This window comes from Trichomonas vaginalis, chromosome III (assembly GCF_026262505.1).
Source record: "Trichomonas vaginalis G3 chromosome III, whole genome shotgun sequence".
Classification (NCBI taxonomy): Eukaryota; Parabasalia; order Trichomonadida; family Trichomonadidae; genus Trichomonas; species Trichomonas vaginalis.
In genome coordinates, this window is record NC_067205.1 from 11,249,158 (window position 1) to 12,355,729 (window position 1,106,572).

A 1,106,572-nucleotide genomic window follows, 5' to 3' on the forward strand; every position below is an offset into this window, starting at 1 on the left:
TAAGAACCCTTTGACCTTAGTCAATGAGACCATAGAGGTTGAAGATAATGACATGAAAGAACTAGGAAAGATGAGAGAAGTTGTGAAGGATGTTTGAGTCAAAACACATGGTTCTTCAGAGCTGTTAAGAAACTTAGTAAAGAACGACAGAAATATTTTTATAGAGAAGTATTGCAAAGGATGTGTAAATGAATTGTTTGAAATAGAACTTAGAGACACTTTCACACTAAAGGACTTGAGAAGAAATAAGTACATGAGTGAAGAAGGTATTGACATAGCTAGTGTTATAAATGACTTAAGAAGATGTGTTGTTGTTATTGACGGAGCACGTATGACATATCTATGAAAGATTATGATGGAATACGAGACACAACAACACTTGTGTCAGTAGATAGCAAGGAATTCAATAAGCTCATGAAGAGTATTTATGTAGGACGTATTGAGGAAAGGATGTGAACGCACTGATGATTTATGAAGCGGGTCAGAACAAGAACTATCTTATGAAGTCAGGCATGAGATTCTTTGACGAAAGAGATGACATTTACAGCTATTTCAGAGGATATGAGTATGAGGTACTGAATGAAGTAGATGAGAACGTTATTAAAGGATATTTGAAACATGTTCACGATGTCATATGTAATGAGGATGAAGAGCTTTATGAGTATGTTTTGAACTGGTTCGCCTACATCGTTCAAAATCCTTGTGGAAAGACTGGAACAGTACTTTTGTTAATAGGAAAGCAAGGAACTGGTAAGAATGTACTTAGTAATGTTGTTCTATGCGAGCTCATTAGCAAGTACGCAACAATAATAAACGGCAATAGAGAATGTGGTTGGTAGATTCAATGCTGCTATTGAAACATGAAGCTCATCGTATGCAATGAACTAAGCTCATGCGATACGTCTAAGGTCATGAACCACGACGCACTAAAGTCAATAGTAACAGAGACTCAGTTGGACTTAAAATCAGAAGTGTCAGCCAGTAAGAAAGATAGAGAATGTTTGTAATATCATCATGATATCTAACAACTTCAACTCAGTAAAGATTGACAAAGACGACAGAAGATTTGTTGTCATTGACGTAAGCAGCAGATACAAAGGAAATTACGAAATTTCTAAATCTCATTGAAAGTTTTAATGAAGAGTTTTATTCAAACTTACTGACGTACTTCATGAGAAAGATTAAGTGAATTTGATGTAAGGAAGATACCATTCACTAGGGCTAAACAAGAACTCATCGAAATGAACAAAACACCTTACCAAATGTTTTACGAGGAGTTCTATGAAAAGTTTGTATCCGGATGGAATTGTACAGAGTGCTATAGAAGATATAAAGAATTTGCGAAGGAGAATGAATTCTTTGCATGTAGTTCAAATGTATTTGGTGGCAAGATGAGAGAATTTGTGAAGAGAAGTAGAAAGCGAGACGGTTCTGCAAGAAGTTATATTTACGAAGCAAGTATGATATTAGAAGGTCGTGGAAAGAAAGAAACAGTGAATTTATGAGGAAGTGCTTGAAAAATTCATGGAGTACATGGGAAGCAATATAACATACAACAAAGACATATACAGTGAGTTTAAGTACTACTGTGAACAGCATGAGATTGAAGTAATGAGTAAAGGAGACTTTGAAACGCTTATGAAAGACAGTAAGGAGGTCGTTCATGAGAACAGTGTTGAAATAGTTCATGAGAACAGTGAGGAGGTCATACATGAGAACAGTGTTGAAATAGTTCATGAAGAACAGTGAGAGGTCATACATGAGAACAGTGAGAAATAGTTCATGAGAAAGTGAGGAGGTCATACATGAGAACAGTGATGAAATAGTTCACGATGTCGTTCGTGAAGAAGCCATTGCAACAAAGAATGAGATAAAGGATTTCATAGAACTTAACAAGGAGGAGTTTAAAGAAGCTATGAAGTGAAAAGATGTGAAGAAGATTTCTTGGCGTATTTGAAGAAAAGAGAGACTAAAGCCAATGGCTCAAAATAAGTTTCCAACGATGTTTGAAAAGAAACGTTTGAGCTATGGTGGTGTAAGAAGCACATATTACTTGTTGTTAAGAAGTGAGGACATTTATTTTTGTCGTTAGTGTTGGAGTTTTTGTGTTTGTGTTAGTGAGAGAATAAATTAAATAAGAACTTTGCCATGGTCTCTGTCCCTAGTAGTTTTCATTAAGTTCTGGAAATAATGAAAGTCATAAACTTTGCCATGGTCTCTGTCCCTAGTAGTTTTCATTATCTCACAGAGTTAATGAAAGTCATACTTTCTATCAGATGAAGCATGCAGATGAACATAATGAAAGTTAGTGAGTTTGCCACGAGTTATGAATAAAATATTGGCATATTAGATGAATAGCTGATGAAACAGATGAAGATAAATTAAATCTTGACTTTGCCACACTCTGTCCTAGTTCCTCAAAATCCTTGACAACGTTGCTTAGAAATTTTGGTTCAAAATCATCTGATTTTAATCGTTATGCTACCTGTTAAGTTTCGCGAGATTATATAAATGTCATGGAGTATATAAAAGGAGGGACAGCTAGGGACACTGGAAGTACTTGTAAGGCTATCTGTTAAGATTGCATAAAATACTAAAAAGTCATGAAATCCATTATCGCTGTGCTAGCTTCACCTTAGAGTAAAATGACAACTAAAGTCACTGAAGCAATGAAACAAAGTTTTTGGTAGAATACATTAAATCAGGACTATTCCAGAAGGTTTTAACATTCATACTATGAAGGATGGTAGAGTTCAGTTTAGAAAGATAAAGCAACCATTAGATAGAGAAGGTATATTAAGGAAGATTAAACTTCATGAGGAAACATTGCTGAACTTAAGAAGAAGTTAGAAGAGTTGGAGAAAGGAAAGAGTTATAAAGCAATGAATTCAACAAGGTTAGAAATGAGGGTAGAAATGAAGGTTAGATCTACCCTTCTACCCTAAATTATTTTTTGCGCTATGTTTTCATACGTGTGAGGGTGGTGATATCATTAATTTTTAAGTTTATTTTTATATAAATGACGAAAACTATTGAGATAACAAACTACAACGGTCATGAGTTCAAGAATTTGTTCTTCGTTCCTCGTGAAAATACATTCTATCAGATACGAGGGAGAAAGGGTAAAGTTAGTTTGAGCGTTTATGAAGGAATGAAGAATGGAAAGTTTATACAAGCATACGATACAAACGGTTAACGTGTTTCATTAGCTTTGTCAAAACTTACTAACATTTATTTTGACAGTGATTTTGACCTATATGAAGAAGAAAGTGAGTCAGAAGATTATGAGCTGTTATGTGAAGCACAGCAATGGGAGGAGTTGCAATACTTTTGTAAGTGAGAACGTTTATTTTTACATTAATGAAGTCATTAGTGAAGTCGTTAGTGAAGTTGTTAGTGAAGTCGTTTATGTGTCAGATGGTTTTGTAAATATTTAAGGTTAAGTTGGTGTTATGGTTGTGTTGTAAAATATACGTTACTGGTTTCGTAAAGTGTCAAAACCGCTAAGTGGTGTACGGAGGCGCGCAGTGCCACAGTACACGACTTAGGGATACTAACTACGACTTAGCCATACTAACTCTCTAAGTCCTAGGTTCGAGACACATTGGCTTCATTTTTCTCTTTTTTATTGACGTAAACTATTCAATTTTTGTGTTCTCCATTCAAATTTCAGAATTTTTTTTGCAGATTTCACGCTACATTCGAAGTTACCTTTTGTAACAACCACCACTGCCTACGAAAGACGAAAGTGTGTCACGATTTCACCCGGAAATCCGATGGTTGTTTAAGAGTATGCACTTTTGTCACCTACTCATTTTTCAATATTAAATAGCCATTTTCTTCACAAATATTTCAATGTGTTTTTACAACAATTTAACATTCAATAATTTATAATGAATCGTTCTCTTTCATTAAACATTAATTAAAACCTCCGGTCATGAATATTTTTTTTGTTATTATTATTTTGTAATTTAAAATCTAATAATATATAAGAGTAAGATTTATTATTTTATATTTTAATTCGTTATGATAATCTTTATATTTACAATTTATAAAGCACCGATCCACAGATAATATAGTTCAGTGGTAAGAGTCATAGTATAAGCCTTAAGTTCCCCAGTTCGACCCCAGGGCCTTTTCGTTTTTTTCTTTTTAGATTTTTTTTCTGAAGTTTATTTTTAAGGTTCTCGCTGGCGACCACCCGTTCACCAAAAAAAATTTTCGATTTTTGCTGGCGACCCCCCTTCGCTCGATATTTTTTTTGTGAACGGGTGGGGGGGCAAACCCAAATTTTAGCTAAAAGTGACAGGAAAAAAAACGTTTAGTATTAAAAAAAAAGACCGATAAGAGCTTCGTTCGAAATATAGAGGGAACTGAGAATGCGCAACCATTCTCAGGGAATATTGGATGCTATTCCCGTTCCCTCTGTATGGAAAATTGAGGTTTTCAAAGGGAGTTAAAATAATATCAAATTTATACTAATTTACTTCAAAATACAAAAGTATTTGACAGCTAAAATTAGTTACTTTAGCAAGCCTATCAATACCCTTTTACGATTATTGCTACTTTTTCGAAATAAAATAAATTTATTATCAAAAACCTTTTTTTTTCTTAGTAAAAATAAACGAAATTTTTTACCTTATGAACTTTTGATGGAAATATGCAAATTTAAAATAATAAAGAAAGCCGCGAGCGAAGCGATCGGCTTAGTTCGAAGATTTTGATTCAAATCTTTGCTGATCTGTAATTCGCGGAAGCCGCGAGCGAATCGAGCGGCTTAGGTCTAAGATTTTGATTCAAATCTTTGCTTATATTCCTTAAATTCTTTATGAAACTCGCAACAGTTCCATAAAAAATTTTAAATTCTAAACTGTCGAAATTACCGATCAGTAATCACACCCTTCACGGGTGTGTCGCTTTTTACAGGCGTGTCACTTTTAGCTAAAATTACCCCTACTCGGTGGGGGGTCGCCAGCAAAAAAAAGATGTCAAAATTTATCCCAAAAATTTTAAAAAAATCGAAGAAAGTGCATCCCAGGGATTATAAAATTTAAGTTTTCACATCTCTACTTTATACTTTTTACTTTTATTTTTTAATTTCAAAAAAAAATTGGTGATTGTTCTATTCTGTTACAATGTGCATTATCATATTCTAATGAATTATTCATTACATACATTTAAAAAAACTTGTTAAAAATGAAATTAAAAAATTATGTTTATTATTACGCTGTGAATGTGTCAACAGCGGTCATGCCTGTATCTGTATCCCATATTTGCCACAACCTTTCTGTATCTGCATTTGTGTATTTCGGTTTCAGCTGATACATTTGATTTGGCGTGTAATTTGTTCCAGTTAATGGATTAATTGGGAGATCTTCATGCGGTGTGTTATTATTGTACTCCCAAATAAAGGCAGGAATAGCCTGAATGCTTTGGCAGCGCTCCAATGTCGGCCAGAATCTCTCAATCTTCCCATTTTGGTAGGGAGAATGAGAGTCTGTATGCCGCCATTGGACGCCCCAAAGATCAAGTAGATCTTGAAAGGCGCCCCTATTTTCTGAACCGTTGTCGGTCCAGAAACAATAAGGGGCGCCAAATTCAATGAAGGCGGAAGCCGCAACGTTCGCTGTCGTCGCTGCCAGCATATCTGGTATTTGTATACACGCTAGGACTTTGCGGCTAAAATCGTCGATTATGCCATAAATATACTGGCCACGAACACCCCTAAAATAATGAACATCTGCGTGCCAGATAAGATTGGGTGAAAGCGCCAATATCTTACTGCTGTTTCTGGCCCGGCATGCTCTAATTGCGTCTTGGTGAAATGATTTTCTTTGAAGTATCTGCGTACTTCTCTATAAGATACATCAATTTGTTGTAATTTCAAACGTTTCCATTGTTTTGTTTGACCACAGGGAAAGGCCCAGTGGTCATGTATCACAGCAAGAGCTTTGATTTGGTCGTAGGGATTGACCCTACGACCTTTCTTGCCTTTAGGCAATGGGATATTCTGTAAGCTAAATTGATTTTGTAAAAAAGATTTTGAAACATCTAAATATTTGAAATCATTTGATTGAAGGGTTGGGGCGATGGAACATGGGTGCAAGCTTCTTCCCATGTCATTTTACCTTCTTCAATCTGATTGGAAATACCAATTAGGTAAATTCGATCGACATACCCTTTGTAAGGATTCATTCTAATGAAGTACGTTAACAATCAAAATATTCTATAAGTGTCTAGTATGGAATTCAAAAGAATAAAGAAAATGGTAACGTAAATAAACGTATTATGAAATAATTTATAATTAAAATGAAAAAAAAGAAAAAATAATAAGTAAAGTGACTGGAAATGAAAATTAAAATCAGTGTACAGTTTTATTTTTTTCTTGCTGTGAAACGTATTCGGTCATTTTTTTTAAAATTAATTTTTTGTTAGAGATAAGAGCTAAAACTCGGTAAACAACTTCTTTATGTCTAGAAAATTCTATCTTGCCTTTTATTTTTTTCTCGCTGTGAAACGTATTCGGTCATTTTTTTTAAAATTAATTTTTTGTTAGAGATAAGAGCTAAAACTTTGCAGACAACTCCCCCATGTCTAGGAAATTTAACATTCGTCTCCCATTTTTATATATTTGGTTTAGAATGTTCGAAAATGCGTAATATGGCCATTAATATTAATTGAAAAGAACCTTGAATTAATTCAATCTGATCTCACAAAATATTTTAAATTACAAACTTTTAAGTTTGAATAGATAATTAGTATTAAACTCAAATAACTAGTTTATTTTTGAATAAAAATTATTTGAATTTATTCAATTTTGTGAATTTTCCTTCAAAAATCAAGTTTAAATATCATATTTGCCATATAATTATAAATACAATGAAACATATTCGAAATTGAAAAGAACGACTTTTTCTGTTCTTTCAATCATTCAATTTGAATTTTGCAATATTGGATTTCTCATTAAATAGCTATTAAAAACAACAAGCAATTTAACTTACATTCAAATTTATTTGTGTTATATTCAATCTTCTCAAAACTTATAATTTTCGGCTATAGCATGATTATATGCTATATAATATAATAAACCAATAATAGTATCATTCTTTCAATTATTTGAAGAGAAAACCGAAAAAATCTATTTTCGGTCGATAACATAATGGGCTCATTCTACCGTCAAATTTCGCTTTTATTCTTGGTGTTCATTTCCATACTGCGATCTACTTGTAAATGACATCCTTATTCAATTTTTTTTGATTTAAATAGAATTGTCAAATCTTTTTACAATTTGCTCAATTGTAAATTCTTCAATTTTTGTTCGAATAGTCATTTTAATTTATTCTTTGTTTCTCAAAGTTCATTTTTCATCTGCACGTCACCTAACCAATCTCGTTCTTTCGGTTTAAAGCGAAATATTTCATGTTTTTAAAAATTATTTTTTACTGGAAAATTTATATGGTTTTGTTGCATGCTAAGTTCGGTCAATGATAGAAATTGAGTGGAAATTAATCGTCGAGGAAGTACGATTATGTAAAGTAAAAAAATGTTGTGGGATTTTTAATATTATATATTATTTTATAATAAAATTTTTTTGAGTCATTTTAAGAAGCACATATAATTTTTTGAATTTAAAAATTAAAGTAGTGTCAAACGAATTTATCACTTAATTTAATACTCAGATTTCTTAAAATTAATGAAAAAAAGGTTTTCTGAGAACTTTTGAGAATGGTTTTCAAATTCCATTATTGAAAATATATAGGTATTGTATGAAATTCCAACTCTATATTTATTAAAATTCTAAATTTTTAATAAAATAACTTTTCAGAGGAATATGATTTTGAATGGTTGATTAATAAGTATAAAAATGTCTACGATTTTAAGGAGGGACTTGTTCCTTATGAGGTATACATCATAACTATATACCTCATAAGGAACAATTCCCTCTTGATAGCTGGGAAACTTTCTCTGAATAACTTATCATTTGGAGAAAGTTCCCCAGCTATCTATTAGGAACTAAAGGCTATGAGGCACTAATATATAATCAGTGCCTCATAGCCTTTAGTTTCCTATTAAAAACGAGAAAACTTGTTCGAAATGATAAACAATTTCGAACAAGTTTTCTCATTTTAAGGAGGGAATTGTTACTTATGAGGTATACATCATAACTATATACCTCATAAGGAACAATTCCCTCTTGATATCCTGGATATTTTTGAATATATTTTTTTAATTAAAGTTCTCAAAAGTATTATCAAAAGTGATTTTTAAAAATATCTCCAATTAATTAACTAATTAAAAGTATTATATTTTTAAAATTAAATAGTTTTTCAATTTTTTTGAAGGAATTGAGATACTTCCCACGACAATAAAATTGAGAGGTTTACATTATGACTGATCTTAGCATGCAACAGTTTTGCTAGTGTTATCTAATATTTATTCATTTTCTTTCCATCCCAATATTACCCAGATTTTCCTTACTTTTACCACTCCCCATGTAATTTCTGGGGAAAACGATAATTCATTTTTTTTATGGATGAATAGATCGTTTTCCTAGAAAGGACCTCTTATCTCTGGCTAAAAAGAGTGTCAGATCCTAAATAGGTTATTGATCTAGTGTACAAATCCAATAAAAAGCCTATTTTTTTGGCTTTTTTGGTGCTCATTTTTTCGAAGATCTACATGAATATTGGGAAACCATCGGATTTTTTTGGTTAACCCACATCTTCATGTAGTCTGGACTATCTTTCCTCGAAGGACCTCTTTACGGGTGTAAAAACTCATAAAGTTCTCAAAAGATTCATTCTCGATCTCCATGCTGAAAGAATTTACAATAAAAAAGAGATCTACGCATCAAACTACAGCCATAAATGAACTGAACCCCTAAAGCTCAGCTCTTAGTTTATCAAAAACGTCGAAATCCTTCTCATTGCAATCAAATTTTCTCAATAACTCATAAGAAAAATCGAATTTTGATTAAGCCGATGTTATAGGTATCACAAATACTACAAACTTAAGCAATATCGAAATTGCCAGCAAAAGTTTGAAATTGCATTGCTCATATTTGTTTTGTAAACTAAAAATCTGCTTATATTATTCATTAATTTTTTATATATTATTCATATACTTTAATAAAAACAATACTATTTCACCTTAAAAATGAATTTCATAAGTCAATATTATTTTTTTGAAAATGTATCAATTTTCGATTAAAACAACATGAGAATAAAATTTACGCAAAATTATTTTAAAAAATGGTTTTAAAATTTACAATTGATGAAGAATAAGATTGCAAGAAGTTTTGAAGTTTAATTTTAAGAAAAAAAAATTCGGATATTATTCATGGATCTAAGTAATTTGATATTTGAGTATCGGCACTATGCATAAAACATATATTTATAGTTTTTTTGGATTTTTATGATTTTAAATATATTCAAATTTGGCAATCCAATAGATTTTTAAAAAATAGGTAAATAAAAATAGATTACATATGCAGCAGATTTAGAACATGAAACAAATCTTATAGTGACCCAAAAAAAAATTCATGATCCAAAAAAGAAAAAAATTAGCTAAATAGCAATCAAACCTTGGCATAATGAATCATTATGTCGGATGTTTCCACTACGCTACACCGGCAGTTCGAAAAATGCCCTTGGTGGTTCTATTTAATAGCTACTCCCAACGATAGGCGGTGTCCCCAGCTTTAGAGGGGTGGTAAAAGTTAGGAAAATCTGGGTAAAAGTCATTTTCAAAATAAATCTTCCATCTAATATAAGGAAACCTGCAGATAATTAATAAGAATTATGGTAAACTGTTTTCTATCTCTAATTCCTGCGTTCGATTAAAATTTTTAAATATATCAATTTATTTCATATTTCAAGATTGCACTTATATTATCCATCATAGAACTTTATCAATTTAGTATTGTGATATGACTATTAAATTATTATGTACGAAATGTATTCTTATTTTTTAATTTTCTTATGAATTCATGCAAGCACCGATATTTTATCATTTCAATATCTTCACAATCATAAATTTTGAAAATAAGCCAATGATATCAAAGAATGAATCTAATGAATTCATATTTCTTTGAAATTCTAAGAGTTTCTTGCTTCTCAAATTCAAATTATCATTTAGTATGATTAAAAATGATAAGAAATATTATCGGAATATACAAACAAATTTATAAAATAGATCTGATAAATGAACATCAATAAAATAATATCAGTATTCAAAGCCAACTTAATCTATAGATTAATTGCAGGCTCTTCAATATCATCCTTATATTGGTTAGGAGCCCTTTCATCATCACGATGAATTTTTATAACTATAACAGTCACTCCGACTGCTGTAAAAACTGTTACAACAGAAAAGATTGAGGAAACTGTTATTACTATTGATTTAATATTTGCTGAGTTAGAATCGGATGAATCCTTATTCTTTGTTATTGAATTTGTAGGTGATGGAGCTAAAGTTTGGGTTATTGTTGGCAATGGCTTTGTGATTGCTGCGTCATTCTGTTTGTAGTTTAATCCTGGAATTATCGGGCAAATGGATTCATTAAAGGTAAAATTAGAAAAATCATCATGGGAACTTATTTTAGAAATATAGAATGATTGTATTAGCAAAGAGCATGGATTCTGAGGAAATGCACTAAGCACTTGAACTGATAAGATCCCCTTGGAGATATTTTGGGTTTCATCAATTTTAATGTCGATGTAACCAGAGTTGTGATCTGAGAAACGGAAAATCATCTCTTTGGTTTCATAGTTAACTAGTGTGAAGAGAGCTAACGAGCTTTCATATGAATCAGTAAAATAAGGTATTGAATAATTCATGTTTTTATCTAATTTGATATACTGATGTGAACTATAGTTCAATGACGTGATGCTGAATGGGCCACAGCTACATGAATCAATACCTTTGGTAACATTAATGATGTTTACGTGAAAAGTTATATTTGCTTTACCTGCAAGGTTATGCGGTGGAAGCATTTTAAAATTATTTATTTGTCCTGCACTTTCAAATTGCTTGAAACCAAGCAATGTCTTTAAAGGATTATCTGATTCGATTGAATAATATAGAACTGCTGGCTGGTTTTTTAGCCCATTTATGGATGATAATTGGAAACTAATATAATCACTTGAGTTAAGAACTGAGTTCGCGTGGAAGTTTTTAAGTGATAATGAGCAGGATTGACTTTCTTTATATAGATTACTATGAGAAGGTCGAATTGGTTGAGAATCAATCTCAGTGTTCTTAGACGATGTCCTTATTAATCTTTTCTGTACATTCAATATGTCATTAATTGAATCACAGCCAAAAACTTGAAGCTTTGTGCGATGAACCCTTCCCATTGGAATGCATCCTGTTGAATATATTATTATATTCCATGTTCCAATTCCATTTTCTCCTAAAAAAGCTCGGACATTAAATCCATATACTCCCATTTCATCATTTATTGGCTGTGTATCTGCGATATTATTAACTACAACTCTTGTTCCACTGGGAGATATAAGTTCGATTATGATATCACCAATTTTTGCATGTGTCGTTTCGATAATCAGAAAAACATTCTCGACAACCTTAATTTTTTTGGTTATAGTGTGTGAAAAATTCAAGGGGCTGCCTCTGCATGAAGGTATTACTGGATCTTCGTAAATGTTTTCCGATTCTAAAAAAAGCTCTGATGGAAGACCAGGAAAAGTCTTAGCAAAATTAACTGCATTTGCAACATTAAGCCTTCCGAATCCGTAATGGTTTGAATACTTTACACCAGCTGCATTTGTTATCCAACTTGAATGATTAGCATCATTAACAGTAGAGCTGAGAGAGATAATGAACTGAAGTTCTCTCCATGATAAAAATTGATCTATCTCTAAGATATTGGAAAGTGCACCTGCTGCAATTGAATATGCCGCATCCATTTTCCTCACATCTGATTCATTTCCGTTTTGCATCATATTTGACATAAACTCATTAACAGTAATTTTTGATCCATAATCAATGGAAGTGTCAGTTGACGGAACATTAAATAATATATTGGCAGAAATCGGAGAATAGAACGCTCGATCACCTCTATTTGTAGTGGCAGCTACATTAAGCGAAAACCTCATCTGAGTAAGAGAACGATAATTAAAATCAGAAAAACCGTATTTACTCGAAGATGGGGTTATCAGATTAATCCAGCCTAGACCATTTCGTCCATGTACAAAATTTGAGCCAAAAGAGCTCTGTAATGCATCATTGGATCAACTTGGATTTGATTTTGAGGATGCGACTTTGATATATGGAATAGATTGATATTTTTCAATTTCGATTGCTCGTTTTGTAGATATGATGTAATATTATAAATTGCGTCTGAAAAATTCGAAGGTATATTATTGCATGTTATAGTATCGTCTGTAGGATAATTAAGTGTGCTTTGGTTTGACATTGTACTCAATATTATATTCTTCATTCCTTGAATGTGGGGTTCCATTTGAGTAAAATTTTCAAATTTTGATTTTATATGATTTTGAGCCTTATCATGAGTTAAGCATTCACTTGAAAACAATCCTATTTCAATTTTCTGACCATTGATTCCGCAATTCCAAACTGGAACAAGATTTAGATCTTCATCTTGATATCCATCACTTTGTCCAATATTCTTGATGTAGAATGGATATGGGTTACTTTCACGTGGATTTTCAATCGGCAATACGAGCATAATGGGGAAAGATAAGACCAGCAAGAGCATTAAAATCAATTGTTGTAAACTTATGAAAAAATCTAGATTTTTTTGATAGAAACGCTTCCCCACACGTTTCAAAATTTTTATCGAAGATAAGATTTATCGCAAATCCTATTGTCTCAACAGTAATTAACATGTTTTTCTAAACTAAGATTTATAGAGGTTTTAAGATCCATCACAATTTTGTACTGTATCGTATTTATGAAGGGTTTGCGAAGGAATTGCACTGGGAATATCTCGCTCTAAAAGTTATCTGAAATAAAATCCCAAGTAACCTTTCATCGATAAATCGAAGAAAATCAATTAACAGTCATTGTATTTATATTTGGCAGCATTAATTACTTTAATATGAGCAAGATTGAAAGAAAACTCTCTTTTTATTAAATTTTCAATTATCAAAAAATCAAGAATTTGTACTATATGCCTAAATATGGTATAGGTTAAAAAGATGCAATATATTTTCAATATATATATATCCGAGTACATAAGTTTATCAATCGACATGACCTAAAATTTCAGGTTAATTTGTGGACATAGATTGCATAAATTGATAGTGCTATTATCACGATAAGTTTGATGCGTTGTTGTTAGTCAAGTAAACTTTGTTATCAAAATGATAAACTTTCAATGGGTATTGAACAATAAAATATTATCTAGTAGGTTTAAAATTGTTAAAATATATATGGGTTGTTTATTGGACCTTAAAAAGAACATGAAACTTTATTAGTTAATTGATATCAGATTCAGATCGTTACGGATATTACGAAATATATCTAGCTTGTGGTATATTGGATATTAGATTTAAGGGTGCACACGAGATGATCATGTAAACTTCAGAATTTAGAACCTTATTTTTGGGCATTATCTTGGCTACCTATTTAGGCTCGAAAAGCAAAAAATATCAAAAAATACAACTTGAGTCCATTATGACCCTTTCATGGAGGTAGTTTTTATCCGCTAGTATTTTCCCTTTGAATCTCTTTACAATTCGAAATCAAATTCAAAACTCAGTAGAAGAAAGGAAGAATCGACTTACTACGGTTGTAATACGAATAAATACATATATTTAATTATTTTTATTTACATAATAATTGTTTGAAGCTCATATTCCAACAAATTTTTAAATAAAAACATTAAAATGTTGAAAATGTTCATATATTTTAATAGGGTTTTGGCACTTTATTGAGGAATTACTACATACATAGTCGAACTGAACTTGATATTTTGAAATTTAAATTATTTATCAAAATTAAAATTTAACTTGAAATTTATAATTATTTAGTCATATTTTGCATAATTCTAAGTAGATTTTGTAAAAAATCAAGAAAGAAAAATTTTAACGTGCTTTATTTTTTCTTTTTTATAATAATACATATTATTATATAATTAACATATTCATAATGTTTCACCCTTTCAAAAATATAATCCTCCTCCTCTCAAATAAACGTACATACGGGTGGCCTCTTTTTTCAAAAAATTAAAATTTGAAATTTTGGGCTCAAATATTAGAGATTTTTTCAACCTTCAACGATATATGTTGTATATATCAGACCTCCTTTCTTTTTGATACTTAACATTGTTCCTAAATCTTAGCCGTTAAGGCTGTTCTGAAAATATTTTTTTCGAAAAAATTCGAAAAAAATTCTTAAAATTCAAAAATCCCTTAATTCCTGAGGATTTTGGAAAAAAGTTTTTACATGAACATGTGTATATTATATGAAGTATATTGATAAGGTAAAAATCAAATTTTATTGCATATTCATCGAGAAAATAAACTAACAAATCCCTCAAAATTGAGAGGGTAATCCTCCTCCTCTCAAATAAACGTACATACGGGTGCACCCTTAAACAGATTTCGTAAAGAGAATTAAATAAACAATGGTAAAATTTTAATATAAACCGATGATAACAATATCTATATAATTCTAACAATGAGGCAATATGATAAATTATTACTCCATATCATTTCGTATAAAAATAAATATTATTAAAAGAAGCAGGGCTTATTATCTATCTTCGTTAATTGATAAGATTGTTGATATCAAAGAAAGACATTGGATCCTTTGGAGGTTCTTTGTCGCGATTTAATCTCTCTTTCTTTCTTTGAAGGTATAAAAACCTGTTCTTAATGCATGTATTTGTCCTTCCTGGGAAGAAATGTGAAATTTTCATCCACTGTGAACCAAATATTGAATAGCAATGCTGCAATAATTGATCTTCTGATTCGCTCCAAGCGCCATTATTGACATTTGGAGATAAATAATAATTCCATCTCTCGTAGCATTGTCTTTCATTTCTGTTTGGAAAGCATCTGGCAACAGCTTTCCAATTAACTTTTTCCATTGTAGCCACGATTTCTTTAAGGCGCATATCTTCGTGTATAGACCATTTATTGTGCCTTGTCTTTTTTGGAAGATCAAAAGACTGAGGAGTAGGTTCTTGTTCAACAACAGACATTTTTGTAACTTTTCAATGTTCACTGAATTTGAAAGTTTCTTATTTTTAATCAATTAACACTACATGACTTTTAAATCAAATTTACTTCGATTTTATAAATGCGGTATGATCATTCAATATTTTTATTATCATTCAATGGGTATCCATTATCAAATTGTCGATAATTGTGTTGGTATATCATTATTGGCATTGCCCCCTTTACAACATACGTGATCTGAAGTACAATTGAAATTAAATCGATGCTCAGAAATTTGATTAATTATCAATTGAATTTGGATTCGTTAATCGTTTTTCATCCCATTAATGATATTGATAAACATTTTGCAATTAATTTTTTTATCATGAAACCATCGGGTTAAATGACTTTTGAAGTGTAAATTAGCCAATATTCAAACAAATCGTTTAAAATCACTTCATTGAATTTCTACAAAACACGAAAAATCATTACGAGAAATGAGAATTCATTGAGATTCGATCAACATAGTTTTCTGTTTTGGTTGGAATTTATTAATGAAGGCGATTTGCTAGAATTTGTCGTGAAAAACAGACGGTTATCTAAGAATTTAATATCAAAACAAAATAATTTTATTAAAATAATTATATATAACAGAAAATAATTATATAAATTATGAGAGGTGAGAAGTTCACATTAAAGGAAGTCTACCTCCATATGATGAATTCAATAACTTGAAATATGGCTTCAAAATATTTTTCTTAAAATCAGAAAATTCTGGATTATTATTCAGAACGGTAAGTTGAAAACTCTTTCCTCCTTCGACGATATCATTAATTAAACAAAGACAATTCATTTTTGCAGCGGAATGAGTTTCATAAGAAGCAATTTCTAACAAAACAGGGCATATCTGAGGAAATAAATATTTGGCAAATGTTTCCCATTTCAATGCCGATCTTATTAATCTAAATAATGAACATTGTAGATTTGTAGAATCAGGAAAGTCAACCATGAGCCTGGTAAATGTGCCTTGTATCTGTCTGTTGTGGTATTCTGCTTCGTTTTTATTTTCTATGTTTAATAATTTTGTCAAAAAGTCAAGAGCGCAAACAATGTAAGAATGGATCTCTTGGAAGGGTTCTGTAATTATATTTAATGCTAATGGTACAACAGATCGTAAATATGGAGCTGTATCGTCTTGTGTCATTGTTGAAAGCGCTTGCCAAACATTCTGACGTAAAAATAAGTTATCTGATAAACTTAATACTGCTAGTCGATCAACGAAAACATCACGCCTAAATGAAGGGCCAATAATTGGATTTTTCGAAGCATGACGAACAATTCTGCAAAGACTTGCGTATTTTTCAGGACTACAGTTTCCATCGACCTCGAGGAGAAACAAATCTGCGAATAATGAATTTAAAAGCATTTTGTGAAATTTTATCATTGGAGAAGAAGATTGAGTCACACTGATATATAAATCTAGCACTCCAGAGTTATCTAAGAATGGTAGTAATTGTAGAAATAAATTAACGCATATAGAATTTGGTTCATAAGTTGTGTTCAGAATACACAGTAAAATATTTGCAACTCGGCTGATTAAATGTGGAGGTGGATCATGTGCTAGAGCATCCGTAGCTTTGGTATATATAAGATCGCCATCTAAAAGCATTTGAATTATATCATCAGGCGAATTCACAATTATTATAAATGCATTATTAGAATAAATGTCATTTTCATGAGATAAAGCGAAGTCTAATAGCGTATTGAGGTTCGTTTTCGTACTGTTTGTTAGAAATAAAAATGAACAAGTTAATTAAGCCTTGAAGAGGTTTTTTTATTGAGGCGTAAAGGATTTTGCTCTCTAGGACTTCTTTAACTGACTGTTCTTGCTCCTCAATTTCTAAAACCGGTGGTGGAGAATTAGAATTTTCTTGATTCAAAATCGAAAAATGGAGAAAAAAATCGTTTTAAAAGAACAAGAATAATGAAATAGCGTAATGGCATATATCTGATTATAAATTTGAATTTGATTTCATTTTTGGCCAAAATTCTTTGGTAATAAGGGGCGTACCATAGAATATTGTGTAGTTTACAAATGAAAATGGTCACTTGGTTTGAAAAAATAATTATGGTTTAGCTTGTTTTTAGATCCAGAACAAGGTGCACACTTCTAATTTATATAGCTCAATACAACCATTTTGCAGAATCTATGAGTAACTGACAAATGGAATTAACCTCGAATTTATGATCATACATTATGATTACTCAACTATTTATTTCATTGTTGTTTATTCTGTCTAATGTATGATATATAATTCTAAAATAAAACTTGTTTCAATATCATTAACATAAACATAATACTGAATCCTGATGATAGTAATAGTTACTGATTTATTAATAGGAGTGCATTCAATATATGCTAAGTTCTCATATATGCTCTTCAATAAATTGAAACCTGGAGTGAAATTTAAGATCAAGCCTGGTCTTAGAAATCTCTTGAGGTACATACACATATGATTTTATTTATAGTATTGAATAGGTTCATTTGATAGTAATTAAAAAAGATCGATCATTTTTTATATCATAAAAAAGTTATTGATAAATTCTGGACCTATATCTGGTTGCCTTTATCATATTCGATGTAATGAATTTGAATAAATTGAAAGTTTCTGAATTAATTCTGCAATAAGAGTAGAATTATGTTTATCTGGGTTGATGAAATACCATTCGTGAAAATAATTCATCATTTAAATTTTATCGTTCAAATAAATAATTTTATGGTTGTTTGACCAAATAATGTTTTGAAATTAATTATATTAAAATAATGAATCAATATAATAATAATACATGGTGTGTCAAATACAAGATTTGAATTGTTATTTGAATTTTTTGAGGGAAAAATAATCTATAGCTCATTTTGTTCCTTGTTCCAAAAACAATCTAACTGAAAAATAAAATGTATTCTCTTCTTCTCAATTTTTGGTTCTCAATTTTTTGATAACTATCTTTATATTTGTGATAAAATAGCTATTTATCATTGAACTAATCTAATTGTAGCAAAATAAAATGTAAGCATAAAATTCAGTACAAACGTTGATACCAAAAATTTTCATTAATTCAACAAGCAAGAATAATTTGCATCATTAAGTGTAAAAATTTCCGACGATCTCAATTTTAAAATATTTCAATTTTTCTATTCTCCACTCAAATCAAAAGTTTTAAATTATGTAATATTTCTTATAAAATAGCTAGTTGACTTTAATAAAATTTGTCATAACCGCCACTTCTTAAATATTATTGAATGATCTTTCAAATCGAAATAAAAATAATTATCATGAATGCTCGTGACGAGAGTTACCTTCTTAAGAAAGGATTCGAGTTTAGGGATATCATTGGTGCAGGTGGTAGTGGAGTAGTATATAGGATATATGATCCAGCTTATCATTGTGAGTTTGCATTGAAATCCATTTTTCGAAGCAAATTCAATCAATCTGAGATTGATATAATGAATAAATTGGAAGATAGCAATCTCGTACGTTTATATAACTACGAGTTCTATGAAGATTCAGTTTATTTACTAATGGAATATTGTCCAACATCACTTCATGACATCCTTCGCCAAAAGAAGAGACTCTCTTTTGAACAGCTGCGGAAATATTCTATTGGAATCCTTAAAGCAGTTAAAGCCTGCCATTCCAATAAAATTGCTCACAAAGACATTAAGCCGGCCAATTTCTTAATTGACCAGTATGACAGAATCCGCCTTTGTGACTTCGGATTATCATCAGTTCAGCTGGACTCGGCTCTTGACAAGAACTTTGTCGGTTCAGTCCCGTTCATGGCCCCTGAAATTCTGATGAGGAAGCCACACGACGCCTTCAAGACAGACATATGGGCTGTCGGGGTCACATTCTTCATCATGGCCACTGGAATGCTCCAATGGCAGGAAAGGATCGCATTACTTTATGTAATAATTTGTTATCATCTTCTCCTTGTATCGAATATATAAAAGATCAAAACTATGCAAGTATTGTTAATGCTTGTTTATCGGCAGATCCAGCTGCAAGACCAACAGTCGAACAGTTGTTAGATTTACCGATATTTAGGGAATCGTCAATGCTAATTATACAAAAAAGAAACAGAAACAGATATTTGGCAATAGCAAAAAATCATATCAGAGCCCAAAGTTCTATGATAATTAAGCCAAACTTGCAAGATAAGGGCAAAAATACTCTTCAGTAGATAATTTTTGCGGAATTCTTTTGTATTTGTGTTTGTTTTATACTAAACATGTATGTTTAAGTAATTGCTTCTTTTATAGACTTATACGCATCCGATTTTTTGACCAAGGAACAAATATGAAAAAAAAAATGTGCACTTAGTTCAATCACAATGGGGAAATTTTATAAAATCAAAGTAAAAATGCATTGAATATAATAAGATTCATGGTTTACATGATAAAAAAAGAAATTCATGAATAAAATAACGATAATAAACACAAAAACAATTAATTACGTACTCATTCATGGGAAATTGTGTAAAACTCTTTCCTTCTGAAAGAAATAATATCAGAAGAAGAAATGTTTGAATCATCTGTCCAATTCAGCAAAGACTGAATGTTGCTTGGATCAACAGTAGAGTTTTTAAGTACCTTGGGAACTGTGATATAAAACTCAGGCAATAGTTCATATTCGGATTGGTTTTCGGTTTTGCGGATGATATTTGCTAATTCAAGGATAGCAACAGCCTGAGAAATCTTGCACCTGGTAGTTTTTTCCTTTCCATTTCCATGAGAAATGTATTTTGAAGCTTCAATGATATTTAATCTACGTCGCTCAATAGCAATGAACAAAAAAATAATATCTTCGGTCATGGATTGGATAGAAATTGGTTCTTGAGATAAACAAAAAATATCGTTCAGGGTAAGATCGCTGGAGTAAACGCCTCTGTTTGTACCTATCCTTTGGATAGTTTGGGAAACGTGATTAAAGCCAATCCACAGGAAGTTTTCTTCGTCAAGGAGAACAGTAACGCCAATGACGGTAAATACATCAATAACTTCGTAGATTCGGCGCTTTTTGAAGGCAAATTTGTTTGATAGTGACATAATGTTAAAGTTATAGGGCGTCCAAAGGTGTGTTTAGCACAAACCTGAATACTGCGAATAGAAATAAACAAGTTACATATATATAAAGTTTATTTAAATATAATCACCATTGGATTCAATCACGCGTTCGCAGCGATCGATCCAGGCTTGAAAGACACGCTTTAAATCATCATGAGAAAATTGCTCAAATTGCTCTCTTACAAAATTTTCAAGATCATCTGGACTCGCGAATTCGCGTCCTTCAGCTCTCTTTTTTAGCGTGCCGAATAAATAAAAGTCAGAGGGTGCAATATCAGGTGAATAAATTGGGTTTGGAACAACTTTGACATTGTTTTCCACCAAGTAATTCATTACCTTATGACTTTTGTGAACTCTTGAATTATCAAAATGAATTGCAAACTTTTATTTTTGTTGTTTGGATTTCTTAAACTCATCAGAATTGATAATTTGAGTAAGAACATTGTCAATTAGATACTGAGCATTCATCGTATTAGGTTTTTGAAGAATATCAATTGCGATGATGCCATTCACGCCCCAAAAAACCGACAACATCATCATTGGTGTGTCAATTTTTTTCTTCGGGAATGTTTGCGGATTTTCATCCTTCGGGATCCACATGATTTTGGCTTCTGTTGCATATTGAAACCAAGACTCATCCCCTGTTACTAAAAAGCGAAACTTCTTGGATTGATACGCACCCAATATAGAGAGGAGCTCTTTCGAAGATTGAACTCTAGATTTTTTTTGAACTGAATTAAGGTTGTGCGGAACCCAACGTGTATACGCTAGTTTGTAGTTCAAATAATTGTGCAGATAATAACTGACTGTTGTACGTGGTATCTTTGTCATCTCCTCTATCCTTCTGAGTGATGCTCTTGGGTCTTCATCTAGCGCTTGAAGAATTGCTTTGATTTTTCTTTGATCCGGCGATTTTTTGTCAATTTTTATGATGGGCGCCTTTTTGTTCATGAAGTGATACATCCTAACATGATACGTTACAGTGGAATAGCTAGGAGCATCCATACCGAAGCATTTTACCAATGTCTCGTAGATTTTTTTACAGTCTTTGCATTTTTTTGCAAGAGCGAGGATGTTTTCTTTATGATTCATTAAAAAAATGAAAAAAATCCCGCCAAAATTTCCCGCGAAACCGCCTCTTGTCTCAAAATTCATTTTATATCCCGGCATGGCGCCAAAATACAACATACTCATCATATACATATATTCATATTTTTTATTATATATTTATAATCAGCATATATCTCCTTTAATAGTCTCATATAGAGCGCTGTGCTAAACGCACCTTTGGACACCCTATATTTTGGTTATTTTTATTGCAAAAATTGATCAACTTGATTGTAGAGGTTTTAAAAGGGGATGCCTGCGCCTTGATGTCATTTAGCAAGGCGACATCGCAAATGTTATTGGAATAATCATTGGATATATATACATTCGTATCATTCATTTCAAATAAAATTGAATTGTTCATCTAAAAAATACTGAAATTGAAATTGCAGTTAATATTTATGTTTAGCATGAGCTGTAATTTAAAAACAGCTATGGGATTTTAGAATTTTGAATCATTTACAATTAATTAATAATGTATTTTAATAGGTCTCTCTTGATAGAATTTATATCCTAAAGGTACTCATAAATTTTTGAAAATGGCTCCCAAAACGGCTTGATTGACTCACAAATTGGATTTGAAAGGAATATTTGAGCTATTAATAAATTATATTCATGACAAGATTGGAAATGACAATGTTAAATTTATTCTTTGAGAAATTTTGAAAATTTGAAAGCTTGTTTTATATTTTGAAAGAAAATAGTAATTGAGGAAAAGCTAAAATTTGATAATAGTTATCAAACGCATCAATTGATAATAGGAATTGTTGAGAAAATAAGCAAAAAAAGTCAAAACGATAAAATTCGGCTGAATTCAAAATATTTTCATACAATTTTCCTCCACTTATTATATTAGATGAAGAGTAGATTATTGTTTTTTAAGATTTGAAAGTGTAAAAAAATTCAAAACTTGCAGTGAATATTTTGTTATTTTCTTTGTACAATAAATTAAAAGTGAAATGTGATTTAGTGTAAAGATTTTTTCAATAGAAAAAAAAATTGAATATAAATGTTATCATTCATGATATTATAATACCCTTTTAATTCCATTAAAATTTTAACAAAATTTTCGATAACAAATTCTTTCAAAAAATAAATTCATTGCAACATTAATTTTCCTTTATTTTTATTTCCCTATGTCATCATGCCTTTGTAACAGTTACTCTGAGTGTTTCGATGGGGAATAATTCAAATTTAAAAAATACAGATATAATTTTAATAAAATAAGAGAAAGGGACAAACTATCCAGTGTCACTTTTCAAAGGAATAAAAAAAATAATAAAGATGAAATAATAACATGAAATCTTATATAAATATAATTTTATCTAAATAGATAAATGAATTAAGCAGTTTACAGTTATATATATTTAATGAGAGACAATATCTAGTTCTATGGTAGAAATGACTCTTAGACTCAAATAAGTAACACAGATAGAAAGTACTCAGTATAACAATTATATATGTACACTCAAAGTTAGTCGCTGCTAAAATCTTAACCTTGCATTTCGGGAAAATCTGACTAATGGCTCTTAGACTCAAATAAGTAACACAGATAGAAAGTACTCAGTATAACAATTATATATGTACACTCAAAGTTAGTTGCTGCTAAAATCTTAACCTTGCATTTCGGGAAAATCTGACTAATGGCTCTTAGACTCAAATAAGTAACACAGATAGAAAGTACTCAGTATAACAATTATATATGTACACTCAAAGTTAGTCGCTGCTAAAATCTTAACCTTGCATTTCGGGAAAATCTGACTAATGGCTCTTAGACTCAAATAAGTAACACAGATAGAAAGTACTCAGTATAACAATTATATATGTACACTCAAAGTTAGTCGCTGCTAAAATCTTAACCTTGCATTTCGGGAAAATCTGACAAATGGCTCTTAGACTTGTTTTGATAATTAATTCTTCAATTATATTATAATTTATAACAAATTTCCTCAAACTATCTGTATGTCATTCAATTCCCGGCCACTACATTCAATGATGGACCATTTCCTTCAAATTTTGAAATACCTTATTCAATTTGTTGTATGGAGCCCGTGATATTCAACACTATGGAGCTCCTCCAGTTTGGTATCCAAGAAGAGATAAAAGCTAGCATGGGCTACTCTCAAAAATGCAGGAAAGAATACTCCACGATCGAATACAAATGTAAGTATCCACAATGTCAAGCTAAATTCAAAGTCCGGATAATAGATCAAGATAAATATGAACTACTAATCCACTCTGACTCTCATGATCATTCTGCACCTCCGAAATCAACAAAAACAATATCCTCATTATTTGTCAGAAATTATCTTAAACATTACTTTGAAAACAATATGAATCATGCTACAGCTCAACTTAAGTGTTTCCAAGACTTAAATATTTCATATACAGACGAAGAGTTACTTTCAATATTTGCACAAGGTCCAGATGCATTACGTAAATTTGCTCAAAGAGCTGAAATTGTTTCCAAACGCTTTAGTTCGGATGAAAAAGTTTCTTTAGCTATCTTTGTTGAATCTGTTCAAGAAAGTTGTCCAGAAGATTTAATTGAATTTATCTCTGAGCCGGGAAAACTAGTTTTTTTATATGCACCTTTCGAAGCGAAGGCCCTTGGTCACCAAATTTCTACGTTTCACATCGATTCAACGTATAAACTTCTAAGGGCTAACATTCCATTATATGCACTCACAGGAAAAACAGAACATACTATTGTTTTTCCTTTTTTGTATTTCTTTATTTCTCCTGACACAAGCGAAAATATTCAATATTGTGTTTGTCGTTATTTTCAATATATTAATAGAGAACCCGAGATGATAAGTATGGACTGCGCCCCACAAATAGCCGAGGCAATTGAGCGAGGTATTCCAAACTGTCATATTCTTTGGTGTGGCGTGAGTTAGTATACAAGTGTTGGGTATGGTGGCACTGCGTTCCACCTTACCCAATACTTGTGAATTTGACACTTTACAAAACCGTTAACGTATATTTTACAACATGAACGCAAAAACTAACTTAACCTTAAATATTTACAAAGCCGCCAACAATTTCACCTCACTATCGTTCTCACTAACAACTTCACTAACGTTCTCATAAATTTTCCTCAATATCTTCATCATCAGTGTTAACCCTATTGTAGTCATAATTGAAGCCATAAACTTTCTCTAACTTCTTAACGTACAATTTACATAACTTACCTTCGTCATCGTATGGTTTAATGATATATATCTATCTATACACAGTCAATGAAAAGTCAACTGGTCTCGGATGTATTTGAAAGAACATGTTATGCTCAGGAAGGAAGAATAAATAATGTTATGTTTTTGATGTGTATGAGTTGCTTTTGTTCTGTCATTACATCCAAATAAAATAAAAATAAAAAAATAAAATAAAAAATAAATGATATCACCACCCTCACACGTATGAAAACATAGCACAAAAATAAATTTAGGTGAAGTGGTGAGATCTCACCTCTTTTTTCACCTGTTTTTTCACCCTGTTGAATTCATTGCTTTATTCTCTTCCTTTCTCCAACTCTTCTAACTTCTTCTTAAGTTCAGCAATGTTGTCCTCATGAAGTTTAATCTTTCTCAAAATTCCTTCTTTATCTAATGGTTGCTTTATCTTTCTAAACTGAACTCTACCATCCTTCATAGTATGAATGTAAAACCTTCTGGAATAGTTCCTGATTTAATGTATTCTACCAAAAACTTTTGTTTCATTGCTTCAGTGACTTTAGTCGTCATTTCAATCAAATAAAAATTTTAATATTAAATAAAAATAACGTTATTTTTTCAGTAAGGAAACGCAGGAGTTTTACGATTTATTTGTGGAGTAGGTTCTGGTTTAAATGTTGGAGTCGGTTTAGGAGTTGACTTTTGAACAGGAGTTTGTACTTCCATAGGTTCAGGAGTCATTGAAGGTTGTTTGTGAAGGCGTTGGTTTTGGCGATGGTGTCGGAGTTTGTTTAACTTCAGCTACTTCAGTATTATTTACAACATTTGCTTTATTTCTTTTCAACATCATAACTGCTCCTGCTGTAGCTAGCAAACCTAGTGGGAGACCATATTTATATAAGGACTTGACCAAATGCTATTTTTGACAGGAGCTGGTGGAACACCTAACCTTGGTGAGACTGCTCTTTGCCATTGTGCAGCTCGTAAGAAATATTCAATAGGTGCTCCATAATCGTTTGGTAAAGTTTGTTTCATAGATGGTGAAGGTTCACGAGAGCTTGATGAAGAACTCATTTATAAGCTTTAAAAATAAACGTTCATCCTTTATTCCTCACTGTCGTCCGTAGCTAAGTTATAGTCATCTAATCTTATTATTGGGATTCCATTAGCACGCACCTGAATGGCAAAGCAACAATCCCTCATAAATCCAATAAGTGGCTTTGGTACGTTTTCAGTTGCTAGTTCAATAGGTCCTTTAACAGACAATTTGTATGTTATTGGAGCAGTAGATGTTTGACCTTGCTGGAAGCAAAAGTCCACTTCTGTTGGAAAACCACATAAGAAATGTGTGTTGTCATAGCTATCCCATTTATGTTCCACACTACCATCATCCACCAATGACCTCATAACATCTTCATTAAATCCTATCATATCATTGTTTGTATTGCAAGCGTTCGCAACCATTTCATAAAATACAGGTCCATATGATTTTTCAGGTTCTGCAGGCATATTTCCATAAGCTCCCATGGAAAGCTGAAGATATTTAAACTTAGGGTTCTCAAAATTAACATAATAGTTGTCTTTCTTTCTAAATAGTGCCCAAATACTTTTAACATTAATAGGCGTATAAGCTGCTGTAAATGTTGCACTTGAACTATCTGTATTCTTTGAGAATGAACCGTCCATAGGAATCCAATCCATAACTTTAACAGGAAAACATAAAGCCTCGTTTGTATAATGTTCTACAAGTTCTGTATAAATGTTAGGGTCTAAAGAGAATGACTTTGGATGAATGAAACATTCATTAAAATCCATCTTTGTTCGAAATAGTTGCTGGGTTACAGTTGTAATAGTAACTGTTCCACTAGCTTCTACTGCCTTCGTTATCATAGTGAATGGTTCATTCCATGGAACAAATTTATTTGTCGGTGGATTTGAATCTGAAGCAAATGCAACTTTAAGAGTTGGATTGAAAGCAATGATATCATTTACAGATATAGATGTGCATTGTAATGCGTCGCTACTGAACTTTACTTTAAGCTGAATGTTACCAGCAAATGCAGGAATAAATCTTATAGCTTCTAATGGAAAATCTTTCTAACAGGAATTCTTAAACGAAGCTTAAAATCAAATGATTTTCCTGCTGTAATTGGACCACTAACAATTTGTCCTGTTCTGCATGTTCCCGAATGACTCCATACATCTTCATGTCGAGTCTTTGAGAAAACATCTACTTTCTTTATTTGTTCGGTAGTTTGTGAGTTTGAAGTTATATATGCTTCTTCTCTTGCGTTGTCTTGAGAATATACGATACGACCATTTGCAAGGATTTGATATCCAGCAACTGCATAGAAAGCGTCATCGAAACCAATCCAAAATCCTGGTGGGTTTGTTTTATTGGAACCTGAACCAATTTCTTTATCTACAATAAATTGACCTTCCATTTTATACGTAATGAATGTATTGTAAAGGTCCAACATATTTTCACCAGGAGGTGAGAGATTGAATGTTACCCATGTTGTGTTATCTTTAGCAGTTCCAGGTTGTGATGGAATCTTTGCGTCAGAATATTTTCTATTAGTGTCACCAATTTGAACTGCATTGTCTATGATATCGAAATATGAGCGAATCTGATGAATATGCTCTGCTGGAGTAAATTCGTTTAACTGTTCGTTCTGCATGTATTTACTTCGGATAAAAATATCTATTTACTTCATTATTCTCACTCTTCTTCTTGGCATTCGTGGTGGAAGTTGTTTCTTGACATTTTCAATGAACTGTACATTCTCTTTTGTCTCAACTTCTTTCACTGGTGGGTCAGGGTTCTTTGACTCGGTTTGCTTTTCAATGAAATTCACGAACTTTGCAATAAGCTCTTGGTTCGTTATTGAAAGAACATCTGGCTTCTTTTCTTCTTGTTCTATTGACTTTTCAGTTTGAATAGAAGGTTTTATATGGGCTTCACCCTCGGTGCCATGCACCTTAATGTTGTCGCTCTCTGCATTCGCTAATGGAACCTTTCTTTTTCTTACGTATATTTTACCATCTTTACTCTGACTTACATAATAGAAAGGATGTTGTATTCCTCTTGCGTCATTTAATATAATAGACTCTCGCTCTGATTTTGACAAGCTCATTTTACATCGGTTAAAGTTTTAATTTTGTTTTTTTATCTGCAGTCAAATGACTCAGACAAGTCATATGGACAAGACCCAAGGGGTCATAGATGTTGAAGCATTGAAGAAAGAAATTCGCGAGCAAATTTTATCCGAACTGAAGGAACAAAAACAAGAACAAAAGCCAGAGAGACCAAAGAGAAAACTTAGTGAAAAACAACTAGCTGCATTAGCTGCTGGAAGACAGAAGAACCCACGTTTGCTGGCGAAGAAAGCTAGAGAAGAAGCAAAAGCAAAGGAAGAACAAAAAGCTAAAGAAGCTGAAGCAAAGAAAGAGTAAATGGTTTATTTTTATCCGAATTAAATGTATAGACAAATACCTTTATCTGTTGCGTTCAGTAGTGAAAACCCTGACGTCAAAATAAAGGGGAACAGAGTAACGTTTAAGTTTCCAACAGACTGGATTGTGAACATAAATGAAGAGAAGTACATTGGCATAACAAATATGTATATAACACGTGCTTTCAGAAAGGTTGACTTTATACTTCAAGTCGAGATAGAAAATGACGAACAGTCTTTAAGTGTCCAAAACATTCACATATACAAATACTTTAAAGACGATACAACATTGTTGCAATGTATGATTTCATTTAATGAAATGTTCGAGAAAAAGTTTAACATTGAAGTACAAACTTTACAGCCTTTACGTGAGTTTCTTGCACAACTGAAAGAAGAAGGTAGTCAGCCACAACTTATAGACTTTCATTATGAATTTAATGAAAATGAAGATGGAACACATGACTGTCAGTTTGTTATATATTCACCATTCAATGAAGTAGCTAAAGAGAAAGAAAATCCATTACGTATAAGATTTCAAATCTCTGAACCAAGTGATGATTTCAAGAATGTTTTCAATTATGATGCAATGCTTCCGAGGAAAAATGAATTTTCAAAGATTGTAACACCTGGCATTTGGGATAGAAAGCAAGCTATTCTTTTCTCTAATATAGCCAAAGGCGTTGAAAATGAGTTCATTGGTCATACAAGAACTTCACCACTTCCTAACCCTAAATACTATAAATTAACTGGCTTCAATCGTGAGTTTTGGATAGACATGTTCTCCACTCATGACCATAACTGCCCAGTGTTCTTACCTCCAGACCATAAGGACTGTCTCTACATTGAAGCACAACTCTTAAACTCTACCATCGCAGTATTGTAAATGACCACATGGGCTTCGCCCTTGCCGCTAGCGGCTTATTTTTATCATGAATGGTCTCACTGCTGACAAAAATAAATGACCTCAGAACTTCAACTTACGAATAAAGCTTGTTTTAGTCGTTATTGAGAAGTTAAACTTTTCAGCAAAGCAAGGACTAGAAGACTTACATAAGTCAAATCCAATCTCTTGACCGTCATAAAGTGCTTTATATAACTGCATAACACTGAACTCAGAGTCTTTGTCAAATTTTCCTTGCGGAACCATTAAACCTTTATCTTCATCATAGAAACACTGAACAGAGTCAGGAAACATTTCATTAGCGGTTAAAGCAATAACATCTTGCTTCACGCCTTTCATTCTGCAGTGAAATGCAACTTCATTTAAATCGTTAGTGAGTAAGTCTATGTAGGTCTTCTTTCCACAAAATATTGACTTGTATGCTAAACTTTGTTTTCCAGGTGTTATTTCTGCGAAGTCGCTATGAAATTGACCTAATGTTTTACCAATAAGTTCTCTACCGTATCTCTTCTTAAATTCATGAGCTAAACGTGGTATGTCTTCATTGTAAATGTGCATCGAATCTGTATCCTGATAAAATGCTTTTAATCCTAAGTCTTCAATCGTGCAAAACACTTCATTCATAATACGTTTTGACATTGATAGAATATTTACACCAAGTGGCAAAAGTTAAAGTGTCTGCAAATGCTTTTCGTTAGCTTGAAAATAGTTTTATTTGAACCATCCAAACCTTCGAACTTCACTATATGGTTGTAGTTTCTGATGGCATATCTTATAGCATCTTTGTCATCTACTATGGTTATTTTTGACTCAATAGGAGATAAATGGTTTTGCCATAAATGCTGTTCAGAATGAGTTTTATAATTTCTTGTAATGGGTTTTCTTCTTTCTTATACTTTAACCTTAACTCAAACAACTTCTTTACTTCATCTCTTATTCTAATATCTCTGTTTCCATCGTAATAGTATCCTTGCAACACTTCACATTTGACACCTTGATATTTTATGAGGTCTTGTAATGTTATATGGTCAACATACATTAAACAGCAAGTGTTTGAACTTCTGGGAACGTTAAGTTCTGGATTTAGTTCAGGGTCACAAACTATTAAAGGAAAGTGTCTATGTATTCCAATCTCTGTTATCTTAATGAGAACAGAGAAGCCAGACATAAACTTTTCACCAATGGGTTCCTTTTGGTCGTCATCGAATAAATGTCTCATGAGATACTCTGTGCTTAACATCTCATCCTTCAATACTTTTGGAATTCCTTCTAAAGTATAAAGTCTTGCTATAGCGGATGGATATAATGAAACAGCGTCGAAGTCAGCAATGAGTTTCTTTTCTCTCTTTTGTTTCATGTTATCTGACAACATACATCTTCCACCTTGAATGCATCTCGAAATAAATTCTCTTGGTTTATTTGAGAGGTCATAAAGATTTCCATTCGGGAAGTATACTCTGTTCTCAAACAATTTGTTAGCAATAGAACAAATACTAACGTAGTCATAAACGTTTAAATCAAACTCTTTCAATAAGTCATTGCGGAACTTTACAAAACCTTCTCTTAAAATTCTTACATCTTGTTTGCAGTAAAACGTGCTATATTTTTCTAAGTCGAAGTGGTTCTCATCTATTCTGCAACCTTTGATGGAATCTATGTTCTTCATGAATGTATCTGCATCCCGGATAAACTTACATGCTTCAGAAATGACACCAGTTCTGTTGTCATTTGCTAACAAAACACTGCTGTAGTAGTTGTATGAAAATACTTCTTTCGGTCCTGTTTGTAAGTTAAACATAGCAGGAAATAGTTTAAGCTTCTTATTTATAACACTGTAAGAGTCTTTTATAATAATTGCCCGTCCTTTATATAAACCAGTTATTTGCATTGTTCGTGAACCTTTAATGATGGGAGTTCCTTTCACTTCTGTCATGTGTCTTAAGATGAAGTTTATATCATAGCTGAGGTTATGGAAATATATTAAACTCTTGTCAGGAAGTCGTTCCAAAAATTCTGTTGCACAGTTCTGACCCCAAATGCTTTCACTCACTGAACCATCTTCACTGTCGTAACATATGTTAAAAGCTTTATGAAAGCCATCGGTACTACACTCAAAGTCAGCAAAGAAAACGTGCTCAGGAATGAACTTGCACTTATTTTTATTTACTTCTTTTGACTCTGCTTTCTTCTTCAGTTGTACACAATACTTTGGAGCATATGTCAAATCTTTAAATGGTGCAAGGTTCTGTTTATATAAGTCAGTCGTATATGTGAAAAGTTCTCCATAAGAAATAGGTTCGAAATATTTGCACTCCCACAATGTTTTCATAACATCCCATAGCGGTGTAGTTCTATCATAACGAACTACATATTTGTTCTCTCTCTTTGTATATATTTTCATCTGTTTCTCAATGTTCATTCCACCACACTCCTTCAAGATTTCTTTGTAATTTCTGACGAAGTATGTTGTCATTGGAAGTCTTTCGTTTAGCATGTAGTGGTCTTCAACAAGAAGTAGGTCAATAGTTCGAACAGTTTCACATTCTTTTGGTATGTATCTCTTTATTTCATTATATCTTGAGTCATTGAAGTAACCAATGGTAACATTAAATGCTATACCTGTTGCGTCAGAAATTTCTTGTACTTTACTTTGAGGAAAGTCTCTAACACGAATGACTTCTCTCATGTGGTCAATAGTTTCTTCATTTACTCCAGCCTGAATGCAAGCATAAACGAAACAATTGTCTTCTGTCATAAGTGTTGCAGTTCTTTTGTTCAGTTCATTGAAGATTTGGTAGCGTTCAAGATTTATAGGTAATGTGCAAAGATACTTCCAGAACTGACCGCTTCTCTTCTTATAAAACTTCTTTTCACCATTATCTTTCCAAAAGCTTTCTATAAGTGCTGGGTTTCCTGTTTGCTTAAGAGCTTCCAAAATGGCTTTCTGGTCATTTGTCAGTGTGCTTTCATCTCTATATGGTCTCTTTTTTGGTTTGCCTTTCTTTACATCTGACATCGTTAAGCCTTCATATTCTGTTAAATCATACATCTTTATTTCAGTAAGATTCTTTATGTTTGTCAAGAAGAAGTCATAGTGCATTTCAACAATACCTGCGGCATTTGCTTCTATCTCTGATATAAAGTTCTCCTTCAAGAGCTGATGTAGTAATGTTCCAATATTATTGAGGTTTAACGTAGAACATTCATACTTTCCACCAAGTTTATAACATACCATCCATCTCTGTTGTGAGTTTATTTTAATCTTCTCTAAGAGTCTCATGAAAACCTTACCGAAATGTTTGTGTAAGTAGTCTCTGTTTGGTTCATCTAAAGCTTCGATGTTAAAGTCAATGAGTCTATTGCCTGACTTCACATTTCTCTTCCTATTCTCTTCATCTTTCTTTAACCATCTCTCACCTTCTTTTGGTTTGTCGTCAATGGAACGAATGACATCGTTAGCTTTGCGAACTTGTTCTATAGCACTTTTAAACATCTCTCTTCTCTGTTGTTTCAGTGTGTCGTCTCTTCTTCTTGTTTCACCAACGTTTGCATTTGTTATGTCAAACATCTCACGCCTTACTTCATGAGGTATTGAACGTCTATGATATAAGTCAATAGCAACGTCATTTAAAGGAAATGCTCTTGCATTTATGAACTCATGAATTCTATCATAAGTTATTTCACCATTGTAGTCATTGAGAATGTCAGCGAGTGCTTTTTTGTTTGTCGCGTAATGTTTTGCAACATCTATGTTAGCTTCTGTAAGAAGTTGTTTTATTTCCGAGTGTTCTAACTTAGACAACTTCCGATACATCTTTAGTAGGAAATAAAAAATATTTTTTGAAAAAATTAGATTAGATTTTTTTAAGTTATTTTTCAAAATAATTTAATATTTTTATTTTAATGAAACACATGCAAGATTGCAAGTTCTTTTCATACAATGCTCTCGCTACTGTCATCAAGAATGAGTTCAATGGTGCTTCAAACGTTAATGTTATCTTTAACAAGAAGTTTGTGAAAGAATCTAAGTTTGGTCAGTATGTCAGACCATTAGCTATTGTCATTGACCGCAAACGTTATACTTCACAAGAGTTAGCAGTAGTTTTGAAACAAAAGAGTTTCTTCGTGAATGTCAAAGATACTCATTATACTGTCATAAAGAACTCTAACATTGACTTCTTCAGTATTGCTTTAAATCTTTCCGAACAGAAAGAATATAAGAAGGGTGAAACAAATGTGAAATATTATTCTTCATCTTTGAAGACAATAACGAACAAAGATGTTATACAGAAATTCTTACCAAAGGTTGAAGAAGCTTCTATTGACATTGACGAAGGAAGTGAAATGATTGAAGAAATAGACCCTGAAGCTATTTAAGCAAAAATATATTTTTGAATAACTGATGGTGTCACCACGTCACCATGTCACCAGGTTAATTAAACATATTTCAAACAAAGCTTATGTCAGTAGATAGTTTTGTATACTCGTTCGAATATTTATACTTAAACTCAACTCCTGTAGTTCTGGTGTTTCAATGATGCGGATGTTACCTATTTTCATGAATATTGGCGTTTGACCACAGCATTCGATTTCAGGGTCGAGATAGTCAATGACACATTGTTTCCCTGTTATTCGTGATATAACATTTTCAAGGTCCTCCTTTGTTAGAATTATTTGGTTCTTACTTATAAGATTTATCAAAAGCTTCTTATCGTCTTTGAGTAAAATTGTTTGGTATAACTGAAGAAGGTAATGGTCTACCTTATCTGAAGGATTTGTTTGAACATTTATGTAAGGGTTGTCGTTGGCTTCTCTTGAAAGAATTTGGTCCAGTGGTGGATACTCTAACTTAACATATGATGTAGCGTTAGCGTTTGAAGCTGTGTTTAAATTCACGGATTTCAGCTCTGGTTCTTTTTCTTTCAAACACTCCGAACTATAGTTCTTTATGACAATATTGTTTGTCGTTCGTGAGTCAACATTTGATGTTGGTTCAATTGGAACATTAACGGCACCAGCTAAGATGGATTTGCTTCTCATTTCATATAGAATAAAAACCTTTTATATGTATGAAATGAACAATATACTCGACAAGGGTTTGAATGTAAAGCTAACGAATGAAAATATTGTTGAATTCACTGAGACAGGAGCTGTGTATAAAGATGTAGACACTACTGAACAAAAGAGCAAAGGGAAGAAGCAGGAATATGAACAAAGGGTGGAAGCCTATAAAATTTATGTCAATGATGGCTCAGGAGGTTCAAACATAAAGTATGCAGAAAGTTATAGAGTTTATGCGCTAAAAGGTGAAAAGCCTTCATTTAAGAACAGCTATTCTAACACATATCCTCAAAAGCTAACGGATGGGGAAGTGGATGATATGAATGACAGCAAAAATATTAACAGAAATGGCGACAGAGATGCATGGAATTTGTTTACCATCAGTCAATTAAAGCATAAGATTTAAAACAATGTTGGTCGTTCCCATGGAATATTTTTGACTTTAATGGTATTAGTCATGATATGAATCTCAAGGTATGAACGAGGAGAGATGAGAGACTTATATGCTTCCCAAATTTCTTCAAAAGGTAATGTTATACCTGACTGTTTCCAAATGAGTTCAATATCATAGCGTGAGAAACCTTGAAAGATAACGAAGTCAGTTATGAGACGTTTTATGTTTAAAGCAAGGAAACGCCATGTTTGCATAAGTATTGCTACAGTTAAATGGTAATGTCTGACTTTAGTTATGATGTTAGCTAATGGTGAGTCAGGCTTTGACACTAAACCTTTTCCGGCGAAGTCGTCACAAATGAGCAGAGTATTTGAAGGATACTTTTTGAAGGGGTATTTTGAAAGTTTTGACAGAATGTAGTTTGTCAGTCGTTTCATATCGTAAACTCCTGAGTACTGACGTAAGTGGTGTTTGTCAATAATTCTTTCCATCTCTTCTGAAGTCTTTTGCATTCCTGACTGTATAAATTCAACGATGGCATAATATTTTCTCTTACGTCGAATGTAACGTTGAAGAAATTCAATGAGTTCACTGTCTGGAACTTTAACGACAGAGGCTTGAACTTTTGACATAAATGTTTTCGCTGTTGAGTCCATAGAGTCTGAAGTTGCTGATATAATGATTTGGTCATAATATGAGTCATTTCCTAAACGTTCTGTTATGAGTATATGACGAATGAGGTTAAATGTCTTACCTGAACCCATCTTTCCACAATAGAAATAAACACCATTTGAACAGAACTCATAGTCCTTACTGAAAGGAAGAATGAGAGAAGAGTTAAGTTTGTCTGTAGTTTCATTCATGTCTTCATCTACGTCATGTATTAAATGCTTCATTTTATCTCCATTAAAAATGCAAGTCAGAAATATTCAGAACATAGCACCGAGTCTAACTGACAAGAGTATAAAGATATACTATGAACACGTTATGATGAAACCTACCAAAATTCAAGAAAGTCAGTATACTTATGAATATCCAAGACACTGGGTAGAGTATGTAGGAGGTGAGAAAGCTATTGAAATCAGACAGGTTCGAAGTATTCCAGCAGGAAGGACAATATTATTGAAGAACTTTAATGTTTTGAGATATAATGATGAAACAAAGAAGCAAGATAGTTTCCCTGTTGCTGTGTATGTGAACTTAGATATAGGAGATGACATGAAAGTTTTTAATACAAAGCTTCAAACGGTAGTGAGAGAACAACTGACTGCGGAAGGACACCCATTACCTTCAGAAGTTACCATAGCATATAATTTTGAAACAAACTCAATAGATTTTAAAGTCATCTCTGCAAAGAAGTCAGGATTTACATTTAATGAAGCAGATGTATATTCGAATGAAAACTTCAAAGCTATTGCATGGTTAGATAATGACTATTGCTTTAAGAAAATCTTTAAATTCAGTGACTCAAAGATGTCAATAGATGACCTTCGTGGAATGTTACCATCGACGTTTACAGTAGAAGGTTCAGCAGGATTGCTTACAAGATTGTCAATTGGTGGTATTTGGTCTCGTGAGAACATTGTTATAAAATCCAGTATAAGTGAATTTGCTGAAGAATCTATATTATGTCTTTCAAACTACATGTATTCGCCGCCGAAGCATTATAGTATAACAAACTTTGTCAGTAAGTTTAACATAAGACTTGTCGAACCTTCTTCAATGAAAGATGTTGTGCTACCCAAAGACGGAAAGGATGGACTCATTATTGAGATGATTTTAATTGCATATTAAATGAGCTTGTTCTTGAAGGTCATTCATGATGAAATAACTGTTGTAGAAGATGTTAGCAATTGTTCAGACATTTTGAAGCGTATAGATGAGATAAGAAAGAAGTTAGATAGACCGCAAAGCTGTGAGGGCGAAGCCCGTGAGAACGCTTATGTTTCATTGACTTTCTCCAGTAACGAGAACTTTTATGAGATAATATTGAAGAGAGATGATTTTAATATGGTGTAAATGGTAGCTTGGGCAGCTTTAGGCGCAATGGGAACAAAAGCATTAGCATTTGGAGCAAAAGCACTTGGAGCTTATGACGCAGTAAATAAAATGAGTGGAGGAAGGTTTCGAAGACATTAGATGCAAATAAAGGGAAGATTGGAGGCTGGGTTGCAAAGAAGTTAAGATTAAATAAAATAGGGCTCATAAATAAAGCATCCAATTTGGTTGCGACTGAGTCAGAAAATGCTTTAGGAAAGGACGATGAGTTTGCAAAACACGCAAAAGACTTTAATGACCAGATGAAAGGTGAAACAATGCATTTAAATAGAGTCGATGGAACTAAAGAAAATGTTTCTTCTCCACCAGTAGTTCTTCCGTATGGACCTTATGGAATGTAGGAAACCCCTTTATGAACGACCATTTGACCCATTGACTGGTGGAAGTAACTGGTATCATTACGGCCGAAGAAGAAAGACAGTCAAGTTGGAGACAGACGTGAAGAAAGCAACTAAAAAGAAACAAAGGAAGAGAGTTATAAAGCAATGAATTCAACAGGGTGAAAAAACAGGTGAAAAAAGAGGTGAGATCTCACCACTTCACCTAAATTTATTTTTGTGCTATGTTTTCATACGTGTGAGGGTGGTGATATCATTTATTTTTTATTTTATTTTTTATTTTATTTTTATTTTATTTGGATGTAATGACAGAACAAAAGCAACTCATTCGAATTCCACAGTATAACAAACATACATTTAAACATTTATTCTTCCTTCCTGAGCATAACATGTTCTTTCAAATACATCCGAGACCAGTTGACTTTTCATTGACTGTGTATAAAGATAGAAATAGTTATATCATTAAACCATACGATGACGAAGGTAAGTTATGTAAATTGTACGTTAAGAAGTTAGAGAAAGTTTATGGCTTCAATTATGACTACAATAGGGTTAACACTGATGATGAAGATATTGAGGAAAATTTATGAGAACGTTAGTGAAGTTGTTAGTGAGAACGATAGTGAGGTGAAATTGTTGGCGGCTTTGTAAATATTTAAGGTTAAGTTAGTTTTTGCGTTCATGTTGTAAAATATACGTTAACGGTTTTGTAAAGTGTCAAATTCACAAGTATTGGGTAAGGTGGAACGCAGTGCCACCATACCCAACACTTGTATACTAACTGGCGTGCATGTCCTTCGCGCCATATTAAGAAAAGCGGATAAGTTTAAATCACGAGACAATTTTGAAGAATTTTATAATCTAATGAAATTATTAGTATTCGATACTAAAGAAGAATCTCCCGAGGAAGAACAGAACCAAGAAGAAGAAAATCCTAGAGAGGAACCAGCCCAATCTCACTTACTTCAAGCAGAAGAAATTGAAGAAGAGGAACAATATGAAGAAGAATTCATCGAAAATGAATTTCAACCTTCTCAAATCTTTTTACCACGAGAATCTTCTGATGATTCAAACGATTCTGAATTTATTCCAGAAGAAGAAACGTTTGAAACAAGTGAAGAAGTTCCAGAGCACCTCACTCAAGAAGAAGCTGCAGACCTAGATGCAGTTTATGATCGAATTCTTGAAATTCTTTCCACTGAACCGAAAGCCCAAAAGTACTTCGATAGGCAATGGAGGCATCATTTAGATCGTTGGAATAAGCGCTATCGCAACGGAGGTGACGCGACTAATAACGTCAGTGAGTCACATTTCAAAGTTCTCAAGCATTCTTATTTCCCAGAGAGAACAAATATTGGAAAACAAAAAAGTCGAATGTTTGAAAATGCTTGAAGCAATATATTCAAGTTTGCAACAAGGATCAATAGATTCAAATCTTGTTTATTGTACTTTAAAGGTACTTTTAAAAAAGAAACAATTAATGTAAAAGATTCAAATAATTTTTTATTATTATTTTATTAATTTTTTAAAATAAGGTTAATAAAAAAGTGACACTGGATAGTTTGTCCCACACTCAATAAAATAACCTCTAAAAAAGAAGGAATTTGCTATGTTACTAATATGTATTCATTCCATTTATAATTTTATGATGATCATAAACTGTTTATTAAATTTATTTTTGCATAAGTGGATTATTCATTATAATATAAAGCTTTTAGATATTTTCATGTCAGAGAAAAAAAAATATTTTTTTGTTGGGCAAAAAAAATCCTCGTTAATTTAATAATGCATAATTTGGTTCTTCATTGAATATGTGAATAACAAGCAAAAATAATTGGAGAATCCAAATCTTCCTTTCGATTTTAAGGTTAATTTTGATTCCGAATCATTTTCGTGTACGTTTCTTATTGAAGTCAATCATTTCCAAACAGAATAATAAAAAACCTCTACACCTCCTCAATTTATTACGTTCCTTAAAAGATCGTTTCTAGAGAAAATAACCTGTGGCATTATATTCTTCTAGTTCTTTAGAGTATATCATCAAACTTTTATTTATACCTAAAATTGAATCTAAAATCTTTTGATATTGAAAGATCATTCAATTTAGAAAAAGTTGAAAACATTACAAATAATTAATATTCCTGCATTGTATTTCTGATAAGCTAGGAAAATATTTTTGTTTGTTTTAATTTCAAAGCAATATTTAAAAATAAACAATCAGTTTTTACTCGAGATTTGTGATGTAATAAGCGTATTTATGGGGTTGATATTTTTTTTATACAATGATATTGAATATAAAATTTAATGATATTGAATACACGTAAATTTGTGAATAGTGAATCTCACAATTTGTCAATCCAATCCTTTTTAATCTTTATTTCTCATATAACTCGATTCGAGAATTGGTGTTACCCAAATGAAATATTTTTCTATGTACAAACATTTTCAAAATTTTGAAACTAATTGAAATTGAATTCTTTTTTAATTGAAAAACATAACATAAAAAATATCCCATGCAATTGGAGTATATTGAAGATCTTCTTAAGACCAGAAAGATTAGAAAGAACGTATGCAGAACAAAGCAGACCATACGTGACCGCAAATCCATCGATGACCGCTTAACTTTGAACGGTATCAAAGTTGATTATGTAGATGCGTACCTTTGCAAGCTTGCAGGTTGCCACGTAACAATCGATCCGCTTCTTGAGTTTGCATACGATATGAGCTATCAGTTCCGCTTAAAGCTTGATAGGCTGGCCAAAAGAAATCGAACAGCACTCTTATGCTGGTACGCAGAAAATTGGGGAAATATTTTCCCGTATCTTAGCAAAATCAAATTCCACGAAACAAAAATCATAAAGGAGGAAAAGAAGATAATGAGCGAAAGTAGTGATGAATCTGGACCAGAAGTTAACTCTATTCCTGCGTACTGCTGTGATGCCATCAATATTGATCCATCAGATCTTGCACAGCTCGTGAATTATCATTGAATTCATCGAATATTTTGTTTAATTCATAAATGTCAGCATAAATTTTTTGTTTGATATAGTTCCTGATATAGAATAAATAAAGGCACTAGTTAAATTCTTAAAAAAAAATGTTAATAATTTGCCTGCTTTGAAATCGGTGGGATCAAGTAATATATTTCGAATTAATGCCAGATTAAATAATCATCGTTCTGAATTACAAAGCTATAAATAAATGTAAAATTTAAAATTATCTTGAAATTTTTTTCTTGGCTTAAAATGTTAATGTACATTATTGAATCGCTGAAATTATTCAAAAATATCGATTTGGTGAATAATAAAATAATATTGATTAAATTGGAAATTTAATGTTTCTGTATATTCTAAATATATCTGAAATGATTTGATGTATTGCATATTATATTAAAATAGATTTTAAATAAAAGAATTTCAATAAAATTTGATTTTTTGAATTTAACAATAGCAATATGCAACTGTTAAATGACTACCTTTGATGATTAGATATATGTTAATTAAAATATTGCTGTAAACCTCTTTGTTTTTGTGTTTCAGATTTGTTGTTTTGAAATTCAATGTTTTTGTGGCAATATAACGGTTACTTCTGCGGTTATTCTAAAAAATGATCTTTAATATGCATTATATAAAATTTGTATTATCCCACTAATTGAGAGTTGATTCAAATTTTAATATTCAAATCTCTCAAATATTCAATTTTTGAAATATATTATTGAAATAATAAAAATTCAAATACTTAACGGCGCAATGGATTATTTTTCTGAAAAACATTGTAAATATATTATATTCATTGCATAATTTAAGGGAAACTTGTTAGAATTGAAAAATTCCTTGTTTTGAAAATTTGGATAAATATTTTATTTTTATTGTTGTTTTATAATCATGATTTGTATCTTATGATTTAATCCTGATATACTATTTGCGTAATTTACGATCAATCACAGAATTAATTTTTTTCATTTTTAAAATGCCATTATTGTCTTGAAATGAAAATATGATTCAATTTAAAAAGATTAAATTAAGAAGAGTACTTATTTTTAAGTCCAAAGACTAAATATCTTAGATAAATTTCATAAAATGGTTTTCTCACTATCGATTAAAGAGTTCAATAATATATTAATCATTTCCATGAAGTTTCATATTACAGTTTACGGTCATTCTTGTTAATTAATGGATATATTTGTAATATTATCATACCTTTTGCGCTTTATTTCATATTTTTGTTTTTGGACTCTAATTTTTTGTTCTATTTTGCATCCCTTGCATGTCAATATCGCTCAAAACATATTCAAATTTAAGAATATTCTAAAAAAGATATATGGAAATAATGTACCAGGTTTCATTAATCTTTAATTCAGCTTGAAATCATATTATTCACGTGTAAATCTTTCAATTACCTCAAATTTCCATAACAAGATAATGTTTTCTTTCTCAATGAAATCTATCAATTTCTATATCATCCGATAAAGTTCTAAACTCGTTTTCATGTCCTTCTCTTTGGTTCCCCTCAATCGTCTCAATTTTTGCTGTATCAGACGCGAAAGATATGATTTCAAGTTTATTCTGAAGACAAAATCTCAATGGGAAATGGAGACCTTTAGTATTCATCGATTTTTCAGGACTGTAACTCATGTTTCATCATTATTTTTCAGTGTTAAATCTATTTTTTTAAATATATCTATACCTTAACATATTAATTCATGATTTTCTTTTTGTTGATTATTTGTTTCAGAAACTTAAAGGCACTAATCATCAACAAACTTGCCAAAGAAAAAGTTCATTGATGGAAGACGCACACAGAAGATAATGTTTAGAATAAAACGAGCAATAATTTGATGATTCGTATATTTTTTTGTTTTCGAAGTTTTTACATTTAATAAATGTGGTAATCTTGCTTTAACATGTTACATTGGATGAAATTAATCTGAATATATAATGTAATTTTATAAATTGTAAAGAAAAATAATATTAATTTTTATAACAAACAAAAAAGAAAAGAAAATATATAGTATATGTCATATTTCGAAGAATAAAATGTTATTCGTTCAATCTTGCCTTCAATTTAGCGAAATCTGCCGAAAGATTCTTATAATTCATTTCAAGGAACAAAATTGCATTCTGGTCAGTGGAGAACAGATCTAAAACGTATAAAAGCAGTGTAAACTGTTGATTTTCAAAAAGTTTCCGAATTTTTTCGATTAATTCGTTAAATTGTGCATTGTCATATCTAATCCTATCTATTTTAAGTACTCTTATGGCTTTGTAAGGATCCATTTTCGATAAAATGTCAAATGGATTGAGATTATAAATAATTGCGAATCTGTAACCGATTAGAACAGCGCCGTAGTCAATAATAGTTTGTACAAGCGATGTTGGGTCCTGTAGTTTCGCTTCCTGGGCAAATTTAGAAAAATAATTTGGTTGAACGTTCAACAAAATTCGAACGGCATCGCGGTTCGGAATCCTGTTCATGATTTGGCTCCAGTTCAATTTGGGATTTTCCAATAAAACTTGACGATGTTTGTTTTTTATTACTCGGATCGACTCCGAAATTACGGTTGCAAATTCATCAGGTTGAAGTACTTTCATGTATAATTCCAAAAATGGCTCCAAATTTTCTTTGGTGTGTTTGAAAATTAATTCTAAGCTATTTGCAAAAATTGAAGCGAAATTCGGGTCATCTTTAAGGATTAAATAAATGTTCCGAAATGCCGCTTCATTTTTGTTGAACTCCGGTAAAAATTCTGAAATATAATTTTCATTAAAGAAAGTAATTGATCCTAAGGCCTGATTCGATGATAATGAGTATATCTTTGAACTGTCACAATAGAATACACTATTGGATTTCAGAATAGTTGCCGATTTGTAATAAATTATTGAAGAATTCGATTTTTGGAGGACTGTAACTTGTGGATAGTCATTATTCCATATTGATCTAACTTTTCTTGCAATTATATCGTTGCTTGGCTGCTGTACGACATTCAAATCTTTGTATAATAATAAAACTTCTTCATTTTCTGTAATTGCAGAGCCAATAATCGGTATCTTGGACTTTTCTTCAGTAGTTCGTATCGAAATGAACCTGTTTCCAAACGGAATCGGTGTTTTTTCCTTAGTAATTTTGATAATTGTGTATTTTGTGTCACAAGAAGCCAGAATTGTATGTTTATATGATGACAAATGCGAAGGATGGTGATTGATCTCGAACGTGGCGAGTCTTTGGAAGTTTTTGCTAAAAACTTGAACTCTGTACCATGTTTGCTTCAATTCTTCAACTCTCAATCCGAAAACGAATAAAAATTCCTTCATGAAACACATATTATCTATTTTTGAAGGAATAAAATCTGAAAATTTGTTGTTATTGATCATTACGAAGCCCTTCGCGTTTGCTACAGCGTAGTTATTCTTATATGATGTGGCATACTGTATAGGAAATATCTTAGAAGGAAGGGATTTCTCAGAATCGTCGATTTTTGCAACAAATTTGTTCGTTCTATGCTCAACAAGTGAATTTGGAGTGAACATAATGTTATGGTTGTTACGTCCGATATAGAATACCTTGGTTTCTTTAAGATTAGAAACGAAAAGCTGTTGAGATTGAGAATTAAATTCCAAATTTACAGAATCAGAAAGGTCTGGGATAAGAAAGGTGACTCTTTCAAAAAGGTCTATAATACAAATAACAACTCTACCGTTGGAAAATATGGAATAAAGGTATTTTCCGTCAATTGACCAATATAATTTTAAAATTTCATCGTCTCCTGGCGGTGTTATCGTATAAAATGTTTCGCTTGAAATTCCGACTATTAGAATCTGTACAGAGTTGTCCGTTTTCGCAAAAGCAAGAACTGCAGTTCTAGGGCAATAACTAATCAACTTTGCATTGTCAACTTGCTCGAAATTAAACAAGAACTGTGTATGATGCTCGATTGTATTTTCGTCAATAAATGCGACTAAAGGTACTCCACCGTAAATTCCAAAGAAATAACGAGGACTAATAAAGTTTACTGACTTGAATTGTGCTGTATCTTTCTTAAAACTAATTGTCGACTTATGTTTGCCATCTTTGGAAAAGAAAAATATATTGGAATTTGAATCACAAACAGCAATGTAATTGAAAGCTGTAAAAACGGCGTTCATTGGCATATTTACATTGAATGTTGATGTAATTGTAATCGATTGGTTCTCATGATTTATAGATCCAACGCGAATTCTTCCAGAACAAGTTCCCCATGCAATAGAACTTCGATCAAACCACTGCATCCAGTATATTGGTCCGTGTTTTTGTGTTTCTTCATCAGTTTGTTGATATTTTGCTATGATTGGACAACCATAAATCGAAGATTGTCCGAGATAAATTGTGGATTGTGAAACAAATGCCATTAATCCACTATTTGGGCATGCTTTGATTAGAAAAATGTCTGATAGTTTCGGGCATTTTTCTTGACAGAAAGGAATACTAAAAGACATATGAAATTTTGCTTTCATTCCTGCTTAATTACATTATACTATGAACGTTAAAAATATAAACATGATTTAGTTGATGAGCAATCAAACGATCCGTTATTTATAATTATGTAATAATACGAATATTCTCATTTCGTTGATAGTATAACAATTGTAGTGACAGAACCGACAATATTGATCAAGATTGCAAAACAGCAAGATCAATTTCATAATATATTTCTAACCTAGCTAAATAAACCATAAGAATGCATAAATATAAAGAAGCATAGTAAGACTTATTGATGTATGTAATAATGATCATTTAATTCATACCCAAATTGATTCAAAGAGTAAATATTGGGATTTTGTATGAAATTTTAGATTTCTTTGTCTATAAGATTTCCTTAGTAACTTTGAAATAGATGTGATACCAAATTCTCTTTAAGCACATATTAGCAATGATTGTTGCAATCTTCTTTTTGATGTAATTATAACCCAAGTTATTGAGAATAAACAAAGCATGAATATCATATGGAAATATCATATGGAAATATCATAAGCGATCATTAAGAAATGTAGTCTATTGTCTGATAGCTTGTGATTAACAATTATGTTAAGAGTTCATGTTTGATAGAAGAACATAATCTCTATTGATATGGCTTCAAGAATATTTGTGAACATTTGCAATGGAATATAATTTCCTCTCTTTGATAGAACTGGAAAACAATATGTATCTTTGTGAAATCATTCTGTATATTTAAAAACTTCAAATATTGGAATGGTTCAAACTGATTGAGCTCATTTTGAAAAAAAATCTCTCACTAAACATATCCAATTTTGTGTTGTTATCTCTTAAAAAACATTGCACAATTCCATCTTTTGTAAGGCATTCATATAATATTTGAGCCTTTTCATGAACAAACAATTGTTGTATAGACACAATAAAGCTAACTGAAATTAATGATGATAGTTACTTGAATGTGATTGATCAATATCCTATTATAGTATCTTCCGCAAGAGAACTCAACAAAACATGAATATTTCTTCAAAATCAAGGAGAAAAATATTTTATTATGATGAGCCAAAATACTATAGATATATATAGAACAGAAATGTTGTATGTGGGTTTTAAACTAGATACTTTTATTACCAAAAATGTTGTCTACTTCAATTACAATAAAGAACTCTTCGTATTCAAATAATTGGACGAAGAAAATTTAAAACAATCCTATTTATTATTGATAGTTTTCAGCATTAAGCACTATGTATATCTAATCAGTACAGCTGTAATTAGTGTTTCAATCTTTCTTGAAGCATTTTTCCTATTTTGTTTTATGAAATTTCCAAATTCCAATTTTTGGGAGTCGATAAGTATTAAAATGAAATTAAATCATCCAGTAAAATTCATAAATATGCATTTAATATCTAATAATTACCGAATTTCGGAAAATTTAAGTCAAAATATCTTATTTTAAAAATATGATATATTTAAACTTGTTTGAAATACAAATTTCATATCAACATCTGTTCAATAATAGAAGTAGATATTCACTGTTTGATTTTTTTGTGCTGATATTTTTTTGTTGAAATTTAGCCATTTAAAAAGTGAAGATAAACATATAGAATATATATGAGATGAAAACATAATCTTATAATTTGAACGCTAAAGCTCCAAAATCCATTCTTGAAAAATATTGATCATTAATTTTATTAATTTTATCAATCAAAGCATTATTTCTATCTATCTATGAATTGGATTATTAGAATATGAGCTAATAATGATTAAATATTTTAAACGACGAAAAATAATCTTGAAATGAGCAATTTCTTTAAATGAATACTCTTCTAAAACATCATATACTTATTTTGAAAATTGAAATTTTACTTTCATGTCTAATCTAACGTAAAAATATGCCATCTACAGTTATTCAGAGGGGAAAAAACGCTGTCACTTTTTCTAAATGGTATAACAGAATTGAAAAAGTCGGCTGTCATGAAATTGAGAATATCTCTCAATTTTTCAGAGTTAATTATCAATCCAACTATTTTGTATTATTCTACTTGATTTTTGTTCCTTACATTTCCAGATGCTAGTTAATAAAATATTTTATGTTTGACTATTGAATTCAAAATCATTTTCGATTTTTGTAAGCCCAAACTGTATCAGCATTTGAATATATATTTTGTCTGTAGATTTATTCGCTAATCATGTATCTCTCTTCATATTTAATCAAATTTCCCTTGGAAAAATCCCTCACAATAAGTATGGGCTTTTTATATCAATGACCAATTTTAATATTCCTCATGGATTAACATCCCTTATAATTTGGATGATAATCATCATGACAGAATTTTGGCATGAATTTCGGAGCGAATTTTGAGAAGAATTTGATCATTAAAATATATGGGTTCATATCATAACAGAATTGTAATATCAAAGTAAAAAATAGTATTCAAATTTCTGAATACAAATACATTTTTATATTTATGTTATTGAAACGCTCTCAAATATCAATCGGATAAAAAAAATGATAAAATAAGTAATAACAATCAGTACCAAGACTGAAAGATCTATTGTTGTTGGCCTTATACTCTTTCAATTTTCTATCAATTGCTCATTTCAGAGCTACTTTTTAAAGGAAGTAAACTTTTCAATAATTTCAACTCAGAAATTGCGATGGTTCTAGAAAGGCGGATCAAAGTCATAATTAAGCAATGATATTCTAGCGTTAATATTTTTATGCACAAGACACCTTAATAATGCACGAATAACTAAAATTTATTAAAAATGAAAAATTTTATTAAATTAGATTTTCGAATATAATTACATATATCAATATTAGTCAGTTTAGTTATATATTACATATCTATATTTGATTTTGATTAAATATTAAAAATTGGCCCGTTAAATTATAAATTTCAAGCATAGTATTAATATTAATATCATTTGAGCTAATAATTATAATATCCGCATTATATGTTATATTATATCATTGTTAAATGTGGGTTATGAATCATATTTCAAAAGATTTTGACAAACTTTATTGAGAATCAATATACCTACAAAAATTGTCCAGTTCTTGAGTATTTGTTGGACCATTATTGCTATACAAAAAATATTGATGTTGAAGAATTTGTTAAAAATTCTTCTATTAAAAGAGGTATTTTAACAAATAAAAAGGACCTGTTGCATTAGATGATGCTTATTCTTATGTAAAATATGCACAATCATTTGAAAACCCAGAGAAAATTTCTAAAAATCGAGTTTTTTGCCTGTGCTATTAAAAGCATATTTAAAGGCGTGTTAATTTAAATTATTCAATGAGCACAATAGTATACCCTCACATTCAAATATTTCTGAATCACTTTAAAATCTCTGAATTTGAGAATAGTGATTTTGTAAAATCAAAATAAATTTTCTATAACTGATGGTAGAGTGCTGGAAAACAATACCAGTTAATAAATTCAATTTTTCAAAGTACAGAAAATGTAATTTTCTGTTTGCTCTCAAAATTGACAGATTAATAAATTTCTCGAAATAAAATATAAATCCTGGATTATTAGATGAAATGAGAGTATTAAAAATTACCAGTCCAAAAAATCCTCTCAAATACAAAATTCAATATACCTTCAGTGCTGATTGAAATTCATTATTTGTAATTTTGCTGTACATACATTGTTGAACAAGATTAAATTAATTTGAGTAAAAAACCGGAGAATTTTAAATCAAAAAAATATAATTGATGGAAGGACTAGATACTTTACTTAATGTCTATGACTACCTTCTAAGTGGTGCAAACCCTGCTGTTGTAGGTGAGATGAAGCTGCTGTTCTACAACCTCATCACAAACAAAGTTTCATATCAAGAAGCAAAGTTAAAGTCGATTTCATTAGTAGGAGTGAGTGATCCAATCGACAGATTGTATTCCTTATTACTTGTACCTGATGAGCCACTTCCTACACGCCACTCATCTAGAAAATATTCCTCTTCAAGGGGCTCTAATTCGTGGAATAAAATTGAAGATCAAAGACTCCTTGCAGGCATTAGACGCTACGGTTTGTCGGAGTTCAAGAAAATTTCCGTTTTTGTCGGAAATGGAAGGAATCGTGGTCAATGTTCACAGAGATGGCACAGATCGTTAAACCCTCTTATCAACAAGACTACATGGACACAAGAAGAAGACTTACTTTTAATTGAAGCCGTAAACAGAGTTGGAAACCACTGTTGGTCAAAAGTTGCCCAAGAATTCAACGGAAGCACAGATGTTCAATGTAGGTACAGATACCAACTTATCTCAAAGAAATACCCTGAAGACCTTGGAATCAAACCTAGTGAGTACTTCAACAAGTATTATTTGAAACGCCCACCAGATGCAAAGCGTAATGCATCACCTGCAAAAGCAGCCCCACCTGCTCAGAAAGAAACAGCATCAAACCAAAATGACAGTGCAATCGAATTTGATAGCATTGTTGATGCATTCCAGCTGCTTGACCTCATAAAGGTTTCAAACTCAGATCCATCAAGCCTCTTCAACACCTTTGAAGAACTAATCAAATAATGCTTTTTTTGTTTGAATCTTTTTTTTCCTTTTGGATTTTTTGATATTGAAATTAAAAAATTTTTATTTAATTATGACTTCAAATCTTTTTCTAGTATATTTGTTGATGATTGGATTCGATTTAAGCATAAAAAATTATGAAGAATTTCATTATGTGTTCGATTTTGAATTGTGAATTGTACCAATGCTTCTGATTTGAAGAATAATCAGAAATAACGAAGAGTAGAATCGATTAAAATGCATCAAAAAAAATTTAAAAATTTACAAATTTTATCATAAAGAAGCGGTATTACTAGAAATGTAAAAGATATACGAAAATTAAAGATGAAAATAAACATTCATATTATAGCATTTTGTTACATAAATATATTTTAGTAAAACATAAAAAATAGATAGATGTAAGTCAATCGTAAAGAGTCAAAGTGAAGTAGATGAATCGAACGGACCCTTTTTTCATAAAAATTGAAGTTGTTTTTGATTAATCTTTTTGATTTTGTGGATAAGAAACAGCAACATTAGTAGATGGGTAGTAAACAATAAAAGGTGGTTCATTCTTTTCCCATTTAATATTCTTTGATCTCCTTTCGAGCTTTGATTCATTGTGTTTAATTCCATGATACTTCGTTAGAGCTTTATGCCATCTATTTTTAATATTCATTCCACTTCTACCTGGAAGGAATTGAGATATAAGTACCCATCTAGGTCCAAACTCTTTATATTTCTCGACAATAAGAAGATCTTCTTGATGGGTCCACGGATCTTTCTTGGTTTTCGTATATAAATAATTGTTATATCTATCACGACATTGATTAGCATTCCTTCCAGGAAGATGTTTTGCTACTTCAGACCAAGGAGAAATTTTTTTGTTTTCAACAAGGTCTTTGATTAAGTCATCTTCTTCTTTTGTAAATCTCCTGTGCGCAGTCGGCATTGGTTGGTCATCCGGTGGTTTGATCTCCAAGTTAATTGCATCTTTAATTTCTACCATCAAAAAAATAGATCAAAAAAACGATAAGGTTATGAACAGAAAAGAAAAACATCTTGATATTAAATGGTTTTACTTGTGGTTAATGGGAATTTCTCGCATATGTTCGTACATGAGCAAATACTATACCTTTTGCGAATAAAGAATTTTTTCATAAAAAAATTTTTTTAGGAATTAGCATATCGGCGTTTTGCGACATTGCCAAACGCCAGATTTTAACCCGACATATGAGCATAAGCTCGTATATTGGAATAAATTCGACTTATTCCATATTAAAGTTATTATAATAATAAGGCACTTAATGTGCAAATCTAATTGAATTAGAAAATGCACATTAAGTGCCTTTTATTGGAATATGTAATACCACATATGGAATATGAAATATGATTTGTTATTATTTGTTTGTAATCAAAATACAAAGATATTTTATATAACAATTAATTTTTTTTATTTTTTCAGCAAGTGTGGATAAAAAAGGATTACAAACAAATTGAATAGTTCCTATGTCCTTTTTTTGTTTCAAAAAAAACAATAAATTAATGATTTGTCTCAAACAAATAAATTAATGAATTGCAATTGATTTGAGTTGCTATAGACATTATAAAAGGTTCAAAAGTTTATATAACCTAGTAAATTAAAATAAAATTTTCATGAATTGAACATATTAGTTGGGTTCCGCTTTGGCAAACTTTCCTGTGAAATTTTTTGGGAAAAATGTTGATGGATATTTGGGAAAATTTTCGATGGTAAATTTTGGAATAGTTTTAGTCGGTTTTTGCATTTTTAAAATGTTAGTCACCTTTTCTCCTTCCAAAGTGAAAAAAAAATTGTTTAAAATATAAAAAGAATTTTTATTCGCATAGGCGACAAACAAGGATTTATAAATAAATAATGGGGCTTTGAGTATTGATCTGAATTGAATCAGATAATTAGCCGTAAAAAATCTTCTAATAACGATTTCTCATGCATGAAAGATGGCTATGAGTGGCGTTAATGAGGGCGTTTGATAATTGGAGTTGGACATAAAATTTGGAGATCTTAAATTTTGAGAATTTTGGTGCGATCTTACTGGTAAAAGCAAGAGTATGGAAGGAGATTGAACTGAGAAAAAAACTAGAGCATGCAAAAGAATCATGCTACAGCTTAGTTGAATGTCATTTATGCAAATAAAAATATCTTTTTCAAATTTCAAACAAATTTTTGCCACTTTTGAAAGAAGATAAGGTAACAAACATTTTAAAATGCAAAACCTAGACTTAAACTATGCCGAAATGTGAGCTCACCGTTACGGTTTTTTCTTTTTTGGGGCTCGCAAGCTCGCCCCCAAAGAAAAAACCGTAACGGTGACTAACATTTAGGAAAAATTTTATAATTTTTCCCAAAATGTTTATTTTATATATGCTAACAATATTATAAGTATAATTTCAAAATTTCTTTTTTTCACAAAAAAAAATTGATAATTGAATGGAACAAATAGTTCATTTTTTTAGATGTTTTCTTCTAAATACTGGCGCTTATACTAGATAGAAACTTTTATCGGTATTCTCGGCGTAATACTTTCGCCTGAGTGATGCTATCTCGGACATAGTCAGAGATTAATCTTTCGACGAAATGGTAGAAATATTTCTTTTGAAATATTTTAGGGGCTCTGAGCACAGCCAGAAGGTCTCCGCCATTTCAACGTACCTAGAAAATTAATCTCAATATATTAGTTGGTCGTCGCAGTGATTCACTGTTAATCATCACTTTAGCGTTGCTTCGCCAGCTTTAGAATGTATCTAAAAAAGTAGTAATTAATAAAATCTGTAATTATGGAATATTTTTACAGGCGTGAAGAATGTAAAAAAGTTCTAAAATTACGATTCTCGAACTTATTATTATTTTTGATTGGAATACTATTTTAATATTTCAATCAAAAATAATAATAAGTTCGAGAATCTAATTTTACTTATGCACCAGTTAAACTTTTATTTTTTAAATAAACTATTTCTATTAAAAGATTTTAAACTTTTTTTTAATTCTTCACAGTTTCTTAATTTCGAGTTTAAAATGATATATACTAGAATATATAGATATGATTAAATTGTATGAAAGATTTTAAACGTTTTTTTAATTCTTCACAGTTTCTTAATTTCAAGTTTAAAATGATATATATTAGGATATCTAGATATGATTAAATTGATTGGGTTTCATTATTTATTAATTTTTAACTCTATTTCAAATTTGATAAGATTTTTATATCTTTTAATCACTTCATTTATCAACATGGATGAACCAGGGGCGGCGACAAATTTGCCCAGCCAGTAAAGTATTCAATTTTTTTTGCATTTTTTTAAGGGTGCACACGAGAGGATCATGTAAACTTCAGAATTTAGCTTCTTAACTTAAATCATGGAATGTCTCAAAGACAAAAGTAGCATACAGCATGTAAAGCTAAAGAAAGATAATCATAATTAATACCTTAATTTTTAATATTACGCATTTTTAGGTGCAAAATTTAAAAACATTCTAATACAATAGAGCAGTTTCCAAAAGTAGCATACAGCATGCAAAGCTAAAGAAAGATAATCATAATTAATGCCTTTAAAGTTTAAAATCTTGATTTTTTTTAAAATCAAATATTTATAACTTTAATACATACAGCTTAAACCTTATACTTGTTTTCTCTTGTGAGAAAGCAATCTTACAAAGCTAACAATCCTAAAAAATAAAGAATTAAAATTTAATAATTTAATCTAAAATTAAAATCAAAATTAAATAAAATGAGTTCTTTGTAATAATACTTTCAAGGTAGGATATATTTTAGTGGGATCTATTGAGTCATCACTAACAGCATTGAGCAATCTATTGAACATTGAAATACTCTCGATTTTTCTTTGTCTTTTTACATCAATTTCTGCGTTAGTTGCTTTTCCATGATCCTAATAACACGGTCATCTGCTGGATTTTGATCAATTTTGAGTTTGATAACGAAAGATGGTATCACTTTTGTATAAATTTCTATAATAACATCATCAATTCTGAGATTTTTTCGATCAGGAAAATAGTCATGTTTGAGTGTTCTAAAATGAGCTTCGGCAATATTGTTAGTTGCGTCGCCTTCACGCCTGTCACGAGCAATCCATCTTGATATGTTGTAACGCCATTGTCTGTTAAAGTATTGAGATGCTGTTGGATCTATGTCGAGCAACTCCAGAACTTGATCATAGGCAGCATTTGCTTCTTCCTCATGTTCTGCATCTAATTTGAAGACTAAATCCTTCATCAAATTATATAATTGTTCAAATTTTTCTTGAGAAGAAAACTTATTTGATTTGCGAAGAATTGCACGAAGAACATGTACTCCGCACCAAAGTATTTGAGCTTGTGGAATGCTTTCTTCTATTGCTTGAGCTATCTGTGGAGCACAGTCCATGCTAATGTATTCTGGCTCAATTGTTACCCATCTGAGATAGGCGCACACGCAAACTTGAATGTTTTGATAAGTGTCTGGTTGACAAAAGAAATATAAAAAACGGAAAATGTGAAAATCTTTGATTTTGCCAGTAAATGCATACAATGGAATGTTTGATCGCAACAATTTATAGGTGCTGTCTATATGAAATGTCTTGATACTATGCGCATAAGCTTTGCCTTCAAAAGGCGCGTAATAGAAACACATATTATTGTCTGAGACTTCAAATGCAATGAGATCATCTGGAGATTCTTCTTGTACTGTCTGAACAAAGATTTGCAATAAGGGTTTCGTTTTGCGAAAAAAACGTACAATACGCAATTTCGCTAAAAAAACATTTAGCTAGCAATTTCGACCTTTGACTCCACTCAAGACGTCACTTTTTTAATTTTGCGGTATCATATTTTTGGAAAATCTTTATGAATATTATATAAAAAGTCTCTTTAATATCTATATTTCATATTTTTATCGATTTTTAAAGTTTTTGCGAAAAGTATTCAATTATTTTTGCTATTTGGTCGGGTAAATGTCAGATTTGCGACATTTTCTGATATGATATTCAGATTCTACGTTGATAATAATTCTTATAGAACCCTCTTGCTATTGTGTCAAAATTGCGAAACCGATAGCAAAAATATCTCGCAATATCAAAATTGAGATATTGAGTAAATTATGCATTATAGAGATTAAAAATCTGATTTGTGAAAACATCTCATCAGTTTCTAGCTAATTCAAAAATCTTTACTATCTTATTCGATTAAAATGAAAAGGGAATAGTTTCATTATGCTTTAAATGACAGCCTTATAATATAATCATAGTTTTCGCTCAATATGCAGCATTTTTTTTCGAAATCTATGGTCAATATCCTAAATACTGATTGCTTTGCATTCATATCTCTTACATTTTCTATACCTACATCACTATTCATTGCTATTCCTATCTTTTTCATTTTTGTTTGTTTCTCATAATTTCTCAAAAAACATGATAACTTGATATTTGTAAATATCATACTTTATAACGTAAATAAGAACTTGACCTATTAAGAAAAGCAGTAATGAAAAGAAAATCTGAAATTCATAAAAATTACAAGTTTCTGATGACAATTAGCTTAATTAAACCAGGTACAAGATTATATAATTGTATTTTCTATCCAATTATCCATATAATATCTTATCCAGAAAAAATAACTTGATCAATACCAAATGATTTTTTAACTAGTAAATAAAGTATTTTCTTTACACACACATTGTATATCATAGTTTTTTTTTGGTTTCGCAAAACATCCAAAAACAAATATGCTATAAAAGTGACAATTTTAGCAAAACGAAACCCTTATTTGCAATGACACAACATCGTCAGGAGAATATCTAGTTTGAAGAGCATGTATTCTCTCTGCAAATCGTTTGATTGCACGTGGTTTTTGAGCGTACATCTCTGGAATGAGATGGATAAAATGCACACATTTGCACACATTTTGACACTTTTTCTGACAAGCATCATTCAAATTTGAAGAAAAACCTCTAAATTTCATTCAAATTTCTGTCAAAATGTGTGCAAAATTGAAATAGGCACACATTTTGACATACGATTATTTATATACGTTATTTTAATGGTTTCAGAGAAATCTTCGTTACACATTATTGAAGATTACTCAATATTTAAGTGAATGACTCACTACCACCTGTTTAGAAAAATGGTAGCATAAAATCCAAATGTCACATATATTATTTCTTATTTCATACAAATAAACTTACAATTATAACCTCAACTTGTTTGCAAAGCAGAAACTCAATATAAGCAATCGATCAGTAGTGTATTTAAAAGTCGAATTTAAATTTAAAAATTTATAATCTTATTTCGGAACCAAATAGTATAAATTTAGGACAAAAAGCTACGTGGTGTTGATAACAACTATTAAAATTCAAATATTACTACCATGAACAATACAATGGCTCATATTGATAATTGATAAACGTGCATATAAATTGCATATATCATCAATGTCATTAAGTAAAATACATGTATATAAATAGATTAGAAATATTTTTCGGTTAGAATTAAAATCTATGTAATAAAAAATAAGTTATAAAAATAAATACCGAATTTTTATTTGTAATATAAACTGCTACAATATGCTAGTGTATACAAATGTATTTGTCGTATTGATTTGAAAGATCTTCAACATGGTTCAGATCTAAATTTGAAACTCGTAAAATAAAGCGAATCTTTATTTATAATATAAACTGCTACAATATGCTAGTGTGTACAAATGTATTTGTCGTATTGATTTGAAAGATCTTCAACATGGTTCAGATCTAAATTTGAAACTCGTAAAATAAAGCGAATCTTTATTTATAATATAAACTGCTACAATATGCTAGTGTGTACAAATGTATTTGTCGTATTGATTTGAAAGATCTTCAACATGGTTCAGATCTAAATTTGAAACTCGTAAAATAAAGCGAATCTTTATTTATAATATAAACTGCTACAATATGCTAGTGTGTACAAATGTGTTTGTACAAATGTATAACTCTTTGTCAATTGTTATGGCACCTTATAACTTAAAAATCATTTTCATTAACAAATATAAAAAGTGACAATTAATATTTTCATTAAATGCATATTTAATTATCAAAACAATGTCGATTTAGCTTGAATGTTCATTATAAATGTGTAAGTTTAGGAAAACAAAAAATAATTAATTCTCGCAAAGAAACTTATTTTAAAAGAACCTAAACAAAAGTTCATATAATAATAAATCTAAAAATAGATATTAATTTAAACGAAGATAATGAGAGAATGGGGATGTTGTAAAACAATGAGACTTAATGATCAAATAATTAAAATAATAAAATTAATTAAAGGAAAGCTAAAATAGTTTAATGAATTTTTATAGATTGGTTACACAATCAATGTTTCTGTGTCAATGTACATCAATCAACATTTTTCATTGAATTTTGTCTTTCACCAAGAAGATTCAAGAACAAAGTTTTGTAGTTTCAATAGATTGATTACACAATCAATGTTTCTGTGTCAATGTACATCAATCAACATTGTTTCATTGAATTTTGTCTTTCACCAAGAAGATTCAAGAACAAAGTTTTGTAGTTTCAATAGATTGATTACACAATCAATGTTTCTGTGTCAATGTACATCAATCAACATTGTTTCATTGAATTTTGTCTTTCACCAAGAAGATTCAAGAACAAAGTTTTGTAGTTTCAATAGATTGATTACACAATCAATGTTTCTGTGTCAATGTACATCAATCAACATTGTTTCATTGAATTTTGTCTTTCACCAAGAAGATTCAAGAACAAAGTTTTGTAGTTTCAATAGATTGATTACACAATCAATGTTTCTGTGTCAATGTACATCAATCAACATTGTTTCATTGAATTTTGTCTTTCACCAAGAAGATTCAAGAACAAAGTTTTGTAGTTTCAATAGATTGATTACACAATCAATGTTTCTGTGTCAATGTACATCAATCAACATTGTTTCATTGAATTTTGTCTTTCACCAAGAAGATTCAAGAACAAAGTTTTGTAGTTTCAATAGATTGATTACACAATCAATGTTTCTGTGTCAATGTACATCAATCAACATTGTTTCATTGAATTTTGTCTTTCACCAAGAAGATTCAAGAACAAAGTTTTGTAGTTTCAATAGATTGATTACACAATCAATGTTTCTGTGTCAATGTACATCAATCAACATTGTTTCATTGAATTTTGTCTTTCACCAAGAAGATTCAAGAACAAAGTTTTGTAGTTTCAATAGATTGATTACACAATCAATGTTTCTGTGTCAATGTACATCAATCAACATTGTTTCATTGAATTTTGTCTTTCACCAAGAAGATTCAAGAACAAGTTTTCCTCTTTTTCTTTTTTAAATGATTAAAATATTACCTTGCTTCAACTTTACACGTTTTCGTTTACTAAAATTATCTTTTACCTTCACTTATCTTATCATACCCAATTATTCATTTAATTCTATATTTTTCTGACCAAAAATCCTCTCAAATCTCCCTTCTTCTTTCAAAAATTCTATGAGTTTATTCAAATTTCCTTTAAATCTTTGCTAGTCCTTTTTTCTATAAAATTTTTGAAAAAAATTTAAAATTTGCTAAATATATTCTTTATTACTTTGCACTATTTTCCAATTGAAAAATCGTCGATTTTAATCAAATGTAAGATCATCATAATAAAAATTATGAAACTTACCGTGTTTATTAGTAAATTTCAATATGAAGTTGTTATACAAACAGCTGGGACTTTAAATTGAGAAATTGCATAATTCCATCTACAAATTTTGGTCTAGACAATAATCATTGATAAATTATAATATATGTATTATGTGTATTTACATTGCATATATAACAATTTCAATTTCTATATTAAATTGTTATTTGATATCAGCTATATTTGTTCAGGTAAAATGAAGTGTAAAAATATAATTCATGAATTACATATATATATATATTATTTTTATTATTAAAATCAAATTCAGATTTATAAATTAAGGTTATTCATTTTTGATATGGTTATCACGCTCAAATATGAAAATAAAATTAAAAAAGTCAATACTCCTCAAGAAATACATTGTCTATCATTATATCTATATGCTTCCAAAGTATTTCATCTTAAACTAAAGACTTTTATATTACAAAAAGATTCAAAGAAGATACAATTGTTTAATTATGTTAAACATTATTCAGATATGACAATTGAAATAAAAGAGTCAAAAAAAGCCTCTAAACTATTTGACAATCCAATAATTTCTTCAACTAAACTATCAAATTTGGAGGATTTAATAAAATGTGGATATGATATGGATATTTCACAAATTGCATTGTTTTCAGCCAGAAATGACATTGATACTGCTATGAAAATACTGAACATGGATTCAATCGAAGAATATGGATATGAACTTAATTGCTTATTAAAACAAGTAAGAGAATTTAGAAGAAGTGATATAAAAGGTCAAATGATTGCAATAAGGACAGATAGCAATGGTAAAAAATACACAGAAGTATTAGCAGAAGGGATTTTTAAAGCAGATAGCGATGTTGAATCAAGTGATGATTCATATGATATCATTGAAGATGTAAAATCAGATAAAATTAAATCAGGAAACGCGCTTAATATTAATGATATAATTGGCAATAGGAATCCAAATATTAATGGAGAAACGATTAATAGCCATTCAAATATTAATCAAAACATTAATGAAAGAAATTCAAATATTGATGGAGAAACGATTAATAGCCATTCAAATATTAATCAAAACGTTAATGAAAGAAATTCAAATATTGATGGAGAAACGATTAATAGCCATTCAAATATTAATCAAAACATTAATGAAAGAAATTCAAATATTGATGGAGAAACGATTAATAGCCATTCAAATATTAATCAAAACATTAATGAAAGAAATTTAAATATTAATGATGAAATTACTGATGGTCATCAAAATATTAATGGACGCATATTGAAACCAAAATCAAATAATAATAAATCTCGGCAAGCAATCCTCAAATTACCTCCTAATTTTATACAAGTAAATAGAGTAAACATCCAAGTTCCTCCAGCGCCAGCTCTTCCACAACAGAGACAACAACAATCTCTTCCAACTCAGACTCTTCCTCAACAGAGACAACAACAATCTCTTCCAGCTCAGACTCTTCCTCAACAGAGACAACAACAATCTCTTCCAACTCAGACTCTTCCTCAACAGAGACAACAACAATCTCTTCCAGCTCAGGCTCTTCCTCAACAGAGACAACAACAATCTCTTCCAACTCAGGCTCTTCCTCAACAGAGACAACAACAATCTCTTCCAGCTCAGACTCTTCCTCAACAGAGACAACAACAATCTCTTCCAACTCAGGCTCTTCCTCAACAGAGACAACAACAATCTCTTCCAGCTCAGGCTCTTCCTCAACAGAGACAACAACAATCTCTTCCAACTCAGGCTCTTCCTCAACAGAGACAACAACAATCTCTTCCAGCTCAGGCTCTTCCTCAACAGAGACAACACAATCTCTTCCAACTCAGACTCTTCCTCAACAGAGACAACAACAATCTCTTCCAGCTCAGGCTCTTCCTCAACAGAGACAACAACAATCTCTTCCAGCTCAGACTCTTCCTCAACAGAGACAACAACAATCTCTTCCAACTCAGACTCTTCCTCAACAGAGACAACAACAATCTCTTCCAGCTCAGGCTCTTCCTCAACAGAGACAACAACAATCTCTTCCAACTCAGACTCTTCCTCAAAGAGACAACAACAATCTCTTCCACTCAGGCTAACAGAGACAACAACAATCTTTCCAGCTCAGACTAGAGACAACAACAATTCTTAACTCAGTTCCTAACAACCACATATAACTGATAATTTATCTTTTGATAACTTTATTAACCCTCAAATTATTATTGATAATGCGAAAGTATATCAAAGTATTTCCGACAAAAGGAGTCAATATAATCTTTCCAAAACCATTTGCGAACAATGTGTTGCAAACTACAATATATTGAACAAAGATGATAAAGAAGCCCAGAGAATAAAAATTAGTGATATTTTACGTACTTATCATACATTTAGTATATCTGACTCTGACAAACTTGCCTATAGGAAAACGATATATCCTCAAGGTATTCCATTACGATTTGAACGTTATTATTGCAAGAATGATCATTTAGAGTTACACTATTATTGTGCCAAACGAAAAAAATGTGGTTATTCACAAATTATATCATTATTTCCAGCTGGTTCGAATATAAAAGCGTCAATCCACGAAATAAATCCTCCACACAACTGCTCCAAATCGAAATATTCGATTGAAATCAATGGAACACATCAAATCAGGTATGAATTCGAATCAATGATATCAACTTATATTCAAAATAATCCATTGTTATCACTAGCTGAAGCTCGACAATATTCAAATCAACTCATATTTGAATACAATTCTTCACATGATGATACTATTGATATTTCACCTCAAACAATAGCAAAGCTATACTACGAGATCAGGCCTAAAATCAAACTAAGCGAAAATGAATTAATTAAGAAGTTATTAGAAAAGTATAACAGCACAGATTATTATATAACCCAATATTACTCAAGTTCAGATGATACTAACTATTATTTCTTCGGGTTGCCAGCTTTTATAAAAAGAGCTAAAACTTGCAACCATCTTTTCATAGATGGAACATTTCGTATCGTTCCAATTAAGTTAGCAAATGGGCAGCTCTTAAATCTTTTAGTATACGATGAAGCTACAAATTTATATTTACCTTTCCTTCATGTACTAATGACAGGAAGATCATCACTTAACTATGATACAGTTTTTAATTTAATGATCACATGTCCTCTTATTAGTATATCATTGGGAAAATATAAAATCATTACATCAGATTTTGAGAATGCATTAATGAAATCAATCAAATCTAAAGTCAATGATGAAACTACAGTCACTGGTTGTATATTTCATTATATAGCAGCTCTTGTTAAAAATTTCAAAAAGTTATGTGATGAAAACGATGTTTGCGCAAAATCACTTTTAAAACTATTATGTGCATGTCCTTTTGTTCCAATAGAAGTTTTTGAAATAATTTGCAAAAAATTAGATGCGATTAAAGAAATAAATGATTTTGCAAAATATTTCTTAAATACATGGGGTAAAAAGTATGATGTAATTAACAAGCTGAAAGTATCTGATATGATCTTTTCCAATAATGGAGTTGAGTCATTTAACAAAGTGTTAAACTCTCATATTGCATTCCCACATCCAACTATTTATCATATGATTTACATCCTATTGAAAGTTGATAAGGTATATTTTCATCGATATGCAAGGCAGCAAAATGACAATTTTGATCATAAAAAATCGTATTTTATACCATTGACAAGAATTCAACAAGAGTTAGATGTATTCACATCTAATTTTGGATTAGAACGTGCAGAAATACCAAGTGAAATAATCAAAAAACATAAAAAATCATTTCGATTTGGAGAGGCCGATTATCGAGATATAGAAATTGAAAAATATCTGAATAAAAATGATGAGCAGTTTTCAAATTCTGTTACAATTAAATTAGAAGAATCCGATGATATAAATATCAATGAATTCGAAATTACAGAAGATGATATTTTTGGAAATGAGATTAATTAATTTATGACAAATCATTTAGAATAAAAAATTATTATATAAGAATTTGAAAATTAATAATAAGGGAGGAACAGTAATATATAAGTATATATGAAGACAAAATTCAATGAAACAATGTTGATTGATGTACATTGACACAGAAACATTGATTGTGTAACCAATCTATAAAAATTCATTAAACTATTTTAGCTTTCCTTTAATTAATTTTATTATTTTAATTATTTGATCATTAAGTCTCATTGTTTTACAACATCCCCATTCTCTCATTATCTTCGTTTAAATTAATATCTATTTTTAGATTTATTATTATATGAACTTTTGTTTAGGTTCTTTTAAAATAAGTTTCTTTGCGAGAATTAATTATTTTTTGTTTTCCTAAACTTACACATTTATAATGAACATTCAAGCTAAATCGACATTGTTTTGATAATTAAATATGCATTTAATGAAAATATTAATTGTCACTTTTTATATTTGTTAATGAAAATGATTTTTAAGTTATAAGGTGCCATAACAATTGACAAAGAGTTATACATTTGTACAAACACATTTGTACACACTAGCATATTGTAGCAGTTTATATTACAAATAAAGATTCGCTTTATTTTACGAGTTTCAAATTTAGATCTGAACCATGTTGAAGATCTTTCAAATCAATACGACAAATACATTTGTATACACTAGCATATTGTAGCAGTTTATATTACAAATAAAGATTCGCTTTATTTTACGAGTTTCAAATTTAGATCTGAACCATGTTGAAGATCTTTCAAATCAATACGACAAATACATTTGTATACACTAGCATATTGTAGCAGTTTATATTACAAATAAAGATTCGCTTTATTTTACGAGTTTCAAATTTAGATCTGAACCATGTTGAAGATCTTTCAAATCAATACGACAAATACATTTGTATACACTAGCATATTGTAGCAGTTTATATTACAAATAAAAATTCGGTATTTATTTTTATAACTTATTTTTTATTACATAGATTTTAATTCTAACCGAAAAATATTTCTAATCTATTTATATACATGTATTTTACTTAATGACATTGATGATATATGCAATTTATATGCACGTTTATCAATTATCAATATGAGCCATTGTATTGTTCATGGTAGTAATATTTGAATTTTAATAGTTGTTATCAACACCACGTAGCTTTTTGTCCTAAATTTATACTATTTGGTTCCGAAATAAGATTATAAATTTTTAAATTTAAATTCGACTTTTAAATACACTACTGATCGATTGCTTATATTGAGTTTCTGCTTTGCAAACAAGTTGAGGTTATAATTGTAAGTTTATTTGTATGAAATAAGAAATAATATATGTGACATTTGGATTTTATGCTACCATTTTTCTAAACAGGTGGTAGTGAGTCATTCACTTAAATATTGAGTAATCTTCAATAATGTGTAACGAAGATTTCTCTGAAACCATTAAAATAACGTATATAAATAATCGTATGTCAAAATGTGTGCCTATTTCAATTTTGCACACATTTTGACAGAAATTTGAATGAAATTTAGAGGTTTTTCTTCAAATTTGAATGATGCTTGTCAGAAAAAGTGTCAAAATGTGTGCAAATGTGTGCTATGTTTTTTTCTCCTCTGGAATGGACGGACCTGTAAGAGGAATTTCAAGATCTTTGAATGCATTTAGCTGTGCTATCGCTCTTTGATTGTCATCTGTTTGGAAGTAATGTTCTAAATATTTGCGATAAAAGACAGACGAATATTGACTTTTGTCATTTGGGGCGGAATGATCATGTTCTTCAACTATTTTGATTAGTTTGTATTTATTTTGATCCAAGATTGCAACATTAAAATGTGCAGGACATTTTGGATATTTGCAGTGGAATGAAATCTGAGATCTTTCTTTCCTGACACGTTCACCATATCCATACTGTGCTTGTATTTCTTGTTTAACTCCAAATTTACAAAGATCCATAACAGTAAAGATAGTTTCTTCTTCTAATTCCATTTGAAATTGAAATGAAAATTAAAAATTCAGAAATTTGAATAGATTTGGTCTGTAATTAAATGAGAATAGCAGTTTGTTCGTCATTGTTTGAGGCAAGAGGATTAAAGGAATATTATATGATGGATTTGAGTTGCATATAAAGAGTGCAAAAGGATAAAGAGAGAAATTTTGTTAGATTAAATTATTAAATTTTAATTCTTTATTTTTTAGGATTGTTAGCTTTGTAAGATTGCTTTCTCACAAGAGAAAACAAGTATAAGGTTTAAGCTGTATGTATTAAAGTTATAAATATTTGATTTTAAAAAAAATCAAGATTTTAAACTTTAAAGGCATTAATTATGATTATCTTTCTTTAGCTTTGCATGCTGTATGCTACTTTTGGAAACTGCTCTATTGTATTAGAATGTTTTTAAATTTTGCACCTAAAAATGCGTAATATTAAAAATTAAGGTATTAATTATGATTATCTTTCTTTAGCTTTACATGCTGTATGCTACTTTTGTCTTTGAGACATTCCATGATTTAAGTTAAGAAGCTTTAAAAAAATGCAAAAAAAAGTAATAAAATAAAAAAATTTTTAGTATCGATAATCTGAAATATGTTGTTTACTTAAGCCGCGAGCGAAGCGAGGGGCTTAGTTTCGTAATTTCATACAATCTTTTTTCGAATTTGTTCTTTTCTAAAGCTGCGAGCGAAGCGAGGGGCTTAGTTTCGTAATTTCATACAATTATTTTTCGAATTTGTTCTTTTTGTCAACCGCAACCGAAGCGAGTGGCTTTTTATTTTTAAAATTTTTTTTCTTTCTTACTTTTTTCCCTTACTTACAAATTTGATAGTAACTTACCAAATCTCTCTATCATATAATAATAAATTAATCCATTTTTTGTTTCAAATCTAACACTTTACATTTCTGACATGTAAACCTGTCACTTTTCACTTCACCTCACTGGGCAAGTTTGTGCCCCCCTCGATGAACCATGCGATGAAGATATCATCACCAAGATAAAAGAATCCAGAAGGGTGAATATTGTTGTTACTGTTACACCTGAGAATTCCGACACAGATGAAGAGCCATTAAATGAAGAAGAGGCAAAAGAGATGACATTGACCAATCCGATGCCCAGGTTCTCGATTTCAATATTCATCAGGATGCATCCAAAGCTCCAGCTCCAATCATTGTGCAACTTCACATATGAACAGTTGGAATACCTCGCTGACATTATTGAATCCAACTGTGGAAGGGCCAGAAGAGGAAGGAAGGTCAAATTTTCAACAATCGAGTCTCTCTTCCTCACGCTCACATATTACTGCACATACTTGCCCTATTCAGCATTATGTCCGTTGCTACATATTTCCCAGTCATGCTATTCCAAATTAGTTACAAGAACTACCAATGTTGCATTTCCAATCTTTGCGAGCTATTTTCTTCCCAATCACTGTCCACCGTTAACTTCAATGAAGAACAAATTTACAAACTTCCCTGATGCTGTTGCAGCTGTAGACAGCACTACAATTCCTTTCAACATTCCTTCGGTAAAGGAAGAGAGGCTTTATAGTTGGGATGAAAAAAAACCACTTCAACGGTATTAAGCTCCAAGTCCTCGTGTCACCAGATGGAAAAGCCATACATCAAAACGTTGAGTTTATGGCTGCAGTCCATGACAAGAAGATTTTCGATTTGTCAAAAGTCTCGGATTTTTTGACAGTAAAGCGAGGATTTGATGATTACCAATATCCTGTACTTGCCGACCGGGGCTATATTGGAATCCAGAAATATCACCTTACTGCCGTGGTGATGAAGAGAAGCCACGAAGAAACAGACGTTGAACGCAACAACGCCATTGCCCAAGACAGGCAGATTGTCGAGTGTTTCTTTGCACGTTTCAAAGTTAGTATACAAGTCATGGGTACGGTGGCACTGCGTTCCACCTTACACAATACTTGTGAATTTGACACTTTACAAAGCCGCCAACCACTTCACTAACGAACTCACTAATGTAAAAAATAAACGTTCTCACTATCGTTCTCACTAACGACTTCACTAATGTTCTCATAAATTTTCCTCAATATCTTCATCATCAGTGTTAACCCTATTGTAGTCATACTTGAAGCCATAAACTTTCTCTAACTTCTTAACGTACAATTTACATAAACTTACCTTCGTCATCGTATGGTTTAATGATATAACTATTTCTATCTTTATAAACAGTCAATGAAAAGTCAACTGGTCTCGGATGTATTTGAAAGAACATGTTATGCTCAGGAAGGAAGAATAAATGTTTAAATGTATGTTTGTTATACTGTGGAATTCGAATGAGTTGCTTTTGTTCTGTCATTTACATCCAAATAAAAATTTTCAGTAAAATAAAAATAAACTTAAAAATTAATGATATCACCACTCCCACACGTATGAAAACATAGCACAAAAATAAATTTAGGGTAGAAGGTTAGATCTAACCCGATTTCTAACCTCTTTTCTACCCTGTTGTTGAATTCATTGCTTTATAACTCTCTTCCTTGGTTTCTTTTTAGTTGCTTTCTTCACGTCTGTCTCCAACTTGACTGTCTTTCTTCTTCGTCCGTAATGATACCAGTTACTTCCACCAGTCAATGGGTCAAATGGTCTTTCGTAAGGGTTTCCATACATTCCATAGGGACCATACGGAAGAACTACTGGTGGAGAAGAAACATTTTCTTTAGTTCCATCGAATCTATTTAAATGCATTGTTTCACCTTTCATCTGGTCATTAAAGTCTTTTGCGTGTTTTGCAAACTCATCGTCCTTTCCTAAAGCATTTTCTGACTCAGTCGCAACCAAATTGGATGCTTTATTTATGAGCCCTATTTTATTTAATCTTAACTTCTTTGCAACCCAGCCTCCAATCTTCCCTTTATTTGCATCTAATGTCTTCGAAACCCTTCCTCCACTCATTTTATTTACTGCGTCATAAGCTCCAAGTGCTTTTGCTCCAAATGCTAATGCTTTTGTTCCCATTGCGCCTAAAGCTGCCCAAGCTACCATTTACACCATATTAAAATCATCTCTCTTCAATATTATCTCATAAAAGTTCTCGTTACTGGAGAAAGTCAATGAACCATAAAATTCTCACGGGCTTCGCCCTCACCGCTTTGCGGTCTATCTAACTTATTTCTTATATCATCTATACGCTTCAAAATGTCTGAACAATTGCTAACATCTTCTACAACAGTTATTTCATCATGAATGAAAAAAAACAAACTCATTTAATATGCTATTAAAATCATTTCAATAATGAGTCCATCCTTTCCGTCTTTGGGTAGCACAATATCTTTCATTGAAGAAGGTTCGACAAGTCTTATGTTAAACTTACTGACAAAGTTTGTTATACTATAATGCTTCGGCGGCGAATACATGTAGTTTGAAAGACATAATATAGATTCTTCAGCAAATTCACTTACTAGGATTTTATAACAATGTTCTCACGAGACCAAATACCACCAATTGACAATCTTGTAAGCAATCCTGCTGAACCTTCTACTGTAAATGTCGATGGTAACATTCCACGAAGGTCATCTATTGACATCGTTGAGTTGTATTTAAATATTTTCTTAAAGCAATCGTCATTATCTAACCATGCAATAGCTTTGAAGTTTTCATTCGAATATACATCTGCTTCATTAAATGTAAAACCTGACTTCTTTGCAGAGACGACTTTAAAATCTATTGAGTTTGTTTCAAAATTATATGCTATGGTAACTTCTGAAGGTAATGGATGTCCTTCCGCAGTCAGTTGTTCTCTCACTACCGTTTGAAGCTTTGTATTAAAAAACTTTCATGTCATCTCCTGTATCTAAGTTCACATACACAGCAACAGGAAAACTATCTTGCTTCTTTGTTTCATCATTATACCTCAAAACATTAAAGTTCTTCAATAATATTGTTCTTCCTGCTGGAATACTTCGAACCTGTCTGATTTCAATAGCTTTCTCACCTCCTACATACTCTACCCAGTGTCTTGGATATTCATAAGTATAACTGACTTTCTTGAATTTTGGTAGGTTTCATCATAACGTGTTCATAGTATATCTTTATACTCTTGTCAGTTAGACTCGGTGCTATGTTCTGAATATTTCTGACTTGCATTTTTAATGGAGATAAAATGAAGCATTTAATACATGACGTAGATGAAGACATGAATGAAACTACAGACAAACTTAACTCTTCTCTCATTCTTCCTTTCAGCAAAGATTATGAGTTCTGTTCAAATGGTGTGTATTTCTATTGTGGAAAGATGGGTTCAGGTAAGACATTTAACCTCATTCGTCATATACTCATAACAGAACGTTTAGGAAATGACTCATATTATGACCAAATCATTATATCAGCAACTTCAGACTCTATGGACTCAACAGCTAAAACATTTATGTCAAAAGTTCAAGCCTCTGTCGTTAAAGTTCCAGACAGTGAACTCATTGAATTTCTTCAACGTTACATTCGACATAAGAGGAAATATTATGCCATCGTTGAATTTATACAGTCAGGAATGCAAAAGACTTCTGAGGAGATGGAAAGAATTATTGACAAACACCACTTACGTCAATACTCAGGAGTTTACGATATGAAACGACTTACAAACTACATTCTGTCAAAACTTTCAAAATACCCCTTCAAAAAATATCCATCAAACACTTTATTAGTTTGTGACGACTTCGCTGGTAAAGGTTTAGTTTCAAAGCCTGACTCACCATTAGCTAACATCATTACTAAAGTCAGACATTACCATTTAACTGTAGCAATACTTATGCAAACATGGAGGTTTTTAGCTTTAAACATAAAACGTCTCATAACTGACTTCGTTATATTTCAAGGTTTCTCACGCTATGATATTGAACTCATTTGGAAACAGTCAGGTATAACATTACCTTTTGAAGAAATATGGGAAGCATATAAGTCTCTCATCTCTCCTCGTTCAGACCTTGAGATTCATATCATGACTAATACCATTAAAGTCAAAAATATTCCATGGGAACGACCAACATTGTTTTAAAGTTTAACCTTCAATTGACTGATGGTAAACAAATTCCATGCATCTCTGTCGCCATTTCTGTTAATATTTTTGCTGTCATTCATATCATCCACTTCCCCATCCGTTAGCTTTTGAGGATATGCGTTAGAATAGCTGTTCTTAAATGAAGGCTTTTCACCTTTGAGAGCATAAACTCTATAACTTTCTGCATACTTTATGTTTGAACCTCCTGAGCCATCATTGACATAAATTTTTATAGGCTTCCACCCTTTGTTCATGTTCCTGCTTCTTCCCTTAGCTCTTTTGTTCAGTAGTTCTACATCTTTATACACAGCACCTGTCTCAGTGAATTCAACAATATTTTCATTCGTTAGCTTTACATTCAAACTCTTGTCGAGTATATTGTTCATTTCATACATATAAAAGGTTTTTATTCTATATGAAATGAGAAGCAAATCCATCTTAGCTGGTGCCGTTAATGTTCCAATTGAACCAACATCAAATGTTGACTCACGAACGACAAACAATATTGTCATAAAGAACTATAGTTCAGAGTGTTTGAAAGAAAAAGAACCAGAACTTAAGTCGGTGAATTTAAACTCAGCTTCAAACGCTAACGCTACATCATGTTAAGTTAGAGTATCCACCACTGGACCAAATTCTTTCAAGAGAAGCCAACGACAACCCTTACACAAATGTTCAAACAAATCCTTCAGATAACGTAGACCATTACCTTCTTCAGTTATACCAAACAATTTTACTCAAAGACGATAAGAAGCTTTGGACAAATCTTATAAGCAAGAACCAAATAATTCTAACAAAGGAGGACCTTGAAAATGTTATCTCACGAATAACAGGGAGACAATGTGTCATTGACTATCTCGACCCTGAAATCGAATGCTGTGGTCAAACGCCACTATTCATGAAAATAGGTAACATCCGCATCATTGAAACACCAGGAACTACAGGAGTTGAGTTTAAGTATAAATATTCGAATGAATATACAAAACTTTCAACAGAATATAAACTTTGTTTGAAATATGTTTTAGTAAATTAAAGCAGTCAGGACCTTCGGTCTTGGCTCTTTGCGCCGTCAGTCAAAAAAATTTCAAGTTAGCAATTTGTAATATCTATCCAAAACTTCTTCAACACTATTGAACTCATCTTCATAATGCAAACCTAATCTTATTGACTTGGTGCAGTTTTCACTAACACAATATTTTTCTGTTCTCTTGACTGACATAACTAACTCATTTGTTTCATCAAACAGCAACAACCAAAGTTCATGACCTAATACATAACATTCATACTTTATATTTTTAGCTCTGAGTTCTCTTGTAAGCTGTTGCATTTAATATTTTCTAAAAAGTCAACTTCAACAGTCATTCGCACTGGTGCCTTCAGTTCTACAGGCTCTCCTTGAAAGTCAACAAGTCTGAATTGCATGTCTTTCAAATTATGAGGACTAATGCGAACCCATTTACCTAAATGAGTTGCTATGACAGGAACGTTTGGAATGAACATTGAATTGACTGCATAACAGAAGGATTTATATTCTACTGAACCTTTACTATTAACTCCTGAAATGCCTGTGACATTAGCTATTTTAGACTCAATGTATAAACAATTACCATAACATACGTATGGAACAGATTTCATCTCAATCGTTTTGTCAACACTTTTCAAAGGAAATGTCATATGGTATGCACCCAAAAGAAGTTGTACTCTATGACTCATTCGTGTTATCTTAAACTCCTTCGCATAACTGAACTTCAAAACTCCTGCAATAAGTTTAACATTCATTAAGTTTTCTTCGTTATCCTTGTTTATTGTAGTATTTATGAGAGCATTTAACACTCCAGCTAATGTTTCCATCTTATATTCTACATTATTGTGAAATCTTATTTCGTGCTTCTTTCCATCTATTTCAATCTCCATGAAATCTGTTTCATCTGTTATGACAAAAGTTGCGATAGTATTGAAGTCAACAACTCTGAAAGCAAGCGCTTCATTCTGAAGACCTAAGTTTGTTTGTAGCTTTACTGTCCCGTATTCGTTTGGGTCTGTACTTTGCAAATAGAACAACATTTTATTCTCATTAAAATATGACTATTGCTGCATATGCGTATGAAACAAATGAAGCAAGAAGAGCACATGAACTAGTAAACGAAAACTCAACTTTAACCATTGAAGGCAATGATTTAGTCATTGACGATGGAAAAACTAAAAAAGTCATTGATTTCGATACTTTTAACACGTATGACCCATTCATTACAATAAGTAAAGTTCCCATCATAAATGATGGAACGGTGCAATATATAAATTCTACAGTAGATGCCTCATTAGTGAAAGTATTAAATGTTCTCATTGAATTGTTAAAGAGCTTTCGATTTGACGACAACATTAAATGCCTAAAGAATTTAGTCATGAATGAGAAACAAATTCTCGGCGTTGCTGGTAGCAGTAATGATGTACACCTTATGACATTAGAATATTATAACGAATATAAAGATGAACTGAAAGGAGAGAAGGGTGACACCGGACCTCAAGGACCACAAGGAATACAAGGAATACAAGGACCTCAAGGCGAAAACGGTTTGGATGGTGAAGATGGAAAGGATGGAAAAACTGCTAAATCATGGATATGGAACCTTATAAATACTGGTTTAACAGCTGCTTCATATGGAGTTCTTCAATACCAAATCGGAAAGATATGGGCGGTACTTGGTGAAGAAGTTTTAAATGACGTTAAAAATGCTTTGAACTTCACTTCAAATGGTTCGGATACTATTAAAACTTTATCTGGTTGAATGCAAGAAACAAGGAGTCAAATAGATACTGTAAGACGTATAGCAAACAATGCACGTATGGGATTGGATACTTTACGAGAAGCACAAAATACACTAAAGCAAGCAAATGATATTCTTGGCTCAGTATCAGACATGCATGAAGATTGGCTTAAAGGTATTGACAAATCTTTAAAAAATCACAGTCAGTCTATTGCTGACTACAAGAAAAGTATAGATTTTTTACATAGTGCTATGGACGTACATGATGGAAGCATAAGGAACTTACTTAATGCTAACAATAACTTACCAGGAACTATTAAAGCATTTATAAAGTCCTTTGTAAAACCCGGTGCTCTAACATTTAGGTCTTTGAGAGCAAGAGCATTGAAGTCAAGAGATGCAGAAACTCCAACAGAACCTACAGAAGGAACTGAAACAACAGAAACTCCAGAAGAACCACCAAAACCAACAGCTAATGAAATATTGTTCGAATATTTTCCAAGGTACTCTGTTCTCATTGCATACATTCAAGAAATACTTAAGAAAGCAGACTTGACTTTAGGAGATGATGAAAGTTCTGTATATCTTTCGTTCCAGTTTCAAATAGCAGAACTTTTGAGACAGATATGCTTAATGTATGACAACATCTCTGATTTCACAAGATATGATGACGACCATGACCCCGAACACGGTGAAGAAGAAGTTTTACAAACATCCATTAAGACAGGAAAGGTTTTAACTCAAAGTCTCATTATTGACACCAAAGATGGCGAAGTGGACGTTCTTCAAGAGCTGAAGAAAAATACTTCTTCGGGAGGTGGTGGTAGGCATGAACTTGAAATAAATGAGATAGAAGAGAAATTAGCCGAAAAAGCAGATAAAAACCATGTTCATTATATAACTTCAGACGAACAGATTATAACGGACTACCATGGATATTTAACACAGGATGAACAAATAAGCACTGAAGATGTTAATGAAAGAAGATATAAATTCATTCGTGCTAAAGGTTATGACATACACTGTACTGTACAGTATGACACAGGTAAAGCACCAGAAGCATTTGGTTATAACAATGAAATTTATGCTTCATACTTCTTTGTTAACGGTGTATTAGTTGAACCAAGATTTACTTTGAGAGTTAAGGCAAAAATAACTTTTGAAGATGCTATTAAAAGTAAAGCCAGCAAAGATGAACTTGAAGCAATGAACAAAGTTTTGAAATCTCATAAACACAATATCTCCGATATAAATGAACTTCAAGCTACATTAAATAGTAAAGCTGACAAGAACCATACACATGAATCCTTCACTACTGTTAGAGCAGACGACATAATATTGAACTATACCCTTGGTTCAAGTGCACCTTTAGAGAATCCAAGTACAAGCGTAAAAGATACACTAAACTCCTTAAATAGTAAATGTATGAACATTGAAGGTCATGCCAGAAACTTTGAAACACATAACTACCAGCAATGTTAGATAAGAAAGCTGACAAAGAACATACACATAAATCCTTCACTACTGTTAGAGCAGACGACATAATATTGAACTATGATTTGGGTTCAAGTGCACCTTTAGAGAATCCGAGTACAAGCGTAAAAGATACTCTTAACAATTTAGATAACAGTTGCAGGAATATCGAAGGTCATGCCAGAAACTTTGAAGCATATGAACTACCAGCAATGTTAGATAAGAAAGCAGACAAAACAGAGCTTCAAACATTAAAGACTGAAATACTTCAAACATTATATCCTGTTGGTTCTATTTATATGTCAATGAACTCAACAAATCCAGAAACAGTTTTAGGTTTTGGTACGTGGAAGCAGATTGTAGATAAGTTCTTATACTGTGCTAGATATTCAAAGCAAACAGGAGGTTCGAAGAAAATTAAAGAAGCAAACCTTCCACCGCACACTCATACAGGAACTACAAACACAACAGGTAGTCATTCACATTCAATAACAAAAAGAGGTTATACAAATCTTGCAGCAGGTTCGGATAGACAGGGAATGAATAGATATGATATTTCAAGTGACCCAGTAGATTCAAGCGCAGGTATTTTCTGTGGAACCACAGGAAATCATTCACACACTTTCACAACAAATCCAACAGGCTCGGGTGCAGATTATATGCCACCATTTGTGACTATATTCGCATGGTACCGCGTTCAATGAACGCGCTTGAGCCTTGAATAAAGTCTTTAACTTTACATAAATGAGCTTGAAAGAAGTATTCGAACAACATCCATGGAGGTCATTTAAGAAGTTCAATGAAGCTGCAAAGAGTTGGGGATTTACTAACAGAGCTGAAGTGAAAAGGTTCTTTGACAAAATGTTGTACATCAAACAAAAATAAACCCTTACGACTACTTTTTACCAATTTACTCCAACACTCCTGACGCATACCAATTTGACACTCTCATTCAAAGCAGAAAAGGAGGACATAAACCATTCCTCATCTTCATTAATGTTAACACTCGCAAAGCATATGCATATCCAATGAGGAATAAAGGAACTCGTGAAGTGTTAAGAGTTTTACAAAAGTTTGTAGCAGAACATAGCCCAAGTACTTTAACATCAGACCAAGACAGTGCATACCTCAGCAATGAAATCACAGATTTTCTCATTAAGCATAACATAACTCACTACACTACTGAAGACCATAACCATAACATACTCGGCATCATAAACCGCTTCATAAGAACGCTCAGAGATTTAAACCAAGAGCGAGACTTTACCGAAGAAACAATGAAACATTTTCTCGAAGTATATAATTCCTCAACACATTCTACAACAGGGCATACACCAAATTCAATGACACAACAACAAGAAGAAAAGTATATACAAAAGAAACGAAGCCAAACACAAAATATCAGAAATTCAACACAATTTACCCTCATTCCTGGTACAAAAGTTCGTGTAGTTCTTGACGACAAACCGTTGACAAAGAAACGTTTAAGGTTAAGTAGAAACTATTATATCGTAGACTCTACGCAAGGTAATGGATATCTTATAAAAGCTGCTGACGACTCTATTGCGTTTTACCCTCGACATAAATTAGTCGAAAGTAGTAATGGCAAACTTGCTGAAACCATTGACGAAGCAAAGCGAGGAGTGGTTATTGAAATACTTGGCTACAACATAAACGATGACACTTATAAAGTAAGATATGAAGGAGGCGTTGAAGATGTTATACCATCTAAGAACTTGAGAGAGTCAAAGTCAACACATCTGGGACCATTAGAGCGGGAGGACTGGAAAGACAAAAATAAGCCAGAAAGAATAAGAAAATTCTTCTAAACTTTTTCATTAGATGTAAATCAGACAAAATAATTTTTAGGTGAAGAGGTGAGATCTCACCTGTTTTTTCACCTCTTTTTTCACCCTCATGAAAATTCATGAATTTCCTTAAGATAGAAAAATAAAGTTAGTTTTATTTTTTATTTATTTTTTATTTGGTATGTAAGAACAGAAATGTCAGTCGAAGCAAAAACATTCACGAACAAATCTAATGGCGAAACATTCACAAAAGGCACTTATAATGGTATTGAAGTCTTACGTAGAGACAAGGATGGTTACATTAATGCAACAAAGATGGCAAGAGAAGCAGGAAAGTTAAACCATTTAAACAGATTTCTCAATAGTGCTAAAATGCAGGAAATTCTTGAGTTTTGGTTGAAAGAATACGGTCGAGCCAAAAGTGGCTCAACCTCAAAACAAGCATTTTATGAGCTTACTAAGGGTGTTATAAATGAATTCAAAGGTATTTACATACATCCTGACCTCGTTCATTTTGTTGCTGAATGGTGCTCTGTAAAGTATGCATTTTATGTCAAAGATATTATGGACTCCATAGACAAAAAAGTTCATGAGAAGTTAGATGAAGAAGAAATAAAGTAAATTTTTTATTTATTCCCGTGGAAGATAGAGCACTTTTATGATACTTTTTATTCACGACAAACAAGACAAACAAAGAAAATAAGAAAATACGGCGCTGTCGCGGTTCGAACCACAGACCCCGACCCCTCCATAACACCACCTTAGACCACCGTGCTACGTAGCCTGTCGACATAAGATTTTATAAATTGCATATTTGACGTAAATTTATTTCCATCTGGCTTCCCACCGCATAAGATATTCATACGTGTTTGTAAGACATTCATTAAACTTCTTTTCTATTGCATCTAATCTTGGGTTATTTTTTTCAATAACTTGTCTGTATTCTTCATCATTGTTAACCAATTTTTTATCTACAAATTTTATTAGTGTTTGATTCACTTCGTTATAATAACGGTCATATTCTTTCAATACGTAAGTGAAGACAAAATGCGTCGTACCTTCAATCTTAAAGCTTAAAGAACTTTCAACACAGTTTTGAGGTCTGTCAGTGCGTCAATGAGATAGTATTCGAAGTCAGTCAATAATCTTTTTAAAGTCATTTCATACAGGATAAAATTTAATGTTGTGAAGAAATAGTGTTTATCTCAGAAAAAATAACGCTAATTCATTTTTTTATTTTTTTTATTTTGTATGTAAAGACAGTAATGTCAACATTAGAGAACACAACAACAGTTATAGTCCATGAAGCTATAAATGAAGAATACGAGTACATACAATATAACAAACAGTTACGTCTCATTCGTTCAGTCAAAGATGACATGTACCAAATGCAAAGTATAATGAATGCTCTTCGTTCTACAAAGCAAGCATATCATTGGTTTGAAACCAACAGACAAAAGAACTTTTAGAAGAATTTCCTCATATGATTGCTTCCCTCGGAAAACCGAGAGAAGAGATTCCGTACGAAAATCGCAAGAATTTGGCTCCTGGTTTGAAAGGTTATTATGTTCATAGACTTTTAGTAAATGCTGTAGCAATGTGGGCTTCACCTCGTTATGCTTGTTATATTTTCATGATGTTAGATGAACTATAAAAGCGGGGAGAGATGGAAAAGAAACTTCATGCAAAGATGAAGTCATTGAATCAAAGACAAAAGCATACAGAAAAGAATACCGCGTTCAGTACCAAAAAAGGAAAGAGTTATAGGTATATGATTTATACTGAAGAGTTGGAGAAAGAAGAAGATAAAGATATGGTTATGTTGCATTTAGTCAGAAGAAACAACAAGAGCTTTTATGACTTAGCTAAAATATATAAATCTGACAGAAACTGGTTCTATCGTGAAAACTTACCGATTTCAATGACACCGAATGAGCAAATAAAGGAAATTGTCAAAAATACTCTTCCTCAAACACACTATGACATCAAAGGTTGCACAATACTTACATTCAAAGAAGACTTAACATTACTGAAGGAAAAAATTATTCGATAACTTCAAAGAGGAAGAATAAAAAAAATCTAAGCTAATTTTATTTTTTTTTATAAAATTTTATCTCATATGAAAGAACATGAATTTAGATATTCGAACTCATGACAGAAGAAGAGAACGAACAACATGTAAAAGATTATGCAAAATTTCTGAAGGTATATAAAGCTTATGAAAAAGCGTATGAAAGTTTATACATTGGGGAATTGTTGTAAAATATCGATATGAAGACTAACCAAAAATATATTTTTGCTTAAATAGCTTCAGGGTCTATTTCTTCAACCATTTCACTTCCTTCGTCAATGTCAATAGAAGCTTCTTCAACCTTTGGTAAGAATTTCTGTATAACATCTTTGTTCGTTATTGTTTTCAGAGATGAAGGATAATATTTCACATTTGTTTCACCCTTCTTATATTCTTTCTGTTCGGAAAGATTTAAAGCAATACTGAAGAAGTCAATGTTAGAGTTCTTTATGACAGTATAATGAGTATCTTTGAATTCACGAAGAAACTCTTTTGTTTCAAAACTACTGCTAACTCTTGTGAAGTATAACGTTTGCGGTCATGACGATAGCTAATGGTCTGACATACTGACCAAACTTAGATTCTTTCACAAACTTCTTGTTAAAGATAACATTAACATTTGAAGCATTATTGAACTCATTCTTGATGGCAGTAGCGAGAGCATTGTATGAAAAGAACTTGCAATCTTGCATGTGTTTTCATTAAAATAAAAATATTAAATTATTTTGAAAAATAACTTTAAAAATCTAATCTAATTTTTTCAAAAAATATTTTTTTATTTCCTACTAAAAATGTATCGGAAGTTGTCTAAGTTAGAACTCGAAATAAAACAACTTCTTACAGAAGCTAATATAGATGTTGCAAAGCATTACGCAACAAACAAAAAAGCACTCGCTGACTTCATTAAAGACTATAATGGTGCAATAAGTTATGATAGAATTCATGAGTTCATAAAGCCGCAACGCGGCGAGGACGAAGTCCATGCAAGAGCATTTCCTTTAAATGACGTTGCTATTGACTTATATCATAGACGTTCAGTACCTCATGAAGTAAGAAGAGAAATGTTTGACATAACAAATGCAAACGTTGGTGAAACAAGAAGAAGAGACGACACACTGAAACAACAGAGAAGAGAGATGTTTAAGAGCGCTATAGAACAAGTTCGCAAAGCTAACGATGTCATTCGTTCCATTGACGACAAACCAAAAGAAGGTGAGAGATGGTTAAAGAAAGATGAAGAGAATAGGAAGAGAAATGTGAAGTCAGGCAATAGACTCATTGACTTTAACATCGAAGCTTTAGATGAACCAAACAGAGACTACTTACACAAACATTTCGGTAAGGTTTTCATGAGACTCTTAGAGAAATTAAAATAAACTCACAACAGAGATGGATGGTATGTTATAAACTTGGTGGAAAGTATGAATGTTCTACGTTAAACCTCAATAATATTGGAACATTACTACATCAGCTCTTGAAGGAGAACTTTATATCAGAGATAGAAGCAAATGCTGCAGGTATTGTTGAAATGCACTATGACTTCTTCTTGACAAACATAAAGAATCTTACCGAAATAAAGATGTATGATTTAACAGAATATGAAGGCTTAACGATGTCAGATGTAAAGAAAGGCAAACCAAAAAAGAGACCATATAGAGATGAAAGCACACTGACAAATGACCAGAAAGCCATTTTGGAAGCTCTTAAGCAAACAGGAAACCCAGCACTTATAGAAAGCTTTTGGAAAGATAATGGTGAAAAGAAGTTTTATAAGAAGAGAAGCGGTCAGTTCTGGAAGTATCTTTGCACATTACCTATAAATCTTGAGCGCTACCAAATCTTCAATGAACTGAACAAAAGAACTGCAACACTTATGACAGAAGATAACTGCTTTCGTTTATGCTTGCATTCAGGCTGGAGTAGATGGAGAGACTATTGACCACATGAGAGAAGTCATTCGTGTTAGAGACTTTCCTCAAAGTAAAGTACAAGAAATTTCTGACGCAACAGGTATAGCATTTAATGTTACCATTGGTTATTTCAATGACTCAAGACATAATGAAATAAAGAGATACATACCAAAAGAATGTGAAACTGTTAGAACTATTGACTTACTTCTTGTTGAAGACCACTACATGCTAAATGAAAGATTACCAATGACAACATATTTCATTCGCAACTATATAGAAATTCTCAAAGCTTGTGGTGGAATGAACATTGAGAAACAGATGAAGATTTATACAAAGAGAGAAGATAAATATGTAGTTCGTTATGATAGAACAACACCGTTATGGGATGTTATGAAAACATTGTGGGAGTGCAAATATTTCGAACCTATTTCTTATGGAGAACTTTTCACATATACGACTGACTTATATAAACAGAACGCTCCATTTAAAGATTTGACATATGCTCCAAAGTATTGTGTACAACTGAAGAAGAAAGCCGAGTCAAAAGAAGTAAATAAAAATAAGTGCAAGTTCATTCCTGAGCACGTTTTCTTTGCTGACTTTGAGTGTAGCACAGACGGCTTTCATAAAGCTTTTAACATCTGTTATGACAGTGAAGATGGTTCAGTGAGTGAAAGCATTTGGGGCAGAACTGTGCAACAGAATTTTTGGAACGACTTCCTGACAAGAGTTAATATATTTCCATAACCTCAGTTATGATATAAACTTCATCTTAAGACACATGACAGAAGTGAAAGGAACTCCCATCATTAAAGGTTCACGAACAATGCAAATAACTGGCTTATATAAAGGAAGGGCAATTATTATAAAAGACTCTTACAGTGTTATAAATAAGAAGCTTAAACTATTTCCTGCTATGTTTAACTTACAAACAGGACCGAAAGAAATATTTCCATACAACTACTACAGCAGTGTTTTGTTAGCAAATGACAACAGAACTGGTGTCATTTCTGAAGCATGTAAGTTTATCCGGGATGCAGATACATTCATGAAAAACATAGATTCCATCAAAGGTTGCAGAATAGATGAAAACCACTTCGACTTAGAAAAGTATAGCACATTTTATTGCAAACAAGATGTAAGAATTTTAAGAGAAGGTTTTGTTAAGTTCCGCAATGACATATTGAAAGAATTTGATTTAAACGTTTATGACTACGTTAGTATTTGTTCTATTGCTAACAAATTGTTTGAGAACAGAGTGTACTTCCCGAATGGAAATTTATATGACCTCTCAAATAAACCAAGAGAATTTATTTCACGCTGTATTCAAGGTGGAAGATGTATGCTGGCAGATAACATTAAACAAAAGAGCGAAAAGAAACTCATTGCTGACTTCGACGCTGTTTCATTATATCCATCAGCTATAGCAAGACTTTATACTTTAGAAGGTATTCCAAAGGTTATGAAGAAAGAAATGTTAAGCACAGAGTATCTCATGAGACATTTATTCGATGACGACCAAAAGGAACCCATTGGTGAAAAGTTTATGTCCGGCTTCTTTGTTCTCATTAAGATAACAGAGATTGGAATACATAGACACTTTCCTTTAATAGTTTGTGACCCTGAACTAAATCCAGAACTTAACGTTCCCAGAAGTTCAAACACTTGCTGTTTAATGTATGTTGACTATATAACATTACAAGACCTCATAAAATATCAAGGTGTCAAATGTGAAGTGTTGCAAGGATACTATTACGATGGAAACAGAGATATTAGAATAAGAGATGAAGTAAAGAAGTTGTTTGAGTTAAGGTTAAAGTATAAGAAAGAAGGAAATCCTTTGCAAGAAAATATAAAGCTCATTCTGAACAGTATTTATGGCAAACTATTCTATCTCCTATTGAGTCAAAAATAACCATAGTAAATGACAAAGATGCTATAAGATATGCCATCAGAAACTACAACCATATAGTGAAGTTCGAAGGTTTGGATGGTTCAGATAAAACTATTTTCAAGCTAACGAAAAGCATTTGCAGACACTTTAACTTCTGTCCACTTGGTGTTAACATTCTGTCTATGTCGAAGAGAATAATGTGTGAAGTATTCTGTACTGCTGAGGACTTAGGAATGGACATCTTTTATAGCGATACGGACAGTATGCATCTCTACAATGAAGATATCCCTCGTTTAGCTGAAGAGTTTGAGAAACGTTATGGAAGAGTTCTCATTGGTAAAAACCTTGGTCAATTTCATAGCGACTTTGCAGAAATCACACCTGGAAAACAAAGTTTAGCATACAAGTCAATATTTTGTGGAAAGAAGACTTACATAGACTTACTCACGAATGATTTAAATGAAGTTGCATTTCACTGCAGAATGAAAGGCGTGAAGCAAGATGTTATTGCTTTAACCGCTAATGAAATGTTTCCTGACTCTGTTCAGTGTTTCTATGATGAAGATAAAGGTTTAATGGTTCCGCAAGGAACATATGACAAAGACTCTGAGTTCAGTTTAATGAAACTTTACAAAGCACTTTATGACGGTCAAGAGATTGGATTTGACTTATGTAAGTCATGTCAACCTTGCTTTGAAGAGAAGTTTAACTTTTCTATTCAGACTAAGACTTCATTCATAAGAAAGCTTAAGTTCTGAGGTCATGAATGAGAAAAATAATGAGGTCATTTATTTTTGTCAGCAATGAGGTCATTCGTGATAAAAATAAGCCGCTAGCGGCAAGGGCGAAGCCCATGTGGTCATTTACAATACTGCGATGGTAGAGTTTAAGAGTTGTGCTTCAATGTAGAGACAGTCCTTATGGTCTGGAGGTAAGAACACTGGGCAGTTATGGTCATGAGTGGAGAACATGTCTATCCAAAACGCACGATTGAAGCCAGTTAATTTATAGTATTTAGGATTTGGCAGTGGTGTAGTTCTTGTATGACCAATGAACTCATTTTCAACTCCCTTACTTAAGTTTGAATATAATATAGCTTGCTTTCTATCCCAAATGCCAGGTGTTACAATCTTTGAAAATTCATTTTTCCTCGGAAGCATTGCATCATAATTGAAAACATTTTTGAAATCATCACTTGGTTCAGAGATTTGAAATCTTATACGTAATGGATTTTCTTTCTCTTTAGCGACTTCATTGAATGGTGAGAATACAACAAACTGACAGTCATGAGTTCCATCTTCATTTTCATTAAATTCATAATGAAAGTCTATAAGTTGTGGCTGACTACCTTCTTCTTTCAGTTGTGCAAGAAACTCACGTAAAGGCTGTAAAGTTTGTACTTCAATGTTAAACTTTTTCTCGAACATCTCATTAAATGAAATCATACATTGTTGCAATGTTGTATCGTCTTTAAAGTATTTGTATATGTGAATGTTTTGGGCGCTTAAAGACTGTTCGTCATTTTCTATCTCGACTTGAAGTATAAAGTCAACCTTTCTGAAAGCACGTGTTATATACATATTTGTTATGCCAATGTACTTCTCTTCATTTATGTTCACAATCCAGTCTGTTGGAAACTTAAACGTTACTCTGTTCCCCTTTATTTTGACGTCAGGGTTTTCACTACTGAACGCAACAGATAAAGGTATTTGTCTATACATTTAATTCGGATAAAAATAAACCGTTTACTCTTTCTTTGCTTTTGCTTCTTCTCTAGCTTTCTTCGCCAGCAAACGTGGGTTCTTTTGTCTTCCAGCAGCTAATGCAGCAAGTTGTTTTTCACTAAGTTTTCTCTTTGGTCTCTCTGGCTTTTGTTCTTGTTTTTGTTCCTTCAGTTCGGATAAAATTTGCTCACGAATTTCTTTCTTCAATGCTTCAACATCTATGACCCCTTGGGTCTTGTCCGTAGGGCTTGTCTGAGTCATTTGACTGCAGATAAAAAACAAAATTAAAACTTTAACCGATGTAAAATGAGCTTGTCAAAATCAGAGCGAGAGTCTATTATATTAAATGACGCAAGAGGAATACAACATCCTTTCTATTACGTAAGTCAGAGTAAAGATGGTAAAATATACGTAAGAAAAAGAAAGGTTCCATTAGCGAATGCAGAAAGCGACAACATTAAGGTGTATGGCAAGGGTGAAGTCCACGAAGCCCATGTTAAGCCTTCTATTCAAACTGAAAAGTCAATAGAACCAGAAGAAAAAAGCCAGATGTACTTTCAATAACGAACCAAGAGCTTATTGCAAAGTTCGTGAATTTCATTGAAAAACAAACCGAGTCAAAGAACCCTGACCCACCAGTGAAAGAAGTTGAGACAAAAGAGAATGTACAGTTCATTGAAAATGTCAAGAAACAACTTCCACCACGAATGCCAAGAAGAAGAGTGAGAATAATGAAGTAAATAGATATTTTTATCTGAAGTAAATACATGCAGAACGAACAGCTAAACGAATTTACTCCAGCAGAGCATATTCATCAGATTCGCTCATATTTCGATATCATAGACAATGCAGTTCAAATTGGTGACACTAATAGAAAATATTCTGACGCAAAGATTCCATCACAACCTGGAACTGCTAAAGATAACACATGGGTAACATCCAATCTCTCACCTCCTGGTGAAAATATGTTGGACCTTTACAATACATTCATTACGTATAAAATGGAAGGTCAATTTATTGTAGATAAAGAAATTGGTTCAGGTTCCAATAAAACAAACCCACCAGGATTTTGGATTGGTTTCGATGACGCTTTCTATGCAGTTGCTGGATATCAAATCCTTGCAAATGGTCGTATCGTATATTCTCAAGACAACGCAAGAGAAGAAGCATATATAACTTCAAACTCACAAACTACCGAACAAATAAAGAAAGTAGATGTTTTTTCAAAGACTCGACATGAAGATGTATGGAGTCATTCGGGAACATGCAGAACAGGACAAATTGTTAGTGGTCCAATTACAGCAGGAAAATCATTTGATTTTAAGCTTCGTTTAAGAATTCCTGTTAGAAGATTCCTTCCATTAGAAGCTATTCGATTTATTCCAGCTTTTGCAGGAAACATTCATCTTAAAGTAAAGTTCAGTAGCGACGCCTTACAATGCACATCTATATCTGTAAATGATATCATTGCTTTCAATCCAACTCTTAAAGTTGTATTTGCTTCAGATTCAAATCCACCGACAAATAAATTTGTTCCATGGAATGAACCATTCACTATGATAACGAAGGCAGTAGAAGCTAGTGGAACAGTTACTATTACAACTGTAAACCAGCAACTATTTCGAACAAAGATGGATTTTAATGAATGTTTCATTCATCCAAAGTCATTCTCTTTAGACCCTAACATTTATACAGAACTTGTAGAACATTATACAAACGAGGCTTTATGTTTTCCTGTTAAAGTTATGGATTGGATTCCTATGGACGGTTCATTCTCAAAGAATACAGATAGTTCAAGTGCAACATTTACAGCAGCTTATACGCCTATTAATGTTAAAAGTATTTGGGCACTATTTAGAAAGAAAGACAACTATTATGTTAATTTTGAGAACCCTAAGTTTAAATATCTTCAGCTTTCCATGGGAGCTTATGGAAATATGCCTGCAGAACCCGAAAAATCATATGGACCTGTATTTTATGAAATGGTTGCGAACGCCTGCAATACAAACAATGATATGATAGGATTTAATGAAGATGTTATGAGGTCATTGGTGGATGATGGTAGTGTGGAACATAAATGGGATAGCTATGACAACACACATTTCTTATGTGGTTTTCCAACAGAAGTGGACTTTTGCTTCCAGCAAGGTCAAACATCTACTGCTCCAATAACATACAAATTGTCTGTTAAAGGACCTATTGAACTAGCAACTGAAAATGTACCAAAGCCACTTATTGGATTTATGAGGGATTGTTGCTTTGCCATTCAGGTGCGTGCTAATGGAATCCCCATAATAAGATTAGATGACTATAACTTAGCCGCGGACGACAGTGAGGAATAAAGGATGAACGTTTATTTTTAAAGCTTATAAATGAGTTCTTCATCAAGCTCTCGTGAACCTTCACCATCTATGAAACAAACTTTACCAAACGATTATGGAGCACCTATTGAATATTTCTTACGAGCTGCACAATGGCAAAGAGCAGTCTCACCAAGGTTAGGTGTTCCACCAGCTCCTGTCAAAAATAGCATTTGGTCAAGTCCTTATATAAGATATGGTCTCCCACTAGGTTTGCTAGCTACAGCAGGAGCAGTTATGATGTTGAAAAGAAATAAAGCAAATGTTGTAAATAATACTGAAGTAGCTGAAGTTAAACAAACTCCAACACCTTCGCCAAAACCAACGCCTTCACAAGCAAAACCTTCAATGACTCCTGAACCTATGGAAGTACAAACTCCTGTTCAAAAGTCAACTCCTAAACCGACTCCAACATTTAAACCAGAACCTACTCCTCAAATAAATCGTAAAACTCCTGCGTTTCCTTACTGAAAAAATAACGTTATTTTTATTTAATATTAAAATTTTTATTTGATTGAAATGACAAATAAAGTCACTGAAGCAATGAAACAAAAGTTTTTGGTAGAATACATTAAATCAGGAACTATTCCAGAAGGTTTTTACATTCATACTATGAAGGATGGTAGAGTTCAGTTTAGAAAGATAAAGCAACCATTAGATAGAGAAGGTATATTAAGGAAGATTAAACTTCATGAGGACAACATTGCTGAACTTAAGAAGAAGTTAGAAGAGTTGGAGAAAGGAAGAGAGTTATAAAGCAATGAATTCAACAGGGTAGAAAAGAGGTTAGAAATCGGGTTAGATCTAACCATCTACCCTAAATTTATTTTTGGGCTATGTTTTCATACGTGTGAGGGTGGTGATATCATTAATTTTTAAGTTTATTTTTTATTTTACTGAAAATTTTTATTTGGATGTAAATGACAGAACAAAAGCAACTCATTCGAATTCCACAGTATAACAAACATACATTTAAACATTTATTCTTCCTTCCTGAGCATAACATGTTCTTTCAAATACATCCGAGACCAGTTGACTTTTCATTGACTGTGTATAAAGATAGAAATAGTTATATCATTAAACCATACGATGACGAAGGTAAGTTATGTAAATTGTACGTTAAGAAGTTAGAGAAAGTTTATGTCTTCAAGTATGACTACAATAGGGTTAACACTGATGATGAAGATATTGAGGAAAATTTATGAGAACATTAGTGAAGTCGTTAGTGAGAACGATAGTGAGAACGTTTATTTTTTACATTAGTGAGTTCGTTAGTGAAGTGGTTGGCGGCTTTGTAAAGTGTCAAATTCACAAGTATTGTGTAAGGTGGAACGCAGTGCCACCGTACCCATGACTTGTATACTAACTTTCAAGTCATGCTGGTCCTGCATGAAAAATGGTTTTCGAGGTGAGCGCACATCACTTCCTCTGATCATATCAGGTTTAGTCGGTTTGACAAATTATAACATTGATGGATCACCCCTGAATGATAATGAAGAGTTACTCTTTTTCGAAGATTTTACACCAACAAAGGTTCTTCCTTCAAGCGATACCGTCGCTGCTGTTGTTGCACCCTCCATGAAACCATCAAAGCGGAACATCATTGCTGTCGCTCATCAAGCTGTCGATATCATACAGTCATCACAAGAGGCGAACTACCTTTACCCAATTAAAGGTGGTATTGTTGGTCTTCATAATATGGGAAATACGTGTCATTTGAACGTATGTTTCTCGTAAACGAAAAAGAGGATTTGACTGCGTCAAATCCTCTCTCTCAAAAAGTGGACTTTACATGGCAAATTTCAAATGCATGTAAGGTCCACTTTGATCAGTTTCAGGATGGAATTGGAGGCCATGAGGTACTGACATTGCATCAGTATCTCATAGCCTCCAATCCCTTCAAAAAATGGGAGAAACTTTGGTCGAATAATTTAACATTCGGCCAAAGTTTCTCCCATAATTAATGAGAATGAAAGGGTAAGAGGCATATAGGGTCACTATATACCTCTTACCCTTTCATTTTCATTTGGAGGTCAACAAACCCGGAGTTAATTGCAAACAATTAACTCCAAATTTGTTTATGTTAAGGAAGGAATTGGAGGGTAAGAGGTACATAGTATGAATATGTACCTCTTACCCTGCAATTCCTTCTAGAAAGTTCCAAAACTTTGGGTTAATTGCAAACTATTAACCCAAAGTTTTGGAACTTTCAAGTGGAGATGGAAGGCTTTGGGGTATACATTAATATAATATACCTCAAAGCCTTCCATCTCCACTACAAATGGGAGAAACTTTGTCCGAATAGTTTAACATTCGGACAAAGTTTCTCCCATCTTTCAATGTAATTGCTACCTGTGAGGTACTGACTTGAAGTCAGTGCTTCACAGGTAGCAATATCCAAAAATTTAAAAACATTTTATCAGTTCGTTAGAGAACTTGAGCCTCCTAGGTATTGAACCAGAATCAGTGCCTAGGGGACTCTAGTGATCTATATAAATCTGAGAAACTTTGAGGAAATTGTTCGACATTTCCTCAAAGTTTCTCAGCAATTTAGCGAGGAATGTTCGTTCTCGTGTAGATATTTATAATATATACATGATAACAAACATTCCCCGCTAAAAGATGTAAAATCTTATAAGAAATAATTGCAAAAGAATAACAAATTGCAACAAATTTTATATGAAACTGAACCTTATGAGGTAGTGATTCAAGATCACTGCCTCATAAGATTCAGTTTCAATCTCAAGTATCTCAAAAGTAAGGCTCTATTTTTTGCCATGTAAAGTGTCACTTTTTCTGTCAAACCGTTTTATCGTTTTCGTTTACAACATGTTTACAGGTTCTGTTCTACATATCCGAAGTGAGAACAGAAGTTTTGAAGGTTGCTAATCAGTCCTCTCCCATCGTAACAGAGATGTCAAGTATCTTTACAAATTTGAATTCATTGAAGTCCAAAGGATTAGTCTTCGTTCCCAATGAACTTGCCACATTACTTGGTAACTCAACATATGAGGCACAAGATTTTGATGACACGATGACAAGATTGATCACAGATCTCGCAGAGCAAATACCAGGAATCGGTCAACTCTTCCGAATCACTTACCGTGATAGTGCCAACGAACAAACAAATTGCTACTCGATTCACACCAGAATTGGAGAACCAGATCTCGATCATGCCATTCAATATTATTTGTCAACTACAAGGAACACATCATGGCCACAATTCTTGACTTTCGACATTCAGAGAGAGTGGCAGAATGATTCGATTCATCAAGTCATCTTTGACTTCCCGAAAAAGTTGACACTCCCAACAGTCGAAAGGCAAAGATATCAATTGATTGCAATTGTTGCCTATTGTAATTTTCATTACGTGGTCTTTTTGCAAAAAAGTGCATATTGGATCATGATCAATGATGAAGTCGCATACTCTATTCCATCAACAGATATCAATGCATTGAAGGGATGCTCAACTGCTGAGATGCCACCTTTATGGTACAAGACTCTCGAACACAAATGTCTCGCAAAGATGCTCATTTATCGAATGGTTCAATGAAGAAAATCCATAACATTCTCCTAAGATTTTTTTTAATTTATCTCAATTATAAATTTTATTATTACCTAAATTAATTTTGTAAACTATTTTTGAATAGTTTACAATTTATCCTAATGGGACCCATATGCGGGTTCAATTTCTGGTTTATCATCTAGATATATTATGAAAGCCACTCAAAGGGTGATTGATTTTAGGATGTTCTTAGAAGATTTTTCGTTCATTTATATTAATTTTGTATTCCCGATTTACATTCACTAGCAAATCAATGCATTTCACACTTTAAATGACAATTAAATTCTAAGACATTGCTAGAACTGCAATTTCCATAAAAAGTTTTAGTGTAAATTGCTTAAATAAATAATTATTTTCATTATTTTTCTCCAACAAGCTTGAAAATCAAACGAAAACTTTACAAAATACTTATTTACTCATTTGTAAATATAAATTTCTAACAATTTTTATCCTGAATTTAACATAATACTGTATTTCTAAAATTTGCACTAGTTCATTCCTAATTGATGCTCGGATTTCGGTATTCCATATGTGGTATTACATATTCCAATAAAAGGCACTTAATGTGCATTTTCTAATTCAATTAGATTTGCACATTAAGTGCCTTATTATTATAATAACTTTAATATGGAATAAGTCGAATTTATTCCAATATACGAGCTTATGCTCATATGTCGGGTTAAAATCTGGCGTTTGGCAATGTCGCAAAACGCCGATATGCTAATTCCTAAAAAAATTTTTTTATGAAAAAATTCTTTATTCGCAAAAGGTATAGTATTTGCTCATGTACGAACATATGCGAGAAATTCCCATTTTAGATTATAATGTAGATATGATAATTAAATAAATACTGTTATTATAAAAGAATCATTCAAATTGAATACAAAATTTATATACCAGTAAAAAGGAATAAGCATTATTTTATATATATGACAATAATGAATTAGCATTGAAAATAAAAAAATAATTTGTTAATGATTTTTCAGAACTTTGAATATTAAGATGTAAAAATCAATAATTTTAATAAAAAAATAACATATATTCACTAATTAATATAACGATTATCGATTTGGATTGATTTATTTTGAATATAGCTGTAAAATTTGATTAAAATAGCACGTTGTAAATCATGCTAAAAAATTTAATCCAATTCATATGTTTCCAGAATTGATATTATCACTTCGATTCTCATTTGTTATATCAATTTTACATGAATGACCAAATATCTTAATAATTGATATACAATGCATTGCATAAGAATTTGGAAATAATCGATGATTCATTATTTATTTCCATTCAATTCGAAAATAGCTTTAGCAATAAAAACAAATTTCAGCCAGTGATTCTTATATGTAATTGCATTGGAATTTAATGTTATATTATACTTTTTGTTCCTTCAAATTTTTGAGCTTCATTCAATTTCTTCAAATTAACTTTTCAAAATGATAAGTTTATACTTTTAAAAATATATTGCATATATATCATGCAATTTAATTACAAAATTTTTACTATCATAAATTTGAAATAACTTCTAAAGCCATTTATAAAAAAAATGAAAATATCATTTAATTACATATCTTACAAATTAATGATATTTATTAACTATTTCAATTTGTTAATCAAATATATCAATTTTGAATCAATAAACCGTTATTGAATAATATAATGAAGTCTAACCAGAAGAATATCCAAATTCGAGTTCCACCTGTAATAGGAAAATACAACGTTGTTGAGAATATAGGAAAGGGTGATTTTGCTCAAGTTGTTCTTGCAATTGACCCAAAAACAAATGAAAAAGTTGCAATCAAGATAGTTAACCGAGAAGCAATAGTTCAAAGAAATATTTTACTATACCTAGAAAACGAACTTCGTCTTACTTGTAGATTTAATCATCCTAGTATTGTCAAAGTTTTGGATGTAATTTATGAACCTGACATTATCATGATTATTATGGAATATTATCCTCAAGGTGATTTGCAAACAGTTATATCGCGTGGAGTCCACTTTTCTGTGGAAGACCAGCTCAGAATTTCCCAACAAATACTTGAAGGATTAAAATATCTTCATAAAAGAGGCGTATGCCATCGTGATATAAAGCCAGAAAACATATTGTTTGACGATGAAATGAATCCAAAAATCATTGACTTTGGTTTTTCAAAAGAAAATTCTGCAATGATGCATACTTTTTGTGGAACTCCATTTTTCATTGCACCAGAGATTGTTACACAGAATCAATACGATGGAACTAAAGCAGATGTATGGGCATTTGGTGTTACTGCTCACATTTTAGCGTGTGGAAAATTACCATGGGTGACTGATAATGGCATGCAGCTAATTAAAGATATGCAAGAAGGCAAGTTAGAAATAAACATTGAACCAATGGGTATTATGGGCTCAATGATACGAAATGCACTTATTGTTGATCCGCAAGAACGCCTTTCGAGTGATCAGCTTTTGTCACTTATAAATGAATCGAAGAGAACCCATATAAGTATATCTAACATGACGCTAAATTCTAAAAAGAATTCTGCACCTGTATTGCCTCATATTATTACAAAACATCATACATCTAGTGGTTCGATGGCCAAGATTTTGACTTCTGATAGGTTCTTAACACGCATGCAATTCAATGTTAAGAGAAAAATATAAGGTGAAACTTTATTGATTTTTGTTTTTTGTTGTTTTATAAAAATTTTGTTGTTTATGATAATTTTATTGCATAGGATTTTCCTAGTTTCATCAAATTTCAAATCTCTTAAAAGATTAAGGGCTCGGAAAAAATAATATATTGCAAACACAAGTTATATCAATGGCAATGAACTGTCTATGACATATATTGACGATTCAGCTTAGAAAACCAACAAAGTTTCGATAAAAATTTTTACCGAATTATAATTTTATCAAAAAAGTTAGAAGTATCAACAAAAAAGCATGGTAACTATTTATTAAACAAAATAATGTTAATAACTCAAGCGATGCGGTGCCCTAACTCTCGTTATTAAGCTGGATAAAACAGATGATTTTTCATTAACATTTTGTGCCCTGATGAAGAGCGGTGTTGTGTTTCTAGGAGCAAGTTTTGGAAGTGGTGTGTCAACAATATCCTTCTGGTTGAAGGTGTATGTACTAATTGCTTTGTTTGTGCATCGTTTTTCTTCAATAAAAGCAAGAAGGTCAGCGCTTGTTGGTCTTTCTTCCATAGGAATCGTAAGAGCTTTCTCGATGATGGCCCCGATCAATCCTTTTGGTTCAATTTGGAGTTCCAACTTATTTTCTCTGATTTGCTCAAGAATTTGCATATCATTTTGCGATGTATATGGGAACCTGCCTCCAGTAGCCATAATGTGTACTGTAACGCCGTAGGCCCAGAGATCAGCTTTCATTCCGTTGTAATTCTGAGAAAGAATGATTTCTGGCGCCATGAAATGTGGAGTTCCGCAGTATGTCTTTAGAACGGAGCCGTTCTCTTTGGATAATCCGAAGTCGATTAATTTTGGATTATAATGTGCATCAAACATAATATTCTCGGGTTTGACATCGCGATGCGATATACCACGGGAATGTAAATATGCAAGGCCGCTAAGTACTTGGGTAGCGATATTTAACTGTTCTTTGATTGTGAAGTAGACACCACGTGACAGTAACGACTGTAAGTCTCCATTTTGTAAGTATTCCATGATAATCATAATTATATCTTCCTCGTAAATGACATCATATACTTTTGCAATATTTGGATGATTAAAGCGGGTAGATAAGCGGAGTTCGTTCTCAAGGTACATCAAAAGATTGTTCTTTACGATGATATCGCGGTTGATGATTTTAATTGCTACCGTTTCCTTTGTTATTGTATGTTGGGCCAGAACTACAACAGCAAAACCACCACGACCTATAATTTTGATTACTTTGTACTTAGAGACATGAGATGGAATTCGGGTATAAACTGTAGAAGGACAAGGTTCTTCTGACTCGCTCATTTTAGAATAAATACTATCTCAATTCAATTTATGTTTAAGGCCAGAGTTGAACGAATTATAATAAATAATGTATGAGGAGATATTTACTAAGCGATGTGTTTTGAAAGGCAGGGGTGTTAATTCAAAATAAAAATTAAAAATAGTGCTGTGCAATCAATACTGATGTGAAAGGAACTATGTTAAATTTTGAGTCATCAGAAATATTTGAATAAAGAGTTTAGAAAATGAATTATTTCGAGTTAATGTTGATTCACTTTCTAATAAGATTGGTAAGATTTTATATCAAACAATTTTCTTTAACTTTTCAATCTCTCTAACAAAATTTCTTTGAGAACTATTTATTAAATATTATTATAATGGATAGTGGCAACCGAAATACATAATTTTGTTATCAGTGTTAAAAATTTGAGAACGGAGTTTCGTAGGACTTTTCGAATAACTTTTTTTATATAAAATAATAAAAAGGCATCAAGCAAAATATAAAATGTCGATCCCTCATTTTTTATTACTTGCAAGAAATTGGCAAACCCAAATTTTAGCTAAAAGTGACAGGGGAAAAAACGTTTAGTATTAAAAAAAAGACCGATGAGAGCTTCGTTCGAAATATAGAGGGAACTGAGAATGCGCAACCATTCTCAGGGAATATTGGATGCTATTCCCGTTCCCTCTGTATGGAAAATTGAGGTTTTCAAAGGGAGTTAAAATAATATCAAATTTATACTAATTTACTTCAAAATACAAAAGTATTTGACAGCTAAAATTAGTTACTTTAGCAAGCCTATCAATACCATTTTACGATTATTGTTACTTTTTCGAAATAAAAGTAAAAACAAATTTATACTAATTTACTTCAAAATACAAAAGTATTTGACAGCTAAAATTAGTTACTTTAGCAAGCCTATCAATACCCTTTTACGATTATTGCTACTTTTTCGAAATAAAAGTAAAAACAAATTTATACTAATTTACTTCAAAATACAAAAGTATTTGACAGCTAAAATTAGTTACTTTAGCAAGCCTATCAATACCCTTTTACGATTATTGCTACTTTTTCGAAATAAAATAAATTTATTATCAAAAACCTTTTTTTTCTTAGTAAAAATAAACGAAATTTTTTACCTTATGAACTTTTGATGGAAATATGCAAATTTAAAATAATAAAGAAAGCCGCGAGCGAAGCGATCGGCTTAGTTCGAAGATTTTGATTCAAATCTTTGCTGATCTGTAATTCGCGGAAGCCGCGAGCGAATCGAGCGGCTTAGGTCTAAGATTTTGATTCAAATCTTTGCTTATATTCCTTAAATTCTTTATGAAACTCGCAACAGTTCCATAAAAAATTTTAAATTCTAAACTGTCGAAATTACCGATCGGTAATCACACCCTTCATGGGTGTGTCACTTTTTACAGGCGTGTCACTTTTAGCTAAAATTACCCCTACTCCAAGAAATTGAGTGAAACTTCTGCAAATTTCTCTTCTATCCAGAAGAAGTTGGATAGTAAGGAAGTCAATTTGGAAAATTGTTTTCACTTTAGGAGAATATAATTTTCCATTTGGAAAATTTAAAAAGTGAGACGCGCAGGATTCGAATTTTTTTAAAAGTTGATTTAAATAAATTTTTAAAAAAAAAAAAAAAAAGGTAGTGGGGCTTCCAGGCGCGTTGCGCCCTCTAGCCCTGAAGATGTTTAGTATAACTTTGTCCGGACAAGTAAGGGTCTATCGTCGCTACAGGAAAAGTTACAGGCGTTCCAAGGAAGTATACTTTGAGAAGCCTTTTCTGTCACTTTTCAGGAAAAAACATTTTTATTATTATATATAAATGAATTTTACAAAACCACCGTTACCCTTCTTTGGAAATAAGAGTAGATGTAAAGATATTCTATTGAGAGAACTTAAGAAACTACCGAATGGTCTAACATTTGTAGATTTGTTCGGTGGAAGTTTCTATATATCTCATTTGTGCCATACAATATTCCCAGACTCAAAGATTATATGCAATGACTTCGACAACTATATGGACCGTCTCAAACATATACCAGACACAAACAATATATTGAAAGCGTTAAAAGAAAAGATACCTATAGGTAAGATGGAACGTATACCATTAGATAAGAAAAATATTGTGAGAGAGGTTTTGAAAAAAGCAGAATATATAGACTGGGATAGTATATCTGCTAGACTATTATATAGTGGTTCTATAAGAGTTCATGACATTGAAACACTTATGTCAAACGTTTTATATCTTAACTATACAAATGTTTTCAAAGAGGACATAGAAAAAATATTGAGGGTATAGAGTTTGTGAGATGTCATTGGACAGAGTTGTATGAAAAATATAAAGACAAGGAAAATATATTTCTTTATAGTGGACCCGCCGTTCTATAACACATGGGATTTTCAATACCAAGTAGACTGGACTTTGAGAGACTCTTTAGAAACTTAGACGTTTACATAACTGTCCATGCTTTTACTTTACATCCGATAAAAGTGGTTTGGAAACCGTTATGAGATGGTTAGAGGACATACATGACTATGAGTTTAGATATGACAAGATAGAATATAGAGAGGTCCTATAAACCGGAGAAAGTGTCATAACAAAGAAATTTTACTAGTAAGTAAATGTGGTTTGAAATAGGACTACTTGTGGTTTTTTTTCCATTGTGTCATTTATTTCTTTGACGTGGCAGAAAGATATAGAGAATATGAAGATGAACCAATGCCTGCAAATGTTCAGCATATGTACTCGTAAAGATATTTTTATCTAATATTAAATGGACGCACAGAACTTAGCAAATGCACAGCAACCTGGACAACCAAACCCAGAGAATATTCCAAATGAAGTTAGAATACAAACTGCAATGGCAAACTATGGTCAAGTGCCAACAGATGTACAAATGCAAACTGCCATGTCAAATGACGCTGCGTTAGGTTTGCCACCATGGTATATGCAAATATGAGATGGAAAGAGTTTTATACAAACCCTGAAGTGGATATAAACAACTTTATGCAGATGACGCGAACACAGGAGTTACCCAGAATATTTTTCTACCAGAGGAAAACAGAATGTATGAGCTCCAGTTAAGAATGCTATGAACTCAACAGGAAACGTAAGAGACTAGGTGGACATTAGATTTTACATATAGTAAAATGGGTTTCTTGGAGAATAGGAAACTTCTTTCGAAATGTTGGAAGAGGTATATGGAATGGAATAAAAACCGTAGAAGAGGAATTTGAACGGAGTCAAAAATATTGTAAAAGGTAGGTTCGTTGGTTTATACCTAAAGACCCTGAACCAGAAGAACAAGCTCCTGTTATACAACAGCCTGAACCTGCACCACAGTCTAGTTGGCAACCAATCCAACACCTCAACCGTATTAAAAAAATTATATTTTTACCGTTCGATAGTAGGTTGTATATGAAACTAAGTTCTAAGTAAAACGCATGTATAATGAATTATTCTCTTTCTTCCATCTGTTGTAAACACATACTTGAAAGTCTGAAATACTTCCACTTGGGTTCATATAGCTTTGTAGTTTTTCGTAAAAGTCATTTGCCAAGCATAAAAAGAGTTTTTGTGCACCAGAAAATGAAGCATGAACGATAATAGCATCTGAGTCGAAAACATTTTCATATGTTCCATTAGGGTTTTCGACTTCATAAAAGTCCGGGTGTACTGGATATTCTGCAGGCTGATTTAACATCCTCAGAAATCTATACCATGCCAAGTTGTTATATTTTGTAGAAATATAAACGTTTCTCCAAGGTCTTCTATTCTATTGATTTTAACAGTTGCATTTTTCCTGTCATAAACAATATCGAGATGGTACTCTCCCTCGTCAATGTTATACTGGTTTGCATATTCGATATAGATGTCGTTTATTTTTTCTTGAAAAGCTTGAAGAGTTGTTTCTAAGTTTACAAGCAAATTCACTTGTAAAAGTTTTCCGTTAAATTTCTCATACATACGTTTTTCTTTGTTATAGTATCGAACTTCAAAACCGACTGTAAATGGGAAACCATGTATGGCTTCTGAAATGAACTTCATTCTACGAAAGCCAATAGCTTTTGTGACGGATGGGTCTCTTAACCATCTTAACGGTAGTCAAAACGATAGCCTTCATGCTTTACGGTCTCTGTCTCAAACTTTTGACCGACATTAGTAAAAAGTTCATCTAATGGTTTAGTTGTAGCAACTCTAGAATTTTCTTTTTCTATTGAAAGCATATTTTATCTAGAATAAAAATGTCAAATGAAACAGCGTCTATGAGAGAAATACAACACAACCGACAACTCATTATACAAGCTCTAAATAAGAACACAACAAACTTTTCAAACTATTCTAAGATATCTGAGTCATTGAAAGGGGGTGACTTAAAACTGACATTAAACCCAATGACAGATGAGTTTCTATTTCAAGACAATAAGAACCATACTGTCTGTATAAATCCAACAAAAGGAACTTTAAACGAGAAACCTATAAATGAACTTCTTTTGAAAGCAGATGTTGGCAACAAAGCTGACAAAGAATATGTAGACGATGCAATAGCAAAAGAAGAAGAAAGAGCTAACAAAGCTTATGCAACAAAAGAACATACTCATCCTGAACTAGCAGACAAAACATATGTTGACAATAAAATGTCAAGTGAAGTGACAAGAGCTGAAAACGAATATTCTAAAAAGACTCATATACATTCTATATCTGAAATAACAGACTTAAACGTTAGCCTTGAAAAGAAAGCGGATAAGGAATATGTGGCTAGTAAGTTAGAGAAGAAAGCGGATAAGGAATATGTGGATGAAAAAGATAACGAAATGAAAGAAAGGGTTGACTGGTACCATGAATGGACATCGAAGATTTTAAAAAGTAAAGCCGATACGGGATGGGTTTCAGGATGTTTAGACCTTAAAGCAGATAAAACTTATGTTAACGATGAGTTAGAGAAGAAAGCAGATAAGAACCATACACATACAAGTTTTACAACTGTTGCTATAGAAAATATTGAAGGAACGGTTGAAGAACCTGATGGGGATGTATTATATTGGAAACCTCCTAACTTTCCACAAGGTTTAACATCGGATGACGACATAACGACGATGAAAAACATTAGATGTAAAGATGTTTATGTCATGAAGGATGAAAATAACGTTAAATTCACTGCTCAAGATTTATATGACAAGAAAGCAGACAAAACAGAGCTTCAAACATTAAAGACAGAAATACTTCAAACATTATATCCTATAGGCTCTATTTATACGTCAATGAACTCTACCAGACCAGAAGTAGTACTGGGTTTTGGAACTTGGACTCAAATAGTCGACAGGTTTTTGTATTGTGCAAAACTCTTCAAAGGAAACAGGTGGAAGTAAAACGATTTCAGGTGAAAACTTACCTGCGCACAGTCACTACATAGATTTAAGTACATCTCAAGCAGGTTGGCATAGTCATAGATATTGGAATTGGTCAGCAATGACAAAAGGTAAAGGATATGATATTAAAACAACGTTAAGTTTGCTATAAATTGTTACTGGAGTAAACACTGAGGGAGGAGGAAACCATACACATCGCGTTTCAGGGTATACGCAAACAACGGGACAAATAAAGAATGCATGCCACCTTACATGACAGTTTACGCATGGTATAGAAATGCTTAGTCGTCATGTTCCACTTCTTTAGCATATTCGTCAGGAGTTGTCTTATATTTGTTAGGAACTGTCTTGAAAGTATACCACCTTGAACTTTGACAAGTTTGAAACGAGGTCTGACAATAGTAGTTTTTATCTTCTGCTTGCAGTGTGTACATTTTGCCATGTTTGCCTAAAACTTCATAATATTCTCTTGTATACTTTCTTCTATTTTTACGAACACGAATGTGAGTACCTGTCGAGTTCCCATTGTTGTCATAGTCAATAGTATTTTCATATGGGTCGCGTTTAGGTATTTCTATTTTTACTTTGTCACCTTTCTGAAGTTTGAAAGCCCGGCATTCTTTCTTGTTTGTCTCTTTTGACTAATTATTAAATATATAGTCTTTCTCTAAGGTCAGGGTTGTTTTTCATTTCTTCGGGGGAGTGGTTTCCCAAACCTTTTTGTTTACGGCTATTGTAAATATTTAAAACTTGTCTCATCTTTGCCATGGAGAAGTGTCTATATTTGTCGTCATTGACATTTCATTTGCTTCACCACCTTGTGGTTGGTTTTAAGTCTCTTAACATTTTATACAACCGTCAATGACACCAAGAGCAGAATGGTTTTGGTCGACAATGAAATATTGGTTTACATTTTTTGAACGCAGATAGTTTTTAATATCGTCTGATTTGAAAGAACTTTCACAGTCAGATGTCAGTTTTGTTGGATGGTATTTGTCAACGAATATTGTCAAAGCTGCTAAGATATCTAAAATATTTTTGGACTGTAATGGTATGGCTTCACAGTATCTTGTGTTTTGACCGACAAATTATTAGCCAGTATGGTGGTCCATCTGTTCTAACTTCGGAATGTTTTCCAAGATATCCATAAACCAAGCATTTGGTGTTGAACTAAAGATTTTTATCATGAGTGCTTTTTTTGTTGCCTTAGAAACATAGGGGTCCTTGTTTGGATTCGTCATTTTTTAACCCATAAGAAATGGGTTTATTTGGCGCATTAGCAGGAGTTGCATCCAGATTTTTGCCCGCAGTGGAACAATAGCCAGAGGTGTATTTGGAGTTGGAAGGAAGATTTTGAGTACATTAGGTATACTTAAAGAGAAAGCACAACCTATTATACAAACTGTACAGAAAGGTTGGGATGTAGCACGAGATGCAACAAATCTTATTCCAAATCCTGAAACAAGAGGAAAAGTTCAAGGATGGATGGACAATGTAGGAAGACAAGCAGGAAACTATTATAACAAAGCAAATGACTACTATAACCAAGCAGGACACTATATGGACCAAGGTGAAAGATTCTTTAACAGAGGATATAACCATGCACAACAGTGGGTAAACAATAACCAACCTCAACCGCCTCAAACGTGGGAAATGTAAAGTTTTTTATTGAGATGAAATGAACAATGCAGCATTGAGACAAATGGGTTCAAGATGGATTTGTCGGCTTCCAGCAGTTACACAACGTGTTTGTCAAGTTCTTCCTATACCTCAGGAAGTTTTAGACCGACTTAAAAAACCTAAACAACCAGTTGAAAACAAACCAAACTAAATTTTTTTTACTGAGATGAAATGACCGAAGAAGTTGAAACGGTAGATTTGACACACAAACAAAAAGTTCAGAACCATTGTCAAAACCTGTCAAAGAACTTACAGATGAAGAGAAAATTCAATAATAGAAAGTGCCAGGTCTGGAAATACAAACCCTAATACTACAAAGTCACTTTTCATAAAAATGGAACGGCAAGTATCTCAAAAAAGAAACAGACTCTCACAAATAATAATTGAAGTCTGAAGGAGCTTTCGAGACAACAGATGGAAAAGTTTACTTCACTGACCAACAGTTCATTATAGAACATCTCATTGACTTAGAGTCGAAATATTCTAACTTTACAACAAACACAAAAAGTTGAAAGGAAAAAAAAACAAATGGCATATGATATTTATGAAGATGTTGACGACACAACTGTTCCTGCAGGGATGGTAAAGTCAAAGGAACCGAAAAGTGACGAAAAACCGATAGAAGAAGAAAACCAAAAACTGAAGATAAACCAAAACCAAAGTTTTAGTTTGGAACTAAACCAAGTCAACCTTCATTAGCTGGTATGGGTTGGCGTCAAAGACTTATGGCAGCAGGCGGTTATGTAAAGTAAAGAAAAAAAATATTTTTTTATTTTTATAAAAATGCCCCCATATAGAATGGATAGAAAATCTGCTAGAATAAAAGCAGAGTTGCAAAGATATGGTTGGAGAGTTTCGAAGAATTTTAAATATAGGAAGGGAAGACCCATAAAAGTCTATGACAAATTGTCTGGTCTTCGCTACGAAATGGATTTGGAAACAGCACGTGCCAATTATCCAAACAGACTAGAGAGGTTAGAAGAAGAACGTCTTATGGACATGCCTTTCGATGTTAGTGAACCTCAAGTTGAAGGACACGACGGCTTTGCCAGATTCTACTGGAAACATGACGAACAATTGCATCCTTTGAGAAGGAAAAAAGGAAAAGGTGAAGACGCACATGCTCCCATGGAAAGAACAAGATATGCATATGAAAAGTATCGTGAAGTTAGAAGTCAAATTACATCTGGTCGAACCTTTACAGTAAACTTTGACGAAGGAAAGAACAAAGAAGGCTTCATGGGAGTACTTGCTGCCATACAAGACGGAAATAAGAAAGGACACAATCTCAGAAATAAAAAATATATTTAGGTGAAGTGGTGAGATCTCACCTCTTTTCTCACCTGTTTTCTCACCCGTTGAATTTTCATGAATTTTCCCGAAATAAAAAATATATTTAGGTGAAGTGGTGAGATCTCACCTCTTTTCTCACCTGTTTTCTCACCCGTTGAATTTTCATGAATTTTCCCGAAATAAAAAATACTTTTAGGTGAAGTGGTGAGATCTCACCTCTTTTCTCACCTGTTTTCTCACCCGTTGAATTTTCATGAATTTTGTGCTGAAAACATAGCACAAAAATACTTTTAGGTGAAGAGGTGAGATCTCACCTCTTTTCTCACCTCTTTTCTCACCCGTTGAATTTTGTTGCTGAATTCGGCAAAAATATATTTTAGGGTAGATGGTTTTTAGGTGTCACCAGGTCCCTCGGTTAAACGAACTTCTCTGAAAAAATGAGACAACATGACATTTTGACAACAACACAGGAAATAAACTTCTTCGTATATGTTTTGTCATGGTTTCATCGTAAATGTTTTGTCAAACATGAACGTATATGTTTTGTCATGATTTCATCGTAATGAGCGTAAATCAGACAAAAATATATTTTAGGTGAAGTGGTGAGATCTCACCTCTTTTCTCACCTGTTTTCTCACCCGTTGAATTTTGTATAAAAAAGCAACCGTCGAAATTCCGGCGGTTGCTATATTCTTCACAAAATGCTTGTTTTGAGGTCGAGCCACTTTTGGCTCCATCGTATTCTTTCAACCAAAATTCTTGAGTTTTGTTGTTCCCGGACCAAAAAATATATTTTAGGTGAAGAGGTGAGATCTCACCTGTTTTCTCACCTCTTTTCTCACCTCTTTTCTACCATCGTAGAAAACACACAAAACTCTTGAATTTTGTTGTTCCCGGACCAAAAAATATATTTTAGGTGAAGAGGTGAGATCTCACCTGTTTTCTCACCTCTTTTCTCACCTCTTTTCTACCATCGTAGAAAACACACAAAACTCTTGAATTTTCCCGAAATAAAAAATAAAGTTAGTTTTTTTAAAAAAATATTTTTTATTTTTATTGTAAGAACATGTTAGCAACAACAGCACCAAACTCGTTAGTCATGAACCCAACTTCAATGTTAGTAGAGATGAAAAGCTTCATTCCTTCTTCATATACTTTCGAAACAGAAATACAAAGAATAAAGCAGGAACTTTTAACAAGTAATTTAGACTGTAGTGCGAAAGATGAAACAAATGAAGAATATCTTTATGAAATGCAGGATATTATTGACCATCTACCTAAACTTCCTGAAATCCAACAACAAAAGCTTACTATTCCTGAATTCGATGAAATAGAAGTAAAAACAACCGACTCAGTTGAAATAAAGAAGTTCATACGTAAGGTTAACTATGAGTTTCTTGGATTTCATTGCAACCACAAAGTCATGGACAAAGATTGCGACATGTTATATAAGAATGTTTCTGACATATATAAATCGGAGGAGTTTAAGACCTACGACAACTTTGTTTCGTTAGTTGCTGAATGTGTATGGCAGATAAGAGATAAAGATAAAAGATGTAAAATATGGAATGAACAAATAAAACCCGCAACTTTTGAGTTAAGAAAACCATTGACGCTATAGTTGTACTTGCAGGACAAATTTCAATGTACAATGCTAAAATGAACCCACAATGTTCTAAATGTAAAGCAGCAATGAGGAAATATAACTACTCCGTCAAAGAGATAGAACGTATGCGAAACGACTATGCTGACTTAAAGAAAGAAGCAGAGAAACCAGCAGAAAATAAAATGGACATGTTAGAATTTCTAAACAAAAACTATCCAACTGCTGACGATTTCCTTCTTTCAGATGTCAAGAAGAAGTATAAAGAAACTTTCGGCATTGTGAAAACTTTTGACATACTGACAGAAGAAATAGAAGCCACAAAATTGTTTAGAATTTCAAATATACATCGTACAATTCATGTAAAACGCTTATAAAAAAAAGAGGTGAGAAAACAGGTGAGAAAAGAGGTGAGATCTCACCTCTTCACCTAAAATATATTTTTGCTGAGTAAAATGACCAAATTTCATTATATAACTGTTATTTTTTTACGAAGAGAACTTTGACACTTCGTCAAAAAAATCCCTGAAATCATATCTTTTATACAAAATTCAAGAGGTGAGAAAAGAGGTGAGATCTCACCTTTTCACCTAAAATATATTTTTGCCGAGTAAAATGGCATATGGAACACATACTTTTTCAGTAAGGACATATGAGGTGAAAAAAGAGGTGAAAAAACAGGTGAGATCTAACCATCTACCCTAAAATATATTTTTGCTGAAAAAAATGACCAAATTTCATTATATAACTGTTATTTTTTACGAAGAGAACTTTTGCACTTCGTTTAAAATACACTATTTTTGTGTTATTTTTGACGAAGAGAACTTTTGCACTTCGTTTAAAATACACTATTTTTGTGTTATTTTTTACGAAGAGAACTTTTGCACTTCGTTTAAAATACACTATTTTTGTGTTATTTTTTACGAAGAGAACTTTTGCACTTCGTAAAAAAAATCCCTGAAATCATATCTTTTATACAAAATTCAAGAGGTGAGAAAAGAGGTGAGATCTCACCTCTTCACCTAAAATATATTTTTGTCTGATTTACGCTCATTACGAAGAAGTCTTGACAAAACATATACGAAGAAGTCTTGACAAAACATGTACGAAGAAGTCTTGACAAAACATATACGAAGAAGTCTTGACAAAACATATACGATGAAATCATGAAAATTCATGAGGTGAGAAAAGAGGTTAGAAAACAGGTTAGATCTAACCTTCTACCCTAAAATATATTTTTGTCTGATTTACGCTCATTACGAAGAAGTTTTGACAAAACATGTACGAAGAAGTCTTGACAAAACATGTACGATGAAATCATGAAAATTCACGAGGGTCGCAAACAGGTTAGAAAACAGGTTAGATCTAACCATCTACCCTAAAATATATTTTTGCTGAGTAAAATGACCAAATTTCATTATATAACTGTTATTTTTTACGAAGAGAACTTTTGCACTTCGTAAAAAAATCCCTGAAATCATATCTTTTATACAAGATAGAAAATCTTACTCGCCTAAAACTCATGAAAATCGTGAAAAAATGACCAAATTTCATTATATAACTGTTATTTTTTACGAAGAGAACTTTTGCACTTCGTCAAAAAAATCCCTGAAATCATATCTTTTATACAAAATTCAAGAGGTGAGAAAAGAGGTGAGAAAACAGGTGAGATCTCACCTCTTCACCTAAAATATATTTTTGCTGAGTAAAATGACCAAATTTCATTATATAACTGTTATTTTTTGACGAAGAGAACTTTTGCACTTCGTAAAAAAAATCCCTGAAATCATATCTTTTATACAAAATTCATGAAGAATACGAGTGGGTTCAGTTTAACAAACAACTCCGTCTCATTCGTTCGGTCAAAGACGATATGTACCAAATGCAAAGTATTTTGACAGTATGTTTTGCTCCAGAAACCAAACACGCAGACGACTGGTTCAAAAACCAAAGCACACAAGAATTTTTGAGTGAAATTTCTCTAGACCGACTTTTTTCGGTCTTGCATAAAACACATGAAAACAGTGAAAAAATGACCAAATTTCATTATATAACTGTTATTTTTTGACGAAGAGAACTTTGACACTTCGTCAAAAAAATCCCTGAAATCATATCTTTTATACAAGATAGAAAACCTGGTCGCCTAAAACTCATGAAAATCGTGAAAAAATGACCAAATTTCATTATATAACTGTTATTTTTTTACGAAGTGAACTTTTGCACTTCGTAAAAAAAATCCCTGAAATCATATCTTTTATACAAGATAGAAAATCTTACTCGCCTAAAACTCATGAAAATCGTAAAAAATTGCGACCCAGACTTTTTTCGGGGTCGCCTAAAACTCATGAAAATCGTGAAAAAATGACCAAATTTCATTATATAACTGTTATTTTTTTACGAAGAGAACTTTTGCACTTCGTCAAAAAAATCCCTGAAATCATATCTTTTATACAAAATAAAAAAAATAAAGTTAGTTTTTTATAAAATATTTTTTTATCTTGTATGTAAGAAACAGAAAATGTCAAAGGTTGAGTTTGAAACAGTTAAAAAGATAGACAATGACACCAAAATGGTTAGAATTGGTGATTTAAACGTAAGATACTCAAAGAAATACAAAAAATATTCTTTGTCAGACATTCTAACACATCTGGAAAAGAAATGGCATTGGGTTGGAATTGCTTCAACTCAGAAAATTTTGACAAGAAATCCTGAGCTTATGATATCGGTAAGATTCTATGGAACTAAGCATATCTATAGACAAAATCTTATACCAATAGTTTTGTTATGGTTAGACCCAGTTGTTGGATATAACTTCATAACATATGGTTCATTCGATACGGAACGTTGCAGTGAAGGCTTACTTTACATCGTTCAGAAACCGAAGGACTTCAATACAAAGAGATATAAGATAGGAAGAATATAATATAACTCAAAGATATGACAGTACAGTCAATAGAGTCAAGGTTGTGTTCGTTAACGATATGAGAGCTGCTGAAACAGAACTACTTGAAAAGTTTGAGAAAATGTATGGTGCTCCCACGAAAGGTAAAGAAACGTTTGAAGTAGATGAGATAGATAAAGCTATAAAATTATTTGACGAAGTTGCTGAAAAATACATGTAAAGCGTTTATTTTTGGTCTTGACTTCAGATGGCTCAGGTCTCTATAAGGTAAATTGCCTTGTCAAATCCTTCTGGCATTCCGAGTCCTTCCTTCCGACAGGAAAAAAATTTCCTTCTGGCATTCCAAGTTCTTCCTTCCGACAGGAAAAATTTTCCTTCCGACAGGAAGAACTCTTCCTTCCGACAGGAAAAAATTTTCCTTCCAACAGGAAAAAATTTTCCTTCCGACAGGAAAAAATTTTCCTTCCAACAGGAAAAATTTTTCCAGTTGTCCGTCCGTAAACCATTCAAATTTTCGAAAATTGAGAACTTTTTGGTCGAACTTCAGAAAAAGTTTTTCCTTCCGACAGGAAAAAATTTTCCTTCCAACAGGAAAAAATTTTCCTTCCAACAGGAAAAAATTTTCCTTCCGACAGGAAGAACTCTTCCTTCCAACAGGAAAATATTTTCCTTCCGACAGGACACAAACGAATGTCCGACGTACCACCAACCGAGTCCATTCCAAAGCCAGAAGAACCGAAAGCTGCAGAACCACAACAGACTAAGACTAAACACTTACATTTTTTACGCTTGACTTTTTACAATTTGAACTTTGTTTGCGTAGATATGAATTCTGAAAGAAGTATGAGGGTCTTGTATGACTTTGTACTTCTCCCATAGTTCATGTCTGTCAAACTTACCTGCCATGGACTCTTTCATAAGTTCCATGAAATCGTCTTCGACAATCCGGGGAAAAGTACAATGTCAGTAAGTATTCTCTTTACATCCTTACTTAACTCTTTGCTGTCTGTACACAAATGACAACTGAGATGTTGAAGTGTCTGAGCTTCTTAAGAATTCGACACATATCTTGTTCTCTGTTCTTTAACAAAGGATGAGATGCAAAGTCGTCTAAAATAAGAAGACATCTATGAGGGTAAGTCTTCCAATCGTAAGATTGCAATTTCTTCGAAATGTATTCTATCTCTTTCTGTTTGTTTCTGAAGTGTTTCTTCTCTAATATTCTCTGCATTTCCTCATTTGGTCTTTAAACTTAGAATTTATATACTCATTTATAGCATTGTACTTCAAAACTCTTCTTTGGTACTTCTTTATCCAATCTAACAACTCAGAGTCTTTTATACATACTAACTTAGACTTTTTTTATAATATCTTTGAACGAATTGACGGTTTGGTCAAATTGACCAGAAGTACTACAAATAACAACTAACTCATAGAATGGGTTCTTCTCATCTAGTTCTTGTTGTTGTGCAGCCATTTTAAGATAAGTGAAAGTCTTACCCGACCCAGGTGGTGCAATTAGACCTGTTATACCATCTGAGCAAATAAGACTTGTCATGTATAGGCTTTATCTGAGCATTTTCTAATTTCACCTTGTTCTTGTTTAAAACATTCTCAAATTTCTTGTCAATGTCAGCAAACTTTTTTTCTAACATATTTTTTAGAAAAATTAAAATTTTTATCTTTTAGAAAATGTCTTGCGATTTCGCTATCTATATTCGAGACAAGCTTTTCGACAGCAAAACATCTGTCGACCATAAAATCTTACATAGTGTAAACAAGAAAGGGGAATTTGTTCTAAAGTTCTGTTTCTGGGAATATGACAAGAACCATAAAACATTAAGCAGAGCAGTCTTAAAATTTGTCAATGACAGACTTGTTGACAGAGATGACACCGATTGGAAAGATGAAGTCCAACAAAAGTTCTTAGAATGCAAAGAAGACACATGCGCTGTTCTTGAAGATGAAATAGAAAACAGAATAGAAGAGCTATTAAAGGACAAAGAACTTTTACATAAATATGGTTGCGCCAAATTTGACATAACTCCACAGAGAAGAAGAAGAAAGAAAAGAAAGAAAAGAAAGTAGAAGAAGAGAAGAAAGAACCTGAACCAGTTCCAGAGAAAAAGAAATTTGACATGTAAAAATAAAATTTTATTTTTAGAACATTTCTGGGTCAATGTCAAATGTTCTCTTCCTCTTTAGGAGTAAACACTGGCTTAGACTCTAAAATCTTTTTACCCAATTTACCCTTGAACTTCTACAACTTTAGACTCATAATATTCATAGTCGTCTGCTTTCTTTGGTTCATAAGGTATAACAAGTTTGTATGCTTTGCCTTCTTTAAGGTTTAAAACCTTCTGTCAAAACTTTCTTTGACTGCTAACAACCTTCTATGTCTAAGTCTTCAAATTTCGCACCATTTTTAGTCACAATAGCAAACTTAACTGTTCGATGTTCCAAACTTTGCTGAATGAAGACTTTTCAAAATGGTAGAAGTAAACATTCAAATATGTGAATGGGTCTAGTTTTCTTTAAGTCCTGACATGTACTTGTTTACTGAGATGAATTTTCGTCATCTTTTCTATCGGATAAAAAAATATTTTTTTTAAAATTTACTCAGAAAAATTATTTCTTTCTTATTTGCCATTCTGAACTTCGAAAAGATGTTTTATACCAGCATAGAATTTTTCTCTAGAGCTTGGTCCTTATATCGTTTTCATGACAATATTTTCTATATTCTTCATATAAAGCCTTTTTTCATACATTTCATAAGGACAATCTAACCAGAATAGCGCATATCCATTTTCGTTATCTAGGTCTCTATATGTTTCTTCTGTTTGTAGATTTCGCTTTCTCTATTTAGTTCTATGTCTATATATTGTGGCTTAAAAAGATGTGGGCAAGAAGGGTTTGGCGCTATGTAAAAAGTTAATTTTTCTGTCATCTTTTCTATCGGATAAAAAAAATATTTTTTTTTAAATTTACTCAGAAAAATTTTTCTTTGTATATACACCATTCTGTACGTCTAAAAGACTTTTGACATTTGCCAAGAATGTTCGTTTAGACGCTGTCATATAACCATACTCTTGACAATATTGTTTATACGAATCGTACAATGACCTTTATCTAAACACTCAAAGTCAGTTTCATCTATGAACAGTTCATATACACTCTTGTTTGCTTCTAACAATGTTTGTCTCTCTTCGGTATGTGGAATTTGTCTTGGATTGAACTTAGAAATATCTAATGTCATGAAATATGAGAACAAGTGGTTGTAAAAGTCAGATGTCAAAGTTTCTGCTAAGTCGTCAAATATTCTGTATCTTGCATATGAGAATCTGACGTTCTGACAACTACATATCTTCTGTCAGAACTTTCTAACTTCATCGGAACAGCATTGTTTGAAACCATAATGAAGTTTGCAACATTTTCACAAACTCTTTGGTCTTTATATTTTCTTTCACAACTCCAACTTTGTCTGTTATAAGACTCTTCAAAGCATCTGAGTTCAAAACTTTTGTTGTATCTATACTTTGAAGTTCGTTACATACTATAAGTTTCATATCTCTATTGAAGAGTTAAATTTACCAGCGATGTTTTCTAAGTTTGTCATATTCGGGTTCGAATAGCCTCTAAACAGTTTGCACAAAATATCTGTAAAGAATGTGTTCTTACCTGTTCTTGTTTTCCAATTATAATGAGAGCAGTTTCATTTTTAGCACTTGGATGTTGTAAGATGTTTGCAAAACCAACATAAGATATACTCATAAACCTTTTCGTTTCCATTGCATATAATTTCTTTGACATGGTCTAACCAAGCTTCTATAATATTTTCTTTCCATTCTACTTGTTCATATTTATATCCAGTGAAGATAGAATAGAAGTTTGGAGAAGGTGTATAGAACTTTATACCACGAACTGAAAAAATCTTCTAACTTTGACAATAAGATATCCGCCAAGCATCTAACATCTTCATGCCAACTTGTACAACTTTTATTTTCTTAAGTTTCTGTCTACATTCTTGTTCTGAAACTATTGTTGCTCTTGGTTTGTTAAAGACAACATCCCATTTTTCATGACATAACATTCTGGGGCAGAGTCGACATAAATGACTAAACGTTTCAAATTCTCGACTGCTTTGTTATAGTCTCTAAATGGACACATATTTCTGAACGCTTGGAAGTCATAAAAATCTGAAACATCTATTCTGTACATTTTTATAAAAATAAAAAAATATTTTTTTATTCTTGAGCTATTTGTTGTTCTTGAGCTATTTGTTGCATTTGTTGTTCTTGAGCTATTTGTTGTTGAAGTTGTTCTTGTAATACAATACTTTCACCAGTTGCATCTTCCAATTCGAAACTTTCTGCCGTCATTGACAAATACATAGGACATAAAAGTTTTACAGGAACAAAGTTTGCGTCAACTAAGGTTAAGTTTATGTTTGCTAAAGTGTTTGAGTTTACTAAAGCTGAAAACTCTGCATTCGAATGAACAATAGGCAAACCAGCAGAGAAAGTATTGTTTATACGCATAAGTATCTTTTGGTCATAGTAGTTTCTGTCGACATTCGAATAGCACTTTGAACCTAAGTTTGAAACAATATATAAGATTGGTGTGCTTAAAGTCAATGGAACAGACATTCCTTGTATGACACCTTTTCCTGTTATAGGAAACTGTTGGTAGTAAAAACCAGATATAAGTTTTGTATTATAGCTCATATTGTTTATAGTAAACTCAGTCGGACATCCAAACATAATGAAACCTGCTCTAGTTGCAGTACATGTTACACCCGTCCTTAAAGTATTAAATAAGTCAACAAAACCTGTTGGTGGTATATCTGAGTAAGTATCTTCAAAGGAGTATTTTTTACCATTCACAACAATAAAATCTTCTGGTGTCAAAAGAGCAAAACAGGCTTTAGTCGTCATTGTGTTTAAGGTTAGTTTACAATATCGTCCTTGAGGACTTTGTAAGTTTGTTGTTGTAGAATTATATGACTCAGGGTTTTTAGTCGTAATATAGGGTGTCCAAAGGTGCGTTTAGCACAGCGCTCTATATGAGACTATTAAAGGAGATATATGCTGATTATAAATATATAATAAAAAATATGAATATGTGTATATGATGAGTATGTTGTATTTTGGCGCCATGCCGGGATATAAAATGAATTTTGAGACAAGAGGCGGTTTCGCGGGAAATTTTGGCGGGATTTTTTTCATTTTTTTAATGAATCATAAAGAAAACATCCTCGCTCTTGCAAAAAAATGCAAAGACTGTAAAAAAATCTACTAGACATTGGTAAAATGCTTCGGTATGGATGCTCCTAGCTATTCCACTGTAACGTATCATGTTAGGATGTATCACTTCATGAACAAAAAGGCGCCCATCATAAAAATTGACAAAAAATCGCCGGATCAAAGAAAAATCAAAGCAATTCTTCAAGCGCTAGATGAAGACCCATGAGCATCACTCAGAAGGATAGAGGAGATGACAAAGATACCACGTACAACAGTCAGTTATTATCTGCACAATTATTTGAACTACAAACTAGCGTATACACGTTGGGTTCCGCACAACCTTAATTCAGTTCAAAAAAAATCTAGAGTCCAATCTTCGAAAGAGCTCCTCTCTATATTGGGTGCGTATCAATCCAAGAAGTTTCGCTTTTTAGTAACAGGGGACGAGTCTTGGTTTCAATATGCAACAGAAGCCAAAATCATGTGGATCCCGAAGGATGAAAATCCGCAAACATTCCCGAAGAAAAAAATTGACACACCAATGATGATGTTGTCGGTTTTTTGGGGCGTGAATGGCATCATCGCAATTGATATTCTTCAAAAACCTAATACGATGAATGCTCAGTATCTAATTGACAATGTTCTTACTCAAATTATCAATTCTGATGAGTTTGAGAAATCCAAACAACAAAAACAAAAGTTTGCAATTCATTTTGATAATTCAAGAGTTCACAAAAGTCATAAGGTAATGAATTACTTGGTGGAAAACAATGTCAAAGTTGTTCCAAACCCAATTTATTCACCTGATATTGCACCCTCTGACTTTTATTTATTCGGCACGCTAAAAAAGAGAGCTGAAGGACGCGAATTCGCGAGTCCAGATGATCTTGAAAATTTTGTAAGAGAGCAATTTGAGCAATTTTCTCATGATGATTTAAAGCGTGTCTTTCAAGCCTGGATCGATCGCTGCGAACGCGTGATTGAATCCAATGGTGATTATATTTAAATAAACTTTATATATATGTAACTTGTTTATTTCTATTCGCAGTATTCAGGTTTGTGCTAAACACACCTTTGGACACCCTATAGTATAAACCATTGTGTCTTCTGCCATTTATATATATTTAAAAGTTTTTCTGAAAGTGGAGAAGAACTTCATCTAAACTTTCACATGGCGTTTCTTGAAGTTCTCTGTCTAAGAAGTTCAAATATTTTGTAAAGACATAGAACTTTCCTTTGTCTACACGAACAAACAAAACAGGGTCTTTCATATCGTTCAAAAGTGTGTAAAGTCCTTTACATGAAATAAAGTCTATATTATTTTTCTTCAAACATCTTTCAAGAAGTTTTGACATTTTTACTTAGCAAATAAATTTTAATGAAATGTTGTGGTCGTCAAATATTTTTATGACGTCTGGGAAACTATACTTTAAGTTCAACGTTTCACCTCCTTTCATAACGTATATCTTGTCAATGACATTATATGAAACACCACAGCAACTAACGTCGGGTTCTATTTCTTTGATGTTTATATCGTCTGCCTCTGTCAAAAGTTTCAATAGTTCTTTCAAAACTTCATGAGGTGCAATGACATATGAGTTCACTTTTACAGGTTGTGTTCGACCAAGTTTAACATTATACCTAAAGCTTGACAAATCTTCTCCTGAGTTTGAAGTTTGTCTTTCAGTTGTTGGTAGTCGTTTCGAATATCTGCAACAGAACTTAAGTCTCTGCTAACTTCAGGGTATGTTGGTTGTTCTTTTACAGGAACTATTGTTATACCATCTTGGTCTTTGTATGGTTTCCCCACTTCAACATCTCTGTCTTTGACATTGACAACAACACTTTGACTGTTTGTTTGAGTTGGTGAATTTAACTTCACATCTGCCACCGCCATTAAACCTTTTGAAACACTTACGCTTCTATTTTTCGGAAATGACATTTTACTTAGAATAAAAGATGACGTATTTGAGTATCTCTTCGAATTGAAGCAGAACAAAGTTTACACACACAAACAATACAAATACATTGACAGAATAGTTCTTTATACAAACAATGGAAAATGTTATAGAATAGCAGTCTTTGCTGAACCAAAATATTTTCATAAAGCAAAGAAAGTTGGTATAACTGAAATGGTGAAAGTTCTTGAAGCAGACAAAAATATAACTTCAAAACTTACAGATATTTCTAAAGGAAAGTTTATAATACAATATTATGTCAAAACTGGCGTACTGTCAATATTTGACGGAGAGAAGTCAGTTCAAGAACAACTTACTGACCTGCTGCTGCCAAAACTGCTCGATGGAAGCTGTCGTTATGCCAATCTGAGGAGCCCCAGCAGGTTTCATCGAACGAATCTTCAAAAGAGCATCTTCCGTGAAAAGTGCTATTGGTTTTGTAAACTTCTTTGCTTTCAATTCATCTGGACCGTCTCTGTCACCAGTAATATTGTATTTGAACTGTACCAACAGTTGAAATACCACCCATAAAGTCTTCTGAGTCAGCAAATGGAATGCTAAGCCAAAAAGTTTGAACGGTCTCCATTTGTATATTGAGTTTTTGACCTCCTGTATGAGTCCATACTTTTCACATATGGCATAATAGACTTTGCATTTGAGGGTTATGGTTGTTGTGAAATTGTTGTTAAAGTTCATAGCATCTAATGTCAAGTTGTATGACCTCATATCCTCAACTGTAGAATATTCTTCTCTTGGATAATATTTGCCATCTATGTTTATATGATATTTAATACCGGGGTTGTAGAAACAAGAATAGTCATTTATAGTTCGTCTGAACAGTACAAACATAGTATCTGCATGTTTCATTGCAGTTGTTAAAGCAATATCTGTTCTTGCACCTGGGTCAGCACTTTGGTTTCCAACTTCACCTGCAAAGTCTTTGACAGATATTTGGTGTATAGGGAACATAAGTGGAACTGCAATATATTTGGCAGCTAAAGCATTTGAAATATCTGGGTCCAACATATAGACTGCAAGTCTGCTTTCTATTCTCTTGCATTCAAATTTTTCGCATGTAAACTTAACTGGGTCCCAAGCAGTTCCAGCAGCATTGAAATAATAGTTTACTTCAGTGTTGAAGTTTGAGAAACCAAAGTCTAAGTCAACTTTGTCTTTGCAAAAGTCGGCGAATGACGTTTTATTTGTTCCCTCTACGTCTGTAATGCTGAATGGGTCTTGCGTTGGTGCAATGACTAAGTTATTTTTGCTTGGAGTAAGTTCGATAGAAATTTTTCCTGCCCAGTTTGGCAAGTATCTTAAAAACCTGAAGATGAGGAAAGATGACAAAGGAACTCTAAGTTTCAGTTTTACTTTGGTTACTGCTGCTGCAGTTTTCCAGAAAGGTTAACATAAACTCCTGGAACGTTAGGGTCAAGTCTTCTTATTTTCTCAATAGTTGCATACTGGTCTGTTTGTTCTCTAGCTTGTGGTTGTACTGAGTTTCTCAAAGCGAACCATTCATAGTTTGCCCATGTTACTGTTTGAACTAAGTCAGAGTTAGAATATATCTTATATCCCATGAAAACTTCTGGAGCATATTGGTATCCGACATAGAAAAATTCCATTGCAACCTTTCTTGTCAGACAACTTGGCAGAAGGTTTTATTTCAATGTCTTGTTCCACGTATAAGAATGAGTTGTCAATAGAAATATATGAAACCTGTCGCAAGCAATATCTACTGTTGTTGAAGAACCTTCTCCAAACTCACCTACGTTTCCATAAGAAACAGCAGTTGTATATTCGTAAGTTCCAGGAACTATTTCTGACCTTCTAATGGCATTGTCGCATTCGTTATACCATTCGGAAACATTTCCATTCATGGCATCCAAAACTGTTGGCGTTATATTCTGAGCGGCGTACATTTCATATGGGTAAAAATATAGAATAGTTGGATTTATTTGTCATAATTGTTTTCGGACCAAGCTTTACTTTCTTCCTGACTGAGTTTTTAACTCTTCTTTTTCCTTCATTGCCACTACTTTCACTAGATGAAGTTACTTCTTCACTATTTTCACTTTGTTCTACTCTTCTTCTTTGGTGTCGCTTTTGGTAACTTGCCCTCTGCTTCAAGTTGTTTGCATCTTTGCCTCATGTTCACCTAGTATGTTGTAAATTTCCCATGTCCTTTTGCCTTGGGCTCTGGTCGCCCATCTCAGGTAACCTATATCCTAGAAAGATTTTGTCATAGTTTGTATTTGAGTCTTCGCGTATTGTTTGCATGACTCTTTCCTGAGTTTCCGGTTCAAGCTCTTCAAACAGAGCTTGTCCATATGGAATAAGCTCGTTTCCAAATATATGTTTTTGTAGCCATTCTGGTTTTCTTTCCATGTTACCAACAATATCTTTTGTGAATGGGAAAGCTTTTACCCAATGTTTCAGTCTTGCGTCATTTATTTCTGTAGTTGGTTTTATTTTGTCAAGGAACATGTTTTTCAATACTAACATTTCATTTGGTACTGTCCATTTGAGTTTTCTTAAATATTCATCCCTTCTCGTTCATTGTCTGCAAAGTAAGTTTTTATGACATTTTGTAAACTTTCGTTTGCAAGGTCATGTACAATAGGTTTCTTCCTTCTCTATCCCTAACTTTCTTTCTAAACTCTTCACCAAAATACCATCTTTATGGTTCTGTGTAGTTCTTTGAGATAAATGTTCTAGAACGTCAGGTGTTATATTTCCATCAGCCATGTTCATTTCATACTGGTCCAAAATATCTGCATCTTTCATATCTTTCAATGGCATTAAAGCCGCGCTGAAAATACCAGCTAAATCTGGTTCACCATTCACTTCCATTGCGTCTACAACTTCTTGGAATTGAGGTTGTAAGTTTATGAACCACCTATCCGGGTTAGCTTTATGACCCATCTCATTGTAGTTCCATAGTCTGCAGAAACAAAAGTAGGTTTGTTTCCATCTTGGTTAGGTTCTGAATGAACTTTAAACAATGTTTCATTTCTATATGTTTGTTGAAATTTAACCTTTTATTTTCACCGAGTTCAGCCAAAGATTGAACGTTATATGGTCGTAAGTAAAAAGGGTTGTTGTATTTGTGTACATTTTCTTTCAGTACTTCCATTCTATGCTGAATATTTTCATCTGGTGTTGGAGTCTTTTGTATGTCGGCAAACATTTTCGATATTCTTCTACTATGTCAGCCGAATTTTTCTTAGACTCTTGGAAAGATTCCATATTCTCCGCATACTCTTGTTGAGGGTCAAGATTTTTCGGCTGTTCCAAATCTTCATCTAGTTCTGTGAAGTTAGTTTCCAAAGGAGGGACTTGTTCGTTTCCTTCAGGCTCTTCTAGCTGTTGTTGCTGAACTATTTCTTCCATGTCTGGTTGTATCTGAACTTCTTCCTGTGGAGTTTCTTGTACCTCATCTGCTGGCATTTCATATATTCCGAGACCGTTTTCAACAAGTTCCCTATTTAAGTCATCCGCATTCATAAGCCTTTGTTCTTTCGTTCCGTCTCTATTTTTTACGCGTTTCATGAAGAGAGTTGAATTGTCATTTAGCTCTGACACCAAATATCTCGGAGTAAATTCGTTCATGTCATTTGGATGATATGCTATTAAATCATATCCCTTAGCGAGCTTGTATTTTCCAGGTTTGAAATTATATCCCATTTGGTGCTGAACCATAAAGCTAAATAGGTTCGGGTCAGTATTTCCTTCCTTGAACTTTCGAATAGCTTCTTTATATCTGTCACTAAAGTCAATAGTATCTGGGTAACCATAGTCTTCTTTAAGCATTTTTAAGAATTCTTGGTTTCCTTGTTCTCTACTTCTTTTATGTCCTTGCTCTGTTTGTGGTTGTTGTTGTGCAGGGTTTTGAACTGTTGGTTGTGGTGCAGTGTTTTGAACTGTTGGTTGTGGTGCAGTGTTTTGAACTGTTGGTTGTGGTGCAGTGTTTTGAACTGTTGGTTGTTGTGTTGGTTGTTGTGTTGGTTTTGGTGCATGCCTGTGTCTGTGTCCATGTGACGATGTAAATGTTTTAGGTAGTCCTGGTGCAGGTGCTTCTCTTGGAGGGTTTGGTGGTATATAAGTTCCACCAGCTGGCACATATGTTCCATCTGCAGCATAATGTCCTACCTGACTTTTCGTTCTTAAGAAAGCATTTACTAGGTCTGTTTTGGTCTGTTGTAACTCTTTTTCTTGACTTTCCACAACAGTTGCTCTAACGGCGTCATAGGCACTTTGAACTGCCTGTCTCGTTGCTGCATCTGTTATTTTCGTCATATTTTGTGCTACTTCTCTTAACTCTCTTGTCGAAACCTTCAGACTTCAGTTTCTTTCCAGATGAGAAGTCGTTCACTAGTTTCACCTTACTATGAAGAGCTTCGAAGGCGTTCTTAAAGTCAGCATTCATTAAAGCTTCATTTGAACTGTCTTCATCCGCTTGTATTTTTGTCCTTATTGACCCTATAAGTTGGGCTGCTTTAGCGTTGGCTTGGGCATCTAACCAGTCATTGTTAGCTTTTATATATTCTGCGCTTTTCATTGCCTTTTGCATGGCTGCGTCGTTATTTTTACTTTCTTGTGCTAAGTTTTCATACTGTACGGTTTGGTTTTGCAACTGTAAAAGTTTTTCTGCCTTTACATTTGCTTCAACTTCTTTTTTATACTCATCGCTATCCATATATGTCTTCAGGGCTTTTTGTTTTATCTCTTCATCTTTCAGTACTTTATATTGAGTAGTATGGTTTTTCAAATTTATAACATCTTGTTCCATTTTTGCTACTTCTGCTGCTTTTTCTGACACTTTTTTCGCATATTCCTCTGTACTTAGTTCTTTCAGTTGTTCTTCTTTCTTCTTTTTCTCTACGTTTAACTCATTGAGTTTCTTTGTGTGTCTGTCATATTCTAGTTTCTTTTCGTTTTCACTTATTTGTTTCTGTATGTCTATGTTTGACTTTTTGACATCTGTTATTTGATTTTTGAGTGAACTCAAATTCATTTGACTTTGAGGGTTATAAGCTGTTCCGTCTGCAGCTCCACCATAGCCTGCCATTTTCGCTAAAAGTGCCGCTCTTAAACCTCCACTCTGTGCACCAATAACTCGGTTTAAGAGCATAGGGTTGCTTGACATTTGTTGCAACATAGTGGGGTCATTCATTATTTGTTGTTGCAACTGTTGTTGTGGTGTCAGTTTTACTATTGGATGTTTCAATGCTCTCTTCCTCTTACGTATATTCTTACGTAGCTTACGTGGCATTTTAAGTGAAGTAAAAAAGCGGTTTTTGACAGATGTTTATATGACACTTTTTGTTCAGCACAAAAAACTACTCGGTCAAAGTGTTGTCAGTTTTGTAAAATAACCGTCCGATCTCATTCTATAAGGGGGAAAAGGCTTCTCAAAGTATACTTCCTTGGAACGCCGGTAACTTTTCCTGTAGCGACGATAGACCCTTACTTGTCCGGACAAAGTTATACTAAACATCTTCAGGGCTAGAGGGCACGAAGTGCCTGGAGGCCCCACTACCTTTTTTTTTTTTTTTTTTAGTGTGGAATATAAGGATAATATCATATTTAAAATAAGAATATACTAGTTTAGGTGGTATTAATTTTTTCGATAAATTTGAGAGTATGTACGTTTAGGGCATGAAAATTGTCAATTCGCTCAGCGAAAGCTGAGCTAGCTTCGTTCTCGAAAGAATAAGGAAGGAGTGAAGGAGAATGATACAGAAGTTGACACATTCATATCATTTCAACAAATTTTGATCAAATTGAAATGCAATGAAATTCAATTCACTTCATATCCTTTAGTCAGTACATTGATATCCTTCTGCATCACAATGATAACTCGGGCATCAATAGTTCTACAACTAACTCAGAAAAAACAAGATTATTACTTCCTGCTTACAGTTTTTAAAAAGTTTCGATGATAAAAATCACTCTACTCTCGTTTATCGACATATGGTGATAGTAGGTAAACATATTCTTATCGATATTAATAAAAATATTTGTACGAAAATCTTATCCAATTAGAGAGTTATTCATAAAGTATATGATAATTATAATTACTTTATCTTTGTTTTATCTTTGAATAAACAATTTAATTTAAATTGCATAATATTTTTTGGTTGAAAGACAGGAAACTTAGTTGAGTTTGTATTATTTTTATCGTTTAATTCATCGTATCAGTGAGTGATCCAGATATTTAAGATATTTAGAAAAAAAATTATTAATTTGATTAACAAATTTTAATCAAAATAGCAAAAATCTATTTGATAGCTGTAAACAAACAATAATTTTTATTTCAAGCAAAATCACTTATTTTCATCTAAACGTATAAAATTGTCAATTTTATGAAAATAAATTGAAAATCTCATGAAATGTAAAGGAGAGTAATATTTTTCAATTTTCTTTTTTTCTTTGTCTCAAATATTTTCTGTTGGGAATTTTCTTGTTATCAAAAAATAATTTTAATATTTGTTTATTTCATTACATACAATAAAATTTTAAAAACTCTATTTCTTCTCAAGAAAATTTTTTCCTTCATATGAAGAAACATTTTGTTCTCCATTTGATACTGAGTCTAAATCTCGATTTTTGAATTTTCTTCTTTCCAAATTTCTTTTTTCCAAATTAGAAGTTTAATTCAAATTTTCAATAGTTTATATATTTTCCCAAACCGTCTCAGATTTTCTCACTTTTTAGGGATTTTCTCTCAAAATATACAAAAATAGTAATATCAATACATGTGTCTAATATACTTTAAAACCATCGTGACAAAATTCAAAAACGAAGAGTTCTTCTCTCCAAATTTTTTTCAAAATCAAAAAAATGAGAGAGGTTATCGATTTTGTAATTTAATCGTCGTCGTTATCGATTTTGTAATTTAATTGTTATCGTCTTTTTCTAAACGTGCATTTTTACATTAAAAGCAATGCAACTCCAAAATTAATTGGTATTTAGACTTTAATTAGGTGCAGACAAACGAAATGCAGTCTAAATATTTTGGTGATATATGAATTACATAAATTTAGGGAAATTGAAATTATATCTTTTTAAATTTTTAGGAAAACAGATTTATAGAATTGTTTAAGTCATCAAAATAATGCAGACTTAGGTCAAATTTTCCAAATTTAATCATTTGCAAGACTTTCAAGCGACTTCAAAATGTCGAAATATAAGTCCAAAAATAAAATTACGATTACAGTCTATCCTCAATTATTATCACGCTAATTATTGAGTTACCCATGCGTTCGTATGTATGTAATACCTTTTAAAAAGGAGATGAGAGAGATAAACTACATTTACAATTTAAATCTGATGTATTTACTTGTTACATTTACAAATGTAAATGTTTCTCGTAATGTTTTACATTTTGTAAGTAAACGAATAAAAATGACGCACTTTTTTTACAAAGTCAAATTATGCGATACAACTTTACTTGTTACATTTACAAATGTAAATGTTTCTCGTAATGTTTACATTTTGTAAGTAGAACGAATAAAAATGACGCACTTTTTTTACAAAGTCAAATTATGCGATTTTACTTGTTACATTTACAATGTAATGTTTCTCGTAATGTTTACATTTTGTAAGTACGAATAAAAATGACGCACTTTTTTTACAAAGTCAAATTATTGTTCGATTTCAGCTTGTAAACGATTAATTGTATAAAGCAATTGATATTAGCACGACATAACTGAATAATTCTAATATTGAAATCAAAAGCCCTTAAAATATCATGATATTTTAATTTCATAACAAATCTAGGAGACTATTTGATGAAAACATATCCGATGTGGTTTTGTTGTATTATATAACTTGTTATTGACTTCTTAGCTTTCCAAATTTTTTTCGATAATGAGAAAACGAATGAAAAATCAACATTTGGTCCATTTAAAATTTGATTTGTTTACATTTTTTTTACTTTTTGAATTTCAATTTATATTTTCCTCAAGAAATACTTTAGATTTTAAGAAACTAAATCATATAATCTACTAAGAAAATATATTAAATCCTATAATACTCAAAGTTTTGTGATAAATCCGATCTTTTTTATTTTACTTTTATTATGTTTTTGCAAACTTAAGGTCCTCACTAGGTAAAACATAATACTCTTTGAAGTTAAGTATTTTCACAAAGAGAGGACCAACAATATCAAAAGATTGAATAAAGATTTGTATTATTTTATTTATTTTTAAGAACATGTTTAAGAACCCTCATTATCTCCACGAATATTGCATATTTTTCTATTCTAAGACCACCAAAATTACGTTTTAATATAGAAAATAACATATTTATGTGATGCTAAAGTCGAAGTCCTTAAAAAATTAGTGTTAAACATCCATTTATTACAAAATTGAAGAAATATGTGTAAAATATAACACATAATTTAGTTATTTGACTCAATTATTAGTTATGCAATATCAGTTGTGTTTATATCTGCGTTATATCACGAGATGCATTGAATTGTCATAATTAGATCACCGTAAATCTTATCAATTTTTGATACACTTCCGGTGAAAAATTTAGCCTTGACAATAGGATGAAATATATTGTAAAAAAATAAATTTTAGATTTTGAAGTTTATCATTTCGAATAATGAAATATAAACAATACAAATTTTCTGTCGTTTCGAGATTCATAAATGATCGGAATCTTCCAGCTCCGACTGAAATAGAACTTTCGGAAGCTAATTTTCAAGACGAATCTTCTTTATTAAGATTTATTTTGGATATCCCTAAGGATTTAAGCTTTTCCATTGACTCATATTCAATGAATCTTTTGATACATTTCATTATCGAGCAATCTACACAAAATGAAACAATATTAAAATTCACAATTCAAAATATCACTTCTTCGAATATCTTTCAAATAGATTTGATACTACTGGAAAATTTATTCGAATATTTATCGCATTATATTAACCAGATTTTTTTCATTTTTTCATTAAAATTAATTCATTTTAAAGCTTTAGATAACATACAATACCTTTATTTATCAACATTTTCCGATCAATATGATGAGATATTACGTTTCATAAGCAGCAGTGACAATTCTCTCTATATCATCGATACATTTATTGCTTTGATTAAAAACAATATTCTTGACGTTGAATTCTTCCAAAACGCAGTTTTACTCAAGAAAGAAATTTTTTCTAGTATTATTGAGTACGAAAATCAATATTCAACTTATGCAATTGCAAATTTCTTTACAAAATTATTAAAATATTACCCAGGATATGCAACTGCTCTTCCATGTTCGGATATACTAATATCAAATTATTTCAACTTTTTTAATGACGTGAATTCAATTATAAATAACGAAGATTTTGTTTATCTTCTCAAATTTATAGTTTTATTTTATAAAGCAGTCGATATAACATCTGAGATGGCTTTAGAATTCATAAAAACACTTGAAATTCTGCGAAGTCTTTCTCCTCACTATTCATTTACAGAGTATGTAGTTCAGGGGTATTATTGTGTACTTCCTCTTATACCCATGCAAATTTCATCTACCGATTTTTTAAATTCACATGAATTTTTAATTAATTATGCAATTGAGAATTCAAATCTTCACAAATATTTGAAATTATATTCCAGATGTTTCCGCAGATTTGATAGCGATGAAATATTCAAAAATGTTTTTCATATCTTAAACCTTGTAGAAGTTACAACAGAATATTTATCAGAAAATCAGGATCTTTCTGAGAAACAGATCTTTATTTGCAACGATATCCTAACGAGGGTTAATTTAATTTAATTTTTATTTTTTATTTCAAGTTTGAGTAAACTTTCAAGATAATCTATATAAGCCTTTTGATGTTCTTCATCTAGATTCTTGTTTAATATGTGATGAATTTGATTTTTTTTTGAAAATTCAAGATAAAATTCTTTTTTATCTTGATCAACAACATGAACAATTCGAGTACAGCGTAACATTTCATCAATATTTTCTGTTTTCTTCGTTTCTAGATATTTTTCAAATATTTCTTGCGGAATCTCATTTTGATATACCCATTTATTTTTTTCCGGATGCTGATCTTTGTACTTAACGAAATATTGCTTGACTATTCGCTCAGAAACAACATATTCGATCTCTTTTCTCTTTCTCATTGAATATTTGTGACACTTTTGAATTCAATCAAATCAAAAATATTTGAAATTGCTAGAATTTTTTTCTTTCTCATGAATATTTGAAATGACTCAAAAGGAAAACTCGTTCGATTCAATTCAATTTTGAATCAGAATTTTTTAAGGACCAATAAATCAAATTATGTTAAGAAAATCTTTTTTTAACTCAGAGTATCAAAAGTACGTTAAACCTTCAATTTTATCTCATGTCGGAAAGCGAACCGACAATAGTGGAAGAGAATCAAACTATATCAGTATCCATCCAAGCTATTGTTGATGAAGAAAAAGGAGATGGAGCTGATATGCTGGATTTAATTCAAAATGAATTGAATTCCCGTAAAAAATTGAAATATAGAATGGAAATACCTGAAAATCCCCAATTCCAATTCTCAAGGAAAGATATAGCAAATTAAAATTTACAGATCCTACAGAAGCTGCTATATTTATTGCAAAAGATTCATATAATTCTTTTTATCCATTAAATTTTGAGCAAGGAAAAAAGTTTCGTTGTCCTAACTGCCAATTTTGCATGGAGCTTGTAAAGACTCATGAAAATGGTCAACTTTTCTTCATTCCAGTAATTAAACACGAGCATAGAGCAAAGCAATGCAAGCCGAGTAACAATATACCAAAAATTCTTAAGTTGCAAGCAGGAAAAAAAGTCTATGAATTAGCAAATTCTGATAATGTTCCTCAATGCAAAGAAATTTTTGCAAAATTGAATATTCCCAATGCAACTTATACGATGTTCCATAATATAGTAAATAAACTTAAAGGAACCACAAAAGGGGATAGAATTCAATCTTACAATTATTTCTCAACAATTTTTTCAATCATAAACAAAATCGAACAAGGATTCTGCGAAATGATTTTAGTTAAAGAAGTTAACAATGAAATTGAATTGCATATATGAAATGAAAATTCAAAAGACTTTCAAATTTATTCATTTATTGTAATTCCTCCAATACCTCATTTTTACATGCAAACACAAGCTTTTTGCGGAATAATTCAAATTGATGGAACGTTTTTATTTTGTATTAAAAAAGGAAACTTACTCATTATTGGTACACCTGCACCAAATAATAGACTTATCCCTATTGCATTTGCATGGTCTGTTAGTGAAAATACGATAACAATTAAGGATATGCTCACTAAATTGAAATCTTTTATTCCACCAAGCAGATTCAAGAATATTTATTCCGATCAAGGTCCGGCAATTATAGCTGCTGTTAGAGAATCAGGCTTTTCTTGCGATCATAAATTTTGCTTACGTCATTTTGCAACAAAAAGGGAATACATTAATGTCTATTCCGAAATTGTTGAAGTCGCTTACGCAGACCATCATCAAAAACGAATTGACTTGATTAAAAAGTTAGAAACTCGTTTACAAGAGGAATATCCAAACCGCGAAAATAATCAGGATCTCTTTAAGTACTTAGATAGTATTAACCCATTTGAAGAGATATAAAAATTGCTCACATTTGCTCACATTTTGGCACTTTTTTGTACGTTTGTCAAAAAATTGTGAGGAAGATCTCACAAAAATAGTCAAAACGTGAGCAAATTTTGAGAAGTGCTCACATTTTGACATACGATTATTTTCATACGTTTTTTTGATGAATTCTAATAAAACTTCATTACCACTTTCAGAACGAAGCGTAACTTTTCAGCACGTAACGCTCTATCATGTGTAGTGACATATTATTCAAAAAAACTCAGATTGCTTATCTTATAATAACAATTTCATTAGAAAAAATGCACGATTTCACGCTAAAACTTTGAAGCAATTCTTAAATTCGGATAAAAAATCGATATGTATTACACTTTAAACTTCAAAAAATGGTTCAAAATTTAGACTTAGTTTATCTTAACAATATAGCAGATTTTAAGCCGAACAAGTAGGAGTAATAGAAATAGCTCTTGAAAATAATTACAATTAGTAATATGTAAGTCAAAGTTCGAGTATTCTAATAAATAAACGTTCCGGATTTTCTTTACTACAAGAATCAATACTTAATATATAGAAGCAACAGTAAAAACTTATTAGAGATTCAAAAAGAAAGTTGACTAAAGAGAATCTTTTTATATAAGTAATTTTATTTTTTTGAAATACGAGATCGAATAAACATGTATTTTATTTTATTACTATAATAATACGTTTTTACATAGTAAGAAAGTTTAGAGACTGAAATGAAATTAAAAATTGAGAAAAAAATAAAGCTTTTCTATAAAAATTCATATTAATATATAGTATAATGATATTACAATTTATTGATAGTTGTGTTAGAAAAAAGGTACATTCACTATTTTTGACAAAATTTTAAATTTTCATGGGGTTGTAAATCTTATAATAACTAGATGAATAAGGAATAAATCCCAGTATGATGTGCATCATTATATTAAACACTATATGTAAGGCTGGTGATTCTATTAACACTTATGAAGATCTATAGTATTTGAGCAGATAAATTTGATAATTTCCAAAACTCTTATATTTCAAAATTAAAGTGTGCGAATGCATTTAAATGAGAGCAAAAAGAGATTGATGCTGTTAAAACTAGGTGTTAATTTGCAATTATTTCGCATCACAAGAACTACCCAGTAAATTCGGCTATCTTTCTTTGCAATTATTCTCCATTATACATATAATATAATGGTTAGGGTTTGAAGAAAAGTTACTAGAGAATTATTGACTTTTGAAATAATGCAGAATTTTACTTGAAGAAATCATTAATTTATGAGTTCCAAATTGCTAAGCATGACGAAGGATCATTAAATTTGCTACAATTAAATACACTTATTGCAGAATTAAGATTTTTGAAATTAAAAGTTTGAAATATTGCCTTTTTGAATAAAAATTTAAATTTTATTATATAATCATGATAATATCTTATAGAAATTAAAAGAAAATATTTTAAACCATTCAAATATTTTGAATGTCTTATCAATTTAAAATATTAAAAGATAGCTTGATTTTATCATCATTAGTTGTTATCAAAGTTTTCTTCTTTTGATGAACAACAGTAAATGATTTGTTAATTACTTGTCTTCCTTTTTCGCAGCAAAATCGAAAGTTATGATGATAATCTTGCTCTCAATTTTGAAACTCTCTGATTTACAAGTAAGCATTCCTTTGGAAAAGCAGTCCTATTCTGTTTTCAAGATATTTTAAAGCCTCAATTTCATACAATGCGCAGATCTATTCGAAATTGCAAGAACTCTCAAGAAAAATGCAGCAGCAAAGAAGATTCCATAGTTTCTAGCATCAAAAATTTACAACCTTAATACAACAGTTAAAGAGAAGCTCGAAAAGAAAATATTTAACCATAAAGCTGGAAACCATTCGATATCTACTATTGGATCTAATAAAAAGTTAATTATAACATATTTAACATGCTATTTGTTGACTTTGTTCCATTATATTACCATATATACATTTTTGAAATCTAAAATATTTTTACAATTTTAACCATGTGTTGTTGAAACCATATATCAATCTTAGCTAAAGTATAGTTTATGAGTCTGTCACCATCTAACGTATGAATTTTCAAAAATGTCAAATATGTTCATTTTTTCTGTAGATTCAGCCATAATTTCACGTTGTTATACTATTCAACTATTATTTAATATTTTTATCGATTTAAATATATGATGAGATGCTTAGTTCTCCTGGAAATCGATTTTTAATCGCAATTTTAACTTTCCAAAAAAAATTCAAAAATAAAAATCCCTCTCAATTTTCTAAGTTTTATAACTCGCCAAATCTCTAGCCAAATTTTTTTGGCCCGTATAAATATTGTTTGGCACTATATAGGATGCTATTTATCATTTTCATCCCATTTTACTGTTATCGCCTAGTGAATGTACCTTTGTTAGAAAAAATATACAACTAAAATGTCAGTTTTAAAAAATTTAAAAATTATATTAAAACAATAGTCATTGAGGATGGTTAATTGCAAAAACTCAAGAAACTATCATTATCTCTCTTTGCTTAACACATCTACAACTGGAAACATCATTCCAAATGAAGTTCCTCAGTCTCGTCAAAATTTCTCTCTCATCTACAACAAGCTTAACTCAAAACTCAAGAAACTATCATTATCTCTCTTTGCTTAACACATCTACAACTGGAAACATCATTCCAAATGTTGCATTCAAGAATCCTATTATTATTCTTTCTTTCAATCTTTTATATTTACTCTTTAAATTCTAATATAGGGTGTCCAAAGGTGTGTTTAGCACAAACCTGAATACTGCGAATAGAAATAAACAAGATACATATATATAAAGTTTATTTAAATATAATCACCATTGGATTCAATCACGCGTTCGCAGCGATCGATCCAGGCTTGAAAGACACGCTTTAAATCATCATGAGAAAATTGCTCAAATTGCTCTCTTACAAAATTTTCAAGATCATCTGGACTCGCGAATTCGCGTCCTTCAGCTCTCTTTTTTAGCGTGCCGAATAAAATAAAAGTCAGAGGGTGCAATATCAGGTGAATAAATTGGGTTTGGAACAACTTTGACATTGTTTTCCACCAAGTAATTCAGTACCTTATGACTTTTGTGAACTCTTGAATTATCAAAATGAATTGCAAACTTTTGTTTTTGTTGTTTGGATTTCTCAAACTCATCAGAATTGATAATTTGAGTAAGAACATTGTCAATTAGATACTGAGCATTCATCATATTAGGTTTTTGAAGAATATCAATTGCGATGATGCCATTCACGCCCCAAAAAACCGACAACATCATCATTGGTGTGTCAATTTTTTTCTTCGGGAATGTTTGCGGATTTTCATCCTTCGGGATCCACATGATTTTGGCTTCTGTTGCATATTGAAACCAAGACTCGTCCCCTGTTACTAAAAAGCGAAACTTCTTGGATTGATACGCACGCAATATAGAGAGGAGCTCTTTCGAAGATTGGACTCTAGATTTTTTTTGAACTGAATTAAGGTTGTGCGGAACCCAACGTGTATACGCTAGTTTGTAGTTCAAATAATTGTGCAGATAATAACTGACTGTTGTACGTGGTATCTTTGTCATCTCCTCTATCCTTCTGAGTGATGCTCTTGGGTCTTCATCTAGCGCTTGACGAATTGCTTTGATTTTTCTTTGATCCGGCGATTTTTTGTCAATTTTTATGATGGGCGCCTTTTTTTTCATGAAGTGATACATCCTAACATGATACGTTACAGTGGAATAGCTAGGAGCATCCATACCGAAGCATTTTACCAATGTCTCGTAGATTTTTTTACAGTCTTTGCATTTTTTTGCAAGAACGAGGATGTTTTCTTTATGATTCATTAAAAAAATGAAAAAATCCCGCCAAAATTTCCCGCGAAACCGCCTCTTGTCTCAAAATTTATTTTATATCCCGGCATGGCGCCAAAATACAACATACTCATCATATACATATATTCATATTTTTTATTATATATTTATAATCAGCATATATCTCCTTTAATAGTCTCATATAGAGCGCTGTGCTAAACGCACCTTTGGACACCCTATAGCTCATCTATTCTGTTTTCTATTTCATCTTCAAGAACAGCGCATGTGTCTTCTTTGCATTCTAAGAACTTTTGTTGGACTTCATCTTTCCAATCGGCGTCATCTCTGTCAACAAGTCTGTCATTGACAAATTTTAAGACTGCTCTTTGTAATGTTTTATGGTTCTTGTCATATTCCCAGAAACAGAACTTTAGAACAAATTCACCCTTCTTGTTTACACTATGTAAGATTTTATGGTCGACAGATGTTTTGCTGTCGAAAAGCTTGTCTCGAATATAGATAGCGAAATCGCTAGACATTTTCTAAAAGATAAAAATTTTAATTTTTCTAAAAATATGTTAGAAAAAAAGTTTGCTGACATTGACAAGAAATTTGAGAATGTTTTAAACAAGAACAAGAGGAAGTTAGAAAATGCTCAGATAAAGCCTATACATGAAAAGTTCTTATTTGCTCAGAATGGTATAACAGGTCTAATTGCACAACCTGGGTCGGGTAAGACTTTCACTTATCTTAAAATGGCTGCACAACAACAAGAACTAGATGAGAAGAACCCATTCTATGAGTTAGTAGTCATTTGTTCGACTTCTGGTCAATTTGACCAAACCGTTAATTCGTTCAAAGATATTATAAAGAAGTCTAAGTTAGTATGTATAAAGGATACTGAGTTGTTAGATTGGATAAAGAAGTACCAAAGAAGAGTTTTGAAGTATAATGCTATAAATGAGTATATAAATTCTAAGTTTAAAGACCCAAATGAGGAAATGCAGAGAATATTAGAGAAGAAACACTTCAGAAACAAACAGAAAGAGATAGAATACATTTCGAAGAAATTGCAATCTTACGATTGGAAGACTTACCCTCACAGATGTCTTCTTATCTTAGATGACTTTGCTTCTCATCCTTTGCTTAAGAATAGAGAACAAGATATGTGTCGAATTCTCAAGAAGCTCAGACACTTTAACATTTCAGTCGTAATATGTGTACAGACAGCAAAGAGTTTAAGTAAGGATGTTAAAAGAATACTTACTGACATAATACTTTTCCCCGGATTGTCCGAAGACGATTTCATGGAACTTATGAAAGAGTCCATGGCAGGTAAGTTTGACAGACATGAACTATGGGAGAAGTATAAAGTCATACAAGACCCTCATACTTCTTTCAGAATTCATATCTACGCAAACAAAGTTCAAATTGTAAAAAGTCAATAAAAATAAATGGTTCATCTACCCTACTTATTTGAAGTTGTCAAAATACTCTGTTATTTTTTCTTTCAGTAGCGGTAAGTCTTCTTTGAATGTAAGTATTGTACAACCTTTCATATCATAGTGTGTTTGAGGTAACGTATCTTGAACTATTTGTTTCACATCTTCATTTGGGGTCATTGAAATCGGTAAGTTTTCGCGATAGAACCAATTTCTGTCAGATTTGTAAATCTTAGCAAGGTCGTAAAAGCTTTTGTTGTTTCTTCTGACTAAATGCAACATAACCATATCTCTGTCTTCCATATCTTCAGTATAAATCATATACTTATAGTTCTTTTCCTTACCTTTTGGTACCGAACGTGGTATTCTTTTCTGAATGCTTTTGTCTTTTGCTTCAATGACTTCATCTTTTGCTTGAAGTTTCTTTTCCATCTCTTCGCGTTCTGCTTTATATAGTTCATCTAACATCATGAAAATATAACAAGCATAACGAGGTGAAGCCCACATTGCTACAGCATTTACTAAAAGTCTATGAACATAATATCCTTTCAAACCAGGAGCCAAATTCTTGCGATTTTCGTACGGAATCTCTTCTCTCGGTTTTCCGAGGGAAGCAATCATATGAGGAAATTCTTCTAAAAGTTCTTTTGTCTGTTGGTTTTCAAACCAATGATATGCTTGCTTTGTAGAACGAAGAGCATTCAAAATACTTTGCATTTGGTACATATCGTTTTTGACCGAACGAATGAGACGGAGTTGTTTGTTAAACTGTATGTACTCGTATTCTTCATTTATAGCTTCATGGACTATAACTGTTGTTGTGTTCTCTGATGTTGACATATCTGTCTTTACATACAAAATAAAAAAATAAATAAAAATAAAACTAACTTTATTTTTTCTATCTTAAGGAAATTCATGATTTTTGTGCTGAATTCAATAAAAATATATTTTAGGGTAGAAGGTTAGATCTAACCCGATATCTACCCTCATTTCTACCCCAGTTATTTTATAAACGTTTCACATGGTAAACGTTATTTTTTAAATTTTGTGAAAACTCAACGGTTTGACACATGCCCTAAAAATTATTTTACTCAGAATTTTGTGCTGAATTCAATAAAAATATATTTTAGGGTAGAAGGTTAGATCTAACCCGATATCTACCCTCATTTCTACCCCAGTTATTTTATAAACGTTTCACATGGTAAACGTTATGAATTCGTGAGACTCTAAACAGTTTTGTAGCTTCTATTTCTTCTTTTAGTACATCGAATGTTTTAACAATACCGAAAGTTTCTTTATACTTCTTCTTGACATCAGATAGAAGGAAATCGTCAGCAGTTGGATAGTTTTTGTTCAGAAATTCTAACATGTTCATTTTATCTTCTACCGGCTTCTCTGCTTCTTTCTTTAAGTCTGCATAGTCGTTTCGCATTCTTTCTATCTCTTTTACTGAATAGTTATATTTCCTAATTGCTGCTTTACATTTAGAACATTGCGGGTTCATTTTTGCGTTATATTCTGAAACCTTACCTGCTAAAACAACCAAGGCGTCAATGGTTTTCTTTAAATCTGAAGCAGTTGGTTTTATCTGTTCATGCCATACCTTATCTCTTCTGTCTTTATCTCTTATCTGCCATACACATTTTGCAGCTAATGAAACAAAGTTGTCGTATGTCTTAAACTCCCCAGATTTATATATGTCAGAGATGTTCTTATATACCATGTCGCAATCTTTGTCCATAACTTTATGGTTGCAATGAAAACCAAGGAATTCATAATTTACCTTTCGTATGAACTTCTTTATTTCTACTGAGTCAGTTGCTTTGACTTCAATTTCGTCGAATTCAGGAATAGTTAGTTTTTGCTGTTGGATTTCAGGCAATTTGGGTAAATGGTCAATAATGTCCTGCATTTCATAAAGATATTCTTCATTTGTTTCATCTTTCGCACTACAGTCTAAATTACTTGTTAAAAGTTCCTGCTTTATTCTTTGTATTTCTGTTTCGAAAGTATATGAAGAAGGAATGAAGCTTTTCATTTCTACTAACATAGATGTTGGATTCATGACTAACGAGTTTGGTGCTGTTGTTTGAATTGTTGTTGTGCCGATTGTTGACATATCTGTCTTTACATACAAAATAAAAAAATAAATAAAAATAAAACTAACTTTATTTTTTATTTCGGGGAAATTCATGAAAATTCAAGAGGGTGAAAAAACAGGTGAAAAAAGAGGTGAAATCTCACCTCTTCACCTAAACATTATTTTTGCTGAATTCAGCAACAAAATGAACGAGGTCTGGATGTATGTAAATACCTTTGAATTCATTCATAACACCCTTTGTAAGCTCATAAAATGCTTGTTTTGAGGTAGAGCCACTTTTGGCTCCACCGTATTCTTTCAACCAAAACTCAAGAATTTCCTGCATGAATTTTGTATAAAAAGCAACCGCCGGAATTCAGACTGTTGCTATATTCTTCACAAAATGCCTTATAATACTCTTCCCAGGACTTATTTTCCAACAACTTTCTAAAGTCTTTCCTAAACTGACTGACTGACTGACGGCACAAAGTGGCTTAGCGAAAACATTAATATATAAAATTCATGAAAATTCAAGAGGGTAGAAATCGGGTTAGAAATGAGGTTAGATCTAACCTCTTCACCTAAACATTATTTTTTGGTCCGGGAACAACTTTCTCTCAATTGGAGCTGTAGCATACTCTTTGCGTAAGCGGTTCAGACCTTCTTCGAAGTCTTGGTCTCTCTTGGACTGAGATTGGAATTGGAATTGTGGGGCAGGGTTTTGCATAAACATCCAAGGGTTGGGGAAGTAAGGCATAGGCTGAGGAGGGTAGTTCGGGAAGCCTTGTGGTGGGTAGTAACCTTGAGGTGGAAATTGGTAGTAATTCGGAGGTACTTGCTGGAACTGAGGTTGCTGAGGAGACTGTTGTGGTTCTTTAGGTTCCTCTGGTTTGGGAATGGACTCGGTTGGTGGTACGTCGGACATTCGTTTGTGGCTTAACTGTCGGACCACAACGATAAAAATCTCTGCTACTAGCAGTACTTTTACTGACAGTAGCAGTACTTTTTCTGACAGTAGCAGTACTTTTTCTGACAGTAGCAGTACTTTATCGTCGAAAACCCTCTCAAATTTTCCTTTTTACTGACAGTAGCAGTAGTTTTTCTGCTCCTAGCAGTACTTTTACTGACAGTAGCAGTACTTTTACTGACAGTAGCAGTACTTTTTCTGACAGTAGCAGTACTTTTTCTGACAGTAGCAATGGTCGAGGTCGAACCTACCGACGAGGCAATTTACCTAATTGAAATTAACGAGCTTGTTAAAGACTTCCTCAGGCAGAATGTAAAAGGCAAGCTTGTTAACGGTTGGATAACGGGAAGGGCTGCCTTGAATCTCGAGACTTCGACTGGAATTCCAATTCAAATACCAGACGGGACAGCCTACGACGACATAAAGCAAGCAAAGAAGGAAGCCATTATAAAGTTCTTTGCCAAGCGTCCTTGGATACTACTTCCAAACAGAGAGAACCCTTTCCCAAGAATGAACCAAATTCTCAAGGGTCTCCTTCACTTCTCTGGTCAGCCGTTCTACATAACCTGTGAAGGCGACATTCAGCCAGTTCAGTAAACATATCATTTTAACTCACTTTTTATGTTTTTACTACACTCGTACTCACCAGGTATGAGTACAACTATTTCAACTGTGAACCTTGTAGTGACCGGTCTTCCTGCAAATGCAAGTTCGGTCAATACACAGTTTATGGTGGCAAGAATTGAAATTCCAGACCCAACTCCAACAAGAACTCTCAAGTTACCAGAGACTCGTGTGAAGAAAAGCCTTCTGGTAAGTTTCTTATAGCCATATACATGGCACGTTTAGAGTAAAAACATTTTTTTTCATTTTTGAATGAAGCAAGTTAAATTCGTCCCACACCAAACTCAATGGACCGATGAAGAGTTTCAAGCTATGGTTGAAGGCGTTGAGAACGACAAGACAGCGAACTTGAAGGAGCTCAAACCACAATTGCAACCAAAATTGCAGAAGTCAAGGAACAGATAGCTCCACTTAAAGCTACCAAAGCTACTCTTGACTCATGGATACTTACCGTTTAGATGTCAAGAGAGGAATAAGACAATTAAAATTAAAACTCTTAAATTACGAAGCTATACTCCAGAAGTTAGCAGAGATGAGAAGACTTTTACCAGAGCTACTTACATGTAAGGGACTTACCTTCAAGCAGTCCGACCAAAGATGAATTTCTGACATTGTCCAATTTTGTCCGAAAGTCAGCTCAGATGTTTTGAACTGCTCCCAACATATCCAGAATATGAACGTTTGCCTGAACTCTTCCGCAATCTCAAAAACGTTTTTTGGTTCCATGTTCGAAACTTTTATCGGAAGAGACAACAAACGTTCAGAAGAAGAACAAGATATTATTTTAAACTTGTTGTATGACATACTGTCATAACAAGCTTTTTGAAGTAAAACCGCCATTCTCAAACCACTTCATTTTTTGATGTCCGAACAAGCACCGAAGCCGAACACAATAGCAGATTCCTTTCAAGGTTGCCAGACAAGCGCCCAGTTCAAATTCAAATTGCCCAATTGAAAGCTCATCTGACAAACACCATTAAGACTCTCCAAAGTAGTCTTATGACAGAGATGACCAATCTCAAAGCCGATGTCCTCATGAACCAACTTCCAATGAGAAATGCCTGAACGATTTCACGGAAACCTTGCGCAATTACGAGAGAGAGAACCGAGACCTTGCCAGACTCATCTACCGTTTCTTCGAAGAGATAGACGCCATCTGGAAGGTACTCGGAAAGGACAGAACATGCAACACCGTACTTCGTGAGTACCAAATTGAAGAAGGAATTGTCGAGGAAGAAGAGGAAGAAGAGGAAGAAGAGAAACACGAGGAAGAGGAAGTTTGGGCAACCCTTGTTGCCGATGACGGTTACGAAATTTCCCAACCCTACCCATACCAAATCCGCAACAAGGAGACAGGCAAGGTTCTTACCCCAGTCCTCAACAACTTGGGACACTTGAACCTTAACCTTCGGAATCGCGGTTCAATCTCCATGGGCAAGCTTGTCGCAATTCAATGGGTTCCAAATCCAGGCAAGAAGACGAAGGTCAGACACATTGACGGTGACAAGCTCAACAACCGTAAGGAGAACCTCGAGTGGTTCTAAGAGTAAAAAATTTTATTTTAGGGGAAAACCCCAAGTAAATTTAAGTGTTTAGTTGGATAAGTAGGCACTATTAATGGTAATTTGGAAAATTAGCTCCCGACCTTTGAATTGGGCTCTTTCGTTATCCCAGTTGCGTAGGAGGTCGTCCCAGAGGAGTTGGTAGAATTGCCAATTCAAGGACGATTTGTCCTCCCAGGCATTGAGGATGTACTGCTCGTAGAGTCTCATGACCTCTGCCTTGCACCAGACACCCTCTCCCTTGGAACGTAAGGCTTCTTCGAAGTGCTCGAATGCGATTGGCTGCTTGACCATCCGAAATGACACTTTTTGTCCGTTTGGTCAATGTTCGTGTCTCGTGCCATAGTCGACGAAAATACAGACAAACAGGTTATATATGAGTTTGAGACCAAGAATGGTGTAACTCGACCTGTCCGATTCAAAGACTCCGAGGGCGACCATGAAATTAAACGGAAATTACCTAGGAAGGAATATAAAATGGACTGGTTGCCACCACCTCCACCACCTTTACCTGTTCCTCAAGTAAATAAGCCTTTCCCGTTCCCAAGAATTCCCACATTTTAATTCTAATTCGAATAAAATTTTTTTATTTCATGCAATGTTTAACTATTTCACCATCTTCTTTAACACCCCAGTACTTACGCTTGGAGAGGACATGAACTTCGGTGAAAATTTTGTCCAATTTGAATTGACCCATCTTCTCACCGACTAAACCCATTTCAATGAGTTTGTTGTATCCTTCTTCGTTCGTCATGAGTGCGTCAATGTTCTCATAGTAAACCTTGACTTTCGATTTGACTTCGAGAAGAACTCATTGTAGTTGTCAAGGACTGCCTTTGCGAACTGAGGGTAAGACCAATGTTCGACAATAGGTTTTAATGTGGTTACTAAGCCACTTTGACCTTGAGTGAATTCGTACTTCAAAACAAAAGGAGAAAACCTTTCAACAAAGTTGTCGACCTTCTCATAATGTTTACTCTTCATCTCTTGAGGTTTCTTAATGGAATATCCCCATGTCGAATTCATAAGCAATTTGAGTGTCATTGCAAGTTTGGGGTTGAAGCTTTCCTAATCATATACAGTTGTTGTATGACTTTTCCAACTGTATAGTTCCTTCCGGGAACTCACCATCTTCGTTTGGAATTCCAGTCGGAATATATTGGACAAACCTCATGTATGCAGCGTTAAGGTCGACATAGTATATCTTTTCATCTGAGTCGAACTTGTCGCAACCAATTGGTCCAGTTTGTGGAAATTCAAGTGAGTCTCTTATCTTCTGAGAAAACTTCTCTGTTATCTCATAAACATCGTCGAAGCAACCTGTTTCATATAAAACCTTCTGACCTAACTCAGATGCTCTCCAATACAATTTGACGTCAATTGGATGTCTCAATGGAAGTTTGTTTATAGCATCTTGAAGTTCTTGCAACCTCATTGGAAGTTCTTCTGGTTCAGGTTGGTATCCGAACATACCAACCCCTTGTGGAACTGTGTACTTCTTTTGTACTAGAACTTTGTCTGGAACAACTTTTGGTCTTTCTAACAATGAAAAGTTTGTTTCGTCTTTTGGTACAAAAGTTTCTGTCAGCTTGTCATCTGGAATTGGTTCCAACAAACCTTTCTCGAAAAGAATGTTTACAGCTCTGACAATGTTGCACTTACTTTTACCAAAGAATGGGTTTGTAAGACTTTCGTTCAACATGAAGTGGTTGTGGACAATTACAATCTTCAACCATGGTAAGTCTTTGTCAACAACATAGTCGTCATGTGAAGAACCTTTAGCTGTAGGTATGTTGACTCGGATATTGATATTTGCCAACGGTGCAATTTTTGCCAATTGACCTCTGAGAATGTACCTTGTCTTCACACATGACTCAAGATACTTCATCTTCTCATCTGTAACAAGACCAGAGTTCCTGAGACATGTAAGAATACAAGGTTCATTGACAATTGTTTCAATTGAATTGTAAATTCCATACCTTGTCAAGTCAATGTCAGACTTATTTATGAAGGGGAAGTATCCAGCATGTTGTCTGACTGCTTGAGGGTTAGGTTGGTACCATTCGAACTTGACACTTGCAATTCCTTCAATTGCATTCAAAATGTCTGAGTCGGAGTCAACCATTTGTTCTCTCTTTGTAGTCTTGAAAGCGTCAAGAAGTTTTGCGGCTGTTTGTTCATTGCCATGTGCATAGTAAATGTGACCATCCAAATCTGTTATGGTCAATCTGAGATTGTGTCCTTTCTTATTTCCGTCTTGAATTGCAGCAAGTACTCCCATGAAGCCTTCTTTGTTCTTTCCTTTGTCAAAGTTTACTGTAAAGGTTCGACCAGATGTAATTTGACTTCTAACTTCACGGTACTTTTCATATGCATATCTTGTTCTTTCCATGGGAGCATGTGCGTCTTCACCTTTTCCTTTTTTCCTTCTCAAAGGATGCAATTGTTCGTCATGTTTCCAGTAGAATCTGGCAAAGCCGTCGTGTCCTTCAACTTGAGGTTCACTAACATCGAAAGGCATGTCCATAAGACGTTCTTCTTCTAACCTCTCTAGTCTGTTTGGATAATTGGCACGTGCTGTTTCCAAATCCATTTCGTAGCGAAGACCAGACAATTTGTCATAGACTTTTATGGGTCTTCCCTTCCTATATTTAAAATTCTTCGAAACTCTCCAACCATATCTTTGTAACTCTGCTTTTATTCTAGCAGACTTTCTATCCATTCTATATGGGGGCATTTTTATAAAAATAAAAAATATGTTTTTTTCTTTACTTTACATAACCGCCTGCTGCCATAAGTCTTTGACGCCAACCCATACCAGCTAATGAAGGTTGACTTGGTTTAGTTTGGAAACTAAACTTTGGTTTTGGTTTATCTTCAGTTTTTGGTTTTTCTTCTTCTATCGGTTTTTCGTCACTTTTCGGTTCCTCTGACTTTACTTCACTTGCAGGAACAGTTGTGTCGTCAACATCTTCCTAAATATCATATGCCATTTATTTTTGTTTTCCTTTCAACTTTTTGTGTTTGTTGTAAAGTTTAGAATATTTCGACTCTAAGTCAATGAGATGTTCTATAATGAACTGTTGGTCAGTGAAGTAAACTTTTCCATCTGTTGTCTCGAAAGCTCCTTCAGACTTCAATATTTTATTTGTGAGAGTCTGTTTCTTTTTTGAGATACTAGCCGTTCCATTTCTATGAAAAGTGACTTTATAGTTAGGGTTTGTATTTCCAGACCTGGCACTTTCTATTATTGAATTTTTTCTTCATCTGTAAGTTCTTTGACAGGTTTTGACAATGGTTCTGAACTTTTTGTTTGTGGTGTCAAATCTACCGTTTCAACTTCTTCGGTCATTTCATCTCAGTAAAAAATTTTAGTTTGGTTTGTTTTCAACTGGTTGTTTAGGTTTTTTAAGTCGGTCTAAAACTTCCTGAGGTATAGGAAGAACTTTACAAACACGTGGTGTAAAAGGTGGTCTTCCATGACTTATTCTGTTTAAAGCTGCATTGTTCATTTCATCTCAGTAAAAAAATTTAGTTTGGTTTGTTTTCAACTGGTTGTTTTAGGTTTTTTAAGTCGGTCTAAAACTTCCTGAGGTATAGGAAGAACTTTACAAACACGTGGTGTAAAAGGTGGTCTTCCATGACTTATTCTGTTTAAAGCTGCATTGTTCATTTCATCTCAGTAAAAAAATTTAGTTTGGTTTGTTTTCAACTGGTTGTTTAGGTTTTTTAAGTCGGTCTAAACTTCCTGAGGTATAGGAAGAACTTTACAAACACGTGGTGTAAAAGGTGGTCTTCCATGACTTATTCTGTTTAAAGCTGCATTGTTCATTTCATCTCAGTAAAAAAATTTAGTTTGGTTTGTTTTCAACTGGTTGTTTAGGTTTTTAAGTCGGTCTAAAACTTCCTGAGGTATAGGAAGAACTTTACAAACACGTGGTGTAAATGCTGGAAGCCGACAAATCCATCTTGAACTCATTGTCTCAATGCTGCATTGTTCATTTCATCTCAATAAAAACTTTACATTCCCCACGTTTGAGGTGGTTTGCGGTTGGTTATTGTTTACCCACTGTTGTGCATGGTTATATCCTCTGTTAAAGAATCTTTCACCTTGGTCCATATAGTGTCCTGCTTGGTTATAGTAGTCATTTGCTTTGTTATAATAGTTTCCTGCTTGTCTTCCTACATTGTCCATCCATCCTTGAACTTTTCCTCTTGTTTCAGGATTTGGAATAAGATTTGTTGCATCTCGTGCTACATCCCAACCTTTCTGTACAGTTTGTATAATAGGTTGTGCTTTCTCTTTAAGTATACCTAATGTACTCAAAATCTTCCTTCCAATTCCAAATGCACCTCTGGCTATTGTTCCACTGCGGGTAAAAATCTAGATGCGACTCCTGCTAATGCGCCAAATAAACCCATTTCTTATAGGGTAAAAAATGACGAATCCGAACAAGGACCCCTATGTTTCTAAAGCGACAAAGAAAGCACTCATGATAAAAATCTTTAGTTCAACACCAAATGCTTGGTTTATGGATATCTTGGAAAACATTCCGAGAGTTAGAACAGATGGACCTCCATACTGGTTAATATTTGTTGGTCAAAACACAAGATACTGTGAAGCCATACCATTATGGTCCAAAAATATTTTAGATGTGAAAACTGCTTTGACAATATTCGTTGACAAATACCATCCAACAAAACTGACATCTGACTGTGAAAGTTCTTTCAAATCAGATGATGTAAAAAACTATCTGCGTTCAAAAAATGTAAACCAATATTTCATTGTCGACCAAAACCATTCTGCTCTTGGTGTCATTGACGGTTGTATAAAAATGTTAAGAGACTTAAACCAACCACAAGGTGGTGAAGCAAATGAAATGTCATATGACGACAAATATAGACACTTCTCCATGGCAAAGATGAGACAAGTTTTAAATATTTACAATAACCGTAAACAAAAAGGTTTGGGAAACCACTCCCCGAAGAAATGAAAAACAACCCTGACTTAGAGAAAGACTATATATTTAATAATTTAGTCAAAAGAGACAAACAAGAAAGAATGCCGGCTTCAAACTTCAGAAAGGTGACAAAGTAAAAATAGAAATACCTAAACGCGACCCATATGAAAATACTATTGACTATGACAACAATGGGAACCCGACAGGTACTCACATTCGTGTTCGTAAAAATAGAAGAAAGTATACAAGAGAATATTATGAAGTTTTAGGCAAACATGGCAAAATGTACACACTGCAAGCAGAAGATAAAACTACTATTGTCAGACCTCGTTTCAAACTTGTCAAAGTTCAAGGTGGTATACTTTCAAAGACAGTTCCTAACAAATATAAGACAACTCCTGACGAATATGCTAAAGAAGTTGAAAATGACGACTAAGCAATTCTATACCATGCGTAAACTGTCATGTAAGGTGGCATGCATTCTTACTTTGTCCCCGTTGTTTGCGTATATCCTGAAACGAAATGTGTATGGTTTCCTTCTCCCTGAGTGTCACTCCAGTAACAATTTATAGCAAACTTAACGTCGTCTTTAACATCATATCCTTTACCTTTTGTCATTCCTGACCAATCCCAATATCTATGCTTATGCCAACCTGCTTGAGATGTACTTAAATCTATGTAGTGACTGTGTGCAGGTAAATTTTCACCTGAAATCGTTTTACTTCCACCTGTTTCCTTTGAAGAGTTTGCACAATACAAAAACCTGTCGACTATTTGTTCCCATGCACCAACACCAAACATTACTTGAGGACCTCTTGCTTCCATAGATGTATAAATAGAACCTACTGGGTTCATTAAATCAAACATATGAGATATTATAGGATTGTCCTCTTTTGAACTTAAAATATAGTGCAACTATTTCAGGTTTCTTCTGGTTTGTGTCAGAATATTTTTATAATATAATCTTATGTTTTCAGAGGTAGGTAAAAATCTTGACTATAATATTTATTTCTGTCATCTTTATAATAATATACTATTCTCGTTTTTTCTATTGCATTATATCTTTTATATCTATAATAATCTAAATATAATGTTAACTTTTGTTCATCTACATGTGGTGTTCTGTCGTCATCTCCATAGTCATAATAATGTGGTGCTGGAGCTGGGTCAGGCAATGTCATATCTGCCATTTCATAAACTCTTAAATATTTCTTTTGTTCGTGTCCATATAAGTTTAAGTAGCAGTTGTTGTCTAATGGAACTTTAACTTGTGTACCATCATTCTTTTTATAGCTTACATAAATTTCATTGTTATTTTTCGGAATGAGTTTACACCGTGTACCATTTTTTAAGGACTGTACCAACTGCCATCTAAAATATTTATTTTCTTCATTGACAGAAAAGTCACCAACAATAGTTTCAATATTTTTTGTTGTTCCTATCAAACTTTGGTATATTTCATTGACATATGTTTTATCTGCTTTCTTTTCAAGGCTAACGTTTAAGTCTGTTATTTCAGATATAGAATGTGTATGTCCAACGGCACTTTTCCTGTTTAAGGTTTCTTGTAAGTTTGTAATATTTGCAATGGTATGTGTATGTCCAACGGCACTTTTCCTGTTTAAGGTTTCTTGTAAGTTTGTAATATTTGCAATGGTATGTGTATGTCCAACGGCACTTTTCCTGTTTAAGGTTTCTTGTAAGTTTGTAATATTTGCAATGGTATGTGTATGTCCAACGGCACTTTTCCTGTTTAAGGTTTCTTGTAAGTTTGTAATATCAGATATAGAATGTGTATGAGTCTTATCTGCTTTTGTCTCTAATGTTTTCCTTAAAGACTTGGTATTTGGTTAATATAATGTATATGAGTCTTTTTAGAATATTCGTTTTCAGCTCTTGTCACTTCACTTGACATTTTATTGTCAACATATGTTTTGTCTGCTAGTTCAGGATGAGTATGTTCTTTTGTTGCATAAGCATTGTTAGCTCTTTCTTCTTCTTTTGCTATTGCATCGTCTACATATTCTTTGTCAGCTTTGTTGTCAACATCTGCTTTCAAAAGAAGTTCATTTATAGGTTTCTCGTTTAAAGTTCCTTTTGTTGGATTTATACAGACAGTATGGTTCTTATTGTCTTGAAACAGAAACTCATCTGTCATTGGGTTTATTGTCAGTTTTAAGTTTCCTTCTTTCAATGACTCAGATATCTTAGAATAGTTTGAAAAGTTTGTTGTGTTCTTATTTAGAGCTTGCAAAATGAGTTGTCGGTTGTGTTGTATTTCTCTCATAGACGCTGTTTCATTTGACATTTTTATTATAGATAAAATATGCTTCCAATAGAAAAAGAAAATTCTAGAGTTGCTACAACTAAACCATTAGATGAACTTTTTACTAATGTCGGTCAAAAGTTTGAGACAGATACCGTAAAGCATGAAGGCTATCATTTTGACTACCCATTAAGATGGTTAAGAGACCCATCCGTCACAAAAGCTATTGGCTTTCGTAGAATGAAGTTCATTTCAGAAACCATACATGGTTTCCCATTTACGGTCGGTTTTGAAGTTCGATACTATAACAAAGAAAAACGTATGTATGAGAAATTTGAACAGGGAAAACTTTTACAAGTTAGTTTGCTTATAAATTTAGAAACAACTCTTCAAGCTTTTCAAGAAAAAATAAACAATATCTATATCGAATATGCAAACCAGTATAACATTGACGAAGGAGAATACCATCTCGATATTATTTATGACAGGAAAAATGCAACTGTTAAAATCAATAAAATAGAAGACCTTGGAGAAAACGTTTATATTTCTACAAAATATAACAACTTGGCATGGTATAGATTTATGAGGATGTTAAATCAGCCTGCAGCATATCCAGTACACCCGGACTATTATGAAGTCGAAAACCCTAATGGAACATATGAAAATATTTTCGACCAAGATGCTATTATTGTTCATGCTTCATTTTCTGGCGCCCAAAACTCTTTCTTATGCTTGGCAAATGACTTTTACGAAAAACCTACAAAGTTATACGAACCACCAAGTGGAAGTATTTCAGACTTTCAAGTATGGTTTACTACAGATGGAAGAAAAAGAATAATTCCATTATACCATGCGTTTTACTTAGAACTTAGTTTCATATACAACTACTATCGAACGGTAAAAATATAATTTTTTAATACGGTTGAGGTGTTGGATTTGGTTGCCAACTAGACTGTGGTGCAGGTTCAGGCTGTTGTATAACAGGAGCTTGTTCTTCTGGTTCAGGGTCTTTAGGTATAATACCAACAAACTGACCTACTCTTTTACCAAGATTTTTGACTCCGTTCCAAATTCCTTTTCCTACGGTTTTGACGCCATTCCATATACCTCTTCCAACATTTCGAAAGAAGTTTCCTATCTTACTGAAGAAACCCATTTTACTATATGTAAAAATCTAATGTCCGCCTAGTCTTTTGCGTTTCCTGTTGAGTTCCATAGCATTCTTTAACTGGAGCTCATACATTCTGTTTCTCCTCTGGTAGAAAACATATTCTGGGTCAACTCCTGTGTTCGCGTCATCTGCATAAAGTTGTTTATATCCCACTTCAGGGTTTGTATAAAACTCTTTCCATCTCATATTTGCATACCATGGTGGCAAACCTAACGCAGCGTCATTTGACATGGCAGTTTGCATTTGTACATCTGTTGGCACTTGACCATAGTTTGCCATTGCAGTTTGTATTCTAACTTCATTTGGAATATTCTCTGGGTTTGGTTGTCCAGGTTGCTGTGCATTCGCTAAGTTCTGTGCGTCCATTTAATATTAGATAAAAATATCTCTTACGAGTACATATACTGAACATTTGCAGGCATTGGTTCATCTTCATATTCTCTGTACTTTTCTGCCACGTCAAATAAATAAATGACACAATGGAAAAAACCTAAAACTAACAATCCGATTTCAAACCACATTTACTTACTAATAAAATTTCTTTATTGTGACACTTTCTCCGGTTTATAGGACCTCTCTCATATTCTATCTTGTCATATATAAACTCATAGTCATGTATGTCCTCTAACCATCTCATAACGGTTTCCAAACCACTTTTATCGGATGTAAAGTAAAAGCATGGATGGTTATGTATAACGTCTAAAGTTTCTAAAGAGTCTCTCAAAGTCCAGTCTACTTGGTATTGAAAATCCCATGTGTTATAGAACGGCGGGTCCACTATAAAGAAAACATTTTCCTTGTCTTTATATTTTTCATACAACTCTGTCCAATGACATCTCACAAACTCTATACCCTCAATATATTTTTCTATGTCCTCTTTGAAAACATTTGTATAGTTAAGATATAAAACGTTTGACATAAGTGTTTCAATGTCATGAACTCTTATAGAACCACTATATAATAGTCTAGCAGATATACTATCCCAGTCTATATATTCTGCTTTTTTCAAAACCTCTCTCACAATATTTTTCTTATCTAATGGTATACGTTCCATCTTACCTATAGGTATCTTTTCTTTTAACTCTTTCAATATATTGTTTGTGTCTGGTATATGTTTGAGACGGTCCATATAGTTGTCGAAATCATTGCATATAATCTTTGAGTCTGGAATATTGTATGACATAAATGGGATATATAGAAACTTCCACCGAACAAATCTACAAATGTTAGACCATTCGGTAGTTTCTTAAGTTCTCTCAATATAATATCTTTACATCTACTCTTATTTCCAAAGAACGGTAACGGTGGTTTTGTAAAATTCATTATATATATAATAAAAATGTTTTTACCCGAAAAGTGACAGAAAAGTGACAAAACATGAAAACATATATAATTTGTGAAAAGCGACACATTATATAATGTTTTCGACCCAGAAGAAGGCTTCTTCCCAGAAGCAATGGAGGAAGAAGAGGAGGAGGAAATACAAGACTCTATCCAAGAAGAGTCCTCCGAATTCACACCAGAAGACTAACAATTTTCCGAATAAAAACTTCATTTATACTAAACATCTTCGGGGCTAGAGGGCGCAACGCGCCTGGAAGCCCCACTTACCTGACCCTTATTATGATCATAGTCCGGTGATATACAATAAGATTCAAATTTTGAAAGAATTAAATTAATAAAATCCCGGTGAAAAAAATAAAAACAGCTTCTAAAAGTATAGTTATCTTAAAATACGAACTTTAACACAAGTTTTTTGATCCAATAGAAAATTGAATTCTTTGAATAAATAAAATATTTTATGTATTAACATATTAAATTTCCTAATTATTTTTTCTTCTTGGGAAAATTTTTGAATTCGAATAGAAAATTCAATAAATTGAAATTGGGTTGAAAGAATTCTCCATATTAACTTGTCATATATTTCAGATCATATAAATTAAGTTAATTAAATTTTTTAAAAACCTTAATAGGATAAAAAAAAGAATTTACACTCTCTCACTTTGAAAACGTAGAAAATGCCAATCTATTGGTATACATTTTAGTTTTGTTAAGTTTACAAAACGATTACTCTAGATTTTAAAGATTTATCAAGAATTTAGAGAATATCCTTCTCAAAACAACTTCAATAGCGAAGGATTAGTATTGAATCGGATTTGTAACATAATTATAGTACATTACAATACAATTTCTCCGACTTTTAAATATTTTTGAAATATTTACAAAATATGCTCTTTCTATCATCGATACTTTAATACAGAGCAAATTTAGTAAATGTCATCACGTTATTTTTTCATAAATCGTTTTCGAACTTTTGAAATATTTATTTTAAACCAGTTTTCTACATTTAATATGTGAATTATATCAAAAGTAGATGGGCGATACTTGTAAATCTATTTAAACTATTAGTTTGCTATTATTGAAGAACTTTATAATTTTTTTTTCTTATGTATGGAATTAAAGATAATTTTGCCGATTCCAACTGGTTTTTCTATATGAGTTAAATATGCCAAGTGAAATTGGACTTGCCAATATTGTAAATTGAAGTATGGACTATATATCGATTTTCATTGATTGATGAATAACTCGGAGTAATGTAATTGTTGATAATGAAAAATAGTTTTCAATTGCTGGTAAGGGCCAATGTATGTTCAATAGCTCCGAAAGCAAAAAATGCACGTTTAGAAAAAGACGATAACGATTAAATTACAAAATCGATAACGACGACGATTAAATTACAAAATCAATAATGACCCAATTATATCGATATATATTTATATGTACTCTGATAATAGTGCCATTTAACAAAGGCAGCAACTAAAAAATATATATCGAATGTATCGAATGGCTGAATACTCTTTTGCTTTACATTGTTTTTAATTTCAAATCAATCAATATTCATTAATGCTATTTGATACAGGTAACCCAATGTATTCACATAGGATCGAAAAAACATTTATGCATATCTCACAACCAATTAATTTTGATCATTTTACAAGGTCAAAAACAAGTAAAAAAAGTTCAATTTTTTTGATATTTTTTAGGAAAGTATTGAGACAAACAAAAGCAAAGTATGATAGATAAAAATGCCGATTTCATGACTTTTTCAATGAATCCATAATATGAATGATTATATGAACCTGATATCTATAAGTTTCTAAAGCATATCAACTTTTTATGAATTTTCAAATATATTTTGAACTTACTTTATTTGGATTTAACAATATTGTTTAAACTGAGCTTAATAAAAGAGAATATCATCAAAATATACCATTAACTTAATGAGAGAAAAAAAGTTTTTGATTTTTTTTTTATTAGAGACAAATCTTGAATTGTCATGCATACTTGATATACCTAATAAAATTTAAGCATATGTATGAATGAAAAGATTCTCCAAATTGTAATTTATTGACAATTTTTTAAATTATTGCGCTTAAATTGAGAAACAAATGTAAGCATTGGTATCACTTATTCAGTTTATTACTACTGTCAAATTGTATGCAATCTTTTTGAATTAATTTCAATGTATCATGATTTTTATTGTGGAAAATACAATTGACCATAATTAGGGCTATAGCTGGTAAGAAAATTAGATAAAATGAATGTTGATCTAAACCAAAAATATTTGGAATCAACATAATTCGTTTAGCATTTACAAACATTCTTTTGAGGAATTGGCCAAATAGATTTCAAGATTCTTGAGGGTCTGATTATATCATTTTTAATTTATAATTTTTTTTGTCTGTAATTTATAAGTGATAGGCATAATGATGGTATTTAAGTTCATTTATTTAAATATTAAATTTTATATAATATTTACTAATTTGAAGTTACAAACAATTAAAATCAGGATATTCCAAACCTGACAAGAACACAACGTTATCATAATTTTGAAGCATGAGTTATCTATAAAATGAGAATAAATATTATCAACAAAAAGATGTTGCTTTTTCCAATAATACAGCTTGTATGAATTCAATAGGGTCATGCGACTATCAATATAATTGAAAATTATTAGAAGCAATCATTGAGCAATTTTTCTGTTGCATTTTGAAAGAGATCTCAGAATTTGATCGTAGATAATTATATTTGTGTTAGATTCAAAAAAATTATCATATTTTTACCTGCATTTCGAAATACTGCAATGTCTAAAATGTCATTGAAACGTTTTTCATGAAATTGAATTGAATAAAAGATTGTTGCTAAGCAGTGATTTCGATTTAAAAATACGAATACCATATATGTCAGCAGAATAGTTAATTTCAGACAAATTCTCAAAAGTCCTCGAACTTCAACGGTTTCTTTCAAATAGCGGATATTTTCATTTATTCCATTACCTTATTCATGTCTGCACGACATCACACAAAAGATAAATTCACACAAGAAGATGATGAGCACTTGAAGGAAATAGTAGGAAAGTTAGAAGAGATTGATTGGAAAACAGTTGCTCACCAAATGGGAAATAAAAATGCGCGCCAGTGCAAAGATAGATGGGTTAATTATTTATCTCCTACAGTGAATCGCTCTAAATTCTCATTTCAAGAAGATATCTTACTCTTAGAAAAATATAACATTTATGGTCCCAAATGGGTGTTTATCTCTAAATTTTTTGAAAATAGAACAGATGTTAATATTAAAGCACGTTTTTTAATTCTTAAAAGACGTGGATATTCAGTAGAATATCTCAAAAGATTACTTGACAGAAGAATGAATCCTAAATCACAATCTAAAAGGAATAAGATTGCGCAGCAACCTTTGTCTAAGGAACCATCTTCTCCAACTCCAGATTGGGACTTTTTCAATCAGATTACAATAGAGACGTTTGAAAAAGAAAATAATGACATGTTATCTTTATTGGGCGGACAAGAAGCTCATTTCTTTAATTTTTGTTAGAGATTGAACGCTTTTATTTAGAATAAAAGTACTTTTAATAATTTACGACAAGGACTGTGAGATAATTTAGTGTTAGCATTCTATATATTGTTATTAACTAGATTTGTAATAAACAGAAATTCATCAAAAGTGACAGCTCTCAATTTTTTGACATTTGTAAATTCTAAATTGAATGAGAAAAATGAAATAATACTAAGCATAATACAATATTCTAGATTTAATTATAATTAGGAAAAGTTAGTTTTGAGAGTACTTTTCATAGGCATATAGAATGAAATCTTCTGAAAAATAATATCACATAAACTCATATTATTTTCTAATATATAACTATTTTATATAAAAATCAAATTCAATGATCTTAAAAGCGAAGGATAAACCTCAAAATTTACGAATATAATGAGTGGAATAGGCGTAAAGCAAAAATTGATATTTCATATGGTTTTATGATAGATAAGCATTATATTCCCACTCATTATATTCGTAAATTTTGAGGTTTATCCTTCGCTTTTAAGATCATTGAATTTGATTTTTATATAAAATAGTTATATATTAGAAAATAATATGAGTTTATGTGATATTATTTTTCAGAAGATTTTGTGTTCTTCTTCAAAATTTTTGTTATAGACCGAAAATAGATTTTTTCGGTTTTCTCTTCAAATAATTGAAAGAATGATACTATTATAGGTTTATTATATTATATAGCATATAATCATGCTATAGCCGAAAATTATAAGTTTTGAGAAGATTGAATATAACACAAATAAATTTGAATGTAAGTTAAATTGCTTGTTGTTTTTAATAGCTATTTAATGAGAAATCCAATATTGCAAAATTCAAATTGAATGATTGAAAGAACAGAAAAAGTCATTCTTTTCAATTTCGAATTTGTTTCATTGTATTTATAATTATATGGCAAATAAGATATTTAAACTTGATTTTTGAAGGAAAATTCACAAAATTGAATAAATTCAAATAATTTTTATTCCAAAATAAACTAGTTATTTGAGTTTAATACTAATTATCTATTCAAACTACAAAGTTTGTAATTTAAAATATTTTGTGAGATCAGATTGAATTAATTCAAGGTTCTTTTCAATTAATATTAATGACCATATTACGCATTTCGAACATTCTAAACCAAATATATAAAAATGGGAGACGAATGTTAAATTTGCTAGACATGGGGAGTTGTCTGCAAAGTTTTAGCTCTTATCTCTAACAAAAAATTAATTTTAAAAAAAAGACCGAATACGTTCACAGCGAGAAAAAAATAAAAGGCAAGATAGAATTTTCTAGACATAAAGAAGTTGTTTACCGAGTTTTAGCTCTTATCTCTAACAAAAAATTAATTTTTTAAAAAAATGACCGAATACGTTTCACAGCGAAAAAAAATAAAAGGCAAGATAGAATTTTCTAGACATAAAGAAGTTGTTTACCGAGTTTTAGCTCTTATCTCTAACAAAAAATTAATTTTTAAAAAAAAGACCGAATACGTTTCACAGCGAGAAAAAAATAAAACTGTACACTGATTTTCATTTTCATTTCCAGTCACTTTACTTATTATTTTTTCTTTTTTTTCATTTTAATTATAAATTATTTCATAATACGTTTATTTACGTTACCATTTTCTTTATTCTTTTGAATTCCATACTAGACACTTATAGAATATTTTGATTGTTAACGTACTTCATTAGAATGAATCCTTACAAAGGGTATGTCGATCGAATTTACCTAATTGGTATTTCCAATCAGATTGAAGAAGGTAAAATGACATGGGAAGAAGCTTGCACCCATGTTCCCATCGCCCCAACCCTTCAATCAAATGATTTCAAATATTTAGATGTTTCAAAATCTTTTTACAAAATCAATTTAGCTTACAGAATATCCCATTGCCTAAAGGCAAGAAAGATCGTAGGGTCAATCCCTACGACCAAATCAAAGCTCTTGCTGTGATACATGACCACTGGGCCTTTCCCTGTGGTCAAACAAAACAATGGAAACGTTTGAAATTACAACAAATTGATGTATCTTATAGAGAAGTACGCAGATACTTCAAAGAAAATCATTTCACCAAGACGCGATTAGAGCATGCCGGGCCAGAAGTTAGTATGGCTAAGTCGTGTACTGAGGCACTGCGCGCCTCCGTACACCACTTAACCTTAAATATTTACAAAACCAGTAACGTATATTTTACAACACAAACGACAACACTAACTTAACCTTAAATATATACAAACCGCCAACCACTAATGACTTCACTAATGTAAAAAATAAACGTTCTCACTTACAAAAGTATTGCAACTCCTCCCATTGCTGTGCTTCACATAACAGCTCATAATCTTCTGACTCACTTTCTTCTTCATATAGGTCAAAATCACTGTCAAAATAAATGTTAGTAAGTTTTGACAAAGCTAATGAAACACGTTTACCGTTTGTATCGTATGCTTGTATAAACTTTCCATTCTTCATTCCTTCATAAACGCTCAAACTAACTTTACCCTTTCTCCCTCGTATCTGATAGAATGTATTTTCACGAGGAACGAAGAACAAATTCTTGAACTCATGACCGTTGTAGTTTGTTATCTCAATAGTTTTCGTCATTTACATCCAAATAAAAATTTTCAGTAAAAATAAAATAAACTTAAAAATTAATGATATCACCACCCTCACACGTATGAAAACATAGCCCAAAAATAAATTTAGGTGAAGTGGTGAGATCTCACCTCTTTTTTCACCTGTTTTTTCACCCTGTTGAATTCATTGCTTTATAACTCTCTTCCTTGGTTTCTTTTTAGTTGCTTTCTTCACGTCTGTCTCCAACTTGACTGTCTTTCTTCTTCGGCCGTAATGATACCAGTTACTTCCACCAGTCAATGGGTCAAATGGTCTTTCGTAAGGGTTTCCATACATTCCATAGGGACCATACGGAAGAACTACTGGTGGAGAAGAAACATTTTCTTTAGTTCCATCGAATCTATTTAAATGCATTGTTTCACCTTTCATCTGGTCATTAAAGTCTTTTGCGTGTTTTGCAAACTCATCGTCCTTTCCTAAAGCATTTTCTGACTCAGTCGCAACCAAATTGGATGCTTTATTTATGAGCCCTATTTTATTTAATCTTAACTTCTTTGCAACCCAGCCTCCAATCTTCCTTTATTTGCATCTAATGTCTTCGAAACCCTTCCTCCACTCATTTTATTTACTGCGTCATAAGCTCCAAGTGCTTTTGCTCCAAATGCTAATGCTTTTGTTCCATTGCGCCTAAAGCTGCCCAAGCTACCATTTACCCCATATTAAAATCATCTCTCTTCAATATTATCTCATAAAAGTTCTCGTTACTGGAGAAAGTCAATGAAACATAAGCGTTCTCACGGGCTTCGCCCTCACCGCTTTGCGGTCTATCTAACTTATTTCTTATATCATCTATACGCTTCAAAATGTCTGAACAATTGCTAACATCTTCTACAACAGTTATTTCATCATGAATGACCTTCAAGAACAAGCTCATTTAATATGCTATTAAAATCATCTCAATAATGAGTCCATCCTTTCCATCTTTAGGTAGCACAACATCTTTCATTGAAGAAGGTTCGACAAGTCTTATGTTAAACTTACTGACAAAGTTTGTTATACTATAATGCTTCGGTGGCGAATACATGTAGTTTGAAAGACATAATATAGATTCTTCAGCAAATTCACTTATACTGGATTTTATAACAATGTTCTCACGAGACCAAACGCCACCAATTGACAATCTTGTAAGCAATCCTGCTGAGCCTTCAACTGTAAACGTCGATGGTAACATTCCACGAAGGTCATTTATTGACATCTTTGAGTCACTGAATTTAAATATTTTCTTAAAACAATCGTCATTATCTAACCATGCAATAGCTTTGAAGTTTTCATTCGAATATACATCTGCTTCATTAAATGTAAAACCTGACTTCTTTGCAGAGACGACTTTAAAATCTATTGAGTTTGTTTCAAAATTATATGCTATGGTAACTTCTGAAGGTAATGGATGCCCTTCCGCAGTCAGTTGTTCTCTCACTACCGTTTGAAGCTTTGTGTTAAAAACTTTCATGTCATCTCCTGTGTCTAGGTTCACATACACAGCAACAGGGAAACTATCTTGCTTCTTTGTTTCATCATTATACCTCAAAACATTAAAGTTCTTCAATAATATTGTTCTTCCTGCTGGAATACTTCGAACTTGTCTGATTTCAATAGCTTTCTCACCTCCTATATACTCTACCCAGTGTCTTGGATATTCATAAGTATACTGACTTTCTTGAATTTTGGTTGGTTTCATCATAACGTGTTCATAGTATATCTTTATACTCTTGTCAGTTAGACTCGGTGCTATATTCTGAATATTTCTGACTTGCATTTTTAATGGAGATAAAATGAAGCATTTAATACATGAAGTAGATGAAGACATGAATGAAAGCAGTGAAAAGCTCAACAGTTCTCTTATTCTTCCTTTCAGTAAGGACTATGAATTCTGTTCAAATGGCGTTTATTTCTATTGTGGAAAGATGGGGTCAGGAAAGACATTCAACCTCATTCGTCATATACTCATAACAGAACGTTTAGGAAATGACTCATATTATGACCAAATCATTATATCAGCAACTTCAGACTCTATGGACTCAACAGCGAAAACATTTATGTCAAAAGTTCAAGCCTCTGTCGTTAAAGTTCCAGACAGTGAACTCATTGAATTTCTTCAACGTTACATTCGACGTAAGAGGAAATATTATGCCATCGTTGAATTTATACAGTCAGGAATGCAAAGACTTCTGAGGAGATGGAAAGAATTATTGACAAACACCACTTACGTCAGTACTCAGGAGTTTACGATATGAAACGACTTACAAACTACATTCTGTCAAAACTTTCAAAATACCCCTTCAAAAAATATCCTTCAAACACTTATTAGTTTGTGACGACTTCGCTGGTAAAGGTTTAGTTTCAAAGCCTGACTCACCATTAGCTAACATCATTACTAAAGTCAGACATTACCATTTAACTGTAGCAATACTTATGCAAACATGGAGGTTTTTAGCTTTAAACATAAAACGTCTCATAACTGACTTCGTTATCTTTCAAGGTTTCTCACGCTATGATATTGAACTCATTTGGAAACAGTCAGGTATAACATTACCTTTTGAAGAAATTTGGGAAGCATATAAGTCTCTCATCTCTCCTCGTTCATACCTTGAGATTCATATCATGACTAATACCATTAAAGTCAAAAATATTCCATGGAACGACCAACATTGTTTTAAAGTTTAACCTTCAATTGACTGATGGTAAACAAATTCCATGCATCTCTGTCGCCATTTCTGTTAATATTTTTGCTGTCATTCATATCATCCACTTCTCCATCGTTAACTTTTGAGGATATGCGTTAGAATAGCTGTTCTTAAATGAAGGCTTTTCACCTTTGAGAGCATAAACTCTATAACTTTCTGCATACTTTATGTTTGAACCTCCTGAGCCATCATTGACATAAATTTTTATAGGCTTCCACCCTTTGTTCATGTTCCTGCTTCTTCCCTTAGCTCTTTTGTTCAGTAGTTCTACATCTTTATACACAGCACCTGTCTCAGTGAATTCAACAATATTTTCATTCGTTAGCTTTACATTCAAACCTTGTCGAGTATATTGTTCATTTCATACATATAAAAGGTTTTTATTCTATATGAAATGAGAAGCAAATCCATCTTAGCTGGTGCCGTTAATGTTCCAATTGAACCAACATCAAATGTTGACTCACGAACGACAAACAATATTGTCATAAAGAACTATAGTTCAGAGTGTTTGAAAGAACCAGAACCAGAGCTGAAATCCGTGAATTTAAACACAGCTTCAAACGCTAACGCTACATCAGATGTTAAGTTAGAGTATCCACCACTGGACCAAATTCTTTCAAGAGAAGCCAACGACAACCCTTACACAAATGTTCAAACAAATCCTTCAGATAACGTAGACCATTACCTTCTTCAGTTATACCAAACAATTTTACTCAAAGACGATAAGAAGCTTTTGACAAATCTTATAAGCAAGAACCAAATAATTCTAACAAAGGAGGATTTAGAAAATGTTATATCACGAATAACAGGAAAGCAATGTGTCATTGACTATCTCGACCCTGAAATCGAATGCTGTGGTCAAACGCAATATTCATGAAAATAGGTAACATCCGCATCATTGAAACACCAGGAACTCCAGGAGTTGAGTTTAAGTATAAATATTCGAACGAGTATACAAAACTATCTACTTACTATAAGCTTTGTTTGAAATATGTTTTAGTAAATTAAAGCAATTTGTAATATCTATCCAAAACTTCTTCAACAGTATCGAACTCATCTTCATAATGCAAACCTAATCTTATTGACTTGGTGCAGTTTTCACTAAACACAATATTTTTTCTGTTCTCTTGACTGACATAACTAACTCATTTGTTTCATCAAACAGCAACAACCAAAGTTCATGACCTAATACATAACATTCATACTTATATTTTTAGCTCTGAGTTCTCTTGTAAGCTGTTGCATTTAATATTTTCTAAAAAGTCAACTTCAACAGTCATTCGCACTGGTGCCTTCAGTTCTACAGGTCGCCCTGAAAGTCAACTAGTCTGAATTGCATGTCTTTCAAATTATGAGGACTAATGCGAACCCATTTACCTAAATGAGTTGCTATGACAGGAACGTTTGGAATGAACATTGAATTGACTGCATAACAGAAGGATTTATATTCTACTGAACCTTTACTATTAACTCCTGAAATACCTGTGACATTAGCTATTTTAGACTCAATGTACAAACAATTACCATAACATACGTATGGAACAGATTTCATCTCAATCGTTTTGTCAACACTTTTCAAAGGAAATGTCATATGGTATGCACCCCAAAAGAAGTTGTACTCTATGACTCATTCTTGGTATCTTAAACTCTTTCTCGCTGCTGAACTTCAATGTTCCCTCAGAAGAGATTCGACATCTATGTTGTCAATAGTTTCTTCATTTATGAGAGCATTTAACACTCCAGCATTTATCTATTCTATATACCCAACTCTGTTAGGAAATGTTATAACACTTCTTTTGTCATCTATTTCAAACTCCATGAAATCTGTTTCGTCAGTTATAAACGAATGAAGCAATAGTATTAAAGTCAACAACTCTGAAAGCAAGCGCTTCATTCTGAAGACCTAAGTTTGTTTGTAGCTTTACTGTCCCGTATTCGTTTGGGTCTGTACTTTGCAAATAGAACAACATTTTATTCTCATTAAAATATGACTATTGCTGCATTGCGTATGAAACAAATGAAGCAAGAAGAGCACATGAACTAGTAAACGAAAACTCAACTTTAACCATTGAAGGCAATGATTTAGTCATTGACGATGGAAAAAACTAAAAAAGTCATTGATTTCGATACTTTTAACACTTATGACCCATTCATTACAACAAGCAAGGTTCCTATCATAATGATGGAACGGTGCAATATATAAATTCTACAGTAGATGCCTCATTAGTGAAAGTATTAAATGTTCTCATTGAATTGTTAAAGAGCTTTCGATTTGACGACAACATTAAAGGCCTAAAGAATTTAGTCATGAATGAGAAACAAATTCTCGGCTCTGCTGGTAGCAGTAATGATGTACACCTTATGACATTAGAATATTATAACGAACATAAAGATGAACTGAAAGAGAGAAGGTGACACCGGACCACAAGGACCACAAGGAATACAAGGAATACAAGGAATTCAAGGAATTCAAGGACCTCAAGGCGAAAACGGTTTGGATGGAAAGGATGGAAAGGATGGAAAAACTGCTAAATCATGGATATGGACCTTATAAAATACTGGTTTAACAGCTGCTTCATATGGAGTTCTTCAATACCAAATCGGAAAGATATGGGCAGTACTTGGTGAAGAAGCTTTAGATGACGTTAAAAATGCTTTGAACTTCATTTCAAATGGTTCGGATACTATTTAAAACTTTATCTGGTTGGATGCAAGAAACAAGGAGTCAAATAGATACTGTAAGATGTATAGCAAACAATGCACGTACGGAATTGGATACTTTACGAGAAGCACAAAATACACTAAAGGAAGCAAATGATATTCTTGGCTCAGTATCAGACATGCATGAAGATTGGCTTAAAGGTATTGACAAATCTTTAAAAAATCACAGTCAGTCTATTGCTGACTACAAGAAAGTATAGATTTTTTACATAGTGCTATGGACGTACATGATGGAAGCATAAGGAACTTACTTAATGCTAACAATAACTTACCAGGAACTATTAAAGCATTTATAAAGTCCTTTGTAAAACCCGGTGCTCTAACATTTAGGTCTTTGAGAGCAAGAGCATTGAAGTCAAGAGATGCAGAAACTCCAACAGAACCTACAGAAGGAACTGAAACAACAGAAACTCCAGAAGAACACCAAAACCAACAGCTAATGAAATATTGTTCGAATATTTTCCAAGGTACTCTGTTTCATTGCATACATTCAAGAAATACTTAAGAAAGCAGACTTGACTTTAGAGATGATGAAAGTTCTGTATATCTTTCGTTCCAGTTTCAAATAGCAGAACTTTTGAGACAGATATGCTTAATGTATGACAACATCTCTGATTTCACAAGATATGATGACGACCATGACCCCGAACACGGTGAAGAAGAAGTTTTACAAACATCCATTAAGACAGGAAAGGTTTTAACTCAAAGTCTCATTATTGACACCAAAATGGCGAAGTGGACGTTCTTCAAGAGCTGAAGAAAAATACTTCTTCGGGAGGTGGTGGTAGGCATGAACTTGAAATAAATGAGATAGAAGAGAAATTAGCCGAAAAAGCAGATAAAAAACCACGTTCATTATATAACTTCAGACGAACAGATTATAACAGACTACCATGGATATTAACACGAAGTGATGAAGTGAAGACGGAAGATGTTAATGAAAGAAGAGATATAAATACATTCGCTGCTAAAGGTTATGACATAAGCTGTACTGTACAGTATGACACGGGTAAAGCACCAGAAGCATTTAGTATAACGATGAAATTTATGCCTCTACTTTCTCTGTTAACGGTGTATTAGTTGAACCAAGATTTACATTGAGAGTTAAGACAAAAATAACCGTTGAAGATGCTATTAAAAGTAAAGCTGACAAAGATGAACTCGAAGCAATGAACAAAGTTTTGAAATCTCATAAACACAACATCTCCGATATAAATGAACTTCAAGCTACATTAAATAGTAAAGCCGACAAAAATCATACACATAATCCTTCACTACTGTTAGAGCAGCAGACGACATAATTATTGAACTATGATTTGGGTTCAAAGTGCACCTTTAGAGAATCCGAGTACAAGCGTAAAGATACTCTTAACAATTTAGATAAGAGTTGCAGGAATATCGAAGATCATGCCAGAAACTTTGAAGCATATGAACTACCCGCAATGTTAGATAAGAAAGCTGACAAGAACCATACACATAAATCCTTCACTACTGTTAGAGCAGACGACATAATATTGAACTATGATTTGGGTTCAAGTGCACCTTTAGAGAATCCGAGTACAAGCGTAAAAGATACTCTTAACAATTAGATATAAGAGTTGCAGGAATATCGAAGATCATGCCAGAAACTTTGAAGCATATGAACTACCCGCAATGTTAGATAAAAAAGCAGACAAAACAGAGCTTCAAACATTAAAAGACTCAGATTCTTGAAAACATATATCCTATAGGCTCTATTTATACGTCAATGAACTCAACAAATCCAGCAAGTGTTTTAGGTTTTGGTTACGTGGAAGCAGATTGTAGATAAATTCTTATACTGTGCTAACTCTTCAAAGCAAACAGGAGGTTCGAGAGAAATTAAAGAAGCAAACCTTCCACCGCACACTCATACAGGAACTACAAACACAACAGGAATCATTCACATTCAATAACAAAAAAGAGGTTATACAAATCTTTGCAGCAGGTTCGGATAGACAGGGAATGCATAGATATGATATTTCAAGTGACCCAGTAGATTCAAGCACAGGTATTTTCTGTGGAACCACAGGAAATCATTCACACACTTTCACAACAAATCCAACAGGCTCGGGTGAAGATTATATGCCACCATTTGTGACTGTATTCGCATGGTACCGCGTTCAATGAACGCGCTTGAGCCTGCTTTGCGGACTTACCGTCTTGAATAAAATCTTTAACTTTACATAAATGAGCTTGAAAGAAGTATTCGAACAACATCCATGGAGGTCATTTAAGAATTCAATGAAGCTGCAAAGAGTTGGGGATTTACTAACAGAGCTGAAGTGAAAAGGTTCTTTGACAAAAATGTTGTACATCAAACAAAAATAAACCCTTACGACTACTTTTTACCAATTTACTCCAACACTCCTGACGCATACCAATTTGACACTCTCATTCAAAGCAGAAAAGGAGGACATAAACCATTCCTCATCTTCATAAATGTTAACACTCGCAAAGCATATGCATATCCAATGAGGAACAAAGGAACTCGTGAAGTGTTAAGAGTTTTACAAAAGTTTGTAGCAGAACATAGCCCAAGTACTTTAACATCAGACCAAGACAGTGCATACCTCAGCAATGAAATCACAGATTTTCTCATTAAGCATAACATAACTCACTACACTACTGAAGACCATAACCATAACATACTCGGCATCATAAACCGCTTCATAAACTCTCAGAGATTTAAATCAAGAGCGAGACTTTACCGAAGAAACAATGAAACATTTTCTCGAAGTATATAATTCCTCAACACATTCTACAACAGGACATACACCAAATTCAATGACACAACAACAAGAAGAAAAGTATATACAAAAGAAACGAAGTCAAACACAAAATATCAGAAATTCAACACAATTTACCCTCATTCCTGGTACAAAAGTTCGTGTAGTTCTTGACGACAAACCGTTGACAAAGAAACGTTTAAGGTTAAGTCGAAATTATTATATCGTAGACTCTACGCAAGGTAATGGATATCTTATAAAAGCTGCTGACGACTATGCGTTTTACCCTCGTCATAAATTAGTCGAAAGTAGTAATGGCAAACTTGCTGAAACCATTGACGAAGCAAAGCGAGGAGTGGTTATTGAAATACTTGACTACAACATAAACGATGACACTTATAAAGTAAGATATGAAGGAGGTGTTGAAGATGTTATACCATCTAAGAACTTGAGAGAGTCAAACCAACACATCTGGGACCATTAGAGCGGGAGTACTGGAAAGACAAAAATATGCCAGAAAGAATAAGAAAATTCTTCTAAACTTTTTCATTAGATGTAAATCAGACATGAATGAGAACAGTCATGATAATTAATGGTACCATTTATTTTAACATAAAGACGCAAAGCGGCGAGGACGAAGTCCATGACCAAAAATAATGTTTAGGGTAGATGGTTAGATCTACCCTCATTTCTACCCTCATTTCTACCCTCATTTTTTGTATTTGACGGGAATTAATTCTTGATTTCAGGGATTTTTTGACGAAGTGCAAATCTTCACTTCGTCAAAAATAACAGTTATCTACCCTCATTTCTACCCTCATTTTTTGTATTTGACGGGAATTAATTCTTGATTTCAGGGATTTTTTGACGAAGTGCAAATCTTCACTTCGTCAAAAATAACAGTTATCTACCCTCATTTCTACCCTCAGCCGCTAAGCGGCGAGACCCAAAGGGTCTTGAATTTTCATGAATTTCCTTAAGATGAAAAAAATAAAGTTAGTTTTATTTTTATTTATTTTTTTATTTTGTATAAAAGATATGATTTCAACAATCGGCACAACAACAATTCAAACAACAGCACCAAATTCGTTAGTCATGAATCCAACATCTATGTTAGTAGAGATGAAAAGCTTTATTCCTTCTTCATATACTTTTGAAACAAAAATCCAGAAGATAAAGCAAGAACTTTTAACAAGTAATTTAGACTGTACCGCACAGGATGAAGAAAATGAAGAATATCTTTATGACATGCAGGACATTATTGACCATTTACCCAAATTGCCTGAAATCCAACAACAAAAGCTCAGTATTCATGAATTCGATGAAATAGAAGTGAAACCAACTGACTCAGTAGAAATAAAGAAGTTCATACGTAAAGTAAATTATGAGTTTCTAGGATATCATTGCAACCATAAAGTTATGGACAAAGATTGCGACATGGTATATAAGAACATCTCTGACATATATAAATCCGAAGAATTTAAGACATACGACAACTTTGTTTCATTAGTTGCAGAATGTGTATGGCAGATAAGAGATAAAGATAGAAGAGGTAAGGTATGGAATGAACAGATAAAACCAACAACTTTTGAGTTAAAGAAAACCATTGACGCCTTAGTTGTTCTAGCAGGTCAAATTTCAATGTATAACGCAAAAATGAATCCACAATGTTCTAAATGTAAAGCAGCAATGAGGAAATATAACTACTCCGTCAAAGAGATAGAACGTATGAGAAACGACTATGCTGACTTAAAGAAAGAAGTAGAGAAACCAGCAGAAGATAAAATGGACATGTTAGCATTTCTGAACAAAAACTATCCAACTGCTGACGATTTCCTATTATCTGACGTCAAGAAGAAGTATAAAGAAACCTTCGGCATTGTTAAAACATTCGATGTACTAAAAGAAGAAATAGAAGCTACAAAACTGTTTAGAATCTCACGAATTCATAACGTATATCATGTAAAATGTTTATAAAATAACTGGGGTAGAAATGAGGGTAGAAATGAGGTTAGATCTAACCATCTACCCTAAAATATATTTTTGCTGAATTCAACACAAAAATAATGAATTTCCTTAAGATAGAAAAAAAATAAAGTTAGTTTTATTTTTTTCTAACTTTTTATCTTGTATGTAAGAACAGAAATGTCAGTCGAAGCAAAAACATTCACTAACAAATCTAATGGCGAAACATTCACAAAAGGCACTTATAACGGTATTGAAGTCTTACGTAGAGACAAGGATGGTTATATAAATGCAACAAAGATGGCAAGAGAAGCAGGAAAGTTAAACCATTTAAACAGATTTCTCAATAGTGCTAAAATGCAGGAAATTCTTGAGTTTTGGTTGAAAGAATATGGTCGAGCCAAAAGTGGCTCAACCTCAAAACAAGCATTTTATGAGCTTACTAAGGGTGTTATAAATGAATTCAAAGGTATTTACATACATCCTGACTTCGTTCATTTTGTTGCTGAATGGTGCTCTGTAAAGTATGCATTTTATGTCAAAGATATTATGGACTCCATAGACAAGAAAGTTCATGAGAAGTTAGATGAAGAAGAACTCGAAGATACAGTAGAGAATGCTAAACCTTTGTTCGAACAAGAAGTTGGAAAAATGTGCGAAAAACAATTAGAACATGAACGTGAGATATGTTATGGTTATAGAGATTCTCCATACGAACTAGACCAATGGGAACAAGAAGATTTAAAGAGAGAATTTAGAGAATATGAACTCGCTAAGATAGCATTAGAAACTGCAGAAAAGAAGTTAAAAGTTTGGGGTCGTTTTGTACAAAAATATTGTGAGTAAATGAACTCATTATTTTTGCTGAATTCAGCACAAAATTCTGAGTAAAATGACATATGGCACGTGTCAAACCGTTGAGTTTTCACAAATTTTAAAAATTGCTGCGGAAAGTTCGTCAAAAAAGTGAAGGTTCCCGACGGTTTCAAACCGCCATACTTTACATGAAGATAGTTTACAATGTCAACTAAATATCATGTACGATAGAAACGGTTATGTAAAGTTTACATTTTGTAAAGTTTTGTCCTGATTCAAGACAAGTCTTGTATTTTTTCAGAACAAGTCTTGTATTTTTTCAAGACAAATCTTGTCCTGATTCAGAACAAGACTTGCACTTTTTAGTCAGTTTTTCTTGTAAAGTTCTCAAATTTGAGAACAATTGTCCTGATTCAAGACAAGTCTTGTATTTTTTCAGAACAAGTCTTGTATTTTTTCAAGACAAATCTTGTCCTGATTCAAGACAAGTCTTGCACTTTTTCAGAACAAGTCTTGTATTTTTCAAGAAATCTTGTCCTGATTCAAGACAAGTCTTGCACTTTTTCAGGAAATCCTATTGTCCAACTTTACAAATGTCACTTTTCAACATGATTGCATTTTGGTCGGGGAACAACTTTCTCTCATTTTGTCACTTTTCTATCGTTGTGTTTTGTCACTTTTCCATCGGGGTGTGTGTCAGAAAATATCCAAAATCTTTATAGCCTCGTATCTCCTTCAATTCTTGACGGTTTGACATGTATGACACACCATTCAATTCAGAATTATGTGCTGAATCTTATGACCTTCATTTGTTCGTGACTTCTTTTCACATATGTAACCCTGAATTTTTAACATTTCTTTAACACAGAAAAATAAAGTTAGTTTTATTTTTATTTATTTTTTTATTTTGTATGTAAAGACAGTAATGTCAACATTAGAGAACACAACAACTGCTATCGTTCATGAAGCCATAAATGAAGAATACGAATACATACAATATAACAAACAACTTCGCCTCATTCGTTCGGTCAAAGATGACATGTACCAAATGCAAAGTATAATGAATGCTCTTCGTTCTACAAAGCAAGCATATCATTGGTTTGAAAACCAACAGACAAAAGAACTTTTAGAAGAATTTCCTCATATGATTGCTTCCCTCGGAAAACCGAGAGAAGAGATTCCGTACGAAAATCGCAAGAATTTGGCTCCTGGTTTGAAAGGTTATTATGTTCATAGACTTTTAGTAAACGCTGTAGCAATGTGGGCTTCACCTCGTTATGCTTGTTATATTTTCATGATGTTAGATGAACTATATAAAGCAGAACGTGGAGAGATGGAAAAGAAACTTCAAGCAAAAGATGAAGTCATTGAATCCAAAGACAAAAGCATACAGAAAAGAATACCGCGTTCAGTACCAAAAGGAAAGGAAAAGAGTTATAAGTATATGATATATACTGAAGAGTTGGAGAAAGAAGAAGATAAAGATATGGTTATGTTGCATTTAGTCAGAAGAAACAACAAAAGCTTTTACGACCTTGCTAAAATATATAAATCTGACAGAAACTGGTTCTATCGTGAAAACTTACCGATTTCAATGACACCGAATGAGCAAATAAAGGAAATTGTCAAAAATACTCTTCCTCAAACACACTATGACATCAAAGGTTGCACAATACTTACATTCAAAGAAGACTTACCATTACTGAAGGAAAAAATAACAGAATATTTCGATAACTTCAAAGAGGAAGAATGAAAACTTACCGATTTCAATGAAAAACATTAACTTTTTGACGAAGTGAAGATTTGCACTTTGACAAAATTTAATGAAAAACATTAACTTTTTGACGAAGTGAAGATTTGCACTTTGACAAAATTTAATGAAAAAGTTAATGAAAACTTACCGATTTCAATGAAAAACATTAACGTAAACATTAACGATAAAATTTATTTCCTGGACTGTTGTCAAAATGTCATGTTGTCATCATTTTTAAAAGAAGTTAAATAACCTGGTAGCACATGGTAACATGGTAACACCATCAGTTCTTCAAAAATATATTTTTGCTTAAATAGCTTCAGGGTCTATTTCTTCAACCATTTCACTTCCTTCGTCAATGTCAATAGAAGCTTCTTCAACCTTTGGTAAGAATTTCTGTATAACATCTTTGTTCGTTATTGTCTTCAGAGATGAAGGATAATATTTCACATTTGTTTCACCTTTCTTATATTCTTTCTGTTCGGAAAGATTTAAAGCAATACTGAAGAAGTCAATATTAGAGTTCTTTATAACAGTATAATGAGTATCTTTGACATTCACGAAGAAACTCTTTTGTTTCAAAACTACTGCTAACTCTTGTGAAGTATAACGTTTGCGGTCAATGACGATAGCTAATGGTCTGACATACTGACCAAACTTAGATTCTTTCACAAACTTCTTGTTAAAGATAACATTAACGTTTGAAGCACCATTGAACTCATTCTTGATGGCAGTAGCGAGAGCATTGTATGAAAAGAACTTGCAATCTTGCATGTGTTTCATTAAAATAAAAAGTTCGAAATATTTTAAAACTAGCCTTAAAAAATCTAAGCTAATTTTTTTCTAAGAAATTTTTTTATTTCCTACTAAAGATGTATCGGAAGTTGTCTAAGTTAGAACACTCGGAAATAAAACAACTTCTTACAGAAGCTAATATAGATGTTGCAAAGCATTACGCAACAAACAAAAAGGCACTCGCTGACATCCTCAATGACTACAATGGTGAAATAACTTATGATAGAATTCATGAGTTCATAAATGCAAGAGCATTTCCTTTAAATGACGTTGCTATTGACTTATATCATAGACGTTTAGTACCTCATGAAGTAAGGCGTGAGATGTTTGACATAACAAATGCGAACGTTGGTCATACTCGTAAAGCTCTTTCTCATGATGTTCGTCAAGAGATGTTTGAACTTACGAACTCAAACGTTGGTGAAACACGAAAGAGAGATGACACACTGAAACAACAGAGAAGAGAGATGTTTAAAAGAGCTATAGAACAAGTTCGTAAAGCTAACGATGTCATTCGTTCCATTGACGACAAACCAAAAGAAGGTGAGAGATGGTTAAAGAAAGATGAAGAGAATAGGAAGAGAAATGTGAAGTCAGGCAATAGACTCATTGACTTTAACATCGAAGCTTTAGATGAACCAAACAGAGACTACTTACACAAACATTTCGGTAAGGTTTTCATGAGACTCTTAGAGAAAATTAAAATAAACTCACAACAGAGATGGATGGTATGTTATAAACTTGGTGGAAAGTATGAATGTTCTACGTTAAACCTCAATAATATTGGAACATTACTACATCAGCTCTTGAAGGAGAACTTTATATCAGAGATAGAAGCAAATGCTGCAGGTATTGTTGAAATGCACTATGACTTCTTCTTGACAAACATAAAGAATCTTACTGAAATAAAGATGTATGATTTAACAGAATATGAAGGCTTAACGATGTCAGATGTAAAGAAAGGCAAACCAAAAAAGAGACCATATAGAGATGAAAGCACACTGACAAATGACCAGAAAGCCATTTTGGAAGCTCTTAAGCAAACAGGAAACCCAGCACTTATAGAAAGCTTTTGGAAAGATAATGGTGAAAAGAAGTTTTATAAGAAGAGAAGCGGTCAGTTCTGGAAGTATCTTTGCACATTACCTATAAATCTTGAACGCTACCAAATCTTCAATGAACTGAACAAAAGAACTGCAACACTTATGACAGAAGACAATTGTTTCGTTTATGCTTGCATTCAGGCTGGAGTAAATGAAGAAACTATTGACCACATGAGAGAAGTCATTCGTGTTAGAGACTTTCCTCAAAGTAAAGTACAAGAAATTTCTGACGCAACAGGTATAGCATTTAATGTTACCATTGGTTATTTCAATGACTCAAGACATAATGAAATAAAGAGATACATACCAAAAGAATGTGAAACTGTTCGAACTATTGACTTACTTCTTGTTGAAGACCACTACATGCTAAATGAAAGATTACCAATGACAACATATTTCATTCGCAACTATATAGAAATCTTGAAGGAGTGTGGTGGAATGAACATTGAGAAACAGATGAAGATTTATACAAAGAGAGAAGATAAATATGTAGTTCGTTATGATAGAACAACACCGTTATGGGATGTTATGAAAACATTGTGGGAGTGCAAATATTTCGAACCTATTTCTTATGGAGAACTTTTCACATATACGACTGACTTATATAAACAGAACCTTGCACCATTTAAAGATTTGACATATGCTCCAAAGTATTGTGTACAACTGAAGAAGAAAGCCGAGTCAAAAGAAGTAAATAAAAATAAGTGCAAGTTCATTCCTGAGCACGTTTTCTTTGCTGACTTTGAGTGTAGTACGACGGCTTTCATAAAGCTTTTAACATCTGTTATGACAGTGAAGATGGTTCAGTGAGTGAAAGCATTTGGGGTCAGAACTGTGCAACAGAATTTTTGGAACGACTTCCTGACAAGAGTTTAATATATTTCCATAACCTCAGTTATGATATAAACTTCATCTTAAGACACATGACAGAAGTGAAAGGAACTCCCATCATTAAAGGTTCACGAACAATGCAAATAACTGGCTTATATAAAGGAAGGGCAATTATTATAAAAGACTCTTACAGTGTTATAAATAAGAAGCTTAAACTATTTCCTGCTATGTTTAACTTACAAACAGGACCGAAAGAAGTATTTCCATATAACTACTACAGCAGTGTTTTGTTAGCAAATGACAACAGAACTGGTGTCATTTCTGAAGCATGTAAGTTTATCCGGGATGCAGATACATTCATGAAAAACATAGATTCCATCAAAGGTTGCAGAATAGATGAGAACCACTTCGACTTAGAAAAATATAGCACATTTTATTGCAAACAAGATGTAAGAATTTTAAGAGAAGGTTTTGTTAAGTTCCGCAATGACATATTGAAAGAATTTGATTTAAACGTTTATGACTACGTTAGTATTTGTTCAATTGCTAACAAATTATTTGAGAACAGAGTGTACTTCCCGAATGGAAATTTATATGACCTCTCAAATAAACCAAGAGAATTTATTTCGAGATGCATTCAAGGTGGAAGATGTATGCTGTCAGATAACATGAAACAAAAGAGCGAAAAGAAACTCATTGCTGACTTCGACGCTGTTTCATTATATCCATCAGCTATAGCAAGACTTTATACTTTAGAAGGAATTCCAAAGTATTGAAGGATGAGATGTTAAGCACAGAGTATCTCATGAGACATTTATTCGATGACGACCAAAAGGAACCCATTGGTGAAAAGTTTATGTCTGGCTTCTTTGTTCTCATTAAGATAACAGAGATTGGAATACATAGACACTTTCCTTTAATAGTTTGTGACCCTGAACTAAATCCAGAACTTAACGTTCCCAGAAGTTCAAACACTTGCTGTTTAATGTATGTTGACCATATAACATTACAAGACCTCATAAAATATCAAGGTGTCAAATGTGAAGTGTTGCAAGGATACTATTACGATGGAAACAGAGATATTAGAATAAGAGATGAAGTAAAGAAGTTGTTTGAGTTAAGGTTAAAGTATAAGAAAGAAGGAAATCCTTTGCAAGAAAATATAAAGCTCATTCTGAACAGTATTTATGGCAAAACTATTCTATCTCCTATTGAGTCAAAAATAACCATAGTAAATGACAAAGATGCTATAAGATATGCCATCAGAAACTACAACCATATAGTGAAGTTCGAAGGTTTGGATGGTTCAGATAAAACTATTTTCAAGCTAACGAAAAGCATTTGCAGACACTTTAACTTCTGTCCACTTGGTGTTAATATTCTATCTATGTCGAAGAGAATAATGTGTGAAGTATTCTGTACTGCTGAGGACTTAGGAATGGACATCTTTTATAGCGATACCGACAGTATGCATCTCTACAATGAAGATATCCCTCGTTTAGCTGAAGAGTTTGAGAAACGTTATGGAAGAGTTCTCATTGGTAAAAACCTTGGTCAATTTCATAGCGACTTTGCAGAAATAACACCTGGAAAACAAAGTTTAGCATACAAGTCAATATTTTGTGGAAAGAAGACTTACATAGACTTACTCACGAATGATTTAAATGAAGTTGCATTTCACTGCAGAATGAAAGGCGTGAAGCAAGATGTTATTGCTTTAACCGCTAATGAAATGTTTCCTGACTCTGTTCAGTGTTTCTATGATGAAGATAAAGGTTTAATGGTTCCGCAAGGAAAATATGACAAAGACTCTGAGTTCAGTTTAATGAAACTTTACAAAGCACTTTATGACGGTCAAGAGATTGGATTTGACTTATGTAAGTCATGTCAACCTTGCTTTGAAGAGAAGTTTAACTTTTCTATTCAGACTAAGACTTCATTCATAAGAAAGCTTAAGTTCTGAGGTCATGAATGAGAAAAATAATGAGGTCATTTATTTTTGTCAGCAATGAGGTCATTCGTGATAAAAATAAGCTAGCGGCAAGGGCGAAGCCCATGTGGTCATTTACAATACTGCGATGGTAGAGTTTAAGAGTTGTGCTTCAATGTAGAGACAGTCCTTATGGTCTGGAGGTAAGAACACTGGGCAGTTATGGTCATGAGTGGAGAACATGTCTATCCAAAACTCACGATTGAAGCCAGTTAATTTATAGTATTTAGGGTTAGGAAGTGGTGAAGTTCTTGTATGACCAATGAACTCATTTTCAACTCCCTTACTTAAGTTTGAATATAATATAGCTTGCTTTCTATCCCAAATGCCAGGTGTTACAATCTTTGAAAATTCATTTTTCCTCGGAAGCATTGCATCATAATTGAAAACATTCTTGAAATCTTCATTGGTTCAGAGATTTGAAACTTATACGTAATGGATTTTCTTTCTCTTTAGCTACTTCATTGAATGGTGAATATATAACAAACTGACAGTCATGAGTTCCATCTTCATTTTCATTAAATTCATAATGAAAGTCTATAAGTTGTGGCTGACTACCTTCTTCTTTCAGTTGTGCAAGAAACTCACGTAAAGGCTGTAAAGTTTGTACTTCAATGTTGAACTTTTTCTCGAACATCTCATTAAATGAAATCATACATTGCAACAATGTTGTATCGTCTTTAAAGTATTTGTATATGTGAATGTTTTGGGCGCTTAAAGACTGTTCGTCATTTTCTATCTCGACTTGAAGTATAAAGTCAACCTTTCTGAAAGCACGTGTTATATACATAGATGTTATGCCAATGTACTTCTCTTCATTTATGTTCACAATCCAGTCTGTTGGAAACTTAAACGTTACTCTGTTCCCCTTTATTTTGACGTCAGGGTTTTCACTACTGAACGCAACAGTTAAAGGTATTTGTCTATACATTTAATTCGGATAAAAATAAACCATTTACTCTTTCTTTGCTTCAGCTTCTTTAGCTTTTGCTTCAGCTTCTTCTCTAGCTTTCTTCGCCAGCAAACGTGGGTTCTTTTGTCTTCCAGCAGCTAATGCAGCAAGTTGTTTTTCACTAAGTTTTCTCTTTGGTCTCTCTGGCTTTTGTTCTTGTTTTTGTTCCTTCAGTTCGGATAAAATTTGCTCACGAATTTCTTTCTTCAATGCTTCAACATCTATGACCCCTTGGGTCTTGTCCGTAGGACTTGTCTGAGTCATTTGACTGCAGATAAAAAACAAAATTAAAACTTTAACCGATGTAAAATGAGCTTGTCAAAATCAGAGCGAGAGTCTATTATATTAAATGACGCAAGAGGAATACAACATCCTTTCTATTACGTAAGTCAGAGTAAAGATGGTAAAATATACGTAAGAAAAAGAAAGGTTCCATTAGCGAATGCAGAAAGCGACAACATTAAGGTGTATGGCAAGGGTGAAGTCCACGAAGCCCATATAAAACCTTCTGTTCAAACTGAAAAGTCAATAGAACCAGAAGAAAAGAAGCCAGATGTACTTTCAATAACGAACCAAGAGCTTATTGCAAAGTTCGTGAATTTCATTGAAAAACAAACCGAGTCAAAGAACCCTGACCCACCAGTGAAAGAAGTTGAGACAAAAGAGAATGTACAGTTCATTGAAAATGTCAAGAAACAACTTCCACCACGAATGCCAAGAAGAAGAGTGAGAATAATGAAGTAAATAGATATTTTTATCTGAAGTAAATACATGCAGAACGAACAGCTAAACGAATTTACTCCAGCAGAGCATATTCATCAGATTCGCTCATATTTCGATATCATAGACAATGCAGTTCAAATTGGTGACACTAATAGAAAATATTCTGACGCAAAGATTCCATCACAACCTGGAACTGCTAAAGATAACACATGGGTAACATTCAATCTCTCACCTCCTGGTGAAAATATGTTGACCTTTACAATACATTCATTACGTATAAAATGGAAGGTCAATTTATTGTAGATAAAGAAATTGGTTCAGGTTCCAATAAAACAAACCCACCAGGATTTTGGATTGGTTTCGATGACGCTTTCTATGCAGTTGCTGGATATCAAATCCTTGCAAATGGTCGTATCGTATATTCTCAAGACAACGCAAGAGAAGAAGCATATATAACTTCAAACTCACAAACTACCGAACAAATAAAGAAAGTAGATGTTTTCTCAAAGACTCGACATGAAGATGTATGGAGTCATTCGGGAACATGCAGAACAGGACAAATTGTTAGTGGTCCAATTACAGCAGGAAATCATTTGATTTTAAGCTTCGTTTAAGAATTCCTGTTAGAAGATTCCTTCCATTAGAAGCTATTCGATTTATTCCAGCTTTTGCAGGAAACATTCAGCTTAAAGTAAAGTTCAGTAGCGACGCCTTACAATGCACATCTATATCTGTAAATGATATCATTGCTTTCAATCCAACTCTTAAAAGTTGCATTTGCTTCAGATTCAAATCCACCGACAAATAAATTTGTTCCATGGAATGAACCATTCACTATGATAACGAAGGCAGTAGAAGCTAGTGGAACAGTTACTATTACAACTGTAACCCAGCAACTATTTCGAACAAAGATGGATTTTAATGAATGTTTCATTCATCCAAAGTCATTCTCTTTAGACCCTAACATTTATACAGAACTTGTAGAACATTATACAAACGAGGCTTTATGTTTTCCTGTTAAAGTTATGGATTGGATTCCTATGGACGGTTCATTCTCAAAGAATACAGATAGTTCAAGTGCAACATTTACAGCAGCTTATACGCCTATTAATGTTAAAAGTATTTGGGCACTATTTAGAAAGAAAGACAACTATTATGTTAATTTTGAGAACCCTAAGTTTAAATATCTTCAGCTTTCCATGGGAGCTTATGGAAATATGCCTGCAGAACCTGAAAAATCATATGGACCTGTATTTTATGAAATGGTTGCGAACGCCTGCAATACAAACAATGATATGATAGGATTTAATGAAGATGTTATGAGGTCATTGGTGGATGATGGTAGTGTGGAACATAAATGGGATAGCTATGACAACACACATTTCTTATGTGGTTTTCCAACAGAAGTGGACTTTTGCTTCCAGCAAGGTCAAACATCTACTGCTCCAATAACATACAAATTGTCTGTTAAAGGACCTATTGAACTAGCAACTGAAAAGTACCAAAGCCACTTATTGGATTTATGAGGGATTGTTGCTTTGCCATTCAGGTGCGTCTGCATCCCCATAATAAGATTAGATGACTATAACTTAGCTACGGACGACAGTGAGGAATAAAGGATGAACGTTTATTTTTAAAGCTTATAAATGAGTTCTTCATCAAGCTCTCGTGAACCTTCACCATCTATGAAACAAACTTTACCAAACGATTATGGAGCACCTATTGAATATTTCTTACGAGCTGCACAATGGCAAAGAGCAGTCTCACCAAGGTTAGGTGTTCCACCAGCTCCTGTCAAAAATAGCATTTGGTCAAGTCCTTATATAAAATATGGTCTCCCACTAGGTTTGCTAGCTACAGCAGGAGCAGTTATGATGTTGAAAAGAAATAAAGCAAATGTTGTAAATAATACTGAAGTAGCTGAAGTTAAACAAACTCCAACACCTTCACAAGCAAAACCTTCAATGACTCCTGAACCTATGGAAGTACAAACTCCTGTTCAAAAGTCAACTCCTAAACCGACTCCAACATTTAAACCAGAACCTACTCCTCAAATAAATCGTAAAACTCCTGCGTTTCCTTACTGAAAAAATAACGTTATTTTTATTTAATATTAAAATTTTTATTTGATTGAAATGACGACTAAAGTCACTGAAGCAATGAAACAAAAGTTTTTGGTAGAATACATTAAATCAGGAACTATTCCAGAAGGTTTTTACATTCATACTATGAAGGATGGTAAAGTTCAGTTTAGAAAGATAAAGTAACCATTAGATAAAGAAGGTAATTTAGGAAGATTAAACTTCATGAGGACAACATTGCTGAACTTAGGAAGAAGTTAGAAGAGTTGGAGAAAGGAAGAGAGTTATAAAGCAATGAATTCAACAGGTTAGAAATGAGGGTAGAAATGAGGTTAGATCTACCCTTCTACCCTAAATTTATTTTTGCGCTATGTTTTCATACGTGTGAGGGTGGTGATATCATTAATTTTTAAGTTTATTTTTATATAAATGACGAAAACTATTGAGATAACAAACTACAACGGTCATGAGTTCAAGAATTTGTTCTTCGTTCCTCGTGAAAATACATTCTATCAGATACGAGGGAGAAAGGGTAAAGTTAGTTTGAGCGTTTATGAAGGAATGAAGAATGGAAAGTTTATACAAGCATACGATACAAACGGTAAACGTGTTTCATTAGCTTTGTCAAAACTTACTAACATTTATTTTGACAGTGATTTTGACCTATATGAAGAAGAAAGTGAGTCAGAAGATTATGAGCTGTTATGTGAAGCACAGCAATGGGAGGAGTTGCAATACTTTTGTAAGTGAGAACGTTTATTTTTTACATTAGTGAAGTCATTAGTGGTTGGCGGTTTGTATATATTTAAGGTTAAGTTAGTGTTGTCGTTTGTGTTGTAAAATATACGTTACTGGTTTTGTAAATATTTAAGGTTAAGTGGTGTACGGAGGCGCGCAGTGCCTCAGTACACGACTTAGCCATACTAACTCCAGAAACAGCAGTAAGATATTGGGCGCTTTCACCCAATCTTATCTGGCACGCAGATGTTCATTATTTTAGGGGTGTTCGTGGCCAGTATATTTATGGCATAATCGACGATTTTAGCCGCAAAGTCCTAGCGTATATACAAATACCAGATATGCTGGCAGCGACGACAGCGAACGTTGCGGCTTCCGCCTTCATTGAATTTGGCGCCCCTTATTGTTTCTGGACCGACAACGGTTCAGAAAATAGGGGCGCCTTTCAAGATCTACTTGATCTTTGGGGCGTCCAATGGCGGCATACAGACTCTCATTCTCCCTACCAAAATGGGAAGATTGAGAGATTCTGGCCGACATTGGAGCGCTTTCAAAGCATTCAGGCTATTCCTGCCTTTATTTGGGAGTACAATAATAACACACCGCATGAAGATCTCCCAATTAATCCATTAACTGGAACAAATTACACGCCAAATCAAATGTATCAGCTGAAACCGAAATACACAAATGCAGATACAGAAAGGTTGTGGCAAATATGGGATACAGATACAGGCATGACCGCTGTTGACACATTCACAGCGTAATAATAAACATAATTTTTTAATTTCATTATTAACAAGTTTTTTTAAATGTATGTAATGAATAATTCATTAGAATATGATAATGCACATTGTAACAGAATAGAACAATCACCAATTTTTTTTTTTTGAAATTAAAAAATAAAAGTAAAAAGCATAAAGTAATCTAACCAAAAAAGATATTTAAAAGAATTTTGGAAAAAACAGAATAAGGATAATGATATTATTTTAGATACACAATCGATGTACTGAAGAATAATCCGGTAAAATGATGATATAAAATTAGAATATTTTACAAGTAGCTAAAAGAATAAAACTATAATATAAAATAAATGAAGTTTAATGAAACAATAAAGGTTAAATAAATAATAAAGATTTTTATTTTATATCAGTATTGAGAAGAAGTAACAGCTGACACTTGGTAGACAACTTCTTTATGTCTAGAAAATTCTATCTTGCCTTTTATTTTTTTCTCGCTGTGAAACGTATTCGGTCATTTTTTTAAAAATTAATTTTTTGTTAGAGATAAGAGCTAAAACTCGGTAAACAACTTCTTTATGTCTAGAAAATTCTATCTTGCCTTTTATTTTTTCTCGCTGTGAAACGTATTCGGTCATTTTTTTAAAAATTAATTTTTTGTTAGAGATAAGAGCTAAAACTCGGTAAACAACTTCTTTATGTCTAGAAAATTCTATCTTGCCTTTTATTTTTTTCTCGCTGTGAAACGTATTCGGTCTTTTTTTTAAAAATTAATTTTTTGTTAGAGATAAGAGCTAAAACTTTGCAGACAACTCCCCCATGTCTAGCAAATTTAACATTCGTCTCCCATTTTTATATATTTGGTTTAGAATGTTCGAAAATGCGTAATATGGTCATTAATATTAATTGAAAAGAACCTTGAATTAATTCAATCTGATCTCACAAAATATTTTAAATTACAAACTTTGTAGTTTGAATAGATAATTAGTATTAAACTCAAATAACTAGTTTATTTTGGAATAAAAATTATTTGAATTTATTCAATTTTGTGAATTTTCCTTCAAAAATCAAGTTTAAATATCTTATTTGCCATATAATTATAAATACAATGAAACAAATTCGAAATTGAAAAGAATGACTTTTTCTGTTCTTTCAATCATTCAATTTGAATTTTGCAATATTGGATTTCTCATTAAATAGCTATTAAAAACAACAAGCAATTTAACTTACATTCAAATTTATTTGTGTTATATTCAATCTTCTCAAAACTTATAATTTTCGGCTATAGCATGATTATATGCTATATAATATAATAAACCTATAATAGTATCATTCTTTCAATTATTTGAAGAGAAAACCGAAAAAATCTATTTTCGGTCTATAACACTTCTTCAAAATTTTATTTTTTTATTAAAAAGAATCTTTACAAAATATACATTTACTTTAATTAATATTTAAAAAGGTGCTCTATCAAAAGTTCCAAAAATTCAATATTTTAGCTTTTCTGAGGTGTCACTTTTGATGAATTTCTGTTTACAATAGATTCACACATTTTAGTTGATGTCGAGGCTTCTTTCAAAATTTGATTTCTGAAATCAAAATAATTCGGTTTATGGTGTAGAGATATATTATAATTGTATACAACAAATGCTATCTACGATATGTATATCTTTGAACTACAATTTTCCGAAGTATTGAGTTGTTTTCAATTCAACTTTTTATAAGGAATGCGTTATACTATAGCACAAGAATAATATTATTTAATCACGTGATATAAATTTTTCTGATTTAAATTTTTCAATACTCTGCAAAATATGTTGAAAACGACCCAAAGTGTGAGTAAAATTATCGACAACTTTTTGAAAGAAACTTCAGTCTCTTTAAGTAATACAGAGGACATCAAAATTTCAAAATATTTTCCATACTTTAAACTTTATAATCTTTTCAAAAAATTATGAAAGTTAAACTTCCCTACAGAGAATTTTATATATAAATATTCAAAAACCCTAAATTAATATGTAATTTTCATTTCTCAACATAGCAAAATCAAATTGAAGATAATGCTCTATCAATGCAATATATTTCATATTAATGAGAGAGTATTTTTTTTAATTACTCAATCCTCAGGTTGGTATAAAATTGAGAAGAGTTTCAAGAGTCTTTTCAATTAGCGGGAAATTTGAGAGCAGGAATATTTTATTGAAATGAATTGATGGCCGTTTCAATTACTAACCATTTTAAATAATGTAAGATATTAAACGAGTACATCCAAAGGATAAGTTTACACAGGAAGAAGATGAGAGACTTCGTAGAATCGTCCTCTCATCTGATAGCCTGGATTGGACCAAAATCGCAGACAGAATGGGAAACCGAAACGGCAGACAATGCAAAGATAGATGGACAAAGTATTTAAATCCGAACATTAATACACAGGAATTCAGCATTGATGAGGACATCAAGCTCCTGACCTTGTATGAACAGTTCGGTTCGAAATGGGTTTTGATATCTAAGTTCTTCAACAACAGAAGCGATGTCGCTATTAAGTCAAGGTTCCAAGTATTGAGAAGACGTGGAATCACGAAGCAAGTCCTTCATTTATCACAGTTTCAGAGCAAATCTCAATTGGCCATGATGTATCTCAGGAATGAGGCTAAACCAAGTCATAAAACTACACAGAGGAAGGCTAAACAAGAGCAATTCACATTAGAAAGCTCCTCATCGGATGCTTCTTATTCACCTTTGGATACTTCAATTACAACATCTCCAATCGAAGATCAATTTTTCACCAATTTCGATCAATTTGATATACCTGATATATTATTTTAAGATATTTGCTGTTTTGGATTGTATTAGACTGTTATTTTGAAATATTATTTTTTTGTGTTTATAATGATTATAAACATCTATTTATGAGTTAAATGCTTAATGATTTTTCTTAAACATTTTTAATTATCGATCAACATTATTGTTATATTTTTCAATGCTTTCTATTTTTATCCCTGAAATTTAATTCATCAAGTACCCAAATTGATATGTATAACATTATTATCTTGATAATACTGCCCATATCATATTCAAAATAAAATAAAAAAAAATCATAACAGAAGATCAAAAAGCAGATTAAACACAAGGAATGATAAACCCTGGTGATAATTTATAATCTGAATTCTTTTTTCGGCCACTGCATGAGATAATGTGATATTCTGATATTTCATCTTTTTTTTCTCTGAGTATCCTGAAAAGTTTACATTGTTAGGAGTGGGCATTTTAGAAAATAATCAATTTATCAAATTCTGACAAAATTCCATTACGAAAGAACAAATTGAAGTTTATTTAATAAATATTTAGAATTAAATCCAAGCATGAGATTTATATTGTAATAAACAGAAATTCATCAAAAGTGACAGCTCTCAATTTTTTGACATTTGTAAATTCGAAATTGAATGAGAAAAATGAAATAATACTAAGCATAATACAATATTCTAGATTTAATTATAATTAGGAAAAAGTTAGTTTTGAGAGTACTTTTCATAGGCATATAGAATGAAATCTTCTGAAAAATAATATCACATAAACTCATATTATTTTCTAATATATAACTATTTTATATAAAAATCAAATTCAATGATCTTAAAAGCGAATGATAAACCTCAAAATTTACGAATATAATGAGTGGGAATATAATGCTTATCTATCATAAAACCATATGAAATATCAATTTTTGCTTTACGCCTAATTTTTGACGACAATTAGCAAAAAATGTTAAATGTTAACACTCAGTCCATTTGAATATGAAAAATAAAATTGACTTTGATTAAATGTTTTTATTTATCATGCAATTCTTCTTGCGACCAAAGATTTGAATAAAAGTTCAAAAAATAAGATAGCTTAAGAAATAATATACGGTAGTGTTTACTAATAGATGAATAGTATATAAATTCTATTAAAATGGATTTGATCCAAAAAAATATATAAAATTTGATCATAAATAAAATCGTTTTAAATTACTTCTTCATTTAAATTATAACAATTATTTTTGGTTTTATATTTTTTTGGATCAAATCCATTTTAATAGAATTTATATACTATTCATCTATTAGTAAACACTACCGTATATTATTTTTTAAGCTATCTTATTTTTTGAACTTTTATTCAAATCTTTGGTCGCAAGAAGAATTGCATGATAAATAAAAACATTTAATCAAAGTCAATTTTATTTTTCATATTCAAATGGACTGAGTGTTAACATTTAACATTTTTTGCTAATTGTCGTCAAAAATTAGGCGTAAAGCAAAAATTGATATTTCATATGGTTTTATGATAGATAAGCATTATATTCCCACTCATTATATTCGTAAATTTTGAGGTTTATCATTCGCTTTTAAGATCATTGAATTTGATTTTTATATAAAATAGTTATATATTAGAAAATAATATGAGTTTATGTGATATTATTTTTCAGAAGATTTTGTGTTCTTCTTCAAAATTTTATTTTTTTATTAAAAAGAATCTTTACAAAATATACATTTACTTTAATTAATATTTAAAAAGGTGCTCTATCAAAAGTTCCAAAAATTCAATATTTTAGCTTTTCTGAGGTGTCACTTTTGATGAATTTCTGTTTACAACATATACATCAATAAAAAATTAAAATTTCGAGTAAAATAAAAAATGCATTTTGAATTTTAATGAAAAGAATTCTGATTTAATTTTCCGCTAATGTATTTACCGATTGAAACTATATCTTAAGGTAAAAACACATTTTCGAAAAGAACATTTCAGTTTAGAGTTTTATTAGAGATAGATGAATTTTAATTAAAAAATTAGAATGAGATATCAATAAAGATTTTATAGCATAGAATATCTTCATGAAAAATGAGTTTCGAGTGTCATAATTCACTATTCAAAAATTGTTATTTGGTCAAATGAAAAATCGGATAATATGAATCCGATGCTTAAAGCAAAGAATTATAAATAATTAAATGAATTTTTATTTAACATAAAATTTCAAAATTCAACTATAAATACATTATACAACAATTCTTCAAATATATTCAAGTTAATTTTTGAGATATTGTTTATAAATTGAATACCTCTTTCAAAATCAAAAGATTTTGTGGATGTAAATTCAAAAATAATGAATAATTTCAACTTAAAATCTTCGTTCATATCCAAGAATTAAAAATTCTTTAATAATCACGTTGGAATATTCAATAATAAAAATTATAAAAATATAAAAAATTCAAACAAGATCATAATCTTTATACTGTTTAATAATCTATGATAAAAATTGTCAAAATTTTGAGAGAACTTTCAAAAAATATTTTTATGAAAATTTTGAGAATCATAATCAAAACTTGAGAGATGCTTTTTTAAGATTTAGAATTTTTTGAATCTTTGGAGAAAAAATAGAAAGTAAGTGGATACATTAACATAACCCATTAGCTGTAACAGAAGAGAAAACTATTTCCAATATATCAATTTTTTAATTATTGGAAATTTTTAAATTTTTGGTAGTATTAGAGGAATATTAATTGTTTGCATCATATTTTTTACTCTCATTAAAATCATTTTATTACTGATTATAATCAGTTTCTTTTACTCAGTATTATTAATTGCCCAATCACAAAACCTTATAGACTCTACCATTCTACCATCAATTTTTTAATTTCCTTTTTTTTAGAAGTTTTAATATATTTTTTTCAATATTGCTCCATTTCGTATTCCTTCCAACTATTTCCTTGTTTTTTCGCATTTGTTATTTGTTTTTTTTTACAAATATAATCATAAATATTCGACATTTACTCTCTTTTTGTAAACTACATAAAGAATTCCTGGATTACATTTGAAATAGTGACTTTTAATTATCAAATCTGACATATTTGGAATAATATAAACAATCTTTATTCAAAATGATAGACTTAATGACAATTTAATAATACATCCAAGGAAAATGGGTCATGATATTCATTACTTTGAATTTTAATTTCATCGAAACTATTTGTGAACTTGGGAGGAATTTCACTTACCAGCTTAGAAGATCTGGAACCTAAAATATTCATTGATGTGAGCATTGGATGTATCTTATCCCAATTCTCTGAATACCAACATAAAAGGGCCGATCTATTTCTTTTAGCGAGTCTGTCAAGTGTGATCTGATAGTTTGACATGACTATTTTGGCCAATGAAATCAATATTTCTGCATTAACATGTGCGCCAAAGTATTGATCCAAAAATTTTGAAACGTATTCCAATTTTCCTTCATTAGCAGCTATTCTCTTTTGTATTCTTTCATTATCCCTGTACGATTGGCTATGGTGAAATTTGGAACGCCTTTCTGCATGCAAAGCCTTGAGCATAAAAAGAAATATAATTTATTTTTTTTTCAATTAGATTCGATAGAACTATCAAAAAAATTCTATAAGAATTTTTATTAAATATATGATACTATATAAATATTTGATATTTTGAAGCCTTTTGTTAATGGTTTTAAATAGCAGGTCTATTCAATAATAAATGATTTTCATACAAAATTTTGAATACGAATTTTTCATTTTGACTCTCATAGTATAAAGAAGAAAATATCGAAACAAAAAATTTTCAAAGGGAAATTTTCTGAATGTTTTGAATAATTGATTTTATCAATAAACATTTTAAATATTGAAAAAAAAAAAAAAAAAAAAAAAAAAAAAAAGGGTAGTGGGGCTTCCAGGCACTTCGTGCCTTCTAGCCCTGAGGATGATTGATATAATGAAGTTTTTTTTTTTTCTTGGGGTGGGCTTCCAGGCGCGTTGCGCCCTCTAGCCCACATAAATGAAGTTCTTATATACGGGTCTTCCAGGAGCTTTTCACAAATTATATATGTTTTCATGCTTTGTCACTTTTCTGTCACTTTTCAGGTAAAAACATTTTTATTATTATATATAAATGAATTTTACAAAACCACCGTTACCCTTCTTTGGAAATAAGAGTAGATGTAAAGATATTCTATTGAGAGAACTTAAGAAACTACCGAATGGTCTAACATTTGTAGATTTGTTCGGTGGAAGTTTCTATATATCTCATTTGTGCCATACTGTATTTCCTGACTCAAAGATTATATGCAATGACTTCGACAACTATATGAACCGTCTCAAACATATACCAGACACAAACAAAATATTGAGTGAGTTGAAAGAAAAGATACCTATAGGTAAGATGGAACGTATACCATTAGATAAGAAAAATACTGTCAGAGAGGTTTTGAAAAAAGCAGAGTATATTGACTGGGATAGTATATCTGCTAGACTATTATATAGTGGTTCTATAAGAGTTCATGACATTGAAACACTTATGTCAAACGTTTTATATCTTAACTATACAAATGTTTTCAAAGAGGACATAGAAAAATATATTGAGGGTATAGAGTTTGTGAGATGTCATTGGACAGAGTTGTATGAAAAATATAAAGACAAGGAAAATATTTTCTTTATAGTGGACCCGCCGTTCTATAACACATGGGATTTTCAATACCAAGTAGACTGGACTTTGAGAGACTCTTTAGAAACTTTAGACGTTATACATAACCATCCATGCTTTTACTTTACATCCGATAAAAGTGGTTTGGAAACCGTTATGAGATGGTTAGAGGACATACATGACTATGAGTTTAGATATGACAAGATAGAATATGAGAGAGGTCCTATAAACTGGAGAAAGTGTCACAATAAAGAAATTTTATTAGTAAGTAAATGTGGTTTGAAATCGGATTGTTAGTTTTAGGTTTTTTCCATTGTGTCATTTATTTATTTGACGTGGCAGAAAAGTACAGAGAATATGAAGATGAACCAATGCCTGCAAATGTTCAGCATATGTACTCGTAAGAGATATTTTTATCTAATATTAAATGGACGCACAGAACTTAGCGAATGCACAGCAACCTGGACAACCAAACCCAGAGAATATTCCAAATGAAGTTAGAATACAAACTGCAATGGCAAACTATGGTCAAGTGCCAACAGATGTACAAATGCAAACTGCCATGTCAAATGACGCTGCGTTAGGTTTGCCACCATGGTATGCAAATATGAGATGGAAAGAGTTTTATACAAACCCTGAAGTGGGATATAAACAACTTTATGCAGATGACGCGAACACAGGAGTTGACCCAGAATATGTTTTCTACCAGAGGAGAAACAGAATGTATGAGCTCCAGTTAAAGAATGCCATGGAACTCAACAGGAAACGTAAGAGACTAGGCGGACATTAGATTTTTACATATAGTAAAATGGGTTTCTTCAGTAGTATTGGAAACTTCTTTCGAAATGTTGGAAGAGGTATATGGAATGGAATAAAATCTGTCGGAAAAGGAATTTGGAACGGAGTCAAAAATATTGGTAAAAGAGTAGGTCAGTTCGTTGGTATTATACCTAAAGACCCTGAACCAGAAGAACAAGCTCCTGTTATACAACAGCCTGAACCTGCACCACAGTCAAGTTGGCAACCAAATCCAACACCTCAACCGTATTAAAAAATTATATTTTTACCGTTCGATAGTAGTTGTATATGAAACTAAGTTCTAAGTAAAACGCATGGTATAATGGAATTATTCTTTTTCTTCCATCTGTAGTAAACCATACTTGAAAGTCTGAAATACTTCCACTTGGTGGTTCGTATAACTTTGTAGGTTTTTCGTAAAAGTCATTTGCCAAGCATAAGAAAGAGTTTTGGGCGCCAGAAAATGAAGCATGAACTATAATAGCATCTGAGTCGAAAACATTTTCATATGTTCCATTAGGGTTTTCGACTTCATAAAAGTCCGGGTGTACTGGATATTCTGCAGGCTGATTTAACATCCTCAAAAATCTATACCATGCCAAGTTGTTATATTTTGTAGAAATATAAACGTTTTCTCCAAGGTCTTCTATTTTATTGATTTTAACAGTTGCATTTTTCCTGTCATATATAATATCGAGATGGTACTCTCCTTCGTCAATGTTGTACTGGTTTGCATATTCGAGATAGATATCGTTTATTTTTTCTTGAAAAGCTTGAAGAGTTGTTTCTAAGTTTACAAGCAAATTCACTTGTAAAAGTTTTCCCTGTTCAAATTTCTCATACATACGTTTTTCTTTGTTATAGTATCGAACTTCAAAACCGACCGTAAATGGGAAACCATGTATGGCTTCTGAAATGAACTTCATTCTACGAAAGCCAATAGCTTTTGTGACAGATGGGTCTCTTAGCCATCTTAATGGGTAGTCAAAACGATAGCCTTCATGCTTTACGGTATCTGTCTCAAACTTTTGACCGACATTAGTAAAAAGTTCATCTAATGGTTTAGTTGTAGCAACTCTTGAATTTTCTTTTTCTATTGGAAGCATATTTTATCTAGAATAAAAATGTCAAATGAAACAGCGTCTATGAGAGAAATACAACACAACCGACAACTCATTATGCAAGCTCTAAATAAGAACACAACAAACTTTTCAAACTATTCTAAGATATCTGAGTCATTGAAAGAAGGAAACTTAAAACTGACATTAAACCCAATGACAGATGAGTTTCTATTTCAAGACAATAAGAACCATACTGTCTGTATAAATCCAACAAAAGGAACTTTAAACGAGAAACCTATAAATGAACTTCTTTTGAAAACAGATGTTGACAACAAAGCTGACAAAGAATATGTAGACGATGCAATAGCAAAAAAGAAGAAAGAAAGCTAACAATGCTTATGCAACAAAAGAACATACTCATCCTGAACTAGCAGACAAAACATATGTTGACAATAAAATGTCAAGTGAAGTGACAAGAGCTGAAAACGAATATTCTAAAAAGACTCATATACATTCTATATCTGAAATAACAGACTTAAACGTTAGCCTTTGAAAAGAAAGCGGATAAGGAATATGTGGCTAGTAAGTTAGAGAAGAAAGCAGATAAGGAATATGTGGATGAAAAAGATAACGAAATGAAAGAAAGGGTTGACTGGTACCATGAATGGACATCGAAGACTTTTAAAGTTAAAGCGATACAGGATGGGTTTCAGGATGTTTAGACCTTAAAGCAGATAAAACTTATGTTAACGATGAGTTAGAGAAGAAAGCAAATAAGACTCATACACATACAAGTTTTACAACTGTTGCTATAGAAAGTATTGAAGGAACGGTTGAAGAAACTGGTGGGGATGCAATATATTGTAAACCTCCTAACTTTCCACAAGGTTTAACATCGGATGACGACATAACGACGATGAAAAACATTAGATGTAAAGATGTTTATGTCATGAAGGATGAACATAATATTAAATTCACTGCTCAAGATTTATATGACAAGAAAGCAGACAAAACAGAGCTTCAAACATTAAAGACAGAAATACTTCAAACATTATATCCTATAGGCTCTATTTATACGTCAATGAACTCTACCAGACCAGAAGTAGTACTTGGTTTTGGAACTTGGACTCAAATAGTCGACAGGTTTTTGTATTGTGCAAACTCTTCAAAGGAAACAGGTGGAAGTAAAACGATTTCAGGTGAAAATTTACCTGCACATAGTCACTACATAGATTTAAGTAATCTCAAGCAGGTTGGCATAAGCATAGATATTGGGATTGGTCAGCAATGACAAAAGGTAAAGGATATGATGTTAAAGACAACGTTAAGTTTGCTATAGATTGTTACTGGAGTAACACTGAGGGAGGAGGAAACCATAACATCGCGTTACAGGATATACGCAAACAACGGAAAAAGTAAAGACTACATGCCACCTTACATGACAGTTTACGCATGGTATAGAAATGCTTAGTCGTCATTTTCAACTTCTTTAGCATATTCGTCAGGAGTTGTCTTATATTTGTTAGGAACTGTCTTTGAAAGTATACCACCTTGAACTTTGACAAGTTTGAAACGAGGTCTGACAATAGTAGTTTTATCTTCTGCTTGCAGTCTGTACATTTTGCCATGTTTGCCTAAAACTTCATAATATTCTCTGTATACTTTCTTCTATTTTTACGAACACGAATGTGAGTACCTGTCGGGTTCCCATTGTTGTCATAGTCAATAGTATTTTCATATGGGTCGCGTTTAGGTATTTCTATTTTTACTTTGTCACCTTTCTGAAGTTTGAAGCCTGGCATTCTTTCTTGTTTGTCTCTTTTGACTAAATTATTAAATATATAGTCTTTCTCTAAGTCAGGGTTGTTTTTCATTTCTTCGGGGGAGTGGTTTCCCAAACCTTTTTGTTTACGGTTATTGTAAATATTTAAAACTTGTCTCATCTTTGCCATGGAGAAGTGTCTATATTTGTCGTCATATGACATTTCATTTGCTTCACCACCTTGTGGTTGGTTTAAGTCTCTTAACATTTTTTATACAACCGTCAATGACACCAAGAGCAGAATGGTTTTGGTCGACAATGAAATATTGGTTTACATTTTTTGAACGCAGATAGTTTTTAATATCGTCTGATTTGAAAGAACTTTCACAGTCAGATGTCAGTTTTGTTGGATGGTATTTGTCAACGAATATTGTCAAAGCTGCTAAGACATCTAAAATATTTTTGGACTGTAATGGTATGGCTTCACAGTATCTTGTGTTTTGACCGACAAATATTAGCCAGTATGGTGGTCCATCTGTTCTAACTCTCGGAATGTTTTCCAAGATATCCATAAACCAAGCATTTGGTGTTGAACTAAAGATTTTTATCATGAGTGCTTTCTTTGTCGCTTTAGAAACATAGGGGTCCTTGTTTGGATTCGTCATTTTTTAACCCATAAGAAATGGGTTTATTTGGCGCATTAGCAGGAGTTGCATCCAGATTTTTGCCCGCAGTGGGAACAATAGCCAGAGGTGTATTTGGAGTTGGAAGGAAGATTTTGAGTACATTAGGTATACTTAAAGAGAAAGCACAACCTATTATACAAACTGTACAGAAAGGTTGGGATGTAGCACGAGATGCAACAAATCTTATTCCAAATCCTGAAACAAGAGGAAAAGTTCAAGGATGGATGGATACTGTAGGAAAACAAGCAGGAAACTATTATAACAAAGCAAATGACTACTATAACCAAGCAGGACACTATATGGACCAAGGTGAAAGATTCTTTAACAGAGGATATAACCATGCACAACAGTGGGTAAACAATAACCAACCTCAACCGCCTCAAACTTGGGGAATGTAAAGTTTTTTACTGAGATGAAATGAACAATACAGCATTGAGACAAATGGGCTCAAGATGGATTTGTCGACTTCCAGCAGTTACACAACCACGTGTTTGTCAAGTTCTTCCTATACCTCAGGAAGTTTTAGACCGACTTAAAAAACAACAACAACCAGTTGAAAACAAACCAAACTAAATTTTTTTACTGAGATGAAATGACCGAAGAAGTTGAAACGGTAGATTTGACACCACAAACAAAAAGTTCAGAACCATTGTCAAAACCTGTCAAAGAACTTACAGATGAAGAGAAAAATTCAATAATAGAAGGTGCAAGGTCTGGAAATACAAACCTAACTATAAAGTCACTTTTCATAGAAATGGAACGGCTAGTATCTCAAAAAAGAAACAGACTCTCACAAATAAAATATTGAAGTCTGAAGGAGCTTTCGAGACAACAGATGGAAAAGTTTACTTCACTGACCAACAGTTCATTATAGAACATCTCATTGACTTAGAGTCGAAATATTCTAAACTTTACAACAAACACAAAAAGTTGAAAGGAAAACAAAAACAAATGGCATATGATATTTATGAAGATGTTGACGACACAACTGTTCCTGCAAGTGAAGTAAAGTCAGAGGAACCGAAAAGTGACGAAAAACCGATAGAAGAAGGTGAGCCAAAAACTGAAGATAAACCAAAACCAAAGTTTAGTATTGGAACTAAACCAAGTCAACCTTCATTAGCTGGTATGGGTTGGCGTCAAAGACTTATGGCAGCAAGTGCTTATGTAAAGTAAAGAAAACATTTTTAAAACCATATATTTTTTTATTTTTATAAAATGCCTCTATATAGAATGGATAGAAAATCTGCTAGAATAAAAGCAGAGTTGCAAAGATATGGTTGGAGAGTTTCGAAGAATTTTAAATATAGGAAGGGAAGACCCATAAAAGTCTATGACAAATTGTCTGGTCTTCGCTACGAAATGGATTTGGAAACAGCACGTGCCAATTATCCAAACAGACTAGAGAGGTTAGAAGAAGAACGTCTTATGGACATGCCTTTCGATGTTAGTGAACCTCAAGTTGAGGGACACGACGGCTTTGCCAGATTCTATTGGAAACATGACGAACAATTGCATCCTTTGAGAAGGAAAAAAGGAAAAGGTGAAGACACACATGCTCCCATGGAAAGAACAAGATATGCATATGAAAAGTATCGCGAGGTTAGAAGTAAAATTGGACAAGGTGGAGACTTTACAGTAAAATTTGACGAAGGAAAGAACAAAGAAGGCTTCATGGGTGTACTTGCTGCAATTCAAGACGGAAATAAGAAAGGATACAATCTCAGATTGACCATAACAGATTTGGATGGTCACATTTACTATGCACATGGCAATGTCACAACAGCTGCAATGCTTCTTGACGCTTTCAAGACTACAAAGAGAGAACAAATGGCTGACTCGGACTCAGACATTTTGAATGCAATTGAAGGAATTGCAAGTGTAAAGTTCGAATGGTACCAACCTAACCCTCAAGCAGTCAGACAACATGCTGGATACTTCCCCTTCATAAATAAGTCTGACATTGACTTGACAAGGTATGGAATTTACAATTCAATTGAAACAATTGTCAATGAACCTTGCATTCTTACATGTCTCAGGAACTCTGGTCTTGTTACAGATGAGAAAATGAAGTATCTTGAGTCATGTGTGAAGACAAGGTACATTCTCAGAGGTCAATTGGCAAAAATTGCACCGTTGGCAAATGTCAATATCCGAGTCAACATACCTACAGCTAAAGGTTCTTCACATGACGACTATGTTGTTGACAAAGACTTACCATGGTTGAAGATTGCAATTGTCCACAACCACTTCATGTTGAACGAAAGTCTTATGTTCGGAAAAGGCAAGTGCAACATTGTCAGAGCTGTAAACATTCTTTTCGAGAAAGGTTTGTTGGAACCAATTCCAGATGACAAGCTGACAGAAACTTTTGTACCAAAAGACGAAACAAACTTTTCACTGTTAGCAAGACCAAAAGTTGTTCCAGACAAAGTTCTAGTACAAAAGAAGTACACAATTCCAAAAGGAGTTGGATTGTTCGGATACCAACCTGAACCAGAAGAACTTCCAATGAGGTTGCAAGAACTTCAAGATGCTATAAACAAACTTCCATTGAGACATCCAATTGACGTCAAATTGTATTGGAGAGCATCTGAGTTAGGTCAGAAGGTTTTATATGAAACAGGTTGCTTCGACGATGTTTATGAGATAACAGGAGAAGTTTCTCAGAAGATAAGAGACTCACTTGAATTTCCACAAACTGGACCAATTGGTTGCGACAAGTTCGACTCAGATGAAAAGATATACTATGTCGACCTTAACGCTGCATACATGAGGTTTGTCCAATATATTCCGACTGGAATTCCAAACGAAGATGGTGAGTTCCCTGGAAGGAACTATACAGTTGGAAAAGTCATACAACAACTGTATGATATTAGGAAAGCTTCAAACCCCAAACTTGCAATGACACTCAAATTGCTTATGAATTCGACATGGGGATATTCCATTAAGAAACCTCAAGAGATGAAGAGTAAACATTATGAGAAGGTCGACAACTTTGTTGAAAGGTTTTCTCCTTTTGTTTTGAAGTACGAATTCACTCAAGGTCAAAGTGGCTTAGTAACCACATTAAAACCTATTGTCGAACATTGGTCTTACCCTCAGTTCGCAAAGGCAGTCCTTGACAACTACAACAAATTCTTCTCCGAAGTCAAATCCAAAGTTGTGGTTTACTATGAAAACATTGACGCACTCATGACGAACGAAGAAGGCTATAACAAACTCATTGAAATGGGTATGGTCGGTGAAAAGATGGGCTGTTTTAAGCTAGATAAGGTATTTTCCGAAGTTCATGTAATATCGAAAAGGAAATATTGGGGCATACTTGAAGACGGCACAGAAATAAAACATTGCATGAAGTAAAAACGTTTTTCAAAAAAATATTTTTTTTATTTTATTTGAAATGTACGCTGAGTTTGTTGGAGCAGACCGTTGGGAAACTTGTTTGTTAGATGAGAAATATGAAATTCACTGTTGTGAGTCATTTGAAGTCAGAAACAAAAAGACAAAAAGAGTTTTAAGCGAATGTGAGGGAAATAAAGGATATGCTATTATGAAGATGGGTGGGAAACGCTATCTTAAACATATTGTCATTGCAACTCATTTTATACCGAACCCTAACAATTTACCTTTTGTAGACCATATAAACCGTATAAGAAACGACAATAGACTTGAAAACTTACGTTGGGTCACTCGTTCTGAAAACAATAAGAACAAAGGTAAATTTAGAGATATTGTATTCGAATTTGTCGACGAACTAGAAGATGAAACAATTGAAATTACAGACTATGGCGAGCATACGTTTGAGTTTTACTACTATAGCGAAGAACAAGACTCTTTCTACTTTTATACCGGCGTAAACTATAGGAAATTACAAGTATGTTTTACTAAGGAAGGCTATGCTTATGTAAACACTAGAGATACAGATGGAAAAAGCGTTCATATATTTCTTAACAAATTCAAGAAGCTATATGGCATACCATTTTAAAACAATATATTTTTACATATATAAAATGCTTCAGGTTGAAAAACAAAGAACAAAAGTAGCAGATACAAAACCGTTAGACTATATCTTTACAAACGCTGGTAGGAATATTTCAGATGAAGAAATTTCATCCCGTTCATACAGGTTTGACTATCCAATTCGTTGGCTTCAAAGTCCTTCAGAAGCAAAGGCAATAGGATTTAGAAGAGTTTTGTTTTCAAATAGAACGAACGCCTTTATGTTCACAGTAGATTTTCATGGGCAGTATAAAGGTTCTGATGGTCTAATAGACAGATTTGACGAAATGAGAATCTTTACAGTTCGTTCAGACGAAAGTCTTGAGAAGACTCTAAATGACTTTCAAACTCAAATGAACAAATATTATTGGGAATTTCAAGAAAAATACGACTCTTTACTAAACGGAACGTACTATCTGAAACTAGAATATGACAAGATGAACTCCACCGTTTCATTTCAAAGGATTGAAAATAACCCTCCAAGAGATACACAGTTTTTATTTTGGGAAGTAGACAAACGTTCTTGGGCACAATTTCTTCGGTTACTAAACCAGAACGAACCCTTACCACCTGACGGTCCATTTAAATTTATACTTCCACCAGCAGATTTGACAGTTTATAGAAACGTGTTCGACCCTCAAAATGTTATGTGTCATGCAAGTTTCAGTTCAAGCAACAATAGTTTTCTATGTATTGGTAAGGACTTTTATGACTTTGCTTCTAAATTCTACGAACCACCTAGTAACAGTTTCTCTGACTTTCAAGTTTGGTTCACAACAAATGGTGTGCAACATATTATTCCATTGTACTATGACTTTTATCTCGAATTGTCTTTCATATATAACTACGGAAAAGTGCTGAAAAAGTATTGAAAAATACTTTTAGGGTAGAAGGTTAGATCTAACCTGTTTTCTAACCTGTTTTCTACCCTCTTGAATTTTCATGAATTTTGTGCTGAATTCGACAAAAATGAGTTTTTGGTTGAAAGAATACGGTGGAGCCAAAAGTGGCTCGACCTCAAAACAAGCATTTTGTGAAGAATATACCAACCCGCGGAATTCCGCGGGTTGCTTTTTATACAAAGTTCAACAGGTGAATTTTCATGAATTTCCTTAAGATAGAAAAAAAGTGAGTTAAAATGAGATGTTTACTGAAGGTGTCACCATGTCACTCGGTCATTTTAACTTCTCTGAAAAAGTGTGACAACATGACATTTTGACAACAACACAGGAAATAGATTTCATCGTATATTTTTTGTTAAGACTTCATCGTATATGTTTTGTCAAGACTTCTTCATCGTATATGTTTTGTCGAGATTTTTATCGTTGTGGTCCGACGGTTAAGCCACAAACGAATGTCCGACGTCCCACCAAAAAATATTTTTTTATTTTTATTGTAAGAACAGTATGACAGTCGAAGCAAAAACGTTCACGAACAAATCTAATGGCGAAACATTCACAAAAGGCACTTACAACGGTATTGAAGTCTTACGTAGAGACAAGGATGGTTATGTAAATGCAACAAATATGTGTCAGCAGTTTAGGAAAGACTTTAGAAGGTTGTTGGAAAATAAGTCCTGGGAAGAGTATTTTAAGGCATTTTGTGAAGAATATACCAACCGCCGGAATTCCGGCGGTTGCTTTTTATACAAAATTCATGCAGGAATTCCTGATGAAATCAAACAGGTTAGAGGAACGTATGTAGACCCAAGACTTGTAAACTATATAGCAATGTGGGCTTCTCCAAAATATTGTATAGCAGTTGGAAAAATTTTGGACTCCATAGACAAGAAAGTTCATGAGAAATTAGATGAAGAAGAACTTGAAGATACAGTAGAGAATGCAAAACCTTTGTTCGAAGAAGAAGTTAGAAAAATGCATGAAAAACAAATAGAACATGAACGTGAGATATGTTCTGGTTATAGAGATTCTCCATACGAACTAGACCAATGGGAACAAGAAGATTTAAAGAGAGAATTTAGAGAATATGAACTCGCTAAGATAGCATTTGAAGCTGCAGAAAAGAAGTTAAAAGTTTGGGGTCGTTTTGTACAAAAATATTGTGAGTAAATGAACCATTTTTCAGCAAAAATATATTTTAGGTGAAGAGGTGAGATCTAACATGTTTTCTAACATGTTTTCTAACATCGTAGAAAACTCATGAGTTTTATACAGAATTCGGCAAAAATATAATTTAGGGTAGAATGTTAGATCTAACATGTTTTCTAACCTCATTTCTACCCTCTTGAATTTGTCAAGACTTCTTCGTAAATGTTTTGTCGAAACTTCTTCGTAAATGTTTTGTCAAGACTTCTTCGTAAATGTTTTGTCAAGACTTCATCGTACATGTTTTGTCAAGACTTCTTCGTAATGAGCGTAAAAGACCCAAAAATAATGTTTATGTTAGAATGTTAGATCTAACATGTTTTCTAACACGTTTTCTAACATCGTAGAAAACTCTCGAAATTCATGAATTTTGACACTTTCACAAAAAACATAAAAAATAAAGTTAGTTTTTTAAAAAAAATATTTTTTATTTTTATTGTAAGAACATGTTAGCAACTACAGCACCAAACTCGTTAGTCATGAACCCAACTTCAATGTTAGTAGAGATGAAAAGCTTCATTCCTTCTTCATATACTTTCGAAACAAAAATCCAGAAGATAAAGCAAGAACTTTTAACATCTAATTTAAACTGTAGTGCGAAAGATGAAACAAATGAACAGTATCTTTATGAAATGCAGGACCTCATCGACCATTTACCCAAATTGCCTGAAATTCAGCAGCAAAAACTCACTATTCCCGAATTTGACGAAATAGAAGTCAAAGCAACTGACTCAGTAGAAATAAAGAAGTTCATACGAAAGGTAAATTATGAATTCCTTGGTTTTCATTGCAACCATAAGGTTATGGACAAAGATTGCGACATGGTATATAAGAACATCTCTGACATATATAAATCTGAAGAATTTAAGACCTACGACAACTTTGTTTCGTTAGTTGCTGAATGTGTATGGCAGATAAGAGATAAAGATAGAAGATGTAAAGTATGGAACGAACAGATAAAACCTGCTATGTTCGAGATGAAGAAAACCATTGACGCCTTAGTTGTTTTAGCAGGTAAGGTTTCAGAATATAACGCAAAAATGAACCCGCAATGTTCTAAATGTAAAGCAGCAATGAGGAAATATAACTACTCCGTCAAAGAGATAGAACGTATGAGAAACGACTATGCAGACTTAAAGAAAGAAGCAGAAAAACCAGCAGAAGATAAAATGAACATGTTAGAATTTCTGAACAAAAACTATCCAACAGCAGAAGATTTCCTTCTGTCTGACGTCAAGAAGAAATATAAAGAGACTTTCGGCATAGTTAAAACATTCGATATCCTCAGCGAAGAAATAGAAGCTACGAAACTGTTTAAAGTCTCACGAATTCATAACGTTTACCATGTAAAACGCTTATAAAATAACTGGGGTAGAAAAGAGGTTAGAAAAGAGGTTAGATCTAACATGCTAACATAAACATTATTTTTACTGAATTCCGTATGAAATTTCATGAGTTTTGTGTGTTTTAGACCATGTTAGAAAACGTGTTAGAAAACATGTTAGATCTAACATTCTAACATAAACATTATTTTTGCTGAATTCCGTATGAAATTTCATGAGTTTTGTGTGTTTTAGACCATGTTAGAAAACATGTTAGAAAACATGTTAGATCTAACATTCTAACATAAAATATATTTTTGCTGAATTCCGTATGAAATTTCATGAGTTTTGTGTGTTTTAGACCATGTTAGAAAACGTGTTAGAAAACATGTTAGATCTAACATTCTAACATAAACATTATTTTTGCTGAATTCCGTATGAAATTTCATGAGTTTTGTGTGTTTTAGACCATGTTAGAAAACGTGTTAGAAAACATGTTAGATCTAACATTCTAACATAAACATTATTTTTACTGAATTCCGTATGAAATTTCATGAATTTCCTTAAGATAGAAAAAATAAAGTTAGTTTTATTTTTATTTATTTTTTTATTTTGTATGTAAAGACAGATATGTCAACAACAGAGAACACAACAACAGTTATAGTCCATGAAGATATAAATGAAGAATACGAGTACATACAGTTTAACAAACAACTCCGTCTCATTCGTTCAGTCAAAGACGATATGTACCAAATGCAAAGTATTTTGAATGCTCTTCGTTCTACAAAGCAAGCATATCATTGGTTTGAAAACCAACAGACAAAAGAACTTTTAGAAGAATTTCCTCATATGTTTGCTACCCTCGGAAAACCGAGGGTAGAGATTCCGTACGAAAATCGTAAAAATTTGGCTCCTGGTTTGAGAGGCTGGTATGTACATAGACTTCTTGTAAATGCTGTTGCAATGTGGGCTTCACCTCGTTACGCTTGTTATATTTTCATGATGTTAGATGAAATTCATAGACAAGAACGTGAAGAGCTAGAGAACAAGCTTGAAGCAAAAGATGAAGTCATTGAAGCAAAAGACAAAAACATACAGAAAAGAATACCACGTTCGGTACCAAAAGGAAAGGAAAAGAACTATAAGTATATGATTTATACTGAAGATATGGAGAAAGAAGAAGATAAAGATATGGTTATGTTGCATTTAGTCAGAAGAAACAACAAAAGCTTTTACGACCTTGCTAAGATTTACAAATCTGACAGAAATTGGTTCTATCGCGAAAACTTACCGATTTCAATGACACCAAATGAAGATGTGAAACAAATAGTTCAAGATACTTTACCTCAAACACACTATGATATTAAAGGTTGTACAATACTTACCTTCAAAGAAGATTTGCCGCTACTGAAAGAAAAAATAACAGAGTATTTTGACAACTTCAAACAAGCAGGGTAGATGCACTCTTTATTTTTCAAGCTTGACTTCAGATGGCTCAGGTAGCTCTATAAGGTAAATTGTCTTGTCAAATCCTTCTGGCATTCCGAGTCCTTCCTTCCGACATTCCAAGTTCTTCCATCCGACATTCCAAGTCCTTCCATCCGACATTCCGAGTCCTTCCATCCGACATTCCAAGTCCTTCCTTCCGACATTCCAAGTCCTTCCTTCCAACTGGAAAAAAATTTCCTGTTGTTCGTCCGTAAACCATTCAAATTTTCGAAAATTGAGAACTTTTTGGTCGAACTTCAGAAAAAGTTTTTCCTTCCAACAGGAAAAAAATTTCCTTCCAACAGGAAAAAAATTTCCTTCCGACAGGAAAAGTCCTTCCTTCCGACAGGACACAAACGGATGACTGACGTTCCTCTTCCTGAATGCCTTCCAAAGCCAGAAGAACCGACAGCCCCAGCACCACAACAGACTAAGACTAAAACACTTACATTTTTACGCTTGACTTTTTACAATTTGAACTTTGTTTGCGTAGATATGAATTCTGAAAGAAGTATGAGGGTCTTGTATGACTTTGTACTTCTCCCATAGTTCATGTCTGTCAAACTTACCTGCCATGGACTCTTTCATAAGTTCCATGAAATCGTCTTCGGACAATCCGGGGAAAAGTATAATGTCAGTAAGTATTCTTTTAACATCCTTACTTAAACTCTTTGCTGTCTGTACACAAATGACAACTGAAATGTTAAAGTGTCTGAGCTTCTTAAGAATTCGACACATATCTTGTTCTCTATTCTTAAGCAAAGGATGAGAGGCGAAATCATCTAAGATAAGAAGACACCTATGAGGGTATGTCTTCCAATCGTAAGATTGCAATTTCTTCGAAATGTATTCTATCTCTTTCTGTTTGTTTCTGAAGTGTTTCTTCTCTAATATTCTCTGCATTTCCTCATTTGGGTCTTTAAACTTCGAATTTATATACTCATTTATAGCATTGTACTTCAAAACTCTTCTTTGGTACTTCTTTATCCAATCTAACAACTCAGTATCCTTTATACATACTAACTTAGACTTCTTTATAATATCTTTGAACGAATTGACGGTTTGGTCAAATTGACCAGAAGTACTACAAATAACAACTAACTCATAGAATGGGTTCTTCTCATCTAGTTCTTGTTGTTGTGCAGCCATTTTAAGATAAGTGAAAGTCTTACCCGACCCAGGTGGTGCAATTAGACCTGTTATACCATTCTGAGCAAATAAGAACTTGTCATGTATAGGCTTTATCTGAGCATTTTCTAATTTCACCTTGTTCTTGTTTAAAACATTCTCAAATTTCTTGTCAATGTCAGCAAACTTTTTTTCTAACATATTTTTAGAAAAATTAAAATTTTTATCTTTTAGAAAATGTCTAGCGATTTCGCTATCTATATTCGAGACAAACTTTTCGACTCTAAAACATCTGTCGACCATAAAATCTTACATAGTGTAAACAAGAAAGGGGAATTTGTTCTAAAGTTCTGTTTCTGGGAATATGACAAGAACCATAAAACATTAAGCAGAGCAGTCTTAAAATTTGTCAATGACAGACTTGTTGACAGAGATGACACCGATTGGAAAGATGAAGTCCAACATAAATTCTTAGAATGCAAAGAAGACACATGCGCTGTTCTTGAAGATGAAATAGAAAACAGAATAGAAGAGCTATTAAAGGACAAAGAACTTTTACAAAAATATGGTTCTGAGAAGTTTGACATAACTCCACCAGAAAAGAAGAAGAAAGGAAAGAAAGAAAAGAAAGTAGAAGAGAAGAAAGAACCTGAACCAGTTCCAGAGAAGGTGAGATATGACATGTAAAAATAAAATTTTATTTTTAGAACATTTCTGGGTCAATGTCAATGTTCTCTTCCTCTTTAGGAGCAAACACTGGCTTAGACTCTAAAATCTTTTTACCCAATTTACCTTGAACTTCAACTATCTTAGACTCATAATATTCATAGTCGTCTGTCTTCTTTGGTTCATAAGGTATAACAAGTTTGTATGCTTTGCCTTCTTTAAGGTTTGAGAACTTTCTGTCAAAATTTTCTTTGACTGCTAACAAACCTTCTATGTCTAAGTCTTCAAATTTCGCACCATTTTTAGTCACAATAGCAAACTTAACTGGTTCGATGTTCCAAACTTTGCTGAATGAAGACTTTTCAAAATGGTAGAAGTAAACATTCAAATATGTGAATGGAGCTAACTTATCTTTGACTTCTGTCATGTACTTGTTTACTGAAATATATTTTGCCATCTTTTCTATCGGATAAAAAAATATTTTTTTTTTAAATTTACTCAGAAAAATTATTTCTTTCTATATTTGCCATTCCGAACTTCGAAAAGATGTTTTATACCAGCATAGAATTTTTCTCTAGAGCTTGGTCTTATATCGTTTTCATGACAATATTTTCTATATTCTTCATATAAAGCCTTTTTTTCATACATTTCATAAGGACAATCTAACCAGAACAGCGCATATCTATTTTCGTTATCTAGGTCTCTATATGTTTCTTCTGTTTGTAGAATTTCGCTTTCTCTATTTAGTTCTATGTCTATATATTGTGGCTTAAAAAGATGTGGGCAAGAAGGGTTTGGCGCTATGTAAAAAGTTAATTTTTCTGTCATCTTTTCTATCGGATAAAAAAATATTTTTTTTAAATTTACTCAGAAAAATTTTTCTTTGTATATACACCATTCTGAACATCTAAAAGACTTTTGACATTTGCCAAGAATGTTCGTTTAGACGCTGTCATATAACCATATTCTTGACAATATTGTTTATACGAATCGTACAATGACCTTTCATCTAAACACTCAAAGTTAGTCTCATCTATAAACAGTTCATATACACTCTTGTTTGCTTCTAACAATGTTTGTCTCTCTTCGGTATATGGAATTTGTCTTGGATTGAACTTTGAAATATCTAATGTCATAAAATATGAGAACAAGTGGTTGTAAAAGTCAGATGTCAAAGTTTCTGACAAAGCGTCAAAATATTCAGTATCTTGCATATGAGAATCTGACGTTCTGACAACTACATATCTTCTGTCAGAACTTTCTAACTTCATCGGAACAACATTGTTTGAAACCATAATGAAGTTTGCAACATTCTCACAAACTCTTGAGTCTTTATACTTTCTTTCAACAACTCCAACTTTGTCTGTTATAAGACTCTTCAAAGCATCTGAGTTCAAAACTTTTGTTGTATCTATACTTTGAAGTTCATTGCAAACTATAAGTTTCATATTCTCTATTGAGGAGTTAAATTTACCGCAGATGTTTTCTAAGTTTGTCATATTAGGGTTCGAATAGCCCTCTAACAGTTTGCATAAGATATCTGTAAAGAATGTGTTCTTACCAGTTCCTTGTTTTCCAATTATAATGAGAGCAGTTTCATTTTTAGCACTTGGATGTTGTAAGATGTTTGCAAACCAACATAAGATATACTCATAGACTCTTTCGTTTCCATTGCATATAATTTCTTTGACATGGTCTAACCAAGCTTCTATAACATTTTCTTTCCATTCTACTTGTTCGTATTTATATCCAGTGAAGATAGAATAGAAGTTTGGAGAAGGTGTATAAAACTTTATACCACGAACTGAAAAATCATCTAACTTTGACAATAAGATATCCCAAGCATCTAACATCTTCATGCCAACTTGTACAACTTTTATTTTCTTAAGTTTCTGTCTACATTCTTGTTCAGACACTATCGTCGCTCTTGGTTTGTTAAAGACAACATCCCATTCTTTCATGACATAACATTCTGGGGCAGAGTCGACATAAATGACTAAACGTTTCAAATTCTCGACTGCTTTGTTATAGTCTCTAAATGGACACATATTTCTGAACGCTTGGAAGTCATAAAAATCTGAAACATCTATTCTGTACATTTTTATAAAAATAAAAAAAATATTTTTTTTATTCTTGAGCTATTTGTTGCATTTGTTGTTCTTGAGCTATTTGTTGTTGAAGTTGTTCTTGTAATACAATACTTTCACCAGTTGCATCTTCCAATTCGAAACTTTCTGCCGTCATTGACAAATACATAGGACATAAAAGTTTTACAGGAACAAAGTTTGCGTCAACTAATGTCAACGTTATACTTGCCAATGTGTTTGAGTTCACTAAGGTTGAAAATTCTGCATTCGAATGAACAATAGGCAAACCAGCAGAGAAAGTATTGTTTATACGCATAAGTATCTTTTGGTCATAGTAGTTTCTGTCGACATTCGAATAACACTTTGAACCTAAGTTTGAAACAATATATAAAATAGGTGTACTTAAAGTCAATGGAACAGACATTCCTTGTATGACACCTTTTCCTGTTATAGGAAACTGTTGGTAGTAAAAACCAGATATAAGTTTTGTATTATAGCTCATATTGTTTATAGTAAACTCAGTCGGACATCCAAACATAATGAAACCTGCTCTAGTTGCAGCACATGTTACATCCGTCCTTAAAGTATTAAATAAGTCAACAAAACCTGTTGGTGGTATATCTGAGTAAGTATCTTCAAAGGAGTATTTTTTACCATTCACAACAATAAAATCTTCTGGTGTCAAAAGAGCAAAACAAGCTTTAGTCGTCATTGTGTTTAAAGTTAGTTTACAATATCGTCCTTGAGGACTTTGTAAGTTTGTTGTTATAGAATTATATGACTCAGGGTTTTTAGTCGTAATAGTATAAACCACTATGTCTTCTGCCATTTACTTAGCAAATAAATTTTAATGAAATGTTGTGGTCGTCAAATATTTTTATAACGTCTGGGAAACTATACTTTAAGTTCAACGTTTCACCTCCTTTCATAACGTATATCTTGTCAATGACATTATATGAAACACCACAGCAACTAACGTCGGGTTCTATTTCTTTGATGTTTATATCGTCTGCCTCTGTCAAAAGTTTCAATAGTTCTTTCAAAACTTCATGAGGTGCAATGACATATGAGTTCACTTTTACAGGGTTGTGTTCGACCAAGTTTAACATTATACCTAAAGCTTGACAAATCTTCTCCTGAGTTTGAAGTTTGTCTTTCAGTTGTTGGTAGTCGTTTCGAATATCTGCAACAGAACTTAAGTCTCTGCTAACTTCAGGGTATGTTGGTTGTTCTTTTACAGGAACTATTGTTATACCATCTTCGTCTTCGTATGGTTTCCCCACTTCAACATCTCTGTCTTTGACATTGACAACAACACTTTGACTGTTTGTTTGAGTTGGTGAATTTAACTTCACATCTGCCATCGCCATTAAACCTTTTGAAACACTTACGCTTCTATTTTTCGGAAATGACATTTTACTTAGAATAAAAAGATGGACGTATTCGAGTATCTCTTCGAATTGAAGCAGAACAAAGTTTACACACACAAACAATACAAATACATTGACAGAATAGTTCTTTACACAAACAATGGAAAATGTTATAGAATAGCAGTCTTTGCTGAACCTAAATATTTTCATAAAGCAAAGAAAGTTGGTATAACTGAAATGGTGAAAGTTCTTGAAGCAGACAAAAATATAACTTCAAAACTTACAGATATTTCTAAAGGTAAGTTTATAATACAATTTTATGTCAAAACTGGCGTACTGTCAATATTTGACGGAGAGAAGTCAGTTCAAGAACAACTTACTGACCTGCTGCCAAAATCTGCTCGATGGAAGCTGTCGTTATGCCAATCTGAGGAGCCCCAGCAGGTTTCATCGAACGAATCTTCAAAAGAGCATCTTCCGTGAAAAGTGCTATTGGTTTTGTAAACTTCTTTGCTTTCAATTCATCTGGACCGTCTCTGTCACCAGTATATTGTATTTGAACTGTACCAACAGTTGAAATACCACCCATAAAGTCTTCTGAGTCAGCAAATGGAATGCCAAGCCAAAAGTTTGAACGGTCTCCATTTGTATATTGAGTTTTTTGACCTCCTGTATGGGTCCATACTTTCACATATGGCATAATAGAACTTTGCATTTCAGGGTTAATGGTTGTTGTGAAGTTGTTGTTAAAGTTCATAGCATCTAATGTCAAGTTGTATGACCTCATATCCTCAACTGTAGAATATTCTTCTCTTGGATAATATTTGCCATCTATGTTTATATGATATTTAATACCAGGGTTGTAGAAACAAGAATAGTCATTTATAGTTCGTCTGAACAGTACAAACATAGTATCTGCATGTTTCATTGCAGTTGTTAAGGCAATATCTGTTCTTGCACCTGGGTCAGCACTTTGGTTTCCAACTTCACCTGCAAAGTCTTTGACAGATATTTGGTGTATAGGGAACATAAGTGGAACTGCAATATATTTGGCAGCTAAAGCATTTGAAATATCTGGGTCCAACATATAGACTGCAAGTCTGCTTTCTATTCTCTTGCATTCAAATTTTTCGCATGTGAACTTAACTGGGTCCCAAGCAGTTCCAGCAGCATTGAAATAATAGTTTACTTCAGTGTTGAGGTTTGAGAAACCAAAGTCTAAGTCAACTTTGTCTTTGCAAAATTCGGCGAATGACGTTTGATTTGCTCCCTTTACGTCTGTAAGAGTGAATGGGTCTTGTGTTGGTGCAATGACTAAGTTATTTTTGCTTGGAGTAAGTTCAATAGAAATTTTTCCTGCCCAGTTTGGCAAGTATCTTAAAAACCTGAAGATGAGGAAAGATGACAAAGGAACTCTAAGTTTCAGTTTTACTTTAGTGGCAGCAGTTCCATCTGAACCAGAAAGGTTAACATAAACTCCTGGAACGTTAGGGTCAAGTCTTCTTATTTTCTCAATATTTGCATACTGGTCTGTTTGTTCTCTAGCTTGTGGTTGTACTGAGTTTCTCAAAGCGAACCATTCATAGTTTGCCCATGTTACTGTTTGAACTAAGTCAGAGTTAGAATATATCTTATATCCCATGAAAACTTCTGGAGCATATTGGTATCCGACATAGAAAATTCCATTGCAACCTTTCTTGTCAGACAACTTGGCAGAAGGTTTTATTTCAATGTCTTGTTCCACGTATAAGAATGAGTTGTCAATAGAAATAATATGAAACCTGTCGCAAGCAATATCTACTGTTGTTGAAGAACCTTCTCCAAACTCACCTACGTTTCCATAAGAAACAGCAGTTGTATATTCGTAAGTTCCAGGAACTATTTCTGACCTTCTAATGGCATTGTCGCATTCGTTATACCATTCGGAAACATTTCCGTTCATGGCATCCAAAACTGTTGGCGTTATATTCTGAGCGGCGTACATTTCATATGGGTAAAAATATAGAATAGTTGGATTTATATATCATAATAGAACCCACTCGTACCAAGCTTTACTTTCTTCCTGACTGAGTTTTTAACTCTTCTTTTTCCTTCATTGCCACTACTTTCACTTTGTTCTTCACTACTTTCACCACTTTCTTTTCTTCTTTGGTAACTTGCCCTCTGCTTCAAGTTGTTGCATCTTTGCCTCATGTTCACCTAGTATGTTGTAAATTTCCCATGTCCTTTTTGCCTTTGGGCTCTGGTCGCCCATCTCAGGTAACCTATATCCTAGAAAGAGTTTGTCATAGTTTGTATTTGAGTCTTCGCGTATTGTTTGCATGACTCTTTCCTGAGTTTCTGGTTCAAGCTCTTCAAACAGTGCCTGTCCATATGGAATATGCTCGTTTCCAAATATATGTTTTTGTAGCCATTCTGGTTTTCTTTCCATGTTACCAACAATATCTTTTGTGAATGGGAAAGCTTTTACCCAATCTTTCAGTCTTGCGTCGTTTATTTCTGTAGTTGGTTTTATTTTGTCAAGGAACATGTTTTTCAATACTAACATTTCATTTGGTACTGTCCATTTGAGTTTTCTTAAATATTCATCCCTTCTCGGTTCATTGTCTGCAAAGTAAGTTTTTATGACATTTTGCAAACTTTCGTTTGCAAGGTCATGTACAATAGGTTCTCTTCCTTCTCTCTCCCTAACTTTCTTTCTAAACTCTTCACCAAATATACCATCTCTATGGTTCTGTGTAGTTCTTTGAGATAAATGTTCTAGAACGTCAGGTGTTATATTTCCATCAGCCATGTTCATTTCATACTGGTTCAAAATATCTGCATGTTTCATATCTTTCAATGGCATTAAAGCCGCGCTGAAAATACCAGCTATATCTTGTTCACCATTGACTTCCATTGCGTCTACAACTTCTTGGAATTGTGGTTGTAAGTTTATGAACCACCTATCCGGGTTAGCTTTATGACCCCATCTCATTGTAGTTCCATCGTCTGCAGAAACAAAAGTAGGTTTGTTTCCATCTTGGCTAGGTTCTGAATGAACTTTAAACAATGTTTCATTTCTATATGTTTTCTTGAAATTTAACCTTTTATCTTCACCGAGTTCATCCGAAGATTGAACGTTAAATGCTCGTAAGTAAAAAGGGTTGTTGTATTTGTGTACATTTTTTTTCAGTTCTTCCATTCTATGCTGAATATTTTCATCTGGTGTTGGAGTCTTTTGTATGTCGGCAAACATTTTTCGATATTCTTCTACTATGTCAGCCGAATTTTTTTTAGACTCTTGGAAATATTCCATATTCTCCGCATACTCTTGTTGAGGGTCAAGATTTTTCGGCTGTTCCAAATCTTCATCTAGTTCTGTGAAGTTAGTTTCCAAAGGAGTGACTTGTTCGTTTCCTTCAGGCTCTTCTAGCTGTTGTTGCTGAACTATTTCTTCCATGTCTGGTTGTATCTGAACTATTTCTTCCTGTGGAGTTTCTTGTACCTCATCTGCTGGCATTTCATATATTCCGAGACCGTTTTTAACAATTTCCCTATCTACGTCATCCGCATTCATAAGCTTTTGTTCTTTCGTTCCGTCTCTATTTTTTACGCGTTTCATGACGAAAGTTGAATTGTCATTTAGCTCTGACATCAAATATCTCGGAGTAAATTCGTTCATGTCATTTGGATGATATGCTATTAAATCATATCCCTTAGCGAGCTTGTATTTTCCAGGTTTGAAATTATATCCCATTTGGTGCTGAGTCATAAAGCTAAATAGGTTCGGGTCAGTATTTCCATCCTTGAACTTTCTAATAGCTTCTTTATATCTGTCACTAAAGTCAACAGTATCTGGGAAACCACACTCTTCCTTCAGCATTTTTAAGAATTCTTGGTTTCCTTGTTCTGTTTGTGCAGGGTTTTGAACTGTTGGTTGTGGAGGTGGTTGTTGTGCTGGTTGTGGAGGTGGTTGTTGTGTTGGTTTTGGTGCATGCCTGTGTCTGTGTCCATGTGACGATGTAAATGTTTTAGGTAGTCCTGGTGCAGGTGCTTCTCTTGGAGGGTTTGGTGGTATATAAGTTCCACCAGCTGGCACATATGTTCCATCTGCAGCATAATGTCCTACCTGACTTTTCGTTCTTAAGAAAGCATTTACTAGGTCTGTTTTGGTCTGTTGTAACTCTTTTTCTTGACTTTCCACAACAGTTGCTCTAACGGCGTCATAGGCACTTTGAACTGCCTGTCTCGTTGCTGCATCTGTTATTTTCGTCATATTTTGTGCTACTTCTCTTAACTCGTTGTCGAAACCTTCAGACTTCAGTTTCTTTCCAGATGAGAAGTCGTTCACTAGTTTCACCTTACTATGAAGAGCTTCGAAGGCGTTCTTAAAGTCAGCATTTGTTAAAGCTTCATTTGAACTGTCTTCATCCGCTTGTATTTTTGTCCTTATTGACCCTATAAGTTGGGCTGCTTTAGCGTTGGCTTGGGCATCTAACCAGTCATTATTAGCTTTTATATATTCTGCGCTTTTCATTGCCTTTTGCATAGCCGCGTCGTTATTTTTACTTTCTTGTGCTAAGTTTTCATACTGTACGGTTTGGTTTTGCAACTGTAAAAGTTTTTCTGCCTTTACATTTGCTTCAACTTCTTTTTTATACTCATCGCTATCCATATATGTCTTCAGGGCTTTTTGTTTTATCTCTTCATCTTTCAGTACTTTATATCGAGTAGTATGGTTTTTCAAATTTATAACATCTTGTTCCATTTTTGCTACTTCTGCTGCTTTTTCTGACACTTTTTTCGCATATTCCTCTGTACTTAGTTCTTTCAGTTGTTCTTCTTTCTTCTTTTTCTCTACGTTTAACTCATTGAGTTTCTTTGTGTGTCTGTCATATTCTAGTTTCTTTTCGTTTTCACTTATTTGTTTCTGTATGTCTATGTTTGACTTTTTGACATCTGTTATTTGATTTTTGAGTGAACTCAAATTCATTTGACTTTGAGGGTTATAAGCTGTTCCGTCTGCAGCTCCACCATAGCCTGCCATTTTCGCTAAAAGTGCCGCTCTTAAACCTCCACTCTGTGCACCAATAACTCGGTTTAAAAGCATAGGGTTGCTTGACATTTGTTGCAACATAGTGGGGTCATTCAGCATTTGTTGTTGCAACTGTTGTTGTGGTGTTAGTCTTACTATTGGATGTTTCAATGCTCCCTTCCTCTTACGTATATTCTTACGTAGCTTACGTGGCATTTTAAGTGAAGTTAAAAACATTTACGATGAAGAAGTTTCGACAAAACATTTACGAAGAAATCATGAAAATTCATGAGGTTAGAAAAGAGGTTAGAAAACGGGTGACATCTCACCTCTTCACCTAAATTATATTTTTGGGTCATTTACGCTCATTACGAAGAAGTCTTGACAAAACATTTACGAAGAAGTCTTGACAAAACATTTACGTTCATGTTTGACAAAACATTTACGAAGAAGTCTTGACAAAACATTTACGAAGAAGTCTTGACAAAACATTTACGAAGAAGTCTTGACAAAACATTTACGAAGAAGTCTTGACAAAACATTTACGATGAAATCATGAGTTTTCTACGATGTTAGAAAACATGTTAGAAAACGTGTTAGATCTAACATGCTAACATAAACATTATTTTTGGTCATTTACGCTCATTACGAAGAAGTTTGACAAAACATTTACGAAGAAGTCTTGACAAAGCATGAAAACATATATAATTTGTGAAAAGCTCCTGGAAGACCCGTATATAAGAACTTCATTTATGTGGGCTAGAGGGCGCAACGCGCCTGGAAGCCCACCCCAAGAAAAAAAAAACTTCATTATATCAATCATCCTCAGGGCTAGAAGGCACGAAGTGCCTGGAAGCCCCACTTCCTTTTTTTTTTTTTTTTTTTTTTTTTTTTTTTTTATTGAGCTACAAATTCAATAGTGAACATGATTTTTAACAATTCCTAATTTTGTCCTCAATTATATATTCACTCACAAAACTTTCACTCAAATCTGTTAATGGGAGTGTCAATATAATATCAATATGCTAATGCTTTCTAGTAAGTTTAATCGTTATCAACGTATTATTTTTTCAAAAGACCTCCATTTTTTACGGCCAACAAAAGTTTCTTATTCTCGACCTTATAAATTTTGGGGGTATTTTGTTTATTATTCAAAACATTGAAAGTCTAGTGAATCGTGTATTGAGACCAACTCATTATCTCTATTTGAGATATGCGCTCAAATCGTTATATTTTTTCATGATCACCAAAATCCTGCAAAATTTTCATAGAACATCATTAAAATTTGGCTAACGTTTTTGTAATTGCTAAACCCCGTCTTCTAAATAATATCTTTTAAGCTTAAAGTGAAAATGATAGGTCGCGTACGAATAATTTAATCAAAAAATCAAATACTAAATACTTAAATGAATCAACCAGTATACGATATGATATCACTATCTGTACATATTGATCTAATCACTAAACAATTTCTGTATAGACAACCAATATTTAAAGCGTAATTTTACTGTATGATATTCTCACAGAAGTATTGATAATGAATATTGCAATATTAGGTCGTTCTCGATTAAATACAATATAATTGAATCATATTATTTTTTGAATAAAGAAATTTGAAAATTGAAATACGGAAATTTTCATGAACAAAATTTCAACAAAAAATTAAAGACAATTTCCTTGGGAAACAGGATTTCATAGCATATCGGAGACATATTTTGATATTAAAAAGAAGAATAAGACTTTGTGAACAGATGGAAATCGTTTTCAATTAATTTCAATTGTCAATATTTTTAGAGAACTACTTCAAATAGTAACTTTTATTTCGATAACAATTTTTGCTTTCAAAATTTATCATAATATTTTTCTAAATAAATTTCACCAATTTTACTATTACATTTTTATTTTAATATGATTAAAAATTGTGAATTGCTGTCCTTTCAATAATTTAACATTTAAACTTTTTGATTTCTTAATAATTATTATCTCTATTCTATATCAAACACTAGTGAAACGAAGAAAAATTTTCTATGCTAGTTTTCTTAACTAATGTAAAATTGATTATTCAGAATTCCTTCTTTCAATTTTTACATATTATTTCGATACGCACTTGAATGTTCCATTTTTTAATTGACCAAATTTCAGACAATTTATTCAATTTTACTTTTCAGTAAAAGCCTATTGCTATAAAGTAAAGCTGATTTATGCTATAAACATTATTTACGTAAATTCTTTATATTAAATATTTCAACTTTGAAAAAAAATATTTTACAATTCATTTCTGATTGAGAAAAATGATTAATAACAAAATAATCCACGACTTGCTATCCACTAGAAAAGTACGCAAATTCACACAACATTCCATCAAGAATGCGGCCGACCATCAAGCAATTCTTAGTAGAATTTCGACTAATGGTGTTAAAATAGATTATGTCACAGAAATTTTAGAAACAACATATGGCGGAAAGTTTAAGGTAGATGAGCTTCTAAAATTTGCACGACTTATTTCTTCCAAACTTCACATAGCGGTTGATCGATTAGCCGCTAGGAATCGGTCCGCTCTAATCTGTTGGTTTTCTGAGAATTGGACTTTAATATATCCACATATCCACTATTTTCATTCCTTCAAGGGTGATTTTTCAATGCATGAAAATTCTCAATTCCAACAAAGTCATTGTCTTCCATCAAATTTTGACCCATCCGATCTTTCACAGCTCCTAAATTATCATTAGTGGGAGTATCCGTCAAGGTTCAAATACATATTATGACCTCTTTTTTATTCTTTCTTTCTCCTTGTTATCTATATCAAGGTTTATATTTGTCTCATAAATGATTTGTGTATTATTAAATTTTTCTTTCCACCTTAACTTCTACTAAATATCTTTCATCTACAAACATCAATTATATAATTCCAAAATAATGTACATTCCTCCATATCATTTGCTTTTACTCATGTTTTACTAGGATGAAAATCTCATATGATTGATAATATATCTTTTTTTTTGCTTCAATTAAAGATTGTCTTCAACAATTTGATCGTTATTCAATTTTTAGCGATGATGCAATTGTATATCATTTGGGTTATTATTTGGTGGCTGTACTATATATGAAGGATTCATTCTTTAAAACATATTCAGCTGATATGTCTTTTTTTAATTTTTTGGTCTTTACCAGTACACCGTCTCAATGGTGAATCATAATATCAAATAAAAACCATATGAATAATAAAAACAATTTTGATGCTTATTCAAAGAGCCTAAGCGAAAACTGTCTATAGCAATATGCACACACATAGACAAGTACACATAACAAGAATATTTTCATTGAATGAAAGCAATAATTAATCCATAGAAAACGGATTTTTATATCAGAAAAAGAGTTGAGAATTAAAGGATAGATAGGGATAGAGTTTAATAATATAGGGTGTCCAAAGGTGCGTTTAGCACAGCGCTCTATATGAGACTATTAAAGGAGATATATGCTGATTATAAATATATAATAAAAAATATGAATATATGTATATGATGAGTATGTTGTATTTTGGCGCCATGCCGGGATATAAAATGAATTTTGAGACAAGAGGCGGTTTCGCGGGAAATTTTGGCGGGATTTTTTTTATTTTTTTAATGAATCATAAAGAAAACATCCTCGCTCTTGCAAAAAAATGCAAAGACTGTAAAAAAATCTACGAGACATTGGTAAAATGCTTCGGTATGGATGCTCCTAGCTATTCCACTGTAACGTATCATGTTAGGATGTATCACTTCATGAACAAAAAGGCGCCCATCATAAAAATTGACAAAAAATCGCCGGATCAAAGAAAAATCAAAGCAATTCTTCAAGCGCTAGATGAAGACCCAAGAGCATCACTCAGAAGGATAGAGGAGATGACAAAGATACCACGTACAACAGTCAGTTATTATCTGCACAATTATTTGAACTACAAACTAGCGTATACACGTTGGGTTCCGCACAACCTTAATTCAGTTCAAAAAAAATCTAGAGTCCAATCTTCGAAAGAGCTCCTCTCTATATTGGGTGCGTATCAATCCAAGAAGTTTCGCTTTTTAGTAACAGGGGACGAGTCTTGGTTTCAATATGCAACAGAAGCCAAAATCATGTGGATCCCAAAGGCTGAAAATCCGCAAACATTCCCGAAGAAAAAAATTGACACACCAATGATGATGTTGTCGGTTTTTTGGGGCGTGAATGGCATCATCGCAATTGATATTCTTCAAAAACCTAATACGATGAATGCTCAGTATCTAATTGACAATGTTCTTACTCAAATTATCAATTCTGATGAGTTTGAGAAATCCAAACAACAAAAACAAAAGTTTGCAATTCATTTTGATAATTCAAGAGTTCACAAAAGTCATAAGGTAATGAATTACTTGTTGGAAAACAATGTCAAAGTTGTTCCAAACCCAATTTATTCACCTGATATTGCACCCTCTGACTTTTATTTATTCGGCACGCTAAAAAAGAGAGCTGAAGGACGCGAATTCGCGAGTCCAGATGATCTTGAAAATTTTGTAAGAGAGCAATTTGAGCAATTTTCTCATGATGATTTAAAGCGTGTCTTTCAAGCCTGGATCGATCGCTGCGAACGCGTGATTGAATCCAATGGTGATTATATTTAAATAAACTTTATATATATGTAACTTGTTTATTTCTATTCGCAGTATTCAGGTTTGTGCTAAACACACCTTTGGACACCCTATATAATATAAACATATATAAAAAAATATAATAATTTTTCTAAATTTTGAACATGACTTCTTTGTTCAAGCTTTCACAGATCTCCTTGTTGGGAGCATCTTCCTGAGGCTCTTTTGTCTTACGGTAGACATTGATAACAACGACCAAAGCAACAATAACTAAAACTATTAAAACGCAAAGAGCGATAATAGTAATTATGTATGGTGTTGGCCATTTGAATCCTTCATGTGTAACAGCGATAGATCCATTACGTGTATTCAACTGTAATTCGAAGTCATCATCGTTTGGATTTGATTGGAAATGCATTTCATGGAGAGAAACAGTTCTGCAGAAACGCTCTGGTTCAACACATGAAACAGTGTGGCTTTCAATTCCCCACTTTTCGTTTGTTTTGTATGTGAAGTTTTGTCCAATGTTTTCTTTGGTGCAAGTAGCGAGGAGCTGCTTGTTGTAGCTATTAGATTTACGTAATTCTATCTGATAGCTGTCAAAACCGTCGCAAGAGTAAGCACCGCATGAAGTCATTCCAGGGAGAACAGCTTCACCATCTTTGCAGATGGTATCTGGGTACCTGAGAACAATGTAATCATAGACCCGGATGTCTCCGATCTTAGGAGACTTAAGTGCGTTGTAAAATTCGGATGCTTGACAGTATGGAGACACTTTCTCGTTTCCTGTGGAGCATTCGATCTCGCTGGTTTCAATGTCGCCGGTATGGCCAACGAACTTGAAGTTGAAACCAACTTTTGTGTCATAAGTTTTATTATAAATGTAATAAGATGGGAATGCGATCTGTGGAGGTCCTGTAGCGAAGTCTGGGATAAAGTGACCATCAATGGAATCCTTATTACCCCAAACAATTGGCTGAATGAGCGACCAATCAACCTCATAATTACCTGTATCGAGTAACATGGAAACTGTGACGTCTGTAATTCTGTTGAATGGTCCATTCTCAGTCTGAAGACTGACACCAACCATCATTTCTGATGTATAGATACGAGATTCTGGATGAGATAATTTTGTACCGGCGGAACCTCCATCTTCGAGCTCAATACCGGACCAACACTTAGTATCATTGTCACCGTAGAAGTATTCTTGGCCAAAGTGCTTTACGGCAAAGAGATGGGCCTGTGGAGTGATGAGGAATCTAAAAGTCTTTCCAGACTTTGTGAGAGAGCACGTTATATTTTCATGGGGCTGATTCGAATCAATCGGGTGGTAATGGCCATACAATGTAGGTGTGATACCAAGAACATGGCACATTTCATGAAGAAGAACATAGAAGTACTTGTTGTTCCAAGAATTTTCATCACTTGGTGTATCGGGTATTGACGCAGCGTTGATGAAAATAAAGCCATGGATTGGTCTAAATGTTTCTTCTTCGTAAGCGATAGCACCAGCAGCAGCGATTGTATTCGATGTTTTTCCAAATGGACGAAGAACAACGGTCATGTACAGATCAGTATTATTAACAACTTGTTCAGTTGATATGTTCGTTAATGTACTGAAATTGGACAATTTGAATGAATCTACGGTCTGTTTAACGCGAACAAGCCTGGTAATGAAATTTTGGACATTATCAAGTGTTTTGATGAGAGTTTGTCTCTTCTTTTCCGTGATAATGTCTTCTTCATAACATGTGAAATTTCCATCCCAGAAAATTTGTTGGCCAACCTTGTGGCAAGTCTTATAGTCATCAGAAGTTCCATTGATATATTGGTAGTCCATTACTAAACGCATAGTCTCAAATTTCCTTTCTGATAAAATTTCTTTTCTTTGGCTATTCTTAACTAGAATAAATGGATTATCTTCACGAGCGAACATTCCACCGCAGTGGCCATGTCCATGATATTCATGGCTCAAAGAGAAGACAGTAAAAAGAAACATCATGAGGATTAAATAACTGAAGGTTTTGAAAAAATTGTGAAAGATTAGCTTTTCAAAAGAAGGTTCAATCAGAAATTTTTATTTAGATGATTATATTTTGTTAATATCATTATAGAAGTAAAAATATATGATCGAATAAAAATTTTACGATGTATCTCAAAAAATTGAATATTATCGCTTGATGTTGTAAGCAGATAAATTGATTAAAAATATAAATGAGAACAAGGAGCAGATAAATTAAGCTGATCTAAAAAGTTGTGTATAATTTGGCCATGATCCCACTTTTTGAATGAGGGGATTTGATGCTAAATTTAATAAATATTACTCAAGAATAAATGTATATCAAAATGTCAAAAAGTATAAAACGATCACGGATTATATCAGTTAGAAAATAAGATATTTTTTCGTGAAAATTTTAATCTATATAATATAATAATATCGACCAAAATTCAACTGATTTTTATTTTCAAATTTTAGAAACGATAACAATTTTCCATGGGAACCTATTGTTTTTAGGTTTTCTAATTATAAATAAAACTTCCGAAGATATAAGATAAACCTTTATAATAATTTGATATCAAATATTCAATTTTTGAAGTTCGCAAAAATTTGAGATCATTGATAAACCGTTGATATTTAAGCATTTTCCATCTATTCATTACCAGGAGAATTAAAATGCTTGTAAATAAATTGCTATCCTCAACAGAAAATATTTTCTGTTGATTTCGCAGTTAAGAAGTAGGATAAATTTGATTTGATCAGTGATTGTTGCAATTTACACGGAACTGCATCTGACTACAATCAACGATTTTAAAATGTTGGATAAGTAAATTTTGGATCTAATAATTGATCAATAAACATATAGTTTCTCATGCAGAGAGATTGTAAAAAGTTACAAGAATTGCAATCATGAATGCTTATGAGTTAACTACAAACGATGAAAGTGAAATAAATGTTGTTCTTAACAAATTAATGCATTAATGGATTTTTAAAGTATGTTAATCTTGTACAAGTAGGTTATAGAGGAAAAACAATGGAATCGGAAGTTTTCAAAATCAAAATAAATTTTGACTTGTATGTCTATATTCAATGAAATGATTATAAATATTTCCATAATGATTATATTTGCACTATTAATAAAGCCTCAACGTAAAATTAAATAATTAATTAATTTAAGAATTAAGATGGATTTACAATACAACAATACAAATTTAAAGAGATGCTGTTGTACAAGAGACTTTGTCGTCTTCGTTGCTTTGTTGTTCAACTTCGGCTGATGAAGTTGAAACTTCTGTTGAAGTCTTTTGTGATGTGCCGCGGATGATGATTGATGCGTTGCATGTCATCACGCGGTGGCCGTTGTCAACTTCACCAACACTGTCGCATACAATCTTGCCGCTCTTAGGATTGCGAATGCTCATGATATCACCAACAACATCGGCGTCGATGTTCTCTGAGTACTCGAATGACCAGTTTGTACCAACCATCTTGCAGTTGACGAGCTTCAAATTCTTGCAGTAGCAGAATGGCTGGACACCTTCGATTGTGCAGTTGATGAGTGTGACGTTGTTTGAGAACCATGCGAGGTACTCGCCGCGGAGGATGCTGTCGCGGACAACAACGTTGTCAGCATGCCAGAAGCAGTCTTTAGAAACAATGTCGCAGTTAGAGAGTTTGATGTTCTTAGCATACTGGAAGATGTACTTGCCGTTGGAAACCATGTTGTCGGCAACAATGTCACTGCCGTGCATAAGGAAGTAGTCGCATGTGAGCTTACTGTTCTTGATGTTGATGCCTTTGCTCTCCCAGCCGCACTCGTGCGAAACAATGGTGCTGTCCACAATGTCGATGTTCTCGCACTCACGCATGATCTTAATGCTGTTGATGTTGCAGTTCTCGAGGCGACCGTTCTTTGAGTACCACATTGGGGCGCGTGTCAACTCGTCCATCTTGACGTTAACAAGCTCGTAACCATCACAGTGCCAGAGTGGGTATCTGAGAGAGAAAGAACTGTCCTTAAGTAAGAAGTTGCGAGCCTCTTTAAGTGCACTCTCGCCATCTGCTGGACCTGCAAAGCGACAGTTGATGACTTTCGCGTCTGTAAGGTTGTAGAGAGCACGTTCTTCGTCGTATGTCTTGCCGTCGATGATTGTTGTTCTCTTTGATTCGTCTCTTGCGTTGAAGGATGACATATTCAGGATGATAAACTGAAAAATGAAGTAAAAATTTTTGCTTCAAAAATTCTTTCTCAAAAAATTTATCCATTCAATATTCACATCAATGAATATATCTTTTTCATCCACTGTGATTTTGATTTTATGGAATACTTTTTACTTTTAAAAATTTTGTTTTCGTAGTTTTCGTAATCTGAATTGTCTCTTATCTGAAAAATAAGTACAATTTTCGTAATGCAATGGTATTTAATCGAATAATACACACTTAACAACTTATTAAAATTCAATTATCATACCATATGAATTCACAGCGTTTAAAAATTTGTTACAAAATTTTTCTAAACAAAATATGAGATTAGTTATCAAATATAATAAGAATATCAAAAATTTAATTGAAAGTAAACGATAGAATGAACCCATTCTTTTCAAATTTTCTGAGGCTGAGGATTGGCCGGAGAATAGTTTTAAATTTTTAAATCATCGATTTACCAGGTTTTATAAAGCTAGCATAAGTCATATTACTATACTATTAAAGCGATTTGGTTATAAAAATATAAATTTTTTGAGAAAGAATTTTTGAAGCAAAAATTTTTACTTCATTTTTCAGTTTATCATCCTGAATATGTCATCCTTCAACGCAAGAGACGAATCAAAGAGAACAACAATCATCGACGGCAAGACATACGACGAAGAACGTGCTCTCTACAACCTTACAGACGCGAAAGTCATCAACTGTCGCTTTGCAGGTCCAGCAGATGGCGAGAGTGCACTTAAAGAGGCTCGCAACTTCTTACTTAAGGACAGTTCTTTCTCTCTCAGATACCCACTCTGGCACTGTGATGGTTACGAGCTTGTTAACGTCAAGATGGACGAGTTGACACGCGCCCCAATGTGGTACTCAAAGAACGGTCGCCTCGAGAACTGCAACATCAACAGCATTAAGATCATGCGTGAGTGCGAGAACATCGACATTGTGGACAGCACCATTGTTTCGCACGAGTGCGGCTGGGAGAGCAAAGGCATCAACATCAAGAACAGTAAGCTCACATGCGACTACTTCCTTATGCACGGCAGTGACATTGTTGCCGACAACATGGTTTCCAACGGCAAGTACATCTTCCAGTATGCTAAGAACATCAAACTCTCTAACTGCGACATTGTTTCTAAAGACTGCTTCTGGCATGCTGACAACGTTGTTGTCCGCGACAGCATCCTCCGCGGCGAGTACCTCGCATGGTTCTCAAACAACGTCACACTCATCAACTGCACAATCGAAGGTGTCCAGCCATTCTGCTACTGCAAGAATTTGAAGCTCGTCAACTGCAAGATGGTTGGTACAAACTGGTCATTCGAGTACTCAGAGAACATCGACGCCGATGTTGTTGGTGATATCATGAGCATTCGCAATCCTAAGAGCGGCAAGATTGTATGCGACAGTGTTGGTGAAGTTGACAACGGCCACCGCGTGATGACATGCAACGCATCAATCATCATCCGCGGCACATCACAAAAGACTTCAACAGAAGTTTCAACTTCATCAGCCGAAGTTGAACAACAAAGCAACGAAGACGACAAAGTCTCTTGTACAACAGCATCTCTTTAAATTTGTATTGTTGTATTGTAAATCCATCTTATTTTGAATATCTTATCGTATTTATTTTTTCAGTTCCTCAAAATTTATTAGATCATTTTTCATAATCGCGGTCCTTAAGGTCAATTCAAAAATTTCATATGATATACCATACATCAATTACTAATCATTTAAAATAATCAAATTTAATGATCGACCATACACGCTTTCAAATATTGAATAGTTATTAAACTTTTGAGAATTAAAATTTCATCGTTCTCCTTAATAATCTAACTTGCCGCAATTCACCATTTTTGCCCTGATGCGTATTTTCTTGTTGAACCCAACTACTATCACTTGAATTAATGTATTTCCCACCGAAATCGAGGCTTTCCAATATAAAAATAATTAATTGCCAAAATTTCAGAAAACATTTTATCAATTTACATATTATGTACGAATGATCAATTATTTCTCCAATTCCCCGCTTTATCTTTATTTTTTTAATATTTTCTTCTTTTTTAAAAAATGAGTAATGAATTCAAATCAGCACATATCAATGGATCAATATTCTAATTCCCATTTATTTAATCAAGCTTTTCAATTTATTTTAAAAATATTCAAAATGAATCTAACCCGTTATCGGATTGGTATTAATTTTCCTCATATTATTAATTTCAAAAGCAAAATAAATTAAGAAATCCATTAACAACAACGTGATAATTTTTTCAAACGAAAATTTTTAAAATATAAATAAATTCTATCAACCTATAATGAATTTGATTCTTTATAAAGTTCACAATCATTATAAATCCTACTTTAGATTTTGATATATCTTAGATAGATTTATTGTCAGAAAAATATAAATCAATTTTCACAAAAATATATAAATTAGTTTGACTATCAGCAGTCTTACTGCCTAAAAAAAATTATCAGTCAGGTATATTATTGACATTTTGATAATTTTTGAAAGTTGATTATAGGATGTTTAATTTAAACTACTATACATTTGTGAAACAATTTAAAATAAATTTGTCTAGCTAAAATTTCTCTCAATATTTTATTGACTCAATTCAATAAAGAATTAATACTTGCTAGTTTTACTATAAGCTCAAATATTTCCATAAAACTAACTATTTTTTGTCACCATTACTTTTGAATTCATTTAAAAATTAATCTTGATAAATATAATTATCTACATTACTATTCCAAAATTTACCCGAACCCGTGATTTTGAATCACTTATTGAAAACTTTTCAATTACGAAAGCCAGTAAAGAATGGGTGATCTCTTATTAACCACAACAAAAAATAAATTCACAGAGAGCGACGATTCAGAGCTTAGAAATCTCGTGCAAGAGTATGGCAAAGACTGGAAACTTATAGCTGATAAAATCAAAACGAAAAATGCACGTCAATGCAGAGACCGTTATGAAAAATACTTAGCTCCTAATCTCAAATCCGAACCTTTCACAATTGATGAGGACATACAATTACTGACTCTATTTAAAAAATTGGGTTGCAGATGGATCAAAATCTCACAGATGATGGAAGGACGGTCAGATGTTGCCATTAAAGCTAGGTTCAGGCTCCTCAAACGCCATGGAAAAACTATTCAGAATTTAAAATCCGATAAACTCAAGCTAAACAAAGATACTACACCTCCAAACAATACCAAAGATATCATTACATTAGATTTTGAGAGCGAAGCTCGTACTTTTGATGAAGATTTGCTTACATTATTTATTTAATTTTGAATTGTTATTACATAAAAATTGTCCTTTTGAATGTAATTTTATATAAATTTATCCAAAGGCATTTTTCAATCATAATTTTTTTCTTGTTTTCCTTCTTCAACAATTATGGAGTCTTTGATTAAGAAAATAGACTTAACAAGATTAACCTCATAGAATGATCTAAGATAGTATTTGCATTATTTCAACAATTATGACTTTTTACAACAAACATTTGATTATTTGTTCAATTTCAAATGTCTAGTTAAGCATGACATATCTAATACATCAATATGTTTTAAATATAGTAATAATTTTAAGTAAAATTGAATTTTTATCATTTCATATGAATCTTGCGAAATTTGTTACAAGGGTTATTTCCTTCTATGCTTTAGTTATTAATGGGTGAAATTATATATTGAAATGGCTGAATTATATTGAAATAAATAGACTCTAAAATCCAAATTTATAATTTCTTGCAAGTCTTATCAATATTTTATGAGATTTCTATTATATATAGAAAGCTAGTTGCGTTTTTAAATAAAATCTTCGAATTATTGAATGCGAAAACTTTTTTCGGAAATTTAAGGGTGCACACGAGAGGATCATGTAAACTTCAGAATTTAGAACCTTATTTTTAAGCATTATCTTGGCTACCTATTTAGGCTCGAAAAGCAAAAAATATCAAAAAATACAACTTGACTCCATTATGACGCTTTCATGGAGGTAGTTTTTATCCGCTAGTATTTTCCCTTTGAATCTCTTTACAATTCGAAATCAAATTCAAACCTCAGTAGAAGAAAGGAAGAATCGACTTACTACGGTTGTAATACGAATAAATACATATATTTAATTATTTTTATTTACATAATAATTGTTTGAAGCTCATATTCCATCAAATTTTTAAATAAAAACATTAAAATGTTGAAAATGTTCATATATTTTAATAGGGTTTTGGCACTTTATTGAGGAATTACTACATACATAGTCGAACTGAACTTGATATTTTGAAATTTAAATTATTTATCAAAATTAAAATTTAACTTGAAATTTATAATTATTTAGTCATATTTTGCATAATTCTAAGTAGATTTTGTAAAAAATCAAGAAAGAAAATTTTAACGTGCTTTATTTTTTCTTTTTATAATAATACATATTATTATATAATTAACATATTCATAATGTTTCACCCTTTCAAAAATATAATCCTCCTCCTCTCAAATAAACGTACATACGGGTGGCCTCTTTTTTCAAAAAATTAAAATTTGAAATTTTGGGCTCAAATATTAGAGATTTTTTCAACCTTCAACGATATATGTTGTCTATATCAGACCTCCTTTCTTTTTGATACTTAACATTGTTCCTAAATCTTAGCCGTTAAGGCTGTTCTGAAAATATTTTTTTTTTCGAAAAAATTCGAAAAAAATTCTTAAAATTCAAAAATCCCTTAATTCCTGAGGATTTTGGAAAAAAGTTTTTATATGAACATGTGTATATTATATGAAGTATATTGATAAGGTAAAAATCAAATTTTATTGCATATTCATCGAGAAAATAAACTAACGAATCCCTCAAAATTGAGAGGGTAATCCTCCTCCTCTCAAATAAACGTACATACGGGTGCACCCTTAAATAGTTTACATTTAATTTAAGAAATCATGTTTTGTAAAATGTTTATCATATACATGGCACGATGGGCGCTACTTTTTTGGCGCCAGCAGCGCCGCCCGCGCCTCCGGTGTAGGGTTGTACAAACTGGCACGCCTGCTGGCACACCTTTTTTGGCCAGCTGGCACGATTTTTTAAAAAAACACATTAAAAAAGTCACTTTTTGCCCCATCTAATGAGATTTTTTTTTACAATTTTTTCCCCTTATTTTTCAATTTAGATATGATTTTAAGCTCTCCAAATTGAAGTTTACCTGATGTTTCTTAGTTTTTATGATAACAAAATGTTGCAAAGTTGAGTTTGGATTCAATAAATTTAAGAAAATTTTATTTTACAATGAAATTATAAGAAAGGATGTTTTTATCCTATGTCAAAGAGAATACATTTGTAGATCCCGACTTTTGACATGGTTGAAAATTCAAAAAAAAATTAAAAATTAAAAAAAAATTAAAAAATATAAATTTCATGTTAAAAAATGATTTTTGAAATTTTTTTGGAAAAATAGAATGTCATATTTTTATGTTTTATTGCTATTTTTGACGAAATCAATAAAATATTTGTTAATTTGGCTGAGATTATAAATAAAATCTTTCTAAATCTTGCAATTGATTGCTAAAATCTGTTTTATGTATTAATTGGCATTGAGATTCGTTATAAAAGAATGCGAATTATTTTGTATGAGTAAACGTATTTTGTAAAATTTCAAATTCTCTTCTCTCATTACTTACCTTAGATCTCTCGGCTTTTAGCTCTCAGATTTCGCTCATAGAACTCAGGTTTTAGTTATGTACTCATAGATGTATCATTACTGCCTGCAGATCTCTCATTACTACCTTACTAACCAGATCTTAACTCTCATTACTACCTTACTAACCAGATCTTAACTCTCATTACTACCTTACTCATCAGATCTTAACTCTCATTACTACCTTACTAACCAGATCTTAACTCTCATTACTACCTTACTAACCAGATCTTAACTCTCATTACTACCTTACTAACCAGATCTTAACTCTCATTACTACCTTACTAACCAGATCTTAACTCTCATTACTACCTTACTAACCAGATCTTAACTCTCATTACTACCTTACTAACCAGATCTTAACTCTCATTACTACCTTACTAACCAGATCTTAAGGATACCCTTACATTGCGTAGTTAGAAAGAGAATATGATATTGTCATGATTGCTAAAGTTTTAGGCTCCAGAAATGAATATACATCAAACTGAAACAATTGATAAATTGAATGAACTTTTGAGAGGTTCTCAAATAAAAAAAATTATCTAATTTTTTACAATATTACTATTATTTTATCCACATATGTATATATAGTAATTTGAGAAAACTTTTAGGAAAAAATAAGTTTAATAAAAATCTGAATTTTACTTGTTGTGGGATTGTTATTAATTGACACTCCAGACGTATTACTAATAGTTATGCGTATGCAATTAAAGTATTTCTGATGGACAAAATGTGAGATTTATATCAGATAATTCATTTCTACTATTAAGTTATTCATTTATGAGTTTGCATTTATTCGCACTAAATAAATAACTATTAAAAATTGTTTTAATTAATTGACACCATATAATAGAGTGAATTTTGTTTGATCAAACAACAATAGATGATAGATATAAAGCCAAGAAACTTGCTATTAATATGCTCTACTTGCTATTTCAATGTAAGTATGATATTTTCTAAATGTTTCGTTCAGATAACTTAGATATATTAGTCAAAATTTGAAATTTTAATAGCACATATATTAAAAATAATTATTATTCATAAAAGATTAATGAAATAGTAAAAAAAAATCAATCAAATTATAAAAATACAACATATGGTTTTTTATGGTTGTCTCATAATAGCATTTCATGAGAAAAAATATAATACTATTTATTTTTGCATAGTTCAATTTTTTTAAATAATGCAAGATATCCCGCCATTAGTTTTCATGAAATAATCCAAAAATCAGCATACACTTGAGAACATAGCAGCTCTACATGTTTTCGCTATTTATTTTCCAATAATATGAGGGGTTCACGGGATAAAGCTTCATTAAGCATAATTGATTACAATATCATCATATATATACCGAACATATAACAAATGGGATATTTGTATACTAAAATAAAAAAGGAGCAAATTATATAATTTTTGTCATGCTACTTATAGGTTCAAAAATCTTATAATATAAAAATATTTTCAAATACAAAGAAAATATGTGTTTATTTCAAATTTGAAAATTAGATATCTTGTGGGGTCCACTTTCCTCCTCTGTAATCACCTGTAGGGTTATCCTTAGGAAATCTTTTTGCATTTCTTGCCTTGTTGATCTCTTTTCTTGTTTCTGGTGTAGCTTTCTTTTGATTTCTGGATTTATTTTTCTCATATTCAAGTTTTTGGAGTTCGCGGATTGAAGGAGATATTTGGTAATTATTGACACGATTGTATATTTCTTGTTTGCATTTCTCTCCTTCGTTTTTTTGTAAAATTGTAACAGCCGTACGCATTTCAAACGATTTTGCGTTGTTTCCTTTGGGACACTGAGTAAGCATTGAGTGATGTATCGATTCATTTTGTTGTGTTTGAGCATTAGGATCAATTTCTGGAATCAACTTTGCGGCATCATCTGTAAAACGTTGAAATTGCTTCGCTAAATCAGGTTTTGTAAGTGGCTGAAACACAGGATATTCTTTGTCTTTTTCGTGAAGGCAATTTTCATGCCTTCCGATAAAATGATTTAATGTATTCTTCCATAGGAAAATTTTTTTCGTTGTTTCAATTGGAAGCATGATAATAAAAGTGAACCACTTAATAACTTTCGAATATATCTGATGAAATACTTTTTCTTGGTGTTTTAATGGTCTTCCACGTTTCTTCGGCTCTTCTGCTTTAGATTTGATTGGGAATGCTGGCTGTGATTCACTTTCTTTCTGTTGATTAACAGTTTCTTTTCCTGCTGCTTCTTTATATCCACCATTTTCAAGCTTTTCGAAAGCTCTGCCAACTGCACGTACACAATGACGAGGATCAAGTGTAATTTTAGCATTCGGAGCATATTGCTGGATGATGGCTTTCGTTTTATTGTCATTGTCATGAACCACTGTGGAAACATTTGTAAAGTCAAAATTTGACATCATCCTCTTTGTACATTCTGTTTCCATCATGTTGGATGGGCCTTCAAAGTCTCCTCCAGAGCTCTTTTTTATAACAGTTGTTTCACCAACAACTTTTCCACGGTTGTCCATCATTAAACTTTGGCACGCTGTAGCATTTCTGCCAACATTATAATGCGAATCAGTGCTTAAAAATGTATCTTTCTTCATTGTTTGTTGAGCATTTTTAATAGATTGCTCTTTATATTCTAGTATTACCTTACCTATTTCTTTTTGATGACGGTAAAACTCTTTTTCACTCGGCACTTTAATATTGTTATCTTGAAATAAATTCCTTGCTCGAGTATAAGAGTCACCATTAACAATTACAGAAGCAGTCCAGTGTTTTGGATCGACTTCCTTTGGCGCATTCTTTTCTTGGGAGTTTTTTCTTGCTTCAATTGATTTTTCGTTAGCTTCACGACTTTGTTGTTTGCGTCTGCTTGGTGGAGGCATATTACGTAAATGGTCGGCAAAAAATGTAATAAACGTAGTGAATAATTAAAAAGATTGCTTTATATAACAAATATAATCATTTTTTCCTTAGAAATCCCATTATTTGCATAACAATATTTAAAAATATTTTTTTGATATAGTTTACAGTCACATCAATATGAACTATATTAAACTATCAGAAACTTATGTATGTTATTAGTAAAGTTGAAATTTTTATCATATTTACACATTAAATTTAATTTTCATGCATATTTAAGTTTTTTTCAACACAATCTTGTATTGTTAGTACCGACAATATGAAAGAAAGTTATACTGTATTTAATTTTAGCAATAAACAAAAAAATCTAAATTATATCTTTAGATACTAGGATTGATTTAATGACTAAGAACGTTTTTATCAATAATACCATGATTCATAACATATAGACATAACCTAAATATACCAAAGCATTTCTACTTGGAACTAGCGCATCGCCAAAATAATGGGTCAATATTCATTTGACGTAATGCTGATCGAGAGAAGTCTTTATATATAAGCCTTATCACAATGCCACGAATGCACCCAGCTGCAGGCGTGTCTTGTTTAACATTCATTCCTATATATGATGGAACATTAATCAATAATCATGGAAGTATCACTTTTCAAATAACATCATTGTTAAATGAAAGAAAATTGTATGCAAAATTACATTTTGGTAATGGTGAGACGCAATATGTTGAAGTATATATCATTATTATTTAATATACAAACAAACTCTAGTACAAAATTGTATTAATTCAACTTTCATGTCTAATATAAAAACTTTTTTTAAAAAAAGAGATATAATCGTGTATAATATGAGAAAAATGAATATCAATACAAAATAAAATATCAATTAGCTATTGCTGATGACATATCATGAATATTGATCATTTGATTTGATTAATTTTGATAAATATTAGGCTTTTTGCTAGTTACATATTACAATAAGGCTTTTAAATGGATATTTATTGATATGAGCTTATTTCAAAATGACAGTCTTTGATTTATCCACTAATAAGATTTGATGTCACAAAAATCTAGATTTTGGGGCATAAAAACCTAACACCAAATCATAACTTCTGTGCATATACTAAATTGAGTACAGAAATATGTTAATTTTCAGTATTTTTAGAAGAATTCTTATTATCCTTCAAAAAGTCAGTATTTCTGCTGTAATTTTCTACAACATTGTAGTTATTGCACTTTGTCTATGGATTTGTATATATGTTATATATAAATTATATATCTAAACTGCCCATAAGTGCAATTTTTATATAAATTGTTTATTTCTTTAACAATTTCATATGAAATATGCTTTTTTAAGCGTATCAAAGCTGTGTTCTTAATGTGCATGGATATATCAAGAAAAATGTCGAAAAAAAATGTGAATTCACAAATTCACTGAATTTTCACCGTTTTTTGAATTTTGCTACAGCACTAATATTAAATAATACTAAAATCTTCTGTCTTTGTAAAAGAATAAATTCTGACAAAAAGTGCTCGTTTAAATTTAATGATCATCTGTATGACTAAGTGGTAAAAAGTGTTTATGACCAAAAAAGGGTTACATGCTTAGTCTATTTTTCTGACAGGATACTCTAGATTTACATGATCTCTATTTCATATCTCCGTTTTTAGATTCTTCGACAGATTTTATGATAGAAAACCAAGATTAACAAATTTCCGGCATGTTAATGAAGAAATCTGCAGCTACCCTCAATATTATTTCAATAATCAGTATCGTTTCTCTTACAATTTATTTTTTTCTCAATAATTTAACAAGAAATAACAATACACACTTGGTTTTACGTATAAAAGCTAAGTGTCGAACTTAATCAACTTTACTTACTTAGCAAATGAATATTTTTGTGGTTGCGAGTTCTGAATGCTGAAGTTTTAGATTTCTCTATAAATGATATCATTGCACTTACAATGTTGTTCCAGCCTATCGCATAAATCATAGAAAATCCAAAAAAAAAATAATATAAAGAAAATTCATGTCATGAAGTTCAAAAAATACCGTGTAACATTAAAATTTGTTATGCATAATACATTTTAGCTATTATTGATTTTTTTTTAATTTTCGAGAAATTGAATGGTGAGTCCGATAGAGAAATTTTTAAAAATCCCAGTGCCTCATAGAAGTAATTTCCCTCGTCTCCCATACTTCCAAATGTATGCATATGACATAAACTTTTATGCATTACACAAGTGGCCAATAATATCTATAGAGTAAAAAATTAGAAATTTAATTTTTTTATATGATAGTTATATTTCAGATTTGCGAGCGTAACTTTTTTCTCCATGGCATACTTGTTTTAAGAGCAAATGATCAAAATCGTCCTTCAATTATTGAAGGAGCTGATATCTTTTGAAAATTGAATTGAAAGGGTATTCAATTTTCAAATTTCCTCTCAATTTTGGAAACATATCAACTCTATGAATTAACAATTATGTGCCTTCACAGTTTATCAGTCATATAAGGTGCTTATAAAGAAAAAAGTTACGCTCGCAAAATATGTTTTTATATAGATTTCACATAAAATAATTATGTAATTTCTAAAAAGAATATTTTTGTTCTTGAATATTAAAGTGTATTGTAGTTTAAAAAGTTTTAAATATGTTGCTAAAATTTCAGGTTTATAGCTCATGTCTAGCATGACTTCTTCGTATGCGCAAAAAATCTGACACGTAAGGGTATCCTTAACTCTCATTACTACCTTACTAACCAGATCTTAACTCTCATTACTACCTTACTCATCAGATCTTAACTCTCATTACTACCTTACTAACCAGATCTTAACTCTCATTACTACCTTACTAACCAGATCTTAACTCTCATTACTACCTTACTAACCAGATCTTAACTCTCATTACTACCTTACTAACCAGATCTTAACTCTCATTACTACCTTACTAACCAGATCTTAACTCTCATTACTACCTTACTAACCAGATCTTAACTCTCATTACTACCTTACTAACCAGATCTTAACTCTCATTACTACCTTACTAACCAGATCTTAACTCTCATTACTACCTTACTCATCAGATCTTAACTCTCATTACTACCTTACTAACCAGATCTTAACTCTCATTACTACCTTACTAACCAGATCTTAACTCTCATTACTACCTTACTAACCAGATCTTAACTCTCATTACTACCTTACTAACCAGATCTTAACTCTCATTACTACCTTACTAACCAGATCTTAACTCTCATTACTACCTTACTAACCAGATCTTAACTCTCATTACTACCTTACTAACCAGATCTTAACTCTCATTACTACCTTACTCATCAGATCTTAACTCTCATTACTACCTTACTAACCAGATCTTAACTCTCATTACTACCTTACTAACCAGATCTTAACTCTCATTACTACCTTACTAACCAGATCTTAACTCTCATTACTACCTTACTAACCAGATCTTAACTCTCATTACTACCTTACTCATCAGATCTTAACTCTCATTACTACCTTACTCATCAGATATCTAATTATTTACATATGATTTCTCACATCTCACTCAAGTCTCATTACTTACCCTATCTTTTTAACCTTTTCTGATAATTACTGAAATAACTAAATCCTTTTTTTAGTTTAATTCTGATATTAAATTTTTAAAATCTCTTTAATTTTTTGAACTACGCCTTTAATTTGTAATTGCCGATTTCACAGATTTGAACCATTTAATAAAATAACATTATTCAACTTAATCATATCAAACATGGTAGTTTGATTTTCAGATCTACATTTTAAAAACCTCTTTATTATCTTGAGTTATACTTTTATTATATAATACCTGAGTTCATAACTGAAAACTCTTAATTAGAGTACAATATTCAACTTAATCATAACAAGATTTGTTGAATTTCAAATTTGATTTATATCTTCCATCACTTAAAACTCTCACAGCTTACAATATAAGCTAAAAAGTATATTTTCATAGTAATAAAATTAATTATTAAATTTTTTACTTTTTCCTTTCCAAAACTAGGAAAAAAAGGAAGTGAAAAGGGAAAAAGAAGAAAGAAAAGAGAAAAAGAAGAAAGAAAAGAGAAAAAGAAAAAAAAAGAAGAGAAAAGAAGAAAAAATAATAATGAGCATATTATATAATTGTGGTCATAGGCCGAGTGGCGTGGAAAGGGTGGAGCCCGAAGGGCGACATCCTTTCCACGCCACGAGGCCCGATTTTTGGCCACTTTTTTGATTTTGGCCGCGTGCCAGCTCCTGGCAGGCGGCCCGCAAAATTGTGCCAGTTTGTACAACCCTACTCCGGTGGCTCCCACTGGTGGGGAGGAGACGACAGAAAAAGATATAAATTTTACTAAAAAAATTGAATTTTGGAAATTCTTTTGATTTTTTTGAATGATTTACGAAGAGATTGAACACATTTTGTACTATGAAATATCGTTATTAATAAATTTGCTTCTTAAACATCTATTAAAATCGCAATTTTGAATATTTTTATGATTTTTTTTGACCCGATCACTTGCGCCCGCGCCCACTGGGAGGGGCGCTTGTAAAGTATTTAAAAATCAATGTAAACATTTCAATTTTTGCTCCCACCTCCCATTGGGGGGGGGCATATATCTCGTAGCGTTCAAGTTCAAGTGATGAAAGTGCATAAGAAAGCTCCTTAATCATACCGATAGAAACAGCATTAGGGGCGCCAAATGGCGCTCGGTGATGTTTCCCATAAAAGCTTAATTTCAGGTATCCATAATCATAACCTGTCAGACGCAATAATTCATTAGTACACAATCATCGTTTCTCAATCAAGAAACGAAACGCACGATTGATTATGCTGGCCATTAAATTTTCATATCAAATAATTTACTACTTCAAGAAAAATTAAAGACTATCATCAACCAAAGCTTAAAATTCTCAGTGTTTACAACTCTCATACTTCGAATATGCATATTTCCAAAATAGCATGAAAATTTTTTTCATTTGAGCTCATTTTCTTTTGTTCTATTAACTAATACAAGCAGTACAAGCTTGTTATACGTATACTTAATAAGTAAGGTCTTAAGGGAAATAATAAAAAAGAATTTTGCTATTAATTATATTAAACAATATTTATTTGTAATTTCGTGATAATTATATTTCTTATTACAAAGTAAAGGTATTTGATATAATGTTTGCCTTACAAAAATGTTTCCTTTGTCTTGCCACCATAGGTATTCTATTTTGTCACTTTTTGCGCCCGCCGTGCCATGTATAGTTTATCAAAAATGAAATATGGAAAAATCTTTGGTAGATGGGTTTACGATATTCAATTTTTCAAAAATTAACGTGCTCCAAGTTTTCCTGGATTTTTTTAAATTCATATATGAAGTATTGCAACATCGATATAATGCATGCATTTGCCGTTGCAAATTGCCTACGATAGTTCAATTCAAATATATAAATTTTCAAAATTGATCAAAATTCAATTTCTCTTCCTTACAAATTTACCACCATTACTAATAACTCTCTATTTATCTTAATCTTGGTATTATTCTAGGTATATTATTTTTGTATATTGTTTTTATTTTGATTTTTGAATTATAAAAAGCAATATTGTCAAAAATTAAAATGTTACATTTAAACATCAAGATTCATATTAATGAAGTTTTCCAGATTTTTTTTTCCGCCGAATAACTTTCCTAAATTCTTTCAAAAAACGAATTGATTCATCCATTCAATCATTTCATCATTTTTATATTTCTATTGCCTAAATATTTCTATTTTTAGCCACATTTCTCTCAAATTTAAGTATTTTCATTTTTCCAGCTCAAATATATTCAACAGTGTTTGAGACCATTGCCTGTATGTTTTTTTTTAAATTGACGATTCAAAAATTTTATCGTGGATTTTGGAAATAAATTATCTACACAATTAAAACACTGTTTACTAGACTTGTATCCATGATTATTTTATATCTATTAATTTTTGTTAAGTTTTGATTTGCAAAAAAAATTCAATATTAATATAAATATGATTAAAATTGCTATAACATTAATATTATAATGAAATATTTTCATTAAGATTTTTGAATGACAAAATAAAAAACATAAAGTCTAAAATATTTAATAAATTCAATTCCTATACAACTTTCATTTTTTTACTTCAAAGAAAATTCAATATTTACAATGGCCGGATAACATCGAATTTTCTTTCATTTCCTTCTCAATTTTTTTATCGAAGTTAAATTTCTCATGGAAGCTATCAAGAAAGGATTGAAAACAGATATTGTTAAAACTCCTCGTCAAAAATTCACATCTGAAGAGGATAAACGCTTATGCGAACTTGTAACTGTTTATGGGAATAAAGCGTGGAAGAAAATTGCGCAAATCATGCAAACGAAAAACACAAGGCAATGCAGAGAAAGGTACATCAATTATCTTGCTCCAAATTTAACTAATGGCCCATGGACTCAAGAAGAAGATTATTCTTTAATTCAATTTGCCAGCCAAATGGGACCACATTGGTCAAAAATAGCCAAAATGTTTCCTACCCGTTCGGATGTAAACGTTAAGAATAGATATGCTCTTCTTGTATCAAAAGGAAAAGCTCCACTACTTTCTTCCAAAGAAATCAAAGTTAACAAGGATTTTCAGAGCGAGACTAATAAGGCTAAAACCAATTTTATAGATGAATTCATGAGTTCTCCATTAGAAGATGATATAATATTTCCAACTGATGATTCCGCTAATCTTATGAATATTGATGGATGGGATTCAAGTATGGATGACATAGAATATTACAGTAAGTATCCCAATTCAATACTAAAGCCCATGCTAAATTGTTTTATATTTATAAATTTGAATACTTTACATAATTTTTTTGAATGACATATCTCAAATTTTTGATTCGGATTTTTGGTGTAAAAATCGCTCAAAATAAGAAAAAACAAAGTAATAATATGATTATTTTTTCATTGAAAAAGTGGCAGTTTTTATTCTTATCATATGTTCCGCACTCCAAGAATCTATAATGAAATTACTACTTATTCCGCGATATAAATTTAATTCACAGAAGCTAAGTAATATATTTACAGCATATTTGATCCAAAACAAAAGTTCTAAATCAATGATTTAATTATTTTATCACAGCCATTGATGCTACCATCTCACGAACTTTCAGAAATACAAATACATCCTAATTGTAAAGCTAATTTAAGTAATTTATCTCGTCTATTTAGTACGAACGTGATACAATTAAATTTTTATTTTCCATTTATTTTAAAATAGATATTTGAATAGTACAATCGAAGAGTACACAAAAAGTTACATTATATTATACAGGAATTATTGAAAATCAAATAAAAACAATCATGCAGTATATAATTTTCAGCACTTTAATATGCTATCTCTACAATTAACGATATTGCTTCACTATGAAATTGAAATTCCTTAAGTTTATCCATATCTATTCATGATTATTTCAATTTATCTTATGGCATGACTTTATTCTTTAAATCGAAAGGTCATTTCTATTTAAGAGATTAATCATCACGATATTCATATCATTTTTATTAACATTGGACAAACCATTTTTATATTCCATTCAAAATTTCATAATTTCTACCGATATATGTAAGCAATTAATTAAAAAGGAGATAATTATTCATAGCATATCTTTATTATACATAAACATAACAGATCTTGAAAAGATCACCAAAATGAAGGTAAAGGTTTCGAAGAAGGCTGTTGAGGTGGGAATAAGGGAACTCTAGTGTAGCATTCTGAATGGTTAATATCAAAATCGAAATATTTGAACATATTCATTTTCAGATTAATGAATTTTTTATGAGCTTTAATATCTCCATCAACACGCTTTAGCTTCTGATCTAATATTTTCAAGCGTTCTTTTTCTAATTCTACAATATTTTTATCTTGGAACAATTGATAAGTAGTTACTAAGTCCTGATAAGGAGGTATCGCACATATTACATCACCATCATTCATCGAGTAAAAGGAAAATGTCATCGATTCAACCAATAATGTGTTTTTATATATAAAAACACAATTGTTACCTTCTATAATGCGTAAGCATGATATACAGCTCTCTGGATCCACACACACATCTCTTAGACCATGCATTTTATTGATGGTTTTGATATTTAGTTGATTGCACATGCACATGTGTAAAAAATGTCGATTTTAATTTTATATACTTTTTTTTTCAAATAATGAGAATAAACTTTTCAAAACAAAGAATACTCAGAAAAACATTATTATGGTTGGGTAGTTTACAGAGAGATAAAACAAATTTCAAAAATTATGAAACCGTTAAATTTGCGCTGATCGGATTGAAATAAAATACTTTTGATTAAAAATTACAACTTTTACTCTTTGCTTGATGTCTATTTAATTTGGAAAAATTGAAAATATTATCGAAGTTTTTTATATCAAAAAACTGGTAATATTAGTAAAAAAATTAATTTCCTGAATGATATAATATAATATTAGAATTGAATATAAATAAATTTGAATTCAAATTCGATATCTAAATCATTTGAATTTCATAACGTTATCGAATCGTCAACGTTACTATTTTATATGGAATAGTTATAGAGCAATTATTTAATTTTTAATATTTGAATTATCAATCTTCCATTCAAAATGTAACTAAAGCACAAAAAGAAAGATACATTATTTTTAATTTGCATTCACTCCAAGCTAACGTTCGCCATTTAAATTTATTAACAACTCCATATTTTTATTATAATTCTAAATCAATTTCTCGTAAAACTAATAATTTATAGTATGTTAAAGGCGGAAATTAAACAAAGATAAAGAACACCTATTTTAATTTCATGTTGCAAACTTTATTAACATTTTACAAAGGTAAATAAACTCCTTTCGCCGATCCGATTTGCCCCATATTTAAAATATAGCTTGCATATGTAGAAGAAAAGCTAATTTTGAAGTACGCCCCAAATCCACCAACAGGATTTCGAGCTACTAAAAAGGTGCTTTTAAATGTGATTTTTTTTATAAAAAATTAAATTTATTTTATAGATCCGTATTTTTCCCAAGTGAGGGGGGTATCTCCAATCCCAGCCCTATCGTCCTCCCAGTGTCTGTTTTCAATATAAAATCCAAATTTTTTTTGAAAATAAAAATTTCGAGAAATTTTTCTGATTTTTTTTCTTTGATTTCAATAATTCAAAATAAATTTGGGAGTAAAAAGACACTATTTAATGAAATTCATATGAGTGAATGTGGATAAATACTCTCAAAACATACAATTTATTTATTTTTTCTTTATATTATCAACTAATTAGTGATAATTTTTTTTGAATCAGATTTTTTTTTCATTAAAAACATAATATATAACACAACAATGATGCACACATACGTATCTACACATCAAAATATAAAGCTTGTTTTGGTCTGGGCATCCCAACCCAAAATTCTTTAAAAATTGAATAAAATTGAATACTTGGGGCTGGGATACCCATCCCAAAACCGAATTGAATTTTTTGAATTAAAGAATATATTTATGTATTTATAATATACATGTGATGTCTATAAAAAATACTAAATTCTAAAAAAAATTCAATTTATTCAAAACGTATACTAAGTGATCACTTCATTAGTAGGATCAGCAATCCTACTAAACGGTGAGAACGCCACTAACTAAAAAGGGAGTCCTTGGAGCTCTTGATCTCTTGTCAGTAGAGTTCATAATGAGGCATGGCATCTACTGATTAGAGATCAGAGCAATCCTACCTTACCTTCAGGAGCTACAAAGCTCCTAATCGTTACGAGAGGGAGCCTTGGAGCTCCTGAAGCTCATCAGCAGAGGCTATTTACCATTTGGGCCTCTTCTGATGAAAGATGCGAAACACGTCTACGAACCAGGAGCTTCAAAGCTTCTAATCCTTACTAAAGGGAGCTTTGGAGCTCCTGAGTCTCCATCAACAGAGTCCCAGATGGTAAATGTCCTTTGCTGATGAAAGATGCGAAACACGTCTACGAACCAGGAGCTTCAAAGCTTCTAATCCTTACTAAAGGGAGCTTTGGAGCTCCTGAAACTCCTTTTACTATAAAATAGGACAGTTTTCTTCTGAGGTTCTCATCAAATCTAAGACTTCAGAAGAAAGCTGTTCTATCAATGTATACTTACACTCTCATGGACTACAAGTGTACAATTTTAAGGCAGAGATTATCCGAGGCCTCTCATCAAATGAGGGACCTCGGATAATCTCTACCTTAAGTAGTCAAATAACTTTTCTCACTATTTAGGAACAAAAGAACAAGAGTTGGAGTACTTTAAGGCAAGATTCTTCCGAAATCTCTCATCGAATGAGAGACTTCGGAAGGACCTTGCCAAATCCTTGAACGCCAATATCCTTGGAACTGAGCTAGAACCAGGGAGAAGTAGCATACTATAGAGCACGATGGTAATCTCGGAAATGCTTATATCGCCCCAAGCACAATATTTAAGAAGTCTAACTCATATATACAAGAAGTCAGGCTGAATAGATATTGTGCATATGGTTTGCAGAACTCTCATGATATTTAAAATTCATGTTATCCCAAAAAGGTGACACTTTGGGTGTATCGTCCATCCCAGGGATGCAAAAATCACATCACCTTGGATCTATATTTATTTTAAGATCAGACTAAAAACTAATTTTATGGAAAATCTATATCGACAAATTTATTACTTATTGGGTATATAGATTTTTTGATTATGGCGATTATGTCTGATATGCTTCCAATAAGCCAAAACACATTTCATACTGATTTCTATAAAAGATATCTTTATTATAGAAGTGTAAGCTATATCTGTTTGTTTTTTTATTATAACAAATTCAAAATTCTCTTATAAGGACTAGATGAAATCTGTATTATTAAATCATTAGCTAAATGAAGGTTCAAATAGAAAGTAAATATCAATTTATATGATACTGAAACCAAATAGTTCTTTTAATAAAAGATAACACGCTGAAAATTATTGAGTATTTGCAAATCTCAAAAATCTATTGGTGAATTTGGCTCAACTTTTAAAATTATAACATCCATATCAAATCATAAAAGCAGACAAAATTAAAGCCAAACCTATCGGCCAATTTTTTTTGATATTTGATTTTTGAGGTATACTTTTAAAAGTGGATTTAAAGCACTTATGAAAACACATTAACTTCTGTCGTTATGATTATTGATTTAGACAATAATGATTTTAATCTTTGATTATCAAAACACTAAAGTCATCTTTTTAACATTTGCTTGGTAGCATTAACTCAAGTCTAAAGTACTATTTTATGTGGCACTCTTAGAATTTTTGTATTCATTGTACACGCTGAAATAGTACCATTAAAGTTATGGCGGACTTTCAAAAAATAGTTTGGTCACCTTTCATTTTACATTTTTATTTTGCTACGGCTTAATAGTGTACGTGTTAATTGATGTCATATTACTATATATTGTCGTAAACAGAAATTCATCAAAAGTGACACCTCAGAAAAGCTAAAATATTGAATTTTTGGAACTTTTGATAGAGCACGTTTTTAAATATTAATTAAAGTAAATGTATATTTTGTAAAGATTCTTTTTAATAAAAAAAATAAAATTTTGAAGAAGAACACAAAATCTTCTGAAAAATAATATCACATAAACTCATATTATTTTCTAATATATAACTATTTTATATAAAAATCAAATTCAATGATCTTAAAAGCGAAGGATAAACCTCAAAAATTACGAATATAATGAGTGGGAATATAATGCTTATCTATCATAAAACCATATGAAATATCAATTTTTGCTTTACGCCTAATTTTTGACGACAATTAGCAAAAAATGTTAAATGTTAACACTCAGTCCATTTGAATATGAAAAATAAAATTGACTTTGATTAAATGTTTTTATTTATCATGCAATTCTTCTTGCGACCAAAGATTTGAATAAAAGTTCAAAAATAAGATAGCTTAAAAAATAATATACGGTAGTGTTACTAATAGATGAATAGTATATAAATTCTATTAAAATGGATTTGATCCAAAAAAATATAAAACCAAAAATAATTGTTATAATTTAAATGAAGAAGTAATTTAAAACGATTTTATTTATGATCAAATTTTATATATTTTTTTGGATCAAATCCATTTTAATAGAATTTATATACTATTCATTATGGCATTCCAAACGGGAACCGCGGTTGGTTACCATGGATTTCCGTCACCGGTCACATTTTAAAGATTTTTAAAGCCTTATAAAAATATGCTTTGTAAATCATTTTTTTGTAAATCGGCAAAAATTTGGTAATTTTCTTCAACTAATAAATCTGCGAATAGCATTTATAATACAAGAACAATCTTTTAAAATGCGTTTGATTCATTTTTGTATAATTTCATATAGGCACATATATTCTTCCGGGACTTTCCGTGATTTTACCGTAAAATCATTAGTTTACACCAATTTTTCCGTATTTTGAATAGTTTACTGCACTTTTTCCGTAAAATTGAGTTACGGGAATCCGCAAAATTTCCGGACCTCATTTTTCATAGAATATAATAATAATATTTGATAAAAAGATATATTATTTATATTTTTGATTTTTGAATTACGGAAAAAGTGAATTGTTAACTTGATTTTTTTATATGGTTAATTTTTCAAATGATATTATGAAGATCTAAAATATTAAAAGTAAAAAATTGAATTACGGAAAAAGTGAGGTCAAAAGTGAAATAAATTTGCAGAACAGTTTTCATTGAAATAAGACATTGAGTATCACACTTTAGTGAATCAACATCTATAAGAATGAAGTGTTTTGAAGCTGAAATAATATTGAATAGAAATTAATTTTTTCTGAAATTTTGAATGAAATTATGGGAAATAAAAAAATTACTAAATATTGTATTCATACAAATATATTATTTTAAAGGAAAAATAGATGCTGATAGAAACGATGAAAAATTTTGAAAACTTTACAATTAATTTATGTTCGTTAACCACAGAGCTTGCAATCCAAAGCTCACGTTAGACTACAAGAGTCATGAAGTCTCATACTAAGGGATATCCAACATATATTTTAATAATCTAATGTTTGTGACAAATATTCAACATAAAATTAAGTTTCGTTTCGTTACAAGGCATTCATACTTTGGAGATATCATATTTAATGTACAGAAAAGTTAATATTAAACAATACATGCTAAAGAATTAATAAATAAGATAATAAAATAAATTTATACGTAATTACTTTCATTTAATATGCTTTATGCTGTATAATATTGATTAAGAGGCATTAAAAGGTTCCATAGTCTGCTTTTATAGGCAAGATTTTTGATAAAAATTTAAAATTTTGAAAAATGATGAGAAAAGGAAAAAAAAGGTAAATGAGAGCAAGAGGAGGGAAAAAAAAGAAAAAGAAAAGAAAGGGAAGGGAAAAATAAAAGAAAGAAGGACATATAAAAATTTAGATGCGCATTCTTAATGCCGAGGCGGCTTGCCGCCGAGGCGCGATTTTTTTAGGCCTCTACGGTAACCCGGCAATGTTTTTTTAAATCTTGTACAGCCCTACTATTCATCTATTAGTAAACACTACCGTATATTATTTTTTAAGCTATCTTATTTTTTGAACTTTTATTCAAATCTTTGGTCGCAAGAAGAATTGCATGATAAATAAAAACATTTAATCAAAGTCAATTTTATTTTTCATATTCAAATGGACTGAGTGTTAACATTTAACATTTTTTGCTAATTGTCGTCAAAAATTAGGCGTAAAGCAAAAATTGATATTTCATATGGTTTTATGATAGATAAGCATTATATTCCCACTCATTATATTCGTAATTTTTGAGGTTTATCCTTCGCTTTTAAGATCATTGAATTTGATTTTTATATAAAATAGTTATATATTAGAAAATAATATGAGTTTATGTGATATTATTTTTCAGAAGATTTCATTCTATATGCCTATGAAAAGTACTCTCAAAACTAACTTTTTCCTAATTATAATTAAATCTAGAATATTGTATTATGCTTAGTATTATTTCATTTTTCTCATTCAATTTCGAATTTACAAATGTCAAAAAATTGAGAGCCGTCACTTTTGATGAATTTCTGTTTATTACATCGATATAAACACTTTTATTAATTCATATTAATCTGACATGTTAAACATATATATCTTCATGAAAATTGAAGGGTCTCTATTAAGCGGTTCATAGAATTCATTGGTCAATACCCAAAGTAAGAAAAGAATTGTCTACTAAATCTGGCATGGACTCGGCTGAAAAATCTAAAAGTGGATCCATAATGAAGGAAAACTCATTTGGTACAATGGATTCCGAAGGAATTTCAAATAACTGATATTTTGGCAAAATAACTTCTTTGAGGCTTTCCGAAAGCAAGGGACAAACCTTATTCCAATTTTCGCAATACCAACAAATGATTGCTTCTTTCCCTCGTTTGGAATCTCGATCAACATGTAGCTTTTCCTTCTGAGCTATATAGCAGGCCATTTTAACCAAATCACCAAACTTCTTAATGTAAGGGGACGAAAATAATATTTTCTCGATGATTGGATAATATTTGGATACATTTTTGCGCCTTTGATCAATTTTGTTCCTGAAAGCCGCATAGTTCGCTGAAACAAACTTTTTAGAAGGATTCCTGAGAATAACAACTTTTTGATTTTGCTGAGCTTCCATTAAATTTGACTAATATACTTCTGAAAATACGATTATTTTTGTTTCAAATATTTATGGATTTTTCGATGAGGCAACAATTTAGAACTCCATTCAAATTTATGAAATATTTTAAGCAATCATGGTGTCATAATTTGCCATCGAATCAGTTAATTTTGAATTCAATACTTCAAGCTAAAAATATTGCTGTAATATATTTTGTCTTTGCATCAAAAGCAAATTATAACATCCAAGTCTTCATTTAATTTATACTTTTTAAGAATCTCACTCAATTTTCAGTGTTTCACCAATTTTGAATCCGAATAAGGATGTCAATTCGGAAAATTATTTTCATTTTAGGAGAATATAATTTTCCTTTTGGAAAATTTAAAAAGTGAGACGCGCAGGATTCGAACTTTTTTAAAAGTTGATTTAAATATATTCTAGTGTGGATTCTAAGGATAATATCATATTTAAAATAAGAATATACTAGTTTAGGTGGTATAATTTTTTTCGATAAATTTGAGAGCATGTACGTTTAGGGCATCAAAAGTGTCAATTTGCTCAGCGAAAGCTAAGCTAGCTTCGTTCTCGAAAGAAGATGGAAGGAGTGAAAGAGAGTGATACAGATGTTGACACATTCATATCATTTCAACAAATTTTGATCAAATTGAAATTCAATGAAATTCAATTCACATCATATCCTTCAGTCAGTACATTGACATCCTTCTACATCACAATGATAACTCGTGCATCAATAGTTCTACAACTAACTCAGAAAAAACAAGATTTTTCCTTCCAGCTTACAGCTTTTAAAAAGTTTCGATGATAAAAATCACTCTACTCTTGTTTATCGATATGTTGTGATAGTAGGTAAACGTATTCTTATCGATATTAATAAAAATATTTTTACGAAAATCTGAACCAATTACAGAGTTATTCATAAAGTTTATGATAACTGTAATTACTTCATCTTTGTTTAATATTTGAATAAACAATTTAATTTAATTTGCATAATTTTTTTTAGTTGAAAGACAGGAAACTTAGTTGAGTTTGTATTATTTTTATCGTTCAATTCATTGTATATGTGAGTGATCCAGATATTTAAGATATTTAGAAAAAAATTATTAATTTGATTAACAAATTTTAATCAAAATAGCAAAAATCTATTTGATAGCTGTAAGCAAATAATAATTTCTATTTCAACCAAAATCACTTATTTTCATCTAAACGTATAAAATTGTCAATTTTATGAGAATAAATTTAAAATCTCATGAAATATAAAGGAGAGTAATATTTTTCAATTTTCTTTTTTTCTTTCTCTCAAATATTTTCTATTGGGAATTTTCTTGTTATCAAAAAAAAAGGTACATTCACTAGGCGATAACAGTAAAATGGGATGAAAATAGGATAAATAGCATCCCTATATAGTGCCTAACAATATTTATACGGGCCAAAAAAATTTGGCTAGAGATTTGGCGAGTTATAAAACCTAGAAAATTGAGAGGGATTTTTATTTTTGAATTTTTTTGGAAAGTTAAAATTGCGATTAAAAATCGATTTCCGGGAGAACTAAGCATCTCATCATATATTTAAATCGATAAAAATATTAAATAATAGTTGAATAGTATAACTATAGATCCGTATTTTTCCCAAGTGAGGGGGGTATCTCCAATCCCAGCCCTATCGTCCTCCCAGTGTCTGTTTTCAATATAAAATCCAAATTTTTTTTGAAAATAAAAATTTCGAGAAATTTTTCTGATTTTTTTTCTTTGATTTCAATAATTCAAAATAAATTTGGGAGTAAAAAGACACTATTTAATGAAATTCATATGAGTGAATGTGGATAAATACTCTCAAAACATACAATTTATTTATTTTTTCTTTATATTATCAACTAATTAGTGATAATTTTTTTTGAATCAGATTTTTTTTCATTAAAAACATAATATATAACACAACAATGATGCACACATACGTATCTACACATCAAAATATAAAGCTTGTTTTGGTCTGGGCATCCCAACCCAAAATTCTTTAAAAATTGAATAAAATTGAATACTTGGGGCTGGGATACCCATCCCAAAAACCGAATTGAATTTTTTGAATTAAAGAATATATTTATGTATTTATAATATACATGTGATGTCTATAAAAAATACTAAATTCTAAAAAAAATTCAATTTATTCAAAACGTATACTAAGTGATCACTTCATTAGTAGGATCAGCAATCCTACTAAACGGTGAGAACGCCACTAACTAAAAAGGGAGTCCTTGGAGCTCTTGATCTCTTGTCAGTAGAGTTCATAATGAGGCATGGCATCTACTGATTAGAGATCAGAGCAATCCTACCTTACCTTCAGGAGCTACAAAGCTCCTAATCGTTACGAGAGGGAGCCTTGGAGCTCCTGAAGCTCATCAGCAGAGGCTATTTACCATTTGGGCCTCTTCTGATGAAAGATGCGAAACACGTCTACGAACCAGGAGCTTCAAAGCTTCTAATCCTTACTAAAGGGAGCTTTGGAGCTCCTGAGTCTCCATCAACAGAGTCCCAGATGGTAAATGTCCTTTGCTGATGAAAGATGCGAAACACGTCTACGAACCAGGAGCTTCAAAGCTTCTAATCCTTACTAAAGGGAGCTTTGGAGCTCCTGAAACTCCTTTTACTATAAAATAGGACAGTTTTCTTCTGAGGTTCTCATCAAATCTAAGACTTCAGAAGAAAGCTGTTCTATCAATGTATACTTACACTCTCATGGACTACAAGTGTACAATTTTAAGGCAGAGATTATCCGAGGCCTCTCATCAAATGAGGGACCTCGGATAATCTCTACCTTAAGTAGTCAAATAACTTTTCTCACTATTTAGGAACAAAAGAACAAGAGTTGGAGTACTTTAAGGCAAGATTCTTCCGAAATCTCTCATCGAATGAGAGACTTCGGAAGGACCTTGCCAAATCCTTGAACGCCAATATCCTTGGAACTGAGCTAGAACCAGGGAGAAGTAGCATACTATAGAGCACGATGGTAATCTCGGAAATGCTTATATCGCCCCAAGCACAATATTTAAGAAGTCTAACTCATATATACAAGAAGTCAGGCTGAATAGATATTGTGCATATGGTTTGCAGAACTCTCATGATATTTAAAATTCATGTTATCCCAAAAAGGTGACACTTTGGGTGTATCGTCCATCCCAGGGATGCAAAAATCACATCACCTTGGATCTATAGTATAACAACGTGAAATTATGGCTGAATCTACAGAAAAAATGAACATATTTGACATTTTTGAAAATTCATACGTTAGATGGTGACAGACTCATAAACTATACTTTAGCTAAGATTGATATATGGTTTCAACAACACATGGTTAAAATTGTAAAAATATTTTAGATTTCAAAAAGGTATATATGGTAATATAATGGAACAAAGTCAACAAATAGCATGTTAAATATGTTATAATTAACTTTTTATTAGACCCAATAGTAGATATCGAATGGTCTCCAGCTTTATGGTTAAATATTTTCTTTTCGAGCTTCTCTTTAACTGTTGTATTAAGGTTGTAAATTTTTGATGCTAGAAACTATGGAATCTTCTTTGCTGCTGCATTTTTCTTGAGAGTTCTTGCAATTTCGAATAGATCTGCGCATTGTATGAAATTGAGGCTTTAAAATATCTTGAAAACAGAATAGGACTGCTTTTCCAAAGGAATGCTTACTTGTAAATCAGAGAGTTTCAAAATTGACAGCAAGATTATCATCATAACTTTCGATTTTGCTGCGAAAAAGGAAGACAAGTAATTAACAAATCATTTACTGTTGTTCATCAAAAGAAGAAAACTTTGATAACAACTAATGATGATAAAATCAAGCTATCTTTTAATATTTTAAATTGATAAGACATTCAAAATATTTGAATGGTTTAAAATATTTTCTTTTAATTTCTATAAGATATTATCATGATTATATAATAAAATTTAAATTTTTATTCAAAAAGGCAATATTTCAAACTTTTAATTTCAAAAATCTTAATTCTGCAATAAGTGTATTTAATTGTAGCAAATTTAATGATCCTTCGTCATGCTTAGCAATTTGGAGCTCATAAATTAATGATTTCTTCAAGTAAAATTCTGCATTATTTCAAAAGTCAATAATTCTCTAGTAACTTTTCTTCAAACCCTAACCATTATATTATATGTATAATGGAGAATAATTGCAAAGAAAGATAGCCGAATTTACTGGGTAGTTCTTGTGATGCGAAATAATTGCAAATTAACACCTAGTTTTAACAGCATCAATCTCTTTTTGCTCTCATTTAAATGCATTCGCACACTTTCATTTTGAAATATAAGAGTTTTGGAAATTATCAAATTTATCTGCTCAAATACTATAGATCTTCATAAGTGTTAATAGAATCACCAGCCTTACATATAGTGTTTAATATAATGATGCACATTATACTGGGATTCATTCCTTATTCATCTAGTTATTATAAGATTTACAACCCCATGAAAATTTAAAATTTTGTCAAAAATAGTGAATGTACCTTTTCAAAAAATAATTTTAATATTTGTTTATTTCATTACATACAATAAAATTTTAAAAACTCTATTTCTTCACAAGAAAATTTTTTTCCTTCATATGAAGAAACCTTTTGTTTTCCATTTGATGCTGAGTCTAAATCTCGATTTTTGAATTTTCTTCTTTCCAAATTTCTTTTTTCCAAATTAGAAGTTTAATTCAAATTTTCAATAGTTTATATATTTTCTCAAACCGTCTTAGATTTTCTCACTTTTTAGGGATTTTCTCTCAAAATATACAAAAATAGTAATACCAATACATGTGTCTAATATACTTTAAAACCATCGTGATAAAATTCAAAAACGAAGAGTTCTTCTCTCCAAATTTTTTTGAAAATCAAAAAAATGAGATAAAAAAATACATTTGGAAAATTCATTTTTAGCATTTTTCCTAAATGTTAGTCACTATAGATCCGTATTTTTCCCAAGTGAGGGGGGTATCTCCAATCCCAGCCCTATCGTCCTCCCAGTGTCTGTTTTCAATATAAAATCCAAATTTTTTTTGAAAAATAAAAATTTCGAGAAATTTTTGATTTTTCTTCTTTGATTTCAATAATTCAAAATAAATTTGGAGTAAAAAGACACTATTTAATGAAATTCATATGAGTGAATGTGGATAAATACTCTCAAAACATACAATTTATTTATTTTTTCTTTATATTATCAACTAATTAGTGATAATTTTTTTGAATCAGATTTTTTTTCATTAAAAACATAATATATAACACAACAATGATGCACACATACGTATCTACACATCAAAATATAAAGCTTTTTTGGTCTGGGCATCCCAACCCAAAATTCTTTAAAAATTGAATAAAATTGAATACTTGGGGCTGGGATACCCATCCCAAAACCGAATTGAATTTTTTGAATTAAAGAATATATTTATGTATTTATAATATACATGTGATGTCTATAAAAAATACTAAATTCTAAAAAAAATTCAATTTATTCAAAACGTATACTAAGTGATCACTTCATTAGTAGGATCAGCAATCCTACTAAACGGTGAGAACGCCACTAACTAAAAAGGGAGTCCTTGGAGCTCTTGATCTCTTGTCAGTAGAGTTCATAATGAGGCATGGCATCTACTGATTAGAGATCAGAGCAATCCTACCTTACCTTCAGGAGCTACAAAGCTCCTAATCGTTACGAGAGGGAGCCTTGGAGCTCCTGAAGCTCATCAGCAGAGGCTATTTACCATTTGGGCCTCTTCTGATGAAAGATGCGAAACACGTCTACGAACCAGGAGCTTCAAAGCTTCTAATCCTTACTAAAGGGAGCTTTGGAGCTCCTGAGTCTCCATCAACAGAGTCCCAGATGGTAAATGTCCTTTGCTGATGAAAGATGCGAAACACGTCTACGAACCAGGAGCTTCAAAGCTTCTAATCCTTACTAAAGGGAGCTTTGGAGCTCCTGAAACTCCTTTTACTATAAAATAGGACAGTTTTCTTCTGAGGTTCTCATCAAATCTAAGACTTCAGAAGAAAGCTGTTCTATCAATGTATACTTACACTCTCATGGACTACAAGTGTACAATTTTAAGGCAGAGATTATCCGAGGCCTCTCATCAAATGAGGGACCTCGGATAATCTCTACCTTAAGTAGTCAAATAACTTTTCTCACTATTTAGGAACAAAAGAACAAGAGTTGGAGTACTTTAAGGCAAGATTCTTCCGAAATCTCTCATCGAATGAGAGACTTCGGAAGGACCTTGCCAAATCCTTGAACGCCAATATCCTTGGAACTGAGCTAGAACCAGGGAGAAGTAGCATACTATAGAGCACGATGGTAATCTCGGAAATGCTTATATCGCCCCAAGCACAATATTTAAGAAGTCTAACTCATATATACAAGAAGTCAGGCTGAATAGATATTGTGCATATGGTTTGCAGAACTCTCATGATATTTAAAATTCATGTTATCCCAAAAAGGTGACACTTTGGGTGTATCGTCCATCCCAGGGATGCAAAAATCACATCACCTTGGATCTATATTAGTCACCGTTACGGTTTTTTCTTTGGTGGGCTCGCAAGCTCGCCCCCAAAAAAGAAAAAACCGTAACGGTGAGCTCACATTTCGGCATAGTTTAAGTCTAGGTTTTGCATTTTAAAATGTTTGTTACCTTATCTTCTTTCAAAAAGTGGCAAAAATTTGTTTGAAATTTGAAAAAGATATTTTTATTTGCATAAATGACATTCAACTAAGCTGTAGCATGATTCTTTTGCATGCTCTAGTTTTTTTCTCAGTTCAATCTCCTTCCATACTCTTGCTTGTACCAGTAAGATCGCACCAAAATTCTCAAAAATTAAGATCTTCAAATTTTATGTCCAACTCCAATTATCAAACGCCCTCATTAACGCCACTCATAGCCATCTTTCATGCATGAGAAATCGTTATTAGAAGATTTTTTACGGCTAATTATCTGATTCAATTCAGATCAATACTCAAAGCCCCATTATTTATTTATAAATCCTTGTTTGTCGCCTATGCGAATAAAAATTCTTTTTATATTTTAAACAATTTTTTTTCACTTTGGAAGGAGAAAGGTGACTAACATTTTAAAAATGCAAAAACCGACTAAACTATTAGGAATTTTCTCACTTTTCTTCCAAACTGACATCCTTAATCCGAATGTTCAGTAAATAAGTGCAAATAACTATCGAAATTTATTACTCGAAATTGAGAATCTCTCTCAATTATTTTTAATCTTCGAAAATTTGTTAACATCAATGCACAATTATTTATTATTCATCATACTTTTCATATATGATTAAGTCGAAAAGATCTCACAATTTTAAGGGATATTTTTGTTGTTAATTAGCTTTTCATATTTTTAACTTTCAACAGGTTTTCAGATTCTTCATTCAATATTGAGCAATTGTAATCTTATCAAAAAATTAAAGTTCAACGTATTTCAACCATATTTATTTTATTCCCTCTTTAAAAGCATTACATTTAATACCTACTTAATAATTTTTCTAGTTGTTAAAAATCCCTTCCGAAAAGCGAATGATCTTTATCTATCATAATCCACAACGCTTCATTTAAAATACATCAGTCATTGAACTCTTGTTGCAATATGAATTTGTCGGAAAGCTTGATTAGATCCGTTCTATATAAAATTAATTTTAATGTAATATAGAAAATATATATATAAATGTTATAATTAAAAATAGCAAGACTTTTCATAATAGTATTTTTATGCTATAAATCAAATGAAGTCGAAAACAAATTTGACACACCGATAAAATGACAAAAAAATTCTAATCGCCTAATTTTATATAAAGTTAAAAAATTCACCGCCATCCAGTATTTTCTCACAATCGCCGAAAACTTCCATTATCATGTCATCTACTTTTTCTGAATTTTCCTTTATTGCACTAATTTCTTTCTTTTGCTCTAAATCTGCTTCTGATTTTGCCTCTTCTTGCTTCTTCTTTTGGCGTAAAAGCTTTTTATAACGTGATTTAAGACTGTTATCTGTTCTGTGATCAAAATATTTTACAAGGACAGTCCATTTTGGTCCAAATCTTTCCCTTAATTTGAGCAATTTTGCATCTTCCTCCTCTGTGAATGGAGATAAATTGATATTAGGAGAAAGATGCTTCATCCATCTGTCTCTGCATTGTCTGGGATTTCGACCAGGTAAACTTTCTGCAATCTCATTCCAATTATTTTCACCTAATAAGCTAACAAGGTCTGCAAGTTTCTTATCTTCCTGCTTGGAAAATGGTACTCGAAGAATGTTCGCTGTAAAGGCCATCACTCTAGCAAAATACTTGAATATTTATGAAACTAGAGCATTCAAAAAATTCTATTGGCCAAAAATTGAATAAAAGAATTAACTTTTTTTACAATTGTTACGAGATTCACAGTACCAAAAGTGCTTTTGTTATTTGCTTAATAAATAATTTTCATGATTTTGATATCGAGGTTCAATTTAGTATTGAAAATTTATTTAGTCCTCAAAAATTTGAAAGAGAATCTCAGAAAAATAAAATAATATTGAATCAAAATTTAATCTAAACAACATAAGCTCGTTTCATGACGATCAAAAAACTCTCCAATAACAAAGCATGATCTACATATAAAATAATTGTAATTATTAAATTTTTTGAAAATTCCTAAGTTGTTTAATCAAAAATTAGGCTGTAGATATTCATAAATTGCATCAATTTCGTATTTGAACTAGAAACAGCTTTTATTTAACGCGAGTAATTAGTTTCCAATTATTTTTAAATTTTTGATTTTATTAAAATATTATGGAATGTCAATTATTATTTAGTAATGCCATTACATCATTAATATACCTTTAAATGAGATTTATTGCATTTTTTTCTTTTTTATATATCTTTTCCTCAATAAGTGAATATTCAATCAGGAAATCATGATCATGCATTGATAATTATCATGATATATCACATTCTCTTCTTTTTGCTTTTTGTTGCCATCAACTTCTTGCCATCTTTGATTCGAAAAAAAAAATAATTGTTTTCACCGATTTTCATAATTTTTTTTCTTTTATCAGTTATGATCCTATATATCTATATTTTGTTCCTCAAAACAAAGATAAAATCTTAAAATCAATCATCAACCGAAAAATCCATTTTTATCCAAAGTTCGATTCTCGCATTATTTGAGATTTGTAATTAGTTCTCGGTTCAAAAATAAAATATTCATCAATTCCCCGGTATATTCAAATTTTCTGAGTAATCAAAAAATTATCTCAAAACGATACTTAATCGTCCTAATTTTCTGAGAAATATACCTCTATTTTTGTTTGAACAAAAACGATGCCCTATCAACATCTGATTGACGAAAAGGGAAATGTTAAATATCATCAATAGTATATGAATTTGATTTCTGGAAATATTTTGCACAATTTCGCATCAACCTTTCCATTGCATCACACTCACTTATACTAGAATCTCTTCCATGGATGCTATTTTCAAATTCAATTTTCAATTTAAAATAATTATTCCTTAATCGATAGTCATCTAAAAATATTAGTCAGCACATTTTAAAACTAAATACAAATAACATGATATGTACTGAACGATTTTTTAATTCCTTCACAAATAAAAATACAATTCAAATGTCAATGTCAGAAATATCAGACATTATTAGTATACTATCAAAGCAACTGCCCAAAATAAAATACTACATAATTTGCTAGAATATTTTGTAAATTTCAATCCTAAAATTAATTTCTGTTATTATTTTTTTGTAGTTGATTTATTGGGTAAATGAATGGTTCGTCGGTGTGCATTCTAAAAGTCAGTTTTAAGTATGATTAATTCATTTTTTAAAACATTGTAGCAAAAGATAATATTAATATTATGCATTTAAATAATACATGTTTACTAAAACACATACATGGTTAATAATATACAAATCATAAACTTTCTGATAACATTGCTCTCTTCAATGTAGGACGAACAAGAATCGTTGAATGCAAGAATAATTTTCTTCCTGCCAGATTCAATGATGGATGCTGTGTTATCTTCCTTACTGCAGAAGAATTTAATTGAGTAAATATTGGGAGTTCAAGTAACTCTTCAACAGAAGGTCTTAATTCTGGATCACGTGATAAGCACATCCTGATAACCTTTGCGAATTCTTGATTCTCAATTAAAGAGTAATTCGGATCTTTCGTCAAAAGGTTATGACAAATAACATGTTGAGTTTAACCTTCCCATGGCAATACTCCAGTAGCGATGATAAAGAATGTTACCCCGATTGCCCAAATATCAGCTTTAAATGGATCAAAAGGTTGTAATTGAAGAATTTCAGGGGACATGAAGGGGACAGACCCTCCAAATTTAGTACACAATTCATTGGACTCGAACTTGTTTGAAATTCCAAAATCACAAACTCTTACTCTACTAAATGTGTCAATTAAGAAATTAGCAGGTTTGATGTCTAAGTGTGCAATTCGGAGTTGATGTAATGCTCGTATGCCTTTGAGGATTCCATCAGCATAGTGCAACAGCAAATCATTCTCGAAACTTCCACGCTTCTTTAAAGCTGAATCTAAGCTGTTTGGGCAATATTCTTCCAATAAATAAGCGGCAGATTCAAATGGCTCAAATTTATAGAGCCGAATAACATTAGGATCATCTATATTCATCATACACTCTGCTCCACTAGGATGAAACATAGTTAGTGGAACACTTTTAAGGGCGAAATCGCGTCTGTACTTGGGATCATTAACGAGATAAACTACACCACTTTGTCCATTGCCAATGACTTCCTTGAGCTGTAAATTTCTAAACTTCATGTAATTCCTATCTGAAGTATTCATGAAATTAAAATGTAAATATTGAAAACAAAATTGAAGTAAATAAATTCAAAAGAATTTTCACTATTGAAAAATATATTTGCAGGAATATGTTTGCGGGAAAATTCTAGATTTAATTTGTGAAAAAAAAAGCAATTGAATTTTTTGCAATGTTAAATTATGCAAAAATACATATATAGATGTGGTTTATTACAATAACGAATAATTCAAAAAGGCAAGATTTTCAGAAGATGTAAGAATTTTAAGTTTAATAATAATGCATTTTCAAAAAAAGCATTCGTATTAATAGATTGGAGTGAAAAAGAGTTTTCAAAATTTTGAAAAGATATTGAAAATCATTTTTCAGTAAAACCAATCATTCAGAATTTTTTTGAGTTTGGACATACAATAATCCTACAATTCATATAATACGAGTTTTAAAATTCAAGTAAGGCTAGTTATGAAAAGTATGCTTAGGTTGTGAGCTAAATCTCGATTGGACAGCTTTGAAAGTAATTTATTTGACTTTATAACTTTTTTTATTTTTATTTAAGCATTAAGAGAAGGAAAAACCTGAGGAACACAACAACCTAAGTTCACAATATTGAAATGAAAAGACTAAAATTAGACAAAGTTAATATTTAAATATTTGTAGAATATAACACTGAATATAAAGATGTGGTACTAATAGCATTATTATTATATTGTATTTGATATTGCAAGATCTCTCAAGAAGAAACAGGAGAGTCTGAAACTATTATGATCACTATCAATGCATTGAATATATGATTCCGATTTATTCAATATTATTGTAATGCTTCACAGGATTATTATGATCAAACTTTTTTATCATGCCGGAGAACTATGAATACCATTATAAAGAGAATAATGATGATAAATAATGCACATTTATAATGATTTAGAAACAAACAAGACGATTTTAGAAGGATGTTATTTCGTCAACTGGAAATCTAGGAATTTCATAATTATTTGTATCAAAATTATAACAAAGGCTACTACGAAGTTATATCAATAAGATATATATTTCACTTCATGGAAAGTAATAACAAATGCTATATTTCAAGTTCATGAAAAGTAGTAACAATAGATCATGAATTTTTATCAATAGAGTTGTTCTTTTTTAAAAGGTTGAATTTTCTTTCATTTAACAATTCCATGGCATATGTTTTGAATTTAAATCAGCATTATTCAAGGAATTGGTTGTTATTCTGATGAAGTTTTCTGAGACTCTTGAGCTGAATAATTTTTGAGAGTATGATGATGTGAAAACCAACTTTTTATTTTCCAGCCCCATAATTTCAACTATAACAAAATGAATACCAGATCTAATGTTATTGTTAAGGGAATATCAACAAATTATATTCTTTTTCACTTATCAGATAATCATTTTGAATTTTCGCATTCATATAGTTTCCCATATTCTTGTTTTATTAAATTTACAATTTGTGGTGCTGATAGAATTAATGATGGTAAAGTTGCTTTAGTTAATACAAGAATTTATTATTTTATGCATAAATTAAGAATTAATGGTCATTCAGAGTACCAACTACACATATTGTGGTAGCTTCCCTGTTTAAGAAATTTAATTACTTGAGTTAAATCAAAAAATGATCTTATTTTTAAAAGTGGCTTGGGATTATGTACTTTGCGAATTTGAATTCTTCAACAAGTATGTAATGTACGGTAAAATGTCGCTTTAACTACTGTAAATCTTTCTCATCTCACAAATTTGAAACTAATTATTTTATTGTTTCGCCATCAAAATTGCCATGAATTACATAAGATACAATAAAATCATTTGATATTATCACAGAACCAAATATATGAGAAGAATCTATCATAATTTTGGTCTTCAAATAATTTGATTGCTTTTTAACGAAATTATAGATGCATTTGGTTTTATAAGCTAGTGCTTTACAAGTGATGAAATTGAATTCATTACTTTCAATGTGTTTATGAAATCTCATAAAAGTTTTGTAAATTTTATTAAGAATACATTCATGATTCTTCTTACCAACAAATTTTAAGCAATACATATATTAAAATTCACTTTAAGCCAAATCGATTTAAGATGAATCATGTTAAGTGTGATCACTGATCGAAATAACTTAAAATTCAAAGGTCTTATCGTTAACTTAAAGAGTTTATGAACAATATTCATCATTCAATTGATAAATTAAGGTTGAAACAAGCTTATATATGATGTATATTCGTTCATTCTGGAAGCCTTAAGAAGGCAAATAAAAGTAGAAATCAGCATGAAAATTCCTAATTTGATGCCTCTTAACAAAGTAAGAAAATTAAAAATTAGTAAAATTCAAAAAATCAAAAAATACAATTATGATCGAAATATATGATGTACTAGCTAAAAATAGAATAGTTAAATGTAGTAACTTATTGATCTTAGCTCAAATGAGGTTCGTTGTTTTAAAATTTTGTAATGCATGAAAATTCGGTTCAATTCATTTTTGACACTTTACATATCGGATGTATTATCTAAGAATTATATTATAAAATAATAATTTTGTGTTTTATAAGTTTATTTGTATAAATTGATTCAAAAAAAATGGAAAGACAAGAAGTGGATCTGCCAAATGAAAATCAGTTTTTGAACTTTGTATAAGGAATTGTTGGCTATGATGTACTGATCATGAATCAGTACATCATACCCAACAATTCCTTCCCAAACAGCGGGAAACTTTGTCTGAATAGTTTAACATTCAGACAAAGTTTCCCGCTGTCAGAGAGGGAATGGAAGGGTAAGAGGTATATATTCATAATGTATACCTCTTACCCTTTCATTCCCTCGAGAAAGTTCAAAAACTTGGGTGCAATCAGAACTGATTGCACCCAAGTTTTTGAACTTTGTATAAGGAATTGTTGGCTATGATGTACTGATCATGAATCAGTACATCATAGCCAACAATTCCTTCCCAAACAACCCGAAATTTGTCTGATTCCACACTAATTTTATTAATTTATCTAAACTTTTATCCTCGTCTACAATTTAATCATCAATAATTATCTCTTGTTCTATTTCACTATTATATATATATATATATTTATATGATTTGATTTAAAAAAAATAAATAAATTAATAAATCATTTACTCAAATATATCAAAAGTTTTATTTTTATATATAAAGATAACTACTTTTAAAAAAAATACCCTATATATTTTGCCATGTAAACTTGTCACTTTTGTCAGAAGTGAAGTGAACCGAATTTTCATGCACAACAGTTGTTTTAAAATTTCATTAACGGAAAACCATCTCTGAAAAAATTAATCGTTCTAGCCTCAAACTGGATTTTCTGATTGCACATATGCTTATTAGCATAATTCTTAAAAATTAAAATAATCGCAACGGCATTACATTGAATTTGAGAGAAGATCTTTAAACCCAAATTATCATTTAATATCATTAATGGTGATTCCAAACGACAAAAACAATAGATTTTTATGTTGATTGGTGACACTTTTCTAAAAATATCAGAAATGTCAAATATTGCTTACGGAAAGGGACCAAAAGATTCAAACATCCCAGCAGCGTCACAATCACCAGAAAGCCTATTAATGAGCGATTCCATCATCAAAATGAACGTTGGATGTACAAATCTTCCAAAATTAGATTATTATAGCGATTCTGATCCAATGGTTGTCATGCTTATACCAGACAAAATCAAGGGCGGCTATGTTGAAGTAGATCGCACAGAAATAATACAGAATACTGAAAATCCAACCTTTGTTCATTTCTTCCAAGCCCTTTATCGCTTCGAAACTCAACAGCCTTTAAGGTTTGAAATATACGATTCTGATTCCAATTCAAATTCCTTATCTCACCAAGAATATATCGGTAAAGTTGACACAGATGTTTTTACAATTATCTCAAACTTACAGGCTAAGCAAGAATTCAAGATAGAATCAAAGTATAACGAAGACTCAAAGCTCATTATTGTTGCAGAGCAACATATTGAGTCAAAGGAAGTAGTCGAAATGTTAATATCAGTCAAGGACCTTAAGAGAATGCGCACATTCAGTAGAAACAGACCATTCTTTACAATTACAAAAGCAAACGAGTCAGGAGTTGAAATTCCTGTTTACAGATCAGAAGTAGTTCCGAAATGCGTAAGTTGCACATTCAATAGATTCATAGTACCATTGAATGCGTTCTGCGATGGTAATTTGGACACTCCGATGACTATTAAAGTCAGTGATTACCATAATTTCGATCCAGCAAAGGATATTGGCGCTTTCCAGGCTTCCGTTAAGGATCTTTTGGAAAAGAAAACATACGAGTTACAGCCAACGAAACCAGTTCCTAATTCTGCAAATAAAAATTCCGAAAACAAGTCTAAGAAGAAGAAAGACACCTTGGGATCTGTCACAATCATGGAGATGAGGGTCCGTAAGCAGCCAAACTTCCTTAATTATCTCGAAGGCGGCTTGAAGATCAAATTAATTACAGCTGTTGACTTTACAGGTTCAAATGGCAATCCAAAGGAATACGGATCAACCCATTACATCGGATCAACGCCTAACCAATACCAGCAGTCAATTCAAAGGGTCGGACAAATACTTTGCCCATACGATTCCGATCAGAAATTTACGGTTTTCGGTTTTGGTGGTGTTTACAAAGGATTTACAAGCGATTGCTTCCCTCTTAACGGTAACAAGGAGAAACCAGAGGTCTACAGTCTCGAAGAGATCTTAGATGTCTACAAACATAGTATTTTAAAGTATGATTTGAGCGGACCAACGAATTTCGCAAAAATTATCAAGAAATCAATCGAAATATCCGAAAGAAACTGGAAAGAAAGCAAGAGCTACACCATTCTACTCATTATGACCGATGGAATCATTTCTGACTTCAAAGCTACAGCTGATCTCATAGTTAAAGGTAGTGAACTACCTCTTTCCATCATTATTGTCGGTGTATGAGGTGCTGACTTCAGCGCAATGGAAGAATTGGACGGAGATGGAAATAATCGTTTGACAAATTCATCCGGAATCGCTTGCAAGAGAGATATTGTCCAGTTTGTTCCATTTAGAGACTTCACTGGTGATAATATCACAAGAGATTTAGCAGAAGCAGTTCTTGCAGAAATTCCTCCACAAGTGGTTGGATTTTGCACATCCGTACAATATTTCCCACCAAATCTTGAATTGTAATCGGTTTAGTGTAAAAAGTTTTTTTAATTTTTAATTTTATTTTTTTTTTAAATACATCTTCTAACATACTTTAATAAAATCCAAGTGATGAAAATCAATTCTTGGATTCTGGTTAACATGATTTTGAAATTGAGATAAAAATATTTATTGCCAAAAATTTGAATTTAGATTTTATGAATGTATCAAATAGATTAGGATGAATTGAGGCATGTGAATGATAATATCAAAGCTGCATGCCCCTTGAAGAAAGTTTTTTATTTTATTAAGTAAAACTGAGAATGGAACAATTTTATTGTGCAACATCTGATCAATGCTGTGGATAGTAAAACACATTATAAGAGAGAGTATTCTAACATTCTTGATTTGAATTCATAAATTTTACAACTACAGGGGCGGCGACAAATTTGCCCAGCCAGTAAAGTATTCAATTGTTTTTTTTTTGCATTTTTTTTAAAGCTTCTTAACTTAAATCATGGAATGTCTCAAAGACAAAAGTAGCATACAGCATGTAAAGCTAAAGAAAGATAATCATAATTAATACCTTAATTTTTAATATTACGCATTTTTAGGTGCAAAATTTAAAAACATTCTAATACAATAGAGCAGTTTCCAAAAGTAGCATACAGCATGTAAAGCTAAAGAAAGATAATCATAATTAATACCTTAATTTTTAATATTACGCATTTTTAGGTGCAAAATTTAAAAACATTCTAATACAATAGAGCAGTTTCCAAAAGTAGCATACAGCATGTAAAGCTAAAGAAAGATAATCATAATTAATACCTTAATTTTTAATATTACGCATTTTTAGGTGCAAAATTTAAAAACATTCTAATACAATAGAGCAGTTTCCAAAAGTAGCATACAGCATGTAAAGCTAAAGAAAGATAATCATAATTAATGCCTTTAAAGTTTAAAATCTTGATTTTTTTTAAAATCAAATATTTATAACTTTAATACATACAGCTTAAACCTTATACTTGTTTTCTCTTGTGAGAAAGCAATCTTACAAAGCTAACAATCCTAAAAAATAAAGAATTAAAATTTAATAATTTAATCTAAAATTAAAATCAAAATTAAATAAAATGAGTTCTTTGTAATAATACTTTCAAGGTAGGATATATTTTAGTGGGATCTATTGAGTCATCACTAACAGCATTGAGCAATCTATTGAGCATTGAAATACTCTCGATTTTTCTTTGTCTTTTTACATCAATTTATGCGTTAGTTGCTTTTTCCATGATCCTAATAACACGGTCATCTGCTGGATTTTGATCAATTTTGAGTTTGATAACGAAAGATGGTATCACTTTTGTATAAATTTCTATAATAACATCATCAATTCTGAGATTTTTTCGATCAGGAAAATAGTCATGTTTGAGTGTTCTAAAATGAGCTTCGGCAATATTGTTAGTTGCGTCGCCTTCACGCCTGTCGCGAGCAATCCATCTTGATATGTTGTAACGCCATTGTCTGTTAAAGTATTGAGATGCTGTTGGATCTGTGTCGAGCAACTCCAGAACTTGATCATAGGCAGCATTTGCTTCTTCCTCATGTTCTGCATCTAATTTGAAGACTAAATCCTTCATCAAATTATAGAATTGTTCAAATTTTTCTTGAGAAGAAAACTTATTTGATTTGCGAAGAATTGCACGAAGAACATGTACTCCGCACCAAAGTATTTGAGCTTGTGGAATGCTTTCTTCTATTGCTTGAGCTATCTGTGGAGCACAGTCCATGCTAATGTATTCTGGCTCAATTGTTACCCATCTGAGATAGGCGCACACGCAAACTTGAATGTTTTGATAAGTGTCTGGTTGACAAAAGAAATATAAAAAGGGAAAATGTGAAACTCTTTGATTTTGCCAGTAAATGCATACAATGGAATATTTGATCGCAACAATTTATAGGTGCTGTCTATATGAAATGTCTTGATACTATGCGCATAAGCTTTGCCTTCAAAAGGCGCGTAATAGAAACACATATTATTGTCTGAGACTTCAAATGCAATGAGATCATCTGGAGATTCTTCTTGTACTGTCTGAACAAAGATTTGCAATGACACAACATCGTCAGGAGAATATCTAGTTTGAAGAGCATGTATTCTCTCTGCAAATCGTTTGATTGCACGTGGTTTTTGAGCGTACATCTCTGGAATGGACGGACCTGTAAGAGGAATTTCAAGATCTTTGAATGCATTTAGCTGTGCTATCGCTCTTTGATTGTCATCTGTTTGGAAGTAATGTTCTAAATATTTGCGATAAAAGACAGACGAATATTGACTTTTGTCATTTGGGGCGGAATGATCATGTTCTTCAACTATTTTGATTAGTTTGTATTTATTTTGATCCAAGATTGCAACATTAAAATGTGCAGGACATTTTGGATATTTGCAGTGGAATGAAGTCTGAGATCTTTCTTTCCTGACACGTTCACCATATCCATACTGTGCTTGTATTTCTTGTTTAACTCCAAATTTACAAAGATCCATAACAGTAAAGATAGTTTCTTCTTCTAATTCCATTTGAAATTGAAATGAAAATTAAAAATTCAGAAATTTGAATAGATTTGGTCTGTAATTAAATGAGAATAGCAGTTTGTTCGTCATTGTTTGAGGCAAGAGTATTATAGGAATATTATATGATGGATTTGAGTTGCATATAAAGAGTGCAAAAGGATAAAGAGAGAAATTTTGTTAGATTAAATTATTAAATTTTAATTCTTTATTTTTTAGGATTGTTAGCTTTGTAAGATTGCTTTCTCACAAGAGAAAACAAGTATAGGGTTTAAGCTGTATGTATTAAAGTTATAAATATTTGATTTTAAAAAAAATCAAGATTTTAAACTTTAAAGGCATTAATTATGATTATCTTTCTTTAGCTTTACATGCTGTATGCTACTTTTGGAAACTGCTCTATTGTATTAGAATGTTTTTAAATTTTGCACCTAAAAATGCGTAATATTAAAAATTAAGGTATTAATTATGATTATCTTTCTTTAGCTTTACATGCTGTATGCTACTTTTGGAAACTGCTCTATTGTATTAGAATGTTTTTAAATTTTGCACCTAAAAATGCGTAATATTAAAAATTAAGGTATTAATTATGATTATCTTTCTTTAGCTTTACATGCTGTATGCTACTTTTGGAAACTGCTCTATTGTATTAGAATGTTTTTAAATTTTGCACCTAAAAATGCGTAATATTAAAAATTAAGGTATTAATTATGATTATCTTTCTTTAGCTTTACATGCTGTATGCTACTTTTGTCTTTGAGACATTCCATGATTTAAGTTAAGAAGCTTTAAAAAAAAAGCAAAAAAAATGTAATAAAATAAAAAAATTTTTAGTATCGATAATCTGAAATATGTTGTTTACTTAAACCGCGAGCGAAGCGAGGGGCTTAGTTTCGTACAATCTTTTTTCGAATCTGTTCTTTTCGTCAGCCGCGAGCGAAGCGAGTGGATTAGTTTCGTAATTTCATACAATTATTTTTCGAATTTGTTCTTTTTGTCAACCGCGAGCGAAGCGAGTGGCTTTTTATTTTTAAAAATTTTTTTTTCTTTCTTACTTTTTTTCCCCTTACTTACAAATTTGATAGTAACTTACCAAATCTCTCTATCATATAATAATAAATTAATCCATTTTTTGTTTCAAATCCGACACTTTACATTTCTGACATGTAAACCTGTCACTTTTCACTTCACCTCACTGGACAAGTTTGTGCCCCCTCTAAGGTTTTCGAATTTAATCAAATAAATTATGTTTTTTAATATATTTATGCATACACAAGCATATGTAATCGTAAAATAAAGACTAATTATAATATTACGCACAAAAAAATCATAGCCACATGTGAAATCAATAATGAATTTCATCTCATCAGCCTAAAAAAAGAGTTAAATAGCCTCACAAACATGTAACTGGTATCATTAAATATGATTTCGCCAAAATGTCGTAAAAAATTTACGTTTTCGCAGCAATATTCTGAAAATACGAAGAAAATTCAACTTTTCAATATTTTACATATTTTTGTTTTCAAATAAAGCATATCGAAAGATTATTTGGAATTTAACCATTGTGGATCATAAGATAAATTAGATGTTATTGTTTTTAAATTCTGAAAAGATTCTGAATAAACAGAAAAAAACAAAAAATCCGATCATCTAATTTTTGTTTTCCATACTGAAGATTATTTCCTGAATAATATTTTCCAATTACATGCATGTTGTGTCAGACATTCAATATTTGATAATTCTCAGAATTTGTCAGTTATCTAAATTTTCAAAAGATGCCTGGTCGATTGAAAACTTTGTTTCTGGATATCAAATTTTTAATTATCTGAGTAGTAAAATAACAATGAAATCGTTATTTACAAAGGTTCATTGTGTTGAAATTTAATTTTTAAAAAAGAAACATAAATTTTCTTAATTTTAATAGGAGATATTTAATCGTTTAAATATCTTATTAAAATGAATTATCGATGACTTTTGAGCCGCCGCTAATTTCATTAAAAAAAGAATCAAATAATTCATCTTCAACAGCAAATATTGATGAGATATAATCATCATAGTTGTTTGAATTGTCGTCATTGCTTTGATTAGGAAAATTTAATCCATTTTTTCCCGAATTTTGAATTTCTAATTCGGAATATGTACCTTGTTGAATCACATCATTTGTCTGGACTGCAGGATTTACTTTCATCTGATATGAATCTGTATATACATGAAAAACATTATCAGTGGAAATGTTTCTACGAACAAGTTTCCTATATTGTGCTTTAACAGCTACATCAGTTCTATGCTTCATTTGTGAAGCAATAACCTTCCATTTCTTTCCAACCTCTTCTACTTTTTTGAGGATAAAGTAGTTCTCCTCATTAGTAAACTCATCTCTGTTAATGCTTGAATCAAGATAGCCTTGCCATCTGTCTCTGCACTGCCTCGCATTTCTGTTCGGCATTCTTCCACTGACAATGTTCCAATCAACACTCATTCCGTTCTGGATATAATAGTTGACAATGCTTGAGAGAAGAGAATCTTCTTCTGCGCTGAAAGGATTCTTGAGCTTTTTTTCAAGGGCCATTTTTATGAATAATGAACTGAAAAGATAAACCCATAATGATATTGAAAAATTTGAGAATAATAAATTGAATTATCTGACTATTCAAAAGATACACTATGCATAAAACCAGGAAAATCATAAAGTATGATATGCAATAGATTTGTATATATCATTGCATAGAATTAAGAGTGTGTCATTTCGTTCATTCAAAAATATTTTATATTGAGAGAATCAATTCAATTTTTCAGTGATGATAGTGGCCTATCGGAAAATAAAAAGAAAGATTACATAGTTGTATATAAGTAAATAAGCTAGAAAAGGATATATTGAAAGATCAGCAATATATCTTCGATCCATTCTGAGGACCCCATAATTATCTGTTCCAAAATCTTTGTATATCAATTCAAAGATGTATAGAAGTCTTAAATATCATCAATGTATTATATTCATGTGATAAAAAAATAATATGAAGAAAATCAGATTTTATCATTTGAGTGAGAATGAAATAATTTATCGCGCAACATAAATTTAGAGAGATGAATAGAGATTTGGTCTCTTTCATATGAAAATCTATAATAATTTTTAAAAAATCTTTGAAATATGTTAAACTTTTGTCTAAAATAGTATGTATCAACTGAAAAATTAAATTTTCCATAGTTTTTAATGACTGTCACAGGCCGCAATCTGACGTTGAAAAAAAAATTGTGATCATTTTTTTATTTCTTTCAATCGAATAATTTAAATAATTCCAATGCATTATCAAATCATTGTCAATAGTATTCATATAATGTACGATCAATTAAAACAATTTTTTTTCCACGAAGAAATTATGTTGTTTATTTATATAGTTCTGTGTTTGTATTCACATAAACCAGTACATTAAATTGAAAATCTTGAGTTGAGGTTTTAAACTCTAGAGATACCTCGAGTGTAAATACTTTGATCAATGTTTCCTTTAAATTCAATATATTTAGATGTTATGAATGAAAAATCGGTAATATTTCTCTCAGGGCACAAAAAATATTGTTACATCTTAGGATTTCTAGTAAATTTATTGAACCTGAAGCTAAGCATCTCAGAATTATTTTCAAAAGGTTTATCAAATGATGGAATTTTTTTGAATAGTTCAATGAAAAACTGTTCATAAAAATATTGATTTCGATTCCGATGATTTAATTCCTTTAAAAACGTACTTATAAACTAACATATAATAAGATTAATGAATGATGTTTCCACAATCTGATTTTTTTTTTGAACTTTAAAAATGTTACCTAAATCCAAAAATACAATGTGAAATTGATTGTGGAATGCAATTATTGGAAATTTAAACAATCGAAAATTTTGAAAAAAATAAATTTTATGATTCAAAGATATCATGACCATTCAATCTTTTGTCAATTGTCTTGAAAAAAGATTATAATATGTGCCTTTTTTCTCAATAAGAGAATTGTGATCACCGCTTTCAACAATGGATCCATTATCAAACACAAAAATCGAATTTGCATTTTTAATTGTGGAAAGTCTGTGTGCAACAACTATCGATGTTCTCTCTCTCATGATATTTGTTAGGGCTGCTTGGACCTTATTCTCTGATTTTACATCAAGAGCTGATGTTGCTTCGTCGCAAAGCGAGATTGACGGAGATTTAAGAATTGCTCTGGCAATAAGAATTCTCTGACGTTGGCTACCTGATAAACTTTGTCCATTCTCCGAAATGACCGTGTAATATCTGAGCAGGCAATCGATTTGAATAGACTTGATTTGATATTCTTTGACATGTTTGCCCCAATTCTGATATAAGTAAAAGTCTGTAGATATTTCAAAATTCCAGATAGAACAGATACAATGCAAATGTATATGCAGTTCATTCCAATATCATGCATAACATCCTTTGGTGTTTGATTTTGTTGGATTTCCATGTAATATTTGGAAATTAGATTTAGAATTCTTCCAAATAAAAGAAAGGCGACCAATGGAGCCGCCCCAATAAGAACGCATGGAATCATTGCCAATAGAGATCCTTTTGATTGGAACATTAGCATTCCTAAAATTCCCTTGCTCATTTTCTTCTCCTCATCAGTTATCATGGCAGGAACTTGAGGCTGTGGTGGAGGAGATTCAATTTCATGCATTTCTACATTATTTTGATCCTGAGTTTGAGCTTCTTCCATGAGAAATGAACTCAAAAAATTTTGATTTTTTCTGATAGGTACTCAAAAAATATTTGTGAAGAAGACAGAATTTCGGAATCTTATAAAATTTTTTAGTTTCACATTATTGTTCAAAGCTACCATTGTTTCAAATTATTTTCAGAGTAAATTTTGAATCGTTCACAAAAAAACATCAATTTGAAACGGGCATTGGCAAAAGTTTTTTAAAAATTTAGTATTCTTAATTGCAACATGTTGTATTCCCTTAAGTCATTATTTAAAATTTTCACATAATTAAAATTATTTTAAATGAAAATAATATCAAAGGTTAAATCAAAGAATTACATATCAAAATGGTACTGATATCGAAAAGGAATAACTATTTTATCATATTATATCAAATTTAAAAATCGTAATATTCAAACATATAAAATTTGAACTGATTTTAGAGAATCTGTGCTTTCTTTGTTATGGATAAAGGGTTCGCGATAGTATTTTACTTGAATAAATAAACCAAAATTTTTATTAAAGTTGAATCCTTGTAGAATTTTTTTCTTGAAAAATATTATACAGTAAATGAATGCAATGATTTTATTTTCAATATTCAATTTTCAGTTCTGTTGTCTTCCGAAATTTGAATCTGTCCTATGACAAAATTTTCACAACGATGCTCTCAAAAATTGAATGATATCTCAAAATAATTCAATTGTATGTAAAGATTTTTTACACATCATTTCCACCATGGCCGATGCATTTCGTGTGTTCAAACCAACATCAAAGCAAGAAGATAATTCCATCACTACTTCTGGAACTGAAATCTTCAAAATGCTTAAGTATTTCCAGAAGAAATTTATTCTTTTTATTGCAATATTATTCCATTGTTTATCAGGAGCAGCTCCATTGTTAATGAATGTTATGTATGGAGACTTAACTACTGGTCTATCAACAGGAGATAGCGATATGGTCAAAGCGATAATCCCTGTTGTTATCAAAATGGCAATTATTAACGGGACAATGGTTGTTCTTTCATTGATTTCCCAATTTCTGCGCGCGTATTGTACCCCTTTGTTTTCTGCTGATTTAAGATCAAAAATATTTGATTCCATTATTGATCAAGATATGTCATATTTTGATACAATGAATTCAGGAATATTGGTTTCAAGATTATCCGAGGATGTAACAATAGTCAAGGAAATTTATGTAGATAAGTTACTTGAAATAATGCAACATTTTATTACAACAATAGGAGGACTTATTGTTGCACTCACAACAAGTTGGATAGTTGCTCTGGCTTCACTCGGAATAATTATCATCATTACAGTAAGCTACGTCATTGCAGAAAAAGTAATAGGAAATTATTGGCGTGAATACAGTGACAAGTCATCATTTGCATCTTCTAGAGTCAGCGAGGTAATCTCACAAATTAGAACAGTGAAAGCCAATGATTGTGAAATAGATGAGCATCAGGGATATGATAAAACATTAGAATCGATCCAAAATATTTATAAGAAGACATCCATTGCACATGGAATCAAGGATATGTTCTTCAACATGTTTGGGAATGGATTAGTTGCAATAGTTTGTTATGTTGCATGCTATTTAATAATTAGAAAACCAAAGCATCAACTGGTTCCTGGAGATGTAATGACAATCATGATGTCCCTGATGTTTGCATCAATTAGTTCGACTCAAATATTTTCATGCTCAGATAGCTTTAGAAAAGCAAATATTTCATCAGTTAAAATATTGGAGTTAATTAATAGAAAACCTGCAATATCCAGAAGGAGTGGGAGTGATATTGGAAAGATAAAAGGAGATATCGAATTCAAGGAAGTTTCCTTCAAATATCCATCATCTCAAACAAATGCTGTAGAGAAATTGTCTTTTTCAATAAAAGCAGGTGAAACTGTTGCATTCGTAGGAGAAAGTGGATGTGGAAAGTCAACAACATTGCAATTAATCCAAAAGTTTTATGATATCAATGACGGTCAGATTTTAATAGATGGTCATGATATTAAAGATGTTTCTCAAGTATCATTAAGAAATAACATATCTTGTGTTTCACAAACACCAATTTTGTTTTCAATGTCAATTGAAGATAATATTAAATATTCAGTTGATAATGCAACAGATGATGAAGTGATAAGGGCCGCAGAAATTGGAAATTGCCATCAATTTATCAACGAACTTCAACAAAAATATCAAACTGATGTTACACAAACTTCTTTAAGTGGTGGACAAAAGCAAAGAATATGCATATCAAGAGCAATTCTCACAAATGCACCAATACTACTTCTTGATGAAGCAACAGCCTCATTAGATGCACAATCGGAAAATTTAGTTCAGGAATCTATTGAGAACTTCAGAAAAGAAAAAACAACAATAATTGTTGCTCACAGGTTATCAACAGTTCAAAATGCTGATAAAATATTTGTTTTCAGTAAAGGTACAATAATTGAATCAGGTACTCATAAAGAACTCTTAGAAAAGTCTGGCGCCTATGCAGAACTTGTTAAATACCAATTAAAATAAATAATATATCTGATTTTTAAATAACCGCTTAAATATACCTGAATGCTTTATATTATGAATATCTGCTTCACATAAGATTAAAATATCTTTAAGGTTTCATTTAAAAAAAGCCAAAAAAGATTCAATTTTGAGAAAATAAAAAAATATGTTCTTTTATTTAAATAACAGTTCATTAATATTTATTTCTATTATATATACAAAAGATGAGTGAATAATCAATCAAAAAATGATAAAATCATTGAAAAAATCTTCAGTATCAAATAATTGACGGGATTTTTCATCAAAATTTAAAATAGGATCTGAAATTTCATTTGATACTTCAGGAATACATGCTTCTGTGGCTATTTTTGGAGAGATATTTTCTGATTTTTGCGCAAAACTAGAATTTTTCTGTGTATTAATACGTTTCATTAAACTATTGTATCTAGACTTTATACTGACATCTGATCTGTTGTTCATTAATCGAGAAATTGTCATCCATTTTGGTCCAAGTTCAGCGTGTAATCGCATTATTGTCATGTCTTCTTCTTCTGTGAAGGGTCCTTTATTCAGTGATGGACATAAGAATTTCTCCCACCTATCTCTGCATTGACGTTCGTTTCTGTAAGGAAAATATTTTGAAACTTCGCGCCAACTATCTGTTCCATACTTGCTAACAAGCTTCTTAAGACGATTGTCATCTTCCTGTGTGAACTTCGATGTAACATATCTAGAAGCTCCTCGTATCATTGGTGAAAAATGATAAAAAATTTTGTCATCAACAATTGTTTGTGTGAATTCATACCTGTCAATTTTTCATATGTGAATTCAAATTTCATAATTCTATAAATTATGATTTAATTATCTGTACTAAGATCTACTTACATTTTTCAAAATAAAACAAGGAAAAATGCATTTTGCAGTAAATTTTGAATCATATCTAATTCTTTCATTGACATTTTAGGAGCAATATCATTTGAATGGAAAATAACGTGATATTGTTTTATGGCGAAAAATTGTGTTTTCGTATGATTAGCTGTGCGAATTCACACTGTCACTTTTTTAAACACTATTGAAAAAAAGTGATTATTATATTTATTATGCTTGCTAAGAATTAAAGCAAATTATGTTCCAACAGATTGAAAATCAATAGAAATTAAATTCAATAGAAACTTTAATCACTTCATTTTTGATGAATTTATCTAAAGAACATTACACAGAGTAGGGGTAATTTTAGCTAAAAGTGACACGCCTGTAAAAAGTGACACACCCGTGAAGGGTGTGATTACCGATCGGTAATTTCGACAGTTTAGAATTTAAAATTTTTTATGGAACTGTTGCGAGTTTCATAAAGAATTTAAGGAATATAAGCAAAGATTTGAATCAAAATCTTAGACCTAAGCCGCTCGATTCGCTCGCGGCTTCCGCGAATTACAGATCAGCAAAGATTTGAATCAAAATCTTCGAACTAAGCCGATCGCTTCGCTCGCGGCTTTCTTTATTATTTTAAATTTGCATATTTCCATCAAAAGTTCATAAGGTAAAAAATTTCGTTTATTTTTACTAAGAAAAAAAAGGTTTTTGATAATAAATTTATTTTATTTCGAAAAAGTAGCAATAATCGTAAAAGGGTATTGATAGGCTTGCTAAAGTAACTAATTTTAGCTGTCAAATACTTTTGTATTTTGAAGTAAATTAGTATAAATTTGGTTTTACTTTTATTTCGAAAAAGTAGCAATAATCGTAAAAGGGTATTGATAGGCTTGCTAAAGTAACTAATTTTAGCTGTCAAATACTTTTGTATTTTGAAGTAAATTAGTATAAATTTGGTTTTACTTTTATTTCGAAAAAGTAGCAATAATCGTAAAAGGGTATTGATAGGCTTGCTAAAGTAACTAATTTTAGCTGTCAAATACTTTTGTATTTTGAAGTAAATTAGTATAAATTTGGTTTTACTTTTATTTCGAAAAAGTAGCAATAATCGTAAAAGGGTATTGATAGGCTTGCTAAAGTAACTAATTTTAGCTGTCAAATACTTTTGTATTTTGAAGTAAATTAGTATAAATTTGATATTATTTTAACTCCCTTTGAAAACCTCAATTTTCCATACAGAGGGAACGGGAATAGCATCCAATATTCCCTGAGAATGGTTGCGCATTCTCAGTTCCCTCTATATTTCGAACGAAGCTCTCATCGGTCTTTTTTTTAATACTAAACGTTTTTTTTCCCTGTCACTTTTAGCTAAAATTTGGGTTTGCCACATTACACATTCGAACTCCATAAAGATGTCGTTAGAGAGTCCGTTAAGTTCAATAACAGATTTGGCATAGTTCTTGCAGGAGACCTATATCATCCAGCTCAACTCAAAGGAAAGTATGCTGCAGTTGCAATTTCTGGTCCATATGGAGCAGTTAGACAGCAATCTTCCGGATTTTATGCTAACAAACTTGCTCATAGAGGATTTGTTGCACTTGCATTCGATCCATCATATACAGGTGATTCAAGTGGCCAACCAAGAAATGTATCATCACCAGACATTAATACAGAAGACTTCAGTGCTGCTGTTGATTAACTTGGTCTTCATGATTTTGTTGACCGCGAGAAAATCGGTGTAATTGGCATCTGTGGCTTCGGAGGCTTCGCATTAAATGCAATGGCCGCTGATAAGAGAATCAAGGCAAGTATTACAGCTAGTATGTATGATATGTGTCGTACAATGCAGAAGGGTATTAATGATTCAGTTACAAATGAGCAAAAGCAAAAAGCTCTTCATGATCTTTCCCTTCAACGTTGGAAAGATGCTGAGAACAAGACCCCTGCATATGCTCCTCCTGGACTTCCAGACAAAGTTACAGAAGATACTGATTCAGTAACTGCCATGTTCGCAGGATATTACAAGACAAATAGAGGTTTCCATGTTAACTCTCTTAACTCCAATGGTTCATGGACAGTTACTAATGCAATCTCTTTCATGAATTTCGATATTCTTACATTCATTAAAGATATTGCTCCAAGACCAATTTTATTGATTGCTGGTGACCATGCTCATAGCAAATACTTTAGTGATGATATTTATAAGAATGCAAGTGAACCAAAAGAACTTTTGATTATTGAGGATGCAAATCATGTTGATCTTTATGACAACTTGAAGAAGATTCCATTCGAAAAAATAACAAAGTTCTTGAATGAAAATCTCAAATAAAAAATTAGGTCTATTGTATTGAATTGAGCGTATTTAAAAACATGAATTTTCAAGAAAAAATTAATACCACTCATTAATCCAATGAATAAATTAATTTTTCAAATTGAAATCACAAAAAATGAAGTAAGGAAGGGCCATCCAGGTAAAGATTAAATGCATAATTGTAGCAACAAAAAATGTCTTCAATTTTCATATTTTCAATGGATAATTTCTGTTTGTAAATTTTGAATCTGTATCTACAATTTATGTTTTACTATTTGAAACATTTTGTAGTGCTTAATCTTGTTCTATAATTAATGATCATATAAGGTAAAATCGTCTAAAATTAGGGAACAGTAGGGTTCAAATGAAATTTCGAAAACCAATCCATACGAACTATCTACAAATTATTGTTTTTCATGCATTAAATGAGCAAAATTTCATTTATTTCAAGATCAAATTTTCAATTTTGACAAAAATTTAAACCAGAAAACTTGAAATGATTGGAATCAATATAGAAAACGATTTTTTCTGAAGAAATATATTCTCAAAATCTTGAATCACCGGGGGAAAAAAATAACCACAACCTTTGAAATTTTGAATTTATCGTTTAAATGAACCAAGAAAAAAAGCCTTATTTTATTTAAAAGGTCATTGATTTTTTAATGAATCACCGAATTGAAAATTGTTTACTTTTCGAAAATACTTTGAATCAAACGGATCCACCGAATTGAATTTTTTTTAATAGTATTTTTAACTAACATATTGATACGTATAAAAATATAAGTTTGGATCAACTTTTTCAGTTCATTGTCTTGTACTGAAATTTTGAAAAATCAATTGCGATCCAAAACCAATGAGTGCTATTGATAGCGATCCAGCACAAGTATTAATTACTGATTTACTTCCTGAAAATGAAGATTTCAATGCCTTTAAAGAAGAAAAAGACATAATTGGTTACAGACATATTTTAACAAAATATTCATGGTTTATTGTTGTTGCTATAGTTTCAGCTTTACTTATTTTCATAACTCCCTTCAACAAGGTGGAAAAATTTCCAAGCACTTCAATAAATTTTGATAAAAAATATGATCCAGCTTTCTTTGTACATATGACTGATATACATGTGAGTCATATAAAAGATGCTAATAATCAGAATTTCATTCAGGCTTTAGATTTTACAAATAATATATCTCCTAATATTTTATTGAGTTGTGGCGATAATGTTGATGATTTCCAATATGTAACACCAAAGATCAAGATTGCAGATCAAATAGATGAAGAGTTCAATCAATACGATGCAATTATTAAAAAAATTTTGAGAAATGGTACAAAAATCGTTGATGCAGCTGGAAACCATGACTTTTTCGATGTGTATTCCTTAGAATCAGAAGAAAACAACTAGCTTAGAACTTCTCCAATGTGGAAGAATAAGATTCATCAATTAGAAGACTTCGTTGCTTCGGAACACGTTAGCAATGATGTTTTATTCTTAATACTTAACCCATATGATTTCCCTCGGCCACGTGCTCTTCTTGATGTGTATTTACTTCCTTCCAAAGAAATGCTTGATATTGTTGAGCAGAAGATCATCCAAATCCAAGAAGATTATAAGAATAAATCCATTGTCATCATTACTCACTACCCTGTAAATCAATTTGGAAGTAGCAAATCAGGTAGTGGAAGAACCTTCGAGCAAATGACAAGTGAGTACAATATACCACTTGTTATAACTGGCCATAAGCATCCAAAGAACTTAATGCCTCAGCATCATGATATGTCACTAGAAATAATATGTAGTGATATCAGAGATAATCATCATATTGGTATTTTGACAAACGATAACAGAAACTTCTTTTATCACCAATATTCAATATATGAAAGACCTACATTCGTTGTTACTTATCCAATAGATGCCAAACAACTATCAATGAACACAATGTTTAACAAAAATGATATTGATGTCAGATGTTTAGTATTCTCAGATAGTGAGAACGAAACAATAACATGCAATGGAAAACCTCTTTCATTTCAGAGACATATAAAAGAAGGTGTTTCTCTTTATCATAGAGAAATGAGGTTTGAGAATGGATTCTCAACACTTAACTTTAGCAAATCGAATGAATCATATTCATATGAAATTTTCGTTGGAGATGAAATGCCTTCTTATTATGAGGTCATTGGAGATGAGCACGAAATTTACAAATACCCATTGTATGTTCTGATATTCATTTACATAATTCTTTTCATCATAACATTCCCAGTCAATGTTGAAAAGCATTTCGGATCCCTGCAGAATTATGCTAACAAATCCCTGTATTATCTCTATAACAGAAACAAAGATTATCGTATTCTAGATCATTTGTTTTATATTTCCCAGGGTTTCCTACTGACCAGATGGCAATTACTTAGGAGAAGTCAATAGATTATGCTTGTTCTTTTCAACTTTCTGTTCTCGCCTTACTTTATACCAACAGCAATCCAAGAAATTGGAGGACACTATGGAATCATTTCTATATACGGAAGTATTGTTGATGGTGAACGAAGACCAACCCAATACGCATATTTACTAAATATGTTGCATACTTTAGCAGTAACATCTCCTCTGATTTTTGTTTTATCCGTGATGATTCAGTTCAAGAAATTCTCTGCTTGGTATCTTGTAGATGTAATTTTCTATTTGATATCAGGCGTTGTTTGTCTTTATATTACTTTAACAAGTATTGTACATGCCACAAGATTTGTTTTTGCTATAACAAACTTCCCATTTATTATTGTTCCCACAATAACAACAATAATATGCATATTCCTTGCTCTTAAAGCAAGAGGCAAAATTACTTTCAATATATAAATAAACATATCAGTCTAATATTTTTAACTTTATTTAATGATGTTCTTACTGTTTTCTGACATCCAATACTTCATATTCATGTATTCTACGAGAAAAAGTAAAAACTTCTGAACCAACAAAAGTTATCATGTATCTCTATATACTAATTATTATGGCTGCTATAATTTTTGCTATTAAAATAAAGATTTTCTGGTTACCTTCCATCTTTTTAACGTTCTCAATTTTTTAAGGGCGGCTTCCGACCAAATTGTCACTTTTTAGCCCAAGTGAGAAAATTTCGTAAATTATAACCAAGTTTTTTAAAATCTATATTTAATAAAGATTCTATTTTTCTTATTAAATTTCAAAAATGAGGGGGTTCGGAATCGTCCACAAATTGCCGAAAGGGTTTTTGCCAGTTTTGAATCCGCTTATTTTTATCGACCAAAATTATAATAAATATAATTTTCGATAAGTATTCTACCCAAATGATTCTTCAAAAAATTATTTTTCGGATTTTATTCCGTAAAAAAACGTTACAGAAAACGCCTAGAAAATTTCGAATTTTCCCTAAAAAATTCAGTGCAGGTCGATTTAAGAGATTTTTCAAAAATAATCATATCAGTAGATAGGGTATAATATAGAGGAGCTTTATGAATAACTCAAAATACGGGAAACTCAATATTCAACGAGAAAAACGCTTAACGAATCTCACTTTTGGTGTAAACATCACAAAAAATTGAGAGAGCTTTCTGGTCGGAAGCCTCCCTTAACAAAAGAGCCACAAATTTCGGATATTTTTCAGAGCTAATATAATATTATGACTTTGCATAAGATGTCCATATGAAAATTTAAATCGAACAGACAAAAAAATGGTTTATTTTATTGTGAAATTTATTTTACAGGCTAAAAAGTGTCAAAAAATTGAGAAAATGTCAGAAAGTGCTATCAAATCATCAATACCAAAAGGATAAAGTATAAATCTAAGCCAAAAGGATAAAGTATAAAAGCAAAAATGAATTAGAGAAGAAACAACGAGACATGCAAGAAGCAATGATATGACAATCATTGTAACCTCCAATATGACATTGTGTATTAACAATAAAACTATAAGAACCTGTAAAAGGCAAATTAGGGGCAATAGCAGCAAATGTATTTTGATTAAAAGAACAATCAGTTACAGAGAGTTCTTGAATCAAAAATGTTTCAGCGGAGTTTCCCGAAAAGACACAATGGTCAACAGAAGAATGAACATCATTCAAATTCATAAAATAAAATATAGGATTTAAAACTTTATCATTATAAAAATTTGAATATCGAATAATGCAAGCTGAATCAGAAAATATTACAGCACTTTCTGTAGCAGTACCTGATACGACATTTAAAAAAGAAGTTTCAGCTGTTCCAACTGAATTTCCCATGTAACATCCAATCGAATAAAGAACTTGGTTATTAGTTGAGTTGTAATATGAAACTGAGGTCTGACCGCCTCCGAGCCAGATGATGTCTGCCCGAGTAGGACTTTTATAACAATCAATTAACGAAATCATCGAAATAAAATTATAGTTTTCGGATGTTTTTGAAATGTTTATATAGGCGTATATGCCTTTGATACTGGAGTAGACATTATTTGCGCATATATCTTTCTGATATATTGAGTGGCCGGGTTCAAAAAATATGCAGCCACCTTTTGAAGAGGAAGTAATCGAATTAAATGTTGCATGTTCGAGTATTAATATGGAATTTTCATCTTTGAGACTAATTGCACCCTTGCTGGCAATGTTAGTAAATTGAATTCCGTTGAGATGGTAAGTAAAAGAAAGTGGGTCGTGAAATATTGTTGGAAATGATAGGAATGTCCAGAAAGACTTTCCTTTAAGAAATCCATTGGATGAAAGATCAAGCAGATTTCTTTCTAAATAAAATGGGTTCAAAAATTTTTCTTCATCAAAAACTGCAAAAATTAGTCATGATATTAAAATATTTTGAAAAGATGTAATGCTTTCGTAGCTCAGTAGGTAGAGCGTAGGTCTCATAATCCTAAGGTCGCGAGTTCGAGCCTCACCGAAAGCATTTAATTTTTTTTGTTTTTTCTTCTTCTTTTCTAGACTCTTCTATTTTGATTCTTTGCCTTCACAATCTACCTTATACCCACTCCATAACTTTTTATATACCTTATTCTTGTTATTTATCACATAAATAATTTTTCCTCTAATCATAACTCTTAACTTCATTTACACTTAACTAATCAATTGTAGCATATTTTCTAAGATATTCATAATAATAATCATGCCATTGTTCACAACGTATTTTTTTAATTTCGTGAGGCTCGAAGGTCATTCAATTTTTAGGAGTTTTTGGAGTCTAAATCTTTATATCTGATGAGCTTAAGAAGAAACTCAATTAGGCAGATGCTTATAGGTAATATATTTTTATTAAATAAAGTCAAAGTACTAACTTTTGTCAAGAAATTTTATAGCCCACATAATTTGTGCATGTGGAGCCACAAAAAAAAGCGGTAAAAGTTTTCATTAAGCTTGAATATTTTATGAAATGCTAATGAATAAACATATTTTTCCCTTATATATATAAAATAATATGATTTATTTACAAAGATGTCGAAAGAAAATTTTTGCTGAGCTATTATATAATTTTCTAATGTTTTGTAGGATGTTAGATCCTTGAACGACCTTACATTTAATCATAAGTCTTATAGGAATTCCTGATTGATTAATCATTTTCAGATAATCAATGGATGTGTTTTCAATAATAAGAGGACAACTAATAGAATGGCATTTATTGAATAAAAATGGTTCAACAATTTCAACACAAAAAGGGAAGTTGATGTATTTGAGATTGTTGCAGTTGTTGAATGAATTAGTTTCAATCAATGAAACACTATTAGATATGATACTGACATTTTCGATGTGAATGCTTTGATTGAATGAATAACTACAGATAACATCACAGTTAAGAATTAAAACTCGGTCATGAGATTTACAAAGATGATGAATGAGATAATATTTTGAATTTCTTTTGTTGTAAAGAGTATTAGATTCGCATTTGTATTGATTTGATGAAAAACTACTGATGTTAGAAAGACTTTCACAATTAGAAATTGAATTGATTGATATTTTCTCTAACGAGTTAGTTTCTGTGAAGATGATTGATTTGAGTTTGTTACAGTGATTGAATGCATAATCGGAGATGATTTTAACCGTTGATGGGATATTAATACTTTCTAATGAAAAGCAATTATCAAATGATTGAACTCCAATCTTCTCTGATCCCTCTCGAAGATCAACATTTTTTAAATTAAAGCATCCACGAAAACAGTAATCAGGAATGTTATTTATGTTTCTAACACTCTCCAATTTAATGCAATCTTCGAATGCATTATTCATAATTGTGATTACAATGGTAGGATCAAAATGAATTGATTCTATATTTGAACAATTTTTAAATGCTGAATCTCCAATAACAGAAAGATGTGAATTTTCTTCAAATTCGACTTCCTGAATTGTTGAATTTTCAAATGCTTTTGAACTGATTTTTGTAACTGTATTAGGAACTGTTATTTGGGAATAGTTGTATCCCCAAAATTCGTATATTGTTGTTTGTTCATAATCCATAATTAATGAATTTGTTGTAATAACAAGATTCGGTTTATTTAGATATGAAACTGTAATATTTGATGTTCTTTTGATGGCATATTGAGAAAATAATGTTTTGTGTGTAAATGACATTTTAGCTTTTGTATATACATATCGTACAAAACCATTTGGGTATACGAAAATTGTGCAATTTGTAATGAAATATGATGCATCAACAATCATTGGTGAATTAGGGAAAATGATAAGTTCAAAATTTGAACAATCTGAAAAGATTCTATCACCGATGAAATCTAAAGCTCCTAAAATGTGACATTGATAAGACTATAACACCTATAGAAAGCTTTGTGTCCAATACTTTTCACACTTGATGGTATAATTAATGTTTTCAAATATGTGTTTTCAAAACCATAATCACCAATTGTTATGAGTGAATTTGGAAAAGAGAAAACACTTATTTTTGTTTGGTAAAAACAATTATCTCCAATAGTTGTGAGTGAATTTGGAACATTAATTTAAGTCACTTTAGAATTATAAAAGCTGCATTGTCCAAGAATTGTGACAGAGTTCGGAAGATTGAATGTTGTTGCTTCAGAGCCGTGAAAACAATAATCGCCAATGATTGTGACTGTGTTATGAATTGTATAATCACTGAGTGTTCTGTTAAAAACATAAAATAAGATACTAAAGTTTGATGAATAAATCATGTTATTTTCAATCCTTAAGTATTTATTTTTAGGATGAATTGTTAATGTTGTTAATATGTTAGTATTTGACATATAACCATGAACTTTTGAAACATTTTCTGGTATTTCAAAAGAAGAAATCTTAGTCCCACCAATTATTGAATTTTCTAGTGATCCCAATTTTGATCCTGGTTCAAAAATAACTTTTTCGAGATTATCGCAACTGAAAAATGCATATCTTCCTATTTTTTCTACAGATGATGGAATTGTAATATTTGTTATTTGACTATTAGATGAAATGCTTCGTTTTGTATTTCAACAAGTCCTTTCGGTAAAAGGATTTCAGTAACTCGCATGCAATTAGAAAAGGCATCTTCAGAAATTTTTGTCAATTTGTTACATGATGAGAGATTAATACTTGTAAGTTTGTTGCAATAGTAAAAACTATTTATTCCGATTGTTGTTAAGTTAGGGTTATCTTCAAATGTAAATGAAACTAAAGATTGTAGTTTATTAAAGCATCTGTCTTGTATAGGGTGTCCAAAGGTGTGTTTAGCACAAACCTGAATACTGCGAATAGAAATAAACAAGTTACATATATATAAAGTTTATTTAAATATAATCACCATTGGATTCAATCACGCGTTCGCAGCGATCGATCCAGGCTTGAAAGACACGCTTTAAATCATCATGAGAAAATTGCTCAAATTGCTCTCTTACAAAATTTTCAAGATCATCTGGACTCGCGAATTCGCGTCCTTCAGCTCTCTTTTTTAGCGTGCCGAATAAATAAAAGTCAGGGGGTGCAATATCAGGTGAATAAATTGGGTTTGGAACAACTTTGACATTGTTTTCCACCAAGTAATTCATTACCTTATGACTTTTGTGAACTCTTGAATTATCAAAATGAATTGCAAACTTTTGTTTTTGTTGTTTGGATTTCTCAAACTCATCAGAATTGATAATTTGAGTAAGAACATTGTCAATTAGATACTGAGCATTCATCGTATTAGGTTTTTGAAGAATATCAATTGCGATGATGCCATTCACGCCCCAAAAAACCGACAACATCATCATTGGTGTGTCAATTTTTTTCTTCGGGAATGTTTGCGGATTTTCATCCTTCGGGATCCACATGATTTTGGCTTCTGTTGTATATTGAAACCAAGACTCGTCCCCTGTTACTAAAAAGCGAAACTTCTTGGATTGATACGCACCCAATATAGAGAGGAGCTCTTTCGAAGATTGGACTCTAGATTTTTTTTGAACTGAATTAAGGTTGTGCGGAACCCAACGTGTATACGCTAGTTTGTAGTTCAAATAATTGTGCAGATAATAACTGACTGTTGTACGTGGTATCTTTGTCATCTCCTCTATCCTTCTGAGTGATGCTCTTGGGTCTTCATCTAGCGCTTGAAGAATTGCTTTGATTTTTCTTTGATCCGGCGATTTTTTGTCAATTTTTATGATGGGCGCCTTTTTGTTCATGAAGTGATACATCCTAACATGATACGTTACAGTGGAATAGCTAGGAGCATCCATACCGAAGCATTTTACCAATGTCTCGTAGATTTTTTTACAGTCTTTGCATTTTTTTGCAAGAGCGAGGATGTTTTCTTTATGATTCATTAAAAAAATGAAAAAAATCCCGCCAAAATTTCCCGCAAAACCGCCTCTTGTCTCAAAATTCATTTTACATCCCGGCATGGCGCCAAAATACAACATACTCATCATATACATATATTCATATTTTTTATTATATATTTATAATCAGCATATATCTCCTTTAATAGTCTCATATAGAGCGCTGTGCTAAACGCACCTTTGGACACCCTATATTATTTCGCATTTGGCTGATATTCGAAGATTCGGTGATGAATCATCTACATGAATTAATGTCTTGCCATCATCTGAATAACAACTTTGATCAATATCTTTGTAAATAATAGTAAGTATGAGAATCAATATAAAGCATTAATCTAATCCGAAATATCCGAAACACTTTTTACGAGTGAAATCATCAAAAGAATGACAAAAAAAATTTGAGAAATTTGAGAAATTTTTGGAATTTTGTTTTTTTATTGTGTACTTTGATTATTTGTATGATTAATCGTTTTCAGATAATCAATGGATGTGTTTTCAATAATAAGAGGACAACTAATAGAATGGCATTTATTGAATGAAAATGGTTCAACAATTTCAACACAAAAAGGGAAGTTGATGTATTTGAGATTGTTGCAGTTGTTGAATGAATTAGTTTCAATCAATGAAACACTATTAGATATGATACTGACATTTTCGATGTGAATGCTTTGATTGAATGAATAACTACAGATAACATCACAGTTAAGAATTAAAACTCGGTCATGAGATTTACAAAGATGATGAATGAGATAATATTTTGAATTTCTTTTGTTGTAAAGAGTATTAGATTCGCATTTGTATTGATTTGATGAAAAACTACTGATGTTAGAAAGACTTTCACAATTAGAAATTGAATTGATTGATATTTTCTCTAACGAGTTAGTTTCTGTGAAGATGATTGATTTGAGTTTGTTACAGTGATTGAATGCATAATCGGAGATGATTTTAACCGTTGATGGGATATTAATACTTTCTAATGAAAAACAACTATCAAATGATCCAACTCCAATCTTTTCTGATCCTTCTCGAATGTCAGCATTTTTTAATTTAATACATCCATGAAAACAATAATCAAAAATATTATTTAAATTACTTATATTCTCCAATTTAAGGCAATCTTCGAATACATTACCCATAATTGTGATTACAGTGTTAGAAGAAAAGTTAATTAATTTTAAGTTTGAACAATTTCTAAATGCAGAATTACCAATGACAGAAAGATGTGAATTTTCTTCAAATTGTATTATCTGAACTGTTGAATTTTCAAATACTTTTGAACATATTTTTGTAACTGTGTTAGGAATTGTAATTTGTAAGTAGTTGTATCCCCAAAATTCATAAATTGTTGTTTGGTCATAATCCATTACTAACGAATTTGTTGTAATAACGAGATTTGGTTCATTTAAATATGAAACTGTAATATTTGATGCCCTTGTGATAGCAATTTGAGAAAATAATGTTTTGTGAGTGAATGACATGTTGGCCTTTGGATTATTGTTTGTAATAAATGAAATTGTATTGATTATCATTGGTGAATTAGGGAAAATAATGAGTTCAAGATTGTTGCAAGAAATAAACATAAATGGACCAATGAAATCTATTGCCCCTAAAAATGTGACGTTTTTAAGATTATTGCATTGAAAGAATACAGAGTTCTTTAGCTACCTTTGGATTATCATCAGAGCTTACTCAAGTTCATTAGTTTTCAGACCATGCTCATTCCAATCAATAGAAGGAAGTCCACAGAACAAACTTTACATTACTACCATTTGCGTTACTTTCGTTTCTTCACTCACAACATACTTAACAAGATATCCAAGTTGCGCAATGATCATTTTAAGCATTTTCTTCTTTGTTTACAGCGCAACAACAGTTTTCAGATGTGGCACATTCATCAAGCATCAGCACCAGGTCATGGTACTTGGCGGTTCAATCCTCGGTATCTGTCTTTGCTTGGCAAATGTTTATCCTTGCATTGAAAGAAGACCGTGGGGACCGCCATTTTTTGTGGGCGTAATAATCGTCGGAATTATCGTTTTCGTATCGACCCACTTTTGGTTAAGAAGAAGAGATCACAAAGCACTTTGTTTACTGGACGAAATCAATGATACACAGGATATTACCATTATTAGAAAGAAGAACTACCTCAAGGAAATGATTTCCATTGGATTCATGTATAATCACCCAATGTGCTGCTCATTACTCATCTTCAAGCTTGCTGTTGAACAATGGAAGGACTGTGTTGACATTTGGGCTATGTATGCAAAGTTCACAGCTATTTATCCAGAGAGAATTACACAATTAGAGTTCATAGCCATGAATATCAACGCAATGAACCTCAGAACAGCTGAAGTTTCCATTGTTTTAAGCAGTATCGGACAGATTACAAAGACAAGAGAAACAAAATTCACTCCACAGTTGAAATATAAGATTTCTAAGCTTTCAAAGATGTTCAACAAGACAAAGAACAGACTTAGAAACATCTGGGACCTCACATTGCAAGGCAACATTGCAGAAATGAACATTGCCATCAAAAGAACTAAAGAATCAGTCTCAGAATGCCAAAGAGAGATGAATTTCCTCTTAATGCAATATCCTAATAATCGTTTCGTATCTCGCCAATACGTTTTATTCGTTACAGAAATTTTAGGAGATCCATTATTAGGAAAGCAAGCCACAGAATCAATGGTCAAGATCGCCAGAGGCTACAGATTACAAGAAGATACAGTTCATGAGCTTGGAATCAAAGCTTTCCCTAATCTTCCAGAATTTGCCATTGATATGGAGAATTCCACAAAATTAGTCATCGAAACAGAGACACCAATCGAAGACAATGTTACTGTGATGTCAGATGATAACATAAACTACGAATCTGTCGAACAAATTACAAATCAGATCAATAAGCACAAGATTCCAGCGATTTCGTTCATGATTACATCCACATTCTTAGCATACATATTACTTATCTTCATTCCTCTCGTTGCTTTGATCATTTACTTCAATTATTTCTCAGAAATAATTTCTCAACCGACAGAATTCATGAAAGGCATTGCTCTCACACGTAATAACATTGCTATGCTCAACTGCTTTGTCGGGCGCCTTGTTTTCCAAGAGTTGGAAGATCCAAGGAACCCAGGAGAGACATTTATGGGAAGATTACAGTTACAACAAAATTTCCCAATGGACTAATTCGGCGACACAAGGGATACAAGGGATATTATCACTTACATAGTATCCCACGTATCTTACTCTAACGAACTCATGTCAAGCGTACGTTCTTTCAAGCGAGGAAACCAATATTTGGACAAAGTAAGGAAATTACTGTTTTCTAACTCTGTAAAATTCTCGTACTACTTGAATAACACGTACTCTCTTGATACACTAACAACTGTATCAGAGGTTTCTTTCATGTTGGCAACACATGTCGGAAAATTACTTGAATTTGAAGAAATGACAATAGAAGTTGTCAACGGACCAGACTCTTTGACATCTAGAAATAACAATAATGCTGCTACAGAGGCAATGAACAGTGCTTTGGATGAAATGCTCGAATATTTGAAATCCGAAAACAGAAAATACCAAAAAATTTTCAAAATTTTACTTATCGTTTTGGTAATTTTGAATGTGATCGTTTATCCACTAATTTTCATATCACAAGTCAGAAAGATTCGCCAGAACAGATATGAAATCTTACATACATTGACTACATTACCAAAGACTGTCATCAGTGGAATCTCTGCTTCTCTTTCCAAGACGAAAGATGGAAAAGAAGGTTCTGATTCAGATTCAGAACTAAATCGTCAGGAAGAATCGATCATTAAGTTGTTCAGTTCCATCTCCGATGGTTCCTCTAAGTCCTCCATCGAAGTTTCCATATTGTTCTGCATAATTTTCATTGTAATTTTGAGTTGCTTAGGATATTACACTTCTATCAACTGTTTCATGCAATCCTCCAAGAATTTAGTATTCAACAGCCACCATATCAACTATCTTTATGGTGCTGTTGTATATTTATTCGCAATTATTGCAAGATTATTCAAAGTTGGTCTTGCAACAGCTTCCAGGAGATTGGCACCATCCATTGTGAGTATCGATCATGAAATAGAGCTCATCAATGAAACAACTCCTTTACTTGTTAGTTATTTCCAACTAATTAGAATTGGAGGACCCGGAAATGCAGAAAAACCATTCCCACAGATGGAACAAGCCATGAACACAGCTTCCAATCTTCTTAAATGCAAAGACGATATTGCTCCTCCTAAGACTGTCATGGAATCCGTCCATTGCATGACTGCTGGACAGCAATTATACATCAGCACATCATTGATCAAAAAATATTTCGCACAAATGACAAGTGATCCTCCGATTTATCCTGATCCCAGGGATATCTCCTTGCAGCAGTTGTTCCAAATAGGTCCTGTTGAACTCTACCAGTCTTTCTTCGCAAAGGCAGGTAACCAAATTCTTCCTATGATAAGAGATGAAATTGAAAAGGAAGAATCAAAACAAGTTAATTTTGCTGTCACATTTTTGATTTTAACTTTTCTTTTTTCATTGATTATTGTTGTTTTCGCCAAGAATGAAGAGAAAGTATTATTATTTACATTGAGATTATTCCTTAGATGTCCACCTTCTTCCATCATTGGTAATCAAAGAGTAATGGACTTGTTATCAGGAAAATACAATAATTCTAATGAAGAAAATCATTCAAAACATGTCACTTTTTCAAATGAAGTTTGCAACAAAATTGACACAGTTATTGTTGTATGTGAAGAAGAGACAGGAAAGATTGTTCAAGTCAATGCAGCTTTCGAGACAATGTTTTCCATGAAGAAGAACCAAATGGAAGGTAAAAACATCCATGAATTCTTCACAGAAGAAAGATTCAAAGGTGAAGATTTAGAAAAAGTTTTTTCACAAGATGCCAATTTAATTTACACAAAAAGTGACAATGAATTAGTTTATTTGTATTTCAATACGACAACAGCATGCGGAAAGAGAATTTATTTCGGAACGAACCAAACAATGAATGTTATGCATGAAAAATTGATTGAAGATGAAAAGAAGAAATCTGATGCAATGTTGAATTCGATTTTGCCACCAATTTTGGTACAAAGAGTACAAAGTGGCGAAAAGAATATATCATTCAGTGTTCAGAGTGTCACGGTGTTATTCTTAGATATTGTTGAATTTACTCCATGGTGTTCTTCTCATGATTGTCATTATGTCATGAGAATGTTGAATATTTTGTTCAAAGAATTCGATGCAATTACAAATAGTCATAAAACAATGACAAAAATTAAATGCATCGGTGACTGTTACATGGCTGCTGGTGGTATATTTGATGAAGTAAATCAACCAGCTGTTCACGCAAGAGAAGTTGTTGAATTCGGTACTCAAGTTATCAAGAAAATTTTGGAAATCGATGAAAATGAAAATGAATCATTGAGAATAAGAGTAGGAATCAATACAGGAGGTCCGATCGTTGCTGGTGTCATTGGAACAGAGAAACCAACATTCGAAATACTTGGACCTGCAATTAATATCGCTCACGAAATGGAACATCATGGTGTTCCTATGAAAGTGCACATCTCTAGACCTGTCTACGAACTAATTTACGGTCAACAGTTCGATATAAAGGAAAGAGGTGAAATTGACGTCAAAGGAGGAAAGATGTTCACTTATTTAGTTGAACCATAACTTTTTTTAAGAATTCTATAGTTTACATTTGATATTTTATATTCAATTTTTGAATATAATTGTTAAGTTTACACGGAAAAAATAACAAAATTTTAGTGTTAGTTTATTTTGTATGTTTTGTTAATTTAAACATGGTTTATTTTAAATTTAATTTCCTTTTTTAAAAAATTGAATTGAGTCACGGAATTATGAAATTTAGATAGGATGTGCTCTACATGTATATATAAGACTAAAAAATATTTTTTCGCACGCCGATAGAAGCTGAAAAAAAAAAGATAATTATCAATATTAAAAATTTGAAATCTGATAAAGATGTGTGTAGTATTAGCTTTTCCTTAGGCCTTAAAATTATATATGGAACCTTACGGTCAATCAATTGCTATGATATTTTGTAAATTCATTTGATAATTTAGGGAAAAACGGATATTATACTTATTGTAGTTTATTCATTTAGGAATATGTCAGATATTAACCAGTTTTGCATTGTCATTTGCTAATTAAATGTATTTTTATTCCACCATTTAAATTTCCCTGTTAATATTTCAATCCTAATGTCTTAAGACCTCCTAAATGAATAGTATTATATACATTAAATTGATATGATTATATTTTTATATGAAAATAATGATACTTAATTGGATAATAGTTTAATAAATAATTATTTAATGTCAATGTCAATAATTTTTGTAAAATTAGCGGAATATCTACATAAGACCGTAAATGAATGAGACTTGAATAATAAAATAAGAAAGATTCGAATAATTAATTCTTCATATTTATATGTAACTTGTATTAGCATCCAAAAGTCAGAGATTATCATAGTTTGCAAAAATATATTGATATTTTCTTACGATGGTCTAATTAAAGCCCATGAAAAAATGATATCCTTATCTCAAAATGTCTGAGGCTTTTAAATAAAACCAAATGTTCAAACCTTTAGGTTATATTACAATATAAAGGCTTTTGCCTCATATCCTATGGTGTGTCAATTATAAAAGAATAAATGATAATTTTTTGGAATAGATGTTCATGAAAAAGAAGTATTAATATGGGAAAAGCATAGAAAACATATTTACTAAATAAACAAATATAACATTGTTAGATTAAAGCATTACAAACAGAATATATTAAAAACAAAAAGATGAAAATTATAAAATAAATATGAGATATAGAATGAGATTGGTTACTTTGACTTGTTGGGAGGATTATCAAAGAATCTGTCGATAAATCGTTGATCTAGAGTAAAACCATTTTTAACTGGCTGTTCCTGAATCTGTTTAGGTGGATCATCGCCCATTTCTTGTGGTTCTGGTGGAGTTTCTTCCTCTTTTTGTTGACTTTCCAGTAAATATTTTGATGGATTGAGGGTACTATCTTCTTTTAAAACCGAATTCCACCTATTTTTAATGCAGTTGCTTGAGCGACCCCTAAGGTATGTCGAAATTTGAGACCATTTTGTTCCAATTTCCTTGATTTTATGCACAATAATAATATCTTCGGCGAGACTCCATGGAGCTAAAGAATTTCTGGGTGAGAGATAATTATGCCATCGATCGCGAAGCTGCTTGGCGGTAAAGCCTGGCATAGCCAATGCCACATTCTTCCATCCTTGGAAGTTGCCCTCGCGAATAATCTGTTCTAAACGTCTGTCATCTTGCGGGCTGAAAAGCCGGCGTCGTTTGATGCCAACCCAATTGCGATCATCAGCCATTAATTTTCTGGAGAATAAAAAAAAATTCGGAGTGTATTAATAGGTTCATTCAAATTTTGTATGAAAATTAACGGTTGTTGGAGTTTTGACACACAAAGATTGAATTCACAATAGTAAATCTCATGAGTTTTGGGAAGAAAAATGTATTTCAGATATTAAATTCGGACATTATGTTGATATTACAATTATAATTTTTAAAAAATTAAGAATCTGGGCTAAACGACAATTTAATTAAACTAGAAAGGTATGATAATACAACGATTATGTATCCCATAGCAGGAAATGTTCATATAGGATATGTATTATGATAGATCGATATATAGCATTGAACTTTTAAAGAATTAAAAGACGAGCCTGAAAACATGAAAAAAAATTCAATGCGAGCATGAATATGAATTGATATCATGATTATATGTTGTTTTAATATGAACTAAAATAGAAAAAATATTGATCAATTTTTGTTGGGATACTATTCGAACTTGAAGATATTGTAAATTTATTTATATTTAATAAGAAATATAGAATCAAGGCAGAAAAATATTTGTATGAAAAAATCAAAAAAAATCATCTCTGATTCAAATGGATTCGCTTTGATGTTTGTTTTATTATTGAAGGTAATTAAAATCTGATTCATGTTCGAAACATTTTGAATTGAAAGAAAAAAATTTAAATTTTTTGTGAATAAATTATTTTTGTTTCATTGATAACATAATTATATTAACTGATCTGAGAATTAAAGAATAATTGTGTCGATTTTGTTACTTGCTCGAAAAATAATATAAATATAATTCGATTTTAACTGTAAATGGATTTTTAATAATGAGTAAATATGTTTAATGAGAATGTAAGAATGAAAACTGATAATAATCATATTTTTGCATCATTTTGAAAAATTGTGGAAAATAAATGCAATTGTTGTCGAGTTCCATTATAAAAGTGTCTGTCTTGAATGAGATAGTCCTATTCTTGGAAATGAATCTTTTTTCCCCCATAAATTAGATTATGCAAGATAAATTTGTTTGAGCATTAAAATTTTTCAATACATTCTGGGTCAAGTTTTGTGTACTATTCAAAATTTTGAAAGGAAGTATATATTTTGTATACCCACGCGCATTTTTTATCAAGTTATATAAATTGTATATTTGTATTATTTACAGTATGGAAAATAGGAAAACTCAATCAATTAGGTCGAAATCAAATAAGAAATGTAAGGAGGTTTATTTTTGATTAGAAGCAATATTTGGAAGCAGTGTTTAGATGATTTTCAATTGATTTTATCTTTTCAATTATTTAAAAGTAATATTTTAAGGCGCATTGAAATTTTCTGTATACTAGCTTTTGTGATGTTACGGACCTTTTATAACAATTGATCAGAATGGCCTTGTATTATATTTGTCATTCGAATGATTTAAAAAATTGAATTTTAAACATAAAAAAATCAACTATGGAAAATATTATTAGATGATTCTACGTAAGACCATTTGGAGTTTAGCCATTTTAGTTTGAGAACAATCAGTAAATTCAAATAAAGCTCATTGAATTTTCACTTCAACGTATTCGTTTTGAATAATTATGAAGAAATGGTTCCTAATTTTAATACACTACATCTTTATTATCATATCTCAATGCAAATCAATGAATTAAATCAAAAAAACAATGATTTTGTAAAATAAATCATTAATTTCCGAATCATATTTTAAATTTTTCATGATGTGATGATTTTACACTACATGTTAAAAGGTATTTTTCCATCAAATATATAATAAAAAGAAAAAGAAAATAATTTTTCAATTTATGTTGAATAAATATAACAAACTTATTACAAATGTAAACAAAAAGCAATTGCATTATTACTTTAAATATATTTGATTTCATTATTAATTGACTTTGAAAATCATTGAATAGTGTACTTTAAACTCCATCTTTGCTGAAATAATAGCATTTGCTTTGTTTTGTTTGTTTTGATCTCGTTATTATGGGCAAAAATACATTCAAAAATAATTCAATGTTAATGCAAATTCAATCAATGATTAATGTTATCCTCGATTTAGTGTATTTCAAAATTTTATCATACTTATTGTCACTTTTTATAATAGGAAATTATTTTTACTTGTTTATGCATGTCTATCATTTTATATGAAATGAAATATCTGATCGTAAAAGTGACAATTCAATGCTATTGAAAGATTTGATTTTTGTGTCAAGTATCAGAACAACAGACACTGAAATTTTAATTAAACATTGTGTATTTAGCCGTTTGTCTTCGCTTTCATACAGATCTGTTCAAGAATTCATTTATGTCAACAATCATTTTGCAAATGTTTCAGTTTTCAATTGTATGTTTGCAGATTCTAGCATTACGCAGAAAAGCTTAACTCCTACAAATGCACTATGTATGCACTTAACTGTATCTTCTTGTAACATTTCCAAAAATAATTTTAAGTTTGTTGAAACAGCAGGTAGTCTGAATACAATAATTGCAACATCAGCAACAATAAATCAGGTGAGTACATATAATTCAAACGCTTATTCATTATTTTTCACAATACAATCTCATTTTTCTTCAAATTTCAATATCTCGTCATCAGATTTTACTAATTCAGCTTTATTAAGCGAAAGCACACTCCATAATGCATATATAGATCATTGCTCATACGATAAATTTTCTTCTCAAAATGGATTTTTTACAAAAATCGAATTTTTGAATTCAAAAATTTCGAAATTTCAAGTGACAAACATTTCTGATTCGATCATGATAAACTGCACAGTTACAGAATACACTCAGCCGAAGTATATTTCAAACTGTTTCGCCAATTTTGAGTTAGCCGGATTCGAATTTAACGAAAATCCGGAAATTTCGCTTGATCCAATCATAAATTACCATGATTATGAGTTTGTACCGCAAAACTATTCATATGTTAACGAACATAAAGAAGAGCCTCTTACTTTTCCAGGTTTTTACCATAATATTTTAATTAAAAACTGTGAATTCACCGAAACGACTGATATTTACCTTATTGCTGCTAGCTGCTCTAATATTAAATTACTCGAGATCGAAAACTGCAAGTTTTACAATATTGCGTCACTTGGATATTTTATGATTTTTGTTCCTGTTGGTTCTGAACAATATTCGGACTACATCAACATTTCTATTAGTGATATATGTATTTCCAACTGTTTGTACTACAAACTTTTCAACATTGAAAAATCTGATAATTTTGATATGGAAAGTGCGACGATTACGAGATGTGCATCTCAATTAACTGATTTGGTATCATCTATATTTTCTATAAATACCATGAAAAGTCAATTTATTACTGGTATAAATTTATCCAATTCATTTATTCTTGCATTTAGTTCCCATGTCATTGATACAAATAATTCAACTTATTCCTATTCTAATTATTTCAATTTGTCATCAGTTGAATTTTTCCAATCCGAATTTCATGTTGAATACTACTGTAACTTCGTGGGAATAATGCTACAAAATATGAACCATGCTAAAAACACAACTTTGGCTTATTGTGTCATTGTCGATTCAGATCATAACTTAACAAGATTACTTGCGCTTCAAGAGTGCCAAGAATACAATTCCTCTGACAAAAAGGTAAAATTGATCAAAAATGATGGCCAATTTGGAAATTATTGTAAAAATAAAATGTCGGCAGGAGCAATTACGGCCATTGTTCTTGGTTTCGTGATAGCTTTAATGCTTTTGGTTACTGTGTTGCTTCTTTTCATCATCAGAAGAATTAATAGAAGTAATAACGCTCTTAAGAATAGAATTGATCTTGGTGCATCAATAGTTAGTGATTTTGGATGATGTATTTACTGTATTTATGTTTATTTTCTTGTTTTAATGAACAAAAAATTATCCGAAATTAGTAATCTAATTTAAGGAATTAAATTTTTGTGTATATTAGTTGTTTTGTTTGTATGTAAATTATGGAGTTTTAATTCAATAATCTTTGAAATTATTTCTCATTCCAAGAATCTAATGACTTGAAAATGCCATCCCATAGATTTTAGCTGGGATTGAAGTTATGAAGTCAATATCATTCTGTTTAGAATTCTGAGAATTATTTGTTATTTTCAACAAATAAGCTTCTGTTAATACGCTCTTAAAAGTGTATTATATTTATTACATGTTTCACGGAATTGTTTTGCCAAAAACAGATTATTTCAAGTTTGGGAATAAGAAAAAGAGTAAATGACTTCTGAAATAATTACACATGAATATAACATTTTCATAATTGGATCACTAACCTTAAATCTCAAAATTTGAATTGAAAAATGCACGATACCTTGAACTTTGAATTCATTCTGAAATATTGAACTATTAACGATTAATCAGAAAATGTTGGATCAAAATGATGATAAGATGGTGAGTTTAAATCCACAAGGACCAGATAAAACCTCAACGAACGTGAATGGTGATGGATCAGATTCTGCTATTACGCTCGTTCTGGCAATTTTTAGTACAATAATCCCATTCTTAGGTTTTATTTTAACCTGCGTATACTGGTCATCAAATAGATTTAGAAGCTGGCTTTGTTTTGGTTTGGGCTGGATTCCTACTATCGCTGGATTGGTTTTACTTGGTTATTTCCTTTACATAATTTACGATTTAACTCATCATGACTATTGAGAATGAAAAATAAAACAATTTTGCTTTTACAGCTATTTAATAATAAGCACAGATAAATTTTATTTTTATTATCTGACAAAAAAAGTATAGTGAAAGCATTAGGTAATCACTTAAAAATAGTAGTTACAATAAGATACTGTTTAGTTTTTAAAAAATAAAAGAATTCCTAAAAATTAAATTGAAATTGGATGCAAAAAGTAGAGTACTATAACATTTAGTTATTCTTTACTGTAAAGCAAATGACTCATTGCTTGTATAGAGTATAAATTTGGATTATGTAAAAAAGGAAGTACTAAAACATAAAAGTCTTCAATGGGTTGACTAAATTAATGAGTAAGCATGGGTTTGGGAAGAGTTATCCAGCTGATAACGATAAAAGGTTGGTAAATCGAAAAATTAATACTAGACTATTTATATTGACTGAATGGTATCATCATTCAGTAAGTAAAGAGTAGGTCAAAAGCAAAGGATGTTTGGAGAGAGAAATCGAAAACTTTTTTTTGTAGTGAATTTCCTATGTCAGCGGCATGTCGTAGTGGAGTTTGGCATAGGGAAAACAACTTTTGAACTATTAAGTTTTGTAACTGAAATAATGATCTGTGAAAATGCAAAACTCGTTTGATATTGATTCAAGAAAAGGAGCTGAAACCAAACTTTAGTGTTTGAAAATAGGAATTGTTGACTGATCGGCGTTGTCCAGCCAAATTAGAGATAATGATTAATGTCACTTTTGATTTTTTGATCGTAAAATAATTTTTAATTCTTTTGATATAAATTACATCAATTATGAATGTCAATTATATGTGAGCAAAAATATTTTTTGAAAAATGTTTTTATAAAGATTGGAATGAATTTCTAAAGTTTTGTGAAGTAATAAAGGGATAACATCTAATATAGATTAGTTGTATAGATTTGATTTTTTCCAAATTTTTTTCAATTTTAAGATTTTATAGTAAATATTGTTATTTTTGAAGAATAATTTATAGATTTCAAAATAATTTTTGAAATTTGCATAGTGGCTAATTTAACAAATGTGGTTGTACACTTCAAAGTTAATACGGAATTAGCTATTGATAATATGTCTGACTTTATATATTATCAAATAAATATACTTAAGTTCAATCGTGATCAAGATACTTAATGCACCGGGATTGTATTATCCATGAAGCATTTTTTTAAATGAAAAATGCTGATATTAAAATTAAAAAATCACATTAGTAATAATAAATCGATAATTTGTTTGTATAGATTATATATATTCTACAAGGACATATTAAATTTCGTATTAATGGTTAAATATCGAATAACTTACATTTCAATTTCCATTATTTTTTACAAAATCAATATTTTTTAATTTTTTATTCATAAAACATAATAAACAAATAAAACAGCAGATAATTTTCGATTTAATATTTTTACAAAACAGAATGATGAGAATTATTTTTATACTATGCAATATCTTTTTTTTAAAATAGCATTTCTAGTCCGTAATGAATGTATTGAAAATATTTGAATGCTTAGAATTTTTGAATGATGATCATTCAAATCTAAAAATATCATTTGAATTTTTAAACATTCTAATCCACCATTATTCTGATAATACTATACTTTTATAGCATCTTCTATCCAATAATCATCTTTGTTCACAAATTTCTTTATCGTATAAACAGATTTCTCATCATATTTATAATTTTATCGTTTCTATCAACGTTAAAATATCTTTAATTTATTAAATATTATATTGAATAATTTTGAGAAGAAAAAGCGGAATCATTAATACACAAAAAAGAGAAGGTTTGTTTACAAACAACAAATCAAAAATAGTATATTTAGTGTTGGTTCAGCAATTGGTTAATATCAGAAGGATCTATTTCATCTAATTTCTGATTTTCGATGTGAGAAAACTTGGATTCCTGCGAATTAAACTTATATGGCGTATATGATTCGATATATGGATAAATTGGAGACCAATTCTCTGCAAACTAGCATAATAACGCTTGCTTGTTTCTATTTGCTAATCGATCGATTCTGATGTTGATCTTCTTTGATATATGTCTTGCAAGTGTTAGGAGGGAGTCAACCGTTGCTCGTCCTCCAAATTTGGCTTCTAGGATTTCTGTAACTAAATCAATTTTAACTCCATTAATATTAACTCTATGAATAATTTCGTCATGATCTCTGACATTTTGATACGAAACGACCGTGAATTTTCTTGTTTTACGTGTTGACATAATGGTAAGAACGAGATCTTCTTCATTCATTCAGAATATTCGAGTTTGAATTTTTTTTTGTTTTTGATGATCATTGAAATTAAAAATTGGTGAAAAAGCACACAAATAGATAAATGATTAGATATCAAAAAATAACGATGCGTGATTTTTGAAAGCAGGCTGAAATGAAAAATGAAATAATTTAAGTAAATTTAATGACAATTCATTAAAAATAATGTTATACATGAGTTACAATAAAATATTGAAATGAAAAATAATAAAAAAGATATAATAGTTTATAGGATAATAGTTATTATTCACTGCTGATCAATAATTGATTTTAAATATTGATTAGAAATATTGAAAGCAATGTAAATTCCAACAAAATTTTGAAAGAAATCATCTTTTTATAATATAAATTTATGGTATTTTTATGTAAAGTTAAGTATTTATCTATTTTTTTTGATAAGAATTCAATTTTGAAAATAAAATTTGAAAAAGTGACAAAACCACAAATGGCATGTGATCCCAAATTAAAAATTTAAGCTCATGTATTAAAATCTAAAGGTAATGAAGATCAATTCAATAAATATTTCTTTGCACCTGATTTAAATTCAATATTCGAGAAATAAACTTATGACGTATCTTATCGTTTTCCATTCAATCTGATTATTTTTGCTCACAAATATCAAAAAATTTTTCGAATATAAAGATGTAATGATTTGATGTGCGTCGGATGTGCTATTAAAATATGAATTTTGATTGATAAAAACTTCCGCTAAGGTGTATTGAAAGATTCAATAAATTCTATGTATTGTAATTCTTCTTCACAATTTAATTTTGAATTAATATAGTGAAAAACCAATTTATAATTCATAAGTACAAAAGATTTTAATTAGAATTCAAAAAATCAAATTCTATTTAAAATTGAATCACATTCAAACCATCTATATTAAATCATTTATGCATTTTCTATTTAGTATAAATTTTCAATACTCTTGTATCAAATAGCTCAAAATCATTTTTACTAAAAAGCTTTTATTTTATTATTCTTATGCATTTTCATTATTTTTGAATAGATATATTTTCAAACGTTATTTTCGGTTGATTTCATTTTTTCAATATCTTGATTTTTGAATATTTTACAATTATTTATTGAAATATCCTTTCACTTTTATTCTTCTTATGATTAAAGTTCAATAATTATGCATTTATATTCGCACTAACAAGCTTCCAACCTTTCATTTGTTTCAACCATTTTACAAACAGTTCAGTTTTGAAATATATCGAAATTTTATTATCTCAGAATCATATTCATCGGATCTCAATTATTAATCATCTACGATTCTCACATATAGATATTCAATCTTTTTATAAATATTGAATATTTATATAATTTTATCGAGTTCTTATTTTTTCTTTCTATTTCAACGCAACATATTTAATCATAATATATTAATAAATTATTGCATTTATATTTCATTTATTTCTTTCCAGGTTTCCAAAAATAATCGGTTTATTTTTTGATTCAGTTCCATTTTATTTATGTTCTCCAACACGTACATCTCATAATTACGATCATCTATCGTATATAGATCATTTAACAGGATTTCATCCCATTTTTCCTATTATTCTATGCTTTTTATTTTCACAATTTTTCCCAAAACAATACATGAAAATATTAATAATATTTTCGTTATTTATGATATTTCTAATGGTTTTGATTAATTCATCATATGGAGAAAAAAAATAGATTTTTTAAGTTTCCTCTTCATTTATTTTTTTGCCATTGTTATCGATAGCATGTCATGATACCGAATTGGAATCTATGCCAATATTAAATGAATAAAAATTACTGATTATAGAATAAATAATGGTAAGTTTGTACATATATAAACATTAGAAGAAGTATATTCAGTGATGATTCAATAACTGACGGATATCAGATGGATCAATGAAAGATTCTGCCTGATTTCTAATCGGCAAGTTCTCATTCAATAAGTTCCCTTTATCCATAAATCTATTAAAGCTACCCAAGTGGGGATATATCTGAGTCCAGTTTTCTGCATACCAGCATAACAATGCATTTCTATTTCTCAATGCAAGCCTATCCAATCTCTTATGAATCTTTATTGCAAGACTTTTTGCAAAGTTCAACAATGCTTCTACTGTTACACGTCCTCCATATACATTTTTGAGGATTTCCATAACAAGATCGATCTTCACCCCATTTGTATTAACTCTCTTCATGATTTCATTATGGTCTTTAGCATTCTGATGGGACGCTGACTTGAATTTTCTAACCTTTCTGGTGGCAATAAGGTCTTGGACAAGTTGATTATAGCTCATACTAGAAATGAGGGCAATATAAAAATTGAATGTCACATAAAATTTTGAATATTAAACTACAAAATCTCAAGAAGAAAAACATAAAGAGTGGATAAAAGTAAAAGATAAAAATGAATAAGATTTTCAGAGTGAGTTTTGAAAGGAAAAATCAAATTATTATCCTAATTGAAAACGTAAAATCAGTATTTTGTTGACAAAATATATTTAATATTATAGTAACTAAATCAATTTTTATAAGAAAGCGCGTAAATCATTTGAGAGATTATAGCATATTTCAAATGTTTCAAAAGTAACAACATCTGAATATTTTGAAGCATCATTTATAAAAAAGATATTAATAAATAATGTTTGGAAATAAAATCTCATTGCTTGGTCAAAATCTATTACGTTGAAACAATATTCAATTGCTAATACAATTTCTTTTGAAAATTGCAAATTGAAAGCATATTTTTAAAATTCAGTTTTTTCCTTTACCTATACACTTTTATTAAGAATAAAGATAAAATTTTCATGACATTCATTTTGAAAGTTGAATTTAAAAATTGAGACTGAAATGTGAAGCATTGATAAAACCCGATTAATCTAGATATCTTTTAATTTGCTAAATTGGTCACCAGAATTTTTTAATTGAATGCTTAATCAATTATTTTCTTTTGGTCTCAAAATGCTTATCTTATTGAAACACATAAGTAAATTCCAAATTTTTATTTATTTCTAGACCGAGAAAAAAACGATACGATTATAATCGTTTGAATTCATTAAATCAACCTCTGAAAATGATTATTTTTCATCACTTTTTCTTGTTGTCCTCTACTACTTTTATTTTTCTCAAATAAAATTTATTTTCAATTTGTCATTTTCATAAATATACAATCTAACACACTCATAATCATCATCCAAAAATTATAATTTCATAATTTCGACATTATTTTTTATTCGATCACATTCGCCCAGATGACCTAATTAATTTAAAACTTCCTTGCATATATTTATATAATTATAATATTGCAATTTTTTCATATCCGAAAAACAAATCGCATTCTTCCAGTTAGTGAATCTAGAAGTATGTTGTTCAGTGGATGTAAACAAAAAAAATTCAATAAAAGAAAAAAATTTTGGGACTTCGCGGACTTGAACCACGTACCTTGCGATCTTCAGTCGCACGCTCTCCCAGGTGAGCTAAAGTCCCTTCACATTTAAATGTTATTATTATATTTTGTAATGATACCTATAAAAGTTCTCTATATTTTCTGAATCATCAACACACATATAGGATGACCATACTCTAAATTAATTTGTTATCGTTTCAGATATTTAATTTCAACCTTTCAGATCTATTTTACTTTTTTATCTCTTAATCCTCTTTTTTGGACTACTTTTTCTAATTGTCACACTTCATTATATTCAACATAACTCATTGCTTTCACCTAGAACTTCAGTTCAAGCTTTTGTATTTGAATCTCACAGTTCTTTTCACCGGATCATTTTATTATCATTTTATATTCCTAATATTACATGATATCCAGCCGATCAAACTGTATATATTTTATTTGAGTCATCTGAATTCGGTATCAACATTTTCAAAATTTTTTGAAAAATCCGATGAAAGTAACAAAACACATTTCCCGTTCAATTTCAGAGCTTAAGAATACAATATCTACGGTCAATACTTCTATCCAAGTAAATTTATTTACGAATATTTTCCAGAAACTTTCAGATAAATCTAATTTTGATATTATCGTTCAAAAACAAGAGTTAATGAATGAAATTCTAGAGATACTTGCAAGTAAATTAAATCCAGACATATTATCCAAGCTAACTGACGCTACAAGAGCAGAAATTTTACAATTTTTGACGTTTTTTACAGATCTTGAAAGTTCGACAATTAGGAAATCATATCTTGCTAAGTATTGCAAAATTATACCTATCCTTGCCAATTCTCCTTTAAATCAAGAAATAATTTTATTATTCCAAAAATATCTCTTAATTAACAACGAATTGGACTTAGATATAACAATAGAATACATCAAAGAGATCTTTGCTGCACTCCCATCATTAGATACAGTTTCTGTGAGCTTTTATTGGACATTTACTTTTGAAAACGTTTTTTGCTATTATTTGGATTACAAAACAGACTACAGTGAAAAGATAACGGTTAAGCATTCAAAAAATCTGAAAAACAGTTACAAAAAATTAATTTCAGATATTATTTCAGATTTTTTATTACAATTGATCAAAATCAATCATCCATACAAACCATTTCTTACTGATAATAAAGCCACACTCACAGGACTTGCTGTTTCCGGTGAAATTATGGATCAAGGGAAATTACTTTACATTTTACGATATTACTTCACCACGGACATTATTTGTTGCAACCAGGAATACGTTGATCAGCCAGGACACAAACATTTCTGGCCATACGCTTATGTTTGTAATTATGACTGTTCTGTGAGTACTTTTATCATTAACGTGTTTGACAAATTATCAATTGATTACGTAACAATACTTTTATGTACTTTAATTCGTTTTACTCATTATTGTAATAATTTATATGATATATAAAGAAGTTTAAGAAGCGTAGTACTTGTTTATTGTTTGTGTAACCAGTTCTTTACTAATTACAAGGAAAAAGAAGAGTTATTTATACTTTGTTTTCAAAGATTGATGATAACTAAGTCTTGTCAAATCCAATTGTTGATGTTTTGTAGCGCTTTGGAAACTAATCTGATGTCTGAATCATTGATTTCGTTGTTTTGTAATTCTAAATTCGTAAATTTCGATACAAAAAAAATTCTTGCATGAATCTTGGCTTTATACATGTTTCCGGACTTGTTATCAATTAATTTGGATGATTTGATTGACTTTGCTAAGAGTTATCACTTAACAAACCAAAAAACAAGAGATAAAAGATTATCTCCCACTTTTCTTGAGAAATTGGAGGTCATGAAGACGGATCCAACAATGTTCTTGACAACAGCATTCCAATGGACAGGTTATCAAAGCCCTTTTTACATTCCTGCTCCAAGATTTTCTTCAAAATCTGAAATTAATCTCAAACATATTGAAATTTTCATCAAAAATACAGTGAATAATAATGACTTGGTCTTCTTGGAGGCATTCGTGCTGTCTATTGTTGAAATAATGGATAATATTCCAATAGAATTTGATTATCAACCAAAATTTATATACGAAAACATAATTCCGTTGTTACAAACACAACAAAACCCCAATTTCCTGTTTCCTTTGTTTAAAATCGGTTCAAGATTGAATGATTCCCATTGGGAGTTGTTTAATTCAGTTTTGAAGACAAATTTGGTGTCAAAACCGTCGGAAATTGATATAATTTTGTATTTCTCGACAAATTTGGTTTTGATTGACACAAAATTTACAATTTTGATACCGGAAATAATGAATAGCCTTGATCGTATTAAGGAATTAACAGTAAGTGAGCTATATTCTGTGAAAATTGCTTCTTTGATGATATCTTTGTATTCAATTTTATCATCATCAAAAAATCCTGACAAATATTTGCCGATTTCGTATCTAAATGATTTCTGTGCTGTTAACAAGCGAAACCATTTAGTCCAAGAACAGATTTTAGCTCATTTTTTGTGTATTTTTGACAATGATTTGAAAAATTTTGTCAAAAATGAGACATTATACGAACAATTCGATGGTTGTCCAACTGTTTATTGGACTTATCTACATATTTTGCTCTCAAATCGAACAGAAATCGAAAATGTTTTTCCGGATTTTCAGAAAAAGACTCTTTTATGGTTAATTGGTAATTTAAATAAGTTGCCAACTCATCCACAATCAATTTATATTGCTTCTCTTTGTTCTGACATAATTTACAAAAATCCAGATTTATTTGGACTTCTTGAGAAGGAAACAAAAGATTGTAGGAATAATCAGTTGATAAAGAACATGATTGACTATATATTGGCCAGTCTAACTACATTCAAATCAACAGGATTTCCAAATTTATCAAAATCTAACTATGAAATCTTCGATGACAGGCTTTCTGTGACTGAAGTTCACTCAGATGGATCGTTAACAGCATCAACAAAGAAAGCAAATACAGCTTCTTCGTATAAAATTAATTATTTGGATAAAACCCCAAAAGAAAATGGTAATAAACCAAAGATTCCGCACTCATCTAGCTTTGAATTAGTGACATTCTCCAAATTTAACAAGTTTATGATGAATTTCAAAGGATTTCAAAATTTATTGCCTCCGAAAACCAAAGATGAGGTTGATATTCCTTCAACAAGCTTCCAAAATATAAAGTTAAATGAGATGCAGCTAGTTTCCGACGAAATTCAGCCAATAGATGAAAAAATACCAAAAAATATGATTCCGCAACAAGACGAATGTTTCGTATTTAATGACTACGCCCATTCCAAATACGAAATCATGAAGTCTTCCAGTTCTCTGAGTAGTGAAACGAGAGCACTTTTTGAGACCATTCAAAAAGTGATAGCAAAAATCGGAATAATTTTTGTCAAAAAAGGGAAATTGAAACAAAGTGAAATTCTTGCATTAGGAGAAAACGAAACATCCCAAGAGTATCAAGATTTTCTCCTAAAAATCAGAGAAAAAGTACAATTAAAAGATTTCAAGAAATATTGTGGAAAACTTGATATTCTTACAGGCATTAATGGCCAGAATTCCATTTATTTCTCCGATAAAAGGATAGAAACCATGTTCCACGTATCAACGATGATGCCAACGAATCAATCTGATTCTCAACAGATTCAGAAGAAGAAACACATAGGAAATGATAATACAACAATCGTTTGGAACGAAAATATCAATAACCCATGGAATGCAGCAACGATTGTTTCCAAATTTAACGATTTTCATGTAGTTATTTATCCGAAATCAGATAATTTGTATTTTATTGATATCAGAAAGAAATCAGATACATATGAATGTGGTCCAATAAGGTCACCAATACTGTTAAACTCCATTTCTTTCCCTTATATTGTGAGATGGACTGCAATTACCTCAGATTTCCTTATAAGAGGATTTACAAATCCTTTGAACATGCCTCATTATAAATTTAATGAACAGCTAGCTAAGATGGCTAACCTTTCTAATAAAGATTAAATGTTTGTTTGTTTTTCTATGAAATTAATGATTTTTTATTGCTTATACTATATACATGTCAGATACAATATATAAGGTTTCATAAACTCAAGTATTTCAACTCAATAAAAATGAAGATTTAAAATTTATCATTATAACATTTACCTTATCTTTAAAATCATCTTTTTAATGAGTATATATACTTTATACACTACTGGAATCTAATTGTCTTAAATATTATTTTGAGATATTTTTTTTTTTATAGATGATTGTCAAGAAACCTTTATATTTTAATTATCTTTGATGAGTAAATAACATTTTATCTGTCCATATAGTATAAAATCTGAAATGTCATTTTATTGATACCCTATATTTCCAACACTTGGAAAATTTTCATGACCCCCTACCCAGGGTCCTAAAATGGGTATTTTCCTCACACAGACACCGTGGTTTTTTGAGCCGGGAAATAAATAGCGCAGACAGTTTCTACATATAGAGACATGCTTATACTTAGAGTTTGACGGGAATCTAAAGTGATTTTTTTCTGCATCGCGAAATCTAATGCAATCTCAAAATCATGAAGAAACTGCGAATCGGAGCGCAATTTTTTAATATGTTAATATATAAAGGTACCCCTACTACTGCAAATGCTTCAAATGAAAATCTAAGAAATCAGATTAATTTGATCACATTAGTATAGTATTGGTCAAACCAAAAACTCATATGTTGATATATAGCCTATAGATATTCATATTATCTACTTTTCATTGAATTACATAAGATTTAATAATCTCATAAATATTCTTTTTAATTTTCCGAATTCCGTGTGCATTTAGATTGCCTATACCTGTATATAATAATTCTAGAATGGTTTGGTTAGATATTAAGTTTTTTAGATTAATATTTTAACATTTTGATAAAACAAGCATTTGTTCCATTTTAGAATCGCCATTGAACTCTAGTTTGACTAACATGATGTTGTATGATCAAATAAATTCTAACTTCATGAGATAAATTTTGAAATTAGAAAATGCGATATCTGACTCAAATATTTATCTGAACACATTTAACATTCAATGATAAACTAAAGTACTATACAGCAGATTCGATTTGGCTTATATTTTATATAATCAACAAATAATCCTATAAAATTGTGCTATTCACGTTGCTCAAAGATGTATTGAACATTCCCTACTTGTGTATTGATAAAATTAGATATAGATTCTAATGTAAATCGATATTTTGAAAATTCATATATATTTTGTCTTGGTTTGGCATTTGATCGTGTTGAAACCGGAATTGCAATATATATCATCTAAATATATAACTATCAAAATATGAGCTATAGATTTTTAAATTATTCTCCTGAATATGAGTGACTAACATAATTATATTGAATTGAGTAGTAAGAATCATAAATATTAGAATCTGACGATAATTTATTATAACTTTATATAGGAACAAGATTATAAATGATGATGAAAATAAAGATTAAATTTAAATCTGAAAATTTGAAAACATTAAGTGTATATGATAGCATTACAAAATTAAATTTTATGTGGAAGAGGAAATAGAGGAATTAGAAGTATTATGAGAAAATAATAAGATATAAAAACAAGATTCTATTAAATGAGTTAATTTATAGAAAGGAATAACAGTGTGAATGTAGTAAATGAATGTTTTCATGATGTATTATTGAAATCTTAAGTTTTGTTAAGAAGATAATAAGGGAATCAAATTTTGTATTAGGAAGTTTGACCGACAAGAGTGTATTGTGCACTCTTGTCGGTCTGCATGTCTCATTCCGGGAGACATTGTCACTGCATGTCTCCCAGAATGAGACAATCTTTGCAATCAAATGTGATGCAAAACTTTGACCGACAAGAGTGTACACTCTTGTCGGTCTGCATGTCTCATTCCGGGAGACATTGTCACTGCATGTCTCCCAGAATGAGACAATCTTCCGCATTCATAACTTGAATGCGGAAGTTTGACCGACAAGAGTGCACAATACACTCTTGTCGATCTAAATGTATCTTACAATCAAAGACACTTTCATACAATCTTTTCGAAGTTAAAAAAAAAATTTAATTATTTCTTTCTTTTGTTTATTAAATCGCCTTACTCACGTACTAATCTCTTTTAGAGACTCTATCGAGCTATCCCCACATATAAACCTGTGACAATAATACATATTTACTCTCTTCATATTCTGATCTCATGACACATTATCGCAAAAACTATAATTATACAACACATCTCATAAAGTCTCATTTTAGCCCTATCTAAGCGTTCAAAACCTATTTTCCACACGTAATCTGATTCTTCTGGCTCCGCTGATTCGATTTCTGCTGTCAGATCGTGAAAATATGCATCACATAAAGAGATAAACACAACTCAAAATTATTGCTTTTTTTTTCAAATTGTCTATTCATCCATCTTTACATATTTATTATCTCCTCCGTTTCCCCTCACAAATTCTTTTAATTTTCTGAATAATACGTATAATAAAATGAATATCTCAAAAACTAAAACACAAAATTAATGTTGGAAAATGACTAGATATAACCTGAACTTTTGAATTCATACATTTTTGGAAAAAATTGAATTTTCAAAAAAAGAGCTTATTTAGGTATGAACCTGAAGAGAAATTTTAAGGAAAATATTAAGTTGTGCAATTTGCATTTATCTCTTTATGTGATGCATATTTTCACGATCTGACAGCAGAAATCGAATCAGCGGAGCCAGAAGAATCAGATTACGTGTGGAAAATAGGTTTTGAACGCTTAGATAGGGCTAAAATGAGACGTTATGAGATGTGTTGTATAATTATAGTTTTTGCGATAATGTGTCATGAGATCAGAATATGAAGAGAGTAAATATGTATTATTGTCACAGGTTTATATGTGGGGATAGCTCGATAGAGTCTCTAAAAGAGATTAGTACGTGAGTAAGGCGATTTAATAAACAAAAGAAAGAAATAATTAAATTTTTTTTTTAACTTCGAAAAGATTGTATGAAAGTGTCTTTGATTGTAAGATACATTTAGATCGACAAGAGTGTATTGTGCACTCTTGTCGGTCAAACTTCCGCATTCAAGTTATGAATGCGGAAGATTGTCTCATTCTGGGAGACATGCAGTGACAATGTCTCCCGAAATGAGACATGCAGACCGACAAGAGTGTATTGTGCACTCTTGTCGGTCGAAGTTTTGTAATCACATTGTGATTGCAAAAGATTGTCTCATTCTGGGAGACATGCAGTGACAATTTCTCCCGGAATGAGACATGCAGACCGACAAGAGTGCACAATACACTCTTGTCGGTCAAACTTCCTAATACAAAATTTGATTCCCTTATTATCTTCTTAACAAAACTTAAGATTTCAATAATACATCATGAAAACATTCATTTACTACATTCACACTGTTATTCCTTTCTATAAATTAACTCATTTAATAGAATCTTGTTTTTATATCTTATTATTTTCTCATAATACTTCTAATTCCTCTATTTCCTCTTCCACATAAAATTTAATTTTGTAATGCTATCATATACACTTAATGTTTTCAAATTTTCAGATTTAAATTTAATCTTTATTTTCGTCATCATTTATAATCTTGTTCCTATATAAAGTTATAATAAATTATCGTCAGATTCTAATATTTATGATTCTTACTACTCAATTCAATATAATTATGTTAGTCACTCATATTCAGGAGAATAATTTAAAAATCTATAGCTCATATTTTGATAGTTATATATTTAGATGATATATATTGCAATTCCGGTTTCAACACGATCAAATGCCAAACCAAGACAAAATATATATGAATTTTCAAAATATCGATTTACATTAGAATCTATATCTAATTTTATCAATACACAAGTAGGGAATGTTCAATACATCTTTGAGCAACGTGAATAGCACAATTTTATAGGATTATTTGTTGATTATATAAAATATAAGCCAAATCGAATCTGCTGTATAGTACTTTAGTTTATCATTGAATGTTAAATGTGTTCAGATAAATATTTGAGTCAGATATCGCATTTTCTAATTTCAAAATTTATCTCATGAAGTTAGAATTTATTTGATCATACAACATCATGTTAGTCAAACTAGAGTTCAATGGCGATTCTAAAATGGAACAAATGCTTGTTTTATCAAAATGTTAAAATATTAATCTAAAAAACTTAATATCTAACCAAACCATTCTAGAATTATTATATACAGGTATAGGCAATCTAAATGCACACGGAATTCGGAAAATTCAAAAGAATATTTATGAGATTATTAAATCTTATGTAATTCAATGAAAAGTAGATAATATGAATATCTATAGGCTATATATCAACATATGAGCCGTATCGAACTTCTGACTCACCTTGCATCAACTCGTACATTTAATTGCATTACGTATGAATATACATTTTGAACAATCCAAGTACTTAGAACTGAATTTATTAGGGAACAATAAATTAAGGATAGGAAATTTAGAATTAAAAGTAACACTAACATGCTCTTGATGACCAATAAGCAAATCTTTTAATTAAAAATATTTCATTTCATATTTCCTTTCAGAAGATTGAAAACTCAAAACGTATTTTTGGCTTGCTTCAAAATTAAACGCTCATTAGAGTAATTGTTGACTTTGTTTGCACTCACTAATGATATTACAAAAACGGACATTGGTTAAATCGAACAGAAAAAATTGATCGACAATTATTGAACGATAATTTAGCCGGCTAAAATTTTTCTTCAGCTAGACGATACGTATCTAAAAATCAAAACCATTTGATTTAAATTTCAAATAATCTCTATTCAATTTCTTTTTCAATTTTGATTACTATTCAAACTTTACGCGTTAACCAATTACTTTTACTCACTTTCATTTTCGTCATCTTTTTCTTGGATATAATTATCTTGTTTATATCTGTTCGCAAATTCCTGTCACAAAAATTTTCAATGCGTCAAAATTTATTTTAAAATAATCATTAAATATAATTAAAAATCTTAAAATCATCATACGAGAGTAAATAAGTTTCGCTCTGAAATCTGGTTCTCACAAAATTTTGAATAACGTTAAGAATAAACTATAAAATTTTTATAGTTTATTTATTTTTCAATTTATCAAAATTTTAAATGGCTGAGGCTTCTGTATCGCGATCTATGTCAAGTGTAAGCACAACATTAAGTGTTGCACAGAAGATAGATTCATTACTTCAAGGAGATTCGGGTTTAATTGATAAGATCTTTCCAATTTTAGACCAAGTTATGCAAAAAACGAAGTACCCAGGTTGGTTAATGGGAGTTATTGCCATATTCTTATTGAATCAGATATTATCCGTTACATTATGGGTCTATACCCCAATTTTTCGGAGAAGTACGGGAACTTGGTATAAGTTTTACAAGGTTTTAATTGAGATATTCTCATTCCAAGATCCATTAAATTATGATAGAACAGATGGTATCAGTTTAACCATTACAATAGTTGTTGCAGTCTTTTCCGTTATATGGTTTTTATTGATGATTCTCTATAATAACAAGTTTTATCAAATTCCAACTGCATTACTTTATATTACTTCGTTTATACTTGATATGGTGGATCCATTGTTCATCATGCCAAGTATTTACGTTATAAATCATGGAATCACCTCATTACGTTTTAAATATAGCGGTGTTTTTGTGACAGAAATAATTATTGGTGCAGTATCATATGCAATCTTTATTACAATCTTCTTAATCAACACTTTCTTGAAATCCAGATCCGTAGTTTTGACAAACTTCTTGTTCCCATTATTTGATCACTTCTCAATCACTACATGGGTTGTAGCAACATCAATGTTTTCAGTCCTATCAGCTATTTTTGAGTATTTCCAACATTGGATTTATTGCGTCGCTGCTATTCTTCATATCTTCCTTACGATATACATTTGCTATCGCTTAATGTTTATTCCTTTCTATGAAGTGTGGAGAAATGCTATATGTTTATCTTATGGTTTCACAACAATCGCATTAGATATTAATTTCATTGTTATCTACGCAAATCCAAGTTTCACATATAATTACACAATATTTGTATACATTGGCGTGATTTTCATCGGTTATGCAATTGCGAAATATTATTTTATGCGTATGGTCAAGAAGATAAAGAAGGATTTGACATTTGATGAAGATATATCCAACATTCAAGAATATTTCGATAGTATCCGTGTTGGAAGGAGCTCATTATATGCAATGATGTACATCGTTGTTGGCCTTTCTGAAGTCGCTGACTACTTTATCGATGGTTCATTAACAGATTATATATTAAACTTAGGAACATTAGACTCAGCAGTCTCTATTTTGTTACAAGTCGTCACATTTTTCCCTTCAGAGAGTAGAAAAATGGGTGTTTTGTACAAAAAAGTTGTTTCAAAGAGAAGATTAGATATAACAGATAGATTCCTTATATACCAAGTCTACAGAATCAAAATGCGTCGTTTAGTTTCAGATACAAAGGATACACTTGAAATCTTCAATAAACTTAGACAAAGAAATGAAGATTGCAAACAGATTATTAATGGTTTCTGGGATAAACAAGATTGCAATCAAGAATATCTTTCTTCTCTCAGTATCTTAGTTAATGATATTGATGCCCATTTCAAATCCGTTCTTGCAAACAATCCAAATAACTTGAGAATCACAAATGAATATGCAAACTTCTTAATTGAGTGCAGATGTGAATTCAATCAAGCAGTCAAAGAAAGTGTTATTGCAGATTCAATTGGTAATGGAAGAAACTTCAATGTTGATGTCAGTTTCAGATCAGTTGTTAACAAATTCCCAAGATATCTTAAAGACAAAATTTTGGATACAAAAGGTAAAAGAATCACGCAAAAAGGTCTTGATAGAAAGAAAAATAGTTCACAATTTAGCTCTCAGAATGGTTCACAGAACAGTTCAAATAACTCATCATTAACACGATCTCTTTCTGTTGATTTTGAGCGTCAAGAATTTGTTTGCAAGAAGATTTTAAGAGACAGTAAAGTCAGATTAGCCTTCCATAATGCTGTTTCAGAAACAAGACCATGGCAAGCAGATATCATTTCAGTTTTGATGGCATTCAATGTTGCTTTGACAATTGTTTTCTTCATTGGATTTTATGGATTCATGAAACAAAGAGTTAGCTGGAGAAGATCAAGTTACAGAGATTTAGAAAATGCTTGCTACACAATCTTCTACAATATTTTATCAGATGTCTACACATTGAATGATTTCGCTTATCAGTCTGGTAGATATGATAACAATGCCGCTGTTTTAGGAGATATTTCAATTGATAATGGTGTAACTAGTCCATTAGTTCCAGATACATTAGATATGCCTGATAAGATATATTATTGTTTAGATCATAGCAGAAGTTATTTGGAGAAGTTCTTGGATCAGTTAGCTGTTTTAGCTTTGGATAATAATCCATATACAATTGCTCCTGATGTTTTATATTCAAGAACTAATTTCACTTATTGTGATAATGGAACAGCAGCTGATAAAATTCCTACATCATTAAAGGACCAATTAATTACAATTGATTACCTTCAAAATGTTATTGCAGGAACTTTCAAATCAGGAGAAAAGATTGATAATCTTTATATAAATAATGAATATTGCGAAATAGCTGTTAATATTCATACAGTTGCTACTTATTCAGATCAGACATTCCAGAACATTTTGAATTATAATATCCAAGAATCAAAAGATTACAAGAAAGAGTTCTTATCATGGTTGATTGTTGGTGCTTGTGTTATATTCTTTGGCATCTCTTTACCAGCTGTAATTGTTATCAAGACATACAATAAAATGGTTGATGACATGATTAGAAGTTTAATTTCATTGCCATGTGAAGTGAAAGAAGATGCAAAGAAACCATTGATGTTAGAATATGAAGATTCATCAATGCATGTTTCATCACAAAAACTTGATAAATCCTATATTATGAAGATTTTACAAGTTTTGTTCTTCTTCTTTATATTCTGTGCAGTTGCCGTTTATGTACTGTTATGTTATGAAGCAATCATCTTAAATGATGACATAACAATGATTCTTAAATGGTTCCATTATTCATGCTCAAGAATTGTTTTGGGATCAGAAATTGGTGTCAATGTAATCCAAACAATTTTACTTAATGGGTCATTACCACAAACAATTGTAAATGTTTCATTTGTTGAAGAAACAGCAAGGAAAGATCTCGACAAATTGTTGACATATAACCATGCTTTGATTTATGGTAACGAAAACATTTCAAGATCCATTGGCTTCGATAAGAAATTTGATGAAATGCAATTACAAAATGTTTGTGAATTAGATCATGATCCAAAGACAATTCATGATATGTATGCTTGTTCATCAATTGATTCACAAGTACAAATCTTTAAGAACATGGTTGTTGACGTTCTTAATAATCCAGCAAAATACCAGGGAAATTTGAATTCAGAAGTTGCAGAAAATATGATGCATCTTTTAAGAAATCACTTCTATCCAAGTGTTGTTAAGGCAACAGAAAGAATTGCAGCATTAATGGAAGAGTTTTATGATAGAAAGATGAACTTAGAAGCTGTTTTTGTTGTTCTCGGATTCATTTGCTTGATTTTCATTTTAGTTTTACCAGCAATTTTCAAAGTTTTAGTTTTAAATAACTATGCAAATTTAATGATGTTGTTCCAACATTTGCCACCACAAACAATCTTGAATTCACCAGAAATTATGAAGTTCTTCACAGGAAAGAAGAAAAACTCCGGAGATGAAAAGATGCCAGTATCAAAAGCTATTGTTTATGATGCTAATGAATGCATTATTATTACAAACCAAGCATCAGTTATCGAAATTCTCAACAAATCTGTTGCAGAAAACATCGGATTAACTCCAGATCAAATGTTAGGCCAACAAATTGCAAACTTTGTTTCAACAGAAGACCAACCAAGATTGAACAAACAAATCGATTTGATGGTTAATGGCCAAGGTCCAGCAATTTGGGAAGATCATTTAACATTACTCGATGAAGATTCTCAAGCAATTCCTTTCGCTGCTACAATGATTGGAATGAAAGATAATGAGAATTCAACAACATTTAATTCAATCGTTTTCATTTTAACAAATGAACAAGAGGAAATACAGAAGAGGAAAGAAGCAGAAGAAGCTAAAGCTAAATCAGAGAAGTTATTGTATCAGATCTTGCCAAAGGATATTGTTATCAGACTCAATAGAGGTGAAACAGATATTTCTTTCACCATCAAAAGTGCTACAATTTTCTTTGTTGATATCGTTAAATTCTCTGCTTATACAGCTTTACTTACACCAACAGATATCATGGCAAACTTGAGTTTAGTCTTTGCTACATATGATCAGATTGTTTCTCAATATGATTTGATAACAAAGATCAAATTAATTGGTGATGATTACATGGCAGCAGCTGGTTTGTTCATGAAAGAAGATGATGATCCAAAGAAACATGCTGAACAAGCTGTAAGATGTTGTATTCAAATTAGTAAAGCATTAGATGAAATCAATGCAAAGTTAAATGCTTCTCTTGAAGTTAGAATTGGCTGCAACAGTGGTGGTCCACTGATTGGCGGTGTTTTAGGTACAGATAAACCAACATTCGATATCATTGGTGATCCAATCAATGTCGCTGCAAGACTACAGTCAACAGATGTACCAGGAAATGTTCAAATTTCAGGTGAAACAAAAGAACTCATTCAAGACTTAGATTTCAATATTGAAGAAAGAGGCGAAGTATTCCTTAAAGGTAAGGGAAATAGAATGACATATTTTGTCAGTCTAGCTCAGAAAGTTGATCCAGAAGGTTCATTTGTAGTGAACCTCAATTAATTGCTATTGTTTATTAAATATATGTTTATTATTTCAATATATTGATATTTTTATTATAATTTACTGCTTAACAACAATAGCATATTGGTTTACTATTCATAAATCTGAAAGGTTACTCGTGAATTTCAGAATTTCAAAGGTTTATTTACAGATCATAAAATTTCAAACAATGGAACAGCTTGTATAGTATAGTATACAAAATGAAAGCTTAAATGTTTCTATAGAGGTTATCTTATAAGGAATGAATTCAATTGTCTTGTGAATCATCATTAATATTATGTCTTATTCAGTTGAAAGCACATAATCATCAAACTGAATATGTTACTCGGGCCATTGTGTAAAAACGAGTTGATATTTGAGATGAATTTAGATTATATCAGCAAAATGATTTTCAAACATTCACTCTCATTAAGATAGTCTTTTAAACGATCATTATGTTTATATAATTAGGATTTGTTACAGTAAAAATTATCAACAATTAAAATTTAGAAAGTTATTTCAATAAAATTGGACAATAAATATGACAATAATGCCAACAAAATCGAAATAATACTAAATTGCTCAGTTTTTAATATGAATTCAAATGTTAATGAGAATTATTTCTATAATTTGAGATATTAGTACGTATACATTCGTACAATCGTTTTAAAGAGAAAGAATGAATCAGAATTTGAAAAAAAGAAAAGAATTATTACAATTAAATCCGTATTTTAGGCAAATGTGTCACCATTGAAGCCCCAGTCCTCAGCACTCTTTGGATTGAAGACGATGTAAATGCGATCGCCCTGGAAACCATGGTCTGTGAACCACTTTGTGAGAGCAGCAGATGCCCTCTTGTTAACAGCTCTGTTAAGTCCACCAATTGACATGAGGGACATGAAAGCAGCCTTCTCGTCACTGCCACCGAATCTAACAGCAACACCATCCTCTAATGTGACCATGACATAAGAGATTGGCTTTCCAAGAACCTTGGAAACAATGTTTCCGAGTTCCTCGGTGGCCTTGGACTTCTCTTCCTCTGTGAATTTAGCGTTGGTCTTGATAACAAGAGCAGGCATAAAACAAAGTGAGGTGACTATAAAAATTGAAACGAATTGGCCATTTATCGTAAAATAATAGATGAAATTTTCATAGCAACTATATATGAGAATTTTTCATAAACGATTACAAAATTTGATTGAAATTATTGTCATATGAAGTAAAAATTTGATTTACGATACGGCATCTTCAAAATTTTGTAAATTTGATTTTATCAGGATTTTATATATCAATGTTTAATGTTTCACACATGCTAAACAAGCACATTGTGTTCGCATCTGTTCTTTCAATATTTTTGAAATTCTTCGAATTATCCAGGATGACAGGCTGTACCCATAAAAATATACATTTCCATACTATAGAAAATTATATTTTTAATTCGATAATGCATTGTTCGAAATATAAATTATCCCTCATTATTCTGTCTTTTCGATCCACCATGCTAATCCTATAACAATATGCTCATCTCAGAATTCCTAAGTTATTGGTTGACATGTAATGTAGATTTCAACAATTTCGATTTTCAATTCTAAATTAAGCCTGATGAATACTTTTGATATATTTGATATACATTACCTTTTGATCACAAACAAACAATATTGCTATTTAATAGATATATTTCCTTTTTTATTATGCCTCTAATGTACTTAGGTGATTGCTTTGTTATATTCGGTCGCATTCCCGAAATATTAGAACAATTAAAGAGTTGAGATAAGATACCCTAATATACACATAATAAATGAAATATATATTAATATTATAGTAACCGTGCAACTAAATTGCTTTCTATTGGTTCCACTAAAGACTGAAATAAAATACTTTCAAACATATTTTTTTTATCAACCAAATAAAGAAATTTACACTGTTAAAGAAAGTTTCGAATACGTATTAGCATCAATAACAGTACCACTTATCATACACATACATATTTCCTAGTAGCTCCATTAGATCCCTTCGCAACCGATTAAAATTTAGTTATTATTAAAAAGTTATATTTTGTATTCTCTATCATCATACAAACTAGTTAGGCGGTATTTTTATGCATATTTCTACAGCATTTTATATAATTATTGTTACCACTTAGTATGAACTAATCAATTCTTTGTAGGTCCACAGAAGAATAATAGCGCATATTTATTTCAGTAACGCTAATCCGTTTTCTCAATATTTAACAGATAACAGGCTATTTCGAACACACCAATCTATACTTTGGATGATAATAAATATATTTTAAGAACACCCCTAATACATTGAATTCAAAGGTTTAATTATTTGAATCTTTAATCAACTCATTATTTACTATTTATAGTTATAAGACCTATAATTATTCGTGTATTGAAGTAATAAGCAATTGTATATACACATATCTAATACTTTTTTTGAAATTTAGAATTTTATTCAAAACAAAATTCATGCGATAATCGAATAGAAGTCATTCTTATACACTTACATCCAATAGAAAAACATGATATTAATTAGGCACATCCACAAAAACAAGCACAATGACCTTATCTCGATGATGGTTTTACTTTGAGCAATCACATTTTTAAAATATCTATTTCAGCTATATCTAGTTATATAATTCTAGAAATTTTTATGCATTCATTCATCACATTTGTAGATATCCTTTGCGATAGTAAAAGAATTCATTAGTTCAATCATTACGTGTTATTCAATATAATAAGATTGATAAAAATGTATGAAATATTATTCATGATGACAGATATAAGTAATTTTAGTTGATCAACTATCAATATTCCCATAATAAACCTCTAAAAACAATATAAAATTTTTAACTGTTACTAATTAACTTTGAAAATGCCATAAAATAAACATAATAAGATAATATTCTATGAGACATATATGAAAGATGCGTAGGTAACAACATGACAAAAGGTTTAAGTTAAGTGTTCATTTACTCAATTGACACAAAAATCCATCAATATATATTATCTTTAACAGGAAAATACCAAAATCTTCATATGACCTTGCTATACTATCATAAATAAGTTTTTATTTTCAATAATATTCATCATAATTTTTAAATATCCAAATAAAAACAAATCTAGATCATTTTTGGAACAACTATCATATCAAATATTAAAATATGTGATCGTGGTCATTCCGACTTTAAACATGAACTACAAATAATTTACGAAATTTTTCGGGTAATTTATTTGATTGACAATTACCGTGTGAAAGGCAACAAACCATTTGGAATGCTAATCCAAAAACATATATTTACATGTCAACAAAAAAAGATATAATAAGATAGAATTCAATTTTTTCAATAATGTTTTGATAAATATCAATTATTGCTAGATATATAAAATATATTCTATGCGTTAAAGGGTTTCAACTAAACAATCATTGAATAAATTCTTTCATAACCTTGGTTGAATAAAGCCTTGAAACTTTCGTGTATAACCTGTTTAAAACACTTTGTGAAAGTGTACCCATGCAAATATAAGATCCGTGTGGCTGATTATAAACTTGACAGAGATGGGCGTATTTCATGACTGTTGATCTCTTGAAAGCGATGTTATGCTTGAGACAATGATCTCTTATATACATCATTGCATCCATTGGGGTATGAAATTTTGCATTATTACACTCATTTGTGTTAAATGGAATTAAAATTTCTCTTACCGTGTGATATTCAAAGGATTTGAATGGGAAGGTTAGACTACTAATGGGTTTTAGCTCTTGGCTGTCATGCTCGCTATTATTGTTTTGGACAGTGTCAGAATTGGCCTGAGAATTTATCATCCCTATGAAAAAATGAAAATTGACTATCGGTTTTTCGGTTGCGGTTTATACGAAAAAAATTGAAAGGAATTTAAAAATCCAACATTTCTCTAATACATACGCTAAATCATATATAACCAAATTCCGCTTAAATATTTTACGATTGCGTTATTCGACTTTTCAGAGAAGAATAGGATATTAAAACATTTTAATTCAGTATCATTCATGTACTATAATTTTCATAAATTTTTTCATTACGCGTAATTTGGAAAATAAGATAATCAAATTTAATTAATAATATAGTAGTTCTATCAATCCAAATAAATAATTTCAGCTCATAATCTATTGATTTTTCATTCAAAAAGAATTTCAGATTCCAATATTTACCAGGTGCAAAAAATAGTTATATTGAGAAAATTGCTATACATTGTTGCCATCAGGTAGACACTAACATGAGCTTAAATCCAAGAAATAGAACTTCATTTGCGAATTTATCCAGATATGTCTTGAAACTGTTGGTATAGAATCTCTAAAATGATTTGTTGATGCTTTTCCAATATCAATGATAATTCGGCTAATTTAAATTTCACAATATTTTTTGTCACTTTTTAAGCGAATACAATAAAGATTTAAGCTATGGGTTCAAAGTTTGAATAGTAAAATATAGTCAATGTTATTTTTTTTAATATCATTAAAATTTCAAATTAATTTGGAAGGCAATAATATCTTCGAATTGATCCACAGTGTAGTATTTTTGTTTAGAAATTTAATAATGCTATAGTATTAACTTATTTAAAATAATCATCCAAATTATCTATTTTTGCATCAAAAAATCAACATTTCGTAAGCACCAATCAAAATCCAAATGACATGACATTTTAGTTTAACGTATTTAGCTAATAATAAATAGCAAATTAGGATATTCACTTATTATTGTTGTTTATTGGGTGAGTTTTAAGTTAATTAAATAATGTCCTCAATATCACAAATCATAAAAATAACGATTACATTAATAATTCCTTATTAATATAATATATTTCTTCTGATTGCAAAGTTATTGACTACATTAACTTTTCAAATGATATAAATTAACCTTTTTAAAGTCATATAATCATCGGCAACTGTGGTACCAACTTAAAATGGCAAAATAACATGGTAAAACATCTTTCCAAACACTAAACATTCAAGTAATATATATGTTGAAATATTTAATTTGTACTCCATTTTACATCAATAAGACGCAGAGTTTTCTAGTGAAATTTGATATCATGTTCCAATGATTCATAAAAAGCTTTACAAAGAATTTAGAATTAATGGATCTTTTACACGATATTAGCAGGAGATCACATCTTTTATACCACATTACCAAAGTCAAACCACAATTCATGCATTATCTAAGTATACTTTTATTTTGTTATTTTTACATTGCATTGTTCATTAGTAGAAGTTCATTAGGAATATTTACGATCATTCTCTCAATGAAATCATATATAATTGGAGCTGAAGTAATTGCATAGTTGAATATTTTTTGTTTCAATTTTAACTTCTTCAAGCACAAATCATTTCTTCTACATTTAAGTTATTCATTTAATGCCTCAAGAGCTACAATAACCTAAGCCGAAATAATGAGATTTCAGTTGACAAAATCTCTCTTATTTTCCTGGTGATGGAAGATATTAATCATCATTTGTAACGAATAATTCTTATTCTAAGTCATCATTAATGATAATAAAATTATCATTTCCTATAAATTTATGACTCATTTATCAATCGCTAAATAATCTTAACCAAATTGATGCATCATTGCTTCTCAATTTTGAGTCAAAATTCAATTTTCAGGAGACTTTTGGCGTCTGTACCTTTTTATCTGAATAATTTAAATTTAAGAGGAATATATCTTTAACAATATGCACCACATAGACCAATGCGTATAGTGAATATATTTTCATTGAAAAAAAAATGCAATGTTATATAATTGGCCAAAGAAACTTTAGAGTCTTCAAGTGTTGTTTGCTTGGATCAATATAAACATAAATTCAAAAATTAGTTTTCATGGTAGAGATATAGAATTTGTTATAATTCAAATTTCAGTAGTATGTAGTTTTTTTAAAAGCCCGTTTCGGTAATTTTTATTTCATCAGTTGGTGTTAACTAATATATCAAATACTTGTATATATATAAGATATTTTTCATAAATTTTAAAAATTTTGAAAATATATGGGTATTGACAAATATTTTATAATTTTATGAATATATTTAACACATGGCTATTCAATTTTCCTATCATTAAGTTTTGATATTTTATTACCCTCAATTTTTGACTTTTGCAACTTTTTCATGACCCTCTACCCAGGTATCTAAAATACCATTTATCGCCTGAAAAGCACCCTTAATTTATGCCAATTGACAAAATAAAGATATGTTTAGAATGCTGATATGATGGAGAATCATGCTGCATCATTATTGGCCAGCAATATATAATATTTAAGAAATCTACGAGATTATCTGATTTCATGAAACTCAATGTATACTAAGTTTCAGACTTTGAAATTTTAACATGTTGATATGGGTACATAGGGTTTATGATTCCAGTCATTTATTTAAAAAATTACAAAAATGAATTAATATGATGTGAGTAACAATGGTAATAAACGCTTAATTACTAATATATTATTTCTTGGTAGGAATGAAATGTTTTGGTGACATTTATAGAAGTTAAGCTGAGAATCAAAAATGCAAAAATTATTTTAAATATTACAAGCATTATTTGATGTCATTGAGTTTAGAGTCGTGTAGCTATATGAGTACAATATGTTATTGATGTATATATGCAATAATTGTGAAAATGAAATGTGAATCTCAAGATGAGTTGCATGTTACTGCGCTATAATTTGAATTCAATACGTACATAACATTACTAAATGTATTTTAAGATAATACAAAAAATTAAGCTTGCAAAAAGATATCGAAATGTAATTTTCATTAGATTCAAAGTTCTGAATAGATTTTGATTTTAACTATTGATGAGTTTGTCAAACCTCTATAATAATAGAATGTAGAACTAATTAAATATAATTAATAAAAAAATACAAATTTAAGTGATATTATAAGAGATATATGTGATGTTACCAATATGATATGATATTGAAGAACTGATAGAATTGTGATGTGAGACTAAATATGATTTTATTATGAATAGGAGAATAATATTAGAAGAATTTCTTGAATTTAATGTATCTGAATATGTAATTGGGCATATATTCTATATATATATTGGTAGGTTAACTAGAAATAAGAAGATGAAAGATTGTTAATGAATAATATAAGATTAAGCGAAAATATATTGTTCTAATAGATGAGTGTTGAGATCCAATATATATGAAGAGGGATATGTGAGAGGAAATATGTATATTTAATAAAATAAGCGATGAGAGAAAAAATAACAAAGATTTATATGAAATTTTGAGTATTGAAAAAGCTCGATTGGTGATTTTATGTCTGTTAAAGGAATAGATATTCTAGGAGAAAGATAAATTGAATTAAAGAAGAATAAAAAAAGTTGATTAAGATTGATAAAAATATTGAATTGTATGACAATGGAAAGAAGGAATAAATTGGTGTTGGTATGACGGTATCATTTCGGGAGACATTGCCTCTGCATGTCTCCCAGAATAAGACAATCTTCTGCAATCAGAATGTGATTGCAAAACTTTGACCGACAAGAGTGTATTATGCACTCTTGTCGGTCGCAGTGTCTCATTCTGGGAGACATTGCCTCTGCATGTCTCCCAGAATGGAACAATGTTCCGCATTCATAACTTGAACGCGGAAGTTTGACCGACAGGAGTGCATAATGCACTCTTGTCGGTCGCAGTGTCTCATTCTGGGAGACATTGCCTCTGCATGTCTCCCAGAATGGAACAATGTTCCGCATTCATAACTTGAACGCGGAAGTTTGACCGACAAGAGTGCATTATCCAATCTTTTTTGTCATATACCTCAACCCACAAAGACAAAACCTTACATAAAATAGGTAAACTTTGGTTTTCACTTAATAATGTTTATTTTTAATTTTTTGTTCTTTATATAACTTTTTCTTCTACTAAACTATTTTACAGACTCTACTGAGCTATCCTCACATATATACCTGTGACAATAACACATATATACTCCCTTCATATTCTGATCTCATGACATATTACAGTACAAACTATAATTATACAACATACCTCATAAAGTCTGATTTTACCCCTATCTAAGCGTTCAAAACCTATTTTCCCCGCGTAATCTGATTCTTCTGGCTCTGCTGATTCGATTTCTGCTGTCAGATCATGAAAATATGCATCACACAATGAGATAAACACAAAATACACAACTTAATATTTTCCTTAAAATTTCTCTTCAAGTTCATACTAGGGTTGTTAGATTCCCGACGATAGGTGTCTTGGAAGATTTGCCTGGTGTCATCATAGTGTCTTTAAATCAAAAATTTTATTTTGGAGTTAGTTTTATTGATTTTTCAATAAAAAACATTTCTAAAACAAGAAAATTAAACAAAATTTTCAGCAGAGAGTGGTGTTCCGCAGTAGGAATTTGAGAGGAATTGTGCTATTGTGAAGAATGTGTGTCGAACAATCCTTTCGAAGCGGCCACACCCGGCTGGCAACATCCAGCTCCACTCCGAACCTGGAAATTAAGCAGTCGCGGGCCACATCAGTACTGGGCTGGGCGACTTCCCGGGAACGTGCGGTGCTTGCTTCTTTTTCCTTTTTGCGCGGGGCAGGGCTATTGCCCTGCACCAATACTACACTCTACACCTATGTTTGTCCCTGCGAAAACTCTTGTATAATTTGATATTTTTAATTTTTTATAAAAATTTCAAAATTAAACAAAATTTTCAGCAGAGAGTGGTGTTCCGCAGTAGGAATTTGAGAGGAATTGTGCTATTGTGAAGAATGTGTGTCGAACAATCCTTTCGAAGCGGCCACACCCGGCTGGCAACATCCAGCTCCACTCCGAACCTGGAAATTAAGCAGTCGCGGGCCACATCAGTACTGGGCTGGGCGACTTCCCGGGAACGTGCGGTGCTTGCTTCTTTTTCCTTTTTGCGCGGGCAGGGCTATTGCCCTGCACCAATACTACACTCTACACCTATGTTTGTCCCTGCGAAAACTCTTGTATAATTTGATATTTTTAATTTTTTATAAAAATTTCAAAATTAAACAAAATTTTCAGCAGAGAGTGGTGTTCCGCAGTAGGAATTTGAGAGGAATTGTGCTATTGTGAAGAATGTGTGTCGAACAATCCTTTCGAAGCGGCCACACCCGGCTGGCAACATCCAGCTCCACTCCGAACCTGGAAATTAAGCAGTCGCGGGCCACATCAGTACTGGGCTGGGCGACTTCCGGGAACGTGCGGTGCTTGCTTCTTTTTCCTTTTTGCGCGGGCAGGGCTATTGCCCTGCACCAATACTACACTCTACACCTATGTTTGTCCCTGCGAAAACTCTTGTATAATTTGATATTTTTAATTTTTTATAAAAATTTCAAAATTAAACAAAATTTTCAGCAGAGAGTGGTGTTCCGCAGTAGGAATTTGAGAGGAATTGTGCTATTGTGAAGAATGTGTGTCGAACAATCCTTTCGAAGCGGCCACACCCGGCTGGCAACATCCAGCTCCACTCCGAACCTGGAAATTAAGCAGTCGCGGGCCACATCAGTACTGGGCTGGGCGACTTCCCGGGAACGTGCGGTGCTTGCTTCTTTTTCCTTTTTGCGCGGGCAGGGCTATTGCCCTGCACCAATACTACACTCTACACCTATGTTTGTCCCTGCGAAAACTCTTGTATAATTTGATATTTTTAATTTTTTATAAAAATTTCAAAATTAAACAAAATTTTCAGCAGAGAGTGGTGTTCCGCAGTAGGAATTTGAGAGGAATTGTGCTATTGTGAAGAATGTGTGTCGAACAATCCTTTCGAAGCGGCCACACCCGGCTGGCAACATCCAGCTCCACTCCGAACCTGGAAATTAAGCAGTCGCGGGCCACATCAGTACTGGGCTGGGCGACTTCCCGGGAACGTGCGGTGCTTGCTTCTTTTTCCTTTTTGCGCGGGCAGGGCTATTGCCCTGCACCAATACTACACTCTACACCTATGTTTGTCCCTGCGAAAACTCTTGTATAATTTGATATTTTTAATTTTTTATAAAAATTTCAAAATTAAACAAAATTTTCAGCAGAGAGTGGTGTTCCGCAGTAGGAATTTGAGAGGAATTGTGCTATTGTGAAGAATGTGTGTCGAACAATCCTTTCGAAGCGGCCACACCCGGCTGGCAACATCCAGCTCCACTCCGAACCTGGAAATTAAGCAGTCGCGGGCCACATCAGTACTGGGCTGGGCGACTTCCCGGGAACGTGCGGTGCTTGCTTCTTTTTCCTTTTTGCGCGGGCAGGGCTATTGCCCTGCACCAATACTACACTCTACACCTATGTTTGTCCCTGCGAAAACTCTTGTATAATTTGATATTTTTAATTTTTTATAAAAATTTCAAAATTAAACAAAATTTTCAGCAGAGAGTGGTGTTCCGCAGTAGGAATTTGAGAGGAATTGTGCTATTGTGAAGAATGTGTGTCGAACAATCCTTTCGAAGCGGCCACACCCGGCTGGCAACATCCAGCTCCACTCCGAACCTGGAAATTAAGCAGTCGCGGGCCACATCAGTACTGGGCTGGGCGACTTCCCGGGAACGTGCGGTGCTTGCTTCTTTTTCCTTTTTGCGCGGGCAGGGCTATTGCCCTGCACCAATACTACACTCTACACCTATGTTTGTCCCTGCGAAAACTCTTGTATAATTTGATATTTTTAATTTTTTATAAAAATTTCAAAATTAAACAAAATTTTCAGCAGAGAGTGGTGTTCCGCAGTAGGAATTTGAGAGGAATTGTGCTATTGTGAAGAATGTGTGTCGAACAATCCTTTCGAAGCGGCCACACCCGGCTGGCAACATCCAGCTCCACTCCGAACCTGGAAATTAAGCAGTCGCGGGCCACATCAGTACTGGGCTGGGCGACTTCCCGGGAACGTGCGGTGCTTGCTTCTTTTTCCTTTTTGCGGGGCAGGGCTATTGCCCTGCACCAATACTACACTCTACACCTATGTTTGTCCCTGCGAAAACTCTTGTATAATTTGATATTTTTAATTTTTTATAAAAATTTCAAAATTAAACAAAATTTTCAGCAGAGAGTGGTGTTCCGCAGTAGGAATTTGAGAGGAATTGTGCTATTGTGAAGAATGTGTGTCGAACAATCCTTTCGAAGCGGCCACACCCGGCTGGCAACATCCAGCTCCACTCCGAACCTGGAAATTAAGCAGTCGCGGGCCACATCAGTACTGGGCTGGGCGACTTCCCGGGAACGTGCGGTGCTTGCTTCTTTTTCCTTTTTGCGCGGGCAGGGCTATTGCCCTGCACCAATACTACACTCTACACCTATGTTTGTCCCTGCGAAAACTCTTGTATAATTTGATATTTTTAATTTTTTATAAAAATTTCAAAATTAAACAAAATTTTCAGCAGAGAGTGGTGTTCCGCAGTAGGAATTTGAGAGGAATTGTGCTATTGTGAAGAATGTGTGTCGAACAATCCTTTCGAAGCGGCCACACCCGGCTGGCAACATCCAGCTCCACTCCGAACCTGGAAATTAAGCAGTCGCGGGCCACATCAGTACTGGGCTGGGCGACTTCCCGGGAACGTGCGGTGCTTGCTTCTTTTTCCTTTTTGCGCGGGCAGGGCTATTGCCCTGCACCAATACTACACTCTACACCTATGTTTGTCCCTGCGAAAACTCTTGTATAATTTGATATTTTTAATTTTTTATAAAAATTTCAAAATTAAACAAAATTTTCAGCAGAGAGTGGTGTTCCGCAGTAGGAATTTGAGAGGAATTGTGCTATTGTGAAGAATGTGTGTCGAACAATCCTTTCGAAGCGGCCACACCCGGCTGGCAACATCCAGCTCCACTCCGAACCTGGAAATTAAGCAGTCGCGGGCCACATCAGTACTGGGCTGGGCGACTTCCCGGGAACGTGCGGTGCTTGCTTCTTTTTCCTTTTTGCGGGGCAGGGCTATTGCCCTGCACCAATACTACACTCTACACCTATGTTTGTCCCTGCGAAAACTCTTGTATAATTTGATATTTTTAATTTTTTATAAAAATTTCAAAATTAAACAAAATTTTCAGCAGAGAGTGGTGTTCCGCAGTAGGAATTTGAGAGGAATTGTGCTATTGTGAAGAATGTGTGTCGAACAATCCTTTCGAAGCGGCCACACCCGGCTGGCAACATCCAGCTCCACTCCGAACCTGGAAATTAAGCAGTCGCGGGCCACATCAGTACTGGGCTGGGCGACTTCCCGGGAACGTGCGGTGCTTGCTTCTTTTTCCTTTTTGCGCGGGCAGGGCTATTGCCCTGCACCAATACTACACTCTACACCTATGTTTGTCCCTGCGAAAACTCTTGTATAATTTGATATTTTTAATTTTTTATAAAAATTTCAAAATTAAACAAAATTTTCAGCAGAGAGTGGTGTTCCGCAGTAGGAATTTGAGAGGAATTGTGCTATTGTGAAGAATGTGTGTCGAACAATCCTTTCGAAGCGGCCACACCCGGCTGGCAACATCCAGCTCCACTCCGAACCTGGAAATTAAGCAGTCGCGGGCCACATCAGTACTGGGCTGGGCGACTTCCCGGGAACGTGCGGTGCTTGCTTCTTTTTCCTTTTTGCGCGGGCAGGGCTATTGCCCTGCACCAATACTACACTCTACACCTATGTTTGTCCCTGCGAAAACTCTTGTATAATTTGATATTTTTAATTTTTTATAAAAATTTCAAAATTAAACAAAATTTTCAGCAGAGAGTGGTGTTCCGCAGTAGGAATTTGAGAGGAATTGTGCTATTGTGAAGAATGTGTGTCGAACAATCCTTTCGAAGCGGCCACACCCGGCTGGCAACATCCAGCTCCACTCCGAACCTGGAAATTAAGCAGTCGCGGGCCACATCAGTACTGGGCTGGGCGACTTCCCGGGAACGTGCGGTGCTTGCTTCTTTTTCCTTTTTGCGCGGGCAGGGCTATTGCCCTGCACCAATACTACACTCTACACCTATGTTTGTCCCTGCGAAAACTCTTGTATAATTTGATTTTTTAATTTTTTATAAAAATTTCAAAATTAAACAAAATTTTCAGCAGAGAGTGGTGTTCCGCAGTAGGAATTTGAGAGGAATTGTGCTATTGTGAAGAATGTGTGTCGAACAATCCTTTCGAAGCGGCCACACCCGGCTGGCAACATCCAGCTCCACTCCGAACCTGGAAATTAAGCAGTCGCGGGCCACATCAGTACTGGGCTGGGCGACTTCCCGGGAACGTGCGGTGCTTGCTTCTTTTTCCTTTTTGCGCGGGCAGGGCTATTGCCCTGCACCAATACTACACTCTACACCTATGTTTGTCCCTGCGAAAACTCTTGTATAATTTGATATTTTTAATTTTTTATAAAAATTTCAAAATTAAACAAAATTTTCAGCAGAGAGTGGTGTTCCGCAGTAGGAATTTGAGAGGAATTGTGCTATTGTGAAGAATGTGTGTCGAACAATCCTTTCGAAGCGGCCACACCCGGCTGGCAACATCCAGCTCCACTCCGAACCTGGAAATTAAGCAGTCGCGGGCCACATCAGTACTGGGCTGGGCGACTTCCCGGGAACGTGCGGTGCTTGCTTCTTTTTCCTTTTTGCGCGGGCAGGGCTATTGCCCTGCACCAATACTACACTCTACACCTATGTTTGTCCCTGCGAAAACTCTTGTATAATTTGATATTTTTAATTTTTTATAAAAATTTCAAAATTAAACAAAATTTTCAGCAGAGAGTGGTGTTCCGCAGTAGGAATTTGAGAGGAATTGTGCTATTGTGAAGAATGTGTGTCGAACAATCCTTTCGAAGCGGCCACACCCGGCTGGCAACATCCAGCTCCACTCCGAACCTGGAAATTAAGCAGTCGCGGGCCACATCAGTACTGGGCTGGGCGACTTCCCGGGAACGTGCGGTGCTTGCTTCTTTTTCCTTTTTGCGCGGGCAGGGCTATTGCCCTGCACCAATACTACACTCTACACCTATGTTTGTCCCTGCGAAAACTCTTGTATAATTTGATATTTTTAATTTTTTATAAAAATTTCAAAATTAAACAAAATTTTCAGCAGAGAGTGGTGTTCCGCAGTAGGAATTTGAGAGGAATTGTGCTATTGTGAAGAATGTGTGTCGAACAATCCTTTCGAAGCGGCCACACCCGGCTGGCAACATCCAGCTCCACTCCGAACCTGGAAATTAAGCAGTCGCGGGCCACATCAGTACTGGGCTGGGCGACTTCCCGGGAACGTGCGGTGCTTGCTTCTTTTTCCTTTTTGCGCGGGCAGGGCTATTGCCCTGCACCAATACTACACTCTACACCTATGTTTGTCCCTGCGAAAACTCTTGTATAATTTGATATTTTTAATTTTTTATAAAAATTTCAAAATTAAACAAAATTTTCAGCAGAGAGTGGTGTTCCGCAGTAGGAATTTGAGAGGAATTGTGCTATTGTGAAGAATGTGTGTCGAACAATCCTTTCGAAGCGGCCACACCCGGCTGGCAACATCCAGCTCCACTCCGAACCTGGAAATTAAGCAGTCGCGGGCCACATCAGTACTGGGCTGGGCGACTTCCCGGGAACGTGCGGTGCTTGCTTCTTTTTCCTTTTTGCGCGGTGCAGGGCTATTGCCCTGCACCAATACTACACTCTACACCTATGTTTGTCCCTGCGAAAACTCTTGTATAATTTGATATTTTTAATTTTTTATAAAAATTTCAAAATTAAACAAAATTTTCAGCAGAGAGTGGTGTTCCGCAGTAGGAATTTGAGAGGAATTGTGCTATTGTGAAGAATGTGTGTCGAACAATCCTTTCGAAGCGGCCACACCCGGCTGGCAACATCCAGCTCCACTCCGAACCTGGAAATTAAGCAGTCGCGGGCCACATCAGTACTGGGCTGGGCGACTTCCCGGGAACGTGCGGTGCTTGCTTCTTTTTCCTTTTTGCGCGGTGCAGGGCTATTGCCCTGCACCAATACTACACTCTACACCTATGTTTGTCCCTGCTAAAACTCTTGTATAATTTGATATTTTTAATTTTTTATAAAAATTTCAAAATTAAACAAAATTTTCAGCAGAGAGTGGTGTTCCGCAGTAGGAATTTGAGAGGAATTGTGCTATTGTGAAGAATGTGTGTCGAACAATCCTTTCGAAGCGGCCACACCCGGCTGGCAACATCCAGCTCCACTCCGAACCTGGAAATTAAGCAGTCGCGGGCCACATCAGTACTGGGCTGGGCGACTTCCCGGGAACGTGCGGTGCTTGCTTCTTTTTCCTTTTTGCGCGGTGCAGGGCTATTGCCCTGCACCAATACTACACTCTACACCTATGTTTGTCCCTGCTAAAACTCTTGTATAATTTGATATTTTTAATTTTTTATAAAAATTTCAAAATTAAACAAAATTTTCAGCAGAGAGTGGTGTTCCGCAGTAGGAATTTGAGAGGAATTGTGCTATTGTGAAGAATGTGTGTCGAACAATCCTTTCGAAGCGGCCACACCCGGCTGGCAACATCCAGCTCCACTCCGAACCTGGAAATTAAGCAGTCGCGGGCCACATCAGTACTGGGCTGGGCGACTTCCCGGGAACGTGCGGTGCTTGCTTCTTTTTCCTTTTTGCGCGGTGCAGGGCTATTGCCCTGCACCAATACTACACTCTACACCTATGTTTGTCCCTGCTAAAACTCTTGTATAATTTGATATTTTTAATTTTTTATAAAAATTTCAAAATTAAACAAAATTTTCAGCAGAGAGTGGTGTTCCGCAGTAGGAATTTGAGAGGAATTGTGCTATTGTGAAGAATGTGTGTCGAACAATCCTTTCGAAGCGGCCACACCCGGCTGGCAACATCCAGCTCCACTCCGAACCTGGAAATTAAGCAGTCGCGGGCCACATCAGTACTGGGCTGGGCGACTTCCCGGGAACGTGCGGTGCTTGCTTCTTTTTCCTTTTTGCGCGGCAGGGCTATTGCCCTGCACCAATACTACACTCTACACCTATGTTTGTCCCTGCGAAAACTCTTGTATAATTTGATATTTTTAATTTTTTATAAAAATTTCAAAATTAAACAAAATTTTCAGCAGAGAGTGGTGTTCCGCAGTAGGAATTTGAGAGGAATTGTGCTATTGTGAAGAATGTGTGTCGAACAATCCTTTCGAAGCGGCCACACCCGGCTGGCAACATCCAGCTCCACTCCGAACCTGGAAATTAAGCAGTCGCGGGCCACATCAGTACTGGGCTGGGCGACTTCCCGGGAACGTGCGGTGCTTGCTTCTTTTTCATTTTTGCGCGGGGCAGGGCTATTGCCCTGCACCAATACTACACTCTACACCTATGTTTGTCCCTGCGAAAACTCTTGTATAATTTGATATTTTTAATTTTTTATAAAAATTTCAAAATTAAACAAAATTTTCAGCAGAGAGTGGTGTTCCGCAGTAGGAATTTGAGAGGAATTGTGCTATTGTGAAGAATGTGTGTCGAACAATCCTTTCGAAGCGGCCACACCCGGCTGGCAACATCCAGCTCCACTCCGAACCTGGAAATTAAGCAGTCGCGGGCCACATCAGTACTGGGCTGGGCGACTTCCCGGGAACGTGCGGTGCTTGCTTCTTTTTCCTTTTTGCGCGGGGCAGGGCTATTGCCCCGCACCAATACTACACTCTACACCTATGTTTGTCCCTGCGAAAACTCTTGTATAATTTGATATTTTTAATTTTTTATAAAAATTTCAAAATTAAACAAAATTTTCAGCAGAGAGTGGTGTTCCGCAGTAGGAATTTGAGAGGAATTGTGCTATTGTGAAGAATGTGTGTCGAACAATCCTTTCGAAGCGGCCACACCCGGCTGGCAACATCCAGCTCCACTCCGAACCTGGAAATTAAGCAGTCGCGGGCCACATCAGTACTGGGCTGGGCGACTTCCCGGGAACGTGCGGTGCTTGCTTCTTTTTCCTTTTTGCGCGGGGCAGGGCTATTGCCCTGCACCAATACTACACTCTACACCTATGTTTGTCCCTGCGAAAACTCTTGTATAATTTGATATTTTTAATTTTTTATAAAAATTTCAAAATTAAACAAAATTTTCAGCAGAGAGTGGTGTTCCGCAGTAGGAATTTGAGAGGAATTGTGCTATTGTGAAGAATGTGTGTCGAACAATCCTTTCGAAGCGGCCACACCCGGCTGGCAACATCCAGCTCCACTCCGAACCTGGAAATTAAGCAGTCGCGGGCCACATCAGTACTGGGCTGGGCGACTTCCCGGGAACGTGCGGTGCTTGCTTCTTTTTCCTTTTTGCGCGGGGCAGGGCTATTGCCCCGCACCAATACTACACTCTACACCTATGTTTGTCCCTGCGAAAACTCTTGTATAATTTGATATTTTTAATTTTTTATGAAAATTTCAAAATTAAACAAAATTTTCAGCAGAGAGTGGTGTTCCGCAGTAGGAATTTGAGAGGAATTGTGCTATTGTGAAGAATGTGTGTCGAACAATCCTTTCGAAGCGGCCACACCCGGCTGGCAACATCCAGCTCCACTCCGAACCTGGAAATTAAGCAGTCGCGGGCCACATCAGTACTGGGCTGGGCGACTTCCCGGGAACGTGCGGTGCTTGCTTCTTTTTCCTTTTTGCGCGGGGCAGGGCTATTGCCCTGCACCAATACTACACTCTACACCTATGTTTGTCGACCAGAAGTGAAACATATCATTTTTAAGACTGCGGCGCGCAAGCAAGTTTGAACCTTTCAAGGGTGATCAGTCCTTTACTCATTTCAAGACCTCTTGTTGCCTGATAAAACGATACTTCCTTCCTTGTGGGCCATTGAAAACCGCCCAAACCGTCACAACTTGCTTCCTAAATTTTATTTGGAGTAATTATCATGCATATTTTATCGGATAATAATATCAAAGCTAAATTTCATATTATTTTTAAAGATATGCATTTTCTGTCTAAATTTATTTTTTCTGTTTCCAATTCACGGAATAAATATTCTTACAAGCATATACATAGCTAATATATATCATTTTAATAATAATAAAACCAAAATGATGTATTCTTCATATAGTTATTTAAAATTCGTTAACTAGAATTGTATTCAGAACGAGGCAAAGTTAGGATACATAAAACCAATAACTTGATAATGATACATTTTTTCCTGATATATCTATGTGTTAATGTCAAAACACGATTTGGAAAAATTAATTCTTTAAATCGGCTTAAGAATAAGACCAACATCAAAAGCATGGCTAATAAATTAATAAATCAATGTTTAATTACCGATTCATGCATTTTTTTCAAAATTTCAAATTTCAAATTTTTGTTTCTCCAAAATATTAATTGTTTCCACTAGATTAACAAATAAACAATAAATTGGATTAATGTAATGCCCAATCATTCATTTTAAATTTTAGATTTAAAACAATATTTTTCTCCATATTATTATAACATGAATCGCTATGATATAAGAAAATATATTTTCAATATTGAAATTGAAAAAATTCTAAAATTTTGAAATTCAATTTGAGTGTGATGATCGATAACATATATTTTTAATTAAAAATTTTGTGTCGCTATCATATAAATATACTATTTCTAAAAAAAATAGGAAAAAAAGTACTATTTAATGATGAAATTGCAAATAATATCAATAATATATATATTCATGCTGATATATTTTGGGAACAGATTGGCAAATCACATAAATAGGATTGTGTTAGTTTGTCATGGATATAAAACAAATTTTTCGAGCTAATTAAGCGAACTTTAAATCACAAACACTTATATTTTCTATTACAAGGTATATTTTAATATACAACCAGTAAATAGCTTCTCTAACTTTACAGCTTAGATGATAGCAAATTAGATACGAATTTCATGACTCCTCACCAAATTCCACTAAAACATATACAAATAAAAGTACTAAGTGGGTATCATCTAACCCTAGAATTATAGCTCCTAGGACTCATCCTAGATGGTAGTTCTGGAAAAACACCTGGTTTTTGGAGTTGCAAAAGTTAAAAATTGAGGGTAATTAAAATTTCTAAACAAATTGGTTAATTCACCAAGCTTCAATGAACAAATATTTCCTGAAGCACGATAACTATTAACAATATGTTTTAAGACCACACATTTTTGATATTAAGTTAGTTATAAAAAATTATTTCAATATTTTTTTGGATAGAAAGAAATTATATACTTTATTCTCTATATAAAAACAAACAAATCAATCTAAAACTGCCAATACTTAAATGTCTCTAATCTTGTGCAGATTTTTGTATCTCGATCAAATTCCCATGGATTTATCGAGTTATTGAAGTAATGAAAGTAACACCTCCATAACCTGAAATAGTATTTATTACTTTTAATGTTTGGCTTGTAAGGTTTCTTTTTCAAACCATAAAAATGGAAAATTCTTGTTTGCATGGTCAAACTCGGCATAAACTCGTTATACTTTTTATGGGCAATAATCTTCTTGTCTCCGAAGATGTCGTTCAAAACTGTTTGATCATTATTCCATTCTCCTCTTGTAACTTCGTATTCTTTGAGTTTCGTTCTTACTTTATCTGCCATTTTATCATCTCTAAACTTTTGGCAATTGAAAACGACAGAGCCGCAATTAAAATAATTTTTGAAGCCTTCGTATTCTTTCCAAATATCTAAAACTACTACTGCGTACGTATCATTGAAATATGCAAAGTAAAACTCATCAAATGATCCTGTGACGAGTGTATCTCCGTCTAATTGTAAAAATCTTTCTAATTCTGGGTGTGCATCGCTGAAAACTATTCTAATGTAAGTTTCTGAGATAATTCCTAAATGGTATTTAGTCGTTAATGAGCTTACGTTGTGATATTCTGCAATAAATGTAACGTATTTGATTTTAATTTGATCTAATCTTTTTTGAAATATTGGAACTTCTTCTGGATGTGTTGTACAAACGTATATAGTAAGTGAATAGTTTGATAACGAGTTAATTGCTGAATACATTGCTGGGCCAAGATTAGTTAGACTTCCTGCCCAGCTATATAAGATGTTGATATGTGGGAATAGTCTACATGTAACGTGTGGGTAACGATGAATGAAACTTAATATAAAATAGCAAATAAAAACTAAAAAAAGACTTAAATATTTCCATTTCCCTTTGAGAGCATTACCTGAAAAATAATGTGTATCATATCTAAAGGTTGGAGGTGAATTTTTTGGTTGTAAATCTAAAGGAAAACGAAATTTCATATTATCACTTTTCAAAATTCAAAATATTTTGGAATATGATAGTGCTATTATTACTAATCTAAATTTTTTATAAAATTTTATTTCCTTCAAAAATAACCTTAAACCAAATCCTAGAAAAAATGAATATCCACAAGAGAGTTTATGATATTTTCATAGTAAATAGGGAATTAATGGCAATAGTGATCTGCAAAGATTAAATTTCATTGAAATGGAATCAATGATATTTCAGCTTCTACTACTTAACTCTAATGCCTGATGGGAAAATTGTTCAAATTTCAATGAAAATAGGAGATATTCAGCATAAATCTTTTTCAATAAATTCAATTTTAAATTAGTCAAATGGATATATCTAAGATTGTATTTGATAACGAATGGAACTATTTGAATATTCAAACTCTTAACCTTGAATGGTAGATAATGCTCAATAAATTCAACATATAAATCAACAACTCCATAAAACGGCCAATAATTGCAAATATCCTTTAATGGTGCACTTATAACTGTATGGCATGACATTCAATTATGTTCTTCCAAGTTAATTTTCAACGAATTTTTAAAAAATTCAAATTGAAGTCATATCGGCTTAGGAACCCTCTTAAAATATCCATGAAAATTTAGTATTTCTAAAATGGAAATATGTCTACGCTCTATTCTTCCTGGAAAAAAAGTCGCATATTAAGGGGATTTTGAGAGTCTTTTTTGAATCTTTTTCATTATTGTTTGAATAATCACAACGATTCGTTGAATAATGTAATATAATTGAATCTAATTGTTTACCTTCAAGAATTTGACGATTATCTCTATCTGATGCTTTAATTACTGCATTATCTTTAAAGTAACAATTGTCAATTTGTGGATATTCATAAAACATAGAATTTGCTTTATTATTTATGAATGAACAATTTGAATATTGACATGATTGAGAACTATATATTACTGAGTTCGTATTTCCAGAACATTCATTGTTTAAATAATTGCATTTTGTAAATTTAAATGTAGAATAACAGGACATTGCTGCCCATTCTGAAGATGTGACATTTGATACTGTTGTTAAATTCATAATTCCTGAACCTCTGATGTCTCTATAATAAATAGAAAATGCACCAGTATTTGCAATGTTATGATAAGAAGTATTCATATTACTAATTTCAATTTTAGAACCTATATTATAAAATGCAGCAGTAGATGCACTGCATTGTGAAACTGATGATTCAAATGCATATATTTTTTGATCACTATTTCCATTATTATCGATGTAATATGCACCACCACTTAGAGATTCAGCTGATGAAAATGAACAACAAATATGAACTAAGATACAATCAGATTTGAAAATATAGATTGATCCACCGTTTTCGGTAGAACTGTTATTGTAAAATGCGCACGATTCTATTAATACTTTACTGTCATAATTAATTTTAATGGCTTGACTTTGAAAATGGAATGAAAATACTGCATCATGAATGTAATAATTACCATATCCTAATATAGTTCTATTCTCATGTATATCTTGATTATGTGTTTCTGACTCGTAATAATCTGAAAAACTTCGTTCAAGTGACAGGCATTTCTGTTGTACTAATTTCTTTATCGAAATGAGTTTTGTTGGGCTTCAATTTACCGTTTAATATTTGATATGTTTGTAAAATCTGATTCTCGTAATAACTGTTATATCTGATTCGATTTCTGTTTGGAGTATGAGAAAATAATCATATGCTTCATTATGCTCCTAGCCAAAGGTCGGAAAGTGGAAATTTAGAATGAAAATTTAAAAAGTGACATTTTTGAAAGAAAATTCGATTAAATAATATATCTAAATAAATATTGGAACTATTTCTTGGGATCAGTAGATCATTGAAATCCCAAAAATATTGCCCATAGGAAGTTTCCATGAAAACGAAGGCAATGTCCGTCTCCAAAGCTTCTCCATTTCTCCATTGAGAAATGAAATAGTTTGTCTTCTCCACCAATTCAAAATTGAATACTTTCTCTACGTCTCCATGGAGAAAATGTGAGGTTAACTCATTGGGAGTTTTGACATTTTGATAGGAAACTAAGGGGTAATATTTGTAAAAAATATGGAATAATTTACATAAAAATTTACAAAATTGGAGAAGCTTATATTTTGGAATTTGGAGATCCCAGCCGTTATTTCTCCAAACGAGATCCTTAAACTATAAACATAAAATGCCTAATTGTTGTCATTTTTCAGTAAACTCAAAATAAAAAAGTTTCCGCAAACCTCAGAAAAATTTAAAAATTTGACGATTCCAACCCTTTCTTTGAAACCGCCCATTCAATCTTAATGCTACCGATCGTTATTAAAAATGTAATCTATATAGTGACTTTATTCGATTACAATGAGAATAAAGCCTCAATTCTCAAAAATCTAATTCGAATTTTTTTGTTGAAACCAATTTGTATTTAACTATGTGTAATGTGACATTTTCATTGAATCGATAATTTGTATTCAAATTTTGATGAATATAATCTTTTGAAAAAATAAACTTTATCAAAATTTGAAAAGAATAAATTTCAGTTTTCATAATGGAACCAAACACATCTGAAGATAAAAAACTTCAAGTGAAGATGATATTTGTGAAGTTAATCCTGGAGAAAACGAAATTGATGATGGAGAAGAACATAAAAGATTAGGCGGCTATTCTCCATTGAGTACTTTAATACGCCTTTGTCCTGGACCACTGATATCACAGTTTGTTAATTCACTTTACGGTGTTGTTGACTCAATTTGGGTTTCAAAATTCATTGGTGAACTTGGTCTCACTGCTTTATCACTTGCATATATTATTGATAATTCAGCTTTATCATTTGGTTTCTTTATAGCAACAGCTGCAAGTTCTCAAATATCTTATCTATTTTCTCAGAAATTATACGAAGCTGTTTCACATTTAAGTGTTGATCTCATAAAAGTATCAATAATATTCGCAATGATAGTTCCTGCAATATTATTTCCATGTTCCAGACCCCTGTTTAAGTTCCTTGGAGGTACCGGAAAAGTTAATGATCTCGCATTTGACCACGTTATTCCACTTCTCTCATTAAACCTAGTTACATGTTGCTATCAGTGTGTATGTGGTATTTTACAAGCAGAAGGAAGGACTTGGATTTATGGAGGAGCACAAATCGCTTCAATGATCCTCAATATGGCATTATTTGATCCATTACTTCTTTGGGCAATGAAAAGAACATTAGGATCATCATTGGCTACGGAGATATCAATGTTTATCCCGGCATTTATTATCTTAATTTTCTTATTCCTCGGAAAACTTTCGACAAAACCACATCCGAAGTACTTTATCAAATGTTTCTGCCCAAAAACAGGTGCTGCACTGAAGGCAGGTCTTTCGGCCTTCATCATGAATATTTCGATTTCATTACCTTCATTAATTATGCAAAAGTTCATTGCAATACGTGCAAACAGAGTCAATGACTACGATATGATCGTCGCCGTTTACAATTCGTTGAATAGAATATACATGGTTTCAATGTGTGTTCCAATCTCCTTAAATGCAGCATATTTACCAGCTGCATCATATGCATATGGAAAGAAAGACTTTAAGAGAATACTTTGGCTGACTTTCCATGCTGCATGGATATCAATGTCATGGTGTTTCTTCTGTATGATCATAATTGTGTCTTTTCCGAAACAAATATGTTCCATATGGAGTAGAGATGAAAAATTCCTCTATTGGTGCAAAGAAATAGTTCCTGCTTCTTTTTATGCACAATTTTTGACACCAACAAAATTCATCATTGTTTCTTTACTTCAAGCATCGCAGAAAACAATACTTGCAACAGTTACGAGTTTCTTAACAGAATTAGGTATATTACCTATAATTGCTTGTATTTTCCATTATACAGGTGATCCAAACTCGCCAAGAAGAATTTTCTATGCATATCCTGTCAGTGATGCAATTACAACTGTATGCAGTCTCTGCTTTGCTTCAAAAATTCTTTATGACTTTTATAAAGAATCAAAGAAGTCTGAGAATGGAATAGATAACAATAATTCAGAAATTGAACAAGAAAATGAAGAATTGATACATGATAGTCAGGTATAAATAGAGCTTTTGAAAGCTTGTTTTGTTTCTTCAGTTTTAAACCCTATATTTTATGAAAGTATTTTTTTTATCAATAACTTTCTTATTCACCCTCGAATTAATATGCACTCAATAGAAAGATGGATATTAAATAATAAAATCTATATACTGAGGAATTATTGAATCTGTGTGAATACATCTCGATTCATAAACACACATTTATTATCGTTCTGATATTTTATATATGACTGTTTATTCAATATAACAATTTTTAATAGAATATGTTTTGAATGTTTTGAAAGGAATTTTAGCGTCTTATATATTTAAATTTATGATTCTTATATGGTAGAATGCCTTCAGTATTTGGTATAGTATTTGATATTTGTTGATTTTCATCACTATTGTTTACATATACACAATGATAAGTTGAATAATGTGATATAATTGAATCTAATGGTTCACCTATAACAATTCGACCATTACCTCTATATGATGCTTTAATTACTTCGTTATCTTTAAAGTAACAATTATTAATATTTATTGGATACTCACGAAACATTGAATTTGCTTTATTTCTTATGAATGAACAATTTGAATAATGACCTGATTGAGAACTATATATTACCGAGTTCGTATTTCCAGAACATTCATTGTTTAAATAATTGCATTTTGTAAATTTAAATAGAGAATAACAGGACATTGCTGCCCATAATGAAGATGTAACGTTTGAAACTGTTGTTAAATTCATAATTCCTGATTTTCTAATTTCGGCATACTCAATAGAAAATGCACCAGTATTTGCAATGTTATGATAAGAAGTATTCATATTACTAATTTCAATTTTAGAACCTATATTATAAAATGCAGCAGTAGATGCACTGCATTGTGAAACTGATGATTCAAATGCATATATTTTTTGATCACTATTTCCATTATTATCGATGTAATATGCACCACCAGTTTCAGATCCAGCTGCTGAAAACGAACAACAAATATGAATTAATATACAATCAGATTGTAATATATTGATTGACCCACCGTTATATGTAGAACTGTTATTGTAAAATGCGCATGATTCAATTAATACTTTACTGCTAGAATAAATTTTAATTGCTTGATTTTGAAAATGAAATGAATATGTTGCATCATGAATGTAATAATTACCATATCCTGATATAGTTTCATTCTCATTTTTATCATATTGAATTGTTCCTTGGAAGTAATCTGAAAAACTTAGTTCAAGTGGCATTGAGAATGAAAATATCGAAATGAGCTTGCCTTGGTTCCGATTCAATTTAATCATCTGATATGCATGCATAATCGAATTTAGAAACATACATAAAAATGTTGAAAACCGATGGCTTTGAATTTTATTATTTTTAGTTTCCATAATATTTTTAAATAAAAAATGAACTATTGAATACCGATACGCAAATTCAAGCTAATTTACGAAATAGAATCAAAATCTTTGATAAGAAAGTTTAATGTGCAACGTCATTTTATATAAAAAAATCATAATAAATAAAGTTAAGTGCCTACAAAATATATAGTTCAGTCATTTCGAAATAAAACCAACAACTATGAAAGGAAATTGTACCGTTTACCAAAAGTGCCAAGGATTTTTTTTTTCATAAATGTGCAACGTCGAATTTTACAAGCAAAAGATGATAAAAAGAAAAATAAATTGCCTATAAAGAAGCTTGTCCAGAACCTCCAAAATAAAAAGAATCGTCGCCACGAAGATTTCTCCGGAGATTTTTTTCAATACTTTTGAGAGGAATCTCCGATCTCCGAAGATTTACTTTTGCCTCTAAGTATGATAAATGAAATATTTATGTATTAAAATATATCTTTTATTATATGGCAGCTCGGGGAAATGAATATTTTTTATCGAAATAATTTTGCCTATTTATATAGCAATATAAACAATAGAATTATTCATTATTGCTTGTAAATTTGTTAATTATTCCAAGTATAACATAGTGTATTAATATCTGTACAAGTACCTCAGATGAGGAACAAAGTCAACAATCAAATGTTGATTGTCGACAAAAGACTTGAAAGATTGTTTGTAACAATCTTTTAAGTCTCCAATCCTCATCTGAGGTACAATATCTCAACAAGTACCTCAGATGAGGAGCAAAGTCAACAATCAACATCTGATTGATGAAGAAAGACTTCAAAGACATTTTGTAAGAGTCTTTCAAGTCTTTATATCATATCCGAGATACACAAACGCCACAAATACCTCAGATGAGGTACTCTTGAAATATTCTTATTCTGATCATCCTCAAACAAGTAATCTCTACTCATCAAACATAATACAATGACAATCTGACACTTCTCCATATGTGTTTAATGTTAAAAACATAAAATTTTGTGACATTTCTCATATTTCATGACTCTTATAGGATAACATAGATAAATCACAGCATAATCTTATTATATATCACATATATAATTAAATAATGCTATTTATACATGTTTAAACTATAGTTTGGACTTTGTGAATCTTATGTGATTCTTGAGAAATATCAATAACCGACCATACTCTTTGCAATAGATATCGCCATGATATTCTCAATCATACTATGTGCAAATCACATAGTTTGGACGGATTCTCCAAAATTATATCTTCAATCAGAATCCATATCCTGCACAAGCGCAAGAGATGCACCTCCATGATGAGTTAGAATTTTTGATGAATTTTATTCTGTGCTAAACTCATTATTTAAAAAAACTCGATGTAAACTATTCAATTTTTGGAGATATAGGCAAGACGATAGCATTTTTTGGATTAGTGTCGAACTGTTATTGTAAAATGCGCACGATTCGATTAATACTTTACTATTATAATTAAGATAAATTGCTCGACTTTCATAATGGAACGAAAATACTGCATCATGAATGTAATAATTACCATATCCTAATATAGTTTCATTCTCATTTTTATCATATTGAGCTGTTTCTTGGTAGTAATCTGAAAAACTTTGTTCAAATGGCAAGCATTTCTGTTTTACTATTTTTTTATCGAAATGAGTTTTTCTTGGCTTCATTTTACCGTTATCTATTTGATATGTAAAATTCCCGCAATTAACGCAATATAATGGTTCGGGTTGAAAAAAATCATTTACTTCATTGTGCATCTAGCTAAACGTTGGAAAAATGTAAATTTTGAAACATTCATAAATTTTTGGAAAAATTATTCATCTATTCTGAGAAAAAAATTGAAGATTCTAAATCAATATAAATGTAATTCCTCTATTGTTATTGGAAATCCAGTCATTGACTTCTTTTCGAGCAATGATGTTAATGAAGACATGTTTGCAACAACTTTGTTTTTGGAATGAACGTAATCAATGATATTGTTGCAGTTTTCTGTTGCGTTGTCATAATTATCTGCAATACTCTTGATTAATAACTGTAATTGTTTCTTTTGTGTTGAAATTTGTTCGAATTTGTTTTGTAAGTCTGTTTTCGTTTCTTGGAGTTCTTCAATAGATCAGAATAATATTTGATGTAATATGCACCATCATTAAACCTAGATGATAAAAACTAACAGCAAATCTGAACTATGATAAAAATTAATTGCATCAGAGTTTTCAATTCAGAAAAAATCACCATTTCCTGCATATAATTTACTGTTAGACATATTGTAAATTGCAAGAATTTGCAAATGGAATGAAAACACATTATTATGGATGTATCAACTATCATGTCCTGGTTGAGCTTCATTCATATTTATATCATGATCTGCTATTTCTGACTTGTAATGTTGCCTTTATCTAAATGATTTTTCATATAATGATCTAGATACAAAATTAAATCATTATGATAAGCTTTGCATGTTTGGTATCATCATTTCCTTATTCACACATCGAAATAATAAGTATATAATAGATTGATGGATATTGTAAAATAAGATCTTTGTACTGGAGTATTATTGAACTAGTACAAATATCTACTGAATCATCAGTATCCATTGACTAGTATCGTCTTTTTATTTATTATAGATTATTATTTATTCAATTTTTAAAAGAATATATTTTCAAAGGATTTTTAACGTCTTATATATTTCAATTTATGATTCTTATATAGTAAAATGCCTTGGGTATTTGGTATAGTATTTGATATTTGTTGATTTTCATCACTATTGCTTATATAAACACAAGGATACGTTGTATGATGAGTTATAAATAAATTTACCTGTTGACCCCCTTCTTTAATTTGATCATCACCAATATTTGATGCTTTACTTACTTCATTATCTTTAAAGTAACAATTATTAATATTTGACGGGTATTCATGAAATATTGAAAATGCCTTATTTTTTATGAATGAACAAATTGAAAATGGACATGAATAGGTATTATAAATTACTTGGCCCGACTTTCCAGAACATTCACTGTATAAATAATTGCATTTTGTAAATTTAACTATTCTATTACTGTACATTGCTCCCTGTTCAGAAGATGTTACATTTGAAACTGTTGTTAAATTCATAATTCCAAAAATTCTTGTATCTTTTAAATAAATAGAAAATCCGCCACAATTTTCAATGTTATGATAAGAAGTATTCATATTACTAATTTCAATATGATAACCTATTTGATAAAATGCAGAATTATCTGCACAACATTGTGAAACTGATGATTCAATTACAAATATTTTTTACCGTTATTACTATAATCATCATTATCTATGTAAAAAGCACCACCAAAGTTAGATTTAGCTGATGAAAATGAACAACAAATACGAACTAAGATACAATCAGATATGTATATATAAATTGATCCACCTTTTTCTTTAGAACTATTATTGTAAAATGCGCACGATTCGATTAATACTTTACTATTATAATTAAGATAAATTGCTCGACTTTCATAATGGAACGAAAATACTGCATCATGAATGTAATAATTACCATATCCTAATATAGTTTCATTCTTACTTATATCATTGTTAGCTGTTTCTGAGTTGTAATAATCTGAAAAACTTCGTTCAAGATGTAAGGATTTCTGTTGTACTAATTCCTTTATCAAAATGAGCTGGCTTATGTTCCCATTCATTTTAGTCTATCTGATATCCTTGCAATTTAGAAATATAAATTTCATAAAATGTCGTAAAATAGATAGCTTTCAATTCTCAGTTTTCTTGAATTCAAATTTTGAATTGTAATTCAAATTTTGAATTGTAATTCAAATGTTGTGCAAGAAAATTGTCATTCTATTGCCTTCTAAAATACATTTTTCAAATAAAAATTGAAAAATGGATTTTTCAATGCAATAATATTTTTAATTTCCATGATTCAATTAAATAAAAAATGAATCATTGAAATAAGTTTCATTAATTTAAGCTAAATTACGAAATCGAACCAACAACTATGAAAGGAAAATGTAAAGTTTGTTTTCAAGATGAATTCAACGTTGAACTTAATATGCATAAGGTGATAATGAGAATTATCAATAGCTTATAAAAATTGGTAGTTCAGTCATTTCGATGCAGATTTTTGTGAATAATTCATGATTTATATATCATGAGGAAATAAATGTCATTTTATTAATCAAAAATTAGAATAGTAAGTAAATAATTTATTTATTTAAAAAACAAATGAAATGACAAAAAAATATTATTGATAATCTTGGTTATAAATGTATTCTCTGTATCGGATATTAATATTTTTCTTCATTGACTTCTTTTCGAGCAATGATGTTAATGAAGACATGTTTGCAACAACTTTGTTTTTGGAATGAACGTAATCAATGATATTGTTGCAGTTTTCTGTTGCGTTGTCATAATTATCTGCAATACTCTTGATTAATAACTGTAATTGTTTCTTTTGTGTTGAAATTTGTTCGAATTTGTTTTGTAAGTCTGTTTTCGTTTCTTCAAGTTCTTGAATTGTCTTCAAAAGATGTCCATTCTCAATGCTTGATGTTGAATAATCATTAATTTTGATATCTTGAATTTGAATTTCTAATTCTGAAACAATTGAAAGTAAATCATTGATATTTGATGCGTTTTCTTCGTCATCAACTGTTATATCATTATCACTTTCATATTTGAGGTCTATTTCGATTGCTGTTTGAATGTTTTCTTGTGTTTCTGTGATTTGTTTTTGGAAATTCGAATTTTTCTCTTGTAAATTCTTTATTTCTTCTTTAAGTTTGTTTATCTTAGATCTGTAATCCTTGAATTTGCGATAATTTGTTGATAAAACAGCAAATTCATTTGATGAATTTATTATTTTGGTAAAAGATGAATTTTCTGATGATAACTGTGATATATCATTCTTGTATGACTCGATTTCTGTCTTAATAAGCTTGTATCGCTCTTCTGCTTCTGTAATTTGTTTTTGAATTTCTTTTTGATTGTTTTCTACATGAATTATGAGTTCTTCTGTAGTTTCTATAGTTTTTTGGATATTCTTTGTATCTTTTTCTTGTTGCTTGATGTCAATAATTTTTTGTTCTGAGTCTTTTATTTGTTTCTTAAGTTTTTCAATCATTTTGAGACGTTTTGATACTTCTTGGTTAGTATTACTGTTACTGTTATTGTGAGTTTCTGTTGTTTCTTGTTGAATCATATCTTTATTGATTTTTTTGAGGAAAATTGTGGTAGCACGTGATAACTTTGAAGTCCATTCTTGGATTTCTGATGAATGATTAGAATTGTTTACTAATAAATATAAAATTCGAACGATATTGATAATTTGATCTTTTGAAAGAGAAGAATTTGTAGATCCGATATTATATTCTGTTTTACTGATGCATTCAAAAAGTGTGGTAGCATTTTTAACTGAATCATCGCTAATTTCGGCTTTTTCATCTTGAATAAAATTCCAAACTTGAATTAAAGCTTTGCCATCTTCAAGATTCATGATATTTCCATTCAAATCGTCAACTTTAGGAAATGAACTAATCCATTGTGCATAAGCTTTCTCAGACATTTTTTTCACTGAAAAGGGTCTAAATTTTATTCCCCCTAATTATTGTCACAACAAGGCCTAAGAAATTTCCAGAATGAGAGGATAAGCTTGGCTACCAATTTTGACAGTAGGCACATTACTATGATTATAGAAATTCCCTTAATTTCAACTTACGTAAACTCCTTTTCCTTCGTAAAGTCTCTAATTCAAAATTTTGATAGAGTTTCACTCAATATTGAGGCAGAAAAACGATAGATAGACTTTACGAAGGAAAATGGGTTTATTTTCCAACAATTGATATCACTTGTTGAAAGGTTAAGTTATAAAAGAGTTAAAAATATATAAAAAATATCGAAATTTGCTTTGGTAAAAAAATGATATTTTTAGATCAGAAACTTATTTACAATAAAGAAATACAGAGCTACTTAAAAAATAGTTAAAATTTCGAAAATTGATGGTGGGAATCACATCTTTGCAAGAAAAAATAAGTCGTTCTGGAATTCCTGATTGATTAATCATTTGGAGATACTCTATAGTTTTGTTTTCGATAACAATAGGACATCGAAGAGAATTACATTTGATGAATGATCTTGATGCAACACTTGTAACCGAGAGTGGGAAATTGATGAATTTCAATTTAGAACACTCATAAAACGAGAATGTTTCTATTAATGAGACACTTTGGGGAGAGATACTAATGTTTTCGATATTGTAAGAATGATTAAATGAGTAACTGCAAATAATGTCACATTTGATAAATAGAACTTTTTCTGTTGAGTTTCTTGGATGAAAAATAAGTTCAATTTTTGTGTTGTTTTTATAATATAGGGTGTCCAAAGGTGTGTTTAGCACAAACCTGAATACTGCGAATAGAAATAAACAAGTTACATATATATAAAGTTTATTTAAATATAATTACCATTGGATTCAATCACGCGTTCGCAGCGATCGATCCAGGCTTGAAAGACACGCTTTAAATCATCATGAGAAAATTGCTCAAATTGCTCTCTTACAAAATTTTCAAGATCATCTGGACTCGCGAATTCGCGTCCTTCAGCTCTCTTTTTTAGCGTGCCGAATAAATAAAAATCAGAGGGTGCAATATCAGGTGAATAAATTGGGTTTGGAACAACTTTGACATTGTTTTCCACCAAGTAATTCATTACCTTATGACTTTTGTGAACTCTTGAATTATCAAAATGAATTGCAAACTTTTGTTTTTGTTGTTTGGATTTCTCAAACTCATCAGAATTGATAATTTGAGTAAGAACATTGTCAATTAGATACTGAGCATTCATCGTATTAGGTTTTTGAAGAATATCAATTGCGATGATGCCATTCACGCCACAAAAAACCGACAATATCATCATTGGTGTGTCAATTTTTTTCTTCGGGAATGTTTGCGGATTTTCATCCTTCGGGATCCACATGATTTTGGCTTCTGTTGCATATTGAAACCAAGACTCGTCCCCTGTTACTAAAAAGCGAAACTTCTTGGATTGATACGCACCCAATATAGAGAGGAGCTCTTTCGAAGATTGGACTCTAGATTTTTTTTGAACTGAATTAAGGTTGTGCGGAACCCAACGTGTATACGCTAGTTTGTAGTTCAAATAATTGTGCAGATAATAACTGACTGTTGTACGTGGTATCTTTGTCATCTCCTCTATCCTTCTGAGTGATGCTCTTGGGTCTTCATCTAGCGCTTGAAGAATTGCTTTGATTTTTCTTTGATCCGGCGATTTTTTGTCAATTTTTATGATGGGCGCCTTTTTGTTCATGAAGTGATACATCCTAACATGATACGTTACAGTGGAATAGCTAGGAGCATCCATACCGAAGCATTTTACCAATGTCTCGTAGATTTTTTTACAGTCTTTGCATTTTTTTGCAAGAGCGAGGATGTTTTCTTTATGATTCATTAAAAAAATGAAAAAAATCCCGCCAAAATTTCCCGCGAAACCGCCTCTTGTCTCAAAATTCATTTTATATCCCGGCATGGCGCCAAAATACAACATACTCATCATATACATATATTCATATTTTTTATTATATATTTATAATCAGCATATATCTCCTTTAATAGTCTCATATAGAGCGCTGTGCTAAACGCACCTTTGGACACCCTATATATGGTACTGAAATTGCATTCATAATAATCTGATGAGAAATTGCTGATATAACTTAGAGACTCACAACTAGAGATTGAATTAATTGATATATTTGAGAGTTGGTTTGCTTCTGTGAAAGTAATTGATTTGAGTTTGTCACAATTGATGAATGCATAATCTGATATAATTTTAACAGAAGATGGAATATTAATACTTTCTAATGAATTACAATGATCAAATGCTCTAACTCCAATAATCTCTGATCCTTCGCGAATCACAACATTGCATAATCTATTACAACCTGAAAAGCAATAATCAGATATATTATATAATCCACTCACACTATACAATCTACAACAATTTTCGAAAGCATTATTCATAATTTCTAATATAGGCGATACGAAACTCACATAAGTTAAATGTTGGCAATTCTGAAATGAGCACAATCCTATAATTTTCAAATTAGTTGATTTGCAATGAAAATTAAATAGAATATTACTATTTCTAAATGCATAACGTTCAATTACAGAAAGTTGTGAACCATCTTCAAACTTAATTTCACAATATACAGAATTTTCAAATGCACTTTCCCTAATTTTTGTTACTGTTTTAGGAATTGTGATTTGTAAGACTTCATTTATACTATATCCCCAAAACTCATAAATTTTTGTTTGTTCTGAATCCATTATTAGCGAATTTCTGTCAATAATGAGATTCTCTTTATGCATATAGGCAACAGAAATGTTTGCATTTCTAATAATCGCTGATGAAGAAAATAATGTTTTGTTAGTAAAAGATAATCTTAATTTAGGACTATACTCGGTAAATAAATGAAATCCAGTAACATTCATTGGTGAATTAGGGAAAATAATAAGTTTAAGATCATCACAAAAATCAACAGCTTGATCCCCAAAATAATCTAAAGGTCCTTGAATGGTCATATTAATCAAATTTCGACAACAAAAAAAGGCTAATTTTTCAATTCTTTTCACATTTTCCGGAATGGTAATTGTGACAAGGTTAGACATTTCAAATGAATATTCACCAATAGTTGTCACAGAATTTGGAATATCAAATTGTTCAAAAGATTTGTTGAAAATTTTAAAAATGCTACTTTTATCAGCTGAATAAAGGATTTCATTATCAATCATCAAGAAATTGTTTTTAGGATGAATCGAAAGATTAGACAGCATGACATAATTTAATGCTTCTGCACTGACTTTAATAACATTTTCTGGTATTTGTATTGATGTAATACCGCCAAATGCATACGCTTCTAAAGTGCTTAAATTTGAATCTTCCTCAAAAATAACAGTTTTTAATTTGCATAGATTAAATGCACTATCACCTATTATTTTCACAGATGCAGGTATTGTAATATTTGGTCCTAATGAAGTTTGATAAAATGCATCTGATTGAATTTCAAGAAGTCCTTTTGGGAAAAGTATATTGGAAAGCTTCTTGCATTGCTGAAATGCGTATTCACAAATTATTGTAAGTTTTGTGCATGTTGATAAATCAATACTTGCGAGATTACTGCAGTAACTAAATCCATAATGTTCAATTATAATTAAATTTGGGTTTTCTTCAAAAGTGAACGAATTTAAAGAACTAAGGCTAGAAAAGCAATTTCTCTTTATTATTTCGCATTTGGCTGAAATTCTGAGATCTGGCCATGGATCTCCAACTTTAGTAAGGTTTTTTCCACCATCTGAATAACAACTATCGTCAATATCTTTATAAACAACGAAAAGAAAAAGCATCATCATTCATTCAAGAATGAATTGTCCGAATTCATCATATTGTCATTTTGAAAATTCACAAATAATTGAGAAGATTACAATTTACATGTCAAAATTTTCGGTTCACACTTAAGGAAATAATGTATGTCAATGAATAGAGATTCCAAGATCAAAAACTAATAACAGAAATGAACATGATCTTTAATTCGGTTCTTTTTTATAAGAAATTTTATAATTGGTAAAAAAAATTGAAATTAACATACATAGAGAAATTTTACAGAATGATAATACAAACGTTTTAAATATTCGATTTTATTGGTGTTGCGAACAACTTGACATGAAACGATGACCTTGAGTGGAATTCCTGAATCATTGATCATTTTAAGATAGTTGATTGTTGAATTTTCAATTAAAATTGGGCATCGAATAGATTTGCATTCATTGAATGCAAATCTTGAAACTAATTCAACTGAGAGAGGAAAGTTAATGTATTTTAAGTTAAGACATTTGTTAAATGAGAAAGATTCAATAAGTGAAACACTGTTGTTAGAAATACTGATGTTTTCGATGTTGTTGCTGTGATTGAATGAATATTGACAAATTGTATTGCATTTGATAAAAACAACAATATCTTGTGAGTGACTAAGATGATAAATAAGATATTGTTTAGAATCTGAATTGTTTTTATAATAAATAGTATTATAATCACATATGTATTTATCTGATGAAAAACGACTGATGTTAGAAAGAGATTGACAATTTGATATTGAATTAATAGAGAAATTTTCTAAATTATTTATTTCTGTGAAATTGATTGATTTGAGTTTGTCACAGTTGATGAATGCATAATCTGATATAATTTTAACAGAAGATGGAATATTAATACTTTCTAATGAATTACAATGATCAAATGCTCTAACTCCAATAATCTCTGATCCTTCTCTAATTTCAACATTAGATAATCTATAACAACCTGAAAAACAACTATCAGAGATATTGGTAATATTAATAACATTTGTTAGATTAATGCAATTCTCAAAAACATTATTCATAATTTGGAAATTAGTCGATGGAAATATTACTCTAGATAAATTAATACAATCTTTAAACGAGAACATTCCTATGATACTCAAAGATGTTGAAGAAAAGTTAAATGAGTATATTTTTGAACAATTCATAAATGCATAGTTATAAATTTGAGAGAGTTGTGATCCCTCTTCAAAATTGATTTTATAAATTGTAGAATTTTCGAAAACTCTTTCTCTGATTTTTGTTACTGTTTTAGGAATTGCAATTTCATTGTAATTATAACCCCACCAATCGTAAACTGTAGATTGTTCCGAATCAGTAATCAATGCATTTTTGTCTATAACAATATTAGGTATATTCATATATGAAACTGAAATATTTGTTACTCGTTGAATAGTATATCGTGCAAACAGAGTTTTGTGGGTGAAATTCATACATATCTTTGGAGAGTCATTTGAACTAAGGGCAAAAGCATCAAGAAACATTGAAGTATTAGGAAAAACAATAAGTTCGAGTTTTTTACAATATGAGAATATTTGATTTCCAACAAAATCCAAAGTTCCTAAAAACGTTGCATTTACCAAATAATCGCATGAAAAGAATGCCTGGCCCCTAATAATCTTTATATAGGGTGTCCAAAGGTGCGTTTAGCACAGCGCTCTATATGAGACTATTAAAGGAGATATATGCTGATTATAAATATATAATAAAAAATATGAATATATGTATATGATGAGTATGTTGTATTTTGGCGCCATGCCGGGATATAAAATGAATTTTGAGACAAGAGGCGGTTTCGCGGAAAATTTTGGCGGGATTTTTTCATTTTTTTAATGAATCATAAAGAAAACATCCTCGCTCTTGCAAAAAAATGCAAAGACTGTAAAAAATCTACGAGACATTGGTAAAATGCTTCGGTATGGATGCTCCTAGCTATTCCACTGTAACGTATCATGTTAGGATGTATCACTTCATGAACAAAAAGGCGCCCATCATAAAAATTGACAAAAAATTGCCGGATCAAAGAAAAATCAAAGCAATTCTTCAAGCGCTAGATGAAGACCCAAGAGCATCACTCAGAAGGATAGAGGAGATGACAAAGATACCACGTACAACAGTCAGTTATTATCTGCACAATTATTTGAACTACAAACTAGCGTATACACGTTGGGTTCCGCACAACCTTAATTCAGTTCAAAAAAAATCTAGAGTCCAATCTTCGAAAGAGCTCCTCTCTATATTGGGTGCGTATCAATCCAAGAAGTTTCGCTTTTTAGTAACAGGGGACGAGTCTTGGTTTCAATATGCAACAGAAGCCAAAATCATGTGGATCCCGAAGGATGAAAATCCGCAAACATTCCCGAAGAAAAAATTGACACACCAATGATGATGTTGTCGGTTTTTTGGGGCGTGAATGGCATCATCGCAATTGATATTCTTCAAAAACCTAATACGATGAATGCTCAGTATCTAATTGACAATGTTCTTACTCAAATTATCAATTCTGATGAGTTTGAGAAATCCAAACAACAAAAACAAAAGTTTGCAATTCATTTTGATAATTCAAGAGTTCACAAAAGTCATAAGGTAATGAATTACTTGTTGGAAAACAATGTCAAAGTTGTTCCAAACCCAATTTATTCACCTGATATTGCACCCTCTGACTTTTATTTATTCGGCACGCTAAAAAAGAGAGCTGAAGGACGCGAATTCGCGAGTCCAGATGATCTTGAAAATTTTGTAAGAGAGCAATTTGAGCAATTTTCTCATGATGATTTAAAGCGTGTCTTTCAAGCCTGGATCGATCGCTGCGAACGCGTGATTGAATCCAATGGTGATTATATTTAAATAAACTTTATATATATGTAACTTGTTTATTTCTATTCGCAGTATTCAGGTTTGTGCTAAACACACCTTTGGACACCCTATATTTTCAGGAATTACGATTGATGTAATACGTGAATCATGAAAGCAATCGTTTCCAATTGTTGTTAGAGTATTTGGAAATGTAATTGATGAAATAGTTCCTTCTTGAAAGAGACTAGCTTCTAATGTTGTTACAGAGCTTGGAATTTCGAATGTTGGTGTTGGTTTTTTGCAAAAATAATACAAAATGTTCATATTTGCAGAAAAAACTGTCTTATTGACAACTTTAAGGAAAGGATTCTTTGGATTTACTGTAATATTTGATAACCATCCATCATTAAATAACATACCATGAACTTTGGAAACATTTTCTGGTATTTCAAATGTGTGAAAATCACATGCATAAAATACATATCTTGACAATGAAGTCAAATTTGATCCATCCTCAAAAATAAGAGTTTTTAGTTTCAAGCAATACATAAATGCACAATTTCCAATTTTTTCAACGGATGCAGGGATTGTTAGATTTGTCATTACATAATTGGAAGCAAAAGCTGAAGATTGAATATCAATAATACCTTTAGGCAAGAGTATATATGCTGCATTTTTGCATCCATCAAATGCATTGTATTTTACTGTTTTCAATTTTATGCATGATGATAAATTAATATTAGTTAGATTTATACATCCATTAAAACTATATCCTCCAATTGTTGTTAAGTTAGGATTGTCTTCAAAGGTAAAAGAAAGTAATGAAATCATGTTTTTAAAGCAATCATCAGCTATAATTTCGCATTTCGCTGAGATAATTAAATTTGGATATGTGTCTTCAACTTTGTTGAGTGTTTTAAAGTCTCTTGAATAGCAACTCGCATTTATTTCTTTGTAATTGGTCAAAATGGTAAATAAAATAAGCATTTAATCATCATTTTCTTCATTACATTTTCTTGTGATAAAAGTTTGATACTATGAATGATTGAAGTATAAAGGTGAAATTTATAAAATTAAATTGTGTCTTTATTTTGAAATATTGCGAGCTTGATTTTGATATTACAATAATAGTATGAAACATAGCTGCTACTATGATTCTGAGGTTTAGATTTGTGTTTTTGAAAATTTCAAAAGATTACATAAAATCTTCTTTTTTAAAAATTGTTTGAATGTTCAAAATTTCAGAACTTTGAACTTTCATGAAAATTAGAAACAAAAAATATTTAAGAAATTCTTGGTTCTGAGTAGTAATTCAAACTAACTTCTAAAAAAATGTGGATTTGTATGAAAAATTTATGTGTCCATTTGTTTATGACTGTGAAAAGAGTAAAATTACGTAAACATGACATTATCTAATAGTTAACTTGTGAACATTAGTCATTTTAGGGCTCTACTTGAATTCCTTTTCATTTTTGAGACTTTGAATGTTTGTACTTTGCTATCCAAAGAACTCAGATGAGAACTCACTGTCAATTAGTGTCATAATTTTATTTATGATATTATCCCATTAAAACAACTACATTCTTATCTAGTAGAAGAGTTTTCGAGAATTTCTGTAAAGAGTACATTCATATTTAATTGGAAAGATGTCGCCAAAAAAGATTTGCAGAACTATTAAATAGTTGAAATTTAACTTTTTGCCTGTTAGAATCATACAAAAATTGGCATGAAAAAACAAGCTTTGAAGAAATACCTGATTCTGAAATCATTTTAAGGTAGTCAACACTTGTATTCTCTATATTTATAGGGCATCGTATTGATCTACATTCATTAAACGCATAAGCAGCTACTGTTTGAATTGAAAGAGGGAAGTTAATGTATCTGAGTTGGGGACAATTATTGAATGAGAATTCTTCAATATGAGAAACACTATTCGGTGAAATGCTAATATTCTTAATATTGTTGCTATGATTAAACGAAAATCTACAAATGGTATTACAACTTACAATAAGAACTTTATCTAAAGAATTTCTCGCGTGATAAACTAGATCAAGTTTTGAATTGTTTTTATAATAAATCGTGTTAAAATTACATTCATAATTATCGGATGAAAAATCAGTGATGTTAGTAAGAGATATACAACCTGAAAATGAATTAATTGAGAAATTCTCTAATAAGTTATTTGATATGAAGAAAATTGTTTTCAGATTATTGCAATTAATGAAAGCATAATCTGAAATAATTTTCACAGATGATGGTATATTTAATTTCTCCAAAGAATTACAATTTTCAAATGATCCAACTCCAATAATCTCTGATCCTTCTTTAATATTAATTTGGCTTAAATTAGTACATCCTGAAAAACAGTTATCAAGAATATTATTCATAAAATTAACACTTTCTAAATTAATGCAATTTTCAAAGGCATTATTCATCACTTCAACATCTGATGATGCAAAACTTACAGAAGATAACAAAATGCAATCTTTTAGAGCTGAAAATCCGAGAGATCGCAAATATAAAGAAGAAAAGTTAATGGATCCTAACATTGAACAGTTTCTGAATACATAATTCTCAATTTCAACAAGCTGCGAATCTTTTTCAAAATCTATCTGTCGAATTGTCGAGTTTTCAAAAGCACTTTCTCTGATTCTTGAAACAGTTTTCGGAATAGTAATCTTTAAGACATTGAAACCCCAGAATTCATATATTTTTGTTTGATATGAATCCATTATAAGTGTATTTTTGTCTATTACAAGATCTAGTTTATCAAGATATGATATTGAGACATTTGTAATTCTATAAATTGAATTATAATTAAATCGAATTTTACAAGTGAATTTCATTCGGATTTTTGGAGATCTGTTTGAAATGAATTCATATCCTTCAACTTTCATTGTTGTATTCGGAAAGACAATAAGTTCAATGTTATTACTAAGTGCAAATATATTACTACCAATGTTTTCTAGAGGCCCTAAAAATGTAACATTTATCAAATTCTTACAATCACAAAAACATATTTGTTCAATCCTTTTTACATTTTCTGGTATTGCTATTGCGGTTATCTTTGATTTATAGAAGCAGCCCTGTCCTAATGTTGAAACAAAACTCGGAATTTCATATGTTTCGAAAGTTTTATTAGAAATAAAGAATAAAATACATTTATCTGCCGAAAATACTGTGTTATTTTCTACAAATAAGTATTCATTCTTTGGATGAAGCGTGAGATTTGTTAGTTTTCCATCTGTAAATGCATATCCATCAACATTTGTAACTTTTTCTGGAATTTGAAATGAACTTATCGAGCATCCAGAAAATACAGCCCATTCTAAAGTTAATAGATTAGAACCTTCTTCAAAAGTAACATTTTTTAAATTAACGCAATCTGAAAAGGCAGTACTACCAATAATTTCCACTGATGCTGGAATTATTACACTAGTTAATAACTTATCATATTGAAAAGCAGATATTTGGATTTCTTGAAGTCCTGTTGGTAATAGAATCATACTAATTTCATCACAAGAACTAAAAGCATAGGAAGAAACTGTTATAAGTTTAATGCAGGATGATAAATTAGCAATGGAAAGATGTATGCATGATTGAAAGCTGGAACTTCCAATTGTTGTTAAGTTAGGGTGGTCTTCAAAGGAAAACGAAATCAACGAATTTAGTTTATAAAAGCAACTTTCTTTTATTTCTTCACACCGTGCTGATATCCTAAGATGCGGTGATGTATCATTGACTTTATTAAGTGTTTTCCCGTCATTTATGTAACAACCTTGATCAATATCTTTGAAAAGAGCCAAAAGGATAATCATAATGAATCACTTATTCGTTCTTTTTTGATGTCTTTGTTTATGGTAGAATTTACAAACGAATATAGAAAACCTGGCAATTCGAAAATTCAAAACTTTGTAAAAATGTCTTTCTGACGAGTACATTGTGTAGGTAATAGTATAAAATTTAGGAATTGTCGATCCGGTTTCCTATCCTTCCTGAAAGGCTTGGTATGAAAAACCTGAAAAATAGAAATATCTTGAAATCTAATATATAGCAAATTTTCATTGTTTATTTTATTAGTTTTTCGGTTAGTTAGAGGATGAACCTCACAAATTTTGAGCATCGATTCAATATGATAAATATATAAATTTCAATCTCATTAATAAGATTTATGAAAACCAAGAAAATTTTACACTGTCAAATTCAGTCTTGTTAATTTTAATGTTGTCAGCCATATTTTCTTTATCTTTATTAACAATATCCTCATATCCTATCCGTCAGAAGAAGGGAAAAGAAGTCTACTATGAAATAGTCGATAACTCAAACTTTGTAAAATTTTCATCAATCAAAAACTTAGAATTTGAATTATATTCAAAAGATAATGACAAACTTACCCTCATCTATGCATCAAAAGGGGATCCAGGAATCATTGGCTTCGTCAATGGAAATATGAACATCATTATCAAGGTAATTTCAAAGGATAATTTAGAAACAATGCTTGATATTTACACTCTTGATACGGAACCACAAAATTCTAAACTGAAAGCCAAAGGTTTTCTTTTATTAAATTCAAGGTCGACAATAATTCCACCAGATATTACACAATCGAAAGAAATTTCATACGACAAGATCAAAGATAAACTTGTAATTATAAACTCGCTCATAAAATATACAGGAAAAGGAGTTTATACAGAAAAAGATGATAACGCAACCGAAATGCCGCCAATAAAGATAATAACTGATGATGAAATGGAAGAAATCGTCAAACCAAAAGAAAAGAAGAAAATACACCTGAAAAGTCAACTTGAAAAGGAAATCGAAGATGAAGCAGAAGATTTCCAATCGCAAAAGGTACAAAAGCAAGACATTAAGAAAGGAAAGTTACGTGCAAGGCCAGATAATGATGATGACGACGATTCCGAAGAAATTCAAACTTCTCCAAAAAGAAACGGAAAAGATGAAAAGGACAAGATGGATGATGACTACGATGATGACATGGAAATGAAGAATCAACACGGAGACTCTAAAGATGAAGAAAATGATGATAATTTTAATAAAAAAGCAACAAAAGATAACAGGAATCAAGATTCAGATTTAGATAATGATACTGATGCAAAGGCACACAACAATAATGGAAATCAAGAACCTGGAAAAGATAATAAAGATAATTTTGAAAAAGATACTGACAGATTCGAAGAAGATGATGAACTACTTAATGCAAAGAAGCTTAAGAAGTCAGGTTCGTCTAATTTCAGTTTAATTTTGGTAATAATTGTTGCAACAGCGGTTATCAGTTTCTTTATTTACAAACAGTACTTTTCTGATGAAAGTAAACGATCACCAGGAAATTTCAGAGGTTCAGAAGATGATCTTGGCGATGTCAAATTTTCTCCATTATAATAGTTTGTTTATAATAAATGTTTATTGTCTATCGAAGATATTATGCATATTTTTAATCAATAACTTTTTATTCATGAAATTTAAAATAAAATTTCTAACGAAATGAAGCCAATAAAAGATCTATCGAATATTTGGCATTTCCGTGTGTTACACCAATTAAATTCACCTACATATCCGAATAATTCAATACGATAAAGATCAAGAGCATAAGTATCAACTTCTGGGTCAAATCTGGGGCCAAAATTTTGTAACCTAAATATACTATATCGTCTTGATGTTGAAACTTTAATATAAGCTAGTCTATTTGATGGAATAAAAGATAGAGATGTGTTTTGAATTAGGTCAAAGTTTATTCCATCATTTGATCCTAGTATCTGAAAATGCCTTTGATATCCATTATATGAAACTATATAATATCCTGTAAGTGTAATTTGAATATTCTGAAATTCAAGTTGGTACCATTGATAGTTTTTTTCTTCTGAAATCCATCGGTAAGGTTCATTCGGAGTTGTTTCTGATATAGTGTCAATGATTTTATAAGGTCCATCTATATCATAACTATATGGATGAAATGAACTGACTGTTGAAAAGACTGCATTTGCATTATTCGTGGTATTTCTGATATAACATATGAGACCAAGATATGATGAACTGTTGTAATCAACTCTATAAGATAGCATTAAATGTTATATGCAAGACATCAACATAAAAAAATGAAAATAATTCAAGAATCTATTGGGCACAGAGAAATCTTTTATTTATGAGGTTGAAATTAGAATAAAAGGTGTGATATTTCCAATAAATGGATTTCTAAGTAAGCGGCAATTGTAAATACTACACTCAGCAAATTCATCTACATAGCCAAATAGCTCTATACGATAAAGATCAAAGGCATAATTGCCATCAAATCCAGGACCAAGATTTTTCAACCGAAATGTGCGATACCATTTCAATTTTGATATGTTAACATAAGCTAAATAATTATCTGGATGGGAAGCAACTGTGGTATTTTCAATAAGATCAAAGTTAGTTCCATCATTGGATCCAAGCATTTCCATATACCTTATACGTCCTCTATATGTATACACATAATATCCAGTAAGTGCAATTTTAAATTTTTTGAATTCAAGCTGATACCACTGGTAGTTCGTTGCTTTTGAAACCCATCGAGTTGTATCATCTGGCTGTGTTTCTGATATACCATTAATGACCCAATAAGGACGATCTGATTTGTTCCATGAAGCATGAATTGAACTAGCAGTTGGAACGACATCAAATGAATGATTTGTGGTATTCCTAATGTAATATACGAGACCAAGATACGATGAACTGTTGTAGTCGAGTTTATAAGGAAACATTAGTTACGAAACCAAAATCATTTTTATAAAAATAAATGTTATTGGATTTCTGTATCGCTTTCCATAAAATCATTCGATAGGATTTTATAGTTGGTATACAGAATTCCTACTGATTTAACAAAATGAAAGGTTCTAAAACTATATATTGTTGTTAACGCCTTTGACACTTATATTTAGTATATTGAAGCTTTCAATAAATTTACCCAAGCGTTAAGAAAGCAAAACTTGACTTTAAATCTTGATCTAACAACTATTGAAGCTGAAGTTTCTTCAAAAGCATCTGTAACATCATTTCTGATTGCCGATAAACTCATTGACAGTCCATTAAACGAAAGAAATCAATAAATAATTTGGAAAAAATCAAAATACCATTAATTATACCCAAATCTATAAAACATCACTAGCATTAGTAATCATAATCAAACAAAAGATTTACAAATAATAAAAAAAATACATAGATAAAATAACATAAAATTAGTCAGAAACTAAGGCTTGGATCTCTTTAAATCCATTCCTTTTCGCAATAGATAATACAGTATCTCTGTTCATATCTTCTATCTCAACATCTGCTTTAAAATCAACTAAAACTTTTGCAGATTCAATTGAATTGTTATCAGCAGCAAAAATTAAAGCTGTCTTTCCATTTCTGTTCTGGTGGTTGACATTTGCACCGATACTTGCTAAGAAAGTAACTGTTTCTGTGTTGTTCTTTCCAGCGGCAATCATAATTGGAGTATTTCCCCATTTATCTTCGTGTTCAATATTAGCGCCACTCTCAACTAATGCTCTAACAATGTTTACTGAATTGTTTGCACTTGCTATTATCAAAGCTGTCCAATTATTTCTATCGTTTTCTTCCAAATTAATTTGTTTTGTCAACAAAATCTTTGTGCATTCGATTGCACTGTTGTAACTTGAAACCATTAATGGTGTCTTCCCATTTAAGTCATGTATAGAAAGATCAACGTTTTTATCGACCAACATTTGTAAAATTCTGTGACTGTTTTGGATAATTGCGTAATGAGCTGGTGTCCAATTGTATTTATCTGTGGAGTTCAAGTTACTTTTGGCTTCAATTAAGATCTTTGCCACTTCAATAAAGTTTTCTTCGCATGCCCAACTTAATGCGGTCTTAAATTTTGAATCTGGTACACTTACATTGGCTCCTCTGTTTATTAAGAGTCTAACAATAGGAACTAAACCAACTCTTGACGCCGCAATTAAAGCTGTTTCTCCGTTTTCGTCTTTGGAGTTAATATTCTCTAGTGAATGTAGTTTTGGATAGAACATTTTCAAATTGAATGAGTACAATGTTGAATACCAAGAATATTTGAAATTATATTTCGTCATCAAAGTTTTGACAGTTTTGTTATGATGAGATCTTACTGCATATTCAATGCAGTTCTGAGTAAGATCGAATTGCTCTAAACACTTGAGTATGATCTCTTTGGAATTTCCAAAAAATGCATTTTCCAATGTACGAACAGTAATCTTTGCATTGTTTAAAACAAGGAAATTGAAACACTTTGTTGCTCCAAATTGAGCTGAAAGATCAATTAGTGATAAGCCGCCAGAAGTTCTCATATTAATATTAAATCCGGCATTTTGAGCGAACTGTTATAGCATATCGGAATTGTCCCAGAAAACGCAGTGATTTACAGTGTTTTGTGGATAGATATGATAGATGTCATCAATAGTTCTGTATGATTTAAGTTGAATAGTAGAATTCTTGATGATTTTTAATGTTACTAATGCCTCCAGAAGAGACTTGTTTATAAAGTAATAAGTGGGCGATAAATGAAAATCAAATGCTTCATAAATTTGTTGAAGAAGTTCTGTAAAGAACCGAAGCTGATGCAATCGTTTTGAACTTATCACATCAACTATTGCTGTAATTGCAGGTATAGTGATATCTCCGTTTTGAATTTCAGCTTTTAATATTGTGATTAAGTTTGGGATTTGATTGAAATCACATGACCATATTATTTCAGTAATGTTTATTAGGTGCAAATGATTTTGTGGTAAGTCTTGCAATGAGATTTTGTTCATGGAGAGATAAAAAAAATTATAAATGTTCTTTATGAATTTAATTTTCAATTGAAAAATTTGAAAATGCAATAGCTTGATCGTTAATGTTTTACTTTGACTTAATTCGGAATAGAATTTAAGTAAATATTAAAATTCGAATCTATATTTTTTGAAAGGATTATCAAAATATTGAAAACATTGAATGAATAAAAGCCAGTAATTCAATTAATTATATATAAAATATAGTTTGTACGAAGAATATCAAATATTGTTTTATCGAAAACTTATCGTTCTTTAATTATATGACTAATAAGCTAAATCATGTATTTCTCAAATATAAAATAATGACTTTTGAAGCCACTGAAATAATTGAATATTTCTTTCTGAAAAATTTTAATTAAACGAAAATAATGAGAGCGATAGGTTTATTTTAAAATTGAATTTTGAATTAATATATAATAGTAACTTCGTAAAATTATCAATTTAGTTAAAATGCATTTTTTTCTAAAATGGGAAAAATTTTAAATATTACTTATTTCATTCTAAACAATATGTTAATAATTTAATTTATGTTCATGTAACTGTCAAAAAATAAAGCCTCATACATTTCATCTAATATTTAAACTATAACATCAGCATTAAGTATATTTATATAATCTTCGTGGAAGTTGATATTAATAGCAATTCATGGTTAATTTCTATGATGCTGTGTTGTTTCAATGAAAGAGACTTGAATAATAGCACCCCATCTACCTGTATAACTCAAAAAATATGTTTTGATATTCATTAATCAAATTTTTGAGGATAACAAATGAAATTTAACCGATATTTCGAATAAACTCAGAATAACTGTTTGAGTAATGCATGATGAATCCAAATATTTTACAATGAAACCAATAAATGTTGGATCAAGTTTGGATACATTTTTTACAAAATCATTTACTATACTAATCTTGTTTAAAAAAAATAAATCGCTAAAATTTTTGAAAATCTCAAATATTCTATCTACTCACAAAATTTGAATGCGAGTAGCGAAAATAAATATCATCCATGGTTTGCTTATGTTAAATCTGATTATGCTAAAAAATATTTCTGACATTCAAAAACTAAAAAACATTTTTAATATAGAATTTTTACACTCATCAAATATTTTTTATATACTAATATTGCCATTTTTGAATTGATGTCACTTTTTAATATTTATTTTTGGTTTTTGATTCAAAAATTAAATGTTTTATGAGCACTTAATGCGGGAATGGAAACTATCCTCAGAAGACAACTTCGGATTTTATAACGAAATAAATGTTACTGATCCTCCTGAATGGGAGAGTGAAGAAATCAGAAGATTATCTGCTTTCAAGAATCTACCACAGTTTGAACCAAAAATAAATGAAAGTCTAAAGCAAACATTTAGATACGGCATTCCACACACTTTGCGAAGAAAGTGGTGGTTTATAGCGAGTAAAGGACTTAAATTGCTTTCTCAAGCCGGTGATGTTTGGCCAAATGCCTTACGTTCATCATTAAAAGTACCAATGACTAGTACATCCCAGTTCGGTGGAGCAATTGACTTGCTTCCTTTCCTTCATCCCGAATTAGCTGAAAAAGTCAAGCAATTTCTCCATGTTGTTTGGGTTCGGAACAAACACATCACATTTTCTCCTTTAATTCCTACTGTTTCTGTTCTCTTACTCCTCTATCTCGAACCTTCTCTCGCTTATCTCTCAATTCAACAGATGATTAACAAATCTACGAAAAATTCTTGGTACTTTACATTGACTAGAGAGTCATTCATAGCATCTGTTACGGGATTTCGTGCTTTAATTGCTTCAAAAATCCCAGCAATATCGAAAAAAACATTTGAGCTTGGACTAGATATTGCCCAGATTGGTCTAGCCTTATTCCCTGTCTTTTTTCTTCCATTTACACCTATCCACGTTGCTCTAACTCTCTTCGACAGTTTCGTTTCGGAAGGAAGAAAAATTTTAGTCAGATTTGCGATTTCTCTTTTCGATATACAGAAAACCGAATTACTACAATGCAAGACGAGCGAAGATTTCCTATCTACACTTGTTGATGGCATGAATATGCTTTCATCCCCGCATTCAACGACGAAATTCCTTGAGAACTCATTCAAAATATTCCTCTCCAGGCCACGCCATATCGATAAGTTCGAGCTAAAAGCGATGGACGATTGTACAGATAAAGGATCGAATCTTTATACGTCACAGAACGTCATTGGCATGATGTCTCCTAGTATGACCAACTTATTTGCAGAAAGGAGAAGAAGAATGTCAAGCGACGATTGCGAAAACCTCGATGTTATCAATATTGGCGATACAATGAGAGGCGCGATAGCTTTGGAGACAATGATGAAGTTCTCTCCTGAAGGTATTGAAGAATCCACACGCAAACTACAGAAAGAACTCGCGGAATCAGCGATGCCAGTTGTAATCAACGGAAAACTACTGACGAACGACAACTTTTACATGCTCAGAGAGCAACTACCAGCATCGGTATCGAGATACGATGCACGTAGGGTCTTTTCGATGAGTAATGACGGAACATCTTTGTTATCTTTGTTCGAAAAGTCATCGAAGAAGGCTCCTTACATCATATTGGTAAAGACAGCGAAGAACCGCGTTATTGGGGCTTATTTGGGTGAACCAATTAACCCAGAAATGTGCGCATTCGGAAGATTCTACGGAAAACCAGGAAGTTTTGTCTTTACTTTGGATCCTCTTGTTATTTACAAACAGGATCCACCACCAAACAACTTGTTCCAGGCTGCTTTCAAGCACTCCATAACAATTGGAGGTCCTAGACCTGCAATTCACATCGAGGATGGTTTTCACATAATTTTCAGCGAAAAATGTGAAACTTTCCACAGCCCTGCACTCACAGAGAACCCAAGTGGAGATCCAATCATCGATGTCGAGCTTTATAGACTTTCTTTGTAACCAATATATATATAAAATGTTATATTTAACTTTTAGTACACAAACTCTATCTTTCGCCCTGAAATTTTTTGAATCTCTTTCAAGATCATAATTTTTACAATAGAAATTTGTCTATTTGAATGCCATAATGTTTAAGAAACAGGTAGTTAGAAATATCATATAGTTCGTCGGTCTCTTCGATATGGTAATCATCAGATATGCGTTTGGCAAGAGTCAAATATGAATTTGCATAGCGATTATGAGAAGCTCTTGATTCTGTTTCAGTTTCGAAACATTTGGAGATTGAAAAGTTATGTTCAAAAGCGAGATGGTATATTTTGAAATCAAGTGAAGCATATGTGCTGTTACTTGCGTATTTTCGGTCAAGAATCATTCATTAAAATGTAAATTAGTAAATTAGTAGTGAAGAACAATGAACCTGATGTGTATTTTCGATATTATATTCAACTTTTTACGATATTGAATGATTTTACAAACTTTGAAAAAGCAAAAACTTATTGAAAAAAAAATCATTCAAAAAATATGGCGAAGTAAAGAGAATGAAGATATATTGTCATTCAAATGGCATAATTGAACAATAAATGTCAACATATTTATTGACAGTAAAGATAATGATGGTGCACTATGATGAAATTATATGTTATTTGAGAGACAATTATGGAAATCATACATCAATCAATTAGGAAAGAAGCTGAGGAACTATGTATTCATTTAAATCGTGTATTTTCGATGAAATAACGAAGATTCATTGTAATTAAAGAAATTGAAATAACATTTTATTAATACAAATACAAAACGATGCGAAATTGATATAAAAATCGCGTTTTTAAAGTTGCATTTCCATAGGAATGTTTAATTGAACCAAATTCTCTTCTTCCAAGTCCTTTTCTGCAGGAATTGTTGGAATGGCAATCAAAGATTTGTTTTTTGATGATTTTACTGCAACAAATTCTTCAATTTCTGCATTTGGATCGGCAACTGGTTCTTCTGGTTCTGATTCCTCTTCATAGTCATCAGAAACTTCTTGTACTTCAATGTCCTGAACAGTTATTGGTGTTTGAGATGAATTTCCGCTATCAGATTTATGATGGACTGAAAGATGGTCGTGGAGCTGTTCCTGAGCGTAATACATGGTGTATAGCTTGGGTAAATCGATTTCACTTTTCTCAATGATTGATTCTGGGTCTTCTGGATAATTTTTGAGCGCATTAAGGATTTTGTTAATGTATTCAAAGCATAATGCTTCGAATTTGTATAGCTCTGTAAAAGTATGACTATATCTGACCCATGCGGATTTGATTCTTCGCCATTGAAACCTTTTATATTTCTTATGAGTTTCAAGAAGAAGTTTGTCAAGGTTGTAGAGTCTTTCTGCTGAATCTCGTTCAGCTTTAACAGCATTCTGATAGAAACTTGATGTTGGTTTGTAATTATATTTTGCAAAATGAGAATTTTGAAAATCGCGCATAAAATCTTGATATGCATTAAGTCTATCTGTCCTTACTCGAACTAAAACGGCAAATCTTGCGTTGATGTCTTTAAGATCTTCAAGTGAACGTCGATAACTTTTTGCAGCGTTTTTGTAATACTCTGAAAGCCTCTTGTATATTTCATCAATGGTGTCAATACTCGTTTGATACATTGTTGCATCAAATTGTACTAAGTTGTTCATGTTATATGCGTAATTTCTGTAAACATCTGAAATCTTTTCTAATTTGTCGATAGATTTCAACATAGCAGCAACGAATTGATCCAATTCATTCTCATCGATAGTCACTTTCTTTGATTCCATCCCTATTTTGAATTATCGCTTTTTTCGTCGTATTGTCACCTTTACAACGATCTGATTTTCAATTCCTTTGTTAGGGGTGTGTAACCATAAAAATTTAAAGAAAAAATAAATATGGGTATGAACATTATAGTTTGCTATTTTTGAATTGATTTTTATCGTTATGGTTTATGAATCAAAAAAAAATTCCGAAATCATATAAAATGTTATTAACTGCATGTGTGGAATTCATATTTTCAGAAGACAACAATAAATCATATAAATCTTTGAATAATTTTAGTGGTTAATAGATTACAAGATAGCATAATAAAGAGTCTTTATTTTTTCATGTAATATCAATGGTTAAGAGTAGATACTTTTTAAATAATAAAATAAAAATAAAAAATAAAAGAGTAAAAGAATATTTTTAGAAAGGAATGTAAGGATGTCAATTTGGAAGAAAAGTGAGAAAATTCCTAAAATGCTAAAAATGAATTTTCCAAACGTATTTTTTTATCTCATTTTTTTGATTTTGAAAAAAATTTGGAGAGAAGAACTCTTCGTTTTTGAATTTTATCACGATGGTTTTAAAGTATATTAGACACATGTATTGGTATTACTATTTTTGTATATTTTGAGAGAAAATCCCTAAAAAGTGAGAAAATCTAAGACGGTTTGAGAAAATATATAAACTATTGAAAATTTGAATTAAACTTCTAATTTGGAAAAACGAAATTTGGAAAGAAGAAAATTCAAAAATCGAGATTTAGACTCAGCATCAAATGGAGAACAAAATGTTTCTTCATATGAAGGAAAAAAATTTTCTTGTGAAGAAATAGAGCTTTTAAAATTTTATTGTATGTAATGAAATAAACAAATATTAAAATTATTTTTTGATAACAAGAAAATTCCCAATAGAAAATATTTGAGAGAAAGAAAAAAAGAAAATTGAAAAATATTACTCTCCTTTATATTTCATGAGATTTTAAATTTATTCTCATAAAATTGACAATTTTATACGTTTAGATGAAAATAAGTGATTTTGGTTGAAATAGAAATTATTATTTGCTTACAGCTATCAAATAGATTTTTGCTATTTTGATTAAAATTTGTTCATCAAATTAATAAATTTTTTCTAAATATCTTAAATATCTGGATCACTCACATATACAATGAATTGAACGATAAAAATAATACAAACTCAACTAAGTTTCCTGTCTTTCAACTAAAAAAAATTATGCAAATTAAATTAAATTGTTTATTCAAATATAAAACAAAGAAGAAGTAATTACAGTTATCATAAACTTTATGAATAACTCTGTAATTGGTTCAGATTTTCGTAAAAATATTTTTATTAATATCGATAAGAATACGTTTACCTACTATCACAACATATCGATAAACAAGAGTAGAGTGATTTTTATCATCGAAACTTTTTAAAAGCTGTAAGCTGGAAGGAAAAATCTTGTTTTATCTGAGTTAGTTGTAGAACTATTGATGCACGAGTTATCATTGTGATGTAGAAGGATGTCAATGTACTGACTGAAGGATATGAAGTGAATTGAATTTCATTGCATTTCAATTTGATCAAAATTTGTTGAAATGATATGAATGTGTCAACATCTGTATCACTCTCTTTCACTCCTTCCCTATTCTTTCGAGAACGAAGCTAGCTTAGCTTTCGCTGAGCAAATTGACACTTTTGATGCCCTAAACGTACATGCTCTCAAATTTATCGAAAAAAATTATACCACCTAAACTAGTATATTCTTATTTTAAATATGATATTATCCTTAGAATCCACACTAGAATATATTTAAATCAACTTTTAAAAAAGTTCGAATCCTGCGCATCTCACTTTTTAAATTTTCGAAAAGGAAAATTATATTCTCCTAAAATGAAAACAATTTTCCGAATTGACATCCTTAAGGAATGTTATCAAAATTTGGTAACTTACATCCTATTCTTAGAAATATGACCGATGATGCTGACATCATCGTCTTCTGACTCAAAATTATGAGCTTCGTAAGAAACTTCGCCATCAATTGTTCCAATAAGCTCTATCTTATTGATAGCTATGCATGGTGGATCTCCTGGGCAAGCTTCATCCTGAATAAGACTGATATATCTTGTATTATAAGATTCGCTGAATTTATATGTTTTGTCCTTGCAGTAAACCATTTCCATATCTTTTTCGACTGAATGAACTGTCTTCCATGTAACATTGTCATTCGAAATCTGGAAACTCCATGAGTAAAGGCAGCAGCGGCAGCAGTATTCGATATCATAGCAGCAGCAACCATCAGATCCGGATTCACCGCAGCATCCAGCTTTGATATAATATCCATTTAATCTCATGTTGCTGTTTTTGATACTTAAAGTAATCCATGGGTGATCTGTACTTTTACGACCGCATTCTGAGCACCAGTCATACTTTTTCTACATTTGATTGAATGCATATTCAGGTTTTGTTTTTTGAATTGTGCCATTTATATACTGTGAAGATGATCCACTGACTGAGCATTCTACCATACCTTTGTGATAAGCATTTTTAAGGATAGAATTAGAATCAGTCAAAAGACTTTCGCAAATTACAAAAAGCATTAATTTTTTTATGTCAGATTCTAATAGCATAAGTAATTCTTTCGTTAATGTAACAATAAATGTACCCATTTACCTTATTAATTTAGCTGCTCTTGACAAAAATATCCAAAAGAAAACCTAGAGTTTGTGTTGGAGATCAATCAAGATTTGGAATACTCAGTCCACAAGCTAAAAGAGCTAAGTTTAATTCATTCATTGTAAAAATAAAAAAATTATTGAAAGAATTCTTTCAATAAAAGAGTAAATTGATAGAAAAACAAACAGTAATATTTTAGTTTATTATTGTGTAATCTTCTGGTTGATGTATTCTAAAATAATTGGATCATTCAAAGAATTTGCATAACTTATGGCATTCAAGCCATGGTTATCTTCTATGTTAACATCAGATCCATGCTCTAGAAGTATTTTAACAGATTCTTGACAATCTAAGTGAATTGCGTTAATCAAAGGAGTTTTTCCTTCCAAATCTTTTGAATTTATATCAGCACCATACTTTATTAATAATTCAAGCAAATTAGGATATTTGACGCAAACAATCATGTTAATTGGAGAAATATTATCAATATTCTTTGTATTTACATCAGCTCCTTTCTCCAAAAGTAAATTTACAGTATTAAAACAATTATTTCTTACAGCCAAAAACAAAGCAGTCCTATTTTTTACATCTTTTGATTCTAAATCGACTCCTTTTTCAATTAAATAACTGCAAACATCAGAATATCCGTTACCTGCTGCGAAAAGAAAACAATTTGTGTCTTGATCGTCTCTCATATTTATATCAGCTCCATTATCACAAAGAAATTCGACAATTTGTAGATGATTGCGCGCGCATGCCATCATTAAACATGTTTGCATATTCCGATTCCTTTCATTTACTTTCGATCCATGATTTACTAAAAAAGTGACAATTTCTAAATTTCCAACCATTGAAGCAAGCATAAGAGGTGTATCTCCAAGAGAATTCTTATGATTAACATCTGCTCCTTTATCTACTAAGTACGAAACAAACTTTATAGAACAATTTTTCGCTGCAAAATTCAAAGGAGTTGATAATCCAACATTTTCCGCATTTACATCAGCCCCTGAATCAACTAAGTACTTGAAAATGACATAGATATTATCATTGATTGATGATATAAGTGGATTATAGCCATTATTGTCAAAACTGTCGATATTAGAATTATCTTTGAATATTTTGTAAAAAAATGCAACAAAATTAAATGATTTTGTGCATATCGGGTATGAATATTCGAAATTGTGGTTGTCTTGGAGATAAAGTGCGATATCGTTGCGATTTGAAACGATTGAAACTTCAATTAACAAAGGAACGATGTTTGAGTTCTTTTCACATATGTGGAAGATCTCGTAGCTGCCTCCTATTATGGATGCCATGATTGTTCGTTGATAATCGACTGAAATATTATTTAATAAAAATTTAAAAATTTTTAATGAGCCGTATTGAGCAGCGAGTTCGACAAGAAATGTGTTGTTGATGACCATTTTGAAATTAAAACCTGGCACACTTGAAATTTCAATAAATTTATCGATATCATCTTCAAAAATTGCTTTCATTATGTTCAATGTTGAATTGTTGTCTGCATGTTGATGTCTAGCGATCTGTATTTCTGGAGAATATCTTGATGAAAATATATTTTCTCCTGAAAAAGAATTATGTGATTGTAATATACGTGAAAATAGATCATCGTATGTAAGTATTTGTCGTTGCCTATAATATGCCATATGAAAAAGCATTTCAAATACTTGAGATACAGTTAAATACTCATTTTGAATGCAATTTTCAATTTTGGTATATACATTTTCAATATTATCCTGTGATAGATTCCATGTATCATCACAGGTCTGAATTAAATAATTTAAATCTTCTGGAAAATTATGCTCTTGAAGAACAAATTGCATTGAAAAGTGACAAATAAAATTTTCAAAAAAAATTCAATGGAATCATTCAAAAAGGTTACAAATTCAAACAAAAAAAATCATTCAAAAAGTGAGGATAAAATTGAAAATTTTTAGATGAGCAAATGTAATAGCCTGTGTAGCTCAACCGGATAGAGCATAAGACTCTTAATCTTGGGGTTGCGGGTTCGAGTCCCGCCACTGGCTCCTTTTTTTCACATGATGATTTTTTTCTTTTTCTAAAAACTGTTGTTTTGGAGCTAACTAGAATTGTAAATTGTGGTTGAATTTGCGTTAACCAAACTTCTGATTTGGGATTTTGTTCAGTCAACAAAAATTTTGATTGATTTCATGGAAATAAAAATTATTTGTTGATAAATAGCAGCAATTAAACGTAATTCATTCTATTCGATGAAGTCTTGCCTTTTGTATCCGAATTAACTGTTCGTTATGAGTTAGATCTATGAATTAATACAAATTTGAAAAATATTTCTGTATTTTCAATTAAAAATTGATTGCTGGCCAACACGTATTCGTTTTGATCAATAGCTTCTTCTGCTTAAAATGCTTTTATTATTAAAAGTATTCAGTATGCGAAAAAATCTTGGAAAATGTCATTTTTTATTTCATAATTATTCAAGTGAAGTCAATAGATGGGAAATCAGAAATGTGAAATGTCCATTTCACAATGAAACTGAGGTGTTCAGTTCTCATATAAACTATTTACGACTGACAGACACGCCAATATTTTAATTTTCGTCAACCATATTAATTTTTCTAAACGATGGATAGCAAGACAATTGTGAATTGTTTTTCAGATGTATGAGATTCATGAATATTAATAGCTCATCATTATAGATAATTCTTATCGTCTGTTGGAATTTACCGGCCACTTATTTGGGTCTCAATACAAATTTGTTCAGATTTTTAAAATGTGATAATATGTGCCAATACAGTGAGATTTTGTCTTGAATGATTCAATCGTTTTCAAAAAAACCGAAATTCTATTTTCAATTTCTGATGATTTTGTTTTTGCTTAGATCAGCAAAAGCAGATAGCAACCTATTCGGAAAACTATATAAAGATAGCATGGAAAGAACTCTTACATTTACAGATGATGAATTCCACCAAAATTCATATTGCAATTCTTTGAATTCTCAGATTCAATGCGGAAAAAATAATGGAGATCAAGGATATAGTTGTAAAACCACAGATAATATTAGTTATCCTCACGATGATGATTGTTTTAGTTATTTCGAAAAGAATCTTACAGATGATCAGGATTTCAAGGAGACATATTGGGATTATATAAGTTTTGCTTGTAATGCTAAGAATGCTGGACGTTGTTACTTTCAAGTATTTTTTGATGATGATCAAGGTTACGTCACTCGCTGCAAAAAATATCTAGATACCATCCACACGTATGATATTCAGCCAGTTTCATTGAAAAGGCCAGAAAAATTAGAAAATTAAGAGCTTATATTTTACCACAGAGTTTAGAAACAGTATTTTATGAGATTTCCGTAACGACTACTTATATACCTGTAATTGACAAAATTCCAAATTATTCAGAAGACAAAGTTCGGAAAGAAATGTTTCCGACAGCATTCAAAACACCAATACAAACGAAAAATAACAAACCTGCCTATAGAGCAACATTAAAACTATACAAAGGTAATCCAAGTATTAATTTATCAACAATGTTAATGGAATTTCCGTATCCAATTTCAAGAATCATAAGTAATAACCATGTTTTTGTTCCTGGGAAATGTAGTTATCAATTCGTTTCTCCTATTATTGCAAACAAAACACATATATTTGGTATTGATGTTTTCAATCGCGAAACATTTATTGATTGGACATTTAATCATTATGAATTTATGAGATCGAATACATCATCTCTTAATATGAAAATCAAACCAATCAAAGATGTAAATATATCATACATTATTATGGAAGCAAACACTAGTTCATTTTTAGAAGCAATGGAAGTTTGGCATCAAGCATTTCCTGATTTGTATGGAATTAATCCTTATGGTAAATCATCTATTGCAATATCTCCAAACACAACTAATTGGAATTCAGAAATGGTCACAAAATACGGCGGTAAATTACTTTGGGGTTCTAACAATAAATACAATAAAGAAACTAAAAACTTTTATGAAATGAATCCTTTCGCAATAATATTATACAATGATACTAACCAAAAATATAATTCAAAAGAATATGATTTAATAAAATCATATGGTGTAAGTTATGATAATAATGGGTATTATTTTGCTTTAGAAAGTTGCGAAAATTATAACGATTATTTGGTAGTTTTATCTGATGCTGTTAGAGAATACCATATAGAGAGATTTAAAGAAATGAATAACAAATATAACTTTTCTGGAATCGCGATTAGAAATTTTGATACAACATTAATGGGAAATATTTGTACGAATGGTAAGAATTATGCGTCTTATAAACCTATGGGTAATATTGATTCTATTATTCCTTATGCTTTATTAGATGGTGATGATAATGAAACTTTTAATTATCAGTGGGGATTGTTAAAACTATTAGAAGAATTACATGAATATTCCCCTGATGGTTTTTTGGTCGAATGTAAGAATGTTCATCCACAACTTGCTCAATATGTTGGATCAGTCTTGTATAGAATGCAAAATACGGAACAATACTCTGCATACACATATGAAAACAAAATTGGACTTTGAAACACAAGATTTTCGCTTGGATCGAAAGTTATTTCAATAATGGATGAAACTGGATCTGATCATCGTGAAAACTGGGCATCCACAACGCCGATTATTGGTGCATTGCCAACAGGATATAACTACAAAAAATTTGGCAACGTTTGGGATAGTAAATATGGTATTGAAACATATTTAGGTGGTCAGTATCTCAGATTTGGCGAAGTTTATGAAGAAATCTTTGAGAATGCTAAATTCATGGCAAATGTAAATGGTGCAATTAAAAGTACAGACTTAGAATATTACTCAGGTTTTTGTAAGAATGATAACTCATCATGTTATTTAAGTGTATTACAATCAAGAGAAACAAATGAAACATATACTGTTAATTTCACAGATGAAGTAGCAGATGCTGAATGTTTTGCAAAAGGCCACAATTTGGAATGTGAAATAAAAGGTCAAACAGTATATTTAAAGTCATATGATCAATATAGAACAGCTGTAATTAAATTCAGAATGAAATCATGGATTAAAGCAGAAGAAACACCAAAAATAACTCCTCCACCTCCAACTAGTCAGCCAACACAATCATTGCAACCATTAAAGTCAAATGAAACATATGCAATTAAATCAACACTTACTCAAACAATTACACAAACTGATATTCAAACAACACAAATTACAATTACTAAAGAAAATTCGACATTTGTTGAAACAGAAATTGTTACATGGATTCATACTTTTGTTGAAACATTCTTTTATACTTCAGTTATATTCATATCTGAGTTAGAAGGAATATCGAAGAGTCGTTTAACTCCTCCACAAATCATTCTTATCTCTTCAATTATCATTGTTTCATTATTTACTTTGGCGATTATAGGAATAACTTTGTGGAGAAAGTCTCGTAAAAACATTGATGATAATTCAGATTCAGAAACAGATTTATCTGATGTAAACCAAACAGTTGACATGGGAATGAGTAAGTCAATTGTTTTAGATCCTGAAGCGCCCATATGTATTAACTATGAAAATGATGAAGATGAAGTATTTTTAAATCGAGACTTTTAATTTAAAAATTTTTTGTTTCATAAAATTATCTCGTTTCTTCGTATGATATTAAAGAATTTGTATAATTAAATTAACATTGCAGTGTTTTTCTTTCAAAAATTCATGTGGTTGAATAGGCTTGATTCACAATTTATAAATAAAACTTTTTAAGAGAAAGACGATCATAATTTCGAATGTCTTATCAAAACTGAAGAATCATTATAATAATATTAACTTTATCTGAAGATATGATTCAATAATTCAACAAAGTCGGGTGATTTTATAGTAATCTTGAAAGTTATCTAATAACCTTGATAATAATCCAGAAAAGAGAAGTAATTATTTATCCAAAAAAAATTTAGAAATAAGAAAATGATTTTGAAAATTAAATCATAATTAATGCAATTTTTGTTGTATTATTTATTTTTGAAAAAAAAAATTAATCATGCAATATAATCTATTTTAAATCTACTTCCCTTTTATGCTAAAAATTATTGAGTGCGGGACAAATTTGCCAAGTGTCACTTTTCAATAACCTTAAATTACGCTTTTCTAATTTTTTTTAAAAAAATAACCTTAAATTATATTTGAAGAAATTATGTCTATGATATATGTTTTATGCTAGAATCTTGGAGTTTTCATGCACTACACAAGAGCTCCAAGGTTCCAAGAGTGAATGCTCAATAGCAATTATAGAGATGTACCTTTTCAAAATGACTTTTACTGATTAAATTTAATCAATAGAAGACATTTTGAAAAGGTACCTCTACAATTAGATATACAAGAGATTCAAAGCTTCATTTCAGATATATTTGAAACTTTGAAACTCTTGGTAGATTTTGAGTGAATGCTGACAATCATCTTTGAGAAGGTTTTCTTAAAGAAAACCTTCTCAAAGAGGTTTCTCAGGAGCTCTGAGGCTCCCTTTCGTAATGATTGGGAGCCTTGGGGCTCCTGAGACGAAGAATGGCTTCGCCGAATCTTTGATCAGCAGAGGCCAAATGAAAAGGCCTCTGCTGATTGATTCTCAGGAGCCCTGAGGCTCCCTTTCGTAATGATTGGGAGCCTTGGGGCTCCTGCAGCAGAGTATCGCTCCGCTCCATTAATTTTTTTTAAAAAAAGTGCCGTGTGGCAAATTTGTCCTGTTCCCAAAATTATTCAAAATAACTGTTTTGAAAAAGTAGAAATTATAATTCATTGTTAAAATCAAATTTTGATGAGTAAAAAATCTTTTCCATAGTTTGTATATCATAAGTGTTATCTTATTTCAATACCTTGTTTAAACAATTTGGGAAGTGAATCTGTCAAATCAAAAAAAGAGTTTTTCCTTTATCTCCTTCTCTTGCTATCATGATAATCATTGTGCATGCGAATTGATCCTCACAGATAACACTTCCACTAATTTTGCGGAATGCTTTCATGTTTCAAGCGCATTTTTTTTCCATTTTATATCAACTTTTCGCAGAACAACCAGAATCATTAACAAACTAATGATACCACTATTCTATACTCGCAAATGACTCCATGCAAAATGATTCAGTTTTTCATTTGATTTTTTAAGAAATTTCCATCTTAGCTTACTAATGCATATAAAAATGATCAAGATTGCGCCTAGTGATCAGAGATATAACATGCTTACAGAACGTTTTCACAAATTTTGAATTTGCAATATTAAATGTTCAAAAGTCAGAATTTTTTAGCAAACCATTACAATATGTTCTATTCAGATACAGAACACATTCATTCCTGATGCATTAAAATGAAAAGAAATTTTTATAAGTTCGATATTCTTTCAATGTGTTTTACTTAGAATGTTTAAACAAAAGTATTAAGATATTTACTTTTAATACTATCGAAAGAACAAATAACATACGGATTTACAAGTCTCTTATAATAATTCAATAGGAAAAAGAAAAATTATGGGACTTCGCGGACTTGAACCACGTACCTTGCGATCTTCAGTCGCACGCTCTCCCAGGTGAGCTAAAGTCCCTTCACATTAATCTTAATAAAAATTCATTTTTATTCCAATACAAGTATTGTATTTACTGAAATTTTCCATCATTTAGAAAATTGAGAACTCACAAATTTTTGCAAATCAAATCTTGCATTATTCTGATACTTCTATTAACAACGAGCTATTTTTGATTTTACAAAAATCAGATTTATTTTCAATCATCTTACCCTTTTTAAGAGTTCTTCAACCATTTTCCCTAGCGTATGACACAGATTGACGAACTAGGGAAACTTCAATTTTGAAGACCTTTGTAATTCATTTTATATGATGAGCTTGATCTAAACCAAAATGTTTCCATATAAACTTGACTACAACTCTTCCTCATATCTTGGCCTCATATACTACATCAGAAACACAACAAATCATGCAAATTCAGTAACTCCAACAGTTAGTTCAATTCATCCAGTTTACAGATATCTAGGTGATGATCAACATTACAAAGTCATTAATGGAATCTCAGAAACTTTTCAATACGTAAATGATTCACATAGATGGGTTTCAAACGGAACTAACTACCAATGGTACCAACTTGATTTTAAAAAATTTAAAATAGCTCTCACAGGATATTATCTAGTTACTTATCGAGGACATCAAAAATATTTCCAGATCATGGGATCAAATGATGGAATAAACTTTGATCTTATTGAAAACACAACAGTAAATACAATTCCCGAGAACAATCTTACTTACGTTAATATTTCTAATTCCAACTGGTATAGCACATTTAGAGTAATGAATGTTGGTGTGAGATTTGAGGGCGGAAATAATATAGCTTTTGATCTTTATCGTATTGAATTGTTTGGATATGTAACCAAAGAGTATATTTGTAGCGTTGTTAATAGTAGAACACTTTGCAATTTCTTTATTGGATATATCACTCCATTTATTTTGCAATAACACTTTAATAAGTAATATAATATGCTTATAAACGATGGACTATATTCATAACACAAAAACGATTGAATAAAAGACATAAACAGATAATTTTCGAAGAAATATTTGCTTTATAAGTTCATATCATGTGTAATTGAAATATAGTACTAGTTCTATAAGTAATCATATATTAAGAAGCTAAACTTTGAATAATATTCTTCATATGAATTTTTAATTGAATTTTTTTTTTCATATTTCATCATTACAAGTTTAATTACAAAGCCTAATATTATGTTTTATGAATCCATTTGACTCAATAATTTTATTGAAAATAATTCATAAAATATTTTTTTTAGAATACGAAACACTTGACATCTCTTGTTGAGAGAACATTCAAGCATTGGTTGCAAAATACGCATTTGCTTGCTTTTCCTTACATCAAGTGTTTGGCAACGTGTGGATCGCAAATACTTGGTCTTCCAACAGAAATAAGTTGGATTCCTTGCTTAAGAGCATCTTCCATATCCTTTAGTTTTCTGAATCCACCAACAACAGCGATAGGAATGTCAGAAACTTTTCTTAATTCAAGAGCTTCACCAAGATTGTAGGCTGGTTTGAATCTAATACCATTAATTCCCTTGAATGATGGTGTTCTGCATCCAGCAGCATTTTGGAAGCCACAAGATACTTCAACCATGTCTAATCCAGGTGTATTAATGACATTTTGAACGAAATCTTTGGCAGTGAGACCGTTTTCACAATGATCAGCACCATTGATCTTTGTAGAGATAAAGAAATCTTTTCCACAAGTTGAACGAATTCCTTCAACAATTTCTTTGAAAATTCTTCTTCTGTTTTCTGGACTTCCACCGTATTTGTCTGTTCTCTTATTGTAATGTGGTGAAAGGAATTCGGATAACATGAAGCCGTGAGCTGCATGAACACAAACTCCATCAGCTCCGACGTTTTGTACACGTTTTGCTACTCTAATAAAGTCTTCAACAAGTTCTTCGACTTCGGCTGTTGTCATCATCTTTGAATTTGGAATGATTCCGGAAGGTCCTCTTGCTTGTGAACCAGAAATAGCCGGATCAACAACTTCACCGCCATCAGCGAGTTGGAAGATAATCTTTGAACCTTTCTTGTGTATGAAATCTATTGTTGATCTCCATGCTTCGGCGTGTTAATCAGTTTCTAAACCAGCTTGCTGAGAACAGTTCTTTCCAGGCTTTTTTAAGTAAACAGCACCAGGAGTAATCAATCCCGTTTCACCAATAGCCAGTTCTTTGTAGTAAGAAAGTAATTTATTTGATGGAAATCCGTTTGGATCACTATCATTCATAACACATGGGGATCTCATGATTCTGTTCTTGAGAGAAAGAGGTCCGATCTTAATGGGCTTGAATAATAAGCTTCCGCTCATAAGAAAAATGAAGTCAATAAAAACAAATTCTTTTCAAATATTCAATTTGTATTCAAATTGAATCTTTGATTGTTTTGATAAAGGTACATTCACTAGGCGATAACAGTAAAATGGGATGAAAATAGGATAAATAGCATCCCTATATAGTGCCTAACAATATTTATACGGGCCAAAAAAAATTTGGCTAGAGATTTGGCGAGTTATAAAACTTAGAAAATTGAGAGGGATTTTTATTTTCGAATTTTTTTTGGAAAGTTAAAATTGTGATTAAAAATCGATTTCCGGGAGAACTAAGCATCTCATCATATATTTAAATGGATAAAATTATTAAATAATAGTTGAATAGTACAACTACATGAAATTGTGGCTGAATATACAGAAAAAATGAACATATTTGACATTTTTGAAAAATCATATAGCTAGATGGTGACAGACCCATAAACTATACTTTAGCCTAGAATGGTATATGATTTCAACAACACATGATTAAAATCGTAAAAATTTTTTAGATTTCAAACAGATATATGGTAATCTAATGGAACAGAGTCAGCAAATAGCATGTAAAATATGTTACAATTAACTTTTTATTATATCCAATAGTAAATATCGAATGGTATCCAGCTTTATGGTTAAATATTTTCTTATCGAGCTTCTCTTGAATTGTTGTATTAAGGTTGTAAATTTTTGATGCTAGGAACTTTGGAATCTTCTTTGCTGCTGCATTTTTCTTGAGAGTTCTTGCAATTTCGAATAGATCTGCGCATTATATGAAATGGGGGCTTTAAAATATCTTGAAAACAGAATAGGACTGCTTTTCCAAAGGAATGCTTACTTGTAAATCAGAGAGTTTCAAAATTGAGTACAAGATTATCATCATAACTTTTGATTTTGCTGCGTAAAAGGAAGACAAGGTATTAACAAATCATTTACTGTTGTTCATCAAAAGAAGAAAACTTTGATAACAACTAATGATGATAAAATCAAGCAATCTTTTAATATTTTAAATTGATAAGACATTCAAAATATTTGAATGGTTTAAAATATTTTCTTTTAATTTCTCTAATATATTATCATGATTATATAATCAAATTTAAATTTTTATTCAAAAAGGCAATATTTCAAATTTTTAATTTCAAAAATCTTAATTCTGCAATAAGTGTATTTAATTGCAGCAAATTTAATGATCTTTCGTCATGGTTAGCAATTTGGAACTCATAAATTAATGATTTCTTCAAGTAAAATTCTGCATTATTTCAAAAGTCAATAATTCTCTAGTAACTTTTCCCCAAACCCTAACCATTATCTTATATGTGTAATAGAGAATAATTGCAAAAAAAGATGGCCGAATTTACTGGGTAGTTCTTGTGATGCGAAATAATTGGAATTTAACACCTAGTTTTAGCAGCATCAATCTCTTTTTGCTCTCATTTAAATGCATTCGCACACTTTAATTTTGAAATATAAGAGTTTTGGAAATTATCAAATTTATCTGCTCAAATACTATAGATCTTCATAAGTGTTAATAGAATCACCAGCCTTACATATAGTGTTTAATATAATGATGCACATCATACTGGGATTTATTCCTTATTCATCTAGTTATTATAAGATTTACAACCCCATGAAAATTTAAAATTTTGTCAAAAATAGTGAATGTACCTTTGTTTTGATTGAGAAGGATGTCATCATCGCAAAGATACTTTGCTTCATCTCAATAATTGGAATCATTTTAAGGCTTCTCTCCAAGTGAAGTGATCCTCTCAATTTTTGGCATGTTCGTGAACTCTGAGGTACCTAAAAAGCTGGTTTTTACACTTGAAAATGTAATAAACATCATATATGATACATACATTTATTATATATCTGTTTTGTTTTGAATCAAAGTCTTTTTTAGGGAAGTTGAAATTATCTTGCATTTTCCGGAAAAATCGATTTTTAGCAACTTTCGATATTTTAATTCAACGGTCGATAGGCTCTACAAGTGCTATATTCCCATCTCATGATTTTGACATTTCTCGGTCGGAATTGCAATACCAACAGTAGTAGGATATGACGGGTTTAGTGACTTTTTTTGTTACATCTATATATAGACGATGCATTAAAATATATTTATTTATAAATCATTAAAAAAATTAACATTAATTTTAAAATAATTTATTTTTTTATCTTTTATAAAAGAAGCTATATATAGATGATGTCAGATATTCCGCGATTAATTAAACATTGTTTAAATCCTGAATGGGTTAAACTTCAATTTAAAAATGAAGATTGTGAATTATTAAATGAATATGAAAGCCAAAATAAGCTAATGAGGTATAAATATAATGATAAAGAATATTTAATTTCATGGAATCAATGGAGTCATAATCAAAGACCTCATAAACGAGAAGAAGAAATTGAAAATAATGAAATGGAAATCATTGATGACATTAAAGAGGATGGGATTCATATAAAAATAAGAAGTATGTTTGACCTTAAGAATGATTTATATATAAAAATAAAATAAACTTCTTACGAAAAATTAAAACTTAGTTATGTTTATTATTTTATTTTTTTATTTTGTATGAAATGAGCGTCAAAACTAACAACGTTAAAAAATTAGGATTCACAAACGAGGAAATAAAGGATATATTAGAGGAGGTAGGTTATGAAGTTAATAAATATTATTTAAGAAATTGTCAAAAATTTGCCGAGTTATTAAATGATTTAGATTATGATGGAAAAATGAATAAAGATGATGTTATAAATTTCTTATATCCCACATCTGAAGAAGAAAAACCTAAAGAACCTGATGTTTTCCCTGAATATTATGAAGAACGGATTAAAGATGATGATGAATACAATGAAATTGAAAAACTGGAAAAAATAAGAGATGAAATAGATGAAAAAATTAAGGAATTAAGAGAAGTTGAAAAATATAATGAAAATGAAGTAGAGGGTTGAATGAATATCCCAGCTTCAGAATCAGAAGTACAGAAATCTCATGAAGAAAGATATAAAAATTATGTCTCAGAATCAACACAAAATTTATTAGATGGTGAAATAGACGAAACACTTTCAGAAGAAGGTACTAAATTTATTCGTAAACATAAGTTACAATTTATTGATAATGAAGAATACCCTTGTATCTTACTTTCACCCCCTCTCGATTCTGAGAAATTCAAAAAAGCTCTTAAAAACGTGACATATGCAACTAATACGATTAAGAAAGAAGATCATGATATTTACACAAATTATTATTTAAATAAATGCACAGGTGTTGATAAAGTTTTTGATTTATTAGATAAAATATCAAAAGAAACCATTGGAACATATAAAATTTTGTGTGATTGCGGTTTCATTATTGAAGATACCAATAATGTTTCATATGAAAGAACAGCACCGAAGGAAGACGAAGTGGAAAGGTCTATACCATTCGTTATTAAGAATATAAAAGATATGAAAACGTATAAGCATTATATTTATTCATTTATTTCAGAAAAAATGGAAGCAACCCATAAAACATCTTCTCATCATTTTATAGCTATTCATACATTCCTTTTCAAAGTTGTGAAATTAAATAAGACAGGAATTAGATTTAATGTATCAGGGTACGCATTCTTGAGTAAATTAAAATGTATTCGTCACGTCGCAGATGATAAAAATTTATGTGTTCTTAATTCATTTTATGGGCTTTAAAAAATAAACTTTATTTTTATTTATTTTTTAATTTTTTATTCTTACATAAATGAACAAAAACGGAACAGCTAAAATGAATGATAATCAAATTAGAGCAGAAGGTAAAAGGTTATTTAAACGCTTCTATAACATTCCTGATGGTGTTAATCCTAAAACTCGTAGAAGCTATTTAAATGAAGCAATAGATGCATATGAAGGGTTTGACATTTCATCAGAAAGTGAGAGATTAGCGAGAATGTTAAACGTTAATATTGATTTCTATTATTGTGATCCTCAACCAGAAGACGTGGACATAAATAAGGTAGACTTTCCATTAGTGGAATCAATAATGATAGATCCAGAATTTGAAACAGTAAATATTTTATTAACACAGAGTCCATGTGGAAAACTTCACGCTAACAGAATAACAGACGTTGAAGCACTCACCGGCTATAAAGTTTGTCCATATTGTAAAGAAGAAGTTTATTCTATCCGTGATGATCCAGAAAGGAAAAACCAAAGAAGATTTTTAAAGCATTGTGAGAAATGTAAAGAAAATAATGGAAGATTAATTCAAGACGTTCAATTGCAAAAGACCCAGCAACCATATGCACCACATATTACGAAACAGAAGATATATCAGTGGTTATTAGCTCATAATTTGCAGGAATATTATCAACCGACAAGATATTATATTACTTTTGACTTTGAAACATTAGAGACTAAAGAAGAATTACAACTTTCTGAGTGTGCAACTTTGAACGCTTACTTAAAACCATTCATGGTATCATCAACGGTTAAATTAAATGATAAAACATATACGAGGAATTTTTGCTTAACTTCGAGTGATTCTTTTATTTCTGACTGGATTGAGTTTTTATTTTCAACCTGTTCATTAGTTGCTAAATCAAATATGAGTCAATACGATGAATTAATGAAGCCGCAAACGGCGGGGACTTTGTCCCATACATTAAATGAAAAACAGAAGGAAGCATTTAAAGAACTTCTAGATGAGGAATTCAATAAAGTGAATATCATAGGTTTTAATTCGGGAAAGTTTGATTTAAATTTAATTCTTCGTGATTTAAACACTGCAAAATGGAAAATAAAATCAATACTGGGTTCATCTTCACAATTTACGCAAGTCATTGTAAAGAAAACAAACGCTCCATATGAATTGAGATTTATTGACATCAGAAATTATATAGCGGGTGGAACATTAGATCAATTCACTCAAGATTTCGGAAATAATAAAACACGTGTTAAATCCTTTTTCCCTTATCAATTCATCACGTGGGAGAATTACGAAGAAGAATTATATAAAGTGGAACCATTCACGAAAGATTCATTTTATTCAGCATTAACTCAAGAAACTATATCAGATAGTGATTATCAAATATATCTCAATGATGCTAAAAACTTTAAGAATAGATTAGAATATTTTATTCATTATTGCAATAAAGATGTTGAAATTATGATTGACCCACTTGATAAAATTATTGAAGAAACATTTGTTTATAAAATTGATATGCTTCATAATCTTTCTTTATCATCGAATGCTTCAATGATTCGTTACGCTTTAGCATATAAAGACTTTAATCCTAATGAAAAATATCCTGAGGAAGAGATAGAATCAAGTTTTGAATTAACGAAAAAGTATTGGAAATATAAAATTGAATCATATAAGAAACAAGATGAAAAAGCAGAAAGAGATACTAAAAATAATGTTTCAATGGATGATTTTCAATACTATCACGATTTAATCCTTTCATCTAAATGCAAAATGTGTGGTAAAGCGTTTACATATGCAAATAAACCAACATTGGATAGAATCGATAATGAAAAACCACATACCAAAGAAAATTGTCAGTTAATGTGTTGTTATTGCAATGTCGTGAAATCAAATAAAGATGAAGATAGAGATGTGAAAACTTAAATTTTATAATCCCTGGGATGCACTTTCTTCGATTTTTTTAAATTTTTGGGATAAATTTTGACATCTTTTTTTTTTGCTGGCGACCCCCCCGTTTAGGGCATCAAAAAAACATGTTGTTTCGTTTCAAGATCGGGATATGTTGTGAACCCGACTTCTTTCATTAATGAAGTGATTTCTTATGTTGAATAAAAACAAATTTGATTGAAATTCATACAAAATTTCTTTTTATCATTATTATTTAAGATGCTTTTTTATGTTGAATTGTTAATTTTTTTATTTCCACCTGGGATATTTTGAATTGGGCTAGCCCAATCCCACCTCTCAATTTTCTCTCAATTGGGCAATGGGGATCCCATATAAAATGTATTGTAACAAAATTTTACATGCATAATATAGTACAATTAAACAACATTCTAAAAATATTAAATTCACATCATTTACTTGAAGATTTTATATTTTCAACAAAAATTAATACAATAATTACATTAAATTGAGGAGATTTATAATATTTATTATAAATTAAAATATTATTACTCATTAATTTGTTGAAATATTGCATTTTAGTGGTAAAAATTAAAATTTAAGTTTACATGGAGAAAAAAATTTTTAAATTCCAAAAAAAAATTCAATTGGGATAACGATAGGGACAAAAATTTAGAATCCCCATATGCTTGGGATAAAATCACATGACTAATGAAGACATTCAACGTTTAAGAATCAATTTAAGAAATCACGCATTAAAAAATAATTTACCAATGACTTTAGATTCAGTTGAAGCTTATCACATTCTCCGTAATGGAATTACTGGTGGTCTATCAAATGTTCAACATCGTGTTAATCTTAAAGGAATCACGCACATTAATAAACTTTCATATAGTCCAGAAACTAAAACTGTATCAAATGAGGACACTTCCAACATCATGACTCATTTCGTTGGTGTTGATTTTAATTCATTATATCCTTCATCATTTTCATCTAATCCTCATGATTTCATTCAATATACTGACCATAAAATGTATATGCCGGGAAGATTGAATGGTGTTATCATTTGTGATACAGCAACAAAGAAAGCAAAAGCACTGGGAATAATTAAGAAGAAAAATACTTTATTCATGGCTGAAGTAAAGGGTCACATTGATAAAAAATACATTAATGATTACATAAACTTTTTACCGATAATAAGAAACTTAGATATTATCACAGATGAAAAAACAATTGGCAGTTTTATGTATAATTACATGAAATCAAACAATCTACCAGTTGACCAGAAACAGAGGAAATTAACTCAGTTAGCATCAACACACAACCAATATCAACCATTTTCTTCTTATTATCTATGGTATCTAATCGACAGGTTTAATTTTATCATCGATGATATTCAATCAATTTTAACATTTACGAAAAACACTTGTTTTAATGAATTTGCGAACGAATTTATGAACGAAAGACAAAAGGCTGAATTAGAAGGAAATAAAGGAAAAAATTTATTTTGCAAGATTTCGCTTAATGGATCATATGGTTACGATGCAATGAATACGCAAAATTACGCAAAGACTAAAATAATGAATGCACAGAAGGCACGCGTTGCATGTATGTCAAATAAGTTTAAAAACATAAGAGAAATAGGTGAAGATACATATCAAGTGATGCTTAAAGATAGATTTTATAGATGTGATACATGTTTACAAGAGGCATTCTTCACTTTAGATAATGCTAAATACTGGTATTTGGTTTTCATTTATGATTTTATGTATAAATGCATGAATGTTAATCGTTTTCATTTCATTGAAGGTGATACTGATTCATCTTATTGGGCAATCGCTGGCGACCCAAATCTTCCTAACACTCAAGCATTTCAAGCAATTGTTACCGATAAACAATTTTATGATAAAAACATTTTCAAATTCGCACCATTTGATTTCTTCTGTTTTGATGAGAAATTTAAACCTAAATTAAAGAATAAAGCTGAAGAAAAAGCACATGAGAAGAAGTTATTGGGTTTAGCAATTGAGAAACAAGGTGATAACATGGTTGCTTTATGCCCTAAGTGTTATACATCATTCAACGGTTCAATTGATGGAAGTGATTTTAAAAAGATTGCACAAAAAATGAAAGGTGTTAGTTTACGACAAAATAAACAATTAACACCTAAAAATTATTTGGATATAATAAATGATAAAGTGATATTTGATGGTCAGAATATTAATTTACAACTTAAAAACGGGTCAATGACTCGCTTAACAATCGGTAAGACTGCATTAACAGGAGCACACACTAAGGCTGTATGTTGTGAAAATGGATGTTGTATGCCATTTATTTAATACAATTTAAAAACGTAGGGGTTGAGTCATGAATTTAAAATTTTATTTTTAATAAAATGCCACAGAAGAGACAAAAGGAACCGAATAGATTTATACCAAATGGTTTTAACTTTCAGATTCCAAATAATCAACAGCAACGAATTTTTCAAATCCCACCACAGCATCAACAGCAGCAACAACCACCACCACCACCACAACGTCAACGGAGAAGAACATTCACCCCTGAAGAAAGAAATTTCAATAATTTGATGCGTCAACAAAATCAAGGTTTGAGATTTTATCCGGGTAGTAATGGTATACATATAAGGCATCCAAATTTAGATAGAAGATATACCGCTGAGATTCATATTTTACCTAATAATACGATTAATTTTGCTGGATTTTATGATCATCATCAGGAAATCTGGACTCCACCATTTGATACCGTTTTAGAAGGAGGAACCGTTAATGATGCGATTCAATATGTAAATAATGGTTTTGATACTATGATTCAAAGAAGTGGGCACCCTTAAAACATTTATTTTATTTTTATATAAATGGATAACGCAGATTTAGAAAATTTAATTGATGATTTAGTACTTAATCAAAATTTTCTTAATTATTATGAATTAAAATCATATCTCCAAAAACATAATAAAAATATAACGGGTGATGATATGGATTATTATTATCCGTATTATAAAAATGAAATTTTGAAATATCATGATAAAATAATTTCTGAAATTAAAGACAAAATTAAAAATAATGAATATACAAAGGGAAAAACTAAATCACAACTTAAACAGTTGAAAGATTTCAAAAATAAAGTATTAACAGAAGAAGATATTGATGAATTATATAAATTATATAATCCTGAGCCGCAAAAACCAAAGGAACAAAAACAAAAGAAGAAAAAGCCGAAAACAACACCAAAAGAGAAAGTAGCAAATGTTCAACAGCTAAAGGTGCAAAACGCCCAAGTCCTTCAGACCATAAATGAAGCACAGGCTTTAATTTATGATTCATTAGTTAAACCATATTCAGCCCGACTTTTAAATGAAGATCAACTTTTGGAATTCATCCTTCAACATAAACTCGAAGCGGGAAAGTATATCAAACCTTTATATACAGCATATTTAAAACAAATGAATAGAATACATCCAGAATTAATGAAAGGAAAATCAACAACTAAAACTTCATCATCCAAAATCAAAGCAGATAAAATTAAACCACTTGCAACACCAAAACCTCCAACGACAGTACCGCCTCCTCCTTCAGTTAATCCTTCATCATTCACTTTATTATATCCATTTCAAACATTAAAGAAGCAAAAAGATTTTAAAAAGGATTTCAAGATATTAAATAAACCAACTGACCCGAAAATTCAACCGTTCAAGGAAAAATTTAGTCGCCCTTCATTTGCTCCATATCCATATTCATACGAAATAGATCATTTAGAATATTCAAAAGGAAACGTTACTTATTTATTTGCCATTAACATTAACACTAGATATTTATATTGCATTCCGGTGAAAGGGAAAACAGAACAGGAAACAAGAAGAGCTATTCAATACTTACTAGATCATGAAAGAGTAGATAATATAAGGGGTGATGGTGATAAAGGATTTCAGGCAGCTATGATTCATTATTTCCCACAAATTAATTTTTACTTCTCATCTTCTCCATATACGTTTCATAATAAAATAGTTGATGCGGTAATGAGAACTCTTAGAGATGCGTTAGGGGTTAACGGTCAGATATACTGGGATGGAAATCATGACTCCATCATACAGCAGTTAGTATATTATTACAATAATACATGGCATAGAACTATAAACATGAAACCAGTGGAAATGAAAAATGATATTTCAAAAGAATGGGAATATATTAGAAAGCAAATGGAAAGGTTAAATGATGTTAAACGTGAACAAATTAATTCGGGGCTCATGAATTTTAAACAAGGGGATAAAGTTTTGATTCATCTCGATTATGGAAAAACTGATAAATCAATGACAAAAAGAAGACGAAGATTTGACACAATAGCTGAATTTGTTAGATATATTAACGGCAATGCATTAGTTGAAGTTGACAATAAATTAATAGAAATTCCGATTTATTTTATTACTCCATTATATTTAAATAATATTTAATTTTTTTATTTCGTAAGAAATGAGTGACAACAAAGCAGCCAAGAGTCCTGATTCAATTAAGATTCAGAGTCCAGACAATGAATATAAAAAGAAACTAAACAGAATTAAATCAAAAATATGCTATTACAAAAGAAGCCGCAATGCGGCGGGGCTGATGCCCATAAAACTAAAGTAATTGAAAACGATAAAGAGAGGAAAGAAATAATCGAAAAATTAGAAACTTACCGTTCAATCCTTAAACTGAGTGAAGCAAAAATAAAAGAATTTAATAGAATAAATAAATTGATTGGAAGAGATGAATTTAATAAAGATGAATTTTTAAACTCTATCCAAATTTAATTTTTATTCCTCTTCGACAACGTCTCTTCGAGACAAAGGTGTCACCACGTCACCATGTGTCACCTGGTTAATTAACTTCTCTTAAAATTACTGACAACATGACATTTTGACAACAGGTACGAAAGGAGGAAGGCATTTATGAATTATTTTTGAAGAACTGATGGTGTCACCACGTCACCATGTCACCAGGTTATTTAACTTCTCTTAAAATTACTGACAACATGACATTTTGACAACAGCAAAGATGGAAGGCAAAAATAAATTCCAATCATTCTTTATAAAGCTTCATTTACAGGTATTTCATCGTCAGTAAATGAATCGTCATTATCGTTTGGTTCAACCTGTTTATATAATCCTTTCATTTCTTCTTTCAAAACATAACACCATGTTTGTTTACCATCTATTCTTCTCTGTTTCCTTTCACATTTATCCTTAATGCTCATTTGAAAGTTTTTGTCTTTCATGCCTGATGGTTTGCAGAATAGAGCATTTTTACACGTCATACCTGCACACAATTCATCATAATGTGTATTTATCCATTCATCTAAAGGATTTGTTGATAATTCTATTAAATCTTGTTTGGCTTCAGTCATCGGTATGATTCGTACGTTAAATGATGAAAGGTCATATTGCATAAAATACGTCAGTAAATTATCATAAAATTCCTTTGTGCATGAATTCATCAAATTCTTGAAATAATCAAATTGACCCTTGAATTTACCATTAACCCTTAAAACTACGTATCTTCTGTCTCCAACTTCAATTTTGACAGGGTAAACGTTATTAGTTACGAAAATGAAGTTTGCAACGTTCTGAGCAGTTCTTCTGGGTTGATTCTTTTCATTAATTCTTATTTGATTATCCGTAATAATTGATTTCAAAGCGTTGAAGTTTGCGAGTCTGTCTTCACCTACATTCTTGAGTTCATTAAGTACAAGAAACATTTTATTTTCAACTACTGAGTTGAAATTACCCGTTAGCTCACTTATTTCAGTAATGTTTTTACATGAATAACCTGCGAGAAGTTCAGAAATAATGTCTGTAAATCTGTTTTTACCTGTTCCCTGAAGTCCTTTCAAAATAATTGCTGTTTCATTCTTGATTCCAGGATGTTGAATCATTGATGCAATCCAGCCGAGAAGGTATTTATACACTTCATCGTTATTATCACAAATGGCTTCTTTAATGAAATTCATAAACATCTCAATTTTTGAGTAATCTAGTTTTTCGAGAACGTTGTATTTATAACCCTGAAACGTTGAGAAAACATCTGGAGAATCAGATTTAAAGCAAACACCCTTAACGGTTAATGAGGATAATTGATTTAGTAGTACGTCCCATGCTGTTATTGTTTTACCTTCTTCTTTAAATAATTTAATCATTTTAAGTGACTCTTTCATGTTTGATTGAAGAACGAATGATATTTGATTCATTTTGTCGTGGATATTATAGTCCTTTTGAATGAAGTATTTATTTCCACAATCTACAAAACGGATTACACGTGATAAATCCTCAATTACTTCAGAACTGTTTTTATACTGATGATTTTCAGCCTTGCGTCTAATATCTGTTATCAAAAACGAGTCATCAAGTTTTATATCAAATGTTATTTTTGGCTTACGTAATAAAGGCAAAACGTATTCATCATAATATTCCTTTTGGTATAGTTTTAGAATCTTCACCAAAACAAATGGAGAAGTCATTAAATGTGCATATCTACTTCGTGCTTTTTCAAAATTACTTTTTGCATTTTCAGTTAAATTGCAGAAGTTATAAACGTTATCGTATGCTTCATTAATTAAATGATTAGGTAACGAATTAATAGCTTGAAACAGTGTGAATAATGTAACTTCTTTTTTTAAATTCATGTTTCCACCGTCATTATGTACTTCAAAATCACTGATGCCATCAACTATGCTCTGGGCAAGTTTATCGTCAATGTTTACATCTTTGTTTTCATTCATGATAGTCTTTATTTCTTCGTTCTTCTGTTCAACTCTTACCTTAATATTCAAATCATTTAATATATCATTCACTGTTCTAGTTAATGTTGAATCATAACTTCCACGAATGAATGAGTATGTATTGATTGGTTCTGTTGCATTCTTGCGAACTCTTGAATCAGCCATAACTACTAAAGAACGCTTTGAATAATCCATAGAAGTCATTATATCGATATCATAATCATTGCAGGAATAGCATTTAATCATTCTGTTCGAAACTGAATAGAAGAAATTAGTGTTGCAATAAATGTGAAGACCTCCTGAAGCGGTTTTAACGATAACATCTTTATCCGAAAGTTTTGATAGAATGTCTTTTCTAACTGTTTCTTTAAGTTCATCATTGTACGATTTATTGATATCAACATCTATAATCGTTAAATTTGATATTTTATTTACTAATAAAGCCACACCAGTTTTCCTTCCTCTTCCTCCATCGTGTTTGAGGTAGTTATGTAAATCAATCTTGTTTTCACCAATTCTTTCGTTGAGGGTTTTAGTTTCTGCCACAACTAATTCCTCAGCTAATGAATCAATAACTTTTTCATCAGAAACGATATAGTTGCTGTTGTTGTTTGTTGCTGTCATTTATATAGGAATAAAAAAATAAAATAATTTTAAAACTAACTTTATTTTTGGTCTGCATCGAATTTCCGGGCTAGTTGTCAAAATGTCATGTTGTCATCATTTTTAAAAGAAGTTAAATAACCCGGTGACATGGTGACGTGGTGACACGTTCATAATTAATGAAAACATTAATGAAAACATTTACGTAAACATAAACGATAAAATTTATTTCCTGAACTGTTGTCTAAATGTCATGCTGTCATCATTTTTAAAAGAAGTTAATTAACCAGGTGATACATGGTGACGTAGTGACACCATCAGTTATTCAAAAATAATTAATTATTGAATAACCTAAAAACCATTAACGATAAAATATATTTTTGGTGTAAATTTTATTAAGTTCATCTTTAGTTAATTTGAATGGATTCGCTAATGTTCCACCTTGAGCCACAACACTTGCCCCGGCTAATTGTGAAGAACCTGGGATAAGTACTCCATGAAATGATTTCATTGGTATCATTAATTTAGAAATAGTTGGCTTAATTAATTTTGTCATTTATGATAAAAATAAAATTGCATAATTTAAATTTTTTTCTTTCTCATTTTCTCATTTTCCCATTTTTCCATTTTCTCATTTTCTCATTTTTTCTCTTTTTCGTTCTGTTTTGGTTTCAATAACTTTAATTTTAACTTTGGATCAAATATTGGGTTTCCATCTTTATCTCTTCCAATAACACCATATGGTAAAATCTTCATTTATACTAAAATAAAAATTTAAATTATGCCGTTCTAAAGTTTGTGAAACAAACATTGAGCGTTCATTGAACGCGAAACCATGCATAAACTGTCATATAAGGTGGCATGTAATCTTCACCCGAGCCTGTTGGATTTGTTGTGAAAGTGTGTGAATGATTTCCTCCTGGTTCAGTTGGTCGAAAAGTCTTTTTTGTTGAATCGTTATAAGCTGGAGATAAAACATCATGACCGGCTTCATAGTCTGAGTTTTATAATGGGTGGTCTCTTAATGAGTGTATATGGTCGCCAGAAAAGTTTGTAGTTCCTGTATGCTTATGCGGCGGAAGGTTTGCTTCTTTAATTTTCTTTGAACCACCGGTTTGTTTTGAACTATTAGCACAGTAGAGGAAACGATCGGTTATTTGTTGCCATGTACCGAAACCGAATACATCAGCTGGATTTGTTGAATTCATTGATGTATATATTGAACCAATGGGGTAAATCATCTCAAGAATTGTATTTAATCCATTATGAATATTGTATTATATAATATTGAATTTGGGTGAGTATTTAAAACTGGTCTTGTTATCAATATTAACGTATTATTTTTGAAAATTGCTTTTCTAACATCTTGAAATTTTGTGATTTCAGACCAGTTTCTTCCATCATTACTGATATTTACTAAATCACCACATCCAAAAGCAATGAAATACCCATCAATATAAAATAAATTAGTAAATCTATAATTTCGAGTAAATTTTGGAGTGAATGAATAAACCAATTCCCAATTTGATAAATCCTGTGATAAATAAATATGTCTGTTATAACTTACAGGATATGAATAGACCATTCCACCTGAAACGAGTACATAAACATTTGATCCATAACATAAAGCTTCAATGTCTCCATCAGCTTGAAAAATTTGTTCAAATTGACCTTGTGTTATTGAAGATGATCTATAAATTTTATCATTTTGTAGGATAAAATACATGTTGTTAATGTAATACCACTTACTTGTATAATCAATTTTCAAATCTGATGACATCATACTAAACATATAATAATTTATCCCATCCTCACTAATGAAAATTTGATTGACTTCATAAATTAGTACCCATTTATTATTAACGCATCTAATAGGATTATTTGGATATTTAAATTTAGCATCTTGATTTAAATTACATTTGAACCATTGGATACAATCGAATGAATAACAAGGGCAAAAATCATCTCCAACCGTTATCATTCCCATAAATTTACCGTTATTATATTCAACATATAAAATTCTTGGATTAATGATTGGCTTTCGTGTATCGGGATTCCAAACAGATGGAGTAAATGATTCATAGTTTTTAAAATCATTTGTTTTTAAATAATAAAGTACTCCTGCTGTATAAAATAAATACGTGGTCACTCCATCGAAACATATCCATTCAAAAGAATCTATATCAAAGGTTTTATCTGATGATTTCATAAAATTTAAAAATGGTGGAGTAAAATAGACCTCTGATTGCTTTATTTCTTCATTAACAAATGATATATCAGCTTTCTTTGCTAACTCAGTATTAATGAATGAAATAACTTTTTCCTTATCTGCTTTCTTCATTAACTCATTGTTAACATATGTTTTATCCGCTTTAAGGTCTAAACATCCTGAAACCCATTCTGTATCAGCTTTAACTTTAAAAGTCTCCAATGTCCATTCATGATACCATTCAACCTTTTCTTTAATTTCATTATCTTTTTCATCAACATAAACCAAATTTGCTTTCTTATTTAATTCAGTATTAACGTATTCCTTATCCACCTTCTTCATTAACTCATTGTTAACATATTCCTTATCCACCTTCTTCATTATGTCATTTAGGAAACCTTCTATGAATTCCTCATTTAAATTAAATCTTCCAATCTTCAAAACTTTAGGAAATGCATTTAATGCGTAATATCTCTGTTCTTCTGGTGGAATTGATGTTATATCATCCGTTATACCTTTAATTTTTGAATTCATAAATAAAATTTCTTTTATATTTGATATCACTGCACCACCCTTGCAAACGAATTCGAAATGTTCATTTTTCAATACTATCTCCAAATCTCCATATTTCAACCTTTGCGTTTGTTCTGCCGTCTTTGAATTATATGCATATGTGGCGTATGTAATGGTCTGAAGGACCTGGGCGCTTTGCGCCTTAAGTTGCTGTTGTTTAATCATTTATTACGATTTAAAAATAAATATTTAATCCGTTATCTCATCAGCTATTTTCTCTATTTGAAATTGCCATAATATTTCATTCATAAATTCTAAATCACAATCAAATAGGTCAGTTATTCTAAATTTAATATTTGATAAATCTTTTGAATGAAGAATAAATGAATTCCCGGATAATTGAAACGGATATGATAAAGAAAATGTGTTTAAGTTGATGGATAAAATGTTTTGTATTGATGGGTAAGAGTTAGGGTCTAATGTTTGATGTGAAAATCTCATTGGGGTATTAACTTTATCACATTTGATTAAAATGAAATTGGAACCAGTGTCAGAATACAAAACATCCCCAACATCTTTTTCAAAATTTAATATCCCCAACAATGAACGAAGATGAGGAGTACAAAATTTAATTTTCAGCGGAAATTTAATAAGGTTATTTATTTCATCAAGTTCAAAAAGTTTATCAGGTTTTGATTTAAAATTTTCTTTATACCATACGATAAATGATTCATTTAAATAACTTAAAATCATGTTAATATCCCATTTCGCTATCACATTATTTATATACATATCATACGTTTTTTCAAGGTCATCTTTAATAAATGATATATAATCTGAAGGGTCTAAAAGAATGGGATTAAATTTACCACTCACAGAAACGAGAGTAACATTATAAATTCCGCTAACTGTTAAATTTAATTCACAGTTATTATTCGAAATAATATTGATAATTGACATTTTTTATTACGATTAAAAATATGGTAAAGCGTTATTTTCCAGTGATAAATAAAACTAGAATAAGATTACCTCAAGAATTCATAAATTCAACGAATAAGAAATTCATTCATGTTATAAATTTTAGTGTTTTCAGAAAATATGAGTCAGTGTCATATTCATCAACATGTTATATTTCACTTCATTCAAATTTAGTTCAATCAAACCCATATAATGACCATTTCATAAGATTTTCAGATGGTATTAAAAATGTAATTGATAGATTAAAATATGAACAGATTGACAATATCGAATTTTTGGAATTTTGGTTTAAATATCCCGATGGAAAAAAGATTGAAGTTAAAGATAAAGCTGATACTATAACAAAAACAATTACAATGACCGATCCGGATAGTGGGGAACAAAAAGAAATAAAACAAACGATAGAAACTGGTGAAAGGTCAATTATTATTGATTATGATTCAAAGGATTATTATTCGATAATGTTAATGCTTGAATATTAAATAGCCTTAACAAAGAATTTTTCAAGTGATATTTTATATTCATCAACTATTTTATTATAAATATCATTATATGTTAAATGAAGTTCAGTTGTTGTTCCGTTCTTTGATATCTTAATTGTGCTAATATCCTTTATAGGATTTATTTTTGCAACTGTTCCGCAGCATGAAACCTCATCATCTATGAAAAATTGAATCTTAACGTCTGAATCTTGAACATCACAAAGAATGGCGATAATGTGAATTAATGATTCATAAGGTAAAATAATTAAACCGGATTGATCAATTAAATTTATTATTGAATCATAATTATTAATTATTATATCACGGTAAATTTTCATTAATTCAGAATTAATGTCTATTTTATATGGGTTCTCGATGTTTGATGAAAGAGGCGGGGGTATGTTGGATAAGTGGGAATTTCAACAGGTTCTTTACCGGGTTCAGATAAAATGATTGGGTCTCCATCTTCTTTATTTTGCTCCTCCTCCTTTTTCGGTAAGTCACGAGTTAATAAATTTGGTTGAGTTGCTGACCTTGTTAATTCAGGGCTAACATTAACTTTAACATTTTGAATAATTCGTGATTTATCATCGTTTACGTTATAAGCAACCGTAATCTCTGCTTTTGCGTTAGTGTTCTTTTGACTAGTGAAACGTCTTCTCATTTATAATCGAATAAAAAAATATATTTAAACTTTTATTTTGCTGGAAGTTTTGAATCTATTATTCCCTGTATTTGTTCTTGAAGTTGATTTTTAGCTGTTTCATTGTAATTAATAGACCTAATATATTCATTAATTGCATTCTTATAATCATCTGATTTCTCAAATTTTCTTTTATCTGATTCCTTAACTAAATCATAAGTTAAACCTCGTTGCTGATATAATGGTTTCTTAATTAAATCTTTGAATGCTTGAGATAAAGCACCTGATGCAATTCTTGCTACTATAATTGGTTGGAATTGATGTTTAAGTTCATCTTTAACATTTGCGAAAACTGGATCGAATAAAGCAACTTTAAAGAATTTCTTAGCTGAAATTTCAGGTCTAATATTTGCATATTGACCATCAAACTGGTTAGAATATCGTGGTAATCCATCCGGTCCCTCTTCAATAGCATTTAATTCTTCATTGAAATAAGAATATGGATTATAACGGTATGAATTAATTGGCCCATTTTCACCTTCTCCAATGTATTGTTTAACAGCTTTTCCATTTTCATCAAATTGCATAGGATAACGTTCATTATATGCTTTACGTTTAGGATAATCAGTTATAGTTAATTTATAACCATTTATGACTTTAATATTACCTTGACCATCAGTAATGAAAACTTCATTTATACCATCAGGTTTTCCATTTGGACCCGTAATGTCTGCTTCGTGTGCTTCCCAATTTGGACCTTGACGTTTGGCATATGCTTGAGCTTCTGGTAATGTTAAAACGTTTCTCATTTGTTTAACATCTTTTTGAAGACCAGCAACAATATGAACTAATTCTTTCATTCCATCAGGAACTTTCATAGTTCTATTATATGCACCCTTTTTGTTTGTTCCTTGTTTTAATGGAACCTGTAGAAGATTTGCTATTTCTGTCATGTTTAATTATAAATAAAAAATAAAAATTAATTATAAAAAGTTAATCAAATTTAACACCTCCTTTATTTAAATCAACTATTATTTTTCCATGTTCACCTAATTGCTGATATTGTGTGTAAAGTTCATTAATGCTCATTGGTAAATTCACTTGATAAAGCATAACGTTCAACTGTTGACGACTAAACCCACTGAAAATGAAAAGGGTTAATAGATTTGATTTAATGTTTGTGCTTAATGCTTTGAAGTATTGAACAGCCATGAAGAATGAACACTGAATGTGTCGACATTGAGTTAATAACTGATTAAAATATGATTTCTCATTTGTTATTAGTTTTGATTTCACTGCATCATCTAGAAAAATGAGTGAATGCAAAAATTCTCTATCAAAATTTGAAATAGAAAGTGTTTCAAATAATTCATCCCGTTGTTTATCAATAATTTTATCCTCTAATCCTTGCTTCTTGATTGTATTATATAATTCTTTATACATTAAAAAGTTTTTTAAATAATCTTCTGCTTCTTCTTGTGATAAATAAATAATTGGAATTTTGATTAAATGCTTTAAAGATTCAAATGTATCATCTGAAGGTGAACCTGAACGGTTGATATAAATTAACACATGTGAATAGGGGGAAGTGTTAGCAATAATGATAATTTGTTTTAATATCGTTAATGTTTTACCTTTATTTTGTTTACCAATTGCTGCAGTGATTGAATTTAAGTAACATTCAGAATATGGAATTTTCATTAATTTTTCCTTAGATAGAGCATTTCTATTATCACTCAATGCTTCATTAATCATATCATCTATGTATGTATTATATACTCCTGCTAATTCTTCATAAGGAGTGTATGAATTTAAATCCATTTAATCAAAAATAAATTTATAATTTTAAACATTTCTATTCATCAATATTTCATCATATGAACTTCTATACTGTGGTGGTGTACCTGTTGGATGATATTTCAAACCTTCATCCGGTGTCCATGTCCAATATGTAGTCCTAGTAAACCAAACCTGAGGAGGATTTGTCACCTTTGAACAGTAAGTGTCATTTTCACCCTGAATGATTGGATAAGCTTTCACTTGTACTGTAACTTGTGAGTTGAAAGTTTCTAATCCATCAAAGAATATACCCGCTCCATCACGTTGAACTGGAATAGTGCATAAGAATGAAGTTTGGTCTTTCCATGTTCTAGCTAATGGCGTGCCATCATCTGCATTCAGTGGTCTAGTTAATGAGTCCTCGTATTCTTCTGTGCATTCATTCACTCCATCTAAATCAGAAGCTTGAAGCATACGTGTAAAGAATATGTCCCACTGTGGTCATCGCTTGATCGGGGAAGTTTCTGGAATCTATAGTGACCTGAAGACCTCGAAGCATTGGATTTTCTAAAACTGTTCTTTGCATTTTCTTCGGAAATGCTAACACAACATCTGTAACATTATGAAGAGCGTATGAGAAATCTGAGCTAATACCTTCAGGAGTGATGCAACCTCCATTTAGTGAACGAACGTCAATATGTTGAGCTGGAATCATGAATGGATCTTCCTTACTGAATAAACGTGGTATTGCTTTAACTGATTCTTCAATTAAACCGTATCCTGGTGTAATGCATTTATCCTCTAAAACTTCCATCTTTGTGCATGAAATAATAACGTCATCAACTGTTGCGTCAGCAGATGTAGCGGCTAAGCTTGTAATTAATTTGGCAGGAAGTCCGATTTGTTGGAATTTGCGATCATATTTATAAACATGATTCATAATCTTTTCATAATTTTCATCAGTTATCTTTTCATAAACGTAATTTTGTAAATCAGCAACTCTTAACGGGTCAACCTGACAAAATACTAAAGTATCCCTGAAAACATAATATTTAAGAATGATATCACCAAATGATTTAGGATAATCATCGAACGCCTGAAATGCTAACAAATCATTTACCGGAATAATCATATCAAAAGTGACATCAACTTCTTCATTTGCTTTCTTGAAAACTTCTGAAGGGTCAATATATTTACCACATACTGAGTTATCATATTTTTGAACATTATTATATAACGAATGAACAAACTTTTTAACTTTCCTTTCTGATTTTGGTTTATATGTTGCAAATGCGAAAGATTCACGGGCGCAATCCATCTGAAGATAACCGGCATCACCTCTTTCGGTTTCTACTTCTAATTGTTTAAAGCTTTGATTTGATGATTTGTAACCAACGAATAAACGCATGCATTTAAAAGCGGCATCACATGTGAAAGCTTTATTTGAAACTAGAGTTGCTTTAACTTTGCGTTTAATATATGTGTCACCTAATTGGTTCACATCATGAGCCGGATTTGTAATTCTTAAATGAGTTTGTTTATCATCAAAATATGGAGCATCAGAGTCATAGCATGAACTTTCAAGTTCTCTATAATATCTTCTACCGTCATTCTTTGCGAATATTTCATTTATCTTTTCGAATGAATGAAACACATTTCCATTAATCGGTTTAGTGTTTGGCACCAAATAGTTAGTCGTCATTTATTAATAAATAAAAAATCAAAATTAAAAGATGAAAATGAATTTTTAATTTTAATGAAATAATCAACTATGGCTGCAGGTATATTTAAGAAACTGTGGATAGAGTAAAAAGAGGAGCGAGTAAAGTTTGGGAAACATTGAAGAAGGGGGCAAATTGGATATTTAAGAATAAAGAAGCAATTAGTGACGTTGCTGAATCAATAACACCAAAAGCTGCCCCAATAAGAGAAGTTTTAAATAAAGGAGAAAAAGTTTATCAAAGACTACAACCGATACTAAGATAAAAATAATATTTATTTATTTTTCCACTATCTACCTCCTATTTTATTAAGTATTCCTTCAGCTATTCCACCAACTGCGTTACCTGCTTGTGCTCCCATCGCCGGATTACCTGCTTTAGTACCTAATACTCCACCTATGATAGTTCTGCCGTTTTCGCTACTGGTGCCAAAAAGTTTGCAATGGGTTTAATAATCTTTTTATAAACCCAACCCGCAGCTTTCTTAATTCCATCCCATAATTTTTTAAAGAATCCTGCCGCCATTTCTGATTTAATATTAATTAAAAAATATATTTCATCACTTATATTCTAATTTTTATTTAATGATAAATGAAACCGATTTTAAAAATAAATGAAACAGAGGAGGAAGAAATAAATGAAAGTGAAAATGTTCAACAAAAAATAAACGTTGTTAAACCAATTACTGAAAATAAAAATTTTTTCATCTGTTGAAGAATTTAATGACTATTATGCTAATAATAAAAAATTATTTGAAGAATTGACAACATGTAAATTGAATAAAATGTTTAAAGTTGATGGATTCAAAATTTCAAAAATAAAAGGAGTGGTTAGTTTGAAATCTATTCCTCAATCAAGAATCACCTCATTAATGAAAATAGATGATTTAACAAAAAGAATAGAAGAGATTGAAGAAAGAATAAATCAGATAATTGATTTCATAAATTCAAATAATTCAAATAATATCTTAAAGTTCAATGTTGAACTCATCAAATTCATCTTCATCATTACCATTACCTTTAGCGAGTTTATTTACTCTTTCAACTTTATCTTTTGATAGTCTATCGTTTAATTTTTTCTGAAGTTTTTCGTTACCAAGTTCTAAAATTTTACACGGATGATATTTAAACCCGTTAAATTCTTTTTCCTTAGTTTTAATCATTAATCTACAAAGAACTTTAGTGAGGTGGTTTTGTTGTTTAAACCATTTATCCTTAATATTTGTTATAAATTCAATATCCGGAATTAATTCCCAAATTTTTGAATTTTCGATTAATTTACCATCAAATGCAAAAGCAATAGGTTTAATATTAAACTTACCTTTATAAAATAAACTTTGTATGTAATCATCAAAATAAACGTCTACTTGTTTAACCTGGGTGAGAATTGGTGAAAGTTTATCCATTAATTGATTCACAGTCACGAATTTGCTGTTCATTTCTTACGAATTAAAAAAATAAATTATTCAAAAATGTAAGACATGAATTTTTAAAGTTTATTTTTTAAAAATTTTTTTATTTTTTATTTCATTATGGTAGTGAATCTTTCATTCATGAAAATAATTATTTCTAATTTCTTTTATTCTCTCGTACATACTAGATTTGAAGAATTCAGAACATTTCCCATAATCTCCTAAATGTTTTCTTATCCCTAACGTGTGCCAGTTATTATATGAAACTGAATAAACTTTATCTTTATCTTTGCATCTTTCATCACTTCCAATATATTTATATTTCAATTTTGATTTATTGGTTTCATATTCATTAACGTTTAATAATTCACAGTCTTCCTTTTTAAATAAATGTTTTATGTATTCAGGATTAACAATTCTATAATATTGCTTCCCTTTAAATCTTTGAATATAAACAGGAACACCATCCTCTAAAATTCGATAATCTATTTTATCTGGTTTTACTTGTTGGGTCATTTATGTAAGAATAAAAAAATAAATTATTTTAAAAATAACTTTAATTTTTTAATGGTTTATTTTTAAAAAAAAATTTTATTTTTTATTTCATTATGTATGGGCTGAGTGTAAATGTCTTACAATTTTGAAAATTTTTTAAATCTTGATTTATTCAAAAACGTAAGAATAAAAACCGTAAGAATCATACACTTTTTACTTCATATGTTAAAAAAATGATACAAAATCGCTCGATATTGTATGAATTCTTACGTTTACAAAAAAAGTCACAAAACCCATCATATCCTACTACTAAGGTGTAAAGATAAAGATAAAGTTTATTCAGTTTCATATAATAACTGGCACACGTTAGGGATAAGAAAACATTTAGGAGATTATGGGAAATGTTCTGAATTCTTCAAATCTAGTATGTACGAGAGAATAAAAGAAATTAGAAATAATTATTTTCATGAATGAAAGATTCACTACCATAATGAAATAAAAAATAAAAAAATTTTTAAAAAATAAACTTTAAAAATTCATGTCTTACATTTTTGAATAATTTATTTTTTTAATTCGTAAGAAATGAACAGCTCTAAATTCGTGACTGTGAATCAATTAATGGATAAACTTTCACCAATTCTCACCCAGGTTAAACAAGTAGACGTTTATTTTGATGATTACATACAAAGTTTATTTTATAAAGGTAAGTTTAATATTAAACCTATTGCTTTTGCATTTGATGGTAAATTAATCGAAAATTCAAAAATTTGGGAATTAATTCCGGATATTGAATTTATAACAAATATTAAGGATAAATGGTTTAAACAACAAAACCACCTCACTAAAGTTCTTTGTAGATTAATGATTAAAACTAAGGAAAAAGAATTTAACGGGTTTAAATATCATCCGTGTAAAATTTTAGAACTTGGTAACGAAAAACTTCAGAAAAAATTAAACGATAGACTATCAAAAGATAAAGTTGAAAGAGTAAATAAACTCGCTAAAGGTAATGGTAATGATGAAGATGAATTTGATGAGTTCAACATTGAACTTTAAGAAACTAATGATTATTTGAATTTATGAAATCAATTATCTGATTTATTCTTTCTTCAATCTCTTCTATTCTTTTTGTTAAATCATCTATTTTCATTAATGAGGTGATTCTTGATTGAGGAATAGATTTCAAACTAACTACTCCTTTTATTTTTGAAATTTTGAATCCATCAACTTTAAACATTTTATTCAATTTACATGTTGTCAATTCTTCAAATAATTTTTTATTATTAGCATAATAGTCATTAAATTCTTCAACAGATGAAAAAATTTTTGTTTCAGTGATGGGTTTAACAACGTTTATTTTTTGTTGAACATTTTCACTTTCATTTATTTCTTCCTCCTCTGTTTCATTTATTTTTAAAATCGGTTTCATTTATCATTAAATAAAAATTAGAATATAAGTGATGAAATATATTTTTTAATTAATATTAAATCAGAAATGGCGGTAGGATTCTTTAAAAAATTATGGGATGGAATTAAGAAAGCTGTGGGTTGGGTTTATAAAAAGATTATTAAACCCATTGCAAACTTTTTGGCACCAGTAGCGAAAACGGCAAGAACTATCATAGGTGGAGTATTAGGTACTAAAGCAGGTAATCCGGCGATGGGAGCACAAGCAGGTAACGCAGTTGGTGGAATAGCTGAAGGAATACTTAATAAAATAGGAGGTAGATAGTGGAAAAATAAATAAATATTATTTTTATCTTAGTATTGGTTGTAGTCTTTGATAAACTTTTTCTCCTTTATTTAAAACTTCTCTTATTGGGGCAGCTTTTGGTGTTATTGATTCAGCAACGTCACTAATTGCTTCTTTATTCTTAAATATCCAATTTGCCCCCTTCTTCAATGTTTCCCAAACTTTACTCGCTCCTCTTTTTACTCTATTCCACAGTTTCTTAAATATACCTGCATCCATAGTTGATTATTTCATTAAAATTAAAAATTCATTTTCATCTTTTAATTTTGATTTTTTATTTATTAATAAATGACGACTAACTATTTGGTGCCAAACACTAAACCGATTAATGGAAATGTGTTTCATTCATTCGAAAAGATAAATGAAATATTCGCAAAGAATGACGGTAGAAGATATTATAGAGAACTTGAAAGTTCATGCTATGACTCTGATGCTCCATATTTTGATGATAAACAAACTCATTTAAGAATTACAAATCCGGCTCATGATGTGAACCAATTAGGTGACACATATATTAAACGCAAAGTTAAAGCTACGTTAGTTTCAAATAAAGCTTTCACATGTGATGCCGCTTTTAAATGCATGTGTTTATTCGTTGGTTACAAATCATCAAATCAAAGCTTTAAACAATTAGAAGTGGAAACCGAAAGAGGTGATGCCGGTTATCTTCAGATGGATTGCGCCCGTGAATCTTTCGCATTTGCAACATATAAACCAAAATCAGAAAGGAAAGTTAAAAAGTTTGTTCATTCGTTATATAATAATGTTCAAAAATATGATAACTCAGTATGTGGTAAATATATTGACCCTTCAGAAGTTTTCAAGAAAGCAAATGAAGAAGTTGATGTCACTTTTGATATGATTATTCCGGTAAATGATTTGTTAGCATTTCAGGCGTTCGATGATTATCCTAAATCATTTGGTGATATCATTCTTAAATATTATGTTTTCAGGGATACTTTAGTATTTTGTCAGGTTGACCCGTTAAGAGTTGCTGATTTACAAAATTACGTTTATGAAAAGATAACTGATGAAAATTATGAAAAGATTATGAATCATGTTTATAAATATGATCGCAAATTCCAACAAATCGGACTTCCTGCCAAATTAATTACAAGCTTAGCCGCTACATCTGCTGACGCAACAGTTGATGACGTTATATATTTCATGCACAAAGATGGAAGTTTTAGAGGATAAATGCATTACACCAGGATACGGTTTAATTGAAGAATCAGTTAAAGCAATTACCACGTTTATTCAGTAAGGAAGATCCATTCATGATTCCAGCTCAACATATTGACGTTCGTTCACTAATGGAGGTTGCATCACTCCTGAAGGTATTAGCTCAGATTTCTCATACGCTCTTCATAATGTTACAGATGTTGTGTTAGCATTTCCGAAGAATGCAATGCAAAGAACAGTTTTAGAAAATCCAATGCTTGGAGGTCTTCAGGTCACTATAGATTCCAGAAACTTCCCCGATCAAGCGATGACCACAGTGGGCGACATATTCTTTACACGTATGCTTCAAGCTTCTGATTTAGATGGAGTGAATGAATGCACAGAAGAATACGAGGACTCATTAACTAGACCACTGAATGCAGATGATGGCACGCCATTAGCTAGAACATGGAAAGACCAACTTCATTCTTATGCACTATTCCAGTTCAACGTGATGGAGCGGGTATATTCTTTGATGGATTAGAAACTTTCAACTCACAAGTTACAGTACAAGTGAAAGCTTATCCAATCATTCAGGGTGAAAATGACACTTACTGTTCAAAGGTGACAAATCCTCCTCAGGTTTGGTTTACTAGGACTACATATTGGACATGGACACCGGATGAAGGTTTGAAATATCATCCAACAGGTACACCACCACAGTATAGAAGTTCATATGATGAAATATTGATGAATAGAAATGTTTAAAATTATAAATTTATTTTTGATTAAATGGATTTAAATTCATCACTCCTTATGAAGAATTAGCAGGAGTATATAATACATACTAGATGATATGATTAATGAAGCATTGAGTGATAATAGAAATGCTCTATCTAAGGAAAAATTAATGAAAATTCCATATTCTGAATGTTACTTAAATTCAATCACTGCAGCAATTGGTAAACAAAATAAAGGTAAAACATTAACGATATTAAAACAAATTATCATTATTGCTAACACTTCCCCCTATTCACATGTGTTAATTTATATCAACCGTTCAGGTTCACCTTCAGATGATACATTTGAATCTTTAAAGCATTTAATCAAAATTCCAATTATTTATTTATCACAAGAAGAAGCAGAAGATTATTTAAAAAACTTTTTAATGTATAAAGAATTATATAATACAATCAAGAAGCAAGGATTAGAGGATAAAATTATTGATAAACAACGGGATGAATTATTTGAAACACTTTCTATTTCAAATTTTGATAGAGAATTTTTGCATTCACTCATTTTTCTAGATGATGCAGTGAAATCAAAACTAATAACAAATGAGAAATCATATTTTAATCAGTTATTAACTCAATGTCGACACATTCAGTGTTCATTCTTTATGGCTGTTCAATACTTCAAAGCATTAAGCACAAACATTAAATCAAATCTATCAACCCTTTTCATTTTCAGTGGGTTTAGTCGTCAACAGTTGAACGTTATGCTTTATCAAGTGAATTTACCAATGAGCATTAATGAACTTTACACACAATATCAGCAATTAGGTGAACATGGAAAAATAATAGTTGATTTAAATAAAGGAGTGTTAAATTTGATTAACTTTTTATAATTAATTTTTATTTTTTATTTATAATTAAACATGACAGAAATAGCAAATCTTCTACAGGTTCCATTAAAACAAGGAACAAACAAAAAGGGTGCATATAATAGAACTATGAAAGTTCCTGATGGAATGAAAGAATTAGTTCATATTGTTGCTGGTCTTCAAAAAGATGTTAAACAAATGAGAAACGTTTTAACATTACCAGAAGCTCAAGCATATGCCAAACGTCAAGGTCCAAATTGGGAAGCACACGAAGCAGACATTACGGGTCCAAATGGAAAACCTGATGGTATAAATGAAGTTTTCGTTACTGATGGTCAAGGTAATATTAAAGTCATAAATGGTTATAAATTAACTATAACTGATTATCCTAAACGTAAAGCATATAATGAACGTTATCCTATGCAATTTGATGAAAATGGAAAAGCTGTTAAACAATACATTGGAGAAGGTGAAAATGGTCCAATTAATTCATACCGTTATAATCCATATTCTTATTTCAATGAAGAATTAAATGCTATTGAAGAGGGACCGGATGGATTACCACGATATTCTAACCAGTTTGATGGTCAATATGCAAATATTAGACCTGAAATTTCAGCTAAGAAATTCTTTAAAGTTGCTTTATTCGATCCAGTTTTCGCAAATGTTAAAGATGAACTTAAACATCAATTCCAACCAATTATAGTAGCAAGAATTGCATCAGGTGCTTTATCTCAAGCATTCAAAGATTTAATTAAGAAACCATTATATCAGCAACGAGGTTTAACTTATGATTTAGTTAAGGAATCAGATAAAAGAAAATTTGAGAAATCAGATGATTATAAGAATGCAATTAATGAATATATTAGGTCTATTAATTACAATGAAACAGCTAAAAATCAACTTCAAGAACAAATACAGGGAATAATAGATTCAAAACTTCCAGCAAAATAAAAGTTTAAATATATTTTTTTATTCGATTATAAATGAGAAGACGTTTCACTAGTCAAAAGAACACTAACGCAAAAGCAGAGATTACGGTTGGTTATAACGTAAATGATGATAAATCACGAATTATTCAAAATGTTAAAGTTAATGTTAGCCCTGAATTAACAAGGTCAGCAACTCAACCAAATTTATTAACTCGTGACTTACCGAAAAAGGAGGAGGAGCAAAATAAAGAAGATGGAGACCCAATCATTTTATCTGAACCCGGTAAAGAACCTGTTGAAATTCCCACTTATCCAACATACCCCCCTCTTTCATCAAACATCGAGAACCCATATAAAATAGACATTAATTCTGAATTAATGAAAATTTACCGTGATATAATAATTAATAATTATGATTCAATAATAAATTTAATTGATCAATCCGGTTTAATTATTTTACCTTATGAATCATTAATTCACATTATCGCCATTCTTTGTGATGTTCAAGATTCAGACGTTAAGATTCAATTTTTCATAGATGATGAGGTTTCATGCTGCGGAACAGTTGCAAAAATAAATCCTATAAAGGATATTAGCACAATTAAGATATCAAAGAACGGAACAACAACTGAACTTCATTTAACATATAATGATATTTATAATAAAATAGTTGATGAATATAAAATATCACTTGAAAAATTCTTTGTTAAGGCTATTTAATATTCAAGCATTAACATTATCGAATAATAATCCTTTGAATCATAATCAATAATAATTGACCTTTCACCAGTTTCTATCGTTTGTTTTATTTCTTTTTGTTCCCCACTATCCGGATCGGTCATTGTAATTGTTTTTGTTATAGTATCAGCTTTATCTTTAACTTCAATCTTTTTTCCATCGGGATATTTAAACCAAAATTCCAAAAATTCGATATTGTCAATCTGTTCATATTTTAATCTATCAATTACATTTTTAATACCATCTGAAAATCTTATGAAATGGTCATTATATGGGTTTGATTGAACTAAATTTGAATGAAGTGAAATATAACCTGTTGATGAATATGACACTGACTCATATTTTCTGAAAACACTAAAATTTATAACATGAATGAATTTCTTATTCGTTGAATTTATGAATTCTTGAGGTAATCTTATTCTAGTTTTATTTATCACTGGAAAATAACGCTTTACCATATTTTTAATCGTAATAAAAAATGTCAATTATCAATATTATTTCGAATAATAACTGTGAATTAAATTTAACAGTTAGCGGAATTTATAATGTTACTCTCGTTTCTGTGAGTGGTAAATTTAATCCCATTCTTTTAGACCCTTCAGATTATATATCATTTATTAAAGATGACCTTGAAAAAACGTATGATATGTATATAAATAATGTGATAGCGAAATGGGATATTAACATGATTTTAAGTTATTTAAATGAATCATTTATCGTATGGTATGAAGAAAATTTTAAATCAAAACCTGATAAACTTTTTGAACTTGATGAAATAAATAACCTTATTAAATTTCCGCTGAAAATTAAATTTTGTACTCCTCATCTTCGTTCATTGTTGGGGATATTAAATTTTGAAAAAGATGTTGGGGATGTTTTGTATTCTGACACTGGTTCCAATTTCATTTTAATCAAATGTGATAAAGTTAATACCCCAATGAGATTTTCACATCAAACATTAGACCCTAACTCTTACCCATCAATACAAAACATTTTATCCATCAACTTAAACACATTTTCTTTATCATATCCGTTTCAATTATCCGGGAATTCATTTATTCTTCATTCAAAAGATTTATCAAATATTAAATTTAGAATAACTGACCTATTTGATTGTGATTTAGAATTTATGAATGAAATATTATGGCAATTTCAAATAGAGAAAATAGCTGATGAGATAACGGATTAAATATTTATTTTTAAATCGTAATAAATGATTAAACAACAGCAACTTAAGGCGCAAAGCGCCCAGGTCCTTCAGACCATTACATACGCCACATATGCATATAATTCAAAGACGGCAGAACAAACGCAAAGGTTGAAATATGGAGATTTGGAGATAGTATTGAAAAATGACCATTTCGAATTCGTTTGCAAAGGTGGTGCAGTGATATCAAATATAAAAGAAATTTTATTTATGAATTCAAAAATTAAAGGAATAACGGATGATATAACATCAATTCCACCAGAAGAACAGAGATATTACGCATTAAATGCATTTCCTAAAGTTTTGAAGATTGGAAGATTTAATTTAAATGAGGAATTCATAGAAGGTTTCCTAAATGACATAATGAAGAAGGTGGATAAGGAATATGTGGATAGTGAGTTAATGAAGAAGGTGGATAAGGAATACGTTAATACTGAATTAAATAAGAAGGCAATTTTGGTTTATGTTGATGATAAAGATAATGAAATTAAAGAAAAGGTTGAATGGTATCATGAATGGACATTGGAGACTTTTAAAGTTAAAGCTGATACAGAATGGGTTTCAGGATGTTTAGACCTTAAAGCGATAAAACATATGTTAACAATGAGTTAATGAAGAAAGCAGATAAGGAAAAAGTTATTTCATTCATTAATACTGAGTTAGCAAAGAAAGCTGATATATCATTTGTTAATGAAGAAATAAAGCAATCAGAGGTCTATTTTACTCCACCATTTTTAAATTTTATGAAATCATCAGATAAAACCTTTGATATAGATTCTTTTGAATGGATATGTTTCGATGGAGTGACCACGTATTTATTTTATACAGCAGGAGTACTTTATTATTTAAAAACAAATGATTTTAAAAACTATGAATCATTTACTCCATCTGTTTGGAATCCCGATACACGAAAGCCAATCATTAATCCAAGAATTTTATATGTTGAATATAATAACGGTAAATTTATGGGAATGATAACGGTTGGAGATGATTTTTGCCCTTGTTATTCATTCGATTGTATCCAATGGTTCAAATGTAATTTAAATCAAGATGCTAAATTTAAATATCCAAATAATCCTATTAGATGCGTTAATAATAAATGGGTACTAATTTATGAAGTCAATCAAATTTTCATTAGTGAGGATGGGATAAATTATTATATGTTTAGTATGATGTCATCAGATTGAAAATTGATTATACAAGTAAGTGGTATTACATTAACAACATGTATTTTATCCTACAAAATGATAAAATTTATAGATCATCTTCAATAACACAAGGTCAATTTGAACAAATTTTTCAAGCTGATGGAGACATTGAAGCTTTATGTTATGGATCAAATGTTTATGTACTCGTTTCAGGTGGAATGGTCTATTCATATCCTGTAAGTTATAACAGACATATTTATTTATCACAGGATTTATCAAATTGGGAATTGGTTTATTCATTCACTCCAAAATTTACTCGAAATTATAGATTTACTAATTTATTTTATATTGATGGGTATTTCATTGCTTTTGGATGTGGTGATTTAGTAAATATCAGTAATGATGGAAGAAACTGGTCTGAAATCACAAAATTTCAAGATGTTAGAAAAGCAATTTTCAAAAATAATACGTTAATATTGATAACAAGACCAGTTTTAAATACTCACCCAAATTCAATATTATATAATACAATATTCATAATGGATTAAATACAATTCTTGAGATGATTTACCCCATTGGTTCAATATATACATCAATGAATTCAACAAATCCAGCTGATGTATTCGGTTTCGGTACATGGCAACAAATAACCGATCGTTTCCTCTACTGTGCTAATAGTTCAAAACAAACCGGTGGTTCAAAGAAAATTAAAGAAGCAAACCTTCCGCCGCATAAGCATACAGGAACTACAAACTTTTCTGGCGACCATATACACTCATTAAGAGACCACCCATTATAAAACTCAGACTATGAAACTGGCCATGATGTTTTATCTCCAGCTTATAACGATTCAATAAAAAAGACTTTTCGACCAACTGAACCAGGAGGAAATCATGTCCATACTTTCACAACAAATCCAACAGGTTCGGGTGAAGATTACATGCCACCTTATATGACAGTTTATGCATGGTTTCGCGTTCAATGAACGCTCAATGTTTGTTTCACAAACTTTAGAACGGCATAATTTAAATTTTTATTTTAGTATAAATGAAGATTTTACCATATGGTGTTATTGGAAGAGATAAAGATGGAAACCCAATATTTGATCCAAAGTTAAAATTAAAGTTACTGACAAGACAACAACTTGAAAAGTTGCTGAAACCAAAACAGGATGAAAAAGAGAAAAAATGAGAAAATGAGAAAATGGGAAAATGAGAAAATGAGAAAGAAAAAAATTTAAATTATGCAATTTTATTTTTATCATAAATGACAAAATTAATTAAGCCAACTATTTCTAAATTAATGATACCAATGAAATCATTTCATGGAGTACTTATCCCAGGTTCTTCACAATTAGCCGGGGCAAGTGTTGTGGCTCAAGGTGGAACATTAGCGAATCCATTCAAATTAACTAAAGATGAACTTAATAAAATTTACACCAAAAATATATTTAATCGTTAATGGTTTTTAGGTTCTTCAATAATTAATTATTTTTGAATAACTGATGGTGTCACTACGTCACCATGTGTCACCTGGTTAATTAACTTCTCTTAAAATTACTGACAACATGACATTTTGACAACTAGCCCGGAAATAAATGTTTTCGTTAATGGTTTTTAGGTTATTCAATAATTAATTATTTTTGAAGAACTGAACGTGTCACTACGTCACCATGTCACCGGGTTATTTAACTTCTTTTAAAAATGATGACAACATGACATTTTGACAACTAGCCCGGAAATTCGATGCAGTCCAAAAATAAAGTTAGTTTTAAAATTATTTTATTTTTTTATTCCTATATAAATGACAGCAACAAACAACAACAGCAACTATATCGTTTCTGATGAAAAAGTTATTGATTCATTAGCTGAGGAATTAGTTGTGGCAGAAACTAAAACCCTCAACGAAAGAATTGGTGAAAACAAGATTGATTTACATAACTACCTCAAACACGATGGAGGAAGAGGAAGGAAAACTGGTATGGCTTTATTAGTAAATAAAATTTCGAATTTAACGATTATAGATGTTGATATCAATAAATCATACAATGATGAACTTAAAGAAACAGTTAGAAAAGATATTTTATCAAAACTTTCGGATAAAGATGTTATCGTTAAAACCGCTTCAGGAGGTCTTCACATTTATTGCAACACTAATTTCTTCTATGCAGTTTCGAACAGAATGATTAAATGCTATTCTTGCAATGATTACGATATTGATATAATGACTTCTATGGATGATTCAAAGCGTTCTTTAGTAGTTATGGCTGATTCAAGAGTTCGCAAGAATGCAACAGAACCAATCAATACATACTCATTCATTCGTGGAAGTTATGACTCAACATTAACTAGAACAGTAAACGATATATTAACTGATTTGAATATTAAGGTAAGAGTTGAACAAAAGAACGAAGAAATAAAGACTATCATGAATGAAAACAAAGATGTAAACATTGACGATAAACTTGCCCAGAGCATAGTTGATGGCATCAGTGATTTTGAAGTACATAATGACGGTGGAAACATGAATTTAGAAAAAGAAGTTACATTATTCACACTGTTTCAAGCAATTAATTCGTTACCTAATCATTTAATTAATGAAGCCTACGATAACGTTTATAACTTCTGCAGTTTAACAGAAAATGCAAAAAGTAATTTTGAAAAAGCACGTAGTAGATATGCACATTTAATGACTTCTCCATTTGTTTTGGTGAAGATTCTAAAACTTTATCAAAAGGAATATTATGATGAATATGTTTTACCTTTATTACGTAAGCCAAAAATAACATTTGATATAAAACTTGATGACTCTTTTGATAACAGATATTAGACGCAAGGCTGAAAATCATCAGTATAAAAACAGTTCTGAAGTAATTGAGGATTTATCACGTGTAATCCGTTTTGTAGATTGTGGAAACAAATACTTCATTCAGAAAGATTACAACATCCACGACAAAATGAATCAAATATCATTCGTTCTTCAATCAAACATGAAAGAGTCACTTAAAATGATTAAATTATTTAAAGAAGAAGGTAAAACCATAACAGCATGGGATGTACTACTAAATCAATTATCCTCATTAACCGTTAAGGGTGTTTGCTTTAAATCTGATTCTCCAGATGTTTTCTCAACGTTTCAGGGTTATAAATACAACGTTCTCGAAAAACCAGATTACTCAAAAATTGAGATGTTTATGAATTTCATTAAAGAAGCCATTTGTGATAATAACGATGAAGTGTATAAATACCTTCTCGGCTGGATTGCATCAATGATTCAACATCCTGGAATCAAGAATGAAACAGCAATTATTTTGAAAGGACTTCAGGGAACAGGTAAAAACAGATTTACAGACATTATTTCTGAACTTCTCGCCGGTTATTCAATCAAAAACATTACTGAAATAAGTGAGCTAACGGGTAATTTCAATTTAGTAGTTGAGAATAAAATGTTTCTTGTACTTAATGAACTCAAGAATGTAGGTGAAGATAGACTCGCAAACTTCAACGCTTTGAAATCAATTATTACGGATAATCAAATAAGAATTAATGAAAAGAATCAACCCAGAAGAACTGCTCAGAACGTTGCAAACTTCATTTTCGTAACTAACAACATCTACCCTGTCAAAATTGAAGTTGGAGACAGAAGATACGTAGTTTTAAGGGTTAATGGTAAATTCAAGGGTCAATTTGATTATTTCAAGAATTTAATGGATTCATGCACAAAGGAATTTTATGATAATTTACTGACGTATTTTATGCAATATGACCTTTCATCATTTAACGTACGAATCATACCGATGACTGAAGCCAAACAAGATTTAATTGAATTATCAACAAATCCTTTAGATGTATGGATAAATACACATTATGATGAATTGTGTGCAGGTATGACGTGTAAAAATGCTCTATTCTGCAAACCATCAGACATGAAAGACAAAAACTTTCAAATGAGCATTAAGGATAAATGTGATAGGAAACAGAGAAGAATAGACGGTAAACAAACATGGTGTTATGTTTTGAAAGAAGAAATGAAAGGATTATATAAACAGGTTGAACCAAACGAAAATGACGATTCATTTACTGACGATGAAATACCTGTAAATGAAGCTTTATAAAGTATGATTTGAATTTATTTTTGCATTCAACCCATGCTGTTGTCAAAATGTCATGTTGTCATCATTTTTAAGAGAAGTTAATTAACCAGGTGACACATGGTGACGTAGTGACACGTTCAGTTCTTCAAAAATAATTAATTATTGAATAACCTAAAAACCATTTACGATAAAATAACTGATAACAAAATTTTATTTTTATATAAATGAATACCCCACAAGCTCAAAATTTACCACGAATCATAACAAGAGAGGAAATGATAAAAATGATGCAAGAACGAATTAAAAACAACAAACCACGAAAACCGAGAAGATGCGGTTATGCAGTAATGATGGAAAGAAGAACCCAGAAGGGTTCGGCGTCTCGAAGAGACGTTGTCGAAGAGGAATAAAAATTAAATTTGGATTGAGTTTAAAAATTCATCTTTATTAAATTCATCTCTTCCAATCAATTTATTTATTCTATTAAATTCTTTTATTTTTGCTTCACTCAGTTTAAGGATTGAACGGTAAGTTTCTAATTTTTCGATTATTTCTTTCCTCTCTTTATCATTCTCTGTTCCTTTAGTTTTATGGGCATCAGCCCCACCACATTGCGGCTTCTTTTTGTAATAGCATATTTTTGATTTAATTCTGTTTAGTTTCTTTTTATATTCATTGTCTGGACTCTGAATCTTAATTGAATCAGGACTCTTGGCTGCTTTGTTGTCACTCATTTCTTACGAAATAAAAAAATTAAATATTATTTAAATATAATGGAGTAATAAAATAAATCGGAATTTCTATTAATTTATTGTCAACTTCAACTAATGCATTGCCGTTAATATATCTAACAAATTCAGCTATTGTGTCAAATCTTCGTCTTCTTTTTGTCATTGATTTATCAGTTTTTCCATAATCGAGATGAATCAAAACTTTATCCCCTTGTTTAAAATTCATGAGCCCCGAATTAATTTGTTCACGTTTAACATCATTTAACCTTTCCATTTGCTTTCTAATATATTCCCATTCTTTTGAAATATCATTTTTCATTTCCACTGGTTTCATGTTTATTGTTCTATGCCATGTATTATTGTAATAATATACTAACTGTTGTATGATGGAGTCATGATTTCCATCCCAGTATATCTGACCGTTAACCCCTAACGCATCTCTAAGAGTTCTCATTACCGCATCAACTATTTTATTATGAAACGTATATGGAGAAGATGAGAAGTAAAAATTAATTTGTGGGAAATAATGAGCCATAGCTGCCTGAAATCCTTTATCACCATCACCCCTTATATTATCTACTCTTTCATGATCTAGTAAGTATTGAATAGCTCTTCTTGTTTCCTGTTCTGTTTTCCCTTTCACCGGAATGCAATATAAATATCTAGTGTTAATGTTAATGGCAAATAAATAAGTAACGTTTCCTTTTGAATATTCTAAATGATCTATTTCGTATGAATATGGATATGGAGCAAATGAAGGGCGACTAAATTTTTCCTTTAACGGTTGAATTTTCGGGTCAGTTGGTTTATTTAATATCTTGAAATCCTTTTTAAAATCTTTTTGCTTCTTTAATGTTTGAAATGGATATAATAAAGTGAATGATGAAGGATTAACTGAAGGAGGAGGCGGTACTGTCGTTGGAGGTTTTGGTGTTGCAAGTGGTTTAATTTTATCTGCTTTGATTTTGGATGATGAAGTTTTAGTTGTTGATTTTCCTTTCATTAATTCTGGATGTATTCTATTCATTTGTTTTAAATATGCTGTATATAAAGGTTTGATATACTTTCCCGCTTCGAGTTTATGTTGAAGGATGAATTCCAAAAGTTGATCTTCATTTAAAAGTCGGGCTGAATATGGTTTAACTAATGAATCATAAATTAAAGCTTGTGCTTCATTTATGGTCTGAAGGACCTGGGCGTTTTGCACCTTTAGCTGTTGAACATTTGCTACTTTCTCTTTTGGTGTTGTTTTCGGCTTTTTCTTCTTTTGTTTTTGTTCCTTTGGCTTTTGCGGCTCAGGATTATATAATTTATATAATTCATCAATATCTTCTTCTGTTAATACTTTATTTTTGAAATCTTTCAACTGTTTAAGTTGTGATTTATTTCTTCCCTTTGTATATTCATTATTTTTAATTTTGTCTTTAATTTTAGAAATTATTTTATCATGATATTTCAAAATTTCATTTTTATAATACGGATAATAATAATCCATATCATCACCCGTTATATTTTTATTATGTTTTTGGAGATATGATTTTAATTCATAATAATTAAGAAAATTTTGATTAAGTACTAAATCATCAATTAAATTTTCTAAATCTGCGTTATCCATTTATATAAAAATAAAATAAATGTTTTAAGGGTGCCCACCTCTTTGAATCATAGTATCAAAACCATTATTTACATATTGAATCGCATCATTAACGGTTCCTCCTTCTAAAACGGTATCAAATGGTGGAGTCCAGATTTCCTGATGATGATCATAAAATCCAGCAAAATTAACCGTATTATTAGGTAAAATATGAATCTCAGCGGTATATCTTCTATCTAAATTTGGATGCCTTATATGTATACCATTACTGCCCGGATAAAATCTCAAACCTTGATTTTGTTGACGCATCAAATTATTGAAATTTCTTTCTTCAGGGGTGAATGTTCTTCTCTGTTGACGTTGTGGTGGTGGTGGTCGTTGTTGCTGCTGTTGATGCTGTGGTGGGATTTGAAAAATTCGTTGCGGTTGATTATTTGGAATCTGAAAGTTAAAACCATTTGGTATAAATCTATTCGGTTCCTTTTGTCTCTTCTGTGGCATTTTATTAAAAATAAAATTTTAAATTCATGACTCAACCCCTACGTTTTTAAATTGTATTAAATAAATGGCATACAACATCCATTTTCACAACATACAGCCTTAGTGTGTGCTCCTGTTAATGCAGTCTTACCGATTGTTAAGCGAGTCATTGACCCGTTTTTAAGTTGTAAATTAATATTCTGACCATCAAATATCACTTTATCATTTATTATATCCAAATAATTTTTAGGTGTTAATTGTTTATTTTGTCGTAAACTAACACCTTTCATTTTTTGTGCAATCTTTTTAAAATCACTTCCATCAATTGAACCGTTGAATGATGTATAACACTTAGGCATAAAGCAACCATGTTATCACCTTGTTTCTCAATTGCTAAACCCAATAACTTCTTCTCATGTGCTTTTTCTTCAGCTTTATTCTTTAATTTAGGTTTAAATTTCTCATCAAAACAGAAGAAATCAAATGGTGCGAATTTGAAAATGTTTTTATCATAAAATTGTTTATCGGTAACAATTGCTTGAAATGCTTGAGTGTTAGGAAGATTTGGGTCGCCAGCGATTGCCCAATAAGATGAATCAGTATCACCTTCAATGAAATGAAAACGATTAACATTCATGCATTTATACATAAAATCATAAATGAAAACCAAATACCAGTATTTAGCATTATCTAAAGTGAAGAATGCCTCTTGTAAACATGTATCACATCTATAAAATCTATCTTTAAGCATCACTTGATATGTATCTCACCTATTTCTCTTATGTTTTTAAACTTATTTGACATACATGCAACGCGTGCCTTCTGTGCATTCATTATTTTAGTCTTTGCGTAATTTTGTGTATTCATTGCATCGTAACCATATGATCCATTAAGTGAAATCTTGCAAAATAAACTTTTTCCTTTATTTCCTTCTAATTCAGCCTTTTGTCTTTCGTTCATAAATTCGTTCGCAAATTCATTAAAACAAGTGTTTTTCGTAAATGTTAAAATTGATTGAATATCATCGATGATAAAATGAAATCTGTCTATTAGATACCAAAGATAATAAGAAGAAAATGGTTGATATTGGTTGTGTGTTGATGCTAACTGAGTTAATTTCCTCTGTTTCTGGTCAACTGGTAGATTGTTTGATTTCATGTAATTATACATAAAACTGCCAATTGTTTTTTCATCTGTGATAATATCTAAGTTTCTTATTATCGGTAAAAAGTTTATGTAATCATTAATGTATTTTTCATCAATGTGACCCTTTACTTCAGCCACGAATAAAGTATTTTTCTTCTTAATTATTCCCAGTGCTTTTGCTTTCTTTGTTGCTGTATCACAAATGATAACACCATTCAATCTTCCCGGCATATACATTTTATGGTCAGTATATTGAATGAAATCATGAGGATTAGATGAAAATGATGAAGGATATAATGAATTAAAATCAACACCAACGAAATGAGTCATAATGTTGTGAAGTGTCCTCATTTGATACAGTTTTAGTTTCTGGACTATATGAAAGTTTATTAATGTGCGTGATTCCTTTAAGATTACACGATGTTGAACATTTGATAGACCACCAGTAATTCCATTACGGAGAATGTGATAAGCTTCAACTGAATCTAAAGTCATTGGTAAATTATTTTTTAATGCATAATTTCTTAAATTGATTCTTAAACGTTGAACATCTTCATCTTTATTTGATTTTACGACATTGCAATAACAACACATTAACTGACAATTTTCTTTAGTATGTGGTTTTTCATTATCGATTCTATCCAATGTTGGTTTATTTGCATATGTAAACGCTTTACCACACATTTTGCATTTAGATGAAAGGATTAAATCGTGATAGTATTGAAAATCATCCATTGAAACATTATTTTTAGTATCTCTTTCTGCTTTTTCATCTTGTTTCTTATATGATTCAATTTTATATTTCCAATACTTTTTCGTTAATTCAAAACTTGATTCTATCTCTTCCTCAGGATATTTTTCATTAGGATTAAAGTCTTTATATGCTAAAGCGTAACGAATCATTGAAGCATTCGATGATAAAGAAAGATTATGAAGCATGTCAATTTTATAAACAAATGTTTCTTCAATAATTTTATCGATTGGGTCAATCATAATTTCAACATCTTTATTGCAATAATGAATAAAATATTCTAATCTATTCTTAAAATTTTTAGCATCATTGAGATATATTTGATAATCACTATCTGATATAGTTTCTTGAGTTAATGCTGAATAAAATGAATCTTGAGTGAATGGTTCCACTTTATATAATTCTTCTTCGTAATTCTCCACGTGATGAATTGATAAGGGAAAAAGGATTTAACACGTGATTTATTGTTTCCGAAATCTTGAGTGAATTGGTCTAATGTCCCACCCGCTATATAATTTCTGATGTCAATAAATCTCAATTCATATGGACGTTTGTTTTCTTTACAATGATTTGCTTAAATTGTGAAGATGAACCCAGCATTGATTTTATTTTCCATTTTGCAGTGTTTAAATCACGAAGAATTAAATTTAAATCAAACTTTCCCGAATTAAAACCTATGATATTCACTTTATTGAATTCCTCATCTAGAAGTTCTTTAAATGCTTCCTTCTGTTTTTCATTTAATGTATGGGACAAAGTCCCCGCCGTTTGCGGCTTCAATAATTCATGTATTGACTCATATTTGATTTAGCAACTAATGAACAGGTTGAAAATAAAAACTCAATCCAATCAGAAATAAAAGAATCACTCGAAGTTAAGCAAAAATTCCTCGTATATGTTTTATCATTTAATTTAACCGTTGATGATACCATGAATGGTTTTAAGTAAGCGTTCAAAGTTGCACACTCAGAAAGTTGTAATTCTTCTTTAGTCTCTAATGTTTCAAAGTCAAAAGTAATATAATATCTTGTCGTTTATAATATTCTGCAAATTGTGAGCTAATAACCACTGATATATCTTCTGTTTCGTAATATGTGGTGCATATGGTTGCTGGTCTTTTGCAATTGAACGTCTTGAATTAATCTTCCATTATTTTCTTTACATTTCTCACAATGCTTTAAAAATCTTCTTTGGTTTTTCCTTTCTGGATCATCACGGATAGAATAAACTTCTTCTTTACAATATGGACAAACTTTATAGCCGGTGAGTGCTTCAACGTCTGTTATTCTGTCAGCGTGAAGTTTTCCACATGGACTCTGTGTTAATAAAATATTTACTGTTTCAAATTCTGGATCTATCATTATTGATTCCACTAATGGAAAGTCTACCTTATTTATGTCCACGTCTTCTGGTTGAGGATCACAATAATAGAAATCAATATTAACATTTAACATTCTCGCTAATCTCTCACTTTCTGATGAAATGTCAAACCCTTCATATGCATCTATTGCTTCATTTAAATAGCTTCTACGAGTTTTAGGATTAACACCATCAGGAATGTTATAGAAGCGTTTAAATAACCTTCTACCTTCTGCTCTAATTTGATTATCATTCATTTTAGCTGTTCCGTTTTTGTTCATTTATGTAAGAATAAAAAATTAAAAAATAAATAAAAATAAAGTTTATTTTTTAAAGCCCATAAAATGAATTAAGAACACATAAATTTTTATCATCCGCGACGTGACGAATACATTTTAATTTACTCAAGAATGCGTACCCTGATACATTAAATCTAATTCCTGTCTTATTTAATTTCACAACTTTGAAAAGGAATGTATGAATAGCTATAAAATGATGAGAAGATGTTTTATGGGTTGCTTCCATTTTTTCTGAAATAAATGAATAAATATAATGTTTATAAGTTTTCATATCTTTTATGTTCTTAATAACGAATGGTATAGACCTTTCCACTTCATCTTCCTTCGGTGCTGTTCTTTCATATGAAACATTATTGGTATCTTCAACAATGAAACCACAATCACACAAAATTTTATAGGTTCCAATGGTTTCTTTTGATATTTTATCTAATAAATCAAAAACTTTATCAACACCTGTGCATTTATTTAAATAATAGTTTGTGTAAATATCATGATCTTCTTTCTTAATCGTATTAGTTGCATATGTTACGTTTTTAAGAGCTTTTTTGAATTTCTCAGAATCGAGAGGGGGTGAAAGTAGGATACAGGGGTATTCTTCATTATCAATAAATTGTAACTTATGTTTACGAATAAATTTAGTACCTTCTTCTGAAAGTGTTTCGTCTATTTCACCATCTAATAAATTTTGTGTTGATTCTGAGACATAATTTTTATATCTTTCTTCATGAGATTTCTGTACTTCTGATTCTGAAGCTGGGATATTCATTCAACCCTCTACTTCATTTTCATTATATTTTTCAACTTCTCTTAATTCCTTAATTTTTTCATCTATTTCATCTCTTATTTTTTTCAGTCTTTCAATTTCATTGTATTCATCATCATCTTTAATCCGTTCTTCATAATATTCAGGGAAAACATCAGGTTCTTTAGGTTTTTCTTCTTCAGATGTGGGATATAAGAAATTTATAACATCATCTTTATTCATTTTTCCATCATAATCTAAATCATTTAATAACTCGGCAAATTTTTGACAATTTCTTAAATAATATTTATTAACTTCATAACCTACCTCCTCTAATATATCCTTTATTTCCTCGTTTGTGAATCCTAATTTTTTAACGTTGTTAGTTTTGACGCTCATTTCATACAAAATAAAAAAATAAAATAATAAACATAACTAAGTTTTAATTTTTCGTAAGAAGTTTATTTTATTTTTATATATAAATCATTCTTAAGGTCAAACAGACTTCTTATTTTTATATGAATTCCATCCTCTAAAATTCGATAATCTATTTTATCTGGTTTTACTTGTTGGGTCATTTATGTAAGAATAAAAAAATAAATTATTTTAAAAATAACTTTAATTTTTTTAATGGTTTATTTTTTAAAAAAATTTTTATTTTTTATTTCATTATGTATGGGCTGAGTGTAAATGTCTTACAATTTTGAAAATTTTTTAAATCTTGATTTATTCAAAAACGTAAGAATAAAAACCGTAAGAATCATACATTTTTTACTTCATATGTTAAAAAAAATGATACAAAATCGCTCGATATTGTATGAATTCTTACGTTTACAAAAAAAGTCACAAAACCCATCATATCCTACTACTCACCTTTCATCACTTCCAATATATTTATATCTCAGTTTTGATTTAGCATTTTCATATTCATTAGCGTTTAATAATTCACAGTCTTCCTTTTTAAATTGATGTTTAAGATATTCAGGATTTAATACTCTACGTTTATATGCTCCTAACTTAGTTCTAAAGGTTTTTCTACAAAATTTAGGAATTCCATCCTCTTTAATGTCATCAATGATTTCCATTTCATTATTTTCAATTTCTTCTTCTCGTTTATGAGGTCTTTGATTATGACTCCATTGATTCCATGAAATTAAATATTCTTTATCATTATATTTATACCTCATTAGCTTATTTTGGCTTTCATATTCATTTAATAATTCACAATCTTCATTTTTAAATTGAAGTTTAACCCATTCAGGATTTAAACAATGTTTAATTAATCGCGGAATATCTGACATCATCTATATATAGCTTCTTTTATAAAAGATAAAAAAATAAATTATTTTAAAATTAATGTTAATTTTTTTAATGATTTATAAATAAATATATTTTAATGCATCGTCTATATATAGATGTAACAAAAAAAGTCACTAAACCCGTCATATCCTACTACTACCAACCATGAAAAAAAGAGCTTCATTTTTTAACAAATATAAGAAGCTTATAACATATCAAAAGTATTTGTCATTTTATTTTTGTCCAACATTGAGTTTCAAAATTTGCTAGCTGACCTTCCCCGTGGACTCCAACCCCATGTGAAGTGACTTTTTTGCAAAATAATAATAAAAATGAAATGCTCATATACTGACAATCTCGAAACAAATATTATCTCAAAATCATGGTTTTGGATTTACAATAATCAAAACTAAAAATGAATTTTGATCAAAACAAATTTACTAAAAATGAACTACTAGGCATAATCTATATTCTATCAACTCAACGACTATATATCTTTCAGATTAAATCCATTGAATAAACTTTAGCATAGAACGTACACAACACGTAAGAGAGAAACAATTTATTTCATGAATCAAATACTTTTCAATAGGAAAGTATAATGTTTTGTTTACTCGTTTTGATATATTTTTTCAAAATACTGTCAGTTTAGCTGTTTATGTGCAAGATATGTTTCTGCAAGTAGTGACAAAGAAATTGAATATACTTTTTATTCGTGATTTTCCTATGTTTAATAAATTATAATATAAGCATACCTGGTGCTAATAATATAGTGTGCAAATGGTGTAAATTTTGATAATATGTCATTTACATTTGTTTGCAAAAAGCAATTTGCATGAATGATGAAATCAGATATACGAATTTGAGTATTTCGATGTTTTTTGAAGTGCAGATAGTAGTTGATAGACAGCTAAAACGATCTAAAGGTGTTGGGATTTTCCAAATTTTTCATGTTTTAGAAAAAATCCAATTAAAGTATAAAATTTTTAAACGTATTTTAAAACATCAATATTTTTTGGAAAAAATAGAAGTTAAAATCTTTTTGCAGACTTACCACGACTTTATTTTTAAATTCTATCACTGCAATATAACAAAATTTTATGTCTTATAATAGGTTTATATTGTAAGTTTGTCGAAATTTCTATTATTCAATAATAGGTATTTCTTATTCGAAATTTGATTGAAAAAAATATGTTCATAATAGCTTAACTTAGAGGTTAACGCACAAAATATTATAGTATCTTTATTTCTTCAAGTTATCAAATTTAATTTTGGTTCATTTCTTAAAACACTCAATCACTTTTATCCAGAATAGTAAACATTCAAAAATTAGTATAAATGATGATAAATTTAGATGTTTATTTGTATTACAGCTGGAATTTGATTTAATTTTTGGTGTATATGCGAGAGGTAAGCAAGTCATGTTAGAGTTCCTCTTTTTTATAACACGTTTTTATCCTTTATATTTGATAGTTTCGTTTTGATCTCCAATAATATTTTATTAAAATAATTTTTCTTCTATTTCCTGTGTATAGTACCTTTACGATAAATTAAAAGTATTGGCAGTCTCATTTTTCTTTTAAAACAATTTTGAAATTTTTGCTGGATCAACTTGAGTGTGGACTCCGAGCCATGTGAAGTGACTTTTTTTGGATTTCTTTAACGATAATGGAATCTATATATTACAGCGATATTAAAATAAATACTATTTTTTGAAATGATATCCAAAGTTCAATATTCAGATTAATGCTTCATATTTTCAATCCATTCATGTAATATTCTATATACACACAATTTAGAATTATATATATTATCACGCTGCAGTATAATTTTCACTGTATGAAAAAAATTATAAGATATGAGAACAATTAATTATATTTTGATGGACAGAACTTATTGACTTGGGAATTATTCAGCATACCAAGGCTGTCAACACTAAAAATATGCAAAAATCTCAAAGTTAAGTAAAAAAACAAATATCATTGTCATTAATCTCATATTTCCTATTCCAAATATTTACATTTTCTTAATACTTAACTGAACCAAACGTTTATAGGTCCAGATTAATAGGATATAATAATTTTGTAAATTTTTTGATTATTCTCGCTAAATTTGTCTTTAAGAGTATATTAATCGAGATAAACTAACAGTACATATTATAATATCGTAAGAAGATTACAGGTATATCGCATAAATTTTCGTAATTGAGAATTGATTGCGAAGAAAAAATTAGAATCTGGCATTGATATTAAGGATTTATTGTGTCCTTTGGCCGGTGATTCGAATGAGCTCAAGTTGTATTTTTTCAAAAAAATTTTGTTCTCGAGATGAAAAAATCATTCGCTCGCGAGAAAATGTGAAGTCAAACGACGATACAGCTGTTTGGCCGGAGAGAAGCCTTAATCAAGATGATTTCAGACATTTCCAAGAAATTCCCAAAAAGACATCAGATTCAATGTGGTCGCGACTGGAATTTAGATTTTTTATATGAAAGAGATGCATGTGCCAAAAGAAAATTAGAATATAATTATAATTGACTTTTCCAGATAAAAAATTTCATTCTTTTTTAACCGGGTAGTATAATTCACATATAGATATATGATGAAAATATGAAATCTTACAAAATAATTGTCTAATTCAACAATTTTGGAAATTGTCAATTATTTTTTTATGCAGGATATAAAAGATAATATGTACAACAACGAAAGATATAACACAAATATTTATTTTACATTTAAATCGGTGGTATTTATACAATATTTATAAACATTTCAAATTTAAACAAAATTATCAAAAAATATAAGACAAAATAATAGTATATCAAACATTTACTATAAAGTTATGAAATTGTATAACAGAAACTTAATGAATATTCAACAATTGAAGAAGATCTGATGGATCTACAGTTGGATTAATTGTATTGTTCGATTGAACTGGTGCGATCCTGTGGAGGTCTTTCTTTAATGGATTAATTTCACTGATATGTGGATAAATTACTTCCCAATTCTCTGTGTACCAGCATAATAATGCTGTCCTATTTCTTTTTGCTGATCGATCAAGAATTATCCCATTCTTCTTTGACATCAGGTTAGCAAATATCATCAACGCGTCAATTGGGGCCTTTCCATCGAACTGATGTTCTATTATTGATGTTACAGAATTAAATTTTGGAGAGTTTTGGATCATTCGGAGCTTGAATTCATCGTTTTCTATAGCTTGGTACTGCATAAGGTATTCAAGTATCTAAATTCTTCTGGTATTAAATGGATCATATGGATAATTAAATATTGGGAAAATGAGAAATAAGTTATATTCAAAAAATTTGAATTATATAATTGAAAACCGAATTCAATAATTTGATTGATAAATGCAGAATATCACACGTTCATAAACAATAAATAAATAATTGTGAGGAAGTTAGGAAGTTTTGAATAGTTGTAAGTAGGAAGTACATTCAAAAATTTTAAGGTTGAAAATGGAAAAATGCTAAGGAATTTATACAATAACATATTATAGAACAAGACTATAAAATTGATTTTGATAATTTCAATTAATTAATAAGAAACCAAAAGACATTGAATTTCGATCAATAATTTAATAAGTGTACAAAAAATTAATCGGAAAAATAATGATGGACATAGCATCATATATCATACTGTATAAATTATTTTTTGATACGAATATTTAATTTTGCAAATTACCTCAGACTTTTCAGAGGATTGAGTTGCCACTCAATCCTCTGAAATAGTCTGTGGTAATTTTTAGTCTCTACACTATTTCAATATAAGCTCCATTTTTAAACAGTTTTTAAAAATCGAGCATTGAAAAGTGTGATGAGACTTAATTCTCAATTATTTTACAGACAGTGGTAAATCATTCGATAGGAAGCTAATATAAGGTGAAATTTTCTCAAATAATTTATAGCAAAAAAAAAGAAAAAAGTTAATTTGATAAATGAAATATATGAATTATTTTATGTGAATTGAAAATGACTGTAATTGATCACAAAAATTGAAATGAATTACAATAGACCATTCAAAAAAATAATTTGAACCTCCTCTCAAAAGAACTATAAAAGTTAGATAAACATATATGAGAAAGAATTTAAAGCTTCACTTATTTCATTCCATTTTGACAAATACATTTTAATATCTTTTAATTTATAAAAATTGATAAAATGTAATCCTCCCTAACTCAGTTGGTTAGAGTGTCAGACTGTTAATCTGGAAGTCGTGTGTTCGATCCACACGGGAGGAGATTTTTTCTTTTTCCATATCAATAAGAATTTTTACAACTTCTCAAAATTTTCAAATTTTTACTGCATTGAAGAGTGGTGTTCATTATTCCGTAAGATAAGAAATTTCGCCGCTCCTAAAAATATCAGTTTTCTGCTGCTTGTATAAGTGGAATTCTTTATTTTTTTTTGATGAGATTAGATTTTTTAATACATCTCAGTATTAAATAAATTGCTGCGTAGACAAGATAGCATTTTTAGTGTGGAGCTTGTTGATAGCATACGTGCTCATTAAAAATTGTATTTCGGAATTTCTTTCTGATAATATTTCAATTCGTGGCTATTGGTTTTCACATTATAATGCTAAGGTTTAATAAGCAAAATTGACACTGAAACACTATTATTTCTGGTATTTAGTACTGAATTTCATCAATTTTGTCAAGCATTATTGAAATTTTGAAACCATAGAATATCACTTAATATCTTCTATCATTTAGAAAATCTCCATAACTAAGATCCCGCATTAAATAAGTATAAATGATTTCATTGGAGATTGCTTTGTTCATTGAATTTACAGTAAATTTTGTTAAAAGGAGCAACATATAATGATCTTCGTGATAGCTATCTAAAGAGCAAATAAAACTGCCTTTCTAATTTACTTACCAGTTTTCTCTTTTTCAGCTTGCAGTGCTTTTCTCTGATAGACTCTGAACCATTGTTTTGCTTGATTCTGCTCCTTGCATCTATCAAAAAAAGGTGAGATGCGCGAACAATTACCACTCTAATAAAATGAATTTCCCTTTCCATAAATGATATATTCATTGGATGATAAGAGTATCTATTCTTTATTTTTGGATTATTTTGAATGAATCAGTGCTATTGTTAGAGTTTCGCTTTCTTTATCATATCTGAGACTTTTTGAATTTGCAATTTCATTTACATTTCATATGTGGTTAACTCATACAGATTTAAATCAGCCATTTAGAAAAAAATAATAATATTATATTTTTCTTCTGCTAAAATGACATCATTGAATGTAAAGATATACAAGATGAAAAATAAATAATTGGCACAACAAAATTTATTCATATTATTCAAACAAATAACAAAAATAATAAATAAAATTAAGTTGGAGGAGGTGGAGGGGGCACAAGAATAGAGGAAACAGAATCAGATATTGCAGGATTAGCTGCGTAACCAACCTGTTCAACTCTTTCTTTCCAAGTCTGAAGATTTTCGTTGACATTCTTCAAAGCATCATCCAAACCGTCCAAAATCTGTGCAGCCTTGTTTGCAAATGGCAGACAAACATTTGTGTAGAATCCAATCTGTGATTTTGACTTATCCAAGTGTTCTCTGTCGTTCAATGGCGAAGTATACTCCATTCCAGCCGCTTTCTCCAAATCTCCCTGTCTAAAGAACTCCTCACATAACACAGCAGTCCATCGATCAGCCAATTCGAACTTCCTGAAGATAGTTGAGATATCTGATAATTTAATTATCATTTGGAGGATTGTTTGGCGATCATTCTGCCTCCAATCACGTTTCTCATTAATTATCTTATCGAGTTCCTGCAAAAATTCAAAGTGTTTGGCCATATCTGTTATTAATATCAAATTAATAATCAAATTCCACATTTTCTGGGTATCAGAGATATTCAATGACTTGAGAAGGTTACAGTCCTCTCTCGTCATGATCGAAATACAGACAGAACAGTGGTGTGTCTCTAAAACACTTTGATTTTTGTACAAAATGCCAAGAGGTGTCTGCGCTTTCTCATTATATGAGTTGCTGAAGCCATCATGGTTTATATCATGGCAGAGGCAGCTGATAATCAGTCCCAAAATTTCAAATTTCGAAATTTCGGATTCTAATTTCGACTTTTTCAGCAAATAAACAGCGAATTGCATGACATCAACAGCATGTAGGAAGTTGTGGTAAGGTACTGGGTTGTATCCTTCTCTTACTGCATGTAAAAATCTAAACAAAGTCTCAGAATTTATATGAAATTCTTGGAAAAGATTGAATTCCATAAAAACTTCAAAAACAACTTTGAATAGACCATAACCGTCGAAACATACGGGCGTGAAGTCAATTGAATAAATCATTTTCCTTTCTTCTTCGATTAATTTAAGTTTTTGAGGGATAAGTTGCTGGAATCGCTCGCTTTGGGATAGCCAGCTCTGCAGTTCGACTTCTGCACCTCCTTTCATCGCAATCTTCTTCAAAATGGAACGCTCAAGAGATATTGACAAAAATACGGAGTAACTTTCAAGTAATCGAAGATCATCGTAGTTAAATTGTGGATTTGACTTCTTCCATTGCATTAAAACAGCTCCAAGAACAATTCTGTCGCTACTTATGATTGGACATACCATCATTGACTTTTCTGCTTTGTCGCTGTCGTTGTCAATGATTGATTGCTTCTCGGTAACACTTTTCTCGACGAGTTCTTTCCTGTGGATGTCGTCTTGTGTCAAATCTGATTGTCCGGGCTGTTTTCCACGGATAAGACGCATTAATGCTGCTCTCTTTGCATTTAATGAGTTGGCTTCTGCACCCCCGTCTTCTTCTTTCTTTAATTTTTCGAAATATTCCATACGAGATTGCATATCTTCGTCCATAACTGTTGGTTTGTCCGAAATTCCGTTGTCCTCGACAATGTATATTGCTCCTGTGACAGCACCAACAACCTGACGTGTATTCTTCAAGATATCTTCCAACATTCTCTTTAATGCGCTTGTTTGAGTTAAAGTTTGAGACATATCCATGAATGTTCTCATCTGTAAACTCAAATCTAATGATGCTTTGTACAATTGAGCATTGTCAAGAGAAATGCCAGTAAAGACATTGAAAATTTGAATGAGTTTTACATCTTCCTCTGAAAAATAACCGTCGATTTTGTTGATCATCTCTGTCACACCTCTTACTATACCTTTGTTATCGAAAATCGGTACGCAGAGAACGGTAACTGTTCTGTAACCTGTTTTCAAGTCAGTCGCCCTGTTGAATCTTGGATCTTCATAAGCATCTTTGATATTTAAAACTTCTCCTGTTGTTGCAGTATATCCTACGATTCCTGACTTGATAGGGACCTCAATAGCGTTCTTAAGGCCACCGCTATAAGTCGTAATTAGTTTATCTCTCGTATCATTTACCAAAAATAAAGAACATCTGCTCGCCATTACTAATTCGCAAGCTCTTGCCATGATTTTCGGTATAAGGTCATCGATTTTGAGCTCTCCACTGAGTATTTCTGCTACTTCGAGTAAAGATCTCAAACTTGTTTGTTGTTTCATGCTTTCATCGAGGCTCTGGTAGTTCTTTTCTACATTTAATGCACTGTTGAGTGAAGATATGATGTAAGGAATGATTCTTGATAGTATTTTTTCGTCATTTTCTGTGAAAAAACTTGGTAATCTTTTTCCTCTGAGGACAACAGCGTAAACAATTGGTCTGTCTTGGTCTCTTATCGGTATCGTAAGTACAGAAAAGTCTCCATTTATATCTGCTTTTGCTACATATGAAGAATGTATCTTTGCAAGAAGACAGGAGACAGGAACTTGCCTTCTTAGTGCATATCCTGCTATTCCTGCTTCAGCTAGTGGTATAATTATGGGCTGATCTGATGTAGAAGTGTATTTATAAATTATATTTGTTTGTGTATTGTAACTCCAGACTTCTGCTTCATGGCAGTTGAATAACTTAGTTAGCTTTTCACTTGTCTGCTCGATAAACTGCTTTAATCTGCATGTTTCGACCAATTCCGCTATAAAATTATCGTCAATTACGGGCTGGAAGAGCCAAGGGGCGTATTTCTTACATTTCTCTTGGAAATACTTTACAAATGATTCTTCTTGCGCGTTAAATATAGGTGAATTCTTTGATCTGACCACTTGAATGACGGCTTTTACATTTCCGCTAACACCGAACAACGGAAATGATAAGACATGAGAGTCTAGAGGTATCTGAGCAGATTCGTAGTTCGGAGAATAGCTTTCATGCATTGATGCACAGGCACAATTTACAATTTCACGGGTAAACTGAGTGAAACCAACTAATCCTGTACCATGGGGTACTCCATTTGTCGTTGTTGGACAGTAAAGGATCTTAACAGCTGGAATATCGTGATAAAAATATACTCCATCGGCAAGGAAATAGATTTGGAGTGTAGATTCAACGAGTTTGTGTAATGCTGTTGTAGCTGAGTTAGAAGCAATCTTATCAAATGTATCTTCCATCTTTAAATGTAAAAGGAATTGTTCGTTATTTTTAGGAGTTTCAATTTTTTCATGTTCGAATGGAGTAAACGGGTCTGGTGCAGGTCGTTTTGGCGAACGTGGTGTAACCATCTGGCTACTTGATCGTACTGAGGCTAATGCAAAAGTTGGTGTTTCTTTTATTGCAGGACCTTTGATTTTATCGATCTTTTCTTGTCTCTTTTTTGATAGCTTACGTGATAAATATGGAGCAAACTGATCAATTGGCTTAGGTGGAGGATTTGAATCAGGATATAAACTTTGCATAGTGTGTGATTCAGTAATCATTACTGGAGACACATTCTGCAGGGTTATCAAATCTTTAACATATGATTTCTTTGTCGTCGGAGATGTCCCTTCTCCTAGTCTCTTGATAACTTTCACCGACGACATTGAAAGCAAAAATTTTGAATTGTTTTGTAACCATTAGAAATTTTCAATTTTAAATTAATGCATAATTATATATTATAAACATATATTATCTCTTCAGAAATTAATATAAATTATTCAAATATTTCATTGTCATTTATCAAACTTTTTGTAAAATTATATTCGTCCGTTTGAACCGAAACTTTGAATAACTTGTTATATTAATTATTTCCAACAATAAATACGATTTTGGCAGAAAATTAATCGTGCTATTATCAATAATATATATTCCATTTTGGAAAGGTTTGGTATAGAAACACACTTAAGGTGTTTTAATTTTTTTTGAAAGCTTTACAAAATTTATATTAAATTCTTTCAAGATTTTCAATTTTTGTAACTTTTCATATTCTCTAAATATCAAAATTTGACCATGACATTGAAAAAGTATACTTTTTCTCAATTTCAAAAAGTGATGGATATTTTATTCTCTTTCTCATGGAGGAAGCCAAATTTAATATTGAAGAAATTTCTGAACGCACTTTTGGATATGCTGAATCAATAGCTGCATTGTTTAGGTTAGCAACATTTAACGACCAAGAAATCGACGAAATATACAAGAATTTATCAAATTTTTTGATCGGAAACAAATACAAGGAACCCGGTGAAGTTAAAGGTATGATTTTTAATGCCCTTAGATACAATAACAGGTTCATGGAATCATACCTCAAAATATTTCGAAAATTATATCAGGAATATTTTCCAGATATTGACATAGAACCGGAATTAAATAGCATAAGAGATAATTTATTAGTGTTTCATGAAATTGACCCATTCTACAAAGCAATCTTTAATGATGACGTCAAAAGTTTAATTGATCTTCTCCATCAAAGCAGTTTTATCACTTGCGATAATAAACGAATCCAAAATAATCCATATTTTCCAAGTACAGATGTATCTTTACCTGAATTATGTTGCTATTATGGAGCAAAAAAATGTTTTAATAATTTATTTCATGAAACTTTTTACAAAAACAGAATAAATCAATACTGGCTACATATAGCTATTATAGGAAGAAATCCAGACATCCTACAAGAATGCTTGACAGCAGTAACTCCAGATGAAAGTTGTATGGAAATTGCAATTGCTACATACAACGTTGATTTCATTACAACACTTTTCTATACATGTGGATTTGAAATCGATCCAATTCTCTGCGCTAAATACCAAAATCTTTCGGCATTATTAGTTCTGTTGAATGAAACGAAACTGATTTCCCAAATTTTTACATATTCACCAAGTTTCAATTTCCTACCTTTCTGTAAATTATTATTAGAACAATATGGTGTTGATATAAATACAACTAATGTTGATGGTGACACTGCTCTTCATTATGCCGTTGAGTATAATAATTTTGAAATTGCAGAATTCCTTATTTCTTGGGGAATGAAAATCAATGTCCAAAATAATAAAGGAATTTCTCCTCTTTTCTTGGCAGTTAAGAACAAAAATTTGGAAATGACAAAATTCCTTATTGACCATGGCGCTGATTTAAATGCTCAAACCAAAAAAGGCAAAGGTTTATCTGCGCTTCATCTATGTGCAAAAGAAAATCTTCCTCAATTTGCTGAACTCCTTATTTCAAAGGGCGCAGACATTAATTTAATTAATGAAATTGGAGAACCTAAGTGGAATAATGAGAAAGTGTTCGAATTTAAAGGTTATACAGCTCTTCATTATGCAGTTAACAATATAACTTCTTATGAGACAGCACAAGTTCTTGTTGCCCATCGTGCAAATTTGAATATAAAAGATAATGAAGGAAACACACCTCTTCATCTTATTCAAGTTGGCGAACCTAAAATAGCTGAACTTCTTATATTGAACGGAGCTGATGTCAACGCAAAAAACTTGAAAAATCAAACGCCTCTTCAGATTTTTGCCACTTTGGAATGTATAGAAGACAAAGTTGTCGAACTACTTATTTCCCATGGTGCAGCGTTGGACATAAAGGATAATAATAATTTAACTCCTCTGCAGTTAAATATTATAAAATCTCGCTTTTCAGGAATAGCTGATATACTTATTTCTCATGGAGCAGATATTAATGTTACGAATGAAGAAGGATTACCAATTTTACATCTTGCTGTAAAATACAATAAATATCACATTGTTGAATTTCTTTTAAGAAATGGTGTAGATGTCGATTCGAAAGCTCTAGATGGAAGAACAGCACTTCATATTGCTGCAGACAGTAATTATTTAAGAATTGCTAAATTACTTATCATCAATGGAGCAGATGTCAACGCAAAGCATGGTTTGTTTGAAAAGACACCACTTCATTATGCTGCTGAAAATAATTATTATGAAAGCGTGGCTGAACTCCTTATGGCTCATGGTGCAAATGACAATGCATTGGAAATAACTGATGATACGTTTTTAAGAGTAGCAGGTAAGAAAAACGTAATTCTTTTCAGATATCTTGAAAATTATTATGATTGGAATACTTATAACTTATTATGCTCCGAGAATAGTGGTGAAAAAATGATTGATCTTCTAATATCAAATAATGCGGATATTTACCCAGAATTTTATAATATAATACCTCCTATGGACATCGAAGCAGATAAGAATCTTTTCGAAACCATCGAATATATAATTTCAAGTATTGATGCGATCAACATTCCAGTTCATGAAAAACTGTATAATGACATTAGAAACATTAAAAATATCAATCTTGAACCAGTCAAGCAAAAAAGTAGATTTGGGCAAGGAAGTAATTCTCAGGGTTCCTCTCAAGGAAATGATAGGAAAGATGATGACAATGATAAGTGTTGTCCACAAGATAAAACCGAAAAAACAACAAAATGCGATGATGAGTGTTGTACACAAGAAAAAACTGAAGAAACAACAAAATGTGAAGACAAAGAAAACACGCAAGAGAATCACAATGAAAATACAAAACCAAGCAGAGGACTTGGAGAAAATTTCTCAAGAATATGATAATTATTATATTTTAAAAGAAGATATATTTATTTTTAATATAAGAAACCAGCTTATTATCAATTATATTTGAGAATATATAATTCATTGATAAGTGCTTTCAAAAATCAAATTAACTAAAAAAACTTCAAACCATAAGGTTTATTCATGCAAACTGTTGCAAACACGCCAATTTGTATGTGTTTCTCTTATCAGCTGATAAACTTGATAGTTTGATAATTTTTTTTTCTCTGACGAATTGAATTTTTTATTTACATTTGTTCAGAAAAATTTGTAATTTATAAAAATCATAAAGGCTCATGGTGTACTATTATTTTTAATTTTTAATTTATAAAAAAGTGCTATTCAAAATGATTGGAAATTCCAGAACTCAACCCGAGCCAAAAGTTGTCTTAGTCGGCGATTCTGGTGTTGGAAAGACCGCAATTATACAAAATTTTATCACTGGCATACTTGGCGAGCAAACAGAGCCAACAGTTATCGCTACATCATTTAAAACAGAAATAGAACTCGAAGATGGGGTTAAAGAGGAAATCTCAATTTGGGACACAGCAGGACAAGAAAGGTTTCAGAGCTTAATTCCTTTATATCTTAGAAATGCCAGAGGTTTAATACTTGTCGCAGATATCACAGCAAAAAATAACATTCAAACACTTGATACAATATATATGTCACTAAATGACCTAGATCCAACATGCATTTGCATTTTAGCCGCAAATAAAATAGATCTCGACCTAAAAAAAGACATTTCAGACCTTGAAAAATGGGCGACTGATCATCATTTTTCTTTTACAACAGTTTCAGCTAAAACAGGTTCTGGAATTCGTGAACTTTTCATAAAAATTACAAAATTAATGCGCGAAGCAACTCCAGAACAGCATTACTTTAATTCCAAAACTACTTTGAGAGAAGATCCAAATAAGAAAAATATTCCTTGTTGCTGATTTTTTGGAATTTTATTCTTTTATTTTTTGTTTATTATTTATTTTTGTTGTTGATTATTGACAGATGTTAATATATTGTAAATATTAGAGTTTTTTAAAGAGTTACCTTTTTAACCGCGTGGATATATATCAAAATATTTTTTTTACTCGTTCCGATGATAAGGAGTCTTAAATTCTAAGAACTATCCTAATGTTCAGAAGTAATCTCTTATATTTTTCATTTCTGCCAGAAATAAAAATAAGGAATAGAAGATAATGCTATTAATTTTTGATAAAATTAGCATTGATCATTATATTAAGATATTGTATCTTCTTAATGCTTAATTTATCATGCATTGCAGACACTGGCTGGCAATTTTATTGGTGCTTTGCATTCCATTATTTCCAGCTCCCAATAGCAGCTGTTTTAGTTTACCTGAATATCATCTTCAAGCAAAGAGAACATAAGAAAAAGGTTAATTATTATATTATTATTTTTTTCAAAATGTCCTAATACAATGGAGAATGATTCTAATTTTGCAAAATTAATATAGAATAAACAAAAAACGAATAATATTTACATTTAAAAATAAATAAAAGTTATTCATCTGATGCAGAGTATTCGCATTTCTTATAAATAGGCAAAACAGCGTCTTCATCATCTGAAGAACTGCTTGGAGGCAAAATCGGAACTGCAGGAAGTCTCGAACTTCTCCTTCCAGATGAAGACGAAGGAGGACTTACGTAACTTCTCAACGAATTCGGCTGACTTTCTTCTTTCTTTTCTTCTGGTTGTTTCTCCTCAGATTTTGGAGATTCTTCTTTTGGTTTCTCTTCAACTTTATGAATTTCTTCTTTCTTTTCTTCTGGTTTTTGAATTAGTTCTTCTTTTGGTTTCTCTTCTTGTTTTGTTTCTTCTTTGTCTTCTTCGACATGTTTTGATGGAGAATAGTTTCCTTTCCTCATCTTCTTCAGTTGTTTCATTCTGGCCTTAGACATGTGAGGAATTTTTGTCTTTTTCTTTTTATTTGATTTCTTTTCTTCTTCATTTTCTTCTTCTTCGTTGAATTCTTTCTTTTCTTCATCCAAAGAAACTTCTTCTTTTGTTGGTTCTTCAACAACTTCCCCTTGAACTGGAGTTTCAATTTCTTTTTCTTTTGTTTCAAATTCATTTTCTTTTGTTTCTAATTGAGTTTGTTCTTCTGGAGTTAACTGTTCTTTTTCAAGTTCAACTTCGAAATGAATTTCTTTTTCTTCATTGATTTCTTCTTCACTGTGAACTTCTTCATTTTGATTTTCTTCTTCTTCGTTTTGTTGAGATTCAATTTGTTTCTCTTCTTCTGGAGAAAGGTTTTCTTTAACTAATTCAACAACGAAATTAATTCCAGGAGAATTTTCTTCTTCTTCATTTTGCTGATTGATTTCTTCGTCAATTTCTTCTTCTTCTTTGTTGGATTCTATTTCTTTTTCTTCTTCTGGAGTTAATTGTTCTTTTTCAAGTTCAACTTCGAAATGAATTTCTCTCGATTTTACTTCTTCATTTTCTTTGTTTTCTTCTTCTTCAACATTTAAATTAATGTTTTCTTTTTCATCATCTTTAATTTCTTCTTTTTGTTGTTCATTTATTTCTTCTTCATCATTTTGTTTTTCACAAACATCTTCTTCGATGTTTTCTTCATTCTTTTGTTCTTCTGTTTTTTCTTCTTTTTGTTGAAGATTTTCTTCTTTGTTTTCATTTAATTCATCAACTTTTTCTTCCTTTTCACAGATATTTTCTTTTTCATTTAATTCTTCTTTGATTTCTTCTTCCTCTTGAACATTTTCTTCTTTTTGTTCAATTAATGTGTCATTTTCTTCTTCAATTTGTTCTTTGTTTTCACAAATATTTTCTTCTTTACTTTCTTCGATTTTTTCCTCTTCATTTAATTCTTCTTTGTTTTCCTCTTCTTCTTGAACATTTTCTTGTTCAATTTCAATTTGCTCTTTATCTTCTTGATTTTCTTCGATCTTTTCTTCTTCTTCTTCAACATTTTGTTCAATATTTTCTTCTTTGTTTTCATCAATAATATTTTCTTTTTCTTGAACTTTTTCTTCATTATTTTCTTCGTTTTCTTCTTCTTCTAAATGAATTTCTTCGTTTTCTTCTTCTTCTAAATGAATTTCTTCGTTTTCTTCTTCTTCCAAATGAATTTCTTCGTTTTCTTCTTCTTCTAAATGAATTTCTTCGTTGGAGATGTTTGTTTCGTCTAGGTGACTTTCTTTTGTTTCTGTTTGTGGAAAAATTTCCTCAGAAGTTGAAGAGCCAATTGCTAAATCATCTTCTTGAACAGCGGAGAGTCCCAAAGTTGCGAAATTACTCGAATAAGAGTTTGTTTCTTTTGTTTTTTCTTCTTCTTCCTCATTAGTTTCTTTCTTTTCTTCTTTCTGGTTCAATATCTCGTGAACTTGCTCAAGAATGATCTCCATCTGCTTCTCTGCTTCATGGACTGGTTGTTCTGTGTTGTTTTCTTCTTCTTTTTCTGGATTTTCTTCTTCTTCAAGATTATTTTCACTTTTTTCAACTGTTTCTTCTGTTTTCTCTTCCTCTTCAACATGCTCTGCTAAGATACTACCTTCTTGGCCGTGTTCTTCCGGTGGATTCTCATCAATATTTTCATCATCTTCTTCTGGTTGATTTTCCACTTCTGGTTCTGTAATTTCGGATTTTTCCTCTGTATGTTGTTCGATTTCGGGTTGTTTTTCAGAAATTTGAGGGTTAATTTTGACTTGTTTTTCTGGTTTCGGTTTTTCTTCGATTTCAGTTTGCTTTTGATCGATAGGTGTTATTTCCTCTTCCTTCTTTGGTGATTCTTTGACTTTCGACTTCGAAATGTTTTCTCTTTTTGGAGATAAGGTTCTTCTTGGAGATTTCTGGCTAACAGGAGGTAGAGTATATTGCTGCTGATATGCAAGACCTGTTTGTTTGCCAACAGAGCTTCTAAATGGCTGGCGTTTTTGACGATTTGCTTTTTCGAGGTTTTCTATGTCTCGTGCTGTAACTCTTGGGGTATTTTCGGCTTCTGTTTTCTTTTGCGCTGTTGTTTTGACCGAAATTTCAGCAACTCTGCAAGTTGAAACACGAATAGGCTTTAGTTTGTATTTGTTTACGTGGACTTCGACTTTCCTGTGAAGAAGTTCTTGTTTTTCTTCTTCGGTTAGCTCCTTTTTCTTTGGAGTTGATCTGGATTTCGAAGGAGAGCTATATCTGTTTTTATTTGATCTGTCATTGAACTCTTCGCTTGTCCCAATTGGATCAAGGAAGTAGTCTGTTTGTTTGACGATTTCTTTGATCTCTTGCATATATTTCTTTTGATAACTTCCTTCTAGTTTAATTCTATGGGTTCTGCCTTTAAGAACGGATCCAGTTGATTCGCGACGTGATTGGTTTCCAGTCGAGTCACGCTTGGCCGGAGATGACATGAAAATAATTTTTTTATGAAATATTTTTTTGACAATAATTTGTAAATTTCTGAATTTTGATAATTTAACTTTTTTCCTTGAGCTATCAATGCGACACTGTTCTTGAAGGTTACTGCACTTCCCATTGTTGTAGATGTGCTTGGGAAAATTGTGTGGCTTGTGAAAAGGGATTTGTGCTAACTAATGGAAGATGCTATTATGTACCAAAATGTAGTGAACACTGCGATTCATGCACGTCATCAACTGATTGTAGAAAATGTAGTGACGGATATATATTGCATCAAGGGTATTGTTTAAGTTCATGTCCAGCAGGTTTCTTTAAAGTTGGTTCTTCTTGTCAAAGTTGTAATTCAAATTGTCGTACTTGCTCATCTTCCAGCATATGCTCAAGATGTAATGCTCCGTACAAATTATTTTCAGGTAAATGCTTCAAAACATGTCCGATTGGAACGATTCAATCCGGAGATGAATGCATTATTATTTCCAATTATCGTTTTCGCAATGCCAAAATGTACATTTATAATATTATAGTAACAGATTTCTCGATTTTTATGGAGTAATCATTTGAAGCCTAGTCTCTAATAACTTATTTATTCTCTCAAAATATCTGAATTTGTAGAACGATTTTCCGGATTTTTGCTACTAATAAATATCATATATCTATAAATTAACTATAATCCCTTTTAGACTATTATGCCTCAGATACAGAATAGCAAATAAATATGTTTGTATATATGAATCAGATATATTTTAATAAAATTAGAAATTATTTTTTTTTATTTTCAAAAATTCGTTTTTCTTCTGATTACAAAAGAATTCCGTGTATTTATGAATATGATTAAAATGAGATGAATCTTTCATAGTATATTAATGGATTTGAATTTAAATTTAATTTATAAAAATCTTCATTCGGATGGTTTTGATGAATTTTCTGGAGGAGAATAGTTAACTCTTTTAGGAACTGATGGTATGTCTTTTTCTTTATCAATGATAGAGATATTTGATTCCGTTCGTGTTTCGGGTTGCTTTGTTTTGCCAAATTGTATATTTTTGATTTTAATGAATACAACTACGACATATATAATTATGACAACAAATGTAATTGAAAGAATACAGTATGAAACAATCAGATACCAAGTCATTCCTTCTGATTTCCTTCCCATCATTCTATCAAAAACATAATCCGGCATATGTTCACTACAATTTGTTGTAAAATATTCATATTCATACCTAGTATCATTAGCTGTATCAACTATAACTTCAATTTTTGTATTATATGTCCATGTATAGTTTGGAATAAAATTAATATATCCTCCAATAAGCTTTGGCCCTCATTTCATTGTACAAATTGTTCCATTCACTTTTACATTGACATTTGAATAACTATTGTAATCACCATTGAATGCCCAAAATGTCGTTGTTAACGCCCTATCAATTGGCCCAGGTGGTGGAAATGCGAAAAATGGTCTATAGATTCTTAATTTTTTAGTTGTATTTTCGAATAGATCCCACCGATTTATTGCTCTAAATGCACATCTATCGTGAACACCACAAAATGTAACATCAATATTATTTTCACCTAATATACTAAATCCATGGCCATAAGAAAATTCACCCGGATCATTATACAAGCCCCTAACGGCACTGGGAGTTGAATCAGCAACTGCAAAATTTGACAAACATCCTCTACCTCCAGATTCTGAATAGCATGTATCATTTCTACTTAGTCCATGTTCTAGTTTTCTACTCAGAGATAAGCCCAATGCACAGTTGCATATGTCATCATAATTCTTTTCAACAAACCTAGATTCAGTAAGAATGCCATTGGCCCATCGATAGAAGTTAAGTGTTGCTATCCCATTCTTTCTATCTGTTTCCCTATCGTAATCTGAAATTATGCATTTTGTTGGATGCCCGTATCCATATGTTGGACTGGATTTTGCAGCATAATTATCTCTTCTATATCGTCTACAAAACTCAGACCTCCTACGGTTATTTAAAGAATTATCTCTCTTCACCACAATACATAGAAGAGATAACATTCTTTAAAAATTTTTACTAACTATTCAAATTTTCAGAACTTTTATCGTTTATTGAATATTCAAGAAAATGTTTACAATCTGCTTGGTAGACTGAATCTATCTTTTTTTAAGAAAAAATTGATAGAGCAAGAAAATATGATTATATATGATAAGGGGTATATTTGATAGAGCTATTCTTTTATACAATGTGATCCGAATATTCAATTTTGGGACTTTCGACAAAATTTAATTAGAAAAGTCTTAACCCTATTCAATTCACGATTGTATATTGAATATTCTCTCAATCCTTTGGAACAGCAAAGTATGAAAAATGTATTTGCTGTTCCATAGTATTTATATTTTCATGTATGTGCTACATTATTCACAAATTTGTCCGGACTTTTCAGAGAATTTGAAAGAGCTCAATCCGAGGAAATATGAAAGTCTACATAACTTTCAATGATTTTCGTTTTATGTATTCAATACCGAATTTTATCATTCACTCTATATAGTGATATTGAAGCGTTTATATGAAATTTTACCCTAAAGTTTAGGGAATTAAAAAATTTTTGTCATATCATGATTCTTTGAATCTCTGATTAACTTTATGTTCCTAAATGATTGTTTTGTGTTCTTACCTAGTTCCGATTTAAAAAGACAATAAATATGATCCAAATACTTAAAATTCAAGTCCCTAATTATTTTATAAAAAGTCTGAATTAGACTCTAATTTGTTTTCGAGTAAATATATATAATTTCGATTTCCAAAGTGATGAAATTTATAACATATATACTCATATAGTTATTACATAAGGAAACTATTCATAATGATATTCATATATGTCTACAAATGATAGCTCTCAGTTCAGATACGAATGAGGACATTATATCTTCTTCTTTCATCCCTAAAGAAATAATGCTCCATATGTTTGCCCGGTTTCTACCATTTTCTCATGATAACACACATGGTGCGACAAATTATCGCAGAAATGTCAACTGTTAAATCTACTTCAATGCTATGCCAAACAAATGTATTTCAAAATTAATATTATTTATGGCATTCCAAACGGGAACCGCGGTTGGTTACCATGGATTTCCGTCACCGGTCACATTTTAAAGATTTTTAAAGCCTTATAAAAATATGCTTTGTAAATCATTTTTTGTAAATCGGCAAAAATTTGGTAATTTTCTTCAACTAATAAATCTGCGAATAGCATTTATAATACAAGAACAATCTTTTAAAATGCGTTTGATTCATTTTTGTATAATTTCATATAGGCACATATATTCTTCCGGGACTTTCCGTGATTTTACCGTAAAATCATTAGTTTACACCAATTTTTCCGTATTTTGAATAGTTTACTGCACTTTTTCCGTAAAATTGAGTTACGGGAATCCGCAAAATTTCCAGACCTCATTTTTCATAGAATATAATAATAATATTTGATAAAAAGATATATTATTTATATTTTTGATTTTTGAATTACGGAAAAAGTGAATTGTTAACTTGATTTTTTTATATGGTTAATTTTTCAAATGATATTATGAAGATCTAAAATATTAAAAGTAAAAAATTGAATTACGGAAAAAGTGAGGTCAAAAGTGAAATAAATTTGCAGAACAATTTTCATTGAAATAAGACATTGAGTATCACACTTTAGTGAATCAACATCTATAAGAATGAAGTGTTTTGAAGCTGAAATAATATTGAATAGAAATTAATTTTTTCTGAAATTTTGAATGAAATTATGGGAAATAAAAAAATTACTAAATATTGTATTCATACAAATATATTATTTTAAAGGAAAAATAGATGCTGATAGAAACGATGAAAAATTTTGAAAACTTTACAATTAATTTATGTTCGTTAACCACAGAGCTTGCAATCCAAAGCTCACGTTAGACTACAAGAGTCATGAAGTCTCATACTAAGGGATATCCAACATATATTTTAATAATCTAATGTTTGTGACAAATATTCAACATAAAATTAAGTTTTCGTTTCGTTACAAGGCATTCATACTTTGGAGATATCATATTTAATGTACAGAAAAGTTAATATTAAACAATACATGCTAAAGAATTAATAAATAAGATAATAAAATAAATTTATACGTAATTACTTTCATTTAATATGCTTTATGCTGTATAATATTGATTAAGAGGCATTAAAAGGTTCCATAGTCTGCTTTTATAGGCAAGATTTTTGATAAAAATTTAAAATTTTGAAAAATGATGAGAAAAGGAAAAAAAAGGTAAATGAGAGCAAGAGGAGGGAAAAAAAAGAAAAAGAAAAGAAAGGGAAGGGAAAAATAAAAGAAAGAAGGACATATAAAAATTTAGATGCGCATTCTTAATGCCGAGGCGGCTTGCCGCCGAGGCGCGATTTTTTTAGGCCTCTACGGTAACCCGGCAATGTTTTTTTAAATCTTGTACAGCCCTAAATATTATTAACCTGTTTATATTTCTGTCGTCAAATACGTCAAATCAATTTGAAAGATTTTTGACAAATTTTTTGTTGTGATAGATGGATGAGGGTGAATCATCCAATTCTACAATAATCAATCTTTTTTTGGAATTGAAAACCCTCATATCATCCACACAACCGCAATCAAGTGCATCTTTCGAAGTTCAAAATTTAAAACTTATTAAAGAACGTTTTGAAAGAATATTAGGAATTACAAATCTATCAAAATCAGATATCAAACAGATTACTGGATGTTTGGACTCGCTTTTATCAATCCTTGATGTAAATATTTTACATCAGTTCGATTTCAAAGAAAATTCTCAACTTATTACTGAAATTCTTATTCAAATTATGTGCTCTCCTTACATTGCGCAATTAAGTAGCAAAATTTATCAAATTTGTATGACATTTATTTTAAATCCATTCGAAACTCATAAATACTATGAAGAATCCATTCCGTTTTTCATACTGTTTTTCCAATCCCCAGAACTTTTTTACAATCAGAAAGAACATAAATTTGTCGAAATTTTATTCATAATTTCATCAAGAAACAACACTCTTTCAATGGCAAATCTACTTTTCAAAGCTTTTGTAAGCATGTTGAGCAAAACAAAACACGACGAATTCCAAATCCAAGTTGCGAAAAAAATTGCTTCGTCATTAAACATCGTTCACCCTTCAAACATATCAGCATTGAATGATTTTTTAATACAATATTTTTCTATGCAGCCGAATTCGATTTTGATTGTTTTTTCGGAATTTCAAGGTTTTGATAACTATAATTTCGTTATTTTACAGGATTTGAACGCAAAATCATTCGATTTATACAAGACATTGTTGCATAGAGTACGAGATATCGTAAAAGACCAACAAAATCTGATGATAAATTCATTAATTGATATTATTCCATTAATGTCTAAACAGAAGGAAGAAATCATTGAGAAATTGTTCGAAATCATCATCAAGTATCTCGAATACATCAGCGATACTCATAAATTCGAGAAAAAACAACTTGATATAATTTCATTTGGTTTTATTTTCCCGAAACTATCTGATTACTTGTTTAACATCATCCTCACATTAATTACGAAGTTCAATTACCCTTTGAATGAAGTAATTCCGTTGATATCGAAATATTCAACGATAAAATTTGTTTTGGAAAATAATGTCCCGACATTGTTGAAACTAATTTCGTATATTGCCAAAATCGAACAAAAAGAAAGTTTCGAATTATTAAATGAAATTTTCGGGAAAGCGACGGATGATGAGTTCGTAGCTGTATTTGAGAAGTATCCTACAGCATCAACGTGTTTCAGCACGATTTATCGCCAAAAAGCCATAGTTTCAGATTCATCAAAATTATTGACAAAATTTTTGTTGTCAGGATTGGATAACAAGGATTTCGAAGTGTTCTCAAAAACATTCCAGTCAATATTAGAGGTCCCATCGATGCCGGAGATGGTTATTGGCTTCATTACGAATTTAATTGATAATTACTCATTGATTATGAGAATTATCAACGTATTAAAAGATTTTGCACTATCAGAAACCAACAGTAACTCTCATGACCTCAGAACTGGCTTGAATTTCATGATTGAATTATTAGATTTGAAAACTGACAAAGATAAAGAGTCAGTGTTTGATCTAATCGCTGCTTTAACACGAAGGACATTTGATCAGACCTATGACGAGCAGATTAGATATCTTTTGGAGAAAAGAAATTATTTTGATGCGAAAGAGAAGGAAATTTCAAAGCTTGTGTATGGTATTTGCCAAAATGATGAAATAAACTATGATTCAGACCATATTTGCTTTCCTTCTTTGATTTCTAAAGCCGATGAAAAAGATATTAACATAAAATCTCCTTTTGACTGCTGGGTATGCGGCCAATTTGCTATAGATACATGGCTAAAGGACACAAACAGGCCGATAAGTGAATTTCCCTGCATTTCTCAGATTGCCAAAAGATATTTACTTCCAAAACACGCAAAAATGCTTATTGAGTATCCTAAAACGTGTATAAATGCAATAAGCTCAACCTTTGACCAACTTCCTTTGTTTGAATTTACGAAATCTCCTTATTCAAATTCAATTTCGTTGAATCCTGATTTCAAAGGAGATCCGAACAAGTCAATGAGTTTCTGGTTTATGTTCCACGAATTTCCAGAACAAGCTCAAAAAATTGTTCAATTTCGTTGTTCAGTTTTAATTATTCTCAAAAACGATCTCCTTTGTAGTGGAAAAGTCCTTAAATCATCACTTATACAAGGAAAATGGTACAATGTATTCATTTCTTGTGATGAATCCGAGAATATTAAAATTTATTTGAATTCTGAATTGATTCACGAATTCCAAGGTCATCCATGCAATTACATTGAGTTTGGATCGACATCTGGTATCCAAACAACATGGTTTATTGGTGGAGCAATCAGATTTTTCAAAGGAAAATTACAAAACAAAAATTTGGATGTTTTTTCTCAAGGTGTTAAATTTTTGTCAGATTTTGAAAATGAAATTTCAAAAATAACTTCTTATAATTATGTCAACATGGAGAGTGGCTACATTAATAGAACAGACATGCAGCAAGGCTCGATGCCTGTAATTTCCCTTTCTTTTTCCGTTTTTGTTGAAAATTTTGTCAAACCGTCATATCCGTTATTTGACAAAATTTTTGCCAAACTTGAGCAAGAGAAATATGAAGAGATTTCCAATTTTATTCAATTCATTGCTTCATTTTGTTCGAAACAAACCAAATTTGACAAAGAAAAGTTTATTTATTTGGTCAGTTCACTTATGTATTTATATCCACAGATTTTCACTAGGAATGTCTTGAATTCGATAATTTTGTCAATGAACGATAAAAGTGGCAAATTGGATTCAAAATTATTTTTTATTTTCTTCACAGATATTTGTCAAATTTTTCCAGAAATAAGTGAAGAAATTTTCAACATTTCTAAGATTCATTTAACAGAAATTAATGAAAAACACTTGAAGATATTACATAGAAAATTAATACATAGTTATTTAACAGATAATAATCATGAAATAACAGAAAAATTACTTTTAAACCTTTTATCTCTTGTTGAAAATGGAAAAACAAAAAGTGAAATTGTTACTCCATTTTTGTCACTTTTTACATCAAGGCAAACACTTTATAAGAAGTACTATGAAATTGTTAAGGAAAACATTACAAAGGAATTCAAGGATTTCTATTTATTTGATACTTTACATAATTGTGACGGTTTAGAATTAATGTTTGAATATATTTGTAAATTTGACGATTATTTTCCTCAGAAACAGATGCATCGGATATTATCTCTTTGTTTGGATAACGTTGATAATATTTATAGTTGGAGTACGATAGTAACCGCTTTAATCGGCGAAAAAATTGACTTTACAAAACAAATTAATTTTGAATTTGAAAAAGTGAACTCAAATATTTTACCTGCTTTTCTTTTGATGTTTTCTGTTTTGTTGGCAAGTTACAAATATTTTGATGATACTTTTACAGCAATTTTTAATTCTTTGTTCGGATTTTTGAAGTTGATTTTTACTGATATAAATGGAACAAAAAGTGACATTTTTGCTTTGATAAATTTGTTAAGTTTTGGTCACTTCACTGACCAATTAATATTATATCCGATGGCTCCATGGTGTTCCAAACCAGAACAAATTTATCATTATGCATCTGATCGAGCGAAAAAAGAGAAAAATACTGAAACAATTTATTCAAAACATCAATTTGCAAAAAGTGATAAATTTAAAATTGAGCATTTGCATGAAAAAATTAAAGAAGAAATTCATATTTCTTTACCTGAAAAGTTTGAAATTAATGAAGAAATTGAAATAGAACAAGATGAATTTTTGGAAAGTTTGATCAAAGATGTTTTCTCAGACGAAAAACATTTGATCACAAACAAATGGAGCAAATTCATGAAAAATCAAATCAACAAATTCGCAATGAAAAAGAAATCAAATGAAGAAATCAAAGAAAATTCTAAAAATTCCGAAATAATTTCTAATGAAAGCAAAAATCAAGAAAATCAAGAAATTTCTTTTAATTCTGAAGGAAATGGAAATGATTCTAAAATTTCAACAGAACAAAATAATGAAATTTCTAAAATTTCAACAAACTCTTCTGAAGAGAAAAATGAAATTTCTCAAAGTTTGTCTGTTGAAAACAAAGAAAAATCTCAAAGTTTGTCGGAAGAAAATTCTAATACTAATGAAAAATATGTTAATTCTAATGAAAATGAAGAATCTAAACAAAATAAAGGAGAAAAAATTGCATTAAATGAAAGTGGAGAGTCAGTTAAAACTGTAGAAAGCAAAGTTAATGAAAACTCTAATTTAGAAAAGCAAGAAAATAATGAAAATACTATTTCTTCACAAGAAAATACAAAATCTGAAGAGAAAACCAATGAGAATCATGTTCAAACAAGTAAAACAAATCAAAATGAAGAAAATTTGGAGAGTTCTGTTTTGTTCCTTGACATTATTCAGTTTGTTGTTAATTTCATTTTGGAAAGAAGTGAAACAAAAGAATTTCCTCAGATTTTCAAAGATATTTTTTACGGAGTTTGTTTATTCACTTCGAAACACGCGAAAACAGTTTGTAACAAACTTGTTTTCACTCTGTTAACTGAATGTGCATCAAGAAACATTTATAATTTAGATGTAATGATTTTCATTGCAAACAAATTTTACGAAGGATGGCTTGGATTAACTTTAGCTCCAATTCTAAGTCTTTTCTTTTTGATTTTGAAGCAGAACAATGTAGAAGTTATTCCAACAGAGATAAAAACACTTTTGTTAAGTGGTTTTGAGTTGATTCCTCATGATCAATATCATATTTTTGTTGAATTGTTTGTGAATTTTAATGATTATATTTTCTCAGAACAAAACATGGCAAATACTGGTTTTGTAATGCTGGCATTGCATTTTATTATCAGCCAGTTCTCTTTCTATCCACAATCCTTTATTATTGTCATACAAAAGTTTTATGAAAAATTACAAATCACAAAAACTTTCAAAGAAAATTTTGTCAAAAATCAGAATTTTGACAATTTTGATTTCAAAATCTTTTATGATGCAATAAAGATATTTGCGACAGAAGGAGAAAAGAAATATCAAGAATGGGAGAAATCAAACAAAAATGCTTTTGTTGCGTTTTCAAATTTAAGATTGATGTTGCATCAAAATTTCACTCAATTCAACATCACAAAACTTGAAAACTCTTTTGAAGAAACACTTGGAATTTTGGAAACGAAATGGGATGAATACAATGAACAAGGTTTGTTGATTATTAATCAAACTGAGAAAAGATTTATTGTTTCTACTTCTATTTACATGATTTTGAACAGTTATTTACCAGAAATTTTCTCTGCTGATGTCTCTTTGTTTTTGATGCAAAGAGAAAGAATTTTATGTAATGATAGAAATATTAATAAAATTGAAAAGAGCAAAAGTGACAAAATCACTTCACCTGACCAAAAACAAAAAGAAAATAAAGATGCTTCTAAAAATGACAAAGTCACTTCACCTGACCAAATTAAAACTATTAATTTTGGTGTATCTAAAAGTGACAAAAATCATGATGAATCTCAATCAAAAACAAATTATCATGAAGTTGTAAAAAGTGACAGAAATTCATTTAATGAAAATGCTGAAAATAAAAGTGATAAAAACATTGAAGTTGAGAAATCTTCTAATGATAAAAGTATTGACTCAAATGACAACAAAAATAAATCGGATTCAGAAATGAAAAATATTAGATTTGGTTTGGTTTCTAATTCTCAAGGAAATTTCAATGAAAAAGTTACACCAGTTATGACAAATTTGACACCAAATCTATTGGTAAATGTTGTAACTTATTCAAACAAACCGAGTATATGTGGATACAGCTATCCACAATTTACAACTGATCCAAAAGACAGAGGAACATCAAATGAAATTGAAAGTCAACTTATAAAAAGTGACGAGTTCATTCAATTTTATTTGATTCCAAAAGTCGTAAATAAATCCAAATACAGAGAATTATTGTTGTCATTTAGTACTCCTGTTGCTTTAAGTCCTTTAGTTCGAAAATATGTTTTAAGAGCTTTGTTAAACAAAGGAAACAAATTTTCTCATGAAATTGAAGGATGTTTGATTTCTTCAAATGTTTCTTATTTCGGAAAATTCCTTTTCTCTGATTCAAAGTTTTGGTTTTTACCTTTGAAAGAAAACGAACAAAGTAAATTTGATACAATTCTCGGTAGTTTTGTCGGAGATTATTTCACAATTGAAGGAGTTCCTGTTTTAGAATATAACATGGAGAATTTGTTGTATTTTAGTCAATCAGCGACAAACTTGAATGTTTATTTCACAAATGGTTTGAATATTTTAATAATGGTTGATCAAAATAATTTATTAAATATCTCCAAAGTTTTCGAACCAAAACTCAAACAAAATATCAAGAAACTACCAGGAAATATTGTTAAATCTTCACCTTTTTCGTTTACAAAATTATTGAATATGTCTATAGAAGAAATAACAACTTCTTGGCAAAATTTAGGAATTGACAATTTCAATTTTTGTAAAATACTGAACATTAAAAACGGATTTAATTGGATTGGGCCAAATTACATCAAAAGTCCGAACATTAAATCACAAGTAAAAATAGCTGAAGGAATGTTCAACGAGAAATATGTTTTAGAACTTAATAACATTGGAAATCTGCATCAATGGATAAATACGACATTTAATTTGAACATTGAAAATAGAGTGTCAAATCCTCCACCTGTCATTCATTTGATGTCTAAACCAAATCTTTTGTTTTGGCATCATATTATTATAAATAATTTCAAAGGAAAACCAAAGGCAATTCAAATTGGTGAAGACAGAGTTATCGTTTTTACAAAAATTGGTTATATTTTGCCGCCTTTTAATAAAACGGTTTTGACACTTGATAGAGAAAATTGTCAAATTTCGGCCGTTAGTTTACCTGACTATCAAAAAACGGTTTTGAAATCTGACAAAAATTTAATAACCGCTTGTAATTTTGTCATTTCATCTGACACTTTTTATTTGTTAGTTGGACACTTTGATTACTATGTTGATCTTTTCAAGTTGGTTTTCATTGAAAACGAAGTATCTGAAATTGTTTTTGTTTCAAGAATTTTGTTGGATTCGAAACCAGAAATTATGGCAATTTCAAGTTGTCACTTTTTAATTTTTATTTCGCATGGGAAAATCATTGAAAGAATTAATATTGCGAAATGTCAAAAACTGGAACCATTGGTTCTAGATTTTGTTCCTGTTTCTATTTTAATTGATGATTTTGCTGCGATTTTAACTGTAATTGGAAAAGAAAAATTTTTGATTATGGATTTCAACGGCCAAATCAAAAATGAAGTGAAATTTGAGAGTGATTGTATTTGTGCTGTTTCAAGTCAATTACCTCTTGGAGTTCCAAACAGATTCTTCGTTACAGAACATTCAAACGGTGTTTTGAATTTCTGGCATTACGAGAATTTGATAAGAACTTTAGAAACAGGTTTGGATGATATTTTATGTGTTTCCATTGATAATGCATCACAAAGAGTTGCATTTTGCACGTCATCGAAAGCTTTTGTGATTTCATTCTTTGGAAATTCTTGTTATCCTTTGATTCCTGAACACGCTGATACATGTTGTGTTTGTGGAACAAAGATTTTGAATTCTGTTTGCACTTGTAAATCATGTCATAGATTTATTTGTGAAAAATGCTTCCAGAAGAAGATCGGAATTATCAAAATACAAACAGGATATTGTACGGATTGTCAACAATTACTTTAATGTAGTAATATAAAAATTTTTTGTTTTATTTTTTCGAATTGATACACATATATTTTTATGAATCTCAAACTTCAATTCAGACTTTAACAGGAAAGTGCTTTTATATATCTTAAGAACCTAAATCAGGTTTCTTTCGAAAGGGTGCATAACTCAGTGGTAGAGCGCAACATTTGCATTGTTGAGGCCGAGGATTCGATTTCCCCTGCATGCATTTTTTTCTTTTTTTCAAAAATTTTTCATTTTTTATCATTTTATGGTGGTTAAATAGATTTCAAGGTATTGATATTGATTAGAGATATAAATTTCCTCCAAAATAAGATCTAATTCTGTTGTTTGAATGAAATTCGATATTAAATTTTGATTTCATCTACTTTTAAGACATAATGCTTTATTATATAATTTTATCAGAGGAATTATAAATATCCTTGAAAATCCTGAAATAATAAAAAAAATGATAATAATCTTTTTAGTTTAATCCTAAAATGATAAAGGTGAATAATATTGAAGAAGAGAAATATGGTGAATAGTTGGATGAGCATTTCAATATTCCCAGAATAGTTAAAATTAGTTGTCCATTGCCTTCCCATAGACCTGGATAGTTTCGAACATTATTGAAGAAATATACATCTTCGTACTTGAAGCCATATGGTTGACTACCAATATTTTCATAGAAACTATTGTATGCTATAATGTTTCCTTTTGGAAAATCCATGGCTCTCGTCAATGCCCATGAACTTCCTCCTCCTGAACCTCCGTTTCCTGACAAACCAGCGAATCCTCCGAACCAACCTGCTCCTGCACCAGGGCGGTCGCTTGCACCTTCAGGAGATTTAACACCTTGATCATGTAATGATGTGTCTCTTCGTGGAGATTCTCCATATCCAAAACTGAAACCGAAAGAAGAATTTACCAAACTCTGATCTTTATATACACCATTATCCCAATATCCTTGTGCGGTAATTCCACCGCCTGAACCTCCTGAGCCATCATCTAGGCCTTGAAAGACAGTGCGATCGGTAGCGCTATTGTCTGAACCCCCTCCTCCACCGCTTACAATCACACGATGCCAGAGATCGTTTTTATCAAATTTGACACAGGTTTGGCCGCCTCCGCTCCCTGCACCGTTATAATTATCGAAAAGAAACCAATTTGCAGCATATCCTCCGCCGCCATATCCTCCTGGGATCATATTTTGTGGTAAATAGCATTCATCGTTGTCAGCCATCTTTTTGCTGTAATTATATATTCCTCGACCTCCGATTGTGAAAAAAGCGGTTGTTCCTTTAGAAAGTATTATTGTTCCTGAGATATAGCCGCCCGAACCTCCTCGGCTGTTAACTTGTTTGCATTCTGTGTTTCCGCCGAATGCAGTTACAATCTCTTGACTCGTGCAATTTCCATTCGAATCAATGAAAGTCGAAACTTTTCCTTCAGTTGCTCCTCCTGAGGCACCATACAACTCAAATTTGTACACACCTGCAGGTAAACTAACAAAATAATCTGTACATTCACTATTTGATGTACATGGATACTTGAAGATATATCTTTTATTAGTTTCATCAACAATAACATCTTCAGTCCTAATAGATTCATTTACAAGATGATATGAAATCATTTAACGACTTATATAAACTTATCGACTATAACGGATGGAATCATAATTTCTTAACTTCTTTGTTCGGTTTCAATTTTGCCTTAGACCGAATCCTTTCATGATATTCGACCATGTACTTCATGTTACTGGTCTCCTTGTTCAAGGACATACTAATATATTCAATAAGGTTAAACTGCATTTATTTTTTATGAAAGTTTTTACTTGATTTTATGAATATATCTTTATGAAACCAATAAAATCACATTATCTTTGAATACACGAATCAGCTGATCCTGGCCTTTCTATTGACCTCTTTAATTAGATAGACAATTCGATTTTAAATATATTTTGCAACTTTTCTTAAATGAAGGTTTCGACATAATATTCTATATGTTGTTGAAATTACGTATACCGATGATTATCGTAATATTTTCTTGTTGTTTAATCGATGAAATTTAATTGAATTCTCGATAAAAACATATTATTCTCGGTTTCTAAGTCCAAGTCTTATTTCATGGAAATGAAATAAAAAATATTAACAAATTGATTTATGAAAACTATGTTGCTCTCATCATTATGCAAATTCCATAAATGCATTTTTAGTTTGACAAGAAAATCAAACTTATGGAAAACATAACAAAATAAAATTCATACAAGATTAAGTAGTTGAACCCATAGTAATTTTTGATTTTATTATGTTACCAGTATGATATGAAATTTTTATAGCATATTAGAGGAATAGTTTAAATCTAGCTTTATATCAAAAAATATAACGTTCGTCATTTCAAATCGGAAAATTTTAGTTTAATCCTAAAATGATAAAAGTGAATAATATTGAAGAAGGGATATATGATGAATAGAAAGTGGGACATTTCAAAGTGTCGAGAATTGTTAAAATGAGTTGTCCGTTGCCTTCCCAAATACCAGCATAGTTTCGAATATCATTGAAGAAATAACCATCACTAGAGTTGAATGCATATGGTTGACTACCAATATTTTTATAAAAACTATCGTAGACTGTGATATTTCCACTGGGGTAATCTAATGCTTTAGTTAGTGCCCATGAACTTCCTCCTCCTGAACCTCCATTTCTATTCAATCCTGCAAAACCGCCAAACCAACCAGCTCCTGCACCTGGACGGTCACTTGTACCATCCGCAGATTTAACACCGTGCTCATGTAATGATGAATATTGTCGTGCAGATTCTCCATATCCAAAACTGAAGCCAAAAGAAGAATTTGCCAATCTTTCGCCATTATATTTTCCATCTACCCAATAACCTTGCGAAATAATTCCTCCTCCTGAACCTCCTGAGCCATCATCTGGACCTCGAAACTCAGTATTCACGCTAGCACTATTGTCTGAGCCACCACCGCCGCCGCTTACAATAACGCGATGCCAGAGATCGTTCTTCTCAAATTTGACACATGTTTGGCCGCCTCCGCTCCCTGAGCCATTATCAACTTCATTTCGATACCAATTAGCTGCGTATCCGCCACCGCCATATCCTCCAGCAACCATATTTTCTTGGATATAGCATCGCTCTGTTTGTTCCTCTGTAATTTTGTATGTATAGATTCCGCGACCGCCGATTGTAAAAAAAGTGGTTGTTCGCTTAGAAAGTATTATTGTTCCTGAGATATAACCGCCAGAGCCTCCTCGACTATTCTTTTTCTTGCATTCTGTGTTTCCGCCGAATGCAGTTACAATCTCTTGACTCGTGCAATTTCCATTCGAATCAATGAAAGTCGAAACTTTTCCTTCAGTTGCTCCTCCTGAGGCACCATACAACTCAAATTTGTACACACCTGCAGGTAAACTAACAAAATAATCTGTACATTCACTATTTGATGTACATGGATACTTGAAGATATATCTTTTATTAGTTTCATCAACAATAACATCTTCAGTCCTAATAGATTCATTTACAAGATGATATGAAATCATTTAACGACTTATATAAACTTATCGACTATAACGGATGGAATCATAATTTCTTAACTTCTTTGTTCGGTTTCAATTTTGCCTTAGACCGAATCCTTTCATGATATTCGACCATGTACTTCATGTTACTGGTCTCCTTGTTCAAGGACATACTAATATATTCAATAAGGTTAAACTGCATTTATTTTTTATGAAAGTTTTTACTTGATTTTATGAATATATCTTTATGAAACCAATAAAATCACATTATCTTTGAATACACGAATCAGCTGATCCTGGCCTTTCTATTGACCTCTTTAATTAGATAGACAATTCGATTTTAAATATATTTTGCAACTTTTCTTAAATGAAGGTTTCGACATAATATTCTATATGTTGTTGAAATTACGTATACCGATGATTATCGTAATATTTTCTTGTTGTTTAATCGATGAAATTTAATTGAATTCTCGATAAAAACATATTATTCTCGGTTTCTAAGTCCAAGTCTTATTTCATGGAAATGAAATAAAAAATATTAACAAATTGATTTATGAAAACTATGTTGCTCTCATCATTATGCAAATTCCATAAATGCATTTTTAGTTTGACAAGAAAATCAAACTTATGGAAAACATAACAAAATAAAATTCATACAAGATTAAGTAGTTGAACCCATAGTAATTTTTGATTTTATTATGTTACCAGTATGATATGAAATTTTTATAGCATATTAGAGGAATAGTTTAAATCTAGCTTTATATCAAAAAATATAACGTTCGTCATTTCAAATCGGAAAATTTTAGTTTAATCCTAAAATGATAAAAGTGAATAATATTGAAGAAGGGATATATGATGAATAGAAAGTGGGACATTTCAAAGTGTCGAGAATTGTTAAAATGAGTTGTCCGTTGCCTTCCCAAATACCAGCATAGTTTCGAATATCATTGAAGAAATAACCATCACTAGAGTTGAATGCATATGGTTGACTACCAATATTTTTATAAAAACTATCGTAGACTGTGATATTTCCACTGGGGTAATCTAATGCTTTAGTTAGTGCCCATGAACTTCCTCCTCCTGAACCTCCATTTCTATTCAATCCTGCAAAACCGCCAAACCAACCAGCTCCTGCACCTGGACGGTCACTTGTACCATCCGCAGATTTAACACCGTGCTCATGTAATGATGAATATTGTCGTGCAGATTCTCCATATCCAAAACTGAAGCCAAAAGAAGAATTTGCCAATCTTTCGCCATTATATTTTCCATCTACCCAATAACCTTGCGAAATAATTCCTCCTCCTGAACCTCCTGAGCCATCATCTGGACCTCGAAACTCAGTATTCACGCTAGCACTATTGTCTGAGCCACCACCGCCGCCGCTTACAATAACGCGATGCCAGAGATCGTTCTTCTCAAATTTGACACATGTTTGGCCGCCTCCGCTCCCTGAGCCATTATCAACTTCATTTCGATACCAATTAGCTGCGTATCCGCCACCGCCATATCCTCCAGCAACCATATTTTCTTGGATATAGCATCGCTCTGTTTGTTCCTCTGTAATTTTGTATGTATAGATTCCGCGACCGCCGATTGTAAAAAAAGTGGTTGTTCGCTTAGAAAGTATTATTGTTCCTGAGATATAACCGCCAGAGCCTCCTCGACTATTCTTTTTCTTGCATTCTGTGTTTCCGCCGAATGCAGTTACAATCTCTTGACTCGTGCAATTTCCATTCGAATCAATGAAAGTCGAAACTTTTCCTTCAGTTGCTCCTCCTGAGGCACCATACAACTCAAATTTGTACACACCTGCAGGTAAACTAACAAAATAATCTGTACATTCACTATTTGATGTACATGGATACTTGAAGATATATCTTTTATTAGTTTCATCAACAATAACATCTTCAGTCCTAATAGATTCATTTACAAGATGATATGAAATCATTTAACGACTTATATAAACTTATCGACTATAACGGATGGAATCATAATTTCTTAACTTCTTTGTTCGGTTTCAATTTTGCCTTAGACCGAATCCTTTCATGATATTCGACCATGTACTTCATGTTACTGGTCTCCTTGTTCAAGGACATACTAATATATTCAATAAGGTTAAACTGCATTTATTTTTTATGAAAGTTTTTACTTGATTTTATGAATATATCTTTATGAAACCAATAAAATCACATTATCTTTGAATACACGAATCAGCTGATCCTGGCCTTTCTATTGACCTCTTTAATTAGATAGACAATTCGATTTTAAATATATTTTGCAACTTTTCTTAAATGAAGGTTTCGACATAATATTCTATATGTTGTTGAAATTACGTATACCGATGATTATCGTAATATTTTCTTGTTGTTTAATCGATGAAATTTAATTGAATTCTCGATAAAAACATATTATTCTCGGTTTCTAAGTCCAAGTCTTATTTCATGGAAATGAAATAAAAAATATTAACAAATTGATTTATGAAAACTATGTTGCTCTCATCATTATGCAAATTCCATAAATGCATTTTTAGTTTGACAAGAAAATCAAACTTATGGAAAACATAACAAAATAAAATTCATACAAGATTAAGTAGTTGAACCCATAGTAATTTTTGATTTTATTATGTTACCAGTATGATATGAAATTTTTATAGCATATTAGAGGAATAGTTTAAATCTAGCTTTATATCAAAAAATATAACGTTCGTCATTTCAAATCGGAAAATTTTAGTTTAATCCTAAAATGATAAAAGTGAATAATATTGAAGAAGGGATATATGATGAATAGAAAGTGGGACATTTCAAAGTGTCGAGAATTGTTAAAATGAGTTGTCCGTTGCCTTCCCAAATACCAGCATAGTTTCGAATATCATTGAAGAAATAACCATCACTAGAGTTGAATGCATATGGTTGACTACCAATATTTTTATAAAAACTATCGTAGACTGTGATATTTCCACTGGGGTAATCTAATGCTTTAGTTAGTGCCCATGAACTTCCTCCTCCTGAACCTCCATTTCTATTCAATCCTGCAAAACCGCCAAACCAACCAGCTCCTGCACCTGGACGGTCACTTGTACCATCCGCAGATTTAACACCGTGCTCATGTAATGATGAATATTGTCGTGCAGATTCTCCATATCCAAAACTGAAGCCAAAAGAAGAATTTGCCAATCTTTCGCCATTATATTTTCCATCTACCCAATAACCTTGCGAAATAATTCCTCCTCCTGAACCTCCTGAGCCATCATCTGGACCTCGAAACTCAGTATTCACGCTAGCACTATTGTCTGAGCCACCACCGCCGCCGCTTACAATAACGCGATGCCAGAGATCGTTCTTCTCAAATTTGACACATGTTTGGCCGCCTCCGCTCCCTGAGCCATTATCAACTTCATTTCGATACCAATTAGCTGCGTATCCGCCACCGCCATATCCTCCAGCAACCATATTTTCTTGGATATAGCATCGCTCTGTTTGTTCCTCTGTAATTTTGTATGTATAGATTCCGCGACCGCCGATTGTAAAAAAAGTGGTTGTTCGCTTAGAAAGTATTATTGTTCCTGAGATATAACCGCCAGAGCCTCCTCGACTATTCTTTTTCTTGCATTCTGTGTTTCCGCCGAATGCAGTTACAATCTCTTGACTCGTGCAATTTCCATTCGAATCAATGAAAGTCGAAACTTTTCCTTCAGTTGCTCCTCCTGAGGCACCATACAACTCAAATTTGTACACACCTGCAGGTAAACTAACAAAATAATCTGTACATTCACTATTTGATGTACATGGATACTTGAAGATATATCTTTTATTAGTTTCATCAACAATAACATCTTCAGTCCTAATAGATTCATTTACAAGATGATATGAAATCATTTAACGACTTATATAAACTTATCGACTATAACGGATGGAATCATAATTTCTTAACTTCTTTGTTCGGTTTCAATTTTGCCTTAGACCGAATCCTTTCATGATATTCGACCATGTACTTCATGTTACTGGTCTCCTTGTTCAAGGACATACTAATATATTCAATAAGGTTAAACTGCATTTATTTTTTATGAAAGTTTTTACTTGATTTTATGAATATATCTTTATGAAACCAATAAAATCACATTATCTTTGAATACACGAATCAGCTGATCCTGGCCTTTCTATTGACCTCTTTAATTAGATAGACAATTCGATTTTAAATATATTTTGCAACTTTTCTTAAATGAAGGTTTCGACATAATATTCTATATGTTGTTGAAATTACGTATACCGATGATTATCGTAATATTTTCTTGTTGTTTAATCGATGAAATTTAATTGAATTCTCGATAAAAACATATTATTCTCGGTTTCTAAGTCCAAGTCTTATTTCATGGAAATGAAATAAAAAATATTAACAAATTGATTTATGAAAACTATGTTGCTCTCATCATTATGCAAATTCCATAAATGCATTTTTAGTTTGACAAGAAAATCAAACTTATGGAAAACATAACAAAATAAAATTCATACAAGATTAAGTAGTTGAACCCATAGTAATTTTTGATTTTATTATGTTACCAGTATGATATGAAATTTTTATAGCATATTAGAGGAATAGTTTAAATCTAGCTTTATATCAAAAAATATAACGTTCGTCATTTCAAATCGGAAAATTTTAGTTTAATCCTAAAATGATAAAAGTGAATAATATTGAAGAAGGGATATATGATGAATAGAAAGTGGGACATTTCAAAGTGTCGAGAATTGTTAAAATGAGTTGTCCGTTGCCTTCCCAAATACCAGCATAGTTTCGAATATCATTGAAGAAATAACCATCACTAGAGTTGAATGCATATGGTTGACTACCAATATTTTTATAAAAACTATCGTAGACTGTGATATTTCCACTGGGGTAATCTAATGCTTTAGTTAGTGCCCATGAACTTCCTCCTCCTGAACCTCCATTTCTATTCAATCCTGCAAAACCGCCAAACCAACCAGCTCCTGCACCTGGACGGTCACTTGTACCATCCGCAGATTTAACACCGTGCTCATGTAATGATGAATATTGTCGTGCAGATTCTCCATATCCAAAACTGAAGCCAAAAGAAGAATTTGCCAATCTTTCGCCATTATATTTTCCATCTACCCAATAACCTTGCGAAATAATTCCTCCTCCTGAACCTCCTGAGCCATCATCTGGACCTCGAAACTCAGTATTCACGCTAGCACTATTGTCTGAGCCACCACCGCCGCCGCTTACAATAACGCGATGCCAGAGATCGTTCTTCTCAAATTTGACACATGTTTGGCCGCCTCCGCTCCCTGAGCCATTATCAACTTCATTTCGATACCAATTAGCTGCGTATCCGCCACCGCCATATCCTCCAGCAACCATATTTTCTTGGATATAGCATCGCTCTGTTTGTTCCTCTGTAATTTTGTATGTATAGATTCCGCGACCGCCGATTGTAAAAAAAGTGGTTGTTCGCTTAGAAAGTATTATTGTTCCTGAGATATAACCGCCAGAGCCTCCTCGACTATTCTTTTTCTTGCATTCTGTGTTTCCGCCGAATGCAGTTACAATCTCTTGACTCGTGCAATTTCCATTCGAATCAATGAAAGTCGAAACTTTTCCTTCAGTTGCTCCTCCTGAGGCACCATACAACTCAAATTTGTACACACCTGCAGGTAAACTAACAAAATAATCTGTACATTCACTATTTGATGTACATGGATACTTGAAGATATATCTTTTATTAGTTTCATCAACAATAACATCTTCAGTCCTAATAGATTCATTTACAAGATGATATGAAATCATTTAACGACTTATATAAACTTATCGACTATAACGGATGGAATCATAATTTCTTAACTTCTTTGTTCGGTTTCAATTTTGCCTTAGACCGAATCCTTTCATGATATTCGACCATGTACTTCATGTTACTGGTCTCCTTGTTCAAGGACATACTAATATATTCAATAAGGTTAAACTGCATTTATTTTTTATGAAAGTTTTTACTTGATTTTATGAATATATCTTTATGAAACCAATAAAATCACATTATCTTTGAATACACGAATCAGCTGATCCTGGCCTTTCTATTGACCTCTTTAATTAGATAGACAATTCGATTTTAAATATATTTTGCAACTTTTCTTAAATGAAGGTTTCGACATAATATTCTATATGTTGTTGAAATTACGTATACCGATGATTATCGTAATATTTTCTTGTTGTTTAATCGATGAAATTTAATTGAATTCTCGATAAAAACATATTATTCTCGGTTTCTAAGTCCAAGTCTTATTTCATGGAAATGAAATAAAAAATATTAACAAATTGATTTATGAAAACTATGTTGCTCTCATCATTATGCAAATTCCATAAATGCATTTTTAGTTTGACAAGAAAATCAAACTTATGGAAAACATAACAAAATAAAATTCATACAAGATTAAGTAGTTGAACCCATAGTAATTTTTGATTTTATTATGTTACCAGTATGATATGAAATTTTTATAGCATATTAGAGGAATAGTTTAAATCTAGCTTTATATCAAAAAATATAACGTTCGTCATTTCAAATCGGAAAATTTTAGTTTAATCCTAAAATGATAAAAGTGAATAATATTGAAGAAGGGATATATGATGAATAGAAAGTGGGACATTTCAAAGTGTCGAGAATTGTTAAAATGAGTTGTCCGTTGCCTTCCCAAATACCAGCATAGTTTCGAATATCATTGAAGAAATAACCATCACTAGAGTTGAATGCATATGGTTGACTACCAATATTTTTATAAAAACTATCGTAGACTGTGATATTTCCACTGGGGTAATCTAATGCTTTAGTTAGTGCCCATGAACTTCCTCCTCCTGAACCTCCATTTCTATTCAATCCTGCAAAACCGCCAAACCAACCAGCTCCTGCACCTGGACGGTCACTTGTACCATCCGCAGATTTAACACCGTGCTCATGTAATGATGAATATTGTCGTGCAGATTCTCCATATCCAAAACTGAAGCCAAAAGAAGAATTTGCCAATCTTTCGCCATTATATTTTCCATCTACCCAATAACCTTGCGAAATAATTCCTCCTCCTGAACCTCCTGAGCCATCATCTGGACCTCGAAACTCAGTATTCACGCTAGCACTATTGTCTGAGCCACCACCGCCGCCGCTTACAATAACGCGATGCCAGAGATCGTTCTTCTCAAATTTGACACATGTTTGGCCGCCTCCGCTCCCTGAGCCATTATCAACTTCATTTCGATACCAATTAGCTGCGTATCCGCCACCGCCATATCCTCCAGCAACCATATTTTCTTGGATATAGCATCGCTCTGTTTGTTCCTCTGTAATTTTGTATGTATAGATTCCGCGACCGCCGATTGTAAAAAAAGTGGTTGTTCGCTTAGAAAGTATTATTGTTCCTGAGATATAACCGCCAGAGCCTCCTCGACTATTCTTTTTCTTGCATTCTGTGTTTCCGCCGAATGCAGTTACAATCTCTTGACTCGTGCAATTTCCATTCGAATCAATGAAAGTCGAAACTTTTCCTTCAGTTGCTCCTCCTGAGGCACCATACAACTCAAATTTGTACACACCTGCAGGTAAACTAACAAAATAATCTGTACATTCACTATTTGATGTACATGGATACTTGAAGATATATCTTTTATTAGTTTCATCAACAATAACATCTTCAGTCCTAATAGATTCATTTACAAGATGATATGAAATCATTTAACGACTTATATAAACTTATCGACTATAACGGATGGAATCATAATTTCTTAACTTCTTTGTTCGGTTTCAATTTTGCCTTAGACCGAATCCTTTCATGATATTCGACCATGTACTTCATGTTACTGGTCTCCTTGTTCAAGGACATACTAATATATTCAATAAGGTTAAACTGCATTTATTTTTTATGAAAGTTTTTACTTGATTTTATGAATATATCTTTATGAAACCAATAAAATCACATTATCTTTGAATACACGAATCAGCTGATCCTGGCCTTTCTATTGACCTCTTTAATTAGATAGACAATTCGATTTTAAAATATTTTGCAACTTTTCTTAAATGAAGGTTTCGACATAATATTCTATATGTTGTTGAAATTACGTATACCGATGATTATCGTAATATTTTCTTGTTGTTTAATCGATGAAATTTAATTGAATTCTCGATAAAAACATATTATTCTCGGTTTCTAAGTCCAAGTCTTATTTCATGGAAATGAAATAAAAAATATTAACAAATTGATTTATGAAAACTATGTTGCTCTCATCATTATGCAAATTCCATAAATGCATTTTTAGTTTGACAAGAAAATCAAACTTATGGAAAACATAACAAAATAAAATTCATACAAGATTAAGTAGTTGAACCCATAGTAATTTTTGATTTTATTATGTTACCAGTATGATATGAAATTTTTATAGCATATTAGAGGAATAGTTTAAATCTAGCTTTATATCAAAAAATATAACGTTCGTCATTTCAAATCGGAAAATTTTAGTTTAATCCTAAAATGATAAAAGTGAATAATATTGAAGAAGGGATATATGATGAATAGAAAGTGGGACATTTCAAAGTGTCGAGAATTGTTAAAATGAGTTGTCCGTTGCCTTCCCAAATACCAGCATAGTTTCGAATATCATTGAAGAAATAACCATCACTAGAGTTGAATGCATATGGTTGACTACCAATATTTTTATAAAAACTATCGTAGACTGTGATATTTCCACTGGGGTAATCTAATGCTTTAGTTAGTGCCCATGAACTTCCTCCTCCTGAACCTCCATTTCTATTCAATCCTGCAAAACCGCCAAACCAACCAGCTCCTGCACCTGGACGGTCACTTGTACCATCCGCAGATTTAACACCGTGCTCATGTAATGATGAATATTGTCGTGCAGATTCTCCATATCCAAAACTGAAGCCAAAAGAAGAATTTGCCAATCTTTCGCCATTATATTTTCCATCTACCCAATAACCTTGCGAAATAATTCCTCCTCCTGAACCTCCTGAGCCATCATCTGGACCTCGAAACTCAGTATTCACGCTAGCACTATTGTCTGAGCCACCACCGCCGCCGCTTACAATAACGCGATGCCAGAGATCGTTCTTCTCAAATTTGACACATGTTTGGCCGCCTCCGCTCCCTGAGCCATTATCAACTTCATTTCGATACCAATTAGCTGCGTATCCGCCACCGCCATATCCTCCAGCAACCATATTTTCTTGGATATAGCATCGCTCTGTTTGTTCCTCTGTAATTTTGTATGTATAGATTCCGCGACCGCCGATTGTAAAAAAAGTGGTTGTTCGCTTAGAAAGTATTATTGTTCCTGAGATATAACCGCCAGAGCCTCCTCGACTATTCTTTTTCTTGCATTCTGTGTTTCCGCCGAATGCAGTTACAATCTCTTGACTCGTGCAATTTCCATTCGAATCAATGAAAGTCGAAACTTTTCCTTCAGTTGCTCCTCCTGAGGCACCATACAACTCAAATTTGTACACACCTGCAGGTAAACTAACAAAATAATCTGTACATTCACTATTTGATGTACATGGATACTTGAAGATATATCTTTTATTAGTTTCATCAACAATAACATCTTCAGTCCTAATAGATTCATTTACAAGATGATATGAAATCATTTAACGACTTATATAAACTTATCGACTATAACGGATGGAATCATAATTTCTTAACTTCTTTGTTCGGTTTCAATTTTGCCTTAGACCGAATCCTTTCATGATATTCGACCATGTACTTCATGTTACTGGTCTCCTTGTTCAAGGACATACTAATATATTCAATAAGGTTAAACTGCATTTATTTTTTATGAAAGTTTTTACTTGATTTTATGAATATATCTTTATGAAACCAATAAAATCACATTATCTTTGAATACACGAATCAGCTGATCCTGGCCTTTCTATTGACCTCTTTAATTAGATAGACAATTCGATTTTAAATATATTTTGCAACTTTTCTTAAATGAAGGTTTCGACATAATATTCTATATGTTGTTGAAATTACGTATACCGATGATTATCGTAATATTTTCTTGTTGTTTAATCGATGAAATTTAATTGAATTCTCGATAAAAACATATTATTCTCGGTTTCTAAGTCCAAGTCTTATTTCATGGAAATGAAATAAAAAATATTAACAAATTGATTTATGAAAACTATGTTGCTCTCATCATTATGCAAATTCCATAAATGCATTTTTAGTTTGACAAGAAAATCAAACTTATGGAAAACATAACAAAATAAAATTCATACAAGATTAAGTAGTTGAACCCATAGTAATTTTTGATTTTATTATGTTACCAGTATGATATGAAATTTTTATAGCATATTAGAGGAATAGTTTAAATCTAGCTTTATATCAAAAAATATAACGTTCGTCATTTCAAATCGGAAAATTTTAGTTTAATCCTAAAATGATAAAAGTGAATAATATTGAAGAAGGGATATATGATGAATAGAAAGTGGGACATTTCAAAGTGTCGAGAATTGTTAAAATGAGTTGTCCGTTGCCTTCCCAAATACCAGCATAGTTTCGAATATCATTGAAGAAATAACCATCACTAGAGTTGAATGCATATGGTTGACTACCAATATTTTTATAAAAACTATCGTAGACTGTGATATTTCCACTGGGGTAATCTAATGCTTTAGTTAGTGCCCATGAACTTCCTCCTCCTGAACCTCCATTTCTATTCAATCCTGCAAAACCGCCAAACCAACCAGCTCCTGCACCTGGACGGTCACTTGTACCATCCGCAGATTTAACACCGTGCTCATGTAATGATGAATATTGTCGTGCAGATTCTCCATATCCAAAACTGAAGCCAAAAGAAGAATTTGCCAATCTTTCGCCATTATATTTTCCATCTACCCAATAACCTTGCGAAATAATTCCTCCTCCTGAACCTCCTGAGCCATCATCTGGACCTCGAAACTCAGTATTCACGCTAGCACTATTGTCTGAGCCACCACCGCCGCCGCTTACAATAACGCGATGCCAGAGATCGTTCTTCTCAAATTTGACACATGTTTGGCCGCCTCCGCTCCCTGAGCCATTATCAACTTCATTTCGATACCAATTAGCTGCGTATCCGCCACCGCCATATCCTCCAGCAACCATATTTTCTTGGATATAGCATCGCTCTGTTTGTTCCTCTGTAATTTTGTATGTATAGATTCCGCGACCGCCGATTGTAAAAAAAGTGGTTGTTCGCTTAGAAAGTATTATTGTTCCTGAGATATAACCGCCAGAGCCTCCTCGACTATTCTTTTTCTTGCATTCTGTGTTTCCGCCGAATGCAGTTACAATCTCTTGACTCGTGCAATTTCCATTCGAATCAATGAAAGTCGAAACTTTTCCTTCAGTTGCTCCTCCTGAGGCACCATACAACTCAAATTTGTACACACCTGCAGGTAAACTAACAAAATAATCTGTACATTCACTATTTGATGTACATGGATACTTGAAGATATATCTTTTATTAGTTTCATCAACAATAACATCTTCAGTCCTAATAGATTCATTTACAAGATGATATGAAATCATTTAACGACTTATATAAACTTATCGACTATAACGGATGGAATCATAATTTCTTAACTTCTTTGTTCGGTTTCAATTTTGCCTTAGACCGAATCCTTTCATGATATTCGACCATGTACTTCATGTTACTGGTCTCCTTGTTCAAGGACATACTAATATATTCAATAAGGTTAAACTGCATTTATTTTTTATGAAAGTTTTTACTTGATTTTATGAATATATCTTTATGAAACCAATAAAATCACATTATCTTTGAATACACGAATCAGCTGATCCTGGCCTTTCTATTGACCTCTTTAATTAGATAGACAATTCGATTTTAAATATATTTTGCAACTTTTCTTAAATGAAGGTTTCGACATAATATTCTATATGTTGTTGAAATTACGTATACCGATGATTATCGTAATATTTTCTTGTTGTTTAATCGATGAAATTTAATTGAATTCTCGATAAAAACATATTATTCTCGGTTTCTAAGTCCAAGTCTTATTTCATGGAAATGAAATAAAAAATATTAACAAATTGATTTATGAAAACTATGTTGCTCTCATCATTATGCAAATTCCATAAATGCATTTTTAGTTTGACAAGAAAATCAAACTTATGGAAAACATAACAAAATAAAATTCATACAAGATTAAGTAGTTGAACCCATAGTAATTTTTGATTTTATTATGTTACCAGTATGATATGAAATTTTTATAGCATATTAGAGGAATAGTTTAAATCTAGCTTTATATCAAAAAATATAACGTTCGTCATTTCAAATCGGAAAATTTTAGTTTAATCCTAAAATGATAAAAGTGAATAATATTGAAGAAGGGATATATGATGAATAGAAAGTGGGACATTTCAAAGTGTCGAGAATTGTTAAAATGAGTTGTCCGTTGCCTTCCCAAATACCAGCATAGTTTCGAATATCATTGAAGAAATAACCATCACTAGAGTTGAATGCATATGGTTGACTACCAATATTTTTATAAAAACTATCGTAGACTGTGATATTTCCACTGGGGTAATCTAATGCTTTAGTTAGTGCCCATGAACTTCCTCCTCCTGAACCTCCATTTCTATTCAATCCTGCAAAACCGCCAAACCAACCAGCTCCTGCACCTGGACGGTCACTTGTACCATCCGCAGATTTAACACCGTGCTCATGTAATGATGAATATTGTCGTGCAGATTCTCCATATCCAAAACTGAAGCCAAAAGAAGAATTTGCCAATCTTTCGCCATTATATTTTCCATCTACCCAATAACCTTGCGAAATAATTCCTCCTCCTGAACCTCCTGAGCCATCATCTGGACCTCGAAACTCAGTATTCACGCTAGCACTATTGTCTGAGCCACCACCGCCGCCGCTTACAATAACGCGATGCCAGAGATCGTTCTTCTCAAATTTGACACATGTTTGGCCGCCTCCGCTCCCTGAGCCATTATCAACTTCATTTCGATACCAATTAGCTGCGTATCCGCCACCGCCATATCCTCCAGCAACCATATTTTCTTGGATATAGCATCGCTCTGTTTGTTCCTCTGTAATTTTGTATGTATAGATTCCGCGACCGCCGATTGTAAAAAAAGTGGTTGTTCGCTTAGAAAGTATTATTGTTCCTGAGATATAACCGCCAGAGCCTCCTCGACTATTCTTTTTCTTGCATTCTGTGTTTCCGCCGAATGCAGTTACAATCTCTTGACTCGTGCAATTTCCATTCGAATCAATGAAAGTCGAAACTTTTCCTTCAGTTGCTCCTCCTGAGGCACCATACAACTCAAATTTGTACACACCTGCAGGTAAACTAACAAAATAATCTGTACATTCACTATTTGATGTACATGGATACTTGAAGATATATCTTTTATTAGTTTCATCAACAATAACATCTTCAGTCCTAATAGATTCATTTACAAGATGATATGAAATCATTTAACGACTTATATAAACTTATCGACTATAACGGATGGAATCATAATTTCTTAACTTCTTTGTTCGGTTTCAATTTTGCCTTAGACCGAATCCTTTCATGATATTCGACCATGTACTTCATGTTACTGGTCTCCTTGTTCAAGGACATACTAATATATTCAATAAGGTTAAACTGCATTTATTTTTTATGAAAGTTTTTACTTGATTTTATGAATATATCTTTATGAAACCAATAAAATCACATTATCTTTGAATACACGAATCAGCTGATCCTGGCCTTTCTATTGACCTCTTTAATTAGATAGACAATTCGATTTTAAATATATTTTGCAACTTTTCTTAAATGAAGGTTTCGACATAATATTCTATATGTTGTTGAAATTACGTATACCGATGATTATCGTAATATTTTCTTGTTGTTTAATCGATGAAATTTAATTGAATTCTCGATAAAAACATATTATTCTCGGTTTCTAAGTCCAAGTCTTATTTCATGGAAATGAAATAAAAAATATTAACAAATTGATTTATGAAAACTATGTTGCTCTCATCATTATGCAAATTCCATAAATGCATTTTTAGTTTGACAAGAAAATCAAACTTATGGAAAACATAACAAAATAAAATTCATACAAGATTAAGTAGTTGAACCCATAGTAATTTTTGATTTTATTATGTTACCAGTATGATATGAAATTTTTATAGCATATTAGAGGAATAGTTTAAATCTAGCTTTATATCAAAAAATATAACGTTCGTCATTTCAAATCGGAAAATTTTAGTTTAATCCTAAAATGATAAAAGTGAATAATATTGAAGAAGGGATATATGATGAATAGAAAGTGGGACATTTCAAAGTGTCGAGAATTGTTAAAATGAGTTGTCCGTTGCCTTCCCAAATACCAGCATAGTTTCGAATATCATTGAAGAAATAACCATCACTAGAGTTGAATGCATATGGTTGACTACCAATATTTTTATAAAAACTATCGTAGACTGTGATATTTCCACTGGGGTAATCTAATGCTTTAGTTAGTGCCCATGAACTTCCTCCTCCTGAACCTCCATTTCTATTCAATCCTGCAAAACCGCCAAACCAACCAGCTCCTGCACCTGGACGGTCACTTGTACCATCCGCAGATTTAACACCGTGCTCATGTAATGATGAATATTGTCGTGCAGATTCTCCATATCCAAAACTGAAGCCAAAAGAAGAATTTGCCAATCTTTCGCCATTATATTTTCCATCTACCCAATAACCTTGCGAAATAATTCCTCCTCCTGAACCTCCTGAGCCATCATCTGGACCTCGAAACTCAGTATTCACGCTAGCACTATTGTCTGAGCCACCACCGCCGCCGCTTACAATAACGCGATGCCAGAGATCGTTCTTCTCAAATTTGACACATGTTTGGCCGCCTCCGCTCCCTGAGCCATTATCAACTTCATTTCGATACCAATTAGCTGCGTATCCGCCACCGCCATATCCTCCAGCAACCATATTTTCTTGGATATAGCATCGCTCTGTTTGTTCCTCTGTAATTTTGTATGTATAGATTCCGCGACCGCCGATTGTAAAAAAAGTGGTTGTTCGCTTAGAAAGTATTATTGTTCCTGAGATATAACCGCCAGAGCCTCCTCGACTATTCTTTTTCTTGCATTCTGTGTTTCCGCCGAATGCAGTTACAATCTCTTGACTCGTGCAATTTCCATTCGAATCAATGAAAGTCGAAACTTTTCCTTCAGTTGCTCCTCCTGAGGCACCATACAACTCAAATTTGTACACACCTGCAGGTAAACTAACAAAATAATCTGTACATTCACTATTTGATGTACATGGATACTTGAAGATATATCTTTTATTAGTTTCATCAACAATAACATCTTCAGTCCTAATAGATTCATTTACAAGATGATATGAAATCATTTAACGACTTATATAAACTTATCGACTATAACGGATGGAATCATAATTTCTTAACTTCTTTGTTCGGTTTCAATTTTGCCTTAGACCGAATCCTTTCATGATATTCGACCATGTACTTCATGTTACTGGTCTCCTTGTTCAAGGACATACTAATATATTCAATAAGGTTAAACTGCATTTATTTTTTATGAAAGTTTTTACTTGATTTTATGAATATATCTTTATGAAACCAATAAAATCACATTATCTTTGAATACACGAATCAGCTGATCCTGGCCTTTCTATTGACCTCTTTAATTAGATAGACAATTCGATTTTAAATATATTTTGCAACTTTTCTTAAATGAAGGTTTCGACATAATATTCTATATGTTGTTGAAATTACGTATACCGATGATTATCGTAATATTTTCTTGTTGTTTAATCGATGAAATTTAATTGAATTCTCGATAAAAACATATTATTCTCGGTTTCTAAGTCCAAGTCTTATTTCATGGAAATGAAATAAAAAATATTAACAAATTGATTTATGAAAACTATGTTGCTCTCATCATTATGCAAATTCCATAAATGCATTTTTAGTTTGACAAGAAAATCAAACTTATGGAAAACATAACAAAATAAAATTCATACAAGATTAAGTAGTTGAACCCATAGTAATTTTTGATTTTATTATGTTACCAGTATGATATGAAATTTTTATAGCATATTAGAGGAATAGTTTAAATCTAGCTTTATATCAAAAAATATAACGTTCGTCATTTCAAATCGGAAAATTTTAGTTTAATCCTAAAATGATAAAAGTGAATAATATTGAAGAAGGGATATATGATGAATAGAAAGTGGGACATTTCAAAGTGTCGAGAATTGTTAAAATGAGTTGTCCGTTGCCTTCCCCAAATACCAGCATAGTTTCGAATATCATTGAAGAAATAACCATCACTAGAGTTGAATGCATATGGTTGACTACCAATATTTTTTAAAAAAACGTAGACTGTGATATTTCCACTGGGGTAATCTAATGCTTTTAGTGCCCATGAACTTCCTCCTCCTGAACCTCCATTTCTATTCAATCCTGCAAAAACCGCCAAACCAACCAGCTCCTGCACCTGGACGGTCACTTGTACCATCCGCAGATTTAACACCGTGCTCATGTAATGATGAATATTGTCGTGCAGATTCTCCATATCCAAAACTGAAGCCAAAAGAAGAATTTGCCAATCTTTCGCCATTATATTTTTCCATCTACCCAATAACCTTGCGAAATAATTCCTCCTCCTGAACTCCTGAGCCATCATCTGGACCTCGAAACTCAGTATTCACGCTAGCACTATTGTCTGAGCCACCACCGCCGCCGCTTACAATAACGCGATGCCAGAGATCGTTCTTCTCAAATTTGACACATGTTTTGGGCCGCCTCCGCTCCCTGAGCCATTATCAACTTCATTTCGATACCAATTAGCTGCGTATCCGCCACCGCCATATCCTCCAGCAACCATATTTTCTTGGATATAGCATCGCTCTGTTTGTTCCTCTGTAATTTTGTATGTATAGATTTCCGCGACCGCCGATTGTAAAAAAGTGGTTGTTCGCTTAGAAAGTATTATTGTTCCTGAGATATAACGCCCAGAGCCTCCTCGACTATTCTTTTTCTTGCATTCTGTGTTTCCGCCGATGCAGTTACAATCTCTTGACTCGTGCAATTTCCATTCGAATCAATGAAAGTCGAAACTTTTTCCTTCAGTTGCTCCTCCTGAGGCACCATACAACTCAAATTTGTACACACCTGCAGGTAAACTAACAAAATAATCTGTACATTCACTATTTGATGTACATGGATACTTGAAGATATATCTTTTATTAGTTTCATCAACAATAACATCTTTCAGTCCTAATAGATTTCATTTACAAGATGATATGAAATCATTTAACGACTTATATAAACTTATCGACTATAACGGATGGAATCATAATTTCTTAACTTCTTTGTTCGGTTTCAATTTTGCCTTAGACCGAATCCTTTCATGATATTCGACCATGTACTTCATGTTACTGGTCTCCTTGTTCAAGGACATACTAATATATTCAATAAGGTTAACCTGCATTTATTTTTTATGAAAGTTTTTACTTGATTTATGAATATATCTTTATGAAACCAATAAAATCACATTATCTTTGAATACACGAATCAGCTGATCCTGGCCTTTCTATTGACCTCTTTAATTAGATAGACAATTCGATTTTTAAATATATTTTGCAACTTTTCTTAAATGAAGGTTTCGACATAATATTCTATATGTTGTTGAAATTACGTATACCGATGATTATCGTAATATTTTCTTGTTGTTTAATCGATGAAATTTAATTGAATTCTCGATAAAAACATATTATTCTCGGTTCTAAGTCCAAGTCTTATTTCATGGAAATGAAATAAAAAATATTAACAAATTGATTTATGAAAACTATGTGCTCTCATCATTATGCAAATTCCATAAATTGCATTTTTAGTTTGACAAGAAAATTCAAACTTAATGGAAACATAACAAAATAAAATTCATACACAGATTAAGTAGTTGAACCCATAGTAATTTTTGATTTTTATTATGTTACCAGTATGATATGAAATTTTTATAGCATATTAGAGGAATAGTTTAAATCTAGCTTTATATCAAAAATATAACGTTTCGTCATTTTCAAATCGGAAAATTTTAGTTTAATCCTAAAATGATAAAAAGTGAATAATATTGAAGAAGGGATTATGATGAATAGAAAGTGGGACATTTCAAAGTGTCGAGAATTGTTAAAATGAGTTGTCCGTTGCCTTCCCAAATACCAGCATAGTTTCGAATATCATTGAAGAAATAACCATCACTAGAGTTGAATGCATATGGTTGACTACCAATATTTTTTTATAAAAACTATCGTAGACTGTGTGATTATTCCACTGGGGTAATCTAATGCTTTAGTTAGTGCCCATGAACTTCCTCCTCCTGAACCTCATTTCTATTCAATCCTGCAAAACCGCCAAACCAACCAGCTTCCTGCACCTGACGGTCACTTGTACCATCCGCAGATTTAACACCGTGCTCATGTAATGATGAATTTGTCGTGCAGATTCTCCATATCCAAAACTGAAGCCAAAAGAAGAATTTGCCAATCTTTCGCCATTATATTTTCCATCTACCCAATAACCTTGCGAAATAATTCCTCCTCCTGAACCTCCTGAGCCATCATCTGGACCTCGAAACTCAGTATTCACGCTAGCACTATTGTCTGAGCCACCACCGCCCCGCTTACAATAACGCGATGCCAGAGATCGTTCTTCTCAAATTTGACACATGTTTGGCCGCCTCCGCTCCCTGAGCCATTATCAACTTCATTTCGATACCAATTAGCTGCGTATCCGCCACCGCCATATCCTCCAGCAACCATATTTTCTTGGATATAGCATCGCTCTGTTTGTTCCTGTAATTTTGTATGTATAGATTCCGCGACCGCCGATTGTAAAAAAAGTGGTTGTTCGCTTAGAAAGTATTATGTTCCTGAGATATAACCGCCAGAAGCCTCCTCGACTATTCTTTTCTTGCATTCTGTGTTTCCGCCGAATGCAGTTACAATCTCTTGACTCGTGCAATTCCATTCGAATCAATGAAAGTCGAAACTTTTCCTTCAGTTGCTTCCTCCTGAGGCACCATACAACTCAAATTTGTACACACCTGCAGGTAAACTAACAAATAATCTGTACATTCACTATTTGATGTACATGGATACTTGAAGATATATCTTTATTTTAGTTTTCATCAACAATAACATCTTCAGTCCTAATAGATTCATTCAAGATGATATGAAATCATTTAACGACTTATATAAACTTATCGACTATAACGGATGGAATCATAATTTCTTAACTTCTTTGTTCGGTTTCAATTTTGCCTTAGACCGAATCCTTCATGATATTCGACCATGTACTTCATGTTACTGGTCTCTCCTTGTTCAAGGACATACTAATATATTCATAAGGTTAAACTGCATTTATTTTTTATGAAAGTTTTTACTTGATTTTATGAATATATCTTTATGAAACCAATAAAATCACATTATCTTTGAATACACGAATCAGCTGATCCTGGCCTTTCTATTGACCTCTTTAATTAGATAGACAATTCGAAAAATATATTTTGCAACTTTTCTTAATGAAGTTTCGACATAATATTCTATATGTTGTTGAAAATTACGTATACCGATGATTATCGTAATATTTTCTTGTTGTTTAATCGATGAAATTTAATTGAATTCTCGATAAAAACATATTATTCTCGGTTTCTAAGTCCAAGTCTTATTTCATGGAAATGAAATAAAAAATATTAACAAATTGATTTATGAAAACTATGTTGCTCTCATCATTATGCAAATTCCATAAATGCATTTTTAAGTTTGACAAGAAAATCAAACTTATGGAAAACATAACAAATAAAATTCATACAAGATTAAGTAGTTGAACCCATAGTAATTTTTGATTTTATTATGTTACCAAGTATGATTGAAATTTTTATAGCATATTAGAGGAATAGTTTAAATCTAGCTTTATATCAAAAAATATAACGTTCGTCATTTCAAATCGGAAAATTTTAGTTTAATCCTAAAATGATAAAAGTGAATAATATTGAAGAAGGGATATATGATGAATAGAAAGTGGGACATTCAAAGTGTCGAGAATTGTTAAAATGAGTTGTCCGTTGCCTTCCCAAATACCAGCATAGTTTTCGAATATCATTGAAGAAATAACCATCACTAGAGTTGAATGCATATGGTTGACTACCAATATTTTTATAAAAACTATCGTAGACTGTGATATTTCCACTGGGGTAATCTAATGCTTTAGTTAGTGCCCATGAACTTCCTCCTCCTAAACCTCCATTTCTATTCAATCCTGCAAAACCGCCAAACCAACCAGCTCCTGCACCTGGACGGTCACTTGTACCATCCGCAGATTTAACACCGTGCTCATGTAATGATGAATATTGTCGTGCAGATTCTCCATATCCAAAACTGAAGCCAAAAGAAGAATTTGCCAATCTTTCGCCATTATATTTTCCATCTACCCAATAACCTTGCGAAATAATTCTCCTCCTGAACCTCCTGAGCCATCATCTGGACCTCGAAACTCAGTATTCACGCTAGCACTATTGTCGAGCCACCACCGCCGCCGCTTACAATAACGCGATGCCAGAGATCGTTCTTCTCAAATTTGACACATGTTTGGCCGCCTCCGCTCCCTGAGCCATTATCAACTTCATTTCGATACCAATTAGCTGCGTATCCGCCACCGCCATATCTCTCAGCAACCATATTTTCTTGGATATAGCATCGCTCTGTTTGTTCCTCTGTAATTTTGTATGTATAGATTCCGCGACCGCCGATTGTAAAAAAAGTGGTTGTTCGCTTAGAAAGTATTATTGTTCCTGAGATATAACCGCCAGAGCCTCCTCGACTATTCTTTTTCTTGCATTCTGTGTTTCCGCCGAATGCAGTTACAATCTCTTGATCGTGCAATTTCCATTCGAATCAATGAAAGTCGAAACTTTTCCTCAGTTGCTCCTCCTGAGGCACCATACAACTCAAATTTGTACACACCTGCAGGTAAACTAACAAAATAATCTGTACATTCACTATTTGATGTACATGGATACTTGAAGATATATCTTTTATTAGTTTCATCAACAATAACATCTTCAGTCCTAATAGATTCATTTACAAGATGATATGAAATCATTTAACGACTTATATAAACTTATCGACTTAAACGGATGGAATCATAATTTCTTAACTTCTTTGTTCGGTTTCAATTTTGCCTTACCGAATCCTTTCATGATATTCGACATGTACTTCATGTTACTGGTCTCCTTGTTCAAGGACATACTAATATATTCAATAAGGTTAAACTGCATTTATTTTTTATGAAAGTTTTTACTTGATTTTATGAATATATCTTTATGAAACCAATAAAATCACATTATCTTTGAATACACGAATCAGCTGATCCTGGCCTTTCTATTGACCTCTTTAATTAGATAGACAATTCGATTTTAAATATATTTTGCAACTTTTCTTAAATGAAGGTTTCGACATAATATTCTATATGTTGTTGAAATTACGTATACCGATGATTATCGTAATATTTTCTTGTTGTTTAATCGATGAAATTTAATTGAATTCTCGATAAAAACATATTATTCTCGGTTTCTAAGTCCAAGTCTTATTTCATGGAAATGAAATAAAAAATATTAACAAATTGATTTATGAAAACTATGTTGCTCTCATCATTATGCAAATTCCATAAATGCATTTTTAGTTTGACAAGAAAATCAAACTTATGGAAAACATAACAAAAATAAAATTCATACAAGATTAAGTAGTTGAACCCATAGTAATTTTTGATTTTATTATGTTACCAGTATGATATGAAATTTTTATAGAATATTAGAGGAATAGTTTAAATCTAGCTTTATATCAAAAAATATAACGTTCGTCATTTCAAATCGGAAAATTTTAGTTTAATCCTAAAATGATAAAAGTGAATAAATTGAAGAAGGGATATATATGAATAGAAAGTGGGACATTTCAAAGTGTCGAGAATTGTTAAAATGAGTTGTCCGTTGCCTTCCCAAATACCAGCATAGTTTCGAATATCATTGAAGAATAAACCATCACTAGAGTTGAATGCATATGGTTGACTACCAATATTTTTATAAAAACTATCGTAGACTGTGATATTTCCACTGGGGTAATCTAATGCTTTAGTTAGTGCCCATGAACTTCCTCCTCCTGAACCTCCATTTCTATTCAATCCTGCAAAACCGCAAACCAACCAGCTCCTGCACCTGGACGGTCACTTGTACCATCCGCAGATTTAACACCGTGCTCATGTAATGATGAATATTGTCGTGCAGATTCTCCATATCCAAAACTGAAGCCAAAAGAAGAATTGCCAATCTTTCGCCATTATATTTTCCATCTACCCAATAACCTTGCGAAATAATTCCTCCTCCTGAACCTCCTGAGCCATCATCTGGACCTCGAAACTCAGTATTCACGCTAGCACTATTGTCTGAGCCACCACCCGCCGCCGCTACAATAACGCGATGCCAGAGATCGTTCTCTCAAATTTGACACATGTTTTGGCCGCCTCCGCTCCCTGAGCCATTATCAACTTCATTTCGATACCAATTAGCTGCGTATCCGCCACCGCCATATCCTCCAGCAACCATATTTTCTTGGATATAGCATCGCTCTGTTTGTTCCTCTGTAATTTTGTATGTATAGATTCCGCGACCGCCGATTGTAAAAAAAGTGGTTGTTCGCTTAGAAAGTATTATTGTTCCTGAGATATAACCGCCAGAGCCTCCTCGACTATTCTTTTTCTTGCATTCTGTGTTTCCGCCGAATGCAGTTACAATCTCTTGACTCGTGCAATTTCCATTCGAATCAATGAAAGTCGAAACTTTTCCTTCAGTTGCTCCTCCTGAGGCACCATACAACTCAAATTTGTACACACCTGCAGGTAAACTAACAAAATAATCTGTACATTCACTATTTGATGTACATGGATACTTGAAGATATATCTTTTATTAGTTTCATCAACAATAACATCTTCAGTCCTAATAGATTCATTTACAAGATGATATGAAATCATTTAACGACTTATATAAACTTATCGACTATAACGGATGGAATCATAATTTTTAACTTCTTTGTTCGGTTTCAATTTTGCCTTAGACCGAATCCTTTCATGATATTCGACCATGTACTTCATGTTACTGGTCTCCTTGTTCAAGGACATACTAAATTATTCAATAAGGTTAAACTGCATTTATTTTTTATGAAAGTTTACTTGATTTTATGAATATATCTTTATGAAACCAAATAAAATCACATTATCTTTGAATACACGAATCAGCTGATCCTGGCCTTTCTATTGACCCTCTTTAATTAGATAGACAATTCGATTTTAAATATATTTTGCAACTTTTCTTAAATGAAGGTTTCGACATAATATTCTATATGTTGTTGAAATTACGTATACCGATGATTATCGTAATATTTTCTTGTTGTTTAATCGATGAAATTTAATTGAATTCTCGATAAAAACATATTATTCTCGTTTCTAAGTCCAAGTCTTATTTCATGGAAATGAAATAAAAAATATTAACAAATTGATTTATGAAAACTATGTTGCTCTCATCATTATGCAAATTCCATAAATGCATTTTTAGTTTGACAAGAAAATCAAACTTATGGAAAACATAACAAAATAAAATTCATACAAGATTAAGTAGTTGAACCCATAGTAATTTTTGATTTTATTATGTTACCAGTATGATATGAAATTTTTATAGCATATTAGAGGAATAGTTTAAATCTAGCTTTATATCAAAAATATAACGTTCGTCATTTCAAATCGGAAAATTTTAGTTTAATCCTAAAATGATAAAAGTGAATAATATTGAAGAAGGGATATATGATGAATAGAAAGTGGGACATTTCAAAGTGTCGAGAATTGTTAAAATGAGTTGTCCGTTGCCTTCCCAAATACCAGCATAGTTTCGAATATCATTGAAGAAATAACCATCACTAGAGTTGAATGCATATGGTTGACTACCAATATTTTTATAAAAACTATCGTAGACTGTGATATTTCCACTGGGGTAATCTAATGCTTTAGTTAGTGCCCATGAACTTCCTCCTCCTGAACCTCCATTTCTATTCAATCCTGCAAAACCGCCAAACCAACCAGCTCCTGCACCTGGACGGTCACTTGTACCATCCGCAGATTTAACACCGTGCTCATGTAATGATGAATATTGTCGTGCAGATTCTCCATATCCAAAACTGAAGCCAAAAGAAGAATTTGCCAATCTTTCGCCATTATATTTTCATCTACCCAATAACCTTGCGAAATAATTCCTCCTCCTGAACCTCCTGAGCCATCATCTGGACCTCGAAACTCAGTATTCACGCTAGCACTATTGTCTGAGCCACCACCGCCGCCGCTTACAATAACGCGATGCCAGAGATCGTTCTTCTCAAATTTGACACATATGTTTGGCCGCCTCCGCTCCCTGAGCCATTATCAACTTCATTTCGATACCAATTAGCTGCGTATCCGCCACCGCCATATCCTCCAGCAACCATATTTTCTTGGATATAGCATCGCTCTGTTTGTTCCTCTGTAATTTTGTATGTATAGATTCCGCGACGCCGATTGTAAAAAAATGGTTGTTCGCTTAGAAAGTATTATTGTTCCTGAGATATAACCGCCAGAGCCTCCTCGACTATTCTTTTTCTTGCATTCTGTGTTTCCGCCGAATGCATTTACAATCTCTTGACTCGTGCAATTTCCATTCGAATCAATGAAAGTCGAAACTTTTCCTTCAGTTGCTCCTCCTGAGGCACCATACAACTCAAATTTGTACACACCTGCAGGTAAACTAACAAAATAATCTGTACATTCACTATTTGATGTACATGGATACTTGAAGATATATCTTTTATTAGTTTCATCAACAATAACATCTTCAGTCCTAATAGATTCATTTACAAGATGATATGAAATCATTTTAACGACTTATATAAACTTATCGACTATAACGGAGGAATCATAATTTCTTAACTTCTTTGTTCGGTTTCAATTTTGCCTTAGACCGAATCCTTTCATGATATTCGACATGTACTTCATGTTACTGGTCTCCTTGTTCAAGGACATACTAATATATTCAATAAGGTTAAACTGCATTTATTTTTTATGAAAGTTTTTACTTGATTTTATGAATATATCTTTATGAAACCAATAAAATCACATTATCTTTGAATACACGAATCAGCTGATCCTGGCCTTTCTATTGACCTCTTTAATTAGATAGACAATTCGATTTTAAATATATTTTGCAACTTTTCTTAAATGAAGGTTTCGAACTAAATATTCTATATGTTGTTGAAATTACGTATACCGATGATTATCGTAATATTTTCTTGTTGTTTAATCGATGAAATTTAATTGAATTCTCGATAAAAACATATTATTCTCGGTTTCTAAGTCCAAGTCTTATTTCATGGAAATGAAATAAAAAATATTAACAAATTGATTTATGAAAACTATGTCTCTCTCATTATGCAAATTCCATAAATGCATTTTTAGTTTGACAAGAAAATCAAACTTATGGAAAACATAACAAAATAAAATTCATACAAGATTAAGTAGTTGAACCCATAGTAATTTTTGATTTTATTATGTTACCAGTATGATATGAAATTTTATATAGCATATTAGAGGAATAGTTTAAATCTAGCTTTATATCAAAAAATATAACGTTCGTCATTTCAAATCGGAAAATTTAGTTTAATCCTAAAATGATAAAAGTGAATAATATTGAAGAAGGGATATATGATGAATAGAAAGTGGGACATTTCAAAGTGTCGAGAATTGTTAAAATGAGTTGTCCGTTGCCTTCCCAAATACCAGCATAGTTTCGAATATCATTGAAGAAATAACCATCACTAGAGTTGAATGCATATGGTTGACTACCAATATTTTATAAAAAACTATCGTAGACTGTGATATTTCCACTGGGTAATCTAATGCTTTAGTTAGTGCCCATGAACTTCCTCCTCCTGAACCTCCATTTCTATTCAATCCTGCAAACCGCAAACCAACCAGCTCCTGCACCTGGACGGTCACTTGTACCATCCGCAGATTTAACACCGTGCTCATGTAATGATGAATATTGTCGTGCAGATTCTCCATATCCAAAACTGAAGCCAAAAGAAGAATTTGCCAATTTTCGCCATTATATTTTCCATCTACCCAATAACCTTGCGAAATAATTCCTCCTCCTGAACCTCCTGAGCCATCATCTGGACCTCGAAACTCAGTATTCACGCTAGCACTATTGTCTGAGCCACCACCGCCGCCGCTTACAATAACGCGATGCCAGAGATCGTTCTTCTCAAATTTGACACATGTTTGGCCGCCTCCGCTCCCTGAGCCATTATCAACTTCATTTCGATACCAATTAGCTGCGTATCCGCCACCGCCATATCCTCCAGCAACCATATTTTCTTGGATATAGCATCGCTCTGTTTGTTCCTCTGTAATTTTGTATGTATAGATTCCGCGACCGCCGATTGTAAAAAAAGTGGTTGTTCGCTTAGAAAGTATTATTGTTCCTGAGATATAACCGCCAGAGCCTCCTCGACTATTCTTTTTCTTGCATTCTGTGTTTCCGCGAATGCAGTTACAATCTCTTGACTCGTGCAATTTCCATTCGAATCAATGAAAGTCGAAACTTTTCCTTCAGTTGCTCCTCCTGAGGCACCATACAACTCAAATTTGTACACACCTGCAGGTAAACTAACAAAATAATCTGTACATTCACTATTTGATGTACATGGATACTTGAAGATATATCTTTTATTAGTTTCATCAACAATAACATCTTCAGTCCTAATAGATTCATTTACAAGATGATATGAAATCATTTAACGACTTATATAAACTTATCGACTATAACGGATGGAATCATAATTTCTTAACTTCTTTGTTCGGTTTCAATTTTGCCTTAGACCGAATCCTTTCATGATATTCGACCATGTACTTCATGTTACTGGTCTCCTTGTTCAAGGACATACTAATATATTCAATAAGGTTAAACTGCATTTTATTTTTTGAAAGTTTTTACTTGATTTTATGAATATATCTTTATGAAACCAATAAAATCACATTATCTTTGAATACACGAATCAGCTGATCCTGGCCTTTCTATTGACCTCTTTAATTAGATAGACAATTCGATTTTAATATATTTTGCAACTTTTCTTAAATGAAGGTTTCGACATATATTTCTATGTTGTTGAATACGTATACCGATGATTATCGTAATATTTTCTTGTTGTTTAATCGATGAATTTAATTTGAATTCTCGATAAAAACATATTATTCTCGGTTTCTAAGTCCAAGTCTTTTTCATGGAAATGAAATAAAAAATATTAACAAATTGATTTATGAAAACTATGTTGCTCTCATCATTATGCAAATTCCATAAATGCATTTTTAGTTTGACAAGAAAATCAAACTTATGGAAAACATAACAAAATAAAATTCATACAGAGTTAAGTAGTTGAACCCATAGTAATTTTTGATTTTATTATGTTACCAGTATGATATGAAATTTTATAGCATATTAGAGGAATAGTTTAAATCTAGCTTTATATCAAAAAATATAACGTTCGTCATTTCAAATCGGAAAATTTTAGTTTAATCCTAAAATGATAAAAGTGAATAATATTGAAGAAGGGATATATGATGAATAGAAAGTGGGACATTTCAAAGTGTCGAGAATTGTTATGAGTTGTCCGTTGCTTCCCAAATACCAGCATAGTTTCGAATATCATTGAAGAAATAACATCACTAGAGTTGACATATGGTTGACTACCAATATTTTATAAAAACTATCGTAGACTGTGATATTTCCACTGGGGTAATACTAATGCTTTAGTTAGTGCCATGAACTTCCTCCTCCTGAACTCCATTTCTATTCAATCCTGCAAAACCGCCAAACCAACCAGCCTCCTGCACCTGGACGGTCACTTGTACCATCCGCAGATTTAACACCGTGCTCATGTAATGATGAATATTGTCGTGCAGATTTCCATATCCAAAACTGAAGCAAAAGAAGAATTTGCCAATCTTTCGCCATTATATTTTCCATCTACCCAATAACCTTGCGAAATAATTCCTCCTCCTGAACCTCCTGAGCCATCATCTGGACCTCGAAACTCAGTATTCACGCTAGCACTATTGTCTGAGCACCACCGCCGCGCTTACAATAACGCGATGCCAGAGATCGTTCTTCTCAAATTTGACACATGTTTGGCCGCCTCCGCTCCCTGAGCCATTATCAACTTCATTTCGATACCAATTAGCTGCGTATCCGCCACCGCCATATCCTCCAGCAACCATATTTTCTTGGATATAGCATCGCTCTGTTTGTTCTCTGTTTTTGTATGTATAGATTCCGCGACCGCCGATTTGTAAAAAAAGTGGTTGTTCGCTTAGAAAGTATTATTGTTCCTGAGATATAACCGCCAGAGCCTCCTCGACTATTCTTTTTTTTGCATTCTGTGTTTCCGCCGAATGCAGTTACAATCTCTTGACTCGTGCAATTTCCATTCGAATCAATGAAAGTCGAAACTTTTCCTTCAGTTGCTCCTCCTGAGGCACCATACAACTCAAATTTGTACACACCTGCAGGTAAATAACAAAATAATCTGTACATTCACTATTTGATGTACATGGATACTTGAAGATATATTCTTTATTAGTTTCATCAACAATAACATCTTCAGTCCTAATAGATTCATTTACAAGATGATATGAAATCATTTAACGACTTATATAAACTTATCGACTATAACGGATGGAATCATAATTTCTTAACTTCTTTGTTCGGTTCAATTTTGCCTTAGACCGAATCCTTTCATGATATTCGACATGTACTTCATGTTACTGGTCTCCTTGTTCAAGGACATACTAATATATTCAATAAGGTTAAACTGCATTTATTTTTTATGAAAGTTTTTACTTGATTTTATGAATATATCTTTATGAAACAATAAAATCACATTATCTTGAATACACGAATCAGCTGATCCTGGCCTTTCTATTGACCTCTTTAATTAGATAGACAATTCGATTTTTAAATTATATTTTGCAACTTTTCTTAAATGAAGGTTTCGACATAATATTCTATATGTTGTTGAAATTACGTTACCGATGATTATCGTAATATTTTCTTGTTGTTAATGATGAAATTTAATTGAATTCTCGATAAAAACATATTATTCTCGGTTTCTAAGTCCAAGTCTTATTTCATGGAAATGAAATAAAAAATATTAACAAATTGATTTATGAAAACTATGTTGCTTCATCATTATGCAAATTCCATAAATGCATTTTTAGTTTGACAAGAAAATCAAACTTATGGAAAACATAACAAAATAAAATTCATACAAGATTAAGTAGTTGAACCCATAGTAATTTTTGATTTTATTATGTTACGTAGTGATATGAAATTTTTATAGCATATTAGAGGAATAGTTTAAATCTAGCTTTATATCAAAAAATATAACGTTCGTCATTTCAAATCGGAAAATTTTAGTTTAATCCTAAAATGATAAAAGTGAATAATATTGAAGAAGGGATATATGATGAATAGAAAGTGGGACATTTCAAAGTGTCGAGAATTGTTAAAATGAGTTGTCCGTTGCCTTCCCAAATACCAGCATAGTTTCGAATATCATTGAAGAAATAACCATCACTAGAGTTGAATGCATATGGTTGACTACCAATATTTTTATAAAAACTATCGTAGACTGTGATATTTCCACTGGGGTAATCTAATGCTTTAGTTAGTGCCCATGAACTTCCTCCTCCTGAACCTCCATTTCTATTCAATCCTGCAAAACCGCCAAACCAACCAGCTCCTGCACCTGGACGGTCACTTGTACCATCCGCAGATTTAACACCGTGCTCATGTAATGATGAATATTGTCGTGCAGATTCTCCATATCCAAAACTGAAGCCAAAAGAAGAATTTGCCAATCTTTCGCCATTATATTTTCCATCTACCCAATAACCTTGCGAAATAATTCCTCCTCCTGAACCTCCTGAGCCATCATCTGGACCTCGAAACTCAGTATTCACGCTAGCACTATTGTCTGAGCCACCACCGCCGCCGCTTACAATAACGCGATGCCAGAGATCGTTCTTCTCAAATTTGACACATGTTTGGCCGCCTCCGCTCCCTGAGCCATTATCAACTTCATTTCGATACCAATTAGCTGCGTATCCGCCACCGCCATATCCTCCAGCAACCATATTTTCTTGGATATAGCATCGCTCTGTTTGTTCCTCTGTAATTTTGTATGTATAGATTCCGCGACCGCCGATTGTAAAAAAAGTGGTTGTTCGCTTAGAAAGTATTATTGTTCCTGAGATATAACCGCCAGAGCCTCCTCGACTATTCTTTTTCTTGCATTCTGTGTTTCCGCCGAATGCAGTTACAATCTCTTGACTCGTGCAATTTCCATTCGAATCAATGAAAGTCGAAACTTTTCCTTCAGTTGCTCCTCCTGAGGCACCATACAACTCAAATTTGTACACACCTGCAGGTAAACTAACAAAATAATCTGTACATTCACTATTTGATGTACATGGATACTTGAAGATATATCTTTTATTAGTTTCATCAACAATAACATCTTCAGTCCTAATAGATTCATTTACAAGATGATATGAAATCATTTAACGACTTATATAAACTTATCGACTATAACGGATGGAATCATAATTTCTTAACTTCTTTGTTCGGTTTCAATTTTGCCTTAGACCGAATCCTTTCATGATATTCGACCATGTACTTCATGTTACTGGTCTCCTTGTTCAAGGACATACTAATATATTCAATAAGGTTAAACTGCATTTATTTTTTATGAAAGGTTTTACTGTACTCAGGTGATTCTCTTAATATTTTCTTGTTGTTTAATGTATTAGAATTAATTGATTAATAGTTGTATGAGACCCATAAAATCGCATTTGCAAATTCATGCATATATTATGCTCTCTTCACCTTTCTGGTTTGCAAATTTTCTTATTGATGAAAGTTTCGACATAATAATCCTTATTCAATCTATATGTTGCTAAAATTACGTACACAGATGATTATCATATTATTATATTGTTGTTTAATGTATTAGATTTAATTTAATATGGTGGATATCTGGTGGAAAATGTTCTCAAATTTTTATTTTAATTCTATAAAGATAAAAGAGAAGAAGATAGAATAAGAGAAGTATGATGAATAGAAAGTAGGGCATTTCAAAGTGCCGAGGATTGTTAAAATTAGTTGTCCATTGCCTTCCCATAGACCTGGATAGTTTCGAACATTATTGAAAAAATATCCATCTTCATACTTGAAGCCATATGGTTGACTACCAATGTTTTCATAGAAACTATTGTATGCTATAATGTTTCCTTTTGGAAAATCCATGGCTCTCGTCAATGCCCATGAACTTCCACCTCCTGAACCTCCATTACCATTCATTCCCGAAAAACCGCCAAACCAACCAGCTCCTGCACCTGGACGATCACTAGAACCATGATAAGTTTGTACTCCTTGATTATGTAATGATCTATTTTGTCTTGGAGATTCTCCATATCCAAAACTGAAGCCAAATGTTGAATTTGCCAATCTTTCACCATTATATTCTCCATCTTCCCAATAACCTTGCGCAATAATTCCACCTCCTGAACCACCTGAGCCATCATCTTGTTCAAGAAATGTATTGTAATCTGTGGCAGAGTTGTCTGAGCCTCCTCCACCACCGCTCACAATCACGCGATGCCAGAGATCGTTTTTATCAAATTTGACACAGGTTTGGCCGCCTCCGCTCCCTGCACCGTTATAATTATCGAAAAGAAACCAATTTGCAGCATATCCTCCGCCGCCATATCCTCCTGGGATCATATTTTGTGGTAAATAGCATTCATCGTTGTCAGCCATCTTTTTGCTGTAATTATATATTCCTCGACCTCCGATTGTGAAAAAAGCGGTTGTTCCTTTAGAAAGTATTATTGTTCCTGAGATATAGCCGCCCGAACCTCCTCGGCTGTTAACTTGTTTGCATTCTGTGTTTCCGCCGAATGCAGTTACAATCTCTTGACTCGTGCAATTTCCATTCGAATCAATGAAAGTCGAAACTTTTCCTTCAGTTGCTCCTCCTGAGGCACCATACAACTCAAATTTGTACACACCTGCAGGTAAACTAACAAAATAATCTGTACATTCACTATTTGATGTACATGGATACTTGAAGATATATCTTTTATTAGTTTCATCAACAATAACATCTTCAGTCCCAATAGATTCATTTACAAGATGATATGAAATCATTTAACCACTTATACTGACTAACTAACACATTTATTTAGAATTATCAAATTCGAATTTACATAATTTATTTTAATTTTGCCTTAGACAGAATCCTTTCATGATACTCAACCATGTACTTCATATTTTCTGTCACTTTGATCAAGGACAAACTACAATACTCGATATGGACAATCTGCATTTTCAAAAAAAATAAAAACGGTTTTTTATTAATCCGCCTGATCCTCATCGCCTGAAACTTATCAAATAATATGAGCAGATTTGTAAAAAAATATTTTATGTATTCTATTACATGCACAACTTATGACCTGTACTATTCTTTGTGCTTTGTGCTTGATATAACTAGGTTGCAAAATTTTCCAAGAGATAAAGGTTTTGAATTAATATACCATATTATATTTTCTTGTTTCTTAATGTATTAAGTCCAATCGAATGAACTTCACAAGATGCAAATTAAGTCAGGGTTTTTTGCATTGGAATCAAATATAGAGTTCAATTTTAAAATAATCGGAAAGAATGAAAATATTCACAGATAGAAACCCTTTAACACTTATGTTCTAATTATTATTGATGAGAAAAACTACTTTAGTACAAAAATATGTAATTCACATTAAGAAATCTGGAGAAAAATGCACTAAATTAAGGATCGATAGATTCAAAAAAAATCAAAATTGTTTTATATAAAATGTTTTTCATCGTAATGCATAAATTGAAGAATAAATCTAGACTCAAATTGTAGGAAAAAATAGCAAAGTACTTATTCTAATGAATTAGATTAAAGATCGAAATACTGAGAAAAAGACAGATTACAGATGAACATAGCTCTTTTAAATCTTAAGAATCCAGGATAAAATTTTATGCAAGACCTAACATAAGTAAATAATGATTTCTTGAATAATACATTTTGCTACATTTCAATGGGTTCAAGATTGTGACGATGATCTTTCCATTACCTTCCCAAATGCCAGAGTAACTCCGAACATTATCGAAAAAATATGGACTTGTGGAATCAAATCCGTATTTTTGACTCCCAATATAATTATGGAAACTATCATAAACTATGATATTTCCTTTAGGATAATCCAAAGCTTTCGTCAATGCCCATGAACTACCTCCACCCGAACCTCCATTCCCATTCAATCCTGCGAATCCTCCAAACCAACCAGCTCCTGCACCTGGACGGTCGCTTGCACCTTCAGAAGATTTCACTCCTTGATTATGTAATGATGAATATTGTCGAGGAGATTCTCCATATCCAAAACTGAAGCCAAATGTTGAATTTGCCAATCTTTCACCATTATAAGCTCCATTAACCCAATAACCTTGTGATATTTTTCCACCTCCTGAACCACCTGAGCCATCATCTTGTTGAAGAAATATATTAAAATCACTTGCAGAGTTGTCCGAACCTCCTCCACCACCGCCCACAATCACACGGTGCCAGAGATCGTTTTTATCAAATTTGACACATGTTTGGCCGCCTCCGCTCCCTGCCCCATTATTTTCCACGCTTAGATACCAATTAGCTGCATAACCTCCCCCACCATATCCTCCTGGGATCATATTTTGTGTGAAATAGCAATCTTCTGTATTAGCTACCTGATTATTATACTTATAGATTCCATGCCCACCAATTGTGAAAAAAGCGGTTGTTTGTTTAAAAATTTTTATTATTCCAGAGATATATCCCCCTGATCCTCCTCGGCTGTTCAACTGTTTACATTTTGTGTTTCCTCCGAATGTAGAAACAATACTTTGACTCATGCAATTTCCACTAGAATCAATGAATGTAGAAATTCTTCCTTCTTTTGAACCTCCAGATGCTCCATACAATTCAAACTTGTACACACCAGCCGATAAACTAACAACATAATCTGTGCATTTACTATTTGATGTACATGGATACCTGAAAATATATCTTTTATTCATATAATCTACATTTACATTTTCCGTTCCAAGAAATTCATTATCAAGATGATATGAAAGCATAGGTTTATTCTATGCTTGATTGCCAGCATTAATGCTCTGAACTGTTAGCAGAAATTGAAGCTCTATTCGTTAAAGAATAGCACATATATTCTATCATTTTTAAATAGAAAAAATATTAAAATTCAAATAAAAAAGCAAATATAGCAGTGAATTTTAAATTTTTAAACGAGGCCCAACAAGAAAAAATAATGATTCCTTGTATAGTATATTTTGCTGCATTTTAATGTACATAGTATTGTGATGACAAGTTGCCCATCACCTTCCCAAACGCCAGAATAACTTCGAACATTATCGAAAAAATATGGACTTGTGGAATCAAATCCATATTTTTCGCTACCAATATAATTATGGAAGCTATCATATGCAGTGATGAATTCTTTCGGATAATCCAAAGCTCTCGTCAATGCCCATGAGCTTCCTCCTTCTGAACCTGCATTTCCATTCATCCCTGCGAATCCTCCAAACCAACCAGCTCCTGCACCTGGACGATCGCTCTCTCCGTCGGCTGATCTCACTCCGTAATCACTTAATGATCCATGTTGCTGTGCAGATTCTCCATATCCAAAGCTGAAGCCAAACCTCGAATTTGCAGATTTTTCACCAAAATAATTTACATCTTGCCAATAACCTTGAGCGGTAAAGCCGCCTCCCGAACCTCCAGAGCCATCGTCGAATCCTTTGAATGTTGAGAAGTCAGCGCCGGTGTTGTCTGAGCCGCCGCCGCCCCCACTCACAATCACACGATGCCAGAGATCGTTTTTATCGAATTTGACACATGTTTGGCCGCCTCCGCTCCCTGCGCCACTATTCTCACTAATAAAATGCCAGTTAGCTGCGTAGCCCCCACCCCCATAGCCCCCTGGGACCATATTTTGTGGGTAATAGCATGCATCTGAGTTTGCTTCTGGAATAATAAATGAATGAATTCCTCGCCCGCCAATTGTAAGAAAAGCGGTTGTCGACTCAAAAATTTTGATAATGCCAGAGATGTATCCGCCCGAGCTACCTCTGCTATTCTGCTTTCTGCATACTGTGTTGCCTCGAGCAGCAAGAACTATATCCTGACTAGAACACTCGCCATTAGAATCTATATATGTGGACACTTTATTCGGCTTTGAGCCTCCGGAGGCTCCATATAACTCGAATTTATATACTCCGATGGGTAAATTAACGACGTAATCAGTACATTGACTATTTGAAATACAAGGATACCTAAATACATACCTCTTTTTGTTCTCATCAAAACTTACGTTAGTTCTTCCTAATGAATCATCTACTAGATGATATGATAACAGTTTAACGGATCATATCTTCTTGAAAACATCGTAAAAATATGCAGTTCATCTGCATTAAAATGAATTTCCTTTGTCTGCAGGTTAGCATATTTTAAATCACAGCTCTTCTTATCCATAAAATTTTGGAATACCTTTAAATATTTCATTGATCGTAAACTGTCTTTATTATTTCTAAGTTATATAGGATCACTATGCAAAACTATTACTACTCTAAGTTTCTTGCTTGGAATTTTCTCCAAATATAACGTGATTTTAAGATTAGTGCGTTTTTTGTATGAGACTGTTATTACACTAATGCAAAATAATGCCTCTCTATAAAACTGCATGTTAAAAACTTTTGTTTAATGATATAATTTAATACGTCAAAAAATATGCTAAAAATACATGGATAATAGTTATAAAATTGATTTAGATAAATAAAGTGTGTGGTAGAGAACTGAAGCGAATCATAAAGCTACAAAATATTAAAAATATTATATTGAGTATAGGTTGGAATCCAGCCAATTAGTTGTTTTTATAAGCATTCTTCGAGATATGGCCAATGATGCTAACATCGTCATCTTCATTCTCTAAATTAAAATCTTCTAATATGTAATTGTTTGAACCTTCAACAGAACCTATAATTTCGATCTTATTTAGGGCTATGCATGGTGGATCACCTGGGCAGGGCTCATCCTGTATTAAACGAACGTACTTAGTTGCGTAAGTTTCGCTAAATTTATGTTGTAAACAGAAATTCATCAAAAGTGACACCTCAGAAAAGCTAAAATATTGAATTTTTGGAACTTTTGATAGAGCACGTTTTTAAATATTAATTAAAGTAAATGTATATTTTGTAAAGATTCTTGTTAATAAAAAAATAAAATTTTGAAGAAGAACACAAAATCTTCTGAAAAATAATATCACATAAACTCATATTATTTTCTAATATATAACTATTTTATATAAAATCAAATTCAATGATCTTAAAAGCGAAGGATAAACCTCAAAATTTCGAATATAATGAGTGGGAATATAATGCTTATCTATCATAAAACCATATGAAATATCAATTTTTGCTTTACGCCTAATTTTTGACGACAATTAGCAAAAAATGTTAAATGTTAACACTCAGTCCATTTGAATATGAAAAATAAAATTGACTTTGATTAAATGTTTTTATTTATCATGCAATTCTTCTTGCGACCAAAGATTTGAATAAAAGTTCAAAAAATAAGATAGCTTAAAAAATAATATACGGTAGTGTTTACTAATAGATGAATAGTATATAAATTCTATTAAAATGGATTTGATCCAAAAAAATATAAAACCAAAAATAATTGTTAATAATTTAAATGAAGAAGTAATTTAAAACGATTTATTTATGATCAAATTTTATATATTTTTTGGATCAAATCCATTTTAATAGAATTTATATACTATTCATCTATTAGTAAACACTACCATATATTATTTTTTAAGCTATCTTATTTTTTGAGAGTTTTATTCAAATCTTTGGTCGCAAAAAGAATTGCATGATAAATAAAAACATTTAATCAAAGTCAATTTTTATTTTTCATATTCAAATGGACTGAGTGTTAACATTTAACATTTTTTGCTAATTGTCGTCAAAAATTAGGCGTAAAGCAAAATTGATATTTCATATGGTTTTATGATAGATAAGCATTATATTCCCACTCATTATATCGTAAATTTTGAGGTTTATCCTTCGCTTTTAAGATCATTGAATTTGATTTTATATAAATAGTTATATATTAGAAAATAATATGAGTTTATGTGATATTATTTTTCAGAAGATTTTGTGTTCTTCTTCAAAATTTTATTTTTTTATTAACAAGAATCTTTACAAAATATACATTTACTTTAATTAATATTTAAAAACGTGCTCTATCAAAAGTTCCAAAAATTCAATATTTTAGCTTTTCTGAGGTGTCACTTTTGATGAATTTCTGTTTACAACAAAATTAAATCATTTACAAACCATTTCAAATCGTATTTTCCTCAAAATTAAATCTCAGATCAATTTTTTCAAAATTGAAAATTTACAATGTTTAAAATTTGATGCTTGTTCGAATATAATTATTTCCGATTTAAATTTTTCCCATCTCTTGTAATTTCAGTCTTGAAATTATTAACAGTATATTTTACATTATTGCATTTTATTCCCTATATTTGTTTTAGTTTTCAATTTCAATGGAATAAAATATCTTTCAAAAATTGAATTGTATTTCAATATTTTCTGATTTTTGATTAAAATAATCTTGGTCAAATCATTGATTTCATGATTCCTGGAACCAAACTACACGTCAACTGGCATTTGCGCAACCAATATCAGTGTTTTCTAAAGTTTTTATCTCAAATTTCAAAAAATAATAAATTTCGAAATATCCAAATTATCATTGAATAGCATTACATAATAACAAAAATAGCATCATATGCATCATTTAATTATATTGTTTATTTTGCATTTATTTTGATTAATTCGATTTTACTATTCTTAATGTTGCTAGAAATTTATTACATGTCATTCGATATAATGCCAGCATTACAGTTTCTCTCTAAAATTCAAAATTAAATATTTTTCAAGATTTTTGACGCATATTGAATATTTCTGCAATCATTATATGATAAATGATTTATACTATAATTTGTTCAGTAAATACAACATTCCAAAAAACAAATATCAACTAATTTTAATATTCATGGGCCTAGAAGTGTCTCAATAATAAAATAAATTGTATCTATCTTAATCATTATTGACCGCATACGATTTCTCATCTTCAATAGAGAAAGATTGGGATACAGAATTTTTGCGCAATTTTTATTTTATCCATTAGAAAAATCTAATATTTGGGTGCAAATGTACTATAATTTTACAATATTATTAGATAATATATTGATATCCATCAAATTTTAATTATTTATATAAACATACTTTTCTGACCTTTTCTTTACTACTTTACATTATAGTATAATTATCATGTATTACTTGAAAATACATAATTATTTCATATTGTTTCATCATAGATGATATTATAAATGATACCTTTTGAAAAATATTTATCCCATATGTAAACAGCTAGATTTTGTTTTGCATTCTTATTGAGTTGTGCCACAATAAAAGATTTATTGATAATGTTTATGTATATCTATCCTAAATCGCATAATTAGTTCCAGTTCAATTTTATTAATTCACCTGGATAAGTAAACACTTTAGTATAAATTTCCTCTGTTTATCTGTTTCTTATCCTGATCAATAAACTTTGGGAAAAAGTTTACATGATCCAATAAAAAAACTTCAATCATAAAAATATACGAATTATTTATATAAAACAAATAAAAAATATTATTAAATTACTGGTTATTAGTTGCTAATGAAAATGATCCTTCGAACTCTGATTTCTGTTTAAGAGAAACGAAGTATGTTAATTGGTTACCTTTACCTTTCAAGTAAATCGAGCCTCTTTCTTCGATCACGAAATCTAAGTCTTGGATTAATTCCTTTGTATTTCCGGAAATTTGAACATTTCCAGGGATATCAGTAGATTGCAATCTTGCAGCGACATTAATTGTATCACCAATGATATCGAATGTTGGTTTATCTGTTCCCAAAACGCCACCAATAAGTGGGCCACCACTGTTTACACCAATTCTTACTTCAAGGGAAGCATTCAATTTCATATTAATTTCTTCCATTGATTTGGCGCATTGGAGGCAGCATCTAACAGCATCTTCTGCGTGTTTGTTACTTTGTTCATTTGGATCTTGGAACAAACCAGCAGCAGCCATATAAACATCACCAATTAATTTGATCTTTGTGATGCTTTCGTATTCGGCAACAATTTTATCGAATGTTGCGAATACCAATGACAAGTTTGCCATAATTTCAGTTGGGGTAAGAGAAGCAGCATAAGCAGAGAACTTGACAATATCGATGAAGAAAATTGTTGATGCAGGAATTGTGAAAGAAATATCGGTTTCTCCTCTGTTGAGTCTGACAACGATATCCTTTGGTAAAATTTGATACAACAATTTCTCTGATTTAGCTTTGGCTTCTTCGGCATCTTTTCTCTTCTTAATTTCATCTGTTTCGTTTGTGAAAATGAAAAGAATTGAGCTGATTTCGTTTGAATCTTCTCTGTCTTTCATGCCAATCATTGTAATAGCGAATGGAATCAACTCAGCTGTTTCACTGACTAACTCAATATGATCTTGCCAATAATTTGATCCTTGTCCTGACATCATCAAATCAATTTGTTGATTCAATCTCTGTTGATCTTTGTCAGCAACGAAATTAGCAATGTGCTGACCAAGCATTTGATCTGGTGTAATATCCAAGTTGTTTTGAACACTTGGGTTAATGATTTGGATAACTGCAGACTGGTTTGTGATGATAATGCATTCGCTTGCATCCATAACAATTGACTTAGAAATAGTCATCCTTTCTTCTTTGTTGGACTTCTTGTTTCTCATGAAGACGTTCATGATTTCTGGTGTGTCAATGATTGTTTGTGGTGAAATGTGCTTGAAATACATCAGCAAGACCTTGTAGTTCTCATTGACGAAGTATCTGAACAACCATGGCATAGCTTCAATAATACATGACAAGATAACATTTACAATGAGTAAAATTGTAACTAATCTTGTACCACTGACATAATTGTTCTCAAGGATGTCTCTCATTCTGATTGTTCCTTGAATAACTTTTGAGAAGAAATGCCACTGCAAAATATGAGCAACATTTCCTGAAACTTCATCATTGATTGATCCTTTGTATTTAGTTGGATTATTCAAGATATCATTGACCATGTTCTTGAAAATGGTGATTTGGCTTTCCAAACCAGCGCATGCATACATATCATGAACAGACTTTGGATCATGTGGTAATTTGCAGCTTTCTTCTAATTGTGCTGCATCGTATGCTTTGTCATATCCGATGATTGATTTGACATCTGAATTACCATTTACTAAGATATTGTTAGTCTGAATCAAAAGATCCAAATCTTCAACACATCTATTCCTTAATTCAGGGATTGTTGTTATGTTCTGTTCTATTGAGCCATTTCCTAACAAAATGAGATGTACAACGTTATGGCCTGTCTGAATAGCAGCCAAAACTCTCTCTGCAGAGTAGTAATACCAAGCATACATTGTTGAGATTTTATTGTTTAATGTCCATGCTTTCCAAACCATTACACAGAAGATAATGATGATTGAGAACAAAAGTGCGAAGAAACATTTAGCAATATTATTCATTGCATGACTCTGTTTAACTTTATTGTTATGGCTTTGCTCTTCATTTTGAGAATCTAAAACTAAAGGTCTCTTTGAATCTTCTTTAACAGCTTGTGGCAATGCAACTAACATCTTCAAAGTCTTATTGATCATGAAGTTATATGTATTAATGATGATTAAAGCTGGAGCAGCTGAGAAGAAGAACAAGCAAATTGCACCAACAATCATCCAGATCTTGAACAACTTAGTGTAACTATTTGCAGTATTAATATTGTATTCAAGAATTGATTTCATTGCAATTGCAGAGTTTTCAGACATAATAATAGTGCTCAAGTAAACTTGGCACCATTCATTAGTCTTGTATAAGTTTGGAATTGATGTGTTCATGCTGAAATCGCCAGCAAATTGTTCTTGGAAGTAGTTCAATGTGATGATTTGGTCTTTGACAGATGCACTTAAAATTTGTGTTGGAGCGCCCTCTGTGCAAACTTTTAATTCACTTGTTTGCTGCAAAAGATTTGTTGCAATAGTATAAATATTGTTTGATTCTGCTAAAACAGCAAAACTGTCTAACAATGTCTTCAATGAATTCCTTGAAAAGTTTACAGCATAATTGATTTTTCCTGGGTAAGAAAGCGATTCACTTACAACAGGTGCAGTTGTTCCATTATCAATAGAAACATCTCCTAAAATTGCAGTTGAATCATCGTATTTTCCAACATTCTTTGCCCATTTCAATACTGTTAAGAAGTCTGCATAATAAGTGAAGAAGAGAGAATATGCACTAACTCTGATGTCACTCCATGATGTTCTTCTCCATTCGATCTTGTTCATGAAGAAAGCATAGAAGCCGATGTTAATTGAGAGGCATGTAACGATTAAAATTGTTGCTGCACCAATGATTAATGTAGATTGAATTGGTCTCATTCCATTAATACCTTGGTGGAAAGCTAATCTAACTTTTGCATCTCTCAACATTCTCTTGCAAACAATTTCTTGGTGTTCAAAATCAACAGAATTTGTTGATTCGAATGATGATGACATTCCACTAGAATTTGAGCCATTCGATGATGAAGCTTGTGATCTATCATCATTTCCTTGATGTCTCTTAATAACTCTTCTGCCTTTTGTATCGAGAATGTTGTCCTTGAGGTATCTTGGGAATTTGTTGACGACACTTCTGAATGAGATATCGACATTGAAGTTTTTGCCATTACCAATGTATTCAGCTCTGATTGATTGGACAATTGCTCTATCGAAATCAGTCATACATTCGGCCAAAAAGTTCGCGTATTCATTAGTAATTCTGAGGTTGTTTGGATTTGTACTGATTGCGAACTTGAAATAAGCATTGACATCATTCAAAATCATTGATAATGAAGATAAGAAACCGACATCAATATTTGGCTGGTCCCATAATCCTCTGATCATTGATTTGCAGTCATCATTCTTTTGTTTCAGTTTGTTGAACATTTCTAATGTATCTTTTGTATCTGAAACTAATCTTCTCGTCTTGATTCTGTAGACCTGATAAACTAAGAATCTATCTGCATATGAGAGTTTTCTCTTCATCAATAATTTCTTGAATAAAACATCCATTTTACGAGATTCTGATGGGAAAAATGTGACAACTTGCAAAAGCATAGACATTGTTGCTTCGAGTGAATCATTGTTAATAATGTAATCTGTTAATGATCCGTCAACAAAGTAATCACCTAATCTTGCTAATCCGACAACAATGTACATCATTGCGCGATGAGAAGATCTTTCGATACCTAATGTGGACAAATATTCTGATGCTGATGTAACATCTTCTTGGTATGTTAATTGCTGTTTTATTTTGGCAACTTTCTTGATGAAATAAATTGTTGTCAAAATATAAGCAATACATAAGACAATAAGGAATACAAAGATTGTGTAGTTGTATGTTAATGATGGGACTGCATAAAGAACAAAGAAATTGCAATCCAATGCACATGTTGTAATTCCGATCGCTAAACATGTAGAGTTTCTCCAAACTTCATAGAATGGAATGAATGATAGGCGATAGCAAACATATAATGTGGCTAAAAGATGGACAACGCCGAGAACCACATAAAACCAATCGTCAAAGAACTTAATTAAAGCTGATAAAATACAACCAAATGATGTCATGATTGTCCATATTGTAATGGGTGATGAATCAAACAATGGGAATGGAAGATTTGTTAATACAACTGATCGAGATTTCAACAGAATACTGGAAACAAATGTGAACAGGAATAAACAGTATGATATAAATCCAACAATGATTTCCGCAAGAAAAACTGTGTCATAATTGAATGACATTCCAGTGATACCATGACATAAGACATAGGTAGCAGGAGTAATGAAGGAAGGGCATATTAAGTCTGTTACTATGCTAGATATGTACAATAGTAGAGTTGGAATTATATATTTCTTATTGTTATAGAAAATCATCAAATAGATCCATATGAGTGAACATAATGAAACAGCTAAACAGATATAAACATTAACTATATGTTTTCCTTCATAATCTAGAGGGTCCTGAAAAGTAAAAATCTTGATTAATGTCTCATATAACGTGTGCCATCTTCCAGTACTTCGCTCAAATGGAGGAGCGTAAATCCAAAAACCAATAGAAAGAACTTGGAAGAGATTAAAAACTGCAATGAGGCTTAAGAACCAAGCTGGGAACTTTGTTCGTTGCATCATTTGATCATAAAGTGGGAAAAGAGTATCGACTACTGTACTCTTTCCCTGGATAACCTCACTAGTAAGCTGAGTACTTGTACTTGTACTCGCTGATTGTGTTGATTTAGAAACAGAGGCTTCTCCTGGATTCATTCGTAATTATATAAATTTATATTGTTTTGAGAACGATTTTTTCAATCCAAAAAGTAAAAAAATGCTCAAATAAAATGAGAATGACTCATAGATAATTTTGTTGCAATTATGTTAGTAAAGAATTTGAATTAAATATTATGCTCAAAATAAGTATTGAAAATAAAAAAACGTTTTTATATTTCTGAAATAAAAAACATTTCGCTTAGAAAATAGAAACGAAACAAATCAGTGAAAGTATAATCAGAAGTAATATTAGAGAAGAATTCTTAAGAGAAAATCCGTGGGTATTGAAAAATTAAGTTAAACCGGCAATGTGAAATCTAATTGAAAATACTATTTAAGGATATGTGTAATCTTAATCAGTGTTGAAATTGTATAAAAATAAAGCGAAAGTTAATAAAATCTTATAACCGGATTGAGAAGAATAGGTTTGTGATGTTAATAGAAAAAATAAAGTAGGCAAATTGAAAATGTTTGATCGTCAAAGTGATAGTGGATTGATATTAGAACTGGATTAAATGAAATATTTTGTTTAATCTTATACTTACTTGAATGAAATATGATTATTATCATCAGATAATTGATTTTATAAATGAAGAATATAACAATTGTCGCGAAAAAGCCCTGAAAATTGAACTTGAATTCAATATTTAAAAAACAAACGTATTTGAAAAAACCAAAAGATGTTAACTCGTGAAAATAGATCGCATTAGAACCTTAACACTTGTTTGATAAATTATATGTTCCTTTCAAAATGCATGAATTTTGAATGTGATTGAAAACTTAGCATAACCAAAATTGGTTAAAAACCTCTAAATACTATATATTGCTTATGTTATTCGATAACAATATTAATCAAAACGTTTAAGGGTGCACCCGTATGTATGTTTATTTGAGAGGAGGAGGATTACCCTCTCAATTTTGAGGGATTCGTTAGTTTATTTTCTCGATGAATATGCAATAAAATTTGATTTTTACCTTATCAATATACTTCATATAATATACACATATTCATGTAAAAACTTTTTTCCACAATACTCAGGAATTAAGCGATTTTTGAATTTTAAGAATTTTTTCGAATTTCTTCGAAAAAAAAATATTTTCAGAACAGCCTTAACGGCTAAGATTTAGGAACAATGTTAAGTATCAAAAAGAAAGGAGGTCTGATATAGACAACATATATCGTTGAAGGTTGAAAAAATCTCTAATATTTGAGCCCAAAATTTCAAATTTTAATTTTTTGAAAAAAGAGGCCACCCGTATGTACGTTTATTTGAGAGGAGGAGGATTATATTTTTGAAAGGGTGAAACATTATGAATATGTTAATTATATAATAATATGTATTATTATAAAAAAGAAAAAATAAAGCACTTTAATTTTTTTCTTTCTTGATTTTTTACAAAATCTACTTAGAATTATGCAAAATATGACTAAATAATTATAAATTTCAAGTTAAATTTTAATTTTGATAAATAATTTAAATTTCAAAATACCAAGTTCAGTTCGACTATGTATGTAGTAATTCCTCAATAAAGTGCCAAAACCCTATTAAAATATATGAACATTTTCAACATTTTAATGTTTTTATTTAAAAATTTGATGGAATATGAGCTTCAAACAATTATTATGTAAATAAAAATAATTAAATATATGTATTTATTCGTATTACAACCGTAGTAAGTCGATTCTTCCTTTCTTCTACTGAGGTTTGAATTTGATTTCGAATTGTAAAGAGATTCAAAGGGAAAATACTAGCGGATAAAAACTACCTCCATGAAAGGGTCAGAATGGAGTCAAGTTGTATTTTTTGATATTTTTTGCTTTTCGAGCCTAAATAGGTAGCCAAGATAATGCCTAAAATAAGGTTCTAAATTCTGAAGTTTACATGATCCTCTCGTGTGCACCCTTAAAGTTTATGAAATTTGGTTATCAAAATTCAATTCCAAAAAATTGAATAGGATTTCTATAGACAATCAAGTGTTAATATTTAAATATAGGTATATGTTAGATATTGAATTTTTCTATTTAAATCAAAAGTGTTCGTCAATCATTTTAAATTTGCTTACTGATTTTATTTTCAATGTCACTCCTGTTTGTTATGTTAAATTCTTGAGAAATCAAACAAATATCTATATATTTTCAAATCTTTTTCAAATACGATTTCATATTTTGCAGTGTTATAGACCGAAAATAGATTTTTTCGGTTTTCTCTTCAAATAATTGAAAGAATGATACTATTATAGGTTTATTATATTATATAGCATATAATCATGCTATAGCCGAAAATTATAAGTTTTGAGAAGATTGAATATAACACAAATAAATTTGAATGTAAGTTAAATTGCTTGTTGTTTTTAATAGCTATTTAATGAGAAATCCAATATTGCAAAATTCAAATTGAATGATTGAAAGAACAGAAAAAGTCATTCTTTTCAATTTCGAATATGTTTCATTGTATTTATAATTATATGGCAAATAAGATATTTAAACTTGATTTTTGAAGGAAAATTCACAAAATTGAATAAATTCAAATAATTTAATATATTTTGTGAGATCAGATTGAATTAATTCAAGGTTCTTTTCAATTAATATTAATGACCATATTACGCATTTTCGAACATTCTAAACCAAATATATAAAAATGGGAGACGAATGTTAAATTTGCTAGACATGGGGGAGTTGTCTGCAAAGTTTTAGCTCTTATCTCTAACAAAAAATTAATTTTTAAAAAAATGACCGAATACGTTTCACAGCGAGAAAAAAATAAAAGGCAAGATAGAATTTTCTAGACATAAAGAAGTTGTTTACCGAGTTTTAGCTCTTATCTCTAACAAAAAATTAATTTTTAAAAAAATGACCGAATACGTTTCACAGCGAGAAAAAAATAAAAGGCAAGATAGAATTTTCTAGACATAAAGAAGTTGTTTACCGAGTTTTAGCTCTTATCTCTAACAAAAAATTAATTTTTAAAAAAATGACCGAATACGTTTCACAGCGAGAAAAAATAAAACTGTACACTGATTTTCATTTTCATTTCCAGTCACTTTACTTATTATTTTTTCTTTTTTTCATTTTAATTATAAATTATTTCATAATACGTTTATTTACGTTACCATTTTCTTTATTCTTTTGAATTCCATACTAGACACTTATAGAATATTTTGATTGTTAACGTACTTCATTAGAATGAATCCTTACAAAGGGTATGTCGATCGAATTTACCTAATTGGTATTTCCAATCAGATTGAAGAAGGTAAAATGACATGGGAAGAAGCTTGCACCCATGTTCCCATCGCCCCAACCCTTCAATCAAATGATTTCAAATATTTAGATGTTTCAAAATCTTTTTTACAAAATCAATTTAGCTTACAGAATATCCCATTGCCTAAAGGCAAGAAAGGTCGTAGGGTCAATCCCTACGACCAAATCAAAGCTCTTGCTGTGATACATGACCACTGGGCCTTTCCTGTGGTCAAACAAAACAATGGAAACGTTTGAAATTACAACAAATTGATGTATCTTATAGAGAAGTACGCAGATACTTCAAAGAAATCATTTCACCAAGACGCGATTAGAGCATGCCGGGCCGGAAACAGCAGTAAGATATTGGGCGCTTTCACCCAATCTTATCTGGCACGCAGATGTTCATTATTTTAGGGGTGTTCGTGGCCAGTATATTTATGGCATAATCGACGATTTTAGCCGCAAAGTCCTAGCGTGTATACAAATACCAGATATGCTGGCAGCGACGAACAGCGAACGTTGCGGCTTCCGCCTTCATTGAATTTGGCGCCCCTTATTGTTTCTGGACCGACAACGGTTCAGAAAATAGGGGCGCCTTTCAAGATCTACTTGATCTTTGGGGCGTCCAATGGCGGCATACAGACTCTCATTCTCCTACCAAAATGGGAAGATTGAGAGATTCTGGCCGACATTGGAGCGCTGCCAAAGCATTCAGGCTATTCCTGCCTTTATTTGGGAGTACAATAATAACACACCGCATGAAGATCTCCCAATTAATCCATTAACTGGAACAAATTACACGCCAAATCAAATGTATCAGCTGAAACCGAAATACACAAATGCAGATACAGAAAGGTTGTGGCAAATATGGGATACAGATACAGGCATGACCGCTGTTGACACATTCACAGCGTAATAATAAACATAATTTTTTAATTTCATTTTTAACAAGTTTTTTTGAATGTATGTAATGAATAATTCATTAGAATATGATAATGCACATTGTAACAGAATAGAACAATCACCAAATTTTTTTTTGAAATTAAAAAATAAAAGTAAAAAGTATAAAGTAATCTAACCAAAAAAGATATTTAAAAGAATTTTGGAAAAAACAGAATAAGGATAATGATATTATTTTAGATACACAATCGATGTACTGAAGAATAATCCGGTAAAATGATGATATAAAATTAGATTATTTTACAAGTAGCTAAAAGAATAAAACTATAATATAAAATAAATGAAGTTTAATGAAACAATAAAGGTTAAATAAATAATAAAGATTTTTATTTTATATCAGTATTGAGAAGAAGTAACAGCTGACACTTGGTAGACAACTTCTTTATGTCTAGAAAATTCTATCTTGCCTTTTTATTTTTTTCTCGCTGTGAAACGTATTCGGTCATTTTTTTAAAAATTAATTTTTTGTTAGAGATAAGAGCTAAAACTCGGTAAACAACTTCTTTATGTCTAGAAAATTCTATCTTGCCTTTTATTTTTTTCTCGCTGTGAAACGTATTCGGTCATTTTTTTAAAAATTAATTTTTTGTTAGAGATAAGAGCTAAAACTCGGTAAACAACTTCTTTATGTCTAGAAAATTCTATCTTGCCTTTTATTTTTTTCTCGCTGTGAAACGTATTCGGTCATTTTTTTAAAAATTAATTTTTTGTTAGAGATAAGAGCTAAAACTTTGCAGACAACTCCCCCATGTCTAGCAAATTTAACATTCGTCTCCCATTTTTATATATTTGGTTTAGAATGTTCGAAAATGCGTAATATGGTCATTAATATTAATTGAAAAGAACCTTGAATTAATTCAATCTGATCTCACAAAATATATTAAATTATTTGAATTTATTCAATTTTGTGAATTTTCCTTCAAAAATCAAGTTTAAATATCTTATTTGCCATATAATTATAAATACAATGAAACATATTCGAAATTGAAAAGAATGACTTTTTCTGTTCTTTCAATCATTCAATTTGAATTTTGCAATATTGGATTTCTCATTAAATAGCTATTAAAAACAACAAGCAATTTAACTTACATTCAAATTTATTTGTGTTATATTCAATCTTCTCAAAACTTATAATTTTCGGCTATAGCATGATTATATGCTATATAATATAATAAACCTATAATAGTATCATTCTTTCAATTATTTGAAGAGAAAACCGAAAAAATCTATTTTCGGTCTATAACATTTCATATTTTGCAGCGAGTCTTACTTGTTCTTAGTAAGCTGTGTTAATTTGCTAAGTTTTCAAATTATTTGCCAAATCTATGATTAATTGATTTTTTCATCCATTCTCAACCAAACAAGAAGACTTTAAAATACTTCATCTGATTACCTTCAATCTTGTGTCCTGGTCTCTTAGATAATTTGATTTTAATTCTTCTCCATTCGCGATCTTTTTAAATCTTTATGATTTCAAGTAATTCTGTTTCCAAACATTAGCTTTAATTCTAATGTGCAAAACGTTAAATTAAAATAAATATCCAATAAATCATGAGTCTATGATTTTATATATTATTATCTAAATATAAATAAAAATGAAATAAACAATTCATTACAAACTTATTAAGGTTCATTTACAATAGAATAACTATGATTTTACCAAAACATTAGTTAATGATTCTAAAATGACTAATAATCTTACTAAGAAGGGCTTACAGCTTCAAAATCTAATAAAATACTAATATATGATTTTTTAGTAGTTTGGAACAAAGGATTTACTTATTTTTAACAAATTATGGCATTGAGTTTTGGAACTATGATTCCTCATTCAATATTATAATAACATTTCCATTTGCTACATTAGGAGGTTGTATAATGATCGTAGCTGAATCAAAGAATTGAAAAAAAATTTGCTCGAAAATACGATTAAAAATATAATAATTCGGTATGAGAATAACTATCAAGGGTTAACACTAAGGATGTCAATTCGGAAAATTGTTTTCATTTTAGGAGAATATAATTTTCCTTTTGGAAAATTTAAAAAGTGAGACGCGCAGGATTCGAACTTTTTTAAAAGTTGATTTAAATATATTCTAGTGTGGATTCTAAGGATAATATCATATTTAAAATAAGAATATACTAGTTTAGGTGGTATAATTTTTTTCGATAAATTTGAGAGCATGTACGTTTAGGACATCAAAAGTGTCAATTCGCTCAGCGAAAGCTAAGCTAGCTTCGTTCTCGAAAGAATAGGGAAGGAGTGAAAGAGAGTGATACAGATGTTGACACATTCATATCATTTCAACAAATTTTGATCAAATTGAAATGCAATGAAATTCAATTCACTTCATATCCTTCAGTCAGTACATTGACATCCTTCTACATCACAATGATAACTCGTGCATCAATAGTTCTACAACTAACTCAGATAAAACAAGATTTTTCCTTCCAGCTTACAGCTTTTAAAAAGTTTCGATGATAAAAATCACTCTACTCTTGTTTATCTATATGTTGTGATAGTAGGTAAACGTATTCTTATCGATATTAATAAAAATATTTTTACGAAAATCTGAACCAATTACAGAGTTATTCATAAAGTTTATGATAACTGTAATTACTTCATCTTTGTTTTATATTTGAATAAACAATTTAATTTAATTTGCATAATTTTTTTTAGTTGAAAGACAGGAAACTTAGTTGAGTTTGTATTATTTTTATCGTTCAATTCATTGTATATGTGAGTGATCCAGATATTTAAGATATTTAGAAAAAATTTATTAATTTGATTAACAAATTTTAATCAAAATAGCAAAAATCTATTTGATATCTGTAAGCAAATAATAATTTCTATTTCAACCAAAATCGCTGATTTTCATCTAAACGTATAAAATTGTCAATTTTATGAGAATAAATTTAAAATCTCATGAAATATAAAGGAGAGTAATATTTTTCAATTTTCTTTTTCTTTCTCTCAAATATTTTCTATTGGGAATTTTCTTGTTATCAAAAATAATTTTAATATTTGTTTATTTTATTACATACAATAAAATTTTAAAAACTCTATTTCTTCACAAGAAAATTTTTTTCCTTCATATGAAGAAACATTTTGTTCTCCATTTGATACTGAGTCTAAATCTCGATTTTTGAATTTTCTTCTTTCCAAATTTCTTTTTTCCAAATTAGAAGTTTAATTCAAAATTTCAATAGTTTATATTTTTTCTCAAACCGTCTCAGATTTTCTCACTTTTTAGGGATTTTCTCTCAAAATATACAAAAATAGTAATACCAATACATGTGTCTAATATACTTTAAAACCATCGTGACAAAATTCAAAAACGAAGAGTTCTTCTCTCCAAATTTTTTTCAAAATCAAAAAAATGAGATAAAAAAGTACGTTTGGAAAATTCATTTTTAGCATTTTAGGAATTTTCTCACTTTTCTTCCAAATTGACATCCTTATTAACACGAAATCTAAAGAATAAACTTTTCTCTAGTGGGTAATTCGGCAAATTTTTTGACAATATTCACAAAATTGATAAAGTTGTTAAAAACTGCAATATTCAATGGTTAATTCATTAATTAAAATAAAGCTACATGCACGAAAAGTGAATGGTGTAAACTTTTTAAAAAATTCAATGTGTTTAAGCAAGGTTTAGCTTCGTATTCCAAATTTCGAATTGTTATTTTAATGTTTAGTGTCATGTATCACAGCAAAAAAGTTTTTGGTAAAGGAGATTTTTCAATATAAACTTTTGGCGTAAACTTATCAAAAAATCGATTCTATGCAACTCTCAATTTTCATGAAAATTTTATCATCATTATTTCTGAAACACCCAGAGCAAATGTTACTTCACGTAAATATAATGGAATGCAAAGGTCTCCCAACAATGGGCATCCTCAACACAATAAATCCATATTGTGAAATCAGATACGAGAAAAAAGCATATAAAACTACAGTCAAGAAAAATAATACTCATCCACAATGGAACCAATTCTGCTCATTTCCAATTTCCAAACATGAAGGAAAGCTTATCTTCGTTGTGAAAAATATGAAACCATTGATTGATAAAGACGCATCACAAATTGCAATTAATGTTGCAAGTATTCCTCAAGACAAAATTGTTGATCGTTGGTTTGATCTTAAGCCATTAAGATTCAACAAAAAAGGAGGAAAGATTCATATTCGCTTGCATTTAATTAAAAAAGGTGAAAAACCTTTTGTAGATCCTCAACAAGTTTCCAATGAGCCCGAGAAGAAAGATAATATCTTCCAAGAAGCGCCAATTAACGTTCAAAATCAATATTATTACGATCCAAATTCACTAAATCCATATCAGGATTATGATAATCCTTATAATAACCCATAAAGCAATCCAGATGCAGCATACAGATAATTGACTTTACTGTTTGTTTGTTAAATAAATATTAGATTTGTTCAGCTCGAAAACGAATCAATATTTTGGGACTACTTTCAATTTAAATAAGCATTTAATGGATAATCGAGACATTTTAATTTTTATTTTTAAATGCTTCACTGGATTTAATCTAAATACTTTGTTAAAAAGCATTTACATTATTATAAAGAATTATAATTTATGTCAAATGAGTTGAAAAAGCCAAAGTTAAAAAAAAATTATTTTTTCCTTAGATAATAAGGTGACAGTTGACTTTGTCGGCATTTTTTATGTTTTATGAATTTGAGTTTTCCTAAATCATTCAAGACTAGTATTAGATTTTAAGATTACGACAAACGGGGAGGGAAAAAAAATTATATATACATTTTAAAACACTACTTGATGCGCATGCATTGTTCGAAGCGCACAACGTAAATCTCATTTTAAACAAATATTTCTTCAATTGTCATGAAAATAAGGATTGTGCAAGTATCCTATATCTATGTTTGTGAAACGCATAAGCGAGCATTAAGAAAGAAAAAGTGTTTGAAAAGGAGAAATGAGATTTTTTTTCTTTTCAATTTGAAAAAAATAACCGCCTAACAGATCTAAATTTTGAATTAAAATCTGAATTGAAGGTCTTTTTTTGATATGTTGTGATGTTAATATGATAAAGGCTGTCATTCTTTAAATCACTTATGAAAACTTTGATCTGAAAATTTTCAAAAGTATGTAATAAAATATGGTCGAAATCGTCATAAGTTTCTGTAAGAGATTTAATTATTTTTGGTGGTTATCGTTTGATTATTATTATTTTTTTAATCCTCATGTTAGCATGAATATATGAATTTATTTGACAATTGAAAGTCAACTCAAAAGCTTTGAATTTATTGTAAACAATATACAAAATACTTGCATATTCCCTCTTTTTCTCCAGCAAATTTCTATCGATACAAGAGCCTGGATTAGAATCACAATTGGAACCTACGTTCGTCAAACCCGATATTACACCAATTGTAGCGATGAATAATCATTTAATCACTATTGTCAACACAACCATCAGTTCAGCTGTAAGATCAATAGCATATTACAAGTGCGAAATAACAATTGCAGAAAATACCACATTTATCAACAACTAGGCATTTGGCGCCGATTTAACTTCTGGTCACGGCGGAGCCATTTTCGTTTCTCAATCAGTCATACAGTGTTCCTCAAATAACAAGGGATCTAATGTACTCTTTTCCAAGAATAAAGCTTCTCTCGGCGGAGCTATCTGTTCTATTGCTTCTTCTTTTTACATTTCCAATACGACTTTTAGCGAAAACACTGCATACAAGCATGGTGGTGCTGTGTATTTCGAAAACAACTATTGGGAATATGGCTATATTACAAAGCAAATCCAATTTTTATGTCAATATGTAATATGTGAAAAGAATCAAGCGTTCGAACTCGGCGGTGGCTTCTTCATTCATTACTGCGTCGATGTATACTATGAATACTGTCAATTCTTGCGCAACAAGTGCAGTTTTGGAGGTGGAGCAATTGGAACACTCAACGTTGACTATCTTCGAATTCAGAAAACTACATTTTCTGCAAATGTGGTTAATGCAGATGATCCTGATCAGCATACTGTTACCAAAAAGCGAAAACTTAATGGAGAAAATATCGAAGAAGGATTTTCCAACTCGAAATTCCCTACACAGTTCCTTGGAAGAGGTGGCGGTGCCATATTCTTCATTTCCGATGATAAAAAATACACAACTCCATCCGGAACTCCTACATATGAAAGAAGAAATATCGATACTCACCATTGTTGCTTCTTCAAGGACTATGTTGGCCTCACAGGTCAATCATTCGGAAATGGTGGTGGTAACGAAGTAATGCTTGAGGGATATACCGATTATGTTTCATATGACGATTATTTCTATGGTTTTACATGGAAACCATTGCCATCCCAAGTTGTTTCTGTTATTACCAAAGGCTTTGCTGAAGATTGCGTCCAGATGTGGCTGTCAGAGATGAGATATGGAGACATTCCAACTGATATCTGCACAAATATCGTCGAAGATGCTCCAGATTATGTATTTGCCCAAGATATCTCATATGCAAATCCAGTTAACAATGGAAATGAGAACATAACAAGTTTCGTTCCTTCGCCATCAGAATACATTTTGCCAGCCACTCCTTATACAAGAATTCCAAGAGCCACAGATGCCAGAATTACTTTCTCTTCAGCTGAAGCCAATATCGAGGATTCAAATGCCACATTTTTCTCAGCAACATTTGATAAGTTCGAAATTCCACCTGCAACGCCAAACCAAACAGCTTTAGAGACTCCTGTCCCTACTCCATCATTAGAACCTACTGCAACTTTCGAACCAACTCCATTTGCAACTGCCGCAATTACTGCACATGAAACTCCCAAAGAAACCTCTCCAGCAGCAACACCACAGGTCACAACACCTCATCAAACCCCTCAACTTTCTAAAATCCCTCCACGTACTCCAGATCCAACAACACCTCCTGCGACCAATTACGTTGAAACACCAGCTCCAACATCAGTTCCAACACCTGAAAGTGGAAACAAACAGCTTTCTAAAGACGATGATGGAAAAGAAGGTGGAATCAAAGATTATATATTCCTGTAATTGCGGGTGTTGCAGGTGGAGTTGCCGTCGGAGGCATTATCCTCGGCGTTTATTATGGAATAAAGAAGGCTAAAGCTCCAAAGCCTTCAAATAATGAAAATGAATTGTCCGACCAAAATTCAATGAGTAATGAAAATGATTATGAATCGGATGTTGACGCTGGTGAAGCAGGTACTACAATGGATAATCCTCTTCAAGTACAACAGCCATCTGATGACGTTTTTTTACCAAATGATTAATTATGAAATTATTGTGCGGGATTTTTTTCATTTTAAACATTTTAATTTTTATGAAATAACAATTACTAGCTTTTTATCCAATTCTTGATTCATTCCTCAAAAAAAATTAATTATGAAATTATTGTGCGGGATTTTTTTCATTTTAAACATTTTAATTTTTATGAAATAACAATTGCTAGCTTTTAATCCAATTCTTGATAAACTCACTTCTAACATCAATGAAAATGTTGAAAAACTTTGAGTGAAAAAAGATAATCAAAATTGGTGTTAATGCAAAATTACTGGTTAATCTAATCCAAAATTTGAGAAGAAAAAATTGACTGAGAAAAACCGCGATTAAACTTTCAAAGGAATAAAATATTCAAAATTATTCTTAGATGATTACAAAATATATTTAAAGATCATAGAATAAAAAAAATATTATCAAAATTTCATCATAAAGATTTTAAAGATAATAATGATGAATGGGTATGAAAAAGAAGAAAAACTAAAATATTGAATATTTATTCAAAACTATTTGGTATAAGAATTTTTGAATTGACCTCCATAATTTTGTGATGAGTGAAAACGAATCTGGTCCTACTTCTAATGGAGTGAAGAGGAGAAGACTCTTCAGCCCAGCCGATGATTCTAAATTGAAATCAATTCTCACTGATTCTCCATTTAGAGGTTGGAAAAATGTTGCTCAACAAATGTCAGGATTTACACCAAAACAACTTCGTGATAGATGGAATAATTATTTATCTCCGAAAAATACATTCGAACCGTGGACTGATGAAGAAGATAGAATTATTGTTGAAAAAGTATTAAAATATGGGACAAAATGGTCTCTGATATCAACTTATTTGCCTGGAAGACCAGACAACAGCATAAAAAACAGATGGAACTCTGTTTTAAAAAATGAATATATGATTCATCCAAAAAAATATCTAGAAAAAATGAAGGAGAAAGATGTTTCAGAAAGTAAGGATCAGGAAGAAGAGATCCCGGTTAGTGAGTCGCCAGAGAAGTCAAAGGAAAAACCACAATATTACCTTGATAATAGATTTGTCGAACATTTCTTTGAGCAACTTCCGAAATAGCCAGTAGAAATACTGAATTTGCATTATCATATAAAAATTTTGTTTGTTTCGTTTTTGAAAAGTTTGTTTTTATTTTAAAATCACATTGAAAAAATTGAGAAAGCATTCAAATTCATATTTACTAAACTTGTATTAATAGATTCTTTATAAAACAATTAATAAAACATTTCCGATACAGTGATTTATGTCAAATGGGATTAAAAATTTTATCGTCCAATTAAATAATCACAAAAAATTGACATATAACTGAACTTTAATTATTGGCATATATTATTAAGTATGATAAAATGAATAAATTAATTTCAATTTATATAATTTGAAGATTCGATCAATCTTTGGAAGTATGATTAACTTAAATAGACTCATTTATTCCAAATAAAAAAAATTGTATATTTTATAACTGAAATTAAGGGTGCACCCATATGTACGTTTATTTGAGAGGAGGAGGATTACCCTCTCAATTTTGAGGGATTCGTTAGTTTATTTTCTCGATGAATATGCAATAAAATTTGATTTTTACCTTATCAATATACTTCATATAATATACACATGTTCATGTTCATGTAAAAACTTTTTTCCAAAATCCTCAGGAATTAAGGGATTTTTGAATTTTAAGAATTTTTTTCGAATTTTTTCGAAAAAAAATATTTTCAGAACAGCCTTAACGGCTAAGATTTAGGAACAATGTTAAGTATCAAAAAGAAAGGAGGTCTGATATAGACAACATATATCGTTGAAGGTTGAAAAAATCTCTAATATTTGAGCCCAAAATTTCAAATTTTAATTTTTTGAAAAAAGAGGCCACCCGTATGTACGTTTCTTTGAGAGGAGGAGGATTATATTTTTGAAAGGGTGAAACATTATGAATATGTTAATTATATAATAATATATATTATTATAAAAAAGAAAAAATAAAGCACGTTAAAATTTTTCTTTCTTGATTTTTTACAAAATCTACTTAGAATTAAAAAAAAAAAAAAAAAAAAAAAAAAAAAAAAAAAAAAAAAAAAAAAAAAAAAAAGGTAGTGGGGCTTCCAGGCACTTCGTGCCCTCTAGCCCTGAAGATGTTTAGTATAAATGAAGTTTTTATTCGGAGGACTCTTCTTCTTCCTCTATTGCTTCTGGGAAGAAGCCTTCTTCTGGGTCGAAAACATTATATAATGTTTCACTTTTCACAAATTATATATGTTTTCATGTTTTGTCACTTTTCTGTCACTTTTCAGGAAAAAACATTTTTATTATTATATATAAATGAATTTTACCAAACCACCGTTACCGTTCTTTGGAAATAAGAGTAGATGTAAAGATATTATATTGAGAGAACTTAAGAAACTACCGAATGGTCTAACATTTGTAGATTTGTTCGGTGGAAGTTTCTATATATCTCATTTATGTCATATAATATTCCCAGACTCAAAGATTATATGCAATGACTTCGACAACTATATGGACCGTCTCAAAATATTCCAGACACAAACAATATATTGAAAGAGTTAAAAGAAAAGATACCTATAGGTAAGATGGAACGTATACCATTAGATAAGAAAAATATTGTGAGAGAGGTTTTGAAAAAGCAGAATATATAGACTGGGATAGTATATCTGCTAGACTATTATATAGTGGTTCTATAAGAGTTCATGACATTGAAACACTTATGTCAAAAGTTTTATATCTTAACTATACAAATGTTTTCAAAGAGGACATAGATAAATATATTGAGGGTATAGAGTTTGTGAGATGTCATTGGACAGATTTGTATGAAAAATATAAAGACAAGGAAAATGTTTTCTTTATAGTGGACCCGCCGTTCTATAACACATGGGATTTTCAATACCAAGTAGACTGGACTTTGAGAGACTCTTTAGAAACTTTAGACGTTATACAACCATAACCTCATGCTTTTACTTTACATCCGATAAAAGTGGTTTGGAAACCGTTATGAGATGGTTAGAGGACATACATGACTATGAGTTTATATAAAGATAGAATATGAGAGAGGTCCTATAAACTGGAGAAAGTGTCACAATAACGAAATTTTATTAGTAAGTAAATGTGGTTTGAAATAGAGACTACTTGTTTTAGGTTTTTTCCATTGTGTCATTTATTTATTTGACGTGGCAGAAAAGTACAGAGAATATGAAGATGAACCAATGCCTGCAAATGTTCAGCATATGTACTCGTAAGAGATATTTTTATCTAATATTAAATGGACGCACAGAACTTAGCGAATGCACAGCAACCTGGACAACCAAACCCAGAGAATATTCCAAATGAAGTTAGAATACAAACTGCAATGGCAAACTATGGTCAAGTGCCAACAGATGTACAAATGCAAACTGCCATGTCAAATGACGCTGCGTTAGGTTTGCCACCATGGTATGCAAATATGAGATGGAAAGAGTTTTATACAAACCCTGAAGTGGGATATAAACAACTTTATGCAGATGACGCGAACACAGGAGTTGACCCAGAATATGTTTTCTACCAGAGGAGAAATAGAATGTATGAGCTCCAGTTAAAGAATGCTATGGAACTCAACAGGAAACGTAAGAGACTAGGCGGACATTAGATTTTTACATATAGTAAAATGGGTTTCTTCAGTAGTATTGGAAACTTCTTTCGAAATGTTGGAAGAGGTATATGGAATGGAATAAAATCTGTCGGAAGAGGAATTTGGAACGGAGTCAAAAATATTGGTAAAAGGGTAGGTCAGTTTGTTGGTATTATACCTAAAGACCCTGAACCAGAAGAACAAGCTCCTGTTATACAACAGCCTGAACCTGCACCACAGTCTAGTTGGCAACCAAATCCAACACCTCAACCGTATTAAAAAGTTATATTTTTACCGTTCGATAGTAGTTGTATATGAAACTAAGTTCTAAGTAAAACGCATGGTATAATGGAATTATTCTCTTTCTTCCATCTGTTGTAAACCATACTTGAAAGTCTGAAATACTTCCACTTGGTGGTTCGTATAACTTTGTAGGTTTTTCGTAAAAGTCATTTGCCAAGCATAAGAAAGAGTTTTGAGCGCCAGAAAATGAAGCATGAACAATAATAGCAGCTGGGTCGAAAACATCTTTAAATAAATATGGTTCATCTCTTGCATATCGACTGTAAATATTTGCTAAAGGAAGTTCGACTTTCTGATTTAACATTCTTTGCAAATAATACCATGACATTGCAGTGAATTCTGTATATATTTGTTCGTCTTTCTTTGGATTGTCTTCGTAGATTTGAAATGACACTTGTGAATTTTGTTTGTCATATACAATTCTCACATAAAGTGTGCTCTCGGTATTTGCATATTCATCAGCATATTTTGCATAACATGAATTTATTTTATCTTCTATATTTTTTAACGCAGTCTGTAGAGAAGATGAAAGGTCAACTTGTATTAGCTCAATTTCTTCCCACATTTTTCGTTTCCCTTCAGATATATAATCTATATGAAACCTTACAATAAATGGAAAACTTTTATCTTCTACAGACACAAACTTCATTCTACGAAAGCCAATAGCTTTTGTGACAGATGGGTCTCTTAACCATCTTAATGGGTAGTCAAAACGATAGCCTTCATGCTTTACGGTATCTGTCTCAAACTTTTGACCGACATTAGTAAAAAGTTCATCTAATGGTTTAGTTGTAGCAACTCTTGAATTTTCTTTTTCTATTGGAAGCATATTTTATCTAGAATAAAAATGTCGAAAGAAACAGCGTCTATGAGAGAAATACAACACAACCGACAACTCATTTTGCAAGCTCTAAATAAGAACACAACAAACTTTTCAAACTATTCTAAGATATCTGAGTCATTGAAAGAAGGAAACTTAAAACTGACGATAAACCCATTGACAGACGAGTTTCTGTTTCAAGACAGTAAGAACCATACTGTTTGTATAAATCCAACAAAAAGAACTTTAAACGAGAAACCTATAGATGAACTTCTTTTGAAGGCAGATATTGACAACAAAGCTGACAAAGAGTATGTAGATGCAACAAGAGACTATATTCTCGCATGGACAGATAGAACATACCCACAAAAACATCATACACATAACATCTATGACGTAGATGAACTACCAGCAATGTTAGATGACAAAGCGGATAAAACATATGTTGACAATAAAATGTCAAGTGAAGTGACAAGAGCTGACAAAGAATATTCTAAAAAGACTCATACACATACCATTGCAAATATTACAAACTTACAAGAAACCTTAAACAGGAAAAGTGACGTTGGACATACACACGATTTCTTCGCAACTGTTGGTATAGAAAATATTGAAGGAACGGTTGAAGAAACTGGTGGGGATGTATTAAATTGGAAACCTCCTAACTTTCCACAAGGTTTAACATCGGATGAAGACATAACAACGATGAGATACATTAGATGTAGAGATGTTTATGTCATGGAGGATGAAAATAAAGTTAAATTCACTGCTCAAGATTTATATGACAAGAAAGCAGACAAAACAGAGCTTCAAACATTAAAGACAGAAATACTTCAAACCATTTACCCAGTTGGTTCTATTTATACGTCAATGAACTCTACCAGACCAGAAGTAGTACTTGGTTTTGGAACTTGGACTCAAATACTCGAAAGTTTTTTGTATTGTGCACACACTCCAAAGAAAACAGGTGGAAGTAAAACGATATCTGTCGACAACTTGCCACCACATAGTCATTCTGGTACAACAAACTTTTCTGGCGACCATAGCCACTCATTAAGAGACCACCCATTATACAACTCAGAGTATGAAGCTGGCTATGACGTTTTATCTCCAGATTATAACCATTCAGCAAAAAAGACTTTTCGACAAACTGAACCAGGAGGAAACCACCAACATACTTTTACAACAACATCTACAGGACTAGGTAAAAAATACATGCCACCTTACATGACAGTTTGTGCATGGTATAGAAATGCTTAGTCGTCATTTTCAACTTCTTTAGCATATTCGTCAGGAGTTGTCTTATATTTGTTAGGAACTGTCTTTGAAAGTATACCACCTTGAACTTTGACAAGTTTGAAACGAGGTCTGACAATAGTCGTTTTATCTTCTGCTTGCAGTCTGTACATTTTGCCATGTTTGCCTAAAACTTCATAATATTCTCTTGTATACTTTCTTCTATTTTTACGAACACGAATGTGAGTACCTGTCGAGTTCCCATTGTTGTCATAGTCAATAGTATTTTCATATGGGTCGCGTTTAGGTATTTCTATTTTTACTTTGTCACCTTTCTTAAGTTTGAAGCCTGGCATTCTTTCTTGTTTGTCTCTTTTGACTAAACTATTAAATATATAGTCTTTCTCTAAGTCGGGGTTGTTTTTCATTTCTTCGGGGGAGTGGTTTCCTAAACCTTTTTGTTTACGGCTATTGTAAATATTTAAAACTTGTCTCATCTTTGCCATGGAGAAGTGTCTATATTTGTCGTCATATGACATTTCATTTGCTTCACCACCTTGTGGTTGGTTTAAGTCTCTTAAGATTTTTATACAACTGTCAATGACACCAAGAGCAGAATGGTTTTGGTCGACAATGAAATATTGGTTTACATTTTTTGAACGCAGATAGTTTTTAATATCGTCTGATTTGAAAGAACTTTCACAGTCAGATGTCAGTTTTGTTGGATGGTATTTGTCAACGAATATTGTCAAAGCAGTTTTCACATCTAAAATATTTTTGGACTGTAATGGTATGGCTTCACAGTATCTTGTGTTTTGACCAACAAATATTAGCCAGTATGGTGGTCCATCTTCTCTATACCTCGGAATGTTTTCCAAGATATCCATAAACCAAGCATTTGGTGTTGAACTAAAGATTTTTATCATGAGTGCTTTCTTTGTCGCCTTAGAAACATAGGGGTCCTTGTTTGGATTCGTCATTTTTTACCCTATAAGAAATGGGTTTATTTGGCGCATTAGCAGGAGTTGCATCCAGATTTTTGCCCGCAGTTGGAACAATAGCCAGAGGTGCGTTTGGAATTGGAAGGAAGATTTTGAGTACATTAGGTATACTTAAAGAGAAAGCACAACCTATTATACAAACTGTACAGAAAGGTTGGGATGTAGCACGAGATGCAGCAAATCTTATTCCAAATCCTGAAACAAGAGGAAAAGTTCAAGGATGGATGGACAATGTAGGAAGAGAAGCAGGAAACTACTATAACAAAGCAAATGACTACTATAACCAAGCAGGACACTATATGGACCAAGGTGAAAGATTCTTTAACAGAGGATATAACCATGCACAACAGTGGGTAAACAATAACCAACCGCAACCACCTCAAACTTGGGGAATGTAAAGTTTTTTACTGAGATGAAATGAACAATACAGCATTGAGACAAATGGGTTCAAGATGGATTTGTCGACTTCCAGCAGTTACACAACGTGTTTGTCAAGTTCTTCCTATACCTCAGGAAGTTTTAGACCGACTTAAAAAACAACAACAACCAGTTGAAAACAAACCAAACTAAAATTTTTTACTGAGATGAAATGACCGAAGAAGTTGAAACGGTAGATTTGACACCACAAACAAAAAGTTCAGAACCATTGTCAAAACCTGTCAAAGAACTTACAGATGAAGAGAAAAATTCAATAATAGAAAGTGCCAGGTCTGGAAATACAAACCCTAACTATAAAGTCACTTTTCATAGAAATGGAACGGCTAGTATCTCAAAAAAGAAACAGACTCTCACAAATAAAATATTGAAGTCTGAAGGAACTAAAGAGACAGCAGATGGAAAAGTTTACTTCACTGACCAACAGTTCATTATAGAACATCTCATTGACTTAGAGTCAAAATATTCTAAACTTTACAACAAACACAAAAAGTTGAAAGGAAAACAAAAACAAATGGCATATGATATTTATGAAGATGTTAACGACACAACCATACCTGCAAGTGAGGTAAAGTCAGAGGAACCGAAAAGTGACGAAAAACCGATAGAAGAAGGGAAGCCAAAAACTGAAGATAAACCAAAACCAAAGTTTAGTCAACCTTCATTAGCTGGTATGGGTTGGCGTCAAAGGCTTCTGGTAGCAGGCGGTTACGTAAAGTAAAAAAAAAAATATTTTTTTTATTTTATTTGAAATGTACGCTGAGTTTGTTGGAGAAGACCGTTTGAAACTTGTTTGTTAGATGAGAAATATGAAATGACATACCATTTTAAACAATTTATTTTTAAAACAGTATATTTTTTTATTTTATTTGAAATGTACGCTGAGTTTGTTGGAAAAGACCGTTGGGAAACTTGTTTGTTAGATGAGAAATATGAAATTCACTGTTGTGAGTCATTTGAAGTCAGAAACAAAGAGACAAAAAGAGTTTTAAGCGGATGGGAGCGAAATGACGGATATGCTCTTATGGATATGAGTGGAAAAAACTATTTTAAACATATTGTCATTGCAACTCATTTTATACCGAATCCTAACAATTTACCTTTTGTAGACCATATAAACCATATAAGAAATGACAATAGACTTGAAAACTTACGCTGGGTCACTTGTTCTGAAAACAATAAGAACAAAGGCAAATTTCGAGATATTGTATTCGAATTTGTCGACGAACTAGAAGATGAAGCAATTGAAATTACAGACTATGGCGAGCATACGTTTGAGTTTTACTACTATAGCGAAGAACAGGACTCTTTCTACTTTTATACCGGCGTAAACTATAGAAAATTACAAGTATGTTTTACTAAGGAAGGCTGTGCTTATGTAAACGCTAGAGATACAGATGGAAAATGCGTTAAAATATATCTTAACAAATTCAAGAAGCTATATGGCATACCATTTTAAAACAGTATATTTTTACATATATAGGGTGTCCAAAGGTGCGTTTAGCACAGCGCTCTATATGAGACTATTAAAGGAGATATATGCTGATTATAAATATATAATAAAAAATATGAATATATGTATATGATGAGTATGTTGTATTTTGGCGCCATGCCGGGATATAAAATGAATTTTGAGACAAGAGGCGGTTTCGCGGGAAATTTTGGCGGGATTTTTTTCATTTTTTTAATGAATCATAAAGAAAACATCCTCGCTCTTGCAAAAAAATGCAAAGACTGTAAAAAAATCTACGAGACATTGGTAAAATGCTTCGGTATGGATGCTCCTAGCTATTCCACTGTAACGTATCATGTTAGGATGTATCACTTCATGAACAAAAAGGCGCCCATCATAAAAATTGACAAAAAATCGCCGGATCAAAGAAAAATCAAAGCAATTCTTCAAGCGCTAGATGAAGACCCAAGAGCATCACTCAGAAGGATAGAGGAGATGACAAAGATACCACGTACAACAGTCAGTTATTATCTGCACAATTATTTGAACTACAAACTAGCGTATACACGTTGGGTTCCGCACAACCTTAATTCAGTTCAAAAAAAATCTAGAGTCCAATCTTCGAAAGAGCTCCTCTCTATATTGGGTGCGTATCAATCCAAGAAGTTTCGCTTTTTAGTAACAGGGGACGAGTCTTGGTTTCAATATGCAACAGAAGCCAAAATCATGTGGATCCCGAAGGATGAAAATCCGCAAACATTCCCGAAGAAAAAAATTGACACACCAATGATGATGTTGTCGGTTTTTTGGGGCGTGAATGGCATCATCGCAATTGATATTCTTCAAAAACCTAATACGATGAATGCTCAGTATCTAATTGACAATGTTCTTACTCAAATTATCAATTCTGATGAGTTTGAGAAATCCAAACAACAAAAACAAAAGTTTGCAATTCATTTTGATAATTCAAGAGTTCACAAAAGTCATAAGGTAATGAATTACTTGGTGGAAAACAATGTCAAAGTTGTTCCAAACCCAATTTATTCACCTGATATTGCACCCTCTGACTTTTATTTATTCGGCACGCTAAAAAAGAGAGCTGAAGGACGCGAATTCGCGAGTCCAGATGATCTTGAAAATTTTGTAAGAGAGCAATTTGAGCAATTTTCTCATGATGATTTAAAGCGTGTCTTTCAAGCCTGGATCGATCGCTGCGAACGCGTGATTGAATCCAATGGTGATTATATTTAAATAAACTTTATATATATGTAACTTGTTTATTTCTATTCGCAGTATTCAGGTTTGTGCTAAACACACCTTTGGACACCCTATATTAAATGCTTCAGGTTGAAAAACAAAGAACAAAAGTAGCAGATACAAAAACGTTAGACCATATCTTTACAAATACTGGTAGGACTATATCAGATGAAGAAATTTCATCCCGAGCATACAGGTTTGACCCTCAAAATGTTATATGTCATGCAAGTTTCAGTTCAAGCAACAATAGTTTTCTTTGTATTGGTAAGGACTTTTATGACTTTGCTTCTAAATTCTATGAACCACCTAGTAACAGTTTCTCTGACTTTCAAGTTTGGTTCACAACAAACGGTGTGCAACATATTATTCCATTGTACTATGACTTTTATCTCGAATTGTCTTTGATATATAACTACGGAAAAGTGCTGAAAAAGTATTGAAAAATAATGTTTAGGGTAGAAGGTTAGATCTAACCTCATTTCTAACCTCATTTCTAACCTCTTGAATTTTCATGAATTTCCTTAAGATAGAAAAAAATAAAACTAACTTTATTTTTTTTAAGTTTGGTCATCCTTCACTGTATGACAAATATACTATATTTTACTTAAAAATATGCAAGCGGCTCATAGCTCAGTGGTATGGGCTACCTCGCTACAGGCGTCGAAGACCTCGGTTCAAATCCCGATTCGCGCAGGTTTTTTCCTTTTATGCAGTGAAATTTCATGTACATAGGTTACTTTGGTGTTAGACCCTAGTGAAGAAAATAGAACGATATAAGTTTACATTTGTAAGGTTATTTTGGTGTTAGACCCTAGTGAAGAAAATAGAACGACAGGAGTTTACATTTGTAAAGTTGGACGATAAAAATCTCTGCTACTAGCAGTACTGCTACTGTCAGTAAAAGTACTGCTACTGTCAGAAAAAGTACTGCTACTGTCAGTAAAAGTACTGCTACTGTCAGTAAAAGTACTGCTACGAGCAGTAAAAGTACTGCTACGAGCAGTAAAAAGGAAAATTTGAGAGGGTTTTCGACGATAAAGTACTGCTACTGTCAGAAAAAGTACTGCTACTGTCAGTAAAAGTACTGCTACTGTCAGAAAAAGTACTGCTACTGTCAGTAAAAGTACTGCTACTGTCAGTAGCAGTACTGCTAGGAGCAGAGATTTTTATCGTTGTGGTCCGACGGTTAAGCCACAAACGAATGTCCGACGTCCCACCAAAAAATATTTTTTTATTTTTATTGTAAGAACAGAAATGACAGTCGAAGCAAAAACGTTCACGAACAAATCTAATGGCGAAACATTCACAAAAGGCACTTACAACGGTATTGAAGTCTTACGTAGAGACAAGGATGGTTATATAAATGCAACAAAGATATGTCAGCAGTTTAGGAAAGACTTTAGAAGGTTGTTGGAAAATAAGTCCTGGGAAGAGTATTTTAAGGCATTTTGTGAAGAATATACCAACCCGCGGAAAACAGCGGGTTGCTTTTTATACAAAATTCATGCAGGAATTCCGGATGAAATCAAACAGGTTAGAGGAATGTATGTAGACCCAAGACTCGTAAACTATATAGCAATGTGGGCTTCTCCAAAATATTGCATAGCAGTTGGAAAAATTCTGGACTCCATAGACAAGAAAGTTCATGAGAAATTAGATGAAGAAGAACTCGAAGATACAGTGGAGAATGCAAAACCTTTGTTTGAAGAAGAAGTTAGAAAAATGTGCGAAAAACAAATAGAACATGAACGTGAGATATGTTCTGGTTATAGAGATTCTCCATACGAACTAGACCAATGGGAACAAGAAGATTTAAAGAGAGAATTTAGAGAATATGAACTCGCTAAAATTTCATTAGAAGCTGCAGAAAAGAAGTTAAAAGTTTGGGGTCGTTTTGTACAAAAATATTGTGAGTAAATGAACCATTTTTTTCTAACATCGTAGAAAACATAGCACAAAAATATATTTTATGTTAGCATGTTAGATCTAACACGTTTTCTAACCACTTTTCTAACATCGTAGAAAACACACAAAACTCGTTTTTTTCGGCAAAAATATATTTTATGTTAGCATGTTAGATCTAACACGTTTTCTAACCACTTTTCTAACATCGTAGAAAACACACAAAACTCTAGAGTTTTATACAGAATTCGGCAAAAATATATTTTAGGGTAGAAGGTTAGATCTAACCTGTTTTCTAACCTCTTTTCTAACATCGTAGAAAACTCTCGAAATTCATGAGTTTTGACACTTTCACAAAAAACATAAAATAAAGTTGGTTTTTTTAAAAAAATATTTTTTATTTTTATTGTAAGAACATGTTAGCAACAACAGCACCAAACTCGTTAGTCATGAACCCAACTTCAATGTTAGTAGAGATGAAAAGCTTCATTCCTTCTTCATATACTTTCGAAACAGAAATCCAGAAGATAAAGCAAGAACTTCTCCAAGGAGATTTAGACTGTAGTGCGAAAGATGAAACAAATGAAGAATATCTTTATGAAATGCAGGATATTATTGACCATCTACCTAAACTTCCTGAAATCCAACAACAAAAACTCACTATTCCTGAATTCGATGAAATAGAAGTCAAAGCAACTGACTCAGTAGAAACCAAGAAGTTCATACGTAAGGTAAACTATGAGTTTCTTGGATTTCATTGCAACCACAAAGTCATGGACAAAGACTGCGATATGGTATATAAAAACATCTCTGACATATACAAATCTGAAGAATTTAAGACCTACGACAACTTTGTTTCGTTAGTTGCAAAATGTGTATGGCAGATAAAAGATAAAGATAAAAGAGGTAAAGTATGGAACGAACAGATAAAACCCGCAACTTTTGAGTTAAAGAGAGCAATTGACGCCTTAGTCATACTTGCAGGTTTTATTTCAATGTACAATGCTAAAATGAACCCGCAATGTTCAAAATGTAAAGCAGCAATGAGGAAATATAACTACTCCGTCAAAGAGATAGAACGTATGCGAAAAGACTATACTGACTTAAAGAAAGAAGCAGAGAAACCAGCAGAAGATAAAATGGACATGTTGACATTTCTGAACAAAAACTATCCAACAGCTGACGATTTCCTTCTATCTGATGTCAAGAAGAAATATAAAGAAACATTCGGCATAGTTAAAACATTCGATGTACTGACAGAAGAAATAGAAGCTACGAAATTGTTTAGAATTTCACGAATTCACAATGTTTACCATGTAAAACGCTTATAAAATAACTGGGGTAGAAAAGAGGTTAGAAAACAGGTTAGATCTAACCTTCTACCCTAAAATATATTTTTATTGAATTCCGTATGAAATTTCATGAGTTTTGTGTGTTTTAGACCATGTTAGAAAACGTGTTAGAAAACATGTTAGATCTAACATTCTAACATAAACATTATTTTTACTGAATTCCGTATGAAATTTCATGAGTTTTGTGTGTTTTAGACCATGTTAGAAAACGTGTTAGAAAACAGGTTAGATCTAACCTTCTACCCTAAAATATATTTTTGCTGAAAAAATGACCAAATTTCATTATATAACTGTTATTTTTTTACGAAGAGAACTTTTGCACTTCGTCAAAAAAATCCCTGAAATCATATCTTTTATACAAGATAGAAAATCTTACTCGCCAAAACTCTATGAAAAACAGTGAAGAACAGCGAGACCGTTTTTTTTTCTGGGTCGCCAAAAAACTCTATGAAATTTCATGAATTTCCTTAAGATAGAAAAAATAAAGTTAGTTTTTTATAAAATATTTTTTTTATTTTGTATGTAAGAACAGAAATGACAAACATTGAGTTTGAAACAGTTAAAAAGATAGACAATGACACCAAAGTGGTTAGAATAGGTGATTTAAACGTAAGATACTCAAAGAAATACAAAAAATATTCTTTGTCAGACATTTTAACACTATCTGAAGGAAAGAAAGCACACGACTGGGTTAAAAATGCTTCAACTCAGAAAATTTTGACAAGAAATCCTGAGCTTATGATATCAGTAAGATTCTATGGAACAAGAGCATATCTTATAGACAAAAGTCTTATACCACTAGTTTTGTTCTGGATTGACCCAGTTGTTGGATATAATTTCATAACATATGGTTCATTCGATACGGAACGTTGCAGTGAAGGCTTACTTTACATCGTTCAGAAACCGAAGGACTTCAATACAAAGAGATATAAGATAGGAAGAACATTTAATATAACTCAAAGATATGACAGTATAGTCAATAGAGTCAAGGTTGCGTTTGTTAACGATATGAGAGCTGCTGAAACAGAACTACTTGAAAAGTTTGAGAAAATGTATGGTGCTCCCATAAAAGGTAAAGAAACGTTTGAAGTAGATGAGATAGATAAAGCTATAAAATTATTTGACGAAGTTGCTGAAAAATACATGTAAAGCGTTTATTTTTGGTCTTTTATACAAGATAGAAAATAACGCTAATTTTATTTTTTTTTATTTTTTTATTTTGTATGTAAGGACAGATATGTCAACAACAGAGAACACAACAACAGTTATAGTCCATGAAGCCATAAGTGAAGAATACGAGTGGGTTCAGTTTAACAAACAGTTACGTCTCATTCGTTCGGTCAAAGATGACATGTACCAAATGCAAAGTATTTTGAATGCTCTTCGTTCTACAAAGCAAGCATACCATTGGTTTGAAAACCAACAGACAAAAGAACTTTTAGAAGAATTTCCTCATATGTTTGCGACCCTCGGAAAACCGAGGGTCGAGATTCCGTACGAAAATCGTCAAAATTTGCCAAATGGTTTGAGAGGTTGGTATGTACATAGACTTCTTGTAAATGCTGTTGCAATGTGGGCTTCACCTCGCTATGCTTGTTATATTTTCATGATGTTAGATGAAATTCATAGACAAGAACGTGAAGAGCTAGAGAACAAGCTTGAAGCAAAAGACAAAAGCATTCAGAAAAGAATACCACGTTCGGTACCAAAAGGAAAGGAAAAGAACTATAAGTATATGATTTACACTGAAGAGATGGAAAATGAAGAAGACAGAGATATGGTTATGTTGCATTTAGTCAGAAGAAACAACAAAAGCTTTTACGACCTTGCTAAGATTTACAAATCTGACAGAAATTGGTTCTATCGCGAAAACTTACCGATTTCAATGACACCGAATGAAGATGTTAAACAGATAGTTCAAGATACGTTACCTCAAACACACTATGATATGAAAGGTTGTACAATACTTACATTCAAAGAAGACTTACCGCTACTGAAGGAAAAAATAACAGAGTATTTTGACAACTTCAAACAAGCAGAGTAAATGAACCATTTATTTTTCAAGCTTGACTTCAGATGGCTCAGGTAGCTCTATAAAGTAAATTGCCTCGTCAAATCCTTCTGGCATTCCGAGTTCTTCCTTCCGACAGGAAAAAATTTTCCTTCCAACAGGAAAAAATTTTCCTTCCAACAGGAAAAAATTTTCCCGACAACAGGAAGAACTCTTCCTTCCAACAGGAAAAAATTTTCCATCCGACAGGAAAAAATTTTCCATCCGACAGGAAAAATTTTTCCATCAGACAGGAAAAAATTTTCCAGTTGTCCGTCCGTAAACCATTCAAATTTTCGAAAATTGAGAACTTTTTGGTCGAACTTCAGGAAAAATTTTTCCATCAGACAGGAAAAAATTTTCCATCCGACAGGAAAAATTTTTCCATCAGACAGGAAAAAATTTTCCTTCCGACAGGAAGAACTCTTCCTTCCAACAGGAAAAGTTTTTCCTTCCAACAGGACACAAACGGATGACTGACGTTCCTCTTCCTGAATGCCTTCCAAAGCCAGAAGAACCGAAAGCTGCAGAACCACAACAGACTTACTAAGACAAACACTTACATTTTTCAAGCTTGACTTTTTACAATTTGAACTTTGTTCGCGTAGATGTGAATTCTGAAAGAAGTATGAGGGTCTTGTATGACTTTGTACTTCTCCCATAGTTCATGTCTGTCAAACTTACCTGCCATGGACTCTTTCATAAGTTCCATGAAATCGTCTTCGGACAATCCAGGGAAAAGTATGATATCAGTAAGTATTCTTTTAACATCCTTACTTAAACTCTTTGCTGTCTGTACACAAATGACAACAGAGATGTTAAAGTGTCTGAGCTTCTTAAGAATTCGACACATATCTTGTTCTCTGTTCTTTAACAAAGGATGAGAAGCAAAGTCATCTAAGATAAGAAGACATCTATGAGGGTACGTTTTCCAATCGTAAGATTGCAATTTCTTCGAAATGTATTCTATCTCTTTCTGTTTGTTTCTGAAGTGTTTCTTCTCTAATATTCTCTGCATTTCCTCATTTGGGTCTTTAAACTTAGAATTTATATACTCATTTATAGCATTGTACTTCAAAACTCTTCTTTGGTACTTCTTTATCCAATCTAACAACTCAGAGTCTTTTATACATACTAGTTTGGACTTCTTTATAATATCTTTGAACAAATTTACGGTTTGGTCAAATTGACCAGAAGTACTACAAATAACAACTAACTCATAGAATGGGTTCTTCTCATCTAGTTCTTGTTGTTGTGCAGCCATTTTAAGATAAGTGAAAGTCTTACCCGACCCAGGTGGTGCGATTAGACCTGTTATACCATTCTGAGCAAATAAGAACTTTTCATGTATAGGCTTTATCTGAGCATTTTCTAACTTCCTCTTGTTCTTGTTTAAAACATTCTCAAATTTTTTGTCAATGTCAGCAAACTTTTTTTCTAACATATTTTTAGAAAAATTAAAATTTTTATCTTTTAGAAAATGTCTAGTGATTTCGCTATCTATATTCGAGACAAGCTTTTTGACTCTAAAACTTCTGTCGACCATAAAATCTTACATAGTGTAAACAAGAAAGGTGAATTTGTTCTAAAGTTCTGTTTCTGGGAATATGACAAGAACCATAAAACATTAAGCAGAGCAGTCTTAAAATTTGTCAATGACAGACTTGTTGACAGAGATAACGCCGATTGGAAAGATGAAGTCCAACAAAAGTTCTTAGAATGCAAAGAAGACACATGCGCTGTTCTTGAAGATGAAATAGAAAACAGAATAGATGAGCTATTAAAGGACAAAGAACTTTTACATAAATATGGTTCGGAGAAATTTGACATAACTCCACCAGAGAAGAAGAAGAAGAGAGAAAAGAAAGAAAAGAAAGAAAAGAAAGTAGAAGAGAAGAAAGAACCTGAACCAGTTCCAGAGAAAAAGAAATTTGACATGTAAAAATAAAATTTTATTTTTAGAACATTTCTGGGTCAATGTCAATGTTCTCTTCCTCTTTAGGGGCAAACACTGGCTTAGACTCTAAAATCTTTTTACCCAATTTACCTTGAACTTCAACTATCTTAGACTCATAATATTCATAGTCGTCTGTCTTCTTTGGTTCATAAGGTATAACAAGTTTGTATGCTTTACCTTCTTTAAGGTTTGAGAACCTTCTGTCAAAATTTTCTTTGACTGCTAACAAACCTTCTATGTCTAAGTCTTCAAAAGTTGCACCACTTTTTCTAACAACAGCAAACTTAACTGGTGCAATGTTCCAAATTTTGTCAAATGTAGACTTTTCAAAATTGTAGAAGTAAACATTCAAATAAGCGAATGGGTCTAGTTCTTCTTTGACTTCTGTCATGTACTTGTTTACTGAGATGAATTTTGCCATCTTTTTCTATCGGATAAAAAAATATTTTTTTTAAAAAAAAACGTTTTAAAATGGTATGCCATATAGCTTCTTGAATTTGTTAAGAAATAGTCTAACGCATTTTCCATCTGTATCTCTAGCGTTTACATGAGCACAGCCATCCTTAGTAAAATATACTTGTAATTTTCTATAGTTTACGCCGGTATAAAAGTAGAAAGAGTCTTGTTCTTCGCTATAGTAGTAAAACTCAAACGTATGCTTACCATAGTCTGTAATTTCAATTGCTTCATCTTCTAGTTCGTCGACAAATTCGAATACAATATCTCTAAATTTGCTTTTGTTCTTATTGTTTTCAGAACGAGTAACCCAACGTAAATTTTCAAGTCTATTGTCGTTTCTTATATGGTTTATATGGTCTACAAAAGGTAAATTGTTAGGGTTCGGTATAAAATGAGTTGCAATGACAACATGTTTTAAATAGCATTTTCCACCCAGATTCATCCTAGCATATCCGTTATTTTGCTCCCATCCGCTTAAAACTCTTTTTGTCTTTTTGTTTCTGACTTCAAATGACTCACAACAGTGAATTTCATATTTCTCATCTAACAAACAAGTTTCCCAACGGTCTTTTCCAACAAACTCGGCGTACATTTCAAATAAAATAAAAAAAGATTTTTTTTTAAATTTACTCAGAAAAATTTTTCTTTGTATATACGCCGTTCTGAACATCTAAAAGACTTTTGACATTTGCCAAGAATGTTCGTTTAGACGCTGTCATATAACCATATTCTTGACAATATTGTTTATACGAATCGTACAATGACCTTTCATCTAAACACTCAAAGTTAGTCTCATCTATAAACAGTTCATATACACTCTTGTTTGCTTCTAACAATGTTTGTCTTTCTTCGGTATGTGGAATTTGTCTTGGATTGAACTTAGAAATATCTAATGTCATGAAATATGAGAACAAGTGGTTGTAAAAGTCAGATGTCAAAGTTTCTGCTAAGTCGTCAAAATATTCTGTATCTTGCATATGAGAATCTGACGTTCTGACAACTACATATCTTCTGTCAGAACTTTCTAACTTCATCGGAACAACATTGTTTGAAACCATAATGAAGTTTGCAACATTTTCACAAACTCTTTGGTCTTTATACTTTCTTTCAACAACTCCAACTTTGTCTGTTATAAGACTCTTCAAAGCATCTGAGTTCAAAACTTTTGTTGTATCTATACTTTGAAGTTCATTGCAAACTATAAGTTTCATATTCTCTATTGAGGAGTTAAACTTGCCACAGATGTTTTCTAAGTTTGTCATATTCGGATTCGAATAACCTTCTAACAGTTTGCATAAGATATCTGTAAAGAATGTGTTCTTACCAGTTCCTTGTTTTCCAATTATAATGAGAGCAGTTTCATTCTTAGCACTTGGATGTTGTAAGATGTTTGCAAACCAACATAAGATATACTCATAAACCTTTTCGTTTCCATTGCATATAATTTCTTTGACATGGTCTAACCAAGCTTCTATAATATTTTTTTCCATTCTACTTGTTCATTTTATATCCAGTGAAGATAGAATAGAAGTTTGGAGAAGGTGTATAGAACTTTATACCTCGAACTGAAAAATCTTCTAACTTTGACAATAAGATATCCCAAGCATCTAACATCTTCATTCCAACTTGTACAACTTTTATTTTCTTAAGTTTCTGTCTACATTCTTGTTCTGAAACTATTGTTGCTCTTGGTTTGTTAAAGACAACATCCCATTCTTTCATAACATAACATTCTGGGGCAGAGTCGACATAAATGACTAAACGTTTCAAATTCTCGACTGCTTTGTTATAGTCTCGAAATGGACACATATTTCTGAATGCTTGGAAGTCATAAAAATCTGAAACATCTATTCTGTACATTTTTATAAAAATAAAAAAAATATTTTTTTTATTCTTGACTTTGTTGTTGCATTTGTTGCATTTGTTGTTCTTGAGCTATTTGTTGTTGAAGTTGTTCTTGTAGTACAATACTTTCACCAGTTGCATCTTCCAATTCGAAACTTTCTGCCGTCATTGACAAATACATAGGACATAAAAGTTTTACAGGAACAAAGTTTGCGTCAACTAATGTCAACGTTATACTTGCCAAAGTGTTTGAGTTCACTAAGGTTGAAAATTCTGCATTCGAATGAACAATAGGCAAACCAGCAGAGAAAGTATTGTTTATACGCATAAGTATCTTTTGGTCATAATAGTTTCTGTCGACATTCGAATAACACTTTGAACCTAAGTTTGAAACAATATATAAGATTGGTGTGCTTAATGTCAATGGAATAGACATTCCTTGTATGACACCTTTTCCTGTTATAGGAAACTGTTGGTAGTAAAAACCAGATATAAGTTTTGTATTATAGCTCATATCGTTTATAGTAAACTCAGTCGGACATCCAAACATAATGAAACCTGCTCTAGTTGCAGCACATGTTACACTCGTACGTAAAGTATTAAATAAGTCAACAAAACCTGTTGGTGGTATATCTGAGTAAGTATCTTCAAAGGAGTATTTTTTACCATTCACAACAATAAAGTCTTCTGGTGTCAAAAGAGCAAAACAGGCTTTATCGTCATTGTGTTTAAGGTTAGTTTACAATATCGTCCTTGAGGACTTTGTAAGTTTGTTGTTATAGAATTATATGACTCAGGGTTTTTAGTCGTAATAGTATAAACCATTATGTCTTCTGCCATTTACTTAGCAAATAAATTTTAATGAAATGTTGTGGTCGTCAAATATTTTTATAACGTCTGGGAAACTATATTTTAAATTCAACGTTTCACCTCCTTTCATAACGTATATCTTGTCAATGGCATTATATGAAACACCACAGCAACTAATGTCGGGTTCTATTTCTTTGATGTTTATATCGTCTGCCTCTGTCAAAAGTTTCAATAGTTCTTTCAAAACTTCATGAGGTGCGATGACATATGAGTTCACTTTTACAGGGTTGTGCTCAACCAAGTTTAACATTATACCCAAAGCCTGACAAATCTTCTCCTGAGTTTTAAGTTTGTCTTTAAGTTGTTGGTAGTCGTTTCGAATATCTGCAACAGAACTTAAGTCTCTGCTAACTTCAGGGTATGTTGGTTGTTCTTTTACAGGAACTATTGTTATACCATCTTGGTCTTCGTATGGTTTCCCCACTTCAACATCTCTGTCTTTGACATTGACAACAACACTTTGACTGTTTGTTTGAGTTGGTGAATTTAACTTCACATCTGCCATCGCCATTAAACCTTTTGAAACACTTACGCTTCTATTTTTCGGAAATGACATTTTACTTAGAATAAAAAGATGGACGTATTTGAGTATCTCTTCGAATTGAAGCAGAACAAAGTTTATACTCACAAACAATACAAATACATTGACAGAATAGTTCTTTACACAAACAATGGAAAATGTTATAGAATAGCAGTCTTTGCTGAACCAAAATATTTTCATAAAGCAAAGAAAGTTGGTATAACTGAATGGTGAAAGTTCTTGACGTTGACAAAATATAACAACAAAACTTACAGATATTTCTAAAGGTAAGTTTATAATACAATATTATGTCAAAACTGGCGTACTGTCAATATTTGACGGAGAGAAGTCAGTTCAAGAACAACTTACTGACCTGCTGCCAAAATCTGCTCGATGGAAGCTGTCGTTATACCAATCTGAGGAGCCCCAGCAGGTTTCATCGAACGAATCTTCAAAAGAGCATCTTCCGTGAAAAGTGCTATTCGGTTTTTTAACTTCTTTGCTTTCAATTCATCTGGACCGTCTCTGTCACCAGTATATTGTATTTGAACTGTACCAACAGTTGAAATACCACCATAAAGTCTTCTGAGTCAGCAAATGGAATGCCAAGCCAAAAGTTTGAACGGTCTCCATTTGTATATTGAGTTTTTGAGCTCCTGTATGGGTCCATACTTTCACATATGGCATAATAGAACTTTGCATTTCAGGTTAATGGTTGTTGTGAAGTTGTTGTTAAAGTTCATAGCATCTAATGTCAAGTTGTATGACCTCATATCTTCAACTGTGGAATATTCTTCTCTTGGATAGTATTTGCCATCTATGTTTATATGATATTTAATACCGGGGTTTAGAAACAAGAATAGTCATTTATAGTTCGTCTGAAAAGAACAAACATAGTATCTGCATGTTTCATTGCAGTTGTTAAAGCAATATCTGTTCTTGCACCTGGGTCAGCACTTTGGTTTCCAACTTCACCTGCAAAGTCTTTGACAGATATTTGGTGTATAGGGAACATAAGTGGAACTGCAATATTTGGCAGCTAAAGCATTTGAAATATCTGGTCCAACATATAGACTGCAAGTCTGCTTTCTATTCTCTTGCATTCAAATTTTTCGCATGTGAACTTAACTGGGTCCCAAGCAGTTCCAGCAGCATTGAAATAATAGTTTACTTCAGTGTTGAAGTTTGAGAAACCAAAGTCTAAGTCAACTTTGTCTTTGGCAAAAGTCACAGAACTTGGCTCCACCAGTTCCAGCTACAGTAAGAGTGAATGGGTCTTGTGTTGGTGCAATGACAAGTTATTTTTGCTTGGAGTAAGTTCGATAGAAATTTTTCCCGCCCAGTTTGGCAAGTATCTTAAAAACTGAAGATGAGGAAAGATGACAAAGGAACTCTAAGTTTCAGTTTTACTTTAGTGACAGCATTTCCATCTGAACCAGAAAGGTTAAACATAAACTCCTGGAACGTTAGGGTCAAGTCTTCTTATTTTCTCAATAGTTGCATACTGGTCTGTTTGTTCTCTAGCTTGTGGTTGTACTGAGTTTCTCAAAGCGAACCATTCATAGTTTGCCCATGTTACTGTTTGAACTAAGTCAGAGTTAGAATATATCTTATATCCCATTGAAAACTTCTGGAGCATATTGGTATCCGACATAGAAAATTCCATTGCAACCTTTCTTGTCAGACAACTTGGCAGAAGGTTTTATTTCAATGTCTTGTTCCACGTATAAGAAAGAGTTGTCAATAGAAATAATATGAAACCTGTCGCAAGCAATATCTACTGTTGTTGAAGAACCTTCTCCAAACTCACCTACGTTTCCATAAGAAACAGCAGTTGTATATTCGTAAGTTCCAGGAACTATTTCTGACCTTCTAATGGCATTGTCGCATTCGTTTATACCATTCGGAAACATTTCCATTCATAGCATCCAAAACTGTTGGCGTTATATTCTGAGCGGCGTACATTTCATATGGGTAAAAATATAGAATAGTTGGGTTTATGTGTCATAATAGAACCCACGTGGACCAAGCTTTACTTTCTTCCTGACTGAGTTTTTAACTCTTCTTTTCCTTCATTGCCCTCTGCTTGAAGTTGTTGCATCTTTGCATTATGTTCATCTAGTATGTTGCAAATTTCCCATGTCCTTTTTGCCTTTTGGCTCTGGTCGCCCATCTCAGGTAACCTATATCCTAGAAAGAGTTTGTCATAGTCTGTATTTGAGTCTTCGCGTATTGTTTGCATGACTCTTTCCTGAGTTTCCGGTTCAAGCTCTTTCAAACAGTGCCTGTCCATATGGAATATGCTCGTTTCCAAATATATGTTTTTGTAGCCATTCTGGTTTTCTTTCCATGTTACCAACTATATCTTTTGTGAATGGGAAAGCTTCTACCCAATCTTTCAGTCTTGCGTCGTTTATTTCTGTAGTTGGTTTTATTTTGTCAAGGAACATGTTTTTCAATACTAACATTTCATCTGGTACTGTCCATTTGAGTTTTCTTAAATATTCATCCCTTCTCAGTTCATTGTCTGCAAAGTAAGTTTTTATGACATTTTGTAAACTTTCGTTTGCAAGGTCATGTACAATAGGTTCTCTTCCTTCGCTCTCCCTAACTTTCTTTCTAAACTCTTCACCAAATATACCATCTCTATGGTTCTGTGTAGTTCTTTGAGATAAATGTTCTAGAACGTCAGGTGTTATATTTCCATCAGCCATGTTCATTTCATACTGGTCCAAAATATCTGCATGTTTCATATCTTTCAATGGCATAAAGCCGCGCTGAAAATACCAGCTATATCTCGTTCACCATTCGCTTCCATTGCGTCTACAACTTCTTGGAATTGAGGTTGTAAGTTTATGAACCACCTATCCGGATTAGCTTTATGACCCCATCTCATTGTATTCCATCGTCTGCAGAAACAAAAGTAGGTTTGTTTCCATCTTGGTTAGGTTCTGAATGAACTTTAAACAATGTTTCATTTCTATATGTTTTCTTGAAATTTAACCTTTTATTTTCACCGAGTTCATCCGAAGATTGAACGTTAAATGCTCGTAAGTAAAAAGGATTGTTGTATTTGCGTACATTTTCTTTCAGTTCTTCCATTCTTTGCTGAATATTTTCATCTGATGTTGGAGTCTTTTGTATGTCGGCGAACATTTTCGATATTCTTCTACTATGTCAGCCGAATTTTTTTAGACTCTTGGAAATATTCCATATTCTCCGCATACTCTTGTTGAGGGTCAAGATTTTTCGGCTGTTCCAAATCTTCATCTAGTTCTGTGAAGTTAGTTTCCAAAGGAGGGGCTTGTTCGTTTCCTTCAGGCTCTTCTAGCTGTTGTTGCTGAACTATTTCTTCCATGTCTGGTTGTATCTGAACTTCTTCCTGTGGAGTTTCTTGTACCTCATCTGCTGGCATTTCATATATTCCGAGACCGTTTTCAACAATTTCCCTATCTACGTCATCCGCATTCATAAGCTTTTGTTCTTTCGTTTCCGTCTCTATTTTTTTACGCGTTTCATGACGAAAGTTGAATTGTCATTTAGCTCTGACATCAAATATCTCGGAGTAAATTCATCCATGTCATTTGGATGATATGCTATTAAATCATATCCCTTAGCGAGCTTGTATTTCCAGGTTTGAGATAATCCGTTTTGGTGCTGAGCCATAAAGCTAAATAGGTTCGGTCAGTTTTCCTTCCTTGAACTTTCTAATAGCTTCTTTATATCTGTCACTAAAGTCAACAGTATCTGGGAAACCACACTCTTCTTTAAGCATTTTTAAGAATTCTTGGTTTCCTTGTTCTCTACTTCTTTTATGTCCTTGCTCTGTTTGTGGTTGTTGCTGTGCTGGTTTTGTTGTTGTTGTGTTGGTTGTGGAGGTGGTTGTTGTGCTGGTTGTTGTGTTGGTTGTTGTGTTGGTTTTGGTGCATGCCTGTGTCTATGTCCATGTGACGATGTAAATGTTTTAGTAGTCCTGGTGCAGGTGCTTCTCTTGGAGGGTTTGGTGGTATATAAGTTCCACCAGCTGGCACATATGTTCCATCTGCAGCGTAATGTCCTACCTGACTTTTCGTTTTTAAGAAAGCATTTACTAGGTCTGTTTTGGTCTGTTGTAACTCTTTTTTCTTGACTTTTCACAACAGTTGCTCTAACGGCGTCATAGGCACTTTGAACTGCCTGTCTCGTTGCTGCATCTGTTATTTTCGTCATATTTTGTGCTACTTCTTTTAACTCTTTGTCGAAACCTTCAGACTTCAGTTTCTTTCCAGATGAGAAGTCGTTCACTTGTTTCACCTTACTATGAAGAGCTTCGAAGGCGTTCTTAAAGTCAGCATTCGTTAAAGCTTCATTTGAACTGTCTTCATCCGCTTGTATTTTTGTCCTTATTGACCCTATGAGTTGGCTGCTTTAGCGTTGGCTTGGGCATCTAACCAGTCATTGTTAGCTTTTATATATTCTGCGCTTTTCATTGCCTTTTGCATAGCCGCGTCGTTATTTTTACTTTCTTGTGCTAAGTTTTCATACTGTACGGTTTGGTTTTGCAACTGTAAAAGTTTTCTGCCTTTACATTTGCTTCAACTTCTTTTTTATACTCATCGCTATCCATATATGTCTTCAGGGCTTTTTGTTTTATCTCTTCATCTTTCAGTATTTTATATTGAGTAGTATGGTTTTTCAAATTTATGACATCTTGTTCCATTTTTGCTACTTCTGCTGCTTTTTCTGACACTTTTTTTGCATATTCCTCTGTACTTAGTTCTTTCAGTTGTTCTTCTTTCTTCTTTTTCTCTACGTTTAACTCATTTAGTTTCTTTGTGTGTCTGTCATATTCTAGTTTCTTTTCGTTTTCACTTATTTGCTTCTGTATGTCTATGTTTGACTTTTTGACATCTGTTATTTGATTTTTGAGTGAACTCAAATTCATTTGACTTTGAGGGTTATAGGCTGTTCCGTCTGCAGCTCCACCATAGCCTGCCATTTTCGCTAAAAGTGCCGCTCTTAAACCTCCACTCTGTGCACCAAGAACTCGGTTTAAAAGCATAGGATTGCTTGACATTTGTTGCAACATAGTGGGGTCATTCATCATTTGTTGTTGCAACTGTTGTTGTGGTGTTAGTCTTACTATTGGATGTTTCAATGCTCTCTTCCTCTTACGTATATTCTTACGTAGCTTACGTGGCATTTTAAGTGAAGTTAAAAAGCGGCTTTTGACAGATGTTTTATTGTGACTTCTTCGTAAAGACTTTGTTGAGATTTCTTCGTAAATGAGTGTAAATGACCCAAAAATATATTTTAGGGTAGAAGGGTATATCTAACCTCTTTTCTAACCTCTTTTCTACCCTCTTGAATTTTCATGAATTTCTTCGTAAAGACTTTGTTAAGACTTCTTCGTAAAGACTTTGTTGAGACTTCTTCGTAAAGACTTTGTTGAGACTTCTTCGTAAAGACTTTGTCAAGACTTCATCGTAAAGACTTTGTTGAGATTTCTTCGTAAATGACCCTAGTAGTATATTTTTGGTGTAAATTTCATGAAAATTCAAGAGGTTAGAAAGAGGTTAGATATACCCTTCTACCCTAAAATATATTTTTGGTGTAAATTTCATGAAAATTCAAGAGGTTAGAAAAGAGGTTAGATATACCCTTCTACCCTAAAATATATTTTTGGTGTAAATTTCATGAAAATTCAAGAGGTTAGAAAAGAGGTTAGATATACCCTTCTACCCTAAAATATATTTTTGGTGTAAATTTCATGAAAATTCAAGAGGGTAGAAAAGAGGTTAGAAAAGAGGTTAGATATACCCTTCTACCCTAAAATATATTTTTGGTGTAAATTTCATGAAAATTCAAGAGGGTAGAAAAGAGGTTAGAAAAGAGGTTAGATATACCCTTCTACCCTAAAATATATTTTTGGTGTAAATTTCATGAAAATTCAAGAGGGTAGAAAAGAGGTTAGAAAAGAGGTTAGATATACCCTTCTACCCTAAAATATATTTTTGGTGTAAATTTCATGAAAATTCAAGAGGGTAGAAAAGAGGTTAGAAAAGAGGTTAGATATACCCTTCTACCCTAAAATATATTTTTGGTGTAAATTTCATGAAAATTCTGAGTAAAATGACAGATGTTTATATGACACTTTCTCCGGTTTATAGGACCTCTCTCATATTCTAAACATCTTCGGGGCTAGAGGGCACGAAGTGCCTGGAAGCCCCACTACCTTTTTTTTTTTTTTTTTTTTTTTTTTTTGAATTATGCAAAATATGACTAAATAATTATAAATTTCAAGTTAAATTTTAATTTTGATAAATAATTTAAATTTCAAAATACCAAGTTCAGTTCGACTATGTATGTAGTAATTCCTCAATAAAGTGCCAAAACCCTATTAAAATATATGAACATTTTCAACATTTTAATGTTTTTATTTAAAAATTTGTTGGAATATGAGCTTCAAACAATTATTATGTAAATAAAAATAATTAAATATATGTATTTATTCGTATTACAACCGTAGTAAGTCGATTCTTCCTTTCTTCTACTGAGGTTTGAATTTGATTTCGAATTGTAAAGAGATTCAAAGGGAAAATACTAGCGGATAAAAACTACCTCCATGAAAGGGTCATAATGGACTCAAGTTGTATTTTTTGATATTTTTTGCTTTTCGAGCCTAAATAGGTAGCCAAGATAATGCCTAAAAATAAGGTTCTAAATTCTGAAGTTTACATGATCCTCTCGTGTGCACCCTTAAGATGTAGCAAATATCCTTTTGAAATTTGTTTTTGGAGATTTTGTATGATATTTCTCAATTCAAATGGAGAAATAAAATTAATAAATTGTGTTGCAAAAATTATTTTGACAAAATAATGTTATTTCCAATAAAAAAAATTATTAATTAAAATTGATTTTTTCGTCTTGGAATTTAAAGGCATCACCTCCAGGATGATAATAGGATTGTATTATTTTGGTTTTTCAATTAATTTTATTAAATTTTTTTATATAAGTCGTTACTATTGTATTCCAATTTATTTGCATCATGGTGTTATAAGAATTTGTTTTTAATTGCTCGATATTTTTATTTTTCTTGAAATTATTTATTACAGATTTGAAAATATTGCTTAATAATAAAGAAACCACCATTAATATAACCCGACTTAATGGAATCATATTACCTATTTAACCATTTGTAAAAGAAAAACAATGAATGAGAATTGCATTTTTTTATTATTACTATTTTGAATAATTTGAGAAAGAAACCGCCGATTTCAAAATATTCAAAATCAATGATCAATTTTTTTAATGTTCCCACCTTCAACTAAGCTTTATAAAGAATATTCTTATTTCTAAACTTTTAAAGATTATTTTGTATTTACAGTTGTTCATATTTTTTTAATGCTCTCTCTAAAATAATTATTATTAAAATGACGAGATTTTGAGCCAATTATTTTTCTCTCAATTTTTTTATATCATAAATTTTTACGCCACTGATTTATGAATACATGAACAATTTTCCTTTAAAATTTAGTTATGGACCTTGAATATAAAGCAGTGTTCATCATTGATAAATCATATTCAATTTTAATGACCAAATTTACAATTTTTTTTGTTCCTTCAGACAAATAAAGCATTATCAACAATCAAAATCTATCTATTTATGAATGATATGTATATTTATAGCATAACGAATTCAAAAAAACAAAACATTGTTTGTTCATCAAATTTAAAGGAAAAAATCTCCTAAGTTACAAAATAATAATAATCTAATGGATAATGAACAATAACTTGAGTAAATGAAGCTAAAAATTTATAAAATAAAACTTTTATTTTCAAATTAACTTTTTTATAAAGGAAAACGCATTCATATCTATTTTCTATCTCTATTTCAAGAAGAGAGATGAAATTCTTAAAAAGTTACTAATTTATTTCAAAACGAACTCAAGGTATGATTATCAATATTTAATAATCTAAGTATCTCATTATTAACTAACCCTGATTTCCAAAATAGAATAAATCAACTTTTCAAAGTTCACCTTACATATCGGTATATTATTCTGAATTACAATACAAAACTTTTGAATTCAAATTCTTGACACTTGAATAATCTTACTATTTTGAAATATTATGTAGGTACAAATAAAACTTCCGGATAAGTTCATCGTAATTCGGTATTTTGAATTAATTTCTTTTCTATTGAAAATCACAAATCTTAATTCGACCAATTTTAGAATTTGGTTTGTCTTATGTTCTAATAAAGATAATGATAAATCCCTGCGTGAAATTCAAAAATACTCTTCAATTATTTTGAAATTATATTCAAAATCTCGAATAACTGTTTTTTCACCACAAAAAATAAAAATTCAAAAGAAATCGGTAAATGCTAAAATGATATCACATTCATTCTTACATATATTTTTTACAAAAATTCTGACTTTAAATAATCGTTTATTTCCAATATATTCTTGTCTTTTATTAAAATAATTGACGCTCATATGAATCGCTACACCAATCAAAATAATCATATCAAAAGTTATTTCAGAGAAATGTCATTTTTCTTTCCTTATCTTATCCTCTTTTATCCATCAATGTCTTCATTTCCATATTCAAAAAGGAAATCGCCAAAAGACGTTGATGGGTATGATCCTCAGAAAGATGTTTATGAAGATGATGTAGATCCTGAGGTAGATAATGCAGATTATAATTATCAAGATTCGATGTTTAATGATGAAGATTCAAATCTTTCAAACTTTAAAAGAACCAGAATCCGTAAAAAAGGAAGAAAAGCAAGATTTCAAGTTGATTTATATCTCAGGGATCAGCAAATTATGGTCAATCAAGCAATAGCAGTAAACCATCAAACACAAAATAGTCATTATATAGAAAGCCAGCAAAACCCGTGTCAAGAAATACGAGCAGCAATAATTCCAACATCCAATCGGCACAATTTTATGACCGACTTAGAATCAGTTGGTCCAAATCATATTCCCAATGTAATCGATATTGTTCCAAGAGGATTTCATTGATATTACAACCACTTTTGTTAATAAATGTTTATATGAATATACTTAGTCAATTCTTAGGGAATGTGAAAGTTTTTAAATAGATTTTCTTCATTTTACGTATAATTTGGCTACATTTCAAAGTTTCAATTAAATATATAGTATCTTTTTATAAAATTATAGTTTAGCAATGTATTTCATAGCTAGTAGCAACTAATAATTTATGAGATTGTATTACAATTTTTAAAATAATCTGAGTTTCAGAAAAATTTCAAAATTGGAAACAAAATTCAGTTTTGATAAATGTAAATAATGTCCTATTCATGATTTCGAATCTCTAATTCAATCAAAAACAAATTCTCAAATAATCCTTTTGATTTTGGAAATTAAGGCACAATCATATATGAGTAATATTCTTTGAAATTTCTGCACTTTGGTTCGGAATGAAAAGTGACATAATCACAAAATTTCAATAAAATATTCAGACAATTTGGTCTTTAAAAATCTCGAGGATGTTTTATTGTCGTCTGGGAAAAGTGACAAAATTATTATTGTCGTCTAAAAAGGTGACAAATTATTATTGTCGTCTGGAAAAGTGACAAAATTATCATTGTCGTCTAAAAAATAGATTTTTCAAGCATGTTTCGGTACCTAAATAAAGGAAGAACATCAATTCCATCTATGTATATAGTATGCAAACACGCATGATATATGGAGTAGCTCTTTATCTGGCTAAAAATCCTATTATTTGAAAATTCGCATTGTCGTCTAAAACCGCCAGACGACAATAATAATACCCCAAAAATCTCTCATTTCAATTTATAATCTGTTTTCTTATTTCTCGAATTTTGCTTTCTAACTCAAGAACTAAATCATTTAAACTTTTAAAAATTTATCATTTTAGTTATCTTTAAATTTCATACAAATATTAAAAATAATTTAATTGAATCCCAAAAATAATACCTTTTTTATCAGGTGATTAAAACAGATGCATTACTAAATATTATCAGTTGAACTCTACAGAAATTAATTTTTTCTTATACAAACTCAACTTTGTTGTTATTGATATCAACTAAGTATCGATATTAAAGTAATGGCGATCATTTATGATTGATGGTTGTTGAATTTTCAGTTTATACAGAATTTCGATAAAATCATCTTCAGCTTAAAAATAAACGCATATTACTTATCATTCTCTTGGGAATGTGACACATCCAATTAAAATACATGGTTTTAAATGATCTAAACAGGAAAGTTCTTTTTGTTATAAACTCATAGAATATTTTGTGAAAAACAATAAACATTTTTTTATTCACCATTGTATTTTCTTTGAAAACCATGAATTAATAAGCGAACGGATTACGATTAATCTATGTTAACATTATTAATTGTTCATTGCGGAAGTATTTTAACCAAATACTTCTATGAATCAACCAATGGAAACATCTCTGCAGGAATCTATGAGTTTCATTTGTACGGCGGAACAGGAGGAGATGCATACTCTGATGGCATCCTCCAAAGTAACCACGGAGGAAGAGGTTCCTATATTAAATATAGATTTCGTGTTGAGCATAGTGAATCTTATGAAATAATAATTGGTGGAAATGGTCATTCAGGGCCTGTCGGAGTCAATCACTTTGGACTTCCTAACGGAGGAAATTCCGGAAATAGTCCGTCTAATTTGAATGGTGTTGGTTCTGGTGCAGGTTCAACGATTTTGAAACTTGGGGGCCAAGTTGTTGCAGTTGCAGCTGGTGGAGGAGGTGCTGCTATGAACTTTGGAGGCTCCCCAGGTGGTGGCATCGGCTACAACTATCGATATGTGAATAATACTTGGATCAAAAATTTTGACTCAATGTATTTCCTCGATACTGGTTTCGGAGGAAATGGTACTGATAGTACTTGTTATCCGGGTTCTGGTGGAGGAGGAGGATATAAAGGAGGAATTGGTGGTAATGGGACTTGCATCACTCCTTATTATAATATCCTCTCCACTAGCGGAACTTCTTTTGTTAATGAGAATTATAGATTGTATTTATCTTCTTTTGTAGTTGATGGTTTGCATTCTTATAAAGGAGATAACATGATGATATACTCATTATGTGGTAATAAGTGTACTAGCTGCAATACAAGTTTGAAATCACTAGATACATTTGTTGGATTTAAAATAGCGGATTATGATTGTTCATGCTTTCCATATAAACCGCTTTTAGATATGCCTAAATCCGGATCTCGCTCGCTCTTGCAAACATATAACGGTTTTATTTGTAATGTTTCTTGTCCTGTACACTTTTACCAAATCAATACTACATGTTTTAGTTGCACAAGTAATTGTGACTATTGTGATGATAATTTTACATGTTTGAAGTGTTCGTATCCATTCATTCGAAAAGGATATGAATGCGTGGACACTTGTGGAGAAGGCTATTATGTGACTTATGTTGATGAAAATAGAAATGGCAATCTTTTATATGAAAAACGATGTGAAAGATGTTCCCCTTATTGCATAGAGTGTGATGATTCCAAAACATGCAAAAGTTGCAAAGAAGGCCATAAATTGATAGATGGCTATTGCACTGAGGAATGTGAAGCGGGCTACTATGAAGAAAATGGAGAATGCAAAAAATGCCCAAAAGGTTGTTTAATATGTGAAAGTGATAAAAAATGCTTGGAATGTGATCAAAAGCTTGTTCTCGGAGCATATCAAGATGCAAATGTTTGCTATCCTACAAAAAATTCTCAATTCAAAAGAAAACTTTCTTTTTCAATAACAGTTACTTTGACATTGTGTAAATGATGAAAGTTTAATATATTTATTATGAATTTATGCTTTGTTTAACCTACAATTTCATTTTAATAACGATGCAATAGAAGCATAATACTACATATAATTGTTAGGACATTCAGTAAGTTCAAACTACTGATACTTTCATAGATATAATTTATCATTATTTTATTTTGTATTTCCAGTAAATACATCTTAATTATTGCTAAATTTTTCTTTATATAGTTTGAATTTACGTTCTAACAATTTTTAACAATGAAATCAGGATGAAAAATTTAAAATAATAAATTAATACAGATTTAGAATAAGAACACAAATAAAATAAACATAAACTAAAATAATTATGGATTAACTGTGACGATGTCTGCAGCTGATGTATCCATATCGTTAAGTACGTCAGAAGTTGATGGATTCTCTGGGATCTTTGGAATCTTCACAAGTCCACATTTCGAACAGCATCCGCAGCATATACATAAAATAACAATAATAATTATCAAGGCAATAAAGCCTCCAAGGGTCAAAAAGATAACCAAATAAGACTTCAATAAACTGTCATCATTAGAAGTAACTAGAAATGTCTCGAAATTTGAGTTATCAGCGATCGAATAAATATAATTCTCTGATTGATTGAATTCACACTCAAAAACCATCGAGAGGTTATTATTATTTTTTGTTAATGAGAATGCAAGCAAGAAATCGGTATTGTTGTTAATATCTTGTAATGATATCTCGGTTCCATCATAATTAAAGAGTTTTTTAGAGATATCTGGGCTTGATTGTAACGACCGAGTATAATTCACACTATTTTCCATTGAGAAAATGATACAATTCTCATTCTTTTGAAAGTCAAGCATATTTTCATTGAAATTAGTATTAATTGTATATTTTGATGGACCAGTAAGATATCCTATATTTGAACATTTGGTTTCTGACTCTTTATTTACGAATTTTGATAAATCAAAAGCTGTGTAGCTAATTTCTATGTTTTTCTCAGATGTAACAAGTAAAAATCCAGGTGACTGATAACTAACAGCATAAGAATATTGTTTTCCCATCAAATTTATGATAATTTCTTTCTTTGAAACGTTTGTGAATGCAAATATCTTGTAATATCTCTCAAAACCATTCCTAATATGAAATGTTATGAATGTATCTTTAGGCACTTGCGCACAGACGTGCTCATCTAATAACTTCAACGTTCCAGGACCAATATTGATGGGCTCTGTCTTATTACAATGCTTCATATAACTATCTACTGGAAGACCACTATCGATTGATCTAAACAAATGAAGAATAGATGAGATCATTTTTGAAGAATGAATTTTTTAGCCTTGAAAATTTTGAAAGAATTCGAGTTTTTTTTAATAATCGTGTTAATAACACGAGTGCAATATAATTTATATTTTAAACGGGAATTTTCCGATAATCGTCAATTTTTTTAATCGCAAAAATAATTTTGTCGGAAATTTCTGAAATTTTATAAGTCAAGATTGTGAACTTTACAAAATAAATAGATAAATCTGAAATGTTTGTGTAAACCTCTCAATTTTATCGTCGGGGAAGCAACACAATTCCCTCAAAAATATTGAAAAAATATAGAAAATAAAATGAATTAAGATGTACTTAAAATGAGAAATAGATTATGCTATTAGATTTTAGAAAAAACAGACTTTTGATATAACTTTTGAGAATCTCATATAAAAAAAAGCATTTAAAAATAAATTTAAATATCTTATTTATTTTACTATTGTAAATATATTCTGAGATTTTTAAAAAAAAACACTTTTCATAAGTATTCAATATTTGAGAATACGGTCCAAAAAAAAATAGATTCTCTTATATTTGCTTATATAAAAGGAAACTCTCTATCAGATGCGAATGCATGAATTCAGCACCTCTGATAGAGAGTTTCCTCTTATATAAGCGGATCTTTTTCATGAGTTATTGTTAATATAAAAACATAAAACTACCAATATGAGAAATTAAACCCTGCGAGGCACCAGTCTAGAACTGGCGCTTCGCAGGGTTTAATTTCTCTTGACAAATGACAAAACTTGTTCGCAATTGTGAACCATTGCGAGCAAGTTTGCCAGATATCTGGAAGGAATTGCTCCTTATGATATATGCATTGTAACTGTATATATCATAAAGAGCAATTCCTTCAATTAAACGCAAAAACTTTGGTGCAATCGTTGCTGATTGCACCAAAGTTTTCGAACTTTCCCGAGGGAATTGGAGGGTGAGAGATACATAGTCTATCTATGTACCTCTCACCCTCCAAATCCCACTCTAAATGGGAGAAACTTTGTTCGCATGTTATCTTATTCAGACAAAATTTCCCAGCTTCAGAGAAGGAATAGGAGCCTACCAGGCACTGATATATAATCAGTGCTTTGTAGGCTCCTATTCCTAATAGAAAGTTCGAAAACTCGGTCGCAATTCCATCTGATTGCGACCGAGTTTTCGAACTTTCCCGAGGGAATTGAAGGGTGAGAGGTATATAGTATGCCTATATGCCTCTCACCCTCCAAATCCCACTCTAAATGGGAGAAACTTTGTTCGCATGTTATCTTATTCAAACAAAGTTTCTCCCATTTAGAGAAGGAATAGGAGCCTACTAGGCACTGATATATAATCAGTGCTTTGTAGGCTCCTATTCCTAATAAAAATTTGAAAACTTTGGAGCATTTGATTATTGTATTTTGTCAAGAGAAATTCAACCCTGCGAAGTGCCAGTTCTAGACTGGTGCCTCGCAGGGTTTAATTTCTCATATTGGTAGATTTTGATGTTTTTATATTAACAAAAACAAATGAAAAAGATTTGCTTATATAAGAGGAAACTCTCTATCAGAGGTGCTGAATTCAGGCATTCGCATCTGATAGAGAGTCTCCTTTTATATAAGCGAATATAAAAGAATCTATTCTTTTTTGGAGCGTATTTTCAAATATTGAATACTTATGAAAAGTGTTTTTCCTAAAAATTTAATATAATGCTTAGCACAATATATAAAATTAAAATATCTATAATTATTTTCTATATCACACTTTTCATTACACCTTGAAAAGTCTTCTCAAACTCTATTTTTAATTATTTTTTAGATATATCTCAAGTGTGATTATTCAAAAACTCATATAGACTATATTTATTTTTTTCATTCAAAAAATTATATGAGAATCTCAAATTAACTTTCAAATTTTTTATTTTAAAAACATATTAATAATCATATTTTAAGATACTTTTTCGCCCAAAAAATAATCGTACTTCCTCGACGATTAATAGGCTCTCAATTTCTATCATTGACACTACTTAGCATGCAACAATATTTAGCATAAGAATACATAACTGCTGCAAATTCACATTTATGTTACCTTTCAACATTTTCAAAGATAGTCCTCAAATTTTTTTACAATTTTTCTGAAATTTGAATCAGATTGTCAAAATGTTTTGCTTTTGTGTTACAGTATTCTCTTTAAATTATTCATCATCTTATAGCAATTTATACATATATGGACCACAAACAATTGAACCAAAAGATCTCTATTCCCTTGAATCAACTTACGGATATGTTCATTTTTGTTCAGGCGTTATTTCTATTTCAAGTAATGTCATGCGTGGATGGACAATGTCTACAGTAAGTATATCAGAATCAGTTAAATACATCGATTCAACAGCATTTTTAGAGTGTAGTTCTCTTTCACGTTTCATTGTTCATGAAAATAATAATGTGTATAAATCCTATAATGACAACCTTGTCTCACTTGATAATACAATATTGTTTCGCTTTCCTCCAAAATCGAAACAAATTTCTATTAATATTTATACAATTGATGCAAATATAGTAAATATATCCGATTATGCATTCGAAAGTGCAGATTTTGGAATTGTTAATTTTGATGCTCAATCACAAATCAAAGTTATTGGATCATTTGCATTTTTAAATAGTAATATTCAAGAAATACATCTTCCTTCTTCTATTTCTGTTATCAAACGATACGCATTTTCTTCACCAAAAAAATTAAAACAAATTAAGTTTGCTGATAATCAAAACAATATTGTTATTGAAGAATATGCATTTTCCAACTCATCAATTTCGAATTTCACTTTTCCAAATAATTGCAAAATTTCTGATTCAGTTTTTTGTTACTGTACAGAACTAGAAAAAGTAACAATAAAATCAAATAATGTAGACCTTAACATTGATGCATTCTCAGGATGTTTTAGCATTTCTAATTTTGAAATCACTAATTCACAGTTTATAAATGTAAATGGAAGTATAATGAATAGCAACAAAGCCACAATTTACTATATAATACCAAATTCTTCTTTTGAATTGGATTTGTTAGCAAATGTAAATCAAATTTGCGAAACTGCTTTCCGAAATTACAATGGAAGTTTGGAATTAACAAAAATATTTACCAATAGTATTATTACTATTGATAGAGGTATTGTTTATCTTGGTCGTGAATGTCTCTCATCTTTTATGAATTTAGAAAATATCAATATAAAACAAGACACAACATCAATTTGTAGAAGATGCTTTTATGGATTGAAAAATATAAAGAGTTTTACAATACAGGGGAACTTAGAAACTATTGGAGAAGATGCATTTAGAAACTGTCAATTCAATTCATTAAATCAAATTGATTTTCCATTTTCATTAAGCTCAATTGAAAAATATGGTTTTTATAATGCAAATTTCGGTAATTCTACTAGAATATCGTTTTTATCACAGACTTTGAATATTAAATCCCACGCATTTGAAAAGATGACAGCAAATTGTGTTATTTTTAATGTTCTTGATTCATTAGATGAATATGCGTTTTATGGATCATCAATTCCTAATATAAATCTTGGAGATTATGGATTTTATGAATTTAAAAATTATGCATTTTCACATTCATCTGTAGAGATAGTTGAATACTCAGGAGATGTAAGAAAAATCGGCTTTGCTACTTTTCAAGATTGCAAATCTCTCAAAACATTTTATTTTCTTTCACTAACATCGGGTGTTGCATCATTAATCGATTTAAATAGTATTACTTACATTGATGATTTTGCATTCCAAAATTGTATTTCAATTAGTGAAATTCAAATTGGGGGAATTTTAAAGACAGAATATATTGGATACAAAGCATTCGATAATATAAAAAACTTGAGAACATTTTCAGTTGGTAAAACAAATGATATATTTACGAGTGATACTTTGCCGACTGGATCTAATCCTGCATTCAGTTTATCATCAGATAATGAATATTATAAGTATATTGAGAATTGTCTTTATAACATAGATTTGACTATTTTAATAAGGTACTTTGGATCAAATATAATTGTAAGGATTAAGTCATCAACAAAAAAGATATCAGATAATGCATTTTCATCTCAATCATTAGAATATATTTTATTTGATTCCGAAGATATCCAGTTAGAAATCATAGGCAAAAGTGCATTTTCTAGTACAAAATTAAGAAGTTTTGAAGTTCCACCACTTGTTACATTGATTGATGATAGTGCATTTCACAAGTGTTCTTTATTAACAACAATTACTCTCAATGAAAACCTCGAAAAATTAGGAGCAATGTGTTTTTCAAATACTGGGATTTCCGAAATAAAAATTCCAAAATGTTGTTCGTCATTTGGAATTTTTTCATTTTCGGAGAATTCACAATTAGAAAAAGTTGAATTTGAAGATGATTCATCAATAACAGAAATACCAGAATTTTGCTTTTTTAATTGTTATAACTTAAAATCAATTAACTTACCAAAAAATATTAAAAAATTGGAAAAGATGGCATTTATTTTGTGCTCAAAACTAACAAATATATCTCTTGAACACATTGAAGTAATTGGAGATAATGCTTTTATGAGTACACGCTTGCAAAGAATTGTTATTCCTTCCAGTATCGAAAAAATAGGTGAAAATGCTTTCGGTAGTTGCAATTCATTAAGAGAAATCATTTTTGAATCGAATTCTCAATTGACTGAGATTGGAAAAGATCCATTTTCTAATTGTAAAAACATAGAATTACTAGAAATGCCAGGTTCATTCAATAGATTCAAAGATTTCTTTATAAATTTCTCGAGTTCTGGATCTACTTATAATTCTTTATTGATCAAAAAAGTTGTTTTACCTCCAAAAGAGATCATTTTTGAACAAATTCCTGATATTCCAATTGAATCAATTGTTGCAAGATCAGAAACGAACATTGAAAATATTGGAGAAAATGCATTCAACAATATGAAAAGGTTAATTTATGTTGAGTTCAAATGCCATGTTAACAATATTGCAACAAATGCTTTTTGTAACTGCCAAAATTTGGAATATATTTATATGAAAGAAGTTCAAACAATAAGTGGTTCTGCCTTTGCAAATAATACTAAACTTAAGAATATAACAATCCTAGAATATAATGGAATAATACCAGAGAATTGTTTTCAAAATTGTTTTGCTTTAGCTAAAATAATTTCCAATGTAAATATAATAAGTGTTGGAAGTTATGCCTTCGAAAACTGTGAAAATATAGACTTAAATACTTCGGATATCACAAAAGTTGGTTCATATGCTTTCAATAATTCAAGAATCAAAATGTTCCCTTCAAGAATTACTAAAATTGAAGAGTTTGCGTTTTATGGATGTTTTATTGAATCAAGAATTGTTTTAACGAATAAACTCGAGTATATAGGAACAGGATCATTCTACAATTTGAGAAATTCAATCAGATATGTCCATTATTGTGGATATAAGAACTTTCCCGATAATAATAATGCGTTTGAGAATTTAGAAGGAATAGTTGTTCCAAAGAATTACAATTATGATATGTTTTGCAATTACAAGGTAATTAAAAGTAAAACATTAAGTTGTTACTCCATTCCAGTGACTGAATTTTTGAATTATCAACAATCTGTCAGATTTGGGTCAAAAGATTACTCTCTAAGAAGATTAAGACCATAAAAAGTTTGTTTTATTGCGATATTTTTACTATTTATTTTTTTGAAAACAATGATAGTCATATATACTTACTATACACTAAGAGGAAATCCAGTTTACTTGACAATAATTATTTTCGATTTCGTAAGCATTATAAATTACCTCATTATAACCATTCAAAATGATTATTTTAAAAGTACTTTTCTGAGAGTGGTCTAATATTTAAAGAAAAAGTTCACCTTAAATTTTTTATAAGAAAATCTAAACTATCGTAATAAATTCTTTTATTAGCGAAAATGTAATAGAACTAATATACTCATTAGCTTTTTTAACAAATGATTTTTTTTGAACTTTCAAAGATGATGTGATTTGCATGTGAATCAGTTATTATTTCAAAACCACATTATCACAAAGGTACATTCACTATTTTTGACAAAATTTTAAATTTTCATGGGGTTGTAAATCTTATAATAACTAGATGAATAAGGAATGAATCCCAGTATAATGTGCATCATTATATTAAACACTATATGTAAGGCTAATGATTCTATTAACACTTATGAAGATCTATAGTATTTGAGCAGATAAATTTGATAATTTCCAAAACTCTTATATTTCAAAATTAAAGTGTGCGAATGCATTTAAATGAGAGCAAAAAGAGATTGATGCTGTTAAAACTAGGTGTTAATTTGCAATTATTTCGCATCACAAGAACTACCCAGTAAATTCGGCTATCTTTCTTTGCAATTATTCTCCATTATACCTATAATATAATGGTTAGGGTTTGAAGAAAAGTTACTAGAGAATTATTGACTTTTGAAATAATGCAGAATTTTACTTGAAGAAATCATTAATTTATGAGTTCCAAATTGCTAAGCATGACGAAGGATCATTAAATTTGCTACAATTAAATACATTTATTGCAGAATTAAGATTTTTGAAATTAAAAGTTTGAAATATTGCCTTTTTGAATAAAAATTTAAATTTTATTATATAATCATGATAATATCTTATAGAAATTAAAAGAAAATATTTTAAACCATTCAAATATTTTGAATGTCTTATCAATTTAAAATATTAAAAGATAGCTTGATTTTATCATCATTAGTTGTTATCAAAGTTTTCTTCTTTTGATGAACAACAGTAAATGATTTGTTAATAGCTTGTCTTCCTTTTTTGCACCAAAATCAAAATTCTCACCCGATCAGTAATCGAAAATTTTGTAGCATACGATTATTTTCCATTGAAAAATTATCACTAAAAAACTTTAAAAAATTAACTTTTATTCTTAATTTCATGTATGAAGGAGGTAGGAAATGACTTTAAGATTGACATCCTATTCATGGCTAAAGTTTTAGGAACTTTGAAGCCTAATTTGATATTGAAATTTTGGAAGATCAATGAATATGGGGATAAAAGTTGCATATCCTTGGACATTAAGAGGACATGTTATGAGAGTGGATAGCGTTCGACGATTCACTGAAAAAGTTACTCCTCGAAAAGACTATCTAAAGCCATCAAGTTTTTTGAATATTTTCTATCGTCTTTTTATTTTTAGTAAATTAGGATGCTCATTAAACAGTATGATTAAATATACAAAAATTTTTAATTTATTTTTCAAGGGAAAATAATCGTACGCTACAAAATTCTTTCGATTCATCATTCAATTGAGAATGATAATTTTGTAGCATATTTAGAAAAATGCTACAAAATTATTAAGTTATGATGATAATCTTGCACTCAATTTTGAAACTCTCTGATTTACAAATAAGCATTCCTTTGGAAAAGCAGTCCTATTATGATTCAAGATATTTTAAAGCCCCCATTTCATACAATGCGCGGATATATTCGAAATTGCAAGAACTCTCAAGAAAAATGCAGCAGCAAAGAAGATTCCATAGTTTCTAGCATCAAAAATTTACAACCTTAATACAACAGTTAAAGAGAAGCTCGAAAAGAAAATAATTAACCATAAAGCTGGAAACCATTCGATATATACTATTAGATCTAATAAAAAGTTAATTATAACATATTTTACATGCTATTTGTTGACTCTGTTCCATTATATTACCATATATATCTTTTTGAAATCTAAAATATTTTTACGATTTTAACCATGTGTTGTTGAAACCATATATCAATCTTAGCTAAAGTATAGTTTATGAGTTTGTCACCATCTAACGTATGAATTTTCAAAAATGTCAAATATGTTCATTTTTTCTGCATATTCAGCCATAATTTCACGTAGTTATACTATTCAACTATTATTTAATATTTTTATCGATTTAAATATATGATGAGATGCTTAGTTCTCCCGGAAATCGATTTTTAATTGCAATTTTAACTTTCCAAAAAAAATTCAAAAATAAAAATCCCTCTCAATTTTCTAAGTTTTATAACTCGCCAAATCTCTAGCCAAATTTTTTTGGCCCGTATAAATATTGTTAGGCACTATATAGGGATGCTATTTATCCTATTTTCATCCCATTTTACTGTTATCGCCTAGTGAATGTACCTTTATTATCACCCCTCAACAAATTTCAAATATCACTCTCAATTTTTAAGATTAAAATTTGAAATCTTTGTCAAAATGTTTTGCTTCTGTGTTACTGTACTCTCTTTAAATCATTCATCATCGAATAACAATTTATACATTTATGGACCAGAAACAATAGAGTCAAGAGACCTTTATTCAGTTGATTCAAATTTTCAAATTGTTCATTTTTGTTCAGGAGTTGTTACTATTTCAAGTAATGTCATACGAGGGTGGACATTATTACATACTGTAAATATATCAGAAACAGTTAAATACATAGATCCAACAGCATTTTTAGAGTGCATTTCTCTCTCAAGTTTCATTGTTCATGAAAATAATCAAATATATAAATCAAATAAGAACAACCTTGTCTCGCTTGATAATACAATATTGTTTCGCTTTCCTCCAAAATCGAGACAAATTTTTAATAAAGCTTATGCAATTGATGCAAATATTAAAAATATATCCGATTATGCATTCGAAAGCGCAGATTTTGGAAATGTTAATTTTGATGCTCAATCACAAATCGAAGTTATTGGATCATTTGCATTTTGGAAGAGTAATATTCAAGAAATATATCTTCCTTCTTCTATTTCCGTTATCAAACGATACGCATTTTCATCAACAAAATATTTAAAACAAATTACGTTTACTGATAGTCAAAAACATATTACAATTGAGGAATATGCATTTTCCGAGTCATCAATTCCGAATTTTATATTTCCATTTTATTGCCAAGTTTCTGAATCAGTTTTTTGTTTTTGTACAAGCCTATCAGAGGTAATGATACACTCACCCTACACAAGTATCGATTTAAATACATTTTCTGGCTGCTTGACAATTAATAAGTTTGATATTTCCTCTTCCTCACAAATTATAGATGTTAACGGGTTTATTATGAACAGTGAACGAACTCTTATATATTATATTACACCTTCTGCAACAACTTTAGATCAATACTCAGAAGATGCTTTATTTTGTGATACCGCTTTTCGAACGTGCAGTACGAATGTAAACCTATCATTAGCTTATAATAAATGGTATTCTATTTTAGAAGGAATAATTTATTTTAATAAAAGTGCTGTTTCAACTTTTAGTAATTTACCTGAAATCGAAATTGGAATTGTTGCCATTAGGAGGAGATGCTTTTATGGATTAAAGAATATAAAGAGTATTACGTTTCTTCGGTCATTGGACTTAATTGAAGCCGATGCATTTCGAGATTGTAGTTTCGATCAAAATACTCAAATACATTTTCCAGATTCATTAAGTACCATTCAAGTTATAGCTTTTATAATGCAAATTTCAGCACCTCGGGCGTTTTAATTATTAATTCTCAGAATTTGACAATAGGTGCTCATGCTTTTGATCATGCTGTTGCTAGAGATATTTATGTAAGCTCTTTATATGGTTTAGGTGAATATTCATTTTATCAATCTCAGATAACTTTATTCAATGTGAGTAATTGTCAATTAAATGAAATTAAAGAATACACATTTGCAAATTCATCCATAAGAGGTATCATATATACAGGAAATATCACAAAAATCGGTTTTTCTGCTTTTCAAAATTGTAATTATCTTGTATTAATAAGTGACCGCGAACATAATCCTCTAATAGTTGATTTAAGCAATGTTATATATGTCGGTGATTATTCTTTCCAAAATTGTAATAATATTAAAACAATTTTATTAGGAAATAAATATAAGACAGAATATATAGGATATAAAGCATTTAATGGAGCTATAGGCATATTTAATCTTAGTATTGGTAGAACAAATGAAATATTAACAAGAGATACGTTTTATGTTTATTTTTTGAAAGCTTTTAATTTATCAACAGAAAATGAATACTATTCTATGTTTTCTAGTTGTATTTATAACAAAAACTTTTCAATTTTACTGTGGTATTTTGGAAATGCAACAAATGTTGTTATAAAATCCACAGCAAGGATAATATTTGATAAAGCATTTTTTGCAGGATACCATTTAGAAACAGTCAGTTTTGATTCAACTGATAGTATGTTGGAAATCATTAGTAAAGGCGCATTTTATTTATCAGCTATAACAAGTTTTGAAGTTCCTTCAAGAGTTACTTTGATAGATAATAATGCGTTTAAGTATTGCGATCGTTTATCAAAACTTGTTTTAAACGAAAATCTGAAACAAATAGGAGATTTTTGTTTCAATTCTACCAATTTTTCAGAAATAAAAATACCAAAAAGTTGTATCCAAATAGGAAATAGTGCATTCAGTGGTCATACACAACTCGAAAAGGTTATATTTGATGACGAATCCACAATCACAGAAATTTCTGATTTCTGTTTTAGTTCATGCGAAAGCTTGAAAATCATCAAATTACCAAAAAATATTAAGAGATTCAGAAAGAATTCATTTGAAAATTGCTATAATCTTACTAATATTTCATTTCAAGATTTAGAAATAATAGATGATTACGCTTTCAGAAAATGCAAATTAAACGAAAATATAACAATTCCTTCAACATGTTTCAAACTAGGTCAATCTTGTCTCAGTTCAAGTTCTATTAAATACATTAATTTCGAACCAAATAATAAGTTGAAAGAATTTGAAGCGAGTTTGTTTGCAGATTGCACACAACTTCAAAAGATATTAATCCCTTCATGGATTGAAACAATTTCATCCAGTGTTTTTTCAAAATGTGATAACTTAAAAGAAGTATTGTTCGAGAGAAATTCAGCATTAAAACAGATGGATTCAGGTGCATTTACGGATTGCCCAAATATAGAAATATTGGAACTTCCAGATTCATTTCATAATTATAGTTCATTTTTTATTAATTTCACAAGATATGATTTAGTTTCGAACACAATTTCTATTAAAAAACTTGTTTTGTCACCAACATATTTTATCATGAATAATTACTATATTGAATTCACTTTTATTAAATTTAATATTTTATCAATTGAAGCTGGAGAAGAAACAGTAATTGAGTTTATTGAAAATGGTGCATTTTCTAATAAGCAGGAATTAACTCAAATAAATTTCAATTGCAAGATAAACAAAATAGCTGATAATGCATTCGCATATTGTAAAAATTTGGAAAATGTTTTCATTAAAGAACTACAATCAATAACTCCATACGCATTTGCTAGTTGTACCTCTCTTAAGGAAATAACAATACAAGAATTCGATGGAACAATCCCAAGTGGTTGTTTCTATTCTTGCCAAAATTTAGTTCATTTTAATTCCAATTGTTTGATTCAACGTGTTGGAATTGATGCATTTAACAGCTGTGAAAATCTTGACATAGACACCAAAGAAATTATATTTGTTGATGAATCTGCATTCTCTTCTTCAAGAATTTTATCCTTTCCCCCAAAAATTAAACATATAGGTGAAAATGCATTTTTTAAATGCGTTATTGAACAAAAGGACATTATTTTATCCAATGAACTTGAATATATAGGAAATGATTCATTCTATTCTTTGAAGAATAAAACCCATTCCGTATATTATTGTGGAGATAAAAATTTTTCTCAAAACTTCAATGTTTTTGGAGATTTTGTCATCAATATTTTTGTTCCATCAAACTACAATTATTCAACTTTTTGTAACAGGGATGTAATTAAAAGCGAATCATTAAAGTGCTTCATTCCTCCTATGACTGATTCAATTAGTTATTCACACTCAATTAAATTCATCTCTAAAAATCGATCTCTAAGAAGATATAGATAGACAAATACCATTCATTTTATGAGAAGTCTATTCATTAACATACATTATTGTAGTGGATAACTAATTTTCAGCAAAATTTTCTAGTTTTTGATAATTAAATTATCAAAGTTTTAATTTTCTCCACAGACTAATATCATTCAATGTTTTGCAACCAACATTTGATTAGTGCACATCAATAAGCTGTTTCATCCCTCCAATGACAGATTTTCTATGCTATTCTCATTATTTTAAATTTGACTCAAAAAATAGATCTCTAAGAAGATTAAGATAGTTTATTTATTATAATTTATGTATGTTTATTATACTAAATGTAAGTTTTATTGCGAAAATTATTTCCGAATTTTTTATGTCAGAGAATATTATTCAATATATAAGTGCGTTTTATGATGCGTGCCGTTTTTCAAAAATAAAAATAATGCCATATCGTTTTTGAAATTTTTTCTTATCTTTCGGATAGGAATTTTAATGCTTGTAGGATCCAGACATTGAATTAGAGCTTGTTTTATGCAAATACAAAGATAGATTTTTCTTAAAATAGCAAAGGAGAAAATTCATCTTCCGAATTGAACGTTATTTTTCATATTTTTAGAACTTTAACATGAAAATATTAATATATTCAGGATATTCTCAACATTTGCATTTTACTCGTTGAGAATTGAGTTAATTTTCTGCATGAGAAATTGAAAGTTATATCGCGATTATTAATAAACATATATAATATTAAATTGTTAATGTTCCTAAATTAATGAAAAAGATGGCCACATTTTACTTTTTAAATTTTCATAGAGGTTAACAAAGGTTTACAAAAAAATTAATACGAAAATTATGTATTATAACATAATTTGGGAATGTGAAAAACGAAAATAATCACTGCTTATAATTTTGAATACATTCAATATTTTTCAAAACAACCAGATTAATCAATCGGGAAAATATGCTCTAATGACTATATTTCATACGATAATTCAGAAATTGAAGAAGAGATGTAAAAATGGTTTTGATTCAATACCGAAAATTGAATGTTGAAAAATAATAATGCTCATCGTTGGTCACGTGATTTCACTTTCCGATTTGATAGCTTATTCAGAATTCAATTATATTTTTCAAATTTGACAAACAATTCAGAAATCGATTTACAAGTTTGAAAGTGTGGAAATGAAAAGTTGTATACACATAACAGAATATTATCAAACTACCGATGAAACTTATACTGATAATTTCAGAACTATTCTCAAATATTTGTTTATTAGAGAAAGTTATTGATTGTTATAAATCTATTAGATAAATGAGATTCCTTAGAAAAATTGAAAATGCAAAAACTATTGAAATTTCAAAATTCTTGTATTTTTATACTAGATAACTTGTCAACAATTCCATTTCGCTGATGATGATTATTTTTTGAATTCAAATTTTTCAATGGAATAATCAAACCCCCGAAGTAATAATAATAATTATTTTGTTCGAACTCATTCAGTTATAGTTCAGCATTGAGTTTTTAGTATTTAAGATTTTGGACCAAAGCGGTTATACTGAAAATCATTGAGATTCAATTATTATCACTTCATTTTTCATTAAATGGAAGAGATACAGTCTACTTCTACACAGAATTCAGACGATTTCTCAAGCTCCCTAAGCAGTAGGTTAAGTGGATTGGTTGATATTCCTTTATCAACAAGGATCAGAGAGAATGTATCTTCACTCTTTAACTTTTTAGACATATATGGTCCAAAAATCCCATTACTCCATACCATTGTATCGTTCATTAGATTCTTCCAATTAATTGGTGGAGCGTTCATGGCATCAAATAATGATATCTTTGATCAGAAGACACTAGCTTTTAGAGCTATCAACATTATTACAGTATTCTTCCATGTGATACCAGTTCAATACAGATTTGGCAATGAATATATCTTTTTATATATTATTAATGCTGTTTTAATTCTTTTCGGTATTTACCTTCTTGTCTGTGCATTCATATACAAGAAAACAAGTGCAATCTCAAGATTTTCAATAGTACTCTTAACATTGTTCATGTCCTTTGTACCTTGGCTTCTCATACTAATATCAGTTCAATACGCGGGACAAATTATTTCAGCTTATTTGGCAAAAGTTTACAAAATTGAAATGAAGTCACTTTTTGCAGTCATTTTAACCTGTGTTTGCTGCTTCACATACACATGGACACTTGTTAAATGCTACACAAGAACCTTAACTTTCAGAGCAATGTCATTCCAAACAGTAGAATCACGTCCACAATGCAGATTATTCACGACCACAAATCTTGTCACTTTTGTTTCATCTCTCACATCATATTTAACAAAATGGCCGTCTGTAGGTTGTATAGTTATCTCAGCATTTTGCTTTTTATATAATGCCAAAACAGTTTTCGGATGTGCCACATTTGTTAAGCCAGTTCATCAAACAATGGTCCTTTCCGGTTCAATTTTTGGAGCATTACTTTCTTTTGCTTCGATTGCACCAATAACTATAGGAAAGCCATGGCCAATCTTCTTCTACGCAATATTTGCTGGCCTATTTGTTATTGTATTTCTTATTTCGGATCTTTTCATTAAGAGAAGAATAAGAGTAGATTTGCTGACATTGGATGAATTCGAAGCTTCAGGTGATTTCGACGTTATTGGTTCAATGAAAAAGTTCAAGCAGTCTGTTGTTACTGGATTCAGTTATGGACACAAAGTATGCTTGAACTTCTCAGTTTTCAAAGCTGCTGCTCAGAAATGGCCAGATCAACTTATTGTTTGGTTGATTTACGCAAAGTTTGCTTCAATTTACCCTGAGTTGTCAAATACTTTAGAGTTTATTGGATCAAACTTAAAGGGCTTGGTAAAGAAGAACCAAGAAGCTGAATTCTACTTGGCTAATATTGGTCAGATTCTAAAAACCAGAGAGACAAAGTTTACTCCACAGCTCAAGTCAAAGATTTCAAAGATCCAGAAATATTTTGACAAATCTAAGAATAGACTGAGAAATATTTGGGATCTTGTCCTTCAAGGCAATGTTTCTGAGATGGATACAGCAATCAGATCAACTTACGAAAGTGTTGAAAAGTCAGAAGTTGAAATCAACCAGCTTTTGATGCTCTATCCAAACAATAGATTTGTTGCAAGACAATATGCAAGATTCCAACTCGAAATCAAGTCAGATGCTGTTACATATAAGAAGTGGAATGAAAACTTGAAATTGCTACAAAAAGGAATTCAAATTCATCCAGATACACTTCATGAATTAGGACAAATTGCATTTGAAGATATTCCAGAGCATTCTGATGAAACTGTTACAGCTGCCAAAGTTACAACAACAAAACAAGAATCATTTGGAATGGATGATGGTAACATTTATGATGAAGATTTAGATTTCCAGCAAGTCGAAAGTCTCAAAGATCTTATTGATAATCATAAGATTCCAGCCATTCGTTACATGTACTTATCTTCAGTATTTTCATTTGTTTTCCTGATCTTTGTTCCATTTTTAGCACTATTAGGATTCTTCTTTTATTTCACTAACTCCATCATTGAACCATTAGAATATATGTATGGAGTTTCCTATATGAGGAACCTAATAAACATGTTACCACCATTATTAACCAAATTCTTGATGCAAGAAATAGATGATCCTCTTATTCCAGGAACAAAGTGCATGACAAAGATTGAATTAAATGATAATTTCCCAATGACTGCCTTTGGTGGAAGCAAAAACACAAAAGGTATCTTAGCATACTTGATTACACAAGTTGATAGTGCAAACTCACTGATCACTCCATTAAGACACTTTGCAAATGGAAACAAACACATAGAACAAGTTAGAGATTTACTGTTTTCTGCTTCAATTACTTTGAGATTTTATCTGAATAAAACCGATGTTGAAGTAACAACATCTAATTTAGTACAGATTTCTTACATGGTAACAAATCATATATCAAAAGTAATTGGATTATCAAAATATGATAATAATGTTCCTAAAAGCTTAGACTCATTAACAGCTAAGAATAATAACATTGAAACAACAGAGCATTTAACACAAACTGTTGAATTGATCGTTCAATATATCAAAGATGTTGATAAAAGAAACGAAGACATAATGTTTTACCTCAGAATAGTTATAATCGTTGTCGCCTTGATTATTTACATTGTTATTTATAATATCCAAATCAGGAAATTAAGAAGCAACAAAATAGCTATCTATGACTTATTATCAAGCTTACCAAAGACAGTCATTTCCAATATTTCTTATTCATTTACAAAGTTACAAAGAGAAGCAACAGCAACAACACAATCATTAGGAAGCATTGCAGAAATTGAACACAACAGACAAGAAGAAAGTATCATCAAATTATTCTCTTCTATAAATGATGAACAATCAAAAGCTTCTGTTGAAATGTACAATTTCTTCAACTTTATGTTCATTATGGTTGCTCTAACTGCTGGATACTATTTAACAATTCAATCTTATCTCGATGCATCAACAGAAGTTGTCAATAACTGCTACCACATCAACTATTTGTACGGCAGCATTGCACATACATTTAAGATCATGTCAAACATCTTCGATTTAGTTTGGGAGCATTATGATGAATCGTTTAGCAATATTGTTGTTAATGAAACTGAATCATTAGAAGAAATCGGAACAAGTCTTCCAATTGTTGGAAAATACCTCCAGTTACTTAGATTAGGTGGTGAAGGAAGCAATGAATATCCATTTGAAGGAATGAAGGAAACAGTTGATAAAGCTTCTGTAATTATCGAATGTCCAAATCCTTTAGAACCACCAAAAATTATTCCTAAGAGTGCTCATTGTTTCTCAGCTCCAGAACAGTTTTACATGGCAAATATGCTGATGAGAAGATTCTATGGATTGATGACTGCAGAGAACCCAGTTTTTGTTCTTCCAAAAGGAGATGGCATCACATATACATGGCAAATTGGAGCTGTTGAATTATATGAAGCCTTCTTCTATAGAGCTGGTCAAATTCTTGTTCCAACAATTACATCAACAGTTAAAGCAGAATCCACTCCACTTATTGAATATTGTTTCATTTTCATGGTCATTGCAGCAATATTCACATTAAATATCATCAGATTAACAAGAAAGGAAGAAGTTCTTCTGAAGTTCACCATGAACTGCTTGCTGAAATGTCAAACATCAATATTAATGTCAAATTCAAGAATCATGGAAGTATTAAGTGGAAACTACGAAAACGCTGTTGATGAGCAAGTAGAAAGAACACAAAAGTTCCATAATGATGTTGTTAATAAAATTGATGACATCATCATTGTCTGCAGAGAAGAGAATAATACAGTAATTGGTGTCAACACAGCATTCGAAGAAATGTTTGGAATCAAACAAGAAGAAATACAAAATACAGATGTTAAGAAATTTTTCTTGGATGGAAAATTCACATCATCTGAGAAACTTGAAAAGGTTGTTTTATCAAAGGGTTCTGTCATTTATACAAAATCTAATGGAGAAAAGGTTTATTTAGACTTTTCTTCACAATCTGTTGCAGGAAGAAGAATCTACTCTGGAACAAATCAGACACAAATTGTTATGCATGAGAAATTGATCGAAGACGAAAAGAAGAAATCAGATGCAATGTTGGCAAGTATTTTGCCACCAATGTTAGTTGCTCGTGTTCAAGCAGGAGAAAAGAACATTTCTTTCGCAGTTCAATCAGTTACGGTTTTGTTCTTGGATGTTGTAGAATTCACACCATGGTGTGGTTCTCATGATGCTCAATATGTAATGAGGATGCTCAACATTATGTTCAAAGAATTTGATGCAATTACTAATGCACATCATACAATGACAAAGATCAAATGCATTGGTGATTGCTATATGGCAGCTGGAGGTATCTTTGATGAAATAAACCAACCAGCTGTACATGCAAAAGAAGTTGTTGACTTCGGTTGCAAAGTCATCAAGAAACTTGAAGAAATTGATGAAAGAGAAAACGAGAAACTCAGAATCAGGGTTGGTATTAACACCGGCGGTCCAATTGTTGCTGGCGTTATTGGAACAGAGAAACCAACTTTTGAAATCTTAGGTCCGGCTATTAACATTGCTCACGAAATGAAAAACAAAGGTGTTCCAATGAAAGTTCATATTTCACGCCCAGTCTATGAACTAATTTATGGACAAAACTTTGATATCAAAGAAAGAGGTGAAATTGATGTCAAAGGAGGCAAGATGTTTACTTATCTTGTTGAACCATAAGAAATTGATATGTTATTTTTATTTTTTGTTAGTAAATATTTTTGTTTGTTAATAAATCCCTTTTAGTTGCTAAAAATAAGCATTGGAACTGTGTTATCAATGCTGGTTCCATCAAATGACATTTCATTTCCTTTCTCTTAATTACGCCTTCATCAATATCAAATTATTCATGTTTATGATAAGGACTATTCGAAGCGAGTGTTAACATAAATCAACTACCATAAATTTCTGAACCCCAAATTATCGAAATTTGCAAATTCATTCATATAATCCTCATGATACTGCCTTGAAGGTAACGATAAGAATCTGAAATAGGAAATCAAAATTTATTAAAATTATTATTTTTTATATCAAAATTACAAATTAAATATTAAAGTAAGTTAAATAAATGTAATCAGTCGGCTTTATTATGTGGGCTAGGTGGGAAAAGACACTCCATCCAGTTCCAGAAAACACCATTATCGTAAATATTAATAACTGGATCGTAAACTTGTTGTTTCCTTCTTCTATCTTCATACTCGTACTTATCAAGTTCAATTTGTGTAACATTCTTTGAAATGTAATACATTTGCTGAATTGTAAAGAAAAGAAGCATCAAAAACACGAGAAACATTGCTAATCCTGTTCCTGATACCATTTTGTAGTGCATGATCATTGCTCTTACAATAATACTGAGATTTTCTGAAAATTTATCTGTAAGTTTTATGTATTTTATGCTAACAAGCTCGTTATAATGGTATTTAAGATATCTGAAATATGAATATGAATAAACTGCCGATGTAAATGTCGTTGAAATTAAAAATCCCAAAAAGAAACGTTGTGTTCTTTCGCCGATAGGTGCCATGACCCAAGGACAGTAATGATCGTATTTTCTGTGTGTTAGTTTATCATTTAAAATCCCAATTTTTCAAAAATAAAATTTCAAATAAAATTATTTTTGAAAAAAATGGGTAAATACATACGCAATACGTCTATTTGTATATCTATCAAACCTAGATCGTGGAACAACTGGTATTTTTAAAGTTGGACATTCGTGAGGTTTATATAAAACGTTATCATAAGGATAAAGCTCCAAATATCCGTCAACATTATCAGCAGTGATTACACCTGGATTTGCAAAGTGTAATATTAAAGCAAAGATCCATGGAATTGGTAAAACACCATAAATTATTTTGTAATGGAAGGATAATTGATCCTTATAGATATATTTTGCGTCATTTAAGCAGTAATTGTAATATGTTCCTGCAAAATAGCTGTATACCATGATGAAAAATAATAAAATTGAACTTCTAAAAGGTCCTTGAGTTCCAAGGCAATCTTCATATTCCATGTTTTTCATTCTTTTTGGAAGTAACGCTCTAACTAACTCTTGAATGAAGTTGGGAACTCTTATTGTTAAACATCTAAAGCATCCACCGATGCAGCCATTCCTATGTAAGTAGTTGTTACCAAATATCAGCACATAGATAACGAAAACGAATAAAAAGAAATATAATAAGAGAATAAAAACCAATGGATCCATTTTTGAAATAAAAAAAATTTTTTTTTCAAGGGAAAAAAAAGTGTGCTGTCACCATTTCTAGCCTGAGAAAAGGACTCATGTTTATGGTATAGATAGAATAGATCATAAGAAGCTTAACTTGAGACTTAGGAGAAAAACTGTCCAAATTTCAAAAATGAAAGAAGCAATGAAAATTGAATACTTTTTCACTAAATTTTTTTCAAAAGAGAAAATATTTATAAGAAGGTTGGCTTTGTTTCAATTAGATTTGATTTGAAATCAATGATTTCCAAGGTTTTTTATCATAGTGTGAAAGTATATTTTTTGAATGATGAAGAATGTTAATAAATTAAGCTGCCATTTCAGAGTATTGAAATAACATATGTCTCTTTAAACTTCCACTGCTTTTAGGTCTTATCTTTTCATTATTAATTTTTTAATGGAGCAATAACTTAATATTATTAGAAATTGTTATAGCTTCAGGGCATTTTGGAATCATATTGCATTCTTGCGTATTTGACCCACGCTAATATTCACCAAACTAATAACATTAAATGTTTTTCGTATGAATATTACAATCTTACTGAAGCTGATTTTTCATCCACAATACACTCATTGAATTTAATTGATAACGTAAGGTTTTAAAACTTAAGTATTTTCAAAATGCCATTGGACATCTGATTAATGAACATAATCAATTTGAGAAATGTTATAGCAATATAGATGCATTGAGTTTTCATATATCAAATAGCTATGCGATATGGTTATAATCTGTTATCGAAGTTTTTTGAAATGATTGAGAACTGTTATAGACCGAAAATAGATTTTTTCGGTTTTCTCTTCAAATAATTGAAAGAATGATACTATTATAGGTTTATTATATTATATAGCATATAATCATGCTATAGCCGAAAATTATAAGTTTTGAGAAGATTGAATATAACACAAATAAATTTGAATGTAAGTTAAATTGCTTGTTGTTTTTAATAGCTATTTAATGAGAAATCCAATATTGCAAAATTCAAATTGAATGATTGAAAGAACAGAAAAAGTCATTCTTTTCAATTTCGAATATGTTTCATTGTATTTATAATTATATGGCAAATAAGATATTTAAACTTGATTTTTGAAGGAAAATTCACAAAATTGAATAAATTCAAATAATTTTTATTCAAAAATAAACTAGTTATTTGAGTTTAATACTAATTATCTATTCAAACTACAAAGTTTGTAATTTAAAATATTTTGTGAGATCAGATTGAATTAATTCAAGGTTCTTTTCAATTAATATTAATGACCATATTACGCATTTTCGAACATTCTAAACCAAATATATAAAAATGGGAGACGAATGTTAAATTTGCTAGACATGGGGGAGTTGTCTGCAAAGTTTGAGCTCTTATCTCTAACAAAAAATTAATTTTTAAAAAAATGACCGAATACGTTTCACAGCGAGAAAAAAATAAAAGGCAAGATAGAATTTTCTAGACATAAAGAAGTTGTTTACCGAGTTTTAGCTCTTATCTCTAACAAAAAATTAATTTTTAAAAAAATGACCGAATACGTTTCACAGCGAGAAAAAAATAAAACTGTACACTGATTTTCATTTTCATTTCCAGTCATTTTACTTATTATTTTTTCTTTTTTTCATTTTAATTATAAATTATTTCATAATACGTTTATTTACCTTACCATTTTCTTTATTCTTTTGAATTCCATACTAGACACTTATAGAATATTTTGATTGTTAACGTACTTCATTAGAATGAATCCTTACAAAGGGTATGTCGATCGAATTTACCTAATTGGTATTTCCAATCGGATTGAAGAAGGTAAAATGACATGGGAAGAAGCTTGCACCCATGTTCCCATCGCCCCAACCCTTCAATCAAATGATTTCAAATATTTAGATGTTTCAAAATCTTTTTTACAAAATCAATTTAGCTTACAGAATATCCCATTGCCTAAAGGCAAGAAAGGTCATAGGGTCAATCCCTACGACCAAATCAAAGCTCTTGCTGTGATACATGACCACTGGGCCTTTCCCTGTGGTCAAACAAAACAATGGAAACGTTTGAAATTACAACAAATTGATGTATCTTATAGAGAAGTATGCAGATACTTCAAAGAAAATCATTTCACCAAGACGCGATTAGAGCATGCCGGGCCAGAAACAGCAGTAAGATATTGGGCGCTTTCACCCAATCTTATCTGGCACGCAGATGTTCATTATTTTAGGGGTGTTCGTGGCCAGTATATTTATGGCATAATCGACGATTTTAGCCGCAAAGTCCTAGCGTGTATACAAATACCAGATATGCTGGCAGCGACGACAGCGAACGTTGCGGCTTCCGCCTTCATTGAATTTGGCGCCCCTTATTGTTTCTGGACCGACAACGGTTCAGAAAATAGGGGCGCCTTTCAAGATCTACTTGATCTTTGGGGCGTCCAATGGCGGCATACAGACTCTCATTCTCCCTACCAAAATGGGAAGATTGAGAGATTCCGGCCGACATTGGAGCGCTGCCAAAGCATTCAGGCTATTCCTGCCTTTATTTGGGAGTACAATAATAACACACCGCATGAAGATCTCCCAATTAATCCATTAACTGGAACAAATTACACGCCAAATCAAATGTATCAGCTGAAACCGAAATACACAAATGCAGATACAGAAAGGTTGTGGCAAATATGGGATACAGATACAGGCATGACCGCTGTTGACACATTCACAGCGTAATAATAAACATAATTTTTTAATTTCATTTTTAACAAGTTTTTTTAAATGTATGTAATGAATAATTCATTAGAATATGATAATGCACATTGTAACAGAATAGAACAATCACCAAATTTTTTTTGAAATTAAAAAATAAAAGTAAAAAGTATAAAGTAATCTAACCAAAAAAGATATTTAAAAGAATTTTGGAAAAAACAGAATAAGGATAATGATATTATTTTAGATACACAATCGATGTACTGAAGAATAATCCGGTAAAATGATGATATAAAATTAGATTATTTTACAAGTAGCTAAAAGAATAAAACTATAATATAAAATAAATGAAGTTTAATGAAACAATAAAGGTTAAATAAATAATAAAGATTTTTATTTTATATCAGTATTGAGAAGAAGTAACAGCTGACACTTGGTAGACAACTTCTTTATGTCTAGAAAATTCTATCTTGCCTTTTATTTTTTTCTCGCTGCGAAACGTATTCGGTCATTTTTTTAAAAATTAATTTTTTGTTAGAGATAAGAGCTAAAACTCGGTAAACAACTTCTTTATGTCTAGAAAATTCTATCTTGCCTTTTATTTTTTTCTCGCTGCGAAACGTATTCGGTCATTTTTTTAAAAATTAATTTTTTGTTAGAGATAAGAGCTAAAACTCGGTAAACAACTTCTTTATGTCTAGAAAATTCTATCTTGCCTTTTATTTTTTTCTCGCTGCGAAACGTATTCGGTCATTTTTTTAAAAATTAATTTTTTGTTAGAGATAAGAGCTAAAACTCGGTAAACAACTTCTTTATGTCTAGAAAATTCTATCTTGCCTTTTATTTTTTTCTCGCTGTGAAACGTATTCGGTCATTTTTTTAAAAATTAATTTTTTGTTAGAGATAAGAGCTCAAACTTTGCAGACAACTCCCCCATGTCTAGCAAATTTAACATTCGTCTCCCATTTTTATATATTTGGTTTAGAATGTTCGAAAATGCGTAATATGGTCATTAATATTAATTGAAAAGAACCTTGAATTAATTCAATCTGATCTCACAAAATATTTTAAATTACAAACTTTGTAGTTTGAATAGATAATTAGTATTAAACTCAAATAACTAGTTTATTTTTGAATAAAAATTATTTGAATTTATTCAATTTTGTGAATTTTCCTTCAAAAATCAAGTTTAAATATCTTATTTGCCATATAATTATAAATACAATGAAACATATTCGAAATTGAAAAGAATGACTTTTTCTGTTCTTTCAATCATTCAATTTGAATTTTGCAATATTGGATTTCTCATTAAATAGCTATTAAAAACAACAAGCAATTTAACTTACATTCAAATTTATTTGTGTTATATTCAATCTTCTCAAAACTTATAATTTTCGGCTATAGCATGATTATATGCTATATAATATAATAAACCTATAATAGTATCATTCTTTCAATTATTTGAAGAGAAAACCGAAAAAATCTATTTTCGGTCTATAACAGAAATGATTGAGAACATGTTAATTAGAAGTAAATATAATATTAGTGTAAACAAAAAATAATTCGTACAATAAATCGTAAATGCAAGAATAATTTCTCAAATAATTTACGATTTTATGCTTTCGTAAGGAACATTTATACAAACGTGTGGTCTAAGGGAAATTTAGAATTACGAAGATCAATAGAAGAACTGTTATCAAATGATTGAAAGGTATTCAATCTGTAACGTTTAGAAGAATTTAAAAAATTAAATAAAAAACTAGATAAAGAACGGCCAAATAGTTAATTGATAAATAATTATAGATTGTGTTAAACGTGCAAACATTCAAATAAGGACTCATGATCGATCTCGAACAATTTTATCGAAATAGATATATATGCTAATAATAAGCAACTTATTACTTAACAAAATAAATTTTGCGGTTTGATGAAAACGAAAAAGATAGTATGATCATAAAAGCTATTTATTTAATTAGATTATTCAAAACAACATCATAGTTCACTTTCAATTTGTGAATTTTTTGTTAATCTTTTAAAAGTTAACAAAAATTGTAGTCATCTACAGTAAATATATATATACAGATATAATCTTCTCTTTTTTGTTTTGTTCGAATTTTTTGTTAACAGTGTTTATTGTTAAAAGTTGATCAATATACTAACTTGAATATTTTAACTCAGCTATACCATCAACGATGAGTATTCAATTAATAAAATGTTTGAATATCCACACAAAATGAATGACCAAGTTTAAATATTCTTGCAATACTAAATGATATCTTTACAAGTTTACTTTTGATGTAATTTATAAGTCTCATCACACTTTTTAATGCTCGATTTTTAAAAACTGTTTAAAAATGGAGCTTATATTGAAATAGTCTGTGGTAATTTTTAGTCTCTAAACTCATTTTTTATTAAAAAAAATTATTTAGAAAAAATGAGTTTAGCCAATAGTGTCCACTCTCATAAATATATCACATGCGATTGCGAAAGCATATGCCTACGTGTCCACAAGAAGCATGACTGCAAGTGTCATCGTAATTCCTATGATCGCGTTTCCAAATGCTTTGATTTGAATGAACAACACTATTATATTCGACCACAAGGCATTGAAATTAGTTCCCCAAGTCAAGTTGGCGTTCTTTCCAACATAGACTCTTGCTATGACCTCGTTTGCCGAAATTGTAATTGTGCCTTCAGAGTTATCACTTCCAGAAAATATGCTCAATTACAGATAATCCAAATAGGAGAGCAGAATCGACAGAATTATATTCATTCATCTTGTACTTTAAAAAATACATTCCCATTCCAGCTCAGACCATTTATTAAGATCAATAATTTATCACAGTCTTTACCATTATTTGAAATTAATGATAGTAGCTGTGAAGAAGAGCACACAGAGCCTTCATTTTTAGATGATATTGTCGAAGAAATTCAGCCACTACTGCCAATAGTTGGAGATATTCCTAGTGGTTTCTTAGTTCTTTGATATTGTTTTATTACTCATTTATTGATATTTGTTTAATTTTACGATTCGAATTCCTTAAAAGTTGCGATTGTTTTGTTTAATTAGCTTTGTTATTTCCTATATACAATCCCAAATAAGATATTCTAAAATGCCGAACATTTCTATTTTTTTTTCCTTTTTCTTTCAACAAATTTCCCACCTTCTCAATTTATAAATTATTGAATTTCAAAACCTTGCGCAATCGGAATTTTATTCTAGAATTACACTACGAATGCGTTTATCATCAATTTTATTTATCTCAAGAAAATTTATATTGCTGACAGCACTATTTTATTGCATAATTCCAATTATGTTATCCATTGTGATGGATTTATGCGGACAGTTACTATAATTTAAAAGATTTTCGAAATTTTTTGTTCTCACGTACCAAAAAATTAAAGTTATTTCGGTTATTATCTACCAGGTTATCAAGAATTGATTATTTCATGCAATATAATCAAAAATAAAATACTCATCTGATTTCCATTGGAGAATATACTATTCTAGATAGATTTTCTTTTCTATATAAGTCCTGAATTATCTATTAATATCTTTTCAGCTTTTTATGAATTTTCAACTGAATCTTAAAGTTAGCATAGATTTGATCGATAAAAAAGGTGAAACATTGAAACTGAAAATATTTTTGAATATCAAAGTTAAATTATATTCGCATTTGCATATGATTTATCATTCAGATCATAGCTTGATCTTTAATTTTGTATGAACAGATTCATATTGGATATATACATTTCAACAAGAAGCATAGAATATTCAATATTTGTATAAAATACCGCAGGCGATTTAATTTACCTATATGTTGAATGATTACCATAGAATAAATTGCATACAATCATATTTGGATTAATGTTAATATAATATGCTTAATGATTCGTTTTATATTGTAGATATCTCATCAAATCAGAAAAGTCGGTTCAAATTGTATTAATATTTGTCCATTTTATGTTAAACCTATACAACTTTTTATAAATATTTATATGGGATAAATGTGTTTGCAAAAATGAGTTTTCAATGACCAAATTATTGTATTTTCAGAAAACAATCACAAAAAGTTAATACTTATGCTTGAGAAATCCATTAATTGGACTAATTATTTATATATGTCAAGAAAAACCATACATATACTTGATTCACGCACAATTTTTATTTGGGAGATAGGTTAAAAATGGCTATTTATTTGACCTCTATTAGTTTCTTGGTTTGCTGGTCATATATAATACATTTTTAAGTATAGATAAATCAATAATTAAATTCAAAAAAATATGCTTTTAACATAGTTATAAATATAACACTAATAAATAGTAATTAATTATAAGATTGAATACCTTTGAAATTTTAAGGGGTGCATTGAAATTAAATCAGAGGGATTTTATATAATACTTATTATACTTAATATTTACATTAATATTTATACGAAAGGAATTTGACTGTACACTTGGGAAAACGTGCTCGATTACTCTCAAAAAATAAAGAGGTTTTCTTTGTTTATTCTTAGTATTTGTTTGATGTACATATAATTCGATTTAAGTTGTAAAGTTAGATGTAAAATGATTCTTTAGAAACTTTTTGTAAGAGTTCAACGTATTCAGAAAAATTGAGAACTATGCATGCTCAGACTATTTAATTTGAATCAAGTTGTCATTATGCAAGATTTCCAACTTCCTAACTGCGCCAGCAAATATAAGTTTATTAAGCCTATTGGACATGGCGCTTTTGCAGTTGTTGCCTTAGCGCAAGACACAAAGACAGGAAACTTTGTTGCCATCAAACTTTTCAACCGCAAAAAGGTTATGGAACAAGATATGATGCAATATCTAGAGTCTGAAATTAGAATAATTTCTAGAATCCATCATCCAGCATTCCCTGAGATTTATGAAATTCTCTATGAACCGGAATGGATCATGGTTGTTATGGAGTATTTGTGCAATGGAAATGTTATTGAATTAATCCAAGAAAACGTTTTCTTTACATACGATGAAAAAATCGCAATTGTAAAGAGAATTGCTGAAGGTCTTGAATATCTTCATAAGAGAGGCATTGCACATAGAGATATTAAGTCAGAGAATATCGTATTCGATGGCAACTTTAATCCAAAGATCATTGACTTTGGCTTATGCAAGGAGAATCCAAATAATCTTGAAACATACTGCGGAACAATGAACTACATGGCTCCAGAGGTTATCAAGACCTGCAACTATAATGGAAAGAAGGCTGATATCTGGTCTTTCGCCATCACAGCTCATGTTATCATGACATCCCAAATGCCAATTAACTACATGAGTGAGGCCAAGTTTGTTCATGATGTTAAAAAAGGAAAAATGACCTTAAAGAACTATTGCATCGGAGAAATGCGTACTTTAATTGATGACTGCTTAATGCAAGATCCAGCTAAGAGACCATCCGCTTTCCAAGTTGTTTTGAAGTTATCCCAGATGTTAAATATCAACAAGGAAGATGCTATAGCTAGTGAAAAAGTTGTTTTACCAAAACTTTTGTCTGAAAAAAAGTTTATCGCCAGATGCAAGACAAAGAAGTTTGGTGCAATGCTTAACAAGAACTTCAATATCCCACATGTTATGAAACTCACTCCAAATGTTAACTTTAGAAGAGTCTCTTCTTTTTGAAAAAGAAGCAGACATCATGTTAATTGTTTGTTTAATATTTAAACTTTATCATGTATTTTGCTAATAATCCTTATTTTTATTTATCAAATGCAACACAGAAGACTTCAAAGTTTCATTATTTTTCAAATATTGTTGCTCAATAAATATGCTGATAATATTGTACATTCTCTTGATTACAACAAAATGACTTCTCTTCATTATGTTTCAAATATTGAGTACAAAGAAAAACCGCTTTATACTTTTGATTTAAGAGAACTTTCAATATCTCAAAAATCCGAAGAAAATAAATGCAAAGAAATGGCAGCTCTTCTTCTTTAGCATGGTGCAGATATTAATGCAAAAGATAAAGATGGACTAACGCCTCATCATTAAGCATCAAGGGGCAATTACGAAACAGCGAAATTTCTTATTTCACATGGTGCTGTTATCAATTCAAAAGATGAAAATAAATTAACACCTCTTCATTATTCAGTAACAAATAACAAATTAATAGCAGAGCTTCTTATTTGACATAATGCAGATATTAAAGCCAGAGATAAAAATGGGTTAACACCTCTTCATTGCTATTCTTTGCATTAAATAAAAAACTTCACATGGTGCAGATATTAATGCAAAGAACAAAACGGAACAAACACCTCTTCAAGATGCAATGACATTAAACAATAAAGAAATAACAGAGCTTCTTATTTCATATGGCGCAAATATTGATTCAAGTTAGTATGGTTAACTTGGGTACGGCGGCACTGCGTTCCACCTTACCCAATACTTGTGAATTTGACACTTTACAAAGCCGCCAACCACTTCACTAACGAACTCACTAATGTAAAAAATAAACGTTCTCACTATCGTTCTCACTAACGACTTCACTAATGTTCTCATAAATTTTCCTCAATATCTTCATCATCAGTGTTAACCCTATTGTAGTCATACTTGAAGCCATAAACTTTCTCTAACTTCTTAACGTACAATTTACATAACTTACCTTCGTCATCGTATGGTTTAATGATATAACTATTTCTATCTTTATAAACAGTCAATGAAAAGTCAACTGGTCTCGGATGTATTTGAAAGAACATGTTATGCTCAGGAAGGAAGAATAAATGTTTAAATGTATGTTTGTTATATGTTTTGATTTGTATGAGTTGCTTTTGTTCTGTCATTACATCCAAATAAAATAAAAAATAAAATAAAAAGTAAACTTAAAAATAAATGATATCACCACCCTCACACGTATGAAAACATAGCACAAAAATAAATTTAGGTGAAGTGGTGAGATCTAACCCGATTTCTAACCTGTTGAATTCATTGCTTTATAACTCACTGTCGTCTGCTTTCTCCAACTCTTCTAACTTCTTCTTAAGTTCAGCAATGTTGTCCTCATGAAGTTTAATCTTTCTCAAAATTCCTTCTTTATCTAATGGTTGCTTTATCTTTCTAAACTGAACTCTACCATCCTTCATAGTATGAATGTAAAAACCTTCTGGAATAGTTCCTGATTTAATGTATTCTACCAAGAACTTTTGTTTCATTGCTTCAGTGACTTTAGTCGTCATTTCAATCAAATAAAAATTTTAATATTAAATAAAAATAACGTTATTTTTTTCAGTAAGGAAACGCAGGAGTTTTACGATTTATTTGTGGTGTAGGTTCTGGTTTAAATGTTGGAGTCGGTTTTGGAGTTGACTTTTGAACAGGAGTTTGTACTTCCATAGGTTCAGGAGTCATTGAAGGTTTTGCTTGTGAAGGTGTTGGAGTTTGTTTAACTTCAGCTACTTCAGTATTATTTACAACATTTGCTTTATTTCTTTTCAACATCATTATGCTCCTGCTGTAGCTAGCAAACCTAGTGGGAGACCATATTTTATATAAGGACTTGACCAAATGCTATTTTTGACAGGAGCTGGTGGAACACCTAACCTTGGTGAAACTGCTCTTTGCCATTGTGCAGCTCGTAAGAAATATTCAATAGGTGCTCCATAATCGTTTGGTAAAGTTTGTTTCATAGATGGTGAAGGTTCACGAGAGCTTGATGAAGAACTCATTTATAAGCTTTAAAAATAAACGTTCATCCTTTATTCCTCACTGTCGTCCGTAGCTAAGTTATAGTCATCTAATCTTATTATGGGGATGCCATTAGCACGCACCTGAATGGCAAAGCAACAATCCCTCATAAATCCAATAAGTGGCTTTGGTACATTTTCAGTTGCTAGTTCAATAGGTCCTTTAACAGACAATTTGTATGTTATTGGAGCAGTAGATGTTTGACCTTGCTGGAAGCAAAAGTCCACTTCAGTTGGAAAACCACATAAGAAATGTGTGTTGTCATAGCTATCCCATTTATGTTCCACACTACCATCATCCACCAATGACCTCATAACATCTTCATTAAATCCAATCATATCATTGTTTGTATTGCAAGCGTTCGCAACCATTTCATAAAATACAGGTCCATATGATTTTTCAGGTTCTGCAGGCATATTTCCATAAGCTCCATGGAAAGCTGAAGATATTTAAACTTAGGGTTCTCAAAATTAACATAATAGTTGTCTTTCTTTCTAAATAGTGCCCAAATACTTTTAACATTAATAGGCGTATAAGCTGCTGTAAATGTTGCACTTGAACTATCTGTATTCTTTGAGAATGAACCGTCCATAGGAATCCAATCCATAACTTTAACAGGAAAACATAAAGCCTCGTTTGTATAATGTTCTACAAGTTCTGTATAAATGTTAGGGTCTAAAGAGAATGACTTTGGATGAATGAAACATTCATTAAAATCCATCTTTGTTCGAAATAGTTGCTGGGTTACAGTTGTAATAGTAACTGTTCCACTAGCTTCTACTGCCTTCGTTATCATAGTGAATGGTTCATTCCATGGAACAAATTTATTTGTCGGTGGATTTGAATCTGAAGCAAATGCAACTTTAAGAGTTGGATTGAAAGCAATGATATCATTTACAGATATAGATGTGCATTGTAAGGCGTCGCTACTGAACTTTACTTTAAGCTGAATGTTACCAGCAAATGCAGGAATAAATCTTATAGCTTCTAATGGTAAAAACTTTCTAACAGGAATTCTTAAACGAAGCTTAAAATCAAATGATTTTCCTGCTGTAATTGGACCACTAACAATTTGTCCTGTTCTGCATGTTCCCGAATGACTCCATACATCTTCATGTCGAGTCTTTGAGAAAACATCTACTTTCTTTATTTGTTCGGTAGTTTGTGAGTTTGAAGTTATATATGCTTCTTCTCTTGCGTTGTCTTGAGAATATACGATACGACCATTTGCAAGGATTTGATATCCAGCAACTGCATAGAAAGCGTCATCGAAACCAATCCAAAATCCTGGTGGGTTTGTTTTATTGGAACCTGAACCAATTTCTTTATCTACAATAAATTGACCTTCCATTTTATACGTAATGAATGTATTGTAAAGGTCCAACATATTTTCACCAGGAGGTGAGAGATTGAATGTTACCCATGTGTTATCTTTAGCAGTTCCAGGTTGTGATGGAATCTTTGCGTCAGAATATTTTCTATTAGTGTCACCAATTTGAACTGCATTGTCTATGATATCGAAATATGAACGAATCTGATGAATATGCTCTGCTGGAGTAAATTCGTTTAACTGTTCGTTCTGCATGTATTTACTTCGGATAAAAATATCTATTTACTTCATTATTCTCACTTTCTTCTTGGCATTCGTGTGGAAGTTGTTTCTTGACATTTTCAATGAACTGTACATTCTCTTTTGTCTCAACTTCTTTCACTGGTGGGTCAGGGTTCTTTGACTCGGTTTGCTTTTCAATGAAATTCACGAACTTTGCAATAAGCTCTTGGTTCGTTATTGAAAGAACATCTGGCTTCTTTTCTTCTGGTTCTTTTGGTGGCTCAGTTTGAACAGAAGGTTTTATATGGGCTTCGTGGACTTCACCCTTGCCATACACCTTAATGTTGTCGCTCTCTGCATTCGCTAATGGAACCTTTCTTTTTCTTACGTATATTTTACCATCTTTACTCTGACTTACGTAATAGAAAGGATGTTGTATTCCTCTTGCGTCATTTAATATAATAGACTCTCGCTCTGATTTTGACAAGCTCATTTTACATCGGTTAAAGTTTTAATTTTGTTTTTTATCTGTAGTCAAATGACTCAGACAAGTCCTACGGACAAGACCCAGGGGGTCATAGATGTTGAAGCATTGAAGAAAGAAATTCGTGAGCAAATTTTATCCGAACTGAAGGAACAAAAACAAGAACAAAAGCCAGAGAGACCAAAGAGAAAACTTAGTGAAAAACAACTTGCTGCATTAGCTGCTGGAAGACAAAAGAACCCACGTTTGCTGGCGAAGAAAGCTAGAGAAGAAGCTGAAGCAAAAGCTAAAGAAGCTGAAGCAAAGAAAGAGTAAATGGTTTATTTTTATTGGAACTAAATGTATAGACAAATACCTTTATCTGTTGCGTTCAGTAGTGAAAACCCTGACGTCAAAATAAAGGGGAACAGAGTAACGTTTAAGTTTCCAACAGACTGGATTGTGAACATAAATGAAGAGAAGTACATTGGCATAACATCTATGTATATAACACATGCTTTCAGAAAGGTTGACTTTATACTTCAAGTCGAGATAGAAAATGACGAACAGTCTTTAAGCGCCAAAACATTCACATATACAAATACTTTAAAGACGATACAATTTACAAGAATGTATGATTTCCTTCAATGAAATGTTCGAGAAAAAGTTCAACATTGAAGTACAAACTTTACAGCCTTTACGTGAGTTTTTTGCACAACTGAAAGAAGAAGGTAGTCAGCCACAACTTATAGACTTTCATTATGAATTTAATGAAAATGAAGATGGAACACATGACTGTCAGTTTGTTATATATTCACCATTCAATGAAGTAGCTAAAAAGAAAGAAAATCCATTACGTATAAGATTTCAAATCTCTGAACCAAGTGATGATTTCAAGAATGTTTTCAATTTGATGCAATGCTTCCGAGGAAAAATGAATTTTCAAAGATTGTAACACCTGGCATTTGGGATAGAAAGCAAGCTATATTATATTCAAACTTAAGTAAGGGAGTTGAAAATGAGTTCATTGGTCATACAAGAACTTCACCATTACCAAATCCTAAATACTATAAATTAACTGGCTTCAATCGTGAGTTTTGGATAGACATGTTCTCCACTCATGACCATAATGCCCAGTGTTTTACCTCCAGACCATAAGGACTGTCTCTACATTGAAGCAACTCTTAAACTCTACCATCGCAGTATTGTAAAATCTACGCTAGCTTTATTTTTATCACGAATGACCTCATTTCTGACAAAAATAAATGACCTCATTCATGACCTCATTCATGACTCATTCATGACCTCATTGCTGACAAAAATAAATGACCTCAGAACTTCAACTTACGAATAAAGCTTGTTTTAGTCGTTATTGAGAAGTTAAACTTTTCAGCAAAGCAAGGACTAGAAGACTTACATAAGTCAAATCCAATCTCTTGACCGTCATAAGTGCTTTATATAACTTATAACACTGAACTCAGAGTCTTTGTCAAATTTTCCTTGCGGAACCATTAAACCTTTATCTTCATCATAGAAACACTGAACAGAGTCAGGAACAATTTCATTAGCGGTTAAAGCAATAACAATCTTGCTTCAGCCTTTCATTCTGCAGTGAAATGCAACTTCATTTAAATCGTTCGTGAGTAAGTCTATTGTAAGTCTTTTTTCCACAAAATATTGACTTGTATGCTAAACTTTGTTTCCAGGTGTTATTTCTGCGAAGTCAGAATGAATTGACCAAGGTTTTTACCAATGAGAACTCTTCCATAACGTTTCTCAAACTCTTCAGCGAGTTTTGGTATGTCTTCATTATACAGGTGCATCGAATCTGTATCGCTATAGGCTATATACAAACCCATATCTTCAGCAGTACAGAATACTTCACACATTATTCTCTTCGACATAGACAGAATGTTAACACCAAGTGGACAGAAGTTAAAGTGTCTGCAAATGCTTTTCGTTAGCTTGAAAATAGTTTTATCTGAACCATCCAAACCTTCGAACTTCACTATATGGTTGTAGTTTCTGATGACATATCTTATAGCATCTTTGTCATCTACTATGGTTATTTTTGACTCAATAGGAGATAGAATAGTTTTGCCATAAATGCTGTTCAGAATGAGCTTTATATTTTCTTGCAAAGGATTTCCTTCTTTCTTATACTTTAACCTTAACTCAAACAACTTCTTTACTTCATCTCTTATTCTAAATCTCTGTTTCCATCGTAATAGTATCCTTGCAACACATCACATTTGACACCTTGATATTTTATGAGGTCTTGTAATGTTATATGGTCAACATACATTAAACAGCAAGTGTTTGAACTTCTGGGAACGTTAAGTTCTGGATTTAGTTCAGGGTCACAAACTATTAAAGGAAAGTGTCTATGTATTCCAATCTCTGTTATCTTAATGAGAACAAAGAAACCAGACATAAACTTTTCACCAATGGGTTCCTTTTGGTCGTCATCGAATAAATGTCTCATGAGATACTCTGTGCTTAGCATCTCATCCTTCAATACTTTCGGTATACCTTCTAAAGTATAGAGTCTTGCAATTGCTGAAGGGTATAATGAAACAGCGTCGAAGTCAGCAATGAGTTTCTTTTCGCTCTTTTGTTTCATGTTATCTGACAACATACATCTTCCACCTTGAATGCATCTCGAAATAAATTCTCTTGGTTTATTTGAGAGGTCATATAAATTTCCATTCGGGAAGTACACTCTGTTCTCAAATAATTTGTTAGCAATTGAACAAATACTAACGTAGTCATAAACGTTTAAATCAAATTCTTTCAATAAGTCATTGCGGAACTTTACAAAACCTTCTCTTAAAATTCTTACATTTTGTTTGCAATAAAATGTGCTATATTTTTCTAAGTCGAAGTGGTTTTCATCTATTCTGCAACCTTTGATGGAATCTATGTTTTTCATAAATGTATCTGCATCCTGGATAAACTTACATGCTTCAGAAATGACACCAGTTCTGTTGTCATTTGCTAACAAAACACTGCTGTAGTAGTTATATGGAAATACTTCTTTCGGTCCTGTTTGTAAGTTAAACATAGCAGGAAATAGTTTAAGCTTCTTATTTATAACACTGTAAGAGTCTTTTATAATAATTGCCCTTCCTTTATATAAGCCAGTTATTTGCATTGTTCGTGAACCTTTAATGATGGAGTTCCTTTCACTTCTGTCATGTGTCTTAAGATGAAGTTTATATCATAGCTGAGGTTATGGAAATATATTAAACTCTTGTCAGGAAGTCGTTCCAAAAATTCTGTTGCACAGTTCTGACCCCAAATGCTTTCACTCACTGAACCATCTTCACTGTCGTAACAGATGTTAAAAGCTTTATGAAAGCCATCGGTACTGCACTCAAAGTCAGCAAAGAAAACGTGCTCAGGAATGAACTTGCACTTATTTTTATTTACTTCTTTTGACTCTGCTTTCTTCTTCAGTTGTACACAATACTTTGGAGCATATGTCAAATCTTTAAATGGTGCAAGGTTCTGTTTATATAAGTCAGTCGTATATGTGAAAAGTTCTCCATAAGAAATAGGTTCGAAATATTTGCACTCCCACAATGTTTTCATAACATCCCATAGCGGTGTAGTTCTATCCATGCGAACAATGTATTTACCATCTCTCATTGTATATATTTTCAGAAAAAACCAGAATTTTCGAAAAAGTGACACCAACTATTAAAGTTATTTTATTACTAGATTTATTTACAAATTATAAGATAATATCATTAACCGAATATATTTTTAATATAAATAAAAAACTTTTTTTTATACAAAAAATTACAATCAATCGATAAATATTATAAAACATTTATTCCAAAAAGATTAAGTAATAGGTGGGATCCTGCATATAATATAATTTTATGTCATAAAGTTTACAAATTTTAGATGGACCACAGTGAGAATGTGAGTGGTTAATTTAAAGGTGGTCTGATAAAGATATCGAAGCTTACTCAACACAGCATGAAGCAGTTTCTAATACATAATCTTACTAGTGGTGTTTCGGTCGCCAGCGCTCTCATAGGGGTGCTGATTTCAAAAACCACTACTTCAAATTATTCAACAATACTCAATGCAGCATGAAGCAGCTACTACTGCTGTATCTTACTGGTAGTGTTTTGGTCGTTGGCTCTTGCACAATCTCTCAGATTTTCAAAATTTTTTTTTCAACACTATCTTGTTTCGCTCTCAGAAAGCTATCCTACAAAGACATCGAAGCTTACTCAACACAGCATGAAGCAGTTTCTAATACACAATCTTACTAGTGGTGTTTCGGTCGCCAGCGCTCTCATAGGGGTGCACCGAAATTCAATTGTTAATGATATCAATTCACAAATTGGAATCGAAGATCAGTATGAAATTTAAAATATAAATAAATTTTAATTATATTATTTTTAATTTTTTTAAATAAATATACATATATAAATACATACATATATAAATACATACATATATAAATACATACATATATACATATATAAATATATACATATATAAATATATACATATATAAATATACATATATAAATATACATATATAAATATACATATATAAATATACATATATAAATATACATATATAAATATACATATATAAATATACATATATAAATATACATATATAAATATACATATATAAATATACATATATAAATATACATATATAAATATACATATATAAATATACATATATAAATATACATATATAAATATACATATATAAATATACATATATAAATATACATACATAAATATACATACATAAATATACATATATAAATATATTTATATATATAAATATATAAATAACAAAATACAATCAAAAAATAGTGTTTGGAAATTTAAGGTTAACTGTCACTTTTTCGTAAATTCTACCACACTCTGTTTTCATAACATCCCATAGCGGTGTAGTTCTATCCATGCGAACAATGTATTTACCATCTCTCATTGTATATATTTTCATCTGTTTTTCAATGTTCATTCCACCACACTCCTTCAAGATTTCTATATAGTTGCGAATGAAATATGTTGTCATTGGTAATCTTTCGTTTAGCATGTAGTGGTCTTCAACAAGAAGTAAGTCAATAGTTCGAACAGTTTCACATTCTTTTGGTATGTATCTCTTTATTTCATTATGTCTTGAGTCATTGAAATAACCAATGTAACATTAAATGCTATACTTGTTGCGTCAGAAATTTCTTGTACTTTACTTTGAGGAAAGTCTCTAACACGAATGACTTCTCTCATGTGGTCAATAGTTTTCTTCATCTACTCCAGCTTGAATGCAAGCATAAACGAAACAATTGTCTTCTGTCATAAGTGCTGCAGTTCTTTTGTTCAGTTCATTGAAGATTTGGTAGCGTTCAAGATTTATAGGTAATGTGCAAAGATACTTCCAGAACTGACCGCTTCTCTTCTTATAAAACTTCTTTTCACCATTATCTTTCCAAAAGCTTTCTATAAGTGCTGGGTTTCCTGTTTGCTTAAGAGCTTCCAAAATGGCTTTCTGGTCATTTGTCAGTGTGCTTTCATCTCTATATGGTCTCTTTTTTGGTTTGCCTTTCTTTACATCTGACATCGTTAAGCCTTCATATTCTGTTAAATCATACATCTTTATTTCAGTAAGATTCTTTATGTTTGTCAAGAAGAAGTCATAGTGCATTTCAACAATACCTGCAGCATTTGCTTCTATCTCTGATATAAAGTTCTCCTTCAAGAGCTGATGTAGTAATGTTCCAATATTATTGAGGTTTAACGTAGAACATTCATACTTTCCACCAAGTTTATAACATACCATCCATCTTTGTTGGGAGTTTATTTTAATCTTCTCTAAGAGTCTCATGAAAACCTTACCGAAATGTTTGTGTAAGTAGTCTCTGTTTGGTTCATCTAAAGCTTCGATGTTAAAGTCAATGAGTCTATTGCCTGACTTCACATTCCTCTTCCTATTCTCTTCATCTTTCTTTAACCATCTCTCACCTTCTTTTGGTTTGTCGTCAATGGAACGAATGACATCGTTAGCTTTGCGAACTTGTTCTATAGCACTTTTAAACATCTCTCTTCTCTGTTGTTTCAGTGTGTCGTCTCTTCTTCTTGTTTCACCAACGTTCGCATTTGTTATGTCAAACATCTCACGCCTTACTTCATGAGGTATTGAACGTCTATGATATAAGTCAATAGCAACGTCATTTAAAGGAAATGCTCTTGCATGGACTTCGTCCTCGCCGCGTTGCGGCTTTATGAACTCATGAATTCTATCATAAGTTATTTCACCATTGTAGTCTTTAATGAAGTCAGCGAGTGCTTTTTTGTTTGTCGCGTAATGTTTTGCAACTTCTATGTTAGCTTCTGTTAGAAGTTGTTTTATTTCCGAGTGTTCTAACTTAGACAACTTCCGATACATCTTTAGTAGGAAATAAAAAAATATTTTTTGAAAAAATTAGATTAGATTTTTTTTAAGTTATTTTTCAAAATAATTTAATATTTTTATTTTAATGAAACACATGCAAGATTGCAAGTTCTTTTCATACAATGCTCTCGCTACTGCCATCAAGAATGAGTTCAATGGTGCTTCAAACGTTAATGTTATCTTTAACAAGAAGTTTGTGAAAGAATCTAAGTTTGGTCAGTATGTCAGACCATTAGCTATTGTCATTGACCGCAAACGTTATACTTCACAAGAGTTAGCAGTAGTTTTGAAACAAAAGAGTTTCTTCGTCAATGTCAAAGATACACACTATACTGTTATAAAGAACTCTAACGTTGACTTCTTCAGTATTGCTTTAAATCTTTCCGAACAGAAAGAATATAAGAAGGGTGAAACAAATGTGAAATATTATCCTTCATCTCTGAAGACAATAACGAACAAAGATGTTATACAGAAATTCTTACCAAAGGTTGAAGAGGCTTCTATTGACATTGACGAAGGAAGTGAAATGGTTGAAGAAATAGACCCTGACGTCATTTAAGCAAAAATATATTTTTGGTTAGTCTTCATATCGATATTTTACAACAATTCCCCAATGTATAAACTTTTCATACGCTTTTTCATAAGCTTTATATACCTTCAGAAATTTTGCATAATCTTTAGAAGCATTTAGATATTGTTTAAATGCTTTGTATGTCTTCAGAAATTTTGCATAATCTTTTACATGTTGTTCGTTCTCTTCTTCTGTCATGAGTTCCGAATATTCTAAATTCATGTTCTTTCATATGAGATAAAATTTTATAAAAAAATAAAATTAGCTTAGATTTTTTTATTCTTCCTCTTTGAAGTTATCGAAATATTCTGTTATTTTTTCCTTCAGTAATGTTAAGTCTTCTTTGAATGTAAGTATTGTGCAACCTTTGATGTCATAGTGTGTTTGAGGAAGAGTATTTTTGACAATTTCCTTTATTTGCTCATTCGGTGTCATTGAAATCGGTAAGTTTTCACGATAGAACCAATTTCTGTCAGATTTATATATTTTAGCAAGGTCATAAAAGCTCTTGTTATTTCTTCTGACTAAATGCAACATAACCATATCTCTGTCTTCTTCTTTCTCCATCTCTTCAGCGTAAATCATATACTTATAGCTTTTTTCCTTTCCTTTTGGTACCGAACGCGGTATTCTTTTCTGTATGCTTTTGTCTTTGGATTCAATGACTTCATCTTTTGCTTGAAGTTTCTTTTCCATCTCTCCACGTTCTGCTTTATATAGTTCATCTAACATCATGAAAATATAACAAGCATAACGAGGTGAAGCCCACATTGCTACAGCGTTTACTAAAAGTCTATGAACATAATAACCTTTCAAACCAGGTGCAAATTCTTGCGATTTTCGTACGGAATCTCTTCTCTCGTTTTCCGAGGGAAGCAATCATATGAGGAAATTCTTCAAAAGTTCTTTTGTCTGTTGGTTTTCAAACCAATGATATGCTTGCTTTGTAGAACGAAGAGCATTCATTATACTTTGCATTTGGTACATGTCATCTTTGACTGAACGAATGAGACGTAACTGTTTGTTATACTGTATGTATTCGTATTCTTCATTTATAGTTTCATGGACTATAACTGTTGTGTTCTCTGATGTTGTCATTACTGTCTTTACATACAAAATAAAAAAATAAATAAAATAAAATTAGCGTTATTTCTGACTTTCACAAAAGACCAAAAATAAACGCTTTACATGTATTTTTCAGCAACTTCGTCAAATAATTTTATAGCTTTATCTATCTCATCTACTTCAAACGTTTCTTTACCTTTTATGGGAGCACCATACATTTTCTCAAACTTTTCAAGTAGTTCTGTTTCTGCGGCTCTCATATCATTAACGAACACAACCGTGACTCTATTGACTGTAGAGTCATATCTTTGAGTTATAATATATGTCCTTCCTATCTTATATCTTTTTGTGTTGAAGTCCTTCGGTTTCTGAACGATGTAAAGTAAGCCTTCACTGCAACGTTCCGTATCGAATGAACCATAAGTTATGAAGTTATATCCAACAACTGGTCAATCCATACAAAACTATGGTATAAGACTTTTGTCGATGAGATATGCTGTAGTCCATAGAATCTTACTGATATCATAAGCTCAGGATTTCTTGTCAAAATTTTCTGAGTTGAAGCATTTTCTAACCCACTCGTGTGTTTTCTTTCCAGATGGAGATATAATGTCTGACAAAGAATATTTGTTGTATTTCTTTGAGTATCTTACGTTAAATCACCTATTCTAACCAATTTGGTGTCATTGTCTATCTTTCTAACTGTTTCAAACTCAATGTTTGACATATATGTCTTTACATACAAAATAAAAAAAATAAATAAAAAAAACTAACTTTATTTTTTCTATCTTAAGGAAATTCATGATTTTTGTGCTGAATTCAATAAAAATATATTTTAGGGTAGATGGTTAGATCTAACCTCATTTCTACCCTCTTTTCTACCCCAGTTATTTTATAAACGTTTTACATGGTAAACGTTATTTTTGGAATTTTGTGAAAACTCAACGGTTTGACACGTGCCCTAAAAATTATTTTACTCAGAATTTTGTGCTGAATTCAATAAAAATATATTTTAGGGTAGATGGTTAGATCTAACCTCATTTCTACCCAGTTATTTTATAAGCGTTTTACATGGTAAACGTTATGAATTCGTGAGACTCTAAACAGTTTTGTAGCCTCTATTTCTTCTTTTAGTACATCGAATGTTTTAACTATGCCGAAAGTTTCTTTATATTTCTTCTTGACGTCAGATAGAAGGAAATCTTCTGCTGTTGGATAGTTTTTGTTCAGAAATTCTAACATGTCCATTTTATCTTCTGCTGGTTTCTCTACTTCTTTCTTTAAGTCAGCATAGTCGTTTCTCATACGTTCTATCTCTTTGACGGAGTAGTTATATTTCCTAATTGCTGCCTTACATTTTGAACATTGCGGGTTCATTTTTGCGTTATACATTGAAATAAAACCAGCTAAAACAACTAAAGCGTCAATTGCTCTCTTCATCTCAAACATAGCGGGTCTTATTTGTTTGTTCCATACCTTACCTCTTCTATCTTTATCTCTTATCTGCCATACACATTCAGCAACTAACGAAACAAAGTTGTCGTAGGTCTTAAATTCTTCAGATTTATATATGCAGAAACATTCTATATACCATATCGCAATCTTTGTCCATAACCTTATGGTTGCAATGAAATCCTAGAAACTCATAGTTTACCTTTCGTATGAACTTCTTTATTTCTACTGAGTCAGTTGCTTTGACTTCAATTTCGTCGAATTCAGGAATAGTGAGTTTTTTGTTGTTGGATTTCAGGTAGTTTGGGTAAATGGTCGATGAGGTCCTGCATTTCATAAAGATACTGTTCATTTGTTTCATCTTTCGCACTACAGTCTAAATTACTTGTTAAAAGTTCTTGCTTTATCTTCTGGATTTCTGTTTCAAAAGTATATGAAGAAGGAATGAAGCTTTTCATCTCTACTAACATAGATGTTGGATTCATGACTAACGAGTTTGGTGCTGTTGTTTGAATTGTTGTTGTGCCGATTGTTGAAATCATATCTTTATACAAAATAAAAAAATAAAAAAAATAAAACTAACTTTATTTTTTATTCTCGGGAAAATTCATGAAAATTCAAGAGGGTAGAAATGAGGGTAGAAAGAGGTTAAGAAATGAGGTTAGATCTAACCATCTACCCTAAAATATATTTTTGGGTCCTTTACACTCATTACGAAGAAGTCTTGACAAAACATTTACGAAGAAGTCATGAAAATTCAAGAGGGTAGAAATGAGGGTAGAAATGAGGTTAGAAATGAGGTTAGATCTAACCTCTTCACCTAAACATTATTTTTGGGTCCTTTACACTCATTACGAAGAAGTCTTGACAAACATTTACGAAGAAGTCATGAAAATTCAAGAGGTGAAAAAAGAGGTGAAAAAACATTGCGAAGAAGTCTTGACAAAACATTTACGAAGAAGTCTTGACAATTCAAGAGGGTAGAAATGAGGTTAGAAATGAGGTTAGATCTACATCTACCCGACATTCTCGTCAAATACAAAAAAATGACACTTTTCATTAGAAAATAACTGTTATTTTTTGACGAAGTGAAGATTGACACTTCGTCAAAAAAATCCCTGAAATCATGTCTTTACATACAAAAAAATACAAAAAATGACACTTTTTCATTAGATAACTGTTTATTTTTTGACGAAGTGAAGATTGACACTTCGTCAAAAAAAATCCCTGAAATCATGTCTTTACATACAAAAAAATACAAAAAATGACACTTTTTCATTAGATAACTGTTATTTTTGACGAAGTGAAGATTGACACTTCGTCAAAAAAAATCCCTGAAATCATGTCTTACATACAAAAAAATACAAAATAAATAAAATAAAACTAACTTTATTTTTTATTTCGGGAAAATTCATGAAAATTCAAGAGGGTAGAAATGAGGTAGAAATGAGTTAGAAATGAGGTTAGATCTAACCATCTACCCTAACATTATTTTTGGTCTGGACTTCGTCCTCGCCGCTTTGCGTCTTTATGTTAAAATAAATGGTACCATTAATAATACATGACTGTTCTCATTCATGTCTGATTTACATCTAATGAAAAAGTTTAGAAGAATTTTCTTATTCTTTCTGGCATATTTTTGTCTTTCCAGTACTCCGCTCTAATGGTCCCAGATGTTTGCTTTGACTCTCTCAAGTTCTTAGATGGTATAACATCTTCAACACCTCCTTCAATATCTACTTTATAAGTGTCATCGTTTATGTTATAGTCAAGTATTTCAATAACCACTCCTCGCTTTGCTTCGTCAATGGTTTCAGCAAGTTGCCATTACTACTTTCGACTAATTTATGACGAGGGTAAAATGCAATGGAGTCGTCAGCAGCTTTTATAAGATATCCATTACCTTGCGTAGAGTCTACGATATAATAGTTTCTACTTAACCTTAAACGTTTCTTTGTCAACGGTTTGTCGTCAAGGACTACACGAACTTTTGTACCAGGAATGAGGGTAAATTGTGTTGAATTTCTGATATTTTGTGTTGGCTTCGTTTCTTTTGTATATACTTTTCTTCTTGTTGTTGTGTCATTGAATTTGGTGTATGTCCTGTTGTAGAATGTGTTGAGGAATTATATACTTCGAGAAAATGTTTCATTGTTTCTTCGGTAAAGTCTCGCTCTTGGTTTAAATCTCTGAGAGTCCTTATGAAGCGGTTTATGATGCCGAGTATGTTATGGTTATGGTCTTCAGTAGTGTAGTGAGTTATGTTATGCTTAATGAGAAATTCTGTGATTTCATTGCTGAGGTATGCACTGTCTTGGTCTGATGTTAAAGTACTTGGGTTATGTTCTGCTACAAACTTTTGTAAAACTCTTAACACTTCACGAGTTCCTTTATTCCTCATTGGATATGCATATGCTTTACGAGTGTTAACATTAATGAAGATGAGGAATGGTTTATGTCCTTCTTTTCTGCTTTGAATGAGAGTGTCAAATTGGTATGCGTCAGGAGTGTTGGAGTAAATTGGTAAAAAGTAGTCGTAAGGGTTTATTTTTGTTTGATGTACAACATTTTTGTCAAAGAACTTTTTCACTTCAGCTCTGTTAGTAAATCCCCAACTTTTTGCTGCTTCATTGAACTTCTTAAATGACCTCCATGGATGTTGTTCGAATACTTCTTTCAAGCTCATTTATGTAAAGTTAAAGAGTTTAACCAACTCGTATCCAAGCGTGCATTGTTATATAAGGAGGCATATAATCTTTTCCATTACCTGCTGGGTCTGTAATACCAGCTACAACATGTGTATGATTTCCTGCAGTTCCACAGAAAATACCTGTGCTAACATCTTTGGGGTCATCTGAGATATCATATCTGTTCATTCCCTGTCTATTCGAACCCGCTGCAAGATTTATATAACCTCTTTTTGTTATTGAATGTGAATGGTTTCCTTCCACAGATGTTCTTCCACTGAACCTATGCATATGTGAAGGAAGGTTTTCAATACCTATTTTCTTTGAACCTCCCATCTTCATTGACTGCGTATTAGTGTAGAATGGAAAACTGTCAACTATTTCATACCATCTACCACCAAATAAAGTGTTTGGATTTATTGGATTCATAGACGTATAAACAGCTCCTATAGGATATATTAAATCATATATGCTCATAACTCTATAAACATATTCTAAAGAACTTATGTCATTAAATACCATTTGGAATGTATCTCCCGGATGAAATGTTGCATTTGTTCCACTTTTATAATGTAATGTTAGTTCAATAGAATTATCCAAGAAAAATTCAAAAGTATCTGGTTGAAGACCTCTAACAAATTCAAATGGAGTTGCTGGTTCACCATTTATAATTTCTGTTGTAAATGTCATTGTATCTGGTTTCGAAAATTTCTTTGTTAGTTCTGCATCCACATAAGTTTTATCTGCTTTCTTATCTAACATTGCTGGTAGTTCATGTGCTTCAAAGTTTCTGGCATGACCTTCGATATTCCTGCAACTCTTATCTAAATTGTTAAGAGTATCTTTTACGCTTGTACTCGGATTCTCTAAAGGTGCACTTGAACCAAGGTCAAAGTTCAATATTATGTCGTCTGCTCTAACAGTAGTGAAGGATTTATGTGTATGGTTCTTGTCAGCTTTCTTATCTAACATTGTTGGTAGTTCATGTGCTTCAAAGTTTCTGGCATGACTTTCAATATTCCTGCAACTCTTATCTAAATTGTTAAGAGTATCTTTTACGCTTGTACTCGGATTCTCTAAAGGTGCACTTGAACCAAGGTCAAAGTTCAATATTACATCGTCTGCTCTAACAGTAGTGAAGGATTTATGTGTATGATTTTTGTCGGCTTTACTATTTAATGTAGCTTGAAGTTCATTTATATCGGAGATATTGTGTTTATGAGATTTCAAAACTTTGTTCATTGCTTCGAGTTCATCTTTGTCAGCTTTACTTTTAATAGCATCTTCAAACGTTATTTTTGACTTAACTCTCAAAGTAAATCTTGGTTCAACTAGTACACCGTTAACATTGAAAGTAGAGGCATAAATTTCACCGGTATAACCAAATGCTTCTGGTGCTTTAGCTACATCATACTGTACAGTACAGCTTATGTCATAACCTTTAGCACGAATGTATTTATATCTTCTTTCATTAACATTTTTTGTCTTCGCTTCATCACTTCGTGTTAAATATCCATGATAGTCCGTTATAATCTGTTCATCTGAACTTATATAATGAACATGGTTCTTGTCCGCTTTACTATTTAATGTAGCTTGAAGTTCATTTATATCGGAGATATTGTGTTTATGTTCTTTATCTGCTTTTTCGGCTAATTTCTCTTCTCTATCTCATTTATTTCAAGTTCATGCCTACCACCACCTCCCGAAGAAGTATTTTTCTTCAGCTCTTGAAGAACGTCCACTTCGCCATCTTTGGTGTCAATAATGAGACTTTGTGTTAAAACCTTTCCTGTCTTAATGGATGTTTGTAAAACTTCTTCTTCACCGTGTTCGGGGTCATGGTCGTCATCATATCTTGTGAAATCAGAGATGTTGTCATACATTAAGCATATCTGTCTCAAAAGTTCTGCTATTTGAAACTGGAACGAAAGATATACAGAACTTTCATCATCTCCTAAAGTCAAGTCTGCTTTCTTAAGTATTTCTTGAATGTATGCAATGAGAACAGAGTACCTTGGAAAATATTCGAACAATATTTCATTAGCTGTTGGTTTTGGTGGTTCTTCTGGAGTTTCTGTTGTTTCAGTTCCTTCTGTAGGTTCTGTTGGAGTTTCTGCATCTCTTGACTTCAATGCTCTTGCTCTCAAAGACCTAAATGTTAGAGCACCAGGTTTTACAAAGGACTTTATAAATGCTTTAATAGTTCCTGGTAAGTTATTGTTAGCATTAAGTAAGTTCCTTATGCTTCCATCATGTACGTCCATAGCACTATGTAAAAAATCTATACTTTTCTTGTAGTCAGCAATAGACTGACTGTGATTTTTTAAAGATTTGTCAATACCTTTAAGCCAATCTTCATGCATGTCTGATACTGAGCCAAGAATATCATTTGCTTCCTTTAGTGTATTTTGTGCTTCTCGTAAAGTATCCAATCCCGTACGTGCATTGTTTGCTATACGTCTTACAGTATCTATTTGACTCCTTGTTTCTTGCATCCAACCAGATAAAGTTTTAATAGTATCCGAACCATTTGAAATGAAGTTCAAAGCATTTTTAACGTCATTTAAAACTTCTTCACCAAGTACTGCCCATATCTTTCCGATTTGGTATTGAAGAACTCCATATGAAGCAGCTGTTAAACCAGTATTTATAAGGTTCCATATCCATGATTTAGCAGTTTTTCCATCCTTTCCATCTACACCATCCAAACCGTTCTCGCCTTGAGGTCCTTGTATTCCTTGTATTCCTTGTATTCCTTGTGGTCCTTGAGGTCCTTGAGGTCCGGTGTCACCCTTCTCTCCTTTCAGTTCATCTTTATGTTCGTTATAATATTCTAATGTCATAAGGTGTACGTCATTACTGCTACCAGCAACGCCAAGAATTTGTTTCTCATTCATGACTAAATTCTTTAAGCATTTAATGTTGTCGTCAAATCGAAAGCTCTTTAACAATTCAATGAGAACATTTAATACTTTCACTAATGAGGCATCTACTGTTGAATTTATATATTGCACCGTTCCATCATTTATGATGGGAACCTTGCTTGTTGTAATGAATGGGTCATAAGTGTTAAAAGTATCGAAATCAATGACTTTTTTAGTTTTTCCATCGTCAATGACTAAATCATTGCCTTCAATGGTTAAAGTTGAGTTTTCGTTTACTAGTTCATGTGCTCTTCTTGCTTCATTTGTTTCATACGCATATGCAGCTATACTCATATTTTAATGAGAATAAAATGTTGTTCTATTTGCAAAGTACAGACCCAAACGAATACGGGACAGTAAAGCTACAAACAAACTTAGGTCTTCAGAATGAAGCACTTGCTTTCAGAGTTGTTGACTTCAATACTATCGCAACTTTTGTCATAACAGATGAAACAGATTTCATAGAGATTGAAATAGATGACAAAAGAAGTTTTATAACATTTCCTAACAGAGCAGAGTATAGAATAGATAAAATTGCTGGAGTCATAGATACTCTCATAAATGAAGAAACTATTGACAACATAGATGTCGAACTCTCTTCTGAGGGAACATTGAAGTTCAGTAGCAAGAAAGAGTTCAAGATAACACGAATGAGTCATAGAGTTCAACTTCTTTTAGGAGCATACCATATGACATTTCCTTTGAAAAGTGTTGACAAAACGATTGAGATGAAATCTGTTCCATACGTATGTTATGGCAATTGTTTGTACATTGAGTCAAAAATAGCTAATGTCACAGGTATTTCAGGAGTTAATAGTAAAGGTTCAGTAGAATATAAGTCTTTCTGTTATGCAGTAAATTCAATGTTCATTCCAAATGTTCCTGTCATAGCAACTCATTTAGGTAAATGGGTTCGCATTAGTCCTCATAATTTGAAAGACATGCAATTCAGACTTGTTGACTTTCAAGGAGAGCCTGTAGAACTGAAGGCACCAGTGCGAATGACTGTTGAAGTTGACTTTTTAGAAAATATTAAATGCAACAGCTTACAAGAGAACTCAGAGCTAAAAATATAAAGTATGAATGTTATGTATTAGGTCATGAACTTTGGTTGTTGCTGTTTGATGAAACAAATGAGTTAGTTATGTCAGTCAAGAGAACAGAAAAATATTGTGTTAGTGAAAACTGCACCAAGTCAATAAGATTAGGTTTGCATTATGAAGATGAGTTCGATACTGTTGAAGAAGTTTTGGATAGATATTACAAATTGCTTTAATTTACTAAAACATATTTCAAGCAAAGTTTATATTCTGTTGAAAGTTTTGTATACTCGTTCGAATATTTATACTTAAACTCAACTCCTGTAGTTCCTGGTGTTTCAATGATGCGGATGTTACCTATTTTCATGAATGGTGGCGTTTGACCACAGCATTCGATTTCAGGGTCGAGATAGTCAATGACACATTGCTTCCCTGTTATTCGTGATATAACATTTTCAAGGTCCTCCTTTGTTAGAATTATTTGGTTCTTGCTTATAAGATTTGTCAAAAGCTTCTTATCGTCTTTGAGTAAAATTGTTTGGTATAACTGAAGAAGGTAATGGTCTACGTTATCTGAAGGATTTGTTTGAACATTTGTGTAAGGGTTGTCGTTGGCTTCTCTTGAAAGAATTTGGTCCAGTGGTGGATACTCTAACTTAACATCTGATGTAGCGTTAGCGTTTGAAGCTGAGTTTAAATTCACCGACTTAAGTTCTGGTTCTTTTTCTTTCAAACACTCCGAACTATAGTTCTTTATGACAATATTGTTTGTCGTTCGTGAGTCAACATTTGATGTTGGTTCAATTGGAACATTAACGGCACCAGCTAAGATGGATTTGCTTCTCATTTCATATAGAATAAAAACCTTTTATATGTATGAAATGAACAATATACTCGACAAGGGTTTGAATGTAAAGCTAACGAATGAAAATATTGTTGAATTCACTGAGACAGGTGCTGTGTATAAAGATGTAGAACTACTGAACAAAAGAGCAAAGGGAAGAAGCAGGAACATGAACAAAGGGTGGAAGCCTATAAAAATTTATGTCAATGATGGCTCAGGAGGTTCAAACATAAAGTATGCAGAAAGTTATAGAGTTTATGCTCTCAAAGGTGAAAAGCCTTCATTTAAGAACAGCTATTCTAACGCATATCCTCAAAAGCTAACGGATGGGGAAGTGGATGATATGAATGACAGCAAAAATATTAACAGAAATGGCGACAGAGATGCATGGAATTTGTTTACCATCAGTCAATTAAAGCATAAATTTAAAACAATGTTGGTCGTTCCCATGGAATATTTTTGACTTTAATGGTATTAGTCATGATATGAATCTCAAGGTATGAACGAGGAGAGATGAGAGACTTATATGCTTCCCAAATTTCTTCAAAAGGTAATGTTATACCTGACTGTTTCCAAATGAGTTCAATATCATAGCGTGAGAAACCTTGAAAGATAACGAAGTCAGTTATGAGACGTTTTATGTTTAAAGCAAGGAAACGCCATGTTTGCATAAGTATTGCTACAGTTAAATGGTAATGTCTGACTTTAGTTATGATGTTAGCTAATGGTGAGTCAGGCTTTGACACTAAACCTTTTCCGGCGAAGTCGTCACAAACGAGCAGAGTATTTGAAGGATACTTTTTGAAGGGGTATTTTGAAAGTTTTGATAGAATGTAGTTTGTCAGTCGTTTCATATCGTAAACTCCTGAGTACTGACGTAAGTGGTGTTTGTCAATAATTCTTTCCATCTCTTCTGAAGTCTTTTGCATTCCTGACTGTATAAATTCAACGATGGCATAATATTTCCTCTTACGTCGAATGTAACGTTGAAGAAATTTAATGAGTTCACTGTCTGGAACTTTAACGACAGAGGCTTGAACTTTTGACATAAATGTTTTCGCTGTTGTATCCATAGAGTCTGAAGTTGCTGATATAATGATTTGGTCATAGTAAGAGTCGTTTCCTAAACGCTCTGTTATGAGTATATGACGAATGAGGTTAAATGTCTTACCTGAACCCATCTTTCCACAATAGAAATAAACACCATTTGAACAGAACTCATAGTCCTTACTGAAAGGAAGAATGAGAGAAGAGTTAAGTTTGTCTGTAGTTTCATTCATGTCTTCATCTACGTCATGTATTAAATGCTTCATTTTATCTCCATTAAAAATGCAAGTCAGAAATATTCAGAACATGGCACCGAGTCTAACTGACAAGAGTATAAAGATATACTATGAACACGTTATGATGAAACCTACCAAAATTCAAGAAAGTCAGTATACTTATGAATATCCAAGACACTGGGTAGAGTATGTAGGAGGTGAGAAAGCTATTGAAATCAGACAAGTTAGAAGTATTCCAGCAGGAAGACAATATTATTGAAGAACTTTAATGTTTTGAGATATAATGATGAAACAAAGAAGCAAGATAGTTTCCCTGTTGCTGTGTATGTGAACTTAGATACAGGAGATGACATGAAAGTTTTTAACACAAAGCTTCAAATGGTAGTGAAAGAACAACTGACTGCGGAAGGACATCCATTACCTTCAGAAGTTACCATAGCATATAATTTTGAAACAAACTCAATAGATTTTAAAGTCGTCTCTGCAAAGAAGTCAGGTTTACATTTAATGAAGCAGATGTATATTCGAATGAAAACTTCAAAGCTATTGCATGGTTAGATAATGACGATTGCTTTAAGAAAATCTTTAAATACAGTGACTCAACGATGTCAATAGATGACCTTCGTGGAATGTTACCATCGACGTTTACAGTTGAAGGTTCAGCAGGATTGCTTACAAGATTGTCAATTGGTGGTATTTGGTCTCGTGAGAACATTGTTATAAAATCCAGTATAAGTGAATTTGCTGAAGAATCTATATTATGTCTTTCAAACTACATGTATTCGCCGCCGAAGCATTATAGTATAACAAACTTTGTCAGTAAGTTTAACATAAGACTTGTCGAACCTTCTTCAATGAAAGATGTTGTGCTACCTAAAGACGGAAAGGATGGACTCATTATTGAATGATTTTAATAGCATATTAAATGAGCTTGTTCTTGAAGGTCATTCATGATGAAATAACTGTTGTAGAAGATGTTAGCAATTGTTCAGACATTTTGAAGCGTATAGATGAGATAAGAAAGAAGTTAGATAGACCGCAAAGCGGTGAGGGCGAAGCCCGTGAGAACGCTTATGTTTCATTGACTTTCTCCAGTAACGAGAACTTTTATGAGATAATATTGAAGAGAGATGATTTTAATATGGTGTAAATGGTAGCTTGGGCAGCTTTAGGCGCAATGGGAACAAAAGCATTAGCATTTGGAGCAAAAGCACTTGGAGCTTATGACGCAGTAAATAAAATGAGTGGAGGAAGGGTTTCAAAGACATTAGATGCAAATAAAGGGAAGATTGGAGGCTGGGTTGCAAAGAAGTTAAGATTAAATAAAATAGGGCTCATAAATAAAGCATCTAATTTGGTTGCGACTGAGTCAGAAAATGCTTTAGGAAAGGACGATGAGTTTGCAAAACACGCAAAAGACTTTAATGACCAGATGAAAGGTGAAACAATGCATTTAAATAGATTCGATGGAACTAAAGAAAATGTTTCTTCTCCACCAGTAGTTCTTCCGTATGGTCCCTATGGAATGTATGGAAACCCTTACGAAAGACCATTTGACCCATTGACTGGTGGAAGTAACTGGTATCATTACGGACGAAGAAGAAAGACAGTCAAGTTGGAGACAGACGTGAAGAAAGCAACTAAAAAGAAACCAAGGAAGAGAGTTATAAAACAATGAATTCAACAGGGTAGAAATGAGGGTAGAAATGAGGTTAGATCTAACCTTCTACCCTAAATTTAAATGGATGTTTTCATACGTGTGATGGTGGTGATATCATTAATTTTTAAGTTTATTTTTTTATAAATGACAGAACAAAAATATAACATTTCTACTCAGCAGGAATGAGACCCTTACTGACTATGTATTCGTTTAATGCTTGATGAAAACAATGGTACATATTATCGTATGGGTATACACAACGTCTGTTTCCATCGTCGTCGTATATGTAGAGCTCAAATCCAGTCCAACCTTCTTTTGTACAATATGTAGCTTTATTTAAGTATGCATTTATGTAGATAAGGCAAGTTTCTTCATCGCTCCAGAAATAATTTTTGTTCTTTGTTGAAATAGTTTTCGTTCCTCTACGTCCATAAGGAATGTATGCAATAAATTTAGCATCATAAGGTATTATAATATATTCAGGATTTCTTTCATCGTCAATGGGTCTGTCTTTGTTAAAATGCATGTTTCTCAGTTTTACTTGAGTTTTGAATAGTTCACGGAAACGTTCTGGGAAAGAGTCATAGTAAATGTAGTCGGACATGTCTTTGTAATGAAATAAAAAATTAAAAAAAAATAAAAATAAGGTTATTTTTATTTAGTGAGGACGGTAGGGAATTCGTTAGTGAAGTCGTTAGTGAAGTCGTTTATGTGTTAGATGGTTTTGTAAATATTTAAGGTTAAGTTGGTGTTATGGTTGTGTTGTAAAATATACGTTACTGGTTTCGTAAATATTTAAGGTTAAGTTGGGTAAGGTGGAACGCAGTGCCGCCGTACCCAAGTTAACCATACTAACTATTCAAAAGATAATTATGGATTTGGTATTGATTTATTTTCTAGAAGAAAAACAGTTGAAAATGTAATATTTAATATTCTTCTCTCGCAATATCAAAATTAAGGTGTGATGATACATTATTGATAATAGGAAATGCTTTAATGATCCATAGTCCTGCCAAGCAGGGGCCATCCTTGAAGTCCTAATTTTATATGGCAAGGCTCCATAAAATTAAAAATTTATAGCAATGTTTGTATTAATCATAAAATATATTTCATCAGTTTCTTAAAGTATAGGTTGGCTTATTTTAACATCATGAAGTTGTTTCATTATATTCCATATCAAGATGTTAACAATCTTAAAAGGAATCTCCTATATAATCACTCACATACCTATACAGCTGAGGAATTATTATCATAGAGAAGTTAAAAAGTGTTCCTTTCATGAAAATTGAAATTAGCATATAAAAAATATATAAAGACAACTAAACTATTATTGAATTTAATTGCTTGCACTATTTTTGTTCATATTGCTTCTAGAAATTTTGAATAAAAATTGCAAAGTTCAAAATTCAATTTTATCAAAAGAAAATCATACTAAAGCAATATTGGAATCTATGCACAGAGGCTTTCGGCAATCCAAAATTAGCCTTAATTACTGATTTTAAATACGATGAAATCAAAAATATTTAACGAATAATGGTAAACAGTATTATTAATCGAAATACGAACAATTTCTGTTGAATCGTTTTATAAACCATTCAATTCTCTTTTTATGAAGTGTCAAAGATTTTGCTCTCAAATCGAAAAATTTGTTCAAATCACATGAACTCATATTTCTATAACAATTACGGATCTGAATATTTCAGGCAACAGAATTTATACAGCTATGACAACTCCACCATTGATGGTAGTTCCTCAAGCCAAAACCAAGAATATGAAATGATTATTGATCCAAAAGCAAGAAATGTAGAAAATCTATCAAAACGAAATAATGCATTCAATTTAAATGAACTTTGTCCAGTGTGGAAACCTGGTTATGAACCTCTATCCCGTGCTTACTTCTGAATTACCTACTTTTGCTATATTATAGTAAATACTATTCTTTTAAACTATTTAGATACTATTTTTATACTTGAAAGAATCCGGCTATGCTTTTGATTAGAAATTTGATTCATTTTTGGAAAAATTAGAAAGAACTTTTAATTAATTAGTATCAAGAAAGTTTATAAACAAATCGTACATGTAATATAAAGAACAATTAACAGAAAGAGAAACAAAAAACAATAACAATAAAACAATTAGCAACATTGGGACTGTTTAACAAGGGGCTGACATAGTCTAATATTAGTTCCAAGCTGATGGACATATTGAGAACAAACCCTTAGGTATTCTTTACCGACAAATTCGAATGCTTTTTCAATATTAATGCCAGTTTTGGCGCTAACATTTATAACCTTAGCTCCAATTTCACTAGCGTATGACATATACTCTTCCTGGGAAACAGCTTGCTGGCTTTCAAGGTCAGATTTATTTGCCATAATAATAAATGGAAAAGATCTTGTATCGTCCATTCCACCTTTTTCAAGCATTGATTGCCTCCATTTGCAAAGATTTTTGAACGAGTCATGGTTCGTGATATCGAAGACTAAAATGCAGGCGTCAGAGCCTCTATAAAACGTAGAGCTTACGGAATGGAATCTCTCTTGGCCTGCAGTGTCCCATATCTGCAATTCAATCTTGTTTTGATCGACATCGATTTCTGTCGAAGAGAAATCTGCTCCAATTGTTGATTTGAAATTGGCAACGAACTCTTTGTTGATGAAGTTGTGGATTATTGAAGTTTTTCCTACGCTTGAATCTCCTAAAACTACAAGTTTACACACGTGAGAGCACATTTATTGAAAATAATGTTTTTTTGAGAGAGAGATGACAAAAATTTTAGTCACGAAAAATAAAGTCTAAATTAGAATTATAATAAAATATTTTTCTTTAAAGACCAAATATTTCTCAATTTTGTCAAAAAACAAGATTATTGAATAATCGTTCTTAATTTTTTATTTGAATTACACGGCTCTTCTTTTTAATAATTGGATGATCCAAAATCAAGATTGAATTGAATTTGCATAAATTTACATCATCCATATCAAAATCATAGTATAACCTTTTAAGAAATTAATTCTCTATTAATTTAAATTTCGATCAATTTTAATTGGAGTTCAAAATTTCAATAAATCCAAAAATAAAACTTGTTAAATTTTCCACAATAAATAAATTTCAACAATAAAAATTTATTTTTGAATTTCAAAAATTCTGACAAAGCTTCACAAAATATTATCGGTACTTTTCAAACAAAAAGAGTTATAATTTTGATCTAATATATCATTTCTAATGTTATCAAAATCCTTAATTATATTGACTTTTGAGAAATTTCTGTAAATTTTTTATTGCAGGTATTTATACAAGATTAATGTGAATAAAATAGAATGCGCACAAAGAGAGATTAAGCTAGGACATGAGAACGCCATTTTGGGTTATAAACTCAGAATTTTCAATTTTGTCTTTTTCGTTTTACTCTCGAATTACGATAGAATTATCATTATATAAAGCAATCATTGCTAATTTTAAGCATGCCATCCTTCCATTATGATTTTTCATCTAATGCGGAATTGAAATCTGTTTACAACTCTCAATTTAGAACAATATATCTTGAAATGTTAACACACAATATTATTTTCTAGTTGAATATTAATGAATACTCAGCAAAATTGTAAAAAATTGAAATATTTTGAAAAATATCAGAAATCAATATACAACACAATAAATTTATTCAAACAACATTAAAGCAGAATTATTCCACATTGTATCTATTATTTCAATAAGAGAATCGATACAGCATCAACAATTGATTGTTTTGGTCCAAGTTTCAATAAGAGCCTCAACTTAGAATCAATAGATAACAAGAATTCGAACTTTTTATGGAGATTTTGTATAAATATTTCGAAATTCTGGTCATTAAGCTCTTGCGAAGGATCAAATATAAAAGAAAACTCTTTGGCTACAAACCCAAATATCCTTCTTTTCTCTTGACTGAATTCATCTCTCAAACTATTGATTTGATTTTCAAATTTAAAATTGTTAATAATATCTGTTGAGTTCATCTGCTCTTCAAGCATCTTCTTCATTTGAGTTCCTTTATTTTGCAACTCTGTGATTTGAAGTTCTAGTTTTTGAACCTTAATTGACAATTGATTATTTGTTTTCACTAGTTCAGAGTTAATCTCGTCAGTTTTATCTTTGTCTTGCATTAACTTTCGATTTGAATCGCTCAATCGGCTAATCTGTGATTGATCATTCTCATAAATAATCTCATTTTGTTCTTTAAGAGCAGAAAGCTGATTTTTGAGTTCTAGAATTGTCACCTTATTCTGCATTTCCAATTTTCCAACAATGGTTTCTTTTTGTCTTTGAAGTTTTTCGACTTTTGAGTTTAATTTTGTTTTTTCTCGCCTCAAAATTTTATTTTCTTCATAAAGTGCGTTGTTCTTCTCATACAAATCCTTACTTTTGGCTCTTTCCAATGCTAAAGTGTTCATTAATTGCTTATTTGAATTCAAAATTTCATCAATTTTCGTTTGCGAAGCAATTTTACATTCGTTTAGTTTGGACTCGGAATAATCCTTTGAATAATTCAATTGCCTTTGAAGTTCTTCGTTTACTTGCAATGTTTCATCATATTTCCTCTTAATTTCCGAAATTTCTGCTTTGGACATTGTTAAACGATTGAACAAGTCATCCATTTCTCCACAGTTCTTCACATACTCTTTCTGTTGATTCACATCAGCTTTCTTCTGTTTTTTAACGTTTTGTTTGATTTCAATGCCAAGTTTCTGAATTTCAGAGTTTATCCTTTTAATATATGATTCAGCTTCTTCAAATGTATTAACATTTAACAAATCAAGTAGTTTCTGATAAGCATTTTGCAAAATAGTAATTTCGTTTTGCAATTTGTCATTTTCATTGTAAATCTTTGCAACAAATTCATTTAATAAGCCTTTATCAATATCTGATGACAAATTGAACGCTCCTAATTTCGGAATTTTAATTTTTACTTCATTTTCAATTGGAGAGGTCTGTGAGCTATACCATTCAATTATCATTCTGAAAATTTGACGTAGTTTGGTCGGAAGACAGATTGTTCCATTATTGCAATAATCAATCAAAATTTTCTTGAGATCTGGTGGAAATTCATCCAATGTAGAGATTGCTAAGTCAATTAAATCCTCTTTATTGCTACAAATGTTATCATTTTTGATTACATTTGATGTTTTTGGTAAATTAACAATTTTTGGCTTTTGTTCTTTAATTTCTTCAATATCCTTCTGATAAGCTTTGATCTGTTTAGCTAGTAGCATGTTTTCATTCTGCAATTCCTGAATATAATTTTTATTATTTTGATTTTCTAGTTTAATTTCGATCAATTGGCTTTCAAGCTTTTCAATATGATCATTTTTAACTTTTAGAAGTTCTAAATCTTGATTTTCTTTTGGAATTTGGATTTCTTTAATTTCTTCGATTTTTTGGTTTGATTTCAAAGCAGAAAGAATATCCAATCTTTGCTTTAACATTGAGTTTTCCTTTTCATATATTGTAACCTTTTCTCTTTGATTATTGAATTCATTTTTGAGATTTTGAAAACTTTCGATTTGTTTTCGAAGCTGATTTTTAATAACTTCAGATTCCTTCTTTGCTTTCTGTAAATCTTGGGTTAAATTCTGAATTTTATATAACATTTCCTGTTTATCACCAATTAATTGAGATTCTATAGTATTTAGTTTAAGATTTATCTCAAGTGATTCTTTTGATGACTGAACTATTGTTTGTTCTCTATATTCCATCAATTTTTCGTTTTTATTGGATAAATTTTCAATAATCTTTTGTTTTTCATCAAGTAAAGTCTGTATTTCGTGCATCTTGATTTGGTGACTCTCTTCCATTCTTGAATATTCTTTGTCGAAGCTCAATTGAATTGATTTGAGTTGATTTTTAAGGTTTTCGTATTTTTCTTTCCATTTGAATGCTTTCTTGAGATCGTTATCAACATTCATATAGTTATGTCCATTGATATTAGGCTTTTCAATAGTATTGAAAAATTCAACGAGTTTCTCGACATTTTTAATTGGATAAGAAAAGTAAATCGTTGATGATTCAAAAATACTATTTAAATCACGCTGAAGTTTAGCGATTTGAGTACTATAAAACTGATTTTGATTTGATAAATTTGAAATCTTTTGATCTAATTCTTTTTCATCAATATAAGGATATTCGGTATTTGTTGATTGACACGATCTACCTGCTTTCGAATCATTTTCTTGTAAACATGGTGAATTATCTTTATTTTTTTGCAATGTTATCCTTAAACGCCTTTGCACATCGTCATTTATTGCTTCGTAATTCCTGATTTGATTTGTTAACTGAATGTTGTCTCGAAATATTTTGTCAATTTGATTTGCCACAGGCAATGCTTCGTTTAGCTGAGATTTTAGCTTTTCTATCTCTTGTTTGAGAATAATGTTTTCATTTATAAGCTTTTTTGTCTCAAGATTATCATTATTCTCCATAAAAAAATTTTATTGTATTTCTCCCAAATAAACGGTCAACTCATCATACTCTCAATTTCGTTTTTGGAAGTAGTATCAGCAATAGAAATTGCAATAGAAACAAGACTATTAAAGAAATCCCAATTTAGTTTCATATTATAATTTCGTTTTTTTTTCCCCTCAAAATTTGGCAAATATGGTAGGCTTGAGTATAACCCATTCCATAAAAGCTCACTTCTTGAAGGTCCTTACTTGCATGTGGTAATTCGATATCGGAGATTTTATGTTTTTCGCACCTTTCTGACAAAGGAAAAGGGTAAATTTATAGCAAAAAAACGATCGACTTTATTATAAAGACTTTTTAAAATAAGACAGTTAGAAGGGTGCTCTTTCGACCATACGACCTTCAATTAAAGAAATTTTTGGGTGAAAAATATATAATTAATGAATTTTAAAAAGTACATTTTCAATGACACTTCAATTAAATGGCCAGAAATCCGCATTAATTATTGCGATAATGCACCTATAAAAGCTTTTTTATATGCCAAAACCTTCAATTCTGTTATTTAAGATTTATTTTATCTAAATTGTGGTGAAATCTTAATTAGAATTGTTTAAGTTTGAAATCATCAGATATAAAGAGATTTGAAATAATACAGAACATTTATTTATAAAATTAACAATTAGTATATGAATAACAATCAATTTCTTTGACTGATATATAAGTTTATAAGGTCAGACATTTCCTTCGTTTTTGAATATTTCAAAGAGTTTCCGATTTCGGCTCCCCTTCCAAGTAACTCAATTGCAGCATCAGTTCTGTTATTTTTAGCTGCAAAACAAAGTGCTGTTTGACCTTTTTTATTCTTTCTATTAACATCTTCACCAGCTGCTATAATCATTTTAACATTCTCTGCATTACCTGCAGCGCAGGCTAACATCAAACAACTGTTTCCATTAGAATCAATCATTGAATAATCGCTACCTTTTTCAAGAAGAATCTTTGTATAATAACTATTATCTTGCATTGCGGCGGCCATCAATGGTGTCTTTCCAATTGTATCATTGTAATAATTCAAGTTACATTTCTTTGCAATCAACAAATCAAAACATTCTTTTCTGTTGTTTTTAATTGCCAAAATCAATGGTGAATTTTTAGAAATGTTGCAATCAACAATTTCGGGATAATATTTTGATTTATCTAGTATAATCTGAAGAATCTTCTCGAAACCAAATTTGCAAGCAAAGAAAACACTTTCTCTTTGATCAAAATACGAAGGAGGAAATATGAATCTTTCATCAAAAAGAAGATTCACGTAATCAATGTTGTTGGAAATAACACTCTTATCAAGAGAACTTTCCCAGAATTCTTCTTTTAACAAAATCTTTTTGTCGAAAGAAAGGATTTGAGGAATGAAGCTTGTGTTATAATAAGTGACTAATTTAGAAGCATTATAATCAAATTCTTCGAGTAAATTCATTAATAAATTCGAGATTTGATTCGAATGCGATTTAATTGTTCTTTTTAGAAATTTTGCCTTTGGCTCGAACTTCATTCTCATAAGTAATGAACAGATATCATAACTTCCACCTACAAGGGCACATTCACCAAGGAAATCGTCTACAGGAGCTCCATTCTTCACAAGGAACTCAAAAACGTTTTTTGATTTATATTTTGCTGCAATATCAGCCGGACGAAGATTCTCTGAACCTGCAGTGTATGTCCATTTTGGCATGAGATCATTGAAACATTCTTTTATGTTTTCAACATCATCTTCAATAAGAGAACGAATAAATTTTGTATCTGGTAAATTTGATGTAATTTTAAGAGATTTATCACGAGATATGTGATAATTTAACTCTGGATGCTGTTCTGCTGCTGAATTTAGGCAATTTATCGCATAAGAATAGTATTCTTCTGATTTATTATTTAATAAATCTTGTAATTGTTGTGAAATTTCAAGAAAATTATTGTCGTTAGCCTGGAAAATCAAATCTTCTATTAGTGCGCAGGTGCTTGATGCATAATTATTGATTAATAATAAGAAGTTTGATTCATCCATTTTGATGGAAAAGTGACATTAAAATTCTAAACCGAAACATTACTATGGTTGGAAATATCCTGCATGATGAATTTTAAAATCCATTGTGATATTGCTCTTCATAAAAATAAGCCTACTACATGTTTGGTAAAAAATTGAATCTCCATTTGTTCTATAATTATTGAATTTTAACAATAATTCCTGTGGAACTATTTTCTAATTTTCTTCATACTTCAATTATTTTCTAATTTTTCTTCATTTGAAAAAAATTGCCATGTAACATTATCATTATGTAGTAAACATTCTTTTATAGCTTAAGAGCCTCAACTGCTGTTAAGCATAAATGAGTTTTTTTCCGAAATTTCCAATAAATGAATTTATAAAGATATAACATAGAGTAAAAAGTGGTCTAAATTTGATGTAAGTTTAAACATGCAGTAAAAATAAAATTGAATATAATGTGAGGAATACAGTTTTAAGAAAAAATAGGGATTTTAATAAGAATTCTATATAAATCAAAACAAATTTTCCATTTCAGTAGCGGGATTAAAAACATGATCATTTCCCTCGGTATCATTAACAATAAAGTTTTGGAACACATCTTGAGAATTGGTGCTGATGAATGTATCAAATTCATGTGATACATCATTCGTTTCATTACTTCCATTGACGACTTGTTCAGCATGAGAAAAATCGGTTTTGAGCTGTGCTAATTGATCTTTTTGCTTTGAATTACCTGACATTGGAGTTGTCTTCCTATTCTTGAGGAGAGGATTCATATTTTTATCTTGTTTTGTAAATGTGGAACAAAAATAATAAAATTTTTCTTCAGTGTTGATCCCTCTTCTGCACATTCTATTGAATGCACATTTAATGTCAGTGTCTGTTCTACCAGGGAGGAAACTTGCAATCTTAACCCATTTAGGTCCAATGATAGAATGCAACTTTAGGATTTTTAAATATTCGTCTGTGGTAAAAGCACTGAAAGAAAACTTGCCGCTTAAGTAATTATGAAATCTATCTTTGCATTGCCGAATAGTTCTGTTCATTATTCGACTTATTTTATCCCAATCAACTTCTTTTGTACCATATCCTCCAACCAACTTCTTTAATTTCATGTCTTCTTCACTTGAAAAATGTTTTCGAATGCGAGTCTTCTTTTTTCCTTCTTCATTGTCCATAATAATATGTCCAAAAATTGTGACAAATTTTCTCAGAAGTTGTTAATTATATTTGCAATAATTCATTGAAGAAACAACATCCGTATTCATGTTATCAAGTTTATATTTGTTATTATTATCAAACATAGTCATACAGAATTCAAAAAGACATTCAATTTTTTCAAATGACAGATATTATTTGATTAATTGAAACCCGATAATTTGTATTTTTGAATGAGTAAGCCGTTAGTGGTAATCAAAAATATATTTTTCAATATAAGACTAAGTCAATATTCAGTTAAATTTATATTCAAACATAAAGTTTATGGAATATCAATAAATCTACCTTGAATATTTTGATAAAAATCACAATTGGCTATGAAAAACTCATTTATTATTGTTATATTAATACTATGAATATCAAAAGTTAGAATTGAAGCATTCAATATACGAATAAATGCCGTTAAAATCTGGGAAATAAATTGAAAGACATCTCAATTTTGAATGGAGGTTAGGCAACATAAAAGTATCTTAAATAATTATTGGTTTGCTGTTTTTTCAAACAATGGCCTGAAATCTAATAATTTAAAATTGCTTTAACTTTTCCTCAAGTTTTTTATGAATCATAGTCGCAAAATATTTTTTAAACTTAAACAATCGCATATCTTTAAATCATACTATTATTATTACAATATTGTAATCATATGGAAACGAATTCTCAAAAATTAACATTTAATCCATGGGAATTATCATTAAATATGCAATGATCAACCACGTTATTATTGCATTATCCATGGATATGAGAGTTAGATTTAGTACTTCCAGACACTAATATTAAAAACAAATAAACATCATGTTTTTTGAGGAGAGAGGGTCAAAGTTGCTATTTGTCACTTTTCCACAAGAATATAATGGGGGGAAAGTTATCATATAGTTGATCTCATTCACTGAGGTGAAAGATGCATGTAGTGTAATGTGATAAACAGTGGGATTGCTGCTCTAAGTCCTAGGTTCGAGACAAATTGGCTTCATTTTTCTCTTTTTTATTGACGTAAACTATTCAATTTTTGTGTTATCCATTCAAATTTCAGAATTTTTTTTGCAGATTTCACGCTACATTCGAAGTTACCTTTTGTAACAACCACCACCGCCTACGAAAGACGAAAGTGTGTCACGATTTCACCCGGAAATCCGACGGTTGTTTAAGAGTAAGCACTTTTGGCACCTACTCGTTTTTTGAGGACGTTGGTCCGACCAAACAAAGTCTATCGTCAATCGTTAACATAACTCAAAAAAGATATGTGAAAAAACATCAAGGAAAATCAATAAGATAATTTAATATGAAAAATCGATCACGATAATTTTTTCATAGCAAATTGGATCATGTAAATTTTTAATGAAATTTATCTGTCTAAATAGATGTATATATAAATTATGGCAAATGATTATGAATACTACGATAGCGATAATTTTTTCATTCAACTTTTTCATAAGAATTATCGTTATTCATAAAGTCAACTTTTTTCCCAACCATTATTGATATTTTTATGATTTAAGTTATTAAAAACTCATTATCTGATTATCAATCATTATTTTTGTTCTGTCAAATATCACTTTGAATATAATTTTCAAACATTTGACAGAAAAGAATCCAAATTCAAGTTTGTATTGGGTTACGTATGGAAAATTCGTTTCAATCTATCCAGAACTATGTGATGTACATAACTACATTGTTCGCAAGATAATACAGAACAAAATAAAAGGAATTTTTGCAAGACAATGTTTGATGACATCAAAAATAATTTTCACAGAAAGAGAAACAAATTTGACATATGAAATAAAGAAGAAAATCAATCATGTAACAAAATCTGTTTTACAATGTAAGAGAAGATTAAGACAGATATGGGACCAAGTAATACAAAGCAATATAAGTGAAATGGATGGTTCAATTTCAAATGCATTTGAAACGATAAATAAAGTTGAAAGTGAATTCAATTTATTATTGACACAAATTCCTAACAATAGATTTCTTTACAGAACTTACTCAACTTATTTATATGAAGTAGCAAATGACATCAATAAATATATGCTGATTTCTGATCAAACGAAACTAATGATTCGAGGAATTCGTTTTCAGAATGATCATACACAAGAATTAGGATTATTAGCATTTCCTAACATGCCAAGATTCATTAATAATACTTCTAGTTTAGCAAAATCAAATGATAGTGAGAATGTTTCTTTTGTTGTTGAAGAGAATTACGATGATGAACAGATTGGTTTGAAAATTGAAGAAAATAATACAATTTCAGATATGATAGAAAAACTGAAATTCCCTTCATTGAAAATGATCAGAGTTTCTATGCTTGTTTTATTCATTTTCACTTTAGTTTTCAGTATTTTGTTCATTGTTCTTTTGCAAAACTACAAAGATGGTTTGAGAGAAATAGAGGAAATCTCAGAAGCAACATCATATACAAGATTCCATTTGACATTAGCAACTACAATCTCTCATTTCAATTTAATTTTTAATTTTTCGGGCTTCACTTTTAGATTTATTAATAATGAAAGTGATTCTGATTTACAGATCAAATATTCATTGAGTGAAGCACTAAGATACATCCAAATATTCAATGAATACAAAACTAAATACGAAGGAAATTATTACATTGATAATGTCAGAAATTTGTTGTTTGAAAGTAATTTTAATTTCACAACATTCCCTAAAAATATTCCGAGAGTTGAAGTTATGTCAGTGTCAGAAGGATTGGCGAAAATTGCCAGATATATGGTTGATGTTGTAGAGAACAAAACTTATTTATCTAATGAAATGAGATCGAGTTATTATAATATCTGGAATTTGACAAATCAAATTTCATTTGGAACCATGAATATAACAGGTTTTATTGATGAACGAGTTAATAATATGAAGAATATTTCATTGGGTGTGTTTTATTTGTTATTGATTGTTTTCTTTATTGTTTTCATTATATTAGGAAGTCTTTTTGTTTATTACCTGAAAAATGACAAAAAGAATGTTTACAAAACTTTATTGGTTTTGCCAAAAAATGTCGTTTCTCAAATTTCTGAAAGCTTGAGATCAGTCAAGAAAGAATCAAGTGCAAATACTACATCAACAAGTCATCTATCTAATGATGTTGAACATAATAGACAAGAAGAAAATCTTCTTAAAGTTTTGAACACTGCAAGTGATGAAGATTATCATTCGCATTAAAATTTCAACAAAAATTTTGTTTGTTCTTTTTGCTTTGTTGAGTGTTATGTCATTTTTACTTGCAAGAATGTATATTTCTCAAGGCCAAATTATAGATGAAAACTGCCAACATGTTGATAATTTAATGACATTAGGTTCGTTCATTAATTTATTGTTTTTGTTTACTAACGAAATTTATTCAACAGTTATGAAACGTCAATTTTTAATAACAAATAACTTGAAACTCACAATCACTAACGTTAACAGAGTCATTGATAACGTTACTGATTATTATACAGCATTAAGATTCGGATATGATTTAGGAAAACCTTTCCCTGACTTTCAAGGATTAATGAAGGTTGCATTGGAAAGATGTCATCGTGGAGAAATGCCAAAGACTTATTTAGAAACTTTTAATTGCATGGATGGGGATCAATTGATCAAATATGCTTCTCATTTCGTTCACTCTTGTGTTGATATTGATGTTAATGTTGCTCCTATTTTCCCTATCAATACAAATAGGTTAGAAGCCGGTAATATATTGTTTGTTTATAGATTGAATGATGAAGTATTATTCAGAGGAACTAAAGCATCAAGAACATCTATCGATGATTTATTACATTCAAGTTATCAAGTTTACTTGTCATCTATTATTGTTTTGTTGATTGTTATTTCATTTTTATATATGTTCGTTTTTATCATTTGTTCAAAGATCGAAAAGAAGTTGAAATTCACTTTGAAGTTGTTACTTTCTAGTGCCAAGACAGCTATTCAAAACAGTTTTGTCTTGAGTGTTTTGTCAGGACATTTTGCAAGATCAAGTGTGGATTCAAGTATGAGAGATGATGCGTTTTATGATAATTTGGTTGATAATTTACCCAATGTGATAATAGTTACTCAAAATAGCAAAATAATATCAGCTAATAAAGCTGCAAATGAATTGTTTAATGATGATAAACTCGTTGGACAAACAATTTCCGACTTATTTTCTTCATTTTCTCCTGAATCAGAAGCAAAAATGAAAAATTTATTCGACACAACAGTTAAAACCGCAATGGTTAATGTCAGAAACAACAATAATACCACTGACAAACAGTACTTACAGATAACTAGACTATCACACGTTAATAATGATAATATTTCAGTGTTCAGAATCACAAACAACACTCAGATTTATTTGTATAATAAATTGATTTTGGAAGAAAGATCAAAAAGTGACAAATTGCTATCGTCCATTCTTCCATCATCATTAGTTCCAAGGGTTCAATCAGGAGAAACAAATATCTCATTCTCTGTACCAACATGTGCTGTTTCTTTCATAGATATTGTCGAATTCACCCCATGGTGCTCAAGTAATTCCGCTCAAGTTGTTACCGGAGTTTTGAATGACATTTTCTCGAATTTCGATGCAATTGTAAAAGAATTACAATACATGGAAAGAATTAAATGCATTGGAGATTGTTATATGTCATACTGTGGTGTTTTCAGCGATGTTCCAAATGCTTTGACTTTCGCAAGAAATATTGTTGATTTTGGATTAAGAGCAATTGATGCTATTAAGAATATAAATGAAACGAGAGAAACTAATCTAAGAGTTAGAGTTGGAATACACATTGGTGGACCTGTTGTTGCTGGTGTTATTGGTGTTGGAAAACCAACATTTGAGATCTTTGGTCCTTCAATTTCTTTCGCTCAACAGATGGAACATTCTGGAGTGCCGATGAGAGTTCATGTGTCAAGAGCGATATATGAATTGATATATGGAGGAAATTACAAGATAGAAGAAAGAGGAGAAATTCAAATCAAGCAAGGAAAAGTTGTAACTTATCTTGTTGATAAGATTTAATAAATATTTTTGTGTTTATAGTCGTTTTAATATAACTGTATACATTTTTAAAATTTGGTTCTACTTACGAGTCAAAAATTTGCTTTATTTTCCAAAAGATTTTTATTCAATAGAGAGTTATTGCTTCAAATATATTAATTCTAGTGTGTCTTACAGACTAAATTAAATAAGGAATATATATGGCTGTTTTTTCTGATTTTTTCCTTTGAAATTTTGAAATACGATAAAGAATCATTAATTTTTCTGTAAACAAGGTGTCACTCATAGTTTGAGTATAAATTATAAAATTTAGTAATTTCTTTTAGATTTTATCACTTTATTCATACAATTTGACTTAAATATGATATGACATAGATGCATATACTTCATATATAAATAAAATACTTCTAATTTAGCACAAAAACAAGAAATTTCAGGTAAAAAAAAATTCAATTATTCCTTTGTAAGAATAAAGAAATGCTCAAAAATATATAATCAATAAAGTTTATTGATGATCATATCATAAAATTTTAAAAACAATAAAAATATTCAGAGTCTGTAAATTTACAATTCCACGAAAATTTAATATACAAATTAGGAACTACTAATAACTAAAAATGGAATGATCAAAAATTCGAAAAGTGCAATTATATGATTATTTTTTCAATGGATTTCAATTAGCGAATATTAAAATTGTTGGAAATAAGAAAATCATATTGTTGTAAATGTTAAATGAACGATCTACAAATATTCCATTGAATTTTCAATATGATTTATTTTTCTGAACTGTAAATTATTTGAAACAGAATTGAAAATATTTCATAACTGGTTTTAAAATAGAAATAATGACTTAAACTATATCTTGAGCTGCAATTTCTCAATTAAAATTATTAAAATTCAATCCGACAATGTCACATTTTTAAGATATTCTGATAGTTTTTTTTAAATAATATTCCAGTCAATTTTTTCGCATTAGTATGATCCTTTGAAAATTTATTCAACTTTCAAAAATTGAAAGGTACTCAAAATTTTGTATTGAAAAAATATTAAATATGAATGCATCAAAGATCATAGACGATATAATTAGTACAAGAAAAATACGCAAAATCAAATATGTATCAAGCAAACAGATGACAGATAATCAAAAGATCCTCAATCGCTTAAGGTCAAACGGAATTAAATATGATTTAGTTATAGAGATGTTGGAATCCAATTATGGAGGAAAATTTACCATTAACTCTTTATTAATGTTCATAAAGAGCATTTCTAGTAAAATAAATAAAAGAATTGATCGATTAGCCTACCGAAATAAATCTGCGTTAATATGCTGGTGTGCAGAAAATTTGAATTCGATACTTCCATACTTGGGTAGCTTTAAACCTTTCTTAAGAAAGAAAAAATGCAAAATGATAAAAATTCGATGAATTTTTATGAATTGCCGCAAGACAACGGTTTTGAAGTGGACCCATCTGATATTTATCAGTTATTAAATTTCCATTAATTAGTATTCATTATGTCTGTTTTCAATTGTTATTAAAAGTGACATATTTTTTCCGAATAATGCTCGACGAAAAGTGACTTTTTTTTTATAAAAATCCAATTCCCTGAATGTGAAATATAACTAGCGTTAAAATGAAATCAAATATGAATATATCTTTTATATAGCAATCTATATTCTGCAGTATAGTTTGTTTTCCATTGATTTTTTTTTTAAATTAAATCAAATTAATAAGTGTATTTATTATGTGAATTATATCCATCTGACTAGAATATTCAATATATTAGAGATTAAATTCGAAATTGCAAATTAATTAAATTGATTTTTTGATTTGAAAATTTTCCAGCTTTGTTTACCTCTAAAATATTGATTTATATATTAAATAGTGTCTTTTTATAGAAGAATTTCATTTCCTAAATTTTTTGAATTTTCTATAAATTTGTTGCTTTGAATTTATTTTACAACCATTCAAATTAATAAACGTTTTCCTTTTTATTGTTATAATTATTCAATCTGTTACTATGCTAGTATTTCATATTAAAAAATAAATATCCTATTCAAATTTTCAAAATTACTCAAATTTTAACAAACAGAACAGATGATGCTACCCCAAATTGTAGTTGTCCATAGATTGCCTCCAAAGAAAAGGATATCAACTTCATATGCGATAGAGAGAGAAAGAAAGTTGATGATCGCAGAAGAAAAGCCGGAAGATTGTATTTTTATATGGAAAAATTATTAAATTCAACTCCTGGAGTAAAGAATATGACTGATTTACGTAATTTAACAGCTTCCATAGCAAGCCTATTAAATCTCAAAATTGATCGTGCCGCAAAAAGATCTAAAGAGGCATTGACATGCTGGTTATGCGAAAACTGGGATAGGATACAAAATGAATATATTCCATCACCTCAAAATTTAACAAACCCGATAAAATTACAAAATTTAGAAAAATATCATAATGAAACACAGAACGAAAATGAAAAAGTTGCTGATATATTTGATATTAACGATGACTTATTCTCAAACTTATTTTTGATTATAATAATGAAGAATTTATTGATCAATTCATTAATGAAGGTCTTTCCTTTATTTAAGAAGTATACAAATAGTCAACAAGCAAGAACAAGAAATCCTCTGTATTAGATAATACTTGAATAAATACTGATATTTTTCTAAGCTGACGTTTGCTTCAATAAAATGCATTTCCAAAGCTAAAAGTTTTTGTTTCGCCCCTTTCAGAATTTATTCTTGAAATCTTAAAAATATTTTTAAAATATGTCCAAATATACATTAAAATGTAGTTTAGAATTTCACTTATATATAGTTTAAACATATAAATAATCAATTTCTAAAAACAAACTAATACTTCATAAAATTTCCAATATGTGAACTTAAAAAGGTGATGCAGCACGAAATATTAATTAACACATTCAATGTATAGTATATTTATTACTGTGAAAACGGATTTTTTATAATTTGTTGTTAAAATAATGTTTTCAAATTTTTAATGATCCAACTACGCTAAAATAATGCTTGATATGAAATGTATCAAATCATGCATATATGATCAATCTCATTAAGTACTAAAAATTGAATAATATTAATATAAGATAGTATTTATAATTTTATCTCTATAATTATATTCTAAAGCTCTTCCATTACATGCATTTCATCATTTTCTTCTTCATTTTCATTTTTATTATCAGAAGAATCCACCTGATCATTCGCTTCCGGTTTGGAATTCTTCCAAATTTTATATAAAGGAAATGCGTCAACAGCGGCTAACAAAACAATACCAATACCGTATGTAATGGAGTAGCACCACATGATTCTAATTGGATTAGACTTATCCGTATAATACAAAATAAAAGCAAAAAGAATAATTGTAACTAAGTTATTAAACAATGATATAATAATTGATGTATAAGCCCATTGGATTGCTTGAAGGAAAGCTTGTCCAATGAACTTACCGAACATAGCAACGGACATACCGTTGATGATACTGATCGCTTCACTTGCATATTTCAAAAATTTGTCACTTTTTCCGAACAGTTTTGCCAACGGTCTTGGAATTGCCCAGGAAACTATTGTTGCGAACAATCCCCAAACAACAGATAACCATACAGCATGGAATGTAAGCCACAATATTCTTGAATTTTCATGTTTCTGATATGCAAAAGATGTTGCCGGAATCTGTGCTTGTGTAATTCCGGTGAAAATTGCAATAACAAGTGCTTGGTATCTGAAAGAACAGATGTAGCCACTCATAACTTCATTGTATGCTGGTTCTGCCATGTTAAGACATGCGTTTCCGATGATTTTTCGGACAATAATGGCAGGAATGATGGCGGAAAGCTGAGCAAGAAGTTGACTGAGACCAATCTTCATTGCAATGCCTAAATATGGCGATGGCTTTGAGATAAGCATCTTGAGAGTTGGCTTTGAAGTGAACTTTCCGCAGAAAAATAGAACTGCAAAAGTAATTCCGGTGATTGATTCACTTAAAATTGTAGCTAAACCAGCGCCAAGCATTCCGATCTTTGCAGCAAATAAGAAAATAGGACCAAAGAAGCACATGTTAAGACCTAATGCTGCAATAAGTAAAATTGACGACAAACCAGTACGACCTTCAGCGATTAACAAACCAGTTTCAGCAATATACATAACAGAGAAAAACGCACATGATGAAAGAGGACCAATATACTTGTATCCTAATTTCAACAATTGGTTCTGAAGCTCCGAACCATCTTGCAGCTGCTTTGAGGTTAGGTACTAGGATGGCAGGAATGACTATACCGAAAAGTAAACTTAATCTGAATATATCTGCTGATAATTGATGAACTTCATTGTCTTTGTTTTGACCGAACAGCGCCGAAATTTCAGCGGATGCTGCTGTTGTAAGGAAAGAATCCAAATGATCTACCCATAGAATCGAAAACTGCATACGTTGAGATGGCTGATAATCCTTCTTCACCGACAGCGAGGAAATATAGAAAGTTGTAATACCATACGTACGCGGCATTGATATTTGACTAATAAAGGTCCGATGGCAAGACTAGTTATTGTTTTCAACGGGGGTCTACCACCTAATCTCCAGTTTTATCTTTAGTAATCTTTACAGATACACTAAGTTCTTCATCCGAATCTTCGGATTTATTATTTTTAACGACTTCGGGAGTATCGTTACTAACTAGTACTTTCAACCTTTTCACTCATTTATTTTTATAAAGCCATGAAAAAAATTTAAATCCTCAAAATAATATGATAAAAAGTATGATTAATAATGAATATCTTATTAAAATTTAATGTTTCTATGAATTCAATATTTTGAATGCTTATTCTCGTGAATTCTTTTATCATTTCAATTGGTATATTTGATCGTTATGGTCCTTATCGCAATCATAATTATAGAAAAATATCTATCCTTATTTTAATCTACGTAAATGTTCGTATCAATGGCTTAAATTTTTATGATAATTCTCCATTCAAAAAATAATTATTTCAAAAAGGAATTTTAAATTTTAAATCACTATATTATTAGTGATTATAAACTTGATTTCGTAAAAATTTTTAAAAAGTGTCAATTTCAAATTTTGATCAACTTTAATTAATTGCTGAAATACTTGATATCTAATATTCATTCACAAATATTATGTTATAGTACATGAAATGTGTTGCAGTCGATATAGAATTATTAAATAGATCAGTCTATTTCATTATTTTTAATCATATTCAATCAGATTGCAATCAGATATATATATTTTCTATTACATTAGACTTACTTTTTAAATTAAGGTCAGCGTCTTTAAATAGAATTAAATAATCAAATTTATTTATCTCATATGAAATTATTCGAACTATTGATATTTACGCCTGGTAACTATCTATTTGCTCTCTCTAAAGTATATCAAAAGCTTTCTGAAAGTGAAGTTGGCAGACTTAATTTAAGAATTTCCGGTATCCAGTTAGGAATCCATCTTTTTAAGGTCATTTAACCACTGAATCAAAAGCAACATCTAAGCAAAATGGTGCGATTCCGCCCTATTCTTGTGTGGACTCGGAGTTCTTTGCTGCTAGAATGAAGACTATCAAGATGCAAATGTTGCTTTTCAGATTGCTAAATACCAATGCGCAGTTTTTTGAGGCTTCACTCAACTTTGGCCAAGAATTCCTTTTTATTAAAAGAATGACCTCAGATTAGCCAGTATTCTTTAAATTTTGTAAAACAAAATGAAAAATAAATACAACAATATTATCAAAACAAACAAATTTTTTATTAAGAAAAAATAATTAATTTCTTTGTATAACTGTACTATTTCTTCTATGCCCTGAAGGTATTTTTCTAGCCAATAGTTGGCTCTCAACAACTTGTGACTTAAATCTTTGGTTTTGCTTTCGGGTTTCAATAACATTGGCAAATTTCGCTCTCTTGTTTACACGTATAGTGTTGAACACCTTTAAAATATCTGCGGCTGACGATCGCTCTTCAGGATTTGGATTAAGCATCATTCCTAGAATAATCGTAAATCTTTTATCAACAGTAGCTGGGATAACTATTTGAGCTTCAGTAATTTGCTTTTTAAGCTCAGTTTCGGTAGAAGCCTTGTATGGGCTCCTTCCGTAAAGGAGATAATAAAATGTTATTCCAAGAGCCCAAACATCAGCTTTAAGTGGATCGTACTTTGGACAAGAATTCATTTCTGGAGATGTAAATGGTAATGAGCCTGCAAATCGAGAAATGTATTTGCCATGTTCTGAATTTAGAGAAAGACCGAAGTCTGCAATTTTGATACGATTATATTGGTCTATTAAAATGTTTGTTGGTATCAGAGCTGTACTGCTGCAGACTAATTCAACTAAACATGAGCAAGATTGGGATTTCTATTCTCTGGGGTGCGAGGCTCGTCCAAAGTTCAAGCAGCTACAGTGTTTTGGATCACCTAAAGAATTTTGGGAATTCAGTTATCCGTTACTACTCTTAAATTAAAGTAGAGCACTACAGCGAATCAATCGTAATGCCTAGTCTCTCCAGTAACAAGCTGATCTGCTATATTAACTTTAAAGCCAAATCGATTCACATTGTTGCTGGTAAGTCTGATTGCTTCAGATAGAGAGCATGAATTGCTTCTTTATCATCTAATCCCCATCCCCGTTGTTCCCGATTGGATGACATGGACAATTCATCTTTCTCTAACGAAACAAAATGACACTTTTTGGCGGCTTATTGACTCAGAAAAATTTGAGAGTTAACGAATAATTTTGGCGCCAAAAATAATTTCTCTTAATTTATTAAATTTAATATACGCACATCCATAAGTTATGCTATTTTTTCTATTTATTTTGTTCTAAAATTCTAAATATTTTTTTTCATAACATAAAATATGATGTCTAGTCTCATTTACATAACAACATGCCTTAGAATAGGTTTTTTATTCTTTTTGTCACTTTAAATTAAGAATAAAAAGATAATTTAAATTGAATATTTGCGATTATTCTCACTAATGCTGCTTCCTCTTTTATTAGGTAGACAACAAAAAGTTAGCCTTGGACTCCCATATCAGATTTTTGATTGGTTGCGTATATAATGAGCTGGGATTGATAGACGAAAACCCAGTGAGAAAATTTTTGACGCCACTTTGAATTTTCATTGAAATATGTGTGGTCGATCTTTTAATATATAAAAATGGTCTATAAATATCGTATTAAACAATTATCCAAAAAGGAAAGTTCAAAAAAAGCATTTAAAAATTAGCAGTTTTCTTGCACTTTTTGAATTTCAATTTTGAATTGTAATTCAAATGTTGTGCAAGAAAATTGCATTCTCTTGCCTTCAATAATACAATTTTCAATTAAAAATTGAAAATTGTATATTGAATGCAAGAGAATTTGCAAAATTGAATAGTATTGAATTTTTCTGGATAACAATAATTAAAAAATAAGGATGATGCGAAATTAAAAATTTATTTATAAAGATACGCAAAATCATGAGTATATAGAGGAGTATAATTATCGCTTGATTCAATACAACTTTTTTAAAAATCAATTTCATTAAATATGTTATTTTTAATTTTGTTCGATCAAACAATACTACAATCATTTGTACATAACGAATACATGCCAAAAAATACTGAACGGTTCCTTAATTAAATCAATTTGATTGGCCACTTGGGAAATAATAGTATTTAATCATTCTCATTGCTCTCCAAGAGATTATGATATGCTAATGGAGTTATTCAGGTTAAAAGACTTATTTGAATAAATTCACTAACAAATCAAAGGCTAAAAAAAATTATAAAGAAAGGATATAATTCTGAGACAATTGATGTAAGTTGTTGGGATTAGATAATTTTTTAATACAAGTTTTCTACGACGGGATTTAAATCAGAAAAGAGGATAAAGAAAAACGTGGTTATATAATCGAAATTTCAGTAAAAAATCTTCAATAAAACGAACTAGTTTTTTATAAATAAATGAAACTAAGTTTCCAAATATCAAAGCAAAAATTTCCAGTTCATGTATAAGTTAAGCTTTTCTATATTAATGTCATACAAGCATCGAAAAAGTGTCTGGCATATGCCATTTCAGAAGCGGAAAATTGAGAGGATATGGATCTCGATGTAACTTAATTCTTTGTAAAGTTTATTAATTTGTAGTTAATGAGCGAAAAAGAAACTTTGAAATAAAAATTAAAACCGAAATCTATCTGATCAAAAAATATTTATTCTTGCGTTCTTTTAGACTTATTCTTATTAGAAAAAAGAAGTTCGCGAACAATATAAAAGTTCATACGACAAAAAATTGATAACATTGAAAGTTGAGACCTCGATTGAATTTTTTTTCATAATGATTTTTCAATTTAATGTCACTTTTTGATTAGAAAAATTGTCGCTAAAGTAATTTCAATTCTAATTACATAGGATTCAATGAAAACTAATTCCTCCTAAAAGATAGATCCGATTTTCAGTCAAAATGAAAAAATTCTTTTGAATACAATATATTTTTGACACGTTTTCGTTATTTAAATGCGGAGATGTTTTTTAAACCGCTCAGTTACATGAAAATGGATTTAAGTGGTTAACATAATTTGTCGAAATTTTATTGCATCTAATATAATGGGATTTTACCATATTTAAATTCTGTATAAACATTTTAAAATTGAATTTTTTTATTTGATAATTTCACAATTATAAAACGAGGTGCTTATTTAATTATAACCATTCTATGAGATATAGAGCAATTCATTTCATTTTAGTTTCATTACATACATATTTTCGAGATATTAAATAAATACCGTTGCAGCGATTTTGTAACCACTTGTAATTTGTTTATATTATACATTAGCATGGATTGTAAGTCATATTTCTTCCTTTCGTATGTCATCTTTTCGTTAATTGATAATACCCCCACTCAAAATGAAAAAACAAATATAAACAACCAAAGTTGCCAGCCAATCTATTTTTATTCTATGATAATTAAAAAAGATCATTTAAATCAGCCGTAAAATGAAAATCAGGGAAATTTTGCTGAATCCCATTGATGTTATAAGGGTCAGCACTATCTTCAGGATTTGAAAAGATAAATTCATCAAACTCAGGTAGGTTAAATTTGTTTGAGTCATTACCTTTGGTATCCTTATGCTTATTAGATAGCTGCATAATGGAGTGGCGTTTGCATATAAATTAATAATAAGCACGATAAGACAATGTTAAATTCTGTTTCTGATGTTAATATAACAACCTTTTTGCAATAAGAATTCAATTACTTCCATTTTAGAATGCCAAACAGCTTCATGAAGTGCAGAGTCCATGTTTTCACTTTCTTGATGACATATTTCAGCTGGTTTTTCATACAAAATATATTTTATTGAATCAATGTCGCCAGATCTTGCAGCTGCTATAATATCCGGCTGGAAATTATATGGTTTCTTAAGGATATATTTGTTTTTAGTCTTTTCAAGCTTACTTTCTATCTTTGACTTATCCTGTTCACATTTTATCAATTTTTGTTCAACTTCTTGCTTTGATTTTTCAAGTTCAGCTATTTTCTTCTTAAGTTGCTCGATTTCTTCGTTTTTCTCTTTCTCTGCTTCGTCTAAAAGCTTGTGTATCGCTGTAAAAGTTGTCATTGTCACCTTTTTGTCACTTTTATTATGTTGATTTCAATAATTTGTTCTGTTTATCTGGAAACTTATAGGAGTACATTGTTAGTGAAAGGAAATAACTGGCTAGAAAAGGAAGATTTTAACGATATTGATCGAGTCAATATTAAAACAATAATGATTCGCGATGGTATTTCAATAATCAAAGATCACGTGTTCGAAGGATTCGTAAATCTCGAAGAAATATATCTACCATCTACTATAGAGCAATATGATCCAACAGCATTTGATGATTGTCCAAATTTACGAAATGTTCGTTGGCCAGGTGATGAAAAAGATGTAGAAAATGACAAAGAAGTAGAAATACCAGAAAGCATTCAACCAGCAATACCAATGGTCCCTTGGACTGTAGCTATTATACTTTTAGTTGTTTTAATATTTGTAATATCATATTTAGGTGATGAGATCAAAGCAAAGGATGAGATAATAGCGGAGTTGCGTAGCCGTGAAATATCATCAGAAAAAGTTGAAACAAAAAATGCCGAGGAATTAATTAGGATTCTTAAAACTCTTGATGCAGATAAAGAAACAATTGAATTAGCCCAATCTATTAGAGATCGTCTCGCTCGTTTGGACTAACTCTTGATTTTTTAAATTGATTTAATGGGCTTTACGATCACTAACCATCGGAATATACATATATCATCATTTGTTATGCATTTAACTGCTCAATTTTTTTATTTGCATCTTCAGAAAAAAATCTTCAAATTCCTGTGTTTTGCTTAGTATCGAGATCTCAAAATATATTTGTTGTTACATTATAAATGCTTATTTATCTTAATTATGCAAAAAAAATATTTTTTATCCAGAAATTTTTAAAGAATATAAACATAAAATGAATGATTATAAAATTTCGGCAGAATTTTTAGAAATGATTTAACAGAAGGACTTAGGAAAATAGAATGTAAAGATATTAATCCAAAATATCTGATAAAAAATTAAATTTGGAACAATTCAATAAATCTATTGAGCAATGTCGACTTCTGCTCGTTTTCTCTAATCATATTTATTTCTGTTATTGCTTTGTAGCAAATCGCAAAAATTTGTTTTTAAAGCTTAGTAAAATCTATTTTAAAATAAGAAATATAAATCATGTGTAAAATGATTTAAGAATCAATAATAATTCAGTGAATTATAACAGGAATTTTGAGACAAGTTTCCCTTTTTCATTGATTTACTTTTTCTGAATATTCAATTTCTATGACAATGTCGAAGCTGAGATTTTTAGTGAATAGTTGAGCAATGCTCTAGATAGATAAATTGGGCGATAAGATAATTCATTGAAAAAATTTAAATTGCAAAAGTTTGAATACAAAATGGGTCGACCAAAGAAATCTACGTCTCAAAGTTTTTTGGATATTATTAATATATTGTAGGTAAGGCAGAAATATCCACTGATTGATAGATAAATTAATTGAAAACATAACAAAATTGATGTAAACTTCACAAAACTGCTATTCTGAAAATTATTCAGAAAAGTTCCTCTCAAAACTCCAAGATATCTTTAACAATTTTTCGCTTTTTAATTTTAGATAAAGGTTTTTTATGATATGATAAATCAGAATAACCATATTTCATTTTGAAATTGAAATCAAATTTATGCTAATTATGATCGTTTATAAATGATATTATAATTGATATATTTTGGTTCGATTCAAAAATTGAATTGTTGTTTTGAAAGTTTATCTCAAAATAGAAGATTGTCATGGTATTTAGATTGCAAGAATATTTGAAATATTTTTTGATTAATCAACAATTTCAATTTCAAAATTTCTCCATTCAAAATGAAATCTATCCAAGAGAGTCATCCATCTATTGACATTGAAGTAATCAAAGAAGCATTAGATAAAAGAGGCTATAGACTTGATGAAATTGTTGGATACGGTGCATTTGCATGCGTTTTCAAAGTTTTTTCATATCAATATAATCAGTATTTTGCTGCAAAGGTTTGTTATGTTGGAATTTCTATGATGACAAAGAATATTCAATCATATACTGCAGAAATTAATGCTCTATCAAAACTATACCATCCTGCGATTATCAACGTTTTCTCTTATTTTAACGATGGAGACTATTTATTCCTTATTCTTGATTATTGTTCAAAAGGAAGCTTACGCGAATATGTTAAAAATACTTCAAAGCCGGATTACTCTTTGATATTTTCTTGGATGAGACAGGCAATCGAAGGATTAGTTGCCTGCCATTCAATGGGTATCACACATAGGGATATAAAACCAACAAACATTTTAATAGACCAATATAATCGTATCAAAATTGCAGACTTCGGTCTTTCTCTAAATTCAGAACATGGCAAATACATTTCTCGATTTGCAGGCTCATTACCATTTACATCTCCAGAAATGAATTCTTGTCCAAAGTACGATCCACTTAAAGCTGATGTTTGGGCTCTTGGAATAACATTTTATTATCTCCTTTACGGAAGGAGCCCATACAAGGCTTCTACCGAAACTGAGCTTAAAAAGCAAATTACTGAAGCTCAAATAGTTATCCCAGCTACTGTTGATAAAAGATTTACGATTATTCTAGGAATGATGCTTAATCCAAATCCTGAAGAGCGATCGTCAGCCGCAGATATTTTAAAGGTGTTCAACACTATACGTGTAAACAAGAGAGCGAAATTTGCCAATGTTATTGAAACCCGAAAGCAAAACCAAAGATTTAAGTCACAAGTTGTTGAGAGCCAACTATTGGCTAGAAAAATACCTTCAGGGCATAGAAGAAATAGTACAGTTATACAAAGAAATTAATTATTTTTTCTTAATAAAAAATTTGTTTGTTTTGATAATATTGTTGTATTTATTTTTCATTTTGTTTTACAAAATTTAAAGAATACTGGCTAATCTGAGGTCATTCTTTTAATAAAAAGGAATTCTTGGCCAAAGTTGAGTGAAGCCTCAAAAAACTGCGCATTGGTATTTAGCAATCTGAAAAGCAACATTTGCATCTTGATAGTCTTCATTCTAGCAGCAAAGAACTCCGAGTCCACACAAGAATAGGGCGGAATCGCACCATTTTGCTTAGATGTTGCTTTTGATTCAGTGGTTAAATGACCTTTAAAAAGATGGATTCCTAACTGGATACCGGAAATTCTTAAATTAAGTCTGCCAACTTCACTTTCAGAAAGCTTTTGATATACTTTAGAGAGAGCAAATAGATAGTTACCAGGCGTAAATATCAATAGTTCGAATAATTTCATATGAGATAAATAAATTTGATTATTTAATTCTATTTAAAGACGCTGACCTTAATTTAAAAAGTAAGTCTAATGTAATAGAAAATATATATATCTGATTGCAATCTGATTGAATATGATTAAAAATAATGAAATAGACTGATCTATTTAATAATTCTATATCGACTGCAACACATTTCATGTACTATAACATAATATTTGTGAATGAATATTAGATATCAAGTATTTCAGCAATTAATTAAAGTTGATCAAAATTTGAAATTGACACTTTTTAAAAATTTTTACGAAATCAAGTTTATAATCACTAATAATATAGTGATTTAAAATTTAAAATTCCTTTTTGAAATAATTATTTTTTGAATGGAGAATTATCATAAAAATTTAAGCCATTGATACGAACATTTACGTAGATTAAAATAAGGATAGATATTTTTCTATAATTATGATTGCGATAAGGACCATAACGATCAAATATACCACAATTGAAATGATAAAAGAATTCACGAGAATAAGCATTCAAAATATTGAATTCATAGAAACATTAAATTTTAATAAGATATTCATTATATAATCATACTTTTTATCATATTATTTTGAGGAGTTTAAATTTTTTTCATGGCTTTATAAAAATAAATGAGTGAAAAGGTTGAAAGTACTAGTAGTAACGATACTCCCGAAGTCGTTAAAAATAATAAATCCGAAGATTCGGATGAAGAACTTAGTGTATCTGTAAAGATTACTAAAGATAAAACTTGGAGATTAGGTGGTAGACCCCCGTTGAAAACAATAACTAGTCTTGCCATCGGACCTGTTATTAGTCAAATTATCAATGCCGCGTATGGTATTATTACAACTTTCTATATTTCTCTCGCTGTCGGTGAAGAAGGATTATCAGCCATCTCAACGTATGCAGTTTTCGATTCTATGGGTAGATCATTTGGATTCTTCCTTACAACAGCAGCATCCGCTGAAATTTCGGCGCTGTTCGGTCAAAACAAAGACAATGAAGTTCATCAATTATCAGCAGATATATTCAGATTAAGTTTACTTTTCGGTATAGTCATTCCTGCCATCCTAGTACCTAACCTCAAAGCAGCTGCAAGATGGTTCGGAGCTTCAGAACCAATTGTTGAATTAGGATACAAGTATATTGGTCCTCTTTCATCATGTGCGTTTTTCTCTGTTATGTATATTGCTGAAACTGGTTTGTTAATCGCTGAAGGTCGTACTGGTTTGTCGTCAATTTTACTTATTGCAGCATTAGGTCTTAACATGTGCTTCTTTGGTCCTATTTTCTTATTTGCTGCAAAGATCGGAATGCTTGGCGCTGGTTTAGCTACAATTTTAAGTGAATCAATCACCGGAATTACTTTTGCAGTTCTATTTTTCTGCGGAAAGTTCACTTCAAAGCCAACTCTCAAGATGCTTATCTCAAAGCCATCGCCATATTTAGGCATTGCAATGAAGATTGGTCTCAGTCAACTTCTTGCTCAGCTTTCCGCCATCATTCCTGCCATTATTGTCCGAAAAATCATCGGAAACGCATGTCTTAACATGGCAGAACCAGCATACAATGAAGTTATGAGTGGCTACATCTGTTCTTTCAGATACCAAGCACTTGTTATTGCAATTTTCACCGGAATTACACAAGCACAGATTCCGGCAACATCTTTTGCATATCAGAAACATGAAAATTCAAGAATATTGTGGCTTACATTCCATGCTGTATGGTTATCTGTTGTTTGGGGATTGTTCGCAACAATAGTTTCCTGGGCAATTCCAAGACCGTTGGCAAAACTGTTCGGAAAAAGTGACAAATTTTTGAAATATGCAAGTGAAGCGATCAGTATCATCAACGGTATGTCCGTTGCTATGTTCGGTAAGTTCATTGGACAAGCTTTCCTTCAAGCAATCCAATGGCTTATACATCAATTATTATATCATTGTTTAATAACTTAGTTACAATTATTCTTTTTGCTTTTATTTTGTATTATACGGATAAGTCTAATCCAATTAGAATCATGTGGTGCTACTCCATTACATACGGTATTGGTATTGTTTTGTTAGCCGCTGTTGACGCATTTCCTTTATATAAATTTGGAAGAATTCCAAACCGGAAGCGAATGATCAGGTGGATTCTTCTGATAATAAAAATGAAAATGAAGAAGAAAATGATGAAATGCATGTAATGGAAGAGCTTTAGAATATAATTATAGAGATAAAATTATAAATACTATCTTATATTAATATTATTCAATTTTTAGTACTTAATGAGATTGATCATATATGCATGATTTGATACATTTCATATCAAGCATTATTTTAGCGTAGTTGGATCATTAAAAATTTGAAAACATTATTTTAACAACAAATTAAAAAAATCCGTTTTCACAGTAATAAATATACTATACATTGAATGTGTTAATTAATATTTCGTGCTGCATCACCTTTTTAAGTTCACATATTGGAAATTTTATGAAGTATTAGTTTGTTTTTAGAAATTGATTATTTATATGTTTAAACTATATATAAGTGAAATTCTAAACTACATTTTAATGTATATTTGGACATATTTTAAAAATATTTTTAAGATTTCAAGAATAAATTCTGAAAGGGGCGAAACAAAAACTTTTAGCTTTGGAAATGCATTTTATTGAAGCAAACGTCAGCTTAGAAAAATATCAGTATTTATTCAAGTATTATCTAATACAGAGGATTTCTTGTTCTTGCTTGTTGACTATTTGTATACTTCTTAAATAAAGGAAAGACCTTCATTAATGAATTGATCAATAAATTCTTCATTATTATAATCAAACAATAAGTTTGAGAATAAGTCATCGTTAATATCAAATATATCAGCAACTTTTTCATTTTCGTTCTGTGTTTCATTATGATATTTTTCTAAATTTTGTAATTTTATCGGGTTTGTTAAATTTTGAGGTGATGGAATATATTCATTTTGTATCCTATCCCAGTTTTCGCATAACCAGCATGTCAATGCCTCTTTAGATCTTTTTGCGGCACGATCAATTTTGAGATTTAATAGGCTTGCTATGGAAGCTGTTAAATTACGTAAATCAGTCATATTCTTTACTCCAGGAGTTGAATTTAATAATTTTTCCATATAAAAATACAATCTTCCGGCTTTTCTTCTGCGATCATCAACTTTCTTTCTCTCTATCGCATATGAAGTTGATATCCTTTTCTTTGGAGGCAATCTATGGACAACTACAATTTGGGGTAGCATCATCTGTTCTGTTTGTTAAAATTTGAGTAATTTTGAAAATTTGAATAGGATATTTATTTTTTAATATGAAATACTAGCATAGTAACAGATTGAATAATTATAACAATAAAAAGGAAAACGTTTATTAATTTGAATGGTTGTAAAATAAATTCAAAGCAACAAATTTATAGAAAATTCAAAAAATTTAGGAAATGAAATTCTTCTATAAAAAGACACTATTTAATATATAAATCAATATTTTAGAGGTAAACAAAGCTGGAAAATTTTCAAATCAAAAAATCAATTTAATTAATTTGCAATTTCGAATTTAATCTCTAATATATTGAATATTCTAGTCAGATGGATATAATTCACATAATAAATACACTTATTAATTTGATTTAATTTAAAAAAAAATCAATGGAAAACAAACTATACTGCAGAATATAGATTGCTATATAAAAGATATATTCATATTTGATTTCATTTTAACGCTAGTTATATTTCACATTCAGGGAATTGGATTTTTATAAAAAAAAAGTCACTTTTCGTCGAGCATTATTCGGAAAAAATATGTCACTTTTAATAACAATTGAAAACAGACATAATGAATACTAATTAATGGAAATTTAATAACTGATAAATATCAGATGGGTCCACTTCAAAACCGTTGTCTTGCGGCAATTCATAAAAATTCATCGAATTTTTATCATTTTGCATTTTTTCTTTACTTAAGAAAAAAGCTACCCAAGTATGGAAGTATCGAATTCAAATTTTCTGCACACCAGCATATTAACGCAGATTTATTTCGGTAGGCTAATCGATCAATTCTTTTATTTATTTTACTAGAAATGCTCTTTATGAACATTAATAAAGAGTTAATGGTAAATTTTCCTCCATAATTGGATTCCAACATCTCTATAACTAAATCATATTTAATTCCGTTTGACCTTAAGCGATTGAGGATCTTTTGATTATCTGTCATCTGTTTGCTTGATACATATTTGATTTTGCGTATTTTTCTTGTACTAATTATATCGTCTATGATCTTTGATGCATTCATATTTAATATTTTTTCAATACAAAATTTTGAGTACCTTTCAATTTTTGAAAGTTGAATAAATTTTCAAAGGATCATACTAATGCGAAAAAATTGACTGGAATATTATTTAAAAAAAAACTATCAGAATATCTTAAAAATGTGACATTGTCGGATTGAATTTTAATAATTTTAATTGAGAAATTGCAGCTCAAGATATAGTTTAAGTCATTATTTCTATTTTAAAACCAGTTATGAAATATTTTCAATTCTGTTTCAAATAATTTACAGTTCAGAAAAATAAATCATATTGAAAATTCAATGGAATATTTGTAGATCGTTCATTTAACATTTACAACAATATGATTTTCTTATTTCCAACAATTTTAATATTCGCTAATTGAAATCCATTGAAAAAATAATCATATAATTGCACTTTTCGAATTTTTGATCATTCCATTTTTAGTTATTAGTAGTTCCTAATTTGTATATTAAATTTTCGTGGAATTGTAAATTTACAGACTCTGAATATTTTTATTGTTTTTAAAATTTTATGATATGATCATCAATAAACTTTATTGATTATATATTTTTGAGCATTTCTTTATTCTTACAAAGGAATAATTGAATTTTTTTTTACCTGAAATTTCTTGTTTTTGTGCTAAATTAGAAGTATTTTATTTATATATGAAGTATATGCATCTATGTCATATCATATTTAAGTCAAATTGTATGAATAAAGTGATAAAATCTAAAAGAAATTACTAAATTTTATAATTTATACTCAAACTATGAGTGACACCTTGTTTACAGAAAAATTAATGATTCTTTATCGTATTTCAAAATTTCAAAGGAAAAAATCAGAAAAAACAGCCATATATATTCCTTATTTAATTTAGTCTGTAAGACACACTAGAATTAATATATTTGAAGCAATAACTCTCTATTGAATAAAAATCTTTTGGAAAATAAAGCAAATTTTTGACTCGTAAGTAGAACCAAATTTTAAAAATGTATACAGTTATATTAAAACGACTATAAACACAAAAATATTTATTAAATCTTATCAACAAGATAAGTTACAACTTTTCCTTGCTTGATTTGAATTTCTCCTCTTTCTTCTATCTTGTAATTTCCTCCATATATCAATTCATATATCGCTCTTGACACATGAACTCTCATCGGCACTCCAGAATGTTCCATCTGTTGAGCGAAAGAAATTGAAGGACCAAAGATCTCAAATGTTGGTTTTCCAACACCAATAACACCAGCAACAACAGGTCCACCAATGTGTATTCCAACTCTAACTCTTAGATTAGTTTCTCTCGTTTCATTTATATTCTTAATAGCATCAATTGCTCTTAATCCAAAATCAACAATATTTCTTGCGAAAGTCAAAGCATTTGGAACATCGCTGAAAACACCACAGTATGACATATAACAATCTCCAATGCATTTAATTCTTTCCATGTATTGTAATTCTTTTACAATTGCATCGAAATTCGAGAAAATGTCATTCAAAACTCCGGTAACAACTTGAGCGGAATTACTTGAGCACCATGGGGTGAATTCGACAATATCTATGAAAGAAACAGCACATGTTGGTACAGAGAATGAGATATTTGTTTCTCCTGATTGAACCCTTGGAACTAATGATGATGGAAGAATGGACGATAGCAATTTGTCACTTTTTGATCTTTCTTCCAAAATCAATTTATTATACAAATAAATCTGAGTGTTGTTTGTGATTCTGAACACTGAAATATTATCATTATTAACGTGTGATAGTCTAGTTATCTGTAAGTACTGTTTGTCAGTGGTATTATTGTTGTTTCTGACATTAACCATTGCGGTTTTAACTGTTGTGTCGAATAAATTTTTCATTTTTGCTTCTGATTCAGGAGAAAATGAAGAAAATAAGTCGGAAATTGTTTGTCCAACGAGTTTATCATCATTAAACAATTCATTTGCAGCTTTATTAGCTGATATTATTTTGCTATTTTGAGTAACTATTATCACATTGGGTAAATTATCAACCAAATTATCATAAAACGCATCATCTCTCATACTTGAATCCACACTTGATCTTGCAAAATGTCCTGACAAAACACTCAAGACAAAACTGTTTTGAATAGCTGTCTTGGCACTAGAAAGTAACAACTTCAAAGTGAATTTCAACTTCTTTTCGATCTTTGAACAAATGATAAAAACGAACATATATAAAAATGAAATAACAATCAACAAAACAATAATAGATGACAAGTAAACTTGATAACTTGAATGTAATAAATCATCGATAGATGTTCTTGATGCTTTAGTTCCTCTGAATAATACTTCATCATTCAATCTATAAACAAACAATATATTACCGGCTTCTAACCTATTTGTATTGATAGGGAAAATAGGAGCAACATTAACATCAATATCAACACAAGAGTGAACGAAATGAGAAGCATATTTGATCAATTGATCCCCATCCATGCAATTAAAAGTTTCTAAATAAGTCTTTGGCATTTCTCCACGATGACATCTTTCCAATGCAACCTTCATTAATCCTTGAAAGTCAGGGAAAGGTTTTCCTAAATCATATCCGAATCTTAATGCTGTATAATAATCAGTAACGTTATCAATGACTCTGTTAACGTTAGTGATTGTGAGTTTCAAGTTATTTGTTATTAAAAATTGACGTTTCATAACTGTTGAATAAATTTCGTTAGTAAACAAAAACAATAAATTAATGAACGAACCTAATGTCATTAAATTATCAACATGTTGGCAGTTTTCATCTATAATTTGGCCTTGAGAAATATACATTCTTGCAAGTAAAAATGACATAACACTCAACAAAGCAAAAAGAACAAACAAAATTTTTGTTGAAATTTTAATGCGAATGATAATCTTCATCACTTGCAGTGTTCAAAACTTTAAGAAGATTTTCTTCTTGTCTATTATGTTCAACATCATTAGATAGATGACTTGTTGATGTAGTATTTGCACTTGATTCTTTCTTGACTGATCTCAAGCTTTCAGAAATTTGAGAAACGACATTTTTTGGCAAAACCAATAAAGTTTTGTAAACATTCTTTTTGTCATTTTTCAGGTAATAAACAAAAAGACTTCCTAATATAATGAAAACAATAAAGAAAACAATCAATAACAAATAAAACACACCCAATGAAATATTCTTCATATTATTAACTCGTTCATCAATAAAACCTGTTATATTCATGGTTCCAAATGAAATTTGATTTGTCAAATTCCAGATATTATAATAACTCGATCTCATTTCATTAGATAAATAAGTTTTGTTCTCTACAACATCAACCATATATCTGGCAATTTTCGCCAATCCTTCTGACACTGACATAACTTCAACTCTCGGAATATTTTTAGGGAATGTTGTGAAATTAAAATTACTTTCAAACAACAAATTTCTGACATTATCAATGTAATAATTTCCTTCGTATTTAGTTTTGTATTCATTGAATATTTGGATGTATCTTAGTGCTTCACTCAATGAATATTTGATCTGTAAATCAGAATCACTTTCATTATTAATAAATCTAAAAGTGAAGCCCGAAAAATTAAAAATTAAATTGAAATGAGAGATTGTAGTTGCTAATGTCAAATGGAATCTTGTATATGATGTTGCTTCTGAGATTTCCTCTATTTCTCTCAAACCATCTTTGTAGTTTTGCAAAAGAACAATGAACAAAATACTGAAAACTAAAGTGAAAATGAATAAAACAAGCATAGAAACTCTGATCATTTTCAATGAAGGGAATTTCAGTTTTTCTATCATATCTGAAATTGTATTGTTTTCTTCAATTTTCAAACCAATCTGTTCATCATCGTAATTCTCTTCAACAACAAAAGAAACATTCTCACTATCATTTGATTTTGCTAAACTAGAAGTATTATTAATGAATCTTGGCATGTTAGGAAATGCTAATAATCCTAATTCTTGTGTATGATCATTCTGAAAACGAATTCCTCGAATCATTAGTTTCGTTTGATCAGAAATCAGCATATATTTATTGATGTCATTTGCTACTTCATATAAATAAGTTGAGTAAGTTCTGTAAAGAAATCTATTGTTAGGAATTTGTGTCAATAATAAATTGAATTCACTTTCAACTTTATTTATCGTTTCAAATGCATTTGAAATTGAACCATCCATTTCACTTATGTTGCTTTGTATTACTTGGTCCCATATCTGTCTTAATCTTCTCTTACATTGTAAAACAGATTTTGTTACATGATTGATTTTCTTCTTTATTTCATATGTCAAATTTGTTTCTCTTTCTGTGAAAATTATTTTTGATGTCATCAAACATTGTCTTGCAGAAATTCCTTTTATTTTGTTCTGTATTATCTTGCGAACAATGTAGTTATGTACATCACATAGTTCTGGATAGATTGAAACGAATTTTCCATACGTAACCCAATACAAACTTGAATTTGGATTCTTTTCTGTCAAATGTTTGAAAATTATAAAACTCATTGCCGCTGGATGACCAAAATGATAACCGATCAATGCAGATGTGTATAAATAGTTGTCACTTTTATCACCATTATCAATCATATGTGGATCTTCAAATAAATTATCTAAAAATAATAAACGGTTTTTGTAAACTTTTTGCGTAATAAAATGGCAGATTATGAAATAAACGAATAAAACACAGACCCAAATAAAAAGTCCGGCAACGGGCATCGAATATCCAAGTAAAATCATGATTACGCACACAACCATCCATGAAGTTGAGAAAGTAATGTATGTTAGGAATAAAGTATTATGAAATAAGTTAACAAATGAGAATTTCAAGAATAAGCTGTAAATAGCTGATATAACTAATATGGTCTGCAGTGAATATACAATGATCTGACCTGTGACACTTAAATAACTAAGACATCCTATGAAACAACTCTGAAAATAGCAGACATATATGGTAATTATTTGTTGCATACCATTAACACATTGAAATGAAGTTGGTCTGAATACAAATGTATAAGAATATGTGATTCTGTAGAAAAAATAATAAGAAAAGTAACCGATTGCTGTTAGTATGATATTGAAAATGTTGTAAACCAAACCGAAATGCAACTCATCGCCATTGATCATGCCACCAACAATCTCAAAACATATCTCTAGCACTGGAGCATGAATCATATACCCAACAACTGAAACGTAGAAGTGAATCATGTATACAATCGTAGTTGATATTGTTCCTGTTTTGTGATAATAATATGAGCTTGCTGAAATAAATATGACAAATGATACATTTACAAAACAATAAATAACAACAATGTAAAATGATGATACATCGCGATATTCTATAGGAACAAAGTTCCATAAGATTGAACAATAGTTGAAAAAACTTATAAAGTACAGTGCCTTTCGGAAATAATAAATTTGAATTTGTGCACAAAAGAATTCCAAATAGTTGAAAAGCCCTTATTGCTGACATGACTTTGTGCAATCCCAGAAAGGGTGGAAGAATGGAATCCATGTAATTTAGCAAGTTTGTGATTTGCATAACGTAGATTTTTTTCTTGCTTGGAGGTAGCAACCCATCATATTTCGAAGAAGAATCAGTCATCGAATATTGAAATGAAGGTAAGCTTGATTGAACTGATGAATTCATTAACGAAATTGCAAATCCTAACGATTATTTTAGAATTTGAGAGTTGTTTCAAATTTGATTTCCGATGAGTTTGGCAGACATGTTTTATAATAAAATTAATAGCTTATTAAAAATATCAGTAAATCTTAATTTCAGTTATACAGGAGTTTTGACAGCTAAACAATTTTATATGCTGTAAAATTCCAAATGATGGTTTAAAAATATTATAATACATTGAATATGGTAATATATTTTATTGCAATATTCAAACCAAAAACCTTCCATTGAAAATTCAATTGAATAGAAAATCTTCAAGAACTACAACTGGTATTAATTAAATTTTTTATCTAATTTTTAATTTTACAGCTTTCTATTCAAAAAAATAAAGGTGTCAAGACATTTAATGTATTTTTTGTATTTTTAACTATCATACTAAGTTATATATATCTGATCAACTAAATGTAAATCGGATTTCATAAAATGGCACCTTTTTGTTATGAAATTTTTGAAACCCTCAGAAACAAAAATTTCTTAAATTGTTAAAAATATAGAATAGAATTCTATAATAGGGAATAAAGTTTTGAATATTTATTCTTTCAGATGAGCTCTCAATCTTGTAAATTTCAGTTTTTAATTTATATTAATATAGAGGTTTCGATGATAATGTACAACTGATATCAAGCCTAAAATAAATCTCATTTATGCTGATTTTCAAATGATGTACACCCAATTTTCCTCAATCTCAAAAGATTATTGTGTTTTCTTTAGACCAGGAGTTATCAGTTCATGATTTTTGGTATCACAATAAGAAATCTTTTAAAACCACCCCGAGAAGAATCAAATTTAACAAAATTTAAATGAGAGTTATCATATAACATTTCACAATTTCACTTAACAGTTCAAGCATTCCTTGCCCATCAAATGATTTGATTTTTCGATAAATTCCAAAAAAATAATTTTGCGATTTTTCGTTCCTTCCGGATTTTTAATTTAAATGTTACTTTATTTGAAAATGATAGATTTGAGAGGTTCCCATTGTGATCTTTTTATGACAACAGATAATTCCATTCATTTTATAGAGCTCTTATAATGGTTTGTGTTTTGTATCATAATGGAGTTGCATATTTTGAAGTTAACTCTGTGAATCTAAACTTGGAGGGAAAAAAGAGTATATTACACTAAAAGTGACAAAAAATTCACCCTTAATCAGATATATTTTTTGTAATTTTGAGTATAGATACCTTGTTGAAATGATATAATATGGATTAATCGATACTTATTGGTGTTCTAAGACAAGTAATAACAATCTCAATTTTTAATAGTAAGATTTTGAGTTAAAATTGATATTGCAAAAAGTTACTTATAGAAAGTATTTTAAAGTGTCATAATACAAACAAAAATAAATTATAAATTTCTTATGGTTCAACTAAATAAGTAAACATCTTACATCCTTTGACATCAATTTCACCTCTTTCTTTGATTTCAAAGTTTTGTCCATAAACTAGTTCATAGACAGGACGTGAAATATGAACTTTCATTGGAACACCTTTGTTTTCCATTTCATGAGCAATGTTAATAGCCGGACCTAAGATTTCAAAAGTTGGTTTCTCTGTTCCAATAACACCAGCAACAATTGGACCGCCAGTGTTAATACCAACTCTGATTCTAAGCTTTTCATTTTCCCTTTCATCAATTTCTTCAAGTTTCTTGATGACTTTGCAACCGAAGTCAACAACTTCTTTTGCATGAACAGCTGGTTGGTTTATTTCATCAAAGATACCTCCAGCTGTCATATAGCAATCACCAATGCATTTAATTTTTGTCATTTTCAAATGAGCATTAGTAATTACATCAAATTCTTTGTACATGATATTGAGCATTCTCATTACATATTGGGCATCATGAGAGCCACACCATGGAGTAAATTCTACAACATCTAAGAACAAAACAGTAACTGATTGAACAGCGAAAGAGATATTCTTTTCTCCTGCTTGAACACGAGTAACTAACATTGGTGGCAAAATACTTGCTAACATTGCATCTGATTTCTTCTTTTCCTCAACAATTAATTTCTCATGCATTACAATTTGTGTCTGATTTATTCCGGAATAAATTCTTCTTCCAGCAACATATTGTGATGAAAAGTCTAAATAAACCTTTTCTCCTGTTGGTTTTGTATAAATAAGTCGACCACCTGATAAAATAACCTTTTCAATTTTATCATCAGATGTGAATTTTCCATCCATGAAGAAAGTCTTAACATCTTTGTTTTCAATCTCTTCTTGCTTGATTCTAAACATCTCTTCAAATGATGTATTAACATTGATAACATTATTATTTTCTTCTCTGCAAACAATGATAATATCATCCAATTTATTGACAACTTCATTATGGAATGATTGTGTTCTGTCTATTGTTTCATCAACAACATTCTCGTAGTTACCGCCTAAAACATCAATAATATGAGAATTTGATAATAAAATTTGTGAATTGCACTTCAATAAGCAGTTCATCGTAAACTTAAGTAGAATTTCTTCTTTTCTTGTTAATCTCAAAACATTAATTGAGAATATTGCTGCAATAATCATGAAAATGAAACAATATTCAGTTAAAGGTTTGAACTCTGAATTAACACTTGCCTTAATTGTTGATACAAGATTCATTCCTGTTCTATAAAAGAAGGCTTCATATAACTCTATTGCGCCGATTTGCCATGTATATGTTATTCCATCACCTTTTGGAAGGGCATAAACTGGATTTTCAGCTGTCATCATTCCATAGAATCTTCTCATCAACATGTTCATGAGGTAGAATTGACCTCCAGCTGAGAAGCAATGAGCACTTGTTGGGATGATCTTTGGAGGAGTTAAGATATTTCCGCATTTGATGGTTTGTGATGCATCGTCAACAGATTCTTGCATTCCTGAAAATGGAATCTGATTTGGACCGCCTAAAGTTAACAATTGGAAGTAATTTGCAACAATAGGTAAACTTGCATTGATTTCTTGTAAAGAAACTGTTTCATTGACACAAATATTTTGGAATGAACTATCATAATGTTCCCAAACAAGATCAAAAACATTTGACATTACCTTGTAAATATGAGCAATACTTCCATACATATAGTCGATATGATAGCAATTATTAACAACTTCTGTTGAAGCATCCAAGTAACTTTCAATGATGAAATAAAAACCAATAATTCCAGCTACTGCAATAAACAGAAAGTTGAATAAATTGTACATTTCAACTGATGCTTTTGATTGTTCATCATTAATAGAAGAGAAGAGTTTAATGATGCTTTCTTCCTGTCTGTTGTGTTCAATCTCAGCGATACTTCCTAATGATTGTGTAGTTGCTGTTGCTTCTCTTTGTAACTTTGTGAATGAATAGGAAATATTTGAAATGACTGTCTTGTGTAAGCTTGAAAGTAATCCATATATTACAATTTTATCATTTCTTAATTTTCTTATTTGAGTTGTAACAATGATCAAGTAAATGATAAAAACAAGAATAATCAAAGCAACTCTTAAATAAATAAGAATTCGATGATTTCTTGTTGAAACATCTGTCATATAGGAAATAATGTTTTCAACAGCTTCTGTAAGAGATTCTGTTGATCCAGCGTTGTTGTTCTTTGCTGTAATTGTATCTAATCCTTTTGGAACTGTATTATCAAAAGAAGAGAGACCAATTACTTTGGAAATATGGTTTGTTACCATATATGCAATCTGTCCAATATTTGCAATTGATACCTCACGATATGTGTTATTCATGTAGAAGTAGAATTCGTGAGAATGTGCAAAAACGAGATCCCTTACTTTCTCCATATATTTATTGCCAATTTCGAAATTTCTTAATGGAGTTATGATTGAGTTAGCATCTGCAACTTGCATGTTTAAAAATTGAATGATCATTTTAGAATCTTTTGATCCACCAAAGGCATTCATTGGGAAATCATCATTCAATTCAATCAATGTCATACATTTTGTTCCAGGGATCTTCGGATCATCAATCATTTTCATTAAAAACTTTGTTAACATTGGTGGTAACATGTTGATTAAGTTTCTCATATATGAAATTCCATACATAAGAGATAATGGATAAGTAATTGTACTATCTAAATAAAAGAAGAATCCTAATAATACAAGGAAAGGAACGAAAATAATGCAAATAAAGGCAAAAATTGTTGAGTTGTACATGTATTGGATTGCAGGGATCTTGTTATTATCAATCATAGACTTAATGTTTGCAATTTGCTGATAATCCAAGTCTTCATCATAAGCATTAATTTCATCCATGCCAATCGTATTTTGTTCAGTTCCTGTTGTTGCAACTTTTGGTGTTGAAATTGATTCATTGCAATGATCAGGAATATTATCAAAAGCAATAAATCCAAGTTCATGTAATGTATCAGGATGAATTTGGATTCCTTTTTGTAGCAACTTGATATCTTCATTCCATTTTCTGAACATGATAGCATCTGATTTAAGTTCCGGTTGGAATTTGGCATATTGTCTCGCAACAAATCTGTTATTAGGATACAACATGAGTAATTCATTGATTTCTAGCTCAGATGTTTCAATGCTTTCATATGTTGATCTAATAACGCTATCTAATTCTGTTGTGTTGCCTTGTAATACCAAATCCCAAATGTTTCTCAGTCTATTCTTCAATTTATCGAATAATTTTTGCAATTTGGCAATTTTAGACTTCAATTGCGGAGTGAACTTTGTTTCTCTTGTTTTAATAATTTGACCAATATTTGAGAGGTAATACTCTGCATCTTGATTCTTCTTTGCCATGTTCTTCAGAATGTTTCCAATGAATTGCAATGTACTTGACATCTCTGGATATAAAGCTGTAAATTTTGCATAAATAACCCAAACATCTAAATCATCCGACCACTTTTCAGCGGCTGCTTTAAAGACTGAAAAGTCTAAGCAAACTTTATGTCCATATGTGAATCCTGTGCATACTGATTGTCTGAATTTATTCTTTGAGCCAATGATTTCAAAATTGCCGGTGCTTTCATATTCATCAAGAGTTGCAAGATCCTTTCTAATTCTTCTCTTAATGAATAGTTCTGAAAGTAAAAGAGAAACAAATGTTACGCCGCCAAAGAAAATAAAGAACGTAATTGGCCATGATTTTTCTAAAACAATTGGAACAATCGAAGCAAGGGAAACAACAACGCCTATAATGGAACCTGCGAGAACTAATGTTTGATACAAAGGTTTTACAAATGTACCGCAACCAAAAACTACTGTTCCGTTCCAAACATAGCAAATTGCAGACAATATCATGCAAACTACTGTCGGCCACTTAGTGATATAAGTAGTTAATGAAGCGAATAGCGAAATGAAATTGATTGTAACGAATAAAACGCATGAAGGACCATAACGATCAAATATACCACAATTGAAATGATAAAAGAATTCACGAGAATAAGCATTCAAAATATTGAATTCATAGAAACATTAAATTTTAATAAGATATTCATTATATAATCATACTTTTTATCATATTATTTTGAGGAGTTTAAATTTTTTTCATGGCTTTATAAAAATAAATGAGTGAAAAGGTTGAAAGTACTAGTAGTAACGATACTCCCGAAGTCGTTAAAAATAATAAATCCGAAGATTCGGATGAAGAACTTAGTGTATCTGTAAAGATTACTAAAGATAAAACTTGGAGATTAGGTGGTAGACCCCCGTTGAAAACAATAACTAGTCTTGCCATCGGACCTGTTATTAGTCAAATTATCAATGCCGCGTATGGTATTATTACAACTTTCTATATTTCTCTCGCTGTCGGTGAAGAAGGATTATCAGCCATCTCAACGTATGCAGTTTTCGATTCTATGGGTAGATCATTTGGATTCTTCCTTACAACAGCAGCATCCGCTGAAATTTCGGCGCTGTTCGGTCAAAACAAAGACAATGAAGTTCATCAATTATCAGCAGATATATTCAGATTAAGTTTACTTTTCGGTATATAGTCATTCCTGCCATCCTAGTACCTAACCTCAAAGCAGCTGCAAGATTTCGGAGCTTCAGAACCAATTGTTGAATTAGGATACAAGTATATTGGTCCTCTTTCATCATGTGCGTTTTTCTCTGTTATGTATATGCTGAAACTGGTTTGTTAATCGCTGAAGGTCGTACTGGTTGTCGTCAATTTTACTTATTCAGCATTAGGTCTTAACATGTGCTTCTTTGGTCCTATTTTCTTATTTGCTGCAAGATCGGAATGCTTGGCGCTTTTAGCTACAATTTTAAGTGAATCAATCACCGGAATTACTTTTGCAGTTCTATTTTCTGCGGAAAGTTCACTTCAAAGCCAACTCTCAAGATGCTTATTCCAAAGCCATCGCCATATTTAGGCATTGCAATGAAGATTGGTCTCAGTCAACTTCTTGCTCAGCTTTCCGCCATCATTCCTGCCATTATTGTCCGAAAAATCATCGGAAACGCATGTCTTAACATGGCAGAACCAGCATACAATGAAGTTATGAGTGGCTACATCTGTTCTTTCAGATACCAAGCACTTGTTATTGCAATTTTCACCGGAATTACACAAGCACAGATTCCGGCAACATCTTTTGCATATCAGAAACATGAAAATTCAAGAATATTGTGGCTTACATTCCATGCTGTATGGTTATCTGTTGTTTGGGGATTGTTCGCAACAATAGTTTCCTGGGCAATTCCAAGACCGTTGGCAAAACTGTTCGGAAAAAGTGACAAATTTTTGAAATATGCAAGTGAAGCGATCAGTATCATCAACGGTATGTCCGTTGCTATGTTCGGTAAGTTCATTGGACAAGCTTTCCTTCAAGCAATCCAATGGGCTTATACATCAATTATTATATCATTGTTTAATAACTTAGTTACAATTATTCTTTTTGCTTTTATTTTGTATTATACGGATAAGTCTAATCCAATTAGAATCATGTGGTGCTACTCCATTACATACGGTATTGGTATTGTTTTGTTAGCCGCTGTTGACGCATTTCCTTTATATAAAATTTGGAAGAATTCCAAACCGGAAGCGAATGATCAGGTGGATTCTTCTGATAATAAAAATGAAAATGAAGAAGAAAATGATGAAATGCATGTAATGGAAGAGCTTTAGAATATAATTATAGAGATAAAATTATAAATACTATCTTATATTAATATTATTCAATTTTTAGTACTTAATGAGATTGATCATATATGCATGATTTGATACATTTCATATCAAGCATTATTTTAGCGTAGTTGGATCATTAAAAATTTGAAAACATTATTTTAACAACAAATTATAAAAAATCCGTTTTCACAGTAATAAATATACTATACATTGAATGTGTTAATTAATATTTCGTGCTGCATCACCTTTTTAAGTTCACATATTGGAAATTTTATGAAGTATTAGTTTGTTTTTAGAAATTGATTATTTATATGTTTAAACTATATATAAGTGAAATTCTAAACTACATTTTAATGTATATTTGGACATATTTTAAAAATATTTTTAAGATTTCAAGAATAAATTCTGAAAGGGGCGAAACAAAAACTTTTAGCTTTGGAAATGCATTTTATTGAAGCAAACGTCAGCTTAGAAAAATATCAGTATTTATTCAAGTATTATCTAATACAGAGGATTTCTTGTTCTTGCTTGTTGACTATTTGTATACTTCTTAAATAAAGGAAAGACCTTCATTAATGAATTGATCAATAAATTCTTCATTATTATAATCAAACAATAAGTTTGAGAATAAGTCATCGTTAATATCAAATATATCAGCAACTTTTTCATTTTCGTTCTGTGTTTCATTATGATATTTTTCTAAATTTTGTAATTTTATCGGGTTTGTTAAATTTTGAGGTGATGGAATATATTCATTTTGTATCCTATCCCAGTTTTCGCATAACCAGCATGTCAATGCCTCTTTAGATCTTTTTGCGGCACGATCAATTTTGAGATTTAATAGGCTTGCTATGGAAGCTGTTAAATTACGTAAATCAGTCATATTCTTTACTCCAGGAGTTGAATTTAATAATTTTTCCATATAAAAATACAATCTTCCGGCTTTTCTTCTGCGATCATCAACTTTCTTTCTCTCTATCGCATATGAAGTTGATATCCTTTTCTTTGGAGGCAATCTATGGACAACTACAATTTGGGGTAGCATCATCTGTTCTGTTTGTTAAAATTTGAGTAATTTTGAAAATTTGAATAGGATATTTATTTTTTAATATGAAATACTAGCATAGTAACAGATTGAATAATTATAACAATAAAAAGGAAAACGTTTATTAATTTGAATGGTTGTAAAATAAATTCAAAGCAACAAATTTATAGAAAATTCAAAAAATTTAGGAAATGAAATTCTTCTATAAAAAGACACTATTTAATATATAAATCAATATTTTAGAGGTAAACAAAGCTGGAAAATTTTCAAATCAAAAAATCAATTTAATTAATTTGCAATTTCGAATTTAATCTCTAATATATTGAATATTCTAGTCAGATGGATATAATTCACATAATAAATACACTTATTAATTTGATTTAATTTAAAAAAAAAATCAATGGAAAACAAACTATACTGCAGAATATAGATTGCTATATAAAAGATATATTCATATTTGATTTCATTTTAACGCTAGTTATATTTCACATTCAGGGAATTGGATTTTTATAAAAAAAAAGTCACTTTTCGTCGAGCATTATTCGGAAAAAATATGTCACTTTTAATAACAATTGAAAACAGACATAATGAATACTAATTAATGGAAATTTAATAACTGATAAATATCAGATGGGTCCACTTCAAAACCGTTGTCTTGCGGCAATTCATAAAAATTCATCGAATTTTTATCATTTTGCATTTTTTCTTTACTTAAGAAAGGTTTAAAGCTACCCAAGTATGGAAGTATCGAATTCAAATTTTCTGCACACCAGCATATTAACGCAGATTTATTTCGGTAGGCTAATCGATCAATTCTTTTATTTATTTTACTAGAAATGCTCTTTATGAACATTAATAAAGAGTTAATGGTAAATTTTCCTCCATAATTGGATTCCAACATCTCTATAACTAAATCATATTTAATTCCGTTTGACCTTAAGCGATTGAGGATCTTTTGATTATCTGTCATCTGTTTGCTTGATACATATTTGATTTTGCGTATTTTTCTTGTACTAATTATATCGTCTATGATCTTTGATGCATTCATATTTAATATTTTTTCAATACAAAATTTTGAGTACCTTTCAATTTTTGAAAGTTGAATAAATTTTCAAAGGATCATACTAATGCGAAAAAATTGACTGGAATATTATTTTTTAAAAAACTATCAGAATATCTTAAAAATGTGACATTGTCGGATTGAATTTTAATAATTTTAATTGAGAAATTGCAGCTCAAGATATCGTTTAAGTCATTATTTCTATTTTAAAACCAGTTATGAAATATTTTCAATTCTGTTTCAAATAATTTACAGTTCAGAAAAATAAATCATATTGAAAATTCAATGGAATATTTGTAGATCGTTCATTTAACATTTACAACAATATGATTTTCTTATTTCCAACAATTTTAATATTCGCTAATTGAAATCCATTGAAAAAATAATCATATAATTGCACTTTTCGAATTTTTGATCATTCCATTTTTAGTTATTAGTAGTTCCTAATTTGTATATTAAATTTTCGTGGAATTGTAAATTTACAGACTCTGAATATTTTTATTGTTTTTAAAATTTTATGATATGATCATCAATAAACTTTATTGATTATATATTTTTGAGCATTTCTTTATTCTTACAAAGGAATAATTGAATTTTTTTTTACCTGAAATTTCTTGTTTTTGTGCTAAATTAGAAGTATTTTATTTATATATGAAGTATATGCATCTATGTCATATCATATTTAAGTCAAATTGTATGAATAAAGTGATAAAATCTAAAAGAAATTACTAAATTTTATAATTTATACTCAAACTATGAGTGACACCTTGTTTACAGAAAAATTAATGATTCTTTATCGTATTTCAAAATTTCAAAGGAAAAAATCAGAAAAAACAGCCATATATATTCCTTATTTAATTTAGTCTGTAAGACACACTAGAATTAATATATTTGAAGCAATAACTCTCTATTGAATAAAAATCTTTTGGAAAATAAAGCAAATTTTTGACTCGTAAGTAGAACCAAATTTTAAAAATGTATACAGTTATATTAAAACGACTATAAACACAAAAATATTTATTAAATCTTATCAACAAGATAAGTTACAACTTTTCCTTGCTTGATTTGAATTTCTCCTCTTTCTTCTATCTTGTAATTTCCTCCATATATCAATTCATATATCGCTCTTGACACATGAACTCTCATCGGCACTCCAGAATGTTCCATCTGTTGAGCGAAAGAAATTGAAGGACCAAAGATCTCAAATGTTGGTTTTCCAACACCAATAACACCAGCAACAACAGGTCCACCAATGTGTATTCCAACTCTAACTCTTAGATTAGTTTCTCTCGTTTCATTTATATTCTTAATAGCATCAATTGCTCTTAATCCAAAATCAACAATATTTCTTGCGAAAGTCAAAGCATTTGGAACATCGCTGAAAACACCACAGTATGACATATAACAATCTCCAATGCATTTAATTCTTTCCATGTATTGTAATTCTTTTACAATTGCATCGAAATTCGAGAAAATGTCATTCAAAACTCCGGTAACAACTTGAGCGGAATTACTTGAGCACCATGGGGTGAATTCGACAATATCTATGAAAGAAACAGCACATGTTGGTACAGAGAATGAGATATTTGTTTCTCCTGATTGAACCCTTGGAACTAATGATGATGGAAGAATGGACGATAGCAATTTGTCACTTTTTGATCTTTCTTCCAAAATCAATTTATTATACAAATAAATCTGAGTGTTGTTTGTGATTCTGAACACTGAAATATTATCATTATTAACGTGTGATAGTCTAGTTATCTGTAAGTACTGTTTGTCAGTGGTATTATTGTTGTTTCTGACATTAACCATTGCGGTTTTAACTGTTGTGTCGAATAAATTTTTCATTTTTGCTTCTGATTCAGGAGAAAATGAAGAAAATAAGTCGGAAATTGTTTGTCCAACGAGTTTATCATCATTAAACAATTCATTTGCAGCTTTATTAGCTGATATTATTTTGCTATTTTGAGTAACTATTATCACATTGGGTAAATTATCAACCAAATTATCATAAAACGCATCATCTCTCATACTTGAATCCACACTTGATCTTGCAAAATGTCCTGACAAAACACTCAAGACAAAACTGTTTTGAATAGCTGTCTTGGCACTAGAAAGTAACAACTTCAAAGTGAATTTCAACTTCTTTTCGATCTTTGAACAAATGATAAAAACGAACATATATAAAAATGAAATAACAATCAACAAAACAATAATAGATGACAAGTAAACTTGATAACTTGAATGTAATAAATCATCGATAGATGTTCTTGATGCTTTAGTTCCTCTGAATAATACTTCATCATTCAATCTATAAACAAACAATATATTACCGGCTTCTAACCTATTTGTATTGATAGGGAAAATAGGAGCAACATTAACATCAATATCAACACAAGAGTGAACGAAATGAGAAGCATATTTGATCAATTGATCCCCATCCATGCAATTAAAAGTTTCTAAATAAGTCTTTGGCATTTCTCCACGATGACATCTTTCCAATGCAACCTTCATTAATCCTTGAAAGTCAGGGAAAGGTTTTCCTAAATCATATCCGAATCTTAATGCTGTATAATAATCAGTAACGTTATCAATGACTCTGTTAACGTTAGTGATTGTGAGTTTCAAGTTATTTGTTATTAAAAATTGACGTTTCATAACTGTTGAATAAATTTCGTTAGTAAACAAAAACAATAAATTAATGAACGAACCTAATGTCATTAAATTATCAACATGTTGGCAGTTTTCATCTATAATTTGGCCTTGAGAAATATACATTCTTGCAAGTAAAAATGACATAACACTCAACAAAGCAAAAAGAACAAACAAAATTTTTGTTGAAATTTTAATGCGAATGATAATCTTCATCACTTGCAGTGTTCAAAACTTTAAGAAGATTTTCTTCTTGTCTATTATGTTCAACATCATTAGATAGATGACTTGTTGATGTAGTATTTGCACTTGATTCTTTCTTGACTGATCTCAAGCTTTCAGAAATTTGAGAAACGACATTTTTTGGCAAAACCAATAAAGTTTTGTAAACATTCTTTTTGTCATTTTTCAGGTAATAAACAAAAAGACTTCCTAATATAATGAAAACAATAAAGAAAACAATCAATAACAAATAAAACACACCCAATGAAATATTCTTCATATTATTAACTCGTTCATCAATAAAACCTGTTATATTCATGGTTCCAAATGAAATTTGATTTGTCAAATTCCAGATATTATAATAACTCGATCTCATTTCATTAGATAAATAAGTTTTGTTCTCTACAACATCAACCATATATCTGGCAATTTTCGCCAATCCTTCTGACACTGACATAACTTCAACTCTCGGAATATTTTTAGGGAATGTTGTGAAATTAAAATTACTTTCAAACAACAAATTTCTGACATTATCAATGTAATAATTTCCTTCGTATTTAGTTTTGTATTCATTGAATATTTGGATGTATCTTAGTGCTTCACTCAATGAATATTTGATCTGTAAATCAGAATCACTTTCATTATTAATAAATCTAAAAGTGAAGCCCGAAAAATTAAAAATTAAATTGAAATGAGAGATTGTAGTTGCTAATGTCAAATGGAATCTTGTATATGATGTTGCTTCTGAGATTTCCTCTATTTCTCTCAAACCATCTTTGTAGTTTTGCAAAAGAACAATGAACAAAATACTGAAAACTAAAGTGAAAATGAATAAAACAAGCATAGAAACTCTGATCATTTTCAATGAAGGGAATTTCAGTTTTTCTATCATATCTGAAATTGTATTGTTTTCTTCAATTTTCAAACCAATCTGTTCATCATCGTAATTCTCTTCAACAACAAAAGAAACATTCTCACTATCATTTGATTTTGCTAAACTAGAAGTATTATTAATGAATCTTGGCATGTTAGGAAATGCTAATAATCCTAATTCTTGTGTATGATCATTCTGAAAACGAATTCCTCGAATCATTAGTTTCGTTTGATCAGAAATCAGCATATATTTATTGATGTCATTTGCTACTTCATATAAATAAGTTGAGTAAGTTCTGTAAAGAAATCTATTGTTAGGAATTTGTGTCAATAATAAATTGAATTCACTTTCAACTTTATTTATCGTTTCAAATGCATTTGAAATTGAACCATCCATTTCACTTATGTTGCTTTGTATTACTTGGTCCCATATCTGTCTTAATCTTCTCTTACATTGTAAAACAGATTTTGTTACATGATTGATTTTCTTCTTTATTTCATATGTCAAATTTGTTTCTCTTTCTGTGAAAATTATTTTTGATGTCATCAAACATTGTCTTGCAGAAATTCCTTTTATTTTGTTCTGTATTATCTTGCGAACAATGTAGTTATGTACATCACATAGTTCTGGATAGATTGAAACGAATTTTCCATACGTAACCCAATACAAACTTGAATTTGGATTCTTTTCTGTCAAATGTTTGAAAATTATAAAACTCATTGCCGCTGGATGACCAAAATGATAACCGATCAATGCAGATGTGTATAAATAGTTGTCACTTTTATCACCATTATCAATCATATGTGATCTTCAAATTAAATTATATCTAAAAATAATAAACGGTTTTTGTAAACTTTTTGCGTAATAAAATGGCAGATTATGAAATAAACGAATAAAGCACAGACCCAAATAAAAAGTCCGGCAACGGGCATCGAATATCCAAGTAAAATCATGATTACGCACACAACCATTCATGAAGTTGAGAAAGTAATGTATGTTAGGAATAAAGTATTATGAAATAAGTTAACAAATGAGAATTTCAAGAATAAGCTGTAAATAGCTGATATAACTAATATGGTCTGCAGTGAATATACAATGATCTGACCTGTGACACTTAAATAACTAAGACATCCTATGAAACAACTCTGAAAATAGCAGACATATATGGTAATTATTTGTTGCATACCATTAACACATTGAAATGAAGTTGGTCTGAATACAAATGTATAAGAATATGTGATTCTGTAGAAAAAATAATAAGAAAAGTAACCGATTGCTGTTAGTATGATATTGAAAATGTTGTAAACCAAACCGAAATGCAACTCATCGCCATTGATCATGCCACCAACAATCTCAAAACATATCTCTAGCACTGGAGCATGAATCATATACCCAACAACTGAAACGTAGAAGTGAATCATGTATACAATCGTAGTTGATATTGTTCCTGTTTTGTGATAATAATATGAGCTTGCTGAAATAAATATGACAAATGATACATTTACAAAACAATAAATAACAACAATGTAAAATGATGATACATCGCGATATTCTATAGGAACAAAGTTCCATAAGATTGAACAATAGTTGAAAAACTTATAAAGTACAGTGCCTTTCGGAAATAATAAATTTGAATTTGTGCACAAAAGAATTCCAAATAGTTGAAAAGCCCTTATTGCTGACATGACTTTGTGCAATCCCAGAAAGGGTGGAAGAATGGAATCCATGTAATTTAGCAAGTTTGTGATTTGCATAACGTAGATTTTTTTCTTGCTTGGAGGTAGCAACCCATCATATTTCGAAGAAGAATCAGTCATCGAATATTGAAATGAAGGTAAGCTTGATTGAACTGATGAATTCATTAACGAAATTGCAAATCCTAACGATTATTTTAGAATTTGAGAGTTGTTTCAAATTTGATTTCCGATGAGTTTGGCAGACATGTTTTATAATAAAATTAATAGCTTATTAAAAATATCAGTAAATCTTAATTTCAGTTATACAGGAGTTTTGACAGCTAAACAATTTTATATGCTGTAAAATTCCAAATGATGGTTTAAAAATATTATAATACATTGAATATGGTAATATATTTTATTGCAATATTCAAACCAAAAACCTTCCATTGAAAATTCAATTGAATAGAAAATCTTCAAGAACTACAACTGGTATTAATTAAATTTTTTATCTAATTTTTAATTTTACAGCTTTCTATTCAAAAAAATAAAGGTGTCAAGACATTTAATGTATTTTTTGTATTTTTAACTATCATACTAAGTTATATATATCTGATCAACTAAATGTAAATCGGATTTCATAAAATGGCACCTTTTTGTTATGAAATTTTTGAAACCCTCAGAAACAAAAATTTCTTAAATTGTTAAAAATATAGAATAGAATTCTATAATAGGGAATAAAGTTTTCTGAATATTTATTCTTTCAGATGAGCTCTCAATCTTGTAAATTTCAGTTTTTAATTTATATTAATATAGAGGTTTCGATGATAATGTACAACTGATATCAAGCCTAAAATAAATCTCATTTATGCTGATTTTCAAATGATGTACACCCAATTTTCCTCAATCTCAAAAGATTATTGTGTTTTCTTTAGACCAGGAGTTATCAGTTCATGATTTTTGGTATCACAATAAGAAATCTTTTAAAACCACCCCGAGAAGAATCAAATTTAACAAAATTTAAATGAGAGTTATCATATAACATTTCACAATTTCACTTAACAGTTCAAGCATTCCTTGCCCATCAAATGATTTGATTTTTCGATAAATTCCAAAAAATAATTTTGCGATTTTTCGTTCCTTCCGGATTTTTAATTTAAATGTTACTTTATTTGAAAATGATAGATTTGAGAGGTTCCCATTGTGATCTTTTTATGACAACAGATAATTCCATTCATTTTATAGAGCTCTTATAATGGTTTGTGTTTTGTATCATAATGGAGTTGCATATTTTGAAGTTAACTCTGTGAATCTAAACTTGGAGGGAAAAAAGAGTATATTACACTAAAAGTGACAAAAAATTCACCCTTAATCAGATATATTTTTTGTAATTTTGAGTATAGATACCTTGTTGAAATGATATAATATGGATTAATCGATACTTATTGGTGTTCTAAGACAAGTAATAACAATCTCAATTTTTAATAGTAAGATTTTGAGTTAAAATTGATATTGCAAAAAGTTACTTATAGAAAGTATTTTAAAGTGTCATAATACAAACAAAAATAAATTATAAATTTCTTATGGTTCAACTAAATAAGTAAACATCTTACATCCTTTGACATCAATTTCACCTCTTTCTTTGATTTCAAAGTTTTGTCCATAAACTAGTTCATAGACAGGACGTGAAATATGAACTTTCATTGGAACACCTTTGTTTTCCATTTCATGAGCAATGTTAATAGCCGGACCTAAGATTTCAAAAGTTGGTTTCTCTGTTCCAATAACACCAGCAACAATTGGACCGCCAGTGTTAATACCAACTCTGATTCTAAGCTTTTCATTTTCCCTTTCATCAATTTCTTCAAGTTTCTTGATGACTTTGCAACCGAAGTCAACAACTTCTTTTGCATGAACAGCTGGTTGGTTTATTTCATCAAAGATACCTCCAGCTGTCATATAGCAATCACCAATGCATTTAATTTTTGTCATTTTCAAATGAGCATTAGTAATTACATCAAATTCTTTGTACATGATATTGAGCATTCTCATTACATATTGGGCATCATGAGAGCCACACCATGGAGTAAATTCTACAACATCTAAGAACAAAACAGTAACTGATTGAACAGCGAAAGAGATATTCTTTTCTCCTGCTTGAACACGAGTAACTAACATTGGTGGCAAAATACTTGCTAACATTGCATCTGATTTCTTCTTTTCCTCAACAATTAATTTCTCATGCATTACAATTTGTGTCTGATTTATTCCGGAATAAATTCTTCTTCCAGCAACATATTGTGATGAAAAGTCTAAATAAACCTTTTCTCCTGTTGGTTTTGTATAAATAAGTCGACCACCTGATAAAATAACCTTTTCAATTTTATCATCAGATGTGAATTTTCCATCCATGAAGAAAGTCTTAACATCTTTTTTCAATCTCTTCTTGCTTGATTCTAAACATCTCTTCAAATGATGTATTAACATTGATAACATTATTATTTTCTTCTCTGCAAACAATGATAATATCATCCAATTTATTGACAACTTCATTATGGAATGATTGTGTTCTGTCTATTGTTTCATCAACAACATTCTCGTAGTTACCGCCTAAAACATCAATAATATGAGAATTTGATAATAAAATTTGTGAATTGCACTTCAATAAGCAGTTCATCGTAAACTTAAGTAGAATTTCTTCTTTTCTTGTTAATCTCAAAACATTAATTGAGAATATTGCTGCAATAATCATGAAAATGAAACAATATTCAGTTAAAGGTTTGAACTCTGAATTAACACTTGCCTTAATTGTTGATACAAGATTCATTCCTGTTCTATAAAAGAAGGCTTCATATAACTCTATTGCGCCGATTTGCCATGTATATGTTATTCCATCACCTTTGGAAGGGCATAAACTGGATTTTCAGCTGTCATCATTCCATAGAATCTTCTCATCAACATGTTCATGAGGTAGAATTGACCTCCAGCTGAGAAGCAATGAGCACTTGTTGGGATGATCTTTGGAGGAGTTAAGATATTTCCGCATTTGATGGTTTGTGATGCATCGTCAACAGATTCTTGCATTCCTGAAAATGGAATCTGATTTGGACCGCCTAAAGTTAACAATTGGAAGTAATTTGCAACAATAGGTAAACTTGCATTGATTTCTTGTAAAGAAACTGTTTCATTGACACAAATATTTTGGAATGAACTATCATAATGTTCCCAAACAAGATCAAAAACATTTGACATTACCTTGTAAATATGAGCAATACTTCCATACATATAGTCGATATGATAGCAATTATTAACAACTTCTGTTGAAGCATCCAAGTAACTTTCAATGATGAAATAAAAACCAATAATTCCAGCTACTGCAATAAACAGAAAGTTGAATAAATTGTACATTTCAACTGATGCTTTTGATTGTTCATCATTAATAGAAGAGAAGAGTTTAATGATGCTTTCTTCCTGTCTGTTGTGTTCAATCTCAGCGATACTTCCTAATGATTGTGTAGTTGCTGTTGCTTCTCTTTGTAACTTTGTGAATGAATAGGAAATATTTGAAATGACTGTCTTGTGTAAGCTTGAAAGTAATCCATATATTACAATTTTATCATTTCTTAATTTTCTTATTTGAGTTGTAACAATGATCAAGTAAATGATAAAAACAAGAATAATCAAAGCAACTCTTAAATAAATAAGAATTCGATGATTTCTTGTTGAAACATCTGTCATATAGGAAATAATGTTTTCAACAGCTTCTGTAAGAGATTCTGTTGATCCAGCGTTGTTGTTCTTTGCTGTAATTGTATCTAATCCTTTTGGAACTGTATTATCAAAAGAAGAGAGACCAATTACTTTGGAAATATGGTTTGTTACCATATATGCAATCTGTCCAATATTTGCAATTGATACCTCACGATATGTGTTATTCATGTAGAAGTAGAATTCGTGAGAATGTGCAAAAACGAGATCCCTTACTTTCTCCATATATTTATTGCCAATTTCGAAATTTCTTAATGGAGTTATGATTGAGTTAGCATCTGCAACTTGCATGTTTAAAAATTGAATGATCATTTTAGAATCTTTTGATCCACCAAAGGCATTCATTGGGAAATCATCATTCAATTCAATCAATGTCATACATTTTGTTCCAGGGATCTTCGGATCATCAATCATTTTCATTAAAAACTTTGTTAACATTGGTGGTAACATGTTGATTAAGTTTCTCATATATGAAATTCCATACATAAGAGATAATGGATAAGTAATTGTACTATCTAAATAAAAGAAGAATCCTAATAATACAAGGAAAGGAACGAAAATAATGCAAATAAAGGCAAAAATTGTTGAGTTGTACATGTATTGGATTGCAGGGATCTTGTTATTATCAATCATAGACTTAATGTTTGCAATTTGCTGATAATCCAAGTCTTCATCATAAGCATTAATTTCATCCATGCCAATCGTATTTTGTTCAGTTCCTGTTGTTGCAACTTTTGGTGTTGAAATTGATTCATTGCAATGATCAGGAATATTATCAAAAGCAATAAATCCAAGTTCATGTAATGTATCAGGATGAATTTGGATTCCTTTTTGTAGCAACTTGATATCTTCATTCCATTTTCTGAACATGATAGCATCTGATTTAAGTTCCGGTTGGAATTTGGCATATTGTCTCGCAACAAATCTGTTATTAGGATACAACATGAGTAATTCATTGATTTCTAGCTCAGATGTTTCAATGCTTTCATATGTTGATCTAATAACGCTATCTAATTCTGTTGTGTTGCCTTGTAATACCAAATCCCAAATGTTTCTCAGTCTATTCTTCAATTTATCGAATAATTTTTGCAATTTGGCAATTTTAGACTTCAATTGCGGAGTGAACTTTGTTTCTCTTGTTTTAATAATTTGACCAATATTTGAGAGGTAATACTCTGCATCTTGATTCTTCTTTGCCATGTTCTTCAGAATGTTTCCAATGAATTGCAATGTACTTGACATCTCTGGATATAAAGCTGTAAATTTTGCATAAATAACCCAAACATCTAAATCATCCGACCACTTTTCAGCGGCTGCTTTAAAGACTGAAAAGTCTAAGCAAACTTTATGTCCATATGTGAATCCTGTGCATACTGATTGTCTGAATTTATTCTTTGAGCCAATGATTTCAAAATTGCCGGTGCTTTCATATTCATCAAGAGTTGCAAGATCCTTTCTAATTCTTCTCTTAATGAATAGTTCTGAAAGTAAAAGAGAAACAAATGTTACGCCGCCAAAGAAAATAAAGAACGTAATTGGCCATGATTTTTCTAAAACAATTGGAACAATCGAAGCAAGGGAAACAACAACGCCTATAATGGAACCTGCGAGAACTAATGTTTGATACAAAGGTTTTACAAATGTACCGCAACCAAAAACTACTGTTCCGTTCCAAACATAGCAAATTGCAGACAATATCATGCAAACTACTGTCGGCCACTTAGTGATATAAGTAGTTAATGAAGCGAATAGCGAAATGAAATTGATTGTAACGAATAAAACGCATGAAGGACTCGCTTCAACGGTCATAAAAGATGTGGCTCTAAAAGTTAAGGTTCTTGAATAACAATTTATCATTGTCTATGTGTACATTACCCAGGAAATAAGTGTTAATACACAGGCAAAGAACGTTTTGAATTCTATTTTATATATTTTTCCGATGTATGCTGAGATAATTTCTCCGGAAAACTGAATCGAAATTGGAATGAGCACAAATGTTACAAAAGATGAGAACAATGTTAGTGCAACAATGGAAAATCTTGATAATGTCGTTGTTTTATTGTAAATGAATGCGGCAATTACCAAATAAAATCCAAATGAGAGTAAAATTGCATCAATAACATATATAAATATATATTCATTACCAAATCTGTATTGTACTGGAACAATATGAAAGATTACTGTTAATATACTGACTGCTTTAAATGTTAATGTGGTTTGATCAAAGGCATCATCGTTGGCGGCCATGATAGAAGCACCAATTAGTTGAAAGATTCTAATAAAAGTAATAACTGTATGGACCATTTCTATTTTTGGCCCGTATATATCAAGAAAATTGAAGAGAGCAGATAGATTTTCTCTCAATCTTGTCATAAAGGGAATATCAATCAATCCATTGACTCTTGATGTTAATGAGTTCTCAAACCCTTCATTGCCTTGTGATGATGTTGACTGAATTTCTTCCATTGATGATAAATGAAGTTAATATTTTGAATGGAAATTTTGAGATGAATCAATTTGACCAAAACTATTTTGAGAAAAAAAATCTTAATTAATAATTTGATCGATATTTCGTTGAGAGAACTTATTGCATTTTTAAAAATAATAATTAGATAAGAAATAATCATGGTTATAATTTTGAAAAGGAAGCTAGCGTTTTGAAAAATTTCTTCACAAAATTATTCTTTGAAAATAAGAGATGAATTTTTGCCTTGGAAGATTCTTTATAAGGAAATATTATTTTAATTAATGAAAAGATGCAAAATATTTTTCAGATATTAGAAGTTTTGAAAAAATAAAGTCAATTAATTTGTTATTGGAATCGTGTTATTTTCGTTCTATAACATAGCTAAATTGAGAACGATAGGATAACTTACAAAATTTGAATAATTATTTGAATTTGAAAACAAATAGAAATAATTAAGTATTCTTAATATACTCACCATTTTGAATAATATATTCCGTTTTAGATTTTTAAGAATTGAATTGTTTAAATGATTTAGCTTTGAAAATTTCGATATTAATAATTAGTGAAACTTTTCAGTAACCATATCAACTATTAAATATAAGAAAATATGATTTTGATAGATTAATTTTTCAATATTCAATTTCAATTATTTTCGGAAAAGCTAATTTACATTAATTTTTAAACCAAGAATTCATATTATTTTAAATTATATATGATATTCTTTTAGATCCACTATTCATTCAAAATTTTGCAATTGATTATTTTCCATTGAATTTTTTTCAATACTATAATTCAAATTGTTAATTAGATGAAAGAAATTGATATTATTCATTAATATATGTTCATATAAGCTTTTTAATTTTGGACGAACGTAATTTATTTTCACCACCTTATTTGCTTAATTTCGATTTTAATCTTTACCATTATCAATGTCATATAACATCATGTATTAAAACAATTAAATTTTTTCATATTATTCGTTATTGATCAATCAGAAAAAACAATTGAACTTCCTAAAATACAATTTCAGCTCTCCTAATAATCGAAATTGATTTTCTACATATAGACAAGATTAGAGAATTACTTGTTAATATTAAAAATTATTATATTTCTGTCATCAAAAAAATTCACATGAAGGAATGATGTTAAAAGTTATCGGTTACATAAGTTTGAATTCGGCATATGAAAGTCAAAAGTCATCTGATGTCCATCCAATGAAACATAAGTTTTGAAAATGAAACAAATTGTTTCAACTGTTTAATCAATTTAAAAAAAATATCATATCTAGCTATATAATATCCTGGTTATAATAAATTTATGAATATCATTAATATTTTTTTTACCGTTCAACTCAATCCTGAAAAATTGTAGGCTATGATATTAAACCATAGGTTCAATATATGTACAAAACTAATAGAGAATGAGATTGTAGGAACGTTATAGGTTAAAATTTAATTTATAAAAATTTCTATATGTTATATTGTAGACCGGAATAAATCAATGCACGCATATCTTAAAATTGAATGCATATATTGAATTACATTTCAAAATAAATGGTCGAAGGGAAAATTGAATCAGAATTTATATATATAGGATGTAAAAAAATTCATTATTAAAATAAGTTTAAAAATTAAGCATATAGGAATTTACAGTTTTTTCTCTCAATTGTATCAAAAATTATGAGACAATTTTTGTGTGAAGTTATATTATATCTTTTTTTGGGTAATTCTATTGTATATCTCAAATGACACATTTTAATTCGAAATCTCATCCTCTGAAATTTTAGCTTTCAAAATCAAACAAGTTAATATTTTTATACATGCATATGTTCACATATTTAATTTTTATTAAACCCCATCAATTTTAGCTTTTGAGAGTATATATCAAAATTATAATTATAAAAAAATGAATGTGGCACATCCATCTGTTATAAAATTTAACGGATCGCTTAAAGACCTTTCTTCACTTATTCACAGTCATGATGGGTTAACAGTGTTAGATATCGATGCATCGTGGTGCCCTTGTTGCCGGAGAATTTCTAAGATGTTGCCAATTTTTGCTAAAGAGCATCCTGACGTTCAAATCATTAGAGTTGATGGTGATATTAACCCTGAAATTAAAACCTATTTTGGAGTTGAACATATTCCAAGTCTAAAATTTATAAAGTCAAATAAGCATCTCGATCCAATTGATACTATTGTTGGAGTAGACATCCCATTAATCAAAGAAAAGTTGCTACTTCACAGATGATTTTATTGTTATATTTTTTAATTTTGTTAATTATATTATAAATCTTTAAATTTGTATGTAAACATTCAATATATTTGATGTATTTACCATACATTTTTGTCATTTAAAATTTTTATTTTATTTTTATTTTTATTTTGAATAATCTTAAAATTAGTCGTTGTTCATAACGCAATGAAGTCTGAAAACTAAAATAGCTTTTGTCAATATTTTATATATTTTTATAAAAATGAAGTTTACCAGAATTTCAAAAAAAATGACAATTTTTCAAATAAATTTTTACTAAAAATAACTTCATGATAAAAAATTTTAATAAGGATGAATATCAAGTATTAATATTATCATCGGATTGTTGTTGATTAATCTTTCCACTTGAATCTAGACTTTCACCTCTATCTGATCCATAAATTGGAACCTTATCAACACCGAATGATTCCGCATTGACATCATCTTTCTTATCATCGCAATAATAAGTTTCTGAATCATTAAATTCCTCGTTCTCTGGGTCTTTCACATATCCCAAATCTTCGTCCATTTGATCGAATTTTGCACCATCAGCTGATTGATGCTTCGTTTTTCTATACAAGAAAATGCCAATCATTGCGAGGATGAGTAAGAATGCCAAACCTATTGTTATCAACAAAATCTTTTTTCCTGATGCTTCAGGATCTCTTGCATCAGCTTTGGCATCATCTGGGATTTCAACTAATATTAGTGATTCTGATTCTTGGTTTACGTGCATAACAGTTCTGACAACTTGCATAGCCATGGTTGTTGAATAAGATGTCTCGCTGGAATTATCTAATGTCATGATAACTGTTTCATAAGTTTCATTTGTCATCGTTTCTGATTCTGATGTAACATTTGTTCTTGTATATGTGTAAGTATAATTCTTGTTTGGATCTAATTCTGATGACGATGATGAAGATGAAACGTCTGATGATTGTGATGGTTCAACATTTGCAGTTCCATTGCAATAAACATCACATGAATATCCATTGCATTTGAAATAATCTGGATTGTTGTTATTTAAGTTAGTTGTCGTAGGGAAATAAACTCTATCGGCTCTTGAACTCGATGCATTGCAATAATCCATAAATTCATCAGTTTTGACCTCTTTTGACTTGTCATTTTCGTCTTTGACATAGTTAATATCAAAGGAACGATTGACATATGAGAATGAATATGGATCATAGTCTGTCTCAATAGGAATAAGTGTTTCGTCATTTGGAACAAACAATAACTTGTTTCTTTCCTTTCTTTCAAGGATATCTAATGGTAGATACTTGGAGTTTTGGACTTCTTTCTTTGTATAAACATATCCTCTGTAGTTTGTAAATGCATCAGTGACTTCTGAAATATCAACAGATGAAATGTTGCAAAATCTGAAGGACTTTAATGTAAATGTAGTAACTCCTGGCTTCAATGTCAATTTTGTCAGTTTTTTACAGTTAATGAAACTAAAAGATTCTAAAATTATATTTGGTGTAAGTTCAAATTCTGAAATTCCAATATTGTTGAATCCATTTTCACTTATTTTTATTGGATTATTAGCTGGGAACGTGATCTTGTTTAAATTTGTCAAATCTTTAAAAGCTCTATTGTCAATTGTCTTAATTGAAGTATATGAAAGATCAATACTGTTAATTTTCCAATTAACAAAAGCATCTTTTTGGATTGTTTCATCATTATTAAGATATAATATCAAATTTCCTACTTCATCAAATGCATTTTTGTGAGAAGTTATATCAGTAAGCTTAACAAGTTTTGAAAGTATCACAACTTCATTAAGTTTGGCCTTGGAATATTTCGAAAAGTTTGCCACATTACTAATAAAGGCAGTATTGGGGACATTTTGTAAGTTATCGATTGTAATTATAGATTCAAAAGTACTAGATATAGTATTTCATGTATGATTCTTCGATTTGTTACTTTTTTAACGATAGAACTTTTGATGAAATTCAAAAAATAAATAACTGTATAAAGCAAAATATCAATTTTTATAAAGAAATATGAGTGATCAATTATAAACTTTTGAGAGAATAAAAATTGAAAGAAAAAGCAATTATAGTATTATTGATGTATTCATAGGGGCTTATATGCTGATTAACTGACTTTACAGTTCATATGAAAATTATCACTTTTCATGAAATTTCATGAATTTAAATACCTTGTTTGCCTATTTAGTAATTCAAATAATATTATAAGAATTTTGATTCAAAAATAAATATTGACATTGTATCAAATAACCATGAAAATACTAGTAATAGATCGAGTTGCTAAGCTAACTTCAATGCTATTTGGAAATATTAAATGCATTTGCACGAAGGATCTGCTCGATGGGTTTCCAAATTAATTGCGGATAAATTATTTGTTGAAATGGAATTAAATGAAAGAAATTGTATCACATCATTTTTTGAGTTTGAAAATGGGGAGAAGCTTCCTAAACTTTTTAATCCCATAAATATGGTCATTATCTGGAATAAAGAGTTAAGCGTCATATGTCACTTTTTGTACTAAGGAAACATCGACTTTATGCGTTATGACTTTTCGATGAGGAAACAAGTGTTCACGTATTATAAACTTCCTTATTCCAATAAACCAACCCTAAACATAATTAATTCTAAGAATGATAATGGTCTCTTTTCTATGATAACCAAATCAATTTGGTTATCATAGTAAAGCACCAAAAACAGGAATAGGAATAACCGCGTTTAAACAGGAATAGGCAATATGGAAACTAGAGAAGACTCAACTGATTTTTTAAGCAAATCTTCTTTCTGATTCAAATCTGCTTTGCTCATCATCGTATATTACTGCATTTTTATTAAGATACTTTAATGCATGATCAATGTACATCATTCTTTTAGCAATTTTTTAAATTCATTCTGCTAATTACGTTGAATTTTGTTCAAAAGATATCGTAATTCCATAATTTAATACGTAAAATGTTATTGAATAACTCTGATTATTCCTTTACATGCAAAATGAGTGTGTTCTTTTTTACATTTTTACTCATATTAGATCAAATTTAACCTGATTTTATACTATTAACACTTATTTTAGAGGGGATATACTTAAATCTCTATTGTTTTAATAAAAACTTAAAAAAAATATAAAAATTTTCAAAAATGTTAAAATATACTAGCTTTCAAAGAAAGCAAGTCATTTTATAAGGAAGACATTATATGTTTAGGAAGGAAATTCCGTGTAATAACCAAAATAGGAAAGAATATTCAATCATTATGAAAGAACTCTATTCTAACAATTTGTGAGACATATATCTTTATAGCGACATAGTTGCAATTCATGTTTTATCCCCTTTCCTTCATTGATTTTAATTAATGCATTCATTCACTGAATATGCATGCTCAAAATCGAACATTTGCCTTACTAATCAACGGACAATGAATGTTTAAAAATGATTAGTATTGAAAAGTAGCTGGAATTTCAGTGTTGTTTTGTATATTTATTCCAAGTGCAAATTTAAACAAAATATACTTATTCAAAGTGCAATGTTTACAAACAATCAATCAATAAAAGTCACATCTTTTTTTCACTGGAAAAAAAAATGATATTTTTTTATAAAGATAAGTATTTAATTACAATAGTACGAATTTAATTTTTAGACTGAAGTTTATTCATTGTTACCGTTTTTAGTCTAAGTTTCTAGGAAATGAGTATTTTATTTTGCAAGATAAAGTTCTTCGATAAAATTAGCATGAAAAATCTTCTTTCGTATAAGAGTAATAATAAGTTTCCGCAAATCTTATTGAGAATAGTACGAGAATTTTGTTTGAAATTTAAATTTTGCATAAATAAAGAATGGATGCAAGAATTTTCCAATTCCATTTTGTTAGAGTTGATTCGTGATTCCATATTGTCGATTCCTATTCCTGTTTTTGGTGCTTTACTATGATAACCAAATTGATTTGGTTATCATAGAAAAGAGACCATTATCATTCTTAGAATTAATTATGTTTAGGGTTGGTTTATTGGAATAAGGAAGTTTATAATACGTGAACACTTGTTTCCTCATCGAAAAGTCATAACGCATAAAGTCGATGTTTCCTTAGTACAAAAAGTGACATATGACGCTTAAGGATACCCTTACGTGTCAGATTTTTTGCGCATACGAAGAAGTCATGCTAGACATGAGCTATAAACCTGAAATTTTAGCAACATATTTAAAACTTTTTAAACTACAATACACTTTAATATTCAAGAACAAAAATATTCTTTTTAGAAATTACATAATTATTTTATGTGAAATCTATATAAAAACATATTTTGCGAGCGTAACTTTTTTCTTTATAAGCACCTTATATGACTGATAAACTGTGAAGGCACATAATTGTTAATTCATAGAGTTGATATGTTTCCAAAATTGAGAGGAAATTTGAAAATTGAATACCCTTTCAATTCAATTTTCAAAAGATATCAGCTCCTTCAATAATTGAAGGACGATTTTGATCATTTGCTCTTAAAACAAGTATGCCATGGAGAAAAAAGTTACGCTCGCAAATCTGAAATATAACTATCATATAAAAAAATTAAATTTCTAATTTTTTACTCTATAGATATTATTGGCCACTTGTGTAATGCATAAAAGTTTATGTCATATGCATACATTTGGAAGTATGGGAGACGAGGGAAATTACTTCTATGAGGCACTAGGATTTTTAAAAATTTCTCTATCGGACTCACCATTCAATTTCTCGAAAATTAAAAAAAATCAATAATAGCTAAAATGTATTATGCATAACAAATTTTAATGTTACACGGTATTTTTTGAACTTCATGACATGAATTTCTTTATATTATTTTTTTTGGATTTTCTATGATTTATGCGATAGGCTGGAACAACATTGTAAGTGCAATGATATCATTTATAGAGAAATCTAAAACTTCAGCATTCAGAACTCGCAACCACAAAAATATTCATTTGCTAAGTAAGTAAAGTTGATTAAGTTCGACACTTAGCTTTTATACGTAAAACCAAATGTGTATTGTTATTTCTTGTTAAATTATTGAGAAAAAAATAAATTGTAAGAGAAACGATACTGATTATTGAAATAATATTGAGGGTAGCTGCAGATTTCTTCATTAACATGCCGGAAATTTGTTAATCTTGGTTTTCTATCATAAAATCTGTCGAAGAATCTAAAAACGGAGATATGAAATAGAGATCATGTAAATCTAGAGTATCCTGTCAGAAAAATAGACTAAGCATGTAACCCTTTTTTGGTCATAAACACTTTTTACCACTTAGTCATACAGATGATCATTAAATTTAAACGAGCACTTTTTGTCAGAATTTATTCTTTTACAAAGACAGAAGATTTTAGTATTATTTAATATTAGTGCTGTAGCAAAATTCAAAAAACGGTGAAAATTCAGTGAATTTGTGAATTCACATTTTTTTTCGACATTTTTCTTGATATATCCATGCACATTAAGAACACAGCTTTGATACGCTTAAAAAAGCATATTTCATATGAAATTGTTAAAGAAATAAACAATTTATATAAAAATTGCACTTATGGGCAGTTTAGATATATAATTTATATATAACATATATACAAATCCATAGACAAAGTGCAATAACTACAATGTTGTAGAAAATTACAGCAGAAATACTGACTTTTTGAAGGATAATAAGAATTCTTCTAAATGTTGTATTTTTATAATTTGATTGATTTTTTTACTATTTCATTAATCTTTTATGAATAATAATTATTTTTAATATATGTGCTATTAAAATTTCAAATTTTGACTAATATATCTAAGTTATCTGAACGAAACATTTAGAAAATATCATACTTACATTGAAATAGCAAGTAGAACATATTAATAGCAAGTTTCTTGGCTTTATATCTATCATCTATTGTTGTTTGATCAAACAAAATTCACTCTATTATATGGTGTCAATTAATTAAAACAATTTTAATAGTTATTTATTTAGTGCGAATAAGTGCAAACTCATAAATGAATAACTTAATAGTAGAAATGAATTATCTGATATAAATCTCACATTTTGTCCATCAGAAATACTTTAATTGCATACGCATAACTATTAGTAATACGTCTGGAGTGTCAATTAATAACAATCCCACAACAAGTAAAATTCAGATTTTTATTAAACTTATTTTTTCCTAAAAGTTTTCTCAAATTACTATATATACATATGTGGATAAAATAATAGTAATATTGTAAAAAATTAGATAATTTTTTTTATTTGAGAACCTCTCAAAAGTTCATTCAATTTATCAATTGTTTCAGTTTGATGTATATTCATTTCTGGAGCCTAAAACTTTAGCAATCATGACAATATCATATTCTCTTTCTAACTACGCAATGTAAGGGTATCCTTAACTCTTTATTCCAGATAATGACCACATTTATGGGATTAAAAAGTTTAGGAAGCTTCTCCCCAATCCTATCTATAATATAAATTATTTCCCATGATCCAATTTGGGAAAAATTCGAACAAAAAAAAATTATATTTGTGACTGTTTTGTTATTAAAATTATCAAGGGATGAATAATGTTAAAAAAAATGTTGGTATCTAAATTTATTAACCTTATAGATCATATTGATTGGTCAATAAATCATTATATCTAAATATTCTCGTAATTATAAATACAAAGTTTTTGGATTATAATTTTTCAAACCGTCGATTATATAGAATTCTGGGTTATGAATTCTTATCAATCGTAACGTGTCCAAAGGTTATTTAAGATTGCATTTAAGTTTGTTTATATAAGTCCAAATATGTGGTGAAATTTTAATAGTTACAGGGATAAATTGAATAATATTCAAAAATCGATCAATAAAAATTTAATAGGGTTATTATGATGTTTGCATGTGAATACTCATGTTAAAACATCGGGTTATCCTCACAAAAATAATAGTCTCATCACACTTTTCAATGCTCGATTTTTAAAAACTGTTTAAAAATGGAGCTTATATTGAAATAGTGTAGAGACTAAAAATTACCTCAGACTTTTCAGAGGATTGAGTGGCAACTCAATCCTCTGAAAAGTCTGAGGTAATTTGCAAAATTAAATTCCAAAAATTTCATAATATTATTTATCTATATGTTTATTGTATAATAATCAAATTAAGAAGTTTTCAATTTTCTTATTTGAGAGGCTAATTGTACTCAAAATCTATTTCTTAACAATTTTCATAAATACAAGGTATGTCAACCCTTTCTCTCAGGACGCTCAACAGAACATATGGAATTCGAGAAATTTCCGTAGATCCAGAAAGCAACATCTCCGTTCTGAGGAAGTTTGAAGGACAGAATTGCATTTTCATCTACAAAAAAACAATTTTAATAGAATCAATGACCTTTAATTATTACTCTATGGAAGATGGAGACATAATATGCAGTGTTATACCAGCTCAACTTAACATCCCTAAAGGTATGAAGGATCCAAAACTTTTGCTAGATTTAGAGCGTGAAAAACTAAAGCTAATGGACAGAAAATTCAATAGGATTGATGGAAATCCAACTATCTATAAGAAATTCCAGAACATGAAGTTAAAAGCTTCAATAAATCCAATATCTCATGATTCTGAATTGGCTACCGAATACAAACCTCTTCAAAAACCTTCTACCCAGCCTTTGCCTGCATTTTGGATACAATAATTTATTTTCTCACAAATAATGTAGGAATTCTCGTTCCTTTATCCACAAAGGTTCATTCTATGGATTAGATTATCATTCGTAGTCTTTCCATAATAACCTTTTGATTTTCAAAATTTCATTCACCAATACATTTTTCATCTAAACTTTTAAAAATTGTTTGTTTATCAATTTTAATAATTTTTATATCATCATTTTTTTGATAATTTAATTCAATAAAAGCAAATGAAAAATGTTCGATAACTACTTTATTCTAAGAATGAAAAATGTATGTAATTTCAATATAATTCCATTTTACATGATTAAAATAAACAAACAAAATAGTTTGAAATTATTTTTCAAAAAGAATGGTCTTTGGGGCAAGCTTAATTTTTGTCGGGATTGTATTATTTAATCCTCTGGATTTAATTAAAATTGGTAAGCGTCTTGGCTTCAAGATGCCCATTGTTGCAGCTCTTTTAACATGATTTCCTATTTCTAGGCCATTTCCGTTAGCAAATGCTGTAGATTGTACCTTCATATAATCTAGCATCGATTGCGCTGTTGGTCTGTTATCTGGATCAAATTGAAGTGATCTATTGATCAACCAGCCAAGATTTCCTTCTGCAGTATTATTAACTTTAATTGTTTTGTTTCTAACATCAGCTAAAAACTGTGCATCATTTTGATATGAGAAAGGATAACAATGAGTTGCCATTATATGCATGGTAACTCCATAAGCCCAAATGTCAGCCTTCATTCCATTATACACTTTGTTTGATATGATTTCTGGTGCCATTAGCAAGTGCGTGCCACAATACGTTTTCATTTTTGCTGAAAATTCGCGTGAAAATCCAAAATCAATCAGTTTTGGATGCATATCTTTATCGAAGAGAATATTTGCGGTCTTAATATCTCGATGGCTAATTCCTTTCTCATGAAGATAATTTAATGCATCAAGAAGTTCTATAGCTATTCTTATTTGTTCTGATTGTTTGAATATAAAATTGTTATTGATAAGCATTTGCATATCGCCATTTGGCATATATTCCATGACTATTGCAATGATTTCTGGAGTATAGATTACATCATACACTTTCGCAATGTTGGGATGGTTCAATCTTGATTGAATTCTGAGTTCGTTTTCAACATATACAATCATATCAGTTTCTGTAGCTGTATTTCTATCAATAACTTTGATTGCAACTTTTTCACCAGTTTTACTGTGGATGGCAAGGAATACAGTTGAAAAGGCGCCTAATCCGAGCTCCTCTTGTAATACATATTTACCAATTTTCCAGATCTGATGATTATTTGATGAATTTTGCATTTAAGCCAAAACAAGAAAATTTTGTGAGTAAAGAAATTGAGAGATCACAGAAAAGGGGTTTCAAAAATTAAAAGATTGATTATATCAAAGTTGTGATGTTATAAAAGATTTAGAGTTTTTGAAGATAACAAATTTTTAATTGAAAAAAAAAATGAAAAGAAATAATTGCTAAATTATAATTAATGTTATTATCAGAAACAATAAAGTTTTTGAGATTGGGACAAAGTTGCAATTCGGCACTTTTTGTAAAAAAAATGGGGTCATACTCATAATGAATAGAGACTTATAGCTAAGTCTTGATATCATGCAGGGAGAATATACATTGATAAGCAATTATATTTTATAGTAGTAGTATTCAGAAATTCTTACAATTTACAATACAATTTTCAAAAATGGATAAAGACTTATAGCCAAGTCTTGATATCATGCAGGGAGAATATACATTGATAAGCAATTATATTTTATAGTAGTAGTATTCAGAAATTCTTACAATTTACAATACAATTTTCAAAAATGGATAAAGACCAATAGCCAAGTCTTGATATCATGCAGGGAGACTCTCTACAAATACAAAAATTGATTATCATAAGGAAATACAAATTTATCAATTTTCATGTGAAAATTACATAAATTTGTTCTCCAATAAATAGCAATAATACTTTGAATGTTATATTAAGTAATATAGCTTCAGGTAAATAAGCTTACACTTCAAAAATATACTGTTTATTCATTAATTTTAAAAAAAGTCCAAATTATCTAATCTTGCTTACTCTTCCTTTAAACTTCTTTGTGCCAAATTTAATATTGTCTTCAAAGATGGAATAAGGACATTAGGTTCAATCCTTCGGCTTTCGACAATTTCCAAAATGTGTTGAATTAATTTCAAACATTCATCGTGTTTTGAAGCTCTTTGCTCAACAATCTGATTACATGCCCTTGTAAGAATTCTTACTGCTCTATCTTCATTCAAAACATTAGCGACTTGAACCTTAATAATCGCATTTGGAATCACAACAGTGATGAGAGTTATGACGATATAAAAAAATATTTTATTATACTCATTCGAAATTAAAAATAATAAAATTTATATATATTAATTTCATTAAATCAAGGTTAAAAATCTCACCGGAAAAATAACCTCGGTGTGATAAATTTATCACCGGAAAAATTTACAATAAGGTTAATACCGAAAATATCGAAAAATAAACATTTAAGGTTAATTTAAGAGTATGCACTTTTGTCACCTACTCCATTATAATCGACAATATTTGTGGTTTAAATTTCATATTGAATGTAAAATTTTCAGTAAGTTAAGTAAAAATTTATTTTATAATCCAGAATTTAATATTCCGCATATTCGCAATCAGAATGTGATTGCGAGAGATTCGGTCAATTCTGATACACTGCACTGACAGTGTACCAGAAATGACTGTATTTCGATCATAAGATCGGCCAAGAAAGTCTTGTCGGTCTTATTCTCGCAATCAAAAAAAAAAAAAAAAAGGTATTGGGGCTTCCAGGGGCTACGCCCCTTCTAGCCCCTAAGAAATTTTTGAGAGTCGTCACTTTTCTGTCACTTTTCAGGAAAAAAACATTTTTATTGTATATAAAATGAATTTTACAAAACCACCGTTACCCTTCTTTGGAAATAAGAGTAGATGTAAAGATATTCTATTGAGAGAACTTAAGAAACTACCGAATGGTCTAACATTTGTAGATTTGTTCGGTGGAAGTTTCTATATATCCCACTTGTGCCATACTGTATTCCCAGACTCAAAGATTATATGCAATGACTTCGACAACTATATGAACCGTCTCAAACATATACCAGACACAAACAAAATATTGAAAGAGTTAAAAGAAAAGATACCTATAGGTAAGATGGAACGTATACCATTAGATAAGAAAAATACTGTCAGAGAGGTTTTGAAAAAAGCAGAGTATATTGACTGGGATAGTATATCTTCTAGACTATTGTATAGTGGTTCTATAAGAGTTCATGACATTGAAACACTTATGTCAAACGTTTTATATCTTAACTATACAAAGGTTTTCAAAGAGAACATAGAAAAATATACTGAGGGTATAGAGTTTGTGAGATGTCGTTGGACAGAGTTGTATGAAAAATATAAAAACAAGGAAAATGTTTTCTTTATAGTAGACCCGCCGTTCTATAACACATATGATTTTCAATACCAAGTAGACTGGACTTTGAGAGACTCTTTAGAAACTTTAGACGTTTTACATAACCATCCATGCTTTTACTTTACATCCGATAAAAGTGGTTTGGAAACCGTTATGAGATGGTTAGAGGATATACATGACTATGATTTTAGATACGATAAGATAGAATATGAGAGAGGTCCTATAAACCGGAAAAAGTGTCATAACAAAGAAATTTTATTGGTAAGTAAATGTGGTTTGAAATAGGACTACTTGTTTTAGGTTTTTTCCATTGTGTCATTTACTTATTTGACGTGGCAGAAAGATATAGAGAATATGAAGATGAACCAATGCCAGCAAATGTTCAGTATATGTACTCGTAAGAGATATTTTTATCTAATATTAAAATGGACGCACAGAACTTAGCGAATGCACAGCAACCTGGACAACCAAACCCAGAGAATATTCCAAATGAAGTTAGAATACAAACTGCAATGGCAAACTATGGTCAAGTGCCAACAGATGTACAAATGCAAACTGCCATGTCAAATGACGCTGCGTTAGGTTTGCCACCATGGTATGCAAATATGAGATGGAAAGAGTTTTATACAAACCCTGAAGTGGGATATAAACAACTCTATGCAGATGACGCGAAACACAGGAGTTGACCCGGAATATGTTTTCTACCAGAGGAGAAATAGAATGTATGAGCTCCAGTTAAAAATGCTATGGAACTCAGAAGGAAACGTAAGAGACTAGGCGGACATTAGATTTTTACATATAGTAAAATGGGTTTCTTTGGAAGAATAGGAAACTTCTTTCGAAATGTTGGAAGAGGTATATGGAATGGAATAAAAACCGTAGGAAGAGGAATTTGGAACGGAGTCAAAAATATTGGTAAAAGAGTAGGTCAGTTCGTTGGTATTATACCTAAAGACCCTGAACCAGAAGAACAAGCTCCTGTTATACAACAGCCTGAACCTGCACCACAGTCAAGTTGGCAACCAAATCCAACACCTCAACCGTATTAAAATTATATTTTTACCGTTCGATAGTAGTTGTATATGAAACTAAGTTCTAAGTAAAACGCATGGTATAATGGAACTATTCTCTTTCTTCCATCTGTTGTAAACCATACTTGAAAGTCTGAAATACTTCCACTCGGCGGTTCATATAGCTTTGTAGGTTTTTCGTAAAAGTCATTTGCCAAGCATAAAAAAGAGTTTTGTGCACCAGAAAATGAAGCATGAACTATAATAGCATCTGAGTCGAAAACATTTTCATATGTTCCATTAGGGTTTTCGACTTCATAAAAGTCCGGGTGTACTGGATATTCTGCAGGCTGATTTAACATCCTCAAAAATCTATACCATGCCAAGTTGTTATATTTTGTAGAAATATAAACGTTTTCTCCAAGGTCTTCTATTCTATTGAATTTAACAGTTGCATTTTTCCTGTCATATATAATATCGAGATGGTACTCTCCTTCGTCAATGTTAAACTGGTTTGCATATTCGAGATAGATATCGTTTATTTTTTCTTGAAAAGCTTGAAGAGTTGTTTCTAAGTTTACAAGCAAACTAACTTGTAAAAGTTTTCCCTGTTCAAATTTCTCATACGTACGTTTTTCTTTGTTATAGTATCGAACTTCAAAACCGACCGTAAATGGGAAACCATGTATGGCTTCTGAAATGAACTTCATTCTACGAAAGCCAATAGCTTTTGTGACAGATGGGTCTCTTAGCCATCTCAATGGGTAGTCAAAACGATAGCCTTCATGCTTTACGGTCTCTGTCTCAAACTTTTGACCGACATTCGTAAAAAGTTCATCTAATGGTTTAGTTGTAGCAACTCTTGAATTTTCTTTTTCTATTGAAAGCATATTTTATCTAGAATAAAAATGTCGAATGAAACAGCGTCTATGAGAGAAATACAACACAACCGACAACTCATTATACAAGCTCTAAATAAGAACACAACAAACTTTTCAAACTATTCTAAGATATCTGAGTCATTGAAAGAAGGAAACTTAAAACTGACATTAAACCCATTGACAGACGAGTTTCTGTTTCAAGACAATAGGAACCATACTGTTTGTATAAATCCAACAAAAAGAACTTTAAACGAGAAACCTATAGATGAACTTCTTTTGAAGGCAGATATTGACAACAAAGCTGACAAAGAGTATGTAGATGCAACAAAAGACTATATTCTCGCATGGACAGAAAGAACATACCCACAAAAACATCATACACATAACATCTATGACGTAGATGAACTTCAAGAAAAGTTAGATGGCAAAGCTGACAAGAACCATACACATACCATTGCAAATATTACAAACTTACAAGAAACCTTAAACAGGAAAAGTGACGTTGGACATACACATACCATTGCAAATATTACAAACTTACAAGAAACCTTAAACAGGAAAAGTGACGTTGGACATACACATACAAGTTTTACAACTTTTACAGCAGATGATATTACACTAAACACAACCTTGCCAAGTAAAGCTCCAACAATACCACCGGCAACAAGTCTTGTAGATACTTTGATATCTAATGACAATAGTATTATACATCTAAGACAGGAACTCAATGTGCTTAAACAAATTTTGCCGAATCTTATTTACCCGGTTGGCTCTATTTACACGTCAATGAACTCTACCAGACCAGAAGTAGTACTTGGTTTTGGAACTTGGACTCAAATAGTCGACAGGTTTTTGTATTGTGCAAACTCTTCAAAGGAAACAGGTGGAAGTAAAACGATTTCAGGTGAAAACTTACCTGCACACAGTCATTACGTAAGATTAACTACATCTGAAGGAGGTTGGCATAAGCATAGATATTGGGATTGGTCAGGAATGACAAAAGGTAGAGGATATGATGTTAAAGAGGACGTTCAGTTTGCTATAAATTGTTACTGGGATGACACGCAGGGAGAAGGAATTCATTCACATTTCGTTACAGGATATACACATCCAACGGGACAAAGTAAAGACTACATGCCACCTTACATGACAGTTTACGCATGGTATAGAAATGCTTAGTCGTCATTTTCAACTTCTTTAGCATATTCGTCAGGAGTTGTCTTATATTTGTTAGGAACTGTCTTTGAAAGTATACCACCTTGAACCTTAACAAGTTTGAAACGAGGTCTGACAATAGTAGTTTTATCTTCTGCTTGCAGTCTGTACATTTTGCCATGTTTGCCTAAAACTTCATAATATTCTCTTGTATACTTTCTTCTATTTTACGAACACGAATGTGAGTACCTGTCGGGTACTTGTTGTTGTCATAGTCAATAGTATTTTCATATGGGTCGCGTTTAGGTATTTCTATTTTTACTTTGTCACCTTTCTGAAGTTTGAAGCCCGGCATTCTTTCTTGTTCATCCCTTTTGACTAAACTATTAAATATATAGTCTTTCTCTAAGTCGGGGTTGTTTTTCATTTCTTCGGGGGAATGGTTTCCCAAACCTTTTTGTTTACGGCTATTGTAAATATTTAAAACTTGTCTCATCTTTGCCATGGAGAAGTGTCTATATTTGTCGTCATATGACATTTCATTTGCTTCACCACCTTGTGGTTGGTTTAAGTCTCTTAAGATTTTTATACAACTGTCAATGACACCAAGAGCAGAATGGTTTTGGTCGACAATGAAATATTGGTTTACATTTTTTGAACGCAGATAGTTTTTAATATCGTCTGATTTGAAAGAACTTTCATAGTCAGATGTCAGTTTTGTTGGATGGTATTTGTCAACGAATATTGTCAAAGCAGTTTTCACATCTAAAATATTTTTGGACTGTAATGGTATGGCTTCACAGTATCTTGTGTTTTGACCGACAAATATTAGCCAGTATGGTGGTCCATCTTCTCTATACCTCGGAATGTTTTCCAAGATATCCATAAACCAAGCATTTGGTGTTGAACTAAAGATTTTTACCATGAGTGCTTTCTTTGTTGCCTTAGAAACATACGGGTCCTTGTTTGAATTCGTCATTTTTAACCCATAAGAAATGGGTTTATTTGGCGCATTAGCAGGAGTCGCATCCAGATTTTTACCCGCAGTGGGAACAATAGCCAGAGGTGCATTTGGAATTGGAAGGAAGATTTTGAGTACATTAGGTATACTGAAAGAGAAAGCACAACCTATTATACAAACTGTACAGAAAGGTTGGGAGGTAGCACGAGATGCAGCAAATCTTATTCCAAATCCTGAAACAAGAGGAAAAGTTCAAGGATGGATGGACAATGTAGGAAGACAAGCAGGAAACTACTATAACAAAGCAAATGACTACTATAACCAAGGAGGACACTACATGGACCAAGGTGAAAGATTCTTTAACAGAGGATATAACCATGCACAACAGTGGGTAAACAACAACCAACCTCAACCGCCTCAAACGTGGGGAATGTAAATTTTTTTACTGAGATGAAATGAACAATACAGCATTGAGACAAATGGGCTCAAGATGGATTTGTCGGCTTCCAGCAGTTACACAACCACGTGTTTGTCAAGTTCTTCCTATACCTCAGGAAGTTTTAGACCGACTTAAAAAACCTAAACAACCAGTTGAAAACAAACCAAACTAAAATTTTTTACTGAGATGAAATGACCGAAGAAGTTGAAACGGTAGATTTGACACCACAAACAAAAAGTTCAGAACCATTGTCAAAACCTGTCAAAGAACTTACCGATGAAGAGAAAAATTCAATAATAGAAAGTGTGAGGTCTGGAAATACAAACCCTAACTACAAAGTCACTTTTCATAAAAATGGAACGGCTAGTATCTCAAAAAAGAAACAGACTCTCACAAATAAAATATTGAAGTCTGAAGGAGTTTTCGAGACAACAGATGGAAAAGTTTACTTCACTGACCAACAGTTCATTATAGAACATCTCATTGACTTAGAGTCGAAATATTCTAAACTTTACAACAAACACAAAAAGTTGAAAGGAAAACAAAAACAAATGGCATATGACATTTATGAAGATGTTGACGACACTACTGTTCCAGCAAGTGAGGTAAAGTCAGATGAACCGAAAAGTGACGAAAAACCAATAGAAGAAGAAAAACCAAAAACTGAAGATAAACCAAAACCAAAGGTTAGTTTCCAAACTAAACCAAGTCAACCTTCATTAGCTGGTATGGGTTGGCGTCAAAGACTTATGGCAGCCGGTGGTTATGTTAAGTAAAGGAAAAACATTTTTTTTATTTTTATAAAAATGCCCCCATATAGAATGGATAGAAAGTCTGCTAGAATAAAAGCAGAGTTGCAAAGATATGGTTGGAGAGTTTCAAAGAAGTTTAAATATAGGAAGGGAAGACCCATAAAAGTCTATGACAAACTGGCTGGTCTTCGCTACGAAATGGACATAGAAACAGCACGCGCAAATTATCCAAACAGATTAGAGAGGTTAGAAGAAGAACGTCTTATGAACATGCCTTTCAATGTTAATGAGCCTCAGATTGAAGGACACGACGGCTTTGCCAGATTCTACTGGAAACATGACGAACAATTGCATCCTTTGAGAAGGAAAAAAGGAAAAGGTGAAGATGCACATGCTCCGATGGAAAGAACAAGATATGCATATGAAAAGTATCGTGAAGTTAGAAGTAAAATTACTTCTGGTCGAACCTTTACAGTAAACTTTGACAAAGGAAAGAACAAAGAAGGCTTCATGGGTGTACTTGCTGCAATTCAAGACGGAAATAAGAAAGGATACAATCTCAGACTAACCGTAAAAGATTTAGATGGTCATATTTACTATGCACATGGCAATGTCACAACAGCCGCACAACTTCTTGACGCTTTCAAGACTACAAAGAGAGAACAAATGTTTGACTCCGACTCAGACATTTTGAATGCAATTGAAGGAATTGCAAGCGTGAAGTTCGAATGGTACCAACCCAACCCTCAAGCAGTCAGACAACATGCTGGATACTTCCCGTTCAGAAATAAGTCTGACATTGACTTAACAAGGTATGGAATTTACAATTCAATTGAAACAATTGTCAATGAACCTTGTATTCTTACATGTCTCAGGAACTCTGGTCTTGTTACAGATGAGAAGATGAAGTATCTTGAGTCATGTGTGAAGACAAGGTACATTCTCAGAAGTCAATTGTCAAAAGTTGCACCGTTGGCAAATGTCAATATCCGAGTCAACATTCCGACTGAGAAAGGTTCTTCACATGACGACTATGTTGTTGACTTCAAATTGCCATGGTTGAAGATTGTACTTGTCCACAACCACTTCATGTTGAACGAAAGTCTTACAAACCCATTGTTCGGAAAAGGCAAGTGCAACATTGTCAGAGCTGTTAACATTCTTTTCGAGAAAGGCTTGTTGGAACCAATTCCAGATGACAAGCTGACAGAAACTTTTGTACCAAAAGACGAAACAAACTTTTCATTGTTGGTAAGACCAAAAGTTGTTCCAGACAAAGTTATAGCACAAAAGAAGTACACAGTTCCAAAAGGGGTTGGATTGTTCGGATACCAACCTGAACCAGAAGAACTTCCAATGAGGTTGCAAGAACTTCAAGATGCTATAAACAAACTTCCATTGAGACATCCAATCGACGTCAAATTGTATTGGAGAGCTTCTGAGTTAGGTCAGAAGGTTTTATATGAAACAGGTTGCTTTGACGATGTTTATGAGATAACAGGCGAGGTTTCTCAAAAGATAAGAGACTCACTTGAATTTCCACGAACTGGACCCATTGGATGCGACAAGTTCGACTCATATGAAAAAATATACTATGTCGACCTTAACGCTGCGTACATGAGGTTTGTCGAATATATTCCGACTGGAATTCCAAACGAAGATGGTGAGTTCCCGGGAAAGAACTATACAGTTGGAAAAGTCATACAACAAATGTATGATATTAGGAAAGCTTCAAACCCCAAACTTGCAATGACACTCAAATTGCTTATGAATTCGACATGGGGATATTCCATTAAAAAACCTCAAAAGATGAAGAGTAAACACTATGAGAAGGTCGACAACTTTGTTGAAAGGTTTTCTCCTTTTGTTTTGAAATACGAGTTCACCGAAGGTCAAAATGGCTTAGTAACCACAGTAAAACCTATTGTCGAGCATTGGTCCTACCCTCAGTTCGCAAAGGCAGTCCTTGACAACTACAACAAATTCTTCTCCGATGTCAAATCCAAAGTGAAGGTATACTATGAGAACATCGATGCACTCATGACGAACGAAGAAGGATACAACAAACTCATTGAAATGGGAATGGTCGGTGAAAAGATGGGCTTTTTTAAGCTAGACAAGGTATTTTCCGAAGTTCATGTTCTCTCCAAGCGTAAGTACTGGGGAATACTTGAAGACGGCACAGAAATAAAACATTGCATGAAATAAAACATTGCATGAAGTAAAAACGTTTTTAAAACAGTATATTTTTACATATATTAAATGCTTCAGGTTGAAAAACAAAGAACAAAAGTAGCAGATACAAAACCGTTAGACTATATCTTTACAAACGCTGGTAGAAATATTTCAGATGAAGAAATTTCATCCCAAACATACAGGTTTGACTATCCAATTCGTTGGCTTCAAAGTCCTTCAGATGCAAAGGCAATAGGATTTAGAAGAGTTTTGTTTTCAAATAGAACTAACGCGTTTATGTTCGCAGTATATTTTCATGGTCAGTATAAAGGTTCTGATGGTCTAATAGAAAAATTTGACGAAATGAAAATCTTTACAATTCGTTCAGACGAAAGTCTTGAAAAAACTCTAAATGACTTTCAAACTCAAATAAACAAATACTACTGGGAATTTCAAGAAAAATACCACTCTTTACTAAATGGAACATACTATCTAAAACTAGAATACGACAAGATGAACTCCACAGTTTCATTTCAAAAGATTGAAATTAACCCTCCAAGAGATACAGAGTTTTTATATTGGGGGGTGGACAAACGTTCTTGGGCACAATTTCTTCGGTTACTAAACCAGAACGAACCATTACCACCAGATGGTCCATTTAAATTTATACTTCCACCAGCAGATTTGACAGTTTATAGAAACGTGTTCGACCCTCAAAATGTCATGTGTCATGCAAGTTTCAGTTCAAGCAACAACAGTTTTCTGTGTATCGGTAAGGACTTCTATGACTTTGCTTCTAAATTCTACGAACCACCTAGTAACAGTTTCTCTGACTTTCAAGTTTGGTTCACAACAAACGGTGTGCAGCATATAATTCCATTGTACTATGACTTTTATCTCGAATTGTCTTTCATATACAACTACGGAAAAGTGCTGAAAAAGTACTGAAAAATATATTTTAGGTGAAGAGGTGAGATCTCACCTGTTTTCTCACCTGTTTTTTCACCCTCTTGAATTTTGTATAAAAAGCAACCGCCGGAAAAAAGCGGGTTGGTTTTTTTAAAAAAATATTTTTTATTTTTATTGTAAGAACTGAAATGACAGTCGAAGCAAAAACGTTCACGAACAAATCTAATGGCGAAACATTCACAAAAGGCACTTACAACGGTATTGAAGTCTTACGTAGAGACAAGGATGGTTATATAAATGCAACAAAGATATGTCAGCAGTTTAGGAAAGACTTTAGAAGGTTGTTGGAAAATAAGTCCTGGGAAGAGTATTTTAAGGCATTTTGTGAAGAATATACCAACCCGCGGAATTCCGCGGGTTGCTTTTTATACACAGTTCATGCAGGAATTCCCGATGAAATCAAACAGGTTAGAGGAACGTATGTAGACCCAAGACTTGTAAACTATATAGCAATGTGGGCTTCTCCAAAATATTGCATAGCAGTTGGAAAAATTCTGGACTCCATAGACAAGAAAGTTCATGAGAAATTAGATGAAGAAGAACTTGAAGATACAGCAGAGAATGCTAAACCTTTGTTCGAACAAGAAGTTAGAAAAATGCGTTTAAAACAAATAGAACATGAACGTGAGATATGTTCTGGTTATAGAGACTCTCCATACGAACTAGACCAATGGGAACAAGAAGATTTAAAGAGAGAATTTAGAGAATATGAACTCGCTAAAGTTTCATTAGAAGCTGCAGAAGAGAGGTTAAAAGTTTGGGGTCGTTTTGTACAAAAATATTGTGAGTAAATGAACCATTTTTTTATTGAATTCGGCAAAAATATATTTTAGGGTAGATGGTTTTTAGGTGTCACTACGTCACCAGGTAATTTAAACTTCTCTGAAAAAGTGTGACAACATGACATTTTGACAACAACACAGGAAATAAACTTCTTCGTATATGTTTTGTATAAAAAGCAACCCGCGGAATTCCGCGGGTTGGTATATTCTTCACAAAATGCTTGTTTTGTTGAGACTTCTTCATCTAATTTCTCATGAACTTTCTTGTCTATGTTTTGTCAAGACTTCTTCTTCGTATTCTTTCACCCGTTGAACTTTGTATAAAAAGCACCCGCCGGAATTCCGGCAGGTGGTATATTCTTCACGAAATGCTTGTTTTGTTGAGACTTCTTCGTAAATGTTTTGTATAAAAAGCACCCGCCGGAATTCCGCGGGTTGGTATATTCTTCACGAAATGCTTGTTTTGTGCTGAAAACATAGCACAAAAATATATTTTGGGTGAAGAGGTGAGATCTCACCTGTTTTTTCACCTGTTTTCTCACCCGTTGAATTTTCATGAATTTTCCCGAAATAAAATAAAAAGTTAGTTTTTTTAAAAAAATATTTTTTTATTTTTATTGTAAGAACATGTTAGCAACAACAGCACCAAACTCGTTAGTCATGAACCCAACATCTATGTTAGTAGAGATGAAAAGCTTCATTCCTTCTTCATATACTTTCGAAACAGAAATCCAGAAGATAAAGCAGGAACTTCTCCAAGGAGATTTAGACTGTAGTGCAAAAGATGAAACAAATGAAGAATATCTTTATGAAATGCAGGATATTATTGACCATCTACCTAAACTTCCTGAAATACAACAACAAAAGCTTACTATTCCAGAATTCGATGAAATAGAAGTCAAAGCAACTGACTCAGTAGAAACCAAGAAGTTCATACGTAAGGTAAACTATGAGTTTCTTGGATTTCATTGCAACCACAAAGTCATGGACAAAGACTGCGATATGGTATATAAGAACATCTCTGACATATACAAATCTGAAGAATTTAAGACCTACGACAACTTTGTTTCGTTAGTTGCAAAATGTGTATGGCAGATAAGAGATAAAGATAAAAGAGGTAAAGTATGGAACGAACAGATAAAACCAGCAACTTTTGAGTTAAAGAAAACCATTGACACCTTAGTTGTTTTAGCAGGTTTTATTTCAATGTACAATGCTAAAATGAACCCACAATGTTCTAAATGTAAAGCAGCAATGAGGAAATATAACTACTCCGTCAAAGAGATAGAAAGAATGCGAAACGACTATGCAGATTTAAAGAAAGAAGCAGAGAAACCAGCAGAAGATAAAATGGACATGTTGACATTTCTGAACAAAAACTATCCAACAGCTGACGATTTCCTTCTATCTGATGTCAAGAAGAAATATAAAGAAACATTCGGCATAGTTAAAACTTTTGACATACTGACAGAAGAAATAGAAGCTACAAAACTGTTTAGGATTTCAAATATACATCGTACAATTCATGTAAAACGCTTGTGAAAAAGAGGTGAGAAAAGAGGTGAGAAAACAGGTGAGATCTCACCTCTTCACCTAAAATATATTTTTGCTGAGTAAAATGACCAAATTTCATGATATAACTGTATTTTTTTGACGAAGAGAACTTTGACACTTCGTAAAAAAATCCCTGAAATCATATCTTTTATACAAAATTCAAGAGGTGAGAAAAGAGGTGAGAAAAGAGGTGAGATCTCACCACTTCACCTAAAATATATTTTTGCTGAAAAAAATGACCAAATTTCATGAATTTCCTCATATGTTTGCTACCCCGACTTTTTTCGGTCTTGCATAAAACTCTATGAAATCGTAAAAAAATGACCAAATTTCATGATATAACTGTATTTTTTTGACGAAGTGAACTTTTACTCTTCATAAAAAAAAATCCCTGAAATCGTGAAAAAATGACCAAATTTCATGAATTTCCTCATATGTTTGCGACCGGCGGAAAACCACGGGTCGAGATTCCGTACGAAAATCGTAAAAAAACTCTATGAAAATCGTGAAAAATTGCGAGTGGGAGAAAAACCGTAGTCGCCTAAAACTCATGAAAATCGTGAAAAATTGCGAGTACGGAAAAAACCGTAGTCGCCTAAAACTCATGAAAATCGTAAAAAATTGCGAGTACGGAAAAAACCGTAGTCGCCTAAAACTCATGAAAATCGTGAAAAAATGACCAAATTTCATGATATAACTGTATTTTTTTTACCAAGTGAACTTTGACACTTCGTCAAAAAAATCCCTGAAATCATGAATTTCCTTAAGATAAAAAATAGCGTTAGTTTTATTTTTTTTTATTTTTTTATTTTGTATGTAAGAACAGGAAATGACAAACACTGAGTTTGAAACAGTTAAAAAGATAGACAATGAGACCAAAGTGGTTAGAATAGGTGATTTAAACGTAAGATACTCAAAGAAATACAAAAAATATTCTTTGTCAGACATTCTAACACTATCTGAAAAGAAAACATCCCACGACTGGGTTAGAAATGCTTCTACTCAGAAAATTTTGACAAGAAATCCTGAGCTTATGATATCGGTAAGATTCTATGGAACAAGAGCATATCTTATAGACAAAAGTCTTATACCAGTAGTTTTGTTCTGGATTGACCCAGTTGTTGGATATAATTTCATAACATATGGTTCATTCGATACGGAACGTTGCAGTGAGGGCTTACTTTACATCGTTCAGAAACCGAAGGACTTCAATACAAAGAGATATAAGATAGGAAGAACATTTAATATAACTCAAAGATATGACAGTATAGTCAATAGAGTCAAGGTTGCGTTTGTTAACGATATGAGAGCTGCTGAAACAGAACTACTTGAAAAGTTTGAGAAAATGTATGGTGCTCCCACGAAAGGTAAAGAAACTTTCGAAGTAGATGAGATAGCTAAAGCTATAAAAGTATTTGACGAAGTTGCTGAAAAATACATGTAAAGCGTTTATTTTTGGTCTTTTATACAAGATAGAAAATAACGCTAATTTTATTTTTATTTTATTTTTTATTTTGTATGTAAAGACAGATATGACAACAACAGAGAACACAACAACTGCTATCGTTCATGAAGCCATAAGTGAAGAATACGAGTGGGTTCAGTATAACAAACAGTTACGTCTCATTCGTTCGGTCAAAGATGACATGTACCAAATGCAAAGTATTTTGACAGCATGTTTTGCTCCAGATACTAAGCTTCCTAAAGACTGGTTTAGGAACCAAAGCACTATTGAACTATTAAATGAAGCACAGCGAGACATACTTTTTTCTGAAAACAGTGAAGAACAGCGAGTGGGAGAAAAACCCCAGTCGCCAAAACTCTATGAAAATCGTGAAAAATTGCCAAATGGTTTGAGAGGTTGGTATGTACATAGACTTCTTGTAAATGCTGTTGCAATGTGGGCTTCGCCTCGTTATGCTTGGTATATTTACAGACTTCTTGACGAACTTCATAGACAAGAACGTGAAGAGCTAGAGAACAAGCTTGAATCCAAAGACAAAAACATACAGAAAAGAATACCACGTTCGGTACCAAAAGGAAAGGAAAAGAACTATAAGTATATGATTTACACTGAAGAGATGGAAAATGAAGAAGACAGAGATATGGTTATGTTGCATTTAGTCAGAAGAAACAACAAAAGCTTTTACGACCTTGCTAAGATTTACAAATCTGACAGAAATTGGTTCTATCGCGAAAACTTACCGATTTCAATGACACCGAATGAAGATGTTAAACAGATAGTTCAAGATACGTTACCTCAAACACACTATGATATGAAAGGTTGTACAATTCTTACATTCAAAGAAGATTTGCCGCTACTGAAGGAAAAAATAACAGAGTATTTTGACAACTTCAAAGAGGAAGAGTAAATGAACCATTTATTTTTCAAGCTTGACACCAAAGATGGCTCAGGTAGCTCTAGATGGTAAATTGTCTTGTCCGAGTCCTTCTGGCATTCCGAGTCCTTCCATCCGACATTCCGAGTCCTTCCTTCTGGCATTCCGAGTCCTTCCTTCCGACAGGAAAAGTTTTTCCTTCCAACAGGAAAAAATTTTCCTTCCAACAGGAAAAAATTTTCCTTCCGACAGGAAAAATTTTTCTTTCCGACAGGAAAAATTTTTCCAGTTGTCCGTCGTAAACCATTCAAATTTTCGAAAATTGAGAACTTTTTGGCCGACCTTCAGAAAAAGTTTTTCCTTCCGACAGGAAAAATTTTTCTTTCCGACAGGAAAAGTTTTTCTTTCCGACAGGAAAAATTTTTCTTTCCGACAGGAAAAGTCCTTCCTTCCGACAGGAAAAGTCCTTCCATCCGACAGGACACAAACGAATGTCCGACGTACCACCAACCGAGTCCATTCCAAAGCCAGAAGAACCGACAGCCCCAGCACCACAACAGACTAAGACTCAAACACTTACATTTTTACGCTTGACTTTTTACAATTTGAACTTTGTTTGCGTAGATGTGAATTCTGAAAGAAGTATGAGGGTCTTGTATGACTTTGTACTTCTCCCATAGTTCATGTCTGTCAAACTTACCTGCCATGGACTCTTTCATAAGTTCCATGAAATCGTCTTCGGACAATCCGGGGAAAAGTATGATATCAGTAAGTATTCTCTTTACATCCTTACTTAAACTCTTGCTGTCTGTACACAAATGACAACTGAGATGTTAAAGTGTCTGAGCTTCTTAAGAATTCGACACATGTCTTGTTCTCTGTTCTTTAACAAAGGATGAGAAGCAAAGTCATCTAAGATAAGAAGACATCTGTGAGGGTAAGTCTTCCAATCGTAAGATTGCAATTTCTTCGAAATGTATTCAATCTCTTTCTGTTTGTTTCTGAAGTGTTTCTTCTCTAATATTCTCTGCATTTCCTCATTTGGGTCTTTAAACTTCGAATTGACATACTCATTTATAGCATTGTACTTCAAAACTCTTCTTTGGTACTTCTTTATCCAATCTAACAACTCAGAGTCTTTTATACATACTAACTTAGACTTTTTTATAATATCTTTGAACGAATTGACGGTTTGGTCAAATTGACCAGAAGTACTACAAATGACTACTAACTCATAGAATGGGTTCTTCTCATCTAGTTCTTGTTGTTGTGCAGCCATTTTAAGATAAGTGAAAGTCTTACCCGACCCAGGTGGTGCGATTAGACCTGTTATACCATTCTGAGCAAATAGAACTTGTCATGTATGGGTTTTATCTGAGCATTTTCCAACTTCCTCTTGTTCTTGTTTAAAACATTCTCAAATTTTTGTCAATGTCAGCAAACTTTTTTTCTAACATATTTTTAGAAAAATTAAAATTTTTATCTTTTAGGAAATGTCTAGCGATTTCGCTATCTATATTCGAGACAAGCTTTTCGACAGCAAAACATCTGTCGACCATAAAATCTTACATAGTGTAAACAAGAAAGGTGAATTTGTTCTAAAGTTCTGTTTCTGGGAATATGACAAGAACCATAAAACCTTAAGCAGAGAAGTCTTAAAATTTGTCAATGACAGACTTGTTGACAGAGATGACGCCTCTTGGAGAGATGAAGTCCAACAAAACTTCTTAGAATGCAAAGAAGACACATGCGCTGTTCTTGAAAATGAAATAGAAAACAGAATAGAAGAGCTATTAAATGACAAAGCACTTTTACAAAAATATGGTTCTGAGAAGTTTGACATAACTCCACCAGAGAAGAAGAAGAGAGAAAAGAAAGAAAAGAAAGTAGAAGAAGAGAAGAAAGAACCAGAGCCAGAGAAAAAGAAATTTGACATGTAAAAATAAAATTTTATTTTTAGAACATTTCTGGGTCAATGTCAATGTTCTCTTCCTCTTTAGGAGCAAACACCGGCTTAGACTCTAAAATCTTTTTACCCAATTTACCTTGAACTTCAACTATCTTAGACTCATAATATTCATAGTCGTCTGCTTTCTTTGGTTCATAAGGTATAACAAGTTTGTATGCTTTGCCTTCTTTAAGGTTTGAGAACCTTCTGTCAAAACTTTCTTTGACTGTTAACAAACCTTCTATGTCTAAGTCTTCAAATTTCGCACCATTTTTAGTCACAATAGCAAACTTAACTGGTTCGATGTTCCAAACTTTGTCAAATGTAGACTTTTCAAAATGGTAGAAGTAAACATTCAAATATGTGAATGGGTCTAGTTCTTCTTTAAGTCCTGACATGTACTTGTTACTGAGATGAATTTCGTCATCTTTTCTATCGGAAAAAAAATTTTTTTTTAAAATTTACTCAGAAAAATTTTTCTTTGTATATACACCATTCTGTACGTCTAAAAGACTTTTGACATTTGCCAAGAATGTTCGTTTAGACGCTGTCATATAACCATATTCTTGACAATACTGTTTATACGAATCGTACAATGACCTTTCATCTAAACACTCAAAGTCAGTTTCATCTATGAACAGTTCATATACACTCTTGTTTGCTTCTAACAATGTTTGTCTCTCTTCGGTATGTGGAATTTGTCTTGGATTGAACTTGAAATATCTAATGTCATGAAATATGAGAACAAGTGGTTGTAAAAGTTAGTGTCAAAGTTTCTGCTAAGTCGTCAAAATATTCTGTATCTTGCATATGAGCATCTGACGTTCTGACAACTACATATCTTCTGTCAGAACTTTCTAACTTCATCGGAACGGCGTTGTTTGAAACCATGATGAAATTTGCAACATTTTCACAAACTCTTTGGTCTCTATACTTTCTTTCAACAACTCCAACTTTGTCTGTTATAAGACTCTTCAAAGCATCTGAGTTCAAAACTTTTGTTGTATCTATACTTTGAAGTTCGTTACATACTATAAGTTTCATATTCTCTATTGAAGAGTTAAATTTACCGCAGATGTTTTCTAAGTTTGTCATATTCGGGTTCGAATAGCCCTCTAACAGTTTGCATAAGATATCTGTAAAGAAAGTGTTCTTACCTGTTCCTTGTTTTCCAATTACAATGAGAGCAGTTTCATTTTTAGCACTTGGATGTTGTAAGATGTTTGCAAACCAACATAAGATATACTCATAGACTCTTTCGTTTCCATTGCATATAATTTCTTTGACATGGTCTAACCAAGCTTCTATAACATTTTCTTTCCATTCTACTTGTTCGTATTTATATCCAGTGAAGATAGAATAGAAGTTTGGAGAAGGTGTATAGAACTTTATACCACGAACTGAAAAATCTTCTAACTTTGACAATAAGATATCCCAAGCATCTAACATCTTCATGCCAACTTGTACGACTTTTATTTTCTTAAGTTTCTGTTTACATTCTTGTTCTGAAACTATTGTCGCTTTAGGTTTGTTAAAGACTACATCCCATTCTTTCATGACATAACATTCTGGGGCAGAGTCGACATAAATGACTAAACGTTTCAAATTCTCGACTGCTTTGTTATAGTCTCGAAATGGACACATATTTCTGAACGCTTGGAAGTCATAAAAATCTGAAACGTCTATTCTGTACATTTTTTTATAAAAATAAAAAAAAATATTTTTTTATTCTTGACTTTGTTGTTGCATTTGTTCCATTTGTTGCATTTGTTGTTCTTGAGCTATTTGTTGTTGAAGTTGTTCTTGTAGTACAATACTTTCACCAGTTGCATCTTCCAATTCGAAACTTTCTGCCGTCATTGACAAATACATAGGACATAAAAGTTTTACAGGAACAAAGTTTGCGTCAACTAAGGTTAAGTTTATGTTTGCTAAAGTGTTTGAGTTTACTAAAGCTGAAAACTCTGCATTCGAATGAACAATAGGCAAACCAGCAGAGAAAGTGTTGTTTATACGCATGAGTATCTTTTGGTCATAGTAGTTTCTGTCGACATTCGAATAGCACTTTGAACCTAAGTTTGAAACAATATATAAAATAGGTGTGCTTAAAGTCAATGGAACAGACCTTGTATGACACCTTTTCCTGTTATAGGAAACTGTTGGTAGTAAAAACCAGATATAAGTTTTGTATTATAGCTCATATCGTTTATACTAAACTCAGTCGGACATCCAAACATAATGAAACCTGCTCTAGTTGCAGCACATGTTACATCCGTCCTTAAAGTATTAAATAAGTCAACAAAACCTGTTGGTGGTATATCTGAGTAAGTATCTTCAAAGGAGTATTTTTTACCATTCACAACAATAAAATCTTCTGGTGTCAAAAGAGCAAAACAGGCTTTAGTCGTCATCGTGTTTAAGGTCAGTTTACAATATCGTCCTTGAGGACTTTGTAAGTTTGTTGTTATAGAATTATATGACTCAGGGTTTTTAGTCGTAATAGTATAAACCACTATGTCTTCTGCCATTTACATATATTTAAAAGTTTTTCTGAAAGTGGAGAAGAACTTCATCTAAACTTTCACATGGCGTTTCTTGAAGTTCTCTGTCTAAGAAGTTCAAATATTTTGTAAAGACATAGAACTTTCCTTTGTCTACACGAACAAACAAAACAGGGTCTTTCATATCGTTCAAAAGTGTGTAAAGTCCTTTACATGAAATAAAGTCTATATTGTTTTTCTTCAAACATCTTTCAAGAAGTTTTGACATTTTTACTTAGCAAACAAACTTTAATGAAATGTTGTGGTCGTCAAATATTTTTATGACGTCTGGGAAACTATATTTTAAGTTCAACGTTTCACCTCCTTTCATAACGTATATCTTGTCAATGACATTATATGAAACACCACAGCAAGCAATGTCGGGTTCTATTTCTTTGATGTTTATATCGTCTGCCTCTGTCAAAAGTTTCAATAGTTCTTTCAAAATTTCATGAGGTGCAATGACATATGAGTTCACTTTTACAGGGTTGTGTTCGACCAAGTTTAACATTATAACCTAAAGCTTGACAAATCTTCTCCTGAGTTTTAAGTTTGTCTTTAAGTTGTTGGTAGTCGTTTCGAATATCTGCAACAGAACTTAAGTCTCTGCTAACTTCAGGATATGTTGGTTGTTCTTTTACAGGAACTATTGTTATACCATCTTCGTCTTCGTATGGTTTCCCCACTTCAACATCTCTGTCTTTGACATTGACAACAACACTTTGACTGTTTGTTTGAGTTGGTGAATTTAACTTCACATCTGCCATCGCCATTAAACCTTTTGAAACACTTACGCTTCTATTTTTCGGAAATGACATTTTACTTAGAATAAAAAGATGGACGTATTGAGTATCTCTTCGAATTGAAGCAAAACAAAGTTTACACACACAAACAATACAAGTTCATTGACAGAATAGTTCTTTACACAAACAATGGAAAATGTTATAGAATAGCAGTCTTTGCTGAACCAAAATATTTTCATAAAGCAAAGAAAGTTGGTATAACGATGGTGAAAGTTCTTGAAGCAGACAAAAATATAACAACAAAACTGACCGATTTTCTAAAGGTAAGTTTTATAATACAATATATATCAAAACTGGCGTACTGTCAATATTTGACGGAGAGAAGTCAGTTCAAGAACAACTTACTGACCTGCTGCCAAAATCTGCTCGATGGAAGCTGTCGTTATGCCAATCTGAGGAGCCCCAGCAGGTTTCATCGAACGAATCTTCAAAAGAGCATCTTCCGTGAAAAGTGCTATTGGTTTTGTAAACTTCTTTGCTTTCAATTCATCTGGACCGTCTCTGTCACCAGTATATTGTATTTGAACTGTACCAACAGTTGAAATACCACCCATAAAGTCTTCTGAGTCAGCAAATGGAATGCCAAGCCAAAAGTTTGAACGGTCTCCATTTGTATATTGAGTGTTTGACCTCCTGTATGAGTCCATACTTTCACATATGGCATAATAGAACTTTGCATTTCAGGGTTAATGGTTGTTGTGAAGTTGTTGTTAAAGTTCATAGCATCTAATGTCAAGTTGTATGACCTCATATCCTCAACTGTAGAATATTCTTCTCTTGGATAGTATTTGCCATCTATGTTTATATGGTATTTAATACCAGGGTTGTAGAAACAAGAATAGTCATTTATAGTTCGTCTGAACAGTACAAACATAGTATCTGCATGTTTCATTGCAGTTGTTAAGGCAATATCTGTTCTTGCACCTGGTTCAGCACTTTGGTTTCCAACTTCACCTGCAAAGTCTTTGACAGATATTTGGTGTATAGGGAACATAAGTGGAACTGCAATATATTTGGCAGCTAAAGCATTTGAAATATCTGGGTCCAACATATAGACTGCGAGTCTGCTTTCTATTCTCTTGCATTCAAACTTTTCGCATGTGAACTTAACTGGGTCCCAAGCAGTTCCAGCAGCATTGAAATAATAGTTTACTTCAGTGTTGAAGTTTGAGAAACCAAAGTCTAAGTCAACTTTGTCTTTGCAAAAGTCACAGAACTTGGCTCCACCAGTTCCAGCTACAGTAAGAGTGAATGGGTCTTGTGTTGGTGCAATGACTAAGTTATTTTTGCTTGGAGTAAGTTCGATAGAAATTTTTCCTGCCCAGTTTGGCAAGTATCTTAAAAACCTGAAGATGAGGAAAGATGACAAAGGAACTCTAAGTTTCAATTTTACTTTAGTGGCAGCAGTTCCATCTGAACCAGAAAGGTTAACATAAACTCCTGGAACGTTAGGGTCAAGTCTTCTTATTTTCTCAATAGTTGCATACTGGTCTGTTTGTTCTCTAGCTTGTGGTTGTACTGAGTTTCTCAAAGCGAACCATTCATAGTTTGCCCATGTTACTGTTTGAACTAAGTCAGAGTTAGAATATATCTTATATCCCATGAAAACTTCTGGAGCATATTGGTATCCGACATAGAAAATTCCATTGCAACCTTTCTTGTCAGACAACTTGGCAGAAGGTTTTATTTCAATGTCTTGTTCCACGTATAAGAATGAGTTGTCAATAGAAATAATATGAAACCTGTCGCAAGCAATATCTACTGTTGTTGAAGAACCTTCTCCAAACTCACCTACGTTTCCATAAGAAACAGCAGTTGTATATTCGTAAGTTCCAGGAACTATTTCTGACCTTCTAATGGCATTGTCGCATTCGTTATACCATTCGGAAACATTTCCATTCATGGCATCCAAAACTGTTGGCGTTATATTCTGAGCGGCGTACATTTCATATGGGTAAAAATATAGAATAGTTGGATTTATATGTCATAATAGAACCCACTCCGACCAAGCTTTACTTTCTTCCTGACTGAGTTTTTAACTCTTCTTTTTCTTTCATTGCCACTACTTTCACTAGATGAAGTTACTTCTTCACTACTTTCACTTTGTTCTACTCTTCTCTTCTTCTTTGGTGTCGCTTTTGGTAACTTGCCCTCTGCTTCAAGTTGTTGCATCTTTGCCTCATGTTCACCTAGTATGTTGTAAATTTCCCATGTCCTTTTTGCCTTTGGGCTCTGGTCGCCCATCTCAGGTAACCTATATCCTAGAAAGAGTTTGTCATAGTTTGTATTTGAGTCTTCGCGTATTGTTTGCATGACTCTTTTCTGAGTTTCCGGTTCAAGCTCTTCAAACAGAGCTTGTCCATATGGAATATGCTCGTTTCCAAATATATGTTTTTGTAGCCATTCTGGTTTTCTTTCCATGTTACCAACTATATCTTTTGTGAATGGGAAAGCTTTTACCCAATCTTTCAGTCTTGCGTCATTTATTTCTGTAGTTGGTTTTATTTTGTCAAGGAACATGTTTTTCAATACTAACATTTCATTTGGTACTGTCCATTTGAGTTTTCTTAAATATTCATCCCTTCTCAGTTCATCGTCTGCAAAGTAAGTTTTTATGACATTTTGTAAACTTTCGTTTGCAAGGTCATGTACAATAGGTTCTCTTCCTTCTCCCTCCCTAACTTTCTTTCTAAACTCTTCACCAAATATACCATCTCTATGGTTCTGTGTAGTTCTTTGAGATAAATGTTCTAGAACGTCAGGTGTTATATTTCCATCAGCCATGTTCATTTCATACTGGTCCAAAATATCTGCATGTTTCATATCTTTCAATGGCATTAAAGCCGCGCTTAAAATACCAGCTATATCTCGTTCACCATTCAATTCCATTGCGTCTACAACTTCTTGGAATTGTGGTTGTAAGTTTATGAACCACCTATCCGGGTTAGCTTTATGACCCCATCTCATTGTAGTTCCATCGTCTGCAGAAACAAAAGTAGGTTTGTTTCCATCTTGGCTAGGTTCTGAATGAACTTTAAACAATGTTTCATTTCTATATGTTTTCTTGAAATTTAACCTTTTATTTTCACCGAGTTCATCCGAAGATTGAACGTTAAATGCTCGTAAGTAAAAAGGGTTGTTGTATTTGTGTACATTTTTTTCAGTGCTTCCATTCTATGCTGAATATTTTCATCTGGTGTTGGAGTCTTTTGTATGTCGGCAAACATTTTTCGATATTCTTCTACTATGTCAGCCGAATTTTTTTTAGACTCTTGGAAATATTCCATATTCTCCGCATACACTTGTTGAGGGTCAAGATTTTTCGGCTGTTCCAAATCTTCATCTAGTTCTGTGAAGTTAGTTTCCAAAGGAGTGACTTGTTCGTTTCCTTCAGGCTCTTCTAGCTGTTGTTGCTGAACTATTTCTTCCATGTCTGGTTGTATCTGAACTTCTTCCTGTGGAGTTTCTTGTACCTCATCTGCTGGCATTTCATATATTCCGAGACCGTTTTTAACAACTTCCCTTTCTAAGTCATCCGGACTCATAAACCTTTCTTCTTTCGTTCCGTCTCTATTTTTTACGCGTTTCATGACGGGAGTTGAATTGTCATTTAGCTCTGACATCAAATATCTCGGAGTAAATTCATCCATGTCATTTGGATGATATGCTATTAAATCATATCCCTTAGCGAGCTTGTATTTTCCAGGTTTGAAATTATATCCGATTTTATGCTGAACCATAAAGCTAAATAGGTTCGGGTCAGTATTTCCTTCATTGAACTTTCGAATAGCTTCTTTATATCTGTCACTAAAGTCAATACTATCTGGGTAACCATAGTCTTCCTTAAGCCTTTTTAAGAATTCTTGGTTTCCTTGTTCTCTACTTCTTTTATGTCCTTGCTCTGTTTGTGGTTGTTGTTGTTGTGCAGGGTTTTGAACTGTTGGTTGTGGTGCTGGTTGTGGAGGTGGTTGTTGTGCAGGGTTTTGAACTGTTGGTTGCTGTGCTGGTTGTGGAGGTGGTTGTTGTGCTGGTTGTTGTGTTGGTTTTGGTGCATGCCTGTGTCTGTGTCCATGTGACGATGTAAATGTGTTAGGTAGTCCTGGTGCAGGTGCTTCTCTTGGAGGGTTTGGTGGTATATAAGTTCCACTAGCTAGTATATAAGTTCCACCAGCTGGTATATAAGTTCCACCAGCTGGCACATATGTTCCATCTGCAGCGTAATGTCCTACCTGACTTTTCGTTTTTAAGAAAGCATTTACTAGGTCTGTTTTGGTCTGTTGTAACTCTTTTTCTTGACTTTTCACAACAGTTGCTCTAACGGCGTCATAGGCACTTTGAACTGCCTGTCTCGTTGCTGCATCTGTTATTTTCGTCATATTTTGTGCTACTTCTTTTAACTCTTTGTCGAAACCTTCAGACTTCAGTTTCTTTCCAGATGAGAAGTCGTTCACTTGTTTCACCTTACTATGAAGAGCTTCGAAGGCGTTCTTAAAGTCAGCATTTGTTAAAGTTTCATTTGAACTGTCTTCATCCGCTTGTATTTTTGTCCTTATTGACCCTATAAGCTGGGCTGCTTTGGCGTTGGCTTGGGCATCTAACCAGTCATTGTTAGCTTTTATATATTGCGCTTTTCATTGCCTTTTGCATGGCTGCGTCGTTATTTTTACTTTCTTGTGCTAAGTTTTCATACTGTACGGTTTGGTTCTGCAACTGTAAAAGTTTTTCTGCCTTTACATTTGCTTCAACTTCTTTTTTATACTCATCGCTATCCATATATGTCTTCAGGGCTTTTTGTTTTATCTCTTCATCTTTCAGTACTTTATATCGAGTAGTATGGTTTTTCAAATTTACAACATCTTGTTCCATTTTTGCTACTTCTGCTGCTTTTTCTGACACTTTTTTCGCATATTCCTCTGTACTTAGTTCTTTCAGTTGTTCTTCTTTCTTCTTTTTCTCTACGTTTAACTCATTGAGTTTCTTTGTGTGTCTGTCATATTCTAGTTTCTTTTCGTTTTCACCTATTTGCTTCTGTATGTCTATGTTTGACTTTTTGACATCTGCTATTTGATTTTTGAGTGAACTCAAATTCATTTGACTTTGAGGGTTATAGGCTGTTCCGTCTGCAGCTCCACCATGGCCTGCCATTTTCGCTAAAAGTGCCGCTCTTAAACCTCCACTCTGTGCACCAGTAACTCGGTTTAAAAGCATAGGATTGCTTGACATTTGTTGCAACATAGTGGGGTCATTCAGCATTTGTTGTTGCAACTGTTGTTGTGGTGTTAGTCTTACTATTGGATGTTTCAATGCTCTCTTCCTCTTACGTATATTCTTACGTAGCTTACGTGGCATTTTAAGTGAAGTTAAAAAGCGGTTTTATACTAAACATCTTCGGGGCTAGAGGGCACGAAGTGCCTGGAAGCCCCAATACTTTTTTTTTTAATCATTATTACAGATTTGCCTCTATACTATATATTTAATTTAATTTCACTAACCAACCGAACCTGAAATCTCATAATTACTGCGATTGTAGAAATGCTATTAGATAGATATTTGAATTAGATACTGAATTTTCAAATTTCAAAATTTTTCTCATTAATTTAGATGCAATTTGATTAAGAAACACCATGTTATGAAATCATAGTTAAAATGAGATGATAAAATTGAACAAAATTTAACGAATTAAAATTTAATAATTTAAAAAGCTAAATATTTTATATAACACTAAATGGTTATTACTCTTTATATATTGTCTGTTTTAAAAAGCATAAAATATCATATATATTTTTCTGATAATTTAGATTTTCAAAAAAAGTTTTCCGTTCGGCAAATGAACCTCAAAACAAGTTTTTCTATGATGTTTCCTAACCATTGTACTATACTAGAAGTGGAGCAAAAATTCGATTTTATAGTATTTAATCGCCTGTCAGCCCAAGGGTTGTTTGCTATCTTCACTCTCTACTGATAATAACACAAAAATAACATAAATGATTAAATTTGTTATTAGTTTTCTAAAACAAAATATTGATAATAAAATATCTCATCATTTTTTATGCACACTGTAAGATATATTTTGAAAATATATCTGCACATATGTATAAATACTCTTTTACAATCTTATTTTAGAAAATCATATCTCTATTTGCTGAATCACTTAATAATTCAAACTATAAAAACATTTTTACAATTATTAGAATACAATTAGCTATTTTTAACTATAATGTTTACTGTAATATCTGATAAACTCATATATAATGACATTTTGCTCTGGAATAATCATTTTTTATACTAGAGCATATTTTTTAATATTATATCATGATGCAATATAATATATATATGCAGTGGTATCATAATTCAAACAACTTTGCATGCTATTTAACTTGTGCTTTGATACCATTTTGACAATTAACTAGAAAAATTAATAAAAGCTGAATATATTTGAAAAGACACTTCCACTATTTTCATATGCAATCCTTTCATTTTAAATTTGTTTAATTATCTTAACATCATCGCAATCATTTTATTTATCTTTCTTATTTTATCAATTATCTCACAAGCTATCATTGATCGAGTACATATACCTCTATCATTCTCTTCTTATCAGATATTAAGCATTTAATATTACATATTTTTTCAAATGTTAAAATTTTTGCCTTTCATCTTTTATTATCTTCGAATTCTTAATTTACCTTATTTCTATTATTTATATATTTTAGTCTTATTAAGTGATATCATAATTTGGAATTATATATTTTTATCTTGCATTCAGATTTCAACTTCTGGAGTGTTGCATAATAATTAATGGTAATTTAATCTCAGTGCTCAATAAAAATAGGATATATCTTCGTTTTTTGAGCAACATTTGGAAAAACAACAGACATTTTGACCAAAATAAATTTAATTCATTTTTCTATTTTTATCTACGAATTTTTTTCATTTTTTAAACAAAAAGGCCATATCTTTTGAAAACACACCATAAAAAATATACTTTATCAATCAAAACGATTGTATGTTAAGTTTAAAATTCGAACAAACCTGCAAATTTGAATACTTTACAAGATTTTTCAATGCCTATATTTCAATGAATACTCAAAATTTAGCCATGATTTCTATATCAAAAACATTCTATATTAAGAACTCTTTCATTTTGATTTTTTTCGAAATCCATCATCTCAAACTATAAATTTTGAAAAAATTGCAAAACTCTCACAATATGAATAGATTTGCATCAAAATATTTTTTGTAGTTCTAGAATAGTAATTCGGTTAGTAATTAACAGATATTTTTTATTCATTCAGCAAAAAGTTGCTATTATATGTAGTAATCACAAAAACAGGCCATGCTAATATACATGAATAATGACTATGATTTGAAAAATTATCGAATGAAAAAATGAATTTAATCAAAATAGATAAACAAATTTACCATTAAATTTATCTACATACCAATAAGATTTACACATATGGTTACAATAGTTTGTATTTATATTAAGTGGACAATTATTTTCAAAGATAATCTTCAATTATTCCTTCCATATCAAAAAAACATCACAAATTACTTGGGAGAAACGTTATCTATATTCATGCATAACTAAACCTCCTAAATAATGCAAATATTGAATTGAATTTTATTGCAAATCTTTGTTCATCATATTTTATTAATAATAGATTGACAGCTCATAGTTGATACTTAATCCAATCATAAACAATAAAGTTTATGAGATTTTTATTCAAATTTAAGTTAAAATAGTTAAATTAAATTCAATTTAAAATGTTTCCACAACATAAGAATTTTTTATTGGGTTCATATCCTTGTCTATTCATAAAGAATATGTTGATAATGAACAATTGGAATGATTGAGCATTTTTCAGTCATTTACAAGTATTTGTACTAAGAAAGAAAAAATAGTATCAGTATTCATCACAATGTTTAGTATTGCTACATAGAAATCTAAAATTACTTGAATTTGTTAGTTAGCATATAGATTTTAATTCATTTATTATTAGTATTGAATATTTTTTATTCTAAATAATTTTAAATCATTATATTAGCCATTTTTTAAAGATATTTCAATCCCAAATCCCTCAATTTTTAGTTTTTAAAGATTTTTTACAATAAATCATTTTAAATACAATTCAAAAAAAAAAAAGGTATTGGGGCTTCCAGGCACTTCGTGCCCTCTAGCCCCTGAAGATGTTTTGTCACCTTTCTGTCACTTTTCAGGAAAAAAACATTTTTATTGTATATAAAATGAATTTTACAAAACCACCGTTACCCTTCTTTGGAAATAAGAGTAGATGTAAAGATATTCTATTGAGAGAACTTAAGAAACTACCGAATGGTCTAACATTTGTAGATTTGTTCGGTGGAAGTTTCTATATATCTCATTTGTGCCATACAATATTTCCTGACTCAAAGATTATATGCAATGACTTCGACAACTATATGAACCGTCTCAAACATATACCAGACACAAACAAAATATTGAGTGAGTTGAAAGAAAAGATACCTATAGGTAAGATGGAACGTATACCATTAGATAAGAAAAATACTGTCAGAGAGGTTTTGAAAAAAGCAGAGTATATTGACTGGGATAGTATATCTTCTAGACTATTGTATAGTGGTTCTATAAGAGTTCATGACATTGAAACACTTATGTCAAACGTTTTATATCTTAACTATACAAAGGTTTTCAAAGAGAACATAGAAAAATATACTGAGGGTATAGAGTTTGTGAGATGTCGTTGGACAGAGTTGTATGAAAAATATAAAAACAAGGAAAATGTTTTCTTTATAGTAGACCCACCGTTCTATAACACATATGATTTTCAATACCAAGTAGACTGGACTTTGAGAGACTCTTTAGAAACTTTAGACGTTTTACATAACCATCCATGCTTTTACTTTACATCCGATAAAAGTGGTTTGGAAAGTGTCATGAGATGGTTAGAGGACATACATGAGTATGATTTTAGATACGATAAGATAGAATATGAGAGAGGTCCTATAAACCGGAAAAAGTGTCACAACAAAGAAATTTTATTGGTAAGTAAATGTGGTTTGAAATAGGACTACTTGTTTTAGGTTTTTTCCATTGTGTCATTTACTTATTTGACGTGGCAGAAAGATATAGAGAATATGAAGATGAACCAATACCAGCAAATGTTCAGCATATGTACTCGTAAGAGATATTTTTATCTAATATTAAATGGACGCACAGAACTTAGCGAATGCACAGCAACCTGGACAACCAAACCCAGAGAATATTCCAAATGAAGTTAGAATACAAACTGCAATGGCAAACTATGGTCAAGTGCCAACAGATGTACAAATGCAAACTGCCATGTCAAATGACGCTGCGTTAGGTTTGCCACCATGGTATGCAAATATGAGATGGAAAGAGTTTTATACAAACCCTGAAGTGGGATATAAACAACTCTATGCAGATGACGCGAACACAGGAGTTGACCCGGAATATGTTTTCTACCAGAGGAGAAATAGAATGTATGAGCTCCAGTTAAAAAATGCTATGGAACTCAACAGGAAACGTAAGAGACTAGGTGGACATTAGATTTTTACATATAGTAAAATGGGTTTCTTTGGAAGAATAGGAAACTTCTTTCGAAATGTTGGAAGAGGTATATGGAATGGAATAAAATCTGTCGGAAGAGGAATTTGGAACGGAGTCAAAAATATTGGTAAAAGAGTAGGTCAGTTCGTTGGTATTATACCTAAAGACCCTGAACCAGAAGAACAAGCTCCTGTTATACAACAGCCTGAACCTGCACCACAGTCTAGTTGGCAACCAAATCCAACACCTCAACCGTATTAAAATTATATTTTTACCGTTCGATAGTAGTTGTATATGAAACTAAGTTCTAAGTAAAACGCATGGTATAATGGAACTATTCTCTTTCTTCCATCTGTTGTAAACCATACTTGAAAGTCTGAAATACTTCCACTCGGTGGTTCATATAGCTTTGTAGGTTTTTCGTAAAAGTCATTTGCCAAGCATAAAAAAGAGTTTTGTGCACCAGAAAATGAAGCATGAACTATAATAGCATCTGAGTCGAAAACATTTTCATATGTTCCATTAGGGTTTTCGACTTCATAAAAGTTCGGGTGTACTGGATATTCTGCAGGCTGATTTAACATCCTCAAAAATCTATACCATGCCAAGTTGTTATATTTTGTAGAAATATAAACGTTTTCTCCAAGGTCTTCTATTCTATCGATTTTAACAGTTGCATTTTTCCTGTCATATATAATATCGAGATGGTACTCTCCTTCGTCAATGTTAAACTGGTTTGCATATTCGAGATAGATATCGTTTATTTTTTCTTGAAAAGCTTGAAGAGTTGTTTCTAAGTTTACAAGCAAATTCACTTGTAAAAGTTTTCCCTGTTCAAATTTCTCATACGTACGTTTTTCTTTGTTATAGTATCGAACTTCAAAAGCGACCGTAAATGGGAAACCATGTATGGCTTCTGAAATGAACTTCATTCTACGAAAGCCAATAGCTTTTGTGACGGATGGGTCTCTTAACCATCTCAATGGGTAGTCAAAACGATAGCCTTCATGCTTTACGGTCTCTGTCTCAAACTTTTGATCGACATTAGTAAAAAGTTCATCTAATGGTTTAGTTGTAGCAACTCTTGAATTTTCTTTTTCTATTGAAAGCATTTTTTATCTAGAATAAAAATGTCGAAAGAAACAGCGTCTATGAGAGAAATACAACACAACCGACAACTCATTGTACAAGCTCTAAATAAGAACACAACAAACTTTTCAAACTATTCTAAGATATCTGAGTCATTGAAAGAAGGAAACTTAAAACTGACGATAAACCCATTGACAGACGAGTTTCTGTTTCAAGACAGTAAGAACCATACTGTTTGTATAAATCCAACAAAAAGAACTTTAAACGAGAAACCTATAGATGAACTTCTTTTGAAAGCAGATATTGACAACAAAGCTGACAAAGAGTATGTCATTGAAAAAGTTCAAGAAGAACATGACAGAGCAGATGCAACATATGCAACGAAAGAACATACTCATCCTGAACTAGCGGACAAAACATATGTTGACAATAAAATGTCAAGTGAAGTGACAAGAGCTGAAAACGAATATTCTAAAAAGACTCATACACATACCATTGCAAATATTACAAACTTACAAGAAACCTTAAACAGTAAAAGTGACGTTGGACATACACATACCATTGCAAATATTACAAACTTACAAGAAACCTTAAACAGGAAAAGTGACGTTGGACATACACATACCATTGCAAATATTACAAACTTACAAGAAACCTTAAACAGGAAAAGTGACGTTGGACATACACACGATTTCTTCGCAACTGTTGGTATAGAAAATATTGCAGGAACGGTTGAAGAACCTGATGGAACTGGTGGGGATGTATTAAATTGGAAACCTCCTAACTTTCCACAAGGTTTAACATCGGAGGATGACATAACGACGATGAAATACACTAGATGTAGAAATGTCTATGTCATGGAGGATGAAAACAATGTTAAATTCACTGCTCAAGATTTATATGATAAAAAAGCTGACAAAACAGAGCTTCAAACGTTAAAGACAGAAATACTTCAAACACTATATCCTATAGGTTCTATTTACACGTCAATGAACTCTACCAGACCAGAAGTAGTACTTGGTCTCGGAACTTGGACTCAAATAGTCGACAGGTTTTTGTATTGTGCAAACTCTTCAAAGGAAACAGGTGGAAGTAAAACGATTTCAGGTGAAAACTTACCTGCACACAGTCACTACATAGATTTAAGTACATCTCAAGCAGGTTGGCATAAGCATAGATTTTGGGATTGGTCAGCAATGAAAAAAGGTAAAGGATATGATGTTAAAGACGACGTTCAGTTTGCTATAAATTGTTTCTGGGGTAACACACAGGGAGAAGGAAACCATACACATCGCGTTTCAGGGTATACGCAAACAACAGGACAAAGTAAAGACTACATGCCACCTTACATGACAGTTTACGCATGGTATAGAAATGCTTAGTCGTCATTTTCAACTTCTTTAGCATATTCGTCAGGAGTTGTCTTATATTTGTTAGGAACTGTCTTTGAAAGTATACCACCTTGAACCTTAACAAGTTTGAAACGAGGTCTGACAATAGTAGTTTTATCTTCTGCTTGCAGTCTGTACATTTTGCCATGTTTGCCTAAAACTTCATAATATTCTCTTGTATACTTTCTTCTATTTTTACGAACACGAATGTGAGTACCTGTCGGGTTCCCATTGTTGTCATAGTCAATAGTATTTTCATATGGGTCGCGTTTAGGTATTTCTATTTTTACTTTGTCACCTTTCTGAAGTTTGAAGCCTGGCATTCTTTCTTGTTTGTCTCTTTTGACTAAACTATTAAATATATAGTCTTTCTCTAAGTCAGGGTTGTTTTTCATTTCTTCGGGGAGTGGTTTCCCAAACCTTTTTGTTTACGGCTATTGTAAATATTTAAAACTTGTCTCATCTTTGCCATGGAGAAGTGTCTATATTTGTCGTCATATGACATTTCATTTGCTTCACCACCTTGTGGTTGGTTTAAGTCTCTTAACATTTTTATACATCCGTCAATGACACCAAGAGCAGAATGGTTTTGGTCGACAATGAAATATTGGTTTACATTTTTTGAACGCAGATAGTTTTTAATATCGTCTGATTTGAAAGAACTTTCATAGTCAGATGTCAGTTTTGTTGGATGGTATTTGTCAACGAATATTGTCAAAGCAGTTTTCACATCTAAAATATTTTTGGACTGTAATGGTATGGCTTCACAGTATCTTGTGTTTTGACCGACAAATATTAGCCAGTATGGTGGTCCATCTTCTCTATATCTCGGAATGTTTTCCAAGATATCCATAAACCAAGCATTTGGTGTTGAACTAAAGATTTTTACCATGAGTGCTTTCTTTGTTGCCTTAGAAACATACGGGTCCTTGTTTGAATTCGTCATTTTTAACCCATAAGAAATGGGTTTATTTGGCGCATTAGCAGGAGTCGCATCTAGATTTTTGCCCGCAGTGGGAACACTAGCCAGAGGTGCATTTGGAATTGGAAGGAAGATTTTGAGTACATTAGGTATACTGAAAGAGAAAGCACAACCTATTATACAAACTGTACAGAAAGGTTGGGAGGTAGCACGAGATGCAGCAAATCTTATTCCAAATCCTGAAACAAGAGGAAAAGTTCAAGGATGGATGGACAATGTAGGAAGACAAGCAGGAAACTACTATAACAAAGCAAATGACTACTATAACCAAGCAGGGCACTACATGGACCAAGGTGAAAGATTCTTTAACAGAGGATATAACCATGCACAACAGTGGGTAAACAACAACCAACCTCAACCGCCTCAAACGTGGGGAATGTAAAATTTTTTACTGAGATGAAATGAACAATACAGCATTGAGACAAATGGGCTCAAGATGGCTTTGTCGGCTTCCAGCAGTTACACAACCACGTGTTTGTCAAGTTTTTCCTATACCTCAGGAAGTTTTAGACCGACTTAAAAAACCTAAACAACCAGTTGAAAACAAACCAAACTAAAATTTTTTACTGAGATGAAATGACCGAAGAAGTTGAAACGGTAGATTTGACACCACAAACAAAAAGTTCAGAACCATTGTCAAAACCTGTCAAAGAACTTACCGATGAAGAGAAAAATTCAATAATAGAAAGTGTGAGGTCTGGAAATACAAACCCTAACTACAAAGTCACTTTTCATAAAAATGGAACGGCTAGTATCTCAAAAAAGAAACAGACTCTCACAAATAAAATATTGAAGTCTGAAGGAACTTTCGAGACAACAGATGGAAAAGTTTACTTCACTGACCAACAGTTCATTATAGAACATCTCATTGACTTAGAGTCGAAATATTCTAAACTTTACAACAAACACAAAAAGTTGAAAGGAAAACAAAAACAAATGGCATATGACATTTATGAAGATGTTGACGACACTACTGTTCCAGCAAGTGAGGTAAAGTCAGATGAACCGAAAAGTGACGAAAAACCAATAGAAGAAGAAAAACCAAAAACTGAAGATAAACCAAAACCAAAGGTTAGTTTCCAAACTAAACCAAGTCAACCTTCATTAGCTGGTATGGGTTGGCGTCAAAGACTTATGGCAGCAGGTGGTTATGTAAAGTAAAAAAACATTTTTTTATTTTTATAAAAATGCCCCCATATAGAATGGACAGAAAATCTGCTAGAATAAAAGCAGAGTTGCAAAGATATGGTTGGAGAGTTTCAAAGAAGTTTAAATATAGGAAGGGAAAGCCAATAAAAGTCTATGACAAATTGTCTGGTCTTCGCTACGAAATGGAATTGGAAACAGCACGCGCAAATTATCCAAACAGACTAGAGAGGTTAGAAGAAGAACGTCTTATGAACATGCCTTTCAATGTTACTGAACCTCAAGTTGAAGGACACGACGGCTTTGCCAGATTCTACTGGAAACATGACGAACAATTGCATCCTTTGAGGAGGAAAAAAGGAAAAGGTGAAGACACACATGCTCCCATGGAAAGAACAAGATATGCATATGAGAAGTATCGTGAAGTTAGAAGTAAAATTACTTCTGGTCGAACCTTTACAGTAAACTTTGACGAAGGAAAGAACAAAGAAGGCTTCATGGGAGTACTTGCTGCAATTCAAGACGGAAATAAGAAAGGATACAATCTCAGACTAACCGTAAAAGATTTGGATGGTCATATTTACTATGCACATGGCAATGTCACAACAGCCGCACAACTTCTTGACGCTTTCAAGACTACAAAGAGAGAACAAATGTTTGACTCCGACTCAGACATTTTGAATGCAATTGAAGGAATTGCAAGCGTGAAGTTCGAATGGTACCAACCCAACCCTCAAGCAGTCAGACAACATGCTGGATACTTCCCGTTCAGAAATAAGTCTGACATTGACTTAACAAGGTATGGAATTTACAATTCAATTGAAACAATTGTCAATGAACCTTGTATTCTTACATGTCTCAGGAACTCTGGTCTTGTTACAGATGAGAAGATGAAGTATCTTGAGTCATGTGTGAAAACAAGGTACATTCTCAGAAGTCAATTGACAAAGATTGCACCGTTGGCAAATGTGAATATCCGAGTCAACATACCTACAGCTAAAGGTTCTTCACATGACGACTATGTTGTTGACAAAGACTTACCATGGTTGAAGATTGTACTTGTCCACAACCACTTCATGTTGAACGAAAGTCTTACAAACCCATTGTTCGGAAAAGGTAAGTGCAACATTGTCAGAGCTGTTAACATTCTTTTCGAGAAAGGTTTGTTGGAACCAATTCCAGATGACAAGCTGACAGAAACTTTTGTACCAAAAGACGAAACAAACTTTTCATTGTTAGCAAGACCAAAAGTTGTTCCAGACAAAGTTATAGCACAAAAGAAGTACACAGTTCCAAAAGGAGTTGGATTGTTCGGATACCAACCTGAACCAGAAGAACTTCCAATGAGGTTGCAAGAACTTCAAGATGCTATAAACAAACTTCCATTGAGGCATCCAGTCGACGTCAAATTGTATTGGAGAGCATCAGAGTTAGGTCAGAAGGTTTTATATGAAACAGGTTGCTTTGACGATGTTTATGAGATAACAGGCGAGGTTTCTCAGAAGATAAGAGACTCACTTGAATTTCCACGAACTGGACCCATTGGTTGCGACAAGTTCGACTCATATGAAAAGATATACTATGTCGACCTTAACGCTGCGTACATGAGGTTTGTCCAATATATTCCGACTGGAATTCCAAACGAAAAAGGTGAGTTCCCGGGAAGGAACTATACAGTTGGAAAAGTCATACAACAACTATATGATATTAGGAAAGCTTCAAACCCCAAACTTGCAATGACACTCAAATTGCTTATGAATTCGACATGGGGATATTCCATTAAAAAACCTCAAAAGATGAAGAGTAAACACTATGAGAAGGTCGACAACTTTGTTGAAAGGTTTTCTCCTTTTGTTTTGAAATACGAATTTACTCAAGGTCAAGGTGGCTCAGTAACCACAGTAAAACCTATTGTCGAACATTGGTCTTATCCTCAGTTCGCAAAAGCAGTCCTTGACAACTACAATGAGTTCTTCTCCGATGTTAAATCGAAAGTGAAGGTATACTATGAGAACATTGACGCACTCATGACGAACGAGGAAGGCTATAACAAACTCATTGAAATGGGAATGGTCGGTGAAAAGATGGGCTGTTTTAAGCTAGACAAGGTATTTTCCGAAGTTCATGTAATATCGAAAAGGAAGTACTGGGGAATACTTGAAGACGGCACAGAAATAAAACATTGCATGAAATAAAAAATGGCATACCATTTTAAAACGTTTTTAAAACAGTATATTTTTACATATATAAAATGCTTCAGGTTGAAAAACAAAGAACAAAAGTAGCAGATACAAAACCGTTAGACTATATCTTTACAAACGCTGGTAGGACTATTTCAGATGAAGAAATTTCATCCGGAGCTTACAGGTTTAACTATCCAATTCGCTGGCTTCAAAGTCCTTCAGATGCAAAGGCAATAGGATTTAGAAGAGTTTTGTTTTCAAATAGAACTAATGCATTCATGTTCGCAGTATATTTTCATGGCCAGTATAAAGGCTCTGATGGTCTAATAGAAAAATTTGACGAAATGAGGATCTTTACAGTTCGTTCAGACGAAAGTCTTGAAAAAACTCTAAATGACTTTCAAACTCAAATAAACAAATACTACTGGGAATTTCAAGAAAAATACCACTCTTTACTAAATGGAACATACTATCTAAAACTAGAATACGACAAGATGAACTCCACAGTTTCATTTCAAAAGATTGAAATTAACCCTCCAAGAGATACAGAGTTTTTATATTGGGGAGTAGACAGACGTTCTTGGGCACAATTTCTTCGGTTACTAAACCAGAACGAACCATTGCCACCAGATGGTCCATTTAAATTTATACTTCCACCAACAGATTTGACAGTTTATAGAAACGTGTTCGATCCTCAAAATGTCATGTGTCATGCAAGTTTCAGTTCAAGCAACAACAGTTTTCTATGTATCGGTAAGGACTTTTATGACTTTGCTTCTAAATTCTACGAACCACCTAGTAACAGTTTCTCTGACTTTCAAGTTTGGTTCACAACAAACGGTGTGCAGCATATTATTCCTTTGTACTATGACTTTTATCTCGAATTGTCTTTCATATACAACTACGGAAAAGTGCTGAAAAAGTATTGAAAAATATATTTTAGATCTCACCAGGTCCCTCGGTCCCTCGGTCCCTCGGTCAACTAACATCTTTTTGAAAATGGTGACAACATGACATTTTGACAACAACACAGGAAATAGATTTCACCCGTTGAATTTTGTATAAAAAGCACCTGCCGGAATTCCGGCGGGTGGTATATTCTTCACAAAATGCTTGTTTTGAGGTTAAGCCACAAACGAATGTCCGACGGTTAAGCCACAAACGAATGTCCGACGGTTAAGCCAAAAATATTTTTTATTTTTATTGTAAGAACAGTATGACAGTCGAAGCAAAAACGTTCACGAACAAATCTAATGGCGAAACATTCACAAAAGGCACCTATAACGGTATTGAAGTCTTACGTAGAGACAAGGATGGTTATATAAATGTAACAAAGATGTGTCAGCAGTTTAGGAAAGACTTTAGAAAGTTGTTGGAAAATAAGTCCTGGGAAGAGTATTATAAGGCATTTTGTGAAGAATATACCAATCGCCGGAATTCCGGCGATTGCTTTTTATACAAAATGCGTGCAGGAATTCCGGATGAAATCAAACAGGTTAGAGGAACGTATGTAGACCCAAGACTTCTAAACTATATAGCAATGTGGGCTTCTCCAAAATATTGTATAACAGTTGGAAAAATTATGGACTCCATAGACAAGAAAGTTCATGAGAAATTAGATGAAGAAGAACTTGAAGATACAGTAGAGAATGCAAAACCTTTGTTCGAAGAAGAAGTTAGAAAAAAGTGCGAAAAACAAATAGAACATGAACGTGAGATATGTTCTGGTTATAGAGATTCTCCATACGAACTAGACCAATGGGAACAAGAAGATTTAAAGAGAGAATTTAGAGAATATGAACTCGCTAAAATTTCATTAGAAGCTGCAGAAGAGAGGTTAAAAGTTTGGGGTCCTTTTGTACAAAAATATTGTGAGTAAATGAACCATTTCTTTTTATTGAATTCGGCAAAAATATATTTTAGGTTAGATGGTTTTTAGGTGTCACTACGTCACCAGGTCACCAGGTAATTTAAACTTCTCTGAAAAAGTGTGACAACATGACATTTTGACAACAACACAGGAAATAAACTTCATCGTACATGTTTTGCCAAGACTTCATCGTCAATGTTTTGTATAAAAAGCAATAGCCGGAATTCCGGCGATTGGTATATTCTTCACAAAATGCTTGTTTTGCCAAGACTTCATCGTCAATGTTTTGTATAAAAAGCAATAGCCGGAATTCCGGCGATTGGTATATTCTTCACAAAATGCTTGTTTTGCCAAGACTTCATCGTCAATGTTTTGTATAAAAAGCAATAGCCGGAATTCCGGCGATTGGTATATTCTTCACAAAATGCTTGTTTTGCCAAGACTTCATCGTCAATGTTTTGTATAAAAAGCAATAGCCGGAATTCCGGCGATTGGTATATTCTTCACAAAATGCTTGTTTTGCCAAGACTTCATCGTCAATGTTTTGTATAAAAAGCAATAGCCGGAATTCCGGCGATTGGTATATTCTTCACGAAATGCTTGTTTTGAGGTCGAGCCATTTTTGGCTCCACCTGTTTTTTCAACCAAAACTCATTTTACTCAGCAAAAATATATTTTGGGTGAAGAGGTGAGATCTCACCTGTTTTTTCACCTCTTTTCTCACCCGTTGAATTTTCATGAATTTTCCCGAAATAAAAAAAGTTAGTTTTTTAAAAAAAATATTTTTTATTTTTATTGTAAGAACATGTTAGCAACAACAGCACCAAACTCGTTAGTCATGAACCCAACTTCAATGTTAGTAGAGATGAAAAGCTTCATTCCTTCTTCATATACTTTCGAAACAGAAATCCAGAAGATAAAGCAAGAACTTCTCCAAGGAGTTTTAGACTGTAGTGCAAAAGATGAAACAAATGAAGAATATCTTTATGAAATGCAGGATATTATTGACCATCTACCTAAACTTCCTGAAATACAACAACAAAAGCTTACTATTCCAGAATTCGATGAAATAGAAGTCAAAGCAACTGACTCAGTAGAAACCAAGAAGTTCATACGTAAGGTAAACTATGAGTTTCTTGGATTTCATTGCAACCACAAAGTCATGGACAAAGACTGCGATATGGTATATAAGAACATCTCTGACATATACAAATCTGAAGAATTTAAGACCTACGACAACTTTGTTTCGTTAGTTGCAAAATGTGTATGGCAGATAAGAGATAAAGATAAAAGAGGTAAAGTATGGAACGAACAGATAAAACCAGCAACCTTTGAGTTAAAGAAAACCATTGACGCCTTAGTTGTACTTGCAGGTTTTATTTCAATGTACAATGCTAAAATGAACCCACAATGTTCAAAATGTAAAGCAGCAATGAGGAAATATAACTACTCCGTCAAAGAGATAGAACGTATGCGAAACGACTATGCTGACTTAAAGAAAGAAGTAGAGAAACCAGCAGAAGATAAAATGGACATGTTGACATTTCTAAACAAAAACTATCCAACAGCTGACGATTTCCTTCTTTCAGATGTCAAGAAGAAATATAAAGAAACCTTCGGCATTGTTAAAACTTTTGACATACTGACAGAAGAAATAGAAGCTACAAAACTGTTTAGAATTTCAAATATACATCGTACAATTCATGTAAAACGCTTGTGAAAAAGAGGTGAGAAAAAAGGTGAGAAAACAGGTGAGATCTCACCTCTTCACCTAAAATATATTTTTGCTGAGTAAAATGACCAAATTTCATGATATAACTGTATTTTTTTGACGAAGTGAACTTTGACACTTCATAAAAAAAATCCCTGAAAGTCTCAACAAAACATTTACGAAGAAGTCTATTTCCTGTGTTGTTGTCAAAATGTCATGTTGTCACCATTTTCAAAAAGATGTTAGTTGACCGAGGGACCGAGGGACCGAGGGACCTGGTTCCACCTAAAATATATTTTTGCTGAAAAAAATGACCAAATTTCATGATATAACTGTATTTTTTTGACGAAGTGAACTTTGACACTTCGTAAAAAAACTCTATGAAATCTTAAAAAAAATGACCAAATTTCATGATATAACTGTATTTTTTTGACGAAGTGAACTTTGACACTTCGTAAAAAAACTCTATGAAATCGTGAAAAATTGCGACCCCGATTTTATTCGGGGTCACTTAAAACTCATGAAAATCGTGAAAAATTGCGAGTACGGAAAAAACCCTGGTCGCCTAAAACTCATGAAAATCGTAAAAAATTGCGAGTACGGAAAAAACCGTAGTCGCCTAAAACTCATGAAAATCGTGAAAAAACTCTATGAAATCATATCTTTTATACAAAATAAAAAAACAACGTTAGTTTTATTTTTTTTATTTTTTTATTTTGTATGTAAGAACAGGAAATGACAAGCACTGAGTTTGAAACAGTTAGAAAGATAGACAATGAGACCAAAGTGGTTAGAATAGGTGATTTAAACGTAAGATACTCAAAGAAATACAAAAAATATTCTTTGTCAGACATTTTAACACTATCTGAAGGAAAGAAAGCACACGACTGGGTTAAAAATGCTTCTACTCAGAAAATTTTGACAAAAAATCCTGAGCTTATGATATCGGTAAGATTCTATGGAACAAGAGCATATCTTATAGACAAAAGTCTTATACCAGTAGTTTTGTTCTGGATTGACCCAGTTGTTGGATATAATTTCATAACATATGGTTCATTCGATACGGAACGTTGCAGTGAAGGCTTACTTTACATCGTTCAGAAACCGAAGGACTTCAACACAAAAAGATATAAGATAGGAAGAACATTTAATATAACTCAAAGATATGACAGTATAGTCAATAGAGTTAAGGTTGCGTTTGTTAACGATATGAGAGCTGCTGAAACAGAACTACTTGAAAAGTTTGAGAAAATGTATGGTGCTCCCACGAAAGGTAAAGAAACGTTTGAAGTAGATGAGATCGACAAAGCTATAAAATTATTTGACGAAGTTGCTGAAAAATACATGTAAAGCGTTTATTTTTGGTCTTTTATACAAGATAGAAAATAGCGTTAGTTTTTATAAAATATTTTTTTTATTTTGTATGTAAAGACAGATATGACAACAACAGAGAACACAACAACTGCTATCGTTCATGAAGCCATAAGTGAAGAATACGAGTGGGTTCAGTATAACAAACAGTTACGTCTCATTCGTTCGGTCAAAGATGACATGTACCAAATGCAAAGTATTTTGACAGCATGTTTTGCTCCAGATACCAAGCTTCCTAAAGACTGGTTTAGGAACCAAAGCACTATTGAACTTTTGAGCGAAGCACAGCGAGACAGACTTTTTTCTGAAAATCGTGAAGAACAGCGAGTGGGAGAAAAACCCCAGTCGCCAAAACTCTATGAAAATCGTGAAAATTTGCCAAATGGTTTGAGAGGTTGGTATGTACATAGACTTCTTGTAAATGCTGTTGCAATGTGGGCTTCACCTCGTTATGCTTGGTATATTTACAGACTTCTTGACGAACTTCATAGACAAGAACGTGAAGAGCTAGAGAACAAGCTTGAAGCAAAAGACAAAAACATACAGAAAAGAATACCACGTTCGGTACCAAAAGGAAAGGAAAAGAACTATAAGTATATGATTTACACTGAAGAGATGGAAAATGAAGAAGACAGAGATATGGTTATGTTGCATTTAGTCAGAAGAAACAACAAAAGCTTTTACGACCTTGCTAAGATTTACAAATCTGACAGAAATTGGTTCTATCGCGAAAACTTACCGATTTCAATGACACCAAATGAAGATGTTAAACAGATAGTTCAAGATACGTTACCTCAAACACACTATGATATGAAAGGTTATACAATACTTACATTCAAAGAAGATTTACCGCTACTGAAAGAAAAAATAACAGAGTATTTTGACAACTTCAAAGAGGAAGAGTAAATGAACCATTTATTTTTCAAGCTTGACACCAAAGATGGCTCAGGTAGCTCTATAAGGTAAATTGTCTTGTCCGAGTCCTTCCTTCCGACAGGAAAAGTTTTTCCTTCCAACAGGAAAAAAATTTCCTTCCAACAGGAAAAAATTTTCCTTCCAACAGGAAAAAATTTTCCTTCCGACAGGAAAAATTTTTCCAGTTGTCCGTCCGTAAACCATTCAAATTTTCGAAAATTGAGAACTTTTTGGCCGACCTTCAGGAAAAATTTTTCTTTCCGACAGGAAAAATTTTTCTTTCCGACAGGAAAAATTTTTCTTTCCGACAGGAAAAGTTTTTCTTTCCGACAGGAAAAGTTTTTCCTTCCAACTGGAAGAACTCTTCCTTCCGACAGGACACAAACGGATGTCCGACGTACCACCAACCGAGTCCATTCCAAAGCCAGAAGAACCGACAGCCCCAGCACCACAACAGACTAAGACTCAAACACTTACATTTTTACGCTTGACTTTTTACAATTTGAACTTTGTTTGCGTAGATGTGAATTCTGAAAGAAGTATGAGGGTCTTGTATGACTTTGTACTTCTCCCATAGTTCATGTCTGTCAAACTTACCTGCCATGGACTCTTTCATAAGTTCCATGAAATCGTCTTCGGACAATCCGGGGAAAAGTATGATATCAGTAAGTATTCTCTTTACATCCTTACTTAAACTCTTGGCTGTCTGTACACAAATGACAACTGAAATGTTAAAGTGTCTGAGCTTCTTAAGAATTCGACACATGTCTTGTTCTCTGTTCTTTAACAAAGGATGAGAAGCAAAGTCATCTAAGATAAGAAGACATCTGTGAGGGTAAGTCTTCCAATCGTAAGATTGCAATTTCTTCGAAATGTATTCTATCTCTTTCTGTTTGTTTCTGAAGTGTTTCTTCTCTAATATTCTCTGCATTTCCTCATTTGGGTCTTTAAACTTAGAATTGACATACTCATTTATAGCATTGTACTTCAAAACTCTTCTTTGGTACTTCTTTATCCAATCTAACAACTCAGTATCTTTTATACATACTAACTTAGACTTCTTTATAATATCTTTGAACGAATTGACGGTTGGTCAAATTGACCCGAAGTACTACAAATGACTACTAACTCATAGAATGGGTTCTTCTCATCTAGTTCTTGTTGTTGTGCAGCCATTTTAAGATAAGTGAAAGTCTTACCCGACCCAGGTGGTGCAATTAGACCTGTTATACCATTCTGAGCAAATAAGAACTTGTCATGTATGGGTTTTATCTGAGCATTTTCCAACTTCCTCTTGTTCTTGTTTAAAACATTCTCAAATTTCTTGTCAATGTCAGCAAACTTTTTTTCTAACATATTTTTAGAAAAATTAAAATTTTTATCTTTTAGAAAATGTCTAGCGATTTCGCCATCTATATTCGAGACAAGCTTTTCGACAGCAAACATCTGTCGACCATAAAATCTTACATAGTGTAAACAAGAAAGGGGAATTTGTTCTAAAGTTCTGTTTCTGGGAATATGACAAGAACCATAAAACCTTAAGCAGAGAAGTCTTAAAATTTGTCAATGACAGACTTGTTGACAGAGATGACGCCTCTTGGAGAGATGAAGTCCAACAAAACTTCTTAGAATGCAAAGAAGACACATGCGCTGTTCTTGAAAATGAAATAGAAAACAGAATAGAAGAGCTATTAAATGACAAAGCACTTTTACAAAAATATGGTTCTGAGAAGTTTGACATAACTCCACCAGAAAAGAAGAAGAGAGAAAAGAAAGAAAAGAAAGTAGAAGAAGAGAAGAAAGAACCTGAACCAGAGCCAGAGAAAAAGAAATTTGACATGTAAAAATAAAATTTTATTTTTAGAACATTTCTGGGTCAATGTCAATGTTCTCTTCCTCTTTAGGAGCAAACACTGGCTTAGACTCTAAAATCTTTTTACCCAATTTACCTTGAACTTCAACTATCTTAGACTCATAATATTCATAGTCGTCTGCTTTCTTTGGTTCATAAGGTATAACAAGTTTGTATGCTTTGCCTTCTTTAAGGTTTGAGAACCTTCTGTCAAAACTTTCTTTGACTGTTAACAAACCTTCTATGTCTAAGTCTTCAAATTTCGCACCATTTTTAGTCACAATAGCAAACTTAACTGGTTCGATGTTCCAAACTTTGTCAAATGAAGACTTTTCAAAATGGTAGAAGTAAACATTCAAATATGTGAATGGGTCTAGTTCTTCTTTAAGTCCTGACATGTACTTGTTGACTGAGATGAATTTCGTCATCTTTTCTATCGGAAAAAAAATATTTTTTTTAAAATTTACTCAGAAAAATTTTTCTTTGTATATACACCATTCTGAACATCTAAAAGACTTTTGACATTTGCCAAGAATGTTCGTTTAGACGCTGTCATATAACCATACTCTTGCAATATTGTTTATACGAATCGTACAATGACCTTTCATCTAAACACTCAAAGTCAGTTTCATCTATGAACAGTTCATATACACTCTTGTTTGCTTCTAACAATGTTTGTCTCTCTTCGGTATGTGGAATTTGTCTTGGATTGAACTTGAAATATCTAATGTCATGAAATATGAGAACAAGTGGTTGTAAAAGTTAGGTGTCAAAGTTTCTGCTAAGTCGTCAAAATATTCTGTATCTTGCATATGAGCTTCTGACGTTCTGACAACTACATATCTTCTGTCAGAACTTTCTAACTTCATCGGAACGGCGTTGTTTGAAACCATGATGAAATTTGCAACATTTTCACAAACTCTTTGGTCTCTATACTTTCTTTCAACAACTCCAACTTTGTCTGTTATAAGACTCTTCAAAGCATCTGAGTTCAAAACTTTTGTTGTATCTATACTTTGAAGTTCGTTACATACTATAAGTTTCATATTCTCTATTGAAGAGTTAAATTTACCGCAGATGTTTTCTAAGTTTGTCATATTCGGGTTCGAATAGCCCTCTAACAGTTTGCATAAGATATCTGTAAAGAAAGTGTTCTTACCTGTTCCTTGTTTTCCAATTACAATGAGAGCAGTTTCATTTTTAGCACTTGGATGTTGTAAGATGTTTGCAAACCAACATAAGATATACTCATAGACTCTTTCGTTTCCATTGCATATAATTTCTTTGACATGGTCTAACCAAGCTTCTATAACATTTTCTTTCCATTCTACTTGTTCGTATTTATATCCAGTGAAGATAGAATAGAAGTTTGGAGAAGGTGTATAGAACTTTATACCACGAACTGAAAAATCATCTAACTTTGACAATAAGATATCCCAAGCATCTAACATCTTCATACCAACTTGTACGACTTTTATTTTCTTAAGTTTCTGTTTACATTCTTGTTCTGAAACTATTGTCGCTCTTGGTTTGTTAAAGACAACATCCCATTCTTTCATGACATAACATTCTGGGGCAGAGTCGACATAAATGACTAAACGTTTCAAATTCTCGACTGCTTTGTTATAGTCTCGAAATGGACACATATTTCTGAACGCTTGGAAGTCATAAAAATCTGAAACGTCTATTCTGTACATTTTTTTATAAAAATAAAAAAAATATTTTTTTTATTCTTGAGCTATTTGTTGTTCTTGACTTTGTTGTTGCATTTGTTCCATTTGTTGCATTTGTTGTTCTTGAGCTATTTGTTGTTGAAGTTGTTCTTGTAGTACAATACTTTCACCAGTTGCATCTTCCAATTCGAAACTTTCTGCCGTCATTGACAAATACATAGGACATAAAAGTTTTACAGGAACAAAGTTTGCGTCAACTAAGGTTAAGTTTATGTTTGCTAAAGTGTTTGAGTTTACTAAAGCTGAAAACTCTGCATTCGAATGAACAATAGGCAAACCAGCAGAGAAAGTGTTGTTTATACGCATGAGTATCTTTTGGTCATAGTAGTTTCTGTCGACATTCGAATAGCACTTTGAACCTAAGTTTGAAACAATATATAAAATAGGTGTACTTAAAGTCAATGGAAAGATAGACCTTGTATGACACCTTTTCCTGTTATAGGAAACTGGTAGTAAAAACCAGATATAAGTTTTGTATTATAGCTCATATCGTTTATACTAAACTCAGTCGGACATCCAAACATAATGAAACCTGCTCTAGTTGCAGCACATGTTACATCCGTCCTTAAAGTATTAAATAAGTCAACAAAACCTGTTGGTGGTATATCTGAGTAAGTATCTTCAAAGGAGTATTTTTTACCATTCACAACAATAAAAGTCTTCTGGTGTCAAAAGAGCAAAACAGGCTTTAGTCGTCATCGTGTTTAAGGTCAGTTTACAATATCGTCCTTGAGGACTTTGTAAGTTTGTTGTTATAGAATTATATGACTCAGGGTTTTTAGTCGTAATAGTATAAACCACTATGTCTTCTGCCATTTACATATATTTAAAAGTTTTTCTGAAAGTGGAGAAGAACTTCATCTAAACTTTCACATGGCGTTTCTTGAAGTTCTCTGTCTAAGAAGTTCAAATATTTTGTAAAGACATAGAACTTTCCTTTGTCTACACGAACAAACAAAACAGGGTCTTTCATATCGTTCAAAAGTGTGTAAAGTCCTTTACATGAAATAAAGTCTATATTGTTTTTCTTCAAACATCTTTCAAGAAGTTTTGACATTTTTACTTAGCAAACAAAACTTTAATGAAATGTTGTGGTCGTCAAATATTTTTATGACGTCTGGGAAACTATATTTTAAGTTCAACGTTTCACCTCCTTTCATAACGTATATCTTGTCAATGACATTATATGAAACACCACAGCAAGCAATGTCGGGTTCTATTTCTTTGATGTTTATATCGTCTGCCTCTGTCAAAAGTTTCAATAGTTCTTTCAAAACTTCATGAGGTGCAATGACATATGAGTTCACTTTTACAGGGTTGTGTTCGACCAAGTTTAACATTAGACCCAAAGCCTGACAAATCTTCTCCTGAGTTTTAAGTTTGTCTTTAAGTTGTTGGTAGTCGTTTCGAATATCTGCAACAGAACTTAAGTCTCTGCTAACTTCAGGGTATGTTGGTTGTTCTTTTACAGGAACTATTGTTATACCATCTTCGTCTTCGTATGGTTTCCCCACTTCAACATCTCTGTCTTTGACATTGACAACAACACTTTGACTGTTTGTTTGAGTTGGTGAATTTAACTTCACATCTGCCATCGCCATTAAACCTTTTAAACACTTACGCTTCTATTTTTCGGAAATGACATTTTACTTAGAATAAAAAGATGGACGTATTCGAGTATCTCTTCGAATTGAAGCAAAACAAAGTTTACACACACAAACAATACAAAGTTCATTGACAGAGTAGTTCTTTACACAAACAATGGAAAATGTTATAGAATAGCAGTCTTTGCTGAACCAAAATATTTTCATAAAGCAAAGAAAGTTGGTATAACCGAGATGGTGAAAGTTCTTGAAGCAGACAAAAATATAACAACAAAACTGACCGATATTTCTAAAGGTAAGTTTTATAATACAATATTATATCAAAACTGGCGTACTGTCAATATTTGACGGAGAGAAGTCAGTTCAAGAACAACTTACTGACCTGCTGCCAAAATCTGCTCGATGGAAGCTGTCGTTATACCAATCTGAGGAGCCCCAGCAGGTTTCATCGAACGAATCTTCAAAAGAGCATCTTCCGTGAAAAGTGCTATTGGTTTTGTAAACTTCTTTGCTTTCAATTCATCTGGACCGTCTCTGTCACCAGTATATTGTATTTGAACTGTACCAACAGTTGAAATACCACCATAAAGTCTTCTGAGTCAAATGGAATGCCAAGCCAAAGTTTGAACGGTCTCCATTTGTATATTGAGTTTTTTGACCTCCTGTAATGAGTCCATACTTTCACATATGGCATAATAGAACTTTGCATTTCAGGTTTAATGGTTGTTGTGAAGTTGTTGTTAAAGTTCATAGCATCTAATGTCAAGTTGTATGACCTCATATCCTCAACTGTGGAATATTCTTCTCTTGGATATATTTGCCATCTATGTTATTATGATATTTTAATACCGGGTTGTAGAAACAGGAATAGTCATTTATAGTTCGTCTGAACAGTACAAAAAGTATTCTGCATGTTTCATTGCAGTTGTTAAGGCAATATCTGTTCTTGCACCTGGTCAGCACTTTGGTTTCCAACTTCACCTGCAAAGTCTTTGACAGATATTTGGTGTATAGGGAACATAAGTGGAACTGCAATATATTTGGCAGCTAAAGCATTTGAAATATCTGGGTCCAACATTAGACTGCAAGTCTGTTTCTATTCTCTTGCATTCAAATTTTTCGCATGTGAACTTAACTGGGTCCCAAGCAGTTCCAGCAGCATTGAATATATAGTTTACTCAGTGTTGAGGTTTGAGAAACCAAAGTCTAAGTCAACTTTTTCTTTGCAAAAGTCACAGAACTTGGCTCCACCAGTTCCAGCTACAGTAAAGTGAATGGTTCTTGTGTTGGTGCAATACTAAGTTATTTTTGCTTGAGTAAGTTCGATAGAATTTTTTCCTGCCCAGTTTGGCAAGTATCTTAAAAACCTGAAGATGAGGAAAGATGACAAAGGAACTCTAAGTTTCATTTTTACTTTGGTTACTGCATTCCATCTGAACCAGAAAGGTTAACATAAACTCCTGGAACGTTAGGGTCAAGTCTTCTTATTTTCTCAATAGTTGCATATGGTCTGTTTTTTCTCTAGCTTGTGGTTGTACTGAGTTTCTCAAAGCGAACCATTCATAGTTTGCCCATGTTACTGTTTGAACTAATCAGAGTTAGAATATATCTTATATCCCATAAAACTTCTGGAGCATATTGGTATCCGACATAGAAAATTCCATTGCAACCTTTCTTGTCAGACAACTTGGCAGAAGGTTTTATTTCAATGTCTTGTTCCACGTATAGAAATGAGTTGTCAATAGAAATATATGAAACCTGTCGCAAGCAATATCTACTGTTGTTGAAGAACCTTCCCCAAACTCACCTACTTTCCATAAGAAACAGCAGTTGTATATTCGTAAGTTCCAGGACTATTTCTGACCTTCTAATGGCATTGTCGCATTCGTTATACCATTCGGAAACATTTCCTTCATGGCATCCAACTGTTGCGTTATATTCTGAGCGGCGTACATTTCATATGGGTAAAAATATAGAATAGTTGATTTATGTGTCATAATAGAACCCACTGGACCAAGCTTTACTTTCTTCCTGACTGAGTTTTTAACTCTTCTTTTTCCTTCATTGCCACTACTTTCACTAGATGAAGTTACTTCTTCACTACTTTTCACTTTGTTCTACTCTTCTTCTTTGGTGTCGCTTTTGGTAACTTGCCCTGCTTTAAGTTGTTGCATCTTTGCCTCATGTTCACACTAGTATGTTGTAAATTTCCCATGTCCTTTTTGCCTTTGGCTCTGGTCGCCATCTCAGGTAACCTATATCCTAGAAGAGTTTTGTCATAGTTTGTATTTGAGTCTTCGCGTATTGTTTGCATGACTCTTTCCTGAGTTTCCGGTTCAAGCTCTTCAAACAGGCTGTCCATATGGAATAAGCTCGTTTCCAAATATATGTTTTTGTAGCCATTCTGGTTTTCTTTCCATGTTACCAATATATCTTTTGTGAATGGGAAAGCTTTTACCCAATCGTTTCAGTCTTGCGTCTTTATTTCTGTAGTTGGTTTTATTTTGTCAAGGAACATGTTTTTCAATACTAACATTTCATTTGGTACTGTCCATTTGAGTTTACTTAAATATTCATCCCTTCTCAGTTCATGTCTGCAAAGTAAGTTTTTATGACATTTTGTAAACTTTCTTTGCAAGGTCATGTACAATAGGTTCTCTTCCTTCTCTTCCTAACTTTCTTTCTAAACTCTTCACCAAATATACCATCTTATGGTTCTGTGTAGTTCTTTGAGATAAATGTTCTAGAACGTCAGGTGTTATATTTCCATCAGCCATGTTCATTTCATACTGGTCCAAAATATCTGCATGTTTCATATCTTTCAATGGCATTAAAGCCGCGCTAAAATACCAGCTATATCTGGTTCACCATTGACTTCCATTGCGTCACAACTTCTTGGAATTGTGGTTGTAAGTTTATGAACCACCTATCCGGGTTAGCTTTATGACCCCATCTCATTGTAGTTCCATCGTCTGCAGAAACAAAAGTAGGTTTGTTTCCATTTGGTAGGTTCTGAATGAACTTTAAACAATGTTTCATTTCTTAGTTGTGGTGAAATTTAACCTTTTATTTTCACCGAGTTCACCAAAGATTGAACGTTAAATGCTCGTAAGTAAAAAGGGTTGTTGTATTGTGTACATTTTCTTTCAGTGCTTCCATTCTATGCTGAATATTTTCATCTGTGTTGGAGTCTTTTGTATGTCGGCAAACATTTTTCGATATTCTTCTACTATGTCAGCCGAATTTTTTTGACTCTTGGAAAATTCCATATTCTCCGCAACTCTTGTTGAGGGTCAAGATTTTTCGGCTGTTCCAAATCTTCATCTAGTTCTGTGAAGTTAGTTTCCAAAGGAGGACTTGTTCGTTTCTTCTCAGGCTTCTCTAGCTGTTGTTGCTGAACTATTTCTTCCATGTCTGGTTGTATCTGAACTTCTTCCTGTGGAGTTTCTTTACTTCATCTGCTGGCATTTCATATTCCGAGACCGTTTTCAACAAGTTCCCTATTTAAGTCATTGCATTCATAACCTTTTTCTTTCGTTCCGTCTCTATTTTTTACGCGTTTCATGAAGAAAGTTGAATTGTCATTTAGCTCTGACACCAAATATCTCGGAGTAAATTCGTTCATGTCATTTGATGATATGCTATTAAATCATATCCCTTGCGAGCTTGTATTTTCCAGGTTTGAAATTATATCCATTTGGTGTGAGCCATAAAGCTAAATAGGTTCGGGTCAGTATTTCCTTCTTGAACTTTCAATAGCTTCTTTATATCTGTCACTAAAGTCAATAGTATTGGGTAACCATAGTCTTCTTTAAGCATTTTTAAGAATTCTTGGTTTCCTTGTTCTCTACTTTTTATGTCCTTGCTCTGTTTGTGGTTGTTGTTGTGCAGGGTTTTGAACTGTTGGTTGCTGTGCTGGTTGTGCAGGTTTTGACTGTTGGTTGCTGTGCTGGTTTGTGCAGGGTTTTGTAACTGTTGGTTGTTGTGCTGGTTGGAGGTGGTTGTTGTGCTGGTTTTGGTGCATGCCTGTGTCTGTGTCCATGTGACGATGTAAATGTTTAGTAGTACTCTGGTGCAGGTGCTTCTCTTGGAGGGTTTGGTGGTATATAAGTTCCATAGCTAGTATATAAGTTCCACCAGCTGGTAATATAGTTCCACCAGCTGGCACATATGTTCCATCTGCAGCTAATGTCCTACCTGACTTTTCGTTTTTAAGAAAGCATTTACTAGGTCTGTTTTGGTCTGTTGTAACTCTTTTTCTTGACTTTCACAACAGTTGCTCTAACGGCGTCATAGGCACTTTGCATGCCTGTCTTTGCTGCATCTGTTATTTCGTCATATTTTGTGCTACTTCTTTTAACTCTTTGTCGAAACCTTCAGACTTCAGTTTCTTTCCAGATGAGAAGTCGTTCATTTTTCACCTTACTATGAGAGCTTCGAAGGCGTTCTTAAAGTCAGCATTTTTAAAGTTTCATTTGAACTGTCTTCATCCGCTTGTATTTTTGTCCTTATTGACCCTATGAGTTGGGCTGCTTTAGCGTTGGCTTGGGCATCTAACCAGTCATTGTTAGCTTTTATATATTCTGCGCTTTTCATTGCCTTTTGCATGCTGCGTCGTTTTTTTACTTTCTTGTGCTAATGTTTCATACTGTACGGTTTGGTTCTGCAACTGTAAAAGTTTTCTGCCTTTACATTTGCTTCAACTTCTTTTTTATTTCTGCTATCCATATTGTCTTCAGGGTTTTTTTGTTTATTTCTTCATCTTTCAGTACTTTATATGAGTAGTATGGTTTTTCAAATTTATAACATCTTGTTCCATTTTTGCTACTTCTGCTGCTTTTTCTGACACTTTTTTCGCATATTCCTCTGTACTTAGTTCTTTCATTGTTTCTTCTTTCTTCTTTTTCTCTACGTTTAACTCATTGAGTTTCTTTGTGTGTCTGTCATATTCTAGTTTCTTTTCGTTTTCACTTATTTGCTTCTGTATGTCTATGTTTGACTTTTGACATCTGCTATTGATTTTTGAGTGAACTCAAATTCATTTGACTTTGAGGGTTATAGGCGTTGTCTGCAGCTCCACCATAGCCTGCCATTTTGCTAAAAGTGCCGCTCTTAAACCTCCACTCTGTGCACCAATGATCGGTTTAAAAGCATAGGATTGCTTGACATTTGTTGCAACATAGTGGGGTCATTCAGCATTTGTTGTTGCAACTGTTGTTGTGGTGTCAGTTTTACTATTGGATGTTTCAATGCTCTCTTCCTCTTACGTATATTCTTATGTAGCTTACGTGGCATTTTAAGTGAAGTTAAAAAGCGGTTTTATACTAAACATCTTCGGGGCTAGAGGGCACGAAGTGCCTGGAAGCCCCAATACCTTTTTTTTTTTTTTTTTTTAATTCGTAGCAGTTTATTAAGTAAATCGTATATTGGTAAAATTAAAATGGTAAAACTACAATTTTCAAATTTTTTTGTCAGAAATTTGAAACTGGATGCCCTTAGAGATTAAGCTCATTATTCTTCAATGTCATCATATATTATTAAAGAAATACCAAACTAATCCAAGTTTTAAAATATGCTACTGACTTGGCACTATTGTTAAGAGATTTCAAAATTTTGAAGCTCAAAGATGCTTTCTACCTATAGGATTTACATGAATATATAACTGAATCATTCCAAAACCTAATATTTAATAAAAAAAATTAAAAAAATATTGAAAGTATAAAAAATAAATAGTACATACATTGAAAATTTGTTTGGCTTAATTCTTTTTGTATTTGGCAATATTTCATTTTTGGCGGTTAAACGGTTTGGTCGAATCTCCTTTTTGGATTTTAATTATATTTTCGCACGAATCATACTATGTAAATACCAATTTTGATGCGAGCCTGGAATCAACGTTTTTGAAATGCAAAAATTTTTCTTTAGTAAATTCATAAAAAATATGATAAATAGATACTACATTGTATAAAAATAATATTTAATTTATTTAATTTGACTTTTATTTCCTTAAACTATCTCATTAGGTCATGATATCAAAAACAAATAAAAAGTACAAAGTATTTATATTCAGTATGTGCTCTAACTAGTGATGCTATTCTCGCATTCTAGAACACGATATTCATCGAGTTATGATTTAAACAAAAATTACCACCAAAATAAAAGTGACGATGATACCTGGAAATGAAGGGTATTCATTTTCAAAATATAAATAAAAATTGATTGGCGTAAAAAAGCATTTGTTGTTTTTATGTTTAAAGTATATTAGGAAAATGCAAGCCAGAAAAGAAATTGATTTGGAAGTAAATAATGTGATTTCAATTAATTGAATTGAATAGAATATTTTCGCATTTAATAGTGTTGGATTATTGATTTCTGAATGGTATAATTATTGAATTAACACGGTTTTTGAATGGCAATGAAAGGGAAACTGTTATCAGAAATATTTTAAAATATTTATTTAAGAATGCATCCATATTGATGTTAAAAATAATATGTTCGAAAATTTTAGGAGAATCAGTAATGGTTCACAATAATTGTGAAGCATATTGAATTGCATGAAATTGTAAAGAATTGAAGATTTTCCTCTGAAAATGTAGAGTTATATTGAAATTGATTGAAATTAGAATTATTTGGGTTTGGCTATACTTTGTATATACAGTAGGAATTCTCTGACTCATTATATCTCGAAAATTTGAGAATTTTACAAATACTTTGTCCTAAATTTGATTTTATAGCAAATACAATATATATTGCAAATTTTTAATAAAACTGATTTTGTAGGTTTTCTTGTAATTCTTTCAAATTTTTACAATTTTTTTTGAAAGTAGATTGCGTTTCAACTGACCAAATTTCGATTTTTGTTTATAATCATTTACCATCCAACATATCACAACTTGACTTTGTATTTTATAATTCTTTTAATTCAAATAACGCGTAAAATAAACGAAGAATTTTCAAAGTCTTTAAATTAATTCTTCTTTACAATCACATTTAAATAATAATATTAACAAAACAATATTTTTTCACAAAATGTTTTTTTGAGAAAATTTTTCTTTTGAAATTTTAGATAAATTCTAGCTTGTTCTCCATTTACATAAAAATGATTTTATGAATATTGTAATTAATTATTATTAAAAAAATTCAATTCAATTCAAACCTACTCAATAAGCTGCCAAAATATTTGTTGTTTTTCATCCAGCTTTGAAAGCATATCAGCTCTTCTTACTGAACCGATTGCTTGATAAATTTTTCATTTGTCTCAGCATATTAAATCTCTACCAGCGATATTCAATATGAATAATCAAGCATTTAGTTTTGCACATTTATGTATGCACGAATATTAAATTATTCATTCTTTAATTACTCTGATAATAAATTTATATTATTCTTCAAAATACCATATTTTAACAAATTTTACATTAGTATTCATCTAATATTATCTTTATTACTTGATATTTTATCATAGTGCTTTTAAATTTCTTATCTCGATTTTTATTAACATAATTTATTTACAAATCTAGAAGAACTAATTTTAGCATACAACAAATCTAATCTTTCACTCCCATCATGTTTTGTATGACTTATTATTTTAAATTTATTTCAAGTTGTTCATACACTGTTGATTGCTCATACATCGTTATCATGACATATGCTGAATTAAATGTTTTAAATTATGCAGTTTCTCCTTTAATATAGAGTTGAAAGCTTCTCTTTATAAATTTGAAATATTTACAAGAGGTTCTCACACAAAAAAATAAAATAGTTAAATTCAATTGAACCTTAGAATATAGTGATAAATGTTATTAACATTTTAATAATAATACGTAAGAAGGAACATTTAATATAATAAAATAATTAAATGATTGGTAAGTCGGCCATATTAATTTCGCTATAATCGATTGATTCGAATAATGTATTAACTACATCATTGATATCATCTGATTTATTTTCATATGGCTCATAACGTTCTTGTTTGGGAATCAAGCCCAAGCAGTCAGTATGCACCTCATCAAGACCAACACACTTGCGACTCTTGCAAGTCGAATATGGTTCAGTTGAAATTGACATTACATTTTCAAGAGTAGCGTTTCTCCTCATTAATTTCTTATATTGGGATTTTACAGCTACATCAGTTCTATTCTTCATTAATGAACTAATTTTTGTCCATTTTTTGCCAATTTCATTAACCTTCTGTAGAATGAATAAATTCTCCTCTGGTGAGAATTCTGATCTATTGATCTTATTATCAAGATAGTTAAAGAATCTTTCTTTGCATTGTCTAACAGTTCTGTTGCCCATCTGTTGTGAAATGAATTTCCAATTAATATCTTTCCTCTTTGGATAAAATTTAACAAGTTTGATAAGTTTCTCGTCCTCTTTCTTTGTAAAGAGAGCTTTAAAACCTTTCCTGGAACAAGCACAATCACTTGGCAGTGTTGTCATGAATTTGAAATAAAGTGTTTGACAGATTTTTATTGGTTTATCTCATGAAATTATGTTTGGATATTTTTAGTTAATAGGACGAATACGTAAAGATTTTTAAAATATTAATAGATGGTCGTATTTTTATCAAATTTTTCAAGAAAAAATGAAAGAGTTTGTTTGGATATAAAAACGGACGGCTTTGAGTAATATTGAAAAAATAGAATAAATTTAACTCATCATGAGAAATGATATCCAATTGACGATCATAAATAATTCAATTTATTGAGAGGATTCAAATTGTAGAAATTAAATACAATGAAATCCCGAACATTTAAAATTTGATTCATCACTATATGTATGTGTTGCTGAGGGAATTCAATATTAAGGGTGCACCCGTATGTACGTTTATTTGAGAGGAGGAGGATTACCCTCTCAATTTTGAGGGATTCGTTAGTTTATTTTCTCGATGAATATGCAATAAAATTTGATTTTTACCTTATCAATATACTTCATATAATATACACATGTTCATGTAAAAACTTTTTTCCAAAATCCTCAGGAATTAAGGGATTTTTGAATTTTAAGAATTTTTTTCGAATTTTTTCGAAAAAAAAAATATTTTCAGAACAGCCTTAACGGCTAAGATTTAGGAACAATGTTAAGTATCAAAAAGAAAGGAGGTCTGATATAGACAACATATATCGTTGAAGGTTGAAAAAATCTCTAATATTTGAGCCCAAAATTTCAAATTTTAATTTTTTGAAAAAAGAGGCCACCCGTATGTACGTTTCTTTGAGAGGAGGATTATATTTTTGAAAGGGTGAAACATTATGAAAATGTTAATTATATAATAATATGTATTATTATAAAAAAGAAAAAATAAAGCACTTTAATTTTTTTCTTTCTTGATTTTTTACAAAATCTACTTAGAATTATGCAAAATATGACTAAATAATTATAAATTTCAAGTTAAATTTTAATTTTGATAAATAATTTAAATTTCAAAATATCAAGTTCAGTTCGACTATGTATGTAGTAATTCCTCAATAAAGTGCCAAAACCCTATTAAAATATATGAACATTTTCAACATTTTAATGTTTTTATTTAAAAATTTGATGGAATATGAGCTTCAAACAATTATTATGTAAATAAAAATAATTAAATATATGTATTTATTCGTATTACAACCGTAGTAAGTCGATTCTTCCTTTCTTCTACTGAGGTTTGAATTTGATTTCGAATTGTAAAGAGATTCAAAGGGAAAATACTAGCGGATAAAAACTACCTCCATGAAAGGGTCATAATGGAGTCAAGTTGTATTTTTTGATATTTTTTGCTTTTCGAGCCTAAATAGGTAGCCAAGATAATGCCTAAAAATAAGGTTCTAAATTCTGAAGTTTACATGATCCTCTCGTGTGCACCCTTAAGATTTTCAATTCTTAAACGAAAATTTGAATTTGATTTTTTGTTGCTAATTTGATATGTTCACCTTAGTTTTCTTAAAATATTGATATAACATAATTTTGACAAAGCAGTTAGAATTGCTATTGATTTTAACATTTTAAATAAACAGAATATATCTTCAAGAAAGGAGCATAATTACATAATTACTCAGAATTGAAAATGATTAAAGATATCTTAAAATCATATTAACTAGGCTTAACTTAAAAGTGATGAAAAGAAAATATCATTTCATATTTTTTATGGAAATACGATGGTTATTTTCTGAGATCACTTTGAAAATTCACAAAAATTCTTTGAAAAAAATATTTGACATAACCATCTTTATGATACATAATTTATCATTAACTGCATTCGATCATATTCCTTTATAAAAGTTGATTTATTTTTCATTTAATATTCGGTTCTCAATTTCATATTTGATTAAAAAAAATTACGCAACTTATTCTAGAATCTAATTGATTGTAATCAATTACCAATAAGTTGCAGAACTAAAAAATATATTTTTTGCAATCCATGAGTGAAACAATTCAAAACCTCACTTATATCGTTTTATTCAAAGCCACGTGTATGTTATTTCAATACTGCAAGTAATTTCATTGATAATTGCTTAATTTTATCTATTATCTGTGGTTGCAGTCAGTATATTCAAAATTTCAATGATGTTGTCAACCAATTTATTGAATCAAAAACTACATTTTTCCAGGTTCGTTCAGTCATACAATTATCAACATGTTCAATACTCATAAGGCTGATAAACTGTAAAACGATAGTGTGCAAACGTTCAATATTTCGATTCATTTCACATTTCTTATTCAGAAATATATTTTTTAATTTAAATTTGATGTTGTCATGATTATTTACAGAATCAGATGTAATGACGTTTAGTTTAATCAACGAAACTGAATTTTTATGATAAATTTGCCGAATTAAAACAAAATCATTTTTGGAATATTTTTCAGTAATAAATCATATCATTTCTAATAGAATTGTATAATTGATTCATTATTCTATCCTTTAATTTAATATTTGTAGAAAATCAAATGAATATTACTTATTTGACAGGCGTGTATTACTTGCAAATGTTCAATCTATTGTAATTGTTCCGCAAAGTGATTGGAAAACATTGAACTGATCAATGAAAAAGATATTTTACTTATTTTAGGGCTATTAAAATACAAATGAAATTTGAAAATTTCTTCTCAACCAAATTAGGTATCGAACAGAATTTAATTGTCCTATCGATTGTAATTAATATATAATGATATCTTATATTAAAGATTAATTGTTAAAAAATGTAGGGTAATGCAATCAAAACCAAGAATAATGGAAAGTGAAGGATGCTCTTTGTATTGTGAGCTTCAATAAGAATTGATGTCATATCTTGCCATCGAGGTTAATTTTCATATAATCTGCGAGGTTAATTCAAATAAAAATAATTTTTGTCACTTTTGATGGTTTAATAATCTTGTTTTTCATGAAGAACCCCTTATATCCCGACAATCTAAATAGCCATAAACCAATCGACTATTCAATTCAATTGAAGTGAATTTTTTTGTGAAGAAAATTTTTTTCATTATGGATTATTGGCCAGTAATACAAACAGGCATCACTCTTCTGCTGATTATAGCAATTGGATATATAATAACAAAGCTTAGTCTTATCAACAAAGAAACAATTAATTCCACAAATAAGTTCCTTCTGAAATTATGTTACCCACCATTAATATTTCGAGCCGTTGCAAAGCAAAAATTTTCGCAAATTGACTTCCATCCAATGCTTATAGGTTTGTTAATGATTACGGCAAACTATCTCGTTTGTACAGTGATATTTCTTTATCGAAACGAAAAGAATTTTTATTACTATTGCAGTTCAACATTACCATCAATATATACAAACTTTCTGATTATTGGGATTCCTTTCTTTGAAGTCATTTGGGGCGAAAATACAGTTATGGTCACAATATTAAACTTAACAAATGACATTGTTACAGTTCCTATATATCTTATAGTTTCAAATATATATCAGATTAAAATGAGAAATAAAAAGCATGAAGAAAACAAAGATGGAATTGTTGAAAAATTTTCCTTTAAAATTTTACTGACAATCATCAAAAATATTGTTCTAAACCCAATCATGTTCGGTAATATCATTAGTTTCATTTGGGCCGGCTTCGGATGGAATTTTTGTACTTTCATTCAGTCTTTAGCTGATATTGCTGCCAACGGTGTTCTTGCACTATGTCTTTTATGTGTTGGTGGCTTCCTTTCCCAAATGTCCATCATTGCATGTCCATGGGGTCAGTTTTTCTTCTGTATTTTCATCCGTCACTTTATGATGTCATTCATGGCGGTAGTTTTTTGTAAAGTTCTCAATGTCGATCACACATTGGCCAAGCAGTGTACGATTTTGGCTTCATTACCTACCGCAACCGCAAGTTTCTTATTAGCTCATACAAATGAAACTGGTCCTGGTTGTGCATCAACTTTGATTTTCTTTTCAACAATCCTATGCGTCCCAGCCATGATAGCTTGGATGTCGGTTCTAGATGCGCTTAAAATATTTGTTTGATTTGTTAAACATGAAATATTGAAACGTTTTTAATTTTTTTGGATTTTCCATTTGTTTATGGATAGCGATGATTGAATATTAACAGCATAGGATCATGAATCAATATGCATATGATTTAATCATTAGCATCGAATAACAAATATGATGGGTGCTTTTCTGAGAACGTGAATTTATAAAATTATCGTTTTGCTCTTAAAAAAGTGAAAAATTCAATGATGTAAAAATCTAAAGACTGTTTTTCGATTTTATTATATGATTTCTCTTATCCATATGACATAAGATAAGGATCAATAAAAATCTTGGTTTTGGATGCCCCTACAGTTGGTCTGATTAAATCCTGACAAGTAAAAAAAAAAAAAGGTAGTGGGGCTTCCAGGCACTTCGTGCCCTCTAGCCCTGAAGATGTTTAGTATAACTTTGTCCGGACAAGTAAGGGTCTATCGTCGCTACAGGAAAAGTTACCGGCGTTCCAAGGAAGTATACTTTGAGAAGCCTTTTCCCCCTTATAGAATGAGATCGGACGGTTATTTTACAAAACTGACAACACTTTGACCGAGTAGTTTTTTGTGCTGAACAAAAAGTGTCATATAAACATCTGTCAAAAACCGCTTTTTAACTTCACTTAAAATGCCACGTAAGCTACGTAAGAATATACGTAAGAGGAAGAGAGCATTGAAACATCCAATAGTAAGACTAACACCACAACAACAGTTGCAACAACAAATGATGAATGACCCCACTATGTTGCAACAAATGTCAAGCAACCCTATGCTTTTAAGCCGAGTTATTGGTGCACAGAGTGGAGGTTTAAGAGCGGCACTTTTAGCGAAAATGGCAGGCTATGGTGGAGCTGCAGACGGAACAGCTTATAACCCTCAAAGTCAAATGAATTTGAGTTCACTCAAAAATCAAATAGCAGATGTCAAAAAGTCAAACATAGACATACAGAAGCAAATAAGTGAAAACGAAAAGAAACTAGAATATGACAGACACACAAAGAAACTCAATGAGTTAAACGTAGAGAAAAAGAAGAAAGAAGAACAACTGAAAGAACTAAGTACAGAGGAATATGCGAAAAAAGTGTCAGAAAAAGCAGCAGAAGTAGCAAAAATGGAACAAGATGTTATAAATTTGAAAAACCATACTACTCGATATAAAGTACTGAAAGATGAAGAAATAAAACAAAAAGCCCTGAAGACATATATGGATAGCGATGAGTATAAAAAAGAAGTTGAAGCAAATGTAAAGGCAGAAAAACTTTTACAGTTGCAGAACCAAACCGTACAGTATGAAAACTTAGCACAAGAAAGTAAAAATAACGACGCAGCCATGCAAAAGGCAATGAAAAGCGCAGAATATATAAAAGCTAACAATGACTGGTTAGATGCCCAAGCCAACGCTAAAGCAGCCCAACTTATAGGGTCAATAAGGACAAAAATACAAGCGGATGAAGACAGTTCAAATGAAGCTTTAATGAATGCTGACTTTAAGAACGCCTTCGAAGCTCTTCATAGTAAGGTGAAACTAGTGAACGACTTCTCATCTGGAAAGAAACTGAAGTCTGAAGGTTTCGACAACGAGTTAAGAGAAGTAGCACAAAATATGACGGAAATAACAGATGCAGCAACGAGACAGGCAGTTCAAAGTGCCTATGACGCCGTTAGAGCAACTGTTGTGGAAAGTCAAGAAAAAGAGTTACAACAGACCAAAACAGACCTAGTAAATGCTTTCTTAAAAACGAAAAGTCAGGTAGGACATTATGCTGCAGATGGAACATATGTGCCAGCTGGTGGAACTTATATACCAGCTGGTGGAACTTATATACTAGCTAGTGGAACTTATATACCACCAAACCCTCCAAGAGAAGCACCTGCACCAGGACTACCTAAAACATTTACATCGTCACATGGACACAGACACAGGCATGCACCAAAACCAGCACAACAACCACCTCCACAACCAGCACAACAACCAACACAACAACCAACAGTTCAAAATCCAGCACAACAACAACAACCAGCACAACAACCACCTCCACAACCAGCACAGCAACCAACAGTTCAAAACCCTGCACAACAACAACCACAAACAGAGCAAGGACATAAAAGAAGTAGAGAACAAGGAAACCAAGAATTCTTAAAAATGCTAAAGGAAGATTATGGTTACCCAAATACTCTTGACTTTAGTGACAGATATAAAGAAGCTATTAGAAAGTTCAAGGAAGGAAATACTGACCCGAACCTATTTAGCTTTATGGCTCAGCACCAAATGGGATATAATTTCAAACCTGGAAAATACAAACTCGCTAAGGAATATGATTTAATAGCATATCATCCAAATGACATGACTGAATTTACTCCGAGATATTTGGTGTCAGAGCTAAATGACAATTCAACTCTCTTCATGAAACGCGTAAAAAATAGAGACGGAACGAAAGAAGAAAGGTTTATGAGTCCGGATGACTTAGATAGGGAACTTGTTGAAAACGGTCTCGGAATATATGAAATGCCAGCAGATGAGGTACAAGAAACTCAACAGGAAGAAGTTCAGATACAACCAGACATGGAAGAAATAGTTCAGCAACAACAGCTAGAAGAGCCTGAAGGAAACGAACAAGTCCCTCCTTTGGAAACTAACTTCACAGAACTAGATGAAGATTTGGAACAGCCGAAAAATCTTGACCCTCAACAAGAGTATGCGGAGAATATGGAATCTTTCCAAGAGTCTAAGAAAAATTCGGCTGACATAGTAGAAGAATATCGAAAAATGTTTGCCGACATACAAAAGACTCCAACATCAGATGAAAATATTCAGCATAGAATGGAAGTACTGAAAGAAAATGTACGCAAATACAATAACCCTTTTTACTTACGACCATATAACGTTCAATCTTTGGCTGAACTCGGTGAAATAAAAGGTTAAATTTCACCAAAACATATAGAAATGAAACATTGTTTAAAGTTCATTCAGAACCTAACCAATATGGAAACAAACCTACTTTTGTTTCTGCAGACTATGGAACTACAATGAGATGGGGTCATAAAGCTAACCCGGATAGGTGGTTCATAAACTTACAACCACAATTCCAAGAAGTTGTAGACGCAATGGAAGTGAATGGTGAACCAGATATAGCTGGTATTTTCAGCGCGGCTTTAATGCCATTGAAAGATATGAAACATGCAGATATTTTGGACCAGTATGAAATGAACATGGCTGATGGAAATATAACACCTGACGTTCTAGAACATTTATCTCAAAGAACTACACAGAACCATAAAGATGGTATATTTGGTGAAGAGTTTAGAAAGAAAGTTAGGGATAGAGAAGGAAGAGAACCTATTGTACATGACCTTGCAAACGAAAGTTTACAAAATGTCATAAAAACTTACTTTGCAGACAATGAACCGAGAAGGGATGAATATTTAAGTAAACTCAAATGGACAGTACCAAATGAAATGTTAGTATTGAAAAACATGTTCCTTGACAAAATAAAACCAACTACAGAAATAAATGACGCAAGACTGAAACGTTGGGTAAAAGCTTTCCCATTCACAAAAGATATTATTGGTAACATGGAAAGAAAACCAGAATGGCTACAAAAACATATATTTGGAAACGAGCTTATTCCATATGGACAAGCTCTGTTTGAAGAGCTTGAACCGGAAACTCAGGAAAGAGTCATGCAAACAATACGCGAAGACTCAAATACAAACTATGACAAAATCTTTCTAGGATATAGGTTACCTGAGATGGGCGACCAGAGCCCAAAGGCAAAAAGGACATGGGAAATTTACAACATACTAGGTGAACATGAGGCAAAGATGCAACAACTTGAAGCAGAGGGCAAGTTACCAAAAGCGACACCAAAGAAGAAGAGAGTAGAACAAAGTGAAAATAGTGAAGAAGTAACTTCATCTAGTGAAAGTAGTGGCAATGAAGGAAAAAAAGAGTTAAAAACTCAGTCAGGAAGAAAGTAAAGCTTGGTCGGAGTGGGTTCTATTATGACACATAAATCCAACTATTCTATATTTTTACCCATATGAAATGTACGCCGCTCAGAATATAACGCCAACAGTTTTGGATGCCATGAACGGAAATGTTTCCGAATGGTATAACGAATGCGACAATGCCATTAGAAGGTCAGAAATAGTTCCTGGAACTTACGAATATACAACTGCTGTTTCTTATGGAAATGTAGGTGAGTTTGGTGAAGGTTCTTCAACAACAGTAGATATTGCTTGCGACAGGTTTCATATTATTTCTATTGACAACTCATTCTTATACGTGGAACAAGACATTGAAATAAAACCTTCTGCCAAGTTGTCTGACAAGAAAGGTTGCAATGGAATTTTCTATGTCGGATACCAATATGCTCCAGAAGTTTTTATGGATATAAGATATATTCTAACTCTGACTTAGTTCAAACAGTAACATGGGCAAACTATGAATGGTTCGCTTTGAGAAACTCAGTACAACCACAAGCTAGAGAACAAACAGACCAATATGCAACTATTGAGAAAATAAGAAGACTTGACCCTAACGTTCCAGGAGTTTATGTTAACCTTTCTGGTTCAGATGGAAATGCAGTAACCAAAGTAAAACTGAAACTTAGAGTTCCTTTGTCATCTTTCCTCATCTTCAGGTTTTTAAGATACTTGCCAAACTGGGCAGGAAAAATTTCTATCGAACTTACTCCAAGCAAAAATAACTTAGTCATTGCACCAACACAAGACCCATTCACTATTACTGTAGCTGGAACTGGTGGAGCCAAGTTCTGTGACTTTTGCAAAGACAAAGTTGACTTAGACTTTGGTTTCTCAAACTTCAACACTGAAGTAAACTATTATTTCAATGCTGCTGGAACTGCTTGGGACCCAGTTAAGTTCACATGCGAAAAGTTTGAATGCAAGAGAATAGAAAGCAGACTTGCAGTCTATATGTTGGACCCAGATATTTCAAATGCTTTAGCTGCCAAATATATTGCAGTTCCACTTATGTTCCCTATACACCAAATATCTGTCAAAGACTTTGCAGGTGAAGTTGGAAACCAAAGTGCTGACCCAGGTGCAAGAACAGATATTGCTTTAACAACTGCAATGAAACATGCAGATACTATGTTTGTACTGTTCAGACGAACTATAAATGACTATTCTTGTTTCTACAACCCTGGTATTAAATATCATATAAACATAGATGGCAAATATTATCCAAAGAAGAATATTCTACAGTTGAGGATATGAGGTCATACAACTTGACATTAGATGCTATGAACTTTAACAACAAACTTCACAACAACCATTAACCCTGAAATGCAAAGTTCTATTATGCCATATGTGAAAGTATGGACTCATACAGGAGGTCAAAAACTCAATATACAAATGGAGACCGTTCAAACTTTTGGCTTGGCATTCCATTTGCTGACTCAGAAGACTTTATGGGTGGTATTTCAACTGTTGGTACTGTACAAATACAATATACTGGTGACAGAGACGGTCCAGATGAATTGAAAGCAAAGAAGTTTACAAAACCAATAGCACTTTTCACGGAAGATGCTCTTTTGAAGATTCGTTCGATGAAACCTGCTGGGGCTCCTCAGATTGGCATAACGACAGCTTCCATCGAGCAGATTTTGGCAGCAGGTCAGTAAGTTGTTCTTGAACTGACTTCTCTCCGTCAAATATTGACAGTACGCCAGTTTTGACATAATATTGTATTATAAACTTACCTTTAAATATCTGTAAGTTTTGAAGTTATATTTTTGTCTGCTTCAAGAACTTTCACCATTTCAGTTATACCAACTTTCTTTGCTTTATGAAAATATTTTGGTTCAGCAAAGACTGCTATTCTATAACATTTTCCATTGTTTGTATAAAGAACTATTCTGTCAATGTATTTGTATTGTTTGTGTGTGTAAACTTTTTTTGCTTCAATTCGAAGAGATACTCAAATACGTCCATCTTTTTATTCTAAGTAAAATGTCATTTCCGAAAAATAGAAGCGTAAGTGTTTCAAAAGGTTTAATGGCGGTGGCAGATGTGAAGTTAAATTCACCAACTCAAACAAACAGTCAAAGTGTTATTGTCAATGTCAAAGACAGAGATGTTGAAGTGGGGAAACCATACGAGGACGAAGATGGTATAACAATTGTTCCTGTAAAAGAACAACCAACATACCCTGAAGTTAGCAGAGACTTAAGTTCTGTTGCAGATATTCGAAACGACTACCAACAACTGAAAGACAAACTTCAAACTCAGGAGAAGATTTGTCAAGCTTTAGGTATAATGTTAAACTTGGTCGAACACAACCCTGTAAAAGTGAACTCATATGTCATTGCACCTCATGAAGTTTTGAAAAACTATTGAAACTTTTGACAGAGGCAGACGATATAAACATCAAAAAATAGAACCCGACATTAGTTGCTGTGGTGTTTCATATAATGTCATTGACAAGATATACGTTATGAAAGGAGGTGAAACGTTGAACTTAAAATATAGTTTCCCAGACGTTATAAAAATATTTGACGACCACAACATTTCATTAAAGTTTATTTGCTAAGTAAAAATGTCAAAACTTCTTGAAAGATGTTTGAAGAAAAATAATATAGACTTTATTTCATGTAAAGGACTTTACACACTTTTGAACGATATGAAAGACCCTGTTTTGTTTGTTCGTGTAGACAAAGGAAAGTTCTATGTCTTTACAAAATATTTGAACTTCTTAGACAGAGAACTTCAAGAAACGCCATGTGAAAGTTAGATGAAGTTCTTCTCCACTTTCAGAAAAACTTTTAAATATATATAAATGGCAGAAGACACAATGGTTTATACTATTACGACTAAAAACCCTGAGTCATATAATTCTATAACAACAAACTTACAAAGTCCTCAAGGACGATATTGTAAACTAACCTTAAACACAATGACGACTAAAGCTTGTTTTGCTCTTTTGACACCAGAAGATTTTATTGTTGTGAATGGTAAAAATACTCCTTTGAAGATACTTACTCAGATATACCACCAACAGGTTTTGTTGACTTATTTAATACTTTAAGGACGGATGTAACATGTGCTGCAACTAGAGCAGGTTTCATTATGTTTGGATGTCCGACTGAGTTTTACTATAAACAATATGAGCTATAATACAAAACTTATATCTGGTTTTTACTACCAACAGTTTCCTATAACAGGAAAAGGTGTCATACAAGGAATGTCTGTTCCATTGACTTTAAGTACACCTATTTTATATATTGTTTCAAACTTAGGTTCAAAGTGTTATTCGAATGTCGACAGAAAACTACTATGACCAAAAGATACTTATGCGTATAAATAACACATTCTCTCTGGTTTGCCTATTGTTCATTCGAATGCAGAGTTTTCAGCTTTAGTAAACTCAAACACTTTAGCAAACATAAACTTAACCTTAGTTGACGCAAACTTTGTTCCTGTAAAACTTTTATGTCCTATGTATTTGTCAATGACGGCAGAAAGTTTCGAATTGGAAGATGCAACTGGTGAAAGTATTGTATTACAAGAACAACTTCAACAACAAATAGCTCAAGAACAACAAATGCAACAAATGGAACAACAAAGTCAAGAATAAAAAAAATATTTTTTTTATTCTTATAAAAATGTACAGAATAGATGTTTCAGATTTTTATGACTTCCAAACATTCAGAAATATGTGTCCATTTCGAGACTATAACAAAGCAGTCGAGAATTTGAAACGTTTAGTCATTTATGTCGACTCTGCCCCAGAATGTTATGTTATAAAGAATGGGATGTAGTCTTTAACAAACCTAAAGCGACAATAGTTTCAGAACAAGAATGTAAACAGAAACTTAAGAAAATAAAAAGTCGTACAAGTTGGCATGAAGATGTTAGATGCTTGGGATATCTTATTGTCAAAACTTGAAGATTTTTCAGTTCGGGGTATAAAGTTTATATACACCTTCTCCAAACTTCTATTCTATCTTCACTGGATATAAATACGAACAAGTAGAATGGAAACACAGTATTATAGAAGCTTGGTTAGACCATGTCAAAGAAATTATATGCAATGGAAACGAAAGAGTCTATGAGTATATCTTATGTTGGTTTGCAAACATCTTACAACATCCAAGTGCTAAAAATGAAACTGCTCTCATTATAATTGGAAAACAAGGAACTGGTAAGAATACTTTCTTTACAGATATCTTATGCAAACTGTTAGAAGGTTATTCGAACCCTAATATGACAAACTTAGAAAACATCTGCGGTAAATTTAACTCTTCAATAGAGAATATGAAACTTATAGTATGTAACGAACTTCAAAGTATAGATACAACAAAAGTTTTGAACTCAGATGCTTTGAAGAGTCTTATAACAGACAAAGTTGGAGTTGTTGAAAGAAAGTATAAAGACCAAAGAGTTTGTGAAAATGTTGCAAACTTCATTATGGTTTCAAACAATGCTGTTCCGATGAAGTTAGAAAGTTCTGACAGAAGATATGTAGTTGTCAGAACGTCAGATTCTCATATGCAAGATACAGAATATTTTGACGACTTAGCAGAAACTTTGACATCTGACTTTTACAACCACTTGTTCTCATATTTCATGACATTAGATATTTCAAAGTTCAATCCAAGACAAATTCCACATACCGAAGAGAGACAAACATTGTTAGAAGCAAACAAGAGTGTATATGAACTGTTCATAGATGAAACTGACTTTGAGTGTTTAGATGAAAGGTCATTGTACGATTCGTATAAACAATATTGTCAAGAATATGGTTATATGACAGCGTCTAAACGAACATTCTTGGCAAATGTCAAAAGTCTTTTAGACGTACAGAATGGTGTATTATACAAAGAAAAATTTTTCTGAGTAAATTTAAAAAAAAATATTTTTTTTATCCGATATAGAAAAGATGACAAAATTCATCTCAGTAAACAAGTACATGTCAGGACTTAAAGAAGAACTAGACCCATTCACATATTTGAATGTTTACTTCTACCATTTTGAAAAGTCTTCATTCAGCAAAGTTTGGAACATCGAACCAGTTAAGTTTGCTATTGTGACTAAAAATGGTGCGAAATTTGAAGACTTAGACATAGAAGGTTTGTTAACAGTCAAAGAAAGTTTTGACAGAAGGTTCTCAAACCTTAAAGAAGGCAAAGCATACAAACTTGTTATACCTTATGAACCAAAGAAAGCAGACGACTATGAATATTATGAGTCTAAAGTTGTAGAAGTTCAAGGTAAATTGGGTAAAAAGATTTTAGAGTCTAAGCCAGTGTTTACTCCTAAAGAGGAAGAGAACATTGACATTGACCCAGAAATGTTCTAAAAATAAAATTTTATTTTTACATGTCAAATTTCTTCTTCTCTGGAACTGGTTCAGGTTCTTTCTTCTCTTCTTCTACTTTCTTTTCTTTCTTTTCTCTCTTCTTCTTTTCTGGTGGTGAGACGTCAAATTTCTCAGAACCATATTTATGTAAAAGTTCTTTGTCCTTTAATAGCTCATCTATTCTGTTTTCTATTTCATCTTCAAGAACAGTGCATGTGTCTTCTTTGCATTCTAAGAAGTTTTGTTGGACTTCATCTCTCCAAGAGGCGTCATCTCTGTCAACAAGTCTGTCATTGACAAATTTTAAGACTGCTCTGCTTAATGTTTTATGGTTCTTGTCATATTCCCAGAAACAGAACTTTAGAACAAATTCCCCTTTCTTGTTTACACTATGTAAGATTTTATGGTCTACAGATGTTTTGCTGTCGAAAAGTTTGTCTCGAATATAGATAGCGAAATCGCTAGACATTTTCTAAAAGATAAAAATTTTAATTTTTCTAAAAATATGTTAGAAAAAAAGTTTGCTGACATTGACAAGAAATTTGAGAATGTTTTAACAAGAACAAGAGGAAGTTGGAAAATGCTCAGATAAAACCCATACATGACAAGTTCTTATTTGCTCAGAATGGTATAACAGGTCTAATTGCACCACCTGGGTCGGGTAAGACTTTCACTTATCTTAAAATGGCTGCACAACAACAAGAACTAGATGAGAAGAACCCATTCTATGAGTTAGTTGTCATTTGTAGTACTTCTGGTCAATTTGACCAAACCGTCAATTCGTTCAAAGATATTATAAAGAGTCTAAGTTAGTATGTATAAAAGACTCTGAGTTGTTAGATTGGATAAAGAAGTACCAAAGAAGAGTTTTGAAGTATAATGCTATAAATGAGTATGTCAATTCGAAGTTTAAAGACCCAAATGAGGAAATGCAGAGAATATTAGAGAAGAAACACTTCAGAAACAAACAGAAAGAGATAGAATCATTTCGAAGAATTGCAATCTTACGATTGGAAAACGTACCCTCATAGATGTCTTCTTATCTTAGATGACTTTGCTCTCATCCTTTGTTAAAGAATAGAGAACAAGACATGTGTCGAATTCTTAAGAAGCTCAGACACTTTTAACAATTTCAGTTGTTTGTGTAACAGACAGCCAAGAGTTTAAGTTAAGGATGTAAAGAGAATACTTACTGACATTGTACTTTTCCCGGATTGTCCGAAGACGATTTCATGGAACTTATGAAAGAGTCCATGGCAGGTAAGTTTGACAGACATGAACTATGGGAGAAGTACAAAGTCATACAAGACCCTCATACTTCTTTCAGAATTCATATCTACGCAAACAAAGTTCAAATTGTAAAAAGTCAAGCTTGAAAAATAAAGAGTTCATTTACTCTACTTGTTTGAAGTTGTCAAAATACTCTGTTATTTTTTCCTTTAACAATGACAAATCTTCTTTGAAGGTAAGTATTGTACAACCTTTAATATCATAGTGTGTTTGAGGTAACGTATCTTGAACTATTTGTTTCACATCTTCATTTGGTGTCATTGAAATCGGTAAGTTTTCGCGATAGAACCAATTTCTGTCAGATTTGTAAATCTTAGCAAGGTCGTAAAAGCTTTTGTTGTTTCTTCTGACTAAATGCAACATAACCATATCTCTGTCTTCTTCATTTTCCATCTCTTCAGTATAAATCATATACTTATAGTTCTTTTCCTTTCCTTTTGGTACCGAACGTGGTATTCTTTTCTGAAGGCTTTTGTCTTTTGCTTCAAGCTTGTTTTCTATCTCTTCACGTTCTTGTCTATGAATTTCATCTAACATCATGAAAATATAACAAGCATAACGAGGTGAAGCCCACATTGCAACAGCATTTACAAGAAGTCTATGTACATACCAGCCTCTCAAACCATTTGACAAATTTTTACGATTTTCGTACGGAATCTCGACCCTCGGTTTTTCGAGGGTCGCAAACATATGAGGAAATTCTTCTAAAAGTTCTTTTGTCTGTTGGTTTTCAAACCAATGATATGCTTGCTTTGTAGAACGAAGAGCATTCAAAATACTTTGCATTTGGTACATATCGTCTTTGACCGAACGAATGAGACGGAGTTGTTTGTTAAACTGTATGTACTCATATTCTTCATTTATAGCTTCATGGACTATAACTGTTGTTGTGTTCTCGGTTGTTGACATATCTGTCTTTACATACAAAATAAAAAAAATATTTTATAAAAAACTAGCGTTATTTCCTGACTTTCACAAAAGACCAAAAATAAACGCTTTACATGTATTTTTCAGCAACTTCGTCAAATAATTTTATAGCTTTATCTATCTCATCTACTTCAAACGTTTCTTTACCTTTCGTGGGAGCACCATACATTTTCTCAAACTTTTCAAGTAGTTCTGTTTCAGCAGCTCTCATATCATTAACAAACACAACCTTGACTCTATTGACTGTACTGTCATATCTTTGAGTTATATTATATGTTCTTCCTATCTTATATCTTTTTGTGTTGAAGTCCTTCGGTTTCTGAACGATGTAAAGTAAGCCTTCACTGCAACGTTCCGTATCGAATGAACCATATGTTATGAAGTTATATCCAACAACTGGGTCTAACCATAACAAAACTATTGGTATAAGACTTTTGTCTATAAGATATGCTGTAGTTCCATAGAATCTTACCGATATCATAAGCTCAGGATTTCTTGTCAAAATTTCTGAGTAGAAGCAATTCCAACCCAGTCCTTCGGTTTCTTTCCAAATGGAGATAAAATGTCTGACAAAGAATATTTGTTGTATTTCTTTGAGTATCTTACGTTTAAATCACCTATTCTAACCACTTTGGTGTCATTGTCTATCTTTCTAACTGTTTCAAACTCAACCTTTAACATATCTGTCTTTACATACAAAATAAAAAATATTTTTTTAAAAAAAACTAACGTTATTTTTTCTATTTTGTATAAAAGATATGATTTCAGGGATTTTTTTTACGAAGTGTCAAAGTTCACTTCGTCAAAAATAACAGTTATATAATGAAATTTGGTCATTTTTTTCAGCAAAAATATATTTTAGGGTAGATGGTTAGATCTAACCCGTTTTCTCACCTCTTTTTTCACCTCATATGTCCTTACTGAAAAAGTATGTGTTCCATATGTCATTTTACTCAGAATTTTATACAGAATTCGGCAAAAATATATTTTAGGTGAAGAGGTGAGATCTAACCTGTTTTCTCACCTCTTTTTTCACCCGTTGAATTTTCATGAATTTCCTTAAGATAGAAAAAAACTAACGTTATTTTTTTTATTTTGTATAAAAGATATGATTTCAGGGATTTTTTTTACGAAGTGCAAAAGTTCACTTCGTAAAAAATAACAGTTATATAATGAAATTTGGTCATTTTTTTCATGTCAGAAGACTCGAAGGTGCAACACTTCCAAAATACCGACGAACTCAGAAGAGCAGCATGGCAAATTTTTACGATTTTCATGAGTTTTAGGCGACTACGTTTTTTTACTTACTCGCTGTTTTTTACGATTTTCATGAGTTTTATGCTAGACCGAAAAAAGTCGGTCTAGAGAAATTTCACTCAAAAGTTCTTGTGTGCTTTGGTTTTTGAACCAATGTCTGTATGTTTGGTTTCTGAACGATGTAAAGTAAGCCTTCACTGCAACTGCATTTACTAATAGTCTATGTACATACCAACCTCTTAAATTTATTGGCAAATTCTTGCGATTTTCGTACGGAATCTCTACCCTCGGTTTTTCGAGGGTAGCAAGCATATGAGGAAACTCATGATTTTTGGTCATTTTTCAATAAAAATATATTTTAGGGTAGAAGGTTAGATCTAACCTCATTTCTAACCTCTTTTCTACCCCAGTTATTTTATAAGCGTTTCACATGGTAAACGTTATTTTTGGAATTTTGTGAAAACTCAACGGTTTGACACAAGCCCTAAAAATTATTTTACTCAGAATTTTGTGCTGAATTCAGCAAAAATATATTTTAGGGTAGAAGGTTAGATCTAACCTGTTTTCTAACCTCTTTTCTACCCCAGTTATTTTATAAGCGTTTTACATGGTAAACGTTATGAATTCGTGAGACTCTAAACAGTTTTGTAGCTTCTATTTCTTCGCTGAGAATATCGAATGTTTTAACTATGCCGAAAGTCTCTTTATATTTCTTCTTGACGTCAGATAGAAGGAAATCGTCAGCAGTTGGATAGTTTTTGTTCAGAAATGCTAACATGTCCATTTTATCTTCTACCGGCTTCTCTGCTTCTTTCTTTAAGTCAGCATAGTCGTTTCTCATTCTTTCTATCTCTTTGACGGAGTAGTTATATTTCCTCATTGCCGCTTTACATTTAGAACATTGCGGGTTCATTTTTGCGTTATATTCTGAAACCTTACCTGCTAGAACAACTAAAGCGTCAATTGCTCTCTTCATCTCAAACATAGCGGGTCTTATTTGTTTGTTCCATATTTTACATCTTTTATCTTTATCTCTTATCTGCCATACACATTCAGCAACTAACGAAACAAAGTTGTCGTAGGTCTTAAATTCTTCAGATTTATATATGTCAGAAACATTCTTATATACCATGTCGCAATCTTTGTCCATAACCTTATGGTTGCAATGAAATCCTAGAAACTCATAGTTTACCTTTCGTATGAACTTCTTTATTTCTACTGAGTCAGTTGCTTTGACTTCAATTTCGTCGAATTCAGGAATAGTGAGTTTTTGTTGTTGGATTTCAGGCAATTTGGGTAAATGTTCCACCAGGTCCTGCATGTCGTAAAGATACTGTTCATTTTGTTCATCTTTCGCACAACAGTCCAAAGTACTTGTTAAAAGTTCCTGCTTTATCTTCTGGATTTCTGTTTCAAAAGTATATGAAGAAGGAATGAAGCTTTTCATTTCTACTAACATAGATGTTGGATTCATGACTAACGAGTTTGGTGCTGTTGTTTGAATTGTTGTTGCTTCGACTGACATTTCTGTTCTTTTATACAAAATAAAAAAAAATAAAAAAATAAAACTAACTTTATTTTTTATTTCGGGAAAATTCATGAAAATTCAAGAGGGTAGAAATGAGGTTAGAAAACAGGTTAGATCTAACCTTCTACCCTAAATTATATTTTTGGGTCCTTTACGCTCATTACGATGAAGAAGTCTTGACAAAACATTTACGAAGAAGTCTTGACAAATTCAAGAGGGTAGAAATGAGGTTAGAAAACAGGTTAGATCTAACCTTCTACCCTAAATTATATTTTTGGGTCCTTTACGCTCATTACGATGAAGAAGTCTTGACAAAACATTTACAAAGAAGTCATGACAAAACATTTACGAAGAAGTCATGACAAAACATTTACGTTCATGTTTGACAAAGCATGTACGAAGAAGTCTTGACAAAACATTTACGTTCATGTTTGACAAAGCATTTACGTTCATGTTTGACAAAGCATTTACGTTCATGTTTGACAAAGCATGTACGTTCATGTTTGACAAAGCATATACGATGAAATCATGAAAATTCAAGAGGTTAGAAAACAGGTTAGAAAACAGGTTAGATCTAACCTTCTACCCTAAATTATATTTTTGGGTCCTTTACGCTCATTACGATGAAGAAGTCTTGACAAAACATTTACGAAGAAGTCTTGACAAAACATTTACGAAGAAGTCTTGACAAATTCAAGAGGTTAGAAAACGTGTTAGAAAACAGGTTAGATCTAACCTTCTACCCGACATTCTCGTCAAATACAAAAAAATACAAAAAATGACACTTTTTCATTATATAACTGTTATTTTTTGACGAAGTGAACGTTTGCACTTCGTCAAAAAAATCCCTGAAATCATATCTTTTATACAAAAAAATACAAAAAAATGACACTTTTTCATTAGATAACTGTTATTTTTTGACGAAGTGAACGTTTGCACTTCGTCAAAAAAATCCCTGAAATCATATCTTACATACAAAAAAATACAAAAAAATGACACTAACTTTATTTTTTCTATCTTAAGGAAATTCATGAAAATTCATGATTTTCGAGAGTTTTAGACCATGTTAGAAAACAGGTGAGAAAACAGGTTAGATCTAACCTTCTACCCTAAATTATATTTTTGGGTCCTTTACACTCATTACGATGAAGTCTTGACAAAACATTTACGAAGAAGTCTTGACAAAACATGTACGAAGAAGTCTTGACAAAACATTTACGAAGAAGTCATGACAAATTCAAGAGGTGAAAAAAGAGGTGAAAAAACAGGTGAGATCTAACCATCTACCCTAAATTATATTTTTGGGTCCTTTACACTCATTACGAAGAAGTCTTGACAAAACATTTACGAAGAAGTCTTGACAAATTCAAGAGGTTAGAAAACGTGTTAGAAAACAGGTTAGATCTAACCTTCTACCCGACATTCTCGTCAAATACAAAAAAATACAAAAAATGACACTTTTTCATTATATAACTGTTATTTTTTGACGAAGTGAACGTTTGCACTTCGTCAAAAAAATCCCTGAAATCATATCTTTACATACAAAATAAAACTAACTTTATTTTTTATTTCGGGAAAATTCATGAAAATTCAAGAGGTGAAAAAAGTGGTTAGAAAACGTGTTAGATCTAACCTCTTCACCTAAATTATATTTTTGGTCCGGGAACAACTTTCTCTCAATTGGAGCTGTAGCATACTCTTTGCGTAAACGGTTTAGACCTTCTTCGAACTCTTGGTCTCTCTTCGATTTGGACTGAGATTGGAATTGCTGGGGTGGAGCTTGCTGGAACATCCAAGGGTTGGGGAAGTAAGGCATAGGCAGAGGAGGGTAGTTCGGGAAGCCTTGTGGTGGGTAGTAACCTTGAGGTGGAAATTGGTAGAAATTCGGAGGTACTTGCTGGAACTGAGGTGCAGGGGCTGGTTCTTTAGGTTCCTCTGGTTTGGGAATGGACTCGGTTGGTGGAACGTGGGACATTCGTTTGTGGCTTAACCGTCGGACCACAACGATAAAAATCTCTGCTACTAGCAGTACTGCTACTGACAGTAGCAGTACTTTTACTGACAGTAGCAGTACTTTTTCTGACAGTAGCAGTACTTTTTCTGACAGTAGCAGTACTTTTTCTGACAGTAGCAGTACTTTTACTGACAGTAGCAGTACTTTTACTGACAGTAGCAGTACTTTTACTGACAGTAGCAGTACTTTTACTGACAGTAGCAATGGTCGAGGTCGAACCTACCGACGAGGCAATTTACCTAATTTAAATTAACGACTGCGTAAAAGACTACTTGCGCAAGGTCATGAAGCCCAAGGTCAAGTTCACCACTATTTCTGGAAGGGCTGCCTTGAATCTCGAGACTTCGACCGGAATTCCAATTCAAATACCAGAAAACACTCCTTTCGACGACATAAAGGACGCCAAAAGAGAAGCTCTTGTTAAGTTCCTAAACAAACGTCCTTGGATAAAAATACCAAACAAGGAGAACCCTCTACCCCATATGAAATTGGCAATTCAGTCTCTCCTTCGCTTCTCGGGTCAGCCGTTCTACATAACCTGTGAAGGCGACATCCAACCAGTTCAGTAAACATCTCATTTTAACTTCACTTTTTTATGTTTTTTGTGAAAGTTTTAAAATAAATTGTTTTCATGAGTTTTCTACGATGTTAGAAAAGTGGTTAGAAAACGTGTTAGATCTAACATGCTAACATAAACATTATTTTTCAATACTTTTTCAGCACTTTTCCGTAGTTATATATGAAAGACAATTCGAGATAAAAGTCATAGTACAATGGAATAATATGTTGCACACCATTTGTTGTGAACCAAACTTGAAAGTCAGAGAAACTGTTACTAGGTGGTTCGTAGAATTTAGAAGCAAAGTCATAAAAGTCCTTACCAATACATAGAAAACTATTGTTGCTTGAACTGAAACTTGCATGACACATAACATTTTGAGGGTCAAACACGTTTCTATAAACTGTCAAATCTGCTGGTGGAAGTATAAATTTAAATGGACCATCTGGTGGTAATGGTTCGTTCTGGTTTAGTAACCGAAGAAATTGTGCCCAAGAACGTTTGTCTACTTTCCAAAATAAAAACTCTGTATCTCTTGGAGGGTTAATTTCAATCTTTTGAAATGAAACGGTGGAGTTCATCTTGTCATATTCTAGTTTCAGATAGTATGTTCCATTTAGTAAAGAGTCGTATTTTTCTTGAAATTCCCAATAATATTTGTTCATTTGAGTTTGAAAGTCATTTAGAGTTTTCTCAAGACTTTCGTCTGAACGAACTGTAAAGATTCTCATTTCGTCAAATTTGTCTATTAGACCATCAGAACCTTTATACTGCCCATGAAAATATACTGCGAACATAAATGCGTTAGTTCTATTTGAAAACAAAACTCTTCTAAATCCTATTGCCTTTGCATCTGAAGGACTTTGAAGCCAACGAATTGGATAGTCAAACCTGTATGCTCGGGATGAAATTTCTTCATCTGAAATAGTCCTACCAGCATTTGTATAGATATAGTCTAACGGTTTTGTATCTGCTACTTTTGTTCTTTGTTTTTCAACCTGAAGCATTTAATATATGTAAAAATATATTGTTTTAAAATGGTATGCCATTTCATATTTCTCATCTAACAAACAAGTTTCCCAACGGTCTTCTCCAACAAACTCAGCGTACATTTCAAATAAAATAAAAAAATATTTTTTTTCTTTACTTTACATAACCGCCTGCTGCCATAAGTCTTTGACGCCAACCCATACCAGCTAATGAAGGTTGACTTGGTTTAGTTTGGAAACTAAACTTTGGTTTTGGTTTATCTTCAGTTTTTGGTTTTTTCTTCTTCTATCGGTTTTTCGTCACTTTTCGGTTCCTCTGACTTTACTTCACTTGCAGGAACAGTTGTGTCGTCAACATCTTCATAAATATCATATGCCATTTGTTTTTGTTTTCCTTTCAACTTTTTGTGTTTGTTGTAAAGTTTAGAATATTTCGACTCTAAGTCAATGAGATGTTCTATAATGAACTGTTGGTCAGTGAAGTAAACTTTTCCATCTGTTGTCTCGAAAGCTCCTTCAGACTTCAATATTTTATTTGTGAGAGTCTGTTTCTTTTTTGAGATACTAGCCGTTCCATTTTTATGAAAAGTGACTTTGTAGTTAGGGTTTGTATTTCCAGACCTGGCACTTTCTATTATTGAATTTTTCTCTTCATCTGTAAGTTCTTTGACAGGTTTTGACAATGGTTCTGAACTTTTTGTTTGTGGTGTCAAATCTACCGTTTCAACTTCTTCGGTCATTTCATCTCAGTAAAAAAATTTAGTTTGGTTTGTTTTCAACTGGTTGTTGTTGTTTTTTAAGTCGGTCTAAAACTTCCTGAGGTATAGGAAGAACTTGACAAACACGTGGTGTAACTGCTGGAAGTCGACAAATCCATCTTGAACCCATTTGTCTCAATGCTGTATTGTTCATTTCATCTCAGTAAAAAATTTACATTCCCCAAGTTTGAGGTGGTTGCGGTTGGTTATTGTTTACCCACTGTTGTGCATGGTTATATCCTCTGTTAAAGAATCTTTCACCTTGGTCCATATAGTGTCCTGCTTGGTTATAGTAGTCATTTGCTTTGTTATAATAGTTTCCTGCTTGTCTTCCTACATTGTCCATCCATCCTTGAACTTTTCCTCTTGTTTCAGGATTTGGAATAAGATTTGTTGCATCTCGTGCTACATCCCAACCTTTCTGTACAGTTTGTATAATAGGTTGTGCTTTCTCTTTAAGTATACCTAATGTACTCAAAATCTTCCTTCCAACTCCAAATACACCTCTGGCTATTGTTCCCACTGCGGGCAAAAATCTGGATGCAACTCCTGCTAATGCGCCAAATAAACCCATTTCTTATGGGTTAAAAAATGACGAATCCAAACAAGGACCCCTATGTTTCTAAAGCGACAAAGAAAGCACTCATGGTAAAAATCTTTAGTTCAACACCAAATGCTTGGTTTATGGATATCTTGGAAAACATTCCGAGAGTTAGAACAGATGGACCTCCATACTGGCTAATATTTGTCGGTCAAAACACAAGATACTGTGAAGCCATACCATTATGGTCCAAAAATATTTTAGATGTGAAAACTGCTTTGACAATATTCGTTGACAAATACCATCCAACAAAACTGACATCTGACTGTGAAAGTTCTTTCAAATCAGACGATATTAAAAACTATCTGCGTTCAAAAAATGTAAACCAATATTTCATTGTCGACCAAAACCATTCTGCTCTTGGTGTCATTGACGGTTGTATAAAAATGTTAAGAGACTTAAACCAACCACAAGGTGGTGAAGCAAATGAAATGTCATATGACGACAAATATAGACACTTCTCCATGGCAAAGATGAGACAAGTTTTAAATATTTACAATAACCGTAAACAAAAAGGTTTGGGAAACCACTCCCCCGAAGAAATGAAAAACAACCCCGACTTAGAGAAAGACTATATATTTAATAATTTAGTCAAAAGAGACAAACAAGAAAGAATGCCGGGCTTCAAACTTCAGAAAGGTGACAAAGTAAAAATAGAAATACCCAAACGCGACCCATATGAAAATACTATTGACTATGACAACAATGGGAACCCGACAGGTACTCACATTCGTGTTCGTAAAAATAGAAGAAAGTATACAAGAGAATATTATGAAGTTTTAGGCAAACATGGCAAAATGTACACACTGCAAGCAGAAGATAAAACTACTATTGTCAGACCTCGTTTCAAACTTGTCAAAGTTCAAGGTGGTATACTTTCAAAGACAGTTCCTAACAAATATAAGACAACTCCTGACGAATATGCTAAAGAAGTTGAAAATGACGACTAAGCAATTCTATACCATGCGTAAACTGTCATGTAAGGTGGCATGTAGTCTTTACTTTGTCCCGTTGTTTGCGTATACCCTGAAACGCGATGTGTATGGTTTCCTCCTCCCTCAGTGTTACTCCAGAAACAATTTATAGCAAACTTAACGTTGTCTTTAACATCATATCCTTTACCTTTTGTCATTGCTGACCAATCCCAATATTTATGCTTATGCCAACCTGCTTGAGATGTACTTAAATCTATGTAGTGACTGTGTGCAGGTAAATTTTCACCTGAAATCGTTTTACTTCCACCTGTTTCCTTTGAAGAGTTTGCACAATACAAAAACCTGTCGACTATTTGAGTCCAAGTTCCAAAACCCAGAACTGTTTCTGGTCTGGTAGAGTTCATTGACGTATAAATAGAGCCTATAGGATATAATGTTTGAAGTATTTCTGTCTTTAATGTTTGAAGCTCTGTTTTGTCTGCTTTCTTGTCATATAAATCTTGAGCAGTGAATTTAATATTATGTTCATCCTTCATGACATAAACATCTTTACATCTAATGTTTTTCATCGTCGTTATGTCGTCATCCGATGTTAAACCTTGTGGAAAGTTAGGAGGTTTACAATATAATGCATCCCCACCAGTTTCTTCAACCGTTCCTTCAATACTTTCTATAGCAACAGTTGTGAAGAAATCATGTGTATGGTTCTTGTCTGCTTTCTTTTCAAGGCTAACGTTTAAGTCTGTTATTTCAGATATAGAATGTGTATGTCCAACGGCACTTTTCCTGTTTAAGGTTTCTTGTAAGTTTGTAATATTTGCAATGGTATGTGTATGTCCAACGGCACTTTTACTGTTTAAGGTTTCTTGTAAGTTTGTAATATTTGCAATGGTATGTGTATGTCCAACGGCACTTTTACTGTTTAAGGTTTCTTGTAAGTCTGTTATTTCAGATATAGAATGTATATGAGTCCTTTTAGAATATTCGTTTTCAGCTCTTGTCACTTCACTTGACATTTTATTGTCAACATATGTTTTGTCTGCTAGTTCAGGATGAGTATGTTCTTTTGTTGCATAAGCATTGTTAGCTCTTTCTTCTTCTTTTGCTATTGCATCGTCTACATATTCTTTGTCAGCTTTGTTGTCAACATCTGCTTTCAAAAGAAGTTCATTTATAGGTTTCTCGTTTAAAGTTCCTTTTGTTGGATTTATACAGACAGTATGGTTCTTATTGTCTTGAAACAGAAACTCATCTGTCATTGGGTTTATTGTCAGTTTTAAGTTTCCTTCTTTCAATGACTCAGATATCTTAGAATAGTTTGAAAAGTTTGTTGTGTTCTTATTTAGAGCTTGCATAATGAGTTGTCGGTTGTGTTGTATTTCTCTCATAGACGCTGTTTCATTTGACATTTTTATTCTAGATAAAATATGCTTCCAATAGAAAAAGAAAATTCAAGAGTTGCTACAACTAAACCATTAGATGAACTTTTTACTAATGTCGGTCAAAAGTTTGAGACAGAGACCGTAAAGCATGAAGGCTATCGTTTTGACTACCCATTAAGATGGTTAAGAGACCCATCTGTCACAAAAGCTATTGGCTTTCGTAGAATGAAGTTCATTTCAGAAGCCATACATGGTTTCCCATTTACGGTCGGTTTTGAAGTTCGATACTATAACAAAGAAAAACGTATGTATGAGAAATTTGAACAGGGAAAACTTTTACAAGTTAGTTTGCTTGTAAACTTAGAAACAACTCTTCAAGCTTTTCAAGAAAAAATAAACAATATCTATATCGAATATGCAAACCAGTATAACATTGACGAGGGAGAATACCATCTCGATATTATTTATGACAGGAAAAATGCAACTGTTAAAATCAATAAAATAGAAGACCTTGGAGAAAACGTTTATATTTCTACAAAATATAACAACTTGGCATGGTATAGATTTATGAGGATGTTAAATCAGCCTGCAGCATATCCAGTACACCCAGACTTTTATGAAGTCGAAAACCCTAATGGAACATATGAAAATGTTTTCGACCAGCTGCTATTATTGTTCATGCTTCATTTTCTGGCGCCCAAACTCTTTCTTATGCTTGGCAAATGACTTTTACGAAAAACCTACAAAGTTATACGAACCACCAAGTGGAAGTATTTCAGACTTTCAAGTATGGTTTACTACAGATGGAAGAAAAAGAATAATTCCATTATACCATGCGTTTTACTTAGAACTTAGTTTCATATACAACTACTATCGAACGGTAAAAATATAATTTTTTAATACGGTTGAGGTGTTGGATTTGGTTGCCAACTAGACTGTGGTGCAGGTTCAGGCTGTTGTATAACAGGAGCTTGTTCTTCTGGTTCAGGGTCTTTAGGTATAATACCAACAAACTGACCTACTCTTTTACCAATATTTTTGACTCCGTTCCAAATTCCTCTTCCTACGGTTTTTATTCCATTCCATATACCTCTTCCAACTCTTCTGAAGAAGTTTCCAATACTACTGAAGAAACCCATTTTACTATATGTAAAAATCTAATGTCCACCTAGTCTCTTACGTTTCCTGTTGAGTTCCATAGCATTCTTTAACTGGAGCTCATACATTCTGTTTCTCCTCTGGTAGAAAACATATTCTGGGTCAACTCCTGTGTTCGCGTCATCTGCATAAAGTTGTTTATATCCCACTTCAGGGTTTGTATAAAACTCTTTCCATCTCATATTTGCATACCATGGTGGCAAACCTAACGCAGCGTCATTTGACATGGCAGTTTGCATTTGTACATCTGTTGGCACTTGACCATAGTTTGCCATTGCAGTTTGTATTCTAACTTCATTTGGAATATTCTCTGGGTTTGGTTGTCCAGGTTGCTGTGCATTCGCTAAGTTCTGTGCGTCCATTTAATATTAGATAAAAATATCTCTTACGAGTACATATACTGAACATTTGCAGGCATTGGTTCATCTTCATATTCTCTATATCTTTCTGCCACGTCAAAGAAATAAATGACACAATGGAAAAAACCTAAAACAAGTAGTCCTATTTCAAACCACATTTACTTACTAATAAAATTTCTTTGTTATGACACTTTCTCCGGTTTATAGGACCTCTCTCATATTCTATCTTGTCATATCTAAACTCATAGTCATGTATGTCCTCTAACCATCTCATAACGGTTTCCAAACCACTTTTATCGGATGTAAAGTAAAAGCATGGATGGTTATGTAAAACGTCTAAAGTTTCTAAAGAGTCTCTCAAAGTCCAGTCTACTTGGTATTGAAAATCCCATGTGTTATAGAACGGCGGGTCCACTATAAAGAAAACATTTTCCTTGTCTTTATATTTTTCATACAACTCTGTCCAATGACATCTCACAAACTCTATACCCTCAATATATTTTTCTATGTCCTCTTTGAAAACATTTGTATAGTTAAGATATAAAACTTTTGACATAAGTGTTTCAATGTCATGAACTCTTATAGAACCACTATATAATAGTCTAGCAGATATACTATCCCAGTCTATATATTCTGCTTTTTTCAAAACCTCTCTCACAATATTTTTGTTATCTAATGGTATACGTTCCATCTTACCTATAGGTATCTTTTCTTTTAACTCTTTCAATATATTGTTTGTGTCTGGTATATGTTTGAGACGGTCCATATAGTTGTCGAAGTCATTGCATATAATCTTTGAGTCTGGGAATATTGTATGGCACAAATGGGATATATAGAAACTTCCACCGAACAAATCTACAAATGTTAGACCATTCGGTAGTTTCTTAAGTTCTCTCAATATAATATCTTTACATTTACTCTTATTTCCAAAGAACGGTAACGGTGGTTTTGTAAAATTCATTTATATATAATAATAAAAATGTTTTTACCCGAAAAGTGACAGAAAAGTAACAAAACATGAAAACATATATAATTTGTGAAAAGCGACACATTATATAATGTTTTCGACCCAGAAGACTAACAATTTTCCGAATAAAAACTTCATTTATACTAAACATCTTCGGGAAGCCCTCCGAATAAAAACTTCATTTATACTAAACATCTTCAGGGCTAGAGGGCACGAAGTGCCTGGAAGCCCCACTACCTTTTTTTTTGTAAAATCATTCTTCGTAAAGATAATATCACTGATATATGATTTTAAATTTTTAGGCGATTATTCATTTTAAGAGAATGATTTTACATCATTCTGAAAATATACCGGCGTATTCAAATTTGCGAGCAAATATAAATTAATAATAAGATGAGATGATATGTAAGTATAAAATTTCTGGTGATAAGTGCGATGGCGAATTTTTGAATGGAAGCCTTTTAATACTATAAATATAAATATCTTTAACATTATCAGTTAATCTAATTAACATTATTCAGAATTACATGAATTTGAATGAATCTATTGAATAAAATTTAACAAAAGCGTATATTAAATGAATTCCACTGCTGAAGAATCTAGACATTCCAGAAGGCTCACCTTTACTCCAAAAGAAGATAAGAAACTGATGAAACTTGTTGCAAGTTGCGGTTCTTCAGTAAATTGGAAGACAATCTCAATTGAAATGGATGGAAGAACTCCAAGACAATGCAAAGAGAGATATAATAATTACTTGAGCCCAGAAATTAATAAGGCGCAGTGGACACCAATAGAAGATAAAGTTATTATGGATGAACATTTCAAGAGTGGAAATTCTTGGCAAAAAATTTCTGGAATGCTATCAGGTAGAACCGCTGGTTCAGTTCGTAACAGATACTATTATCTCATAAGAAGAATGGGAATTCCTGAAGCTAGTATAGCAGTTAAGAACATTGCAGACGAATTGAATAGAACTGATGATTTCAAAGAATCGGAATGCGAAGTAGGCTACAAAGGACCAAAATTTAATATTTTATCAGATTCAATATTTGCTGAAGCAAAGTAGAATAAAATTGTTTATATTTAAAAGGAATTTGTTGTCAATTCTTTAATTATTTCAACATTTATTGAATCTAACTCTTGGAAAAATTTGGATTTTAAACTAAAAAAAATGTCTATATCTAAAAGTGATGACAGAATGTTAATTGAAAAACTACATGCATTATTGGTAAGCTCAAACAATTTTGTATGATTATTTTTCGATTTTTTTCGAAAGAAGTATAAATATTCTAATGTATCAGAATAGTTTTGATAGATATTCGAATAAACAACAAAGATTTTAAATTTAAAAAGAGATAAAAAAACAAAATGAATTAAATTTTGAGTTAAATTAATCGTGATAATTCAATAATTGGAATATATCTGATGGGTCGATGTTAGGATTATAGTCTTTTGATTCAATTTTATCATTTTTAATAGAATTTTTTGATTTTGATGCTGGATTTATTTCTCCAATAAAAGGTTGAATGGTGTTCCAGTTCTCGGTGTACCAGCAAATTAGAGCAGTTTTATTCCTTCTTGCTAATCTATCGAGAAAGAGACCATGTTTCTTTGCCATGAGGTTTGCAAAGATTAATAATGTGTCAATTGTGACTTTGCCATTGAATTGACTTTCAAGAATTGCTTGAACAAGATCCATTTTAACACCATTATTTTGGATTCTCATGAGCATTTCATCATGATCCTTTAGGTTTTGCTGTGAAACCATTGTGAACTTCCTAAGTTTTCGTGTGGAGAGAACATCATAGATATATTGCATCTATCAAAAATAGATTCTCAATATATTTAAATTTTGAATGGTCTTTAGAAAATTTAAAACCGTTGTCAAGAAAAATAGATATTAGATAATATTGCTAAATAAAGAATTTTTGATTAGATTGATAAACTGAACAAATTAAATTGAATGATTATTCAAGAATAACTTTCACAAAAAATTATGAACTAAAAATTTAAGATATTCAGAATTTTGATATATCAATTTTGAGCAAACAACTAAGAGCATGCATACTAGATTCTATTTAAAATGATATTTGCAATATAAATAGCAAAAATATTAAGATTTGACATCAAAATGAACAAATTAGATTTTTGGATTCAAAATTCGATCACGGAAAATGATTCATCTATTTTTGGATTTTTGATAATATTCAAAAATTGAAAGTCAATATTTGCACCTAATCCTTTCAAAAAAAATATTGATATATATGAAAGAGTTTTAATAATTAAATAATATTTAATGAAAAAAAAATATTTCATAAACGAATTCATAAAACTTCTGAATTTGAAATGATCAATAAATAACTGAGATCTATGTGTTATAAGAGATTGTACATCATTTCTCAATATGTGAATTCTATGTTAATTCAAATTTTAAAACGCACCAAAATACTTATCCCAATCTTACATTTAATATGACCTGCATTTTATTTTCAATACTGCCATGTTTTTAAATTGAATAGTTAAATTCACAATTCTCAAATCTCTCAAAAACAAATATCGACCATTTAATTTCAATAGTTTATATTTACGATTTTGAAGTGATTATTCGAGAAATATAACACAATTGCTGCGCCTATTAATCTTGCATTTTTGATTTAATTTTTATTATGTTATTCTATTTCAATTACCTTTTATTTTATATCCACTATTTATTTAACCGTATATGGTCACACTCCCGATATGTTGGGCAATCATCATTATACAAGTTTTTAATTCATATTAACTTCCAAATGATCTTAAAAACTTCATTGAAATTAAAAAATTATTAAGAACATTCTTATGAGTCATACTTTGTCTTTTTGTTTTTGATTCATTTCACATGTTGTAAATGAAAATTTCGGTTATTCTTATCACTGCAAAAAATTAAATTGCCTTTCTGACAAATCACATTAATTTAAATTTAAATGAATACACTCTAATTCTTGAATGTTATCTGCTCACACCTCAAAACCAGAGTGGAGGTACTTCTATAAATTCAAATATAATTTAACCTAACATTTATGAATAAAAATTCTTTATTTATATAATTACTCTAATGTTGGTCAAGTATCACTATATAAATCACTAATTTTTGGAAATCAGTTTCTCAAAGAATATCATTAATATTTTATACAATTTTTTAATATTATTCTTTAGCAAAAGTTTATAACATATAAGATGAGCAGCAAAATATAATAAAAAAACGATTTTTAAATAATCGCAATTTTAAAATAAATTTTTTCTTGGTAGTTAATGCAAATAATTTTAAGAATCATCAGATCAAATCTATATATATGAGTTTTTATATTAATAATTATTATGGGCAGATGGCACTTTTCGATAATTGAAATTTTAACAATAGAGTTTTTTTATGAACTCTTTAGTTCAGCAAATAATTGAATTAATTCAGCTGTAGCAGGATGCCTACGAGGGCCAATCCTTCGTAGATAAGCAGAATTTTCAGGAATATACATGAACAAATGATCGTGATCATTGTATTAAAAATGATAAATTATTGATTATACTCTCATATTAATATTAAATCATTAAATAAAAAATTTTCATAGATATTTGATAAAATTGATCGAATTTATGAAAAAAATGTTCGAAATCAGCTTTGTTAACTTCTATTCTAATCGTTTTCATACAATAAGTTTTTATTAAATTCGTGTAAACTTCAGAATAATTTATTTTGATAATAATTGATTTAACGGAATTCAAAATTTCGTAATAAATTCTTGTTTAATAAATTAATATATCATTTTAACTGAAAATAAATATGATATGAAAAACAATTCAATGGCCATTTCAAAAATTTGATTTGGCCGATTTTAAATGCAAATGAATTTTGCATTCTGATCATTCAACAGCTCCTGCTTGAAAATGCAAAGCAATAAAAATTGATTTATTATCAATTTTTATATTTACCGTTTCATTTCATTTCACTTTAACAATGGTTTCGATGAAGGCTGTCGATTATATTAAAACCGAATCACTGGTTCGAAAGATTGTCGCCATATGTGCATTTCTATTCATTGGTGTTGGAAGCTTGGGATTCTTAATTTACTACTGCATATGGACCGATAAATGGGATGAATTCCCACGTGAATTTAGAAACGACAGTTTCAAGAAGATATTTGGTGTATTAGGAACTGCCCTTGCCCTTGCCATTGCTACTGTTGCCTGCTACGGAGTTTGGATTATTCTCTTCAATTTGATATTCTTACTCTATTCCAAGGACTCATTTTCTATGGTGCTCTTGGTGTTTCCATTGCATTACTTGTATTTGGCTTAACACTTGCGATCATGGTCAAATCTAAGCCGAAGAATGATCTCTCAACATGTCAAAAGGCTGGTTTTGTATATATTCACGATTGGTGCCAAAATACATTCCCACAAAGTCTTTCATTCTTCATTATCCTTCTCATTGGAGATGTTTTAGCTGTTGCTCTTAAATTCTTCTTATAAACCTTATTATTTAATGAAAATTTTATCAATATTCTGTCTATTTTGTTATTAAACAAATAAATGACTCAATGTCATAATTGTTTGTTGGATCTTGCAGCTCCAAAAAAATATTGAAATTAGATTTTATGAAATTAGATAGAAATGTATGTGCCGTTGTAGTTTGTGTTATATCGCCGAAAATCCAGTACTCTATGAGGATTCTGATTTTGAAATTGTGGGCTCTAAAATTTCTTTTTCAAAGGATAGAATGTTGTTTTCATTCAATGAAAATATATTCACTATCCACATCAGTCTATATGGGAACAAATTGCTATAAATAATTTCCTCTTAAGCTCGATGGATAGCAAGATAGAGATGATGAATATCTCCTAAAAATTGAAACCGCTATCTAAATTGATAAGAAATTTAAGTGGAACCTTTAAGGGATCATTGCACGACCAAACAAGACCTATCGTCTTATAAAAATCTTCATCGAGTTGATGTTTTACTAAGGCTAAAAATTCAATAAACTCGAAAAAAAAATAAGTTAGGGTCATTTGAATCCCTACAAGAAAAGTAATTCAATGAATGATCATATATAGTTGCGTCGTTTCCAGTGGAAACGTAAAAGCGGAGGAAAATCTGACACTAAAATTTTTCTCTCCTTGGTCTCCTTTTTTCGATTTTCTACGATATCTGTTTGAAATAAATAGCTACTTATGCGACATAATATGCAGAGAAATATGTGTACAATATGAATGCATAGCAAAATCTATGACATATTAAGTTTTTCTTCAAGATTTCGAAATCTTAAGGTCTGAAAAAATCTCGGATTTCGACGCCGCTTATGATACATATGAAATCAATACTACTAATACGTAAATGTAGTATGCTGCGTTTGATCTAAAGCACTTCTAATGTTAGAGAAACACTGACTTTTGTTCACCTTTTTTCAGAATCAGTATATAAATAATAGAGTATTGACATCAATACTATAGCAGAATTTATACATTCATATATATTACTCATATAGTGCACTATATGATTGTACACGTTTTAAATTCACTTATTGAATATTGGTCGAATCGTCCTCAAGTAAAAGTCATCGTCTTAATTTGTCAAAAAATTCAGAAGTAGGTTTCTTGATTCAAGTTTCAAAGATTCTAATGCAACATACAATGCATATATGCGATATAATATATGTTTATATAGTATTGATGTCAATACTCTATTATTTATATACTGATTCTGAAAAAAGGTGAACAAAAGTCAGTGTTTCTCTAACATTAGAAGTGCTTTAGATCAAACGCAGCATACTACATTTACGTATTAGTAGTATTGATTTCATATGTATCATAAGCGGCGTCGAAATCCGAGATTTTTTCAGACCTTAAGATTTCGAAATCTTGAAGAAAAACTTAATATGTCATAGATTTTGCTATGCATTCATATTGTACACATATTTCTCTGCATATTATGTCGCATAAGTAGCTATTTATTTCAAACAGATATCGTAGAAAATCGAAAAAAAGAGACCAAGGAGAGAAAAATTTTAGTGTCAGATTTTCCTCCGCTTTTACGTTTCCACTGGAAACGACGCAACTATATGAGGATGCAAAGAATTAAAGTATATATATATCAGCTGGAAAGTGATTTATAATTTCTATAATGTCATTGATTCCATTAAAAAAATGTTTTGTAATGAGTGATTTTTTTTTTGGATATATGAAATGATATTTTCACCCTTGCTCAAATCATATACTTGAAATCAAAGAGTTTTCAAATTATATGTATACACTGAGATGAGTGTCCTTTGTAAATTAAAATCTGCATCATGAAAAATTCAAATGATTAAACTGAATAAATGTAATCAATTTCAGCTCGAAATGCATAATGTTAAATGATATATATTTTAGGGCAATCTGTACCAAATTGGAATTCCAAATTAAATTATCATTGTCTGAGGAAAAATGCAAAAATTCAGAGGCAATGCAATATTATAATGTTACCCATATATTTTGGAGTAAAAAATATTAAGGTTAAAACGTGCGGAGCAATGATTTGAGAAAAGCGATTATTTTTCCCTCAATGTGCCACGATTGCACACATCAAGATTATTGATATTTTTTAAATGAATGGGATGTACTTCTTATGGTTACTTAAAAAAGTTTATCAGTAAGCAAAAAACAAGATCAGTATCTGACAAATAGTATATCTCAATTTGAGGTAAAAATAATCGTTTTTTGTTGTTTTTAGCTTCTAAAATAAAAACATAAATTGTATTCTGGTGGCATAGATTCATCTATTTAATTAATCCCACACATTTTGAAATCCAATTGTTTAAATTCGAGAAGAGAATTATAATCCTTGGTCTTAACAATGTTAGAAAGCTAATAAATATTGCATTACTCATATTATTTTTGAATGAAAAGTGTTTTAAATTCTTGCATTTCTTGGCTTTTATTTGCCAAGAAATGGTTCTCAGAATTAATTCCGTTTTTAATTAAAATTTCTCTTATTGTTATTAGCTTGTAAACAAGATGTCAATGCTATTTTTCATATACCGGGGAAAATTTCAAACCCATGAAGATTTTTTTTATCTACCATTTAATTAGTATTAAGTAAACTCTTTAAAAATGAATGTTCAGAGTTATTCAAATTTGCATCTCAAATCATTATTTTTTGAATACTCGGAATAGAAGCACGGTTTATTTCAAAAAAAATGAATATTGAAATGGAGCATATTTCAAAAAAATTGAAAGTACTATACAAATTATTTTACAACATGATATTGTATTTGATAATCTGGTTTAGTAATTCTAATACAGTATTATTATATAGCAAACTCGATACAAACAAACTGGGTGTTATCAGAAATTATGAAAAGTTATCCTCCATGGATAATAAAGATGATATTAATGCTTATCATATAGTTACTAATAATGTTTTTATTATCCGATTGTCAGTGATATTCTTTTTCAATAATATCGTGGTCTTTCACTTTATGGTTATGGGACAGCCTTATAAAATCAAGAGCTATTCAATACTTGAAACTATTGGAAAAGGTACATATGCAAAAGTTGTCCGAGCGTTTAACGAAAAAACATCCTCTTACGTGGCAATCAAGATTATCAATCGTCAAGAAGTTCAAAAAATGAACATGATGAGATATCTAGAATCTGAAATTAGACTTTTACAAATCCTTTCGCATTCTTCTCTCCCAAAAATTCATGAAATAATCTACACAGAAAAAGAAATCTTTATTGTTATGGAATATTTCCCGAATGGAAATATGGCCGAGATTCCAGATAGTAGAATATACTTTACTTACAAAGAAAGGTTTGAAATTGTTCTTAAAATTGCAGAGTGTTTAAATTATCTCCATGAAAGATCAATATCCCATCGCGACATTAAACCAGAAAATATAGTATTTGATGTTGCAAATAATCCAATATTAATTGACTTTGGACTCTCAATTGAAAATCACGAATCTGAGACAAGTACTTTTTGCGGTTCTCCAACGTACATGGCTCCAGAAATTATCACAAATAAGCATTACGATAGCAAAAAAGCAGATATTTGGGCATTTGCGGTTACAGTCCACTTCTTTATGTCAAATGAGTTGCCATTTGATTATAGTAGTGAAGCAAAGTTCTTGAATGATATTAGAAAAGGTAAATTAGTCATAAATAATAAGTGTTCTGGAGATTTGAAAAATTTATTAGATAGATGCTTCAATCTTAACCCAGAGCAAAGACCAACTATAAAGCAAATTGTTGAAAGTCTCGAATCAATGCGTGTTGATAGAATTAATTCTCATCTCCCACAATTGAACGAAATAACGAGCAGAAAACTCAATAGATCAAAGATTGATAAAAATGCCATGTTCTTTGTGAATAATCATAATAGATATAGGCTCAGAAAGATTCAGAGCATGTGAATGTAATGTTTGTTGTTTGATTGCCGATACTATAAAATGTTGTTTTCTATTTAACTAAATTTATTTAACTTATCATCGTTTTTGGATATGTAAATCATATACCAATTATATAAGCATGGAATTTCCAAACAATTCACATAGAAATACAATTCTGATCATAAAATAAATGATTTTGATAGAAAGTCGTGGTTAAAAAGAATAATAGTTTGAATTCAAGTTTCATTTGTGAAGGAAGTGTATTTAATTGCCAAACAATTTCACTTGAAAAGTTTATTTTTGTGAAATCATGAAATTATATAATAGAAGAAAACTTAGATATTGATGTAAAAATATTTTTCAATAGGAATATATCAATAATTAAAAGGAATACTGTTTAAGATATGGAGTAGGTGCCAAAAGTGCTTACTCTTAAACAACCGTCGGATTTCCGGGTGAAATCGTGACACACTTTCGTCTTTCGTAGGCGGTGGTGGTTGTTACAAAAGGTAACTTCGAATGTAGCGTGAAATCTGCAAAAAAAATTCTGAAATTTGAATGGATAACACAAAAATTGAATAGTTTACGTCAATAAAAAAGAGAAAAATGAAGCCAATGTGTCTCGAACCTAAGACTTAGAGCAGCAATCCAACTGTTTATCCCATTACACTACATGCATCTCTCACCTCAGTGAATGAGATCAACTATATGATAACTTTTTCCCCATTAGATTCTTGTGGAAAAGTGACAAATAGCAACTTTGACCCTCTCTCTTTAAGATATGTAATAATTTTTAAACACCTTAAATTATTTAATTAAATGAGAAATGATAGATGAAATTGTTGCATGCTAAGTTCGGTCAAAATGTAAACCTCTCAATTTTATCGTCGGGGGAAGTAACTCAATTCCTTCAAAATTATTCTTTAAATATTGAATTTAAAGTTATTTAATTTGGATTATAAATAAATAGGCTAATACAATATTTAAAAAAAAAAAAAAAGGTAGTGGGGCTTCCAGGGCTGCGCCCCTCTAGCCCCTGAAGATGTTTAGTATAAATGAAGTTCTTATATACGGGTCTTCCAGGAGCTTTTCACAAATTATATATGTTTTCATGTTTTGTTACTTTTCTGTCACTTTTCAGGAAAAAACATTTTTATTATTATATATAAATGAATTTTACAAAACCACCGTTACCGTTCTTTGGAAATAAGAGTAAATGTAAAGATATTATATTGAGAGAACTTAAGAAACTACCGAATGGTCTAACATTTGTAGATTTGTTCGGTGGAAGTTTCTATATATCCCATTTGTGCCATACAATATTCCCAGACTCAAAGATTATATGCAATGACTTCGACAACTATATGGACCGTCTCAAACATATACCAGACACAAACAATATATTGAAAGCGTTAAAAGAAAAGATACCTATAGGTAAGATGGAACGTATACCATTAGATAAGAAAAATATTGTGAGAGAGGTTTTGAAAAAAGCAGAATATATAGACTGGGATAGTATATCTGCTAGACTATTATATAGTGGTTCTATAAAGAGTTCATGACATTGAAACACTTATGTCAAAAGTTTTATATCTTAACTATACAAATGTTTTCAAAGAGGACATAGAAAAATATATTGAGGGTATAGAGTTTGTGAGATGTCATTGGACAGAGTTGTATGAAAAATATAAAGACAAGGAAAATGTTTTCTTTATAGTGGACCCACCGTTCTATAACACATGGGATTTTCAATACCAAGTAGACTGGACTTTGAGAGACTCTTTAGAAACTTTAGACGTTTTACATAACCATCCATGCTTTTACTTTACATCCGATAAAAGTGGTTTGGAAACCGTTATGAGATGGTTAGAGGACATACATGACTATGAGTTTAGATATGACAAGATAGAATATGAGAGAGGTCCTATAAACTGGAGAAGTGTCACAATAAAGAAATTTTATTGGTAAGTAAATGTGGTTTGAAATAGGACTACTTGTTTTAGGTTTTTTCCATTGTGTCATTTATTTATTTGACGTGGCAGAAAGATATAGAGAATATGAAGATGAACCAATGCCTGCAAATGTTCAGCATATGTACTCGTAAGAGATATTTTTATCTAATATTAAATGGACGCACAGAACTTAGCGAATGCACAGCAACCTGGACAACCAAACCCAGAGAATATTCCAAATGAAGTTAGAATACAAACTGCAATGGCAAACTATGGTCAAGTGCCAACAGATGTACAAATGCAAACTGCCATGTCAAATGACGCTGCGTTAGGCTTACCACCATGGTATGCAAATATGAGATGGAAAGAGTTTTATACAAACCCTGAAGTGGGATATAAACAACTCTATGCAGATGACGCGAACACAGGAGTTGACCCAGAGTATTTTTCTACCAGAGGAGAAATAGAATGTATGAGCTCCAGTTAAAAAATGCTATGGAACTCAACAGGAAACGTAAGAGACTAGGTGGACATTAGATTTTTACATATAGTAAAATGGGTTTCTTTGAAGAATAGGAAACTTCTTTCGAAATGTTGGAAGAGGTATATGGAATGGAATAAAAACCGTAGGAAGAGGAATTTGGAACGGAGTCAAAAATATTGGCAAAAGAGTAGGTCAGTTCGTTGGTATTATACCTAAAGACCCTGAACCAGAAGAACAAGCTCCTGTTATACAACAGCCTGAACCTGCACCACAAGTCAAGTTGGCACCAAATCAACACCTCAACCGTATTAAAAAATTATATTTACCGTTCGATAGTAGTTGTATATGAAACTAAGTTCTAAGTAAAAACGCATGGTATAATGGAATTATTCTTTTTTCTTCCATCTGTAGTAAACCATACTTGAAAGTCTGAAATACTTCCACTTGGTGGTTCGTATAACTTTGTAGGTTTTTCGTAAAAGTCATTTGCCAAGCATAAGAAAGAGTTTTGGGCGCCCAGAAAATGAAGCATGAACAATAATAGCAGCTGGGTCGAAAACATCTTTAAATAAATAGGTCATCTCTTGCATATCGACTGTAAATATTTGCTAAAGGAAGTTCGACTTTCTGATTTAACATTCTTTGCAAATAATACCATGACATTGCAGTGAATTCTGTATATATTTGTTCGTCTTTCTTTGGATTGTCTTCGTAGATTTGAAATACACTTGTGAATTTTGTTTGTCATATACAATTCTCACATAAAAGTGTGCTCTCGGTATTTGCATATTCATCAGCATATTTTGCATAACATGAATTTATTTTATCTTCTATATTTTTTAACGCAGTCTGTAGAGAAGATGAAAGGTCAACTTGTATTAGCTCAATTTCTTCCCACATTTTTCGTTTCCCTTCAGATATATAATCTATATGAAACCTTACAATAAATGGAAAACTTTTATCTTCTACAGACACAAACTTCATTCTACGAAAGCCAATAGCTTTTGTGACAGATGGGTCTCTTAGCCATCTTAATGGGTAGTCAAAACGATAGCCTTCATGCTTTACGGTCTCTGTCTCAAACTTTTGACCGACATTCGTAAAAAGTTCATCTAATGGTTTAGTTGTAGCAACTCTTGAATTTTCTTTTTCTATTGGAAGCATATTTTATCTAGAATAAAAATGTCAAATGAAACAGCGTCTATGAGAGAAATACAACACAACCGACAACTCATTATGCAAGCTCTAAATAAGAACACAACAAACTTTTCAAACTATTCTAAGATATCTGAGTCATTGAAAGAAGGAAACTTAAAACTGACGATAAACCCAATGACAGACGAGTTTCTGTTTCAAGACAACAAGAACCATACTGTTTGTATAAATCCAACAAAAAGAACTTTAAACGAGAAACCTATAGATGAACTTCTTTTGAAAGCAGATATTGACAACAAAGCTGACAAAGAGTATGTCATTGAAAAAGTTCAAGAAGAACATGACAGAGCAGATGCAACATATGCAACAAAAGAGGATGTTGAAAAGAAAGCTGACAAAGAGTATGTTGACGATGAGTTAGCATATCTGGCTAGTGGGTTAGTGAAGAAGGCAGATAAGGAATATGTGGATGAAAAAGACAATGAAATTATAAAAAGGGTTGAATGGTACCATGAACGGACATCGAAGATTTTAGAAGGTAAAGCCAATACAGGGTGGGTTTCAGGATGTTTAGACCTTAAAGCCGACAAAGAAACTGTAGATATGTTGACACAAACGGTTTCAAGTCATACCAGAGGTTTAATGGAAGATGGACAACAGTTGAAAGAGCTTGAGAAAGGTGTTACAGAGTTAAGGAATACAAAAGCAGACTCGACATGGATAGCTGGATATGTAGATGCAACAAAAGAACGTATTTTAGCATGGACAGAAGGAACATACCCACAAAAATATCATAGACATAGCATCTCTGACGTAAATGAACTTGAAGAAAAGTTATATAAAAAAGCAGACAAAACAGAGCTTCAAAACATTAAAGACAGAAATACTTTCAAACATTATATCCTATAGGCTCTATTTATACGTCAATGAACTCTACCAGACCAGAAGTAGTACTTGGTTTTGAACTTGGACTCAAATAGTCGACAGGTTTTTGTATTGTGCAAACTCTTCAAAGGAAACAGGTGGAAGTAAAACGATTCAGGTGAAAATCTACCTGCACATAGTCACTACATAGATTTAAGTACATCTCAAGCAGGTTTGGCATAAGCATAGATATTGGGATTGGGCAGCAATGATAAAAGGTAAAGGATATGATGTTAAAGACAACGTTAAGTTTGCTATAGATTGTTACTGGAGTAACACTGAGGGAGGAGGAAACATACACATCGCGTTTCAGGATATACGCAAACAACGGGACAAAGTAAAGACTACATGCACCTTACATGACAGTTTACGCATGGTATAGAATTGCTTAGTCGTCATTTTCAACTTCTTTAGCATATTCGTCAGGAGTTGTCTTATATTGTTAGGAACTGTCTTTGAAAGTATACCACCTTGAACCTTAACAAGTTTGAAACGAGGTCTGACAATAGTCGTTTTATCTTTGCTTGCAGTCTGTACATTTTGCCATGTTTGCCTAAAACTTCATAATATTCTCTTGTATACTTTCTTCTATTTTTACGAACACGAATGCGAGTACCTGTCGAGTTCCCATTGTTGTCATAGTCAATAGTATTTTCATATGGTCGCGTTTAGGTATTTCTATTTTTACTTTGTCACCTTTCTTAAGTTTGAAGCCTGGCATTCTTTCTTGTTTGTCTCTTTTGACTAAACTATTAAATATATAGTCTTTCTCTAAGGGGGTTGTTTTTCATTCTTCGGGGGAGTGGTTTCCCAAACCTTTTTGTTTACGGCTATTGTAAATATTTAAAACTTGTCTCATCTTTGCCATGGAGAAGTGTCTATATATTGTCGTCATATGACATTTCATCTACCTCACCACCTTGTGGTTGATTTAAGTCTCTTAAGATTTTTATACAACTGTCAATGACACCAAGAGCAGAATGGTTTTGGTCGCAATGAAATATTTGGTTTACATTTTTTGAACGCAGATAGTTTTTAATATCGTCTGATTTGAAAGAACTTTCACAGTCAGATGTCAGTTTTGTTGGATGGTATTTGTCAACGAATATTGTCAAAGCTGCTAAGATATCTAAAATATTTTTTGGACTGTAATGGTATGGCTTCACAGTATCTTGTGTTTTGACCGACAAATATTAGCCAGTATGGTGGTCCATCTTCTCTATACCTCGGAATGTTTTCCAAGATATCCATAAACCAAGCATTTGGTGTTGAACTAAAGATTTTTTATCATGAGTGCTTTCTTTGTTGCCTTAGAAACATAGGGGTCCTTGTTTGGATTCGTCATTTTTACCCTATAAGAAATGGTTTATTTGGCGCATTAGCAGGAGTTGCATCCAGATTTTTGCCCGCAGTGGGAACAATAGCCAGAGGTGTATTTGGAGTTGGAAGGAAGATTTTGAGTACATTAGGTATACTTAAAGAGAAAGCACAACCTATTATACAAACTGTACAGAAAGGTTGGGATGTAGCACGAGATGCAGCAATCTTATTCCAAATCCTGAAACAAGAGGAAAAGTTCAAGGATGGATGGACAATGTAGGAAGACAAGCAGGAAACTATTATAACAAAGCAAATGACTACTATAACCAAGCAGGACACTATATGGACCAAGGTGAAAGATTCTTTAACAGAGGATATAACCATGCACAACAATGGTAAACAATAACCAACCTCAACCGCCTCAACGTGGGAATGTAAAGTTTTTTACTGAGATGAAATGAACAATACAGCATTGAGACAAATGGGTTCAAGATGGATTTGTCGGCTTCCAGCAGTTACACAACCACGTGTTTGTCAAGTTCTTCCTATACCTCAGGAAGTTTTAGACCGACTTAAAAAACCTAAACAACCAGTTGAAAACAAAACAAACTAAAATTTTTACTGAGATGAATGACCGAAGAAGTTGAAACGGTAGATTTGACACCACAAACAAAAAGTTCAGAACCATTTCAAAACTTCAAAGAACTTACAGATGAAGAGAAAAATTCAATAATAGAAAGTGCCAGGTCTGGAAATACAAACCCTAACTACAAAAGTCACTTTTCATAGAAATGGAACGGCAAGTATCTCAAAAAAAAACAGACTCTCACAATAAAATATTGAAGTCTGAAGGAGCTTGAGACAACAGATGGAAAAGTTTACTTCACTGACCAACAGTTCATTATAGAACATCTCATTGACTTAGAGTCGAAATATTCTAAATTTACAACAAACACAAAAAGTTGAAAGGAAAACAAAAACAAATGGCATATGATATTTATGAAGATGTTGACGACACAACTGTCCTGCAGGTGAGGTAAAGTCAGAGGAACCGAAAAAGTGACGAAAAACCGATAAAGAAGAGAGAAAACCAAAACTGAAGATAAACCAAAACCAAAGTTTAGTTTCCAAACTAAACCAAGTCAACCTTCATTAGCTGGTATGGGTTGGCGCAAAGACTTCTGGTATCAGGCGGTTATGTAAAGTAAAGAAAAAACATTTTTTTATTTTTATAAAAATGCCCCGTTAGAATGATAGAAGGTCTGCTAGAATAAAAGCAGAGTTAGAAAGATATGGTTGGAGAGTTTCAAAGAAGTTTAAATATAGGAAGGGAAGACATAAAAGTCTATGACAAATTGTCTGGTCTTCGCTACGAAATGGATTTGGAACAGCAGCGTGCAAATTATCCAAACAGACTAGAGAGGTTAGAAGAAGAACGTCTTATGAGACATGCCTTTCGATGTTAGTGATACCTCAAGTTGAAGGGACACGACGGCTTTGCCAGATTCTACTGGAAACATGACGAACAATTGCATCCTTTGGAAGGAAAAAAGGAAAAGGTGAAGACGCACATGCTCCATGGAAAGAACAAGATATGCATATGAAAAGTATCGTGAAGTTAGAAGTCAAATTAACTCTGGTCGAACTTTACAGTAAACTTTGACGAAGGAAAGAACAAAGAAGGCTTCATGGGAGTACTTGCTGCCATACAAGACGGAAATAAGAAAGGATACAATCTCAGATTGACCATAACAGATTTGGACGGTCATATATACTATGCGCATGGCAATGTCACAACAGCTGCAATGCTTCTTGACGCTTTCAAGACTACAAAGAGAGAACAAATGGTTGACTCCGACTCAGAACATTTTGAATGCAATTGAAGGAATTGCAAGTGTCAAGTTCGAATGGTACCAAACCTAACCCTCAAGCAGTCAGACAACATGCTGGATACTTCCGTTCATAAATAAGTCTGACATTGACTTGACAAGGTATGGAATTTACAATTCAATTGAAACAATTGTCAATGAACCTTGTATTCTTACATGTCTCAGGAACTCTGGTCTTGTTTCAGAAGAGAAGATGAAGTATCTTGAGTCATGTGTGAAGACAAGGTACATTCTCAGAGGTCAATTGGCAAAAATTGCACCGTTGGCAAATGTCAATATCCGAGTCAACATACCTACAGCTAAAGGTTCTTCACATGACGACTATGTTGTTGACAAAGACTTACCATGGTTTGAAGATTGCAATTGTCCACACCACTTCATGTTGAACGAAAGTCTTACAAACCCATTGTTCGGAAAGGCAGTGCAACATTGTCAGAGCTGTAAACATTCTTTTCGAGAAAGGTTTGTTGGAACCAATTCAGATGACAAGCTGACAGAAACTTTTGTACCAAAGACGAAACAAACTTTTCATTGTTAGCAAGACCAAAAGTTGTTCCAGACAAAGTTCTAGTACAAAAGAAGTACACAATTCCAAAAGGAGTTGGATTGTTCGGATACCAACCTGAACCAGAAAACTTCCAATGAGGTTGCAAGAACTTCAAGATGCTATAAACAAACTTCCATTGACATCCAATTGACGTCAAATTGTATTGGAGAGCTTCTGAGTTAGGTCAGAAGGTTTTATATGAAACAGGTTGCTTCGACGATGTTTTATTGAGATAACAGGAGAAGTTTCTCAGAAGATAAGAGACTCACTTGAATTTCCACAAACTGGACCAATTGGTTGCGACAAGTTCGATCAGATGAAAAGATATACTATGTCGACCTTAACGCTGCATACATGAGGTTTGTCCAATATATCCGACTGGAATTCCAAACGAAGATGGTGAGTTCCCGGGAAGGAACTATACAGTTGAAAAGTCATACAACAACTGTATGATATTAGGAAAGCTTCAAACCCCAAACTTGCAATGACACTCAAATTGCTTATAATTCGACATGGGGATATTCCATTAAGAAACCTCAAGAGATGAAGAGTAAACATTATGAGAAGGTCGACAACTTTGTTGAAAGGTTTTCTCCTTTTGTTTTGAAGTACGAATTCACTCAAGGTCAAAGTGGCTTAGTAACCACATTAAAACCTATTGTCGAACATTGGTCCTATCCTCAGTTCGCAAAGGCAGTCCTTGACAACTACAACAAATTCTTCTCCGAAGTCAAATCAAAGTGAAGGTTTACTATGAGAACATTGACGCACTCATGACGAACGAAGAAGGCTATAACAAACTCATTGAAATGGAATGGTCGGTGAAAAGATGGGTCAATTCAAATTGGACAAAATTTTCACCGAAGTTCATGTCCTCTCCAAGCGTAATACTGGGCATACTTGAAGACGGCACAGAAATAAAACATTGCATAAGTAAAAATTTTTATTCGAATTTGAATCGGACAGGTCGAGTTACACCATTCTTGGTCTCAAACTCATATATAACCTGTTTGTTTGTATTTTCGTCGACTATGACACGAGACACGAACATTGACCAAACGGACAAAAAGTGTCATTTCAGATGGTCCCGCAGCCAATCGCATTCGAGCACCTTCGAAGAAGCCTTACGTTCCAAGGGAGAGGGCTAGAAGGTTTAATGGAAGATTGGACAACAGTTGAAAGAGCTTGAGAAAGGTGTTACAGAAGTTAAGGAATACAAAAGCAAGACTCGACATGGATAGCTGGATATGTAGTGCAACAAAAGAACGTATTTTTAGCATGGACAGAAGGAACATACCCACAAAATATCATAGACATAGCATCTCTGACGTAAATGAACTTGAAGAAAAGTTATATAAAAAAAGCAGACAAAAACAGAGCTTCAAAACATTAAAGACAGAAATACTTTCAACATTATATCCTATAGGCTCTATTTATACGTCAATGAACTCTACAGACCAAGAAGTAGTCTTGGTTTTGGAACTTGGGACTCAAATAGTCGAAGGTTTTTGTATTGTGCAAACTCTTCAAAGGAAACAGGTGGAAAGTAAAACGATTTCAGGTGAAAATCTACCTGCACATAGTCACTACATAGATTTAAGTACAATCTCAAGCAGGTTGGCATAAGCATAGATATTGGGATGGCAGCATGATAAAAAGGTAAAGGAATGATGTTAAAGACAACGTTAAGTTTGCTATAGATTGTTAACTGGAGTAACACTGAGGAGAGGAAACCATACACATCGCGTTTTCAGGATATACGCAAACAACGGGACAAAGTAAAGACTACATGCCACCTTACATGACAGTTTACGCATGGTATAGAATTGCTTAGTCGTCATTTTCAACTTCTTTAGCATATTCGTCAGGAGTTGTCTTATATTTGTTAGGAACTGTCTTTGAAAGTATACCACCTTGAACCTTTAACAAGTTTGAAACGAGGTCTGACAATAGTCGTTTATCTTCTGCTTGCAGTCTGTACATTTTGCCATGTTTGCCTAAAACTTCATAATATTTCTTTGTATACTTTCTTCTATTTTACGAACACGAATGCGAGTACCTGTCGAGTTCCCATTGTTGTCATAGTCAATAGTATTTTCATATGGGTCGCGTTTAGGTATTCTATTTTTACTTTGTCACCTTTCTTAAGTTTGAAGCCTGGCATTCTTTCTTGTTTGTCTCTTTTTGACTAAACTATTAAATATATAGTCTTTCTCTAAGTCGGGGTTGTTTTTCATTTCTTCGGGGGAGTGGTTTCCCAAACCTTTTTGTTTACGGCTATTGTAAATATTTAAAACTTGTCTCATCTTTGCCATGGAGAAGTGTCTATATTTGTCGTCATATGATTTTCATCTACCTCACCACCTTGTGGTTGATTTAGTCTCTTAAGATTTTTATACAACTGTCAATGACACCAAGAGCAGAATGGTTTTTGGTCGACAATGAAATATTGGTTTACATTTTTTGAACGCAGATAGTTTTTAATATCGTCTGATTTGAAAACTTTCAACAGTCAGATGTCAGTTTTGTTGGATGGTATTTGTCAACGAATATTGTCAAAGCTGCTAAGATATCTAAAATATTTTTGGACTGTAATGGTATGGCTTCACAGTATCTTGTGTTTGACCGAAAATATTAGCCAGTATGGTGGCCATCTTCTCTATACCTCGGATGTTTTCCAAGATATCCATAAACCAAGCATTTGGTGTTGAACTAAAGATTTTTTTATCATGAGTGCTTTCTTTGTTGCTTTAGAAACATAGGGGTCCTTGTTTGGATTCGTCATTTTTTACCCTATAAGAAATGGGTTTATTTGGCGCATTAGCAGGAGTTGCATCCAGATTTTTGCCCGCAGTGGGAACAATAGCCAGAGGTGTATTTGGAGTTGGAAGGAAGATTTTGAGTACATTAGGTATACTTAAAGAGAAAGCACAACCCATTATAACAAACTGTACAGAAAGGTTGGGATGTAGCACGAGATGCAGCAATTCTTATTCCAAATCCTGAAACAAGAGGAAAAGTCAAGGATGGATGGACAATGTAGGAAGACAAGCAGGAAACTATTATAACAAAGCAATGACTACTATAACCAAGCAGGACACTATATGGACCAAGGTGAAAGATTCTTTAACAGAGGATATAACCATGCACAACAATGGGTAAACAATAACCAACCTCAACCGCCTCAACGTGGGGAATGTAAAGTTTTTTACTGAGATGAAATGAACAATACAGCATTGAGACAAATGGGTTCAAGATGGATTGTCGGCTTCCAGCAGTTACACAACCACGTGTTTGTCAAGTTCTTCCTATACCTCAGGAAGTTTTAGACCGACTTAAAAAACCTAAACAACCAGTTGAAAACAAAACAAACTAAAATTTTTACTGAGATGAAATGACCGAAGAAGTTGAAACGGTAGATTTGACACCACAAAAGTTCAGAACCATTGTCAAAACACTGTCAAAGAACTTACAGATGAAAGAGAAAATTCAATAATAGAAGTGCCAGGTCTGGAAATACAAACCCTAACTACAAAGTCACTTTTCATAGAAATGGAACGGCAAGTATCTCAAAAAGAAACAGACTCTCACAAATAAAATATTGAAGTCTGAAGGAGCTTTCGAGAACAACAGATGGAAAAGTTTACTTCACTGACCAACAGTTCATTATAGAACATCTCATTGACTTAGAGTCGAAATATTCTAAACTTTACAACAAACACAAAAAGTTGAAAGGAAAACAAAAACAAATGGCATATGATATTTATGAAGATGTTGACGACACAACTGTCCTGCAGGTGAGGTAAAGTCAGAGGAACCGAAAAAGTGACAAAAAACCGATAGAAGAAGAAAACGAGAAAACCAAAAAACTAATACCAAGTAGACTGGACTTTGAGAGACTCTTTAGAAACTTTAGACGTTTTACATAACCATCCATGCTTTTACTTTACATCCGATAAAAGTGGTTTGGAAACCGTTATGAGATGGTTAGAGGACATACATGACTATGAGTTTAGATATGACAAGATAGAATATGAGAGAGGTCCTATAAACTGGAGAAAGTGTCACAATAAAGAAATTTTATTGGTAAGTAAATGTGGTTTGAAATAGGACTACTTGTTTTAGGTTTTTTCCATTGTGTCATTTATTTATTTGACGTGGCAGAAAGATATAGAGAATATGAAGATGAACCAATGCCTGCAAATGTTCAGCATATGTACTCGTAAGAGATATTTTTATCTAATATTAAATGGACGCACAGAACTTAGCGAATGCACAGCAACCTGGACAACCAAACCCAGAGAATATTCCAAATGAAGTTAGAATACAAACTGCAATGGCAAACTATGGTCAAGTGCCAACAGATGTACAAATGCAAACTGCCATGTCAAATGACGCTGCGTTAGGCTTACCACCATGGTATGCAAATATGAGATGGAAAGAGTTTTATACAAACCCTGAAGTGGGATATAAACAACTCTATGCAGATGACGCGAACACAGGAGTTGACCCAGAGTATGTTTTCTACCAGAGGAGAAATAGAATGTATGAGCTCCAGTTAAAAAATGCTATGGAACTCAACAGGAAACGTAAGAGACTAGGTGGACATTAGATTTTTACATATAGTAAAATGGGTTTCTTTGGAAGAATAGGAAACTTTTTTCGAAATGTTGGAAGAGGTATATGGAATGGAATAAAAACCGTAGGAAGAGGAATTTGGAACGGAGTCAAAAATATTGGCAAAAGAGTAGGTCAGTTCGTTGGTATTATACCTAAAGACCCTGAACCAGAAGAACAAGCTCCTGTTATACAACAGCCTGAACCTGCACCACAGTCAAGTTGGCAACCAAATCCAACACCTCAACCGTATTAAAAAATTATATTTTTACCGTTCGATAGTAGTTGTATATGAAACTAAGTTCTAAGTAAAACGCATGGTATAATGGAATTATTCTTTTTCTTCCATCTGTAGTAAACCATACTTGAAAGTCTGAAATACTTCCACTTGGTGGTTCGTATAACTTTGTAGGTTTTTCGTAAAAGTCATTTGCCAAGCATAAGAAAGAGTTTTGGGCGCCAGAAAATGAAGCATGAACAATAATAGCAGCTGGGTCGAAAACATCTTTAAATAAATATGGTTCATCTCTTGCATATCGACTGTAAATATTTGCTAAAGGAAGTTCGACTTTCTGATTTAACATTCTTTGCAAATAATACCATGACATTGCAGTGAATTCTGTATATATTTGTTCGTCTTTCTTTGGATTGTCTTCGTAGATTTGAAATGACACTTGTGAATTTTGTTTGTCATATACAATTCTCACATAAAGTGTGCTCTCGGTATTTGCATATTCATCAGCATATTTTGCATAACATGAATTTATTTTATCTTCTATATTTTTTAACGCAGTCTGTAGAGAAGATGAAAGGTCAACTTGTATTAGCTCAATTTCTTCCCACATTTTTCGTTTCCCTTCAGATATATAATCTATATGAAACCTTACAATAAATGGAAAACTTTTATCTTCTACAGACACAAACTTCATTCTACGAAAGCCAATAGCTTTTGTGACAGATGGGTCTCTTAGCCATCTTAATGGGTAGTCAAAACGATAGCCTTCATGCTTTACGGTCTCTGTCTCAAACTTTTGACCGACATTCGTAAAAAGTTCATCTAATGGTTTAGTTGTAGCAACTCTTGAATTTTCTTTTTCTATTGGAAGCATATTTTATCTAGAATAAAAATGTCAAATGAAACAGCGTCTATGAGAGAAATACAACACAACCGACAACTCATTATGCAAGCTCTAAATAAGAACACAACAAACTTTTCAAACTATTCTAAGATATCTGAGTCATTGAAAGAAGGAAACTTAAAACTGACGATAAACCCAATGACAGACGAGTTTCTGTTTCAAGACAACAAGAACCATACTGTTTGTATAAATCCAACAAAAAGAACTTTAAACGAGAAACCTATAGATGAACTTCTTTTGAAAGCAGATATTGACAACAAAGCTGACAAAGAGTATGTCATTGAAAAAGTTCAAGAAAACATGACAGAGCAGATGCAACATATGCAACAAAAGAGGATGTTGAAAAGAAAGCTGACAAAGAGTATGTTGACGATGAGTTAGCATATCTGGCTAGTGGGTTAGTGAAGAAGGCAGATAAGGAATATGTGGATGAAAAAGACAATGAAATTATAAAAAGGGTTGAATGGTACCATGAACGGACATCGAAGATTTTAGAAGGTAAAGCCAATACAGGGTGGGTTTCAGGATGTTTAGACCTTAAAGCCGACAAAGAAACTGTAGATATGTTGACACAAACGGTTTCAAGTCATACCAGAGGTTTAATGGAAGATGGACAACAGTTGAAAGAGCTTGAGAAAGGTGTTACAGAGTTAAGGAATACAAAAGCAGACTCGACATGGATAGCTGGATATGTAGATGCAACAAAAGAACGTATTTTAGCATGGACAGAAGGAACATACCCACAAAAATATCATAGACATAGCATCTCTGACGTAAATGAACTTGAAGAAAAGTTATATAAAAAAGCAGACAAAACAGAGCTTCAAACATTAAAGACAGAAATACTTCAAACATTATATCCTATAGGCTCTATTTATACGTCAATGAACTCTACCAGACCAGAAGTAGTACTTGGTTTTGGAACTTGGACTCAAATAGTCGACAGGTTTTTGTATTGTGCAAACTCTTCAAAGGAAACAGGTGGAAGTAAAACGATTTCAGGTGAAAATCTACCTGCACATAGTCACTACATAGATTTAAGTACATCTCAAGCAGGTTGGCATAAGCATAGATATTGGGATTGGGCAGCAATGATAAAAGGTAAAGGATATGATGTTAAAGACAACGTTAAGTTTGCTATAGATTGTTACTGGAGTAACACTGAGGGAGGAGGAAACCATACACATCGCGTTTCAGGATATACGCAAACAACGGGACAAAGTAAAGACTACATGCCACCTTACATGACAGTTTACGCATGGTATAGAATTGCTTAGTCGTCATTTTCAACTTCTTTAGCATATTCGTCAGGAGTTGTCTTATATTTGTTAGGAACTGTCTTTGAAAGTATACCACCTTGAACCTTAACAAGTTTGAAACGAGGTCTGACAATAGTCGTTTTATCTTCTGCTTGCAGTCTGTACATTTTGCCATGTTTGCCTAAAACTTCATAATATTCTCTTGTATACTTTCTTCTATTTTTACGAACACGAATGCGAGTACCTGTCGAGTTCCCATTGTTGTCATAGTCAATAGTATTTTCATATGGGTCGCGTTTAGGTATTTCTATTTTTACTTTGTCACCTTTCTTAAGTTTGAAGCCTGGCATTCTTTCTTGTTTGTCTCTTTTGACTAAACTATTAAATATATAGTCTTTCTCTAAGTCGGGGTTGTTTTTCATTTCTTCGGGGGAGTGGTTTCCCAAACCTTTTTGTTTACGGCTATTGTAAATATTTAAAACTTGTCTCATCTTTGCCATGGAGAAGTGTCTATATTTGTCGTCATATGACATTTCATCTACCTCACCACCTTGTGGTTGATTTAAGTCTCTTAAGATTTTTATACAACTGTCAATGACACCAAGAGCAGAATGGTTTTGGTCGACAATGAAATATTGGTTTACATTTTTTGAACGCAGATAGTTTTTAATATCGTCTGATTTGAAAGAACTTTCACAGTCAGATGTCAGTTTTGTTGGATGGTATTTGTCAACGAATATTGTCAAAGCTGCTAAGATATCTAAAATATTTTTGGACTGTAATGGTATGGCTTCACAGTATCTTGTGTTTTGACCGACAAATATTAGCCAGTATGGTGGTCCATCTTCTCTATACCTCGGAATGTTTTCCAAGATATCCATAAACCAAGCATTTGGTGTTGAACTAAAGATTTTTATCATGAGTGCTTTCTTTGTTGCCTTAGAAACATAGGGGTCCTTGTTTGGATTCGTCATTTTTACCCTATAAGAAATGGGTTTATTTGGCGCATTAGCAGGAGTTGCATCCAGATTTTTGCCCGCAGTGGGAACAATAGCCAGAGGTGTATTTGGAGTTGGAAGGAAGATTTTGAGTACATTAGGTATACTTAAAGAGAAAGCACAACCTATTATACAAACTGTACAGAAAGGTTGGGATGTAGCACGAGATGCAGCAAATCTTATTCCAAATCCTGAAACAAGAGGAAAAGTTCAAGGATGGATGGACAATGTAGGAAGACAAGCAGGAAACTATTATAACAAAGCAAATGACTACTATAACCAAGCAGGACACTATATGGACCAAGGTGAAAGATTCTTTAACAGAGGATATAACCATGCACAACAATGGGTAAACAATAACCAACCTCAACCGCCTCAAACGTGGGAATGTAAAGTTTTTTACTGAGATGAAATGAACAATACAGCATTGAGACAAATGGGTTCAAGATGGATTTGTCGGCTTCCAGCAGTTACACAACCACGTGTTTGTCAAGTTCTTCCTATACCTCAGGAAGTTTTAGACCGACTTAAAAAACCTAAACAACCAGTTGAAAACAAACCAAACTAAAATTTTTTACTGAGATGAAATGACCGAAGAAGTTGAAACGGTAGATTTGACACCACAAACAAAAAGTTCAGAACCATTGTCAAAACCTGTCAAAGAACTTACAGATGAAGAGAAAAATTCAATAATAGAAAGTGCCAGGTCTGGAAATACAAACCCTAACTAAAGTCACTTTTCATAGAAATGGAACGGCTAGTATCTCAAAAAAGAAACAGACTCTCACAAATAAAATATTGAAGTCTGAAGGAGCTTTCGAGACAACAGATGGAAAAGTTTACTTCACTGACCAACAGTTCATTATAGAACATCTCATTGACTTAGAGTCGAAATATTCTAAACTTTACAACAAACACAAAAAGTTGAAAGGAAAACAAAAACAAATGGCATATGATATTTATGAAGATGTTGACGACACAACTGTTCCTGCAGTGAGGTAAAGTCAGAGGAACCGAAAAGTGACGAAAAACCGATAGAAGAAGAGAACCAAAAACTGAAGATAAACCAAAACCAAAGTTTAGTTTCCAAACTAAACCAAGTCAACCTTCATTAGCTGGTATGGGTTGGCGTCAAAGACTTATGGCAGCAGGCGGTTATGTAAAGTAAAGAAAAAACATTTTTTTATTTTTATAAAAATGCCCCCATATAGAATGGATAGAAGTCTGCTAGAATAAAAGCAGAGTTAGAAAGATATGGTTGGAGAGTTTCAAAGAAGTTTAAATATAGGAAGGGAAGACCCATAAAAGTCTATGACAAATTGTCTGGTCTTCGCTACGAAATGGATTTGGAAACAGCACGTGCAAATTATCCAAACAGACTAGAGAGGTTAGAAGAAGAACGTCTTATGGACATGCCTTTCGATGTTAGTGAACCTCAAGTTGAAGGACACGACGGCTTTGCCAGATTCTACTGGAAACATGACGAACAATTGCATCCTTTGAGAAGGAAAAAAGGAAAAGGTGAAGACGCACATGCTCCCATGGAAAGAACAAGATATGCATATGAAAAGTATCGTGAAGTTAGAAGTCAAATTACATCTGGTCGAACCTTTACAGTAAACTTTGACGAAGGAAAGAACAAAGAAGGCTTCATGGGAGTACTTGCTGCCATTACAAGACGGAAATAAGAAAGGATACAATCTCAGATTGACCATAACAGATTTGGACGGTCATATTACTATGCATGGCAATGTCACAACAGCTGCAATGCTTCTTGACGCTTTCAAGACTACAAAGAGAGAACAAATGGTTGACTCCGACTCAGACATTTTGAATGCAATTGAAGGAATTGCAAGTGTCAAGTTCGAATGGTACCAACCTAACCCTCAAGCAGTCAGACAACATGCTGGATACTTCCCGTTCATAAATAAGTCTGACATTGACTTGACAAGGTATGGAATTTACAATTCAATTGAAACAATTGTCAATGAACCTTGTATTCTTACATGTCTCAGGAACTCTGGTCTTGTTACAGAAGAGAAGATGAAGTATCTTGAGTCATGTGTGAAGACAAGGTACATTCTCAGAGGTCAATTGGCAAAAATTGCACCGTTGGCAAATGTCAATATCCGAGTCAACATACCTACAGCTAAAGGTTCTTCACATGACGACTATGTTGTTGACAAAGACTTACCATGGTTGAAGATTGCAATTGTCCACAACCACTTCATGTTGAACGAAAGTCTTACAAACCCATTGTTCGGAAAAGGCAAGTGCAACATTGTCAGAGCTGTAAACATTCTTTTCGAGAAAGGTTTGTTGGAACCAATTCCAGATGACAAGCTGACAGAAACTTTTGTACCAAAAGACGAAACAAACTTTTCATTGTTAGCAAGACCAAAAGTTGTTCCAGACAAAGTTCTAGTACAAAAGAAGTACACAATTCCAAAAGGAGTTGGATTGTTCGGATACCAACCTGAACCAGAAGAACTTCCAATGAGGTTGCAAGAACTTCAAGATGCTATAAACAAACTTCCATTGAGACATCCAATTGACGTCAAATTGTATTGGAGAGCATCTGAGTTAGGTCAGAAGGTTTTATATGAAACAGGTTGCTTCGACGATGTTTATGAGATAACAGGAGAAGTTTCTCAGAAGATAAGAGACTCACTTGAATTTCCACAAACTGGACCAATTGGTTGCGACAAGTTCGACTCAGATGAAAAGATATACTATGTCGACCTTAACGCTGCATACATGAGGTTTGTCCAATATATCCCGACTGGAATTCCAAACGAAGATGGTGAGTTCCCGGGAAGGAACTATACAGTTGGAAAAGTCATACAACAACTGTATGATATTAGGAAAGCTTCAAACCCCAAACTTGCAATGACACTCAAATTGCTTATGAATTCGACATGGGGATATTCCATTAAGAAACCTCAAGAGATGAAGAGTAAACATTATGAGAAGGTCGACAACTTTGTTGAAAGGTTTTCTCCTTTTGTTTTGAAGTACGAATTCACTCAAGGTCAAAGTGGCTTAGTAACCACATTAAAACCTATTGTCGAACATTGGTCTTACCCTCAGTTCGCAAAGGCAGTCCTTGACAACTACAACAAATTCTTCTCCGAAGTCAAATCCAAAGTGAAGGTTTACTATGAGAACATTGACGCACTCATGACGAACGAAGAAGGCTATAACAAACTCATTGAAATGGGAATGGTCGGTGAAAAGATGGGTCAATTCAAATTGGACAAAATTTTCACCGAAGTTCATGTCCTCTCCAAGCGTAAGTACTGGGGCATACTTGAAGACGGCACAGAAATAAAACATTGCATGAAGTAAAAAATTTTTATTCGAATTTGAATCGGACAGGTCGAGTTACACCATTCTTGGTCTCAAACTCATATATAACCTGTTTGTTTGTATTTTCGTCGACTATGACACGAGACACGAACATTGACCAAACGGACAAAAAGTGTCATTTCAGATGGTCCCGCAGCCAATCGCATTCGAGCACTTCGAAGAAGCCTTACGTTCCAAGGGAGAGGGTGTCTGGTGCAAGGCAGAGGTCATGAGACTCTACGAGCAGTACATCCTCAATGCCTGGGAGGACAAATCGTCCTTGGATTGGCAATTCTACCAACTCCTCTGGGACGACCTCCTACGCAACTGGGATGACGAAAGAGTCCAATTCAGAGGTCAGGAACTAATTTTGCAAATTACCCTTAATTTAACATACTTATCCAAATAAACACCTAAATTTACTGGGGTTTCCCCCTAAAATAAAATTTTTTTACTCTTAGAACCACTCGAGGTTCTCCTTACGGTTGTTGAGCTTGTCACCGTCAATGTGTCTGACCCTCGTCTTCTTGTCTGGATTTGGAACCCATTGAATTGCGACAAGCTTGCCCATGGAGATTGAACCGCGATTCCGAAGGTTAAGGTTCAAGTGTCCCAAGTTGTTGAGGACTGGGGTAAGAACCTTGCCTGTCTCCTTGTTGCGGATTTGGTATGGGTAGGGTTGGGAAATTTCGTAAGCGTCATCGGCAACAAGGGTTGCCCAAACTTCCTCTTCTTCGTGTTTCTCTTCTTCTCTTCTTCCTCTTCTTCTTCTTTCTTTTCCTCTTCTTCCTCGACAATTCCTTCTTCAATTCTGTGTTCACGAATTACGGTGTTGATGTTCTGTCCTTTCCGAGTACCTTCCAGATGGCGTCTATCTCTTCGAAGAAACGGTAGATGAGTCTGGCAAGGTCTCGGTTCTCTCTCGCGTAATGCGCAAGGTTTCCGTCAAATCATTCAGGCATTTCTCATTGGAAGCTTGGTTCATGAGGACATCGGCTTTGAGCTTGGTCATCTCTTCCATAAGACTACTTTGGAGAGTCTTAACGGTGTTTGTCAGATGAGCTTTCAAATTCAAAATTTGAATTTGAACTGGGCGCTTGTCTGGCAACATTGAAAGGACATCTGCCATTGTGTTCGGCTTCGGTGCTTGTTCGGACATCGAAAAAATGAAGTGGTTTGAGAATGACGGTTTTACTTCAAAAAGCTTGTTATGACGGTTAAGTCATACAACAAGTTTAAAATAATATCTTGTTCTTCTTCTGAACGTTTGTTGTCTCTTCCGATAAAAGTTTCGAACATGAGAACCAAAAAACGTTTTTTGAGATTGCGGAAGAGTTCAGGCAAACGTTCATATTCTGGATATGTTGGGAGCAGTTCAAAACATCTGAGCTGACTTTCGGACAAAATTGGGACAATGTCAGAAAATTCATCTTTGGTCGGACTGCTTGAAGGTAAGTCCCTTACATGTAAGTAGCTCTGGTAAAGTCTTCTCATTTCTGCTAACTTTTGGAGTATAGCTTCGTAGTTTAGAAGTTTTAATTTTAATTGTCTTATTCCCTCTCTTGACATCTAAACGGTAAGTATCCATGAGGTCAAGAGTAGCTTTGGTAGCTTTAAGTGGAGCTATCTGTTCCTTGACTTGTGCAATTTTGGTTGCAATTGTGGTTTGAGCTCCTTCAAGTTCGCCGTCTATGTCGTTCTCAACGCCTTCAACCATAGCTTGAAACTCTTCATCGGTCCATTGAGATTGGTGTGGGACGAATTTAACTTGCTTCATTCAAAAAATGAAAAAAAATGTTTTTACTCAAAACGTTAAGGTTGACTGAACTGGTTGGATGTCGCCTTCACAGGTTATGTAGAACGGCTGACCCGAGAAGTGAAGGAGAGACTGAATTGCCAATTTCATATGGGGTAGGGGGTTCTCCTTGTTTGGTATTTTTATCCAAGGACGTTTGTTTAGGAACTTAACAAGAGCTTCTCTTTTGGCGTCCTTTATGCCATCGTAGGCTGTCCCGTCTGGTATTTGAATTGGAATTCCAGTCGAAGTCTCGAGCTGAAGTGTAGACCTTCCAGAAATAGTGGTGAACTTGACCTTGGGCTTCATTACCCTGCGCAAGTACTGCTTAACAACTTCATTTATCTCTATAAGGTAAATTGCCTCGTCAAATCCTTCTGGTATTCCGAGTCCTTCCATCCGACAGGAAAATATTTTCCCGACGACAGGAAGGACTCTTCCAGTTGTCCGTCCGTAAACCATTCAAATTTTCGAAAATTGAGAACTTTTGGTCGAACTTCAGAAAAAGTTTTTCCTTCCGACAGAAAAAGTTTTTCCTTCCGACAGAAAAAGTTTTTCCTTCCGACAGGACACAAACGGATGACTGACGTTCCTCTTCCTGAACGCCTTCCAAAGCCAGAAGAACCGAAAGCTGCAGAACCGAAAGCTGCAGAACCACAACAGTCTCCTCAGCAACCTCAGTTCCAGCAAGTACCTCCGATTTACTACCAATTTCCACCTCAAGGTTACTACCCACCACAAGGCTTCCCGAACTACCCTCCTCAGCCTATGCCTTACTTCCCCAACCCTTGGATGTTCCAGCAAGCTCCACCCCAGCAATTCCAATCTCAATCTCAATCGAAGAGAGACCAAGACTTCGAAGAAGGTCTGAACCGTTTACGCAAAGAGTATGCTACAGCTCCAATGGAAGAAGACAGGCTCTCAGTCTCTTCCCTCAAATCGACCAATTCGACTCGTACCACAGATTCGGTTCGTGACCGTGAAGACTACCTCAAGCAGTCTGAGAGACTCTTCATCCTACAACCATTTACAGTTGGAGCTCTCAAGAACATGCGCAATTACGAAGGTCAGACACCAGCTGGAGACCGCAAAACAGACATACTCGCAAGAGCAGTCCAACTGGTCAAGACAAAGACTGAGATAGTCGACTTCATTCTTGCAGCTTGCCCATACAAGTAAAAAAATAAACAATTACGAGTTAAACTTTTTATTCTTTCTTTTCTGAGTTGTTTAGAGCTGGTTTCTCTTGTAGGAACCTTTCGTACTCTTCCATGGTCATGTAATTGCGAATTTGTACGCAATTCCAGGTTCGTTGTTTTTGAACCTTACGTATGTAACGCTTCCATCCTCCTCAGGGAAGTAAGCTGCTAACATCTGACCAAGTTTTCTCGGTGACTCGGAGCTCATTAAAAATGTCACTTTTTAAACGTTAAGTTTTTAGTCTTATTTTACCCTTTGTTTACCCTTTGTTTGTCAAGGTAGTATTGGAGTGCAATTTCTCCAAATTCTCTGTGTCGGAGTTCTTCAGCATTTTCCAAGGTGTACCTGGAGAACTCAAAGAAGTTGTCAAGAAGATACTGCCATGCTGCTCTTCTGAGTTCGTCGGTATTTTGGAAGTGTTGCACCTTCGAGTCTTCGGACATGAAAAAAATGACACTTTTTCTATTAAACCGTTTTGGCATTTCTCATGAGTGAGTATAGTTCTGCCGAACCATTGGAAGAGAAGAAGTACCCTTGCTGGCAAAAGACAAAAAATAGTTGCCTTAGTTGTCATTGCAATTGTACTCGTAATTGAATTCATTGTACTTCTCTTCACGTACATAAAACTCAGCAATGGTATTTGCTTTAAGAAGCTACCATCTTACTAAGACTAAACACTTACATTTTTCAAGGTTGACTTTTTACAATTTGAATTTTGTTGCTGAATTCAGCAAAAATATAATTTAGGGTAGAAGGGTATATCTAACCTCTTTTCTAACCTCTTTTCTACCCTCATGAATTTTCATGAAATTTACACCAAAAATATATTTTAGGGTAGAAGGGTATATCTAACCTCTTTTCTAACCTCTTTTCTACCCTCATGAATTTTCATGAAATTTACACCAAAAATATATTTTAGGGTAGAAGGGTATATCTAACCTCTTTTCTAACCTCTTTTCTACCCTCATGAATTTTCATGAAATTTCCCGAAATAAAAAATAAAGTTAGTTTTTTTAAAAAAATATTTTTTATTTTTATTGTAAGAACATGTTAGCAACAACAGCACCAAACTCGTTAGTCATGAACCCAACTTCAATGTTAGTAGAGATGAAAAGCTTCATTCCTTCTTCATATACTTTCGAAACAGAAATCCAGAAGATAAAGCAGGAACTTTTAACAAGTAATTTAGATTGCACTGCAAAAGATGAAACAGATGAAGAATATCTTTATGAAATGCAGGATATTATTGACCATCTACCTAAACTTCCTGAAATCCAACAACAAAAGCTTACTATTCCAGAATTCGATGAAATAGAAGTCAAAGCAACTGACTCAGTAGAAATAAAGAAGTTCATACGAAAGGTTAACTATGAGTTTCTTGGATTTCATTGCAACCACAAAGTCATGGACAAAGATTGCGATATGGTATATAAGAACATCTCTGACATATACAAATCTGGGGAGTTTAAGACCTACGACAACTTTGTTTCGTTAGTTGCTGAATGTGTATGGCAGATAAGAGATAAAGATAGAAGAGGTAAGATATGGAATGAACAAATAAAACCAGCAGCTTTTGAGTTAAAGAGAGCAATTGACGCCTTAGTCATACTAGCAGGTAAGGTTTCAGAATATAACGCAAAATGAACCCACAATGTTCTAAATGTAAAGCAGCAATGAGGAAATATAACTACTCCGTCAAAAGAATAGAACGTATGCGAAACGACTATGCTGACTTAAAGAGGGAGGCAGAGAAACCAGCAGAAGATAAAATGGACATGTTGACATTTCTAAACAAAAACTATCCAACAGCTGACGATTTTCCTTCTTTCAGATGTCAAGAAGAAATATAAAGAACTTCGGCATTGTTAAAACATTCGATGTACTGACAGAAGAAATAGAAGCTACGAAATTGTTTAGAATTTCACGAATTCACAATGTTTACCATGTAAAACGGTTATAAAATAACTGGGTAGAAATGAGGTTAGATATCGGGTTAGATATACCCATCTACCCTAAAATATATTTTATTGAATTCAGCACAAAATTCTGAGTAAAATAATTTTTAGGGCACGTGTCAAACCGTTGAGTTTTCAACAAAATTCCAAAAATAACGTTTACCATGTAAAACGTTTATAAATAACTGGGGTAGAAATGAGGTTAGATATCGGGTTAGATATACCCATCTACCCTAAAATATATTTTTATTGAATTCCGTTATGAAAATCGTGAAAAAATAACAGAGTATTTTGACAACTTCAAACAAGCAGAGTAAATGAACCATTTATTTTTATTGACTTTTTACAATTTGAACTTTGTTCGCGTAGATATGAATTCTGAAAGAAGTATGAGGGTCTTGTATGACTTTGTACTTCTCCATAGTTCATGTCTGTCAAACTTACCTGCCATGGACTCTTTCATAAGTTCCATGAAATCGTCTTCGGACAATCCGGGGAAAAGTATGATATCAGTAAGTATTCTCTTTACATCCTTACTTAAACTCTTGGCTGTCTGTACACAAATGACAACTGAGATGTTAAAGTGTCTGAGCTTCTTAAGAATTCGACACATATCTTGTTCTCTGTTCTTTAACAAAGGATGAGAAGCAAAGTCATCTAAGATAAGAAGACATCTGTGAGGGTAAGTCTTCCAATCGTAAGATTGCAATTTCTTCGAAATGTATTCTATCTCTTTCTGTTTGTTTCTGAAGTGTTTCTTCTCTAATATTCTCTGCATTTCCTCATTAGGGTCTTTGAACTTAGAATTTATATACTCATTTATAGCATTGTACTTCAAAACTCTTCTTTGGTACTTCTTTATCCAATCTAACAACTCAGTATCTTTATACATACTAACTTAGACTTCTTTATAATATCTTTGAACGAATTGACGGTTTGGTCAAATTGACCAGAAGTACTACAAATAACAACTAACTCATAGAATGGGTTCTTCTCATCTAGTTCTTGTTGTTGTGCAGCCATTTTAAGATAAGTGAAAAGTCTTACCCGACCCAGGTGGTGCAAATTAGACCTGTTATACATTCTGAGCAAATAAGAACTTGTCATGTATAGGCTTTATCTGAGCATTTTCTAACTTCACCTTGTTCTTGTTTAAAACATTCTCAAATTTCTTGTCAATGTCAGCAAACTTTTTTTTCTAACATATTTTTAGAAAAATTAAAAATTTATCTTTTAGGAAATGTCTAGCGATTTCGCTATCTATATTCGAGACAAGCTTTTCGACAGCAAAAACATCTGTAGACCATAAAATCTTACATAGTGTAAACAAGAAAGGTGAATTTGTTCTAAAGTTCTGTTTCTGGGAATATGACAAGAACCATAAAACATTAGGCAGAGAAGTCTTAAAATTTGTCAATGACAGACTTGTTGACAGAGATGACGCCTCTTGGAGAGATGAAGTCCAACAAAACTTCTTAGAATGCAAAGAAGACACATGCACTGTTCTTGAAGATGAAATAGAAAACAGAATAGATGAGCTATTAAAGGACAAAGAACTTTTACATAAATATGGTTGCGCCAAATTTGACATAACTCCACCAGAGAAGAAGAAGAAGAGAGAAAAGAAAGAGAAGAAAGTAGAAGAGAAGAAAGAAAAGAAAGTAGAAGAAGAGAAAAAAGAACCTGAACCAGTTCCAGAGAAGGTGAGATATGACATGTAAAAATAAAATTTTATTTTTAGAACATTTCTGGTCAATGTCAATGTTCTCTTCCTCTTTAGGAGCAAACACTGGCTTAGACTCTAAATCTTTTTACCCAATTTACCTTGAACTTCAACTATCTTAGACTATAATATTCATAGTCGTCTGCTTTCTTTGGTTCATAAGGTATAACAAGTTTGTATGTTGCCTTCTTTAAGGTTTGAGAACTTTCTGTCAAAACTTTCTTTGACTGCTAACAAACCTTCTATGTCTAAGTCTTCAAAAGTTGCACCATTTTTAGTCACAATAGCAAACTTAACTGGTTCGATTTCCAAACTTTGCTGAATGAAGACTTTTCAAAATGGAGAAGTAAACATTCAAATAAGCGAATGGGTCTAGTTCTTCTTTAAGTCCTGACATGTACTTATTTACTGAGATGAATTTTGTCATCTTTTCTATCGGATAAAAAAAATATTTTTTTAAAAATTTACTCAGAAAAATTATTTCTTTCTATATTTGCCATTCCGAACTTCGAAAAGATGTTTTATACCAGCATAGAATTTTTCTCTAGAGCTTGGTCTTATATCGTTTTCATGACAATATTTTCTATATTCTTCATATAAAGCCTTTTTTCATACATTTCATAAGGACAATCTAACCAGAATAGCGCATATCCATTTTCGTTATCTAGGTCTCTATATGTTTGTGGAATTTCGCTTTCTTCTGTTGTAGAATTTCGCTTTCTCTATTTAGTTCTATGTCTATATATTGTGGCTTAAAAAGATGTGGGCAAGAAGGGTCTGGCGCTATGTAAAAAGTTAATTTTTCTGTCATCTTTCTATCGGATAAAAAAATATTTTTTTAAAATTTACTCAAGAAAAATTTTTCTTTGTATATACGCCATTCTGAACATCTAAAAGATTTTGACATTTGCCAAGAATGTTCGTTTAGAAGCTGCCATATAACCATATTCTTGACAATATTGTTTATACGAATCGTACAATGACCTTTCATCTAAACACAAAGTCAGTTTCATCTATGAACAGTTCATATACACTCTTGTTTGCTTCTAACAATGTTTGTCTCTCTTCGGTATGTGGAATTTGTCTTGGATTGAACTTTAGAAATATCTAATGTCATAAATATGAGAACAAGTGGTTGTAAAAGTCAGATGTCAAAGTTTCTGCTAAGTCGTCAAAATATTCTGTATCTTGCATATGAGAATCTGACGTTCTGACAACTACATATCTTCTGTCAGAACTTTCTAACTTCATCGGAACAGCATTGTTTGAAACCATAATGAAGTTTGCAACATTTTCACAAACTCTTTGGTCTTTATACTTTCTTTCAACAACTCCAACTTTGTCTGTTATAAGACTCTTCAAAGCATCTGAGTTTCAAAACTTTTGTTGTATCTATACTTTGAAGTTCATTGCAAACTATAAGTTTCATATTCTCTATTGAAGAGTTAAATTTACCACAGATTTTTCTAAGTTTGTCATATTCGGGTTCGAATAACCTTCTAACAGTTTGCATAAGATATCTGTAAAGAAAGTGTGTTCTTACCTGTTCCTTGTTTTCCAATTATAATGAGAGCAGTTTCATTTTTAGCACTTGGATGTTGTAAGATGTTTGCAAACCAACATAAGATATACTCATAAACCTTTTCGTTTCCATTGCATATAATTTCTTTGACATGGTCTAACCAAGCTTCTATAATATTTTCTTTCCATTCTACTTGTTCATATTTATATCCAGTGAAGATAGAATAGAAGTTTGGAGAAGGTGTATAGAACTTTATACCACGAACTGAAAAATCTTCTAACTTTGACAATAAGATATCCCAAGCATCTAACATCTTCATGCCAACTTGTACGACTTTTATTTTCTTAAGTTTCTGTCTACATTCTTGTTCTGAAACTATTGTTGCTCTTGGTTTGTTAAAGACAACATCCCATTCTTTCATGACATAACATTCTGGGGCAGAGTCGACATAAATGACTAAACGTTTCAAATTCTCGACTGCTTTGTTATAGTCTCGAAATGGACACATATTTCTGAATGCTTGGAAGTCATAAAAATCTGAAACATCTATTCTGTACATTTTTATAAAAATAAAAAAAATATTTTTTTATTCTTGACTTTGTTGTTCCATTTGTTGCATTTGTTGTTCTTGAGCTATTTGTTGTTGAAGTTGTTCTTGTAATACAATACTTTCACCAGTTGCATCTTCCAATTCGAAACTTTCTGCCGTCATTGACAAATACATAGGACATAAAAGTTTTACAGGAACAAAGTTTGCGTCAACTAATGTCAACGTTTATACTTGCCAAAGTGTTTGAGTTCACTAAGGTTGAAAATTCTGCATTCGAATGAACAATAGGCAAACCAGCAGAGAAAGTATTGTTTATACGCATAAGTATCTTTTGGTCATAATAGTTTCTGTCGACATTCGAATAACACTTTGAACCTAAGTTTGAAACAATATATAAGATTGGTGTGCTTAATGTCAATGGAATAGACATTCCTTGTATGACACCTTTTCCTGTTATAGGAAACTGTTGGTAGTAAAAACCAGAAATAAGTTTTGTATTATAGCTCATATCGTTTATAGTAAACTCAGTCGGACATCCAAACATAATGAAACCTGCTCTAGTTGCAGCACATGTTACACCGTACTTAAAGTATTAAATAAGTCAACAAAACCTGTTGGTGGTATATCTGAGTAAGTATCTTCAAAGGAGTATTTTTTACCATTCACAACAATAAAGTCTTCTGGTGTCAAAAGAGCAAAACAGGCTTTAGTCGTCATTGTGTTTAAGGTTAGTTTACAATATCGTCCTTGAGGACTTTGTAAGTTTGTTGTTATAGAATTATATGACTCAGGGTTTTTAGTCGTAATAGTATAAACCATTATGTCTTCTGCCATTTACTTAGCAAATAAATTTTAATGAAATGTTGTGGTCGTCAAATATTTTTATGACGTCTGGGAAACTATATTTTAAGTTCAACGTTTCACCTCCTTTCATAACGTATATCTTGTCAATGACATTATATGAAACACCACAGCAACTAATGTCGGGTTCTATTTCTTTGATGTTTATATCGTCTGCCTCTGTCAAAAGTTTCAATAGTTTCTTTCAAAACTTCATGAGGTGCAATGACATATGAGTTCACTTTTACAGGGTTGTGTTCGACCAAGTTTAACATTATACTTAAAGCTTGACAAATCTTCTCCTGAGTTTGAAGTTTGTCTTTCAGTTGTTGGTAGTCGTTTCGAATATCTGCAACAGAACTTAAGTCTCTGCTAACTTCAGGATATGTTGGTTCTTTTACAGGAACAATTGTTATACCATCTTCGTCTTCGTATGGTTTCCCCACTTCAACATCTCTGTCTTTGACATTGACAACAACACTTTGACTGTTTGTTTGAGTTGGTGAATTTAACTTCACATCTGCCACCGCCATTAAACCTTTTGAAACACTTACGCTTCTATTTTTCGGAAATGACATTTTACTTAGAATAAAAAGATGGACGTATTTGAGTATCTCTTCGAATTGAAGCAGAACAAAGTTTACACACACAAACAATACAAATACATTGACAGAATAGTTCTTTATACAAACAATGGTAAATGTTATAGAATAGCAGTCTTTGCTGAACCAAAATATTTTCATAAAGCAAAGAAAGTTGGTATAACTGAAATGGTGAAAGTTCTTGAAGCAGACAAAAATATAACAACAAAACTGACGATATTTCTAAAGGTAAGTTTATAATACAATATTATATCAAAACTGGCGTACTGTCAATATTTGACGGAGAGAAGTCAGTTCAAGAACAACTTACTGACCTGCTGCCAAAATCTGCTCGATGGAAGCTGTCGTTATGCCAATCTGAGGAGCCCCAGCAGGTTTCATCGAACGAATCTTCAAAAGAGCATCTTCCGTGAAAAGTGCTATTGGTTTTGTAAACTTCTTTGCTCTCAATTCATCTGGACCGTCTCTGTCACCAGTATATTGTATTTGTACAGTACCAACAGTTGAAATACCACCCATAAAGTCTTCTGAGTCAGCAAATGGAATGCCAAGCCAAAAGTTTGAACGGTCTCCATTTGTATATTGAGTTTTTTGACCTCCTGTATGAGTCCATACTTTCACATATGGCATAATAGAACTTTGCATTTCAGGGTTAATGGTTGTTGTGAAGTTGTTGTTAAAGTTCATAGCATCTAATGTCAAGTTGTATGACCTCATATCCTCAACTGTAGAATATTCTTCTCTTGGATAATATTTGCCATCTATGTTTATATGATATTTAATACCGGGGTTGTAGAAACAAGAATAGTCATTTATAGTTCGTCTGAACAGTACAAACATAGTATCTGCATGTTTCATTGCAGTTGTTAAAGCAATATCTGTTCTTGCACCTGGGTCAGCACTTTGGTTTCCAACTTCACCTGCAAAGTCTTTGACAGATATTTGGTGTATAGGGAACATAAGTGGAACTGCAATATATTTGGCAGCTAAAGCATTTGAAATATCTGGGTCCAACATATAGACTGCAAGTCTGCTTTCTATTCTCTTGCATTCAAACTTTTCGCATGTGAACTTAACTGGGTCCCAAGCAGTTCCAGCAGCATTGAAATAATAGTTTACTTCATTGTTGAAGTTTGAGAAACCAAAGTCTAAGTCAACTTTGTCTTTGCAAAAGTCACAGAACTTGGCTCCACAGTTCCAGCTACAGTAATGTGAATGGGTCTTGTGTTGGTGCAATGACTAAGTTATTTTTGCTTGGAGTAAGTTCGATAGAAATTTTTCCTGCCCAGTTTGGCAAGTATCTTAAAAACCTGAAGATGAGGAAAGATGACAAAGGAACTCTAAGTTTCAGTTTTACTTTAGTGGCAGCAGTTCCATCTGAACCAGAAAGGTTAACATAAACTCCTGGAACGTTAGGGTCAAGTCTTCTTATTTTCTCAATAGTTGCATACTGGTCTGTTTGTTCTCTAGCTTGTGGTTGTACTGAGTTTCTCAAAGCGAACCATTCATAGTTTGCCCATGTTACTGTTTGAACTAAGTCAGAGTTAGAATATATCTTATATCCCATGAAAACTTCTGGAGCATATTGGTATCCGACATAGAAAATTCCATTGCAACCTTTCTTGTCAGACAACTTGGCAGAAGGTTTTATTTCAATGTCTTGTTCCACGTATAAGAATGAGTTGTCAATAGAAATAATATGAAACCTGTCGCAAGCAATATCTACTGTTGTTGAAGAACCTTCTCCAAACTCACCTACGTTTCCATAAGAAACAGCAGTTGTATATTCGTAAGTTCCAGGAACTATTTCTGACCTTCTAATGGCATTGTCGCATTCGTTATACCATTCGGAAACATTTCCGTTCATGGCATCCAAAACTGTTGGCGTTATATTCTGAGCGGCGTACATTTCATATGGGTAAAAATATAGAATAGTTGGATTTATATGTCATAATAGAACCCACTGGACCAAGCTTTACTTTCTTCCTGACTGAGTTTTTAACTCTTCTTTTTCCTTCATTGCCACTACTTTCACTAGATGAAGTTACTTCTTCACTACTTTCACTTTGTTCTACTCTTCTCTTCTTCTTTGGTGTCGCTTTTGGTAACTTGCCCTCTGCTTCAAGTTGTTGCATCTTTGCTCATGTTCACCTAGTATGTTGTAAATTTCCCATGTCCTTTTTGCCTTTGGGCTCTGGTCGCCCATCTCAGGTAACCTATATCCTAGAAAGAGTTTGTCATAGTTTGTATTTGAGTCTTCGCGTATTGTTTGCATGACTCTTTCCTGAGTTTCCGGTTCAAGCTCTTCAAACAGAGCTGTCCATATGGAATAAGCTCGTTTCCAAATATATGTTTTTGTAGCCATTCTGGTTTTCTTTCCATGTTACCAACTATATCTTTTGTGAATGGGAAAGCTTTTACCCAATCTTTCAGTCTTGCGTCATTTATTTCTGTAGTTGGTTTTATTTTGTCAAGGAACATGTTTTTCAATACTAACATTTCATTTGGTACTGTCCATTTGAGTTTTCTTAAATATTCATCCCTTCTCAGTTCATTGTCTGCAAAGTAAGTTTTTATGACATTTTGCAAACTTTCGTTTGCAAGGTCATGTACAATAGGTTCTCTTCCTTCTCTCTCCCTAACTTTCTTTCTAAACTCTTCACCAAATATACCATCTCTATGGTTCTGTGTAGTTCTTTGAGATAAATGTTCTAGAACGTCAGGTGTTATATTTCCATCAGCCATGTTCATTTCATACTGGTCCAAAATATCTGCATCTTTCATATCTTTCAATGGCATTAAAGCCGCGCTGAAAATACCAGCTATATCTGGTTCACCATTCACTTCCATTGCGTCTACAACTTCTTGGAATTGTGGTTGTAAGTTTATGAACCACCTATCCGGATTAGCTTTATGACCCCATCTCATTGTAGTTCCATCGTCTGCAGAAACAAAAGTAGGTTTGTTTCCATATTGGTTAGGTTCTGAATGAACTTTAAACAATGTTTCATTTCTATATGTTTTCTTGAAATTTAACCTTTTATTTCACCGAGTTCATCCGAAGATTGAACGTTAAATGCTCGTAAGTAAAAAGGGTTGTTGTATTTGTGTACATTTTTTTCAGTACTTCCATTCTATGCTGAATATTTTCATCTGGTGTTGGAGTCTTTTGTATGTCGGCAAACATTTTTCGATATTCTTCTACTATGTCAGCCGAATTTTTTTAGACTCTTGGAAATATTCCATATTTCCGCATACTCTTGTTGAGGGTCAAGATTTTTCGGCTGTTCCAAATCTTCATCTAGTTCTGTGAAGTTAGTTTCCAAAGGAGTGACTTGTTCGTTTCCTTCAGGCTCTTCTAGCTGTTGTTGCTGAACTATTTCTTCCATGTCTGGTTGTATCTGAACTTCTTCCTGTGGAGTTTCTTGTACCTCATCTGCTGGCATTTCATATATTCCGAGACCGTTTTCAACAATTTCCCTATCTACGTCATCCGCATTCATAAGCTTTTGTTCTTTCGTTCCGTCTCTATTTTTTACGCGTTTCATGACGAAAGTTGAATTGTCATTTAGCTCTGACATCAAATATCTCGGAGTAAATTCATCATGTCATTTGGATGATATGCTATTAAATCATATCCCTTAGCGAGCTTGTATTTTCCAGGTTTGAGATTATATCCGTTTTGGTGCTGAGCCATAAAGCTAAATAGGTTCGGGTCAGTATTTCCATCCTTGAACTTTCAATAGCTTCTTTATATCTGTCACTAAAGTCAATAGTATCTGGGAAACCACACTCTTCTTTAAGCATTTTTAAGAATTCTTGGTTTCCTTGTTCTCTACTTCTTTTATGTCCTTGCTCTGTTTGTGGTTGTTGTGCAGGGTTTTGAACTGTTGGTTGCTGTGCTGGTTGTTGTGTTGGTTTGTGCTGGTTTGTGTTGGTTGTTGTGTTGTTGTTGTGTTGGTTTTGGTTGTTTTGGTGCATGCCTGTGTCTGTGTCCATGTGACGATGTAAATGTTCTAGGTAGTCCTGGTGCAGGTGCTTCTCTTGGAGGGTTTGGTGGTATATAAGTTCCACCAGCTGGCACATATGTTCCATCTGCAGCGTAATGTCCTACCTGACTTTTCGTTTTTAAGAAAGCATTTACTAGGTCTGTTTTGGTCTGTTGTAACTCTTTTTCTTGACTTTCCACAACAGTTGCTCTAACGGCGTCATAGGCACTTTGAACTGCCTGTCTCGTTGCTGCATCTGTTATTTTCGTCATATTTTGTGCTACTTCTTTTAACTCTTTGTCGAAACCTTCAGACTTCAGTTTCTTTCCAGATGAGAAGTCGTTCACTTGTTTCACCTTACTATGAAGAGCTTCGAAGGCGTTCTTAAAGTCAGCATTTGTTAAAGCTTCATTTGAACTGTCTTCATCCGCTTGTATTTTTGTCCTTATTGACCCTATGAGTTGGGCTGCTTTAGCGTTGGCTTGGGCATCTAACCAGTCATTGTTAGCTTTTATATATTCTGCGCTTTTCATTGCCTTTTGCATAGCCGCGTCGTTATTTTTACTTTCTTGTGCTAAGTTTTCATACTGTACGGTTTGGTTTTGCAACTGTAAAAGTTTTTCTGCCTTTACATTTGCTTCAACTTCTTTTTTATACTCATCGCTATCCATATATGTCTTCAGGGCTTTTTGTTTTATTTCTTCATCTTTCAGTACTTTATATTGAGTAGTATGGTTTTTCAAATTTATGACATCTTGTTCCATTTTTGCTACTTCTGCTGCTTTTTCTGACACTTTTTTCGCATATTCCTCTGTACTTAGTTCTTTCAGTTGTTCTTCTTTCTTCTTTTTCTCTACGTTTAACTCATTGAGTTTCTTTGTGTGTCTGTCATATTCTAGTTTCTTTTCGTTTTCACTTATTTGCTTCTGTATGTCTATGTTTGACTTTTTGACATCTGTTATTTGATTTTTGAGTGAACTCAAATTCATTTGACTTTGAGGGTTATAGCTGTTCCGTCTGCAGCTCCACCATAGCCTGCCATTTTCGCTAAAAGTGCCGCTCTTAAACCTCCACTCTGTGCACCAATAACTCGGTTTAAAAGCATAGGTTGCTTGACATTTGTTGCAACATAGTGGGGTCATTCAGCATTTGTTGTTGCAACTGTTGTTGTGGTGTTTTTACTATTGGATGTTTCAATGCTCTCTTCCTCTTACGTATATTCTTACGTAGCTTACGTGGCATTTTAAGTGAAGTTAAAAAGCGGTTTTTGACAGATGTTTATATGACACTTTTTGTTCAGCACAAAAAACTACTCGGTCAACGGCGATGACTCTCAAAAACCGTTGTGCAAAAAGTTTTACCGTTGGACAAAAAAGTATATATAGAAAACAAAAAACGTTTATAGTTCATTCAATATTTGAGATGGAACGGTTTTCCAACGGTAACTATTAAATAAAATAAAAAAATAGAGGGGGTTCCGTTGACGAAAACGGTTTATTTTAAACTTTTCTATGAGTAGTCCGAAAAAAACAGTTTATTTTTGTCTAATGGAAGGAAGAAAAAGTGTCGCAAACAATTCGTCGACTACCTCTGCAGTTAAAGTTCCTACAACTTATGTCTCACCATTCTCAAAACCCTTACAACCTCCTATAATACCAAAGCAACTTCCTCATACAATTGCAAACAATTCGTCGACTACCTCTGCAGTTAAAGTTCCTACAACTTATGTCTCACCATTCTCAAAACCCTTACGACCTCCTATAATACCAAAGCAACTTCCTCATACAATTGCAAACAAATTGTCCAACAATTTGAGTTCTTCTTCTCAAAACACAACAGATACAGCTCAGCCAACAGGTCAAGCAACAACAACTATCGGAACAGAAGCATTTTCAGAAGAAGTTCATACCAATCAGACTCCAATCGAACATACAGAAACACAACCACCCGAAAATACAGAAACACATCCAATCGAACATACAGAAACACATTCTGCAATGACCACTAGGTCGCAAACACGATATCTCGCCTTTTGCAAACAATTTAAGTCTCAAATTCAAGACACACAAGATAGCGACACTCCTCTTTCAGAGAAAGTTCGTAGAAAATACGCAAAGCAAAGGTTAGAATTGTTAGATAAGTTAAATGAACAGTGGGGTTCAGAAGACAATCGAGATTATAACGAGATGTTTCAAGCTGTCATGGATGCCATTCAGCCTCTTGAAAACGAAATCAAAGACCCTGGCGTACTTGTTGACATGTTTGCTTCATATTTACCCGTTACTGCCAATCTCATAGCGTTGCAAGCTATTGACCAGTTCATTCACTTGTTTCCAAAGAACTTGCAGAAGCATTTACAAGAAGTTAAAGTTGCTGAATTTGTCCGTTTATATCCAAATTCATACAATTATTTGGAAGAATTGAATGAACATGGTGAAAGGTCATTCTATTTATATTTCTACACAAAAGACAACCAGTCAAAACGACTATACTGCATTGAACCTATGCCTCAATTCGTAGACAATTTCCACGTTATAACAACTGTTGCTTTAGATATTCCTGCCAGAGTTCCATATGGAGGAACAGTAACTATCTCAAGCTTTCCCAAGGGCTATAAAGGAAAGCCTCTCACAATTGCAAAATTCACACACAGCAGTTGCCAATTTGTTCAAGATGTCGAGTTCCATTTCCTCAACAATACGACTTTCATCATAGAGACTCCTCAAGAAGGTATATACAAAGTTTTCATTGCAGGATTTGTTGATCCCAATGGCGAAGAAGAAGAAGTCGAAGAAATCCTCACCTCAGAGAGCGAAGAAGAAGAAAATTTCCAAGACATTCAAGATTCAGAATATACCGAATAAAAAAACAATTTAAGACTAAAAATTTAATTTTATTATAATATTTTATTTTTTTCATCTGGTCTTTGTCTCATTCCTCCTCTAGTTTCTTAGGGGCTAGAAGGGGCGCAGCCCCTGGAAGCCTCAATCCCTTTTTTTTTTTTTTTTTTTTTTTTAAAAAATGAGAAAAAAAACTTTTCAAAGAACTTTTCATAATCTCAAAGAAAATTTTTTATTCAATAATTATATAAATTAATTAACATTCATAATGAAATTGGATTTTTTTTATAAAAAATTGGTCCTACTTAACTTTTTGAGAGAATTTGGCTTTCTCGTAAACGAAAAAGGGATTTGACGGAGTCAAATCCCCGCTCACAAAAAGTGGACTTTACATGTCAAATTTTATATGCATGTAATGTCCACTTTTATGAGTTTTAGGAAGGAATTGGAAGCCATGAGTTACTGACATTGCATCAGTATCTCATAGCCTCCAATTCCTTCAAAAAATGGGAGAAACTTTGTCCGAATAGTTTAACATTCGGACAAAGTTTCTCCCATCTTTCAATGTAATTGCTACCTGTGAGGTACTGACTTGAAGTCAGTGCTTCACAGGTAGCAATATCCAAAAATTTAAAAACATTTTATCAGTTCGTTAGAGAACTAGAGCCTCCTAGGTACTGAACCAGAATCAGTGCCTAGGGGACTCTAGTGATCTATATAAATCTGAAAAACTTTGAGGAAATTGTTCGACATTTCCTCAAAGTTTCTCAGCAATTTAGCGAGGAATGTTCGTTATCGTGTAGATATTTATAATATATACATAATAACAAACATTCCCCGCTAAAAGATGTAAAATCTTATAAGAAATAATTGCAAAAGAATAACAAATTGCAACAAATTTTATATGAAACTGAACCTTATGAGGTAGTGATTCAAGATCACCGCCTCATAAGATTCAGTTTCAATCTCAAGTATCTCAAAAGTAAGGCTCTATTTTTTGCCATGTAAAGTGTCACTTTTTCTGTCCAAATGATAAGTTATTCAGAGAAAGTTTCCCAGCTATCAAGAGGGAATTGTTCCTTATGAGGTATATATTCATACTGTATACCTCATAAGGAACAATTCCCTCCTTAAAACGAGAAAACTTGTTCGAAATTGTTTATCATTTCGAACAAGTTTTCTCGTTTTTAATAAGAAACTAAAGGCTATGAGGCACTGATTATATATTAGTGCCTCACAGCCTTTAGTTTCTAATAGATAGCTGGGAAACTTTCTCCAAATGATAAGTTATTCAGAGAAAGTTTCCCAGCTATCAAGAGGGAATTGTTCCTTATGAGGTATATAGTTATAATGTATACCTCATAAGGAACAATTCCCTCATTAAAATCGTAGATATTTTTTACTTATTACTCATGCTTTCAAAATCACAATCCTCTGAAAAGTTATTTTTTATTAAGAATTTAGAATTTTGATAAATACCTTTTTTCAATTTGATATAATACTTATATATTTTCAAAAAGACATTTTGAAAAGATATCTCAAAAGTTCTCTGAAAACCTATTTTTGATTAATTTTGAGAAATATCCGTATTAAATTAATCAATAAATTCATTCAACACTACTTTAATTTTTAAATTCAAAAAATTATATGTGCTTCTTAAAATGTCTCACAAAAATTTTATTATAAAATTATATACAATATTAAAAATCCCACAACATTTTTTACTTTACATAATCGTACTTCCTCGACGATTAATTTCCCCTCAATTCCTATCGTTGACTGAACTTAGCATGCAACAAAATAATAATCTATATAGTATTTTAATTGATTTTGAAGAAGTGAAATCGAATTCTATAATATTTTTACGGTAAGATTTTTGATGGAATAAAAAATTTAATTACCAAAGTGAGTAAACAATATTCGAAGCTAGGAAGAGGTTTTAAAAATTAAGTTGTCTGTGACCGGATAAAATGTAAAAGATGTTCATTATTATTGACGTTCTCCATTCAAAATTGCTCAGAAATTATATAAGCTGACGGGAAAATAGAAAAACCTGAAGTAAAACTTTTTAAAAAAAAGTATGCAATAATTCTATTATATTCTCGTGTGAAGGATGATACTAAAAGAAACTGAAATTTATGCCAAGAATATTGAAAGATAAATAAATGATGAAATTTCGATAATTACAATGTAGGCACGTATCTGAGTCAGAGTTATGTTTTTAATTCAGAGAAAAACTTTTTGTTACAGATTTTGGCTGCTTACATAAAAGTTATTCAGTAATTATGTAATAAACAGAAATTCATCAAAAGTGACAGCTCTCAATTTTTTGACATTTGTAAATTCTAAATTGAATGAGAAAAATGAAATAATACTAAGCATAATACAATATTCTAGATTTAATTATAATTAGGAAAAAGTTAGTTTTGAGAGTACTTTTCATAGGCATATAGAATGAAATCTTCTGAAAAATAATATCACATAAACTCATATTATTTTCTAATATATAACTATTTTATATAAAAATCAAATTCAATGATCTTAAAAGCGAAGGATAAACCTCAAAATTTACGAATATAATGAGTGGGAATATAATGCTTATCTATCATAAAACCATATGAAATATCAATTTTTGCTTTACGCCTAATTTTTGACGACAATTAGCAAAAAATGTTAAATGTTAACACTCAGTCCATTTGAATATGAAAAATAAAATTGACTTTGATTAAATGTTTTTATTTATCATGCAATTCTTCTTGCGACCAAAGATTTGAATAAAATTTCAAAAAATAAGATAGCTTAAAAAATAATATACGGTAGTGTTTACTAATAGATGAATAGTATATAAATTCTATTAAAATGGATTTGATCCAAAAAAATATATAAAATTTGATCATAAATAAAATCGTTTTAAATTACTTCTTCATTTAAATTATAACAATTATTTTTGATTTTTATTTATCATCCACATTCAAATTTGAATCTTATCACAAAAGAAGGACCACTTTTATGACTACTGCCAAATCTATAAGCAGAGAATGGCTATTTGAAGCTAAAAGAAGAATAGAAGAAGGTGAATCTTACAAAAGTGTGGGAAAGGAAGTTGAATTGGAAAATGGTAAAATTAAATTGAATGTTGCCGAAAATACAATAAGAAGAGCATTTCAACTTCAAGAAATCGAATTACCAAAAGTTAGTCGCGGCAGAAAACCAAATCCACCAACATTTGAGCAAAAACAATTAATTAATTCTTGTGTTTCACAATATAAAGGAGGAATTTCAAAAACTTATTTATTGATTAAAAGGTTTCAAAATATTGCTCAAAATCCCGATTGTGAGAAAGAAAAAGAAGAAATTGCAAAAGAATTTGAAAATATAGAAGATTTGACAAAAGATCAAATTTTTGACAATTTACAAAAAATAAAGCATCATCAAGTGGAAAAATTTATGATGGAATCAGGTTTATCTTCAAAAAGAGATTACAAACCAGCAGATCCACCTACCAAATATCGTGCCATATCAAAGAATTTGATATGGCACTGCGATATTCATTACCTTCACGGTAATGTTTCTTTTCCATTTTTTGCCATATTGGATGATATGACACGTAAAGTTCTCAAAACTAAATTATTGAAAAACAAGTCTTCCAACTCAACAGCGAAGGTTTTAAGAAAACTTTTAGAGGAGTTTATTCCTTACTGCATCTGGACCGATAACGGCGGTGAAAACCGCGGTGAATTCGGCCAGGTTATGCAGGAAAACGGAATAGTTTGGAAGCACACCTTGCCGTATATGCCAAGACAGAACGGCAAGGTGGAGCGCCTGTGGCCAAGCTTAGAAAAGTTTTTGCCAGACGAGTTGGATGATATTCAACAAATCAAGGACTCAGTTCAGCAGTTCATTGAAAAATACAACAATACACCACATTTATCTCTCGATATTAATCCAAAACGAATAGTAATTACACTCCTAACGAATTATTCGAAGTTTCAAAATTTTGGTACGAGCCAGAAATGCAAAAATGGGAGTTATATATCAAAGACGAATGGGTCTTAGCAAAATTTGAATAATTACATCATTTTAAATGACTACTAAACAATTTTATTTATGATCAAATTTTATATATTTTTTTGGATCAAATCCATTTTAATAGAATTTATATACTATTCATCTATTAGTAAACACTACTGTATATTATTTTTTAAGCTATCTTATTTTTTGAAATTTTATTCAAATCTTTGGTCGCAAGAAGAATTGCATGATAAATAAAAACATTTAATCAAAGTCAATTTTATTTTTCATATTCAAATGGACTGAGTGTTAACATTTAACATTTTTTGCTAATTGTCGTCAAAAATTAGGCGTAAAGCAAAAATTGATATTTCATATGGTTTTATGATAGATAAGCATTATATTCCCACTCATTATATTCGTAAATTTTGAGGTTTATCCTTCGCTTTTAAGATCATTGAATTTGATTTTTATATAAAATAGTTATATATTAGAAAATAATATGAGTTTATGAAAAAAAAAAGGGATTGGGGGCTTCCAGGCACTTCGTGCCCTCTAGCCCCGAAGATGTTTTGTCACTTTTCTGTCACTTTTCAGGGAAAAAACATTTTTATTGTATATAAAATGAATTTTACAAAACCACCGTTACCCTTCTTTGGAAATAAGAGTAGATGTAAAGATATTCTATTGAGAGAACTTAAGAAACTACCGAATGGTCTAACATTTGTAGACTTGTTCGGTGGAAGTTTCTATATATCTCATTTGTGCCATACCGTATTCCCAAACTCAAAGATTATATGCAATGACTTCAACAACTATATGAACCGTCTCAAACATATACCAGACACAAACAAAATATTGAGTGAGTTGAAAGAAAAGATACCTATAGGTAAGATGGAACGTATACCATTAGATAAGAAAAATATTGTCAGAGAGGTTTTGAAAAAAGCAGAATATATTGACTGGGATAGTATATCTGCTAGACTATTGTATAGTGGTTCTATAAGAGTTCATGACATTGAAACACTTATGTCAAACGTTTTATATCTTAACTATACAAAGGTTTTCAAAGAGAACATAGAAAAATATACTGAGGGTATAGAGTTTGTGAGATGTCGTTGGACAGAGTTGTATGAAAAATATAAAAACAAGGAAAATGTTTTCTTTATAGTAGACCCGCCGTTCTATAACACATATGATTTTCAATACCAAGCAGACTGGACTTTGAGAGACTCTTTAGAAACTTTAGACGTTTTACATAACCATCCATGCTTTTACTTTACATCCGATAAAAGTGGTTTGGAAAGTGTCATGAGATGGTTAGAGGACATACATGAGTATGATTTTAGATACGATAAGATAGAATATGAGAGAGGTCCTATAAACCGGAAAAAGTGTCATAACAAAGAAATTTTATTGGTAAGTAAATGTGGTTTGAAATAGGACTACTTGTTTTAGGTTTTTTCCATTGTGTCATTTACTTATTTGACGTGGCAGAAAGATATAGAGAATATGAAGATGAACCAATACCAGCAAATGTTCAGCATATGTACTCGTAAGAGATATTTTTATCTAATATTAAAATGGACGCACAGAACTTAGCGAATGCACAGCAACCTGGACAACCAAACCCAGAGAATATTCCAAATGAAGTTAGAATACAAACTGCAATGGCAAACTATGGTCAAGTGCCAACAGATGTACAAATGCAAACTGCCATGTCAAATGACGCTGCGTTAGGCTTACCACCATGGTATGCAAATATGAGATGGAAAGAGTTTTATACAAACCCTGAAGTGGGATATAAACAACTCTATGCAGATGACGCGAACACAGGAGTTGACCCAGAGTATGTTTTCTACCAGAGGAGAAATAGAATGTATGAGCTCCAGTTAAAGAATGCAATGGAACTCAGAAGGAAACGTAAGAGACTAGGCGGACATTAGATTTTTACATATAGTAAAATGGGTTTCTTCAGTAGTATTGGAAACTTCTTTCGAAATGTTGGAAGAGGTATATGGAATGGAATAAAAACCGTAGGAAGAGGAATTTAGAACGGTGTCAAAAATATTGGCAAAAGAGTAGGTCAGTTCGTTGGTATTATACCTAAAGACCCTGAACCAGAAGAACAAGCTCCTGTTATACAACAGCCTGAACCTGCACCACAGTCTAGTTGGCAACCAAATCCAACACCTCAACCGTATTAAAAAATTATATTTTTACCGTTCGATAGTAGTTGTATATGAGACTAAGTTCTAAGTAAAACGCATGGTATAATGGAACTATTCTCTTTCTTCCATCTGTTGTAAACCATACTTGAAAGTCTGAAATACTTCCACTCGGTGGTTCATATAGCTTTGTAGGTTTTTCGTAAAAGTCATTTGCCAAGCATAAAAAAGAGTTTTGGGCGCCAGAAAATGAAGCATGAACGATAATAGCATCTGAGTCGAAAACATTTTCATATGTTCCATTAGGGTTTTCGACTTCATAAAAGTTCGGGTGTACTGGATATTCTGCAGGCTGATTTAACATCCTCAAAAATCTATACCATGCCAAGTTGTTATATTTTGTAGAAATATAAACGTTTTCTCCAAGGTCTTCTATTCTATCGATTTTAACAGTTGCATTTTTCCTGTCATTAAAATATCGAGATGGTACTCTCCTTCGTCAATGTTGTACTGTTTTGCATATTCGAGATAGATATCGTTTATTTTTTCTTGAAAAGCTTGAAGAGTTGTTTCTAAGTTTACAAGCAAATTCACTTGTAAAAGTTTTCCCTGTTCAAATTTCTCATACGTACGTTTTTCTTTGTTATAGTATCGAACTTCAAAACCGACCGTAAATGGGAAACCATGTATGGCTTCTGAAATGAACTTCATTCTACGAAAGCCAACAGCTTTTGTGACGGATGGGTCTCTTAACCATCTTAACGGGTAGTCAAAACGATAGCCTTCATGCTTTACGGTCTCTGTCTCAAACTTTTGACCGACATTCGTAAAAAGTTCATCTAATGGTTTTAGTTGTAGCAACTCTTGAATTTTCTTTTTCTATTGAAAGCATATTTTATCTAGAATAAAAATGTCGAATGAACAGCGTCTATGAGAGAAATACAACACAACCGACAACTCATTATACAAGCTCTAAATAAGAACACAACAAACTTTTCAAACTATTCTAAGATATCTGAGTCATTGAAAGAAGGAAACTTAAAACTGACATTAAACCCAATGACAGATGAGTTTCTATTTCAAGACAAGAAGAACAATACTGTCTGTATAAATCCAACAAAAGGAACTTTAAACGAGAAGCCTATAAAAGAACTTCTTTTGAAAGCAGATGTTGACAACAAAGCTGACAAAGAGTATGTCATTGAAAAAGTTCAAGAAGAACATGACAGAGCAGATGCAACATATGCAACAAAAGAACATACTCATCCTGAACTAGCAGACAAAACATATGTTGACAATAAAATGTCAAGTGAAGTGACAAGAGCTGAAAACGAATATTCTAAAAAGACTCATATACATACCATTGCAAATATTACAAACTTACAAGAAACCTTAAACAGTAAAAGTGACGTTGGACATACACATTCTATATCTGAAATAACAGACTTAAACGTTAGCCTTGAAAAGAAAGCTGACAAAACATATGTCAACAGTGAGTTAGAGGAGAAGGTAGATAGGGGTTGTATGGCTAGTGCGTTAGTGAAGAAGGCAGATAAGGAATATGTGGATGAAAAAGATAATGAAATTATAGAAAGGGTTGAATGGTACCATGAACGGACAACAAAGATTTTAAAAACTAAAGCCGATACAGGATGGGTTTCAGGGTGTTTAGACCTTAAAGCCGACAAAGAAACTGTAGATATGTTGACACAAACGGTTTCAAGTCATACCAGAGGTTTAATGGAAGATGGACAACAGTTGAAAGAGCTTGAGAAAGGTGTTACAGAGTTAAGGAATACAAAAGCAGACTCGACATGGATAGCTGGATATGTAGATGCAACAAAAGAGTATATTTTCGCATGGACAGAAGGAACATACCCACAAAAATATCATACACATAGCATCTCTGACGTAAATGAACTTCAAGAAAAGTTAGATAAGAAAGCTGACAAAACAGAGCTTCAAACGTTAAAGACTGAAATACTTCAAACACTATATCCTATAGGCTCTATTTATACGTCAATGAACTCTACCAGACCAGAAGTAGTACTTGGTCTCGGAACTTGGACTCAAATAGTCGACAGGTTTTTGTATTGTGCAAACTCTTCAAAGGAAACAGGTGGAAGTAAAACGATTTCAGGTGAAAACCTACCTGCACACAGTCATTACATAAATTTAACTACAGCTGAAGCAGGTTGGCATAAGCATAGATATTGGGATTGGACAGGAATGACAAAAGGTAAAGGATATGATGTTAAAGACGACGTTAAGTTTGCTATAAATTGTTACTGGAGTAACACTGAGGGAGGAGGAAGCCATACACATCGCATTACAGGATATGCAGAAACAACGGGACAAAGTAAAGACTACATGCCACCTTACATGACAGTTTACGCATGGTATAGAATTGCTTAGTCGTCATTTTCAACTTCTTTAGCATATTCGTCAGGAGTTGTCTTATATTTGTTAGGAACTGTCTTTGAAAGTATACCACCTTGAACCTTAACAAGTTTGAAACGAGGTCTGACAATAGTAGTTTTATCTTCTGCTTGCAGTCTGTACATTTTGCCATGTTTGCCTAAAACTTCATAATATTCTCTTGTATACTTTCTTCTATTTTTACGAACACGAACGTGAGTACCTGTCGGGTACTTGTTGTTGTCATAGTCAATAGTATTTTCATATGGGTCGCGTTTAGGTATTTCTATTTTTACTTTGTCACCTTTCTTAAGTTTGAAGCCTGGCATTCTTTCTTGTTTGTCTCTTTTGACTAAACTATTAAATATATAGTCTTTCTCTAAGTCAGGGTTGTTTTTCATTTCTTCAGGGGAGTGGTTTCCCAAACCTTTTTGTTTACGGGTATTGTAAATATTTAAAACTTGTCTCATCTTTGCCATGGAGAAGTGTCTATATTTGTCGTCATATGACATTTCATCTACCTCACCACCTTGTGGTTGATTTAAGTCTCTTAAGATTTTTATACAACTGTCAATGACACCAAGAGCAGAATGGTTTTGGTCGACAATGAAATATTGGTTTACATTTTTTGAACGCAGATAGTTTTTAATATCGTCTGATTTGAAAGAACTTTCATAGTCAGATGTCAGTTTTGTTGGATGGTATTTGTCAACGAATATTGTCAAAGCAGTTTTCACATCTAAAATATTTTTGGACTGTAATGGTATGGCTTCACAGTATCTGAGTATATAAGAATTTCCGAAAAAGTGACATCCAAAAAGTGACACTTTCAATAGGGAGTAACACTTAAAAAGTGACAATTTAAAATTCACAATAAATAAAAATAATAATTTTTTTAGTCTATTAAATTATTCTTTTCTTTGAAATCCTCTAAAAATTCTTCGAAATGTTCTAAAATATAATCTGGAGAATTATAACAAAATTCATTAATTTCTAACATATACGTATCTAACAATTCATTTGGAATTTCAAACGATCTTAAATATGTAATTGAATTTTGTATCTTCTCATTTATTTGAGAAAGTTTTTCTTCAGCATTTTCCAATAAAAATCTTAATGGATTCAAATTGGCTTCTTGATTCTGAACAAAATTTAATACTTGGTATAAACGTGATTGAACTTCTCTTTTCAATTTTGTTTTATAATCTGTCAATCGAGGCTCGCGAATTCTAATTGAAGGAATAAAACCTGTTTGAAGTAAATTGTTTTTAATACGATAAAAGTAATTGGGTGCAACTTCTTCTAAAAGATTTTTGACAAAAACATCAATTCTTTGATTTTTAACGCAGCCAAAATCGTGATATTTTATCTTTTTAAATAAAGATTCAGAAACGTTATTCACAACGGTTAATTCATTTGGTCTGGCAGCGGCTATCCACATCATAGCCAACAATTCCTTATACAAAATTCAAAAAACTTGGGTGCAATCAGTTCTGATTGCACCCAAGTTTTTGAACTTTCTTGAGGGAATTAAAGGGTGAGAGATTTATAGTCTATCTATATATCTCCACCCTCTAATTCCCTCCCTGACAGCGGGAAACTTTGTCTGAATGTTAAACTATTCAGACAAAGTTTCCCACTGTTTGCGAAGGAATTGTTGGCTATGATGTACTGATTCATGATCAGTACATCATAGCCAACAATTCCTTATATAAAGTTCAGAACTGATTGCACCCAAGTTTTTGAACTTTCTTGAGGGAATGGAAGAGTAAGAGGTATACATTATGAATATATACCTCTTACCCTTCCATTTCCTCTCTGACAGCGGGAAACTTTGTCTGAATGTTAAACTATTCAGACAAAGTTTCCCGCTGTCAGCGAAAGAATTGTTCCATCTGGTGCATAGAGTGTGAATCTATGCACCAAATGGAGCAAGTCCCTCGCGAAATTGCCAAAACTTGCGTCGCATTTCAAAGATTGCGACCCAAATTTTGGCGATTTCTAGTAGAGATGGAGTATTTTGAGTCACTGACCTATATGCAGTGGCTCAAAGGGCTCCATCTCTACTTTGAAGCAAGGAAACTTTCCTCGAAATTTTGATAATTTGAAGAAAGTTTTCAAGCAATTAACAAAGGATTACTCGCTATGAGGTAAAAATTCTAGATTTTCACCTCATAGCGAGAGCTTCCCTTTCATTGCTTGAAAACTTTCCCCAGCTTCAAAATTGGGGAAAGGGCTGTAAAGTCGACTCCGATACCAGCAGGTACCAGAGTATTTAAAAGAGAAGCCCTCGTACGAGTTTCTATGAAGACCTTCTCATTCAAGAAGATCTTAATAGAAAATCGTACGAGGGCATTGGAAACTCGCGTCTGGTACATGTTGGTACCAGAGTGTTTGAGATTTGAAGACTCTGGTACTAACATGTACCAGAATTTATGATGAATTTAAGATGGACCATTATAAAATGGTAGCGGTTTGTTTCAAAAAAAATTAGATGAGATTTGCATAGATATAGATTATATGATTTATACATATGAAAAATAATATATAAAAAAAAAAAAAAAAAAAAAAAAAAAAAAAAAGGGAGTGGGGCTTCCAGGCACTTCGTGCCTTCTAGCCCTGAGGATGTTTTGTCAAGACTTCTTCGTAAATGTTTTGTCAAGACTTCTTCGTAAATGTTTTGTCAAGACTTCTTCGTAAAGACTTTGTCAAGACTTCTTCATCGTAAATGTTTTGTCAAGACTTCTTCGTAAATGTTTTGTCAAGACTTCTTCGTAAATGTTTTGTCAAGACTTCTTCATCGTAAATGTTTTGTCAAGACTTCTTCGTAAATGTTTTGTCAAGACTTCTTCGTAAATGTTTTGTCAAGACTTCTTCGTAAAATCAGACAAAAATATATTTTAGGGTAGAAGGGTATATCTACCCCGTTTTCTACCCTCTTTTCTACCCTCTTGAATTTTCATGAAATTTACACCAAAAATATATTTTAGGGTAGAAGGGTATATCTACCCGTTTTCTACCCTCATTTCTACCCTCTTGAATTTTCATGAAATTTACACCAAAAATATACTACTAGGGTCATTTACGAAGAAATCTCAACAAAGTCTTTACGAAGAAGTCTCAACAAAGTCTTTACGATGAAGTCTTGACAAAGTCTTTACGAAGAAGTCTCAACAAAGTCTTTACGAAGAAGTCTCAACAAAGTCTTTACGAAGAAGTCTCAACAAAGTCTTTACGAAGAAGTCTTAACAAAGTCTTTACGAAGAAGTCTTGACAAAACATTTACGAAGAAATTCATGAAATTCAAGAGGGTAGAAAAGAGGGTAGAAAACGGGGTAGATATACCCTTCTACCCTAAAATATATTTTTGGGTCATTTACACTCATTTACGAAGAAGTCTCAACAAAGTCTTTACGAAGAAGTCTCAATAAAACATCTGTCAAAAGCCGCTTTTTAACTTCACTTAAAATGCCACGTAAGCTACGTAAGAATATACGTAAGAGGAAGAGAGCATTGAAACATCCAATAGTAAGACTAACACCACAACAACAGTTGCAACAACAAATGCTGAATGACCCCACTATGTTGCAACAAATGTCAAGCAATCCTATGCTTTTAAACCGAGTTGTTGGTGCACAGAGTGTGGAGGTTTAAGAGCGGCACTTTTAGCGAAAATGGCAGGCTATGGTGGAGCTGCAGACGGAACAGCCTATAACCTCAAAGTCAAATGAATTTGAGTTCACTCAAAAATCAAATAACAGATGTCAAAAAGTCAAACATAGACATACAGAAGCAAATAAGTGAAAACGAAAAGAAACTAGAATATGACAGACACACAAAGAAACTCAATGAGTTAAACGTAGAGAAAAAGAAGAAAGAAGAACAACTTGAAAGAACTAAGTACAGAGGAATATGCGAAAAAAGTGTCAGAAAAAGCAGCAGAAGTAGCAAAAATGGAACAAGATGTCATAAATTTGAAAAACCATACTACTCAATATAAAGTACTGAAAGATGAAGAAATAAAACAAAAAGCCCTGAAGACATATATGGATAGCGATGAGTATAAAAAAGAATTGAAGCAAATGTAAAGGCAGAAAAACTTTTACAGTTGCAAAACCAAACCGTACAGTATGAAAATTAGCACAAGAAAGTAAAAATAACGACGCGGCTATGCAAAAGGCAATGAAAAAGCGCAGAATATATAAAAGCTAACAATGACTGGTTAGATGCCCAAGCCAACGCTAAAGCAGCCCAACTCATAGGGTCAATAAGGACAAAAATACAAGCGGATGAAGACAGTTCAAATGAAGCTTTAATGAATGCTGACTTTAAAGAACGCCTTCGAAGCTCTTCATAGTAAGGTGAAACTAGTGAACGACTTCTCATCTGGAAAGAAACTGAAGTCTGAAGGTTTCGACAAACGAGTTAAGAGAGTAGCACAAAATATGAGAAAATAACAGATGCAGCAACGAGACAGGCAGTTCAAAGTGCCTATGACGCCGTTAGAGCAACTGTGTGAAAAGTCAAGAAAAAGAGTTACAACAGACCAAAACAGACCTAGTAAATGCTTTCTTAAAAACGAAAAGTCAGGTAGGACATTACGCTGCAGATGGAACATATGTGCCAGCTGGTGGAACTTATAAACCAGCTGGTGGAACTTATATACTAGCTAGTGGAATTTATATACCACCAAACCCTCCAAGAGAAGCACCTGCACCAGGACTACCTAAAACATTTACATCGTCACATGGACATAGACACAGGCATGCACCAAAACCAGCACAACAACCAACACAACAACCAACACAACAACAACAACCAGCACAACAACCACCTCCACAACCAGCACAACAACCAACACAACCAAAACCAACAGTTCAAAACCCTGCACCTGCACCACCTCCACAACCAGCACCACAACCAACAGTTCAAAACACTGCACCTGCACCACCTCCACAACCAACAGTTCAAAATCCAGCACAGCAACAACAAACAGAGCAAGGACATAAAAGAAGTAAAGAAAAAGGAAACCAAGAATTCTTAAAAATGCTAAAGGAAGACTATGGTTACTCAGATACTATTGACTTTAGTGACAGATATAAAGAAGCTATTAAAAAGTTCAAGGAAGGAAATACTGACCCGAACCTATTTAGCTTTATGGCTCAGCATAAAATCGGATATAATTTCAAACCTGGAAAATACAAGCTCGCTAAGGGATATGATTTAATAGCATATCGTCCAAATGACATGAACGAATTTACTCCGAGATATTTGGTGTCAGAGCTAAATGATGATTCAACTATCTTCATGAAACGCGTAAAAAATAGAGACGGAACGAAAGAAGAAAGGCTTATGAATGCAGATGATTAAATAGGGAACTTGTTAAAACGGTCTCGGAATATATGAAATGCAGCAGATGAGGTACAAGAAACTCCACAGGAAGAAGTTCAGATACAACCAGACATGGAAGAAATAGTTCAGCAACAACAGCTAGAAGAGCCTGAAGGAAACGAACAAGTCGCTCCTTTGGAAACTAACCTCACAGAACTAGATGAAGATTTGGAACAGCCGAAAAATCTTGAACCCTCAACAAGAGTATGCGGAGAATATGGAATATTTCCAAGAGTCTAAAAAAAAATTCGGCTGACATAGTAGAAGAATATCGAAAAATGTTTGCCGACATCAAAAGACTCCAACACCAGATGAAAATATTCAGCATAGAATGGAAGAACTGAAAAAAAATGTACACAAATACAACAACCCTTTTACTTACGAGCATTTAACGTTCAATCTTCGGATGAACTCGGTGAAGATAAAAGGTTAAATTTCAAGAAAACATATAGAAATGAAACATTGTTTAAAGTTCATTCAGAACCTAGCCAAGATGGAAACAAACCTACTTTTGTTTCTGCAGACGATGGAACTACAATGAGATGGGGTCATAAAGCTAATCCAGATAGGTGTTCATAAACTTCAACCTCAATTCAGAAGTTGTAGACGCAATGGAAGTGAATGGTGAACCAGATGTAGCTGGTATTTTCAGCGCGGCTTAATGCCATTGAAAGATATGAAAGATGCAGATATTTTGAACCAGTATGAAATGAACATGGCTGATGGAAATATAACACCTGACGTTCTAGAACATTTTTCTCAAAGAACTACACAGAACCATAGAGATGGTATATTTGGTGAAGAGTTTTAGAAAGAAAGTTAGGGAGAGCGAAGGAAGAGAAACCTATTGTACATGACCTTGCAAACGAAAGTTTGCAAAATGTCATAAAAACTTACTTTGCAGACAATGAACTGAGAAGGGATGAATATTTAAGAAAACTCAAATGGACAGTACCAAATGAAATGTTAGTATTGAAAAAACATGTTCCTTGACAAAATAAAACCAACTACAGAAATAAACGACGCAAGACTGAAAGATTGGGTAAAAGCTTTCCCATTCACAAAAGATATAGTTGGTAACATGGAAAGAAAACCAGAATGGCTACAAAAACATATATTTGGAAACGAGCTTATTCCATATGGACAGGCACTGTTTGAAGAGCTTGAACCAGAAACTCAGGACAGAGTCATGCAAACAATAAGCGACGGACTCAAATACAAACTATGACAAACTCTTTTCTAGGATATAGGTTACCTGAGATGGGCGACCAGAGCCAAAAGGCAAAAAGGACATGGGAAATTTGCAACATACTAGATGAACATAATGCAAAGATGCAACAACTTCAAGCAGAGGGCAATGAAGGAAAAAGAAGAGTTAAAAACTCAGTCAGGAAGAAAGCTTGGTCCACGTGGGTTCTATTATGACATATAAATCCAACTATTCTATATTTTTACTCATATGAAATGTACGCCGCTCAGAATATAACGCCAACAGTTTTTGGATGCTATGAATGGAAATGTTTCCGAATGGTATAACGAATGCGACAATGCCATTAGAAGGTCAGAAATAGTTCCTGGAACTTACGAATATACAACTGCTGTTTCTTATGGAAACGTAGGTGAGTTTTGGAGAAGGTTCTTCAACAACAGTAGATATTGCTTGCGACAGGTTTCATATTATTTCTATTGACATCATTCTTATACGTGGAACAAGACATTGAAATAAAACCTTCTGCCAAGTTGTCTGAAAGAAAGGTTGCAATGGAATTTTCTATGTCGGATACCAATATGCTCCAGAAGTTTTCATGGGATATAAGATATATTCTAAACTCTGACTTAGTTCAAACAGTAACATGGGCAAACTATGAATGGTTCGCTTTGAGAAACTCAGTACAACCACAAGCTAGAGAACAAACAGACCAGTATGCCACCATTGAGAAAATAAGAAGACTTGACCCTAACGTTCCAGGAGTTTATGTTAACCTTTCTGGTTCAGATGGAAATGCTGTCACTAAAGTAAAACTGAAACTTAGAGTTCCTTTGTCATCTTTCCTCATCTTCAGGTTTTTAAGATACTTGCCAAACTGGGCAGGAAAAATTTCTATTGAACTTACTCCAAGCAAAAATAACTTAGTCATTGCACCAACACAAGACCCATTCACTATTACAGAAGTAGTGGGAACAAATAAAATGTCATTCGCCGACTTTTGCAAAGACAAAGTTTGACTTAGACTTTGGTTTCTCAAACCTCAACACTGAAGTAAACTATTATTTCAATGCTGCTGGAACTGCTTGGGACCCAGTTTAAGTTACAATGCGAAAAGTTTGAATGCAAGAGAATAGAAAGCAGACTTGCAGTCTATATGTTGGACCCAGATATTTCAAATGCTTTAGCTGCCAAATATATTGCAGTTCCACTTATGTTCCCTATACACCAAATATCTGTCAAAGACTTTGCAGGTGAAGTTGGAAACCAAAGTGCTGACCCAGGTGCAAGAACAGATATTGCCTTAACAACTGCAATGAAACATGCAGATACTATGTTTGTACTGTTCAGACGAACTATAAATGACTATTCTTGCTTCTACAACCCTGGTATTAAATACCATATAAACATAGATGGCAAATACTATCCAAGAGAAGAATATTCCACAGTTGAAGATATGAGGTCATACAACTTGACATTAGATGCTATGAACTTTAACAACAACTTCACAACAACCATTAACCCTGAAATGCAAAGTTCTATTATGCCATATGTGAAAGTATGGACCCATACAGGAGCTCAAAAAACTCAATATACAAATGGAGACCGTTCAAACTTTTGGCTTGGCATTCCATTTGCTGACTCAGAAGACTTTATGGGTGGTATTTCAACTGTTGGTACAGTTCAAATACAATATACTGGTGACAGAGACGGTCCAGATGAATTGAAAGCAAAGAAGTTTACAAAACCAATAGCACTTTTCACGGAAGATGCTCTTTTGAAAATTCGTTCGATGAAACCTGCTGGGGCTCCTCAGATTGGCATAACGACAGCTTCCATCGAGCAGATTTTGGCAGCAGGTCAGTAAGTTGTTCTTGAACTGACTTCTCTCCGTCAAATATTGACAGTACGCCAGTTTTGACATAAAATTGTATTAAAAACTTACCTTTAGAAATATCGGTCAGTTTTGTTGTTATATTTTTGTCTGCTTCAAGAACTTTCACCATCTCGGTTATACCAACTTTCTTTGCTTTATGAAAATATTTTGGTTCAGCAAAGACTGCTATTCTATAACATTTTCCATTGTTTGTGTAAAGAACTATTCTGTCAATGAACTTGTATTGTTTGTGTGTGTAAACTTTGTTCTGCTTCAATTCGAAGAGATACTCAAATACGTCCATCTTTTTATTCTAAGTAAAATGTCATTTCCGAAAAATAGAAGCGTAAGTGTTTCAAAAGGTTTAATGGCGGTGGCAGATGTGAAGTTAAATTCACCAACTCAAACAAACAGTCAAAGTGTTGTTGTCAATGTCAAGAAAGAGATGTTGAAGTGGGGAAACCATACGAAGACGAAGATGGTATAACAATTGTTCCTGTAAAAGAACAACCAACATATCCTGAAGTTAGCAGAGACTTAAGTTCTGTTGCAGATATTCGAAACGACTACCAACAACTTAAAGACAAACTTAAAACTCAGGAGAAGATTTGTCAAGCTTTAGGTATAATGTTAAACTTGGTCGAACACAACCCTGTAAAAGTGAACTCATATGTCATCGCACCTCATGAAATTTTTGAAAGAACTATTGAAACTTTTGACAGAGGCAGACGATATAACATCAAAGAAATAGAACCCGACGTTAGTTGCTGTGGTGTTTCATATAATGTCATTGACAAGATATACGTTATGAAAGGAGGTGAAACGTTGAACTTAAAATATAGTTTCCCAGACGTCATAAAAATATTTGACGACCACAACATTTCATTAAAATTTACTTGCTAAGTAAATGGCAGAAGACATAGTGGTTTATACTATTACGACTAAAAACCCTGAGTCATATAATTCTATAACAACAAACTTACAAAGTCCTCAAGGACGATATTGTAAACTAACTTTAAACACGATGACGACTAAAGCCTGTTTTTGCTCTTTTTGACACCAGAAGACTTTGTTGTTGTGAATGGTAAAAAATACTTCTTTGAAGATACTTACTCAGATATACCACCAACAGGTTTTGTTGACTTATTTAATACTTTAAGGACGGATGTAACATGTGCTGCAACTAGAGCAGGTTTCATTATGTTTGGATGTCCGACTGAGTTTAGTATAAACGATATGAGCTATAATACAAAACTTATTTCTGGTTTTTACTACCAACAGTTTCCTATAACAGGAAAAGGTGTCATACAAGGTCTATCTATTCCATTGACATTAAGCACACCAATCTTATATATTGTTTCAAACTTAGGTTCAAAGTGTTATTCGAACGTCGACAGAAACTACTATGACCAAAAGATACTTATGCGTATAAACAATACTTTCTCTGCTGGTTTGCCTATTGTTCATTCGAATGCAGAATTTTCAACCTTAGTGAACTCAAACACTTTGGCAAGTATAACGTTGACATTAGTTGACGCAAACTTTGTTCCTGTAAAACTTTTATGTCCTATGTATTTGTCAATGACGGCAGAAAGTTTCGAATTGGAAGATGCAACTGGTGAAAGTATTGTACTACAAGAACAACTTCAACAACAAATAGCTCAAGAACAACAAATGCAACAAATGGAACAACAAAGTCAAGAATAAAAAAATAATATTTTTTTTATTTTTATAAAAATGTACAGAATAGATGTTTCAGATTTTTATGACTTCCAAGCGTTCAGAAATATGTGTCCATTTCGAGACTATAACAAAGCGGTCGAGAATTTGAAACGTTTAGTCATTTATGTTGACTCTGCCCCAGAATGTTATGTTATGAAAGAATGGGATGTTGTCTTTAACAAACCAAGAGCAACAATAGTTTCAGAACAAGAATGTAGACAGAAACTTAAGAAAATAAAAGTCGTACAAGTTGGCATGAAGATGTTAGATGCTTGGGATATCTTATTGTCAAAGTTAGAAGATTTTTCAGTTCGAGGTATAAAGTTCTATACACCTTCTCCAAACTTCTATTCTATCTTCACTGGATATAAATACGAACAAGTAGAATGGAAAAAAATATTATAGAAGCTTGGTTAGACCATGTCAAAGAAATTATATGCAATGGAAACGAAAGAGTCTATGAGTATATCTTATGTTGGTTTGCAAACATCTTACAACATCCAAGTGCTAAAAATGAAACTGCTCTCATTATAATTGGAAAACAAGGAACTGGTAAGAACACATTCTTTACAGATATCTTATGCAAACTGTTAGAAGGTTATTCGAATCCGAATATGACAAACTTAGAAAACATCTGTGGCAAGTTTAACTCCTCAATAGAGAATATGAAACTTATAGTATGTAACGAACTTCAAAGTATAGATACAACAAAGGTTTTAAACTCAGATGCTTTGAAGAGTCTTATAACAGACAAAGTTGGAGTTGTTGAAAGAAAATATAAAGACCAAAGAGTTTGTGAAAATGTTGCAAATTTCATCATGGTTTCAAACAATGTTGTTCCGATGAAGTTAGAAAGTTCTGACAGAAGATATGTAGTTGTCAGAACGTCAGATTCTCATATGCAAGATACAGAATATTTTGACGACTTAGCAGAAACTTTGACACCTAACTTTTACAACCACTTGTTCTCATATTTCATGACATTAGATATTTCAAAGTTCAATCCAAGACAAATTCCACATACCGAAGAGAGACAAACGTTGTTAGAAGCAAACAAGAGTGTATATGAACTGTTTATAGATGAAACTGACTTTGTGTCATTAGATGAAAGGTCATTGTACGATGAATATAAACAGTATTGTCAAGAGTATGGTTATATGGCAGCGTCTAAACGAACATTCTTGGCAAATGTCAAAAATCTTTTAGATGTTCAGAACGGCGTATATACAAAGAAAAATTTTTCTGAGTAAATTTTAAAAACAGTATTTTTTTATTTTATTTGAAATGTACGCTGAGTTTGTTGGAAGAGACTGTTGTGAGTCATTTGAAGTCAGAAACAAAGAGACAAAAAGAGTTTTAAGCGGATGGGAGCAAAATAACGGATATGCGCTATTCTGGTTAGATTGTCCTTATGAAATGTATGAAAAAAAGGCTTTATATGAAGAATATAGAAAATATTGTCATGAAAACGATATAAGACCAAGCTCTAGAGAAAAATTCTATGCTGGTATAAAACATCTTTTCGAAGTTCGGAATGGCAAATATAGAAAGAAATAATTTTTCTGAGTAAATTTTTAAAAAAATATTTTTTTTTATCCGATAGAAAAGATGGCAAAATTCATCTCAGTAAATAAGTACATGACAGAAGTCAAAGATAAGTTAGACCCATTCGCTTATTTGAATGTTTACTTCTACCATTTTGAAAAGTCTTCATTTGACAAAGTTTGGAACATTGCACCAGTTAAGTTTGCTGTTGTTAGAAAAAGTGGTGCAACTTTTGAAGACTTAGACATAGAAGGTTTGTTGACAGTCAAAGAAAATTTTGACAGAAGGTTTTCAAACCTTAAAGAAGGCAAAGCATACAAACTTGTTATACCTTATGAACCAAAGAAAGCAGACGACTATGAATATTATGAGTCTAAGATAGTTGAAGTTCAAGGTAAATTGGGTAAAAAGATTTTAGAGTCTAAGCCAGTGTTTGCTCCTAAAGAGGAAGAGAACATTGACATTGACCCAGAAATGTTCTAAAAATAAAATTTTATTTTTACATGTCAAATTTCTTTTTCTCTGGAACTGGCTCTGGTTCTTTCTTCTCTTCTTCTACTTTCTTTTCTTTCTTTTCTCTCTTCTTCTTCTTTTCTGGTGGAGTTATGTCAAACTTCTCAGAACCATATTTTTGTAAAAGGTCTTTGTCCTTTAATAGCTCTTCTATTCTGTTTTCTATTTCATTTTCAAGAACAGCGCATGTGTCTTCTTTGCATTCTAAGAACTTTTGTTGGACTTCATCTCTCCAAGAGGCGTCATCTCTGTCAACAAGTCTGTCATTGACAAACTTAAAGACTTCTCTGCCTAATGTTTTATGGTTCTTGTCATATTCCCAGAAACAGAACTTTAGAACAAATTCACCTTTCTTGTTTACACTATGTAAGATTTTATGGTCGACAGATGTTTTGCTGTCGAAAAGTTTGTCTCGAATATAGATAGCGAAATCACTAGACATTTTCTAAAAGATAAAAATTTTAATTTTTCTAAAAATATGTTAGAAAAAAAGTTTGCTGACATTGACAAGAAATTTGAGAATGTTTTAAATAAGAACAAGAGGAAGTTAGAAAATGCTCAGATAAAACCTATACATGACAAGTTCTTATTTGCTCAGAATGGTATAACAGGTCTAATTGCACCACCTGGGTCGGGTAAGACTTTCACTTATCTTAAAATGGCTGCACAACAACAAGAACTAGATGAGAAGAACCCATTCTATGAGTTAGTTGTTATTTGTAGTACTTCTGGTTATTTGACCAAGACCGTCAATTCGTTCAAAGATATTATAAAAAGTCTAAGTTAGTAGTATAAAGGATACTGAGTTGTTAGATTGGATAAAGAAGTACCAAAGAAGAGTTTTGAAGTACAATGCTATAAATGAGTATATAAATTCTAAGTTTAAAGACCCAAATGAGGAAATGCAGAGAATATTAGAGAAGAAACACTTCAGAAACAAACAGAAAGAGATAGAATACATTTCGAAGAAATTGCAATCTTACGATTGGAAAACGTACCCTCACAGATGTCTTCTTATCTTAGATGATTTCGCCTCTCATCCTTTGTTAAAGAATAGAGAACAAGATATGTGTCGAATTCTTAAGAAGCTCAGACACTTCAACATCTCTGTTGTCATTTGTGTACAGACAGCAAAGAGTTTAAGTAAGGATGTTAAAAGAATACTTACTGATATCATACTTTTCCCTGGATTGTCCGAAGACGATTTCATGGAACTTATGAAAGAGTCCATGGCAGGTAAGTTTGACAGACATGAACTATGGGAGAAGTACAAAGTCATACAAGACCCTCATACTTCTTTCAGAATTCACATCTACGCGAACAAAGTTCAAATTGTAAAAAGTCAAGCTTGAAAAATGTAAGTGTTTAGTCTTAGTCTGTTGTGGTTCTGCAGCTTTCGGTTCTTCTGGCTTTGGAAGACATTCAGGAAGAGGGACATGAGACATTCGTTTGTGTCCTGTCGGAAGGAAGAACTTTTCCAGTTGTCGGGAAAAACTTTTCCTGTCGGAAGGAAAAATTTTTTTTGTTGGAAGGAAAAATTTTTCCAGTTGTCGGGAAAAAAGTTCTCAATTTTCGAAAATTTGAATGGTTTACGGACGGACAACAGGAAAATTTTTTCCAGTTGTCGGGAAAATTTTTTCTTGTCGGATGGAAAAACTTTTTCTGTCGGAAGGAAAAACTTTTCTTGTCGGATGGAAGGACTCGGAATGCCAGAAGGATTTGACAAGACAATTTACCATCTAGAGCTACATGAGCCATCTTTGGTGTCAAGCTTGAAAAATAAATGGTTCATTTACTCTGCTTGTTTGAAGTTGTCAAAATACTCTGTTATTTTTTCCTTTAACAATGGCAAATCTTCTTTGAAGGTAAGTATTGTACAACCTTTCATATCATAGTGTGTTTGAGGTAACGTATCTTGAACTATTTGTTTCACATCTTCATTCGGTGTCATTGAAATCGGTAAGTTTTCGCGATAGAACCAATTTCTGTCAGATTTGTAAATCTTAGCAAGGTCGTAAAAGCTTTTGTTGTTTCTTCTGACTAAATGCAACATAACCATATCTTTATCTTCTTCATTTTCCATCTCTTCAGTATAAATCATATACTTATAGTTCTTTTCCTTACCTTTTGGTACCGAACGTGGTATTCTTTTCTGAATGCTTTTGTCTTTTGCTTCAAGCTTGTTCTCTAGCTCTTCACGTTCTTGTCTATGAATTTCATCTAACATCATGAAAATATAACAAGCATAACGAGGTGAAGCCCACATTGCTACGGCATTTACAAGAAGTCTATGTACATACCAACCTCTCAAACCATTTGGCAAATTTTGACGATTTTCGTACGGAATCTCGACCCGCGGTTTTCTACCGGTCGCAAACATATGAGGAAATTCTTCTAAAAGTTCTTTTGTCTGTTGGTTTTCAAACCAATGACGTGCTTGCTTTGTAGAACGAAGAGCATTCAAAATACTTTGCATTTGGTACATATCGTCTTTGACCGAACGAATGAGACGGAGTTGTTTGTTAAACTGTATGTACTCGTATTCTTCATTTATAGCTTCATGGACTATAACTGTTGTTGTGTTCTCTGTTGTTGACATATCTGTCTTTACATACAAAATAAAAAAATAAAAAAAATAAAATTAACTTTATTTTTTCTATCTTAAGGAAATTCATGATTTTCATAGAGTTTTGGCGAGTAGGGAAAAAGTCGGTCTAGAGAAATTTCACTGTTTTCATAGAGTTTTGGCGACTGGGGTTTCTTCCCTACTCGCTGTGCTTCACTGTTTTCGTACGGAATCTCTTCTCTCGGTTTTACATGGTAAGCAATCTTATGCCATTTTACTCAGATTTTTGTGCTGAATTCAGCAAAAATATATTTTAGGGTAGAAGGGTATATCTACCCCGTTTTCTACCCTCATTTCTACCCCATATGTCCTTACTGAAAAAGTATGTGTTCCATATGTCATTTTACTCAGAATTTTATACAGAATTCAATAAAAATATATTTTAGGGTAGAAGGGTATATCTACCCCGTTTTCTACCCTCTTTTCTACCCCAGTTATTTTATAAGCGTTTTACATGGTAAACATTGTGAATTCGTGAAATTCTAAACAATTTCGTAGCTTCTATTTCTTCTGTCAGTACATCGAATGTTTTAACAATGCCGAAGGTTTCTTTATATTTCTTCTTGACATCTGAAAGAAGGAAATCGTCAGCTGTTGGATAGTTTTTGTTTAGAAATGCTAACATGTCCATTTTATTTTCTGCTGGTTTCTCTGCTTCTTTCTTTAAGTCAGCATAGTCGTTTCGCATACGTTCTATCTCTTTGACGGAGTAGTTATATTTCCTCATTGCTGCTTTACATTTAGAACATTGTGGGTTCATTTTTGCGTTATATTCTGAAACCTTACCTGCTAGTATGACTAAGGCGTCAATTGCTCTCTTTAACTCAAAAGTTGCGGGTTTTATCTGTTCATTCCATATCTTACCTCTTCTATCTTTATCTCTTATCTGCCATACACATTCAGCAACTAACGAAACAAAGTTGTCGTAGGTCTTAAACTCCCCAGATTTGTATATGTCAGAGATGTTCTTATATACCATATCGCAATCTTTGTCCATGACTTTGTGGTTGCAATGAAATCCAAGAAACTCATAGTTAACCTTTCGTATGAACTTCTTGGTTTCTACTGAGTCAGTCAGTCTGACTTCAATTTCATCGAATTCTGGAATAGTGAGTTTTTGTTGTTGTATTTCAGGAAGTTTAGGCAAATGGTCTATAATATCTTGCATTTCATAAAGATACTGTTCATTTGTTTCATCTTTTGCACTACAGTCTAAATCTCCTTGGAGAAGTTCTTGCTTTATCTTCTGGATTTCTGTTTCGAAAGTATATGAAGAAGGAATGAAGCTTTTCATCTCTACTAACATTGAAGTTGGGTTCATGACTAACGAGTTTGGTGCTGTTGTTGCAAACATGTTCTTACAATAAAAATAAAAAATATTTTTTGGTGGGACTACCTTTATTTTATTTCAGCACAAAATGAACGAGTTTGGTTTAAAAATACGGTGGAGCCAAAAATGGCTCGACCTCAAAACAAGCATTTTGTGAAGAATATACCAACCCGCGGAATTCCGCGGGTTGCTTTTTTTATACAAAATTCAAGAGTTTTGTGTGTTTTCTACGAGGGTAGAAAAGAGGGTAGAAAACGGGGTAGATATACCCTTCTACCCTAAAATATATTTTTGTCGAAAAAAAATGGTTCATTTACTCACAATATTTTTGTACAAAACGACCCCAAACTTTTAACTTCTTTTCTGCAGCTTCAAATGCTATCTTAGCGAGTTCATATTCTCTAAATTCTCTCTTTAAATCTTCTTGTTCCCATTGGTCTAGTTCGTATGGCGAGTCTCTATAACCAGAACATATCTCACGTTCATGTTCTATTTGTTTTTCATGCATTTTTCTAACTTCTTCTTCAAACAAAGGTTTTGCATTCTCTACTGTATCTTCAAGTTCTTCTTCATCTAACTTCTCATGAACTTTCTTGTCTATGGAGTCCAGAATTTTTCCAACTGCTATGCAATATTTTGGAGAAGCCCACATTGCTATATAGTTTACGAGTCTTGGGTCTACATACGTTCCTCTAACCTGTTTGATTTCATCAGGAATTCCTGCATGAACCTTGTATAAAAAGCAACCGTCGGAATTCCGACGGTTGGTATATTCTTCACAAAATGCCGTATAATACTCTTCCCAGGACTTATTTTCCAACAACTTTCTAAAGTCTTTCCTAAACTGCTGACACATATTTGTTGCGTTAATATAACCATCCTTGTCTCTACGTAAGACTTCAATACCATTGTAAGTGCCTTTTGTGAATGTTTCGCCATTAGATTTGTTCGTGAACGTTTTTGCTTCGACTGTCATACTGCTCTTACAATAAAAATAAAAAAATATTTTTTGGTGGTACGTCGGACATTCGTCTGTGGCTTAACCGTCGGACCACAACGATAAAATCTATTTCCTGTGTTGTTGTCAAAATGTCATGTTGTCACCATTTTCAAAAAGATGTTAGTTGACCGAGTGACCTGGTGACACCTAAAATATATTTTTTTCTGTCTTAAGGAAATTCATGAAAATTCAACGGGTAGAAATGAGGGTAGAAAACGGGGTAGATATACCCTTCTACCCTAAAATATATTTTTCAGTGCTTTTTCAGCACTTTTCCGTAGTTGTATATGAAAGACAATTCGAGATAAAAGTCGTAGTACAATGGTATAATATGCTGCACACCGTTTGTTGTAAACCAAACTTGAAAGTCAGAGAAACTGTTACTAGGTGGTTCGTAGAATTTAGAAGCAAAGTCATAAAAGTCCTTACCAATACATAGAAAACTATTGTTGCTTGAACTGAAACTTGCATGACATATAACATTTTGAGGGTCAAACACGTTTTTATAAACTGTCAAATCTGTTGGTGGGCGTATAAATTTAAACGGACCGTCAGGTGGTAATGGTTCGTTCTGGTTTAGTAACCGAAGAAATTGCGCCCAAGAACGTTTGTCTACTTCCCAAAATAAAAACTGTGTACTTCTTCGAGGGTTAATTTCAATCCTTTGAAATGAAACTGTGGAGTTCATCTTGTCATATTCTAGTTTCAGATAGTATGTTCCATTTAGTAAAGAGTCGTATTTTTCTTGAAATTCCCAGTAGTATTTGTTTATTTGAGTTTGAAAGTCATTTAGAGTTTTCTCAAGACTTTCGTCTGAACGAACTGTAAAGATTCTCATTTCGTCAAATTTGTCTATTAGACCATCAGAACCTTCATACTGCCCATGAAAATATACTGCAAACATAAAAGCGTTAGTTCTATTTGAAAACAAAACTCTTCTAAATCCTATTGCCTTTGCATCTGAAGGACTTTGAAGCCAGCGAATTGGATAGTCAAACCTGTATGAACGGGATGAAATTTCTTCATCTGATATAGTCCTACCGGCATTTGTGAAGATATAGTCTAACGGTTTTGTATCTGCTACTTTTGTTCTTTGTTTTTCAACCTGAAACATTTAATATATGTAAAAATATACTGTTTTAAAAAATGTTTTAAAATGGTATGCAATTTTTTACTTCATGCAATGTTTAACTTCATGCAATGTTTAACTATTTCACCATCTTCTTTAACAGCCCAGTACTTTCGCTTGGAGAGGACATGAACTTCGGAAAATACCTTATCTAGCTTAAAACAGCCCATCTTCTCACCAACTAAACCCATTTCAATGAGTTTGTTGTATCCTTCTTCGTTCGTCATGAGTGCGTCGATGTTCTCATAGTAAACCTTCACTTTGGATTTGACTTCGGAGAAGAATTTGTTGTAGTTGTCAAGGACTGCTTTTGCGAACTGAGGGTAAGACCAATGTTCGACAATAGGTTTTAATGTGGTTACTAAGCCACTTTCACCTTCGGTAAATTCGTATTTCAAAACAAAAGGAGAAAACCTTTCAACAAAGTTGTCGACCTTCTCATAATGTTTACTCTTCATCTCTTGAGGTTTCTTTATGGAATACCCCCATGTCGAATTCATAAGCAATTTTAATGTCATTGCAAGTTTGGGGTTTGAAGCTTTCCTAATATCATACAGTTGTTGTATGACTTTTCCAACTGTATAGTTCCTTCCTGGGAACTCACCGTCTTCGTTTGGAATTCCAGTTGGAATATATTGGACAAACCTCATGTACGCAGCGTTAAGGTCGACATAGTATATCTTTTCATATGAGTCAAACTTGTCGCAACCAATCGGTCCAGTTTGTGGAAATTCAAGCGAGTCTCTTATCTTCTGAGAAACTTCTCCTGTTATCTCATAAACATCGTCGAAGCAACCTGTTTCATATAAAACCTTCTGACCTAACTCAGATGCTCTCCAATACAATTTGACGTCGATTGGATGCCTCAATGGAAGTTTGTTTATAGCATCTTGAAGTTCTTGCAACCTCATTGGAAGTTCTTCTGGTTCAGGTTGGTATCCGAACAATCCAACTCCTTTTGGAATTGTGTACTTCTTTTGTACTAGAACTTTGTCTGGAACAACTTTTGGTCTTGCTAACAATGAAAAGTTTGTTTCGTCTTTTGGTACAAAAGTTTCTGTCAGCTTGTCATCTGGAATTGGTTCCAACAAACCTTTCTCGAAAAGAATGTTAACAGCTCTGACAATGTTGCACTTGCCTTTTCCGAACATAAGACTTTCGTTCAACATGAAGTGGTTGTGGAAAATTACAATCTTCAACCATGGTAAGTCTTTGTCAACAACATAGTCGTCATGTGAAGAACCTTTCTCAGTCGGAATGTTGACTCGGATATTCACATTTGCCAACGGTGCAATTTTTGACAATTGACCTCTGAGCATGTACCTTGTTTTCACACATGACTCAAGATACTTCATCTTCTCATCTGTAACAAGACCAGAGTTCCTGAGACATGTAAGAATACAAGGTTCATTGACAATTGTTTCAATTGAATTGTAAATTCCATACCTTGTCAAGTCAATGTCAGACTTATTTATGAACGGGAAGTATCCAGCATGTTGTCTGACTGCTTGAGGGTTAGGTTGGTACCATTCGAACTTCACGCTTACAATTCCTTCAATTGCATTCAAAATGTCTGAGTCGGAGTCAAACATTTGTTCTCTCTTTGTAGTCTTGAAAGCGTCAAGAAGTTGTGCGGCTGTTGTGACATTGCCATGTGCATAGTAAATATGACCATCCAAATCTTTTACGGTTAGTCTGAGATTGTATCCTTTCTTATTTCCATCTTGTATGGCAGCAAGTACACCCATGAAGCCTTCTTTGTTCTTTCCTTCGTCAAAGTTTACTGTAAAGGTTCGACCAGATGTAATTTGACTTCTAACTTCACGGTACTTTTCATATGCATATCTTGTTCTTTCCATGGGAGCATGTGCGTCTTCACCTTTTCCTTTTTTCCTTCTCAAGGGATGCAACTGTTCGTTATGTTTCCAGTAGAATCTGGCAAAGCCGTCTTGTCCTTCAACCTGCGGCTCACTAACATTGAAAGGCAAGTTCATAAGACGTTCTTCTTCTAACCTCTCAAGTCTGTTTGGATAGTTGGTTCGCGCTGTTTTTAAGTCCATCTCATAGGTCAGACCAGCCAGTTTGTCATAGACTTTTATGGGTCTTCCCTTCCTATATTTAAAATTCTTCGAAACTTTCCAACCATATCTTTCTAACTCTGCTTTTATTCTAGCAGATTTTCTATCCATTCTATATGGGGGCATTTTTATAAAAATAAAAAAATGTTTTTTCTTTACTTTACGTAACCGCCTGATACCATAAGTCTTTGACGCCAACCCATACCAGCTAATGAAGGTTGACTTGGTTTAGTTTGGAAACTAACCTTTGGTTTTGGTTTTTCTTCAGTTTGTGGCTTCCCTTCTTCTATCGGTTTTTCGTCACTTTTCGGTTCCTCTGACTTTACCTCACTTGCAGGTATGGTTGTGTCGTCAACATCTTCATAAATATCATATGCCATTTGTTTTTGTTTTCCTTTCAACTTTTTGTGTTTGTTGTAAAGTTTAGAATATTTCGACTCTAAGTCAATGAGATGTTCTATAATGAACTGTTGGTCAGTGAAGTAAACTTTTCCATCTGTTGTCTCGAAAGCTCCTTCAGACTTCAATATTTTATTTGTGAGAGTCTGTTTCTTTTTTGAGATACTAGCCGTTCCATTTCTATGAAAAGTGACTTTATAGTTAGGGTTTGTATTTCCAGACCTGGCACTTTCTATTATTGAATTTTTCTCTTCATCTGTAAGTTCTTTGACAGGTTTTGACAATGGTTCTGAACTTTTTTGTTTGTGGTGTCAAATCTACCGTTTCAACTTCTTCGGTCATTTCATCTCAGTAAAAAATTTTAGTTTGGTTTGTTTTCAACTGGTTGTTTAGGTTTTTTAAAGTCGGTCTAAAACTTCCTGAGGTATAGGGAGGACTTGACAAACACGTGGTTGTGTAACTGCTGGAAGCCGACAAATCCATCTTGAGCCCATTTGTCTCAATGCTGTATTGTTCATTTCATCTCAGTAAAAAAATTTACATTCCACGTTTGAGGCGGTTGAGGTTGGTTGTTGTTTACCACTGTTGTGCATGGTTATATCCTCTGTTAAAGAATCTTTCACCTTGGTCCATGTAGTGCCCTGCTTGGTTATAGTAGTCATTTGCTTTGTTATAGTAGTTTCCTGCTTGTCTTCCTACATTGTCCTCCATCCTTGAACTTTTCCTCTTGTTTCAGGATTTGGAATAAGATTTGCTGCATCTCGTGCTACATCCCAACCTTTCTGTACAGTTTGTATAATAGGTTGTGCTTTCTCTTTAAGTATACCTAATGTACTCAAAATCTTCTTCCAACTCCAAATACACCTCTAGCTATTGTTCCAACTGCGGGCAAAAATCTGGATGCAACTCCTGCTAATGCGCCAAATAAACCCATTTCTATATAGGGTAAAAAATGACGAATCCAAACAAGGACCCTATGTTTCTAAAGCGACAAAGAAAGCACTCATGGTAAAAATCTTTAGTTCAACACCAAATGCTTGGTTTATGGATATCTTGGAAAACATTCCGAGGTATAGAGAAGAGGACCACCATACTGGCTAATATTTGTTGGTCAAAACACAAGATACTGTGAAGCCATACCATTATGGTCCAAAAATATTTTAGATGTGAAAAACTGCTTTGACAATATTCGTTGACAAATACCATCCAACAAAACTGACATCTGACTGTGAAAGTTCTTTCAAATCAGACGATATTAAAAACTATCTGCGTTCAAAAAATGTAAACCAATATTTCATTGTCGACCAAACCATTCTGCTCTTGGTGTCATTGACAGTTGTATAAAAATCTTAAGAGATTTAAATCAACCACAAGGTGGTGAAGCAAATGAAATGTCATATGACGACAAGTATAGACACTTCTCCATGGCAAAGATGAGACAAGTTTTTAAATATTTACAATAGCCGTAAACAAAAAGGTTTGGGAAACCACTCCCCGAAGAAATGAAAAACAACCCCGACTTAGAGAAAGACTATATATTTAATAGTTTTAGTCAAAAGAGACAAACAAGAAAGAATGCCAGGCTTCAAACTTCAAAGGTGACAAAGTAAAAATAGAAATACCTAAACGCGACCCATATGAAAATACTATTGACTATGACAACAATGGGAACTCGACAGGTACTCACATTCGTGTTCGTAAAAATAGAAGAAAGTATCAAGAGAATATTATGAAGTTTTAGGCAAACATGGCAAAATGTACAGACTGCAAGCAGAAGATAAACTACTATTGTCAGACCTCGTTTCAAACTTGTCAAAGTTCAAGGTGGTATACTTTCAAAGACAGTTCCTAACAAATATAAGACAACTCCTGACGAATATGCTAAAGAAGTTGAAAATGACGACTAAGCATTTCTATACCATGCGTAAACTGTCATGTAAGGTGGCATGTAGTCTTTACTTTGTCCCGTTGTTTGCGTATATCCCGAAACGCGATGTGTATGGTTTCCATCTCCCTGAGTGTCATCCCAGTAACAATTTATAGCAAACTTAACCTCGTCTTTAACATCATATCCTTTACCTTTTGTCATTCCTGACCAATCCCAATATCTATGCTTATGCCAACCTGCTTGAGATGTACTTAAATCTATGTAGTGACTGTGTGCAGGTAAATTTTCACCTGAAATCGTTTTACTTCCACCTGTTTCCTTTGAAGAGTTTGCACAATACAAAAACCTGTCGACTATTTGAGTCCAAGTTCCAAAACCAAGTACTACTTCTGGTCTGGTAGAGTTCATTGACGTATAAATAGAGCCTATAGGATATAATGTTTGAAGTATTTCTGTCTTTAATGTTTGAAGCTCTGTTTTGTCTGCTTTTTTATATAACTTTTCTTCAAGTTCATTTACGTCAGAGATGCTATGTCTATGATATTTTTGTGGGTATGTTCCTTCTGTCCATGCGAAAATATACTCTTTTGTTGCATCTACATATCCAGCTATCCATGTCGAGTCTGCTTTTGTATTCCTTAACTCTGTAACACCTTTCTCAAGCTCTTTCAACTGTTGTCCATCTTCCATTAAACCTCTGGTATGACTTGAAACCGTTTGTGCCAACATATCTACAGTTTCTTTGTCGGCTTTAAGGTCTAAACATCCTGAAACCCATCCTGTATCAGCTTTAGTTTTTAAAATCTTTGTTGTCCTTTCATGGTACCATTCAACCCTTTCTATAATTTTTTCATCTTTTTCATCCACATATTCCTTATCTGCCTTCTTCACTAACCCACTAGCCAGATATGCTAACTCATCGTCAACATACTCTTTGTCAGCTTTCTTTTCAACATCCTCTTTTGTTGCATATGTTGCATCTGCTCTGTCATGTTCTTCTTGAACTTTTTCAATGACATACTCTTTGTCAGCTTTGTTGTCAATATCTGCCTTCAAAAGAAGTTCATCTATAGGCTTCTCGTTTAAAGTTCCTTTTGTTGGATTTACACAGACAGTATGGTTCTTATTGTCTTGAAACAGAAACTCATCTGTCATTGGGTTTAATGTCAGTTTTAGGTTTCCTTCTTTCAATGACTCAGATATCTTAGAATAGTTTGAAAAGTTTGTTGTGTTCTTATTTAGAGCTTGCATAATGAGTTGTCGGTTGTGTTGTATTTCTCTCATAGACGCTGTTTCATTTGACATTTTTATTCTAGATAAAATATGCTTCCAATAGAAAAAGAAAATTCAAGAGTTGCTACAACTAAACCATTAGATGAACTTTTTACTAATGTCGGTCAAAAGTTTGAGACAGAGACCGTAAAGCATGAAGGCTATCGTTTTGACTACCCATTAAGATGGCTAAGAGACCCATCTGTCACAAAAGCTATTGGCTTTCGTAGAATGAAGTTTGTGTCTGTAGAAGATAAAAGTTTTCCATTTATTGTAAGGTTTCATATAGATTATATATCTGAAGGGAAACGAAAAATGTGGAAGAAATTGAGCTAATACAAGTTGACCTTTCATCTTCTCTACAGACTGCGTTAAAAAATATAGAAGATAAAATAAATTCATGTTATGCAAAATATGCTGATGAATATGCAAATACCGAGAGCACACTTTATGTGAGAATTGTATATGACAAACAAAATTCACAAGTGTCATTTCAAATCTACGAAGACAATCCAAAGAAAGACGAACAAATATATACAGAATTCACTGCAATGTCATGGTATTATTTGCAAAGAATGTTAAATCAGAAAGTCAAACTTCCTTTAGCAAATATTTACAGTCGATATGCAAGAGATGAACCATATTTATTTAAAGATGTTTTCGACCCAGCTGCTATTATTGTTCATGCTTCATTTTCTGGCGCCCAAAACTCTTTCTTATGCTTGGCAAATGACTTTTACGAAAAACCTACAAAGTTATACGAACCACCAAGTGGAAGTATTTCAGACTTTCAAGTATGGTTTACTACAGATGGAAGAAAAAGAATAATTCCATTATACCATGCGTTTTACTTAGAACTTAGTTTCATATACAACTACTATCGAACGGTAAAAATATAATTTTTTAATACGGTTGAGGTGTTGGATTTGGTTGCCAACTAGACTGTGGTGCAGGTTCAGGCTGTTGTATAACAGGAGCTTGTTCTTCTGGTTCAGGGTCTTTAGGTATAATACCAACGAACTGACCTACTCTTTTACCAATATTTTTGACTCCGTTCCAAATTCCTCTTCCTACGGTTTTTATTCCATTCCATATACCTCTTCCAACATTTCGAAAGAAGTTTCCAATACTACTGAAGAAACCCATTTTACTATATGTAAAATCTAATGTCCGCCTAGTCTCTTACGTTTCCTGTTGAGTTCCATAGCATTCTTTAACTGGAGCTCATACATTCTGTTTCTCCTCTGGTAGAAAACATATTCTGGGTCAACTCCTGTGTTCGCGTCATCTGCATAAAGTTGTTTATATCCCACTTCAGGGTTTGTATAAAACTCTTTCCATCTCATATTTGCATACCATGGTGGCAAACCTAACGCAGCGTCATTTGACATGGCAGTTTGCATTTGTACATCTGTTGGCACTTGACCATAGTTTGCCATTGCAGTTTTATTCTAACTTCATTTGGAATATTCTCTGGGTTTGGTTGTCCAGGTTGCTGTGCATTCGCTAAGTTCTGTGCGTCCATTTAATATTAGATAAAAATATCTCTTACGAGTACATATGCTGAACATTTGCAGGCATTGGTTCATCTTCATATTCTCTATATCTTTCTGCCACGTCAAATAAGTAAATGACACAATGGAAAAAACCTAAAACAAGTAGTCCTATTTCAAACCACATTTACTTACTAGTAAAATTTCTTTGTTATGACACTTTCTCCAGTTTATAGGACCTCTCTCATATTCTATCTTATCGTATCTAAACTCATAGTCATGTATGTCCTCTAACCATCTCATGACACTTTCCAAACCACTTTTATCGGATGTAAAGTAAAAGCATGGACAGTTATGTAAAACGTCTAAAGTTTCTAAAGAGTCTCTCAAAGTCCAGTCTACTTGGTATTGAAAATCCCATGTGTTATAGAACGGCGGGTCCACTATAAAGAAAACATTTTCCTTGTCTTTATATTTTTCATACAACTCTGTCCAATGACATCTCACAAACTCTATACCCTCAATATATTTTTCTATGTTCTCTTTGAAAACATTTGTATAGTTAAGATATAAAACTTTTGACATAAGTGTTTCAATGTCATGAACTCTATAGCACCACTATATAATAGTCTAGCAGATATACTATCCCAGTCAATATACTCTGCCTTTTTCAAAACCTCTCTGACAGTATTTTTCTTATCTAATGGTATACGTTCCATCTTACCTATAGGTATCTTTTCTTTTAACTCTTTCAATATTTTGTTTGTGTCTGGTATATGTTTGAGACGGTTCATATAGTTGTCGAAGTCATTGCATATAATCTTTGAGTCAGGAAATATTGTATGGCACAAATGAGATATATAGAAACTTCCACCGAACAAGTCTACAAATGTTAGACCATTCGGTAGTTTCTTAAGTTCTCTCAATAGAATATCTTTACATCTACTCTTATTTCCAAAGAAGGGTAACGGTGGTTTTGTAAAATTCATTTTATATATATAATAAAAATGTTTTTTTCCTGAAAAGTGACAGAAAAGTGACAAAACATGTACGAAGAAGTCTTGAAAATTCAAGAGGGTAGAAAAGAGGTTAGAAAAGAGGTTATATCTAACCTTCTACCCTAAACATTATTTTTGTCTGATTTTACGAAGAAGTCTTGACAAAACATGAAAACATATATAATTTGTGAAAAGCTCCTGGAAGACCCGTATATAAGAACTTCATTTATACTAAACATCTTCGGGGCTAGAGGGCACGAAGTGCCTGGAAGCCCCACTACCTTTTTTTTTTTTTTTTTTTTTTTTTTTTTTTTTTAAAATATAATTTTGAGATAATTATGTAAATAATATTTTAAATATTTGAATTTGAGGTATAATTTTATAGTAAAATATATTATAAAGAGTATTTATATAAATATTGTAAAATAATATAAGTAATAAAAATTGAGACCCCCTCCCTGTTTTTGATGTTTTGTCACTTTTTCGGTAATTCTCTTATATACGAAAAAAAGAGATCTGACATTGTGTCAGATCTCAGTAAAAGTGACATTTACATGTCAAAAAAATAGAATGAGTTTAAGTAATTAAAATTGAGGGTGAGAGTAGTATTGTATGAAATAATATCTCTCACCCTCCAATTCATCCTATGGCGCCGAAAAAATTTTGGTGAAATGCGACCACATTTCACCAAAATTTCTCGGCGCCATATAGAGAACTAGAGCCTGTGAGGTACTGATACTATCCATGTACTCGCAAGCTCTAGTTCCAAGCCAAAATGGCTAAAAATTGCCCGCAATTGTTCACATTGCGGGCAATTTTTAGCCATTTTGGCTGGGAATTGGAGGGTGAGAGTAGTATTGTATGAAATAATATCTCTCACCCTCCAATTCATCCTATGGCGCCGAAAAAATTTTGGTGAAATGCGACCACATTTCACCAAAATTTCTCGGCGCCATATAGAGAACTAGAGCCTGTGAGGTACTGATACTATCCATGTACCTCGCAGGCTCTAGTTCCAAGCCAAAATGGCTAAAAATTGCCCGCAATTGTTCACATTGCGGGCAATTTTTAGCCATTTTGGCTGGGAATTGGAGGGTGAGAGTAGTATTGTATGAAATAATATCTCTCACCCTCCAATTCATCCTATGGCGCCGAAAAAATTTTGGTGAAATGCGACCACATTTCACCAAAATTTCTCGGCGCCATATAGAGAACTAGAGCCTGTGAGGTACTGATACTATCCATGTACCTCGCAGGCTCTAGTTCCAAGCCAAAATGGCTAAAAATTGCCCGCAATTGTTCACATTGCGGGCAATTTTTAGCCATTTTGGCTGGGAATTGGAGGGTGAGAGTAGTATTGTATGAAATAATATCTCTCACCCTCCAATTCATCCTATGGCGCCGAAAAAATTTTGGTGAAATGCGACCACATTTCACCAAAATTTCTCGGCGCCATATAGAGAACTAGAGCCTGTGAGGTACTGATACTATCCATGTACCTCGCAGGCTCTAGTTCCAAGCCAAAATGGCTAAAAATTGCCCGCAATTGTTCACATTGCGGGCAATTTTTAGCCATTTTGGCTGGGAATTGGAGGGTGAGAGTAGTATTGTATGAAATAATATCTCTCACCCTCCAATTCATCCTATGGCGCCGAAAAAATTTTGGTGAAATGCGACCACATTTCACCAAAATTTCTCGGCGCCATATAGAGAACTAGAGCCTGTGAGGTACTGATACTATCCATGTACCTCGCAGGCTCTAGTTCCAAGCCAAAATGGCTAAAAATTGCCCGCAATTGTTCACATTGCGGGCAATTTTTAGCCATTTTGGCTGGGAATTGGAGGGTGAGAGTAGTATTGTATGAAATAATATCTCTCACCCTCCAATTCATCCTATGGCGCCGAAAAAATTTTGGTGAAATGCGACCACATTTCACCAAAATTTCTCGGCGCCATATAGAGAACTAGAGCCTGTGAGGTACTGATACTATCCATGTACCTCGCAGGCTCTAGTTCCAAGCCAAAATGGCTAAAAATTGCCCGCAATTGTTCACATTCCCATCTTTTGTTGGTAAGACGAAGAATATGAAATAAATTATGAAGAAGATAATGATGAATAAAATATCACTTTTTATATTTTTGACACGTAAAGTTGTCACTTTTCTGTCAAACTGTTTTTATCGTTTTCGTATATAACAATTCTTATTGTTTCGTATTTGTCAACGAATATTGTCAAAGCAGTTTTCACATCTAAAATATTTTTGGACTGTAATGGTATGGCTTCACAGTATCTTGTGTTTTGACCGACAAATATTAACCAGTATGGTGGTCCATCTTCTCTATACCTCGGAATGTTTTCCAAGATATCCATAAACCAAGCATTTGGTGTTGAACTAAAGATTTTTACCATGAGTGCTTTCTTTGTTGCTTTAGAAACATACGGGTCCTTGTTTGAATTCGTCATTTTTAACCCATAAGAAATGGGTTTATTTGGCGCATTAGCAGGAGTCGCATCTAGATTTTTACCCGCAGTGGGAACACTAGCCAGAGGTGCATTTGGAATTGGAAGGAAGATTTTGAGTACATTAGGTATACTGAAAGAGAAAGCACAACCTATTATACAAACTGTACAGAAAGGTTGGGATGTAGCACGAGATGCAGCAAATCTTATTCCAAATCCTGAAACAAGAGGAAAAGTTCAAGGATGGATGGACAATGTAGGAAGACAAGCAGGAAACTACTATAACAAAGCAAATGACTACTATAACCAAGCAGGCCACTATATGGACCAAGGTGAAAGATTCTTTAACAGAGGATATAACCATGCACAACAGTGGGTAAACAACAACCAACCGCAACCACCTCAAACGTGGGGAATGTAAAGTTTTTTACTGAGATGAAATGAACAATACAGCATTGAGACAAATGGGCTCAAGATGGATTTGTCGGCTTCCAGCAGTTACACAACCACGTGTTTGTCAAGTTCTTCCTATACCTCAGGAAGTTTTAGACCGACTTAAAAAACCTAAACAACCAGTTGAAAACAAACCAAACTAAAATTTTTTACTGAGATGAAATGACCGAAGAAGTTGAAACGGTAGATTTGACACCACAAACAAAAAGTTCAGAACCATTGTCAAAACCTGTCAAAGAACTTACAGATGAAGAGAAAAATTCAATAATAGAAAGTGCCAGGTCTGGAAATACAAACTCTAACTACAAAGTCACTTTTCATAAAAATGGAACGGCAAGTATCTCAAAAAAGAAACAGACTCTCACAAATAAAATATTGAAGTCTGAAGGAGCTTTCGAGACAACAGATGGAAAAGTTTACTTCACTGACCAACAGTTCATTATAGAACATCTCATTGACTTAGAGTCGAAATATTCTAAACTTTACAACAAACACAAAAAGTTGAAAGGAAAACAGAAACAGATGGCATATGATATTTATGAAGATGTTGACGACACAACTGAACCAGCAAGTGAGGTAAAGTCAGCAGAACCGAAAAGTGACGAAAAACCAATAGAAGAAGGGAAGCCAAAAACTGAAGATAAACCAAAACCAAAGGTTAGTATTGAAACTAAACCAAGTCAACCTTCATTAGCTGGTATGGGTTGGCGTCAAAGACTTATGGTAGCCGGTGGTTATGTTAAGTAAAGAAAAAACATATTTTTATTTTTATAAAAATGCCCCCGTATAGAATGGATAGAAAGTCTGCTAGAATAAAAGCAGAGTTGCAAAGATATGGCTGGAGAGTTTCGAAGAAGTTTAAATATAGGAAGGGAAGACCCATAAAAGTCTATGACAAACTGGCTGGTCTGACCTACGAAATGGACTTAGAAACAGCACGTGCAAATTATCCAAACAGACTAGAGAGGTTAGAAGAAGAACGTCTTATGGACATGCCTTTCAATGTTAATGAACCTCAAGTTGAAGGACACGACGGCTTTGCCAGATTCTACTGGAAACATGACGAACAATTGCATCCTTTGAGAAGGAAAAAAGGGAAGGGTGAAGACACACATGCTCCCATGGAAAGAACAAGATATGCATATGAGAAGTATCGTGAAGTTAGAAGTAAAATTACATCTGGTCGAACCTTTACAGTAAACTTTGACGATGGAAAGAACAAAGAAGGCTTCATGGGAGTACTTGCTGCAATTCAAGACGGAAATAAGAAAGGATACAATCTCAGACTAACCGTAACAGATTTAGATGGTCACATATACTATGCACATGGCAATGTCACAACAGCCGCACAACTTCTTGACGCTTTCAAGACTACAAAGAGAGAACAAATGTTTGACTCCGACTCAGATATTTTGAATGCAATTGAAGGAATTGCAAGCGTGAAGTTCGAATGGTATCAACCTAACCCTCAAGCAGTCAGACAACATGCTGGGTATTTCCCGTTCAGAAATAAGTCTGACATTGACTTGACAAGGTATGGAATTTACAATTCAATTGAAACAATTGTCAATGAACCTTGTATTCTTACATGTCTCAGGAACTCTGGTCTTGTTACAGATGAGAAAATGAAGTATCTTGAGTCATGTGTGAAGACAAGGTACATTCTTAGAGGTCAATTGACAAAAATTGCACCGTTGGCAAATGTCAATATCCGAGTCAACATTCCGACTGAGAAAGGTTCTTCACATGACGACTATGTTGTTGACTTCAAATTGCCATGGTTGAAGATTGTACTTGTCCACAACCACTTCATGTTGAACGAAAGTCTTACAAACCCATTGTTCGGAAAAGGTAAGTGCAACATTGTCAGAGCTGTTAACATTCTTTTCGAGAAAGGCTTGTTGGAACCAATTCCAGATGACAAGCTGACAGAAACTTTTGTACCAAAAGACGAAACAAACTTTTCATTGTTAGTAAGACCAAAAGTTGTTCCAGACAAAGTTCTAGCACAAAAGAAGTACACAGCTCCAAAAGGAGTTGGATTGTTCGGATACCAACCTGAACCAGAAGAACTTCCAATGAGGTTGCAAGAACTTCAAGATGCTATAAACAAACTTCCATTGAGACATCCAATCGACGTCAAATTGTATTGGAGAGCATCAGAGTTAGGTCAGAAGGTTTTATATGAAACAGGTTGCTTTGACGATGTTTATGAGATAACAGGAGAAGTTTCTCAAAAGATAAGAGACTCACTTGAATTTCCACGAACTGGGCCGATTGGATGCGACAAGTTCGACTCATATGAAAAGATATACTATGTCGACCTTAACGCTGCGTACATGAGGTTCGTCCAATATATTCCGACTGGAATTCCAAACGAAAAAGGTGAGTTCCCGGGAAGGAACTATACAGTTGGAAAAGTCATACAACAAATGTATGATATTAGGAAAGCTTCAAACCCCAAACTTGCAATGACACTCAAATTGCTTATGAATTCGACATGGGGGTATTCCATTAAGAAACCTCAAAAGATGAAGAGTAAACACTATGAGAAGGTCGACAACTTTGTTGAAAGGTTTTCTCCTTTTGTTTTGAAATACGAATTTACTCAAGGTCAAAATGGCTTAGTAACCACAGTAAAACCTATTGTCGAACATTGGTCTTATCCTCAGTTCGCAAAAGCAGTCCTTGACAACTACAACAAATTTTTCTCCGATGTCAAATCCAAAATTGTGGTATACTATGAGAACATCGACGCACTCATGACGAACGAAGAAGGGTACAACAAACTCATTGAAATGGGAATGGTCGGTGAAAAGATGGGCCTTTTTAAGCTAGACAAGGTATTTTCCGAAGTTCATGTAATATCGAAAAGGAAGTACTGGGGTGTTAAAGAAGATGGTGAAATAGTTAAACATTGCATGAAATAAAACATTGCATGAAATAAAACATTGCATGAAATAAAACATTTTTTCAAAAAAATATTTTTTTATTTTATTTGAAATGTACGCTGAGTTTGTTGGAGAAGACCGTTGGGAAACTTGTTTGTTAGATGAGAAATATGAAATTCACTGTTGTGAGTCATTTGAAGTCAGAAACAAAAAGACAAAAAGAGTTTTAAGCGAATGGGAGCAAAATAACGGATATGCTACTATGAAGATGGGTGGGAAACGCTATCTTAAACATGTTGTCATTGCAACTCATTTTATACCGAACCCTAACAATTTACCTTTTGTAGACCATATAAACCGTATAAGAAACGACAATAGACTTGAAAACTTACGTTGGGTCACTCGTTCTGAAAACAGTAAGAACATAGGCAAATTTGGAGATATTGTATTCGAATTTGTCGACGAACTAGAAGATGAAACAATTGAAATTACAGACTATGGCGAGCATACGTTTGAGTTTTACTACTATAGCGAAGAACAAGACTCTTTCTACTTTTATACCGGCGTAAACTATAGGAAATTACAAGTATGTTTTACTAAGGAAGGCTATGCTTATGTAAACACTAGAGATACAGATGGAAAACGCGTTAAAATACTTCTTAACAAATTCAAGAAGCTATATGGCATACCATTTTAAAACGTTTTTAAAACAGTATATTTTTACATATATTAAATGCTTCAGGTTGAAAAACAAAGAACAAAAGTAGCAGATACAAAACCGTTAGACTATATCTTTACAAACGCTGGTAGGAATATTTCAGATGAAGAAATTTCATCCGGAGCTTACAGGTTTGACTATCCAATTCGTTGGCTTCAAAGTCCTTCAGATGCAAAGGCAATAGGATTTAGAAGAGTTTTGTTTTCAAATAGAACTAACGCGTTTATGTTCGCAGTATATTTTCACGGTCAGTATAAAGGCTCTGATGGTCTAATAGAAAAATTTGATGAAATGAAAATCTTTACAATTCGTTCAGACGAAAGTCTTGAAAAAACTCTAAATGACTTTCAAACTCAAATAAACAAATACTACTGGGAATTTCAAGAAAAATACCACTCTTTACTAAATGGAACATACTATCTAAAACTAGAATACGACAAGATGAACTCCACAGTTTCATTTCAAAAGATTGAAATTAACCCTCCAAGAGATACAGAGTTTTTATATTGGGGGTGGACAAACGTTCTTGGGCACAATTTCTTCGGTTACTAAACCAGAACGAACCATTGCCACCAGATGGTCCATTTAAATTTGTACTTCCACCAACAGATTTGACAGTTTATAGAAACGTGTTTGACCCTCAAAATGTCATGTGTCATGCAAGTTTCAGTTCAAGCAACAACAGTTTTCTTTGTATTGGTAAGGACTTTTATGACTTTGCTTCTAAATTCTACGAACCACCTAGTAACAGTTTCTCTGACTTTCAAGTTTGGTTCACAACAAACGGTGTGCAGCATATAATACCATTGTACTATGACTTTTATCTCGAATTGTCTTTCATATACAACTACGGAAAAGTGCTGAAAAAGTATTGAAAAATGAGTTTTGGTTGAAAAAAGAGGTGGAGCCAAAAGTGGCTCGACCTCAAAACAAGCATTTTGTGAAGAATATACCACCCCGCGGAATTCCGCGGGGTGCTTTTTATACAAAATTCAACAGGTGAATTTTCATGAATTTCCTTAAGATAGAAAAAAGTGAGTTAAAATGAGATTTTTATCGTTGTGGTCCGACGGTTAAGCCACAAACGAATGTCCGACGGTTAAGCCACAAACGAATGTCCGACGTACCACCAAAAAATATTTTTTTATTTTTATTGTAAGAACAGTATGACAGTCGAAGCAAAAACGTTCACGAACAAATCTAATGGCGAAACATTCACAAAAGGCACTTACAACGGTATTGAAGTCTTACGTAGAGACAAGGATGGTTATATAAATGTAACAAATATGTGTCAGCAGTTTAGGAAAGACTTTAGAAGGTTGTTGGAAAATAAGTCCTGGGAAGAGTATTTTAAGGCATTTTGTGAAGAATATACCACCCCGCGGAATTCCGGCGGGTGCTTTTTATACAATGTTAATGCAGGAATTCCGGATGAAATCAAACAGGTTAGAGGAATGTATGTAGACCCAAGACTCGTAAACTATATAGCAATGTGGGCTTCTCCAAAATATTGCATAGCAGTTGGAAAAATTATGGACTCCATAGACAAGAAAGTTCATGAGAAATTAGATGAAGAAGAACTTGAAGATACAGCAGAGAATGCTAAACCTTTGTTCGAACAAGAAGTTAGAAAAATGCATGAAAAACAAATAGAACATGAACATGAGATATGTTCTGGTTATAGAGACTCTCCATACGAACTAGACCAATGGGAACAAGAAGATTTAAAGAGAGAATTTAGAGAATATGAACTCGCTAAAGTTTCATTAGAAGCTGCAGAAGAGAGGTTAAAAGTTTGGGGTCGTTTTGTACAAAAATATTGTGAGTAAATGAACCATTTTTTTTATTGAATTCGGCAAAAATATATTTTAGGGTAGATGGTTTTTAGGTGTCACCAGGTCCCTCGGTCCCTCGGTCCCTCGGTTAAACGAACTTCTCTGAAAAAGTGTGACAACATGACATTTAGACAACAACACAGGAGATAGACTTCTTCGTATATGTTTTGTATAAAAAGCAACCCGCGGAATTCCGGCGGGTGGTATATTCTTCACAAAATGCTTGTTTTGTTGAGACTTCTTCGTATATGTTTTGTATAAAAAGCAACCCGCGGAATTCCGGCGGTTGGTATATTCTTCACAAAATGCTTGTTTTGTCAAACATGAACGTCAATGTTTTGTATAAAAAGCAACCCGCTGTTTTCCGCGGGTTGGTATATTCTTCACAAAATGCTTGTTTTGAGGTCGAGCCATTTTTGGTTCCACCTGTTTTTTCAACCAAAACTCATTTTTGTCGGCAAAAATATATTTTAGATCTCACCAGGTCCCTCGGTCCCTCGGTCCCTCGGTCAACTAACATCTTTTTGAAAATGGTGACAACATGACATTTTGACAACAACACAGGAAATAGACTTCTTCGTATATGTTTTGTATAAAAAGCACCTGCCGGAATTCCGGCGGGTGGTATATTCTTCACAAAATGCTTGTTTTGTTGAGACTTCTTCGTAAATGTTTTGTATAAAAAGCACCTGCCGGAATTCCGCGGGGTGGTATATTCTTCACAAAATGCTTGTTTTGTTGAGACTTCTTCGTATATGTTTTGTATAAAAAGCAACCGCCGGAATTCCGGCGGTTGGTATATTCTTCACGAAATGCTTGTTTTGTTGAGACTTCTTCGTATATGTTTTGTATAAAAAGCAACCGCCGGAATTCCGCGGGGTGGTATATTCTTCACAAAATGCTTGTTTTGTTGAGACTTCATCGTCAATGTTTTGTATAAAAAGCAACCGCCGGAATTCCGGCGGTTGGTATATTCTTCACGAAATGCTTGTTTTGAGGTCGAGCCATTTTTGGCTCCACCGTAGAAAACACACAAAACTCATTTTTGTCTGATTTACGCTCATTGACGAAGAAGTCTCAACAAAACATATACGAAGAAGTCTATTTCCTGGACTGTTGTCAAAATGTCATGTTGTCACCATTTTCAAAAAAATGTTAGTTGACCGAGGGACCGAGGGACCTGGTTAGATCTAAAATATATTTTTGCTGAAAAAAATGACCAAATTTCATGAATTTCCTCATATGTTTGCGACCCTCGGAAAACCGAGGAACGAGATTCCGTACGAAAATCGCAAGAATTTGCGACCGGTGGAAAACCGCGGGTCGAGATTCCGTACGAAAATCGTGAAAAAAAACTCATGAAAATCGTGAAAAAATGCTACCCTCGAAAAACCGAGGATAGAGATTCCGTACGAAAATCGTGAAAAAAACTCATGCAAATCGTGAAAAATTGCGAGTAGGGGGAAAATCCTGGCCGCCTAAAACTCATGAAAATCGTAAAAAATTGCGAGTACGGGAAAAAACCGTAGTCGCCTAAAACTCATGAAAATCGTAAAAAAATGCGAGTAGGGAAAAAACCGGGTCGCCAAAACTCTATGAAAATCGAAAAAATTGCGACCCCGACTTTTCCCGGGGTCGCCTAAAACACATGAAAATCGCGAAAAAATGACCAAATTTCATGATATAACTGTATTTTTTTGACGAAGAGAACTTTTGCACTTCGTCAAAAAAATCCCTGAAATCATATCTTTTATACAAGATAAAAAAATAGCGTTAGTTTTTATTTTTTTTATTTTTTTATTTTGTATGTAAGAACAGGAAATGACAAACACTGAGTTTGAAACAGTTAAAAAGATAGACAATGACACCAAAGTGGTTAGAATTGGTGATTTAAACGTAAGATACTCAAAGAAATACAAAAAATATTCTTTGTCAGACATTTTAACACTATCTGAAGGAAAGAAAGCACACGACTGGGTTAAAAATGCTTCTACTCAGAAAATTTTGACAAAAAATCCTGAGCTTATGATATCGGTAAGATTCTATGGAACAAGAGCATATCTTATAGACAAAAGTCTTACCAGTAGTTTTGTTCTGGATTGACCCAGTTGTTGGATATAATTTCATAACATATGGTTCATTCGATACGGAACGTTGCTGTGAAGGCTTACTTTACATCGTTCAGAAACCGAAGGACTTCAATACAAAGAGATATAAGATAGGAAGAACATTTAATATAACTCAAAGATATGACAGTATAGTCAATAGAGTTAAGGTTGCGTTTGTTAACGATATGAGCGCTGCTGAAACAGAACTACTTGAAAAGTTTGAGAAAATGTATGGTGCTCCCACGAGAGGTAAAGAAACGTTTGAAGTAGATGAGATAGCTAAAGCTATAAAATTATTTGACGAAGTTGCTGAAAAATACATGTAAAGCGTTTATTTTTGGTCTTTTATACAAGATAGAAAATAACGCTAATTTTATTTTTATTTTATTTTTTATTTTGTATGTAAAGACAGATATGACAACAACAGAGAACACAAACAACTGCTATCGTTCATGAAGCCATAAGTGAAGAATACGAGTGGGTTCAGTTTAACAAACAGTTACGTCTCATTCGTTCGGTCAAAGATGACATGTACCAAATGCAAAGTATTTTGACAGCATGTTTTGCACCAGATATCAAACATACAGACGATTGGTTCAAAAACCAAAGCACACAAGAACTTTTGAGCGAAGCACAGCGAGACCGACTTTTTTCGGGGTCGCCAAAACTCTATGAAAATCGTAAAAATTTGCCAAATGGTTTGAGAGGTTGGTATGTACATAGACTTCTTGTAAATGCTGTGGCACAATGGGCTTCGCCTCGTTATGCTTGGTATATTTGCAGACTTCTTGACGAAATTCATAGACAAGAACGTGAAGAGCTAGAGAACAAGCTTGAAGCAAAAGACAAAAACATACAGAAAAGAATACCACGTTCGGTACCAAAAGGAAAGGAAAAGAACTATAAGTATATGATTTACACTGAAGAGATGGAAAATGAAGAAGACAGAGATATGGTTATGTTGCATTTAGTCAGAAGAACAACAAAAGCTTTTACGACCTTGCTAAGATTTACAAATCTGACAGAAATTGGTTCTATCGCGAAAACTTACCGATTTCAATGACACCAAATGAAGATGTTAAACAGATAGTTCAAGATACGTTACCTCAAACACACTATGATATGAAAGGTTGTACAATACTTACATTCAAAGAAGATTTGCCGCTACTGAAGGAAAAGATAACAGAGTATTTTGACAACTTCAAAGAGGAAGAGTAAATGAACCATTTATTTTTCAAGCTTGACACCAAAGATGGCTCAGGTAGCTCTAGATGGTAAATTGTCTTGTCCGAGTCCTTCTGGCATTCCGAGTCCTTCCTTCCAACAGGAAAAAAATTTCCTTCCAACAGGAAAAAAATTTCCTTCCAACAGGAAAAAATTTTCCTTCCAACAGGAAAAGTTTTTCTTTCCGACAGGAAAAATTTTTCTTTCCGACAGGAAAAATTTTTCCAGTTGTCCGTCCGTAAACCATTCAAATTTTCGAAAATTGAGAACTTTTTGGCCGACCTTCAGGAAAAATTTTTCTTTCCGACAGGAAAAATTTTTCTTTCCGACAGGAAAAATTTTTCTTTCCGACAGGAAAAGTTTTTCTTTCCGACAGGAAAAGTCCTTCCTTCCGACAGGACACAAACGAATGTCCGACGTACCACCAACCGAGTCCATTCCAAAGCCAGAAGAACCGACAGCCCCAGCACCACAACAGACTAAGACTCAAACACTTACATTTTTACGCTTGACTTTTTACAATTTGAACTTTGTTTGCGTAGATGTGAATTCTGAAAGAAGTATGAGGGTCTTGTATGACTTTGTACTTCTCCCATAGTTCATGTCTGTCAAACTTACCTGCCATGGACTCTTTCATAAGTTCCATGAAATCGTCTTCGGACAATCCGGGGAAAAGTATGATATCAGTAAGTATTCTCTTTACATCCTTACTTAAACTCTTGGCTGTCTGTACACAAATGACAACTGAGATGTTAAAGTGTCTGAGCTTCTTAAGAATTCGACACATGTCTTGTTCTCTGTTCTTTAACAAAGGATGAGAAGCAAAGTCATCTAAGATAAGAAGACACCTATGAGGGTAAGTCTTCCAATCGTAAGATTGCAATTTCTTCGAAATGTATTCTATCTCTTTCTGTTTGTTTCTGAAGTGTTTCTTCTCTAATATTCTCTGCATTTCCTCATTTGGGTCTTTAAACTTAGAATTGACATACTCATTTATAGCATTGTACTTCAAAACTCTTCTTTGGTACTTCTTTATCCAATCTAACAACTCAGAGTCTTTTATACATACTAACTTTGACTTTTTATAATAATCTTTCTTTGAACGAATTGACGGTTTGGTCAAATTGACCAGAAGTACTACAAATGACTACTAACTCATAGAATGGGTTCTTCTCATCTAGTTCTTGTTGTTGTGCAGCCATTTTAAGATAAGTGAAAGTCTTACCCGACCCAGGTGGTGCGATTAGACCTGTTATACCATTCTGAGCAAATAGGAACTTGTCATGTATGGGTTTTATCTGAGCATTTTCCAACTTCCTCTTGTTCTTGTTTAAAACATTCTCAAATTTCTTGTCAATGTCAGCAAACTTTTTTTCTAACATATTTTTAGAAAAATTAAAATTTTTATCTTTTAGGAAATGTCTAGCGATTTCGCTATCTATATTCGAGACAAGCTTTTCGACAGCAAAACATCTGTCGACCATAAAATCTTACATAGTGTAAACAAGAAAGGGGAATTTGTTCTAAAGTTCTGTTTCTGGGAATATGACAAGAACCATAAAACCTTAAGCAGAGAAGTCTTAAAATTTGTCAATGACAGACTTGTTAACAGAGATGACGCCTCTTGGAGAGATGAAGTCCAACAAAACTTCTTAGAATGCAAAGAAGACACATGCGCTGTTCTTGAAAATGAAATAGAAAACAGAATAGAAGAGCTATTAAATGACAAAGCACTTTTACAAAAATATGGTTCTGAGAAGTTTGACATAACTCCACCAGAGAAGAAGAAGAGAGAAAAGAAAGAAAAGAAAGTAGAAGAAGAGAAGAAAGAACCAGAGCCAGAGAAAAAGAAATTTGACATGTAAAAATAAAATTTTATTTTTAGAACATTTCTGGGTCAATGTCAATGTTCTCTTCCTCTTTAGGAGCAAACACTGGCTTAGACTCTAAAATCTTTTTACCCAATTTACCTTGAACTTCAACTATCTTAGACTCATAATATTCATAGTCGTCTGCTTTCTTTGGTTCATAATGTATAACAAGTTTGTATGCTTTGCCTTCTTTAAGGTTTGAGAACCTTCTGTCAAAACTTTCTTTGACTGTCAACAAACCTTCTATGTCTAAGTCTTCAAATTTCGCACCATTTTTAGTCACAATAGCAAACTTAACTGGTTCGATGTTCCAAACTTTGTCAAATGTAGACTTTTCAAAATGGTAGAAGTAAACATTCAAATATGTGAATGGGTCTAGTTCTTCTTTAAGTCCTGACATGTACTTGTTTACTGAGATGAATTTCGTCATCTTTTCTATCGGATAAAAAAATATTTTTTTTAAAATTTACTCAGAAAAATTTTTCTTTGTATATATACCATTCTGTACGTCTAAAAGACTTTTGACATTTGCCAAGAATGTTCGTTTAGACGCTGTCATATAACCATACTCTTGGCAATATTGTTTATACGAATCGTACAATGACCTTTCATCTAAACACTCAAAGTCAGTTTCATCTATGAACAGTTCATATACACTCTTGTTTGCTTCTAACAATGTTTGTCTCTCTTCGGTATGTGGAATTTGTCTTGGATTGAACTTAGAAATATCTAATGTCATGAAATATGAGAACAAGTGGTTGTAAAAGTTAGGTGTCAAAGTTTCTGCTAAGTCGTCAAAATATTCTGTATCTTGCATATGAGCTTCTGACGTTCTGACAACTACATATCTTCTGTCAGAACTTTCTAACTTCATCGGAACGGCGTTGTTTGAAACCATGATGAAATTTGCAACATTTTCACAAACTCTTTGGTCTTTATATTTTCTTTCAACAACTCCAACTTTGTCTGTTATAAGACTCTTCAAAGCATCTGAGTTTAAAACCTTTGTTGTATCTATACTTTGAAGTTCGTTACATACTATAAGTTTCATATTCTCTATTGAAGAGTTAAATTTACCGCAGATGTTTTCTAAGTTTGTCATATTCGGGTTCGAATAGCCCTCTAACAGTTTGCATAAGATATCTGTAAAAGAAAGTGTTCTTACCTGTTCCTTGTTTTCCAAATTATGATGAGAGCAGTTTCATTTTTAGCACTTGGATGTTGTAAGATGTTTGCAAACAACATAAGATATACTCATAGACTCTTTCGTTTCCATTGCATATAATTTCTTTGACATGGTCTAACCAAAGCTTCTATAACATTTTCTTTCCATTCTACTTGTTCATAATTTTATATCCAGTGAAGATAGAATAGAAAGTTTGGAGAAAGGTGTATAGAACTTTATACCACGAACTGAAAAATCTTCTAACTTTGACAATAAGATATCCCAAGCATCTAACATCTTCATGCCAACTTGTACGACTTTTATTTTCTTAAGTTTCTGTTTACATTCTTGTTCAGACACTATTGTTGCTCTTGGTTTGTTAAAGACAACATCCCATTCTTTCATAACATAACATTCTGGGGCAGAGTCGACATAAATGACTAAACGTTTCAAAATTCTCGACTGCTTTGTTATAGTCCTCTAAATGGACACATATTTCTGAATGCTTGGAAGTCATAAAAATCTGAAACGTCTATTCTGTACATTTTTATAAAAATAAAAAAAAATATTTTTTTTATTTCTTGACTTTGTTGTTGCATTTGTTCCATTTGTTGCATTTGTTGTTCTTGAGCTATTTGTTGTTGAAGTTGTTCTTGTAGTACAATACTTTCACCAGTTGCATCTTCAATTCGAAACTTTCTGCCGTCATTGACAAATACATAGGACATAAAAGTTTTACAGGAACAAAGTTTGCGTCAACTAAGGTTAAGTTTATGTTTGCTAAAGTGTTTGAGTTTACTAAAGCTGAAAACTCTGCATTCGAATGAACAATAGGCAAACCAGCAGAGAAAGTGTTGTTTATACGCATGAGTATCTTTTGGTCATAGTAGTTTCTGTCGACATTCGAAATAGCACTTTGAACCTAAGTTTGAAACAATATATAAAATAGGTGTACTTAAAGTCAATGGAACAGACAAACCTTGTATGACACCTTTTCCTGTTATAGGAAACTGTTGGTAGTAAAAACCAGATATAAGTTTTGTATTATAGCTCATATCGTTTATAGTAAACTCAGTCGGACATCCAAACATAATGAAACCTGCTCTAGTTGCAGCACATGTTACATCCGTCCTTAAAGTATTAAATAAGTCAACAAAACCTGTTGGTGGTATATCTGAGTAAGTATCTTCAAGGAGTATTTTTTACCATTCACAACAACAAAGTCTTCTGGTGTCAAAAGAGCAAAACAGGCTTTAGTCGTCATCGTGTTTAAGGTCAGTTTACAATATCGTCCTTGAGGACTTTGTAAGTTTGTTGTTATAGAATTATATGACTCAGGGTTTTTAGTCGTAATAGTATAAACCACTATGTCTTCTGCCATTTTTATATATTTAAAAGTTTTTCTGAAAGTGGAGAAGAACTTCATCTAAACTTTCACATGGCGTTTCTTGAAGTTCTCTGTCTAAGAAGTTCAAATATTTTGTAAAGACATAGAACTTTCCTTTGTCTACACGAACAAACAAAACAGGGTCTTTCATATCGTTCAAAAGTGTGTAAAGTCCTTTACATGAAATAAAGTCTATATTGTTTTTCTTCAAACATCTTTCAAGAAGTTTTGACATTTTTACTTAGCAAGTAAATTTTAATGAAATGTTGTGGTCGTCAAATATTTTTATGACGTCTGGGAAACTATATTTTAAGTTCAACGTTTCACCTCCTTTCATAACGTATATCTTGTCAATGACATTATATGAAACACCACAGCAAGCAATGTCAGGTTCTATTTCTTTGATGTTTATATCGTCTGCCTCTGTCAAAAGTTTCAATAGTTCTTTCAAAACTTCATGAGGTGCAATGACATATGAGTTCACTTTTACAGGGTTGTGTTCGACCAAGTTTAACATTATACCCAAAGCCTGACAAATCTTCTCCTGAGTTTTAAGTTTGTCTTTAAGTTGTTGGTAGTCGTTTCGAATATCTGCAACAGAACTTAAGTCTCTGCTAACTTCAGGATATGTTGGTTGTTCTTTTACAGGAACTATTGTTATACCATCTTCGTCTTCGTATGGTTTCCCCACTTCAACATCTCTGTCTTTGACATTGACAACAACACTTTGACTGTTTGTTTGAGTTGGTGAATTTAACTTCACATCTGCCACCGCCATTAAACCTTTTGAAACACTTACGCTTCTATTTTTCGGAAATGACATTTTACTTAGAATAAAAAGATGGACGTATTTGAGTATCTCTTCGAATTGAAGCAGAACAAAGTTTACACACACAAACAATACAAGTTCATTGACAGAATAGTTCTTTATACAAACAATGGAAAATGTTATAGAATAGCAGTCTTTGCTGAACCAAAATATTTTCATAAAGCAAAGAAAGTTGGTATAACCGAGATGGTGAAAGTTCTTGAAGCAGACAAAAATATGACTTCAAAACTGACCGATATTTCTAAAGGTAAGTTTATAATACAATACTATGTCAAAACTGGCGTACTGTCAATATTTGACGGAGAGAAGTCAGTTCAAGAACAACTTACTGACCTGCTGCCAAAATCTGCTCGATGGAAGCTGTCGTTATACCAATCTGAGGAGCCCCAGCAGGTTTCATCGAACGAATTTTCAAAAGAGCATCTTCCGTGAAAAGTGCTATTGGTTTTGTAAACTTCTTTGCTTTCAATTCATCTGGACCGTCTCTGTCACCAGTATATTGTATTTGAACTGTACCAACAGTTGAAATACCACCCATAAAGTCTTCTGAGTCAGCAAATGGAATGCCAAGCCAAAAGTTTGAACGGTCTCCATTTGTATATTGAGTGTTTTGACCTCCTGTATGAGTCCATACTTTCACATATGGCATAATAGAACTTTGCATTTCAGGGTTAATGGTTGTTGTGAAGTTGTTGTTAAAGTTCATAGCATCTAATGTCAAGTTGTATGACCTCATATCCTCAACTGTAGAATATTCTTCTCTTGGATAGTATTTGCCATCTATGTTTATATGATATTTAATACCGGGGTTGTAGAAACAAGAATAGTCATTTATAGTTCGTCTGAACAGTACAAACATAGTATCTGCATGTTTCATTGCAGTTGTTAAGGCAATATCTGTTCTTGCACCTGGGTCAGCACTTTGGTTTCCAACTTCACCTGCAAAGTCTTTGACAGATATTTGGTGTATAGGGAACATAAGTGGAACTGCAATATATTTGGCAGCTAAAGCATTTGAAATATCTGGGTCCAACATATAGACTGCAAGTCTGCTTTCTATTCTCTTGCATTCAAACTTTTCGCATGTGAACTTAACTGGGTCCCAAGCAGTTCCAGCAGCATTGAAGTAGTAGTTTACTTCAGTGTTGAGGTTTGAGAAACCAAAGTCTAAGTCAACTTTGTCTTTGCAAAAGTCACAGAACTTGGCTCCACCAGTTCCAGCTACAGTAAGAGTGAATGGGTCTTGTGTTGGTGCAATGACTAAGTTATTTTTGCTTGGAGTAAGTTCGATAGAAATTTTTCCTGCCCAGTTTGGCAAGTATCTTAAAAACCTGAAGATGAGGAAAGATGACAAAGGAACTCTAAGTTTCAATTTTACTTTGGTTACTGCTGCTGCAGTTTGTCCAGAAAGGTCAACATAAACTCCTGGAACGTTAGGGTCAAGTCTTCTTATTTTCTCAATAGTTGCATACTGGTCTGTTTGTTCTCTAGCTTGTGTTGTACTGAGTTTCTCAAAGCGAACCATTCATAGTTTGCCCATGTTACTGTTTGAACTAAGTCAGAGTTAGAATATATCTTATATCCCATGAAAACTTCTGGAGCATATTGGTATCCGACATAGAAAATTCCATTGCAACCTTTCTTGTCAGACAACTTGGCAGAAGGTTTTATTTCAATGTCTTGTTCCACGTATAAGAAAGAGTTGTCAATAGAAATTATATGAAACCTGTCGCAAGCAATATCTACTGTTGTTGAAGAACCTTCTCCAAACTCACCTACGTTTCCATAAGAAACAGCAGTTGTATATTCGTAAGTTCCAGGAACTATTTCTGACCTTCTAATGGCATTGTCGCATTCGTTATACCATTCGGAAACATTTCCATTCATGGCATCCAAAACTGTTGGCGTTATATTCTGAGCGGCGTACATTTCATATGGGTAAAAATATAGAATAGTTGGGTTTATGTGTCATAATAGAACCCACGTGGACCAAGCTTTACTTTCTTCCTGACTGAGTTTTTAACTCTTCTTTTTCCTTCATTGCCACTACTTTCACTAGATGAAGTTAGTTCTTCACTACTTTCACTTTGTTCTACTCTTCTTCTTTGGTGTCGCTTTGGTAACTTGCCCTCTGCTTGAAGTTGTTGCATCTTTGCCTCATGTTCACCTAGTATGTTGTAAATTTCCCATGTCCTTTTTGCCTTTGGGCTCTGGTCGCCCATCTCAGGTAACCAATATCCTAGAAAGAGTTTGTCATAGTTTGTATTTGAGTCTTTGCGTATTGTTTGCATGACTCTGTCCTGAGTTTCCGGTTCAAGCTCTTCAAACAGTGCCTGTCCATATGGAATAAGCTCGTTTCCAAATATATGTTTTTGTAGCCATTCTGGTTTTCTTTCCATGTTACCAACTATATCTTTTGTGAATGGGAAAGCTTTTACCCAATCTTTCAGTCTTGCGTCGTTTATTTCTGTAGTTGGTTTTATTTTGTCAAGGAACATGTTTTTCAATACTAACATTTCATTTGGTACTGTCCATTTGAGTTTTCTTAAATATTCATCCCTTCTCAGTTCATCGTCTGCAAAGTAAGTTTTTATGACATTTTGCAAACTTTCATTTGCAAGGTCATGTACAATAGGTTCTCTTCCTTCGCTCTCCCTAACTTTCTTTCTAAACTCTTCACCAAATATACCATCTCTATGGTTCTGTGTAGTTCTTTGAGATAAATGTTCTAGAACGTCAGGTGTTATATTTCCATCAGCCATGTTCATTTCATACTGGTCCAAAATATCTGCATGTTTCATATCTTTCAATGGCATTAAAGCCGCGCTTAAAATACCAGCTATATCTGGTTCACCATTGACTTCCATTGCGTCTACAACTTCTTGGAATTGTGGTTGTAAGTTTATGAACCACCTATCCGGGTTAGCTTTATGACCCCATCTCATTGTAGTTCCATCGTCTGCAGAAACAAAAGTAGGTTTGTTTCCATCTTGGTTAGGTTCTGAATGAACTTTAAACAATGTTTCATTTCTATATGTTTTCTTGAAATTTAACCTTTTATTTTCACCGAGTTCATCCGAAGATTGAACGTTAAATGCTCGTAAGTAAAAAGGGTTGTTGTATTTGTGTACATTTTCTTTCAGTACTTCCATTCTATGCTGAATATTTTCATCTGGTGTTGGAGTCTTTTGTATGTCGGCAAACATTTTTCGATATTCTTCTACTATGTCAGCCGAATTTTTTTTAGACTCTTGGAAATATTCCATATTCTCCGCATACACTTGTTGAGGGTCAAGATTTTTCGGCTGTTCCAAATCTTCATCTAGTTCTGTGAAGTTAGTTTCCAAAGGAGTGACTTGTTCGTTTCCTTCAGGCTCTTCTAGCTGTTGTTGCTGAACTATTTCTTCCATGTCTGGTTGTATCTGAACTTCTTCCTGTGGAGTTTCTTGTACCTCATCTGCTGACATTTCATATATTCCGAGACCGTTTTTAACAAATTCCCTATTTAAGTCATCCGCATTCATAAGCCTTTGTTCTTTCGTTCCGTCTCTATTTTTTACGCGTTTCATGCAGATAGTTGAATCATTATTTAGCTCTGACACCAAATATCTCGGAGTAAATTCATCCATGTCATTTGGATGATATGCTATTAAATCATATCCCTTTGCGAGCTTGTATTTTCCAGGTTTGAAATTATATCCGATTTGGTGCTGAGCCATAAAGCTAAATAGGTTCGGGTCAGTATTTCCATCCTTGAACTTTCGAATAGCTTCTTTATATCTGTCACTAAAGTCAATAGTATCTGGGTAACCATAGTCTTCTTTAAGCATTTTTAAGAATTCTTGGTTTCCTTGTTCTCTACTTCTTTTATGTCCTTGCTCTGTTTGTGGTTGTTGTTGTGCAGGGTTTTGAACTGTTGGTTGCTGTGCTGGTTGTGCAGCGTTTTTGAACTGTTGGTTGTTGGTGCTGGTTGTGGAGGTGGTTGTTGCTGGTTTTGGTGCATGCCTGTGTCTGTGTCCATGTGACGATGTAAATGTTTTAGGTAGTCCTGTGCAGGTGCTTTCTCTTGGAGGGTTTGGTGGTATATAAGTCTCCACTAGCTAGTATATAAGTTCCACCAGCTGGTATATAAGTTCCACCAGCTGGCACATATGTTCCATCTGCAGCGTAATGTTACCTGACTTTTCGTTTTTTAAGAAAGCATTTACTAGGTCTGTTTTGGTCTGTTGTAACTCTTTTTCTTGATTTTCACAACAGTTGCTCTAACGGCGTCATAGCACTTTGAACTGCCTGTCTCGTTGCTGCATCTGTTATTTCGTCATATTTTGTGCTACTTCTTTTAACTCTTTGTCGAAACTTCGGACTTCAGTTTCTTTCCAGATGAGAAGTCGTTCACTTGTTTCACCTTACTATGAAGAGCTTCGAATAGGCGTTCTTAAAGTCAGCATTTGTTAAAGCTTCATTTGAACTGTCTTCATCCGCTTGTATTTTTGTCCTTATTGACCCTATGAGTTGGCTGGCTTTAGCGTTGGCTTGGGCATCTAACCAGTCATTGTTAGCTTTTATATATTCTGCGCTTTTCATTGCCTTTTGCATGGCTGCGTCGTTATTTTTACTTTCTTGTGCTAAGTTTTCATACTGTACGGTTTGGTTTTGCAACTGTAAAAGTTTTCTGCCTTTACATTTGCTTCAACTTCTTTTTTATACTCATCGCTATCCATATATGTCTTCAGGGCTTTTTTGTTTTATCTCTTCATTTCAGTACTTTATATCGAGTAGTATGGTTTTTCAAAATTACAACATCTTGTTCCATTTTTGCTACTTCTGCTGCTTTTTCTGACATTTTTTCGCATATTCCTCTGTACTTAGTTCTTTCAGTTGTTCTTCTTTCTTCTTTTTCTCTACGTTTAACTCATTGAGTTTCTTTGTGTGTCTGTCATATTCTAGTTTCTTTTCGTTTTCACCTATTTGCTTCTGTATGTCTATGTTTGACTTTTTGACATCTGCTATTTGATTTTTGAGTGAACTCAAATTCATTTGACTTTGAGGGTTATAGGCTGTTCCGTCTGCAGCTCCACCATAGCCTGCCATTTTCGCTAAAAGTGCCGCTCTTAAACCTCCACTCTGTGCACCAATGACTCGGTTTAAAAGCATAGGATTGCTTGACATTTGTTGCAACATAGTGGGGTCATTCAGCATTTGTTGTTGCAACTGTTGTTGTGGTGTTAGTCTTACTATTGGATGTTTCAATGCTCTCTTCCTCTTACGTATATTCTTACGTAGCTTACGTGGCATTTTAAGTGAAGTTAAAAAGCGGTTTTATACTAAACATCTTCGGGGCTAGAGGGCACGAAGTGCCTGGAAGCCCCAATACCTTTTTTTTTTTATGTGATATTATTTTTCAGAAGATTTTGTGTTTTTCTTCAAAATTTTATTTTTTTATTAAAAAGAATCTTTACAAAATATACATTTACTTTAATTAATATTTAAAAACGTGCTCTATCAAAAGTTCCAAAAATTCAATATTTTAGCTTTTCTGAGGTGTCACTTTTGATGAATTTCTGTTTACAACAATTATATGTAAAACACATAGTTGGAATTCAAGGCATCGTTAATTGACAAGTCTCATCACACTTTTCAATATAAGCTCCATTTTTAAACAGTTTTTAAAAATCGAGCATTGAAAAGTGTGATGAGACTTGCAAAATTATAAAATTGAGATACCAGACAAAAATGAAAGCTTTTTGATCAATTAATGCAGAAAATAGATATCTATTGATGATAAGAAAAAACGAAATCAAATTGATTTTAAAATCAAATCTTGAATTTTCGGTAATAGATGCAGATTGAAATGCTATATCTAAATTAACCATAATTAGTTTGAATTGATTTCAAAAGTATAAATACAATTAAATGCGGATTTACAAATTTGAGAATGTCAAAATTTTGTTTTTGTGAATAAAATTCAATTTGTAAAATGCTTACCCAAAACATTCCACAAAGATTTGGCAAGTATCGAGTGCTAAATATTGTTGGACAAGGAGCTTATTCAACTGTCGTTAAAGCACTAAACGAAAAAACCTCAGAGATTTTTGCAATCAAGGTCATTGACAGACAAATGGTCACAAATTCTGGAATGTTGCGTTACCTTGATACAGAACTCAGAATTCTTGAAAGAATATCGCACCCCTCATTGATCAAAGTCTACGAAATTCTTTACGAAGAAAAATTTATCCTCATAGTTATGGAATTTTTGCCTCATGGTAATATCGTCGATATATATGAGAACAGGATCTTCTTTTCGTTAAAGGAGCGACTGGAAATCTGTATTAAAATCCTTCAAGGACTGAATTTTCTGCATGATCATGGAATTGCTCACAGAGATATCAAACCAGAGAATATAATGTTTGACGTAGAAAATAATCCAAAAATTATAGATTTTGGCCTTTCATGCGATAGAAATTGTCTGAAAAAAACGTTTTGTGGTTCAAAACTATACATGGCTCCAGAAGTAATGAGAGGTGATAAATATAATGGCTTCAAAGCAGACATTTGGTCTCTTGGTGTGACGTTTCACCTTTTCATGTCAAATGAGCTGCCATTTGACTACAACAGCGAAGCAAAACTTCTTAGAGAAGTTAGGAATGGTAGATTGTGCTTGAAAAACAAAACTAATGGTCCAATTAAGGAAATTATTAATAAAATGCTTGATCTCGATCCAGAGAACAGACCGACTGTTAAGGAACTTATTGAAATGTTTAACTTATTCAGACCAACTGTAGAAAAGAAGCTAACACTTCCTAGAATTACATTTAAACCAGAACAGTCAAAAATCAATCGTGCTAGAACAGACGATGTGTCATTTCGCATATTTGGTCTTAAGCATAGGATTAACTCTATTGGAAGTCTATGAATTCACTCATCTTTTATTTATTCTCTCGGCATTATTTGTTATTTTATTATTTGTAAAAGCTACATGTAATTATTTTTAAATATCAATTTGTTTTTATTATTAATTATGTGAAAGATCTTTATCCGAAATTATTTGCAACGTTTTTTTGTTATTTTTCTCTAAATATGAATTATATAATGGACATAATCAACAAATTTCAAGTTCTTAATAAAGTAGTAAGGAGTTTCAAAAATTCGAGTATTCAAGTTATGGAGTTCCGGATCTCCAACTTGGATAAAGCTCTATTTCTTTATGTATTTGGATTTTTAAGTCCCATCATATCTGTCTCAGAAGAGTAATATTTATTTCCCATGTCTCCTTCAAAATGCAGAGATAACTTAAATTCTTCACCCGAATTACTTTGATACATTCCATTGTTCTCTATGTAAGGGAACAAAGCGTTGATATATCTAAGTATCATAAAAATTATTATCTAAAAACGCAGAAAAATTACATACTAAATTAATATATTTTACATGATTTTCAAACAAAATAGGATTATTAGAGAAGTAAACAGCAGCCAGTATGTGGAGATCGGACTTCAATAATCTCTTTGAATGGGTTCTCCTTTTGGCTAACGTGGATGCCAAATAAAGATAGAGCAACTTGAGGATAAGTCACCTTGCCCGTCTTATTTTCATCAAGGTTTTCGAAATTAGATTTCGTGATGTCTTCGTTGTACTCATTTTGAATGATCTTTGCAATAGACTGATATTGTTGCAAATTGACTTTACGGTCGCGATTCCTTGCGGTGCCACGAAATAGGATTAATAACATTGCTTTGCACTTAAAGTTAGTGTAAGCAGCTTCATATAGAACTCTGATATGATTAAAATCAATTGTGTTCGTTTTACGGTCTTTAAGTCCATTAAAAGCGATTTTTTCGAAATCTTCTTTTTTGCAAATGGGAATTTCTTGAAGGAGGGAATTGAACTGTTTCTCAGATAAGCGGCAATCACCATCATCATCTAAGTCGTTCAGTTTCTCGATAAATGTCGAGTAATCAAGACCTTTAGACATTAACAATAAATGTTAAAAATTGAAAGAATACGAGTTTTGGAATAATTTTGACACAAATGTTTCAAAATTAAATAAGGATTGATATCACTGATAAATTCCCGAACAAATTCTGATTCAAAAAACTCAAAAATTGAGATTAGTTATCAAAAGTGATAGTCAAATTGTGTTCGGAGAAGTTAGACAAGTCGAAATTTTTTTTCATATATATATTAATTTGGTTATCCTTTGCTAGTTTTAACTGATATAATAAAAACTAAGGTTCCTGTTTTAAAAATGTTGTCCTTTCAATTTTTCACCGTAAATGAATTTTACATAATTTACACGAAAAGACTTTCGTATAATATTAATAATTAGCTAATTAAAATATTATAATTTTAATGAATTCATTTTGACGATACCCTTGTAAAACCCCAATTCTGAATAAATCGCCGATTTTGAAAGATATTCAATCTAGAATAAAAAGGTGTGTACCGGTTGCTTCTATCTTTTTACGTGTTATTCAAAATTTACTCGAGGGAAGAAAAAAAAAACAAATATTACTAAAACGATAGCGAAAATCAAAATAGTTAAGATCTTCAGGTGTTAAAGAGCATGTAGTTTAATAAGATACAAAAATGAAGTAAATTAAAATGATGATTTGAATTTTTTTCCCCTGTAATTGCATAACATTCACTTTTCAATACGTCAAACTGTTCTGATTAATAGGATGATTAAACGAAGCAGCAGTTTACTCAGAAAAACAAAAATTGTTAAATATTTTGATCGAAACTGGGCTGAAAGCATTAAAACTAAATCTGCAATGGTATTGGTAAGTTGTGAATGATTAAACAAATGTAATTACATTAAATTTGGATCGAGGATATATTTTGAATTAAGAAGTCATTACCAATATATATATTACTAGGATAACTAAGTATGTAGACTACTTATCAAGTAGTTAAATTGAAAAATGATATCAAGGTTAGGAGAAAATTAAAAATAGTGATTAGGAAATTATAAAAAATAATCTACGGGGCGTTTGACGATCTAATAATTGGTGGTCGTTTCACTCCTTTGTAAATGAATCGAATTTGAGGAAGTCTTTTAATTTCTCGAGGAGTATTTAATGAATGAGTATGTGCACGGCTATCAATAACTTCTTCTAAACTAAGTCTATTTAATGGATCATGGTATTTTTTACTTGCATTCAGATATAAATTTGGATATATTTTTCTCTGAATCGATTGCTCTCTAGAACGAAATTTCATATTTTTTAGCTTATTTTCCCAGAACTGCTTGAGCTCCGTCGGATTTGGTTTGGGGATTGGTTGCAATAAAAAAGATTCTCCTTCAAAAAGGCTTTGAGTATCTCTCGAATCAATAGGCCTGTGTAAAAAATCCTTTATTTCCGAGTTTTGCTGTATTAATATCTTTGAATTGGAAGTCTTTATTCCCATCATTTTCCTTTACAATGGCCGTTTAAAATATTCCATTGTCTTTACTTTGACATTTGTTGAGTAGTAGAAATTGAAATGAAACATTTAGCCTAATTCATGTCAATCTTGATGTAGTCGTGCAGTTCCTTATAGTGCTGAGGAACTTTCACTTTATGCCAAAATATCTTCAATAAAACGTTTTCAATATATAAATCCTCGAACAAACGTAATATTTTCAAACACCATTTTTAAGATAATTATTTTGACCTGATATACAAAAAAAAAACTTATTTTGAAAATAGCAAAAAAATATCAATTCCCTCGATATGTTTAGTATGCTCATAATCACGGATCAGATTCCTATAAGTTGAACAAAGCATAAAATATAATATATATAAATAAATATTTCAAAATTAAAAAAAAAATATTGAAGAAAATAACTAAGATTTGAATGTTGACAATGAAACAGTTAATTCCTTTATAAGTATCAACAGTTTCATTATGTAATAATTAATGATCTTAAATTTATAAAAAAAAAACGATTTTATTTGATATTATAAACATCCAAATCAAATCAGATGTTAATAATGTTACAAAAACAATACAAACATATCTATAATATATACAATTAATTTCGCTGACCAAGTCTTGATGGACTTCTCATTGATTGTTTACTTCTCCTTGAAGACTGCAAAGAAGAAGTGTTTCCTGTGGCTGTTGCACTCCTTTTTCTGTTTATTGGTGTTATTGGAGTCAACTTCAACTTTGGTGTTGAATTCAAATCAATGAACGGAGAATTTGCGTCAGAAGGGATTACAGGCACTGGTCTTGTCTTAACGAGCTGTGCTGACTTCTCAATATTCGTTAATTTCTCCTTTTCTGCTGTCAATTTCTGAAATCTTTTAACTACAGGTTTCATTGACCTTTCTTTTGCGATCTGCGCGGAGCAAAGCTTCTTCTCTCTTATAACTCCTTTCGTACTACACTCCATTTCGTACTTTTTGGTAAGAAGGTTATCGGCTGCCAAATATCCTTCTTTCATCCTTTTTTCGGCTTCGGCAGATTCCACTTTTTCTATCGTTCTGATGACTTCCCCGGCTTTTTTTGCCTTTTCAAAGTCCCTCTGCCTGATGAGTTGCGAAGCGGAATATCTCGCGTTAAGGAGAGCGGGCGATGGCTTTGAATATTTGAGGATTTTCTTTTGAGATTGCCATTCATGGTCTAACATATCTTGTTCGTGAAGAAGTTTGAGCTCAAGTTCCTTAAGGCCTGTACTATATTCTGTTTCTATAAGTTTCGTTTGGTTCTCCCAATACTCTGTCTGATCTTTTATTTCTTGTTCTGCGTAAGCAAGGTTTTCGTTGCATCTCTTCATATCTAATCGTGTTGGAATATAGTCTGGTGAGTTTTTCAGGTTCTCTGCTACTGAATTTATATAAGCAGCTTCGAAAATTAATCCTTTGCTCGAACAAATCGATGTATACTTGTAAAGATCGGATAATAAGTGAGTCTTATCTTCTTTTGTAAGTAAAGGAAGCTGATGCTGAGCTAAAGCCTGGCAAATTAAAGAATCTGGCGAATGATAAACGATTCTTTGAAGATTTCCTGGCATTGAGTATGTATAACATGGTCCCTGATCTTCACTTGGAGAAAGTGTTGATATTCCACCTAAATTTAGTCTGCAATCTTGTGGTAATTTCGGAAATGAATCAGATGATTTATCAGAATTATGAGAAATGTTGAGAGACTCAATGGGAAGTTCTGTTGTTAGTAATTCGTTGTTATTTTCGTTGTCATTTGTTGTCTCATTCATAGCTGTTTCGTTTAAAATTGTTGAATTTGTATTTTCTATGGTTGTTTCATTTGATATTGTAGGATTTTCTTGGTTATCGGGTAATTGTTCTTTAACTTCGTTCGTTGTCGTTTGATTTTCGTTATTTTCGTGGTTAACAGGTGTGGATAATTCAGATTGTATTAATTCTTTAGTATTTAAAGTTGAAAGCGTTGTATCTGTTGTATTATCGCTAATTGTGGTGTTTTGTGTCTCCGGTTGTGGATTTTCTTCTGGAGATTTTGATTCATTTTGTTCTTGTGACTCATTATTAGCAATTATTGTAGAGTCTTCAACTTCTTTGAGAAGACTAGTAAGATTGTGATCGGAAGGAGATTTGGGCGGTGCTTTTTCTTCATCTAATAATTGTTGGACTTCATTTGATAAATTTATTTCAAGTTTGTCATTAGTAACGGACTTGGAAGGGCTAGACAAACTATCAATTGAGCTGTTTGGATCATCTTTATCGAGCCCTTTTTGGACTTTCATGTTAATATCAAAAGTTAACGTACCTAAAATTGAATTAAACAAGTTGCTTTCAAGCGTTGTGTTACCTGATTGATCGTCCAGCTTCTGAATTGATTGGGGAGCTAAGCTCTCAGAAAGCTGGTTCATCTCGAAATGTAACGAAGTTTTGTGTTGTTTTGTAAATTTTTTTTCTTATAAACCTTTTAATATTTTGGGAATATGATCTTGACCGTATGAGCATATGTAATTTTGAATTTATGGCTTGCAAATGGCATTTCAGATCATCATTTCAAGAAATTTTAATTTAAAAATTGAAATTTCTTGAACTACTAAGAACCAAAGTTATATTTTTCATGTTCCGAAAAAAATGTAAAAAGTATGTCACTTTTTATAGAATTCTCCATTTGTAATGAATGATTTTCGGAAACAAATACCATTGACACAACGTCCTGTGAGAAGGATGTATGTACATGGTCAAATTAACAGTGCCCGAGAATCATTTCCACAAAATAAGAAAATTGGTTTTTTTCCGGAATTCAAATATAATGGAAATGCAATGAAGTATGAATTTAAAGCTTCTGAAGAAAGAATAAAAGCAGTATCAAATGGAAAGTCTCTTATCAGTATAATTAATTCGAAACCAAAAATTCATCAAATAGAACATAAAACGCCAAGATGTGTCGAAATCAGAAAGAAAATGGCCCAACTTAGACCAATTAACTATACTACAAAACAAAAAATCGAATTTATCCAACCTATTTATGATTCTGAATCAAAAAAGCAACTTAATCAATTCATTGGTAATGAATATCATACAAAAATTAAAGAAATGATCTCTGACATTAATGAAGAAACTGATCAAATTCAAAATGTTCAAATACACGAGTTAAACTACTTAAACGAGAATAGGCGTAATTCAATGATACAATTCTATAATAATTCGCTCCATATGGATGTTGATGACGCTTTAATTAAATCGAAAACAGAAAGTGATTTAATTCGATTGAAACTATTTCATAAAAACAATAAAGATTGGTGGGATGAATTTATCGATTATGCCCAAAGTGAACCTGTTGGGAAATTAGAGCTTCAATTCATTCAGGAATTATCAGAGATTGATAATCTAAATATTTCAACTTATCTACGTCTTAGGAAGAGATTATTGGATGATCCCAAAAAGTGCACTCTATGCCTAAAGCTACTTGACTGGATAAATTCGAAAATCCAAATTATAGATCCTGAAGCACAGGATGTTATAATGAATGTTATTGTTAAATAAAATCTGTTTGTATTACTCTTTTATTAAGGGTTTCGTTTTGCGAAAAAAACGTACAATACGCAATTTCGCTAAAAAAACATTTAGCTAGCAATTTCGACCTTTGACTCCACTCAAGACGTCACTTTTTTAATTTTGCGGTATCATATTTTTGGAAAATCTTTATGAATATTATATAAAAAGTCTCTTTAATATCTATATTTCATATTTTTATCGATTTTTAAAGTTTTTGCGAAAAGTATTCAATTATTTTTGCTATTTGGTCGGGGAAATGTCAGATTTGCGACATTTTCTGATATGATATTCAGATTCTACGTTGATAATAATGCTTATAGAACCCTCTTGCTATTGTGTCAAAATTGCGAAACCGATAGCAAAAATATCTCGCAATATCAAAATTGAGATATTGAGTGAATTATGCATTATAGAGATTCAAAATCTGATTTGTGAAAACATCTCATCAGTTTCTAGCTAATTCAAAAATCTTTACTATCTTATTCGATTAAAATGAAAAGGAAATAGTTTCATTATGCTTTAAATGACAGCCTTATAATATAATCATAGTTTTCGCTCAATATGCAGCATTTTTTTTTCGAAATCTATGGTCAATGTCCTAAATACTGATTGCTTTGCATTCATATTTCTTACATTTTCTATACCCACATCACTATTCATTGCTATTCCTATCTTTTTCATTTTTGTTTGTTTCTCATAATTTCTCAAAAAACACGATAACTTGATATTTGTAAATATCATACTTTATAACGTAAATAAGAACTTGACCTATTAAGAAAAGCAGTAATGAAAAGAAAATCTGAAATTCATAAAAATTACAAGTTTCTGATGACAATTAGCTTAATTAAACCAGGTACAAGATTATATAATTGTATTTTCTATCCAATTATCCATATAATATCTTATCCAGAAAAAATAACTTGATCAATACCAAATGATTTTTTAACTAGTAAATAAAGTATTTTCTTTACACACACATTGTATATCATAGTTTTTTTTTGGTTTCGCGAAACATCCAAAAACAAATATGCTATAAAAGTGACAATTTTAGCAAAACGAAACCCTTACTTTTATAATTCAAGGTTGTATCTTTAACTCTTCTTACTCCAATCAAAATGGCAGATTTATCAAATCAACCAGTTTTGGCGAATATTTGAAAGCTATGAACTCTTATATTCAACCGGATATCTTAAATTCTCTGATTAATTTTTTCGAAATAATTTTATTGGTTACTGGCGTATATATAAAATTTATTCGTAATCGTCTCGTTCGCTTTTAATTTATAATCTTATTATTTAGATATTATAGAATTCAATAAGATAGTTATTTGAATGGTTCTTGATTTAATGAATTCAATTTTTGAGAAGATTCTGCCAATCATAAGAAAAATTAACGATCGAATGTTTAATACATATATTAACTATGCTATATTGGTTACGATATTGAGATCTGAAAAGTGGCATTAATTTACACTAAAAAGTGACAAATTATCTGCAAAGCCTTGACAATACTCGAAAAGCTAATGCTGAGACAAATTATTTCAGCAGGGAATCCTGTTACAAGTTTGTCTGTATATAAACAAACAACGAGCAAAGTTGACATTTTATGGACTTCTCTTTCAGTGATTTCATGTTTTGCTGTTTCTTTTAGTCATTTCTCATATTTTACGCAAATAATCCGACGAGATTCAAATAAAAACAGTGTGGTATCATCGATTCTCTTCAATATCGCTCAATTTTTGATTTTAATACAATATGCTTCAATAAATATCCCGGATTTTATTAACTATTTAACAATGAATTCGAAGTATTTGTTTGCACAAATTCAAATGATGATCACATTGTTCTTATTTTGGTATTCCTCACTCCCAATTATATTCTATGGGAGTTTCTTCAACTTCAAAGCAACTAAATCGCATAAAAATGATAAAAAGTTCATGGATGTCGTGTTACCTATTGGAATGTTTACACTCTACATCAGTATTATGCTTTGTTTAACAATATATTTTGTCATTTACGGATATCAGCACATATCGGCATATGTGATTTATATTCTTGGAATAACTCCATGTATATTGTATATAATTCAAGGTGTTTTAGATTCATTTCTAATAAATACCTTGAAAGATAGGTCCTCTTTCTTAATTATCCCGCTGGTAGCCCTTATTATAGGAAATACAATACTTCTTATAGAACTACTTCTTAATCATTCTCATATTTGGCTAGTTAAAATACCGATAATCATCTCTATCCTTACAAAGTCGTGCGTTTTGGCTACATGCTTCTATCATAAGTATCATGCACGCAATTTAGCGCCAGCTCCTCTAATTGCGGAGGAGTCATCCGATGATGAATTTACCGATAGCAATAACGAAGCCCCTAAGCAAGCAATTTAATACGTAGTGATATTATTTTGTTTAGATTGTATGTTTTTAAAGCTTATTCTTGTTTGAAATAATTATTAATATTTTTTTTCAAAAAATATTAACAAAAACATTAGGATATTGTTTCTACGATTCACAGATGGTTCTGAATTTCAGTCTATTAGAGTTATCTGATCGGCGACATTTCCGAAACAGAAAAATTTATATTTCCCAATCTTTCACCGACCTAATTAAAGATCTCTCAATCAAGAGCATTTTACAATTCTTTTGAAAGTTTATTTTGAACCATTTTTTGAAAACAGCTGAATATAGGTATTTATCTTTAGTTTTCAGCCTAAAAAAGTGGACTCTAATATTGCATGGTAATATTCTAAGAATGCAATCATGTCCAATAGTTAATTCAATGGTCCTCAAACGCAAAAAAAAAGGTATTCATTTTGTTCTCCCTTAATCAAAGTCAGAGTAATACAAACTCATATACACCTTACATGACAATCCTTCTTGAATGGAAAATATTTGGCTTTACAAATAATTACATTCAGCTATTTAATTGCAATATATAAGAGACAATTCTTCGATTTAGATTACTGAAGTACTTGACCATAACTTCATTGATTCGAAATGTCCAATTACCAAATAAATAATTTGATTCCTTTGCAAAATACTGTCTTGTGAGTTATTAAACTTACTGATTTTCACTATCCATCATACTTTTAGCTTTCATTAACTAATGTTAAAGAAAATAAGAAATTTTTTTCACAAATAACTTGTACCAGGTATAAGTTTGATTAACTCTTATCTTGTTTTCTAGTAAAAGATTGGATTACGTAGTATAGATAAGTGATATTACATTAGATTTCTTTGATTTTGCCTTGAAATCATCAAAATACACTTTTTTAGCTTTTTTGTAACAGTACAATGAATCAAATTATGGAAATGCCCCGTTCTTGTTCAAAATATATGTTTTGTAATTCCAAAAAAATTTCAAAATTTAAAAAATCAATTGAAAAATAATGAAATTCACATTGTATTTTCCGTTTTACGAATTTTTTTGACTATTAAAGTTGTTTGTTTTATAAATACATTGTGATCACCATTACAAAAAGTTCAGTTAAATCTGGGAATTTGAAAAATAAACCAGATCACAAACAAAATCTCAAAGTTAATAATTAAGATAAAGATATTTAAAATACACAGTGCAGAAAACTATGATTTTCCCTTATTTAATTGTATTGTGTTTGAATAACAAAAAATATTTTTTGCTCTTATGGAGAATCAGAATATATATATTAGAGTATTGACCTATATTTAGATAGTAAGTATAATTCACTTGAATTCGATAGATTAAAACCATAGGATGAAAAATTTTTTATTTTAAATTAAGAAGTTGTACTTTAATATTTCAGTAAAATAACGTACATAAGTATTAGTTAACTGATTTATTGCATTATGGGATGCTATGCCGATTAATAACAAAATATATTTGGTATTTTCTAAAAGGAAAAAAATATTTACATCAATGAGTAATCCAAATACTCTATTCCTCAAAGATCAAGTATCACATATATTTTATCATTGGAAAAATGAATTTTTAAATCTCGGAAGATTTATGACTGATTTGGATAATGTATTTGAATCGTAAACATGCTTTCAATGGTCTACAAACTCGGTTTTTCTGATCTCTAAGAGGGCAAGTTCTTTTCAGCGTTTTTTCTTTGATTCTTGCTTGTTCTTGAGTAAATGAAAGTGAAGATAGATAGTATTTCATGGTGACAACTTTTACCATTAAAGAACAATGATTTCAATTGAGTAAAATCATCTATCAATCAAGATAAAAATGATTTCAAGAAAATGTGACAAATTTTATGCTAAATCTTTTTCTTTATTATCACCACAGCTCTTCACTAGATAACAAAAAGGGCATAATGGCTCGATTTTATAAATTGGGCAAAGTAAATATCAATGTTAGCGGATCTTCTACTCAATATATTAACGGAAGTAGGCAATTAACTAAACCGTCTTACGCAGTTGACCAAGTTGATAAGACATACGACTGGTGTTCTAACTGTGGTAACACTCCTGAGGAACAACCATGGATTGTCTTTTCAATCAAAGATTCACCGTTGTCAATTTCTGGCTACTATTTGAGAGTTGGATGCTGCAAATACAATGGCTGCTGTTGTGAAGAACTAGGATATTGCTCACGCTGCTGCCTTTACAGTTGGGCTTTTCAAATTTCGGATGATGCCAAGAATTGGAAAGAAGTTCATAGAGTTGAGAAAGACATTAAGGCAGAGTACTGCGCGGAAAGACAATATGATTTCAAACAAGCTTATAAGGCAAAATATTTTAGGTTGATCCAGACTGAAGCTTGCCCTGGAGAACCCCCTTGCTTATCATTAAACAAGTTTGAAATGTTCGGAGATCCAAATGGTGAAGATGCTTCTTATATAGTTTATAATGAAGATGAAGAAGATGACGTCAGCATTATTGGACATCTTTCAAAAGAGAATAGAATTTAATGAGGCATAAACTAAACTACAAAGATTCTTTTTGCTTACTTTAATAGCTATTCTTCGAAACTTTATATGTGACAATAATCTTTTGAAAAATTCTACCCTAATAATGTTCTTCTCAGTATTTTACAGTCGTACCTAGATATTTATGTTTATTACTGTAAAATAATAAATACAGTCTCATTAATAAAAAAACTATGATATTTTGAAGGATAGAAACGCTTTATTTTGAAGTAAACAATAACATGATATTGATTTTAGGGATTGGTGCTTATGCATAGTAATTGGCCCACTTGGAAAAGGCTCTTTGTGCGTCTTCACATACGAATGACTTTGAAAAGGAGATGTTTTCGCCAAGGTATTTAGCTTTTTGCTTTTCTAGCTTTTGACGCTGCGATTTAACTAATAACTTATAACCATAAAAGTCAACATACTCTTCGGATGAGCTGCTTTGCTCTTCTGATTGACTTTCGACATCGGAGGGGATAAGATGCTCTGAGGACATGATTGATAAATGAAAAATTTATAAAATTTCAATAAATTAACAGTATTGAATAAAAAATTTTTACGTTGAGAGTGATTATTCAATTTTGAAAAACCTTGAAAAGTCTATAAACTATATAAGGATAAATAATAAAACATATTATTTCATTAATCGTAAATACTCTCAAATTTTCATAACAATAATGACCATTATTACTCTCAAATTTACCAAATCACATTTATATGATTTTCTATTCGATGATAATGAAGAATATTTCCCAATTAAAACAAAAAGTGTCAATACGAGATCATTCAATAACGTGTTAAGTATTAATATAAATACACAATTAATTGCATATAATTTTATTTAATGTAAATATATCAATTAAACAGATTATCAAATTTTGAATGATTTACATTTCAAATGATGGAATACTTTGGTACAGAGTGGAAAATTATCAATTATACGAGCTCAACTAAGCATCCCTGAAATTGGTAGTATAATTGCCTCTAAATATGATCGAATTATTGATCTGAAAACCAGATATATTACATAATCTTTATTCATGAAGCAAAACATAAAAAAGTCATATGAATTCATTTTGTTTATATATTGGTTATATGGCTCTTTGTTATTTGATCGAATTAGAGAAAATAGATTTGCTTTCCAAAAAGACGTATCAGGAGAATGAGCACGTCTTTGGATTCGCAGTTTATCATCATTTATGGTCATATCATTATTTTCATAAGGGGTTTTACATTAAAAATATTGAACTACACTTCAGGATGGGGGAATAGAAACGTGGAAGCACTATTATGTAGACTCTGAGTAATTTACCTTTTTTGAACAATTTATATATAGCTGAACTTTCTGAATATTAAAAAAAGTTGCAACTACTCTATGTTTTTATGTTGTAAAAGCTTTTCGATTCTTGATGTATATCATTTGAGGTGTAAATTTTCAAAGAGAGATTAATATATTTCATTTCTTGCTTCCTTATCGAAGTTTCAACGAATAAGTGTATTTATATCTATTTTTGAAATATTTTCCCTATCCAATTCTTCGTAAATTAAGTATTCACAGCTGAACCTTATAAAGTTGGTCATCGACACTTTTACACTCAGAAATATAATAGGTTATTTTAATTGACACAAAAAATATTAGAGTTAATACAGACATCAGACTGTAATATATTTTGCAAAAATAATTTAATTGAATTATTATTTTTATTAAAATAATCTGCAAATAAGATGTGTTGACCAATTATTTGAGTTAAACTATTGCTTCAAAGAAATTCAATTAACTTATTCAGATAATTTAAACGTACTCGGTTTTGTATGAAAATAATTGAAATATTATTATCCAAATCGAAAATAGATCCATATTCCCGAGACGATAAAACGTGCTTTTTATCACCCGAAGTATTCAAAAATTTACATAATTATAAATAATATTTTTTCTTATATTAAAAGAATAATACACAATAATTCATGTAGGATAACTTCCGTAAAAAACTATTTTCTGAATTTGAATGCACGTTATCTTTTAAAAATTGACCAGCTCCATTCAAAAATTTCAAAATAGTAGAAGTAAAATTTTTCCTCCTTATTGGAAAAATATCTATTTCATTATTTTAATATTAACTCCCGATATAGACAAAAATTTTTAAAAAGCATTCATTTATTATATATCATTTTTTAAATGCTAAATTACAATATAACTCGTATTACATAATTTTAATTTTCTGAATATCCAATTTGATTTACAATATCTTTCAATTTTTTTGACATCTATTATTTTCACATGATGCATCATAAAGGTTCTGTCTCTAAAGTACGATTTACCTCAGAAGAAGACAAAAAGCTCACTGAAATAGTAATGAGTTATGGAACATGCGACTGGGATTTGGTTTCTAAAGTTATGAAAACAAGAACTGCAAGACAATGCAGAGAAAGATGGAATAATTATATCAGTTCAAACTTGACTAATGCTCCATGGACAGCTACAGAGGATGAACTATTGAACGATCTTTATGATGAATATGGAAGTCGGTGGTCCAAAATATCCGAATTCTTTTCCAACCGTTCTGCAAATTGTGTTCGTAACAGAATTAAGCTCCTTCAGCGAAAATCGATAGTTAAAAATGAAAAACCAATTCCTACTGAAATATCAAATCCTAGTAACATTAAAAAGGATTTCAAGGGTTCCAATGATCCAAAACAAGCTGTTTCTTCTGCTACACATGCAAATACATTAAATTCAATGTTTAATGAATTTGAATTTGATGATTTTATGGATCTATTTGACTCAACAACATCTCATAATCAAATTATAATGTAACTACACATTTATATTATTCATTTTCCTTGTTTGTTCATAAGTTCAAATAAATAATTAAAATATTTTGGATATTGTTTAATTGCAACTTCAAATCCATTTTAGTTACATGTAACGAAAATAAAAATGAAATCAGAAATAATAATTAAAATAAATCAACATTTTCTTTTTTCCAGTTCAAGAATCTTGATCGAGTCGACATGTATATTATCTGATTTTATAGATCATCTATAAATCAAAATTTCATTTTTGCAAAAATAACAAGATATAGTATATTTGTGAAATATATGAAAAAAATTCAATATATCGTATTTAAAATAACTAATTCAATTATATTGATACAAAGGATTAGAATTTATCAGACGAATGCATGAAGAGAGTCTTACAATTTGAATTTTCTCACAATTTGTTAAATTCAAAGTCAATACAAATTACTAACGTTCTAAACAAATTACTTGGTAAAAAATACGGAGAATTCAATAATAAGGAGGTGCAATTATTTTGAATATTACTAGTAGTATTGAAAATTTTCTTCTTAACGAAGTTTTCAATACCCACACAACAATTATTTAGAATTTGAGCGATAAATCGGCGTCAAAAATTTTCTCACTGGGTTTTCGTCTATCAATCCCAGCTCATTATATACGCAACCAATCAAAAATCTGATATGGGAGTCCAAGGCTAACTTTTTGTTGTCTACCTAATAAAAGAGGAAGCAGCATTAGTGAGAATAATCGCAAATATTCAATTTAAATTATCTTTTTATTCTTAATTTAAAGTGACAAAAAGAATAAAAAACCTATTCTAAGGCATGTTGTTATGTAAATGAGACTAGACATCATATTTTATGTTATGAAAAAAAATATTTAGAATTTTAGAACAAAATAAATAGAAAAAATAGCATAACTTATGGATGTGCGTATATTAAATTTAATAAATTAAGAGAAATTATTTTTGGCGCCAAAATTATTCGTTAACTCTCAAATTTTTCTGAGTCAATAAGCCGCCAAAAAAGTGTCATTTCTTTATAGGAAAGGAAACCTATTTGACGAACAATCCGGACACTAGTGCCTCAGCGAATTTCCCCAAACCCACCAATCCCTTCCCTGCTGTTGTGCACCATCGATGGAAAGTAAGTCATCAATAGTCTCTTTTCCTTGGACTTGAAATGTAAGTCTCGGACGAAAGTAAGTCTGACTTGAAATGTAAGTCTCGGACGAAAGTAAGTCTGACTTGAAATGTAAGTCTCGGACGAAAGTAAGTCTGACTTGAAATGTAAGTCTCGGACGAAAGTAAGTCTGACTTGAAATGTAAGTCTGACTTGAAATGTAAGTCTCGGACGAAAGTAAGTCTGACTTGAAATGTAAGTCTCGGACGAAAGTAAGTCTGACTTGAAATGTAAGTCTCGGACGAAAGTAAGTCTGACTTGAAATGTAAGTCTCGGACGAAAGTAAGTCTGACTTGAAATGTAAGTCTCGGACGAAAGTAAGTCTGACTTGAAATGTAAGTCTCGGACGAAAGTAAGTCTGACTTGAAATGTAAGTCTCGGACGAAAGTAAGTCTGACTTGAAATGTAAGTCTCGGACGAAAGTAAGTCTGACTTGAAATGTAAGTCTCGGACGAAAGTAAGTCTGACTTGAAATGTAAGTCTCGGACGAAAGTAAGTCTGACTTGAAATGTAGTCTGAGAAAATGTAAGTCTCGGACGAAAGTAAGTCTGACTTGAAATGTAAGTCTCGGACGAAAGTAAGTCTGACTTGAAATGTAAGTCTGACTTGAAATGTAAGTCTCGGACGAAAGTAAGTCTGACTTGAAATGTAAGTCTGACTTGAAATGTAAGTCTGACTTGAAATGTAAGTCTGACTTGAAATGTAAGTCTCGGACGAAAGTAAGTCTGACTTGAAATGTAAGTCTCGGACGAAAGTAAGTCTGACTTGAAATGTAAGTCTCGGACGAAAGTAAGTATGACTTGAAATGTAAGTCTCGGACGAAAGTAAGTCTGACTTGAAATTTAAGTCTCGGACGAAAGTAAGTCTGACTTGAAATGGAAGTCTGATTCTAAATGTAAGTTCTAGACTAAAGTAAGTCTGATTCTAAATATAAGTCTGATATTAAGATAAGTTTGTAACTAAAATTAAGTCTTATTCCAAAAGCAAATTTAATTGTATAATAAGTCTGGATCTAGAGTAAGCCTTAGTCTACAGCTATTCTGTGTCAAAAATAAGTCACGAACCATAGTAAGTTTCGGACTAGAGTATGTCTGTAATTCGAATCATTCATATTCTTCAATTATCCCGCCAAAAAAATTATCGTCTTTTTATCATACCATAGTTTTTATCAATCTCGTTCTACTAAAAAACCTTTATATTGGTGATTTCTTTGTTAAACCCGTATTTTTTCATGTGAATCTTATTGTATAAACTCTAAAAGTTCAATTTCCGGTCGAAAAAAACTTGAAAACAATTTGTATTCGACGAGTTAAAGAGCTCTATTTATTCTAAATTTTCCAAAAAAAATTAGATTTCGTTTTTTCGCTTCAAAAAATGTTGTTTTAAGTTTTAAAATTTGTAATTCAAAATTTTTTTGGAAAGATTTACGATTTTTTAATACTGCGAATGAGTTTTATTTTACATACTCTATTGATAAATCATATTTTTGTCGAGATATAACTTTTTTTTAAAAAATTATATGCAAAGAGTGTTATAAAAAAAGGGTAGTGGGGCTTCCAGGCGCGTTGCGCCCTCTAGCCCTGAAGATGTTTAGTATAAATGAAGTTTATATTCGGAGGGCTTCCAGGCGCGTTGCGCCCTCTAGCCCATAAAAAATTTCTGAGGACGAGCCAGCCGTTGACTTTTTTGTAGAGCACTCAAAATAGTATAACTTTGTCCGGACAAGTAAGGGTCTATCATCGCTACAGGAAAAGTTACAGGCGTTCCAAGGAAGTATACTTTGAGAAGCCTTTTCCCCCTTATAGAATGAGATAAGACGGTTATTTTACAAAACTGACAACACTTTGACCGAGTAGTTTTTTGTGCTGAACAAAAAGTGTCATATAAACATCTGTCAAAATCGCTTTTTAACTTCACTTAAAATGCCACGTAAGCTACGTAAGAATATACGTAAGAGGAAGGGAGCATTGAAACATCCAATAGTAAAACTGACACCACAACAACAGTTGCAACAACAAATGATGAATGACCCCACTATGTTGCAACAAATGTCAAGCAACCCTATGCTTTTAAACCGAGTTATTGGTGCACAGAGTGGAGGTTTAAGAGCGGCACTTTTAGCGAAAATGGCAGGCTATGGTGGAGCTGCAGACGGAACAGCTTATAACCCTCAAAGTCAAATGAATTTGAGTTCACTCAAAAATCAAATAACAGATGTCAAAAGGTCAAACATAGACATACAGAAACAAATAAGTGAAAACGAAAAGAAACTAGAATATGAAAGACACACAAAGAAACTCAATGAGTTAAACGTAGAGAAAGAAGAAAGAAGAACAACTGAAAGAACTAAGTACAGAGGAATATGCGAAAAAAGTGTCAGAAAAAGCAGCAGAAGTAGCAAAAATGGAACAAGATGTTATAAATTTGAAAAACCATACTACTCAATATAAAGTACTGAAAGATGAAGAGATAAAACAAAAAGCCATGAAGACATATATGGATAGCGATGAGTATAAAAAAGAAGTTGAAGCAAATGTAAAGGCAGAAAAACTTTTACAGTTGCAAAACCAAACCGTACAGTATGAAAACTTAGCACAAGAAAGTAAAAATAACGACGCAGCCATGCAAAAGGCAATGAAAAGCGCAGAATATATAAAAGCTAATAATGACTGGTTAGATGCCCAAGCCAACGCTAAAGCAGCCCAACTTATAGGGTCAATAAGGACAAAAATACAAGCGGATGAAGACAGTTCAAATGAAGCTTTAATGAATGCTGACTTTAAGAATGCCTTCGAAGCTCTTCATAGTAAGGTGAAACTAGTGAACGACTTCTCATCTGGAAAGAAACTGAAGTCTCAAGGTTTCGACAAAGAGTTAAGAGAAGTAGCACAAAATATGACGAAAATAACAGATGCAGCAACGAGACAGGCAGTTCAAAGTGCCTATGACGCCGTTAGAGCAACTGTTGTGGAAAGTCAAGAAAAAGAGTTACAACAGACCAAAACAGACCTAGTAAATGCTTTCTTAAGAACGAAAAGTCAGGTAGGACATTATGCTGCAGATGGAACATATGTGCCAGCTGGTGGAACTTATATACCACCAAACCCTCCAAGAGAAGCACCTGCACCAGGACTACCTAAAACATTTACATCGTCACATGGACACAGACACAGGCATGCACCAAAACCAACACAACAACCAACAGTTCAAAATCCAGCACCACAACAACAACCAAAACCAACAGTTCAAAACCCTGCACAGCAACCAACAGTTCAAAATCCAGCACAGCAACCACAAACAGAGCAAAGACACAAAAGAAGTAGAGAAAAAGGAAACCAAGAATTCTTAAAAATGCTTAAGGAAGATTATGGTTATCCAGATACTCTTGACTTTAGTGACAAATATAAAGAAGCTATTAGAAAGTTCAAGGAAGGAAATACTGACCCGAACCTATTTAGCTTTATGGTTCAGCATAAAATCGGATATAATCTCAAACCTGGAAAATACAAGCTCGCTAAGGGATATGATTTAATAGCATATCATCCAAATGACATGAATGAATTTACTCCGAGATATTTGGTGTCAGAGCTAAATGATAATTCAACTCTCTTCATGAAACGCGTAAAAAATAGAGACGGAACGAAAGAAGAAAGGTTTATGAGTCCGGATGACTTAGATAGGGAACTTGTTAAAAACGGTCTCGGAATATATGAAATGCCAGCAGATGAGGTACAAGAAACTCAACAGGAAGAAGTTCAGATACAACCAGATATGGAAGAAATAGTTCAGCAACAACAGCTAGAAGAGCCTGAAGGAAACGAACAAGTCCCTCCTTTGGAAACTAACTTCACAGAACTAGATGAAGATTTGGAACAGCCGAAAAATCTTGACCCTCAACAAGTGTATGCGGAGAATATGGAATCTTTCCAAGAGTCTAAGAAAAATTCGGCTGACATAGTAGAAGAATATCGAAAAATGTTCGCCGACATACAAAAGACTCCAACATCAGATGAAAATATTCAGCATAGAATGGAAGTACTGAAAGAAAATGTACGCAAATACAATAATCCTTTTTACTTACGACCATATAACGTTCAATCTTCGGATGAACTCGGTGAAAATAAAAGGTTAAATTTCAACAAAACATATAGAAATGAAACATTGTTTAAAGTTCATTCAGAACCTAACCAATATGGAAACAAACCTACTTTTGTTTCTGCAGACTATGGAACTACAATGAGATGGGGTCATAAAGCTAATCCGGATAGGTGGTTCATAAACTTACAACCTCAATTCCAAGAAGTTGTAGACGCAATGGAAGTGAATGGTGAACCAGATATAGCTGGTATTTTCAGCGCGGCTTTAATGCCATTGAAAGATATGAAAGATGCAGATATTTTGGACCAGTATGAAATGAACATGGCTGATGGAAATATAACACCTGACGTTCTAGAACATTTATCTCAAAGAACTACACAGAACCATAGAGATGGTATATTTGGTGAAGAGTTTAGAAAGAAAGTTAGGGAGAGAGAAGGAAGAGAACCTATTGTACATGACCTTGCAAACGAAAGTTTGCAAAATGTCATAAAAACTTACTTTGCAGACAATGAACTGAGAAGGGATGAATATTTAAGAAAACTCAAATGGACAGTACCAAATGAAATGTTAGTATTGAAAAACACGTTCCTTGACAAAATAAAACCAACTACAGAAATAAATGACGCAAGACTGAAACGTTGGGTAAAAGCTTTCCCATTCACAAAAGATATTATTGGTAACATGGAAAGAAAACCAGAATGGCTACAAAAACATATATTTGGAAACGAGCTTATTCCATATGGACAAGCTCTGTTTGAAGAGCTTGAACCGGAAACTCAGGAAAGAGTCATGCAAACAATACGCGAAAACTCAAATACAAACTATGACAAAATCTTTCTAGGATATAGGTTACCTGAGATGGGCGACCAGAGCCCAAAGGCAAAAAGGACATGGGAAATTTACAACATACTAGGTGAACATGAGGCAAAGATGCAACAACTTGAAGCAGAGGGCAAGTTACCAAAAGCGACACCAAAGAAGAAGAGAAGAGTAGAACAAAGTGAAAGTAGTGAAGAAGTAACTTCATCTAGTGAAAGTAGTGGCAATGAAGGAAAAAGAAGAGTTAAAAACTCAGTCAGGAAGAAAGTAAAGCTTGGTCCGAGTGGGTTCTATTATGATATATAAATCCAATTATTCTATATTTTTACCCATATGAAATGTACGCCGCTCAGAATATAACGCCAACAGTTTTGGATGCCATGAACGGAATGTTTCCGAATAGTATAACGAATGCGACAATGCCATTAGAAGGTCAGAAATAGTTCCTGGAACTTACGAATATACAACTGCTGTTTCTTATGGAAACGTAGGTGAGTTTGGAGAAGGTTCTTCAACAACAGTAGATATTGCTTGCGACAGGTTTCATATTATTTCTATTGACAACTCATTCTTATACGTGGAACAAGACATTGAAATAAAACCTTCTGCCAAGTTGTCTGACAAGAAAGGTTGCAATGGAATTTTCTATGTCGGATACCAATATGCTCCAGAAGTTTTCATGGGATATAAGATATATTCTAACTCTGACTTAGTTCAAACAGTAACATGGGCAAACTATGAATGGTTCGCTTTGAGAAACTCAGTACAACCACAAGCTAGAGAACAAACAGACCAGTATGCAACTATTGAGAAAATAAGAAGACTTGACCCTAACGTTCCAGGAGTTTATGTTAACCTTTCTGGACAAACTGCAGCAGCAGTAACCAAAGTAAAACTGAAACTTAGAGTTCCTTTGTCATCTTTCCTCATCTTCAGGTTTTTAAGATACTTGCCAAACTGGGCAGGAAAAATTTCTATCGAACTTACTCCAAGCAAAAATAACTTAGTCATTGCACCAACACAAGACCCATTCAGCATTACTGTAGTTGGAACTGGTGGAGCCAAGTTCTGTGACTTTTGCAAAGACAAAGTTGACTTAGACTTTGGTTTCTCAAACCTCAACACTGAAGTAAACTATTATTTCAATGCTGCTGGAGATGCTTGGGACCCAGTTAAGTTCACATGCGAAAAATTTGAATGCAAGAGAATAGAAAGCAGACTTGCAGTCTATATGTTGGACCCAGATATTTCAAATGCTTTAGCTGCCAAATATATTGCAGTTCCACTTATGTTCCCTATACACCAAATATCTGTCAAAGACTTTGCAGGTGAAGTTGGAAACCAAAATCCAGGAGCCGCAGGTGCAAGAACAGATATTGCTTTAACAACTGCAATGAAACATGCAGATACTATGTTTGTACTGTTCAGACGAACTATAAATGACTATTCTTGTTTCTACAACCCTGGTATTAAATATCATATAAACATAGATGGCAAATATTATCCAAGAGAAGAATATTCTACAATTGAGGATATGAGGTCATACAACTTGACATTAGATGCTATGAACTTTAACAACAATTTCACAACAACCATTAACCCTGAAATGCAAAGTTCTATTATGCCATATGTGAAAGTATGGACTCATACAGGAGGTCAAAAAACTCAATATACAAATGGAGACCGTTCAAACTTTTGGCTTGGCATTCCATTTGCTGACTCAGAAGACTTTATGGGTGGTATTTCAACTGTTGGTACTGTACAAATACAATATACTGGTGACAGAGACGGTCCAGATGAATTGAAAGCAAAGAAGTTTACAAAACCAATAGCACTTTTTACGGAAGATGCTCTTTTGAAGATTCGTTCGATGAAACCTGCTGGGGCTCCTCAGATTGGCATAACGACAGCTTCCATCGAGCAGATTTTGGCAGCAGGTCAGTAAGTTGTTCTTGAACTGACTTCTCTCCGTCAAATATTGACAGTACGCCAGTTTTGACATAATACTATATTATAAACTTACCTTTAGAAATATCTGTAAGTTTTGAAGTTATATTTTTGTCTGCTTCAAGAACTTTCACCATTTCAGTTATACCAACTTTCTTTGCTTTATGAAAATATTTAGGTTCAGCAAAGACTGCTATTCTATAACATTTTCCATTGTTTGTGTAAAGAACTATTCTGTCAATGTATTTGTATTGTTTGTGAGTATAAACTTTGTTCTGCTTCAATTCAATAAGATATCCGAATACGTCCATCTTTTTATTCTAAGTAAAATGTCATTTCCGAAAAATAGAAGCGTAAGTGTTTCAAAAGGTTTAATGGCGGTGGCAGATGTGAAGTTAAATTCACCAACTCAAACAAACAGTCAAAGTGTTGTTGTCAATGTCAAAGACAGAGATGTTGAAGTGGGGAAACCATACGAAGACGAAGATGGTATAACAATTGTTCCTGTAAAAGAACCAACATATCCTGAAGTTAGCAGAGACTTAAGTTCTGTTGCAGATATTCGAAACGACTACCAACAACTGAAAGACAAACTTCAAACTCAGGAGAAGATTTGTCAAGCTTTAAGTATAATGTTAAACTTGGTCGAACACAACCCTGTAAAAGTGAACTCATATGTCATTGCACCTCATGAAGTTTTGAAAGAACTATTGAAACTTTTGACAGAGGCAGACGATATAAACATCAAAGAAATAGAACCCGACATTAGTTGCTGTGGTGTTTCATATAATGCCATTGACAAGATATACGTTATGAAAGGAGGTGAAACGTTGAACTTAAAATATAGTTTCCCAGACGTTATAAAAATATTTGACGACCACAACATTTCATTAAAGTTTATTTGCTAAGTAAATGGCAGAAGACATAATGGTTTATACTATTACGACTAAAAACCCTGAGTCATATAATTCTATAACAACAAACTTACAAAGTCCTCAAGGACGATATTGTAAACTAACCTTAAACACAATGACGACTAAAGCCTGTTTTGCTCTTTTGACACCAGAAGACTTTATTGTTGTGAATGGTAAAAAATACTCCTTTGAAGATACTTACTCAGATATACCACCAACAGGTTTTGTTGACTTATTTAATACTTTAAGTACGGGTGTAACATGTGCTGCAACTAGAGCAGGTTTCATTATGTTTGGATGTCCGACTGAGTTTACTATTAATGATATGAGCTATAATACAAAACTTATTTCTGGTTTTTACTACCAACAGTTTCCTATAACAGGAAAAGGTGTCATACAAGGAATGTCTATTCCATTGACATTAAGCACACCAATCTTATATATTGTTTCAAACTTAGGTTCAAAGTGTTATTCGAATGTCGACAGAAACTATTATGACCAAAAGATACTTATGCGTATAAACAATACTTTCTCTGCTGGTTTGCCTATTGTTCATTCGAATGCAGAATTTTCAACCTTAGTGAACTCAAACACTTTGGCAAGTATAACGTTGACATTAGTTGACGCAAACTTTGTTCCTGTAAAACTTTTATGTCCTATGTATTTGTCAATGACGGCAGAAAGTTTCGAATTGGAAATGCAACTGGTGAAAGTATTGTATTACAAGAACAACTTCAACAACAAATAGCTCAAGAACAACAAATGCAACAAATGGAACAACAAAGTCAAGAATAAAAAATAATATTTTTTTTATTTTTATAAAAATGTACAGAATAGATGTTTCAGATTTTTATGACTTCCAAGCATTCAGAAATATGTGTCCATTTAGAGACTATAACAAAGCAGTCGAGAATTTGAAACGTTTAGTCATTTATGTTGACTCTGCCCCAGAATGTTATGTCATGAAAGAATGGGATGTTGTCTTTAACAAACCAAGAGCAACAATAGTGTCTGAACAAGAATGTAGACAGAAACTTAAGAAAATAAAAGTCGTACAAGTTGGCATGAAGATGTTAGATGCTTGGGATATCTTATTGTCAAAGTTAGAAGATTTTTCAGTTCGAGGTATAAAGTTCTATACACCTTCTCCAAACTTCTATTCTATCTTCACTGGATATAAATACGAACAAGTAGAATGGAAAGAAATATTATAGAAGCTTGGTTAGACCATGTCAAAGAAATTATATGCAATGGAAACGAAAAGGTTTATGAGTATATCTTATGTTGGTTTGCAAACATCTTACAACATCCAAGTGCTAAAAATGAAACTGCTCTCATTATAATTGGAAAACAAGGAACAGGTAAGAACACATTCTTTACAGATATTTATGCAAACTATTAGAGGGCTATTCGAACCCGAATATGACAAACATAGAAAACATCTGTGGCAAGTTTAACTCCTCAATAGAGAATATGAAACTTATAGTTTGCAATGAACTTCAAAGTATAGATACAACAAAAGTTTTGAACTCAGATGCTTTGAAGAGTCTTATAACAGACAAAGTTGGAGTTGTTGAAAGAAAATATAAAGACCAAAGAGTTTGTGAAAATGTTGCAAACTTCATTATGGTTTCAAACAATGCTGTTCCGATGAAGTTAGAAAGTTCTGACAGAAGATATGTAGTTGTCAGAACGTCAGATTCTCATATGCAAGATACAGAATATTTTGACGACTTAGCAGAAACTTTGACATCTGACTTTTACAACCACTTGTTCTCATATTTCATGACATTAGATATTTCTAAGTTCAATCCAAGACAAATTCCACATACCGAAGAGAGACAAACATTGTTAGAAGCAAACAAGAGTGTATATGAACTGTTCATAGAAGAAAGCGACTTTGAGTGTTTAGATGAAAAGTCTTTATATGATGAATATAAACAATATTGTCAAGAATATGGTTATATGGCAGCTTCTAAACGTACATTCTTGGCAAATGTCAAAAGTCTTTTAGATGTTCAGAATGGTGTATATACAAAGAAAATTTTTTCTGAGTAAATTTAAAAAAAATATTTTTTTATCCGATAGAAAAGATGACGAAATTCATCTCAGTAAATAAGTACATGTCAGGACTTAAAGAAGAACTAGACCCATTCACATATTTGAATGTTTACTTCTACCATTTTGAAAAGTCTTCATTCAGCAAAGTTTGGAACATCGAACCAGTTAAGTTTGCTATTGTGACTAAAAATGGTGCGAAATTTGAAGACTTAGACATAGAAGGTTTGTTAACAGTTAAAGAAAGTTTTGACAGAAGGTTCTCAAACCTTAAAGAAGGCAAAGCATACAAACTTGTTATACCTTATGAACCAAAGAAGACAGACGACTATGAATATTATGAGTCTAAAGTTGTAGAAGTTCAAGGTAAATTGGGTAAAAAGATTTTAGAGTCTAAGCCAGTGTTTACTCCTAAAGAGGAAGAGAACATTGACATTGACCCAGAAATGTTCTAAAAATAAAATTTTATTTTTACATGGCAAATTTCTTTTTCTCTGGAACTGGTTCAGGTTCTTTCTTCTCTTCTTCTACTTTCTTTTCTTTCTTTTCTCTCTTCTTCTTTTCTGGTGGAGTTATGTCAAATTTGGCGCAACTATATTTATGTAAAAGTTCTTTGTCCTTTAATAGCTCATCTATTCTGTTTTCTATTTCCTCTTCAAGAACAGCGCATGTGTCTTCTTTGCATTCTAAGAACTTTTGTTGGACTTCATCTTTCCAATCGGCGTCATCTCTGTCAACAAGTCTGTCATTGACAAATTTTAAGACTGCTCTTTGTAATGTTTTATGGTTCTTGTCATATTCCCAGAAACAGAACTTTAGAACAAATTCACCTTTCTTGTTGACACAATGTAAGATTTTATGGTCGACAGAAGTTTTAGAGTCGAAAAGTTTGTCTCGAATATAGATAGCGAAATCGCTAGACATTTTCTAAAAGATAAAAATTTTAATTTTTCTAAAAATATGTTAGAAAAAAAGTTTGCTGACATTGACAAAAAATTTGATGAAGGTTTTAAACAAGAACAAGAGGAAGTTAGAAAATGCTCAGATAAAACCTATACATGACAAGTTCTTATTTGCTCAGAATGGTATAACAGGTCTAATTGCACCACCTGGGTCGGGTAAGACTTTCACTTATCTTAAAATGGCTGCACAACAACAAGAACTAGATGAGAAGAACCCATTTTATGAGTTAGTTGTTATTTGTTCGACTTCTGGTCAATTTGACCAAACCGTCAATTCGTTCAAAGATATTATAAAGAAGTCTAAGTTAGTATGTATAAAGGATACTGAGTTGTTAGATTGGATAAAGAAGTACCAAAGAAGAGTTTTGAAGTATAATGCTATAAATGAGTATATAAATTCTAAGTTTAAAGACCCAAATGAGGAAATGCAGAGAATATTAGAGAAGAAACACTTCAGAAACAAACAGAAAGAGATAGAATACATTTCGAAGAAATTGCAATCTTACGATTGGAAGACTTACCCTCATAGATGTCTTCTTATCTTAGATGATTTCGCCTCTCATCCTTTGTTAAAGAACAGAGAACAAGATATGTGTCGAATTCTTAAGAAGCTCAGACACTTTAACATCTCAGTTGTCATTTGTGTACAGACAGCAAAGAGTTTAAGTAAGGATGTTAAAAGAATACTTACTGACATAATACTTTTCCCCGGATTGTCCGAAGACGATTTCATGGAACTTATGAAAGAGTCCATGGCAGGTAAGTTTGACAGACATGAACTATGGGAGAAGTACAAAGTCATACAAGACCCTCATACTTCTTTCAGAATTCATATCTACGCAAACAAAGTTCAAATTGTAAAAAGTCAATAAAAATAAATGGTTCATCTACCCTACTTGTTTGAAGTTGTCAAAATACTCTGTTATTTTTTCTTTCAGTAGCGGTAAGTCTTCTTTGAAGGTAAGTATTGTACAACCTTTCATATCATAGTGTGTTTGAGGTAACGTATCTTGAACTATTTGTTTCACATCTTCATTTGGGGTCATTGAAATCGGTAAGTTTTCGCGATAGAACCAATTTCTGTCAGATTTGTAAATCTTAGCAAGGTCGTAAAAGCTTTTGTTGTTTCTTCTGACTAAATGCAACATAACCATATCTTTATCTTCTTCATTTTCCAACTCTTCAGTATAAATCATATACTTATAACTCTTTTCCTTTCCTTTTGGTACCGAACGTGGTATTCTTTTCTGAATGCTTTTGTCTTTTGCTTCAATGACTTCATCTTTTGCATGAAGTTTCTTTTCCATCTCTTCACGTTCTGCTTTATATAGTTCATCTAACATCATGAAAATATAACAAGCATAACGAGGTGAAGCCCACATTGCTACAGCATTTACTAAAAGTCTATGAACATAATATCCTTTCAAACCAGGAGCCAAATTCTTGCGATTTTCGTACGGAATCTCTTCTCTCGGTTTTCCGAGGGAAGCAATCATATGAGGAAATTCTTCTAAAAGTTCTTTTGTCTGTTGGTTTTCAAACCAATGATATGCTTGCTTTGTAGAACGAAGAGCATTCAAAATACTTTGCATTTGGTACATATCGTCTTTGACCGAACGAATGAGACGTAACTGTTTGTTATACTGTATGTACTCGTATTCTTCATTTATAGCTTCATGGACTATAACTGTTGTTGTGTTCTCTGTTGTTGACATATCTGTCTTTACATACAAAATAAAAAAATAAATAAAAATAAAACTAACTTTATTTTTTCTATCTTAAGGAAATTCATGATTTTTGTGCTGAATTCAATAAAAATATATTTTAGGGTAGATGGTTAGATCTAACCCGATATCTACCCTCATTTCTACCCCAGTTATTTTATAAACGTTTCACATAGTAAACGTTATTTTTTAAATTTTGTGAAAACTCAACGGTTTGACACATGCCCTAAAAAGTATTTTACTCAGAATTTTGTTGCTGAATTCAATAAAAATATATTTTAGGGTAGATGGTTAGATCTAACCCGATATCTACCCTCATTTCTACCCCAGTTATTTTATAAACGTTTCACATGGTAAACGTTATGAATTCGTGAGACTCTAAACAGTTTTGTAGCTTCTATTTCTTCTTTTAGTACATCGAATGTTTTAACAATACCGAAAGTTTCTTTATACTTCTTCTTGACATCAGATAGAAGGAAATCGTCAGCAGTTGGATAGTTTTTGTTCAGAAATTCTAACATGTTCATTTTATCTTCTACCGGCTTCTCTGCCTCCCTCTTTAAATCTGCATAGTCGTTTCTCATACGTTCTATCTCTTTGACGGAGTAGTTATATTTCCTAATTGCTGCTTTACATTTAGAACATTGCGGGTTCATTTTTGCGTTATATTCTGAAACCTTACCTGCTAAAACAACCAAGGCGTCAATGGTTTTCTTTAAATCTGAAGCAGTTGGTTTTATCTGTTCACTCCATACCTTACCTCTTCTGTCTTTATCTCTTATCTGCCATACACATTTTGCAGCTAATGAAACAAAGTTGTCGTATGTCTTAAACTCCCCAGATTTATATATGTCAGAAATATTTTTATAAACCATGTCGCAATCTTTGTCCATAACTTTATGGTTGCAATAAAAACCAAGGAATTCATAATTTACCTTTCGTATGAACTTCTTTATTTCTACTGAGTCAGTTGCTTTGACTTCAATTTCGTCGAATTCAGGAATAGTTAGTTTTTGCTGCTGAATTTCAGGTAGTTTAGGCAAATGGTCGATGAGGTCCTCCATTTCATAAAGATACTGTTCATTTGTTTCATCTTTCGCACTACAGTCTAAATTACTTGTTAAAAGTTCTTGCTTTATCTTCTGGATTTCTGTTTCGAAAGTAAATGAAGAAGGAATGAAGCTTTTCATTTCTACTAACATAGATGTTGGATTCATGACTAACGAGTTTGGTGCTGTTGTTTGAATTGTTGTTGTGCCGATTGTTGACATATCTGTCTTTACATACAAAATAAAAAAATAAATAAAAATAAAACTAACTTTATTTTTTCTATCTTAAGGAAATTCATGAAAATTCAAGAGGGTAGAAATCGGGTTAGATCTAACCATCTACCCTAAACATTATTTTTGCTGAATTCAGCAACAAAATGAACGAGGTCAGGATGTATGTAAATACCTTTGAATTCATTCATAACGCCCTTAGTAAGCTCATAAAATGCTTGTTTTGAGGTCGAGCCACTTTTGGCTCCACCGTATTCTTTCAACCAAAACTCAAGAATTTCCTGCATGAATTTTGTATAAAAAGCAACAGTCCGAATTCCGGCGGTTGCTATATTCTTCACAAAATGCCTTATAATACTCTTCCCAGGACTTATTTTCCAACAACTTTCTAAAGTCTTTCCTAAACTGACTGACTGACTGACTGACGGCACAAAGTGGCTTAACGAAAACATTAATATATAAAATTCATGAAAATTCAAGAGGGTGAAAAAACAGGTGAAAAAAGAGGTGAAATCTCACCTCTTCACCTAAATTATATTTTTTGGTCCGGGAACAACTTTCTCTCAATTGGAGCTGTAGCATACTCTTTGCGTAAGCGGTTCAGACCTTCTTCGAAGTCTTGGTCTCTCTTGGACTGAGATTGGAATTGGAATTGCTGGGGTGGAGCTTGCATAAACATCCAAGGGTTGGGGCAGTAAGGCATAGGCTGAGGAGGGTAGTTCGGGAAGCCTTGTGGTGGGTAGTAACCTTGAGGTGGAAATTGGTAGTAATTCGGAGGTACTTGCTGGAACTGAGGTTGCTGAGGAGACTGTTGTGGTTCTGCAGCTTTCGGTTCTTCTGGCTTTGGAAGGCATTCAGGAAGAGGAACGTCAGTCATCCGTTTGTGTCCTGTCGGAAGGAAGAACTTTTCCTGTCGGAAGGAAAAACTTTTCCTGTCGGAAGGAAAATTTTTTCTAAAGTTCGACCAAAAAGTTCTCAATTTTCGAAAATTTGAATGGTTTACGGACGGACAACTGGAAGAGTTCTTCCTGTCGGAAGGAAAAATTTTTCCCTTTGTCCGGAAAATTTTTTCCTGTCGGATGGAAGAACTTGGAATGCAAGAAAGACTTGACGAGGCAATTTACCTCATTGAACTTAACGACTGCGTAAAAGACTACTTGCGCAAGGTCATGAAGCCCAAGGTCAAGTTTACCACTATTTCTGGAAGGTCTACACTTCAGCTCGAGACTTCGACTGGAATTCCAATTCAAATACCAGACGGGACAGCCTACGATGGCATAAAGGACGCCAAAAGAGAAGCTCTTGTTAAGTTCCTAAACAAACGTCCTTGGATAAAAATACCAAACAAGGAGAATCCCCTACCCCATATGAAATTGGCAATTCAGTCTCTCCTTCACTTCTCTGGTCAACCATTCTTTATAACTACAGAAGGCGACATTCAGCCAGTTCAGTAAACATCTCATTTTAACTCACTTTTTTTATGTTTTTTGTGAAAGTGTCAAAAATAAATTGTTTTCATGAGTTTCTACGATGTTAGAAAAAATGTTATTTTCTAATATCTTCACATTCAATACTTTTTCAGCACCTTTCCGTAGTTATATATGAAAGACAATTCGAGATAAAAGTCATAGTACAATGGAATAATATGTTGCACACCATTTGTTGTGAACCAAACTTGAAAGTCAGAGAAACTGTTACTAGGTGGTTCGTAGAATTTAGAAGCAAAGTCATAAAGGTCCTTACCAATACATAGAAAACTATTGTTGCTTGAACTGAAACTTGCATGACACATAACATTTTGAGGGTCAAACACGTTTCTATAAACATCAAATCTGCTGGTGGAAGTATAAATTTTAAATGGACCATCTGGTGGTAATGGTTCGTTCTGGTTTTAGTAACCGAAGAAATTGTGCCCAAGAACGTTTGTCTACTTCCCAAAATAAAAACTCTGTATCTCTTGGAGGTTAATTTCAATCTTTTGAAATGAAACGGTGGAGTTCATCTTGTCATATTCTAGTTTCAGATAGTATGTTCCATTTAGTAAAGAGTCGTATTTTTTTTGAAATTCCCAATAATATTTGTTCATTTGAGTTTGAAAGTCATCTAGAGTTTTCTCAAGACTTTCGTCTGAACGAACTGTAAAGATTCTCATTTCGTCAAATTTGTCTATTAGACCATCAGGACCTTCATACTGCCCATGAAAATATACTGCGAACATAAATGCGTTAGTTCTATTTGAAAACAAAACTCTTCTAAATCCTATTGCCTTTGCATCTGAAGGACTTTGAAGCCAACGAATTGTATAGTCAAACCTGTATGCTCGGGATGAAATTTCTTCATCTGAAATAGTCCTACCAGCATTTGTAAAGATATAGTCTAACGGTTTTGTATCTGCTACTTTTCTTTTTGTTTTCAACCTGAAGCATTTAATATATGTAAAAATATATTGTTTTAAAATGGTATGCCATTTCATATTTCTCATCTAACAAACAAGTTTCCCAACGGTCTTCTCCAACAAACTCAGCGTACATTTCAAATAAAATTAAAAAATGTCACTTTTTTTAAAAATAAATTTTTTATTTCATGCAATGTTTTATTTCTGTGCCGTCTTCAAGTATGCCCCAATATTTCCTTTTCGATATTACAGGAACTTCGGAAAATACCTTATCTAGCTTAAAACAGCCCATCTTTTCACCGACCATTCCCATTTCAATGAGTTTGTTGTATCCTTCTTCGTTCGTCATGAGTGCGTCAATGTTCTCATAGTAAACCTTGACTTTCGATTTGACTTCCGAGAAGAATTTGTTGTACTCGTCAAGGACTGCCTTTGCGAACTGAGGGTAAGACCAATGTTCGACAATAGGTTTTAATGTGGTTACTAAGCCACTTTGACCTTGAGTGAATTCGTACTTCAAAACAAAAGGAGAAAACCTTTCAACAAAGTTGTCGACCTTCTCATAATGTTTACTCTTCATCTCTTGAGGTTTCTTAATGGAATATCCCCATGTCGAATTCATAAGCAATTTGAGTGTCATTGCAAGTTTGGGGTTTGAAGCTTTCCTAATATCATACAGTTGTTGTATGACTTTTCCAACTGTATAGTTCCTTCCCGGGAACTCACCATCTTCGTTTGGAATTCCAGTCGGAATATATTGGACAAACCTCATGTATGCAGCGTTAAGGTCGACATAGTATATCTTTTCATCTGAGTCGAACTTGTCGCAACCAATTGGTCCAGTTTGTGGAAATTCAAGTGAGTCTCTTATCTTCTGAGAAACTTCTCCTGTTATCTCATAAACATCGTCGAAGCAACCTGTTTCATATAAAACCTTCTGACCTAACTCAGATGCTCTCCAATACAATTTGACGTCAATTGGATGTCTCAATGGAAGTTTGTTTATAGCATCTTGAAGTTCTTTCAACCTCATTGGAAGTTCTTCTGGTTTCAGGTTGGTATCCGAACATACCAACTCCTTGTGGAACTGTGTACTTCTTTTGTACTAGAACTTTGTCTGGAACAACTTTTGGTCTTGCTAACAATGAAAAGTTTGTTTCGTCTTTTGGTACAAAAGTTTCTTCAGCTTGTCATCTGGAATTGGTTCCAACAAACCTTTCTCGAAAAGAATGTTTACAGCTCTGACAATGTTGCACTTACTTTTACCAAAGAATGGGTTTGTAAGACTTTTCGTTCAACATGAAGTGGTTGTGGACAATTACAATCTTCAACCATGGTAAGTCTTTGTCAACAACATAGTCGTCATGTGAAGAACCTTTAGCTGTAGGTATGTTGACTCGGATATTGACATTTGCCAACGGTGCAATTTTTGCCAATTGACCTCTGAGAATGTACCTTGTCTTCACACATGACTCAAGATACTTCATCTTCTCATCTGTAACAAGACCAGAGTTCCTGAGACATGTAAGAATGCAAGGTTCGTTGACAATTGTTTCAATTGAATTGTAAATTCCATACCTTGTCAAGTCAATGTCAGACTTATTTATGAACGGGAAGTATCCAGCATGTTGTCTGACTGCTTGAGGGTTAGGTTGGTACCATTCGAACTTGACACTTGCAATTCCTTCAATTGCATTCAAAATGTCTGAGTCGGAGTCAACCATTTGTTCTCTCTTTGTAGTCTTGAAAGCGTCAAGAAGTTTTGCGGCTGTTTGTTCATTGCCATGTGCATAGTAAATGTGACCATCCAAATCTGTTATGGTCAATCTGAGATTGTGTCCTTTCTTATTTCCGTCTTGAATTGCAGCAAGTACTCCCATGAAGCCTTCTTTGTTCTTTCCTTCGTCAAAGTTTACTGTAAAGGTTCGACCAGATGTAATTTGACTTCTAACTTCACGATACTTTTCATATGCATATCTTGTTCTTTCCATGGGAGCATGTGTGTCTTCACCTTTTCCTTTTTTCCTTCTCAAAGGATGCAATTGTTCGTCATGTTTCCAGTAGAATCTGGCAAAGCCGTCGTGTCCTTCAACTTGAGGTTCACTAACATCGAAAGGCATGTCCATAAGACGTTCTTCTTCTAACCTCTCTAGTCTGTTTGGATAATTGGCACGTGCTGTTTCCAAATCCATTTCGTAGCGAAGACCAGACAATTTGTCATAGACTTTTATGGGTCTTCCCTTCCTATATTTAAAATTCTTCGAAACTCTCCAACCATATCTTTGTAACTCTGCTTTTATTCTAGCAGACTTTCTATCCATTCTATATGGGGGCATTTTTATAAAAATAAAAAAAATTTTTTTCTTTACTTTACATAACCGCCTGCTGCCATAAGTCTTTGACGCCAACCCATACCAGCTAATGAAGGTTGACTTGGTTTAGTTTGGAAACTAAACTTTGGTTTTGGTTTATCTTCAGTTTTTGGTTTTTCTTCTTCTATCGGTTTTTCGTCACTTTTCGGTTCCTCTGACTTTACTTCACTTGCAGGAACAGTTGTGTCGTCAACATCTTCATAAATATCATATGCCATTTGTTTTTGTTTTCCTTTCAACTTTTTGTGTTTGTTGTAAAGTTTAGAATATTTCGACTCTAAGTCAATGAGATGTTCTATAATGAACTGTTGGTCAGTGAAGTAAACTTTTCCATCTGTTGTCTCGAAAGCTCCTTCAGACTTCAATATTTTATTTGTGAGAGTCTGTTTCTTTTTTGAGATACTAGCCGTTCCATTTCTATGAAAAGTGACTTTATAGTTAGGGTTTGTATTTCCAGACCTGGCACTTTCTATTATTGAATTTTTCTCTTCATCTGTAAGTTCTTTGACAGGTTTTGACAATGGTTCTGAACTTTTTGTTTGTGGTGTCAAATCTACCGTTTCAACTTCTTCGGTCATTTCATCTCAGTAAAAAAATTTAGTTTGGTTTGTTTTCAACTGGTTGTTTAGGTTTTTTAAGTCGGTCTAAAACTTCCTGAGGTATAGGAAGAACTTTACAAACACGTAGTGTAAAAGGTGGTCTTCCATGACTTATTCTGTTTAAAGCTGCATTGTTCATTTCATCTCAGTAAAAAAATTTAGTTTGGTTTGTTTTCAACTGGTTGTTTAGGTTTTTTAAGTCGGTCTAAAACTTCCTGAGGTATAGGAAGAACTTTACAAACACGTAGTGTAAAAGGTGGTCTTCCATGACTTATTCTGTTTAAAGCTGCATTGTTCATTTCATCTCAGTAAAAAAATTTAGTTTGGTTTGTTTTCAACTGGTTGTTTAGGTTTTTTAAGTCGGTCTAAAACTTCCTGAGGTATAGGAAGAACTTTACAAACACGTAGTGTAAAAGGTGGTCTTCCATGACTTATTCTGTTTAAAGCTGCATTGTTCATTTCATCTCAGTAAAAAAATTTAGTTTGGTTTGTTTTCAACTGGTTGTTTAGGTTTTTTAAGTCGGTCTAAAACTTCCTGAGGTATAGGAAGAACTTTACAAACACGTGGTGTAAATGCTGGAAGCCGACAAATCCATCTTGAACTCATTTGTCTCAATGCTGCATTGTTCATTTCATCTCAGTAAAAAAATTTACATTCCCACGTTTGAGGCGGTTGAGGTTGGTTATTGTTTACCCACTGTTGTGCATGGTTATATCCTCTGTTAAAGAATCTTTCACCTTGGTCCATATAGTGTCCTGCTTGGTTATAGTAGTCATTTGCTTTGTTATAATAGTTTCCTGCTTGTCTTCCTACATTGTCCATCCATCCTTGAACTTTTCCTCTTGTTTCAGGATTTGGAATAAGATTTGTTGCATCTCGTGCTACATCCCAACCTTTCTGTACAGTTTGTATAATAGGTTGTGCTTTCTCTTTCAGTATACCTAATGTACTCAAAATCTTCCTTCCAATTCCAAATGCACCTCTGACTATTGTTCCCACTGCGGGCAAAAATCTGGATGCAACTCCTGCTAATGCGCCAAATAAACCCATTTCTTATAGGGTAAAAAATGACGAATCCGAACAAGGACCCCTATGTTTCTAAAGCGACAAAGAAAGCACTCATGATAAAAATCTTTAGTTCAACACCAAATGCTTGGTTTATGGATATCTTGGAAAACATTCCGAGAGTTAGAACAGATGGACCTCCATACTGGTTAATATTTGTTGGTCAAAACACAAGATACTATGAAGCCATACCATTATGGTCCAAAAAATATTTTAGATGTGAAAACTGCTTTGACAATATTCGTTGACAAATACCATCCAACAAAACTGACATCTGACTGTGAAAGTTCTTTCAAATCAGATGATGTAAAAAACTATCTGCGTTCAAAAAATGTAAACCAATATTTCATTGTCGACCAAAACCATTCTGCTCTTGGTGTCATTGACGGTTGTATAAAAATGTTAAGAGACTTAAACCAACCACAAGGTGGTGAAGCAAATGAAATGTCATATGACGACAAGTATAGACACTTCTCCATGGCAAAGATGAGACAAGTTTTAAATATTTACAATAACCGTAAACAAAAAGGTTTGGGAAACCACCCCCCCGAAGAAATGAAAAACAACCCTGACTTAGAGAAAGACTATATATTTAATAATTTAGTCAAAAGAGACAAACAAGAAAGAATGCCGGGCTTCAAACTTCAGAAAGGTGACAAAGTAAAATAGAAATACCTAAACGCGACCCATATGAAAATACTATTGACTATGACAACAATGGGAACCCGACAGGTACTCACATTCGTGTTCGTAAAAATAGAAGAAAGTATACAAGAGAATATTATGAAGTTTTAGGCAAACATGGCAAAATGTACAGACTGCAAGCAGAAGATAAAACTACTATTGCCAGACCTCGTTTCAAACTTGTCAAAGTTCAAGGTGGTATACTTTCAAAGACAGTTCCTAACAAATATAAGACAACTCCTGACGAATATGCTAAAGAAGTTGAAAATGACGACTAAGCAATTCTATACCATGCGTAAACTGTCATGTAAGGTGGCATGTATTCTTTACTTTGTCCCGTTGTTTGCGTATATCCTGAAACGAAATGTGTATGGTTTCCTTCTCCCTGAGTGTCACTCCAGTAACAATTTATAGCAAACTTAACGTCGTCTTTAACATCATATCCTTTACCTTTTGTCATTCCTGACCAATCCCAATATCTATGCTTATGCCAACCTGCTTGAGATGTACTTAAATCTATGTAATGACTGTGTGCAGGTAAATTTTCACCTGAAATCGTTTTACTTCCACCTGTTTCCTTTGAAGAGTTTGCACAATACAAAAACCTGTCAACTATTTGTTCCCATGCACCAACACCAAACATTACTTGAGGACCTCTTGCATCCATAGATGTATAAATAGAACCTACTGGGTTCATTAAATCAAACATATGAGATATTATAGGATTGTCTTTTTTGAACTTAAAATATAGTGCAGCTATTTCAGGTTTCTTCTGGTTTGTGTCAGAATATTTTTTATAATATAATCTTATGTTTTCAGGGTAGGTAAAATCTTGACTATAATATTTATTTCTGTCATCTGTATAATAATATACTATTCTCGTTTTTTCTATTGCATTATATCTTTTATATCTATAATAATCTAAATATAATGTTAGCTTTTGTTCATCTACATGTGGTGTTCTGTCGTCATCTCCATAGTCATAATAATGTGGTGCCGGAGCTGGGTCAGGCAATGTCATATCTGCCATTTCATAAACTCTTAAATATTTCTTTTGTTCGTCTCCATATAAGTTTAAGTAGCAGTTGTTGTCTAATGGAACTTTAACTTGTGTACCATCATTCTTTTTATAGCTTACATACATTTTATTGTTATTTTTCGGAATGAGTTTATGCCGTGTACCATTTTTTAAGGACTGTACCAACTGCCATCTAAAATATTTATTTTCTTCATTGACAGAAAAGTCACCAACAATAGTTTCAATATTTTTTGTTCCTATCAAACTTTGGTATATTTCATTGACATATGTTTTATCTGCTTTATTTTCAAGGCTAACGTTTAAGTCTGTTATTTCAGAAGATGTATGTGTATGTCCAACGTCACTTTTCTTGTTTAAGGTTTCTTGTAAGTTTGTAATATTTGCAATGGTATGTGTATGTCCAACGTCACTTTTCTTGTTTAAGGTTTCTTGTAAGTTTGTAATATTTGCAATGGTATGTGTATGTCCAACGTCACTTTTCCTGTTTAAAGTTAGTTGTAAGTTTGTAATATCAGATATAGAATGTGTATGAGTCTTATCTGCTTTTGTCTCTAATGTTTCCTTAAGACTTGGTATTTGGTTAATATAATGTATATGAGTCTTTTTAGAATATTCGTTTTCAGCTCTTGTCACTTCACTTGACATTTTATTGTCAACATATGTTTTGTCTGCTAGTTCAGGATGAGTATGTTCTTTTGTTGCATAAGCATTGTTAGCTCTTTCTTCTTCTTTTGCTATTGCATCGTCTACATATTCTTTGTCAGCTTTGTTGTCAACATCTGCTTTCAAAAGAAGTTCATTTATAGGTTTCTCGTTTAAAGTTCCTTTTGTTGGATTTATACAGACAGTATTGTTCTTATTGTCTTGAAATAGAAACTCATCTGTCATTGGGTTTATTGTCAGTTTTAAGTCACCCCCTTCAATGACTCAGATATCTTAGAATAGTTTGAAAAGTTTGTTGTGTTCTTATTTAGAGCTTGCATAATGAGTTGTCGGTTGTGTTGTATTTCTCTCATAGACGCTGTTTCATTTGACATTTTTATTATAGATAAAATATGCTTCCAATAGAAAAAGAAAATTCTAGAGTTGCTACAACTAAACCATTAGATGAACTTTTTACTAATGTCGGTCAAAAGTTTGAGAGAGATACCGTAAAGCATGAAGGCTATCGTTTTGACTACCCATTAAGATGGTTAAGAGACCCATCCGTCACAAAAGCTATTGGCTTTCGTAGAATGAAGTTCATTTCAGAAGCCATACATGGTTTCCCATTTACGGTCGGTTTGAAGTTCGATACTATAACAAAGAAAAACGTATGTATGAGAAATTTGAACAGGGAAACTTTTACAAGTTAGTTTGCTTATAAATTTAGAAACAACTCTTCAAGCTTTTCAAGAAAAAATAAACGATATCTATATCGAATATGCAAACCAGTATAACATTGACGAAGGAGAATACCATCTCGATATTATTTATGACAGGAAAAATGCAACTGTTAAAATCAATAAAATAGAAGACCTTGGAGAAAACGTTTATATTTCTACAAAATATAACAACTTGGCATGGTATAGATTTATGAGGATGTTAAATCAGCCTGCAGCATATCCAGTACACCCGGACTATTATGAAGTCGAAAACCCTAATGGAACATATGAAAATATTTTCGACCCAGATGCTATTATTGTTCATGCTTCATTTTCTGGCGCCCAAAACTCTTTCTTATGCTTGGCAAATGACTTTTACGAAAAACCTACAAAGTTATACGAACCACCAAGTGGAAGTATTTCAGACTTTCAAGTATGGTTTACTACAGATGGAAGAAAAAGAATAATTCCATTATACCATGCGTTTTACTTAGAACTTAGTTTCATATACAACTACTATCGAACGGTAAAAATATAATTTTTTAATACGGTTGAGGTGTTGGATTTGGTTGCCAACTAGACTGTGGTGCAGGTTTAGGCTGTTGTATAACAGGAGCTTGCTCTTCTGGTTCAGGGTCTTTAGGTATAATACCAACGAACTGACCTACTCTTTTACCAATATTTTTGACACCGTTCCATACTCCTCTTCCTACGGTTTTGACGCCATTCCATATACCTCTTCCAACTCTTCTGAAGAAGTTTCCTATCTTACTGAAGAAACCAATTTTACTATATGTAAAAATCTAATGTCCGCCTAGTCTTTTGCGTTTCCTGTTGAGTTCCATAGCATTCTTTAACTGGAGCTCATACATTCTGTTTCTCCTCTGGTAGAAAACATATTCGGGGTCAACTCCTGTGTTCGCGTCATCTGCATAAAGTTGTTTATATCCCACTTCAGGGTTTGTATAAAACTCTTTCCATCTCATATTTGCATACCATGGTGGCAAACCTAACGCAGCGTCATTTGACATGGCAGTTTGCATTTGTACATCTGTTGGCACTTGACCATAGTTTGCCATTGCAATTTGTATTCTAACTTCATTTGGAATATTCTCTGGGTTTGGTTGTCCAGGTTGCTGTGCATTCGCTAAGTTCTGTGCGTCCATTTAATATTAGATAAAAATATCTCTTACGAGTACATATACTGAACATTTGCAGGCATTGGTTCATCTTCATATTCTCTGTACTTTTCTGCCACGTCAAATAAATAAATGACACAATGGAAAAAACCTAAAACTAACAATCCGATTTCAAACCACATTTACTTACTAATAAAATTTCTTTATTGTGACACTTTCTCCGGTTTATAGGACCTCTCTCATATTCTATCTTGTCATATATAAACTCATAGTCATGTATGTCCTCTAACCATCTCATAACGGTTTCCAAACCACTTTTATCGGATGTAAAGTAAAAGCATGGATGGTTATGTATAACGTCTAAAGTTTCTAAAGAGTCTCTCAAAGTCCAGTCTACTTGGTATTGAAAATCCCATGTGTTATAGAACGGCGGGTCCACTATAAAGAAAACATTTTCCTTGTCTTTATATTTTTCATACAACTCTGTCCAATGACATCTCACAAACTCTATACCCTCAATATATTTTTCTATGTCCTCTTTGAAAACATTTGTATAGTTAAGATATAAAACTTTTGACATAAGTGTTTCAATGTCATGAACTCTTATAGCACCACTATATAATAGTCTAGCAGATATACTATCCCAGTCTATATATTCTGCTTTTTTCAAAACCTCTCTCACAATATTTTTCTTATCTAATGGTATACGTTCCATCTTACCTATAGGTATCTTTTCTTTTAACTCTTTCAATATATTGTTTGTGTCTGGAATATGTTTGAGACGGTCCATATAGTTGTCGAAGTCATTGCATATAATCTTTGAGTCTGGGAATATTGTATGACATAAATGGGATATATAGAAACTTCCACCGAACAAATCTACAAATGTTAGACCATTCGGTAGTTTCTTAAGTTCTCTCAATATAATATCTTTACATCTACTCTTATTTCCAAAGAACGGTAACGGTGGTTTTGTAAAATTCATTTATATATAATAATAAAAATGTTTTTACCCGAAAAGTGACAGAAAAGTGACAAAACTTGAAAACATATATAATTTGTGAAAAGCGACACATTATATAATGTTTTCGACCCAGAAGACTAACAATTTTCCGAATAAAAACTTCATTTATACTAAACATCTTCGGGGCTAGAGGGCGCAACGCGCCTGGAAGCCCTCTGAATATAAACTTCATTTATACTAAACATCTTCAGGGCTAGAGGGCGCAACGCGCCTGGAAGCCCCACTACCCTTTTTTTATAGAATTCTAGAAGGTATAGTGCATAATTTGAAGTATACTATCAAATAAAGAAATTTTACAGTTTTTTAGTTTTATTTAGATGTACGTTATTTTAGATGGCTTCGTCGAAAACAAAGCATGTCTGTTAAGTTTATTCTTAACATGGTAAATAAAATGGCAACGAAGCCCAGTGTACTGCGTCTTATGCCGTAGTTTTTGTTATCTTCATACTCAAATACAACAAATACAAATAGATTTATTACGAAAAAACGTATAAAACAAATGATATATTTAAAAAATATTTTTCTCAAGGAAATGACGGATTTTATTTAAAATACAAATAGTCCATTGAAGAAACTCAACTTGAAAAGAATTTAAAAGCTAAACTGCAATTATTCCTATTGTTTATTAGCATGGTATTGAAATTCTCTTGATAATCCATAGAACTCCGATGGATTCTAAACAAACATTTTGAATAAAATTAAAATATTCATTAAATTTTTAAAAATTCAAGAAATAATTTTAGAATTTGATTTCAAACTTTTTTAAAAAATTATTATTGTATAAATGTTTTATGAAATTAAGCATTTAATTTCTTTTAGATTTTTTTAAATTAATTATATCCATTCGAAATATGGCCTGAATTCGGGACGAACGTATTTCTTATTTGCCTTTGGTGCCGGTCTCCACCATTGATCCACGATTGAGGGATTATAAAAGTTCTTATCTGCTTGTTGATATGTTCTCATTGTACCCAAAATTTCTTTGACATGTCTTTCAATTTCTTTGGGAGGAAAATACTTCCATAAAATATTTGATTCAACCTTTGGTTGGCGTTTGATGTACTTATCATAGAAAGCTCCAATTGTATGCTTTGCCTTTTCAACAGCAGCTGTTACACCAAGTTCCTGAGCATACTTCTTTGCGAGATCTGTGATCCAAGCATTTTCTGGGTCTTCTTCCTCTTCTGCGTTTTGCTTGGATTCGGCTTCCTTGATGAGAGCAACTGCAGTTTGGCGGGCCTTTGCGAGGAGATCTTGAACCTTTTGCTTTGTGAGGACAATTGTTTGATCCTTTGGTGCTTCTCTAAGGAACTTCTTGACTTTTTCAACTGTGGAGTTGACGACAGAGTACTTTGCAGCTTCTCTCTTGATCATTTCTCCTAAGCGGACAAACGGATCTGTGATTTGCTTTGGTAATGCATTCTTTTCAAGACTAGTATCGAATTCAGAATATCCATTGACAGCATTGTTGATGTACTTCATCATGTATGGAATTGCTGGGTTAATTAATCCTTGTGGATGAGTGAGCTTCAAAAATCTCATGGTTTCCTTTGAGAGACTGTTTTTAACACGGCGTGACATTGTGTAGTTATACTTTGGCTTGAAATGGAATGTTTGGTTCATGATGCCCTTATAAATCTCTCTCTGCATTCTTGGGAGAATGACGGAATGGAAATATTCTGGCTGAGCAAGATATTTCAAGGCTGTTGCGTTCTTCTTATCAAGCTTCTTGAAATATGGAACAACGAAATGCTCGTTATAGTGCTTGAACCACTGATCCTGGGTCTTGGCGGCACTTATAGTTAATGTCGCTAAAACAAACATTAATAAAAATGATCATATTTTTTTCAATGGTATTTCAATTGATAACCCGACTGTCAGATTGGCTGAATAACTAATAAAAAATTGCTAACATTAAAAGGATTAACATAATAAATTTTCGTTTTTGACATGAAAGAGTCAGAAAACGGTTTTACCTTATTTTTTTGTCTGACAAACCAAAATATTTTTTATTTGATCATCCTAAATCTGACACCAACAACAGACAAAAGTTACCCGTCATATAGAAATAAACTATCCGGGAGTAAAATATTTTTTTTCTCAATTGTGACTAAGTGGTATATCTTAAATACCTAATGAACTCACTTCCACATATATCATAATGATATGAACAACTTTGATATATCAAAAAAGCAAAAATAAATATTATATCAAATTTTCAAAAAAATCACTGCTGAACGTTGAAACTTTCAGCAATAAAAATCCATAGCAATAAGAAACGCAAGAATGAAAATTATCAATTAAGAAAATGCTTTTAAATGTCCCAAATATAATTGAATCGTAGTTTCAAATTTAGGGATGTTTGTATATATTCAATTTGGGTATTACTAATGTTTCAGATTTGACACTTATTTTCGTATATAAATCTGTAATATAATCTTAACTTTTTAGAGGATACCTTAAAAAGTATTAAGATTACAAATAACAAGTCAAATATTTTAATCAAATTCCCTACAAACCACACTAAACAATATTTTTTGCTAATTTTGTATTTTATTCGGGAAAAGAATATTGAGAGTTCACAATATGCACTAAAATAACAGAATTTCATTTCAAAATCATTTGCAAAAACATAAAAAATTCAATATAAAGTAAGTTTTACCTTAACTGGAATAAATTGAATTTCTTGGTTTAGAAAACTTTTGGATGCCTTATTGGATAGCGAGAAGTTGAGAATCGATACGATGCTAAAGGCCCTCTGTATAAATGGATTGGTTGGACAAGAGAGTTTTCTTCTGCTTCTTGGAAGAACCTTTTGCCGATCTTATAAATTTTATGGGCAGTTTTGGCAGCCTTATATGCCTTTTTAGCACCTTTAACAAATTTCTTTCCCTTGTCTTTGTTTGATTCAGCTTCTTCAAGGAAAAGTCTTCCAATCTTCCATAACTTGTATCCTGTCTTTGCAGCCTTGGCAAGTTTCTTTGCTTTGATTTTGTTTTCACCTTCATCTTCAAGTTGTGAAAGAAAATAGTCATTGAGATCATCTTCATCATCGTACTCATTTTCATAATATTGATATTCGATTGGCTGATCGAATGAATTCTCTTCTGCTTCTTGGAAGAATCTTTTTCCCCACTTGTAAATCTTATGAGCTGTTTTGGCTACCTTGATTCCTCTTTCGGCGGCATCAGCTGCTTTTTCAACCTTCTGGGCAAATTTCTTCAATTTACCTTTATTTGATTCATCATAATCAAGTTGTGAAAGATAATAGTCATCGAAATATTCTTCATTTTCATTGACAAGATATGGATATTGGACTGGAACCAATCTATGTGGTCTTACAATTCTGGATGCTGTGAGTGCTGTTAATACAAACAACATTAGAAATGATGTGAAATTTTCAGAACACAATTTCATATCATTTTTGTCAGCAGGAAAATCAATAAATTTTAGATTTTCATATGAGTTTAAGCAGGATATGCATATTAAAGTTTTATCTTTGTCAGAAACGGATAAATTATGAAATATTTGAGTTAATTTGCCGGAAAGAAATCATTTATTTCAAATATTGCATTCAAAATAATTTGAATACATAAGATTATATACATAAATTCGTTCGCAGACATTAGAATTAATTATTTGAGATTTTTATAATCTTTTCTCCAATTTATGCTACTTTCTCAAATAAATTAATTCTAACTTAATAACATTAACGGATGTTAGGAGCTTATTGCATTAAAGGTTTAACTCTTGAGACTTAACCCTTCGATTCCTAAAATTGATTTTTCATTTTCATTTTTTTAAGCATTAAACAGCTATATTATCCCAAACTATATATTTCACATATATGCTTATTGCTTTCCACTTATTCATAGGGGTTAAAATACTCTTTGTTTGAATTCATTTTTAATTAAGAAAAAATATTGGAAGAATACTGATGAATTGAGATAAAATTGTAAATTTGACATATGTTATTAAATGTTCTACTATATTTCTTTTAAAGTTGAATCCAAAAAAATTCATTTTAATCATTTTTTTATACTGAAGAAAACTATATTTGCTTAGTGCTTGAATTAGTTTAGCCTATGTTAAAGGATCTTTTTAATCTAAATAACAATGATCAATTTACTTTGCAATGCTCCAAGAGTGAACTCTCCCGATTTTGCCATGAAAGAAACCTTTTGCTATGTTCTCCTGGAAAAGTTACTAATAAAATTAAGTCATGCTATGTTTATGCAGACTAATCACTTTGTAGGAAGAGTGTATTCCTTCCTAACCCATTTGACAAAATCATGGTTGCCATTAGTCTCATAATCGTTATCTCTGAATAATTTTCATGAAAACAGAGACTCGCAGAGATACAACAACCATGAATATGTGTAAAACCTCATGAATACTTCAAAATTGAAAGCCTTGTGTTACCTGCACAATAGAGGTATTCGTCATTGAGACATAAAACCAGCTGTTATCTTGTTTGATAATTTTTTTTCATCCAAAACGCATTGATTTTGGTTTTTGTAGAGAGAATTCTCAAAAATTCAAAGCATATTGCGGAAATGATCTTTTAATCAAGTATATGAAATAATCAGATGGATTGTTGATCAAACTATGAAAATAAACCCAAATGAAAGAATGGAGGCAGAAGAATATCTTGAAAATCTTAAGTGAACATAAAAATATAGCTTTGCTGGACAAATAAAACCCGGATTTGTTATATGCATCACTGTTTTCCGTAAGAATCTAATTTCTTGAAAATATTTCATTTTCAAAATTTAGAAATTTTCAAAAAAAAAATTAAAAATCATGCGCCACCCGGGAATCGAATCCGGATCATAGGTTTGGGAAACCCACATGCTAACCGCTACACCAATGGCGCTCCAACTTTAAAATTTCCATTCAAGTCCCCGTAATAGATTAATCCATAATAATGAACTAGCCAATGCCTTAACCTCGAGATTAAAATGATTCTTTTCCATATCACCAATAATTTATTGTATTTGCATTTTTAGGGGAAAATAACAATGATTTGATTTTACCCATCAAATTTTCAAAGTTGGCCGAATTAATTTTTTTTCCCTCTTCGTATCAATTTTTCATATAATTTGCCAATGAACCAAATATTATTATAAATTTTTTAACAGTACAGTTTGGCAAGAACTTCATTTTAGGGTATTTTTGTATAACTTCATATAAGGGTTTCGTTTTGCTAAAATTGTCACTTTTATAGCATATTTGTTTTTGGATGTTTTGCGAAACCAAAAAAAAAACTATGATATACAATGTGTGTGTAAAGAAAATACTTTATTTACTAGTTAAAAAATCATTTGGTATTGATCAAGTTATTTTTTCTGGATAAGATATTATATGGATAATTGGATAGAAAATACAATTATATAATCTTGTACCTGGTTTAATTAAGCTAATTGTCATCAGAAACTTGTAATTTTTATGAATTTCAGATTTTCTTTTCATTACTGCTTTTCTTAATAGGTCAAGTTCTTATTTACGTTATAAAGTATGATATTTACAAATATCAAGTTATCGTGTTTTTTGAGAAATTATGAGAAACAAACAAAAATGAAAAAGATAGGAATAGCAATGAATAGTGATGTGGGTATAGAAAATGTAAGAGATATGAATGCAAAGCAATCAGTATTTAGGATATTGACCATAGATTTCGAAAAAAAATGCTGCATATTGAGCGAAAACTATGATTATATTATAAGGCTGTCATTTAAAGCATAATGAAACTATTCCCTTTTCATTTTAATCGAATAAGATAGTAAAGATTTTTGAATTAGCTAGAAACTGATGAGATGTTTTCACAAATCAGATTTTTAATCTCTATAATGCATAATTCACTCAATATCTCAATTTTGATATTGCGAGATATTTTTGCTATCGGTTTCGCAATTTTGACACAATAGCAAGAGGGTTCTATAAGCATTATTATCAACGTAGAATCTGAATATCATATCAGAAAATGTCGCAAATCTGACATTTACCCGACCAAATAGCAAAAATAATTGAATACTTTTCGCAAAAACTTTAAAAATCGATAAAAATATGAAATATAGATATTAAAGAGACTTTTTATATAATATTCATAAAGATTTTCCAAAAATATGATACCGCAAAATTAAAAAAGTGACGTCTTAAGTGGAGTCAAAGGTCGAAATTGCTAGCTAAATGTTTTTTAGCGAAATTGCGTATTGTACGTTTTTTTCGCAAAACGAAACCCTTACTTCATATGTTATACAATGGACATACAATCTACAGTTTCTTCCCTTTTTCAAAAAATTCTAAGCTCTTCTGAAAATTTTTGTTGAAACAAACTGCTTTTTTATTAACATTCTACAGTTATTCAACATCTATGACTCTCTCAAAAATTTGAGAAGACACAAAATTATCTTCTCAAAAGCAATTCTTCTATAAATACGGCTTTCCATTTTCTCAGATAGAGTAATTTTGAGTTTTTGATCTGGAATAAAAACGGATCATTCTCAAATTTTTACTCCTTTCAGAAAAAAAAGCCTTTGAATTCGTTATATTTTCAAACCTTCAAGCACACCCTCTGTATTGCTTTTCTCCAGCTACTGATGATACGTATAATTATCTTTTTCTTGCTTAATTTTCTAATCTCTCAAATTTTCCTAATTTCTCATTCAATTTCGTTTTAAAATAAAACTTCCCAAAATCAAAAATGATTGGCGGGGACTTGTTATTTAATGAATATAAATTTAATGTCAACTCCTTAGACGGTGATACAATGCTCTATCATGATAGAAACAGTATTAAGTCTACCGGAATTAGTGCATTCACAGCTGTCTTAGTTTTATTAAACTCTGGCATCTCTAATGATCCATTCTTTATGAGTTATTCATTTCAGACAGGTATATTCCAAGTGATCGTTATAAGTGTGTTAGCTTTGATTCTAACACAACTCTCATTTCACATCTTCGTAAAAACATGGTCGTTTAATGGGGAAAACTCTTACATATCTATCTGGAAAGATGTATTTAATGGAAAAACATCTATAATACCAAGAATCATTCTCTTTGTTGCTTTCATATCTTTATCATCTGTCTCAACAAATGATTTCTTAACAGAATACGATGATTTATTATCCTATGTTGATCCTTCAAAGTTCTCAGTGTTCAGTAGCAAATGGTTCAAAAAATTTGTTTTGACATTTATCTTTTTCTTTCCATCTCTCTTCCACAACCGATTTTCCCAGATGAAGTACATTTCCTACATGAGAAATTTCCTTTTAGTAGTCTGTCTCATCATGGAAGCCGTAGTTGCTGGTAAAACCATTAAAGAAAATGGCTTTGATCCGCAAAAGGAAATTGTTTATTGGGGAAAGGATTTCAGCCAAACAGTTGCATGCTTTGACCTATTTAACGTTGTTTTCTTTGTTTCACCATTTGTTGCGATGATTTCAAAGGATATTAAAGACGCAACAAGGTCAAAGATATGCAAGATTACATGGGCAACATCATTAACTTCTCTTGTCTTCAATTTACTGGGCGGATATCTTGGATATTTAGCCTTGTTTTCAAAGCAAGAAGATGACTTGGTTTTCTTATCTTTTGAGAACCAAAAGGACATTTTCATCATTATCGGAAAAATTACTTGTTTATTGAAGACAATTTTGACGAATACAATGTACATTTACATTAATGCTTGCTGTTTGGCTGATTTGTTCTTCAAATACAGTGATGACCACAAAGCAGCAAGACTCACAAGCGGCGTTGTTGTTTGGCTTTTAGCTATTTTTATTACTTACACGGGATGGAAGTTAACTGATTTACTTAACTTGATAGGCAGCACTTGCTTCATTTTCCTTGCTTTTATACTTCCTTCTGTATATTATTTGATGATGTATAAATTTAGAAACATTTTATGGGGAATCCTATCGATTTTCGAAGTTCTTGTCTGCGTAACTATATCAGGCATAATATTATATTACAATTCAACAGGTTTCATTGAAGAATATTCCGGAGTTTCATATTTTTAATTTGATTTACTCATTTTGTATATATTTGTGTTGTTCAAATAAACTATCTCTATCATTTGATAAACGTTCATCCTATTTTAAACTTAAATTATCAAAGATTCACCTTAATTTTGATTCAAATTTTGCAACTTGATCAATTATATATATTTTTGGAAGTAAAAAACAGCCTCAAATACAGAATGCCATTAGATTCTAAATTAAACCACATGATTGTTGAATTTGATTGTTATCATAAAATCATAGAATAAAAAATTGACAACAAATTGTATGAGAGAAAGAAATATTTTTATATTAAATGATATTAATCGGTTTTCATAAAAACAATATTCACCTGTAAGCGAATTGAAATGTTATAGACCGAAAATAGATTTTTTCGGTTTTCTCTTCAAATAATTGAAAGAATGATACTATTATAGGTTTATTATATTATATAGCATATAATCATGCTATAGCCGAAAATTATAAGTTTTGAGAAGATTGAATAAAACACAAATAAATTTGAATGTAAGTTAAATTGCTTGTTGTTTTTAATAGCTATTTAATGAGAAATCCAATATTGCAAAATTCGAATTGAATGATTGAAAGAACAGAAAAAGTCATTCTTTTCAATTTCGAATATGTTTCATTGTATTTATAATTATATGGCAAATAAGATATTTAAACTTGATTTTTGAAGGAAAATTCACAAAATTGAATATATTCAAATAATTTTTATTCAAAAATAAACTAGTTATTTGAGTTTAATACTAATTATCTATTCAAACTACAAAGTTTGTAATTTAAAATATTTTGTGAGATCAGATTGAATTAATTCAAGGTTGTTTTCAATTAATATTAATGACCATATTACGCATTTTCGAACATTCTAAACCAAATATATAAAAATGGGAGACCAATGTTAAATTTGCTAGACATGGGGGAGTTGTCTGCAAAGTTTTAGCTCTTATCTCTAACAAAAAATTACTTTTTAAAAAAAATGACCGAATACGTTTCACAGCGAGAAAAAAATAAAAGGCAAGATAGAATTTTCTAGACATAAAGAAGTTGTTTACCGAGTTTTAGCTCTTATCTCTAACAAAAAATTACTTTTTAAAAAAATGACCGAATACGTTTCACAGCGAGAAAAAAATAAAAGGCAAGATAGAATTTTCTAGACATAAAGAAGTTGTTTACCGAGTTTTAGCTCTTATCTCTAACAAAAAATTACTTTTTAAAAAAATGACCGAATACGTTTCACAGCGAGAAAAAAATAAAAGGCAAGATAGAATTTTCTAGACATAAAGAAGTTGTTTACCGAGTTTTAGCTCTTATCTCTAACAAAAAATTACTTTTTAAAAAAATGACCGAATACGTTTCACAGCGAGAAAAAAATAAAAGGCAAGATAGAATTTTCTAGACATAAAGAAGTTGTTTACCGAGTTTTAGCTCTTATCTCTAACAAAAAATTACTTTTTAAAAAAATGACCGAATACGTTTCACAGCGAAAAAAATAAAAGGCAAGATAGAATTTTCTAGACATAAAGAAGTTGTTTACCGAGTTTTAGCTCTTATCTCTAACAAAAAATTACTTTTTAAAAAAATGACCGAATACGTTTCACAGCGAGAAAAAAATAAAAGGCAAGATAGAATTTTCTAGACATAAAGAAGTTGTTTACCGAGTTTTAGCTCTTATCTCTAACAAAAAATTACTTTTTAAAAAAATGACCGAATACGTTTCACAGCGAGAAAAAAATAAAAGGCAAGATAGAATTTTCTAGACATAAAGAAGTTGTTTACCGAGTTTTAGCTCTTATCTCTAACAAAAAATTACTTTTTAAAAAAATGACCGAATACGTTTCACAGCGAGAAAAAAATAAAAGGCAAGATAGAATTTTCTAGACATAAAGAAGTTGTTTACCGAGTTTTAGCTCTTATCTCTAACAAAAAATTACTTTTTAAAAAAATGACCGAATACGTTTCACAGCGAGAAAAAAATAAAAGGCAAGATAGAATTTTCTAGACATAAAGAAGTTGTTTACCGAGTTTTAGCTCTTATCTCTAACAAAAAATTACTTTTTAAAAAAATGACCGAATACGTTTCACAGCGAGAAAAAAATAAAAGGCAAGATAGAATTTTCTAGACATAAAGAAGTTGTTTACCGAGTTTTAGCTCTTATCTCTAACAAAAAATTACTTTTTAAAAAAATGACCGAATACGTTTCACAGCGAGAAAAAAATAAAAGGCAAGATAGAATTTTCTAGACATAAAGAAGTTGTTTACCGAGTTTTAGCTCTTATCTCTAACAAAAAATTACTTTTTAAAAAAATGACCGAATACGTTTCACAGCGAGAAAAAAATAAAAGGCAAGATAGAATTTTCTAGACATAAAGAAGTTGTTTACCGAGTTTTAGCTCTTATCTCTAACAAAAAATTACTTTTTAAAAAAATGACCGAATACGTTTCACAGCGAGAAAAAAATAAAAGGCAAGATAGAATTTTCTAGACATAAAGAAGTTGTTTACCGAGTTTTAGCTCTTATCTCTAACAAAAAATTACTTTTTAAAAAAATGACCGAATACGTTTCACAGCGAGAAAAAAATAAAAGGCAAGATAGAATTTTCTAGACATAAAGAAGTTGTTTACCGAGTTTTAGCTCTTATCTCTAACAAAAAATTACTTTTTAAAAAAATGACCGAATACGTTTCACAGCGAGAAAAAAATAAAAGGCAAGATAGAATTTTCTAGACATAAAGAAGTTGTTTACCGAGTTTTAGCTCTTATCTCTAACAAAAAATTACTTTTTAAAAAAATGACCGAATACGTTTCACAGCGAGAAAAAAATAAAAGGCAAGATAGAATTTTCTAGACATAAAGAAGTTGTTTACCGAGTTTTAGCTCTTATCTCTAACAAAAAATTACTTTTTAAAAAAATGACCGAATACGTTTCACAGCGAGAAAAAAATAAAAGGCAAGATAGAATTTTCTAGACATAAAGAAGTTGTCTACCAAGTGTCAGCTGTTACTTCTTCTCAATACTGATATAAAATAAAAATCTTTATTATTTATTTAACCTTTATTGTTTCATTAAACTTCATTTATTTTATATTATAGTTTTATTCTTTTAGCTACTTGTAAAATAATCTAATTTTATATCATCATTTTACCGGATTATTCTTCAGTACATCGATTGTGTATCTAAAATAATATCATTATCCTTATTCTGTTTTTTCCAAAACTCTTTTAAATATCTTTTTTGGTTAGATTACTTTATACTTTTTACTTTTATTTTTTAATTTCAAAAAAAATTGGTGATTGTTCTATTCTGTTACAATGTGCATTATCATATTCTAATGAATTATTCATTACATACATTTAAAAAAACTTGTTAAAAATGAAATTAAAAAATTATGTTTATTATTACGCTGTGAATGTGTCAACAGCGGTCATGCCTGTATCTGTATCCCATATTTGCCACAACCTTTCTGTATCTGCATTTGTGTATTTCGGTTTCAGCTGATACATTTGATTTGGCGTGTAATTTGTTCCAGTTAATGGATTAATTGGGAGATCTTCATGCGGTGTGTTATTATTGTACTCCCAAATAAAGGCAGGAATAGCCTGAATGCTTTGGCAGCGCTCCAATGTCGACCAGAATCTCTCAATCTTCCCATTTTGGTAGGGAGAATGAGAGTCTGTATGCCGCCATTGGACGCCCCAAAGATCAAGTAGATCTTGAAAGGCGCCCATATTTTCTGAACCGTTGTCGGTCCAGAAACAATAAGGGGCGCCAAATTCAATGAAGGCGGAAGCCGCAACGTTCGCTGTCGTCGCTGCCAGCATATCTGGTATTTGTATACACGCTAGGACTTTGCGGCTAAAATCATCGATTATGCCATAAATATACTGGCCACGAACACCCCTAAAATAATGAACATCTGAGTGCCAGATAAGATTGGGTGAAAGCGCCCAATATCTTACTGCTGTTTCTGGCCCGGCATGCTCTAATCGCGTCTTGGTGAAATGATTTTCTTTGAAGTATCTGCGTACTTCTCTATAAGATACATCAATTTGTTGTAATTTCAAACGTTTCCATTGTTTTGTTTGACCACAGGGAAAGGCCCAGTGGTCATGTATCACAGCAAGAGCTTTGATTTGGTCGTAGGGATTGACCCTACGACCTTTCTTGCCTTTAGGCAATGGGATATTCTGTAAGCTAAATTGATTTTGTAAAAAAGATTTTGAAACATCTAAATATTTGAAATCATTTGATTGAAGGGTTGGGGTGATGGGAACATGGGTGCAAGCTTCTTCCCATGTCATTTTACCTTCTTCAATCTGATTGGAAATACCAATTAGGTAAATTCGATCGACATACCCTTTGTAAGGATTCATTCTAATGAAGTACGTTAACAATCAAAATATTCTATAAGTGTCTAGTATGGAATTCAAAAGAATAAAGAAAATGGTAACGTAAATAAACGTATTACGAAATAATTTATAATTAAAATGAAAAAAAGAAAAAATAATAAGTAAAGTGACTGGAAATGAAAATGAAAATCAGTGTACAGTTTTATTTTTTTCTCGCTGTGAAACGTATTCGGTCATTTTTTTAAAAAGTAATTTTTTGTTAGAGATAAGAGCTAAAACTCGGTAAACAACTTCTTTATGTCTAGAAAATTCTATCTTGCCTTTTATTTTTTTCTCGCTGTGAAACGTATTCGGTCATTTTTTTAAAAAGTAATTTTTTGTTAGAGATAAGAGCTAAAACTCGGTAAACAACTTCTTTATGTCTAGAAAATTCTATCTTGCCTTTTATTTTTTTCTCGCTGTGAAACGTATTCGGTCATTTTTTTAAAAAGTAATTTTTTGTTAGAGATAAGAGCTAAAACTTTGCAGACAACTCCCCCATGTCTAGCAAATTTAACATTGGTCTCCCATTTTTATATATTTGGTTTAGAATGTTCGAAAATGCGTAATATGGTCATTAATATTAATTGAAAACAACCTTGAATTAATTCAATCTGATCTCACAAAATATTTTAAATTACAAACTTTGTAGTTTGAATAGATAATTAGTATTAAACTCAAATAACTAGTTTATTTTTGAATAAAAATTATTTGAATATATTCAATTTTGTGAATTTTCCTTCAAAAATCAAGTTTAAATATCTTATTTGCCATATAATTATAAATACAATGAAACATATTCGAAATTGAAAAGAATGACTTTTTCTGTTCTTTCAATCATTCAATTCGAATTTTGCAATATTGGATTTCTCATTAAATAGCTATTAAAAACAACAAGCAATTTAACTTACATTCAAATTTATTTGTGTTTTATTCAATCTTCTCAAAACTTATAATTTTCGGCTATAGCATGATTATATGCTATATAATATAATAAACCTATAATAGTATCATTCTTTCAATTATTTGAAGAGAAAACCGAAAAAATCTATTTTCGGTCTATAACAGTAAGCGAATTGAAATTGCATGTATTCAAAATTTCTTTCTCTTGTAGCTTAGTAAATACATTTTCATATTATTATACGTAAATTACTATAATATATTTCTCTCACAAATAATTCAATGACCTTAAATATCATTGATTGCATGCACAATTATAGTTTTTAAGCATATTTTTTGAAATTCATGATTTTTATATGCTCTCAATAAATGAAAAATTTTGACACAAAAATTTTTTCATAACTAGATTAAAGGCTTAATTTAACTTATGCAGTAATAATAACCAATTATTGTTAAAATTTCTGGTTTGAATAAAACCCAAATAATGTGATATAATTACTAGTACTACAGTAGCCATTTAAAAAGACTACAAATCACACCAATCGTTAACCTCTACGTAAATCATACAAAATGTAAATTTTTAACGTACTTGATTAAAGAAAAAAACGATAGATGGAGAAGAAGGAGCTTTTTGGACCTGATTGGAGAATTATCAACAAACTCGGGGAAGGCTCCTTCTCTGAAGTATTCAAAGTTAAATCGATGAAGAATCAGCAATTCTACGCAATCAAAATGCTCAAAAAAAGATTTCGATCAGTAGAAGAAGTAACTAGACTTCCAGAAATCATGTGTTTGAGAGCACTCGAAGGAAATCCAAATATTATACGTCTAGAAGAAGTTTTATTCGATTCAAAACATAATTGCCTTGCTTTAGTATTTGAACTATTAGACGAGAACTTATTCGAATTAATGAGAGACCACAAACAGCCATTCGACGAAAAAACATCTTTATTAATAATTTACCAATTATTGAAAGCTTTATCAATTATGCATGCAAAAAATTTATTCCACAGAGATATTAAACCGGAAAACTGCATGATAAACAAAGATACATACGAATTGAAACTCGCTGACTTTGGTAGCGCAAGGACAACATCTGATACAGGCCCGTTCACAGAATACGTTGCAACAAGGTGGTATAGAGCTCCCGAATGCATCCTCACATCAGGCTCATACGGACCTGCCGTTGATATTTGGGCTGTTGGCTGCATTTTGTACGAGATATTGACAACAAGACCATTATTCCCAGGAAAGCATCAGCTCGACCAGATAGCACGTATACATAATATTCTTGGTACTCCAGGGCGAGAAGTTTTATCTCAATTTAAACAAAATCCAAATTCACAGATAAATTATGCTTTTCCACATAGAGTTCCACAAGGTTTTAGGAGTCTCTTACCCAATGCTTCAGAAGGCATAATCGATTTGTTATCCAAGCTTTTAGTTTACGATCCAAATGGAAGAATCTCCGCAAACGAAGCTTTGCAACATCCTGTGTTTGAGAACATCAGGAAGCAAGAGCGCAATTACATAGCCTCTCATACGAACATTCCATTCTCTGCTTTTGTTATGATGAATCAATCTCATACGACAATCAAGAATAATGTTGATGTTTCACCAGTCTACCAAGATCCTTCGCCATTAGGAACCCCAATTACCTTTATCCAACAGGCTGTTATGTCCCAGGTTGAAGAACAAAAGTCGGATTCAAATCTCGGCGTAGAATTCCTTAACAACCAAAACCAAAAGCCTAATAACGCTGTCCCATCCAAGAGCATCCTCGCGGAATCAAAACCAGTCGCTCCTTCCAATTTATCCGATTCAAGGAGAATGACAATCGAAAGAATCAAAATTTACAACCAGCAACATCCAGCAAAGATGAGCCACGCACAGAATAGAAAGGTCGCGCAGCCTTCTTTGCATTTCGGAATGCCAAAGGTTGTGAAGCCAACGGTTTTGCCACAAATCCGTGTAAACCCGTACCAAAAACCGTCAGCCGATGTAATTAAGCCAAGAATGCAAGGAGTCAAAATCAGATTCGATTTATAAATTTTTCTGTTTGTTTTTGTTTTATAATTTATTAAAAATAGCTATGTTTTTTGTTTAACTGATCTTAATATGCTTCTGACATATAAAAATAACAATAATTTTTAATCACACCGATAATTATTCGTAATATCCGAAAGCGGATTAGAATATATAACACATTGATATAAGCTAATGTTTTAGCGAGAGCACAATGCATAATTTTGAACTGTCAATCATCAAAAATTTAATTTAATCACGATTCGCAAAATTTCCTAACTAAACATCTTCTTTAACAGAATACAGTTCGAATGTTTGTATTTTTTGCTGTACCTAATCGTAAGAATTAAAATCGTATTTGAAAGCGTAGTTCATCGATTACAGTTATAAAAAGAAAAAGCTAGGTCATTTAAATAGATATATATAGTATAGTATTTACTTTATAATTCCGCATTATTAACATTACCCTGAGAATCCTCGTTTTCATCGAGGCCAGAGTCTTTATCAATAAAGCAACAACAGCAAGACTTGGTAATCTTATCACCGATGCCAGCAATGTTGTTGTGAGCTGTAGTACCGAGGATCATAAAAACGAAACCTGCTGCTTCGAGGAAGGACCACCATGTGAGGCCTTCACCGTATCTGTGCTTTGAAGCGTAGAAAACAATGACCATTATGATCCAAACAATGATTGTTCTGGATGAATCAATGAGTGATCTGGCTGTAGCAGAAAGGAGTTTTGCGTAAACGAATGATGACCAGTTGAAGAAAGCGATTGAGAAAAGTGAGAGAATTTGCAATCCTGTGATTTGTTTGCTATGCCATGTCATATGCCATGCGTTCTTGAAGTTTTCAACAGAACCGAAATCACTGCCATGGATGGCGTTAACAGCTGGAAGTGCAATAGCGCAGCAAAGGATTGTTCCTGCAAGACCTTCAGATCCGACGAGGAAAAGTGGTGGAATTGGTCTGATGACACCCTTAAGAAGCTTTTCTTCGAGAACCATCTGAATGGATGAGAAGACTTGAGAAAGAAGTGTTAAGCCAATACCAATTAAAGATTTGGCTGGGAACGTTGCGCCTTCGCCTTCTGTCATACCATCACCAATTGTTGAGCCACCGACTAAGCACAAACCAAGAACAGCAAATAAAACGCCGGCAACTTGGTTGAGTGTTGGCTTTGCACCTAAGAATGGCCATGAGAATAAGAGGGTGAAAACAATGATGAAACCTCTAAGAATGGAAATAATAGAAGCATCACAGTAAACAAGGCCAATTCCTGTAAGTGTAGTTGAGATAAGATCGCATGATGAGAATAAGAAGACAAATGGTGGATATTTCCAGTTCAATCCACCTGTTGGGTTATGAGTAGCTTCTTCTCTTGTAACAAATTGAACCTTTGGTTCTTCTTCTGTCTTTTCCTTTTCTTCTGAACTTGAATCATGTTTTTCAGAATCCTCTTTTGGTTTTGTTAAATAAAAGTATAAACAAAAACAACCAAAGAAGATCATACACATAAATTCACCAATGAACATAACAACTGTGCAAAGCCATGGCTTATCATATGCCATTGATTCACCAGTGATGGTAGTAGCATGTGTCTGATACATGATTTTGTTAGTGACTGTGTTGATAGTGCCTGTTCCTAACATAACAGCGGCAACAACAACAGCTGCAAAGGGACAACCCATGATTTAATGATTTTGACAAAAATTTGATCAATAGTATTCAAATTGAATTTTTTAAATGGAATTTGGTCAATCAATGACGTTTTTGTATGACGTATCACGTATTAGATAGAGTGTAGAATATAGATATAGTTTCAACTTTGAGAGTTGTTCGTAATCAACCTAAATCAATTCAAAACGAATTTTCATTGCAAAATCAAACCGTCTAAATTATTATTCATTATAGTATATTTTAAACCTTTTATCCACTAATTTCAAAGGATGATTTTATAGCATTTTGACGACCAAACTGCTTTGAATTTGATCGTAATGAAATCCTTTCAAACTGTGTTTTTTTAAAATAAAAGGCTATCTCTTTATAAAATTAATATATCTTAGTATACCCTATCATTTTTTCCTTTACTTATTTTATACATAAACAAAAAGTGTCAAATTGGCGATTGAAAAAATATCACATTGAATTTTAGCTAAATTATTCGTATATGGGCTATAATACTTTAGCAAAAAATGAACGAAGAAAACTGCTGTTGTAAAATTGAATACATTACTTTCTTGACGATTAGCAACAACTCCTATCCTGAGATTCACAGTATACTGAATACAATTAGCTTTATAAATTTATCTGATAAAAAAACATAATTCAATGTATTCTTTCAAATTTGAAAGTCGACATTTTTATGAATTTTTCAATAGAACTTTCATAAAAAAAACAATGCATTAGTAAGGTAGTCACAAAATCTAAGTAGTGAGGCTCTCAAAAATTGAATCGTACTCCATACATAATTTGTGTACCCTCACTACTTAGATTTTGTGGCCTTCAATTGAGAGGTTAGTTTTGATAGAGCAAGTTATAAAATTAAAAGGGAAAAATAAATAAAATTTAAACATTTAATTATATATAATGTAAGGAGTGTAATTCCAAATTTTCTAAAAACTATTCAAATTTGAGCATTTTTTTGGAAATAGTAAATCTAATATGTACATCTAATAACAACATGATGCATCACCTTTTCAAGCTCTGCAGTCAATTTTTTGAAATTTGATTGAAATAAATGTAGCAATAATTACATTTCATTAGGGAATATATGAGTTTCTCTGGAAACAGGCTGATAAATTTTAAATTTTGTCCAATCAACATGAATGCATTGAGAAATTTGGATTGATTTTCTGGTAGAATCTGGAACAATTCAACCATGTATAAATGGATCATGTAATCATCATGAAATGTTAGTGTTAGAGTTCAAAAGAAACAGAATGAGTGGAAATCAAACACAATCTGAATAATTTTAAACGTATACAATCTTTAAGTTTGTATTTTGAATTCTACATATATGATTGTGTAATTCGTTCTTTCAAATTTTCGGATTCAGGCATGTTTTGATAAAATTCATTCCCAAAAACGTCAATTAACAATTAAATTTAGTGTATTTTAAATATATATACGTATTATATTTTATAAATTATATTAAATTCGCAAAATTTTAAGTTTTAAACAAAAATAAAAAATGTTCAAAATATGAAATTATGCATAGGATATTAAAATTTACATGTTAGCAATTTTTTTGAATTGCTTTCAATTTTCATATTGAAATTTTTAAGATTTTTTTCTGAAATAATAAGCAAGAATATCAACCTAAATAATATTAAATTCCATGCGTTAATTTCCCCTCAAAAGTCATTGACCGCCTCTCAATCTAGATTTTGTGAGTACTTTACATTATTTTCCCAGCATATTTTTGCATTCTTTTATATATGATAATATTATACACATTATGCAAATGCAATTGTTGGAGTTCAAAACAATATTTCTCTCATTTTCCAAACATTCGTATTTTTCCAGCCTAGGACAAATGTATATTGATTTATTTGGAGAGGTAATCATGCATATACTATGTTATAGGATGTTTAACTAAGAAACCTACTCTTTCATGCAGAAAGTCTGCAAATTTGTTGAAATGCAATATAAGAGTGCATTCAATTTGGTGTCACTTTTCGTTCGAAAACTGAATTTCAGTTCTCTCTATATTCACTTTCTGAGCATAATAATTGGATAATATTATTACCCTATGTGTCAGTGATATTTAAAGAGCCTTTCTGATACGAAGCTATCGGAGTGGAGGTTCAATCTCCGGAAATTAAGGCATATGATTTGGGCTTGGAACATAAATATATGAGTAGACCAATGTATAAAGATAAGTTTCTGATAGACAAAATTATGTTCGTTCAATCCTCTATTAAGATATGAAATTGATTTCGTCAAATTTAAGATTTATTATATTTTTATGCATTAAAAATAACTGATTAGGTTAATCACTTTGCTTTAAGAGTGGCAATGATCATTTAAACTCTCAATTAAAAAACAATTAAAAATAAAGAGTAGATATTCGAATTTCTCTCGAACGTATTGTCTTTACATATGCAATAGTGCATACTTTTGATGGAAATATTTAATTATAGTTTTTCAATTCAATTGATTTGAAATTTCAATCGGAATTATTCAATAATATTTGACAAGAGGTAATTTTTATTCTTTTAAAAGTTATTGCACTGCAAAAATCATAAATATAATATAAATTTTTTATTATAGAATTTATTTTAGTAATATATTCAGGCAAAAACTTGAGAATTTGATTGCTTACACTATATATCATATAAATATATATGTTCAAATAAAATAGTTCTTATTTTCAATTCAAATAAGATCAATATATTCATAAAATGGAGCTCGCACTGATTAGTTAAGTAGTAATGATGTTACTATAGCCCAGATTGATAACAAAGAAAGGAGATTATGCTTAATAGTTCAAAACTGCATGAATGAAAAAACAAATTTGTATATCAAGGAAAATGAAATTCTCACTTTTTTGACGATATCTGGACACAAAATCTCTTCGATCTGATGACCCAATATGCAAACAATACTCCATTAATTTTCATTTCAAAAGATATAAGGTTTCCTCATTTGGGAGACCAAAAGCTCTTTGTATTAATGCTTCTCTGAAAATTAGATAAGTTCAAAAAAATCAATTCAATGTTTTATATGTAATGAGAGATATCTAGATCTATATGATCTTATGATTAAATGAAGCTGATCACAAAAGAAAGTATGAAAGCATTAGAACAAATATACATCAATAAAAATTGTGCATGCTTGATAAATAAGAATATATCTATTAGATTGTCAAAAAAAATTACATATTCTCAACACACATCCATTGTAAAATTCACGCAGTTTACAATCAGATATTTCTATAAATTTCTCATTGCAGCCCATGTTAGAATAATGAACTTTCCAAGCTATTATATAGACTCAAACAATCAAACAAGTTCAAAAAAATGTAAAAAAAATGTTTAAATGTAGACAATGATTTCCTTGAGGATATCACGTGTGATTTCCTCAGTGACTTCCTTGTGCCAGCCGAATGGCTTGCCACCAACGGAGTCCATGACCATCTTTGTGACCTTCTCGAGATCGCCCTCCTTGACTGGAGAAGCACCCTGCCACTCGTGGACTGTCTTGACGTGGCCTAACTTGAGAGCCCACTGCTGGAGGAGTTCGATGAACTTCTTTGCCTTCTCCTCATCTGTTCCCTCGCGGATATCGAAGACACGTTCAGCAGAACGAGCCATGAGGTATCCACGTGTTGAGAGGAAGTGTCTGAGGAAGCCTGGAGCGACCATTGCGAGTGTTGCACCGTGGTCAATGCCGTATTCAGCTGTGAGCATGTGGCCAATCATGTGGATGCCCCAGCATGTTTCCTTTCCGAGTGTGAAGACAAGGTTGAGAGCGAATGTAGCAGCGTTGATGAGTCTGCCGTGTAATTCGATGGATGAGTTTGGCTTCATGAGGTCTTCGGAGATATCAACGAGCTCACGCATGATGGACATCCAGAAGTTATCCATCATTGGGTTAATTTGGCCTGTAAGGAACTGGTCAATGCAATGTGCCATTGCATCGAAGAGACCATTACGGAGCTGGCGAGCTGGGAGTGTCATTGTGTACTTTGGATCCATAAGAGAGAACTTTGGATATGTGATCTGGTTGGAACCAGCGAGTTTTTCGCCTGTTGCTCTCTTGGAGATGACAAAGTTTGGATTCCACTCAGAGCCTGTGGCTGGGAGTGTCATGACGGAGCCAATTGGGGTGCATTCCTTTGGATATGTGTTCTTTGTGAGGATTTCCCATGGATCGATGGATGGATCAAGGGCAGCACCAGCGGAAATGAACTTTGTGGCATCAAGTGTTGAGCCGCCACCGACAGCAAGAAGCAAATCTGGCTTGAATTCGCGGACAACCTTGATGATCTCGACGCAGCGAGCATAATCTGGGTTTGGCTGGATGCCACCTTCCCAGCGAGCCTCAACTTGGAGTTCCTCGAGGGCCTTTGTGACATCAGCGCGTGCGCCGTTCTTATCAATGGATCCGCCACCGAATGTAACGAGAACCTTGGACTTTGGCTGTACGAACTTCTTAAGATGTTCTGTAACTGCGTTTTCGCCGAAGCCAACTTGTGTTGTGTTTGTCCAGAGCCACTTCATCAAAGTGAAAATGAAGTGACCACGACAAACGATTCAAAAAATATTCAGATAGTTATCACAAAAATTTTCAATGATCGTTTTTTACAATACTCAAAATATTGCCAGGGATATTACATTGTCTATTGATTTGCGTCAATTTCTCAGAAAAATTTACTGTTCTCTTGTCAAATCAAAACTCTTAAGATATATGGCATCTCATTATTGACATCATTAATATAATAACGATAGGCTAATTTATCAGAAATATTATAAAAGTGACAAAACTGTTCAAATCTCATCAACAAATTTCCCAGAATAAAAATTATAGCTTATTTGTTTTGCTTTTAATTTAGTGATTTTATTCAATTACGATACATTGTTTTCTATTGAAATTGATCGAGAAAAAAAACAATTTTTTTGAGATTCAAAACAATCAACAAGTAATTAATTTTCGCTTATTTCGGAAGAACAACTGTATATGAATCGAAATGTTTTACTCAATAAGTTGGCTTTAACTTGCTCTTCTTTAAAATATTTTTAATTTTTTGATTTTAAATGTTTTTTAACGTTTTTGAGTATATAGTATTAAGAAGATAGTGACTTATATTTGATTTTTGATTTCCTTTTTCTAATTGCTGCAATTATTGTAGTGTTCCAAGATCTCTGTGACAAATTGGTCAAATTTCTGATAATAAAAATTGAATGTATTTTACATGTCAAAAAATTCTATCTCCGGTAGAATTTTAAAAGTTTTGATTTTTCAAAGGAAAGTAGTATATGTTGAAGGGTTGTGTGACTTTTTTTGTAAACGTAAGAATTCATACAATATTGAACGATTTTGTATCATTTTTTTTAACATATGAAGTAAAAAATGTATGATTCTTACGGTTTTTATTCTTACGTTTTTGAATAAATCAAGATTTAAAAAATTTTCAAAATTGTAAGACATTTACACTCAGCCCAAACATAATGAAATAAAAAAAATAAAAAATAAAATTTTTTTAAAAAATAAACTTTAAAAATTCATGTCTTACATTTTTGAATAATTTATTTTTTTAATTCGTAAGAAAATGAGTGGATCAAGATTCGTAACCGTCAATCAATTAATGGATGCTCTTTCACCAATTCTTGAAAATGTTAAACAAGTAGATGTTTATTTCGATGATTATGTAGAAAGTTTATATTATAAAGGTAAACATAATATTAAACCCATTGCTTTTGCATTTGATAATAAATTAATTGAAAATGCAAAAATTTGGGAATTAATTCCAGATATTGAATATATAACGAATATAACTAATAAATGGTTCAAACGAATTCCAACCACAAAAGTTCTTTGTAAATTAATGATCAAAACCGAGGCCAAAGAATTTCCTGAATTTACATATCATCCAAATAAAGTTTCAGAACTAGAAAATGAAAAACTTCAGAAAAAATTAAACGATAGACTTTCAAATGATCGTATTGAAAAAATAAATAACTAGCAGAAGTTGCATTTAATAATGAAATATTTGATGAATAAACCTTGAACTTAGTGATGGCTTTAAGGACCCGGGCTCAACGAGTCATGATTTATGAAATCAATAATTTGATTTATTCGCTCTTCAATAATTCTATTCTTTTTGTTAAATCATCTATTTTCATTAATGAGGTGATTCTTGATTGAGGAATAGATTTCAAACTAACCACTCCTTTTATTTTGAAATTTTGAATCCATCAACTTTAAACATTTTATTCAATTTACATGTTGTCAATTCTTCAAATAATTTTTTATTATTAGCATAATAGTCATTAAATTCTTCAACAGATGAAAAAAATTTTTGTTTCAGTAATTGGTTTAACAACGTTTATTTTTTGTTGAACATTTTACTTTCATTAATTTTTAAAATCGGTTTCATTTATCATTAAATAAAAATTAGAATATAAGTGATGAAATATATTTTTTAATTAATATTAAATCAGAAATGGCTGCAGGATTCTTTAAAAAATTATGGGAAGGAATTAAGAAAGCTGCGGGTTGGGTTCATAAAAGATTATTAAACCCGTTGCAAACTTTTTGGCACCAGTAGCGAAAACGGCAGGAACTATCATAGGTGGAGTATTAGGTACTAAAGCAGGTAATCCGGCATGGGAGCACAAGCAGGTAACGCAATTGGTGGAATTGCTGAAGGAATACTTAATAAAATAGGAGGTAGATAGTGGAAAAATAAATAAATATTATTTTTATCTTAGTATCGGTTGAAGTCTTTGATAAACTTTTTCTCCTTTATTTAATATTTCTCTTATTGGGGGCTTTTGGTGTTATTGATTCAGCAACGTCACTAATTGCTTCTTTATTCTTAAATATCCAATTTGCTCCTTTCTTCATTGTTTCCCAAACTTTATGCGCTCCTCTTTTTACTTTATCCCACAGTTTCTTAAATATACCTGCAGCCATAGTTGATTATTTCATTAAATTAAAAATTCATTTTCATCTTTTAATTTTGATTTTTATTTATTAATAAATGACGACTAACTATTTGGTGCCAAACACTAAACCGATTAATGGAAATGTGTTTCATTCATTCGAAAAGATAAATGAAATATTCGCAAAGAATGACGGTAGAAGATATTATAGAGAACTTGAAAGTTCATGCTATGACTCTGATGCTCCATATTTTGATGATAAACAAACTCATTTAAGAATTACAAATCCGGCTCATGATGTGAACCAATTAGGTGACACATATATTAAACGCAAAGTTAAAGCAACTCTAGTTTCAAATAAAGCTTTCACATGTGATGCCGCTTTTAAATGCATGCGTTTATTCGTTGGTTACAAATCATCAAATCAAAGCTTTAAACAATTAGAAGTAGAAACTGAAAGAGGTGATGCTGGTTATCTTCAGATGGATTGCGCCCGTGAATCTTTCGCATTTGCAACATATAAACCAAAATCAGAAAGGAAAGTTAAAAAGTTTGTTCATTCGTTATATAATAATGTTCAAAATATGATAACTCAGTATGTGGTAAATATATTGACCCTTCAGAAGTTTTCAAGAAAGCAAATGAAGAAGTTGATGTCACTTTTGATATGATTATTCCGGTAAATGATTTGTTAGCATTTCAGGCGTTCGATGATTATCCTAAATCATTTGGTGAAATCATTCTTAAATATTATGTTTTCAGGGATACTTTAGTATTTTGTCAGGTTGACCCGTTAAGAGTTGCTGATTTACAAAATTACGTTTATGAAAAGATAACTGATGAAAATTATGAAAAGATTATGAATCATGTTTATAAATATGATCGCAAATTCCAACAAATCGGACTTCCTGCCAAATTAATTACAAGCTTAGCCGCTACATCTGCTGACGCAACAGTTGATGACGTTATTATTTCATGCACAAAGATGGAAGTTTTAGAGGATAAATGCATTACACCAGGATACGGTTTAATTGAAGAATCAGTTAAAGCAATACCACGTTTATTCAGTAAGGAAGATCCATTCATGATTCCAGCTCAACATATTGACGTTCGTTCACTAAATGGAGGTTGCATCACTCCTGAAGGTATTAGCTCAGATTTCTCATACGCTCTTCATAATGTTACAGATGTTGTGTTAACATTTCCGAAGAATGCAATGCAAAGAACAGTTTTTAGAAAATCCAATGCTTCGAGGTCTTCAGGTCACTATAGATTCCAGAAACTTCCCCGATCAAGCGATGACCACAGTGGGTGACATATTCTTTACACGTATGCTTCAAGCTTCTGATTTAGATGGAGTGAATGAATGCACAGAAGAATATGAGGACTCATTAACTAGACCACTGAATGATGATAATGGCACACCATTAGCTAGAACATGGAAAGACCAAACTTCATTCTTATGCACTATTCCAGTTCAACGTGATGGAGCGGGTATATTCTTTGATGGATTAGAAACTTTCAATTCACAAGTTACAGTACAAGTGAAAGCTTATCCAATCATTCAGGGTGAAAATGACACTTACTGTTCAAAGGTGACAAATCCTCCTCAGGTTTGGTTTACTAGGACTACATATTGGACATGGACACCGGATGAAGGTTTGAAATATCATCAACAGGTACACCACCACAGTATAGAAGTTCATATGATGAAATATTGATGAATAGAAATGTTTAAAATTATAAATTTATTTTTGATTAAATGGATTTAAATTCATCCACCCCTTATGAAGAATTAGCGGGAGTATATAATACATACGTAGATGATATGATTAATGAAGCATTGAGTGATAATAGAAATGCTCTATCTAAGGAAAAATTAATGAAAATTCCATATTCTGAATGTTACTTAAATTCAATCACTGCAGCAATTGGTAAACAAAATAAAGGTAAAACATTAACGATATTAAAACAAATTATCATTATTGCTAACACTTCCCCCTATTCACATGTGTTAATTTATATCAACCGTTCAGGTTCACCTTCAGATGATACATTTGAATCTTTAAAGCATTTAATCAAAATTCCAATTATTTATTTATCACAAGAAGAAGCAGAAGATTATTTAAAAAACTTTTTAATGTATAAAGAATTATATAATACAATCAAGAAGCAAGGATTAGAGGATAAAATTATTGATAAACAACGGGATGAATTATTTGAAACACTTTCTATTTCAAATTTTGATAAAGAATTTTTGCATTCACTAATTTTTCTAGATGATGCCGTGAAATCAAAACTAATAACTAATGAGAAATCATATTTTAATCAATTATTAACTCAATGTCGACACATTCAGTGTCTTTATGGCTGTTCAATACTTCAAAGCATTAAGCACAAACATTAAATCAAACCTGTCCACCCTTTTCATTTTCAGTGGTTTAGTCGTCAACAGTTGAACGTTATGCTTTATCAAGTGAATTTACCAATGAGCATTAATGAACTTTACACACAATATCAACAATTAGGTGAACATGGAAAAATAATAGTTGATTTAAATAAAGGTTCCATTAAATTTGATTAACTTTTTATAATTAATTTTTATTTTTTATTTATAATTAAACATGACAGAAATAGCAAATCTTCTACAGGTTCCATTAAAACAAGGACAAACAAAAAGGGTGCATATAATAGAACTATGAAAGTTCCAGACGGAATGAAAGAATTAGTTCATATTGTTGCTGGTCTTCAAAAAGATGTTAAACAAATGCGAAACGTTTTAACATTACCAGAAGCTCAAGCATATGCCAAACGTCATGGTCCAAATTGGGAAGCACACGAAGCAGACATTACGGGTCCAAATGGAAAACCTGATGGTATAAATGAAGTTTTCGTTACTGATGGTCAAGGAAATATTAAAGTCATAAATGGTTATAAATTAACTATGTCTGATTATCCTAAACGTAAAGCATATAATGAACGTTATCCTATGCAATTTGATGAAAATGGAAAAGCTGTTAAACAATACATTGGAGAAAGTGAAAATGGTCCAATTAATTCATACCGTTATAATCCATATTCTTATTTCAATGAAGAATTAAATGCTATTGAAGAGGGACCGGATGGATTACCACGATATTCTAACCAGTTTGATGGTCAATATGCAAATATTAGACCTGAAATTCCAGCTAAGAAATTCTTTAAAGTTGCTTTATTCGATCCAGTGTTCAATGAACAGAAAGAAGCAATGAAAGCAGAATTTAAACCAATTCAAGTGGCAAGAATTTCTTCATCTTCACTTTCAGAAGCGTTCAAGGAATTGATAAAGAAACCACTTTATTCTCAACAAGGTTATAACTTTGATTTAATTAAAGAAAGTGATAGACGTAAATTAGAAAAATCAGATGGTTTTAAGAATGCATGTAATGAAATGATTAAAGATATTGTAAATGATAAAATAAGACTGGAAGAAACTCAAAGCAATATCAATAACATAATTGGTGCAGTTACAAAGAAAGTATAAGCAAACAATGATGAACCTTGGGATATTACCGTAACAACTAAATAAAACTTTAAATATATTTTTCTTTTTTTTATTCAATTATAAATGAGAAGACGTTTCACAAGTCAAAAGAACACAAACGCAAAAGCAGAGATTACGGTTGGTTATAACGTAAATGATGATAAATCACGAATTATTCAAAATGTTAAAGTTAATGTTAGCCCCGAATTAACAAGGTCAGCAACTCAACCAAATTTATTAACTCGTGACTTACCGAAAAAGGAGGAGGAGCAAAATAAAGAAGATGGAGACCCAATCATTTTATCTGAACCCGGTAAAGAACCTGTTGAAATTCCCACTTATCCAACATACCCCCCACCTCTTTCATCAAACATCGAGAACCCAGGAATTACGATTCCAGTCGCAATGCGCCATATAAAATAGACATTAATTCTGAATTAATGAAAATTTACCGTGATATAATAATTAATAATTATGATTCAATAATAAATTTAATTGACCAATCCGGTTTAATTATTTTACCTTATGAATCATTAATTCACATTATCGCCATTCTTTGTGATGTTCAAGATTCAGACGTTAAGATTCAATTTTTCATAGATGATGAGGTTTCATGCTGCGGAACAGTTGCAAAAATAAATCCTATAAAGGATATTAGCACAATTAAGATATCAAAGAACGGAACAACAACTGAACTTCATTTAACATATAATGATATTTATAATAAAATAGTTGATGAATATAAAATATCACTTGAAAAATTCTTTGTTAAGGCTATTTAATATTCAAGCATTAACATTATCGAATAATAATCCTTTGAATCATAATCAATAATAATTGACCTTTCACCAGTTTCTATCGTTTGTTTTATTTCTTTTTGTTCCCCACTATCTGGATCGGTCATTGTAATTGTTTTTGTTATAGTATCAGCTTTATCTTTAACTTCAATCTTTTTTCCATCAGGATATTTAAACCAAAATTCCAAAAATTCGATATTGTCAATCTGTTCATATTTTAATCTATCAATTACATTTTTAATACCATCTGAAAATCTTATGAAATGGTCATTATATGGGTTTGATTGAACTAAATTTGAATGAAGTGAAATATAACCTGTTGATGAATATGACATTGACTCATATTTTCTGAAAACACTAAAATTTATAACATGAATGAATTTCTTATTCGTTGAATTTATGAATTCTTGAGGTAATCTTATTCTAGTTTTATTTATCACTGGAAAATAACGCTTTACCATATTTTTATCGTAATAAAAATGTCAATTATCAATATTATTTCGAATAATAGCTGTGAATTAAATTTAACAGTTAGCGGAATTTATAATGTTACTCTCGTTTCTGTGAGTGGTAAATTTAATCCCATTCTTTTAACCCTTCAGATTATATATCATTTATTAAAGATGACCATGAAAAAACGTATGATATGTATATAAATAATGTGATAGCGAAATGGGATATTAACATGATTTTAAGTTATTTAAATGAATCATTTATCGTATGGTATGAAGAAAATTTTAAATCAAAACCTGATAAACTTTTTGAACTTGATGAAATAAATAACCTTATTAAATTTCCGCTGAAAATTAAATTTTGTACTCCTCATCTTCGTTCATTGTTGGGGATATTAAATTTTGAAAAAGATGTTGGGGATGTTTTGTATTCTGACACTGGTTCCAATTTCATTTTAATCAAATGTGATAAAGTTAATACCCCAATGAGATTTTCACATCAAACATTAGACCCTAACTCTTACCCATCAATACAAAACATTTTATCCATCAACTTAAACACATTTTCTTTATCATATCCGTTTCAATTATCTGGGAATTCATTTATTCTTCATTCAAAAGATTTATCAAATATTAAATTTAGAGTAACTGACCTATTTGATTGTGATTTAGAATTCATGAATGAAATATTATGGCAATTTCAAATAGAAAAAATAGCTGATGAGATAACAGATTAAATATTTATTTTTAAATCATAATAAATGATTAAACAACAGCAACCACAGCAACTTAAGGCACAAAGCACCCAGATCCCTCAGACCATTACATACGCCATATATGCATATAATTCAAAGACGGCAGAACAAACGCAAAGGTTGAAATATGGAGATTTGGAGATAGTATTGAAAAATGACCATTTCGAATTCGTTTGCAAGGGTGGTGCAGTGATATCAAATATAAAAGAAATTTTATTTATGAATTCAAAAATTAAAGGAATAACGGATGATATAACATCAATTCCACCAGAAGAACAAAGATATTACGCATTAAATGCATTTCCTAAAGTTTTGAAGATTGGAAGATTTAATTTAAATGAGGAATTCATAAAAGGTTTCCTAAATGACATAATGAAGAAAGCAGATAAGGAATATGTGGATAGTGAGTTAAATAAGAAAGCAGATAAGGAATATGTTGATAGTGAGTTAAAGACTAAATTAGGGGAGAAAGCAGATAAGGAATATGTTGATAGTGAGTTAAAGAAGAGGACAGATAAGGAATATGTGGATGAAAAAGATAATGAAATTAAAGAAATGGTTGAATGGTATCATGAATGGACATCAAAGATTTTAAAAACTAAAGCTGATACAGGATGGGTTTCAGGATGTTTAGACCTTAAAGCGGATAAAACATATGTTAACGATGAGTTAGAGAAGAAAGCAGATAAAACATATGTTAACGATGAGTTAGGGAAGAAGGCAGATAAAACATATGTTAACGAAATATACCAAAGTTTGATAGGAACAAAAAATATTGAAACTATTGTTGGGGATGTTTCTGTCAATGAAGAAAACAAATATTTTAGATGGGAGTTTGTACACTCCTTAAAAAATGGTATACGGTGTAAACTCATTCCGAAAAATAACAATGAAATGTATGTAGGCTATATAAAGAATAATGGCACACAAGTTAAAGTTCCATTAGACAACAACTGTTACTTAAACTTATATGGAGATGAACAAAAGAAATATTTAAGAGTTTATGAAATGGCAGGTATGACATTGCCTGACCCAGCTCCAGCACCATATTATTATGACTATGGAGATGATGTCAGAACACCACATGTAGATGAACAAAAGCTAACATTATATTTAGATTATTATAGATATAAAAGATATAATGCAATAGAAAAAACGAGAATAGTATATTATTATACAGATGACAGAAATAAATATTATAGTCAAGATTTTACCTACCCTGAAAACATAAGATTATATTATAAAAAATATTCTGACACAAACCAGAAGAAACCTGAAATAGTTACACTATATCTTAAGTTCAAAAGAGACAATCCTATAATATCTCATATGTTTGATTTAATGAACCCAGTAGGTTCTATTTATACATCTATGGATGCAAGAGGTCCTCAAGTAATGTTTGGTGTTGGTGCATGGGAACAAATAGTTGACAGGTTTTTGTATTGTGCAAACTCTTCAAAGGAAACAGGGGGAAGTAAAACGATTTCAGGTGAAAATTTACCTGCACACAGTCACTACATAGATTTAAGTACATCTCAAGCAGGTTGGCATAAGCATAGATATTGGGATTGGTCAGGAATGACAAAAGGTAAAGGATATGATGTTAAAGACGATGTTAAGTTTGCCATAAATTGTTACTGGAGTGACACTCAGGGAGAAGGAAACCATACACATCACGTTTCAGGATATACACAAACAACGGGACAAAGTAAAGAATACATGCCACCTTACATGACAGTTTACGCATGGTATAGAGTTCAATGAATGAACTAAATATATTTTATGTCTGTAATTAATTAGGTAATGAAGTAATGGATGAACTACAGAAATAAATGTTTACGTTAATGTTTATGTTAATGTTTTCAGGTTATTCAATAATTAATTATTTTTGAAGAACTGAAGGTGTCACCAGGTCACCATGTGTCACCAGGTCATTTAACTTCTTTTAAAAAATGAGACAACATGACATTTTGACAACATCACAGGAGGAAGGTAGTTATGAATTATTTTTGAAGAACTGAAGGTGTCACCATGTCACCAGGTAATTTAACTCATGACATTTAGACAACAACACAGGTTATTCAATAATTAATTATTTTTGAAGAACTGAAGGTGTCACCAGGTCACCATGTGTCACCAGGTCATTTAACTTCTTTTAAAAAATGAGACAACATGACATTTTGACAACATCACAGGAGGAAGGCAGTTATGACTTATTTTTGAAGAACTGAAGGTGTCACTATGTCACCAGGTCACCAGGTCATTTAACTTCTCTGAAAAAATGTGACAACATGACATTTTGACAACATTTACGAAAATTTGATGCAGCCCAAAAATAAAGTTAGTTTTAAAATTATTTTTATTTTTTTATTCCTATATAAATGACAGCAACAAACAACAACAACAACTATATCGTTTCTGATGAACAAGTTATTGATTCATTAGCTGAGGAATTAGTTGTGGCAGAAACTAAAACCCTCAACGAAAGAATTGGTGAAAACAAGATTGATTTACATAACTACCTCAAACATGATGGAGGAAGAGGAAGGAAAACTGGTACAGCTTTATTAGTAAATAAAATTTCAAATTTAACGATTATAGATGTTGATATCAATAAATCATACAATGATGAACTTAAAGAAACAGTTAGAAAAGACATTTTATCAAAACTTTCGGATAAAGATGTTATCGTTAAAACCGCTTCAGGAGGTCTTCACATTTATTGCAACACTAATTTCTTCTATGCAGTTTCGAACAGAATGATTAAATGTTATTCCTGCAATGATTATGATATTGACATAATGACTTCTATTGATGATTCAAAGCGTTCATTAGTAGTTATGGCTGATTCAAGAGTTCGCAAGAATGCATCAGAACCAATCAATACATACTCATTCATTCGTGGAAGTTATGATTCAACATTAACCAGAACAGTAAACGATATATTAAATGATTTGAATATTAAGGTAAGAGTTGAACAGAAGAGTGAAGAAATAAAGAGTATAATGAATGAAAACAAAGATGTAACATTGACGATAAAACTTGCCCAGAGCATAGTTGATGGCATCTGTGATTTTGAAGTACATAATGATGGTGGAAACATGAATTTAGAAAAAGAAGTTACATTATTCACACTGTTTCAAGCAATTAATTCGTTACCTAATCATTTAATTAATGAAGCATACGATAACGTTTATAATTTCTGCAGCTTAACAGAAAATGCAAAAAGTAATTTTGAAAAAGCACGTAGTAGATATGCACATTTAATGACTTCTTCATTTGTTTTGGTGAAGATTCTAAAACTTTATCAAAAGGAATATTATGGATGATGTTTTACCTTTATTACGTAAGCCAAAAATAACATTTGATATCAAACTTGATGACTCGTTTTTGATAACAGATATTAGACAAGGCTGAAAATCATCAGTATAAAAACAGTTCTGAGTAATTGAGGATTTATCACGTGTAATCCGTTTTGTAGATTGTGGAAATAAATACTTCATTCAGAAAGATTACAACATACACGACAAAATGATCAAATATCATTCGTTCTTCAATCAACATGAAAGAGTCACTCAAAATGATTAATTATTTAAAGAAGAAGTAAAACCATAACAGCATGGGATGTACTACTAAATCAATGTCTTCATTAACCGTTAAGGGTGTTTGCTTTAAATCTGATTCCCCCGATGTTTTCTCAACGTTTCAGGGTTATAAATACAACATTCTTGAAAAGCCTGATTACTCAAAAATTGAGATGTTTATGAATTTCATTAAAGAAGCCATTTGTGATAATAACGATGAAGTGTATAAATACCTTCTCGGCTGGATTGCATCAATGATTCAACATCCTGGAATCAAGAATGAAACAGCAATTATTTTGAAAGGACTTCAGGGAACAGGTAAAAACAGATTTACAGACATTATTTCTGAACTTCTCGCTGGTTATTCATGTAAAAACATTACTGAAATAAGTGAGCTAACGGGTAATTTCAACTCAGTAGTTGAAAATAAAATGTTTCTTGTACTTAATGAACTCAAGAATGTAGGTGAAGACAGACTCGCAAACTTCAACGCTTTGAAATCAATTATAACGGATAATGAGATTAGAATTAATGAAAAGAATCAACCCAGAAGAACTGCTCAGAATGTTGCAAACTTCATTTTCGTAACTAATAACGTTTACCCTGTCAAAATTGAAGTTGGAGACAGAAGATACGTAGTTTTAAGAGTTAATGGTAAATTCAAGGGCCAATTTGATTACTTCAAGAATTTAATGGATTCATGCACAAAGGAATTTTATGATAACCTTTTAACATATTTTATGCAATATGACCTTTCATCATTTAATGTACGAATCATTCCGATGACTGAAGCCAAACAAGATTTAATCGAGTTATCAACAAATCCTTTAGATGTATGGATAAATACACATTATGATGAATTGTGTGCAGGTATGACGTGTAAAAATGCTCTATTCTGCAAACCATCAGACATGAAAGACAAGAATTTCCAAATGAGCATTAAGGATAAATGTGATAGGAAACAGGTAAGAATAGATGGTAAACAAACATGGTGTTATGTTTTGAAAGAAGAAATGAAAGGATTATATAAACAGGTTGAACCAAACGATAATGAGGATTCATTTACTGACGATGAAATACCTGTAAATGATGCTTTATAAAGTATGATTGGAATTTATTTTTGCCTTCCTCTTTTTCGTACCTGTGTTGTCAAAATGTCATGTTGTCTCATTTTTTAAAAGAAGTTAAATGACCTGGTGACACATGGTGACCTGGTGACACCTTCAGTTCTTCAAAAATAATTAATTATTGAATAACCTGTGTTGTTGTCTAAATGTCATGAGTTAAATTACCTGGTGACATGGTGACACCTTCAGTTCTTCAAAAATAATTCATAACTACCTTCCTCCTGTGATGTTGTCAAAATGTCATGTTGTCTCATTTTTTAAAAGAAGTTAAATGACCTGGTGACACATGGTGACCTGGTGACACCTTCAGTTCTTCAAAAATAATTAATTATTGAATAACCTGTGTTGTTGTCTAAATGTCATGTTGTCTCATTTTTTAAAAGAAGTTAAATGACCTGGTGACACATGGTGACCTGGTGACACCTTCAGTTCTTCAAAAATAATTCATAACTGCCTTCCTCCTGTGTTGTCAAAATGTCATGAGTTAAATTACCTGGTGACATGGTGACACCTTCAGTTCTTCAAAAATAAGTCATAACTACCTTCCTCCTGTGATGTTGTCAAAATGTCATGTTGTCACAAACTTTAGAACGGCATAATTTAAATTTTTATTTTTATCATAAATGAATACCCCACAAGCTCAAAATTTACCACGAATCATAACAAGGGAGGAAATGATAAAAATGATGCAAGAACATGTTAAAAATAACAAACCACTAAAATTGAGAAAATGCGGTTATGCAGTAATGATGGAAAGAGAGATGTTGTCAAAGAAAAATAAAAATTAAATTTGGATTGAGTTTAAAAATTCATCTTTATTAAATTCATCTCTTCCAATCAATTTATTTATTCTATTAAATTCTTTTATTTTTGCTTCACTCAGTTTAAGGATTGAACGGTAAGTTTCTAATTTTTCGATTATTTCTTTATCGTTTTCAGTTCCATCACATTGTGGCTTCTTTTTGTAATAGCATATTTTTGATTTAATTCTGTTTAGTTTCTTTTTATATTCATCGTCTGGACTCTTGACTGCTTTGTTGTCACTCATTTCTTACGAAATAAAAAAATTAAATATTATTTAAATATAATGGAGTAATAAAATAAATCGGAATTTCTATTAATTTATTGTCAACTTCAACTAATGCATTGCCGTTAATATATCTAACAAATTCAGCTATTGTGTCAAATCTTCGTCTTCTTTGTGTCATTGATTTATCAGTTTTTCCATAATCGAGATGAATCAAAACTTTATCCCCTTGTTTAAAATTCATGAGCCCCGAATTAATTTGTTCACGTTTAACATCATTTAACTTTTCCATTTGCTTTCTAATATATTTCCATTCTTTTGAAATATCATTTTTCATTTCCACCGGTTTCATGTTTATTGTTCTATGCCATGTATTATTATAATAATATACTAACTGTTGTATGATGGAGTCATGATTTCCATCCCAGTATATCTGACCGTTAACCCCTAACGCATCTCTAAGAGTTCTCATTACCGCATCAACTATTTTATTATGAAACGTATATGGAGAGGATGAAAAGAAAAAATTAATTTGTGGGAAATAATGAGTCATAGCTGCCTGAAATCCTTTATCACCATCACCCCTGATATTATCTACTCTTTCATGATCTAGTAAGTATTGTATAGCTCTTCTTGTTTCCTGTTCTGTTTTCCCTTTCACTGGAATGCAATATAAATATCTAGTGTTAATGTTAATGGCAAATAAATAAGTAACTTTTCCTTTTGAATATTCCAGATGATCGATTTCGTATGAATATGGATATGGAGCAAATGAAGGGCGACTAAATTTTTCCTTTAATGGTTGAATTTTCGGGTCAATTGGTTTATTTAATATCTTGAAATCCTTTTTAAAATCTTTTTGCTTCTTTAATGTTTGAAATGGATATAATAAAGTGAATGATGAAGGATTAACTGAAGGAGGAGGCGGTACTGTCGTTGGAGGTTTTGGTGTTGCAAGTGGTTTAATTTTATCTGCTTTGCTTTTGGATTTCATTCCCCCCTTCATTAATTCTGGATGTATTCTATTCATTTGTTTTAAATATGCTGTATATAAAGGTTTGATATACTTTCCCGCTTCGAGTTTATGTTGAAGGATGAATTCCAAAAGTTGATCTTCATTTAAAAGTCGGGCTGAATATGGTTTAACTAATGAATCATAAATTAAAGCTTGTGCTTCATTTATGGTCTGAAGGACCTGGGCGTTTTGCACCTTTTGTTTTTGTTCCTTTGGCTTTTGCGGCTCAGGATTATATAATTTATATAATTCATCAATATCTTCTTCTGTTAATACTTTATTTTTGAAATCTTTCAACTGTTTAAGTTGTGATTTAGTTTTTCCCTTTGAATATTCATTATTTTTAATTTTATCTTTAATTTTAGAAATTATTCTATCATGATATTTCAAAATTTCATTTTTATAATATGGATAATAATATTCCATATCATCACCCGTTATATTGTTATCATATTTTTGGAGATATGCTTTTAAATCATAATAATCAAGAAAATTTTGATTAAATACTAAATCATCAATTAAATTTTTTAAATCTACGCTATTCATTTATATAAAAATAAAATAAATGTTTAAGGGTGCCCACCTCTTTGAATCATAGTATCAAAGCCATTATTAACGGTTCCTTTTGTCTCTTCTGTGGTATTTTATTAAATAAATGGCATACAACATCCATTTTCACAACATACAGCCTTAGTGTGTGCTCCTGTTAATGCAGTCTTACCGATTGTTAAGCGAGTCATTGACCCGTTTTTAAGTTGTAAATTAATATTCTGACCATCAAATATCAATTTATCATTTATTATATCCAAATAATTTTTAGGTGTTAATTGTTTATTTTGTCGTAAACCAACACCTTTCATTTTTTGTGCAATCTTTTTAAAATCACTTCCATCAATTGAACCGTTGAATGATGTATAACACTTAGGACATAAAGCAACCATGTTATCACCTTGTTTCTCAATTGCTAAACCCAATAATTTTTTCTCATGTGCTTTTTCTTCAGCTTTATTCTTTAATTTAGGTTTAAATTTCTCATCAAAACAGAAGAAATCAAATGGTGCAAATTTGAAAACATTTTTATCATAAAATTTTTTATCGGTAACAATTGCTTGAAATGCTTGAGTGTTAGGAAGATTTGGGTCGCCAGCGATTGCCCAATAAGATGAATCAGTATCACCTTCAATGAAATGAAAACGATTAACATCCATGCATTTATACATAAAATCATAAATGAAAACCAAATACCAGTATTTAGCATTATCTAAAGTGAAGAATGCCTCTTGTAAACATGTATCACATCTATAAAATCTATCTTTAAGCATCACTTGATATGTATCTTCACCTATTTCTCTTATGTTTTTAAACTTATTTGACATACATGCAACGCGTGACTTCTGTGCATTCATTATTTTAGTCTTTGCGTAATTTTGTGTATTCATTGCATCGTAACCATATGATCCATTAAGCGAAATCTTGCAAAATAAACTTTTTCCTTTATTTCCTTCTAATTCAGCCTTTTGTCTTTCGTTCATAAATTCGTTCGCAAATTCATTAAAACAAGTGTTTTTAGTAAATGTTAAAATTGATTGAATATCATCGATAAAAATGAAATCTGTCTATTAGATACCAAAGATAATAAGAAGAAAATGGTTGATATTGTTGTTGATGCTAACTGAGTTAATTTTCTCTGTTTCTGGTCAACTGGTAGATTGTTTGATTTCATGTAATTATACATAAAACTGCCAATTGTTTTTTCATCTGTGATAATATCTAAGTTTCTTATTATCGGTAAAAAGTTTATGTAATCATTAATGTATTTTTCATCAATGTGACCCTTTACTTCAGCCACGAATAAAGTATTTTTTCTTCTTAATTATTCCCAGTGCTTTTGCTTTCTTTGTTGCTGTATCACAAATGATAACACCATTCAATCTTCCCGGCATATACATTTTATGGTCAGTATATTGAATGAAATCATGATGATTAGATGAAAATGATGAAGGATATAATGAATTAAAGTCAACTCCAACGAAATGAGTCATAATGTTGGTGGTGTCCTCATTTGATACAGTTTTAGTTTCTGGATTATATGAAAGTTTATTAATGTGCGTGATTCCTTTAAGATTTACTCTATGTTGAACATTTGATAAACCACCAGTAATTCCATTACGGAGAATGTGATAAGCTTCAACTGAATCTAAAGTCATTGGTAAATTATTTTTAATGCATAATTTCTTAAATTGATTCTTAAACGTTGAACATCTTCATCTTTATTTGATTTTACGACATTGCAATAACAACACATTAACTGACAATTTTCTTTGGTATGTGGTTTTTCATTATCGATTCTATCCAATGTTGGTTTATTTACATATGTAAACGCTTTACCACACATTTTGCATTTAGATGAAAGGATTAAATCGTGATAGTATTGATAGTCATCCATTGAAACATTGTTTTTGGTATCTCTTTTCGCCTTTTCATCTTGTTTCTTATATGAATCAATTTTATATTTCCAATACTTTTTCGTTAATTCAAAACTTGATTCCACATTTTCTTCTTCTGGATATGTTTCGTTAGGATTGAAGTTCTTATATGCTAACGCGTAACGAATCATTGATGCATTCGATGATAAAGAAAGATTATGAAGCATGTCAATTTTATAAACAAATGTTTCTTCGATAATTTTATCAATTGGGTCAATCATAATTTCAACGTCTTTATTGCAATAATGAATAAAATATTCTAATCTATTCTCAAAATTTTTAGCATCATTGAGATATATTTGATAATCTGAATCGGATATTGTTTCTTGTGTTAATGCTGAATAAAATGAATCTTGAGTGAATGGTTCCTTTTTATATAATTCATCTTCGTAATTCTCCCATGTGATGAATTGATAAGGGAAAAAGGATTTAACACGTGATTTATTGTTTCCGAAATCTTGAGTGAATTGGTCTAATGTTCCACCCGCTATATAATTTCTGATGTCAATAAATCTTAATTCATATGGACAGTTTGTTTTCTTTACTATGACTTGCTTAAATTGAGAAGAAGAACCCAGCATTGATTTTATCTTCCATTTTGCAGTATTTAAATCACGAAGAATTAAATTTAAATCAAACCTTCCCGAATTAAAACCAATGATATTCACTTTATTGAATTCCTCATCTAAAAGCTCTTTCATTGCTTCCTTTTGTTTCTCATTTAATGTATTCATTAATTCTTCATATTGTTCAATATTTGATTTAGCAACTAATGAACAGGTTGAAAATAAAAACTCAATCCAATCAGAAATAAAAGAATCACTTGATGTTAAGCAAAAATTCCTCGTAAATGTTTTATCACGGTCTACGACCTCGCCGCTTTGCGGCTTTATTTTGACAGTTGATGATACCATAAATGGTTTTAAGTAAGCGTTCAAAGTTGCACACTCAGAAAGTTGTAATTCTTCTTTAGTCTCTAATGTTTCAAAGTCAAAAGTAATATAATATCTTGTTGGTTTATAATATTCCTGCAAATTATGTGCTAATAGCCATTGATATATCTTCTGTTTCGTGATATGTGGTGCATATGGTTGTTGTGTGTTTTGCAATTGAACGTCTTGAATTAATCTTCCATTATTTTCTTTACATTTCTCACAATGCTTTAAAAATCTTCTTTGGTTTTTCCTTTCTGGATCATCACGGATAGAATAAACTTCTTCTTTGCAAAAGGGGCAAACTTTATATCCTGTGAGTGCTTCAACGTCTGTAATTCTGTCAGCGTGAAGTTTTCCACATGGACTCTGTGTTAATAAAATATTTACTGTTTCAAATTCTGGATCTATCATTATTGATTCCACTAATGGAAAGTCTACCTTATTTATGTCTACGTCTTCTGGTTGAGGGTCACAATAATAAAAATCAATATTAACGTTTAACATTCTTGCTAACCTCTCACTTTCTGATGAAATGTCAAATCCTTCATATGCATCTATGGCTTCATTTAAATAACTTCTACGAGTTTTAGGATTAACACCATCAGGAATGTTATAGAAGCGTTTAAATAACCTTCTACCTTCGGCTCTTATTTGATTATCATTCATTTTAGCTGTTCCATTTTTGTTCATTTATGTAAGAATAAAAATTAAAAAATAAATAAAAATAAAGTTTATTTTTTTTAAAGTCCGAGACTCAGAGAGTCCAGGGCTAAAGTCCATAAAATGAATTAAGAACACATAAATTTTTATCATCTGCGACGTGACGAATACATTTTAATTTACTCAAGAATGCGTACCCTGATACATTAAATCTAATTCCTGTCTTATTTAATTTCACAACTTTGAAAAGGAATGTATGAATAGCTATAAAATGATGAGAAGATGTTTTATGGGTTGCTTCCATTTTTTCTGAAATAAATGAATAAATATAATGTTTATAAGTTTTCATATCTTTTATGTTCTTAATAACGAATGGTATAGACCTTTCAACTTCGTCTTCCTTCGGTGCTGTTCTTTCATATGAAACATTATTGGTATCTTCAACAATGAAACCACAATCACATAAAATTTTATATGTACCAATTGTTTCTTTTGATATTTTATCTAACAAATCAAAAACTTTATCAACACCTGTACATTTATTTAAATAATAATTTGTGTAAATATCATGGTCTTCTTTCTTAATCGTATTTGTTGCATATGTTACATTTTTCAGTGCTTTTTTGAATTTTTCAGAATCAAGAGGAGGTGAAAGTAATATACATGGATAATCTCCATCGTCAATAAACTGAAGCTTATGTTTATGAATAAATTTTGTGCCTTCTTCTGAAAGTGTTTCGTCAATATCACCATCTAATAAATTTTTAGTAGATTCCAAAAAGTAATTTTTATATCTTTCCTCATGTGATTTTTGAACTTCTGATTCTGAAGCTGGGATATTCATTAAACCCTCTACTTCATTCTCAGCATTTCTCAATTCCTTAATTTTTTCATCTATTTCATTTCTTAATTGTTCCAATTTCTCAATCTCATCGTTATAATATTCATCTTGTTTAATTTTTTCTTCAAAATATTCAGGAGGTGTTTCAAGGCTCTCTGAGCCCAGGTCCTCTGGACCATAAAGAGGAATATTCTCCTGTTTTTCAACTTTTTTGGGATATAAATATCTCATTATAGCCTTTTTAGTAATTGGTCCGTTATATTTAAATTCATTCAACAATCTGGAAAACTCTTTCACATTCTGCATATATGTTGGATAAGAACCGTCTCCAAAATTTTCTAAAATATTTTCTAATTCTGAATTAGTGAACTTTAAAGATTTCAATGAATTAGTTGTTATACTCATTTATTATAAAATAAAAAATAAAAAAAATAAATTTAACTTAGTTTTAATTTTACGTAAGAAGTCAATTTTTTAAATCTTGATTTATTCAAAAACGTAAGAATAAAAACCGTAAGAATCATACATTTTTTACTTCATATGTTAAAAAAAATGATACAAAATCGTTCAATATTGTATGAATTCTTACGTTTACAAAAAAAGTCACACAACCCTTCAACATATACTACTAAGGAATTATTGATGGAAGAGGAAGTAAACTTCATGTTGTCTCATCTTCCTATCAATATTAATGACAATGCACAAGATTGTATTGATAAATTCGTTAATACTACTGATGATATTATACAAAAACAGAGATTTATAACATTATTCAGGTTGAAAAACGCGCCAGAACTTCCTTCATTTTTTCCTAAATCAGATCAGTTTGTAAATTTTATCTCATTACCAATCAAATATTCAGAATTTATCAATGGAACACAAATACACTTAGTATCGAAATTTTATGAATATTTTTACGAGAACCTATCTGATCTATTAAAAGTTACGTTGGCTGCATTTAAGCATCTCGATTCCGCCAATATTACGTTTTTTGTTTATTCGACAATCCCTTCTGTATTTGGATATTTCGCAATGGGAGATCATGATGAATATGCCTACATATTCTATTCTTCTGCAATTCTTCAAGCAGACAAAAAAATTATTGAAATCTTGTTACCACCTTATTTTTCAGCATCAAATGTCTTTCCATTCATTCAGAAATTGCATGAAGATGTTTCAATGTTCATTTGCAACGATATAAAATTATTAGATTCAAATATCGAAAATAAAAACATAGAAAGACACGCGAAACACTTTACTAAATGCATTATTTCGAATATGAAGTTATTACCTACAACGCATTTGAATATTTTAAGTTTATTGCAACAAAACGGTTTTTCAGAGCTTGATGTCTATTCATTCTTTATTAGAAGCATCATAATTCCTCAGCTTTGTGCCATGTTGTCAACATCTCCTTTCTACGGAATTATTAACATTTTCAAGCATATCGCGTTGAAATCAATCGACATGTATGAGGTAAATACTGAACCTTTTTCATTGTCAAAGACAAATTCTATCTTCGAAGTACCAAGAGCCTTCAAAAAATACGGTAGAAGATATTTGAGGTTTGTTACTTCAATAAAAGATGTTCAAGCACTGTTCAACGCATCAAAGAAAGCAATGAAATTACCACCGTTACTTCTCAAACTCGGAGAAATGAAGAATTTGGCTTATTTAGGATATTCTCCGATTTTATTCAACGTTTATCCCAAAGAAGTATCAGATGGGGAGATAAAAATCAAGGACACAATTGTGTTTAAAGATGAAAGAAGATCCGTAATCATACCAAAGATACCTATTTACGAGAGAATTTATATGCAATTGCGCCAAGACGCGCTTCGTGAGAAGAAGTTTGATCTCGACTATTACGATAACTCAGGAAAGAAGAAATTATATGAAAATCTCTTGCAAAAGGCAAAAGAAAATAATTTGGGAGATGAATTCTCTTCTGACGCTAGCGATGAGACACATGATGAGAAGAGACCTCGATATAGCATGTCTGAGTTCTCTTACAACGATTCTTTGGAAGAAATTTCAAATGATATTATTGAGCCGGCCAAAAACAACAAAACGAACAACCAGATCAATAACACAAAGCCAAGAGAATCAGAAATCAGTTTTAGAGATTTTCTGATTCTGAAACAATTGAAAATATCCAAAGAACATTCTTACAACTTCGAGATTCTCATAGAACTGTTGTTTATTCAGCGTCAGGTTGCGAATTGGCACGAAATTGTCCAGAAAAATTACGATATTTGCGTATTAAGTTGTGCCAATGATTTCATATCAACATTTAACTTTAGTAACAGCAAATCCCTCAAATCACATCAGAAACTGATCGATTATTCCTCAATATTTTCATCAAAATCCGTAATCTGCAATTATTGCTCTTGTAGAGTAGAATATATTCTTAAGGAGTGGCAGAATGAAACAACAAATGCATTAGTTGAAAAATTTGGTCAAATTTGGATAAAAAATAATTTATCTAAAGAAAGAAAAAGTCTAAATACAGATAATTTGCCGAAATCTAGACGATTGATATTCGGACATTCCTTCCATATCATCTCAATTATCTTTGAAAATATCGGATACGTCAGATTTTTCAGAAGATACAAACAGATCATTGCATGAGCCAAAGAATCAGTTGATCTTTCGAAACTATTCTTCGGAGATACTGAAACTGTTCTCTTAAATGCTCTACAAGTTTGTAGTTCAAGTGATATTGCTGTAACAACTGTTTTATTAAACGCAAGTCTGTCATGTGACTCTGTTTTTGTTAATAACTTGGAACATGATGACTATGAATCAATTATTTTGATGCAAAAGGCTGTGAGAACAATTTGCGAAAAAGATGACGAATTATTCGCTTTGTACAAGGAATTGTACTTTTCTGTCTCAGAATTCTTTGAGACAAACTTATTAAAGTAGTATTTTTTTATGTTTATTTTATGATTTAATAAACACTATCTCTTTATTCTATTACTTATTACATATTAATTCAAATATCGATTTCCAATACAATGATTAACTCTTATTACTTAAAAATGGCAAATGATTTATTCAATAATCACTTATTCTTATATTCAAGCCAATGAAATGATCTGATTTAGCATAAATGACATCTGGCTAGGCATATAAAAGGTTTTAAAATCAAAACTCTTCTATCTGCAAAAAATGTATTGATCGGATAGTCGAACTTGAAGGTTTTAACTTGTTGATGTATGACTCATATAGCAATATTTAACGGTAAAGTGTTTAAAATGGCATTATCTCTCATAATATTTGGCCAATAAAAATATAGTCGGCATAAATGAATAAGCATCTAATAATCTACGATTTAATAACATGAAGTAAATAAGATAAATAATAAATAAAGTACCGCACAAAAAAATGTAATTAGAAGGAGACTTCTGTAGGATAATTCCAATTATCTGCGAATGATCCAACAATAAAGTCACTCTTAGACGAAAATGATGATTCTAAATCATCATCGTTGTCATCGCCATCTTCAACATCAAGAAAAACAACTTGATGAAGCGATGAGGTAGGTGTAAACTCTGACTTTACAGCTGCTATTCCTTTTGATGCTCCTTCAACGGATCTTTCTGTAATAAAGCGACGTAAATTAATCGGGAAGAAGCTTGTAAGAGTTCGCTTTAATATTGGACCTTGTGACTGAAATGTTTGGATCTTGCAGTCATCAATTGAACAAGAATAAGCATACTCTCTGCCGATAATTAGACGAAATCCACATTTGCAATTACGGCAATAGATATCATATAAATTAGATTGGAGTTGTATAACTTCAGCTTCATCAAGTTTGTTAACTATAATATTGTTAGGCTCTGAACGAAAGATGGTCGAAAAATTAGATTGAATTAATGTAAGGATAGACTGGTTAGGTTCATGGATGTCTTCTTCATTGATGTATTCACCAGTAATTACAATTTCACCACAGTTGCAATAGGTTTCTTCACAGCTATTCTCTTGAAACATTTGTGCTCTTTGTTTGTTTGTTTTTAGAAGGGAAAAAAAATATTGAATCAAAATTCATCAACAGTTATTTTTTCTTTGATAATTAGAAATAAAAAAATAGAAATATTAACATGTAATCATATTGCTGAAAAATGGCATATAAATTAATTTTCTATCCGCACTACTTTTGAATATAGCCGCTTATTTTCATACAATATTTCTGACATTGAAGAACAAATTAACATTATTGCTAACACTTCCCCCTATTCACATGTGTTAATTTATATCAACCGTTCAGGTTCACCTTCAGATGATACATTTGAATCTTTAAAGCATTTAATCAAAATTCCAATTATTTATTTATCACAAGAAGAAGCAGAAGATTATTTAAAAAACTTTTTAATGTATAAAGAATTATATAATATAATCAAGAAGCAAGGATTAGAGGATAAAATTATTGATAAACAACGGGATGAATTATTTGAAACACTTTCTATTTCAAATTTTGATAGAGAATTTTTGCATTCACTCATTTTTCTAGATGATGCAGTGAAATCAAAACTAATAACAAATGAGAAATCATATTTTAATCAGTTATTAACTCAATGTCGACACATTCAGTGTTCATTCTTCATGTCTGTTCAATACTTCAAAGCATTAAGCACAAACATTAAATCAAACCTATCAACACTTTTCATTTTCAGTGGGTTTAGTCGTCAACAGTTGAACGTTATGCTTTATCAAGTGAATTTACCAATGAGCATTAATGAACTTTACACACAATATCAGCAATTAGGTGAACATGGAAAAATAATAGTTGATTTAAATAAAGGAGGTGTTAAATTTGATTAACTTTTTATAATTAATTTTTATTTTTTATTTATAATTAAACATGACTGAAATAGCAAATCTTCTACAGGTTCCATTAAAACAAGGAACAAACAAAAAGGGTGCATATAGTAGAACTATGAAAGTTCCTGATGGAATGAAAGAATTAGTTCATATTGTTGCTGGTCTTCAAAAAGATGTTAAACAAATGAGAAACGTTTTAACATTACCAGAAGCTCAAGCATATGCCAAACGTCAAGGTCCAAATTGGGAAGCACACGAAGCAGACATTACGGTCCAAATGGAAAACCTGATGGTATAAATGAAGTTTTCATTACTGATGGTCAAGGTAATATTAAAGTCATAAATGGTTACAAATTAACTATAACTGATTATCCTAAACGTAAAGCATATAATGAACGTTATCCTATGCAATTTGATGAAAATGGAAAAGCTGTTAAACAATACATTGGAGAAGGTGAAGATGGTCCAATTAATTCATACCGTTATAATCCATATTCTTATTTCAATGAAGAATTAAATGCTATTGAAGAGGGACCGGATGGATTACCACGATATTCTAACAAGTTTGATGGTCAATATGCAAATATTAGACCTGAAATTTCAGCTAAGAAATTCTTTAAAGTTGCTTTATTCGATCCAGTTTTCGCAAATGTTAAAGATGAACTTAAACAGCAATTCCAACCAATTATAGTAGCAAGAATTGCATCAGGTGCTTTATCTCAAGCATTCAAAGATTTAATTAAGAAACCATTATATCAGCAACGAGATTTAACTTATGATTTAGTTAAGGAATCAGATAAAAGAAAATTTGAGAAATCAGATGATTATAAGAATGCAATTAATGAATATATTAGGTCTATTAATTACAATGAACCAGCTAAAAATCAACTTCAAGAACAAATACAGGGAATAATAGATTCAAAACTTCCAGCAAAATAAAAGTTTAAATATATTTTTTTATTCGATTATAAATGAGAAGACGTTTCACTAGTCAAAAGAACACTAACGCAAAAGCAGAGATTACGGTTGGTTATAACGTAAATGATGATAAATCACGAATTATTCAAAATGTTAAAGTTAATGTTAGCCCTGAATTAACAAGGTCAGCAACTCAACCAAATTTATTAACTCGTGACTTACCGAAAAAGGAGGAGGAGCAAAATAAAGAAGATGGAGACCCAATCATTTTATCTGAACCCGGTAAAGAACCTGTTGAAATTCCCACTTATCCAACATACCCAGCACCACTTGATAACCCATATAAAATAGACATTAATTCTGAATTAATGAAAATTTACCGTGATATAATAATTAATAATTATGATTCAATAATAAATTTAATTGATCAATCCGGTTTAATTATTTTACCTTATGAATCATTAATTCACATTATCGCCATTCTTTGTGATGTTCAAGATTCAGACGTTAAGATTCAATTTTTCATAGATGATGAGGTTTCATGCTGCGGAACAGTTGCAAAAATAAATCCTATAAAGGATATTAGCACAATTAAGATATCAAAGAACGGAACAACAACTGAACTTCATTTAACATATAATGATATTTATAATAAAATAGTTGATGAATATAAAATATCACTTGAAAAATTCTTTGTTAAGGCTATTTAATATTCAAGCATTAACATTATCGAATAATAATCCTTTGAATCATAATCAATAATAATTGACCTTTCACCAGTTTCTATCGTTTGTTTTTTTCTTTTTGTTCCCCACTATCCGGATCGGTCATTGTAATTGTTTTTGTTATAGTATCAGCTTTATCTTTAACTTCAATCTTTTTTCCATCGGGATATTTAAACCAAAATTCCAAAAATTCGATATTGTCAATCTGTTCATATTTTAATCTATCAATTACATTTTTAATACCATCTGAAAATCTTATGAAATGGTCATTATATGGGTTTGATTGAACTAAATTTGAATGAAGTGAAATATAACCTGTTGATGAATATGACACTGACTCATATTTTCTGAAAACACTAAAATTTATAACATGAATGAATTTCTTATTCGTTGAATTTATGAATTCTTGAGGTAATCTTATTCTAGTTTTATTTATCACTGAAAATAACGCTTTACCATATTTTTAATCGTAATAAAAAATGTCAATTATCAATATTATTTCGAATAATAACTGTGAATTAAATTTAACAGTTAGCGGAATTTATAATGTTACTCTCGTTTCTGTGAGTGGTAAATTTAATCCCATTCTTTTAGACCTTCAGATTATATATCATTTATTAAAGATGACCATGAGCCGCATAGCGGCGAGGTCGTAGACCTTGAAAAACGTATGATATGTATATAAAATATGTGATAGCGAAATGGGATATTAACATGATTTTAAGTTATTTAATGAATCATTTATGTTCGTATGGTATGAAGAAAATTTTAAATCAAAACCTGATAAACTTTTGAACTTGATGAAAATAAATAACCTTATTAAATTTCCGCTGAAAATTAAATTTTGTACTCCTCATCTTCGTTCATTGTTGGGGATATTAAATTTTGAAAAAGATGTTGGGGATGTTTTGTATTCTGACACCGGTTCCAATTTCATTTTAATCAAATGTGATAAAGTTAATACCCCAATGAGATTTTCACATCAAACATTAGACCCTAACTCTTACCCATCAATACAAAACATTTTATCCATCAACTTAAACACATTTTCTTTATCATATCCGTTTCAATTATCCGGGAATTCATTTATTCTTCATTCAAAAGATTTATCAAATATTAAATTTAGAATAACTGACCTATTTGATTGTGATTTAGAATTCATGAATGAGATATTATGGCAATTTCAAATAGAAAAAATAGCTGATGAGATAACGGATTAAATATTTATTTTTAAATCGTAATAAATGATTAAACAACAGCAACTTAAGGCGCAAAGCGCCCAGGTCCTTCAGACCATGACATACGCCACATATGCATATAATTCAAAGACGGCAGAACAAACGCAAAGGTTGAAATATGGAGATTTGGAGATAGTATTGAAAAATGACCATTTCGAATTCGTTTGCAAAGGTGGTGCAGTGATATCAAATATAAAAGAAATTTTATTTATGAATTCTAAAATTAAAGGTATAACGGATGATATAACATCCATTCCACCAGAAGAACAGAGATATTACGCATTAAATGCATTTCCTAAAGTTTTGAAGATTGGAAGATTTAATTTAAATGAGGAATTCATAGAAGGTTTCCTAAATGACATAATGAAGAAGGTGGATAAGGAATATGTGGATAGTGAGTTAATGAAGAAAGCAGATAAGGAATACGTTAATACTGAATTAAATAAGAAGGCGGATAAGGAATACGTTAATACTGAATTAATGAAGAAAGCAGATTTAGTTTATGTAAATACCGAGTTAAATAAGAAAGCAGATGTTGATCATACACATGTTCAATTCGATGAATTAAATAACAGAATTAATCAAACAAATGCAACAGTTAAAAGTAATTATGATAATTTAAATTTCAGAGTTAATGAAAATTCAAGAGTAATTAATCAAAAAGCATTTAAAAGTTATGTTGACCAGGAATTAAATAAGAAGGCAAATTTGGTTTATGTTGATGAAAAAGATAATGAAATTAAAGAAAAGGTTGAAGGGTATCATGAATGGACATTGGAGACTTTTAAAGTTAAAGCTGATACAGAATGGGTTTCGGGATGTTTAGACCTTAAAGCAGATAAAACTTATGTTAACGATGATTAGAGAAGAAAGCAGATAAAACATATGTTAACAATGAGTTAGAGAAGAAAGCAGATAAGGAAAAAGTTATTTCATTCATTAATACTGAGTTAGCAAAGAAAGCTGATATATCATTTGTTAATGAAGAAATAAAACAATCAGAGGTCTATTTTACTCCACCATTTTTAAATTTTATGAAATCATCAGATAAAACATTTCAATCTATTGAATGGTTATGTTTCGATGGAGTGACCACGTATTTATTTTATACAGCTGGGGTGCTTTATTATTTTAAAACAAATGATTTTAAAAACTATGAATCATTTACTCCATCTGTTTGGAATCCTGATACACGAAAGCCAATCATTAATCCAAGAATTTTATATGTTGAATATAATAACGGTAAATTTATGGGAATGATAACGGTTGGAGATGATTTTTGCCCTTGTTATTCATTCGATTGTATCCAATGGTTCAAATGTAATTTAAATCAAGATGCTAAATTTAAATATCCAAATAATCCTATTAGATGTGTTAATAATAAATGGGTACTAATTTATGAAGTCAATCAAATTTTCATTAGTGAGGATGGGATAAATTATTATATGTTTAGTATGATGTCATCAGATTTGGAAATTGATTATACAAGTAAGTGGTATTACATTAACAACATGTATTTTATCCTACAAAATGATAAAATTTATAGATCATATTCAATACCATTTGGTCGTTTTGAACAAATTTTTCAAGCTGATGGAGACATTGAAGCTTTATGTTATGCTTCAAATGTTTGTGTTCTTGTTTCAGGTGGTATGGTCTATTCATATCCTGTAAGTTATAACAGACATATTTATTTATCACAAGATTTTTCACAGGATCCAGAGAAAACACCAAGTTGGGAATTGGTTTATTCATTCACTCCAAAACTTACTCGAAATTATAGATTTACTAATTTATTTTATATTGATGGGTATTTCATTGCTTTAGGATGTGGTGATTTAGTAAATATCAGTAGTGATGGAAGAAATTGGTCTGAAATCACAAAATTTCAAGATGTGAAAAAGCAAATTTTCAAAAATAATACGTTAATATTGATGACAAGACCAGTTTTAATTTCTACCAGTTTCAATATTATATAATAAATTCAATATTCATAATGGATTAAATACAATTCTTGAGATGATTTACCCCATTGGTTCAATATATACATCAATGAATTCAACAAATCCAGCTGATGTATTCGGTTTCGGTACATGGCAACAAATAACCGATCGTTTCCTCTATTGTGCTAATAGTTCAAAACAAACCGGTGGAAGTAAAAAGATTACTGGCGAAAATTTACCTGCTCATAGTCATTATGTTAATTTAAACACTCAAGACTCGGGCTGGCATAGTCATACTTATACTAATTCGTTTGAATATCCTGATGGAAATAATGGATTTCCTGATGGATGGTCTGATAGAGACGCTAGCAGGGGTAAATATTGGTATGGTAATAAAAATAGATGGAATGAAGGATATACTTCAAACGGTTCGGGTACACATTCACATAATGTTTCAGGATATACACAAACGACAGGAAGAGGTACAGATTACATGCCACCTTATATGACAGTTTATGCATGGTTTCGCGTTCAATGAACGCTCAATGTTTGTTTCACAAACTTTAGAACGGCATAATTTAAATTTTTATTTTAGTATAAATGAAGATTCTACCATATGGTGTTATTGGAAGAGATAAAGATGAAAACCCAATATTTGATCCAAAGTTAAAATTAAAGTTACTGACAACAACAACTTGAAAAGTTGCTGAAACCAAAACAGATGAAAAAAGAGAAAAATGAGAAAATGAGAAAGAAAAAAATTTAAATTATGCAATTTTATTTTTATCATAAATGACAAAATTAATTAAGCCAACTATTTCTAAATTAATGATACCAATGAAATCATTTCATGGAGTACTTATCCCAGGTTCTTCACAATTAGCCGGGGCAAGTGTTGTGGCTCAAGGTGGAACATTAGCGAATCCATTCAAATTAACTAAAGATGAACTTAATAAAATGATGATAAAATAACTGATAACAAAATTTTATTTTTATATAAATGGATACCCCACAAGCTCAAAATTTACCACGAATCATAACAAGGGAGGAAATGATAAAAATGATGCAAGAACGAATTAAAAACAACAAACCACGAAAACCGAGAAGATGCGGTTATGCAGTAATGATGGAAAGAAGAACCCAGAAGGGTTCGGCGTCTCGAAGAGACGTTGTCGAAGAGGAATAAAAATTAAATTTGGATTGAGTTTAAAAATTCATCTTTATTAAATTCATCTCTTCCAATCAATTTATTTATTCTATTAAATTCTTTTATTTTTGCTTCACTCAGTTTAAGGATTGAACGGTAAGTTTCTAATTTTTCGATTATTTCTTTCCTCTCTTTATCGTTTCAATTACTTTAGTTTTATGGGCATCAGCCCCACCGCATTGCGGCTTCTTTTTGTAATAGCATATTTTTGATTTAATTCTGTTTAGTTTCTTTTTATATTCATTGTCTGGACTCTGAATCTTAATTGAATCAGGACTCTTGGCTGCTTTGTTGTCACTCATTTCTTACGAAATAAAAAAATTAAATATTATTTAAATATAATGGAGTAATAAAATAAATCGGAATTTCTATTAATTTATTGTCAACTTCAACTAATGCATTGCCGTTAATATATCTAACAAATTCAGCTATTGTGTCAAATCTTCGTCTTCTTTTTGTCATTGATTTATCAGTTTTTCCATAATCGAGATGAATCAAAACTTTATCCCCTTGTTTAAAATTCATGAGCCCCGAATTAATTTGTTCACGTTTAACATCATTTAACCTTTCCATTTGCTTTCTAATATATTCCCATTCTTTTGAAATATCATTTTTCATTTCCACTGGTTTCATGTTTATAGTTCTATGCCATGTATTATTGTAATAATATACTAACTGCTGTATGATGGAGTCATGATTTCCATCCCAGTATATCTGACCGTTAACCCCTAACGCATCTCTAAGAGTTCTCATTACCGCATCAACTATTTTATTATGAAACGTATATGGAGAAGATGAGAAGTAAAAATTAATTTGTGGGAAATAATGAGCCATAGCTGCCTGAAATCCTTTATCACCATCACCCCTTATATTATCTACTCTTTCATGATCTAGTAAGTATTGAATAGCTCTTCTTGTTTCCTGTTCTGTTTTCCCTTTCACCGGAATGCAATATAAATATCTAGTGTTAATGTTAATGGCAAATAAATAAGTAACGTTTCCTTTTGAATATTCCAGATGATCGATTTCGTATGAATATGGATATGGTGCAAATGAAGGGCGACTAAATTTTTCCTTTAACGGTTGAATTTTCGGGTCAATTGGTTTATTTAATATCTTGAAATCCTTTTTAAAATCTTTTTGCTTCTTTAATGTTTGAAATGGATATAATAAAGTGAATGATGAAGGATTAACTGAAGGAGGAGGCGGTACTGTCGTTGGAGGTTTTGGTGTTGCAAGTGGTTTAATTTTATCTGCTTTGATTTTGGATGATGAAGTTTTAGTTGTTGATTTTCCTTTCATTAATTCTGGATGTATTCTATTCATTTGTTTTAAATATGCTGTATATACTTTCCCGCTTCGAGTTTATGTTGAAGGATGAATTCCAAAAGTTGATCTTCATTTAAAAGTCGGGCTGAATATGGTTTAACTAATGAATCATAAATTAAAGCTTGTGCTTCATTTATGGTCTGAAGGACCTGGGCGTTTTGCACCTTTAGCTGTTGAACATTTGCTACTTTCTCTTTTGGTGTTGTTTTCGGCTTTTTCTTCTTTTGTTTTTGTTCCTTTGGCTTTTGCGGCTCAGGATTATATAATTTATATAATTCATCAATATCTTCTTCTGTTAATACTTTATTTTTGAAATCTTTCAACTGTTTAAGTTGTGATTTAGTTTTTCCCTTTGTATATTCATTATTTTTAATTTTGTCTTTAATTTCAGAAATTATTTTATCATGATATTTCAAAATTTCATTTTTATAATATGAATAATAATCCATATCATCACCCGTTATATTTTTATTATGTTTTTGGAGATATGATTTTAATTCATAATAATTAAGAAAATTTTGATTAAGTACTAAATCATCAATTAAATTTTCTAAATCTGCGTTATCCATTTATATAAAAATAAAATAAATGTTTTAAGGGTGCCCACCTCTTTGAATCATAGTATCAAAACCATTATTTACATATTGAATCGCATCATTAACGGTTCCTCCTTCTAAAACGGTATCAAATGGTGGAGTCCAGATTTCCTGATGATGATCATAAAATCCAGCAAAATTAACCGTATTATTAGGTAAAATATGAATCTCAGCGGTATATCTTCTATCTAAATTTGGATGCCTTATATGTATACCATTACTGCCCGGATAAAATCTCAAACCTTGATTTTGTTGACGCATCAAATTATTGAAATTTCTTTCTTCAGGGGTGAATGTTCTTCTCCGTTGACGTTGTGGTGGTGGTGGTGGTCGTTGTTGCTGCTGTTGATGCTGTGGTGGGATTTGAAAAATTCGTTGTGGTTGATTATTTGGAATCTGAAAGTTAAAACCATTTGGTATAAATCTATTCGGTTCCTTTTGTCTCTTCTGTGGCATTTTATTAAAAATAAAATTTTAAATTCATGACTCAATACGTTTTTAAATTGTATTAAATAAATGGCATACAACATCCATTTTCACAACATACAGCCTTAGTGTGTGCTCCTGTTAATGCAGTCTTACCGATTGTTAAGCGAGTCATTGACCCGTTTTTAAGTTGTAAATTAATATTCTGACCATCAAAATCACTTTATCATTTATTATATCCAAATAATTTTTAGGTGTTAATTGTTTATTTTGTCGTAAACTAACACCTTTCATTTTTTGTGCAATCTTTTTAAAATCACTTCCATCAATTGAACCGTTGAATGATGTATAACACTTGGGGCATAAAGCAACCATGTTATCACCTTGTTTCTCAATTGCTAAACCCAATAACTTCTTCTCATGTGCTTTTTCTTCAGCTTTATTCTTTAATTTAGGTTTAAATTTCTCATCAAAACAGAAGAAATCAAATGGTGCGAATTTGAAAATGTTTTTATCATAAAATTGTTTATCGGTAACAATTGCTTGAAATGCTTGAGTGTTAGGAAGACTTGGATCGCCAGCAATAGCCCAATAAGATGAATCAGTATCACCTTCAATGAAATGAAAACGATTAACATTCATGCATTTATACATAAAATCATAAATGAAAACCAAATACCAGTATTTAGCATTATCTAAAGTGAAGAATGCCTCTTGTAAACATGTATCACATCTATAAAATCTATCTTTAAGCATCACTTGATACGTATCCTCTCCTATTTCTCTTATGTTTTTAAACTTATTTGACATACATGCAACGCGTGCCTTCTGTGCATTCATTATTTTAGTCTTTGCGTAATTTTGTGTATTCATTGCATCGTAACCATATGATCCATTAAGCGAAATCTTGCAAAATAAACTTTTTCCTTTATTTCCTTCTAATTCAGCCTTTTGTCTTTCGTTCATAAATTCGTTCGCAAATTCATTAAAGCAAGTGTTTTTAGTAAATGTTAAAATTGATTGAATGTCATCAATGATAAAATTAAACCTGTCGATTAGATACCATAGATAATAAGAAGAAAATGGTTGATATTGGTTGTGTGTTGATGCTAACTGAGTTAATTTCTTCTGTTTCTGGTCAACTGGTAGATTGTTTGATTTCATGTAATTATACATAAAACTGCCAATTGTTTTTTCATCTGTGATAATATCTAAGTTTCTTATTATCGGTAAAAAGTTTATGTAATCATTAATGTATTTTTCATCAATGTGACCCTTTACTTCAGCCACGAATAAAGTATTTTTCTTCTTAATTATTCCCAGTGCTTTTGCTTTCTTTGTTGCTGTATCACAAATGATAACACCATTCAATCTTCCCGGCATATACATTTTATGGTCAGTATATTGAATGAAATCATGAGGATTAGATGAAAATGATGAAGGATATAATGAATTAAAATCAACACCAACGAAATGAGTCATGATGTTGGAAGTGTCCTCATTTGATACAGTTTTAGTTTCTGGACTATATGAAAGTTTATTAATGTGCGTGATTCCTTTAAGATTAACACGATGTTGAACATTTGATAGACCACCAGTAATTCCATTACGGAGAATGTGATAAGCTTCAACTGAATCTAAAGTCATTGGTAAATTATTTTTTAATGCATAATTTCTTCAATTGATTCTTAAACGTTGAACATCTTCATCTTTATTTGATTTTACGACATTGCAATAACAACATATTAACTGACAATTTTCTTTGGTATGTGGTTTTTCATTATCGATTCTATCCAATGTTGGTTTATTTGCATATGTAAACGCTTTACCACACATTTTGCATTTAGATGAAAGGATTAAATCGTGATAGTATTGAAAATCATCCATTGAAACATTATTTTTAGTATCTCTTTCTGCTTTTTCATCTTGTTTCTTATATGATTCAATTTTATATTTCCAATACTTTTTCGTTAATTCAAAACTTGATTCTATCTCTTCCTCAGGATATTTTTCATTAGGATTAAAGTCTTTGTATGCTAAAGCGTAACGAATCATTGAAGCATTCGATGATAAAGAAAGATTATGAAGCATATCAATTTTATAAACAAATGTTTCTTCAATAATTTTATCGATTGGGTCAATCATAATTTCAACATCTTTATTGCAATAATGAATAAAATATTCTAATCTATTTTTAAAATTTTTAGCATCATTGAGATATATTTGATAATCACTATCTGATATAGTTTCTTGAGTTAATGCTGAATAAAATGAATCTTGAGTGAATGGTTCCACTTTATATAACTCTTCTTCGTAATTTTCCCACGTGATGAATTGATAAGGGAAAAAGGATTTAACACGTGATTTATTGTTTCCGAAATCTTGAGTGAATTGGTCTAATGTCCCACCCGCTATATAATTTCTGATGTCAATAAATCTCAATTCATATGGAACGTTTGTTTTCTTTACAATGATTTGCTTAAATTGTGAAGATGAACCCAGCATTGATTTTATTTTCCATTTTGCAGTGTTTAAATCACGAAGAATTAAATTTAAATCAAACTTTCCCGAATTAAAACCTATGATATTCACTTTATTGAATTCCTCATCTAGAAGTTCTTTAAATGCTTCCTTCTGTTTTTCATTTAATGTATGGGACAAAGTCCCCGCCGTTTGCGGCTTCATTAATTCATTGTATTGACTCATATTTGATTTAGCAACTAATGAACAGATTGAAAATAAAAACTCAATCCAGTCAGAAATAAAAGAATCACTTGAAGTTAAGCAAAAATTCCTCGTATATGTTTTATCGTTTAATTTAACCGTTGATGATACCATGAATGGTTTTAAGTAAGCGTTCAAAGTTGCACACTCAGAAAGTTGTAATTCTTCTTTAGTCTCTAATGTTTCAAAGTCAAAAGTAATATAATATCTTGTCGGTTTATAATATTTCTGCAAATTATGAGCTAATAACCACTGATATATCTTCTGTTTCGTAATATGTGGTGCATATGGTTGCTGGGTCTTTTGCAATTGAACGTCTTGAATTAATCTTCCATTATTTTCTTTACATTTCTCACAATGCTTTAAAAATCTTCTTTGGTTTTTCCTTTCTGGATCATCACGGATAGAATAAACTTCTTCTTTACAATATGGACAAACTTTATAGCCGGTTAGTGCTTCAACGTCTGTTATTCTGTCAGCGTGAAGTTTTCCACATGGACTCTGTGTTAATAAAATATTTACTGTTTCAAATTCTGGATCTATCATTATTGATTCCACTAATGGAAAGTCTACCTTATTTATGTCCACGTCTTCTGGTTGAGGATCACAATAATAGAAATCAATATTAACATTTAACATTCTCACTAATCTCTCACTTTCTGATGAAATGTCAAACCCTTCATATGCATCTATTGCTTCATTTAAATAGCTTCTACGAGTTTTAGGATTAACACCATCAGGAATGTTATAGAAGCGTTTAAATAACCTTCTACCTTCTGCTCTAATTTGATTATCATTCATTTTAGCTGTTCCGTTTTTGTTCATTTATGTAAGAATAAAAAATTAAAAAATAAATAAAAATAAAGTTTATTTTTTAAAGCCCATAAAATGAATTAAGAACACATAAATTTTTATCATCTGCGACGTGACGAATACATTTTAATTTACTCAAGAATGCGTACCCTGATACATTAAATCTAATTCCTGTCTTATTTAATTTCACAACTTTGAAAAGGAATGTATGAATAGCTATAAAATGATGAGAAGATGTTTTATGGGTTGCTTCCATTTTTTCTGAAATAAATGAATAAATATAATGTTTATAAGTTTTCATATCTTTTATGTTCTTAATAACGAATGGTATAGACCTTTCAACTTCGTCTTCCTTCGGTGCTGTTCTTTCATATGAAACATTATTGGTATCTTCAACAATGAAACCACAATCACATAAAATTTTATATGTTCAATGGTTTCTTTTGATATTTTATCTAATAAATCAAAAACTTTATCAACACCTGTGCATTTATTTAAATAATAATTTGTGTAAATATCATGATCTTCTTTCTTAATCGTATTAGTTGCATATGTCACGTTTTTAAGAGCTTTTTTGAATTTCTCAGAATCGAGAGGGGGTGAAAGTAAGATACAAGGGTATTCTTCATTATCAATAAATTGTAACTTATGTTTACGAATAAATTTAGTACCTTCTTCTGAAGATGTTTCGTCTATTTCACCATCTAATAAATTTTGTGTTGATTCTGAGACATAATTTTTATATCTTTCTTCATGAGATTTCTGTACTTCTGATTCTGAAGCTGGGATATTCATTAAACCCTCTACTTCATTTTCATTATATTTTTCAACTTCTCTTAATTCCTTAATTTTTTCATCTATTTCATCTCTTATTTTTTTCAGTCTTTCAATTTCATTGTATTCATCATCTTTAATCCGTTCTTCATAATATTCAGGGAAAACATCAGGTTCTTTAGGTTTTTCTTCTTCAGATGTGGGATATAAGAAATTTATAACATCATCTTTATTCATTTTTCCATCATAATCTAAATCATTTAATAACTCGGTAAATTTTTGACAATTTCTTAAATAATATTTATTAACTTCATAACCTACCTCCTCTAATATATCCTTTATTTCCTCGTTTGTGAATCCTAATTTTTTCACGTCGTTAGTCTTGACACTCATTTCATACAAAATAAAAAAAATAAAATAATAAACATAACTAAGTTTTAATTTTTCGTAATAAGTTTATTTTATTTTTATATATAAATCATTCTTAAGGTCAAACAGACTTCTTATTTTTATATGAAATTCATCCTCTTTAATGTCATCAATGATTTCCATTTCATTATTTTCAATTTCTTCTTCTCGTTTATGAGGTCTTTGATTATGACTCCATTGATTCCATGAAATTAAATATTCTTTATCATTATATTTATACCTCATTAGCTTATTTTGGCTTTCATATTCATTTAATAATTCACAATCTTCATTTTTAAATTGAAGTTTAACCCATTCAGGATTTAAACAATGTTTAATTAATCGCGGAATATCTGACATCATCTATATATAGCTTCTTTTATAAAAGATAAAAAAATAAATTATTTTAAAATTAATGTTAATTTTTTAAAATGTGTTTAGTATATAATATTTATTACTAATTTATTTAATAATGTCGCGCTTTCTTACGAATTCATGACTTAAAAAACGTAAGAAAAAATTTTTATATCATATATATATAGAAGATGTGAAAATATACCTTCATCTATATATAGACGTAACAAAAAAAGTCACTAAACCCATCAACATATACTACTAAAGAAGTAAAGAATCATAAAGAATCTACTCCACTCATTTTAGCATCAGAAAAAGGTCATCTTGAAGTTGTTGAATATCTTATCTCTGTTGGAGCTAATAAAGAAGCAAAGGATATAGATGGAGAAACTCCACTCATTCTTGCATCAAGAAAAGGTCGACTTGAAGTTGTTAAATATCTTATCTCTGTTGGAGCTAATAAAGAAGCAAAGGATATAGATGGAGAAACTCCACTCATTCTTGCATCAAGAAAAGGTCGACTTGAAGTTGTTAAATATCTTATCTCTGTTGGAGCTGATAAAGAAGCAAAGGATATAGATGGAGAAACTCCACTCATTCTTGCATCAAGAAAAGGTCATCTTGAAGTTTTTAAATATCTTATCTCTGTTGGAGCTGATAAAGAAGCAAAGAATAATAATGGAAAGACTGCTCTCGATGTCGCAAGTGTTACTGTGGAATACTTTTTGAAGACAAAAATGAATAACGAATAAATCTAGGGAATAATAAAAAATTTAAAATAATATCCTTGTTTTATTATATTTACTAATATAGAAATGCTATATTATGGGTTGAAGAATAATTTTATATCAAGAGCAGCAATAAATCGGAAATGAATATGGAAATTCAAGAAAACTCAGATTATGTCACTTTTCTCATAAAATAAACCGGACAATATAAAAAGACAGTATAGTGCATGAGATATATATTTGATTCAATTGAATTTAGGCCATTTTTGAAATCAATTGAATTGAAATCCGATAAAAAGTTTTTTTATATAATTCAAAAATGTTGAATTACTATGGGAACGAAAGTCAAAGCACTCTCGCAACTGAAGAAAGTTCAAGTTTATGCGAGAAAAGCCTTCTAGATACAGCAGAAAGGAAAGAACTTGAAGCAATACAAAACAAAGTAACAAAATACAAGAAAAGGAAACTATACTTTACTTATCTCAGAAAGCTGTACTCGCCTTTGCTATTTGTAGGCTTAGTTGCAGGTGTTCTCTGCGGAATTATCATTGGTTTGTATCAATACCTTGCAGAAGAGTTAACAGATGCAAATATTTACATATACAACTTGATAAGAAAAGATAAAAGGTATATTGCTGCAGCTTTAGGCGTTAATATCATAATTGGTTTAATTATTGGTTTTGCAATTGATTACTTAAAAGAAATCAGAGGTAGTGGCATTCCTTACATAGAAAGTGTCGCTCGAGGCAACTTACAAGTTACTTGGTACTCTTCCCTTCCTGGAATGTTCATTATCAGTTTACTTGGTATCTTTTCTGGTTTACTTATTGGCTCTGAAGGTCCATCTGTCTTCTTAGGCGGATGTATTGGCTACGCGATTGCCAAAATCCTCAAAAGGAACAGAATTCCAGATATGTTGCTTGTTGCTGCTGGTTCATCAGCAGGATTAGCTGTAGCATTCGATGCACCTCTTTCTGGTATGATTTTCGCTCTCGAAGAAGTTTATCGAAAATTTTCTACGCAAATTATTCTTGTTTCAGTTATTACAGTGTCTGTATCACAAATTATTTCACATCTTATCTTTGGCGACAAGAGATTAATCATCAATCCCGTACAAATTGAACAATTTGACATTTTACACTTCGGCATCTCATTATTCTGTGGAGTATCAGGTGGAATCCTCGGTTCATTGTTCAATATTCTTATTTGCCATGCAAGAAACTGGTTCAAATACATTAAATGTCTTCCACTTAAATTATACGTTGTTATTCCAGAAGTTGTTACTGTTTTTGTCATCTACTTCCTTCCTGATGGTGCTTACGGTGGTTCTGCATGTCTTAAGAAGACTCTTGATGACAAATTTAAGACATGGGAAGTTGGAGCTCTTCTTGGTGTCAGAATCATCTCCATTTTACTTTGTTTTGCATCAAAGACTTCCGGTGGAATTTTCATCCCAATGCTTTCGGTTGGAGCTTTGTGGGGCTCATTAACTGCCAAATTACTCATAAAAATTGGCATTGAATCAAAGAACTTTTCATATATGTCCTTAATAACTATGTCTTCTTTCTTCACAGCTGTTGTAAGGGCTCCTTTAACAGCTGTCATTCTCCCGGTAGAATTTACTGAACAATTTACTGGCTGGCTCGGGCCAATAACCGCTGTCGCAGGTGCCTATATCGTCGCTGAGTTCTTCCGCGTGGAGCCTCTTTACGAAAAATTGATGGAAGTTTTGGTTGAAAAAAGAGATGAAGAAGAAGTCAACAAATTCGACGAATTTTCATTCATTGTAACTGTGGAATCAACAATTGCTGGTCAATGCGTAAGAGATCTCATTCTTCCTGAAGGAACAACGATTACTCATATTATTAGAGATAAAACTCTCTTCTTCCCCTCGGATACAACTGAAATACTTGAAGGAGATGAGGTTTTCTTCATGTGTGAGGCAGACAAAATGGCAGATGTTGAAGATATGATTGGAAAAGTTTTCTAATTCATTTTTTAATATGTTATTTTGTTCTTAAACTGTTATGTTTTTTCTATCGACTATTAAATTGTGCAATATTTATAAACAAACAAATATCAAAGTTAGATTTCAAGTAATTAGCTGAATATTTTTCAATCTATGCATACAAAACAATTTATAAGATGGAGTATGATTTAATTTTGTTATTTGTTTCATATTATTCTCAGAAATTTTTGCTGACCAAATTTCTGCACTTCGAATTTCGATCCATGATAGTGGGATTTAAACACACTGGAAGTTACTAGCTTATTTTGGTTAAAAGATTTATAAAATTGGGATGTACAGGAATGTAAACTTTTTATTTTTTTATGCGATTTTTCAAAAAATAATAGGTATTCATTTATTGAATAAAATTTTAAAAATAGCAATTTTAACGATACATGTAAAGTTCTCATTTTAAATTTTTTGTAAGGATCAAAAATGACGAAAATCAACTCCCTTGAGTCACTCCCCGCTGACTGCCAAAAGTTATTATGGATCTGCGAATCAGTATGGGATATAAACGAATCGAATTTGTTCGAAATCAGGCAAAAGATCGTTTACGCGCTCGAAAATAATATTTTAACGGAGCGTAACGTTGTTAAAATCTTGAATTCCGTTTTCTCCATAAGAGTTAGAAAGATGAAGCTCATCGCTGACCTGTTAGAGCAGTTACTTACCCAAGACAAAGTCTTATTAAAAGAGAAATATTTCTTATATGCCAAAGAATTGAAGACAATTTTAATCAGAAGAAAAGCCCTTGAAGGTGATGTTCCTCCAGAGTACGAAGAAAAGCAAGAAGAAGACATCCTTCAGATTTATGAAAAAGGAACTGTCGAATATTGCATTGTTTGGGACGATTACGAGACATTAGACAAACTTTACACAGCTGAAGGCTTCATGTTCGATGACAAGAGGCATCACAAATCAATTCTTTCATGTGCTGCCTTACGCGGATCAGTAAATTGCTTCAAGTACTTGGTTTTAAAGGGCGAAAAGATCACACAAGAAGATTACGAATACGCTTTCGCTGGAAATAACAAAGAAATCCTCGAAATGTGCGAAAAAGATTTCCAAGTCACCCCACAGTGCATTGATAATGCTGTTAAGTGGCATCATAACAAAATGGTCCAAGAGATAATGCAGAATCATGAGCTTGAATACTCCTGGAATACTTCATTACAAAATTATAATCTTCCATGTTACTTTACAAAGCTTTTCAAGATAAATTACGTCAACTTCAAGGATATTCATCAAGATAACGCTCTCATTGTCGCTGCAAGATTCGGATTAGTTCCAATTGTCAAATTATTACTTGATGAAGAGAACGCAGGCATCGAAGAGGTCAACAAATACGATCAAACAGCTCTTATTGCTGCTTGTGAGAACAATTTTGTCGGCGCAATGAAAGTTTTAATCGCTCATCAAGCAAATATCAACGTTCGCGATGTTTTTCAGCGTACACCACTCATTTCCGCTACAAACTACAATGCAGTTGATGCTGTTAGACTCCTTCTTGCCAACGGAGCTAAAGTAGATGACGTAGATGAACAAGGAAACTCAGCACTTCACATAACCGCCAGAGAAAATTTTGTCGAAATTTTAGACATTCTTCTTGAGTACAAAGCCAAGATTGATATAAAGAACAATGATGGATTGACACCGCTTTGGTTGGCAAGTAGCGCAGGCCATCCTGAAATTGTTAAAACTTTGATATCTCATGGAGCAGATATTGAAGTTAAAAACCAAGATGGATGGACACCATTGATGATTGCTGCCCAGTTCAATCGTCATGAAGTTGCCAAATGCTTAATGGACGCAAAGGCTGACGTAAATGTGAAAACTGCTGACGGATTGACAGCAATGGATATTGCAAAGAACCATGGATCACGTGATGCATACAGAGTGCTTCGTGGTAATGCTTAAATATAAATAACAACTCTCTATTTTTATTAAATAATCATTATTTTAAATTTTACCATTATTTTTATGAATTTGATTTAATAAAATAGTTTTTCCAAAGGTTATTTGTGGGAAAACAACCTTTCATTATGTAAAAAAGGAAGAAGAATAGTAATGATTGAATTTTTTCTTTCAATTGTTGCAGATTTCAATGCAAAAGATTCTATCCAGCAAACTTTTTGTACAACTTGTTTCATATCGTGCAGACTTTAACGCAAAATGTAACGATGGAGAAAAATTGAAATTAAAATTTCAGCTGATAGAGTCTTCATTGAAAAAGTTATTGATAACCCTTGTTCTGTGTGTTCTTAGCGAGTTTTTTTGAGATAATAACTTGATGTGTATTCGGATTACGAAATTGAATTTTCTACCGGAAAATTTTGAGTGATAACCCCTAAAATCTTATGATGCAAACGAAATTTCCACAGTATGTTGATCAAATAATAGATATTCCTGATGACCCATCAATTGTTCTTGCTAGCCGTGACCAAATATCTATATTTCGCATCATAGGAATCTCTGCTTCAATGTTATCTTATCAAATTGCGTATTCAATCGAATTTGCGATCACAACACCGCTTATGAAATCATTAAACTTTAGTCCTCTTTCGATTGGTTTACTTTGGTTAGCTGGTCCCTTATCAGGTTTCTTCATTCAACCATTATTTGGCGGATATAGCGATACTACAAGACTTAAATTAGGTAGAAGAAGGCCATTTATACTCACCGGTTTGATATTAACTACTATTTGCATGATTATCATTTATTTTTTGAAAAATTTGATTTCGAATTTGAAATTTCCCTATCAATGTATTATAATGTTTATTGTTTTGATGTCCACTAACATATCTATCAACGTGATACAAGTTCCTGCCCGTGCAATCGTAGGAGATTTAGTTCCATTTCATCAACAAGCTCTTGCTAACGTTGTTGGAAGCACATTACTTGCATTAGCAGCTGTATTGGCAAATCTGCTTGGCGGAATATCATATTTCGTGAAAATACCTTGGATTACGTTAAATGAAAAACAATTTATAATAATTACGGGAACAGTCCTCATAGTTATCTTTGGAACAATCACTTTACTTGTCGGAACAGAAGAACTGTTGCATGCTAAGTTCGGTCAACGATAGGAATTGAGGGGAAATTAATCGTCGAGGAAGTACGATTATGTAAAGTAAAAAATGTTGTGGGATTTTTAATATTGTATATAATTTTATAATAAAATTTTTGTGAGACATTTTAAGAAGCACATATAATTTTTTGAATTTAAAAATTAAAGTAGTGTTGAATGAATTTATTGATTAATTTAATACGGATATTTCTCAAAATTAATCAAAAATAGGTTTTCAGAGAACTTTTGAGATATCTTTTCAAAATGTCTTTTTGAAAATATATAAGTATTATATCAAATTGAAAAAAGGTATTTATCAAAATTCTAAATTCTTAATAAAAAATAACTTTTCAGAGGATTGTGATTTTGAAAGCATGAGTAATAAGTAAAAAATATCTACGATTTTAATGAGGGAATTGTTCCTTATGAGGTATACATTATAACTATATACCTCATAAGGAACAATTCCCTCTTGATAGCTGGGAAACTTTCTCTGAATAACTTATCATTTGGAGAAAGTTTCCCAGCTATCTATTAGAAACTAAAGGCTGTGAGGCACTAATATATAATCAGTGCCTCATAGCCTTTAGTTTGTTATTAAAAACGAGAAAACTTGTTCGAAATGATAAACAATTTCGAACAAGTTTTCTCGTTTTAAGGAGGGAATTGTTCCTTATGAGGTATACAGTATGAATATATACCTCATAAGGAACAATTCCCTCTTGATAGCTGGGAAACTTTCTGAATAACTTATCATTTGGACAGGAAAAGTGACACTTTACATGGCAAAAAATAGAGCCTTACTTTTGAGATACTTGAGATTGAAACTGAATCTTATGAGGCGGTGATCTTGAATCACTACCTCATAAGGTTCAGTTTCATATAAAATTTGTTGCAATTTGTTATTCTTTTGCAATTATTTCTTATAAGATTTTACATCTTTTAGCGGGGAATGTTTGTTATTATGTATATATTATAAATATCTACACGATAACGAACATTCCTCGCTAAATTGCTGAGAAACTTTGAGGAAATGTCGAACAATTTCCTCAAAGTTTCTCAGATTTATATAGATCACTAGAGTCCCCTAGGCACTGATTCTGGTTCAGTACCTAGGAGGCTCTAGTTCTCTAACGAACTGATAAAATGTTTTTAAATTTTTGGATATTGCTACCTGTGAAGCACTGACTTCAAGTCAGTACCTCACAGGTAGCAATTACATTGAAAGATGGGAGAAACTTTGTCCGAATGTTAAACTATTCGGACAAAGTTTCTCCCATTTGTAGTGGAGATGGAAGGCTTTGAGGTATATTATATTAATATATACCCCAAAGTCTTCCATCTCCACTTGAAAGTTCCAAAACTTTGGGTTAATAGTTTGCAATTAACCCAAAGTTTTGGAACTTTCTAGAAGGAATTGCAGGGTAAGAGATATACATTCATATGATATATCTCTTACCCTCCAATTCCTTCTTAAAATGGGAGAAACTTTGTCCGAATGTTAAACTATTCGGACAAAGTTTCTCCCATTTTTTGAAGGAATTGGAGGCTATGAGATACTGATGCAATGTCAGTAACTCATGGCTTCCAATTCCTTCCTAAAACTCATAAAAGTGGACATTACATGCATATAAAATTTGACATGTAAAGTCCACTTTTTGTGAGCGGGGATTTGACTCAGTCAAATCCCTTTTTCGTTTACGAGAAAGCCAAATTCTCTCAAAAAGTTAAGTAGGACCAATTTTTTATAAAAAAATCCAATTTCATTATGAATGTTAATTAATTTATATAATTATTGAATAAAAAATTTTCTTTGAGATTATGAAAAGTTCTTTGAAAAGTTATTTTTTCTCATTTTTAAATATTGTATTAGCCTATTTATTTATAATCCAAATTAAATAACTTTAAATTCAATATTTAAAGAATAATTTTGAAGGAATTGAGTTACTTCCCCCGACGATAAAATTGAGAGGTTTACATTTTGACCGAACTTAGCATGCAACAGAACAGCTACTAGAAATACCCGCAAGAGAGAATCCTTTCGTTGAAATTTACAGAGCATTCCGAACAATGCCAAAACCGATATACACGATTGGAATAATATATGCTTTGTCATGGGTAGCATATTTTCCATTCCAAACCATCACAACTGACTTCTTTGGCTCATCAATTTTTAATGGATCCCAAAACTCATCAAATCCAGATGATGTCAACTTATATAACAAAGGAGTGAGCTTTGGAATGCTTGTTATAAGTATATCTAACTTCCTTGTCCTTATTTATGGCTTCATTCACGAAAAACTTCGAAAAGTTGTCGGTTTGAGATGGTCGTACTTCATTTCACAAATCATAACTGCTATTTCTTTATCAATGTGCTTCTTTGTGAAGAACAAATGGGTTCTTATGGGAACTTTGTCTTTTCTTGGTGTTTCTTCACTAATTTTCAATGCAATACCATTCGAAATTGTTGCCAGAACTGTTGCATTGGAACAGATGGGTACATATATGGGAGTTCTTAATAGTTTTGCCGTATTTGGCCAAATTTTTGCAAATTTTGCAATGGTATCAGGAGTTGGCTCAATAAGGAAGGAGCCAGGAGATGCAATTGGTGCTGGATGTATCTTTGCAATAATTGCTGCTGTTTACTCTTTATTCTTGAATGAACCTACAGATCCAACAGAAATTTTGAAGAGTTCCATAACACCATACATATGTGATCCTATAAGATGATTTTGCTTTAATAGAGTTTATTTGTTGTTTATATTTTATGAATAATAAAGATTTTTTTCTTTTTCTATCAATGAACAGAGAAAATTCATTTGGTATTATTATTTACATCTTCAATATATTACAATGTAATATCATGATCAAAATTTTATTGAACAAATCAAAATATTTTTTTTCAAATTATCCGATTGTTACAATGATTTTAGGTGATTCGATGTGTTTGTCAAGATCAGTCTCTAAATTAATGTAGTCAAAATTCCAAATTTTTTTCATATTTTAATTTCTAACATGAAAAATTGGAGAATTTAATTTCATTTTTTGAAATTTCAGAAAAATTTGGCAAAATTGAAGAATCTTAAATCATCTAAAATATATATTTATGCATTTTCTTCTTAATTTTCTTCTTAAATTTCTAATTTGACCTAAATTGCAAATCTTCTTAAAATAATCCAAGCAATGCATCAATTAACGATAAATTTTGGCTAGAGCCGATTTTTAATAATGAAAATAATGTCAAATTTACCATTCGTCAGTTAATTTAGATGAAAGATGATCCATGATAACTTACTATCTAAAAAATTACTTTTGCATATGGCAATGACATAGAAAGCGCTATTATACAGATACATACAGAATTAATTTTTATCATACAATTCTTCATTAATCATAATTTTAAAGGCAATTTTTCAAAAACATACAAAAAAATCAAATTCACTCATAACATAAATACCAAAACATTAATCACAATACATGTGAAATATGATCACACGTTTTATAATACATCTTTGCACTTTTTACCTCAATTTACAATTCTTTAATAAATTCTCATGGATTTCAGTAAAGCAAGAGATTTAGCACAACAGTAATCTAGCTTACGTTGGATCAAATTGAAGTTTATAACGAACAATCTACAGATATATTCACTTTTTTTTTCTAAAATAACATTACAATAATACTTGAATTTATCTGTAACATGGAATTGCTTTTTTTTGATTCAAAGTATGTCGATTTTTAAAGAAATCAGATATAAGTAAGTAATATAAAATTCTAAGTATGTTGATATCGTAGAATACAGGTTTGTACCTAAGAGATCGGTTAGATGTAGTAAGACTTGAGGTTTGAGAATTATAAAAGATTTATCTGCAAAATGAGAGATGGTATTGAGTCTGGAACCAACTTGTGCTATAAAGAATTCTTGGAATGACATTATGATTTGGTGATAATGCCAAATCAGATACTTTTTCCTATAAAAAACTGAGATTTTTTTTGAAAAAATGTACGTTTATTTTACGAAAATTTCGTTACTAAAATCTATGATTGAATCTCATGTGGAGCAAGAAGAATTATTAGAATTATCAATTGGCAAAGCACCAGTAATATTTCAGATGCCAACAATCAGAGATTTAGCTCCACCTGAAGAAGATTTTAATGCCAAGAAAAATCCTCGCTTTAGAGGATATAGCGCAAGAAGAAATGTTACAGAACCAGAAAATATAGATTTTCCTAGGCCAAAACACAATAGAAGGAAAAAAGAAGAACAAATAAAACAATCTCAGCTTTTAACACAAATATCAGAAGATAAAGATCTTTCAAACAGATTAAATGAACGCATAAAAACATATGATCATATGAAACATCTAAAATACGAACAATTACAGCAAGAACACGAAGAATTTTATGTCAAGCCATGGCAAATGCGAGTCAACAAAGCAATGAATAACGAAAACTATCAAAAATACTTAAAAATTAAAGAAGAAATGCTTGAAAATTGCGATAAAAATCCAGTTCCAATTAGATCATCACTTCCTCCAAATAAAGTGCCCACAATAAGAGTTTCGAGAAAAGGGCTATCAGATCCGCATACAAGATACAAAGAAAGGCAAAAGCAAGAAGAAAGATTATTCAAAATCATTAACGACGCACACGGAATTGAAACACCATTACCTCAAAAGCCATTTGAAGGTAAATTCGATTCTGGATATTATATGAGAGCAAAACAAACTCGATTTTACACAGGACGTCAAACAGATGCAATGCAACACGGAAAAAGGATTTTCGCACAAAAGTATCGTGATTCTATCAATGACAACATTACTACTATTAAGTATTAATGATCGAAATCTCACAAAAAATTTCAATCCGAAATTTCATTTCATTTTTTTATTTAATTTTGTTTGTAAACATGTAAAATATAGTATTTTATAACATATTATTTCTTTATTTCACTTTTATTCGTCGATTGTAATTGCATGGTTCAGGCATCTTGAGTAGCAAAGGCCGCACTTGAAGCACTTTTCTGGTGTGACTTTAGCAACAGCGTTAACGACCTTGATGGCGTCGTAGCAGCAGGAGAGCTCGCATTGAGAGCATCCAACGCAGTTATCTTCGATAACTTTAGGTGGCTTTGTCTGCTTTGTAGCTTCCTGCTTGAGAGCGAGGCCAACGAGTTGATTGACGTCCTTAATTCCGTGTTGTGTTATCCAATCGATCATTTCGCCTGAAATTCTGTTGAAAACTTCACGGCCTGAGACAATTGCGGATGTGCAAATGCCAATGCCGGAAGCACCAGCCATAAGGAACTCAATAGCATCTGTACCTGTAGAGCAGCCGCCAACGCCGATAACTGGGATCTTGACTGTCTTGCAGACATCGTAGACAATACGCATGGCGAGTGGCTTGAGAGCTGGGCCAGAAACCCAACCGTATTTGGTGGATGAACCCATAACAGAACGGCCAAGGCACTCGATATCGAGAGCAAGTGTTGGGCCGAAGGAGTTAACGGCGACAATGGCGGATGCGCCTGCAGCTTCAGCAGCCTTAGCAGCGATATGAGCATCACGGAATGGAGAAAGCTTGAGGAGGATTGGCTTTCCACCTGTGCCATTGATAGCTGCCTTGATGGCATCCTGCATTGGCTTTGGATCGTCAGAGATGTAGTGAGTTGATAATTCGATAGCATCTGCAAATGGGGCAACTTTTGGTGCCATTTCGGCGATTTCCTCAGCTGTGTAGCCCATGGAAACGACGAGTGGCATCTTGGCCTTGTTGCAAGCCTCTCATTATCGAAAAAAATTTGGAAAGCTAAGAAGTCAATAACAAGTTATATAATACAACAAAACCCACATCGGATATGTTTTCATCAAATAGTCTCCTAGATTTGTTATGAAATTAAAATATCATGATATTTTAAGGGCTTTTGATTTCAATATTAGAATTATTCAGTTATGTCGTGCTAATATCAATTGCTTTATACAATTAATCGTTTACAAGCTGCAAAAATCGAACAATAATTTGACTTTGTAAAAAAAGTGCGTCGTTTTTATTCGTTATACTTACAAAATGTAAACATTACGAGAAACATTTACATTTGTAAATGTAACAAGTAAATACATCAGATTTAAATTGTAAATGTAGTTTATCTCTCTCATCTCCTTTTTAAAAGGTATTACATACATACGAACGCATGGGTCACTCAATAATTAGCGTGATAATAATTGAGGATAGACTGTAATCGTAATTTTATTTTTGGACTTATATTTCGACATTTTGAAGTCGCTTGAAAGTCTTGCAAATGATTAAATTTGGAAATTTTGACCTAAGTCTGCATTATTTTGATGACTTAAACAATTCTATAAATCTGTTTTCCTAAAAATTTAAAAAGATATAATTTCAATTTCCCTAAATTTATGTAATTCATATATCACCAAAATATTTGGACTGCATTTCGTTTGTCTGCACCTAATTAAAGTCTAAATACCAATTAATTTTGGAGTTGCATTGCTTTTAATGTAAAAATGCACGTTTAGAAAAAGACGATAACGATTAAATTACAAAATCGATAACGACGACGATTAAATTACAAAATCGATAACCTCTCCACGGCAAGACCAGCATAACATTCACGAGAAAGCATGTTGCCAACAACGAGTCAGGCACCGTATACCTTTCCGATGGAGCAACAGTAATCCATCAGGAACACTTCGATTGCAACCCAAGAAAGAAAGGCGACCCAGTTCAAGGCACAACATTCCAACAGGCCCTTCAGAGGTGCAAAGAGATTCAAAGAGAATACGAGTGTGACAATTCCTACCTTTCTCATGAATGTTTCCCAGATCTTCCACCTTGGGAAAATGAGTCAGTTCCTGAGTTTGGAAGCATCACCATTGATGAACAAGATTGGGATGGGCTTGATTTTCAAGCATCTCCTTCATTCCGCGATGAATTCGCCCTTCGCCCACCAAGAGGTCAGCTTGTTCAAATCATGGAAAAATTGGACCTAATCCGCATGGATGTTCAGCGTCTCATTGACCAATCAAGAGCTTGATTTTAATTTATTATTTATTTAAAATGATTTGACCACAAATGACTGTAATATACTTTTTCCTATATTTTATATTACTGAGCTATCTAATCTTCCTTGAAGATGCACTGAATTTAATCTTGATAGAGTTACACTTTGCAAATAACGTGCAAAAAAAATTTTTTTTGAGTGTCAATAATCAATTTTTTTTTTATAATGAAGGTAGCAGTAAATCCTCAAAATTTAAAGCCACCGTTTGAAAGAATTCATCATTTTGTTGCTACCCCTGCATATATTCCACCTACAAAATCTCCAAAACAGCAAAAAGGAAATAATCCTGCAAAATTAGACCCTCTTCCAGCTGTAGAACAACAGCAACTTGATAAAGGGCAAAACCTATCTACAGAATCATTCGAAAACGATATGCATATTGTTGGATTTGAATCAGAATTTGAAAATTTTATGGTCGAAGTTTTTGATACGAGTTTAACTGCAGCCTTAGAATCAACATTCAAAACCCGCTACTCCGCGCTTGATTGCTTGTTATGGGAAAAATCAGAATCTTTATCTGCGATTTATTCACAATCTCACTCGATTTACTCCCAAGATTTTCATTGCTTAGCTGGAGAATGCCTCCTTTCTTCTCATATTTTGACAACAAAATACCCAACAAAACATGAATCATATAATGCTCAAATAGAATCACGTTTAGTACTAGATAATACACCAGTTATGCTTTTTGCTCTTAATAACTACCAAGGACAAGCACGTTACGTCGTTCAAATCATTGGAACTCCCAATTCAAACGAATTTACCAAGAAAGATATCACTTTTATTAAATTTTTTCAAAGGAAGTTTGTTATATTCAGTCGTTACCTTATTGATCAACCATTACAAGAACCAATTTTACTAGATTTACTTAAAATCGACAAAATCGACAAAATTCTTTCTAAACTGAAAGATGGCTTACAATCCTATGTCAATATAAAGTCATTAGAGATCTGGTCACTTGACAAACAGAAGAAAATCCTTACAAAATACTTAGAAGGCAAAATTGAAGAAGTTGAAGACGACAAGATCGGCCAACTTGGTTATTTACTTAAAACAGAGAAATACATAAACACGGATAGCATCGATGATCCGTCAGATATCTCAAATGTCGGTGTTCCAACAATGATGATTCCTATTACAGACTACAGAGAACAAAGGACACTTGGAATCATCATCAGAGGTGAAAAGGATGGCATTCCTTTCGGTCCAGAAGCGGAACGTATGATGAAACAGTTTGCTCCTGTTATTTCCTTGGCCATTTCCAATTCATTGAACTACACAGGAGTTCTTTCCGATTTCAAGAAGACTACAGAAGAAAGAGAAGGACTTTCCGCACTTCTTGAAGTAGCAGAGATTCTTTCACGACAATTAGATATCGGAAGATTGTGTGAGATCATTATGGAGAAAGGTTGTTACCTTACAAAGAGTGATAGATGTTCATTGTTCTTAGTTTCACAAGATGGAAAATCTCTTACAACGAAATTCCATCGTGGTCTTACAAATGGAATTGAAATTCCTATCAACAAAGGTATTGTAGGAAAAACAGTAACACAAGCGAAACCATTGAATATACATGATGCTTATTCTGATCCTGATTTCAATGTTGCAACAGATATTGCTACAGGATACAAAACAAAAACAATCTTAAGTGTTCCTATATTTAATAATCGTGGAAAAATCATTGGTGTCACAGAAATGATCAATAAAAAGAACGGACAAGCATTTAGTATGTGGGATACTAATCTTATACAAATCTTCAATGTTTTCTGTGGTATTTCTCTTGAAAATGCTCGTTTGTACAATGAATCAATAGATATGTCTAAGAAATTGAAATCTTTCTTCGGAATTTCATTCTCTGTTAATAAAACAGAAGACATTAAACGAATTCTTTCAGACATCATGAAGAACGCACGCCGTGGTTTACAAGCGAAACGTGCATCAATATTTGTTGTTGATGATACTAATAAACAAATACTTAGATCAGTGATTGTCGATGGTGGAAAGATTCCTGCGACATTCAATGTAAGTGAAGGAATAATTGGTGCTTGTGTAAGAACAAAACAAGCAATATTTACTAATGATCCTAAAAACGAACCAAGATGGAATCCAAAGGTTGATGAAGTTACAGGGTTCCAGACAACGAATATCTTAGCTGTTCCTCTTATTTCTACAGAAGGAGATGTAATGGGTGTTGTCGAAATGGTCAATAAAATCAATGGTAAATTCAGTGATGCCGATGTTATGCTTTTACAAGCTTTTTGTAGTTTCGCTGCAATTACTATTGAAAACAGTCGAAACAAACAATTGGCGCCAATGTCTGTTAGATCAGCACGTCCTGTTATCTTCAATGACAGGAATGTTGAGAAGATGGCAATGACAACAGAACAAATGGAAGGAATGACAGGAATCTCATTCTGCGCATTCGATTTCGGTGATGAAGAACTTGTTAGAATGGTTTTCTCGAATTTAGTTATTTTCGGAGTGCCTGAGAATATGAGAACTAACCACGAAACATTGCTTCATTTCATTTTGCAGGTTAGATTGCTATATAACGATGTTCCTTACCATAATTGGAGACACGCATGTGATGTTGTTCAATTTGTTTCTTTTGTTTTGCAAAGTATAAATGCAAAAGAAATTTTCGAACCAATAGAAATCAGTGCAATTTTCATTGCTGCAATTTGTCATGATGCTGGTCATGATGGATACTCAAACATCTTTAATAGACAAGCATCAACACCATTAGGACAAATCTATTCAGGAAAGAACTGTGAAGAATTGTTCCATTTGTCATTAATTGCAAGAGTTGTAAATAGTCCGGAATGCAACATCTTTTCAAACATGACTCATGCAACAATGGCCAAATTCTGGGCAATGATGATTCGAATGATTATTGATACTGATCTTGAAGTTTTCAGTCAAGTTATGTCTAATAATTCATTGAATAATCTTGACATGAAGAACCAGAACTCTCGAATAAAAGTTTTATCATTAATCCTTATTTTGAGCAACATTTCCAATGTCGCTCGACCATTTGATGTTGCAATGCGTTGGTTGGACTGTTTGTCAACTGAATACTACAAACAAGGTGATATAGAGAAGTCACTCGGAATGAAATATACAAATGTAGCAAATAATAGAGCACTTCCAGATAAACCTAAAGAACAGTCTAACTTTATCAATACATACGCATTGCCTTTGTCTAAAGTTGTCGCCACTCTTTTCCCAGCATTAGATGTCATCTGCAAATCTATTGCAACTAACTTAGTTGAATGGAGTAAGACAAATCAATAAAAAATTGTATTTTTGTTGTGTTTTTTTTATTATAATTAATTCGATTTTTTATAGTTTTTAATTTGATTCAACTCACATGCTCATTATTCTCAAATAAGTTTATAAATCTCAAATATATGCTTGCTAAAAGTGGGGAACTTTACAAATCGAGGGGAAAAAGATTTATTGGGTACAACCATATGAAATGAAATGGTGTCGATAAAAACCGTTTTAATAGTCTAAGACTTAATTGTAAAAAAAGTACATTTAAGTTCAAAAATTAACGAAGAGAAATTTTTGATGTATTCATGTTTAAACTTCAATGTTTTATCTAATTTTTTATTAGAAAAATATAAAAAAGGACATCCTTCAATAGCATAATGAGTGATAAATGAATCTAATGGTGAAATTGATTCAATTGTACCTGAATAATCAAATATTAGAGTTAGATTTATGATATTTTCATTAATGTAACAATTTTCAATAATTGGTTTATAGGAAAACAAATAATCTCCTTGATTACCTATGAATGAACAATTGGAGTATGTAGTTGAATGAGAACAACTAATTATTGCATGTTCACTTTCTGAATATTTATTGTTTAAATAATTACATTTTGTAATAGTAAAATTACCTAGATTCGACATTCCACCCCATAATTGCGATGATGTATTTGATATTGTTGTGAAATTCATGATTCCTGTAGCTCCTATAAGCCAAATAAAATATCCTGCATACCAAGTAATTTCGTGATAAGATGTATTCATACTACTTATTTTGATTTCTCCATAATGATGATCAATAGAATTGAAGCATCCACTACATTCTGTAACTGAACATTCAAATGCATAACTTTTGTTGAAACTATGTTCAACTGACGAAATACAATATGCACAACCTTTATTTAATGAAGGATTTGATGAAAGTAATATACAAATATGAATTAAGACACAGTCAGAGTCTTTGATATATAATGATCCACCAGAGTTTTTGGAGCTGTTATTGTAAAATGTGCATGTTTCAAGCAAAACTTTGCTACTAGAATTAAGGGATATTGCTGTTTTTTGATAATGGAAAGAAAACATGGCATGATGAATGTAATAATTGCCACTTCCTGATATAGTTTCGTTATTAGTTTTATCATTGGGCTCACCTGTGTTGAAATATTCGGTAAAACTTTCTTGAAAATCCATAAAGAGTTGATCAGAGATTGATTTTGTTCATTAAGCAATTCTGAGTGTTGATTCATGGGAAACATATCGAAGTTATCGCAAAATATAATTTGGATGTGATCGGGAAATCAAATAAATTTCCCTTATGAAAAAATAAGGAATTTCAATACTATGTGCAAAATTTTTGAAAGAATATTTTGACATGTGAACATTATCAAAAAGAGGACAATTGAAATTGAGAACTTCAAAATCCTCTTATCAAAACATGACCGGTTTATTTGTGCAGATAAATATTGCAGTATTATCAAATGTGATTCTCTATCATCAAGAGAAGTTTTGAAAAATTTAAAAAGTTCCTTTTACAAATAAAAGAATATTTATAAACAGGGCATATGATTTATAAATAAACTTTTATTTATATAAGGGCCTAATTTCTTCCAATTAAAAATTTTAGATGTATAAATGCAAAAGATGTAGCTCAATCAAATTGATGTAAAATCATATGATGAAGCTATAGCTCTTCAGTTATCAGCCAACAAAATTTATTTAGAAATTTATGAGAATCTTTATACATAACCAACACATCAGCAGCAATGATAGTGATGATTAAACTGTACCCTATTGTTAGTCTCCAAACTGTTTGGAGGATATAAATTCAAAATGTTTTCTTAAGAGAACAATTAATATAACTACCGAGTTGAGCCTATTAACACAAAATTAAAATCAGATTGGAACATATTAGAAACACAAATCAACGGAAATTAATAAAAATAATAAATTTCGAAAAACACATATAAACAAAAATTTAGTCAGCAATGAATAGGTATCTCAAAAGGTTTCAAAAATGTCAAAGAATACGGCCTGAGAATCAAGGTGTTCTGCAAATTTTGGATCAGGAATGACATTTTTGTCGACAGCAAGCATAACGGTTTTGTAATTCACGAGATAGGCTGTGAGAACAGTTGTTCCTAAACTATTGGCTAAGTTCACTGCTGCAGTTGCCACACCCTTTTCGTTCATTTCTTCATAAGCTCTATCATAAGCAATCTCTGCTGTTGTGGGTGTATCGGCTGTCTTATTGTAGATACCTAACGAACTCAAAATGGATGAGAGTTGGTTTTGATAATAACTTAAGAAAACGCAGAAGGTATAGCGGACACAGACTCCACGTCCCATCTTAACTTCATTGCGATATTCGTCTACATTAGTGATTAAGTAACTCAAGAAATCTCGAATTTGGATGAGTTTAAGGCCTTTGTCTTTCTGGCTCTGGAACCACTGGTTCCCAAATGTATCATCTACGCCGTTGCATTTCAATAAGAACATGTATTCAGACTTGAAATTTTTTTGAATATTACTTTGTGTACCAGGCCCTGTCTTTCTTGGAGTCAAGTACCTGGAAAGATGTTGCTGATGTTTTGGATTCGTCAATTTGGCAAAATCTATACCGTTGGACATTATTGTTGATTTCTCCCTTTTTGGAATATTAAAAAATCAGTTTCATTCAAAAAAAATTGAGAAAACATAAAGCATTAGAGTTTATTTTTATAAAAAAATCATCACAAGGTATAAAGAATTAAATATGAGTCAAATAGTTTTTGACCCAAAAATTACACCAAATTTGAAAAGAATATTCAAAAGAAATGATGCCATTGAATCTCAATTGCCTATGCTGGACAAGCCTAATTAATATTGCGAACATATTAATCTCTGTTACCTTTATGCCCTCTCTGAGTTTCAAGACAATAGCGATGTTAGATTTTAGAGGGACAGTATATGATTTAGGATGATTAACAAATTTAGATTACCAAACTGTTACAACATAATTGGATATAATTAGTATTGAATTCTGGCGACTATTTTTAATCTTTGGATTCAAATATCAGTATTTTCCTACATGGATGCAAGCAAAATAAATGCATACTTCATTGACATTCTAATTGTTCTCTTACATGAAATAACTATCAAATTGAACAAAAAAATCAAACAATCGAATTTTCCAAACACAAATGATTAAAACACAAGTTTTAATGGCGAATTTGGTGCTCGTTAATTGTTAAAACAATGAGAGTTGAGATTTCAATTTTTGAAGTGCATTTTTAAAGGATTTTAACGAACAATTTCGTTTATCTATCATTTTGCGCATTGAAATGAATAAGATTTTATTTCCAATTGAAGCATTTTTGATGAGATTTTTACAATTTCGTTCTAAAACATAAAATTCAATAAATAATAATGATATTTGGAAACAACATAACTATATTTTAATAATAAAAATAAATAAAAAATAAACAATCTAAAAATATCGAATTATTTTCCACAAATTCCCAGAGGATCTTCACTATCATTAATCCATTTGGTTGTTATAGCTTCTGCGCGCTGTTTTATCGCTTGTTCGTCAAGACCCATTAATTGTGTAACTAATCCTTCCAAATACGTCATTGCGAACTGTAACTGTGGGTCGTCTGAGACATTCTCATTAAAAGACATCGTATACAAAGCGATCGACATCCATTCTTCGCAGCCAAATGCGATAATACAAATTTGCAAAACAGGGAACAGAGAATCGAAGTCGATTTCGACATCTTCAGGGTTAACACCCTTATATATGACCAACAGCTTCGACATACATTTGGCAGCTTCTTGAATAACGTCCCAAAAAACGTGAGCGATGTCAAACGGATTCGTTAGAATAAGCATCTCAAAAAGCATGTCCACGACGGTTTTGAATGGCCAGTCCATACCGGCCAACATGTTAAAGGACGTATGTTGGAATTCTTCTGGAAGGTCTGTTTTAGCGATAGCGGCCGGGAATACAGCGTTCAGCTTTGGTAATTTTATCTGTCTGTTTATACCAAATGGATATGGCTTGTGCGACCACGCAATGTCGAATAAAAGATGTTCGTATTCAACGAAGTTGTTGTTGTTCTCGGAAAGATGCTCAATAATTGTATATACGTCGAGGTATTTAAGAACAGATATCTTTTCTTCAAATCGTTGAATAATTTTTCCTGAATTCGATAATGGGTGCAAAGCGTTGGAATACCAGTCTCCTGTGCCTGGCTTTGTAGGTACGAGTGGTTTAATATGCTTCTCGAGTATGGAAAGTTGCTTTTCGAGCTTTTCTGTTCTGGCATCTTTTAATACTAAACTGTTGAGGAATCTGTCGGTTTCTATCGATGGAACAAGTTTGTATGACTTTGGAATAGCTTTCAACCAATCCAAAAATGACGTACAACGCGAAATATTGACTTTCATCATATCTGCGTAAATTGAATGAAGTCTGAGGCTTTTTCTCTGGTATATACTTTGTATAGCGGCTTTATCACGATTTTCTTCAACTCCTTGGCGAAACAGATCGTGCATTTCTTGAATTAACAAATTTCTATTTTTAAGTATCTCTGTTTTCTTGATCACATGGAGATTTAGTTCTCCCTTATATTGTTTAATATGATTTTGAATGATTCCCGTCTCATTCTCAAGTAATTTCAGTCGAGCTTTGTTTAAAGCGTTTGTTGAGTTCGAGAACTTAGCTGATATGCTGTTTTGATCTATATACTGTGTAAAGTCTTCCTTATCGATTGTAAAAATATCTGTCTCCGATTTATTTTGCCTGATTTTTGGTTGAAATGAAGTAATATCATTGGCAAAGATACTATCACCTGTTGAAATCTGTTCAAATAATAGGTTTTTATCAAAATCCATTGACTTAAATAATCTCTTTTTCCTCTTTTTTTCTCCAGAAACTTCAAAAAGGTCTGCTTTGTCTTCTGTTTTAGGAATTACGCGGACCTTTGGAGGAGGGAGCTCCGGAGCTTCTCTTTTCTCTGCTTTTGAAATGTTTAGGGGATCAAAATCATCATCCATCTTTGGTTTTAAATTTTTATCAATAAAAAGTGACAACCGGATCTATATTTTTTTTTCTATGACATTCTGCCACAAACTTCGATCTGATAATGAAAAACGGAATAATCTTTATATTAGTAGAGAGGCTTAGGGACATTTAGACATCATTATGAAACTACTAATTCATCCTGAAAATGACTTACACTATTTTACATTTTAATCGTTATTTTATTTCATATCACATGGCAGTATTCTATAGTCTGATTTTAACTAATAATCTATGTTAAAGACAGTACATGCCTTAAAACCTTATAGATTTTCATTTACATTGCATATCAACCTTCATTTTGTTTATGGTCATTAGATAATTAAAGCATTGAGTATATAAATGAACTGATAATACTAGTGTGCAGAAAATAATTCTTTGCGCATTCATAAAAGATAAATTATTTATACATTAAGTATTGCATTGAATCATTATCAAATAAGTACAATGGTTAAATAGGAGAAAATAGATTTTCTGCACACTATAATGTATAGATTTTCCTAGGCCTTTCATAGGAAGTAAAATATGGCTTATTTTCTAACTACGTTATGGGAAATCTTCGTGGACAATATTTTCCAGATTTATATTCTGGTAATTTTCCATCATAGTGTATTTCAAACATGTATTATATGGTAAAATGAAAATGTGTCTTTTTAAAATTTTTATTAATGTCCGAGAAAAACATTCCAAAGAAATACAGTGAATTGCGAAGCATCTACAAAAACTACATCGATGCATATAATGCGTTGTATCAGCTGAAAACTGAAAAAGGAGAAGGATTAAACACAATTTACAAAATGATCAAAACAGAATTGATTGAATTCAACAAACAGCTTCCACAAAATATTATCAGAGACATCTCAAATATGAGTCTGTATAATAATCGCTATACGAAGTCGTATTTATCTCTTGCCAAACTCATTTCTGATGAATATCACGTAACAGATGTCAGCAATATTGAAATTGCTTTTAATTTCTTGTTTTATAAAGAATATGGAATTAAATTAGACAAATCTAGTAATTTCGATAAAATTAAATTCAAAAATCTGGATATTCATTCAGAAAACACAATTTACAGTGCCATTATGAATGATAACAAAGAAGTATTCATTTCATTTACGCAAAGAGAAGGATTTGATAAAAATCAACAACTTAAAAGCAGATTTTATCCAAAAATAAAAAGAAAAGAAAGTTATGGAACTTTTGATAAAAAAATATTCATTACTTGATTTATGTTGCTACCACGGAGCAATTGATTGTTTCAAGTTCTTAAGAACAAAATACAGATCAGAAATAACTCAATCATGTCTACAACTTTCATTTTTAGGTCGAAACAAAGAGATCTTGAGTGAATGCTTGAAATATAAAAAACCAGATGAAGAATGCATGAAATATGCAATGATTTCACACAACATCGATTTTGTTACATTCTTGATGAATGAACATAAAATGAAATTCAATCCATATGATTGTGGGCTTTATAAAAATCTCGAATCATTTTTAGTTTATTGCGATCAAAATCATAATTATCACAAATGTATTGTTCATTCCGCGATGTTCACTATTCCATCTCTTTTGGAATATTTTGCTTCACATGGTGGATATATCAATAAAAGAAATCAATTTGGAGATACAGCTCTTCATTATGCAGCACGTTTTAATAGTAAAGAAATGGCAGAGCTTCTTTTTTCACGTCGTGCATTTATCAATAAAATAAATAACTCTGGACAAACTGCTCTTCACATTGCAGGAAGGACTAATAGTAAGGAAGTAGCAGAGCTTCTTATTTCGCATGGTGCAAATATCAATGAAAAAGATCATAATGGAAAAACCGCTCTCCATATTGCGGCATCTAAAAATAGCAAAGAAACAGCCGAGCTTCTTATTTCGCATGGTGCAAATATCAATGAAAAAAATAAATATGGACGAACCGCTCTTTATATTGCGGCATTTAATAATAGCACAGAAACAGCCAAGCTTCTTATTTCACATGGTGCAAATATCAATGAAAAAAATAAATATGGACGAACCGCTCTTTATATGGCAGTATTGAAAAATTATAAAGAAACAGTTGAAGTTCTTGTTTCACATAATGCAGATATCAATGAAGGTGACAGATCTACAGCCCTTCATATTGCAACAATGAATAAAAATAAAGAAATAGCTGAAGTTCTTATTTCACATGATGCAAATATAAATAAAAGGAATGAATTTGGAGAAACCGCTCTCCATATGGCAACAGAATATAATAGCAAAGAAATAGTAGAACTTCTTATTTCGTATGGCGCAAATATCCATGAGGAAAATAAATATGGACGAACCGCTATCTATTTTGCACGTCTATTTGGATATGAAGAAATAGCCGAACTTCTTATTTCGCATGGCGCAAATATATCCAGGAAATAGATAAATATGGAAATACCTCTCTTATTTTGCATGTCATAAACATTATAAAGAAATAGTCGAACAGAAGTTAATACAAATGCTAATTTCTTAAGGCTTCACTAACATGACAAAAGTTAGAATCCTTTGAGATATATATTCTATGATGTAAATCAATTATATATTAATCATTATTTTTAGCTTTTTTATTTGACCCACATAAAAATGCATTCCTCCACTAACATGAGTTATAACGTGCTTTTTCCAAAAATGAAAGACTACTAGAGTAGGGTTTATTTTTCAGCCTTTTAAAATTTTTGTCATGCTTGTGAAGCCTTAAGCTGCATGAGATCTAAAAGGTGCACTTACACACGTATGATGGTATTAACTCCAATTTTTGATTGTTCACAGAATTGGCAGAAATTAGAATTTTAGTCATTTGGGCAATTATAGGTTTATAGATAGGAACTTGCTTACAATCTAAATTCTGTGACAGTTATTTTTTGCTTACTTAAGGCCATAGCTCTTCTTGTTAAGGTAATTAAGGAATGCATGATATATTTCTGTCCTATTGTTATTTTTGTTACCTCATACTAAACACCTAATATTAGAAATCTATACATAAACTATATATAGAAATTTAAAACTTATATAGAGAATTTTCTTAAATTCTCAATTTCATAATAATGATAGAAATTAAACGCAATTATTAATAAACTAATAACAAATAGTGCAAATTATTGCTTTGATATGAGTTGATAAAAAATATGAGCTAAATTTTGAAAAAAAAGTTAAACATTTAGATTGTATTGTTGATAGTTATATTTAAGCTCTGTAGCCATTTGGATTATGTGACTGCCAGTTCCATGAATCACGAACCATATCTTCAATTGTTCTTGTAGCTGTCCAACCAAGAACTTCCTTAGCATATGAAGGATCAGCAACTACTGTTGGAAGGTCACCTGGTCTTCTAGCAACGATCTTATAAGGAATTTCGATTCCATTGACTTTCTCGAAAGCGTGGACGAGTTCGAGGACAGAGCAGCCCTTACCTGTTCCAAGATTGACAATGAGTGGCTTGCTGTCTGGGTGTGCATTCAAGTAATCCAAAGCCTTGACGTGGCCAATAGCAAGATCAACAACGTGCAAGTAATCTCTAACACCTGTGCCATCTGGTGTTGGATAATCATTACCGAAAACGTTCAAGCATGGCCGCTTTCTAACAGCGACTTGAGAAATGAATGGCATTAAATTATTTGGAATTCCACTTGGATCTTCACCAATCAAGCCTGATTCGTGAGCACCTACAGGATTGAAGTATCTAAGAAGGACAATTTGCATCTTCTTATCGGCAACATAGCAATCTTGGAGAATTCTTTCGATGAAATACTTTGATGTACCGTATGGGTTTGTTGTTCCACCGACTGGAAAGTCTTCTTTGATCAGTGGAGCATTTGGATTGCCGTAAACTGTTGCTGAGCTGGAGAAAATAATCTTCTTGCAGCCGAATTGACGCATTACATCAAGGAGAACAAGTGTACCGTTGACATTGTTTTTATAGTACTCGATTGGCTTAACAACTGATTCACCAACAGCCTTTAAGCCTGCAAAATGGATTACTGAATCAATCTTGTACTTCTCGAAGCAAGATTTTAATGCATCTCTATCTCTGATATCTCCCTTAACGAACTTTACGTCCTTGTTGATGAGCTTTGAAACTCTCTTCAATGATTCTTCGCTTGAATTGCAAAGATTATCATAAACTATGAAATCGTAACCAGCCTTAGCGAGTTCGATCAATGTATGGCTTCCAATGTAACCTGCACCGCCTGTGATGAGGATAGACATTATGAAAAATGAACTATCTTTTTTTATTTTCATAAGAAATTGCAATTGAATATGGATTTAAAATAATTAATCTATAATTTGATAGAGAAAAGTAAATCATAAATAATAAACATAAATAGCAGAATAGTTTTGACGGGCACAAGCTCAATTTTTTGACGGGTAATGACGGATTGATCGAAAATTGTGAGAACCGAAATGCCAAAACCCTATCAAATTTTGTTAACCCTCTGAAATGAATTTTGAATTGCAAAAAAGCCTCTGCGTTAAATGTCTCTATTTTATAATTATTCGTGGGTAAATTGAGTATCGGTATCGAATTAAGCCTCTAGGAGATTTTTGATATATTTTCATCCTAAAATGGCCAAGAATTAAAATGATTTTTATAAAAATTGAAGATTTCGGGATATAGTTTCAGAATATATTAACAAATAAAAATTTCCTGCATATTCTATCATGGAATATTTCATATCATCATTGATCGAATGAAGATCAATCTTTTAAACATAATTCAACAATTACCTAGCAAACAATTAATTCATTTCTAATAAGGTTTAGTAATTTATGTCTCTTTCCAGTCGAATAATCATTTTATCAAAAAATGAACAATAAAAACTTGAATTTCACGGCCAATTCTTCAAAATTATGTTTGACCTAGTATAAAATTATTAGATCTGATGCAAAATATCATTTCTAAAATCTGAAATCAATAAAAAATTGACGAAAATGCTTCTAACACTATTATATGCAACATTAAGCTTTTCAATTTTACCAGACGAGATTTCAGAATTACATGAAGTCACAGATATCTCTAACACAACTTCTACTTCATTCTTTTTCAATCTACAAATATTCAATCCAAGTCCAACCGAATTTAAATCACTTTTAGATAGAAATATTTTACTAAATTCAAAATCAAAGAAGAAAGCTCAAGTTGAAGAAGAAGAGGAGGAAGAGGAAGAAGATTCAGAAGAATCTGATGCACCTTCAAAGCCAGCAAAGAAACAGAAGAAAGGAAAAGAGGAAGAAGATGATGATGGTAGCGAAGATGAAGAGGAAACTACAGCAAAAAAAGGAAAAAATTCTAAGAAATCAACAGATGATGAAGAAGAAGAGAATGAAGAAGAGGAAGATGAAGAGAAAACAACTTCTAAGAAGAAATCTACAAAGAAACAAGAAAAAGAAGAAGAAAAGGAAGATGATTCTGAGGAAGATGAAGAAGAAGAGGAAGAAGAGGAAGAGAAACCGGCTAAAAACAAGAAAAAGCAAACAAATACAGATACATCAGCTACAGAAAACAATAATACTTCAAAAAAGAATAAAAAGACAAATACAAAGAAAAAACCAGTAGAAGAAGAGGAAGAAGAAAACGATGAAAAAGATGAAGAAGAGGAAACAAAGACAAAATCAAAAAAGAAACAAAAAAATTCTGAAAAATCCGAAAAAGAAGAAAACGACCAAGAAGATGAAGAAGAAGAGAAAGAAAAGCCAAAGTCTAAGAAGCAGTCAAAGAATGCAGAAAAAGAAGAATCAAAAGGAAAAAATAAAAAATCTGGAAAAGGAAAGAAACAAGAAAAAGAAGTAGAACAAGTACCAAAAGGAGAAACACAAAGTAATCAATCATTACCTGTATTGCAATTGATCAAAGAAAACCCAATAATGCCTTATACAATTATTTCACCATTAATTGTAGTTATCGTTGTCGCAGCCATTTTTGTATATACAATTATGACACAGGACCTTCGTGGTTTGCCACCTCCTGTTCCACAGAACCAAGGACTCATTTCTGGACCAAATGACCCTCTAATTCAAGATGTGAATGATAACAAGGAAGATTTCCAAGAAAACGATGCACCTCTAAATACGTTACAGCCATTGGTTCCAAAATAAGCTTATTATTTTATATGTTTTATATTTTTATTTATTAATTTATAAAATTTGATATCTGTTTTAGAAAAATATACATGTTTTGGTTAGGTTCTATTGCAAAGTCACAAGTAAAATAAACAAATTCCAATGAAAATTTTATAAAAATAATATATTTACAAACAAAAAGTAAAATAATAAGCTAAAGATCTCATAAGCTTATGACAATGGTATTTTTCTATGACAATTCTTGTAATTTGTTTTCGAGCTTCAATTTTGCTTGGAAAAGTGAAGTTGCGTTCATTTGGTAGACGGGAACGTTCAAAAATGATAGAATAGTCGCACTATCGGTAAGTAAATAAAACGTGTCTTGGTCGATTTTTTTATCTGATAATAAATCATAAACAGTGCCGCCATTTTGAAGGATCTCAAGTATTTTTTCACATGCTGATATTCCAGCTTGCAATTCTGTAACTTGTTCTTGAATTTCTTCCTCTGGATCAGAATTATTTTCTTCATTCATAAATATTTCTTGATCATCATCTTCAGGAATTAAATTTCCGTTTTTGTCTTGCTTGAGTTTCAATTCTTCGTCTAAGGAAAATGGCTCGATTTCATGTTCATCCATAAGTAAGTGAACAATTGCATCATGTTCAAATTCTATTCCTTCTGGAATATCTTTGACGCGCCGTTCGTCATCTAAATCATGATACAATTCATCGTATTGAATTTCGCCGTCATCATCGCTAACATCATTTTGAATTTCTTTTATGACATCCTTATCTGTTTTATTGTGTTTCATCATCCATGCAATTCTGAGAGCTTCAAACCTCTCATCATCACATTTTGACATTTTGAAAAAAATCTAAAAAAAGTGGCGACAAGTTATTCAAGAATAAGTTATTTATTTCATCATATCATTAACTTTACATTATTGCTCTAATTAATTCCAAGGATAGTAATTATTTTTAATTGTTATAGACCGAAAATAGATTTTTTCAGTTTTCTCTTCAAATAATTGAAAGAATGATACTATTATAGGTTTATTATATTATATAGCATATAATCATGCTATAGCCGAAAATTATAAGTTTTGAGAAGATTGAATATAACACAAATAAATTTGAATGTAAGTTAAATTGCTTGTTGTTTTTAATAGCTATTTAATGAGAAATCCAATATTGCAAAATTCAAATTGAATGATTGAAAGAACAGAAAAAGTCATTCTTTTCAATTTCGAATATGTTTCATTGTATTTATACTTATATGGCAAATAAGATATTTAAACTTGATTTTTGAAGGAAAATTCACAAAATTGAATAAATTCAAATAATTTTTATTCAAAAATAAACTAGTTATTTGAGTTTAATACTAATTATCTATTCAAACTAGAAAGTTTGTAATTTAAAATATTTTGTGAGATCAGATTGAATTAATTCAAGGTTCTTTTCAATTAATATTAATGACCATATTACGCATTTTCGAACATTCTAAACCAAATATATAAAAATGGGAGACGAATGTTAAATTTGCTAGACATGGGGGAGTTGTCTGCAAAGTTTTAGCTCTTATCTCTAACAAAAAATTAATTTTTAAAAAAATGACCGAATACGTTTCACAGCGAGAAAAAAATAAAAGGCAAGATAGAATTTTCTAGACATAAAGAAGTTGTTTACCGAGTTTTAGCTCTTATCTCTAACAAAAAATTAATTTTTAAAAAAATGACCGAATACGTTTCACAGCGAGAAAAAAATAAAACTGTACACTGATTTTCATTTTCATTTCCAGTCACTTTACTTATTATTTTTTCTTTTTTTCATTTTAATTATAAATTATTTCATAATACGTTTATTTACGTTACCATTTTCTTTATTCTTTTGAATTCCATACTAGACACTTATAGAATATTTTGATTGTTAACGTACTTCATTAGAATGAATCCTTACAAAGGGTATGTCGATCGAATTTACCTAATTGGTATTTCCAATCAGATTGAAGAAGGTAAAATGACATGGGAAGAACTTGCACCCATGTTCCCATCGCCCCAACCCTTCAATCAAATGATTTCAAATATTTAGATGTTTCAAAATCTTTTTTACAAAATCAATTTGGCTTACAAAATATCCCATTGCCTAAAGGCAAGAAAGGTCGTAGGGTCAATCCCTACGACCAAATCAAAGCTCTTGCTGTGATACATGACCACTGGGCCTTTCCCTGTGGTCAAACAAAACAATGGAAACGTTTGAAATTACAACAAATTGATGTATCTTATAGAGAAGTACGCAGATACTTCAAAGAAAATCATTTCACCAAGACGCGATTAGAGCATGCCGGGCCAGAAACAGCAGTAAGATATTGGGCGCTTTCACCCAATCTTATCTGGAGTTAGTATACATATCTTCAGTACGGTGGCACTGCGCGCCATCTTACCGAAGACATGTCAATCTGACACTTTACAAAACCACTAACGTATATTTTACATCGCATATGCAATATTTCTAATAACCTTAAACTATTTCTGCCACGTAAAGTATTTATCACATAAACCACCTCATCTCACCTCTCTGTACGTTATATATTGTGCGCAGGTCATTGCCCATGGCAACTCCCCGCGACACAATGCACGTGCATGAAAAAATAAACGTTCTCACTAACGTTCTCACTAACGTTCACACTAACGTTCTCATTTACAAAAGTATTGCAACTCTTTCCATTGCTGTGCTTCACATAATAGTTCATATTCTTCAGTATCACTACTGTCGCTCCAATCGTCTGAGTCAAAGTCGCTGTCATAATTAATGTTTATAAGTTTTGACAAATGTAATGAAACACGCTTACCGTTTGTATCTACTGCTTGTATATATCTTCCATTATGTTTGCTATCATAAACGCTCAAACTAACTTTACCCTTTCTCCCTCGTATCTGATAGAATGTATTTTCATGAGGAACGAAGAACAAATTCTTGAACTCATGACCGTTGTAGTTTGTTATCTCAATAGTTTTCGTCATTACATCCAAATAAAAATTTTCAGTAAAAATAAAACTAATGAAATATTTTATTCCTCACTGTCGTCTGCTTTATCCAACTCTTCTAGCTTCTTCCTAAGTTCAGCAATGTTGTCCTCATGAAGTTTAATCTTCCTTAATATACCTTCTTTATCTAATGGTTGCTTTATCTTTCTAAACTGAACTCTACCATCCTTCATAGTATGAATGTAAAAACCTTCTGGAATAGTTCCTGATTTAATGTATTCTACCAAGAACTTTTGTTTCATTGCTTCAGTGACTTTAGTCGTCATTTTACTCTAAATAAAATGTTCAAATAAAATAAAACTAACGTTATTTTTTCAGTAAGGAAACGCAGGAGTTTTACGATTTATTTGAGGAGTAGGTTCTGGTTTAAATGTCGGAGTCGGTTTAGGAGTTGACTTTTGAACAGGAGTTTGTACTTCCATAGGTTCAGGAGTCATTGAAGGTTTTGCTTGTGAAGGCGTTGGTTTTGGCGAAGGTGTTGGAGTTTGTTTAACTTCAGCTACTTCAGTATTATTTACAACATTTGCTTTATTTCTTTTCAACATCATAACTGCTCCTGCTGTAGCTAGCAAACCTAGTGGGAGACCATATTTTATATAAGGACTTGACCAAATGCTATTTTTGACAGGAGCTGGTGGAACACCTAACCTTGGTGAGACTGCTCTTTGCCATTGTGCAGCTCGTAAGAAATATTCAATAGGTGCTCCATAATCGTTTGGTAAAGTTTGTTTCATAGATGGTGAAGGTTCACGAGAGCTTGATGAAGAACTCATTTATAAGCTTTAAAAATAAACGTTCATCCTTTATTCCTCACTGTCGTCCGTAGCTAAGTTATAGTCATCTAATCTTATTATGGGGATGCCATTAGCACGCACCTGAATGGCAAAGCAACAATCCCTCATAAATCCAATAAGTAGCTTTGGTACATTTTCAGTTGCTAGTTCAATAGGTCCTTTAACAGTCAATTTGTATGTTATTGGAGCAGTAGATGTTTGACCTTGCTGGAAGCAAAAGTCCACTTCTGTTGGAAAACCACATAAGAAATGTGTGTTGTCATAGCTATCCCATTTATGTTCCACACTACCATCATCCACCAATGACCTCATAACATCTTCATTAAATCCTATCATATCATTGTTTGTATTGCAAGCGTTCGCAACCATTTCATAAAATACAGGTCCATATGATTTTTCAGGTTCTGCAGGCATATTTCCATAAGCTCCCATGGAAAGCTGAAGATATTTAAACTTAGGGTTCTCAAAATTAACATAATAGTTGTCTTTCTTTCTAAATAGTGCCCAAATACTTTTAACATTAATAGGCGTATAAGCTGCTGTAAATGTTGCACTTGAACTATCTGTATTCTTTGAGAATGAACCGTCCATAGGAATCCAATCCATAACTTTAACAGGAAAACATAAAGCCTCGTTTGTATAATGTTCTACAAGTTCTGTATAAATGTTAGGGTCTAAAGAGAATGACTTTGGATGAATGAAACATTCATTAAAATCCATCTTTGTTCGAAATAGTTGCTGGGTTACAGTTGTAATAGTAACTGTTCCACTAGCTTCTACTGCCTTCGTTATCATAGTGAATGGTTCATTCCATGGAACAAATTTATTTGTCGGTGGATTTGAATCTGAAGCAAATGCAACTTTAAGAGTTGGATTGAAAGCAACGATATCATTTACAGATATAGATGTGCATTGTAAGGCGTCGCTACTGAACTTTACTTTAAGCTGAATGTTTCCTGCAAAAGCTGGAATAAATCGAATAGCTTCTAATGGAAGGAATCTTCTAACAGGAATTCTTAAACGAAGCTTAAAATCAAATGATTTTCCTGCTGTAATTGGACCACTAACAATTTGTCCTGTTCTGCATGTTCCCGAATGACTCCACACATCTTCATGTCGAGTCTTTGAGAAAACATCTACTTTCTTTATTTGTTCGGTAGTTTGTGAGTTTGAAGTTATATATGCTTCTTCTCTTGCGTTGTCTTGAGAATATACGATACGACCATTTGCAAGGATTTGATATCCAGCAACTGCATAGAAAGCGTCATCGAAACCAATCCAAAATCCTGGTGGGTTTGTTTTATTGGAACCTGAACCAATTTCTTTATCTACAATAAATTGACCTTCCATTTTATACGTAATGAATGTATTGTAAAGGTCCAACATATTTTCACCAGGAGGTGAGAAATTGAATGTTACCCATGTGTTATCTTTAGCAGTTCCAGGTTGTGATGGAATCTTTGCGTCAGAATATTTTCTATTAGTGTCACCAATTTGAACTGCATTGTCTATGATATCGAAATATGAGCGAATCTGATGAATATGCTCTGCTGGAGTAAATTCGTTTAGCTGTTCATTCTGCATGTATTTACTTCAGATAAAAATATCTATTTACTTCATTATTCTCACTCTTCTTCTTGGCATTCGTGGTGGAAGTTGTTTCTTGACATTTTCAATGAACTGTACATTCTCTTTTGTCTCAACTTCTTTCACTGGCGGTCAGGGTTCTTTGACTCGGTTTGTTTTTCAATGAAATTCACGAACTTTGCAATAAGCTCTTGGTTCGTTATTGAAAGTACATCTGGCTTCTTTTCTTCTTGTTCTTTTGGTGGCTCAGTTTGAACAGAAGGTTTTATATGGACTTCACCCTTGCCATGCACCTTAATGTTGTCGCTTTCTGCATTCGCTAATGGAACCTTTCTTTTTCTTACGTATATTTTACCATCTTTACTCTGACTTACGTAATAGAAAGGATGTTGTATTCCTCTTGCGTCATTTAATATAATAGACTCTCGTTCTGATTTTGACAAGCTCATTTTACATCGGTTAAAGTTTTAAGTTAGATTTTTATCCACAGTCAAATGACTCAGACAAGCCCTACGGACAAGACCCAAGGGGTCATAGATGTTGAAGCATTGAAGAAAGAAATTCATGAGCAAATTTTATCCGAACTGAAGGAACAAAAACAAGAACAAAAGCCAGAGAGACCAAAGAGAAAACTTAGTGAAAAACAACTTGCTGCATTAGCTGCTGGAAGACAAAAGAACCCAAGACTACTGGCGAAAAAAGCTAGAGAAGAAGCTGAAGCAAAAGCTAAAGAAGCTGAAGCAAAGAAAGAGTAAATGGTTTATTTTTATCCGAATTAAATGTATAGACAAATACCTTTATCTGTTGCGTTCAGTAGTGAAAACCCTGACGTCAAAATAAAGGGGAACAGAGTAACGTTTAAGTTTCCAACAGACTGGATTGTGAACATAAATGAAGAGAAGTACATTGGCATAACAAATATGTATATAACACGTGCTTTCAGAAAGGTTGACTTTATACTTCAAGTCGAGATAGAAAATGACGAACAGTCTTTAAGCGCCCAAAACATTCACATATACAAATACTTTAAAGACGATACAACATTGTTGCAATGTATGATTTCATTTAATGAGATGTTCGAGAAAAAGTTCAACATTGAAGTACAAACTTTACAGCCTTTACGTGAGTTTCTTGTACAACTGAAAGAAGAAGGTAGTCGGCCACAACTTATAGACTTTCATTATGAATTTAATGAAAATGAAGATGGAACTCATGACTGTCAGTTTGTTATATATTCACCACTCAATGAAGTAGCTAAAAAGAAAGAAAATCCATTACGTATAAGATTTCAAATCTCTGAACCAAGTGATGATTTCAAAAATGTTTTCAATTATGATGCAATGCTTCCGAGGAAAAATGAATTTTCAAAGATTGTAACACCTGGCATTTGGGATAGAAAGCAAGCTATATTATATTCAAACTTAAGTAAGGGAGTTGAAAATGAGTTCATTGGTCATACAAGAACTTCACCACTTCCTAACCCTAAATACTATAAATTAACTGGCTTCAATCGTGAGTTTTGGATAGACATGTTCTCCACTCATGACCATAACTGCCCAGTGTTCTTACCTCCAGACCATAAGGACTGTCTCTACATTGAAGCACAACTCTTAAACTCTACCATCGCAGTATTGTAAATGACCACATGGGCTTCGCCCTTGCCGCTAGCGGCTTATTTTTATCACGAATGACCTCATTGCTGACAAAAATAAATGACCTCAGAACTTCAACTTACGAATAAAGCTTGTTTTAGTCGTTATTGAGAAGTTAAACTTCTCTTCAAAGCATGGACTAGAAGACTTACATAAGTCAAATCCAATCTCTTGACCATCATGAAGTGCTTTATATAACTTCATAACACTGAACTCAGAGTCTTTGTCAAATTTTCCTTGCGGAACCATTAAACCTTTATCTTCATCATAGAAACACTGAACAGAGTCAGGAAACATTTCATTAGCGGTTAAAGCAATAACATCTTGCATCACGCCTTTCATTCTGCAGTGAAATGCAACTTCATTTAAATCATTCGTGAGTAAGTCTATGTAAGTCTTCTTTCCACAAAATATTGACTTGTATGCTAAACTTTGTTTTCCAGGTGTGATTTCTGCAAAGTCGCTATGAAATTGACCAAGGTTTTTACCAATGAGAACTCTTCCATAACGTTTCTCAAACTCTTCAGCTAAACGAGGGATATCTTCATTGTAGAGATGCATACTGTCCGTATCGCTATAAAAGATGTCCATTCCTAAGTCCTCAGCAGTACAGAATACTTCACACATTATTCTCTTCGACATTGACAGAATATTAACACCAAGTGGACAGAAGTTAAAGTGTCTGCAAATGCTTTTCGTTAGCTTGAAAATAGTTTTATCTGAACCATCCAAACCTTCGAACTTCACTATATGGTTGTAGTTTCTGATGGCATATCTTATAGCATCTTTGTCATCTACTATGGTTATTTTTGACTCAATAGGAGATAGAATAGTTTTGCCATAAATACTGTTCAGAATGAGCTTTATATTTTCTTGCAATGGATTTCCTTCTTTCTTATACTTTAACCTTAACTCAAACAACTTCTTTACTTCATCTCTTATTCTAATATCTCTGTTTCCATCGTAATAGTATCCTTGCAACACTTCACATTTGACACCTTGATATTTTATGAGGTCTTGTAATGTTATATGGTCAACATACATTAAACAGCAAGTGTTTGAACTTCTGGGAACGTTAAGTTCTGGATTTAGTTCAGGGTCACAAACTATTAAAGGAAAGTGTCTATGTATTCCAATCTCTGTTATCTTAATGAGAACAAAGAAGCCAGACATAAACTTTTCACCAATGGGTTCCTTTTGGTCGTCATCGAATAAATGTCTCATGAGATACTCTGTGCTTAACATTTCTTTCTTCATAACCTTTGGAATACCTTCTAAAGTATAAAGTCTTGCTATAGCTGATGGATATAATGAAACAGCGTCGAAGTCAGCAATGAGTTTCTTTTCGCTCTTTTGTTTAATGTTATCTGACAGCATACATCTTCCACCTTGAATACAGCGTGAAATAAATTCTCTTGGTTTATTTGAGAGGTCATATAAATTTCCATTCGGGAAGTACACTCTGTTCTCAAACAATTTGTTAGCAATAGAACAAATACTAACGTAGTCATAAACGTTTAAATCAAATTCTTTCAATATGTCATTGCGGAACTTAACAAAACCTTCTCTTAAAATTCTTACATCTTGTTTGCAATAAAATGTGCTATACTTTTCTAAGTCGAAGTGGTTCTCATCTATTCTGCAACCTTTGATGGAATCTATGTTTTTCATGAATGTATCTGCATCCCGGATAAACTTACATGCTTCAGAAATGACACCAGTTCTGTTGTCATTTGCTAACAAAGTACTGTTGTAGTAGTTATATGGAAATACTTCTTTCGGTCCTGTTTGTAAGTTAAACATAGCAGGAAATAGTTTAAGCTTCTTATTTATAACACTGTAAGAGTCTTTTATAATAATTGCCCTTCCTTTATATAAGCCAGTTATTTGCATTGTTCGTGAACCTTTAATGATGGGAGTTCCTTTCACTTCTGTCATGTGTCTTAAGATGAAGTTTATATCATAACTGAGGTTATGGAAATATATTAAACTCTTGTCAGGAAGTCGTTCCAAAAATTCTGTTGCACAGTTCTGACCCCAAATGCTTTCACTCACTGAACCATCTTCACTGTCATAACAGATGTTAAAAGCTTTATGAAAGCCGTCTGTGCTACACTCAAAGTCAGCAAAGAAAACGTGCTCAGGAATGAACTTGCACTTATTTTTATTTACTTCTTTTGACTCGGCTTTCTTCTTCAGTTGTACACAATACTTTGGAGCATATGTCAAATCTTTAAATGGTGCAAGGTTCTGTTTATATAAGTCAGTCGTATATGTGAAAAGTTCTCCATAAGAAATAGGTTCGAAATATTTGCACTCCCACAATGTTTTCATAACATCCCATAACGGTGTTGTTCTATCATTACGAACTACATATTTGTTCTCTCTCTTTGTATAAATCTTCATCTGTTTCTCAATGTTCATTCCACCACACTCCTTCAAGATTTCTCTGTAATTTCTGATGAAGTATGTTGTCATTGGTAACCTTTCATTTAGCATGTAGTGGTCTTCAACAAGAAGTAAGTCAATAGTTCGAGCAGTTTCACATTCTTTTGGTATGTAGTGAATTATTCTGTTATCTTTGGAGTTGTCGAAATAACCAATGGTAACATTAAATGCTATACCTGTTGCATCAGAAATTTCTTGTACTTTACTTTGAGGAAAGTCTCTAACACGAATGACTTCTCTCATGTGGTCAATAGTCTCTCCATCTACTCCAGCCTGAATGCAAGCATAAACGAAACAATTGTCTTCTGTCATAAGTGCTGCAGTTCTTTTGTTCAATTCATTGAAGATTTGGTAGCGCTCAAGATTTATAGGTAATGTGCAAAGATACTTCCAGAACTGACCGCTTCTCTTCTTATAAAACTTCTTTTCACCATTATCTTTCCAAAAGCTTTCTATAAGTGCTGGGTTTCCTGTTTGCTTAAGAGCTTCCAAAATGGCTTTCTGGTCATTTGTCAGTGTGCTTTCATCTCTATATGGTCTCTTTTTTGGTTTGCCTTTCTTTACATCTGACATCGTTAAGCCTTCATATTCTGTTAAATCATACATCTTTATTTCGGTAAGATTCTTTATGTTTGTCAAGAAGAAGTCATAGTGCATTTCAACAATACCTGCAGCATTTGCTTCTATCTCTGATATAAAGTTCTCCTTCAAGAGCTGATGTAGTAATGTTCCAATATTATTGAGGTTTAACGTAGAACATTCATACTTTCCACCAAGTTTATAACATACCATCCATCTTTGTTGGGAGTTTATTTTAATCTTCTCTAAGAGTCTCATGAAAACCTTACCGAAATGTTTGTGTAAGTAGTCTCTGTTTGGTTCATCTAAAGCTTCGATGTTAAAGTCAATGAGTCTATTGCCTGACTTCACATTTCTCTTCCTATTCTCTTCATCTTTCTTTAACCATCTCTCACCTTCTTTTGGTTTGTCGTCAATGGAACGAATGACATCGTTAGCTTTGCGAACTTGTTCTATAGCGCTCTTAAACATCTCTCTTCTCTGTTGTTTCAGTGTGTCGTCTCTTCTTCTTGTTTCACCAATGTTTGCATTTGTTATGTCAAACATTTCTCTTCTTACTTCATAAGGTACTGAACGTCTATGATATAAGTCAATAGCAACGTCATTTAAAGGAAATGCTCTTGCATGGACTTCGTCCTCGCCGCGTTGCGGCTTTATGAACTCATGAATTCTATCATAACTTATAGCACCATTGTAGTCATTGAGGATGTCAGCGAGTGCTTTTTTGTTTGTTGCGTAATGCTTTGCAACATCTATGTTAGCTTCTGTTAGAAGTTGTTTTATTTCCGAGTGTTCTAACTTAGACAACTTCCGATACATCTTTAGTAGGAAATAAAAAATTTTCTTAGAAAAAAATTAGCTTAGATTTTTTAAGGTTAGTTTTAAAATATTTCAAACTTTTTATTTTAATGAAACACATGCAAGATTGCAAGTTCTTTTCATACAATGCTCTCGCTACTGTCATCAAGAATGAGTTCAATAATGCTTCAAATGTTAATGTTATCTTTAACAAGAAGTTTGTGAAAGAATCTAAGTTTGGTCAGTATGTCAGACCATTAGCTATCGTCATTGACCGCAAACGTTATACTTCACAAGAGTTAGCAGTAGTTTTGAAACAAAAGAGTTTCTTCGTGAATGTCAAAGATACACACTATACTATCATAAAGAACTCTAACATTGACTTCTTCAGTATTGCTTTAAATCTTTCCAAACAGAAAGAATATAAGAAGGGTGAAACATCTGTGAAATATTATCCTTCATCTCTGAAGACAATAACGAACAAAGATGTTATACAGAAATTCTTACCAAAGGTTGAAGAAGCTTCTATTGACATTGACGAAGAAAGTGAAATGGTTGAAGAAATAGACCCTGAAGCTATTTAAGCAAAAATATATTTTTGAAGAACTGAAGGTGTCACCACGTCACCATGTGTCACCAGGTTATTTAACTTCTTTTAAAAATGATGACAACATGACATTTTGACAACAGTCCAGGAAATAAATTTTATCGTTAATGTTTACGTTAATGTTTTTCATTAAATTTTGACAAAGTGCAAATCTTCACTTCGTCAAAAAGTTAATGTTTTTCATTAAATTTTGACAAAGTGCAAATCTTCACTTCGTCAAAATTTAATGTTTTTCATTGAAATCGGTAAGTTTTCATTAAATTTTGACAAAGTGCAAATCTTCACTTCGTCAAAAAGTTAATGTTTTTCATTGAAATCGGTAAGTTTTCATTCTTCCTCTTTGAAGTTATCGAAATATTCTGTTATTTTTTCCTTCAGTAATGGTAAGTCTTCTTTGAATGTAAGTATTGTGCAACCTTTGATGTCATAGTGTGTTTGAGGAAGAGTATTTTTGACAATTTCCTTTATTTGCTCATTCGGTGTCATTGAAATCGGTAAGTTTTCACGATAGAACCAGTTTCTGTCAGATTTGTAAATCTTAGCAAGGTCATAAAAGCTTTTGTTGTTTTTTTACTGTGGAAGGACATCCATTACCTTCAGAAGTTACCATAGCATATAATTTTGAAACAAACTCAATAGATTTTAAAGTCGTCTCTGCAAAGAAGTCAGGATTTACATTTAATGAAGCAGATGTATATTCGAATGAAAACTTCAAAGCTATTGCATGGTTAGATAATGACGATTGCTTTAAGAAAATCTTTAAATTCAGTGACTCAACGATGTCAATAGATGACCTTCGTGGAATGTTACCATCGACGTTTACAGTAGAAGGTTCAGCAGGATTGCTTACAAGATTGTCAATTGGTGGCATTTGGTCTCGTGAGAACATTGTTATAAAATCCAGTATAAGTGAATTTGCTGAAGAATCTATATTATGTCTTTCAAACTATATGTATTCGCCGCCAAAGCATTATAGTATAACAAACTTTGTCAGTAAGTTTAACATAAGACTTGTCGAACCTTCTTCAATGAAAGATGTTGTGCTACCTAAAGATGGAAAGGATGGACTCATTATTGAGATGATTTTAATAGCATATTAAATGAGCTTGTTCTTGAAGGTCATTCATAATGAAATAACTGTTGTAGAAGATGTTAGCAATTGTTCAGACATTTTGAAGCGAATAGATGATATAAGAAATAAGTTAGATAGACCGCAAAGCGGTGAGGGCGAAGCCCGTGAGAACGCTTATGTTCGTTAGTATGGCTAAGTCGTGTACTGAGGCACTGCGCGCCTCCGTACACCACTTAACCTTAAATATTTACAAAACCGTTAACGTATATTTTACAACACAAACGACAACACTAACTTAACCTTAAATATTTACAAACCGCCAACCACTAACGACTTCATTAATGTAAAAATAAACGTTCTCACTTACAAAAGTATTGCAACTCCTCCCATTGCTGTGCTTCACATAACAGCTCATAATCTTCTGACTCACTTTCTTCTTCATATAGGTCAAAGTCACTGTCAAAATAAATGTTAGTAAGTTTTGACAAAGCTAATGAAACACGTTTACCGTTTGTATCGTATGCTTGTATAAACTTTCCATTCTTCATTCCTTCATAAACGCTCAAACTAACTTTACCCTTTCTCCCTCGTATCTGATAGAATGTATTTTCACGAGGAACGAAGAACAAATTCTTGAACTCATGACCGTTGTAGTTTGTTATCTCAATAGTTTTCGTCATTTATATAAAAATAAACTTAAAAAATAATGATATCACCACCCTCACACGTATGAAAACATAGCGCAAAAATAAATTTAGGGTAGAAGGGTAGATCTAACCTCATTTCTACCCTCATTTCTAACCTGTTGAATTCATTGCTTTATAACTCTCTTCCTTGGTTTCTTTTTAGTTGCTTTCTTCACGTCTGTCTCCAACTTGACTGTCTTTCTTCTTCGGCCGTAATGATACCAGTTACTTCCACCAGTCAATGGGTCAAATGGTCTTTCGTAAGGGTTTCCATACATTCCATAGGGACCATACGGAAGAACTACTGGTGGAGAAGAAACATTTTCTTTAGTTCCATCGAATCTATTTAAATGCATTGTTTCACCTTTCATCTGGTCATTAAAGTCTTTTGCATGTTTTGCAAACTCATCATCCTTTCCTAAAGCATTTTCTGACTCAGTCGCAACCAAATTGGATGCTTTATTTATGAGCCCTATTTTATTTAATCTTAACTTCTTTGCAACCCAACCTCCAATCTTTCCTTTATTTGCATCTAATGTCTTCGAAACTCTTCCTCCACTCATTTTATTTACTGCGTCATAAGCTCCAAGTGCTTTTGCTCCAAATGCTAATGCTTTTGTTCCCATTGCGCCTAAAGCTGCCCAAGCTACCATTTACCCCATATTAAAATCATCTCTCTTCAATATTATCTCATAAAAGTTCTCGTTACTGGAAAAAGTCAATGAAACATAAGCGTTCTCACGGGCTTCGCCCTCACCGCTTTGCGGTCTATCTAACTTATTTCTTATATCATCTATACGCTTCAAAATGTCTGAACAATTGCTAACATCTTCTACAACAGTTATTTCATCATGAATGACCTTCAAGAACAAACTCATTTAATATGCAATTAAAATCATTTCAATAATGAGTCCATCCTTTCCATCTTTAGGTAGCACAACATCTTTCATTGAAGAAGGTTCGACAAGTCTTATGTTAAACTTACTGACAAAGTTTGTTATACTATAATGCTTTGGCGGCGAATACATATAGTTTGAAAGACATAATATAGATTCTTCAGCAAATTCACTTATACTGGATTTTATAACAATGTTCTCACGAGACCAAATGCCACCAATTGACAATCTTGTAAGCAATCCTGCTGAACCTTCTACTGTAAACGTCGATGGTAACATTCCACGAAGGTCATCTATTGACATCGTTGAGTCACTGAATTTAAATATTTTCTTAAAGCAATCGTCATTATCTAACCATGCAATAGCTTTGAAGTTTTCATTCGAATATACATCTGCTTCATTAAATGTAAAACCTGACTTCTTTGCAGAGATGACTTTAAAATCTATTGAGTTTGTTTCAAAATTATATGCTATGATAACTTCTGAAGGTAATGGATGCCCTTCCGCAGTCAGTTGTTCTCTCACTACCGTTTGAAGCTTTGTGTTAAAAACTTTCATGTCATCTCCTGTATCTAGGTTCACATACACAGCAACAGGAAAACTATCTTGCTTCTTTGTTTCATCATTATATCTCAAAACATTAAAGTTCTTCAATAATATTGTTCTTCCTGCTGGAATACTTCGAACCTGTCTGATTTCAATAGCTTTCTCACCTCCTACATACTCTACCCAGTGTCTTGGATATTCATAAGTATACTGACTTTCTTGAATTTTGGTTGGTTTCATCATAACATGTTCATAGTATATCTTTATACTCTTGTCAGTTAGACTCGGTGCTATGTTCTGAATATTTCTGACTTGCATTTTTAATGGAGATAAAATGAAGCATTTAATACATGATGTAGATGAAGACATGAATGAAACTACAGACAAACTTAACTCTTCTCTCATTCTTCCTTTCAGCAAAGATTATGAATTCTGTTCAAATGGTGTTTATTTCTATTGTGGAAAGATGGGTTCAGGTAAGACATTTAACCTCATTCGTCATATACTCATAACAGAGCGTTTAGGAAACGACTCTTACTATGACCAAATCATTATATCAGCAACTTCAGACTCTATGGACTCAACAGCGAAAACATTTATGTCAAAAGTTCAAGCCTCTATCGTTAAAGTTCCAGACAGTGAACTCATTGAATTTCTTCAACGTTACATTCGACGTAAGAGAAAATATTATGCCATCGTAGAGTTCATACAGTCAGGAATGCAAAAGACTTCTGAGGAGATGGAAAGAATTATTGACAAACACCACTTACGACAATACTCAGGAGTTTACGATATGAAACGACTTACAAACTACATTCTGTCAAAACTTTCAAAATACCCCTTCAAAAAGTATCCTTCAAACACTCTGCTCGTTTGTGACGACTTCGCCGGAAAAGGTTTAGTGTCAAAACCAGACTCACCATTAGCTAACATCATAACTAAAGTCAGACATTACCACTTAACTGTAGCAATACTTATGCAAACATGGAGGTTTTTAGCTTTAAACATAAAACGTCTCATAACTGACTTCGTTATCTTTCAAGGTTTCTCACGCTATGATATTGAACTCATTTGGAAACAGTCAGGTATAACATTACCTTTTGAAGAAATTTGGGAAGCATATAAGTCTCTCATCTCTCCTCGTTCATACCTTGAGATTCATATCATGACTAATACCATTAAAGTCAAAAATATTCCATGGGAACGACCAACATTGTTTTAAATCTTATGCTTTAATTGACTGATGGTAAACAAATTCCATGCATCTCTGTCGCCATTTCTGTTAATATTTTTGCTGTCATTCATATCATCTACTTCTCCATCCGTTAGCTTTTGAGGATATGCGTTAGAATAGCTGTTCTTAAATGAAGGCTTTTCACCTTTGAGAGCATAAACTCTATAACTTTCTGCATACTTTATGTTTGAACCTCCTGAGCCATCATTGACATAAATTTTTATAGGCTTCCACCCTTTGTTCATATTCCTGCTTCTTCCCTTAGCTCTTTTGTTCAGTAGTTCTACATCTTTATACACAGCTCCTGTCTCAGTGAATTCAACAATATTTTCATTCGTTAGCTTTACATTCAAACCCTTGTCGAGTATATTGTTCATTTCATACATATAAAAGGTTTTTATTCTATATGAAATGAGAAGCAAATCCATCTTAGCTGGTGCCGTTAATGTTCCAATTGAACCAACATCAAATGTTGACTCACGAACGACAAACAATATTGTCATAAAGAACTATAGTTCGGAGTGTTTGAAAGAAAAAGAACCAGAACTGAAATCCGTGAATTTAAACTCAGCTTCAAGTGCAAACGCTACATCAGATGTTAAGTTAGAGTATCCACCACTGGACCAAATTCTTTCAAGAGAAGCCAACGACAACCCTTACATAAATGTTCAAACAAATCCTTCAGATAACGTAGACCATTACCTTCTTCAGTTATACCAAACAATTTTACTCAAAGACGATAAGAAGCTTTTGACAAATCTTATAAGTAAGAACCAAATAATTCTAACAAAGGAGGACCTTGAAAATGTTATCTCACGAATAACAGGGAAACAATGTGTCATTGACTATCTCGACCCTGAAATCGAATGCTGTGGTCAAACTCCACTATTCATGAAAATAGGTAACATCCGCATCATTGAAACACCAGAAACTACAGGAGTTGAGTTTAAGTATAAATATTCGAACGAGTATACAAAACTATCTACTGACTATAAGCTTTGTTTGAAATATGTTTTAGTAAATTAAAGCAGTCAGGAGGGCTCTTTGAGCCCATCTTGGCGCTTTGCACCGTCAGTCAAAAAATTTCAAGTTAGCAATTTGTAATATCTATCCAAAACTTCTTCAACAGTATCGAACTCATCTTCATAATGCAAACCTAATCTTATTGACTTGGTGCAGTTTCACTAACACAATATTTTCTGTTCTCTTGACTGACATAACTAACTCATTTGTTTTCATCAAACAGCAACAACCAAGTTCATGACCTAATACATAACATTCATACTTTATATTTTTAGCTCTGAGTTCTCTTGTAAGCTGTTGCATTTAATATATTTCTAAAAAGTCAACTTCAACAGTCATTCGCACTGGTGCCTTCAGTTCTACAGGGCTCGCCCTGAAAGTCAACTAGTCTGAATTGCATGTCTTTCAAATTATGAGGACTAATGCGAACCCATTTACCTAAATGAGTTGCTATGACAGGAACGTTTGGAATGAACATTGAATTGACTGCATAACAGAAGGATTTATATTCTACTGAACCTTTACTATTAACTCCTGAAATGCCTGTGACATTAGCTATTTTAGACTCAATGTACAAACAATTACCATAACATACGTATGGAACAGATTTCATCTCAATCGTTTTGTCAACACTTTTCAAAGGAAATGTCATATGGTATGCTCCTAAAAGAAGTTGAACTCTATGACTCATTCGTGTTATCTTGAACTCTTTCTTGCTACTGAACTTCAATGTTCCCTCAGAAGAGAGTTCGACATCTATGTTGTCAATAGTTTCTTCATTTATGAGAGTATCTATGACTCCAGCAATTTTATCTATTCTATACTCTGCTCTGTTAGGAAATGTTATAAAACTTCTTTTGTCATCTATTTCAATCTCTATGAAATCTGTTTCATCTGTTATGACAAAAGTTGCGATAGTATTGAAGTCAACAACTCTGAAAGCAAGTGCTTCATTCTGAAGACCTAAGTTTGTTTGAAGCTTTACTGTTCCATATTCGTTTGGGTCTGTACTTTGCAAATAGAACAACATTTTATTCTCATTAAAATATGACTATTGCTGCATATGCGTATGAAACAAATGAAGCAAGAAGAGCACATGAACTAGTAAACGAAAAACTCAACTTTAACCATTGAAGGCAATGATTTAGTCATTGACGATGGAAAACTAAAAAAGTCATTGATTTCGATACTTTTAACACTTATGACCCATTCATTACAACAAGCAAGGTTCCCATCATAAATGATGGAACGGTGCAATATATAAATTCTACAGTAGATGCCTCATTAGTGAAAGTACTGAATGTTCTCATTGAATTGTTAAAGAGCTTTCGATTTGACGACAACATTAAATGCCTAAAGAATTTAGTCATGAATGAGAAACAAATTCTCGGCGTTGCTGGTAGCAGTAATGATGTACACCTTATGACATTAGAATATTATAACGACATAAAGATGAACTGAAAGGAGAGAAGGGTGACACCGGACCACAAGGACCACAAGGAATACAAGGAATACAAGGAATACAAGACCTCAAGGCGAAAACGGTTTGGATGGAAAGGATGGAAAGGATGGAAAAACTGCTAAATCATGGATATGGGACCTTATAAATACTGGTTTAACAGCTGCTTCATATGGAGTTCTTCAATACCAAATCGGAAAGATATGGGCAGTACTTGGTGAAGAAGCTTTAGATGACGTTAAAAATGCTTTGAACTTCATTTCAAATGGTTCGGATACTATTAAAACTTTATCTGGTTGGATGCAAGAAACAAGGAGTCAAATAGATACTGTAAGACGTATAGCAAAAATGCACGTACGGGATTGGATACTTTACGAGAAGCACAAAATACACTAAAGGAAGCAAATGATATTCTTGGCTCAGTATCAGACATGCATGAAGATTGGCTTAAAGGTATTGACAAATCTTTAAAAAATCACAGTCAGTCTATTGCTGACTACAAGAAAAGTATAGATTTTTTACATAGTGCTATGGACGTACATGATGGAAGCATAAGGAACTTACTTAATGCTAACAATAACTTACCAGGAACTATTAAAGCATTTATAAAGTCCTTTGTAAAACCCGGTGCTCTAACATTTAGGTCTTTGAGAGCAAGAGCATTGAAGTCAAGAGATGCAGAAACTCCAACAGAACCTACAGAAGGAACTGAAACAACAGAAACTCCAGAAGAACCACCAAAACCAACAGCTAATGAAATATTGTTCGAATATTTTCCAAGGTACTCTGTTCTCATTGTATACATTCAAGAAATACTTAAGAAAGCAGACTTGACTTTAGGAGATGATGAAAGTTCTGTATATCTTTCGTTCCAGTTTCAAATAGCAGAACTTTTGAGACAGATATGCTTAATGTATGACAACATCTCTGATTTCACAAGATATGATGACGACCATGACCCCGAACACGGTGAAGAAGAAGTTTTACAAACATCCATTAAGACAGGATAGGTTTTAACTCAAAGTCTCATTATTGACACCAAAGATGGCGAAGTGGACGTTCTTCAAGAGCTGAAGAAAAATACTTCTTCGGGAGGTGGTGGTAGGCATGAACTTGAAATAAATGAGATAGAAGAGAAATTAGCCGAAAAAGCAGATAAAAACCACGTTCATTATATAACTTCAGACGAACAGATTATAACAGACTACCATGGATATTTAACACAGGATGAAAAAGTGAAGACGGAAGATGTTAATGAAAGAAGATATAAATACATTCGTGCTAAAGGTTATGACATAAGCTGTACTGTACAGTATGACACGGGTAAAGCACCAGAAGCATTTAGTTATAACGATGAAATTTATGCCTCTACTTTCTCTGTTAACGGTGTATTAGTTGAACCAAGATTTACATTGAGAGTTAAGACAAAAATAACCGTTGAAGATGCTATTAAAAGTAAAGCTGACAAAGATGAACTCGAAGCAATGAACAAAGTTTTGAAATCTCATAAACACAACATCTCCGATATAAATGAACTTCAAGCTACATTAAATAGTAAAGCCGACAAAAATCATACACATAAATCCTTCACTACTGTTAGAGCAGACGACATAATATTGAACTATGATAGTTAGTAAACATATCAAGGGTACGGAGGCACTGCGCGCCTCCTTACCCCTGATATGTGAATTTGACACTTTACAAAATCGTTAACGTATATTTTACAACACAAACGACAACACTAACTCAACCTTAAATATTTACAAAACCACCAACCACTTCACCTCACTAATGTAAAAAATAAACGTTCTCACTTACAAAAGTATTGCAACTCCTCCCATTGCTGTGCTTCACACAACAGTTCATATTCTTCTGACTCACTTTCTTCTTCATATAGGTCAAAGTCACTGTCAAAATAAATGTTAGTAAGTTTTGACAAAGCTAATGAAACACGTTTACCGTTTGTATCGTATGCTTGTATAAACTTTCCATTATGCTTGTAGTCATAAACGCTCAAACTAACTTTACCCTTTCTCCCTCGTATCTGATAGAATGTATTTTCACGAGGAACGAAGAACAAATTCTTGAACTCATGACCGTTGTAGTTTGTTATCTCAATAGTTTTCGTCATTTACATCCAAATAAAAATTTTCAGTAAAATAAAAAATAAAATAAAAAATAAATGATATCACCACCCTCACACGTATGAAAACATAGCACAAAAATAAATTTAGGTGAAGTGGTGAGATCTCACCTGTTTTTTCACCCTGTTGAATTCATTGCTTTATAACTCTCTTCCTTGGTTTCTTTTTAGTTGCTTTCTTCACGTCTGTCTCCAACTTGACTGTCTTTCTTCTTCGGCCGTAATGATACCAGTTACTTCCACCAGTCAATGGGTCAAATGGTCTTTCGTAAGGGTTTCCATACATTCCATAGGGACCATACGGAAGAACTACTGGTGGAGAAGAAACATTTTCTTTAGTTCCATCGAATCTATTTAAATGCATTGTTTCACCTTTCATCTGGTCATTAAAGTCTTTTGCATGTTTTGCAAACTCATCATCCTTTCCTAAAGCATTTTCTGACTCAGTCGCAACCAAATTGGATGCTTTATTTATGAGCCCTATTTTATTTAATCTTAACTTCTTTGCAACCCAGCCTCCAATCTTTCCTTTATTTGCATCTAATGTCTTTGAAACCCTTCCTCCACTCATTTTATTTACTGCGTCATAAGCTCCAAGTGCTTTTGCTCCAAATGCTAATGCTTTTGTTCCCATTGCGCCTAAAGCTGCCCAAGCTACCATTTACCCATATTAAAATCATCTCTCTTCAATATTATCTCATAAAAGTTCTCGTTACTGGAGAAAGTCAATGAAACATAAGCGTTCTCACGGGCTTCGCCTCACCGCTTTGCGGTCTATCTAACTTATTTCTTATATCATCTATACGCTTCAAAATGTCTGAACAATTGCTAACATCTTCTACAACAGTTATTTCATCATGAATGACCTTCAAGAACAAACTCATTTAATATGCTATTAAAATCATTTCAATAATGAGTCCATCCTTTCCATCTTTAGGTAGCACAACATCTTTCATTGAAGAAGGTTCGACAAGTCTTATGTTAAACTTACTGACAAAGTTTGTTATACTATAATGCTTTGGCGGCGAATACATATAGTTTGAAAGACATAATATAGATTCTTCAGCAAATTCACTTATACTGGATTTTATAACAATGTTCTCACGAGACCAAATGCCACCAATTGACAATCTTGTAAGCAATCCTGCTGAACCTTCAACTGTAAACGTCGATGGTAACATTCCACGAAGGTCATCTATTGACATCGTTGAGTCACTGAATTTAAAGATTTTCTTAAAGCAATCGTCATTATCTAACCATGCAATAGCTTTGAAGTTTTCATTCGAATATACATCTGCTTTCATTAAATGTAAAACCTGACTTCTTTGCAGAGACGACTTTAAATCTATTGAGTTTGTTTCAAATTATATGCTATGGTAACTTCTGAAGGTAATGGATGTCCTTTTTCCGCAGTAAGTTGTTCTCTCACTACGTTTGAAGCTTTGTGTTAAAAACTTTCAATGTCATCTCCTGTATCTAAGGTTCACATACACAGCAACAGGAAAACTATCTTGCTTCTTTGTTTCATCATTATATCTCAAAACATTAAAGTTCTCTTAATAATAGTTCTTCCTGCTGGAATACTTCGAACCTGTCTGATTTCAATAGCTTTCTCACCTCCTAACATACTCTACCCAGTGTCTTGGATATTCATAAGTATACTGACTTTCTTGAATTTTTGGTTGGTTTCATCATAACGTGTTCAATAGTATATCTTTATACTCTTGTCAGTTAGACTCGGTGCTATGTTTCTGAATATTTCTGACTTGCATTTTTAATGGAGATAAAATGAAGCATTTAATACATGACGTAGATGAAGACATGAATGAAACCACAGATAAACTTAACTCTTCTCTCATTCTTCCTTTCAGTAAGGACTATGAGTTCTGTTCAAATGGTGTGTAATTTCTATTGTGGAAAGATGGGGTCAGGAAAGACATTTAACCTCATTCGTCATATTCTTATAACAGAACGTTTAGGAAATGACTCATATTATGACCAAATCATTATATCAGCAACTTCAGACTCTATGGACTCAACAGCGAAAACATTCACGAGTAAAGTTCAAGCATCTGTCGTTAAAGTTCCAGACAGTGAACTCATTTGAATTTCTTCAACGTTATATTCGACGTAAGAGAAAATATTATGCCATCGTAAGAGTTCATACAGTCAGGAATGCAAAAGACTTCAGAAGAGATGGAAAGAATTATTGACAAACACCACTTACGTCAGTACTCAGGAGTTTACGATATGAAACGACTGACAAACTACATTCTATCAAAACTTTCAAAATACCCCTTCAAAAAATATCCTTCAAATACTCTGCTCGTTTGTGACGACTTCGCCCGGAAAGGTTTAGTGTCAAAGCCTGATCACCATTAGCTAACATCAATAACTAAAGTCAGACATTAACTTAACTGTACAATACTTATGCAAACATGGTTTCCTTGCTTTAAACATAAAACGTCTCATAACTGACTTCGTTATCTTTCAAGGTTTCTCACGTTATGATATTGAACTCATTTGGAAACAGTCAGGTATAACATTACCTTTTGAAGAAATTTGGGAAGCATATAAGTCTCTCATCTCTCCTCGTTCATACCTTGAGATTCATATCATGACTAATACCATTAAAGTCAAAAATATTCCATGGGAACGACCAACATTGTTTTAAATCTTATGCTTTAATTGACTGATGGTAAACAAATTCCATGCATCTCTGTCGCCATTTCTGTTAATATTTTTGCTGTCATTCATATCATCCACTTCCCCATCCGTTAGCTTTTGAGGATATGCGTTAGAATAGCTGTTCTTAAATGAAGGCTTTTCACCTTTGAGAGCATAAACTCTATAACTTTCTGCATACTTTATGTTTGAACCTCCTGAGCCATCATTGACATAAATTTTTATAGGCTTCCACCCTTTATTCATGTTCCTGCTTCTTCCTTAGCTCTTTTGTTCAGTAGTTCTACATCTTTATACACAACACCTGTCTCGGTGAATTCAACATTATTTTCATTCGTTAGCTTTACATTCAAACCCTTGTCGAGTATATTGTTCATTTCATACATATAAAAGGTTTTTATTCTATATGAAATGAGAAGCAATCCATCTTAGCTGGTGCCGTTAATGTTCCAATTGAACCAACATCAAATGTTGACTCACGAACGACAAACAATATTGTCATAAAGAACTATAGTGGAGTGTTTGAAAGAAAAAGAACCAGAGCTGAAATCCGTGAATTTAAACTCAGCTTCAAACGCTAACGCTACATCAGATGTTAAGTTAGAGTATCCACCACTGGACCAAGTTCTTTCAAGAGAAGCCAACGACAACCCTTACACAAATGTTCAAACAAATCCTTCAGATAACGTAGACCATTACCTTCTTCAGTTATACCAAACATTTTACTCAAAGACGATAAGAAGCTTTTGACAAATCTTATAAGCAAGAACCAAATAATTCTAAACAAAGGAGGACCTTGAAAATGTTATCTCACGAATAACAGGGAAACAATGTGTCATTGACTATCTCGACCCTGAAATCGAATGCTGTGGTCAAACTCCACCATTCATGAAAATAGGTAACATCCGCATCATTGAAACACCAGGTACTCCAGGAGTTGAGTTTAAGTATAATATTCGAACGAGTATACAAAACTTTCAACAGAATATAAACTTTGCTTGAAATATGTTTTAGTAAATTAAAGCAATTTGTAATATCTATCCAAAACTTCTTCAACAGTATCGAACTCATCTTCATAATGCAAACCTAATCTTATTGACTTGGTGCAGTTTTCACTAACACAATATTTTTCTGTTCTCTTGACTGACATAACTAACTCATTTGTTTCATCAAACAGCAACAACCAAAGTTCATGACCTAATACATAACATTCATACTTTATATTTTTAGCTCTGAGTTCTCTTGTAAGCTGTTGCATTTAATATTTTCTAAAAAGTCAACTTCAACAGTCATTCGCACTGGTGCCTTCAGTTCTACAGGCTCGCCCTGAAAGTCAACTAGTCTGAATTGCATGTCTTTCAAATTATGAGGACTAATGCGAACCCATTTACCTAAATGAGTTGCTATGACAGGAACGTTTGGAATGAACATTGAATTGACTGCATAACAGAAGGATTTATATTCTACTGAACCTTTACTATTAACTCCTGAAATGCCTGTGACATTAGCTATTTTAGACTCAATGTACAAACAATTACCATAACATACGTATGGAACAGATTTCATCTCAATCGTTTTGTCAACACTTTTCAAGGAAATGTCATATGGTATGCTCCTAAAAGAAGTTGAACTCTATGACTCATTCGTGTTATCTTGAACTCTTTCTTGCTACTGAACTTCAATGTTCCCTCAGAAGAGAGTTCGACATCTATGTTGTCAATAGTTCTTCATTTATGGGAGTATCTATGACTCCAGCAATTTTATCTATTCTATACTCTGCTCTGTTAGGAAATGTTATAAAACTTCTTTTGTCATCTATTTCAATCTCTATGAAATCTGTTTCATCTGTTATGACAAAAGTTGCGATAGTATTGAAGTCAACAACTCTGAAAGCAAGTGCTTCATTCTGTAGACCTAAGTTTGTTTGTAGCTTTACTGTCCCGTATTCGTTTGGGTCTGTACTTTGCAAATAGAACAACATTTTATTCTCATTAAAATATGACTATTGCTGCATATGCGTATGAAACAAATGAAGCAAGAAGAGCACATGAACTAGTAAACGAAAACTCAACTTTAACCATTGAAGGCAATGATTTAGTCATTGACGATGGAAAAACTAAAAAAGTCATTGATTTCGATACTTTTAACACTTATGACCCATTCATTACAACAAGCAAGGTTCCCATCATAAATGATGGAACGGTGCAATATATAAATTCTACAGTAGATGCCTCATTAGTGAAAGTATTAAATGTTCTCATTGAATTGTTAAAGAGCTTTCGATTTGACGACAACATTAAATGCCTAAAGAATTTAGTCATGAATGAGAAACAAATTCTTGGCGTTGCTGGTAGTAGTAATGATGTACACCTTATGACATTAGAATATTATAACGAACATAAAGATGAACTGAAAGGAGAGAAGGGTGACACCGGACCTCAAGGACCACAAGGAATACAAGGAATACAAGGAATACAAGGACCTCAAGGCGAGAACGGTTTGGATGGAAAGGATGGAAAGGATGGAAAAACTGCTAAATCATGGATATGGGACCTTATAAATACTGGTTTAACAGCTGCTTCATATGGAGTTCTTCAATACCAAATCGGAAAGATATGGGCAGTACTTGGTGAAGAAGCTTTAGATGACGTTAAAAATGCTTTGAACTTCATTTCAAATGGTTCGGATACTATTAAAACTTTATCTGGTTGGATGCAAGAAACAAGGAGTCAAATAGATACTGTAAGACGTATAGCAAACAATGCACGTACGGGATTGGATACTTTACGAGAAGCACAAAATACACTAAAGGAAGCAAATGATATTCTTGGCTCAGTATCAGACATGCATGAAGATTGGCTTAAAGGTATTGACAAATCTTTAAAAAATCACAGTCAGTCTATTGCTGACTACAAGAAAAGTATAGATTTTTTACATAGTGCTATGGACGTACATGATGGAAGCATAAGGAACTTACTTAATGCTAACAATAACTTACCAGGAACTATTAAAGCATTTATAAAGTCCTTTGTAAAACCCGGTGCTCTAACATTTAGGTCTTTGAGAGCAAGAGCATTGAAGTCAAGAGATGCAGAAACTCCAACAGAACCACCAAAACCAACAGCTAATGAAATATTGTTCGAATATTTTCCAAGGTACTCTGTTCTCATTGCATACATTCAAGAAATACTTAAGAAAGCAGACTTGACTTTAGGAGATGATGAAAGTTCTGTATATCTTTCGTTCCAGTTTCAAATAGCAGAACTTTTGAGACAGATATGCTTAATGTATGACAACATCTCTGATTTCACAAGATATGATGACGACCATGACCCCGAACACGGTGAAGAAGAAGTTTTACAAACATCCATTAAGACAGGAAAGGTTTTAACTCAAAGTCTCATTATTGACACCAAAGATGGCGAAGTGGACGTTCTTCAAGAGCTGAAGAAAAATACTTCTTCGGAGGTGGTGGTAGCATGAACTTGAAATAAATGAGATAGAAGAGAAATTAGCCGAAAAAGCAGATAAAGAACATAAACACAATATCTCCGATATAAATGAACTTCAAGCTACATTAAATAGTAAAGCGGACAAAAATGAACTTGACGCAATGAACAAAGTTTTGAAATCTCATAAACACAATATCTCCGATATAAATGAACTTCAAGCTACATTAAATAGTAAAGCGGACAAGAACCACGTTCATTATATAACTTCAGACGAACAGATTATAACGGACTACCATGGATATTTAACACGAAGTGATGAAGCGAAGACAAAAAATGTTAATGAAAGAAGATATAAATACATTCGTGCTAAAGGTTATGACATAAGCTGTACTGTACAGTATAATGTAGCTAAAGCGCCAGAAGCATTTGGTTATACCGGTGAAATTTATGCCTCTACTTTCAATGTTAACGGTGTATTAGTTGAACCAAGATTTACATTGAGAGTTAAGTCAAAAATAACGTTTGAAGATGCTATTAAAAGTAAAGCTGACAAAGTTGAACTTGAAGCAATGAACAAAGTTTTGAAATCTCATAAACACAACATCTCCGATATAAATGAACTTCAAGCTACATTAGACAGTAAAGCCGACAAGAACCATACACATAAATCCTTCACTACTGTTAGAGCAGACGACATAATATTGAACTTTGACCTTGGTTCAAGTGCACCTTTAGAGAATCCAAGTACAAGCGTAAAAGATACTCTTAACAATTTAGATAAGAGTTGCAGGAATATCGAAGATCATGCCAGAAACTTTGAAGCATATGAACTACCAGCAATGTTAGATAAGAAAGCAGACAAAACAGAGCTTCAAACATTAAAGACAGAAATACTTCAAACATTATATCCTATAGGTTCTATTTATACGTCAATGAACTCAACAAATCCAGCAACAGTTTTAGGTTTTGGTATGTGGGAGCAGATTGTAGATAAATTCCTCTATTGTGCGAACTCTTCAAAGCAAACAGGTGGTTCGAAGAAAATTACTGAAGCAAACCTTCCACCGCACACTCATACAGGAACTACAAACACAACAGGTAGTCATTCACATTCAATAACAAAAAGAGGTTATACAAATCTTGCAGCAGGTTCGGATAGACAGGGAATGCATAGATATGATATTTCAAGTGACCCAGTAGATTCAAGCGCAGGTATTTTCTGTGGAACCGCAGGAAATCATTCACACACTTTCACAACAAATCCAACAGGCTCGGGTAAAGATTACATGCCACCATTTGTGACTATATTCGCATGGTACCGCGTTCAATGAACTCGCTTGAGCCTAGAATAAAATCTTTATTTTACATAAATGAGCTTGAAAGAAGTATTCGAACAACATCCATGGAGGTCATTTAAGAAGTTCAATGAAGCTGCAAAGAGTTGGGGATTTACTAACAGAGCTGAAGTGAAAAGGTTCTTTGACAAAAATGTTGTACATCAAACAAAAATAAACCCTTACGACTACTTTTTACCAATTTACTCCAACACTCCTGACGCATACCAATTTGACACTCTCATTCAAAGCAGAAAAGGAGGACATAAACCATTCCTCATCTTCATAAATGTTAACACTCGTAAAGCATATGCATATTCAATGAAAAATAAAGGAACTCGTGAAGTGTTAAGAGTTTTACAAAAGTTTGTAGCAGAACATAGCCCAAGTACTTTAACATCAGACCAAGACAGTGCATACCTCAGCAACGAAATCACAGAATTTCTCATTAAGCATAACATAACTCACTACACTACTGAAGACCATAACCATAACATACTCGGCATCATAAACCGCTTCATAAGGACTCTCAGAGATTTAAACCAAGAGCGAGACTTTACCGAAGAAACAATGAAACACTTTCTCGAAGTATATAATTCCTCAACACATTCTACAACAGGACATACACCAAATTCAATGACACAACAAGAAGAAGAAAAGTATATACAAAAGAAACGAAGTCAAACACAAAATATCAGAAATTCAACACAATTTACCCTCATTCCTGGTACAAAAGTTCGTGTAGTTCTTGACGACAAACCGTTGACAAAGAAACGTTTAAGGTTAAGTAGAAACTATTATATCGTAGACTCTACGCAATGTAATGGATATCTTATAAAAGCTGCTGACGACTCCATAGCATTTTACCCTCGTCATAAATTAGTCGAAAGTAGTAATGGCAAACTTGCTGAAACCATTGACGAAGCAAAGCGAGGAGTGGTTATTGAAATACTTGGCTACAACATAAACGATGACACTTATAAAGTAAGATATGAAGGAGGCGTTGAAGATGTTATACCATCTAAGAACTTGAGAGAGTCGAAGCCAACACATCTGGGACCATTAGAGCGGGAGTACTGGAAAGACAAAAATAAGCCAGAAAGAATAAGAAAATTCTTCTAAACTTTTTCATTAGATGTAAATCAGACATGAACGAGAACAGTCATGAAATTATTAATGTTTTCATAAATTTACACCAAAAAATATAATTTAGGTGAAGAGGTGAGATCTCACCTGTTTTTTCACCTCTTTTCTCACCTCATGAATTTTCATGATTTCATCGTAAATGTTTTGTCAAGACTTCTTCGTAATGAGTGTAAAGGACCCAAAAATAATGTTTAGGTGAAGTGGTGAGATCTCACCTCTTTTTTCACCTCTTTTTTCACCTCTTGAATTTGTCAAGACTTCTTCGTAAATGTTTTGTCAAGACTTCTTCGTAAATGTTTTGTCAAGACTTCTTCGTAAATGTTTTGTCAAACATGAACGTACATGCTTTGTCAAACATGAACGTACATGCTTTGTTAAGACTTCTTCATCGTAATGAGCGTAAATCAGACAAAAATATAATTTAGGTGAAGAGGTGAGATCTAACACGTTTTTTCACCTCTTGAATTTTCATGAATTTCCTTAAGATAGAAAAAATAAAGTTAGTTTTATTTTATTTATTCTTCATTTTTTTGTATGTAAGATATGATTTCAGGGATTTTTTTGACGAAGTGCAAACCTTCACTTCGTCAAAAATAACAGTTATATAATGAAAAAGTGAAAGTTATTCTTCATTTTTTTGTATGTAAGATATGATTTCAGGGATTTTTTTGACGAAGTGCAAACCTTCACTTCGTCAAAAATAACAGTTATATAATGAAAAAGTGAAAGTTATTCTTCATTTTTTGTATGTAAGATATGATTTCAGGGATTTTTTTGACGAAGTGCAAACCTTCACTTCGTCAAAAATAACAGTTATATAATGAAAAAGTGAAAGTTATTCTTCATTTTTTGTATTTGACGAGAATGTCGGGTAGATGGTTAGATCTAACACGTTTTTTCACCTGTTTTCTCACCCTCTCGAAAATCATGAATTTCCTTAAGATAGAAAAAATAAAGTTAGTTTTATTTTATTTATTTTTTTTATTTTGTATAAAAGATATGATTTCAACAATCGGCACAACAACAATTCAAACAACAGCACCAAATTCGTTAGTCATGAACCCAACTTCAATGTTAGTAGAAATGAAAAGCTTCATTCCTTCTTCATATACTTTTGAAACAGAAATCCAGAAGATAAAGCAAGAACTTTTAACAAGTAATTTAGACTGTAGTGCGAAAGATGAAACAAATGAAGAATATCTTTATGAAATGCAGGACATTATTGACCATTTGCCTAAACTACCTGAAATCCAACAACAAAAACTCACTATTCCTGAATTCGACGAAATTGAAGTGAAACCAACTGACTCAGTAGAAATTAAGAAATTCATACGTAAAGTAAATTATGAATTCCTTGGTTTTCATTGCAACCACAAAGTCATGGACAAAGACTGCGATATGGTATATAAGAATGTTTCTGACATATATAAATCTGAAGAATTTAAGACCTACGACAACTTTGTTTCGTTAGTTGCTGAATGTGTTTGGGAAATAAGAGATAAAGATAGAAGAGGTAAGGTATGGAACAAACAAATAAGACCCGCTATGTTTGAGATGAAGAGAGCAATTGACGCTTTAGTTGTTTTAGCTGGTTTTATTTCAATGTATAACGCAAAAATGAACCCACAATGTTCTAAATGTAAAGCAGCAATAAGGAAATATAACTATTCAGTAAAAGAGATAGAACGTATGCGAAACGACTATGCTGACTTAAAGAAAGAAGCAGAGAAACCAGCAGAAGATAAAATGGACATGTTAGAATTTCTGAACAAAAACTATCCAACTGCTGACGATTTCCTTCTATCTGACGTCAAGAAGAAGTATAAAGAAACTTTCGGCATTGTTAAAACTTATGATATCCTCAGCGAAGAAATAGAAGCTACAAAACTGTTTAGGATTTCAAATATACATCGTACAATTCATGTAAAACGCTTGTGAAAAAAGAGGTGAAAAATTAGGTGAGAAAACAGGTGAGATCTCACCTCTTCACCTAAATTATATTTTTTGGTGTAAATTTATGAAAACATTAATAATTTCATGACTGTTCTCGTTCATGTCTGATTTACATCTAATGAAAAAGTTTAGAAGAATTTTCTTATTCTTTCTGGCTTATTTTTGTCTTTCCAGTACTCCCGCTCTAATGGTCCCAGATGTGTTGGCTTCGACTCTCTCAAGTTCTTAGATGGTATAACATCTTCAACGCCTCCTTCATATCTTACTTTATAAGTGTCATCGTTTATGTTGTAGCCAAGTATTTCAATAACCACTCCTCGCTTTGCTTCGTCAATGGTTTCAGCAAGTTTGCCATTACTACTTTCGACTAATTTATGACGAGGGTAAAATGCTATGGAGTCGTCAGCAGCTTTTATAAGATATCCATTACATTGCGTAGAGTCTACGATATAATAGTTTCTACTTAACCTTAAACGTTTCTTTGTCAACGGTTTGTCGTCAAGAACTACACGAACTTTTGTACCAGGAATGAGGGTAAATTGTGTTGAATTTCTGATATTTTGTGTTTGACTTCGTTTCTTTTGTATATACTTTTCTTCTTCTTGTTGTGTCATTGAATTTGGTGTATGTCCTGTTGTAGAATGTGTTGAGGAATTATATACTTCGAGAAAGTGTTTCATTGTTTCTTCGGTAAAGTCTCGCTCTTGGTTTAAATCTCTGAGAGTCCTTATGAAGCGGTTTATGATGCCGAGTATGTTATGGTTATGGTCTTCAGTAGTGTAGTGAGTTATGTTATGCTTAATGAGAAATTCTGTGATTTCGTTGCTGAGGTATGCACTGTCTTGGTCTGATGTTAAAGTACTTGGGCTATGTTCTGCTACAAACTTTTGTAAAACTCTTAACACTTCACGAGTTCCTTTATTTTTCATTGAATATGCATATGCTTTACGAGTGTTAACATTTATGAAGATGAGGAATGGTTTATGTCCTCCTTTTCTGCTTTGAATGAGAGTGTCAAATTGGTATGCGTCAGGAGTGTTGGAGTAAATTGGTAAAAAGTAGTCGTAAGGGTTTATTTTTGTTTGATGTACAACATTTTTGTCAAAGAACCTTTTCACTTCAGCTCTGTTAGTAAATCCCCAACTCTTTGCAGCTTCATTGAACTTCTTAAATGACCTCCATGGATGTTGTTCGAATACTTCTTTCAAGCTCATTTATGTAAAAATAAAGATTTTATTCTAGGCTCAAGCGAGTTCATTGAACGCGGTACCATGCGAATATAGTCACAAATGGTGGCATGTAATCTTTACCCGAGCCTGTTGGATTTGTTGTGAAAGTGTGTGAATGATTTCCTGCGGTTCCACAGAAAATACCTGCGCTTGAATCTACTGGGTCACTTGAAATATCATATCTATGCATTCCCTGTCTATCCGAACCTGCTGCAAGATTTGTATAACCTCTTTTTGTTATTGAATGTGAATGACTACCTGTTGTGTTTGTAGTTCCTGTATGAGTGTGCGGTGGAAGGTTTGCTTCAGTAATTTTCTTCGAACCACCTGTTTGCTTTGAAGAGTTCGCACAATAGAGGAATTTATCTACAATCTGCTCCCACATACCAAAACCTAAAACTGTTGCTGGATTTGTTGAGTTCATTGACGTATAAATAGAACCTATAGGATATAATGTTTGAAGTATTTCTGTCTTTAATGTTTGAAGCTCTGTTTTGTCTGCTTTCTTATCTAACATTGCTGGTAGTTCATATGCTTCAAAGTTTCTGGCATGATCTTCGATATTCCTGCAACTCTTATCTAAATTGTTAAGAGTATCTTTTACGCTTGTACTTGGATTCTCTAAAGGTGCACTTGAACCAAGGTCAAAGTTCAATATTATGTCGTCTGCTCTAACAGTAGTGAAGGATTTATGTGTATGGTTCTTGTCGGCTTTACTGTCTAATGTAGCTTGAAGTTCATTTATATCGGAGATGTTGTGTTTATGAGATTTCAAAACTTTGTTCATTGCTTCAAGTTCAACTTTGTCAGCTTTACTTTTAATAGCATCTTCAAACGTTATTTTTGACTTAACTCTCAATGTAAATCTTGGTTCAACTAATACACCGTTAACATTGAAAGTAGAGGCATAAATTTCACCGGTATAACCAAATGCTTCTGGTGCTTTAGCTACATCATACTGTACAGTACAGCTTATGTCATAACCTTTAGCACGAATGTATTTATATCTTCTTTCATTAACATTTTTTGTCTTCGCTTCATCACTTCGTGTTAAATATCCATGGTAGTCCGTTATAATCTGTTCGTCTGAAGTTATATAATGAACGTGGTTCTTGTCCGCTTTACTATTTAATGTAGCTTGAAGTTCATTTATATCGGAGATATTGTGTTTATGAGATTTCAAAACTTTGTTCATTGCGTCAAGTTCATTTTTGTCCGCTTTACTATTTAATGTAGCTTGAAGTTCATTTATATCGGAGATATTGTGTTTATGTTCTTTATCTGCTTTTTCGGCTAATTTCTCTTCTATCTCATTTATTTCAAGTTCATGCCTACCACCACCTCCCGAAGAAGTATTTTTCTTCAGCTCTTGAAGAACGTCCACTTCGCCATCTTTGGTGTCAATAATGAGACTTTGAGTTAAAACCTTTCCTGTCTTAATGGATGTTTGTAAAACTTCTTCTTCACCGTGTTCGGGGTCATGGTCGTCATCATATCTTGTGAAATCAGAGATGTTGTCATACATTAAGCATATCTGTCTCAAAAGTTCTGCTATTTGAAACTGGAACGAAAGATATACAGAACTTTCATCATCTCCTAAAGTCAAGTCTGCTTTCTTAAGTATTTCTTGAATGTATGCAATGAGAACAGAGTACCTTGGAAAATATTCGAACAATATTTCATTAGCTGTTGGTTTTGGTGGTTCTGTTGGAGTTTCTGCATCTCTTGACTTCAATGCTCTTGCTCTCAAAGACCTAAATGTTAGAGCACCGGGTTTTACAAAGGACTTTATAAATGCTTTAATAGTTCCTGGTAAGTTATTGTTAGCATTAAGTAAGTTCCTTATGCTTCCATCATGTACGTCCATAGCACTATGTAAAAAATCTATACTTTTCTTGTAGTCAGCAATAGACTGACTGTGATTTTTTAAAGATTTGTCAATACCTTTAAGCCAATCTTCATGCATGTCTGATACTGAGCCAAGAATATCATTTGCTTCCTTTAGTGTATTTTGTGCTTCTCGTAAAGTATCCAATCCCGTACGTGCATTGTTTGCTATACGTCTTACAGTATCTATTTGACTCCTTGTTTCTTGCATCCAACCAGATAAAGTTTTAATAGTATCCGAACCATTTGAAATGAAGTTCAAAGCATTTTTAACGTCATCTAAAGCTTCTTCACCAAGTACTGCCCATATCTTTCCGATTTGGTATTGAAGAACTCCATATGAAGCAGCTGTTAAACCAGTATTTATAAGGTCCCATATCCATGATTTAGCAGTTTTTCCATCCTTTCCATCCTTTCCATCCAAACCGTTCTCGCCTTGAGGTCCTTGTATTCCTTGTATTCCTTGTATTCCTTGTGGTCCTTGAGGTCCGGTGTCACCCTTCTCTCCTTTCAGTTCATCTTTATGTTCGTTATAATATTCTAATGTCATAAGGTGTACATCATTACTGCTACCAGCAACGCCAAGAATTTGTTTCTCATTCATGACTAAATTCTTTAGGCATTTAATGTTGTCGTCAAATCGAAAGCTCTTTAACAATTCAATGAGAACATTTAATACTTTCACTAATGAGGCATCTACTGTAGAATTTATATATTGCACCGTTCCATCATTTATGATGGAACCTTGCTTGTTGTAATGAATGGGTCATAAGTGTTAAAAGTATCGAAATCAATGACTTTTTTAGTTTTTCCATCGTCAATGACTAAATCATTGCCTTCAATGGTTAAAGTTGAGTTTTCGTTTACTAGTTCATGTGCTCTTCTTGCTTCATTTGTTTCATACGCATATGCAGCAATAGTCATATTTTAATGAGAATAAAATGTTGTTCTATTTGCAAAGTACAGACCCAAACGAATACGGGACAGTAAAGCTACAAACAAACTTAGGTCTACAGAATGAAGCACTTGCTTTCAGAGTTGTTGACTTCAATACTATCGCAACTTTTGTCATAACAGATGAAACAGATTTCATAGAGATTGAAATAGATGACAAAAGAAGTTTTATAACATTTCCTAACAGAGCAGAGTATAGAATAGATAAAATTGCTGGAGTCATAGATACTCCCATAAATGAAGAAACTATTGACAACATAGATGTCGAACTCTCTTCTGAGGGAACATTGAAGTTCAGTAGCAAGAAAGAGTTCAAGATAACACGAATGAGTCATAGAGTTCAACTTCTTTTAGGAGCATACCATATGACATTTCCTTTGAAAAGTGTTGACAAAACGATTGAGATGAAATCTGTTCCATACGTATGTTATGGTAATTGTTTGTACATTGAGTCTAAAATAGCTAATGTCACAGGCATTTCAGGAGTTAATAGTAAAGGTTCAGTAGAATATAAATCCTTCTGTTATGCAGTCAATTCAATGTTCATTCCAAACGTTCCTGTCATAGCAACTCATTTAGGTAAATGGGTTCGCATTAGTCCTCATAATTTGAAAGACATGCAATTCAGACTAGTTGACTTTCAGGGCGAGCCTGTAGAACTGAAGGCACCAGTGCGAATGACTGTTGAAGTTGACTTTTTAGAAAATATTAAATGCAACAGCTTACAAGAGAACTCAGAGCTAAAAATATAAAGTATGAATGTTATGTATTAGGTCATGAACTTTGGTTGTTGCTGTTTGATGAAACAAATGAGTTAGTTATGTCAGTCAAGAGAACAGAAAAATATTGTGTTAGTGAAAACTGCACCAAGTCAATAAGATTAGGTTTGCATTATGAAGATGAGTTCGATACTGTTGAAGAAGTTTTGGATAGATATTACAAATTGCTTTAATTTACTAAAACATATTTCAAGCAAAGTTTATATTCTGTTGAAAGTTTTGTATACTCGTTCGAATATTTATACTTAAACTCAACTCCTGGAGTACCTGGTGTTTCAATGATGCGGATGTTACCTATTTTCATGAATGGTGGAGTTTGACCACAGCATTCGATTTCAGGGTCGAGATAGTCAATGACACATTGTTTCCCTGTTATTCGTGAGATAACATTTTCAAGGTCCTCCTTTGTTAGAATTATTTGGTTCTTGCTTATAAGATTTGTCAAAAGCTTCTTATCGTCTTTGAGTAAAATTGTTTGGTATAACTGAAGAAGGTAATGGTCTACGTTATCTGAAGGATTTGTTTGAACATTTGTGTAAGGGTTGTCGTTGGCTTCTCTTGAAAGAACTTGGTCCAGTGGTGGATACTCTAACTTAACATCTGATGTAGCGTTAGCGTTTGAAGCTGAGTTTAAATTCACGGATTTCAGCTCTGGTTCTTTTTCTTTCAAACACTCCGAACTATAGTTCTTTATGACAATATTGTTTGTCGTTCGTGAGTCAACATTTGATGTTGGTTCAATTGGAACATTAACGGCACCAGCTAAGATGGATTTGCTTCTCATTTCATATAGAATAAAAACCTTTTATATGTATGAAATGAACAATATACTCGACAAGGGTTTGAATGTAAAGCTAACGAATGAAAATATTGTTGAATTCACCGAGACAGGTGTTGTGTATAAAGATGTAGAACTACTGAACAAAAGAGCTAAGGGAAGAAGCAGGAACATGAATAAAGGGTGGAAGCCTATAAAAATTTATGTCAATGATGGCTCAGGAGGTTCAAACATAAAGTATGCAGAAAGTTATAGAGTTTATGCTCTCAAAGGTGAAAAGCCTTCATTTAAGAACAGCTATTCTAACGCATATCCTCAAAAGCTAACGGATGGGGAAGTGGATGATATGAATGACAGCAAAAATATTAACAGAAATGGCGACAGAGATGCATGGAATTTGTTTACCATCAGTCAATTAAAGCATAAGATTTAAAACAATGTTGGTCGTTCCCATGGAATATTTTTGACTTTAATGGTATTAGTCATGATATGAATCTCAAGGTATGAACGAGGAGAGATGAGAGACTTATATGCTTCCCAAATTTCTTCAAAAGGTAATGTTATACCTGACTGTTTCCAAATGAGTTCAATATCATAACGTGAGAAACCTTGAAAGATAACGAAGTCAGTTATGAGACGTTTTATGTTTAAAGCAAGGAAACGCCATGTTTGCATAAGTATTGCTACAGTTAAGTGGTAATGTCTGACTTTAGTTATGATGTTAGCTAATGGTGAGTCAGGCTTTGACACTAAACCTTTTCCGGCGAAGTCGTCACAAACGAGCAGAGTATTTGAAGGATATTTTTTGAAGGGGTATTTTGAAAGTTTTGATAGAATGTAGTTTGTCAGTCGTTTCATATCGTAAACTCCTGAGTACTGACGTAAGTGGTGTTTGTCAATAATTCTTTCCATCTCTTCTGAAGTCTTTTGCATTCCTGACTGTATGAACTCTACGATGGCATAATATTTTCTCTTACGTCGAATATAACGTTGAAGAAATTCAATGAGTTCACTGTCTGGAACTTTAACGACAGATGCTTGAACTTTACTCATGAATGTTTTCGCTGTTGAGTCCATAGAGTCTGAAGTTGCTGATATAATGATTTGGTCATAATATGAGTCATTTCCTAAACGTTCTGTTATAAGAATATGACGAATGAGGTTAAATGTCTTTCCTGACCCCATCTTTCCACAATAGAAATACACACCATTTGAACAGAACTCATAGTCCTTACTGAAAGGAAGAATGAGAGAAGAGTTAAGTTTATCTGTGGTTTCATTCATGTCTTCATCTACGTCATGTATTAAATGCTTCATTTTATCTCCATTAAAAATGCAAGTCAGAAATATTCAGAACATAGCACCGAGTCTAACTGACAAGAGTATAAAGATATACTATGAACACGTTATGATGAAACCAACCAAAATTCAAGAAAGTCAGTATACTTATGAATATCCAAGACACTGGGTAGAGTATGTAGGAGGTGAGAAAGCTATTGAAATCAGACAGGTTCGAAGTATTCCAGCAGGAAGAACAATATTATTGAAGAACTTTAATGTTTTGAGATATAATGATGAAACAAAGAAGCAAGATAGTTTTCCTGTTGCTGTGTATGTGAACCTAGACACAGGAGATGACATGAAAGTTTTTAACACAAAGCTTCAAACGGTAGTGAGAGAACAACTTACTGCGGAAGGACATCCATTACCTTCAGAAGTTACCATAGCATATAATTTTGAAACAAACTCAATAGATTTTAAAGTCGTCTCTGCAAAGAAGTCAGGTTTTACATTTAATGAAGCAGATGTATATTCGAATGAAAACTTCAAAGCTATTGCATGGTTAGATAATGACGATTGCTTTAAGAAAATCTTTAAATTCAGTGACTCAACGATGTCAATAGATGACCTTCGTGGAATGTTACCATCGACGTTTACAGTTGAAGGTTCAGCAGGATTGCTTACAAGATTGTCAATTGGTGGCATTTGGTCTCGTGAGAACATTGTTATAAAATCCAGTATAAGTGAATTTGCTGAAGAATCTATATTATGTCTTTCAAACTATATGTATTCGCCGCCAAAGCATTATAGTATAACAAACTTTGTCAGTAAGTTTAACATAAGACTTGTCGAACCTTCTTCAATGAAAGATGTTGTGCTACCTAAAGATGGAAAGGATGGACTCATTATTGAGATGATTTTAATAGCATATTAAATGAGCTTGTTCTTGAAGGTCATTCATAATGAAATAACTGTTGTAGAAGATGTTAGCAATTGTTCAGACATTTTGAAGCGTATAGATGATATAAGAAATAAGTTAGATAGACCGCAAAGCGGTGAGGACGAAGCCCGTGAGAACGCTTATGTTTCATTGACTTTCTCCAGTAACGAGAACTTTTATGAGATAATATTGAAGAGAGATGATTTTAATATGGGGTAAATGGTAGCTTGGGCAGCTTTAGGCGCAATGGGAACAAAAGCATTAGCATTTGGAGCAAAAGCACTTGGAGCTTATGACGCAGTAAATAAAATGAGTGGAGGAAGGGTTTCAAAGACATTAGATGCAAATAAAGGAAAGATTGGAGGCTGGGTTGCAAAGAAGTTAAGATTAAATAAAATAGGGCTCATAAATAAAGCATCCAATTTGGTTGCGACTGAGTCAGAAAATGCTTTAGGAAAGGACGATGAGTTTGCAAAACACGCAAAAGACTTTAATGACCAGATGAAAGGTGAAACAATGCATTTAAATAGAGTCGATGGAACTAAAGAAAATGTTTCTTCTCCATCAGCGGTTTATCCATACGGACCTTATGGAATGTATGGAAACCCTTATGAACGACCATTTGATCCATTGACTGGTGGAAGTAACTGGTATCATTACGGCCGAAGAAGAAAGACAGTCAAGTTGGAGACAGATGTTAAGAAAGCAACTAAAAAGAAACCAAGGAAGAGAGTTATAAAGCAATGAATTCAACAGGGTGAAAAAACAGGTGAAAAAACAGGTGAGATCTCACCACTTCACCTAAATTTATTTTTGTGCTATGTTTTCATACGTGTGAGGGTGGTGATATCATTTATTTTTTATTTTATTTTTTATTTTACTGAAAATTTTTATTTGGATGTAAATGACGAAAACTATTGAGATAACAAACTACAACGGTCATGAGTTCAAGAATTTGTTCTTCGTTCCTCGTGAAAATACATTCTATCAGATACGAGGGAGAAAGGGTAAAGTTAGTTTGAGCGTTTATGACTACAAGCATAATGGAAAGTTTATACAAGCATACGATACAAACGGTAAACGTGTTTCATTAGCTTTGTCAAAACTTACTAACATTTATTTTGACAGTGACTTTGACCTATATGAAGAAGAAAGTGAGTCAGAAGAATATGAACTGTTGTGTGAAGCACAGCAATGGGAGGAGTTGCAATACTTTTGTAAGTGAGAACGTTTATTTTTTACATTAGTGAGGTGAAGTGGTTGGTGGTTTTGTAAATATTTAAGGTTAAGTTAGTGTTGTCGTTTGTGTTGTAAAATATACGTTAACGATTTTGTAAAGTGTCAAATTCACATATCAGGGGTAAGGAGGCGCGCAGTGCCTCCGTACCCTTGATATGTTTACTAACTATGATTTGGGTTCAAGTGCACCTTTAGAGAATCCGAGTACAAGCGTAAAAGATACTCTTAACAATTTAGATAAGAGTTGCAGGAATATCGAAGATCATGCCAGAAACTTTGAAGCATATGAACTACCAACAATGTTAGATAAGAAAGCTGACAAGAACCATACACATAAATCCTTCACTACTGTTAGAGCAGACGACATAATATTGAACTATGATTTGGGTTCAAGTGCACCTTTAGAGAATCCGAGTACAAGCGTAAAAGATACTCTTAACAATTTAGATAAGAGTTGCAGGAATATCGAAGATCATGCCAGAAACTTTGAAGCATATGAACTACCCGCAATGTTAGATAAAAAAGCAGACAAAACAGAGCTTCAAACATTAAAGACTCAGATTCTTGAAACATTATATCCTATAGGCTCTATTTATACGTCAATGAACTCAACAAATCCAGCAAGTGTTTTAGGTTTTGGTACGTGGAAGCAGATTGTAGATAAATTCTTATACTGTGCTAACTCTTCAAAGCAAACAGGAGGTTCGAAGAAAATTAAAGAAGCAAACCTTCCACCGCACACTCATACAGGAACTACAAACACAACAGGAAATCATTCACATTCAATAACAAAAAGAGGTTATACAAATCTTGCAGCAGGTTCGGATAGACAGGGAATGCATAGATATGATATTTCAAGTGACCCAGTAGATTCAAGCGCAGGTATTTTCTGTGGAACCGCAGGAAATCATGTCCATACTTTCACAACAAATCCAACAGGCTCGGGTGCAGATTATATGCCACCAGTTGTGACTGTATTCGCATGGTACCGCGTTCAATGAACGCGCTTGAGCCTGCTTTGCGGACTTACCGTCTTGAATAAAATCTTTAACTTTACATAAATGAGCTTGAAAGAAGTATTCGAACAACATCCATGGAGGTCATTTAAGAAATTCAATGAAGCTGCAAAGAGTTGGGGATTTACTAACAGAGCTGAAGTGAAAAGGTTCTTTGACAAAAATGTTGTACATCAAACAAAAATAAACCCTTACGACTACTTTTTACCAATTTACTCCAACACTCCTGACGCATACCAATTTGACACTCTCGTTCAAAGCAGAAAAGGAGGACATAAACCATTCCTCATCTTCATAAATGTTAACACTCGTAAAGCATATGCATATCCAATGAGGAACAAAGGAACTCGTGAAGTGTTAAGAGTTTTACAAAAGTTTGTAGCAGAACATAGCCCAAGTACTTTAACATCAGACCAAGACAGTGCATACCTCAGCAACGAAATCACAGAATTTCTCATTAAGCATAACATAACTCACTACACTACTGAAGACCATAACCATAACATACTCGGCATCATAAACCGCTTCATAAGAACGCTCAGAGATTTAAATCAAGAGCGAGACTTTACCGAAGAAACAATGAAACATTTTCTCGAAGTATATAATTCCTCAACACATTCTACAACAGGACATACACCAAATTCAATGACACAACAACAAGAAGAAAAGTATATACAAAAGAAACGAAGCCAAACACAAAATATCAGAAATTCAACACAATTTACCCTCATTCCTGGTACAAAAGTTCGTGTAGTTCTTGACGACAAACCGTTGACAAAGAAACGTTTAAGGTTAAGTCGAAATTATTATATAGTAGACTCTACGCAAGGTAATGGATATCTTATAAAAGCTGCCGACGACTCTATTGCGTTTTATCCTCGTCATAAATTAGTCGAAAGTAGTAATGGCAAACTTGCTGAAACCATTGACGAAGCAAAGCGAGGAGTGGTTATTGAAATACTTAACTATAACAAAAACGATGACACTTATAAAGTAAGATATGAAGGAGGTGTTGAAGATGTTATACCATCTAAGAACTTGAGAGAGTCAAAGCCAACACATCTGGGACCATTAGAGCGGGAGTACTGGAAAGACAAAAATATGCCAGAAAGAATAAGAAAATTCTTCTAAACTTTTTCATTAGATGTAAATCAGACATGAACGAGAACAGTCATGATATCATTAATGGTACCATTTATTTTAACATAAAGACGCAAAGCGGCGAGGACGAAGTCCATGACCAAAAATAATGTTTAGGGTAGATGGTTAGATCTACCCTCATTTCTACCCTCAAGATTTACAAACGTTTAACGTGATATACGTTATGAATTTTCATGAATTTTATATATTAATGTTTTCGTTAAGCCACTTTGTGCCGTCAGTCAGTCAGTTTAGGAAAGACTTTAGAAAGTTGTTGGAAAATAAGTCCTGGGAAGAGTATTATAAGGCATTTTGTGAAGAATATAGCAACCGCCGGAATTCAGACGGTTGTTTTTTTATACAAAATTCATGCAGGAAATTCTTGAGTTTTGGTTGAAAGAATACGGTCGAGCCACTTTTGGCTCCACCTCAAAACAAGCATTTTATGAGCTTACTAAGGGCGTTATAAATGAATTCAAAGGTATTTACATACATCCTGACCTCGTTCATTTTGTTGCTTAATTCAGCAAAAATAATGTTTAGGGTAGATGGTTAGATCTAACCTCATTTCTACCCTCAGCCGCTAAGCGGCGAGACCCAAAGGGTCTTGAATTTTCATGAATTTCCTTAAGATGAAAAAATAAAGTTAGTTTTATTTTTATTTATTTTTTTATTTTGTATAAAAGATATGATTTCAACAATCGGCACAACAACAATTCAAACAACAGCACCAAATTCGTTAGTCATGAATCCAACATCTATGTTAGTAGAGATGAAAAGCTTTATTCCTTCTTCATATACTTTTGAAACAAAAATCCAGAAGATAAAGCAAGAACTTTTAACAAGTAATTTAGACTGTACCGCACAGGATGAAGAAAATGAAGAATATCTTTATGACATGCAGGACATTATTGACCATTTACCCAAATTGCCTGAAATCCAACAACAAAAGCTCACTATTCATGAATTCGATGAAATAGAAGTGAAACCAACTGACTCAGTAGAAATAAAGAAGTTCATACGTAAAGTAAATTATGAGTTTCTAGGATATCATTGCAACCATAAAGTTATGGACAAAGATTGCGACATGGTATATAAGAACATCTCTGACATATATAAATCCGAAGAATTTAAGACATACGACAACTTTGTTTCATTAGTTGCAGAATGTGTACGGCAGATAAGAGATAAAGATAGAAGAGGTAAGGTATGGAATGAACAGATAAAACCAACTGCTTTTGAGTTAAAGAAAACCATTGACGCCTTAGTTGTTCTAGCAGGTCAAATTTCAATGTATAACGCAAAAATGAATCCACAATGTTCTAAATGTAAAGCAGCAATGAGGAAATATAACTACTCCGTCAAAGAGATAGAACGTATGAGAAACGACTATGCTGACTTAAAGAAAGAAGTAGAGAAACCAGCAGAAGATAAAATGGACATGTTAGCATTTCTGAACAAAAACTATCCAACTGCTGACGATTTCCTATTATCTGACGTCAAGAAGAAGTATAAAGAAACCTTCGGCATTGTTAAAACATTCGATGTACTAAAAGAAGAAATAGAAGCTACAAAACTGTTTAGAATCTCACGAATTCATAACGTATATCATGTAAAATGTTTATAAAATAACTGGGGTAGAAATGAGGGTAGAAATGAGGTTAGATCTAACCATCTACCCTAAAATATATTTTTGCTGAATTCAACACAAAAATAATGAATTTCCTTAGATAGAAAAAAATAAAGTTAGTTTTATTTTTTTCTAACTTTTTATCTTGTATGTAAGAACAGAAATGTCAGTCGAAGCAAAAACATTCACTAACAAATCTAATGGCGAAACATTCACAAAAGGCACTTATAACGGTATTGAAGTCTTACGTAGAGACAAGGATGGTTATATAAATGCAACAAAGATGGCAAGAGAAGCAGGAAAGTTAAACCATTTAAACAGATTTCTCAATAGTGCGAAAATGCAGGAAATTCTTGAGTTTTGGTTGAAAGAATACGGTGGAGCCAAAAGTGGCTCAACCTCAAAACAAGCATTTTATGAGCTTACTAAGGGTGTTATAAATGAATTCAAAGGTATTTACATACATCCTGACTTCGTTCATTTTGTTGCTGAATGGTGCTCTGTAAAGTATGCATTTTATGTCAAAGATATTATGGACTCCATAGACAAGAAAGTTCATGAGAAGTTAGATGAAGAAGAACTCGAAGATACAGTAGAGAATGCTAAACCTTTGTTCGAACAAGAAGTTGGAAAAATGTGCGAAAAACAATTAGAACATGAACGTGAGATATGTTATGGTTATAGAGATTCTCCATACGAACTAGACCAATGGGAACAAGAAGATTTAAAGAGAGAATTTAGAGAATATGAACTCGCTAAGATAGCATTAGAAGCTGCAGAAAAGAAGTTAAAAGTTTGGGGTCGTTTTGTACAAAAATATTGTGAGTAAATGAACTCATTATTTTTGCTGAATTCAGCACAAAATTCTGAGTAAAATGACATATGGCACGTGTCAAACCGTTGAGTTTTCACAAATTTTAAAAATTGCTGCGGAAAGTTCGTCAAAAAAGTGAAGGTTCCCGACGGTTTCAAACCGCCATACTTTACATGAAGATAGTTTACAATGTCAACTAAATATCATGTACGATAGAAACGGTTATGTAAAGTTTACATTTTGTAAAGTTTTGTCCTGATTCAAGACAAGTCTTGTATTTTTTCAGAACAAGACTTGTATTTTTTCAAGACAAATCTTGTCCTGATTCAGAACAAGACTTGCACTTTTTAGTCAGTTTTTCTTGTAAAGTTCTCAAATTTGAGAACAATTGTCCTGATTCAAGACAAGTCTTGTATTTTTTCAGAACAAGTCTTGTATTTTTTCAAGACAAATCTTGTCCTGATTCAAGACAAGTCTTGCACTTTTTCAGGAAATCCTATCGTCCAACTTTACAAATGTCACTTTTCAACATGATTGCATTTTGGTCGGGGAACAACTTTCTCTCAATTTTGCCACTTTTTCTATCGTCGTGTTTTGTCACTTTTCCCTCAGGGTGTGTGTCAGAAAATATCCAAAATCTTTATAGCCTCGTATCTCCTTCAATTCTTGACGGTTTGACATGTATGACACACCATTCAATTCAGAATTATGTGCTGAATCTTATGACCTTCATTTGTTCGTGACTTCTTTTCACATATGTAAACATGAATTTTTAACATTTCTTTATCACAGAAAAATAAAGTTAGTTTTATTTTTATTTATTTTTTTATTTTGTATGTAAAGACAGTAATGACAACATCAGAGAACACAACAACAGTTATAGTCCATGAAGCCATAAATGAAGAATACAAATACATACAATATAACAAACAACTTCGCCTCATTCGTTCGGTCAAAGATGACATGTACCAAATGCAAAGTATAATGAATGCTCTTCGTTCTACAAAGCAAGCATATCATTGGTTTGAAAACCAACAGACAAAAGAACTTTTAGAAGAATTTCCTCATATGATTGCTTCCCTCGGAAAACCGGGGGAAGAGATTCCGTATGAAAATCGCAAGAATTTGGCTCCTGGTTTGAAAGGTTATTATGTTCATAGACTTTTAGTAAATGCTGTAGCAATGTGGGCTTCACCTCGTTATGCTTGTTATATTTTCATGATGTTAGATGAACTATATAAAGCAGAACGTGAAGATATGGAAAAGAAACTTCAAGCAAAAGATGAAGTCATTGAATCCAAAGACAAAAGCATACAGAAAAGAATACCGCGTTCAGTACCAAAAGGAAAGGAAAAGAGTTATAAGTATATGATATATACTGAAGAGTTGGAGAAAGAAGAAGATAGAGATATGGTTATGTTGCATTTAGTCAGAAGAAACAACAAAAGCTTTTATGACCTTGCTAAGATTTACAAATCTGACAGAAACTGGTTCTATCGTGAAAACTTACCGATTTCAATGACACCGAATGAGCAAATAAAGGAAATTGTCAAAAATACTCTTCCTCAAACACACTATGACATCAAAGGTTGCACAATACTTACATTCAAAGAAGACTTACCATTACTGAAGGAAAAAATAACAGAATATTTCGATAACTTCAAAGAGGAAGAATGAAAACTTACCGATTTCAATGAAAAACATTAACTTTTTGACGAAGTGAAGATTTGCACTTTGTCAAAATTTAATGAAAACTTACCGATTTCAATGAAAAACATTAATTTTGACGAAGTGAAGATTTGCACTTTGTCAAAATTTAATGAAAAAACATTAACTTTTTGACGAGGTGAAGATTTGCACTTTGTCAAAATTTAATGAAAAACATTAACGTAAACATTAACGATAAAATTTATTTCCTGGACTGTTGTCAAAATGTCATGTTGTCATCATTTTTAAAAGAAGTTAAATAACCTGGTGACACATGGTGACGTGGTGACACCTTCAGTTCTTCAAAAATATATTTTTGCTTAAATAGCTTCAGGGTCTATTTCTTCAACCATTTCACTTTCTTCGTCAATGTCAATAGAAGCTTCTTCAACCTTTGGTAAGAATTTCTGTATAACATCTTTGTTCGTTATTGTCTTCAAAGATGAAGAATAATATTTCACATTTGTTTCACCCTTCTTATATTCTTTCTGTTCGGAAAGATTTAAAGCAATACTGAAGAAGTCAATGTTAGAGTTCTTTATGACAGTATAATGAGTATCTTTGACATTCACGAAGAAACTCTTTTGTTTCAAAACTACTGCTAACTCTTGTGAAGTATAACGTTTGCGGTCAATGACGATAGCTAATGGTCTGACATACTGACCAAACTTAGATTCTTTCACAAACTTCTTGTTAAAGATAACATTAACATTTGAAGCACCATTGAACTCATTCTTGATGGCAGTAGCGAGAGCATTGTATGAAAAGAACTTGCAATCTTGCATGTGTTTCATTAAAATAAAAATATTAAATTATTTTGAAAAATAACTTTAAAAAATCTAATCTAATTTTTTCAAAAAAATATTTTTTTATTTCCTACTAAAGATGTATCGGAAGTTGTCTAAGTTAGAACACTCGGAAATAAAACAACTTCTTACAGAAGCTAACATAGATGTTGCAAAACATTACGCGACAAACAAAAAAGCACTCGCTGACATCCTCAATGACTATAATGGTGCAATAAGTTATGATAGAATTCATGAGTTCATAAAGCCGCAACGCGGCGAGGACGAAGTCCATGCAAGAACTTTTCCTTTAAATGACGTTGCTATTGACTTATATCATAGACGTTCAGTACCTCATGAAGTAAGAAGAGAAATGTTTGACATAACAAATGCAAACGTTGGTGAAACAAGAAGAAGAGACGACACACTGAAACAACAGAGAAGAGAGATGTTTAAAAGTGCTATAGAACAAGTTCGCAAAGCTAACGATGTCATTCGTTCCATTGACGACAAACCAAAAGAAGGTGAGAGATGGTTAAAGAAAGATGAAGAGAATAGGAAGAGAAATGTGAAGTCAGGCAATAGACTCATTGACTTTAACATCGAAGCTTTAGATGAACCAAACAGAGACTACTTACACAAACATTTCGGTAAGGTTTTCATGAGACTCTTAGAGAAAATTAAAATAAACTCACAACAGAGATGGATGGTATGTTATAAACTTGGTGGAAAGTATGAATGTTCTACGTTAAACCTCAATAATATTGGAACATTACTACATCAGCTCTTGAAGGAGAACTTTATATCAGAGATAGAAGCAAATGCTGCAGGTATTGTTGAAATGCACTATGACTTCTTCTTGACAAACATAAAGAATCTTACTGAAATAAAGATGTATGATTTAACAGAATATGAAGGCTTAACGATGTCAGATGTAAAGAAAGGCAAACCAAAAAAGAGACCATATAGAGATGAAAGCACACTGACAAATGACCAGAAAGCCATTTTGGAAGCTCTTAAGCAAACAGGAAACCCAGCACTTATAGAAAGCTTTTGGAAAGATAATGGTGAAAAGAAGTTTTATAAGAAGAGAAGCGGTCAGTTCTGGAAGTATCTTTGCACATTACCTATAAATCTTGAACGCTACCAAATCTTCAATGAACTGAACAAAAGAACTGCAGCACTTATGACAGAAGACAATTGTTTCGTTTATGCTTGCATTCAAGCTGGAGTAGATGAAGAAACTATTGACCACATGAGAGAAGTCATTCGTGTTAGAGACTTTCCTCAAAGTAAAGTACAAGAAATTTCTGACGCAACAAGTATAGCATTTAATGTTACCATTGGTTATTTCAATGACTCAAGACATAATGAAATAAAGAGATACATACCAAAAGAATGTGAAACTGTTCGAACTATTGACTTACTTCTTGTTGAAGACCACTACATGCTAAATGAAAGACTTCCAATGACAACATATTTCATTCGCAACTATATAGAAATCTTGAAGGAGTGTGGTGGAATGAACATTGAAAAACAGATGAAAATATATACAATGAGAGATGGTAAATACATTGTTCGCATGGATAGAACAACACCGTTATGGGATGTTATGAAAACATTGTGGGAGTGCAAATATTTCGAACCTATTTCTTATGGAGAACTTTTCACATATACGACTGACTTATATAAACAGAACCTTGCACCATTTAAAGATTTGACATATGCTCCAAAGTATTGTGTACAACTGAAGAAGAAAGCCGAGTCAAAAGAAGTAAATAAAAATAAGTGCAAGTTCATTCCTGAGCACGTTTTCTTTGCTGACTTTGAGTGTAGCACAGACGGCTTTCATAAAGCTTTTAACATCTGTTACGACAGTGAAGATGGTTCAGTGAGTGAAAGCATATGGGGTCAGAACTGTGCAACAGAATTTTTGGAGCGACTTCCTGACAAGAGTTTAATATATTTCCATAACCTCAGTTATGACATAAACTTCATCTTAAGACACATGACAGAAGTGAAAGGAACTCCCATCATTAAAGGTTCACGAACAATGCAAATAACTGGCTTATATAAAGGAAGGGCAATTATTATAAAAGACTCTTACAGTGTTATAAATAAGAAACTTAAACTATTTCCTGCTATGTTTAACTTACAAACAGGACCGAAAGAAGTATTTCCATACAACTACTACAGCAGTGTTTTGTTAGCAAATGACAACAGAACTGGTGTCATTTCTGAAGCATGTAAGTTTATCCGGGATGCAGATACATTCATGAAAAACATAGATTCCATCAAAGGTTGCAGAATAGATGAAAACCACTTCGACTTAGAAAAATATAGCACATTCTATTGCAAACAAGATGTAAGAATTTTAAGAGAAGGTTTTGTTAAGTTCCGCAATGACATATTAAAAGAATTTGATTTAAACGTTTATGACTACGTTAGTATTTGTTCAATTGCTAACAAATTATTTGAGAACAGAGTGTACTTCCCGAATGGAAATTTATATGACCTCTCAAATAAACCAAGAGAATTTATTTCACGCTGTATTCAAGGTGGAAGATGTATGCTGTCAGATAACATGAAACAAAAGAGCGAAAAGAAACTCATTGCTGACTTCGACGCTGTTTCATTATATCCATCCGCTATAGCAAGACTTTATACTTTAGAAGGTATTCCAAAGGTTATGAAAAAGAAATGTTAAGCACAGAGTATCTCATGAGCATTTATTTGATGACGACCAAAAGGAACCCATTGGTGAAAAGTTTATGTCTGGCTTCTTTGTTCTCATTAAGATAACAGAGATTGGAATACATAGACACTTTCCTTTAATAGTTTGTGACCCTGAACTAAATCCAGAACTTAACGTTCCCAGAAGTTCAAACACTTGCTGTTTAATGTATGTTGACCATATAACATTACAAGACCTCATAAAATATCAAGGTGTCAAATGTGAAGTGTTGCAAGGATACTATTACGATGGAAACAGAGATATGAGAATAAGAGATGAAGTAAAGAAGTTGTTTGAGTTAAGGTTAAAGTATAAGAAAGAAGGAAATCCTTTGCAAGAAAATATAAAGCTCATTCTGAACAGTATTTATGGCAAAACTATTCTATCTCCTATTGAGTCAAAAATAACCATAGTAAATGACAAAGATGCTATAAGATATGCCATCAGAAACTACAACCATATAGTGAAGTTCGAAGGTTTGGATGGTTCAGATAAAACTATTTTCAAGCTAACGAAAAGCATTTGCAGACACTTTAACTTCTGTCCACTTGGTGTTAATATTCTATCTATGTCGAAGAGAATAATGTGTGAAGTATTCTGTACTGCTGAAGATATGGGACTTCAAATATTTTACCAGGACTGTGATAGCATGCATATTTTCAATGAAGACATCCCAAAGCTTGCAGCAGAGTTTAAGAAGAGATACGGTCGCGAACTTATAGGAAAGAACCTTGGTCAATTTCATAGCGACTTTGCAGAAATAACACCTGGAAAACAAAGTTTAGCATACAAGTCAATATTTTGTGGAAAGAAGACCTACATAGACTTACTCACTAACGATTTAAATGAAGTTGCATTCCATGCACGTTGCAAAGGTGTCAAACAAGACGTCCTTGCTTTAACAGCTAATGAAATGTTTCCTGAAGCTATACAATGCTATTACAATGAAGATAAGAACATTCACATACCTGTTGGAACATATGACAAAGACTATGAGTTCAGTTTAATGAAACTTTACAAAGCACTTTATGACGGTCAAGAGATTGGATTTGACTTATGTAAGTCTTCTAGTCCTTGCTTTGCTGAAAAGTTTAACTTTCTATTCAGACTAAGACTTCATTCATAAGAAAGCTTAAGTTCTGAGGTCATGAATGAGAAAATAATAAGGTCATTTATTTTTGTCAGCAATGAGGTCATTCGTGATAAAAATAAGCCGCTAGCGGCAAGGCGAAGCCCATGTGGTCATTTACAATACTGCGATGGTAGAGTTTAAGAGTTGTGCTTCAATGTAGAGACAGTCCTTATGGTCTGGAGGTAAGAACACTGGGCAGTTATGGTCATGAGTGGAGAACATGTCTATCCAAAACTCACGATTGAAGCCAGTTAATTTATAGTATTTAGGGTTAGGAAGTGGTGAAGTTCTTGTATGACCAATGAACTCATTTTCAACTCCCTTACTTAAGTTTGAATATAATATAGCTTGCTTTCTATCCCAAATGCCAGGTGTTACAATCTTTGAAAATTCATTTTTCCTCGGAAGCATTGCATTATAATTGAAAACATTCTTGAAGTCTTCATTGGATTCAGAGATTTGAAATCTTATACGTAATGGATTTTCTTTCTCTTTAGCTACTTCATTGAATGGTGAATATATAACAAACTGACAGTCATGAGTTCCATCTTCATTTTCATTAAATTCATAATGAAAGTCTATAAGTTGTGGCTGACTACCTTCTTCTTTCAGTTGTGCAAGAAACTCACGTAAGGCTGTAAAGTTTGTACTTCAATGTTGAACTTTTTCTCGAACATCTCATTAAATGAAATCATACATTGTTGCAATGTTGTATCGTCTTTAAAGTATTTGTATATGTGAATGTTTTGGGCGCTTAAAGACTGTTCGTCATTTTTCTATCTCGACTTGAAGTATAAAGTCAACCTTTCTGAAAGCACGTGTTATATACATAGATGTTATGCCAATGTACTTCTCTTCATTTATGTTCACAATCCAGTCTGTTGGAAACTTAAACGTTACTCTGTTCCCCTTTATTTTGACGTCAGGGTTTTCACTACTGAACGCAACAGTTAAAGGTATTTGTCTATACATTTAATTCGGATAAAAATAAACCATTTACTCTTTCTTTGCTTCAGCTTCTTTAGCTTTTGCTTCTTCTCTAGCTTTTTTCGCAGCAAACGTGGGTTCTTCTGTCTTCCAGCAGCTAATGCAGCTAGTTGTTTTTCACTAAGTTTTCTCTTTGGTCTCTCTGGCTTTTGTTCTTGTTTTTGTTCCTTCAGTTCGGATAAAATTTGCTCGCGAATTTCTTTCTTCAATGCTTCAACATCTATGACCCCTTGGGTCTTGTCCGTAGGGCTTGTCTGAGTCATTTGACTGCAGATAAAAAACAAAATTAAAACCTTAACCGATGTAAAATGAGCTTGTCAAAATCAGAGCGAGAGTCTATTATATTAAATGACGCAAGAGGAATACAACATCCTTTCTATTACGTAAGTCAGAGTAAAGATGGTAAAATATACGTAAGAAAAAGAAAGGTTCCATTAGCGAATGCAGAAAGCGACAACATTAAGGTGTATGGCAAGGATGAAGTCCACGAAGCCCATATAAAACCTTCTGTTCAAACTGAAAAGTCAATAGAACCAGAAGAAAGAAGCCAGATGTACTTTCAAATAACGAACCAAGAGCTTATTGCAAAGTTCGTGAATTTCATTGAAAAACAAACCGAGTCAAAGAACCCTGACCCACCAGTGAAAGAAGTTGAGACAAAAGAGAATGTACAGTTCATTGAAAATGTCAAGAAACAACTTCCACCACGAATGCCAAGAAGAAGAGTGAGAATAATGAAGTAAATAGATATTTTTATCCGAAGTAAATACATGCAGAACGAACAGTTAAACGAATTTACTCCAGCAGAGCATATTCATCAGATTCGCTCATATTTCGATATCATAGACAATGCAGTTCAAATTGGTGACACTAATAGAAAATATTCTGACGCAAAGATTCCATCACAACCTGGAACTGCTAAAGATAACACATGGGTAACATTCAATCTCTCACCTCCTGGTGAAAATATGTTGGACCTTTACAATACATTCATTACGTATAAAATGGAAGGTCAATTTATTGTAGATAAAGAAATTGGTTCAGGTTCCAATAAAACAAACCCACCAGGATTTTGGATTGGTTTCGATGACGCTTTCTATGCAGTTGCTGGATATCAAATCCTTGCAAATGGTCGTATTGTATATTCTCAAGACAACGCAAGAGAAGAAGCATATATAACTTCAAACTCACAAACTACCGAACAAATAAAGAAAGTAGATGTTTTCTCAAAGACTCGACATGAAGATGTATGGAGTCATTCGGGAACATGCAGAACAGGACAAATTGTTAGTGGTCCAATTACAGCAGGAAAATCATTTGATTTTAAGCTTCGTTTAAGAATTCCTGTTAGAAAGTTTTTACCATTAGAAGCTATAAGATTTATTCCTGCATTTGCTGGTAACATTCAGCTTAAAGTAAAGTTCAGTAGCGACGCCTTACAATGCACATCTATATCTGTAAATGATATCATTGCTTTCAATCCAACTCTTAAAGTTGCATTTGCTTCAGATTCAAATCCACCGACAAATAAATTTGTTCCATGGAATGAACCATTCACTATGATAACGAAGGCAATAGAAGCTAGTGGAACAGTTACTATTACAACTGTAACCCAGCAACTATTTCGAACAAAGATGGATTTTAATGAATGTTTCATTCATCCAAAGTCATTCTCTTTAGACCCTAACATTTATACAGAACTTGTAGAACATTATACAAACGAGGCTTTATGTTTTCCTGTTAAAGTTATGGATTGGATTCCTATGGACGGTTCATTCTCAAAGAATACAGATAGTTCAAGTGCAACATTTACAGCAGCTTATACGCCTATTAATGTTAAAAGTATTTGGGCACTATTTAGAAAGAAAGACAACTATTATGTTAATTTTGAGAACCCTAAGTTTAAATATCTTCAGCTTTCCATGGGAGCTTATGGAAATATGCCTGCAGAACCTGAAAAATCATATGGACCTGTATTTTATGAAATGGTTGCGAACGCTTGCAATACAAACAATGATATGATTGGATTTAATGAAGATGTTATGAGGTCATTGGTGGATGATGGTAGTGTGGAACATAAATGGGATAGCTATGACAACACACATTTCTTATGTGGTTTTCCAACAGAAGTGGACTTTTGCTTCCAGCAAGGTCAAACATCTACTGCTCCAATAACATACAAATTGTCTGTTAAAGGACCTATTGAACTAGCAACTGAAAATGTACCAAAGCCACTTATTGGATTTATGAGGGATTGTTGCTTTGCAATACAAGTAAGACAGTCAGGCATACCAATAATAAGACTAGACGACTATAACTTAGCAGCTGACGACAGTGAGGAATAAAGGATGAACGTTTATTTTTAAAGCTTATAAATGAGTTCTTCATCAAGCTCTCGTGAACCTTCACCATCTATGAAACAAACTTTACCAAACGATTATGGAGCACCTATTGAATATTTCTTACGAGCTGCACAATGGCAAAGAGCAGTCTCACCAAGGTTAGGTGTTCCACCAGCTCCTGTCAAAAATAGCATTTGGTCAAGTCCCTATATAAGATATGGTCTCCCACTAGGTTTGCTAGCTACAGCAGGAGCAGTAATGATGTTGAAAAGAAATAAAGCAAATATTGTAAATAATACTGAAGTAGCTGAAGTTAAACAAACTCCAACACCTTCGCCAAAACCAACGCCTTCACAAGCAAAACCTTCAATGACTCCTGAACCTATGGAAGTACAAACTCCTGTTCAAAAGTCAACTCCTAAACCGACTCCAACATTTAAACCAGAACCTACTCCTCAAATAAATCGTAAAACTCCTGCGTTTCCTTACTGAAAAAAAATAACGTTATTTTTATTTAATATTAAAATTTTTATTTGATTGAAATGACGACTAAAGTCACTGAAGCAATGAAACAAAAGTTTTTGGTAGAATACATTAAATCAGGAACTATTCCAGAAGGTTTTTACATTCATACTATGAAGGATGGTAGAGTTCAGTTTAGAAAGATAAAGCAACCATTAGATAGAGAAGGTATATTAAGGAAGATTAAACTTCATGAGGACAACATTGCTAAACTTAGGAAGAAGTTAGAAGAGTTGGAGAAAGGAAGAGAGTTATAAAGCAATGAATTCAACAGGTTAGAAATGAGGGTAGAAATGAGGTTAGATCTACCCTTCTACCCTAAATTTATTTTTGCGCTATGTTTTCATACGTGTGAGGGTGGTGATATCATTATTTTTTAAGTTTATTTTTATATAAATGACGAAAACTATTGAGATAACAAACTACAACGGTCATGAGTTCAAGAATTTATTCTTCGTTCCTCGTGAAAATACATTCTATCAGATACGAGGGAGAAAAGGTAAAGTTAGTTTGAGCGTTTATGAAGGAATGAAGAATGGAAAGTTTATACAAGCATACGATACAAACGGTAAACGTGTTTCATTAGCTTTGTCAAAACTTACTAACATTTATTTTGACAGTGACTTTGACCTATATGAAGAAGAAAGTGAGTCAGAAGATTATGAGCTGTTATGTGAAGCACAGCAATGGGAGGAGTTGCAATACTTTTGTAAGTGAGAACGTTTATTTTTACATTAGTGAGGTGAAGTGGTTGGCGGCTTTGTAAATATTTAAGGTTAAGTTAGTGTTGTCGTTTGTGTTGTAAAATATACGTTAACGGTTTTGTAAATATTTAAGGTTAAGTGGTGTACGGAGGCGCGCAGTGCCTCAGTACACGACTTAGCCATACTAACTTATGTTTCATTGACTTTCTCCAGTAACGAGAACTTTTATGAGATAATATTGAAGAGAGATGATTTTAATATGGGGTAAATGGTAGCTTGGGCAGCTTTAGGCGCAATGGGAACAAAAGCATTAGCATTTGGAGCAAAAGCACTTGGAGCTTATGACGCAGTAAATAAAATGAGTGGAGGAAGGGTTTCAAAGACATTAGATGCAAATAAAGGAAAGATTGGAGGCTGGGTTGCAAAGAAGTTAAGATTAAATAAAATAGGGCTCATAAATAAAGCATCCAATTTGGTTGCGACTGAGTCAGAAAATGCTTTAGGAAAGGACGATGAGTTTGCAAAACACGCAAAAGACTTTAATGACCAGATGAAAGGTGAAACAATGCATTTAAATAGATTCGATGGAACTAAAGAAAATGTTTCTTCTCCACCAGTAGTTCTTCCGTATGGTCCCTATGGAATGTATGGAAACCCTTACGAAAGACCATTTGACCCATTGACTGGTGGAAGTAACTGGTATCATTACGGCCGAAGAAGAAAGACAGTCAAGTTGGAGACAGACGTGAAGAAAGCAACTAAAAAGAAACCAAGGAAGAGAGTTATAAAGCAATGAGAACGTTTATGTTATGAGAAATTTTTAAACGTTTAGTTTTTATTTTACTGAAAATTTTTATTTGGATGTAATGACGAAAACTATTGAGATAACAAACTACAACGGTCATGAGTTCAAGAATTTGTTCTTCGTTCCATGAAAATAATATCATTTCTACATAGAGAGGGAGAAAGGGTAAAGTTAGTTTGAGCGTTTATGATAGCAAACATAATGGAAGATATATACAAGCAGTAGATACAAACGGTAAGCGTGTTTCATTACATTTGTCAAAACTTATAAACATTAATTATGACAGCGACTTTGACTCAGACGATTGGAGCGACAGTAGTGATACTGAAGAATATGAACTATTATGTGAAGCACAGCAATGGGAAGCGCTGCAATACTTTTGTAAATGAGAACATTAGTGGGAACGTTAGTGTGTACGTTAGTGAGAACGTTTATTTTTTCATGCACGTGCATTGTGTCGCGGGGAGTTGCCATGGGCAATGATCTGCGCACAATATATAACGTACAGAGAGGTGAGATGAGGTGGTTTATGTGATAAATACTTTACGTGGCAGAAATAGTTTAAGGCTATTAGAAATATCGCATATGCGATGTAAAATATACGTTAGTGGTTTTGTAAAGTGTCAGATTGACATGTCTTCGGTAAGATGGCGCGCAGTGCCACCGTACTGAAGATATGTATACTAACTAACTTCTGGCACGCAGATGTTCATTATTTTAGGGGTGTTCGTGGCCAGTATATTTATGGCATAATCGACGATTTTAGCCGCAAAGTCCTAGCGTGTATACAAATACCAGATATGCTGGCAGCGACGACAGCGAACGTTGCGGCTTCCGCCTTCATTGAATTTGGCGCCCCTTATTGTTTCTGGACCGACAACGGTTCAGAAAATAGGGGCGCCTTTCAAGATCTACTTGATCTTTGGGGCGTCCAATGGCGGCATACAGACTCTCATTCTCCCTACCAAAATGGGAAGATTGAGAGATTCTGGCCGACATTGGAGCGCTGCCAAAGCATTCAGGCTATTCCTGCCTTTATTTGGGAGTACAATAATAACACACCGCATGAAGATCTCCCAATTAATCCATTAACTGGAACAAATTACACGCCAAATCAAATGTATCAGCTGAAACCGAAATACACAAATGCAGATACAGAAAGGTTGTGGTAAATATGGGATACAGATACAGGCATGACCGCTGTTGACACATTCACAGCGTAATAATAAACATAATTTTTTAATTTCATTTTTAACAAGTTTTTTTTAAATGTATGTAATGAATAATTCATTAGAATATGATAATGCACATTGTAACAGAATAGAACAATCACCAAATTTTTTTTTGAAATTAAAAAAGAAAAGTAAAAAGTATAGAGTAATCTAACCAAAAAAGATATTTAAAAGAATTTTGGAAAAAACAGAATAAGGATAATGATATTATTTTAGATACACAATCGATGTACTGAAGAATAATACGGTAAAATGATGATATAAAATTAGATTATTTTACAAGTAGCTAAAAGAATAAAACTATAATATAAAATAAATGAAGTTTAATGAAACAATAAAGGTTAAATAAATAATAAAGATTTTTATTTTATATCAGTATTGAGAAGAAGTAACAGCTGACACTTGGTAGACAACTTCTTTATGTCTAGAAAATTCTATCTTGCCTTTTATTTTTTTCTCGCTGTGAAACGTATTCGGTCATTTTTTTAAAAATTAATTTTTTGTTAGAGATAAGAGCTAAAACTCGGTAAACAACTTCTTTATGTCTAGAAAATTCTATCTTGCCTTTTATTTTTTTCTCGCTGTGAAACGTATTCGGTCATTTTTTTAAAAATTAATTTTTTGTTAGAGATAAGAGCTAAAACTCGGTAAACAACTTCTTTATGTCTAGAAAATTCTATCTTGCCTTTTATTTTTTTCTCGCTGTGAAACGTATTCGGTCATTTTTTTAAAAATTAATTTTTTGTTAGAGATAAGAGCTAAAACTCGGTAAACAACTTCTTTATGTCTAGGAAATTCTATCTTGCCTTTTATTTTTTTTCTCGCTGTGAAACGTATTCGGTCATTTTTTTAAAAATTAATTTTTTGTTAGAGATAAGAGCTAAAACTCGGTAAACAACTTCTTTATGTCTAGAAAATTTAACATTCGTCTCCCATTTTTATATATTTGGTTTAGAATGTTCGAAAATGCGTAATATGGTCATTAATATTAATTGAAAAGAACCTTGAATTAATTCAATCTGATCTCACAAAATATTTTAAATTACAAACTTTGTAGTTTGAATAGATAATTAGTATTAAACTCAAATAACTAGTTTATTTTTGAATAAAAATTATTTGAATTTATTCAATTTTGTGAATTTTCCTTCAAAAATCAAGTTTAAATATCTTATTTGCCATATAAGTATAAATACAATGAAACATATTCGAAATTGAAAAGAATGACTTTTTCTGTTCTTTCAATCATTCAATTTGAATTTTGCAATATTGGATTTCTCATTAAATAGCTATTAAAAACAACAAGCAATTTAACTTACATTCAAATTTATTTGTGTTATATTCAATCTTCTCAAAACTTATAATTTTCGGCTATAGCATGATTATATGCTATATAATATAATAAACCTATAATAGTATCATTCTTTCAATTATTTGAAGAGAAAACTGAAAAAATCTATTTTCGGTCTATAACAAAATCGAAAAAAGTTAAGTCTTATTAAAGATTGATCTTTATTTTTTTTAAATCCTAATATAAAATCATATTAACATCTATATGTCATCATATATAAATGTTTACGCATCAAATTTGATATGTCTGTAAAAAATTATTGATCTTCTTTCAATAATTAATACATTTTAAATAGTAATAATGAAATTATTCTCAAATGTGAAACTATTAACAATCATAAACGAGTTCCGAACATCTTTCAAAGTTTCAAAAGTGATTGAGAAAATTTGAATGTTATACACCATTTTGGTTCGGATTTGCTCATAATGATAGATGTCAATAATGTTAAAAAATATGATAAAATAAATTGAGCAAATTTGTCCGGACTTTTCAGAGAATTGAGCTCACGCTCAATTCTCTGAAACAGTCCGAAGAAATATGAAAGTCTGTCATAGCTTTCAATGATTAGCTCGATTTTAACGGAACCTTCAAATCGAGCATTGAAAAGTTTAGACAGACTTTATCATCAAGAAACCTATGAAATTCCAAAAACACAAACGGTAATATTTGATTTCGAATTCTATTGGTGCAATAATCTGAAAAGTGTTAAAATACCAGGTCACGTAACTTCAATCGGAAAAAAGGGATTTGCATCTTGCTCTAGTTTACAAAATGTTACAGCATCAATTGGTCTTCAATATATTGGCGATGAAGCATTTTCTGGTTGCTCAAATTTGATTAACATAATTTTACCTAATGGAGTTAAATCAATGGGTGATAATATATTTTATCGTTGTAATAGTTTGAAAACATTCACGATTCCTAATGGTGTCACAAAAATCGGATATATGGCATTTTATGAATGTTCAATGCTACAAACCGTTATTCTTCCTAACACTGTAACATCATTAGCAACTATATCATTTGCTGATTCTGGTCTTCGATACATTACTATACCAGGAAGTGTAACTACAATCGGACGTTCTGCCTTCCAGGATTGTTACCATTTGGTTAATATAACTCTTTCAAATGGATTAACGACAATTTTAGACAATGCTTTCGATGGTTGCACCTCAATAACAAGCATAAAGATTCCTGATAGCGTTACCACAATTGGTATGCAAGCATTTATTCACTGTAGAAATTTGCAGACTGTGATAATGTCTAAAAATATAGTTACTATTGAAAAAGATGCATTCAAATGGTGTAATTTAAATAGCATCGAAATACCGAAAAGTGCAGTTTCAATTGGAGATTATTTATTTTATGAAAACAAAAACTTGAAAAGTGCTGCAATCTATGCCAGTTTGTCATATATTAGTAATGCATTATTTGGTGAATGTGTAAATTTAGTGAAAGTTACAATTGCAGGTAAGCCAACTTCAATAGGATATTCAGTTTTTGAAGGATGCGAAAATTTGGAAAGCCTCGTTTTAGATTTTTCAAATGTAAGATCTATTGGATCCAATGCTTTTTGTATTTGTAAAAAGTTAAAGAACATTCAAATCCCTAACGGAATAACAGTTATTAATAAGGGGTCTTTTGCATCATGTAAAATGATGAAAAGTATTATAATTCCAAATACTGTAACATCAATTGGTAATTCTGCATTTTATAAGTGCGATAATGCCATAACTATTAAAATCCCGAATAGTGTAATTTCAATTGGAGATGATGCATTTGGATATTGCAGCCGTGTTATAAATTTTACTATTCCTGATAGTTTGATATCGATTGGAAGAACTGCCTTTGCGAATTATTTTCATGATGATACATTAATTTTGAAATTACCTAGTAAATTAACAAAAATTAATAACTCTATATTATTCACTTGCACACTTAAACGTGTAATAATTCCTCCAAGTGTTGTGGAAATTTGTGATTTTGCATTTGATTCTCTTTATTGTCGTGGAAAAATTGAACTTCCTCCATCTGTTGTATCAATTGGCGAGTATGCATTTTGGCGTTGCCGTTCCATGAACATTATTCCAAATAGTGTGAAATCTATTGGTAATAACGCATTCGATTTTTGCTATTACCTAGAAAACCTCACATTTCCGAATGGCTTGACGTCAATTAATAATTCTCTATTTCATGACTGTGATAATCTGAAGAGTGTATCATTTCCAGATAGTGTAACATCAATTGGAAGCCGAGTATTTTCAGGGTGTGAAATGTTGCAATATGTTAAACTTCCTAGAAAGCAAATATCTCCCTTCAATCAGCCAATATTCAAACGTCAATTATATTATCCTGGCAAATATCAACGATTATTCTCTCCCTGATTCATTTTCAAGTGGAAAGGATGTTACAATTTTTGTTGGTCATCGAATCAATACAATTAACTCTCAAGCGTTTTCTAAATGCAATATCAAAACATTCATTTATTGCGGAACTAAAGATATTAAGGGTGATTTCTTGAAGAACGCCAAGTCATGCGATAAAGTTATCACCACAACCCAAATCAATTCTGATCCTGTTGGCGGTGTTAAAATAACTGAGAAAGTCAATGATGGTACTACTTTAGGTATCGATCTAAACGGCAAACAATTAACAATAAACAGTTCTAATGACGATAATCCTTCAGATGATGACAGTGATGGCAAAGACAACAAGAATAATGACGAAACTAATAAAGACAAAGATAACAATGAAGAAAAGAAAAATGGTAATAAGAAGAATGGAGGCAAAGTTGCTGGAATTGTAATTGCTGTCATTTTTATTATTGCTGTCGCTGTTATTTCTTTCTTTGTATACAAAAATGTTTCAAACAAAGAAGGAGAAACATCAAGCCAAGAGGGAAGTACACTTTCCATGCAAATCGTGTAAAACTCCAAATTCACAATTCCATCATAAGATATCAATTTTATTAATAAATATCAAGTTTTTTTCCCCATAATTTTCTTTTGAGATTTTTTTTAAATAAAAAACTGCTTTTTTATAGAAATCCAATCTAATGAATAGTTTAAATATACAAACAATTTATACATGCCCTCATGAATCAAGACGTCTACATTTTAAATCTCATTTTAAAAGTGTTCTTATTGAATGTATAAAATCAAATTTATTTCAATTATGTGTACACTTACCCGAGCTTTATATCCAATTTTTGATTGGGGAAAAATGTTATAACCATATGTAAAAGCCATCATTATATACCTAATAAAATATTTTGTTATTACATTAAAGATATATTGATTTCATGAGGGCATGCAAACTTATCAATTCACTCAAATTTTGAGAGAAAAACGTGAAGAATATGGTTCCCAGTCATAAAGAATTGAGATATAGTCTCTTATTAATAGTAAATTATAGTCAACAGATTAAATTCCCAAAAGGAGGATATGAACTGTATTTTTGTCGTTTCTTCGTCAGGTTATTCCTGTCTTCGACACTTTTTTTTCTTGGAACCGTTGAATATAAACAATATATATATATTTGAGGTATATTCGCTATATCACACCCTTCAAATTGTTTTGGGATTATGATTTGATAGAAAAAAGGGATCCAAAAAAATTTGAATAATTGGATATATTTTTATTCTATTGCATTACTGATATTTTTGATAACTTATTGAAATTGTTTCAAGTTGATATCACAAAATGAGCAAGAATGATGATAAATATATATATATAAGTTAAAAAAATTATGAATTAAAAAAACAATTTATAAATATACGCGTTCAAGCCGAACCAGCTTCTCAATGAATCCCTTAGCAAAAGGAATCACAGAAGCCTGGTCTGCAGTTAATATATTTGGCATTGCAACGCTATCCAAGTTCACAATGCCAAGAAGAATTGCTCTGAGAACCAAAAGATATCCTGCTCCAGTCAACTTGTTATTTCGTTTGAGGTATTCGTAAACAACGTTGAAAACAACTCCATCTTTAAATCTCAGTGCCAGAAGAAGGTCAGTTGACTTAAAACTATCTCTAACATAAAGTTTTGCTGTCAACTTCTGTAATCTTTTTCTTCCTTCTAAAACCATTTGTATCATGTTGTAAAATCTATGTGACATTGGAACATTCCTCAGTTCTGGTGTTATTATTGGTTCTGTTTCGATTCCTGGATCAAACAAATAAAACTCATCTGTAGATTTACACGAATCTGAATAAAAAAATGGGTATTCAGGGAAATTTGGCTCTTTTTCAACAAATGGATGTTGTTCCATGAAAATATTCATAACTCTCGTGAATGTTTTCTCTGAATATGAGTCAATGAGCTCATTAATAGCATCGAAATACGCTTGTGTCCTCCCTGTGACCGGATAATCTACAATTAACTTCTCTAGTTTTGTGTGACTCGTTGGAAAAACAACTTCTGATAAATATTTCGGATCTACGTCTGGTGTTAGGCCGGGTAAGCTCCATCCTTTAGCTAATCCTGCAATGTTCAAGCAGTGGAAGGCACAGTTATATCCAGAAGTAGTTTTCGTCGAAATATAATATCTTGCTAAACAAATTGCGGCCAAAGGATGGTGAAATTTAGTTTGCTCGAGTAGAGGAATGTACCTTTTGCACTTTTGCGGCTGAGAATGGTTTAAATAATAAGTAAAAACAGCAAAAACTGCTTCTAAATCATCACAAAATGTATCTAGATGAGTTTCGAGTAGAAAGTATACACCACCTTCTATTGCTGTTGATGGTGGAAGTATTTTGGAGATGTGAACTAGTATTGCTGGCAAACTATTACTATATGCATATAAAAACTTCATAATTTGAGGGGTATTACAGTTGCAAAGTAGAGCACGAGAGATAGCTAATTGATGTTCCATTGTCATAGAGAACATTGAAAAAAGATCTGCAGCGTATTCTAAATCTTCCAAAGAAATTTCAAATAAAGGCTGTGTAACTGAAGGCAAATATACATAAGGAATGCCTCCATAAATGGAATATAACAATGAACTGTCATGCCTGTAGAATCTGAGAACAGAAGAAATATGTAAATTGAACCAGTTTGGTTTTTTCGCAAAGTTAATCTGGTAGGATGGTATGCATACGTCTTGGCGCCAGATGCTATCCCATGTTAAGACGTATCCGTATCTGATATTTGATACGTTATGAATTTTTGTCTGATCAGCAACAAATTTCTGAAAATATTCAATAAATCCTGATTGGCTTTTATAGGATATACCGTACACTTGATGGTAGTTCTTGTATAAAATTCCATCAACATCTTTCATAACAACAACAAGATCTGGTGGTCCCAGTCCAGAGTACTCGGGAACTAGTATGCGTTTCCTTTCCTCTTCCATGTCAATCCCAACAATTTCACTGGGATTTATCGTTGACATGGAGAAATAAAAGTGACAAAATTGTAGAAAAAAATCGACCACACATTATATCTACCAGATCGACGAAATATTCAGCAGACATTTTTAAATGAAATTTCGACTTAATTTCAATTTTTTACACAAAAATTTTGTATACAAAATTCAAAAAAAAAATTAATGAAATATCAAGTGGTCGACTGATAATCATAGTATGCAGTGTGTAAAAGAACTGCCATTATGCATTTCAATTTTATAAATGGCGTGATATTCTATATGTAATTTGGAAATGAGTTGAATCCAATTACATATTAATTAATAAATTGGTTGAAGGAAGCTCATCTCAATCTCTTTCTGACTTGATCGAATTTAATCTTATTCAAAGAACACATTTAATGATATCAACATGATATTTTTGTTTTTAGATGCTTATGTATCGCTCAATATTGAACGATTATTATTACAACTCAAATTGAAATATATATTGGCTGTTCTATTATTAATCACACTTGAATAACCGTTACCAACTAACTGTAAATCGATGTCTGAAACATTGGTGACAATAATGAATTCCTAAAAACTTATTGAAATTCAAATCAATATCAAATTCATCTATGAAACCTTCTTTGATACCAATAAGAAAAATTAAACCAAATAAAGTACTTTTATAATAAGACGTAAAACATATAAAAAATATTTTAGATGTTTTTGCCTTCATCAGATTGTTTGCCATTATCGTTGTTCTTTTTCTTCATTAAAATAAAGACAACAATAACAATAATAACAATCAAAACTATAAAGCCAACAACAAGGCCAACAATTAGACCTGTTTTACTTTTTGATTCATCTAAAACATCACCTTCAAATTTAACAATTGCTGAACGATATTTACTTTTGCTAGTTAATGTAACAGTATTTCCATCAGTACTGCATGTTACACCTTCTGCTTCAAAGAAACACTTAGGATTCTTATCAACTGTTGCTTGATAAGTAGAAGATTCATTTCTGATATAAAATGAAGCATAACAAGTTCCATTCTTATGACAGAAAACACCCCATTCATCATTCTCATATTTAACTTTTCCACCTCCATATGCTAAATAAATAGTTCCATTTAGCATCTCAGTTAATGGAGCTCTCCATTTATCATAAAATGATCTAACTCTATTCATATCATCTTCATTATTCCAGAATTTACCGGATTCGCTGCTTGGTGTGCATCAAACAATTGAACAATAACTAAAGTATTCTTCAAACTTATCCCATCCAGAACTTGAATCTAAATGAGAATTTGGACGAGATCCAAGTGCAAATCTATTTTGCCAAAAATGCTGAGATTCTCCCTTTGGCATGCCATAAATAGTTTTCATACTAATTTCATAACCAGCTGTTACAGCCCATTTTGTAAATTGAGGGAAAACAATCATTGAATTTAACATATAACCATTTGGAGCATACTTTGAAAGATTTTTAAAAACATTAAAGAATGGTAAAATAAGGAATTCACGATCAAAATTCTTATCATCTAATAAACTAAATGGACACAAATCAGTTGGCATATCTGTATTATAATATGCATAAAGAGATGAGATAGAATCTAATGAAACTCCACTATAATTGTATTTACTCAAAGCGTCAAATAAAGATTTTAATTTGAAATCTCTTCCAGCACCATAGAATAAGTAAGAAATCTGTGATCCTTTGCCATTCCAATTGACAGTACATCTGAGTTTTCCATTGATATTTCTTCTACCAAAATCTTTAATAACTTGACAAATTTGAGATCCATCAGCAGCACATTTATTAATGTTAGTTTCATAATTATCATCACAATTGAATTGTTCTGTGTGAAGAAGAGGAGGTTCAATGTAATAAAATGATGGCAAACCAAATGTTTTGTCATTAGGAAGTTCCATTGACCAAACATATTTTGCCATAAATGGTTCAATAAATTCTTGTTTGTATCGATTGATATGAGGATTAGCAACCCAAGCACCGGGTCCCATAGTATTATTAATATATACATCTTTAAATGTAAAATGCCATTTCTCTATAGAATCTCTTAAATTCACTGTTTCTTTTTCAACAATCAAATATGTTAAAATAAATTTAGTTTTTGGTTTGATACATAATTCCATATATGTTCCTTGTGGTTCTGATCTTGCATGCCATGCAAAAAAATAATTATCTTCATATATCATAACCAATAATAATAGATTCATTTGCTAAAACAGGAAGAACCATTATGTCAGTTTTTGCATCTTGAATCGGATAATTATATCGATACATTGTACTTGGCAAATCAAAACTGTTTGGAATAAACAGAGTCTGTATATATAACTTGTCTGCCGGTGTTATTTCAACTGAAGCACGATATACGTTTTTTTCAATTTTATCTAATTTCGGTTTTCCGTAAACTTTTCTTTCAATGTTTTTGCAAATGAATCTAAGTTCTGGTATCTTAAATATACTTTCCCCATTTTTCGAAATAAAGAAAACTCTGACGAATGTATCATTCACAATTGGAATAACTGTAGTTGTATACTCCTTTCCATCGGGTTTGAAAAAGTAACTTGGTGACAAACCATTTGACTTTACTTCGATTTGAATTGTTTGATTGGGGTTGTTAATTAAAGAATTTCCTGTAAAATTCAAGATTCCGAAGTATCCTGGGGGCATATTGGTTAATGTTGTTGATACATATGCGGCATTTCTGGCTTCAGTGCCTGTAGGACAACTTATTGTTTGTTCATCTAAATTTACTTCGCAGTTCCTTTTAACTACATCATGAATAGAATACTTTACAGGAAATATAATAGGGTCATGGAATACTTCTTCCAGAAAAAGGTCCTCAGCCTTAAGAGCAAGCAAAAAAGAAATCATTGTTTTTTTTTAAATTTCGTACTAATAAAAACAATTCGGATATAATCTACAGACAATACAGAATTCATCTCATCAGTTTTGAAGAAATCGGATCACTAAAGTCGGAGATTGTCCTCCTTAATTTTTGAATAGTTTACATTTTGTATGAGAAAAAGTTATTTTATAATAAAATTTCGGATGATTATAATTTAATAATGCATCTAAAATAGACATTCCATTTGAAATCATTAAGAGCCAGAGCTTTCCGTCAGAATAATAATAATAAAAAATTATAGCTAATTCATGAAAGTATAGTGAGAATAATATACTGGATAATAGTACTCTCATGTGTTATATATAGAAATATCCAAATCCTTTTCCATACTTTATTTCCCTATACTTCCAATTTTGATGTAAACTATTCAAAATTTTCACATTTTTTTTGTTCAGAAGATGACAATGTATGGGATATCTACTTTACAAGTCCGTTTGAAGATGATGAAACTAGAAATTGTCAGAACTGCCCAATATCACCTGGAAAGGGTCAATATTACTTAGAAGAGTGCAACTTCTATAATTATAATAATCGAATTATTAACTTCAACCGCATTACTAACACTTTCTTTTTACATAATCAATGTTCCTTTACTAATTGCATTTCAGAACAAAACGGTAATTGCATTTACTACACTTCGAACAGATCCAGCTCGATTGTTCAACGAAAATTCTGTTGTACAAAATGCGAATGCAGCGATCAAGGCCAATTTTCATATATAGAACTTAAAAAAAAGACAAAAACTTTATTATTGAAAGCTCCCTTTTCAATTCAGGAAATCTAGAGCGTGGATATTCTATTTGCAGCTCATATAATGATGATATTATAGTTTCATCAACAAATTTCTCATCATGTAAAGATGATAAATGCGCTTTATATGCTGCCCGCTCAAACTCACGTTCACTTACAACAAAAATCAATTATTCAATTGCAGTTAACTTTTTTCAGAAGGTTATCAAAATAATGTATTAACAATTTATTATCAAGCCCTTATTGATTCATGCAATTTTATAAATAATTCTATTAAACCAGGATATGGGATTATTTTTCATAATGGAGGGAATTACAAAAGAACTATTACTATAACAAACTGTTCCTTTATTAACAATTCTGTATCTGAAAATTCATATTTGATTTATAACGATGGTAATCTAGCAATTATTGATAATTGTTACATTGACAATTCGACTGAAAAAACATTTTTTCATGATACAGACAAAAATATTCCAAGAACTTTATTCACAAACGATTTAACTCTTTTTTCAACCGATATTTGCCAAGCAGAATTCGAAACCATCAATAAAAATGTTCATATTAAATCTGTGAACAAAACAGATTCCATTAATGATATATCTCACAAATTCTTGCGTCGTCGTTGATTAAAATTCGTCTTTAAATTGCAGTTCGATTTTGAATCCTAAGTTATACTGAATAAAACAAATTCTAGTATTCGTTTTAAATTTTTACAAATATGATGCTTTTGAGCTAAAATTCTTTTCATTAAAGATTAAATGAAACCGAATTCATAATTATAGCTTTCACGGTTCATTTTGTGAATTTTAATCCCAATAAAATGTGATCCTTATTATCTTAATATCAATTATTTTTATTAGACATTTTCTCCCGATCCAGAATCATTTTTTTCTGTTTTCTTCTTGCAAACGAATAACCAGACAAGGATACAGATAATAGCAATTGCAACAAGAACAGCAATTACAATTCCAGCAATTTCTCCCGATGAAAGTTTTCTATTTGTAGGGATTGCTGAAATTTGTTCAGGAGTTCTTTCAGGTGTTGGATCTTGTTTATTTGATGTAATCTTATTATTGTCTCTGACAACAGTAACATTACTAGTTCTTGAATAATTTTTCACTTCTTCTTCTGTTTTGACCCCATCAGGAATTTCATAAACTAAGTCATTTTCAAATAATGATTCATCATCGTCATCCAAAATAGTTCTTAACTCCTTAATTGATACATATGCTGTAGTTTCACCTGGAGGAGGAGCTAATCTAAAGTCACCAAAAATCGTTTTTCCTTGAGATCTTTGTCCGGCATTTTCATCATCAGCATTATAAAGTGAAAAATAAACATCAGGTTTATCAAATGTTACTTTAACTTCCTTAATTTGTGCACTATGTGATATTAAACTAAAAGATTCTGATTTAGTATCTGTTACATTAATAATATGGGTAAAATTAAGTTCGTTTTTCGTTGTGAAAATAGAATTTTTTGTTTCGGCATCAGAAAATATTGGTTGCTCAACTGAAATAATATGAACTCTGCATTCTTCAGAACTGTTTGCACATTTAATGACATTTAAATGTATTCCACATGTACTGAATGGATTATGATATAAATTTCCTTGTTTATCTTTTCTTTTATAAACAGTAACATCGAATTTATCTTTGGAGGCATATACGAAACTTCCCTGTGAACATTCAACTCCACCTGGCTGAATTGTCAAAAATTTGCTTACCCTTTCAAACTTAGAACCAATTATATATTGACAATATAATACTGCATCTGGATCCCATTCTATTTCGCCAGATTCATCACCGTTTTCATCATCATTGGATTCGTCTTGAATTTCTCTGAAGATGCTTCTGTGATCTCTTGTAAAGAGTTTAATATCTACAACGTTAAATACACCTTCACCAGGGAGGATATAGAAAATATTTTCTTCAAATAAACTTCTAAAACCAACTGAAAATGCATCTAAATTTGGTTTGTAGTAAATCTCTACCATTTCTTCGCCATCATTGATAGAACTCAATTCAAGATATAATGAGCTGCCACTTTCTATATCTTCTCGTTCATCATAAGTAATGTGCTTTTGAATATTAGTGTTATTAATAGTGAGTCTTAGAGAATTTGAATTTTCAGCAATGAGCCTAACTGATTGTAATGGAGAGATTGTGACAGACTTATTAAAAGTTCTTGCTGTAGAAAAAACTTCCCATATATTTTTATTTGACTCATTTTTTGATCCATGGACAGAAACAACAGAAATATCAAATCCTTTTGTCTGATCTTTAGCTGCTATCTTTGTGTAGGGCTTTTTATCATGTGAACAGATATAAAATGGATTTTTAAATGTATTTAGCGTTCCATCAATGCTTTTTTCTTCGTCCACAAATTTATAAGTAACAATAATCTCTTTATTGGCTTGCATAACAATAGAACCTTTATAACAAATTACCTCTCCAGCTTGAACACTATGATAACTTATCTTGGCAAGAATCGCTGCATCAAAAGTATTTACATCAGTGCAACCTTCAATCGCTTGAATTTCTGAATATGATCTTATTAAGAAAAGAGCAAGCATGAAAAAATGAATTGAATGCAGTCTCATTTTTTATTCCTTAATAATTATCAAATTTGCTCATAGTTAATTTATGATTAAATATTATTCAAACTATATCCTTTTGAATTTATACAATTTGAATGATCTTAAGTCGCTTCGATTCAATTATTTTATTCAAACTGTAAACATGAAAAATTGCAAAGCGATTCAGAATTGTATCATGAATCAGTAATAAAAAAAAAAAAAAAAAAAAAAAAAAAAAAAAAAGGTAGTGGGGCTTCCAGGCACTTCGTGCCTTCTAGCCCTGAAGTTGATGAGTATAATGAAGTTTTTTTTTTTCTTGGGATGGCCTTCCGGGCACTTTGTGCCCTCTAGCCCATAAGAAATTTTGCCCAAGACCCAAGAGGAGGACCGAACCCCAGCCGGTGACACTTTTTGTGTCGCTTTTTCACAAATTATATATGTTTTCATGTTTTGTCAAGACTTCTTCGTAAATGTTTTGTCAAGACTTCTTCGTAAATGTTTTGTCAAGATTTCATCGTAAATGTTTTGTCAAGACTTCTTCGTAAATGTTTTGTCAAGATTTCATCGTAAATGTTTTGTCATGACTTCATCGTAAATGTTTTGTCATGATTTCTTCGTAAATGTTTTGTCAAGACTTCTTCGTAAATGTTTTGTCAAGATTTCATCGTAAATGTTTTGTCAAGATTTCTTCGTAAATGTTTTGTCAAGACTTCTTCGTAAATGTTTTGTCAAGACTTCATCGTAAATGTTTTGTCAAGATTTCATCGTAAATGTTTTGTCATGATTTCTTCGTCATAGGCACGGAGATAGGACGGTTATTTTACAAAACTGACAACACTTTGACCGAGTAGTTTTTTGAGCTGAACAAAAAGTGTCATATAAACATCTGTCAAAAACCGTTTTTTACTTCACTTAAAATGCCACGTAAGCTACGTAAGAATATACGTAAGAGGAAGAGAGCATTGAAACATCCAATAGTAAAACTAACACCACAACAACAGTTGCAACAACAAATTATGAATGACCCCACTATGTTGCAACAAATGTCAAGCAACCCTATGCTTTTAAACCGAGTTATTGGTGCACAGAGTGGAGGTTTAAGAGCGGCACTTTTAGCGAAAATGGCAGGCTATGGTGGAGCTGCAGACGGAACAGCCTATAACCCTCAAAGTCAAATGAATTTGAGTTCACTCAAAAATCAAATAGCAGATGTCAAAAAGTCAAACATAGACATACAGAGACAAATAGGTGAAAACGAAAAGAAACTAGAATATGACAGACACACAAAGAAACTCAATGAGTTAAACGTAGAGAAAAAGAAGAAAGAAGAACAACTGAAAGAACTAAGTACAGAGGAATATGCGAAAAAAGTGTCAGAAAAAGCAGCAGAAGTAGCAAAAATGGAACAAGATGTTATAAATTTGAAAAACCATACTACTCAATATAAAGTACTGAAAGATGAAGAGATAAAACAAAAAGCCCTGAAGACATATATGGATAGCGATGAGTATAAAAAAGAAGTTGAAGCAAATGTAAAGGCAGAAAAACTTTTACAGTTGCAAAACCAAACCGTACAGTATGAAAACTTAGCACAAGAAAGTAAAAATAACGACGCAGCCATGCAAAAGGCAATGAAAAGCGCAGAATATATAAAAGCTAACAATGACTGGTTAGATGCCCAAGCCAACGCTAAAGCAGCCCAGCTTATAGGGTCAATAAGGACAAAAATACAAGCGGATGAAGACAGTTCAAATGAAGCTTTAATGAATGCTGACTTTAAGAACGCCTTCGAAGCTCTTCATAGTAAGGTGAAACTAGTGAACGACTTCTCATCTGGAAAGAAACTGAAGTCTGAAGGTTTCGACAAAGAGTTAAGAGAAGTAGCACAAAATATGACGAAAATAACAGATGCAGCAACGAGACAGGCAGTTCAAAGTGCCTATGACGCCGTTAGAGCAACTTTTGTGGAAAGTCAAGAAAAAGAGTTACAACAGACCAAAACAGACCTAGTAAATGCTTTCTTAAGAACGAAAAGTCAGGTAGGACATTACGCTGCAGATGGAACATATGTGCCAGCTGGTGGAACATATATACCAGCTGTTGGAATTTATATACCACCAAACCCTCCAAGAGAAGCACCTGCACCAGGACTACCTAAAACATTTACATCGTCACATGGACACAGACACAGGCATGCACCAAAACCAACACAACAACCAGCACCACAACAACAACCAACACAACAACCAACAGTTCAAAACCCAGCACAGCAACCACCTCCACAACCAGCACAGCAACCAACAGTTCAAAACCCTGCACAACAACCAACAGTTCAAAACCCTGCACAACAACCAACAGTTCAAAACCCTGCACAACAACAACCACAAACAGAGCAAGGACATAAAAGAAGTAGAGAACAAGGAAACCAAGAATTCTTAAAAATGCTTAAGGAAGACTATGGTTACCCAGATAGTATTGACTTTAGTGACAGATATAAAGAAGCTATTAAAAAGTTCAAGGAAGGAAATACTGACCCGAACCTATTTAGCTTTATGGCTCAGCACCAAATCAGATATAATCTCAAACCTGGAAAATACAAGCTCGCTAAGGGATATGATTTAATAGCATATCATCCAAATGACATGGATGAATTTACTCCGAGATATTTGATGTCAGAGATAAATGATGATTCAACTATCTTCATGAAACGCGTAAAAAATAGAGAAGGAACGAAAGAACAAAGGCTTATGAATGCGGATGACTTAAATAGGGAACTTGTTAAAAACGGTCTCGGAATATATGAAATGCCAGCAGATGAGGTACAAGAAACTCCACAGGAAGAAGTTCAGATACAACCAGACATGGAAGAAATAGTTCAGCAACAACAGCTAGAAGAGCCTGAAGGAAACGAACAAGTCCCTCCTTTGGAAACTAACTTCACAGAACTAGATGAAGATTTGGAACAGCCGAAAAATCTTGACCCTCAACAAGAGTATGAGGTGAATATGGAATCTTTCCAAGAGTCTAAAAAAAATTCGGCTGACATAGTAGAAGAATATCGAAAAATGTTTGCCGACATACAAAAGACTCCAACATCAGATGAAAATATTCAGCATAGAATGGAAGTACTGAAAGAAAATGTACACAAATACAACAACCCTTTTTACTTACGAGCATTTAACGTTCAATCTTCGGATGAACTCGGTGAAAATAAAAGGTTAAATTTCAAGAAAACATATAGAAATGAAACATTGTTTAAAGTTCATTCAGAACCTAACCAAGATGGAAACAAACCTACTTTTGTTTCTGCAGACGATGGAACTACAATGAGATGGGGTCATAAAGCTAATCCGGATAGGTGGTTCATAAACTTACAACCACAATTCCAAGAAGTTGTAGACGCAATGGAAGTCAATGGTGAACCAGATATAGCTGGTATTTTCAGCGCGGCTTTAATGCCATTGAAAGATATGAAACATGCAGATATTTTGGACCAGTATGAAATGAACATGGCTGATGGAAATATAACACCTGACGTTCTAAAACATTTATCTCAAAGAACTACACAGAACCATAGAGATGGTATATTTGGTGAAGAGTTTAGAAAGAAAGTTAGGGAGATAGAAGGAAGAGAACCTATTGTACATGACCTTGCAAACGAAAGTTTACAAAATGTCATAAAAACTTACTTTGCAGACAATGAACCGAGAAGGGATGAATATTTAAGAAAACTCAAATGGACAGTACCAAATGAAATGTTAGTATTGAAAAACATGTTCCTTGACAAAATAAAACCAACTACAGAAATAAATGACGCAAGACTGAAACATTGGGTAAAAGCTTTCCCATTCACAAAAGATATTATTGGTAACATGGAAAGAAAACCAGAATGGCTACAAAAACATATATTTGGAAACGAGCTTATTCCATATGGACAAGCTCTGTTTGAAGAGCTTGAACCGGAAACTCAGGAAAGAGTCATGCAAACAATACGCGAAGACTCAAATACAAACTATGACAAACTCTTTCTAGGATATAGGTTACCTGAGATGGGCGACCAGAGCCAAAAGGCAAAAAGGACATGGGAAATTTGCAACATACTAGATGAACATAATGCAAAGATGCAACAACTTCAAGCAGAGGGCAATGAAGGAAAAAGAAGAGTTAAAAACTCAGTCAGGAAGAAAGTAAAGCTTGGTCCACGTGGGTTCTATTATGACATATAAATCCAACTATTCTATATTTTTACTCATATGAAATGTACGCCGCTCAGAATATAACGCCAACAGTTTTGGATGCTATGAATGGAAATGTTTCCGAATGGTATAACGAATGCGACAATGCCATTAGAAGGTCAGAAATAGTTCCTGGAACTTACGAATATACAACTGCTGTTTCTTATGGAAACGTAGGTGAGTTTGGAGAAGGTTCTTCAACAACAGTAGATATTGCTTGCGACAGGTTTCATATAATTTCTATTGACAACTCATTCTTATACGTGGAACAAGACATTGAAATAAAACCTTCTGCCAAGTTGTCTGACAAGAAAGGTTGCAATGGAATTTTCTATGTCGGATACCAATATGCTCCAGAAGTTTTCATGGATATAAGATATATTCTAACTCTGACTTAGTTCAAACAGTAACATGGGCAAACTATGAATGGTTCGCTTTGAGAAACTCAGTACAACCACAAGCTAGAGAACAAACAGACCAGTATGCAACTATTGAGAAAATAAGAAGACTTGACCCTAACGTTCCAGGAGTTTATGTTAACCTTTCTGGACAAACTGCAGCAGCAGTAACCAAAGTAAAATTGAAACTTAGAGTTCCTTTGTCATCTTTCCTCATCTTCAGGTTTTTAAGATACTTGCCAAACTGGGCAGGAAAAATTTCTATTGAACTTACTCCAAGCAAAAATAACTTAGTCATTGCACCAACGCAAGACCCATTCACTCTTACAGAAGTAGTGGGAACAAATAAAATGTCATTCGCCGACTTTTGCAAAAACAAAGTTGACTTAGACTTTGGTTTCTCAAACCTCAACACTGAAGTAAACTATTATTTCAATGCTGCTGGAGATGCTTGGGACCCAGTTAAGTTCACATGCGAAAAATTTGAATGCAAGAGAATAGAAAGCAGACTTGCAGTCTATATGTTGGACCCAGATATTTCAAATGCTTTAGCTGCCAAATATATTGCAGTTCCACTTATGTTCCCTATACACCAAATATCTGTCAAAGACTTTGCAGGTGAAGTTGGAAACCAAAGTGCTGACCCAGGTGCAAGAACAGATATTGCTTTAACAACTGCAATGAAACATGCAGATACTATGTTTGTACTGTTCAGACGAACTATAAATGACTATTCTTGTTTCTACAACCCTGGTATTAAATATCATATAAACATAGATGGCAAATATTATCCAAGAGAAGAATATTCTACAGTTGAGGATATGAGGTCATACAACTTGACATTAGATGCTATGAACTTTAACAACAACTTCACAACAACCATTAACCCTGAAATGCAAAGTTCTATTATGCCATATGTGAAAGTATGGACTCATACAGGAAGTCAAAAAACTCAATATACAAATGGAGACCGTTCAAACTTTTGGCTTGGCATTCCATTTGCTGACTCAGAAGACTTTATGGGTGGTATTTCAACTGTTGGTACTGTTCAAATACAATATACTGGTGACAGAGACGGTCCAGATGAATTGAAAGCAAAGAAGTTTACAAAACCAATAGCACTTTTCACGGAAGATGCTCTTTTGAAGATTCGTTCGATGAAACCTGCTGGGGCTCCTCAGATTGGCATAACGACAGCTTCCATCGAGCAGATTTTGGCAGCAGGTCAGTAAGTTGTTCTTGAACTGACTTCTCTCCGTCAAATATTGACAGTACGCCAGTTTTGACATAATATTGTATTATAAACTTTCCTTTAGTAATATCGGTCAGTTTTGAAGTTATATTTTTGTCTGCTTCAAGAACTTTCACCATTTCAGTTATACCAACTTTCTTTGCTTTATGAAAATATTTAGGTTCAGCAAAGACTGCTATTCTATAACATTTACCATTGTTTGTATAAAGAACTATTCTGTCAATGTATTTGTATTGTTTGTGTGTGTAAACTTTGTTTTGCTTCAATTCGAAGAGATACTCAAATACGTCCATCTTTTTATTCTAAGTAAAATGTCATTTCCGAAAAATAGAAGCGTAAGTGTTTCAAAAGGTTTAATGGCGATGGCAGATGTGAAGTTAAATTCACCAACTCAAACAAACAGTCAAAGTGTTGTTGTCAATGTCAAAGACAGAGATGTTGAAGTGGGGAAACCATACGAAGACGAAGATGGTATAACAATAGTTCCTGTAAAAGAACAACCAACATACCCTGAAGTTAGCAGAGACTTAAGTTCTGTTGCAGATATTCGAAACGACTACCAACAACTTAAAGATAAACTTAAAACTCAGGAGAAGATTTGTCAAGCTTTAAGTATAATGTTAAACTTGGTCGAACACAACCCTGTAAAAGTGAACTCATATGTCATTGCACCTCATGAAGTTTTGAAAGAACTATTGAAACTTTTGACAGAGGCAGACGATATAAACATCAAAGAAATAGAACCCGACATTGCTTGCTGTGGTGTTTCATATAATGTCATTGACAAGATATACGTTATGAAAGGAGGTGAAACGTTGAACTTAAAATATAGTTTCCCAGACGTCATAAAAATATTTGACGACCACAACATTTCATTAAAGTTTATTTGCTAAGTAAATGGCAGAAGACATAATGGTTTATACTATTACGACTAAAAACCCTGAGTCATATAATTCTATAACAACAAACTTACAAAGTCCTCAAGGACGATATTGTAAACTAACCTTAAACACAATGACGACTAAAGCCTGTTTTGCTCTTTTGACACCAGAAGACTTTATTGTTGTGAATGGTAAAAAATACTCCTTTGAAGATACTTACTCAGATATACCACCAACAGGTTTTGTTGACTTATTTAATACTTTAAGGACGGATGTAACATGTGCTGCAACTAGAGCAGGTTTCATTATGTTTGGATGTCCGACTGAGTTTAGTATAAACGATATGAGCTATAATACAAAACTTATATCTGGTTTTTACTACCAACAGTTTCCTATAACAGGAAAAGGTGTCATACAAGGAATGTCTATTCCATTGACTTTAAGCACACCTATTTTATATATTGTTTCAAACTTAGGTTCAAAGTGTTATTCGAATGTCGACAGAAACTATTATGACCAAAAGATACTTATGCGTATAAACAATACTTTCTCTGCTGGTTTGCCTATTGTTCATTCGAATGCAGAATTTTCAACCTTAGTGAACTCAAACACTTTGGCAAGTATAACGTTGACATTAGTTGACGCAAACTTTGTTCCTGTAAAACTTTTATGTCCTATGTATTTGTCAATGACGGCAGAAAGTTTCGAATTGGAAGATGCAACTGGTGAAAGTATTGTATTACAAGAACAACTTCAACAACAAATAGCTCAAGAACAACAAATGCAACAAATGCAACAACAAAGTCAAGAATAAAAAAAATATTTTTTTATTTTTATAAAAATGTACAGAATAGATGTTTCAGATTTTTATGACTTCCAAGCATTCAGAAATATGTGTCCATTTAGAGACTATAACAAAGCAGTCGAGAATTTGAAACGTTTAGTCATTTATGTTGACTCTGCCCCAGAATGTTATGTTATGAAAGAATGGGATGTTGTCTTTAACAAACCAAGAGCAACAATAGTTTCAGAACAAGAATGTAGACAGAAACTTAAGAAAATAAAAGTCGTACAAGTTGGCATGAAGATGTTAGATGCTTGGGATATCTTATTGTCAAAGTTAGAAGATTTTTCAGTTCGAGGTATAAAGTTCTATACACCTTCTCCAAACTTCTATTCTATCTTCACTGGATATAAATACGAACAAGTAGAATGGAAAGAAAATATTATAGAAGCTTGGTTAGACCATGTCAAAGAAATTATATGCAATGGAAACGAAAGAGTCTATGAGTATATCTTATGTTGGTTTGCAAACATCTTACAACATCCAAGTGCTAAAAATGAAACTGCTCTCATTATAATTGGAAAACAAGGAACTGGTAAGAATACTTTCTTTACAGATATTTTGTGCAAACTGTTAGAAGGTTATTCGAATCCGAATATGACAAACTTAGAAAACATCTGCGGTAAATTTAACTCTTCAATTGAGAATATGAAACTTATAGTTTGCAATGAACTTCAAAGTATAGATACAACAAAAGTTTTGAACTCAGATGCTTTGAAGAGTCTTATAACAGACAAAGTTGGAGTTGTTGAAAGAAAATATAAAGACCAAAGAGTTTGTGAAAATGTTGCAAACTTCATTATGGTTTCAAACAATGCTGTTCCGATGAAGTTAGAAAGTTCTGACAGAAGATATGTAGTTGTCAGAACGTCAGATTCTCATATGCAAGATACAGAATATTTTGACGACTTAGCAGAAACTTTGACATCTGACTTTTACAACCACTTGTTCTCATATTTTTATGACATTAGATATTTCAAAGTTCAATCCAAGACAAATTCCACATACCGAAGAAAGACAAACATTGTTAGAAGCAAACAAGAGTGTATATGAACTGTTTATAGATGAGACTAACTTTGAGTGTTTAGATGAAAGGTCATTGTACGATTCGTATAAACAATATTGTCAAGAATATGTTTATATGACAGCGTCTAAACGAACATTCTTGGCAAATGTCAAAAGTCTTTTAATGTTCAGAACGGCGTATATACAAAGAAAAATTTTTCTGAGTAAATTTTAAAAACAGTATTTTTTATTTATTTGAAATGTACGCTGAGTTTGTTGGAAAAGACTGTTGGAAAACTTGTTTGTTTTAGATGAGAAATATGAAATTCACTGTTGTGAGTCATTTGAAGTCAGAAACAAAGAGACAAAAAGAGTTTTAAGCGGAGGGAGCAAAATAACGGATATGCTAGGATGAGTATGAGTGGAAAAAACTATTTTAAACATGTTTGTCATTGCAAACTCATTTTATACCGAACCCTAACAATTTACCTTTTGTAGACCATATAAACCATATAAGAAACGACAATAGACTTGAAAACTTGCGTTGGTCACTCGTTCTGAAAACAATAAGAACAAAAGCAAATTTATAGATATAGTATTCGAATTTGTCGACGAACTAGAAATGAAGCAATTGAAATTACAGACTATGGCGAGCATACGTTTGAGTTTTACTACTATAGCGAAGAACAAGACTCTTTCTACTTTTATACCGGCGTAAACTATAGAAAATTACAAGTATATTTTACTAAGGATGGCTGTGCTCATGTAAACGCTAGAGATACAGATGGAAAATGCGTTAGACTATTTCTTAACAAATTCAAGAAGCTATATGGCATACCATTTTAAAACGTTTTTTATAAAAAAAAATTTTTTTATCCGATAGAAAGATGGCAAAATTCATCTCAGTAAATTAAGTACATGACAGAAGTCAAAGATAAGTTAGCTCCATTCGCATATTTGAATGTTTACTTCTACAATTTTGAAAAGTCTTCATTCAGCAAAAGTTTGGAACATCGAACCAGTTAAGTTTGCTATTGTGACTAAAAATGGTGCGAAATTTGAAGACTTAGACATAGAAGGTTTGTTAACAGTCAAAGAAAATTTTGACAGAAGGTTCTCAAACCTTAAAGAAGGCAAAGCATACAAAACTTGTTATACCTTATGAACCAAAGAAAGCAGACGACTATGAATATTATGAGTCTAAGATAGTTGAAGTTCAAGGTAAATTGGGTAAAAAGATTTTAGAGTCTAAGCCAGTGTTTGCTCCTAAAGAGAAGAAACATTGACATTGACCCAGAAATGTTCTAAAAATAAAATTTTATTTTTACATGTCAAATTTCTTTTTCTCTGGAACTGGTTCAGGTTCTTTCTTCTCTTCTTCTACTTTCTTTTCTTTCTTCTCTCTCTTCTTCTTCTTCTCTGGTGGAGTTATGTCAAATTTGGCGCAACCATATTTATGTAAAAGGTCTTTGTCCTTTAATAGCTCTTCTATTCTGTTTTCTATTTCATCTTCAAGAACAGCGCATGTGTCTTCTTTGCATTCTAAGAACTTTTGTTGGACTTCATCTCTCCAAGAGGCGTCATCTCTGTCAACAAGTCTGTCATTGACAAACTTAAAGACTTCTCTGCTTAATGTTTTATGGTTCTTGTCATATTCCAGAAACAGAACTTTAGAACAAATTCACCTTTCTTGTTTACACTATGTAAGATTTTATGGTCGACAGAAGTTTTAGAGTCGAAAAGTTTGTCTCGAATATAGATAGCGAAATCGCTAGACATTTTCTAAAAGATAAAAATTTTAATTTTTCTAAAATATGTTAGAAAAAAAGTTTGCTGACATTGACAAGAAATTTGAGAATGTTTTAAACAAGAACAAGAGGAAGTTAGAAAATGCTCAGATAAAACCTATACATGACAAGTTCTTATTTGCTCAGAATGGTATAACAGGTCTAATTGCACCACCTGGGTCGGGTAAGACTTTCACTTATCTTAAAATGGCTGCACAACAACAAGAACTATATGAGAAGAACCCATTCTATGAGTTAGTTGTTATTTGTAGTACTTCTGGTCAATTTGACCAAACCGTCAATTCGTTCAAAGATATTATAAAGAAGTCTAAGTTAGTATGTATAAAGGATACTGAGTTGTTAGATTGGATAAAGAAGTACCAAAGAAGAGTTTTGAAGTATAATGCTATAAATGAGTATATAAATTCTAAGTTTAAAGACCCAAATGAGGAAATGCAGAGAATATTAGAGAAGAAACACTTCAGAAACAAAACAGAAAGAGATAGAATACATTTCGAAGAAATTGCAATCTTACGATTGGAAGACTTACCCTCATAGGTGTCTTCTTATCTTAGACGACTTTGCTTCTCATCCTTTGTTAAAGAACAGAGAACAAGACATGTGTCGAATTCTTAAGAAGCTCAGACACTTTAACATCTCAGTTGTCATTTGTGTACAGACAGCAAAGAGTTTAAGTAAGGATGTAAAGAGAATACTTACTGATATCATACTTTTCCCCGGATTGTCCGAAGACGATTTCATGGAACTTATGAAAGAGTCCATGGCAGGTAAGTTTGACAGACATGAACTATGGGAGAAGTACAAAGTCATACAAGACCCTCATACTTCTTTCAGAATTCATATCTACGCAAACAAAGTTCAAATTGTAAAAAGTCAAGCGTAAAAATGTAAGTGTTTGAGTCTTAGTAAGTAAGTCTGTTGTGGTTCTGCAGCTTTCGGTTCTTCTGGCTTTGGAAGACATTCAGGAAGAGGAACGTCAGTCATCCGTTTGTGTCCTGTTGGAAGGAAAAACTTTTCCTGTCGGAAGGAAGAACTTTTCCTGTCGGAAGGAAAAACTTTTTCTGTCGGAAGGAAAAACTTTTTCTGTCGGAAGGAAAAACTTTTTCTGAAGTTCGACCAAAAAGTTCTCAATTTTCGAAAATTTGAATGGTTTACGGACGGACAACTGGAAAATTTTTTCCTGTCGGAAGGAAAAATTTTTTCTTTTGTCCGGAAAATTTTTTCCAGTTGTCGGGAAAATTTTTTCCAGTTGTCGGGAAAAACTTTTCCTGTCGGAAGGAAAAACTTTTTCTGTCGGATGGAAGGACTTTTTCTGTCGGATGGAAGGACTCGGAATGCCAGAAGGATTTGACGAGGCAATTTACTTTATAGAGCTACCTGAGCCATCTGAAGTCAAGCGTAAAAATAAATGGTTCATCTACCCTACTTGTTTGAAGTTGTCAAAATACTCTGTTATTTTTTCCTTTAACAATGGCAAATCTTCTTTGAAGGTAAGAATTGTACAACCTTTAATATCATAGTGTGTTTGAGGTAAAGTATCTTGAACTATTTGTTTCACATCTTCATTCGGTGTCATTGAAATCGGTAAGTTTTCGCGATAGAACCAATTTCTGTCAGATTTGTAAATCTTAGCAAGGTCGTAAAAGCTTTTGTTGTTTCTTCTGACTAAATGCAACATAACCATATCTTTATCTTCTTCATTTTCCATCTCTTCAGTATAAATCATATACTTATAGTTCTTTTCCTTTCCTTTTGGTACCGAACGTGGTATTCTTTTCTGAATGCTTTTGTCTTCTTTCATCATATCTTCTCTCTGCTTTGTACAAAGTTCGTCAAGTAGCATAAGTATGTAGATTGCATAACGAGGTGAAGCCCACATTGCTATTGAACTAACTAGGAACTTATGAACATATATACCTTTTAGATGTGATGGTAAGTTTTGTCTGTCTTGGTACATCTTTTTAAGTTCTACATGTTCAAACTCACTGAGGAGTTCATGAGTGCTATTTAATTCAAACCAATCTTGTGGTTTCATAGTATCTGGAGCAAAACATGCTGTCAAAATACTTTGCATTTGGTACATATCGTCTTTGACCGAACGAATGAGACGGAGTTGTTTGTTAAACTGTATGTACTCATATTCTTCATTTATAGCTTCATGGACTATAACTGTTGTTGTGTTCTCTGTTGTTGACATATCTGTCTTTACATACAAAATAAAAAAATAAATAAAAATAAAACTAACTTTATTTTTTCTATCTTAAGGAAACTCATGAAATTTGGTCATTTTTCAGCAAAAATATATTTTATGTTAGCATGTTAGATCTAACACGTTTTCTAACACGTTTTCTAACATGGTCTAAAACACACAAAACTCATGAAATTTCAAGACTTCATCGAACTTAAATGTTTTGTCAAGACTTCTTCGTAATGAGCGTAAAGGACCCAAAAATAAAGTTTATGTTAACATGTTAGATCTAACATGTTTTCTAACATGTTTTCTAACATGTTTTCTAACCTCATGAATTTTCATGATTTCATCGTACATGTTTTGTCAAAACTTCTTCGTACATGTTTTGTCAAACATGAACGTAAATGTTTTGTCAAACATGAACGTAAATGTTTTGTCAAACATGAAATTTCATACGGAATTCAGCAAAAATAAAGTTTATGTTAACATGTTAGATCTAACATGTTTTCTAACATGTTTTCTAACATGGTCTAAAACACACAAAACTCATGAAATTTCATACGGAATTCAATAAAAATAATGTTTATGTTAGAATGTTAGATCTAACATGTTTTCTAACATGTTTTCTAACATGGTCTAAAACATACAAAACTCATGAAATTTCATACGGAATTCAATAAAAATAATGTTTATGTTAGAATGTTAGATCTAACATGTTTTCTAACATGTTTTCTAACATGGTCTAAAACATACAAAATTCATGAAATTTCATACGGAATTCAATAAAAATAATGTTTATGTTAGAATGTTAGATCTAACATGTTTTCTAACATGTTTTCTAACATGGTCTAAAACATACAAAACTCATGAAATTTCATACGGAATTCAATAAAAATAATGTTTATGTTAGAATGTTAGATCTAACATGTTTTCTAACATGTTTTCTAACATGGTCTAAAACATACAAAATTCATGAAATTTCATACGGAATTCAATAAAAATAATGTTTATGTTAGAATGTTAGATCTAACATGTTTTCTAACATGTTTTCTAACATGGTCTAAAACATACAAAACTCATGAAATTTCATACGGAATTCAATAAAAATAATGTTTATGTTAGAATGTTAGATCTAACATGTTTTCTAACATGTTTTCTAACATGGTCTAAAACATACAAAACTCATGAAATTTCATACGGAATTCAATAAAAATAATGTTTATGTTAGAATGTTAGATCTAACATGTTTTCTAACATAACTATTTACAAGCGTTTTACATGGTATATGTTGCGATGGTTCATGACTCTAAACAATTTCGTAGCTTCTATTTCTTCTTTTAGTATGTCAAAAGTTTTAACGATACCGAAGGTTTCTTTATATTTCTTCTTGACGTCAGATAGAAGGAAATCTTCTGCTGTTGGATAGTTTTTGTTCAGAAATTCTAACATGTTCATTTTATCTTCTGCTGGTTTTTCTGCTTCTTTCTTTAAATCTGCATAGTCGTTTCGCATACGTTCTATCTCTTTGACGGAGTAGTTATATTTCCTCATTGCTGCTTTACATTTTGAACATTGCGGGTTCATTTTTGCGTTATATTCTGAAACCTTACCTGCTAAAACAACCAAGGCGTCAATGGTTTTCTTCATCTCAAACATAGCGGGTTTTATTTGTTCGTTCCATACCTTACCCCTACTATCTTTATCTCTTATTTCCCAAACACATTTTGCAACTAACGAAACAAAGTTGTCGTAGGTCTTAAATTCTTCGGATTTGTAAAGGTCAGAGATGTTCTTATATACCATGTCGCAATCTTTGTCCATAACCTTATGGTTGCAATGAAAACCAAGGAATTCATAATTTACCTTTCGTATGAACTTCTTTATTTCTACTGAGTCAGTTGCTTTGACTTCTATTTCGTCAAATTCGGGAATGGTTAGTTTTTGTTGTTGGATTTCAGGCAATTTGGGTAAATGGTCAATAATGTCCTGCATTTCATAAAGATACTGTTCATTTGTTTCATCTTTCGCACTACAGTCTAAATTACTTGTTAAAAGTTCTTGCTTTATCTTCTGGATTTTTGTTTCGAAAGTATATGAAGAAGGAATGAAGTTTTTCATCTCTACTAACATAGATGTTGGATTCATAACTAGCGAGTTTGGTGCTGTAGTTGTTTGAATTGTTGTTGTGCCGATTGTTGAAATCATGTCTTTTATACAAAATAAAAAAAATAAATAAAATAAAAAATAAAACTAATTTTATTTTTATTTCGGGAAAATTCATGAAAATTCAAGAGTTTTAGACCATGTTAGAAAACGTGTTAGAAAACATGTTAGATCTAACATTCTAACATAAACATTATTTTTGGTGTAAATTTCATGAAAATTCAAGAGTTTTAGACCATGTTAGAAAACGTGTTAGAAAACATGTTAGATCTAACATTCTAACATAAACATTATTTTTGGTGTAAATTTCATGAAAATTCAAGAGTTTTAGACCATGTTAGAAAACGTGTTAGAAAACATGTTAGATCTAACATTCTAACATAAACATTATTTTTGGGTCCTTTACACTCATTACGAAGAAGTCTTGACAAAACATTTACGATGAAATCATGACAAAACATATACGAAGAAGTCTTGACAAAACATTTACGATGAAATCATGACAAAACATTTACGATGAAATCATGACAAAACATTTACGATGAAGAAGTCTTGACAAAACATTTACGATGAAGTCTTGACAAAACATTTACGATGAAGTCTTGACAAAACATTTACGAAGAAGTCATGACAAAACATTTACGAAGAAGTCATGACAAAACATTTACGAAGAAGTCTTGACAAAACATTTACGAAGAAGTCTTGACAAAACATTTACGAAGAAGTCATGACAAAACATTTACGAAGAAGTCTTGACAAAACATTTACGAAGAAGTCATGAAAATTCATGAGGTTAGAAAACATGTTAGAAAACGTGTTAGATCTAACATTCTAACATAAACTTTATTTTTGGTGTAAATTTCATGATTTTCGAGAGTTTTAGACCATGTTAGAAAACGTGTTAGAAAACATGTTAGATCTAACATTCTAACATAAACTTTATTTTTGGGTCCTTTACACTCATTACGAAGAAGTCATGACAAAACATTTACGAAGAAGTCATGACAAAACATTTACGAAGAAGTCTTGACAAAACATTTACGTTCATGTTTGACAAAACATTTACGATGAAGTCTTGACAAAACATTTACGAAGAAGTCTTGACAAAACATTTACGAAGAAGTCTTGACAAAAAATTTACGAAGAAGTCATGACAAATTCATGAGGTTAGAAAACGTGTTAGATCTAACATGCTAACATAAACATTATTTTTCAATACTTTTTCAGCACTTTTCCGTAGTTATATATGAAAGACAATTCGAGATAAAAGTCATAGTACAATGGAATAATATGTTGCACACCATTTGTTGTGAACCAAACTTGAAAGTCAGAGAAACTGTTACTAGGTGGTTCGTAGAATTTAGAAGCAAAGTCATAAAGTCCTTACCAATACATAGAAACTATTGTTGCTTGAACTGAAACTTGCATGACACATAACATTTTGAGGTCAAACACGTTTCTATAAACTGTCAAATCTGTTGGTGGCGTATAAATTTAAACGGACCGTCAGGTGGTAATGGTTCGTTCTGGTTTAGTAACCGAAGAAATTGTGCCCAAGAACGTTTGTCTACTTCCCAAAATAAAAACTCTGTACTTCTTGGAGGGTTAATTTCAATCCTTTGAAATGAAACGGTGGAATTCATCTTGTTGTATTCTAGTTTTAGATAGTATGTTCCATTTAGTAAAGAGTCGTATTTTTCTTGAAATTCCCAGTAGTATTTGTTTATTTGAGTTTGAAAGTCATTTAGAGTTTTCTCAAGACTTTCGTCTGAACGAACTGTAAAGATTCTCATTTCATCAAATTTGTCTATTAGACCATCAGAACCTTCATACTGCCCATGAAAATATACTGCGAACATAAAAGCGTTAGTTCTTTTTGAAAACAAAACTTTTCTAAATCCTATTGCCTTTGCATCTGAAGGACTTTGAAGCCAACGAATTGGATAGTCAAACCTGTATGAACGGGATGAAATTTCTTCATCTGATATAGTCCTACCGGCGTTTGTAAAGATATAGTCTAACGGTTTTGTATCTGCTACTTTTGTTCTTTGTTTTTCAACCTGAAGCATTTAATATATGTAAAAATATATTGTTTTAAAATAGTATGCCATATAGCTTCTTGAATTTGTTAAGAAGTATTTGAACGTTTTTTCCATCTGTATCTCTAGTGTTTACATAAGCATAGCCTGCCTTAGTAAAACATACTTGTAATTTCCTATAGTTTACGCCGGTATAAAAGTAAAAGAGTCTTGTTCTTCGCTATAGTAGTAAAACTCAAACGTATGCTTGCCATAGTCTGTAATTTCAATTGCTTCATCTTCTAGTTCGTCGACAAATTCGAATACAATATCTCCAAATTTGCCTCTGTTCTTATTGTTTTCAGAACAAGTGACCCAACGTAAGTTTTCAAGTCTATTGTCGCTTCTTATATGGTTTATATGGTCTACAAAAGGTAAATTGTTAGGGTTCGGTATAAAATGAGTTGCAATGACAACATGTTTAAAATAGTGTTTTCCACCCATCTTCATAACAGCATATCCGTCATTTTGCTCCCATTCGCTTAAAACTCTTTTTGTCTTTTTGTTTCTGACTTCAAAAGGCTCAGAACAGTGAATTTCATATTTCTCATCTAACAAACAAGTTTCCCAACGGTCTTCTTCAACAAACTCAACGTACATTTCAAATAAATAAAAAAATATATTTTTTAAAAAATGTTTTTATTTCATGCAATGTTTTTCTTTTACTTTACATAACCACCTGCTGCCATAAGCCTTTGACGCCAACCCATACCAGCTAAAGGTTGGCTTGTTTTAGTAGTTTCCAAACTAAACTTTGGTTTTGGTTTATCTTCAGTTTTTGGCTCACCTTCTTCTATTGGTTTTCGTCACTTTTTGGTTCCTCTGACTTTACCTCACTTGCAGGTATGGTTGTGTCGTCAACATCTTCGTAAATCATATCCATTTGTTTTTGTTTTCCTTTCAACTTTTGGTTTGTTGTAAAGTTTAGAATATTTCGACTCTAAGTCAATGAGATGTTCTATAATGAAACTGTTTGTCAGTGAAGTAAAACTTTTCCATCTGTTGTCTCGAAAGCTCCTTCAGACTTCAATATTTTATTTGTGAGAGTCTGTTTCTTTTTTGAGATACTAGCCGTTCCATTTCTATGAAAAGTGACTTGTAGTTAGGGTTTGTATTTCCAGACCTGGCACTTTCTATTATTGAATTTTTCTCTTCATCTGTAAGTTCTTTGACAGGTTTTGACAATGTTCTGAACTTTTGTTTGTGGTGTCAAATCTACCGTTTCACTTCTTCGGTCATTTCATCTCAGTAAAAAATTTTAGTTTGGTTGTTTTTCAACTGGTTGTTGTTGTTTTTTAAGTCGGGTCTAAAACTCCTGAGTATAGGAAGAACTTGACAAACACGTTGTGTAACTGCTGGAAGTCGACAAATCCATCTTGAACCCATTTGTCTCAATGCTGTATTGTTCATTTCATCTCAGTAAAAAACTTTACATTCCCCCAAGTTTGAGGTGGTTGCGGTTGGTTATTGTTTACCCACTGTTGTGCATGGTTATATCCTCTGTTAAAGAATCTTTCACCTTGGTCCATATAGTGCCCTGCTTGGTTATAGTAGTCATTTGCTTTGTTATAGTAGTTTCCTGCTTGTCTTCCTACATTGTCCATCCATCCTTGAACTTTTCCTCTTGTTTCAGGATTTGGAATAAGATTTGTTGCATCTCGTGCTACATCCCAACCTTTCTGTACAGTTTGTATAATAGGTTTGCTTTCTCTTTAAGTATACCTAATGTACTCAAAATCTTCCTTCCAATTCCAAATACACCTCTGGCTATTCCCACTGCGGGCAAAAATCTGGATGCAACTCCTGCTAATGCGCCAAATAAACCCATTTCTTATAGGATAAAAATGACGAATCCAAACAAGGACCCCTATGTTTCTAAAGCGACAAAGAAAGCACTCATGGTAAAAATCTTTAGTTCAACACCAAATGCTTGGTTTATGGATATCTTGGAAAACATTCCGAGAGTTAGAACAGATGGACCACCATACTGGCTAATATTTGTCGGTCAAAACACAAGATACTGTGAAGCCATACCATTACAGTCCAAAAATATTTTAGATGTGAAAACTGCTTTGACAATATTCGTTGACAAATACCATCCAACAAAACTGACATCTGACTGTGAAAGTTCTTTCAAATCAGATGATGTAAAAAACTATCTGCGTTCAAAAAATGTAAACCAATATTTCATTGTCGACCAAAACCATCTGCTCTTGGTGTCATTGACAGTTGTATAAAAATCTTAAGAGACTTAAAACCAACCACAAGGTGGTGAAGCAAATGAAATGTCATATGACGACAAGTATAGACACTTCTCCATGGCAAAGATGAGACAAGTTTTAAATATTTACAATAGCCGTAAACAAAAGGTTTGGGAAACCACTCCCCGAAGAAATGAAAAACAACCCTGACTTAGAGAAAGACTATATATTTAATAATTTAGTCAAAAGAGACAAACAAGAAAGAATGCCGGCTTCAAACTTCAGAAAGGTGACAAAGTAAAAAATAGAAATACCTAAACGCGACCCATATGAAAATACTATTGACTATGACAACAACAAGTACCCGACAGGTACTCACATTCGTGTTCGTAAAAATAGAAGAAAGTATACAAGAGAATATTATGAAGTTTTAGGCAAACATGGCAAAATGTACAGACTGCAAGCAGAAGATAAAACTACTATTGTCAGACCTCGTTTCAAACTTGTCAAAGTTCAAGGTGGTATACTTTCAAAGACAGTTCCTAACAAATATAAGACAACTCCTGACGAATATGCTAAAGAAGTTGAAAATGACGACTAAGCATTTCTATACCATGCGTAAACTGTCATGTAAGGTGGCATGTATTCTTTACTTTGTCCAGTTGTTTGCGTATATCCCGAAACGCGATGTGTATGGTTTCCTCCTCCCTCAGTGTTACTCCAGTAACAATCTATAGCAAACTTAACGTTGTCTTTAACATCATATCCTTTACCTTTTGTCATTGCTGACCAATCCCAATATCTATGCTTATGCCAACCTGCTTGAGATGTACTTAAATCTATGTAGTGACTGTGCGCAGGTAAATTTTCACCTGAAATCGTTTTACTTCCACCTGTTTCCTTTGAAGAGTTTGCACAATACAAAAACCTGTCGACTATTTGAGTCCAAGTTCCAAAACCAAGTACTACTTCTGGTCTGGTAGAGTTCATTGACGTATAAATAGAACCTATAGGATATACTGTTTGAAGTATTTCTGTCTTTAATGTTTGAAGCTCTGTTTTGTCAGCTTTCTTGTCATATAAATCTTGAGCAGTGAATTTAATATTATGTTCATCCTTCATGACATAAACATCTTTACATCTAATGTATTTCATCGTCGTTATGTCTTCCTCCGATGTTAAACCTTGTGGAAAGTTAGGAGGTTTCCAATACAATACATCCCCACCAGTTTCTTCAACCGTTCCTTCAATACTTTCTATAGCAACAGTTGTAAAACTTGTATGTGTATGAGTCTTATTTGCTTTCTTCTCTAACTCATCGTTAACATAAGTTTTATCTGCTTTAAGGTCTAAACATCCTGAAACCCATCCTGTATCGGCTTTAGTTTTTAAAATCTTCGATGTCCATTCATGGTACCAGTCAACCCTTTCTTTCATTTCGTTATCTTTTTCATCCACATATTCCTTATCTGCTTTCTTCTCTAACTTACTAGCCACATATTCCTTATCCGCTTTCTTTTCAAGGCTAACGTTTAAGTCTGTTATTTCAGATATAGAATGTGTATGAGTCTTTTTAGAATATTCGTTTTCAGCTCTTGTCACTTCACTTGACATTTTATTGTCAACATATGTTTTGTCTGCTAGTTCAGGATGAGTATGTTCTTTGTTGCATAAGCATTGTTAGCTCTTTCTTTCTTTTGCTATTGCATCGTCTACATATTCTTTGTCAGCTTTGTTGTCAACATCTGCTTTCAAAAGAAGTTCATTTATAGGTTTCTCGTTTAAAGTTCCTTTTTGTTGGATTTATACAGACAGTATGGTTCTTATTGTCTTGAACAGAAACTATCTGTCATTGGGTTTAATGTCAGTTTTAAGTTTCCTTCTTTCAATGACTCAGATATCTTAGAATAGTTTGAAAAGTTTGTTTGTTCTTATTTAGAGCTTGCATAATGAGTGTCGGTTGTGTTGTATTTCTCTCATGGAAGCAATATCTTTCGACATTTTTTTCTAGATAAAATATGCTTCCAATAGAAAAAGAAAATTCAAGAGTTGCTACAACTAAACCATTAGATGAACTTTTTACTAATGTCGGTCAAAAGTTTGAGACAGAGACCGTAAAGCATGAAGGCTATCGTTTTGACTACCCATTAAGATGGCTAAGAGACCCATCTGTCACAAAAGCTATTGGCTTTCGTAGAATGAAGTTTGTGTCTGTAGAAGATAAAAGTTTTCCATTTATTGTAAGGTTTCATATAGATTATATATCTGAAGGGAAACGAAAAATGTGGGAAGAAATTGAGCTAATACAAGTTGACCTTTCATCTTCTCTACAGACTGCGTTAAAAAATATAGAAGATAAAATAAATTCATGTTATGCAAAATATGCTGATGAATATGCAAATACCGAGAGCACACTTTATGTGAGAATTGTATATGACAAACAAAATTCACAAGTGTCATTTCAAATTACGAAGACAATCCAAAGAAAGACGAACAAATATATACAGAATCACTGCAATGTCATGGTATTATTGCAAAGAATTTAAATCAGAAAGTCGAACTTCCTTTAGCAAATATTTACAGTCGATATGCAAGAGATGAACCATATTTATTTAAAGATGTTTTCGACCCAGCTGCTATTATTGTTCATGCTTCATTTTCTGGCGCTCAAAACTCTTTCTTATGCTTGGCAAATGACTTTTACGAAAAACCTACAAAGTTATACGAACCACCAAGTGGAAGTATTTCAGACTTTCAAGTATGGTTTACTACAGATGGAAGAAAAAGAATAATTCCATTATACCATGCGTTTTACTTAGAACTTAGTTTCATATACAACTACTATCGAACGGTAAAAATATAATTTTTTAATACGGTTGAGGTGTTGGATTTGGTTGCCAACTAGACTGTGGTGCAGGTTCAGGCTGTTGTATAACAGGAGCTTGTTCTTCTGGTTCGGGGTCTTTAGGTATAATACCGAACTGACCTACTCTTTTACCAATATTTTTGACTCCGTTCCAAATTCCTCTTCCTACGGTTTTTATTCCATTCCATATACCTCTTCCAACATTTCGAAAGAAGTTTCCTATCTTACTGAAGAAACCCATTTTACTATATGTAAAAATCTAATGTCCGCCTAGTCTCTTACGTTTCCTGTTGAGTTCCATAGCATTCTTTAACTGGAGCTCATACATTCTGTTTCTCCTCTGGTAGAAAACATATTCTGGGTCAACTCCTGTGTTCGCGTCATCTGCATAGAGTTGTTTATATCCCACTTCAGGGTTTGTATAAAACTCTTTCCATCTCATATTTGCATACCATGGTGGCAAACCTAACGCAGCGTCATTTGACATGGCAGTTTGCATTTGTACATCTGTTGGCACTTGACCATAGTTTGCCATTGCAGTTTGTATTCTAACTTCATTTGGAATATTCTCTGGGTTTGGTTGTCCAGGTTGCTGTGCATTCGCTAAGTTCTGTGCGTCCATTTAATATTAGATAAAAATATCTCTTACGAGTACATATACTGAACATTTGCAGGCATTGGTTCATCTTCATATTCTCTGTACTTTTCTGCCACGTCAAATAAATAAATGACACAATGGAAAAAACCTAAAACAAGTAGTCCGATTTCAAACCACATTTACTTACTAATAAAATTTCTTTGTTATGACACTTTCTCCAGTTTATAGGACCTCTCTCATATTCTATCTTGTCATATATAAACTCATAGTCATGTATGTCCTCTAACCATCTCATAACGGTTTCCAAACCACTTTTATCGGATGTAAAGTAAAAGCATGGATGGTTATGTAAAACGTCTAAAGTTTCTAAAGAGTCTCTCAAAGTCCAGTCTACTTGGTATTGAAAATCCCATGTGTTATAGAACGGCGGGTCCACTATAAAGAAAACATTTTCCTTGTCTTTATATTTTTCATACAAATCTGTCCAATGACATCTCACAAACTCTATACCCTCAATATATTTTTCTATGTCCTCTTTGAAAACATTTGTATAGTTAAGATATAAAACGTTTGACATAAGTGTTTCAATGTCATGAACTCTTATAGCACCACTATATAATAGTCTAGCAGATATACTATTCCAGTCTATATATTCTGCTTTTTTCAAAACCTCTCTCACAATATTTTTCTTATCTAATGGTATACGTTCCATCTTACCTATAGGTATCTTTTCTTTTAACTCTTTCAATATTTTGTTTGTGTCTGGAATATGTTTGAGACGGTCCATATAGTTGTCGAAGTCATTGCATATAATCTTTGAGTCTGGGAATATTATATGACATAAATGGGATATATAGAAACTTCCACCGAACAAATCTACAAATGTTAGACCATTCGGTAGTTTCTTAAGTTCTCTCAATATAATATCTTTACATCTACTCTTATTTCCAAAGAACGGTAACGGTGGTTTTGTAAAATTCATTTATATATAATAATAAAAATGTTTTTACCCGAAAAGTGACAGAAAAGTGACAAAACATGAAAACATATATAATTTGTGAAAAGCGACACATTATATAATGTTTTCGACCCAGAAGAAGGCTTCTTCCCAGAAGCAATGGAGGAAGAAGAAGAGTCCTCCGAATAAAAACTTCATTTATACTAAACATCAACATCAGGGCTAGAAGGCACGAAGTGCCTGGAAGCCCCACTACCTTTTTTTTTTTTTTTTTTTTTTTTTTTTTTTTTAATACACACAATTTCCAAATCTGAAATCGAGTATTAATTGCGATATACACATAAAAAATTGCATAAAATTTCCGTTGAGAAAATCGGCAATTGATGTTATTTCCATTGCACAACCAAAGTTATTCAAAATAAATCTCATAATACATTCATCTTGATTATATATATCTTTGAATCCTTTTTGAGAGAATATTTATGCATAAACATGTTGTAGAATTGATTTTACTTATTCTAATTAAGTATACGTACAGTCTATCACATGTAACAACTAATAAAACACATAAAAACTTGTTATAATCCTTCGATGTTCCATTTAAATTGTGTGTTTGTTTCAAAATTGAAAAAAGAGTATAAAAACTCTATAAGGTGAATTATTTTCCTGGAACCATAAACAAACAATAGTTTAGGTTGATTGCGAAGTTGTGACTCAAAAATTCCTCAAATTACTCAAAATAAATCAAATTTGAAAAAAATATATTGATTTAGATTGATCAAAGTCTCACTATACTTTTTGAGCTTTTTAAAAAGCATTAGCTGAAATATAATATTAAATCTGTAAAACCATAAATTTTCGTTTATTAAGTGAAATCATTGGTTTTATTAGACATGGTATTAAACATTCATTTACAAAAATGAATAGATTTCGTTAATAAATTTGAAAATTAAGTTTTTGTTTTTAAAACAAAATATCTAATAAACTACTGAGATATTTAATACATCTAACAGATCTATAAAAGCTTTTATTTACAAATAAACAAAATAATTAAAATTATATTCAAGATTATTAAAGTTCTACGGACTTGAAAGGTTTAACAACCTCATCCAAGTCATAAAACCATTGTTCATTCTTGTATTTCTCGTCAATCCACTTCTCATTAAATTTCCTCAAAATGTGGCCTTCAGTTGTAAAAACAAACTTGTCAAGATTAACTGTATCAGAATCTGCGAATAACAGGTACGCGTATTTGAATGTTTCTGACAACAAAAAAGAATCTTGGATATCTTCAACTCCTTTTTCAGGATTTTCAACATCTATGAGTGTCCCGAATCCGTATTCTGTTTTACAGTATTTAACAATGCTTTGGAAGATCTCCCAGCCTTTTTCGCGGTAATGATTTTCTCCTGTGAATCTGTAAAGGTAAAAAAGACTTTCTATGAATTCCGGACGTAGTTTGTATGATGGATCAATGATTTTCATAGGATATGTCTTGAGAGAAAACGATTCTGGAGATAAATTTGATTTTGTTGAATACCATTTCTCGTAAGTCTTAGTAATATCAATAGCGTAATCTAAATCGTCTTGATTGATGTACGATGAGCCTAAAGCGAGCATTCCGGGAATGAAATATGACAAATGAGTGATTGTATCATCGATTAAACCATGTTGTATGGTACCTACGTATATTCCTTCTGCTGTATGACGTGTGAGAAAGTCTTTCATGCCTTGAATGCTCATAGAATAAAGAGTTCCGCATGAAACGCATTTTTTGTTCGTAAGAAGATATAATTTCAAAAGGTATTCGTAGAAAGAGTCTCCGTATGCATCAAATCCGATATCAATGTCCCCGAAAACCCCTGTAGAATAGTCAATTCGATGTGGCCAAAGACCGTGGAAACGCTGCTGGTCGAAAAAGAACTTCATAATGGTATCAGACACATTTTTGAATGTATCATCACCGCTAAGTTCAGATAATGCCATGAACTCAGGCGCTAAAGATCCAGCGTGGGCCAAAAAAGTAGAGCGAGGAGCATATCCCCATGTCGAAGCTTTACCAGACCTTGTATCTATATTTGGCATTGGTAATCCTGTGGGAGTATCAAATGCTTTTAGTAGAGATTTCGTAAAATTTATTGCAAGATCTAGGAGAATTGGACGAGAAGTTAATTCATATGCAGATACCAATCCTCCAACATTACGAATAATAAGTTCAAATACAGAACCTGATGCTTGATTTGTGTAATTTGTTTCTAAATATTCAATTGCTTGATCTAATTCGTCATGAAAACCCATTAAATATAGTGTATCAAGACTATCAATAAGTGTTATGGTACCATTCAACCAATGACTTGCGTTGCATGTCTTAGGCATAAGAAAATCATGGCCATAGGCACATTTTTTATATCCATCCCATGCAAATTTGAATGCATCTTTCACAGCCTGCATCTTTTCAACATCAGCATCAAGATGAAGAAAGATCAATGAAATCAGCATTCAAATTTTAGAACCAAAATTATCTTAAATCAACCATATAAGGCCAATTTATTGAAGAAAATAAACCAGAACATCGCTTAAATTTAAAAAGGAAACAAGGGTAAAAATAAAAAATTGAATTGTCATAAAATAAACAAGAAATAATATTTACATCTTATTAGACATACAATAAATAGATAACAAAAGATACAAATATGGTAATACTATGTTAATAAGATCATAGACTGAAATAAAGTTTGCTATTGTGCAAAATTGAAAGCTGAGTCTTTCTCTATGATACAAAGCAAGAACTTCTCCAGTTTCTCAATTTTCTTTTTTTAGTTGCTACTTGAAGAGGAGTTGAACCAGTCATACTTTTTGCATTTATATCTTCGCCATGTGAAATAAGTAAGTAAACTAATTCTCTAAGAGATTCCACATAGCTACAATGTGTAAATTCGTATATCTACTTAAAGTTATTATCCAACTCTAAACAAAGTAATATCAAAAAGCTATTTATTACATTCCTTTTATAGTATATAGCACTGCTGCTTAGTTTGCTTGATTACTTCAAAAACATAAAATATCTTATAATTTTTTATAAAGAATACATACAAATTAAAGTGAATACGTAGAAACTAGGCATACAACCGAAATTGATGAACATATTCGTAATGCAAATTTTAGAATGAACTTCATAAAAATCGTCTTTCAAACAGATTTGAAAATCTAATAATGATAATTGATTGAGGAAGGAAGACTTTCCTATTTGGTTAGTATTATACTTGTTAGATGGGCTATTACAAGTACTAAAACCTGTTGGGCCACAATCAATTGCACAATTTATTAGAGTTACTGAAAAAGATTCGCATATATAAAAATAAACATTGCATTCATGTTGTAAAATCGCACAATTAGTCAAAGAAATTGAAGTTTTACCAACATAAAAAATTCCTTGAACATCTGACACTTTACAATTTACAACATTACAACTTTTCAAAATTCCTGGAGAAGAAACATATGCCAAGGTATGATATACTGCATGGGAAGCATTTTCGAATTCGCAGTACTTTATTTCTGTCGTAGTTGCATTAATAATTTCATAAAATGGATCAACAGGAGTCAAATTTTGACTTTCATTCGTATTACTGAGAGTTACGTTTCCGTTGATAAATTCAATCATATTATTTCCGTCACCTATTACACCGCAGTTGAATATTGTACTCAAATCGATTAAATTTATAGTAGAGGCGTCTTGAGAAACAATTTGATACGAAAAAACACCGCCGTTATCTCTACCAGAATTTTTCGACTCTGTAGCGCATACTTTTACTAATGCACATGAACCTTTTGTGCCAAAATAAATCGATCCTCCTTGATAAGAGGAATAACTACATTTTGTAAACCTACTTTCCTGAGAGAGTAATCTTGTTTGATATGAGTTGGATGATATGCAAATTGCTCGATTAATGAGACTATTAAACTCAGAATTATGAATAAAATAGTCTCCAGCTGATGTTCTTTCTACATAGCTTGAGGTTTTGTTATCTTCTACTAGAAAATAATTACTTTGAATCATTTTTTATGCATTTTAAATCATTGTAATATTGATTCTGGATATGAGTAAAATCTTGAGCATGCACAAAAAGTGACACTTCTTTTTTATCTATGGAGACGTTATTGCTTCTTTTCTGCTCATCACGCATGAACTAAAAGTAAATATTGTAAGAATCCAGTTCTTCTATTCAGTTAGTTGCTATATACTCAATCAATATCTATAGATAATAGCGATAATATGCACAAGATAATTTCACAAAAAAGTGACATTAAGTTTTTTCATCTTGTTCTTTTTCGTTATCTTTCGTAAGATTTCTTAATGGAAACATAAGTAATAAGCTTTATATAGAACATTATTTCCTATAAAAACATAATGTTTGAATGATTTACCATAGATTCTTTAACAAATGGTCTATTTTCAATCCAAAACAATTTCATGAAAACTTTTCTCTTTCAAAAAAGTGACAATTTTTGAAATTCGATTTTCATTTCTGTTTCCAATGATAAAGACATAATTATTCGATCACATGCATTTTAAACTACATGTCTAGTGGCAGAAAGTTTACCATAAGTACTTAAACTACATTATTTAGGTGTTTTAAAATAAATTAAAAATTTAGAACATAATATAGGATTTTTACAAGGATTTGAAATCTCTTTCGATTTCATCTAATATTTTTGGATGATTTTTATGATCAAATTCTTCCTGTGATTCATCATCAAGTTCATCAATTCTATTAAGCAAATCATTATAAGGCTTTTTATTTGAAGCCTTTCTTTTCTCTTTATTTACCTTTGATTTAAGATTATCCAATTTTTTCCTGAAATTATGTTCAAGAATATTCAAATCAACGTTCTCATCATTAGCTCTTCTGGATGATTGTATTTCCTCAGGTGAACATTGAAATTCGTTTGTTATTTTCACGAATTTTTCGAATCCTGTTGTTTTATCTGCTAATCTTACTTCCAAAATTCCATTTTCATCATATTTGAGGGTTGTTATTAAATGTTTTGCACTTTCAGGTATATTATCTACCTGTACTTTTATGATTCTTGAGAATTGTTTATCATCTTTTTTACCTTCAATGACGGAAAAGGACATTGAGTGTTTCCAAGGGTCATTTAGGACAGGAACATTATCTTCCAGTGGGAAAGGAGCTCCGTTAGGGAACACCCACCAAGGATTTCCATCTGCCATCATCATTCCAACGTAATTTGCAAGTTTGTCCTGGAAAATCGGTGCTGGTTTAGGTTTTGAAACTTTTCTAGTTTCAACTTTGTCACCAAGTTCTTTTCCTGATGCAAGTAATTTTGCAATATAATATGCGCCATCAGAAACTGAATGTTCGAAGCTTAATTTCTCAACAATGTTGATTGGTTTATTGAACACGATGCCGTATTTCTTACTGTCTTCGCCATTAAAGAATGAATTTAACATTTCAGCAACTAAAGGTGTTCTGCATGTTCCACCAATTGGAATAACAGCTGTAATTGAGTTAGGATCTATTTTGGCGCCTTTAATTGCTTTGGCTAAAACATCTTGGGCTTGATAAACTTTATCTTCAATTAAACTTTGGTATTTGCTTTGGATGATTTTCATATTCAAATCTATACCTTTCGCAAATGGCTGTACTACGATATCGTATCTTTTTGTTGCACTTAAAGCAATTTTACATTTTTCAACATTAAGCATGAGTAAATTAGCTGCTCTGTAGTTAATATCTGCATCAGTTACGTCTTTATACTGTTTTTTGAACTGTTCCTTGATATATTCATACAAAATATTATCAAAATCTTGGCCACCAAGGTCGCTATTGCCTTCTATGTATTTTACAACAAAGTCATTGTTATTAAAAACTACAACGGAAACATCTAAAGTACCAGCACCGAAGTCGAAAACTATAATTGTTTGATTTTCCCTTAAAGTCACTTCATCAAGGGATTGTTTATATGCAAATGCGGCGGCTGTAGGTTCATTAACAAGTCGTAAACAGTTAAGGCCTGCTTTCTGTGCAGCATTTTGAGTTGCTCTTCTTTGATTTGTATTGAAATTTGCAGGGACTGTAATAACACATGCATCTATTTGGGAACCATGACATTTAGCGAATGTTTCTCTTACGAAGCCTAAAAGATCGGAAGAAACATCTTCTGGTTTTTTGTAGTAAGTTTTATTGTAATCTTCAAATGTAATCTTGTAAAGAGGTTTATTATCTTGATTAACTATATCTACCTTGTCCTTGTGTATTTTAATGAACTCTTGAACTTTTTCATGATCAAAATTTCTTCCAAGTAGTCTTTTGGCTCCAAATAGTAACTTTTTATTGTAGCTTGCAGCTAAATCTCTAATAGTAGGACCCATTGCATTGGATATATTCTTTTTATCTTCATCATATTGTTCAAATATATAAGAAGGTAAAAGAGAAGCACCATTAAATCTTAATATCTCTGGGCTACCATTCTGCTCAAATGTACAAGATGTATTTGATGTACCTAAATCAATACCTACAATAACATTTCCTGAAATCATTTTTAATAAAAAAATAAAAAAAAAATCTCATGGCATTTTTTTTTGATAGGACCAATATTAAAAGTAATCAATAATAAGTTGTTTAGATGGAAGGAATTGCATAGTGAAAATATTACAAGTCACTGCTTGAAGTATACATAAGTTAAATAACATTTTCTTCGATTTTGAGTTTTTCTGGATTATAAGCTGAAAGTTCAATTTGATAATAAGAAATATAGAATCTTTTCATCTAATAGTTATATAATGTACTTAGCAAAGCTAAATGCTGTCAATATTCACAATATTCAATATAGCCCTTCGTTGGATTTCAATTGATACATATCCTTTTTGTTAGTACTGTTTGGATAGAGAGCAATAATCGCTCGAGATTCAATTGGCTTTTTAAACTACTAACTGATATTATTGAAATTAATTAATTCAATGAAAAAAAAATTATGAGTCAATTAAACTTTTATTCATATGATATAATATTGACGAATTTAAATTTGAATGCAATTTTACGATGTAAAATTAAGATTGTTATAGACCGAAAATAGATTTTTTCAGTTTTCTCTTCAAATAATTGAAAGAATGATACTATTATAGGTTTATTATATTATATAGCATATAATCATGCTATAGCCGAAAATTATAAGTTTTGAGAAGATTGAATATAACACAAATAAATTTGAATGTAAGTTAAATTGCTTGTTGTTTTTAATAGCTATTTAATGAGAAATCCAATATTGCAAAATTCAAATTGAATGATTGAAAGAACAGAAAAAGTCATTCTTTTCAATTTCGAATATGTTTCATTGTATTTATACTTATATGGCAAATAAGATATTTAAACTTGATTTTTGAAGGAAAATTCACAAAATTGAATAAATTCAAATAATTTTTATTCAAAAATAAACTAGTTATTTGAGTTTAATACTAATTATCTATTCAAACTACAAAGTTTGTAATTTAAAATATTTTGTGAGATCAGATTGAATTAATTCAAGGCTCTTTTCAATTAATATTAATGACCATATTACGCATTTTCGAACATTCTAAACCAAATATATAAAAATGGGAGACGAATGTTAAATTTGCTAGACATGGGGGAGTTGTTTACCGAGTTTTAGCTCTTATCTCTAACAAAAAATTAATTTTTAAAAAAATGACCGAATACGTTTCACAGCGAGAAAAAAATAAAAGGCAAGATAGAATTTTCTAGACATAAAGAAGTTGTTTACCGAGTTTTAGCTCTTATCTCTAACAAAAAATTAATTTTTAAAAAAAAGACCGAATACGTTTCACAGCGAGAAAAAAATAAAAGGCAAGATAGAATTTTCTAGACATAAAGAATTTGTCTACCAAGTGTCAGCTGTTACTTCTTCTCAATACTGATATAAAATAAAAATCTTTATTATTTATTTAACCTTTATTGTTTCATTAAACTTCATTTATTTTATATTATAGTTTTATTTTTTTAGCTACTTGTAAAATAATCTAATTTTATATCATCATTTTACCGGATTATTCTTCAGTACATCAATTGTGTATCTAAAATAATATCACTATCCTTATTCTGTTTTTTCCAAAATTCTTTTAAATATCTTTTTTAGTTAGATTACTTTATACTTTTTACTTTTATTTTTTAATTTCAAAAAAAAATTTGGTGATTGTTCTATTCTGTTACAATGTGCATTATCATATTCTAATGAATTATTCATTACATACATTTAAAAAAACTTGTTAAAAATGAAATTAAAAAATTATGTTTATTATTACGCTGTGAATGTGTCAACAGCGGTCATGCCTGTATCTGTATCCCATATTTGCCACAACCTTTCTGTATCTGCATTTGTGTATTTCGGTTTCAGCTGATACATTTGATTTGGCGTGTAATTTGTTCCAGTTAATGGATTAATTGGGAGATCTTCATGCGGTGTGTTATTATTGTACTCCCAAATAAAGGCAGAAATAGCCTGAATGCTTTGGCAGCGCTCCAACGTCGGCCAGAATCTCTCAATCTTCCCATTTTGGTAGGGAGAATGAGAGTCTGTATGCCGCCATTGGACGCCCCAAAGATCAAGTAGATCTTGAAAGGCGCCCCTATTTTCTGAACCGTTGTCGGTCCAGAAACAATAAGGGGCGCCAAATTCAATGAAGGCGGAAGCCGCAACGTTCGCTGTCGTCGCTGCCAGCATATCTGGTATTTGTATACACGCTAGGACTTTGCGGCTAAAATCGTCGATTATGCCATAAATATACTGGCCACGAACACCCTAAAATAATGAACATCTGCGTGCCAGATAAGATTGGGTGAAAGCGCCCAATATCTTACTGCTGTTTCTGGCCCGGCATGCTCTAATCGCGTCTTGGTGAAATGATTTTCTTTGAAGTATCTGCGTACTTCTCTATAAGATACATCAATTTGTTGTAATTTCAAACGTTTCCATTGTTTTGTTTGACCACAGGGAAAGGCCCAGTGGTCATGTATCACAGCAAGAGCTTTGATTTGGTCGTAGGGATTGACCCTACGACCTTTCTTGCCTTTAGGCAATGGGATATTTTGTAAGCTAAATTGATTTTGTAAAAAAGATTTTGAAACATCTAAATATTTGAAATCATTTGATTGAAGGGTTGGGGCGATGGGAACATGGGTGCAAGCTTCTTCCCATGTCATTTTACCTTCTTCAATCTGATTGGAAATACCAATTAGGTAAATTCGATCGACATACCCTTTGTAAGGATTCATTCTAATGAAGTACGTTAACAATCAAAATATTCTATAAGTGTCTAGTATGGAATTCAAAAAGAATAAAGAAAATGGTAACGTAAATAACGTATTATGAAATAATTTATAATTAAAATGAAAAAAAGAAAAAATAATAAGTAAAGTGACTGGAAATGAAAATTAAAATCAGTGTACAGTTTTATTTTTTTCTCGCTGTGAAACGTATTCGGTCATTTTTTTAAAAATTAATTTTTTGTTAGAGATAAGAGCTAAAACTCGTAAACAACTTCTTTATGTCTAGAAAATTCTATCTTGCCTTTTATTTTTTTCTCGCTGTGAAACGTATTCGGTCATTTTTTTAAAAATTAATTTTTTGTTAGAGATAAGAGCTAAAACTCGGTAAACAACTCCCCCATGTCTAGCAAATTTAACATTCGTCTCCCATTTTTATATATTTGGTTTAGAATGTTCGAAAATGCGTAATATGGTCATTAATATTAATTGAAAAGAGCCTTGAATTAATTCAATCTGATCTCACAAAATATTTTAAATTACAAACTTTGTAGTTTGAATAGATAATTAGTATTAAACTCAAATAACTAGTTTATTTTTGAATAAAAATTATTTGAATTTATTCAATTTTGTGAATTTTCCTTCAAAAATCAAGTTTAAATATCTTATTTGCCATATAAGTATAAATACAATGAAACATATTCGAAATTGAAAAGAATGACTTTTTCTGTTCTTTCAATCATTCAATTTGAATTTTGCAATATTGGATTTCTCATTAAATAGCTATTAAAAACAACAAGCAATTTAACTTACATTCAAATTTATTTGTGTTATATTCAATCTTCTCAAAACTTATAATTTTCGGCTATAGCATGATTATATGCTATATAATATAATAAACCTATAATAGTATCATTCTTTCAATTATTTGAAGAGAAAACTGAAAAAATCTATTTTCGGTCTATAACAAGGTAAAATTAAGATGTTATTTGGCTATACCATAGAATGACAAATATCTTTTCACCGATATTATTTTATTTTCAATCACATTTATATACAAATTCAATCCAACCGCTATTCTAAAAGAAAAAATTCTGAAAATAATTAACAATTTTGAATTTTCTCAAAATTTTCAAACAAATAAATCATCTTAATATGAATAATAATATATCAAGTAATACGATTTTAACATTTCGTAAATCTTGAAATGTAAATATTGAAAGTGAATTTCATGTTTTGAAAAAATGCTATGTAAATAAATTAAATTATTACAGTTTACAAGCTAAAAATAGATTTAATGTTGGTCGTGCTGGAAATTTATCAAGAAATTATCCAATTCATTAGAATTTGTATTATTTTGCTGATTAATTGGGGATGAATTCATTTCTGGCGTTTCTCCCATTGGAACCATACCCTGTGCCTGCATCTGCGGTTGTTGATAAACATAAGTATGTATAACTTGTATAACAGGCATAGAATATCTGTGTTGAAATTGCATTGGAGTAATTTTCGGCTGCTGAAGAGGAATTGCAGCTGAATCCATTGCGCGATTCTGCATCATTGATGGGAATGCAACGCGATGAATTTCTTGATTTGCAGGATTATCTTTGCTTATCTGTGAATATCTATAACGGCATTGAACATCTGAGCGGTTACCCATGTACTCTGCAATTTTTGTCCAAGAATGATCTCCAAACCTGGCAACTAAGTTCAGAAGAAGTTGATCTTCATTTTGTTCCCAAGTTTCCTTGCAAATTCTTGGATTAAGGCAGCGAGTCCAACGTTGAGCGCATTGAGCGCGGCTGCGATTATTTCCAACAAACTTGGAAATGAGCGCCCAGTTATCAATTCCGAAGCGGTATATTGCAGCTAAAAGACGATTATCTTCATACGTTGACCATTTTTGCATCTTTCGACGATTCTTGCCATCAGGGTCATCTGGAAGCTCTTGATTTTTAATTGGCTGATCCGGAATTTTAATTACATCTCGTATTTTATCAATTGCTGTGGAACTTCCAGTGATCTTAATAAATCTGTCACGCGCTGATTCGTATGTAATACGTTTTTGAATGTAATCTTTCATGATTGCTATTAAATCATTTCTTGCTTCGATATTAATTCCAGGAACTTGTCTATCGATAAGTGGGATGCTATATTCAAATAGAGGTTTCTCTGTAAATGGAGCTAAGCTCGCCTCAAAATGTACATGAGCCATAGCTTAATCTTTTTTTAGGGCTTTGAAAAATTTTCAAATTGAATTTTTTTGAGTCTAAAAAAAATTTCCTCTGAAACATATTTTATTTTAGCCACCAAATAGAAAACTATTAACTATTTCTATTGACAATTTATTCAGAATTCACTCAGAAAAGAGAATGCTAAGAAAATCTTGTTATCTAAAAATATATTTCCCAAAATTAGCAGTTAATTCGATCGCCGGTTATTTGCTTTCAATTTTATACTATCCTCAGAAACATTGGCTTCATAATTTCATAGCGCCATTCTTTTAGTTGGGCAATATAACAGAAAACGGAGTTTGATCGAGTTATTGTTTCGGCTCACAAAATCATAACCAAAATAATTGAATGAACCTATTATTTCTCATATTTCTACCGTATTGCTAGATACATATTTTTTTAACAATTTTATTTTAATTATTATGTAAACTACATAAAATATTTGTTGAAAAAAAGCAATACGTTGGAAAGAATCATTGACTAAAATAGATTGAATCTAATTACATAATATGACGTAATAAGGCAAAACGCATCTTCTAATAAACCTTAGAATCATCGGTTTTCAAAGAGTTAGTTTTGAATCAATGCTATTTTTCCTATCAAGGCAATCTTTATCAAACAATGAGAATCTTTGAACGTATGCATAGTCTTAGTCCCAACAAATAAGACTATTGGTATATCCTTGTTTCAATTAAAAATCAGTCAATGTTCTCGGGTATGTAAAATTAGTTAGCTATTGTGTACCATCCTAATATTAATCCTTTTTAAGCATTTCGTTTATTGAATTAATATATCAATCAATCCTCTCAAAATATTGCATGAGCACGAATTTTTAACAGAATTGCTACCAAGTCTTGTGCTTTTTGTTCTGTGAAATCAAAATTTTGAATGTAATATTAAGGGCGCGTAAAGGGTTGGCGTCCTAACGCGTCCTGATGTAAACTATTCAATTTTTGAGAAGTGTACACCATAATTGAATAGTTTATGGCGTCCTGAAAGGAGATTTCAATGGGTATGGCGTCCTAAAAAAATAGAAGAAAATGATTTTTTCTCGATTTTTCTAGAAATTGAATTTTTTAAAAAAGAAAAAAATCAAAACGTATACATTCAAGAAAGACCATAAATGAAGATTTTTCTATTTTTTTTTTCATTCTAAAACATCTTTTTTTGGATAATTTTTTTTTTAATAAATATGTAAGAAAGATTGAAGAAAAAGTAAATTTACTTTAAGAAAATTCGTTTTACACGATGTAAGACCCATAACAACTATAAATATTCAATTATTTAAAATAAAAAAAGAAAAACAGATTAAATGTATCTCACATCAAAATCCATTGACCTAAGGATGTTAAGTTTCTGTTTTTAAAAGTTGATATTTTTTTTTTAATTTTAAGAAAATTAATAGCATGTTATTAGACAATAGGAGTGTAATGATATTGACTAAACAGAAATGAGAGAATAGAGATATAATTTTGATAAGCAATATTGCGAACAAATTCTGAAGTAAAATCGCGATCAATAATTGAAAATTACGATCATGTACTGAAAAATGACGATCGAATTGAATGAATAGAATTATATCTAAGAAAAAATAAATTGTATTTAGAAGATGAACAAAGAAAAGTGTATGCTAAAAATCATTTAACAATAAATGGAAATAAAACGAAATTGTTAAAAGAAAAAAATGAAAATTGTTAAGGGTGCACACGAGAGGATCATGTAAACTTCAGAATTTAGAACCTTATTTTTAGGCATTATCTTGGCTACCTATTTAGGCTCGAAAAGCAAAAAATATCAAAAAATACAACTTGACTCCATTATGACCCTTTCATGGAGGTAGTTTTTATCCGCTAGTATTTTCCCTTTGAATCTCTTTACAATTCGAAATCAAATTCAAACCTCAGTAGAAGAAAGGAAGAATCGACTTACTACGGTTGTAATACGAATAAATACATATATTTAATTATTTTTATTTACATAATAATTGTTTGAAGCTCATATTCCAACAAATTTTTAAATAAAAACATTAAAATGTTGAAAATGTTCATATATTTTAATAGGGTTTTGGCACTTTATTGAGGAATTACTACATACATAGTCGAACTGAACTTGATATTTTGAAATTTAAATTATTTATCAAAATTAAAATTTAACTTGAAATTTATAATTATTTAGTCATATTTTGCATAATTCTAAAAAAAAAAAAGTGGGGCTTCCAGGGGCTGCGCCCCTTCTAGCCCCTAAAAAACCTAGAGGAGAACTAAAAAATTATATAGTAAAAAATTAAAGTTTTTATTCGATAAGAACGACATCGCTATCGTTTTCTTCTTCCTCCTCTTCTTCATAGTCAGTATCTGATGGCTCTTTGTCAGCCACATGACCAGCAACAAATATTGAGACAAATTGTTTCTTTGGTTTTGTTAGCAGGAACTTTTGATGGTCGTAGAACACGAATTCTACATTTTGAAAATGTTGTGCTGAGTATTCTGTGAAATGGGAAATTGGAATTGGTTCTCCCATGCCAAAACCAGCAATGGACGCGAACAAAACATCGTCTTCGACTCTTGCAGGTTTGTCAATTGCAACAGTAGTTATGATGTGAGGTTTTCCTTCACATCCTGCAAGAGATTGTACATGATAGATTGCTTTTTCTTCTCCCTCAGGAACTGAAAGTGTGAAATGGAATGAGAGTTCTCCATATTCATTTGCTTCTTCGTAATAGTTGTATGTTGTAGGATACACCAATTGAAATTTTCCTATTCTTGTTTCCCTCAGGTGTTGTCTATATTGCTTGGGAAAACATAAAATAAATTGCTCTATAGCTTGTGTTGCTATTAGATTGGTTGTAACTGGTAATTTTGAGGCGAAAAGGTCTACAAGAACACCGGGATTTTTTATGTCGTTTTCAATTGGTTTAACAGATTCTATGACTTTGTTAAACATTTCACTATAATCTGAGTTGTCTTCGACTCCCCAATTGTTAAGAAGTTTATACAACAATTTCAGTCTTTTCATGGCGTATTTTCTTTGAATGGATTCGGGTAGCGAGAGGTTACAGTCGTCGCTTTGTGTTTCGTTACTCGAATATTGTTCAAGAGAAATTAAATCTTGAAATTGTGCTCTTGTTAACATACTTGTAGAACTATGTGAAACTTGTTCTGGTGCTGGTTGTAAATCTGTTTCAGATGTTTCTGTTGTGTTTTGAGAAGAAGAAGAACTCAAATTGTTGGACAATTTGTCTTGAATTGTAGAACTATGTGAAACTTGTTCTGGTGCTGTTTGGACAACTGTATCTGTTGTGTTTTGAGAAGAAGAACTCAAATTGTTGGACAATTTGTTTGCAATTGTATGAGGAAGTTGCTTTGGTATTATAGGAGGTCGTAAGGGTTTTGAGAATGGTGAGACATAAGTTGTAGGAACTTTAACTGCAGAGGTAGTCGACGAATTGTTTGCAATTGTATGAGGAAGTTGCTTTGGTATTATAGGAGGTTGTAAGGGTTTTGAGAATGGTGAGACATAAGTTGTAGGAACTTTAACTGCAGAGGTAGTCGACGAATTGTTTGCGACACTTTTTCTTCCTTCCATTATGAAAAATAAACTGTTTTTTTCGGACTACTCATAGAAAAGTTTAAAATAAACGGTTTTTACCAACGGAGACCCCCTCTATTTTTTTATTTTATTTAATAGTTACCGTTGGCAAACCGTTCCATCTCAAATATTGAATGAACTATAAACGTTTTTTGTTTTCTATATATACTTTTTTGTCCAACGGTAAAACTTTTTACACAACGGTTTTTGAGAGTCGTCGCTGTTGACTTTTTTGTAGAACACTCAAAATAGTATAACTTTGTCCGGACAAGTAAGGGTCTATCGTCGCTACAGGAAAAGTTACAGGCGTTCCAAGGAAGTATACTTTGAGAAGCCTTTTCTCCTTATAGAATGAGATAGGACGGTTATTTTACAAAATTGACAACACTTTGACCGAGTAGTTTTTTGTGCTGAACAAAAAGTGTCATATAAACATCTGTCAAAAACCGTTTTTTACTTCACTTAAAATGCCACGTAAGCTACGTAAGAATATACGTAAGAGGAAGGGAGCATTGAAACATCCAATAGTAAAACTAACACCACAACAACAGTTGCAACAACAAATTATGAATGACCCCACTATGTTGCAACAAATGTCAAGCAACCCTATGCTTTTAAACCGAGTTATTGGTGCACAGAGTGGAGGTTTAAGAGCGGCACTTTTAGCGAAAATGGCAGGCTATGGTGGAGCTGCAGACGGAACAGCTTATAACCCTCAAAGTCAAATGAATTTGAGTTCACTCAAAAATCAAATAACAGATGTCAAAAAGTCAAACATAGACATACAGAAACAAATAAGTGAAAACGAAAAGAAACTAGAATATGACAGACACACAAAGAAACTCAATGAGTTAAACGTAGAGAAAAAGAAGAAAGAAGAACAACTGAAAGAACTAAGTACAGAGGAATATGCGAAAAAAGTGTCAGAAAAAGCAGCAGAAGTAGCAAAAATGGAACAAGATGTTATAAATTTGAAAAACCATACTACTCAATATAAAGTACTGAAAGATGAAGAGATAAAACAAAAAGCCCTGAAGACATATATGGATAGCGATGAGTATAAAAAAGAAGTTGAAGCAAATGTAAAGGCAGAAAAACTTTTACAGTTGCAAAACCAAACCGTACAGTATGAAAACTTAGCACAAGAAAGTAAAAATAACGACGCAGCCATGCAAAAGGCAATGAAAAGCGCAGAATATATAAAAGCTAATAATGACTGGTTAGATGCCCAAGCCAACGCTAAAGCAGCCCAACTTATAGGGTCAATAAGGACAAAAATACAAGCGGATGAAGACAGTTCAAATGAAGCTTTAATGAATGCTGACTTTAAGAACGCCTTCGAAGCTCTTCATAGTAAGGTGAAACTAGTGAACGACTTCTCATCTGGAAAGAAACTGAAGTCTGAAGGTTTCGACAAAGAGTTAAGAGAAGTAGCACAAAATATGACGAAAATAACAGATGCAGCAACGAGACAGGCAGTTCAAAGTGCCTATGACGCCGTTAGAGCAACTGTTGTGGAAAGTCAAGAAAAAGAGTTACAACAGACCAAAACAGACCTAGTAAATGCTTTCTTAAAAACGAAAAGTCAGGTAGGACATTATGCTGCAGATGGAACATATGTGCCAGCTGGTGGAACTTATATACCAGCTGGTGGAACTTATATACTAGCTAGTGGAACTTATATACCACCAAACCCTCCAAGAGAAGCACCTGCACCAGGACTACCTAAAACATTTACATCGTCACATGGACACAGACACAGGCATGCACCAAAACCAACACAACAACCAACACAACAACCAACAGTTCAAAATCCAGCACAACAACCAACAGTTCAAAATCCAGCACAACAACCAACAGTTCAAAACCTGCACAACAACAACCACAACCAGCACACAACCAACAGTTCAAAACCTGCACAACAACAACCACAAACAGAGCAAGGACATAAAAGAAGTAGAGAACAAGGAAACCAAGAATTCTTAAAAATGCTTAAGGAAATTATGGTTACCCAGATACTCTTGACTTTAGTGACAGATATAAAGAAGCTATTAGAAAGTTCAAGGAAGGAAATACTGACCCGAACCTATTTAGCTTTATGGTTCAGCACCAAATGGGATATAATTTCAAACCTGGAAAATACAAGCTCGCTAAGGGATATGATTTAATAGCATATCATCCAAATGACATGATGAATTTACTCCGAGATATTTGGTGTCAGAGATAAATGATAATTCAACTATCTTCATGAAACGCGTAAAAAATAGAGACGGAACGAAAGAAGAAAGGGTTATGAATGCGGATGGCTTAAATAGGGAACTTGTTAAAAACGGTCTCGGAATATATGAAATGCCAGCAGATGAGGTACAAGAAACTCCACAGGAAGAAGTTCAGATACAACCAGACATGGAAGAAATAGTTCAGCAACAACAGCTAGAAGAGCCTGAAGGAAACGAACAAGTCCCTCCTTTGGAAACTAACTTCACAGAACTAGATGAAGATTTGGAACAGCCGAAAAATCTTGACCCTCAACAAGAGTATGCGGAGAATATGGAATCTTTCCAAGAGTCTAAGAAAAATTCAGCTGACATAGTAGAAGAATATCGAAAAATGTTCGCCGACATACAAAAGACTCCAACATCAGATGAAAATATTCAGCATAGAATGGAAGTACTGAAAAAAATGTACGCAAATACAACAATCCTTTTTACTTACGACCATATAACGTTCAATCTTTGGCTGAACTCGGTGAAAATAAAAGGTTAAATTTCAACAAAACATATAGAAATGAAACATTGTTTAAAGTTCATTCAGAACCTAACCAATATGGAAACAAACCTACTTTTGTTTCTGCAGACTATGGAACTACAATGAGATGGGGTCATAAAGCTAATCCGGATAGGTGGTTCATAAACTTACAACCACAATTCCAAGAAGTTGTAGACGCAATGGAAGTGAATGGTGAACCAGATATAGCTGGTATTTTCAGCGCGGCTTTAATGCCATTGAAAGATATGAAACATGCAGATATTTTGGACCAGTATGAAATGAACATGGCTGATGGAAATATAACACCTGACGTTCTAGAACATTTATCTCAAAGAACTACACAGAACCATAGAGATGGTATATTTGGTGAAGAGTTTAGAAAGAAAGTTAGGGAGATAGAAGGAAGAGAACCTATTGTACATGACCTTGCAAACGAAAGTTTACAAAATGTCATAAAAACTTACTTTGCAGACAATGAACTGAGAAGGGATGAATATTTAAGAAAACTCAAATGGACAGTACCAAATGAAATGTTAGTATTGAAAAACATGTTCCTTGACAAAATAAAACCAACTACAGAAATAAATGACGCAAGACTGAAACATTGGGTAAAAGCTTTCCCATTCACAAAAGATATTATTGGTAACATGGAAAGAAAACCAGAATGGCTACAAAAACATATATTTGGAAACGAGCTTATTCCATATGGACAAGCTCTGTTTGAAGAGCTTGAACCGGAAACTCAGGAAAGAGTCATGCAAACAATACGCGAAGACTCAAATACAAACTATGACAAAATCTTTCTAGGATATAGGTTACCTGAGATGGGCGACCAGAGCCCAAAGGCAAAAAGGACACGTGAAATTTACAACATACTAGGTGAACATGAGGCAAAGATGCAACAACTTGAAGCAGAGGGCAAGTTACCAAAAGCGACACCAAAGAAGAAGAGTAGAACAAAGTAAAGCTTGGTACGAGTGGGTTCTATTATGACAAATAAATTCAACTATTCTATATTTTTACCCATATGAAATGTACGCCGCTCAGAATATAACGCCAACAGTTTTGGATGCCATGAACGGAAATGTTTCCGAATGGTATAACGAATGCGACAATGCCATTAGAAGGTCAGAAATAGTTCCTGGAACTTACGAATATACAACTGCTGTTTCTTATGGAAACGTAGGTGAGTTTGGAGAAGGTTCTTCAACAACAGTAGATATTGCTTGCGACAGGTTTCATATTATTTCTATTGACAACTCATTCTTATACGTGGAACAAGACATTGAAATAAAACCTTCTGCCAAGTTGTCTGACAAGAAAGGTTGCAATGGAATTTTCTATGTCGGATACCAATATGCTCCAGAAGTTTTCATGGGATATAAGATATATTCTAACTCTGACTTAGTTCAAACAGTAACATGGGCAAACTATGAATGGTTCGCTTTGAGAAACTCAGTACAACCACAAGCTAGAGAACAAACAGACCAGTATGCAAATATTGAGAAAATAAGAAGACTTGACCCTAACGTTCCAGGAGTTTATGTTAACCTTTCTGGTTCAGATGGAACTGCTGCCACTAAAGTAAAACTGAAACTTAGAGTTCCTTTGTCATCTTTCCTCATCTTCAGGTTTTTAAGATACTTGCCAAACTGGGCAGGAAAAATTTCTATGAACTTACTCCAAGCAAAAATAACTTAGTCATTGCACCAACACAAGACCCATTCAGCATTACTGTAGCTGGAACTGGTGGAGCCAAGTTCTGTGACTTTTGCAAAGACAAAGTTGACTTAGACTTTGGTTTCTCAAACTTCAACAATGAAGTAAACTATTATTTCAATGCTGCTGGAACTGCTTGGGACCCAGTTAAGTTCACATGCGAAAAGTTTGAATGCAAGAGAATAGAAAGCAGACTTGCAGTCTATATGTTGGACCCAGATATTTCAAATGCTTTAGCTGCCAAATATATTGCAGTTCCACTTATGTTCCCTATACACCAAATATCTGTCAAAGACTTTGCAGGTGAAGTTGGAAACCAAAGTGCTGACCCAGGTGCAAGAACAGATATTGCTTTAACAACTGCAATGAAACATGCAGATACTATGTTTGTACTGTTCAGACGAACTATAAATGACTATTCTTGTTTCTACAACCCCGGTATTAAATATCATATAAACATAGATGGCAAATATTATCCAAGAGAAGAATATTCTACAGTTGAGGATATGAGGTCATACAACTTGACATTAGATGCTATGAACTTTAACAACAACTTCACAACAACCATTAACCCTGAAATGCAAAGTTCTATTATGCCATATGTGAAAGTATGGACTCATACAGGAGGTCAAAAAACTCAATATACAAATGGAGACCGTTCAAACTTTTGGCTTGGCATTCCATTTGCTGACTCAGAAGACTTTATGGGTGGTATTTCAACTGTTGGTACTGTACAAATACAATATACTGGTGACAGAGACGGTCCAGATGAACTGAGAGCAAAGAAGTTTACAAAACCAATAGCACTTTTCACGGAAGATGCTCTTTTGAAGATTCGTTCGATGAAACCTGCTGGGGCTCCTCAGATTGGCATAACGACAGCTTCCATCGAGCAGATTTTGGCAGCAGGTCAGTAAGTTGTTCTTGAACTGACTTCTCTCCGTCAAATATTGACAGTACGCCAGTTTTGACATAATATTGTAAGATAAACTTACCTTTAGAAATATCTGTAAGTTTTGTTGTTATATTTTTGTCTGTCAAGAACTTTCACCATTTCAGTTATACCAACTTTCTTTGCTTTATGAAATATTTTGGTTCAGCAAGATATTGCTATTCTATAACATTTACCATTGTTTGTATAAAGAACTATTCTGTCAATGTATTTGTATTGTTTGTGTGTGTAAACTTTTTTGCTTCAATTCGAAGAGATACTCGAATACGTCCATCTTTTTATTCTAAGTAAAATGTCATTTCCGAAAAATAGAAGCGTAAGTGTTTCAAAAGGTTTAATGGCGGTGGCAGATGTGAAGTTAAATTCACCAACTCAAACAAACAGTCAAAGTGTTGTTGTCAATGTCAAAGACAGAGATGTTGAAGTGGGGAAACCATACGAAGACGAAGATGGTATAACAATTGTTCCTGTAAAAGAACCAACATATCCTGAAGTTAGCAGAGACTTAAGTTCTGTTGCAGATATTCGAAACGACTACCAACAACTGAAAGACAAACTTCAAACTCAGGAGAAGATTTGTCAAGCTTTAAGTATAATGTTAAACTTGGTCGAACACAACCCTGTAAAAGTGAACTCATATGTCATTGCACCTCATGAAGTTTTGAAAGAACTATTGAAACTTTTGACAGAGGCAGACGATATAAACATCAAAGAAATAGAACCCGACATTAGTTGCTGTGGTGTTTCATATAATGTCATTGACAAGATATACGTTATGAAAGGAGGTGAAACGTTGAACTTAAAGTATAGTTTCCCAGACGTCATAAAAATATTTGACGACCACAACATTTCATTAAAATTTATTTGCTAAGTAAAAATGTCAAAACTTCTTGAAAGATGTTTGAAGAAAAATAATATAGACTTTATTTCATGTAAAGGACTTTACACACTTTTGAACGATATGAAAGACCCTGTTTTGTTTGTTCGTGTAGACAAAGGAAAGTTCTATGTCTTTACAAAATATTTGAACTTCTTAGACAGAGAACTTCAAGAAACGCCATGTGAAAGTTTAGATGAAGTTCTTCTCCACTTTCAGAAAAACTTTTAAATATATATAAATGGCAGAAGATATAATGGTTTATACTATTACGACTAAAAACCCTGAGTCATATAATTCTATAACAACAAACTTACAAAGTCCTCAAGGACGGTATTGTAAACTAACTTTAAACACAATGACGACTAAAGCCTGTTTTGCTCTTTTGACACCAGAAGACTTTATTGTTGTGAATGGTAAAAAATACTCCTTTGAAGATACTTACTCAGATATACCACCAACAGGTTTTGTTGACTTATTTAATACTTTAAGTACGGGTGTAACATGTGCTGCAACTAGAGCAGGTTTCATTATGTTTGGATGTCCGACTGAGTTTACTATAAACAATATGAGCTATAATACAAAACTTATTTCTGGTTTTTACTACCAACAGTTTCCTATAACAGGAAAAGGTGTCATACAAGGAATGTCTGTTCCATTGACTTTAAGTACACCAATCTTATATATTGTTTCAAACTTAGGTTCAAAGTGTTATTCGAATGTCGACAGAAACTATTATGACCAAAAGATACTTATGCGTATAAACAATACTTTCTCTGCTGGTTTGCCTATTGTTCATTCGAATGCAGAATTTTCAACCTTAGTGAACTCAAACACTTTGGCAAGTATAACGTTGACATTAGTTGACGCAAACTTTGTTCCTGTAAAACTTTTATGTCCTATGTATTTGTCAATGACGGCAGAAAGTTTCGAATTGGAAGATGCAACTGGTGAAAGTATTGTATTACAAGAACAACTTCAACAACAAATAGCTCAAGAACAACAAATGCAACAAATGGAACAACAAAGTCAAGAATAAAAAAAAATATTTTTTTTATTTTTATAAAAATGTACAGAATAGATGTTTCAGATTTTTATGACTTCCAAGCATTCAGAAATATGTGTCCATTTCGAGACTATAACAAAGCAGTCGAGAATTTGAAACGTTTAGTCATTTATGTCGACTCTGCCCCAGAATGTTATGTCATGAAAGAATGGGATTGTCTTTAACAAACCAAGAGCAACAATAGTGTCTGAACAAGAATGTAGACAGAAACTTAAGAAAATAAAAGTCGTACAAGTTGGAATGAAGATGTTAGATGCTTGGGATATCTTATTGTCAAAGTTAGAAGATTTTTCAGTTCGAGGTATAAAGTTCTATACACCTTCTCCAAACTTCTATTCTATCTTCACTGGATATAAATATGAACAAGTAGAATGGAAAAAATATTATAGAAGCTTGGTTAGACCATGTCAAAGAAATTATATGCAATGGAAACGAAAAGGTTTATGAGTATATCTTATGTTGGTTTGCAAACATCTTACAACATCCAAGTGCTAAAAATGAAACTGCTCTCATTATAATTGGAAAACAAGGAACTGGTAAGAATACTTTCTTTACAGATATTTTGTGCAAACTGTTAGAAGGTTATTCGAATCCGAATATGACAAACTTAGAAAACATCTGCGGTAAATTTAACTCCTCAATAGAGAATATGAAACTTATAGTTGTAACGAACTTCAAAGTATAGATACAACAAAAGTTTTGAACTCAGATGCTTTGAAGAGTCTTATAACAGACAAAGTTGGAGTTGTTGAAAGAAAATATAAAGACCAAAGAGTTTGTGAAAATGTTGCAAACTTCATTATGGTTTCAAACAATGCTGTTCCGATGAAGTTAGAAAGTTCTGACAGAAGATATGTAGTTGTCAGAACGTCAGATTCTCGTATGCAAGATACAGAATATTTTGACGCTTTGTCAGAATGTTTGACATCTGACTTTTACAACCACTTGTTCTCATATTTTATGACATTAGATATTTCAAAGTTCAATCCAAGACAAATTCCACATACCGAAGAGAGACAAACATTGTTAGAAGCAAACAAGAGTGTATATGAACTGTTCATAGATGAAACTGACTTTGTGTCATTAGATGAAAGGTCATTGTACGATTCGTATAAACAATATTGTCAAGAATATGGTTATATGACAGCGTCTAAACGAACATTCTTGGCAAATGTCAAAAGTCTTTTAGACGTACAGAATGGTGTATATACAAAGAAAATTTTTTCTGAGTAAATTTAAAAAAAAATATTTTTTTATCCGATAGAAAAGATGGCAAAATTCATCTCAGTAAACAAGTACATGTCAGGACTTAAAGAAGAACTAGACCCATTCACATATTTGAATGTTTACTTCTACCATTTTGAAAAGTCTTCATTCAGCAAAGTTTGGAACATCGAACCAGTTAAGTTTGCTATTGTGACTAAAAATGGTGCGAAATTTGAAGACTTAGACATAGAAGGTTTGTTAACAGTCAAAGAAAGTTTTGACAGAAGGTTTTCAAACCTTAAAGAAGGCAAAGCATACAAACTTGTTATACCTTATGAACCAAAGAAAGCAGACGACTATGAATATTATGAGTCTAAGATAGTTGAAGTTCAAGGTAAATTGGGTAAAAAGATTTTAGAGTCTAAGCCAGTGTTTGCCCCTAAAGAGGAAGAGAACATTGACATTGACCCAGAAATGTTCTAAAAATAAAATTTTATTTTTACATGTCAAATTTCTTTTTTTCTGGAACTGGTTCAGGTTCTTTCTTCTCTTCTTCTACTTTCTTTTCTTTCTTTTCTCTCTTCTTCTTTTCTGGTGGAGTTATGTCAAATTTCTCAGAACCATATTTATGTAAAAGTTCTTTGTCCTTTAATAGCTCATCTATTCTGTTTTCTATTTCATCTTCAAGAACAGCGCATGTGTCTTCTTTGCATTCTAAGAAGTTTTGTTGGACTTCATCTCTCCAAGAGGCGTCATCTCTGTCAACAAGTCTGTCATTGACAAATTTTAAGACTGCTCTGCTTAATGTTTTATGGTTCTTGTCATATTCCCAGAAACAGAACTTTAGAACAAATTCACCTTTCTTGTTTACACTATGTAAGATTTTATGGTCGACAGATGTTTTGCTGTCGAAAAGCTTGTCTCGAATATAGATAGCGAAATCGCTAGACATTTTCTAAAAGATAAAAATTTTAATTTTTCTAAAAATATGTTAGAAAAAAAGTTTGCTGACATTGACAAGAAATTTGAGAATGTTTTAAACAAGAACAAGAGGAAGTTAGAAAATGCTCAGATAAAACCTATACATGACAAGTTCTTATTTGCTCAGAATGGTATAACAGGTCTAATTGCACCACCTGGGTCGGGTAAGACTTTCACTTATCTTAAAATGGCTGCACAACAACAAGAACTAGATGAGAAGAACCCATTCTATGAGTTAGTTGTCATTTGTAGTACTTCTGGTCAATTTGACCAAACCGTCAATTCGTTCAAAGATATTATAAAGAAGTCTAAGTTAGTATGTATAAAGACTCTGAGTTGTTAGATTGGATAAAGAAGTACCAAAGAAGAGTTTTGAAGTACAATGCTATAAATGAGTATATAAATTCTAAGTTTAAAGACCCAAATGAGGAAATGCAGAGAATATTAGAGAAGAAACACTTCAGAAACAAACAGAAAGAGATAGAATACATTTCGAAGAAATTGCAATCTTACGATTGGAAGACATACCCTCATAGATGTCTTCTTATCTTAGATGATTTCGCCTCTCATCCTTTGTTAAAGAACAGAGAACAAGATATGTGTCGAATTCTTAAGAAGCTCAGACACTTTAACATCTCAGTGTAATATGTGTACAGACAGCAAAGAGTTTAAGTAAGGATGTTAAAAGAATACTTACTGACATTATACTTTTCCCCGGATTGTCCGAAGACGATTTCATGGAACTTATGAAAGAGTCCATGGCAGGTAAGTTTGACAGACATGAACTATGGGAGAAGTACAAAGTCATACAAGACCCTCATACTTCTTTCAGAATTCATATCTACGCAAACAAAGTTCAAATTGTAAAAAGTCAAGCTTGAAAAATGTAAGTGTTTAGTCTTAGTAAGATGGTAGCTTCTTAAAGCATATGCCGTCCTTGAGTTTTAGGTACGTGAAGAGAAGTACAATGAATTCAATTACGAGTACAATTGCAATGACAACCAAGGCAACTATTTTTGTCTTTTGCCAGCAAGGGTACTTCTTCTCTTCCAATGGTTCGGCAGAACTATACTCACTCATGAGAAATGCCAAAACGGTTTAATAGAAAAAGTGTCATTTTTTCATGTCCGAAGACTCGAAGGTGCAACACTTCCAAAATACCGACGAACTCAGAAGAGCAGCATGGCAGTATCTTCTTGACAACTTTTTTGAGTTCTCCAGGTACACCTTGGAAAATGCTGAAGAACTCCGACACAGAGAATTTGGAGAAATTGCACTCCAATACTACCTTGACAAACAAAGGGTAAACAAAGGGTAAATTAAGACTAAAAACTTAACGTTTAAAAAGTGACATTTTTATGAGCTCCGAGTCACCGAGAAAACTTGGTCAGATGTTAGCAGCTTACTTCCCTGAGGAGGATGGAAGCGTTACATACATCAGGTTCAAAAACAACGAACCTGGAATTGCGTACAAAATTCGCAATTACATGACCATGGAAGAGTACGAAAGGTTCCTACAAGAGAAACCAGCTCTAAACAACTCAGAAAAGAAAGAATAAAAAGTTTAACTCGTAATTGTTTATTTTTTTTTACTTGTATGGGCAAGCTGCAAGAATGAAGTCGACTATCTCAGTCTTTGTTTTGACGAGCTGGACGGCTCTTGCGAGTACGTCTGTTTTGCGGTCTCCAGCTGGTGTCTGACCTTCGTAATTGCGCATGTTCTTGAGAGCTCCAACTGTAAATGATTGTAGGATGAAGAGTCTCTCAGACTGCTTGAGGTAGTCTTCACGGTCACGAACCGAATCTGTGGTACGAGTCGAATCGGTCGATTTGAGGGAAGAGACTGAAAGCCTGTCGTCTTCCATAGGGGCTGTGGCATACTCTTTGCGTAAACGGTTCAGACCTTCTTCGAAGTCTTGGTCTCTCTTCGATTGAGATTGGAATTGGAATTGCTGGGGTGGAGCTTGCTGGAACATCCAAGGGTTGGGGAAGTAAGGCATAGGCTGAGGAGGGTAGTTCGGGAAGCCTTGTGGTGGGTAGTAACCTTGAGGTGGAAATTGGTAGTAAATCGGAGGTACTTGCTGGAACTGAGGTTGCTGAGGAGACTGTTGTGGTTCTGCAGCTTTCGGTTCTTCTGGTTTGGGAATGGACTGGGTTGGTGGGACGTCGGACATTCGTTTGTGTCCTGTCGGAAGGAAAATATTTTCCTGTCGGAAGGAAAAATTTTTTCTGTCGGAAGGAAAATATTTTCCTGAAGTTCGACCAAAAAGTTCTCAATTTTCGAAAATTTGAATGGTTTACGGACGGACAACTGGAAGAGTTCTTCCTGTCGTCGGGAAAAATTTTTCCCTTTGTCCGGAAAATATTTTCCTGTCGGATGGAAGGACTCGGAATGCCAGAAGGATTTGACGAGGCAATTTACCTAATTGAAATTAACGACTGCGTAAAAGACTACTTGCGCAAGGTAATGAAGCCCAAGGTCAAGTTCACCAGTATTTCTGGAAGGTCTACACTTCAGCTCGAGACTTCGACTGGAATTCCAATTCAAATACCAGAAAACACTCCTTTCGATGGCATAAAGGACGCCAAAAGAGAAGCTCTTGTTAAGTTCCTAAACAAACGTCCTTGGATAAAAATACCAAACAAGGAGAACCCCCTACCCCATATGAAATTGGCAATTCAGTCTCTCCTTCACTTCTCTGGTCAGCCGTTCTACATAACCTCAGAAGGCGACATCCAACCCGTCATATATACTACTCGGTAAACATCTATATGGCACGCTTTGAGTAAAAACATTTTTTTCATTTTTTGAATGAAGCAAGTTAAATTCGTCCCACACCAATCTGAATGGACCGATGAAGAGTTTCAAGCCATAGTTGAAGACGTTGAGAACGACATAGACGGCGAACTTAAAGGAGCTCAAATCACAATTGCAACCAAAATTGCAGAGGTCAAGGAACAGATAGCTCCACTTAAAGCTACCAAAGCTACTCTTGACCTCATGGATAGTTACCGTTTAGATGTCAAGAGTGGAATAAGACAATTAAAATTAAAACTTCTAAACTACGAAGCTATACTCCAAAAGTTAGCAGAAATGAGAAGACTTTACCAGAGCTACTTACATGTAAGGGACTTACCTTCAAGCAGTCCGACCAAAGATGAATTTGTTGACATTGTCCCAATTTTGTCCGAAAGTCAGCTCAGATGTTTCGAACTGCTCCCAACATATCCGGAATATGAACGTTTGCCTGAACTCTTCCGCAATCTCAAAAAACGTTTTTTGGTTCTCATGTTCCAAACTTTTATCGGAAGAGACAACAAACGTTCAGAAGAAGAACAAGATATTATTTTAAACTTGTTGTATGACATAACTGTCATAACAAGCTTTTTGAAGTAAAACCGCCATTCTCAAACTACTTCATTTTTTCGATGTCCGAACAAGCACCGAAGCCAAACTCAATGGCAGATGTCCTTTCAAGGTTGCCAGAAAAGCGCCCAGTTCAAATTCAAATTGCCCAATTGAACGCTCATCTGTCAAACACCATTAAGACTCTCCAAAGTAGTCTTATGGAAGAGATAACCAATCTCAAAGCCAATGTCCTCATGAACCAAGCTTCCAATGAGAAAGTCCTGAACGATTTCGCGGAAACCTTGCGCCAATACAACATAGAGAACCAAAACCTTGCCCGACTCATCTACCGTTTCTTCGAAGAGATAGACGCCATCTGGAAGGTACTCGGAAAGGACAGAACATGCAACACCGTACTTCGTGAGTACCAAATTGAAGAAGGAATTGTCGAGGAAGAAGAGGAAGAAGAGGAAGAAGAGGAAGAAGAAGAAGAGAAACACGAAGAAAAGGAAGTTTGGGCAACCCTTGTTGCCGATGACGCTTACGAAATTTCCCAACCCTACCCATACCAAATCCGCAACAAGGAGACAGGCAAGGTTCTTACCCCAGTCCTCAACAACTTGGGACACTTGAACCTTAACCTTCGGAATCGCGGTTCAATCTCCATGGGCAAGCTTGTCGCAATTCAATGGGTTCCAAATCCAGACAAGAAGACGAGGGTCAGACACATTGACGGTGACAAGCTCAACAACCGTAAGGAGAACCTCGAGTGGTTCTAAGAGTAAAAAAATTTTATTTTAGGGGGAAACCCCAAGTAAATTTAGGTGTTTATTTGGATAAGTATGTTAAATTAAGGGTAATTTGCAAAATTAGTTCCCGACCTTTGAATTGGGCTCTTTCGTTATCCCAGTTGCGTAGGAGGTCGTCCCAGAGGAGTTGGTAGAATTGCCAATCCAAGGACGATTTGTCCTCCCAGGCATTGAGGATGTACTGCTCGTAGAGTTTCATGACCTCTGCCTTGCACCAGACACCCTCTCCCTTGGAACGTAAGGCTTCTTCGAAGTGCTCGAATGCGATTGGCTGCGTGACCATCCGAAATGACACTTTTTGTCCGTTTGGTCAATGTTTGTGTCTCGTGCCATAGTCGATGAAAATACAGACAAACAGGTTATATATGAGTTTGAGACCAAGAATGGTGTAACTCGACCTGTCCGATTCAAAGACTCCGAGGGCGACCATGAAATTAAACGGAAATTAGCTAGGAAGGAATATAAAATGGACTGGTTGCCACCACCTCCACCTCCACCACCTTTACCTGTTCCTCAAGTAAATAAGCCTTTCCCGTTCCCAAGAATTCCCACATTTTAATTCAAATTCGAATAAAAATTTTTTATTTCATGCAATGTTTTATTTCTGTGCCGTCTTCAAGTATGCCCCAGTACTTACGCTTGGAGAGGACATGAACTTCGGAAAATACCTTATCTAGCTTAAAACAGCCCATCTTTTCACCGACCATTCCCATTTCAATGAGTTTGTTGTATCCTTCTTCGTTCGTCATGAGTGCGTCAATGTTCTCATAGTAAACCTTCACTTTGGATTTGACTTCGGAGAAGAATTTGTTGTAGTTGTCAAGGACTGCTTTTGCGAACTGAGGGTAAGACCAATGTTCGACAATAGGTTTTAATGTGGTTACTAAGCCACTTTGACCTTGAGTGAATTCGTACTTCAAAACAAAAGGAGAAAACCTTTCAACAAAGTTGTCGACCTTCTCATAATGTTTACTCTTCATCTCTTGAGGTTTCTTAATGGAATATCCCCATGTCGAATTCATAAGCAATTTGAGTGTCATTGCAAGTTTGGGGTTTGAAGCTTTCCTAATATCATACAGTTGTTGTATGACTTTTCCAACTGTATAGTTCCTTCCCGGGAACTCACCATCTTCGTTTGGAATTCCAGTCGGAATATATTGGACAAACCTCATGTATGCAGCGTTAAGGTCGACATAGTATATCTTTTCGTTTGAGTCGAACTTGTCACAACCAATTGGTCCAGTTTGTGGAAATTCAAGTGAGTCTCTTATCTTCTGAGAAACTTCTCCTGTTATCTCATAAACATCGTCGAAGCAACCTGTTTCATATAAAACCTTCTGACCTAACTCAGATGCTCTCCAATACAATTTGACGTCAATTGGATGTCTCAATGGAAGTTTGTTTATAGCATCTTGAAGTTCTTGCAACCTCATTGGAAGTTCTTCTGGTTCAGGTTGGTATCCGAACAATCCAACTCCTTGTGGAATTGTGTACTTCTTTTGTACTAGAACTTTGTCTGGAACAACTTTTGGTCTTGCTAACAGTGAAAAGTTTGTTTCGTCTTTTGGTACAAAAGTTTCTGTCAGCTTGTCATCTGGAATTGGTTCCAACAAACCTTTCTCGAAAAGAATGTTTACAGCTCTGACAATGTTGCACTTGCCTTTTCCGAACAATGGGTTTGTAAGACTTTCGTTCAACATGAAGTGGTTGTGGACAATTACAATCTTCAACCATGGTAAGTCTTTGTCAACAACATAGTCGTCATGTGAAGAACCTTTAGCTGTAGGTATGCTGACTCGGATATTGACATTTGCCAACGGTGCAATTTTTGCCAATTGACCTCTGAGAATGTACCTTGTCTTCACACATGACTCAAGATACTTCATCTTCTCTTCTGTAACAAGACCAGAGTTCCTGAGACATGTAAGAATGCAAGGTTCGTTGACAATTGTTTCAATTGAATTGTAAATTCCATACCTTGTCAAGTCAATGTCAGACTTATTTATGAAGGGGAAGTATCCAGCATGTTGTCTGACTGCTTGAGGGTTAGGTTGGTACCATTCGAACTTGACACTTGCAATTCCTTCAATTGCATTCAAAATGTCTGAGTCGGAGTCAACCATTTGTTCTCTCTTTGTAGTCTTGAAAGCGTCAAGAAGCATTGCAGTTGTTGTGACATTGCCATGTGCATAGTAAATGTGACCATCCAAATCTGTTATGGTCAATCTGAGATTGTATCCTTTCTTATTTCCATCTTGAATTGCAGCAAGTACTCCCATGAAGCCTTCTTTGTTCTTTCCTTCGTCAAAGTTTACTGTAAAGGTTCGACCAGAAGTAATTTGACTTCTAACTTCACGGTACTTCTCATATGCATATCTTGTTCTTTCCATGGGAGCATGACCATCCTCTGCACTACCTTTTTTCCTTCTCAAAGGATGCAATTGTTCGTCATGTTTCCAGTAGAATCTGGCAAAGCCGTCGTGTCCTTCAACTTGAGGTTCACTAACATCGAAAGGCATGTCCATAAGACGTTCTTCTTCTAACCTCTCTAGTCTGTTTGGATAATTTGCACGTGCTGTTTCCAAATCCATTTCGTAGCGAAGACCAGACAATTTGTCATAGACTTTTATGGGTCTTCCCTTCCTATATTTAAAATTCTTCGAAACTCTCCAACCATATCTTTGCAACTCTGCTTTTATTCTAGCAGATTTTCTATCCATTCTATATGGGGGCATTTTTATAAAAATAAAAAAATATTTTTTTCTTTACTTAACATAACCGCCTGCTGCCATAAGTCTTTGACGCCAACCCATACCAGCTAATGAAGGTTGACTTGGTTTAGTTTCCAAACTAAACTTTGGTTTTGGTTTATCTTCAGTTTTTGGTTTTTCTTCTTCTATCGGTTTTTCGTCACTTTTCGGTTTCTCTGACTTTACTTCACTTGCAGGAACAGTTGTGTCGTCAACATCTTCATAAATATCATATGCCATTTGTTTTTGTTTTCCTTTCAACTTTTTGTGTTTGTTGTAAAGTTTAGAATATTTCGACTCTAAGTCAATGAGATGTTCTATAATGAACTGTTGGTCAGTGAAGTAAACTTTTCCATCTGTTGTCTCGAAAGCTCCTTCAGACTTCAATATTTTATTTGTGAGAGTCTGTTTCTTTTTTGAGATACTTGCCGTTCCATTTTTATGAAAAGTGACTTTGTAGTTAGGGTTTGTATTTCCAGACCTGGCACTTTCTATTATTGAATTTTTCTCTTCATCTGTAAGTTCTTTGACAGGTTTTGACAATGGTTCTGAACTTTTTGTTTGTGGTGTCAAATCTACCGTTTCAACTTCTTCGGTCATTTCATCTCAGTAAAAAATTTTAGTTTGGTTTGTTTTCAACTGGTTGTTGTTGTTTTTTAAGTCGGTCTAAAACTTCCTGAGGTATAGGAAGAACTTGACAAACACGTTGTGTAACTGCTGGAAGCCGACAAATCCATCTTGAACCCATTTGTCTCAATGCTGTATTGTTCATTTCATCTCAGTAAAAAACTTTACATTCCCCACGTTTGAGGCGGTTGAGGTTGGTTATTGTTTACCCATTGTTGTGCATGGTTATATCCTCTGTTAAAGAATCTTTCACCTTGGTCCATATAGTGTCCTGCTTGGTTATAGTAGTCATTTGCTTTGTTATAATAGTTTCCTGCTTGTCTTCCTACATTGTCCATCCATCCTTGAACTTTTCCTCTTGTTTCAGGATTTGGAATAAGATTTGTTGCATCTCGTGCTACATCCAACCTTTCTGTACAGTTTGTATAATAGGTTGTGCTTTCTCTTTAAGTATACCTAATGTACTCAAAATCTTCCTTCCAACTCCAAATACACCTCTGGCTATTGTTCCCACTGCGGGCAAAAATCTGGATGCAACTCCTGCTAATGCGCCAAATAAACCCATTTCTTATAGGATAAAAAATGACGAATCCAAACAAGGACCCCTATGTTTCTAAAGCGACAAAAAAAGCACTCATGATAAAAATCTTTAGTTCAACACCAAATGCTTGGTTTATGGATATCTTGGAAAACATTCCGAGAGTTAGAACAGATGGACCACCATACTGGCTAATATTTGTTGGTCAAAACACAAGATACTGTGAAGCTATACCATTATGGTCCAAAAATATTTTAGATGTGAAAACTGCTTTGACAATATTCGTTGACAAATACCATCCAACAAAACTGACATCTGACTGTGAAAGTTCTTTCAAATCAGATGATGTAAAAAACTATCTGCGTTCAAAAAATGTAAACCAATATTTCATTGTCGACCAAAACCATTCTGCTCTTGGTGTCATTGACGGTTGTATAAAAATGTTAAGAGACTTAAACCAACCACAAGGTGGTGAAGCAAATGAAATGTCATATGACGACAAATATAGACACTTCTCCATGGCAAAGATGAGACAAGTTTTAAATATTTACAATAGCCGTAAACAAAAAGGTTTGGGAAACCACGCCCCCGAAGAAATGAAAAACAACCCTGACTTAGAGAAAGACTATATATTTAATAATTTAGTCAAAAGAGACAAACAAGAAAGAATGCCGGGCTTCAAACTTCAGAAAGGTGACAAAGTAAAAATAGAAATACCTAAACGCGACCCATATGAAAATACTATTGACTATGACAACAATGGGAACCCGACAGGTACTCACATTCGTGTTCGTAAAAATAGAAGAAAGTATACAAGAGAATATTATGAAGTTTTAGGCAAACATGGCAAAATGTACAGACTGCAAGCAGAAGATAAAACTACTATTGTCAGACCTCGTTTCAAACTTGTCAAAGTTCAAGGTGGTATACTTTCAAAGACAGTTCCTAACAAATATAAGACAACTCCTGACGAATATGCTAAAGAAGTTGAAAATGACGACTAAGCATTTCTATACCATGCGTAAACTGTCATGTAAGGTGGCATGTATTCTTTACTTTGTCCCGTTGTTTGCGTATATCCTGAAACGTGATGTGTATGGTTTCCATCTCCCTGAGTGTCACCCCAGAAACAATTTATAGCAAACTGAACGTCGTCTTTAACATCATATCCTTTACCTTTTTTCATTGCTGACCAATCCCAAAATTTATGCTTATGCCAACCTGCTTGAGATGTACTTAAATCTATGTAGTGACTGTGCGCAGGTAAATTTTCACCTGAAATCGTTTTACTTCCTCCTGTTTCCTTTGAAGAGTTTGCACAATACAAAAACCTGTCAACTATTTGTTCCCATGCACCAACACCAAACATTACTTGAGGACCTCTTGCTTCCATAGATGTATAAATAGAACCTACTGGGTTCATTAAATCAAACATATGAGATAATATAGGATTGTCTCTTTTGAACTTAAAATATAGTGTAACTATTTCTGGTTTCTTCTGGTTTGTGTCAGAATATTTTTTATAATATAATCTTATGTTTTCGGGGTAGGTAAAATCTTGACTATAATATTTATTTTTGTCATCTATATAATAATATACTATTCTCGTTTTTTCTATTGCATTATATCTTTTATATCTATAATATTCTAAATATAATGTTTGCTTTTTTGGGTCTACACGTGCGTCAACACCATAGTCATAATAATATGGTGCTGGAGCTGGGTTAGGTAATGTCATATCTGCCATTTCATAAACTCTTAAATATTTCTTTTGTTCGTCTCCATATAAGTTTAAGTAACAGTTGTTGTCTAATGGAACTTTAACTTGTGTACCATTATTCTTTATATAGCTTACATACATTTCATTGTTATTTTTCGGAATGAGTTTATACCGTATACCATTTTTTAAGGACTGTACAAACTCCCATCTAAAATATTTGTTTTCTTCATTGACAGAAAAGTCACCAACAATAGTTTCAATATTTTTTGTTGTTCCTATCAAACTTTGGTATATTTCATTGACATATGTTTTATCTGCTTTCTTTTCAAGGCTAACGTTTAAGTCTGTTATTTCAGAAGATGTATGTGTATGTCCAACGGCACTTTTCCTGTTTAAGGTTTCTTGTAAGTTTGTAATATCAGATATAGAATGTGTATGTCCAACGGCACTTTTCCTGTTTAAGGTTTCTTGTAAGTTTGTAATATTTGCAATGGTATGTGTATGTCCAACGGCACTTTTACTGTTTAAGGTTTCTTGTAAGTCTGTTATTTCAGATATAGAATGTGTATGAGTCTTTTTAGAATATTCGTTTTCAGCTCTTGTCACTTCACTTGACATTTTATTGTCAACATATGTTTTGTCTGCTAGTTCAGGATGAGTATGTTCTTTTGTTGCATAAGCATTGTTAGCTCTTTCTTCTTCTTTTGCTATTGCATCGTCTACATATTCTTTGTCAGCTTTGTTGTCAACATCTGCTTTCAAAAGAAGTTCATTTATAGGTTTCTCGTTTAAAGTTCCTTTTGTTGGATTTATACAGACAGTATTGTTCTTCTTGTCTTGAAATAGAAACTCATCTGTCATTGGGTTTAATGTCAGTTTTAAGTTTCCTTCTTTCAATGACTCAGATATCTTAGAATAGTTTGAAAAGTTTGTTGTGTTCTTATTTAGAGCTTGCACAATGAGTTGTCGGTTGTGTTGTATTTCTCTCATGGAAGCAATATCTTTCGACATTTTTATTCTAGATAAAATATGCTTCCAATAGAAAAAGAAAATTCAAGAGTTGCTACAACTAAACCATTAGATGAACTTTTTACTAATGTCGGTCAAAAGTTTGAGACAGAGACCGTAAAGCATGAAGGCTATCGTTTTGACTACCCATTAAGATGGCTAAGAGACCCATCTGTCACAAAAGCTATTGGCTTTCGTAGAATGAAGTTCATTTCAGAAGCCATACATGGTTTCCCATTTACGGTCAGTTTTGAAGTTCGATACTATAACAAAGAAAAACGTATGTATGAGAAATTTGAACAGGGAAAACTTTTACAAGTTAGTTTGCTTGTAAACTTAGAAACAACTCTTCAAGCTTTTCAAGAAAAAATAAACAATATCTATATCGAATATGCAAAACAGTATAACATTGACGAAGGAGAATACCATCTCGATATTATTTATGACAGGAAAAATGCAACTGTTAAAATCAATAGAATAGAAGACCTTGGAGAAAACGTTTATATTTCTACAAAATATAACAACTTGGCATGGTATAGATTTATGAGGATGTTAAATCAGCCTGCAGCATATCCAGTACACCCAGACTTTTATGAAGTCGAAAACCCTAATGGAACATATGAAAATGTTTTCGACCCAGCTGCTATTATTGTTCATGCTTCATTTTCTGGCGCCCAAAACTCTTTCTTATGCTTGGCAAATGACTTTTACGAAAAAACCTACAAAGTTATACGAACCACCAAGTGGAAGTATTTCAGACTTTCAAGTATGGTTTACTACAGATGGAAGAAAAAGAATAATTCCATTATACCATGCGTTTTACTTAGAACTTAGTTTCATATACAACTACTATCGAACGGTAAAAATATAATTTTTTAATATACCGGTTGTGGTGTTGGATTTGGTTGCCAACTAGACTGTGGTGCAGGTTCAGGCTGTTGTATAACAGGAGCTTGTTCTTCTGGTTCAGGGTCTTTAGGTATAATACCAACGAACTGACCTACTCTTTTACCAATATTTTTGACACCGTTCCAAATTCCTCTTCCTACGGTTTTTATTCCATTCCATATACCTCTTCCAACATTTTCGAAAGAAGTTTCCTATCTTACTGAAGAAACCCATTTTACTATATGTAAAAATCTAATGTCCGCCTAGTCTCTTACGTTTCCTGTTGAGTTCCATAGCATTCTTTAACTGGAGCTCATACATTCTGTTTCTCCTCTGGTAGAAAACATATTCTGGGTCAACTCCTGTGTTCGCGTCATCTGCATAAAGTTGTTTATATCCACTTCAGGGTTTGTATAAAACTCTTTCCATCTCATATTTGCATACCATGGTGGCAAACCTAACGCAGCGTCATTTGACATGGCAGTTTGCATTTGTACATCTGTTGGCACTTGACCATAGTTTGCCATTGCAGTTTGTATTCTAACTTCATTTGGAATATTCTCTGGGTTTGGTTGTCCAGGTTGCTGTGCATTCGCTAAGTTCTGTGCGTCCATTTAATATTAGATAAAATATCTCTTACGAGTACATATACTGAACATTTGCAGGCATTGGTTCATCTTCATATTCTCTATATCTTTCTGCCACGTCAAAGAAATAAATGACACAATGGAAAAAACCTAAAACAAGTAGTCCTATTTCAAACCACATTTACTTACTAATAAAATTTCTTTGTTATGACACTTTCTCCGGTTTATAGGACCTCTCTCATATTCTATCTTGTCATATCTAAACTCATAGTCATGTATGTCCTCTAACCATCTCATAACGGTTTCCAAACCACTTTTATCGGATGTAAAGTAAAAGCATGGATGGTTATGTATAACGTCTAAAGTTTCTAAAGAGTCTCTCAAAGTCCAGTCTACTTGGTATTGAAAATCCCATGTGTTATAGAACGGCGGGTCCACTATAAAGAAAACATTTTCCTTGTCTTTATTTTTCATACAACTCTGTCCAATGACATCTCACAAACTCTATACCCTCAATATATTTTTCTATGTTCTCTTTGAAAACATTTGTATAGTTAAGATATAAAACTTTTGACATAAGTGTTTCAATGTCATGAACTCTTATAGAACCACTATATAATAGTCTAGCAGATATACTATCCCAGTCTATATATTCTGCTTTTTTCAAAACCTCTCTCACAATATTTTTCTTATCTACTGGTATACGTTCCATCTTACCTATAGGTATCTTTTCTTTTAACTCTTTCATATATTGTTTGTGTCTGGTATATGTTTGAGACGGTCCATATAGTTGTCGAAGTCATTGCATATAATCTTTGAGTCTGGGAATATTGTATGACATAAATGGGATATATAGAAACTTCCACCGAACAAATCTACAAATGTTAGACCATTCGGTAGTTTCTTAAGTTCTCTCAATATAATATCTTTACATTTACTCTTATTTCCAAAGAACGGTAACGGAGGTTTTGTAAAATTCATTTATATATAATAATAAAAATGTTTTTACCCGAAAAGTGACAGAAAAGTGACAAAACATGAAAAACATATATAATTTGTGAAAAGCGACACATTATATAATGTTTTCGACCCAGAAGAAGGCTTCTTCCCAGAAGCAATGGAGGAAGAAGAAGAGTCCTCCGAATTCACACCAGAAGACTAACAATTTTCCGAATAAAAACTTCATTTATACTAAACATCTTCGGGGCTAGAGGGCACGAAGTGCCTGGAAGCCCCACTACCTTTTTTTTTTTTTTTTTTATTCTAAGTAGATTTTGTAAAAAATCAAGAAAGAAAAATTTTAACGTGCTTTATTTTTTCTTTTTTATAATAATGCATATTATTATATAATTAACATATTCATAATGTTTCACCCTTTCAAAAATATAATCCTCCTCCTCTCAAATAAACGTACATACGGGTGGCCTCTTTTTTCAAAAAATTAAAATTTGAAATTTTGGGCTCAAATATTAGAGATTTTTTCAACCTTCAACGATATATGTTGTCTATATCAGACCTCCTTTCTTTTTGATACTTAACATTGTTCCTAAATCTTAGCCGTTAAGGCTGTTCTGAAAATATTTTTTTTCGAAAAAAATCGACAAAAATTCTTAAAATTCAAAAATCCCTTAATTCCTGAGGATTTTGGAAAAAAGTTTTTACATGAACATGTGTATATTATATGAAGTATATTGATAAGGTAAAAATCAAATTTTATTGCATATTCATCGAGAAAATAAACTAACGAATCCCTCAAAATTGAGAGGGTAATCCTCCTCCTCTCAAATAAACGTACATACGGGTGCACCCTTAAATAATATATTATTTTTTAGTCATAAGAATAAAAATATAGTAGTTATAAAAGGAATTAGACTTCATATATCAATTCTTTTTCTCTGTAGATGTGGAACGTTTGCTTTTCGATCTCTTTCGATGAACTTGAAAATATAAGTTATTATCGCTGAGAATCCTTTCCGAAATAGGAGCTTTACGTTTAGGAGGATTGTCGGATGAATTTTGTTTTTTATTGTTTGATTTTGTTGTTATGGAAGATTTTTTCTTATTTTTTTCAGAATTTTGCTGAGTAGGTGCCAAAAGTGCTTACTCTTAAACAACCATCGGATTTCCGGGTGAAATCGTGACACACTTTCGTCTTTCGTAGGCAGTGGTGGTTGTTACAAAAGGTAACTTCGAATGTAGCGTGAAATCTGCAAAAAAAATTCTGAAATTTGAATGGAGAACACAAAAATTGAATAGTTTACGTCAATAAAAAAGAGAAAAATGAAGCCAATGTGTCTCGAACCTAGGACTTAGAGCAGCAATCCCACTGTTTATCACATTACACTACATGCATCTCTCACCTCAGTGAATGAGATCAACTATATGATAACTTTTTCCCCATTATATTCTTGTGGAAAAGTGACAAATAGCAACTTTGACCCTCTCTCGAATTTTGCTTGCTATTAACTGAAACTTGTTTTGACGGCCCAACAATAGCATTTGTAGTAGGAAGAATTCCCAATAACGAGCGCATTTTCGATAATTGTTTTTCAATATGATCAAGAAGGTCCAGCTTATGTTCTAGATTACTAGACATTTGATTTGTAGAAGGATGGTTTTGATTTTCTGGTTCTAAATCTGTAGAGTCTGCAATATTTGAATTTTCGGAGCGAATTGGAGCATCTGAACCTTGATTTGTATCGGCTTGCTCAAAATTAGTTTGAATTGGAGCGGATGAATTAAAATCTGGATGATTTAATGTTTCATTAAATAATGCCATAATTTTTTCTCTTTTTTCATTAATAAACTTAGTGATCATTGTATCTTTATCTGTTAGATCGATCGATTTGAGTATATCTGCATCATGAACTGGAATATTTTCGAACAATGAACTCGATTCTATGGAACCATATGGAGAAATCTCGTTCTGAGCCAAAGAAAGATCACTTACGTTGTATTGTTTGATAGAAAAAATTGTTTTCTCAAGTTCTTTTTGAAAGCAGTCAAGAATATAATTTTTGTAGCTATCAGTGATAACGGTTTTTATATGGCGCTCGATCTTCTGGTTATTTTTGATGGCGTTATATTTATCTAATTGGATTTGAGATATCTTCTTAATAGCTTCATAAATGTTTGGATGTTTTAACGAAGAAAATTCTGAATGCATACTCTCGAGGCAATCATTAGTGAATATTGCAGTTGCATTATTATATTGAGATATTAAATTGTAGTGCGGCAACCAAACTTTGTTGAAATAATCAATATAATCTTTGATCGAATCAACTTTATTTTGATTAATTATATGCATAGTAAGTACAAATTCTTCATGAGACATGAATGGAGTAATAGAATATAGCTTAAATAATGAATTTTGTAAAGTATTGAAATTTTTTGTATAAAGTGCTACAAGTTTCCTGTGTAAAGCTTGTTTGAAATGAAATAGGCATCCAATTATACGGACTTTAGGGAAAATTTGTTGAAGTGCCTCTATCATTCCCTTTTCAAAATCACAATGAATTTGAATTAGCTTTGAAAATTGAATACCCTTGACAGTAAAAATATATTCAAATGCCTTCTTATAAGATTCAAATGTGCGGTTTTTCATGAATATAAATAATGGTGTAATTTTAAAAGTTCCATCGCAAAATAAATCTGTGGCTTCTTTTGCAAATTGAATTGCCTTCTCAAAACCAAAAAACATCGTC

General features: G+C 32.1%; 448 protein-coding genes, 35 non-coding genes and 97 pseudogenes across 580 annotated transcripts, besides 125 other annotated features; 303 read left to right on the forward strand and 277 right to left on the reverse strand.

Annotated features, from left to right (window-relative positions):
• Window positions 1–1,487: part of a mobile genetic element that runs on past the window's edge.
• A 2,296-nt stretch (window positions 1,488–3,783) lies between these two features.
• Window positions 3,784–3,813: a mobile genetic element.
• A 465-nt stretch (window positions 3,814–4,278) lies between these two features.
• Window positions 4,279–4,959: a mobile genetic element.
• A 263-nt stretch (window positions 4,960–5,222) lies between these two features.
• On the reverse strand, window positions 5,223–6,195 carry TVAGG3_0681530 (annotated as a pseudogene). The gene has a single exon. A coding segment is annotated over exon 1 (973 nt).
• A 177-nt stretch (window positions 6,196–6,372) lies between these two features.
• Window positions 6,373–7,156: a mobile genetic element.
• Window positions 7,157–10,247: 3,091 nt separating this feature from the next.
• On the reverse strand, window positions 10,248–11,972 carry TVAGG3_0681550 (serine-type endopeptidase protein; the record flags this gene model as incomplete). Its single annotated transcript, XM_001310000.1, has 1 exon — window positions 10,248–11,972. The coding sequence occupies one exon, from the start codon at window positions 11,970–11,972 to the stop codon at window positions 10,248–10,250; it is 1,725 nt and encodes a 574-aa protein (XP_001310001.1).
• Window positions 11,973–12,190: 218 nt separating this feature from the next.
• On the reverse strand, window positions 12,191–12,709 carry TVAGG3_0681560 (serine-type endopeptidase protein; the record flags this gene model as incomplete). The annotated part of the gene is made up of 1 exon (XM_001309999.1): window positions 12,191–12,709. The coding sequence occupies one exon, from the start codon at window positions 12,707–12,709 to the stop codon at window positions 12,191–12,193; it is 519 nt and encodes a 172-aa protein (XP_001310000.1).
• An 829-nt stretch (window positions 12,710–13,538) lies between these two features.
• Window positions 13,539–14,577: a mobile genetic element.
• A 63-nt stretch (window positions 14,578–14,640) lies between these two features.
• TVAGG3_0681580 (RNA polymerase II transcription regulator recruiting protein) lies at window positions 14,641–15,190 on the reverse strand (the record flags this gene model as incomplete). The annotated part of the gene is made up of 1 exon (XM_001309998.1): window positions 14,753–15,190. The coding sequence occupies one exon, from the start codon at window positions 15,188–15,190 to the stop codon at window positions 14,753–14,755; it is 438 nt and encodes a 145-aa protein (XP_001309999.1).
• A 644-nt stretch (window positions 15,191–15,834) lies between these two features.
• Window positions 15,835–16,815, reverse strand: TVAGG3_0681590 (armadillo (ARM) repeat-containing protein family; the record flags this gene model as incomplete). Its single annotated transcript, XM_001309997.1, has 1 exon — window positions 15,835–16,815. The coding sequence occupies one exon, from the start codon at window positions 16,813–16,815 to the stop codon at window positions 15,835–15,837; it is 981 nt and encodes a 326-aa protein (XP_001309998.1).
• A 1,665-nt stretch (window positions 16,816–18,480) lies between these two features.
• On the forward strand, window positions 18,481–19,155 carry TVAGG3_0681600 (protein serine/threonine kinase protein; the record flags this gene model as incomplete). Its single annotated transcript, XM_001309996.1, has 1 exon — window positions 18,481–19,155. One exon carries the CDS (start codon window positions 18,481–18,483, stop codon window positions 19,153–19,155), a length of 675 nt encoding a protein of 224 aa, XP_001309997.1.
• Window positions 19,156–19,665: 510 nt separating this feature from the next.
• Window positions 19,666–20,253, reverse strand: TVAGG3_0681610 (uncharacterized protein; the record flags this gene model as incomplete). Its single annotated transcript, XM_001309995.1, has 1 exon — window positions 19,666–20,253. One exon carries the CDS (start codon window positions 20,251–20,253, stop codon window positions 19,666–19,668), a length of 588 nt encoding a protein of 195 aa, XP_001309996.1.
• Window positions 20,254–20,266: 13 nt separating this feature from the next.
• Window positions 20,267–21,570: a mobile genetic element.
• Window positions 20,347–21,474, reverse strand: TVAGG3_0681630 (annotated as a pseudogene). Its single transcript has one exon. A coding segment is annotated over exon 1 (1,128 nt).
• A 1,035-nt stretch (window positions 21,571–22,605) lies between the features above and the next one.
• Window positions 22,606–24,272: a mobile genetic element.
• Window positions 24,273–37,541: a mobile genetic element.
• Window positions 25,173–25,625, reverse strand: TVAGG3_0681660 (annotated as a pseudogene). The gene has a single exon. A coding segment is annotated over exon 1 (453 nt).
• On the reverse strand, window positions 25,656–26,015 carry TVAGG3_0681670 (uncharacterized protein; the record flags this gene model as incomplete). The annotated part of the gene is made up of 1 exon (XM_051242728.1): window positions 25,656–26,015. The coding sequence occupies one exon, from the start codon at window positions 26,013–26,015 to the stop codon at window positions 25,656–25,658; it is 360 nt and encodes a 119-aa protein (XP_051089315.1).
• TVAGG3_0681680 lies at window positions 26,045–26,995 on the reverse strand (annotated as a pseudogene). Its single transcript has one exon. A coding segment is annotated over exon 1 (951 nt).
• On the reverse strand, window positions 27,260–27,688 carry TVAGG3_0681690 (uncharacterized protein; the record flags this gene model as incomplete). The annotated part of the gene is made up of 1 exon (XM_001580373.2): window positions 27,260–27,688. The coding sequence occupies one exon, from the start codon at window positions 27,686–27,688 to the stop codon at window positions 27,260–27,262; it is 429 nt and encodes a 142-aa protein (XP_001580423.2).
• Window positions 27,753–28,007, forward strand: TVAGG3_0681700 (uncharacterized protein; the record flags this gene model as incomplete). Its single annotated transcript, XM_051242729.1, has 1 exon — window positions 27,753–28,007. One exon carries the CDS (start codon window positions 27,753–27,755, stop codon window positions 28,005–28,007), a length of 255 nt encoding a protein of 84 aa, XP_051089316.1.
• Window positions 28,326–28,839, forward strand: TVAGG3_0681710 (uncharacterized protein; the record flags this gene model as incomplete). Its single annotated transcript, XM_001309994.2, has 1 exon — window positions 28,326–28,839. A coding segment is annotated over one exon (514 nt), but the record flags the coding sequence as incomplete, so codon positions are not given.
• Window positions 28,971–29,531, reverse strand: TVAGG3_0681720 (organellar and viral DNA polymerase type B; the record flags this gene model as incomplete). The annotated part of the gene is made up of 1 exon (XM_001309993.2): window positions 28,971–29,531. One exon carries the CDS (start codon window positions 29,529–29,531, stop codon window positions 28,971–28,973), a length of 561 nt encoding a protein of 186 aa, XP_001309994.2.
• Window positions 29,977–31,401, reverse strand: TVAGG3_0681730 (organellar and viral DNA polymerase type B; the record flags this gene model as incomplete). Its single annotated transcript, XM_051242730.1, has 1 exon — window positions 29,977–31,401. A coding segment is annotated over one exon (1,425 nt), but the record flags the coding sequence as incomplete, so codon positions are not given.
• TVAGG3_0681740 (organellar and viral DNA polymerase type B) lies at window positions 31,801–32,721 on the reverse strand (the record flags this gene model as incomplete). The annotated part of the gene is made up of 1 exon (XM_051242731.1): window positions 31,801–32,721. A coding segment is annotated over one exon (921 nt), but the record flags the coding sequence as incomplete, so codon positions are not given.
• TVAGG3_0681750 (uncharacterized protein) lies at window positions 32,811–33,284 on the forward strand (the record flags this gene model as incomplete). Its single annotated transcript, XM_051242732.1, has 1 exon — window positions 32,811–33,284. One exon carries the CDS (start codon window positions 32,811–32,813, stop codon window positions 33,282–33,284), a length of 474 nt encoding a protein of 157 aa, XP_051089319.1.
• Window positions 37,541–38,333: a mobile genetic element.
• A 938-nt stretch (window positions 38,334–39,271) lies between these two features.
• Window positions 39,272–39,748, forward strand: TVAGG3_0681770 (uncharacterized protein; the record flags this gene model as incomplete). The annotated part of the gene is made up of 1 exon (XM_001309991.2): window positions 39,272–39,748. The coding sequence occupies one exon, from the start codon at window positions 39,272–39,274 to the stop codon at window positions 39,746–39,748; it is 477 nt and encodes a 158-aa protein (XP_001309992.2).
• A 1,989-nt stretch (window positions 39,749–41,737) lies between these two features.
• On the reverse strand, window positions 41,738–44,248 carry TVAGG3_0681780 (WD40 repeat-like family; the record flags this gene model as incomplete). Its single annotated transcript, XM_001309990.1, has 1 exon — window positions 41,798–44,230. The coding sequence occupies one exon, from the start codon at window positions 44,228–44,230 to the stop codon at window positions 41,798–41,800; it is 2,433 nt and encodes an 810-aa protein (XP_001309991.1).
• Window positions 44,249–47,949: 3,701 nt separating this feature from the next.
• Window positions 47,950–48,765, forward strand: TVAGG3_0681790 (RNA polymerase II transcription regulator recruiting protein; the record flags this gene model as incomplete). Its single annotated transcript, XM_001309989.1, has 1 exon — window positions 47,950–48,765. The coding sequence occupies one exon, from the start codon at window positions 47,950–47,952 to the stop codon at window positions 48,763–48,765; it is 816 nt and encodes a 271-aa protein (XP_001309990.1).
• A 384-nt stretch (window positions 48,766–49,149) lies between these two features.
• TVAGG3_0681800 (RNA polymerase II transcription regulator recruiting protein) lies at window positions 49,150–49,753 on the reverse strand (the record flags this gene model as incomplete). The annotated part of the gene is made up of 1 exon (XM_001309988.2): window positions 49,244–49,753. The coding sequence occupies one exon, from the start codon at window positions 49,751–49,753 to the stop codon at window positions 49,244–49,246; it is 510 nt and encodes a 169-aa protein (XP_001309989.1).
• A 2,274-nt stretch (window positions 49,754–52,027) lies between these two features.
• Window positions 52,028–52,050: a mobile genetic element.
• Window positions 52,051–52,997: 947 nt separating this feature from the next.
• Window positions 52,998–53,480: a mobile genetic element.
• A 1,180-nt stretch (window positions 53,481–54,660) lies between these two features.
• Window positions 54,661–56,278: a mobile genetic element.
• A 3,245-nt stretch (window positions 56,279–59,523) lies between these two features.
• Window positions 59,524–63,007: a mobile genetic element.
• A 986-nt stretch (window positions 63,008–63,993) lies between these two features.
• Window positions 63,994–64,091: a mobile genetic element.
• Window positions 64,092–64,328: 237 nt separating this feature from the next.
• Window positions 64,329–64,351: a mobile genetic element.
• Window positions 64,352–64,480: 129 nt separating this feature from the next.
• Window positions 64,481–64,972: a mobile genetic element.
• Window positions 64,532–64,972, forward strand: TVAGG3_0681890 (ZGC:162945 family; the record flags this gene model as incomplete). The annotated part of the gene is made up of 1 exon (XM_001301886.1): window positions 64,532–64,972. The coding sequence occupies one exon, from the start codon at window positions 64,532–64,534 to the stop codon at window positions 64,970–64,972; it is 441 nt and encodes a 146-aa protein (XP_001301887.1).
• Window positions 64,973–65,269: 297 nt separating this feature from the next.
• Window positions 65,270–85,785: a mobile genetic element.
• On the forward strand, window positions 67,555–68,409 carry TVAGG3_0681910 (protein of unknown function, DUF4106 family; the record flags this gene model as incomplete). The annotated part of the gene is made up of 1 exon (XM_051242733.1): window positions 67,555–68,409. One exon carries the CDS (start codon window positions 67,555–67,557, stop codon window positions 68,407–68,409), a length of 855 nt encoding a protein of 284 aa, XP_051089320.1.
• On the reverse strand, window positions 69,700–70,476 carry TVAGG3_0681920 (uncharacterized protein; the record flags this gene model as incomplete). Its single annotated transcript, XM_051242734.1, has 1 exon — window positions 69,700–70,476. The coding sequence occupies one exon, from the start codon at window positions 70,474–70,476 to the stop codon at window positions 69,700–69,702; it is 777 nt and encodes a 258-aa protein (XP_051089321.1).
• On the forward strand, window positions 70,494–71,198 carry TVAGG3_0681930 (organellar and viral DNA polymerase type B; the record flags this gene model as incomplete). The annotated part of the gene is made up of 1 exon (XM_051242735.1): window positions 70,494–71,198. The coding sequence occupies one exon, from the start codon at window positions 70,494–70,496 to the stop codon at window positions 71,196–71,198; it is 705 nt and encodes a 234-aa protein (XP_051089322.1).
• Window positions 71,331–71,922, forward strand: TVAGG3_0681940 (organellar and viral DNA polymerase type B; the record flags this gene model as incomplete). Its single annotated transcript, XM_051242736.1, has 1 exon — window positions 71,331–71,922. A coding segment is annotated over one exon (592 nt), but the record flags the coding sequence as incomplete, so codon positions are not given.
• TVAGG3_0681950 lies at window positions 72,384–73,354 on the forward strand (annotated as a pseudogene). Its single transcript has one exon. A coding segment is annotated over exon 1 (971 nt).
• TVAGG3_0681960 (integrase core domain containing protein family) lies at window positions 73,994–74,479 on the forward strand (the record flags this gene model as incomplete). The annotated part of the gene is made up of 1 exon (XM_051242737.1): window positions 73,994–74,479. One exon carries the CDS (start codon window positions 73,994–73,996, stop codon window positions 74,477–74,479), a length of 486 nt encoding a protein of 161 aa, XP_051089324.1.
• TVAGG3_0681970 (KilA, N-terminal/APSES-type HTH, DNA-binding family) lies at window positions 74,654–75,079 on the forward strand (the record flags this gene model as incomplete). The annotated part of the gene is made up of 1 exon (XM_051242738.1): window positions 74,654–75,079. One exon carries the CDS (start codon window positions 74,654–74,656, stop codon window positions 75,077–75,079), a length of 426 nt encoding a protein of 141 aa, XP_051089325.1.
• TVAGG3_0681980 (organellar and viral DNA polymerase type B) lies at window positions 79,221–80,245 on the forward strand (the record flags this gene model as incomplete). The annotated part of the gene is made up of 1 exon (XM_051242739.1): window positions 79,221–80,245. A coding segment is annotated over one exon (1,025 nt), but the record flags the coding sequence as incomplete, so codon positions are not given.
• On the forward strand, window positions 80,516–81,014 carry TVAGG3_0681990 (organellar and viral DNA polymerase type B; the record flags this gene model as incomplete). Its single annotated transcript, XM_001282565.2, has 1 exon — window positions 80,516–81,014. A coding segment is annotated over one exon (499 nt), but the record flags the coding sequence as incomplete, so codon positions are not given.
• On the reverse strand, window positions 81,197–82,054 carry TVAGG3_0682000 (uncharacterized protein; the record flags this gene model as incomplete). The annotated part of the gene is made up of 1 exon (XM_001282564.2): window positions 81,197–82,054. One exon carries the CDS (start codon window positions 82,052–82,054, stop codon window positions 81,197–81,199), a length of 858 nt encoding a protein of 285 aa, XP_001282565.2.
• On the reverse strand, window positions 82,079–82,318 carry TVAGG3_0682010 (uncharacterized protein; the record flags this gene model as incomplete). The annotated part of the gene is made up of 1 exon (XM_051242740.1): window positions 82,079–82,318. One exon carries the CDS (start codon window positions 82,316–82,318, stop codon window positions 82,079–82,081), a length of 240 nt encoding a protein of 79 aa, XP_051089327.1.
• On the forward strand, window positions 82,364–82,794 carry TVAGG3_0682020 (annotated as a pseudogene). Its single transcript has one exon. A coding segment is annotated over exon 1 (431 nt).
• Window positions 84,430–84,888, forward strand: TVAGG3_0682030 (repellent protein 1 family; the record flags this gene model as incomplete). The annotated part of the gene is made up of 1 exon (XM_051242741.1): window positions 84,430–84,888. One exon carries the CDS (start codon window positions 84,430–84,432, stop codon window positions 84,886–84,888), a length of 459 nt encoding a protein of 152 aa, XP_051089328.1.
• On the forward strand, window positions 84,937–85,173 carry TVAGG3_0682040 (uncharacterized protein; the record flags this gene model as incomplete). Its single annotated transcript, XM_001301884.1, has 1 exon — window positions 84,937–85,173. One exon carries the CDS (start codon window positions 84,937–84,939, stop codon window positions 85,171–85,173), a length of 237 nt encoding a protein of 78 aa, XP_001301885.1.
• A 361-nt stretch (window positions 85,786–86,146) lies between the features above and the next one.
• Window positions 86,147–87,249: a mobile genetic element.
• A 43-nt stretch (window positions 87,250–87,292) lies between these two features.
• Window positions 87,293–87,970, forward strand: TVAGG3_0682060 (cysteine proteinases family; the record flags this gene model as incomplete). The annotated part of the gene is made up of 1 exon (XM_001301882.2): window positions 87,293–87,970. The coding sequence occupies one exon, from the start codon at window positions 87,293–87,295 to the stop codon at window positions 87,968–87,970; it is 678 nt and encodes a 225-aa protein (XP_001301883.2).
• A 1,659-nt stretch (window positions 87,971–89,629) lies between these two features.
• On the forward strand, window positions 89,630–90,638 carry TVAGG3_0682070 (protein serine/threonine kinase protein; the record flags this gene model as incomplete). Its single annotated transcript, XM_001301881.1, has 1 exon — window positions 89,648–90,631. The coding sequence occupies one exon, from the start codon at window positions 89,648–89,650 to the stop codon at window positions 90,629–90,631; it is 984 nt and encodes a 327-aa protein (XP_001301882.1).
• A 282-nt stretch (window positions 90,639–90,920) lies between these two features.
• Window positions 90,921–91,968, reverse strand: TVAGG3_0682080 (protein serine/threonine kinase protein; the record flags this gene model as incomplete). Its single annotated transcript, XM_001301880.1, has 1 exon — window positions 90,943–91,956. The coding sequence occupies one exon, from the start codon at window positions 91,954–91,956 to the stop codon at window positions 90,943–90,945; it is 1,014 nt and encodes a 337-aa protein (XP_001301881.1).
• Window positions 91,969–92,477: 509 nt separating this feature from the next.
• Window positions 92,478–93,396: a mobile genetic element.
• A 3,235-nt stretch (window positions 93,397–96,631) lies between these two features.
• Window positions 96,632–114,987: a mobile genetic element.
• TVAGG3_0682110 (uncharacterized protein) lies at window positions 99,800–100,312 on the forward strand (the record flags this gene model as incomplete). The annotated part of the gene is made up of 1 exon (XM_051242742.1): window positions 99,800–100,312. The coding sequence occupies one exon, from the start codon at window positions 99,800–99,802 to the stop codon at window positions 100,310–100,312; it is 513 nt and encodes a 170-aa protein (XP_051089329.1).
• Window positions 101,361–102,274, forward strand: TVAGG3_0682120 (annotated as a pseudogene). The gene has a single exon. A coding segment is annotated over exon 1 (914 nt).
• On the forward strand, window positions 106,492–106,943 carry TVAGG3_0682130 (annotated as a pseudogene). The gene has a single exon. A coding segment is annotated over exon 1 (452 nt).
• TVAGG3_0682140 (uncharacterized protein) lies at window positions 109,044–109,733 on the reverse strand (the record flags this gene model as incomplete). The annotated part of the gene is made up of 1 exon (XM_051242743.1): window positions 109,044–109,733. The coding sequence occupies one exon, from the start codon at window positions 109,731–109,733 to the stop codon at window positions 109,044–109,046; it is 690 nt and encodes a 229-aa protein (XP_051089330.1).
• Window positions 109,825–109,852: a terminal%2Cinverted (terminal inverted repeat of Mariner transposon ID:TVAGG3_0682150).
• Window positions 109,825–111,128: a mobile genetic element.
• Window positions 109,921–111,048, forward strand: TVAGG3_0682160 (annotated as a pseudogene). The gene has a single exon. A coding segment is annotated over exon 1 (1,128 nt).
• Window positions 111,101–111,128: a terminal%2Cinverted (terminal inverted repeat of Mariner transposon ID:TVAGG3_0682150).
• Window positions 111,404–111,939, reverse strand: TVAGG3_0682170 (annotated as a pseudogene). The gene has a single exon. A coding segment is annotated over exon 1 (536 nt).
• TVAGG3_0682180 lies at window positions 112,996–113,922 on the reverse strand (annotated as a pseudogene). The gene has a single exon. A coding segment is annotated over exon 1 (927 nt).
• Window positions 114,988–116,384: 1,397 nt separating the features above from the next.
• Window positions 116,385–117,275, reverse strand: TVAGG3_0682190 (protein of unknown function, DUF4106 family; the record flags this gene model as incomplete). Its single annotated transcript, XM_051242744.1, has 1 exon — window positions 116,385–117,275. A coding segment is annotated over one exon (891 nt), but the record flags the coding sequence as incomplete, so codon positions are not given.
• A 1,580-nt stretch (window positions 117,276–118,855) lies between these two features.
• Window positions 118,856–119,062: a mobile genetic element.
• A 3,102-nt stretch (window positions 119,063–122,164) lies between these two features.
• Window positions 122,165–126,365: a mobile genetic element.
• Window positions 123,608–124,395: a mobile genetic element.
• Window positions 126,364–127,667: a mobile genetic element.
• Window positions 126,444–127,571, reverse strand: TVAGG3_0682240 (annotated as a pseudogene). Its single transcript has one exon. A coding segment is annotated over exon 1 (1,128 nt).
• A 33-nt stretch (window positions 127,668–127,700) lies between the features above and the next one.
• Window positions 127,701–140,937: a mobile genetic element.
• TVAGG3_0682260 (protein of unknown function, DUF4106 family) lies at window positions 127,902–128,876 on the forward strand (the record flags this gene model as incomplete). Its single annotated transcript, XM_001297165.1, has 1 exon — window positions 127,902–128,876. One exon carries the CDS (start codon window positions 127,902–127,904, stop codon window positions 128,874–128,876), a length of 975 nt encoding a protein of 324 aa, XP_001297166.1.
• Window positions 128,901–129,710, reverse strand: TVAGG3_0682270 (KilA, N-terminal/APSES-type HTH, DNA-binding family; the record flags this gene model as incomplete). Its single annotated transcript, XM_051242745.1, has 1 exon — window positions 128,901–129,710. The coding sequence occupies one exon, from the start codon at window positions 129,708–129,710 to the stop codon at window positions 128,901–128,903; it is 810 nt and encodes a 269-aa protein (XP_051089332.1).
• TVAGG3_0682280 (organellar and viral DNA polymerase type B) lies at window positions 130,054–130,989 on the reverse strand (the record flags this gene model as incomplete). The annotated part of the gene is made up of 1 exon (XM_001297164.1): window positions 130,054–130,989. One exon carries the CDS (start codon window positions 130,987–130,989, stop codon window positions 130,054–130,056), a length of 936 nt encoding a protein of 311 aa, XP_001297165.1.
• On the reverse strand, window positions 131,528–131,875 carry TVAGG3_0682290 (uncharacterized protein; the record flags this gene model as incomplete). The annotated part of the gene is made up of 1 exon (XM_051242746.1): window positions 131,528–131,875. The coding sequence occupies one exon, from the start codon at window positions 131,873–131,875 to the stop codon at window positions 131,528–131,530; it is 348 nt and encodes a 115-aa protein (XP_051089333.1).
• On the forward strand, window positions 132,794–134,085 carry TVAGG3_0682300 (annotated as a pseudogene). The gene has a single exon. A coding segment is annotated over exon 1 (1,292 nt).
• On the reverse strand, window positions 134,134–134,397 carry TVAGG3_0682310 (uncharacterized protein; the record flags this gene model as incomplete). Its single annotated transcript, XM_051242747.1, has 1 exon — window positions 134,134–134,397. One exon carries the CDS (start codon window positions 134,395–134,397, stop codon window positions 134,134–134,136), a length of 264 nt encoding a protein of 87 aa, XP_051089334.1.
• On the forward strand, window positions 134,428–134,667 carry TVAGG3_0682320 (uncharacterized protein; the record flags this gene model as incomplete). Its single annotated transcript, XM_051242748.1, has 1 exon — window positions 134,428–134,667. The coding sequence occupies one exon, from the start codon at window positions 134,428–134,430 to the stop codon at window positions 134,665–134,667; it is 240 nt and encodes a 79-aa protein (XP_051089335.1).
• TVAGG3_0682330 (DNA/RNA polymerases family) lies at window positions 134,690–134,857 on the reverse strand (the record flags this gene model as incomplete). Its single annotated transcript, XM_051242749.1, has 1 exon — window positions 134,690–134,857. One exon carries the CDS (start codon window positions 134,855–134,857, stop codon window positions 134,690–134,692), a length of 168 nt encoding a protein of 55 aa, XP_051089336.1.
• TVAGG3_0682340 (uncharacterized protein) lies at window positions 135,938–136,825 on the reverse strand (the record flags this gene model as incomplete). The annotated part of the gene is made up of 1 exon (XM_051242750.1): window positions 135,938–136,825. A coding segment is annotated over one exon (888 nt), but the record flags the coding sequence as incomplete, so codon positions are not given.
• On the reverse strand, window positions 138,124–138,525 carry TVAGG3_0682350 (annotated as a pseudogene). The gene has a single exon. A coding segment is annotated over exon 1 (402 nt).
• TVAGG3_0682360 lies at window positions 139,615–140,913 on the reverse strand (annotated as a pseudogene). Its single transcript has one exon. A coding segment is annotated over exon 1 (1,299 nt).
• A 453-nt stretch (window positions 140,938–141,390) lies between the features above and the next one.
• TVAGG3_0682370 (uncharacterized protein) lies at window positions 141,391–142,239 on the forward strand (the record flags this gene model as incomplete). Its single annotated transcript, XM_051242751.1, has 1 exon — window positions 141,391–142,239. The coding sequence occupies one exon, from the start codon at window positions 141,391–141,393 to the stop codon at window positions 142,237–142,239; it is 849 nt and encodes a 282-aa protein (XP_051089338.1).
• Window positions 142,240–142,243: 4 nt separating this feature from the next.
• On the reverse strand, window positions 142,244–142,486 carry TVAGG3_0682380 (serine threonine-protein phosphatase family; the record flags this gene model as incomplete). The annotated part of the gene is made up of 1 exon (XM_051242752.1): window positions 142,244–142,486. The coding sequence occupies one exon, from the start codon at window positions 142,484–142,486 to the stop codon at window positions 142,244–142,246; it is 243 nt and encodes an 80-aa protein (XP_051089339.1).
• Window positions 142,487–142,504: 18 nt separating this feature from the next.
• On the reverse strand, window positions 142,505–142,867 carry TVAGG3_0682390 (uncharacterized protein; the record flags this gene model as incomplete). The annotated part of the gene is made up of 1 exon (XM_051242753.1): window positions 142,505–142,867. One exon carries the CDS (start codon window positions 142,865–142,867, stop codon window positions 142,505–142,507), a length of 363 nt encoding a protein of 120 aa, XP_051089340.1.
• A 2,172-nt stretch (window positions 142,868–145,039) lies between these two features.
• Window positions 145,040–145,257: a mobile genetic element.
• A 1,588-nt stretch (window positions 145,258–146,845) lies between these two features.
• TVAGG3_0682410 (RNA polymerase II transcription regulator recruiting protein) lies at window positions 146,846–147,394 on the forward strand (the record flags this gene model as incomplete). Its single annotated transcript, XM_001295994.1, has 1 exon — window positions 146,846–147,394. One exon carries the CDS (start codon window positions 146,846–146,848, stop codon window positions 147,392–147,394), a length of 549 nt encoding a protein of 182 aa, XP_001295995.1.
• Window positions 147,395–147,500: 106 nt separating this feature from the next.
• Window positions 147,501–147,537: a mobile genetic element.
• Window positions 147,538–148,012: 475 nt separating this feature from the next.
• Window positions 148,013–148,846: a mobile genetic element.
• Window positions 148,847–149,560: 714 nt separating this feature from the next.
• Window positions 149,561–172,053: a mobile genetic element.
• Window positions 151,018–151,835, reverse strand: TVAGG3_0682450 (uncharacterized protein; the record flags this gene model as incomplete). Its single annotated transcript, XM_001313035.2, has 1 exon — window positions 151,018–151,835. A coding segment is annotated over one exon (818 nt), but the record flags the coding sequence as incomplete, so codon positions are not given.
• On the forward strand, window positions 152,065–152,452 carry TVAGG3_0682460 (annotated as a pseudogene). The gene has a single exon. A coding segment is annotated over exon 1 (388 nt).
• Window positions 153,918–154,682, reverse strand: TVAGG3_0682470 (annotated as a pseudogene). The gene has a single exon. A coding segment is annotated over exon 1 (765 nt).
• TVAGG3_0682480 lies at window positions 156,603–157,438 on the forward strand (annotated as a pseudogene). The gene has a single exon. A coding segment is annotated over exon 1 (836 nt).
• Window positions 157,642–158,440, forward strand: TVAGG3_0682490 (annotated as a pseudogene). Its single transcript has one exon. A coding segment is annotated over exon 1 (799 nt).
• Window positions 159,219–159,756, forward strand: TVAGG3_0682500 (organellar and viral DNA polymerase type B; the record flags this gene model as incomplete). Its single annotated transcript, XM_051242754.1, has 1 exon — window positions 159,219–159,756. A coding segment is annotated over one exon (538 nt), but the record flags the coding sequence as incomplete, so codon positions are not given.
• Window positions 159,837–160,157, forward strand: TVAGG3_0682510 (organellar and viral DNA polymerase type B; the record flags this gene model as incomplete). The annotated part of the gene is made up of 1 exon (XM_051242755.1): window positions 159,837–160,157. The coding sequence occupies one exon, from the start codon at window positions 159,837–159,839 to the stop codon at window positions 160,155–160,157; it is 321 nt and encodes a 106-aa protein (XP_051089342.1).
• On the forward strand, window positions 160,326–160,830 carry TVAGG3_0682520 (KilA, N-terminal/APSES-type HTH, DNA-binding family; the record flags this gene model as incomplete). Its single annotated transcript, XM_051242756.1, has 1 exon — window positions 160,326–160,830. A coding segment is annotated over one exon (505 nt), but the record flags the coding sequence as incomplete, so codon positions are not given.
• Window positions 162,022–162,714, forward strand: TVAGG3_0682530 (KilA, N-terminal/APSES-type HTH, DNA-binding family; the record flags this gene model as incomplete). Its single annotated transcript, XM_051242757.1, has 1 exon — window positions 162,022–162,714. One exon carries the CDS (start codon window positions 162,022–162,024, stop codon window positions 162,712–162,714), a length of 693 nt encoding a protein of 230 aa, XP_051089344.1.
• Window positions 163,024–163,497, reverse strand: TVAGG3_0682540 (uncharacterized protein; the record flags this gene model as incomplete). The annotated part of the gene is made up of 1 exon (XM_051242758.1): window positions 163,024–163,497. One exon carries the CDS (start codon window positions 163,495–163,497, stop codon window positions 163,024–163,026), a length of 474 nt encoding a protein of 157 aa, XP_051089345.1.
• On the forward strand, window positions 163,833–164,605 carry TVAGG3_0682550 (organellar and viral DNA polymerase type B; the record flags this gene model as incomplete). The annotated part of the gene is made up of 1 exon (XM_051242759.1): window positions 163,833–164,605. A coding segment is annotated over one exon (773 nt), but the record flags the coding sequence as incomplete, so codon positions are not given.
• TVAGG3_0682560 lies at window positions 164,715–165,679 on the forward strand (annotated as a pseudogene). The gene has a single exon. A coding segment is annotated over exon 1 (965 nt).
• TVAGG3_0682570 (organellar and viral DNA polymerase type B) lies at window positions 166,429–167,263 on the forward strand (the record flags this gene model as incomplete). Its single annotated transcript, XM_051242760.1, has 1 exon — window positions 166,429–167,263. A coding segment is annotated over one exon (835 nt), but the record flags the coding sequence as incomplete, so codon positions are not given.
• On the reverse strand, window positions 167,630–168,364 carry TVAGG3_0682580 (annotated as a pseudogene). The gene has a single exon. A coding segment is annotated over exon 1 (735 nt).
• Window positions 168,389–168,649, reverse strand: TVAGG3_0682590 (uncharacterized protein; the record flags this gene model as incomplete). The annotated part of the gene is made up of 1 exon (XM_001314842.2): window positions 168,389–168,649. The coding sequence occupies one exon, from the start codon at window positions 168,647–168,649 to the stop codon at window positions 168,389–168,391; it is 261 nt and encodes an 86-aa protein (XP_001314877.2).
• Window positions 168,695–169,129, forward strand: TVAGG3_0682600 (uncharacterized protein; the record flags this gene model as incomplete). The annotated part of the gene is made up of 1 exon (XM_001314841.2): window positions 168,695–169,129. The coding sequence occupies one exon, from the start codon at window positions 168,695–168,697 to the stop codon at window positions 169,127–169,129; it is 435 nt and encodes a 144-aa protein (XP_001314876.2).
• On the forward strand, window positions 169,945–170,531 carry TVAGG3_0682610 (uncharacterized protein; the record flags this gene model as incomplete). Its single annotated transcript, XM_051242761.1, has 1 exon — window positions 169,945–170,531. A coding segment is annotated over one exon (587 nt), but the record flags the coding sequence as incomplete, so codon positions are not given.
• On the forward strand, window positions 170,983–171,195 carry TVAGG3_0682620 (uncharacterized protein; the record flags this gene model as incomplete). Its single annotated transcript, XM_051242762.1, has 1 exon — window positions 170,983–171,195. The coding sequence occupies one exon, from the start codon at window positions 170,983–170,985 to the stop codon at window positions 171,193–171,195; it is 213 nt and encodes a 70-aa protein (XP_051089349.1).
• Window positions 171,619–171,939, forward strand: TVAGG3_0682630 (uncharacterized protein; the record flags this gene model as incomplete). The annotated part of the gene is made up of 1 exon (XM_001287308.1): window positions 171,619–171,939. The coding sequence occupies one exon, from the start codon at window positions 171,619–171,621 to the stop codon at window positions 171,937–171,939; it is 321 nt and encodes a 106-aa protein (XP_001287309.1).
• A 215-nt stretch (window positions 172,054–172,268) lies between the features above and the next one.
• On the forward strand, window positions 172,269–172,691 carry TVAGG3_0682640 (integrase core domain-containing protein; the record flags this gene model as incomplete). Its single annotated transcript, XM_051242763.1, has 1 exon — window positions 172,269–172,691. The coding sequence occupies one exon, from the start codon at window positions 172,269–172,271 to the stop codon at window positions 172,689–172,691; it is 423 nt and encodes a 140-aa protein (XP_051089350.1).
• Window positions 172,692–173,209: 518 nt separating this feature from the next.
• Window positions 173,210–174,049: a mobile genetic element.
• A 118-nt stretch (window positions 174,050–174,167) lies between these two features.
• Window positions 174,168–174,203: a mobile genetic element.
• A 715-nt stretch (window positions 174,204–174,918) lies between these two features.
• TVAGG3_0682670 (RNA polymerase II transcription regulator recruiting protein) lies at window positions 174,919–175,578 on the forward strand (the record flags this gene model as incomplete). The annotated part of the gene is made up of 1 exon (XM_001289206.1): window positions 175,026–175,490. The coding sequence occupies one exon, from the start codon at window positions 175,026–175,028 to the stop codon at window positions 175,488–175,490; it is 465 nt and encodes a 154-aa protein (XP_001289207.1).
• Window positions 175,579–176,041: 463 nt separating this feature from the next.
• Window positions 176,042–176,078: a mobile genetic element.
• Window positions 176,079–177,256: 1,178 nt separating this feature from the next.
• Window positions 177,257–177,294: a mobile genetic element.
• Window positions 177,295–178,585: 1,291 nt separating this feature from the next.
• Window positions 178,586–179,023, reverse strand: TVAGG3_0682700 (uncharacterized protein; the record flags this gene model as incomplete). Its single annotated transcript, XM_001326949.1, has 1 exon — window positions 178,586–179,023. The coding sequence occupies one exon, from the start codon at window positions 179,021–179,023 to the stop codon at window positions 178,586–178,588; it is 438 nt and encodes a 145-aa protein (XP_001326984.1).
• A 568-nt stretch (window positions 179,024–179,591) lies between these two features.
• TVAGG3_0682710 (phage tail repeat-like family) lies at window positions 179,592–180,419 on the forward strand (the record flags this gene model as incomplete). The annotated part of the gene is made up of 1 exon (XM_051242764.1): window positions 179,592–180,419. One exon carries the CDS (start codon window positions 179,592–179,594, stop codon window positions 180,417–180,419), a length of 828 nt encoding a protein of 275 aa, XP_051089351.1.
• Window positions 180,420–180,549: 130 nt separating this feature from the next.
• TVAGG3_0682720 (uncharacterized protein) lies at window positions 180,550–180,912 on the forward strand (the record flags this gene model as incomplete). The annotated part of the gene is made up of 1 exon (XM_001326950.1): window positions 180,550–180,912. One exon carries the CDS (start codon window positions 180,550–180,552, stop codon window positions 180,910–180,912), a length of 363 nt encoding a protein of 120 aa, XP_001326985.1.
• Window positions 180,913–180,930: 18 nt separating this feature from the next.
• On the forward strand, window positions 180,931–181,139 carry TVAGG3_0682730 (uncharacterized protein; the record flags this gene model as incomplete). The annotated part of the gene is made up of 1 exon (XM_001326951.2): window positions 180,931–181,139. A coding segment is annotated over one exon (209 nt), but the record flags the coding sequence as incomplete, so codon positions are not given.
• Window positions 181,140–181,177: 38 nt separating this feature from the next.
• Window positions 181,178–182,026, reverse strand: TVAGG3_0682740 (uncharacterized protein; the record flags this gene model as incomplete). The annotated part of the gene is made up of 1 exon (XM_051242765.1): window positions 181,178–182,026. One exon carries the CDS (start codon window positions 182,024–182,026, stop codon window positions 181,178–181,180), a length of 849 nt encoding a protein of 282 aa, XP_051089352.1.
• A 454-nt stretch (window positions 182,027–182,480) lies between these two features.
• Window positions 182,481–201,631: a mobile genetic element.
• Window positions 183,449–184,408, reverse strand: TVAGG3_0682760 (annotated as a pseudogene). Its single transcript has one exon. A coding segment is annotated over exon 1 (960 nt).
• TVAGG3_0682770 (uncharacterized protein) lies at window positions 184,847–185,002 on the forward strand (the record flags this gene model as incomplete). The annotated part of the gene is made up of 1 exon (XM_051242766.1): window positions 184,847–185,002. One exon carries the CDS (start codon window positions 184,847–184,849, stop codon window positions 185,000–185,002), a length of 156 nt encoding a protein of 51 aa, XP_051089353.1.
• On the forward strand, window positions 185,648–187,792 carry TVAGG3_0682780 (DNA/RNA polymerases family; the record flags this gene model as incomplete). The annotated part of the gene is made up of 1 exon (XM_051242767.1): window positions 185,648–187,792. The coding sequence occupies one exon, from the start codon at window positions 185,648–185,650 to the stop codon at window positions 187,790–187,792; it is 2,145 nt and encodes a 714-aa protein (XP_051089354.1).
• On the forward strand, window positions 187,833–188,417 carry TVAGG3_0682790 (His-Me finger endonucleases family; the record flags this gene model as incomplete). Its single annotated transcript, XM_051242768.1, has 1 exon — window positions 187,833–188,417. One exon carries the CDS (start codon window positions 187,833–187,835, stop codon window positions 188,415–188,417), a length of 585 nt encoding a protein of 194 aa, XP_051089355.1.
• On the forward strand, window positions 188,443–189,303 carry TVAGG3_0682800 (uncharacterized protein; the record flags this gene model as incomplete). The annotated part of the gene is made up of 1 exon (XM_051242769.1): window positions 188,443–189,303. One exon carries the CDS (start codon window positions 188,443–188,445, stop codon window positions 189,301–189,303), a length of 861 nt encoding a protein of 286 aa, XP_051089356.1.
• Window positions 189,838–190,500, forward strand: TVAGG3_0682810 (uncharacterized protein; the record flags this gene model as incomplete). The annotated part of the gene is made up of 1 exon (XM_051242770.1): window positions 189,838–190,500. The coding sequence occupies one exon, from the start codon at window positions 189,838–189,840 to the stop codon at window positions 190,498–190,500; it is 663 nt and encodes a 220-aa protein (XP_051089357.1).
• On the forward strand, window positions 190,983–191,897 carry TVAGG3_0682820 (organellar and viral DNA polymerase type B; the record flags this gene model as incomplete). The annotated part of the gene is made up of 1 exon (XM_051242771.1): window positions 190,983–191,897. One exon carries the CDS (start codon window positions 190,983–190,985, stop codon window positions 191,895–191,897), a length of 915 nt encoding a protein of 304 aa, XP_051089358.1.
• On the forward strand, window positions 192,489–193,316 carry TVAGG3_0682830 (KilA, N-terminal/APSES-type HTH, DNA-binding family; the record flags this gene model as incomplete). The annotated part of the gene is made up of 1 exon (XM_001580573.2): window positions 192,489–193,316. The coding sequence occupies one exon, from the start codon at window positions 192,489–192,491 to the stop codon at window positions 193,314–193,316; it is 828 nt and encodes a 275-aa protein (XP_001580623.2).
• Window positions 193,707–193,895, forward strand: TVAGG3_0682840 (uncharacterized protein; the record flags this gene model as incomplete). Its single annotated transcript, XM_051242772.1, has 1 exon — window positions 193,707–193,895. The coding sequence occupies one exon, from the start codon at window positions 193,707–193,709 to the stop codon at window positions 193,893–193,895; it is 189 nt and encodes a 62-aa protein (XP_051089359.1).
• On the forward strand, window positions 194,712–195,161 carry TVAGG3_0682850 (uncharacterized protein; the record flags this gene model as incomplete). The annotated part of the gene is made up of 1 exon (XM_001297342.1): window positions 194,712–195,161. One exon carries the CDS (start codon window positions 194,712–194,714, stop codon window positions 195,159–195,161), a length of 450 nt encoding a protein of 149 aa, XP_001297343.1.
• On the reverse strand, window positions 195,178–195,597 carry TVAGG3_0682860 (protein of unknown function, DUF4108 family; the record flags this gene model as incomplete). Its single annotated transcript, XM_001297343.1, has 1 exon — window positions 195,178–195,597. The coding sequence occupies one exon, from the start codon at window positions 195,595–195,597 to the stop codon at window positions 195,178–195,180; it is 420 nt and encodes a 139-aa protein (XP_001297344.1).
• Window positions 196,004–197,239, reverse strand: TVAGG3_0682870 (uncharacterized protein; the record flags this gene model as incomplete). Its single annotated transcript, XM_051242773.1, has 1 exon — window positions 196,004–197,239. The coding sequence occupies one exon, from the start codon at window positions 197,237–197,239 to the stop codon at window positions 196,004–196,006; it is 1,236 nt and encodes a 411-aa protein (XP_051089360.1).
• On the reverse strand, window positions 197,268–198,056 carry TVAGG3_0682880 (uncharacterized protein; the record flags this gene model as incomplete). The annotated part of the gene is made up of 1 exon (XM_051242774.1): window positions 197,268–198,056. The coding sequence occupies one exon, from the start codon at window positions 198,054–198,056 to the stop codon at window positions 197,268–197,270; it is 789 nt and encodes a 262-aa protein (XP_051089361.1).
• On the reverse strand, window positions 198,061–198,597 carry TVAGG3_0682890 (protein of unknown function, DUF4106 family; the record flags this gene model as incomplete). The annotated part of the gene is made up of 1 exon (XM_051242775.1): window positions 198,061–198,597. The coding sequence occupies one exon, from the start codon at window positions 198,595–198,597 to the stop codon at window positions 198,061–198,063; it is 537 nt and encodes a 178-aa protein (XP_051089362.1).
• TVAGG3_0682900 (protein of unknown function, DUF4106 family) lies at window positions 198,974–200,581 on the reverse strand (the record flags this gene model as incomplete). The annotated part of the gene is made up of 1 exon (XM_051242776.1): window positions 198,974–200,581. The coding sequence occupies one exon, from the start codon at window positions 200,579–200,581 to the stop codon at window positions 198,974–198,976; it is 1,608 nt and encodes a 535-aa protein (XP_051089363.1).
• A 1,517-nt stretch (window positions 201,632–203,148) lies between the features above and the next one.
• On the reverse strand, window positions 203,149–203,830 carry TVAGG3_0682910 (protein of unknown function, DUF4106 family; the record flags this gene model as incomplete). The annotated part of the gene is made up of 1 exon (XM_051242777.1): window positions 203,149–203,830. A coding segment is annotated over one exon (682 nt), but the record flags the coding sequence as incomplete, so codon positions are not given.
• A 3,200-nt stretch (window positions 203,831–207,030) lies between these two features.
• Window positions 207,031–208,334: a mobile genetic element.
• On the forward strand, window positions 207,127–208,254 carry TVAGG3_0682930 (Mariner transposase; the record flags this gene model as incomplete). The annotated part of the gene is made up of 1 exon (XM_051242778.1): window positions 207,127–208,254. One exon carries the CDS (start codon window positions 207,127–207,129, stop codon window positions 208,252–208,254), a length of 1,128 nt encoding a protein of 375 aa, XP_051089365.1.
• A 38-nt stretch (window positions 208,335–208,372) lies between the features above and the next one.
• Window positions 208,373–210,223, reverse strand: TVAGG3_0682940 (regulation of choline O-acetyltransferase protein; the record flags this gene model as incomplete). Its single annotated transcript, XM_001326953.1, has 1 exon — window positions 208,373–210,223. One exon carries the CDS (start codon window positions 210,221–210,223, stop codon window positions 208,373–208,375), a length of 1,851 nt encoding a protein of 616 aa, XP_001326988.1.
• A 1,160-nt stretch (window positions 210,224–211,383) lies between these two features.
• Window positions 211,384–212,419, reverse strand: TVAGG3_0682950 (protein of unknown function, DUF3737 family; the record flags this gene model as incomplete). The annotated part of the gene is made up of 1 exon (XM_001326954.2): window positions 211,432–212,412. The coding sequence occupies one exon, from the start codon at window positions 212,410–212,412 to the stop codon at window positions 211,432–211,434; it is 981 nt and encodes a 326-aa protein (XP_001326989.1).
• A 590-nt stretch (window positions 212,420–213,009) lies between these two features.
• Window positions 213,010–214,024, forward strand: TVAGG3_0682960 (protein of unknown function, DUF3737 family; the record flags this gene model as incomplete). Its single annotated transcript, XM_001326955.2, has 1 exon — window positions 213,017–213,997. One exon carries the CDS (start codon window positions 213,017–213,019, stop codon window positions 213,995–213,997), a length of 981 nt encoding a protein of 326 aa, XP_001326990.2.
• A 1,124-nt stretch (window positions 214,025–215,148) lies between these two features.
• Window positions 215,149–215,767, forward strand: TVAGG3_0682970 (RNA polymerase II transcription regulator recruiting protein; the record flags this gene model as incomplete). Its single annotated transcript, XM_051242779.1, has 1 exon — window positions 215,244–215,714. The coding sequence occupies one exon, from the start codon at window positions 215,244–215,246 to the stop codon at window positions 215,712–215,714; it is 471 nt and encodes a 156-aa protein (XP_051089366.1).
• Window positions 215,768–216,284: 517 nt separating this feature from the next.
• Window positions 216,285–217,324: a mobile genetic element.
• Window positions 217,325–218,504: 1,180 nt separating this feature from the next.
• Window positions 218,505–223,704: a mobile genetic element.
• TVAGG3_0683000 (IS204/IS1001/IS1096/IS116 transposases DDE domain-containing protein) lies at window positions 219,612–220,979 on the reverse strand (the record flags this gene model as incomplete). Its single annotated transcript, XM_001326956.2, has 1 exon — window positions 219,612–220,979. The coding sequence occupies one exon, from the start codon at window positions 220,977–220,979 to the stop codon at window positions 219,612–219,614; it is 1,368 nt and encodes a 455-aa protein (XP_001326991.2).
• Window positions 223,705–227,212: 3,508 nt separating the features above from the next.
• Window positions 227,213–227,851, forward strand: TVAGG3_0683010 (RNA polymerase II transcription regulator recruiting protein; the record flags this gene model as incomplete). Its single annotated transcript, XM_001326957.1, has 1 exon — window positions 227,216–227,851. One exon carries the CDS (start codon window positions 227,216–227,218, stop codon window positions 227,849–227,851), a length of 636 nt encoding a protein of 211 aa, XP_001326992.1.
• Window positions 227,852–230,018: 2,167 nt separating this feature from the next.
• Window positions 230,019–231,616: a mobile genetic element.
• An 822-nt stretch (window positions 231,617–232,438) lies between these two features.
• Window positions 232,439–232,476: a mobile genetic element.
• A 1,866-nt stretch (window positions 232,477–234,342) lies between these two features.
• Window positions 234,343–234,535: a mobile genetic element.
• Window positions 234,536–235,051: 516 nt separating this feature from the next.
• Window positions 235,052–235,088: a mobile genetic element.
• A 100-nt stretch (window positions 235,089–235,188) lies between these two features.
• On the reverse strand, window positions 235,189–235,668 carry TVAGG3_0683060 (uncharacterized protein; the record flags this gene model as incomplete). The annotated part of the gene is made up of 1 exon (XM_001326958.1): window positions 235,189–235,668. The coding sequence occupies one exon, from the start codon at window positions 235,666–235,668 to the stop codon at window positions 235,189–235,191; it is 480 nt and encodes a 159-aa protein (XP_001326993.1).
• A 1,336-nt stretch (window positions 235,669–237,004) lies between these two features.
• Window positions 237,005–237,278: a mobile genetic element.
• Window positions 237,279–238,876: a mobile genetic element.
• Window positions 238,874–240,196: a mobile genetic element.
• Window positions 240,197–240,631: 435 nt separating this feature from the next.
• Window positions 240,632–242,224: a mobile genetic element.
• Window positions 242,225–242,406: 182 nt separating this feature from the next.
• TVAGG3_0683110 (RNA polymerase II transcription regulator recruiting protein) lies at window positions 242,407–244,083 on the reverse strand (the record flags this gene model as incomplete). The annotated part of the gene is made up of 1 exon (XM_051242780.1): window positions 243,509–243,994. One exon carries the CDS (start codon window positions 243,992–243,994, stop codon window positions 243,509–243,511), a length of 486 nt encoding a protein of 161 aa, XP_051089367.1.
• A 1,184-nt stretch (window positions 244,084–245,267) lies between these two features.
• Window positions 245,268–246,535, reverse strand: TVAGG3_0683120 (protein serine/threonine kinase protein; the record flags this gene model as incomplete). The annotated part of the gene is made up of 1 exon (XM_001326959.1): window positions 245,918–246,535. One exon carries the CDS (start codon window positions 246,533–246,535, stop codon window positions 245,918–245,920), a length of 618 nt encoding a protein of 205 aa, XP_001326994.1.
• Window positions 246,536–249,035: 2,500 nt separating this feature from the next.
• Window positions 249,036–249,080: a mobile genetic element.
• Window positions 249,081–249,135: 55 nt separating this feature from the next.
• Window positions 249,136–249,489: a mobile genetic element.
• A 539-nt stretch (window positions 249,490–250,028) lies between these two features.
• TVAGG3_0683150 (negative regulation of response to water deprivation) lies at window positions 250,029–251,734 on the forward strand (the record flags this gene model as incomplete). Its single annotated transcript, XM_001326960.2, has 1 exon — window positions 250,029–251,471. The coding sequence occupies one exon, from the start codon at window positions 250,029–250,031 to the stop codon at window positions 251,469–251,471; it is 1,443 nt and encodes a 480-aa protein (XP_001326995.1).
• A 357-nt stretch (window positions 251,735–252,091) lies between these two features.
• Window positions 252,092–252,114: a mobile genetic element.
• A 664-nt stretch (window positions 252,115–252,778) lies between these two features.
• Window positions 252,779–254,226: a mobile genetic element.
• On the reverse strand, window positions 252,920–253,441 carry TVAGG3_0683180 (MULE transposase domain-containing protein; the record flags this gene model as incomplete). The annotated part of the gene is made up of 1 exon (XM_001326961.1): window positions 252,920–253,441. One exon carries the CDS (start codon window positions 253,439–253,441, stop codon window positions 252,920–252,922), a length of 522 nt encoding a protein of 173 aa, XP_001326996.1.
• TVAGG3_0683190 (MULE transposase domain-containing protein) lies at window positions 253,465–254,226 on the reverse strand (the record flags this gene model as incomplete). The annotated part of the gene is made up of 1 exon (XM_001326962.1): window positions 253,465–254,226. One exon carries the CDS (start codon window positions 254,224–254,226, stop codon window positions 253,465–253,467), a length of 762 nt encoding a protein of 253 aa, XP_001326997.1.
• A 1,793-nt stretch (window positions 254,227–256,019) lies between these two features.
• Window positions 256,020–256,808, reverse strand: TVAGG3_0683200 (RNA polymerase II transcription regulator recruiting protein; the record flags this gene model as incomplete). The annotated part of the gene is made up of 1 exon (XM_001326963.1): window positions 256,169–256,786. One exon carries the CDS (start codon window positions 256,784–256,786, stop codon window positions 256,169–256,171), a length of 618 nt encoding a protein of 205 aa, XP_001326998.1.
• A 1,552-nt stretch (window positions 256,809–258,360) lies between these two features.
• Window positions 258,361–258,936, reverse strand: TVAGG3_0683210 (ATPase activity, coupled to transmembrane movement of substances; the record flags this gene model as incomplete). Its single annotated transcript, XM_001326964.1, has 1 exon — window positions 258,361–258,936. One exon carries the CDS (start codon window positions 258,934–258,936, stop codon window positions 258,361–258,363), a length of 576 nt encoding a protein of 191 aa, XP_001326999.1.
• A 720-nt stretch (window positions 258,937–259,656) lies between these two features.
• On the forward strand, window positions 259,657–261,447 carry TVAGG3_0683220 (ABC transporter B family; the record flags this gene model as incomplete). Its single annotated transcript, XM_001326965.1, has 1 exon — window positions 259,657–261,447. The coding sequence occupies one exon, from the start codon at window positions 259,657–259,659 to the stop codon at window positions 261,445–261,447; it is 1,791 nt and encodes a 596-aa protein (XP_001327000.1).
• A 219-nt stretch (window positions 261,448–261,666) lies between these two features.
• Window positions 261,667–262,176, reverse strand: TVAGG3_0683230 (RNA polymerase II transcription regulator recruiting protein; the record flags this gene model as incomplete). Its single annotated transcript, XM_001326966.1, has 1 exon — window positions 261,667–262,176. The coding sequence occupies one exon, from the start codon at window positions 262,174–262,176 to the stop codon at window positions 261,667–261,669; it is 510 nt and encodes a 169-aa protein (XP_001327001.1).
• A 469-nt stretch (window positions 262,177–262,645) lies between these two features.
• Window positions 262,646–263,685: a mobile genetic element.
• A 394-nt stretch (window positions 263,686–264,079) lies between these two features.
• TVAGG3_0683250 (thiolester hydrolase protein) lies at window positions 264,080–264,628 on the forward strand (the record flags this gene model as incomplete). The annotated part of the gene is made up of 1 exon (XM_001326967.1): window positions 264,080–264,628. One exon carries the CDS (start codon window positions 264,080–264,082, stop codon window positions 264,626–264,628), a length of 549 nt encoding a protein of 182 aa, XP_001327002.1.
• An 835-nt stretch (window positions 264,629–265,463) lies between these two features.
• On the forward strand, window positions 265,464–266,012 carry TVAGG3_0683260 (metallo-dependent phosphatases family; the record flags this gene model as incomplete). The annotated part of the gene is made up of 1 exon (XM_001326968.1): window positions 265,464–266,012. The coding sequence occupies one exon, from the start codon at window positions 265,464–265,466 to the stop codon at window positions 266,010–266,012; it is 549 nt and encodes a 182-aa protein (XP_001327003.1).
• Window positions 266,013–266,027: 15 nt separating this feature from the next.
• On the forward strand, window positions 266,028–267,032 carry TVAGG3_0683270 (calcineurin-like phosphoesterase family; the record flags this gene model as incomplete). The annotated part of the gene is made up of 1 exon (XM_001326969.1): window positions 266,028–267,032. One exon carries the CDS (start codon window positions 266,028–266,030, stop codon window positions 267,030–267,032), a length of 1,005 nt encoding a protein of 334 aa, XP_001327004.1.
• A 3-nt stretch (window positions 267,033–267,035) lies between these two features.
• TVAGG3_0683280 (uncharacterized protein) lies at window positions 267,036–267,458 on the forward strand (the record flags this gene model as incomplete). Its single annotated transcript, XM_001326970.1, has 1 exon — window positions 267,036–267,458. The coding sequence occupies one exon, from the start codon at window positions 267,036–267,038 to the stop codon at window positions 267,456–267,458; it is 423 nt and encodes a 140-aa protein (XP_001327005.1).
• Window positions 267,459–267,687: 229 nt separating this feature from the next.
• Window positions 267,688–268,206: a mobile genetic element.
• A 1,231-nt stretch (window positions 268,207–269,437) lies between these two features.
• Window positions 269,438–269,510, forward strand: TVAGG3_0683300. Its single transcript has one exon. It is a non-coding gene; the product is annotated as a tRNA-Met (tRNA).
• A 530-nt stretch (window positions 269,511–270,040) lies between these two features.
• Window positions 270,041–271,273, reverse strand: TVAGG3_0683310 (amphoterin-induced protein family; the record flags this gene model as incomplete). Its single annotated transcript, XM_001326971.1, has 1 exon — window positions 270,041–271,273. The coding sequence occupies one exon, from the start codon at window positions 271,271–271,273 to the stop codon at window positions 270,041–270,043; it is 1,233 nt and encodes a 410-aa protein (XP_001327006.1).
• A 993-nt stretch (window positions 271,274–272,266) lies between these two features.
• Window positions 272,267–273,570: a mobile genetic element.
• TVAGG3_0683330 (Mariner transposase) lies at window positions 272,347–273,474 on the reverse strand (the record flags this gene model as incomplete). The annotated part of the gene is made up of 1 exon (XM_051242781.1): window positions 272,347–273,474. One exon carries the CDS (start codon window positions 273,472–273,474, stop codon window positions 272,347–272,349), a length of 1,128 nt encoding a protein of 375 aa, XP_051089368.1.
• A 242-nt stretch (window positions 273,571–273,812) lies between the features above and the next one.
• On the reverse strand, window positions 273,813–274,907 carry TVAGG3_0683340 (uncharacterized protein; the record flags this gene model as incomplete). The annotated part of the gene is made up of 1 exon (XM_001326972.1): window positions 273,813–274,907. The coding sequence occupies one exon, from the start codon at window positions 274,905–274,907 to the stop codon at window positions 273,813–273,815; it is 1,095 nt and encodes a 364-aa protein (XP_001327007.1).
• A 298-nt stretch (window positions 274,908–275,205) lies between these two features.
• TVAGG3_0683350 (guanylate cyclase protein) lies at window positions 275,206–276,567 on the forward strand (the record flags this gene model as incomplete). The annotated part of the gene is made up of 1 exon (XM_001326973.1): window positions 275,206–276,567. The coding sequence occupies one exon, from the start codon at window positions 275,206–275,208 to the stop codon at window positions 276,565–276,567; it is 1,362 nt and encodes a 453-aa protein (XP_001327008.1).
• A 72-nt stretch (window positions 276,568–276,639) lies between these two features.
• Window positions 276,640–279,078, forward strand: TVAGG3_0683360 (guanylate cyclase protein; the record flags this gene model as incomplete). The annotated part of the gene is made up of 1 exon (XM_001326974.1): window positions 276,640–279,078. One exon carries the CDS (start codon window positions 276,640–276,642, stop codon window positions 279,076–279,078), a length of 2,439 nt encoding a protein of 812 aa, XP_001327009.1.
• A 1,051-nt stretch (window positions 279,079–280,129) lies between these two features.
• TVAGG3_0683370 (RNA polymerase II transcription regulator recruiting protein) lies at window positions 280,130–280,789 on the reverse strand (the record flags this gene model as incomplete). Its single annotated transcript, XM_001326975.1, has 1 exon — window positions 280,262–280,789. The coding sequence occupies one exon, from the start codon at window positions 280,787–280,789 to the stop codon at window positions 280,262–280,264; it is 528 nt and encodes a 175-aa protein (XP_001327010.1).
• A 2,182-nt stretch (window positions 280,790–282,971) lies between these two features.
• On the forward strand, window positions 282,972–284,740 carry TVAGG3_0683380 (uncharacterized protein; the record flags this gene model as incomplete). Its single annotated transcript, XM_001326976.1, has 1 exon — window positions 283,542–284,612. The coding sequence occupies one exon, from the start codon at window positions 283,542–283,544 to the stop codon at window positions 284,610–284,612; it is 1,071 nt and encodes a 356-aa protein (XP_001327011.1).
• Window positions 284,741–285,142: 402 nt separating this feature from the next.
• TVAGG3_0683390 (uncharacterized protein) lies at window positions 285,143–286,142 on the forward strand (the record flags this gene model as incomplete). The annotated part of the gene is made up of 1 exon (XM_001326977.1): window positions 285,147–285,437. The coding sequence occupies one exon, from the start codon at window positions 285,147–285,149 to the stop codon at window positions 285,435–285,437; it is 291 nt and encodes a 96-aa protein (XP_001327012.1).
• A 1,277-nt stretch (window positions 286,143–287,419) lies between these two features.
• On the reverse strand, window positions 287,420–287,698 carry TVAGG3_0683400 (uncharacterized protein; the record flags this gene model as incomplete). The annotated part of the gene is made up of 1 exon (XM_001326978.1): window positions 287,420–287,698. The coding sequence occupies one exon, from the start codon at window positions 287,696–287,698 to the stop codon at window positions 287,420–287,422; it is 279 nt and encodes a 92-aa protein (XP_001327013.1).
• A 1,713-nt stretch (window positions 287,699–289,411) lies between these two features.
• TVAGG3_0683410 (uncharacterized protein) lies at window positions 289,412–289,996 on the reverse strand (the record flags this gene model as incomplete). The annotated part of the gene is made up of 1 exon (XM_001326979.2): window positions 289,562–289,996. The coding sequence occupies one exon, from the start codon at window positions 289,994–289,996 to the stop codon at window positions 289,562–289,564; it is 435 nt and encodes a 144-aa protein (XP_001327014.1).
• A 1,116-nt stretch (window positions 289,997–291,112) lies between these two features.
• TVAGG3_0683420 lies at window positions 291,113–291,185 on the reverse strand. The gene has a single exon. It is a non-coding gene; the product is annotated as a tRNA-Phe (tRNA).
• Window positions 291,186–291,601: 416 nt separating this feature from the next.
• On the forward strand, window positions 291,602–295,135 carry TVAGG3_0683430 (GTPase activator protein; the record flags this gene model as incomplete). Its single annotated transcript, XM_001326980.1, has 1 exon — window positions 293,408–295,111. The coding sequence occupies one exon, from the start codon at window positions 293,408–293,410 to the stop codon at window positions 295,109–295,111; it is 1,704 nt and encodes a 567-aa protein (XP_001327015.1).
• Window positions 295,136–300,235: 5,100 nt separating this feature from the next.
• Window positions 300,236–304,957, forward strand: TVAGG3_0683440 (guanylate cyclase protein; the record flags this gene model as incomplete). The annotated part of the gene is made up of 1 exon (XM_001326981.1): window positions 300,236–304,957. The coding sequence occupies one exon, from the start codon at window positions 300,236–300,238 to the stop codon at window positions 304,955–304,957; it is 4,722 nt and encodes a 1,573-aa protein (XP_001327016.1).
• A 560-nt stretch (window positions 304,958–305,517) lies between these two features.
• On the reverse strand, window positions 305,518–306,039 carry TVAGG3_0683450 (phenylpyruvate tautomerase protein; the record flags this gene model as incomplete). The annotated part of the gene is made up of 1 exon (XM_001326982.2): window positions 305,668–306,015. The coding sequence occupies one exon, from the start codon at window positions 306,013–306,015 to the stop codon at window positions 305,668–305,670; it is 348 nt and encodes a 115-aa protein (XP_001327017.1).
• Window positions 306,040–308,359: 2,320 nt separating this feature from the next.
• On the reverse strand, window positions 308,360–308,754 carry TVAGG3_0683460 (uncharacterized protein; the record flags this gene model as incomplete). The annotated part of the gene is made up of 1 exon (XM_001326983.2): window positions 308,363–308,581. The coding sequence occupies one exon, from the start codon at window positions 308,579–308,581 to the stop codon at window positions 308,363–308,365; it is 219 nt and encodes a 72-aa protein (XP_001327018.1).
• Window positions 308,755–313,385: 4,631 nt separating this feature from the next.
• On the forward strand, window positions 313,386–313,720 carry TVAGG3_0683470. Its single transcript, XR_007836075.1, has one exon. It is a non-coding gene; the product is annotated as a 5S ribosomal RNA (ribosomal RNA).
• On the forward strand, window positions 313,721–314,054 carry TVAGG3_0683480. The gene has a single exon (XR_007836076.1). It is a non-coding gene; the product is annotated as a 5S ribosomal RNA (ribosomal RNA).
• Window positions 314,055–314,387, forward strand: TVAGG3_0683490. The gene has a single exon (XR_007836077.1). It is a non-coding gene; the product is annotated as a 5S ribosomal RNA (ribosomal RNA).
• On the forward strand, window positions 314,388–314,721 carry TVAGG3_0683500. The gene has a single exon (XR_007836078.1). It is a non-coding gene; the product is annotated as a 5S ribosomal RNA (ribosomal RNA).
• TVAGG3_0683510 lies at window positions 314,722–315,055 on the forward strand. The gene has a single exon (XR_007836079.1). It is a non-coding gene; the product is annotated as a 5S ribosomal RNA (ribosomal RNA).
• Window positions 315,056–315,389, forward strand: TVAGG3_0683520. Its single transcript, XR_007836080.1, has one exon. It is a non-coding gene; the product is annotated as a 5S ribosomal RNA (ribosomal RNA).
• Window positions 315,390–315,723, forward strand: TVAGG3_0683530. The gene has a single exon (XR_007836081.1). It is a non-coding gene; the product is annotated as a 5S ribosomal RNA (ribosomal RNA).
• On the forward strand, window positions 315,724–316,056 carry TVAGG3_0683540. The gene has a single exon (XR_007836082.1). It is a non-coding gene; the product is annotated as a 5S ribosomal RNA (ribosomal RNA).
• TVAGG3_0683550 lies at window positions 316,057–316,390 on the forward strand. Its single transcript, XR_007836083.1, has one exon. It is a non-coding gene; the product is annotated as a 5S ribosomal RNA (ribosomal RNA).
• On the forward strand, window positions 316,391–316,724 carry TVAGG3_0683570. Its single transcript, XR_007836084.1, has one exon. It is a non-coding gene; the product is annotated as a 5S ribosomal RNA (ribosomal RNA).
• TVAGG3_0683580 lies at window positions 316,725–317,057 on the forward strand. Its single transcript, XR_007836085.1, has one exon. It is a non-coding gene; the product is annotated as a 5S ribosomal RNA (ribosomal RNA).
• On the forward strand, window positions 317,058–317,391 carry TVAGG3_0683590. The gene has a single exon (XR_007836086.1). It is a non-coding gene; the product is annotated as a 5S ribosomal RNA (ribosomal RNA).
• Window positions 317,392–317,725, forward strand: TVAGG3_0683600. Its single transcript, XR_007836087.1, has one exon. It is a non-coding gene; the product is annotated as a 5S ribosomal RNA (ribosomal RNA).
• On the forward strand, window positions 317,726–318,058 carry TVAGG3_0683610. The gene has a single exon (XR_007836088.1). It is a non-coding gene; the product is annotated as a 5S ribosomal RNA (ribosomal RNA).
• Window positions 318,059–318,392, forward strand: TVAGG3_0683620. Its single transcript, XR_007836089.1, has one exon. It is a non-coding gene; the product is annotated as a 5S ribosomal RNA (ribosomal RNA).
• TVAGG3_0683630 lies at window positions 318,393–318,726 on the forward strand. Its single transcript, XR_007836090.1, has one exon. It is a non-coding gene; the product is annotated as a 5S ribosomal RNA (ribosomal RNA).
• On the forward strand, window positions 318,727–319,060 carry TVAGG3_0683640. Its single transcript, XR_007836091.1, has one exon. It is a non-coding gene; the product is annotated as a 5S ribosomal RNA (ribosomal RNA).
• TVAGG3_0683650 lies at window positions 319,061–319,394 on the forward strand. The gene has a single exon (XR_007836092.1). It is a non-coding gene; the product is annotated as a 5S ribosomal RNA (ribosomal RNA).
• TVAGG3_0683660 lies at window positions 319,395–319,729 on the forward strand. The gene has a single exon (XR_007836093.1). It is a non-coding gene; the product is annotated as a 5S ribosomal RNA (ribosomal RNA).
• On the forward strand, window positions 319,730–320,064 carry TVAGG3_0683680. Its single transcript, XR_007836094.1, has one exon. It is a non-coding gene; the product is annotated as a 5S ribosomal RNA (ribosomal RNA).
• TVAGG3_0683690 lies at window positions 320,065–320,399 on the forward strand. The gene has a single exon (XR_007836095.1). It is a non-coding gene; the product is annotated as a 5S ribosomal RNA (ribosomal RNA).
• TVAGG3_0683700 lies at window positions 320,400–320,734 on the forward strand. The gene has a single exon (XR_007836096.1). It is a non-coding gene; the product is annotated as a 5S ribosomal RNA (ribosomal RNA).
• Window positions 320,735–321,067, forward strand: TVAGG3_0683710. The gene has a single exon (XR_007836097.1). It is a non-coding gene; the product is annotated as a 5S ribosomal RNA (ribosomal RNA).
• TVAGG3_0683720 lies at window positions 321,068–321,402 on the forward strand. The gene has a single exon (XR_007836098.1). It is a non-coding gene; the product is annotated as a 5S ribosomal RNA (ribosomal RNA).
• On the forward strand, window positions 321,403–321,737 carry TVAGG3_0683730. Its single transcript, XR_007836099.1, has one exon. It is a non-coding gene; the product is annotated as a 5S ribosomal RNA (ribosomal RNA).
• Window positions 321,738–322,072, forward strand: TVAGG3_0683740. Its single transcript, XR_007836100.1, has one exon. It is a non-coding gene; the product is annotated as a 5S ribosomal RNA (ribosomal RNA).
• TVAGG3_0683750 lies at window positions 322,073–322,407 on the forward strand. The gene has a single exon (XR_007836101.1). It is a non-coding gene; the product is annotated as a 5S ribosomal RNA (ribosomal RNA).
• TVAGG3_0683770 lies at window positions 322,408–322,593 on the forward strand. The gene has a single exon (XR_007836102.1). It is a non-coding gene; the product is annotated as a 5S ribosomal RNA (ribosomal RNA).
• Window positions 322,594–324,092: 1,499 nt separating this feature from the next.
• TVAGG3_0683780 (glycosyl transferase) lies at window positions 324,093–326,906 on the reverse strand (the record flags this gene model as incomplete). Its single annotated transcript, XM_001326984.1, has 1 exon — window positions 324,136–325,140. The coding sequence occupies one exon, from the start codon at window positions 325,138–325,140 to the stop codon at window positions 324,136–324,138; it is 1,005 nt and encodes a 334-aa protein (XP_001327019.1).
• A 1,182-nt stretch (window positions 326,907–328,088) lies between these two features.
• TVAGG3_0683790 (multidrug resistance protein YPNP-related family) lies at window positions 328,089–329,222 on the forward strand (the record flags this gene model as incomplete). Its single annotated transcript, XM_001326985.1, has 1 exon — window positions 328,089–329,222. The coding sequence occupies one exon, from the start codon at window positions 328,089–328,091 to the stop codon at window positions 329,220–329,222; it is 1,134 nt and encodes a 377-aa protein (XP_001327020.1).
• A 286-nt stretch (window positions 329,223–329,508) lies between these two features.
• TVAGG3_0683800 (uncharacterized protein) lies at window positions 329,509–330,450 on the reverse strand (the record flags this gene model as incomplete). The annotated part of the gene is made up of 1 exon (XM_001326986.1): window positions 329,509–330,450. The coding sequence occupies one exon, from the start codon at window positions 330,448–330,450 to the stop codon at window positions 329,509–329,511; it is 942 nt and encodes a 313-aa protein (XP_001327021.1).
• Window positions 330,451–334,769: 4,319 nt separating this feature from the next.
• Window positions 334,770–336,155, reverse strand: TVAGG3_0683810 (uncharacterized protein; the record flags this gene model as incomplete). Its single annotated transcript, XM_001326987.1, has 1 exon — window positions 334,831–336,150. The coding sequence occupies one exon, from the start codon at window positions 336,148–336,150 to the stop codon at window positions 334,831–334,833; it is 1,320 nt and encodes a 439-aa protein (XP_001327022.1).
• A 799-nt stretch (window positions 336,156–336,954) lies between these two features.
• Window positions 336,955–338,258: a mobile genetic element.
• On the reverse strand, window positions 337,035–338,162 carry TVAGG3_0683830 (annotated as a pseudogene). The gene has a single exon. A coding segment is annotated over exon 1 (1,128 nt).
• Window positions 338,259–340,236: 1,978 nt separating the features above from the next.
• Window positions 340,237–341,496, reverse strand: TVAGG3_0683840 (amphoterin-induced protein family; the record flags this gene model as incomplete). The annotated part of the gene is made up of 1 exon (XM_001326989.1): window positions 340,237–341,496. The coding sequence occupies one exon, from the start codon at window positions 341,494–341,496 to the stop codon at window positions 340,237–340,239; it is 1,260 nt and encodes a 419-aa protein (XP_001327024.1).
• Window positions 341,497–341,638: 142 nt separating this feature from the next.
• Window positions 341,639–342,939: a mobile genetic element.
• Window positions 341,735–342,859, forward strand: TVAGG3_0683860 (annotated as a pseudogene). Its single transcript has one exon. A coding segment is annotated over exon 1 (1,125 nt).
• A 1,503-nt stretch (window positions 342,940–344,442) lies between the features above and the next one.
• On the reverse strand, window positions 344,443–346,626 carry TVAGG3_0683870 (antigen BSP-related family; the record flags this gene model as incomplete). The annotated part of the gene is made up of 1 exon (XM_001326991.1): window positions 344,443–346,626. One exon carries the CDS (start codon window positions 346,624–346,626, stop codon window positions 344,443–344,445), a length of 2,184 nt encoding a protein of 727 aa, XP_001327026.1.
• A 394-nt stretch (window positions 346,627–347,020) lies between these two features.
• Window positions 347,021–348,258, forward strand: TVAGG3_0683880 (uncharacterized protein; the record flags this gene model as incomplete). The annotated part of the gene is made up of 1 exon (XM_001326992.1): window positions 347,030–348,208. The coding sequence occupies one exon, from the start codon at window positions 347,030–347,032 to the stop codon at window positions 348,206–348,208; it is 1,179 nt and encodes a 392-aa protein (XP_001327027.1).
• A 79-nt stretch (window positions 348,259–348,337) lies between these two features.
• TVAGG3_0683890 (galactose-binding domain-like family) lies at window positions 348,338–349,587 on the reverse strand (the record flags this gene model as incomplete). The annotated part of the gene is made up of 1 exon (XM_001326993.1): window positions 348,967–349,566. One exon carries the CDS (start codon window positions 349,564–349,566, stop codon window positions 348,967–348,969), a length of 600 nt encoding a protein of 199 aa, XP_001327028.1.
• Window positions 349,588–349,895: 308 nt separating this feature from the next.
• On the reverse strand, window positions 349,896–351,606 carry TVAGG3_0683900 (spectrin binding; the record flags this gene model as incomplete). The annotated part of the gene is made up of 1 exon (XM_001326994.2): window positions 350,041–351,150. One exon carries the CDS (start codon window positions 351,148–351,150, stop codon window positions 350,041–350,043), a length of 1,110 nt encoding a protein of 369 aa, XP_001327029.1.
• Window positions 351,607–352,805: 1,199 nt separating this feature from the next.
• TVAGG3_0683910 (GTPase activator protein) lies at window positions 352,806–354,597 on the forward strand (the record flags this gene model as incomplete). The annotated part of the gene is made up of 1 exon (XM_001326995.1): window positions 352,824–354,554. The coding sequence occupies one exon, from the start codon at window positions 352,824–352,826 to the stop codon at window positions 354,552–354,554; it is 1,731 nt and encodes a 576-aa protein (XP_001327030.1).
• A 587-nt stretch (window positions 354,598–355,184) lies between these two features.
• On the reverse strand, window positions 355,185–356,401 carry TVAGG3_0683920 (uncharacterized protein; the record flags this gene model as incomplete). The annotated part of the gene is made up of 1 exon (XM_001326996.1): window positions 355,381–356,346. One exon carries the CDS (start codon window positions 356,344–356,346, stop codon window positions 355,381–355,383), a length of 966 nt encoding a protein of 321 aa, XP_001327031.1.
• Window positions 356,402–357,560: 1,159 nt separating this feature from the next.
• Window positions 357,561–358,924, reverse strand: TVAGG3_0683930 (uncharacterized protein; the record flags this gene model as incomplete). Its single annotated transcript, XM_001326997.1, has 1 exon — window positions 358,276–358,680. One exon carries the CDS (start codon window positions 358,678–358,680, stop codon window positions 358,276–358,278), a length of 405 nt encoding a protein of 134 aa, XP_001327032.1.
• Window positions 358,925–359,190: 266 nt separating this feature from the next.
• TVAGG3_0683940 (protein ubiquitination) lies at window positions 359,191–360,849 on the reverse strand (the record flags this gene model as incomplete). Its single annotated transcript, XM_001326998.1, has 1 exon — window positions 359,206–360,666. One exon carries the CDS (start codon window positions 360,664–360,666, stop codon window positions 359,206–359,208), a length of 1,461 nt encoding a protein of 486 aa, XP_001327033.1.
• A 124-nt stretch (window positions 360,850–360,973) lies between these two features.
• TVAGG3_0683950 lies at window positions 360,974–361,047 on the forward strand. The gene has a single exon. It is a non-coding gene; the product is annotated as a tRNA-Lys (tRNA).
• Window positions 361,048–361,929: 882 nt separating this feature from the next.
• Window positions 361,930–362,313, forward strand: TVAGG3_0683960 (spectrin binding; the record flags this gene model as incomplete). Its single annotated transcript, XM_001326999.1, has 1 exon — window positions 361,930–362,313. The coding sequence occupies one exon, from the start codon at window positions 361,930–361,932 to the stop codon at window positions 362,311–362,313; it is 384 nt and encodes a 127-aa protein (XP_001327034.1).
• A 119-nt stretch (window positions 362,314–362,432) lies between these two features.
• TVAGG3_0683970 (spectrin binding) lies at window positions 362,433–363,557 on the forward strand (the record flags this gene model as incomplete). Its single annotated transcript, XM_001327000.1, has 1 exon — window positions 362,433–363,557. The coding sequence occupies one exon, from the start codon at window positions 362,433–362,435 to the stop codon at window positions 363,555–363,557; it is 1,125 nt and encodes a 374-aa protein (XP_001327035.1).
• Window positions 363,558–363,596: 39 nt separating this feature from the next.
• On the forward strand, window positions 363,597–364,601 carry TVAGG3_0683980 (uncharacterized protein; the record flags this gene model as incomplete). Its single annotated transcript, XM_001327001.1, has 1 exon — window positions 363,597–364,601. The coding sequence occupies one exon, from the start codon at window positions 363,597–363,599 to the stop codon at window positions 364,599–364,601; it is 1,005 nt and encodes a 334-aa protein (XP_001327036.1).
• Window positions 364,602–365,076: 475 nt separating this feature from the next.
• Window positions 365,077–365,730: a mobile genetic element.
• A 770-nt stretch (window positions 365,731–366,500) lies between these two features.
• TVAGG3_0684000 lies at window positions 366,501–366,573 on the reverse strand. Its single transcript has one exon. It is a non-coding gene; the product is annotated as a tRNA-Phe (tRNA).
• Window positions 366,574–366,778: 205 nt separating this feature from the next.
• On the forward strand, window positions 366,779–367,672 carry TVAGG3_0684010 (uncharacterized protein; the record flags this gene model as incomplete). The annotated part of the gene is made up of 1 exon (XM_001327002.2): window positions 366,886–367,494. The coding sequence occupies one exon, from the start codon at window positions 366,886–366,888 to the stop codon at window positions 367,492–367,494; it is 609 nt and encodes a 202-aa protein (XP_001327037.1).
• A 231-nt stretch (window positions 367,673–367,903) lies between these two features.
• Window positions 367,904–368,503, reverse strand: TVAGG3_0684020 (FMN binding; the record flags this gene model as incomplete). Its single annotated transcript, XM_001327003.1, has 1 exon — window positions 367,904–368,503. One exon carries the CDS (start codon window positions 368,501–368,503, stop codon window positions 367,904–367,906), a length of 600 nt encoding a protein of 199 aa, XP_001327038.1.
• A 150-nt stretch (window positions 368,504–368,653) lies between these two features.
• Window positions 368,654–368,893, reverse strand: TVAGG3_0684030 (FMN binding; the record flags this gene model as incomplete). The annotated part of the gene is made up of 1 exon (XM_001327004.1): window positions 368,654–368,893. The coding sequence occupies one exon, from the start codon at window positions 368,891–368,893 to the stop codon at window positions 368,654–368,656; it is 240 nt and encodes a 79-aa protein (XP_001327039.1).
• Window positions 368,894–368,972: 79 nt separating this feature from the next.
• Window positions 368,973–370,559: a mobile genetic element.
• Window positions 370,560–371,366: 807 nt separating this feature from the next.
• Window positions 371,367–371,891: a mobile genetic element.
• On the forward strand, window positions 371,462–371,836 carry TVAGG3_0684060 (uncharacterized protein; the record flags this gene model as incomplete). The annotated part of the gene is made up of 1 exon (XM_051242782.1): window positions 371,462–371,836. One exon carries the CDS (start codon window positions 371,462–371,464, stop codon window positions 371,834–371,836), a length of 375 nt encoding a protein of 124 aa, XP_051089369.1.
• Window positions 371,892–372,620: 729 nt separating the features above from the next.
• On the forward strand, window positions 372,621–374,486 carry TVAGG3_0684070 (DNA/RNA polymerase superfamily; the record flags this gene model as incomplete). Its single annotated transcript, XM_051242783.1, has 1 exon — window positions 372,621–374,486. One exon carries the CDS (start codon window positions 372,621–372,623, stop codon window positions 374,484–374,486), a length of 1,866 nt encoding a protein of 621 aa, XP_051089370.1.
• A 755-nt stretch (window positions 374,487–375,241) lies between these two features.
• On the forward strand, window positions 375,242–376,639 carry TVAGG3_0684080 (DNA/RNA polymerases family; the record flags this gene model as incomplete). The annotated part of the gene is made up of 1 exon (XM_051242784.1): window positions 375,242–376,639. A coding segment is annotated over one exon (1,398 nt), but the record flags the coding sequence as incomplete, so codon positions are not given.
• Window positions 376,640–376,906: 267 nt separating this feature from the next.
• On the forward strand, window positions 376,907–377,319 carry TVAGG3_0684090 (annotated as a pseudogene). Its single transcript has one exon. A coding segment is annotated over exon 1 (413 nt).
• Window positions 377,320–378,165: 846 nt separating this feature from the next.
• Window positions 378,166–406,199: a mobile genetic element.
• On the forward strand, window positions 378,956–379,275 carry TVAGG3_0684110 (annotated as a pseudogene). Its single transcript has one exon. A coding segment is annotated over exon 1 (320 nt).
• On the reverse strand, window positions 379,853–381,863 carry TVAGG3_0684120 (uncharacterized protein; the record flags this gene model as incomplete). The annotated part of the gene is made up of 1 exon (XM_051242785.1): window positions 379,853–381,863. A coding segment is annotated over one exon (2,011 nt), but the record flags the coding sequence as incomplete, so codon positions are not given.
• On the reverse strand, window positions 382,661–383,050 carry TVAGG3_0684130 (annotated as a pseudogene). Its single transcript has one exon. A coding segment is annotated over exon 1 (390 nt).
• Window positions 383,711–384,585, reverse strand: TVAGG3_0684140 (uncharacterized protein; the record flags this gene model as incomplete). Its single annotated transcript, XM_051242786.1, has 1 exon — window positions 383,711–384,585. A coding segment is annotated over one exon (875 nt), but the record flags the coding sequence as incomplete, so codon positions are not given.
• On the reverse strand, window positions 386,951–387,545 carry TVAGG3_0684150 (uncharacterized protein; the record flags this gene model as incomplete). Its single annotated transcript, XM_051242787.1, has 1 exon — window positions 386,951–387,545. A coding segment is annotated over one exon (595 nt), but the record flags the coding sequence as incomplete, so codon positions are not given.
• TVAGG3_0684160 lies at window positions 388,513–390,148 on the reverse strand (annotated as a pseudogene). The gene has a single exon. A coding segment is annotated over exon 1 (1,636 nt).
• TVAGG3_0684170 (uncharacterized protein) lies at window positions 394,115–394,837 on the forward strand (the record flags this gene model as incomplete). The annotated part of the gene is made up of 1 exon (XM_051242788.1): window positions 394,115–394,837. A coding segment is annotated over one exon (723 nt), but the record flags the coding sequence as incomplete, so codon positions are not given.
• Window positions 396,645–396,984, forward strand: TVAGG3_0684180 (uncharacterized protein; the record flags this gene model as incomplete). Its single annotated transcript, XM_051242789.1, has 1 exon — window positions 396,645–396,984. A coding segment is annotated over one exon (340 nt), but the record flags the coding sequence as incomplete, so codon positions are not given.
• On the forward strand, window positions 397,011–397,544 carry TVAGG3_0684190 (uncharacterized protein; the record flags this gene model as incomplete). Its single annotated transcript, XM_051242790.1, has 1 exon — window positions 397,011–397,544. The coding sequence occupies one exon, from the start codon at window positions 397,011–397,013 to the stop codon at window positions 397,542–397,544; it is 534 nt and encodes a 177-aa protein (XP_051089377.1).
• TVAGG3_0684200 lies at window positions 399,474–400,589 on the forward strand (annotated as a pseudogene). The gene has a single exon. A coding segment is annotated over exon 1 (1,116 nt).
• TVAGG3_0684210 (keratin-associated protein family) lies at window positions 401,178–401,414 on the forward strand (the record flags this gene model as incomplete). Its single annotated transcript, XM_001305925.1, has 1 exon — window positions 401,178–401,414. The coding sequence occupies one exon, from the start codon at window positions 401,178–401,180 to the stop codon at window positions 401,412–401,414; it is 237 nt and encodes a 78-aa protein (XP_001305926.1).
• Window positions 402,419–404,729, forward strand: TVAGG3_0684220 (annotated as a pseudogene). The gene has a single exon. A coding segment is annotated over exon 1 (2,311 nt).
• Window positions 405,122–405,442, reverse strand: TVAGG3_0684230 (uncharacterized protein; the record flags this gene model as incomplete). Its single annotated transcript, XM_001305924.1, has 1 exon — window positions 405,122–405,442. One exon carries the CDS (start codon window positions 405,440–405,442, stop codon window positions 405,122–405,124), a length of 321 nt encoding a protein of 106 aa, XP_001305925.1.
• Window positions 406,200–407,590: 1,391 nt separating the features above from the next.
• TVAGG3_0684240 lies at window positions 407,591–408,473 on the reverse strand (annotated as a pseudogene). The gene has a single exon. A coding segment is annotated over exon 1 (883 nt).
• A 711-nt stretch (window positions 408,474–409,184) lies between these two features.
• TVAGG3_0684250 lies at window positions 409,185–411,050 on the reverse strand (annotated as a pseudogene). Its single transcript has one exon. A coding segment is annotated over exon 1 (1,866 nt).
• A 729-nt stretch (window positions 411,051–411,779) lies between these two features.
• Window positions 411,780–412,304: a mobile genetic element.
• Window positions 411,835–412,209, reverse strand: TVAGG3_0684270 (uncharacterized protein; the record flags this gene model as incomplete). Its single annotated transcript, XM_051242791.1, has 1 exon — window positions 411,835–412,209. One exon carries the CDS (start codon window positions 412,207–412,209, stop codon window positions 411,835–411,837), a length of 375 nt encoding a protein of 124 aa, XP_051089378.1.
• A 964-nt stretch (window positions 412,305–413,268) lies between the features above and the next one.
• Window positions 413,269–415,511: a mobile genetic element.
• Window positions 415,512–415,858: 347 nt separating this feature from the next.
• Window positions 415,859–416,410, reverse strand: TVAGG3_0684290 (uncharacterized protein; the record flags this gene model as incomplete). The annotated part of the gene is made up of 1 exon (XM_001305923.1): window positions 415,972–416,337. One exon carries the CDS (start codon window positions 416,335–416,337, stop codon window positions 415,972–415,974), a length of 366 nt encoding a protein of 121 aa, XP_001305924.1.
• An 882-nt stretch (window positions 416,411–417,292) lies between these two features.
• Window positions 417,293–417,366, forward strand: TVAGG3_0684300. Its single transcript has one exon. It is a non-coding gene; the product is annotated as a tRNA-Asn (tRNA).
• Window positions 417,367–418,411: 1,045 nt separating this feature from the next.
• Window positions 418,412–421,995, reverse strand: TVAGG3_0684310 (cyclic nucleotide phosphodiesterase family; the record flags this gene model as incomplete). The annotated part of the gene is made up of 1 exon (XM_001305922.1): window positions 418,468–421,995. The coding sequence occupies one exon, from the start codon at window positions 421,993–421,995 to the stop codon at window positions 418,468–418,470; it is 3,528 nt and encodes a 1,175-aa protein (XP_001305923.1).
• Window positions 421,996–422,450: 455 nt separating this feature from the next.
• TVAGG3_0684320 (spectrin binding) lies at window positions 422,451–425,155 on the forward strand (the record flags this gene model as incomplete). Its single annotated transcript, XM_001305921.2, has 1 exon — window positions 422,467–424,971. One exon carries the CDS (start codon window positions 422,467–422,469, stop codon window positions 424,969–424,971), a length of 2,505 nt encoding a protein of 834 aa, XP_001305922.1.
• A 160-nt stretch (window positions 425,156–425,315) lies between these two features.
• Window positions 425,316–426,285, forward strand: TVAGG3_0684330 (GTPase protein; the record flags this gene model as incomplete). The annotated part of the gene is made up of 1 exon (XM_001305920.1): window positions 425,322–425,915. The coding sequence occupies one exon, from the start codon at window positions 425,322–425,324 to the stop codon at window positions 425,913–425,915; it is 594 nt and encodes a 197-aa protein (XP_001305921.1).
• Window positions 426,286–426,494: 209 nt separating this feature from the next.
• Window positions 426,495–429,353, reverse strand: TVAGG3_0684340 (uncharacterized protein; the record flags this gene model as incomplete). Its single annotated transcript, XM_001305919.1, has 1 exon — window positions 426,495–429,353. One exon carries the CDS (start codon window positions 429,351–429,353, stop codon window positions 426,495–426,497), a length of 2,859 nt encoding a protein of 952 aa, XP_001305920.1.
• A 1,331-nt stretch (window positions 429,354–430,684) lies between these two features.
• TVAGG3_0684350 (DNA-directed 5'-3' RNA polymerase protein) lies at window positions 430,685–431,395 on the reverse strand (the record flags this gene model as incomplete). Its single annotated transcript, XM_001305918.1, has 1 exon — window positions 430,685–431,395. One exon carries the CDS (start codon window positions 431,393–431,395, stop codon window positions 430,685–430,687), a length of 711 nt encoding a protein of 236 aa, XP_001305919.1.
• Window positions 431,396–433,624: 2,229 nt separating this feature from the next.
• Window positions 433,625–433,825: a mobile genetic element.
• Window positions 433,826–433,890: 65 nt separating this feature from the next.
• On the forward strand, window positions 433,891–441,673 carry TVAGG3_0684370 (cyclin dependent kinase-5 activator family; the record flags this gene model as incomplete). The annotated part of the gene is made up of 1 exon (XM_001305917.1): window positions 433,902–441,659. The coding sequence occupies one exon, from the start codon at window positions 433,902–433,904 to the stop codon at window positions 441,657–441,659; it is 7,758 nt and encodes a 2,585-aa protein (XP_001305918.1).
• Window positions 441,674–441,798: 125 nt separating this feature from the next.
• On the forward strand, window positions 441,799–441,870 carry TVAGG3_0684380. The gene has a single exon. It is a non-coding gene; the product is annotated as a tRNA-Ala (tRNA).
• A 62-nt stretch (window positions 441,871–441,932) lies between these two features.
• Window positions 441,933–443,551, reverse strand: TVAGG3_0684390 (glycine-rich protein family; the record flags this gene model as incomplete). The annotated part of the gene is made up of 1 exon (XM_001305916.1): window positions 442,126–443,274. The coding sequence occupies one exon, from the start codon at window positions 443,272–443,274 to the stop codon at window positions 442,126–442,128; it is 1,149 nt and encodes a 382-aa protein (XP_001305917.1).
• A 501-nt stretch (window positions 443,552–444,052) lies between these two features.
• TVAGG3_0684400 (glycine-rich protein family) lies at window positions 444,053–444,775 on the reverse strand (the record flags this gene model as incomplete). Its single annotated transcript, XM_001282071.1, has 1 exon — window positions 444,053–444,775. The coding sequence occupies one exon, from the start codon at window positions 444,773–444,775 to the stop codon at window positions 444,053–444,055; it is 723 nt and encodes a 240-aa protein (XP_001282072.1).
• Window positions 444,776–445,979: 1,204 nt separating this feature from the next.
• Window positions 445,980–447,405, reverse strand: TVAGG3_0684410 (glycine-rich protein family; the record flags this gene model as incomplete). Its single annotated transcript, XM_001305914.2, has 1 exon — window positions 445,980–447,128. One exon carries the CDS (start codon window positions 447,126–447,128, stop codon window positions 445,980–445,982), a length of 1,149 nt encoding a protein of 382 aa, XP_001305915.2.
• Window positions 447,406–447,906: 501 nt separating this feature from the next.
• On the reverse strand, window positions 447,907–448,436 carry TVAGG3_0684420 (glycine-rich protein family; the record flags this gene model as incomplete). The annotated part of the gene is made up of 1 exon (XM_051242792.1): window positions 447,907–448,434. A coding segment is annotated over one exon (528 nt), but the record flags the coding sequence as incomplete, so codon positions are not given.
• Window positions 448,437–448,463: 27 nt separating this feature from the next.
• TVAGG3_0684430 (glycine-rich protein family) lies at window positions 448,464–449,055 on the reverse strand (the record flags this gene model as incomplete). The annotated part of the gene is made up of 1 exon (XM_051242793.1): window positions 448,464–449,055. A coding segment is annotated over one exon (592 nt), but the record flags the coding sequence as incomplete, so codon positions are not given.
• Window positions 449,056–449,838: 783 nt separating this feature from the next.
• TVAGG3_0684440 (glycine-rich protein family) lies at window positions 449,839–450,752 on the reverse strand (the record flags this gene model as incomplete). Its single annotated transcript, XM_051242794.1, has 1 exon — window positions 449,839–450,751. A coding segment is annotated over one exon (913 nt), but the record flags the coding sequence as incomplete, so codon positions are not given.
• A 1,518-nt stretch (window positions 450,753–452,270) lies between these two features.
• Window positions 452,271–452,909, reverse strand: TVAGG3_0684450 (glycine-rich protein family; the record flags this gene model as incomplete). The annotated part of the gene is made up of 1 exon (XM_051242795.1): window positions 452,271–452,909. A coding segment is annotated over one exon (639 nt), but the record flags the coding sequence as incomplete, so codon positions are not given.
• A 964-nt stretch (window positions 452,910–453,873) lies between these two features.
• TVAGG3_0684460 (glycine-rich protein family) lies at window positions 453,874–454,835 on the reverse strand (the record flags this gene model as incomplete). The annotated part of the gene is made up of 1 exon (XM_051242796.1): window positions 453,874–454,835. A coding segment is annotated over one exon (962 nt), but the record flags the coding sequence as incomplete, so codon positions are not given.
• Window positions 454,836–455,684: 849 nt separating this feature from the next.
• TVAGG3_0684470 (glycine-rich protein family) lies at window positions 455,685–456,985 on the reverse strand (the record flags this gene model as incomplete). The annotated part of the gene is made up of 1 exon (XM_051242797.1): window positions 455,685–456,762. A coding segment is annotated over one exon (1,078 nt), but the record flags the coding sequence as incomplete, so codon positions are not given.
• A 629-nt stretch (window positions 456,986–457,614) lies between these two features.
• TVAGG3_0684480 (glycine-rich protein family) lies at window positions 457,615–458,689 on the reverse strand (the record flags this gene model as incomplete). Its single annotated transcript, XM_051242798.1, has 1 exon — window positions 457,615–458,689. A coding segment is annotated over one exon (1,075 nt), but the record flags the coding sequence as incomplete, so codon positions are not given.
• Window positions 458,690–459,467: 778 nt separating this feature from the next.
• TVAGG3_0684490 (glycine-rich protein family) lies at window positions 459,468–460,616 on the reverse strand (the record flags this gene model as incomplete). The annotated part of the gene is made up of 1 exon (XM_051242799.1): window positions 459,468–460,616. One exon carries the CDS (start codon window positions 460,614–460,616, stop codon window positions 459,468–459,470), a length of 1,149 nt encoding a protein of 382 aa, XP_051089386.1.
• Window positions 460,617–469,156: 8,540 nt separating this feature from the next.
• Window positions 469,157–470,233, reverse strand: TVAGG3_0684500 (annotated as a pseudogene). The gene has a single exon. A coding segment is annotated over exon 1 (1,077 nt).
• Window positions 470,234–471,513: 1,280 nt separating this feature from the next.
• Window positions 471,514–472,152, reverse strand: TVAGG3_0684510 (annotated as a pseudogene). The gene has a single exon. A coding segment is annotated over exon 1 (639 nt).
• A 2,674-nt stretch (window positions 472,153–474,826) lies between these two features.
• Window positions 474,827–475,975, reverse strand: TVAGG3_0684520 (glycine-rich protein family; the record flags this gene model as incomplete). The annotated part of the gene is made up of 1 exon (XM_001303961.2): window positions 474,827–475,975. The coding sequence occupies one exon, from the start codon at window positions 475,973–475,975 to the stop codon at window positions 474,827–474,829; it is 1,149 nt and encodes a 382-aa protein (XP_001303962.2).
• Window positions 475,976–476,432: 457 nt separating this feature from the next.
• On the reverse strand, window positions 476,433–477,791 carry TVAGG3_0684530 (glycine-rich protein family; the record flags this gene model as incomplete). The annotated part of the gene is made up of 1 exon (XM_001303960.1): window positions 476,475–477,623. The coding sequence occupies one exon, from the start codon at window positions 477,621–477,623 to the stop codon at window positions 476,475–476,477; it is 1,149 nt and encodes a 382-aa protein (XP_001303961.1).
• A 684-nt stretch (window positions 477,792–478,475) lies between these two features.
• TVAGG3_0684540 (glycine-rich protein family) lies at window positions 478,476–479,609 on the reverse strand (the record flags this gene model as incomplete). Its single annotated transcript, XM_001303959.1, has 1 exon — window positions 478,476–479,609. The coding sequence occupies one exon, from the start codon at window positions 479,607–479,609 to the stop codon at window positions 478,476–478,478; it is 1,134 nt and encodes a 377-aa protein (XP_001303960.1).
• Window positions 479,610–479,743: 134 nt separating this feature from the next.
• On the reverse strand, window positions 479,744–480,918 carry TVAGG3_0684550 (glycine-rich protein family; the record flags this gene model as incomplete). The annotated part of the gene is made up of 1 exon (XM_001303958.1): window positions 479,771–480,478. The coding sequence occupies one exon, from the start codon at window positions 480,476–480,478 to the stop codon at window positions 479,771–479,773; it is 708 nt and encodes a 235-aa protein (XP_001303959.1).
• A 707-nt stretch (window positions 480,919–481,625) lies between these two features.
• Window positions 481,626–481,663: a mobile genetic element.
• Window positions 481,664–482,827: 1,164 nt separating this feature from the next.
• Window positions 482,828–482,865: a mobile genetic element.
• Window positions 482,866–484,212: 1,347 nt separating this feature from the next.
• Window positions 484,213–489,108, reverse strand: TVAGG3_0684580 (guanylate cyclase protein; the record flags this gene model as incomplete). Its single annotated transcript, XM_001303957.2, has 1 exon — window positions 484,259–488,851. The coding sequence occupies one exon, from the start codon at window positions 488,849–488,851 to the stop codon at window positions 484,259–484,261; it is 4,593 nt and encodes a 1,530-aa protein (XP_001303958.2).
• A 746-nt stretch (window positions 489,109–489,854) lies between these two features.
• Window positions 489,855–490,893: a mobile genetic element.
• A 6,120-nt stretch (window positions 490,894–497,013) lies between these two features.
• TVAGG3_0684600 (C2 domain (calcium/lipid-binding domain, CaLB) family) lies at window positions 497,014–497,762 on the forward strand (the record flags this gene model as incomplete). Its single annotated transcript, XM_001303956.2, has 1 exon — window positions 497,033–497,557. The coding sequence occupies one exon, from the start codon at window positions 497,033–497,035 to the stop codon at window positions 497,555–497,557; it is 525 nt and encodes a 174-aa protein (XP_001303957.2).
• Window positions 497,763–498,495: 733 nt separating this feature from the next.
• Window positions 498,496–500,490, forward strand: TVAGG3_0684610 (uncharacterized protein; the record flags this gene model as incomplete). The annotated part of the gene is made up of 1 exon (XM_001303955.1): window positions 499,465–500,232. The coding sequence occupies one exon, from the start codon at window positions 499,465–499,467 to the stop codon at window positions 500,230–500,232; it is 768 nt and encodes a 255-aa protein (XP_001303956.1).
• Window positions 500,491–500,923: 433 nt separating this feature from the next.
• On the forward strand, window positions 500,924–501,658 carry TVAGG3_0684620 (RNA polymerase II transcription regulator recruiting protein; the record flags this gene model as incomplete). The annotated part of the gene is made up of 1 exon (XM_001303954.1): window positions 501,029–501,553. The coding sequence occupies one exon, from the start codon at window positions 501,029–501,031 to the stop codon at window positions 501,551–501,553; it is 525 nt and encodes a 174-aa protein (XP_001303955.1).
• Window positions 501,659–502,544: 886 nt separating this feature from the next.
• Window positions 502,545–527,807: a mobile genetic element.
• TVAGG3_0684640 (uncharacterized protein) lies at window positions 503,760–504,122 on the forward strand (the record flags this gene model as incomplete). The annotated part of the gene is made up of 1 exon (XM_051242800.1): window positions 503,760–504,122. One exon carries the CDS (start codon window positions 503,760–503,762, stop codon window positions 504,120–504,122), a length of 363 nt encoding a protein of 120 aa, XP_051089387.1.
• Window positions 504,141–504,383, forward strand: TVAGG3_0684650 (serine threonine-protein phosphatase family; the record flags this gene model as incomplete). Its single annotated transcript, XM_051242801.1, has 1 exon — window positions 504,141–504,383. The coding sequence occupies one exon, from the start codon at window positions 504,141–504,143 to the stop codon at window positions 504,381–504,383; it is 243 nt and encodes an 80-aa protein (XP_051089388.1).
• On the reverse strand, window positions 504,705–505,236 carry TVAGG3_0684660 (uncharacterized protein; the record flags this gene model as incomplete). Its single annotated transcript, XM_051242802.1, has 1 exon — window positions 504,705–505,236. A coding segment is annotated over one exon (532 nt), but the record flags the coding sequence as incomplete, so codon positions are not given.
• On the reverse strand, window positions 506,484–507,361 carry TVAGG3_0684670 (annotated as a pseudogene). The gene has a single exon. A coding segment is annotated over exon 1 (878 nt).
• TVAGG3_0684680 (uncharacterized protein) lies at window positions 507,882–508,034 on the forward strand (the record flags this gene model as incomplete). The annotated part of the gene is made up of 1 exon (XM_001315284.1): window positions 507,882–508,034. One exon carries the CDS (start codon window positions 507,882–507,884, stop codon window positions 508,032–508,034), a length of 153 nt encoding a protein of 50 aa, XP_001315319.1.
• Window positions 508,054–508,620, forward strand: TVAGG3_0684690 (uncharacterized protein; the record flags this gene model as incomplete). The annotated part of the gene is made up of 1 exon (XM_051242803.1): window positions 508,054–508,620. One exon carries the CDS (start codon window positions 508,054–508,056, stop codon window positions 508,618–508,620), a length of 567 nt encoding a protein of 188 aa, XP_051089390.1.
• Window positions 509,380–510,683: a mobile genetic element.
• Window positions 509,476–510,603, forward strand: TVAGG3_0684710 (Mariner transposase; the record flags this gene model as incomplete). Its single annotated transcript, XM_051242804.1, has 1 exon — window positions 509,476–510,603. The coding sequence occupies one exon, from the start codon at window positions 509,476–509,478 to the stop codon at window positions 510,601–510,603; it is 1,128 nt and encodes a 375-aa protein (XP_051089391.1).
• On the forward strand, window positions 511,864–512,374 carry TVAGG3_0684720 (uncharacterized protein; the record flags this gene model as incomplete). The annotated part of the gene is made up of 1 exon (XM_051242805.1): window positions 511,864–512,374. A coding segment is annotated over one exon (511 nt), but the record flags the coding sequence as incomplete, so codon positions are not given.
• TVAGG3_0684730 (organellar and viral DNA polymerase type B) lies at window positions 512,928–513,842 on the forward strand (the record flags this gene model as incomplete). Its single annotated transcript, XM_051242806.1, has 1 exon — window positions 512,928–513,842. One exon carries the CDS (start codon window positions 512,928–512,930, stop codon window positions 513,840–513,842), a length of 915 nt encoding a protein of 304 aa, XP_051089393.1.
• On the forward strand, window positions 514,398–515,012 carry TVAGG3_0684740 (organellar and viral DNA polymerase type B; the record flags this gene model as incomplete). The annotated part of the gene is made up of 1 exon (XM_051242807.1): window positions 514,398–515,012. The coding sequence occupies one exon, from the start codon at window positions 514,398–514,400 to the stop codon at window positions 515,010–515,012; it is 615 nt and encodes a 204-aa protein (XP_051089394.1).
• Window positions 515,599–515,907, forward strand: TVAGG3_0684750 (uncharacterized protein; the record flags this gene model as incomplete). The annotated part of the gene is made up of 1 exon (XM_051242808.1): window positions 515,599–515,907. One exon carries the CDS (start codon window positions 515,599–515,601, stop codon window positions 515,905–515,907), a length of 309 nt encoding a protein of 102 aa, XP_051089395.1.
• On the reverse strand, window positions 516,482–517,177 carry TVAGG3_0684760 (protein of unknown function, DUF4106 family; the record flags this gene model as incomplete). The annotated part of the gene is made up of 1 exon (XM_051242809.1): window positions 516,482–517,177. The coding sequence occupies one exon, from the start codon at window positions 517,175–517,177 to the stop codon at window positions 516,482–516,484; it is 696 nt and encodes a 231-aa protein (XP_051089396.1).
• TVAGG3_0684770 (uncharacterized protein) lies at window positions 517,394–517,855 on the forward strand (the record flags this gene model as incomplete). The annotated part of the gene is made up of 1 exon (XM_051242810.1): window positions 517,394–517,855. The coding sequence occupies one exon, from the start codon at window positions 517,394–517,396 to the stop codon at window positions 517,853–517,855; it is 462 nt and encodes a 153-aa protein (XP_051089397.1).
• On the reverse strand, window positions 517,872–518,291 carry TVAGG3_0684780 (protein of unknown function, DUF4108 family; the record flags this gene model as incomplete). Its single annotated transcript, XM_051242811.1, has 1 exon — window positions 517,872–518,291. One exon carries the CDS (start codon window positions 518,289–518,291, stop codon window positions 517,872–517,874), a length of 420 nt encoding a protein of 139 aa, XP_051089398.1.
• TVAGG3_0684790 (Poxvirus D5 protein-like family) lies at window positions 518,956–519,306 on the reverse strand (the record flags this gene model as incomplete). Its single annotated transcript, XM_051242812.1, has 1 exon — window positions 518,956–519,306. One exon carries the CDS (start codon window positions 519,304–519,306, stop codon window positions 518,956–518,958), a length of 351 nt encoding a protein of 116 aa, XP_051089399.1.
• TVAGG3_0684800 lies at window positions 519,415–520,189 on the reverse strand (annotated as a pseudogene). The gene has a single exon. A coding segment is annotated over exon 1 (775 nt).
• Window positions 520,218–520,610, reverse strand: TVAGG3_0684810 (uncharacterized protein; the record flags this gene model as incomplete). Its single annotated transcript, XM_051242813.1, has 1 exon — window positions 520,218–520,610. The coding sequence occupies one exon, from the start codon at window positions 520,608–520,610 to the stop codon at window positions 520,218–520,220; it is 393 nt and encodes a 130-aa protein (XP_051089400.1).
• Window positions 521,019–521,555, reverse strand: TVAGG3_0684820 (protein of unknown function, DUF4106 family; the record flags this gene model as incomplete). The annotated part of the gene is made up of 1 exon (XM_051242814.1): window positions 521,019–521,555. One exon carries the CDS (start codon window positions 521,553–521,555, stop codon window positions 521,019–521,021), a length of 537 nt encoding a protein of 178 aa, XP_051089401.1.
• Window positions 524,775–526,045, reverse strand: TVAGG3_0684830 (annotated as a pseudogene). Its single transcript has one exon. A coding segment is annotated over exon 1 (1,271 nt).
• Window positions 526,425–526,746, reverse strand: TVAGG3_0684840 (protein of unknown function, DUF4106 family; the record flags this gene model as incomplete). Its single annotated transcript, XM_051242815.1, has 1 exon — window positions 526,425–526,746. A coding segment is annotated over one exon (322 nt), but the record flags the coding sequence as incomplete, so codon positions are not given.
• A 2,304-nt stretch (window positions 527,808–530,111) lies between the features above and the next one.
• On the forward strand, window positions 530,112–530,672 carry TVAGG3_0684850 (uncharacterized protein; the record flags this gene model as incomplete). Its single annotated transcript, XM_001306938.1, has 1 exon — window positions 530,138–530,575. The coding sequence occupies one exon, from the start codon at window positions 530,138–530,140 to the stop codon at window positions 530,573–530,575; it is 438 nt and encodes a 145-aa protein (XP_001306939.1).
• A 1,251-nt stretch (window positions 530,673–531,923) lies between these two features.
• TVAGG3_0684860 (serine-type endopeptidase protein) lies at window positions 531,924–533,348 on the forward strand (the record flags this gene model as incomplete). Its single annotated transcript, XM_001306939.1, has 1 exon — window positions 531,924–533,348. One exon carries the CDS (start codon window positions 531,924–531,926, stop codon window positions 533,346–533,348), a length of 1,425 nt encoding a protein of 474 aa, XP_001306940.1.
• Window positions 533,349–533,562: 214 nt separating this feature from the next.
• On the reverse strand, window positions 533,563–534,757 carry TVAGG3_0684870 (uncharacterized protein; the record flags this gene model as incomplete). The annotated part of the gene is made up of 1 exon (XM_001306940.1): window positions 533,678–534,643. The coding sequence occupies one exon, from the start codon at window positions 534,641–534,643 to the stop codon at window positions 533,678–533,680; it is 966 nt and encodes a 321-aa protein (XP_001306941.1).
• Window positions 534,758–535,386: 629 nt separating this feature from the next.
• Window positions 535,387–536,023: a mobile genetic element.
• Window positions 536,024–536,782: 759 nt separating this feature from the next.
• TVAGG3_0684890 (leucine-rich repeats (6 copies)-containing protein) lies at window positions 536,783–540,652 on the forward strand (the record flags this gene model as incomplete). The annotated part of the gene is made up of 1 exon (XM_001306941.1): window positions 536,945–540,286. One exon carries the CDS (start codon window positions 536,945–536,947, stop codon window positions 540,284–540,286), a length of 3,342 nt encoding a protein of 1,113 aa, XP_001306942.1.
• A 20-nt stretch (window positions 540,653–540,672) lies between these two features.
• Window positions 540,673–541,455: a mobile genetic element.
• A 524-nt stretch (window positions 541,456–541,979) lies between these two features.
• Window positions 541,980–542,785: a mobile genetic element.
• A 67-nt stretch (window positions 542,786–542,852) lies between these two features.
• On the forward strand, window positions 542,853–544,124 carry TVAGG3_0684920 (leucine-rich repeats (6 copies)-containing protein; the record flags this gene model as incomplete). Its single annotated transcript, XM_001306942.1, has 1 exon — window positions 542,853–544,124. One exon carries the CDS (start codon window positions 542,853–542,855, stop codon window positions 544,122–544,124), a length of 1,272 nt encoding a protein of 423 aa, XP_001306943.1.
• Window positions 544,125–544,819: 695 nt separating this feature from the next.
• TVAGG3_0684930 (leucine-rich repeats (6 copies)-containing protein) lies at window positions 544,820–546,514 on the forward strand (the record flags this gene model as incomplete). The annotated part of the gene is made up of 1 exon (XM_001306943.1): window positions 544,820–546,514. The coding sequence occupies one exon, from the start codon at window positions 544,820–544,822 to the stop codon at window positions 546,512–546,514; it is 1,695 nt and encodes a 564-aa protein (XP_001306944.1).
• A 1,575-nt stretch (window positions 546,515–548,089) lies between these two features.
• Window positions 548,090–550,007, forward strand: TVAGG3_0684940 (guanylate cyclase protein; the record flags this gene model as incomplete). Its single annotated transcript, XM_001306944.2, has 1 exon — window positions 548,090–550,007. A coding segment is annotated over one exon (1,918 nt), but the record flags the coding sequence as incomplete, so codon positions are not given.
• A 56-nt stretch (window positions 550,008–550,063) lies between these two features.
• TVAGG3_0684950 (guanylate cyclase protein) lies at window positions 550,064–552,745 on the forward strand (the record flags this gene model as incomplete). Its single annotated transcript, XM_001306945.1, has 1 exon — window positions 550,064–552,745. One exon carries the CDS (start codon window positions 550,064–550,066, stop codon window positions 552,743–552,745), a length of 2,682 nt encoding a protein of 893 aa, XP_001306946.1.
• Window positions 552,746–553,070: 325 nt separating this feature from the next.
• TVAGG3_0684960 (cysteine S-palmitoyltransferase protein) lies at window positions 553,071–554,255 on the reverse strand (the record flags this gene model as incomplete). Its single annotated transcript, XM_001306946.1, has 1 exon — window positions 553,140–553,589. One exon carries the CDS (start codon window positions 553,587–553,589, stop codon window positions 553,140–553,142), a length of 450 nt encoding a protein of 149 aa, XP_001306947.1.
• Window positions 554,256–555,052: 797 nt separating this feature from the next.
• Window positions 555,053–555,835: a mobile genetic element.
• Window positions 555,836–556,011: 176 nt separating this feature from the next.
• Window positions 556,012–556,983: a mobile genetic element.
• Window positions 556,984–557,622: 639 nt separating this feature from the next.
• Window positions 557,623–558,463: a mobile genetic element.
• Window positions 558,464–559,322: 859 nt separating this feature from the next.
• Window positions 559,323–560,099, forward strand: TVAGG3_0685000 (uncharacterized protein; the record flags this gene model as incomplete). The annotated part of the gene is made up of 1 exon (XM_001306947.1): window positions 559,397–559,948. The coding sequence occupies one exon, from the start codon at window positions 559,397–559,399 to the stop codon at window positions 559,946–559,948; it is 552 nt and encodes a 183-aa protein (XP_001306948.1).
• Window positions 560,100–561,627: 1,528 nt separating this feature from the next.
• Window positions 561,628–562,608, forward strand: TVAGG3_0685010 (protein serine/threonine kinase protein; the record flags this gene model as incomplete). Its single annotated transcript, XM_001306948.2, has 1 exon — window positions 561,628–562,608. The coding sequence occupies one exon, from the start codon at window positions 561,628–561,630 to the stop codon at window positions 562,606–562,608; it is 981 nt and encodes a 326-aa protein (XP_001306949.2).
• Window positions 562,609–562,695: 87 nt separating this feature from the next.
• On the forward strand, window positions 562,696–562,926 carry TVAGG3_0685020 (uncharacterized protein; the record flags this gene model as incomplete). The annotated part of the gene is made up of 1 exon (XM_001306949.1): window positions 562,696–562,926. One exon carries the CDS (start codon window positions 562,696–562,698, stop codon window positions 562,924–562,926), a length of 231 nt encoding a protein of 76 aa, XP_001306950.1.
• A 463-nt stretch (window positions 562,927–563,389) lies between these two features.
• Window positions 563,390–587,500: a mobile genetic element.
• On the reverse strand, window positions 564,214–564,650 carry TVAGG3_0685040 (annotated as a pseudogene). The gene has a single exon. A coding segment is annotated over exon 1 (437 nt).
• On the reverse strand, window positions 564,681–566,254 carry TVAGG3_0685050 (annotated as a pseudogene). Its single transcript has one exon. A coding segment is annotated over exon 1 (1,574 nt).
• Window positions 566,285–566,714, reverse strand: TVAGG3_0685060 (uncharacterized protein; the record flags this gene model as incomplete). Its single annotated transcript, XM_051242816.1, has 1 exon — window positions 566,285–566,714. A coding segment is annotated over one exon (430 nt), but the record flags the coding sequence as incomplete, so codon positions are not given.
• TVAGG3_0685070 (uncharacterized protein) lies at window positions 566,760–567,020 on the forward strand (the record flags this gene model as incomplete). Its single annotated transcript, XM_001306953.1, has 1 exon — window positions 566,760–567,020. The coding sequence occupies one exon, from the start codon at window positions 566,760–566,762 to the stop codon at window positions 567,018–567,020; it is 261 nt and encodes an 86-aa protein (XP_001306954.1).
• TVAGG3_0685080 lies at window positions 567,045–567,892 on the forward strand (annotated as a pseudogene). Its single transcript has one exon. A coding segment is annotated over exon 1 (848 nt).
• Window positions 568,054–570,335, reverse strand: TVAGG3_0685090 (annotated as a pseudogene). The gene has a single exon. A coding segment is annotated over exon 1 (2,282 nt).
• TVAGG3_0685100 (uncharacterized protein) lies at window positions 573,203–573,676 on the forward strand (the record flags this gene model as incomplete). The annotated part of the gene is made up of 1 exon (XM_051242817.1): window positions 573,203–573,676. The coding sequence occupies one exon, from the start codon at window positions 573,203–573,205 to the stop codon at window positions 573,674–573,676; it is 474 nt and encodes a 157-aa protein (XP_051089404.1).
• On the reverse strand, window positions 573,965–574,123 carry TVAGG3_0685110 (uncharacterized protein; the record flags this gene model as incomplete). The annotated part of the gene is made up of 1 exon (XM_051242818.1): window positions 573,965–574,123. The coding sequence occupies one exon, from the start codon at window positions 574,121–574,123 to the stop codon at window positions 573,965–573,967; it is 159 nt and encodes a 52-aa protein (XP_051089405.1).
• Window positions 575,810–576,537, reverse strand: TVAGG3_0685120 (annotated as a pseudogene). Its single transcript has one exon. A coding segment is annotated over exon 1 (728 nt).
• On the reverse strand, window positions 578,388–578,891 carry TVAGG3_0685130 (integrase core domain containing protein family; the record flags this gene model as incomplete). The annotated part of the gene is made up of 1 exon (XM_051242819.1): window positions 578,388–578,891. A coding segment is annotated over one exon (504 nt), but the record flags the coding sequence as incomplete, so codon positions are not given.
• On the reverse strand, window positions 578,991–579,864 carry TVAGG3_0685140 (ATP binding; the record flags this gene model as incomplete). Its single annotated transcript, XM_051242820.1, has 1 exon — window positions 578,991–579,864. A coding segment is annotated over one exon (874 nt), but the record flags the coding sequence as incomplete, so codon positions are not given.
• TVAGG3_0685150 (organellar and viral DNA polymerase type B) lies at window positions 580,670–581,387 on the reverse strand (the record flags this gene model as incomplete). Its single annotated transcript, XM_051242821.1, has 1 exon — window positions 580,670–581,387. A coding segment is annotated over one exon (718 nt), but the record flags the coding sequence as incomplete, so codon positions are not given.
• TVAGG3_0685160 (uncharacterized protein) lies at window positions 582,128–582,892 on the forward strand (the record flags this gene model as incomplete). Its single annotated transcript, XM_051242822.1, has 1 exon — window positions 582,128–582,892. The coding sequence occupies one exon, from the start codon at window positions 582,128–582,130 to the stop codon at window positions 582,890–582,892; it is 765 nt and encodes a 254-aa protein (XP_051089409.1).
• On the reverse strand, window positions 584,126–584,980 carry TVAGG3_0685170 (protein of unknown function, DUF4106 family; the record flags this gene model as incomplete). The annotated part of the gene is made up of 1 exon (XM_051242823.1): window positions 584,126–584,980. The coding sequence occupies one exon, from the start codon at window positions 584,978–584,980 to the stop codon at window positions 584,126–584,128; it is 855 nt and encodes a 284-aa protein (XP_051089410.1).
• Window positions 585,909–586,133, forward strand: TVAGG3_0685180 (uncharacterized protein; the record flags this gene model as incomplete). The annotated part of the gene is made up of 1 exon (XM_051242824.1): window positions 585,909–586,133. One exon carries the CDS (start codon window positions 585,909–585,911, stop codon window positions 586,131–586,133), a length of 225 nt encoding a protein of 74 aa, XP_051089411.1.
• On the forward strand, window positions 586,134–586,661 carry TVAGG3_0685190 (protein of unknown function, DUF4107 family; the record flags this gene model as incomplete). The annotated part of the gene is made up of 1 exon (XM_001301292.1): window positions 586,134–586,661. The coding sequence occupies one exon, from the start codon at window positions 586,134–586,136 to the stop codon at window positions 586,659–586,661; it is 528 nt and encodes a 175-aa protein (XP_001301293.1).
• TVAGG3_0685200 (uncharacterized protein) lies at window positions 586,813–587,247 on the reverse strand (the record flags this gene model as incomplete). Its single annotated transcript, XM_001301291.1, has 1 exon — window positions 586,813–587,247. The coding sequence occupies one exon, from the start codon at window positions 587,245–587,247 to the stop codon at window positions 586,813–586,815; it is 435 nt and encodes a 144-aa protein (XP_001301292.1).
• Window positions 587,501–588,274: 774 nt separating the features above from the next.
• TVAGG3_0685210 (GTPase protein) lies at window positions 588,275–589,447 on the reverse strand (the record flags this gene model as incomplete). The annotated part of the gene is made up of 1 exon (XM_001301290.1): window positions 588,779–589,375. One exon carries the CDS (start codon window positions 589,373–589,375, stop codon window positions 588,779–588,781), a length of 597 nt encoding a protein of 198 aa, XP_001301291.1.
• A 575-nt stretch (window positions 589,448–590,022) lies between these two features.
• On the reverse strand, window positions 590,023–593,104 carry TVAGG3_0685220 (cilia- and flagella-associated protein 58-related family; the record flags this gene model as incomplete). Its single annotated transcript, XM_001301289.1, has 1 exon — window positions 590,348–593,098. One exon carries the CDS (start codon window positions 593,096–593,098, stop codon window positions 590,348–590,350), a length of 2,751 nt encoding a protein of 916 aa, XP_001301290.1.
• A 627-nt stretch (window positions 593,105–593,731) lies between these two features.
• Window positions 593,732–595,129, reverse strand: TVAGG3_0685230 (uncharacterized protein; the record flags this gene model as incomplete). The annotated part of the gene is made up of 1 exon (XM_001301288.2): window positions 593,779–594,117. The coding sequence occupies one exon, from the start codon at window positions 594,115–594,117 to the stop codon at window positions 593,779–593,781; it is 339 nt and encodes a 112-aa protein (XP_001301289.2).
• Window positions 595,130–603,390: 8,261 nt separating this feature from the next.
• TVAGG3_0685240 lies at window positions 603,391–606,035 on the reverse strand (annotated as a pseudogene). The gene has a single exon: window positions 605,449–606,035. A coding segment is annotated over exon 1 (587 nt).
• A 1,034-nt stretch (window positions 606,036–607,069) lies between these two features.
• On the reverse strand, window positions 607,070–608,015 carry TVAGG3_0685250 (histone serine kinase protein; the record flags this gene model as incomplete). The annotated part of the gene is made up of 1 exon (XM_001300178.1): window positions 607,110–607,517. One exon carries the CDS (start codon window positions 607,515–607,517, stop codon window positions 607,110–607,112), a length of 408 nt encoding a protein of 135 aa, XP_001300179.1.
• Window positions 608,016–610,524: 2,509 nt separating this feature from the next.
• On the reverse strand, window positions 610,525–610,944 carry TVAGG3_0685260 (Ankyrin repeat family; the record flags this gene model as incomplete). Its single annotated transcript, XM_001300177.2, has 1 exon — window positions 610,525–610,944. The coding sequence occupies one exon, from the start codon at window positions 610,942–610,944 to the stop codon at window positions 610,525–610,527; it is 420 nt and encodes a 139-aa protein (XP_001300178.1).
• Window positions 610,945–610,968: 24 nt separating this feature from the next.
• Window positions 610,969–611,556, forward strand: TVAGG3_0685270 (ribonuclease inhibitor domain-containing protein; the record flags this gene model as incomplete). The annotated part of the gene is made up of 1 exon (XM_001300176.1): window positions 610,969–611,556. The coding sequence occupies one exon, from the start codon at window positions 610,969–610,971 to the stop codon at window positions 611,554–611,556; it is 588 nt and encodes a 195-aa protein (XP_001300177.1).
• Window positions 611,557–612,761: 1,205 nt separating this feature from the next.
• Window positions 612,762–613,785, forward strand: TVAGG3_0685280 (histone serine kinase protein; the record flags this gene model as incomplete). Its single annotated transcript, XM_001300175.1, has 1 exon — window positions 612,762–613,745. The coding sequence occupies one exon, from the start codon at window positions 612,762–612,764 to the stop codon at window positions 613,743–613,745; it is 984 nt and encodes a 327-aa protein (XP_001300176.1).
• A 1,003-nt stretch (window positions 613,786–614,788) lies between these two features.
• On the forward strand, window positions 614,789–616,415 carry TVAGG3_0685290 (annotated as a pseudogene). The gene has a single exon: window positions 614,825–616,394. A coding segment is annotated over exon 1 (1,570 nt).
• Window positions 616,416–616,627: 212 nt separating this feature from the next.
• On the reverse strand, window positions 616,628–617,465 carry TVAGG3_0685300 (uncharacterized protein; the record flags this gene model as incomplete). Its single annotated transcript, XM_051242825.1, has 1 exon — window positions 616,944–617,441. The coding sequence occupies one exon, from the start codon at window positions 617,439–617,441 to the stop codon at window positions 616,944–616,946; it is 498 nt and encodes a 165-aa protein (XP_051089412.1).
• Window positions 617,466–619,512: 2,047 nt separating this feature from the next.
• Window positions 619,513–621,270, reverse strand: TVAGG3_0685310 (guanylate cyclase protein; the record flags this gene model as incomplete). Its single annotated transcript, XM_001300181.2, has 1 exon — window positions 619,513–621,270. One exon carries the CDS (start codon window positions 621,268–621,270, stop codon window positions 619,513–619,515), a length of 1,758 nt encoding a protein of 585 aa, XP_001300182.2.
• Window positions 621,271–621,337: 67 nt separating this feature from the next.
• TVAGG3_0685320 (guanylate cyclase protein) lies at window positions 621,338–622,486 on the reverse strand (the record flags this gene model as incomplete). Its single annotated transcript, XM_001300182.1, has 1 exon — window positions 621,338–622,486. One exon carries the CDS (start codon window positions 622,484–622,486, stop codon window positions 621,338–621,340), a length of 1,149 nt encoding a protein of 382 aa, XP_001300183.1.
• A 3,009-nt stretch (window positions 622,487–625,495) lies between these two features.
• Window positions 625,496–629,386, reverse strand: TVAGG3_0685330 (guanylate cyclase protein; the record flags this gene model as incomplete). The annotated part of the gene is made up of 1 exon (XM_001302961.2): window positions 625,496–629,386. The coding sequence occupies one exon, from the start codon at window positions 629,384–629,386 to the stop codon at window positions 625,496–625,498; it is 3,891 nt and encodes a 1,296-aa protein (XP_001302962.1).
• A 266-nt stretch (window positions 629,387–629,652) lies between these two features.
• On the forward strand, window positions 629,653–631,217 carry TVAGG3_0685340 (annotated as a pseudogene). Its single transcript has one exon. A coding segment is annotated over exon 1 (1,565 nt).
• A 387-nt stretch (window positions 631,218–631,604) lies between these two features.
• Window positions 631,605–632,289, reverse strand: TVAGG3_0685350 (uncharacterized protein; the record flags this gene model as incomplete). Its single annotated transcript, XM_001300180.2, has 1 exon — window positions 631,768–632,265. The coding sequence occupies one exon, from the start codon at window positions 632,263–632,265 to the stop codon at window positions 631,768–631,770; it is 498 nt and encodes a 165-aa protein (XP_001300181.1).
• Window positions 632,290–634,342: 2,053 nt separating this feature from the next.
• Window positions 634,343–636,100, reverse strand: TVAGG3_0685360 (guanylate cyclase protein; the record flags this gene model as incomplete). Its single annotated transcript, XM_051242826.1, has 1 exon — window positions 634,343–636,100. One exon carries the CDS (start codon window positions 636,098–636,100, stop codon window positions 634,343–634,345), a length of 1,758 nt encoding a protein of 585 aa, XP_051089413.1.
• A 5,532-nt stretch (window positions 636,101–641,632) lies between these two features.
• Window positions 641,633–642,631, reverse strand: TVAGG3_0685370 (guanylate cyclase protein; the record flags this gene model as incomplete). The annotated part of the gene is made up of 1 exon (XM_051242827.1): window positions 641,633–642,631. One exon carries the CDS (start codon window positions 642,629–642,631, stop codon window positions 641,633–641,635), a length of 999 nt encoding a protein of 332 aa, XP_051089414.1.
• A 4,255-nt stretch (window positions 642,632–646,886) lies between these two features.
• TVAGG3_0685380 (cell redox homeostasis) lies at window positions 646,887–647,231 on the forward strand (the record flags this gene model as incomplete). The annotated part of the gene is made up of 1 exon (XM_001302959.1): window positions 646,887–647,231. One exon carries the CDS (start codon window positions 646,887–646,889, stop codon window positions 647,229–647,231), a length of 345 nt encoding a protein of 114 aa, XP_001302960.1.
• Window positions 647,232–647,553: 322 nt separating this feature from the next.
• Window positions 647,554–649,177, reverse strand: TVAGG3_0685390 (uncharacterized protein; the record flags this gene model as incomplete). Its single annotated transcript, XM_001302958.2, has 1 exon — window positions 647,554–648,654. The coding sequence occupies one exon, from the start codon at window positions 648,652–648,654 to the stop codon at window positions 647,554–647,556; it is 1,101 nt and encodes a 366-aa protein (XP_001302959.2).
• A 5,255-nt stretch (window positions 649,178–654,432) lies between these two features.
• Window positions 654,433–654,885, forward strand: TVAGG3_0685400 (ubiquitin-like family; the record flags this gene model as incomplete). Its single annotated transcript, XM_051242828.1, has 1 exon — window positions 654,433–654,885. The coding sequence occupies one exon, from the start codon at window positions 654,433–654,435 to the stop codon at window positions 654,883–654,885; it is 453 nt and encodes a 150-aa protein (XP_051089415.1).
• Window positions 654,886–655,213: 328 nt separating this feature from the next.
• On the reverse strand, window positions 655,214–656,191 carry TVAGG3_0685410 (protein serine/threonine kinase protein; the record flags this gene model as incomplete). Its single annotated transcript, XM_001302957.1, has 1 exon — window positions 655,214–656,191. The coding sequence occupies one exon, from the start codon at window positions 656,189–656,191 to the stop codon at window positions 655,214–655,216; it is 978 nt and encodes a 325-aa protein (XP_001302958.1).
• A 211-nt stretch (window positions 656,192–656,402) lies between these two features.
• Window positions 656,403–657,227: a mobile genetic element.
• Window positions 657,228–657,230: 3 nt separating this feature from the next.
• Window positions 657,231–657,441: a mobile genetic element.
• Window positions 657,442–657,802: 361 nt separating this feature from the next.
• Window positions 657,803–658,621, forward strand: TVAGG3_0685440 (phage tail repeat-like family; the record flags this gene model as incomplete). Its single annotated transcript, XM_051242829.1, has 1 exon — window positions 657,803–658,621. The coding sequence occupies one exon, from the start codon at window positions 657,803–657,805 to the stop codon at window positions 658,619–658,621; it is 819 nt and encodes a 272-aa protein (XP_051089416.1).
• A 766-nt stretch (window positions 658,622–659,387) lies between these two features.
• On the reverse strand, window positions 659,388–660,236 carry TVAGG3_0685450 (uncharacterized protein; the record flags this gene model as incomplete). The annotated part of the gene is made up of 1 exon (XM_001293584.2): window positions 659,388–660,236. The coding sequence occupies one exon, from the start codon at window positions 660,234–660,236 to the stop codon at window positions 659,388–659,390; it is 849 nt and encodes a 282-aa protein (XP_001293585.2).
• A 138-nt stretch (window positions 660,237–660,374) lies between these two features.
• Window positions 660,375–677,249: a mobile genetic element.
• TVAGG3_0685470 (uncharacterized protein) lies at window positions 662,378–662,779 on the forward strand (the record flags this gene model as incomplete). Its single annotated transcript, XM_051242830.1, has 1 exon — window positions 662,378–662,779. One exon carries the CDS (start codon window positions 662,378–662,380, stop codon window positions 662,777–662,779), a length of 402 nt encoding a protein of 133 aa, XP_051089417.1.
• Window positions 662,799–662,954, forward strand: TVAGG3_0685480 (uncharacterized protein; the record flags this gene model as incomplete). Its single annotated transcript, XM_051242831.1, has 1 exon — window positions 662,799–662,954. One exon carries the CDS (start codon window positions 662,799–662,801, stop codon window positions 662,952–662,954), a length of 156 nt encoding a protein of 51 aa, XP_051089418.1.
• TVAGG3_0685490 (phage tail repeat-like family) lies at window positions 663,334–663,558 on the forward strand (the record flags this gene model as incomplete). Its single annotated transcript, XM_051242832.1, has 1 exon — window positions 663,334–663,558. The coding sequence occupies one exon, from the start codon at window positions 663,334–663,336 to the stop codon at window positions 663,556–663,558; it is 225 nt and encodes a 74-aa protein (XP_051089419.1).
• Window positions 663,604–665,123, forward strand: TVAGG3_0685500 (uncharacterized protein; the record flags this gene model as incomplete). The annotated part of the gene is made up of 1 exon (XM_051242833.1): window positions 663,604–665,123. A coding segment is annotated over one exon (1,520 nt), but the record flags the coding sequence as incomplete, so codon positions are not given.
• Window positions 665,284–665,742, forward strand: TVAGG3_0685510 (DNA/RNA polymerases family; the record flags this gene model as incomplete). The annotated part of the gene is made up of 1 exon (XM_051242834.1): window positions 665,284–665,742. The coding sequence occupies one exon, from the start codon at window positions 665,284–665,286 to the stop codon at window positions 665,740–665,742; it is 459 nt and encodes a 152-aa protein (XP_051089421.1).
• On the forward strand, window positions 665,797–666,657 carry TVAGG3_0685520 (uncharacterized protein; the record flags this gene model as incomplete). Its single annotated transcript, XM_051242835.1, has 1 exon — window positions 665,797–666,657. One exon carries the CDS (start codon window positions 665,797–665,799, stop codon window positions 666,655–666,657), a length of 861 nt encoding a protein of 286 aa, XP_051089422.1.
• Window positions 666,807–667,469, forward strand: TVAGG3_0685530 (uncharacterized protein; the record flags this gene model as incomplete). Its single annotated transcript, XM_051242836.1, has 1 exon — window positions 666,807–667,469. One exon carries the CDS (start codon window positions 666,807–666,809, stop codon window positions 667,467–667,469), a length of 663 nt encoding a protein of 220 aa, XP_051089423.1.
• On the forward strand, window positions 668,088–669,002 carry TVAGG3_0685540 (organellar and viral DNA polymerase type B; the record flags this gene model as incomplete). Its single annotated transcript, XM_051242837.1, has 1 exon — window positions 668,088–669,002. The coding sequence occupies one exon, from the start codon at window positions 668,088–668,090 to the stop codon at window positions 669,000–669,002; it is 915 nt and encodes a 304-aa protein (XP_051089424.1).
• On the forward strand, window positions 669,844–670,458 carry TVAGG3_0685550 (organellar and viral DNA polymerase type B; the record flags this gene model as incomplete). Its single annotated transcript, XM_051242838.1, has 1 exon — window positions 669,844–670,458. The coding sequence occupies one exon, from the start codon at window positions 669,844–669,846 to the stop codon at window positions 670,456–670,458; it is 615 nt and encodes a 204-aa protein (XP_051089425.1).
• On the forward strand, window positions 671,078–671,386 carry TVAGG3_0685560 (uncharacterized protein; the record flags this gene model as incomplete). Its single annotated transcript, XM_051242839.1, has 1 exon — window positions 671,078–671,386. The coding sequence occupies one exon, from the start codon at window positions 671,078–671,080 to the stop codon at window positions 671,384–671,386; it is 309 nt and encodes a 102-aa protein (XP_051089426.1).
• Window positions 671,845–672,033, forward strand: TVAGG3_0685570 (uncharacterized protein; the record flags this gene model as incomplete). Its single annotated transcript, XM_051242840.1, has 1 exon — window positions 671,845–672,033. One exon carries the CDS (start codon window positions 671,845–671,847, stop codon window positions 672,031–672,033), a length of 189 nt encoding a protein of 62 aa, XP_051089427.1.
• Window positions 672,847–673,293, forward strand: TVAGG3_0685580 (uncharacterized protein; the record flags this gene model as incomplete). Its single annotated transcript, XM_051242841.1, has 1 exon — window positions 672,847–673,293. One exon carries the CDS (start codon window positions 672,847–672,849, stop codon window positions 673,291–673,293), a length of 447 nt encoding a protein of 148 aa, XP_051089428.1.
• TVAGG3_0685590 (uncharacterized protein) lies at window positions 674,422–674,996 on the reverse strand (the record flags this gene model as incomplete). Its single annotated transcript, XM_051242842.1, has 1 exon — window positions 674,422–674,996. A coding segment is annotated over one exon (575 nt), but the record flags the coding sequence as incomplete, so codon positions are not given.
• On the reverse strand, window positions 676,146–676,614 carry TVAGG3_0685600 (annotated as a pseudogene). Its single transcript has one exon. A coding segment is annotated over exon 1 (469 nt).
• Window positions 677,250–677,389: 140 nt separating the features above from the next.
• Window positions 677,390–678,247, reverse strand: TVAGG3_0685610 (protein of unknown function, DUF4106 family; the record flags this gene model as incomplete). The annotated part of the gene is made up of 1 exon (XM_051242843.1): window positions 677,390–678,247. A coding segment is annotated over one exon (858 nt), but the record flags the coding sequence as incomplete, so codon positions are not given.
• A 747-nt stretch (window positions 678,248–678,994) lies between these two features.
• Window positions 678,995–679,871, reverse strand: TVAGG3_0685620 (annotated as a pseudogene). The gene has a single exon. A coding segment is annotated over exon 1 (877 nt).
• A 1,320-nt stretch (window positions 679,872–681,191) lies between these two features.
• TVAGG3_0685630 lies at window positions 681,192–681,993 on the reverse strand (annotated as a pseudogene). The gene has a single exon. A coding segment is annotated over exon 1 (802 nt).
• Window positions 681,994–685,849: 3,856 nt separating this feature from the next.
• On the forward strand, window positions 685,850–686,212 carry TVAGG3_0685640 (uncharacterized protein; the record flags this gene model as incomplete). Its single annotated transcript, XM_051242844.1, has 1 exon — window positions 685,850–686,212. One exon carries the CDS (start codon window positions 685,850–685,852, stop codon window positions 686,210–686,212), a length of 363 nt encoding a protein of 120 aa, XP_051089431.1.
• Window positions 686,213–686,230: 18 nt separating this feature from the next.
• Window positions 686,231–686,473, forward strand: TVAGG3_0685650 (serine threonine-protein phosphatase family; the record flags this gene model as incomplete). Its single annotated transcript, XM_051242845.1, has 1 exon — window positions 686,231–686,473. The coding sequence occupies one exon, from the start codon at window positions 686,231–686,233 to the stop codon at window positions 686,471–686,473; it is 243 nt and encodes an 80-aa protein (XP_051089432.1).
• A 221-nt stretch (window positions 686,474–686,694) lies between these two features.
• TVAGG3_0685660 (uncharacterized protein) lies at window positions 686,695–687,324 on the reverse strand (the record flags this gene model as incomplete). The annotated part of the gene is made up of 1 exon (XM_051242846.1): window positions 686,695–687,324. A coding segment is annotated over one exon (630 nt), but the record flags the coding sequence as incomplete, so codon positions are not given.
• A 450-nt stretch (window positions 687,325–687,774) lies between these two features.
• Window positions 687,775–702,425: a mobile genetic element.
• On the reverse strand, window positions 688,680–688,970 carry TVAGG3_0685680 (uncharacterized protein; the record flags this gene model as incomplete). The annotated part of the gene is made up of 1 exon (XM_051242847.1): window positions 688,680–688,970. A coding segment is annotated over one exon (291 nt), but the record flags the coding sequence as incomplete, so codon positions are not given.
• On the forward strand, window positions 689,655–690,056 carry TVAGG3_0685690 (uncharacterized protein; the record flags this gene model as incomplete). The annotated part of the gene is made up of 1 exon (XM_051242848.1): window positions 689,655–690,056. The coding sequence occupies one exon, from the start codon at window positions 689,655–689,657 to the stop codon at window positions 690,054–690,056; it is 402 nt and encodes a 133-aa protein (XP_051089435.1).
• Window positions 690,076–690,231, forward strand: TVAGG3_0685700 (uncharacterized protein; the record flags this gene model as incomplete). Its single annotated transcript, XM_051242849.1, has 1 exon — window positions 690,076–690,231. One exon carries the CDS (start codon window positions 690,076–690,078, stop codon window positions 690,229–690,231), a length of 156 nt encoding a protein of 51 aa, XP_051089436.1.
• TVAGG3_0685710 (phage tail repeat-like family) lies at window positions 690,251–690,835 on the forward strand (the record flags this gene model as incomplete). The annotated part of the gene is made up of 1 exon (XM_051242850.1): window positions 690,251–690,835. The coding sequence occupies one exon, from the start codon at window positions 690,251–690,253 to the stop codon at window positions 690,833–690,835; it is 585 nt and encodes a 194-aa protein (XP_051089437.1).
• On the forward strand, window positions 690,877–691,586 carry TVAGG3_0685720 (uncharacterized protein; the record flags this gene model as incomplete). The annotated part of the gene is made up of 1 exon (XM_051242851.1): window positions 690,877–691,586. A coding segment is annotated over one exon (710 nt), but the record flags the coding sequence as incomplete, so codon positions are not given.
• TVAGG3_0685730 (uncharacterized protein) lies at window positions 693,072–693,932 on the forward strand (the record flags this gene model as incomplete). The annotated part of the gene is made up of 1 exon (XM_051242852.1): window positions 693,072–693,932. The coding sequence occupies one exon, from the start codon at window positions 693,072–693,074 to the stop codon at window positions 693,930–693,932; it is 861 nt and encodes a 286-aa protein (XP_051089439.1).
• Window positions 694,466–694,882, forward strand: TVAGG3_0685740 (uncharacterized protein; the record flags this gene model as incomplete). Its single annotated transcript, XM_051242853.1, has 1 exon — window positions 694,466–694,882. One exon carries the CDS (start codon window positions 694,466–694,468, stop codon window positions 694,880–694,882), a length of 417 nt encoding a protein of 138 aa, XP_051089440.1.
• Window positions 695,679–696,593, forward strand: TVAGG3_0685750 (organellar and viral DNA polymerase type B; the record flags this gene model as incomplete). Its single annotated transcript, XM_051242854.1, has 1 exon — window positions 695,679–696,593. The coding sequence occupies one exon, from the start codon at window positions 695,679–695,681 to the stop codon at window positions 696,591–696,593; it is 915 nt and encodes a 304-aa protein (XP_051089441.1).
• TVAGG3_0685760 (organellar and viral DNA polymerase type B) lies at window positions 697,320–697,934 on the forward strand (the record flags this gene model as incomplete). Its single annotated transcript, XM_051242855.1, has 1 exon — window positions 697,320–697,934. One exon carries the CDS (start codon window positions 697,320–697,322, stop codon window positions 697,932–697,934), a length of 615 nt encoding a protein of 204 aa, XP_051089442.1.
• TVAGG3_0685770 (KilA, N-terminal/APSES-type HTH, DNA-binding family) lies at window positions 698,022–698,861 on the forward strand (the record flags this gene model as incomplete). The annotated part of the gene is made up of 1 exon (XM_051242856.1): window positions 698,022–698,861. One exon carries the CDS (start codon window positions 698,022–698,024, stop codon window positions 698,859–698,861), a length of 840 nt encoding a protein of 279 aa, XP_051089443.1.
• Window positions 699,352–699,801, reverse strand: TVAGG3_0685780 (protein of unknown function, DUF4106 family; the record flags this gene model as incomplete). Its single annotated transcript, XM_051242857.1, has 1 exon — window positions 699,352–699,801. The coding sequence occupies one exon, from the start codon at window positions 699,799–699,801 to the stop codon at window positions 699,352–699,354; it is 450 nt and encodes a 149-aa protein (XP_051089444.1).
• On the reverse strand, window positions 700,731–701,150 carry TVAGG3_0685790 (protein of unknown function, DUF4108 family; the record flags this gene model as incomplete). Its single annotated transcript, XM_051242858.1, has 1 exon — window positions 700,731–701,150. One exon carries the CDS (start codon window positions 701,148–701,150, stop codon window positions 700,731–700,733), a length of 420 nt encoding a protein of 139 aa, XP_051089445.1.
• Window positions 701,275–702,179, reverse strand: TVAGG3_0685800 (annotated as a pseudogene). The gene has a single exon. A coding segment is annotated over exon 1 (905 nt).
• A 24-nt stretch (window positions 702,426–702,449) lies between the features above and the next one.
• TVAGG3_0685810 (uncharacterized protein) lies at window positions 702,450–702,602 on the reverse strand (the record flags this gene model as incomplete). Its single annotated transcript, XM_051242859.1, has 1 exon — window positions 702,450–702,602. One exon carries the CDS (start codon window positions 702,600–702,602, stop codon window positions 702,450–702,452), a length of 153 nt encoding a protein of 50 aa, XP_051089446.1.
• A 9,248-nt stretch (window positions 702,603–711,850) lies between these two features.
• On the reverse strand, window positions 711,851–712,516 carry TVAGG3_0685820 (RNA polymerase II transcription regulator recruiting protein; the record flags this gene model as incomplete). Its single annotated transcript, XM_001299617.1, has 1 exon — window positions 711,914–712,501. The coding sequence occupies one exon, from the start codon at window positions 712,499–712,501 to the stop codon at window positions 711,914–711,916; it is 588 nt and encodes a 195-aa protein (XP_001299618.1).
• Window positions 712,517–712,868: 352 nt separating this feature from the next.
• Window positions 712,869–713,907: a mobile genetic element.
• A 1,616-nt stretch (window positions 713,908–715,523) lies between these two features.
• TVAGG3_0685840 (intracellular auxin transport) lies at window positions 715,524–716,516 on the forward strand (the record flags this gene model as incomplete). Its single annotated transcript, XM_001299618.1, has 1 exon — window positions 715,524–716,516. The coding sequence occupies one exon, from the start codon at window positions 715,524–715,526 to the stop codon at window positions 716,514–716,516; it is 993 nt and encodes a 330-aa protein (XP_001299619.1).
• A 627-nt stretch (window positions 716,517–717,143) lies between these two features.
• On the forward strand, window positions 717,144–717,638 carry TVAGG3_0685850 (protein of unknown function, DUF4106 family; the record flags this gene model as incomplete). The annotated part of the gene is made up of 1 exon (XM_051242860.1): window positions 717,144–717,638. A coding segment is annotated over one exon (495 nt), but the record flags the coding sequence as incomplete, so codon positions are not given.
• Window positions 717,639–719,485: 1,847 nt separating this feature from the next.
• Window positions 719,486–737,858: a mobile genetic element.
• TVAGG3_0685870 (uncharacterized protein) lies at window positions 719,796–719,897 on the forward strand (the record flags this gene model as incomplete). The annotated part of the gene is made up of 1 exon (XM_051242861.1): window positions 719,796–719,897. The coding sequence occupies one exon, from the start codon at window positions 719,796–719,798 to the stop codon at window positions 719,895–719,897; it is 102 nt and encodes a 33-aa protein (XP_051089448.1).
• On the forward strand, window positions 720,561–721,636 carry TVAGG3_0685880 (annotated as a pseudogene). The gene has a single exon. A coding segment is annotated over exon 1 (1,076 nt).
• On the forward strand, window positions 724,548–724,664 carry TVAGG3_0685890 (uncharacterized protein; the record flags this gene model as incomplete). The annotated part of the gene is made up of 1 exon (XM_051242862.1): window positions 724,548–724,664. A coding segment is annotated over one exon (117 nt), but the record flags the coding sequence as incomplete, so codon positions are not given.
• Window positions 725,421–725,840, forward strand: TVAGG3_0685900 (protein of unknown function, DUF4108 family; the record flags this gene model as incomplete). The annotated part of the gene is made up of 1 exon (XM_051242863.1): window positions 725,421–725,840. One exon carries the CDS (start codon window positions 725,421–725,423, stop codon window positions 725,838–725,840), a length of 420 nt encoding a protein of 139 aa, XP_051089450.1.
• On the reverse strand, window positions 725,857–726,309 carry TVAGG3_0685910 (uncharacterized protein; the record flags this gene model as incomplete). The annotated part of the gene is made up of 1 exon (XM_051242864.1): window positions 725,857–726,309. One exon carries the CDS (start codon window positions 726,307–726,309, stop codon window positions 725,857–725,859), a length of 453 nt encoding a protein of 150 aa, XP_051089451.1.
• TVAGG3_0685920 (uncharacterized protein) lies at window positions 727,233–727,631 on the reverse strand (the record flags this gene model as incomplete). The annotated part of the gene is made up of 1 exon (XM_051242865.1): window positions 727,233–727,631. A coding segment is annotated over one exon (399 nt), but the record flags the coding sequence as incomplete, so codon positions are not given.
• On the reverse strand, window positions 728,128–728,738 carry TVAGG3_0685930 (annotated as a pseudogene). The gene has a single exon. A coding segment is annotated over exon 1 (611 nt).
• On the reverse strand, window positions 729,907–730,194 carry TVAGG3_0685940 (organellar and viral DNA polymerase type B; the record flags this gene model as incomplete). Its single annotated transcript, XM_051242866.1, has 1 exon — window positions 729,907–730,194. One exon carries the CDS (start codon window positions 730,192–730,194, stop codon window positions 729,907–729,909), a length of 288 nt encoding a protein of 95 aa, XP_051089453.1.
• TVAGG3_0685950 lies at window positions 730,374–730,826 on the reverse strand (annotated as a pseudogene). Its single transcript has one exon. A coding segment is annotated over exon 1 (453 nt).
• On the reverse strand, window positions 732,401–732,817 carry TVAGG3_0685960 (uncharacterized protein; the record flags this gene model as incomplete). Its single annotated transcript, XM_051242867.1, has 1 exon — window positions 732,401–732,817. The coding sequence occupies one exon, from the start codon at window positions 732,815–732,817 to the stop codon at window positions 732,401–732,403; it is 417 nt and encodes a 138-aa protein (XP_051089454.1).
• TVAGG3_0685970 (uncharacterized protein) lies at window positions 733,562–734,422 on the reverse strand (the record flags this gene model as incomplete). Its single annotated transcript, XM_051242868.1, has 1 exon — window positions 733,562–734,422. The coding sequence occupies one exon, from the start codon at window positions 734,420–734,422 to the stop codon at window positions 733,562–733,564; it is 861 nt and encodes a 286-aa protein (XP_051089455.1).
• On the reverse strand, window positions 735,164–735,316 carry TVAGG3_0685980 (uncharacterized protein; the record flags this gene model as incomplete). Its single annotated transcript, XM_051242869.1, has 1 exon — window positions 735,164–735,316. The coding sequence occupies one exon, from the start codon at window positions 735,314–735,316 to the stop codon at window positions 735,164–735,166; it is 153 nt and encodes a 50-aa protein (XP_051089456.1).
• TVAGG3_0685990 (uncharacterized protein) lies at window positions 735,335–735,736 on the reverse strand (the record flags this gene model as incomplete). Its single annotated transcript, XM_051242870.1, has 1 exon — window positions 735,335–735,736. One exon carries the CDS (start codon window positions 735,734–735,736, stop codon window positions 735,335–735,337), a length of 402 nt encoding a protein of 133 aa, XP_051089457.1.
• Window positions 737,859–738,125: 267 nt separating the features above from the next.
• TVAGG3_0686000 lies at window positions 738,126–738,972 on the forward strand (annotated as a pseudogene). Its single transcript has one exon. A coding segment is annotated over exon 1 (847 nt).
• A 4-nt stretch (window positions 738,973–738,976) lies between these two features.
• On the reverse strand, window positions 738,977–739,219 carry TVAGG3_0686010 (serine threonine-protein phosphatase family; the record flags this gene model as incomplete). The annotated part of the gene is made up of 1 exon (XM_051242871.1): window positions 738,977–739,219. The coding sequence occupies one exon, from the start codon at window positions 739,217–739,219 to the stop codon at window positions 738,977–738,979; it is 243 nt and encodes an 80-aa protein (XP_051089458.1).
• An 18-nt stretch (window positions 739,220–739,237) lies between these two features.
• TVAGG3_0686020 (uncharacterized protein) lies at window positions 739,238–739,600 on the reverse strand (the record flags this gene model as incomplete). Its single annotated transcript, XM_051242872.1, has 1 exon — window positions 739,238–739,600. The coding sequence occupies one exon, from the start codon at window positions 739,598–739,600 to the stop codon at window positions 739,238–739,240; it is 363 nt and encodes a 120-aa protein (XP_051089459.1).
• Window positions 739,601–740,101: 501 nt separating this feature from the next.
• On the reverse strand, window positions 740,102–740,558 carry TVAGG3_0686030 (phage tail repeat-like family; the record flags this gene model as incomplete). The annotated part of the gene is made up of 1 exon (XM_051242873.1): window positions 740,102–740,558. A coding segment is annotated over one exon (457 nt), but the record flags the coding sequence as incomplete, so codon positions are not given.
• Window positions 740,559–741,141: 583 nt separating this feature from the next.
• Window positions 741,142–741,630, forward strand: TVAGG3_0686040 (RNA polymerase II transcription regulator recruiting protein; the record flags this gene model as incomplete). The annotated part of the gene is made up of 1 exon (XM_001293120.1): window positions 741,142–741,630. One exon carries the CDS (start codon window positions 741,142–741,144, stop codon window positions 741,628–741,630), a length of 489 nt encoding a protein of 162 aa, XP_001293121.1.
• Window positions 741,631–741,954: 324 nt separating this feature from the next.
• TVAGG3_0686050 (uncharacterized protein) lies at window positions 741,955–742,383 on the reverse strand (the record flags this gene model as incomplete). The annotated part of the gene is made up of 1 exon (XM_001293119.1): window positions 741,955–742,383. One exon carries the CDS (start codon window positions 742,381–742,383, stop codon window positions 741,955–741,957), a length of 429 nt encoding a protein of 142 aa, XP_001293120.1.
• A 2,172-nt stretch (window positions 742,384–744,555) lies between these two features.
• Window positions 744,556–744,897, forward strand: TVAGG3_0686060 (uncharacterized protein; the record flags this gene model as incomplete). The annotated part of the gene is made up of 1 exon (XM_001305104.2): window positions 744,556–744,897. The coding sequence occupies one exon, from the start codon at window positions 744,556–744,558 to the stop codon at window positions 744,895–744,897; it is 342 nt and encodes a 113-aa protein (XP_001305105.2).
• A 3,156-nt stretch (window positions 744,898–748,053) lies between these two features.
• Window positions 748,054–748,989, forward strand: TVAGG3_0686070 (protein serine/threonine kinase protein; the record flags this gene model as incomplete). Its single annotated transcript, XM_001298069.1, has 1 exon — window positions 748,054–748,989. The coding sequence occupies one exon, from the start codon at window positions 748,054–748,056 to the stop codon at window positions 748,987–748,989; it is 936 nt and encodes a 311-aa protein (XP_001298070.1).
• Window positions 748,990–752,703: 3,714 nt separating this feature from the next.
• Window positions 752,704–758,175: a mobile genetic element.
• TVAGG3_0686090 (uncharacterized protein) lies at window positions 755,258–755,413 on the forward strand (the record flags this gene model as incomplete). Its single annotated transcript, XM_051242874.1, has 1 exon — window positions 755,258–755,413. One exon carries the CDS (start codon window positions 755,258–755,260, stop codon window positions 755,411–755,413), a length of 156 nt encoding a protein of 51 aa, XP_051089461.1.
• Window positions 758,176–758,385: 210 nt separating the features above from the next.
• Window positions 758,386–760,158: a mobile genetic element.
• Window positions 760,159–761,572: 1,414 nt separating this feature from the next.
• Window positions 761,573–761,848, forward strand: TVAGG3_0686110 (uncharacterized protein; the record flags this gene model as incomplete). Its single annotated transcript, XM_051242875.1, has 1 exon — window positions 761,573–761,848. The coding sequence occupies one exon, from the start codon at window positions 761,573–761,575 to the stop codon at window positions 761,846–761,848; it is 276 nt and encodes a 91-aa protein (XP_051089462.1).
• Window positions 761,849–762,113: 265 nt separating this feature from the next.
• TVAGG3_0686120 (uncharacterized protein) lies at window positions 762,114–762,962 on the reverse strand (the record flags this gene model as incomplete). Its single annotated transcript, XM_051242876.1, has 1 exon — window positions 762,114–762,962. The coding sequence occupies one exon, from the start codon at window positions 762,960–762,962 to the stop codon at window positions 762,114–762,116; it is 849 nt and encodes a 282-aa protein (XP_051089463.1).
• A 138-nt stretch (window positions 762,963–763,100) lies between these two features.
• Window positions 763,101–781,769: a mobile genetic element.
• On the reverse strand, window positions 764,266–764,673 carry TVAGG3_0686140 (uncharacterized protein; the record flags this gene model as incomplete). The annotated part of the gene is made up of 1 exon (XM_051242877.1): window positions 764,266–764,673. The coding sequence occupies one exon, from the start codon at window positions 764,671–764,673 to the stop codon at window positions 764,266–764,268; it is 408 nt and encodes a 135-aa protein (XP_051089464.1).
• Window positions 765,662–765,817, forward strand: TVAGG3_0686150 (uncharacterized protein; the record flags this gene model as incomplete). Its single annotated transcript, XM_051242878.1, has 1 exon — window positions 765,662–765,817. One exon carries the CDS (start codon window positions 765,662–765,664, stop codon window positions 765,815–765,817), a length of 156 nt encoding a protein of 51 aa, XP_051089465.1.
• TVAGG3_0686160 lies at window positions 766,462–767,404 on the forward strand (annotated as a pseudogene). The gene has a single exon. A coding segment is annotated over exon 1 (943 nt).
• TVAGG3_0686170 (uncharacterized protein) lies at window positions 768,743–769,006 on the forward strand (the record flags this gene model as incomplete). The annotated part of the gene is made up of 1 exon (XM_051242879.1): window positions 768,743–769,006. The coding sequence occupies one exon, from the start codon at window positions 768,743–768,745 to the stop codon at window positions 769,004–769,006; it is 264 nt and encodes an 87-aa protein (XP_051089466.1).
• On the reverse strand, window positions 769,055–770,374 carry TVAGG3_0686180 (annotated as a pseudogene). Its single transcript has one exon. A coding segment is annotated over exon 1 (1,320 nt).
• On the reverse strand, window positions 770,402–770,854 carry TVAGG3_0686190 (uncharacterized protein; the record flags this gene model as incomplete). The annotated part of the gene is made up of 1 exon (XM_051242880.1): window positions 770,402–770,854. The coding sequence occupies one exon, from the start codon at window positions 770,852–770,854 to the stop codon at window positions 770,402–770,404; it is 453 nt and encodes a 150-aa protein (XP_051089467.1).
• On the forward strand, window positions 770,972–771,571 carry TVAGG3_0686200 (uncharacterized protein; the record flags this gene model as incomplete). Its single annotated transcript, XM_051242881.1, has 1 exon — window positions 770,972–771,571. One exon carries the CDS (start codon window positions 770,972–770,974, stop codon window positions 771,569–771,571), a length of 600 nt encoding a protein of 199 aa, XP_051089468.1.
• TVAGG3_0686210 lies at window positions 772,997–773,552 on the forward strand (annotated as a pseudogene). Its single transcript has one exon. A coding segment is annotated over exon 1 (556 nt).
• TVAGG3_0686220 lies at window positions 774,788–775,268 on the forward strand (annotated as a pseudogene). The gene has a single exon. A coding segment is annotated over exon 1 (481 nt).
• On the reverse strand, window positions 776,116–777,351 carry TVAGG3_0686230 (annotated as a pseudogene). The gene has a single exon. A coding segment is annotated over exon 1 (1,236 nt).
• TVAGG3_0686240 lies at window positions 779,177–780,693 on the reverse strand (annotated as a pseudogene). The gene has a single exon. A coding segment is annotated over exon 1 (1,517 nt).
• Window positions 781,770–784,320: 2,551 nt separating the features above from the next.
• TVAGG3_0686250 (attachment subunit-related family) lies at window positions 784,321–785,289 on the forward strand (the record flags this gene model as incomplete). The annotated part of the gene is made up of 1 exon (XM_051242882.1): window positions 784,321–785,289. A coding segment is annotated over one exon (969 nt), but the record flags the coding sequence as incomplete, so codon positions are not given.
• Window positions 785,290–785,943: 654 nt separating this feature from the next.
• Window positions 785,944–786,632: a mobile genetic element.
• A 28-nt stretch (window positions 786,633–786,660) lies between these two features.
• Window positions 786,661–786,747: a mobile genetic element.
• Window positions 786,748–787,901: 1,154 nt separating this feature from the next.
• Window positions 787,902–787,938: a mobile genetic element.
• Window positions 787,939–788,622: 684 nt separating this feature from the next.
• Window positions 788,623–789,564: a mobile genetic element.
• Window positions 789,565–791,229: 1,665 nt separating this feature from the next.
• TVAGG3_0686300 lies at window positions 791,230–791,570 on the forward strand (annotated as a pseudogene). The gene has a single exon. A coding segment is annotated over exon 1 (341 nt).
• A 265-nt stretch (window positions 791,571–791,835) lies between these two features.
• Window positions 791,836–792,503, reverse strand: TVAGG3_0686310 (annotated as a pseudogene). The gene has a single exon. A coding segment is annotated over exon 1 (668 nt).
• A 633-nt stretch (window positions 792,504–793,136) lies between these two features.
• Window positions 793,137–794,996: a mobile genetic element.
• TVAGG3_0686330 (uncharacterized protein) lies at window positions 794,204–794,689 on the reverse strand (the record flags this gene model as incomplete). The annotated part of the gene is made up of 1 exon (XM_051242883.1): window positions 794,204–794,689. The coding sequence occupies one exon, from the start codon at window positions 794,687–794,689 to the stop codon at window positions 794,204–794,206; it is 486 nt and encodes a 161-aa protein (XP_051089470.1).
• Window positions 794,993–796,764: a mobile genetic element.
• Window positions 796,763–820,989: a mobile genetic element.
• Window positions 798,656–799,799, forward strand: TVAGG3_0686360 (annotated as a pseudogene). Its single transcript has one exon. A coding segment is annotated over exon 1 (1,144 nt).
• TVAGG3_0686370 lies at window positions 803,592–804,391 on the forward strand (annotated as a pseudogene). The gene has a single exon. A coding segment is annotated over exon 1 (800 nt).
• TVAGG3_0686380 lies at window positions 804,560–805,144 on the forward strand (annotated as a pseudogene). Its single transcript has one exon. A coding segment is annotated over exon 1 (585 nt).
• TVAGG3_0686390 (Poxvirus D5 protein-like family) lies at window positions 805,225–805,656 on the forward strand (the record flags this gene model as incomplete). Its single annotated transcript, XM_001287969.1, has 1 exon — window positions 805,225–805,656. One exon carries the CDS (start codon window positions 805,225–805,227, stop codon window positions 805,654–805,656), a length of 432 nt encoding a protein of 143 aa, XP_001287970.1.
• Window positions 806,015–806,434, forward strand: TVAGG3_0686400 (protein of unknown function, DUF4108 family; the record flags this gene model as incomplete). Its single annotated transcript, XM_001287968.1, has 1 exon — window positions 806,015–806,434. The coding sequence occupies one exon, from the start codon at window positions 806,015–806,017 to the stop codon at window positions 806,432–806,434; it is 420 nt and encodes a 139-aa protein (XP_001287969.1).
• Window positions 806,451–806,906, reverse strand: TVAGG3_0686410 (uncharacterized protein; the record flags this gene model as incomplete). Its single annotated transcript, XM_001315102.2, has 1 exon — window positions 806,451–806,906. One exon carries the CDS (start codon window positions 806,904–806,906, stop codon window positions 806,451–806,453), a length of 456 nt encoding a protein of 151 aa, XP_001315137.2.
• TVAGG3_0686420 lies at window positions 807,123–807,816 on the forward strand (annotated as a pseudogene). The gene has a single exon. A coding segment is annotated over exon 1 (694 nt).
• On the reverse strand, window positions 808,257–809,063 carry TVAGG3_0686430 (KilA, N-terminal/APSES-type HTH, DNA-binding family; the record flags this gene model as incomplete). Its single annotated transcript, XM_051242884.1, has 1 exon — window positions 808,257–809,063. One exon carries the CDS (start codon window positions 809,061–809,063, stop codon window positions 808,257–808,259), a length of 807 nt encoding a protein of 268 aa, XP_051089471.1.
• On the reverse strand, window positions 809,530–809,850 carry TVAGG3_0686440 (organellar and viral DNA polymerase type B; the record flags this gene model as incomplete). Its single annotated transcript, XM_051242885.1, has 1 exon — window positions 809,530–809,850. One exon carries the CDS (start codon window positions 809,848–809,850, stop codon window positions 809,530–809,532), a length of 321 nt encoding a protein of 106 aa, XP_051089472.1.
• TVAGG3_0686450 (uncharacterized protein) lies at window positions 810,734–811,396 on the reverse strand (the record flags this gene model as incomplete). Its single annotated transcript, XM_051242886.1, has 1 exon — window positions 810,734–811,396. One exon carries the CDS (start codon window positions 811,394–811,396, stop codon window positions 810,734–810,736), a length of 663 nt encoding a protein of 220 aa, XP_051089473.1.
• Window positions 811,685–812,534, reverse strand: TVAGG3_0686460 (uncharacterized protein; the record flags this gene model as incomplete). Its single annotated transcript, XM_051242887.1, has 1 exon — window positions 811,685–812,534. A coding segment is annotated over one exon (850 nt), but the record flags the coding sequence as incomplete, so codon positions are not given.
• On the reverse strand, window positions 813,886–814,738 carry TVAGG3_0686470 (uncharacterized protein; the record flags this gene model as incomplete). Its single annotated transcript, XM_051242888.1, has 1 exon — window positions 813,886–814,738. A coding segment is annotated over one exon (853 nt), but the record flags the coding sequence as incomplete, so codon positions are not given.
• On the reverse strand, window positions 814,783–815,148 carry TVAGG3_0686480 (phage tail repeat-like family; the record flags this gene model as incomplete). The annotated part of the gene is made up of 1 exon (XM_051242889.1): window positions 814,783–815,148. A coding segment is annotated over one exon (366 nt), but the record flags the coding sequence as incomplete, so codon positions are not given.
• TVAGG3_0686490 (phage tail repeat-like family) lies at window positions 817,004–818,165 on the reverse strand (the record flags this gene model as incomplete). Its single annotated transcript, XM_051242890.1, has 1 exon — window positions 817,004–818,165. A coding segment is annotated over one exon (1,162 nt), but the record flags the coding sequence as incomplete, so codon positions are not given.
• On the forward strand, window positions 818,762–819,085 carry TVAGG3_0686500 (uncharacterized protein; the record flags this gene model as incomplete). Its single annotated transcript, XM_051242891.1, has 1 exon — window positions 818,762–819,085. The coding sequence occupies one exon, from the start codon at window positions 818,762–818,764 to the stop codon at window positions 819,083–819,085; it is 324 nt and encodes a 107-aa protein (XP_051089478.1).
• On the reverse strand, window positions 819,090–819,332 carry TVAGG3_0686510 (serine threonine-protein phosphatase family; the record flags this gene model as incomplete). Its single annotated transcript, XM_051242892.1, has 1 exon — window positions 819,090–819,332. The coding sequence occupies one exon, from the start codon at window positions 819,330–819,332 to the stop codon at window positions 819,090–819,092; it is 243 nt and encodes an 80-aa protein (XP_051089479.1).
• On the reverse strand, window positions 819,350–819,625 carry TVAGG3_0686520 (uncharacterized protein; the record flags this gene model as incomplete). The annotated part of the gene is made up of 1 exon (XM_051242893.1): window positions 819,350–819,625. One exon carries the CDS (start codon window positions 819,623–819,625, stop codon window positions 819,350–819,352), a length of 276 nt encoding a protein of 91 aa, XP_051089480.1.
• Window positions 820,990–820,993: 4 nt separating the features above from the next.
• Window positions 820,994–821,171: a mobile genetic element.
• Window positions 821,172–821,584: 413 nt separating this feature from the next.
• Window positions 821,585–821,693: a mobile genetic element.
• Window positions 821,694–821,834: 141 nt separating this feature from the next.
• Window positions 821,835–821,943: a mobile genetic element.
• A 141-nt stretch (window positions 821,944–822,084) lies between these two features.
• Window positions 822,085–822,193: a mobile genetic element.
• Window positions 822,194–822,334: 141 nt separating this feature from the next.
• Window positions 822,335–822,443: a mobile genetic element.
• Window positions 822,444–822,584: 141 nt separating this feature from the next.
• Window positions 822,585–822,693: a mobile genetic element.
• A 120-nt stretch (window positions 822,694–822,813) lies between these two features.
• Window positions 822,814–822,875: a mobile genetic element.
• A 510-nt stretch (window positions 822,876–823,385) lies between these two features.
• TVAGG3_0686600 (uncharacterized protein) lies at window positions 823,386–823,559 on the forward strand (the record flags this gene model as incomplete). The annotated part of the gene is made up of 1 exon (XM_051242894.1): window positions 823,386–823,559. One exon carries the CDS (start codon window positions 823,386–823,388, stop codon window positions 823,557–823,559), a length of 174 nt encoding a protein of 57 aa, XP_051089481.1.
• Window positions 823,560–823,578: 19 nt separating this feature from the next.
• TVAGG3_0686610 (uncharacterized protein) lies at window positions 823,579–823,734 on the forward strand (the record flags this gene model as incomplete). Its single annotated transcript, XM_051242895.1, has 1 exon — window positions 823,579–823,734. The coding sequence occupies one exon, from the start codon at window positions 823,579–823,581 to the stop codon at window positions 823,732–823,734; it is 156 nt and encodes a 51-aa protein (XP_051089482.1).
• A 19-nt stretch (window positions 823,735–823,753) lies between these two features.
• TVAGG3_0686620 (phage tail repeat-like family) lies at window positions 823,754–824,338 on the forward strand (the record flags this gene model as incomplete). The annotated part of the gene is made up of 1 exon (XM_051242896.1): window positions 823,754–824,338. The coding sequence occupies one exon, from the start codon at window positions 823,754–823,756 to the stop codon at window positions 824,336–824,338; it is 585 nt and encodes a 194-aa protein (XP_051089483.1).
• Window positions 824,339–826,594: 2,256 nt separating this feature from the next.
• On the forward strand, window positions 826,595–827,179 carry TVAGG3_0686630 (His-Me finger endonucleases family; the record flags this gene model as incomplete). The annotated part of the gene is made up of 1 exon (XM_051242897.1): window positions 826,595–827,179. One exon carries the CDS (start codon window positions 826,595–826,597, stop codon window positions 827,177–827,179), a length of 585 nt encoding a protein of 194 aa, XP_051089484.1.
• A 36-nt stretch (window positions 827,180–827,215) lies between these two features.
• TVAGG3_0686640 (uncharacterized protein) lies at window positions 827,216–827,697 on the forward strand (the record flags this gene model as incomplete). Its single annotated transcript, XM_051242898.1, has 1 exon — window positions 827,216–827,697. A coding segment is annotated over one exon (482 nt), but the record flags the coding sequence as incomplete, so codon positions are not given.
• An 852-nt stretch (window positions 827,698–828,549) lies between these two features.
• Window positions 828,550–843,021: a mobile genetic element.
• Window positions 830,857–831,469, forward strand: TVAGG3_0686660 (annotated as a pseudogene). The gene has a single exon. A coding segment is annotated over exon 1 (613 nt).
• On the forward strand, window positions 831,682–832,361 carry TVAGG3_0686670 (annotated as a pseudogene). The gene has a single exon. A coding segment is annotated over exon 1 (680 nt).
• On the reverse strand, window positions 832,870–833,319 carry TVAGG3_0686680 (protein of unknown function, DUF4106 family; the record flags this gene model as incomplete). The annotated part of the gene is made up of 1 exon (XM_051242899.1): window positions 832,870–833,319. One exon carries the CDS (start codon window positions 833,317–833,319, stop codon window positions 832,870–832,872), a length of 450 nt encoding a protein of 149 aa, XP_051089486.1.
• On the reverse strand, window positions 834,705–835,340 carry TVAGG3_0686690 (Poxvirus D5 protein-like family; the record flags this gene model as incomplete). Its single annotated transcript, XM_051242900.1, has 1 exon — window positions 834,705–835,340. One exon carries the CDS (start codon window positions 835,338–835,340, stop codon window positions 834,705–834,707), a length of 636 nt encoding a protein of 211 aa, XP_051089487.1.
• TVAGG3_0686700 (protein of unknown function, DUF4106 family) lies at window positions 837,032–837,568 on the reverse strand (the record flags this gene model as incomplete). The annotated part of the gene is made up of 1 exon (XM_051242901.1): window positions 837,032–837,568. One exon carries the CDS (start codon window positions 837,566–837,568, stop codon window positions 837,032–837,034), a length of 537 nt encoding a protein of 178 aa, XP_051089488.1.
• On the reverse strand, window positions 837,945–838,655 carry TVAGG3_0686710 (protein of unknown function, DUF4106 family; the record flags this gene model as incomplete). Its single annotated transcript, XM_051242902.1, has 1 exon — window positions 837,945–838,655. The coding sequence occupies one exon, from the start codon at window positions 838,653–838,655 to the stop codon at window positions 837,945–837,947; it is 711 nt and encodes a 236-aa protein (XP_051089489.1).
• TVAGG3_0686720 (protein of unknown function, DUF4106 family) lies at window positions 839,614–840,771 on the reverse strand (the record flags this gene model as incomplete). The annotated part of the gene is made up of 1 exon (XM_051242903.1): window positions 839,614–840,771. A coding segment is annotated over one exon (1,158 nt), but the record flags the coding sequence as incomplete, so codon positions are not given.
• On the reverse strand, window positions 842,626–842,914 carry TVAGG3_0686730 (protein of unknown function, DUF4106 family; the record flags this gene model as incomplete). Its single annotated transcript, XM_051242904.1, has 1 exon — window positions 842,626–842,914. A coding segment is annotated over one exon (289 nt), but the record flags the coding sequence as incomplete, so codon positions are not given.
• A 133-nt stretch (window positions 843,022–843,154) lies between the features above and the next one.
• Window positions 843,155–843,192: a mobile genetic element.
• Window positions 843,193–843,594: 402 nt separating this feature from the next.
• TVAGG3_0686750 (protein serine/threonine kinase protein) lies at window positions 843,595–844,649 on the forward strand (the record flags this gene model as incomplete). Its single annotated transcript, XM_001315327.2, has 1 exon — window positions 843,597–844,532. One exon carries the CDS (start codon window positions 843,597–843,599, stop codon window positions 844,530–844,532), a length of 936 nt encoding a protein of 311 aa, XP_001315362.1.
• Window positions 844,650–845,072: 423 nt separating this feature from the next.
• TVAGG3_0686760 (EF-hand family) lies at window positions 845,073–845,591 on the reverse strand (the record flags this gene model as incomplete). Its single annotated transcript, XM_001315326.1, has 1 exon — window positions 845,073–845,591. One exon carries the CDS (start codon window positions 845,589–845,591, stop codon window positions 845,073–845,075), a length of 519 nt encoding a protein of 172 aa, XP_001315361.1.
• A 1,957-nt stretch (window positions 845,592–847,548) lies between these two features.
• On the reverse strand, window positions 847,549–849,474 carry TVAGG3_0686770 (uncharacterized protein; the record flags this gene model as incomplete). The annotated part of the gene is made up of 1 exon (XM_001315325.1): window positions 847,635–849,326. The coding sequence occupies one exon, from the start codon at window positions 849,324–849,326 to the stop codon at window positions 847,635–847,637; it is 1,692 nt and encodes a 563-aa protein (XP_001315360.1).
• A 233-nt stretch (window positions 849,475–849,707) lies between these two features.
• On the forward strand, window positions 849,708–850,741 carry TVAGG3_0686780 (uncharacterized protein; the record flags this gene model as incomplete). Its single annotated transcript, XM_001315324.1, has 1 exon — window positions 849,715–850,584. One exon carries the CDS (start codon window positions 849,715–849,717, stop codon window positions 850,582–850,584), a length of 870 nt encoding a protein of 289 aa, XP_001315359.1.
• A 1,341-nt stretch (window positions 850,742–852,082) lies between these two features.
• Window positions 852,083–854,197, forward strand: TVAGG3_0686790 (uncharacterized protein; the record flags this gene model as incomplete). Its single annotated transcript, XM_001315323.1, has 1 exon — window positions 852,392–852,991. The coding sequence occupies one exon, from the start codon at window positions 852,392–852,394 to the stop codon at window positions 852,989–852,991; it is 600 nt and encodes a 199-aa protein (XP_001315358.1).
• Window positions 854,198–854,904: 707 nt separating this feature from the next.
• Window positions 854,905–855,501, forward strand: TVAGG3_0686800 (uncharacterized protein; the record flags this gene model as incomplete). The annotated part of the gene is made up of 1 exon (XM_001315322.2): window positions 854,905–855,501. One exon carries the CDS (start codon window positions 854,905–854,907, stop codon window positions 855,499–855,501), a length of 597 nt encoding a protein of 198 aa, XP_001315357.1.
• A 265-nt stretch (window positions 855,502–855,766) lies between these two features.
• On the reverse strand, window positions 855,767–856,000 carry TVAGG3_0686810 (uncharacterized protein; the record flags this gene model as incomplete). The annotated part of the gene is made up of 1 exon (XM_001315321.1): window positions 855,767–856,000. The coding sequence occupies one exon, from the start codon at window positions 855,998–856,000 to the stop codon at window positions 855,767–855,769; it is 234 nt and encodes a 77-aa protein (XP_001315356.1).
• A 1,776-nt stretch (window positions 856,001–857,776) lies between these two features.
• On the forward strand, window positions 857,777–858,452 carry TVAGG3_0686820 (RNA polymerase II transcription regulator recruiting protein; the record flags this gene model as incomplete). The annotated part of the gene is made up of 1 exon (XM_001315320.1): window positions 857,783–858,319. One exon carries the CDS (start codon window positions 857,783–857,785, stop codon window positions 858,317–858,319), a length of 537 nt encoding a protein of 178 aa, XP_001315355.1.
• A 2,567-nt stretch (window positions 858,453–861,019) lies between these two features.
• Window positions 861,020–881,123: a mobile genetic element.
• On the forward strand, window positions 861,407–864,710 carry TVAGG3_0686840 (annotated as a pseudogene). The gene has a single exon. A coding segment is annotated over exon 1 (3,304 nt).
• Window positions 865,084–866,349, forward strand: TVAGG3_0686850 (protein of unknown function, DUF4106 family; the record flags this gene model as incomplete). Its single annotated transcript, XM_051242905.1, has 1 exon — window positions 865,084–866,349. One exon carries the CDS (start codon window positions 865,084–865,086, stop codon window positions 866,347–866,349), a length of 1,266 nt encoding a protein of 421 aa, XP_051089492.1.
• Window positions 866,726–867,259, forward strand: TVAGG3_0686860 (protein of unknown function, DUF4106 family; the record flags this gene model as incomplete). Its single annotated transcript, XM_051242906.1, has 1 exon — window positions 866,726–867,259. One exon carries the CDS (start codon window positions 866,726–866,728, stop codon window positions 867,257–867,259), a length of 534 nt encoding a protein of 177 aa, XP_051089493.1.
• On the forward strand, window positions 867,264–867,710 carry TVAGG3_0686870 (uncharacterized protein; the record flags this gene model as incomplete). The annotated part of the gene is made up of 1 exon (XM_051242907.1): window positions 867,264–867,710. A coding segment is annotated over one exon (447 nt), but the record flags the coding sequence as incomplete, so codon positions are not given.
• TVAGG3_0686880 (protein of unknown function, DUF4108 family) lies at window positions 869,359–869,778 on the forward strand (the record flags this gene model as incomplete). The annotated part of the gene is made up of 1 exon (XM_001315319.1): window positions 869,359–869,778. One exon carries the CDS (start codon window positions 869,359–869,361, stop codon window positions 869,776–869,778), a length of 420 nt encoding a protein of 139 aa, XP_001315354.1.
• Window positions 869,795–870,247, reverse strand: TVAGG3_0686890 (uncharacterized protein; the record flags this gene model as incomplete). Its single annotated transcript, XM_001315318.1, has 1 exon — window positions 869,795–870,247. One exon carries the CDS (start codon window positions 870,245–870,247, stop codon window positions 869,795–869,797), a length of 453 nt encoding a protein of 150 aa, XP_001315353.1.
• On the forward strand, window positions 870,324–871,157 carry TVAGG3_0686900 (protein of unknown function, DUF4106 family; the record flags this gene model as incomplete). The annotated part of the gene is made up of 1 exon (XM_001315317.1): window positions 870,324–871,157. The coding sequence occupies one exon, from the start codon at window positions 870,324–870,326 to the stop codon at window positions 871,155–871,157; it is 834 nt and encodes a 277-aa protein (XP_001315352.1).
• Window positions 871,173–872,000, reverse strand: TVAGG3_0686910 (KilA, N-terminal/APSES-type HTH, DNA-binding family; the record flags this gene model as incomplete). Its single annotated transcript, XM_051242908.1, has 1 exon — window positions 871,173–872,000. The coding sequence occupies one exon, from the start codon at window positions 871,998–872,000 to the stop codon at window positions 871,173–871,175; it is 828 nt and encodes a 275-aa protein (XP_051089495.1).
• On the reverse strand, window positions 872,345–873,280 carry TVAGG3_0686920 (organellar and viral DNA polymerase type B; the record flags this gene model as incomplete). Its single annotated transcript, XM_051242909.1, has 1 exon — window positions 872,345–873,280. The coding sequence occupies one exon, from the start codon at window positions 873,278–873,280 to the stop codon at window positions 872,345–872,347; it is 936 nt and encodes a 311-aa protein (XP_051089496.1).
• Window positions 873,822–874,166, reverse strand: TVAGG3_0686930 (uncharacterized protein; the record flags this gene model as incomplete). Its single annotated transcript, XM_051242910.1, has 1 exon — window positions 873,822–874,166. One exon carries the CDS (start codon window positions 874,164–874,166, stop codon window positions 873,822–873,824), a length of 345 nt encoding a protein of 114 aa, XP_051089497.1.
• On the forward strand, window positions 874,470–874,743 carry TVAGG3_0686940 (annotated as a pseudogene). Its single transcript has one exon. A coding segment is annotated over exon 1 (274 nt).
• Window positions 875,866–876,324, reverse strand: TVAGG3_0686950 (DNA/RNA polymerases family; the record flags this gene model as incomplete). The annotated part of the gene is made up of 1 exon (XM_051242911.1): window positions 875,866–876,324. The coding sequence occupies one exon, from the start codon at window positions 876,322–876,324 to the stop codon at window positions 875,866–875,868; it is 459 nt and encodes a 152-aa protein (XP_051089498.1).
• TVAGG3_0686960 (uncharacterized protein) lies at window positions 877,296–878,005 on the reverse strand (the record flags this gene model as incomplete). The annotated part of the gene is made up of 1 exon (XM_051242912.1): window positions 877,296–878,005. A coding segment is annotated over one exon (710 nt), but the record flags the coding sequence as incomplete, so codon positions are not given.
• Window positions 878,050–878,634, reverse strand: TVAGG3_0686970 (phage tail repeat-like family; the record flags this gene model as incomplete). The annotated part of the gene is made up of 1 exon (XM_051242913.1): window positions 878,050–878,634. One exon carries the CDS (start codon window positions 878,632–878,634, stop codon window positions 878,050–878,052), a length of 585 nt encoding a protein of 194 aa, XP_051089500.1.
• Window positions 879,134–879,286, reverse strand: TVAGG3_0686980 (uncharacterized protein; the record flags this gene model as incomplete). The annotated part of the gene is made up of 1 exon (XM_051242914.1): window positions 879,134–879,286. The coding sequence occupies one exon, from the start codon at window positions 879,284–879,286 to the stop codon at window positions 879,134–879,136; it is 153 nt and encodes a 50-aa protein (XP_051089501.1).
• TVAGG3_0686990 (uncharacterized protein) lies at window positions 879,306–879,706 on the reverse strand (the record flags this gene model as incomplete). The annotated part of the gene is made up of 1 exon (XM_051242915.1): window positions 879,306–879,706. A coding segment is annotated over one exon (401 nt), but the record flags the coding sequence as incomplete, so codon positions are not given.
• Window positions 880,121–880,683, forward strand: TVAGG3_0687000 (annotated as a pseudogene). The gene has a single exon. A coding segment is annotated over exon 1 (563 nt).
• Window positions 881,124–882,499: 1,376 nt separating the features above from the next.
• TVAGG3_0687010 lies at window positions 882,500–883,346 on the forward strand (annotated as a pseudogene). The gene has a single exon. A coding segment is annotated over exon 1 (847 nt).
• Window positions 883,347–883,611: 265 nt separating this feature from the next.
• Window positions 883,612–883,974, reverse strand: TVAGG3_0687020 (uncharacterized protein; the record flags this gene model as incomplete). Its single annotated transcript, XM_051242916.1, has 1 exon — window positions 883,612–883,974. The coding sequence occupies one exon, from the start codon at window positions 883,972–883,974 to the stop codon at window positions 883,612–883,614; it is 363 nt and encodes a 120-aa protein (XP_051089503.1).
• A 1,831-nt stretch (window positions 883,975–885,805) lies between these two features.
• On the reverse strand, window positions 885,806–886,795 carry TVAGG3_0687030 (uncharacterized protein; the record flags this gene model as incomplete). Its single annotated transcript, XM_001315315.1, has 1 exon — window positions 885,806–886,795. One exon carries the CDS (start codon window positions 886,793–886,795, stop codon window positions 885,806–885,808), a length of 990 nt encoding a protein of 329 aa, XP_001315350.1.
• An 867-nt stretch (window positions 886,796–887,662) lies between these two features.
• Window positions 887,663–888,352, reverse strand: TVAGG3_0687040 (uncharacterized protein; the record flags this gene model as incomplete). Its single annotated transcript, XM_001315314.1, has 1 exon — window positions 887,663–888,352. The coding sequence occupies one exon, from the start codon at window positions 888,350–888,352 to the stop codon at window positions 887,663–887,665; it is 690 nt and encodes a 229-aa protein (XP_001315349.1).
• A 1,423-nt stretch (window positions 888,353–889,775) lies between these two features.
• Window positions 889,776–889,847, reverse strand: TVAGG3_0687050. Its single transcript has one exon. It is a non-coding gene; the product is annotated as a tRNA-Gly (tRNA).
• A 1,678-nt stretch (window positions 889,848–891,525) lies between these two features.
• On the forward strand, window positions 891,526–893,265 carry TVAGG3_0687060 (amino acid transporter family; the record flags this gene model as incomplete). Its single annotated transcript, XM_001315313.1, has 1 exon — window positions 891,675–892,991. The coding sequence occupies one exon, from the start codon at window positions 891,675–891,677 to the stop codon at window positions 892,989–892,991; it is 1,317 nt and encodes a 438-aa protein (XP_001315348.1).
• Window positions 893,266–893,341: 76 nt separating this feature from the next.
• Window positions 893,342–894,180: a mobile genetic element.
• Window positions 894,181–896,099: 1,919 nt separating this feature from the next.
• Window positions 896,100–896,128: a mobile genetic element.
• Window positions 896,129–896,391: 263 nt separating this feature from the next.
• Window positions 896,392–897,363: a mobile genetic element.
• A 240-nt stretch (window positions 897,364–897,603) lies between these two features.
• Window positions 897,604–898,444: a mobile genetic element.
• Window positions 898,445–898,852: 408 nt separating this feature from the next.
• On the forward strand, window positions 898,853–900,385 carry TVAGG3_0687110 (STKc MOK domain-containing protein; the record flags this gene model as incomplete). The annotated part of the gene is made up of 1 exon (XM_001315312.1): window positions 898,891–900,327. One exon carries the CDS (start codon window positions 898,891–898,893, stop codon window positions 900,325–900,327), a length of 1,437 nt encoding a protein of 478 aa, XP_001315347.1.
• Window positions 900,386–900,713: 328 nt separating this feature from the next.
• TVAGG3_0687120 (negative regulation of mitochondrial outer membrane permeabilization protein) lies at window positions 900,714–901,994 on the reverse strand (the record flags this gene model as incomplete). Its single annotated transcript, XM_001315311.2, has 1 exon — window positions 900,744–901,994. One exon carries the CDS (start codon window positions 901,992–901,994, stop codon window positions 900,744–900,746), a length of 1,251 nt encoding a protein of 416 aa, XP_001315346.1.
• A 3,326-nt stretch (window positions 901,995–905,320) lies between these two features.
• On the reverse strand, window positions 905,321–906,542 carry TVAGG3_0687130 (alcohol dehydrogenase YQHD family; the record flags this gene model as incomplete). The annotated part of the gene is made up of 1 exon (XM_001315310.2): window positions 905,343–906,530. One exon carries the CDS (start codon window positions 906,528–906,530, stop codon window positions 905,343–905,345), a length of 1,188 nt encoding a protein of 395 aa, XP_001315345.1.
• A 3,535-nt stretch (window positions 906,543–910,077) lies between these two features.
• Window positions 910,078–926,597: a mobile genetic element.
• TVAGG3_0687150 lies at window positions 911,540–912,438 on the forward strand (annotated as a pseudogene). Its single transcript has one exon. A coding segment is annotated over exon 1 (899 nt).
• Window positions 914,449–916,106, forward strand: TVAGG3_0687160 (phage tail repeat-like family; the record flags this gene model as incomplete). Its single annotated transcript, XM_051242917.1, has 1 exon — window positions 914,449–916,106. A coding segment is annotated over one exon (1,658 nt), but the record flags the coding sequence as incomplete, so codon positions are not given.
• On the forward strand, window positions 918,719–919,126 carry TVAGG3_0687170 (uncharacterized protein; the record flags this gene model as incomplete). The annotated part of the gene is made up of 1 exon (XM_051242918.1): window positions 918,719–919,126. One exon carries the CDS (start codon window positions 918,719–918,721, stop codon window positions 919,124–919,126), a length of 408 nt encoding a protein of 135 aa, XP_051089505.1.
• On the reverse strand, window positions 919,938–920,201 carry TVAGG3_0687180 (uncharacterized protein; the record flags this gene model as incomplete). The annotated part of the gene is made up of 1 exon (XM_051242919.1): window positions 919,938–920,201. The coding sequence occupies one exon, from the start codon at window positions 920,199–920,201 to the stop codon at window positions 919,938–919,940; it is 264 nt and encodes an 87-aa protein (XP_051089506.1).
• TVAGG3_0687190 (integrase core domain containing protein family) lies at window positions 920,221–921,741 on the reverse strand (the record flags this gene model as incomplete). Its single annotated transcript, XM_051242920.1, has 1 exon — window positions 920,221–921,741. One exon carries the CDS (start codon window positions 921,739–921,741, stop codon window positions 920,221–920,223), a length of 1,521 nt encoding a protein of 506 aa, XP_051089507.1.
• TVAGG3_0687200 lies at window positions 921,843–924,415 on the reverse strand (annotated as a pseudogene). The gene has a single exon. A coding segment is annotated over exon 1 (2,573 nt).
• TVAGG3_0687210 (uncharacterized protein) lies at window positions 924,805–925,306 on the reverse strand (the record flags this gene model as incomplete). The annotated part of the gene is made up of 1 exon (XM_051242921.1): window positions 924,805–925,306. A coding segment is annotated over one exon (502 nt), but the record flags the coding sequence as incomplete, so codon positions are not given.
• Window positions 925,386–926,522, reverse strand: TVAGG3_0687220 (uncharacterized protein; the record flags this gene model as incomplete). The annotated part of the gene is made up of 1 exon (XM_051242922.1): window positions 925,386–926,522. The coding sequence occupies one exon, from the start codon at window positions 926,520–926,522 to the stop codon at window positions 925,386–925,388; it is 1,137 nt and encodes a 378-aa protein (XP_051089509.1).
• An 11-nt stretch (window positions 926,598–926,608) lies between the features above and the next one.
• Window positions 926,609–929,075, forward strand: TVAGG3_0687230 (uncharacterized protein; the record flags this gene model as incomplete). Its single annotated transcript, XM_001315306.1, has 1 exon — window positions 927,150–928,748. The coding sequence occupies one exon, from the start codon at window positions 927,150–927,152 to the stop codon at window positions 928,746–928,748; it is 1,599 nt and encodes a 532-aa protein (XP_001315341.1).
• Window positions 929,076–929,513: 438 nt separating this feature from the next.
• Window positions 929,514–930,113, reverse strand: TVAGG3_0687240 (zinc finger family; the record flags this gene model as incomplete). Its single annotated transcript, XM_001315305.1, has 1 exon — window positions 929,514–930,113. One exon carries the CDS (start codon window positions 930,111–930,113, stop codon window positions 929,514–929,516), a length of 600 nt encoding a protein of 199 aa, XP_001315340.1.
• A 211-nt stretch (window positions 930,114–930,324) lies between these two features.
• Window positions 930,325–938,034: a mobile genetic element.
• On the forward strand, window positions 930,495–930,944 carry TVAGG3_0687260 (uncharacterized protein; the record flags this gene model as incomplete). Its single annotated transcript, XM_001315304.1, has 1 exon — window positions 930,495–930,944. The coding sequence occupies one exon, from the start codon at window positions 930,495–930,497 to the stop codon at window positions 930,942–930,944; it is 450 nt and encodes a 149-aa protein (XP_001315339.1).
• On the forward strand, window positions 930,985–931,883 carry TVAGG3_0687270 (annotated as a pseudogene). Its single transcript has one exon. A coding segment is annotated over exon 1 (899 nt).
• On the forward strand, window positions 931,916–932,572 carry TVAGG3_0687280 (uncharacterized protein; the record flags this gene model as incomplete). Its single annotated transcript, XM_001315303.2, has 1 exon — window positions 931,916–932,572. One exon carries the CDS (start codon window positions 931,916–931,918, stop codon window positions 932,570–932,572), a length of 657 nt encoding a protein of 218 aa, XP_001315338.2.
• TVAGG3_0687290 lies at window positions 933,832–935,025 on the forward strand (annotated as a pseudogene). Its single transcript has one exon. A coding segment is annotated over exon 1 (1,194 nt).
• TVAGG3_0687300 lies at window positions 935,878–936,335 on the forward strand (annotated as a pseudogene). The gene has a single exon. A coding segment is annotated over exon 1 (458 nt).
• On the reverse strand, window positions 936,958–937,277 carry TVAGG3_0687310 (annotated as a pseudogene). The gene has a single exon. A coding segment is annotated over exon 1 (320 nt).
• Window positions 938,035–939,160: 1,126 nt separating the features above from the next.
• On the reverse strand, window positions 939,161–939,356 carry TVAGG3_0687320 (uncharacterized protein; the record flags this gene model as incomplete). The annotated part of the gene is made up of 1 exon (XM_051242923.1): window positions 939,161–939,356. A coding segment is annotated over one exon (196 nt), but the record flags the coding sequence as incomplete, so codon positions are not given.
• A 52-nt stretch (window positions 939,357–939,408) lies between these two features.
• Window positions 939,409–940,973, reverse strand: TVAGG3_0687330 (annotated as a pseudogene). Its single transcript has one exon. A coding segment is annotated over exon 1 (1,565 nt).
• Window positions 940,974–941,003: 30 nt separating this feature from the next.
• TVAGG3_0687340 (uncharacterized protein) lies at window positions 941,004–941,831 on the reverse strand (the record flags this gene model as incomplete). Its single annotated transcript, XM_051242924.1, has 1 exon — window positions 941,004–941,831. The coding sequence occupies one exon, from the start codon at window positions 941,829–941,831 to the stop codon at window positions 941,004–941,006; it is 828 nt and encodes a 275-aa protein (XP_051089511.1).
• Window positions 941,832–942,924: 1,093 nt separating this feature from the next.
• TVAGG3_0687350 lies at window positions 942,925–944,030 on the reverse strand (annotated as a pseudogene). The gene has a single exon. A coding segment is annotated over exon 1 (1,106 nt).
• A 688-nt stretch (window positions 944,031–944,718) lies between these two features.
• TVAGG3_0687360 (uncharacterized protein) lies at window positions 944,719–944,997 on the reverse strand (the record flags this gene model as incomplete). Its single annotated transcript, XM_001305821.1, has 1 exon — window positions 944,719–944,997. One exon carries the CDS (start codon window positions 944,995–944,997, stop codon window positions 944,719–944,721), a length of 279 nt encoding a protein of 92 aa, XP_001305822.1.
• A 449-nt stretch (window positions 944,998–945,446) lies between these two features.
• On the forward strand, window positions 945,447–947,427 carry TVAGG3_0687370 (voltage-gated chloride channel protein; the record flags this gene model as incomplete). Its single annotated transcript, XM_001305822.2, has 1 exon — window positions 945,447–947,117. One exon carries the CDS (start codon window positions 945,447–945,449, stop codon window positions 947,115–947,117), a length of 1,671 nt encoding a protein of 556 aa, XP_001305823.2.
• Window positions 947,428–947,565: 138 nt separating this feature from the next.
• Window positions 947,566–949,062, forward strand: TVAGG3_0687380 (spectrin binding; the record flags this gene model as incomplete). Its single annotated transcript, XM_001305824.2, has 1 exon — window positions 947,571–949,055. One exon carries the CDS (start codon window positions 947,571–947,573, stop codon window positions 949,053–949,055), a length of 1,485 nt encoding a protein of 494 aa, XP_001305825.1.
• A 344-nt stretch (window positions 949,063–949,406) lies between these two features.
• On the forward strand, window positions 949,407–950,321 carry TVAGG3_0687390 (Major Facilitator Superfamily protein family; the record flags this gene model as incomplete). The annotated part of the gene is made up of 1 exon (XM_001305825.1): window positions 949,925–950,224. One exon carries the CDS (start codon window positions 949,925–949,927, stop codon window positions 950,222–950,224), a length of 300 nt encoding a protein of 99 aa, XP_001305826.1.
• Window positions 950,322–950,613: 292 nt separating this feature from the next.
• Window positions 950,614–950,952: a mobile genetic element.
• A 20-nt stretch (window positions 950,953–950,972) lies between these two features.
• Window positions 950,973–951,911: a mobile genetic element.
• Window positions 951,912–952,184: 273 nt separating this feature from the next.
• Window positions 952,185–952,967, forward strand: TVAGG3_0687420 (sucrose transmembrane transporter protein; the record flags this gene model as incomplete). The annotated part of the gene is made up of 1 exon (XM_001305826.1): window positions 952,276–952,935. One exon carries the CDS (start codon window positions 952,276–952,278, stop codon window positions 952,933–952,935), a length of 660 nt encoding a protein of 219 aa, XP_001305827.1.
• Window positions 952,968–954,245: 1,278 nt separating this feature from the next.
• On the forward strand, window positions 954,246–955,043 carry TVAGG3_0687430 (uncharacterized protein; the record flags this gene model as incomplete). The annotated part of the gene is made up of 1 exon (XM_001305827.1): window positions 954,246–955,043. One exon carries the CDS (start codon window positions 954,246–954,248, stop codon window positions 955,041–955,043), a length of 798 nt encoding a protein of 265 aa, XP_001305828.1.
• Window positions 955,044–955,160: 117 nt separating this feature from the next.
• On the reverse strand, window positions 955,161–955,967 carry TVAGG3_0687440 (dihydroorotate dehydrogenase protein; the record flags this gene model as incomplete). Its single annotated transcript, XM_001305828.1, has 1 exon — window positions 955,161–955,967. The coding sequence occupies one exon, from the start codon at window positions 955,965–955,967 to the stop codon at window positions 955,161–955,163; it is 807 nt and encodes a 268-aa protein (XP_001305829.1).
• A 630-nt stretch (window positions 955,968–956,597) lies between these two features.
• Window positions 956,598–956,804: a mobile genetic element.
• Window positions 956,805–957,448: 644 nt separating this feature from the next.
• On the forward strand, window positions 957,449–960,577 carry TVAGG3_0687460 (cyclic nucleotide phosphodiesterase family; the record flags this gene model as incomplete). The annotated part of the gene is made up of 1 exon (XM_001305829.1): window positions 957,449–960,577. One exon carries the CDS (start codon window positions 957,449–957,451, stop codon window positions 960,575–960,577), a length of 3,129 nt encoding a protein of 1,042 aa, XP_001305830.1.
• Window positions 960,578–962,410: 1,833 nt separating this feature from the next.
• On the reverse strand, window positions 962,411–963,208 carry TVAGG3_0687470 (uncharacterized protein; the record flags this gene model as incomplete). The annotated part of the gene is made up of 1 exon (XM_001305830.1): window positions 962,557–963,186. The coding sequence occupies one exon, from the start codon at window positions 963,184–963,186 to the stop codon at window positions 962,557–962,559; it is 630 nt and encodes a 209-aa protein (XP_001305831.1).
• Window positions 963,209–963,969: 761 nt separating this feature from the next.
• On the reverse strand, window positions 963,970–965,748 carry TVAGG3_0687480 (uncharacterized protein; the record flags this gene model as incomplete). The annotated part of the gene is made up of 1 exon (XM_001305831.1): window positions 964,039–965,595. The coding sequence occupies one exon, from the start codon at window positions 965,593–965,595 to the stop codon at window positions 964,039–964,041; it is 1,557 nt and encodes a 518-aa protein (XP_001305832.1).
• Window positions 965,749–966,814: 1,066 nt separating this feature from the next.
• Window positions 966,815–968,026, forward strand: TVAGG3_0687490 (myotrophin family; the record flags this gene model as incomplete). The annotated part of the gene is made up of 1 exon (XM_001305832.1): window positions 966,815–968,026. The coding sequence occupies one exon, from the start codon at window positions 966,815–966,817 to the stop codon at window positions 968,024–968,026; it is 1,212 nt and encodes a 403-aa protein (XP_001305833.1).
• Window positions 968,027–968,117: 91 nt separating this feature from the next.
• Window positions 968,118–968,138: a mobile genetic element.
• Window positions 968,139–968,799: 661 nt separating this feature from the next.
• On the reverse strand, window positions 968,800–969,850 carry TVAGG3_0687510 (UDP-glucose 4-epimerase family; the record flags this gene model as incomplete). The annotated part of the gene is made up of 1 exon (XM_001305833.1): window positions 968,828–969,850. The coding sequence occupies one exon, from the start codon at window positions 969,848–969,850 to the stop codon at window positions 968,828–968,830; it is 1,023 nt and encodes a 340-aa protein (XP_001305834.1).
• Window positions 969,851–970,558: 708 nt separating this feature from the next.
• Window positions 970,559–971,737, forward strand: TVAGG3_0687520 (Utp14 protein family; the record flags this gene model as incomplete). Its single annotated transcript, XM_001305834.1, has 1 exon — window positions 970,574–971,737. One exon carries the CDS (start codon window positions 970,574–970,576, stop codon window positions 971,735–971,737), a length of 1,164 nt encoding a protein of 387 aa, XP_001305835.1.
• An 82-nt stretch (window positions 971,738–971,819) lies between these two features.
• TVAGG3_0687530 (uncharacterized protein) lies at window positions 971,820–972,598 on the reverse strand (the record flags this gene model as incomplete). Its single annotated transcript, XM_001305835.1, has 1 exon — window positions 971,952–972,566. The coding sequence occupies one exon, from the start codon at window positions 972,564–972,566 to the stop codon at window positions 971,952–971,954; it is 615 nt and encodes a 204-aa protein (XP_001305836.1).
• Window positions 972,599–972,688: 90 nt separating this feature from the next.
• Window positions 972,689–973,471: a mobile genetic element.
• A 625-nt stretch (window positions 973,472–974,096) lies between these two features.
• Window positions 974,097–984,309: a mobile genetic element.
• Window positions 974,771–975,013, reverse strand: TVAGG3_0687560 (uncharacterized protein; the record flags this gene model as incomplete). The annotated part of the gene is made up of 1 exon (XM_001305836.1): window positions 974,771–975,013. The coding sequence occupies one exon, from the start codon at window positions 975,011–975,013 to the stop codon at window positions 974,771–974,773; it is 243 nt and encodes an 80-aa protein (XP_001305837.1).
• On the reverse strand, window positions 975,062–975,520 carry TVAGG3_0687570 (uncharacterized protein; the record flags this gene model as incomplete). The annotated part of the gene is made up of 1 exon (XM_001305837.2): window positions 975,062–975,520. The coding sequence occupies one exon, from the start codon at window positions 975,518–975,520 to the stop codon at window positions 975,062–975,064; it is 459 nt and encodes a 152-aa protein (XP_001305838.2).
• TVAGG3_0687580 (uncharacterized protein) lies at window positions 975,551–977,125 on the reverse strand (the record flags this gene model as incomplete). The annotated part of the gene is made up of 1 exon (XM_051242925.1): window positions 975,551–977,125. The coding sequence occupies one exon, from the start codon at window positions 977,123–977,125 to the stop codon at window positions 975,551–975,553; it is 1,575 nt and encodes a 524-aa protein (XP_051089512.1).
• On the reverse strand, window positions 977,251–977,577 carry TVAGG3_0687590 (uncharacterized protein; the record flags this gene model as incomplete). Its single annotated transcript, XM_001305838.1, has 1 exon — window positions 977,251–977,577. One exon carries the CDS (start codon window positions 977,575–977,577, stop codon window positions 977,251–977,253), a length of 327 nt encoding a protein of 108 aa, XP_001305839.1.
• Window positions 977,623–977,883, forward strand: TVAGG3_0687600 (uncharacterized protein; the record flags this gene model as incomplete). The annotated part of the gene is made up of 1 exon (XM_001305839.1): window positions 977,623–977,883. The coding sequence occupies one exon, from the start codon at window positions 977,623–977,625 to the stop codon at window positions 977,881–977,883; it is 261 nt and encodes an 86-aa protein (XP_001305840.1).
• Window positions 977,908–978,765, forward strand: TVAGG3_0687610 (uncharacterized protein; the record flags this gene model as incomplete). The annotated part of the gene is made up of 1 exon (XM_001305840.1): window positions 977,908–978,765. The coding sequence occupies one exon, from the start codon at window positions 977,908–977,910 to the stop codon at window positions 978,763–978,765; it is 858 nt and encodes a 285-aa protein (XP_001305841.1).
• TVAGG3_0687620 (organellar and viral DNA polymerase type B) lies at window positions 978,847–980,451 on the reverse strand (the record flags this gene model as incomplete). The annotated part of the gene is made up of 1 exon (XM_001305841.1): window positions 978,847–980,451. One exon carries the CDS (start codon window positions 980,449–980,451, stop codon window positions 978,847–978,849), a length of 1,605 nt encoding a protein of 534 aa, XP_001305842.1.
• Window positions 982,716–983,189, forward strand: TVAGG3_0687630 (uncharacterized protein; the record flags this gene model as incomplete). Its single annotated transcript, XM_051242926.1, has 1 exon — window positions 982,716–983,189. One exon carries the CDS (start codon window positions 982,716–982,718, stop codon window positions 983,187–983,189), a length of 474 nt encoding a protein of 157 aa, XP_051089513.1.
• TVAGG3_0687640 (uncharacterized protein) lies at window positions 983,540–983,698 on the reverse strand (the record flags this gene model as incomplete). Its single annotated transcript, XM_051242927.1, has 1 exon — window positions 983,540–983,698. One exon carries the CDS (start codon window positions 983,696–983,698, stop codon window positions 983,540–983,542), a length of 159 nt encoding a protein of 52 aa, XP_051089514.1.
• Window positions 984,310–984,530: 221 nt separating the features above from the next.
• Window positions 984,531–1,012,096: a mobile genetic element.
• Window positions 986,061–986,655, reverse strand: TVAGG3_0687660 (uncharacterized protein; the record flags this gene model as incomplete). The annotated part of the gene is made up of 1 exon (XM_051242928.1): window positions 986,061–986,655. A coding segment is annotated over one exon (595 nt), but the record flags the coding sequence as incomplete, so codon positions are not given.
• Window positions 986,747–987,634, forward strand: TVAGG3_0687670 (protein of unknown function, DUF4106 family; the record flags this gene model as incomplete). Its single annotated transcript, XM_051242929.1, has 1 exon — window positions 986,747–987,634. One exon carries the CDS (start codon window positions 986,747–986,749, stop codon window positions 987,632–987,634), a length of 888 nt encoding a protein of 295 aa, XP_051089516.1.
• TVAGG3_0687680 lies at window positions 990,491–991,762 on the forward strand (annotated as a pseudogene). The gene has a single exon. A coding segment is annotated over exon 1 (1,272 nt).
• Window positions 991,939–992,259, reverse strand: TVAGG3_0687700 (uncharacterized protein; the record flags this gene model as incomplete). The annotated part of the gene is made up of 1 exon (XM_051242930.1): window positions 991,939–992,259. One exon carries the CDS (start codon window positions 992,257–992,259, stop codon window positions 991,939–991,941), a length of 321 nt encoding a protein of 106 aa, XP_051089517.1.
• On the reverse strand, window positions 992,405–992,932 carry TVAGG3_0687710 (protein of unknown function, DUF4107 family; the record flags this gene model as incomplete). Its single annotated transcript, XM_051242931.1, has 1 exon — window positions 992,405–992,932. The coding sequence occupies one exon, from the start codon at window positions 992,930–992,932 to the stop codon at window positions 992,405–992,407; it is 528 nt and encodes a 175-aa protein (XP_051089518.1).
• TVAGG3_0687720 (uncharacterized protein) lies at window positions 993,156–993,575 on the reverse strand (the record flags this gene model as incomplete). The annotated part of the gene is made up of 1 exon (XM_051242932.1): window positions 993,156–993,575. The coding sequence occupies one exon, from the start codon at window positions 993,573–993,575 to the stop codon at window positions 993,156–993,158; it is 420 nt and encodes a 139-aa protein (XP_051089519.1).
• Window positions 994,166–995,706, forward strand: TVAGG3_0687730 (annotated as a pseudogene). The gene has a single exon. A coding segment is annotated over exon 1 (1,541 nt).
• Window positions 996,175–996,599, reverse strand: TVAGG3_0687740 (annotated as a pseudogene). The gene has a single exon. A coding segment is annotated over exon 1 (425 nt).
• On the forward strand, window positions 996,955–999,739 carry TVAGG3_0687750 (annotated as a pseudogene). The gene has a single exon. A coding segment is annotated over exon 1 (2,785 nt).
• TVAGG3_0687760 (organellar and viral DNA polymerase type B) lies at window positions 1,001,888–1,002,826 on the forward strand (the record flags this gene model as incomplete). Its single annotated transcript, XM_051242933.1, has 1 exon — window positions 1,001,888–1,002,826. The coding sequence occupies one exon, from the start codon at window positions 1,001,888–1,001,890 to the stop codon at window positions 1,002,824–1,002,826; it is 939 nt and encodes a 312-aa protein (XP_051089520.1).
• On the reverse strand, window positions 1,003,504–1,004,055 carry TVAGG3_0687770 (integrase core domain containing protein family; the record flags this gene model as incomplete). The annotated part of the gene is made up of 1 exon (XM_051242934.1): window positions 1,003,504–1,004,055. A coding segment is annotated over one exon (552 nt), but the record flags the coding sequence as incomplete, so codon positions are not given.
• Window positions 1,004,096–1,006,036, reverse strand: TVAGG3_0687780 (keratin-associated protein family; the record flags this gene model as incomplete). The annotated part of the gene is made up of 1 exon (XM_051242935.1): window positions 1,004,096–1,006,036. The coding sequence occupies one exon, from the start codon at window positions 1,006,034–1,006,036 to the stop codon at window positions 1,004,096–1,004,098; it is 1,941 nt and encodes a 646-aa protein (XP_051089522.1).
• On the reverse strand, window positions 1,006,129–1,006,881 carry TVAGG3_0687790 (annotated as a pseudogene). The gene has a single exon. A coding segment is annotated over exon 1 (753 nt).
• Window positions 1,006,899–1,007,663, forward strand: TVAGG3_0687800 (uncharacterized protein; the record flags this gene model as incomplete). Its single annotated transcript, XM_051242936.1, has 1 exon — window positions 1,006,899–1,007,663. One exon carries the CDS (start codon window positions 1,006,899–1,006,901, stop codon window positions 1,007,661–1,007,663), a length of 765 nt encoding a protein of 254 aa, XP_051089523.1.
• TVAGG3_0687810 (uncharacterized protein) lies at window positions 1,007,860–1,008,474 on the reverse strand (the record flags this gene model as incomplete). Its single annotated transcript, XM_051242937.1, has 1 exon — window positions 1,007,860–1,008,474. The coding sequence occupies one exon, from the start codon at window positions 1,008,472–1,008,474 to the stop codon at window positions 1,007,860–1,007,862; it is 615 nt and encodes a 204-aa protein (XP_051089524.1).
• Window positions 1,009,802–1,010,683, forward strand: TVAGG3_0687820 (uncharacterized protein; the record flags this gene model as incomplete). Its single annotated transcript, XM_051242938.1, has 1 exon — window positions 1,009,802–1,010,683. The coding sequence occupies one exon, from the start codon at window positions 1,009,802–1,009,804 to the stop codon at window positions 1,010,681–1,010,683; it is 882 nt and encodes a 293-aa protein (XP_051089525.1).
• Window positions 1,010,909–1,011,080, forward strand: TVAGG3_0687830 (protein of unknown function, DUF4107 family; the record flags this gene model as incomplete). Its single annotated transcript, XM_051242939.1, has 1 exon — window positions 1,010,909–1,011,080. A coding segment is annotated over one exon (172 nt), but the record flags the coding sequence as incomplete, so codon positions are not given.
• Window positions 1,011,594–1,011,914, forward strand: TVAGG3_0687840 (uncharacterized protein; the record flags this gene model as incomplete). The annotated part of the gene is made up of 1 exon (XM_051242940.1): window positions 1,011,594–1,011,914. The coding sequence occupies one exon, from the start codon at window positions 1,011,594–1,011,596 to the stop codon at window positions 1,011,912–1,011,914; it is 321 nt and encodes a 106-aa protein (XP_051089527.1).
• TVAGG3_0687850 (keratin-associated protein family) lies at window positions 1,012,084–1,012,929 on the forward strand (the record flags this gene model as incomplete). The annotated part of the gene is made up of 1 exon (XM_051242941.1): window positions 1,012,084–1,012,929. One exon carries the CDS (start codon window positions 1,012,084–1,012,086, stop codon window positions 1,012,927–1,012,929), a length of 846 nt encoding a protein of 281 aa, XP_051089528.1.
• Window positions 1,012,930–1,013,274: 345 nt separating this feature from the next.
• On the forward strand, window positions 1,013,275–1,014,017 carry TVAGG3_0687860 (integrase core domain containing protein family; the record flags this gene model as incomplete). Its single annotated transcript, XM_051242942.1, has 1 exon — window positions 1,013,275–1,014,017. A coding segment is annotated over one exon (743 nt), but the record flags the coding sequence as incomplete, so codon positions are not given.
• Window positions 1,014,018–1,014,772: 755 nt separating this feature from the next.
• On the forward strand, window positions 1,014,773–1,015,403 carry TVAGG3_0687870 (organellar and viral DNA polymerase type B; the record flags this gene model as incomplete). Its single annotated transcript, XM_051242943.1, has 1 exon — window positions 1,014,773–1,015,403. A coding segment is annotated over one exon (631 nt), but the record flags the coding sequence as incomplete, so codon positions are not given.
• A 945-nt stretch (window positions 1,015,404–1,016,348) lies between these two features.
• On the forward strand, window positions 1,016,349–1,016,543 carry TVAGG3_0687880 (uncharacterized protein; the record flags this gene model as incomplete). Its single annotated transcript, XM_051242944.1, has 1 exon — window positions 1,016,349–1,016,543. One exon carries the CDS (start codon window positions 1,016,349–1,016,351, stop codon window positions 1,016,541–1,016,543), a length of 195 nt encoding a protein of 64 aa, XP_051089531.1.
• Window positions 1,016,544–1,017,512: 969 nt separating this feature from the next.
• Window positions 1,017,513–1,018,205, forward strand: TVAGG3_0687890 (KilA, N-terminal/APSES-type HTH, DNA-binding family; the record flags this gene model as incomplete). Its single annotated transcript, XM_051242945.1, has 1 exon — window positions 1,017,513–1,018,205. The coding sequence occupies one exon, from the start codon at window positions 1,017,513–1,017,515 to the stop codon at window positions 1,018,203–1,018,205; it is 693 nt and encodes a 230-aa protein (XP_051089532.1).
• A 350-nt stretch (window positions 1,018,206–1,018,555) lies between these two features.
• Window positions 1,018,556–1,019,029, reverse strand: TVAGG3_0687900 (uncharacterized protein; the record flags this gene model as incomplete). The annotated part of the gene is made up of 1 exon (XM_051242946.1): window positions 1,018,556–1,019,029. One exon carries the CDS (start codon window positions 1,019,027–1,019,029, stop codon window positions 1,018,556–1,018,558), a length of 474 nt encoding a protein of 157 aa, XP_051089533.1.
• A 91-nt stretch (window positions 1,019,030–1,019,120) lies between these two features.
• On the forward strand, window positions 1,019,121–1,019,632 carry TVAGG3_0687910 (organellar and viral DNA polymerase type B; the record flags this gene model as incomplete). Its single annotated transcript, XM_051242947.1, has 1 exon — window positions 1,019,121–1,019,632. A coding segment is annotated over one exon (512 nt), but the record flags the coding sequence as incomplete, so codon positions are not given.
• Window positions 1,019,633–1,020,575: 943 nt separating this feature from the next.
• Window positions 1,020,576–1,021,403, forward strand: TVAGG3_0687920 (organellar and viral DNA polymerase type B; the record flags this gene model as incomplete). Its single annotated transcript, XM_051242948.1, has 1 exon — window positions 1,020,576–1,021,403. A coding segment is annotated over one exon (828 nt), but the record flags the coding sequence as incomplete, so codon positions are not given.
• A 186-nt stretch (window positions 1,021,404–1,021,589) lies between these two features.
• On the forward strand, window positions 1,021,590–1,022,669 carry TVAGG3_0687930 (annotated as a pseudogene). The gene has a single exon. A coding segment is annotated over exon 1 (1,080 nt).
• A 331-nt stretch (window positions 1,022,670–1,023,000) lies between these two features.
• On the reverse strand, window positions 1,023,001–1,023,858 carry TVAGG3_0687940 (annotated as a pseudogene). The gene has a single exon. A coding segment is annotated over exon 1 (858 nt).
• A 785-nt stretch (window positions 1,023,859–1,024,643) lies between these two features.
• Window positions 1,024,644–1,025,523, forward strand: TVAGG3_0687950 (uncharacterized protein; the record flags this gene model as incomplete). The annotated part of the gene is made up of 1 exon (XM_051242949.1): window positions 1,024,644–1,025,523. A coding segment is annotated over one exon (880 nt), but the record flags the coding sequence as incomplete, so codon positions are not given.
• A 368-nt stretch (window positions 1,025,524–1,025,891) lies between these two features.
• On the forward strand, window positions 1,025,892–1,026,218 carry TVAGG3_0687960 (uncharacterized protein; the record flags this gene model as incomplete). Its single annotated transcript, XM_051242950.1, has 1 exon — window positions 1,025,892–1,026,218. The coding sequence occupies one exon, from the start codon at window positions 1,025,892–1,025,894 to the stop codon at window positions 1,026,216–1,026,218; it is 327 nt and encodes a 108-aa protein (XP_051089537.1).
• Window positions 1,026,219–1,026,757: 539 nt separating this feature from the next.
• TVAGG3_0687970 (uncharacterized protein) lies at window positions 1,026,758–1,026,994 on the forward strand (the record flags this gene model as incomplete). Its single annotated transcript, XM_001295640.1, has 1 exon — window positions 1,026,758–1,026,994. The coding sequence occupies one exon, from the start codon at window positions 1,026,758–1,026,760 to the stop codon at window positions 1,026,992–1,026,994; it is 237 nt and encodes a 78-aa protein (XP_001295641.1).
• Window positions 1,026,995–1,027,133: 139 nt separating this feature from the next.
• TVAGG3_0687980 (uncharacterized protein) lies at window positions 1,027,134–1,027,454 on the forward strand (the record flags this gene model as incomplete). Its single annotated transcript, XM_001295641.1, has 1 exon — window positions 1,027,134–1,027,454. One exon carries the CDS (start codon window positions 1,027,134–1,027,136, stop codon window positions 1,027,452–1,027,454), a length of 321 nt encoding a protein of 106 aa, XP_001295642.1.
• Window positions 1,027,455–1,027,709: 255 nt separating this feature from the next.
• Window positions 1,027,710–1,028,237, forward strand: TVAGG3_0687990 (protein of unknown function, DUF4107 family; the record flags this gene model as incomplete). Its single annotated transcript, XM_001295642.1, has 1 exon — window positions 1,027,710–1,028,237. One exon carries the CDS (start codon window positions 1,027,710–1,027,712, stop codon window positions 1,028,235–1,028,237), a length of 528 nt encoding a protein of 175 aa, XP_001295643.1.
• Window positions 1,028,238–1,029,046: 809 nt separating this feature from the next.
• Window positions 1,029,047–1,029,418, forward strand: TVAGG3_0688000 (transposase-like protein; the record flags this gene model as incomplete). The annotated part of the gene is made up of 1 exon (XM_051242951.1): window positions 1,029,047–1,029,418. One exon carries the CDS (start codon window positions 1,029,047–1,029,049, stop codon window positions 1,029,416–1,029,418), a length of 372 nt encoding a protein of 123 aa, XP_051089538.1.
• Window positions 1,029,419–1,030,107: 689 nt separating this feature from the next.
• Window positions 1,030,108–1,030,949: a mobile genetic element.
• A 746-nt stretch (window positions 1,030,950–1,031,695) lies between these two features.
• TVAGG3_0688020 (antigen BSP-related family) lies at window positions 1,031,696–1,033,210 on the forward strand (the record flags this gene model as incomplete). The annotated part of the gene is made up of 1 exon (XM_001313271.1): window positions 1,031,696–1,033,210. One exon carries the CDS (start codon window positions 1,031,696–1,031,698, stop codon window positions 1,033,208–1,033,210), a length of 1,515 nt encoding a protein of 504 aa, XP_001313272.1.
• Window positions 1,033,211–1,034,464: 1,254 nt separating this feature from the next.
• On the reverse strand, window positions 1,034,465–1,036,217 carry TVAGG3_0688030 (uncharacterized protein; the record flags this gene model as incomplete). The annotated part of the gene is made up of 1 exon (XM_001313270.2): window positions 1,034,592–1,036,217. One exon carries the CDS (start codon window positions 1,036,215–1,036,217, stop codon window positions 1,034,592–1,034,594), a length of 1,626 nt encoding a protein of 541 aa, XP_001313271.1.
• Window positions 1,036,218–1,037,413: 1,196 nt separating this feature from the next.
• On the reverse strand, window positions 1,037,414–1,038,199 carry TVAGG3_0688040 (uncharacterized protein; the record flags this gene model as incomplete). The annotated part of the gene is made up of 1 exon (XM_001313268.1): window positions 1,037,414–1,038,199. The coding sequence occupies one exon, from the start codon at window positions 1,038,197–1,038,199 to the stop codon at window positions 1,037,414–1,037,416; it is 786 nt and encodes a 261-aa protein (XP_001313269.1).
• A 184-nt stretch (window positions 1,038,200–1,038,383) lies between these two features.
• On the reverse strand, window positions 1,038,384–1,039,076 carry TVAGG3_0688050 (uncharacterized protein; the record flags this gene model as incomplete). The annotated part of the gene is made up of 1 exon (XM_001313267.1): window positions 1,038,384–1,039,076. The coding sequence occupies one exon, from the start codon at window positions 1,039,074–1,039,076 to the stop codon at window positions 1,038,384–1,038,386; it is 693 nt and encodes a 230-aa protein (XP_001313268.1).
• A 433-nt stretch (window positions 1,039,077–1,039,509) lies between these two features.
• Window positions 1,039,510–1,042,438, reverse strand: TVAGG3_0688060 (glycoprotein 38 family; the record flags this gene model as incomplete). Its single annotated transcript, XM_001313266.1, has 1 exon — window positions 1,040,720–1,042,438. The coding sequence occupies one exon, from the start codon at window positions 1,042,436–1,042,438 to the stop codon at window positions 1,040,720–1,040,722; it is 1,719 nt and encodes a 572-aa protein (XP_001313267.1).
• Window positions 1,042,439–1,042,654: 216 nt separating this feature from the next.
• Window positions 1,042,655–1,066,206: a mobile genetic element.
• Window positions 1,043,359–1,045,530, forward strand: TVAGG3_0688080 (protein of unknown function, DUF4106 family; the record flags this gene model as incomplete). The annotated part of the gene is made up of 1 exon (XM_051242952.1): window positions 1,043,359–1,045,530. A coding segment is annotated over one exon (2,172 nt), but the record flags the coding sequence as incomplete, so codon positions are not given.
• Window positions 1,045,846–1,046,667, forward strand: TVAGG3_0688090 (protein of unknown function, DUF4106 family; the record flags this gene model as incomplete). The annotated part of the gene is made up of 1 exon (XM_051242953.1): window positions 1,045,846–1,046,667. The coding sequence occupies one exon, from the start codon at window positions 1,045,846–1,045,848 to the stop codon at window positions 1,046,665–1,046,667; it is 822 nt and encodes a 273-aa protein (XP_051089540.1).
• TVAGG3_0688100 lies at window positions 1,046,700–1,047,978 on the forward strand (annotated as a pseudogene). The gene has a single exon. A coding segment is annotated over exon 1 (1,279 nt).
• TVAGG3_0688110 (protein of unknown function, DUF4106 family) lies at window positions 1,048,094–1,048,306 on the forward strand (the record flags this gene model as incomplete). Its single annotated transcript, XM_051242954.1, has 1 exon — window positions 1,048,094–1,048,306. The coding sequence occupies one exon, from the start codon at window positions 1,048,094–1,048,096 to the stop codon at window positions 1,048,304–1,048,306; it is 213 nt and encodes a 70-aa protein (XP_051089541.1).
• Window positions 1,048,683–1,049,219, forward strand: TVAGG3_0688120 (protein of unknown function, DUF4106 family; the record flags this gene model as incomplete). The annotated part of the gene is made up of 1 exon (XM_051242955.1): window positions 1,048,683–1,049,219. One exon carries the CDS (start codon window positions 1,048,683–1,048,685, stop codon window positions 1,049,217–1,049,219), a length of 537 nt encoding a protein of 178 aa, XP_051089542.1.
• On the forward strand, window positions 1,049,224–1,050,021 carry TVAGG3_0688130 (uncharacterized protein; the record flags this gene model as incomplete). The annotated part of the gene is made up of 1 exon (XM_051242956.1): window positions 1,049,224–1,050,021. One exon carries the CDS (start codon window positions 1,049,224–1,049,226, stop codon window positions 1,050,019–1,050,021), a length of 798 nt encoding a protein of 265 aa, XP_051089543.1.
• Window positions 1,050,049–1,050,563, forward strand: TVAGG3_0688140 (uncharacterized protein; the record flags this gene model as incomplete). Its single annotated transcript, XM_051242957.1, has 1 exon — window positions 1,050,049–1,050,563. A coding segment is annotated over one exon (515 nt), but the record flags the coding sequence as incomplete, so codon positions are not given.
• On the forward strand, window positions 1,051,944–1,052,245 carry TVAGG3_0688150 (annotated as a pseudogene). Its single transcript has one exon. A coding segment is annotated over exon 1 (302 nt).
• On the reverse strand, window positions 1,052,381–1,052,835 carry TVAGG3_0688160 (annotated as a pseudogene). The gene has a single exon. A coding segment is annotated over exon 1 (455 nt).
• Window positions 1,053,297–1,053,747, forward strand: TVAGG3_0688170 (annotated as a pseudogene). The gene has a single exon. A coding segment is annotated over exon 1 (451 nt).
• TVAGG3_0688180 (KilA, N-terminal/APSES-type HTH, DNA-binding family) lies at window positions 1,054,282–1,055,061 on the reverse strand (the record flags this gene model as incomplete). The annotated part of the gene is made up of 1 exon (XM_001313264.1): window positions 1,054,282–1,055,061. One exon carries the CDS (start codon window positions 1,055,059–1,055,061, stop codon window positions 1,054,282–1,054,284), a length of 780 nt encoding a protein of 259 aa, XP_001313265.1.
• TVAGG3_0688190 (organellar and viral DNA polymerase type B) lies at window positions 1,056,319–1,056,876 on the reverse strand (the record flags this gene model as incomplete). Its single annotated transcript, XM_051242958.1, has 1 exon — window positions 1,056,319–1,056,876. The coding sequence occupies one exon, from the start codon at window positions 1,056,874–1,056,876 to the stop codon at window positions 1,056,319–1,056,321; it is 558 nt and encodes a 185-aa protein (XP_051089545.1).
• TVAGG3_0688200 (organellar and viral DNA polymerase type B) lies at window positions 1,056,915–1,057,260 on the reverse strand (the record flags this gene model as incomplete). Its single annotated transcript, XM_051242959.1, has 1 exon — window positions 1,056,915–1,057,260. A coding segment is annotated over one exon (346 nt), but the record flags the coding sequence as incomplete, so codon positions are not given.
• Window positions 1,058,431–1,059,287, reverse strand: TVAGG3_0688210 (annotated as a pseudogene). Its single transcript has one exon. A coding segment is annotated over exon 1 (857 nt).
• On the reverse strand, window positions 1,064,623–1,064,985 carry TVAGG3_0688220 (uncharacterized protein; the record flags this gene model as incomplete). Its single annotated transcript, XM_051242960.1, has 1 exon — window positions 1,064,623–1,064,985. The coding sequence occupies one exon, from the start codon at window positions 1,064,983–1,064,985 to the stop codon at window positions 1,064,623–1,064,625; it is 363 nt and encodes a 120-aa protein (XP_051089547.1).
• A 709-nt stretch (window positions 1,066,207–1,066,915) lies between the features above and the next one.
• On the reverse strand, window positions 1,066,916–1,068,418 carry TVAGG3_0688230 (glycosyl hydrolase; the record flags this gene model as incomplete). The annotated part of the gene is made up of 1 exon (XM_001313262.1): window positions 1,066,991–1,068,418. One exon carries the CDS (start codon window positions 1,068,416–1,068,418, stop codon window positions 1,066,991–1,066,993), a length of 1,428 nt encoding a protein of 475 aa, XP_001313263.1.
• Window positions 1,068,419–1,070,542: 2,124 nt separating this feature from the next.
• On the reverse strand, window positions 1,070,543–1,072,481 carry TVAGG3_0688240 (ATP binding; the record flags this gene model as incomplete). The annotated part of the gene is made up of 1 exon (XM_001313261.1): window positions 1,070,592–1,072,481. The coding sequence occupies one exon, from the start codon at window positions 1,072,479–1,072,481 to the stop codon at window positions 1,070,592–1,070,594; it is 1,890 nt and encodes a 629-aa protein (XP_001313262.1).
• A 519-nt stretch (window positions 1,072,482–1,073,000) lies between these two features.
• Window positions 1,073,001–1,073,839: a mobile genetic element.
• Window positions 1,073,840–1,073,944: 105 nt separating this feature from the next.
• Window positions 1,073,945–1,073,973: a mobile genetic element.
• Window positions 1,073,974–1,074,235: 262 nt separating this feature from the next.
• Window positions 1,074,236–1,075,209, reverse strand: TVAGG3_0688270 (annotated as a pseudogene). The gene has a single exon. A coding segment is annotated over exon 1 (974 nt).
• A 176-nt stretch (window positions 1,075,210–1,075,385) lies between these two features.
• Window positions 1,075,386–1,076,168: a mobile genetic element.
• A 273-nt stretch (window positions 1,076,169–1,076,441) lies between these two features.
• Window positions 1,076,442–1,077,428, reverse strand: TVAGG3_0688290 (RNA polymerase II transcription regulator recruiting protein; the record flags this gene model as incomplete). Its single annotated transcript, XM_001313260.2, has 1 exon — window positions 1,076,495–1,077,415. The coding sequence occupies one exon, from the start codon at window positions 1,077,413–1,077,415 to the stop codon at window positions 1,076,495–1,076,497; it is 921 nt and encodes a 306-aa protein (XP_001313261.1).
• A 914-nt stretch (window positions 1,077,429–1,078,342) lies between these two features.
• Window positions 1,078,343–1,078,457: a mobile genetic element.
• Window positions 1,078,458–1,079,726: 1,269 nt separating this feature from the next.
• Window positions 1,079,727–1,081,019, reverse strand: TVAGG3_0688310 (attachment subunit-related family; the record flags this gene model as incomplete). Its single annotated transcript, XM_001313259.1, has 1 exon — window positions 1,079,727–1,081,019. The coding sequence occupies one exon, from the start codon at window positions 1,081,017–1,081,019 to the stop codon at window positions 1,079,727–1,079,729; it is 1,293 nt and encodes a 430-aa protein (XP_001313260.1).
• A 470-nt stretch (window positions 1,081,020–1,081,489) lies between these two features.
• On the forward strand, window positions 1,081,490–1,083,446 carry TVAGG3_0688320 (annotated as a pseudogene). The gene has a single exon. A coding segment is annotated over exon 1 (1,957 nt).
• Window positions 1,083,447–1,083,970: 524 nt separating this feature from the next.
• TVAGG3_0688330 (protein of unknown function, DUF4106 family) lies at window positions 1,083,971–1,084,756 on the forward strand (the record flags this gene model as incomplete). The annotated part of the gene is made up of 1 exon (XM_051242961.1): window positions 1,083,971–1,084,756. One exon carries the CDS (start codon window positions 1,083,971–1,083,973, stop codon window positions 1,084,754–1,084,756), a length of 786 nt encoding a protein of 261 aa, XP_051089548.1.
• A 121-nt stretch (window positions 1,084,757–1,084,877) lies between these two features.
• Window positions 1,084,878–1,100,961: a mobile genetic element.
• Window positions 1,086,800–1,087,333, forward strand: TVAGG3_0688350 (protein of unknown function, DUF4106 family; the record flags this gene model as incomplete). The annotated part of the gene is made up of 1 exon (XM_051242962.1): window positions 1,086,800–1,087,333. One exon carries the CDS (start codon window positions 1,086,800–1,086,802, stop codon window positions 1,087,331–1,087,333), a length of 534 nt encoding a protein of 177 aa, XP_051089549.1.
• TVAGG3_0688360 (uncharacterized protein) lies at window positions 1,087,581–1,088,378 on the forward strand (the record flags this gene model as incomplete). The annotated part of the gene is made up of 1 exon (XM_051242963.1): window positions 1,087,581–1,088,378. The coding sequence occupies one exon, from the start codon at window positions 1,087,581–1,087,583 to the stop codon at window positions 1,088,376–1,088,378; it is 798 nt and encodes a 265-aa protein (XP_051089550.1).
• Window positions 1,088,408–1,089,638, forward strand: TVAGG3_0688370 (annotated as a pseudogene). The gene has a single exon. A coding segment is annotated over exon 1 (1,231 nt).
• TVAGG3_0688380 (protein of unknown function, DUF4108 family) lies at window positions 1,089,675–1,090,094 on the forward strand (the record flags this gene model as incomplete). Its single annotated transcript, XM_051242964.1, has 1 exon — window positions 1,089,675–1,090,094. The coding sequence occupies one exon, from the start codon at window positions 1,089,675–1,089,677 to the stop codon at window positions 1,090,092–1,090,094; it is 420 nt and encodes a 139-aa protein (XP_051089551.1).
• Window positions 1,090,111–1,090,563, reverse strand: TVAGG3_0688390 (uncharacterized protein; the record flags this gene model as incomplete). The annotated part of the gene is made up of 1 exon (XM_051242965.1): window positions 1,090,111–1,090,563. One exon carries the CDS (start codon window positions 1,090,561–1,090,563, stop codon window positions 1,090,111–1,090,113), a length of 453 nt encoding a protein of 150 aa, XP_051089552.1.
• TVAGG3_0688400 (P-loop containing nucleoside triphosphate hydrolases family) lies at window positions 1,090,600–1,090,862 on the forward strand (the record flags this gene model as incomplete). Its single annotated transcript, XM_051242966.1, has 1 exon — window positions 1,090,600–1,090,862. A coding segment is annotated over one exon (263 nt), but the record flags the coding sequence as incomplete, so codon positions are not given.
• TVAGG3_0688410 lies at window positions 1,091,025–1,091,473 on the forward strand (annotated as a pseudogene). The gene has a single exon. A coding segment is annotated over exon 1 (449 nt).
• Window positions 1,091,951–1,092,151, forward strand: TVAGG3_0688420 (uncharacterized protein; the record flags this gene model as incomplete). The annotated part of the gene is made up of 1 exon (XM_051242967.1): window positions 1,091,951–1,092,151. One exon carries the CDS (start codon window positions 1,091,951–1,091,953, stop codon window positions 1,092,149–1,092,151), a length of 201 nt encoding a protein of 66 aa, XP_051089554.1.
• On the reverse strand, window positions 1,092,182–1,092,766 carry TVAGG3_0688430 (uncharacterized protein; the record flags this gene model as incomplete). The annotated part of the gene is made up of 1 exon (XM_051242968.1): window positions 1,092,182–1,092,766. The coding sequence occupies one exon, from the start codon at window positions 1,092,764–1,092,766 to the stop codon at window positions 1,092,182–1,092,184; it is 585 nt and encodes a 194-aa protein (XP_051089555.1).
• Window positions 1,092,970–1,093,356, forward strand: TVAGG3_0688440 (uncharacterized protein; the record flags this gene model as incomplete). The annotated part of the gene is made up of 1 exon (XM_051242969.1): window positions 1,092,970–1,093,356. The coding sequence occupies one exon, from the start codon at window positions 1,092,970–1,092,972 to the stop codon at window positions 1,093,354–1,093,356; it is 387 nt and encodes a 128-aa protein (XP_051089556.1).
• Window positions 1,093,405–1,093,834, forward strand: TVAGG3_0688450 (uncharacterized protein; the record flags this gene model as incomplete). Its single annotated transcript, XM_051242970.1, has 1 exon — window positions 1,093,405–1,093,834. A coding segment is annotated over one exon (430 nt), but the record flags the coding sequence as incomplete, so codon positions are not given.
• Window positions 1,094,022–1,094,720, forward strand: TVAGG3_0688460 (cytochrome B-C1 complex subunit 6, mitochondrial family; the record flags this gene model as incomplete). The annotated part of the gene is made up of 1 exon (XM_051242971.1): window positions 1,094,022–1,094,720. The coding sequence occupies one exon, from the start codon at window positions 1,094,022–1,094,024 to the stop codon at window positions 1,094,718–1,094,720; it is 699 nt and encodes a 232-aa protein (XP_051089558.1).
• On the reverse strand, window positions 1,094,770–1,095,033 carry TVAGG3_0688470 (uncharacterized protein; the record flags this gene model as incomplete). Its single annotated transcript, XM_051242972.1, has 1 exon — window positions 1,094,770–1,095,033. One exon carries the CDS (start codon window positions 1,095,031–1,095,033, stop codon window positions 1,094,770–1,094,772), a length of 264 nt encoding a protein of 87 aa, XP_051089559.1.
• On the reverse strand, window positions 1,096,482–1,097,470 carry TVAGG3_0688480 (uncharacterized protein; the record flags this gene model as incomplete). The annotated part of the gene is made up of 1 exon (XM_051242973.1): window positions 1,096,482–1,097,470. A coding segment is annotated over one exon (989 nt), but the record flags the coding sequence as incomplete, so codon positions are not given.
• Window positions 1,097,516–1,097,740, reverse strand: TVAGG3_0688490 (phage tail repeat-like family; the record flags this gene model as incomplete). Its single annotated transcript, XM_051242974.1, has 1 exon — window positions 1,097,516–1,097,740. The coding sequence occupies one exon, from the start codon at window positions 1,097,738–1,097,740 to the stop codon at window positions 1,097,516–1,097,518; it is 225 nt and encodes a 74-aa protein (XP_051089561.1).
• Window positions 1,098,120–1,098,272, reverse strand: TVAGG3_0688500 (uncharacterized protein; the record flags this gene model as incomplete). Its single annotated transcript, XM_001297844.2, has 1 exon — window positions 1,098,120–1,098,272. One exon carries the CDS (start codon window positions 1,098,270–1,098,272, stop codon window positions 1,098,120–1,098,122), a length of 153 nt encoding a protein of 50 aa, XP_001297845.2.
• Window positions 1,098,710–1,099,532, forward strand: TVAGG3_0688510 (uncharacterized protein; the record flags this gene model as incomplete). Its single annotated transcript, XM_051242975.1, has 1 exon — window positions 1,098,710–1,099,532. A coding segment is annotated over one exon (823 nt), but the record flags the coding sequence as incomplete, so codon positions are not given.
• Window positions 1,099,666–1,100,088, reverse strand: TVAGG3_0688520 (phage tail repeat-like family; the record flags this gene model as incomplete). The annotated part of the gene is made up of 1 exon (XM_051242976.1): window positions 1,099,666–1,100,088. One exon carries the CDS (start codon window positions 1,100,086–1,100,088, stop codon window positions 1,099,666–1,099,668), a length of 423 nt encoding a protein of 140 aa, XP_051089563.1.
• Window positions 1,100,962–1,101,414: 453 nt separating the features above from the next.
• Window positions 1,101,415–1,102,264, forward strand: TVAGG3_0688530 (annotated as a pseudogene). Its single transcript has one exon. A coding segment is annotated over exon 1 (850 nt).
• Window positions 1,102,265–1,103,264: 1,000 nt separating this feature from the next.
• Window positions 1,103,265–1,103,849, reverse strand: TVAGG3_0688540 (annotated as a pseudogene). Its single transcript has one exon. A coding segment is annotated over exon 1 (585 nt).
• An 828-nt stretch (window positions 1,103,850–1,104,677) lies between these two features.
• Window positions 1,104,678–1,104,949: a mobile genetic element.
• A 366-nt stretch (window positions 1,104,950–1,105,315) lies between these two features.
• Window positions 1,105,316–1,106,484: a mobile genetic element.
• Window positions 1,106,485–1,106,572: part of a mobile genetic element that runs on past the window's edge.